Raw genomic sequence first — 1,079,937 nt, forward strand, 5'->3', positions numbered from 1 at the left:
GGGACACTATAGTGTTAGTATTACAGGTTTGTATTGCTAATGCTACAGTGTTCCTTTAATGTAATTATAAATAAGCATACGCTCTGTTTTCACTAGATCTGCTGGCCAGTAACAGTGTTTAATAGAACAATGTAAATCAGGTCACACCTGATGGTTTCTTCAGTAGGCAGCTTTATTATAAAGTGCAGAAAACAAAAACAAAGTTTTGGCTCCATAGAGCCTTTGTCAAGCAGGGCCAGACTGGCCCAGCAGGATACCAGGAAATTTCCAGCTGGGCCGCGGCACATGGCGCCAGGCAGACAGCCCTAATCATCAGTCATATGTCATTTAAATTATTTTCCCCTCGGACTGTGCCAGCCTGTATCAGTCCGAGGGGAGTAAAGAGGGAGGAGCTGGGGGCGGGGGTGGGTGTGGCCGCAATTAGGCTGCCGACAGCTGGAGGGAGACCTGTTAGTCTCCCAGCACAATTTACAGCAATTCAGGCTGCATGCCCCGCCCTGCATACCGAACACACACAGAAGCTTTGTGTAAGTTTTAAGTGGGCACACTGGCTGAGTGGACACACTGACTGGCCGACTGGGTACACTGACTAACAGGAGTATATGCTGCCTTGTGCTGCCTCCCTCAGTAATAGTGCTAGTGAGTGAGCTTCTGTGTGTGCTAGTGAGTGAGCTTGTGTGTGTGTGTGTGTGCATCTGCTAATGAGTGAGTGAGCTTCTGTGTGTGTGTGTGTGCGCACGCATCTGCTAGTGAGTGAGCTTCTGTGTGTGTGTGTGTGTGTGTGTGTGTGTGTGCATCTGCTAGTGAATGAGCTTATGTGTGTGCATCTGCTAGTGAAGGAGTTTGTGCTAGTGAGGGAGCTTCTGTGTGTGTGTGCTAGCGAGGGAGTTTCTGTGTGTGTGTGTGTGTGTGTGTGTGTGCTAGTGAGGGAGCTTCTGTGTGTGCGTCTGCTAGTGAGTGAGCTTCTGTGTGTGTCTGCTAGTGAGTGAGTTTGTGTGTGTGCCTGCTAGTGAGTGAGTTTGTGTGTGTGCCTGCTAGTGAGTGAGTTTGTGTGTGTGCGTCTGCTAGTGAGTGAGCGTGTGTGTGTGTGCTAGTGAGGGAGCGTGTGTGTGTGTGTGCTAGTGAGGGAGCTTTGTTTGTGTGTGTGCCTGCTAGTGAGTAAGACTAACTGGCAAACGGACTGACTGGGCACACTGACTAAGTGGACACACTGACTGGCTGACTGGGCACCCTGACTGACTGGGCACCCTGACTGACTGGGCACACTGACAGACTAACTGGACACACTGACAGACTAACTGAGCACACTGACTGACTGACTGGGCACACTGACTGACTGGGTACACTAACTGGATACACTGACTGACTGGGCACACGGACAGACTAAATGGGCACAGTGACCGACTGGGCACAATGACAGACTAACTGGTCACACTGACTGGGTTCACTGACAGACTAACTGAGCACACTGACTGACTAACTGGGCACACTGACTGACTGGGCACACTGACTGACTGGGCACACTGACTGGGCACAATGACAGACTAACTGGGCATGCTGACTGGGCACACTGACAGACTGACTGGGCACACTGATTGGGTACACTAACTGGTCACACTGACTGGGTTCACTGACAGACTAACTGAGCACACTGACTGACTGACTGGGCACACTGACTGACTGGTCACACTGACTGACTGGTCACACTGACAGACTAACTGGGCACACTGACTGACTGGGCACACTGACTGACTGGGCACACTGACTAACTTGGCACACTGACTGACCGACTGACTTACTGGGCACACTTACTATGCACCTGTCTCACAAAAAAAAAGATCAAGCAGGCATACACTTGAGGGTCCATTCACTAAACAGTAATTTGATAAGTCTCTAAAAGCTTAAAAATTAGGTCAAAATATGAGACTTTTTCCAACTTTTCTATTTTGGCCTAATTTTTCAACTTCCTATTTAATGAATAGACCCATTCAGTAAAAAAACACATAGGGAATACTGTGAAAACAGTAAAAAGTCATAAAAAAGATTCATTAAAGAAAAGTCAGCAAAGGTGGAGAGAAAACAGAGCAAAGGTTGATGAGAGAGTGAGTGTATAGACACTAGTTTTCTAAGAAATGGAAATACTCTACACATAAAGTATTTCAGCTTAAATGCTTGGAGTCTGTCAATCCTGTTATAATTGGGGGCAAAACATCTCCCTGTGTGGCACACAACCAGGAAGGTTTTCATCCACTTCCTTTAGCTCCACAGAACTAAATATCAGATATGCTCTACTAGTGTGCTGCTTCCCCACCTTCTCAATGACCTGTACTAGAGCTCAATGGGAAACATAGGAAAGCTGTGATCAAGTGCACATGTACACTCGATCACAGCTTTCCAGTGTAAACCCTGGCACAGACAGAGGACATAAGCATTAAAAAAAATAAAAAATAAAGGCATATTTTCTTTGGGGTATACCTAACATACTGTAAAAAAAACAAAAAAAAACAACGGAGTGATTCCTTATGGAGTATAGTGAATAAACGTGACACAAACAAACTCAATTTCATGAGGGGGCGGCAAAATTGATTTTTGCCTACGGCGGCAGAATTTCATGCTCCGGCCCTGCATCTGTGTGCAGTGAGCTTGTCTGTAGTAAGCAGGTGTGTGACTGTGAGCTTGTCTGTAGTGACCATGTGTGTGTCAGTGAGCTTGTCTGTAGTGAGTATGTGTGTGTCAGTGAGCTTGTCTCTGGTTAGCATGTGTGTCAGTGAGCTTGTCTCTAGTGAATCTGTGTGTTAGTGAGCTCTTCTGTAGGGAGCATGTGTGTATCAATGGGCTTGTCTGTAGGGAGAGTGTGTCCATCAGTGAGCTTGTCTGTAGTGAGCGTGTATGTGTGACAGTGAGCTTGACTGTAGTAAGCTTGTGTGTGTATCAGAGTTTGTCTGTACTAAATTTGTATGTGTGTACCAGTAAGCTTGTCTGTGTGTGTCATTGAGATTGTCTGTCAGTGAGCCTATTTGTGTGTATCAGTGAGCTTGTGTTTTTATGTCAATGAGCTTATATACAACAATGAGATTGTCTGTGAGCCTGTGTATCAATGAGCTTGTGTCCGTAAGATTGTCTGTGTCTGCATATGAGTATGCTTTACGGTATAATTTGATTACATTGAAAGGACAAATAGTTTGAATTAGAAAAATAAATATACCAATACTATATATATATGTATATATATTAAAGCACTCACACACTACATAGCACAATGACGTATGTGGATGGCATAGATTTTTTTTTTACAGGGCTGCTTTGTATCCCCAGTCCGGCCCTGTTAATTATAACAAACCCAGTGGCATAGACCCATATTTATACCTCACATAATTAACAAAATCACAAGCAGTGGTAACAGGCAATAATCACAGCATGATAGGCAATCAATCAAACTCACATGTGCGGTTAATACCATTAAAAACAAATTTCCTCCATCAGTCATTATCTCTCATCATAGGTAATGCTAACAAAAGTGGGCTAGGCCCCTCTCATAACAAAACAAAAAAACCTCTGAAATAAAAATTAGCAGAGGTTTAAATCAGAAGGTGGACAATATAGTCAAATTTAAACCATGGGCCCCTTATGCATAGGGGATATTCACTTAATGTGTATTACCATTATTTACAACATAAAGTGTCCAAAAATAGATTGTTTTATTATCTCTACTGTGATTAAAACATATTATAACAGTGTTAATGTATTATTCATATCACACATTGATCACTTTATCAGAATAATGTATTAACAGTTTTGTAATGTATTGCAGTCTTCCTTGCACTTTATCACATTAAAGATATTAAAACAATGTAGTTTTGGACACTTTATTTTGTAAATAATGGTAATACACATTAAGTGAACATCCCCTATGCATAAGGGGGGCCATGGTTTGAATTTCACCAGACTGCCCACCTTCCAATGTAAACCTTTGTTAATTTAATTTCAGAGTTTTTTTTGTTAAGAGAGGCTTGGTCCACTTTTGTCAACATTACCTATGAGGAGATATACTGATAGAGGAAATTTGTTTTTAATGATATTTACTGCACATGTGAGTGTAATTGGTATTTTAATTATTGATTGCCTATCATGCTGTAATTGTGATTTTGTTAATGATGTGAGGTATAAATATAGATCTATGCCACTGGGTTTGTTAGACTTGACAAAGGCTCCAAGGAGCCAAAAAAATTTTTTTGTTCTGTATTTTCTAATAAAGCTGCCTACTGAAGAAACCTATAGGTGTGTCCTGATCTACATTGTTCTATTGAATCTTTTCTGGGTTTGTCTGGAGCACTGATGGGAGTACTCCCCGTATAGTGTGTGCATATACTCTCTACCTTTGCAATAGCATTGTTAAAATCGAGCTGACACCAAGGTAAAATAACCATTCATGTAACTTGCGTGGTTCAGTAAAGTCCACATAACAAAAGATTCTAGCCTCCACGAGAGATGACTGGATGACTAAAACCACAACATTAGTTGGCCCTTAGAGTTAGGGACATTCCATCCTGGGCACACAGTGTAGAAACACCATAAACCGGCAATACAGAAATCTAAATACAAATGCTCATATAAGATCACTTGGTAATAACACTGCAAAGTATATATAATACTGATAAATGTGTAGGATAATGAGAACTCAACATGATTACAATAATGTGTGATTATGAATATATGATTATTAGAATACTGGAAAACAACAGGACAAATAATAATAATTGATGGTAAGTATACAGGATGATTACAAGGACCTTCATGAAGATCACTACATAATAATTGATAATAAGTACTAGGTGTGGGTAAAAACATAAAAAGATAGAAACCTACTATATTCACTGCCATAATTCTTACAAAATGAGGGCCACTCTGGTCAAAATATTCACTTGATGAGCAAATGACACTGTTTTAGGCAAATTATAATTTTATTCTCACCTCTAGCAGTTGAAACACATCTTGTTGAGTCAGTGGATACAGACTGTAGTATTCTTCTATGTCCTGCCATTGACCTTTCTGCCATTGGAAAATTTGTGAACCGAAACGTGGTTTCCCATAGGAATGCATTGACAACCATTTAATCCGTTCCAGAGGTCAGAAAAACCTGAGGAAACTTGCTTCGTATTGCGGAAAAAAAAATTGTAAACCGGGGCATTATTTTCAATGGATTTTCATTTGTAAACCGAAAATAATGTTAACAGAGGCATTTGTAAATCGAGGTATCACTGTAGTACACTTGTTAAGCTGCAATAAAACTTCAACTGAATACAAAAAAAAATAATTCTCTTGGGCATAGTAAAAAAAAATAAAAATCAGACTGTAATTGTAGTAAATGCTTTAAAGTTACAATGGAATCAATAATCTCCCTGTGAAATTGTTTTTGCAAGCACCAGAAAATATTTCAGTGATACAACTCCCACATGGGGTAAACATCATATGGAGATAGGAGACATTGTGGAATTATAATATGGATTCCTATTCACAGCACTGTCTATTTTGAAAAGGGCATGAGGTAAGATCACAAGATAAAAATAGTTATTATTAAGTGCATGATACCTTTTGATATCAGGGTTTTATGGTTTCCAATGCCGCACCCAACATTACTAACATTTAGTCTATCTTTTAGTAAATATTGCTTTTTCTATAAATCTCCCCATTGCCAGTGATATGACTACATACAATATAGCTCTAAAGGTTCATAGAATTAACACAGGCAACTGCAATCCTAGGTTAGTGTTAAAGGAATGCTCCAAGCACCATAAGCACTACTACCAACATCTTAATTTGGTTATGGTGTCAAATGAGCCCTGTCATACCCCAATGTAAGTTGCTGCTTGACATTTCCACTAAGCCTCTAGGAGAGTCAGAAGCTCCTGCTCAGAACTTCAGTTAGTTAGTTAGTCAGGGCTAGTTTGTTGACTTAGAGTTGACAAAGGTCTTATTGCAACATGCACTTATTGCAATAAAAATGATTCCAACTATTAAGACGCTGGAACATATTCTTATATATTTTGCTGTGTGTCAGACTGTGTATATTGTGTCAGCAGCACCTTTCAAAGGTATTGCAATATACTAGTTGTGTTTACCACTACCATCCCTTTCCACAGTGGGTGAAAGTGTCAGCTTGTCACTCTCAGCTAGTGAGCTTAGCTCTGCACCACTGACTGAGAGCTTCCCGATGAGAGTAGGCAGAGAGCAGGTAAAAACTCAAACCATCTCTTAATGGTTTGACTACTTAAATTCAGGGGATGCTAGTAAATCCTGGCAACATAACCACAACAGTGCATTGTAGTGGTTATAATGCTTGGAGTGTTTCTTTAATATCTACATTGTTTTTTTAGGAGGGATGAAATACTTATAGAATTTTAGAATGTTTGTTATGTGTCTGTTCAACCATAGTTTTCCTCTTTCTGTTTACCTCTAGATAACTGGCACACAGATGTTCACTACAAACTCACTGACACACACACATGCTCACTTTTAGACAAGCTCACTGACACACTTGCTCACTACAGACACACACACACACACAAGCTCACTACAGACAAGCTAACTGACACATATGTTTCCTACAAACTCACTGACACACACACATGCTCACTTACAAACAAGCTCACTCACATCCACACATACAAGCTCACTCACTATCAGTTTCACACACAGAGACACTCACAATCACAGTCATGGGCTGAATCCTTCCTGTCACAGAAGGCTGTTGGAGACTGTGAGCACTGGGAAGTGATGTATTTATGTTTTGTCATCTTCCTTCCGGCGAGGTCAGCAGCATGAGTGTGGGGGCAGAATGTGTGTGTGGCCGGAGCTTGTGGTGGGAGGTGGGGCCTTAATGTGGAGGTGGAGCAGAGCGGCACCGGATTGCTGGGGATTCCAAAGGGAGCCTCACAGTGCTCCCTCCAGCCCCCAGCACCTCCATCCATCTGTTAATTATTTAAAATGCACATTACATATCCCAGTGCCTGTGGAGAGGGAGGAGGTTGAAATATCCAGGTGGGGGGGGGGGGGCAGGTGCTCCACCTTGCTTCCTCTTGCAGACGCCCATGTGTATATGTGTCAGTGAGCTTGTCTGTAAGTGAGCTTTTGTGTGTCGTGAGCTTTTCTGTAGTGAGCATGTGTGTGTCTGTGAGCATGTGTTTGTCTGTAGGGAGCATGTGTGTGTCAGTGAGCTTAACTGTACTGAGCATGTGTATGTGTGTCAGTGAGCTTGTCTGTGTCTGTGAGTGTGTCTGTAGTGAGCATGTATCTCAGGGAGTTTTTCTGCAGTGAGTGTGTGTGTGTGTGTGTGTGTGTGTCAGTAAGCTTTTCTGTAGTGAGCATGTGTTTGTCAGTGAGTTTGTAGTTACCATATGTGTCAATGAACTTGTCTATAGTAAGCATGTGTATGTGTGTCAGTGTGCTTGCCTGTAGTGATCGTGTGTGTGTGTGTCAATGAGCTTTTCTGTAGTGAGCATGTATGTGTGTGTCAGTGAGCTTGTGTGTGTGTCAGTGAGCTTGTCTGTAGGGAGCATGTGCGTGACAGTAAATTTGTCTGTAGTGAGCATGCGTGTGTCAGTGAGCTTGTGTGTGTGACAGTAAGCTTGCCTGTAGTACGTTTCTGTTTGTATACCAATTAATTTGTCTGTATTAACCTTGTGTCAGAGTTTGTACTGTGTGTACCAATAAGTAGAAAAAGAAACATACCAATACATATACATACACACATACACTACATGGCACAATGACTTATGGGGCTGGCATACATTGTTTTCCAGGGCTGCACAAAAAGAGGCTGAGCATAGATGCCATTACAATTATGTACCCACCCCTCCTTTCCCCCCTGAAAAATTCCTGCGGACGCCCATGCACATACATGTGGATTATTTTTAATTTAGAGGACCAAAATATAGATGTCCATTTTGCATTTCAAATGTTCTACTCTAATGCTAAATCTTTGTTTCATCTGAACCAGATTGTCAGCATTTACTCACAACTCATTTTCAAATGTAGATAACCCAAACATATCACAAGGGGTATTCTATTTCTTATCAATTTAATATGGCAATCTTATTGCCACTTTCTTACTAAGTTAAATTATTTCTTTCCTTGCTGTGAATTGTGTTAGTCTACTGCAGTAAAAATAAATATGTTCAATTAAATGCCGTACAATCCAAGTCCATTCATGGGTTTGATATGTTTCTTGTAAAGTTACAGGTCCAATCTAGAGACATGTCCTATGGCAAGGATCATGGAGACTAGCCAATGCAATTGCAAATATTATGACAGATTAATCAAACTATAAAAAAAAATTTAATCTCATTTAATTTTCTACTTTGGATATTTTGGTCTAAAATGTTAAATTCCCTTGTCAGTTCCCCATTGTTTTTGTTTTTTCGTCAATAGTCAATAGTCTTATTCGAAATACTGTAACAGTCTACAAATTCAAAGGACCCCAACAGAATATAATTTTCAAAAGAAGACATACCTGGGGGGAAAATAATTGGCTAATGTTGAGCTTAGCCTTGGGCAACAATGATATGCTGAGAGTGATGGAGGCATTTTATCCCAACAGACTAAACCAGACATTACCACTGAAAGTTGGACCAGCTAATGGAGAATTCCATAAAATATGCACGAACAAAAATCACTTTTTCAAAATACTGTGTAATAAGGAATAGATAAGAACACCTTATAACAAAATAGAGGTGAAATGGATAAGAACAGTTGATTTAAAAAAAGGCAACCTAGAGAAGCATACAAGAAAAAGAGGCCTGTTGTTGTGAACTTTGTATAATAAGAGTAATATTGTTTATAATGATATAGAAAGCTACATAACAATATAGATACCACCAGCTAATAATTAAGGTAAGAGTGAAAATAATAAACACTGTATAAGATAATGAGAAATTGAGTACTGTGAACACTGTAAAATAACACACAGTGCCAGGAGCATTGCATAAAATAATATAATTAATGCTAAATATTCCAGATAATAAGAATGTTGTATAGTATAAATAATAATAGAAATACATGAACACAAAGAATCTAGTCATAACAATGTCCTTCTGCTGCTTTTGGTAATTCTGTAATTTAATGTTTCTGTAATTTTGTATGCATTGTGGTTGTCCTATTCCAAGAGATTATTTGAAATATTCCTTTGTGTTTGAACTCTTATTGTTCCGAGAATTGACAATAACAGCACCCACGCCTAACATGGCAGCATTTTGATAAACCAACTTGCAAATGCAACAACTGTGACAGTCGCTCATTGAAAGGCACTAATGTCTTGAGGACAGGTCATTCTACAGTCAATGTTTGCCTCAAGACCATAGAATATTTCTTCATTTTATACACTAGTCTACATGGAACATAGCTGTTTTTACCATGTAATATATATGCAGGGCATCCCAGGAAAGCGTACCATTATTTTTTACTTGCACAGAAACAGGCTTTTTTGTTATCTTAAAAAGGAAACCTCATATAACTCAGTGTACCTACTTAATAAATATATATATATATATATATATATATATATATATATATATATATTACATATATAACATATGAAGAGTAATCTTGCACTGCAGCACCTGGTTCCATATTTACATATCCTAGGTGGGGATTGTACCTCCCACACTGATTTCATAAACCAAAAATTGCTCCAGAAAATGTACATTTTAATTTCTATCTTACCTATTATTATAAGCGGAAAGCACTATGCACTACATGCTCTAATGATGATTTTGCAAAGAAAGCATCTACCCATATCCCAGAGAGGGGATTGTAACACTCCATGCCTTTTTCTTACAATGGACTGGAATGGAATGGAAGCTCTGCATCTGTAAGTGTGTTCTTAGGTCCAGGCATTAAGGATTGCTGCAGGACGACAGGTTTATTGTAATAAAAGCTGCAATGTTTCACCCTACAGAGAGGCCTTTATCAAGTTTGATAAAGGCCTCTGTGTAGGCCGAAACATTGCAGTTTTTGTTACAATAAACCTGAGTGCCTGAGCTTAATTTATTTTTTCTACTTAACTGGGTTTTGCCAACCCCGGTTCTGATAAGCACCTGGATTCCCAAGTGTGACTGCAGTATCCTTCCTTTGTGAATTACTGTAAGTGTGTTCTTGACTACTGGTATCCTTATTTTATATGCTTTTGTTCACATATCATCTGTAAAACACTCCAGTCAGATTGTGTTGATACTACACCCACCCACATTGTATGTCCTGCATGTTTATCTGACATCATTGACCATAGGATTTTAATAGAGCATTTGCAGCACATCTGTTGTCTAAGAGGTGCAGTCCTTAACTAGTTTTAATCTTTCCTCATTGGTAGATCACAAAGAGTAAAATCAACATGGACATAATAGAGTTATTATTGGTGAGAGGACTTCAGACTCCGGACTCCAGACTGGAACACTAGAATAAGTGTATGACCTTTTTTGTGGGTGGAAGTAGCAACGATTTGTTTGAAGTCAAATGAGTTCCATCACGTTGAGTAGGTCCTGCCCAAGTTGGGATTGGGTGTCATCAATCCATATGTTGAAGTCTCCCAATATAGGCCTGGGGTGTTCTGGGGTGTTTCAGGATTAAACCAGTCAAAAGGTCTGAGACTTTTTGAAGAATTCTCTTCCCACTTCCTAGGGAAAGATATATACACAGCAACCGGAAACCTCTATCTATTGTAATGCTGGCAGCTACTCATTCAAAAGATTGGGGTGTGTGAACTGATATTGTCATGGGGTTTAAGAATGATATGATACAGATCATTACTCCTCTTCCCTTGCAATCTTGTATTGGGTGGTGGAACACCGTATAATTGCCTGGAACAGCTGCCTCTAAAATAGGCAAGGCATTGTCATCTAGCCAGGATTCTGTAATACACTCTAATTGATGTGTTTCAATAAGGCCGGCGATAAGACAGTCTTCGGGTTCCGAGCTCTTTGAAAATGGGGTGTCTTCTTATGGGTATCACACAAGCAGATGTCATTGATTTAATTGTGTGCATTTTGTGGCTTCTGCTTTGAATAACTTTAATTGGGTTTGCAGGTTGTAACGAATGCTGTATTTTGTATACTTGTTAATTTGTCTGCTCCTGAACTACTAGGGACTTAGTGATAATAGCCCGCAGCCCGGAGCACTGATTCGTATGTTTCCAAGAATCAAAGTGCACCATGAAAGTAAATCCAGCTGTTCATCAGTCACATACCCAAACATCACCCTAGACTGGAATAATTGTATTCAGGTCAGATGTCCAGCTTTTATGCAATTCAGGAGTACAGTATTCATGCCCACAAAAATTCCCACAACACGCCCACGAAATTCTGAGTCACCATGACTCTGCATATAATACAACATATTAAAAAATACATAATAATACACTAAAAAAAATATAGGAACTCCCATAAACGTCATATCCCCGGATAGCCTGGATCTGAGTGCCCAAGTTGTCCAAATAGCACTCAGATCCCACGAACACAGTCAAATCGCCAGGTCGGTCAATTTCAGGAGTTCCAAACCGAACAAAACAGCGAACGGTTCTCCTGGCTCATAGGTAGGGTTTTTCGTCTTGTTCGTATGAACAAACCTACCGAATAGCGCTTGCCTGGCTTGTCTTTGAAAAGAAGCAGGCATTCGCAAAGTTGCCTGCTGTTCGTGGGGTCAAGTGTTCGACTTGGAGTTCCAGACACTCAACGACCAAGTTCGCTTCCTCTTTTCGTGCAGCAAGAAGGCTGCCGTTTTCTCCAGCACGTGTTGTTCAGTTATACGAACGGCGGCCACACAGGGAGAGCACTAATTCCTGTGGTTTTCTTTGAACGTAATGAGGCAGGCGGTGGTCGAAACACAGAAAAATTAATTTTGGGAACCAAAGTATGTAGTTTTGTCACATTGCTCCCTCCTAGTTCTATGGTGCGGCATATCCGCCTAGACCCTGACGAGTTGGCTTCGGGAGGTCTCGGGAAATCAATCACGGTTCCAACTCCATTTGCCTGGATAATCCATCGCTGTTGCGTTTGCAAAAGGGGGTTATCTCCAGCTACTCTGTTCAGCCAGATGAGGGGGTTGTGGTCTGTCATCAAAGTGAAGGGACGGCCATAGCGATAGGGCTGCAATTTATTTAATGCACATACGAGAGCCAAACATTTTTTTTCCACGGTGGCAAAGCTGACTTCCCTGGGTAACAGTTTCCGGCTGAGATATGCCACTGGGTGCTCCGTTCCGTCACCCCCACTTTATTTAGCATGGCTCCCGGCCCAAACAATAAGGACAAGAAACTTTTTAGTATGATTGGGGGCGGCCAACTCAGCTGCCCCGCTCAGTGCTGCCTTGAGTCTCTGGAAAGCGGCCTTGCACTCTGGGGACCACACTACTTTTTTGGGAAGGGATTTTTTAGTCAGGTCAGTGAGGGGCTTGGCGAGGGCACTATATTCAGGGACAAACTTCCGGTAGTAGCCCGCGGTCCCTAGGAAAGCTAATACCAGTGTCTTCATACGGGGCTGGGGCCAGTTGGCGATAGCCTCTCCCTTGGCGGGTTCTGGTCGCTGTTGGACAGAACCTACCCAATGACCAAGGTACTGCACCTCAGCCATACCGACTTAGCATTTGTCAGGCTTCAAAGTGAACCCTGCTGCCTGAATTCGCTTCAGTACCATAGATAAGTGTTTCAGGTGGTCCTCAAATACGCATCTAAATACGCACATGCGTACTCCTGAAATCCCTCTAAGAGCCTGTCGGCCATCCTCTGAAAGGTAGCCGGGGCTTTCTTTATCCCAAAAGGAATAACCTTAAACTGGTATAGCCTAAATGGGGTGACAAATGCTGACTTAGGAATGGCGATCGGCTCCAGGGGGATTTGCCAATAACCTTTACACAGATGTATGGTAGTCAAGTAATTCCCCCCAGCCATGCGATCTAGTAACTCATCTATCATGGGCATGAGGTAACTGTCCTGTCGTTAAGTTTCCGGTAATCGATACAGAAGCGAGTCATACCGTCTCGCTTGGGTACCAGCACTACTGGAGAAGCCCAGGGACTTCGATGGTTCTATGACCCCCAGTTTTAACATCTCCTGAATCTCGTTCAGCATATTATCTCTGACTGCTTCAGGAATACGGGTCTCACTTCAGTGGACTGCAGCGGAGGTGTACCCTGGCAATGAGGAAAACATTTCTCTGTATACCTGTAGTAGCTGGGTGGCCTCTGTCTTTTCTAAAGGGGTTAGTTTTTCTCCTAGACTGACCTGCTCCACCATACCCGATGGGGCAAGCAAGTCAGGTAGGGGAAGGCCCTCACTATCTTCGAAAGAAGGGGCACATGCTGTGGCCACGTCATGGACCCTCTTGAAGTAGGGTTTGAGCATGTTCACATGAAAGGATCCTCTTATCCTTTCATCTGAACATTTCACTACAATAAAGGTAGTGTCACTAATGCGGTCCACAACCTGGAAAGGTCCCTGCCAGGCGGCCTGAAGCTTATCTTTCTTAGTTGACTTCAGGGCCAATATCTTCTGTCCTATTTCTAGGACTCTATCTCGGGCACCCCTATAATACCATCTCCTGTGACGTCGCTGAGCCACCTGCAGATTCTCCCTAACGGAGTCAGCGAGGACCTGCAAGTGATACCTCAACTCCAAAAGGCAAGGTACGATAGGTATTCCTCCCTCTCCTGTGTTACCCTCCCAGTGCTCCCGTATAAGGTCTAGGGGTCCCCATACTTTTCTCCCATATAGGAGTTTGAAGGGGGAGAACCCTGTAGATGCCTGGGGCACTTAGCAGGAAGGCAAACAGGAGATGGGGAAGAAACATTTCCCACTGCCGACAGGAGGCCGTGACCATCTTAAGCATTTGCTTGAGCATGCTATTAAAACGTTCACAAAGTCCGTTCAACTGTGGGTGTCAGGGAGAGCTGAAAAGGGGTTTTACTCCGCAACTCTGCCATAACTGTTTGGTCACAGTTGCTGTAAAGTGAGTCCCCGGGTCAGATAGAATATCCCTAGGGAAGCCTACCCTAGTAAAAAAAAATTCCCTAGAGCCTCTGCCACTGTCTCTGCTTCTATATTAGAAAGGGCTTCAGCCTCCGGATACCTAGTAGCATAATCTACTACCTTGAGGATATGGCTCTTTCCCGAGGTACTGGGCTTAATGAGAGGGCCTATCAAGTCAACCGCTTCCCGTGGAAAGGTTCTGTTCCTCTATTATGGTTAAAGGATGTAATTTGGCCTTCGGGTGGTCACCCCTCTTCCCTATCTTTTGGCAAGTGTCACACATCCTGCCTGTAATCCTGCAGGTCCTGTGTGATCCCTGACAAGAAGAAGGTCTGTGTTAGCCGGTCTTTAGATTTCCGACACCCTGATGTCCTGCTAGGGGAATGAGGTTGACTAGATTAGCCCTATACTTATGTGGAACTATCAACTACCTTTTAACTATTTGTGCCGTCCCACTCCCTGTGCCCCCTGTCACCCGGTATAATAAACCCTTTACCCACTCAAACCTTTCCTGGGCTATATCTCCTTAGTGGGACGCTGCCTCCTTCCTATACCCTTCTAATGTGGCGTCTGCCCTCTGCTCTTGTTTAAAACCTTGGGGGTAACCCCAAAATGGAAGGGGGGCTTTAGCTAAGGGAGGGAAAGTGGATCCTACCTGAGGGCAGGCTTGCGAGCTAGTGGTCACAGTGTACATTTCCTCTGGGTAGGGGTTGGCGAGCTGAGATGAAGCTGAGCTGAGAGAAGCAGGCGTTAGCGAAGTTGACTGGTGTTCGTGGAGTTGATTGTCCGATTTGGAGTTCCAGAAACTCTATGACCAAGTCCCACTGCCTCTTTTTGTGCAACAAGATGGCATTTTCTCCAGCACGTGCTGTTCGGTTATACCACACAGGGAGAGCACTAATTCCTGTGGTTTTCTTTGAACTTAATGAGCCAGGCGGTGGTCGGTGTTCAACAGATTTATCTACCGAACGCTGAAAAATACATTTTGGGAACCAAAGTATGTAGTTTTGTCACACAGGTAGACAGAGTGGTTGAACAGGGCCAGATTGTTAGGCCATGCTATGCCACCCTAACGGTGTTAAAGGATTCCACAGTGTTAGGAATACAAAGTTGTAAGTCGCTATAGTGTCCTCTCGACCATACCTCGCGACCCTCCATAAATAGTTCAAAAACCCTTAATGAGTGGTAGAGGCTGTCTTAGCACTCTCAAAAACTGCACCTAGACACTTAAATGAGCTGAAGTGGTCTGGGTGCCAATAGTGTCCCTTTGCAGCCCTTCTTTTATAGGATGGCATAGCATGCTTTAATGTCGGGAACAGGTAGTGATATATTTCGCATGTATATATTTTACCCCCTTTGAATTACAACATTACTAATATGTACCATTCCTTAATTAACTAATAAAATATATGTACTCTTGAATAGATACATACATTTTCCATTTATCAGTGTACACTGGTAATTAGTTTTCAAAATGGTTGACCAAGTTTTAATCTGTTATTTATGATCTTCTTAATATGGCATTACAAAGATGCATGTTTCACTTTTATTAAAACTGATTCATGGGAAGATCTTGAGTTATTAATTTAAAGTAAGCACAGCATAGACTTTATTTTATTATTATTATTATGGCCATTTATATACAGATTCCGTAGCGCTTTACAATATTTTGAGGGGGGGGGGGAGGTAACAATAAATAGGACAATTACAAGAAAACTTACAGGTACAATAGGTTGAAGAGGACCCTGCTCAAACGAGCTTACAGACTTTAGGAGGTGGGGTATTAGAAACATTAGGACAGGAAATATCAAGTAGGAGTGAAGCAGAGCTGGAGGAGAGAGCAAAGCACTGTCCCATAGGAGAGAGCAAGAGACAGGTATGTAAGGTAGAGATTACTCTGGGAGGCCATAAGCTTTCCTGAAGAGATGGGTTTTAAGGCCCTTCTTAAATGATTGAAGACTAGGTGAGAGTCTGATGGCAGTAGGCAAGCTATTCCATAGGAGAGGAGCCGCCCGCGAGAGGTCCTGCAAGCGTGAGTTGGCCGTACGGGTGCGAGCAGCGGTCAGGAGGTGGTCACGGGCGGAGCGGAGGGTACGAGGAGGGGCATACCTATGGATCAGTGAAGAGATATAAGAGGGGCTGGAATTGTTCAGTGCTTTAAATGTATGGGTTAGCACTTTGAATTGACTCATGTAGGATACAGGAAGCCAATGTAAGGACTGGCAGAGGGGCGAGGTGTGAGAGTACCGACTAGAGAGGAAAATCACTCTAGCTTTTAAACAAAACTGCCCACTGTAGTAGCTTGGCAAGGGCTCTCATGCAAGGCTACTAAACATGAATGCAAAACATGTCTTTAAGGAACTTATATAAAGATATTTTGTTTCAGCTAGTGTTTCAGATTGGATGTTATATTTGAACTCTACTCTCTGTTTTTATGTCAAATATTGCATGCAAAAAGACAATTAGAAACTGACTGCTATTATTTCACAGTCAAAAAAGTGTTGTTTTTTAAAAGTACACTACTGTTACACCAGATATGAGTTGCACTGGTGTGACTCTGTGCCCTGGCAGGCCCTGAAATGCACACGTGTGAAGGAAACTGACTGCTATTATTTCACAGTCAAATTTCAATTTTTTTTTAATGTATACTACTGTTACACCAGATATGAGTTGCACTGGTGTGACACTGTGCCCTGGCAGGCCCTGAAACGCACACAAGTGAAGGAAACTGACTGCTATTATTTCACAGTCAAATTTCTTGTTGTTTTTTTAATGTACACTACTGTTACACCAGATATGAGTTGCAGTGGTGTGACACTGTGCCCTGGCAGGCCCTGAAACGCACACAAGTGAAGGAAACTGACTGCTATTATTTCACAGTCAAATTTCTTGTTTTTTTTTAATGTACACTACTGTTACACCAGATATGAGTTGCACTGGTGTGACACTGTGCCCTGGCAGGCCCTGAAACGCACACCTGTGAAGGAAACTGACTGCTATTATTTCACAGTCAAATTTCTAGTTTTTTTTTTTAAATGTACACTACTGTTACACCAGATATGAGTTGCACTGGTGTGACACTGTGCCCTGGCAGGCCCTGAAACACACACGTGTGAAGGAAACAGCCTGCTATTATATTACAGTCAAAGTTTTTTGTTTTTTTAAATGCAAGCTATTGTGACACCAGATATGAGTGGTGGCACTGGGCAAGTGGGCACAGAATACGCTGTGAGCCTGACACACACGCTGGCAGGCAGGCAACTGCAATTAGATTACACAGGAAAAAGAAAAAAAAAAGCAGACTGATGTTCTAGCCCTAAAAAGGGCTTTTTGGGGTGCTGTCCTTACAGCAGAGATCAGATGAGTCCTTCAGGACTGTAGTGGACACTGAATACACTAGCCTAGCCATTGATTTCCCTATTAAATCAGCAGCAGCTACAGTGTCCCTCTTCTCACTAAGAATGCAGCTTCCGAATGAATCTAAAATGGATGCTGTCCAGGAGGTGGGAGGGTCTGAGAGGGAGGGTCTGCTGCTGATTGGCTGGAATGTGTCTGCTGACTGTGAGGTACAGGGTCAAAGTTTGCTCAATGATGACAAATAGGGGGCAGACCGAACATCGCATATGTTCGCCCGCCGTGGCGAACGCGAACAAGCTATGTTCGCCAGGAACTATTCGCCAGCGAACATTCGGGATATCTCTAGTTGCAGTATGTGTGTGTGGATAGGCGCTGTTGTATGTGTGGGATAGATGCTGTAGTAGCTGTCTGGGGATACTGGGGCTCTAGTGTGTGTGTGTGTGTGTGTGTGTGTGTGTGTGTGTGTGTGTGTGTATGGATAATAGTGTGTGGAAGATATGGAGACTGCAGTGTGTGTGAGGAGGATAGGGTTGCAGTATGTGCATGGGGGGACAGGGGCTGCAGTGTCCACGTGGGGTGTATAGGAGCTGCAGTGTGTGTGTCAGGGCATAGGGACTGTAGTGGATGAAGGGATGTGTAGGGGCAGTACCGAGTGCTGGGAGGTACAGGGCCATAATGGGTGCAGGGGAGGGTTGGGTGCTGTGATAAGTGCAAGCAGGAATGGGGCTGTAGTTGGTGTGGGGAGCATAGGGGCTGTTGTACCACTCACATACACACGCATTGTACCACTCACAGTTCACTCTTCCCCTGTCCAGTACACAATATATTAATGATGAAATAGCAGATACATACTTGAAAATCGTGCCTGGCTTAATAATCCATGCCCACATACAATTGGACTTTTACATCACATAACCACAAACAGTCCTGATAACAAGATCTGCTGGCCTAACCAGCATTTTGATTTAGAAAATACCCACACACAATTAATTTACATTTATTTGCATATAATACTGAATCAACTTTGTCTATATTTAAATGTACATTTCATGATTGCAATAAATGTAATAAAATATTTTATCATTCTGGTCAAGCTAACAGAATATAGAGAACAGATGTTTTTTTATGGTATAAATAAACTTCCACTTTAGTATGTGAACTGACTTGCTGCAGCATGAATCATATTGGATAATGACACTATACAAGCAGGACACATCGTTCCATTAAATGTCACAAAGCTGGGAGCTGGATGCATCGTTATTTTACAGTTTTGTCAAAATGACTTAAGAAAGTCTGTGGAATTTCAATAAAATCTAAACCTGCTTGACATCCTGATAAAACACATTTGCTCTCATTTTAAGTTAACTGGCAGCTCATATTGCTCCAGTCTTCAGGGACACATGAGAGTGTGGGTTCTAAGGGTAGAAGACAAGTTATGGTTTTGATGTATTCCACAGGCCAAGTTAATGGAGAATTACTGTCATCAGCAAATTTATTATCATCTATTGTCCACGTACATAAGCCACAGACGGAATATACTATAATTAGGCTTAAGCAAGTGTGTTCTCAGTTTCTTTGTCCAGTCTACATATTTCACTGTTACCAAAATGAAAGCTGTAAACGTTCACTTCTTCTATGTGGCAACATATCCTTAACAATTTATGAAAATGAAATACGCAAGAAATACAGACAAAGTCAAAGAATCTAGAATTAAATATTTCTTTCATTTAAGGAGACAATATCATAGTTTGTGTAAAACACTAGAAACCACAGGGTGACCTAAGCAGTAACTTCGTATGGTAGCCCTGGTTGCAAACAGACAAACAAACAAACTTAGTAAAAAAGTGGTACAGGAATGCTGTGTGCACCCAAAAGTAGATGCAAAAGTGGTATCTTGATTTATTAAAGGATATATGGAACAAATGATTCACCTAATTGATAATGCCCTTAAATGTGCAGGAAATGTCAGGGAACACAATAAGACATAAGAGGATATAATGTGTCTTTGGAGCACCAGGGGGGCTATTTTCTGGTCTTCTTGGAGTGCACTGTGGATTTGTGTTTTCTATCTACAGAGTATGCCTACCACCTCCCACCAAATAACACCAACATTGAAAAAGGGTCTCTGCCCTGAAACCTTTGTTCACATATGTTCTTCACTAAATTCTGGCAGCACTTCTGGATACACAAACTATTTTCCTTGTTTTGTTTATTTGTTTGTCTATTGTGTTAGCCTTTGCTAGGGCAACAGTGGTCGGGTTTATAGAGCAGCTAGGAAGTAAAAATAATTTTTAAAGGGACTGCAGTAAGTTGCAATTCTTTTTTGGACACAGAGAACATTGTTAGTCCTCATTTTACAAGGTGCTTAAAGGTCCAAGGTTTCAGAAAAAATAATTCTGGATAGGTCACAGGCTTGACTAGTAAGTCAAGAAGATCGCTTCATAGGCAATTTGTCCACAAGCTTTGTAGCTAAAGAAACCAGTAAATACAGATGGCGCATGCATTATTTAAATATAATTAAAGAGCATTGAGGAAGTAAGTAATAGAAAGATATATTCATGCCATAAGATGGCAAAATAAATAAAAAATGTGATAAAACTCATTATTGGCTTGCATTTCTTTTTTTTGCCTGTTTTGCAAATTTAAATGTGACCACGATAACCTAATGCATCTTCTGATTTATTTCTTGTAATAATTTTATATCTCAAAATAGCAGACTTTGGTGAATAAAGCTCATTAATGCACTATTAAAGGTCTTGCTCTATTGCTATAATAATTTCAATTAGTCGTACTTTGAGTTATCAACAAATGTATTTTAGAGTCTCCTGAGTAGCTTTCAGTATTCTTATTTGCAGAAAGTGATTGGTAAGAAATGTTGCCAACAAAGGAACATTTTTGCTGGAATGGAATCGACCTTTAGATTTAGGAGTAAATTATAGATACTCATAAAACGAGACATACTCGAAATGTAGAAAAATCTAAATGTGTCCTTCTTGGTAAAATACTTTGATACTATTATCATAATTATTATTATTTATGTTCAAACATTTTTTATTTTGTTGTAAAAAGTCAGTTTGATAAAAGCTGTCTCATAAAGTATCAACAATTGGTGCAAAGCAACAAGAGTTCAGTACAAATAGACAAGGTGATTGAATTACCAACCTAGAATATCATAACTTTTAAACAATTAAATAAAAGAGTAATATTGTAAATAGTGACAACTTAACTTTTAAACTAAAAGTCAAAACATCTAGAGTCTATGAGATACTTAAATAAAGTATATTGTCCTAGCAATCTCCAGAAGGAAGAACATCCATCCCCAAGAGAATAGTAAAGGGTTGGTTTTAATCTCAGGGACTATCTCCTTGTAGGGTGTACGGAGCAATTGAGATAAATCTGTGACTTAGGAAAACTTTTTGTCCATGAGAGTACCTGCATAGTGGTCCTCCATGGTAATAATAAAGAAAAAAAGAGGGATGGAACAGTGCTATCCAAACTGATTACAATGGGGAGATGGAGGCTGCACACCTGAAAGGAAGGGTAACCCTCAAAACCATTCAAAGGACTGGAAAAACTAAAGACAACAAGTACAGGGTGCGCCAAAAACAAAGTGAATAAATAAAATCAATAATAGAAAAAAATACCACGGAAACAGGCAAATTAAAGTCTCTAATTCACAGGTATATTCTTCAGAAATTCTCAAGACGTCTTGGGTCAAATCCTCATCAGCATATATGAAAGAAAAAAACACACAGAGGGGACCAATGGTGCAGTAACTTAAAGGAGTATGGCCACAGACAACACTGAGGTTAAGAAATACCAACTCACATTTATGGGAGCTATAACCAGCTCGAGTAAAAACAGCATACAGTGGTATTTAAACTCCCCACATGTAAGATATTCCTCTGACGATATTTTCAGTGTAGGTCATATGAAATAAAAACACAAGAGAAGGCCCATAGTTCTCTCTATATTAAAAAAAGTGCTGGATAAAATAGGATATGTACTTACAATTTACAGAGCAGACAAACCGCTCTGTGTAAAGCGCCTGGGTGGAACAATCCCCACCATGGATTCTTTGGATGGTATAAAAGCTTCAGATGTTTAGATATGCCAGGTAAAAAAATAGGATAAATATTAAAGTATTTAAAATTAAAGAGACTAACCAAAATATTAGTCAAGTGTACACTTGAAGAAGCCCCTTGTGGCGAAACACATTGTGTTTTAATCTAAATAAAAGTATATTTTTTCTGACTACCTTATATTTTGGTTAGTCTCTTTAATTTTAAATACTTTTATATTTATCCTATGTAATCATATAATGCAGTCAAAAGCTATGTTGAACAGAGAAAGAAATAATGGTCAATTCTTGTAGGCATCCCCTAATTAATATTAGTTAGGACTCTATGCCATTATTTGTGAAGCAAGTAGAGGGAGATTCATTGAGGCCTTTAATAAAATTAAAAAGAACATTTAAAAAAATATCAGTTTTTTAAAGTATGAAACATGGTGTGGCCAGGTAACCTGTGTTACGCATTGGTGCAAGTTACCCTTCAGAAGTTTATAGCCATTGGCTTTAAAGCCACCAGAGCCAGGAGAGGGGAGCTCTGACACAGGTACATTTAATGGAACAGAGTATATGTAAATGAGTCAATCAAGTCCTGAATCTCTCAAATTTGCCAAGCCTTCATAGGAATCATAAGGTGAGGCTGAGTAAAGTTTACATAAATTGTCCAAGAAGAGACACTATGTGCATTAAGATTTTTTAACTCCATCTGTAGTAATTACTTTTTAAGTATTCAGATTGAGCTAGGGTATGTTCCACAAGGAGAGTGACTAGTAAGTGTTTGGAATCCAGATAGGCCCTCTTGGTAAGATCCATTGGATAGGCAACATGAAAGACCAAGGCATTAAGGGATGAGAATTCCTTCAACTACTACTTCTTGTGTTTTGTTTCATAAGATGTGTCCTCGCATAACTCCTTTGGATGCTGCCCAAAACAACATTGGGTCATCGAAATATTGAATATTGTCATCCACAAAGTTGGCCCAGGGAGCATCCAACATATGCACAAAGGAATCTGAGGAAGGCAAATAAAAGGAGAGGGGGTGTGGAGGGGATGTGGAGGCCCAAAGAAAAAAATGTAACTTTTAGGTGGGGGGAAAGTGTGAAGTGCCCTTGAGATGTGGGTGTATTGTCTGACTTGAGGGTTAGAAGCTTGCCAAAAGTACACCAAGTACAAATTGTGAACTAGCATGTGATGGATATTGTGTTCTGGAGGAGTAGTAGGACGGGAGGAGGAAGGCCTGTCCAGTACAATATCCATGATACTGTTGAAGTCTCCGCCAAACATAATGTTCATATTGACACTTGAGAAGGACCTAGACCAAAGGTATCCATCCATAGCACCTTTGTAATAAAGGAGCATTGGTCACCTTAGAGTTATCATGATAAAGGGGAAGCCAGCATAGGCTTCTAAATAAAAAAATCCAGAAAGGAAAGCAGGTTACAGTCTATAAATGTATGCTTTTATAGGTCATAAAAAACAATATTGTGCCCTAGCCTCTCTGGTTTATATATGGTAATACGTTGGTGATATACTTGTGCACAGGATAAAAATTTGGTTCAGCCAATCAACTAGTATGAAAGAAAATTGTTTTGGACAAGTTAGGATTCATTCTTGTGGCATTTCGAGAAAACCAAATTGGATTAACAAAAAGGGAGCCAAAACTGGCCAGTGTAGTAAGCATATATTTTGCATGTTGCATTTGTGTCCAATTTGGTTCACAGATCAAGTGAGAATAAGTAACAAATACAGGGAAGAAAAGGAGGAACAGTAAAAACTCTTAATTCATATATTATATACAGTATTTATTGGATTTATAATGTAGAAATATAGATTTTTATTTACTACTAAGTAATTCGGATGAACCACCAAATATCACACTTATTACCAGTAACTAGTTGTATTTTTGAGTTGCAAATATTTACTATATCTGAGTAGCTTTTAATATCACTGTTTAATCCCTTAAAGTGGTACTATGGCTATTTATCTATTCATATTGCTGGGTACTGGATTTTCCCGTGGCTTAATTGCCTACTTATCTATGCACAGTGGGTTTTTCATTTAGTTTGCAGAGCATTTATATAATTGGAACTAGCTAACCAATGTTTATCAGCAGTAGAAGTTGTGTGTATTTCTGGAAGAGGTAAATTATAATGATGTAACCTTGCAACATAAAAAATACAACATATAAAAATATGTCATTTGCCAGTAATTTACAGACAGAAATCGTCTGATAGGGAAGTTATTTCTCAAATTGTTTACAATTAATTTGGTAATAGACTGTATATTTACAGGACAAAATAAATACATTGTGATAGATTGCAAGCTAAACAATCAATACAATAAATAATTGGTCCTCTACATAATAAATTAGCATTTTAGGAAAATGTGGACAGCAATTAGAAATGGACATTTATTATAGAAAAATTGAATGAATACATTAGAACTTACAGAGTTTATATCGGATAAGAACATCCATCTTATAGTATAGATTGCATCATTTGATACCATCAAACAGTGTTCCATTATGGCAGCATCGTATTATATAATGCAACACATCATATTATATAATGCAACTATATATTACCTTTCAATCAAGAGATTAGTTGACTTGTATAATCATGGTTTTAGTATACTGTAACAAGAGCATTGTCAATCTATATGTAATTTAATTTGCTTTTCAATTGAAAAATATTGAAGAAGTAAGTTCTGCATAATTTAATTTGGTTTGCAATGAAAAAAAAAATATTCAGGTTATAAACTGTATAAAATTTAATTTGGTTGACAGTGAAAAATAGATTGAAGGAGATTTCATAATGATAAAGATCATTGTGGATGTGATAATGTCCACTCAATTTCATTTTAAATATCCTTCAAGATCAGCCGTGTAATTTTAATAATGGTATTAATGATATTGTCTTATGTAAAACATTTTTACCAAACTTTCATGTAAAGTATGTTTAATAGTGATATTTTGGTACGATTTATACCCTTCTATCTGGTATCTTTTTTACGTTTGTCTTTGCCTCTATATTGGGCGGTATATGCCATATAATGCATTACATTTAATAAATCTGCACAAGTAATGTTTCATTTTAAATTTTCCGTGAGTTCAAAGTGCGGTGTATAGTTAACAGATAGCAATTTGTGGATCTCGGGAATTGAGACACCAGCACCAAAGACATTGGAAACTTCTGGGATTAATATAATAAGTCAAAAGATTTTTCATCACAATACTGCACTGTTATACTTACACCTCTCATATGTAATTCTAACAGCCTATTTCTTCCCTAAGATTGAGTACAGCGATCCCATAGTCCAGCAGTATCTGCACTGGTCAAAACACTGCACACATCAGACAGGAGGTAGAAAGGGGAGCTTTTAACAGAACTTTTAACAGGCAGAGTAGGCCACAAGGCTGTCTTAATGCATGGGCATTGCAAGGCCTCACAAGCATAGGGGTCTCATAGGCTTGCCAACTTTTCAGTATATTTTTCCGGAAGATTTATTCAGAACCTTCATACCCTCGTTTATACCCGCATTATTATTATTATCATTTACATTTTGGGGGGGATGCAACTTGTGAATTTGCATGTTTGTGGGGATGCAGTTTGTTGGACTGCTTGTGGGGTTGTAGGCTGTTTGTGGGATTGACTGTGTGGTTAGAGTCTGCTTGGAGGTTGAATTTGCTGTTTGCATTGAGTCGATCTATATTGTGTAGATATTTATGGGGTAATAAATATTAAAAAATAATATTTTATAAAAAATAATCAAAAATTAAATAATTTGTAGTAATAAAAAAAAAAATAATATGTTGGCACTGTTTCCCCTTGATTGATTTAATTTTTCCCCAATACCTCTGACAGTATGGAGAGGGCTGTTTGTGGTGTGATATATGTGTGTGTATGTGGATCATGTGTAGGATCATGTGGGGAAGAGGGATAGGTGCTGTAGTGTGTGTTGCAGGATTCATGTACTACTCTGCATTTTTGAGGGGTTAAAGGCATTAGTGTGGCAAGATAGGGGCTGTAGTGTGTGTGTTTAGGAGGATGGAAGCTGTAGTCAGTGCTGTATTTAGCGCAAGGCTGACAAGGCAGGGCCGGATTAACATAGGGGCTGATGGAGCTGAGCTCCAGGCCCAGGCACATGGAATAGGCCCATTGATTTAAAAAAAAAAATTACTTTTTTTTTTTTTTTGCTTTTTTTTTTCCACACACTACTGGCTTTTATTTTATTGGCACAGCCAGTATTTGAGGCTGCCTGGCTGGTGCCAGTATTGCAGTGATACTGTCAATACATATGCTGGTATTTTTCTCAGTATAAACAAGAGATTGCTATGCAATACCAGCACTGGCCAGTAGGGGTCGCTGTGTGTGGAGACAGGCAGGGATAGCAAGTTCCAGCATATCCCTCCGTGCCTATCTATACTCACTGATCTGCAGGGGTGCAGCTACAGAGAGTCCAGACAGCAACTCCCACCCTGCAGAGACAGCCTACAGCTCAGGGAAGTAAGGGATGGGGGAAAAGGCTGCAAGGAGACATACACTGAGACACTAAGGGACATTGGGAGACATTATGACACAGACACATGGGGACACAGTATCCCCATGTCTCCCAACCAGTGTCTCTGGTGTCTCAGTGACTGTCAGGATCGGGACAGGGATCCAACACGCAGAGTACAAACAGTAGCCAGATACGTATACCGGGCCTTAGAATGGCCGGACTAACGTAAGTAGTACAGTATAGAATGGTCAAAGACAAGCCGAGGTCGAGGGTAACAGAAGACAGGTAAGCGAGAGACAAGCCGAATCATGGGTAACAGAGATAAGCAGAGTAAGGTAAACAAGCCGGGTCAAAACCAAAAGGGATAATAGAATACACAAGCACTGAGTGACTAGAACAAGCTAGAACCACGACAGGGCAATGAGCTAATGAAAGAAGCTCTGTTAAATACCCTGTTCAGAGCAGTAACCACGCCTCCGAGGCGTCCTGATTGGTCCTGCAGCAATTGACTGACAGGTCGTTCCGGGGGAGTGTCCTGATGACTACTTCCTGCCTAGATGCTGTAAAAGGCAGTCACTCCCTCGCGGCCGGCCTAGCATGACCGGATAGACCGCGGGGAAGGGAGCCATCAGACCGTCTGGACGGAGGAACAGCTAAGTCTCTACCTCTTTCGGAGGCAGAGACCACAGGTACCCTGACAGTGACCCCTAGTCTCCCAGTGCCCCCAGTCTGCCAGTGTCTCACTGTCCCCATGTCTCCTAGTGCCTCAATGTCCACATGTCTCCAAGCTAGTGTCTGTGGCCCTGGTGTCTCAGTGTCCCCATGTCTCCCATTGCCTCAATGTCCCCATGTCCCCCAGCCAGTGTCTCTAGTTTCTGTGTCCCTGTTGTCTGTGTCCCCATGTCTTCAAGTGTCCCCTATTTTCCCAGTGTCCCCATGTGTCCCAGGCAGAGTCCCCTAGTCTCCCAGTGTCACTGGTGTCTCCGTGTCCCTAGGTCTCCCCGTGCCCCCAGGTCTACCTGTCTTCCTAGTGTCCTAGTGACATGGGGATCCTGGAATACATGGGAACACAGGGAGTCATGGGGCATTGAGACACTTTGATACATAGGATCACTGGGAGACCTGGGGACACGACACTAGGGGACACTGGGAGACATGGGGCACTGAGACACTGATACATAGGAACACTGAGACCTGGAGTAATTGACACATGGGGGCACTGAGTCATGAGGGCACTGGGAGGAATCCATCTATACAGCAGAATCAAACTAAGTCGTTTTTTGGTGATTTTACAGCATTTTCTCTTATGTCACTCCTTGTGATTTACATCATGTGATGTCACCCATACATATTTAATTATGCAAATTAGTAAGGCCGGTATGTTTTTCCAAGAAAGGTGGCAACCCTAACTACTTTTCACATACTCTAACTTAAATATGGAAACTTAAGAGGGATGTATGGGAACAAAACTTGTGTGGATTGGCTGACAATGAATATAGTTAAAGGGACACTATAGTCACAAGAACAACTACAGCTTATTGCATTTGTTCTGGTGAGTAGAATCATTACCGTCAGGCTTTTTGCTGTAAACACTGTCTTTTCAGAGAAAATGCAGTCTTTACATTACAGCCTAGTGATAACTTCACTGGCCACTCCTTAGATGGCTGTTAGAGATCCTTCATGGGTGATGGCTGCCTAAAATGCATCCAAACATTCAGTGTCTCCTCCCTCTGCATGCAGACACTGAACTTTCCTCATAGAGATTCATTGATTCAATTCATCTCTATGAGGAGATGCTGATTGGCCAGGGCTGTGTTTGAATCATGTTGGCTCTGCCCCTGATCTGCCTCTTTATCAGTCTCAGCCAATCCTATGGGGAAGCACTGTGATTGGATTAGGCCACCTCTTCTAATGATGTCAGCAGACTGCTTTTTTCTGAGTCTAACAGCATGCAGAGTTACAGCTTCAGGTTTGAATACAGTAAGATTTTGCTATATTTATGGAGGCATGAGGGGCTCAGGGGGGCTAGATGGTGGTGTTAACACTATAGTGTCATGAATTCATGTTTGTATTCCTGACTCTATAAGGTAATGCTGACTTTGGTCTCTCTAACACTGTGGCATGTTCCCTTTCTTTTACACCCACTACATACAGCTTTTCTCTGTCCCAGACTATATACCAGGAGCTTCTGCCTGCTAGTAAGAAGGTAAGGAGACAAGTGGACCAGCGAGTGCTAGGGGACAGTCCTTAGAAAGCGTTGAGCAAGCGCATCATTAGACACATTTATGCCAAGCTCAGGGTGCTGTCTGCATAGTACGCCCTTAGTTGGCCAGCATGATTGTCAGGCAGCCTGACATGCATTCATGCCAGGCTGGCCTTCTAATTCTTTGGGCAGACATGTCCTCTTTTTGGGCATGTTCGCCCCTTTTGGCAGGTTACGTGATTTGTTTCAGTGGCACACCCTTTTACCGTGCTCATTGACTTCCTGCTTGACTGGACACTGCTGTTAGGGGTTATGGATTTACTTGAAAGATGAAAACATAAATTAGAGAGAGATTAGCCTAGGGTATGTGTTTTCTTATAGCTGCTGTTTTCTTTCTCTCCAGCACCATCTCCATCAAATACATGATGCTTGGGAGTGTTTTACTGTTTTTGGTCGATATGATTCTGTAATTAGGCCCATCATAATTGTCAGCACCAGGCCCACTGGGCTCTTAATCTGGCCCTGCTGGGCGGCACTTTCAGGGGGCAGCAAAAAAAGCTGCCTCTCAAATGCCCTGGCAGATGCCTTGTCAGGCTCTTGTCCTGGGGGGCCCAAGAGCTGGCTGGCGGGCCACCTTGCCCCCCCCCCCGAGCCTGGAATTTGATTTGTTGGTAGGCGGGTGGTGAGGGAGCACTGTCAGTGAGTGCGCATGCATTTCTGTCATTGAGTGTGCATCTGTCAGTGAGTGTGCATGTGTGTCTTGTCAGTTAGTATGTATGTGTGTCTATCGGTGAATGTGTGTGTCTGTCAGTGAATGTGAGTGTTACTGTGAATGAGTGTGTATGTCTGTGAATTTGTATGTTTCAGTGACAGTGTGTGTTGGTTAAACAGTGTGTGTGTGACAATGACCGTGTATCTGTCAGTGAGTGTATGTCAGTGCTTGCATCAGTGAGGGTGTGTGTCTGTCAGGAGGAGAAATTTGGAAGGGGGTTGTCTGAGTTGTGTCTTGCCTATAGCAGCACTAAACCAGAATACACCACTGGCTGTAATGTGTTTAGTGTATCTAGGGAGCCGGAGGATAGGGGCTGTAGTGTGTGTTTGAGGAAAAAGAACCTGTAGTGCAAATGTGTTTAGGGGAAAGGGGCTGTAGTATGTGTGTTTGAGGGGAATATAGTCTATAGCCAATGAGTGTATGGGAAGCATGGATAGGAACTGTAGTGTGTGTGCTTGTGAGGGATAGAATTTCTAGTGTATATATAGGAAGTTAGAGACTGCACTGGAAAGGGGGATATAAAAAATCATTAATATTTTTTTTTTAAATTGTTGATTTCCTCCCCTTCTTCTTATTTCCCTTTAATTTCCTTACTGTAATCTATTTCATATTTATAAAATCGTTCTAAAAATGGTGCAGAAGTTACGTGTTTGTTTTTTTTTTGTCTTAACTTTTACCCATGTGTTGTGCTATTATTACATCATTTGTGATTTTCCTGCAATTATTCCAGGTAGATTCCTCATTTGCTCCATTGTCTTGTCAGTATTAGTTAGTGTAAAACATGGCAATTTCACTTTCTAATGAGCACATTTTGTATGGAGCAAGTAATTTCTGAATTCTGTTTTTCATTTAACTTTCACATAAAACTATCAACACTCAAACAGAAAATTAGGAGAGATCAGAAGTTAACAAGCAAAAAATCAGTCCAATTAATTTTCCACAATTATTCAGCCCTAAATGTAGATATTCAAGCACCAACAATTAAAGTGGTGTTAAAAAGAAAGCTAAGAAGACCACTTATGACTGGAAAAGTGACAGAAGGATTGATAACTCCTTTTCCTGTTGAAAGTAGGGCAATTAAAATGCTTGTTAAGAATGGAACAATTGGGGGGGAAATGACAGAATTATTAAAGGATCACTATAGTGTCAGGATAACAAGCTTGTTTTCCTGACACTATATCATACTTAGGACTACCCCCCTCCCCCCCCCCTCTCCACCCTCAGGGTACCCCTCCCTTGGCGCAGAAGGGGTTAAAACCCTTTCAGCCACTTACCTTTATCCAGGTGATCTCTCCTCCCTTGCTGACGTCAGCTCCCGAGTGGAGCTGAATGCGCATGCGCGGCAAGAGCCGCACACGCATTCAAACGGTACTCAATTTCTCAATGCTTTCCTATGGACGTTCTGCTTGCTGGATGCAAATTTTGCTTCCAGCGTAGCAGAAGCAATGTAAAAATAGCAGTTTCTCTGAAACTGCTATGTTTACATCGGAAGGGTTAAAACCTGGGGGACCTGGCACCCAGACCACTTAATTGAGCTGAAGTGGTTTGGGTGACTATAGTGTCCCTTTAAATTATGTCAAAAAGAGTGCAAAACTGTCCCCAACACTTTAAAAAAAACAACATCAAAAAAACATTCAATTTCTTTTCCTTCAGGTCCCTATCATATGGAATGCTCTACTTGTGCATAACCTCAGTCTATAAACAAACCGATAACAATTTTTAAACCCTCAAAGAGGTTAATATTCAAAGACTCTGGAGAGAGCACTGGATGTCAACCAGTCAGAACCTTTGAATTCTACTGTTGAGCTGATTAACTGCTACTATGTCACTGTAGAGGGGAGTATATATGCAGTGTATTATCTGTTTCAAATACAAATAACCATTAAACATAGAATGCTCACTGCCTCACTTCTTATTCAATTCGTTTCAAAATTATGCAACAAATGTAAAAATATGATAGGATAGTTCAAAATATATTTCTGATTATAAATGCAATCTACATTGTATTATATTTTTAAGAAATTATAACATAATAATTCTGTATACTTGAAGTTACTCTTTCTTTTAGACATTAAATTGTTTTATAACCCAAGATTATTGCTGCAATTTGTCTGATGCCTTGACAGATGATTCTTCAATTAGCTATTTTTGTCTTTGACCTGAACCTCTATTGACATCCAATCTGTACTTTGTTTTTACTTTCCTTTTTATTTATTGATATGTGATATTATCAGAGCGCTGCCAGCCTAAATTGTTAGGATCATGGCTCGCATCAGGTTCTCAAATCCCTGTGCTATTCTAGCTGGTTAACTCCTGTAGCTGAGAAAATAGGCACTGAGGCTAAGTAGTATGTCATAAAGAGAATATTTATGAAAATGTCCTATATATTGCTTTGGTATTTCACTAAAATCCCCAAACAATCAAATGATATACATAATACATTTACGCACTATTGAATTATGGCACGATTTGGCAAATGGCAGACCTTTAATACGCTTTCACTCGCCTTAAATTTATATTTTCCATCATATGGTATTTACAATGGCTATATATGCTGTTCGATACAGGCATTTTGCATCGCAAAATGCAAGAGGGTCTGTGTAGTATCGTGCATTCTCGTGGGACCATCCATAAACCCCCATTTTGCACTCTTGCTTCAGGTAAGTATTTACCCCCTTCTGTCTCCCGTTGGTGTCACTCTGCAATGTATGTCGCTTGGGGACTCATCAACATTTATAACAAGTGACAATTCCTCTTAAACATTATAATTATTCTAGCCCATACATTCTTGGACCTTACTTCTTTAGAAAACATTTTTGCCAAGAGTACTATAGACTTTAATAGTGATCATAGACATGTAGGGAATTCACTGGTTTAACTATGGTTCATATTTTAGTTCAGGTTTTTCTACCTTTGACCAATTATTAGTTTAGAATAGCATTGTCTTATATGTTCTTTTGATGTATTTCAAAATGAATGACATACAAAACGTCTGCTACATACATAAAACCGTGTGCCGATGATTAGTAGGTGCATGTACTTACCCAAACACAATTTCAGAAACCAGTTTTAAGACAGTATAAAAGTGATATTTATATATTTTTTATTTTCAACAATTTTGCTATCAAACCATATACGTTACTTTAAGTGCTAACTTGAGGGATACATTTGTATCCATTAATTTGTACTGAACAAGATATTCACCAAGAGTCAATAATACAAACATTCCCCAAAGTTATCATATCCAGTTCTGCTAAAAAGACAAACAATAAAATAATATCCTTTAAGGAATTGTTTTTTTTTACCCATTTAGACACAGATTGTTAACAATAAAACAGCAAGATAAGATAAAACTGACTGGCAATTGCAAACCTTCAGCCACATAAGACATGGTATATCTTTCTATCTCAGTTATGTGGCTTTAATCAGTTGTCATCTCACTATACTCACTGCTTAGTGAATACACCTACTGGCCAGTCGCCATGATGATATAGTAACTCTTTTTGACTGTTTTGACTGTTTTGCAGTGCTGACACTTTAAAATATACTGTATTTGCCAGTTTGCTTCTACATTACATAATGTTTTTCTGCAGAGACTTCTCAAAGCATTGCACTATTATATTATTAATTTGGGCCTTCACCCACTACCCATAGGTGCAATGCTTTAAGAAGTCTCTTCACCACTGAAAAGGCAGTATTTACATGAAGCACTGCCCCAGGAAGCACCTCCAGTGGCAATCTAGGGAGTGGCAACTGGGGATGTCCATTAACGTATCTCTATAAGAAGGGTCTACTTAGTGTAGTGCAAGTAAAGTACGATTGGGCGTTTAATCGGAAACAAGGGCGTTGGTAAGGGATTGCGGACCAAGCTCACACCTTGAATGGGCTGTTGAGAAGCCTCATTTTAGCTAACATAAATTGCTAGCCCTGAGTTAATCACTAGCCATGTAAGAGGGGGGAGGATGTGTTACTACACACTTCATTACTGAAGTGTGCAGTTCATGGAATCATTGTTCCAATAATCCAGAAAATTGCCTCCACTACTACAAAATAGCCGTACAAAAACTACTGATGGGAGTGTGAAAATATGTATAGATATTTCATTTGAGAAAATAGCCTAGTGAATGGGGTGTGCACACTACAGTGACATGCCATAAATAGGATGCATTCACACTGAGACAGCACACCAAATGTATGGGAATCCAAAAGGCAGGTTCCAATGTTAAAAACAATTTATTCACAGTGACAGAGTGGGTTGTTGGATTGACAGCCAGGGGGTGTAACAATGTTTATTTATAAAGGTGCCAATTTCTGTTGAAATCTGCACTTTTTGTAAAATCTTCAGCAAGCTAAACTGCTTTAAATGTGTGAGGTGTTCCTTTTAAAGTACTTTAATAGTGATGTCCCGAACAGTTCGCTGGCGAATAGTTCCCGGCTAACATAGCTTGTTCGCGTTTGCCACGGACGGCGAACATATGCGATGTTCGGTCCGCCCCTATTCGTCATCATTGAGTAAACTTTGACCCTGTACCTCACAGTCAGCAGACACATTCCAGCCAATCAGCAGCAGACCCTCCCTCCCAGACCCTCTCACCTCCTAGACAGCATACAATTTAGATTAATTCTGAAGCTGCATTCTTTTTTTTCTATTATTTTTTTTTTTAGACAGAAGTGTGTTATATTTGAGGATGCTAGGCTGAACGTGCGTATATCATGGCTAGTTGCACTGAGGGTATGAGTATATAGCAGTACATTGTTGTGAAAGATGGCTGTCATGTTTAGGGTGTAACTTGCACGTTATCAACTGTGTATTTATATCAGCAGCTCCACCACTAGTTATAAATCAAGTGTGAGTCGCCCCATGAGATGAGACTAGTGAATAACATAATACATGAACGGTTAAGGTAAAGGCATGTAAGGAACTACAACAATAAACTCTTTAGGAGGTGAAATAATTACATGTTTAAACGCTTGCTACTTTACGATTAGTTAATGTGCAGAGAGCAGTTCATGTGATCAAAGGCATGGTGTGGAGGATCGGCTATAGTGGGACATGCTTGGCAGGCTGCTGTTTACTGCTTGTGCTCATCTGATCCCTTCTGGGCGGCAGGTGCAGACCCTGGGAGTCCCTGATACCTGGAACAACAAAGGCAAGTCTCTGGCTGAGTGCCGGGTTCGCGGCTTGAGGTGGTGGAAGCTTGTTTTGTCGGGTGGTCGGATCTGTCCCGGTGGTGCTTCACGTCCGGTGCGGGATTGTGGTGGCTTAAGGTGGAGGCGAGTGCTTGATGTGGGGAAGGCTCTGCATTTCTGTTTGTGCCTCCGGTCCCGTCTTCGACGCCTTTTGCGTTGGTGGATTTTAATGGGGACTGCTTCGCTTAGCTGTGGTGGAGCTTGTTGGGGCTGTGGTGGAGCTTGTTGGGGCTTCCTGCTTGTTATTTGCTTCCAAAATTGATTAAAGAGTCTGTCCAGCTTAGACTCAATATCCTGCCATGCTTTGCTGGTACCAGGAGGACACGCGGCTGCCGCCATATTGGGAGAGTCGCAGATGAGTATGTCAGCATGGGCGGCTGTGCTCTGTGCATCCATTAGCTCCAGACAGCCTCTCAGGGGTGGACCGGGATAACTCCCACCGGTCCGAGGGGGGGTAACGGAGCTCCTGCCAGGAAGTAGCTGCTCCTGGGCATCCCAGGATCGGGAGATCGGCCGCCTCTCCCGCCCGGTGAGCACCAGGCCACACTTGTCACGCGGAGGTAAGTAAGACTCCGTCGAGTTGCTGACCGCTATTAAGCATGTCGGGCCGGTCAGGTAGGAGCAACATTGCTGGGTTATCCCCTTCTGGGGTAAAATTCGCTTGTTGATAGCTGCTTAAAGTGAGATATTGAGGGAGCTCACACGAAGTGCGTCTTTCCTCCTTGACAGCTAGGCCCCACCCCCCAGAAGCTGCATTCTTAGTGAGAGGAGGGACAGTGTAGCTGCTGCTGATTTAATAGGGAAATCGATAGCTAGGCTAGTGTATTCAGTGTCCACTACAGTCCTGAAGGACTCATCTGATCTCTGCTGTAAGGACAGCACCCCAAAAAGCCCTTTTTAGGGCTAGAACATCAGTCTGCTTTTTTTTTTTCTGTGTAATCTAATTGCAGTTGCCTGCCTGCCAGCGTGTGTGTCAGGCTCACAGCGTATACTGTGCCCACTTGCCCAGTGCCACATATCCGGTGTCACAATAGCTTGCATTGCATGGGGAGTTTGCGGTTGTGCAAATGGACTGTTTGCGGTTGTTTGCGGTGCGTTAAACGGGGAGTTTGGTCTGTCACTGTGAAGCGGGCGTAACCCTTACACTACCTGATCGATACAACATCATACCTGATGTTTTAAAGCACGTTATTGCAAACAATTTAGGAATGTTAGGTGATTTATGCCCTTTATGGATTAAAACCAGACTCTGTATCAACTATGTAATTTTCCATGGGAGTTCTGCCATGGATCCCCCTCCGGCATGCCACAGTCCAGGTGTTAGTCCCCTTGAAACAACTTTTCCATCACTATTGTGGCCAGAAAGAGTCCCTGTGAGTTTTAAAATTTGCCTGCCTATTGAAGTCTATGGCGGTCGCCCGTTCGCGAACATTTGCGGAAGTTCTCGTTCGCCATTCGCGAACGGAAAATTGTATGTTCGCGACATCACTATACTTTAACCCTAACAACACCTCTGACGAAACAGTTATAAATACTTGTGTACTTATTTCAGGCGTCATTTGCACTGTGAAATATGTATTGAGATTCCTATAACATTCTCCAGAATTTGTGATAAGGTCATAAAGGGGTATTTATTTACACCTGTTTTATGCCATGTAGCACCCACCTACTAGTCTTTGCTCTTAATATGCATTACATTTCTGTACTGTTACCACCTCATTTTCTGACTTGATAATGAATTACCATCATTGATCATTTCTATTATTATATGATTCTACATATCACAATATATGATTACAGAGTCTAGTATGTCTAGATGATGGGTCCTCAAACTCCGGCCCCCCAGATTTTGCTGAACTACAACTCCTATGATTCTTTGGCTATCTATGTAATTCAAAGTATCATGGGAGTTGTAGTTCAGTTACATCTGGGGGGCCAGAGTTTGAGGACACATGGTCTAGATTATATCTGATATCACCTTAACAACTGATCAAATCATTGTTGGGAACATAAAAGTCACACATTTGCAAAGCTATAAGCTACATCTTTATTTTCCTTCAAGACTTTCCCAATTCTGTCTCAATCCCAGGTCAGTGGGTCTATCTTCTACAAGGAACAGCAATGATCAAACTGCCACTCCACCTGATATTATCCATGGGGGCATGGATAAAAATTTTTTTATTATTCTGTAGAATTGAAAATGACTGTATCACATTCGTAGAGCAAGCTTATGGCAAATTTTGTAAAACAAAAATGTTTAGTGTGAACTTATTCTTATTTTTAATTAGCTGAACTTTTTCAGAAATGAGCCTTCAAACTCTGAAAACGGAGCAAACTGAGACCCATGTGGAGATGTACATTTGTCATTTGAACACGCTTAAAAAGACTTCTAATTAGCGAGATTCCAACCTTGCTGCTTTTTGTCGAATGTGAAGTTCAGTTTAACTTATAATGTCATCAGGTTTCAAAAATGTCCCCATGCAGAGTAACAAAGTTTAAAAGCCCTGTAAAAAGTTCATTCCGTTTGTAGGTAAATCTGACATCTACATCAGAGCTTGTTGGTTTGCCCTGGTAGAACAATGTTTCTTCGTGTCAGTTTGACCCTGTTTGAAGTTTCAGTATAAAGTAGTAGTTTTATCATGCTTTTTTTAATCTTGGCAGTATCCATCTTAAAAGTACAGATTTGACTGCAGCTGTACTTTAATTTAAAATATGGTCTCACAGGGATGTTCTTGTACTGTGGTTATGTTGAAAACTGTCAACATGTTCAACTGTTCTCGTGGCTGAATTTTTTGAGACAGTAGTATTCATTGTATATGATAGTAAATATTGTGGCTCATATGTTGATTTTTGTTCTTTCTTCAACTTATTGATGCTTTAATACACTAGACTTTTCTACATTAAACGATTATCTTTCATCCAGAGTTCCGTCTTTAATTACCCTAATTACTTAATTACTTTTAATGTGTATAAAATAAATAAATATATGTAAATATATTTGAATATCTAACATCTAATCATCTTTCCCTTATTACCCAATAGGTGTGCAGAGATTAGATTGTTTGTTCCACGCCAGATTATGTTCTTTGTGTTAAAATAATCACGTCTGCAGCACCAAAAAAAAAAGAGAAATTATACGGTTTGTATTGTTATTCCATTTTATTCATTTAAATACACCCTATTAAAGTAATATTTACAAACAAATACCTTTGGAGATTTCTCAAGATTATTCAAGACCATTGGTGAGCTAAAAACTGAGGGTAAAGCGGAAAAGGAGTCACAACCACCATGGAAAATAAAGGCCTTTGAAATCAGACACTGCTACGTGAGGCTCTGCAATATGTGAGCGTTTTTTTTTTTTTCCTGAATTATTTAAGATGTGAAAGAAATACTACTTTTTGTTTTTGCTTTGATTTCCAGATTGTATGTGGATCTGAGATAAATTGGGATACATGTGTATAAGTATATCTGTTAACCATTACATTGGATGTGTTATAAGTTGTGCTTCCATTTTGCTTTCTGCTCACTTAAATTAGAATGTATGTTTACAGTGTGGATCACATACATTACTTTATTAACTAATTTGAATTGCATCTGATACAAAATCCTTCAATGAAGTGCAGGCCACTTAACATGCTGTTGGGGAAACCAATGAGTTTTAGTTCAGGTATTAAGTTTAAAACAAATGCATCAAGTATGCACATTTTAATCAAGGTTCTCTTGTTGGGTCTGGTGCTAATACATTATATTTGATTAAATATAAAGATATTAAATATTGTGTCTGAGACTCATAAAAAGTCATAACAACAAGCATATTAAGTAAAAATTGATATCAGCTACTGATGTTGTTTCTTAGAATGAGTATACATTCTGTTGTAATTTTCCTTTCCATTCCCTCCTTTTGTCATTCCTTTCTCAACTTCTTTTCAGAAGCATTACATTTTGGTCTATGGGGTCTATTCTTAACCCAGAAACTCCTGTCCATCAGTGATTTATGGGATAAATAGCTTATTACCCGAGAGCAATTCCACTCACAACATAGGATAAGTGGATTGCGTTCTAAATTGATAGAAGCCATACAATGGTTTGCAAATGGCTTAGTTCACTGTTTATTAAACAGGGTTATGTCTATTAACCATTGCCACTTCAGCAAGATGAAGGGGTTTTGGTGCTTAGAATGACTCTTGATGTAATAAGCCCTATTTCGTAATCCTAAAGAATGTTGAAGTACGGCAGAGCTGTGTGTGGTACCTTATCTTGATTAGATCCAGTGGCTGTACGAGAGCTTCTAATGTCTTACGTTGGGGCTCCAGATGTCCATGCCAGCGACATTAGATGCAAAGATGTTTCTCTCTTGGTTTAATACTCACTGAAAGGAGGAACATCATTAGATTACCAACAGGCAAACATTTTCTCAGCAGATTTAAGACAAAATTACAGATTTTTTTTTTAAAATAGTGAAATACACAGTATGATAAAAGTATCTAACATACCTATGCATTTCTTGATCAAATATATAAAACAAGACTTTGGGTTTAATGTCACATTATTTTAGGTATAATTATATGGTATGAATTTTGCCTTTTTATGTGATGGCAACATGCCATACCAGAGTAATATTATTATTTATATAGCGCCAACAGATTCCGCAGAGCTTTACAAATAAAGTCAGGAATTAATCAAATGTGAAAATTGTACAATTCCAGAGTTCTATAGCAATTAGGTATAACCTTCAGAAATATGCCCATAACTTTTTTCATTCAGATAAAGTTCAATGATATTGGTTTCAATACTTAAAACTTCTAACTTGGAATTTATTTAGTATTTGGCAAACGGCAGGGATTACACTATCAAAGTTTTATTCATCCATTTTATAGCCTGATGACCCTTGACAACATTTAAACTCAATCATTTATTTGCAATTTGATAACTGGCAGGTTTTGAAAATGCAACCGTAATATTTATTCTACATTTTTATCTTCTTTTTTTTCTGAAACCTAATTTTCATTTTTCCCATTGTGCCTACTGACAGAATAGGTTGTCCTACGGCCAATTTATTTATTTTCTCTGTAGCTCAGCTATCACGTAAGAGGTAAGAGAACAGAAAACCCCAAATATGTGCCTGTAAAATAGGTTTCACATTTACTAAATCATTAAATAACCAGAATCTTGGAGTTTGCATTATAATTCAGCATGTTATACAGATTCACTATCACTCAGATCGAATTTGCAACATTGGGTATATTAGCAAAGCTACATGCAAATTATAAAGTAGATTTAGGCCTCGATTGATAAGCTTTCTAAATGATTCAATACTGTAAGTAAAGTTTCCAAATGATTTATTTAAAAAAAACTAAATTCATAGACTTCAATGGCACACTCCACTGCCCAATTATAAAATAAATAAAACTCACCATTTAGTAGATATACCCCAAAAAAATACCTGCATGCATTTAATTATGTGTTTTTATTGGGGTTTATCTAAAAACAGCTTGTAAAACTTATAGAATGTGATGGCACATAAGAACCATTCGGCCCATCTAGTCTGCCCAATTTTCTAAATACTTTCATTAGTCCCTGGCCTTATCTTATAGTTAGGATAGCGTTATGCCTATCCCACACATATTTAAACTCCCTCACAGTGTTAACCTCTACCACTTCAGCTGGAAGGCTATTCCATGCATCCACTACCCTCTCAGTAAAGTAATACTTCCTGGTATTATTTTTAAACCTTTGTCCCTCTAATTTAAGACTATGTCCTCTTCTTGTGGTAGTTTTTCTTCTTTTAAATATAGTCTCCTCCTTTACTGTGTTGATTCTCTTTATGTATTTAAATGTTTCTATCATATCATTTTTCTAGTTTACCTAAATCATTAGCCATTTGGCTTATCCCTCCTGGAATATCAACCCTGTTACATATGTTAGTATCATCAGTAAAAAAAAGACATACCTTACCATCAAGACCTTCTGCAATATCACTAATAAAAATATTAAAGAGAATGGGTCCAAGTACAGATCCCTGAGGTACCCCACTGGTGACAAGCCCAAGCTTCGAATATACTCCATTGACTACAACCCTATGTTGCCTATCACTCAGCCACTGCCTTACCTATTCATCAATATTGGAATCCAAACTTAAATATTGCATTTTATTGATAAGCCTTCTATGTGCAACAGTGTCAAAAGCCTTACTGAAATCTAGGTAAGCAATGTCTACTGCACCACCCTGATCTATAATTTTAGTTACCCAATCAAAAAAATCAATAAGATTAGTTTGGCATGATCTCCCTGAAGTAAACCCATGTTGTCTCTGATCTTGAAATCCATGTGTTTTTAGATGTTCAACAATCCTATCCTTTAACATGGTTTCCATCACTTTCCCCACTATTGAAGTAAGGCTTACTGGACTGTAGTTGCCCGACTCCTCCCTACTATCTTTCTTGTGAATGGGCATAACATTCGCTAACTTTCAATCTTCTGGGACTACTCCTGTTATCAATGATTGGTTAAATAAATCTGGTAATGGTTTTGATAGTACACCACTAAGCTCTTTTAATAGCTTTCGGTGTATTCATCAGGTCCCATTGACTTATTTGTCTTTACTTTTGACAGTTGAAATAGAACCTCATTTATCCTTTTTCTTAACTGAGGTCCCTTTCCTTCATTTTCATCTGTAAATACCGAACACAAATATTCATTGAGGCAGTCAGCTAGATCTTAATCATCATCTACATACCTTCATTCTTTTGTTTTTAATCTAACTAATCCTTGTTTTACTTTTCTTTTCTCATTTATGTATCTTGTAGTTGTCTTGTCTGCTGCCTTTGCAAACCTTCCCCTTCTAACCCCACCCAGACTTTCTATGGCTGTCTAATCCCAGACTTCATAATGCAGCTCAATGAGAAGTCTTTGCAAGGCAGGTGTTCTAATCAATTGCTGCCTCTTGAGTTTAGCTTCACTGACCTAACCAAAACAGGAAGTAACATTACCTGTTTTCTGCTTGAAAGCCAAGGGGGTGTTTCCAGCTTAGTTTATAAAAGTGTAAATTTCTATTGAAATATGCACTTTTTGTAAAATGAAATAAAGAGGACACACTCTTCACACACAGGGCCGGATTAACATAGGGGCTGATGGAGCTGCAGCTCCAGACCCAGGCTCATGGAATAGGCCCATTGATTTAAAAAAAAAAAAAAAGAAAACGTGTTTTTATTTTTTATTATTTTTTTTTACACACTACTCTTAGGGTTGCCAGGTATTTCTCATGTATTTCTTATGGTTGCCAGGTATTTCTCAGAAGTATTTCCCAGGTATTTGAGGCTGCCTAGCCGATGCCGGTATTGCAGTAATACCGGCAATACAAATGTCTGTCTCAGTATAAACAGAGATTATTCTGCAATACCAGCGCCGGCCAGTTGAGGTTGTTTGTGTGTAGAGAGGCAGGGATGAGAAGTTACAGCATCTCCCTCCCTGCCTCTCTCTACTCACTGATCCGCAGGGGAGCAGCTCTGCACATAGAGTCCAGACAGCAGTTTCGAGCCTCCGAGACATGGGGACAGTGAGAGACTTGGGTACGCTGAGACATTAGGACACTGGGAGACATAGGGACACTGGGGAACATGGGGACCCTTATACACTAGGGACACAATGGCCCCATGTCTCACAGTGGCCCCTAGTCTCTCAGTGTCCATATGTCTCCAAGCCAGTGTCCCTAGTGTCCCAGTGTCCCTGGTGTCTCTCAGTGTCCCTAGTGTCTGTGTCCCTAGTCTCCCAGAGTGCCCTAGTCTCTAAGTGTCCCCATGTATCTCAGTGCCCCATGTCTCTCCCAGTGCCTCAGTGTCCCCAAGTCTCACAGTGTCCCAATGTCTCTAAGTGTCCCCTAGTGTCCTCGGGATAATGGGAGACATGGGGATACAAACACTAGGGGACACTGGGCAACATGGAGACACGGGGGGACACAGGGAGACATGGGGACACTGGGCGACTTTGAGACTTGGGAGATATGGGGCACTTCAAGTGTCCCCATGTCTCCCAGCCACTGTCCCTAGTCTCCCAGTTTATCAGTGTCCCAATGTCTCCCAGTGTCCCTGTGTCTCCTATTGTCTCAGTGTCCCCTAGTATAAAAGAAAAAAATCTCAGGCACTCACTGTGATAGATTTAAGCAGGTTTATTGGACACTGCAAAGTTTCGAACCTGTACCCAGGTCTTAATCAAGTATCCAGTGTCCCCTATGTATCACAGTGTCCCCTATGTATCAGAGTGTCTCAGTGTCCCATGTCTCCCAGTGTCCCTGGTGTATCCCAGTGTCCATAGTGTCTATGTACACCCAAGTGTCTCAGTGTCCCCTAGTATAAAAGAAAATAATATCAGGCACTCACTGTGATAGATTTAAGCAGGTTTATTGGACACTGCAATGTTTTGCCTGTACCCAGGTCTTTATCGGTCTCCAGTGTCCCATATATATCAGTGTCCCCTATGTATCACAGTGTCTCAGTGCCCCATGTCTCCCAGTGTCCCCTCATGTCTCATAGTCATCCAGTGTCCCCATGTCTCCGTGTCCCCAAGAGTCTCAGTGTCCCTAGGTCTCCCAGTGTTCCCTAGTATCTCAGTGTCCCCATGTCTCCCAGTGTCCCAATGTCTCTCAATGTCCCCTAGTGTGCTAGTGACATGGAGACACTGGGAGACATAGGGACACAGACACTGAGGGACTGGGAGACATGGGGACACAGACATGTCCCCTTTATGTGTATGTTCACCCTTTTCGTCAGTTCTGGTTATGTGATTTGTGTCAGGGCCCATCCTTTTACCCCATCCATAGACTTCCTGCTTTACTGGACACTGCTGTTAGGGGGTATGGTATGGGACGGGTTTACTTGAAAGATGAAAGCATGAGATTAGCATAGGGTATGTGTTTTCTCATAGCTGCATCCTATGAGTTTCCCTCCAGCACCATCTCCATCAGATACATGATGCTTAGGAGGTAGGACTGTTTTAGTGTTGTTGGTCAATAAGATTTTGTAATTAGGCCCATCATAATTATCAGCACCAGGCCCACTGGGCTCTTAATCTGGCCCTGTTCACACATAAAGGTTTTCAGCAAGCTAAAGTGTTTTAGGGTTCTGTAATGTTCCTTTCATTTAATAGTGACTTCAGTAGACTAATTACTTTCATAACAGTGCTAAATGATTTGGAAATATAATGAAACTGAGGCCTAATCTAAAATTCTTTTGAATAAAGATAAGCTTTTCAAAAGATCACTATTTGTTAGAAAAAAAACAAATCTACAGAAGTCACCATTGAAATTTGGGGGAATACCATTTTCTTTTCTTTTTTTTTTATTATAGTAAACATCCAAGTCAAAGCACTTAGTGTAGGTTTTATAAACAGTAGGCTCAGTATAAGGCACGACAATGTTCAAAATGGAAAACAAAACAAGAAAAAAATAAATTAAAAAGGGAAGTAATGACAGCTCCACATGTTTGAGTAAAGTGAGAAATTATGTGTGTGAAGCTATGGGGTTGGTGGAAGCTAGCGTAACCGGGTTATTCCCGGTCATGACCCAGGAAGGCCACAGGGGTATCATAAACTTGGTAGGGTAAAACCCTAAGCAACAACACTAAATATGTGTAACTTAAGAACTGATTAACTTAAAACGCATATGTAACGGATCCTGCTCTCCCTGTAGAAACTATTCTTGTAGCTTCTAAATTAGTGATTATAGCTCTCAATCCCCCAAACATGAGTCGAGACTTCATGAAGGGGTAAAACGATTTAGTTTATTAATGGCCACAGCTCGGCCTTTTCTGCAGGTCTTCGCACAAGGGTTACTCCCACAAGGACCTTGTAGAAAACTGTGACAAAAATGACAGTAACCAATCATTTCACATTACAATAATAAACACACCCACATAAACAGTGAAATCCCTCCTCTCTATCCTGGAGATAATTGGCTTAAGTGGTTGGAGTAAACTGAATTATCTCCAGGTAGAGAGAAATATTTTCCTTTTACAATATAACAAAAATGTATTAAAATCAATAACTTGTATTTTGCCAAATGGAATCCCCATGTTCAACATACCCCCAGATAGCTTGGATCTGAGCGCTCAATATAGCCGAACAGCGCTTAGATACCACAAACACAGTTCAAAGCCATGGAGCTAAAGAGTTGGTTCACCGACTGTTCGTTGAAATGTGTCCGAAATTAGCTCCATGGATTCAGCTACCTGGGGTCGGTCTCATTCGTATGGTCAATGTACTGAACGGCATGGTGTTCGCATAACTGGAGACGAATGGGATGGATGTTGGTTAGCCCCAGTGGTGTTCGTCTGAAAATAAAGCTGAAAATAGTTCCACACTGTCGACGACAAAACACAGCTGGGCGTTCGACACTTTAAAATGGCCGCCGCCACGTGTTCGTACAAACGAACGTCGACCACCCAGCAGTTCGTCAAATAACTGTGGTTAACCGCAATGGCTGGGTGGTTAACGAGCTGCACAAGTCCATTGTAGGTGGTCTGGCTGTTCGGTGATTTATTTGTTTTTTATTAAAAGCACAAACGGGGCCAAATACACAAACAGCAGACAAAAGGAAAGGTTTGAGATATTCAGCAAAACAGGGGTTTTGTCACAGCATAAGTCTCTCTTTGTAAAGGTAGAACATTTTTGTAAATAAGGCATAAAAAACAAAAAGTGGGTACTGCAGTCAGGTAACTGCCACAGAGGTCTTGCTCTTGGTTGCTGGTACGAATGGGATTATGGTGGTCGTGTCCCAGGTTGGACTTGTAGATGTGGAGATGTGAGGCAGACCAAGCCTGGTCAGACTAACGTCCATCTCGGAGGCATCGGACACTTTATATTCCACGTTCTGGTGCTATATGGTAAGAATTTGAGGGGATCCCCAGTGGTATTTAATGCTTCAATTCAGAAGTGTTGTGAGAGGACGTAGTGATTTTCTCCATTGCAGTGTCGTGCGGTAAAGGTCGGAGAAAAAGGCAAGATCCATTTCTTCGAACTGATATGGGGTTTTCTCTCTGGTTGCGTTCAAGATGGTGGCCTTGTCTTGGCCATTTTTAAATTTTATTTTTTATTTTTACGGCTTATGGAGGCTTAGGGAGACAAAACATCCCCTCTTACAATATGCCTTTTGCCTGTGTAGGTGGGAGGAGAGCCACAAAAAGTCTGCGTAGGAAATGAGGCAGTTCTGCAGTGGTGACGCTGTCTGTTAGGCCTCTAATTTTCAAGTGTCTCCACCTTCTTTTGTCTTCCAGTGCAGCTAGTTGGTGGCTGAGGGTTGCATGGGCCAAAGTGAGGTCACTGACCTGCTTTTTTAGCTCTAGGACTTGTAATGTGTGAGCTGTTGTGGTTTACTCAACTGTGTCCAGGCATGCAGTGAACCCCTTGACGTCCTCTCTGACCTGTGTAATTTCAGATGAAAGACTTCGACTTCGAAGGTTCACCAAAAGGCTGGTGAGTATGGCTGTGGTGACATGGGTGACATTCCCACAGTGGGTTGGGTGATCTTTATAACCCAGGTCTTCCATGTTGTGGAGGGAGTAATCCTCCAATGTGTTGGAGAAATTCCTGAGGTCCACTGCCATTTCAAGCCTTACCTCTCCATGCGGTCTCCAAAGCAAATCTCCAATATCTGTGGAGAATTTTGGTCGATCTGGCCGGGGCTTCTTAGACTTCCACCCCATTGTTAGAGGAGCACCCCAGGTGTAGACTTGGGCAGGTTATACCCCGCTATGTGCACTTTTTCAGATTTTTTATGTGCCTCGCCGACGGAGCTTCATTTCCCTGCGACTTGCCTGGTCGAGAGCTAGCTCAGCCCCCAGGGGGAATTTGTTTTTCTACCAAATTGTGTTCATTTGAAAAGCTTATCTACAATTATTAAATCAAGTCCTAAGTTTGATACATATCCAAATTGCTGTTTTCTCTATCCAAATAGTGTAGCAGAAATCTGCAATATTAGCATCAATGGGATGCATAAAAGAAAGTTTTAGTAATAAAGAAGAAGAAACTGGTTCGATGCAGTATATATGTAAAAGCATTGTTTTAATGTTTAATGTTAAACACACTCTGTAGCTAAAAAATATTTTAGACAATGGGATAAAGATGGTTAAAGGCTGAATTTATTATTACTAGAGAAAAATAAGAAACGTGAAATGTTACTCTGTGGTTGTGACTCATCAAGCTGTGGGATGTTTTAGAACCCTTAATGAACCAGCCACACAGAAAACATAGTGTAAAATCTTGTGATTTTTTTTACAATATTACCATTTCAGAAAGTTACACCATTGTTTCATGTGTCATACTGACTAATTCAAATAGGCAGCACCATAAGCAAACAAAGGTCTCTTAAACAGACAGTTTCACTTTTGTATTGCTAGAAAAAGCGAAGTAAATCATTCTTCTAGTCTGACTGTATTTTTCATGGAGACGTTAACAGATCATTACAGTGAGGAAAGCCAGCAAGCGTCAGTAGAATAACCTGTACATGCTTCCGAAGCAATTCTCTATCCTCTGTCTCTACTCCCACATCTGATGCTCGCCTCCAAGACTTCTCTAGGGCTGCACTTTTCCTGTGGAACTCCCTTCCTTTCTACGTTAGACTTTCACCCAGTCTCCACTCCTTCAGAAAATCTTTGAAAACACACTTTTTCAGGAAAGCATATAATTTAAACTGTTAGCGGATTTTCATTCCCTCCTCCCCCCACAACTCCTCTCCTGCAACGGTCAAAAAATAACCTACTAAGTTCCCAATGGATACTTTTCTATTTTATTACCCCTACTTATACCCTTTGTGTCACTATACCCCACTTCCTCTAGCATGCAACCCCTCTGTTCCTGTGCGTCCTTCTGTCTAGTTACAATGACGTGTCTGTTAGTCCACCGATTGTACAGCGCTACGCAATTTTGCTGGCGCTATATAAATAATAATAAAATAATAATAATAATGACAGGAGAGATGGGACTGGACCTTTCTGGGACCCTATAAAGACAGATGTAATAGAAGCCTAATAGAAAGGCTATTTTAACACAATTAATGACTGTCAGTAGTGGAATACATAATCATCATGCATCCATGTTTTTAATATTATTATTATTACTTTTTTTTTTACTTCTAACATGACATGCTTTATTTTGTAAAAAAAAATATCTAACCTATCTGCTGCCTAGAAATCACGCTTGAATATTGATATGTGATAAGTGCATCCCTCTACCTCTAATTCACATTGTATAGTTATGCTTAACCATGTATAGCCGCAGCAGATCTTTTGGTGTTTTTTGATGCTTTCTAATGTTTTTTTTTATTAAAGCCTTCGTGGCGATGGAAATAATTACAACTGGCCTAGCTTATACTATCAAGCATAGATGATTGATGTGAGATTGATGGTGGGCTATATTAGTAAAGTTTGTTTCAGTGCGATACCTCTTTTGTGAAAACAGGATATCAGCCATTTTCTATCTCTCAAACTCTGTAGCTAATCCAGAAAATAGGCAGCAAATAAATACATCAAACCTTCTGGCAATAAACAATGTATTTGCTAAATGTATTTTTAAGGTGCTTATATGATATAGAAATAATCATTAATTATCCAAAGATGTATCTTCTCAAGTTCAGCATACATTCGCTCAGTTCTGTTGTGTAAGTGACCGCCTACTTGCACCACCTAAATATCAATAACCTTCTATTAAACTTACAAAGTACCCTCATAACAGCGAGGAACACACTCAAAGTAAAGATGGAAAACACCAGAAGGACAAGCAGATAGCTTCAAACTTAGCCATAATACTACAATTAAAGTCTAATGAGGATCTGTCATTTAAAAAAAAAAAATACATATATATATATATACATCCCAGGTCCCAGCACTCAATGCTCCCGGTCTTTTAATGCTCCGGTGCTGTCTCCAACCAAATTGTATACGATACCAGTAGAGAGCACTCAGGAGTCTTTCAAGGTAAATTTCATCTGTTGCTTTATTGAGCAATTACAAATTCACACAACGTTCCAGTCGACGTTTCAGTCTGTAAAATGCTTTTTTCAAAAAGTCTTTTACAGACTGAAATATATGTATGTATGTAAGAGGTGTGAAAAATAAAATTAAACATAGATATCAACAACTGTTTATGTTCCAAATGGGTGCCTTCATCTTAACGTCTTGTCAGTCATTGTTATGAAGTCAAGCCTTTGAGAAGAGGAGAAATTAAACAAGGTTTCTATTTTTCTTCCCCGTTTTGCAATGTGTGCCTTAGCCATGTCTGGACTAAACTAGAACTGTTTTCTAAATCTTTAATATTTTTTTGAAAAAAGGTTAACACAAGTAGGTGATTTTCAATGTTTTTCAATGTTTCTTTCAGTGTGTAAATTTCAGTGACGGTTCCCCTTTAACTCCAGTAACCACAAGTGAATATACCACTCTCTACTACCCACTTCATAATGAATGCATAAGGAAATATATATGTATAAATAATAATAATTGTGATAATAATATTATCAAAACTATATGGCACATAATGTCCAATATTCCACATGCTACAAATGCTAACAATAATTTAGATCAGTGATATTACTGAACTGTGGAACAATTTGGTGAAACCATAACTTTGCAGACAAATCTGTCTTCAACATTGTATAAATGGAAAAATAAAAAGTTTGATCACTATTTTTGTTTGAGCCTTTATATCCAGCTATTACAATTCCCAGAACAGCTGTATTGGAAAGCTGTAAGCTTCACCTGAAAGCACAGACTCATTTTTATTTAGTTGGAGGAGAATAAGACAGGTACATGACATTCTATAAAGATTATAGTATGAAGAATCTTGATGTTGAACAATGTGGTGTCATGTGAGAGTGATAAGCACAAATAACCTATTGGATAGATAGATAGATAGATAGATAGATAGATAGATAGATAGATAGATAGATAGATAGAGTTAGACCGACAGACATATTGATAGATACATTGATAGGTATTCATACAGACATATTGATAGACAGACAGACAGAGATATTCATAGACACATTGATAGGTAGACAGACAGACAGACATATTGATAGACACATTGATAGACAGACAGACAGGCAGACCGACAGACATATTGATAGACACATTGATAGGTAGACCGACAGACAGACACATTGATAGACATTGATAGGTAGACAGACAGACAGACATATTGATAGACACATCGATAGGTAGACAGACAGACAGACATATTGAGAGACACATTGATAGGTAGACAGACAGACAGATAGATAGAAAGACAGACACTTTGATAAACACATTGATAGATAGATAGACAGATACATTGATAGACAGACAGACAGACAGACATATTGATAGACACATTGGTTCTCATTGGCATTACTGTCAATGTGTAAAATAGAGCACCTGGCAACCTTGATCACTGGAGCATCCACTCTGGGATTAGAAGTCCACAACTTAGAGTTTTCTTCTCTATTTAGATATAAATTTGATAGTCTCCCTTGAAGTATGAATCTATTTTCTGGATAGTTCCATTCTGATTTATTTAGGTCCTTAATGAATATATGTGCTTTCTTCTGCTGAGATCCCCAAAATGTTTATCTGAGGCTCTAGTAAAGGTATAAGTCTATCTTAACTATAAGATAAGGCCAGGGACTAATGAAAGTAGTTAGAAAATTGTGCAGACTAGATGGGCCGAATGGTTCTTATTTGCCGTCACATTCCATGTTTCTATGTTTCAGGAAAGTTTTTTTGAATCTCCAATGGTTTTTTAACCAAAGCATTTAAATGTTCAATAGCCTTAGAGTCCAAAGGACCAGAAGATTCAGCATTATCTTCTTTACTTGAAGATATGGACTCTAAATCCAGGTATATGGAGTCATGTTGGAACTTTTCTTCTGAAAGATCAGAATCCATTTGGAAGCTGTCACATCTGGGTCTCTTCCCTCTTCCCAGTTGGATTCTACTATGTCTTTGACCACAGCTTGTTTTATCCAATACACAATATCTTGTACAGAAGTGAAGGCTTATGGTGTTTAACTTTTCTTGGATTCTCCTGCAATCAAGGCTAAGCATTTTTTTTTTGCAGAGCTTGCAGTTATCCAAAGGTCTGGAACAACATCTTGGACATACTGCCGGTTTCTCCCTTCTCCTGGATAGAGGTCTGGGGCCAGATCAGTCTTGAGGTCTGTAAAACACAGATGTCATAATTAATAAGACTGTACCCTCTAATGCACTCTTTTTAATATGTCACAATAGAAGTAGAAAAAATAATGCTCACTGATGACCTAAGGCAGACAACTTTACTAAAGTAGAAGATAGATCCATAGTATCCAAATAGCTGTAGAAAGGACGTAACAAGAAAAATGTAAACTATTCTTAGAAATGTTAAATTTAAAATTAAATAATATAAATTATAAACCTACCTGACTATCTATGGAAACAAACTCAAAAAGCAATAGGGATGTGCATGGGCAAAAAATTTGGTTTAGTTCGGCACTTCCGAAATTCGGGGTTTCTGAAATTCTGGACTTCTGAAAATTGGCATTTCCAAAATTCGGGACTTCAGGAATTCAAGACTTCCGCAATTCCCTAACCCTACCCCTTACCCTAACCCTACCTCATAACCCTAACCCTAACCTTACCCCATAACCCTACCACTACCCCATAACCCTAACCCTATTCCTACATCTACTCCTAACCCTTAGGGTTAGGGTTCGGGTTAGAGTTAAGGATGGAGGTAGGGTTAGGGTTAAGGATGGAGGTAAGGTTAGGGGTAGGGGTAGGGTTAGGGTAGAGGTAGGATTAGGGGTAGGGGTAGGGTTAGGGTTAGATTCCTGTCATCATTCCCTTAATTTTACCTCCCTCTCCTGTTTTGCCACTTTTCAGAAATTCAAAGTACTTTGGCACTTCCAAAATTCAGCATTTCGGCAATTCGGTTCGGAACTTCGGCAATTCGGTTCGATTCGGCAGTTCCAAAATTTGTCAATTCGGACATTCGGAAGCATCCGAATGTCCGAATTGCCGAAATTCGGCCAAATTTAAATTTGGACCAAAACGAATTGCACATGTCTAGAAACAGATGACAAAACTTTCCCACGGTATGATAGAAGAAATAACAGATGCTGGGATGGATTTATGGTGCACTTAGCCTTTAAATCGTAACACTTGTGCAATAATGTGCCCGATTTCAATTATGGGCGAGGGCATAAAAGCACTTGTTGCATGATTCACGCATGCCTCAGCATCCAAATGGCACCAGTTCTCAAATAGGTGCCACTAAATGGGGAAAAATAGGTACCATCATTCAATGACCGAAAACACATCAGCATTTGCAAAAGAAGTGCTGTAACATTCATTGAATGCCCGCACTCGCAAGTCAAAAGGACACCACCAATTTCAAGTAAAAGTGCACTGGCATTCGGATGTCAAAAGAGCACCACTGTCTATCTGGCGACAAATTTGTATGAGAGGAACTCCTGGAATTACTGAAATAATCTTCAGAGAGGAGTACTGGAGGGGATATTAGCCGCTGCAGCCCCCAGGGGTTCCCAACAGTTACAGAGATGGGCTGCAGCTACCTTAGGCTTCCTGGAGAGGGAAGCTGACCCCTCAGGGAGAATACTGTTAAAATACAGAAAGGTGTTTAATCCTTAAAATTATGTCTGTTCTTTATGGCTACAGCAAAGTAGTCCAGGCACTCAAGGTATTCATACATCAGCAGATTTCTTGGAAAAACAGGACAGATACAGCAACATTTCGATCCCTTCAGGGATCCTTATCAAGTTCATCAAGCACTGAAGGGATCGAACAAATCTCCAATAAATCTGCTGATGTATGAAGACCTTGAGTGCCTGGACTACATTGCTATTACTACATGGATTAGGGGGCTGCCAGTCCTGGGTACAGTGCACAGATGTCTACATGTGATAAGAGTGCGGATCCCTCCCCTTTTTTTTTGTTCTTTATGGCTAACAGGACAGGAAAAAAGACTGGGGAATGGGGATTATGGAGGATCATATTATACCCTAATCTTAATTTTTTTTGATTGTTTTTCCTATCCTATTGACGGGAGGATAATGGCTAAGCCATTTACATTTACATTACATTTCACAAAAAGCAAATAAGGCCCCATTCGTTCTATATATCATTGGAATATACGTGGAGCAAAAAACAAGACGAAAGAGTGTACCGAGTACGGACAGCAGCTGCAGCCCCCAGGGGTTCCCAACAGTTACAGAGATGGGCTGCAGCTACCTTAGGCTTCCTGGAGAGGGAAGCTGACCCCTCAGGGAGAATACTGTTAAAATACAGAAAGGTGTTTAATCCTTAAAATTATGTCTGTTCTTTATGGCTACAGCAAAGTAGTCCAGGCACTCAAGGTATTCATACATCAGCAGATTTCTTGGAAAAACAGGACAGATACAGCAACATTTCGATCCCTTCAGGGATCCTTATCAAGTTCATCAAGCCCTGAAGGGATCGAACGAATCTCCAATAAATCTGCTGATGTATGAAGACCTTGAGTGCCTGGACTACATTGCTATTACTACATGGATTAGGGGGCTGCCAGTCCTGGGTACAGTGCACAGATGTCTACATGTGATAAGAGTGCGGATCCCTCCCCTTTTTTTTTGTTCTTTATGGCTAACAGGACAGAAAAAAAGACTGGGGAATGGGGATTATGGAGGATCATATTATACCCTAATCTTAATTTTTTTTGATTGTTTTTCCTATCCTATTGACGGGAGGATAATGGCTAAGCCATTTACATTTACATTACATTTCACAAAAAGCAAATAAGGCCCCATTCGTTCTATATATCATTGGAATATACGTGGAGCAAAAAACAAGACGAAAGAGTGTACCGAGTACGGACAGCAGCTGAAATAGCCTGACCTTCGGTTGGTCCCCGCTCAGATCTCAAGCTGGTTTTAGCTCATCTTGTGCCATTACAGAGACAACATATCTGAAGCATATCAGACTGGTCCCACCAGTATGGGCAGTCCAGATCCAAAATGCCAATACCAGCTTGAGATCTGAGCGGGGACCCACCGAAGGGCAGGCTATTCCAGCTGCTGCCCGTTCTCAGTATACTTTTGCGCCCTCCATAAGTTTAAAGGGTAATCCAAATGTGGATCCCTTGCTCACGGTGTCTAGAGAGATATCAGCTATGCCTCACTGATGATGCCTAACAAGGCTGAAATGATTGTCTGGGGTTGCTGTGTCTCTTGTGCAGAGGGAACTTGCTGGCATTTCGGATCTGGACTGCCCGTATGGGTGGGACCAGTCTGATATGTTTCAGAGAAGTTCTCTCTGTAATGGCACAAGATGAGCTAAAACCAGCTTGAGATCTGAGCGGGGACCCACCGAAGGGCAGGCTATTTCAGCTGCTGCCCGTTCTCAGTATACTCTTGCGCCCTGTTTTTTTTGCTCTCCATAACTTTATAGGGTAATCCAGATGCGGACCCCTTGCTCATGGTGCCTAGAGAGATATCAGCTATGCCTCACTGATGATGGCTAACAAGCAGTGGCGTACATACCAGGGCCCGGCCGCCCCTGCGACCCGGTATGTACGCTCTGGGCCAGCCTCTTCTCCTGGGGGGCCCAGGAGCCAGCCACCTCCGGGCCCCCCGAGACTGGCCCTGCTTACACCCGGCGGGCAGTCAGACTGGCCGGTGCGCGAGGGAGCACTCTCCACTGAGTGCTTCCTCTTCAGCTCCCTCACGCACCGCACTGATACCGGAGCCGGAAGATGACGTCATCTTCCGGCGCCGGTATCAGTACGCGGTGCGCGAGGGAGCTGAAGAGGAAGCACTCAGGGGAGAGTGCTCCCTTACGCACCGGCCAGCCTGACTGCCCGCCTGGTGACCGCCCCCCCAGGAGCCTAGCAGCACCACTGGACCCCAGGAAATCCCCTCAGCACTCCAAAAGGTAAGGAGGCTGGGGGGATTAAATTTAAAAGAAAAAATGCGTTAGTGTGTGTGTGAGTGTTAGTGTGTGTGTGTATTAGTGTTACTGTTAGTGTGTGTGTGTGTGTGTATTAGTGTTAGTGTGTGTGTGTATTAGTGTGTGTGTGTTAGTGTTACTGTGAGTGTTAGTGTGTGTGTGTATTAGTGTTACTGTTAGTGTGTGTGTTAGTGTTACTGTGAGTGTTAGTGTTACTGTGAGTGTTAGTGTTACTGTGAGTGTTAGTGTGTGTGTATTAGTGTTACTGTTAGTGTGTGTGTGTGTGTGTGTGTGTGTGTGTTAGTGTTACTGTGAGTGTTAGTGTCACTGTGAGTTAGTGTGTGTGTGTATTAGTGTTACTGTGAGTGTTAGTTACTGTGAGTGTTAGTGTGTGTGTGTGTGTTAGTGTTACTGTGAGTGTGAGTGTTAGTGTGTGTGTGTTAGTGTTACTGTGAGTGTTGGTGTTAGTGTTACTGTGTGTGTTAGTGTTACTGTGCGTGTTACTGTTACTGTGTGTGTTAGTGTGAGTGTCAGTGAGTGTGTCTGTTGAGTGTGTGTCAGTGAGTGTGTTACTGTGTGTGTCTGTTACTGACTGTGTTTGTGTTAGTGAGTCTGTTTGATGTCTGTTAGTGAGTGTGTGTTTGTCAGTGAGAGTGTATGTTTTGTAAGTGAGTGTGTATGTATGGCTGTCGCTGAGTGTGTCTCGGTCAGTAAATGTGTGTGTCTGTTAGCTAGTGTGTATGCATCTGTTCGTGAGAGTGTGTGTGTGTCTTCAGCACTTACCTTTCTCCAGCGCCGGACTCCCTTGGCGCTGGGGATCCCTCCGCCGCTCAGCTCCGAATGCGCCTGCATTACTCAATGCTTTCCTATGGACGTTCAGTGTCTGAAAATCGCGGAAGCTCCTCTAGCGGCTGTCAGTGAGACAGCCACTAGAGGCTGGATTAACCCTCAGTGAAACATAGCAGTTTCTCTGAAACTGCTATGCTTTCAGCTGCAGGGTTAAAACTAGAGGGACCTGACACCCAGACCACTTCATTGAGCTGATGTGATCTGGGTGTCTGTAGTGGTCCTTTAACCCCTTAAGGGCCAAACCTATGGTATAAAAGGGAATCATGACATGTCACACATGTCATGTGTCCTTAAGGGGTTAAGTGTGTGTGCATCTGCATGCACTGGTGTACATACCGCAGTCGCAGCCCTGCAACCCCTGCGACCAGGTGCCCGCCGCCATGTGATGCGGCCCGGCCTGCGCAGAGTAAGTGTGCGGGGGGGGGGGCCCACGGATCAATTTTCGCACCGGGGCCCCATAGGTAATGTGTACGCCACTGCTAACAAGGCTGAAATGATCATCTGGGGTTCCTCTGTCTCTTGTACAGAGGGAACTTGCTGGCATTTTGGATCTGGACTGCCCATATGGATGGGGCCAGTCTGATATGTTTCAGAGATGTTCTCTCTGTAACGGCACAAGATGAGCTAAAACCAGCTTGAGATCTGAGCGGGGAGCCACCGAAGGTTTTTTTTGCTCTCCATTGGAATATATGTGGTTCTAAGTTTGTGAATTATTGAGAAGTTTCTCTCTATCACCAATCTACATGATTCTTCCTCCCCCAAAAGCATTAAATATATCATGTATTACAGAGAAAGATTCTTTATTTAATATCAAATATTTAGATATAAGCTCACCTCTGTTCCAGCACCACCACTGCACCCAGACCACTTCAATGAGATGGAAGGTGGCTGAAATTAAAGGTATGGATATAGACAAAAAATGGGATACAGCTGAATAACTAGAAAAAAAAGAATATAAAACACATAGTGAAGTACATTAACAATAATTGGATTTAACCCACAAAGATTGCACTCACGAGATAGTGTAGGGTAATGCGCCTTTAAGCCCACACTGGGCTAAAATGGTATTTGCCTTCCACGGATCGGTTGCTCTGTCTTTCACAGGAACTGGAAGAATGCCAGTTGAAATGTAAAAAATATTTTTCTTTATTCAAAAGGCAAAATAGCCTTGAAAGATTCAATCAATAAAATTATTTTAAAATAACTGCAATCTAACGCGTTTCGTCCAAACAACTCGGACTTCATCAGAGAAAATTCTGCAGTTTTGACAATCACATAAAATACAAAGCATGCATAATCCCACCCCCAACAGAGTCCCTTAAATACAACCAGTCCGTGTGTTGATTGGAGAATTCTCTCCTGGAACCACTTCTCCCATTAGGGTATATTGCCTCCAGATGGCTCTTGTTTTGTAATTCCGCGGCAAAAAGACATAGCCGTTTTTCATCCGTCTAGCTTATCAAAATATGCGTTCCAAATGTCCGTTTCCGGTTGCGTTCCAAGCGCATACTTCCGGTTGCGGACGGCGACGTACGTCATGACGTCAGCGTTGCGTTCCAAATGCGGCATATGCGTTCCAAGCATGGAACAGCCACTTGAACAGTTAAATAACTGAAAGAAATCTCAAAGTAATCGCAATCAGTGATCAGACTTTCAAATTCAAAATAAAAACTTATAAATGACAAAAAGATACATCATCATTCAATAGAGCTGTAGGACTTTCATCTTCTGCCAATTGCTATAGTATAAATATATACATAGACTCCAAAAATTATAATGAGAAAAAAATATATATATGTACACTAAAAAATAAATAAATATAAATAAAATAAACTAGAAATGAACCAAAAATAAATAAATAAAATTAAATAAAAATAAATAAAAATAAAAATAAAAATAAAAATAAAAATAAATAAAAATAAAATAAAATAAAAATAAATAAACAATTAAATAAATATAAAAATAAATATAAATATGAAAAAAATGATGAAATAAAAATAATAAATAATCAATGATAAATAATAAAAAATTAAATAATAAATAATAAATAATAAATAATAAATAATAAATAAAAAAATATAATAATAATAAAAAATAAAAGATAAAAGTAATAATAATGAAAAATAATAAAATATCAATCTAAAGAGAAAAAAACTTTTTATGTGGCAGAAGGTGGAAATCCCCCCTAAATTCCAAGGACATCTTTAGAAAAAAATACCCTTATACCATGAAACTGGCCAAATCAACATCTATATTTAAACCTTTGGGTGTTAAGGTATCCAATTGATATATCCAATAGGTCTCCCGTTGTGCTAGTTTCAATTCCCTATTTCCTCCTCTCCAGTGGGCGGGCACATGTTCTATACCACAACCCCTAAAATCCCCCCAATTAAAGGCCTGGCATGTATTGCAGTGCACTGGCACTGAATGAGTTGTTATGCCTTTCCTTATATTATTAATATGTTCCATGAGGCGTATTTTAAGAGGTCTTTTAGTTTTTCCCACGTACTGTTTGCCACACGGACACTGCAATAAATAAATCACAAAATCCGTGTGGCATCCAATACTGGACTTCACTGGGAAAGAAATTCCAGAAATATGACTTGTAAATTGAAGAGTTAAGCCTAGGTTCATTCTTGAGCAAGCCCGACACATTTGGCATCCCTTAGATCCCTTTGTATGTGAAATGACTTTCTTTTTAGGGATATCCTTTCTAGGGAAACTGGGAGCAACTAGATCTTTAAGGTTTTGACCCTTCTTATAGATAATAGATGGCCGGTTTGGAAGGATACTTCCAAGAATTGGATCCTGGAGTAATATGGGCCAATGTTTTTTAAGGCACCTATTAATTTTCCAATGGTCTGTATTGTATTTTGTTATAAATGAGTGTCTAAAATGTTCATTTTGATTATTTTTCGGACGTTTAATCAGTAAGTCACTTCTGTCTTTATTCCTTAATATTCTAATTTCTTTTTCAATCGTGTTCTTATCATAACCTTTATTCACCAATTTATTTTTTATATGTTTCGCCTGAGTTTCAAAATCTTGAGTGTTGGAGCAATTTCTACGTACCCTTGTGAGTTGACTTTTGGCTATGCCTCTTAGCCAAGGTTGATGGTGGCAACTTGACTTATGGACGTAACTGTTCCCATCAGTTTTCTTAAAGAAACATCTGGACCTAATTTTATCTCCCTCCCAATATAGGCTTAGGTCCAAAAAATTAATAGTGTCTTTGTGCCACTCCGGTGTAAATTTCAAATTAAAGGAATTAGAATTTAAATACTGAACAAACAATAAAAAATCCTCTTGAGTACCCTTCCAGATGACAATCACGTCATCGATGAATCTCCGCCATAGGACCAGGCTCGCCCGCCAGTCATGCCCGCACCAAACAAATAGGTCCTCCCATCTGCGCATATAGATGTTGGCATAACTGGGGGCGAACCTGGTTCCCATGGCGGTCCCTGTCAACTGAAGGTAAAATTTACCCTCATGAAAAAAATAATTATGTTCCAATATAAATTTGATTGCCAACAAAATAAAAATTTTAAGTGCATCATCAACCTCGGGATCATCTCCTATAAAAAAATGAACTGCCTCAATGCCTAGCTGGTGATGGATGACTGTATATAATGACGTCACATCCAATGTTGCCCAGCTGTATTCCTCCTTCCAATTAATATCTTCAAACTCATGTAAAATGGCTGTAGTATCTTTGATATATGAAGGGGCACCCTGGGCATATTTTTGAAGCTTTGAGTCAATAAAGGCTGACAGATTCGCTGTGATAGAGTTAATGCCACTGATAATTGGGCGTCCAGGAGGAAAAAACAAATTTTTATGTAACTTTGGCAAAAAGTAGAAAATGGGGATAACGGGAAAATTGTTAAACAAAAATTGAAAATTCTTTTGAGATATTACATTATTTTCTAAGGCTCTTAATAACAAACTTTTTAGTATAGAGTTAAATGTTCCTGTCGGATCTCTATGGAGTTCTACATAGGTTTCTGTTTGACCCAAGATATTTAGGGATTCTTGATGATAATACTCTGTAGACAGGATAACAATCCCCCCCCCTTTGTCAGCCTCCCTTATAACTATATCCTCCCTTTTAGTTAAATTTTTTAAACACATGGTCTCTTCCTTTGTCATATTAAAATTCTTTTGTTGGTTGCTATTTATCTTTTTGAAATCCTGGCAGACCATATTCTCAAAGGTTTCAAGATGGGAACCCTTACTTTGGACAGGGTAAAATTTAGATTTTGGCTTAAATTTCGAAAAACCATTGTCTGTATTTGAATTAGATTTTAAACTAATGGGTGGATTGGATATTGATAATGAACCAGCATTATGATTAGTTCTAAGATTAATGGAAGTATTAGTCAATGGTAATGGAATGGTACTTTTTTCAAAATGTCGTTTAACTGTTAATGTTCTTATAAATTTCTTTAAGTCTATGAATAAGGCGAAATCATCCACTGTACGTGCAGGAGCAAACTTTAGGCCCCGTTCTAATACACGTATTTCCAATTCAGTTAGTGGTATTGATGATAAATTAAATATACCTACATTTCGTTCTTTTAGTGGGAAGATCTCTCCTTTCTGTACTGATTTAGGGGTTCTTCCTCCATTCTCATCCTTTTGAGGGAAGTTTGTGTTTGGAGGGGCGAGTAACGATTTGGATGAAATTAAAGGTACACTAAAGGGCTTCTAGAACACTTCTTTCAGAATACTTTCTATCCATGCCTATTTCTGCAGTTAGGGATCCTATCCTTACCTGTACCTAACCTCATTGGTTATGACACTACATGTACAGTGGACTAAATTAATCAGTGGGCTACAATGGCTGATCAATTTCATGAAGTTTAGTTAGATAAAAATTTCAGCCATGAAGTCTTAGTTATGTCACATGCTCTCTTCTTCATTGTTACTCTTTGGAGATTTGAAGTCTCAACCTATCACATGGCTCTAGCTGTGTTTGCCTGTCTCATTGTCCCTCAAGTTGTGGTTTGTGTTTACAGTAACTGTATAATTCCTTCAGGTACCTTACTTTGCTGATGTGCTGCTATCCACTGCGTTGGTAGACTGTTTCCATCTTCACCATGTGTTCTGATTTGCTCCTCCATGCCACTGTGCAGTCAACCACAGATGGGATTCCAAACTCTGAAGAGCTTTTATTTTGGACCTAGATACAAATGCCTCTCCTGCTCACATTTTGCACTATTTGGTGGTAGTGTTTTTATTTTCTTTGTGGCATTAAAAATGCAATTCCACGAAACGTTTTACATTTTAGCATAACCTAGACACTTCCCTTCTTCAATGACATTTATATAGACATTTCTTCTATCCTATTAGGAATTAGAGCAATTCTGCTGAGATCCCTGCTTACAAGAAATACATGCACTATGTTAATAACATAAATTCACTAAGACTCACCATAAAATAACTTGCCATCACCATGGAAACAGCATGGTTACAGTCTTCGGAAATGCTTTATATGTACATGTTTTACCAATCAGCTGCGTAACCCATTTCTTTGTAGTAATTTCCACCCCGTAATTGCTGTGATATTATTTCTGTCTTTCTAATCTATTCAACACTGTCTGCGCTCTTCAAGTGCAACCCCTGAACTTTGCCTTCCTAAATGTGGTTTAAACATTGTACAATTACACCATGCTTATCTTTAAATACTCGAGCCAATAAAAATAACTGGGAACATAACTACACTAAACAAAGGTTTTTATCAAATTTGAAATTGGAATTGACAGTATAAATTCCTAACAATGTATAGAAACAAATGAACAGAATAGAACTCTGTGTTGTTTTCCCATGCTCTCCATAAATACAAATACAAATTAAATTATCCTGACAGCAGAGTATCTATTTACTGCCTTCATTTCATGCTTAATATTTCCTATTTATGTGTGAACGTACCTTGAAAACAATCAGAATACACAGGAGTGACAGCAGGAGACTGGCAATGACCACAATATTGAAAGGATTAGTTCTTCTATTATAAATCTCCTGTAAATGTGTTTACCTGCCATGTTCTGATGTATTTCTCAAAGTGTTTGTGGTGCCTTTAAAATCGAACTCTCTTATATTGCTATGCTACAATTTTCTTTCAAGTGTGCCGATATATTTTTTGAAATTGCAGTGCTCTATGCAGTAAAGATAAAATAATTGTTTTAAGTAAATAGTGTTTCCTGTTTGTTATATGTCCACTTCCCCTAATCACAAGATTGCGGAGAGCCAGTACAATTGTTCACTGGTTACTGTTGTATCTCAAGTAAAGTATGCTAAAGTATGATAGTGTTTATTTCTAGTAGGTATCTACTTGTGACTTTTTATATTTTGGATAATAATTAAAGTACTGTTTTTTTCCTGTTATATAATATTGGATTCCTGTTCAAAACAAGTTTAAAAATGTTTTAATCACTGGTATTTTTATTTATGTGTGCTTCTCCCAATTTTTTTATTATAAAAATAAGTTATTTAGAGCCTTGTTGGACACTCGGTGTTATGAGTTTACTATTTCAGGTTTGACCATTTCTTTAGCATTTGTGGGCTAAACACATTTATATAATCATTGCTAATTAGCCTAATTGTTTCCCAACCAATCACTATACATGTATGCCTATTTGAGTCCTTCTCTGATGTCAGTTCCTTGCCCTGTAGTGGTCTTAGCAGCTTGATAGTGCATTCTAGTATTCAGTGAGTTTTTATGGTTTGACTTGGCTCTGTTATCTGACTAGTCCTACCTCTGGAATCCCTGACCTTGGCTGTGTGTACTTGTTTATTCTACCATCTCCTATTCTTGACCTTCACCTGTCTCTGATAATCCTTATACTATATTAGGGCCATATTGTTTAATCTATACGTCCATTCTGAGGTCCGGTAATAAATACTTTATCTTTTTATCAATTGCCTCTAGCTTGCATGTTGGTGTAGTGCCTTGACAAAAATTAGTGTAAGCTAAATGTATATTTTCTGATTAAAATGTCATATTATAATGCTAATTGATCCATGTTATTGTGGATAAAGATTCTATACAATCATAGAAAAGCTGCGACGAAGCGATGCATTCCACCTATGAGCACACATGAATTATAAAGGGTGGTTTCAAAAAGGAGGCGTGTGTGTCGGAATGCATTCATAGAAAGGTACAAATCTGATGAGACTGAGTCAGTTCTTTAGATTAGTTCTGTAGGCCAAGGCCTTGTACCTGACAAAAACGTAGGACGATGCATCAGTGCAATCCATTGAAAATGGCTCCCAACAGACTGTTTAAGTTAAGCTCAACTTCCCTTCTTCTAGTTAAACAAAAATTGGTTTTATTCACTAAGCAGTGAATTGTTGTAAATGTAGAAATAGGTTGCAACTTTGTCAAAAGAGCGTAATTGCATAAAGCACCACTTTGGCCAAGGTATAGCATTTTTTCACCTCTGCTCTTTTGGTCTAAATTTTACATGTCGGTTTTAAATACAACTAGCTGTTTGATCCACATATATTAAAGATGTTGGTCCTTTTTTTCTGTCTAGTACAAAGCTGCACTGTTAAACTACCTTTAGCAGCTGCAATGTTGACCAGGACAGATACACAGTTAAAGGTCTAGAAACATCTGCCTGTTCCAAAGTGTTGAAAATCAAAATAAATTAAAAGGATTTTTAAAAACATTGATGAATAAATGAATAGAATCTTCTTGTCTATAGACAATGAAAAGATACTCACCGAGCCTCACTCTATCAAATGTTGTTTGTTTTATCTTTTCGTAACAATCCATTAGTCAGCAGACTAGCCACATTAAGTATAGAAGCTTTAACACAAGATGGCAACGTTTCAAGAATTATTGACACTCGTGCTTTTTAGCTGGAATGAACTATTCTCAAAGGAAATATTAAGACATAATGAGTCATCTGGGACTATTAGAGATACAGAGAGAATAGAAAAAGCTGAAATCAGAAGAAAATCCTTTAATAAGGTAAAAGTACAAATAATTAAAAACATAAGTGTGATCCATTTGGTTTTGTTATGACTTTGAGCCTGCATTGCATGCAAACACATGTCTACATGAGTATGTGAATAAGAGGGAATACAATTGTATTTTTTTTTATCCACAAAGCAACACTTTTATTGAAGTAAAACATTTGGTAAAGCAGATTAACATTACAGACGTTGGCAGCACTGATCACAAAATACATCATAGAGAAATAATGCATAAATGAGGGAAATCCTATATGCAGTAAATTTTGGACAGAAAGATTTAGGTAATAGGTAATTACAAATTAATTCAAACACTTTAGTAGAATGTACTCCACTCCATCAAAACAACCCTTGAACAAAAAATTAAAATTAAAACCAAAAATTCTATAAAACCAACAGATATACTTTACTATCTCTACTGTTGCAAGAAAGGTGCTAAGTTATGGTGGGCAGCCAAAATAGATCAGTTGGGAGGACTCATACTGAGAGACATGTTTTGGTGTTGATTATTCCATAGTACTTTGCCTCAGAACAGCACCTGCTCTTGCTTTGATAAATATTTCCCACTTCTTTAAGTTCCTAAATCAGATAGATTTTGTTCTAATCATGTGTCATATAACTGCATAGTTGTCTAGGTTAAAAAAAAAACCATCAAGGTCAACCATGAAGCCTGTTCTTTTATGCTGTGGATCCAAAAGAAGGCAATAAAAACAAATGTAGCCATTTCCAATTATGCCACAAATAGAGAAAAAAATCCTTCTTGACTCCATAAAGGCAATCAGATTTCAGGCAATCAGGCAAAATTATATTTGGATCATGTGAAAACCCCTTGTTATACACAAAAAGCAACTGTGATGAACATCTCCTAGCCTGTGACCAGTGGCGTCTCTAGGATTCATTTTTAGGGGGGGCACATGGTGGGCCAGGGACAAAAGTAGGGGGGCACATTTAACCCCGCCCTCGCCGCAGTTTGAACCCGCCCATGCCGCATGTTAAGCCCCGCCCCCGACACAATGTTTTTTTTAATAATCCCTGGTGGAGGATTCATTATTTTCCACCAGGGATTATTAAAAAAACAAACATTTCCCTTGATATAGTGCCATAGTTGCCAACATTTGAGAAATTAGGACATTCAGCGCTCCATGTACAGTGCTACTCTCTGTATAATACATGGCTGTGTGTATAATATCCTGGGACAGTCAGTGCTCCCTGTATAGTGTTGCTCTCTGTATAATACATGGCTGTGTGTATAATATCCTGGGACAGTCAGTGCTCCCTGTATAGTGCTGCTCTCTTTAAATACAGATCTGTTTGTGTATAATATCCCAAGACAGAGAGCAGCACTATACAGGGAACACTGATTGTCCCAGGATATTATACAGACACAGACCTGTATTATACAGAGAACAGCACTATAGTAGTATACAGATAGCTGAGCATATACCCCATGTCCCAATCTCTAGACTACAAGTACCTGTCAACAGCAGCTCCCAGATGCGTGTAACAGGGCTAAAGTGTGCGGCAGCTCACACAGATGATTCAGCGGTAAAGCGCACTCGCTGGCAGAGCCAAACTGGAAAGTAGCCCTGGAAAAAAATGTATGCCATTCCTACAGGTCAATATATATATATATATATATATATATATATATATATATATATATATATATATATATATATATAGTACAGTGAGCACACAAGCTTACTGACATGCGCAAATAGGCTCACTGACAGACAAAAAAGTCTCTGACTCGCACACAGGCTTACTACAGACAAACTCACTTGTATAAACACAAGGCTCACTACAAAGATGTTCAGGGACACACACATGCTCAATAAATAGAAGCTCACTGACACACACAAGCAGTACCATCTTAACAGTGTTAAGGGCCCCCGGGCAAAGCAGTGCACTGGGGCACTTCCTACACAACAACTCAAAGGAATAAAAATTGTAATTATTGATAGACTGCTGAGTACATACACACAGTACACAAATACGAACACCGAGAAACTTCTGAATACACACACACAGACATTGCTGAATGCACACAGGCTGATTTTTACACTTACACACAGACTGCTGAATCCAACACACACACAGCTGAGTCCATACACACACACAGACATACACACTGCTGAGTCCATACACACACAGACTGCTGAGTCCATATACACACACACACACACAGACTGCTGAGTCCATATATACACACACACAAACACACAGAGTGCTGAGTACATACACACACAGACTGCTAAGTCCTAGATACAGACACACACAGACTGCTGAGTCCATACACACACACACAGACTGCTGAGTCCATACACACATACAGATTGCTGAGTCCATACACACAGACACACACACTGCTGAGTCCATACACACACACACACACACACTGCTGAGTCCATACACACACACACATATACACACACAAACTGCTGAGTCCACCCACACACACACAGACTGCTGAGGTCATACACACACACACACACACACAGACTGCTGAGGTCATACACACACATAGACTGCTGAGGTCATACACACACATAGACTGCTGAGTCCATACACACACATAGACTGCTGAGTCCATACACACACACACACACACACACACAGACTGCTGAGTCCATACACACACACACACACACACACACACACTGCTGAGTCCATATATACACACACACAAACACACAGACTGCTGAGTCCATACACACACACACAGACAGACTGCTGAGTCCATACACCCACACACACACACACACACACACACAGACTGCTGAATTCATATACACACAGAATGCCGAGTCCATTCACACACACAGTGGGCTGAGTCCATACACACACAGACTGCTGAGTCCATATATACACACACACAAACACAGACTGCTGAGTCCATACACACACACACATACACATACTTCTGAGTCCATACACACACACAGACACAGACTGCTGAGTCCATACACACACACAGACACAGACTGCTGAGTCCATACACACACCGACTGCTGAGTCCATACACACACCGACTGCTGAGTCCATACACACACCGACTGCTGAGTCCATACACACACCGACTGCTGAGTCCATACACACACCGACTGCTGAATCCATACACACACTGACTGCTGAGTCCATACACACACCGACTGCTGAGTCCATACACACACCGACTGCTGAGTCCATACACACACCGACTGCTGAGTCCATACACACACAGACTGCTGAGTCCATACACACACAGACTGCTGAGTCCATACACACAGACACAGACTGCTGAGTCCATACACACACAGACTGCTGAGCAGAGGCGGCTCTAGACTTTATGAGGCCTTAGGCGTAACTCAAACATGAGGCCCCACTAACAAAAAAGTGTCACATATACACATTGATGCACAGTACCTGTGTATGTGCCTGAGAGTGTGTCTGACAGAGAGTATCCTTGTGTGTGAGAATGTATGTCTCTGTGAGCATGTTTGCGTTTTTGTCTGAGACTGAAGTGTGTTGTGTGTATGGCGGGTGATGGTGTGAGGGGGGTGATGGTTAGAGGGAGAGCGGGGTGATGGTGAGAGTGAGCGGGGGTGATGTGAGAAGGAGGGGGGTGATGTGAGAAGGAGGGGGGTGATGTGAGAAGGAGGGGGGTGATGTGAGAAGGAGGGGGGGTGATGTGAGAAGGAGGGGGGGTGATGTGAGAAGGAGGGGGGGTGATGTGAGAAGGAGGGGGGTGATGTGAGAAGGAGGGGGGTGATGTGAGAGTGGAGGGGGGGTGATGTGAGAGTGGAGGGGGGGTGATGTGAGAGTGGAGGGGGGTGATGTGAGAGTGGAGGGGGGTGATGTGAGAGTGGAGGGGGGGTGATATGAAAGTGAGGGGGGTGATGTGAGAGTGAGGGGGGTGATGTGATGTGAGAAGGAGGGGGTGATGTGAGAAGGAGGGGGGTTGATGGTGAGGGTGGTGAGGCTGAGGGGGGTGAGGCTGAGGGGGGTGAGGAGTGAGGCTGAGGGTGGTGAGGAGTGAGGCTGAGGGGGGTGGGGGGTGATGCTGAGGATGGTGAGGGGGTGATGCGGGTGGTTGGGGTGGGGTGGGTGATGCTGAGGATGGTGAGGTGGTGATGCTGAGGGTGGTGAGGTTGAGGGTGGTGGGGGTGGTGAGGCTGAGGGTGCTGAGGCTTAGGGTGGTGGGGGGTGCTGAGGCTGAGGGTGGTGGGGGTGCTGAGGCTGGTGGCGTGGTGAGGCTGAGGGTGGTGAGGGGGTGAGGCTGAGGGTGGTGGGGAGGGTGTGGAGGCTGAGGGTGGTGGGGGGTGCTGAGGCTGAGGGTGGTGTGGGGTGCTGAGGCTGAGGCTGGTGGGGAGGGTGGTGGGGCTGAGGGAGGGTATTGGGGAGGGTGGGGAGGCGGAGGTTATTGGGGAGGGTGGGGAGGCTGAGGGTGGTGGGGGGTGCTGAGGCTGAGGGTGGTGGGGAGGGTGGTGGGGCTGAGGGTATTGGGGAGGGTGGGGAGGCTGAGGGTGGTGGGGGTGATGAGGCTGAGGGTGGTGGGGCTGAGGGTATTGGGGAGGGTGGGGAGGCTGAGGTTATTGGGGACGGTGGGGAGGCTGAGGGTGGTGGGGGGTGCTGAGGCTGAGGGTGGTGGGGAGGGTGGTGGGGCTGAGGGTATTGGGGAGGGTGGGGAGGCTGAGTGTGGTGGGGGTGCTGAGGCTGAGGGTGGTGGGGCTGAGGGTATTGGGGAGGGTGGGGAGGCTGAGGTTATTGGGGAGGGTGGGGAGGCTGAGGGTGGTGGGGGGTGGGGGGTGCTGAGGCTGAGGGTGGTGGGGAGTGGGGGATGCTGAGGCTGAGGGTGGTGGGGAGGGTGGTGGGGCTGAGGGTATTGGGGAGGCTGAGGGTGGTGGGGAGGTGCTGAGGCTGAGGGTGGTGGGGAGGGTGGTGGGGCTGAGGGTATTGGGGAGGGTGGGGAGGCTGAGGTTATTGGGGAGGGTGGGGGGCTGAGGGTGGTGGGGGTGCTGAGGCTGAGGGTGGTGTGGGGTGCTGAGGCTGGTGGGGGTGGTGGGGAGGGTGGTGAGGCTGAAGGTGGTGGGGAGGGTGGTAGGGAGGCTGAGTCCATACATACAGACACACAAACTTCCTCACTAACACACACACACACACACAAGCACATTAAGCCTACCTGTCCCTGGAGCCTGTTGCTGGGGGTCAGCCATCTTCTATCCTTTCCAGCAGCACCATGGGCTGCTGCTTAACGGCGGGGGCGGGGCTTGTGTGCGGGAGGCGGGGCTTTGTTTGGGGGTGGGGCCTGTGCCTGGGAGCCTGTCAGTGCTCCCTCCGGCCCCAGACAGCCCCCTGCACAGTTCCAGCTGCTCTGCCCTGCATTCCCTCGGGCTGTAACAGGCTGTTACAGCCCGAGGGAATATAATTTTAACACATGGCCAGCAGGTTGCTGGCATTTGGGGGGGGCACAGCATAATGTGGGGGGGGCCATGGCCCCCTCTGCCCCCCCCCCTAGCGACGCCACTGCCTGTGACTATGGTCCCCTGCAATACACCTGGCTAAAATACGTTAAAGGGCTCTGTTCATGTGAAGTATGTACTTTTATACTCCAGACAGAGAGACTGACCGTTAGCACTTATTCTCTGGAACTGTTTTGGGCATGAGACCATGTGCATGGTCAGTCAAACATAAGACTTCCAGGAAATTCCTGAACCCCTGAACTGATCTGGGTGATTTTTGGATATGTTGGTCACCTAGATCAGGGCTATCAGGGGAGGTAACATTTGTGGTGTTTACGGTGGTTATGGTGTTCCAGAGTAGTGCTTATGGTACTCGCAAGTACTAGGAATCAGCAATTGATGGAGGTATCCGGTTGGGGTTCCAGTCGGTCCGTCACGGCAACTTACTAACTTTTGCAACAGCAGACCGGCATTGTATATTGTTTCCTAATTTGGAATCTATCATTGTCCCCAAGTCCTTATTATTTAATGTTATCCCTAATCTAATCAGTATTGACTCATCTGCCACTTGCCTGCCCTGTCCCCCAATTTATCCAAATCCCTCAGTAGAGGATATGTCATGTTCAGACTGTATTTCTTACCCAGATTTGTGTCACCTGCAAACACCAACAAATGACTTCAAGATTATTTCTAAACAGATTAAAAAGAAGTGGACTCCTAAGGTTCTTCACTTACCACTTTTGGCCAATTTGAAAATGTTCCATTTACAATTACACTCTATCTTTAAAGCGGCACTGTCATGCCGAATTCCGTTTTTTTTTTAACCCCCCTCCCGCCTCAACTACATCCAATCGACCCCCTAGTCATCCCCAAATGCCCCTATGCCCCCCACATTACCTATTTTTTATTCTTTATTTTCTGCCCCGATCTATATTCAGGGCGCCGCCATCTTTGTGTGGGTAGGTGAAGTCCCTGTGGGACACGTCATCTACCCACACTACACAGACTGTGAGATTCCCGCACATGCCCAGTGAAACACCTGGACATGCGAACGGGAATTTCACCTATTCATTCATTCATCAGACAGACGAATGAATGAATAGAAAAAATCAGACGAACAAACTAACACTGAGTATCAGTGTTCGTTTGTTTGTTCGGTTTATTACAAGGAGGGAGCTACCGACGTGCAGCTCCCTCCTTGCATTATGTAAAGACAGAAGCGGCAGGGAGCAGTGCTCCCCACCACTTCATTAGCCCCCCAGGTCCTCCCCTCACTCTATGGGGGTCAATATGACCCCCATAATAGCACAAGGGAGATTCAAATCTCCCCAATGCCCCTACTCGCTATACCGCGAGTAAGGGCATGTCCACTAAACAGTGAGCAGCCTGTGGCTGCTCACTGTAAAAAAAAAAAAAAAAAAAAAGGGTAATAAGGGGGGGACGGGGGACCTACTGTCCTCCCCCGCCGGCCCCCACCCCTGGACGGCGGGTGGGGGCCATAATGGGAATGAGGGGGGACCTACTGTCCTCCCCTCAGGCCCCCACCCCTGGGCGGCAGGTGGGGGCCATAATAGTAATAAGGGGGGAGGGACCTACTGTCCTCCACCCCCCGGCCCCCACCCCTGGGCGGCGGGTGGGGGCCATAATAGTAATAAGGGGGGGGGGCCATAATAGTAATAAGGGGGGGGGACGGGACCTACTGTCCTCCCCCCCCCGGCCCCCACCCCTGGGCGGCGGGTGGGGGCCATAACAGTAACAAGGGGGGGGGGACCTACTGTCCTCCACCCCCCGGCCCCCACCCCTGGGCGGCGGGTGGGGGCCATAATAGTAATAGGGGGGGGACCTACTGTCCCCCCCCGGCCCCCACCCCTGGGCGGCGGGTGGGGGCCATAACAGTAACAAGGGGGGGGGGACCTACTGTCCTCCACCCCCCGGCCCCCACCCCTGGGCGGCGGGTGGGGGCCATAATAGTAATAGGGGGGGGGGACCTACTGTCTCCCCCCCGGCCCCCACCCCTGGGCGGCGGGTGGGGGCCATAATAGTAATAAGGGGGGGGACGGGACCTACTGTCCTCCCCCCCCCGGCCCCCACCCCTGGGCGGCGGGTGGGGGCCATAACAGTAACAAGGGGGGGGGGACCTACTGTCCTCCCCCCCGGCCCCCACCCCTGGGCGGCGGGTGGGGGCCATAATAGTAATAAGGGGGGGGGATCTACTGTCCTCCCCCCCCCCCCGGCCCCCACCCCTGGGCGGCGGGTGGGGGCCATAATAGTAATAAGGGGGGGACGGGACCTACTGTCCTCCCCCCCCCGGCCCCCACCCCTGGGCGGCGGGTGGGGGCCATAACAGTAACAAGGGGGGGGGGACCTACTGTCCTCCCCCCCGGCCCCCACCCCTGGGCGGCGGGTGGGGGCCATAATAGTAATAAGGGGGGGGGATCTACTGTCCTCCCCCCCCCCCGGCCCCCACCCCTGGGCGGCGGGTGGGGGCCATAACGATAATGGGGGGGGACCTACTGTCCTCCCCCCGCCCCCACCCCTGGGCGGCGGGTGGGGGCACTAAGTAAATCCCCCATCAAGGTGACTAGGGGTGCCCAAGCTCCTAGTCACCCACCCCCCACCCAAATAAAAAATGCCCCTACCTACCCCCCTCACCCTAAAAAATAGTGAGGGGGGAATAAAATTGCTAACCTGTAAAGTAAAATTAAACTTACCATTCGACGTCTTCTTTTTTCTAAAATCTTCATTTTTCAGCCCCAAAAAAGGCCAAATAAAAAACCATCATAGCCGTCGAACTAAAAATAAAATAAAAAACCCGAGCGCAAAAAAAAAACCCGACGAAAAAGAAAAAACCCGAGCGCACAAAAAAAATAATCCATCTTCACCCATGGAGGGCTCCGCGCAGACTGAGCTCCGCAGGGCTGGGCAAGGCTTATAAAGCCTTGCCCCGCCCTGCAATTAGCCTAAGAACACTCTGATTGGTGGGTTTAAGCCAATCAGAGTGCTCTTTGTCATTTTACAAGCGTGGGAAAGTTCTTTGGAACTTTCCCACGCTTGTAAAATGACACAGAGCACTGTGATTGGATGGATTTCAAGCCATCCAATCACAGTACTCTGTGTCATTTTACAAGCGTGGGAAAATTCTTTGGAACTTTCCCACGCTTGTAAAATGACACAGAGCACTGTGATTGGATGGATTTCAAGCCATCCAATCACAGTGCTCTGTGTCATTTTACAAGCGTGGGAAAATTCCAAAGAACTTTCCCACGCTTGTAAAATGACACAGAGCACGGTGATTGGATGGATTTCAAGCCATCCAATCACAGTGCTCTGTGTCATTTTACAAGCGTGGGAAAATTCCAAAGAACTTTCCCACGCTTGTAAAATGACACAGAGCACTGTGATTGGATGGATTTCAAGCCATCCAATCACAGTGCTCTGTGTCATTTTACAAGCGTGGGAAAGTTCCAAAGAATTTTCCCACGCTTGTAAAATGACACAGAGCACTGTGATTGGATGGATTTCAAGCCATCCAATCACAGTGCTCTGTGTCATTTTACAAGCGTGGGAAAATTCCAAAGAACTTTCCCACGCTTGTAAAATGACAAAGAGCACTCTGATTGGCTTAAACCCACCAATCAGAGTGTTCTTAGGCTAATTGCAGGGCGGGGCAAGGCTTTATAAGCCTTGCCCCGCCCTGCGGAGCTCAGTCTGCGCGGAGCCCTCCATGGGTGAAGATGGATTATTTTTTTGTGCGCTCTGGTTTTTTCTTTTTCGTCGGGTTTTTATTTTTGCGCTCGGGTTTTTTATTTTATTTTTAGTTCGACGGCTATGATGGTTTTTTATTTGGCCTTTTTTGGGGCTGAAAAATGAAGATTTTAGAAAAAAGAAGACGTCGAATGGTAAGTTTAATTTTACTTTACAGGTTAGCAATTTTATTCCCCCCTCACTATTTTTTAGGGTGAGGGGGGTAGGTAGGGGCATTTTTTATTTGGGTGGGGGGTTGGTGACTAGGGGCTTGGGCACCCCTAGTCACCTTGATGGGGGGGGGGGATTTACTTAGTGCCCCCACCCGCCGCCCAGGGGTGGGGGCCGGGGGGGGGGCAGTAGGTCCCCCCCCCTTATTACTATGATGGCCCCCACCCGCCGCCCAGGGGTGGGGGCCGGGGGGGGGAGGACAGTAGGTCCCCCCCCCCTATTACTATTATGGCCCCCACCCGCCGGCCAGGGGTGGGGGCCGGGGGGGAGGACAGTAGGTCCCCCCCCCTTGTTACTGTTATGGCCCCCACCCGCCGCCCAGGGGTGGGGGCCTGGAGGGGGGAGGACAGTAGGTCCCCCCCCCCTATTACTATTATGGCCCCCACCCGCCGGCCAGGGGTGGGGGCCGGGGGGGAGGACAGTAGGTCCCCCCCCCTACTACTATTATGGCCCCCACCCGCCGCCCAGGGGTGGGGGCCGGGGGGGGGAGGACAGTAGGTCCCCCCCCCTCTTATTACCATTATGGCCCCCATCCGCCGGCCAGGGGTGGGGGCCGGGGGGGAGGACAGTAGGTCCCCCCCCCCTACTACTATTATGGCCCCCACCCGCCGCCCAGGGGTGGGGGCCGGGGGGGAGGACAGTAGGTCCCCCCCCCCTCTTATTACCATTATGGCCCCCACCCGCCGGCCAGGGGTGGGGGCCGGGGGGGAGGACAGTAGGTCCCCCCCCCCCTACTACTATTATGGCCCCCACCCGCCGCCCAGGGGTGGGGGCCGGGGGGGAGGACAGTAGGTCCCCCCCCCTTTATTAACATTATGGCCCCCACCCGCCGCCCAGGGGTGGGGGCCGGGGGGGAGGACAGTAGGTCCCCCCCCCTCATTATCTTTATGGCCCCCACCCACCGCTCAGGGGTGGGGGCCGGGGGGGGGGGGACAATAGGTCTCCCTCCCTTATTTTACTTAACGGCCCCCACCCGTCATTTAGGGGTGGGGGGCAATATTTTTTTTTTTTTTCTACAGTGAGCAGCCACAGGCTGCTCACTGCTTACTAGACATGCCCCTACTCGCGGTATAGCGAGTAGGGGCATATTATTTACTAATACCAAGTCATTTTTACTTGGTGTTAGTAAATTTGGCTGAAAGACCAGTTTAGGTCTTTCAGCCTTTTAGTAGATAGCTCCCTGATACCGTGGGAATTAGGGAGTTATCTACTAAGCGGCTGCAAGATGCAGCCACAGCAATGAATAGGATCGGAGTTTCATTCATTAGAATGAAATTCCGATACGAACAAAGTACCGAATTGCATCCTAACACCAATGGAGAAACTCTTCTCATTCTGTTAGGATGCAATTCGGCAGTTTTGCCGGCGTTCTGTCTAAGTGACAGGACGCTCGGCAATACTGACAGGAAGCATTGTGGGAACAGGGAGGAAAGCTAGGGATCATGGGAAAATTGCTCTGACCAGCGGAAATGAAGCACACTTTGCTCCTCCGCTGGTCAGAGCTGGTCAAGCGGAGGAATCCCATAAGACAAAGAGTCCCTACTTTGTCTTATGGTTTTAAAGAAAACTAAAGAAGAATGGAAGAAATGAATAACAGATCCCGAGAGAGGGTGAGAAGAGGAAGAGATTGAGGAAAGGTAAGTTCGGCATGACAGTGCCGCTTTAAGCCAGTGTTCTATCCAAGAACATGATATTTCATCTAAACATATTGATTTCAGGTTTACTAGTAACCTTTTTGTGTGGAACTGTATCAAATGCAAAGTCCAAGTATATCACATCTACTGAATTGCCCTCATCTATATTTCTACTAACTTCTTCACAGAACACAATTAAGTTAGTTTGCCATGACCTGTCTTTCATAAAACCATGTTGATCCCTGCTAATGATATGTTTGTTCTAAATGAATTCTTGAATATTATCCCTTAACAGCCCTTCAAATCATTTCCTAACCACAGATGTTAAGCTTGTGTGTCGTTAGTTTCAATGTTGAGTTTTGAACCCTTTAAAGGGACACTCCAGGCACCCAGACCACTTCTGCTCATTGGAGTGGTCTGGGTGCCAAATCCCACTACCCTTAACCCTGCAAGTGTAATTATTGCAGTTTTTCATAAACTGCAATATTTACATTGCAGGGTTAACTCCACCTCTAGTGGCTGTCTATTAGACAGCCACTAGAGGTCACTTCCTGGGTTCTAGCACAGGTTTCCTGTGCTAGAGCGTCGCTGGACGTCCTCACGCTGTGTGAGGACCTCCAGCGTCGCTCAAAACCCCATAGGAAAGCATTGAAATTATTTTTCAATGCTTTCCTATGGGGAGACGTAATGCGCATGCGCGGCATTTCCGCGCATGCGCATTAGGTCTCCTCGGCCGGTGAGCGAGATTAGTCTCGCCCACCGGCCGACGTAATCATTAGGAGGAGCGTCGCGGAGGCGGAGACAGCGGCGAGGGACATCGCCGCTGTCCCAGGTAAGTGACTGAAGGGGTTTTCACCCCTTCAGTAACCGGGGATTGGTGGGTGGGAGGGAGAGGGACCCTCCAATGCCAGAAAAACGGATCGTTTTTCTGGCACTGGAGTTTCCCTTTAAATATATGCACCACATCTGCTTTTCTCCAATCCTCTCGTACAATTCCTGAAAGAAAAGAATCCTAAAAAAATAGAAACAGTGGTATGGATATTTCTAGCTCCCTATGCATGTGTGGGCAAATAACACATGGGCTTGGCTTTGTTTACATTTACTTTATTTAATTTCTGAGACACATTATCCTGTGTCCAATCACCTGTCTGCATGTTTGGCTTTTGTAACAGGGATTTGCGGTCATAGATTCTTTTCCCCTTTATGTACCTTGTATCCTGTTTCTATACCCTTCAGCATAGCTAGAATCACAGCTAGAATCACATTTAGTGCATACTCTGTCCTGTTACTGTGTTTCTCCAATAGTACTCATTGGACCTGGATTGGACTATGATTAATCGGTAGCTCTAGGCCCTTTAGCATTAAATAATCACTATAGGGTCAGGAACACAAACATGTATTCCTGACCCTATAGTGTTAAAACCACCATCTAGCCCCCCTCGGCCCCTCATACCTCCATAAATATAGCAAAATCTTACTAATGTATTCAAGCCTGAAGCTGTAACTCTGCATGCCGTTTGCCTCGAAAAAAAACAAGGTGTCTGCTGACATCATCAGAAGTGGTAGCCTGATCCAATCACAGTGCTTCCCCATAGGATTGGCTGAGACTGACAAGGAGGCAGATCCGGGGCAGAGCCAGCATGATTCAAACACAGCCCTGGCCAACCAGCATCTTCTCATAGAGATGAATTGAATCAATGAATCTCTATGAGGAAAGTTCAGTGTCTGCATGCAGAGGGAGGAGATACTGAATGTTTGGATGCATTTTAGGCAGCTATGACCCAGGAAGGATCTCTAACAGCCATCTGAGGAGTGGCCAGTGAAGTTATCACTAGGCTGTAATGTAAACACTGCATTTTCTCTGAAAAGACAGTGTTTACAGCAAAAAGCCTGAAGAGGACGATTCTACTCACCAGAACAAATTCGATAAGCTGTAGTTGTTCTGGTGACTATAGTGTCCCAAGGCTAGGAGAGTGATATATGGGAAGAGCTCTACTCATTCTGCTCTAAAATATTTTGCCAAAACAAGAAACCTGCAAAATTTCCAAACAAATAAAATACTTTTTGTTTCTTGGCTAGTCTTTTTAAAAAGAAGATTTAACATACCTCTACAAAAAGCAGAATTATTACATTAAAAAACTGTTTCAACAGATTCCCAATTGCAAAGCATCCAACACTTGGTACAGTGGCTGATTTTATTTGGAGGTTTGAGTTATTTCATAGTTGCAGTTAAAGGTTTATATTCCGTGATCCAGCCGGGTCAGATTACTACTGTTTACTGCACAGGCAAGCTGCCTTTACAGCAACTTATTCCTTTAGCTCTATGAAGCTCTCTGTGACCCAGGGGCTTTTGATGCATTCCTTTCAGGAATCAGAGGTGTATTCCGCTGACTATGTGCAAAGGAAGAAGAGAATAAACGATAGACAAGGTATAAATGTCAGCAGCTGGAAGACTGTAAATAGATATTACTTTGCTACACAAACATGGCCTTTTTACTCTGTGACTCAATTTCTATTTGAATATGATGTGCTTGTTATAGCTTTTTGGGTGAAAAATAACTCAGGCAGATCTGAAATTGAAATGAAAAAGAAAAAATATGAAACCGAGAACAAGGGGGGAACAGACAAGGAAAGAAGTGAAGGGAGGGAGGCGAAGAATCTCAGAGATAGATTCCCAGGTGGATGCTTTGGTATCATATGTAACATTTTAAATATTTAAAACAATGATTTTAAAGGGATGATTTCTTTAACAGAGAACAGACGGTCTAGCCTACCAAGTGACATCAACATATTTTATAGACCAAACAATGCTCACTCTTCTGTACAGAAAACATTATCAAATACAGCTGTGCCCAAGGTTAATGGCTTACTAAAGGAATATGAGATGAGCTGACTTTTGCTTAGAAATTAAAAACCTGCGTGATGAAATTAACGGACAATATTTTGGAATAACAACCTGTCTTTGTAACATTCACCACCAAAACCTTTCCCTTTAATTATTTTTCCATGTTTCATTGATGTAGATAAACTAAGATGTTTTTAATAAGAAAGCTTTAATTCTTGTTAAGAAAGATTTCGGCTTCTCTTATGTTAAGCTAAGTGTATGTTCTTATGGGATTCGATACTCATTAGTACAACAGTCAGAGTATTAGACTGACAGCTACTACGGTTTTAAAACAAATAGCCTTCTTCTCCTCGATGCAAGAAACACAAAAATTACTTGCATTTGAAAATACAAAAATAGTGAACAAAAATACTAAAACATTATTTTAGTAAAATACTGCGTGACCTGCACAATTTAAAATTGTGCCCAGCATATTTGTTTATTTTATTTTTAAAATTTTCATAACTTAACCCCTTCAGGACCGGCCTGTTTTTGCGATGTTTGTACGTTAAGGACCAGAGCAGTTTTAACACTTTTGTGGTGTTTGTGTTTAGCTGTAATTTTCCGCTCTCTCATTTACGGTTCCCATACAAGTTATATATTGTTTTTTTCAGGACAAAAGGGGCTTTCTTTACATACCATTATTTGCATTATGTCCAATATTGTATTTAAAAAAAATAATAAAATATGGTGAAAAATTTAAAAAAAAAACATGTTTTTGGACTTTTACTTGAAAAATCTTTTACTTATCTACAAAAGCTAATGAAAAAAACTGCTAAATAGATTCAAAATTTTGTCCCGAGTTTAAAAACACCCAGTGTTTACGTGCTTTATTGCTTTTTTTTGCAAGTTATAGGCCTATAAATACAAGTAGGAAACTGCTGTTTCAATATATATATATATTTTAAATGTATCAATAGTGACCTTGTAACACCGTTATCTGTCATAAATCCCTGAAACACACCTAACATGTACATATTTTTTTAAAGTAGACAACCCAGGGTATTCAAAATTGGGTATGTCCAGTTTTTTTTAGTAGCCACTTAGTCACAAACACTGGCCAAAGTTAGCATTTATATTTGTTTGTGTGTTAAAAATGCAAGAAACGCTAACTTTGGCCGGTGTTTGTGACTAAGTGGCTACTAAAAAAGGCTGAACATACCCCATTTGCAATACCTTGGGTTGTCTTCTTTTGCAAATGGTATGCCATCATGGGGCTAATTCTCATTCCTTGGCTACCATACGCTCTCAAAGGCAACCTAACCAATCCGACAAATTTCAATTAAAAAAAAAGTAAAATCAAGCCTTATATTTGACCCTGTAACTTTCACAAACACTATAAAACCTCTACATGTGGGGTACTGTTATACTCAGGAGACTTCGCTGAACACAAATATTAGTGTATCAGAACAGTAAAATGTATCACAGCAATAATATCCTCAGTGAAAGTGCTGTTTGTGTGTGAAAAATGCAAAAAACTTCACTTTCACTGACAATATCATCGCTGTGATATGTTTTACTGTTTTGAAACACTAATATTTGTGTTCAGCGAAGTCTCCCGAGTAAAACAGTACCCCCATGTACAGGTTTTAGGGTGTCATAGAAAGTTACAGGGTTAAACACAGTGCTAGCAAATTAAATTATCTGGACTTTCGGCCTGGGTTGGCAGGCAGGTCCCTCAAATTGCAATCATTAAAATTACTTAATTAGGTAAAAATATTACATAAATACACATGTAGAATTTTAATATATATACATATTTATATATTTGACGTCTACGTGTATATTTATGAAATTATTTATGTAATTATGTATATGGACATGTGTATATTTCGTATTGTTTTTATTTATTTATTTATACATATATATATATATCATTACATTCTAAGTATATTTTGATATAAATATATATATATATATATATCAAAATACTGTTAGAATAAAATTGCATATATAAATATTTTTTTATAATTATTAAAAATTATTTTTATTTTTTGTTATTTATTTTTATTAACATATTATTTGTATTTTATAATAATATATATATACCATATATATAGCAATTATATATATTGTATATATTCGTGTGTAATTTAAATATAAGTGTATTTTTATATTAATATACATATATATAAATATAAAAATACACTTAATATGACATTATATATATGATACATATACATATATTATATATAGATATAATACATGTATATATATCATATATATATATACACATATTATTATTATTTTTTTTTACACTGATTTTACACTTTTTTTTTTAACTTTATTTTTTTGATTTTTCACTTGCAGGGAGACTGCCTGTCAGCACAGACAGTCCCCCTGCAGGCAGATACACAGACCCCTATTGCGGTCATGTGATCGAGTGATCACATGGCCGTGGGGTCCTGATCTGCCGAGGGGGGACTGCCCGGGCAGACAGGCAACCCCCCTGGACCGGGAGGAGCACTGATCGCCGCCGTGGGACCGACGGCGATCAGGTAAGTAGCCCCAGACCGTTATGACGGTTCAGGACCGTCAGCGGTCCAAACGCATGTTTTACCGCTGACGGTCCTGAACCGTCAGCGGTCCTGAAAGGGTTAAAACATTGTAAAATTTAGCTTTAATAATAACATTGCCAGACAATGCTTGGACATCACAGGTAAAAGTGCTACAAGTTTGTAATACAGGTTTCACCAGTGGAAAGATAACATTGTGAAGTGGTTTGAGGCCAAAAATTATTTGGTGATCCCATTTCTAAAACCCTACCCATGGTTCCTCCACAAACTTAACCTTAACAAACCTTTTGACACACTCTCAAATACTTACACATAAACACACAAATACACACTGACAGGCATACACAGACACAAACACACAGGCACATATTGGAACTCACAGGCACAGAGAGGCACACACAGGCATAGATGGACAGAGACAGACACACACAGGCAGGCATACACAGTGCCAGACAGGCAGAGAGATGTACACATAGATATAGACAGACACACTTAGATACACATACACACAAAGACAGCCACATGAACACAGATACACTCCCATACTGACACTCATTTATACTCATAGTGAAACACAGATACACATGCAAATAATTTTGTGCTGTATTTTTGCTCCTAACAGATACACTTGCACACTGACACACACACAAACAGAAGTCGTCATTTACATACTTTAGCCACACTCCTGTTTCCATAACTTTAGAGGCGAGCCTGTTACATCAAGTATATTTTTTTTACTACTTTTATTTTATATATACATTATATATTTATTAAATATTGAATTTATAAATATTGGTTTGTTTATTGCTCCTCCCTGCCCCTGTCATGGTACCTGCCACTCACACCTCCTTCTTCTCCAGCAATTTCGGCCCTTTGGACGCCGTCCGCGATAGCCGCGCCCACTTTTATGACGCGGTGCAACTCCGCCGACGTCGTGACGTCAATGACGTCACGATCCGCGGGAAATATTAAACCAGGACGTTCTGGGGGCGTGGATATCAATTAAAGAGACAGGGTATATTCAGTGCGTTTATATTCTCTTAGTGTTCTACGGTTTTAACTTGGCTTGTTCCTTGACTTTGCTTCCCTCTCCTAGCCTTATACTCGGCCCGGCTTACGCTTACCTGTCTTCTCGTTCCCTGTCTTCTCGTTCCCTTGACCTTGGCTTGTCCCTGACCATTCCTTGTTTGCTTGACGTTAGTCCGGCCACTCTAAGGTCCGGTATACGTCTTTATAGTTTTAGTATACTGCGTGTTGGATCCCTGTCTTGATCCTGACATTACGACAGGGCTATGGATCCTGCAGGTACTAATCCCAGGGCTCCTCTCAGGACTCTAGATTTGAAGCCATGGACCATAGAATGGACCAAATGGCTATGGCTTTACAGTCACTATTATCTCGGCCTAATCTGCAGCCTGAGGAGACTCGTACTTCTTTTATTGCTCCGGTTAACACAGGCCTAGAGGTAGCGACGGTAGGGGCTTCCTCCCGGGTTACTTCACCACTACGTTATGGAGGTTCCCCAGAGACTTGTCGGGGTTTTTTGAACCAGATTAGCATTCATTTCGAATTACAACCACGGGCCTATCCTACTGACAGAGCTAAGGTCGGATTTATCATAACCTTACTGATAGATAGGGCACTTAGATGGGCTAATCCGTTATGGGAAAATGATAACCCACTAGTGTATAATTATAATGCTTTCGTGGAAGCATTTAGGAGAACTTTCGATCCTCCAGGAAGAAGTGCTAACGCCGCTAAAGCGTTGCTACGTCTCAGGCAAGGAAACAATACTCTGGTGAATTACGCATTAGAATTCAGATGTCATGCCTTAACTATGGTATCCTCTTACTTCCTGGTTCCACGGAGCTTAGCCACACCCCTTTATGAGACGGTCTCCTTATTTAATCCGACCGCACCAGCTGATCGACGCTGGATTATTGAACTACGTTCCGTACTCACGAACCGGCTACAACATCGTTGTGAAAGCCCTCTGTTACCAGACCGGACTGGAAGACTTCAAGTTCCCTTCACCTCTCCTCATCCACGACTAAAGCTGAACTCTCTCCATTCAGGATAACCGCCTCTGAGGAGATCTCGGGAACCAGTGTTCTATGTGCCGGAAGCTAAGTAAAACCTCTGTGATAAGCGTTGCATCTCAAAGCTGTTATTTCCTGTCTCCAAAGTCCTTCGATAAAACAAACCAATTACAGCTAACTTCAACTCATACTTTATATCAGTTAGCTGCATCTGTCTTGCTTCAGTTAAAGCCTATGGAACAGCTATTGTAACTTCTTATCACCTAATTCATTAACACTACTAAGAGACTCTTTCTGATTCAGTGTCTGCTAATTACTACCGTTTACTACTTAAAGCTACAGTGCCTGTAATTGTGGACTTCAGTTATCGTTTACTACTTAAAGCTACAGTGCCTGTAATTGTGGACTTCAGTTATCGTTTACTAATTAAAGCTACAGTACCTGTAAATTGGATTTAAAGTCAATACCTCTTACTTTTTATAATAAATATTCAAACTATAAGAAATCTGCAGTTGTGTTCCTTCATAACAAATGTTTAGACGTGACAGAATAATCCAGCCCTTGTAATGGATCCAGCAGATTTCGATTCTACGATAACTACGCTGAATCAAAGAGTTGATACACTAGCCCAAGGTGTGCAAGACCTGCAAGTTACTAACGAAATAATTCTCACTTATGTCAGAGATTTACAAACTCATACTCCTCATACTATTCTGCACTCGGCTAGCGATCCTGCTGTATGTAACCCTGAAAAGTTCTCTGGAGATCGTTCTAAATACAGGGAGTTCCTTAACTCTTGCAAATTATTAATTGCTCTGAAACCTAGATCTTATCCTACAGAAAGAACTAAGGTTTGTTCGGTTATTTCCTTTCTAAGAGGTGAACCTATGTCATGGGCCCATTCCTTTCTGGAAAATGATGACCCCATCTTAGACTCACTGGATGAATTTTTTGAAGCCATGTCTCTTCTCTATGAAGATCCTAACAAACAAGCAACAGCTGATTTAACAATCAGAACTCTACAGCAAAGACATAGACCCGTTGAAGATTACATTGCTGAATTTAAAAGATGGGCAGTAGAAACGCAATGGAATGACATCACATTGCGCAACCAATTTCGAATTGGTTTATCTGAAGCTGTAAAAGATGAACTATCTAGAACAGAACTCCCTACTACTTTGAACGCTCTAATTCACTTATCAATCAGCATTGACAGAAGATTAAGAGAAAGAAAGGCCGAAAAAGCCCTCTTACATTCTAAAGACCGCAAACCTTTCACTCCCTCAAAAGCTCCTGAAAAGACTTCCTTACCAAGCGAACCTATGGAAATAGGGGTAATAAGAAGTCCTCTCACTCCTGAAGAGAAGAACCGAAGACGTCAATTAAACCTATGCATGTATTGTGCTTCTCAAGATCATTTGGTTCCTGATTGTCCCTTATTGAAACGGACAAAGGCCGGTAGGCAAGCCTATACCTCTGCGATCTTCAGTGCACTCCCTTCTACACCAACCACTCAGTTCACTCCTATATCTCTCATACTACAGTGGGATAAGGTGAGAATTATGACTGAAGCTATCATCGATTCTGGTGCAAATGGAGTATTCATCGATTCAACCTTTGTAACAAAGAATAAAATTCCTTGTGTTCGAAAAAACACTTCTGTTCCTATTAAAGTGATTGACGGCTCCCTTATCTCCTCGGGACCGATTCTTCATGAAACCATCCCTCTAAAGGTAACCACCAATCATATTCATACTGAATTTCTAGTATTTGATGTTATTCCATCACCTCTCTATTCCGTTATAATAGGGATCAACTGGTTAAGGAACCACAACCCTCAAATTTCTTGGTCTCCCTTCTCTCTCACCTTTAACTCCCATTATTGTAAAGAAACATGTTTACAACAAATTCCCATTCTTCAGATCTCCAAAGAACCAACTATACCTTCTTGTTATTCAGACTTTTCAGACGTATTCAGTAAAAAAGAAGCTGAAACGCTCCCACCTCATCGTTCCTACGATTGTCCTATAGACCTCATACCTGGTGCCCCAGTACCTTTTGGGCACATCTACCCTCTCTCTGAGGCTGAATTGCAAATTCTCAAAGAATATCTGGATGAAAACCTACGGAAAGGGTTCATTAGACCCTCTAGTTCACCTGCAGCCTCAAGTATGTTTTTTGTGAGAAACAAAGACCAGACTATACGTCCTATCATTGATTACAGAGCTTTAAACAAAATAACAGTTAAAAATCGTTATCCTCTTCCCCTCATCAATGAACTTGTTGAACGATTAAAAACTGCTACCATCTACACTAAGCTTGACCTTCGCGGGGCATATAACCTCATCAGGATAAAAGCTAATGATGAATGGAAAACTGCTTTCCGAACAAGATATGGCCTCTTCGAATATCTGGTGATGCCTTTTGGCCTCTGCAACGCCCCTGCAACTTTTCAACATTTCATAAATGATATCTTTAGAGACCTATTGGACGTCTGTGTTATCATTTATTTAGATGATATTCTCATATACTCCAACACTCCTGATGAACATAGAAAACATGTCAGATGGGTGTTATCCAGACTCAGAACTCACAAACTATTCGCTAAACCCGAAAAATGTATTTTTCACGTCAAAGAAATAACCTTCTTAGGTTATGTTATTTCCCCTCATTCAATAAGTATGGATAATTCAAAAGTCGATTGTATCATCAACTGGCCTGTTCCCTCTACAGTAAAAGAATTACAGCGATTTCTAGGGTTCGCCAACTTCTACAGAAAATTTATTAAAAACTACTCTGAGATAGCTCACCCACTCAATCAACTTAACAGTAAAAAACATCCCTTCAATTGGAACGAGAAGGCTCAAACTGCCTTCAATGAATTAAAGAGAAAGTTTACAACAGCTCCTGTTCTTCAACTTCCAAATCCTTCATATCTTTATGTCCTTGAAACGGATGCTTCGGAAATTGCAATTGGAGCTGTCCTTTCTCAACATAAAACTCCTCAGGAACCTCTTCATCCTGTCGCCTTCTTCTCACGATCATTATCTCCTGCCGAAAAGAATTATCCTATAGGGGAAAAAGAATTATTAAGTATCAAAGTGGCTTTAGAAACCTGGAGACACCTTCTTGAAGGTGCTCAGAACTCTTTAATCGTATATACTGACCATAAAAATCTCGAATATCTTCACTCCAATAAAACACTGTCTGCCCGACAAGTAAGATGGAATCTCTTTTTTTCTCGGTTCAACTTCCAAATCGTCTTTAGACCTGGGTCTAGAAACAAAAAGGCAGATGCCCTTTCCAGGATCTACAAAGACACTATATTTGAACCTCCTCCGCCTACAGTCATTGGAATTTTATCTTCTCTTATTGACGACATTAAAGATCTCAGTGAAGATGCTCTTGAACTTCCTAAATCAATTAAATTATCCAAGAAAAACGGTCTCTACTATTTAAAAGACCGGATTTACGTACCTCCCTCTTTCAGAATTAAAGTACTCGAATTTATTCATGATTCTCCTCTGGCAGGTCATCCAGGTATAAAAAAGACCCTTGAATTGTCTTAAAGATACTATTGGTGGCCTCGTCAAGACCAAACTATTGAATCTTATGTCAAATCTTGTTCTATATGCCAAAGATCCAAACATGTCCATCATCAACCATTCGGTCAATTATTGAATTTACCGATTCCTGAACGACCTTGGCAATCCATTTCTATGGACTTCTTGGTGGAACTACCTCCTTCTCATCATCATACCACCATTTTAGTGGTAGTAGACCGCTTCACGAAAATGTCTCTTTTTATTCCTTTAAAGAAGTTACCCTCATCCTCTGAACTTTCAAAAATATTCCTTGACAACATAGTTAAACTTCATGGACTGCCAGACGAAATCATTTCAGACCGAGGAACTCAATTTACCTCCAAATTCTGGAATGCATTATGTGCTACTCTTCATATCCAACGTAAACTATCATCTGCATATCATCCTCAAACAGATGGACAAACTGAAAGAGTCAACCAATGCTTAGAGCAATATCTATGATGTTATTGCTCTCACTTACAAGACGATTGGATAACATGGTTACCCATGGCAGAATTCGCATACAATAACTCTTTTCATACCAGCAGCAAAATGACTCCATTTCTATCCAATTATGGATTTCATCCCTCCTCATTTCCTGCTCAGACAGTTTCTTCATCTAACCTCTCCGATTCGAATCAAATCTCTCATATGTCCTCTTTATTCAAGAAATTGCATGAAAATCTAGAATTGGCCTCCTCCAATCAAAAGAAGTTTTTCGACACAAAAAGACAACCGTCACCCTCTTATGAAATCAGTGATCTTGTCTGGCTTTCCTCAAGGAACATCTCTACAAACCGTCCATCAAAGAAATTAAGTTCCCTTTTTCTTGGTCCTTTTCCAATAATATCGGTTATCAACCGTAATGTTGTTAAATTGAAACTTCCACCTACTTTGAAGCTACATCCTGTTTTTCATGTGTCCTTGCTAAAGCCTCATCATCCTGACCCTTTCCAAAGAAATGTCACTACTTCTCCTGATCCCATATTGGTCCAGGGTGAAGAAGAATACGAAATTCAAAGTATACTGGATTCAAGGATCCATCGTGGCTCTTTACAATACCTCATCAGATGGAAAGGATATGGAATTGATGAAGATACATGGGAAAACTCCTCTGTCGTTCATGCTGACAAATTGATTTCCAAATTTCACAAGCGTTACCCTTCTAAACCAAGTCAATAGCACCCAGAGGTTGCTCATTAAGGAGAGGGTACTGTCATGCCTTAACTATGGTATCACTTACTTCCTGGTTCCACGGAGCTTAGCCACACCCCTTTATGAGACGGTCTCCTTATTTAATCCGACCGCACCAGCTGATCGACGCTGGATTATTGAACTACGTTCCGTACTCACGAACCAGCTACAACATCGTTGTGAAAGCCCTCTGTTACCGGACCGGACTGGAAGACTTCAAGTTCCCTTCACCTCTCCTCATCCACGACTAAAGCTGAACTCTCTCCATTCAGGATAACCGCCTCTGAGGAGATCTCGGGAACCAGTGTTCTATGTGCCGGAAGCTAAGTAAAACCTCTGTGATAAGCGTTGCATCTCAAAGCTGTTATTTCCTGTCTCCAAAGTCCTTCGATAAAACAAACCAATTACAGCTAACTTCAACTCATACTTTATATCAGTTAGCTGCATCTGTCTTGCTTCAGTTAAAGCCTATGGAACAGCTATTGTAACTTCTTATCACCTAATTCATTAACACTACTAAGAGACTCTTTCTGATTCAGTGTCTGCTAATTACTACCGTTTACTACTTAAAGCTACAGTGCCTGTAATTGTGGACTTCAGTTATCGTTTACTACTTAAAGCTACAGTGCCTGTAATTGTGGACTTCAGTTATCGTTTACTAATTAAAGCTACAGTACCTGTAAATTGGATTTAAAGTCAATACCTCTTACTTTTTATAATAAATATTCAAACTATAAGAAATCTGCAGTTGTGTTCCTTCATAACAAATGTTTAGACGTGACATCAGATCTTTGGCCGCTGAGGTAAAATGGAACGAACAAGCCTTTATGGATGTTTTTCTAAATGGCTTATCTGATGAAATTTTAGATGAGGTGGCCACTAGAGAACTTCCTGAGAATTTGGAAGATCTGATTTAGTTTATTTCTCGTATAGACGAACGTATGAGACAAAGACAGAACACCGGAGAGAGAATCCGTAGACCATCCATTAGATTAGCTCCCTCATTTCAGAATTCCGATTCTATGGCGCTAGCACTACCTGAGCCAATGCATTTACTCACTTAACTGAACAGGAGAGACAATACAGGAGAAGGGAGGGTCTTTGTTTATATTGTGGACAGAGGGGTCACCTACGCCTTACATGTCCCACTAGGCCGGGAAACGCTCGAACCTAAGTACCTCCAGAGGACAGGCCTTGGGTGATGCGATCTCGTCCTCTATAAATAAACAAAAAGACCATAGGCTTCTAGTTCCTATCTCGTTGATCTGGGAGAAGAGTTCAGTTAAAACTTTTGCCCTAATAGATTCTGGAGCAGCAGAAAGCTTCATGGATCTCACCTTTGCCAAGAAACAACTCCTTCCTTTTCATTTAAGAGAGACACCCTTGGTCGTTGAGGCCATAGATGGTAGACCACTATCAGAGCCCGTGATTTCTCATGAGACCATATCAATCAAAGCTACGATTGGAGCATTACACAAAGAAATTATATCCTTATTGTTAATTTCTTCACCTTCATTCCCTGTAGTTTTGGGGTACCCATGGTTAAGAAAACACAATCCCGTCATTGACTGGGAACTAGGAGAGATAACGTCATGGGGTTTAAGTTGTAAGGGCAGATGCTTGCAACGGATCACTCCAGCTCCCAGAGCAGACATACCTAACAACTCTTCCCAGGTCTCTGATTTACAGATACCTCTCCAATACCAGGACCTTAAAACAGTCTTTGATAAGGGGAGAGCTGACACCTTACCTCCCCATAGGTCATTTGACTGCACTATTAAACTTCTACCTGGCACAATGCCTCCCAGAGGTACTCTGTATCCATTATCCACTAAGGAGAACCTAGTACTAGAGGCATATATCAAGGAGAATTTGGACAAGGGCTTTATCAGAAGGTCTACATCACCAGCGGGGGCTGGTTTTTTCTTTGTCACTAAGAAGGATGGCACTCTGAGACCATGCATAGACTACCGGGGTTTGAATAAAATAACAATTAAGAATGCTTATCCTATTCCTCTGATTACCGAGTTATTCGATAGGCTCAAGGGTTCCAAAGTCTTTACCAAGTTGGACTTACGAGGAGCTTATAACTTGGTTAGAATCCGGCAGGGGGATGAATGGAAAACTGCATTCAATACCCATTACGGTCACTATGAATACACAGTTATGCCATTCGGGCTATGTAATGCCCCAGCTGTCTTTCAGGAGCTAATCAATGAGGTGTTCAGAGAATTCCAAGAGGACTATATAGTATACTTGGATGATATACTAATACATTCCAGAGACAAGGAGATTCACCACAGACAAGTTAGAAAAGTGTTGCGCAACTTTTACAACACGGGTTGTACTGCAAATTGGAGAAGTGTAGTTTTGACCAATCCCAGATAGATTTTCTGGGTTCTGTAATTTCCGATGAAGGTTTCAAGATGGACCCTGGTAAACTTCAGTCTATTTTAAACTGGCCTTTGCCCACTGGACTCAAAGCCATACAAAGGTTTATCGGATTCTCCAACTATTATAGGCGCTTCATTAACGTGTTTTCTTCCATAATAGCACCCATTACTAACATGACTAAGAAGGGTGCCAATACCAAAGTTTGGTCTACGGAAGCTTTGGCTGCCTTTAAGACTCTCAAGGAGACTTTTGCTTCTGCCAGATTTTGGTTCACCCTGACACTTCTCTACCTTTTTTGCTAGAGGTTGATGCGTCTGAGACTGGTATAGGGGCTGTACTGTCGCAAAGACAAGGTTTGGACAAACCTTTGCATCCTTGTGTTTTTTTTTCTAAAAAATTGTCTGACACGGAGAGAAGATATGACATTGGCGACAGAGAACTATTGGCTATATTTTGGCCTTAAAGGAATGGAGGCATCTGTTAGAAGGAACTCTACATCCAGTTGCTATTCTAACTGATCATAAGAATCTATCTTTCATTGGAGAGGTCAAAAGATTGTCCGCCAGACAGGCTCGTTGGTCCCTGTTCCTTGCCCATTTTAATTACATACTTACCTACAGACCGGGCTCCAAGAATACCAAGGCTGACGCTCTCTCATGCCAACACGAACCTGCCACTTTCGCGGAAGTTCCTATGTAGTCTATTGTTCCCAAACAGTATATTATAGCTAACACCAGTCTGAAAGTGCACTCTCCATTGCTACTAAAGATTGAAGGGGTTCAATGCACGGCACCTATGCCCTCCAATCTCCATAGGGAATTACTGTCATGCTTTCACGACAGTAAGATTGCCGGACATCCGGGCATTCATAAGACCCATTCTCTAATTTCCCAAAGTTTTTGGTGGCCTTCCTTGCGTAAGGATGTTAGGGAATATGTTATGGCTTGTGTGGTCTGTGCTAATAATAAACAGCCTCACGCCCTTCCTTGTGGTCTACTTCAACCTTTAGAAATTCCTAAAACACCATGGTCCAGTCTGGCTATGGACTTTATTGTTGAATTACCAGTATCCAATGAACAAGCTGTTATTCTCACGGTTGTTGACAGGTTTACAAAAATGTCTCACTTTATCCCCTTACCCAAACTCCCTTCTGACCCCGAATTAGCTGTAATTTTTGCTAGGGAAATCTTTCACTTGCATGGTATCCCTGCAGATATTGTCTCTGACAGAGGTCCCCAGTTTGTCTCTCGTTTTTGGAGATCCTTCTGTTCCCAGTTGGGTATTAAATTGAATTTCTCTTCGGCCTACCATCCCCAATCTAATGGGGCTGCCGAATGTACCAACCAGAAGATCGAACAATATTTGCGCTGTTTTGTGTCTGAACATCAAGATAATTGGGTTGATTTGATTCCTTGGGCGAAGTTTGCGTACAACAACTTGGTTTGCGAGTCTACTCATAATAGCCCCTTCTTCATGAATTATGGCTTCCATCCTACCATTCTTCCGTCGGTGTCCTCTTCACAGGGTATACCGATGGTCGATGTCCATGTCGCCAATCTGAGGAAGTTGTGGGATCAGATTCACCGTGTTCTTGGTCACACTTCAGCCTTATTTAAACACCATGCTGATAAACACAGAAGGACTGCTCCTGTTTTTTGCCCGGGGGATAAGGTATGGTTAAGTACCAGACACATAAGGTTGAAAGTTCCTTCCATGAAATTCACCCCTCGTTACATTTGACCTTACAAAGTCTAATGGAGGATTAACCCAGTTGCTTATCAACTTGCTCTTCCTCCTGGTTTACGCATTCCTGATTCTTTTCATGTTTCGCTCCTGAAGCCTCTCTTGGACGTAAAAACCCAAGGGCAGAGTACAGAATATTTGATAGAGTCCTAACCTCAACATCTGAGGAAAGGGATTTAGGGGTGATTATTTCTGAGGACTTAAAGGTAGGCAGACAATGTAATAGAGCAGCAGGAAATGCTAGCAGAATGCTTGGTTGTATAGGGAGAGGTATTAGCAGTAGAAAGAGGGAAGTGCTCATGCCATTGTACAGAACACTGGTGAGACCTCACTTGGAGTACTGTACACAGTACTGGAGACCATATCTTCAGAAGGATATTGATACCTTAGAGAGAGTTCAAAGAAGGGCTACTAAACTGGTTCATGGATTGCAGGATAAAACTTACCAGGAAAGGTTAAAGGATCTTAACATGTATAGCTTGGTGGAAAGACGAGACAGGGGGGATATGATAGAAACATTTAAATACATAAAGGGAATCAACACAGTAAAAGAGGAGACTATATTTAAAAGAAGAAAAACTACCACAACCAGAGGACATAGTCTAAAATTAGAAGGACAAAGGTTTAAAAATAATATCAGGAAGTATTACTTTACTGAGAGGGTAGTGGATGCATGGAATAGCTTTCCAGCTGAAGTGGTAGAGGTTAACACAGTAAAGGAGTTTAAGCATGCGTGGGATAGGCATAAGGCTATCCTAACTATAAGATAATGCCAGGGACTAATGAAAGTATTTAGAAAACTGGGCAGACTAGATGGGCCGAATGGTTCTTATCTGCCGTCACATTCTATGTTTCTATGTTTCTATGTTTCTCTCGTTTGTAATAAATACACCTCTGCCCCAACTCCTCCCTCTTCTGTTCAGGTTGAGGGTCAGGAAGAATTTGAGGTTAATTTTATTCTTGACTCCCGCATCTCTCGTGGGGGCTTACAATATCTCGTTGACTGGAAAGGTTATGGCCCTGAGGAAAGGTCCTGGGTTTCTCATGCGGATATCCGCGCTCCTCGCCTTCTTCTGGCATTTCATGCCCGTTTTCTGTCTCATCCTGGTCCTTTTCGCCCAAAGGGTGTTCCTAAGGGGGGGTACTGTCATGGTACCTGCCACTCACACCTCCTTCTTCTCCAGAAATTTCGGCACTTTGGACGCCGGCCTCGATAGCACCGCCCCTTTTATGACGTCACGACCCGCGGGAAATCTCAATGACGTCAATGACGTCAATGACGTCACGACCCGCGGGAAATCTCAAACCAGGACATTCTGGGGGCATGGATATCAATTAAAGAGACAGGTACTCACTTACTGTGAGTCATTGCCCTGTCATGGTTTCAGCTTGCCTGTCCCTTCAGTGCGTTTATATTCTCTTAGTGTTCTACGGTTTTGACTTGGCTTGTTTCTTGACTTTGCTTCCCTCTCCTATCCTTATACTCGGCCCGGCTTACGCTTACCTGTCTTCTCGTTCCCTTGACCTCGGCTTGTCCCTGACCATTCCTTGTTTGCTTGACATTAGTCCGGCCACTCTAAGGTCCGGTATACGTCTTTATAGTTTTAGTATACTGCGTGTTTGATCCCTGTCTTGACCCTGACAGCCCCACTCCCCCATTGCTCGCTCCTCTTTTGATCTATTAATAAAATCAACATTTAGTAGCTATCCTTTTGCCATCGGTCATCTTTTTCCCCATCAATCATCACTTCCTAATCACAAATCAAAACACGTTGTCCTGCGCAAGTTGTTTCTTTCATGATTAGTCTACGTGGCAGTTATGAAATTTGGAATTCGTACAATCACACAATTGGCCCAAAATCAGACGAATTGAAGTTAATAACAAAACAAATCTCCAAGTCTAGAGTACATCTAGGCATGGCTTATAAAGAAAGTAGACAGAGTAATACCGAGAGTTAAAGTCTGTATTACATTATATTTGCATCATCTGCATTTCCCAATGGGACTTTGTTTTTCTAATATCACCTTGAAGTGAATTTCTTAACAAGGCTGTCTGACCTACAAGTGAGAAATATTTGTTTATCAGCAACCATTCAACTAGGAACATTCTGTCCTTTTTAAGGCAATACTTGACAATGCACTAAGCCTTGACTTTTATTTTCTTGCATTTTTAATAACTGTTACTGTGTAAAATACTATGCTCTTCCTGTCTTCATTACCAGGATTTGCTCAATGTGTGCTAGCCACTCATCATCCTGTATCCTGCAGCATGTATCCTTAATATCTGTTGGATATCCAAGTCTAGTAAGCTTGGTCCTCGTCTACCTTTTGTTCCTGTAACATTTTGCAATTGTCTCGTTTTTTGTTAAATTTCCCTCTTTTATAATATTGTAAAGCACTGCAGAATAAGTTGGCACTATATAAATACCAATAATTATAATGCTCTGATTTTCATACTAGCACTGGGATTTCTGAAAGTTGATAGCTGTTGATTCCTGTTCAATAGTACCGGTCCACATTGCAGGACTCTTCATTTCTACTTATTTGGATTCTGGATTTAGAGCTGTGCTTCTGGTTAATTGTCTGTGATTCCTAGACACCACTGACTTGTTTACTGGTGCATCTGAAACTCTTGTATCTACAAAGTTATCATTCGTCACATAGGAAATCTTGTCCATTTCGTAACAAGTGCTCTCACTAATCATGTCAAATTCTTTATTGTCTTACCTGGCCTCTCGAATTAAATTTTAGTTAGACTTGCCAGCTAATATTTTCTACCAAAGCACTCAAATCCAAACTACTGCAATTGTATTTACTGTATTTAAAGTAATGGCCATAGTCTTCAACTTTATTTCATAAAAACATGCAATAAAGATATATGGGAAGGCTGAGCCATTAGGCGAAGCCTGTAATTATGGGAGGAGTTACTCGGCCTATAAATACACAGGCCTCCCCTTCCTCTGGGCCTAGTGTGGCCCACGCAAGTATTCATTTTACTTCACTCTAGTAAAAAACAGCCGCCTCCTTCGAAGCTCATGGGGCACTGCTGTGTCTGGCCCAGCCGTGGCTTTTCCTGTTGCTGTTTGCGCGTTTATTACAACAAAATAGTAAGTTTGCTCATTGAGTCTGCATTGGGCCATGCTGTCCCTGACATTCAACATGTATTTGCCACATGTTAAGCCTTTCACTAACTAGGGAGGCACTCGCAGTTAAGTCCATATTCTGCCCTCATTCGGATATGGCGTTTTCACTACTAACGCGAATTTGGCCTATTTTAATCATACATAGCATCATAGTGATACCACGATTCAGTTCATGCGTTCTGCTTACTGTATTCCGCCCTCATTTGGCCATATTCATTTTATTATATGCAATTCATTTAGTCACCCTGCATTATAATGTTTAATGCTATGCCATATATTTCGTTTTTCATATTTGCAGATTATTATTGTCGGCCCATATGGCCTTGGTTATACTTGTCAGCTTTGAAAATATCAGCATTTGTTATTTATGTTCACCTGGCCTCTGCCAGCCTCAGTACCTATATGTATTCTATATGTCTGCCATCTGGGTATTCAGGCACTCATTGGGCCTGCATTGCTTATATTTATATGGCTAGGTGTTGCTACTGACTGTCTAAATTTATGTCAGGCCCAAACTTGGGCCTATACATGTGATTAGCATTTATGGTACTGCCTGTTAATAATCTTATTTCACTGTCCATCACTACTTACATTGTTTAAGCCCTTTCTGGGCTCCTCACAAGCCTGGTCAAGTGTACCATAACATAATGTTGGTCATAATTATGTCTGTTCCATGGTTATATGGACATATTCAGGGCCCTCATCTAAATGTTAGTTTTACACCTCAAGTCAAGACATGCCACGAGCTAGGTAGTCCGCCACTTGGGTGTCACCAATAACATACTAAATAGCAACCGATCTACTCAAATATTTTCAACATTCATTAAATGCCATTTAATTTTATCATTATGCACCTATAACTTTTCATTAGGCCCTCATTTGGCCACCCTGCATATAGGTATAGTTATGTTGGGCCCTCATTTGGCCTTCACTATCATAGGAAAGTGAGGGATGTGCTAAACAGTGTGAAAACAATATGTATACTTATCAATAGAGTGGTAACTGCATACATGTAGAGAGTTTTTTTTTTTTTAAACGACAAAAAAAGCACAACCTTTCATGAAATGAAAAAAAAACTTTTCATATAAAAAGGCACAACTTTTCATGCAAAAAAAACACATTTCATGAAAAGAAAAAAATTGAAATTATTAAGTCCCCATGATAGATGCAGGACATCACACGTATACTTTTATATTAGGCCCTCACTTCGCTTCCACAACTTATGCCTCATATGGCCCTCACTGGGCAACCTACTACGATCAGTGCCATGTTATCATTTCTAATTGACAGTCCTACCTCTCGGCCCTCTCACTGGTCAAGTTGGTTATATACACGTTATGATATGGAACAGGTCTGCAATTTTGCATCACTGTGTAAATTGCAACTGCTCCACAACTCAACAACTATTAACCAACCCACATCATATGACTTCATACACCCGCTAATTCTTATACTGCCCTTAAATGCCTACCTCGCTACTCATGAATCGCAATGAGCTCTCTTGGCCTTCTACTCCTATACCTTGACACATGGATTTCGCTAGGCCTTCCCTTACATAAGCTTCATACGGTCCCAAGTGGGCTTACAGCTACAACCTAAGTTTGGCCTTCTTGTCGCTTGGGGATTATATATTTCCCTATTACACTGTGTTTAAATACACCACTCAGTATGAAAATAAATAAAAGCAGATCGAATACCAGAGCATCACTACTGTCCATACGCAATTCACAGTCCATTTCTACAACTTTGATACAATTAACCTACATTTGTTCATGCCGTAATCATTACTTTACATACACCCTATTATACACCCGGCAACTCGAGACTTACATTTGGTAATATTGGCCTTCCGCTGCAATACCTCTACATGCGTCCCTCACTAAGCCTTCACTCCATATATTACATTCAGCCCTCTGTGGGCAATCCCCTACAACACAATTTCTGCCACACATTTGGTGATTTTACATACAACATTTCCAGATTTACAAGGGTCAACTACAACCCTGTCATACTACGGTTCACTATTCCTCTCAGCCTTGTTATGCCCACACAATTCCTTCCTTTACGACCCACTCTCTGCACTCCTGAGAACCAAGAACCCCTCATTACACTTTTAACCATATTCAGGCCTCCTCGATCTGTCACGGTTTTACCTAAGCATTGTATAATCCACTACTCCTGTCACAGGCACTTACATATATTGCTTCCTGCTAGTAAACTAGAGATGTTCCGATCTTTCTCATACATGCTTCAAGTCCTTCTTGTGGAAGGACGCACAGTGGGAACTCATAATTAGACACAGCACTACTAGGTATCTCTTTCATATCCATATTGACAAACATAAGTACTATTATTAACTAGGTTTCTACTATCCCTACTTTTCATCCTGTTAACGTTTTTACCCTTAACCTCTTTAGGTTCCTCTCTATGATATTTCTTTCTCAGGTTCAACCAGAGACTAGTTGGGCAAGATACGTACGTTCCAACATACTTTCTATCAATTTATTACGTTTCTATTCCCCTATATTACTTTTTGTAAGATCAACTGGCTGTTAAGAGTATTGGTGTGTCGCATATTATTATATATTTGTAATTCAGTCATGCAAGGCCTACACCCATCTTCATGAGGAGGTATTCGTCCATCGGCCCAACTCCATCCATCGGCTAGAGCCTTGCTCCTACCTCTCGAGGTTTTAGATAGTGCCTCACATGTCACAGCCACTCCTTTGAATCCAGGGGTCAAGTCCTGGGGAAAAAAAGAGTGGGAGCTCACCCAAGATCCCCCCCCCCACTCCCCTTTCCCCTAGTCCATTAACTCCGGTCATAACCCAGGATACCCTAGCCCCAGTTCCTGGCAATCTTGTACTATTCCACTTTTACCGCCGAGCTCCGACATAAGGGCGTGCCATTCCCTTCTTTGGCTTGGAAAACTGTAATGTATAGACTCTGGTTTCTAGCTCTGGGCTCCCATACCTTGTGTCGGCACCCAAGCTGGAAACCCAGACAGCATGACAGGGATGCAGGCCATGATGGCTCCCATCCTTTCATCCTTATGAACAACTGTTGACACTAGTGATATTTAGAATCTCCTGACTTTGGACATCTTACCCTCCCATGTAGTACCCTACTGTCAGGGTTTCTTTGCTGTTTTAAACAGCAAACCCTTCTGTTTCAGTGATTGAGTTTGCAGCTGCTATTACTTGAGCTGCTTCTGCTTGTTGCCACGGTTACTCACCTGTGAGTAGTAATCAACCCTGCTGCTAATCAGTTCTGCCTATTTAAGCAGTTAAGCCCAGAACCTCCTTGCCCTTGCGTGGTTTCCTGTTTCCCAGAAGTCTCCTTGTTCCTGTGTTTCCTGTTTGATCCTGGTTCCTGACTCCGGCCTTGTTCCTGACTCCGCTGCTCTCCGTGCTCCTGATCCTGGCTTGTCTGACTACCCGCTCTGGTGACTGACCCCTGCTTGATTCCTGGACTTTGCTTTTGTTTATTATTTGTTATTTATTAATAAAGGTGTGTTTGCATCTACTTCTGTCTCTGTCTGGTTCCTGGTCCCTGACATTACGCAAGGGCCATGAATACAGATGTACAGGCAAGACACCTATACCTAACCTGCTTACCCAGTGGGACCAGCAGAACCACCATTTGGACCAGTATGCCCATCTGGATCCAGTACCCGGCCAGCCTGCGATTGCGGCCGCCTCTGCCTCACTTCCTGTTCTAGCACCGGTTGTAACCTCCAAACCTGTAGCGGCTAGAGAAATGACTGGGTCTGTCCCGCTCCCTCAGCATTTTGGGGGCGACCCAGCACAGTGCAGAGAATTTATAAATCAGGTTAAAGGATACCTTGAAACCCTGCCCCAGGCATTTCCTACAGACAGTGACAAAGTTCACTTCATGATTTCTTTGCTGTCTGAAAAGGCCCTAGCTTGGGCAAAACCTCTCTGGGAGGCGGAGAAGCCTATTATTTACAATTACCCTGAATTTGTTGCATCCTTCAATAGGGTTTTTGATATTCCAGCTCGCTCCACCCCTACTGCCGAACTACTCATGTCTAATTCTCAGGGCACAAAAACTATTGTCGAGTATGCCAGTGAATTCCGTACCATGGCAGCAGAGGGTGGCTGGAACAACGAGACTCTTGTGGCTGCCTTTGCACAAGGTCTCTCCGATGTGTTTAAAAATGAGATTGCAGCCAGAGAATTACCTAAAGATCTCGAGGAACTGATATCATTTGTCACCCTCATTGATATCAGACTCCGAGAGAGATCCTTATCCAAGGAGCGCCTGCGGAGGCCTCTTGTAAATTTGACACCGAGCTTTTCTTGCCCACCCGAACCTCCCTCACCTCCCTTGCCTCCTGGTCCTGAGTCCTCTGTCTGTGTGGAGCCAAGGCGGTTAGGCTTCTCACGCCTCTCGGCCGAGGAGAGAGCCTTTAGGAGGAGGGAGGGCCTGTGCCTATACTGCGGACAACACGGTCACATGTTAAAGTTTTGCCCGATCCGTCCGGCAAAGGGTCCGTACCCAAGATACTGTCAGGGGCAGATCTTGGGTGGTCTTTCTGCAGACCCAGAGATATGTGTGCACAAACCCTTGGTGCCTGTTATCCTCTCCTGGTCTGATTCATCCATTGAAACCCGGGCGTTACTTGATTCGGGGGCCGCAGGCTTGTTTATAGATTGTGCATTTGCAGCAAAGCACTCTATACCCTTACAGTCTCGCAACTCCCCACTAGCCTTCGAAGCCATCGATGGCAGACCAATACAGCCAACCCACGTGACCCAGGAAACCGTGCCCATATCTCTGGCTGTAGGGGCTCTACATCATGAGACGACCCAATTCCAGGTCATTTCCTCTCCATATTACCAGGTTGTTTTGGGATACCCTTGGTTACAGAAGCATAACCCCACAATTGATTGGCGCAAAGCTGAGATATTATCATGGTCCCAGCAATGCACATTGTCCTGTCTCCAGAAACCGGTCAAAGTTTTGGGCGCATGTTCTGCCTCTTCCTTACCCGCTGAGTACCAAGAATTCCAAGATGTATTTGACAAGGGTCAAGCCAGCGTTCTGCCACCACACCGTCCGTATGACTGTGGTATCGAACTCCAACCGGGTACCAATCCTCCCCGGGGCCGGATTTACCCACTGTCTGTAGCAGAAAATCGAGCCATGGAGGAGTATGTTACCGATGCACTGTCTAAGGGTTTTATTCGGAAGTCATCTTCTCCTGCCGGGGCCGGCTTTTTCTTTGTAAAGAAAAAAGATGGCGAGTTGAGACCCTGTATCGACTATAGGGGTCTCAATCGCATTACTATTAAGAATGCCTACCCCATTCCATTAATCACGGAATTATTTGACCGCCTCAAGGGAGCAACGGTCTTCACCAAACTTGATCTGAGAGGGGCATATAATCTCGTCCGGATAAAAGAGGACCACGAATGGAAAACCGCATTTAACACCAGGAGCGGCCATTACGAATACCTAGTAATGCCCTTTGGTCTTTGCAATGCTCCGGCGGTTTTCCAAGAATTTATAAATGACGTCCTGCGAGATATGCTGCAGCAATGTGTGGTGGTGTATCTTGATGATATTCTGATCCATTCCACATCCCTCGAGAACCATCACGCAGACGTTTCTCATGTTCTACAGAGACTTCGTGAAAATAGTCTGTTCTGCAAATTGGAGAAATGTGAGTTTCACTGCAAACAGGTTACATTCTTGGGATATGTTATCTCAGATACTGGATTCTCTATGGATCCGGAGAAACTTTCGGCTGTACTTAAATGGCCTCGACCTACGGGTCTTCGCTCTATACAACGGTTTCTGGGCTTCGCCAATTATTATCGGAAGTTCATACGTAACTTTTCTTCCTTGGTTAAACCTCTCACGGACATGACCAGGAGAGATGCTGATCCACAGCATTGGTCACAGGAAGCCATTACTGCCTTTGAGTCTCTCAAAGTCGCCTTTGCTGCTGCCCCTATACTGGCACACCCTAACCCTGCCTTACCATTCATTCTTGAGGTCGATGCGTCTGAGACAGGAGTGGGCGCCCTCCTGTCTCAACGTCCTAACCCAGAGAGTTCCAGGCATCCGTGCGGGTATTTCTCGAGGAAATTGAACCCGGCGGAATGCAACTACCAGATTGGTGATAGAGAACTTCTAGCCATAATTTTAGCTCTCAAAGAATGGAGGCACCTTCTTGAGGGTACTTCAGTGCCAATCCTCATACTCACAGACCACAAGAATCTAACATATCTTTCTGAAGCTAAGCGACTTTCCCCCTGGCAAGCTAGATGGGCTCTCTTCCTATCAAGATTCAATTATGTGGTTTCTTACTTGCCCGGTACAAAAAACATCCAGGCTGATGCCTTGTCTCGACAGTTCTCCCCTCCATCTAGAGAGGAGATAACCCCTACTCCTGTGATTCCTCCGGACCATATACTGGCAACCATCCGTACTAACCTCACCTCACCCCTAGGCGAGGAGATTCTGGCTGCACAAAGTAATGCTCCTCCAGAGAAACCTAATGGCCGTTGTTTTGTACCTATTAACCTCCGTACAAAACTATTGAGTACATACCACGACTCCAAAGCAGCTGGACATCCAGGCAAAAACCAGTTAATCTGGTCCGTATCCCGGCAATTTTGGTGGCCTAGTCTCCGTTCGGATGTCACCGCTTTTGTAGCTGCCTGTCCTGTGTGCGCTCAAAACAAAACCCCACGACGCCCTCCAGTGGGTCTCCTGCAAACCATACCTAATGGTGAACGACCCTGGACCCACTTGTCCATGGATTTTATCGTAGATCTTCCGGTCTCTCGTGGCAATACAGTCGTTCTCATGGTTGTTGACCGATTCTCGAAGATGTCGCATTGCATTCCCTTGAAAAAACTACCAACTTCCCAGGAACTTGCAACAATTTTTGGTCGGGAGATCTTTCGTTTGCATGGGTTACCCAAAGTGATAGTCTCAGATAGGGGTAGCCAGTTCGTGTCCAGATTTTGGAGAGCTTTTTGTACGCAAATGGGAATTCAGCTTTCCTTCTCCTCGGCCTACCACCCGCAATCTAATGGTGCAGCGGAACGAGCTAACCAAACACTGGAACAGTTTCTGCGTTGCTACATTTCTGACCACCAGAACAACTGGTCTGATCTGCTACCCTGGGCGGAGTTTGCCCACAATAGTGCGATTAATGCCTCCTCCCGGCTATCCCCGTTCCTGGCAAACTATGGGTTTCAACCGTCCATGTTGCCTGATACGTTCTTGCCACAGGAGATACCGGCATTGGATTGACATCTCAGGGAACTCCGTTCCACTTGGGTGCAGGTTCAGAGTTCTTTGCAACGCGCAATGCAGAACTACAAACTCCAGGCCGACCGCAGACGCCTTCCTGCACCTACCTATCAGGTCGGAGAGAGGGTCTGGCTGTCTTCCCGCAACCTACGCCTCCGTGTTCCCTCACAAAAACTGGCACCCCGATACGTTGGGCCATTTCGTATACTTCGAAGGGTTAACCCTGTAGCTTACGCACTTGACCTTCCTGCTAACATGCGCATCTCAAATGTTTTCCATGTTTCCCTCTTGAAACCGTTGGTTTGTAATCGCTACACCAACTCAGTGCCACGTCCACGTCCTGTTCTGATTGACAATCATGAGGAATATGAAATACGCAGCATCATTGACTCACGGGTCTTCAGAGGACAGATCCAATACTTGGTGCACTGGAAAGGATACGGTCCAGAGGAACGCTCCTGGGTTCCAGCCTCTGATGTCCATGCACCATCCCTCCTTCGTTCCTATCACGCCCGCTTCCCCATGAAGCCCGGACCCACCAACAGAGATGGGGGGAATCGTTGAGGGGGAGGTACTGTCAGGGTTTCTTTGCTGTTTTAAACAGCAAACCCTTCTGTTTCAGTGATTGAGTTTGCAGCTGCTATTACTTGAGCTGCTTCTGCTTGTTGCCACGGTTACTCACCTGTGAGTAGTAATCAACCCTGCTGCTAATCAGTTCTGCCTATTTAAGCAGCTAAGCCCAGAACCTCCTTGCCCTTGCGTGGTTTCCTGTTTCCCAGAAGTCTCCTTGTTCCTGTGTTTCCTGTTTGATCCTGGTTCCTGACTCCGGCCTTGTTCCTGACTCCGCTGCTCTCCGTGCTCCTGATCCTGGCTTGTCTGACTACCCGCTCTGGTGACTGACCCCTGCTTGATTCCTGGACTTTGCTTTTGTTTATTATTTGTTATTTATTAATAAAGGTGTGTTTGCATCTACTTCTGTCTCTGTCTGGTTCCTGGTCCCTGACACCTACATCATGCTCCTTACTTCCATCCCCTCAGTGTTACACCGCCAGCTGCTATCCAGCACATGTTTCCTCGTCTAGTGTTATTATCTGTACAGTAAGTTCCCCTGTCCTTTGGAAGGACATAGCTACGAGACTTGTCAGTAGTTCAAAACTAGGGAACATAGACAGTACAATCTGACTGTTCCGTATTCGTACTTGCCTTTTGTCACTAAAAGGCGTCTCCCTCAATACTCACACTTGCCCTCCTCTAGTTGAGTTTCTAATTACAGGTTTCACAGTAGGTTTCCGCACAGGCATCATTTCACTTCGATCAGGCATAAGGGTTTGTCCTAACCTCCAATCGACTAGTTAAGACTCATTCAACTTAATTATTATTAGTGGCAGAATCAACTATTGGTTTCTTGCTGGGGTCCTTCTGACAAAATCTTTATTTGCAGGTGCACCTACCATATTAGCCTAATTAATGGAAATCCACTGCTCAATTTTATTATCGGCTACTCAATCTTTAAAGTTCCCAGCATTAGGGCCTATCTTGAGGGCCACAGAAGCAGCCTGACTAGGAAAATGCTATATTCCTCATTTTCAAGTTGCTCCCAGTGCATCGGTCCCAGTGGCATTTGCACGATATTTAGTGAACTGAGCATTCTACTTTGCCACCCGTATTAAGTTTGGAACGAAGAGATGCCCAAACTATTCAATATAGTTGCATAATCTCTCTGTAGGCTTCTCTTGTATGTCAGTACTGTCCCCCAGTAATACATTCTCTACATGAGTGTAACAATTATGGAACTGAATGCCATACTCTGAAGCAGATGTGTCTTTTGTATCTGATACATCCTTTGGAACTCCGCTGTCTTGATCAACCTTTGGTCCCTACACCAATTTTAATTTCTGGAAATGCATTAAAAACTTGATTTCATTGCAGTTCAGCCTCCCTGCATACTAAGTCCAGCATATCAGGAAAAGGGAAAATCCTTTCTGGGCAACGATGTTTCCCAGATGGATCTCCAGTCTCTCCTTGGTCCTCTGAACTTTACCATGCACCTTACACAAGGGAGCTCATTCATTTCCCATCCACTCAACCTGCTCCCAGGTTCACCTGTCAACATTAGCGCTGTTACATTCGATACATGCTTGAGCAGTCCTGTTTATGTTGCTAAACTTTCTATCCCATCAGAATAGGGAAACTATGTCCACTCCGCCGTTGTCCGTCATTTCTGGACTAATACAGCTGCCCACACTGGATGGCAGACAATTTCATAGTTAACTGGGTCCATGACACATTCACTCCCCAAATTCCTGCACTCCCCAAATTCCAAATACACTGCCCGGTGCTTGTCAGCAAAAAAAGCACTCCAGGGACTTTCTTCGTCAACAGAGTGCTCTTGGTCTCAGGACTAGCAATCAAGGCACTTTTTGGAGTCTTAATAGAGGGTGTGGCAAGGCATCGAATGAAACTGAAGACTTGGGGGAGCTCCATGCACCCATAGAAAGCACTATCATTCTAGATGACTGGGAAACTCTACCCAACATCATGGAACTCTGCACCGGATCAGAGGCTAGCCGCAACCTGCTGAAACTTGGACTTTCATCTTTCTCACGCTAGCAGTATTTGATCCAGGTGCTTTTTAGAGTAAGTGGGCGCTCTGATCCAAGCTTCCTGGGGACACCAGTTGTGTGGTAATGCGTGTACATGAACAAAAGTTATAGTTATAAGAAATATTTTAGGAAAAATTTAGAAGCAATGGGCTTTTAATTTAAATTTCATTGGATCCACTGGCTGACAACCAGATGAATGCACCTCGGACTCTATATGATCATACAAGACTGGAATCAGAAGGGGTCCCCCCTTCACTGAATGAGCAACGTGGAGTGCTGGTGGTGGTGGCGGCAGGGCGGACAACATTCACCGACTGACCCACTCCTTGTCTCCTCCCCCTTTTCTCTCTCTCTCTTATTTCTTTCTTTCCCCCTATCCAATAAAAAAAAACCTTAACACCCAATGGTTTAATTGCTGACTTTGATCTTTTTAAGTTTCTGCAATATCTATTTTATATGTATAAAACTGTGTTACTGTGTTACATTTTTATATTATTTAATTTAGGTATTAGTACTCTATTAATCCTATTTCTTTTTATGCATAGTCTTTTATGCATAGTCTTTTATTTCCTCTGTATACATTCTTATATTCTTCCTAACTTATTATTTCTCATTTCTTTTATATATGTTCCCCTTATATGGCCGCAATAGCTTGATTTCACTTCACAATTCCCTTCCAATATGGCTGCCATACGTGCCTATGCCGCCACGCTACCTCCTATTTTACCTAATTTAATTGATGTATTTTAATATAGATTCTCAGAAACACTGTGTTATTTAATGTTATGTATTGTAAATGTGATTGCAAGTACGGACACATGACGATGACGTAATTTTTGTGCCATTTTTCAAATTTGAATAATAAAAAACCTATATAAGTGGATGCCAGGTATATGTTTTTATCCACTTGAAAAAGCCCTAAAGGGTAAAAACCTTTTTTCAATTTCTCATTAAATAACGTATTTTTGACAACCTCCTTATCGGTTGCAAGCCATATTTTTATTTTTTTTTACTGTTATCTATTGCTAGCTGGCATTTTAATTTATTTTATAAATTTCCAGAAGACTACTACCCAAAGAATCCTAGGATGGGATAATACCACCTATGCCTGATCCATAGAGCAGTTAGTCTGCTCCATCTATTGTAAGTACATTTCTATCTTTTTTTTTATCTAGTCTTACATATTAAAATAGCACTATTTGCTGCCTTTTGTTTCATTTCATATAATTTACTTTAACAACATCCTGATGAGATTTACTGACTGAGGGATATCCTGCAAGAGGGGATACAATACCACTGCATGCTGTTTTATCCTGAGCTGGTTATAGCTCTATTTCATGTGAGTTGGCATTTTTACACCTGTATGTTGTTAGTTATCCCTTCCATTACTGTATTGCACTATTGGTCCTGCTTTCTTTCATATGCTGCTATTGAGCAAAGTTGTCCACTGAAGCACCTTATTGACCAGCAAGAAGACGGATTGCTATTTTTAAGACTGTGTCTTCTTAGTGTGTATTTTTACATTTATATTTTTTGTACTATACTGTGGACTTTTTTTTATTTCTGTATTTTTTATTTCTGTATTTTTTATTTGTTTTACTTGGATTTTTACTGTTGGCGCTACCTGTATATTTTCTAATTCTACTTCTACAGTGTATTTTGTGCCCGGGTGCCAAGGTGTCTGGCTGCTATTTAAATTACTAGTTCAGGTACAGACACCAAGGTGCCAGGGATGTCGCAATGCAATTGTTTTCCCTAGGGAGAACCATTTTAAAAAGTAGACAACCCAGGGTATTCGAAATAGGGTATGTCCAGTCTTTTTAGTAGCCACTTAAACACAAACGCTGGCCAAAGTTAGTGTTTATTTTTTTGCATTTTTCACAAATAAACTGCCCTTTCACCGATGATATTATTAGAATTACATGTTGTATTGGTCTTAAACACTCATATTTGTGTTCAGCAATGTCTCACAAGTACAACAGTAACCCTCATGCCCATGTTTCATGGTGTTCTGGAAAGTTACAGGGTCAGCTGTAGGGCTTTCCGTTTTTGCACATTGAAATTTTCCAGATTGGTTATGTTGCCTTTGAGACCCTATGGTAGCCCAGCAATGAGAATTAACCCCATCATGGCATACCGTTTGGAAAAGTAGATAGCCCAAGGTATTTTAAATTAGTTATATCCAGGATTCTGGGTGGGCATATGCAAATTAGTACAACAAAGAATCACATTTTTACCTCAAGGGATTTTCAATCACACCACCATATATGAAATCAAGAGGGCTGCACGCACCTGAACATGCATACATTATAGGGTGCTGCTGGGGCCAAAATATACAACATACAAAATACACAATCCAGCGCACTCGCTTATTCACTAAACAATTAGTTAAACTCTTACAGATTGTAATAGTTTTATTTAAAAAAAACCTCACCTAGGCAAAAAATAATGGGGGTTTAGTTACATTATATGATCATATATTGCAGAAGCCTGCCACAACGTCATTGTTTAGTGAATAAGCGAGTGTGCTGGATTGTGTATTATGTATGTTGTATATTTTGGCCCCAGCAGCACCTTTTAATGTATGCATGTTCAGGTGAGTGCAGCCCTCTTGGTTCCATGTATTTATATATTTGAGAGTCCAGGCCAACTCCTTGGTTTTGCACCCCTCCCTGTCACAGGTGCCTCATTCCAGGACCCTATTTAGCCTTGTACTGCAGAGAGTCCTAGTAAGGAAGTATTTCCCAATAAGTGGATTAATCTCATAAGAGCAAGCATTAGGCTGCTAGAGTAGGACCTGCCAAGAATGGGGTACATTGATGTTGTGGCAGGCTTATGCAATATATGATCATATAATGTAACTAAACCCCCATAATTTTTGCCTTGGTGAGGTCTTTTTAAATAAAACTATTACAATCTGTAAGATTTGAAATCATTGTTTAGTGAATATGCGAGTGCGCTGGATTGTGTATTTTGTATGTTATATATAATTTGTTTTTCATAATTTTAATATTTACATTTTTTTTTAATGTATTCATTATATTTGCCAGGGGGAGACTGTTCAGGCTGTCAGGCAGTATCCCTCCCCGAAGCGGATCACAGTGGAGGTGAGTAGCTGCAGGCTCCTGGGCATGAAAGCCATTACGCCATTCCATGCCAATGCAACAGCTCTAAATCCCATTATATTGTCGACAGCATGGAATGCCGTAACGGCATTATGGGGATAATAGATGTTGCTTTTTATTATTTGTACATTACACTTTATTGTTTAAATATTTGTTTATATTGTTTATGTTTCTCACATGAGTTTGCTTATATGCTTTATCACATGATCATGTATTCTCTTTAATGTTTCAAATGTCAGTTATTGTTAATGAGGGTGATACTCCACCCTTTGTGTAACTAAGTGGCTATTTATTCTCACATTGTTCATGAGTGTATTAGGTTTGATAAAGGTCTTGCGAGGCTGAAATGTCACCTTTACGTGTTGGCATCTTAAAAAATAATCACAATATCAAAGGTGTGTACAGGACATTATATAACTGATGTTTGTTTTGGCCATGGACAGAGCACTTTTAGTTATTATATATTTCATTGTCCTTAATTATTATTTTTTTATTCTTTATTTTTCAGGTTTATAAAGGTAACATTAGGTGATGTATAGTTAAAGACAATATTGAAATAGCTTAAAGAGGTAAAGGTATTGAACAGTTCAGACCATATGTGTACAACACATCTGAGTAAAGGAGGGGTATCATTATACAATAATTGAAACAAAAGTACCCATATTAATTGTTATATATTGACTGAGCTGGCGTTTGGTAGTAAGGTGAACTGTTACATAGCTGGTCTCTGGCGGGTCTCCCATGTAGTCCCCTGGATAGGTTGCACTCCTTCCTCATACTTTTGGTGCGAGGTCCTTCATTTTTAACCATACATCTGTAGACCCAGAACCTTTTTAAGTAGTGAGACAAGAAGAAGGGATATTATGGATCTAGCATTACAATAAGAATGTCCATCAACCTAATGTAGAATCTAATTTAAAAAAAATGATTTTGATGTTCAGTGGGATTTTTAATTTATTGGTTTTCAGAATTCAATGTTAAATGAAAAAAAAAAAAGTGTTAAATGTACCTCCACAACCAAGATGAAACCTCGTTGTGAGTGTATTGAAATGCAAAAATATATTAGTAAGCTAACCTTTCAAATACGTTTCTGAAATGCTATAAAAAAATGGATATAACAATGAGACGAATCTCAAAATATGTAACATATAAATATGTAATAAGATGTAAAGTAAAGCTCTAGTAGCAACATTGTGAAATATGGATGACTGATAGAAGATGAAAAAATGATCTACATTAAAAGAAAACTGTCATGTTTTTATTCTCAGAATTTTAAAAGTTCATATTCTTTACTATTATGTTACACTCATTTGCCTTTAATGTTGTATGCATTGGAATGCTGTGCCTTTTTTGTTTCTAACGTTGTTCTTCTAGATACAAAAGAAAATAAGAAATAAATCACTCTGTGGTCCCTACAACATGAACCTCCTGGCAAAAAATAAGACATTTTTACTTTTTTAAATATAACAGAATTTATTATGAGGAAATAATGTTATTTAGAAAGACAAGGAGTTCTGGCCATGGAAAAGCTAAGAGATAATAATGAGATCACAATTGGTTCACTTTTTCTACTCCCACAACATTTCAGAGAAGAATTATCTGCAATAAATTACATGATTTTGCTATTACATGATGAAAAGTCATGATTTTATTAAAGACACGGAGGCGAGCATTTTTTTTTTGCAAAGGTTCTGTTTTTGAAAGAATGTGTACTTTCCCATAATAGGTTAAAAGTGACTTTGAAACCTGGCCTATTTCTAACATGAAGCCAGCTGGTTTGAGCTTCAAGGTCAGACCCGAGAATTTTTCCTTTGTATGTGAAATGATAAAGCAAAATTTTGTTTTTCTTTGAGACTTTTTATTTACCTGTAAAAGGTTAAATGTTGACTGATTACTAATTATTTTATAATTCTACAGTTGCTGTAATGCATAAAGGATATTTTTTTTTCAATTGGCTAATGGTTGGTTTGGTTGATAAAGTTGCAAGATGGAAAAAATGAAATAAAATGGACAGACAATAGGCTATGGCTGGAATGATATTGGTGAACAATTTAATTTTTTTATTATTGATGATAGTTTCTAAAATATCATAATGTTATTTTTGGACCATGGCTACACACACATACAGAATTTTATAACAAGACACGGAGGCTCATATTGCATATCCCTTTCTTTACTGTCCACCAATAGCAGCAAAGAATACAAACAGAATGAAAAAAAAATGAATATGTGATAACATAGGCCCCTCCCCGCTCAGGTCCCAGTATAACAGGCAGCACTTCCCTTCCATTTCCCTCTTTCTGAAGATGCGACCAAGGTAAAATGTCCAGAACGAGAGTAGTGTGAGAACAAAGTCCCAAGGTAAAAACTTAAAACTGAGGAAGGTAGAACATCAATAACTGGGAAGCTTGACCATAGAATCCATAGGACCGATGGAGAACAGCGGGAGGAGTCCTATAATCCGGACCATTGCTTGCTGTCTTGTCGGATTAAGCTGTGAAGACATAAAGGAACAGAAGCCGACAGGTTAAAGTCGATACTTGCAACTAGTTTCAAGGTTACACGGGTGAGAAATGACCCCCATATGCACAGTCCCACAAAACAATTGATGTCTAAGGATGGCCCCACTTACCATACTGAACCATACTATGCGTTGTGACGTGGTATGAGTAACTCTGGGGGGGAATTACATTATTACAAGTGTGTAAGAACGAAAAGGGTGGGACAATACTCGCCTCCGTGTCTTTAATAAAATCATGACTTTTCGTCATGTAACAGCAAAATAATGTAATTTTATAACAAGACACGGAGGCTCATATTGCAAGTTTAAAGCTGATCCAATACCGCAGCGAATGTATGTGGGGCCAGCCGAAAGTAGAATTCTCAGAAGGTAGACTCCCTAGACCAGTCAGCCGTCCTCATAATGTCTTCTAGGCGTGTGCCTGCCGACATCATAGAAGAGGCTGATGCCCCCCGGACTGAATGGGCGCCAAATATCGTAGTATCAATGCCTGCTTGGGACAGCAGCCATTTCACCCATCGTGACAAGTTAGTGCTAGAAACCGGATGAAAAGGAGGACGGAAGGATAAAAATAACTGAGGAGAGACGGTAGAGCGGTGTGGTTTGGTGCGAGTCTCGTATTCGCGAAGGCAGGTCACTGGGCATAGTGAAGGAGAGGTAGGGAAACTAGGGTATGATACCGCTTTGATGGAAGTCTTAGTCCGCCTGCTGATGTTGAAAGTTACCCCTTCCGGGGTATATGACTTGGCATCGAAGTCCAGTGCACTGACGTCCGAGACTCTCTTGCATGAGATGAGGCAGAGTAGGCAAACCAATTTGGCAGATAGCTGTTTGAGGGAGAACCCTGCGTTAGCGGGCCAGGATGAGAGGAAAGCCAATACAACCGAGACGTCCCAGGTCGTGGAGTAGCGGGGCCTGGGTGGTCTTGAAAATCTAGAACCCTTGAGGAGTCGGCACACTAGGGGGTGTTGTCCCGCGGGGCGGCCCTCGAAGCCTTGGTGAATCGCCGAGATAGCAGAACGGTAAAGGTTAATAGTCCTGTAAGCCTTACCAGCTTCGAAGAGGGACGTCAGGAACTGCAGGACTACTGTTACAGAGGCCTAAACGGGGTCCTCATTCCGAGCCATGCACCAGCCAGCCCAAGCTCGCCAAGCTGACCCATATGCCCGTCTAGTGCCGGGAGCCCATGCTGCTGCCAATAAGTGTCTAGTTGTGTCCGAAACTCCATGGATTTCCCAGGGTCCCCGGAGATCCGCCATGCCAGGAGTGGGAGAGAGCCTTCTAGCCGGAGGGGGTGATAACGTCCCGTCGGGTCTTGCAGCAGGCTGTGGTGTCCCGGGGGTAGTCCAACGTCATCTCGAGCATTTGAGGAAACCATGACTGCGTTTCCCAGAATGGGGTGACCATGACCAGTTCCGCCCGGTGTTTGCGGGCCTGTAGGAGCGAGCGAGGGATCATGGAAAACGGGGGAAAGGCATAAAGGAGGCCTCCCTTCCAGTCCTGTAGGAAGGCATCCACTGCCTCCGCCATTGGGTCCGGCCTCCAGCTGAAGAAGCGTGGGAGTTGGGCGTTGAGCCGGGAGGCGAAAAGGTATATGGTAAATGGTCCCCAGAGATATGATATATTGGAGAACACCTCCCTGGCCAATCTCCAGTCACTGGTGTCTGAGAGACAACGTGAGCCCCAGTCCGCCTGGATGTTGTGCAGACCATCAGGTTCTGTTCCAGGCAAAATTCCCAAAAGTCTTTCGCCAATCTGGCCAGGACCGCTGACTGTGTACCACCCAGGTGGTTGATATATCGCACCGCCGAAACATTGTCCATGCGGAGCCGAATACATGATAGGGCACGGTCCTTGGCGAAGCTGCGGATGGCGAAGGAGCCTGCCAGAAGTTCCAGGGCATTGATGTGTAGTCGGGATTCGGATTGCGACCAACGGCCCCCAGTTGAGACTCCCTCGCAGTGGGCTCCCCAGCCGTGGAGACTCGCATCTGAGTCGATCGTGAATTCTGGCATTGAGCCGAAGATGGCTTTGCCATTCCATGCGGACAGGTTGAGAATCCACCATCGCAACTCGTCTTTCATCTCGTTGTCCAATGATACCAGATCCGCGTAGGATGCCCCGGATCTTAGGTGAGCGATCTTTAGGCGCTGTAGCGCTCGGTAGTGGAGAGAGCCTGGGAACACGGCCTGAATCGAGGAGGCCAGCAGGCCTATGAGGCGTGCCAGTTGGCGTAAGGTGAGCTGGGGCCGGATGAGGGCCCTGCGTAACTCTTTGCGGATGGATCGAATTTTGGATATCGGGAGGCTCAGCGTTGCTGCTCCCGAATCCACTTGGAATCCTAAGAATTCCAAGCGGGTGGCGGGGGTCAAGCATGACTTCTCCCAGTTGATTATGAAACCTAAGCGTGAAAGGAGGTTTATGGCCAGCCGTAAATGTGTGAGGAGGGTGGAACGCTCCTGAGCCATGAGGAGAATATCGTCTAGGTAGACGATTAGTCGAACTCCTCGACTGCGTAGCCAGGCCATCACAGGCCATAGAAGCTTTGTGAAACACCACGGGGCTGAGGATAGAACAAAGGGTAGGCAGGTGAACCGCCATGTTTCGTGCCGCCAGTAAAAGCGTAGGAGGTCCCGAGATGCCGCCGCTATCGGCACTGTCAGGTACAGCTCTTTTAGGTCTAGTTTCGCTAGCCAGTCTCCGTGGAGGAGGAGATCTCTTAGCAGGTGAATACCCTCCATCTTGAAATGGCGGTACCTGACTATGGCATTGAGGGGGTGCAAATTTATGACGGGCCTCAATTGGCCGCCTTTCTTTTCCACCAGGAAGATATTGCTTAGTACACCTGCGGGGTTGGGGGGTGCTTGTTCTATAGCCCCTTTGAGAAGAAGGGTTGAAAGTTCCTCGTCGATCCGTCCGCGATCCTGGAGGGAAAAGCAGATCGGTCGAGGAGGGGGAATGTGTATGAGGTGACTGGTGAGTTCTATATTGAAACCCCGAATAGTGTTCAGTACCCAGGGGTCTGAAGTGATTTGTGACCAGGCTGGGAAAAAATGTTGGAGTCTGCCCCCTACGTAACCCGGAGAAGAAAAGTGTGGTATGAGGTAACTCACCGGATGGGCGTCTTGAGCTTGGGTTACCCCGAAGGCCTCTGGATCTCCATGGACGTCCACGGGATGGAAAAAACATGGGGCGGGAGGAATCTTGATATTGGTTACGTTGTTGGAAGGAGCCTCTTCCCGTGCCACGGGATTGGGGGTAGCTGCGGCCGGACAGACGGCTCCTGAGTCTGCCGGCCCTGGTAGAGACCCGCCCCTGGAATACTCGTCTCATGGAGGCTTGGGCCTTGTCCAGAGCCGTGAATGCTCCAACGAAGCGCCCTAAATCTTTTATGAAGGAATCTCTGAAGAGGAGTCCTTGGGCGTCTTTACCTCCTTCCGTAAGGGCGAGGTTGGCCAGTTTGGGCTCAATTTTGAATAATATGGCCTTACGCCTTTCTATAGATAGGGAGGTATTTACACTCCCAGCAATACATATTGCTCTCTGGACCCAACCTCTAAGGTCTTCAGGGTCGACTATGCGGTTTTCCGCTCTGGCGTCCTCCGCCAAGTCAAATAGTTTGGCCAAAGGGCCGAATATGTCCAGGTGCTTGTCCTGGCAGGATTTCAATGCGGACTCCAGCCCATTTTAGCGAGGAACTGGGTCATCTTGGGATCTACCTCCGGAGTGTCACAAACCTTGTTGGGCACCACAGGCCTAGGACACTCTGCCCTCAATTTGTTGCGGGCCGCCTTACTTAAGGGTTTTCTGACCCAATTTTCCAGGTATGTGGCAACGTGGTCAGCCGGGAGCCACTCTGCCGACCTCTGATGGTGTAGGTCATCCGGGTTGAAGAGTTGGACCCCCGAAGGATCCACGAGGGTGGACCCCGCAGCCGCGGGGTTCCTGGTCCCTGTCTCGCCTCCGGGCATCTCTGCCTGAGCAGAGGAAAGGAGGTCAAGAGCGCCATCGGTGGCATCCGCATCAGAGTCGGTATCCGACTTGCTCATAGCCTCCTCATTTGACCCGATTTCTGAGTCGGTGTCGCTCTCTACTTGTGCTTTGGCACATTTCCATAGCCGCGCCCGTTCTGCCTGGCGCGGAAAGGCTCTTTTGCGTGGATGGGACACGCTTTCTGGGGCGACCAAAGGTACGCCAGTCATGGTGTTTCTGGAGGCAGAGGAATGCTTGGACTTACGGGTAGCCTTTTTGAACCCCTCTTTAGACACCTCTCCCTGGGGGTTTGTGGAGGGACGTGGTAAGGGCGTCAATAGGCCCGAAAGTTGCTCGTCTGAAGGACGTGGCAAGAGGGCCTGTGAAATGGTGTGGGAGAGGGTGGAGGTCATAGACCCCATAGCTGCCATAATGGCGTCTGTTACTGAGCGCTGTAGCGCTAGAAACTGTGCCCCACCAGGGTGGGTATTTCCATCAGCCATAGAAGGCGAGATGTCTGAGGTGACAGGGGCCTCACTCCTAATGAGTGGGGTATCAGACTCCCCAGAGGGAGTGGACCCAGCGGATAGTCTGGGTTTAGGCATGCTGAGAAAAACTAGCAGGGAATAATAGGGAATAGAAGAAACGTATGGGTTAGTCACCCAAACAGCTAAACAAAACTAAGAAATTCGCTCTCACCAGGGCCCAGACCAGTGACACGGAAATCTAGCGGGATTCGCGGCACCCGCGAGATTGGCGGTAAAACTACCGAACATGTGATGTGGCAGACATGCAAACACTATGTTTGCCAAATGGGGAATGAGATGTGTGTGTGGCGAATCCGCCGTATAGGCTCAATTCGCGCGCATACACGGCAGGGAGAGAACGCAAAGTGCGCAAAATGGCGTCCGGGCAAAAATACAGACGGGAGACAAGACTACATAGACAGGGGAGGTCTGGGCCCTGAGACTAAAGGAAAAACCAGATAAGACACAGAGGTACAATGGACAAAATATTAAACTGTAATACAGAATGAAAAGAAATATAAGATGAATAAATGAATAAATAAATGGATAAATAAAAACAAATAAATGAGAGATAAACAGGATGCTACCAGGTTAAGTGGTAAGCAGACTGACAGAAAAATGTATAATGAACAATAATCAGTATACTAAGAGAATATGAAGAGAAAATGGGATGTACTTATCTTTGTGTCGGAGCAGCAAAGAAAGAGGGAAATGGAAGGGAAGTGCTGCCTGTTATACTGGGACCTGAGCGGGGAGGGGCCTATGTTATCACATGTTCATTCTTTTTTCATTCTGTTTGTATTCTTTGCTGCTATTGGTGGACAGTAAAGAAAGGGATATGCAATATGAGCCTCCGTGTCTTGTTATAAAATTCTGTTTGTGTGTGTAGCCATGGTCCAAAAATAACATTATGATATTTTAGAAACTATCATCAATAATAAAAAAATTAAATTGTTCACCAATATCATTCCAGCCATAGCCTATTGTCTGTCCATGGTAAGATCAGACAGATATGAACATATATATATATATATATATATATATATATATATATATATATATATATATATATATATATATATATATATATATATATATTTATTTCATTTTTTCCATCTTGCAACTTTATCAACCAAACCAACCATTAGCCAATTGAAAAAAAAATATCCTTTATGCATTACAGCAACTGTAGAATTATAAAATAATTAGTAATCAGTCAACATTTAACCTTTTACAGGTAAATAAAAAGTCTCAAAGAAAAACAAAATTTTGCTTTATCATTTCACATACAAAGGAAAAATTCTCGGGTCTGACCTTGAAGCTCAAACCAGCTGGCTTCATGTTAGAAATAGGCCAGGTTTCAAAGTCACTTTTAACCTATTATGGGAAAGTACACATTCTTTCAAAAACAGAACCTTTGCAAAAGGCTAACTATGTTTGACTCTTACATGTCACACACAGAGACAAGGTTGTCAGATCTGACCTTGATGCTCAACTTGCAGGCTCAAAGTTTCTCAACAATAAAAGTACAAAGAAAAAACATTCGAATTGCATTAACATAGAAAGAAAAACTGAACAAGAATACAATGCCTTTACCCATTATTATTTCCAGACAGGATACAAGAATCTTTTATTTATTTAATCAGATGATTACAATAAATCAAAAGAACTATTATGAAAGTAGCTCAATCAAAATAACAGTGACAGAGTTCATAAGTACAAGCAGATAAGGGTTAATAATGCAAAAAACAGATCACTGTGCACAGAAAACTAAAGGGCTCTCTAGGGATGACAAGCCTATAAAAAATGAATTAGAGCCCACAGAAAAAAAAACACATTTGAATGTAGGAGGATATTAATGAAGACAAGATATGAATGGGTAATAAATGTGAAAGAATTTAAAATCTTTAAAGTAAATTTGGTTTCTAGGATAGAGAAACTCAATGCCAAGTCCTTCACCAAAGGAAGAAAACAGCATCGAGTTCAGTATTACACAACATCAATGGCACATGGATATATAAAAAGGGGCAATCAATTTAACAATTATTATGCTAAATATCCGTACATTGAGGCAATAAATGCAAGAATTGTAATGCTAAGTGTATGCACATATGTAGTTATACCTATAAGCAGGGCTCAAAATGCTACTAACCAGTCCTTAAACGTTACTTTTGGGGGCGGAGCTTAAAAAGTCAGGCCTACCCAGCCCCCCTAACGGCAGAGGCCTCAAAGCTGTCATGGAACTTGCTCCGAGACCTCGCAAACCTAACACCGCCCACAAGCAAGCAGCTGCAGCCTGTCAGCAGCACTATGGGGAGAAAAACACAAAAACAGCCAGCGGGCACATTCAAAGACACCCGAGACATCGGGACCCTGTTCTAATGCCCCGTAAGTCACAAAAAGGCAGCCAAACCTGACCCAGAAAACGGCTCCAACAGCTTGGAGGTGAGCCCGGAGGACCTGGGGGACTACCACCAACCCCAACAGGCACAACCACCACAAACTGGGAATGAATACTTGGCTCTGGCCATAAAGCACAACATCTGACAACTACTACAGGAGATTAAACAAATCTTTGACTCCAACATAAACTTAGCCCGCACGGAGATACAAGCTGTGACCACAAGGGTTCAAGCCACGGAAGAAGACTTGATGGACTTACAGCAAGAGATAAATAGCATGGGGGACGCCCTCCGCCAACTGCACTCTGACAACACAGTGGTCAAGGGAAATTGGATAGCATGGAGAACCGCAGCAGGCAAAAAAACATCAAGATTCGGGGGATCCCAGATACCATTGGTCCCAGCAAATTGACACAATATCTAAGACGACTCACTGCTGGGCTACTGCCACACACTCATGCCAAGAAACTGGAATTTGATGGACATTTCCGAATTAACAAGGCTAAGCAGGCACACCCGACGGCTCCAAGGGACGTCTACATGAGATGCCACTCGTTGTCAGTCAAACGCTGCATACTAGCAGTGGTCAGAGACAAAACCCTGTATGCATTTGAAACCTCCCAGCACATCTTCTTCCAGGACATCACCCGCGACACTCAGTGGAGGAAATCGCTGACGCACATCACCACCCAACTCCGCAAAGCGAAGGTGAAATATATATATAGGTAGCTCCTGCTTAGGACCCTAGCAATCATTCGGAGCAACATGGTGCTGAAGCTCATCTCAGCGTCTGAAGCTTCATCCTTCCTAAACTCATTGGGACTTGCACAAGGACTCTGACTCCTACAACATCGACACCCACACACACACACCTGGGACCTTAGCAGGACAGTCCCATTCACCCCTCGAAGGGAAGGAGGAAGGAGGCAGTTACTTAAGTATTGTGGCAGCGACTGAGCCATACAGCCATACAGCTATAGAGCGCTCAGGCGGCTGCAGCATTTAAAGGGCCGGCAATGGCGGCGCAAGACGCCCCCTCCTATATGGTGAATTAGGCAGCCGTCTAGGGCGCCATATAGGAGGGGGCGCCCTGCACCCCCATCGCCGGCCCTTTAAATGCTGCCTAGTTCACCTTATAGGAAGCGCCGGCCCTGGGTCTGGGGGGCAGACTACAGATCAGGTAAGTGAGGGATGGGGGGCAGACTACAGATAAGGTAAGTGAGGGATGGGGGGGCAAACTACAGACCAGGTAAGTGAGGCATGGGGGTGCAGTCTACAGATCAGGTAAGTGAAGCATGGGTGGGGCAACCTACAGATCAGGTAAGTGAGGGATGGTGGGGCAGCCTACAGATCAGGTGAGGCATGGGGGTAGCTTACAGGAAGGGTCAGAAAGGAGCAGGAAGGTAAGTAGCAGAAGGAGCAGAAATGAGCAGGAAGGGACACAAACATGTATTCCTGACCCTATAGTGCAAAACCCACCATTTAGGTGGCTTACCCCTTCCCCTCCCCACCTTAAAAGTTAATAAAACTCACCTTATTTTCCGCACGGTGCGGGTCTGCCAGTGCTGGCCCCGCCCTGCATTTTAATCAATGCATCTCTATGAGGAAAATTCAGCGTCACCATGCAGAGCGTGGAGATGCTAAATGGCACTGCTGTCTACTGTACAGCACTGAGCCAGGAGGCACCTCCAGTGGCCATCTGAGGAGTGTCTACTTGGATCTTTGCCTAGGGGCAATGTAAACACTGCCTTTTTTCTGACAAGAAGGGACACAAGGAGCACAAAGGTAAAGGAGCAGAAAGAATCAGAAGTTGCACAAAGATAAAGTAGGAGAAAGAATCAGAAGTTGCACAAAGGTAAAGTAGGAGAAGAGGCAGCAAGGAGCACAACGGTAAAGTAGGAGAAGGCGCAGAAAGGGTCAGCAAGGAGCTGGAAAGGGCATCAAGGAGCACAAAGGAAAAGTAGGAGAAGGAGCAGAAATGAGCAGGAAGGGGACAGAAGGAGCGCAAAGGTAAAGTAGGAGATGGAGCAGAAAGGAGCAGAAATTAGCAGGAAGGGTCTGCAAGTAGCAGGAAGGATCAGCAAGGAGCAGGAAGGGTCAGAAGGGAGCAAAAGTAGCAGAAAGGGATCAGAAAGAGAAAGGAGCGGAAGGGCACAAAAGAAGCTGAAAGGTAAAGGAGCCAAGGAGAAAAGGTGACAGTGTCATAAGAAAAAGAAGAGTGTGCCATTGAAGGAGAAGAAAAGAAGATTGGAGCAGGAAGGACAAGTGAAGTGATCCTTCACTTCATTCCGGACACCACATCACAAGGCTTTGGTCCCTGGGCCTGGCAGGAAAACCTTGGACCTTCTCATCTGGTCACCCTGGCTTTATGTGATAATGACTATGCTCCTCCCCTTCATGACTCTCAAAAAGGGGCCAAGCATGGATGTCATTCCAATTATGCCCCCCGCCCCCACCCCCCGGAAAAATTCCTGCGGACGCCCATGCTACCAACTATGCTATTGCCAAGAATTCTCTGCTAATAGGTCAAAAATGGTATGGAACAAACATGAGGCAACAATGTATTCATTAGTCACCTTGAAAGTATTATTATAATCAGAGATCTCTGGAAACTGTTTAATCCTGTGTGCCCCTCTATATGCAGGCATAATATTGGATATATTTTATGGATTAGAGGTTATCATTGGAAGTATAGTCCTATTTGATGGAGTTGTGGGATTTATCCTTGTTGGTTACATTCTAAATGATTTATGTGGTTTACAATTCAATATGTATGACAACTGATAGCAGTTAAGTGATCCACATATATGTAATTAGGAGATACTAGTGATTGTTTTATAATGTTATTAGTCCACTTATATTCTGGAAATATGCATTGTTAGACTTAATTCAATTTCATCAAAGTGTAACTTCTCTGGTGTTTAACATTCTCTTACAGTCTTACTATTTGATATATATTTTCTGACCTTACTATTTGATATAATATTCCTGTATTATTAGGTTCCTATAGTATTATTTATGAATATAGTATTCGTATATGACTATATTATAGTTTTTCTTTTTAAAATGCTTTTTCATTATTAGATCATTTTTTTTCCATCCATAGTGAAATTCAATATTAGTTTTTTGATGTTTTAAAGTTATGTTGTTCAATTGTATTGCTTTCAACCAAGTTATATATTCATCTGACTTCAGCCATTCCTGGAAACATATAAAGCCTAAGAAAGTTCATATATAAATACTTAAACATTCTCCATTTGAGCAGCCTTCTCAGAAAACAGTTCCTGACTTTTGGAATCCCTGGCTTTCTCTGGCTATAGTTACCAGAACCTTCTTCTCCCGTGGATCTTCCTGTGGCCAAGCTTCTTCCCACTCCTTGCGGCAGAAAATCAAGAGCATTGTTGCTCACATTCCTTTTACAGACAAACTAATACAATTTTCTCTTACAGTGATTGGAACGCTCACAAGAACGTTGGATTCTGCAGAATGCCCCCAACCCATAGGATGCCAAATCCTTGGATTAGGATGCCAAATATCTAATTCTGATGCAATTGTCAAAACCTTGAGTGAAGGGTACAATAAAGTTGGCAAAGATTGGTAAAAAGGGTGACTTCTGTCAGGTTCAAAATCTTCATGCACTCAATGCTCTCATTGTATATTAACCAAAAAAATAAGTGACTTGATGTTACTAGAAATATTTTTAAATATTTAGACAAATTGAATACTAGCAGTAACCTTATAAGGGTAGTAACTCAAACACTCAGTATAGTATAAACAGATAATGTGTGCAGTGCCTTTAAAAATCAACAATATGAATGCAATCTATGATTATAGAAATAATTCTTAGAAAACTCAAATATATATCCAATTTTCAATATGACATTTAACCAACACTGTATTAAAATGTGATCCTGTGGTGGTTTTGTCCACAAATAAAATCCTATTGGTCGGACGTAATATCCAAAATTAAGGTCCTAAGGGTGCCGCACTCTCTAACCCCATCCCAGGTTCTCCTGGGTTGGCCGCAATCTTTCCAATGCATGAAGAGTCAGCGCCTGCTATGGCTGCTTCTGGGAGAAGCTAACAACCTTATACCGACTTACTGGAGACAAACGGTATTCCCCACAGTTAGCCAATGGATAGAAAGGGTAGAGCGCATGAGAGAAATGGAATTACTATATTGGTCCACATTAGGCAAATACAATAGTTACCTAAACATATGGGAACCCTGGCTAAAACATTGGTCACAAATACGGAATCAACCACGATCTGTTTGAAATGTGATATTGGGAAACACCTTGTACCTCCCCCCCCCCCCATGTACATAGTACCCTCCCCCCCCATATACCGCCCCCTCCCCCGGATGCCCGGGACCCCAGTTTAATAACCCTCCATCAAGGTTCAATGCAAGACAAGCTACAAGGCCAACATTTGCAGTAATACCTTAGAAAGTTACATAGTAACCAATGTCTATCTCAACAATGTTGTATACAATGGAACCTACCTCCCCCTGCATAACCTCCCCCTTTCTCTTCTGTACCCCCTTGTATTTGTTGTGGAAATCAATAAAATTTGAATTAAACAAAAAAAAAATGTGATCATACAAATAAAACATTTCTAAAGTGCATAGTGTGTTTTGAAAGACAAATGTGCAAATATTAATCACAATAATGGTATTGCTATATACCTGTAAGAATATGTGGTAGATAAGTGGTAGATAACAGTTTTCCTTGCTCACGAATTACAACCATTAGTCTGGCTTAACTAGGTTGCAGGGGACAATGGCCGAATGTTACAGTGGAGTCTAGCCCTTCATCCATATGATTTTATGATCCACTACAGCCATGGGAAGCAGAACTGCAACGTTGGCAGGCTATCCTGCCAAACCAAATTGGAAAATAACCATGAACACCCCCAGACATCCCCAAGCTGAACCGTGAGGTTCGAGCTGTGTCTGTTGGACTAATGGTTAAGGGATAGCCATGTGATGGAACCTGCTTCAATTGCACTAAAAACTGGTGCATGACTCTAGGAAACTTTAACGAAAAGAGCTTAATCACCCACCTGCCACTTCCCTCCTATGTTAATACCTTCCATGTAGCAGAGTGCTCTGTTTCCAACCCCTGGGGCTGGTTATCCTGACTGGGATAGCCACAACTACACCAGCAGGAAATACGTGCCAACTGTCTGGTACTCCCACTCTGATAGAGACCACAAGACTACCTGGTACAATTTGCATTTTATGTTCCTACCCATGGGCACCCAGGAGAGCGATAATTGGAGGGAAGGTAGGTGAGCTGGAAAGTTAAGGGGAGCACGCTTCCACAGAATCAAAGAGACTTATTCCCTTTAACCTGCACTTACACACCTGGAAATATGCATTGGTTTGAATTTAGCCGTGGCTTGTTTAAACTTCACACAAGGATTACTCTTGCTCAAGCATGTCAAACATGCGGCCCACTATGGATATATTTGCAACCCACATGCCCTTGGGCCACTTTGTGTTGTGGCTGCAACCAGCTGCAAGACAGAAAAGATATTTTCTGTCTGATTCCTGTCTTCCCTCCCACGGTCGATCGTGTGCTCCTGCAGTGCTGGAACTGGAGGACAGGTGGCTCATCATAAGGTAGCGGAGGAGGGGCTTGGGGGATCTTCCTGTGTAGTGGGTTAAATTAGAGAGGGGGGCATTGTAATAATTTGAGGGAGGGAGAGGGCCAGTGTATTAAATTGGGGGAGGGAGTGGGCAGTGTATTAATTTTAGGGAGGTGGCACTGTATTCATTTGGGGGATGGAGGGGGTAAGTGTATTAAATTGGGGAGGGAGGACAGTGTATTAGAGTGATGGAAGGGGGGCAGTGTGTTTAATTGGGGAGGAGGGCAGTGTATTAACTTGGGGGTGTATTAAATTAGAGTGCTGGGAGGAGGGGCAGTATATTCAATTAGAGTGGAGGGAAGGAGGGCGGAGGGGCAGTGTATTAGAGTGGAGGGAGCGGGGGCAATTTATTGGATTTGGGGGGGCAATTGTATCGGATTTGTGCGCAGTGTATTACAATTGGGGTAGGGGGCAGTATATTAGACTGGGTCTGCATGGAGGCGCTGAACCGTCCCCACAGAGATGCTGATTAATTAAACATATATTATATAACATATTGTCTTGAAGTTAATCAAATCATCTCATAGTTAATTGAGTTATCCCCCAGACACATAGGTGTCAGGGAGGCAACCAAAGTTCATGTTCTCTGTGGAGAATGTTGCTATAATTACATGGAGTACCAATAAAGTATGTAATTTTTTACCCCTTCATTGAGCCTTGGTCGATGTTTGCTACCATCACTTCTGCAATTCTAATCCAGCAAAAAGGAACCTTTGGCTGAGGTACTCAGTCATCGAGTATTGAAGTGTGTTAAGTGCTTGACTTAATTTTGTTTCCTTCTCCCTGGTAGGCATTTCCTTTGTGATTTCTTGATGTACTAAGTCTCATTCTTTCTCTATATTTTACCCTTTAAATTATTTGATCACCAAGGCTAGAATATTCCCTTATCTTACGCTATGTTTGCTGTGCATGATATTTAGGATTTCCAACTAAACTTCATATTCTAATTTATATTGTTTTCTGGAATCCTGACCTCTATATCAGATAATACTTGTACCTTTCTAATGATACTAAAGAAAAAGTACCTACTTACTAAAAACGTAAAATGAGGATTAAAAAAACTGGGCAAAACACCTACTTACAAAATAGCCAGACAAGAAAAAGTGGAAAATATGAAACTAGTGCTTATTTCTCACAGGAGATCCATGAAGATAGTCAAAAACTTGAATAGGCATTTATGAAAGATACACCACTTGGCGATGCTAATTTGTTACTTTTTTGTTACTTATTGTAGCTATTTTGTTATTCTGTAGCTTACGAGTGTAATGCAAAACATCTGTACGGTCTTTTAGGTGTCTGATGTGGATAAATCTAGCCATATATAACTGTCCACAAAGATATATCCTAACAGGCCACATAATAATAAAATATTAGAGTTATCTCTGTATATACTTTGGTTTTTGATTTTGTTCTTTTCCCCTTTTTGTCTAATGTTTGTGTATATGTATATATAAAATATTTTGTTTATCCCTAATGCACTTTTTATTAATACTTTTAAGAAATGTTAAGTTTTAGATATTCTATTTAATTTTATTTTTATTTTTGTATGGATTTCCATCCTATATGTTCAAATATAGGTTATATTCAGGGCATACCCAAATGCCCTAAACATGGATCTTTGAGCTCACTTTCTTATGTATGGCATTTACGAAAGGGTTATAAAAATAGAAAAGATAATCACACAATCTAGAAACTTATCAAACACTTTAGCCTTGATTATTGATGATTTTTCCCGTTTTATATCAGCAAACTGCCCTATTACACTGTGGTATTCAACTGAGATACAGATTACTAAATCACGATTTCAGTCCCACCAGGGACTTTTATCAAGACAGTAAGAAAGTAAACAAATACAAATAATACGTATAGTAACCGACATGAAAATAAAATAAAAACTACAAACACGGTGGCAAAGCCAGTGCCTCCATGAGTGGACGCATTTTGGCAGCGAATTGGCCCTGCGAAACTGGGCTATTAGCCGACACCACCCTACCGTTAGGATCAAAAAGCTACAGCCCAATCCCCGACTACATGTGAAAGAAAAATAAGAAACAGCGATTGGACACGGGCTCGGGTTCCTTAGATATTTGGGCATTTCTGCGCACGACTGCGCAAGATGGCACCCGCTGAGGCCTATACACTGCCCTTGGATGAGGACAGCATCACATCCAACCTCACCCCTCCACCCAGGCGGCGAACAGTGCCACAGGAGCGAACAGTGCCACAGGACCACAAAAGCTGACATGAAGGCCTTAATAAAGCTACCACAACAAGAGGACATAGTCTTAAATTAGAGGCAAAGGTTTAAAAATAATATCAGGAAGTATTACTTTACTGAGAGGGTAGTGGATGCATGGAATAGCCTTCCAGCTGAAGTGGTAGAGGTTAACACAGTAAAGGAGTTTAAGCATGCGTGGGATAGGCATACAGCTATCCTAACTATAAGATAAGGCCAAGGACTAATGAAAGTATTTCGAAAATTGGGCAGACTAGATGGGCCGAATGGTTCTTATCTGCCGTCACATTCTATGTTTCTATATTTCTAGATCCAGGCCATAGTTAATGCATACATGGCTCCAGTATGCAAAGCAGCGACCACTCTCACAACGCAAGTGCACGCAGTGGAGGAAAGCATGGAGGGCCTCAAGCTTGCAAAATGAGCCACAGATGCTGCCATAGGAGCCCTACAGAAACAGTGTGCTGGCCACCAGACCCCATGAGGCCAACATGGAAGACAGGACCAGGGCACGTAACCTGAGGATCCGGGGAGTGCCGGAAACAATTTCAGGAGCCAAGCTCCCTCATTACTGCTGGAGGCTCCTGGCCACTCTCCTAATGCCCTAAAAGATAAAGCAACTGATGGTGGATTCCTGCTTCCGACACAACAGAGCAACTAACGCAGCCCAGGAGGTACCCAGGGATGTCTTGCTAAAACCAGTGCGGGACTCTGACCGTGGAGTAATCATGGGGGAAGTCAGGGGCTCCACTATGGTATCTTTTGAGGGGGCACAGCTAACATTTTACCAGGACTTTTCCTGGCACACCTTGACGTGGCGGAGATCCCTCAAGCCAGTCACCCAGCTTCTCCAGGAGAATTTGATCCCCCATAAGTGGGGCCGCCACCGACTAATTGCCAACAGAGCAGGCAAGACACACATGTAATCTCGCACTCCACTGAAGCACCAGCCTTCCTGCATTCCCTCGGCATGCCAGCAGAGAAGGCACTGCTACCAGACCGTCCAGCATGGACTTTTGCAGGAATCACCCTATTTGTACCCAGAGGGGGAGCGCTCGTGACAACAGCCTTACCTACCTGAAATCTGTGGCCGCAGATACTTGTGCCCTTACTTCATAAAGTGTTACTTAGATTTGTTCAGTTCCTCTTTTTCTTTATTGTTCTTTAAGATTGTTTATAATATTCCTGTTGACCTGACTCTGTAAGCCAGTGGTAGTCAACCTTTTTCTACCTACCGCCCACTATTGCATCTTTTTGGTTGAAAACATTTCCTTACCACCCACCAGTTTTCGGGCAAGTACGGAATATTTTTTCGAAAGGAGGGTGCTTTAAAAAAAAAAAAATCTACGTACATTTATCTTTTTATTTTTACTTAATGCATGTTTATTGTTAAGACCTGCAGTGGTTATGGTACTGCGGTCTTCTATTCCTTTCCCAACAGCTGAGCCTAAGTGATTATAGCTACAGCAGGGAGTAGAGGAATAGTGGAGATGAATACAGCTTCCAAGACGATTCTTCCCAGCAAATAGAATATCCCCCAAACATGAGCCTAGACTTCATGAAGGGTGTAACAGGAATGATCTTTATTGAAAACAGGCTGTCTTTTATGAGAAATCCTCCTGCAAGAGGACCTCCCACAGCAAACAAATACATTAACCAATCATTATGCAGTATTTCACTAATACACGCCTTCCCTCTGCCTGGGAGATATTGAGAGAAGTTAAAGAATAAATCAATTATCTCCAGGCAAAGGGCACACATTTTCCCCAAAAGTTAGAACACCCCTTTCCCCACAAGGTATCCCCACAAAATACATATCCCCTGATAGCCCCGATCTGGGGGACAAACATATCCAAATTTCGCCCAGATCGGTTCAGGGGTTCTTGAAAAGTGTGGAAGTCATGTTTTACCGACCACACACGAGGCTCCTGCCCAAAACAGTTCCACGAATTCAGCGTGTGCGGTCGGTCAATGAGGAAAAAAGTGAAAAGTGAGCAAAATACCGAATCAATCCTCCTGGCTCATAGCAGCGACTGTTCCCCTTGTCTGCACGAACATAACTACCGAATGCCGCTTTTCTGGCTGTTCGGTAAGTGGGAGAAGCTGGTGTTCGGTAGTTTCAGCGGTGGTTCGTGAGGTCGAGTGTCCAATTTTAGTTCCAGACAATCGATGACCAAGACCCGCTGACTCCCCTCGTGCGAACAAGATGGCCGCCGTTTTCTTTTCCACATGGCGTTCGGCTATACGAACAGCGGCCACCCAGGGAACACTTAATCAACGGTGCTTTTGAACTTAACAAGCCAGGAGGGTGGTCGGTGTTCGGTAGTTTCAAACTGCCAAACTAATAACCAATATTTATACAGCAAATAGAGAAAACACACGAATACAGAAGAAAATGTCGAAATAAAGTCAATTTTCTTCACATTTATAATGTTTTTAACTTTATAAAGTTTAATGAGAAAACAATAAAGTAAATTAAAATTATCTTTACTAGTAGTGATGTACCGAACTGTCCGCCGGCGAACAGTTCCCGGCGAACTTAGCGTGTTCGCGTTCGCCACGGCGGGCGAACACATGCGCAGTTCGATCCGCCCCCTATTCGTCATCATTGGGCAAACTTTGACCCTGTGCCTCTCGGTCAGCAGACACATTCCAGCCAATCAGCAGCACTCCCTCCCTTCCACACCCTCCAACCTCCCTCCCAGCATCCATTTTCGATTCATTCTGAAGCTGCATGCTTAGTGAGAGGAGGGAAAGTTTAGCTGCTGCTGATTAGATAGGGAAATTGATAGCTAGGCTAGGATATTCAGTGTCCACTTTAATCCTGAAGGACTCATCTGATCTCTGCTGTAAGGACAGCACCCCAAAAAGCCCTTTTTAGGGCTATAACATCAGGCTGCTTTTTTTTGTTTTTTTTTTCCTGTGTAATGTAATTGCAGGTGCCTGCCTGCCAGCTTCTGTGTGAGGTTCACATTGGATACTGTGCCTACTTGCCCAGTGCCACCACTCATATCTGTTTTAACAATAGGTTAAGCTTTACATTTAAAATAAATATTTTTTTTTCACTGTAATAGAAGAGCAGTTGCCTGCCTGCCAGCTTCTGTGTCAGGTTGGATGCCTTGCCCATTTGCACAGTCAGTGCCACCACTCATATCTGTTTTTTTTTTTTTTTTTAATTCTTTATTTTTCATGGGTATGCAGAATATAAAATTGCTGTACATCAAGTGCAATACGTTTTTCACATTATACAACAGATTAATAAAATTCTATGGCAACTATCACACTTTGCTAATCTACCCGTTTTTTATTTATACGGTCTGATACACCTCTTGCCTGAAGTATAGCCTTGGTGCCGGTTGGTAGGAGGGTGCGTGTAGTCGGCTGGGGGGGGGGCCCTGCTCAAAGATGTCGAGTCTGGATACCTACAAGGGCTCTTATATTTAAAGTTTAATACTCGCAGATATATGGCCATAGGCCGCCTATCAACCAGGTAAAAGGAGGGGGGAAAGATTCAACTTAAACAGCATCCCTAGCTGTCTGCTTACGGAGCCAGTTAGCATGGAGTTTAATTTAAAACTGACGATTAACTCTTAAATTGTAGCGCTACTTTTGAAAGACACAGTGCATACTACAGCTAATCATGTGTTTAAAAACGAACAGAAGTTAAAACAGAGCATATGTAGAACAAAACAAAACAAAACAAAGCCGCATTTGTATCATTGGTGCTTGAGCTTGTGTATAGAGTCCAGGTCACCGTCCTGCATTGTCGACCCGTTGGGGTCAAAATGGGTATCAAGTCCATAGGACTTTGAGCTCAGGTCAGGGAGCTTGCTGCCTTCGGTGTCGGTTCTCTGGGCGCAAACGGGGTTATGTCCTCTACATTCCACAGCGGCCGGGCACTCGCTGACACCATGGGCAGCCCAAGTCCTAGTGGTCGGAGGAAGCTGGACGCCTCGGAGATATGGGAGAGGTAAGTTGTCTTGCCGGCCTGCTCTGTTATGAGGCGGTTAAGCCCCCATTTATACGGAATGGAATTCTCTCGGAGCAGAGTAGTAACCTGTCGGAGGGATCTGCGCCATGTGAGGGTCTGCCTGGAGAGGTCTTTATAGAGCGTTAGGGTATCTCCCTCAAAGGTCACTGTTGGGGAACCCTTGGCGGCGCCCATCAGGGCCCCTCGATCTGAGTCTCTGATGAATTTGATCAGCACGTCCCTTGGAGCTTCTTCCGGAGCTTTGGCTGCTTTAGGTAGTCGGAAGCAGGAGTCCAGTCCCACTTGTTTGGCTTGCTTTGGGACTAACAGCGTAGCCACGAGCCTTCTGCAATAGTGCGGCAATTCCATGTTTGTGATCGATTCGGGCACCCCTCTGATGCGTAGGTTTCTGGCCTTCGCCTTGTCCTCCATGCCGGCCATTTGGGCCGTCAGCGTCGCACACTGTTTTTGGAGGGACCCCAGCGTTGCATCCGTGGCCGATTGTGCCACCTTGGTGCTCTTGAGAGACTCCTCAGCCGTTGTCACACGGCCCGATATCGCTGAAATCTCACTGCGTACTTGCGCCATGTCGGCGTCGAACATTGCTTTGATGTTGAGCATCAGGGCCTTAATGTCTGCTTTGGTGGCAGGGGCTGCGTCTCCGAGCTCGTGCGCTTGTGGGGCTTTGAGTATTGCCCTGCCAGGAGTGTAAGCAGAGTCGGACAGGCTCTCTTCATCCGAGGAGTGCGTGGCGTAGGCCTCGCTCGGCGCCATCTTGGCGGGCTCTTTTCGTGGAGTCAGGCGTAGAAAATTGCCTATATCTTGGGATCCGGAGGTAGGATCAGCCCGGCTTTTCTTTGCCTTTTTCCCCATAACTTAAGGGATCTGGGGGTCCGATTATCTGGTCCCGAAATTAGTTTTTTGCGCTAAAACACGGGTTTTAACGGGTCCTGGAGTCAGAGCTGTTGTGAGCTGCGACTGTCCCGCTTAGGCGCTGGCTCCGCCCCCCTACTCATATCTGTTTTAACAATTGGTTAAGCTTTACATTTTAAATAAATAATTTGTTTTCACTGTAATAGAAGAGCAGTTGCCTGCCTGCCAGCTTCTGTGTCAGGTTGGATGCCTTGCCCATTTGCACAGTCAGTGCAACCACTCATATCTGTTTTAACAATAGCTTAAGCTTTAGATTTTAAAGAAATCATTTTTTTTTCACTGTAATAGAAGAGCAGTTGCCCGCCTGCCAGCTTCTGTGTCAGGTTGGATGCCTTGCCCATTTGCACAGTCAGTGCCATCACTCATATCTGTTTTAACAATAGCTTAAGCATTAGATTTTAAAGAAATCATTTTTTTTCACTGTAATAGAAGAGCAGTTGCCTGCCTGCCAGCTTCTGTGTCAGGTTGGATGCCTTGCCCATTTGCACAGTCAGTGCCACCACTCATATCTGTTTTAACAATAGCTTAAGCTTTAGATTTTAAAGAAATCATTTTTTTTCACTGTAATAGAAGAGCAGTTGCCTGCCTGCCTGCCAGCTTCTGTGTCAGGTTGGATGCCTTGCCCATTTGCACAGTCAGTGCCACCACTCATATCTGTTTTAACAATAGCTTAAGCTTTAGATTTTAAAGAAATCATTTTTTTTCACTGTAATAGAAGATCAGTTAGTTGTCTGCAATCGTCTGGGTGTCAGGCCTACTTCAGCGTGTGCTCTGCAGACCTGTGCCAGCATGCTTTGACAGTTGCCAATCATATCTGGTGTCTCTTTAGCGTGCTTTTACAAAGAAAAAAGGTTTCCAGTGTAAGCTAATAGCAGCCAGTCAGTGTCCTTCAAGCGGCTCTGTCAGGCCTTCCTTCAGCGTGTGCCCTGCACAACCCTGCCAGCGTACTTTGACAGTTGCAACTCATATCTGGTGTCTCTATAGCGTGCTTTTACAACCAAAATTTTGTTTCCACTGTAATAGAAGAGCAGTTGCCTGCCTGCCAGCTTCTGTGTGAGGTTCACATTGGATACTGTGCCTACTTGCCCAGTGCCACCACTCATATCTGTTTTAACAATTGGTTAAGCTTTAGATTTAAAATAAATAATTTGTTTTCAATGTAATAGAAGAGCAGTTGCCTGCCTGCCAGCTTCTGTGTCAGGTTGGATGCCTTGCCCATTTGCACAGTCAGTGCCACCACTCATATCTGTTTTAACAATTGGTTAAGCTTTAGATTTTAAATAAATAATTTGTTTTCATTGTAATAGAAGAGCAGTTGCCTGCCTGCCAGCTTCTGTGTGAGGTTCACATTGGATACTGTGCCTACTTGCCCAGTGCCACCACTCATATCTGTTTTAACAATAGCTTAAGCTTTAGATTTTAAAGAAATCATTTTTTTTCACTGTAATAGAAGAGCAGTTGCCTGCCTGCCTGCCAGCTTCTGTGTCAGGTTGGCTGCCTTGCCCATTTGCACAGTCAGTGCCACCACTCATATCTGTTTTAACAATAGCTTAAGCTTTAGATTTTAAAGAAATCATTTTTTTTCACTGTAATAGAAGATCAGTTAGTTGTCTGCAAGCGTCTGGGTGTCAGGCCTACTTCAGCGTGTGCTCTGCAGACCTGTGCCAGCGTGCTTTGACAGTTGCCAATCATATCTGGTGTCTCTTTAGCGTGCTTTTACAAAGAAAAAAGGTTTCCAGTGTAAGCTAATAGCAGCCAGTCAGTGTCCTTCAAGCGGCTCTGTCAGGCCTTCCTTCAGCGTGTGCCCTGCACAACCCTGCCAGCGTACTTTGACAGTTGCCACTCATATCTGGTGCCTCTATAGCGTGCTTTTACAACCAAAATTTTGTTTCCACTGTAATAGAAGAGCAGTTGCCTGCCTGCCAGCTTCTGTGTGAGGTTCACAGTGGATACTGTGCCCTCTTGCCCAGTGCCACCACTCATATCTGTTTTTACAATAGCTTAAGCTTTAGATTTAAAAGAAATATTTTTTTTTTCACTGTAATAGAAGAGCAGTTAGTTGTCTGCAAGCGTCTGGGTGTCAGGCCTACTTCAGCGTGTGCTCTGTAGACCTGTTCCAGCGTGCTTTGACAGTTGCCAATCATATTTGGTGTCTCTTTAGCGTGCTTTTACAAAGAAAAAAGGTTTCTAGTGTAAGCTAATAGCAGCCAGTCAGTGTCCTTCAAGCGGCTCTGTCAGTCCTTCCTTCAGCGTGTGCTCTCCAGAACTGTTCCAGTGCACATTGCCAATCATATCTGGTGTCTCTATAGCGTGCTTTTAAAACCAAAATTTGTTTTTCACTGTTATAGATTGAATAGCAGTTACTTGTCTTCAAGCGGGTGTGTCAGGCCTACAGTGTGTGCTCTGCAGAACTGTTCAAGTGCACATTGCCAATCATATCTGGTGTCTCTATAGCGTGCTTTTACAAAGAAAAAAGGTTTCTAGTGTAAGCTAATAGCAGCCAGTCAGTGTCCTTCAAGCGGCTCTGTCAGTCCTTCCTTCAGCGTGTGCTCTCCAGAACTGTTCCAGTGCACATTGCCAATCATATCTGGTGTCTCTATAGCGTGCTTTTAAAACCAAAATTTGTTTTTCACTGTTATAGATTGAATAGCAGTTACTTGTCTTCAAGCGGCTCTGTCAGTCCTTCCTTCAGCGTGTGCTCTGCAGAACTGTTCCAGTGCACATTGCCAATCATATCTGGTGTCTCTATAGCGTGCTTTTAAAACCAAAATTTGTTTTTCACTGTTATAGATTGAATAGCAGTTACTTGTCTTCAAGCGGGTGTCTCAGGCCTACAGTGTGTGCTCTGCAGAACTGTTCAAGTGCACATTGCCAATCATATCTGGTGTCTCTATAGCGTGCTTTTACAAAGAAAAAAGGTTTCTAGTGTAAGCTAATAGCAGCCAGTCAGTGTCCTTCAAGCGGCTCTGTCAGTCCTTCCTTCAGCGTGTGCTCTCCAGAACTGTTCCAGTGCACATTGCCAATCATATCTGGTGTCTCTATAGCGTGCTTTTAAAACCAAAATTTATTTTTCACTGTTATAGATTGAATAGCAGTTACTTGTCTTCAAGCGGGTGTCTCAGGCCTACAGTGTGTGCTCTGCAGAACTGTTCCAGTGCACATTGCCAATCATATCTGGTGTCTCTATAGCATGCTTTTAAAACCAAAATTTATTTTTCACTGTTATAGATTGAATAGCAGTTACTTGTCTTCAAGCGGGTGTGTCAGGCCTACAGTGTGTGCTCTGCAGAACTGTTACAGTTCACATTGCCAATCATATCTGGTCTCACAGTAGCTTGCACGCATAGTACCAATAATCCCCCAAAAAAGGCAGGCAGTGGCAGGCCACCCCGCAGGGGCCGTCGTGGTCGTGGTGCTGTGATTCCCTTTTGCCCTAGAATAATGCCCAGTTTTCAGAAGCCACGTACCCTGAACTTGAAAAGTTCTGAGGACATAGTTGACTGGCTAACACAGGACACCCAATCTTGTACAGCCTCCGCTCGGAACCTTGACGCACCATCCTCCTCCAGCTTAGCTTCAGTCACCTCTCAAGATACCACTCACCCGCCTGCCGCCACCACCAAAACTAGCACCACAGCCGCTTTACTTGGTATGTCAGAGGAGTTATTCACACACCCGTTTGAAGAAATGAGTGATGCGCAACCATTATTGCTAGAGGATGTAGATAACAGGGATATGTCTCAGGCAGGCAGCATTAAACACATGGAGGTACGGTGTGCTGATGATGATGTTGTACCCGCTGCTGCTTCCTTTTCTGAGTTGTCAGATACAAGCGAAGCGGTTGATGATGACGATGCGTCCATGGATGTCACGTGGGTGCCCGCTCGGCAAGAAGAAGAACAGGGCGAAAGTTCAGATGGGGAGACAGAGAGGAGGAGGAGGAGACGAGTTGGAAGCAGGGGGGGTCGTCGCAAGGAGCTAGTGGCACAGTCAGACAGCATGCATCGGCACCCGGGGTCAGCCCGACAGCACGCCAATCAACGCATGCTGTGTCCACCACCAGAATGCCGTCATTGCAGAGCTCAGCAGTGTGGCATTTTTTTTGTGTGTCTGCCTCTGACAACAGCGATGCCATTTGCAACCTGTGCCAAAGGAAACTGAGTCGTGGGAGGTCCAACACCCACCTAGGTACAACTGCTTTGCGTAGGCACATGATCTCACATCACAAACGCCTATGGGATCAACACATGAGTACAAGCAGCACGCCTACTCTAAGCCGCCATCCTCCTCCTGGTCCAGCATCTTCAGCCACGTCAACCACTGCTGTCCTTCTTGCCCCCTCTCAACCATCCACCACTCCGTCTCCCGCCTTGAGCAGTTCCCGCTCATCTGCCCACAGTCATGTGTCTGTCAAGGACATGTTTGAGCGTAAGAAGCCAATGTCACCAAGTCACCCCCTTGCCCAGCGTCTGACAGCTGGCTTGTCCGAACTATTAGCCCGCCAGCTTTTACCATACAATCTGGTTGAGTCTGAGGTGTTCAAAAAATTTGTAGCTATTGGGACACCGCAGTGGAAGGTACCCGGCCGGAATTTCTTTTCACAAAAGGCAATCCCCAACTTGTACTCGATTGTGCAAAAGGAAGTCATGGCATGTCTGGCACACAGTGTTGGGGCAAGGGTCCATCTGACCACTGATACCTGGTCTGCGAAGCATGGTCAGGGCAGGTATATCACCTACACTGCGCATTGGGTAAACCTGCTGACGGCTGACAAGCAAGGAATGCATGGCATTGCAGAGGAGTTGGTGACACCGCCACGAATTGCAGGCAGTCCTGCTGCCACCTCCTCTACTCCTCCTACTCCATCCTCTTCCATAACCTCCTCGGCTGAGTCCTCTTGTGCCGCTGCTTCTTGCTCCACATCAACGGCACCCCCCCAGCTCCCCAGGTACTATTCCACATCCCGGATACGGCAGTGTCACGCCGTCTTGGGTTTGACTTGCTTGAAAGCAGAGAGTCACACCGGACAAGCACTCCTGTCCGCCCTGAACGCACAGGTGGAAAAGTGGCTGACTCCGCAGCAACTGGATATCGGCAAAGTGGTGTGTGACAACGGAAAAAATTTGATAGCGGCATTGAAGTTGGGCAAGTTGACACATGTGCCGTGCATGGCACATGTGTGTAATCTGATCGTACAACGCTTTGTGCATAAGTACACAGGCTTACAGGACGTCCTGAAGCAGGCCAGGAAGGTGTGTGGCCATTTCAGGCGTTCCTACACGGCCATGGCTCACTTTGCCGATATCCAGCGGCGAAACAACATGCCAGTGAGGCGCTTGATTTGCGACAGCCCTACACGTTGGAATTCAACACTCCTAATGTTCGACCGCCTGCTCCAACAAGAAAAAGCTGTTAATGAATATTTGTATGACCGGGGTGCTAGGACAGCCTCTGGGGAGCTGGGAATTTTTTTGCCACGTTACTGGACGCTCATGCGCAATGCCTGTAGGCTCATGCGTCCTTTTGAGGAGGTGACAAACCTAGTCAGTCGCAACGAAGGCACCATCAGAGACATCATACCATTTGTTTTCTTCCTGGAGCGTGCCCTGCAAAGAGTGCTGGATCAGGCTGTAGATGAGCGTGAAGAGGAAGAGGAAGAGTTGTGGTCACCATCACCACCAGAAACAGCCTTATCAGCATCGCTTGCTGGACCTGCGGCAACGCTGGAAGAGGATTGTGAGGAAGAGGAGTCAGAGGAGGATTGTGGCTTTGAGGAGGAGGAGGAGGAGCAAGACCAAACACAACAGGCATCCCAGGGTGCTCGTTGTCACCTATCTGGTACCCGTGGTGTTGTACGTGGCTGGGGGGAAGAACATACCTTCAATGACATCAGTGAGGAGGAGGAACGGGAAATGAGTAGCTCGGCATCCAACCTTGTGCAAATGGGGTCTTTCATGCTGTCCTGCCTGTTGAGGGACCCTCGTATAAAAAGGCTGAAGGAGAACGACCTGTACTGGGTGTCCACGCTACTAGACCCCCGGTATAAGCAGAAAGTGGCGGAAATGTTACCGAATTACAACAAGACGGAAAGGATGCAGCATTTGCAAATTAAATTTAAAAGTATGCTTTACACAGCGTATAAGGTTGATGTCACAGCACAACGGGAATCTAACAGGGGGAGAGGTGGAAGTCATCCTCCTCCTCCTCCTCCCACGACCACGCCGGCAAGGACAGGACGCTTTAAAGACGTGTTGTTGATGGAGGACATGCGGACCTTTTTAAGTCCTATGCATCGCCACAGCCCTTCGGGATCCACCCTCAGAGAGCGACTCGACCGACAGGTAGCAGACTACCTCGCCTTAACTGCAGATATCGACACTCTGAGGAGCGATGAACCCCTTGACTACTGGGTGTGCAGGCTTGACCTGTGGCCTGAGCTATCCCAATTTGCGATAGAACTTCTGGCCTGCCCCGCTTCAAGTGTCCTGTCAGAAAGGACCTTCAGTGCAGCAGGAGGTATTGTCACTGAGAAGAGAAGTCGCCTAGGTCAAAAAAGTCTAGATTACCTCACCTTTATTAAGATGAATGAGGGATGGATCCCGAAGGGACTGACACTGGGCGATACATTCGCTTAAAAAAGGCCTGATGAGATTAGCTGCCTTGGGCTAAAAATGGTCCACACGCTGCTGTATTTTAGCTCTGAATGACGTTTGACTTGCGTGACTTATCCGCCACCAACTAGGGTTCAAGCCGCCATGTTTTAGGGCACTTTCTGCCTGTGAAACAAACATTAATTTTTCTGGCCGCTGCTACAGCAGCGGCTGCAACAATACCAAATTTTTCAGGCATGTGTACATGCCTAATTTTTAGGCCCACTGGTGCAGCACTGTGGCTTCAAAAACCAAACCAAAAAAAATCCTCCAAGATGGCACCAATATACCAGTGGTCTAAGCATCTTCCCACCTTGGCCTAAAAAGGGGAGGTGATTCAACAATTAAAAATCTCTGCCATTTACACGTCCACTGATAGGAGACGCAGTAGGTCCGTCCCATTGTGATTTATGCCCCCCACCCACCGCGCAGGGATGGGGGCTGGGGGGAGGAAAGTAGGCCCCCCCATTGTGATTTATGGCCCCCACCCACCGCGCAGGGGTGGGGGCTGAGGGGGGGAGGACAGTAGGTCCCCCCATTGTGATTTATGGCCCCCACCCACTGCGCAGGGGTTGGGGAGGACAGTAGCTCTCCCCAGTGTGTATCATGGGCTTTGAGGACAGGTGTCAATCCATACCTGCCAAGTGACCCTATGTAGGGGTAACAGTCCCTATTCTGCTCTGTGTCAGTGTGTATCATGGTCTCTGTGGACGGGGAACAGTCTCTATTCTGCTCTGTGTCAGTGTGTATCAGGGGTTTTGAGGACAGGTGTCAATCCATATCTGCCAAGTGACCCTATGTAGGAGGAACAGTCCCTATTCTGCTCTGTGTCAGTGTGTATCAGGGGTTTTGAGGACAGGTGTCAATCCATATCTGCCAAGTGACCCTATGTAGGGGGAACAGTCCCTATTCTGCTCTGTGTCAGTGTGTATCATGGTCTCTGTGGACGGTGAACAGTCTCTATTCTGCTCTGTGTCAGTGTGTATCATGGTCTCTGTGGACAGGGAACAGTCTCTATTCTGCTCTGTGTCAGTGTGTATCAGGGGTTTTGAGGACAGGTGTCAATCCATATCTGCCAAGTGACCCTATGTAGGGGGAACAGTCCCTATTCTGCTCTGTGTCAGTGTGTATCAGGGGTTTTGAGGACAGGTGTCAATCCATATCTGCCAAGTGACCCTATGTAGGGGGAACAGTCCCTATTCTGCTCTGTGTCAGTGTGTATCAGGGGTTTTGAGGACAGGTGTCAATCCATATCTGCCAAGTGACCCTATGTAGGAGGAACAGTCCCTATTCTGCTCTGTGTCAGTGTGTATCAGGGGTTTTGAGGACAGGTGTCAATCCATATCTGCCAAGTGACCCTATGTAGGGGTAACAGTCCCTATTCTGCTCTGTGTCAGTGTGTATCATGGTTTTCTGTGGACGGTGAACAGTCTCTATTCTGCTCTGTGTCAGTGTGTATCATGGTCTCTGTGGACGGTGAACAGTCTCTATTCTGCTCTGTGTCAGTGTGTATCATGGTCTCTGTGGACAGGGAACAGTCTCTATTCAGCTCTGTGTCAGTGTGTATCAGGGGTTTTGAGGACAGTTGTCAATCCATATCTGCCAAGTGACCCTATGTAGGGGGAACAGTCCCTATTCTGCTCTGTGTCAGTGTGTATCAGGGGTTTTGAGGACAGGTGTCAATCCATATCTGCCAAGTGACCCTATGTAGGAGGAACAGTCCCTATTCTGCTCTGTGTCAGTGTGTATCAGGGGTTTTGAGGACAGGTGTCAATCCATATCTGCCAAGTGACCCTATGTAGGGGGAACAGTCCCTATTCTGCTCTGTGTCAGTGTGTATCAGGGGTTTTGAGGACAGGTGTCAATCCATATCTGCCAAGTGACCCTATGTAGGGGGAACAGTCTCTATTCTGCTCTGTGTCAGTGTGAATCAGGGATCATTAGGATAGGTGTCAATCCATATCTGCCAAGTGACCCTATGTAGGGGGAACAGTCCCTATTCTGCTCTGTGTCAGTGTGTATCAGGGATTTGACTATCTTTATTCAGATTCAAAAATTACAATTCCAGGATAAATTTAACAAACATTTACAAGAACATGTTATGCACATCATAGAAACAACGTAAACCTCTTTAAAGCCACAAACTTAAGACAAAAAACACGTACACACAATGTGTAAGGGTTTGAAAGAATATTCTGAATCCTTACACGTTTACTTTATCGTTTGTTTGATTTTTGTGAACCATATATAAACTACAAGCAGCGTGAAAACTATAAAAACTCAAGTGGCCATGCTGATCAAATTAAATAGTATGCTTTACACAGCGTATAAGGGTGATGTCACAGCACAACGGGAATCTAACAGGGGAAGAGGTGAAAGTCATCCTCCCCCTCCCACGACCCCGCCATATCTGCCAAGTGACCCTATGTAGGGGTAACAGTCTCTATTCTGCTCTGTGTCAGTGTGTATCATGGTCTCTGAGGACGGGGAACAGTCTCTATTCTGCTCTGTGTCAGTGTGTATCAGGGCAGGGCTTTGAGGACAGGTGTCAATGTTAGGTGATTTCTGCCCTTTATGGATTAAAAGCAGACTCTGCATCAACTGTGCAATTTTCCATGGGAGTTTTGCCATGGATCCCCCTCCGGCATGCCACAGTCCAGGTGTTAGTCCCCTTGAAACAACTTTTCCATCACTTTTGTGGCCAGAAAGAGTCCCTGTTGGTTTTAAAATTCGCCTGCCCATTGAAGTCAATGGCGGTTCGCGCGGTTCGCCGGTTCGCGAACATTTGCGGAAGTTCACGTTCGCCGTTCGCGAACCGATAATTTCGGGTTCGCGACAACACTATTTACTAGTGATTAATGCGATCCTTGAGGTTGATGCTGCAAGACTAAATATTTGATATCTGGTTCGATTTTCGTAATGAACAAACGAAGGTCTCCTCTTTCGGTGATCTTCAGACGACTTCTCTGTTTGTGCATAATATGATTTCTCATCTGTGCGTCAGCTCCCCTCCTCTCATTCCTCAATTCCCCTCCCCACTTTTTTTTCCCCTTTTTTCTAAATTTTTTGAACCTTCCTTATAGCAATGCCTAGAAGGAAGGCTGAGCTAGGTATCCCACTTACTATTACTTACTATAGCCCACTATAACAGACAGGCACACATACATACATACATATAGACACACACACAAGACACACATACATACAAACAGACAGGCACACACATACATACAGACACACAGACAGGCACACATACAGACACACACACACAAGATACAAGCCACAGTGCTGCACCAGTGGGCCTAAAAATTAGGCATGTACACATGCCTGAAAAATTTGGTATTGTTGAAGCCGCTGCTGTAGCAGCGGCCAGAAAAATTCCTGTTTGTTTCACAGGCAGAAAGTGCCCTAAAACATGGCGGCTTGAACCCTAGTTGGTGGCGGATAAGTCACGCAAGTCAAACGTCATTCAGAGCTAAAATACAGCAGCGTGTGGACCATTTTTAGCCCAAGGCAGCTCATCTCATCAGGCCTTTTTTAAGCGAATGTATCGCCCAGTGTCAGTCCCTTCGGGATCCATCCCTCATTCATCTTAATAAAGGTGAGGTAATCTAGACTTTTTTGACCTAGGCGACTTCTCTTCTCAGTGACAATACCTCCTGCTGCACTGAAGGTCCTTTCTGACAGGACACTTGAAGCGGGGCAGGCCAGAAGTATGTTGGATCTATACATGTCCATATTCTCATGATTAGTTTGTAAACTCTAGTTGTTTACTGCTCAATCCCTAGAATAGTACAATGAAAATACATCAACACATGGAGGCCAGACAGGGAGATATTGCCCCCTAAGATACTCCTATGAAGGTGATTTTGGACAACAGGCTTACAGCTAATTAAATGCTAATTAAATGCTAATTAAATGGATATTATAGACATCAAAACAACTTTATCTTTACTTATAGATCATTTCCCTGCAGTCTATGCTCAATTCTCTTCCATTTTGGAGTTAACTCACTTTTGTTTCAGTATCCGCAGCTCTAGCCACAGCCCCTGACTGTGACTGCCTGCATGAAAAACATGGTTTAATTTTGAATTAGATGACAACTTACTTTAGAAGTGTTTATTTCCTGTTCTGTAAAGTGAACTTTAATTTCACACAGGAGTCTATGCAGGCTCTAGCAGGCTATTACAAATGCAGGAGATGGAGCATTCTAAATTAAACAGTATTTGCAAAAAACCTTAGGTCTCTCTTTAGAGGAAGTATTTAGGAAGTCTGTGTTAGTTACATGCAGGGAGATGTGACTAGGTTGCATAAATAAATGTATTGAACTCCTAAATGGGAGAGAATTGAGCAGCGAGACTGTGGTGGCATGATCTATATAACAACACTGCTTCATTAAGCTATATCACCAAAGTATTTCCTTGACAGGCAAGAGGGAGGAGGCCTGGTGGCATTACGTGTCCTTAAAGGAACACTATAGGGTCAGGAACACAAACATGTATTCCTGACCCAATATTGTTAAATTAAAACCACCACCCCCCCCTCCCCCCCCGGCCTCTTCTTGCCCCCTAAATATAGTAAAATCTTACCTTTATTCCAGTCTGCTTTTGCTGGCTCTGCCCCTGATCTGACATGGCTTCCCTGGCAGGCATCATCAGATCAGATCATCAGATGTGGTGATCTGAGCCAATCACAATGCTTTCCCATAGGAAAGCATTTAATTGGCTGAGAATATCAAGGAGACATAACAGGGGCAGAGCTAGCACAAATCAAACACAGCCCTGGCCAATCAGCATTTCCTCATAGAAATGCATTGAAACAATTCTCTTCTGGATCATCCTTGTTCTACATCCTTGGGCAATAGGTCCATACTGCTTATTTTAATTATAGTCCCCACTCACTGGCCACAGGTGGGGCTAGGGAGGGCACTTTTAAGTTAATAGACTAACCCACTAGCCACATGCGGGAGCAGTTTTCAAAATGGGTGAAATGAAGAATAAATGTGGGCTCATTAAGAGCCAGATCTGCAAAAACTGGACATTGTCACATACAGTTTGCACTCAAAATGGCCCTGCACTGCTCTGAATGATTTTGTCTCTTTCGGTCCAGGGCAAATCCGATTTTAGTGAATAACACTGTTTGACTCCCACAAAAATATATTTCAGATTGTACCTTGTCGCCAAAAGTAACCCTACTTTGTACTGTATTTTTCGCTCCACAAGACGCACTTTTTTTCCCATCAAAAGTGAGGGGAAATGTCTGTGTGTCTTATGGAGCGAATATGAAGCTTTACTTACCTGTCTTGTAGCATGGGCCGGCTTCACAGCGCGCACCATGGTACTGGAACTTCAATTTCAGGTTCCGGTTTCCGGCGGGACTGAAAGGAAGTGTGCACACGCTGTGAAACCAGCCCACGCTTCAAGACAAGTAAGTAATTGGGGGACACTATGGGACGAGGGGAGGGGGACACTATGTGGTACTATGAGGGGAGGGGGCACTATGGGACGAGGGGAGGGGGACACTCTGGGACAAGGGGAGGGGAGGGGGACACTATGGGACAAGGGGAGGGGAAGGGGACACTATGGGACGAGGGGAGGGGAGGGGACACTATGGGACAAGGGAAGGGGGGACACTATGGGAGGGAAAGTGCACTATGGGACAAGGGGAGGGGGAGAACACTATGGGAAAGGGGGAGAACACTATGGGAAAGGGGGAAGAACACTATGGGATGAGGGGAGGGGGGAACACTATGGGATGAGAACACTATTGGACAAGGGGAGGAGGGGGTTAAAGAACACTATGGGACAGGGGAGGAGGGGTTGAAATCACTATGGGATAGAGCAAGGGGGGTTAAAATCACTATGGGACAGGGGAGGAGGGGTTGAAATCACTATGGGACAGAGGAAGGGGGGTTAAAAATCACTATGGGACAGGGGAGGGGGGTTTAAAGATCACTATGGGACAGGGGAGGGGGGTTAAAGATCATTATGGAACAGGAGAGGGGAGTGGGTGGTAAGGAACACTATGGGACAGGGGAGAAAAAAATATATACTGAACAAACTTTCCCATAGTAAGAAACACTATGGGACCGTTTGTTAAGAATATTTTTTTTATGGGTTTCCTCCTCTAAAAACTAGGTGCGTCTTATGGTGTGGTGCGTCTTATGGAGCGAAAAATATGGTAATCGCACTGTTGGTGCATCTGTGGGATGATGGAAACAATGTCCAATAATAAATTATGTATATATATATATAGAGCTCTTACATGGAATACTAAAACGTGAAAGCAAATCCAATATAAGTCTTAATTTCTCTCTTCCTTCTCTTATCTGCATCTATTTGCATTTCTTTAATCCCCTTTCACTTCACTTACTAGCTGAACTGTAATTTATCTGCACTGAATTTAGCTTTCTTTACGTATTTCCCAATAAACATACATTATTAAAAATGATTGTCTGAAAAATGCAATACTTTTTTTTTTAACCTGAATTGTTTAAATGTCAGATGAAAACAAGGTTTCAAATCCTACTAGCTATCACAGTATAACTGTCAGGTGACTATAGAATATAGTTAGAAAAATGACTCAAATTGGACACAAATGGCAGATAAAAAACTAATTAGGCTAAACACTGTACTGTATTCATTGCATTTGATTAGCTTGTAGTACATGACTCTACCGAATATGCCATTTTGAGTCAGCAAAAATGAATGTAAAAAGTGATCAAAGGAGTTATACATGAGATGTAAAACAACATGAGACAAACAGAATTACATGTAACTTAAATTATGTAACTATTTCAAATTAAAAACATTTGCAGCATTCTGAGCTGCATTACGATCCATGCTATTCGAAATACGAATAGTTTATTTTTATCAATAAACAAAATGCAAAGTGACTGCAAAGAAGAAAACTCTAAATCAAGTCAATACCACCTGCGAAGCAGCATCAATTCTTCTATGTACACCTGCACACAGATTTGTAAGGAACTCAACAGGTAGGTTGTTCCAAACATCTTGAAAAACTGACTACAGTTCTGTGGATTTAGGTAGCCTCACTTTATTCTGCCTCTTCATCTAATCCCAGACAGACTCAATGATGTTGAGATCAGAGCTTTGTGAAAGCCATATCGTTACCTCCATGCTGTTATTTATACTAAAGATAGTTAATAATAACTTTGGCTACATGTTTGGGGTCTTATCATGCTGCAGAATAGGTTAGGTTAATCAGATGCCTCCCTGATGGTATTGCCTGATGGAAAAGTAAATATCTGTACTTCTTAGCAGTAATTCTTACCAAATACCCAGCTCCATTTCAGTCCCAAACGTGCCAAGAACCTCCACTGTGCTTTACTGTTGCCTGCAGCACTCATTTTTGTACTGCTCTCCAGGCCTTTGGCAAACAAACAAATATTCAAAATTTAGATTTATCAGTGCAGAGCACTTGCTGTCATTTTTCTGCATCCCCACCCCCAATTTATGTGTTATTATGCATTTTCATCCATAGCTGAATAGCTAGGCCTTGTTTCCACGTCAGAGGTAAGGTTTTTTTGGCCGCGAGTCTTTCATGAAGACCACTTTTGACCAGACTTTTCTGGATAGTAGATTGGTGTACTGGGTTCGCACTATTTTCTGTGAATTCTGAACTAGTGGCACTCCTGCGCAACTTATCATTGTGAAGGGAGGTAAACTTGATTTGTTTTTCAACTCCAGCAATGAGTTTCCTTGGTCGACGACTGTGTCTACATTGCTCAACATTGCTGGTTTGTTTGGGCTTCCTCCAAAGAGTTTAAACAGCACATCTGGAAACCCATGTCTGTTTTGAAACCTTGCTGATGCAGTAAAACTACCTTGTGTATTCTTGCTGTGCTCAGTCTTTGACATTAAATTGCCTTCAGCAACCAAACCTTGTTAGCAGAGCTTGGCTTTTCCTCACACAGCTGTTTCGGTTTCATTAATGATTGTATTTCAACAAAGATAAGAGTGATGGTAATAAGCCAGTGGGTTCTCACTGTAATTAAAAACTAGCAACTGGCCAGCTACTGGCTAGTCAGTAATACACAGACTATGTAAAATCTCTGGGCATTGCCATAAAACCACAGATCTCAGGTCTCATTAAGACAAATTACTCAAAACAGCTCGATGACATAAAAAGCCAACTAATGGGATGGAAGAGGAGGTTTGTGTCCTGGCAGGAAGGATAGCGGCCATAACATTTTTAATTATTCTGAGGTTCCAGTATTTATTTCGAACCCTACTGCTTCAACTTCCAACAAGTTACTTCCAAGGTGTACTTCGAGGTGCAAACGCTTATAAATACTTTTATATGGAATAACTAAAAAACTAGATTGGTTAAAACCATGCTTTACAAACCCTTCTCCCAGGGTGGCATGGGCCTACCGAACATTAGAGGCTATTACAAGGCAGCCATAATAATAAGCATCCTATTGTGGGCAAGTGGTCACACTAATCCACCGCACTGGCTTGATATTGGAGCAGCCTACACGACTGATACCCAAACAATTTAGACCGAAAACTACAGACATGCTCCCAACAACCAAGCTCCCGCTCTATGCATAGGACCACTTTCAGACTACACATGACTTACATAAGGGTATCTCACTTGCACTACTATTAGCCGCACTACCCTCTCTAATCCCAGGCTTTAACCACAAAATCTGGCAAAGGCATGGAATCACACACCTCCACCACCTATTCCAAGGATCAAAACTTAGGAATTTTTCCAAACTGCAAAAACAATATAGACTACCTAACACGGCTATCTTTTCCCATACACATTTACTCTCCTGGTCCAATAAACAGATCATTCTGTTGTTTGAATCGGTAAATTACCTACAGCTGACCGATGTTGAAAAAATCTGTCTTCGCCTAAAATCACCCACCAAATTGATCTCTATCCTATATGCACAAAACTCTCAACTCACAAACCCCAAAACCTTCACCTTTGTCCGAGCATGGGAAAAGGATCTCAACCGCTCGCTAAGTGACCCTCAGCGGCGCAAAATTTTAAGGGCTCATAAACCACTCCTTTTATGTATCTCACACACAGAGCTGGCCAGTAAGATACTATATAGATGGTACCTGGTGCCTACATGACTGAAACATGCTAACCTGGGCGTATCAGAAAATTGCTGGCGGTATCTGTCAACAATGGGCACAATGCACCACATTTGGTAGACATGTCAAGGCATAGAGCCATTCTGGTGAGATATCGAACAGCTTATACACAAATGCTCAGGGATAGCAATACGAAAGCGACCAAAGTGTTTCTACTGCACCTCTTCCCGAATGACCTCCCGAAGGCCAGTAGATATCTAATATACCATATATTGATAGCTGCGCTGACTGTCATCAGCAGACTATGACGCTCACCCAACACTCCAACTGTCAATATACGCAAACATTGGACACAACAAGGCGTTATGAAAATATGGCATGGCAAAATCCTACCCCGCAAACTGTTTGTAACACTAGCCAAGAAAGCTTGGGAATCCTACCTATCACAGCACCCAGGCCAAACTCATAGCATGCAGGATTTTGGCGGCATGGATGCCGCTGTCACATAGACACTAACTAGGAAACAATCACTCCCCCACTTAGTGTTACACAAGCGCTCGTGCGGGGACAATGTTGTGGTCAAAGCAGTAACTCACCAGATACAAGGCAGATCTGTGACTTCAACAGATGTGGCCATGTTGCTACTTGTGCTGAAACACACCAAGAGCAGAGACACCCTCTGAATCTTCAAACCTACAACCCCTTTACCCCCCACCCCGGTTTCCCCATGTTACTCACCAGTACTACAAAACAAAATGGTGCAGTGTTTGCCGGTATAGAATGTGTTATATGTATATGTATTACCCTTACATATTTTTTATGTACCATGGAATGCTTATTTGTATGTAATATATCTTGAAAACTGCAAAGAAACAAAATAAAGAATCCTACATTCCTTCCTCACCCTAAAATAGTGAGAGGGGTCCAATAAATCTACAGTAAAAGCCTTTAGAAGTCTTCTTATTTCCCTTATTCCTTTTTACTTCATCCTTAGAAAAGGCAAAATAAAAAGGCATAATAACCCGTGCGACTATTAACACAAGTAATAATATAAAAAAAAAAACTAATTGCAAAAAACGTGAGGCAAAACTAAAACTGCAATGCCAAAAAAGAAATCTTCACCCTGTGAATGCTCCGCACAGAATGAGCTTTCAATGTGGGAAAAAGTCTTATAAAGGCCTGCACACACATTGACAGTTCAGTCAGCATGCTCTGATTATTGGTATTTTAGTACCAACTGGGCAGCAGTAGCTGCCCATTCACTGGCAGCTCATTGTTCATTTAAAATGTCTCAAGTCGCAGCATGGTAAGAAGGAGCCTAAGGAAGGTTTTATACCTCCCTTATACTAATATGGGGTTCATATTTATCAATAGTTTGGCAGCTTGAATTTCAGCTGTTATTTAATTCAGCCAAATTTGGTAAAAAAAAAAAAAGTTAATAATTATTGACTGTTATAGGCAGATACATTTAAATTGAGGCATATATCCTTGGCATTTGTGCCTAGAAAAATAGATGTGGTTTTGAAGGCAAAAGGAAGTCTCGCCAAATATTGATTGGATTTTGCTTTTTTTATTCTTTCCACTTTGTTAATTAAAAAAAAATATTAACAATGTTTTATATATAAAGAGAGAGAGAGAGTTCAATGTTTTAATGTCACGATTACATGGCTTTTGTTGCTTCTAAAGTATAGTACATTTTGGTACAAATGGCACTCTGCAGATGCATTTCTTTCCTTCTTGCTTGCCAGCGCTGAGATATAATTGTACAGATTTGTATATATGTCAATGTACACGATATTGGTCATCTAGGAGAAGTAGAGAGAGGGAGTATCATTGTCCCCTACCTGAAGACAACCATAAGTTGACTGACTAGTGGGCTGATAGCTGCAAAAAGTCTCCAATCATTCATTAAACTTTAAAGTCTGCATTTTAATACATATTAATTAAAGGAACACTTTAGTCACCTGAACAGCTACAGCTTAATGTAGTTGTTCTGGTAAGTTTAGTCAGTTTCGAGAAAAGGCAGTATTTACATTGCTGCCTTTGGACACCTCCAGTGGCAGTCACTCAGACAGCCATTAGAGGTGCTTCCTAGGCCACTGCTGCCCATGTGCAGCACTGATGTTCAGCGTCTCCACACTCTGCATGGAGATACTGAACTTTCCCCATAGAGATGCATTGAGTAAATACATCTCTAAGAGGAGATGCTGATTGGTGCAGAGCGGCATTTTGCCATGCATGTGCAATAGCATTCAAATGCTTTTCTATGGAAAAGCATTGGATTGGCTGAGATTGTCAGTTCTGATGATCTCAGCCAAGGAGGCAGAACCCATGCAGCAATTAAAAAGAGGTGAGTTTTCTAATTATTTAAGGGGAGCAAGGTTGGACAACTACATAGAGTTTGTATTCCTGATCCTATAGTGTACCTTTCATAATCCCTAAATGGTTTATATAATAAAATATGTATTTAAAAAAAATAAATAAAGCTTCACATTTTTTTAGTGAGAGATACAGTTTTCAGCACATCAGATTTTCAATGTTTGTTTTCTCCCTATTACTAAAGTACATAAAGCAACTACAATTAAGCTTTAGATACCATTAGACATGAATAAAGATTTTTATTTATATCCTATTATTGTACAGTTATGATAAATTTTCTACAAGTGAATTATGTTTTCTCTTTTATAAGGCATGATATTCTTTTATATAGTCCTTTTCTTCTGGATTCAAGATCTTCTTATGCAGAATAATCATGTCAATTAATACAGGTAAATAATAGGCATACACCTGAGAAGTCAAGCCGCGCCCGCAGGTGATGGAACTGGGGAGAGATGGACGCTTTCCTTGTCCATACATCAGCGGAGCCACAGACACCATGCTCCCCTCCCCACCACCCGGACTGGTGGGGGTGATCCTGGTCCAACCCTGGGAGGCACCCCGGCTATACAAGGAGCAGGAGATGGGCCCAGACAAGCACCTCGCAGTACCAGAGTCGAGCACAATGGCGGACGCCATGTGCGCTCCAACCCACTATGGAGAAGCGCCCGATATCCTAGCAAGGCTGGCAAGCACCTTCAATGCCTTCTGGAGGAAATTGGCACACAGATTAAAGCAAGCTACAACACACACAGCGGATGACTGATTGCCTGATATGCCCTCTCCAAGCTCCCGATGTGGACACGCAGTCCCCGGACCGAAGCATGCTGGCATCCGGCGCCGGAGAAAGCGACGTCTCCCACCTGCACACAAACCTACTTGATGGCGCGAAGATCAGACCCTCCGCAAGTACTTGCTTCTCTGCAAAGCAGCTGGACAGCAACAAAGACTGTGGGCTAACATAGGAGGTCCTGCCCTCTTTAAGGGTACGGGGGGGAACCCTAACTGTGTTGAGAGGCCTAAACTGCCAACCCTCCTCAAGCTATGACTGCCCACAACACTCCTCCTGGCTTTTTCATGCAACCTACTAGCCAAGCTCATTACTTGACACTTACTTAAAGCCTAGGTTACTAAACTGCATATATTGTCTATATTTCTTAGATGCATAGCATGCTCACTACCATAACAATGCAATGTTTTATCTTGCAACATTTTCTAGCCATACCGCTCATGACACTCTTATAATTGTCTGCTAAAATGTCTTTACAAGCTGCCATGTTTTATTATTAACATACTAACCCTGGTACCCTCACATTTGACACACACGATTGTTAATATTATTTTTCTTTAACTATATATATATATATATATATACATACTATATACCTCTAGTTTAGCCTGTGTATTAATACCATAAAAACGTGCATCTTTCGCACATGCTATGACACTGTATCTAGATGTACCAAGTGCTTGTTAATGCAGTTGTAGCATGACAAGCTTGTATGTCTATCTATGCACTATGAACATAAAGAATTAAAAAAAAAATTATAGGCATACACACTTTACAATTTGCTATGTTTATCCATTTGAAAGTGAATAGTTCCATGCTTTTTTACATATGTTTATTGTAAGGATAATTAAAGAATACTCCAAATAAAAAGTGTTTTAATAAAACATTGTTTTGATGGTTTGGATAACCTGCTGGCATATCTCCCACCCATTAAAAATAAATGAATAAAATCAACACATCTTGCAGCCCATGTCAAAGCAAACTTCTCACTGCAGCCTGATCCTCTTTTCTTGACTAGGTGTAGAGGGATGTCCCGGTGGCAGGTATAGTCGAGAACTAAGGGGTGGAGGGTGGGGTGTCTGTTGTCAGCATGCCATGTTTGCACAGACAGGATTTACATTAGCTAGTCCAGTCTGGTGTTTATAGGAACACTCCAGTGCTGTATGTTGCTATCTGATTCCTGGCATTCCTCCATTTTAAGAAGTCAAGCTACTTTTAAATGATTTGACTTCTGTTACCTGGGAACCAAGGGACACATCTCGTTACAACAATGTAGGGCTTAGCTCATTGGCTGAGAGTGTCACCTTATTGCTCTCAAGCCCTGTACCGTTGGACATAGATCAGTGAGGAGATCCTACGGCTCTCACAAAGCAGTAGTGGAGGTGGGAAGTGGTGCCCATGAGACCCGAGTTCTAAAATGGTTTGCATCATGTGTATCATGCAATTGATACATTATATGGCTTTTGTTTATATCATGTGATCACTTGTAATGTGTTGTACCTGATTGCTGAATTATGTCATGTGATCATCAGGGTGGTTCATACTGCACATGACCTGTATTTGTTCTATTTAAATATATAAGTGCTCAGCATTGTGCAGGGTTTGAGAAAGACCTTTGTAAGGTTTTGTCTGTGAATATTTAATAAAGAAACATACTAGTTTTAGCAGAAAAAGTTTATGTGAACTTGCAAAGAAATAGCTGACCCCATTTTTTTTAAGTAGACATGAGGAACAGAACAAACGGTTTTTAATGTCAAGACCAAGAGATAACAAGTGCAGTGAAAGATATATGTGATGGAACAAGTCTTTGCCTAGAGCAGCATATATCCTCACACCATTTATGAGGCTCATAAAAATATTATTTCGTAAAATGGCTAGTGGTTTTGCTGGTAACCGTGATAACAAATATTAAAGAGTAAGCTTTCCTACGGGACATCTTTAGCTTCTGTTTATTGATTCTGTGTTCCGTTGTTCTTATCTAAGTAGACGTCATACCAATCGGGGTTTATTCACTAAACACTGAATTCCATTAATTGAAATCTGAATAGCAAACTTTATGCTTACATAACTGATGGGGAAATATTCTCGGCTATAGTCACACCTACATTATAGTAGCCTCAGGTTTATAATTCAGATTTCAATTTGCTACCATTTGGAGTTTAGTGAGTTAGTGAGTAAACCCCATGATAGTTTTGCCTAGTAGCTAGATCACTATGAAGAAACTAGTAAATATGAACCAAAGTTTTCTAATGGCTTATGTGACGGAGCTCCTGTACTCCAACCAAGTACCTCCACCCAGTTCGCCAAGGCAAGTATCGTCCCCTCTGCCTATTTCTCTGCAGCGCTTTTTCCAGGCAGGTACCGTTCCCCCTGCAGTCCTTCTTCCAGGCTGGTTTCGTTCCCCCTGCCTATTCCTCTGCAGCCCTTCTTCCAGGCAAGTATCACCCCTTCTGCCTATACCTCTGCAGCCCTTCTTCCAGGAAAGTATCGTCCCCTCTGCAGCCCTTTTTCCAGGTAGGTACTATTCCCTCTGCCTTATCCTCTGCAGCCCTTCTTCCAGGCAGGTATTGTTCCCCCTGCCTATTCCTCTGCAGCCCTTGTTCTAGGCAGGTACTGTCCCCTTTGCCTATACCTCGGCAGCCCTTCTTCCAGGAAGGTATCGTCCCCTCTGCCTATTCCTCTGCAGCTTTCCTTCCAGGCAGGTATGTACCTATGCTTGCTATGTGATTGCTCTTGTCTTTATAAATACACTTGCGGATCTCAGGCGTTGCTCTCTTTGATTTTTCCCAGGGCTAGAGAAATTGTGCAGCCAGCCAACAGGTATGACAATTCTGTGACTGGAATCCCTAATAATCCACACAGGACACACGGTTCCAAAAGGAATTAACTTGCACAGATTTAATTTTATTTGGGACTAGTCCACATGCTTGCTTCATATAGATAGTGATGTTGCGAACATAAAATTTTCCGTTCGCGAACAGCGAACGCGAACTTCCGCAAATGTTCACGAACGGGCGAACCGGGCGAACCGCCATAGACTTCAATAGGCAGGCGAATTTTAAAACCCACAGGGACTCTTTCTGGCCACAATAGTGATGGAAAAGTTGTTTCAAGGGGACTAACACCTGGACTGTGGCATGCCGGAGGGGGATCCATGGCAAAACTCCCATGGAAAATTACATAGTTGATGCAGAGTCTGGTTTTAATCGATAAAGGGCATAAATCACCTAACATTCCTAAATTGTTTAGGATAACGTGCTTTAAAACATCGGGTATGATGTTGTATCAATCAGGTAGTGCAAGGGTTACGCCCGCTTCACAGTGACAGACCAAACTCCCCGTTTAACGCACCGCAAACAACCGCAAACAGTCCATTTGCACGTTCGTGTGTGGGGGTGCTGGAATGACGTGGGCCAATGGGAGCCTGAATCAACTTTTGGCTCCCACTGCCCCTTTAAGAGCGAGCTTGTGACTCGAGCCGTGCTCCTAGTGCCAGGCGGGCCACGTGACCGTTCACTGCGGTCAGTGCATGCGGCTAAGTCAGAAGAGGAGATCAAGCCGCATGCGGCTCGTGTGGAGGCAGGAGTGATCCAGCCACGCGCGGCTCAAGCTTAGGAGCCAGGTCGGTCCCAGGAAAAGGTAAATACAGCCACAACCACTTATCCCAATCACATACCTTTCCTAACGTCCTATCCCATTAAAAGCATATTACCGCGTATTTAATAAAACAGATAGACCCCCTACTTCATCCAGGTTACCGATCGATGGTTAGATATTCTGAGCCCTCTCTGATTTACTGTACACGACTATTCGATATACCCACAAATTGTATATAGCATTTTATGTTTGTTTGAGACCACCTTAAAAATATTGGATATCGCTAAAAATCATTATCACTATATACTTTCTCTACAAACCTCTAAAACGAACCAAACTACTCCTCCATCAGCTATACCACTTTATCCCACCTAGAAATAATGCCCAGTTAAAATACTTGACTCTTACTTACCCACACTCAGTCATGCCACACACATTTCACCACTACTCTCACTGAATCCCTCTGACTACGGCTAAATTCATCTTCTACATCAGAACACTACTCCTAAGATTGGGTTGTATCCATGTCTCGGGTCTTTCATTTAGAATAGGGGCAGCTTCGGTCTCCTTCAACACTGACACTCCAGTGCATATTATTAAAAGATTGGGCAGATGGAAATCCTCAGTCTACAACCGATATATTCCTCATCACGAGAAAGAAATGAGGAAAGCTTTTAAAAGTTTGGCTTTGTAAATTTGATGCAATAAGTGTGTTTTTCTTTAATACCTTTTCACCCTTTTTGCATGAACCCGATTTACATATATTACTAATATGTTTCTGAACATATATATTATATTATTCACTCACTCACTCACTGGGCCGGCCTAAGACATCATGCTGCCTAGGTCCAACGATAAATGACTATGGGGATAAGGTATAATAAACACAGGTTACTGGCTATGGGAGGGATAATGTATAATAAACACAGGTTACTGGCTATGGGAGGGATAATGTATAATAAACACAGGTTACTGGCTATGGGAGGATAATGTATAATAAGCACAGGTTACTGGCAGTGATGTCGCAAACATAAAATTTTCAGTTCGCGAACCGCGAACGCGAACTTCCACAAACGTTCGCGAACCGGCAAACCGGGCGAACCGCCATAGACTTCAATGGGCAGGCGAATTTTAAAACCCACAGGGACTCTTTCTGGCCACAATAGTGATGGAAAAGTTGTTTCAAGGGGACTAACACCTGGACTGTGGTATGCCGGAGGGGGATCCATGGCAAAACTCCCATGGAAAATTACACAGTTGATGCAGAGTCTGGTTTTAATCCATAAAGGGCATAAATCACCTAACATTCCTAAATCACAATGGATATGGATTGACACCTGCAGGGGCGGGCTGGGAAGGGGGGCAGGGAGGCAATTGCCCCCCAGGCCGCCCTAAACCCAGGGCCGCCCGCATCCAGCAAAAAAGGGAAAAATCTGAATCCCCTGCCTCTGGTTGGGGACTCGGATTTTTCAACTTACCTCACTCTTCCTAAAACCTGCAGCCAGTGGAGTTGGCTTGCCTCTCCTGATGATGTCAGGAGGAGGGGGTGTGACTTCCACTGCTCTTCTCACAGGACCGCTGGGGAGTCTGGAGGAAGAGCAGAGGAAGTCACGCCCCCTCCTCCTGACATCATCAGGAGTGGCCGGCCGACTTCACTGACTTCAGGCTGCTGTATGCTGGTTGCTGGTTGCAGCTGCCCACCCCTCCCTGGCCTAAGATGAGACTGAGGGAGGGGGGAAATACACTTTATTTTTTTTATTCCCATCCTCAGCCCTGTCCCCTACCTCAGCCCTGTACCCTTAGTCAGCCCCTGTCCCCTTAGTCAGCCTCTGCCCCCCCTCCTCAGCCCCTGTCCCCTCCTTAGCCCCTGTCCCCTCCTCAGACCCTGCCCCCCCTCCTCATCCCCTGTACCCTAAGTCAACCCCTGTACCCCCTCCTCAGACCTGTCCCCTTAGTCAGCCCCTGTACCCCCTCCTCAGCCCTTACCCCCCTCCACAGCCCCTGTCCCCTTCCTCAGCTCCGTCCCCTTCTGCAGCCCCTGTCTCCTTCCTCAGCCCCTGTCATCCTTCCACAGCCCTTGTCCCCTTGCTCAGCTCCTGTCCCCCTCCTCAGCCCTGTCCCCCCTCATCAGCCCTGTCCCCCCTCATCAGCCCTGTCCGCTTAGTCAGCCCCTGTCCCCCCTCCTCAGCCCTGTCCCCTAATCAGCTCCTGTCCCCTCCTCAGCCCCTGTCCCCCCTCCTCAGCCCCTGTCCCCTAAGTCAGCCCCTGTCCCCCCTCCTCAGCCCTGTCCCCTTAACCAGCCCCTGTCCCCCCTCCTCAGCCCTGTCCCCCCTCATCAGCCCCTGTCCCCTTCCACAGCCCCTGTCCCCTTCCTCAGCCCCTGTCACCCTTCCGCAGCCCTTGTCCCCTTGCTCAGCCCCTGTCCCCCCTCCTCAGCCTTGTTCACTTAGTCAGCCCCTGTCCCACCTCCTCAGCCCTGATCCCTTAGTCAGCCCATGTCCCACCTCCACAGCCATGTCCCCTTAGTCAGCCCCTGCCCCACCCTTTCCCTGCTCCTTTCCCCCCTCTCAGCTCTTGCCCCCTTCCGCAGCCCCATGCCCCCCACTAAAGCCCCATAACATCCCCACTACAGTTCCTCTCCCCCAATTGCAACCCATATCACCCACACCACAGCCCCTTTCCCAAATTGTAGTCATCAAACTACTTCAGCCCCTATCCCCCCTCTACATTTTCTAAACCCCCAATTACAGCTTATACTCTCCACTACAGCCCCTGAACCCCCCCCCCCCCACTACAGCCCAGTCCCTTTACTCCACCCTGTCTGCTGGTTTTAAAAGTGTAAAGTTTGGTGCATGTGTGTGTATGAGTATGTCTGTGTGTGTCGTATGTCTCTGTCTGTGTGTGTCGGTATGTCGGTGTGTGTGTGTCAGTATGTCTGTGTGTGTGTGTGTGTGTGTGTGTGCGCACCGGTATGTCTGTGTGTGTGTGTGTACCAATATGACTGTGTGTGTGTGTGTGCGCCAGTATGTCTGTCTGTGTGTGCCAGTATGTCTGTCTATGTGTGTGCAAGTGTGTCTGTGTGTGTGCCAGTATGTCTGTCTGTGTGTGTGTCAGTATGTCTGTCTATGTGTGTGTCAGTATGTCTGTCTATGTGTGTGCAAGTATGACAGTGTGTTTGTGCCAGTTTGTCTGTGTGTGTGTGTGTGTGTGTGTCAGCCAGTATGCCTGTATGTGTGTGTCAGTATGTCTGTCTGTCTGAGTCAGTGTGCCTGTAACAGTGTGTCTTTCTGTGTGTGTCTGTGTGCCTGTCGGTGAGTGTGTGTTTTTTAGTGTGCGCCAAATCAGCAAGTGTGTGTGTGCCTGTCATTGAGTGTCTGTTTAGGTGACTGCCCTCCCCCCCCCTTTCAATTACATGGGAAAGGTGTTTTTACTCTCCTCTTGGTGCAATGGGCCACTTGACTGGATTTGCCCCCCAGGCCTAAGGCTGCCAGCCCTCCCCTGGACACCTGACATATGACATATTGACACCTTGACATATGGATTCACACCTGTCCTCAGAGACCCTGATACACACTGACACAGAACAGAATAGGGACTGTTCCCCCTACATAGGGTCACTTGGCAGATATGGATTGACACCTGTCCTCAGGGACCCTGATACACACTGACACAGAGCAGAATAGGGACTGTCCCCCCTACATAGGGTCACTTGGCAGATATGGATTGACACATGTCCTCAGGGACCCTGATACACACTGACACAGAGCAGAATAGGGACTGTTCCCCCTACATAGGGTCACTTGGCAGATATGGATTGACACCTGTCCTCAGAGACCCTGATACACACTGACACAGAGCAGAATAGGGACTGTTCCCCCTACATAGGGTCACTTGGCAGATATGGATTGACACCTGTCCTCAGGGACCCTGATACACACTGACACAGAGCAGAATAGGGACTGTTCCTCCTACATAGGGTCACTTGGCAGATATGGATTGACACCTGTCCTCAGGGACCCTGATACACACTGACACAGAGCAGAATAGGGACTGTTCCCCCTACATAGGGTCACTTTGCAGATATGGATTGACACCTGTCCCCAGGGACCCTGATACACACTGACACAGAGCAGAATAGGGACTGTTCCCCCTACATAGGGTCACTTGGCAGATATGGATTGACACCTGTCCTCAGGGACCCTGATACACACTGACACAGAGCAGAATAGGGACTGTTCCCCCTACATAGGGTCACTTGGCAGATATGGATTGACACCTGTCCTCAGAGACACTGATACACACTGACACAGAGCAGAATAGGGACTGTTCCCCCTACATAGGGTCACTTGGCAGAAATGGATTGACACCTGTCCTCAGGGACCCTGATACATACTGACACAGAGCAGAATAGGGACTGTTCCTCCTACATAGGGTCACTTGGCAGATATGGATTGACACCTGTCCTCAGGGACCCTGATACACACTGACACAGAGCAGAATAGGGATTGTTCACCCTACATAGGGTCACTTTGCAGATATGGATTGACACCTGTCCTCAGGGACCCTGATACACACTGACACAGAGCAGAATAGGGACCGTTCCCCCTACATAGGGTCACTTAGCAGATATGGATTGACACCTGTCCTCAGGGACCCTGATACACACTGACACAGAGCAGAATAGGGACTGTTCCTCCTACATAGGGTCGATTGGCAGATATGGATTGACAACTGTCCTCAGAGACCCTGATACACACTGACACAGAGCAGAATAGGGACTGTTCCCCCTACATAGGGTCACTTGGCAGATATGGATTGACACCTGTCCTCGGGGACCCTGATACACACTGACACAGAGCAGAATAGGGACTGTTCCTCCTACATATGGTCACTTGGCAGATATGGATTGACACCTGTCCTCAGAGACCCTGATACACACTGACACAGAGCAGAATAGGAACTGTTCCCCCTACATAGGGTCACTTGGCAGATATGGATTGACACCTGTCCTCAGGGACCCTGATACACACTGACACAGAGCAGAATGGGGACTGTTCCTCCTACATAGGGTCACCATTTTTAGCCCAAGGCAGCTCATCTCATCAGGCCTTTTTTAGTCGAATGTATCGCCCACTGTCAGTCCCTTCGGGATCCATCCCTCATTCATCTTAAAAAAAGGTGAGGTAATATAGACTTTTTTGACCTAGGCGACTTCTCTTCTCAGTGACAATACCTCCTGCTGCACTGAAGGTCCTTTCTGACAGGACACTTGAAGCGGGGCAGGCCAGAAGTTCTATCGCAAATTGGGATAGCTCAGGCCACAGGTCAAGCCTGCACACCCAGTAGTCAAGAAGTTCATCGCTCCTCAGAGTGTCGATATCTGCAGTTAAGGCGAGGTAGTCTGCTACCTGTCGGTCGAGTCGTTCTCTGAGGGTGGATCCCGAAGGGCTGTGGCGATGCATAGGATTTAAAAAGCTCTGCATGTCCTCCATCAGCAACACGTCTTTAAAGCGTCCTGTCCTTGCCGGCGTGGTCGTGGGAGGAGGAGGGCTACTTTCACCTCTTCCCCTGTTAGATTCCCGCTGTGCTGTGACATCACCCTTATACGCTGTGTAAAGCATACTTTTTAATTTATTTTGCAAATGCTGCATCCTTTCCGACTTGTTGTAATTTGGTAACATTTCAGCCACTTTCTGCTTATACCGGGGGTCTAGTAGCGAGGACACCCAGTACAGGTCGTTCTCCTTCAGCCTTTTTATACGAGGGTCGCTCAACAGGCACGACAGCATGAAAGACCCCATTTGCACAAGGTTGGATGCCGAGCTACTCATTTCCCGTTCCCCCTCCTCAGTGATCTCAATAAAGGTATGCTCTTCCCCCCAGCCACGTACAACACCACGGGTACCAGATAGGTGACAACGAGCACCCTGGGATGCCTGTTGTGGTTGGTCTTCTTCCTCCTCCTCAAAGCAACATTCCTCCTCTGACTCCTCTTCCTCACAATCCTCTTCCAGCGTTGCCACAGGTCCAGCAAGCGATGCTGATAAGGCTGTTTCTGGTGGTGATGGTGACCACAACTCTTCCTCTTCATGCTCATCTACGGCCTGATCCAGCACTCTTCGCAGGGCACGCTCCAGGAAGAAAACAAATGGTATGATGGTGCCTTCGGTGCGACTGACTAGGTTTGTCACCTCCTCAAAAGGACGCATGAGCCTACAGGCATTGCGCATGAGCGTCCAGTAACATGGCAAAAAAATTCCCAGCTCCCCAGAGGCTGTCCTAGCACCCCGGTCATACAAATATTCATTAACGGCTTTTTCTTGTTGGAGCATGCGGTCGAACATTAGGAGTGTTGAATTCCAACTTTTCGGGCTGTCGCAAATCAACCGCCACACTGGCATGTTGTTTCACCGTTGGATATCTGCAAAGTGCGCCATGGCCGTGTAGGAACACCTGAAATGGCCACACACCTTCCTGGCCTGCTTCAGGACATCCTGTAAGCCTGTGTACTTATGCACAGAGCGTTGTATGATCAGATTACACACATGTGCCATGCACGGCACATGTGTCAACTTGCCCAACTTCAATGCCGCCAACAAATTTGTTCCGTTGTCACAAACCACTTTGCCGATATCCAGTTGCTGCAGAGTCAGCCACTTTTCCACCTGTGCGTTCAGGGCGGACAGGAGTGCTTGTCCGGTGTGACTTTCAAGTCAAACCCAAGACGGCGTGACACTGCCGTATCCGGGATGTGGAATAGTACCTGGGGAGCTGGGGGGTGCCGTTGATGTGGAGCAAGACACAGCAGCAGAAGAGGACTCAGCCGAGGAGGTTATGGAAGAGGAGGGAGTAGGAGGAGTAGAGGAGGTGGCAGCAGGCCTGCCTGCAAGTCGTGGCGGTGTCACCAACTCCTCTGCAGAGCCACGCATTCCATGCTTGGCAGCCGTCAGCAGGTTTACCCAATGCGCAGTGTAGGTGATATACCTGCCCTGACCATGCTTTGCAGACCAGGTATCAGTGGTCAGATGGACCCTTGCCCCAACACTGTGTGCCAGACATGCCATTACTTCCTTTTGCACAATCGAGTACAGGTTGGGGATTGCCTTTTGTGAAAATAAATTTTGTCCGGGTACCTTCCACTGCGGTGTCCCAATAGCCACAAATTTTTTGAACGCCTCAGACTCCACCAGCTTGTATGGTAAAAGCTGGCGGGCTAATAGTTCAGACAAGCCAGCTGTCAAACGCTGGGCAAGGGGGTGACTTTCTGACATTGGCTTCTTACACTCAAACATGTCCTTGACAGACACCTGACTGTGGGCAGATGAGCGGGAACTGCTCAAGGCGAGAGACAGAGTGGCGGATGGTTGAGAGGGGGCAAGGAGGACAGCAGTGGTTGACGTGGCTGAAGATGCTAGACCAGGAGTAGGATGGAGGCTTTGAGTTTGTGTGCTGCTTGTACTCATGTGTTGATCCCATAGGCGTTTGTGCTGTGCGATCATGTGCCTACGCAAAGCAGTTGTACCTAGGTGGGTGTTGGACTTCCCACGACTCAGTTTCTTTTGGCACAGGTTGCAAATGGCATCACTGTTGTCAGAGGCAGACACACAAAAAAAATGCCACACTGCTGAGCTCTGCAATGACGGCATTCTGGTGGTGGACACAGCATGAGTTGATTGGCGTGCTGTCGGGCTGACCCCGGGTGCCGATGCATGCTGTCTGACTGTGCCACTAGCTCCTTGTGATGACCTCCCCCTGCTTCCAACTCGTCTCCTCCTCCTCTCTGTCTCCCCATCTGAACTTTCGCCCTGTTCTTCTTCTTGCCGAGCGGGCACCCACGTGACATCCATGGACGCATCGTCATCATCAACCGCTTCACTTGTATCTGACAACTCAGCAAAGGAAGCAGCAGCGGGTACAACATCATCATCATCACACCGTATGTCCATGTGTATAATGCTGCCTGACTGAGACATATCCCTGTTATCTACATCCTCTGGCAATAATGGTTGCGCATCACTAATTTCTTCAAACGGATGTGTAAATAACTCCTCTGACAGATAAAGTGAAGCGGCTGTGGTGCTAGTGTTGGTGGTGGCAGCAGGCGGGTGAGTGGTATCTTGAGAGGTGCCCAAAGCTAAGCTGGAGGAGGATGGTGTGTCAAGGTTCCGAGCGGAAGCTGTAGAAGATTGGGTGTCCTGTGTTAGCCAGTCAACTAGGTCCTCAGAACTTTTCAAGATCAGGGTACGTGGCCTCTGAAAATTGGGCATTATTCTAGGGCAAAAGGGAATGACAGCACCACGACCACGACGGCCCCTGCGGGGTGGCCTGCCTCTGCCTGTCATTATTTTTGGATTAGTGGTACTATGCGTGCAAGCTACTGTGAGACCAGATATGAGTGGCAATGTGCACTGGCAGAGGTTGGCAGAGTACACGCTGTAGGCCTGACACACCCGCTTGAAGACAAGTAACTGCTATTTAATCTATAACAGTGAAAAAAGTTTTTTGGGTTTTAAATGCACGCTATTGTGACACCTGATATGAGTGGCAATGTGAACTTGCAGAGGTTGGCAGAGTACACGCTATAGGCCTGACACCCGCTTGCAGACAAGTAACTGCTATTCAATCTATAACAGTGAAAAAGTTTTTTGGTTTTAAATGCACGCTATTGTGACACCAGATATGAGTGGCAATGTGCACTTGCAGAGGTTGGCATAGTACACGCTGTAGGCCTGACACACCCGCTTGAAGACAAGTAACTGCTATTTAATCTATAACAGTGAAAAAAAGTTTTTTGTGTTTTAAATGCACGCTATTGTGACACCTGATATGAGTGGCAATGTGAACTTGCAGAGGTTGGCAGAGTACACGCTATAGGCCTGACACCCGCTTGCAGACAAGTAACTGCTATTCAATCTATAACAGTGAAAAAGTTTTTTGGTTTTAAATGCACGCTATTGTGACACCAGATATGAGTGGCAATGTGCACTTGCAGAGGTTGGCAGAGTACACGCTGTAGGCCTGACACACCCGCTTGAAGACAAGTAATTGCTATTCAATCTATAACAGTGAAAAAAGCAACTGCAATTAGATTACACAAAAAAAAAAAAAAAACAGACTGATGTTATTTTGGGGTGCTGTCCTTACAGCAGAGATCAGATGAGTCCTTCAGGGCTGTAGTGGACACTGAATACACTAGCCTAGCTATACATTTCCCTATCAAATGAGCAGCAGCTACACTTTCCCTCCTCTATCTAAGAATGCAGCTTCAGAATGAATCTAAAATGGATGCTGTACAGGAGGTGGGAGGGTCTAGAAGGGAGGGTCTGCTGCTGATTGGCTGGAATGTATCTGCTGACTGTGAGGCACAGGGTCAAAGTTTAGTCAATGATGACGAATAGGGGGCGTATCGAACCGCGCATGTGTTCGCCCGCCATGGCGAACGCGAACACGCTATGTTCGCCAGGAACTATTCGCCAGCGAACAGTTCGGTACATCACTAGTTACTGGCTATGGGGGGTAATGTGTAATAAACACAGGTTACTGGCTATGGGAGGGATAATGTATAATAAACACAGGTTACTGGCTATGGGAGGGATAATGTATAATAAACACAGGTTACTGGTTATGGGGGGTAATGTATAATAAACACAGGTTACTGGCTATGGGAGGATAATGTATAATTAACACAGGTTACTGGCTATGGGGGGATAATGTATAATAAACACAGGTTACTGGCTATGGAGAAAAACAAAGAGAAGAGTCTGCGCTCAATAACAGAAGAAGCTGCAACCCTAATTAGGGAATCCCACAAAACCCTAAAAACAGACTGGAAATGGAACAACGGGGGGAAAGGGCTGCGCTAAAAAGTAAGATACAGTAAAATACAGTGAAAACCAGACCAAATGGTCACAATCCGATAACAACGGAAAGCGTAAGTCTCTTGGACCAGGTGAAAAAATGTATATATCTTTGAGGAGAGTCTTTGCAGATAAAAAGGATAAAAAGAATATACAATGAGAAAAATTGGTAAAAATGGTAAAAATGAATAAAAAAGTGAATGAATAAAAAAATTTAATAAGTCTCACTGATATAGCTTGGTGGGATATCTGTACAGTCCTCAGGAGTTGATCCGTCCGGGTAGTAGGATGATCCGTATATGTGGAGACAAAATAGGAGACACGACAAACTGCCAATAGTGAAGAATTGCGGCTCCAAGGATAAAATTAGAAAATAATATGATAATACACTCACATTTGTAAGAGCTTTGGACCAGCTCTGGACTTATAGGCGTTGCAGCGGTATGATCCCCGCTACCAGGATATACTGGAGAAGACGTCTGGTGATCCAACCTTTGGTAAAAAATAGAGCAGGAAATACTGCTCTATTAGTAGGGCGCTGGTGGAATAATCCCCACCTGGGATTTCTTTGGGTCAGGATCCGAGTATAGGAGGTAGAAGCAGTAGTGGTGTGTAGAATAGAATAATATAATAATAATAGATAGTAATGGAAAAAATAATATATATATAAAAATAAATGTAAATATATATAAAAAAATATATATATATATATATATAAAAAAGGTAAAATAAAATTATAGAACTGCCAGGGATAATAAAATAGTTTTGTTGAATAAAGTAGGAGTTGGTCCTATAAAGAAGGTAACCAAAATCACTTTAATATTAAAATACACAATAAAACCATTAACGCGTTTCACCAAAACAGGCTTTTTCAAAATGGTAATATAGCATTATACCTGGCAAGATACAGTATATATAAGACAATGTAAATTGTTAAAATTTGCGCCAAAAAATGATTGGCCAATCAAAAAACACTTAGGTTAAAACATTGTTATACCCTAAATAAGTTAAAACCAAATATGCATATAAATAGTCATAAGTAGTATATACATGAAGAAACACAAGAATATAAAAAACGAAGCTTATAACACAAAATAATATTATTGGACTTATGTCACATGACCGGACTTGGGGTGTATGGGAATTGTAGTATCAGAGCGCTATGCGCGTGAGGTATGAGCCCCTCCCCGTGAAAACTTTTCTCCGCCGGCACTACTATGGAGCTAAGCCTCATGGGGCTTGTAGTAGTGCCGGTCAGATGTGCGCACGCACGGGGGGGCGGAGATCGGGAGGCAGCTCGCTGAGTAGATAAATAACGAGCTGCTTCCTGAAGGGCACAGGACGGATGCCTGTAAGAATCAAAATGCTAGACGGCGAAAATAGCCGTCAGGGAGGAAATATATTAAGGGAAGGGGAGAGGAAATGTAGGCATTAAATAAAATGATGTGAATACCATAGTTATAAAAACTATGGGTAAAACTAGTAACAGTGGAAAAATAAATGGATGATCAAAGTATAACCAACTGTTGTGAAGATATAAAAGTAGAATAGAAAGTAGAACAGTATAATCATAGAAACAGTATAAAACAGTATAATCATAAAAAATTATAAAAAATTATGCAAATCAAAGTCTGCATTTAGACCTTGAGGTGAGAGGGTCTGTAGCTTATAGACCCACTCCATTTCTGTTCTACCTAAGACATTTTTAATATCTCCCCCTCTCCAGGGTAAAGTGCATTTTTTTATCCCCATACATTTTAACAATTTAGAGTCTTTGTTATGGTTAATAAAATGTTTGGATACTGTATGATTTAAGTATCCATTTTTGATGTTTCTACAATGTTCGCTCAGCCTGATTTTCAGGCACCTTGTGGTCATTCCAACATACTGGAAGCCACAAGGGCATTCGAGCAAATAAATTACATTTTTGGTATTGCAGGTGATAAACTCTTTGATATTGTACACAGTGTTAGTCTTATTTGAAACAAACTGAGTCACCTTAGATGCAACTGTGGGATCTGTGGTTTTGCATACAATGCATGTTTTACATTTGTAGAACCCTTTAGTTTGCGGAAAGAAGGATACAGGATTTTTCTGTGCAATAGTTTTAGTAAAATTCGTAGTTAAAATCGATCTAAAATTGGGAGCTCCTCTAAAAACTATATTTGGTTTTTCGGGAATAATTTTGTTGAGTTTGTCGTCTTGTTTTAAAATATGCCAGTGTTTTTTAATGATTCTTTTAATTTCACTGCTTTTGTTATTGTAGTTAAAAGTTATAGGGAGGGATATAGATTCGTTTGTATTTTTTGTTTTATATGTTAAAAGTTCACTCCTATTTTTGTGTTTGATCAAATTAATATTTTCTAATAAGTCGGTCTCTGAGTAATTTTTTTCAATGAACTTGTCTTTTAAAGTATTTGCTTGCTCAATACTTTAAAAGACAAGTTCATTGAAAAAAATTACTCAGAGACCGACTTATTAGAAAATATTAATTTGATCAAACACAAAAATAGGAGTGAACTTTTAACATATAAAACAAAAAATACAAACGAATCTATATCCCTCCCTATAACTTTTAACTACAATAACAAAAGCAGTGAAATTAAAAGAATCATTAAAAAACACTGGCATATTTTAAAACAAGACGACAAACTCAACAAAATTATTCCCGAAAAACCAAATATAGTTTTTAGAGGAGCTCCCAATTTTAGATCGATTTTAACTACGAATTTTACTAAAACTATTGCACAGAAAAATCCTGTATCCTTCTTTCCGCAAACTAAAGGGTTCTACAAATGTAAAACATGCATTGTATGCAAAACCACAGATCCCACAGTTGCATCTAAGGTGACTCAGTTTGTTTCAAATAAGACTAACACTGTGTACAATATCAAAGAGTTTATCACCTGCAATACCAAAAATGTAATTTATTTGCTCGAATGCCCTTGTGGCTTCCAGTATGTTGGAATGACCACAAGGTGCCTGAAAATCAGGCTGAGCGAACATTGTAGAAACATCAAAAATGGATACTTAAATCATACAGTATCCAAACATTTTATTAACCATAACAAAGACTCTAAATTGTTAAAATGTATGGGGATAAAAAAATGCACTTTACCCTGGAGAGGGGGAGATATTAAAAATGTCTTAGGTAGAACAGAAATGGAGTGGGTCTATAAGCTACAGACCCTCTCACCTCAAGGTCTAAATGCAGACTTTGATTTGCATAATTTTTTATAATTTTTTATGATTATACTGTTTTATACTGTTTCTATGATTATACTGTTCTACTTTCTATTCTACTTTTATATCTTCACAACAGTTGGTTATACTTTGATCATCCATTTATTTTTCCACTGTTACTAGTTTTACCCATAGTTTTTATAACTATGGTATTCACATCATTTTATTTAATGCCTACATTTCCTCTCCCCTTCCCTTAATATATTTCCTCCCTGACGGCTATTTTCGCCGTCTAGCATTTTGATTCTTACAGGCATCCGTCCTGTGCCCTTCAGGAAGCAGCTCGTTATTTATCTACTCAGCGAGCTGCCTCCCGATCTCCGCCCCCCCGTGCGTGCGCACATCTGACCGGCACTACTACAAGCCCCATGAGGCTTAGCTCCATAGTAGTGCCGGCGGAGAAAAGTTTTCACGGGGAGGGGCTCATACCTCACGCGCATAGCGCTCTGATACTACAATTCCCATACACCCCAAGTCCGGTCATGTGACATAAGTCCAATAATATTATTTTGTGTTATAAGCTTCGTTTTTTATATTCTTGTGTTTCTTCATGTATATACTACTTATGACTATTTATATGCATATTTGGTTTTAACTTATTTAGGGTATAACAATGTTTTAACCTAAGTGTTTTTTGATTGGCCAATCATTTTTTGGCGCAAATTTTAACAATTTACATTGTCTTATATATACTGTATCTTGCCAGGTATAATGCTATATTACCATTTTGAAAAAGCCTGTTTTGGTGAAACGCGTTAATGGTTTTATTGTGTATTTTAATATTAAAGTGATTTTGGTTACCTTCTTTATAGGACCAACTCCTACTTTATTCAACAAAACTATTTTATTATCCCTGGCAGTTCTATAATTTTATTTTACCTTTTTTATATATATATATATATATTTTTTTTTTATATATATTTACATTTATTTTTATATATATATTATTTTTTCCATTACTATCTATTATTATTATATTATTCTATTCTACACACCACTACTGCTTCTACCTCCTATACTCGGATCCTGACCCAAAGAAATCCCAGGTGGGGATTATTCCACCAGCGCCCTACTAATAGAGCAGTATTTCCTGCTCTATTTTTTACCAAAGGTTGGATCACCAGACGTCTTCTCCAGTATATCCTGGTAGCGGGGATCATACCGCTGCAACGCCTATAAGTCCAGAGCTGGTCCAAAGCTCTTACAAATGTGAGTGTATTATCATATTATTTTCTCATTTTATCCTTGGAGCCGCAATTCTTCACTATTGGCAGTTTGTCGTGTCTCCTATTTTGTCTCCACATATACGGATCATCCTACTACCCGGACGGATCAACTCCTGAGGACTGTACAGATATCCCACCAAGCTATATCAGTGAGACTTATTAAATTTTTTTATTCATTCACTTTTTTATTCATTTTTACCATTTTTACCAATTTTTCTCATTGTATATTCTTTTTATCCTTTTTATCTGCAAAGACTCTCCTCAAAGATATATACATTTTTTCACCTGGTCCAAGAGACTTACGCTTTCCGTTGTTATCGGATTGTGACCATTTGGTCTGGTTTTCACTGTATTTTACTGTATCTTACTGGCTATGGAGGGATAATGTATAATAAACACAGGCTACTGGCTATGGGAGGATAATGTATAATAAACACAGGTTACTGGTTATGGGGGATAATGTATAATGAACACAGGTTACTGGCTAGGGGGAGGATAATGTATAATAAACACATGTTACTGGCTATGGGGGGATAATGTATAATAAACACAGGTTACTGGCTATGGCATGGATAATGTATAATAAAAACAGGTTACTGGTTGTGGGGGGATAATGTATAATAAACACAGGTTACTGGCTATGGGGGGATAATGTATAATAAACACAGGTTACTGGCTATGGAGAGATAATGTATAATAAACACAGGTTACTGGCTATGGGAGGATAATGTATAATAAACACAGATTACTGGCTTTGGAGGGATAATGTATAATAAACACAGGTTACTGGCTATGGAGGGATAATGTATAATAAACACAGGTTACTGGCTATGGGAGGATAATGTATAATAAACACAGGTTACTGGCTATGGGGGGTAATGTATAATAAACACAGGTTACTGGCTATGGGGGGATAATGTATAATAAACACAGGTTACTGGCTATGGAGGGATAATGTATAATAAACACAGGTTACTGGCTATGGGAGGATAATGTATAATAAACACAGGTTACTGGCTATGGGGAGGATAATGTATAATAAACACATGTTACTGGCTATGGCATGGATAATGTATAATAAAAACAGGTTACTGGTTGTGGGGGGATAATGTATAATAAACACAGGTTACTGGCTATGGGGGAGATAATGTATAATAAGCACAGGTTACTGGCTATGGGGGGATAATGTATAATAAGCACAGGTTACTGGCTATGGGGAGGAATAGCCGACACCCGTCCTTGAAACAGCATTAGAGTCAATGATCCAATTACTTTAGGTACTTTGAAAAAAAATCCGTAAACCCTTCCACCAATATGGATGTGAATACCCTCAAATTAAAGCTGAGAGACTGCACTTTAAGCCCATATTCATTAACTGTAACTTGGATTTATTTTGTTAAACAGCCGAAATAACAAAACTTGTGTCAGTGTCCAAATATTTCCAGACCTATCTATATCTAATGGATTATTTTTTTACTTTAGTGCATGAATGAGTGCAATGGGAGTCCACGGGCAGCTTGGCAGAGGAGTGGAGAGATTGGCACAAACTGAAATATACTAGGAAGGTTCACTGTGCCACTTGTTTGCTGAATCACTACTATTCAACCCACTCAGATGGTTGCTACAGTTCACTGACAAAGCCAACCAGCCACAATCATGCTCCTTGGAATTAAGGGCACGCGCTTTGCAGATGAGACCCATGTGTAAGTGCCTAATTTGGAATATTGTTCTCTGACTATAATTCAGAAAGCAGCATATGCCTTACTAGCTGCTCAATGAAGAACTCTAGACTAGAAGTACACATATCACACTCAGGGCCGCCATCAGGGCATGACAACCATAACAGTTGTCATGGGCCCGGCGGTCCTGGGGGGCCCCGAGCCCCACATACTGCTGCAGTAAGTAATGGCTGAGCTGGGGAGTTAAACAATCTCCCCAGCCAGCCTGCACTCAGCAAGGGGCCCGCATAGCCGTCCGCGGGCCCCTGCTGCTAGAAATATTCTCCCTCCGTGCAGGGCACACTGAGAGACAGCTAAGGGCCCTCCCAAAGACCCCACTAGGCTGCCCCTCAGTGTGCCTGTCTCCAAACACAGCCTCACTGAGCTGCCTGTAACACTGCTCAGGGCAGCTCCGTGCGGCTTGTTTTGCAGGAAGTGACATCACCAGTCACAGTGAGCTGTGCGGAGCTGCCCTGAGCAGACTTACAGGCAGCATGTCAGAAGAGGACCACCAGAGAGGTAAGGTTTGGGAGGGTTTTGGGAGCCCCTACCCCCCTTGCTCCCACTGCATCCCCTACCCCCCTGCATCCCCTACCCCCCTTGCTTCCACTGCATCCCCTACCCCCCCTTGCTCCCACTGCATCCCCTACCCCCCTTGCTCCCACTGCATCCCCTACCCCCCCTTTGCTCCTACTGCATCCCCTACCCCCCCCTTGCTCCCACTGCATCCCCTACCCCCCCTCCCACTGCATCCCCTACCCCCCCCTATCCACTGCATCCCCTACCCCCCCTCCCACTGCATCCCCTGCTCTCTCTGCAGCCCCTGCTCCCTCTGCAGCCCCTACCCCCTTGCTCCCACTGCATCCCCTACCCCCTGCATCCCCTACCCCCTTGCTTCCACTGCATCCCCTACCCCCCCTTGCTCCCACTGCATCCCCTACCCCCCCCTTTGCTCCTACTGCATCCCCTACCCCCCCTTGCTCCCACTGCATCCCCTACCCCCCCTCCCACTGCATCCCCTACCCCCCCTATCCACTGCATCCCCTACCCCCCCTCCCACTGCATCCCCTGCTCTCTCTGCAGCCCCTGCTCCCTCTGCAGCCCCTACCCCCTTGCTCCCACTGCATCCCTTACCCCCCCTGGCTCCCACTGCATCCCCTCCCCCCCCCTATCCACTGCATCCCCTACCCCCCCTTGCTCCCACTGGATCCCCTGCTCCCTCTGCAGCCCCTACCCCCTGCTCCCTCAGCAGCCCCTACCCCCCTGCTCCCACTGCACCCCCTGCTCCCATTGCAGCCCCTACCCCCTCTGCAGCCCCTGCACCCACTGCATACCCTGCTCCCTCTGTAGCCACTACCCCCACTGCATCCCTTACCCCCCCTGCTCCCACTGCATCCCCTACCCCCCTCCCTGGCTCTCCACTGCATCCCCTACCCCCCTGGCTCTCCACTGCATCCCCTACCCCCCCCCTTGCTCCCACTGGATCCCCTGCTCTCTCTGCAGCCCCTACCCCCTGCTCCCTCTGCATCCCTTACCCCCCTGGCTCCCACTGCATCCCCTACCCCCCCTTGCTCCCACTGGATCCCCTGCTCCCTCTGCAGCCCCTACCCCCCTGCTCCCTCTGCAGCCCCTACCCCCCTGCTCCCACTGCATCCCCTACCCCCCTGCTCCCACTGCACCCCCTGCTCCATCTGCAGCCCCTACCCCCCTGCTCCCTCTGTAGCCCCTACCCCCACTGCATCCCCTACCCCCCTGCTCCCACTGCATCTCCTACCCCCCTGCTCCCACTGCATCCCCTACCCCCCCGGCTCTCCACTGCATCCCCTACCCCCCCCTTGCTCCCACTGGATCCTCTGCTCTCTCTGCAGCCCCTACCCCCTGCTCCCTCTGCAGCCCCTACCCCCCTGCTCTCTCTGCAGCCCCTACCCCCTGCTCCCTCTGCAGCCCCTACCCCCCTGCTCCCTCTGCAGCCCCTACCCCCCTGCTCCCACTGCATCCCCTACCCCCCTGCTCCCACTGCATCCCCTACCCCCCTGCTCCCACTGCATCCCCTGCAGCCCCTACCCCCTGCTCCCTTTGCAGCCCCTACCCCCTCAGCAGTCCCTGCTCTCACTGCATCCCCTGCTCCCTCTGCAGCCCCAACCCCCCTGCTCCCACTGCATCCCCTGCTCCCTCTGCAGCCCCAACCCCACTGCTCCCTCTGTAGCCCCCACCCCCGCTCCCACTGCATCCCCTACGCCCCTGATCCCACTGCAGCCCATACCCTTGCAGCTCCTACCCACTGCAGCCCATACCCCCTACTGCCCCTACCTCCCTCTGCAGCTCCTAACCCCTGCGACCACTGCAGCCCATACCCCCTACAGCCCATACCTCCCTGCTCCCTCTGCAGCCCCAACCTCCCTGCTCCCTCTGCAGCCCCTGCTCCCTCTGCAGCCCCTGCTCCCTCTGCAGCCCCTGCTCCCTCTGCACCCCCTGCTCCCTCTGCAGCCCCTGCTCCCTCTGCAGCCCCTACCCCCTGCTCCCTCTGCAGCCCCTACCCCCTGCTCCCTCTGCAGCCCCTAGCCCATACCCCCTACAGCTCCTACCTCCCTGCTCCCTCTGCAACCCCTACCTCATTCAGCCCCTACCTCCCTGCTCCATCTGCAGCACCTACCCATGCTCCCACTGCAGCCCCTACCTCCCTGCTCCCTCTGCAGCCCCTACCTCCCTGCTCCCACTGAATTCCCTACCCCTCTGCTCCCACTGCAGCCCTTACCTGCTGCTCCCACTGCAGCTCCTGCCCTCTGCACTGTGCGCAATGGTAGGGTTTCGCTTTCGGTAGTGGCTAGTGGGCTACCCAACTGCTCCCACTGCAGCTCCTATTACCCTTTGCACCCACTACATCCTGTCCCTCCTCTGCACCCACTACAGCCTCTATTCCCCCCTGTACCCTCTGCAGCCCCTTCCACTCACACCCTTTACAGCCCCTTCCTTTCGGCACCCTCTGCAGTCCCTAACCCTTTGCACGCACAAAGATAAAGGAACACTATAGTTACCAGAACAACTACAGCTTAATTTATATTATACAGCTTAATGTAGTTGTTCTGGGGAGTATAGTCTACTACTGCAGGTTTTTTTCAGAGAAAATGCAGTGTTTACATTGCTGCCTAGGAACACCTAGGCGCTTCCTGTGTCAGTGTTGCAAAATGTGCAGCACTGACATTCAACATCTCTGCATGTCGACGCTGAACGCTTGTCATAGAGAAGCACATATATATATATATATATATATATATATATAGCGATTTTCGCTATATATATATATATATATGTGCACAGAGGGCCCCCTACTACCTGTACAATGAAGAGGGGGCCCAGCAGCACACTCTGTCCTCCTTTCCAGCTGCTCTCTGTCTAACTTTCCTGCACCCTGCGGCCGCCAGAGCGTTGCCACGGGTTACTATGGCAACGCTCCGCACAGCACGCAGGCCTGTCTCGCGAGAGTTAGTCAGAGAGGAGCTGGAAAGGAAGACAGTGTGTGCTGCTGGGCCCCCTCTTCAATGAACCGCGGCTGGCTCCCTCCACCATGCCACTGGATCAACAGGAAATGTGATCTCCCCCCTCCCTGGCATGGTAAGAACCAGGGAGGGGGGAATAAAATTGAAATATACACAAATAAATATAAAAAATAATACTCCCCTCCCCCCTATTTTACACACACACTGAATCCTTACAAGCACACTCTGCACTACACACACACACTACATTCACTAAACACATTGTGCACTACACACACACTACATTCACTAAACACACTCTGCACTACATTCACTATACACTCTCTGCACTCACTACAAACACTACATTCACTAAACACACTCTGCACTACACACGCACTACATTCACAAAACACGCTTTGTACTACACACACACTACATTCACTAAACACACTTTGCACTATACACACGTTTCACTCACTACAAGCTCACTACAAACACACTACATTCACTATACACACTACATCCACTACAAAAACACACACTCTGCATTCACTATACACACACCTACATTCACTACACACACTCTGCATCTAATGCATGTATACAAACATTACATACATTACACAAAACGTACAATCTGCATCCACTATACACACTGCATCCATGACACACATACTGCATCCACTATACACACTGTATCCATGACACACATACCGCATCCACTATACACACACACACTTCATCCTTGTGGCTGGACTCGGGGCTGGCCCCGGGGGCCCAGATCTTGAGCTGTGTCAGGGGCCCTAAAATTTCTGATGGCAGCCCTGATCACACTAGTAAGGCTCTAAGTAAATGTGACATCTATAAGCTGATAATGAAAAAAAAAATTTAAAAAATAGGCGTGTCTTAAAATCGTTCTATCATTGAAGTGTGCCTTGGTCCAGAAAAGGTTGGGAAGCACAGATATAGAGCAAATGGCGGAAGGAAAGGGAGTGGTTATGATAAACAATAGCAGTTATATGGAACTGTGAGTGGCTTAACTTTCAAGGTGTGATCATTTAAGGAAAGTTTACAGTAAGAGTTTATATTGAATATCTGAATGAATTATTAGGACATGATTATTTGGAACAATCAGGGGAATTTTATGTAGAAGTTATTATAGGAAACATTTAGATGAGTTATAAAGAGTAATTGTATTATATGGAACATTTATATGAGTTACAAGGAGGAATAATAATAAAACACAGAAATAATTAGTGAGGTGTTTCATTTCATGTAATGAACAGTTTATTAAATCTTGTCATCTAAATTACTTAGCCGTCAGAAGTTTATTTTCTTCTGAGATACACTTAGATAAGCAAAAAAAAAATATATATATTTCTTTTTTTAGTAGATCTTTTTGATCTGTCCAATCATCAAAAACAAAATCCCAATTGAAAAGCTGTCAGATCATATGGAGCCCTTTCTATAATTAACTATCACCTGTCATATCTTTTGATGCAAAGTGGTACTTAATGTTTTCAGATCACGCACATCTAGTTTAATACATGTGGAAACATGAGCACTTGATGTCTAAATGAATAGTATAAAACATAGATACATGTTTCTATGTTAATAGTATGTATTTGTTGAGTAAGCCTAAGTGTATTGTCTCTTGTATAAAAATTACTATTAACCCCTTAAGGACACATGGCATGTTTTTTTTTTTTTTTATTCTTTATTTTTTAAAGCGCAATGACAGAAACAGTGTGCAGTTATGACATTGAACAGGTTACATGAGTTGATGCAGTGACATAGTGGTAAAGAGGATTTGTTGCGCCTTTTTTTTTTTTTTTGCTTGTTTAAACAGAAGAAATAAACAGGTTTATCAGTGAAGCCATCTAGACAAGGTTTAGTCAATGCAAGGTAACGTTCCTATAATGTGGTTAACTAGGGTTGCGTACAATTAGTTTAAAGACAAATTAAGTAAAGGAACACAATCCAGTTTGGATAACACGTTATGGCATTGGATAAACTGGCTGTGAGCCTAAAATGAAACAGATTATGTATGTTTTAACTAGACTACTTGCAGGTAGCATCTATTAATCATAGCTTTTTAGGGACTATGAGTAGATAGTGGGTTGATTAGTAGGTTATGAGAGGGTAGTTTAAGTCTTCCAGCTTATATTGTTACAGGTGGGCATTATACGCTTGTTACAATTAGCTGGGTGCGTGCTTTAGATATGAGAGACAAAACGTTACCCCTTAGACCCCTATTGCTACACATGCATAAGATTAATGTGGTTGATGCATTATGAAAGATTAGATTTACGGCATTGCCATGTATATAATAAGTGGATTGATATTAGTGGGGCCGTTATCAGAGAGTCCCCGTGTGTCTCTGTCTAGCCTATGCCCTCTGTGGGCTTAGCTTGTGCTCGCTGCAGTCCGGCTGTTTGCGGGTGTTGCGACTCCTGTGGGGTTGGCTGGTATGTGCTGCACGGCATTCCGGGCATGGTGTGTGGCATCCAGCATGGCAGACCTGGACCCCGGTGCGTCTGGAAAGTAGATTGGCGTGGGTAGAGGACTGATGGTCCTTGCCGTTCGGCATGCGCTGACCTGCTGTGCCTCTCTCTCTGCAGCTTGCTGCGGGCCTGGCTCTGAGATGGCGTTGTGGTCTCGTGGTGAGTCTCAGGAGTTGAGTGACTCGTTAGGCTGCTAGAAGGCGTGCGTGTAGTTGGTCGCTGTAGGTGTCGCATCTGTTGGTGTGTGTGATCCGCGCTGGTTGCAGCAGGTACGGGGGGTGACTTTCAGGCACTCTGATCTCGGCGCTGTTGCACACGGCCTCCGCCATCTTAGGTGTAACCCCTGGGTTGCGGGTCGGGATGGCAATGCCACTAAGCTTTAGCTGTGGTGCTCTGGTCGGGCCCCAGGGTGTGGACCGGGATCACCCCCACTGGTCCAAAGGGGGGGGGGGGAAACAGGACCGGTTCCTCGTGGGTCTGGCCCCCTGGCTGAGCACTGTTAGGCAGGATAGCGGGACGGCGGCCGCCCACTCCACTCACCGCCGGAGTAGGCCTCAACTTTAGTAGTGAAGATTTCTCCTCCAAGGGACTAATACTCATCACCCTGGATCCAGTGCTCTCTGCACGCTGAGAGCCGCTGTTGCTGGTCAGTATAAGGATCAGAAATCATATTTTTGTGGCTTAAAGGTTTAGATATTACAGGAGCTGCTCTGTCTTGCGACCATCCAGCTTGGCGGTCCGGCCCCGCCCCCAACAGTTCAGATTTCTGGGTCCTGAATTTGTTGTTCTTGATTAGCTGTGACAACCTACCGGTTAATTTGCCAAAGAGAGGAACTCAATTGCAGGGGAACAGCACACGATTTACAATCACATTGCATAAAGCTATCCTAACTGTCATGCCCCAACTACTGGTAATTCCTTGTCTCTTCCGGGTTGACAGAGTTTAGCCACACCCCCTCTCTGACGCGGTCTCGCCACGCTACATAATGCGACCGCGCCAGATACAAGACGCTGGATTATTGAACAGCGTTACCGCGATATCAAACCGGCTAAAAGTTTCTCTGCAAACATACCTGTGTACCGAACCGGACTGGAACTCGAACTAACCTCCTTCTCCTCTCCTCGACCTCGGCTAGTATCTGGACTTCTCTCATCCTGTCTCAGAAAGAACCTCCGGGAACCTGATTTCAACCCTCTGGAAGCTAAGTCAATTGTTTCATCTGTGATAAGAGCTTTCCCTCTCTCAAGCCTGCTGAGCATTCCTTCCATAGTCTGCTGGCCTGCTATATCTAACCCCAAAACGAATCTCTCTTGTTACAACTCCAATTATAGCTTTCTACATTTCCCTAAAACTTGCAAACACCAATGTGCTGGATTGCATGTATATTGGAAGCTGCTTACTCCAATTAAACCAACAGCGAAGTAATTAAAGATACAGTACCTGTATTTTCCTTTATTAAAAAATACAATTCCTATATTATTCTCTAATTTTCCTAATCATCAATTAAGTCCTAAGAAATCTGCAGTTGCGCTCCATATCAATCTATGTAAACGTGACAGAATAATCCAGCCTTTGTAATGGATCCAGCAGATTTTGATTCTAAATTTACTATGCTGAATCAAAGAGTCGATACACTTGCCCAAGGCATGCAAGACCTACAGGTTACAAATGAACGGATTCTTACTTATGTCAGAGACTTACAAACACATACTCCTCATACTGTTATGCACTCAGCTAGCGACCCTGCTGTCTGTAATCCCGAAAAGTTTTCTGGAGATAGATCCAAATACAGGGAGTTTCTTAATTCCTGCAAGTTACTAATTGCTCTAAAACCTAGATCTTATCCCACTGAAAGATCTAAGGTTTGTTCAGTTATCTCCTTCCTAAGAGGTGAACCTATGGCCTGGGCCCACTCCTTCTTGGAAAATGACGATCCCATCTTAGACTCATTGGATGAATTTTTTGAAGCCATGTCTCTTCTTTATGAAGATCCCAACAAACAATCTACAGCTGATTTAACCATCAGAACCCTACAGCAGAAACATAGACCTGTCGAAGACTACATTGCCGAGTTTAAAAGATGGGCAATAGAAACTCAATGGAATGACATAACCCTGCGCAACCAGTTTCGAATTGGGTTATCCGAAGCAGTAAAGGATGAACTTTCTAGAACTGAACTTCCTCCTACTTTAAACGCGCTGATTCAACTATCAATCAGCATTGACAGAAGGCTTAGAGAAAGAAAGGCCAAAAAAGCTCTCTCGAGTTCATTATGGAAAAAAAAATGTAGTCCTTCAAAAATAACTGAAAAACCATCATTACCAAATGAACCTATGGAAATAGGCTCTATAAGAAGTCCTCTCACTCTAGAAGAAAAAACTAGACGACGTCTACTAAACCTCTGCATGTATTGTGCCTCACAAGATCACTTGATCCCAGATTGCCCCTTATTGAAACGGCCAAAGGGCGGTAAGCATGCTCATACCACTTCTATACTAAGTGCACTTCCTTCTAAATCATCCACTCAATTCTCCTCTATTTCTCTCATATTACAGTGGGACAAAGAAAGAATTACGACTGAAGCCATCATTGATTCTGGGGCAAACGGGGTGTTCATCGATTCATCCTTTGTAACCAAAAATAAAATTCCTTGTGTTCGCAAAAGCACTTCTGTTTCTGTCAGAGTGATTGACGGCTCCCTCATATCCTCGGGCCCTATAATAAATTAAACTATTCCTGTAAGAACAACCACCCATAATACTCATACTGAATATCTTATATTCGATATTATCTCTTCACCTCTTTATCCGGTCATACTAGGAATCAACTGGTTAAGGGACCACAACCCACAAATTACTTGGTCTCCCTTCTCTCTCACCTTTAACTCTGCGTATTGTAAGGAGACATGCTTACAACATATTCCAATTTTTCAGATTATTGAAGAACCATCTATACCTTCCTGTTATTCTGAGTTCTCAGACGTATTCAGTAAAAAGGAAGCTGAAACACTCCCACCTCATCGTCCCTACGACTGTCCCATAGACCTCATACCTGGTGCCCCCATACCTTTTGGGCACATCTATCCTCTCTCTGAATCTGAATTAAAAATTCTCAAGGAATACTTGGATGAAAACCTCCGTAAGGGGTTCATTAGACCTTCCAGCTCACCTGCTGCCTCCAGTATGTTTTTCGTAAGAAATAAAGACCAGCCTATACGTCCCATCATAGATTACAGAGCTTTAAACAAAATAACAGTTAAAAATCGTTACCCTCTTCCCCTGATAAATGAATTGATTGAACGGTTAAAAACTGCTACTATCTACACCAAGCTCGACCCCCGTGGGGCATATAACCTCATTAGAATCAAAGCTAACGATGAATGGAAAACTGCTTTCCGAACAAGATATGGACTCTACGAGTATCTTGTGATGCCTTTCGGCCTCTGCAACGCCCCTGCAACCTTTCAACATTTTATAAATGACATCTTCAGGGATCTTCTAGACATCTGTGTTATCATTTATTTAGATGACATTCTTATATATTCTAATACTCCTGAGGAACACAAAAAACACGTGAGATGAGTGTTATCCAGACTTAGAACTCATAAATTATACGCTAAACCAGAAAAAAATATTTTTAACGTCAATGAAATAACCTTTTTAGGTTACGTTATTACCCCTCATTCGATAAGCATGGATAGTTCTAAAATCAATTGTATCCTCAACTGGCCCATTCCTTCTAATGTAAAAGAATTACAACATTTTCTGGGGTTTGCCAACTTCTACAGAAAATTTATTAAAAATTACTCTGACGTAGCTCATTCACTTAATTCACTTAACAGCAAAAAACATCCTTTCCGTTGGAATGAAAAGGCTCAAAAAGCCTTCGATGAATTAAAAAGAAGATTTACTACTGCTCCTATTCTCCAACTTCCAAACCCCACATGTCTCTATGTCCTTGAAACAGATGCTTCAGAAACAGCCATCGGAGCTGTCCTCTCCCAACACAAAATTCCTCAAGATCCTCTTCATCCAGTTGCCTTTTTTTCACGTTCAATGTCTCCTGCCGAAAAAAATTACCCTATAGGAGAAAAATAATTATTGAGTATAAAAGCAGCCTTAGAAACCTGGCGACATCTTCTTGAAGGAACACAAGCTCCTATAATGGTTTATACTGACCATAAAAACCTTGAATATCTTCACTCCAACAAGACTCTCTCTGCTAGGCAAGTAAGATGGAATATTTTCTTCTCCCAGTTTAATTTTCAAATTGTTTTTAGACCCGGATCTAGGAACAAAAAAGCGGATGCCCTTTCCAGAATTCACCAAGACCTTGAATTGGAACCTCCTCCACATACAGTCATCGGAATTTTAACGTCCCTCATAGATGACATAAAAGGCCTAAGTAAAGATGCTCTTGAACTTCCTAAATCAATTAAGTTATCAAAGAAAGATGGTCTCTATTATTTCAATGACAGGATTTACATTCCTCCCGCATTCAGAAATAAAATACTCAAATTCATTCATGACTCTCCTCTGGCTGGTCATCCTGGTATAAAAAAGACCCTAGAATTATCCAAAAGATATTATTGGTGGCCTCGCCAGGACACCACCATCGAATCCTATGTCAAAACTTGTTCAACCTGCCAAAGATCCAAATCTGAACATCGTCATCCCTTTGGTCAATTATTGAATCTACCGATTCCGGAGAGACCTTGGCAATCCATTTCCATGGACTTCTTGGTGGAACTTCCCCCTTCTCAACATCATACCACCATTTTAGTAGTAGTGGACCGCTTCACAAAAATGTCCCATTTTATCCCTTTGAAGAAATTACCTCATCATCTGAACTCTCAAAAGTATTCCTCGATAATATAGTGAAACGTCATGTTCCAAATTCTGGAACGCATTGTGTGCTTCTCTTCGTATTCAACGTAAACTGTCTTCCGCTTATCATCCCCAAACCAATGGGCAAACTGAAAGAGTTAACCAATGCTTAGAGCAATATTTACGATGCTATTGTTCCCACTTACAAGATGACTGGATGACATGGTTGCCCATGGCCGAATTTGCATATAACAACTCAGTTCATACAAGTAGCAAAATGACTCCCTTCTTCTCCAATTATGGGTTTCATCCCTCTTCATTTCCTGCTCATACAATTCCTTCATCTAACCCCACCGTTTCAAATCAAATCTCTCACATGTCCTCCCTATTTCGGAAATTACATGAAAATCTTGAATTAGCATCCTCCAACCAAAATAAGTTTTTTGATACTAAGAGACAACCTCCCCCCGCTTATAAAATTGGTGATCTTGTCTGGCTCTCCTCAAAAAACATATCCACCAACCGTCCTTCAAAGAAACTAAGTTCCCTTTTTCTTGGTCCTTTTCAAATATTGTCTATTATCAACCGTAACGTTGTGAAATTGAAGCTTCCACCTACTTTGAAACTTCACCCTGTCTTCCATGTTTCCTTGCTCAAACCCCATCTTCCTGACCCTTTCCATAGAGATGCACTTACTACTCCTGATCCTGTTTTGGTACAAGGTGAAGAGGAATACGAAATCCAAAAGATTCTGGATTCACGGATCCATCGTGGCTCTCTACAGTACCTCATTAGATGGAAGGGTTACGGAGTTGATGAAGATACATGGGAAAACTCCTCTGTGATCCATGCCAATAGGTTAATTTCCGCATTCCACAAACGCTATCCTTCTAAACCACGTTGATAGCACCCTGTGGGTGCTCCTTACAGGGAGGGTACTGTCATGCTCCAACTACTGGTAATTCCTTGTCTCTTCCGGGTTGACGGAGTTTAGCCACACCCCCTCTCTGACGCGGTCTCGCCACGCTACATCCAGCTTGGCGGTTCGGCCCCGCCCCCAATAGTTCCGATTTTTTGGTCCTGAATTTGTTGTTCTTGATTAGCTGTGACAACCTACCGGATTCCACCGCATTCCACAAACGCTATCCTTCTAAACCACGTTGATAGCACCCTGTGGGTGCTCCTTACAGGGAGGGTACTGTCATGCTCCAACTACTGGTAATTCCTTGTCTCTTCCGGGTTGACGGAGTTTAGCCACACCCCCTCTCTGACGCGGTCTCGCCACGCTACATCCAGCTTGGCGGTTCGGCCCCGCCCCCAATAGTTCAGATTTTTGGGTCCTGAATTTGTTGTTCTTGATTAGCTGTGACAACCTACCGGTTAATTTGCCAAAGAGAGGAACTCAATTGCAGGGGAACAGCACACGATTTACAATCACATTGCATAAAGCTATCCTAACTGTCATGCCCCAACTACTGGTAATTCCTTGTCTCTTCCGGGTTGACGGAGTTTAGCCACACCCCCTCTCTGACGCGGTCTCGCCACGCTACATAATGCGACCGCGCCAGATACAAGACGCTGGATTATTGAACAGCGTTACCGCGATATCAAACCGGCTAAAAGTTTCTCTGCAAACATACCTGTGTACCGAACCGGACTGGAACTCGAACTAACCTCCTTCTCATCTCCTCGACCTCGGCTAGTATCTGGACTTCTCTCATCCTGTCTCAGAAAGAACCTCCCTGGAGGAGAACTCCGGGAACCTGATTTCAACCCTCTGGAAGCTAAGTCAATTGTTTCATCTGTGATAAGAGCTTTCCCTCTCTCAAGCCTGCTGAGCATTCCTTCCATAGTCTGCTCTCAAGTCCGTTAAGCATTCAGGCACCAGCTGCTCCCTGGCCTGCTATCTCTAACCCCAAAACGAATCTCTCTTGTTACAACTCCAATTATAGCTTTCTACATTTCCCTAAAACTTGCAAACACCAATGTGCTGGATTGCATGTATATAGGAAGCTGCTTACTCCAATTAAACCAACAGCGAAGTAATTAAAGATACAGTACCTGTATTTTCCTTTATTAAAAAATACAATTCCTATATTATTCTCTAATTTTCCTAATCATCAATTAAGTCCTAAGAAATCTGCAGTTGCGCTCCATATCAATCTATGTAAACGTGACACTAACTATAAGATAAGGCCAGGGACTAATGAATGTATTTAGAAAATTGGGCAGACTAGATGGGCTGAATGGTTCTTATCTGCCGTCACATTCTATGTTTCTATGTTAATCATGATCTGGAGGTGGAAACAGGGCCCTGAGGGATCTGTGGAGACACGGGGACCTTTAATGTAGATGAAATTCAAGGCAAAGTTATGCAAAATGAGAGCAGGCTATAATCATAGTCAGACAGACCAGAGATCAGGAGCAAACAGCTGCAAAGTGTGGTCAAGAGGGAGGCAAAAGGTCAGAAGCCGGGAAGTAATGCTGTAGGAGAGGGCAGGAACTAAGGAAAATAGAGCACAATAATTGCCAGGTGTGTACAACTAGACACAAAAACAACCAAGCAATGGCTGGGGTAAAGTGCCTGGTTTACAGAGGCAGAACAAGTCACATGACCAGTGCCCAACCCTGTAGGCATAGATTCCATAAATAATAAATTGGGACTTCTTTGCTACCTCACATTCCCTACACCACCTCCTGACATATTCACAGCTCCTCTTACTTCCCCCTGCATACCAGGTTGACCTCCCTGTGTTGGCTGCTATCTTGACGCAACAGCGCAACCCTGACAGACTTCTGCACCAGCAGAAAACTTTGAGGAGCCAGAGGGATGGACCGGGGAGGCATGGAGTGCTGATGCCACGGTGGAACTGCCGCCATGACACCTTGGGCACACTGTGATGGGTAAGTTCTGCTGGACAACATGACAGAAGCACAGCTCGATCACATGCTTGAACTGATGAAGGCACAAGAATCATGCAGAGAGCACTTCAGAAGAGTACTCTGCAAGGTCCTGTTGGTTGGGATCAACATCAGCCCCCCTCAGGTCCACCAACCTGTCCCAACCTCATACCTCCCAAAGTTGTAAGGTATGCACAAACCAAAACCACCATGGCTACACATAATGCTAAGAACTTTCATGTGTGCCAGGTTTCAGATATGAACTTTGGTGAAGCATATAACACCTTCTTGGCAAAGTCTCAGGACAAAACGGCCAGGTCATAGAACCAAGACTTTGTACAAACATTTTATAATATATGAGATTTATGCAATTTGGAAGCACTTTTTTTTTATACATGCAATTGTATTATTATTTTAATAATTGATTTAAACAGTGTTACCCTGTTTGTCCTGTCTTATCTTTGGAGTTATATATTACAAGAAGAAAGAAGGAAAAACAATATGAAAATGTTCTAATGTGCTTTCCATCATGTGTTTTATATGAGGTCAATTATTATAGTGCACACACGTGTTTTAGTATACAGTACACTATAATAGTTTTTTTCTATTTCCAAATGTGAATCTGCCCCAGGTTCTACCAAAATACATTTAACCACCTAGGGTAGTAGAAAATGTGCAATGCCCAGTGTAATGTTTAGCTTCTTTATATACTTATTATACACGATTATGGTTTACATTTGACTAAAGTGTCCAGTTACAAATCATTAAATGTGATGATTGTTTTGCAAATACCTGCAGTATCCAGTTATATTATGACACTGTTTATGACCAGTGTATTTTATAAATGTGGAGTTAATTGAAACTATGCCTCTAGTACCCATTCGATAAATTCAGGTTGACGCAGTAATATAACTGGAAAGTCTACTAAAACATGTTGTGATGGTTTTAGATACTCCTTTCTATTATGTATGCACATGGAGATTATTGTATATATGTCAAGTTAAAATGTATTTCCTGGTAGTACCCATACCAAGCATACTGATGGGCTAGCTGCTCCCCACAACTCCAAATGGAAAGAAACATCGACTAATTAACATAAAATGAGTACATGCCCCCATTAGACCTAGTCTTATCTGTGTCCACACTCCCAGGATAAGTTTAGTTTTTACAAATTGTTCTTTTTTCTTTTAGCCAAGCTCACACGTCCTTTTGGTCGCTTGTTCCCATGAGAGTTTAGTCTCTCTCCCTACTGGAAGCTGTTTAGGGAAGAAAATTAATCTTCAGCAGAAGTGGAATTTTAGCAATCAGACTTTGATAATAAAAAAGTTGATTTGCTGGTTGATTTGGTCAAAGACACATCAGGCCTACAAGATTCACAAGAGTAGTAACCGGAGTCCAGCAATTACTTCGCTAATTTAAGGAAAAGAACTGCGACTTTTCCTCTTTACAAAATTATTAACGATATTATCATGAAAGAGTGGCAAAAAAATTGAAAAGCAATTGTCTGCTCAGGGAAGAATAGCAAAACTGTATCCATTTAAGCCAGCTGCTTCAAAATCATGGCATTATTAACTAAAGTGAACACAGTAGTTGCCAGACTGGCAAAGAAAACTACTTTGCCAGTAGATTATACTGGTTCATTAAACCAGTGGAAAAAGAGAATGGATTCTAATCTCTCTAAAACCTATACAGCAACCGGAATGTGTATGCATCCAGCTCTTGCTCTCACATCAGTATCCATAACTATGAAGTAGCTTATTGAAGACCTTGAAACCAATATACAATTCCAAGATTTTACTATTAACATGACATAAAGTCATGATTTTATTAAAGACACGGAGGCGAGTATTATGCTTCTCATTCTTTAATTTCCCTCAGCAGCGAAGAGAGATATGTGCAAAGAAGAAAGAAAAAACAATGTAACATTAGCATATTCATAGTGCTACCAATGGTTTCCAGCCACCTTAGTATATAAGGTGTAGCACTCCTTTCCTCTTCCTCTTTCCATAGCGATCCAAAGAACAGTCAATAAACGAACTATAAACTTGAACCGTAACTGGAAAAACCTCAGATAGTATCCAAACATCCGTACTTCCTGGGCAAAACTGTGGAACTGCCTTCCAAGACTCCGACTTTTCAATAGGAGTATTCAGGCTAAAAAAAGAGGAGAAATATGGTAATATCGTGGTTGTCATATACTTCAATGTAGGCAATTATCTGAGTTCGAATATATTGTCAACAGTCAAGATGTCATCATACCTGATATGCAAAATACAAACTACATCTACCATGGTAAACCATCTACGGTCACTTTGCCAGTTGGATCACGAATCCAATATGAGGAATCTGAACATGACAGTACTACTTAGTCTACAACTGTCCGAACCATGAATCCCAAGAGATCCACCCAGGGAGGGTGGGAGGGAATAATACTCGCCTCCGTGTCTTTAATAAAATCATGACTTTATGTCATGTTAATATTAAAATCTTGGAATTTTATTAAAGACACGGAGGCTCCTATTATGCTCTTTTAAAGCTGAGCTATAATCCTATCTGAGAAATGTTGAATGGGTTTAAAATAAAAATTTCGGAATGTGGACTCTGTAGACCAATCTGCGGCTTTTAAGATGTCTTCCAATCGACATCCTACTGCCGATGCTTTGGAGGCCACAGCGCCCCTGACAGAGTGTGGTGTGAAGACCGTGACATCTATCCCGGCTGAAGTTAACAGCCACTTGATCCAACGGGCGAGAGTAGGTGTAGTTACAGGGAGATGTGGTTTCTTCAGTGAAATGAACAAAGGGCCGTCATCAGATGAACGTAGGGTGGAAGTGCGAGATTCGTATTCCTTTAAGCACAGCATCGGGCATAGACTCGGTTGATCCGGGATCCGTGGATAAAAAAACCTGTTTAGTCGATGACTTCGTTCTCCGCGAGATATCGAAAGACACTCCTTCCGGAGTGAACACACGGGCTTGCCAGTCCAAGGCCCTTACGTCAGATACCCGCTTGCAGGATAGTAAACAGAATAGCATGAGTAATTTAGCAGACAATTGTTTTAATGACAAGTCTGTGTTGGAGGGCCATTCTGCTAGGAGCTTGAACACTATGTTGACGTCCCAAAAGGATCCATATCTAGGTTTAGGTGGATGTGAGAAGTGTACACCTTTGAGCAGGCGACAGACCAATGGATTCTGTCCAATTGGTAGGCCGTCCACGAAATCATGACCAGCCGAGATGGCAGATCGATACATGTTGACGGTACGGAAGGCTTTGCCTGATTCGAATAAGTGTGTCAGGAAATCCAGAACCGTTTTCACAGAGGTTGATACGGGATCCACCGATCTCTCCAGGCACCAATTGGACCATGTCTTCCATGCCGCAGTATATGCACGTCGAGTTCCTGGTGCCTAAGCGTTTGCCAGGAGTTGGGTAGTCGTTCTCGAAACTTCTGTGATTTCCCAAGGTCCCCGGAAAGGAGCCACGCCATGAGCCGAAGGAGTCCTTGTTCCACCATGTTGTGGTTCTCCCCATCCGGATTGGTTAGCAGTGAGGGTTGGTCCGGTAACAACCGTGGGCAATCGATCGCCATTTCCAGCAGGTGGGGAAACCAAGGTTGAGATCTCCAGCATGGTGTTATCAGAACCAATGTGCTCCTGCAGTGTCTGACGTACGCCAGAGTTCGGGCAATCAGGTTGAATGGAGGGAAGGCATTTGCTCGTCCCTTTGTCCAGTCCTGGTCATAGCTTCTGGATCTGGTCGCCAACTGTAAAACTGAGGAAGTTGAGTGTTCAGTCTGGATGCAAAAAGATCCACACTCAAAGGACCCCATAACTGATTGATCTTGTAGAATACCATCGGTTGAAGCCTCCAATCCCCCATGTCTCGCAGGCATCGGGAGTTCCAGTCCGCGGTGTAATTGTCCAGTCCCGGTATGTGTTCTGCAAGCAAAATTGCCAGAAGTCTCGAGCCAAAATCGCTAAGATGCGCGACTTGGTACCTCCCAGATGGTTTATGTATCTGACTGCCGAGACGTTGTCCAACTTGAGAAGGATCGAGCACGAAATTCCCCTGGGCGAGAGGCTGCGGATGGCAAACGAGGCTGCCAGCAGTTCCAGTGAATTTATGTGTAGAAATGATTTGTCTACCGACCATCTGCCTCATGTGGATATAGAGCCGCAACGCGCGCCCCAGCCATGTAAGCTTGCGTCCGACTCTATCACTAGGTCCGGGGTGGAACCGAAGATTTCTCGTCCGTTCCATGCTTCCATGTGAGTCAACCACCAGTTCAGTTCTTCCCTGGACTCCTCGTCCAAGGTGACGGTGGTCTCGTATTACTGACTGTTCCTCAAGCAGGTTGCTTTCAGATGTTGAAGCGCTCGATAGTGCAATGGTCCTGGGAAAATCGCTTGGATGGAGGCAGCTAGTAAACCGATCATCCGTGCTAGTTGTCTCAGCGAAATGTCCGGGCGGCTCAATAACCGCCTTATTTCCTTTTTGATGTTGGAAATCTTTTCTGCTGGGAGGCATAGAATTTGTTGGATAGAATCGACTCGGAATCCTAGGAACTCCATCTGTTGAGAGGGCTGTAGCACCGACTTCTCCCAATTCACCAGGAAACCGAGGTTTTGGAGGAGGTGAAGGGTCCATGACAGGTGTGTTAGTAATAGTGAGCGTGTACTCGAGAGTATGAGGATATCGTCCAGATATATGATCAGACGAACCCCGTGTAACCTGAGAAAGGCAACCACTGGTTTCAGTACCTTGGTGAAGCACCAAGGGGCGGAGGACAGTCCGAAGGGAAGGCAGGTGAAACGCCATTTCCTTGCGTCCCATCGGAATTGTAAAAGATCCCTGTAATCTGCCGCTATCGGTATCGTGAGGTATGCATCCTGCAAATCGAGTTTTACCATCCAATCTCCCGGGAGGAGCAAATCTCGGAAGCAGTGTATGCCCTCCATTTTGAAGTGCCTGTACTGGACGAAGGCATTGAGGGGTCGCAGGTTGATAACCGGGCGGACCCCCCCTCCTTTATTCGGCACTAAGAATAGATTGCTTATAAAACCTGGTGTATGTAGAGGGATCTCCTCTATAGCGTTTTTGGACTGCAGTACTTTGATCTCCGCGGTTATGAGGTCATGGTGTGACTTCGGTAAATGAGGCACGTGAGGTGGGGAGACCTGAGAGGGAAGACCTGTCAATTCTAGGTGGTAACCCAGTATCGTCTGTAACACCCATACATCGGATGTGATCAAGCGCCACGCTTGGTGGAACGACGCCAGTCTGCCCCCCACATTTATATGGGAAAAATGGGGAAAAATAGTACTCACCATAAGGGCGTTTTCCTGGGGGTGTTCCTCTGCCGCCGCGGGCATGCCAAGGCCTTCCTTGAGTGGGGAAGAATGGTGTATAGGCACGCTCCTGATTCGTTCTTTGGGTGTTGAAGGAGCCTCGCCCGGTCTGGATAAACCTCGGGAATTGCGGCCGGATAGACGGCTCCTACCTCTACCGGCCCCGCCGAAAACCTTTTGGTTAAAGACCCGTTTGATGGACGATTGGGCTTTGTCCAGGGTTGTGAAGGTCTTCACGTATGAGCCCAAATCCTTAACGAAGGACTCACCGAACAACAGTCCTTTAGCTGAAGCCCCAGGTTCAGTGGAAGCCATGCTAGCTAGCTTGGGCTCGATCTTGAGCAGGATAGCTTTCCTGCATTCAGTAGACATGGCTGTATTGGCGTTCCCGATCATACACACGATACGTTGAAGCCAGCCAAATGCCACTTCAAAATCCAGGTCAGTCTATCCTGACTGGGCAGCCTCCAGTAGCTCATATAATTTAGTGACTGGGCCCAGTGTGTCCAGGAACTTGTCCTGACAGTTGCGGAGAGAATAGTCAAGTCCCCTCTTGGGCTTCCAGACGGTTTTAGCCAGGAATTGGACTGAGGGTCCACTTCGGGGGTCTTAGCCACTGCATCTGGCACAATGGGACGTGGGCATTCTGCCCTTAGTTTGTTGCGACCCTCCTGGGAGAGGGACTTACGCACTCTGAGGGCTAGGTACTGAGCGATATGCTCGGGGGGCTCCCATTCAGCGGAGCGTGGATGCCTTAAGTTATCCGGGTCAAATAAAAGTACTTCTTTAGCATCGCGGGTAGCGTCAGACCCGGGTGTCTCTAGCTGAGTCTCGGCACGAATTGGTGCTGATGGGAACTGTTTCCCCTGGAGGCTCTCGCTCTCTGAAAACTCGTCCTTGTAAGGATCAGAGTAATGGTCATCCGACCCCTCATCCCCCTCAATGTCTGAGTCAGACATGGTATCATGGGCCCGCGCCCGTTTTCCAATCTCTGTGCGCCATCACAGACAGCCTGAGGCGTGTCAATCAAAGCAGGACAAACCTGCGTGGGGGGGTTCTTGAGGATGTTTGCGCTTGCTAAGCGCCTTGCGCCCTAGTAACGCCCCATCAGGGGCTGCCTGCAGTACCGCAGAGGCAGTGAGAGGGTGGGCCTGTTGGAGAGCCTGGGTAATAGATTGGGAAATGGTCGAGGACATAGCCCCCATGGCTGATGAAATGGCCTTAGTGATAGAGCTGGACATAGTGGCATCCAATAGGCTCTGGAAGTCTTCCGAGCCCATGAGGCCAGGGTCAGCCTGCAGGTCAGGGCCAGGTGTGCGCACAGAGGGACTAAGGTGGCTAGGGGTTGCATCACCAGTAGACTGCATGGTGGAGACAGTGAGTGCAAGTAAGGAAAATAAGAAAAAATGACAGGCAGGGTTGATTAACCCAACACAGGAAAGAGAAAACAGCAGGTCAGAGAGAACTGGCCAGAGATTACCCTGTCTGAAGTAAGCAGAGGATCAACGAAGCGTGCTGACCAAGAGAATGCCGATACTGCGCAGAAAACGAGTTAAAATGGCCGCCGGGAAGGCCGGCGACAGGAAACCAACAAAATGGGCGCCGCGAGCGTACCGCGCATGCGCGGCGCCCGCGATCAGCAGAAACGAAAGTGAAAGTAACCGCCGCGCGGCTGAGCAGAGCCGGCGGCGTGTACAAGCAGGGAGCCGGGAACCGAGCGATGTAGCACTCTGGTAAGCCCTCGCTGCGGATTCCCAGCTAATAGAGAGAATGAAGCACAGGCAAAACAGTCAGGGAGAAAAACTCCCACCCAGAGGTGGGGAGAGGGTAAAGACCAACCTGCCTAGCAAGGCAAGGTGGAGCAGATAAATAGTAAAAGGACACACAAACATATGCACAAACATACGCACACAGAGCAAAACACACAACACTTTATTTACTTTTCATACTATGTCTTGAAGCCTGGTGTGGGACTGGACAGGTTTGTTACATCATAACTCCATCATCGGGTTATAGAGCTTCTCTGGTTAGGTGGAACAGGTATTTTGACCAGCTACATCTATCTCAAGAAAAACAGAGAAGCCTTTGAATAGCTACTCTGGGAGGTAACACAGGATGAGAAACAAATCATAAAAAGGAAAGCAAAATGCCACCCCTTCCACTGTTACCTAAGTCTAGTGGATTCACCCAGACACCAATAGGGATGACTTTGATAGCAGCTAACAATCTCACCTGCAACCAGATATGTAAATGTGATAGATGTCCCATGGTAGCAGTTACAACCACAGGGTTTCTCAAAATAGAAGGCCTGGTTGCAGTAAGATGACAAAAGATACCTTTTGCTTCTCAGCATTGATATCAACACATTTTAGTTCACTCTTTTAGGGGAATTGAAGTCAGTGTTGTATAGGTGACAGCATTATATGGATGATATTGTGTATTTTAATGTATAGCTAACTGGTGCTACATAGTTGAATGCTACTTTATAAGAATTTTGCTGATGGTTGGTAATATAACTATGGGTAATATTTGGCTGATATGAGGTTTATTGGTGCTTTAAATAAAGATATATATTGGCAATATATTTTCATTGCTGCTAGGTGGGTGAAATATTGGTGTTGTGCCTGTGTTTGTACGGTATGGTTAATATACTGTATGGTTAGTGTGATATATTGGCATTGTGTTTGCTTTTTGGAGTTGTATGGGTGATGTATGGGTAACATTCTGTTGACAAGTGTTTTATGAATTATATATGGATGCAGTGTTATTGACTGGAGCTGTAAAAGTGATATATGGGCAAATTGACAAGTATGGTCCTAAGAAAGATTCTAGTGAGTAAAATGGCAATTTTCTTCCTAGATCAAGACGATGCCTTGTGTGTAGCATCTTTACTGGTATCTAAATTTGCCTAAGCCCATTCCACTGTGACTTCGTAGACACATGATAGTAAAGATTGTTAGAAAATATGTCATAGTTAAAGTTCCCATGTTTTATTTGTTTATTTACAAAACTTATATAACATTTATGTTTCCAGTGCTTTATAAAATTGCTTTTAGGCAAGCAGTTGGACCAGCACAATATATAATGTAAAAGTGTTCTACGAGAAGAGCAATATTAAAATTGGTGTGAATCATTAAAATGCTGTATTAATCAAAGTACAGTTCTAGAAAACTAAGTATTATCTGAAAAATGCTGAGACAAGGAAAATTTACAATAAATCTCCAATGGCTAATTCTAAGAACAGGCATTGTTAGAACATATGGCAAAATTCAAGCCCAATTGATGTATAATTTGGTTTGCATTACAGAACAAGCACATTTGTATTTGCCACTATTCCCATAGTTTCCTATTATCTTTCTCAGCACTTTTTTATACAGTGCGCCTTAATTGTAAAACGTTTTATCAGCGTATTTTTTTATTCACTTTATTTCTTCAAGATACTTGAATAAAAAGAAGGTTATTTCTTTAGAACTCTCACAAGGCAGACTTTAGAACTCTCCCAGGACTGCCTAAATGTGCTCAGTCAAGAACAATTCACCATGATCACAACAGGTAATCCACTTTCATCAGCGCCAACATTAAACTGATCTCATCCAAGGGTGATGTAGATGTTATTGTGCTAATTCAGTGACTGCCCTCTGGTGCCTCTTTAACAAAATATAGTACAGAAGGGAATATATTTTGGTTGACTTTTACTCTGTTTCTATATTATACTCTCGTGCTTTGGTTCACAGCACTATAATTTTATTATTCACTCTGAAAGAAGCAGGGGTGCTGCAGAAAAGCAGTAAAAAAGTAAAATGTTTGACTATTACCGGAGTGGCTATGACAGCAAACAGCTGTATATCATAAGTGAAATTACTATACAAGCTGGTAGCTATATTACATGGGCCTGTATCCAACACCAGACGATAGACATAAACAATTAATTACAATGAATACTATTTTTCTGATAAGTTCCCAGTGGATAATTTAAGCAGATGTTTGATAGCTTATTAAAAATTCTTATGTTTTTTTTTTAAATGCTTTCTTTTCCTATTTGCTACCTGTTACTTGTTTTTGTAATGAATACAAAGTATTTTTGCAGACGGTTTAAAGGGAGCAATTTGTAAGGCTGTATAGATCAATATGTGCGTTTGATTTGTGCCAATGATTTTTTTATTATTATTATTTACTTTTTTAAGTTGCCATGAGGAGTATTTCTTTTTCTAAATGCTGCAATCTTTCTATAGTACAACAACCTGAACTATTCACAGTCCATCTCTATGGTAACCAATGACTGCTAACACAGAAATTGCTACCCAAACAGTGCCCTGCAGTAAGGGGTTAGAGTTGGCTCTCTACAAAAATGACTAACGGTAAAGAGCATTTTTAAAAGATGTGCAAAGAAGTAACATATGGCCAACTTCATTAGGTCACCACCCCAATTGCCCTAAGACAACAACGTAAAAATATTGAAGTCTTCTTAAAGAGCAACTGTCACTTCAAAACTATTTACTAATATAATGATCCATTAATCAAGTTTTGAAAGGAAATATATTCTGTGTTAAATGAAGCATATGTAAAAAATGAAAAAAACTCATCCCTATCTTTAGTGTGTGACAGGATCCTTCAGCCATATACATACAGCTTGGGTCAGGCAGTGTTGTAATAGTTAGTCTCTGTGGTCTTCTGTGCTCAGAGTAAAGCAGGGAAGATAGGCAGTACGATTGATCTCTTGGTAGGTGGTATGGAGTGCAGTGTGAGACCCTGTCACTGCTGGTTTAGGGCTAACCTAACCTTTATTTTCTTCACTGGCAATACAACACAACAGCATTATACATACATGTGTTTCTGTATAACACAGTGTGTTCCTTGTATTGCAGACACCAGGTCGCAGTGGCGTCACTAGAGGGGGGCCATGGCACCCCCTATATCAGGCTGTGCCCCCCCAATTGAAAGTGAAGTTACTGCTCGGGCTCCCTCCATGTTACTGAGAGCCCAGCCCCTGAGCAGATGGATCCTGCAGGGAATCCCCCTGCCTGTAAACACGCACAGACACTGGAGGGAGGAGGGAGCAGGAAGCAGGCTATGCTCACTGTGCACTGCTATCCTGCTCCCCCTAGCAGAAACAAAGGGGAGACTTCCTGCAGCATGGAGCTTGGTTCCTCCTCCACAGCACTAGAAGTCTCCTCTTCAGTGAGCACAGCCTGCTTCCTGCTCCCTCCTCCCTCCAGTGTCTCTCCTGTTTACAGGCAGGGGGATTCCCCTGCCTGCAGGATCCATCTGCTCAGGGGCTGGGCTTTCAGTAACATGGAGACTCAGTAAGGTAAGAATGGTTCCTCCCCGACAGCCCTAGCACAGGTATGGCCCACATGGAGCCCAAGGGGGCTGAGTCTGTGTATGTATAAAGTGTGACTAAACTGGTGTGAGTGACATTGTGTGTGTGTGTGTGTGTGTAGTTCAGTAAGAGTGTGTGTTAGTGAGAGTGTGTGAATACTTAATAGTGTGTGTTTGACATTGTGTGTGTACTTAATAGTGTCAGTGACATTATGTGTATACTTAACAGTGTGTATTAGTGAGAGTGTATGACATTGTGTGTCTACTTAATAATAGTGAGTGTTAGTGAGAGTGTGTGACATTGTGTGTATACTTAATAATAGTGAGTGTTAGTGAGAGTGTGTGACATTGTGTGTATACTTAACAGTGTGTGTTAGTGAGAGTGTATGACATTGTGTGTATGCTTAACAGTGTGTGTTAGTGAGAGTGTATGACATTGTGTGTATACTTAATATTAGTGATTGTTAGTGAGAGTGTGTCAGTGACATTGTGTATATACTTAATAAGTGTGTGTTAGTGTATACTTCAGTAAGAGTGTGTGTTAGAGTGTGTAAGTGACATTGTGTGCTTACTAAAGACTGTGTGAGTGACCAATTATATCCATAATACATTTCATAGATTATAAGGAAAAAATTGTTTCTTACAGTGAACCTGTCAGACAGGTTCACTGTAACATTAATTAACGCAAACCCATTACTATAAATTAAATCCCACAATATTATAAATAAAATCCCACCAAATGAATTAAAATATTATCACAGCTATAAAGTATATATTTCATGTAAAATGTATGTATTACAGGCAACCCAAAATGCAAAAAGGCATTTCAGGGAGGTGGCTTCACAAGTTACTACGCCACCCCCGTGCACATGTGCGCTCACTCCGCCTCCCCCTGACACACTTGTGCTAATTCCTCCCCCCCCCCCCCCACCGAACAGATACACGTACTGGCACATACACTCTGACACACAGATACACACATTGAAACGCACACTAGCACATACATTCAAATACACACACATTGATGCATACACTAAAACACAGATACACACACTGAAACACACACACACACATATTGACATGCACAAAAGTCATACTTTATAGATTTGATTGTGAGTGTGATTTCCGGGATATTGTGTATGATCTGCGGGTGTCAGGGAGCCGCATTCAACATGTGAGAGTGACTTGGGATGCCTGGTATTAGGCAGTGTGTTTGTATGGATGTATGTATTAGGCAGTGTGCGTGTATGGGTGTATGTATTAGGCAATATATGTATTGTGCAATATGTGTGTGCAGATGGATGTATTAGGCAGTGTGTGTGTATGGATGTAAGTATTAATCAGTGTGCATGTATTAGGCAGTGTGCGTTTATGTGTGTATGTATTAGGCAATATGAGTGTATAAATGTATGGATGGATGTATTAGGCAGTGTGCGTGTATGGGTGTGTATGTATTAGGCAATATGTGTGCAGGAGCAGAGCAAACAGACAGGAGCAGAACAAGCAGAGAAGAGGCAGCACAGAGCAAATAGAGAGGAGCAAAGCAGAGCAAGCAGAGAGGACAAGAGCAGAGCAAGCAGAGAGGAGCACAGGGAAGCAGAGCAAGTAGAGAAAAGCAGAGCAAGTCGAGAGGAGCGGAGCAGAGCAAGCAGAGAGGAGCAGAGCAAGTAGAGAGGAGCGGAGCAGAGCAAGCAGAGAGGACAAGAGCAGAGAGGAAAAGAGAGAAGCAGAGAAAGTAGAGAAAAGGAGAGCAAGTCGAGAGTAGCGGAGCAGAGCAAGCCGAGAGGAGCAGAGCAAGTAAAGGGGAGCAGAGCAAGCAGAGAGGAGTAAAAGCAGACCATGCAAATAGAAACACAGCATGCAGAGAGGAGGCACAGCAGAACAAGCAGAGAGGTGGCAGAGTAGAGAGCAGCACCACAGAGCAAGCAGAGAGAAGCAGAGCAAGTCGAGAGTAGCGGAGCAGAGCAAACAGAGAGCAGCCAAAGCAGAGCATGCAAATAGAAGCACAGCATGCAGAGAGGAGCAGAGCAAGCATAGAGGAGCAAGAGCAAAGGAGGCAGAACAGAGCAAGCAGAAAGGAGCAGGTATTGTGACCCGCGGCCTCTGCCACATCTAGGTTCTGAGAAAAGTGTATTAATTGTACTGATTACCGTGAGTGGTGTGAGTGTGACAAAGGTTGCTTACTCCTGATTGCAATCTCAGGAGTAAGTGCCACTGTCATACCACTCACTGCTTGCAGACAGTTTGCAGTGTGGCACCACGTAAGGTGTGAAACCTTACCTACCTGAGAGTTCAGTGTGCAGAGGGACTGAGTAAGCGGAGCAGACACTCCAGACAGTGGCATTAATACTGTAAGTAACGTGAACTTATATTGCAGCTTTTGACTAAATGATATGTATGTACCCAGGATTCCATATTGTGAGCATGAAAATTAAACAAGTCATTTTAGTTTGTGTTGGTATAGTATTCACCAACTATAGGTCAGGGCACAAACTTTAGTGCCAACCATTTTTAGTTGTTCATGGAAGTAGAGCTAAATCTGCTCTTCTTACAGGAAAAAATAATTTGAGTTAGCATTTCAAAATACAACTTTGTGTCACTTTAAAATGCTTAAACTGTAGCATAGAGAATACACTGTTAAGTGACCATTTTCTATGTATGTGAAATACCGTATTTATTCGAGTATAACGCGCACACGTGTATAACGCGCACCCCTAATTTTCGATAAAAAATCGGTATAAAATTTTATACCGATTTTTAATCTAAAATTAGGGTGCTTGTTATACTCGAATAAATATTCGAGTGGGTGCTCGATAATACCGACCGCCGGGCTCATTACAAGCCCGGCGGTCCTGGGGGGGTGGGCAGCAAGCGTTTACTCACCTCCGTGCAGCTCCTCCAGCTTCCCAGTGTAAATCTCGCGAGACCCGCGGCCAGCTCTGACGACGTCAGAGCTGGCCGCGGGTCTCGCGAGATTTACACTGGGAAGCTGGAGGAGCTGCACGGAGGTGAGTAAACGCTTGCTGCCCACCCCCCCAGGACCGCCGGGCTTGTAATGAGACCGGCAGTCCTGGGAGGTATATTTATTCGAGTATAACGCGCACCCCTAATTTTAAATTAAAAATCGGTTTAAAAAAATGCGCGTTATACTCGAATAAATACGGTATTTATATAGAAGTGTTAATTTAAATTCCCTTCAAATTGCATGTTGTAAATTATTTAAAATAACAACAACTAGTTTTGTAACAATTCTGGCATCATGAGATATTGTTACAATTGCATATCTAAAGCAGACTTTAGCATATTTAACAAGGTGCTGGAAATCTGAATTTTGTTAACTTTTAAATGTTCTCCACGTTTGTTTGTGTGTGTGTGTGTATGTATATGTGTATATATATATATATATATATATATATATATATATACACATGTTTTGTAATTGCCCCCCTAATTCTGTCCCTGGCCCCCCATGTGTACCCCCCTAAATATGAATGCTGGAGACGCCACTGACCAGGTGACCTGGCAAAGCCAGACAGAGACTTATCTTTGAGTTGAAATGTTGCCAGGTCACCCTTTTGTGGCTATTATAAGGACACTTTTGCAACTTTAAGAAGACTTAAATATGTATTTCATGGCTGTATGATCGTGATGGGGGTGGTGATCCTTCAAAGTCGGTCAGTTGTTGTACCTAACACCCCTGCTTCCGCTCTCTTTAACCCCTTAAGGACCAAACTTCTGGAATAAAATGGAATCATGACATGTCACACACGTCCTGTGTCCTTAAGGGGTTAAAGAAAATAATGTTTTAAAAAATGAACAGTTGGACGTACATTAAAAGCAAGTGGCGAGTTCCATGCTCAAACATGCTTACAGTCTAAAGGGAGTGGGGTATAATCACACAAAAGGAGTAATCTCAGTTAACAATAAAATGAATGTGATGGTAGTCACCATTGCTGAGACTATATAAACCAGCGTTTCCCAATTGATGTTCCGAGGAACCCTAGGGTTCTGCAAGAACACAATTGGGGTTCCGCCAACATTTTAAAAAATAAAATGGCCGCGGGCAGCGAGGGAGCAGTGATCACCCTGTTCAGCTCCCTCGCCCGCACAGCAGTGATGCTCGAGTCGGAATATTACGTCACTCCGGCTCCAGCATCATTAAGAGGCCGCACTCACGATAGCCGCTGGACTCCATGGACCGCATGCTCAGCCCAACAGCACCACTGGACCCCAGGCACCGCACGCTCAACCCAGCAGCCCCACTGGACCAATTGGACATCGAGACTCCATGACAGCACTCCCAAAGGTAGGGGGGTTGGGTGGAGTAATAAATTGTATATGTGTCTGTTAGGAAGTTTGTATGTGTTTGTGTGTCTGTCAAAGAGTATATGTGTGCTTGTCACTTTGTGTGTGAGTGTGTATGTGTTTGTCAGTGAGAATGTATGTGCTTGTCAGTGAGAGTGTATATGTGTTTGCATGTGTACTGTAAAAGAGTATGTGTGTTTGTCAGTGAGAGTATGTGTCTGTCAAAGAGTGTGTGTGTTTGTCATTGAGAGTGTATGTGTGCCTGTCAAAGAGTATGTGTGTCTGATTGTATCAGTGTATGTATCTGTGTGTATGTGTCACTGTGTGTATCTAAGTGTGTATGTCAGTGTGTGTGTGCCAGTGTGTATCAGTGTGTTTGTATGTGCCTATGTGTATGTATGTCAGTGTGTGTGTGTCTGAGTGTGTCAGTGTGTGTATATGACACTGTGTATATGTGTCAATGTGTGTATCTGTGTGTGTGTATGTGCCAGTATGTGTATCTGTGGGTGCAAGTGTGTGTATATGTCACTGTGTGTATCTGAGTGTGTGTATTTGTGAGTCAAGATGTGTGTGTCAGTGTGTATCTGTGTGTCAAGGTGTGTGTGTCTGTGTGTCGGACTAAGGGCGCATGGGCCGAAGCAATATGGCGGATGCACTGATTTTGCATCCCCACCGTAGACCTGCAACTCTCGTTGTGAGGAGGGTCCAAGTACAGAGGCAGAGAGAGCGGCATGCTCTGCCTAAGCGGGCTGAAGCAGAGGTGGGAAGTGCTGCAGCTCAAAATCCCAGACCCCCAGTGAAGCTGAGATTCCTGCAGAGATCGGGGGCTGCAGCATGGATCCTGTTTTACCTGTCTTTGCTTGGGACAAAAGATCTAAGTACATCAGTGCGGCAGGACTCTGCTCTGTCCCTTGCCGTCATAGGATGAGACGAGCTACACGGTGGGACTCTTAAGGGCTCATGGCAACTCATTCCAACTTCTTGACATGATTTTGACAGTGATTCTAATGTTGTCATGCTTATGTGTCCACTCCTGCCATTTTACTATTATTTTACTGTTACCTTTAAATTCTTACATTCATTTTTCCACCACTCTTCTGCCCTCACTCAAGTATCTCTTTGTAAATCCAGTGGGGGGCTTCACAGGGGAACTATAATGCTAGATAATTGTCTGACCTCAGATTGCTAGTATCATTTACAACATATATTATATCTACCTGAATTTGCTTCTTATGTCTGAGATGTTTGACTTACTCTTCTCTATACAAAATGTGCTAATATCTGCCATGCCTATGTTATCCTATGTTTGACATGAATGTGCTTGTTTATGGTGTTGTAGCTTTCTCACAGCAAAAATAAAGAAGAAAAAATAAATAAAGCTGTACATGTTAGTTCCTTTTGGAACTGTGTGTCCTGTGTGGATTTGTTTAGGGATTCCAGTAACAGAGTATTTGGACCTGTTGGTTGGCTGCTTAGTCCCGCATAGCCCAGGACAAGTCAAAAAGAGAGCTAGGACAGAGAGCCACAAGTGCCTTTGTAAAGGCAGGAGCTAATCATATGACAGGCAGAGGTGGGGATACCTGCCTGAGAAAGAAGCTGAAGAGGTTAAGGCAGAGGTAATGATTTTTGTCTGGAAGAAGAAAGCTGCAGCCTGGTCGGGTGTAAGAGTTCCTGAGAGACCAAAGTCAAGCTTTGGCAACTTGGTATGAAATGCTCCAGAGTCCCCTGTGGTGAAGAAGCGGACTTGGCAGAGGTATTTGGTCGGAATATGGGAGCTCTGTCAAAATGAACATTAAAGGAGCATCAGTATGATATACTGATACAAGTATTGCAGACAAGGATAAACACGAATGTGTGATTAAATGAATATGTAAAAAATTATATCCCAGATGTACCTCACAAAAACAGATAATAAAAGCAAGAAAGGTTTTAAATGCAAAATAAATATACTTTAGAATTTGCCAAACACCATAACCACTGCAGCACACTATAGTGCTCATGTTGCCAAGAGTACCCTGTACCCTCCTCCCCCTCATTTGATGTAGTCAAAGATTTTAGAACAGTTAGATTCTTACATGGGGTTTGGCAATTGCTACTCCCCATCTCCATTTAGTTGACGAAAGAGCTGGGCACTCCTGCTTAAGAATTTCCATTAGCTCTCCTAACATTTCATAAATAATTTGTTTCAAATGTGAGCATTCATAATACAAAACAGAAAAATACTGCCATCATCGTATTTATTGTGCTAAACATAAAAGATTGCATGTAATATAGCTTTATTATAATTATTGTGTAAAAGTTAATACCTCTTTTCAGTTAATCTCCTGGCTTATCCTTGCTCGATGCGGGCAGCCATTTTAAGCCCTCTTTAGTTAGAAGCGTAGCTTATCTGTTAAGACTATGCACAATTTAAAGGTCTTACATTTTCCCCAAGTGCATTTTTGCCTAGAGCTTAGGCTGGATGTCGCTACTTGTGCATGTGCACTACACCCTGTTCCAAATTATTATGCAAATTTTATTTTTAAGTGTCACAAAGATGAAATATTTTGTTTTTCAGTTTAACTCATGGATGGCATCAGTGCCGCCACCAGAAATGTTGGGGCCCCTAACTGAGCTCAGGGTCTCCAAGCCCGCCTCCAAATCCCGCCAACATGAATACACACACAGATACAAACACATTCACTGATACAAAAGGACACAGATACACACACACACTGATACATACTAACAGACACACATACTGAAACAGACATACACGCATATAGGCATACATACTGACACACACATACTGAGACATACACATATACAGACACACAGGCATACATAGTGACAGACAGACACATACTAACATACATACAGACACACATGCATAAGGACATACAGACATACATTCATAATGACATACAGACAGACATACATACAATCATACTGGCATACAGACACTGACATCTATACACATATACATACATACACATACATACATTCATAATGACATACAGATACACATTCATACAGACAGACTGTTAGTATGTATCAGTGTGTGTGTGTGTGTGTGTGTGTGTATCTGTGTCCTTTTGTATCAGTGAATGTGTTTGTGTCTGTGTGTGTATTCATGTGGGCGGGATTTGGAGGCCCAGACCCTGAGCTCAGTTAGGGACCCCAAAATTTCTGATGGCGACCCTGACAGACATACAGACAGACAGACATACATATATACATACAGACAGACATACATGACAGACATACATACATCTCATTTTCCAGCCACCCTCCTGTTCTTACCTTTGCTTAGCAGGAGGGTGGCTGGAGCTGATGGGAGTCGGTGCGGCTCTCCCTCTTCACTGCAGGGCTGTCTCTCATCCCGCGCGGAGTGAACTGGGAGGAAGTGACCACTTCCTCACAGCAGCACTTGCTGCGTTTTTTTGGTTTTTTTTAAGGTACCCGGTCGCGCTATTGCACGGCCGCAGCGCTGACTGGGCCCCTGAAAATATAGGGCCTATCGGGTGGCCCTAAGTGCGTGGGCCATCCGATAGGCCCCATCAGCATGCGGGCCCTGGTGCAACTGCACCGGCGGCAGTTCCGCCGCTGCACGTGGGGCCTGGGCGGCCGGCCCTGGATGGCATTTTGTCTCAGGGCTCTTTTGATCACTGAAAACAATCTCAGACACCTGTGATAATTAGATTGTCAGGTGAGCCCAATTTAAGGAAAAACTACTAAAGGAGGGTGTTCCACATTATTAAGCAGAGCACCATTTTCATGCAATATGGGGAAGCAAAAGGATCTCTCTGCTGCCGAAAAGAGTGAAATAGTTCAATGCCTTGGACAAGGTATGAAAACATTAGATATTTCACGAAAACGTAAGTGTGATCATCGCACTATTAAGAGATGTGTGGCTGATTCAGAGCACTGACGGGTTCGTGCAGATAAAGGCACATTGAGGAAGATTTCTGCCAGATCCATGCATCGGATCAAGAGAGCAGCTGCTAAAATACCATTACATAGCAGCAAACAGATATTTGAAGCTGCTGGTGCCTCTGGAGTCCCATGGACATCAAGGTGTAGAGTCCTCCAGAGTCTTGCAACTGTGCATAAACCTTCTATTCGGCCACCACTAACCAATGCTCACAAGCAGAAACGGCTGCATTAGGCAGAAAAATACATGAAGACTCATTTTCAAACAGTCCTGTTCACTGATGAGTGCTGTGCAACCCAGGATGGTCCAGATGGATGGAGTAGTGGATGGTTGGTGGACGGCCACCCTGTTCCAACAAGGCTGCGACATCAGCAAGGCGGTGGTGGGTCATGTTTTGGGCTGGAATCATGGGAAGAGAGCTGGTCGGCCCCTTTAGGGTCCCCGAAGGTGTAAAGATGACCTCTGCAAAGTATGTAAAATTTCTGACTGACCACTTTCTTCCCTGGTACAGAAGGAAGAACTATGATTTCCATAATAAAATCATCTTCATGCATGACAATGCACCATCTCATGCTGCAAAGAATACCTCTGCATCAATGGCTGCTATGGGGATAAAAGGAGAGAAAGTCATGGTGTGTCCTCCATCCTCCCCTGACCTCAATCCTATTGAGAACCTTTGGAGCATGCTCAAGCAAAAGATCTATGAGGGTGAGAGGCAGTTTACATCCAAACACCAGCTCTGGGAGGCTAATCCGACATCTTGCAAACAAATTCAAGCAGAAACTGTCCAAAACCTCACAAGTTCAATGGATGCAAGACTTGTGAAGCTGCTCTCAAATAAGGGGTCCTATGTTAAAATGTAACGTGACCTGTTAAAATGTTTAAAAAGTTAAAATGTTGTTATAAGTTTGATTGAAATAGCTTTTGATTTCAGTAAATATGCTGCAAACACAACAAATGACAATTTTCAGTTCTTTACAACCTATAAAGTGTTTTGAAACTTACTGTGCGTAATAATTTGGAACAGTGCATTGTAAGTTTTTATGTTTTAAAAAATACTGTTCTCATTAGGAGGTTTGTTCAATAAAATTTGAATTGTACTCGTAATAGTTGATAACATGAGAATTATGCTGACTGTTATTTACATCAATTATTTAGGTAAATTAGACAAATATAATTTGCATAATAATTTGGAACAGGGTGTAGTTGTCATTTACCTACATGGTTTCTGGGTTTCTGACCAAAGAGGATTAAAGATGGCTGCCCTTATAGATTAAGGGTAAGCTAGGAGGTGCCTTGAAAAAAAAATATTTACTTATATGTAATCATTACAAAATAATACACAAATAGAGTACAATACCTATAATCATTCATTTTAAATAATAATGACATTGGACCTTGGATAACGTTGACAGTGTTAACACATTTAAAATAAAATATTCTTTAAAATAAATGCACAGATTTAGGAATACACTTACAGTAGTATATATTAATCCTCATTGGCCATCATATCCAACCACTGGTTACCCTTACCAGTTTATATAATGTATTAAGAGCCCACATTACTGGTTGCCTTCTAAGCTCTGGTCTCTAGGTGGTTGCGCTGCCTAAAGGTATCCTTATGCCGTTGACACTAAAGCAAACTATATATATATTTGTATTAAATATACCTTTGTACATAGCAAAAGAATAATTGCTTCTTTTGAATTGCAACATTGTGGAATCATGAAACTATTAGAAAAAGATCGAGTAGTAGAAAAAAAGTTGCTGTAACTTCACAAATCCTAGATTGTGTATTTGGCAGACAGAATATGTAACAATCAGTAAAAGTGTACGGACGCTGCTATTTGATGTGGGTCACCATTTGTGGTGAAACTAACCTCGCCACTGGGTTATGGAGAAGCCTGATTGCCAGCCTTCTGCCTCATGACTATGGACCCTCTCATCAGCCCATGCTAGACTTAAACCCCATGGCGATTTGACTGTGTTTGTGGGATCTGAGCGCTGTTTGGATATATTGAGCGCTCAGATCCAATCATCTGGGGATAGGTTGAATGTGGGGGTTCTGTTCAGTATGATAGGAATTATGTATTTTTGTGTAATTTTGCTGTTGTTGTGAATAGAGACAGTTTCTGTACCTGGAGATAGTTGGCTTACCACAGCCAATTATCTCCAAGATAGAGGACTCTGTGGAACTGGTTTTGGCTGGAAAGCCATGCTTCAGTGGTCACAAAAGACTTCGACCTAACTTTAAAACCAATGGAAGGAATTGTCTGATTTTTGAGTATGTTTGTATTTGGAGTATGCTGATTCTGAAAATGATTTTATGTGAATGTGATGTATACTTTTAAAGTTATGAATATTGTGTAAAACTGCGTATTTTCCTGCCTGTGATAATTACGTTAGCTCATTGTGTTCAGTAATTGTATCACAGGCAGAGGGGAGGATTTCTGCTGAATGAATGGGAGTGTTTAGCTGTGTTGTAATGTATTGATTGGTTTGTTCTTCAAAACCCTGTGGGCAGTACTATGTTTGTAAAATGGGCATAAAAGCAGAGTGTTTGATTAAAAGCTTCAGTTCTACTTCACCCTCAATTTGGAGTGCCGTCTCTTATTGGGGGAATCTGCTACAAGGGATTGCTATGCTTGTCATACTCCTTTGCTAAATCACTACTAAGCTCTTTTAAGAGCTTGTTCCTGCCTTGCTCTCTGGAGGAGTCTACGGTGGTTATGGTGACGGCTAGAGTGCTTGGAGTCCTCAGGAAGCGCTAGGAGCATCCTTCAACGGAGGTACCCAGTCGGGGTGCCAGGTGATCCGTTACACCATTGAACAACACAAAAAAACACTCCAAAATGTGTGTTGGTACTGACATTCTATGATGCTCAGCCAAAGACAGAACACAGAATGTTTCATTACCTCACAAAACCTTTTGAACACCCCCCACCCCTGAAAGTAATACTCTACTATCCATTTTCACAATCACCACCCACACTATTATTTTCTGACAGTAATGATGCTCTATAATTTATATATTTCAAAAACAAAGGGATTAATAAAAGATCTGGGTAATAAAGTCAGGTGAAAATCATATTATATCAAACTGTTTACTTATTCATTCATATACTGCATAGGAATTTTTTGTTATACATAGGTAGATATACAAACACATGCAGACAGACAGGCATGTACTCCAAGGTTTGCTGGCCCTACTCTGACAAGAATTACAAGCTCCACATTGTAGCAATCAATGAACAATATGAAAATGCAGCGATATACTCAATGTTCTGGAGAGGAGTGGGGTTTAAAAGTATTGGTTAACTATTGAGTTTGAAAGCTCCCCACATACACTCATCCTTGACACCTGGTCCTACAAAGTACATGCCTCCTATCCTATGCCATCATCCTTGCCCCCTCAAGGCTAATCTTCAAAGCCAATCCCTTGCTAGAGAGCTTTCTGCTGTTTAAGTGGTTTAGTACAAAGCCTTCAAGATAAATGAGCTGAAGGATGCCTTATAGATAAATTGTATAAACGATGCCGGGCAGTTTAATCTAAGTATATGCTACACTTGGGATCAATTTGCAGAGGTTATTGCAATTGACTGGCTCAAGCATATACTATGAAATCAACACTAAAGTTTTATTTGCTTATATGAGTTACGAGGTTAGTGAAAGCTCTAAAATAAGACCATGTGTACTGTCAAAGATTATTAAAACAATGAGCAATAATTTCATTGTTAATATATATAAGGTGGTTTACTAAAGAACAATAATGTATTTGGAAATTGTACATTGAAAGAAAATGTTCACTGAATTCACTACAGCCTGGGTGTACAAATCAGTTTTTTTAAATCCATGAGTTTAAGAGTTTCGTAATTAACATTTAGTCACATCACTTTATCTATCGCTTAGCAATAGCCTAAGCATTGCCCTAATAACGTGGTTTGTCAATGACCTGCACAGAGTGGAATTCTCATGTTTAAGAGAAAATATTTTACATTAGAGAAAAATCAGAAACAAGATGGCATCATAAAGATTAATTTGAAATTCAAACTTCAAAGATTCATCAGTATAAGACACATATTATTACTTATTTAAGTACATCTTCACATAAGACAGCTTGACCTGAAAAGCTTTTAGTTATAGTTGATAGAAAAAGAATTATACAGGTATCGGCATGTCCTAAATGCACCCATTTAGGTATAAAGCTTATCATATTAACATTCATTGTAAGAATTTGCTTAGTTAAAAGTAAAACTTTAAGGAACATCTTATATGCACAGAAGAACTTTTAAAAGAAGAATTGGCAGACTCGTTACATTATTACTCAGTAGGTAGACTTGGGTAGGTGGATATTGAACAATTATGTGTATGTAGTACTCAAAAGTAGAAATACTCATTGAAGTGGTCTGGGTGACGTGCCCATGTCCCTGGAACCCTGCAATGTTTACATAAGGACATAACTCCATGAAATGACATTGAATATCCTCACACTTTGCATGAGGACGTCCAACGTCTCCAAAAACCCAACAGATTGAGGTCCACAGGCGTCACAAGTTAGGGTGAATGCAAAAAATATACATTTATTGAAAATAAAAAAAGATACAACATTTCGGCCTATAGGCCTTAGTCATGTATGTCTTGAAAAATCCCACATTGATTCAATGTTTTCCACTGGGGAAACTATAATGGTGCGGCACTTGCTGTGAATGCGCATTAGGTTAATAGAATAAGTCTAAAAATGTTTTTTAACCCTTCAATTGTCGAGTGGTTGGGAGGATGCCTAAAGAAATAGACAGAGGGACAATATAGCATTAGGAATATTCCTAAAGCTATAGTTACCTTTAAGAGTTTCATATAAATATTAAATTAACCTTGATTTGTCATGTAATAATGAAAGGGGGAGAGCTGCACACAGGAAATGTGCCGTAGCTAATTTCACTGCATGACTATTTTACAGACAACTATCAATATCCTTCTATAGCACTAATTATAGTAAAGGAACGGGATTCCATAATCTATAGAAGTAATATTGTCACATTTATTCAGGCAAATCTAGCATAATAAGTAGGGGATATTTATTGTTTCAGCTCCAAAGGAGCTTTAATCATGCATTATAACGGCATGGAAGCCTGTTCCTAGTGAAGAGTGTAATGAGTCAGAGCAATGAGATGTTACATGATATCACATCCTCCAATCTTTGACTCACTCATCCAAGTATGTTGTACTGCAACGGAGCAGGAGACTTGCCTCTGCTGCTAGAGTGTGCATATTTTTTCTTATAGGAAACATCAACCAGGGATGAACTGGGGCTAAACATATATTTTCATCACAAAGCAGTCAACTTTAAGCATCACTTTCAACACCAAACAGTTCCTCACTTCTTGAAACAACATCTTCACCAAATGTAGTACGCCAGTATGTGTGAATGTGGGTTGGTATTTGCATAGGGTGTCATTGTGCATAACTGCTAGAGTATATTTGTATAGCATGGCAATGTGCATGCGTGCAGCTTAAATGGTCTCCAAAAGCTTGGGGGCCACCATATCAAAAAGCAAGAACAATTGGTCGAGAAAATGGTAGGTAATGTGAAAAACATTCTATGTGTTATAGAAAATTAAATATAGAAATATATGAAAAGCAATTGAATACTCCTAGTAAATCTGCAGATTATAATGAGTATGCTTTCCCCACAAGTTACATACCATTAGTGAAATTCTAAAATTAAAAAAAGTGTGGTTTTTTTTTGGGGGGGGGGGGGGGGGCGGAGCCTAGCTTCCTAGCAGAGTGGACGTGCAGCACGATAGCTCCTGCAAGCCAGCCACTAAAAAGGGGGATATACCCCAAATCACCACACGCACACTGCTGGGAAGGTGACTACAGAGTGGGGGAGACCCAGGAAACTTGTACACGCAACTCACCGGATCCCCACGATTCCAACTTGAGGCCTAGCTGCGATCGAGCCAGGGAGAGGCGGCCGCTCTCCTGGATGGTAACCTTGCAGATGGCAACCTCACCGTACTCTCCTCTAACCCCCCCACCCCCCTCTGGACCGGCGGGGGTTATCCCGGTCCGCGCTGGGAGCCACAGGCAGCCAGCCAACATTGCCTCCGATCACCATGAGGCAGCAAGGCACACCTAAGATGGCAGAGGATGGCGGCAGGCACAAACGAGCGCAGACCCTATGCACCAAACATCCCCAGCACAGCCTGCATCCTACTCCACCTGCACCAGGGGTAAAGCCAGCTCGTAGAGCTCACACACAGAGAATCCCTGCCAGAAAGAAAACTTGCCGACCTAACCTACCCGCAACCAGCTCAAGCACCCAGGTACTCCAGCGCCCTACGGAACATCAAAGACACAGCATGACCGTGGTGAGGAGGGGCGGTGGCAGTGGGTGTTGGGGGACAGCGACGAAACACACGGCTTGTACCGGTCCTGAAGACCCTGACAGCCGACCACAGCGTGACCTGCTGGCAAAAGGCATCGGATAATCACAGGACTGAGAGCCCAGTAATCTCTCTAATGCTGCGCTATTCCCCCCCTTTTTCTCCTTATGAAACAAGAAGCCCACTAATAAGCAGGCATAGCTTGTAGCCAGTGGACCTTCTCTGAGTGGTGATACTCTCAGTTATCAGCATGTTCTTATCATGGTTTTCGTCTATGCTTTTCTTATGTGTTTAGTTTACCTTTGTGCCGTGATAAGTAGCAATTATCTATGTATAGCCTTGCTATTCTGTTATATAAGTTGGTTCAGCTTACGTACCTTTCTAACCTACAACTGTTTATTAAGCATGATCACGATATATATGCTCCTAGCTAGGCATACAGCGGTCAAAACGTCCCATTGCTCCTCTTCTACTCATGTCTCAATGTATAACCAATCATACTGTTATCTTTTGTTGAAATCTCTGCCACGATCTCAAAACTTAACTACTTAAAGCATGTATAATCTACTGCACATAGCGTGTTTAATACATAACATTTAAAAATGTGCCGATATTCTTGTGTCAAAAAATGTACAACTACTGTGTCTATCTCTTTTGAATATGCTGTTGTGGCATTGATAAACGTTTTGTTACTCCTTGCACAAAGAAAATAAAGAATAAAAAAAAAGTGTTTTTGCTGTATTGTACAATAAATACATTACCGTCAGTCTGGATTTAAAGGAACAGTCTAGTGAGAAAATGACCAAAAAAAATGTAATGTATAAAATGGATACTACAACAAAAATACAAAAAGGTAAAGATATTCTCCTTTAAAGTTTATGAAGCTGCTGTACTTCAGACAAGCTGTAGCAGGATTTAATACCATCTCAGACTGGGAAGAGGCTCTATCAATCTATTGTTCTGGTCTATAGGGTTCAATTTTACCCCATAAATCCGTTGTCCAGGAGAAGTTTATGGTGTATCATGAAGTTCAGCCTCCAACCACCATTCATCACTGTAGTTGAAAGTTTAGGATCCAGTGATCATCAGTCAGTGTGGTTTAATATAAGAACAGTGACTGAGTCACACCACACAAAAACAAAAGTTTTAGACTTTAGAAAAACAGACTTTTCTAAAATTAGAATAAGTGTAAAGGAGTCAGACTGGAGCAATTTAAATGGAGTCCAAGAGAAATGGGATTATATAAAGTTGCACTACTGAAGGCAACAGAAAAGTGCATTAGGCTTGTCAGTAAAAGCAAAAAAAATTCAAGAAACCACTGTGGTACTCCACAGATGTGACCAAAATAGTAAAAAACTAAAAGTTAGCATTTAGTAATTATAAAAAATCCCAGAGTGAGGAAGACAGAATGATCTATAAGATTAGGCAGAAACAGGTTAAGCAAGTTATAAGAGCTTCCAAATCACACACAGAAGAGAAAATAGCACAGTCAGTAAAGAAAGGGGACAAAACATTTTTTTAGATACATAAATAAGAAAAGAAAAGTAAAGCAAGGATTAGTTAGATTAAAAACAAAAGAAGGAAGGTATGTAGAAGAGGATAAAGGTCTAGCCGACTGCCTCAATGAATATGTTCAGTATTTAGTTCAGTATTTACAGATGAAAATGAAGGAAAGGGGCCTCAGTTAGGAAAAAGCATAAATGAGTCATTTGTTACATGTGAGTTTACAGAGGAAGAGGTTCTATTTCAACTGTCAAAAGTAAAGACAAATCAATGGGACCTGATGGAATACACCCAAAGTTATTAAAAGAGCTTAGTGGTGTACTAGCAAAACCATTAACAGATTTATTTAACCAATCAATGTTAACCGGAATAGTCCCAGAAGATTGGAAGTTAGCGAATGTTATGCCCATTCACAAGAAAGATAGTAGGGAGGAGTCGGGCAACTATAGTCCAGTAAGCCTTACTTCAATAGTGGGGAAAGTAATGGAAACCATGTTAAAGGATCGGATTGTTGAACGTCTAAAACCACATGGCTTTCAAGATCAGAGACAACATGGGTTTACTTCAGGGAGATCATGCCAAACTAATCTTATTGATTTTTTTGATTGGGTAACTAAAATAATAGATCAGGGTGGTGCAGTAGACATTGCTTACCTAGATTTCAGTAAGGCTTTTGACACTGTTGCACATAGAAGGCTTATTAATAAACTGCAATCTTTAAGTTTGGATTCCAATATTGTTGAATGGATAAGGCAGTGGCTGAGTGATAGGCAACAAAGGGTTGTAGCCAATGGAGTATATTCGAAGCATGGGCTTGTCACCAGTGGGGTACCTCAGGGATCTGTACTTGGACCCATTCTCTTTAATGTTTTTATTAGTGATATTGCAGAAGGTCTTGATGGTAAGGTATGTCTTTTTGCTGATGATACTAAGATATGTAACAGGGTTGATGTTCCAGGAGGGATAAGCCAAATGGCAAATGATTTAGGTAAACTAAAAAAATGGTCACAGTTGTGGCAACTGGCATTTAATGTGGATAAGTGCAAGATAATGCATCTTGGACGTAAAAACCCAAGGGCAGAGTACAGAATATTTGAGTCCTAACCTCAACATCTGAGGAAAGGGATTTAGGGGTTATTATTTCTGATGACTCAAAGGTAGGCAGATAATGTAATAGAGCAGCAGGAAATGCTAGCAGAATGCTTGGTTATATAGGGAAAGGTATTAGCAGTAGAAAGAGGGAAGTTCTTATGCCATTGAACAGGACACTGGTGAGACCTCACTTGGAGTATTGTATGCAGAACTGGACACTGTATCTCCAGAAGGACATTGACACTTTAGAGAGAGTTGAGAGAAGGGCTACTAAACTGGTTCATGGATTGCAGGATAAAACTTACAAGGAAAGGTTAAAGGATCTTAACATGTATAGCTTGGAGGAAAGACAAGACAGGGGGGATATGATAGAAACATTTAAATACATAAAGGGAATCAACACAGTAAAGGGGGAGACTATATTTAAAAAAAGAAAAACTACCATAACAAGAAGACATAGTCTTAAATTAGAGGTATTACTTTACTGAGAGGGTAGTGGATGCATGGAATATGCTTCCAGCCATAGGCGTGCGCAGCCTATTGCATTAGGGTGTGCACCCTAAAGAACAAACACACGCCGCATGTATATGTATATATATATATATATATATATATATATATATATATAGACCAGACTCTGGCACTCAACCCCAAAAGAAAGTATATACAATGTATATTACCAGGGTGCCTCCAGGCCAATAGATAAAAGGTGAGAATCAGGAGCACTCGCTTGGATTTTTCAACAGTGAATAAAGTGTTTAATCACAACTTCAGCATCAACGTTTCGACCCTTCAGGGTCTCAAGACCCTGAAGGGTCGAAACGTTGATGCTGAAGTTGTGATTAAACACTTTATTCACTGTTGAAAAATCCAAGCGAGTGCTCCTGATTCTCACCTTTTATATATATATATATATATATATATATATATATATATATATATATATATATATATAAAATAGAAAAAATACCGGCACTCTAGGTCTTCCAAACGGAGATATTTATTTTCAGATCATCCAAGGTCCTTGGATGATCTGAAAATAAATATCTCCGTTTGGAAGACCTAGAGTGCCGGTATTTTTTCTATTTTATATGTTTTTTCACTGTGCACCAGGCTATAACTTAATAAGTTGGAGTGCAGGAATTTTTTGTTTTACTATATATATATATATATATATATATATATATATATATATATATATATATATACACACACATATATACATACACTGCTGTGTGTGTGTGTGTGTGCTGTTAGTGTGCTGTGTGAGGGTGGTGTGTGTAAGGGTGCTGCTGTGTGTGTGTATGTGTGAGGGTGCTGGTAGTGTGCTATGTGGGTGAGGGTGTTTGTGTGTGTGTGTGTGTGTGTGTGTGAGGGTGCTGTTTGTGTGTGAGGGTGTTTGTGTGTGTGTGTTAGGGTCCTGTTAGTGTGCTGTGTGAGGGTGCTGTGTGTGTGAGGGTGCTGTTTGTGTGATGTGTGTGTGATGGTGCTGTGTGTGTGAGGGTGCTGTTTGTGTGATGTGTGTGGGTGTCGTGTATTTCTGAGGGTGCTGTTTGTGTGTGTGTGTGTGTGTGTGTTTGCGAGGGTGTTGTTAGTGTGCTGTGTGTGAGGGTGTTGTGTGTTTGTAAAGGTGCTGTGTGTGTTTGTGAGGGTGCCCTCACACACACACAGACACACACACACACAGTCACAGACACACACACACACAGTCACAGACACACACACACATTCACACACACACACATTCACACACACACAAATGATTATTTTTTTAATTAAAAAAATGTCCACCCAGCCTCCTTACCTGGAGTGCTGGCGTGGACTTGTCCCTGGGGTCCAGTGGGTCGGGCGGCTCTCTCAATATCAGCCGCGGCGAGGGAGCTGTGAGCTCTCTGCTCCCTCTCGCCGCGTGGGCTGTCTGCTGTAGCTGGGAGCCAGAATATGACGTCATATTCCGGCTCCCAGCATCAGCAAGCAGCGCGCGGCGAGAGGGAGCAGAAAGCTCACAGCTCCCTCGCCGCTGCTGATATTGAGAGAGCCGACGGGGGGGGGGTCCATAACCTCTTGCCCCCCCCTCCCATCCATGACAGGGGGGAGGAAGGGGGGCGCTGAGTGCCTGCAGGAACGACGTTCCTGCACAAAAAAAGTGCAGGAACTCTGTTCCTGCAGGACTCAATACATAGGCGTGCCGCGGGGATTAGGGTGTGCCCAGGCACACCCGGCACACCCCGTGCGCACGCCTATGCTTCCAGCTGAAGTGGTAGAGGTTAACACAGTAAAGGAGTTTAAGCATGCGTGGGATATGCATAAGGCTATCCTAACTATAAGATAAGGTAGGGACTAATTAAAGTATTTTTTATAAAAATTGGCAGGCCAGATGGGCCGAATGGTTCTTATCTGCCGTCACATTCTATGTTTCTATGTTTCAGTGTATCACTCCTGAAATGTTTTGCATTTGCTTGGGGATTGTTGGAGAACATCCCATTTGCAGTTCTTCAATTTAATACTGACTGGGTCTGAGGAAGGCATTTTTTGGCTCAGATGTCTCAAGATTTTTTATGGATCACACATGAGTATTTCTTATGTCTTATAGAAGGGGACCAGTATTACCTATATGGCTTGCATACCCATTGGTGTTGTTTTGATTGATGCATAAAACCATATTTATCTGCGAGAGTCTGGCCATGAGCAAAAGTCAATGAGGAGATCAAAGGATCTCTGCCCTGTGTCCGTGGGCTGCCCTGGAGGAGCATCAAACCAGCATACATTAATTATAGCTTAACTCACACCCTTTCTGACCCAACCCCCTTTAAATGCCCATGTTTAATTTTTGTACCAGCCCGGCCCTGCTTTCTGCTTATTCATGGTACTATTATTCACATTTGACATTATAGACTGTCCGAAGATCAATATAATCACAAGTTTATATTATGTATTATGAACATACTACAAATATTCTATACATCACAACTGATGCTAATAGTATTACTTCAATAAATGAGTGAAGGGGCTCATATTTTCAGTATAACAATAGTACCAAAGATAATCACACCAATATACTCACACCTATGAAAAAATAATGCAGTAATGCTTTGCTAAATAGTTTGAGTATAAATCACACAAGATTATGACAGATATGGGATCATATATACATAAAGTAACAGATACAATTCTATGGTAACAAACAGTTAAACTCTCAAATATTTTAGTGTGATTTCCTTAAGAATGATCTGGACTTGTGCTGTAGATGACATGCAGAATAGAAAATGGACCTGAGGAGAAATGAACAAAGACTCTATTGAGCTTATGTTCTAAAACATTTATTAGGGATCCAAATACATGAAAGAGCTCACATTTTATAACTCCAAACAAACCTAGAGCTAGTGTGAACTCGGATAGCATACAAATCTGCCCAAGATTGGTTTTCCAGTGAATGCAGTACAACATCTTTACTGTGGTGATCATGGGATACAGGGCTGGACTGGGAACGAAAAACAGTCCTGAATTTTTTTTTTATACGAGCCCTATTATGCTTCACACCAGCATCGTGTGCATATAAAGGTGGAAAAAATCATTTCATATTGAAAATTGTCTTCAATGTGAAGGTACTCATAAGGCTTCAATATAAACAAAAGAACTGCTTGATTTTCAGCAGACGTGCTAAGGCATATAGTCAATGTTTCAGTCCTATAACCTTGACATATTAAGAAATGCTTGGTAATGGGACTAAGATGGTCACTGTATGCTGTTGCACAACTGAAAAACATGAAGTCCTCTGAGTGCGCTCTTCACTTAAGATATGTTATTGTGTGCACCTAGCAAGAAGACTGGGCCCCTAAATGCTTATGACAGATATATGTTATTTATTAGTGTAATTTCTGAGCGTATTATGCATATATATATACATGTATATGAATATATGTGTAAATATTATAGGCATAATAATACATATATCAATACACACTTATTAATATACATATTTCTGTATATACATAACACTCTCAGAAGTCAGATACATTAAAAATTCTGCGCATTAAAAATCTGTGCATTGTGGATTGCTAGTAAAATGTATGGATTGGGAGAAAAACTATTGAAAAAGAGGTAATTCTCTCAAATGTCAATCAACTCTTCAGCATAGACTTCTATACGAAAGGGTTACACTCCTGGCAGTCAGCATACAATCCAATTCCCCCAATAACGAGACGACACTTCATTTTGAGTGTTAAGCAGAATCTGGCTGTACTGGCTCATACAGTCTCTTTTATTCCCAATCCACAAACATAGTACAGCTGACAGGGTTTTACAGAACAACCAATCAATCTGTACAATACACACAGACACTCCCACACAAAATCCTCCTCTCTGGAATACAGTTTTTACACATTATTCATAACTTTGAAAGTATGCATCACATTCACATAAACTTACATTTTCCGAATCAGCATACTCCAAATACAAACATATGTCAAAATCATCCAAATTGGTCCATTGGTTCAAAAGATAGATCAAAGTCCTTTGTGACCAAATGAAGCAAGCTTTTCTGCCCAAAACCAGTTCCACATAGTCTTCTATCCTGGAGATAATTGAGAAGTAATCCAATTATCTCCAAGGACAGAGGCAAAACTCCATTAAGCACATGGCAGTAAAAAGACAGTAAAATACAATAAAAACACAAGGTAACATTTATTACATAAAATACAGACATTCTACCTATCCCTAGATAGCTTAGATCTGAGCGCACATTAATACCGGATGGCGCTCAGATCACATACATACAGTTCAATCGCCATGGAGCCAAAGTCTTTCATACAGTCTTTCAGTATACGGCTGGGCTCCATGGCATAGCTATCTGGGGTAGCATGGCTTTAACAGTCCGCAGAAAGGCACAAACCAGCCTTTCTGCAGGGAAAAAGAACAGGGGCCACAGTCTAAAGGCAAGAGGCGGGCAAGCAGCCCCCTCCAAGGACACGTGGCGAGGTCGGTTTCGCCACACCTGTCATCCGGCGCCCTTTTTGAAAAGGGCCCGGATTTCGGCATCTATCAGAGACTGACATTCAGTCGATGACACGGGGGTCAGGAGGTGGTGAACCTGTGTCGGCGTGGAATGAAAGTCTTTTACATTGCCTTGAACTGTCTAAAGAACCCATGCATCTGAGAAAACCTCCTTCCATTTGTCTTTGCAGTGAAACAACCTGCCCGCATGCAACAGAGTGGAAAGATAACTGGAAGAAGAGGGCTTACCTGTGGGCATCCTTGCCCGTCCGCGAGCATGGCTCCCTCTACCGCGGTCCGACCGCTGGTAGTAGAAAGACCTCAAGTGGTAGGTACGGAAAAAGGGTGGTGATTGGTATCCTCAATGGCCAAATGACCCGAAACGGCTGGCGACACAACCCCGCAGTCGGTCAGCCCTGCCAAAAATCTTTGAGCTGAGTGGGCAGAAGACTGTTCTCATCAATGTCTGGGCTTTGTTTAAGGTAGTGTAAAGGTTCACGTGTCTGTGAAGCTCCTTGATGAAGGGTTCTTAGAAGAGCAGACCCTTGGCGAGGGGGCCTAGTTCCTTCAACCCAAAATCTGATAGTTTGGCGTCGATATCCAAGAGGACCGCCTACCTACGCTCAGTGCACAGCGCCACGTTGGTGTTGCCCAGAAGGCAAATGGAGTGCAGGGCCCAGTCTCGTATACCCACTGGGTCCAGGGCAGCACCCTGTAAGAAGGCCTCGTCCGCCAGCATGAGTATTTTGTCCAGGAGACCCAACATATGTAGTAGCTTAGCCTGTGCCAGTCGGAGGCTGCGCTCAACCCCTTTCTTAGGATCACGCCCGGTACGGGTCATGTAGGTGGAGACCATGGCATCAAATTCCGGGGTCATAGCAACCTTATCCAGCAACATGGGTCTGGCGCATTCTGCCCATAGCCTCTTCCGTATCTCCCAGGTCTGCAAACCCAGTAGTATACAAACCATTCCAGGTGGTCGGGCAAGGGCCATTCGGAGGACCTGGGGTGCCTAATACATTGTGGATGGCATAGGGTCTCGCCCGTAGAGTCCAGGAATACTCCCTCCTCCAGCAGGGGAGCGGGCTCCGTGAGCGGCGGGTGGGGGCCCTAAAGTAAAATAATGGGGGGGACCTACAATAGGTCCCCCCCCTTATTCTAATTTAGGTTCCCCACCCACTGCTCAGGGGTGGGGGCTGGGGGGAGAAGACAATAGGTCTCCCCCTTATTGGTATTTAGGACTCCCACCCGCCACTCAAGGTGGGGGCCGGGGGGGAAGGACAATAGGTCCCCCCCTCATTCTAATTTAGGGCCCCCACCTGCCGCTCAGGGGTGGGGGCTGGGGGGTAGGACAATAGGTCCCCCCCTTATTTTACTTTAGGGCCCCCACCCGCCGCTCAGGGGTGGGGGCCAGGGGGAGGACAATAGGTCCCCCCTATTCTAATTTAGGCCCCCACCCGCCATTCAGGGCGTGCGACACGCGTGGGGGCTCGGGAGGGGGAACACATGTTTTTTTTTTTGTTTGTTTGTTTTTTACAGTGAGCAGCCACAGGCTGCTCACTGTTTACTAGACATGCCCCTACTCGCGGTATAGCGAGTAGGGGCATAACTTACTAATACTAAGTAATCTTTACTTAGTATTAGTACATTTGGCTGAAAGACCAATTCAGGTCTTTAAGCCTTTTAGTAGATAACTCCCTTTATACAGTGAACTATTATTTATTTTTAGAAATAAAAATGGTGAGTTTGTGTTTTTCAAGTAACAGGCCCTTTTATACAGTGGATAACTTGTTGCAAATAAAGCTACTTGTTTTTTTTCCCCATTACTTAAGTAATATTATAGAATCAAAATTTGATATATTTGTCCATCTCGGTTTATAGCAGAATTATGGGAACATATTTATTGAATGTTCCAGAACCAGGATACCAGGAAATATAATAAACGTTTACTGTGCATGAACAGCTATGATTGATTTCCTACTGGTCATAATGTACTCTAGTAACTGAATTCATCTCCAGGATCAGAAAGAGTTTTGAACAGATTAAATAATTTTTGCTGCAGTCTGAAGTTAAGCTTTCTGGCTGTTTTTATATATTTCTAGTAGGTGGATGGTAGCCCTTGTCAAAACTAGCTTGTGAGAAAAAAAATTGCATATCATTGTGATACAGCAGAATATTGAAGAAAGAGCAACTATTATTAAAGTGGCAACATGTGGATGACCCCCGATATGGTGTTACAGTCTGCTCTATAATTGTATGGCTGGAGGACAAGAGGATATAATGAAGCTAATTAGGATCACTAGAAAACCAGACACAGAAGACATTCATGTTCATGTGCTGTTTAGTGATGGGTTTATGTATGATGCGCTTTCTTTTATGTAAAATTATCTATGAATTCATGTTTCCGCTATAAATTGGCGTTTCAGGGGGGGCGTGGCCAAGCAACGCAGCGGGCAAGACGTGTGTGTGTGGAGCTCCTGCTCAAAAACGCACAAAACTGGCTGAAACGCCACAAAATTAAGGCACAAAGCCCTATAAATCGAGGAACAACTGGAGCTGAACCCCCCCCCCACAGAGAGATGGGGCGAAAAAGCAAGAAGCTCGCCCGCACGGAGGGCTCTTACCAGCCTGATATCAGGCGATCCTTTGATAGACCGCAGCACCCTCCGCAGCCTAAGATGGCGCCGGACAGGCCTAGCAGCGCCAGTGAGGCAGAGACGTCCAGCGCAGATGAAGACCCCCAAACCGGGAGACCGGCCACCGCAGTGTACAGGCAAGGGGACTCCGACTCAGATGACTCGCCCTCCACGAAGGGAGACATCAAAAGATTGTTATTAGACCTCCGGGAGGTGTGGAAATCTGACCTCGCCGGGGTACAAGCAGAGGTGGCAAACATCACCACGCGTCTAGGGGCAGTGGAAACACGAGAAACCCACAGAGACTCGGCCCTTACAGAGACCACAAAAAGGGTGGAGGCCTTGTCACAGCAACTCCAGAGCCTCACCCGCACTGTCACATCGCTCGAAACATGCCATCGGAAGAGAAATGTTCGTATCAGAGGAGCCCCTGAAGAGGTAGGCCCTGAAGCCCTTCTACGGTACGCTAATAAAGTTGCAGAGACTATGGGAGCTAAATGGGAGGGTGAGGCACGGCCGATAACTGCTGCTTTCAAGGTCAGAAAAGCCCCAACAGCCCCAGCAGATGCCCCCAGAGACATCATTGCCATTACTAGAGACGTCTCTGTTAAGGCGGCGCTCATGGCCCACTCCCGAAAATCACCCACCACTGCCGTGGATAATCACAGTGTTAGAGTTTTTGACGATCTCCCCTTCACAACCCTGATGGAAAGGCGTAAACTTATACCCATCACGAGTCAGCTAAGGGAGAGCGGCATCCGCTACCGTTGGGGGGCAGCAGGTACGCTGATTGTACCCTACAAGGACACTGTACTAACGCTGTCACCAGAGGAAGACACCACAAAATTCCTGAAAGACTTACAGCAACTGAAGGCATCGCCTCTAACCCAGGGAAATAAAAGGCCCAAGGACACAGCCGGCGTGGAGGAAGAACAGGAAGGAGGCTTCAGGGCCGAGGCAAAACGGGGTAAATCCCGCCAGCAACACCCCGCACCGCACTGAGGGAGAGAGGCAGTATTAGCTTCCTACCCCCTCCCCAGGGGACGGAGAGCAGCGTAGAGCTGAATATATCTACACCGACCTCACTGCAGCGAGACCGCACCTTGCAATCAACGGACAGATTTTACCCGCAAAATGAGCCTTCAAGATTATGTCACGGGACATGTATAGCAGAGAGACACTTTCCAGGCCCTTCTCCATTGATGCCACTGTTTGTCTTTTTTGGACTTATGATTTAAAGCTTCGTTGCTAATACTGTGATTTCGCTTCACATACTTGCATGTCTTAGTTCAATACTGTGAGTAGCGGGAACTGAATAGCTAGCTACTCTATGCCATGAGTCGGTAAGCGAGGCATTCAGAGGGTTAAATAGACTTTAGGGTCACAGCCCATAGTTTGACACACCGAGGCTCTCATCTACCTACCAGCGGGCTTCCCGATAGGTCGCGACCTGACTCTAGACAGAAGTCATGACATACACGACTGCCCCACACCAGGACAGAGGGCCCTCACACGCGTAGAACATGGGGACGGAGCCGGGAAGGGGCCATGACTAAACGGATAGCCCGTTACCCACCGCACGAGAGACCCAAGCGCCTAAAATAAATCACTACAGGACACAGCGTCCCCTAGCAGTGGCACTGTATGGCCTTCATGTAATATAGATAACAACAAAAAGAATAACTCCAACTGGCTCCAGGGCAAACACGAGTCATATACGACTGCCTTTAATGTACAAAAATGTTTATTCTCAAAGTATGTTATTTCACTGTTATCTTTCACATCACGAAACCATACCTCCCAGGTCATATGTACAGCACACCACAGTTATATAGCAGATTAGGGGTGCTCAGGGTTTATACATATCCGGTGTGGACTCGCGATAAGCTGTTCCAGTGGTGTCTATGCAGCTGGTACTTGCTGTGTGCTGATGCCGGGGCTATATGTTAATCCACCCGCATCCGAAAACAAGGAGTTTCAATTAAAAACGTTACAGAAGGGGGGCAAACTAGACAGGCCAGAAGCGAAGTCTCATGTTCAGAGACCATGCTGAAACTCTGATACAAAAAACAGACAAATGAGTAACTAATGAATCTGCTCACAGGTACCCTTACAGGTTACCTACTGTTAGCATATGGCCAGCAAAGAATAACTCACCTAACTCCTTGGCAGTTAGCTTCTGCCTAATCAAGTTACTATGTTCTAGCGTACATACTCATAGGGTCAGACTAGACCGCATACGCCTCACACAAATTGTACAGATGCCCTGGAACTCAAGCGGAGATGGAACTCCCAGCACTCTAAGCTATGTACAAAACAAATTGATTTTTAAGCCCAGGCACCACTTATCTATTTTAGTTAATTCATTCAATTAATTCCTCAGGCACTTTGAAAGCGATTACAATGCCTACAACTTTGACACATAGGCCTGGGAAAATACCCTACTGCACCAAACTCTGTTGTTCATTGTTTGCATGTTACTGATAATCTAAAAACTGTGCAAAGTAAATGTTATACCATGTTATCACTTGTTGACAATGGTCTGCCAACGCTATTGTGGCGTGACAGACATACCTGTTTCTTAATGCACAAACAAAAATAAAGAATTAAAAAAAAAAAAAATAATAAATAAATTGGCGTTTCAGAGTGTCATCCCATTGGAAGGACAGGTCGAACTTGATGTTTGACCTATGCTTTTTTTGACAATGTTTATTTCCAATTTTTTGATCATTAGACATTAAGATTATTAAACAAGACATGACGGTACATGACAATGAATTGTTAAACTGACCGAAATCCATATAGAAACAGTAATTTACCATTTTAATTATGAACCACACAAGTTCTATGTTAGCCCATGAAAAGAGCACATGGATGTAAGATGGTGTTAGAGGTGAGGGAGGTGAGATAAAGGAAGGGGGTGGGGGGGGTGCAAAAGAAAGCATAAGAGGTAGTAGACGTAGATCCAAGGGGTGGAGCAAGGGGACATGTTTGAGAGTGTTTCAGCACTAGTTATTTCCTGAGATTGCTGGTCAGATATATATATAAAAATTTAGCCAAAATATATAAATGGCAGGGCAGTATGTTGTTCCAACAAATGTCAATATCTGCAATAGAATGTCCTGTAATGTAGTGCAGCCATGTCTTCCAGGTTATTATGGTTGTTCTGAATGATTCATAATGGAAGCTGTGAGCTCCTCCCTTCCCAAAATATATTCCAACTGCGCTTTTAAGCTTCTAAGTATAGCTGTATAAAGAATGTAAAAAAACTTGGAATAGAATATAAAGGGAAAAAGAAAAAGAAAAGAAGGGAAAAAGTATTAAAAAATGATGATAAATATCAATGAAGAATAATGTAGTTATAGAAAGACCAATTCAAGGTTTAAACTCAATATACTATATACAGTATATAGATTAAATGTTTAGTAGTATGTCTTATGGAAATGAGTTATGTGGAGCATAGTGAGATTTATCTCCCTTTTGGGACCATTATCATTTCATTTGGGACAAGTGGGCCAAAGTTTTTTTTTGTTTTTTTTGTGCATAAATGGAAGACTAGGGAATAATGGAAAACATGGAGACACTGAGACTCTGGACGACATGGGCACATTGAGAGACTGGGAGACTAGGGGACACTGGGAGACATGGGGACACTGTGATACATAGGGACACTTATACACTGGGAGACCTAAGAGACTGAGACAGGGAGACACTGGGAGCAATCTATATATACAGCTGAATCAAACTCTAAGTAGGTTTTTGGTGAATTTACAGAATCATCTCTTATGTTACTCCTTGTGGTTTACATCATGTGATGTCACGCATACAAAATGTACTATGCAAATTAGTAAGGCCGGTATTTTTTTTCAAGAAAGGTGGCAACCCTTACAACTTTTCGCATACTCTTGCTTAAGTATGGAAACTTCAGAGGGATGTAGAGGAACAAAACTTGTGTGGACTGGCTGACAATGAAATTAGTTTATGTAATGCTGACTTTGGTCTCTCTAACACTGTGGCATGTTCCCTTTCTTCTACACTCACTACATACACCTTTTCTCTGTCCCAGACTATATACCAGGAGCTTCTGCCTGCTAGTAAGAAGGTAAGGAGAGAAGTGTAAATGTGACTGCTAGGGGACAGTCCTTAAACACATTTATGCCAAGCTCAGGGTGCTGTCTGCATAGTGTGCCCTTAGTTGGCCAGCCTGCATGACTGGCAGGCAGCCTGACATGCATTAATGCCAGGCTGTGCTTCAAATTCTTTGGGCAGACATGCCCCCTTTTTGGGTATGTTCGCCCCTTTCGGCAGTTCTGGTTACGTGATTCGCGTCAGTGTCCCACCCTTTTACCCTGTCCATATACTTCCTGCTTCACTGGACACTGTTGTTAGGGGGTATGGTTTTACTTGAAAGGTTAAAGTGTGAGATTAGCATAGGGTGTGTGTTTTCTCATAGCTGCATCCTATGAGTTTCCCTCCAGCACCATCTCCATCAGATACGTGACACTTGGTAGGTAGGACTGTTTTAGTGTTTTTGGTCGATAAGATTTTGTAATTAGGCCCATCATAATTGTCAGCACCAGGCCCACTGGGCGCTTAATCTGTCCCTGAGTGGGCCGCAAATTTGACATGCTTGGCATACAGGAACAGGTTAGAAAGTGTTTAGGAGTTGTTTGAAAAGTTAACCCCACTCCAAAAGTTTTTGCAGGCCTTTTGTAAGGAGCTCACATTCAGCATGTCTGGCTGCCATGCTGGTCAGGTCCCGCCCCCCAGGCCACAGTTACAACCCTATAGAGTATAAGCAATAAGGCTAATGGTGCAGAACTAGTGATAAAATGACTAATTCATATTTTATTCATTGTAAAATCAAAGAATTCAAGGCAATTCCTCTAAGCCACAGGTAATCAACCACCAAATGTCCAAGATGAGTAACTCAAAAATACATATACCAAGACATGGTTCTTCAATAAACATATATATGTCTTCATGTAATCTAAGAGGGGAGTTGCTATTATGACTGTAATGCAAATCTTTTATAGGATTTCAAAGGGATAGTTCCTCAACAGTAGGATTCTTCACTTGTGGGAACATACCAGTCACCCAAAAAAACAATGCCTGCAATAGGACTATAGGACTATTAGAACACATTGAGCTATATTGAAGGCTGTTCCTTTATTGTTTATCTGCAGATGGTGTGGTCAGTCCGACAATTTTATCACCAACTTATGGACTTTGATTGTTGGCAGCTTCATCATCGCATCAAAGAAGGTCAGAATAGCCTCTGGCTATAGTATGGTATGCCAAATGGCCACTCTTCCAGGGTAGTCGGAGTTAGAATAAGTGAAGTGACAATTAGTTACTTAATATTGTACTTTTGACTTGGCTTTCATCTCTCTATGGATGTTTCATATTACTCTGTATTTCTCTCAGTAAAATGTGCTTCTTTTGAATCTCTTAAAGATGTACCAAAGAAGTCCTCAATATCAACTACATCTCTGATGTCTCCAACTGATATCATTCATAAAAACGCCAAACTCTCCATATGCACCAGAATTATAAATGCAAACTATGATTTCATCTCATTATTGTCATAGCCAATACTTTAACCCCTTCATGACGCAAGACAGAAATTTTCCATCATGGCAGTCCTAATCTTAAGGACGCATGATGGCAAATTTCAGTCATTCACTAAAACTCACCCCATAACGCCGCAATTGTGGTGATTGTGGGTTTAATGCTGCTGCAGTCTGCCTTGATGCCTAAGCACATGTGATTGATCTGACAGCCAGTCAGAACTATCACATGTGCTGCAAGGACTCCTGACCCGCTTCCTTCCACCTCCGTGTGCAATGTGACGTGGAGAGAGAAAGATCAGTGCTGATCCATTTATTTTTTTGAACCCTTAGTGGTTAAATTGATTTATTTAATTATTTATTTAAATATGTTTGAATCATTCATTTATTAAGTTAGAGTGGGTGGAAGTTAGTGTGAAATTGGGGGATTTAGTGTTAGGTTAATTAGGGATTTAACAGTAAAAAAAACATTTTTAAAAGTTAAAAGTTTTAAGAAGTAAAAAAATGCTTATCACCTTCACTACACTTAGTACAAACAAGCAAAAACATTGTGCCCCTTCAATGTCCACATATACCTGGCAAAGGAACATATGGGGGTATTGCTGTACTCAACATAGCTACATATGGAGTATTATACTGCCGTAGCACACATAAGGTTTGCAAAATATACAGTAAAAACTCCCTGTGTGTGTCAAACAGGCAGAACAATGCTTATTACAACTACACATTATAAAAAAAAAATTATCTCATGCTAAGGTTCAAAATATGCCTTTTTACCAATTTGAAAATTTTATAGATTTTTCGGGGGTACAGAAGAAAAATTGGGTGAGGGGGGAAACAACAATCCTATCATCGCCTTGCTTGGGTTTGGCTTGTCTTCACATGTTTTGTATTCTCTAAGCTTCATTTATCTTTTCGGTGAGTTGTAGTTTGGGTGTAGGAAGGTGATACAGAAAGAAATTGGGAAGTTAAGGGGAGGGGGGAGGGGACCAACACATTCATTTTTACTAGTCGTGTTACCTTGTTATAATAACCAGTGTCCCCCCTATGACCTACTTTCTTTCCCTCTTGTCATTCGGATCGACCATCTCTAGGGCCTCTCAGTGGCCTATTCTCCTAGTCTAGTTACCAACTTCTTGTGATCCTTTCTAGCTTTGTCTGCATTTGTGGACCTGCATAGAGGCGTCTTTCTATAACCTATAAACTATGTAAACTATGTAAATGTGGGTTAACAGGCCCGGGGTGGGCAGCGGTCTCTATTCTCCATTGCGGTGTTCTTTCTTACTTTCTTTTCCTTCCCTATGGGGGATGCTTCGTCCCAAGAACTTTTTTTTTTTTCATTACTCCCTTTACCTGTCCATCTTTGTCACCCACTTCGAGTTTGTTGGAGGGATTTTGTCTGTTCAATCCCTGTTCGTACTCCAGATTTGTGGTTATTTGCTGAAGCAGAGCCTCTTTCGTAGGTGCTTGGGCCTGTTTCCATGCCCTTGCTATCTGGTTGTTGGCCGCCAACAGAAAATGAAATAGTAAACGGGAGTCTGTTCTGTTGAGCTCTTCTAAACCCATGAACCCACCACATTCCGGTGTTATCGTGATCTCGCTACCAAGTGCCCTTCTCGCTATGTCCTCCACCTCCCGTCAGTATTTAAAATATGCCTTTTTAAATACCCATGGGTGTCTTCTTTAAAAACTGTTATGCCATTGCGGGGTAGTTTGAATAAGCAAATTGCTAAAATACTCGAAAATGGGCCTGTCTAAAAATTTAAAGTTTAGAAAAAAACTGAAATGTCTGTCTCTCAAATGTGCCCTTTCAACATCCACATGTACCTGGCAAAGGCACATATGGGGGTATTGCTGTACTCAGATGACATAGCTGACTGTTAAATATTATTATTATTATTATTATTATTATTTATTATTGCCATTTAAATAGCGCCAACAGATTCCGTAGCGCTTTACAATATTATGAGAGGGGGGGGATGTAAATATAAATAAGACAATTACAAGAAAACTTACAGGAACAATAGGTTGAAGAGGACCCTGCTCAAACGAGTTTACAGTCTGTAGGAGGTGGGGTATAAGACATGTTAGGACAGGAAATATCAAATTGTGTAGGAGTGAAGCAGAGCTGGAGGAGAGAGCAAAGCACTGTCCCATAGGAGAGAGCAAGAGACGGGTATGTAAGGTAGAGATTACTCTGGGAGGCCATAAGCTTTCCTAAAGAGATGGGTATTAAGGCCCTTCTTAAATGATTGAAGACTAGGGGAGAGTCTGATGGCGGTAGGCAGGCTATTCCATAGGAAAGGAGCCGCCCGCGAGAGGTCCTGCAAGCGCGAGTTGGCCGTACGGGTGCGAGCAGTGGTCAGGAGGTGGTCACGGGCAGAGCGGAGGGAGCAAGGAGGGGCATACCTATGGATCAGTGAAGGAGGGGCTAGAATTGTTCAGTGCTTTAAATGTATGGGTTAGCACTTTGAATTGACTCCTATAGGATACAGGGAGCCAATGTAAGGACTGGCAGAGAGGTGAGGTGTGACAGAACCGACTAGAGAGGAAAATCTGTCTAGCTGCAGCATTCATTACAGACTGTAGCGGGGCAATACAGCTTTTGGGGAGACCAATCAGGATAGGGTTACAGCAATGCATGCAGGAAATTACTAGCACATGGACAAGCTCCTTGGTAGCATCTTCTGTGAGAAAGGGGCGGATGCGGGCTATGTTTTTAAGTTGGAACCTACAGGATTTGGTAACAAACTGGATGTGAGGCTCAAAGGTGAGGCCAGAGTCAAGTGTGACGCCAAGACAGCGTGCTTGCAAGGATGGACTTATGTGGATATCACTGACTTGAAGGGAGAGCGAGAGAGGAGGATCAGTATTAGGAGGAGGAAAGACAAGGAGTTCAGTTTTAGAGAGATTGAGTTTCAGAAAGCGTAAGGACATCCAGTCAGAGATGGAAGAAAGGCAAGCAGTGACATGCTTCAGGATGGCAGGGGAGAGGTCCAGGGAGGAGAGGTATATCTGAGTGTCATCAGCTTACAGGTGGTAGGGGAATCCAAAAGAGGCAATAAGTTTGCCAAGACAGGTGGTATAAAGAGAAAATAGAAGGGGACCAAGGACAGAGCCTTGGGGAACTCCAACCGATACAGGATGAGGGGAGGAGGTATCCTTGGAAAAGGAGACACTGAATGAGCGTTGGGAGAGAGAGGAGGAAAGCCAAGAGAGGACAGAATCACAGAGACCGAGCGATTGAAGAGTTTGAAGGAGGAGAGCATGATCAACGGTGTCAAAGGCAGCAGAGAGGTCAGGGAGAATTAATATGGAGTAGTGACCTTTGGATTTAGCTGCGAATAGGTCATTAGTAACTTTGATAAGAGCAGTCTCAGTAGAGTGGAGACGGAGGGAGCCAGACTGAAGAGGGTCAAGGAGAGAGTTGGAATTGAGAAAGCGAGACACATGGGTAAAGACAAGTCTTTCCAAAAGTTTTGATAAGAAAGGGAGCAGGGATATGGGATGATAGTTAGAGGGGGAGGATAGGTCAAGAGATTTTTTTTTCAGGATAGGTACTACAGTGGCATGTTTAAGGTCAGCAGGAAGAGTGCCAGAAGAGAGAGAGAGCAGTTAAAGATGTGTGTTAGGGTAGGCACAAGACAAGGGGAGAGAGATCTGATGAGATGAGACGGGACCGGATCGAGCGGGCAAGTGGTGGGGAATGGAGAAGCGCAGCCACCTTTTTGTTTAGTAGCCGGGGAGAAAGTCTGAAGGGTAGGGAAGGCATGATTTACGTGCGGTTGAGAAAGAGAACGGCAAGGAGGTGAGAATTGTTTCCTTAGCTGTTCGATCTTGTCGGTAAAGTAGCATGCAAAGCAATCAGCTGTAAGGTTAGTTTGGGGGGTGGTCACAGCAAGGCGGAGAAGTTAAAAGAGAATTAAAGGTGTCAAAGAGACGTCTGGGATTGCGGGAGCATGAACTAATGAGAGAGGAAAAGTATGACTGCTTGGCGAGGGCAAGAGCTGCGCTGTATGAACGCAATATGAATCTATAATGGAGAAAGTCTGCCTGGGTGCAATACTTGCTCCAGGAGCGTTCAGCAACAGGAGCAACTCTGCAGATAGCGCGTTGATTTAGTATGCCAAGGTTGGGGTTGTGTCCTCCTCGAGGTGCATGTTTGGAGCAGGGCTGCAGCATTCAGGGCTGAGGTGAGGGTAGCGTTATATGTGGAGATGGCCAGTGAGGGACAGGAGAGGGAAGGGATGGATAGCAGTTGTGAATCAATGTCAGCTGACAGCTACTGGAGGTCAATATAGTTAAGGTTCCTCCTGAGTTGAGGAGGGTTAGGCTGAGGTTGTTGGGTGAAGAGGTAATCGAGTGTAAATGATAAGAGGTGGTGATCAGAGAGAGAAAACTGAGTGTTGCAGATATTAGATACTCTACATGAATAAGAGAAAATAAGGTTGAGGGTATTGCCAGCTACATGGGTGGGAGAATTAGCCCACTGCAATAGTCCGAGGGAGGAAGTAATTGAGTGTAGTTTAGAGGCGGCGGGGGTCAAAGGTGGGTTAATGGGAATATTGAAGTCTCCAAGAATTAGGGATGGAATGTTAGAAGAGAGGAAGTAGGGCAGCCAGGCAGCAAAGTGGTCAAGGAAGAGGTGGAACCAGGGGGACGATTGATAAAGGCAATGTTAGCAGAGAATATGGAGTATAATACTGCAATAGGGTGTCTTTTTTGAGAAATGGTATGGCTTTGTGGGGTAGTTTAAATAAGCAGCCTACTAAAATACTCCAAAATGGGACATGGACCCATCTATGAAAATGTAAACTTAAAACCTGAAATTTTCAGGTGTTCTTTACAGCACTGTAACTTCACAAAATAGTGTCTATGTAATACATTTAGCATACTGTTTTACTCAGAAGATATAACTGTGCATAATTTGGGTGATTTTTCATAGTGGCACATATCAAATGTACAAAATACCCAGCCAAATGTAGTGTATGTAAAACATGCCTTTTTACCACAAACTTTGACATAAATTGATGAACAAGTGTCAGTAAGTTAAGGCACAATAAACAAGATATAAAATACACTGGGGTAACTTCTTTCTCAAATGGAAGGCCATGTGGTGTTATCTGAACAGTCAAATTGCTATAATGACATAAAATGAGACATAGAACCATCAAATCTATCTATGAAAATTCTAACTATAGAAACTGAAATAGCCTTGTCTCTTATATGGCATTGTAGCTTCACGGAATAGCTGCAAAAGCAAACAATGTTGTTGTACTGTATTGTTGTACTCAGCAGAAGTAGTTGAACGCAATATGGGGTTTTGGACAAGAATAGCGCACACCTGCTTTACAAAAATAACACCTTTAAAAAAAACTTGTTATATGTGAATATGTCAGAAAACAGACAAAACATGTATTTCTTTTTTTAATTCTTTATTTTCATAATCAAAGAGTTACATACAGGCTTATGATGCCAAAAGGACACTGAAAAGCATATTGTAAGCATAGATGCAGGTACAGTGTTATGGCATATGAAAGAGTTGCACTTTTTTAACATTTTAATAAACAGATTGAACAATAGGTCTAAACATAAGACTTGACAAAACAAATTTTACTACAATATTTAGCAGAGATTGGCATTGAAATGGCTACATAAAAGGTGTCATAACAACCTTAGGAAAACAGCCTGTGACGCCTACTTTATATAAATATATACTTTTGAGTTGCAATTTAGTTTTCTGTGATGGCTATTAAACATAATATAAACATACCAACTTCTAAAATTGTTACACATTGAAATGTTATTTTAGTCCTTATATTGTGTGACCTGTAACTCAAAATAAACTGAAATCTTACACTTAATATGTACTCGGTAAATCAAGACACATAAATTAATATATTTTGAATTACTTTTCCTAAGCTGAATAATGCCCACATTATTGTTGACAAAACTTTAAAAACATTTTTGAGTTTTTTTTGCACTTTTTAAAAATAATAAATTAGAGTTTATATAAGCATATGTCACATCAAATTAAGGCCTCTTTTGTCATTCAAAAAATATATAATATGTGTTGGTGCAATAAATAAGAAAAATGTTCATTTCTGTTGAATACAAACAGCAAAAGAATGCAAAAATTGCTTGTGTCCTTATGCGTATGTCCAGCTTCTGAAGCTGCGTTTTTAAGGGGTTAATATCAATTAGCATAAACAGTTTGATTTCCCACATCTGGAATCCACAAAGTTCGTTCCTGGAAGTTAAATCCGTGAATCTCAGGTACGGCCTATCTTCTTAGCCACATTTACTTTATAAACAATTTTGTGAGAATTGGACATTTTTAACTATTACCACAAATGTTCAATGTTATCTCAAAGCAACAAATACTTTTTAATATTTAATAATTAATTATTCCCAATGCTAAAGTACCTGTGCCTGGAATAATAATTGTCAATCTAACTTTTAGTGAAGAAAAGGAATTAGGTGGGTGAAGATAATAAGAATTGTAGTCCAGAGCCCCTGCTGTTCTTTTGTTCTTTTCGTATGATTTTTGTTAGATATTTTTTCAGTTGTGCAGGTTTGAGACTCAAATATATTGATATATATTCCGCACCATGTCTCTTGCAGAATATTACTGAAGTTATCTCTGAGGACTAATAGCGATAAATCATTACTGTCCACAAAGATAACATCCACATATTATAGTCATGTACCAAGCAGTATTCCAGTTAGTGAATCATGACTTGACTGCACATGGAATCTTTGATTGCAAGGTTCAGGGAATCCATAATTAATATTTATCTACACACTCCAAGTCTTTTAATTTCCTCTTGCACTGCATTGGTTAGATGATAATTCACAGAAAAGCACTTATTAATTATTCATTTTAAAGGCGACAACACCAAATTTAAGAGGATGTTCATCTTTCAGCTTCTGGAGACAGTGAAGTGTGATGGGATTGGCGAGAGTTTGTTGTTTCTTGAGTAAAATTCCTATGATTTAGGGAGTTGGGAATAAAATACAATTTAAGGGTCAAAATCATTTGAGTTCAAGATTGAAAGACTTCCTCATTGCAGCTATAGTCATTGCCAGAAGGCAGGGAGCAAAGAGAACAGACCCCATCTTCTGAAGTTTTGAGGTTTAACCATTTGTAAATAGTTTAACTCCTTGAATTAACATGGCGCCCAAGACCTCTGTGCAACATAACAATTTCATTGAGATGAAATTATTATGGTGCCTGGTAGTTTTCCTTTAACTCTCTAACTCCATGATAAGGAAACAGAGGTTTTTGTCCCCTGCTCTTTCTAGATGCAGAGGTCCAAGAAATAAAAAGACAGTACACGGTCAATCGACCGTGCACACATGTGTACACAGGTAGTCAATCGACCGTGTACACGTGTGCTGCGGGGTTAGCAGTGGGAGGGATGTTGCCGCGCGCTCTGCTGGCAGGTCGTGAGGGTGTTGGCAATGGTCTATGTGATGCACATGTGGACATATAGTGCAGATGTCAGCGCGGAAAGCTCTCTGATTGGAGCGCTTGACAGCAAGGGCATTGTAGAGTGGGAAAACCGCAATATATAAGGCGCCCTGAGGTAACAGCTGGCGCCAAAACAGCTCAAGAAAAATTGAAATAGACCTGTTCCCTGTCCTCTCCTTTTTCCTGTCAGCGGTTTGTTTTAGTTTTAGGTTTATTAACAGAAGTGCAACTATGGTGCACTTACTTGAGGAAATGAAAATGAGGGCATCCAACAGTGGAGGTGCTGAGTGGCTTATGCGGTGTCTTTTAACTGCCCCTTCCTCCCAAGTTGATTCACACCCACAGGAATTGTCACTATTGGATTTTTTGGAACCTGAGGTGGAGGAGGCTGCAAAAGGGGAAGACTCTGAGGAGGAGCCACAAATGTCCATAAGCCTGAGTGACAGAAGTATGCTTCAGGGGAGAAAAAAGAGAGTTTCTAAATCAAGAGCGATTTATTCCCCTCCATCCATCAGAGGAAGCAAGAAGTTGAGGATTGCAGGGAAAAGGAAATCCTGTCAGCCTTCTGAAACTGGGCAAGTACCGGCTATTGAAGATGGTGAACATACCGGTATCTCATTCGCCGTGCCGTTGGAAGGTAGCATGTTATTTGGCTGGTGAGTCCTTTCCTGGGGTCTCTCAGAAGGCTAAGCTAGGAAAGGCGATGGAAATTTTACTTCAGGCTTTTCAGGGTAAGGCAGGTAGTCCAGCTTTAGCCTGGGTTCAGGATTATTTTGGGAAATTGTCATATTTACCTATGCCTAGTAATACAGTTAATCGACCTGACAGGAATAGTACACTTGTTAACAAGGCTTGTTTAAAAGAAGCTTTAGCTTGCAAAGCTTCACCACTTGGTTTTCATTTAGCAAATTCAATCAAAGAAAAAATATGGAATGACAAATATTTGGATATTCTTTCTTTGTTGCCAGCTTCTAAGGAATTCTTGTTAAAGCAAGAAAGAGAGGATGACAAGAAACGCCAGGTAACTCGGTCTTTTAATAATTGGTTCCATGCTTTTTGTATTTGTGCTAGTGTTTATTGCAAACGTCTGATAAGGCTAGTGAACTTTTTCAGCATTTAGAGTCAATATTGGAGGCTTATAAAAATTTTGGTTTGTTGTCTTGGTACAATTATGACTAAATATTTAGTCAAAAAATGATCTGTTCATAAGAATTTGCGATGGGGGACGAGAGCTCTTGGGTAAGTATTATGCTACTAAGCAGATTTCCACAGAGTCAAGTTAGACCTCAGGCTCAGGCTAATGTGTCGCCGCTGCGTTCTAAGGGTATTTGTTGGTCATTTAACAAGAATTTACGCAATGTAAATGGCCTAATTCTTGCAGATCTAGACATGAATGTCTGAACTGTGCTGGGAGTCACCCTTCCTTTTGGTGCTTTAAGAGAAAGTGTGTCGTCAGGGAGCAGATTCCTAAGAGTTTGGACTCCAGTGAAAATCCAAAATCTGCTCCCCTATTTAAAACATTATTTAAATCAGCAGATAGCACAGCTAATTAAAGAGGGTTTTTTATTTGGTTTCAAAATTCCTGTTTGTAGTTCATCAGTCCAATTTGTTGAGAATCTCAGTTCAGTTAAGTTAAATTTAGGTGTAGTTAGAGAAAATATTAAGAAAGAATTCTCCTTAGGGAGCATTGAAGGCCCCTTTTTAGTTCAACCTTTTACATATTTTAGAGTGTCTCCGCTGGGCCTAGTTCCCAAGAAAGAGAAAGGTACCTTCAAACAAATTCACCATCTATCCTACCCTCAAATGATGAGGTGGACACTTCCATTATTTCAGTGTCATACTCTTCTTCCTAAAATGAGTGAGGCATTGTGGTAGGAATGCTCTCATGGCAAAAGTTGACATTGAGTCAGTATTCAGATTACTCCCAATACATTCTGATAGTTTTGGGTCATTGGGTTTCCAATTTGAAGGAAATTTTTACTTTGATAATTGAATGCCTATGGGTTGTTCTGCCTCTTGTTTTTATTTTGAAAGTTTTTCAATTTTTCTAGAATGGGTGCTTAAAAAGGTTTCAGGTTTACAATTGACTATTCACTACTTAGATGATTTTCTTTTCATTGGGAAAGCTGGATCCTCTGATAGCCTTCAGCTATTGAAAATGTTCATGTCTGTTGCTCAACAATTTGGCATTCCTTTGGCAGGGTAAAAAAAAAGGTCTGGCCTAGTTCCTGTCTACAATTTTTGGGTATAATTATTGACTCTGAAAGAATGGAATTTCTTCTACCTGAAGAGAAAATAGTTAAAATGAAACGAGAAATGTTCCAATTATTATGCGTTAACAAAGCTACAGTCTGTGTTAGGTTCTTTAAATTTTACTTCAAGGGTAATGCCGATGGCCAAGGCTTTTTCTAGACATATGCCTAGAGCGTTAGCTGGTTTTAAAAATCTGCATCACCATGTGCAAATAGCTAGCCAGATCAAAGATGATTTACAAGCCTGGAATGCTTTTTTAAGCAATTTTAATGGTTCCACGATTTGGCAAAGTGATTTTGTATCCAATTGGGCATTAGATATTTTCACTGATGCCACTGGTTCACAAGGCTTTGGCATTTTCTTTCAAGGGAAATGGGCTGGGTGGCCTCAGACATGGGTTGGACTAAGATGATTACACTTTTGGAACTCTTTCCAATTGTAGTAGCCTTGGAAGTATAGGGCTCTGAATTGGCAAATAAGATAATTACTTTCCACTGCTACAACTTCAGAGTTGTTTGTTTAATTAATTCTCTTTGAGCAAAATTGATCCCTGTCATTAATTTATTGAGAAGATTAGTCTTAATCTGCTTGGTTAAAAATATATAGTGTGACAAAAGTACTCCTTTCCCTTGGTACCTTGTCCTGGGATTGGGATGTTACACACAGTCTTTTCAGGCTTTAGAGACACTTCACACGCTGGATGAGGTAAAAGGACTTGCTCTTTTATTGTGGCTCCAAAATAAATGCACAGTAAGGTATAAAGGTAACAAAAATATACAAAACAAAATCCTTGCTCTTCTGAGCACTAACTAAACAAAATAATCAGCTAACTGGGTTGGATGCAGTGGCGTACATACCAGGGTCGCAGGGGTCGCGGCTGCAACCGGGCCTGGCCCACCAGTGAAAGTCTGCTTTGTTTGCTGCATTCAGCTGGAGCTTCTGAGGCTAGCATCCTCTCAACTCTGCAGTCAGGCCCCACCCCCGGCTGGATCCATTTTTAAATTGCTCTTCTGGCTCTTTTAAATTACTCTAGGTGCAATAGACACGGGGGCACATTAGAAACCACAGTCAAATCTGGTGGTAATAATAATTTCCACTAGGGGATTAATGTGCTGCCATTGGCTGTCTGGTGCCAGCATGCTGTGTGTGCTAAAGTCAGACACCAAATTTGCACAGAATTAAAATTAGCCACCCAGAATTTTTGTACCAGGCTGGATAATGACAATTATACTGGAGAAGGTAGAGTTACACCTGTATCAAAAGGGGTTAGTCGATAATCACTATATGTGCAGCAATTCATTGCGAATCAATGAAGTGGCCATGGTGCTTTGAGTAACCATTTACATACAGTGCATATACATTCAGTGGGACTTTATTATGTACACAAAAACCTAGTGCTCCAACCATGGTGTGACATCACATAAACCAAACCTATGGTATGACATCACAATACCCCACTCATATGATCTGCTTATGTCAGATAGTTCCCTAATTTGTTATGTTATGTGGGATTGAAATATTTAGGAATACCAAATACGGGAGCTAAAAAAAAGCCTTTTTCTTAATTTTGATATTTTAGTTGTTTAGTAGACAACTCCCTTATTTGATATCTGTGACAGTAGTCACCATCACCAGGCGCTTTAGATAGACAATTTAATTAGGTCTCTGGATGATTCCTATGTTTAAAGAGACACTGTAGGCACCCAGACCATGTCAGCTCATTGAAGTTGTCTGGATGCATTGTCCCATGTCCTTTAACCCTATAGTGGTAATTATTGCAGTTTCTGAGGGGGGGGGGGTGAGGGAGGGGGGCACTGTAGGTACCTATAGTGCCAGGAAAATGGCGTTGTTTTCCTAGCACTATAGAAACCCTTTAAGTCACCCTGTACCCATTGCGGGTGCAGGGTGTGTGTGTAATGTGGTTGTTTGTGGTTACATGTTAGTGGGCTCTCCTGTCTTGCTAATGCTTGCAATCAACTAGGTTGGTTGCAAGGATCTAGCAACAGCTATATGCACTAATTGAGTAGCAAGGCTTGCTAATTTGCATGTTACAGTAGATTTGCATATTATGGATTCTGCAGGCAGGACAGATATTTTGTGTTAGTTATTGTCTACCACACCCTATATAAATATGTTGTGTTAGTTCCTGTATTTTTCTTATATTATTTGGTTAATTGTATTTTATTGGGTTGGTCACAGCAAGGTTTATGTAATGAACACAGGGCCGCCATCAGAGGGTGACAACCGTAACGGTTGTCACGGGCCCGGCGGTCCTGGGGGGCCCGGACTGCTTTGGCAGTCCAGGGCCCCACAATTACTCTCTGCACATACATTATGCAATGATCGCTATATATATGTGCAGCCGCGGGCCTCCCGGCTCCCTACACTTGCAGAGGGGGCCCAGCAGACTGCAAGTGTACTTACAAGCTCTTCCCTCTCTGTAACTCCCGCGAGACGTGCGGCCGTTAGAGCGTTGCCATGGGTTACCATGGCAACGCTCCACGCGCCACGCACGCCGCTCTCGCTGGAGTTACAGAGAGGGAAGAGCTTGTAAGTACACTTGCAGTCTGCTGGGCCCCCTCTGCAAGTGTAGGGAGCCGGGGGGGCCACAATGCCACCGGACCACCAGGGATCTTGGAATCTACCCCCTCCTTGGACCAGGTAAGAACCAGGGAGGGGGAATAACTTTTTGGAATGCTCCATTTACACTACACTAACACACACACACACACTGCATACACACATTACACTAACACACACACACTGCATACACACATTACACTAACACACACACTGCATACACACATTACACTAACACACACTGCATACACACATTACGCTAACACACACACACTGCATACACACATTACACTAACACACACACACTGCATACACACATTACACTAACACACACACACACTGCATACACACATTACGCTAACACACACACACACTGCATACACACATTACACTAACACACACCCACTGCATACACACATTACACTAACACACACACACTGCATACACACATTACACTAACACACACACACTGCATACACACATTACGCTAACACACACACACACTGCATACACACATTACACTAACACACACACACTGCATACACACATTACACTAACACACACACTGCATACACACATTACACTAACACACACTGCATACACACATTACACTAACACACACACACACTGCATACACACATTACACTAACACACACACTGCATACACACATTACACTAACACACACACACTGCATACACACATTACACTAACACACACACTGCATTCACATATTACACTAACACACACACTGCATTCACTACACTAACACACACACACTGCATACACATATTACACTAACACACACACACTCTGCATTCACTACACTAACACACACACTCTGCATTCACTACACTAACACACACACTACACTAACACACACACACTGCATACACACACTATACTAACACACACACTGCATTCACTACACTAACACACACACTCTGCATTCACTACACTAACACACACACTCTGCATTCACTACACTAACACACACACACTGCATTCACTACACTAACACACACTCTGCATTCACTACACTAACACACACTCTGCATTCACTACACTAACACACACACACTGCATTCACTACACTGACACACACACTCTGCGTTCACTACACTGACACACACTCTGCATTCACTACACTGACACACACACTCTCTCTGCATGCACTACACTGACACACATTGCATTCACTACACTGACACACACACTCTCTCGGCATACACTACACTGACACACACTGCATTCACTACACTAACACACACACTCTGCATTCACTACACTAACACACACTCTGCATTCACTACACTAACACACACTGCATACACACATTACACTAACACACACACACACTGCATTCACTACACTAACACACACTCTGCGTTCACTACACTGACACACACACTGAATTCACTACACTGACACACACACTCTCTGCATACATTACACTGACACACACTGCATTAATTACACTAACACACGCTCTGCATTCACTACACTAACACACACACTCTGCATTCACTACACTAACACACACACTATATTAACACACACACACACACTGCATACACACACTCTGCATTGACTACACTAACACACACACTCTGCATTCACTACACTAACACACACACACTCTGCATACACTACACTAACACACACACACACACTCATTCTGTATTCACTACACTAACACACACTCTGCATCCACTACACTAACACACACACTCTGCATCCACTACACTAACACACACACACACACACACACACTCTGCATCCACTACACTAACACACACACTCTGCATCCACTACACTGACACACACTCTGCATTCACTACACTGACACACACTCTGCATTAACTATACACACAGCATCCACTACACAAACATCCTGTATTCACAGTACACACACTACATCCACCACACATTCAAACACTCTGTATTCACTATACAGAGACACTGCGTCTAATACACACACTACATGCACTACAGACACTGCATCCACTAAACACATTGCATCTAGTACACACAAACACTACATCCACTACTCAAACACACTCTGCGTTCACTATACACACTGCATCCGCTTCACAAACACACACTCTGCATTCACTGCACAAACAGTATCTAATACACACAATCACTACATCCATTACACACATTCTAATTCACTTCCACTATACACACCACATTCAGTCCTGCATCATTTGCAGCGGACTAGGTAGGAGTCCTGTGAGCGGGCCGAGCAGGGCGAGCGGGGCCCAGACCGTGTGCTTTGTCAGGGGCCCCAAAATTTCTGGTGGCGGCCCTGAATGAACATATGGGCTAGTCTCAAGTAAAATAAAGTATTGTATGCTAGTTTCTTTTGAAACGGTGTCCTTTGTGGATTTTAGGGATCCCAGCACGAAACACATTTCTATGCACACACTATCATAGACACATTCATACACGTGCAAGATTTCATTATAAAGTGGTCCACCCTGCCTCTCTACTTTTCATTGGGGGGTGCTGAAGAGGATATTTTCTGTCGTGTCTTGTGGTTGCTGCTGGGCTTACTGCTGTCTCTCTGCACAGGTCCCACGCACACCTTGTAGTGATGTAGACTTGTAGTCATGCCAGTTTCTGGCTACCAGCACACACCAGGGTGCATGAGGCAGCTGTACAAGGAGAGCCCAGTAAGTACTCACCCTTCTTTCACCTATATATTTGGGAAGAGTAGGCACCTGCCATATGGGTAGCCAGGTGCCTACTCTTCCAACTAAGAGTGGACACCTGTACAGTGGCGAGGCCACACACATGGTTACAGGCAGACAGTCACACACACAGCTACTTGCAGACAGCCAGTTATAAGAAGCCAGTCACTCACACAGTCACAGGCAGACATACCCACGCAGAGTTACATGCAGACAGTCAAAAGCACAGTCACAGGCAGACAGTCACACATACATAGTCACAGGCAGACAGGCACACATACACAGTCACCGAATGACAGGCACACACACACAGTCACAGGCAAAAGGTCACATACAGTAACAGGCAGACAGCCACACACACTGTTAAAAGAAGAAAGTAAAGCACACAGTCACAGTCAGACAGTCATACACACAATTACAGGCAGGCAGTCACACACACAGTTACATGCAGACAGTCACACACACACAGTCACAGGCAGACAGCCACACAAACATAGGTACAGACAGACAGTCACACACACACATACTTTCACGAGCAAAAAGTCACACACAGTTACAGACAGTCACACACACACACACACAGAGTCACAGGCATATAGTCACACACACAATTACAGGCAGACAGCCTATGTGATATTTGTGATGGCTATGTGCGATATGTATGCCATGTGTTAGCTGTGAGTGATATTTGTAATGTGTGCTGAATGGTGCCCCTACTGTCATGGTGCCCTGTGTGGCCATACAGCTTGCACACCCATAAGGCCGGTAAGGTAAGCAACACAATGTACTCAAAGATAGATAGTTAAAATAAGTGTTGCCAAAGTAACCCTTCAGCAGTGTTCTGACTCATCCTTTAAGGAATGCAAAGGAGCGCTTACTAAATGCTCCCTCATCAATTTTATCAGTTATTTAATGCATTGCCAGAATGACAAAGTACTAAATAATGATTTTGGGGAGTTTCTATCAGGCGGAACTCTATAGCATGGTTTCAAGAGTCACTATTGTGACCCTGGTAGTTCCACCAGTGTATGCATTCATACAAACATATGGTTATACTCAGAAACTCCCATACATACACACAGATGGTCATTAAAACCACTGACAGGTGAAGTGAATAACATTGATTATACTGTTACAATGGCACTTGTCAAGGGGTGGGACATACTAGGCAGCAACTGAACAGTCGATTTATGAATTTCATGTGTTTGTAGCAGAAAAAAAAGGCAAGCGAAAAGATTTGAGTGACTTTGACATGGGCCAAATAGTAATGACTAGAATACTGTGTCAGAGCATCGCCCCAAATCTGCAAGTCTTGTAGGCTCTGCCTGGTATGCACTGGTTAGTACCTACCAAAAGTGGTGCAAGGAAGGATAACCAGTGAACCTGCCAATGCCTAGGCACGAAGGCGCATCAATACACTTGGGGAGCAAAGGCCAGCCAGTGCATTGTAGTTTACTGTGTATGGAGCTACGTAACCGGAGACCAGTCACAGTGCCGATGTTGACCCCTGTTTATAGCCAAATGTACCTTCAATGGGGACGTGGGCATCAGAACTGGACCATGAAGCAATGGAAGAAGGTTGACCGGTCTAATGAATCACATTATCTTTTAGATCAGGTGGCTGACGGGGTGCATGTTCATCATTTACGTGGGGAAGAGATGGCAGGGCATCTGTGCAAGGTTTTGCTGGGAAACATTGAGTCCTGGCATTCATGTGGATATTACTTTGATATGTACCATCTACCTAGAGATTGTTGCAGACCATGTACACCCCTTAATGGCAATGATGCTCCATGATGGCAGTGGCCTCCTTCAGCAGGATAAAACACCCTGCCACACTGCAAACAATGTTAAGGAAGGGTTTGAAGAACATGACAACGAGTTCAAGTTGTTTCCTGGATCTCCAAGTTCCCCAGATCTTAATCCAGTTGAGCATCTGTGGATTGTACTGGAACAACAAATGTTATCCATGGAGGCCCCACCTCACACCTTGCAGGACTTAAAAAATCTGTTGCTTGTGATACCACATTGCACATTCTGAGGTCTTGAGGACCCCATGCCTCAATGCATCAGAGTAGCTTTGGCAGCACAAGGGGGCCCTACACAACATTAGGCAGGGGTTTTTTAATGGTGTGGCTGATCAGTCTATATACATTCTCCAAACATGCATACATACCGTAGATAAAGGATGTTTTTTCTATAATCAAACATACATACAAACACACAGTTGCTAGTTATTTCACACATCAATAAATGGCTAATGGTAATTTAATGGAATTTGTTAGCTGAGGTTTGTGTTATGTAATTTTGTATCTTTTTTTTTTTCAATTTCCCAATTTTTATTTTTATTTGCGTTGGCTACAGAAGGGAAGAAGGGGAGGGGGTCATAAGATGTTCATGTCAGTATACAATGCTTGTAACACCATATCGTCCTTGATCTGCTTCTCAACGACTTACATAATTCAATAAGTGCTACTTTACGGTGGCATAGTGGGATGGGGAGAGGGTACAGAAAACAAAAGGGAAGGGTTTAGGGATATGAACGGGTGGATAAGCTTGTTTCCCTCCTAAAGTTCCCTTTTATTAAGGGTCAGTCTCATGCCCCACAAGGGCTTTTTTTTTTTTTTTCTTCCACTCCTCCGACTGTGTAGAGGAGGACTGCCCTGCTTCTGAACTGCTACCCACTGGGGAGGGGGGTTAAGAAGAGGGGGGTATAACTGGGGTAATCGGTATGTTCTTACGTTTCCTTGGGTGTCTAGTAATGCCTAGTTATGTCACTTGGAGCCTCATCCTATCCTAACAGGGTCACTGGTGCCCCTGGTTTCTATATATGTCGTCCACATTGCATGTGCTGTAGTGCAGCCTTTTCCCGTTTTTGTTTGGCTCCACATGGCCACTTCATATTCCAGTGTGGTAGAGACTAGTGCGGCTACCTCTGACACTGTAGGGATATTCGGGGTCTTCCATTGTTTGGCTAACAATGTAATGGCCGAAGAGAGTGTGATGAATATAGATAGTTAAAATAAGTGTTGCCAAAGTAACCCTTCAGCAGTGTTCTGACTCATCCTTTAAGGAATGCAAAGGAGCGCTTACTAAATGCTCCCTCATCAATTTTATCAGTTATTTAATGCATTGCCAGAATGACAAAGTACTAAATAATGATTTTGGGGAGTTTCTATCAGGCGGAACTCTATAGCACGGTTTCAAGAGTCACTATTGTGACCCTGGTAGTTCCACCAGTGTATGCATTCATACAAACATATGGTCATACTCAGAAACTCCCATACATACACACAGATGGTCATTAAAACCACTGACAGGTGAAGTGAATAACATTGATTATACTGTTACAATGCACTTGTCAAGGGGTGGGACATACTAGGCAGCAACTGAACAGTCGATTTATGAATTTCATGTGTTTGTAGCAGAAAAAAAAGGCAAGCGAAAAGATTTGAGTGACTTTGACATGGGCCAAATAGTAATGACTAGAATACTGTGTCAGAGCATCGCCCCAAATCTGCAAGTCTTGTAGGCTCTGCCTGGTATGCACTGGTTAGTACCTACCAAAAGTGGTGCAAGGAAGGATAACCAGTGAACCTGCCAATGCCTAGGCACGAAGGCGCATCAATACACTTGGGGAGCAAAGGCCAGCCAGTGCATTGTAGTTTACTGTGTATGGAGCTACGTAACCGGAGACCAGTCACAGTGCCCATGTTGACCCCTGTTTATAGCCAAATGTACCTTCAATGGGGACGTGGGCATCAGAACTGGACCATGAAGCAATGGAAGAAGGTTGACCGGTCTAATGAATCACATTATCTTTTAGATCAGGTGGCTGACGGGGTGCATGTTCATCATTTACGTGGGGAAGAGATGGCAGGGCATCTGTGCAAGGTTTTGCTGGGAAACATTGAGTCCTGGCATTCATGTGGATATTACTTTGATATGTACCATCTACCTAGAGATTGTTGCAGACCATGTACACCCCTTAATGGCAATGATGCTCCATGATGGCAGTGGCCTCCTTCAGCAGGATAAAACACCCTGCCACACTGCAAACAATGTTAAGGAAGGGTTTGAAGAACATGACAACGAGTTCAAGTTGTTTCCTGGATCTCCAAGTTCCCCAGATCTTAATCCAGTTGAGCATCTGTGGATTGTACTGGAACAACAAATGTTATCCATGGAGGCCCCACCTCACACCTTGCAGGACTTAAAAAATCTGTTGCTTGTGATACCACATTGCACATTCTGAGGTCTTGAGGACCCCATGCCTCAATGCATCAGAGTAGCTTTGGCAGCACAAGGGGGCCCTACACAACATTAGGCAGGGGTTTTTTAATGGTGTGGCTGATCAGTCTATATACATTCTCCAAACATGCATACATACCGTAGATAAAGGATGTTTTTTCTATAATCAAACATACATACAAACACACAGTTGCTAGTTATTTCACACATCAATAAATGGCTAATGGTAATTTAATGGAATTTGTTAGCTGAGGTTTGTGTTATGTAATTTTGTATCTTTTTTTTTTCAATTTCCCAATTTTTATTTTTATTTGCGTTGGCTACAGAAGGGAAGAAGGGGAGGGGGTCATAAGATGTTCATGTCAGTATACAATGCTTGTAACACCATATCGTCCTTGATCTGCTTCTCAACGACTTACATAATTCAATAAGTGCTACTTTACGGTGGCATAGTGGGATGGGGAGAGGGTATAGAAAACAAAAGGGAAGGGTTTAGGGATATGAACGGGTGGATAAGCTTGTTTCCCTCCTAAAGTTCCCTTTTATTAAGGGTCAGTCTCATGCCCCACAAGGGCTTTTTTTTTTTTTTTCTTCCACTCCTCCGACTGTGTAGAGGAGGACTGCTCTGCTTCTGAACTGCTACCCACTGGGGAGGGGGGTTAAGAAGAGGGGGGTATAACTGGGGTAATCGGTATGTTCTTACGTTTCCTTGGGTGTCTAGTAATGCCTAGTTATGTCACTTGGAGCCTCATCCTATCCTAACAGGGTCACTGGTGCCCCTGGTTTCTATATATGTCGTCCACATTGCATGTGCTGTAGTGCAGCCTTTTCCCGTTTTTGTTTGGCTCCACATGGCCACTTCATATTCCAGTGTGGTAGAGACTAGTGCGGCTACCTCTGACACTGTAGGGATATTCGGGGTCTTCCATTGTTTGGCTAACAATGTAATGGCCGAAGAGAGTGTGATGAATATGATTTTAGCTATGCAGTGGGGTACTCCTCTTGGCATGTGTTTGAGTGGTATGGTTTCAATAGTGAGTTCTAATATGCACCCTGTGACCCCTTGTATGAGTTTCGTTATTTGTTCCCAGTAGGGCCACACCAGGTCGCATGTCCACCACATATGGAGTTGAGTACCCTCCTGTGACAGACATCTCCAGCATCTGTCGCTTGTGTTCAGGTATATTGCCTTAAGTCGGGTGGGTACCATGTACCACCTGTACAGTAGTTTCCTTGCGGCCTCCAGGTGAGACGCGCAGGTGGTTACTCCCTTATGATTTCTGTAAATGCTGTCCCATTCTTCCTGCGTGAGGCATCTACTTATATCCTTATTCCAATCATCTATAAAGCACCAGACAGGCTCCTTTTTTTGGTAGTTAAGGTGTTTGTAAGTGAGTGATAGGGTTTGGTGGATCAGTGTTAGGGGGAGACACATTTTTTCGAAGTGTGTGAGAGTGGTATCGAATGTTGGTGTGGGGCTTTTCTCCTCCTTGTTGCTAATTATTGTTTTTAGTTGTCAATACGAGAATGTGAGATGTGGTGGAATGTTGTATATTGTCTGTAAATTTTTTTAACGTGTGTGGCTCTAGCGAGGTGCATACCTGGTGTAGGTGTGTGATTTTGCATCTTTGCCATGCTCTGTATGGGAACTTGTCATTGTACAGCCCAATTGTGCGCAGTGGAGTTGCCATGGACCAAGGTCTGGCGGTGCATAGGGCGGTTCTATGAGTGTCCCAGCAGGTGTACATTAGTTTAGTCGTGGGTAGTGTACCTTGGGCCATGCGCCTTAGTTCCTTGGGCACCCAAACTGATGCTGGGAGGTTCGCGACCTCGCCGCAGCTGGTTTCGATTTCTATCCATTGGGGAGTGTATGTGGGGGTGTGCATGGTGAGGATATTAGTTATCTGGGTTGCTTGATAATAGGCCTTGATATTGGGGAATCCCAAGCCCCCCTTGTCGGTCGGTTTCATTAGGAGCGTTCTTGGTACCCTGGGATGCTTTCCACCCCAGCTAAATCTGATTAGGGTAGACTGCAGCCTTTGTAAGTAAGTCTGGGGGAGGTGTATTTGCAGGGAGCGGAACAGGTATAGGACTTTTGGGAGTATTGTCATTTTAATGGCCGCTATTCGGCCCAGCCATGAGAGATATTTGTTCTGCCACGTCTGTAGGATGTGCTCCACTTCTTTGAGGAGTCTACTGTAGTTGGCGGCGAAGAGGTCTGTGAGTCTCTTGGTCAGTTTAATGCCTAGAAATGTGAGGTGGCCGTCCCTCCAGTCGTAATTAAAGTTTCGTCTGTATCTTTCCTCGTCTGACTTAGCCACATTGATGCATATGGCCTGGGTTTTGGACAGGTTTAGTTGGTAGTATGAGTTGTTGCTGTATTTCTGAATTTCTTTTTGTAACTTTGGTAGGGATACTGTCGGGTTGGAGAGTGTGAGGAGGATGTCATCCGCGAAGAGGTTCAGCTTGTATTCCTTGCCCCCTATGGTGATCCCCTGTATGTCTTGGTTGTTGCGAATGGCTATGGACAGCGGTTCAAGGGCTAGTACGTCGAGTAGTGGGGAGAGGGGGCAGCCCTGTCGGGTGCCGTTCAATATGTTAAATGTATTTGAGCGGAAGCCCGAGTTCAGAACAGTGGCCGACGGCGAGCTATAAAGTGTTTGGACCATATTCAGGAAGGTGGGTGGAAAACCGTACCTATGTAGCGTCTCCTGTAGGAATTTCCAGTTGAGCCGGTCGTCTAGTGAGAGCATCGTGCACTGCTGTTTAGACCGCTTGAGATAGTGGAGGATATCTAGTACTTTGCGGGAGTTATCTGGGCCTTGTCTGCCTGTCACGAACCCCACTTGGTCCGTCGCGATCAAATTGGGTAGTAGGTTTTTTAAACGTTCCGCATATATTTTTGCATATAATTTGGCGTCTGCATTTAGCAGCGAGATGGGTCTGAAATTTGGACACTGTGTCGGTGGCTTGCCTGGTTTCGGGAGGGTGATAATATGGGCCGCTAAGAATTCGGGTGGAACAGAGCCCTGCGCTGTAGCGAACTTAAGGGCACGTGCGACGTAGGGGTTTAATGTGGTTTTGAAGGTGTTATAGTAAAGATTAGTGAGGCCATCTGGGCCCGGGGCTTTCGCTTTCGGCATGGTTTCAATTAGCCGTGTTACCTCATGAGTAGGATCCTTCTCCTTGTATGTATGCAAAAACCATAAGGTTTTAGCACTAAAGTAGCTAGATGATACACCTCTCAAAATAGAGATATATAAGGTGAGTAGAGTCCCAAAAGAAGAAAAAAGCTGCATATAGTGGTGATTATAACAGTAAACCATGCTTTGTTAACATAAAAATACAGGCATCGAGTGTCTGATACACATGTAGCAATAGGATACCTAAGAGAAACATATGGTTACATACAGCAATATTAATCTTCGTTGTTCCTATGTATATCTACAAGCATGGAATATATATGTAGCTAATACAGACAAAAATGTACAGGAAAAAGAGAAAAAGGCTGCGCCAAGATAAAACAAAATGAAATAAAATAAAATATATAAATATGATAAGATAAGTCCCAATATATAGGAAAAATAAAATAAAATAAAATATAATAAAATGGCTGTTTCACACGTTCCACTGGTAGAGTGTTCTCTCTTTCTTTGATACTTCAAATCCTCCCGTGATATGGAAAACACAAAGGGAAAAGGACCAATCGTGAAGAGTGTATAAGATACGTGGCAAAAAATAATAAGATGTAATACACTCACATTTACTATTCAGGCATTACTCCCCAGAGCAGGAGTTATTCTATTTAGTGCAGATACATCTTTTTCTAGCACTATCTATACACATTCCAGTGCCTCTCTTCGATCAAAATGCACTGTGAATGTGGGCATTGACTGTGCAGACACATTTTTGTCTGTATTAGCTACATATATATTCCATGCTTATAGATATACATAGGAACAACAAAGATTAATATTGCTGTATGTAACCATATGTTTCTCTTAGGTATCCTATTGCTACATGTGTATCAGACACTCGATGCCTGTATTTTTATGTTAACAAAGCATGGTTTACTGTTATAATCACCACTATATGCAGCTTTTTTCTTCTTTTGGGACTCTACTCACCTTATATATCTCTATTTTTAGAGGTGTATCATCTAGCTACTTTAGTGCTAAAACCTTATGGTTTTTGCATACATACAAGGAGAAGGATCCTGAAAACTTTTGAACAGGACCTCCTTATTTAGACCTAGATTGCAGCTTATTTATAAGTGTGAGTTTGTTTCCCTTTAGGATTATTTACCTATATGGCCAATCAAAATCATTTTTAGTGACAATCGTTATTCACTCTACTCACGTGTATAGCTAGTACACTATTCATTTTAACTATACTAGTAAAAGCTATATATTTTAGTTGCTTTAATAGCTGCTGCGGGCTGCTCTGTTCCAGTGCAGATTCCCGTTCACAAGTGCTTGGATGAAATGATTTGAGATCACTTCCTCTGTGTGCTGCAATGAGCAAATTGAGGATATAGTGGTGAGTCCCTTACCACCTGCAAGCTAAATTTAGTCGGTGCCGCGATCGCGCTCTTTTCAGCCTGTTTTCACTTCCTTGAGGCTAGCTGAGGGTGTGCGTGGGTGGTGTGAGTGCTCAGCGCGATTCTTCCACTGCCGGCGGGCCCGCAAATCCACAGGTCAGCCGATCATTGCGCGCGGTGGACATCTTGAATCTCTCGAGTGTAATTGCTATGTGGGACCATGTTGGGCTTAACAGCCATATACAATGTGCCTTTTTGATTACATTAGTTACCATATGTGGGTGTCCTCTGGCTCTCATGGCACACCACCTGGGGTAAGCCCCCAGATATCCTCACAGGTGTCCTGCACATTCCCTACAGGGATCTCCCATATCCTTTATGTTGTCTGGGGATACATAATCACACCATGCAGAACTATCACACATGCGGTGTACACCTGTTTTTTTGCTGACCACGGAGGTACAGCTTTGACGTGTAACTGGGGTGAACCCCTCAAAGATACGTCACCTTGGCAACAATTACGAGGTTAACCTCTCAATATCACCCTGGACGAGGAATGAAGCTGGAGATCAACCACAATTCTTAGACTACCACGTCTCCCATTCACTCAAGTGAAACCCCCTTTCATACACTTAGAGGGTGAGCCCCTCTTCATGGCACTATCATTGTAGACGACTATACTGTAAAGACAATCCCTGGGTGAGCCCCAGTTGTACTAGGAGCCTGGCACTTTGCGTGCATCTCCACTTATCTTGCTCCCACTGATTGTTGCTGTCCTCTTACAGGCAGACCGACCACCATGAGCAACACACCTCCACCAACGCAGGACTTTTAGGCCATGTTTAATGCCGCAGCCGTGGCCTCAGTTTAAAAGGCCCTGCTATGGGTCCTGCCCCATCCTCAGCAAACGAAGCAAGACTCTTATGGCGCCCCGGGATCTGACGCTCCACTGAGCCAGACAGGGCCCAAAGTCAAGGGAAGGGTTTCAGGTCCCCAGCAAAGCTCCGTTGAAAAAGCCCAAGCGTTTTAAAAGAGTGGACTGGTAAGACCTAACCCACTCCAAGTACGTAATCAAAACTATGCTAGGTGACGAATAGCAGGAAAAGGGTACCTGCACATCTCCGCCACGGGAGGGTTTTTTTCTGGACGAAATGGGGGTATGCACTATACAACACCCCAGGTTGTCGGTATGGACACTGCCGTATCATCTGGCACAATTCGTCCATTATTGGCTCTGCAAGTCACTGGACAAGGAAGTGTGGGCACACCTATGAATGAAATGCCCCCTTCTCCTCCCAGACAAGGTGGCTAGCACTCTGGAGTTTGACACCACTGTAGTGGTTTTCATGTCAGAGACCCCAGGAAGGGCATCAACAAGGTGCTGAGGTCGGCACAAGACAAGCTGTTGGATCTACTAGGCCAATTGACTAATATTCTATTCTTTGTGGGTCTGGCCGTCTCAGAGGGCACGCAGTTGGACCCAAGTGACTTCCACGAATGGGCCCAGTGCTCTATCTGCATGCTGGGTAACGCCAATTCGACCCTCTGTACAGAGAGACGCAAGACAGCACTGTTGAGGATGGACTCAAAACTATTAGAATTGGGCTCCAAAGAACTGGGACCCTTGGCAAAGGGACTCCTATTCGGTGAGCCTTTTATAGCAGAGTTTTAGCGACAGGTCAACCTGTCCACGACACTGACCAAAGCCCAACCTTTATTCAAGCACAGCTTCAGACCTCCACCCAGCAGGGGTGTCTTTGGGAGGGCTGGTCGGCAGAGGGCCCGAGCCACCAGTCAATTTGGTCCACTGAACCCAGATCCTATTCACAGTCACCCTCCTTCTATCCTACAGTACTGGTTGGAGATCACGGAAGGCACTTGGATCCTGTAGACGGTTCAGGGCTATACCATCGGGTTCCACTCCCAACCCATACAAACTGCCCGACCTCCTCCGTTGCATGTTTCAAGAGAACACTGACTCCTCAGAGATGAAGAGATTCGCTCTCTATTTGCCAAAGATGTGGTACAATTCCCCCCCGACATCTTCCTGGTCTGAAAAAAGTCAGCCTTTCGGCCAGTCATCAACCTCTGCCGGCTGAACGATGGACGGTATATATCTACTGCAGGGTCTCCTGCTGGCCAACGATTGGCTTTTGGCTCACTCGTCTCGATCTCAAGGTTGCGTATCGTTCGGTGCACGTGGCGTCTACAAGTTGTTGCTTTGTAAGGCTCGTATGGGGTCGGCGGTCGTGCAGATTTACATGCCTGCCTTTCGGCCTCAGTTCGGCTCCGTGGTGCCTCACGAAGCTATTGAAGCTGGTCATGGCCCATTTCCAATCCAGGGGCATCCGTTGCCTTGTCTACCTGGATGACCTGCTGATCGTATGCGACGCAGAATCCAGACTGCGTTCACAGACGTACTTTGTCGTTCACTTTCTGGAGTCTTTGGGCTTCATGGTGAACAGACAGAAGTCAGCTCTTTCCCCATCACTGTTCATGCAGTCCCTTGGTTTCCAGATAGACTCGAAGGACTGCGTCCTCTGACTAACTACCACGAAGATTGCATCCTTCTGAAAAGAGAATAGACGGATTCTATGCATGGATACGGCTCCTCTGCGACTCCTCGCCTGGAAAGTGGGCCTTCTTCCTCCTCGACCCAGGCAATATTTCTGTGGCCTCTGCACTACAGAGCTCTGCTATGACTGAAGGCAAAACATTTGCATCTGGGTATCTCATACGACCATTGGATACCCCTATCAGGAGAGGTGCGGGCAGAGCTTTGTTGGTGGCTACTCCACATGCAAGCCTGGAATGGCCGGCTAGATTTGGACTAACACCGGAAGGTACTTTCCGACTGTGGCATCCTTCTCCATATGGACAACTTCTCGGTGGTCCAATACTTCAACCGCCTGGGCGGAGCAGGATCCCAATTCTTGATGGAGGCGGCAGAAGACATATACAAATTTTGCCTCCCCTGCAATATCACACTACTGGCAGAATACCTCCGAGAGATCACCAACCTCGTGGTGGACTGGTCTCTACGCCACTGGCGAGACACCAGTGACCGATATTAGCCGATATCATGCGCTGCGCGGACTGGTCACGGGAATCATTTTGTGTTTTATTTTAGACAGTCCTCTCACACTTATTTCACTTTTCTAAATTCTCAGGGTTAAAACTGTGAATATGAAGCCTCCTGTTATGTGATTAAATTGTAGATTATGCTAACGTAGTGTACCTATAATCTTAATTTTAGTAATGACAGGAGGTGAATATTTCCCACCCTATTGTCTCTTCCCACACTGTGATTTCTATATTTCTGTCATTTTTCTATGGTATTAGGATATTCTATGATTAAATATGGTGTTATTATATGTATTGCATGGTATTATCGTCTTCTAGTAGCTAGATTGTCATAGTCGTTTCTACCGGCTAGGCATGACTGTTATATTTAATTTACATCTAACTTAAGTAGTAGATAGACAGTTATGGTATGTTAGACAAAATGTCACTTCAGATGCCTTTCACTTTTTTCTGTTTCTTTTCAGTATGATCTGTGTTTTCTACATCTATTCTGCAATCTATGGCTGTTATGGACGTTTCCATGGCTACAGTTTGGATTCCTTGATCGATATTGTGATTGATTACAATTGTTTGATGTTTGGACTTTGGAACATTTGAACCTTACCTTTATTAGTTCGCTACAAAGAAAGAGAAGTGATGTGTGTGACAGGTCCTTTTTTATAACATTGAAGTGTTTTTTGATTGGTTGTTCTCTTACGATCTGTGCTGCTGGGAGTTTCATTAAAGAGAGTTATGCAAATATTCGCCTCCTGTCATTACTAAAATTAAGATTATAGGTACACTACGTTGGCATAATCTACAATTATATAGGCCACACATGGGTTCAAAGAATTTTTAAAAACACGAGACAGAGAAATGTTTATGTTTTAAACGTTTCTATTATGTTTGATATTATGAATAGTATACAATCTTTTTCTTTTGGTCACTCTATTTACATATACTGCTGACTTATTTAACAATAACTATGGTCATGGTTGTGCACAATTTACATTTGTAATATTTCCCCTCTTCCCCTTTAATGTTTCTGTTTATTGTATTATTGTACATTTTAAAATACATATCGTTAATGTTTAAAATTTGTTAAAACTTTGAATAAAAGAATTTGAAAAGAAAGAACCAACCAACAAAACAGCCTCATTCGGCATTCGTAATGGGCGAACTAGCATATCTCAACTCAAATCATACTACAGAGTGCTACCAAGCAGCAGTAATAATATATGGCTTGTCCGTCTATTACATAGCTGGGGTATATCTTATAGAACTCATTGTCTAACCTAAAATAAAACTTGCTATACATATCAGTGCAGCAAGATATATATATATATATATATATATATATATATATATATATATATATATATTATTTCAAATCTTGTTATAGAGCAATATGCAATACAGAGAAAAAATATGTTGTATGTGGGAATAATAATATCAAGACAGGAATACAACATTGCAAACAGTCATGTTGTTTTGTTCTATAGGGAATTTTCATCCACTTTGCTGTGAACTGAACAAGGTGATTTAGCTCATGTCCAGTTGTAAAACCACTTGAAATGAGCAAAAAGGGAACAAATAAAAACCCAATGGTGTAGTATGTCTCCTTAATATTACATTTGCTTGCAGCCTATAAGTGTGTACATTAAGTTTAAAATCAATGCAACATATCTAACAAGTTCCCCCGGGGTTCTACTAGCATCTCATGGTGTGATGGAAAATAGTTATATAACCCACTTCAAAAATGACCAATTAGCAACAGTAGTAGGAGATAATTAAACTCCTCCTACTCTGTGTGTTTCACCTATACAGTTTCAACTACGGTGATGCTATATCGACCCTATACACGTCTCCCATTGGTCTTCAACATTAGCACCCAAATTATGAAGATGTTGTTAGCAAAATGCCAACAGGTAATTAAGATAAGACAAAAAAGTACCCAACCACTAAAAAAACACAGCTGAAAACGGCAAACCTACTAAACAGTGTGCCCTCTACAAACACCAATACAATAATATAAATCAAAAGGGAAGTAGGAATGCAAAGTGTAAAATGAACACTTCTAAGGTGCAGATATAAAAATATATATACAACCTTAGAATGATGAAGTAAGCGATATCTGTATAAAATAAAAAAATCGCATATAGTGTATTACAGAACCAAAGTGTTATGACACGCAAGATGATTTTATGGAACTCACAAGATTGCAATGTAAAACAGGCCCATCATCCTCAGTCAGGCAGGATCTTCAGTATATATGGAGTAACAAACTCTTCTATGGACTTGGAATAAAAGAAACCAAATGATAGTGCAGACAGAAATTATATAGAGAAAAATTTAATGTACAAAGGCACTTACAAAAGGATCCAAGTAAAACAGCATAAAATCCACACTAAGGTGGTATCAACAGCATCAAAGTAAGTCCCCAAGTGGTGTAATCCAACGCGTTTCGTCTAGGTGACTTCCTCAGGGATTGTGATTGTTCCGTTCCAGGGGTCGCCATTTAAATCTGCCGCCGAAATTACCGAGATGTGATGCACCTGTGTGTTTCCGTCTTCATGTGCGTTTCAGCTTGGAACGCACTGAGTGTATCCGGCGTCACTTCCGGTTCCGGTTTAGCGATCAAGATACAAGATTTAGCGATCAAGATCAAGATTTTTTATACATAAAAAATATACAAGTAATATATAAAGAAAAAAGACATATTGTGAACGGAGACCAATAAAAAAAAAAAAAAAAAGGAAAAAGCCCAACAAAGGAAAAGAAGAGATTATCCTGAGAAATCAGAATAATCCTGTGAGGTCTATATCCATATTAAGGCCTTTTTTAAGGGTACCTAAATTATAAATCCATTGTGCCTCTTTTTTATTTAATAATATGGATCTATTTCCTCCTCTCCAATTTTGTTCGGCTTTATCTATCCCGATTGCTATAAAATTCTCCCATGAAAAGGCCGGACATGTGTTGCAGTGTTTTGGAACACTGTGTTCCGTTTTATTGGTGCGGATATTGTAAAAATGTTCAGCTAATCTAGTATGCAATTTTCGTGTTGTTCTTCCTACATATTGTGCACCACAACCACATTGTAAAAGGTAGATGGCAAACATAGGGGAACACTGAATAAACTTCTTGATCTCATACTTTTTATTAGTATAAGTACCTATAAAATCGTGTGTGGTTCTTTTTTGAAATTTACAAGTGGAACATTTTCCGCAGCTGTAGAAGCCTTTTAAGTCAAATAAATGGGTATTAGCTTTTTTTTTATATTTAATAAACTGGGTGCTAACGGTTTTTTTAGATTTTCTGCTTTTTTATATATTACCGTGGGTTTTTCAGGGATCACCCTTCCTAATATGTCGTCTTTGGCACATATTGAGGAAAGACGACATATTAGGAAGGGTGATCCCTGAAAAACCCACGGTAATATATAAAAAAGCAGAAAATCTAAAAAAACAGTTAGCACCGAGTTTATTAAATATAAAAAAAAAAAAGCTAATACCCATTGTGAAGGATTTTTCATGTATTTGCCTGTGGGCCCTCAGTTAAACCTTCTCCCTGCTGTTTAAATGCCTGTATCTGTTCAGTTCAATATGTATGTACCACTTTAAGAACATTTTTCAAAAGTTGACAGTTGGCAGTTAACTCCTTGAGCCATTATTAAATTGGCAGTTGTCTCCCTGAATGGTGTTTCTTCTGGTTACTGGGGGATTTGGGATATTACCTTCTATACCAGCGGAGATCTGGGGATTTAATATTGCAGTCCCGTTACAACTGGTTGGCAGCGGCGGGATTTTCCCTTCTACTTCTGTTACAACAAGCTTTCCAAGCAGACACTGGGAACAGTGAATGGAAGGCTGGTACACCCTGCTTAAAAGAGATACACTGAAAGAGCTACTGGAAGCTCGTGGAAGGATTGCTAGCAACAAAACCAAGCAGGTCATTATAGCAGAGTTAATGGAGCTAGACCGAGAGAACTTGGTTGCAGCAATGCCAGCTGTACAAGAGATGGAGACACCAGTGATTCAGGAGGAGGAATCACCAGCCAACAAAGAAATGAGGGAGAAACTAGCATGGTTCGGTCCGAACCCAACGGCTGACATTATTCTGAAAGTAATGAGCCTTTTAGCGGAGGAGGCTAAACAAAAAAGAGACGCAGAGCTACAATTAAAACTGGCAGCGGTCCAGCAGGAAGCAGCACACTCCCCAAACTGTGAGTACAACATAGCGGATACAAGGAAAATTCCGTTCAGCGCTTTTAAAGCTTTTGACGAAAAAGACTGTGTGATTGATAACTATTTAGCAGATTTTGAGCGGCAATGTAACCTGCACCGGATAGCTAAGGAAGAATGGGTTTCAATATTGTCAGGAAAGCTGTCAGGCAAAGCCTCTGATGCTTTCCGGGCTGTACCAGAACAGGAGATCCATAGCTACGCCAGGGTTAAAGAAGCACTCCTGGCCCGTTATGCAGTAACCCCAGAGTCCTACCGACAGAAGTTCAGGGACTCACGCAAAACCGCTAAAGATTCCTACGTGGAATGGGCATGCCAGTTATCCCTGTCGGCCTCGAACTGGGTTAACAGTAGCCAGGCCGCCACCGCGGAGGAGATTTTGCAACTGATACTCCTGGAACAGTTTTACAACCATATCCAGGCGGATGTCAAAGACTGGGTGAGAGACCGCAGGCCCCTGTCTCTACCAGAGGCCGCCAAGTTGGCGGATGAGTATGCGGATACTCGCAAAACTAACCAAGTCGCACCACGGGTACAACCTCCAAAACCTTCAGTGCCATCACACCCACCAGCAGCCCGATACCAACCCCCTAACCGACCGGTGACTTCTAACTCTCGCTACCCACGACAGGATGTCAGCGAGCTACGTTGCTTCCGGTGCCGACAGCTGGGTCACATCCGACAGAATTGCCCCATGGTCAACCACACCAGGTCAAATTGGTCTCGACCTTGGTACCAGCAACCACCAGCAGCAGCCCATTGTGTAGATTCGACTTGGGGTCCCAAGGAGCTGGGTCAGGAAGAACCATTGGGCACCCTTTACGAAGCCCTCATGGTGCAATCCACCATCACAGACAATCGGAAACACCATTGCCAACTGGTCATGGTTAACGGCAAGACAGCACGGGGATTAAGAGACAGTGGTGCGACCATCACGCTAGTACAACGACATCTCATTAACGCATCGGAGAAGCCGGGGAAATCAATTGCTGTGAGAGTGGCAGGGGGGGGAGTGTATCGCATTCCTACCGCACAAGTACACCTGGACTGGGGTGCGGGAGCTGGCAAAGTTCAAGTGGGCGTAATGAAAGACTTACCCTCTGAAGTCGTGTTGGGCAATGACATTGGGCCCCTGACTTCGGCATTCGCCTCAACCACCGCTCAAGAGGCCCACGCAGTAACCACCAGAGCACAAAGTCGCGCTGCCGAGAGCCACCCGCTTCCTACTGAGACCCAGGTAAGCCAACCCGACCTACCCCTGACTATAGAACCCCTTCCCTGGGACACCCCAGAAGACTTTGGGCGGGAAGTGACCGGAGACCCTTCCCTCAGAAAGTATCGAGAGAAGGCCAGGCGGGGAATGGGGGGGTTAGAGAAGGAACAGTTTATCTGGGAAAAAGGCCGCTTGTACAGGCTCACTGAGACACGGGTTAACACACCTGGGCCTAGGCAAAAACGCCAGCTGGTAGTTCCACGGAAATACCGGCGGGAGTTATTGAGAATTGGGCACGACGTTCCTCTGGCAGGACACTTGGGAATACGCAGGACGGGATATCGGGTAACCCAGAACTTTTTCTGGCCTGGGGTATCCGATGACGTCCGGGCGTATTGCCAGACGTGCGAGATATGTCAACGCATAGGTAAGAAGGGAGACCACCCAAAGGCTAAACTGGTCTCCATGCCCATAATTGAAGAACCGTTCACGAGGGTAGCCGTGGACATCATAGGACCCTTGGCCCAACCTAGCCGCTCCGGCAAACGTTATATCCTCACAGTGGTAGATTACGCCACCCGTTACCCCGAAGCGGTGGCCCTTTCTAACATACAGGCTGAGACGGTGGCAGATGCGCTAGTCCGGATATTCTCCCGAGTGGGCTTTCCCAAGGAGGTACTGTCCGACCAAGGTACACAGTTCACGGCCGAGGTAACCCAGCAGATATGGAAAGTCTGTGGAGTTAAATCCCTGACTAGTTCCCCATACCACCCCCAGACTAATGGCCTGTGTGAACGCTTCAACGGGACGCTAAAGCAAATGTTGAAGTCGTTCACGGGGGCGTACAAGGATTGGGAGCGGTTCCTTCCACACCTTCTCTTTGCCTACCGAGAGGTGCCGCAGGAATCAACCGGATTCTCACCCTTCGAACTCCTATATGGGAGGCGGGTGAGGGGGCCTTTAGATCTTATCAAGGACCACTGGGAGGGTCAGACGGAGATTGAGGGGACCCCGGTTGTACCTTATGTGCTGGAACTGCGGGACCGCATGGAGGAACTCGCCCAGGCGGTGCAGGGAAACCTCCGGGCGGCCCAGCAGCGTCAGAGGGTATGGTATGACCGACGGGCTAGGCACCGGAGCTTTCAGATCGGCCAAAAAGTCATGATGCTAAGACCGGTCCGAACAGACAAGCTCCAGGCCGCCTGGCAGGGCCCCTACAAAGTTATAGGGCAGATATGCGACACCACCTACACCATAGCTAGCTGCGAGGATGAGGATGTGAAGCAAACCTTTCACATCAACATGCTTAAGGCCTATCAGGAACGGGCAGAGGAAGTGACCGCTATCTGTGCACCAGCAGGGGAAGACACAGAGACACTACCTCTTCCCGACCTATTGGGCAGCAACGAAGGGAGGACCCAGATAGAGAAAGTCCAACTAGGCGAACAGCTGGGACCACAAGAGAGGGCTCAAGCTGTCCGCTTGCTAGAAACCAAACAGGCCACATTCTCTCAGGAGCCTGGGTACACACTCCTAGCCGTCCACAAGGTGGAGACTCCAGGGCAAGCACCCCTGAGGCAGCCCCCTTACCGTATTCCGGAAGCAGTCCGAGAAGGGATGCGGAAGGAAATCGATGAGATGCTTCGGCTAGGGGTAATAGAACACTCGGAAAGTCCTTGGGCCTCGCCGGTAGTCCTAGTACCAAAGAAGGACGGGACAACCCGCTTCTGTGTGGATTACCGGCGACTCAACGACAAAACAGTTTCTGACGCCTATCCAATGCCGCGGATGGACGAACTGCTTGACCGTATCTCTGCAGGGAAGTATCTGACCACAATTGACCTATGTAAGGGATATTGGCAGATTCCCCTAGCAGAAGATGCCATACCCAAGTCTGCCTTCATCACCCCGTTCGGCCTATACCAATTCCGGGTTATGCCATTCGGGATGAAGAACGCCCCGGCCACCTTCCAACGGATGGTGGACCAATTACTGGGAGGTCTCCAGGACTACGCATGCGCCTACCTGGATGACATCGCCATCCATAGCGATACCTGGGAAGCGCACCTAGAACATGTAGGGGTAGTATTAGATAGGATAAAGGGGGCCGGGCTGACCTTGAAACCAGACAAATGTCATTTGGGTATGGCGGAGGTACTATATTTGGGCCACCGAGTAGGATGTGGTAAGCAACGGCCGGAGCCGGCTAAGATCGAGGCCGTTGCCAATTGGCCCACTCCCCAAACCAAGACACAAGTCATGGCTTTCTTGGGCACAGCCGGCTATTACAGACGCTTTGTACCAGACTATAGCGCCCTAGCCAAACCCCTGACCGACCTGACCAAAAAGAAGTTACCCCGACAAGTCCTGTGGTCCCCGGAATGCGAGGTGGCTTTCCAAGCACTAAAGAATGCTCTTGTTAATGCTCCAGTGTTGGTTACCCCAGATCCTAACAAAAGGTTTATTGTCCACACAGACGCTTCAATGTTTGGACTGGGGGCAGTACTAAGCCAGATCGGAGAGGATGGGGGAGAGCACCCGGTGGCATACCTGAGTCGGAAGTTGTTGCCAAGGGAGGTCAGTTATGCCACCATTGAGAAGGAGTGTTTGGCTTTGGTATGGGCACTCAAAAAACTCACACCCTATCTCTATGGCCGGGCCTTCACCCTCATCACGGATCACAATCCCCTAGTTTGGCTCAACCGGGTCTCAGGGGATAACGCCCGTTTGCTGCGCTGGAGCCTGGCGTTACAGCCCTATGACTTTACTATTCATTATCGCCCAGGCAAGCAAAACGAGAATGCTGATGGACTGTCGCGCCAAACGAACTTGGCCTCAGATTAAAAACTTTGGAAAGACCCGTCAACCCTATTGGACCAGGAAAGGTCCAACCGAGTTGCCGGAGCAGGGAGAAAAAGGGGGGCCATTGTGAAGGATTTTTCATGTATTTGCCTGTGGGCCCTCAGTTAAACCTTCTCCCTGCTGTTTAAATGCCTGTATCTGTTCAGTTCAATATGTATGTACCACTTTAAGAACATTTTTCAAAAGTTGACAGTTGGCAGTTAACTCCTTGAGCCATTATTAAATTGGCAGTTGTCTCCCTGAATGGTGTTTCTTCTGGTTACTGGGGGATTTGGGATATTACCTTCTATACCAGCGGAGATCTGGGGATTTAATATTGCAGTCCCGTTACACCCATTTATTTGACTTAAAAGGCTTCTACAGCTGCGGAAAATGTTCCACTTGTAAATTTCAAAAAAGAACCACACACGATTTTATAGGTACTTATACTAATAAAAAGTATGAGCTCAAGAAGTTTATTCAGTGTTCCACTATGTTTGCCATCTACCTTTTACAATGTGGTTGTGGCGCACAATATGTAGGAAGAACAACACGAAAATTGCATACTAGATTAGCTGAACATTTTTACAATATCCGCACCAATAAAACGGAACACAGTGTTCCAAAACACTGCAACACATGTCCGGCCTTTTCATGGGAGAATTTTATAGCAATCGGGATAGATAAAGCCGAACAAAATTGGAGAGGAGGAAATAGATCTATATTATTAAATAAAAAAGAGGCACAATGGATTTATAATTTAGGTACCCTTAAAAAAGGCCTTAATATGGATATAGACTTCACAGGATTAATCTGATTTCTCAGGATAATCTCTTCTTTTCCTTTGTTGGGCTTTTTCCTTTTTTATTGGTCTCCGTTCACAATATGTCTTTTTTCTTTATATATTACTTGTATATTTTTTATGTATAAGTTGTATATTATCATTATTATTCTTATATATTTATATAGTTTATGCTTTTTGTGATTTCTAATTCTTGTCTCTTAAGTTTACAGAAGTCTTTTGGGAGTGACAATTATCTCATTGGAGTGTTATTAATTATTAATTTTTATACTGTCTTGTTTTATAACAAAATGTATTCATGGTATACAGATGGAAAAAGTGTCCCAATATCACTGGATATATATATACATTTAGATTTTTAATTCATTTTTATTTTTATTCATAGTTATATTCATTCTTTGAAGTATGTACCCTTTAATTTTGAGTCACTTTAAATTCACTATGTAGTAGTTTGTTGTCCGAGGGGTTCCTTTTTCGCTTATGCGTTCCAGTATGAAACGCATAGAAGTTTTTCTTGATCGCTAAACCGGAACCGGAAGTGACGCGGATACACTCAGTGCGTTCCAAGCTGAAACGCACATGAAGACGGAAACACACAGGTGCATCACATCTCGGTAATTTCGGCGGCAGATTTAAATGGCGACCCCTGGAACGGAACAATCACAATCCCTGAGGAAGTCACCTAGACGAAACGCGTCGGATTACACCACTTGGGGACTTACTTTGATGCTGTTGATACCACCTTAGTGTGGATTTTATGCTGTTTTACTTGGATCCTTTTGTAAGTGCCTTTGTACATTAAATTTTTCTCTATATAATTTCTGTCTGCACTATCATTTGGTTTCTTTTATTCCAAGTCCATAGAAGAGTTTGTTACTCCATATATACTGAAGATCCTGCCTGACTGAGGATGATGGGCCTGTTTTACATTGCAATCTTGTGAGTTCCATAAAATCATCTTGCGTGTCATAACACTTTAGTTCTGTAATACACTATATGCGATTTATTTATTTTATGCAGATATCGCTTACTTCATCATTATAAGGTTGTATATATATTTTTATATCTGCACCTTAGAAGTGTTCATTTTACACTTTGCATTCCTACTTCCCTTTTGATTTATACAGGCAGTTCAGAATTACTAGGCAAATGAGTATTTTGACCACATCATCCTCTTTATGCATGTTGTCTTACTCCAAGCGGTATAGGCTCGAAAGCCTACTACCAATTAAGCATATTAGGTGATGTGCATCTCTGTAATGAGAAGGGGTGTGGTCTAATAACATCAACACCCTATATCAGGTGTGCATAATTATTAGGCAACTTCCTTTCCTTTGGCAAAATGGGTCAAAAGAAGGACTTGACAGGCTCAGAAAAGTCAAAAATAGTGAGATATCTTGCAGAGGGATGCAGCACTCGTAAAATTGCAAAGCTTCTGAAGCGTGATCATCGAAAAATCAAGCGTTTCATTCAAAATAGTCAACAGGGTCGCAAGAAGCGTGTGGAGAAACCAAGGCGCAAAATAACTGCCCATGAACTGAGAAAAGTCAAGCGTGCAGCTGCCAAGATGCCACTTGCCACCAGTTTGGCCATATTTCAGAGCTGCAACATCACTGGAGTGCCCAAAAGCACAAGGTGTGCAATACTCAGAGACATGGCCAAGGTAAGAAAGGCTGAAAGACGACCACCACTGAACAAGACACACAAGCTGAAACGTCAAGACTGGGCCAAGAAATATCTCAAGACTGATTTTTCTAAGGTTTTATGGACTGATGAAATGAGAGTGAGTCTTGATGGGCCAGATGGATGGATTGGTAAAGGGCAGAGAGCTCCAGTCCGACTCAGACGCCAGCAAGGTGGAGGTGGAGTACTGGTTTGGGCTGGTATCATCAAAGATGAGCTAGTGGGGCCTTTTCGGGTTGAGGATGGAGTCAAGCTCAACTCCCAGTCCTACTGCCAGTTTCTGGAAGACACCTTCTTCAAGCAGTGGTACAGGAAGAAGTCTGCATCCTTCAAGAAAAACATGATTTTCATGCAGGACAATGCTCCATCACACGCGTCCAAGTACTCCACAGCGTGGCTGGCAAGAAAGGGTATAAAAGAAGAAAATCTAATGACATGGCCTCCTTGTTCACCTGATCTGAACCCCATTGAGAACCTGTGGTCCATCATCAAATGTGAGATTTACAAGGAGGGAAAACAGTACACCTCTCTGAACAGTGTCTGGGAGGCTGTGGTTGCTGCTGCACGCAATGTTGATGGTGAACAGATCAAAACACTGACAGAATCCATGGATGGCAGGCTTTTGAGTGTCCTTGCAAAGAAAGGTGGCTATATTGGTCACTGATTTGTTTTTGTTTTGTTTTTGAATGTCAGAAATGTATATTTGTGAATTTTGAGATGTTATATTGGTTTCACTGGTAAAAATAAATAATTGAAATGGGTATATATTTGTTTTTTGTTAAGTTGCCTAATAATTATGCACAGTAATAGTCACCTGTACACACAGATATCCCCCTAAAATAGCTATAACTAAAAACAAACTAAAAACTACTTCCAAAAATATTCAGCTTTGATATTAATGAGTTTTTTGGGTTCATTGAGAACATGGTTGTTGTTCAATAATAAAATGAATCCTCAAAAATACAACTTGCCTAATAATTCTGCACTCCCTGTATTAGGTAAGTAAGATAACTGAAGCTTTTTTTTAGCTCAGAAACAATGGTTTAATAAAGACTGTGGTTTTCTGACACCTTCTGATAATACAAGAAGTGGACTGTGCTGTCGGCCAGCTACAGATACCCTTCCTGAAATCTATGAAGTTCCACTAACACACACCAATAATATGTACATAACACCATATTATATGGTACACTCACATTCACCACAATAGGGGGACGTAAAAAAAAAAAAACAGAGAATGAATTAGAGATTAAAAATGTTTAGATATTATTTTGTGTGTATTACTGGAACTTCATAGATTTCAGGAGGGCAGCTATAGCGGTTAAAAGGAAGAAAAAAAACCAAAAAGGGATGTCTTATATAAAGACCGCCCAGAGGGTAAATACCCAGTCCAATCTCAACAGTAGTGTAGTTGCCAAAAAATAAAAAAGCCTTTTCTATTAAATCTATTAAAAACCTGGGTTATCAGTGATGGACAGAATAATATAGGGAGAAATATTTATGGTAGCAACAGGACTAGTCAAAAGCCTAATAGCCAAAAGGAACCCTCACAAAAAACGGAGAGGGGATAGAAGGCAATATGTACCCCCATACATAACTCAGGTAACAAAGCAGTAGGAGAGAACAGGGAAAGGGAGAAACACACACACTCCCAACCAAACAGTAGTGCTATACTAATACCCTATCTCCTATAAAACACCTTCGTGGGTGTTCTAATCTAAATGCTGTCATAACATCTGAAGCCCCAGGTTACACACACATGCTAGAAAAACATAAATGAAAAGGTGCTCAGAGCAAAGTGCTCAAAGAGTATTAAAAACACAGAAGAACCCGACGTACGTTTCGGCGTGACCACACGCCGTCCTCAGTGGTATCAGCAGTGAGCAAAAACTGTCCGGGCGGTAAATTTATACCTTAAGCTCATAAGCTTTATTGTACCTCCTGCGAATGGGGCTGTGGGGTTGTGGTGTAGCCCACATTTCTATGTCAGAGGTGGCCAGAACAGAAAACTAAACGTAATCAGGTGGAAGAGAATTAACCCTTTGAGTGCCCCGCCCGGAACAGATATAAATGGATACTTACTATGTCTAAAGGGCAGTATCCACAGCTTAACAGTTAACCCTTGGAATGTCCAAATTGTGTCATATAGGTCAAGTATGTGGATTGATTCTTATGGCTGTATTGCGTAGCTTTAGTACAATTAAAGAAACAACTTATAACCGTTGTGAACCAGTAAGGGATAAGTACAATGGCTATATGGGCAATCATACACAGAAGCCGACAATTATTTTATTGCCACTGTAAATAGTAACTCATTAGTTATGCAAACACAAAACAGATCCCTAAACTCTTAGACCTATAATACAAGTAAAGTGAATGGACATATAGGAACACCAAATATTAATAGAAATAAATAAAGAATATATACATATATACAGGCATAACTTAAGATACCATTTATTATCAGAATTATTGCAGTACTTTAAATAAACGGGGAATATGAAAACCCTTCATTTAGCCCCAGGGGAGATAGCATTTTGAGATGGTAAATCCAAAACGCCTCTCTTTGTCTTAGTTTTAGGTCCCAGTTTCCTTTCCTAGGAGTCTGTGGTACATGTTCAAGACCCATGAACCGGATGCCTGCCGAGGAGTGATTGTGATGTAGATGTAAATGCCTTGAGACGGGTGTTTCCAAACGTCTCTTGACAGAATTTACATGTTCACGTATCCTTAGCCTAAAGTGGCGAAAAGTCTTGCCTACATATTTTAGGCCACAGGAGCAAGACAGTAGGTAAACTACTCCTGTTGTGTTACAATTAAAGAAGGAACTTGGTTTGAAATTCATTAAGCCCTTGCTGTCAGAGGACCTCTTGGTAATAAACGGGCATGCACTGCAGTGGCCACATTGGAAAGAACCCATTGGTAGGTATTTTTGAAAATAACCTGACGGGGACGTAGTTGAGAGGTGACTAGGTGCTAGGATATCTCTCAAGTTTTTGCTCCTCGGTGCTGTAATTGAAGGGAGTGATGGCAGAATTTCCTTCAGATGCTTATCTGATTGGAGGATAGGCCAAAAGTTTTGAAAGACATTCAGCATATTGTCCCATCATGCATCATATGTACCGATGCAGTGTATTTTATTTTCCTCAGTCTTACGACCCCCATCTGTAATTAGGGTTTCCCGTTCAGTGTGGATTGCCCTTAGATAGGCTCTTTTCAGAACCCTATTTGGGTAACCTTTGGCCTTAAACATGTGACGCAGCTCATTTGCTTTTAATTTGAACTCCTCCATCGTGGAGCAGTTTCGTCGAAGTCTCAAATATTGGCCTATTGGGATATCGGATTTGAGTGATATGGGGTGATGACTAGACCAGCATAGCAGGTTATTTGAGGCTGTCTTCTTTCTGTACAAGGTTTTTTCAATTTTGCCTAATTTTGCTATAGCGGTTAGATAGTGTAGTCCACTTCTAGATTTATATTTATAGGTTAGAGGTGTTTTCCTATGAGAAACTGCAACATTCCCTCACATATTACTCTATATATCAGTAGTACACACCTTCGGCCTTTTTTTTTTTTTTTTTTTTTTACATAGAAACATAGAATGTGACGGCAGAAAAGAACCATTTGGCCCATCTAGTCTGCCCAATTTTCGAAATACTATAATTAGTCGCTGGCCTTATCTTATATCTAGAATAGCCATGTACACGCATGCTTAAACTCCCTCACTGTGTTAACCTCTACCACTTCAGCTGTAAGGCTATTCCATGCATCAACTACCCTCTCAGTAAAGTAATAGTGTAAGGTGCCCTTAACATAAAATCTCAATGTTCAAACCTCATGTAAGCGCAGAACATCTCCTGTCTCATGCCATCCTTAAAGGGACACCCAGATCACTTCAGCTAATTGAAGTGGTCTGGGCGCAGTGTCCCTTTTGCAGTTCCAGAGGACTGCAATGTTTACATTCAGCTCTAATTCTGCCCACAGTGGCTGTCTACCAGACAACCACTAGAGGGCTTCCTGAATCGAAACAGACCTTTGGTCAGGTATCTGACGCGGGACGTCCTCACACTCAGCAGAATGTTCCCTATAGGAAAGCACTGACTTAATGCTTTCCTATTGGGAGGCCCAATGCACACGCGGCAATTGCCATGCATGCGCATTAGCACCCGCTCATTGCGCCGGACCGAGGGGGCGGAGCTGGTACCCAGGGACATCTGTGCGGGGAAAAGGTAAGTAAATAAAGGATTTTAAACCTCTATTCACCCGGGCAGGGGGGTCGCAAGGGAGGGGGGGGGGAGGCAGAGGGAGCTATGGTGCCAGGAATACAGGTTTGTATCAAAATGTCACTACTTCTATAGAGTAACATCTGATGAATCCAATGCTAACATCATTTCACAACACCGGTAAATATAACTCTACACCAAACACGCCAAAAAGAAGCGCTCACCAAGAAACAATGAATCAAAAGAAACTCCTTACTCGTTTCAGACCAGACATTCCTTAATCATAAGAATACTTCCATGACATCTTGCTATATGGCCAGGGTGACCAGATCCACCATGTTCACAGGGACACATATAAGATTCTCATATTTATGAAAACATGAAAAGGGTTGCCCTGCACTATGTGTGTATACTGCATATTCTGCATTATTGCCTACTGCCTAATTGCAGGATTCTTCATTGCCTAATTGCTTATTCTAATACACCTTTTTCTGAATTCTACATACTTCAGGGTTACCCTTTTCATGTGCTGCCCATCAATATGTATATGTGATATGTGTCTCAAAAAATATGGTGGAGCTGGTCACCCTGTACAGGTATATGGCGGCAGATTTTAGAAATTACTAAGAACATGTTTTGATTTAACATTGATATATTGTTATTACCTGTGAAGAGTCACTTGTTCATTTGATGCCCTCTTTATTAACGTATTACACTTTGTTTGTTTTTTGATGCATGAGTATATATTGAAGGACAATCAAATCGTACTGGAAAAGGGAACTAACATTTTGTTGGCACAAGGAGCAGGAATTATCATTGTGTTTGTAAATAAGGAATAAAGATGTATTTAAATTAACCGAAAAAAATATTCAGGCAAAACATAAATCCTAGTTTTAAAATTTTATTTCACAGTTCCTTTAAAATGCAGGACGTTAGTGCAATATTATTGCAACATTATGCCGTAAGATGAAATAAATTTAAAGTTGTAATTATTACGGTTATGAGAGTCCTAGCAATGCCTCAAATCAGCGCAATGTAAATAGGATGTTTAACTTCCAGCTTCCATTTTTATGTTGAAGTATGCAATTAATACTTGATGTTCCTGCAGAAAATTATCCTGCACAAATATATTTGCATATTCTTTCTATGAATAGCAGTTAATTAGCCTAAATGAAGATAACTATAAAGATAATTTGGGTTTTAGTAAGAATGCAAACAGGAAAGTTTAGCTAAAGTAAAAAGTGTGTGCCCATAGCAAGGATACATGTTTGCTAGGGATTTAATCATAATACAGGAGAATAATTACATGTGTACAGCAATTTCCAGCCCCCAGTGCAAGATCTACAGTATGGACTTATATTAATACAATAGATCTACTCTCTAACAACAATTAAAAATGGTTGTGTTTTTCACACAATTAAAAGAGCATAATGTCTGAAATGATCTCATTATATTGTGATTGTTTTATATATCCTAATTCTCTAAAAAGAAAACAGATGCAAAGGTCATTGGTGGAAAACGTCTAAGAGTATAGCCTTACACTGCTTCTGCAGTCTGCAACTAAAAGTGATGAGTGATGTCACCCATTTACTTATACTGGGGAACACTGGAGCATGATCAGTGACTCTGCTTCAACCTCCTCGTGTCTTTATCAGGTTGATAGGGTCAGCCGATCCCCTCTTTACCATACACACATTCCCTGGGCAAGGTATATCAAAGTGTCACTCACAATTTTAAATAAAAATTTCAGGAAAAGTGCAATTTTTTAAATGCGTCAGGTTTTTTTTTCAAGCAATTTTTATGAAATCTTTTGGGAAATGCAACAGATTTATCAACCTTTCTGATACTTTTTCTGCCAAACTTCTGTTTCACTACTCTTTTTTTCCACCACTCTACATTTTGATTTTTTTTTAGAAACACTTTAATAAATAATGTTGGAATTTAACTTTTCAGATTACTTTGACAAATATTCCCTACTGTTTCCAACTTTTCCTTCTTTTCTGGCTGCACGTGAGAAGACATGACTCAGCTTTCATGTAAAAAGGAAGGAAGCAGTATCCATCTGACCAGCAGGAGGGGAGCACACTGCTCCCCTCCTGCTGGTCATTCCTTGTAGCGTGGTTGAGCCACGGGCCGCGGTAGAGAAGCTTGTGCCCTCTACCTCTAACAGGAAGAGCACACACTAAGAGCGCTGAATTGCTTCCTGCCGGACTGGCTAGAGGGCAACAAGATCCTCTACCCCAGCACAGTCGTAAATGTAGTTACTTTTTTTTGTTTTATTTAAAGAAATAGGAAATAAAAGATATGCTTCTTTACACCCTGTTCCAAATTATTTATGCAAATTCTATTTAAGTGTCACAAAGATTAAATATTTTGTTTTTCAGTTTAACTCATGGATGGCATTGTGTCTCAGGGCTCTTTTGATCACTAAAAACAATCTTGGACACCTGTGATAATTAGATTGCCAGGTGAGCCCAATTTAAGGAAAAACTACTATAGGAGGGTGTTCTACATTATTAAGCAGAGCACCATTTTCATGCAATATGGGGAAGAAAAAAGATCTGTCTGCTGCCGAAAAGAGTGAAATAGTTCAATGTCTTGGACGAGGTATGAAAACAGATATTTTACGAAAACTTAAGCGTGATCATCGCACTATTAAGAGATATGTGGCTGATTCAGAGCACAGACGGGTTTGTGCAGATAAAGGCATATTGAGGAAGATTTCTACCATGTCCATGCATCAGATCAAAAGAGCAGCTGCTAAAATACCATTACATAGCAGCAAACAGATATTTGAAGCTGCTGGTGCCTCTGGAGTCCTACGGACATCAAGGTGTAGAGTCCTCCAGAGTCTTGCAATTGTGCATAAACCTTCTATTCAGCCACCACTAACCAACGCTCACAAGCAGAAATGGCTGCATTGGGCAGAAAAATACATGAAGACTAATTTTCAAACAGTCCTGTTCACTGATGAGTGCCGTGCAACCCTGGATGGTCCAGATGGATAGAGTAGTGGATGATTGGTGGACGGCCACCCTGTTCCAACAAGCCTGCAACGTCAGCCATGTTTTGGGCTTTAATCATGAGAAGAGAGCAGGTCGGCCCTATTAGGGTCCCCGAAGGTGTAAAGACGACCTCTGCAAAGTATGTGGAGTTTCTGACTGACCACTTTCTTCCCTGGTACAGAAGGAAGAACTATGATTTCCATAATAATTCATCTTCATGCATGACAATGCGCCATCTCATGCTGCAAAGAATACCTCTGCATCAATGGCTGCTATGGGGATAAAAGGAGAGAAAGTCATGGTGTGGCCTCCATCTTCCCCTGACCTCAATCCTATTGAGAACCTTTGGAGCATCCTCAAGCAAAGGATCTATGAGGGTGGGAGGCAGTTTACATCCAAACAGCAGCTGTGGGAGGCTATTCTGACATCTTGCAAACAAATTCAAGCAGAAACTGTCCAAAAACTCACAAGTTCAATGGATGCAAGACTTGTGAAGCTGCTATCAAATAAGGGGTCCTATGTTAAAATGTAACATGACCTGTTAAAATGTTTATTATAAGTTTGATTGAAATAGCTTTTGATTTCAGTAAATATGCTGCAAACACAACAAATGACAATTTTCAGTTCTTTACAACCTATAAAGTGTTTTGAAACTTACTGTGCGTAATAATATGGAACAGTGCATTGTAAGTTTTTATGTTTTAAAAAAATACTGTTCTCATTAGGAGGTTTGTTCAATAAAATTTGAACTCTTAATAGTTGATAACATGAGAATTATGCTGACTGTTATTTACATCAATTATTTAGGTAAATGAGAAAAATATCATTTGCATAATAATTTGGAACAGGGTGTAGTCTACTTTCATTCTTTACTTTATAGTGCATCCTTAAATAATAATCTTTAGAGAACTGGATTGTTTGGAGAGTAGTTAGGGGCCCTGAGAAATTGTCAGGATACTGATAGGTCCTCAGCAAGTTAGAGGTCAGCAACCTAACCAAAGAACACAGCAGGAAATGATAAAACATGTCAGGAATTAGAAAGATCAGCGTTAACAATAATAAATATATCTCTCTGAGGTGTAGACAGCACAAAATAATATGATAAAAATTATAACAGAGCTGGAACACAGAAGCACAAGATAACAAAATGGCAAGGCAAGGTCAGCGTCAGGTACAAGCCGGATCTGGGATAAAGGAAGACTCGAGTAGTTGAACAATGGACACGGCAAGGCAAAACCAGGGTCAGGGTCTAGCCTTTCTGGTAGACTGCAATGTATATGTAGCCATGTGTATGTTTAGTATAAGTGTGTGTATGTATATTAATGTGTGTTTCTGTGTGTTTGTGAATATTGTTATTATTTTATTATTTATATAGCACCAACAAATTCCGTAGCGCTGTACAATGGGAATATGAATGTTTATGTATAAGTATATGATTGCAAGTATGTGCATGTCATTTCACTTATAAAAGGGGGCTGGAAGAGGGGTGCATAGTGAGACATAAATACAAAAAACAACTATAGTTTGGGATGGAGGACTGTCAAAATACATTTGTGCCCCGGTTCCTTGTAACCTAGGGACATCTCTGGATAAGTCAATATAAATTTATTGGATGACATACACAGCAAATCAATGACATTTAAATCTAGATTAAACTAGCATTAATAATTCAGAAGTTTGAACATTTTTAAAAAAAGAGTTAACAACAAAGAACCATGGAATTATGCCCTCGGCCTACTAACGCTAAACAATTACATTACAATGGGCGCTAGTGGTTATAGTGTCTGTTTAAGAGCAACAAGCTGTTTTGCACTTTTGAAAAAAATATGAAATTATACATCTTTAAAACACTGTAGACCTGATGAAACACATGTTAGAAACGTATGATTATTATATTCACTTATTAAAAAGCCAATTCAGAAAGTAAATCAGTTTTTCCAGGCATGCATGATTCATCAACATATTGCATGTAGTGGCTATTCCTGTACCTTTATCAGTTATATTAATAACATGTTCTAAGAATTATCTCTCAGGAACTCAGTCTATGTAAACATTTTATCTTGATTCAGAGCTATATTGATTTGCAAAAATGAAAAATGTTACAGATGTTACATGGGTGATAAATAAATGATCCAATATTCACAGGAATGGAAAGTGATACAAATTTAATTACTCTGACAGCTTATTAATAAGTAACGTTGTTTCAACAACAAAAAAATGGTGTAATTTAAAGGCTACATAGAGTTTACTAAACATCACTTAAAACACGGTAACATAAAATCCTAGACAGAACAAACTCACAGCACATTTGTTATTTTAATGCTAAGAAATTAAGGTGAGTCTGGCACCAAGCACACAATCAATCACTCTGAGTGGCACAGCTCCTTAATGATGTGTATTGTGCCAAAATAAGAGACTATATTAAAGGGAATGTATATAAACAAAGTAAGTGGTGCTGCTTAATCACCATTAAATGAGGTGCTGCCTGCTCTGCTGCTGTTCTCTCTGATACAGGTAGATGTAATCTTTGCTAGATATCAGTAAATCTAGCAGAACAAGGCTGAGCAGTCACTTGTTTGTTTCTTTCTTTTTTTTTTTTTTGGTACATCTGATTGGAGGTAACATTTGTAACAGCAATATTTGAACACACGCATTCTCTCTTAAAATTTCCACTCATCCACTAGTCACAGGCAAGTGAAAAGTCAGCCCTGGTGAGTATGTCATGCTTGCAGTGGCATGTAACTTTTAGCAGGATTGTCCAGTATTGTAGGACTTGCTTCCAATATCACTCCTATGCAGATGACACACAAATGTATCTGCCCTCTCCTGATCTCTTTCCACCCCTCTTGACTCGTGTCTGTGACTGCTTCTTTGCTATTTCCAACTGGATGGCTGCTCACGTCCTTAAATTCAACCTGTCCAAAACAGAACCTCTGGTCTTTTCTCCTTCAACTGTTACTCTTCCCATATCTGTCTCCCTCCAAGTCAACGGCGCTACCATCAGCTCTACCTCACAGACTCACTGTTTAGGTGTTCTTTTTGACTCAGATTTGACTCTTTCACCTCTCATGTTCAGTTGATTGCCAAATTCTGCTGCTTCCATCTCAAAAACACATTATTTAACGCTGGATGCAGTTAAGGTGCTGGTCCATACCGTTGTCCTCACTCACTTCTCAGTGGTCTTACGTGTTCCCAACTTGCCCCTTTACAGTCTATAAGGAATGCAACAACCTACCTATCCTCCCTAATTCACAATTATGTCCCATCTAGGATCCTACACTCTGCTGAAGACCTACATATATCCTCTGTCTGTACTCTCACCTCTGATGCTCGACTTCAAGACTTCTCTAGAGCTGCAGCATTCCTGTGAAACTCCCCTCCCTTCTCCGTTAGACTTGTACTCAGACTCCATTCCATCAAAAAATCATTGAAAACTCACTTCTTTAGAAAAGTGTATCAATTAAACTGGATCCTCAATCCCTCTGCGTCCAACCCATCTGGTTACAATAACGTGTTTGTTAGTCTACCCATTGTACCGCGCTACAGAATTTGGCCCTTGTGTGCTCAGTAGTAATGCAGATGCGGGGATGACAGCATATTCCAGCTGCCGGCTCCCTGCAGTACGCACGATTTAACTGTGCAGAAAGAGCACAGTAAGTAATGGGCTCCCTGCCTGCCGGCAGCCCAGACAGCGACTAGGGTGCATTACAAGCGGTTCCGGGCCGCAGGTCGGACACGACTGCTTTACAGTATGAAATCTTAGAATATATTTGATACTTTGGATTTTCACAATTATGTTTATTAAAAACCCCGTCTCTACCCCCCAAAACAACATCAGAGAGGGTATTACAATACATCTAATGGAACCATTTCCATTGATGTTCTATTGTAATATAATCCTATGCTACTATGCAACAAAAACTATGTAATAAAAAAGAAAATATCTTATTTAGCTTGCATTTCCACTAGGAAATTAGCTCTTAATGAATTTAACATGTCCCATGTATTGCAGTGAGCAACAGCACCAGGACACTTGAATGAAATAAGGGCAAGCACACATGACAACATTGTATTTTCCAACTGGAACAAATAGGAAGCCTGCAACTCCGTGTATATCTATATACTTTTCTTAAAAGTGATAAGTATATAGGTTTCAGTTGATCCATGGTGGCATCCGAGTTAGGTCAAAATGTGTGTGTTCTTACATTGTAAACACTTTATTGAACTCTTGATTCTATTAAAGTCAGAGGTAAAAGTAAAAAAAAAAAAGGTTTAATGTGCATTAAATGTTTAATTTTTTGGGGGGCGGGGCCTGACAGCCAAGATGGCCGGTCGAGCTTTCTAAGAGCTCCTGCACCAGCGGGTTCAAATATATTATTTCGGACCGAAACAATAGCCTCAACAGCTCCTGGAGCTCAGAAACGGATGCGGAATCAAACTGGGAACAGAGGGATACCTTTCCTGACCCGGTACACCAAGCGATCACTTCAACCGGCCATGCGGCCTACTCCAGAGCGGGGCATGGAGCCTGGGGGAGGCGGCCGATCCCCCGGCAAGGCACACGCTCACATTCCTGAACCCATCTCAGCCCTGCTCCCCCGCCCCGGACCGGTGGGGGTTATAGCGGTCCTCGTTGGGGACGACAACCCCCACAACTCAGCCTGTAACCCAACGAACCCAGGATGCCCCTGAAACCGCTGCTGCAGTAGCTTCCGTGCAGCGCAGGGTGAGCACGGGGTACCCAAGTGACAACCACTCGGAACACACTGACTATGCCGCAAGGCTGGACGCGATCTTCAGGGCGTTTTGGAACAAACTCGAGAGGTGCTTGCATCAGCGCGCCACACTTAAACATGGCACCCACTCACCTACACATCCATGTGGAGTGCATAAAATGGCCACTGCGACCAAACCTCTGCGCCCAAAGGGCCTGCATCACCGCCCAACCTTACACGCTACACTGCGGGCTGTCACTACTGACCGGAGCGGAAGATCCCCCTATGGACAGAGAACTCAACTGGACCGGGCACATACCCAACCAATAACCCAGCACCAACACAGACCCGCCTGTCCACCTCAGCGAGGCTCTGCCAAACGCCAACCCGGCAAAGACCCACCAGCAGCTCAACAAACACGGCGCCGGAGCAACTGCCCTAAAGCACCATCCCGACCGGGAAAATCATGCAACCTGCTGCAGGACAAGCACTACCGCAAGCACTACCGCAAGTGTTCCTCCAACCCACTTCAACCCAGCCAACATCAACAGAGACTCTCAGTCTACCCTGCTCTGAGCAACATGGTACCTCCAAGCCCGAAGAGCCTGCCTCGTGACGCACTGCGGAGGTCAGAGCCACCAGGACTGACACTGCAAGCCGCAACATGTACGCCCAACACCCACAACAGACCAGCAGTTCGGGGGCGTCTGAGCCTGGCAATGGGACTCTCGCCCAGCTGCAATACGACTGATCCAAGCGGGACATTCACTTCCAGCATGACTCTGGTAGATACCACGGGCATTGGTTGAGTGGCATCCAGGTCGGGGGTGGGGGTCATGCAGAGGCTCTAGCTGCCTTGTGTCGAATATATGCCAGGGCCCCTTCTCACCTGAGACCGACCACAGAGGTCCCTTACGTCTACAGCACATAAAAACCATGTAGGAACTTGTTCCCTGTTAATTCTTGTTACCTTAGTTAAGCATGTTTCCTTATACAACCGGTCAATTTATTTTACTAGTTAGGGTGCCCTATAATCTGTCGGCCTCAACCGACAACATAATCACCCAGCACAGCTGTGCTATGTAACTACACATTGGGGGAAGCCTGGACCATAATTACTTATTAAGCAGGTCTGTATACAGCCTCACTATCTTGTTACCCGTATAGATGACACTAACATAGCATTGTTCAACGATGTCTAGCTTACTTTACTTTAGAATTCCCACTATTTAGCCACGCTTGTTACAATCCTATTACTGTGGTCTAAAGTTTCCTGGCAGTAAATATTCATCAATGTTAAGCCTGTTATATATTGTTTGTATTAAAAAAAAAATGTGCACGCACTCATGCCACTGCTCAATCTATGTGAATAACTATGTACGCTGTTGTGGCGCTTACAATGTCATGTACCTACCTGCACAGCAAAAATAAAGAATTAAAAAAAAAAAAAAGTTTAATTTTTTTTCCTCTAGCAGGTGCCATAATCAGGTCTCCAGCCCAGGCCAACCCCTCTAGCATCACCTCTATCTGTATTTATATTTAGACGTGCATCCTGGTTCATTACACATAATGCAGGCAGAATGAAAGCGGAGAGTCTGAACATACATAAAAAAAAAAACATCCCCATCTTCTGCAGTTTTGTTAACGCACTACAATGTGGGTACTCGTGACATGCTTCATTTAACTGCACTTGCTCCATTTAATGCTGCCTGCTTATTACCATAGTAAACATGTGTAGTGCATAGATTTTTATATTGCTACTTTAATAGCACTCTGATTAATTTCAATACAGAGCATTGTCTAGCAATTTCATCATTTCCAAACCTTTAAAAGCCCCAGAATAACAAAGAAGGTTCATTTGCTGCCATCATGACAACATACTATGTGTTTGTAGAGGAAAATTAGATCATGCTTTAAATCAGAGCTTTTAGAACATCAGGTGCTCCCAGGTGCGCAATGAATATACATAGAGCATCTCTTATATTTCACATTCCAGAAATTACACATTCTCAGAGTTTTTTTAAACATCTCTTTGAGATCTTAACTTCTACTAACAGTAAAGCCCCTGTGTAATAACTCTTTTATGTAAAGGTTAAGTCTGCAAACTAGATATGTATTACACCAGAAGATTGTTGGAACCTAGAACATGTTAAATTGTTTGCTAATGCTTTAATATTTGCATTACCAAATGGTAATGCAATAGTACAATATACGAGAGTTTGGAAACAATTAGCAAAGCTGGAGATTTGCTTTACAAATTTGTTAATTTGACGTCTAGTCAATTCCCTGCACAGTAAACAGTAATTTAAAAGAAAGGGACCTCCTATGCTTACCTGAAGCTCCTATGCTTCACTGGCTAAATTTCACAATTTCTAGTTAGGGTATTTGACCATCATATCACTCACAAAATTACATAGGCGGTATGATGTAGCACTTTTCCCAAGTGACAACCAAATTCCTCTTACGGTTATTCATTAAAGTGCGGATTGTCTAAAATTAAAGTTCACTTTCAACTACTGACAGTTCACTCTTTAGTGAATAACCAACTGTCCTTTTAAAGGAGCACTGTACATCTGGTGCAAAGAAGAGTATCACAGAGCTTCATAAGTATACATCAGCAATAAAGATTCCACAATTTACTGTCACAGGGGCCTATGAGGAAGTCACTTACCTGCTCATCACCAGCCTTGCCCTTGGTGTCCTTTACACCATGCTGTGGCTGTCTATACTTCCAGTTTTGGAGATCTGGCCTCAGTCTCTGATGTAACTATAGGTTAATATGGAGCTATCGCACAAAGCATCATTTATAGAGTGATGTGACACTCCACCTCCGGGAAGAGGTTGTTCTTGTGAGCATGACATCCCTATAAAAGCTCTTGTGCGCGCAGTCCAGTGCTTGGTTTTTCTGAAGCTTTGGCTATGATTAACCCGCGTGCAGCTCCCGTTCCTGACCCTGTTCCCAGTGTCACTGGATCTCTTGCCTACGTGGAATTGGCTATGTTTACTCATTTATGAACTTTTGCTGCATGCTCTGACATTGGATCATCTGAACTTACTTCTGCCTACTCTGCATGGGCACTTTGCTTAGACTTTAATTAATAAAGCTCACATGGCACCTTAGATTTCCTATAATCCTATCCTCACTTCCAGGTTCCCCTAGAAGATATGCTTATAAGGGTTTGCGGACTGCTATTCTGTATCAGCTCCTAATTGGCGTACCAGGAGGGGTAGGAAAAAAGAATTAGCTGGTCCTGACTTTGTGCAGCCTAACAGACTTACCCATTTGAGTGAAGATGTTAAGAGCATCAGCTCAGGAGTAACTGTACTGGAGAAATCGGTTTCTTCTAACAGTGAGGGGAACGGCTCCTCTTGTATTGGTGGGGCTGAGGATGTAAGAAAGTCTAGACAGGTGGTGATGGAATAGGACTCTATTATTAAGAGAGTAGATAGAGTAATCATCGCAACCAGACAGTTTGCTGTCTTCCGGGTGCTCGGGTCAGGCATGTTGCTGACAGAGTGGATGGATTATTGGAAGGGTCTGGGGATGACTCAGCTGTCATGGTCTATATTGGTACCAATAACAAAATCAGAGGAAAATCAAGGGAGTCCAAAAGAATGAGTTCAGAAAATTAGGAAACAAACTAAAGAAAAGGAACTCCAAGGTAGTAGTTTTTTTGTTTTGTTTTTAGAGATATTACCTGTGCCACATGCTACAGTAGAAAGGCAGTGGTCGATTAGGGAGATTAATGTATGGCTAGAGTCATGTTGTATGAAGGAGGGCTCTGGCTTTTTAGAGCACTGGGCTAATTGTGTCCTTGGGTACAATCTTTATAGCCATGATGGTTTGCACCTAAATAGACGAGGGCCTGCAATGCTGTTGGACAGGATGGTTTGAAGATTTGAGGAGATTTTAAATTAGTTGTGGGTGAGAGGGACACAGAAATATACAAAATGGAGATAGGAGAGAAAGGAGAAGGGCTTTTGTTCAAGGGGGTGGAGATGGGGGAGGGGCAAGATCAGAACAGGGGAGGTATGTAATTGTAATAAAAATTCACATAAAGTACAAGTGACTTATGATAATATTAAATGTATGCTTACTAATGAAAGGAGCCTAAATAACAAAATGGGGGAACTAGAGGCAATAGCATACACTAAGCAATATGAATATTCATAACAGAAACATGGTGGAATGAGACATGACTGGGCAGTTAACTAGTGATGTCCCGAACGGTTCGCTGGCGAATAGTTCCTGGCGTACATAGCGTGTTCGCGTTCGCCACGGAGGGCGAACATTTGCGATGTTCGGTCCGCCCCTATTCGTCATCATTGAGTAAACTTTAACCCTGTACCTCACAGTCAGCAGACAAATTCCAGCCAATCAGCAGCAGACCCTCCCTCCCAGACCCTCCCACCTCATAGACCGCATACAATTTAGATTAATTCTGAAGCTGCATTCATTTTAATTTTTTTTATTATTCTTTTATTTTTTTTGTTTATTATACATTATCCTCCATAGCCAGTAACCTGTGTTTATTATACATTACCCCTCCATAGCCAGTAACCTGTGTTTATTATACATTATCCCCCCCATAGCCAGTAACCTGTGTTTATTATACATTATCCTCCCATAGCCAGTAACCTGTGTTTATTATACATTACCCCCCCCCCATAGCCAGTAACCTGTGTTTATTATACATTATCCTCCCATAGCCAGTAACCTGTGTTTATTATACATTATCCCTCCCGCATTTCCGGACTTTTTGGGACTTTTGTTGCAGCCGCTTGGTAGATAACTCCCTAATTCCCACGGTATTAGGGAGTTATCTACCAAAAGGCTAAAAGACCTAAATTGGTCTTTCAGACAAATTTACTAATACTAAGTAAAAATTACTTAGTATTAGTAAATTGTGCCCCTACTCGCAATGTCTATTAAACAGTGAGCAGCCTGTGGCTGCTCACTGTTAAAAAAAAAATAAAAAGGGTCCCCCCTCCCTGAGTGGGTGGGGGCCCTAAAGTAAAAAAAAGGGGGGAGGACCTATTCTCCTCCAAACCGGCCCCCACCCCTGAGCGGCGGTGGGGGCCCTAAATAAAAATTGGGGGGGGGAACTAATGTCCTCCCCCCTGGCCCCCACCCCTGAGCGGTGGGTGGGGGCCCTTAACAAGAATAAGGGGGGACCTAATGTCCTCCCCCTGGCCCCCACCCCTGAGCGGTGGGTGGGGGCCTAAACAAGAATAAGGGGGGGACCCTATTGTCTTCCCCCATGGCCCCCACCCCTGAGCGGCGGGTGGGGGCCCTAAATACAAATGGGGGACCTATTGTCCTCCCCCCGGCCCCCACCCCTGAGCGGTGGGTGGGGGCCCTAAACAAGAATAAGGGGGGGACCTAATGCCCCCCCCTGGCCCCCACCCCTGAGCGGTGGGTGGGGGCCCTAAATGAAAATTGAACCCCCCTCCCCCCAGGTGACTAGGGGTCCCCAAATCCCTAGTCACACCCTCCCCCCAAAAAATAAACTCCTACCTATCCCCCTCACCCTAAAAATAATGAGGGGGGACCATTTAACTAAGTACCTTTAAAAATAAAAATACACTTACCATTTGATGTTTTCTTTCTTCTAAAATCTTATTTTTTCAGCCCCAAAAAAGGCCAAATAAAAATTCATAATAACAGACGCAATATAAAAAAAAAAAAAATAAGAGCGCAAAAAAAAATAATCCATCTTCACCCGGCGATGGCTCCTCGCAGACTGAGCTCTGCAGGGCGGGGCAAGGCTTATAAGTTCTTTGGAATTTTCCCACGCTGTGTAATTTGACTCATAACTCTCTGATTGTTTACTTAATCCACCAATCAGAGTGTTATGAGTCAAATTACACAGCGTGGGAAAATTCCACAGAACTTTCCCACGCTGTGTAAAATGACACAGAGCACTCTGATTGGTGGATTTCAAACCAACCAATCAGAGTGCTGTAATAGGAAAATGTAGAGACTTACCTGTCAGAGCATTCTGATTGGATGGCTTAAACCCACCAATCAGAGTGCTCTGAGCCTAATTGCAGGGCGGGGCAAGGCTTTATAAGCCTTCCCCCACCCTGCAGAGCTCAGTCTGCGCGGAGCCCTCGCCTGGTGAAGATGGATTATATATATATATATATATATATATATATATATTTTTATTATTGTGTTGTTTATTATGGATCTTTATTTGCCCTTTTTGAGGCTGAAAAAATAAGATTTTAGAAGAAAGAAAACATTGAATGGTAAGTGTATTTTTATTTTTAAAGGTACTTAGTTAAATGGTCCCCCTCCTTATTTTTAGCGTGAGGGGGGTAGGTAGGAGTTTATTTTTATTGGGGAGGGGGTGACTAGGGGTTTGGGGACCCCTAGTCACCTGGGGGGAGGGGGGTTAAATATGTATTTAGGGCCCCCACCCGCCGCTCAGGGGTGGGGGCCAGGGGGAGGAAATTACGTCCCCACCCTTATTTTTGTTTAGGGCCCCCACCCACTGCTCAGGGGTAGGGGCCAGGGGGGAGGAAATTAGGCCCCCCCAATTTGTATTTAGGACCCCCACCCACCGCTCAGGGGTGGGGGCCAGGGGGAGGACATTAGGTCCTCCCCCTTTACTTTTGTTTAGGGCCCCACCCACCGCTCAGGGGTGGGGGCCAGGGGGGAGAACATTAGGTCCTCCCCCCTTTTTTTACTTTAGGGCCCCCACCCGCCGCTCAGGGGTGGGGGCCGGTGGGGTGGACAATAGGTCCTCCCCCCCTTTTTTTACTTTAGGGCCCCCACCCGCACGCTCAGGGGTGGGGGCCGGTGGGGTGGACAATAGGTCCTCCCCCCTTTTTTTTACTTTAGGGCCCCCACCCACTCAGGGAGGGGGGACCCTTTTTTTTTTTTTTTTAACAGTGAGCAGCTACAGACTGCTCACTGTTTAATAGACATACCCCTACTCGCGGTATAGCGAGTAGGTGCATAATTTACGAATACTAAGTCATTTTTACTTCGTATTAGTAAATTTGGCTGAAAGACCAATTTAGGTCTTTCAGCCTTTTAGTAGATAGCTCCCTAATACCGTGGGAATTAGGGAGTTATCTACTTATTAATTCCTGTCATTACACTGACTGGCTTAGTAACTTACATTTTATATGAATGTGTGTTACTTGATTGTTGTAAATGTTGCAAATGCTTACAGCTGAATCCTGTCTATGTTTGTATACTTTTTATTTGAAATTGTATACAGTGTAACATTCTTCTTCTTTCACTGGGTAAGTATATTCGTGCTTCGGAACTTCGGCACTTTGACACCTCGGAACTTGGCAACTTCGGAACTTCAGCACTACTACACTTCGGAAATTCGGTAATTTCGGGACTTCAGCAATTCGGCAATTCAACTATTCGGAAGCACCCGAATTATCTGAAATTCGGCCAAATTTTAATTCGGACCGAAACGAATTGCACATCTCTAGTATATAGTGATCATGATTTTTAGCGATATCCAATATTTTTAAGGTAGTCCCAGTGCCACCACTCATATCTGGTGTCACACGTTTCCTTTACACGTGTGCGTTTCAGGGCCTGCCAGGGCACAGTGTCACACCAGTGCAACTCATATCTGGTGTAACAGTAGTGTACATTTAAAAAATAATGCAGGGGGCTTGTTGTTACCTTTCAGGGACCCTTGGTGTTGTACGTGGCTGGGTGGAGACCTTCAATGACATCAGTGAGGACAAGGAACGGGACATGGCTAGCTTGGTATCCAACCTTGTGCAAATGGGGAGTTTGCAGTTGTGCAAATGGACTGTTTGCGGTTGTTTGCAGTGCGTTAAACGGGGAGTTTGGTCTGTCACTGTGAAGCGGGCGTAACCCTTACACTACCTGATCGATACAACATAATACCTGATGTTTTAAAGCACGTTATTCCAAACAATTTAGGAATGTTAGGTGATTTATGCCCTTTATGGATTAAAACCAGACTCTGCATCAACTATGTAATTTTCCATGGGAGTTTTGCCATGGATCCCCCTCCGGCATGCCACAGTCCAGGTGTTAGTCCCCTTGAAACAACTTGTCCATCACTATTGTGGCCATAAAGAGTCCCTGTGGGTTTTAAAATTCGCCTGCCTATTGAAGTCTATGGCGGTTCGCCCGGTCGCGAACATTTGCGGAAGCTCGCGTTCGCCATTCACGAACGGAAAATTTCATGTTCGCGACATCATTACAGTTAACTTTAATGGTTACACATTATTTAGGAAAGAGAGAAAAAAACAGTAAAGGTGGTGGGGAGTGTCTGTGTGTCAAACATGAGTTAAAGACAAATATTAAGCAAGTGGCATGTGAAGAGAAAAATGTGGAAGCTTTATGGGTATATATCTGCTTGGGGCAAAAGAACAGAAATCAATTATGTTGGTTGGGACGTACCATCTTATCAAATTTACAAATGTCCAGAGACCATGCTCTAGCCTGGATAGCATCAGCAAACAACAGCACCACACATACAAAACAAACTATCACTGTTGCTGAAAAGCTGCCATGTGTTGAAAGCGCTAAAATCGGAATACTATCGGGTGAGCACTATCTTCTTTCAATGGCGGCCAGTATGTGACAACTTTTGTAGGCATAGATAATCGCATCATTTGCCTGAAGATTAGAGATACTTTGCCTTGAATGCTTGCACTCTAAAGTTATTTTGTCCACCAATAAAAGCATCACCTTTGCTCTGTACGAACTCTGTTCCAAGTTTCTAGCAGAATCAGTCTTTTGATGTATTTTCTGAAGATGATCTGAGGCATCAAGTAGCAAGACACCAGAAGGAAGATTTGGATGCATGATGGGATGAAATCAATAGTTGCTATTGAAAGGTGAGGGGTTAGTAGAGCTGTGAATCAATCAATTACAGCAGCCATTCGCACACAGAGGTTACCTTGAAAGCCTGGTGGGTAAAAACAACAAATTGTCTAATGTTTCCTAGAGCTGTGTGCTGCTTTGGTATAACTGTAGGGGTGCTTATAATAAATAGAGCTCTGGCTTTGTAACAGAACATGCATTTTTACAGAGTTAAAAGAAACGGCATGTATAAACATCGCCATACTAATCTACTGCGGAACCTGTTTGTGCATTATAAAATTAGTACACAAGTATAAAAACATGTAGAGTCAAAAAGAAAAAGAACCCAATACACTTTTATGACTCATCCTTTGGAAATTGAATTTTTCATCCTACGAATTCCAATTGAGAGGAAAAAGGTCCAGGCACTCCAAAGCTCAACAAGGCACATCTATTTGGAACAAAGTGAATCCAGCAACGTTTTGACTGTAAAATGGGCTGTCAAGACCCACAATGACTAACAAACAATTTACAGACAGTATAATCTTGAAAAAGTGACATTCACAATGAAACAAATAACAAAATATGTCAATTAGATAATTAGAAAGCATACTTACTCAGTGTTCATAGTCACCATGTGTGTCAGAAAATCTCCACCAAAATGGCTGCCAGAAAAAAGGCAGATAGACACAAAAAATGGGCAAGCAAATTATGACAGAATGAGATGGCCCAAATGCTAAAAAGGAGCAGCGATATTGCAAACATATTGCGCCTGCAGCACCTTGGGCGTGTTATTCAATCAGGTACGTACGAATGTCACGCGAAGCACATAATGTAATCATGCGTGTACATCACGTGAGGTACGTGACCCTGCTGTACGATTGCTTCATGTGACATGTGTATTCTGAACTTCTCTTGTATGTATGATGATTTAGGCATATTTGGAAATTATACGTGCGATGGTGATGTTCCAAGCGCTTGTTAGATCAGGGTAGCTGGTACTTCCCAAACCAGTGTCTCTTCTGGCAGTAACTACTTATAGGTCAGGAAAGGGTTCAGGGAAGCAGCACCTTCTGGGTGTCCTGAAACTCATATGGTGGTGAGTCAATATGGAAAATATTAAGACAAAAAACAGAATATAGTGTAGTATATTCTATAGGTGATGAGGTAAAATACGAAAAATGCCACTTATAATTTCCTGGAGTTTATGTTCAGGATATATGCGCCTGGACGGTATGATCCCCACCTGTGGATATGTCACTCAGCTTGGTTCCTTGTAGATAGTAGGTCAGGTTTAAAGGGACTCTCCAGTGCCAGGAAAACAAACCGTTTTCATGGAACTGCAGGTCCCCTCTCCCTCCCACCCCCATCCCAAGTTGCTGAAGGGGTTAAAATCCCTTCAGTGACTTACCTGCATCCAGCGCGATGTCCCTCGGTGTTGGTTCAGGGTCCGCCCACGCTCCTTCCACGCCGACATCCTCCGGCGGGGGAGTCTAATTGCGCATGCGCGGCCAGCAATGGGGGAGACCTAATGCGCATGCGCGGTAATGCTGCGCATGCGCATTAGACCTTCCCATAGGAAAGCATAGAAAATGCTTTCCTATGGGGATTTTAGTGACGCTGGAGGTCCTCACATAGTGTGAGGACGTCCAGCGACGCTCTAGCACAGAATAGCACAAATCTGTGCTATAAACCCGGAAGAGCCCTTTAGTGGCTGTCTAGTAGACAGCCACTAGAGGAGGAGTTAACCCCCTAAATATTGCAGTTACAGTTGCAGGGTTAAGGGTAGTGGGAGTTGGCACCCAGACCACTCCAATGGGCAGAAGTGGTCTGTGTGCCTGGAGTGTCCCTTTAAGCATATATTAGAGTGTTCACGAGTATTTCCCTCCAAATTGCAGTGTCACAGATATTCACCAAATACATAAAATTAGAATAAAAACAGAAAAATAGTGCGCTCTGTTTTGTTGTTATAAAAGCAAACTAAAAGGAGGTATACTCACAAAAGGAGAGCAAAAAAATTTAGGTTTTTGCTCAATTATTTGTAGTGTAGGTGGTTTCCTCCCCACCAAGGAGGTAGAAAGTGTGGCTCCTCTGGATAAAATCAGGAAGGTCCAGGTAAGGTACAAAAACAAATTTTAATAAAAACGAATATAATAAAACCAATAACATAAAAAAAACAACAACAAAAAAACACTAATGTGTTTCACCCAAAGGGGCTTTTTCAAGTTTAAATAGCCTCCACAATTAAGAATGAGAGGGTCAGTTGATATCAAAGGTCATGTGACTTACAGGTAGTCAGCTACAAACAATTTTAGAATACAAAGTACTATAAAGCAGTGAAGGAGATTATGGCAGTGTTTTTTTGACACACACAGCAATTTATGAATACATGTATGGAGAACTTTAATGGTTACTGCCAAAGAACACCCCAATACGTGTTCAGCAATATCTCATGAATACAGTGATACGCTCCATGTATAGCTGTGTCCGGTTCTCTGGGGGCTAAAAGACCTTATTTGGAGGGTGTGTATTCCAGTTTTCCAATTTGGAATTTTCACAGCTGGTCATCATAGACTCCTGTCCTATTTGGGACATTTTTGAAGCCGGACAATGTAATTTACCTTCATCAAACCATATATTTTAGAAAAGTAGACACCCTACAGTATTTCAAATTGTGGTATTTTAACACTTTTCATGCACTAATTCTACCACCAGTCTCTGTCAAACTCTTGGGTAGTTTTTGGGGTTATTTTTCTCTCACATACTTTAGGTATGGATTTTCAGTTCCTGTTATGTGTTACAGACAAAGAACACCCCAATATATGTTCAGTAACATCTCCTGAGTACAGGTATACCACCCATGTGTAGGTGTGTCGGGTTCTGTGGGGGCTAAATGATCTTATTTGGAGGGTGTGCATTCCAGTTTTCCAACTTGGAATTTTCACAGCTGGTCATCATGCACCCATGTCCCATTTGGGACATTTCTGAAGCCGGCCAATGTAATTCATCCCCATCAAACCATATATTTTTGAAATGTAGACACCCTTGGGCAGGGGTAGGTAACCATTTAACAGCACTGAAAAGTCAAGGAAACAAGAATACAGGGAAGTCAAATAAAGCCAAAGTCAATAACCAGAAATAAGTCTCCTTTAAATCAGATTGGCCGTACCGGGCCTCTGACCCCAGAACGTGCGCGCGCATCCTCTGCGTGACGTCACACTCACGTTGACGTCCATGCCGCCGGTGGACGTGGGGCTACAAATAGGCATGGATCCGCAGGAGTCAGACACCACGGTACAGGGATGCCGACCTGCATCTCCACCAATGTCCGGAATGTAGTTATCCCCAGAGACACCACAAGGTGAGGACGAACATGTGGCAATTTCTTCTGATAGGCCTATCTTTAGCTTGGGGCTTATCATGTACCCCAGTTTTATTCATTGCCATGAAAGTGTATATATGTGAAACGTAGACACCCCAAGGTATTGTATATGCAGTGCTTTAATGCCTTTGATGCAACTATTTTAGCCCAATGCCATTATTATCATTTAAAAGTTCCTTAAGACTACTTTCTTTGCCCTCCCCAGATAGAAAACAGATAATCAATTTATCTCCAAAATAAACAAGATTTGATTTCCATTTACAGTTAGACTAGATTGAAGTTTCCTCCCAGTTGGCCATACAGAGGTTAGTGTAACTGGGTGCTACCTTTGTGCCCATAGCTGTGCCTTTCTGCTGTAAATAAAAGGAATCATAAAACCAGAAATAATGTTTTTTTAAAATCATGTCCAGACCTTTTTTTTTTTTTTTTTAATTCTTTATTTTGGTTGTGCAGGTGAGTACAAACAAAACACAGTCATGCGCCACAACAGCGTAAAATAATAGGGGAACATAGACAGATGGAGCAGTGGCTCTGAGAACTTGCACTTTTTTTTTTTTATAAAGTAATAATAGTTACAGAGTTATGCCTGAACGATGATTGCTTAGTTAAAGGTCAAATATACCTGTAGCATCCTGATAGCTTTGGTAGATAAGATTGCACATAATCCGTAAAAGCAATATGCTAGTACCCTAGTACCTCTCGTGGGCTATAAGCCAGAGTAAAACAGATGAAGGTAGTTTAAGATGAAATAGTCGCCGGATAACACTGGGCATATCAGCATTTATATTATGAATTTTGTTGGGTTAAACAAGGTAGTAATTTACAAGAGAGACCGTGCGAGCGCTGGGTCACAAATGGTGCCTTCTAGTAATTGCCTGTCTCGCCCACTAGGGCCTGTGCTCAATCTGGCTGCAATATAAAATGAACGAAGGGTAAACAACTGAGCAAGGTGAGGGGGTGCAACAGATTGCGGGGTGACCGCGGCTGGGGTGTAGTGTACTTAAAAACAAAACCTTACATTCAAACCTTAGTTGCACAATTCCCATAACAGTGGGACAGATATATATGTGGATAGTGCGGCGCGGTCGGCCCACTAAGGGCGATCAGTAAAAGCAGCATTCTAACGCTCCAATATAAACATTCATGCCCTCACGTGTCCTATGGGCTACAAGCCAGAGTAATTCTGATTAAGATAATTTAAGCTGAAATAGTCGCTGAATAATAATGGGCATATTAGCATTTACATTCTGAATATTGTTGCGGTAAACAAGGTTGAAATTTACAATAGAGAACGTACGAGCGCTGAGTCACATAGGGTGCCTTCTGGTAACTGTCTGTCTCGCCCGCTAGGGCTTGTGCTCAATCTGACTGTAAGATAAAATAAACGAAAGGTGAGCAACTGAGCAGGATGAGGGGGTGTAACAGAATGCGGGATGTCCGCGGCTGGGGTAAAGTGTACTTTAAAACAAAACCTTACATTCAAACCTTAGGTATACATTTCCCAGAACAGTGGGGAAGAGTTATATATGAACAGTGCGGCTCAGTCGGCCCACTAAGGGCGATCAGGTCGGGGCCACAGTCCTTAATCCTCTTGGGACAAAAGCCACAGAGTCAGCTGGGTTCCAGATGTGTGGTCTGGAGGGTATGCTTGATTGCTGCAGAGCGTCCGGTGGAAGGCCCAAGGTAACCAGTTGTGTTTTAGCCTCCTGCAGGTCTGCTATGAGGCATGAGATGTCTCCCTGGAACACTTGTAGCTTGTGTGGTGTGCGCCAATGATATTTAATGTTATGGGCGCGGAGTATGGAGGTGAAGGGTCTCATGGTGGCGCGCCAGGCCATAGTTCCCCTGGATAAATCTGCGTATAATGAGAGGGCCATGTCCTCGAAGGGGTATGGTGTGTTTACCCTGGTGGCGATCAGAATCGCGTCTTTGTCCTGCCGCTTTTGGAACTTAACAATCACGTCCCTGGGTGCCTCTGAAGGAGCCATTGGTGGTTTGGGGATTCTGAATATGCCGTCTAGGCCCACTGCTTTAGCTTGTTTCGGCTGGAGTATTTTGCCTGTGAGACGTCTCATGAGGTGTGGGAGTTCCAAGTCCGAGACCGACTCTGCTATGCCACGGATTTTTATATTGTGGGCTCTGCGCGAGTCCTCCAGGACCGCCATTTTCTGTTCCATTTTCAGATGCTGCTGTTGCAGCGATTTCACCTCCTGCTGGAGCGTGGCTACGGCCTTCGAGCGGCTGAGGGAGTCTTGTTCCACGATACCCATGCGGTTCGTGCTGCCTTGTATGTCTTTCCTCATGTCGGCTACATCCGCTTGGATATTCCGGCGGAGCTCCGCCAGCAGCTCTCTCATTTCGGCCTTTGTGACCGGGGCAGTGTCCTGCTGTGTCTTTGGTTGCACTGTCTCCTGCATTGCAGGTAAGCGTGGGCCCTCTTGCTCCGAGAGTCGTTCATCGGAGTCGTCGAGGTAGGCGTCCATAGTTGGTTCCAGGGCGCCATGTGCTCGCCGCCATAGGTCCCCTATGCTGGTGCCCTGTCGAGGCAGGTCCTGCTTCGGTTTTTTGTTTTTCCTGCCCATTGCTGTTGAGTCTGCTACAGTGGGACAGTGTTGTTTGCCTTTTGGGGGGTAAAAATCGTTGGGTTTTGTGCTTTATTCTCCGTTAATTCTCGGAGCTCTCAGAGGATGCGACCAGTCGTTTCGGCAGTTAGCTCCGCCCCCCATGTCCAGACCTTTTAAAATAAAATCTGTTAAAATGTGTGGAGTGCCTTTATCTTTTTCTAAAATCGTTTTGATCGCCGCACATCCTAGGTCAAAGGGGGCAATAGTATAAATGGACAGGACATCACTGGTGACTAAAATATAGTTTGATTTCCATTTAAAATTTGTGAGGGGGCGGAGCCAGCACCCAAGCTAACCGGCCGCACATTTTAACAGCTCCGTACGAGATACTGTAATTAACCCGCCCGGAGCCGCAATCCACGGGCACACCGAGCTCCAAAGCCGGCACACAGTACACTCACACTATGGGGAAGAAGTGTAAGAAGCAGAGAGCGGATCCGAGCACGGGGTCCGGAGATATAGGGGCTTTTCTCCGTGCTGCCTCGCGGCCTGCAGATTCCAAGATGGCGTCCGAGGCCTATACTGCACAATCCTCAGACGACGACAGCTATTATACAGAGCCCGCAGTGCCGAGACGAGAGCAACAGATGCCTCAAAGACCCATGGACATGGGGGACGCTGCACCAGCCACCAAGGCAGATATTAAAGCTCTTGTGAAGTACATTCAGTCCATGTTCCAAGTGGACATGGCTCTGGTAAGGGCAGACATATCCACTCTCACCAGTAAAGTGGCAAATCCAAACTAGCGCAAAGCGCCACAGACGCAGAGCTGAACTCTCTCCGCAAACAATATGCAGACCAACAAGCCCAACTGGCCGGCATGGACGACCGGAACAAGGCAAGGAACATGCGGGTCCGGGGAGTGCCGGAGACAATCACCGGATCGGAATTGCCGCACTATTGCCGGCGGCTTATAGCTACGCTACTGACACCGCGACAAGCTAAGCTGGTCACGATAGACTCTTGCTACAGACTCACCAGGGCAGCCTCCGCACCACGCAAAGGACCCAGCGATGTAATGATCAAGTTTGTGCGGGACTCCGATAGGGGAATGCTTATGGGGGCCGCGAGAGGCTCCCCCACACTGGCTTTTGAAGGAGCACAACTGGCGCTTTACAGAGACTTATCAAGACACACCATGATGTGGCGGAAGACCTTTCTTCCGGTCACTCAGCTACTCCAGGATCAAGCCATCCCCTACAAATGGGGCCCACACCGTTTGCACGCTGAAAAGGCAGGCAAGACACATAAGCTCTCCCACGCAACCGACATACCGGCCTTCTTACAAGCACTTGGCCTCCCAGCGCTAACGACTCAAGCAACAACCCGTCCAACATGGACTGTAGCGGAGATTACCCCTTTCGTGCCCAGAGGAGAGGTTCAGAAAACCACTGCCTCAACAACCTGATATGGCAGCAACTGAGAGGGACTTGATTACCCTTTATCCGTTACAGACAGCGGTAGATATGCATGTTCCGTTCTACGTTTATTATCTCCTATACTGTTTACATTGTTCACTTATTTCTCCTTTTTTCGTAAAATGTTTCAAATTACGCTCTCTCCTTGCCTTCGCAATACTGGCTCTGAAAGCCACTGAATTATCATATATGTTAAGCTACCCTCCCCCGTATTTTTTCACTCAGAGTGCGCAAAGCAGCTTGTAATTAACCGCTAACTCTTTGCAGCACTTGCAGCTCGTAGCCTAGACAGTCCTACCTAGCTATGACAAACACACTCACCTGAACTCAACTGACTAAGGCTCCACGCTTCATAAGTCCATACCTAGAGGTGCCTAATATTATAATACAAGTCACACACTGAAAACAGGCATACAGGCACTTGATGCTGTATAGTTGTAACCCCCACCCTACCAAACCAGTGTCAAGCTCTGTAAAATAGGCGAAAGGGGGCTGACCAGGCCCATAAAATACAAAACCGGGTAGTCCTCACCCATGTGTAATGATTGTTATTAAGCTCAATGTTATATGATTTGAAATGTACGCATAACACATGATATGGCTTTTACTGTGCTGTACCCACAAAAATAAAGAATATTAAAAAAAAAAAAAAAAAATTGCAGAAGGCTCATCCTATCTTTCAGATAAGATTTCATTTTAAGATGGTTGGAGGCGGGTGACAATATACGCTGACAGATTGAACAAAATTGAATTAATGCCTGATACAATAGGACGGCCGGGAGGATTGGTTTAATTTTTGTGAATTTTTGGTAAGAACAAAATAACAGGAGTAGTGGGATGTGTATTGTTAATAAAGATGAGTTCATTTGTATTGATAATCTGTTTTTCCAAGCCCTTCATTTAAAAAAACTTTTAAATTATTTTAATATTAGGGGTGAGGTCAGATAAAAGTGTAAAAGTGATAAAAGTGTTTTGTAGGGGGGCGGGGCTTAGCCATCATGGCGATGAGACGTGCTTCTCAGGAGCTCCTGCTCAACTATTGCAAAACAAATGAATATGAATAATAAATACACCGACCGGTGCTGGAGAGACTGTGGCGGATTGGGACATATGGCCCACATATGGTGGTATCGCCCAAAAATAGCCACATATTGGAGAATGATATAGGACTTGATCGCCAAAATAGACAGCAGCATTGACATTTTAACATCAGAATTAGCTTTATTTTTAAAAAATCCCTGAGTCCGTCAACAGAATGAATAAAATAATAATAGGCCACATCCTGACAGCCGCCACTTTGTGCTTACCTAGGTACTGGAAAACTAAACATACTCCGATTAAAAAAGTGCTAAAGCTGGTCATAGACAATAAGTCACACAAACGGTCACACGAACGGTCACACAGAAACAGCTCTCACATCTTTGCTACACTAAAATACCATTGGGAAGTTCAAATTAAACGAGTTTAGAATTTGTAAGACTTGCTTTCTAACTGTACAGTATTTGTAGTTTACATGCCTTATACATTATTTTATCAATTGTAACATTGGATGGACCTCCCCTTTCCTCCTTCCAAGTTTCCCCTTCCTTTCCCCTGCTTTTTTATACTGTTCTTATAATTTGTTGTAAAATTTGCAATAAAAACTATTTGAAAAGAACAAACAAAATTAGTATCTTCTCCTATTCTTTTTATATTTTATTTATATTAAATTATGTTTCATAGCTAAATATTTGATGTTAAATGAAAGCCCTGTTTCCCCCGAATAAAATGATTTATAATAAGTGTGGGTGCACATAATATGAAAGAGGTGAATTACGGTTGAACAGACATATAGTCAAATGCCAGATTTTGTTTACGTTTTGTTTTGATCACAACGTGTACATTTGGCTCAGTCCTTAAGAGGATAACCCCTTAAGGACACAGCTTCAGAAGCTTGACTTACGCTTAATGACACAAGCAATTTTTGCATTTTCTTGCTGTTTGCGTTCAACTGCAATTTGCATCTCTCTCATTTATTGCACCGGCACATATTATGTACTGTTTTTTAAAGGACAGAAAGGGCTTTAATTTGATATAATATATATATATATATATATATATATATATATATATATATATAAATGCTTACTTATTATAAAAAAAATACAGAAAAATGCAAAAAAAAAAAATTGTACAGTTTTTGCAATCATAATGTGTGCCTAATTAGTGCAGGTTAAGGAAAGTAATTAAAAATAAATTCATTTATTTGTTCTGATTTACAGAATATATAATGTGTCTGGGATTTTAAGTTTTTTTTTGGTAGTTACAGGTCACAAAGCACAAGGAGTAAAATAAAATTTTAATGTGGAGCGATTTTAGAATTTGGTATGTTTGTCTTGTAAGCCTAATGGCCATAAAAGAAAACAAAATTGCCACACAAAAGTATATATTTATATAAAGTAGACATCACAGGCTATTTACCTAAGGTTGTTTTGACACTTTCTACGTAGCCAACCTCTGCTAAATATTGGAGTAAAATTGTGTTTTTGGGGGGTTTTCGCACACAAACGTATAACAAAGAACTTTTCATGTGTATTTTGTAAAGTTGGTGTGTGCTATTCCTGTACAAAGTTTTATTATGTGTTCAGTTACTTCTGCTGAGTACAACGGTACCCCCATTGTATGTCTTTGGCACTATTTTGTGAAGCTACAGTGCCATATAGGAGACCTGTCCTTTTCAGTATTCACAGTAGAATTTTGAGAGAGGGATTTAATGAGCCTATGCTTCCATTTGGGGTACAGTTTGACTGTTCAAAAACCCCCACAAAGGCCTACCATTTGTAAAAGTAGACACTCCAGGGTATCTCATAAGGTGCATATTGTGCCTTAACATGCCCCCATTTTTTTACCATTACATGCCAAAGTATGTGGTAAAAAATAATTTTGTGCATTTTTTACATACAGATTGCATTTTTGCTGGGCATTTTGTATATTTCATATGTGCCACTAAGTTCAAACCCCCCAAATTATGCTCAGCTAAGTCTTCTGAGTAAAAGGACACCCCCATTGTATGTCTATGGCACTATTTCGTGAAGCTACAGTGCCATACAGGAGACCTGTCCTTTTCAGTATTCACAGTATAATTTTGAGAGACGGATTTAATGAGCCTATGCTTCCATTTGGGGTATTATAACAGTTTGACGGTTCAAAAAAAACCCACAAAGGCCTACCATTTGTAAAAGTAGACACTCCAGGGTATATCATAAGGTGCATATTGTGCCTTAGCATGCCCCCATTTTTTCACCAATATATGCCAAAGTATGTGGTAAAAAATAATTTTGTGCATTTTTTGACATACGGATTGCATTTTTGCTGGGCATTTTGTATATTTCATATGTGCGACTAAGTTCAAAACCTCCAAATTATGCTCAGCTAAGTCTTCTGAGTAAAAAGACATCCCCAATGAATTTTGGCACTATTTTGTGAAGCTACAGTGGCATATTGGAGACCAAGCCATATCAGTTTTTACAGAACTTTGAATTTTGACGCTGGGCCTATGTGCAATTTCCAAGCATCTTCACAGGTTTTAAATTCAAACTACCCCACAAAGGCCTACCATTTCTTAAAGTAGACACCCCAGGGTATTTCAAAAGGCATATTTTGAACCTTAGCGTGGGATCATTTTTCCGCTAGCTTGTACCAGGTGTAGTGGTAATGAGCGTTATTAAATTAATTTTTTAACTTTTTAAAACTTTTTTTACTTTTTAAAACTATTTTTTAAACTTTTGTTTTGATTATTAATTTTTTTCAAGTTTCCTAAACTTTCGTAAAACTTTTTTTTACAGATTTAACATTTTTCTAAGCTTTTTCTTTTACCGTTAACCCCTAACTAGCAGTAAGCAGCACTAACAGAAAATTCCCCATTTTCCCATAACTCCCACCCACCCCAGCTAGCAAAATATTTAATTATACAATATTTAAATTAGTTAATTAAATAAATTTAACCACTGAGGGTTAACAAATAAATAAAAGTTAATCGTCAGGGGTTAAAAAAAAATTAGATCACAGTATAATACTGTGATCTGTATTTTGATCACTGTAGGCAGTGATAGACTGGCAGGGAAGGGGTTAATTTTTATTTGGACTGGGTAAAGAGTTTATTTTTTTTTATTTTTTACTTAAACGTTATTAAAGCTTTTTTTTCACTTAATTTTTTAACTTTTTAAAGCTTATTTTAAAACTTTTTTTAACGTTAACCCCTAGTTAGCCTAACACTAATTCCCCCAATTCCCCACTAACTTCCACCCTCCCCAGCTAGCTAAATTTATAATTTTAAAATATTTAAATTAATTAATAAAATAAATTTAACCCCTGAGGGTTAAAAAAAAAAAAGAATTAACCCTCAGGGGTTAAAAAAAAAATCAGATCATATTAAAATGTAATCCCTGCCAATTGATCACTGTAGCCAGTGATCAATTGGCAGGGAAGGGGTTAATTTTTTATTAATATGGGTAAATGGGGGTGGGATTTTAATTGTACTTTATTTTTTTAACACCAGGGGGCAGGATCACTGAAGATCCGTCTCCCTGCACTTCACACTGAACCCGGAAGTGCAGGGAGGCGGAGGTGAGTATGCAGAGCACATGTGCCCGCTCAGACATGCTGTCAGAGCGGGCACATGTACTGGGGCAGCCCGATCCGGTGCTCCCGGTCTGCCTCTAATACAGAGGCAGACCGGAGCACCATTAACCCCACGATCGCTGCGATTGCGGTGATCTGGGGTTAATTTTACCGCGTAACGGACGAGGTCCGTCATCCGTCGTTAAGGGTATCCCCTGGATGACGGACCTCGTCCGTCACCCGTCCTGAAGGGGTTAAAGAGCCTCCACAATTAAGAGGGTCAGGTGACGTCACAGGTCATGTGACTTACAGGTAGTCAGCTACAAACCATCTTAAAATAGAAGGTACTCTAATGCAGTGTAGGAGATGACATTGCAAGTGTGCAGTTAGAAAATATATATTTTAAATTAAAATACATAAAAAAAAAATTAATTGGAGAGAATAAAAAAAGGGGTAGTGTGTTTATAAAGGTACACCAAGATGGCTGCTGAAGCAGGATCATATTGTACACCAATATGGCAACCACCTGGAATATTATAAACTTAATGGTACTCTCCAGTCTAAGGAAAAAAAATCAGTTTTCCTGGCATTGCAGGTACCTGCAGTGCACCTCCTACCTCCCGACCCCCATCACATGTTGTGAAAGGGTTAAAACCCCTTAGTGACTTACCTGATTCCCACACCGATGTCCCTCAGCGCTGGGTCAGGCTCCGCCCGTGCTCGTCAGCCGGTGGGGGAGACCTAATGCACACGCGTTGAATAATGCTTTCCTTTGGGGATTCCGGTGAAGCTGGAGGTCCTCATATATATATTAATATATATAATTAGAATTTTAATTAATATAATTCTACTTGTATTTTGTCGATCATATTTTAAAGGAATGAAATAATAAGGAACCGTTTTAAAGAAACAAAGACCGTGAATGCAAGCCTCTTTCTCAATATTTGTATATTAATTAATGGCATTGGCTAAAGTGCACCAGGCATCACTGCATTAAAGTGTGTGTGCAAGGATACAAAGGGACATATTATATATATATATATATATATATATATATATATATATATATATATATTAATGGTAAAATATACTGTATGTGTATATATTACTTAGATCCTATATATAATATATATGATCCAAGTATATCTAATTTAATTTCAAACGGTTAAAAAAAAAAAAAAGTTAACATTTTCAGGCAGCAGGCAGCCATGCTGTCCATGTGAATGTGAGGTTATCGCGAGGACCTCGCGATCACATGGCCTGTCTACTGGTTTTAAAAAAATTCTTGGTTCTAATACACTCATCCTGGATAAAAATAGTGAGGTCCAAAAAGTTGATCTCACTATAACTAAGTGCAGGTTAGATTAATCTCCCAATCATTATTGTTGAGGAACTTAAGGAACTCTTGTAGGTCTTCAGGAATAGCAGTCCAAAAAAAAAAAAAAGCCTGTTTCCCTTCCTATATGCTGCTATGTAATTTAATTATTGTTTTTTAACTTATGTACTAAAGACTATAGTACTGTCACATGGTTGCACCATCTCCTGCACTTATATTAGATTTCCATTATTTTAACATATTGATTTACCATTCTCTTTATCTGTATTTTGGAGAACTACACTCAAAATGGACAATAAAGTTTATATTGTGAGTGGACGCATATGCGTTCCAAGTACAGGACAATATCACAGATGGAGCGCATGTGCGTTCCAGGTACAGAATGTGACCGGAAGTGCATCATCAGAAGGTAGACGGCGGCGAGAAACGTCATAAGACGAAGATGGATGTAGTCCACGGTCACCGAAGCGGATCGAGACGGACAATTAAAGGAGAGCTATAGAAGAAGACAGACGTCAGGATAAGAGACTTATGCAACTGAGGAAGCCTATCTAGGCTAAACGCGTTTTGCAAGTATCTTATTTTACTAAAGACTTTGCAGTGTTTTACTGCTTGCTATTTTATATTTAAGTTCCAAATAAATTTGTTTTTTTAACACCATCCTATGTCCTGGAACGTCATTAGGTGGAGGATCTTCAACATATACCCCATCCTGCTCAGCTGGGGAGTGGGATCCCTACTAATATTCCCACCAGCCTGCACATTGAGCCTACTGTTATTGGCTCTGTACTTGTGAGTACAATACCTACTGATATTTATATATGTCCTTGTACCAGACTATATTGCAGTAGGTTGTGTTTTTTATATATTTTCAGCTGTCTGTGATACCTACAAGCAAGGTCTACCTTACACTCCACCTAATTTGTATGTATAAATTTGGAGGGAAATACCCGTGAACGGTCGACACTAACAGATGTTTGACCCTGACCCAAGGAATCAAACAAGGAATCAAGCTGAGCGACATATCCACAGGTGGGGATCATACCGCTCAGGTGCATATATCTGGAATAAAAAGATGAGATACAGCACTAACTCCAAAGGCAACAGAATAAGGTCTATTACTTGGATAACCTAATAACCCAAAAGGAACAAGGAAAAAAAGACAGTGCCAAATAGGAAATACTAGATAATCTTATGCCGATATAAATATACATATATTTGCATAAGATTAACTAGTATTTCTTATTTGGCGCAGTCTGTTTTCTGCATATTCATGGAGCTTAACATAAGCTCCAGAAAATTGTAAGTGGCATTTTTCTTATTTTACCTCACCACCTATAGAATTTATTACACTATATTCTGTTTTCTGTCTTCATATTTTCCATACTGACTCACCACCAAACTGGTTTGAGGACACCCATAAGGCGCTGCTTCCCTGACATATTTGGAAATTAACGTATATACTCGAGTAATAAGCCGAGTTTTTCAGCACATTTTTTGTGCTGAAAAACCCCAACTCGGCTTATACTCGAGTCAATAGTCTGTATTATGGCAATTTGCATTGCCATAATACAGACAGGGGGGCTGTGGGGGCTGGCAGATCTGTAACTTACCTGTCCTGCAGCTCCTGTCAGCTCCCTCCTCCTCCGCGCCGTCCGTTCAGCACCTCGGTCAGCTCCCAGTGTAAATCTCGCGAGAGCCGCTTACAATGGGAGCTGACAGAAGAGCTGACCGGACGGCGCGGAGGAGGAGGGAGCTGACAGGAGCTGCAGGACAGGTAAGTTACAGCTCCCTGCCAGCCCCCCTCCCCCCCCCACTGAACTACCAATGCCACTGGACCACCAGGGAGTAAGAGCCCCCCTCCCTGGCCAGCTAGCAAGCAGGGAGGGGGGATGAAAATAATAATAATAATTAAAAAAAATAACAATTAATAAAATAAAATAATAATATAACAATCAAAATGCCCACCCCCACCAACACATACACAAACACACATAGCATCACACACACTCACACCTCATCCATATACACACACTCCACTCACACACACACACACACTCCACTCACACTGCACTCATACACACACGCACTGCACTCATTATATACACACACACTGTAAATAAATATTCAATTAATATATACACACACACACACAATGCACTCACACACACACACACTGCACTCACACACACACACACACACACTGCACTCATACACACACACACTGCACTCATACACACACACACAGCACTCATACACACACACACTGCACTCATACACACACACACACTGCACTCATACACACACACACACTGCACTCATACACACACACACTGCACTCATACACACACACACACTGCACTCATACACACACACACACTGCACTCATACACACACACACACTGCACTCATACACACACACACACACTGCACTCATACACACACACACACTGCACTCATACACACACACACACTGCACTCATACACACACACTGTAAATAAATATTCAATTAATATAATTTTTTTAGGATCTAATTTTATTTAGAAATTTACCAGTAGCTGCTGCATTTCCCACCGTAGTCTTATACTCGAGTCAATAAGTTTTCCCAGTTTTTTGGGGTAAAATTAGGGGCCTCGGCTTATATTCGGGTCGGCTTATACTCGAGTATATACGGTATGTGTGGACAAGAAACTCTTAGGGACTGTTTTGGGGCATTGCTACATATATTTTGATTTCCATTACTTTTAGTCACCTAGCATACATTCTTTAAATTTTTCAATCCCTATAAGCTATTACTTTACTTTAGGTATTGCTTTAAATTATGATTTAGGCCATTATGGTTTTGGTCCTATTTAGAATGCAATAATACTGCTACTTCAATATATGTTGGGTTTATTATCTAAACACGATTACAGGCAATAGGTATTTTAAGCATTCTTAAAATTATTTCTCAAAACGTACTTTTCTATATTCACGGTTTCCAGTTTTGTTTCTTTGGTTCACATCAAAGGGCGTAATATACTCTCGGGACTCTACCACCATTATTCCCCAGTAAGACTGTATTCAGTTACAGTGCAAAGAAACCATTGGGTCCCCTTATGTGACCTTGTGTATATTAAAATGTTTCAGCACTACGAAGACTTACTTGGGGGTGATGTAACATAAGGCAAACTCTTCATTATGTTTCACAAGTTAAGGAACTTAAAGATACTTCAATATTATGAAAACATTTAGACTGTAAACAGAAGGAAAAGAAAAAAAACGTCAAAGGAGACTCACTAAGGCAGCAAGGGAAATTCTAACTAGTATTTATATAGCACCTTTCTCCCAGTGAGACTCAAAGCGCTTTTCAGCGCACGCTCTCGGAATTAACAAAATCGGCAGCTGAATAGTAATAGATGTTATTATCACTCAATTGATGGTACTCATTTTTATTGACTTCAGATGGGCTCAGTTGACCCTACCAGGATTTGAACCTGCGACCTTGCATTTTTTTGAACAGGCTTTATAGTCAGGGAATTTACCAACTGAGCTACCTAAAGGTACCTTCATTGCATGCATACAAGAAGCTTCTCTAGGCTGGGTAAAGCTGCAGTCCTCTAACTACTAAAGAGAGCTTGTACATTTTCAAAAAGTGTCAGCCTTGCAGGTTATGTTACCTCAGTCCTTAATTAAAATAAATAGAACTAAATGTTAAAAAAAAAATTAAACACACACATACAAAGAAACAAAAACACCAAGTTTCCCTAGAAACTGTACTATTCCCATCATGTTTGATTTGAATGTTCATCATTTTTATTGATAAGTTCATATAATTTGTGAAACACCCTAGACACAGATAAGATATATAAAATATACATGAAAGAGCTAGTTTCCTTACAAACCTTCACTCAATAGCTGATTCATCACTTCTACTGACTGATCTTGCTAACGTCTGCACAAACTGTGAAACACCTTGGGACAACCCTCCTGTATAACATCACGATAACACCATTTGTAAGTCAGAACGCAGTACTTTATTGAGCCATTAAATATACAAGACAAAACATATGACCCTGGACATAGGATAAAGGGAAAACAATGTATGATTATTTCATGAACTGAACAGATAAAAAAAAACCATGAAGATGAACCGTTAGGACATAATTCTAAGTTGTAAGAATGGATCACGAGAAGCTGTTAAAAACAGCCTATTTGACAAATTAAAAAAATTGAATGCTGTATGATGTTTTCAGGATACTTGTAATGCTGAAGTGGTTGCATTGTTCAAGATTAACCCTGTATGCCCCACCGGAATAGAAGGTCGAAGTTCCATTATAGTGCCTTCCACTTGCAATAAGAGGTCATTAGGTAAAGGCTGGGGCTTCAAATTGGAGGATAGTCATGGGAATCTAGATGTCAGCGGGTGAGTAGGGAGGGTCTCTGTCATCTTTGGAATGGCATTACTTTTTAGCGGTTGTAGCCAAATTCATCAGCATCATCCGCACGGAAATCTCCGTAACGCCAAAGGTTCAACTGCAGAAAAAGGGAGAATAAAACAATTTAGCTTTGCCAAGAATTACCCTTTGTACATGTGTCGACATAACTCGTCATTTGTGGAACATCTAACATCTACATGTCTAACTTCTTGAGCCCACAGTTCATGTGTGCTTCAGTCTTCAAATATCTGCTACTTAGTCAAAGTGACTATGTAGCAAGGATACACCTGGAATGGCAGACACACAAATAGAAGCTGTGGAGCATTAAAATGTGCAGATTAGACATGTGACGTAATCGCCCTACACTTTAACTACTGGGTAGTAGGGGGTCAGATTCAATAATTTGAGATTGGTGGTTGCTATCTATGACAATGTAGAAACGTTTACTGTTCCAGGTGACAGTACTATTGATAAGAAGACGACTTACCCGAGCAGCCTTTGCAGCTTCCTGAGCGCTCAGATATTCTGAGATCTAAAAACAAAACAAGTACATGATCAAAGAGTAAGCAAAAATAAACTGTTCCTATGTGATTATAGTCAATCTGCACACTTCCATAAATACATTTGAGCCACAACAGCTCAAATATAAAATCTAAATAATAATAAAAAAAAACATATTAACCACTAATTAGTAGTGTTTTGTAAGGAGCAATCCATCTAAAGCAGATTAAGTCTTATATGTTCTTGGACTTAGAGGGCTTAATGTCTCTTTTACATTCACTGTAATAGAAAATGTGGACCTAATTAAAATCTAGTTGTATTTAAATATGCTATATAAATTGGCTAAACAGAACTAAACAGAACTAAACAGAACTAAACAGAACTAAACAGAACTAAACAGAACTAAACTTGAACATATGTCCGGTAAACCGGTGACTGTTTAAAAAGGACTTTTTCGTCAAATCAATAATCTTTTATTTGCTTACAAAGGTTTATATACAGCAAGGCAGACATTTATAGAGTGCCAGAATTTTTTTTTTTTTTTTTTTTTATATATCTTCTCCATCCACTGGTTGCACATGGTTAGTCACCAGTACCTGAGACACAATGCTCTATTCTTGAAGCTGCACTATATTAAGCAATAGCATGAAGTCAATTACACTGTATAATCAGTCTCCCCAAAGCTGGCCACTGACACCTAGGTTACACATTTCACATGGTGCCTGCTCTTTCTTATAAACTAAACACTGACTAACAAGGAGCAGGACAGAGGCACACTAGCGCAGACATGTACAACACAGAGAGTACAGAAATAAACTTAGTTACACATTCCCAATACAGCAAACACCTGAGTGTTCCTAATCATGTCCACCTTACTCATCCAATCAATACATCATGATGGTCTTCAGAGAATGATCCTAATTGTGTCATCCCTCCCCATTCAATCTATTCTTCATAATGGCTTCACATTTCTCTGGCAATCAGAGAAAAACTACTTCAAAAGCCATTAACACACTTTCCACAAACTAACATAATACACTAGATATGGGATGCAAGTGCCTGGTCATTTGGCATCACACACCTCTTGCATCCCACTCATATCCCCTTCCCAAGCACCAAACCTTGTCATTCTGATAATATTCTTCCTTAAGGCACTGTAATGACTGCTAACTTTTTCCTAACCATTTGCTCTTGTTGCCTTACTTTGTTCCTGCAGATCCAACCATTTCGGAACAGTATACAATGCCTTTTTAAAGGTCTGCATACCTTCTTCATAAGTGTCATTTACAAACAGTAATTTATATAGATGTTGTAGTAAGCTGGGAATGTAACTAATTAGTTACCACCCTCTACCTGTGTATATCACCCTTGGGGTTTTATACACGCTTTTGTGCATAATTAGTGATGTGTTCACCTACCACTTTCTGGAACTGCTTCTCTTTGCGCACCTCCACCATCACCAGCCCCTCTTTCACCAATCCCAGACCCACATCGTCCTTTGAGTCTGCAAACTGTAAGGTTACATGTGGGCATCCTGCTCCAGAATGTTCCACATTGAGCAGACACTGAGTGTTCTGTATGTCTCGCACTACATTGTCCACCACATCGGCACGTGCCTCTTCCTGGGGAGACAAAACAGAAGTGTGTCAGGAAATGCAATTCAACAGAGGATTTTACTAGCCTTACATACCCAATATGAGGTATATACTTACATCTTGAGGCACCTGGATGAATGCAAATGCATACTCTATGGCCTGAGCAGGCAGTGTACGCACACTGAACGACTGAGGGATTGCGCCCAAACGGGTTGAGGTCAGGACTTCTCTCTACAGAGACATGACAGGTATAGCACATTAACATCACACTCCGATATGATTGGAAACAAGCAGTTGTCTACTCATAAGCATACATTTTTATATCTATTTCTATATTATTATTGGTATTTATATAGCGTCAACTAATCCCACAGCGCTTTACAATATTATGAAAGGAGGGGATGGGAGGGATTTACAATAAATTAGACAATTACTCAGTGACACAGGAACAATAGGTAGATGAGAGCTCTGCTCAAACGAGCAGAACAGTCTAGAGGAGATATTTATATATATATATATATATATATATATATATACACACACACACACACACACACACACACAGCGAGGGGGGGGAAGTATTTGATACCCTGTTCATTTTGAATGTTTTTCCACTGACAAAGAAATGATCAGTCGAAAATGTTAATAGTAGGTGTATTGTAACAGTGAGAAACAGAATAACAAAACAAATCCAGAAAAATGCATGTCAAAAAAGTCATACATTGATTTGCCTGTCGATGAGTGAAAATAAGTATTTAACGCCAGATCAAGCAGCAAGATTTCTGGCTCCCAGGTGTCTTTTATACAGGTAACGAGCTGAGATTAGGAGCACTCTCTTAAAGGGAGTACTCCTAATCTCAGCTCGTTACCTGTATAAAAGACATCTGTCCACAGAAGCAATCAATCAGATTCCAAACTCTCCACCATGGCCAAGACCAAATTGCTGTCCAAGGATGTTAGGGACAAGATTGTAGACATACACAAGGCTGGAATGGGCTACAAGACCATACCAAGCAGCTTGGTGAGAAGGTGACAACAGTTGGTGCAATTATTTGCAACTGGAAGAAACAAAATATCTGTCTGTCTCCCTCAGTCTGGTGCTTCATGCAAGATCTCACCTCGTGGAGTTGCAATGATGAAAACGGTGAGGAATCAGCCCAGATCTACACGGGAGGATCTTGTTAATGATCTCAAGGCAGCTGGGACCATAGTCACCAAGAAAACAATCGGTAACACACTACACCGTGAATGACTGAAATACTGCTGCGCCTGCAAGGTCCCCATGCTCAAGAAAGCACATGTACAGGCCCGTCTAAAGTTTGCCAATGAACATCTGAAATATTCAGAGGAGAACTGGGTGAAAGTGTTTTGGCCAGATGAGACCAAAATCAAGCTCTTTGGCATCAACTCAACTCGCCGTGTTTGGAGGAGGAGGAATGCTGCCTATGACCCAAAGGACACCATCCCCACCGTCAAATATGGAGGTGGAAATATTATGCTTTGGGGGTGTTTTTCTACTAAGAGGACAGGACAACTACACCACATCATAGGGACAATGGACAGGGCCATGTACGGTCAAATCTTGGGTGAGAACCTCCTTCCCTCAGCCAGGGAATTGAAAATGGGTATTCCAGCATGACAATGACCCAAAATAAACAGCCAAGGCAACAAAGGAATGACTCAAGAAGAAGCACATTAAGGTCCTGGAGTGGCCTAGCCAGTCTCCAGACCTTAAGCCCATAGAAAATCTGTGGAGGGAGCTAAAGGTTCGACTTGCCAAACATCAGCCTCGAAACCTTAATGACTTGGAGAGGATCTGCAAAGAGGAGTAGAACAAAATCCATCCTGAGAAGTGTGCAAACCTGGTGGCCAACTACAAGAAACGTCTGACCTCTAATTGCCAACAAGGGTTTTGGTTTACGTATTTTAATCAGCGACATGCAAATCAATTTATAACTTTTTTGACATGCATTTTTCTGTTTTTCGTTTTTATCATTTTGTCTCTCACTGTTAAAATACACCTACCATTACATTTATAGACTGATAATTTCTTTGTCAGTGGGCAAACGTTTAAAATGAAAAGGGGATCAAATACTTATCAGTATAATCTGAGAGCGTGGGTTACCTGGACACCTTAAATATTAAAACCTTAATACCAGTGAATGCATTACATCAATACAGACATAGCTTGCAGAAATAAGATCCACTATAGGCAGTCTTAGTCCTGCAATGTAATTATTACAGTTTTTCAAAAACATGATTTACATTGCAGGACACTGCACCCAGACCCCTTCAATGAGATATGGGTGACTATAGTGTACCTTTAATATCCATTACTCAATGCAGTATAATTTAAATAAGCAATGCATGACACGAGAGATAAAGAGTCAACATTTCAGTTTATAACCAGACTTTAAATGTATCAATGAAAACTAGAAGTTGCCATATTGCCTTTGGTAAAGTGAATCCTTTTCTCTCCCAGTGCTTTTTGTTCAAAAGTATGCTACATATGAAATGGCGAGCTCCTGCTACTACAAAAACTATATGAAAAGGAATAATACATATTTAAAAAATATATATATTTTGTCCCCTTGAGTATGTTGGTATTTTATACTTTTATGGCTACCTTAAAGGTTATGAGAAAAGAACAAACTTTTATATGATTAGACAATAAACCACAGGAACATTTGCTGAACATTCATACAACATACAATGCCAAACAGGGACAGAATGAGAATGTGTGCTTAAGCAATAGTCATTAAAAAGAAGTTGCCAAGTACGAGGGGAGGGGGTTTTGCTTTGTCACACTTTATAGCATGTTGCCGTTGTGTGCTGTGGTGTCTTGAATTCTACAGTACTGTAGGGAAAATAAACAGGGAAACTTGTCTAGAAAACTGCAGTTTCCTAAAAATTAAAGCACCTGAGTGTACAAGGCATTTGGTTGAAAATACCCGTGTTCACTAAAAAGAGTTCACAGTCAGGTCTGCCTTTAATGCAGGCAGTTAGCACTTTCCAGAGATACGTTTTTACAAGCTTTCCACACCATGATAGTACAGAATAACAAGCATTGATATAATGAGGAAAGATTTTCTATAAAAAGTGACTGGTCTACTATCGAGTTTCCTTTAGCCCTCTCCATTCATCCATCATCCAAAGTCCAGGGCTGCAAGTGTTTTCTCAATCCAGAGGCCCTATCTGAAAATGAGCAATGCTCCAGTTTGTCATGTAAAACATCACATTCTAGCAAGGAAGTATATTGATAAGTAAGCAAAGCAACAAAAGTAATTTTTTGTGTGTGTGTAAAAAAATAATAATTATTCAGCCATGTCACCTGCTGCAGATAGCAAGCATGCAGGGCTCCTAATTGTCCACTGGCCTACAATCTGTCAGTAGTATGAGGCACTAAGGTCCTCTTAAGCCAGGACATATAGCAGAAGATCCTCATTCCTAACCTTTTCCCCAGTCTCGTTCAAGTGGAATTGTGTCATGTTAGGAAATAAGACAGATTGGTAAGGAATGGTGTGTAGGGTCGTTTGATATACAATATGAAATGGCAGACATTTTACGTAAAAGGGGAGCAGAAGCTCTTTAAATCCTATAGGTAGGGCTTTTGCCCCTGAAGATGTAGAGAAAACATTTGATCTCGCACTACGCTAAATTATTTTATACCAATTCCAGCTAGAAGCACACTTGCACCTATTACCATAATCACACTAATGCGGTGTATTAAAAATCTGATGTGGGTTTATATTTAGAGATCCTTCTCCCTTCAATTCCTGCCGCTATACAGGAACAAGCATAACAGTTGTGTAGTCATCTAGTCACCTAGCATGTGAAACCACCCAAGAGGACTTTGGGATTTATGCATTTCAGAGACCATGGATCACCTTAGGTATAGCATCATCTAGATCAGTGGTTTTCAACCAGTGTGCTGTTACACGCTGGAGTGACTCAATCCACCTCATAGTGTGAAGCGAACATCTTAAACTCAGGGCTGCAAATACGTTGAGTCTTTAAAATGTGCTTTTTATCATCTTTATCGACATAACATGGTCAGACAACACACTGGTCCTGATGACACTTGGCTACCCCTTACATTGGCGAAAAAACCCAAACTGGAAACTTTACATATCTCTGTTGGCTGAGCTGATCCTGGTAGATGCACAAGAGGAGCTCTCATACTATTTTGTAGACAATAATAAAGAGGGCAAAATCACAGTTGTCCCTATGCGGGGCACACAAGTGTGCTCTGTGGGGCTTTTTCATCGCCAAGGGAGCAAAACAGAAGACGAACCGTACAGCACAAATTACTCACCGATAAAACACAGATTAGAACAAACCCACTTTCAGACACTACTAACATGACAAAAGGAAATATCCCGACTGCTTAATATTAATCTCAAGATTGCTAACAAATGTGATGCTCTGCTGGCCTGTATGATTAACAAAAAATGATCAGTTACTTAACAGATAGTGAAGGTGATTCATACTTATTATCCAAACTACTATATACTCGTAACTCCACAACCCCACTTATACCTCTAAAATTAAATTGTCCCTCTTTATATATTTGAAATGTTGGTTTGTAAAGGGCACCAGATGTAAAGTCCACTGCACATGAACTGTATTAATAAACCTCCAAATTCTGTGGTTTGTTTATAAATGCATGTTGCACTGTAGTTTAAAAATATTGCTCTGGACTGTGCCTAATACACTTATGTCCAAGAAAAAGTACAGAGTTCTAAAAAAAACTAAACAAAAAAAACATGGAAGCAGAGACTTGCCCATAACTCCATTAACTTCATGGTGCAAAATGTGTATTTTAAATCTGTCTTGAAATGTACAAAGCAGCACAGTAAGACAATGTGACTGTTCCTTCTAAATTCTACATTTGGATATATAGCTTCTATGTGGTGCTCAACATTTATACTGGTTGTTGCAAGTCTATCGTTACAGCAGACCATGAAAATAAAAAAAACCCTACATTCAATCTTGAGACACTAATGATACATTCTGGTCGATATAGGCTTCATGGTTATTAACTACTGACAGAAGTAATGTATGGCACGCAGCTTAAAGAGACTGTAAACACTAGTGTCCTTAGCGAACCGCATTAAAACAAAGGAATTCGGAGAGGGCTAGCATAACTTTGGCACTCTGGTAATAGAGTAGTTTACATATTCACGTACAGAGCTAAACAGAGAGTACTCTGGATTGGAGTAATAGACATCCAGAATGTTCGGTCTTGTACAACGCTATTGTCATTGGTGTCAAACAACAATATGTATGCTTGGATACTGGAGAATATCTCTCTGGTTTTTGTTTGTTTGGGGGGGGGGGGGAGGAGGGGCGAAACATTTTTCTTCAGTCCTTTCTCAATAAACCTTCCAATAAATACTCTCTTTTGCAAAAATATCAGTATCCGTGTACTGAATGGGTAAAGGTATACACAAACATCTATATACAAATACGCACAAACACATTTATGAAGTTATAGCAAATAGATTAATGTTGCTATTCACGGGCTGTAGCCGGCAGCTGGGAGATGAAAAGATGTCAAGAACAAAAATGTGCGTTAGCTGTGAGGCAAGCTGGGGGCCGGAGCAGTGTCTTTGCTAGAAGTTCAGAGCTGCCTTACTGAGCAGCCTCCGGCCAGTTCCTGACTACACCAGGCAAGGGAGGGAGGTAGGGGGAACCAATATCTATATTTGCAGGGGTAGGAACATAGACAGATTAAATTCTCATTAAAGAGCAATCAATTCACTCGGACGTGTAGCAGATGAATACAGGAAGGAGGCGGTTTATGATTCAGACTTTTCTGCCAAACGATGGGAAATGGCCATTTGTGTATTTAGGGCCCTGTGCAGCCAATGGGCTGAAATTGACTAGAAATCCTGATATGTGTTGCAGGATATAAAACTAGGCATACATGTAGAAATGTTTATTTTCGCAGTTGTAGGTGCATTACACAGGTGAAACCTTTGCAGATTTTATAGTTCTCAACTAAAACATATCATCCCATACCAAGCTACAGCGTATTATTCTGGTTGAAAGGACGACTAACACTTGTATATGGTGTCACAGAGGCATATTGTTTAACCTTAGGGAAAAGCTTTCTCACAAGCAGATTGTTTTTTCCTCATATCTACTGCAAATCCATACTTTAAGCCCTTCCATTCTAATTTATGGATTTAATTTTCAACTTCAAGTACAATATGAAATCAGCATAACAAGCTAATTTTCTCTCCCTACCAGTGGAGGCAAAAAAAATTAAAAATATGTTGGATGGTGCAAACAACCAAATAAAACATTTACTGGAATCAAAGTCTTCCCTTCTCTACAGAGGGAAGGGTTAACACGATGTGTGTATTTGCATCACCAAAACAAGTAAAGACACACTAGCAAACATTTAAACTATTAGAATTTGTTTCTGCTACATTAAATGCATAAAATATAATTACATATATAATTGTTAGGCTCATGCATGGCTCTGGCTGATGTTGAGAAAGTTCAGATTTCTCAGTGCTGGTAATTGTTTTGTTTGTTTGCTAACAGAGCATATTTGTTTAGCTCGGGACAAACCATCCCTTCAATGGCCCTAGTGGCCATTGAAGGGATGGTTTGTCCCGAGCGCGCAGCCCGAGGAATTCAATCGGTGGACCGGTTACTTTATCCAGCTGATCGACCCTCATCTTACTGGAGGAAACACCTTTATCACGTGGAATTCGTAACAGCTTCCAAAACAGAGAACTCTTCACTTCAATAGTATTTACCAGGACAGCTCATTACAACGCAGTATTGACGGCAATACAACTGGGAGTTGGAAGTGTTAACACACTAAGCGGTGAGATCCATCCATAATAATATTACACATGTGTATAGTGACTTTGCATAGGACTCTTTTTTTCTTATTTTTTCTTATTTTTTCGTTTTTTCTTTTTTAAAAAAGTTTTTTTGTCCTCCGTATATATATGAATTTTGAGATATATTCTGGATCAGCAAAGGCACATGGGTATATACATGTATTCTGAGGCAGGTTCTGCTCCATTCAAGTAATTTCTAATTAGATACATTTCGTAGGACTGAATACTAGTACACAATGTTTTGTATAATGGTTGGAGCAGCAAACAGATGAATTTTCAAATTTTGGTTGAGATCATCAAACTTTTTATATATTAATTTTTGATTGCATATATATCTTATTAAATTATTTTTTTGGCATTACTATATCACTTCTACCTTTTTCATTTTTGGATACTATATTGAGAGTGCGGTATTTTATTTATTTTTTGGTTTTCACATTTTTGGAGGTTATAGTAGAGGGATACCTCTTAAATACCAGCACCACCGAGTAATTGAGTGCAAACACTACCCAGTATGTTGTATATTTATATAGCACCAACAGATTACATAGCGCTTTACAATATTATAGGAGGGGGAGATTTAACAATAAATGAGACAATTACAAAAGCTTACAGGAACAATAGGTTGAAGAGTGCCCAGCTCAAACGAGTTTACAGTCTATAGGAGGTGGGGCGTAAAACCCAACAGGACAGGAGATAGCAATCAAACAGGTGGGAGTGAAGCAGAGCGCTGTCCTTTAGGAGAGAGCAAGGGACAGGTATGCGAGGTAGAGGTTACTCTAGGAGGCCATAGGTTTTCCTGAAGAGAGAGGCACTTCTTAAATGATTGATGACTAGGGGAGAGTCGGATGGTGGTAGGCAGGCTATTCCAAAGGAAGGGAGCTGCTTGCAAGAAGTACTGCAAGCGTGAGTTGGCCGTATGGGTGCGAGATATTAACCCCTTAAGGACCACGGACGTATGAGGTGTGTCCGACAAAAAACGGTCTTTAAGACCACGGACGTACCTCATACTCCCGCAATAAATTTGAGCGCTGGCTCTAAGGGTATTACACGATGCCTCGATAGCAAGACATCGTGGAATACCCCCCACACTGCCGGGCACCCAAGTGATCACTCTCCCCAGAGCGATCACTTCCGGGTTGCAACACGTGGCACCTGGCAGTGTTGGCAAGAGCATCGGAAGCCTTCAGGCAGGCTTCCGATGTTCTACCTGTACTGAATGCCTCGAGGGGTCGAGGCATCCTGTTAAAATAAAAAAATAAAAATTTAAAAAAATTCATATATAATATACATATATTAATATAAAAATACACTTAGAGTAAAATTACACACATATGTAACTATATATTATATATATATATATATATATATATATATATATATATATATAATTAATTTAAAAATAAAAAAAACTGTAAAAATAATAAATACATATATTTGTAATTTTATTCTAACTTTATTTTGATATTTGGATATATATTTTGACCCGAGCAGGCTGCTGGTCAGGTGCCCCTGGGATCACTCCTATCCTCAACCTGGGTAAGTTAAGGGGATATTGGGGGTATATAGTCTTATGGATTTAACTGAAACGTTGATTTTTATTTTGAGCTAATAAAAGCTAAGTTTTATTAATTCGACTTGGAAGTCCATGGAGTGCTATCTTGTACTTTTGGCTGTATCGGTTTGCTGATAAGCACCGGGCAAGTACATCAAGGAAGATGGAGTGCATTACTATTTTTGTTTATATATATATATATATATATATATATATATATACTAAAATATTAAAAGATAGCACTCCAAGGACTTTATATAAAATATAACTTTTATTTACCTTCTAAATAAAAACAGTCAACGTTTCAGCTTGATCCCCTCAAGCTTTCCTCAGGACACTGGGTAACCACCACATCTCCTCGCAAGATACACCCAGAGCGAAGGATGAACAGTACTGGAAGAATATCTGGGAGAAAGAAGCATCTCATAAAACCGAGGCCCAGTGGCTACTAGACCTGAAAGCAGACTGCATGCTGCCAGAAAAGGAACCAGTCACCATCACAGTCGAAGATATCCAACAGAGAGCAGCACACACCTTCCTAAGTCCAGATGGGAGATACCACAAAGGGTAGTTGAGAATGACATTGCCAAGATCCTGTGGGACTTCAAGATCCAGACAGACAAGCAAGTGCTGGCCAACCAAAAAGACATTGTGGTGGTAGAGAAGGAACGGAAGACTGCAGTCGTGGTGGATGTGGCAATACCCAGTGACTATAACATCAGGAAGAAGAAACATGAGAAGGTGGACAAATACCAAGGACTGAAAGAAGATCTAGAAAATGTGTGGAAAGTGAAGGCAGTAGTAGTCCCAGTTGTGATAGGAGCACTCGGAGGTGTGACTCCCAAGTTGGGGGAGTGGCTTCAACAGATTCCAGGTGGGACATCTGAGATCGTTGTCCAGAAGAGTGCAGTTCTAGGAACAGCTAAGATACTGCGCAGAACACTCAAACTCCCAGGCCTCTGGCTGAGGACCCGAGAATGAGGAATAAACATATCACCCAGGAGGGGTAAGAATATTATACATTTTTTTGTTTGTTTTATACACACTCAAACAGTTATAAAAAAACAAATCAAACCGCTAACTTTGGCCAGCATTTGTGATCAAGTGGCTATTACAAAAGACTGGACATACCCCATTTTGAATAACTTGGGTTTGTCTACATTTGAAAATGGTATGCCAAGATGGGGTTAATTCCTGGGCTGCTATTTGGTCTCAAAGGCAACATAGGCCCAACAAACCAATCTGGCAAACTGAATAGGGCAAGCCCTATAACCCTGTAACTTTCCAAAACATCATAAAACCTGTACATGGGGGTATTGTTATACTCAGGAGGTTTCGCTGAAAACAAATGAGTTTTTAAAACAGTAAAAAAAACTTATCACCCTGGACGAAGAGGTGGACACAATGCTGGCGAGACCGACACCAGACGTAAAACCGTGCAGCCCAGACAAGGAACTGGTAACAACGGCGGTGCTTAAAGACCTGCTGGCGGGCTTACAACAAACTATACTGGCAGATATGGCGAACCTGCGCGCAGACCTCCGGGGCCTGACAGGCCGGCTGGGTACAGTGGAAGCTACTGCAGGGGAACATGCACAACAAATAGCCTCAATGCAACAAACGATACTGGGGCTCAAAAAGCAAAATGAAACCTATGACACCAGATTTGCAATGCTAGAAGACATGAGGCGTAAGAATAACTTGAAAATTAGGGGGGTCCCAGAAACCATACCTACGGAGGAACTACCTCACATGCTGAGACGACTTGCAGTGGCGCTGTTACCCCCAAGACAGGCTAAATCCCTGTCCCTGGAAGACTACTTCCGCATCCCAAAAGCACCCAAGGCTCCAGCAGCAGCCCCACGGGACTTAATAGTCCACTTACACAGCGGGCGGGACAAAGCAGCAACGCTCGCAGCCCTCAAGAACCAAGACCCTTACAACTTCGAAGGAATGCAGCTCACCTTCTATCCAGATTTATCCGGAGGTACCTTGGCGTGGCGGAGAACCCTCAGGCCATTCACCACTATCCTCCGGCAGAACGGCATACAATACCGCTGGCGGCACACGAGAACCCTATTGATCCTCCAAGGAGAAACATGGCACACAGTCCGCGACGCCACCAAAGCAATGGACATCATGCACACGCTAGGACTACCGATGGACTCACTGCCGTCAGATGGATATCAAATGGGAGAAACTGCAACACAACGCTGGGACCCAGCGAAAGTGACCGCGTTCGTCCCATGACAGCCCCCAATGGTCCGGCATGCGGAGGGGACTACCTGAACTCTCATTAGTGCCATGTTATGTCTAAAGACACGCAATAACCCTAAGTTACGCCTAATTGTCAAACCATGTTCTCCTCGTTATAGTTTCTCCTAGTTTGTGCAACACAGCAGCGCACACTCACTCCTATAGTCAGACTATCTGACCCCCCCCCCTTAACCACGATTGAACCTCCAGCTGAGCGGCGCAAGCAGCCCATAAACCAGGCGCTGCGCCCCTAGCTCCAACAATAGACCCAACGCACCGGTTTAACACCGTAACTCAGACCTAACTAACGCGCAACAAGTCTCAAAAATGTACACAAGCAGATCACATTGTCAGCAGATATGCAACACAAGCTTAGGTACATAGGCTTAACTTAAGGCACACTACCTGCGACCACGGCCAGAACTTAGCCTACAATCGGTATGTCAGACACCACAGGCGCACAACACACACTTTGTTATGGCAACCATACCCTTTTTTTACATAATAAAAATGTGCAGACCCTCTATTAGCCACGTTGTACATGTATATTTATGTTTAGCCCTGGACAGCTGTTGTGGCACCATGGGCCCGTTTGTTAAAATGCACACTGCAAAAATAAAGAATTATAAAAAAAAAAATAAAAAAAAGTATCACGACGATGAAATCCCTAGTAAAAGTGCAGTTTTTGTGTAAAAAAAAAATGCAAAAAAACTAAAACGCTAACTTTGGCCAGCGTTTGTGACTAAGTGGCTACTGCAAAAGACTGGACATACCCCATTTTGAATACTATGGGTTGTCTACTTTTACAAATGGTATGCCGTGAAAGGCAACATAGGCCCAGCAAACCAATCTGGCAAATTTCAATGTGCAAACATGGAAAAGGGGAAAGCCCTACATTTGACCCCTGTAAGTTTGCAAAAAACAATAAAACCTGTACATTGGGGGCACTGTTGTACTCAGGAGATGTTGCTGAACACATATTGGGGTGTTCTTTGTCAGTAACCCATAACAGGAACTGAGAATCCATGCCTAAAGTACAATGTGAGAGAAAAATAACAAATAAATGACTACCCAAAAGTTTGACAAAGACTGATTGTAGTATTGGTGCATGAAAATTGTTAAAATACCACCATTTGACATACTCAAAATATATGGTTTGATGGGGGTAAATTACATTGGCCGCCTTCAAAAATGTCCCAAATAGGAGATGGGTGCATGATGACCAGCTGTGAAAATTCCAAGTTGGAAAACTGGAATGCGCACCCTCCAAATAAGATAATTTAGCCACCACAGAACCCGACACACCTTTACATGGTCTTCTTTTAAAAAAGATATATACATGTGAAGGTTTATTTAGATATTCCTGACATAGATCAGTGTTACAATGTAACTTGTGTTAGTTTTGAAAAAAAAAAAGAAAAAAAAAAAAGGTTTGGAAATGGCAAAGTGCTACTTGAACTTGTTGCCCTATAACTTTCCAAAAAAGTTAACATTGGGTATTTATAAACTCAGGACCATATCTTGAAACTATTTAGCACTATTTTGGGGGTCAAAGATTGAAAAAGTGTGGTTTTATTTTTACATTTTTTCATCATATTTTATATTTTTTTATAGTAAATTATAGGATATGATGAAAATAATGGTATCTTTAGAAAGATCATTTAATGGCGAGAAAAACTGTATACAATATGTGGGGGTACAGTAAATGAGTAAGAGGAAAATGACAGCTAAATACAAACACTGCAGAAATGTAAAAAGAGACCTTTTCCTTAACGGTATGAAAATTGATAAACGGTCCGGTCACTAATATGGTTCTGTCCTATTTAGCTTAGCATGCTGACTTTTTCCAGAATACATGAAGCAGACACAACAACATCTTATGACATTTGCACTTTGTAATGTGACTAGGAAGATGCAATATGCATATGGCTGCCTGAATGGTGTGTACCACATGACTGATGGCTTCCACACACACTACTCCATGGAATAAGATGTATTTCTGAAACTTGTCTTACCACCCAATATCACTTGGGAGATATACAATTGCCTCTTTAATATGTTCTACAAAAGTAATGACCTTTCCGTTTTCAGGCTTATACTAAATCTATGAAAGCTGCAGTTGTAAAATAATGTTTTACTTCACCAATTGCTAACCATCGCAGATATTTGTGACTAGGTTTCCCACGAAGATCAGCCATCCAAAGAAAGAATGCCAACATGTATATTTAGCACGAATGTAAACCATAATGTGATTTAAAATAATGGTACTAGTTTCAAACAGATACACAAATATGACAGTAGCACAAATCTACATTACTTTATGCTATTCACATTTCAGCCTAATTTAGTCTAACTGTGGATGCTATTTTGCTTTACGTAAAGGACTACACGTCCCTTAACAGGAAGAATGCTGCTTTATGCACGCTAATAAATACACATTGGTGTACAGTATACTTTACAGAGCAGAGCTTAAAGTGAAATTGCTTAATATTTTAAAATAATGGTCTGTATTAAAAGTTAATTTTGGGCTATAACATTTTACACAGTAAAATTTCATTTTATTTGGTTGAAATAAAAATAGAATAGAAAAATGTTGGAATCCATTACCAAGTATTACATAATTAATTTTGAAAAACCAGAAAAGGTTACATTTTGCACTAAGCCATGCAACCACAAAATAAGCCATTACAACGGAGGACTATTGAATGCAATATGCTTTTAATCAATATATATATGTTTAGTGTGTGTTGCTAGCGCTATATATATATATACACACACACACATATATATACAAAATACACAATCCAGTGCACTCACTTATTCACTAAACAATGATTTCAAATCCTAGAGATTGTAATAGTTTTATTTAAAAACACCTCACCTAGGCAAACAATGGGGGATTAGTTACATTAGATGATCATATTGTTAAGTGAATAAGCAAGTGCGCTGGATTGTGTATTTTGTATGTTGTATATATTGGCCCCAGCAGCACCCTATAATGTATGCATGTTCAGGTGAGTGCAGCCCTCTTGGTTTCATTTATATATTTGAGAGTCCAGGCCAACTCCTTGGTTTGCACCCCTCCCTGTCACAGGTGCCTCATTCCAGGACCCTATTTAGCCTTGACTTGCAGAGAGTCCTAGTAAGGAAGTATTTCCCAAGTAAGTGGATTAATCTCATAAGAGCAAGCATTAGGCTTCTATAGTAGGACCTGCCAAGAATGGGGTACATTGACGTTGTGGTAGGCTTCCCTATAATAATTTTTTCACACTTTTAATTCCCTATTCTGCGAAATGAAAGATTATTATTTATTCCAATATATTGCAAGGAAGCTTTACTTAATCACCTTAATATTGAATTTCACTGTGTGCATGAGTATGTGCCAGTTCCTACTCAAGAACGAAGAAGGTGGGATTTGTTGTTAATGTGAATTATATTCATATTTGGAGTCTGTCGACATCATGCTATGCCACGTTAAAAGCATACTATGAACGGCAGCACAGCGTCCTCCCCGTCCACTGGGACGTTGCTCCCTTTTCAGTGAGGAGTGACATCACTGGAGGAGGAACAGGCTACAAGGAGATCTAAGGTATGTTTTATCTGTATTTATATATATATATTTATATTTTGTTTGGAAGAGTGGGTGGGGTGGGGGGGAGGGGGCATGCCAGCAAGAGTCAGACTAACCATGAACAGTGTTTTAATAAAGCAGGTTTTATGGGTAGAGACACAAATGGACAATTTCACAAGCACTGAAAGAATAGAGACACATTTGGAAATCTCAAACAAATTAACTGAAGAAACACAAGAATAACTCATTAATTTCATAATGAGCAATGAGGAGACTGTAGCATTGCTATACCAAGTTCTTGAAATGTCTATTACAAGGGCAGAGATTTACATAAAGTCCATCCTGACTTATGAGACAATTTTCACACATGGATTGGCACAGTTACCAAAAATCCCCAATCTAGCCTGGGGATAAAAGTCATGTATGGCAGAAAATACTTACATTTCCATAATCAATATAAAAAACATGGACTTTGGCAGGTGACTCTACTTTCTCCACACGAGCTCGGTACCTGCAGCAAAAGAGAAAAATAGGTGAAATTTTGGAAAAAGCTGGGATAAGGGAAAACACTTCAAATTCAATATATAATTCAAACTATGCATGAAAAAATCTTAATTCTGGACCAGATATTGATCTCTGAAGCGTTTAAAAGAACTGCTAAAAGCCAACCATATTTTACTTTTTTATCAGAACCCTTGAAAGCATCAGAAAGTTGAAAGTTATGCCTGAACACGGAAGTAAGGAGAACTCTAATCAAAGTATACCGCAAAATAAACAAGTAGGTTTATGTTAGAAGATAAAAGCAGTATAAAGCTTTGAAAAAATTGATTGGATAAAGCTACGTGCTTGATTTGAAGACCTGTTCCCATTTCTTCGTTTTTGCTTTGAGTGTATGCATAGGGGACGGTTATCTATCCTATTTAATGTACATATATTGACCATTCCTGACAGCGCCTCTGACGAAAGATGGGAATAAACGGTTACAGTTGCACATTCAGCTGACGTTTTAGAAAACAAGAAGACAAACTGATGTGTCCACCCTAGTGATAGTTTATCTTAGATGAGGTTAAATGTTATTTCTATGTTTTCATGATTTGTGAGCAAATAGACACCAGGTACTATGCTAAAAAAATTAGAATATCAAAGTACATTACTAGGATGGACACAGTTTAAACTCTCAGGTTTTCATGTATATCCATGATATATAAATTAGAATTGTCCAATAAAATGAAATGTATTGATACTATGTAGCCGTTCTCTTCACTAGAATTAGGGAATGGACAGACATAGACCAGAAAAACCTTGGTATGCATTGGAACAAATGTTTTCCTTCGTACCATTACACACACTCCCTTGACAAACATGCCGATGAATTAAGTTTATCCTTGAGGACTCATCCTTTTATATATAACATTTTATGAAATGAAGAAACCATAGAAGGCAATGGAGACTTTCACCGGAGTTGTCCCTTTATTTTCCAATAGCAAATAACCCCGACTTTCAGGGAAGACATGGAGCATTGACTCTGGTGTGACTGAACGGAGTGGCAAACCCTAACATAAGAGTAGTGATGACTGTAGATGATTTACCCAAAATGATTAATTTTAAGAAAACTGATACAATGTTTGATATGAAGAGACAACTGCAATTAAAAAGTTTCCTGCAGAGTTCGGTATTACCGTACTGGCGATCTAGGGAAGAGACTCCCTTTGAAGTCCTATGTAGTCTTTCAGGTGCAGGACTTGTTCATTATCAAAAATGTATCATATGATATTGTCTAAAATAGAAGGGAGAGGGGAGCCATCTTTCCAGAGAAAATGGCTGCAGGGATTACATGCGCATTTTACAGATAAAAACTGAATATTTATCTTTGAAAGGGTGATGACAGCCTGTTAGCTTGGCGAAAAAGGGAAACTTTTTATAAACTTATTACTAGATGGTATAAAACCCCGGTTCGACTCCACCATATTAGTCCTGAAAATAGTGATAGGTGTTGGAGATGTGGAGTTGGTGTAGGAAACATGGAGTATATCTGGTGGTTTTGCCAGAACATTAGGGAGCATTGGGAGTAATATCTACTATTAACGAGATGCTCCCACTGCCAGCAATACTTACCCCTTCCCAGAAACTCTTAGGATGGCCTAACCCATACCATCAAAGAGAAAGACAAGCACTGCTGTGGTTACTCCTCTGCGAAGTCAACACACTTATCCCTGTATATTGCGACAGACTCCTACACCTTCTGTGAAACAATGGGTGTAAAGGTTGAGGTATTGAGAGAAATGGAAGACCGTCATTCATCCCAGGGTAAGCAAATATTTGCGGACATGGGATCCCTGGATACAACATTGGTTAAAAGGGATAATAGAAAGACGTGACTGTCTTTATTTACTAAAGGAGTAGATATGTATTAGTCTTGGGAATTAATCATTTTAGATTTTCTCTATTTTTGTATATGGATATGCGTGTATATGTATAAATTAAACTATTACATTTTGTAAGACTTGAAGTTGCTGTATTTTGTTGGTTGCAAGGGTTGCCCGCAGGTGTACATGTTCAGGTGAGTGCAGCCTCTTGATTTCGTTTGTGTATATATATATATATATTTGTAGTCGGGGACAAAAGCCGTATACATGATAAGTTAGATATATGAGCAAGTCGGTTGTGGTGTGCCGAAACCGACGTATCGGGTAGGCCTGTAATAAAAGAGGGCCCACCTGTAATAGTAATATGTATAAGGGGAGAGGTGGGAGGGATGAACCAGGCAGCATCAGCCCTGTGGTGTAGGGGGCCTGAGTTTAAATAGCCGGGTAACCCCTCCCACAACTTCAGGCTACGCCTTCCAATTTGTAGTCGGGGACAAAAGCCGTATACATGATAAGTTAGATATATGAGCAAGTCGGTTGTGGTGTGCCGAAACCGACGTATCGGGTAGGCCTGTAATAAAAGAGGGCAAAAAGTTGAATAAGATACCTTATTACAAATCGTTACGTTGCAAGATTCATAACGGCTTTACCTACTCAACTCTAGCTCTGGTTGTGGTATGTATCTAGTATTATACTGTGGATTTCCAGCGTCCTAATGTTTATGGTGTGAGCAGGGACATTTTTCTGGAAGCAGCTGATGCTGCCCTGATTCTGGAGGAATGTCCCGAAAAGGCATTGGGGTTGAGTCCCCGCCTAGTTAAGAGGGTTCTGAGGTACATTATGAATTTAGCTGTAGTGAGTGGTTTGCCCTGCAGTTAAATAGGGGCATATTGAGATTTGGTCCTGTGAGTGATAACCTGTAAAGGTCTGACATTTTGACCGGCACCTTATTGCCCGTAGGATTGTCCCTACGTATTACATATGGCAAGAGGATGTGAACTGTTTGGTACTAGGATGGGCACTTAAGACATGGTGTAGCCAGCCAGGTAAGTTTTGTAGTGTTAAGAGAGATTTTATAAATTGTGTGGGCAAAAAGGAGAGGAGTGTCGCAATGGTGACTAGTGAACGAATATCGGTTTTATGGTAATCGGTGGTAAACTTGTTGTAAAGGTGAAATCTCTATTGTATGCTTGTGATGTATAATCAGAGAGGGCAGCTCAATCCAGAAATCTGCCAAATGCCATGAGGCGAGTTAGTGCAGTATTAAGCCATGGAATGTGGGTATAGCCAGCTGCTTTGTCAGAAAATCCCTTGACTGCCCCTATCCGATCATACCTCCCCAGGCCTTGTAGGCGGCCACTATGGGGCAGATTCCAAAGAAATGTTGACGAGGAATAGAAATTTTTTTTTTTTTTTATTTATTTTTTTTTTAAGAGTCTCAACTGGCCAGGCAACTCAGAACCAAAAGTCACCAAATTGGCTGTGAAATCAGTGTGTGCGGATGCATTGGTCCATGTAACTGGGAAATGATGAGAAATGGCGGGAATAACCTGGCCCCCAATCCAATGTGGTATGAACCTGAGCCATATGTGTAGGTCTGCTTACAACTAGTGCCAGAATGCAACTGTCGGTGGGAAGAAGACTCAGCGGTCGGGAAATAAATGTGCAGAATAATTCTCATGGCAAACCTCAATGTGCCCAGTAGGACTGTAGATCCATTCTCCCCCCACCCTCCCCGTTGTTCTTCAGAAGGAAAGGTTCCCAGGACTCCGATGCGCTGTACCTTCTCTGTAGGTGGACATGTTCTGTAGCTTATTAGTGTCAAGATGAATGCCTAAGAAGGTCAGTTTGTGAAAGTGGAACCCATAGTGAGGAAAAGTGCCATCGTCTTGTGAATACTAACCAGAGCGGAGTGAGGGCGTTCTATCGTGAGGAAGTTATCTAAGATAACCGGTGACTGCAGGACATTCGCTAATATTGAGTGTTAGTCAACATAGTGTGTAAGCAAATAAGATAAACAGCTTGGGGTTACTCTTTGCTCTAAAAGTTACACGTGTGGGAAATTCATGACAATCCCTCCATAAAATGCCATGAACATGCCCTTGGGATGGCTGAATAGGTAGAAGCTTGGAGGCATAGGAAATGTCTGTCTTGCCCACCCAAGCTCTGGTCAACCCCTTTGGCATAGTGCTGGGAGAATTCCTTAGAGGAAATCAATGAGTTGCGGCTAGGGGTGGGTAATTAATATGGTTGAATACCTTCTTAAGCAACGTGATTGTGTTGCGGGGTCTATTAATGCAGACAGAAGGTTCTGACACTCGTGAATACTAGACAGGAGTGTGACCAGACCTGTGTGGAACTGGTGTGTGGAAACCTTGATGTAGAAGTCGACTGAGTGACAGAAAGGCTGTGCTTAGAGGTAAAACTCCAGGTTGTCGATGCAAACCTTCTCTATGGTGAGGAGAAGTAGAGCCACTTACATCACAAAAGTCTGAAGGCTAGGATGAATTCTGGGATAGTGAGTTTCTGATTGAGTCTGGGATTCTGGTGTATAGAACGACGTACATATCATCGTAGTAGTAAGACTTGTACTCTAAGACATCGTGGGAGGCAATCAGTAAGGAGACTAAATTAACCTTTCCAGATGTCTTTGCGTATAGTCAGGGACACAAAGTATGAGGGAGTAATAATGTAAACCGATGTGCTAAGGGAGGGATTTGAAAGGATAACATAACCATGAGAGGGATTTGGGAGTCCTGTGGCTGGGATTTGCATCAGTGCCTGTGGAGATTCCAGTCTCTGTAGTCCATCGTTGATGTTATGTATGGAGGCAAGTAGAGTGGATATCAACGGTTTGACTTCATGTGACTTGGACTAGTGGGCAGGGGCCACTGAAAGGTGTGGCAAGAACATTGGCCTCTTGGGGACTGTAAAAAGAGTCAATATAAGAGGCCATGCTGGGTGAGGCCCTAACTCGTAACCTGGAGAGGTTGATGTGAGGCGTTAGCTATGTGTTGGGCCGAGGGGCGTCTACCTCCATATGCGGATGAAGATGGGTGTTGGCCTCACGGAACTGATAATGATGAGGCTAGTTACTGGCATAGCTGGGTACCAGGCCGATAGCTGACATAGCGGATCCGAGAATGGGACGGGTAATGGGTAGTAGCGAGGTGGGTAAACATACCTTGCTTGGGGTAGAATGTGGGTTCCTTGCCAGAGGAATGAGATATTGGAGAACCTAAAGGGAAATGATGGTGGGAGGCAAGTTGGAACTGGAATTGGGCTTGACTTACTGTGAACGAAATACGCCTGTATAATCGGGGTGGTTGTTCTTGAGGCTGGTCTATGAATAGGTAACCTGAGGACATAGTTGTTAGAATCCTGACCCTACGATGGTGGGTACAAGATTCATAGGACATAAATCAAATATCCCTATAAGTGAGTAGGGTGAGGATCCTAGGCCATTACCAGAGACCATGGGGAGTGTTTAACCAATACTGCGACAATAATGGGGGATAGGCAGAGTCATGAGTGACCGCTAATTGGTCCTGTGACTTCTTTAGCTAAAATACATATAGGGGGATATGGAATACCAAGCTATGATGGCAGTTTTGAGCTATCCCGGTAGGACTTAGAATATTTAATTATGGTCGTGCCAGCATGGGAAGGAGGGTGTATGTGTGGGGAATTAAGGATCCCCGGGCGTGGGCCTGTGTACGGCCTGGCAAAGGAATTGCGTGCCAGCGTTGGCTGATGTAACATAGAACAGTTAGAGTGGAGTTGCTGTAGGTTTAGTGATACAAGGGTCGGTTAGGATGATGAACTTCTTTGAGTAGAATATAGCAGCAATGAGTAAATAACCTTTAGTGCATAATACGTGATTATTTTGACGTAGAGTCAGGGGGAACATATGATGGTATGGTAAAGCCTGGTACACTAGGGTTTGTCCCAGGGAACATGACGATACATATGAACATAGGAGTGTGGCGTGTTACAAAAAAGGTTTAGCGAATAGGTGATCGTCCTCCAAATAAGTAATATACCTATCGTGGGAGCAAGTATACAGATTGGCCATAACACATGGTAACAAATGTGAACGTGATGACTGCCTCAGAACAGTACCAGGTCCATAAGTGATAGAATAAGACATATGCGATATATGATGGTAATGCTATATATGTAGTGAATATTAAATGCTTACCAGAGCTGAATTAGTAATGGGAAACTGACAATATCCATGCACAATCGTAAATAATAACAAGAAACATAGCAAATATAACAGAACTACAGGGGGCATGTAAGGATAACTAGTAGCAGGCTAAAGAACCTGGACATTTCATGTATCAGGGAACAGTGTAAAACTAACGAATTGGTACTATGATTGTGGTGGCCGTTGATGGAAGCATGGAATGGAAGATGGAAGCATGTAATTGAGATAGACTGGAGACTAGTTCGGTAGAAATTTGACGAAAAGAAACTAGCGAATAGGAATGGAACAAAGAGCAGGCAGGAGTAGGTGAACTGACTTAAGTCCTGAACGGGAAAAAGTCCAGAATAGACGGTATGTAAAAACGTAAACGTGTGAACAATTGTGTGTTCATGGATTTGGCCCGTACAGGCAGACTCACGGTTCGTGGATTTGACTGGTACAGGAAACAAACGAGAGGTCAGCTATGTGGCTGGAAAGTACCCAGACTTGGTGGACACGGAGGTTTGGTCCAGGAAAAGGCCCGATAAGCCGGTAAGGGGTCTCATAGCGCCAGCGGGAGCGAACAGCCAGTTCTGGAGAGGATGTGAGTAGTCTCTGACTGCGTGTGGCTGGAACAGCGTGATGGGAGTTGTTGGAGCAGGGAAAACTTGGTCCGATCAGCGTGGGAGTCAATGACCGCATGTGGCTGGAACAGCGTGATGGGAGTTGTTGGAGCTGGGAGAACTTGGTCCGATCGGCGTGGGAGTCTGACCACATGTGGCTGGAACAGCATGATGGGAGTTGTTGGAGCTGGGAGAACTTGGTCCGATCGGCGTGGGAGTCTGACCGCATGTGGCTGGAACAGCGTGATGGGAGTTGTTGGAGCAGGGAGAACTTGTCCAATCGGCTTGGGAGACTTTGACCGTATGTGGCTGGAACAGCGTGATGGGAGTTGTTGGACCAGGGAGAACTTGGTCCAATCATCGTGGGAGTCTCTTACTGCATGTGGCTGGAACAGCATGATGGGAGTTGTTGGAGCAGAGAGAACTTGGTCTGATCGTCCTGGGAGTCTCTGACCGCATGCGGCTGGAACAGCGTGATGGGAGTTGTTGGAGCAGGGAGAACTTGGACCAATCAGCGTGGGAGTCTCTGACCGCATGTGGCTGGAACAGCAGGATGGGAGTTGTTGGAGCAGGGAAAAACTTGGTCCGATCGGCATGGGAGCCACAGTAGGCCCAGACCAGCTTGTTTGGAGTTTTAGGCAGTCTGTGTTGATGACCTTTGAACCGGAAGTAGTCATGAACCAGGCAGCATCAGCCCTGTGGTGTAGGGGGCCTGAGTTTAAATAGCCGGGTAACCCCTCCCACAACTTCAGGCTACGCCTTCCAATATATCGTTGTGTATATATATATATATATATATATATATGAAGAAGTAAGCATACATCTTTATTCTTTATCTTTTTTCCCCCTCTCTAATAGTTATTGTAATAGATAATTTTGTCACACAAAATACACACCTATATTTTATAAAAACAATTTAGAACAATTAAGTTGGCCACTAGTAAAAGTAATATACACTTCAATAAGTAGTGGAGTAAATGTATATTTTAAGAATACCCAACATGGTGATAATTATTAGTTTTATTCACACTATTCCTCGCCATATCCCCCTCCCCCCCCCCCCCCCCCCATCTGCTTTATGCAATTTTTTTCCCTCCTCTCTCCCTCTTCTCTGTATGAACAATATTGATATATTTAAAACGATAGACTGGTTCGATACTGGAATCGCCTTCATAAAAGAATCATATAAGCCAAGTTCAATACACTGATTTCTAATAAGCAAATTAGGTGTTAATTCTAGTATATTACGGTAGTAACATTGCATATGTTTACTATGTAGTTGTTGTATAGATATTATATTTATTTGTATGTTTCTTTACATCTCCCTTTTCTTTCTTTTTGGTATCTATTATAAAAATCTTTTATATTTTTTCTTTTTATATGAAAAATTCAATAAAGATGAAATGTAAAAAAAAAAAAATGAATACTGGTCAATAAGTATATAGACAATTTATGAGAAACAAACTTTTCTAACCAAGTATAGGGGGAAAAAAAGAAAAAGGGCAGTTAAATAAGGAAGAATAGAAAGATATGAACCCTAGAAATCTTAAGAATAAAACGTTACAGTGGGGATAGTGATAACTGGTCTCAGAAAGCCTCACACTCCTTGCAATACAGTGCTCTCTTCTCTGCTCCCTCCCTACAACCTGTTTTTAAGGGTACTGTGGGTTTGTGACCAAAACGCTGCATTTTGTTATCCTTTTTTGTTATTTTGAAATTATCATTTTATGAATGTTTGTATTCCTGTATGCCATTTTTTATCGCTTTTAACACTGGACATACCCAACGTACAAAACAAACCATATTAAATCTTGTTCAGGCTCTAAAAATAAAATAAAATAAAAGTTATTTTTGTCAAAACGGTCCACAAAAAAGAAAAAAAAGAAAAGTAGGAGCCAGCGAGCGTACATGCCGTGTAACATGTCCTAAGGGTATAATACAGCGCAGCTAATTAATAGATTGATGTATGCTGTTTAAAGCCAATATACTAAACAACAGCTATAATTAGAGAACAGATATGTCTGGGAATTTGATGTTCCTTTTAAAGACATTTAAATCCGAGACATTTCACAAAGAAAAAGAGAAACTCTAAGCCAATGCATGTCTTCGTTTATCAAGCTGTCTGCTGGTATTTAATGAGAACAATCAAATGTACATCAGGAGTCCCAGCATTGACCTTACAAAAGAGGGCAGCGTTAAAGGCTGTATGACTTAGAGATCCACAGGACATTCATTGTTAAAATCTTTGAAGTTAAATGGGACCGAAAGATGTTAAAAATTGGTGATCATAAGTGATGAAAAATTGCAAATTTAAGGAGTCCATCCTTTAGATATGTAGAAAAGCACTGGAATTTTAAGCTTAGTAAAACAAAATGACATTTATCAAACATGGCAGACATATGATATAGGCAACTGGTAGACTCTCCCCTACAAGGTAGCGTTTCTGGTTATTAGGTTTCAAAACAAAAAAAGATACAAAGTCCCCAAAAATAACTACTAGGCTTTGGCAGTTGCTAAAATGTCTGAGCCAAAGCTTTTGTTGTTTTTAAGGGAAAGTCCTGCCTAGATTAATCAAGTTCAAAATAAAATGTTTACATATTGTTTGGTCTCTGTTCTCTTTGTTACAAGGACACACAGTCAACCCATAACCATGTATGGGTCCCCTCTGCCCAATGAAGTACAGACTGTGCCCATATGCCACCTGCATTTTATGTGCCCAGATCGATGTGGTCTCCTTCATTAATACTTTGTTACCGGTCTTCTTCCCTTCTCTGGTACTGTCTATAGCACATTCTATTTATCAGGAATGAAGAGAGCAGGAAAGGAGCTCAAAAATCAATGTACAATAATGCTGACGTGTCATTAAACCTGTGTGCTCAGTTCTCTACTTCAATGCTGGACAACATGGCCAGAGCAGAACTTGAGTGTTAGATTAGATCAGCCATGCGGATATCACACAACAGTGAAGGTGCGACCAAGTAAGACACAAACTACATAAATGCTGCCTTTACTTGGAGGGCTTAAGCTGAAAAACAGATTCCTGGCCATAAGCAGCTTTTGAGTTAAATGCAAATGCAACGTTTCACCAACTAATGGGTTCTTTGAAATAATCACCTGCATTATTTACCATTAGTTCTCTTATCAGGTGCTGATCAGGTTCACTGCAACAAGTAATGTAATAGAATTTTTCAGATCCGATTCTTCTTCATTTAAGCTAAATAAGACACTGCCATGATCAGTTTGAGTGCAGAATGCACTCTGGCTTTACTAAACAAGTAAATTGAGCGTACAATGAACAATTGGTATATTAGGCTGTACCCTTTATGAAATTAAATGGATACAAATCTAGTGCCTGAGGCACCTGTAGTACATTGCTGCCCTTTAAATTACAAAAATGTTGCAGTGACAAGGAATGCATGCCCAAACATTGTAAGTGCAGTGGGAATTTTATATTAAGAGCACATTCTTTTATTCATGGAGACTCTTACACACTGTCAGGTACCAAAAACCAATTCTGCTAAAGGGTCATTGTTAAAATAAATAGAAATGGGATAGATAGTACTGGCCACTTATGTAAGATATCATTAAAATACACTAGCTCTTGGTACCACTTGTTTCGGATCTGCAAATTTTAACATTTAGTCTGTGATATTTAATTATTTTTTTTTCCTTTTAAATATTTCTTCCTTTGCCACCCACAAGATTTTTCTTTAATAAAAAGGTGGAAGCCATATGCTTGCCTTTCAATTTTAATGAGGGAAAAATATATATATATATAAAAAAAAATAATAATTAAAAAAATAACTGCATGTACTATATCAGTGAACCATGTGCTTTTTTTTTTTTGCCGGTTTTATGCTTGTGGGAAATACCACTTGCTCTTTGTTACTAGTGTTCTAATACTCAGAGTGTGCCAAGACATATCCTAACAAATTTGCTCCGTTACAGAGTAAAGTGAGAGAACTGTATGCCACTAGGGTTGCATATCTCCTGTTTGCCCCTTTAACTCAACAAAAGACTGCATAGGTATTCCCTGTAATACCCATGCAGGACAAATAATAATACCATCACCATATACATATGTACTCAGATCCCCTCCATCTTCATTATCTTTACGTGAAGTAGCTAAAAGGATCGTATGGTGCTTTATCAGTTAGCAACTGAAGTGACAAGACTAGTAGAAGAATGCAATGAAAACAGAGTGTAACCTGTAGCCATAGCAACACTTAAAGCCACATGAGATTTTGTCATGGTTAAATCATCTTTAAAGAGGTATTGATCCCCATAGCATGTTTAATTGTGTGCACAGTATGTTTCCACTGTCTGCAGATATTCTTTTTTTCTTAACTCAGCACGGAAAGGGTCAAGAAATATGTGCCTAACAAGAACAATTTATGGCTTTTATAATCTTATAAAAAAAAAAAAGGGGGGGGGGGGAGGGGGAGCTTGGAGGCCATGCTGGATGGCCGCAGGTTACATGAGCTCCTGCTTCAAAGCGACTAAACGGCGATTTGTGCCACCAAAATGGCAACTTACAGCTACACAAAGACCACCAAATGCAAGGGGACAGCGGGGTGCACAAGTAGATGCCTATCAAGCGACGTTTTCATAAATACGCACCCGACACCCCAGCGAGGCCTACCAGCATGGCAGGCACAAGAGAGACGGCCGCTCTCCTGCTGTATGCTTTTCCCCATATTGATAACGCCGTATTGGCGAAACGCGTTTATGGTTATAATATTGTGTATTTTTTAATATTAAAGTATATTTTATCACTTTTTACTGTATTTTTTATATACATTTATTATTTCCTTACCTGGCATTTTATCATCACTTCGGACTCCAAGAAATCCTAGGTGGGGATAATACCACCAGCGCTATTTTAAAGGAGCAGTGTACCTGCTCCCCCATTGTGAGTACCCATTTTATTTCTTTCATTTAACCATAGTTTTATATCCAGTGTACACTATTGGTTGTCTCTCTCTACCCGAGTGTTTGCCATACAAAGGGCGAAGAAAACACACCTAAGACGGAGGACACCTACTGCATATCCCATAAGCGGGGATCCAAACCGCTGCACGCCCTCTACACCAGAGCAGGTTTTTGCTCTTTTAAATGTGAGTTTGCATTCTAGAGTTTTATCTATTTTTATTCCCTTTATTTTTAACAATACTACACTATCTGGCTTCCTTTATATACCCTTTGTCTCTTACATATGAGTGGATCCACAAGGAAGAACTAAACAAGGAATAATATTACGGACTGAACATTGATGTACCAGACGACCACATCAGATCGATTTAGCTAAGACTTTTTTCTTTTTATATATCTATATATATTTATTTTTTATTTTTTATTTTCAATTTTATATTTGGACTATCTGTTTATTATCTTATTTATTTTTATTAGGCGCAGCTCTTATTCCTATTTGCCTTCAAGAAATATGTGCCTAACCAGAACAATTTATGGCTTTTAGAATCTTATAAAAAAACAAAAACCAAACAACCTTATATAACATGAATATTGAAAAATAGTATATATTGTGCACTGCAAATTGGTCAGTTAAAGAGTCATTAATGTATAGCAGTGCACAAGCTGATTACGGTAATTTAAATAAGTCTAGCTGCAACATTTGCAGGTTCCAGAGGATTAGTGGTGTCTAGCACTTGGCTATTTCCCAGTAGCGCTGAGAAAGTACAGGGTAGTGGCTAAAGCAGTCGTTCTTTAACCCATTAAGGACACATGACGTGTGACATGTCATGATTCCCTTTTATTCCAGAAGTTTGGTCCTTAAGGGGTTAAAAGCATGCTTTTATGGACTACATGTAAAGGACAAGGAATAGAAGGTCCATTAGAGCCTATATGAACTCTGAGCATACTGCCAAAAGTATTTTACATGCAGGACTAAAATGGCAATGCTATATAGAAGTAAAGGTCTAATTAAAGCAGGCATGTTATAGGAAAAACAATATACACAGTCCTCAAATTGTTATCTGCATAGGAACATGTACAACAAAATATTAAAACTGGACACAGAAAATATGTTAAACAGCATTTTCAAAGTCTCATAACTGGTTGGTACTAAATTCAAAGACCAGTGGTACCACTGGTATAGAACTTACCATTCTCCATCCACAAATTTGGCAATGCAGTAATCTCCACGGCGTGGTGAGAAGGAGCCTTCTAAAGGAGGATTGCTGGCAATTTCACTTCTCATGCCTTCCATGAGCTTCTCTAGCTGTGTTCCTGTAGTAAGCAGAATGAATGACGTAAGTAACCGATTTAGCACCTTGTTTTCACATATAGTTTCACATACAGAACCTGCAACTTTAGGGACATGGTGTGTGTGCAAATTCCATACATTATTCCACTATTTAGTCTTTAGTGGACACTTTCCCACACCAAAGTAGATTGTGAAGGAGTGGTATCATAATTACATTGATGTCACATTGCTGGTAAAGTTCAGCACTTTGCGGTTTCAATTTGAGCTTTAAGTATTAAAGGAAACACAATGTTCAGAAAAGAGAGAGTAATTGAGATGACAAATATCCTTGTAATGTTATCATGTATTCATATATAGCTCTCTGCTCTATGTCTTATTCTAACCAATACACTGTCTTCACTAGTAATATCTTGTTATTCCATTCTGTAAATCTAGAACTTTAATAAAAAGTATGCAAAGCAAAATTTGACTGATATTATTCTGTAGTGCAAAGATACCCATTTCAAATTACAAAGTATGTTGGTTGCCTGGTGACCTTGTGGTACACCTGTGCTGGGCATTCTTCACTGCCTTCCTCTTGTCCAGTGTTTCTCTATCAGTGGCTAATTAAGGCTGAATATTGACTGCTCTCTCTGACACAAGCTGCTGCTGTTTATCGTATAGTCTGTGGGTGTGCGATTTAATGCAAGTGCTGACAGTAACATATGGGGGTCAGCATCAGACAAAGTTCATGTTCTTGAGATGGAAAATTAATGCGTGGAAGGGTTAGCCTATCAACAGGCAATCGCATCAGCAATTTTATACATCCCTTGGCTAAACAGGAAATAGAGCAAACACCGAATGCTCACCCTACGCTAACCTTCAAATAAAAGTATAATCCCAGAGGAGGATGTGGTCAATAAATGCATTACACATGATATGTGAAACAGCTCATATACATTTTTTTTCACTAACCAAAAGTCAGTCAGCAGCAAAAATCACCAAGCTGACTATCAGAGACTAAACCATGCGTAGAGATCACTCACAGGACTGTCAACAACCGATACTTACAAATGGGTTAATCCAGCCTCTATTGGCTGTCTCATTGACAGCCACTAGAGGCGCTTCCACGCTTCTCACTGTGATTTTCACAGTGAGAAGACGCCAGCGTCCATAGGAAAGCATTGAGCATGCTTTCCTATTGACTGGATGAATATGCGCGCGCGGCTCTTGCCGCGCATGCACATTCAGCCGATGACGGCGAAAAGGAGTAGAGTCCCCAGCGCAGAGGGAGCCTGGCGGGGTAAAACAGGTAAGATTTAACCCCTTTCACCCCCTAGAGCCCGGCGGGAGGGGGGCCCTAGAGACCCTATAGTGCCAGGAAAACAAGCATGTTTTCCTGGCACTATAGTGGTCCTTTAACACATTTCTTACTGCCCCAAGAGATCACTTACATTGTAGTAGGAGAGCACCGACTAATGTACATTTATTTTGATAGACACTTTAAGGGGCTTTAAAATTAGACAATTTCATTCTAAAAACACCCCAATCTAAATTATACCAAACATTTCCATCTATTCTTAAAAAGGCTTAAACAATGAAGACTGAACTCAAGTGCAGCATCGGTAATTATGTAACAAAACGTAAAGCAACACTCATTCAGCTTTAATCAATACTAAGAACCCTGCCATTTGGGATTACGGATTGACCAACACATACGTTTCTTCTACTAGAATAAGAGATGTTCCTTTTAAAAGCACCATTAACATAAAGAGGAGTTTTTGGTATTACCCTAACTAAAAACTAAATATTGTTCTGTCCAAGACACACCAATCAAAAACCAGCACTTTCCAAAATAAAAAAAAAAGGCCAAGAGTGGCGCTGCCCTATGTTTCTACAAAATAAAATAAATAAAATCAAATCACATTAGACAATTCCTGCAAAGAACAATCGGTAATAAGCAGAATACCCAGTGCATTGTTTATGTGGCATGCAAGGCAGCCGGCACAATACAAGAGGTCCCACTAACTATGATCTAAGCAGGCCATGTGCTTCTGCATTCACAGATAACATTGAGCAGCTCTCAGCTCGGTGAATAGACAGCCTGCAGTGTAGACACTTGTGTATTAATATGAGGATTTAATTAAGTGATAACAAGGAGAGGGACTGAAGCATAATCCATGCAGGTGTAAAGCAGCACCGTTTGCAGAACAAAAAGCATGACTAGCTGTATAGTCCGAGATAGCATGCAACAGTACGTATACCTGTGGATTCATGGAGGACGAAGGAAGCGATGCAAAACCTCAATTATAATTTACTGCTACGGACTGGGTTTATTATAGTCAAATACAGATATTGAAGTAATAACACAGCACAGATTATTCTAAGACTACATTCACTAATGTTCAGCTAGACAAAATAACTACACGAACACAATGACTAATGCAAGATCCCTTCAGCAAGAGGTTTATTTTAATTTTTTTATTAGCAAGGCTGATAAAGGAATAGTATTTACAAATGGGAAGGAAGTCTCTTGACATCGCCTATGCTTTTATGTGAGTCAATGGTCACAAAGAGCTGTGACAGGTGACTTTGTAAGGCACAAGACTTCAGTTCAATTTAGGGCCTGAGGGACCCAGTGACAATCTTAGACTAAATGACACCTCTGGTAAAAAACATACTTGTAATGCCATTGGGAAGGACTAACCCTGCTTGCTTGGTAAGCACAACCAATTGTATAACTCAACAGAATACCCTGCAAAAACAGATACGTTTATTGGGCTAAATACATAGATGGTCAGATTGTATTTCGATAATATAATTTATCAAACCCTCATAATTGCTCAATATTTCTTTGGGGTCAGGGGATCAATATCCCTATATTTATATAACTGAACTGCTCTCCCCGTTAGTATGAACAATGGTAAAATAAAAAGGACAAAAAGCATATATTTCAATAAGATCCATAGTATTAATGCACCACTGCTGGAGGACTACAGCTTATCCAAATTTGACTTTCCATATGCAACAGTTTAGCTTTTAACTAATACTTTCTAGAGTCAATACTAAGGTTAAACGTGCGCTGTAAATTTCCAGGCATTGGGACACATGCAAAAGACACTGTGTATAGTATGCATCCAACATGTGCATTCTTCTCCAAGAGCTGATAAGCGCTTTGCATTTAGATTATGAAGCCGCTGCATAAGATTTACTATATAGTGCACGTTTACTTAAGAGAATGAAATAAATTGCAAGAATTCCTTGGTGACTCTGCAGCAATTTCTCAGCTTGATGTGAAGGAGACAATGCGTTCTGTCATGCATGTGTAGGCAAATGTACTCCACAACATTATTATTTGCTATATTCCTACACAGACATACTAATACGACACTGCCCTTTTACTGATGTAGATCTTAAAACAAGCCTTTATAAAGGCCAAGCCAATAACAGATTTCAATCGCTCACCATTTTTGTATTTAAATTCACTTAGTTCTCTATCATCACTAGAATAAAGGCTCAAATAATAACTGCCACTAGGTTTGTACATATCTGATCCAGGTTATACAAATTATTCATTGCTTTGGCATATTCATAGTGTCTCAATGCACATCATGGAGAAAAGGTTTGACAAGAAGGTTCCATGGTCCCAAGAAATAATTCTAATGGATAAGAAAAATATACTGCAAAGGATCCAGAAACTGAAGTTGCTGATATAGAACAATGATTTAATACACATTCTAAGCAACTGAAAACTTGACAAAATCCCATATATGTTTAATCCATTGACAGAGTTGTGTTTAGAGCTCCTTCTTGTAGTGACCCTTCCCAGTTCAGATAGTTCTCAGTGCATTTCGAGTTTAGCTTTATTGCAATTGTATCTTTGTGGATCGTATGCCCTGTTGGAAATGATTCTACACTCATAAACAGCACCGTATGCCAACATTTCTTTTTGTTCCTTGCCTTAAATGAACAAGAACCACTACATTCACTACTTACAATGGGGTGAGGGGTCAGGTAAGTATCAGGATCCTTAATTGCAGCCAGATTGTAGAGTGGCTAGTCTTACCAACAAAGAAATACAAGATATAAGCTCACTAGACAAAACCAACATTGACAGAGATCAGGATTCCAGAGGCCAGGAAATGCAGACTAGCCCAAGTCAGGCAGCAAACGAGCATTGGTCAAAAACAAACCAAGTCAGGAATGAAATAGGGTTTTTATTAAAGTGAGAATTCAAAGAAAATTTCAAGTCAAAGTAGCCTGATTGAAAGCATAGCAGACTTACATAGTTTTTCCGATTTCACTATATTTGGCCTTAAATTTGAAGTTTCGAATGTACAGGAATTTAGCCAATACTCTATAATTAAGTATTATTGTAGTGACTTACTTTCCTATATTGAAACTATGCCCTCTGGTTCAACCAGACCCGGATTGACCATTGGGCGCACGATGGCCATGGGCCAAGGCCGGCAGGAGATGTCACAGGACCTCCCCAGCCGGTCCATGCAGGACACACGCTATCCGAGCACCGGCCCACTTGCACAGACATGCGGCTGGGGAGGGAGGACCCGGCAAAGCTCTATCTTGCATCTCCCCGCCAGGTTCCTCTCGTGAGATCCGGAGCATTGCCATGGTTGAACACAGTTCACTCACCACTAGGACCACCAGATATGGCAGCACTGTCCCCCCTCCCAGGCTAAAGGTAAGAAGCTTCTCAAATAACACTCTCACACAGCACCCCACCACCCACACTGCACCCCCCCCCCACACACACAGAACCCCCCCCACACACACAGACCCCCCCACACACACACAGACCCCACACACACAGACCCCCCCCCACACACACAGACCCCCCCCACACACACAGACCCCCCCCACACACACACAGACCCCCCCCCACACACACACCCCCCCCCACACACACACAGAACCCCCCCCACACACAGAACCCCCCCACACACACAGAACCCCCCCACACACACAGAACCCCCCCCCACACACACAGAACCCCCCCCCACACACACACAGAACCCCCCCACACACACACAGAAACACACACACACAGAACCCCCCCACACACACACAGAAACACACACACAGAACCCCCCCCCACACACACAGAACCCCCCCCCACACACACAGAAACACACACACACAGAACCCCCCCCCCCCACACACACAAACACACACACACACACACAGAACCCCCCCCCCCACACACACAGAACCCCCCCCCCACACACACAGAGAACCCCCCCCACACAGAACCCCCCCCCCACACACAGAACCCCCCCCCACACACAGAACCCCCCCCACACACACAGAACCCCCCCCCCACACACAGAACCCCCCCACACACACACAGAACCCCCCCCACACACACAGAACCCCCCCACACACACACAACCCCCCCCCCCCACACACACAGAACCCCCCCCCCCCCCACACAGAACCCCCCCCCCACACACAGAACCCCCCCCACACACACACACACAGAACCCCCCCCACACACACACACACAGAACCCCCCCCCCACACACACACACAGAACCCCCCCCCACACACACAGACCCCCCCACACACACAGAACCCCCCCCACACACACACAGAACCCCCCCCACACACACACAGACCCCCCCACACACACAGACCCCCCCACACACACAGACCCCCCCCCACACACACAGACCCCCCCCCACACACACAGACCCCCCCCACACACACAGACCCCCCCCCACACACACAGACCCCCCCCCACACACACAGACCCCCCCCACACACACACAGACCCCCCCACACACACACAGAACCCCCCCCCCACACACACACACACACAGAACCCCCCCCCACACACACACAGAACCCCCCCCCACACACACACACAGAACCCCCCCCCCCACACACACACACAGAACCCCCCCCCCCCCACACACAGAACCCCCCACACACACACACACAGAACCCCCCCCCCCACACACACACAGAACCCCCCCCCCCACACACACAGAACCCCCCCCCCACACACACACAGAACCCCCCCCCCCCCCCACACACACACACAGAACCCCCCCCCACACACACACACAGAACCCCCCCCCACACACACACACAGAACCCCCCCCCCACACACACACACAGAACCCCCCCCCACACACACACAGAACCCCCCCCCACACACACACAGAACCCCCCCCCCCCACACACAGAACCCCCCCCCCCACACACAGAACCCCCCCCCCACACACAGAACCCCCCCCACACACACACAGAACCCCCCCCCCACACACACACAGAACCCCCCCCCCCACACACACACACACAGAACCCCCCCCCCACACACACACACAGAACCCCCCACACACACACACACAGAACCCCCCACACACACACACACAGAACCCCCCCCCCACACACACACACACAGAACCCCCCCCACACACACAGAACCCCCCCCCACACACACAGAACCCCCCCCACACACACAGAACCCCCCCCACACACACAGAACCCCCCCCACACACACAGAACCCCCCCCCCACACACACACAGAACCCCCCCCCCACACACACACAGAACCCCCCCCCCACACACACACAGAACCCCCCCAGCACACACACACAGAACCCCCCCAGCACACTACACCACACACACAATACCTCCAAACTATACCCCTCACACACACTCTTTACAGTCCCTATACACACATGCATTTTATTACACCACAAACAACTAAAACTCACCTTATTATACAATATCACACCACAATAACTCTACACTCACTCTACACACACGCAATCCCACAAGCAGGCTTTTTATGGAGACACCAGAGACAAGTTGCAAGGAAACAGCACAGGCATGTTATTAAATTTGCTTGCACTGTGCAGAACAAATACAGGGCCTTTTTCTCATGCTAGAGCTCTTCAGCAGAGCTCTGCACATGGTCTGCCCTGGAAGAGCATTGAACCAACGTACTCACTTTGAGGGGGGCGTGCTGGTCATTGGTGATGACAGACACACCCTCTCTGCCCCGCCCTCTTAGTGGGCCGCTGTGATTAAAAGGCCCGGATCATATTTTTTTTTTCCCAGTCCGGCCCTGGGTTCAGCTACATCTAATTTCATATTGTCACATGTTTCCATCATCTTTCCTTCTTTTATTTTAACTGACTAGTATCTAAGTAGTGACACCATGGAACGTTTCCAGCTGTATATTTGTCTTCATTGGAATACTAAATTGTTTTCAGTTGATAAAAACACTTAACCTCTATCTTTTCAAGACCCATGGGCACACTTCCCCCATCGCTGCAATCTAACCCAAGAAACCAGCATAATCTAATCACTGTATGTTCTGTTCAACCATTAACATGCTTCTGACATTAACAGCAGACTAAATGCTCTAAACTAGGTTTCTCATGTATATGCTTTCATAAATTATGCAAGACAATAACCACATTAATTGTGTAAGACAATCATAGTCATGGTCAGAACACCAACAAGTCTGCTGATCCACAGTGCTTGAGGCCAACATCGGACATCTGATACAGCAGGTCAACGTACTGACTTAAAAAAAAAAAATCAATCAAATCACCTTCAGAGCAGCCAGCTGCATGGGAAACATTGAGAGTTACAGTTGTTGAACTGAAGGAGGTTAATAGAGGAAGGAGGAAAAAGCCTGTTTGAAGTTTGAGACTATTTCCAAGTGCAGGCAAATTTTTGAAGGTTTACTAAATTACATTTTTTAAATCAAATTAAAAAAGTGAACAGCAAAATGTGTGCTAAAATAGCCAGACTGCAATTTTGGTTTGAGAATTTTTCCAGATTAACTATTTCAGTATATATATTTCATTCTGATTTATTTCTCTAAAATCTGGTGTATGGTGAATAGCCCTGCCAGTTAGTGACAAGGACAAGGTAAACCCTCCATTAATATATCTGTATCAGAGTTCTCTATTGCACCCAACATATGAAACGGCTAAACTGAAAATTATAGCGGCAGAGGCATGTATGTTTAAAGGCAACACAAATGCCTGTGTTATTTTAAGAAAGAAGTGTAACTGAAAATTGCATTTTGTATTAAAATGAATTCATTCATTATGTGTAACACCTGTAAAACTACCCAGAACTTCAAAGGTTAATAGGATACACTGCTGGCAAAAAGTATGCAAACTGGTTTAATGTAACCATCTCTAATGCACAAGGGATGTGGAATGTGTACGGGTGCTGCCCCGACAAATGAGGCTGAAATTGCAGTGTTAGCAGCACCCAGCAGGGAAGGACTATGGGGAACGAGTGTAGAAACATTCAGGGGAAACAAAGACATTCACAAATGCGAACCTCAGCAATGCCATGGGAAAGTAATACCTCCCGTTGAGAAACCGCACACTCAATGTAAACAGGAAAAGTGACAGCCCAGTCGGTAACTACAGCCTGTTTAGTTACCATAATGTTGCTTGAAGCGGTATAGTAACAAACTGGTTTGAAAAATATATTGATCAGGTAATTTTAATTTGACAACTTAGATATGCAAAGCTATATTTACTAGAACACACTCAACTACTCAAACAGTAATGCTGAAAAATAAATACAGTTAGGGAAAAAAGTATTTGATCAACCACAGATTTTGAATGTTTCCCCACTGACAAAGAAATGACCAGTGTATAATTTTAATGGTAGGTGTATTTTAACAGTGAGAGACAGAATAACAAAAAATAAAATCAAGAAAAACGCATGTCAAAAAAGTTATAAATTGATTTGCAAGTCAATTAGTGAAATACGTATTTGACCCCATTGACTTAGTACTTGGTAGCAAAATCCTTGTTGGCAATCACAGAGGTCAGACATTTCTTGTAGTTGGCCACCAGGTTTGCACACATCTTGGGAGGTATTTTGTCCCACTCCTCTTTGCAGATCCTCTCCAAGTCATTAAGGTTTCGAGGCTGACGTTTGGCAACTCGAACCTTCAGTGCCCTCCACAGATTTTCTATGGAATTAAGGTCCGGAGACTGGCTAGGTCACTCCAGGACCTTAATGTGCTTCTTCTTGAGCCACTCCATTGTTGCCTTGGCTGTGTGTTTTGGTTCATTGTCATGATGGAATACCCATCCACGACCCATTTTCAATGCCCTGGCTGAGGGAATGAGGTTTTAACCCAAAATTTCACAGTGCATGGCCCTGTCCATCATCTTTATGATGTGGTGCAGTTGACCTGTCCCCTTAGCAGAAAAACACCCCCAAAGCACAATGTTTCCACCTCCATGTTTGAGGGTGGGGATGGTGCTTTTGGGGTCATTGACAACATTCCTCCTCCTCTAAACAAGGCGAGTTGAGTTGATGCCGGGCCTGTACATGTGGTTTCTTCAGCAGAGGGACCTTGCGGGTGATGTAGTATTTCAGTCCGTCACGGCGTAGTGTGTTACCAATTGGTTTCTTGGTGACTATGGTCCCAGCTGCCTTGAGATCATTAACAAGATCCTCCCGTGTAGTTTTGGGCTGATTCCTCACCGTTCTTATCATTAAACTCCATGAGGTGAGATCTTGCATGGAGCACCAGACCGAGGAATACTGACCGTTATTTTGTGTTTCTTCCATTTGCGAATAATCACACAAACTGTTGTCACATTCTCACTAAGCTGCTTGGCGAAGGTCTTGCAGCCCATTCCAGCCTTGTGTATGTCTACAATCTTGTCCCTGACATCCTTTGACAGCTCTTTGGTCTTGGCCATGGTGGAGAATTTGGAATCTGATTGCTTCTCTGGACAGGTGACTTTCATACATGTAACATGCTGAGATTAGGGGCACTCCCTTTAAGAAAGTGCTCCTGTATAAAAGACACCTGGGAGCCATAAATCTTGCTGATTGATAGGGGATCAAATACTTATTTCACTCATTAAAATGCAAATCAATTTATGACTTTTTAAACCATTAAAATTATAGACTGATCTTTTTTTGTCAGTGGGCAAACGTTCAAAATCAGCAGGGGATCAAATACTTTTTTTTTCCCCTCACTGTAATTAGAAATGGACCATTTTAGAAGACATTTTATTATCTTGTTATATTAAAGGAACACTCGAGACCAATAAAGCATTTTATAATATAGCTTGCTGAAAAGCTTTATATGTGCAGTGTGACCTTTTTTCATTTTACAAAAAGTGCACGTTTCAATGGAATGGCACCAATATATTCTGTAGCATTTTACCATATTTTCAGAGGGGGAGATTTACCAATAAGAGACAATTACAAAAACTTACAGGAACAATAGGTTGAAGAGGACCCTACTCAAATGAGCTTACAGTCTTGTTACATACCCCCTCCCTCCCCCAGCTATCAAACAGACAATATATCCTATTATTTACTGGTTTGGTTAGCTTAGTGGAGCTAAACTCAAGAGACAATTGCCCAGAGAACCTGCCTTGCAAAACATTCTCATTGAGTTACATTGGGAAGTCTGTGATTGGACAGCCACAGAAAGTCTGGGCGGGGTTGGAATCGGAGGGCATACCGAGGCTGCAGACAAGAAAACTGCAGCTGTTGCAAGTTGTTTTTAGAAAATATGCAATGACAATGCATTATTAAATACATGCATGTTTTAATTTGAGGTAGATTTGCTAAAGAGTGATTTTATTTATTTTTGAATTTGGGCAGTGGAGTGTCTCTAATGATTCTTGAAAGAATAAAAGCCCATATTTCGGTCAGTGACCCTATCCCCAAATAATAGCTTTTATATACCAGCACTGTAAAAATTAAAAGCAATTTGTCCCAATTTAGGTCCTCAGGACAGGGGGGCCACAAGGTGCGTCGCAAGTGATGCCAGCTGCATCAGTAATGGCGCCCACAATGGGCAACCTGCATGGTCATAATGCTTGTGGCACAGCGTGAGTACGTCTAATAATACGCTCTTTCTTTTCCACCTGGGGACAATTCCAACTAAAGTGGGACGGCACCCCAAAAGCAGGACAGTTGGAAGGCATGATTTGTTTAAATTAAACTTATTGTTCTTTGATTGCAATCTGGCTTAAAAATAAGTGCAGAAAACTGTTAACGGGACATTTTAAAGTTAAAGGAAAGGTGGCAAGTGATGTCCCTCAGGGTTGCCCTCTATATCCGGTTTACTAATGATTTTACAATAGGTATTAAAAGTAACTTGTCAGTGTTTGCAGCTGACATAAAACTATGTAAGGTAATACCATTGTGAGCAGGATACTACTTCACCACCGAGGGACCTGGATACATTAGTGGACTGGGCAGCCAAGTTACAGATGATATTTAAAGGGTTATCCAGATCAGTCCATTGTAGTTGTCATGACGGCAAGAGTATCCTGTCATCGTTCCTCGATACAACGTTTTACCCTCTTGCCTGGTCTTGCCATGTACCGGTCTCCTGTGAAGCAAGGTTTACAACAACTAGCTTCTGCAGAGCAGCAGAAGCCGGATGTAGATCCAGATGATTGTGCATGTAAGTTCTACGCTGGCTAATGCCCAATGATGCTGTCTGAGGTGGAGGCTAAGGTGCATGGAGTAACAATGTAATGTAGACAAATTAAAAATGATGTGTTTTGAGGTGAGACTTCCATGAGAAACATCTCAAATTGTATCAAGTTAGGGAAAACAATACATGAGAATAGTTATAAACAATGTGATACGTCAAGTAGCAATTGCTAAGGCCAGTGAGGTACTAACACTAACAGGTATAAAAAGATGTATTCATTCACGAATAAAAAAATAAAAAATAAATAAATAAATAAATACATCTTTTTTTAAACGTCATAAGACCATATAAGCAGTGCAGTTCTAGGTACTGGTTTTAAAGGATGTTATGGAACTAGAAGGAATGCAGAATCACGATACACAACTAATAAGTGGAAAGGAAGACTTTACTTATGAAGAAGTTTAAACTTGCTTACTTTAGAAAGAAAAAGAATACAATAACGATATACATATATATACAGGGCCAGTCCAAACTCTTTGATAACCTATTAATTCACAGGACAAGAGCTTATATATTCAGACCTGAAGAAACAAGATGTGTGAGAACAAAAGATGTGGAATTTAGTGCCTAAACAGGCTGCTTTTAAACATCTGGAAGCTTTCTTGGAGAACCAGCATATTCAAGGATACAGTTGTTAATATGTTCGTTTCTTGATCCAAGGAGAAATACAATTGCCATTATTGAGTCAATTAGTCATTTCTGGTTTGCAATTTCATGTAAATAGGATTTGTTTTGTTTTTTACATTACTCTGGACAAACAGCAGCAATACAAATTTGACAAAGGCTGAACTCAACTGACTTGAGTCTGTTTTCAGTCTATTTTACTATAGGTATGTAATCTACTAACATTACTTGAGAATTGATTTCTAGATCAATTACTTTCTATGCACTATTCAACCATGTTCATCTATCAAAAATATACTCTCTCCCTTGCATGGATAAATTGATTTTGTTTTTCAAAAATGTAATTTTAAATCAAAATAAGGCTTTGTTTCGGGTATGCATTACAAAAGTTCACTGTCGGCTTGCATACAATGTAGAATGACAAACAGAACATAAACAAAAAAAAATTATATAAATAAAACAAAACCATTACTGAAAAGGTTGTGTTAATAGAGAGGAAAAGAAAACATTTTCCTTTGTTCACCTAGTTTCACCCTGCTGAAGGCTTGCTTGGCCTGTGTTAGAACACCGTGACGTGTAATGCATGAAATTGTGTATTAGATCCCAGCTACTGAGCACATTCACTTGCCAGTATTAACACTGTATTCTTGCTATCTGTGATTCACAGCTAGTAATGCATGCATTTAGTGGACAGCTAGGAATTACTAGAGAATATGAACAGCCTAGAAACATTGATATAAAGGTTCCTTAGTGTCAGATTATATGTCTGCTCTGCTTCTGATAAGCAAACACTGGGTATGTTGATACACCAGGAACCAAAGCACCTTTAAAATGATGCAGGTTCTGTAACAATGCTGGGAAAACTGCAATCAGATAGCTTTAGAACATTTGCCGTGACTTGACCTAGAACCAGGAGTGACTAAATCGGGCACCAAATATATCTGAAAACAATGACATTATATATACACAAGGTCTGAGTGTATACATCTAGTAGCATGAGTAAAAAAGTACATGCAAAAAGAGTGACTCGGCAACAGAGGCCGATATATGAACATATACACAAAGCAATCTGACACGAGCCACACAGAGCAGATGGAACACACCAAAACACTAAGGAGGCGATTAAAAGAACAAAAGAAAAAAACAACACACAATTATAAACATAGAGGAAAAATGGTTAACAGGCTATATCGAGTCAAATTAAAAAATTCTAGTGATACAGGGTCACTAAACACTTATTTGGACATCATGCTAAAATGGGAGAGCTGACCATGGAAAGTGCTTGCAATGACTACATAACATGCTGGTGTGGCCAGTGCTGTATTAAGAGATAGTGTTGATCTCTATGCCAATGGTATAATCCCATTATTTACAAAATAAAAAATATTTCTAAATTATATTCCAGGGAGCCATCTGCAAACAGTTTTATCTACACGTTTACAAGTAAATTTACTAGCACAGACTTTACTTCCAATTGTATTAACTATAAAGTGTCACATAACTATACGTTAATGTACAGACTTCATTTTCTCTAAAGCTGTGTTTCAAGGCTTTTTATTTCTGACCTCATCACTTGAAATAGATTACATTGAGCCTGGCCTGCCCCTTTAAGATGGGGAACATAGGTTACTTTACTAGCAGAGCACTATTAGAAGAGTTTAACTCATTTTCTACTTAATTGGTTAAAACAGCAGTATTCGGTAACATGACTGAAGAAAGCTGGTGGTTTGATGGCTCTTGCAGCATTGTGGACAGGTCAGCAAACTTTCCCGATGAGGTCAATATTTCTCAGCGTATCTGCAGGCTAATTACTCTGCGAGATACGGCCATCAGTTACATGGTGACAGTAGCTCTGTATCATGGCTTTAAAGCACTTCTTTTTACTGTATCAGGAGGTATAGACTTGCCTTCAGTTTTAGCAGCTGGTGATATGGCTTTCTAAATCTCACTTTTGCCTGAAGCAATAGATTTCTTCCATCTTGTGGAAGACAAGCACTTCACAACAATGTGCAAGCTCACCATTTATCCTCACAGTAATCCCCACTTCTGTCAGCAGTCATGTCTAGAAGTCCCCAACCTAAAGCATATTTTAGATTCTATACTTGATAGATTTGCAGCGAAGGAAAAATCTAGCAGTTAGACGCATGAGGAAGACAGTATATGATACACTTGCCTTACACTGGTTTGGGTCAGCAGAACAGGGCCCCGAAAATTAGGGCAAGAGCAGGGTGGATGTAAACAATCATGGTAGGTGCCCACATTAAACTAGAGAAGGCCATTAAAGAGCACATTTTGGTAAGTTAAAAGACGTTAAAAGAATTTATTCAAAATTATGTTTCTCTATTAAATTGAAAGACCAGTAGTTTAGCAGAATAAAAAACAAAAACATCTCCGCTAATTTTGCACCGTTGAGTGAATAAATCACAATTATTGAAATAGATGTATTTTCTCCTGTGCTTTTCTGATCTTCATGCAGACAATACAGTACTTCTCCCTACAGATAGTATTTAAAACTTTCTACTACAATACCAAAGGGTTATGTTACTGATCTGTAAATTCAAAACTTATCAAACTTATCTACAGGGAGTGCAGAATTATTAGGCAAGTTGTATTTTTGAGGATTAATTTTATTATTGAACAACAACCATGTTCTCAATGAACCCCAAAAACTCATTAATATCAAAGCTGAATATTTTTGGAAGTAGTTTTTAGTTTGTTTTTAGTTTTAGCTATTTTAGGGGGATATCTGTGTGTGCAGGTGACTATTACTGTGCATAATTATTAGGCAACTTAACAAAAAACAAATATATACCCATTTCAATTATTTATTTTTACCAGTGAAACCAATATAACATCTCAACATTCACAAATATACATTTCTGACATTCAAAAACAAAACAAAAACAAATCAGTGACCAATATAGCCACCTTTCTTTGCAAGGACACTCAAAAGCCTGCCATCCATGGATTCTGTCAGTGTTTTGATCTGTTCACCATCAACATTGCGTGCAGAAGCAACCACAGCCTCCCAGACACTGTTCAGAGAGGTGTACTGTTTTCCCTCCTTGTAAATCTCACATTTGATGATGGACCACAGGTTCTCAATGGGGTTCAGATCAGGTGAACAAGGAGGCCATGTCATTAGATTTTCTTCTTTTATACCCTTTCTTGCCAGCCACGCTGTGGAGTACTTGGACGCGTGTGATGGAGCATTGTCCTGCATGAAAATCATGTTTTTCTTGAAGGATGCAGACTTCTTCCTGTACCACTGCTTGAAGAAGGTGTCTTCCAGAAACTGGCAGTTGGACTGGGAGTTGAGCTTGACTCTATCCTCAACCCGAAAAGGCCCCACAAGCTCATCTTTGATGATACCAGCCCAAACCAGTACTCCACCTCGCTGGCGTCTGAGTCGGACTGGAGCTCTCTGCCCTTTACCAATCCAGCCACGGGCCCATCCATCTGGCCCATCAAGACTCACTCTCATTTCATCAGTCCATAAAACCTTAGAAAAATCAGCCTTGAGATATTTCTTGGCCCAGTCTTGACGTTTCAGCTTGTGTGTCTTGTTCAGTGGTGGTCGTCTTTCAGCCTTTCTTACCTTGGCCATGTCTCTGAGTATTGCACACCTTGTGCTTTTGGGCACTCCAGTGATGTTGCAGCTCTGAAATATGGCCAAACTGGTGGCAAGTGGCATCTTGGCAGCTGCACGCTTGACTTTTCTCAGTTCATGGGCAGTTATTTTGCGCCTTGGTTTCTCCACACGCTTCTTGCGACCCTGTTGACTATTTTGAATGAAACGCTTGATTGTTCGATGATCACGCTTTAGAAGCTTTGCCATTTTAAGAGTGCTGCATCCCTCTGCAAGTTATCTCACTATTTTTGACTTTTCTGAGCCTGTCAAGTCCTTCTTTTGACCCATTTTGCCAAAGGAAAGGAAGTTGCCTAATAATTATGCACACCTGATATAGGGTGTTGATGTCATTAGACCACACCCCTTCTCATTACAGAGATGCACATCACCTAATATGCTTAATTGGTAGTAGGCTTTCGAGCCTATACAGCTTGGAGTAAGACAACATGCATAAAGAGGATGATGTGGTCAAAATACTCATTTGCCTAATAATTCTGCACTCCCTGTATTACATTTTCCTATTATCGGTTTCATTTTTATTGATATATATATTGATATATATATCAATAAAAATGAAACCGATAATAGGAAAATGTAATAGATAAGTTTGATAAGTTTTGAATTTACAGATCAGTAACATAACCCTTTGGTATTGTAGTAGAAAGTTTTAAATACTATCTGTAGGGAGAAGTACTGTATTGTCTGCATGAAGATCAGAAAAGCACAGGAGAAAATAAATCTATTTCAATAATTGTGATTTATTCACTCAACGGTGCAAAATTAGAGGAGATGTTTTATATATATATATATATATGCATTATGTACATGGCATTAGCCTGGTAATCTATTGTACAATTTTAAAACAAATGTAGTGAACCATTCGAATGGCCACAATATACACCAAAAGACATTCTAAGAAAAACCTTCATTAGGCTCTTCCCAGTCTCACTGGGATCTCCACTGAACTGGAAAAGGATGTATTCTACAGCAATCTACTTATTGCGGGCAGTTACCTGGACCGATAAATATGATACACTAGATCCAACGAAAGGGGTACATACTACATACATAGTACATACTATTGGGACTCGGATCTGAATATCCACCTCAGGGTCAGTTCTTCATCTGTCTGGTGCTGTCTGTGCCAGTGAGGTAGCTCTGCAATGGGGTAAGGGTGCTATGCAATGGGTGCTGTCTGGGCCAGTGAGGGTGCTCTGCAATTGGTGCTGGCTACACCGATGAGGGTGCTCTGCAATGGGTGCGCACCATAATAGCAATGCAATTTAAAAAAATAAAAATACGCTATAATTCACGTGAACGAAACGGTAAATAATAAAATACACTTAACCTAGTAGTGAGGGATGGGGGGACACTAGATGGGGGAGACACTAGTAGGAGGAGAGCTAGCTGTGCCTTGTGTTGGGACATCTGTAACCCACTATACATTCAGTTTTTTTTCCTGAATGGTGAGATTTGTGTGCTATGTGCTCCTATATCTATAAAGACATATCTTTATTTGAATTAACTACAGAAGAGTTTCTAACACACACACACACACATATATATATATATATATATATATATATATATATATATATATATATATATATATATATATATATATATATATATATATATATATATATATATATATATATATATATATATATATATAAATAAAACACGAAAAATACCGGCACTCAAGGATTTTCAGCATTTTCTGCTGAAAATCCTTGAGTGCCGGTATTTTTCGTGTTTTGTATTATTCAGCCACCAGAGCACCAGGTATTTTTTTCCTATTGTCTTGGTTGGAGTACAGGGGCTATCTAGATATATATATATATATATATATATATATATATATATATATATATATATATATAAATAAAAAATTTTTTATTGAAAATATTTGTTTAGTTATATTATTTTATTTTTCTAATATTATAACACATCAGAAGTGGGAAAAGGTGTTGTAACAAAGCCAGTGCTGAGGCTGGTGAGAATGGGTGCTGTTTTAATGCTATATTACTGCTCCTTTGTGGTCCATAGAATTCACTTAATATACATGATACAGTTTCATAATGGCACATGGATCAAGACAGGGCTCGACAAATTCCAGGCACCATGACGACTTTTTTTTTAAGTTGTTTAAGTCCTTTTAAAGTAGGTTTTTTTTGTAATTTACAGTATTTTCCCCTTTCCAAATGTATTTTTTAATCTTATGTCACTGCTTCTGATTTACATAAGGCGATATACTGTGTGACATCACGTATATATAATTAAGTATGCCAATTAGCATGGCCTGTATTTTTTTTTTCTAAGAAAGGTGGCAACCCTAGGTATACCCTGTTTACACCACTTTCTTTCACCAGTCTCTCAACCTGTGCATCCTCAATGTTACAATCAAAATAATTGAGATGGTAGCACTGAAGAAAGGAGAACACAAATGTATTCATGTGTTATAATTATTTAAAGGGTGCAGGGCAATGCAATATACAATAACTATATGCATTAGTCGGTGTGGTTGTTTTGTTTGGAACTGAATAGGGCTGTACACAATTTTTTATTAAATAATTATTTATAGGGTGCAGGGCAATGCAATATACAATAACTATATGTATTAGTCGGTGTGGTTGTTTTGTTTGGACCTGAATAGGACTGTACACAATTTTTAATTAAAGAGCAAAGCCAACATCTCAACCACTGATAGATTATCAACAGTTAACATTCCGACATATTACAAAATATTTGAGAAGTAACACCTACCAAGAGTCTAGTATCCAGGTATGGCAACAATAGTTATCAGAATAGGTTTCATGGATCAAAAGGTGCTATGAGGACAGTCTACCTCGCACATTAGAAGTAGAGAGATTAAACGGCTAGTTTAGAGAGAAATAAAAGATTCTATGGAACACAAGTTGTCAAAACAGATTTATAGATAAAGGTGTTTCACCTCAATGTAATAGGATGAACAATATACTTCTTTATGCAAAGTATCTGCAGACACTAGCATAAACAGCAACAGACAAGGTCACCACATTCTATACTGGCAGTGTGATTTATAGCTATATTTCACGCAACACAACTTAACTATGACAAAAAAAAAAAAAACAAGGAACATATGAATAGAACAACTGGTCCTCTCTTTTTATGCCGTCACATCCACATCTCCGAGACGCTGCTTATGCAGAGTCAAACTATACCAAACAAACTGCTGCAGCTCCTCCTATAAGATTGCACGGAGCAAGCTGCAGGCACATCCATTAGCTATGCAAAGATCTTCAAACTGCTCCGAGGAAGCTAGAAGCAGAGGTCTAATGTGACAGTAAAGTATCATGACAGGCAAGCTTTATATCATATTACACTGGTAGTGTGATGGGATTTCAGCTATTTCAAATTTAGTAGGCCTAAAATCTCCATGTGGCATATACAGGTACAGGTATCTGCTAGTTAGTTACGTGTAGCTGAGATACTGTCATCAATGTACTGAGCATTTGCTGGATTTGAAAAACCACATTCCATTCTCCTCAAGTGCCATACTGCCTATCCATATAAGGTAATGCTGTAAATACGGTTTGCGGATTGGTGTAAGGGTACAGATGAGGGATGTATAGTATAAAAAACCCTGTACTCCATATGCTCAGGGCTCAGACATTTTGAACATGAGTTCAGCTGCGACCCGATTGGTGAGAATAAAGACCTTTGCTTCCCGAACTGACCTGTGTCCGGACTCTCTGTGTGTGGCTTCTTCAGAGTTTCCCTATAACAGTAGTTTATCATATTACAATTTGTGAGCCAACAAGAGCTGTGGTATAGCCTGACTAATTTCTGAATCTGTATACACATACAAAGTATAATGTATTAACAGTAGGATAGACATCTTTATGTAGGCTATCAGGCTAAAAAAAAAGTGATAGAAGTTTTATAATTCGACAGTTATGTTCTGCCTATTAAGTATGTGATTTGAAGGTTTAAAAAAACTCACTAGTAGCAGGCTAGACTATGACCAGATGTGGTGACTTTAAATAGCATCTGGCTCTAATCAGGACCTTTTGGGAAAACATTAAAGCCATTAAAAGACTTGTAAAGATTTAACATTCAGCCTACTTTTTACACCGTGAAAAACAAAACAATGGTCCTTCCAGGTAGTCTGTTGGAATTCCATCACAGAACGCCATTTTACTCAGCCATTTAAAACTCTGTCCCAGGAGACTTTACACATTGGTATTTAAAGAGAATTGATTTTTTTGTAGTTGTTATCTTCTAATGCACGAGAGACCTCCATGTCTTGGTTTCTTTCGAGGTATATGCAAGTGGCTTTTTCCATTAATATAAATGCCGAGTTACAGAAATGCTCAATATTTCATATCACAGATGGCTGGGTCAGGGCTACTTTTATTGAAAGCAATGAGGCATGAGATGCCTGATGAAGCCACATGGTCTGTACTAAATGTTGCAGACTCGGTGACAGGATAAGTTCATATCCATGACATACAGGAGCACGTCTAAACTATACTACGGGTAGCCATTGCGTTGCCCCCCAGCCGTCATAAAATTAGGACTGCCATAATGTTTTGCCAGCCTAGAGGTGTTGCATTGTCGACCTCAAAAGTTGTGCATGAACCTTAAACTATAGAAAAAAAATCTAGACTTGTTGGTGTGCTACAGTTACAATGAATGAGCAACAGGATTACATTTCATAATTAGTCAGATGTGTGCATTTATATTTATAGACTAAATAGTGTTTAGTTTTGCATTTTGCATTTTCTTACAGTTAGCAAACACCTTTCACCTGATCTGTGCACATAGCCCTGATGACGGCAAGTTATTCGATATATAAGAAATATCCAGTGTTGACAGTACATTGTAACATGATCTTGCATTAAAGGAAAGTAAATCTGCTCAGTCTCTAAACTTTCATCATAGTGCTGTCAAACATGATAAAGACCCAAGCATTCTATTGTTTCATACAATGCCTCAAAGTACAGCTCGAGTAGATTTTGATACTTTCATACTTTTATCATGTGGACTGTCACGTTGGAAGAAATACTTAATGTAGCTGTGTTGGCACAGACGCAATCAATACACATTTGGCGTTTACATTGTGTGGTCCATAACCATTTAAAAATAAAGCACAAATGTAACAGTTGAGAAATGAGAGAGCAGCAACTGTTAAAAACTGAAACAGAGGTAAGTGTGTTTTTTACTTGACTCAACTGCACACAAGTAGAATTAACTCACAAGGCTCCTGTTCCTACAGTGTATATGATTGGTTGAAACATTCTTCTCCCCCCGCACCTCCACCAAGACTGAATCAATTTGTAATTTACATTGATAAGAAATATCTATTCTGGTAAATTAAAATATGTCTAAAATAAAGGTGGTAAAAGGTTACAGAAGTGATTGGGTGCTTAATCTACCATGAGCAGGCAAATTACAGGGTCATGTTTATTTAAAAGGCTTTTCATGCCCATAATGTTTGTATATTTCACATTAGAGTGCATTATCTGTAATACTGTGACCTAGGATGCATTTATGGACACTAATGGTGCTTTTACAGCCTGTGGACTGTACACATTGCAATAAGTGCTAAAAACAGCAATTTGCCACTAGCTTTACAAGACCTGGCTTCAATAAAACCAGCTTGATTAATACATAATAAAAACACAATTGCATCACATTATACCGCTAATAGGGGTGGGGAAAGGGAGGAGAGGATGGGATGGGGGGGGAAAGAGAAGAGGGGTAGCCAAAAAAAACCCAATAAATAGTTCTACAACAATAGGTTATAGAATCTGTGTTGAAATTAACACTTCCTGAAGTTCAAGTTAATTTTCCATGCAAATAGGCCAGGGTCATAAATCTACCTCTATCATCACAGCTATCGTTGCTAATCCTGAAATTCTAATGAAACATTTTCTATATTTGTGTCAGTGTTCAAAAAGATTTGTGAATATTGCCAGTATGCATTATGCTTTAAAAATAATTCCCTTTCTGCCCTCTTCAAACATCCAACTGCGGCTATTGAGAACTTGGCGAATCCCTTGCTGATTATAACTCCAGGTAAATTAATCTTGTGATGTAATTAGAGTAGCATACCAAGAGAGAAATGTGTGTGTGTATGTATATATATATATGCATATACATATATATGCATATACATATATATGCATATACATATATATGCATATACATATATATGCATATACATATATATGCATATACATATATATACATATACATATATATATATATATATATATATATATACATAATATTATTTGTCAAACGAAGCTCAAACAGATTTTTCTTCTGGAATGAAAAAATTTGTTTTCTATGACTGCCATTCTCACATTTAGTGATCAGAATAAGTTATCAATAAATATACACACACAAAAGGTCATTTATATGTGTTGCCAGTCATCAATTGCATTCAAGAAAGACCGTTGATTGTGATGATAGTCAGGGCTCGACTCCTGCAGGAACGCGCGGGAACAATGTTCCTGCACTTTTCCCACAGCAGGAATGCCGTTCCCGTTAGGATTTTTAAACTCACCTCTCTCCCTGCAGCCAACGTTGATGTCAGGAGGGGGTGTGACTCTCTACCCCCCCCCCCTCAAGCTTCTGTGCCTTTCCTCAGCTGCCCCCCACTCAGCCCCTGCATACGATCATATAAAAAAATGTTTGGGGGGGGGGGGAGGGGGGATCTTGGGTGAGTTCCCACACTTTTTTACCCAGGACTTGACCCCTATTGATAGTATTGAACACTGATTTGTTGAGGATTGGCTACATAGTGTACAAACTACACAGAACTTTATGAACAGATAATAGAAATTACAAATATTTGAATTTAGACTAGTGTATAAAAAAACAACAAAAACACGGAATGCTAAATGTATTTACATGATACAAGGTATCCTTTACTTAGTACCGCTGAATATCCTGCTCGTTCCTTCGGAGTTGGAGAGGATGCTCGCTCCTTTGGATTTCCCAAATTTAGACACCAGATTCTCCAGATGGTACATTAGCTTCAAGGATAACTTTGCACTTCCATTGACCTTGTAACAATAGAGCTTCTCAATTCCTTACACATACTGTGCGTGTCTTAGAGAATCTCTTCACTACAAAGCCAAGCCTCTGCCAACCAAATCTGTCAATTGCAGGAGTGCCAACACTCCTCGTATACCCATAACACTAATTACAGAGAGCATGCGGAGTGTGCACAGTTTAAACAGTTTGGATTCCATCCATTAAAATATATATATATTTTTTCCAAAAAGATAAAAACGACATGATTCAAGGTTTTAATTAATAAAAAGGACAGGCAAATGCCAGGAGTATCAATTAGAGCATGCTTCACATGTGCCGTCTGTCCTAGCACTATAACATGCAACAGCCAATGATCAATACATATATATTAAATACGTAAATGACCACATGTTTTGAGGATGACTGGTTCACTTAAAGGAACACTCCAGACACATAGGGCATTTCAGCTGGCTTAAAGGGATACTGTAGTGCCAGGAACACAAAGCTGTATTCCTGGCACTAACGATCCCTCTGCCTCCCCACTCCCCCGCGCCTCCTCCTACCCGATAAACAAAGGATTAAAAACCCTTTAGTTACTTACCTGATCCCAGCGCCGATGATCCTCGGCACCGTGTCAATGCTCCGCCCCATCCTCCGCCCCAAGACATGGGGTCTAATGCGCGCACGGTATTCTTTAGACCTCCTTATAGGAAAGCATTGAATCGGCCAGCGTCAGATAACAGACCAAAAGTCTGTTATGATTCCAGATGCCCTCTAGTGGTTGTCTGATAGACACTGAGGGCAGACTTAGTGCTGCAATGTGCAGTTCTCGGGAACTGCAATGTTTAACATTGCAGCACTAAGTGCAAAACGGACACAGCACCCAGACCACTTCAATGAGCTGAAGTGGTCTGGGTGCCTACAGTGTCCCTTTAAGTGTTTTGTGTGTCTGAAGTCTCATTTGTCAGTGACCTAAATTATGCCCATGGCATAGTTGGAGATCAAAATTTCAAAACAAAATATCCGACAAAACACCTGTGTTACAGTCTTTCATATTCTCCACAACACCTGGGAAGACATGTGCTGCAACAGTAAACAATTTATTGTGAGCGAGTTGTCTGGTGCCTGCTGACCCCCTGGTTCCAACCAATGGGGAATGACTGAATATCAGAACTAGGGGTTAAGAAACACTGCTTTATAGACTATAATTTGCATTTGCAAACTGCATACAGCAGCACAGAAAGAAAATGACTCTACCAGGCAAGACTACACACTTTATAAAAAGGCAATTATGGCTAACCTATGCGTTGAATATAATTTACCCTTAATGCTATTAAAGTCTGGTCTCCATTACCAGTAACATGCAGATAAGCAGAACAACTGGCAATTCAGACGTAAAATGTGTAGGTTGGGACACAATTATCATGGAATAATTAATAGTGCTAAAAGCTTGAATGGGCACACAAGGGCATAAAGGAAACATCACTTGCAAGTCACATGTACTCTTGGTGGGAATACAAAAAGCCATGTGAAAAAAACATGATGCTAAATACCAACTACATGAGCTATATAGTATGACACATACAAGTACATACAGTTACAATGTTCTTAGGATTTTCAGACAACCTGGAATTGCTGTAACATTAATATTTTAGGTCTTATTCCAGTGAATAATTAAAGTATGGAGCTGGATTAATGTTCTATTATATTACCCTAACAGCATCTTCTGGTAAATCCTTATGTAGGATAGAGGGACATACCCATATGAACCGGAGGAGAAAGGCTAGATTTAATAATTCTTGCTTCTGACACTTGGGACACAAAGAAAGCAGTAAAGAAACTCAATAAAGCCGAGGGTAAAAATACAACATATTATGGGAAGAACAAAGCAGCTTCTTAGGAAGTGCCAGATACATTGTAAAACAAAGTAAGCAGTATATCTGAAGGAGATAAAATGAGTTATTAAGCTGGAAGTGGGGCAACAAAGAAACTACAAGGTCGAGTAAATTAAACATTAAGTTAATTCAAAATTTGCAGTTGTCTAACTGAATATTGCACAAAATAAGCTCTCTGAGAATGTGAACACATTTGCCAAACCTCAAATTTTGCTATAAAAGGTCTCCTTAGAATATTCTTCTCAACTGTCCATCACACAGAGAGTAATAACCAGGATTTGGACAGTGTGTTGACAAAAAAAATAAACCCACTGCAAATGCATGAGTTCCAATTCATAAAATATATGTCTATTTCTATCCCCTATATAGTAGATTTTGCTAACAAAGATAGTCGACAATGACTCAATCAATGTGGCTGTATGTACGGATTCTATATTATCTAGTCCAGGAGTAGGCAACCTTTTAGCAGCACTGTGCCGAAATAAGATTGTGATGTCCCATAGTGTGTCAGCCCTTTTTTTTTTTTTTTTTTAACTTGGTGTGCATGTTGCCATATTCTGCATGTGTTATTATACTGCAGTTGCTTTGTATAGTTTTATTTGTGCGCATATGAGCTATTATATTGTATATGTTCATGAGTAGTTTGTGGTATCATGTATAATACCTATGAATGTCGGCTCTGTATGGGGGCTGCTTGGGGAATTGTGTGTGTGGATGGACAGGTCACATTGTGTGTTTGGTAGTGTATGTATGTGTGGGGCTGTTTGGGGTATTGCATGTGAGAGGCTGCATGTGAGGTGCATGTATGTGGTTTGTTAGCGCGTTACGTTTGTGCAGATTGTGTCTATGTTTGCTTGTGGGCTGTTCGTATTTGTATGAGGGGAGGGTTATTCTGCATTTCTGTGTATATCTAGCAGTGTGGGTGGCTTCCCTGGGTTCCACTGGGGACCAGGCTGGCCTTATACCGTATATACTCGAGTATAAGCCGACCCGAATATAAGCAGAGGCCCTAATTTTACCACAAAAAAAATGGGAAAATCGACTCGAGTATAAGACAAGGGTGGGAAATGCAGCAGCTACTGGTACATTTCTAACTAAAATTAGATCCTAAAAAAATTATATTAATTGAATATTTATTTGCAGTGTGTGTGTGTATGAGTGCAGTGTGTGTGTGTATGAGTGCAGTGTGATGGTGTGTGATGGTGTGTGTTGCAGAGCCTTGGTGGGGGGGTGGGCATTTTTACTATTATTTATTTTTTATTATTTTAATAATTTTTACTATTATTTTTTTAAATTATTTGAATAATTTTTTTTATTATTATTTTTAAAATATTTTATTTTATTATTATTTTATTTTTATTATTTTCGTCCCCCCTCCCTGCTTGATACATGGCAGGGAGGGGGCTCTAACTCCCTGGTGGTCCAGTGGAGGGGGCTGGCAGGGAGCTCTTACTTACCTCTCCTGCAGCTCCTGTCAGCTCCCTTCTCCTCCGCGCCGGTCCGGTCAGCTCACAGTGTAAGTCTTGCGAGAGCCGTGCTATGACCCCGCGGCTCTCGCGAGACCTACACTGGGAGCTGACAGAGGTGCTGAACGGACCGGCGCGGAGGAGAAGGGAGCTGACAGGAGCTGCAGGAGAGGTAAGTAAACGCACACAGCCCCATTGTCTGTATTATGGCAATGTAAATTGTCATAATACAGACATTGACTCGAGTATAAGTCGAGTTGGGGTTTTTCAGCACAAAAATTGTGCTGAAAAACTACTTATAATCAAGTATATCCGGTACAGGTCAAGGGCAGGAGCTGCAATAGCTGCTGCGGGCTGCTCTACTATAGTGTGGATTCCCATTCACAAGTGCTGGGAGGAAGTGATCTCAGATGCATATACGTGCTTCAATGCATACCTTTTCGTATTAGCAGATATCTGAAGTTTCACTGGGACTCCTGATAGGCCAGAGCCTGTTTGGCTCTAGCAGCCTTGAGTGCCGTGCAAAGACACCTCGAGTGTCATAGGTTGCTGACCCCTGATCTAGTCTAACATTCTCTTCCCCTGGTAGCTAAAACAACACAAACAAAAGCGTTTAGTATGTTAACCATTCTCCATTATTAAATGTAAGTTATGGGTCAATGTTTTCTGCCATTAGAAGCCTTCAGTTTCCCTCTTTTCATCACTGGCAATGCATCTACAAAGTATTTTAGACCAGGGAAGATTATCTTCTTTTATTCTTCTTTCACTCTGACCTATAATCATATGTTTTTCAACTATGCTTTTCAAGCTTATGTTATTCATAAATACTCAAAATAAATAAAGATACACAAGACAACCTGCTTTAGAACATGTAACCATGTATTAAAATTGCAGTACGTACTCTACATATGCTTGGCCTCAAAGTATATTGCGAGCTTACAAATTCATTTTGAACACAGTGCAGGAGAGGTTTGGTTTTTGAAGGGGCACAATATGTAGAGGCTATGGTGCCATGAGTCACCTTACACCATGCCACAGTAAGAAGTAAACCCATTTTTAAAACCTTAGACATTTACCTGGGTACCCTAGGTGCCCAGAGTACTTCTGATTTCCTGTGATACTGATAAAATGGGAATCCACTTTAGCAATATAAATTTTGCAAGATATGGGACATTTATCTTTGTTTTAAATCCTAATAGGGACACAAATGACCTTGCCTAAAGTGAAATGGAAACTTCCAAATAAGCAATACCACAGAAGACAGAAAAGACCAGGAACACCAAGGGGAGTCAGGTACGAGTCAAACTGTTCGAAAATGGTTTGACTTCTTACTGTAGGATCACGCTAGAGTACTCCTGACACCAAAGCTACTACAGTACACTGCAGTACTTCTAATGCTTAAAGTACCAATGAACATAATGTTCCCTAAGCTCTTCTCCACTCTGGCAATCTATTAAAAAACAGGAATATACATAGGACACAAGGTCACCCATTTAGATGGGGAAAAAAGGAGCTTTAGTCTAAGGCAATGGTTCCCAAACGTTTTGGATTCAAGGCGTCCTTTATATTTTAATATTTTTCCAAGGTTCCCCTGAAGCATTTACTGGCGCTATAGTAAAACCTACAATGTTGGCGTTTGAAGGGGTGCTTGTATATAATTTTAGTGTTTTAATACATGGGGTGTGTTTGAATGTAATGTTCACTTTTAAATGCGGATGTACATTTTTGTGAAGTATTTGTGTTTGAGTAAAGGTGTTTGTATATCCTTTTGGCATTTGAATGCAGGGGTGTGTTTGTAATATTTGTGTTAGATTGCAGGAGTGTGTTTGTATGTTGTGCTGGTGTATGACGGTTTGGATGTATGCACATACACAACTACCACATACATAGATTCTAGGGATCGACCGATATTGATTGTTTTTTTAGAGCCAATACTGATAATCTGTGAACTTTCAGGCCGATAGCGGATAACTTACCAATATTGTGAACATTTACCATTTTGGAAAAAAAACTATTTCTAAAGGTAAATGAACAAAATATACATGCCACATGTATTTGATACATTGTGTTTAGACAGGGGAGTTGTGTGTGTTTGTGTAGTGGATGCAGTGTGTATTTCTGTAGTGTGTAAAGTGAATGCAGTGTGTGGTGTGTGTAAAGTGAATGCAGTGTGTGTGTATATAATGAATGCAGAGTGTGTATATAATGAATGCAGAGTGTGTATATAATGAATGCAGTGTGTGTAGTGTGTGTATAGTGAATGCAGTTTGTGTAGTGTGAGTATATAATGAATGCAGAGTGTGTGTGTGTGGACTGTGCATTCGGGGCTCGCAGCAAACTCTTACTTACCTTCCCAGCAGCTCCCCTGTCTAAATCTTGCGCCAGCGTGCCATGCGGATCGTTGCCATGGTAACCCGTGGCAATGTTTGACGGTCGCGGGACTTGCGAGATTTAGACAGGGGAGCTGAAGGGAAGGTAAGTAAGAGCTTGTTGCGGGCTCTCCAGGAATGCCGGGCTTGTCATGAGCCATGCGGTTCTGGTATGTATTATCGGCAATATCGGTATCTATATTGGCCAATACCGATATTGCTGAAAATACAGAATATCTGCCGATAATATCGGCCAAACGGATAATCGTCGATCCTTAACAGATATACATACACACAAATTCATATAGACACCGACACATACAGAAACACCACACACTGACACATATACACCGACACATACAGAAACACACACAATGACACATATACACCGACAAATACCCACACGCATACTGACACACAAACTGATACATGCACACACCATGATACAGATACACACGCCGACATAAAAACACACATTCTGACACAAAAATGTGCGCGTGCACACAGACACACACACTGACACAGAAGCACACTGACATATACACACAAACACAGGAGATGCACACCCTGACAAATTATATTTGTAATATTTCCAGCCACCCTCCTGTAAGCTTACTTCATGTTTCCAGGAGGGTGGCTTGGAGTCTTGGTCCTGCTGCTTCTGGTGGGAGTGAGGGGTCTGGAGCAGGTCTTGTGCTCCTCTCCCCTCATGCTGTGTCTGCCTCCTCTCCCTTACGCGCTGTGTTCCTGTATGATGCTGGAAAGAAGTGACCGGCTGTCACTTACTCCCAGCTGGCCGACATTACAGGGGCTTGGTCGCAGTGTTAGAGGACCGTGGCACCCAACCGGGCCCATGTTACGCAGTAATGTTTCCAGGTGCCTGTTGCGGTGCCCCAGGGTGCCGCGGCACGCAGTTTGGGAACAGCTGGTATAAGAAAGAAAAAGTTGTTTGTTTTTACAGTAAGAGCAATAAGGATATGTAATTCTCTGCCTGGAGAGGTGGTTTTATCAGAGTATGTACTGATGTTTAAATAGCAACTGGATAAATACTTGCAAAAACATAATATTCAGTCATATAATTTTTAATAAGTGAGATAAGTGGGGTTCTTGATCCAAGGAGAGATATGACTGCCATTCTGGAGCTGAGAAGGATTTTTTCTTTGTTTGTTGCAGAACTGGAAAGCACTTCAAACAATGTTTTTTGCCTACTTTTGGATCAACTTCAAAAACAGATGTGAGAAAGGCTGAACTTTATGGATGCATGTCTCTTTTCAGTCTATATAACTATATGTTGTTATAATTTCACTTAAAGAGAGACTGCAAGCATCCATTGGCATATAACTTAAAATGACATGTGGGCACATCCATTAAGGTATAGGTGGGCATGCAGCACATCAAAAACACATGCCTCCCAGGAATCATTGGACGATGGTAGTAGCAGTACCCTAAGGTGAGCATTATATTTTTACTTCCACTGCAGTTATCACCCAAGTAAGCACTCCAATAGTGTTTACTGTGGCGAAAGAAAAAAACACACACTGTCAGTACTTCATTTTCTTTACATCTTAATATCATCTTTATATTATATATAATCTCCTTTTCTTTAATTTATGGAGGTTTTTGAAGAAACCTTTGCCTACCTTTAGAGATGGATTGTTGGTTATTTCAAACTGATTGTACAACATTTAGATTACATATAAGATGTTAAGTGCATTGCTTAATAATGATAATGGGATTTCTTTCCCCTTTTCATGCTTTCAAGATCAGATGTTCATTATCCAGTGTATTATAATAAGGCCATCATGCTTAAGGCCTTCTAAATGCAAGACTATTGCAGACAGCATAATAAACATCAGTTTGCTAATCTCTACTAAAGATGTAACATTACGTTGTCCTTCAAGGTCATATATCGAGACTTTACACCTTTAAATAAAAAGTCAACTCGGCTTTTTCAGCAAGCAGGTTTTGAAGTGGTGGGGAGGGGAAAGGAATGTCCTTTGAAAGGTTACCAATGAAGGAATCAAGTTCATTGCATTTTGACACAGAGACTATTTTAAAATATCCAATTAATCTCTTCATTTTTAATAATCCGTCCCTGCATTCTCTTTACATTTCATGTCTCAATTAGATCATGGCAGATGTCCCCTGGGAAGAAGGATCTTATTAAATTGTCCTCCCTCGAACCCCCCTACCTCTTGTGAGAAAGACCCCCCCCTCCCAACTCTGCCACCAAACGCTACTGAACAGAGACCTTGCATTTGCCATCAAAACTGAGACTATTATCGTAGAAGTGGAAAGATGCTGAGAGTTTATTATGGCCCTGGGCAACGTGGGCTGCTTTCTGTTCAACTAATAATGTCGCCTTAATTAAACGAGACTAATTAAAAAAAATAAAACAAAGAGGCATGCTGGATGAGAGGAAGGTTTGAATGGGTAGAGAGTCTGTGGCATCTTCATTTGCGATATGAAGAGAAGGTAAACAGATTAACATCTCCCTTATCAACAAAAATATGCACTTGTCAGATCTCAGTCTTTTAATACAGTTTCCACATTTTGAATCCCCCTACAGAAACAATGATTATCTGTCTAAAGAAAACATTTAAATACTGTAAACACAGTACAATGAGTTTAATTGTACAATCCTCCCAAATCGTTAACATTACCATCTGTATTTGTGGACTGCGAAAAAAACACTTGTCAGAAAAAAGTTTCACTTTAAGTGTTTAAGTTTAGTTTCACAACCTGCACAAATTACATTTAACCATCATTATTAAATTCCCAGACACTGTTTTGATGTATTTGGGATGTATCTTTAGACAAGCAGCACATTAAGCATTTTAATATAATGTACTACTTGTTAAATAAGAATTTGTGTCTTTGTCATTTGTTTCTTGTATGAAATATATACCAAGACAGAAAAATTTTGGCACTTTTAATCACGCTCTGGGTTTATATTCAAAAAGCTCCCCAGTTTACCAAACTTTAGATGCTTTAGAAAACTTCTGTCTCTTAGATTCTCTGATAAATTAGCATTTCACTGGTTCTCAATGGGTTAAACATGTGTGTTTCCATTAAAATAAATACAATCTATATATCTACATATACGCGTGAGTGCAAAAATGTTCTATGAATCATAAAAAAAAATTATATTCCCCCTAATGCTCTCTAACAGACAAAAGTATGATTGACGATATGATTGGGCAATTTACATAAAAATAAGGTACTTCAATGGATTAATTAACAGCAGGATGATTGATTCCCCTCCCCCATTAATATAACTATAAAGCACAGACAATCTTTTCCACAGATATAAAACTGATTATTTTAATGCTGGAACAGCCTATTCTTTGATCTATATAAAACATCTTCGGCAGAAGCAGATGTGACCTTTCCTGCATTCCTCTCCGCTTGTGTGTCATGGTTATGTATTGCACTAATATTGCACCCAAAGTTCACCTAATGACTTTAATGAATTCTGTGCACTGCCAGGAGCAGGGATGCTGGGGATTTATGTGCCTATAAATTGGCACAGTAAACGGATCTTGGGCACACGGCGAAGCATGCTGCACACTGTGTGTTGTAGAGTAAAATATAGGGAGATTAAGGGAGGAAAGAAGGAATGTGTTTACCTGTCTCGACATCCTGAATGTAGAAATGAAGCCCATCCGTTATCTCGGTCACTAGGACGGGCTTGTAATTGGCATTTCTCTCTTTCTCCTCCACCACTGTCACTACTTCTTCAACTGGCAGCTCCTCAAACTTCGACCAGATCTGCAACGACAAGCAGATTTTAAGCATGCAAACCCATTATGTCCATGTTTTTGTCTCTGCCACACACAGTATCTGTGCACCGATGCATTATACAATGAGGACATTGCAGGGCGTCATAGTATTGTGCATTCAAAAAAAAAATAAGCAGCCAGTTTGCCTTCTAGCACACGTTCATTTCAATTACAATACTAAAAAGTATGGGAAAGGCATCAATGATTGCTTTTGAGTTCTCTGTGCATTCTGGTTATGTCATTCTAAGAAGAAACATTTAAGATTAGCAAGATTCAGTACGCTTGGTCAAGATAGGCGCTATAGCTTATTTAAGCGCTCTTCAAAAATATACCAATTTAAACATACATGTGTATTAAAGATGTCCCAGTACTCACAACCTATACAGAAAACGCACAATATATAAAATATTTACACCCTGGTCCCCTTCGTAAGTAAGAACACTTTTGCCTTTTTAGAAACCACATTTTTACTTTTTGGTATTTTAAGGTATTTTAAGGGAAAGTGATCAGAGATACTGTCTACAAGATAATCCTTTGGGACACCCACTCACAATGCCCATTACACTGCTGTATACATGGATGTAGAATAGAAAATGAGCAGGTTGAGAAGGAACAGCAGAGGAAAGCAAGATAGCACTATTTAAAAAAAAAAAAAAAAAACAACAATTTGCGTCCAGCATGGCATTAATAAAACAAAAACACAGGACAATATTTTTAGATGCAGGATCGTAACTTATTTTAAATTTAATACTTTGAGTGTTTTTTGCAGACTACTGAATAAAAGTGACTTTCATTTTTCTTGTTTGACAGGGATGATCAGTGATGTGCAATTACCAATCCCAGTGTGGTATGTTTTGTTACAAGTAAGCCTCACAATGCTTTAGAGCCCATAAGCAAGGAGTTCTTGGGTACAGCTTCTCCTTGTCAGAACTGTCCGCAGTAACCTCAACAAAAATAACTTGGAAAGTGACCCAGAGTCCCCAGCAGGTGGAGAGGCGGCTGAGTGATGGATGAGAAGGGACAGCGGTGCTAATTACTCTGGAGAATCATTAGTGACTAGGTACAAGAAATCTTCTGGAAAGATACAGGTCCCATCATAAACACTGTATTAGGCAAAAACAAAATAGCAGATCTCTACTGGATACAGATACGTGCCTTAATGCAGTGTGCATATACGGGCTATATAGGCAGGTTAAAATTTGATTTTAAAATGTAATCAGAATTACAGACTGACATATCTTTTTATTCACAACTATTAAAATACAAACATAAAATAATATACATCTGAGAATAGTTTAAGAAGATTTATTCCAATCAAGGGATTTTTTCAGATATTTTCTAAATTGGCTTTGGAATAGATAGTCCATACATCCATCCATCCACTGCAAATGTACACATCTCTTTGAACTTACTATGATTATCCAAATTGTCTCAATGGATAGCATGTCAAACCATGATACCCTCTAAAAGCATATTAGATGTTGTAAACAGAGCGAATAGAGGTAAAAACCTCCTTAGAAATCCAAGTAAGCTATTACAGTAACTAGGGCTCTATTTTGCTCTGAGTAGAACAGCACTTAAAGGACCACTCTAGGCACCCAGACCACTTCAAGTTAATGAGGTGGTCTGGGTGCCAGGTCCCTCTAGGATTAACCCTTTTTTTATAAACATAGCAGTTTCAGAGAAACTGCTATGTTTATACTGAGGGTTAATCCAGCCTCCTAAACCTCTAGTGGCTGTCTCACTGACAGCCGCTAGAGGCGCTTGCGTGATTCTCACTGTGAAAATCACAGTGAGAGCACGCAAGCGTCCATAGGAAAGCATTGTAAATGCTTTCCTATGCGACCGGCTGAATGCGCGCGCAGCTCCTGCCGCGCATGCGCATTCAGCCGATGACGTCGCAAGGAAAAAGGAGAGGAGGAGGAAAGCTCCCCGCCCGGCACCAGAGAAAGAGGTAAGTTTAACCCCTTTCTCCCCCCAGAGCCCAGTGGGGGCACCCTCAGGGCACTCTAGTGCCAGGAAAACAAGTATGTTTTCCTGGCACTATAGTGGTCCTTTAAGGATTAGGACAACAAATAATGCATTGTGGAACACATGCTCTCTGAGGATTAACAATACCATCTGAAACATGGTGCAAGCATTCTTAAATTAAAAGGAAACTAAGTGATTTTGGTGTTCAGATCATGGCCCCCCTACAGTCTCACTATTCAGTTCTCTGCCATTTAGGAGTGAATTCACTTTGTTTATGCAGCCTAGCCAAACCTCCCCTGTCTCACACAGCCTCCCCTACACACTTCCCTAAAATTAACTCAACATTGTTATCATCCATTACTGAACAGCGTCTTTAAAGGCTTACTATAATCGTCTTTTTTGGTGGGGAAAGCATTCTCATTAATATGCCCTACTTAGCTCTATTAACTTGGTCACCTTAACTTTCGCCGTAAACTTGCAAAAAAAAGTAATTTTTACTTTCCGTGAATCCATGATGAGCGAGACGATGCCTGAATCCAATTGACCTTGTGATGACTACTGGGATTGGACAAAGGTTGACAGCAGGCTTATGCATAGTACGAAGCAGTCCCTACTTTGTCTTATGGAACCTTTGGATTGTGTTGGAATTTCAATGAAAATTCCAATGCAGTCAGCATTAGTATTTCTCAAAGGGAAACTCCAGTGGCAGGAAAACAATCCGTTTTCCTGGCACTGCAGGTCCCCTCTCCCTCCCACCCACCAATCCCCGGTTGCTGAAGGGGTGAAAATCCCTTCAGTAACTTACCAGAGGCAGCGACGATGTCCCACGTCGCTGCTTCTTCCTCCGCACCGCTCCTCCCTCTGATTGCGTCGGCCGGTGGGCGAGACTGATCCCGCCCACCGGCCGGGAAGACCTAAGGCGCATGCGCGGCAATGCATTTCAATGTTTTCCTATGGGGAAATGAGCGACGCTGGAGGTCCTCACACAGGACGTCCAACGACGCTCTAGCACAGGTTTTCTGTGCTGTGGACAAGGAAGTGCCCTCTAGTGGCTGTCTACTAGACAGCCACTAGAGGTGGAGTTAACCCTGCAAGGTAATTATTGCAGTTTATAGAAAACTGCAATAATTACACTTGCAGGGTTAGGAGTAGTGGGAGTTGGCACCCAGACCACTCCAATGGGCAGTAGTGGTCTGGGTGCCTGGAGTGTCCCTTTAAAGATATACTAAGAAGTGACAGAGCCACTTTAAATAATACATATGGCTCTCACTGGTCTGAGATTCCCATGTAAAAATTGAGGGCAGACATAAACACAGATCACTAGTACTCAGGACATACTTGAAAACGAGAGAAATCTCAATGTATCCTTCCTGGTAAAATATTTTATAAATAAACAATTTGTTTATTAAATTAAATTCTCCACTTGTGCAGCAGATCCTTCCTTTTATTTTTTATTTTTTATTTTTTTTATGCCCAGGTGTCCTTGCTTTATTTTATTAGTGTTTTATTGAGGTATTTGTTTTTCTAGTGTTTAAAACATGAAAAGCGACACCTGTTTTCTTATGGAGTCACATTTAGAGCACAGTAAGTACTGAATGGCAGGTGAATACTCTAAAGCCAGCTTTGTTATGGTTGAGCTACTTTGCCTTTAACTGCACAGACAGGAAGACTAGCCATGTGTTTGTATTAATCCAGAATAAAATACCGTATGCAAGATGCAGCAGTTTTGTCAGCTGATACTTTTCTAGTGAATATAAAGTGTCATTAGAAGCAAATAGAACAATGTCACAATCAGGAGCATTTGACAATACATCTGAAAGAATGAAGTGGCAATGTGCTAACAAAACACTACTGATAGCTGCTTTTCACTTCTTTAAAAGCAACGTGAACAAAAATGTATTTTATTTAAAAAAAAAAACGTAAAAAAAATTGTTCCACTCAAAACAGAACTGTATCTATACATTAATGAACAATGGCACAATAATGAGTGCCTATCTGTAATGGACAAAAAAAAATATATATATATTTACGCTACTATATTTAGAATCACCTCCCCCTCCACCCCCCAAAAAAAACACATTCAGTGTGTGTATATATATATATATATATATACATATACATATATACACACATATACATATATATATACACATATACATACACACACACAAAATGGAAGAGGCTGCACTCACATTCTTTGTAGAGAAAGTTAAAGAGACACTATACACTCACCAGAATACAATAAGCTGCAGTTGTTCTGGTGACTAATCATTCCTTTCAGGCTTTTTACAGTAAGTGGACATTCAGGGCCTCCACCCTCTGCATGGGGACACTGAACGTCTCTCATAGAGATGCATTAAGTGCTAAAAGACTGAAGGGAATGCTTATACAGTTCTATAAGGAGATGCTGATCTCGTGGTCACTACTCTATCCAAGTTCTCCTTGACCTGTCTGCGCCTTTTGACACTGTTGATCCTCAACAGCTTCTTCTCAACCTCCGCAATATCGGTCTACAAGATATTGCTCTCTCTTGGTGCTCCTCCTACCTCTCCCAGCGCTCTTTCAGTGTTTGTTTTTCTGGCTCTGCTTCTTCTCCCCAACTCCGCTCTGTTGGTGTCAGTCCTTGGTCCCCTACTGTTCTCCATCTATACTGCCTCCCTTGGTAAACTCATTAGCTCCTTTGGCTTCCAATATCATTTCTATGCGGATGACACGCAAATCTACCTGTCCTCTCCTGATCTATCCCCGTCCCTCTTGACTAGTGACTCTGACTGCCTCTCTGCTATTTCTAACTGGATGGCTGCCCACTTATAATTTTGTTCAGTGTATGTATGTGTGTGTATATATATATATATACACACACATACATACACTGAACAAAATTATAAATGCCCCCATATTTCTCAAAGATCTATGACTTTTTCTATGTATACAAGAGGCCTATTTCTCACAAGTATTCACAAATCTGTCTAAATCTGTTAGTGAGCACTTCTCCTTTGCCGAGATAATCCATCCACCTTACAGGTGTGGCATATCAAGATGATGATTAGACAGCATGATTATTACACAGGTGTGCCTTAGGCTACATATTTATGTTTAAAATACATAGAAAAATACAAAATGTTCTTGCACTCTTGCTCTCAATAAATATCCAGAATGCCAGTCCTTGCTAATGTAGGCGTGGGAGTTGCGGGCAGACAGGAAGATGAGCCTCACCGTAATTCATTATGGACTGTAACGGAGCACGTAAGACAACTGAGAAGTGGATTACAGTAGTCAAGGCGAGAAAGGACAATGGAATGGACCAGCACTTTAGGCGCATCTGGCGTTAAGTAGGTTTGGATGCGTCAATGTTTTGTTACAGGATTTGACGATAGACTGAACATGAGGCGCGATGGAGAGTTCGGAGTCAAAGAGAACCTAGGCAGTGAGCCTGCGTGGTGGAGTGATGGTAGCACCATTGACTTGGAGGGAGACACAAAGGAGTAGCAACACTTGAGGGAGGAAAGACTAGAATTTCCGTTTTGGTCAAGTTGAGTTTAAGGAAGTGGGCAGCCATCCAGTTAGAAATAGCAGAGAGGCAGTCAGAGTCACTAGTCAAGAGGGACAGGGATAGATCAGGAGAGGACAGGTAGATGTGTGTGTATATATATAAATGTTACAAAAATTTCCAATAATGTGTATTGGGCTAATTATAGATTATAGAATTGATGAATGTCTAGATATCTGCAACACTTAGTCTGGCTTGATAGTAAAGATTCTAGACATCTACCCATTTTCAATATTCAAAGACTGTAATTGACATTTAGAAGCAAGATTTAATCTGACGCACAAGCAAAAAAGCATAAATAATTAAACAGAGCACTAATATGAACTATAAAGGGTCAATGAAGCTTTGTTTCTGAGACATTAAAAAAAGGTATCAAAGTCTTGATACATATACAAACATTTTTTTGTATTGTAACAAACTCTTAAAGACACATGATGACCTGTTTACCCTATTTTGTGTAAGATACTGTGCAGTGCTGAATTTGCACTTTCTGTACATTTACATAAAATTGCAACTCTCTGAACGTATTTAAAATTAAATGTGCCTTCCTTCCAGGTCTCCAGTGCTTTAGATGTTATCAGAGTGGCAACTGTTGCTACTGCACGACTTCTGACTACAATAAATAAAGATCTTAAAAACAAAAACATTCCAAGCACCATAATTATAAAGTGATCTGTAGTGGATATGAAGCCAGTAGTGCCCTGGCAGCCCTCAAAGGCAAATAGTCAGTTTGCAAATGGTTTAGGAAATTACCTGGAGTTCACTTCCTATCTCCAAGAGAACTGGAAGCTCTCGTCTGCCAAGGATTGGCTCAATGGTTGAGAAGGATCAGATGACGCTCCCAGTCAATGAGCTGGTACCTGCATGGCATAGCTCAGGAAATCTAGGCTCCTAACAGGAGTTTCAAGATTTCCATAGTGGATAAGGACAGGTAGGGAGCGGAATTCATCAGATCCCAGGTAAGAAGACAAGTGGTTAAATGGCTTGACTATTTACTTTGGGGGGTGACAGCAAGCTGTGGAGGATATGGAGCTTGGAGTGAAGCTTTAAGGGTGGCTTCAGAAGCCGCATAACATCTAGCAGCTTGTTATAAAATAACATTTGCTTTGCAAGAAATGTGAACTTGGATTTACAAAGATGCTTTCCCATAGGAAAGCATTGGGAGACTAGTGCGCATGCACTAGTTTCACGCTGCTATTTTATAGAAGCACCACTAGTGGCTGCTATATTGAGGTTAACTCTGCAATGAAACCTGGACATGGCACCCAGACCACTTTACTGACATGAAGTGGCCTAAGTGCCTATTGTGTTACTTTAACTATATTTAATAAAGCAAAGTAACTTACTGCCTCAATTAAAAAAAAAAAAATATATATATTTTATGTAATTGCTATTAATGTAGAGTATGTAGATTTGTTCAATGCATTTATATAGTGTTATGGCTCATGTTCAGTGACATGAACAGAGGACAATAAATTTTGTAAACGCTTTTCTATTACTGAGTGACCATGGGACTTGGTGGTTTAATGTCTAGATGTTCTTATAAGGTTATTTAAAATACCAACAGGAATGCTGCAGCAACATTTCTAGCAAGTATGTATGTGCCTATAAATGGAATGCTAAAATGAGTGTAGGCACGCATCATTTGTCCATAAACATCTAATTTTAAGTGTACAGTTCTGGAATGCAGGTTTGAGGTCTAGTCTGTCACAATATCTATATAGGTTTGATTTCTGTTCTTATTAAAATTATTAGAGAAGGGTAAAAAACAAAACACAAAAAAGTACTTACTTTAGTGGTATCTGTGATAGATAAAGGATAACCAGCCTGATAGTAGACAAACACAGATACACATACAGCCATATAGGAGAGAGGGGAATATAGCTACTGCCCATTACATACTTGCAGCCCCACACACAAAACTCATATGCAGCCAAATTGTCATGATTATATTGATCCAGCACGCAGAATAGTATCACACCCTAGAACTAAGGGTAACATCTTACCGGACCTTAGAATGGCCGGACTTAATGTACCCAAGAATAGTCAGAAAACTAGCCGAGGACAGGGACCCAGAACGAGAGACAGCGATAAGGAAAAGCCAAAAGCCAAGGACACCAGAAATCAGGGAAGTCAAAACTAAGCCAAAGTCAAAAACCTGAAAAAAACGATCAGGAATACACTCTCAGATAACCATCTAAGGGAAACCACGACAGGGCTATGAGCTGAGGAGTAAGTGAGTTTTAATAACCCTCTTGCAGATCCGATTGGCTGTACCTAGCCCTTGACCTCAACAGGTGAGTGTCCGCGAGAGAGAGATCGATATATAGAGCTATACACAACTTCAATAATGCAAATAACGCACACGATGCCCTGGATGTAAGTTCTTTCAGTTAGTTGACTAGGTGAGGGCAAAATATGAGTAAAACGAAAATGAGTTTTGTTTTTTCAGTCCTGCCTAATGCCCAAGTGTGACGGTAGTTACCATCACCTGGACCGTCGGACAGACTATTTATGTAGGTTGCGGGACTTTTCTTATGTTTTAGTCACCCTGTACCATTACAGGGTGTGTAATGTAATGGTTTAGTGTTAAATGTTCGTGTGTTCCCCTGATTTGCTAATGCTTGCAATCAACTAGGTGGATTGGGCTGTGGAGCCTGTATAGCATCACCTGCTGGTTGCAAGGATCTAGTGTTTGGGTGTACCAGCTATACTCTCTGCAGGACTGCAGGAGAGCTTTAATCACTAGAAGCTGGATGCAGGACCCTGTTCCAGGGTGGGAAGTGACGTGGAGACCCTGGCCAAGCTGTGAAGGCTAGGGCCTGAAGTGCTAATGGTGTCCCGGCGATAGCTAGGGAGCGTGCTTGGCGGAGGTACCCAGTCGGGGTATCAGGTAGTCCGCCACACCAAGTTTAGCCATTTATTGGACCACAAGTTCTCATTGGTTTCTTTTTGCTGACATTTTCATGTTTCAATGCATTCAATAATGGCAAATACGCATGAAGGGTTACAATATTCTCTTACTGCAAAATATAGAAAGGTATTTTTTTTAAAAAAAAAATGTAAATTCTTTATAAAGCTTCTAACGTATTTGATAGAGCTGTAAAATGGATTGCCATGTGCCAGTACATATTTATACACACCAATAAAAAAAACAAAAAAAATATATACAATTTGAAAGCTCTGCTCGTGACAGTTCCCATAAGTAAAATCTAGTGTATTACTGCTTTAATTGAAGTAAAGTGGAGGTTTCTGACTGTGTAATGCGTCTGTGTACTCTGCTCTTAGCACATACTGGCATAATACCCTGAAATAGTCTCATCTAAACTATTCCAGTACGAACAGCTGCTAATGCAGCCAATTTGCAATATTACATCTTAAATGCAACCAGTCATTTCTAACTCCTATCATACAATTCAGCCTGTACAATTTATTGTCTGGAGGAGTTGATTTAAGATTGAGAAGCCTGAATTTCATCAAACAGGCACACAACTTGGCACAAGAAGAAGAAAGGGAGCGGAGGGAGAGAGAGGTATGATGGAAGGGAGGGGATGATTAAAAAGATTTCTAAGAGTGTGAGGGTAAAATAGAATATACACTGGTTACATAAACGTGAAAAGAGGCAGAGTGCGCCATTCAAAAAATGAGCAGGGAGTGCAAACTAGAGGCAAAATGTAGCATAAGGTAGAAATGGTGCAGTATTTAGAGCCTAATCGGCCTGGTGCCGACTCTTGTATATAGAAAATGCTAACACAGCCATACCTCCCAAAAGTCTTGGATCTGGTCGGACCACTGCTACAGAGAATGTGATACACATTACAGCCATAAAGCATTGGCACTCTAGTAATCCAAGTTGGCCAGTGATGGTTGCAGTTGACCATATGTGTTTTCTTGCTATTTTGAGTGTACAATATATACCATCAGTTGCTGTGTAATATCTATAAACATACATATACATCTCAGTCCATTGTGCTATCCATCTCTTCCAAAATGGTATGCACATTTTCTTTTTTTTGTAAATTCTTTATTATGATGAGTACAGTATCACCTACATACACAACAACAGTGTAAATGTGCATAAAGTCAAGTCGGATAATAGTACTGATAATAAGCATTATTGTCTTTTGGTCATCTGACCTGCATCAAGGATCAGGAAAGCATTCGATCAGTAGGATAAAGGCAATTGTAACAATTATAGGTGTGTACATGTTGTAAAGCAGAAGCAATTTCAATAACAATAATAATAGATTGAATGAATACAAACAGGGGGAAATTTTCGAGTCCTATGTTATGGAGTTTCTGGGGGAATTAAGCGCATAGGACTGCCGGTAAGTAACGAGGTAATAGCTTCAATTTCAAAATATGAGACACATGGAGCAGAGAAGCCTTCACGTCCTCGATTAGATACACCTGACCTATAGGCCATAGAGCTTATGACATGAAAGTATTTGCTTAGTTAGGTGTGACATTATGAAATCAAGAATTTGGGTACCAATTACATACACTTCACTGTAGAAAGAGTGACAACCCAATTCCGGGTAGTAACTTGGGATCCCCTATAGAGCGTAGCCCCGGGGGTCGCTTGTGCAATAAAAGTAGCTTGGGTGTGTCAGTCTGTTGGTATAGCCCATCAGTCAGGTGTCGATTGTGTTGCCCTGAGATGTCGTGGAGTGGGTGTTGCAATCCCACCCTCCCGTCAGGTAAGTGTGTCGTAGTTTGGGAAACCATTTGGTATGCACATTTTCAAGTTTATTGTCTGTTCATTTTGTTTCTATTTTTTGGGATCAACAAAAATGCATTGTATAAATAAAGGAATACTCTTCTGCAAGTAGCATATAACAGAATTTTAAAGTAGAAAGAAACCTATATACATCATGTGTAGTTATCTCTTTCATCTCTCATGACAGCCTTTCTGTAGCCATCTTTGCCTTATTCATTGATCCTAAACTTTGAATTTTTTTATTTTTTTTTTAATCAAAATGCCTATTCCATGCAAAAGGATAAAAACAAACCACACTCCAACCAGTGAAGATCCGGGTGCTAAACTGGAGCAAGGGCCAGCACCAGCCCCAGGGAGTAGATATCAGTAGTAGAAAGAGGATCCAGGCACTCCAAGTATCAATTGTATTCATTAGGACAAGTGAGACACAGTGCCCAGAGTGTTGATTTAAGGCCAAAAAAAGGCACATCAATAGCAAAACTAAAGCATAAAAGCCTCTTATTGAAGTTCAAAATTTGAAATACCTGTCCATAAATAAGACTTATTCTGATGCACGTGTATGCTACAATGAAAGGCAAGGCAGAGAAGCAGAGCTGCCCATGCAGACATACATTCTCAAGGAAGGGGCACAAATGCCCTGAAATGTCCTTATGCAGCTCCCAAGATGTTTAAATAGGTGAGGTACTGATCCCTGGTGTAAAAACACCAAACAGGGGCCAATATTAGAACCTACCAAACTGACAAAGGACAGTTGGCAAGTAAGTGTGCACCAAAGCAAGGCTCTTCATTCAGGATGCGGACTGACTGACTTTTATATGCAGACATGGACTTGCATACGCTGTACAGTGGTGAAGGAGAATAGTGCTTGTTGAAAGTGGGGTGGATTGTTAGCGAATTTGGGTAGAATGGAATGGACATTTTTTCTCCAGGCAAGTTTCAAATGGGATAAGATCCCTATACAGTTGATGTTGTGTAATGCTCATTAAGCATGCCTGTAGCTGGTGGTATCTGAATCTGATCATAAAGGTCAATGTCTCTGAACCCAGAAGGGCTTGCAACTTGGAAGGATTACCCCACTAAGACATGCCTGACCTGTGTGAGGGTGGGGGTGAAATGGTTCCCAGCACCTTTGGGTCTTAATCCTGTAGGCTGGCTATTGTGTCACTGAGAGTAATAGGTATGGGAAGGATATAAGTTCCAACTTCGGAGCCAAATAATGCTGTACCTCTATAGTAGCCTTGGGGAGAGGGTGTGCCGCCACCAATGCCAGAGTACCATCCAGGGTCCGGTCAGTCTGTGCCATTTCTACTGCATTCCAACGGTTAATGACACCTCCCTCAGTCCACTCCACCATCCTAAGGAGATATGTGGCCTGGTAATCTATTTTGAAGTTGGGTAAGGTCAACTTCTCCTCAGCCTTTGGCCTCAGGTCACTAATTAAATTGGGGTATCAGAGTTCCTGTACAAGAGACTGGAAGTTCTCTATGAATGTGGCATGTAACCTTATTGAAGAATACTTCTGTATAGCTGTCCAGTACAGCTATGTGTAGGGCCATGGCCCATATATGGTCAGTTTAGCAGGTATAGGTGTCAGTGATAGCAGCCGGAAGGTTTGGCAGAGGCTTGCACCGACCAGGTAGTTTATTTTATTTCCCCCATGTTTGGTATAAGACAAGGAAAAAGAGTCAGGTGTACTGAGGGCAAACTCATGGCCATCTTCCAAGGTGTACAGGCCACACCAGCACAGCAGTTTATGACATTGTTAAAAAGCTTATAAAATAATTTCTTGAAAATACGTTTTAATCTCGTTTAAAATGGGCTTTTAATTTAGATAGTTATTAGTCAACTAAAATGCTTTGGCACAGTACTGCTACCAAACCACACCTCCAGTTACACCTAGCTAGATATTGGAAGGCCTAGGAATAAAAAGTGAAGAATTGGGGAAAAAATACATTAATTTTCCCCAAAGCAGATTTTGTTGGGAAATTTTAAAATTCTAAATAAAATAAATAAATTAAAAAAAAAAGTATGGAATACGTTATTTTACAATGATACATATATGCCAGATCTATTTTTATATTTAAATCCCCCCAGAAAAACTATACAACATGAAGACTTCTATGAAAGACTCATGAGACTTTATCTAAAGGCTCTAATAATTCATATATATATATATATATATATATATATATATATATATATATATATATATAATATTTTTTTAAATTTATGTATTTTGGTATTGTTTTTTGCATTTATCCAATTTTTACCAATTTATTATTAAGTAGCAGTGCTGAATCTTGTTCCAAGCTGCTATGTCTGGGGATCGTGGCAGTGCCATATGTGCGCCCTTTTTCAAAACCCCACTCATGCTCACAGTTTCTTAATTTACTTACCACACTTGGGGATAAAGGCAAGATCGCAAGATTAGAGAGTGTGTAAAAAGCTTGCCTTGAATATTGAGGGAAAATGTGACAGTCCCTACTTTGTCTAATGTATTTCATGAAAATAAAAGACCAGAAAGGAAAAAAGAACCACATTGGAGAGAGGAAGAGAAAAGGAAAACTGGAGAAACTTAAAGGACCACTCTAGGCATCCAGACCACTTCAGCTTAATGAAGTGGTCTGAGTGCCAGGTCCAGCTAGGGTTAACCCATTTTTTTTTTAATAAACATAGCAGTTTTAGAGAAACTGCTATGTTTATAAATTGGTTAAGCCTTCCCCTTAATCCTCTAGTGGCTGTCTCATTGACAGACGCTAGAGGCACTTGCGTGATTCTCACTGTGAAAATCACAGTGAGAGCACGCAAGCGTCCATAGGAAAGCATTGTAAATGCTTTCCTATGCGACTGGCTGAATGCGCGCGCAGCTCTTGCCACGCGTGCGCATTCAGCCGACGGGGCGGAGAGGAGATCTCCCCGCCCAGCGCTGGAAAAAGGTAAGTTTTACCCCTTTTCCCCTTTCCAGAGCCGGGCGGGAGGGGGACCCTGAGGGTGGGGGCACCCTCAGGGCACTCTAGTGCCAGGAAAACGAGTATGTTTTCCTGGCACTAGAGTGGTCCTTTAAGCCAGTTTAAGTGAGAATTCAAAGAGGATCTCAATATTAAGGCCAAAATCGCCAAACTGAAAACATTATCGAAGTCAGCCATGCGGTTAGTTCAGCTACTTTGGACTTAAACTAGAAATTTACTTAGTATTTTCTTACAGGGTTATTTACTAAAGTGAAAATTCAGAGGATGCTCAACTCAAATAAAAGAACAAACATGTTTTCTGTCTGTAAAGGTCTACAGGGAAAAAGTGTCAGTTTACTTTGCTGGTCTCCTCCATTGTTTTGCTTTTTATACTTGGTTGAGTTTTCGGTCCTCTCAGTTAGGACTTTAGATGACACCACAGGCACTCAGGCAAGCTCGTCTCAATGCAGTGTTCCGGTTATTTTAGTCCTGAATGTTCACATTGAATGGCTAAACACACCTCTAGTGTCTATCTTCTAACAAGTCACTTCCTCTGAACATTACTTCTAATTTCTAATCCATCTTAATGAGAAGCACTGGACTGGACAAGAAGACTGAGAAACGACGCCTACAACGAGTGAAACATGACGCTCGAAAAAATTGTACGTAAACCTCCCTCCCCCTTTTTTTTTTACATTTCATTCAGGGAGGCTCCTAAATCTAAACAAGGAGGAGAACACTAGTGTGTTGGAAATAAACGTGTGTACTCTTAATACTACAGTGTTCCTTTAATTAAAATGCAAGCATTTAAATCCATCTGATGACTATATTTTAATTGTATTTGTTTATATTCATAACCTTTATTGATGATGACTGGTCCAACTAGTGATATGATGCAACCCCTCCCCCAGACATTGCTGCAAATGTGCAAATATGATTGGGAAATTGGGATTGGTTACTCAAATAGATTCTTCTGATAGGAAAGAATTGACAAATGCAATTGAGAAAACTCACTATAAGAGAACTATAGTTCTGGGTGTTATGAAAGTCAGGGGAAGTTTCCATCCGGTTTTATTAAAGTGCCTTTGCACAAAGTAGGTACTTTAATAAAACACTACTAAGGGGGGCCCCTCCTAAACAGCCCCTAAAACACGTTAGCAAGCTTACATGCTTAAGCTGTTTAGAGTGTCCCTTTAATGGAAAGGAATGCTTTCTCTCTGTTTGGTACTATGTATCACTAGTGGGATTAAGAGAAAATGTTCTTAGTTTTTGTTAAACTGGTGGTGCCTTTAGTTTTTCTTTGTTTGGGGAGGGTGGTGCCTTTAGTTTTTCTTTGTTTGGGGAGGAAGGGGTGTACATGCACTTGTAGGACACATGCAGATCATACAGATAATCAGCCCTGCTTTATTACAAATGCCATAACCTTGGAGACTACAGAGACTATAAACTTGCTGCATGTAACAGTGTGACATATACCCATACTCTCTAATGACATGGAAGCAGGCCAACCGTGACTACTTTACTACACAGCCAGGAGTCTCCCAGGAGCAACTGAATTGGTGATCATCTCATTTTTGAAGCAACGTATACAGTTCCAGATGAAAAATTGGATCCATATGGGATTTTAGATCCGCCAATCCATTTCATCTAGGTTTTTGTCCAAGGGATGCAGTAAACAGGATCATTTGATGAACGAGTACTTAGATCATCCAATGGTCTCCATCTATCACTTTATCTCATCCCCACTCTGCACCGGCCTGCTGGCAGGAAACCTATTTCTTATAAACCCATTCATTGCCAAAATAACCTGTCAACCAAAGACAGACTTTTAATCCTGCATTTCTTGCAGCTGGGGAATTTTATGGGTATAACGGCAAAGCATGGGCATTCGATCTCTGATTTATATGATTACTTCATTATTCTCAGTGACCCAGGATGAATCTTGGAACTATTTCTCAGTATGACCCACAGCCCCCTAGAAGTGCAGGTATACAGGATATATTACAGAGTTGATAGCATTGATTTAATGCACAACTGCGCTAAATGCTTAGAGCATATTATTGGGAAGTAGACTACTAGGTGAATAGGGCCAGTCATGACCGCTGTGGTTGTCTAATAATGGAAAGCTATCATTAAACCGAACTATGGACAGATGCCCCCTAAACACTGTATGACTTGCACCTGGCAACAATTGGACTAGGCTGGGGGACAAGGATTTTAGCATATAGTAATCTGATGAGACATGACAGATGAAAGGTCTATGAAATGGATAAAGGCCTATCAATAACAGGGTCAATATGGCAAATCTATCAGGCCTAATGAAAGGCATTTTCATTGTAAAATAGCTCCTGTGCCGTGATGGGTTAAAAGTAAAATGGAGCAGACGTCGGCCTAATAAGACCAGGCAGGCAGGCATTTTAAGTTAATTGATCATTGATTATGTCAGATTATCCAGCTGGAATATATCCAGGCCTGTATTTATTATTAATGGTTTATGGTTGATGAGTATTTGGTATTCCTATTTCTACAGGTAGAGATGGGCTATTTCATTGTATATTTTCACTGCTAATTGTGCCACTGTGACTCCCCCACCCCCAAATGACAGCGCAGGTATGATGTGTCACCTGGGATGAAGGTGCACATAGAGAAGGAAAACAGGAGAAGGGGAAAAAAATACTACAAGAAAGCAAGATGAAAATAATGTGCAGTAATTAATTACAGGCTGGCTGCCCTGACGAGGTTTCTTTTGGCATGCAGGCCATGCTGAATTAGCGTACACAGATTGACAGAGAAAGAGGACATAGTCTACATTATCCACATAGGCTGAGAGTTAAAACAGAGATGAAATCCATACTAAAATGCTATTCTCACTGGGTCACTCTTCCATTTACAAAATTGTGCCATGTAATATGCGGGCAGTTAATAGCGAAGGACACTACTTACATTATTAATAGAGCACACTACCATAATGTGGTTTTAGAGCAAGCTGTGTCACCAGAAGGGAAAGTATGAGAGAAATTGATGTGTAAACGAGAGATGACTTTTATAAAAATACTTTCACATCATTTTTTTTTTTTACTATTTGAATAATATAATGCTATACAGGGGGCTGCTAGTATGTATATTTAAAAAAAAAACATATTATATGTGTGGCCGAAGGAGAAAATAAAACTGACTTTCTTTTGGACACAAAGGAAGTAAAGTTGTTTCTGACTTCTGTGGTGGTAAACTATTTCTCATTCTTGCAGAGATAGCAGTTGCCATGGCGATATACTCATTCATGAAGAAACATTGTAATAAATTGACCTGCGACATAGTGGATGGAATGCCTAGGAATGTTTGACACAGACAGATACAAAGATTTTTGTTGTTTGACTGTCGCTAGGAGTGAAGGAATTGTTACGGTAACAAATGCATTATGTCTTTACTTAAAATGTAATCCAATTGTAAATATTTATTTTCAGTCTACTTTCCCTTATAGATGTAAAGCAGCAAATGCATATAAGGAATCCATTAAGTACAGCAAGCATAGAACTAATGTAGGGGTAAGAAAATAAAATAATAAAATAAAAATAAGACATTCCCCTTTAGTTGGTAAAATGTTTCCAAATTACAGATGGTTATTCAAAGAAATAGACCCATGACTGAAAAAACTATTAAAAGCACCTGTGTTGGCTGAAGATGATGGCATAGATTGGCAGATGAAATTCCAGGCACGTGGGCACAGATACATGGTTCATAATGTTTCTTAGCAAAGTTTATAAATTGGCCTCATTCAATACTAATATTTTCAGACATGCTCTGGTAGTATTTGGGAGAGCGGTTGAGAGACTGACGCCCCCTCGTCTGTCTCTCCCCTGTGCATGTTCATCATGGAGTATTTTTTTAGTTTCATTTTTTGGCACATCTATATTTATCACTTGATTTAATGAAGATGTACAGATTTTGTGGAGCGGAGCCCATCTGCTCACAGCATATGCTGTCCTCTATCACAAAGGAAAAGGGTGAGTTAGCCCCTGCTTTGCTGTGGTCAAGACCCCTGCACAGGTGTAAGCAGTACCAGACAATACAAGCAGATATATCTGTGGGTAAGAGGGCGAGACAGATAAATGTATGTGTTAGGTATAATTATGGTTGCTATATTTCTTCATTAATAAATGAAGCAATGACCAGAGCATCAGCGATTTCTATGCACTGCATCAATATGCATTTTCTACTGGTGTCCTGAACCAGACATAATGTTTGTGCCATTTATAGTGATATCATCCAGTCTAAACTACAACTTATTCTAAGGGACACTCCTGTCTTGTTTTTGGTCGCCTGTAATTTTTTTTTTTTTTTAATTAAATGCTGTTTAAAGCCGAATAAATCATTCATAACTTGTAAATTATTATACTGCCAGCTGCAAATATTTTTTATTTAGTATTCTAATGTGATCCAGAATCAGGTGATATTCTCTATGTGCTGACAAATTAACCTCACTCACTCCTTAGAACACCCAATAAAAGTCCCTTGTAGCTGGTAAGAGTATAAGTACCAGATGCTCGAGTTTAAGAAAAGCAATTGGAGCACAAGCTGTGTGAATGAAATTTACCAAATAAAAGACCTTTTGACTTCCTGAAGGTTAATAGTATAGTATGTGTCATTGTTTTGCTACTAGATACCAAACGTGGCTCACTGACAAGGTCCCCAATATGTGTACTCATAAGTGTGAAAATGCCGGTTCTCTTATTCATAGAGAACTTGACTAGCATTGCAGATCGGAGTTCACTTTAGGGGGTGATCAGCAAGACATGCACATGGGAAAACCTCCTATGCATACAATTGAGCAAACTGTGTGCACAGGATTCCCACACGTCAGCCTGTTAAGCCATGTCTGTGGCTCAGATGAGCTGGTTTCATACGCTCTTTACAAAGACGTCTAGTTTATGTGGACATTGTAGGATTATAGATATTTTAGGGCAAGTAAAACAAAGCAATCAGCAGGAACAATTCAAAGGTTTCCACGGTGATTCATTTTTAGAATCCTGCACAAAAACCGCCTTATGTTTTGAGTGGAATGGTATGCCACATTTATCTAAATATGTGTATATGTATAAGGATTACATAATTTTGGCACCAAAAGAAGCCGGAATAAGATTTCAGCAACAAATGTCAATGAGCTATGTTTGTTTTTTCCCTTTTCCAATTAATAAGGAAGTTTAACCTTTTAACTAGTAATAGATTTGTTTTTGCACTCCTATCTCCCAGTAGCTCAGGTGAGATATGTGGTAGTGGTAACAATTAAACATTTACATTCACAGCACAGCAGACACCATCATCCCATAATGCTGTGCACGCAGGAGAATGTATTCACAGGGCACATTGTATCAGTGGGTGCCAAAAAGGTAGTCCAAGTAGTCTTGGATATGATGGGCATGATTAAAATGATTTAAAAATATAACAGTATCAGTAGATACTGGACTGAAAAAAAAATGTCTTCTCCTGTCATCTTATTTGCATTTTAAAGGCCATTTAATCCTTTTCCATTTTGATATTAAAACGTGCTTTATTCTACACTAAATTGCCTGATTAGTTTCTTGTTAGTGCTTGAGGACCAATTTCAGGATTCCACTAGAGCCATCCACCAGTGGCTAATAGTTGATTCCTTAATTGTTACGAGATTAAAATTAAGCTATGTGATTTACCAATTACATTTTATGTAGTTAATTGCAATAACCGATCCATGATTATGCATACAAAGATGAGATGTGCTGTTTGCATGCACTGGCACAAGAAAGGCCTGTATACGAGCTTAGTGACCAGAAAGAGCCATAATTATCGGTGTTACATTCCTCCACTTGGAAGGGCATATTGGGTGTCACTGCTAACAAGGCTAACACTGTACTAAAAGACAGCATTTAATGATTTCAACTTCACCAATACACCAAAGAAACTTAGATTACCAAGAGTTAAAAAAAAATATCCAAAATTCACCCTCTCCCCCGAAAAAACAAACAACTAATTGACAAATACTAGAGGAGTGCCAAATAGCTTATGCCACAATTAATCCAGGTTTCCTGAATGCAGCAGACATGGATTGCAAAAAAGCATAGGAGTAATTGGGTGTCCCTCAATAGCACTGCATTAGAAGAATGCCACATTTCATTTAATGTATTTTGACATTGTGCTTAACAACAAGATCGTGTTAAATATACATGAAAATAAATATGACTGCACTTTCACACCTGCAGTTAAGCAAAATGTACTGTAAGTAATGCAACCTTCAAAAACTTAAACTCTCAAAGTTTGGCGTTATATTGCAGAATTAGAAGGAAATTTCTTGTTTGTGGTAAGAGGCTATCTGTATATATAGAGATGATCAGAGGCTGCAATAGAAGGCAAAAAAAAAATATACACACACCAATAACTACAAAGGTTATGTGCACATCTCTAGAGAGAATTAAAGGTGTACGTGAGCTAATGTGTGTGGCCTAAAGAAATACATTAAAAAAAAAAAAAAAATTAAACAAAACCACAAACTACAGATGGTAATCTGGAACATATTCTAAAATTCACTTATTTAGACATTGGTGGCATTCCCAGTCCTTGCAGACTAGCCAGTGTACTAGAAAGCCAGCCAGCCAGCCACAGACAGACAGAGTAGGCAAGGTGTTTGAGAGAGAGAGAGAGAGAGAGAGAGGCGCAGAGGGCAATAATTCAATTGAAAGCACTGCTAATTAAACAGAGTTTAAAATGTTGATACGGCAATGATGTAACTATATGTTTAGTGTTATGAAAATGCTACAATGATACTGTGCTCTTATGAATGCAGCATCTCAAACTCCTCAAACAATCCAACCTTGACATTTCCATAGCATTATGTTTACGAATACCTTGCTCTACGGTTCTGAAAAGAGCCGGCTCTCTCAAGAATACTGTAATATAGATGCACAGAGCTGTGGCATCTGTAACAGGGAAAATAGCAAAACAGGATTGGAGATCATGTAAAACATATCACACTAATGATGATAGAAAAATGAATAGAACATTAAAAATAAACTAACTTGTTTTACCTGTTTTTCATGAGATGCTGTGTTAAAAATGTAGCAAACATTATCTAAATTATTGAAAATGAACATAAAGCTAACCCCACATTTCACTTTTTTCAAGCTTGTCACACAACCTGGCTTGAAAAAACCTGAGCATATAAAAATGTTACCTTCTTGGACTCTGAGATAAGTAGAAATTTGATCAATAGCACTTAAACATGCATAACTGCTTAACAAAATCAAGAAGGAAGAAAGTTACAGAAAATCTGACCTCGCAGAGTTATATTTTCTTGGCCTGTTAACATGTATTTAGTGCCTTCCCCCATACCCTGTCCAGCTGATAATGGGTTCTAGCCATGTCCCTTTGCCCTCGACAGTGCACCCGATAGATTTACATTACTTACAGGCACAGCTATTGCACAGGAGTGACAGCAGCAGGTAACCAAGCATCTTAACATGTTAAACATGTCCTCAAGGATAAAGGGATGCCAACGTACACACAGCCGTATACATCCTACTGAACACAACCTGGGCAGCACTGTCACAGATGGATGCGCTTTGTTACGGAAGCATTCATGTATCATATTTAGTCTCATTCCCAAAATGTGCTTCTATCCTCTGTGGCAAAATAGAGAATAGAGCAATGGCCAGAGCAATAGATATTTTACCTGTAATTTTAACATTGCCTTGGACACACACTGAAATCCCTCCCCCCTCCCACCCCAATAAAAATGAGGTCATGTCATTACAGGATTGAAATGGGACAGACAGTAGTCAGGTTCTATGGAGACATACATTTAATGGCTAGGGGATAAGAAACACACTACATACCCTGACTAGCACTAAATAGCAAGAGTAAAAGAAATAAAAACTGAAAAAGTGGATGAGATTGTATCAAGTAAATTATATGAAGTGAAGCATGATATAGCAGGAATTAGCTCAGGAGAACTAACGCAAGGCCCTGTTTAGGAATGTCCGGCTTTCTAGTGTGGAGGCAGAGTGTGGTGCCTGGAGTAAAAAATGGCTTGACTCCTTAAACTGGGCGGTGGTGGTGGGGGGGGGGGGGGGAGGGTTGCTGGTGCACTACAGTGTGCTTTAATGGTTAGGGTACTGTGAGTGTACTATTAAAATGTAAAGACTTTTAGGAAAGTTAATTTAGCATTGTTTAGTTCTCTTGACTCATTGTAATCAGTAGAAAGGTATGTTATTTTCACCCAAGTACAAAGAGAAGACTAAACTTGCGACCTGCTTATCCGGGTCTTCAAAACGTATGCCTGTAACTGTATGCCAATGTATTCAATTACTTCTTATAATGAGCGGCTGGCTGTGATTACATTTTATTTGATGCTAAATCTCAAATATCTATCACTCAGCTCCTTCGGAGTTGGCATCACTAAATATATTAGCGTTCTCGTCAAGATGGGCTCTGATTTCTCACAGATTGCTTTGTGTGGTGTCACTCAATCATAGTGATTCAGATAAATATTCATGACCATTCCTGCAGGGTAGCAGGTTATTAGGGAAAAAATAATGACAATTGCATTAACATTTCTAAGTTTCCAAAAGTGTTGTTTCGGAATAGTTGATTTAATAGATTAAGACAGAGACTGTCAACTGTGAAGTAAATAATTTCCTGCTTCTAAATTTTAAGACGGGATGCGGATGATCAAGGGAAAATAGGGCAGCATATATTAAAGGAGAGAGTGCTAACTTGTTAATACCACTTTGCAATGTCAGGAAAGGGAAGAGAAAGCTTCATAAATCCATGAAAGATGAAAGAAGAGCTGAAAAGGTTAAATGTTTGGTAATCTCACACTTTCCAGTTTCAACTATTTAATGATTAACGAAATGGACTTGTTAAACGTTTTTCATGACACGCTCTGTTTACTATTACATGTATATTAAAAGGTTACTCTAACCTATTTGTATAAAATATTTTTTTTGTTATTAAAGGGGCACTATAGCATCAGGAACACGTGTATTCCTGACACTATAGTACTAAAACCACAGTTTAGGACGGCCCCCCTCACCTTGGGTGAGAAAGGCGATTTACTCTCCTTTTCCCAGCGCCGCGGTGGATTCCTCCAGTCTTCCCACAGGAAAGCACTGGTTTGGCTGAGATCATCAAGTTTGATGAACTCAGCCAAGGAGGTAAGGCGGGGAGGACGGTGCCCAAAAGTCACCCTGGCCAATCAGCATGTGTCAATGCACCTCTGTAGGGACTAACATCTCCATGCAGAGCGTCAGTGCTGAACACTGTGCAATACTGACCCAGGAATAACAAAATTATATTGACAAACTGATGGTAAGTTTGAGAGCCCTACTTGCCAGCTACAATCAAGATGCATGGAAAGTATCAGAAGCAACGGGGAAAAATTGTTCCTTAACACGGGCTCCAAGTCACCATGGTGACTAGGAATTTTGTCCTGGCGCCTGGGTGTATGTCAGTACGTTCAGCACTGGCCACGTTAGACCCCACAACTGAGGTGGGCTGCTGTGCAGAAAGGAAGTGGGCGGTGAGGGAGCTGTAATCTTCCTACTCTTCTTGCTCTGTTCCCTCGCACATCCTGTGCTGCTGCTGGAACCGGGATAGGACATCACCTCTGCATCAGCACTACCAAAAGGTGCTTAATGGAGCAGAGTAATCAGAACTTGAAGATTACAGGATTACAGCAGCTCAACTGGACCACATGTAAAGGATAACTCCAGATCTCACAAAGGTGGGGAGGATGGGTAGAAGAAGTAAACTGAATTCAAACTAATTTGTGTGTGAGAAACTCTGTGTGTCTGATGTGGTGACTGTGCCCCCTCTGATCGCATGGGAAAGGTGTTTTTACTCTTCTTTTCCCACGCTGTGCCAGTCTCGCCCTGCCTTAACATGTTGCAAACAATACATTTTCTTCATGTGTTTTACTTTAAATTGTCTCCAGCTAATAAATTCACAACTGTGAGGGAGGTTACACAGGGACTTAGATTTTGGAAAGAATCCTCTAGCAGGCATCTTCACAAATCTCTGTCTGGACAAGAAAATTGCACTTGAAGTGTGCAACCCCCGAGGTGGTAAAGCAGAGTTTAACTTAATTAATATAAAATAAATTTAAATAATGATTTGAGACCCCTTGGGGAGATCAGGAGAGTTCGTAGGGGAAGTGATCACCATAAAATACGCATTGAGCTACAGCCTTAAGGATGGATGTGTGTGCAGATCCCAACTCCCCTCCACACAGGATCATTACCATAACGAGTAGGGATATGGGACGCCATGGGAATTGATGAGACGTATGCTAATGCCACCAGTCTGTCCCTTGTCAAGAGATATGGAAGACATCAACCTGCATCAATAGCACCTGTCAGGAATAATTGGTGATCAGAGTGGCATTGATGGACCTAGCAGTACTATGCTTTATTGTAAAACACTGTAATATTCTGTACTTGGTAAATACTAAATTTTGTTTTTAAGACCCAAAGGAAAATATTTTCTTTAATAGTATATTAGTATAGTTCATGTCTCTGCATAAACATATGATATACTGGCTTCATTTTCTATGAGTACTCCGTTCCCTTAAATTATTAAACCTGACACTGGGTGAAGTAATATGACTTGCCTCGATAATAAATACTCTGTTTCTTTAAACAAGAAGACTTAATGCAACGGATATAAAACTATTTAAAGGATAATCACATGGGTTTGCTGGTGTTGAATGAAAGGTAGCTAAAAAGGTAGGAAAAGTACATTATAACTGCAAATCAGTATTCCAAGTCCGGTTCCAATACCCTCAGGACTACTGCGACCATAAAACCGTTCCAATTTAGCTGACAGAAACAATTTTAATGTCCTGTAAATATTAATACCAGGGGCACAAACTGCTTCTCTTCCTGCCCTCGTCTCTCATTGGCTGAATTGGAGAACAGTCAGCTAGTTATTACGGCTGAATTGCCTTTATTCCCAGACTAGGTACGCAGGGCAATGCACTCTGTACTATCAGAAATTGACATCTTGGGCATACATGCCTAACTCATTCTGTATATCTTCAGGAGGTCACAGGTACTGCTAGGAATTTTGGCTTTATATACCTTTTTATCAGATAGAATACTCTACATAACAGTATTACATTATTACCAGATACAATATATTTGCTCGCAGCTAAGCAACTGTAATGTTGTTTTGCATATTTACGACAAGCCATTTTCATTATTCAGTTACCTATGGTGTAACTGCTACTGAGTCAGACAATCTCATCTACACAGACATCCTGCCCTCCAAAATAAGTCATACTGCAGGTAAAGATCTTTGAAAATAATTTCATCAAGAAATGCAAGGTAAAATGATTCTCTGCTCAGATGCTGTTCAGCAACAACTGTATCAAATGGAAAAAGAAACAAAAACTCATGGTACCATCTGCATTTCACCAAAACACATGTAAATGTTTCATTAAGTGTGCTATCTAGCTACTTTGAATAACAAAAAGGAAGGTCATTACAACACATGTTTAAATAAAATGAACTAGGACAAGAGGGAAATTTCACTACTGTTGAGTAATGGTAAAGTAAAGATATGGTGCATGGACACAGTACAATAATTGTTGGACACATTAGAATAATGAAGATGCATGATTTGTAAGTATTTCCCATTAAAAAAAAATCCGTATGTTATCTGCACATATATTTTTAGGTTAGGTTTCCCCTAACATCTTACAGGTGGCTTCTGCAATGCAATCCTGTGTTTGTTGCAGAGAGAAATAAATGTAAAATGATAGAGGAGGAAATTGGGATTGACATTAAAAATGGTTTTGCTATTTATTGCTATATATGTCCTCTTGATGACGACCACTCAATGTTTCTATTCCAAAATTAGCGTTCAGTATTTTCCACTAATGTATACCCTTCCGACCCTATGTACAAAATGAGCTAGTATTGGTCTTGAAATGCAAAATAAAAATTAGTTTTTACATAGTAATACAGGCAAAAAAAAACAAAAAAAACATTTTTACTCACTGTAAAAAAATTTTTTTTCTTAGTTGGTATAGCAAGGTTACTAGAAGCACAAGCCAACTTGATTGCATCAACCAACGAGAGAGAGAATTATGAGAGGCTTTTTTAAATTTTCCATGGAAGTTGACAAACAGGTGATCAGAATTTCTAAAATCGGCTGATCTTGAAAGGTAGATATGTAAAGCTCCCCTAACATCCAATTTATGCCATCTTTGTTCCCGTGGAGAGGTGGCATTATTGCAGAAGGATGGTAAAATGATGGGCTGATTAACAGCTCTAGAGATGACGACTTTCAGAAGAAATTAAGGTTTAGGATGAAGCACTACTTTAGCCTGATGGAATATTAGGAATTCTTCCGATGAAGATAGAGCCTGAAATTTGCATACTCTTTTGGCAGAGATGATGGCTACCAAGAAGGCAGTCTTGAGTGTTAGAATCTTCAATGGGACCTCTTCTAAAGGTTCGAAAGGAGGGTCACACAGAGCTTGAAGGACCGAAGAAGGATCCCAGGAGGGAAAATATGACTTCATGGGTGGTCTAAGAAGCCTTATTGACTTGAAGAATCGTCTAATTAGAATATGCGAAGCTAAATCCTTCATCAGAAAAAAACTGAAGGCAGACAATTGGAGCTTTAAAGTGGAAACACCCAGACCTTTGTAAAAAACATATTGAAGGAAATGTAAAATAGAACCAACCGATGGATGCACTTGAAGACATTGATGTTCTTTACACCAGTGTAGAAATTTTACCCAAATTCTCATGTACAACTTTGAGGTGGAACATCTGGTAGATTAAATGATTAATTGGACCCTATCTTCATGATGATGGATTAACCTTGCAGCAGCCATGCTGTCAATCTGAACATCCAGAGGTAACTCCTTGTTTTCTATCAGAGTTTTTGAGATTGGAAGTTCCCAGTACGTGGAAGCCATCTTCTTTAAGGCAAAAAACAGCTTCTGTTTGACCAGTATGGAATGATTGCTAGAACCACTGCTCTGTCTGTTCTTATCTTCTGAAGGATTCTTGGGATCAGCTTTATTGGAGGAAAGATGTAAGCTAGGGAGAAATCCCATCAGATTGATAGACTGTCTATCCATTGAGGATGATCTGTCCTGAACAGGGAGGCAAGTTTAGAAACCTTGGCGTTCTCCCTTCTTGCTATAAGGTCTATGACGGGCATTCCAAATCTCCTTTTCAGAACGTGGAACATCCTTGGGTCTAGAGACCACTCTTTCTGATCCCATTTCCCTCTGCTGAGGTAGTCGACGATGACTTTGTCAATACCCCTTATGTGGACAGCAGAAAAGTCTTCTTAGTGAAGCTGAGCCCAGCACATAATGTCGGCATGTAATAATGTAAGAGACCACCATGTTTGATTGTATTCTTACAGAATAATATTCTAATATTATAATCGGTGAAGGGTGTAAAAAACTGCCTTCAATTCTCTGAAATTTGTCGACCTGTTTCTGTCTTCTTTGGACCAAGTACCATGGCACATTAAAGAATTCAGATGAGCTCCCCAGAGTTTGATGCATCTGTGGTGATGACCATGTATTATTTTGGCTGGAAGGGCAGACCTGCTGAAAGGAAACCTGAAGTTTTCCACCAGTCTAGTTTATCTTTCACCTGAGGGGAGATCTGAAGACACAAATCCAAGTCTTCCTCCCTTTTTGACCAGGAAGAGAGGATTTCCCACTGAAGAGGTCTTCTCTATGATTTTGACTGCGGAAATTAATGATGCCAGATATCCCAGAACTCGCATTGCCTGTCTAATTGAGCAATACTCTCTTTTCTGTAAACCGGACACTTTTTTCGGGATTTTCTTTCTTTTGTCTGTAGACAGATGTAGAGATAACGTTCTTGAGCATATCTAGAATCCCAGGAATTCTAAGTTTCTTGAAGGAAGAAGAATCTTTTTAAATTCAGTATCCAACAGTGTTCTTGAAGCATTTGGATTGTGAACTGGACCTTTTCTAACAGCAAACTTCTGGATTTTGCTATAAGCAGCCAATCACCCAAGTAGGGAATGATTTTGACGCCCTGCTCCCTTAGATAAGCTGTTATGGGAGTAAGAATCTTTATAAATATTCTTGGGGCTGATGACAAACCGAAGGGGAATCTGTTTCCATTCTGAAACTTTTGTTAGGAAGAAACTGGTTTACTTCTTTTAAATCTAGAACAGGTAAAAAGAATGGTCTGGCTTTGATATCAGGAAGAGTCTTGAGTAAACCCCTTGAAATTCCTGGATCACCGGAACCTTTTTATGACCCCTTTTTTTCAATAGTAGTACAGTTTCTGTGAATAGAGCTTCAGATTTTCGGGAAGGATAAAAAGAAATGAGGAATTTTGGCTTGGGCAGATCCGGAAAGTGCAATTGGTACCCTCTTTTTACCAGATTTAGAATCCATTGATTGCTCGTTGTTTCTACCCATTTTTTTGTAGAAATGCTGGATTCTGCCTCCTACTTTCTTGGCATCAGAAACGCTTACTCTGGTCAGATCTATCACTTTTTTTCCTCCTCAAATCTTGGATTTCCTTCCCCCCTCCTTTTTTGAAAATAACGAGGTCTATCCTGGTAGGTTCTTCTATTTCTATACTGGAACTTTCTGTAACCAGGTTTCCAAGAAAACTTGTCTTGAGGAAGGGCTTTTTTCGTTTCTGACATCTGTTTAATGATCTCCTCCAAAGAAAACCCAAACAGCTTCTGTTTTTCCAATGGGAGTTCACAAAGGACCGATTTTGATGCTGTATCCGCCCATCCAGGCCCTAAGCCACAAGGCCATACAGACAACTGAAGATAACCCCATGATCCTGGCAGCCAGCTTTAGCACTTCATTTGTCAGATCCATGATAAAGGTATTTGACAATCTTAGATTCTCTAGCAAGCAAACAAGCTGCTTACCTGGAGAGGCCAATAACATCTCCTCCAATAAGCTCTGGACACTGCTGCACCTGCAAGCAAAGCTTTACACTGGAAACCTGCCGACTGGAAACAATGTCTGCAGGAGGTACCCGGAACTTCTGTGGAACACACCACCACCTGAGCATATATTCCACCGCTGTGCGCAGGCACATTGCTTGTAGCGTCATGAATGTGTCCACTGGCCCACCCATATACCCGAAGCCGGAACTTACTTGGCGCAACAAGAATACCTGAAGGGGCTCCGGAACCTCCACGGACAGAGCCATGCCACTCAGCCTACCACTCTGGCAGCTATCGGGCTTCCTCCCCCCAGACATCAGCCCATGTGTCTCACCTCCAAACAGATGCTGATCCGTCCCGTGCTGGGAATAGGAAGAACTGAGGTAAGGTTGGCAGAGTATGGCCCTTTATAGGATGAAGGGGAGGGACTTTAATCAGTTCCTATCTTTCAATACACATGCAGTCATGAGAGTTATAGATATAACATAAAGGTGTTTGTAAAGGTTGCACACATCATAATGAAGCCACATTCTTAGTGCTAGTCAGATTATTTTAGTTGTACCAGTTTAACCTTCAAATAGTTATCATAGATGGCTTCCAAGAGAGACTTTTTTTGACATTTAACAGTAATTGAAATGCACAAGTCTAACGCTTGCATAGAAATAAACAACATTTACAGGATTGTGGTAGTCTGTTTTCATAGTATTTCTATTTTATTCTGACATTTCAAACCACGTTTGTCCGATTTAAGAATCAGAGAAGGGATCACACTCTTTATCACCATAGCCAATACAATGTTGTCCCATGTAACATACTGATATAACCTGTTTGAGTTTATTTTGCACTCAGTGATTTGTTGTATGACTGCTCAAGTAGGCAGTTATCTTGCTAAACCTATGAACCAGGAGTGCTTTATTATACATTCAGAATCTCCAGTTGTACTTCAGGTCCCAGATTACTGGATGACTTCTAACTTTTTTTTCTCCTTTTCTCTCTCACTAACAGGGCCTTTTTCTTTAGGCATTCTTTCTTCTTCTCCTCTACAAGGCTTCCTCATATTCTCTTGATTCTTTTTTAGTCTATTTCTATCCGATTCTACCTGATCCTACTTTTCTTTTTATTCCTTTCTCCCCCCACTGGGAAGCAAGCATCTGTTTTTTATCCATGGGTTGGGTATTTTCTGTAGTAGACTACAGTGGCTTTTATTTTTCTGACACCAGATGGGTGTTCTTTGAGGACTTCCTCACCTGTAGAGATGTCTTTACTGTCCTATATTCTTGTATTTTGCTCCTATTTTGGAAAATCACAAAGTTTCGAATAATAAAAAAAATCAATCTCATCTGGTGTTCTGATTGGATGTGCGAGGTTATATATGGAGATATGAGGCCTTGTATGTACATTAAAATTGTGAAAGGGGCTTTCTAGCCCCAAATTTTTCTCTGTGGGCATACATGTTTGCTCTGTTAGCAGGTAGCCCACATTTCATATCAATTGGCCCCAACTGTTCAATTTTAACCCCAAGTATATATATATATATATATATATATATATATAGGTAAAAGAAGCTTGCTGCTCACACAACTCACAAATACACAGATTTAATTTTCAGATTGAATAAAAAGTTCTGCAATTAACTAGGGGGGGGGGGGGGGAATCAATTGCCCAATCATTATACTTTCAGTCCCTGTAAAGAATTAAAGAATTGTTGTTTTGTTTTAATTTAATGTGTAAAATTGGTTAATCGGGTATCCCCTCTTTACTTCTAAGAAAAAAATCATCACTTTTATAAAGTGAGTGACATGGTTGCAGCACCCCAGCTGTCAGCCAGGAGGTGCTCCAGCACCAAGCAGAAGGCTCTGCCCCATCTATGCTTGTGCCCTGCCTTTCAATGCTTCTCTATATCTTGGCGGGCAGAGCAGAGCTGTGGCCAGGGACGGTCTGGTCACTGGATTACAAATAAATGAACCCTTTTTTACAGAAAAAGAGATGGCAAAGGGGGGCCTGGAAACTCCTCAACGAGGAGACAGTGTTCCTTTAAGAGAATATAGAAACTTACAGCTATGGACGTGCCAAAAAGCAAGGCAGATGATTGCCATAAATGCCATCACTTCTGGGTGGTGATATAGCTGGTCATGATGACGATGCAGCTATGTAACAAATGGAGACAATTCCAGCTGTAAAGAGAGACCGCGTATAGAAGGAATTTATCAGTGACTAAGGAAGCCTTATCGATGAAACGTGCAGAGCTACAATCTGGTTTGCCAAATCATTTCACATACTGAGACCCCTGTAAAGAGATTTAGTTACCATCACCAGCGGGACCCCTAGTTTCTCTGCAGAAGATCATTGTGGGCCAGCCGAGCAGACTGTTACCAGAGGTTTCGGGCCTTTTGGCCAATGCATATTTTGCACATTTTCTATTGTGCCATTTTAACGGTTATTATTAAATTTACTACATTACTGTATATATGCTATGTTTTATCTCTCACAGATTGATGTCATTTTTTGCCTAAAATACTTTTCCTACTTTGAAAATAAAAAATGGTCTAGCTTTATTATACATTTTATTTTACTGCATTTAGTAACAAAAGGGAATGTACAATTTTACATGTATTTTTCTTTCACAATTACAATCATAAAATGTATTCTGCATACATCACAGCCCTTGAAGAATAAATAGATCATCATTAATATTTCTCCTTCAAAATTTGCTGAGAATGCATCACAGCAGACACCATGAACGGCACCTGCGGCAGAAGAAGAGTTAAAGACTTCGAACCTTGGTTAGAAAGAAGAACTGCCAAGCTGTGCACAATCCGTGGTTGGATACCCACAGTCAGACAGCTGGTAAGTAACACCCGGATGACTTGTGAGGGAAATGAGCAGCTGAGACAGGGCTCAATAATCTCACAACTTTCCATCCAGTGTATTAATCAGAGGGCTGGAAAGTACATTGGATTGAGTGCACATTGCCGCTGAATGCAGACTCAGCACTAGAATACTGCTGAAATTCACAAACGTGTCAGCCCTGGACTGCAGAGGAAAACAAGATACCACTAATGCTGCAATATACTGTACACTACTGCATAGCAGGAATATAACCTTGTGTCTGCTTGGAACACGTGACTAAACTAAGAAAAGGCAGCAGAGGGTTAAATTATTGGGAGTTATTAGCAGAAGTCTGGTAGGGAGTAGTTGTATAATTGAGTAACTACAGTTTTGTGGAAAACACAAAAGAACAGCTAAGATAAAAATTAAAAGGGAGAACAAACATTCACTATCCAACACTAAACGTGCTAAACTTTGATTTAACAATCCAGGCCTTATCTATTTATATTAAAACAATGAAAGAATTGTAGTCTATGAATATGTAATTATATTTTGATCAGTGAGTAAGGGGAAATTGGCAGAGACTGGCAGAACCCTGCCAAAGGCAGTTAACCCTTGCAGAGGCAGAATGCTAAAGAACTCAGTGGTCAGGGGCGTGTGGAAGAGGCCTTTATCAAAATCCATGAATTACAGACAACTTTGAAAAATGAGAACCCAAATAAAACCTGCCAATTCATACATTTCACTCAACCAGTATGTGATGAATTGCACGCTATTTCATTAAAAAAAAAAACAGTACAAAGGGGTAAGTAAAAATACACCTATAAAGCTCTAAACAACTCTAGTACCTGTTACATTTCCACGCTGATTTGTAAATATGCCGCTTCTCTCCTCTCTGCCGCTAACCTTCTCACACCTCACTGCTAATTGTAGTACTTCTCAAGGGCGACTCATTTCCTTTGGAACAGCCTGCCCCATCAGACTCTCCCCTAGTCTTCAATTGTTTAAGAAGTCCCTCAAAATTCATATCTTCAGAAATGTTCATGGCCTCCCAGAATAACTTCTATTTCACAAATCTGTCTCTCGCTCTCTCCTAAAAAGCCACAATTAACATTCACCTCCAGTTCTACTACTTTCCCACCTTGTTTGTTTGTTTCTTTGCTATCCCACTTGAGGCCCTTCCTATCTCTATACTCCACTCCTCTAGACTGTAAGCTTGTTTGAGCAGGGTCCTCAACCTATTGTTCCTGCAATATTTTGTAATTTTCTCATTTATTGTTAAATCTCCTCCTTTTATAATATTCTAAGGTGTTGCGGAATAAATTGGTGCTATAGAAATACCAAGAACAAAAGAAAAAACACCCACAGCACACACTTTAGACTTTAACAACCTCAAAATGGCACGAGGGCAAAGAGCATGAATATCCATTTACACATTTCACAAATTAGCAGAGATTACACTTTCATCAGCACAGAGGTAGACCCCACACATATAGACTATGCAACCAATTGATATGTGCAGGCCATCTTTGTGCAGAGTCTCAGATAAGACAGGACACCTAGTACACTTCTTTGGTAGTGGCTGCGTAAGAACAGGTAACTTATGTGCAAGCTTCTTCAGCAATCCATCCATTCACAGGCGTCTGTAATAGGGAGTTCAAATTACCGTATATGTTGCCAGACACTATTACGTGAAATCTTATCAGCATGCACTATAAGTAAGGTGTAAGGAAGGATTTCTGTGCATGGGCCCCTTGTTGAAGTGGGATCTATGGCATAGTGATGAGATACTGTTAGGTCTGAAAATATTTGGACACTGGCACATTCAGCTATTTCCGCATTTTACCAAAACAAATTAAAGTTACTGTTAACTAATGAATAGGAGTTTAAAGTGCAGTATCTCTGCTTTAATTTCACATCCAAACTGGAGGAAGGGTTTAGGATTCACAGCTCTTTAATATGTAGCACCCCCTTGCTTTCAAGCAGTTTCATGGACAGGTGTGGGCTATTCCTTCATTATTTCTACTTTTATTAAGCAGGTAAAAGGTCTGGAGTTGATCAATGCAAATGAAACAGAGCATCCTTTTGCTGCACAAAAAAACAAAAAAAAAAACATTCAGAGCGACAGCAGGAACATTTGAAGTGCCAAATCAATAGGTACATTCTGAGAATACAAACAAAAAAACAAGAAAAAAAAAAAAACACTTGTCAGCTCTGCAACACAAAAAGGCCTGGATGTCCACAGAAAACAACAGTGGTGGATGAAAAACCCCTTCACATCATCCAGCCAAGTGAAGAACACTCTCCAGGAGGTTGTCATATCATTATCCAAGTCTAATATAAAGATCATACTTCACAAGAGCAAATACAGAGGGTTCACCACAACCATTCATCAGCCTCAACAATAGAAAGGCCAGATTAGTCTATGTAAAAAAAAATATCTAAACAAGCCATCCCAGTTGTGGAAAGATCAACCTGTACCAGAATGATGGGAAGAAAAAAACATGGAGAGGGCTTGGAACAGCGCATGATCCAAAGCATAGCACGTCGTCTGTAAAAACAAGGTGGAGGTATTGTAATGGCATGGGCATGCATGGCTTTCAATGACACTGGGTCACTAGTGTTTATTGATGTGACAGAAGGCAGAAGCCGCCTGATAAATTCTGTATTTTGGGATACATTTTATAATACAATATTGCCTTCCACAACTTGATAAAGGGATCCAAGCACAATTGATACTGTAATTTATACAAAGTGAATGAATAAATAAATACACTTCCCTTTAAGGATAATAAACCCGAAGATATCCTCAGCATAATCTTCAAAAATAATCAATATATACAAATAGGGAATATCCTCTTAGGGGAAAAAATAGCACAACATAGTGCAAAACTGTGTGTTTATATGATTTAGGTGTATGTCAAAAGACCCGGATAAATAGCGGTGGGACGCACATGTGGAAAGCAAGACGCCACCACGTGGAGTCTTGGTGACGTCAGAAAGCCGGAACCAGGAAGTAAAAGGAGAAGCTATTGAAAACACCTGAACGGAGAACGGAGGACTTATCAGAAGAGGCATAGAAGCCAGGAAAAGGGTATTTAAGAACTTTGGGAGGGAGGTGGAATATATGCACTTTGTAATTGTTTTTAAAGATTGCTGAACGGGATGAAATGCGTAGGACTATCTTTCATGCTGATATCCATACCCGCTCATGATAAATTGAATGTAAGTTAAGAAATCTGCATTGTGCACTTTATCTTGGTTGCCTTATAATTTGGATACTTTGCTGTTTCTTCTCATTCTGAGACACTGAAAATTCAAGATCACCAACAGACCTGCATCTACAAAAACATATTGAAGGCTTTTTTTACTTCTTACAATTGTGAGTGGCCATTTGACATACATCTAAACAATATAAACACAGTTTTGCACTATGTTGTGCCATTTTTTTCCCTAACAGGAATTCCCTATTTGTGTATATTTTGGGATATATTGTCTGCTCAGACTCAGCAAAAATTCATTAGATGGCACTTCACTTGACCGATGGACAATGACTCAAAACATAGTGTGTAAGCAACCTAGGGTTTTTTAAGGCAAAGAAGTGGAATAGTCTGCAATGGCTGAGTCAATCATCTGATCTCAACCCAATCGAGCATGCATTTCAATTGCTGAAAACAAAACATAAGTCATAAATAAATAATAATGAACAAACAACTGAAAACAGCTGCAGTAAAGGCTTGGCAAAGCATCACAAAGGAGGAAACCCAGCATTTGGTGATGTCCATGCGTTCCAGACTTCAAAGAAGTCATTGCCTGCAAAGGATTCTGGACAGTATTAAAAATGAACTATTTTTTTATGATTCTGTTAATTTGTCCAAATACATTTGAACCCCTGAAATAAAGGGAGTATATATGAAAATGGTTGCAATTCCTAAAGTGGGTCATACAATTTTTGTTCAACCCCTTGAATTAAAGCTGAAAGTCTGCATTTCAAGGGCATCTTCGTTTCGTTTCAAATCTATTGTGGTTGCGTACAGAGCAAAAATAATGAAATGTAGTGTTTATGATCCTGAGCATACTGGCTCAACTATGAAAAATTAATATAATTGTATGGCTTGGGCATGCATGATGATATAGGAACCGGCTAACTTGTTTTCACTGCTAATATGACTGCTAATAAGTAGCAATTGGATGAATTCTATAATGTACAGAAACTCGGATCAAGCCAAATGTCTGCAAACTCACTTCACAGGGCTATCCTCCCTAACACAATGCTAAAGCAAATAAGAAGTTAGTCAGGGCCAGGAAGTGGAATGTCAAATCGATCGCTCTACTTAATATAAGCAAGGTTGCAGAAGGGAGGGACAAATCTATGTCCCTTAAACCAAAACTGAAGAGAGCCATAGGCTGGGCTATTTATTTATTTTAACTTTTTTTTTTAGTAAGATGGATGACCTATGAGCAAATATTACTGCAAATAGCTATACATCTTTATAGAAGTACCAAAATACATTTTTTTAAAAATTACCCCCAAGAGCTTTAGGACCAAGAAGTGTAGAAGGCTTTCCTTTTGTGAGCGTAATACTGATCACAAGCATGCAAGGACTGTTGGAAGATTCTCCATATATTGCTAGACAAACGAGAATGCCATCTCAATAAATACATTTTAAAAATAGAACTCTGAAGGATGGGCAGGCATTTTTTTTTTGTATTTAAGCAGCAACTAATAACTTCAATAGCAATTATACCCCATCCCCACCTCTTCTGGGATATAAAGATTTATTTATGCTGCAAGACTTTTATAAATCCAGCCGGGTCAACAACTGTATATTGTACAATATCGTCAAAGAAACCGTTCAATTGGTAAATCACATGGCCCACTTCTGTACTACTAACTTGGCCTTAGAAGTATAAATGAGTAAAAAATAAATAAATGGCTGATTTATGAGGTTTTAGTCTTGTGCACAGAAAGATTTATTTATCATGGTTCTGCTATATGCAGTGGTGTATCCTGGTTTTGTGCTGCCCTAGGAATATTCCGGCTCCGCCTCCCAGCCTCACTCTGCGGCGCGCGAGGGAGCTGAGCAGAGCGCTCAGGGGAAGAGCTCCCTCGCCAGCGCCGCCCGCCAGACCAGCAGCCCGCCCTGCAACCAGCCTGCCCAGCATGTCTGTTAGCCGCAGGGCTAACAAGACATTTGCCCTGGGCATTTGGGGGCGGCATTTTTTGCCGCCCCCTGGAAAATGCCACCCAAGGCAAATGCCTTGTTTGCCTCGCGGCTAAAACGCCCATGCCTACATGCATGATTAGGGGATGTGATCTAATTTTCCACTCATCAGACCACAACAGATTCTACTTCGACTGCAATATGTAGGACTTGTTTTGTTTGTGGGCATTACAAGATTAAGTCTAGTTTCTCACAGCACAATACTTCCCAGGAGAATCTCCAACCATATTTAAAGATAAACGATCACAAACATTCTCTATACATAACTTTAATATAATTTTCCCAAAAGAAAACAGTACAGTTTCCATCTAACCAAGCGACAGCAAGTATAACTGATTAGCACATAAAGATCATGTAATGTCAACAGTCCGTCAATTTCATTTGCTGACTGGCTTCCATTTTTCAACTAACTAAAGAGGGAATTGTTCTATGAACTAATTTATGAAAATGCCCAAGGGAAAGCAAAGGAAAGCTAGCTTGTTTTCTATATTACAATTAACAAAATACTAGACAGTTTAATGTATGTATATTTTATGGCTTGGGTATGCATGAGGCTACAGGAACTGTCTCACTTGTGTTTATTGCCAATATGACTTCTGATGAGTAGCAATTGGATGAATTCTACAATGTACAGAAACTCAGATCTAGCCAAATGTCTACAAACGTACTGCAAAAAGGACGATCATCCCCAACATAATGCTAAAGCAAACAATGGGATTGTTGGGGTCAGGAAGTGGAATGTTCTTGACTGATCAAATCAATCTCTACTTAATATAAACAAGGTTGCATTTCACCTGTTGGAAAAAAATTAAGCAGAAGGGCCAAATATATGTCCCTTAAACCACAACTGAATAGAGCCATTGGCTCAGAGACCCGACTGCAAATCCTGATAGTAGACACCATATATCAGTGATGGCAAACATTTTTGAGCCTGAGTGCCCAAACCGCAATACAAACCCACTTTTTTTCTTAAAATGCCAACACAGCAATTAAACCTGAATACTGAGGATTAAGTTTAGAAAAAACAACTCATACTAATTAACAGTCCGAACTAATTAACATATTTTGTTTTAAAAGAAGAACACAACATCTAATACACTGCTGATCCCCCCCCCACCCCCACATCTAATACACTCCTGATCTCCCCCCCCCCACTATAATTTACTGCTGACCCTCATCCCCCAATCTAATACACTGCTGGATCCCATCCCCTCCATCTAATACACTGCTGACCCCCTCCCCAATCTAATACACTGCTGAACCCCCTCCCTAATCTAATACACTGCTGAACCCCTCCCCCCAATCTAATACACTGCTGATTCTCTCGCCCCACTATAATACACTGCTGAACCCCTCCCCCAATCTAATACACTGCTGATCCCCTCCCCAACTAATGCACCTCCCAAATCTAAAACTCAATAGGTACCCCAAGCACCTTTACCCCTACCTGTACTTCAAGATGCAGAAAGGACAGTCTTGTCTGGGCTCTGTCTTGCAGTACAGTGATGGGGGGTGTTCTGCACACTGCATGCAGGAGGGAAGGGATGCTGTTGCTACGCTGCGCACTGTAGCGTTGCAGCCATATTGTCATATGAAAAATCTATGTGCTTTTCTGGCCATCGGCCCCAGGAGCTTCGTCCACAGCCGCTGTGCAGCCACGGACGGACAAACAGAAAAAAATTATTTATTGTGGCTGGCAACCTATGGCGGTGTGCCCAGAGAGAGGGCACATGTGCCATAGGTTCGGCATCACTGCCATATAGCTTTAAAATGACTGCATGTAAGATTTTAGCAGCAGTGCATCTATTTATGGTACTTAGTTTATCGACCTGATAGCTCTTGCTTACAGGAGAGCATGCTGAAACCACATGAATCCCAGTAGCAGATGCCAGGTTAGTGGCAAATTGGATATACCGTATATACTTGAGTACATTTTTTGGGCTGAAAAACCCAAACTCTGCTTATACTCGAGTCAATTGTCTGTATTATGGCAATTTACATTGCCATAATACAGACTGGGGGCTGTGGGGGCTGGCAGCGAGCGCTTACCTCTCTTGCAGCTCCTGTCAGCTCCCTTCTCCTCCGCGCCGGTCCGGTCAGCACCTCTGTCAGCTTACACTGTAAGTCTTGCGAGAGCCGCGGGGTCATAGTGCGGCTCTCACAAGACACAGTGTAAGCTGACAGGGGAGCTGACCAGACCAGCATGGAAGAGGAGGGAGCTGACAGGAGCTGCAAGAGAGGTAAGCGCTCTCTGCCAGCCCCCCTCCCCCCCCCCCCCCCACTGAACTGCCAATGCCACTGGACCACCAGGGAGTGAGAGCCCCCCTCCCTGCCATGTATCAAGCAGGGAGGGGGGACGAAAAAATAATAATAATAATAAAATATTAAAAATAATAAAATATTAAAAATAAAAAATAATAATAAAAAAATTAATATAACAAAAAAAAATTACAATTATAATAATTAAAAATATAATAAAAATGCCCACCCCCCACCAAGGCTCTGCATCTCACACTGCACTCATACAAACACACACTGCATTCATTATATACACACACTGTAAATAAATATTCAATTAACATAATTTTTTTAGGATCTAATTTTATTAAGAAATTTAACAGTAGCTGCTGCATTTGCCACCCTAGTCTTATACTTGAGTCAATAAGATTTCCCAGTTTTTTGGGGTAAAATTAGGGGCCTCGGCTTATATTCGGGTCGGCTTATATACGGTAATTATATAACTCAAAGAGTTCTAGAAAAAATTTACAAAGCAAACACAAAGTACCACACAGAGAAGAACAGCACATGACAAAGCAACTCACCATGCCAGTAAGTGTTAAAAGTGTAAAATACAACTATCAGCATCACATAATCAAATTTTTGTGGGATATCAAATGTCAAAAGTGTACCGCCCATCACATTTCTCTCAGAAAGCCTCTCTTCCTTTCATTTCAGATAATGCTGGGCTCAATTTTAAGGGAAAGGAAAATAAATAACAGGCCTGTTGTTGAATGCCTTCTATGCAGGTTTAATAGCTCAGGCCACAGGCGTATATCAGAGAGTGTGCAATTTCTAAAAACACACTTAATGTCAGGGAAAAATAAATAGGATACAAGGCAGAAGCTACTGCACATATTGAAAGGTAGAGGAGGACATGGTACAGATAGGACAGGACAGATAAGATCTGATTGGATCCTTTTTTGTGTTTTTTTTCCCCTACCTGCTGTAAAAACTCAAAACAGATTTGATCTCTGACCTTCTTGTAGAAACAGGACTGTCTTCTTTCTGCCCATTTATCATTTGATTAGGCTAATAGCCCATGTCACTTTTCCTGATTGGCTGTTCCAAGCATTCAAACCTTTCTCACAAAGAATTTGCTTATTTGACTCATCTAACCTATGCTGTCACAACATATATCCTGTACTATTATGTCCTATTATTAAATGTGTGGAATTCTTTCCATGGGATGGGACTCATAGCACACATGAAATTTTATTTAGGGAGAATTCTATGATTGTGGTTTCTAATTACGTAAGTGGTAAGAATCTCAGAAGGAATCCATTATAACTTTAATACATGTAAATATCACAAGTGTTGCTACATAAAACTAAAAAAGCTTTGCCAACTTCAAGGCTTTTCAGTAAGATATGGGGTAGTATTAATAGAAGGGGAGTCTAGACACCCTACACAATTCATGTAAAATGCAACAAACGTTTCAATTTACCTTACCCATTCATTAAAGTTAATGTGGTGTATACAACCACAGAGCAGCACAAAACAGCACGCATGGACATGGACATGGGGGGGGGGGGGTGCATTTGATGCAAAATGTGATAAAAATTATTAACACAACCCACAGCTAATTTAGACCGTGAATAGCCTTCCTAAATTGCACTCTGCTTCATATCATCTTGCTTGGTAAGAAGGTGGCACAGGTGATGGCATGGATGTGGTTAAACGGGTGGCATTTCAAAATCAGCACATTATCAGTTGGCACCATTTTTCTCTAGGGTACCAGAGAACTGAGGCATCACAAAAATAAACTAAGGGAGGTGGGACACTGGTGTTAACCTGGTGCCATTGTGTAAGATTTGGTACAGCTCAGACATCCTGTTTTCCTGTTTACATATACTGTAGTTCTTTCACATGCATGTATCCCTAAACCCATTTACTCACATAGATTTCCTTTACAAAAGTAGGAGTAATCTTCTGATAAAGATATTGCCAGCATGCTCCTTTCACAGCAAATACAATGAATGCATTTTGCCAAAACCACACACAGAATTAGGCCCTGGTCTGAGAGCACAGGCCTGCTGAAATCCCCAGTCCTCCTACCGACTCTACATTGCTGCATTGCAAGGATGCCGCAGTGTGTGTGGGTGTTATTTATTTACCAAGTGTTCCCTTTAGCTTGAGAGGATCTTTAAATACTATTATTTTCATTATTGCTTGGCATTTACAGAGTGGTGGCCCAGGGTTTGATACAGAAGCCTCTGTGAGGCCAGTGTGACAGCATGCTGGGCCCCCTGGCTCCCACTAATTATAGATTTGTTTAAACAAAAGCTGTCTTCTCTGTTTGACTTCCTTGTTTTATCCCCAGAGCCTTTGATCTACACCATTCACCTTGCAATTACTAGCTGACTGTACAGGTGACACAATTCACAGTTTATTTACCAGTAGCCTGGAGATTACGGTAATAGTGACAGTGTATATTTATATGTAAATATTTTCATACTAATGCATGTACATATGCATATATTTAGAGCAGTCTTGGATCTTGCAATTAGGTTATTTATTGAAAGAAAAAAATATCAGATAATCAGTCTATTTCCATCGCTGTAAATTACTATCAAGGTGTGTCTGCTTTCCAAGCCTCGCTCTAACAGCAATCATAACACGGTCTATGCCATCTTACATGTCCTACCCATACACAATATACAAAACTAATGTAGACTTTTTTTTAATCACTTGTACTATTAAACTGAATCTTAAACTACAGGCCCCTGGTCCCGTTGGCTAAGTAATGCGGGCCTGGGCCCTTTAACCGTCCGTCCGTCCGTGTGTGTGTGTGTGTGTGTGTGTGTATAGGTTTGTATGTGTCTGCATGTGTATATGTTTGCATGTGTGGGGGGAGGGTGTGGAAAGTATGGGAGGGGGACGGTAGACACATGGTGGGAGGGTAGCGGGAGGAGGGCCCTGGGCAATTTGCGCACCGGGGCCCTGTGGTTTCTAGTTATGCCTTTTGATCAGATATATTCGGAAGCTTGTAAGGTAATGCAGGGATTGCACCACTAAAGATGCCCATGTAAAATATTTACAAGTAATCCTCAAAGATCAACCATATTTAAAAGCTGTTCACTGGGTGTATATAGAAGAGAGAGAGAGCAGACTCCTCCACAAAACCCATAGCGCCAATACACAATGGTACTCCTTGTGAAGTAAAACCTATAGTAAAAACGAAACTTAGCAGTAATATCTTTGATACAGAGTACTATTTTGCTCATGATTTAAGACACATTTACAGTGAATATCTGGTTTGTTAACACTAAACACAGATTTGATTAACATGTTGATTATCTACAATGTTGAATTATTAGGTAGTATTTTCTCTTTCACAAGTGAGCGGGCATTAGGGCACTGATGGCTACTATCTACGGGCAGTGGCTGGCAACTGGAATTAACAGACCTCACTGAGCCAATCAGACCTAAAAGCACATTCATACTAATGACATTTATCTGCACCCCTTAAGGACACATGACATGTGTGACATGTCATGATTCCCTTTTATTCCAGAAGTTTGGTCCTTAAGGGGTTAAAGGGGGACCATCTCTTCTCTGGAAAATTAAAACACTGAAAACCCCCTTTAATTTACACACATTATCACTCAGATCTGTCACTACGTTTACGGATGTGGGCACTATCATTATTTCATTATTAATTTTAGATTACTGGCACTATGGTTTAACATAATTTATAACATACTTCCCTTTCCCCATGTCAAGTTGCCTTCTTTCTGTATTCGAAGGCACTAAGCTATCATATCACTAACCTGAATGTCTCAACACTTCTTGAAGCCCTTATTAAAATGTGTTCTGAACAAAAAAAACAAAAGGATTGTTTAAAAACCAAGGAGAAACCAAAAGCACATGTCATTTATCATAACCTATTTAATTAGAGGATTTTGCAAAGGACATGATGCAGCTTAGTTCAAGTATAGCCAGGACAAAAGATACAACTGAGGAGAAATAGAAACATTGTTTTCCTTCTCCTGTCTTTGTGCTTTCTTTATGCAGAGGACCTGGTTTGTAACAATGACTGACAAAGGGCTAATATGGAGGAGTCCAGTTGCCGGATGAAGAGGTTTACATTTCTACAGTTAACTTTTCACCTTACACAAACACACATCAAAAATATAGGAAGAACAGACAACATTAACACAGCGACAGTTCCACTTTAATTGTTTTTCTGATTATATTTGGAGGAGGAGCATTTGGGAAGTAGTAAGAGAGGGACTGCATACAACTGGCTGAGGCTAGTTCTGCAAAAAAGCTCAATACATCTCTGTTGTCGAGAATCAACATCAATTTGGGTCAAAACATTGCCAGATCGTCCTTCAGGAGGCCTAAATTACCCCTTATTTTATCCATGGGGAGAGGCATTTATTCTTTAAAGGGATTCTATAGTTCCAGAAAAACAAAGCCATTTTTCCTGGCATTATAGGTTCCTACAGTGCCCGCCCTCCCGCGGCGCTAAAGGGGTTAAACCCCTAAAAAAAATAAAAAATAGGCCATTAAAAATAATGTCCCTTGACGATGGGTCAGGCTACGCCCATTCTACTTAGGCTGACGTCGGTGGGGGAGACCTAATGCGCATGCACAGCAATGGCCACACTCGCATAAGATTTCCCCATAGGAAAGCACTATTTAACGCTTTCCTATAGGGATTCCAGGGACGCTGGAAGTACTCATGCATAGCGTGAGGACGTCCAGCGTCATTTAGGCGACCAAAAGTCTAAGCACCTGGAAATCCCTCTAGTAGCTGTCTGGTAGACAGCCACTAGAGGTGGAGTTAACCCTGTATAGTAATTACTGCAATTTCTTAGTTTTACCACTATAGGGTTAAGGAACATGGGAAATAGCACCCAGACCACTTCAATAAGTTAAAGTGGTCTGGGTGCCTGGAGTGTCATTTTAACTATTGATTCTCCAATAAGGCTACTGTTTCAGCTCTGCTATTTTGGCCTAAACTTTACAATGTCATTTCTCCACAGTTTAAAGTTCAATGAAATGTATTGTCCGATGATTGAGAAAAGGAAACAAATTACTATAAATGTGTGTGTTTAATTCTTTAGCACAGCTGATAGAAAACCGTTAATAAAAACTGCTACTTGTAAAATAAAAAAAAGATACGTTTTGAGGTATTTTTCTTCCTCAATTCTCCATGCCTGTTTTTGCTTCTACGCTGCGCACTAAGACTGAAAACTGCTGATTTGCTCAGTTTAAAAATAAAATAAAAATCACAGGCAGAATAATGCATGAAGCTTGTATCGGGAGTGAGGGGCCATGGAGTGTTGGAAGAATTTGTGCAAATGGCTCCAGGGCACTGCAGATCAGAACGAATGGCAGTCAGCTAAGTAATGAGTGCACACCTGTGCCCTGCTCCCTCAGCAGACAGTCTTCGATCACTCATACATTAGCTGTATCCACCTGTACATCTTTTGCTTTTTTAAGATGCAGATGACCTCTGTTAGTGGCACTGATGTTCAATCCAAAATATTATTCAGGCCGACACATTGCACCACTGGAAGCTTCACTTGTAATCAACCTCAATGTATTTTTATTAACTGGGCTCAGGGATGCCTTGCAGTTGAGGGATGAGTTGAATGTGATTTAAAGGTGTGTTATTTGAAAATATTCTTACAGGAGTGATGTGCAGTGTAATGTGTAAGTGATCGGTGTGTTCCAGAGGCTGGAGAGGAGAGCCCTGTGAGGTTAAGACATTGGGTTTGGTTGGGAAACATTCCTACAGGTGTGTGGTGCAGTGCTGTTTTTTTTTTTTTTTTACACTGCGTGTAATGATTCCTGCAATTTGTATGCCCGAGCAGTAAATCTGAACTGCCTAGGAAAAAAGGTGCTGTAAAAGTGGAGAGGTTAAGACAACCCTAGATGAAATGGTCTAGTGCAGTACATAAGCTATGTGATGGTTTGAATTGGTATCACATGTAGGTGCCCCTGTAAATGGCTACAACTAAACGGTTTAATAAGTTTGAATCTGCTTTCAAAGGATATTATTGGACACATACTTCTAATTTTCATCAAGTGTTTGCTGCATCTCATTTTAGAATAAAAAAAAAAAAAAAAAAGATCATGCATTTACACAATGTCAGTAGCGGAGGCTCCCATGTGCAGGGTTTATCCTATTTAGCCAGGTTTAGAGCTTGAAGCAGGCATTCATTTCAAATGGGATTTCTAGCAACACAAGAGCAGCTTGGCTGAGATTAGAATCTGACTGCAGATTTCCCCTATCCTGTCAGATTCAAATACTGCACAAGATGGAGTTAAAGAAGGTTCAGAGTCACACACTGCTATGTGCAAGGTGTTTAACCAGTAAGCCAGGCAATCACTTTATAATACTGCTATCGTCTCACTAGATCATCGGTCTTGTGGATGAATTAACGCATCTATAGTGTCACTTTATGTTATTGACTAAAGTGTTAATTGTGGGGAATTCAGACAGTCACTAGTTATAAGAATAGAATCTCCGGTGGCATCAGTCACCCAGTTTGCCCAACAACTGCAGGTGGCTGATGTTTCCTAGTCCTATGTTTATCATTCTTATTGCCTGTGTGGTTTACCTTTTCTTTTTTTTGTTTAGGACCTTCTTCTGCAGACAGGAGGGTTTTGTAGTAGTTGCTGCGCTCAGCAGTGAAGTGAACCTTGGACAGTGCGTGTTCCACCAAAGACACAGACAGGTTGATTCCATCCACGTGAAGCCATCCAATGAAGTTACCAGCCTTGTCCATTGCTTCAACTTCTACCTCTACCTGTGAAAGAAAAAAATATACGTTTTATTCTTCTGTGCTGGTCATAGATGTATAATTCACTGGCTTTTAGAATGTACTCCATTAACAATGCAATATACTGAAAGAAACTGTAACACTTGCAGCTGCTAAGAGCCCAAATCCAGTCTGGTTTGAGCAAAGTACAAATGACAAGGCCCAATCCAAGTGCCACATAAAATTAAATCAAATCATTTTTACTAATAAAGTTGCAGCTTATGCACATATTAAAACATGCAAACACAAAAAATGCTTCTTGGTCTTTGTAGTAAGTCAAATGACTATTTGCACCAAAAAAATATACTGCATACTAAACCTGCAGAATTCAGAAGAAATCAGGTCTCTGAAAACAAACTAAACCATACACATAGCAGGAGTGAAGTATTTTTTTTTAATACTTACTTCTAAAACAAACTCTCTGAATTGGATCATCTCTGAATTGGATCTTTACGGACACAATCCCCAATAATACACCCCAACACAAAATTTTACTAATAATGTACATAATCCAAACAAGAGTTGGTAGCAGTTTTAATACAACTAATGAAAAAGACAAAATCAACATACATGGATTTAAAAAACAGACTGGCGGGGGGCAGGGCCTGACCGCAGAGCTGAGAGGTCGCTTGCCTCAGCAGCTCCGGCTAATGGGAACAGTACAAGCGAGATTAAGCAAACAAAACTCAGACAAAACGGCAAACAAAGGTTACCCAGCGCAAGAGTACACTGGCGAGCACACGCAGACTCCACTCCCAAAATGGACAAGCACCAGAAAAGAGCCCCCCCCCCCCCGAACGCCGCAGTATGGAGACACACAGCACGGGAACTACCATCCAAATCACAGAGGCACCTGCGGGCAACCAACAAAGGTCCCATCGCCTATCAGCAGTGACCCATCAAAGGCCCCAGAGAACCACGGCCTATCGTGACCGACTGGGAGAGCGGTGGAGCACACGGCCAGACAAGGCAGCAGCACCTGAGCATCCGCAGTGGACAAGCAGCAGCCCGCAGGCACAACTAAAAGAAAGACCCACAACCGGGACTATAACTTACCCGCCGGGCGAGCCAGATCTCTACACTGGAACTGCTCCCCCTGCACTCTTGGACCACCGGGGGTGAGACATCAGAGAGCAAACACAAGCCGGGAAAATCCAGCGATATCACTGGACGTATCTTGTCACCATGCAGGGAAGCTGCACATGAGCACCCAAACCCAAACGGGACTATGATATGCCTATGGAGGGTATTGGCTGACCAGGACACTCGAAACTGCTGCTGAGTCAATCGTCCCATGCCTCATATTGCCTCTATATGTGACTGTTGATGACCCATTGTTTTTCTTTGTGATTTTGTGTTACTCTTTTACGTTATTTTTTTTATAATCTACCACTTAGACGCCCTCTCCTTGTTAGCAATGAGGACATACCTCACATCAGGCACCAGCACTGGGGGCCCCCCAGGCAATACATTCCCTACCCCTCAGTTATGCTAACCAGCTGTCTACTATAGCTAGTATTTATGCGACAACTCATAAGATGAGCTGGTTAAGGTTTAAGCGGCAATCACTACTAAACTAGAGCATGTTGATTTAATAGGACAACACGTGAGTACTAACAGCAATAGTTAATCTTAAATAATACACAGTGCATGTATAATAGTACTCTTATGTCATACATTTAAAAATGTTCAGTGCCTGCAATTGCCATATTACAATCTTAAACCATATAGCAATGTGATGATTGTTAATGCAGTTGTGGTGATAAACACTTGCCTGTAACCTTTGCACACAAAAATAAACAATTTAAAAAAATAAATAAAAAACACACTGACAGTGACATGAGAGAATCAGACTAAACACATTAAGGAATCTCTCATTAGTACTTTACAAAAAATACACAGGTGTAGGTGCAAAATCAACAAATTGCTGTTAAGCAAGGAGATTAACAACATGTCAAGTCTCTGGAAATGGACTGTCATGCACATGACAGCCATAAGATCTCACATGATCACATGAGTGCACCCTCCTTCACCTGAGAACATCACCTTGAACAAGGTGAAAATGTAAACCCTGCACATCTGTGGTTTATCACAGTGTAGTGCTAGTGGTTTGGAAATCAACTCATATCCACAGTAGTGACAGTTGTGTTCCAGGGAGCAGAACCAATCAATATGGCCTGATCGGAATGCTCAAAACAAACATGACATAGCAGCAGCTATTGTCCTTGTCACAGATACAGTAAGGCAATCAATCTTTATCCTGTAACAAAAGGCCACAGCTCCCCATTGCTCATAGAGAAGACACGCTGATATAAAGGTAATAAGGTCACTGGATAGGAAACACACCTCTATTACGGTTATCATTGCAGAGTGTCAGATGCATTAACCCTCTAAATGTCTATCAAAAACCATTATTAAAACGAGCAGCCATGATTCAGATCGGTATTGAAAAAAAAAAAAAAATGGGGAACTAAAACCCAAAAAACAAAACAAAACATAGCACCCCCACCAAATAAAACAAAAACCACTGTTCAGCCACACTATAGAAATATTTCTTTAATAATGATCTATATATTTATGTCATATTAAAGAGGATGAAGTTAAAGAACTACTTTTTTTTTTACTTTTAAATAGGTTTATGCTATTCATGGTTCAGAATGTCTGAAATTTAAAATGGCTCCTGCAAGTAAGCTTATTTTATTAAACAGCTTAATACAATGCATACAAATGGCATTGGTTCGTGTAAATAGTGAAGGTGGTATGTAAGCCTGCTGTACGCAAGAAGAAATTCGAATAGAATTATTTTATGCTAGGGAATGCTACCACTTTGAACCCCAAGAAATGTAGCACCACTGGTTGATATCTTAACTTTTCAGGTTAAGTAACAGATGCATAGGAAACAAGGCAAGTGTTACTCAACTTGCATTACTTTAGCCGAAAAATTGATTATATATTTATACATACATGTTAAACATTTGTGGACAACTCACTGCATATAGTTCCAACTGCTACAAAAATGGACCCAATAAACTACCCATAGGATTAAGATACACATTAAGAATGTTCTGAAAGCAAAATAAAATCCAACTGCAATAGTTTCCAGGCAACAAAGACTAAACTGTGTACAGATATTCATCTATATGTATCTCTATCCTAAAAAACCCAAACATTCCATTTACAAATCTGTCTTTCCTGGCTAATCATGGCAGCATATACACATGGGTTAGCTCCGCCCCTTACAGCCGATCAGGCAGGAAAAACACTAAAGGCTTTAAAAGGAGGCTCCATTCCTAAGGTCCTCAGTATTTTTCCTGTCCTACAGCCCTCAGGATGTGAGCAATTTGTGATGCCTTTTATACTATGATGCATTTAAACTTTGACGTTTGCACCTTGTTGCCTTTTAATCACCTTGCAGGCACCTTTACTTTAGCTCTTATGCTTCCCCTCGGTCCCGGTGATTTATTCCCTGTTCCCTGGGTGTTCAGGGGCCATGTATGCTGCAGACCGAGCTCCTTACCAGCTCTCTAAATGGCAAACGCAATCGGAAAAGGCCTGCATGTGCAGTTTGTGCCTTAAAGTGCCCAATACAGATGACTTGCATTATGGGAATACAAGTTACGGCAGCCATCTTGGATAAGGGCAATTGCCAGAAAGTACCTAAAATAGAGGGAAAATTACAATAAACATCCCTAACTTATCTGGAAAGTATTTGTAGGGTCTCCAGACATGGGTAAGTGCTGTTTTTAGCCAGTTTTAAATCTTTTTGACTGGTTTCTTGGTAATAGAATTTGACAGTGCACTCTTTTACTTTAGTACTTTGCCACAGGCAATATTTTTTTTTTGTTTTGTTTATTTGAGATCTGAATCTACACCATGTTCTGATTGTGATGCAGTGAAAGGTTATGCATTGACTGTCTTCAGAAAGTAACCTCTTCAGCATCACCCTTACCTGCTCAGCCACAGGACATGTTGGCATAGCTTACAAAGGAAGTTGCAAGGTATTGTCTGAATCTACACCATGCTCTGGTTGTGATGGGAAAACAGTGGAAGGAAAATAGTTATGCACTGACTGTCTCCAGAAGGTAGCCGCTTCAGCATCACCTATACCTGCGCAGCCACATGACATGTGGGCATGGCTTACAAAGGAAGTTCCAAGGTATTTCAGAGGCCTTAGGGGTAAGAAAAGAGGCCAAGCTTTACCCTGTGGAGGAAGGTATTTCCAACCCCTGAACTAAACAACCTAAGGTGCAAGCCTATGGATCAAAAGTGGACGGAGACCTGTCCAAATTTATACGCCTGCCGATGCAGGATGTCATCCAGCTGTAGCTTTCACTGCTGTTTCCACAACCATGAAAGGTGTGATTAAAGATCTAAAGATTACTATGGAGAGAGAGAAGGAGAGAGATATCAAGAGCCAAGATTGAAGATGCAGTCTTAAGTCTTCAGGTTACAACTGACTTCTTCACAGAAACATCCCTAGATGTAACGAGAATGTTCTCTCGAACAAATTGCTTTATCTATAGCATCCATAGCAGCTAGGAAAGCATTATGGTTCTGTTTCTGGGATGATGACTCATCCTCCAAGTCTGCCCTCTACACCATTATATTTGAAGGGGAGGTGAAGTTTGGGAAAGCTTTGGATGAATCCATTAAAAAGGCGGTTGAGGGCTGCAAGGTATATGTACCTCAGGACTGAAGTTCCAAGAATCCTAGCTCCTCATGGTCAGACAGGAGAACCACCAGTGACCAGCATTTCTGAGATACATGGAGTTACTGACCCTGCAGGGAATACTCCAGAGGTAACTCATAGCAGTTAGTAAACCTGCCTTTCGAGGTTCTAATAGAGCTAGGAAGCCATCATTTTGCTCTTCAGCAATGATCTTGTCTGTCCTCCAGTACTAGGAGACTCATTTTGACCTGGGCTCGTCACATTCTGGAGACCTGGGTGCTATCCATAGTCCAGATTGATATAGACTGGAGTTTTTTCTTCAGACACAGGAGTCTCTATACCAACAAGAGAATTCAGACAGAGGTGATTTCTTAGGTCCGATAACAAGAGTGGTTCCAGGGACAATATTGACCTCTCTTTTGGTGCTAAAAGAAAGAGCACATGTAAGCCTATACTGGACCTAAGAAGGGCCAACAAAAGGCTGAATGTCAGTCTTCTGGATGAAGTCAATCAGATCCATATCTCAAGCAATTTGGAAGGATATTTACTTATCTCTATATATCTCAAGGATGCTTACTATCGCATTACATTAGCCCTAGATCTTCAGCATCATCGCAGAGAACTTCCAATTTAGTGCCCTACCATTTGGCCTCACTGCAGCATCAAGAACCTTATACTGTATGAGTCCAGAACACCACGTGGTTCCATTATCTGTATGATCTATTCCTGGTAGCTTCAGACCCACAGAAGGCACAAACAGAGGAATATAGTTCTTTCAGAACTCCTGAAGTTGTGGCTGCTTGATGAATATCAAGAAAATCAGTTTCACACCAGCTCAGAGGTTGACATTTCTGAGTGGAAAATTCTATGCTCTGCTTTTTCCCTATCTCAGGAACAGTTCCAAAGATTGTGGAAATTTTCTTTTCCAGTTTCTTCATGTTGGCTTGGTAACAGCAAGAAAATATATCCAATTACTAGGAATCCTGGCTTCCACCATCAGACTTGTCAGATGAGTCCAATGGCATCTCTGGATTGCTCAAAGGTCCTTCCTATCTTGGTTTAACAAGAGAAAGATGAATTGGAGCCAGCCAATGACGATGTCACCATCAGTGGAGTTACACCTTACCTGGTAGCGGAGAAGAGATCTCCGAAAAGAGAGAATTTCTCTCTGGGTTTCCAGTGAACAGAACCTCATTGGTCAATTATAAGCTTGGATTCCAGTTTTCAAAGATTGTTGCACAGTGTTTGGACCATATTACACAAGGTCTGTGCATAAGGGAAGGCACACTATTACCATTCAATTGTATAGGGTTGCTGAAGAACAAGGGCTCAAATATCAATACGACTGTATCCTATATCATTCATCAAGGTGGGTCTCACAGCTACGTATTGATGAGGGAATTACAGCCCATGATGATCAGGGCACAAAAGAACAATCAGGAGCTCAGAGTACATTGGCTGATTACCTGAGCCGAATAACTGGACAAGGTGGAAGGGCAACTATGTCCCGACATATCCTCAGGGTTGACTCAGATTTAACTGATACCCTATGTAGATCTGATGGCCATTTCTCAGAACTACAAGGTCCAGAAGTAGTTTTCTAGATTTCAGGACTAGAATGCTCAAGGTCAGGATAGGCTGACTCAAATTTGGAATTTTAGTCGGACGTACATATTTTTCCTGTTTTCAACTTTCCTAAAGGTAATTCAAAAGGAGACAGTGGAAGGCCATGTTGACTTTAAATTGGTATGATGAGTAAGATGAATCTGGAACCTCCAAGGAAAATTCCAGTACGTCCAGACCTATTACAAGGTCCCTTGAGACACCAAGATACTCAAGTTCTGTGGTTGATGCAGGAGTCTCTATAAGTATATGCATTCCTGAAACGGTCATTGAGATCCTTTACAGTTCTATAAATACTTTACAAAACTTGGCATGCATTTGTCTGTTGGTCTCATGAATAGAGGTTGGAATTATTCCTCAGTCAGGCCTAGAAAAGGTCTGAGTTATAAAACGCTAGAGGAGCACATATCTGCACTTTCCACATTGATGGGTGACCATTGAACACTGGAGCCCCTGGTGCTTTGCTTCACGTAAGCAGCGGTTAAACTGAAGTCTCCACTAATTTTCAACAGACTATGGATGTCTTGCATTTAGCACCAGAGATCCTTTTTGTGAAGCTGGAATTTGAACCTCTTTAGACACGTTTGTCCAACATTTCATACTGGACGTAAGAGCAGTCAACGATGCGCAATTTGGACGTCAAGTACTTAACTCTGTTCTGATTATTTGATTGGCAGTTATTTACATTTCTGTTCCTCCCTTTGTTAGCTTGGGTATTCCCATGATGTATGTGCTGCCATGATTAGCCAGTAAAGTGGAAAATGTATTCATACTTACCGTAATTTTCTTTTCATGGCAGCATATACTTCCCACCCATTAATGTCTATCTACTGTAGAGCTTGTTACTGACGGAGGACCTTAGGAATGGAGCCTCCTTTTAAAGCCTTTGGTGGTTTTGCTGTCAATCGGCTGTAAGGGGCGGAGCTAACCCATGATGTATATGCTGCCTTGAATAATAGCCAGGAAAAGAAAATTACAGTAAGTATGAATACATTTTCCACTATACATTTAAAAATATCTATCCAGGGCATTGGCAAACGTGAACTGTGTATTATTTAAAAAGATTGCCATTGAGAAAGCTGGAAGAATCACAATACATGATACAAGTGAATGTTCCTGCTGATTGCTCCACATTTAGTACTTTGCCCGGGATTCATACAGGTGACCCATTTTCAATAAATCACAATAATGCAATCGACTCAGAGCACTATAGAAACACAAAATTACAAACGGCAAGTATTTCAATAAAAGCTACTTGAACTCCTTGATTTTGTTTTTTAAATAATGCACAGACTGTACAATAAAGATGTATATATTAGCAAAATGCACTTTTAGTCTACCACAAAATCTATCCCTGATCGCAGAAACAAGGGTGAACAAAACAAAACCGCAAAAAAGATTGCTTTTAAGATTAGTCAATAGAAGAAAAAACAATTTCCCAGCGGTGACATTTCTGGACTGTGATTATGCCACTAGAAAGAAAGATCAATGGAAAGATTTTGCCCAGACTATTTTATGCTTCTATACAGTAAGAACAATAAGAATAGCAACAAGGGAAATTGGAGATAAAATATTATATATATATATATATATATATATATATATATATATATATATATATATATATATATAAAAAACAATGTCCAAAAGCTTGCACTCCAGTATAATCAAAAGTATATAGCCTGGTGCTTGTCGGCATCAATAATATAAATGGTAGTTTGAAAAAATAAACTTAGCTTTATTCTGCAACAACCAAAGGTGATCGACGTTTCAGTCCTATAGCACGACTTTTCATCGATCCTGAAGTTTATTTTTTCACCTTATATGAAGTCCTTGGAGTGCTTTTCAAACTACCATATATATTATATATATATATATATATATATATATATATAGTATTTATATTTATATTAAAACAGGCTGTGAATCATGGCTGTAACCCAGTAAAGCAGGGATGCTGAAAACCAATATCCCTTTTGCAGCAAAAACTTCCTGCCATTCTGAAGGCTGGCAAGACATAATACCTGTAGTTCTACAACACTCGGAGACATGCAGGATGTATGACTGACAGGGGCATGATTGAAATGGTGGGCTTAACATCTTCCGGAGCGGCTGACCTTCTTGGATATTTGATTGTCATTTAAAATAATCCGCAGAACAGCAACACCCTCCTAATAAGAGAGTAAGAGAAACTCGGGACTATTTTTGACAAAAAGACCACTATAAACATCCTTTATGTACAACACCAGGAATTGTAGAGAAATGACAAGGACTTGAAAACACTAGGCCAAAACAGCAGAGCTGGAAAATAAGTTGAGATGGAGAATACCTACACACCAGTTTATTTGGCCTCAATACTGCAAATTCTTCACAACTCCCAGTGTAGTAAGTAAACCCCATTGTGTCAGCCACGTCACCATTAATAAGCCTCCCTTACTAACTTACTTGCAACATCTAGGCTTGCGGTTATGTATATCATTAGCTTACTTTTGAACTGACCTATAAATGGTTCAGTCATTAGTAAACCAAGTCTAGTGATTTGTTATCCATGCTCCTCCATGCTAGACACACTGAAATAGAAGGATACCACATTGTCTAGTCTATAAAAACAGTCCATTGGCTACAAAAACAGTCCATTTTATACACCACGCATTAGGTGAAATATTTGAAACTTTATATGAAATATTAATTCATGAAGATTCTCACAATCATTGCCCATCTCAGAAAGGTCATTCATTATAGACCCATCACACTATCCGACCCTCTAATACAGGAATCTAAAACTCCTGTTTCCCAGACAATAATGGCCCCCAATTAAAAGAATTCTTCGAATGTCAAAGATAGCCAGAGAATCATGGGAGATGTAGTTCAGCGACATCTGAGGGAAGAGCTTGAAATGCCCTTTCTAATATCTGGATAAGCAACATTCCAATGACCATAGCACTACCAGCTCACTAAAGTTATCATGGGGGGCAGGAGTGCTTGGGCACCAAACTTTCAGGGGTTAAAGAATACAGAGTTGATCCGCAGTATGAAAAAGTTATTATGGGATGGAAGTGTTCTTTTAACATATTTGGTAAGCAAATATTTCCAAATGGTTTTAGGAAGGTCGTTAGTCAGACTTGTGCACTAATTGCAGACATTTGTTTCCCTATCACACTGAGGCAGTCAAGGGTTGGCAGGAGGAAATGGGGATTGTAGTAAACCAAACAACTGGTACATTCTCACACTCTGTAGATGCTAAACAAGCAGCTGAGTTTGGAATCAATGTAATGACATTTCATTAGACTGGTAATTTGATGTTACTTGTGCAGAGTCTGCTAACAGCTTTACAAAAGACCAAGCACACACACCGACATGGACATGCATGGCCTAATAAACAGACATAAGAGAGTGACACAGTGACTCTGCATGGTACAATAACTTTCAACGCACTATCATACAGCTCTGCAGTTTTCTATAATATGTCTGTAGAAGGAGAAGAAAAAAAAAAAACTTGCACAATGAACCATTGTGACAGATTTAACAAGGCTGACTGTTCCATATGAACATCATTAAGATAAACAGTGTTGGTAAATGGTAGCATGATAATGCTATGCTCTTATCATATTTTACATATCTGGCTGTTGGCCTATTTGAATTACTGCATTGTACTACGCAAGGTTGATAACTGTGGTTTAGAGTGAGCCTCTGTTACAGGGAATCTACAGCTGAATGAAGAATCTCGGCATTCCCTAGTAGACCCATGGCATGTGTGTAACCCTGTCTTCACATGGATCGATGAGAGTAAATAAACTGGGCTTGTACTGCTCCTGCCATGCTGATTCCAACAAACTACTGGCCTCTACTTTATGCAGGGAAACATGTCCATTTATCAGGGTCTGCATGGATGGCTAAATACGTCCCTTAGGGCCCATCTTTTTATAGGGTTGTGATCCTTCAAATGTGGCCGAGCTGACGAGCAAGAGACAGAGAATCCATGTATGAGACCTCTGGCTGGACAGTTTTTTTATGCAAGAGAAATACAATTATGTTTAACCCTTTGGTTTCAGAGTGGGAGCATTGTATTTCATCATGACTGCTTGACCATCTGTTCTAGCTTATTAAAATACATACATCTTTAACATATTACAGTCCCAAGAAATTGTGATGGGAATCCAGCATGGTCAAAATTTAGTAGGCCGAAATCTCCACATGGCATATGCTAATTAGTATCTGGTTACAAACAGTTGGATGAGCCATCAGTATACTGAGCATGTGTGGAAGTGGATAGAAAATTCCTTTGTCTTCAACAAGTCATGTGGTCTGCCATAGAAGGTGATCCTGAATATCCTGCGTGCTGATTGGTCTGAGGAATATAGGAGGGTTATACTGTATGGGAGGGGATATGCTGTTAACAAAAGTCCTGCGAACAATGTATTGCTCTCTCAGATATTTTTGGAACAGGAGTTCATCTGAGACCCGATCGGTATGTGAATAAAGGCCTTTTACTTCCTGAAGACCTGTGTCCATATCTCTCTCTATGTGTGGCTTCTGCGGTTTGTTCCTGTTATTTCCCCTGTAACAAAATCACCTTCTTAATCTGATCTGATAGTTGAGCGATAGGATATTCCAGGAATGGCAATAAAAGTAAATTTAACAATCCTGAGTTTTATAAATAAGACAAAAATGCCTTAATGTGGAAAGGTTAAAAAAAAGACTTGATACAGGAGAGGTTGACGTAGGAAACGCACTTTAACACATACAACATTGGATTCAGAACTACATGCAAAAGGGAAAAAAAATTCAAACATATGTGAAGAAAAATAAATAAATAAGTAAATAAAAACAGCAAAATAATTGTGATATAAAAGCAGGTACATCAGGAAAATCAGAGTATCTGTTGGATAAAGCAAGAGATACGTGATAATCAGGAAAGAATACTTAAAGGGATACTATAGTCACCCAGATCACTTCAGCTCAATGAAGTGGTCTCGGTGCCAGGTCCCCCGGTTTTAACCCTTCAGATGTAAACATAGCAGTTTCAGAGAAACTGCTGTTTACACATTGCAGGGTAATCCAGCATCTAGTGTGTCTTCCTGACAGCCGCTAGAGACGCTTCTGCGATGCTGGATGTTGAAATTTGCATCCAGCGTGCAGAACGTCCATAGGAAAGCATTGAGAAATGCTGTTTGAATGTACGCGTGGCTCTTGCCGCACATGCGCATTCCACTCGGTAGCTGACGTCGGCGGGGGAGGAGAGGTGCTGGATTAATGTAAGTAACAGAAGGGTTTTTAACCCCTTCAGCGCCACGGGAGAGGGGCCCTAAAGGGGGGGCGGGGGGGAGAATTAAGGATGCTATAGTGTCAGGAAAACGAGTTTGTTTTCCTTACACTATAGTGATCCTTTAAAATTTACATTACAAATCAAAACACAACAAAAGTGTATTAATACAAAATGAATGACATTTTCATTTTTGTTAGATGAAATACTTATCGCCCCTTACTGGAGATTTCTTCCTAAATTATAACGTTCTATACCCCAGTCAAGGTTATCCACAGTCAACTATGCAGTTTTTCCTGACCAACACCAAGACATTCCATAAATATCTGCCAGTCGTAGCTTTGCAGAGGATTATGGGAGTTGTAGTAGAATATCTGCCTGAGACACGGGTGCAGTTTCTCTGCCTTGCCTAGAGATGTCTAGTCTCACTCAATTTTACATGGTACTAGCTGTGAATTCTGCTGCTCCAGTAACTAACTGTCATGAAACCTTGAAATAAGGCATTTTCTCTGACACCTTTCTGAAATATGCAACTTTTGTTTCGTGCCAAACATGAAAGAAAAAAATAAAATAAACTGCTTCATAAAATAAATTGGAGGCATGCTAGAAATATTGCTACTAGCTGCAGTAAATCGAAATATTCAGGGCAGGGGGAGGCCGACCTTCAGATGATACATCCTCTCGCACACACCAGCTTCTAATTTGTCTTATTGTGTATTATGAAAAATGAACACACTCGCTCTGAGAAATTAATCAGCAAAGGAAGAAGACTGCATTGATTGCCCATTATAACTTGGCTTTGGGCGGATATCAGATGCCTCTTTGGATTGTAAGCTCTTCATGCGATAAGTACTTAGTATGCGGATCAAGGTTCCCAAATAATCCTTAAAGGGTTTTGCTAAAGATTATAAGATTTGTTTTGCAATCTACATAGAGCACACATTAAAAACACCCATAGTTAGCAGTATATATATTTGAATGGTAGGATTAGCCATAATGTAGCCACCTAGAAGACCATCCTAGAAGATACTTGGCGATGCTTGGACCCAAACTGGTAACCTATGTAGATCCTTGTGGTATTCTGATCATATTTATAGGATTTTTACAGGATAGACAATTTGGTAGGGTTTAATTCATCTGCATGCTTTCACAACATGTTTTAAAGGCTGATTAATAAATCAAATGTGAAACCACAGGTGACACTTTTAAACAGTAAACCAATTAAATCATGCAATATAGATGGCTCTCCTGAATATAAATATGTCAGGCCTCATAACAGTCTTGTCCTGAAATGTTACAGTAGATGTAAAAAAATAAGCCAGCACAAGCAGTTATAATATGCCATTAACCAAAAGTATTCATTTTCGAGCAATGTTTAATTACTCTATAAGGCACTAAACATGTTTAGTTACAGGCCTCGGCTATTCTGTTTACCAGTTCTAAATGCTGTTGTGCATAAGGTAATTCAAAGAAATTTGTTCCCCTTCACACATTCTAACCTCAATTGTTACAGAACTAGAGACACCAACCTCTGGTAGAATCCAAAATGTTACAAAAACAATTCCCCAGCATGCATCTTGTGTTGTCCTTATCGCACAAGACCAAGCTTTATCCTTCAAAACAAATCAACGTGCTCTTAATGGAATTGTTCTGGCTTATTTACCAAATGAATATAAATAGCACAGTTTGTTAGTTTTTGCTTCTGCTAATTAGGAGATAATTTCCAGGAGGATGAAGAGATGTGTGAATGAGGGTGGGGGTAGCTTGCATAGGCCGGAGGTTTATTTTTGACACAAGCTATGTTCGGAGGAGGCCAGTGGAGACAAAGAATAGAAAAACAAAACATGGGCAACATCTTGGATACATCCGGAAATTGATCTGAAAATTGAAGCAGCTGCTATTTGCAGTAAAAATACTGATGTACTGTTCCGACTGAAAATGACAACCATACACAAAAATATACTTGTCACATAGCTGAAGACAGAACTACCCATACTAAATATCATCATACAGGTTAGCACTATTTAGACATGGCCATTCAGTCTTCAGTTTATAATGTCGCATGTACTATTGAAAAGGTGGGCCCAGTTTACACCCTGATTTAATTTCTAATGATCAGATTCACGAGGCAAAACATTCATATACGCAAAAAGATTATATTACACTTTGTCTTCCCCTCACACACTAAACCACTGAAAAGCCACAAACAACCTAACAAGCAACCACTCACACACAGTACAACAAGCAGCCCAATACCCAGTCCACATTCATAGTTATCATACACTATACAAACTACTCATGAACATATACAATATAACAGCTCATATATGCACAAAAATTAGGACCAGCGCGCCAAGGGACTTCAAGATCTTTTTAAGGCACAGTACTATTGAAAGGTTGCCTACGCCTGTTCTAGAGTATCCCTTGAAATGTTCCACTGCTATTACTTCAAACGGTGCCAAAAGAGAAAGGAATTTGCTTGAATAACATATGGAAAAGAAATACCGTTTATAATTCTACTCACTGATTTCATGTATGGGTATTTAATATTCTCCTGACAGTTTAACAACAATTGTGATTTCAAGTACACTTGCTGTCTGCTATCTACCTACCAGTAAATGGTAAATACCTTTCTAGCTCCTTTGATACTTCGCATACCTGGGATTCTCTCATATACAGATGAAGCACAAGCAATTCAGTGAACCTTACACATCCCCCAGTGAATTTTGTCAGCTATTTAATTTCAGCTTCATGTGTTTGTGCTCAGAGACGGTTATCTGCAGTCAATCAGCTTGTATAAACATCCAGCCTAAGGGTAACACAATACACAGTATCCTCAGATATTACACTTTGCAGCAGGAAAGCCCAGATAACCCTGCATTCTGTAACTCATTGGTGGGGAAACTGGGAGCTGTATGTGGGAAAACTGGGTGCCAATAACACTGTACATGATGAGAAGTACATCAGGTTATCTTATTGCAATACAATAGGGAAAGCATAGGATATGTCTCAACTCAATAACACACCCACTCCAGCAGGGCCGGCCTTAGGGGTGTGCGAGCTGTGCGGCCGCACAGGGCGCCATGCGGCCGCGATTAAAAAATAAATGTAAAAAAATTGCGGCGGGGGTGGAGCTTATCGTGCGGCGGGGGCGGAGCTTTCGTGCGGCGGGGGCGGAGCTTATGTGCGGCGGGGCGGAGCAAAAAAACGCCGGAAAACTGCTGCAGGGGAAGCAGGAAGGAGTCCCTGCTTCCCCACCAAACAGTCACCAGGAGCTGCACTGCCTCCACAATGAACTACACAGGTAACTGTGTGATTGTCAGGTGAGTGTGACTCTCTGCCTGTGTGTATTACTGTCTGTGTGTGTATGACTGTCTGCCTCTGTGTGTCTGTGTGTATGACTGTGTGTGTGTGTGTGTGTGTCTGTGTGTGTGTGTGTGTGTTACTGTCTGTGTGTGTGTATGACTGTCTGCCTCTGTATGTCTGTGTGTATGACTGTATGACTGTCTGCCTGTGTGTGTCTGTGTGTATGCCTGTATGACTGTCTGCCTGTGTGTGTCTATGTGTGTGTGTGTGTGACTGTCTGCCTGTGTATGTGTGTGTTACGGTCTGTGTGTGTGTGTGTTACGGTCTGTGTGTGTGTGTGTGTGTATGACTGTCTGCCTGTGTGTGTCTCTGTGTGTGTGTGTGTGTATATGACTGTCTGCCACTGTGTATGTGTGTATGACTGTCTGCCTCTGTGTGTGTGTCTGTGTGTATGACTGTCTGCCTCTGTGTGTGTGTGTGTATGACTGTCTGCCTGTGTGTGTCTGTGTGTGTGACTGTCTGCCTGTGTGTGTGACTGTCTGCCTGTGTGTGTGACTGTCTGCCTGTGTGTGTGACTGTCTGCCTGTGTGTGTGACTGTCTGCCTTTGTGTGTGTGTGTGTGTGTGTGTGTGTGTGTATGACTGTCTGCCTTTGTGTGTGTGTGTGTGTGTGTGTATGACTGTCTGCCTTTTTGTGTGTGTGTGTGTATGACTGTCTGCTTGTGTGTGTGTGGATTTCTTCCTGTGTGTGTGTGTGTGTGTATGGCCGTCTGACTGTGTGTGTGTGTGTGTGTGTGTCACATACAACCAATTCACGCATATCACACACTGTTAATACACCCATTACAAATATCACACACAGTCATCACACGTACTATTACATACACAAACAACACAAACATAACAGCATACATTGGGGGGGGGGGGGGGGCTGTTGAGATTTTTCGCACCGGGCGTCTAAATGCCTAAGGCTGGCCCTGCACTCCAGCAATACTTACATTTAAGTAGAGGGGAAGTGGAATGCATTGGTTACATTTTTAAAATTATACAATTTTTTCCCCCCTCTTAGAAAGGGGATTCAGTGTGTTTGGATCATGCTCAGACCTAGCCAAGTATACAATGCATAACAAAGTTGACTAGATCTTACCATTACTTAACTCAATGGTACACATTTTAGAGACCTCGAATGATGGAAGCCAATATGATTGTGGGAAATGAACCTGTGGTTTGAGTGTGGGCTATGGTCTGTGCGTTATCTAACCGTGGTCAGTTAAAAAGCAAAACAAAACGCTGAATACATCCAACTCTGAGCTTCACTCAACACAAGAACCTAGATTTATCAAGGCACAACCGGCTTGTGTTCTGGGCAAAACACAATGTCCAGTCGCTATGGAAACCAACATTTAACAATTTGCACCCAAATGGAATGGAACCTGGTTTGCATTGATACATCTCCATAATAAAAATAAACCCATGTTCTCCTGATTGCTTTAATCCCATTGAGTTATACAATATAAAGACAAACTAATAATGACTCTCCATTTCATTGGACAGCCTTGATCATATAGTCAAGAGAATAAAAAACCAAAAAAAACAAACAAAAATAAAAAAAAAAATAAACAGATTTCTGGTTACTTTGTTCTAGATGCTAGATTTTAACAATTTCCCTCTTCACTGCTTGTGCAATTTTACCGGACAGACAGGAAGCAGATAACATCCATACAGATTCTGACACTGCCCCTCTCAGCTCTTTGACACTTCTTCAACTTGCATTAATAGTGTATGAAATGTACAGCACAAAGCTAGGGTAAGGACGGCTAATCCAGCAAGACACATCTCATTAATATATGAGCAAAAGGAAATTGATAAAGTGTTATCCTGCTATTGACGTTCATATTATATCAGTGTTAATATAACACAATTAATAATGCATCAAGCGGATTAGAGACCGTTTAATTAAGCACCTTGCATCAGATCAGATTCCAAGGTGTGCAACTGTACACGGAAAAGAACATGAAAGACTGCTACTAAATTCACATTAACCAATACATGGCATTGCTGCAGAATACAAAGACAGATTAAAAAGTAGATATGCCAACATCTCTAAATTGTTGTTTTTCATAAACAGCGGTGTGTAATATCAGTTTCATCCATTACATTAAGGAATATTCAATCTAATAAAGAGAAGAAAAAAAGTATAAGCTTTGCGAATACGTTTTAAACCTGATCAGATCCTATTGAACGCATTGTAGGTCTTTTGGTCTATATTATTCTTGCATTGCTTCTTTCAACTGAATTTTGCAAGCACTTTATGGTCTTTAGGCTTTCATAATAGCCCCTCAAATAAAACCTTGTATAAACACTTCAAAGGCAAAGCAGCTATGAAAGTGTGATTTAACACAGGCTTAATCGATCTGCAATCACAGCACTCACAGGATTGTCACATTAGGGAAGTAAAGTAGTATTTGTCTTTTGGGAACATGACATTGTCCAACATTTGTCCAACTACAAAGCCAGAGCTATTGCCATAACTTTATTGATTCCATGTCAGACAACAATGTGAACAAAAAGCAGACTAAATAACAGCATTCAATGGATATTAGTGAGTAATTGTGCAGGCTCAAATTGAGGCAGAACTGATCAAATAACATAATGTGATCAAAGATACTGATCCAATCGTGGAAGTCAAGAGAGTACTAAAAATATTGGATAAACTTTAAGACCAGCATTTTTACCAACATTAAAGTATTCAAGAATTACTCAAGTTTAGCATTCACTTTGTATAATGAAATAAAAGTAAAAGGTAAAATAAACTAAGAATTGTTTAACAGGATTAGTTTGCCACTCTCCTAGTACATGAGGAGGTAACTCCTATAAAAAAAGTACATAAATACAATCAAGGTGAGACTTAGAGGTGAAACTATAGATACCTCCCACAACTACCCTTGACAAGGAGGAGAGCAACCCCTTAAGAAGAAATAATATTATTAAAACATCACTTTTAATAAATAGTCTTAAAAACTACCCCCCACCCCCTTTTTAAAACCCTCAGCAACAGTTTTTTTGTCTGTATTTTTTAATAGTTTTTTTTGGTTAACCTACATTTATTATTTTGATTTTTGGACTATTATACTTTTCACTCCCTGACTTGGGTTTTAAGAGAATTTATTAAAAGTGATGTTTTAATATTATTTCTTAAGGGGTTGCTCTCCTCCTTGTCAAGGATAGTTGTGGGAGGTATCTATAGTTTCACCTCTCAGCCTCCCCTTGAATCATTGTATTTACCGTATTTATCAGCGTATAACACGCACTTTTTCTCCCTGAAAATAGGGGGAAAATCATGGGTGCGTGTTATACGCCGATGTCCCATATTTACTTACCTGTCTTGAAGCGTGCGCCGGCTTCACAGCGCGCACCGCGGTACTGGAACTTAAATTTCAGGTTCCGGTTTCCGGCGGGACTGAAAGGAAGTGTGCACACTTCCTTTCAGTCCCGTCGGAAACCGGAACCTAAAATTTAAGTTCCAGTACCGCGGTGCGCGCTGTGAAGCCGGCCCACGCTTCAAGACAGGTAAGTAAATATGGGACAAGAGGGAAAGTGCACTAGGGGACACTATGGGACAAGAGGGAAAGTGCACTGGGGACACTATGGGAGGTTCCGGTTTCAGGCGGGACTGAAAGGAAGTGTGCACACTTCCTTTCAGTCCCGCCGGAAACCGGAACCTGAAATTTAAGTTCCAGTACCGCGGTGCGCGCTGTGAAGCCGGCCCACACTTCAAGACAGGTAAGTAATTATGGGACAAGAGGGAAAGTGCACTAGGGGACACTATGGGAGGGGGGGGGGACACACTATGGGGGGGGGGTGAATACTATGGGAGGGGGGGAATACTATGGGAGGGGGGAGAATACTATGGGAGGGGGGAGAATACTATGGGAGGGGGGAGAATACTATGGGAGGGGGGAGAATACTATGGGAGGGGGGAGAATACTATGGGAGGGGGGGGAGAATACTATGGGAGGGGGGGAAAATACTATGGGAGGGGGGGAGAATACTATGGAAAGGGGGGGGGGACACTATGGGATGAGGGGGGGGGGATACTATGGGAGGGGTGGAAATTTCCTGGAATTTGTTTCTGAAAATGAGGTGCGTGTTATACGCCGATAAATACGGTATGTACTTATAGGGAAATTTACAACAGGTGCTAATATGGTGCAAAGAGCTAAATGATGTGACATTGGTTTCCATTACGATTCCTCATTTCACATCGATAAATCTCCCCTATATAAAGACAAGTCTGCATTAACCTTTACAGATCACAATCCCAATAAAAACGAAATATTAGAATATACTTCTAAATCAAGTAAAGAATTCTATAACATTACTCCAAAACGGAGATATATGGGACACACAGTTAGAAATGGCAACTTACATAGTATAAATCAAATATTTCCTTTGAATAAGCTTCCGCAATTGGAGCTGACCATTAAACAAGAAATTGAGGAAAACTGACAATTCTAAATATTTCTCTCACAATTTTTCATGCCCAGCCATTCAGCCTAAAAAGGTGTAACCCTCCATAACCCCAAATGAAGTGTGAAATTAGTGATATGCAGGAAATGGATAGACAGAGCCTGAAAACTCTGCAGAGCCAGAAAGAGGAGAACACACACAAAAAACCCCCACACAGATGATTCATTTACTTAATAAAACCTGTCGCAGCAACGACAAACAATTTAGAAACAAAAATATTATGTACGAGTTACAACTGTGTCTGCTCACGAGGCCCTGAAGTATTCATATTGAGGAAAATATGCATACATTTCAACAAAGAAATCAACGTGATTGATTGAAATTAGAGAAACACTCCCGCTAGGAAAACCTCCAAAGAGAAGTGACCTAATAAAAAAAATGTCCAAAATTAACTAAAGCAGTATTGTGTGAGAGGGATATCCGAAATCGTCTAAGAGGAAAACAAGGCTGAGCTCGCCAATATTTTTTAGTTCAGGCCTGTACACTGGAACACAAGAGGAAAAAAAATATAAAAGGCACTAGAAAACACAAGTATTCCTATATAGGAAGCACAGTCCCTATTCTATGCTCAGTCCAAATTCATCTGTCTCTCATCTTTCCCAATGCTCTACACTCCATGCAAAATATAGAATGATAAAAAAAAAAAAAATCATACGAAATGAGTCAATGTACGATTTTTCCATCTTGTCCTAAATTTCAAAATCAAGTACATTAACGGATAGCATTAGTCATGCGATGTGCCCTACTGGCCGTATAACGTGTAATTTTAAAGTTGTTACCATCTGGACACTGCAAACGTCAGCAAAGCATGAATTTAGAGTGTTAAATCTTGCAACCATAATCCTGACCCAAGTGGGTTCATAACATTTGGCAAGCACGTGTGCATGTACAAGCCCAAGTTGGCTTGCTTGGTTGAACAAGAGTACCAGACTGACAAGGTGCCTTTCTCTAAAAAAAAATAAAATAAAAAATAATAATAATAATAAATAAACTTAAAAATGCTACCTTTTCCATTTTCATCTCTCTCTTAGCAACTATTTTTATTTTATGTGGATAAGCACCATTTTCTGATCTCTTACAAGTCTGGGTGCAACGTGTAATTAATAAAATTCCAGTGAGAGCATAAATGTAATCTATGAATTAATACAGCACATAAAAAGTCCATATCTGGGTCCTTGAACAACAGGTAAATGTGTATTGATTTTGCTATAGCTTTATATAGAATTATCAGATATGACACATTGTGTGAAGCGAAGCGCTAAACCCTTTTCTGGAGCATGCTAAATCCTATTTACAAGGTACCTATTTTTTATTCATCTTTTTATTGATTTTATGTTCTTTCATGAAGACCACCTCCAACCTTGGAGTACTTAAACAATTGATTGATTAAACCCTAGACTTAAAAACAGACTTATCAGTAAGGAAAGTGGAATTTCAGAATTTTTTTAATTTATTTTTTTGGTTTTTACTCAAAAAGATAAACCAATCGGTAATTACTGCATAATTTATACTCCAGACAAGCTCATTTTTTGAAGGCGTTAATATTGAAATATTTGGGGGGGGGGGGGGGGGGGTGGGGAGACCCACAAGATTTGCGGTTTTGGAGATGCTCTGACCCAGTCGTCTAGCAATCACTATTTCACCCTTCTCAAAGTCACTCAGATCTATTCACTTTCCAATTTTCCTGTTCAAACACATACATTTCCAGAACGGATTGTTTACTTGCTACCCAATATATCCCACCTTTTGACAGGTGCCATTGTAATGATATAATCAATGTTACTCACTTCACCTGTCAGTGGTTTTAATGTGGTGGCTGATTAGTATAGTGTGTGCAGATTAATCTTAAGAGCAGGCATTAGGTTACTAGTTTAGGACCTGCCAAAAATTGGGTGCATTGGTGTTGTGTCAGGTTTATGCATTGTATGATCATATACTGTAATTAAACCCCCATTTAAAAAAAAAAAAAAAAAACCATTACATACAGTGAGCTTTGAATTTGCCGTTTAGTGAATGAATACGCTAGATCAATACTGCAAATCTTCTACTGCTAACAGATGTGACACTCCAGTGTCTTAGTAATACATTGTATTATTACTTTCTATAAAAGGTCCATACGTTCTACTTGATTGCAGAGAATTGTGTAGAAGAGCTCACTTGGAACTGAAACCACCTAATTTTCAAATAAAATGTTTTAAAGGATCATCCAGTGACCTGGTCATTTCTTCAGTTACTTTGGCTTCTGGGTTGGGTGCATCCATTAATGCGGCACTAGTTTTCCTTCTATTTGGCCTGTGCCACCCTTTCCTGTCTTCATCTTAGGAGAAAAATAACAGGAGCTTGTACCAATGTAACCTGCCCCATAGTGCAGAATTTGAGGGTACAGCATGGTTAGGGCTCTGTGACCTGCACTGGAATACTGGCTGTACCTTTCTAATAGCACCTCATAGCATAAAGCATGCAGGTTTACAAGACATGAGAAAGGATGACAGTTTTATCCTTAAAACTGATTTTATTGCCATATGGAAAATAAACCAAGTGAATTTATTGTGGCATTTATTTACACTATAAATATATGCACTACTCATATTGCTACTACTGTCCAATCAATATATCTTGTCACAGGTGTCACCACTCGAAGGGGAAATACCCATTGTGAAGTAGATGAGGTGCCAAGTTTTAATAAGCCCATGCCCTCCATAACTATTCCTCTGCTTCTACTGACACAGTGTTAGAGGGTTAACGACAGCAAAGGGAAACTTTAAATTATGCAGGGGCACTCTCTGATTAATAGAGATAACCGTTTGTAGACAGACGTGACCTTTCCTGGACCCCAAGATGAAAAAAACTCATCTGCTAAAAAGGAACAGACAGGAAAAGTTATCACCACAGAAACGGACCTTTTTTGTGTGGTTGTGTCTTGAATACTTGAGAACATTTCATGGTGAAGTCAGCACGGCTTGGCATTTTAGTATACACTGCACCTTCTCTGTAAAGTACCCACTAGTCTCCGGAAGTAAACAGAAGGCCTTTCAATGGTCTGTGAGAGACATCGGGGTAGAAGAGGGACAGAGGGATTTGTGTTCCAAAAGAGAAAAACTTGGGAGGTATGCAAATGGTTATGTTCAAATTTACATTCCCATGTTTTCTAGACACACACAAAGGGGGAGGATTTATCAAGGCAAAAACAGGTGCTATTCTAAACAAGAACCAATTACCATGGAAACCAATAGAATGTCTCAACATTTAGCACTTTGCACCCAAAATAACACGTTTGCCTAAAGCTCTCTCATGGTTTTCTACACTACTATTACAGGGTCATGCAAAGTTTGAAATGAAATAAACAGTAAAATTATCACTTAAATGCTAGTTAAAGATTTTCATCATAGCAGCAGTTTGTCACCTAACTCTGCAATCACTCTAGAAGCCCTGTGAATTGTCATTTACAACTCTCTTTACTACGGTTTCCCGTGAGAATATATGCAGAACAGCTAAGAGGTTTCTATTTTATACTTTGCTAATAAGACCAGCTAATTAGTTTAATAAGGTAACAGGAATGAATGCTAATTACTTGAGCTCAAATTAATTCAAGAAATATAGAAACATTACTTTTTATTTAGTAAGTGTACGTTTTCCTTAAAGAGACTTAAATTCATAGCAGAAGATCCATAGTTTTAATATGTCATATAGATGAATTTAAATATAAAAACAGCAGACATGCATCCTCTATGTACCTGTCCAGGAGGGAGTTCTGAAATATGCAGTACAGCCACAGACATCTACATTTATCAGATTAGAGACAGCTGCATTCATGGCTTTGAAAATAGGATTGTGCACAGCTCTGGCTAAGCCTTTAACTGCAAATAGGCACAGTTTGGGCTTTATTACAGAGATGCATAGGGAGAAGGTAGGAACCTGCACATTATACAGATATTTTGTTCCAATGTATCTTTTTTTATTATGGTTTTAACTGTACAAATAGTTTCATGGTGAAAGGAGGAAGTATAGGCCCACCCCCTTGATATAAGAGGGATAGAGGCCTTATGGTTGCAATGATTTCTGCAAATTGTTGCATAAGTATGAGAGAGGACCTATGCAATGAGCACAGGTTGTTATGGTGATCTGAACTACTACTTCCTATATATTTATTTAGAAAATATTTTACCAGGATGGATACATTGAGATTTCTCTTGTTTTCAAATATATTTGTATTTGTGTGACAACTCTGCTCCACTTTATTTTCATTCTCTTGATTCTGATCAGTTAAATATTTCGGGACCCTCCCTTCTTACACGTCAATTTAAGACTGTTTTAAAGTTACTGGACTCTTGGCTTTAAACGTGGACTTTCAGTGTTGCCCTAACCTCTTCATTTGGACAAATACATTGGTATCCGTCCTAGAAATGGACCACTCACATTCTCTGAATATTCCCCTGTTGCACACAGTTTACCTAAAGGAAGACCCAAGAGATTTAATTACCTTCATTTCCAGTATTTTTATTTAATTTTGTTGCACATTCCATTTAAACTATAATTGGGATCTTAATCTGTATATGGTTAATCATGCTAATCTTGGAAAAATATTTAGGTTCCAAAGAGAGACTGAAGGACGCATGTGAGGTAAAGACCATTGAAATTCTAGTCATTTACGAATGTCACTATATAAAGTTATGTTTATAGAATACATTGGAAATATATTCTCTGTAGCTGAAAAGCTTTCCCACAAAACAGTGGAACTACGTCACTATTTCCATAGGCTAAATGTAAGAGCCCCCTATACTCTCGTCACCAAATGTATGCGTGTAGCTGCACACTTGCCATACGTCACAATGTTGGCAAGGGTTCCGTAAACTTCATGGATTGTCAGGTGCATAAAAGCAAACCAATAAAACGTTATAAGTAGATGCAATAATGCATAATGCATATATTAAAATAATTTTAGAGTTTCATCATGGAAGGTTGTGTTTTTTAAATTAGTTTATTATTTCATGATGGGCATGTTTGCAATATGGAAAGAAGATCAAACTAAAGTCTCAGTTTTCCACAATACATTTCCTTACATGGAAACTTGTAGTGGAATTTTGTCCAGACATGCATGTGATCAAACAGATTATTACGGCCCGCACAGACAGGGGTTTAGGTCAGAAGGTGGGGAACGCAGGTTTATTCACTTTGATGTTTAGCTCCACTGAGTAACAAATTAATGTCTTCGACAATTCTGAGAAAGAAAAAATCAAAAAGGAATTTATGAGGCCTGGTGAGGGAGAAAAGCCATAAGGGAATCTACCAAGCCAGCTAAAACATTTGTAGAAGCAGAGGAGGATCTGAAGGTTACTTTGCAATTACAGCCCTTCAGGAATTGTCCTTGAGAGTCCACTACAGATTACATGCAGGGGGACATACAGGATATTTCAATGTGTTGAACAAATACTGTACCTAGTTACAAAGGATGTCTACAGACTTGACAGGCCAAAAGCTTGCATTTCAAAAGGAAAATACACAAATGGACTGTTAGGGAAGTAAATATGTATTGTCAAATCAAAGAAAAGTGGTGGACACCTGGAATGCATTGGCAGCAAAGGATTAGGATTTAAAAGAGGGAACTACGTACAGAGACCGTACCTTGTAAGTCCACTTGTAATAATTGGAAGACTGATTACTGTAGAACAGGGTACAGGCTCCTAAAAGCCCAGAAGATTGGGCACCTTCTTGCCACGGCAGAGAAGGGGAAACCAGTTACTTCTAGCGACAGCCACTTGAGCTGGCCGCTTGCAGGTTTTCGGTAAAAACGGGGTTATGATCATTACAAGCAGTGTTCCTTTGTTGGTGACAGATGGGCCCCTAGTGTGACTGACTGCATCTCCAGTGGTTTTGCCAGAGACTACGCAGAGACCATGTAATTAAACCTTCTGGATCAGTTACTGATATATATTAAATCTCAGACACACAGCAGAATTGTCATAGTGATCAGAGCTGGCATTCAAGTTGTAATGTATTTAATGTATTTGAGACTTGTCTTCCAAGGTGAAGTGCATAAAGCAGGATATAATTTAACTTGAAAGGAACAAAAACAAATGTCCTTAAGTTACTGGCATTTTTCTTTAAACCACTTATACACTATTTTATTAGGTTATTTCCATTTAGAGCACACATATAATGGATGGGATATGGGAAAAGAGAAAAGTACCTTAAGTCTTCTCAGGCAATGAAAAAGTTAAAATATTCTGCACAATGCTGACTGATTAGACAGAGGATAATTACAAGTTTTTTTTTTTAAATATATGATTGGCACATTTCCTTAGTAAACACAAGAATACATGCCCTTTAAATAACTCCCTGCCCACACTCCTATAATCACTTCTTGTTAACACCCTCCCTATTCGTTCTCAAACAACGTGTGTCTTGTAAAAATTACAAAAATTCTGTTTGACAGTAGTCATCCTAAACACGGTATGTATTACTGGCAGTACATTCTCCAGTGCTTTATTCTACTACTGAGGATATCATCACCAATTAAAAAGCACTGGAGTACAAGAATACATTTACTGTCACAGAGCTGATGTAAAAGAAATGGCAAAAACAAACAAAAAAACAGGGAATACTACACAGCTAAGGATAACTTAGACTATAAATGTAACTCTGTTATTGCACAGTTCATACATGGCCATAGGGACTGAAGGAATCACATCTTGAACAGGTTTGCCCTTTTACAGAAGAACTCCATTAGGAACCCTGTAGTTTGGCTTATACCGAGTATGAAACCCCTACCTGCAATAATGTGGATGGTAGAGATATAGATGTATATACAAACACATCTTTATAAACTCTCTGCCATCCTCATTCTTCACCTGTTAATATTGTCAATGTCAAACTTTGATAACCTGGATCACCGGGTAATGTTCTTGTCTGGCTTCACCCTATTTTTATAATTACTACAGTTTATTTCAATAAACCACCCCCTTCACCCAACCTCCTTCCAGGATGTGTACCACAGGGCTCAGTCTGAGAATTCACCCTCTTCTACCTCATGGTTTCAATATTAATTGCTTTATAGAACACTTCAACAACTTATTTCCTCCAGGTTTCTTTTCGCCTATTCTTTTCACACCCCTTCCTATCACATATCCTTATATTTTTTAGTAAATAAACTCTGAAATGCTCTTCTCCTTGTGCCATCTCCATCACCTCCCCTTCCACCAATTACTATTTATTCTATTTTCAAACCATATCCACCACATCACTCAACATACATTTGAGGGGTAAAAAAAACCTCACCAACTGAGAAATCAATATTTCCCCACTTTTTAAAAATAAACATGTTGTTAATCATTGTATGTATGGTTTATAAATTAAAGACAATGTTAGCAATAAAATCGAGTAATTGTGGTTACCAAAATCCTAAAGTAGAACCACTTGTTTTAAGCATCATGACTGTGTGAACGTCAGTGAAGTAACATTATCTTTGGACCATATAAGGTTACCGTGGAGTCATCTGATGAGTTCTGTAGATACTAGCACAGTTGAACAGTTCCGTTAAAACAGTATTGCAGAGGGAGACCAGGTAACATGCAGTGGATTGTTTAGTTAAAACGTTTCCATTTATATTAGAACACTTTTTCTACTCTATAACAAGGTTAAAAAAAAAAAAACACTAAACATTTCTCTAGTTTGCCTTAACAGTTACCTATTCACAACCTCAGAGCAGTGTGCTGAACAGCAAGGAGAAACGACAAGGCCCACAAAGTCTAATAATGGAGTCTGATAATGCCCTCCACCACCTAAAAAAAACAACCTGTGAAAATGTAGGATCCACTGATTATCTGTTCAGCAACAATACTAGATGAAAGAGCAGCAAGACCACTTTTAAAATGCAGTCAGTCCAGAGTACATTGTGAGTAGGACAATGGAGAAATAACTACCCGCTAGTCTCGCCACTATTTCATAAAACTAATCACTCCTTCCACACTACTCATCTTATAAAGCAGTGAAAAAGTTAAGTGACCGTCACCACTCTTGACAAACTTCTCAATACCCTTTTCTCATCAAATTATTTTTCTAAAGTCTTATTTTCTCCACTTCCAGTAGCATGTTTCCAAAGGAAAAAGGATGGACAAAAACTAGAAATGATTTCTTTGAAAAGATTAACGGTCTAAACGTGCCACTTTGAGTGGGAGCCTGGAATATCAAGTCTTTATATTCGATACAGAAGATAAAATGGCTGTAAGAGGGGAGGGGAACAAACTGCGACAAGATGGAAAGGCGCCAACAGCATTTAGATGGAGAAAAGAAACGGATGACAGATTGATCACTTACTAAATATGGCACATTGAGAATCTAGCGGTGATAGGGATAAGGGTTATGCATGAGACATTGAAATAGTTACTTTTACTAAAACAGAAACAAAATGTATAGGATCAGACATCTATATAAAAACAGTGTAATGCATGTATGTATGTATGAACAAATTTGTGTAGGTCTTGCTTATTTGGTATACATAAATGCTCTTTACCTCTCTTTTGTGTATTTATTTTTGTAATTTAAGGGGTTAGCACCTTTTTATTGCTTTAGGTCTAGCTTGTCACCCTCAGTTACTATATTTGAAGGATCTCTTTCTTGAGGCAAGTTAAATATGTATAATTAAGGAAATAAAAAGGTCCTAAAAGGTACAAGCTAGAACTATATATAGTTAAAGGAAAGCCTTGGCGTTCTGCATTATGTGAATAATTGCTGAAGTGATTTAGCCACGAAACTGCACACATACATAAAAATAAAATATATATATATATATATATTTTTTTTTAAATCTACCACTTGGTTTCAGTTATGTATTTTCTTGAGATAAGCTACTTGGGAAGAAGGAAGTATAAATCCTATAAACACCCTTAAAGTATATACGTAGCATTCCAATGTAAAACACAGCAATGTCTGAATTAATGGGATGGGATGGAAGCCTGTCATTTTAAAGCTCCCATTTGCACAACAACAAGACCGTGCTTACAGACTTCGTGTCATCACTTCTACATGCTTATTGTCCCACACCTGAAAAGTGTGGTTCTGCAGTATGCAGAACTCAAATGCGGCAAGTGGGAATTTAATAAACTGATTAAAGTGTTCCCCTTCAGATTCTCGGATGGATTGAGGTCAATCCTGCTTCATAACAAGCAGGACAGTACTTTTAATGTGTTTCCTATTAGCATGTAGAAGTGATGTGTGTCCAGAAATCTACTGTGAATCTGGCAAGTGTACATAGGCTGCATAGTATGAACACACAAGTTTTAAGTAACACCATTCCAGTTAATAACAGATGGGAGGGTCTTGGTTATACACCATTGATGTCACTTGTAAATATCTCCCTTTATTGTGAATGTTAAAATCCCCCAATAAATTTATAGGTGGGCACTTGACTCACCGGTTCTTAAGTCCTTTACCACAAGCCATCGCAAATCATCTCCTTAACCAATAACTATCCTGTGTAAAGCACACACAGCTATTTGATATATTACCACCTGTAATGCTGGAAAAGATCTACTGTCAGTCTGGGTTGACTGCTCGGACAGTGATGGGTTTTCAGTTAAAAAAAAAAAAAAAAAAAACTATTTTGCTTACACAGTAATAGTTTCAACCTTCAGCATAACAGGTCTTTAGTGCTTCGAGTTTAAATACCATAATACTGCAATTACGCAGGATAATTCTGCCACTGGAATTCTGGGAAATGACATGCTGATTACAAGGCTCTAACATGGATAACGCTAGCTCCCAGAGAGTAAGTAATGGATATGACTGATGCATGCATTAGACGACCTGGTGCACATATTACAAATCTGTGGTATCCACATTTCCTCTCACATGAACTCATTTAAATCTAATTAAACTAGAGAACATCAAACAAACACATACAGAATAGCTGTATGCTGTAACAGACTTTTATAAAGAGAGAAACCCTCACCTTACCCACAAGCCTATCAACTGGAGCAAGTACTTGAAGAACACCTGTCATTGGAGAGGCAAAATGCCTCCCCCATTACAAGCAGTGCTTAAACGTATGCTGCAGTTCTCTATCCAATGACTTGACTCATGCAGGGCCAGGGGAAGAAATGTATGCCATCTGCATTTTCCAGAGGAGCAGATTACACACTCCCTCAATGGACCAACATGCAGGCAATTAAACAGAAGTATCTTATAGAGCAGAAGTGTGCACACACAAATCCCAACATACAGACCTCACCGGGACACATGCAGTCTCACTCACACAAACCTCCCCACCATAACCCCCATTACACACCCAAATAACTCCTATAACTCGTATTACAAAGCAGACTGATGGAGAGACTGTGGAAAATGTCAATGGATGGCATGTTCCATTGTCAGACTGGTTGTGGCTGCCGAAGACTATTAGACCACAGATACGCATGTATTTCTTCCCACCAAACTGGCGTTCAGGACTTGGAATAATATGATGGGTGCATGGAGGGGTGGTAAACTACCTCAACTCCCCTGGCTTTATTGAGTTTTCTACTCCGTTTAGCACATCATTTAACCCCTTAAGGACCAAACTTCTGGAATAAAAGGGAATCATGACATGTCACACATGTCATGTGTCCTTAAGGGGTTAAAACTTTAGCCTTGGTTTGATAAGGAATTAACACATTTCACACTTGTTGGAAGATCCAAAAGGTTTTGACATATCCCGTTTTAGCTGCTAAGTTTCTCTTCCTCTCTTCTGCGATATTCCGGCGGCAACAATCACGGATTCTAGAGGTTTGTTTTCGCTCACCCAGAAAGCCCAAAGTGTTGTCCCGGTTGAAAGGGTTAAATTCAACACCTGTGCTATGCAATTATGTCACTGGAGGAAGAAGAAAAAAAACCTCCATGTTAAAATGGAAAACTGACCTGGGTAAAACTTTTCTTGCCAAGATTTGTATCTCACAATATTTTTCAGGCAAAATGATTCAATGTACAAATCATTTGAAAATGCCCCTCAAACTGTTGATATGTTGATAAAGGACTTTCAATTACGAAAGATCTTCCCTGCTCTCCCCGGACAGCGCTGGTGCTGTAATTCTGATATTGGCACATTACTGCATAATTAATGGACGTGCCCACAAGCAGGTCAATATTGGGCTACAATTAGCTCTTTGATACATCAAGTATGTGAAATCTCTGAAGCCCAAACTTTCGAATCTTATTTACTATCAATGTCACCCTGGGATTTGCCCCTAGAGGGTTCCACTGTCTGTCTACATATCCCAATAGCTGCTCAGTTGTAATTGGGAAGAGTGTTGAGTTCTACAGATCTTCCACCAGTGTCCGATATCATTCATGAAGTGTCTAATAGTAAAACATGGGATGTATGGACTTCACAAACAGAAAGCTTACTGGACATGGTATCCGTTGCATTCATTTAGTTCCAATTCCGCACCGAGATGCAACTCATGTTGAGTACTCTTCCAGCATAATTAGCCGGGCTGGAACTGGCGACTACTGACAAGAGGCAGAGCGACAGTTTTGCTCTTCAGTGGTTCCAAGGGAGCAATTCTCCTGCTCCTGGTTTGACCATTTTTTTAAATTTTTTTTAAATACCATCTTTGACTGACTGGCTGTTATTTAGGCATCATGCTCAACTCTTGTCTGGCTTTAAGTTATGGCCACAAACTGTTTCAGATTCCTCGGAATTACAGGCAAATAAAGAAACTAGATTGGAAGATAAGTAGGATAGTTCATGAAGAAAATCCTTGCACCATCCCACACTTACCTCTCAGCTTCATGGGATATGCTGTTCACAACAAGTGGAATCATCATTTAGATGAAAAAGATTGTCCTTGATGTGTCTAACATAATAGGTAAGCCATGACCAAAGCAGTTAAAACGGTTAGTTATCCAAGAGTTCAGAGAATCATGCCCGTATAAAGAAAGCTCAGTATACTCACGTACAGACTTCAGGGACCTTAATACAGCAAGTTTCCAATACCAAGTCGGCCGCCTCTTGCAATTACTTTCTTGGCAGTAGAACCTGCGTGTATTGTTGTATGAAAGCCCTGCTCCTGGAATGGTTCTCTCTAGAACTGTTCAGTGGTGTCCCATTGCTACGCACATGGAGCAGCTTTTCCAGGTGTCTGTGAATATTAATTACCGTCGATCACAGAATGGCCTTTCTTTGTGAGCCAGGGTTCTGATCAGATTAAGGTTGTATTACACAACCCCAGGCATTGCTGTAATGATGTGCAGGACCCTTACTGTGCAGTGGTAGCATATAAGAAAACACACAGTAGCACAAGAATTTCGATCCAATACATTATTACTCATCTATTAACATGGGGTGATATATTCCACAGCACTGCACAACACAGTCTGAGAACTTGAACATTCTAACGTACTGTATTAGAATTCTTTCACCTCCTCCTTTTAATCATATTCATCGCAGTGTGGTGAACAAAGACTGAAGAGTACGATCGTTAACCCAATAAAAACAAGAAAGCCCTTGTGAAATTCAATATTACAGATACTCATAAGCAGAGATTGGGGGGTGAACATTTCATTAAAAAGGTCAATTATTTTCACCAATGTGTTAAATCTCCACTTAATTATTAAAACCATTACAAAAATCAAAAACGCTGTTTTAGAGCTCATAAGGAATTAACTACATGTGAAACACACACAGGATACACTCTGTACAGGTAACTTTTAATTAGAAAGCTTCACGCAGCCAGAAAAAAAAAACCTATAATAGGAAACAACTACTGAAGGCAAAACTAACCGGAGCTGCATTAATCAGGGCTCTTCATCTAATTACAGTGTCTGTAAGAATGTGGAAAGTTCCTGATTACACAGACCTCAGACCAGCAGTGTTCATGCATCTGTGACATGGTGTGTAGCAGGATTTCATTATACTCCGCTGTGCTGTGAGGTGATGGGAAGAGTTAATACTATGCAGGTACACAAACACAATCTTAATTTAAATCATGCCAAGTCTGGTGTGGAGATGGACACATTGTAATGCATTAATCCATCACAAAATGAACATGTGAGACTCGGTTACGTGACATAGTTGTGTTCAAATGTTACAGTCTCCAGAAATGGAAAGGTTAATATTTTCCATCTATGCACAGAAAGGTTTTATCCACTGATGCCGTAATAATGGTGAATTAACGAATTTCAGGCAAAAGTAGTCAAATTGGAAAAAAACGTGCTGGGAATTTTGTTTTCCAATTATGATGTTATGGCCTATATTCTCTTAACAACTTTCCACAACTCCCAGGTTAGTAAACAAACCTCAAAGGTTAACTAATAAGAACTCATCCAAACAGGAAGCAGCACTTATCGGAAGAGCTAACATTTGAACAAAGAGCCCTAGAGAAATACTGTACAAAACCTTTAAAAAAATAAAAATAAATAAAGCTATAATAGATGAAGACCATTTAGTGTCCATCTTTTGTTGCATGCATATCCCATTACCTATCCCTGTTAAGCATTCTGAGCATGCAGCAATCCTTTCCACAGAGAATCCAATCTGTCTGGTCTACCAGCACCTTACGTGTGTTTTTGGCATCAGTATTACATCCACTATTCCACCTGAAATGAGGGAGCTCTCGCAATACTACAGATTAATCCGTGCATGCATGGAAGAATAGGAAAGGCAAGTGACCCAAATCTGCTAGAACGCAGGAGTAATGAGAAGAGAAAGAAAATGTACAGATGATCCAGCACAGGCCAAAATTATACACCAAGGGCTTAGGAAGGGAGACACAAGTCAGCATTATAAATTCTGTCCACAACTCCTTCCCTCACCACACACAGCACTCTACAGATTTTGCTACTGTCACACCGTATTATCAGCACCTTTCTTCTTCTGCTGTGGAGAAAACGACCCTTTAAATGTCAGTATAAAATTGCTTCCAATGTCATATGGTATCTATCCATGTACAATGAAACCTCTTGACAAACACTGCAAGAAATTATAAAATGCTTTCTGGCGTATATGTAATTGCTTAGCAAATGGTGGTTAATGGAAATGCAGAGGTTTTCCTCAGCTGGTTAAAGGAAGCATGGGTTAAAGAGTTTCTGAGTTTATGTAACCCAGACTTTAAATGAAATTTCTCAAATATGCCTGATTGCAATTCTGATTTTAGGTAGGACAGAGGGCAAAGGCTAATGCCATCCTAATACCTCAAGTATACAAGTCAATGTAAAAATACAGATTTTTATTTTTTTTAAAGAAAAGCCCACAGGGGTTTTACACACTAGACTTTACAATTTTAGTAAACTATCTAGGCTATTTCATTTTATTATACCTTCGCGTTAAGCTGCACTAAATATCTCCTCCAGTGTACTGGTTCCTGCCCCAAAAACTACACTTTTTTTATTTTTTTTTAAAGTAAAAATTAATTAAGTAAAGCACAGTTCGTTATTTTACTTTGGTTCTCCATCTCAAAGTGTGAGTTTGCAGTGTTGCAAACAGGTCCAATTAAACTGCTCATACAGTCTACACTCCCACTACTGCAGATTAGTAGTTTTTAAAATAATTAGACCCGCCTCTACATTTTCTAAATTCTTTATTTACGTGACATGAATTAGGCATATTTTTGAAGCGTGTCAAGCATTAATACAAAGCCAGGAACGTTGTATGCAGGTGTCGCATTGTGTTTTTTATTTGTACGGACTGCTGTGCTAAAGTTAAGGATTGACATAAGATATGTGCCAACATGTAGCACAATTATTCACTGATTAAACATAAGCTGCGTAAAGCTTGTCCTATGTAAAAAATACATAAAGATATATATATATATATTGGGAATTCAGGAGTGGATGCCGGGTCCCAGCTGTGCGTTCCCGAGGTTCCTGGGGCCGCTTCTACATTTTTATGCAAGCATGTTGATGGTGTTTACCAGCACATTTGTAAGGAGCCTCTAAAATCACTGCTGCAGTGAGTGTGCCAATAGCCACATGACCCTCTCAGACCACCAAGAATGCACACTATAGGTACGGGATGTAACATACATTTAATGTCTATTTTGCCTGTAAAGATTACATGGTAGTCTTACCTGAAACAAAGCTCATCATCCACATTCTACAACATGAAGTTGAAAATTTGATGAGAAAGACCAGAATCAGGGGCAAAAGTAATCTTAACACGAACACTTCCTTTTAATGTCGGAGCAAGAGAACAAATTAAACACTGGCAACTAGCAGAATGACAGACAGAATTCTCCAGGTGTTAAGCCAAGACTGATACATATTACTAAAATTTATATTAGATCTTATCCGGCTACAAAAATTCTGGTATTGAGGCGACCAGTCATGTGAAGATAAAATATGATAAAGGCTGGCACACTGTGTCTGGCATAAACGTGAGCAGATTCCTACTTCCCTGCTTCTACCATTAGCATACTTACACTAACTAGCTCAGCGGGGACAATCAAGCAAAATCCAGATCTGCTAATCCCCTAATCTGGGCTAAACCCAAAGCACTAATGGATTTGCAAAAGAGAAAAAAATCCTTTTAGGGAGTAATGTGTGCAGCTTCCTAGGAAACTGAATTGCAAAATATCTGTATGGCATAAAGGAGTAACCGGCTTTCTTAGGCATGGTATGTGTGATGGAGGGTTAATCACATATATAATTGTGTTACAACTGATAATATTCCAGATAGGCAATTATATTGTTACAAACACCAGAAAAAGAAGCACTACTCTAAAAATGCACGTTTTAGCTGGCATGCTAATTATATGACCAAGTGTTCTACGCAAGGCAACCAGATTATCAGAAGAAAAACTCCAGAGAGGAAAACCAAGGACAACAGGATTCAGGAGTGTTTGGAACATACCTGTAACTTCAGTCAAATGCAACTGTACAGTGATAATTGGTATGAGCATTACGGACACAAAAGGTTCAGGGGTGTTTTACACCTTCTTACTGTATAGTGAGTCTATATAATCATCACGCTAATAGGACTTTTAAACTAGCTCTGGTGGAATGCAAAATGTGTAACTGTTTTGCTACAGGTGGTTTTTCAGGCAGGGGATGTGAAGTTATATGGGCAGATAGAACAGTAAACTGGTTTGTTATATGCCAAGGTAGAGGGGGGGAGGGAGATGGGACAGAGAAGCTACCCGTTTTTTAGTCTGAGTCTGCAATACAGAGACTGACGAAAGCGTCTTGACAATAAAGCATTCTCCACTGAGCACGGCCCTACAAAATCATGTCAACATGCTTTCTGTATTGTAAAATTACTTCTGCTCTTCTACAAGAGGCAGCGAGATGGAAAAGGGAAAACACGAAGCAACAAGTTACAATAAAGGACAGAGCTTGCCAGGCACTACTGAATGTTCGGTATCAGGGGCTAAAGTTAATTTCACCCATTATCCTCAACCATTTTATTTCCAAATGGAGTGACCGTTAAATAGTTTTCTCCCTTTAGAACAATTTATGATTTTAAACAGAGTTTGTTATCTTCAATATGGTCAAATGTCACCACTTATATGTTATGTGTGCCTACTGACCACAGCTGTGGAATATGCTGTCACAATGAATAGATGTTCACAAAGCAGACTGAAGTTTATCTCATGTACAGTGGAAGTAGATTGGGTTCAGTATTTTGCAGCCTTGCTCCGCTGTGTCACCATCAGGTGCTAGAGAACACAGGTGGTGAACATATCACCTGTCACCATGATACTAACAGGTCACCTGGCGATTTACCTACATGCGTTAGAGCCCATCATGCAAACTCCCAACTGCACCTGGCTGCTTCACACAAATCTGAGAAGACAAAGTCACCTCTTCATACGGTTGCACATTTAGATCCCAACTGTCAAATCAGTGTTTAACAATTGATAAAATATGCATTGATACGTTGGGTAATAGTAGTATGTTTATTAGAAACAAAAAAAAATATGTGCTTACTTGCTTTGAATAAAAAAAAAAAAAAAAAGAAGAGCATGTTTATTTCTAGTTAAAAAAAGGATACGGATTGTAACATTAGTATTAATATTTGTGGCTAAGACAAGAAAGGTGGGATAAGATGCGTTGTTGGCATGGTTACTGGTTTGATTTTGAAGGCATAACTTAGTATTTTAGCTACTTTCTACATGAGATGTATGCTTCCATTAAGTGCAGACATTTTGTTTCCTAAAACACGAGGTATGCCTTGCACATTACATAGCGATCAAACACACACCATGTTTGGAAGGGCCGTAAAAAACGAGAAATAAATTGTACATAAATATTAATAGATACAATTCCAAAATCCAATTAAAGTACACAAACAGAACATGCATTTCAAATCAATTCTTATAGGGGGAATTTTGCCATATGCACAAAATCAATAGTTCATAAAAAGCAAGTCCTGAAAATAAATTCTAAACTGCATACAAAAGCAGTCTTTCACACAGAGAAAACAAGCAAACTGAGAGAAGCCATGAACAACTGCGTGTCTGGATTCTGGACTGGCAAAACAAACCGCTCAAAAATAGCAGACAGTCAGTACAGAATATAAAAAAAAAAAAAAAAAAAAAGGAAAGTGTCCCTAGTTCACTTTATAAATCATATGCTGCCAAGCAAATTGGCTTTTGCTCTTCAATCACACCTGTGATGTGGGATGGTATAAAATGGTCTATTGCTCCCCCTATCTTTAACTGTGGAATAAGAATATAATACTGTCACTTTTAGGATGCTCTCATAGTTGTGGAGCTGGACAGTATGCCCACATGCAACAACAAAGGTAAAGTAATGGACTTCATCCTCTCACACATGTCCCACATGGCTCCAAATTCTTCAAATATATAAATGAGCTGAACAGCACTCAATCAAATTCTGATGTACTTTCAAATCAGTAGCCAACAACTCACATTAAAAGGGAAGAGCAACTTTTGGCCTGGGAACAATGGCAAGTAGACAGCTTTTTAATTACTCCAGCCCACCACAGCCGTACCCACCTTTGTTTTCTACATTGCTTAACAAAAATGTAAACATTTAGATTTGAAAGAATGTTGGGAGGATTCCCACTTATGGACATTAAAAATTCAGATGCACTGTCAGATTTACAATATATACTCTACTAGCATGTCATAAGATTGCAAGATGACAAAGTACTTCAGACAAATATAGTTTGCTGTGTATATCATTTTCTAATTATTGCTGCATCATGTAAGATGCCTAATCAGACCAAACTTAATCTTGAAAAACAAGCACGGGTATGATGCATTTGGATTGCATAGCGGTGGTAGGATATTGTGGCCAACAACAGCCATAGCGTAGTACAAATTTCAGACACGCCTGGGGGAAATGTTCCCTTGCTACTTAGGTCAGGCAATCTCTGTCTCACTGCCTCAAAAGCACACTGCAAAACCTTTTCTGTGCCAGCAGTTTCATGCACCAAGTGAGGTCTGCTGGGGAATGAAGACCATTATTTAGTCAGTACGGAGATATGCAGTAAGAGGATGCATCATTAAAAGACAACGTGTTTTTTTTTTGTTTTTTTTAGAAACACCAATACCTCATTCAGTTATTTAGTAAAGTGTGGCAGCGGGATTACAACATGAACCAGGATCCTAATTATAACCGTCATACAACATATTGATCTCCAAAACAGGAGAACAATGTTCAAAGAGTTATAAGCACACATCAGAAGTGAAAGACAGATGACGACGCAATGCTTCACAAAGAAACTTCCCTGCCACTGTATCTCAGCATATAGGAACACTATTTAATGTCCCTCCATTTCCGCTATATTTGCTTTTCTGTCATCCTCTATGCTAGAACATGTTTTACAACATCTACTAGTGGGTGATGGTCTATGCTCCGCTACATCTTCCAAATGAGAGACAGGCCCTCTTTAAAGCCTCAGAGAATGGATGATAAAGCACTGTCCCTGGGTACCGCTAAACCCTGCAGACCTCGCTTCGGAATGACAGCTATATTTCCCTGCATTGGTAAAAACATAAATCTAAACAGCATATATCTGAGCAGATGGAAGAAGATCTGTGGAAGGGACACACACACACAAAAAAAAAAAATCACTCCAGTAACCGCTGCTTTCCAAGAAATCCTGGAGAGTTGTAATTGCATGAAGCAAGGGTGGTGGGCCAGGCAAGGCACAATATAGTTTTTGCATCATTATCAGACCTGAAAGACTTCGTATGTGCTTAACTTAAGACTTTTTTGGAAAAACACAAAACATTAGGTTCAATGTCTATGAAAAGACAAATGTTTATGTGATGCATTCATGCTATACGATTAAACGATATCAGGCCATCTCTGCATAGAAGCACTCATTTATATATGACAAGCAAATCTGCGTATGGATTTGGATGCCACCTCAACATGACACAGGGTAATGCAATGAAGGAAATCAAGACGGCTTGTCCTTGGGAAAAATAAAATGCTGATTACAAAAAGGTATTGCTTCAGTTAATTCTAAAATGAAAGGTGTTTGAACAACATGCCCAATTATTAGTTATACAAAATCTGGCTCATATACGGCAAAGCACAACCACCATTCAGGTTTGATGGTTTAGGGCCTTTCACTACTCTGGTTTTCCAATAATAAAGCATAAAGCAGGGCACGGGACCAGTTTTTTACATTTGCCAGGTTACCCATGGGAATCATTTTTTACTAGAAGTTAAACAGAGTCAAAACACATTGCAGTAACATTTGTATTATATACCACATTCAATAAAAACAAAACACCACACACGGCTGGGTTTTGCAACCATCCTGCAGCTCCAGACACGTTGCTAAATGAGATTGTCTCTGTAACTATCCTGCACAGATTGAATAGTTTATCACACCTTTTTAATTCAGAGCCTGCCTCTGGCTCTCTACCTATTAGGATATTTGTGTCCTCCAGCAATAAATATGGCTTCCAGATCATCTTGTAAAAGTAACAGGATTGCAGCCCACATGGGGACAGCCATCAATAGCTTTGCTGCAGGAGACCCATTTGCAGTCCTAAACCAAGCAGCTTTAATTTACCCCTTTGAAGGGGATTTTCTTTAGCAGGCTTTATTTAGTGCTGCCATGGGTCTGCAGTTGAAAACATTAAATTATTTATGCTGGATGGGTACATTTAACTTTCAGTAGTTTCCAAGTATGTCCTGGGATACCGATACCTGCAGTAATGGAAGGAATAAGCAGACAAAAATAAAATCCATCAGCAATATGGGAAACAAAATCACTCATCTTTATCATGTGACTGGGAGATTGATGCAGAACTCTATATTTTAACTCTAATTCATAAATGCAAAAGGGGGAAAATACTTTCACTGGCAGAATAGGCTCATACAAGGCCTCCAGTTGGCTGAGGTTAATGAGACTAGCAGTATAAGAACAGGTGCAGAGCCACAGCTGCCATGCCCCAGTTTCTGAAATGCTGAAGAGCAAAATTATTATTTTTTTGCTCCTTGTAAACTCAGTAAGACTACATAAAATTAGTATTATACACAGGCCATCGCAGCATCGCAGAGTGCTTCCGGTCTCACACCACGCTTCTTTTCACTAACCAGGTGCCAAAATAACCTATCTGGGAACCAAGACACTGCAGTGTCTATGTGAATATTGTATTTGTTAGAGGGCTCCTGGGTACCGTCTACCACAACTAAAATATGAACATCTGACCAATAATTAGACATTCTGCTGTTCACATATGCTAAATGGGTCAGTTTTAACACATTAACACCAGGACAAATTTCACAAATTTTTGGCAAAGAATCAAATTCCATCCTAACTATTTTACTGCAAAACATGCAATGGTTTACAAAGACAGTAAGCAAAACAGAAAAAAAATCCCCACCAGTTTAAAAACAAAAACAAAAAAAAAAAAAACACACACCACCACAATTGGTATAGCGAGAAGAGTTAAAACCGACCAGCAGCAGTTGCCATGGCAACCAACCCATTTTATTTGTTGTTGTCCCTTTTTTGGGGGGGAATGTAGTAGTGCAATTCTCCATAAATAAATCCTACCAGAAAATCATTTCTACACTAGATGTATGTAGTGACAATGAAATAAAAACAAACAAACAACAAAATAGCAGGAATAAGCCTTTGGGCAAGAGCATGCTTTTTAATACTACACATACTAAAAGTGAAGCACCATGTGTGGGGAAACTTATTTGTGACTTGCTTGTTTACCTGGAGAGTGCAGCTCTCGGTACAAAACTCAGGTGTCCACCTAGCCATCTAAAAGCCAATTTCTGCAGATAGGGCACGGATGATGGTTCTCCTGTTGTAACAGATTCCCCTGCTATCAAGTCACTTGCCATGCATTCTAAAATCAAATGATTTAACTCCACTTCAAAGTATTATATAAGCACAGTATATGGTTTGATATTGTAGCTTACTGTCAACCAGAGAGTTTTTCAACAGAACACACGAAAGTTCGATACATGTATGTAAAATAGTTTTTACAAAAACCTTATGACCAATTCCTGCAAATGTTAATTTTATATAAAACTTTACTGGAAGCAAGTAAGGATCAATATAGAGTGTATGGAGTGTGGGAACTGCCATCCTCCTAAAGAACTCAACTATATTTACTTACCTGGATTTAGATGGTACAATATGTCATAAGTGGGGGTATCTGAAGGTCCCGCTCCACGAACCATCTAAAAAGCATCAGAGGACTTGATCTTTGCACAATACATTCTATACTTCCGTGCGTGAATCAACCTCCACCTGACGACAGAGAGAGGAATATAGCAGGCATTTCCTTATAGGTGCACATAGGGGGAGACAGCTTTATATGAGGGAATGAAGCTTCTCGACGCTCGCTCAAAAGCAATAAGCCAGAATGATTCACAGGTTGGTCTGATGAAAGTGAATGGAGGAACAGGTCACTCCGTGAAAAGCCAGCCTCCTCTCCTGGCTTATTCTGCAGAGTCTGTGTGTCAGTCACACTAATACATAAAAAGCATCCACTCATTCCATCGGAAGCAAAGCTGCAGGGCATGGGTTAAACATTCTGGAGTGACAGGAGTTTACGATGAGAGGTTTGGCTAGCATAACCAAGCATTTATTGTTCGTAACCCTCTCTAAGCCTCAAATAACCATTCTTGCAGCTCTATGCTGCTTCCAATTGTTTCTCCCAACTTGGGGGTGTGAGTGCAGAGTGCTGAAAGAGGGGCAAAGGGGGGGGGGGGGGGGGTGTCGGAAGGGAGGTGGACGCAAAGGGAAGCAAAGTCAGCAATTGGCGTTGATGACGCTGCACTGGCAGTAATAGAACCAATCACATCATTCCTGCCCCTGGCAGCTGAAACCCTGATTTCTGCATTTATCCCAACGCAGGCTAAGACAAGGATGGAACGCAGACACAGAGAAGAGGAGGAAAAGGCAAAAAAAATTGCACAGCACTTGATAGGCATCATTAACTGATTTCATTGAAAGAACCAGAAGAGCATCAGCCTCTGCAAGCTGTGGACTCTTAAAACTCACAACGCCTGCTCTGCTTTAATAACCCCTCTCCTAGATAAAAAGAGAGAGTGAGAAAAGATAAAGGGGGAAGGGAATGTGAAGCAGCCAATGTAACTTAGCTGGAAGCTTTGAGCATTAACCCCTAGAGGGAAAGCAAAGGAGGGGTGGGAGGGGGGCTGTGTGAATACATAGGAGCACTGCATCACGCTAATGTTCAGCTCAGAACAGTATGCGTCAGCAGTACATCCACGTTCTGACTGAAGGACGAAAGGATGAGAGAGCAGCCTGGCTGGTTGGCTGCTGCTTGCAATACCAAGCAAACAGGGAGAGAGGAGGACCATTAGAAGAGGAAAATGCTACGGGGCTCTGATACCACTGCTGCCTGCTCTACTGCTGCTAATACCACTGGGCAAGACATTAAAGACAAGACGAGGAGAACACCACAACTCACTACCTCACAACAAAAGGCGCTACAGCGGGACTTCCACAAGGCAGGAGAAAAGAGGCTGTGAAAGCCTGTCCCCTTCTGCAGACCCACCTGAAAACAAGGGCTCAGCACTGAGGTGTATTTTGTGTGTGGTTTTCTCTCCAGTGTACTTTCTACCAACCCTCCTTTCCAGCAGAGCTGCCCCCTTTTCTCCGATCCCCTCCTTTAAGATATTGACGGATTATTGCTAAGTGTACAAGAGGCAGGCTACATCTGCTGCATCCACAGCTTGGATAGCTAGTTTAAAAAAAAAAAAGAGGAAAAAAAAAAAAGCGAGCAGCCAGCAAGGAGAGAGAGAGAAAAAAACACTCCATGCCTGCAATGTGCTGCCTTTCTCTTTGTAGAAATCAGAATCCTGCAGACAGTCCATGGATCGTAGGAATAACCAAGGAATACTAGGAGATTTAGGTCTGAGAAAACCCTGGTTCTGAGGATTTGGGATTCTCCCCTTCTCACACTCGTTGGAAATGTATTGAAACCTATATTACAGTTCCTCAGAAATGGATAATCTTCAGTCTTCTTCTGCCACAGACAGTAGTGGAATCCAAGGACGAATATCTGAACTGCAAAAGGCACTAGTCCCAAGGGAGCAGCAGAACGATGCACCTGCATAGCCAAGAGGGCCTCACCCCCAATTTATATTTCTCTTAATGTTGTTTTTTATCTTCTGCTTTTGGATTTACTAAAGGAGCCATTTTGTCTTTCAACAACCCCCCCCTTCCCATCCCCCTATTACCTTATCTAATTATTTTCAACACTAATTAAAACTAATGAATCGATGGAATGACTGCTCCCCGAGCTGAATGTTCTAGAGGGGCCACATGCTTGAGGAAACTGGCATGGTTCTCTTTCCCAAGGTACTTGTAACAGACCTATTGTTTGATTCACCTGTTCAATGCATTATAATTTGCTATTTATTTTTTAAAAGAAAAAACAGCTAATTTCTTTTTTTCTTTGTCCTCTTACGGTCCCTACAACTACTAACAGTCTATAGATGGAAAAGGGAATTTGCAGCCTCCTGAAGCCTGGGTAGGGCCAAGTTCTCATTTCCATGCCAAATCCCAGACGATGGTGAATTATGAACGTGCCACATCATGAATTTCTTGTGGCTGGTAACTGTGCACCATACCTGGAAGGCCGCCCTATTTTCTACAATCTACCTCATGGTGCAAGCTTGGATCTCCTGTGCAGCATATTCTGGGCCCCAGAGCTGCCCCTCTGTCTGTTCCTGCAGTAACCAGTTCAGCAAAGTGGTCTGCACACGTCGTGGTCTGACAGAAGTACCCCAAGGTATCCCATCGAACACACGGTACCTCAACCTCATGGAGAACAACATTCATATGATCCAAGCAGATACTTTCAGACACCTTCACCATTTGGAAGTGCTACAACTTGGCAGAAACTCTATCCGGCAGATAGAGGTTGGAGCTTTTAATGGTTTGGCCAGCCTAAATACTTTGGAATTGTTTGACAACTGGTTGACTGTCATCCCAAGTGGGGCTTTTGAGTATCTTTCCAAATTAAGAGAGTTGTGGCTCAGGAACAACCCAATTGAGAGCATCCCATCATATGCTTTCAACAGGGTACCATCTTTAATGCGCCTGGATCTAGGGGAATTGAAAAAACTGGAATATATTTCTGAAGGGGCATTTGAAGGATTATACAATCTGAAGTATCTTAATCTTGGGATGTGTAATATCAGAGACATGCCAAACCTCACGCCTTTGATTGGACTAGAGGAACTAGAAATTTCTGGCAACAACTTTCCAGATATCAAGCCAGGATCTTTCCGTGGGCTGAGTTCTCTAAAAAAGCTGTGGATAATGAACTCCCAAATAAACATATTAGAGCGAAATGCATTTGATGACCTAACATCTTTAGTAGAGTTGAACTTGGCTCACAATAACTTAAGCTCCCTCCCACATGACCTTTTTGCCAACCTGAGGTACTTGGTGGAGTTGCACTTGCACCACAACCCATGGAACTGCGATTGTGATGTTCTTTGGCTATCTGCGTGGCTACGAGAGTATATCCCTACCAATTCCACGTGCTGTGGCCGATGTCATTCCCCGCTGCACATGAGGGGAAAGTATGTGGTGGAGGTAGACAACTCATCTTTTCAGTGCTCCGCACCTTATATGATGGATGCACCTAGGGATTTAAATATTTCCGAGGGGAGAGTGGCAGAACTCAAGTGTAGAACTTCAGCAATGTCATCTGTTAGGTGGCTGCTGCCCAATGGAACTGTGCTGAGCCACGCTTCCAATCATCCGCGAATAACCATTCTTAATGATGGGACGTTAAACTTTTCCCATGTCCTACTATCTGACACTGGTTTCTACACATGCATGGTAACCAACGTGGCAGGAAACTCAAATTCTTCGGCCTATCTCAATGTCAGCACTGCAGAGCTCAACACTTCCAATTACAGCTTCTTCACTACCGTGACGGTTGAGACTACAGAGATGGTTCCAGAAGACATCTCCATGATATTCAAGATGGTGCCAACCACTTCCACAGGGTACCAGCCGGCATACACTACCACCACAACTGTACTCATTCAGACCACCAAAATGCCAAAACAGGTGGCAGTGCCGACAATGGATGCAGGAGACAAAATGCAAACCAGTCTGGATGAGGTCATGAAGACCACTAAGATCATCATTGGTTGTTTTGTGGCTGTGACACTATTGGCAGCTGCCATGTTAATTGTATTTTACAAACTACGGAAGAGACATCAGCAGAGGAGCACTGTGGCTGCTGCGCGGACTGTCGAGATAATCCAAGTGGACGAGGACATCCCAAGTGGGAGTCCCACGGGAATATCAGGTGAGGGGGCGGTTGTGCTGCCCACCATTCACGACCATATGAACTACAGCACCTACAAGCCAGCACACCATGGGGCCCATTGGACGGCTAACAGTATCGGTAATTCTCTACACTCCACAATTACAACCATCTCTGAACCTTATATAATTCAAACCCACACAAAAGAGAAGGTACAGGAAACTCAAATATGACTTTTTTTCAAATTAAAATGCAATAGAATGCACAACAGAGACATTAACTTTTGTACAGAAAGAGAGAGAGACTTTTTTGTTTTCTTGTAAATGCTTATATATTAAATCTATGGGCTGATGACAGAAACAGATTATATTAAAATTTAAAACTATTTTCTAACTTGTAAGTTCTATTTAAGAGGTGGTATAATGGAGAATATAGGGACACAATTAAGAAACGCTGTTATTGTACCATAATGACTAAAACACAGAGCTTAGCCCTGTTTCAATCAAAAATATATAAAAAACAAACCAAAAAAAAAAAAAAAGTAGAAATCCTTGAGAGCAATCTGCCATTTTTCAAAAGAAGCTGCACGTAGGTAGCAGTGATGTCCCTGTTTCTAAGGAAAATTCTTTTGTTAAGAGTCCCAGGTTTATCTTATAAAAAGCGTTAAAAAGCACCACAAATTTGTACTGTGCCAAATGTTTAAAAAAATGCAATAAAGGATCTTTTTTTGGAGACTTGGAAAGGAACACAGTTTGTTTTAAAGTATTTTACTATGTATTATTTGTACACATCGTTATATGGCTAGAGAGTGGGAGTGTATCATAACCCCATTTTTCAGTAAACTGGCAAAGGTTGCCTCATTTTATACGCCAGCTTAATATCACATAAGATTTGTGTGGGGGTGGGGGTAGGGGGTGCTTCTTTCAAGTAAATTAATTCTACACATACATGCCAAAATCAGGATGCAGTTCTAGTCATCTGGATACAATAGAAGAGCTGGTGCATCTTCCCATTCTGCACCAAACTCCTGCAGCTCTAATTAACGCTTTTTAGTGTCAGGCCGATGAAAACTGTAAATAAGGACTGGAAACCTGAAATCATGCTGCAAGGGCTAGCCATTTTGTGTATAACCCCTCCATGACTGGAAGGGCTGTGTGGTGCAAACTGAAACCTGAACGCTTCCCCTAAACCCATAAAAACAAGATTTAACCCATTGAGTGACTACAGGAAGGCAGCAAGGGCACATTTCCAATGCTTGCGCTGAAAAGGTTAATTGTACAGAACAGATATGACAGGTGGCAAGACATAGCTGCTGGCTTCCCCTAATTTGGATAATATAGCAGTTAAATAATAAAAGGGTGATACCTGGTTTGCCAACAAGAAGGGTGGGAACAGTTTTTACAAGGAGCAGAGATCTCAGTCTCTGCTGCAGTAAAAGACAGGATGCTAAGAGTTAAGTATACTGAGTTCCTGATGACAAATTTTCTTTTACACTGCATTTTTTTATACATAGCTCATTTCTCGTTACACATACTTATTGTCTTAATATCTTGAACTAGAGATATAGGGTGTGTGTGTGTGTGTAAATATAATATAATATATATATATATATTTATATATATATATATTCAGCTTGATTGCAAGTGTCTAGGCTGTGGGGTGCGTTTTTTCACCCAGATATATTTTAACTTTGGTTATCCCCTTTCATTAACAGCAGGCCAACTTCTGCATCCGAATACTTTGAGCACCAAAGATGTGCCACATAGGTTTTGCTTACCCCCACGACAATCAAAGTGTTACATGTGGCAATAATGCTTTGTGATATGAAAATACAAATTCTTGCATTTGAAGATATATCTTCTATAATGTCTAAATTAAAGAAAAAATAATCTCTAAGTCAGTGTTTAAGAAAACCAGTTTCTTTATTGTATCACAGAATGAGCCATTGTAGTCATGTGACCCATTAACCCTAGCGGCGGTGGTAGCCTTGCAGATCAGTGTGTTGTCAGTGGCTTGTTGTCGGTGCAAAGATGAGAATGTTAATGGATGGCATGTTGTCTTGACTCGATTTATATGCTTCAACATTTAAATCTTCTGGTATTAATTGACAGAAATGTCTGCAATGTGTTTAGCTTGAACTTCCAACATGAGATTGATCTAATGCAGAGTTCAATACTGATGCAGTGTGAAACCCTGCCCTTCAAATGTTTTCAGTTTTAAGTGTTTCGGTGTGTGTGTGTGTGTGTAAAATCATGGATGTTAAATTTGGAGGAAAATCTAATTGTACTGCGCTGCAGTTTATGTTTATGCATTATAAATTTTAAAAAAAAATATAGATATGGCACACTAGATTGGTGAGAAGTAAAGAAGTGGGGTGGGGGTAACAAACAAAAAACACCCACTTGAAATGTAATTTTACGCAGTTTCTCCTTGAAAAACCTAGTTTGAGTACAAGGTCACCTGCCTGGAGTTCTGCAAAAACCTCACCGGGCTTGTGTCATACTCCATTTAATTTGCAGACATTACTTTCTAACCACGGCTCCCTATGTCGCTTGAAATAGGTCTATCTTTTTTATTAATTCCATCAATTAATACTCATTTTCCATATCCCTGTATCCTGAAACATCAGTTCTTTGATTTTTAATTTGGAGTAGAACGTAGGCTGTGGACAGTGGCAGGTGGATCTGTGGACAGGTTTAGATTTTGTCTGGCTTCAAACCCATTTTCATTTTGTTTTCAATGGAGAAAAGAGAAATTGGACTAAAATGCATAGGATCGGAAGGGATTTGTTTGTTCTCGCGTATAGAGATTATAGGTCTCCTGCACACACAATCCTGCACACCTACCCTTGTTATTTCATATAAACAGTTACTGGAAATGGTGCATAGCTAAAAAGCACAGATCAGTTGCAGCAACGGTAGTCCCAATATAAATATTGAAATGATCCCCCAGAATACAAATTATATTATATTAGACAAACATAAGATTATTTTCTCTATGCATATGCTTTCACTACAAGCGTGTTCTTCCTTCTCATAATGCAACTAAATAATATTCACACAGCGAGTGCCCACTGCCATTTTGTGGGTCTACCATTTAATTATCAGGATTCCCATTGTGTAACTGAGTTGCATTCAACACATTAACTATTCTTTAAGATAATAGCAAAATGTATGAGGATATTTTACAAAGTGCATTAGTGTGCAATAAAAAAAACCCAATACAGATGGTTTGTTAATTGATTGGTGGCCCAGCACATCATTGAATTGAATGTTTCTTTTTAAGGAATTTGTTTGCCCTATTTTGTTTGGGTGGTGGGTGGGGGAGTAGGGATGGGTGCTTTTACAGAAAATGTTAGGACATGATTCAATATTTGTCAGGCTGTGATTAACAGGCAAAAATATATTATTTGTGATAGTTGCATTAACTGTTCAAAAAATGTCAAGACTTCAAGGCTGCATTCATGATATAAAAGCTCTAGGCAAACTATGTTCAGCCGTTTCAGCATCCATAGAAAGCAATAAAACACTTATTTGATCAGAAAAGCATAACTAAGAATTTATTAGGCACAATGAAGCTGCAAGCTTAATGCCATTATACTGAAAATAGGGTCTAGTAAAATTGTAGGGGTTATGAGAACTAGTAACAAAAAAAATCATATTTGATTGACATTAAGAAATGCTACATTAGCTATAAACATCTCATGTTACCTTCCAAAATTAGAACACAAATACACTATGGTACTGTTCATACTTAAATAGGGAGGTGTGTAAGGGGCAACAAGCAACTGCTTATCCCAAGAACGTGGGCATATGCCGACAGTCCGTTAACAAGGCCAAGCATTAACAGAGCACTGCAGAAGATCTCTTACACAGGCATAAATGATTACATAGAGGGTTCAATCACACACATTAGTCTTTTGAACTTGGTCAGGCCTCCCCAAGAATAGAAGGTCCAAGGGAAAGGGATATATGAAAGGGTATAGGACAATATTGGGATTATCCAACTGGATACAGGACTGTTGAGAGGTAGGCCTTTAGTATTGATGTTTACACACAAAAACATTTAACAGCTCCAATAGAACATGTGAACATGATTCATTTCATTAGGATAGTTTTAGAAACCTGCATGATCGGAGATGCCACAACATGGCTGATGAGCATTGTTAAGTTTTGGCTAATTTATATAAAAGAAAACAAGTTTTAGCGGTGTGTGTGTGGTATTAAACCACTTTTAATATTTGAATGCTAAACAAGAGTCCCCAAGCATCCCATCCCCTTTGTACAGCATGGGCTAACAAGTATTAGTCTGAGCAGCAATGGGTGGCTGTGATTGGCTCAGTGCGTCATCTGACCACTTTCATCATATCACAGTGACTAATTACTTGTACACATCGTTATGAATCGATCTAACGAGAAGGAAATCTGTAATCTCTGCCTGAGCCATTACTCTAGTGGAGGCAGGTCTACGGGCTTCTTAAAAATGGGGCATTAATGAATGGAGCGAGAGTGCCAGGAGATTCAAATTACTATAAGCAATTCAATAAAAAGAAATTGTCAAAATGCCTACAGTGTCCCTTTAAATATGTCTAAGCAAACATTTCTAGTTATACATGCTATGGTAGGTCTAGAAGCTTTATAGGGTGGTGATGGGGGTATAGATCTATTATACCGGATTGTACTCTTTCCAAGTGGCTGATGTGATGCATTTGGTTTAATTTGGTCGTGGTGATAATTTTATATCTATGGATTCTGCAAAGTTAGTGTGTTTTACACATTGTTGGGTACACTATTCTGAGCAAAGACCTAGGAAGCCTTGTTTATATGAAATGTAATGCATTCACATGGGCAAGGTGCTGTGGCATTTTCATATTGTGCCCTTTAAATCCAGTGCAGACCACTTGGCGGGTCGGTAATCTAGATGAGATCTCGAGAAGTAAAACAGTTGGGATAGTTATAACGGTGGTTACAGGTCTCGCTGTTTTATCTCTGTTGTAGGTTTTACTCATCTTTCATCCTTCCAGGATGAATAAAATGGCTGATAACACACAAGACCAATGCATTTACCTGAAAACTAAAATCTATGACGACCAAGTTAGCTTTAATCTAAAGGTAGACTATAAATTAGAAAGAAATAGAAGTTTGTATTCATATTAATAGACTTTTCAGAAAAAGGCAACATTTATATGTTTCGTCTTTGAGTTGCCCATTGATTGGACCTTGGGTAAGACATAAGGCTGTAACAGATCATTTAATTAGTGAACCTCCATTTTCTTTAGATATCTTCTTGCCAATGTACTGGGACATTTGATACTTATGAATACAGTGTGCACAAGTTCATGGCATACACATTTACTGACCAATAAAGCACTAGATCAATATTTATAACCACACTAATACTTTAGTGTTCCAGAATATATATTCTAGATTGCATTGAAAACTTTTTTTTAGGCAGGTACAATGATAATGTATCACTATAATCAATAGTTTACAGGAAATAATAATTTTTCTATAATGCATCAATAGCTGCAACTCACATTTTTCTTAAACCATGCTCATGGCACTATAGATCACTACGTATTCCTGAGCCATCAAAATGCTATATCATAATGCTTCTGTGGCCTAATTTCAACTGCCTAAAATAAAATCTGCTGATCCCATTTACCTTTGATGATTTGGTGACAAGAAAATATTTAGCACTTTCTTTCAATAGCTAAATTGCTATTATTCACTCTGCTTGAAAGAATTATCTTGCCGTTGTAAAATATATCCATAAAAAGAAAGCAAATTGGAAGAGGTTTTTTTACTAAATAATGAATTCTGCTTATTTAGTCCCCAATGAGGAGCATCCAGTATCTTAAAAAAACAACTGGAGAGCTTTAGAAGGACAGCTTGACCCATGTATTTCATACAAGTATTTCTCCTTTCAGGAATATATATAGGCTGAGTTTAAGCTCATTTTTAGAATTGCCCAACCTCACTTAAACCATCCCTCGATCATTCATAGACTAAAAGTGAGAAGATATGGCTGGAAACCTAGTTGGCCATACATACCCCAAAACACCTGTGTAAGTGATCACATAAATCAACGTAAAAATGCAGCATCTGCAGTGTGTCATCCCATTTCATGAAAAATAAGGAAAATAAATGGGTATGGATGTTGCCCTATGTTAATATGACCACTATCCGGAAACAAAGCAGTTCCATTCATCCCAAACAAGGAGTGGAACTGCTTTTGTAGATAAAGGACTTATCCAATAAGCTTCTGCTATGCAGGATTCTATAGGATAAGAATGTCTTTCTGGTATGGAGTCTGCCTGAAGTTGCAAGGCCACCCACTAAACAATGCCTGTTTTCTATGCGTTGCCTTTTTCAATTTATTATGTATATAATGCATGGAAAATATGGGTGATTTTTAACCGCAGTTTCCCTTTAAAGTAGAAACATGCTGGAAAATACCACAGCTTTTACATACATATACACACACCTTTTGTTCCATTACATTGCCTTTAAGCAGACATCGATAATGAGAATATAATGAGCACACATGCATGACAAAACATGTGCACATGCTCACTGGGTATCCCATAGACCGGTATGATGGGCAGCTTCTGGCTGAGATTTCGACCAATTCCTAATTTTAGTGAAAGTTGCTGTATTATTATTATTATGATGATATTTATATAGCGCCATCAAATTCTGCAGCGCCTTACAATGGGTGGACGAACAGACATGTAGTTGTAACCAGACAAGTTGGACACACAGGAACAGAGGGGTTGAGGGCCCTGCTCAATGAGCTTACATGCTAGAGGGAGTGGGGTAAAGTGACACAAAAGGTAAGGATAGTATTAGACTAGTGACAGTTGCAGAAGAGGAATCAGTCAGGAGCTATTAACAGTTCAATTGATCCGCTTTTATGAAGAAGTGGGTTTTTTAAAGATTTTTTTTGAAGGAGTGGAGACTGGGTGAGCATCTAACGGAGGAGGGAAGCGAATTCCACAGGAACGGTGCAGCCCTCAAGAAATCTTGAAGGCGAGCATCAGAGGTGGGAGTACGGACAGAAGATAGATGTAAGTCTTCAGCAGATCGTAAAGGCCTAGACGGGACATACTTGAGTATAAGGGAGGATAGATAGGTGGAAGCAGCATTATGTAGAGATTTGAAAGCAAGAACCAGAATTTTAAATTGAGCTCTATATTTTTTAGGAAGCCAATGTAGGGACTGACCAAAGGGTGAGGCATGGGAGGTGTAGTGAATCTGATCCTGCAAATAGGAGGAATAGAGTAGTTTTTTTTGTTGTTGTTGTTTTTTTTTTTAAATCCATTATATAAATAAGGCATTTAAAATGAGTGGCAAATCAACCTAAGTGAGCATTTAATCTAAAAACCCAAAGATTAGAGGCAGGACGACAGACAAGATGTCAAAGATTTTTCAGAGACTGAATTGCTGCAATTTTCTTTGGGCGAAGGTTATCATTGTTCTAGATTTTGTAACAATTGATATTTTCTATAATTTTGTTACACTGCTCTGAGCAAAGAACCAAAAAGATGTGGTGTTAATCCAGCTCAGCCGGTTTGCTATAAGGCTCTTGCAGTTTCATCACCAGTTTTTCTATAAATCAAGGGCAGCCCATATGAATGGATTAAGGTTTAGAACCACAAATATGTCCATACCACTAGCATAGCTACCCTGAATACAATTACACACCACACGCAGATACATTACAGGATTTACTAGCAAACTATATATGTGAATTCCAGTGATGGACTGACTGAGGCTGTGGCCACCCAGTGCAAAGTTACAATCTACCTTACAAACATCCATCAACACCACAATCAGACGAAACAGCAGCCTAGGATGCATTGCTGTCATGAAACAAAATAGTTATGGGAAAAACCATTAAAACAAGACTGACTGACCTGTGTGCACTGTTAGACAAAGAAGGGGTCATTTTACGTTCAGAACAAATATAATTGATATTATAAATAGTCTTTCCATTGAAAGGTAATGTTGAAGTTAACGGACTGGTACTCAATGATAATATGGAAATATGTGTAAGTCTTTCAGGAGCATTTTGAGCTTAAATGCTACAAATGCTGTGGCTTTAATCAGACAATTACAGGTCACTCAAGGACACTGGTTCTTAAAGGAACATTCCAAACCACAGAAACACTGCAACATGCTGCAGTGGTTGTGGTGCCATGATCACTACAACAGCATGCTATTGCATGCCTCAACATTTTAAGTGGACAAAAACTCTGCAAGTTTAGAGGTGTGAGTAGGGTGTGGCTAGGGGCTGGCTGTTAAGATACATTTTTAGGTGATTTACAGATAATTCATGCAGCTAAAATGTAACTCAGAACAAAAACAATGTATTTTATTTACACAGACTGATTTATAAACACATTGATTGTAGTTTAAAGATATTAAAGTGAGTATTATTGCTGTGGATCTCTGTTATACACTCAGACACATCAACAATATGGAGCTCCTAGAAAAAAGGGAATTTATAATAAAAAAATAAAAAAAAGAGGGGCAGAGGGATTTGGACCCTAAATAGGGATACTTGGGATGCATGCTGTAGTGATTATGATTCATACAGTCTTCTTTTACCCCTTGAGTTGGGAACCACATTTAAAACGTCGTGCCATTTAAGTTGGTGTTGGAAAAGGACAGGTCTACGGAAACTGCCCAAAATATGTTTGGGGGTTGCGTTTCTTGGTGCAATATAAACCAGGCTTACACTGGGAAAAGTTTAACACATTTTTCTAAATAGATCTATTTGCCAATTAGTTTATACGTGGGTTACTACGTTAATTTTACAAATGAAGAACGGGTTGCCATTGTAAAGCAACATAAATAATGTGGGGTCAAAAGAGTAAATAATCAATGCTCTAGAAACAGGAACATAACAGTGTTTTCCTATTTCCTGTGCCTTAATCCGGTAATTTATCTAGTTTGGAAAATAAACCAAATATTTCCATCAATATTAATCCCAAAACTTTGCAATTTGCCAATTCAAATAAATAACTAACACTTCTGTAGGATTAGTTAGGTGATGTAATTTCTCTATTAATGTTTTAAGTGCATGGTTAAATGCAGCTCGCTTTAAATATAAGAAATTGCAAATGTAGAAAAAGTAGCACATCAGAGTAATGCTATGATATCCCACTAGAGAGATAATGTCATTTTAGCACTATTTCTCATGACAAGTGCCATTACAATGTTGTGTACAGTGCTGTAAGGACTAGGGGTGCAGCAGTATACTCATTACTATAGGTTTAATATTACTTATGGGGTGTTCCTTGCTTCAATGTCTCTGTGGGCTGCAATTCTTATCACTTTCAACCAGGATACACAGCGACATTTCGGTTACTATAGCAGCAGACATTTGAAATACACAATTTTGATGGGAACATAAACATGCTTAAATTAAACAGCAAATTACTATGCTTACTAATGAATATTATTTCTAAACAATTCTGTAAAAGATTTTATAATGCAGTTTTTACTACATTCTAATTGCTATTTGTTCCTTCTCCTCTGTATTTGTAGATATATATATACACAAGTTATCTATATTATGATATCTGCCATTTGTATGTTCTGGTGCCAATTTAGTTTCTACTCACTAAAGAGAATAATTAGAAGGAACAACTTTACACACACTATAAACATACATATTTTATATGCACAGTTAAAGCAGTGGCGGATCCAGAGCCTGATCTCGGGAGGGGCACTTGTAGATTATTTAAAGATATAATCCAGTTACAATAACCACTACAGCTCAGTGAAGTAGTTATGGTGCCAGGATCCCATCCCAGAGTAAGTAGTCAAACCGTTTAAGAACAGTTTGACAACTCACCTGGGGTCTGCTGGGATATAGGAGCAGTGGTGTGTGAGTGCGAGTGTGTGTTAGGGCAGTGTGTGTGTGTGAGCGGTGCAGTGTGTAAGTGAGGGTGGCAGTGTGTGTGAGAGTTGCAGTGTGTGTATGGGGGATAGTGTTTGAGGGGTAGTGTGTGTATGGGGGATAGTGTTTGAGGGGCAGTGTGTGTAGTGTGTGTATGGGGGGCAGTGTGTGTAGTGTGTGTATGGGGGGCAGTGTGTGTAGTGTGTGTATGGGGGCAGTGTGTGTAGTGTGTGTATGGGGGCAGTGTGTGTAGTGTGAGTATGGGGGCAGTGTGTGTAGTGTGTGTATGGGGGGCAGTGTGTTTAGTGTGTGTAGGGGGCAGTGTGTGTAGTGTGTGTATGGGGGTCAATGTGTGTGGGGCAGTGTGTGTATGGGTGTGCAGTGTGTGTAGTGTGTGTATGGGGGCAGTGTGTATGGAGGGCAGTGTGTGTGGGGCAGTGTGTGTCGTGTGTGTATGGGGGCAGTGTGTGCATGGGGGGGGCAGTGTGTGCATGGGGGGCAGTGTGTGCATGGGGGGGCAGTGTGTGCATGGGGGCAGTGTGTGCATGGGGGGCAGTGTGTGCATGGGGGGCAGTGTGTGCATGGGGGGCAGTGTGTGTATGGGGGGCAGTGTGTGTAGTGTGTGTATGGGGGCAGTGTGTGTAGTGTGTGTATGGGGGCAGTGTGTGTAGTGTGAGTATGGGGGCAGTGTGTGTAGTGTGTGTATGGGGGCAGTGTGTGTAGTGTGTGTATGGGGGGCAGTGTGTTTAGTGTGTGTAGGGGGCAGTGTGTGTAGTGTGTGTATGGGGGTCAATGTGTGTGGGGCAGTGTGTGTATGGGTGTGCAGTGTGTGTAGTGTGTGTATGGGGCAGTGTGTATGGAGGGCAGTGTGTGTGGGGCAGTGTGTGTAGTGTGTGTATGGGGGGCAGTGTGTGTGGGGCAGTGTGTCGTGTGTGTGTATGGGGGCAGTGTGTGCATGGGGGGGGCAGTGTGTGCATGGGGGGCAGTGTGTGCATGGGGGGCAGTGTGTGCAGTGTGTGTATGAGGGGCAGTGTTTGCATGGGGGGGGGGGAGGAGGGCAGGGAGGCTTTTTAATAAAACATTTTTATTTAATAAAATAAATATATTTATGTCCTCCCTTCTTACCTTATTGAGGGAGGAGGGGGGACATTTCTGGATCCCTGGTGGTCCGGTGGGGAGTCCCTGTTGGTTCCAGTGGTTAGAGTGAACTCTAGCCCGTAGCTCCAGGGCTAGAGTTCACCATCACAAAATTTGAAGCGTTGCCGTGGTAACCACGGCAACGATCCGTGCTCGCGAAAGGAGGACCCGGAGGAGCTGCCGGTAAGAGCTCCCAGGTCCTCTCTCCTACCTCTCCCTCCCCTGCCGGCTGCCAGCACAGTGCCTGCAGACCGGGGAGGGAGATCTCTGATCTCCCTCCCCGGTCTGCAGGCACATTGCAGGGTTGGCACTTGGACAATGCCAGCCCTGCATTAGCCGGCAGGGGAGAATCGTGGGGGGACAATTGCCCCGTTGCGCCCCCCCACCCCCCCGATCCGCCACTGAGTTAAAGGTTCTAAGAAATAGGTATTAAGATACTATATATACACTTTTCTTTTACTCTGAATTATAGTGCATGCCTATTTCTTTAAAGGACCACTATAGTGCCAGGAAAACACACTGCCGGGCTGGAGGGAGAGGAAGGGGTTAAATCTTACCTTTTTTCCCAGAGCCGGGCTCCCTCGGCGCGGGGAACTCTCCTCCTCCTTCCCCCGTCATCGCCTGAATGCGCGTGCGTGAATTCAGCCATTCTCAATGCTTTCCTATGGACGCTGGCATCTTCTCACTGTGAAAAATCACAGTGAGAAGCGCCTCTAGCGGCTGTCAATGAGACTCAATTATTCAATGCTTTCTTATGGACGTACAGACTGCTCAGTTCGATTTTCGCATTGAGGATTGCGGAAGCGGCCTCTAGTGGCTGTCAGGGAGACAGCCACTAGAGGCTGGTTTAACCCATTTGTAAATATAGCAGTTTCTCTGAAACAGCTATGTTTACAGCAGAAAAGGTTAATCCTAGGTGGACCTGGCACCCAGACCACTTCATTAAGCTAAAGTTGTCTGGGTGCCTATAGTGGTCCTTTAAAAGCACTATCCAGTAACAAATCTGTGCAATTAGCTAAAATAAACACTGACAATTGCCGTTTATGATTCTTGCAAAGTTTTGCAGTTTCCCACTCTGTGTAGATGTGAAATTACAGGTCTTTACAAATAGTAAAACTATTTACGAGCAGCTCATACACAAACACACAATCTGCACAAACACAACACCACTAACAATCCACATACATGCACACAACCCCACATGCAGTCCCTCACATACAATACCCCAAACAGCCCCTCACATAAACACACTACCAAACATACGTGACATATCCACCCATGCACACAATTCCACAAGCAGCCCCCATACACAGCCCACATTCATAGGGATCATACACAACACCACAAACTATTCATGAACATATACAATATAATAGCTCATATACGCACAAATAAAACTAAACAAATCAACTGAGGAAGGCTGAACTTGATGGACGCAAGTCTCTTTTCAGCTATCCAACTATGTAACTGCAGTATAATAACACAAGAAGAATACGGCAACATGCACACCTCAATTTAAAAAAAATAGGACCGGCACGCTACGGGACATCACAATCTTATTCAGGCACAATGCTGCTAAAATGTTGCCTACCCCTGTCCTACACCATTTAATGGTGTTGGCAAACAACTCACATTTAAAGAACGCTAGATAACAAAATACAACCCACTGTTTTTCATATATCGACTGTGATGTGCATGCATGGAGTTCAAGTTCCACAATGCAGACAAATGCTAGTGAGATGTTAGCTGTATACAATTATTATTATTGGTTATTTATATGGGCCAGCTTATTCCGCAGTGCTTTACAATAAAAGGGGAATTTACCACGTGTGACAATAACAAAATGTTACAGGAACAATAGGTAGTTGAGGACCCTGCTCAAACGAGCTTAGTCTAGAAGAGGTGGGGTATAAAAACACAATAGGAAGGGCATTGAGCGAGACAGCAAATAGACATGGTGGGAAAGCAGCAGAACTGGAAGTGAGAGTGGAGTGTGGCTCTTTAGGAGAGAGCGAGAGGAAGGTTTGAGGAATAGAAGTTACACTTGGAGGCCATAAGCAATCCTGGAAAGATGGGTTGTGAGGGATTTCTTAAAGGATTGAAGACAAGGGGAGAGTGACAGTGGTAGGCAGGCTGTTCCAAAGGAAAGGAGCCGTCTGTGAGAAGTTTTGCAGGTGTGAATTTGCAGTAAGGGTGCGAACAGCAGACCGGAGAAGGTCACCAGTAGAGCAGAGAGACCGAGAGGGGGCATACCTATGAATGAGCTTTATAGGTAATGGTTTATAGGTAATGGTTTATAGGTAATGGTTTATAGGTAATGGTTAGGATCGTCACAGGGGTGAGGTGTGAGAGGAGCAACATGAGAGAAAGATCAGCCGCATTCATCACAGATTGTAAGGGGGCGTTATCGCTTCTGGGGACCAATTTGGAGAGAATTACGAAATCGATGTGAGATTACTAGAGCATGAACAAGTTGGAATAGACCGGTTTTAGCAACAGAATGACAGATGAGGCGCAAATGTAAGGCCAGGATCAAAATGGACACCAAGACAGCGAGCTTGAAATGATGGGGTGAGGCAGGTACAGTCAACCTGCAGGGAGAGTGAAGGAGGAGGATCAGTGTTAGAGGAAAAATAAGAAACTCAGTGTTTTTTTTTTTTTTAGAGAGATCGAGTTTCAGAAAGCGGAAGGAAATCCAGTCAGAGATAGAAGAAAGGCAATTGGTGACACGTTGCAGGGAAGAGATATATGGGTGTCGTCAGCATACAGGTGGTACTGGAATCCAAATGAATTGAGTTTGTCAAGAAAGGCAGTATAAAGAGAGAACAAAAGGGTACCAAGAACTGAACCGTGAGGGACTCCGACTGAGACAAGACGAGGAGAAGAGGTGCTGTTGGAAAGAGACACTAAAGGAGCATTGGGAGAGAAAGGAGGAGAACCACAAGAGGGCTGTGTCACAGAGACCAAGAGATTGAATAGTTAGGAGAAGGAGGCCATGGTCAGCAGAGAGGTCAAGAAGAATTAGTATAGATTTGGCTTTGGCTGCAGTCATTTGTATCTTATTAAAGTCACTAGAGAGCTTCCTGGATTGAAAGGGGCCTTTAGTCCAGTATCTGATGCTGGACGTCCTCACACACTGCATTGATTCGGATGCTTTCCTATGGGAAGTTCTAAAGCGAGCGTGGCATTTACCATGCATGCGCATTAGAGCCCACTGGTTGCAGGACATCGGAGGGACGACCCAGCGCCAAGGCACATCGGTGCAGGAATTAGGTAAGTAAATAAAGTCTTTTTACCCCTTTATTTACCAGGGAGGGGGAAGGCAGAGGGTGCAATAGTGCCAGGAATACCGCTTTGTATTCTTGGCACTAGAGTATCCCTTTAAACAATAAGCTGTCAAGAGTTTTCCTCAGGGAAGGCAGACTGTTTCATAGGAAAGTAGCCGCCATCGAGAAGTCCGGCAAGCATGAATTAGGAGTAAGGGTGCAAGCAGTAGGCAGGAGGTGGTCATTTGGAGAACCAATAAGGGGCATACCTACAAATTAGTGAGGAAATATTACAGGGCCTGAAGTTAAGAGGTTTATAGAGTTACTATTTTGAATTGACTCCTATAGGATACAGGAAGGCAATGCAAGGATTAAGAGAAGGGGGTAAGGTGTGAGAGGAGCGACAGGAGCGAAACATCAGCTTGATGGCAGTATTAATTACAGATGGTAGCAGGGCATTATGGCTTCTGGGGAAACTAGTTAGTAGGAAATTACAGTAATCAGTGCGCGAACTAGAGCATGAACAAGTTTCTTAGCAGCATCTTGTGTAAGAAAGGGGCGGACGCTGGCAATGTTTTAAGGTGGAATCGAAAGATTCAGGCAACAGACTTGACATGAGGCGCAAAAGTGCGGTTAGAATAAAAGATAACCGTCAGCAAGCTTTAAATGGTGGATACAATCAACCTGCACGGAGAGTGAAGAAAAGAGGATCAGTATTATGAGGAGTAAAAATAAGAAACTCCGTTTTAGAAAGATTTTGTTTCAGAAAGCGGGATGACATCAAAACAGATGGAAGATATTGGTGACATGTTCATCAGTGTCAAAGGCAGCAGGGAGGCCAAGAAGAATAGAGTAGTGGCCTTTGGATTTAGCTACAATTAGATCATTTGTAACTTAAATCAGAGCGGTATCAGAAGATTGGAGGGGGCAGAAGCTAAAGTGAAGAGAGTTGAAGTTTATGCAAATAATGATTTTGCGGTCTATCGGAAATGTTCCTGTTGACACTCCTTTATGCAATGTTTTAATATGTTTTTCTAATTTCTTGGTGTTCACCACATACATGCAGGACTATACTCCTATAGTGTTCAGGCAACTTTAAACATCTCAAAAACAAGCTATGACTATTTCAGCAGAAGCTAATGCTAAACCAATGTTTCCAAATAAAGAGCTTGAAGGGACACTTTTAGATCATTGCCATTAGCAAAGCCAAAACTGTTTTATATTCAATGGAACCAGAGGATATGGGGGCTCTGTATGCAGAGAAAACACAAACCAATAATATTTTAATTTGCTTCCCACTCACTCTCTTAAAATCAAGAGTAAGAAAAGGCATCTTACTTGTTGGGGATCATATAGGTAAACAAGGCAGTATTCAGAGTGAAGGGACATTGTGGAACTTAAAGTGTTCTTCAATCTGATTAGTCTTAGCCTTGGCCATTTTACAGGTTACAGTTAATTAAGCGTGCTCAGTCGATCCACCAAGGTTCCCTAGGGGGACATCCTTACGGCTAGATTTTCCTTGGAGGAGAATCCAGTCAACTCTATTTAGCCAAGTATGGACATACAATGATGCACTACATAACAGTGTCTCCTGAGTAGAGTGAGGCTTAGCTCACTGAAGGCATCTAGCCTCTCCTGGTGGAGAAGACTAGATGTTGTATGAGCACCCAAGGGATCCAGGTAAGGTGACAAAACATTCTAAAATGTTTTGGCAAATTATGCTGGTAGGTCTCAAGGGCTTGCCTGGCGCCATAACCACTGCAATGGGCTGTATAGGTTAGAGTGCTTGTAGTGTTCCTGTAAAGGATAAATATACATATAAATAAATAGCATAAAAAAAAAAAAAACAATATATGCTTTTATTAATATTTTAGACAATTGGCAAGATAAGGTACTGAGAGTATATGGATAGTTGGATATAGATGTACTGTAGTAAAAAAGCAAATAATGGATAATGCTGGGAAGTCATGGAACTCACATTGGCAACATTAAAGATTAAACCATATATAACCAGTCTATATATACATATATATATCCGATTATTGTGCTGTGTATCTATGTTACTCCTGTGTGACAACTCCACTTTATTTTCATTCTCTTGATTCTGATCAGTTAAATATTTCGGGACCCTCCCTTCTTACACATCAATTTAAGACTGTCTTAAAGTTACTGTCTTCATTTGGACAAATGGACCACTCACATTCTCTGAATATTCCCCTGTTGCACACAGTTTACCTAAAGGAAGACCCAAGAGCTTTAATTACCTTCATTTCCAGTATTTTTTTATTTAATTTTGTTGCACATTCCATTTAAATTATAATTGGGATCTTAATCTGTATATGGTTAATCATGCTAATCTTGGAAAAGGAGGCCCATCTTCCCAATGTAATAAATTGCAAAGAATTAATAAAGATATATGCACACAATACTTTGACTGTGTCCTTGCACTCAGACAATGTATTATGGCCGGGTGCCAGTCCTCAAAACAATAATGTAAAGTTGAAGTAATGAAAAAGGGCTGCACTCACGGTCTTGTAGAAAAATGTGAACTTCTTTATTGAAGTGGATTTATCCCTGGACCCTCAATAAAGAAGTTCACATTTCTCTACAAGACCGTGAGTGCAGCCCTTTTTCATTACTTCAAATATACATATGTGATTTGTTTTCAGTGGGGGTTAGTACATATCCTCCCCCATCATGCAGGGGTTCATGGATATGCACTACAGATGTTCAGAGTGTAGCAGGCCAGGTAGTTTATAATTTCTGTTCATTTTTTTCCTCAAGTTACAATCTGTAGAAAATGCTCAGATACTGTACCATTCTTTTGCAACAAGCCGCTAGTTTATATAAAGCTGTGACACAGGTTTACCTGCAAGGAACTTAAGCTTTCTTGGAAGCAGGTAATGGGGTGGAATAAAAAGTTGCATCAAGGGTCAGGACAATTTATTGCTTTAACAAACAAGATTGTCCACATTTTGTATATAAAATATTTTGGCCACTATTAAGTTTTGTTTGTGTTTCCTCTCCGATTAAGTTAGTGTCATAAATGTCTTTCTGCAAATCTAGCTGAGGCAGCTTAGCACTGGTGTAAGATCTATGTGGTTTGCTTGTATCGAATGAGCAGAGGTATGGTACTCAGAATCCATACAGATATCCAATCTTACCGTGGTATCTGCAGTTCAGCAGCTGGAAGCATCTAAAAGGTCAGAAAGGAGAGTAAAAGGACTGAGCCGTACATCCAAAGATAACGGCAAGAAAGAAGTGTTTTAACGAGAAATCTATGCTTAAAATGCCACAGGCATGTGTGATTAAATCAATTCCCCCTTATTGCTACCTCGAGCTCGTGACTGTGTACAGCTTCTTTTCTCCCATTCTTAGAATCATTGTAAGGCAGATGGAATATATAAATATATAACCTTTAACTCATTCTCTTCGAAAGAATTTTCAGATTCATTGCTTTGCAGTATAGGGGCAGCCAGCCTCCTCATTTAATGGTATGATGCCCAATATCGATTTTGATGAAGAGGACATAAAACTAGAGTGATAATTACATGCCGAGATTGCCGATGACTAGCGCCTGTGGCACCCTCAATTCTATGACTGTGTAGCACCACTGAGCAAATCTAGGGAGCCTAAAGACACTGGCTTTCTCAAAGTTTTAGTAGAGTTTACTATAGCCGTGCTTATCTTAAGAATGGGCCAATGTCAAGGCAAATAATTTTAACGGTTAGACTGAACATGTTTATTTACAAGTCAACAGAGTCCCTAAGCATGACCCTGCACTGTCACAAGTAATTTATTTGGAGTGGATGGATTATATATGGATAAAAGAAGTAGGATGTAAATGTATATATAGACAGTTTTCTTCTGTTGCAATGTTTTGTAAAGCTGGGCTCATATATATATACTGTTATATATGTTACTTAAATATGTTGTAAAGCTGGGCTCACAGTGGCGTACATACCGCGGTCGCAGCTGCCCTGCGGACCCCTTGCGACCGGGTACCCACCACCATCTTTTGCGGCCACGGCCTGTGCAGCAAACCGCCGGGGCAGCCGTCCAAGGGCCATGCTGTTAGGGCCACCCGATAGAGATCGATTGTCAGGGGGCCGTTTAGCGCAGCAGCATTTTAATAGCGCAACCAGGCCCCCTGTGACTACATCACACACTGGGAGGAAGTGACTGCTGCGGTCACTCCTCCCAGCATACACAGAGACCGTGCGGTAGGAAGCAAAGGAGGAAGTCAGAGTGGGAACTCTGACTCCCATTAACCTGAGCCACCACTGGATCCGGGGAAAGTCACCCCTCCTGCACCTAAAAGGTAGGAAACAGGAGGGTGACAAACATTTTGTGTTTGTGTGTGTGTGTGTTTGTATGTATGTGTCTTTGTATGTATGTGTGTCTTGTGTGGGTCTGTATGTATGTGTACCTGTGTGTGTGTGTGTGTGTGTGTCGGTCAGTATGTCTGTATGTCTGTATGTATGTATATGTGTGTGCCTGTCTGTATCTGTCTGTATATGTATGTATGTATGCATGTGTGTCTGTCTGTCAGGGGGGGGGGAGGGGGAGTGGGGAGAAAAGGAGGAGGGGGGGGCACAGATCAGTTTCTCACCAGGGCCCCATGGATTGTGTGTACGCCACTGTGGGCTTAATATATATAATATTTTGTTTTCCATATATATAACAGATTTGATTAGCCGTATTAGTCCAGTGGACAAGATGCAAAAATACCAGAGTATTCAGTATGCAATGATACATTTTTTTATTGGACTAAACAATAGTTCAAAGACAAGCTTTCGAAGAGAGAAAAACTCTTGAAAGCTGGTCTTTGAAATATTATGTTAGTCCAATAAAAATTGTATCATTGCATACTGCACCACTCTGGTATTTTGAATGTGTGTGTATATATACCGTATGTATATATACATATATATATACACATATATATACATATACATATATATATACACATATATATACATATACATATATATATACACATATATATACATATACATATATATATATATACATATATATACATACACACACACACACACACACACACACACATACATACATACATACATACATATACACACATACATATACAATCCAGCTTTAAAAAAAAATCACAACAGAAGAAAACTAAAAATGTATCCCATCCCACGCAGGAAGCAATTAAAAAAATATTACTTGTGTGACTGGATATCAAATAAGGAACAGATATGTATGCACTTTTCAATTTTTTTTTATCAGCTTTTTTATTTTAAGTAGATAAAAATTTTCATCTAAACTCATGTTTTTTTGGTTATGGACCCCATCAAGTTCTCTGTTGAGATGCAGGAGTAGGTAGGACAAGCTTTCAGTAGCTGAGCAGGTTACAAGCATGCTATACATACTGTATATGTGCATTTATTTAACAGATATTCAAAAAGGTCATTCATTAGTCCCAGTCTTCTTGATCACAATTGGTGTGGAAATGTGTGAACCTTTATTAAAATTATATTCTTTAAGCATAGGATGTCTTCCTTCCTTAAAACTAAAAGTAGCTAGGTATTGAAGAATTGCACCTAGGAAAACATTCACTGGCTCCTCCTCAATCCCAACATTTTTACTTACAGGTGCGTTGCTGATAGCCATGTGCAGACTAACAGCCCTATTCCCAGTTAGCCACAGGAAATTCCCAGAAATACAGACTAGGCTCTAAAGTTTCAGAGGTTAAAAAAATAAAATAAAAAAAAGTTTAAATTATCAACAGCACGTTTATCATTTAAGTCTTTTGTATTCTAGCAAACATTTCATAGAAATAAACTTTTTTTTTTAACCAGTACTGTTAAATGAATTATAATATTTTATCAAGTTTTCTGCATCTAATCCAACCAATGTGAGCCACTTTAGCCCAATGTGCCTCCCTCCGCTATATTGTTCACACACACCATTTACTATTTCACCAAAGTCTACCTCTCAACCAATTTTCTTGCATGCATGGATAATGATTTAGAGAACTAGCAGATACATTATTTTGACACTATATAGGGAAAATATTTTCTACCAAATAAAATATAAAAGTAACAGTTTTAGAAAGTTCATATAGTATCTACATAAACACTAAAAATGTTTTTTGCATTCCGCTTGATCTTATCCTTTATTAGCATAAGACTAATGGAACATGTGTATTTGAAGCCATTTTCAAGTGTCTCTTAACGCAAGGTCGCACAGCCAGCCCTCCATATTCCATTATTGAAGGTAATATATAGTTAAACTTAAACCAAATGTTCATAAATATGAAGCAGATTTTTGTAGGCGGCATTATGGTACAGGAAAATGTAGAATTGAAATTGCTTCTGTTAAAATTATTTTAACTTTTAAAAAACTTCGTAATAAAGCTGCGTACACGCAATCGTGCTTTTTCTATGTTTCTCACTGAACTTTAATACAGCTCATTGAGAAGAAGTGAAGGCAGGCATGTGCTAGCACAGATCGGGTGCAGCTTCCGTGAGCTCTTTGGCACTGCTGAGATCTATTGTAATTTACAGACTCCAGACACGTAAAGAACTTCAGAAAACTGAAGTGCATTATGTGTGTGAGGTGTACCTTTTAGCATGTACAAAAATCTATCTGAGGAGAGCAATATAAATAGGGGGGGGGGGGGAAATTAGGATACAAGATTGTATGAATTCTTTACAGAAAATACCATACAATTTTGCATGACTTGATTGCTCTGATTTTACATTGTCACGCATTGAAGCTACCCAATTATTTATTATTATTTATATAGCGCCAACAAATTCCACAGCTTTACAATGGGTGGACTAACAAACATTTAATTGTAACCAGCCAAGTTGGACGCACAGGAACAGAGGGGTTGAGGGCCCTGCTCAATGAGCTTACACACTAGAGGGAGGTAAAGTGACACAAGAGGTAAAGATAGTATTATAGAAGTAGATTGGTAGAATAGTATTCAATTAAGCTTTTATTATTTTTTTTTTTTTAAATAACCGTTGTAGGAGAGGAATCAGTTGGGAGCCATTAACAGTTTAATTGATACGCTTTTGTGAAGAAGTGAGTTTTTAATGACTTTTTGAAGGAGTGAAGACTGGGTGAGCGTCTAACTGAGAAGGGAAGGGAGTTCCACAGGAACGGTGCAGCCGCAGAAAAGTCTTGAATGCAAACATCAGAGGAGGGAGTATAAACAGAGGATAGATGTAGGTCTTTGGCAGAGCGCAGGGGCCTGGACGGGACATACTTGTGTATTAGGGAGGATAGATAGGTGCAAACAGCATTATGAAGAGATTTGAAAGCAAGAACCAGAAATTTAAATTGAGTCCTATATCTTACGGGAAGCCAATGCAGGGACTGACAGAGAGGTGTGGTGTGGGAGGTGCCGGCCGACAGGATGATGAGCCTCGCTGCCAAATTCATTATAGACTGTAGCGGGGCAAACTGGGAGCACGTGAGAAGTGGATTTCAGTAGTCAAGGCAAGAGAGGACAGTGGCATGGACCACACCTTAGCCGCACCTCAATGTCACATCTTCCACAGTACACTTACAGGGTTACTTACTAAAGTGAAAATTCTAAGTTAATTTCACATTTAAGGCCAGAGTAGATTAACGGACAGCATAGCTGACAAAGCATTTTTCCAGTGCAGCTATTTTGGCCTTCAAAATTAAATTCCTTTGAACTCTCACTTTAGTGAAATAATTTAACCTTGTGCCCAAGTCTACTTTTGCTTGCAATGTATATATAAAAAGGCAAAATAGCCCATTTTGATTTTTTTCCCCCTCAGTTTTGACATGTGAGGGTGATGAATTACATAGAGCTGTATGCAGTCAATAGAGGATGGAACGTCTTTCCTATAAGTCTGCCATTTGTTACATGAGTTTTCTTTTAAAGCATTGATTTGCAGATAACCTACTCTTCCGAGATGTATCCAGATAATTAGATGCTAGTGATCAAGTGTACAGGGTGAGTAAATAAATATGTGGCTGTATTCACACACAGTCACTTGGCAGAAAAGAAACCTTACATGGAAAGCAGATTCTGGCTAATACAGAACTATATGCAAGTCTACACAGAGTGAAGTGTTAAAAGTACTGGTGAACACGAAACATAGAATCAACGTATAAGGCAATGAAACGCCATGGATTTGTGAAGATGATGTTCAGAAACATGTTTTCTGAAAACTGCCTATATTTATTCCAGGCTTGCTTGAATCCCAGACAAATCGAACTTTCCATTACAGTTACTAGCGTGCATTGTGAAAGGTGGGGAATATTGTCATCCTTAGCGGTTCCTTTACCTGGCCTTCTTTTGGAGCATCTTGTGCTCGTGCTAGATATACACCTTTGTTGAAAATGACACAACTTGACAAGTATCACCGAGGTTGTTGTGTGAGTATTACAGATGACTTATTAGAATCATTGTGGCGCTTCTTGGTTAGATTGGCTGGTTTGCATATAGTGAAGGAAATATTTTGAGATATGCAAACAGTTTTTTTTTTTTTTTTTCCCATAGTGAAACTGTTAAGAAATCTGAGCCTATTGGGCAGACCTCCGTTTTTCTACATACATTTTCTTATGATACCCTTTGCGCTCTGTATTCAACAGTACAGAATTTCTTGGTGCTATATAAATAATATCCTGTTATTAAATCAAATATACAGAACAAGCTGAGCTAACTCCTGCATTGTTCTTATTCCACAGCCAAATTCATGATTTCTATAAAGGGGCAATACAAACACTTTTCTGAGATCTTTGAGCATTTTATAGTCCTCCTTAGTGAATCTAAACACGGATGGTAAGCAGAAGGTATGACAGCGCAAAGGTTATGAATTCAAGAAAGACACATGCCTCTTTGCAAATTATGAGTAGAGCAGGTGTATTTCTTACAAGTCAGTATTAGAACCTGTTAGCACTGCATACAAATAAATTGTTATAAAGAGCTTAAGCGCAGGGGTGGGAGCTGACTGACTAGTACGGATGAAACGTCTGCCATTTAATGGTTATCATTTACAGTGATGAGTTCCAGGCCTCGTTATGGAAGATCTCATGTCAACTGAAAAGGGAGACAGACTGTATTGACATGCACATGAGCATTGATTAAGTATAGACTGAGGACTATAGACCATTTACAATGAGCCTTTTTAGCAATTATTGGCTTTTGTAGTGAAAACTTCAGCAGACAAGTAAAAGAAAAACACTGCAGATTTCTCAGATCACAAGAGGTCTGGTTTAGTGGAAAAGTGGTTGTATGTATATTTATTGCACATACATGAAAAGCGTGGGTAGGACAGGAACAGCTCAGGGATAGACTGATCATTGGTTCTGCCAATTATTAGAGCCAACATTATATTATATAATAATAATCGTTATCATGCCATGATTTATCAATAACCTATTCAAACTTCCCAGTACACGCATACCATCTTACGCATCTAGAAACTCCAGCCGCCAGCCAATGAGGTGACATGATGTAAGCTCACATCAACTCTCCCTGTGAGTCCCCATATGCGGAGTTCAGCTGAACACAGAGAGTCGAGACTATTAGTAATCTACTGTAATATACTAGGCTGGCTGACAGAGTGATGGGAGTGTGATTGCGTCAGCACTGGCTCACTGATCCCAGCTTGTACTGGCTGCCTGGGAGTGAGAGTGTTGGCATGTTCAGTTAATATGTGTGTAGAAATTGTGTTGTTTTTTTAAACATTTAAAAGTACCAGTTATTGGCAAATGGCACAAATACTACCAATAATCTGCATTGGCACAGGCTGTGGAAAAATTATATTGGATAATCCCTAATACAACTCTCAGCTGCAACAAGCAGCCAACAACAGTAGACTTTTAGTTATCAAACTCAAAAGTATACACTTACGGCACAGGCATCTAAACTGTGCAGAATGTAACCGCAAAACAGGTTAACGTGCCATGCTACATGCTTTCATAGTACTATAGATTGTAAGCTCCTTTGAGCAGGGTCCTCTTCAACCTATCGTTCCTGTAAGTTTTCTTATAATTCTTAATTTATAGTTAAATCCCCCCCTCTTATAACATTGTAAAGTGCTACAGAATCTGTTGGCGCTATATAAATGACTAATAATAGTATAGGAAGCAGAGTCATAAACAATCACACTGATGGCACACTACTAAACTTGCCCATTGTTACTTGCTGACCTGTTTTCTGCAGCTGAAAAAGATTCACGCCTCTTTCTGGCCTGCACTCTGTTCCATGTTCTTGCTGGGTGTTGTCTAATGACAACCTTTTCATAAAGAAGCACTGTGGACCTATTTCCCATGAGCTGATATCATCAAGTCTCATCAGTCCAATACTTACAGCAGCTCTGGAATGGCCACAGCGCAATTGCTGCATCGTATAGGTTCTCACGCAGTAAGATGACAATCCTCCTAAGTCATGCCTGTCCATCTGCTACTCTTAATTGCCCTTACTTGCTCTAAGCAAAAAAGAAGAGAGCTGAGCAGCCAGATGTGCAGGAGCACACTAATATCAGGATGATTCGTATGGTGTCAGCTCTCAACTTGTGTAGACTCACACACCTGATGGGCCACGTGGAAGTTAATTCACAGCTTTACAAACTGATCCACTAAAGAAGAAAAAGGAAAATTAAACAGAATGGAGCATTTTTAGAAAAGGACAAAGCAGAAACAAGATCATTGTACCACATTTAATTAAAAGAGCAAAAGGTGGTTATCGTGCTTAGCAGTAGAGTACGAATTTGGGAAGGGTTGACAGTTAGGAAGGGGGTGTACACAGCACCCCTTTCCTGGGTCTACACCGCGTCAAATTTACCATGGCTCAGGATATTCACGCTCCTCTGCCTGGTCTGTCAGAGTGACTTTCAGCCAGCAGTGAGTGGCGAGGAAGAGAAGCTAAATTTATATAAAACCTCTCTCCACTCAATGATGCACTTTGAAATGCCGTGCCAGCAGAGGAGCATGAATCCCTTCTGCTTCTGTACCATTCAGCAATGCTACAATTACGGTAGGGAGGGGGAGCATTTACTGAAAATGGGGGCGTACAGACATAGAATGTGCAGTGGCCAAACAGAGTATCGTGGGGACAGACTGAAAAAGGGGGTGGACATACATTGAAATGGGGGATGGCCAGACAGAGTGAGAGCATTTGGGTAGACACACTGAAAACAGAGTGAACAAAAAATGAGGGAGAGAACAGACTAAAAAAGTGGGGCGAACACACAGAGATTGGTAGGTTTATGGTGGGCAAACAATAAATGGTGAGGGGGTGTGGGTGGACATAGTATGAGTTTGGACAGAGAGCGTGGTGGGGCCTAAGAGACAGAAACGGCACAATAGTGGGCTTTGGAGGTTTTCTTGCACCATAACCAATAATAAGTAATGGTGGTTATGGTGTTTAGAATGTAGAGGGAGTTAGGATCCACTTAATGTGGATGTATAAGCATCACAGGCATACCCAAGGATATTTGCCATATTGGTCAGTAACAGAAATGCTTAAATATGCAATCTGCTTTTTTGGTGATTCTTGATGAGCAGTTTATTGCATAATAAAAAAAAAAAAGCCTTGAATCTCTGTCAGATTGCTGCCACTTGCGGAATGTTTTCTGCACTTTAGATGGGCATTGTGGGTGTTGACTTTAATGTATTTTCCTGTTCTTAAACTTACAACCCTGCACCAAATGTTCAAGGGGAATCTTTAAATTTCTACATTGACGTTTGTTAAAGGGACACTATAGTCACCAGAACAACTACAGCTTATTGTATTTGTTCTGGTGAGTAGAACCAGAGAAAAGGCAGTGTTTACATTACAGCCCTGGGATACCTCCACTGGTTGCTCCTCAAATGGCTGCAGGATGTGCTTCCTGGAGCAGTGCTGCACAGTGTGCAGCATTGCCATTCAGTGTCTACACCCTCTGCATGCAGACACTGAACTTTCCTCATAGAGATGCATTGATTTAATGCATGTCTATGATGAGATGCTGATTGGCCAGGGCTGTGTTTGGCTTGTGCTGGCTCTGCCCCTGATCTGCCTCCTTGTCAGTCTCAGTCAATCCTATGGGGAAGCATTGTGACTGGATCAGGCTACCACTTCTGATGATGTCAGCAGACAACTTGTTTTTCTGAGGCAAACAGCATGCAGATCAACAGCTTCAGGCTTCAATACAGTAAGATGTTGCTATATTTATGGAGGCATGAAGGGCCCAGGGGGGCTAGATGGTGGTTTTAACACTATAGGGTCAGAAATACATGTTTGTGCTCCTGACCCTATAGTGATCCTTTAAAGATAAAACTCGAAACACAAACTGATCTTCCATAAATGAGTACATTTTTATAAGTAAAGCTAGCAAGAAGCCATTAAACTCATTTAAGTACAGGTGCCTATTTTATCAGTGATTCCAATCAGATTAAAAATTCAACTATTTCCTTGCTTGCAATAGGGGTATATAGCATCAGACAAACAACATGGAAGATGATCTTCAAACTGATGTAGATCTGCAATTTCTCTAAAGCCTACATTTGATTTTTAAACATGTCTGTCTTTTCTTGATAATGTTCTCTTCTAAGCTTCTTTTATCATCTAACATATTTCATCTTACTCTACCCACCCTTTAAACAGTGACAACTCTACCAGATTCAACAGCACATCATTTACACCACATTTAAAATCAATTTGCATTCAGTTATTGCTAATTTTAACAGATTTCTTTAGAAATATACAACAAACTTGGTCATCCATGTTATATGAGCTATGACTCCCACGTGTCTTAGATGGTAGGACATCCCTGGGAAAAAGGAGGAAAAACAAACAAAACAAAGGTTGGGTATTGCCTTATCTGGCAAAAGATAGAGGGGATTGGAATACTTTTTTTTAGTCTCATAACCCATTGGATAATGAATATTCCCTGGACGGGCACCTGCAGTAAATTTAGTGTAGACTACCATGAACGATCATTACAGTCAAAATACACCACCACAAATTGAACATTGATGGCCTGAGCATGAACCCATGTCTATCAGAAGGTAAGAGGCCCAAAGGCTAGGGTGACTGAGATCAATCCTAATTGCAGTTTAATCAGCCTAATTACAGTAAATACAGGCAGAGATATGATATAGGATTTACTGCTATAGATTACATTCTGCTCACTGACCACTTACTATAATGCTTCATGTCCATTCATATCTGCAGTAGTTAATAGCAATTACGGAGCCCTTTAACCACTGCAGATCCATTAGAAATGAGAAATGTTGATGGCGGTGGCTCAATATCACAAAATAATTCTAAACCTGAAATAATAATGAGGAGGAACCGGTGTTTGATCCTTGCTCTGTACTTGCATTCACTCCCCTTGAGAATAAAGTCAATGGCAGACCATTATTGCAAAGAAGTAAACGCTGGCTGAATGTTATAGGCCTACAGATTGTTAACATCCAACTGTGGTGCTGTCTGAATTTTAACAGGAAATAGGTTATGATAAATACAAAGACATTCTAAAGCAAAGAGCACTGTATGAATTTATGCACAGGGGAAAGCTTACCCAAGCGGGAATAGATGAATTTGCAAGAAAAAAAAAAACTACCAGAGCTGGTTTAGAAATAAAGAGGATGCGCGTGAATTATGGAGAAAAGAGGTAAAAGTTTTATATATATATATATATATACACATATATATATATATATATATATATACACATATATATATATATACATATATATATACGGTATGTATGTGTGTGTGTGTGTGTGTGTGTGTGTATTCGGCAACTAGAGATATCCTTTATAAAGGCCATACTACAGAACCTGAATGACTATAGACTGCCATACCAGAGTTCAGAATACTGGCAGCAGTATAGAGAATATTCTTCATGCTAAATGTTTGCTGTAATATGATGACTGCATTAAATAACTTGCTCTCAATGATTGATCACAACAGCACTGACTTATTTACAGACAGCAGGACATTTATCACATTATAGCTGTAGGAATTAATCTACAAAAGGAGACTCCAGCAAATAGATAGAAATACGTGGGGAAAACAGAAGGCAGGAAAGATGTTAATAACTGCCCTTTAACAAGTCTAACAACGTCAAAATAATTAATTAGTAAGACACCTTTAAAAAGTATATGGTACATAATTATGTATTACACAGGATGCATTTTATTTGTGTTGTATTTTTATTATGATGACTAGAATTGGACTGCATATGTAATTGCCTATGAAATGTAAGACGGTTGATTGTAGATCTTGAAATGGTTATGGTAGAAGGACATATGGTGAGTTATCCCACGTTAAATATGGCGGGGGGGGAGTCTCAATAGGATTGCCAGTTGGGTTTGGTTAAAAAAAAAAAAAAAAGCTATTCCCCCTCCCTGCTTACCTTTGCCTGGGAAGGAGGACATTTCCTGCAATACCTGGTGGTCCGGTGGGGAAGCCCTGGTGGTCCAGATGGTGAGAATGAACTCTAGCAGCCTCAGGGGCTGCTAGCATTCACTCTTACGAGATTTGGATCATTGCTGTGGTAACCGCATGCAATACTCCGAGCTCGTGAGAGGAGAACCCGGCGGAGCTGTAGCTTAGAGCTCCCCTGGGTCCTCTCTCTCTCCCTCCCCTGCCAGCATTACACGGCTAGCAGGCCGGAAAGGGGGAGCTCTGATAAACCCTCCGGTCCTGCTGAGTCAGCAGGGGAAAGGGAGGCACGGTTCCCGGTGCTATGATCATAGCACCGGGGAAATATTTCATGGCAATAAATTCTTGCGGACCAGTGGTTGAAGACCACTGAGCTAACAGACTAATTACGGCTACATGGTTACTGCTCTCAGAGCTAAACCACAGTATTTTTTTTTTAAAGGGGAAGTTTCATCATGTTATTTTGATGAAGGAATAGAAGAATGAATAGAAAGAAAATTTTTAATGCATCTTGTTTATTAATAAATCACTTGAGATGATGGCTTCATTTTGATACACAGCTATAGTTTTCTGTAAATGTCAGACCTCACAATTTATGTCTGTATATCGCTCATTGCATCCGACTGTCTTCTTTAATGGGAGCTCCCCTTTCAAGAACACTTTTGAATGGTACTTAATGTAAAAGAACAAGGCTAGGTTAAACATCACTAATCACCATGTCTACACAGGACTGCTTTAATATAGCCATTCAAAGGTCTATGGTTTATAAGATGTGAGGTGGGCAACGTGTCCTGAGCTAAATGAAAACACAATGCACCATAAAAACTGCATCTCTTTGTATTGGATATGGTGCCAGGAATGTCAAGGTGACTTCCCCTCCCCTAATAAGAAATCAACTGTTTTTAAACAGTTTGATATATTACCAAGGGTCCACCAAACACCACTCCTCGCCTCCACTAACATCTTCTGCTAACATCTTCTGCTAACATCTTCTGCTAACATCTTCTGCTAACATCTTCTGCTAACATCTTCTGCTAACATCTTCTGCTAACATCTTCTGCTAACATCTTCTGCTAACATCTTCTGCTAACATCTTCTGCTAACATCTTCTGCTAACATCTTCTGCTAACATCTTCTGCTAACATCTTCTGCTAACATCTTCTGCTAACATCTTCTGCTAACATCTTCTGCTAACATCTTCTGCTAACATCTTCTGCTAACATCTTCTGCTAACATCTTCTGCTAACATCTTCTGCTAACATCTTCTGCTAACATCTTCTGCTAACATCTTCTGCTAACATCTTCTGCTAACATCTTCTGCTAACATCTTCTGCTAACATCTTCTGCTAACATCTTCTGCTAACATCTTCTGCTAACATCTTCTGCTAACATCTTCTGCTAACATCTTCTGCTAACATCTTCTGCTAACATCTTCTGCTAACATCTTCTGCTAACATCTTCTGCTAACATCTTCTGCTAACATCTTCTGCTAACATCTTCTGCTAACATCTTCTGCTAACATCTTCTGCTAACATCTTCTGCTAACATCTTCTGCTAACATCTTCTGCTAACATCTTCTGCTAACATCTTCTGCTAACATCTTCTGCTAACATCTTCTGCTAACATCTTCTGCTAACATCTTCTGCTAACATCTTCTGCTAACATCTTCTGCTAACATCTTCTGATAGCTCTCCTGAGTGAAGGCTTGCAATACAAAGCTTAGCTCATTGGCCAAGAGTGATCAGCTCGACCTCAAAACTGTAAAACTCATTACAACAGAGGGTGCCAGGCCATTCCTGGCACCATCATCACTACAGAGAGATGCTGTGGTTATAGAGCTTGTTCTTTCAAATAAACTATCCAGGTACCATGACCACATAACTTTCAATACACAGTTAAATGGTTCCACATCCAGTTTTATTTTTTGTTTTATTGTCAGAATCCCCATTGGAGCAGAACTGAATAATGAAATCATTGTCTGTGCCTTAAGGACTAGGGTAGGAGCGAATGACTGAAGTTATGGTTTAAGGAGTTCTACATCCACATATCTTGCAGTGCTAACTAATAAAGCTGAAGTGAATGGCTAATACTTTGGACAATCCGATTTCTCTACAACATAGTATTTTAAACAGGTTTAAATTGAACAAAAGCACATAGCTATAGTTTTGGTATAGTACTATAGCCGTTACCGAAAAAAGCTGAATAAAAAGCTGTTTTTCAAGAAAAAGCATCGCCACTCAAATAATGCTCATTTATTCAAATCCACATTTTGGCTTGAAGGTATATGAATAAAGCTAAATTTTACACAGGGAAGATCCATAAACTGCATGTTGTGTGCAGTAAAAATCCTAAAGATAACTTTTTGTACCCTTTTCTTATCTACTTTGCTTACTCAAGAGCATTGATATGCAAACATACCTGTACCTTGTTCCACTAAGCAACAACCACAAAATATATGCAACCTATGTGAATATTGAGAGCAGATAAAATGTGAAAACAAACTTCTTTTACAAACAGTCAAATATAACTCATGGTAAGCTTGCTGAGATTTGCTTTGGTTTTAAGGATGCAGCATAGGTAAATTATTATTATATCGGACTGAGGACCATTTCTGGTGTCTGCTTACATAGACTAAAAGCTGGATGATCAGCACGGGACATTTATACATCTCTGCAGCGTGAAAGGTCGCAGTCATTGCTTCTGCAACATACAGTACAATTTGAGAATCCTTTTTAAAAGTCTGTTTAACCCCCTTAGTGACCGTGTACGTACAGGGTACGCAAGACAAAAAACGGTCCTTAACAACCGCTGATGTATCCTGTACGTCCGCGGCCCATATCAGATTACTTCTGGGATTCCCCACATTGAGCTTGGCAGTCTAGTGCAGAGCATCAGAAGCCACCAGGCAGGCTTGCAATGCTCTGCCTATATGCAGAGTGTCTCGAGAGGTCGAGGCACTCCATGAAGAAACCTCCCCACCCCCCCACCCCCAAAAAAGTATTAACCCCCCCACCCCGTCATTACTAACCCCCTCCCTACGACCGGCGATCAGTCTTCTTCTCAATGTAACCTTATGTTAAGTTTGAAAAAAAATAAAAATGGTTTGGAAATAGCAAAGTGCTACTTGTACTTATAGCCCTATAACTTGCACACAAAAAAGCTAACATGTTAACATTGGGTATTTCTAAAGTCAGGAAAAAAATTAGAAGCTATTCAGCACAGGGGTCAAAGTTCTAAAGTGTTTATTTTTTTTTCTCCGTCATATTTTATAATTTTTTATAGTAAATTATATGATATGATGAAAATAATAGTATCTTTATAAAGACTATTTATTGGCAAGAAAAACGGTATATAATATGTGTGGGTAACGTAAATGAGTAAAAGGAAAATTACAGCTAAACACAAACTCAGCAGAAATGTAAAAACAGCCCTGGTCCCAAATGGTAAGAAAATTGAAAAGCTATCTGGTCACCAAGGGGTTAAGTGACTTCACTGCTCAAGGGCTACAGGCAAGAAGTGGTTACAATCTTCCTTGAACTAGTTAAAACCTTTCCTAAAATTTGGAAGCATTAATTCTACTGCTCTAGCCCTTTTACAAGTCTTTCACGGTTCAGCTGCTGCGGAGTATCTCCGTTTATGTGATCTGTATACAAAGGTTATGTTAAAAAGGCAGCCAGGATTCAGCCTGATTACAAGTGTATGCTTTTGGCATCGTTATGCCCAATACCCAGTGCTACCGCAGGCTCAGGCGGCCTATTCTGTGAGCCAGCAGACTGAGCCTCCCGACCTTCGTCCACATATTTCAAGACACGCGTTATCATTTTAGAAAAAGGAAAAAGAAAAATTCTGCTCAGGATCCCTGCATTTCAGATCTTTCATTGGAACAATGATTTTCTGTTATATCCTATTAAAAAAAAAATAACACTTCTCTATTACACTACAAGTGTATGTCTTTATGTGTATGTATTTTGGTATGTCAGTATGTGTGTGTGTGTGTATGTGTCTGTATGTATCTATCGATATGTATGTCAGTATTTATGGGTTTGTATGTATTTCAGAATGTGCATATGCATCAGTGTGTGTATGTCCTTATGCGTGTGTCTGTATGTATGTTAGTATGTGTCTATGTGTCTGTTTCAGTATGTATCAAATTGTTAAAAAAAAAAAAAATCAAACTATAGTCCGGCCCCCCAACCGTGTCTGAGGGACAGTGAACTGGCCCCCTGTTTAAAAAGTTTGAGGACCCCGGCTGTAAAGAATGAAAAGCAACATTACGTTTGTATGTTATAAAACCTAACAAAAGATAGATAATTATGAGAGTGGGGAATAAGGGTTGTTATCAGAAGAATAAACCCATGCTTCCTATGAATGGATTTTGATGAGCTCAGGTGCAATACATACTGACATGCATTTTGCCACTCCATGTACAGTATATGCTAGCAGCACAGTGGAAAGAACGAAGCTTTGCATAAGTGACCATGTTTATGCAGGTATGCTGCTTCTTTTTTGCTGCTTCTTTTTTTTTTGTATGCTGAATTGATCCTGATGAAAGCCACAGGAGTGGCTGAAACGTTGATGGCAGCAACCATGTTTTAATCGTTGAAATAAACAAGAATTGTTTTACTTATCTACAGACCGTGAGTGCAAGCCCTCATTCATTACATATTATATATATATATATATATATATATATATATATATATATATATATATATTATTTTATTATAGACTGCACAAGTGGGGTCATGGGATAATAGATAATGAACCAATGATGGTGTGACAGTGGTTAAAATTGGAATGGACTTAGAGACATTTGACATGCTCTAAATGCATGGCTGACTTATTTTATGAAATTACCAGCTTCAAGAAAAATCTGCAGTTTCATAAATCTCCTTAGAAACAAGTCCCTGCGATCATGCAAACTGGGAGGGATTCCTGCCTCACTCATTGTGAACCTTAGTTCGGTGCAAAAGTGGTGCTTCTCATAGAGAAGCATTGCTGGTAGATTGTAGCAAATGCCAAACATGTGCCTTACATACCAATGTTTCACTAGGAGAAATAACGACAGAGCTGTAATGAGAAAACTGCTGGCACTGAAAAAAACTGAAATTGATTTTTTTAACTCTTTCAATAGATCAATGAGTTGCACACAAAAAAAGAAGAAATCTGAAGTTAAATGGTGTGGAACAATTCTTATAAAAATTGCCAATTTACAAAAGCTTTAGCACAACAGTAATAAAAATGTAATGGAGTTTAGACAAAAATAAAAGAAATTAACACATGCAAGTGGATCGAAAAGAAGCTAGAGAGATCTAACACCACTTAAAGAAAAGCAGAGTATGTAGGGCAGGCTATTCATACTTGCTGTCAAATACAGCATTTAAAAAAAAATGCACAATACATTCAAAGTGGATTGAAGAGCTGCTTGTGGGAATATTTCACAGAAACGGTTTAAAATATGCGGCTGTAAATACTGTTTGCTATAGGGATTGAAATGAATAATTTTAAGGTAAGCCGCGTCTGGCCCATACAGTAATTGGCCATAAGAGCCTTAACCTTGGAGTTTAGGTTAATACAAGTCTTACACAGAAAGTGAATAGAGAGATTTTAACGTTTTTGTTGTTGTTTTGTTTTTCCCCTTTTTGCGGTCTTATGGAAAGGGGAGGGGATACAAGATCGTAGTATGTATAGTATTATTTGAAAAGGTGGCCCTTAGAAATGTATCCACAAACCGCAGGCTATGCACACAAAAGTGTCTATAGCGAACACGTTGACTGGTAAAACATGTTAAGTCCCATGGAATTTGTAGAAAAGGCACCACTTCTTATATTGAATATATATTATACAGAATGAAATTATGTAAAAGCTGTACAGATATTTGAATAGATATTAGTATGTGTTTACAGCCAAAATTCACATATTCATGTATGTATAACAAGACCTATTAGAGATGAATGTATTAATATAAACCCATGAATGTGGACCATATGACTCCACATCCCACTGCACTTCAAAAGAAAGGCTGTAAAAACATCAAAGGTGCAATTATGCAACTTGGAAGATGTTGTACAGAATCCTTACAACAAACACAAAAATAAATAAATAAATCATAGGTCGCTCAAGGTTCTTTTCAAATTACTTTTTCTACCACCTCAGTATACCTATACCCACCAACATGTCAAATGAACAAGAAGAAGCACTAAGTTTAGGGATGCAGGTGAGTAGGGGTGTGGCCAGGGTCGTGGGAATGGCTGTTCAAAGAAATTTTAGGTGACTACATTTCTCCAACTAAAATTTTATTGAAAACAAGAGTAATGTATCTTATCTGCACAAACTGATTCTAAACACATTTATTGTAGTTTAGACAATACTGTGAGTATTATTGCTGTGGGGCTCTTTTACACACACAAAAAAAAAAACACACTACACCAACAAGATGGAACTACTAGAAACTGGGGACATTAGGAAAGAAAAAGAGAAACAGACAGATTTGGGCTCAACATAGGGACTTGTCCTTCCTAAATAGGGATGGAAAAAAGGAAGTAATAGGCGCTCACTATAGTGATCAGGCAGCAGTATACAAAACAAGGATTCCCCAACCTTGTGAGTGTGTAGTAGAGAAACAAAAAAGGAGGCGTATACCGCGCCTAGTAATTTACATATGTAGAAAATACATACATGGGTCTTTGAATTATCCAATAAATCGTAACCTCGGAGAAGAATAAAAAAAATAATAGTGCAATACAGTAAGTTAAGTCTTAAAAATAGTTGGTAGCTATATGCAATCCACTCACATTTAGATGAGCTATAACAGAGCTCTGCTGTGAAGCGCCTGGACGGTACGATCCCCGTCTATGGATTTGTAGTGGTCTCCACGGATGTTTCCAAAGTGCAATATGCGTAGTTGATATAAAGGAAAGATAGCAGCAATATGGTGAAGTAAGTACCAATATTGTAAAAGATAATACATAGTATTGTACTTACACTTTCCAGAGCATGTGACCTGCTCTAGTGTAAACAGCTTAGGTGGTATAATCCCCACCACGGATAATCAGGATACCAGGAAATGATAAAAATAATGAATAAAAGTAACTTAAAAAGTATACTTTAATATAAACAGAGTAATAAAAGGTAAAATATAAAATATAGTCCACTTAACGCGTTTCGCCTGATAGGCTTTTTCTACATATGTAAATTACTAGGCGCGGTATACGCCTCCTTTTTTGTTTCTCTAAATAGGGATGATATGCCTTTGCTGATGAAGCATATTAAAACCAGAACAGGTTATAATTTATGATATAAATGTGCAGTTAATATGAATCACGGCAGAAAGTAGGTCATTATTTGACTCCTTATCACCAAACATATAGAATGTATATACAGACAAGCCAGCAGTGCGAGCTTGCCATGTAAGCAGTCCCGAGATATCTCCCCTCCTCCCCCCCATTGTAAAATCAAGGTCTTACTAGGTGAACAAAAGGGTATACCTAGAGGAGGGAGGGAGAGGTATAACAGAATTTATGCCCAGCTTCCTCTGCTCACTTGGATTGCATCTGCCATCTTAATCTACAGCAGGCTCAATGCCCAACTTCAGAGTCTTCAATCCTGAGGGATGGTCAGCTCAGGATTATGCTCACAAAGCTTATCGGGATATTAGGTACACCTCGAAGACAAGGTCCATAGAAGGGCCAGGGTTTACTGCATCTCTCATTTCAGTTTTAGATCTGGACTGCCCTAGTGGCCTACATTCTTTCCGTAATTACTTACAACTACAACTCACAAACTAAGGGCAAGTGACTGGAGAAACCTGTAAATCAAAATGGATCAGCAGCAGGAAACCCACAGGAAGCTGCCCCTAATGTATAGTATTGCAAACTGCACACACAGTTTTGATGAGACAGGATGCTGTTCAAATGAGAAAAATAAAGTGTGAAAACTGCTTGCAATCATACAAAAATCAATACTTAATTTTTATCACTGCTTTTTAAAAAGTGCTTTATTATCCTTATAGCCTTTTCCCCTTAAAAGTATTGGGGGGGGGAGGGGGGAGCCAAGCAGCGCACAGGAGCGGTCGCCATTTCCTACAGCTCCTGTGTGCACCATTCGACAGAACCAAATATCGCCGACATCCCGCTAGCCACAACCTACCAGACACCAGCGCTGCATTCAGGGCACCGTCCGGAAGTGGCCGATGCCTTTCTTTTTGACACCGGGCAAGAAAAACCGCAACCGGGGCTTTGGGGCTTACCGCGCGGCTGGCCGGACACATGCAACCGCAGGGGAACACTATCTCTGGGGGGACCCGAACCTGATAGACCCGCTGCCACCCTACCAGACAAGCAGGGACATGGGGAGAAAATCCCCAAAACCACCCGCGACCGCTGCAAAAAAAAATTACGCACTTCCTTGCAGCCATACCGATTCATACATTAATGAGACTGTAATAGGTTGAAAGTGGACAGCCGACAAGCTCAGTCAGCCACAGCTGCCCACTGCTGCTCAGGATAAGGCCTCCTCATTGGCATGAGTACCAAATGGGGAATGAGATGATAGGGACTGTTTTAAAACATGCAAAATGGGTTAACGCAAAATGAAAAAAAGGCTTCAGGGGTTCAAAGAAATGTAGCCACCTGAAATAATTACAGTACCTCACTAAAATTAAGTTGTTCTGGTGCCAGGAGTTCCTTGGCACTGGCTTAGCTTTAGAAGTTAAACTGTTCATGAACGGGGTAACCACAAGGTCTTGAATCCAGCAGCATTTAGGACTGCTCTGGTCTTTCAGCCTCTCTCTGATTCTTGAAACAGGAAGTCTCAGACAGGAGCATCTCAGCCAATCAGTAGCTCCCTATTCATTTAAAAAGCTTAAGAAAGACTTCGGGTGTTAAACATTTGTAAATGGCTTAACACCTAACGGCAAGCCAGTGCCAGGGTCCTCCGAGCCCAGTAATTTAAATCCGATTAAGTTACGGTGCCAGGAGAGTTCCTTTAAATCAGGGATAGACACGTCAGATGTTGTGGAGTGCTTTTTCCATAATATACTCTTACAGTCTTAATGCTGGCAAAGCATTAGTGGGGATTAAAGGGGATGTCCACAAAATCAAGAGCACTGAATGTTGCCCAGTTGTGCTTTAAAAGGTTACCAAAGAAGTGCCATACATAATTGATGCCATGTAAAAACAAAACAAAAAATTGCAACCACTTGTCTAAACCAATGGTTTGCTACTTTCAGGTCTAATTTTGTTGTACTGTAGTACCTGAGAGCAATGAAGGCACATTTTTCTAATAAGAAGGTAAAATAGTAGCACTATGTAAAATATTCTGCTTCTTAATTTCTCCTTTTCTGTGTGTTTTTCCAGTCAATTGATATATACGTCTTTTGTATATCTAGTCTTGGGTCAAAGGCTCGCTACATTAATATTTGTCTATATTAATGAAAAGTACTAATACGCAATCTGACTTACGGTTTATGTTTATTCTTAGTTACTGATACATAAAACAACAAAGGATGTTACAGGATAATGGATGTTCAACAGCAGATGGTAATTGCTGGACTTCTGAAGGGAGAGTTACATCGTATCAAGAGAGAGACCTCGTGTCCCTTTGTTCAGTTACTACATAGATGTGCCCATACCGACGTCAGAGTATAACTCTAGCCATATAAGGACAGGACCCCCAATCCACATTCCAGAGTTCTCATACAAGAAAACCTTGTGACTTATACCATCTGTTACTTATGTCAATCCAGACATCCATAAATAATCAATAGAAACATAGAATATGCAATATTCTACACACTACATGTAAAATTGCCCTCCACATAGAAAGCCATTACCTCTCCACACAGGTTATTTTGATATTTAAATGTGTATAGCAAAGCTGTCAGCTTTTACAACACAAAACGCCTTTGTTCCATCAATTTATATAAAAGATGCTTTGGAAAGGAAAAATGCGTAAAAGTGAAATCTGTCTTGAGCGGTTAAATAAGGATCTGATTATTTTAATACGTGCCAATGCTTCAGTCTTTCACAAGCCTCAAGAAATAGATGGAAGCGTTGGCATATTTTTTATAAACATACATCTCTATTTTCAAGGCCCCTGAGTCTCGCTTCGAGTCATATGTAGAAAACCAGCCATATATCTACATCTCTGTATCCACAGGAACATAACGGTTAGACTAGCCAACCCTTTCCTGTAATAGTGCCAAACAGAACATCCCATACATTTACAACTATATACATATTTATGCAGTGGCCAACACACTGTATCTCTTCAAGAATCCATATTATCTATTGTCGACATATTCTAAGCACTAACACACATCGGCATAAAGACTGCTGGAAGCTCAGACTTTTTTTCTTTCTTTCTTTTTTCTTTTTTTTTTTTAGTGTCTTAAAAGGAAGGAAGCAAATACGTATAGAGTTGCAGTATTAAGTGGTTGGAAGTCATCCCTTTTGACAGTCATACGGATATAGATACAGTGGCTATTGTGACTGGAAATTTTAAGAACGGTCATGGAAACCTCTGCTACATTTTTTTTTTTTTGGGTGCACCTCCCTAATGGAATACAAGTTACATATGAACAAGTCCCATAATTTTTTTTCATTTTTTTTGTAGTTTAGAAAACGTTCCTCCAGCAGGGCACTAAGCTGATTTCTATCATTACAGATATTTCAGTGAAATCAAGTAAGCACTCCCAAAGCATTTCTGTGTGAGCGAGTGAGTGCAAGATTCTCCTTGGAGAGGTTATTCAGTAAACCAGTGATGTCAGGAAGCAGGACACTAATTAAAAGTGTTCCTACAAACACAAACGTTATTGTGCAGTGAAGCAAATCATGGCTTTGCTTGCCAATCCAAGGGATATATATGTATATATATTTATTTTGATTTTATTTTTATTTTTTTTTGGGGGGGGCTGTTATTTTATCTAAACAACTAAAGATAGAAGCTGCAAGTCACTAAAGCAACGAGAAACCTCTTTCCCAGATACATTGCTAATGGCTTTATATTGCGGTCTCAACGTTAAGCCAAATTAATTAGGACAGCTGCTATACAATATAATGTTCTTCTCAATCTGATACTGTAAGCCCATCCTCTCAACGGGCATACATTACGTGCTTACTGATGCACTTTCACATGTGCCTAATTAAATCAGAGCACTGCATTCTGAAAGGATCTTACTGGATGCAGTTAATAAGTGCACAACCATACGTTGATAGACACAAGCAAGCGAACAAATATTCTCACCCACACATGCATTTATAAACACAAGCGGAAGCATTTCATTAGGGCTGCAGTGATGATGCTTATTATTGGTCCCCGTATGGAGGCTGTGACTCACAGACTAAACCTACAATAAGACAGTGAGAATTTGGGAGCAATGAACGCAGGAAAACATTAAGGCCACTGAAATACGTGCTATTTTGGGGTCAGCACAGACAGTGCTAAAAAGCTAAAAGCTGATCTCAAAATACTAGTACTTCAATTAAAACTGCTCAGCTAATGAGTGTGGGTGCCAGAACTTACCTATAGACGGGCACAAGAAAATTCCCACCTACAATCAGCGGAATTGCTGTTTAGATTATTAAATATATAATAGAAGATCCATCATCAGATAATTAGCACTGCATGTTCAAGAACTGGCAGCAAGCAGTGTGAAGAGTTTACATAAAGTTACAATCTTCTTTCTACAGGAAATTGCTATAGAAAACGTATATTGCAGGACTATATATATATATATTAATAGTGCTGCCCTTCAAAATGCATTATTAATTAGCAACAATTATAAAGGAAGGTGGTCTGCTCATCTCAGCTTTAGGAGCTCAATGCAGGCTGAAAATCTATATGAAATGTTCCATCCAATGTATAAAAGGGATGCTAAGAGAAGAAAGGTCTTCTTTCCTTCCTTGCTTTGAGAGTGAAGATTTTAACCTGCTAACACGACAGGTATAGTTATACATACTCTACATCCGAGCGAGAATTCAAGAGGAGTAAGGGACGACTAACCCTCGAGTTACCATCTTAATAATCAGCCTTTGTTATTGTGGTTATGTGGCCATGGTCGATAACTGTATGTAGTACAGATAATTTGTACAGGTAAGACTGTATTGTATTAAGCGCACACTATTTTGGAATCTGTGTTTGCAACAGAAATCTGGGCACTCTTGTGCTGTAGGACTATACCACATAAAATGGCAGATGGAAGTTTCCTGAGCTCTAAAAAGGAACAATGCTGGCACAAAGATTTGCTGGCTGGCAGCTAGAACAAAACCATTAGTGTGCCACTGCGTCTGCGTTTCTCCACTATACTGGAACGAAACCCAGGCCTGGAGCAGTAAGGCTCACTAGTAGGAGATAAGACTGGGGTCAGTAGGCAGGTTCTTGTATCTCTGCAGGAGTCTGATTAACCCAATAGCTGTCGGTTGATTGGATTGTGTGATATGGCCCTTAACATGCCTACTCTTCCTTACAAAGCTGCCTGTAAACAAAACAGGATATTGCTCTTGTTCTTCAGTGCAATAGATTGCAGAGTAGAATGCATTACTGATGGGATGGCACAGTTTATCTTTGCATTCACTGGCCACCGCTAGAAGAATCATTGTAGCACATAACCCACTTGTGGGCTGCTAGCCCATAATAACTGCATTCTCCTGGGAATTAACTCCAGATTAACTATTTCAGGGTTATTTACTAAAGTGAGAATTGAAAGTGAATTTCAAATGTAAGGGCATAATATCAGATTTGTTCTAAAATGTTACATTCACTCACTCTGAATTCTCACTTTAGTAAATAGCCCTGTCACTGTAATACCGATTCAATGGCATATCTGTTCTGTTCAATGTGCTAAATGGATTTCCTAAAGGGACACGATAGTCACCAGAACAACTACAGCTTATTGTATTTGTTCTGAGTATAATCGGTCTCTGCAGGCTTTTTGCTGTAAACACACTTTTCAGGCAGAATGCAGTGTTTATATTAGTTGCCATCTGAGAAGTGGCCGTTATAGGTGTGCCTTGCCTGTAGTGGTAGATCCTGGGGCAGCGCTGCACATTGTGACATTCAGTGTCTCCTCCCTCTGCATGCAGACACTGAACTTTCCTCATAGAGATGCATTGATTCAATTAATCTCTGAGGAGATGCTGAGAGGCAGCATTTGGCTCCACCCCCAGCCCACCTCCTTGGCTGAGATCATCAAAATTGGCAAACTCACCCAATCCAACTTGGAAGCATTGTGATTGGCTGAGCTCATCACAAGGAGAGAAATCAAGGAGAGATCTAGCAACAGTCTGCAATAAAGGTAAGATTTTACTATATTTAGGGGGGGATTATATCATGTTTTTAACACTATAGGGTCAGGAACACATGTTTGTGTTCCTTTAACCCTTCCAATCTCAGATTATAAAATGGCTGCAATCATAGCGGTGTCATGACTGTCAAGTTTCATTTCAGATGCACGTGGTGAGTCATGATGAAACAAATTTCTAAAATGACATCCTCAATGTGCAATAGAAATATGACAAAATGAGAATTCAGAAAACGTGATGGGCACATGTGATATTACACTAGTATATTGTAATGTGTAACACTAAGTAAAGAAAATATTAAAGGGTTCTACCACGTTTGACTCATCATGTTTGAGCCAAACTTAAGTGAAACAGAACAGTATCACAGGAGGAAGTCAGTGCACTAGGACCATGCTGAGTGCACTTCAAAAGTGTTCCATATGTACACAGCTAATGCTCTCAGCCGATAACTGCCCACGTGGTGTAGAACGTAGCATAGCGCTGCTTTTGCCATTTTGTCAGTGGAAGTTGGGCTGCAGGCTTCAAGGGACACAGAATCTCTGCTAAATGGCAAGTTACACTACTAGCAGTGATGTTGAAACAGAGTCTAAGGCACCATAACCATTTTAACCAGATCAAGTAGTAATGGTGCCTCCAGTGTCCCTATAAATAAATATATTTGTTCCTCTTGTTGTGTTTCAAAGCTGTTGTATACAGCAGACACATACTCCAAGGAATCCATCTATAAAATGGAATTATGAGGCACAAATGTGGTTCTTTGTTGAACTCATTTGCATATGCCTACCAAGAATCCCTTGCAGTAGTGAGAGCACTGTTAAGGTGAGATTTCTCTGGGAGAAGCAAGTCTTATGAGTTCCACATGTACCAAATATAGTGTGTGTGTATTTTTTTTTTTTTTTACACATATATATATATATATACACACCTTCAAAGTAAATATAAATATATATTTACCTTAAAAGTTCATAAAACTACATCAGATGCACACAGGGGCGGACTGACACCTCACAGGGCCCTCGGGCAATGGGTGATCAAGGGCCCGCCCTCCTGGTCCTGGTCCAAGGTTTTCTGGTTCCCTGCTATTCTTCTACCCCTTCTTTCTGGTGCTTTTACACATATATTATGTGTAGGCTGCCCAGCACACAGAATGGATGTGTGAGAGCCACACATCCCTGACTCCCACATCCCCGAGTGCCCCCCAAAATGGCCAGAATTACTTTTAAGGGGTTAATCCAACCAAAACCAGTGTTTTAATAAACACTGTTTTTAGATGGAGTAACCCTTGCTGGCGTGCCTCCCCAGCAATTAAAATAAAGCAAATTTAATACACACTTCCACTACTTTTGCTTTGGACATCACAAGCAGCATCCCCCACATGTACAACCTTAAAACTAGCCACATGTGTTTGGAGTCTACTTGTGGGGTTGCGTGTGTGGGGGATGTGGTTAGTGATGTGTTCCTGTATGTCAAAGTGTTGTGTTAGATTAATCCTCTCTCTTGTTTTACCTATTGTACAGCGCTGCAGAATATGTTGGCGCTTTATAAGAGATTGTAAAAGTTGTGTGTGTGAAGGCTGTGTGCAGTATTGCAATGGTTGGTATGCCGTTTGTGATGTGTATGTGAAGGGAGGCTGCATGTCATTTTGTATGTTTGGGGATGCTGCTTGTGGTGTGTCTATACAGTGAGGCTCCTTGTGGGTTTTTGCATGTGTGAATGGGGCTATTTTCAGTGCATTATGTGAGTAGAGAGGGCTGGCTGTGTTGCAGTGTGTGTGGGATAGAATCTGTAGTAGGCATCTGGTGGTTACTGGGGCTGTAGTGTGTGCATGTTTGGATAATAGAGGTTCTACTGTGTATAAGTTGGATAGTGGCTGTAGTGTGTGTGTGTAGGGGGATACATGCTGAAATAGGTGCAGGGAGGCACAGAGGCTGTGGTGAGCACTGTGAGGCGCGGGGACTGAGGTGGGCGCAGGGAGGCACGGGGACTGAAGTGGGGGTGGGGCTGGACAGAGTATGAGGTGGGACATAGATGTTGTGGTGAGCTCAGGAAGGGACATAATGGCTGTGGTGGGTACTGAAAGGGATAGGAGCTATGGTAGTTGGAGGTGGCATAAGGGATGTGGTGGGAGCATAGGGGCTTGGGTGGAAACATGGATAGGTAGATCCTGGGGTGAGTGTTGGGAGGAATGGTGGCTGAGGTGAGTGCAGGGGGGGTGAGGTGGGTGCAGGAGCAGCTGTGGTGGATGCAGACGGGGCTGAGGTGGGTGCAGGGGAAGCTGTGGTTGGTGCAGGGACACAGGAGGCTAAGGTGGGTAAAGGGAGAGCTGAGGTGGGTGCAGGGGGAGATGTGGTGTGTGCAGAAGGAGCTGTGGTGGGTGCGGATAGACAAGGGGCTGTTGTGGGCACAGGATGAGACATAGAGGCTGTAGTGGGCACAGGGAGGGACATAGTGGCTGTGGTGGGTACTGGAAGGCATAGGGGCTGTGGTTGGTGCATAGGGGATTAGGTGGGTACAGGGCAGGGACGGACTGACAGTGGCCTGGGCCCCCGGGCAAAATTAGCAACTGGGCCCCAAGCAGACCGATATATATGCTGGTGTAGGTGTACCGTGTATTTGATTATATGTACGTGTAAAGTGAATGTATGTTGTGTATATTAACTGTAAGCGCTAGTGTGAGTGAATATATGTATGTCTTTGTGTGTAGTGTCAGGATATGTGAATTCATAGTATATTTGAATACATGTTTTGAGTTTTATAAATAGGGTAGTATTTTTTTTATGTGTTTGTGTAGCATGGCAGTTTGTATAAAGGGGTATTTCTGAATTTTGCCAATGTGTTTGTATGTAAACTTGTTTTCCTAACACTATATAACCCTTAGGTCCACCCCACCCCCCACCCTCAGGGTCCCCTTCCCGCTGGGCTGAAGGGGTTAAAACTCCTTCAGCCACTTACCTCTATCCAGCGCTGGGCTCCCTCGGTGCTGGTGACCTACCCTCCCCCGCCGACGTCAGCTTCCAAGTGCAGCGGAATGCGCATGCGCGGCAAGAAACGTGCGTGGATTCAAACAGTCCATAGAAAAGAATTTCTCAAAGATTTCGTATGGACGTTCTGCATGATGAATGTGATTTTCGCATGCAGCGCCGCAGAAACGCCTCTAGTGGCTGTCAGGAAGACAGCCACTAGAGGCTGGATTAACCCTGCAATGTAAACATAGCAGTTTCTCTGAAACTGCTATGTTTACATCTGAAGGGTTAAAACCTGGGGGACCTGGCACCCAGACCACTTCATTGAGCTGAAGTGGTCTGGGTGACTATAGTGTCCCTTTAACGGAACACTATAGTGTCAGGAATACAAAAGTGTATTCCTGACGCTATCGGTTTCTGGCCCCCCTTAAAAACGGGATTTACTCACCTTTTTTCCCCATCACCGACCAAACTCCTTGGCACAGTTCAACAATTTTAGATGATCTCAGCCAGCCCAATGCTCTACCATAGGAAAGCACTGGAAAGCTATTGTGCATGTGCGGCAAAACACTACGCTGTGGCAATCACCATCTCCTCATAGAGATGCATTGAATCAGTGCTTCTCTATGACAAGTGTTCAGCGTCTCCATAAGGAGCATGGAGATGCGGAATGTCAGTGCTGCACATTTTGCAACACTGACACAGGAAGCACCTAGATCAGGGCTGTCCAACTCTCATGATTCTTTCAATTAAAAAGACAGACAGGAAATCGTGGGAGTTGTAGTTCAGCAACATTTGGGGGGCCGCAGGTTGGACAGCCCTGACCTAGATGTTCCTAGGCAGCAAGGTAACATTGTTTTTTCACTGAAAAGGCAGCCTTTACAGCAAAAACCCTGCAGGGGCAGACTATACTCACCAGAATAACTACATTAAGCTGTAGTTGTTCTGGTAACTATAGCGTTCCTTTATGGTTGTGCGTGCAAAGGGGTAGGGACTGCAGAGGGTGCTGGGAGGAAGAGGCTGCAGAGGGTACAGGGGGAAGGGACTGCAGATGGCACGGGGGGGGGAAGAGAGGCTGTAGTGGGTGCAGAGGGTGCTGTTGAGATTGCAAAGGGAAATATAAGCTGTAGTAAGTGCAGGGAGTGTAGGGGCTGCAGTTGGTGCATAGGATATAGGAGTTGTAGTGGGTGCCTGGGGGTAGGGGCTAAAGTGAATGCAGGGGGTGAGGGGCAGCAGAGGGTGCAGGGGCAGCAGAGGGTGCAGGGGTAGGATCTCTGCAGGGGGTAGGTGCTGCAGAGGGAGCAGGGGGGTAGGGGATGCAGAGAGGGAGCAGGGGGGTAGGGGATGCAGAGGGAGCAGGGGGGTAGGGGATGCAGAGGGAGCAGGGGGGTAGGGGATGCAGAGGGAGCAGGGGGGTAGGGGATGCAGAGGGAGCAGGGGGGTAGGGTAATAGGTGCTGTTGTGATTGCAACGGGAAAAATAAGCTGTAGTAAGTGCAGGGAGTGTAGGGGCTGCAGTTGGTGCATAGGGTATAGAGGCTGTAGTGGGTGCATAGGATATAGAGGCTGTAGTGGGTGCATAGGATATAGAAATTGTAGTGGGTGCCTGGGGGTTAGGGGCAGCCGAGGGTGCAGGGGTAGCAGTGGGGTAGGATCTCTGCAGTGGGTAGGGGCTACAGAGGGAGTGGGGGGGTGTAAGGACTGCAGAGGGAGTGGGGTGTAGGGGCTGCAGAGGGAGCATGGGTTTGGGGCTGCAGAAGGTTTAGTGGGGTAGGGGCTGCAGAGGGAGTAGGGATGATAGGAGTTGTAAGTGTAAAGTGCCTTAGCATGATAGGAGTTGTAAGTGTAAAGGAAGGAGTTACAGAGGAAGCAGGGGCTGCAGAGGGAGCAGGGGGTAGGGGCTGCAAAGGGAGCATGGGGTAGGGGCAGCAGAAGGTGCAGTGGGGTAGGGTGTGCAGAGGGAGCTGGGGGTATGGATGATAGGAGTTGTATGTTTAAAGTGCCTTGGCATGATAGGAGTTGTAAGTGTAAAGGAAGGAGTTACAGTGGGGGTAGGGGCTGCAGAGGGAACAGTGGGGATAGGGGCTGCAGAGGGAGCAGGGGGGGATAGGGGCTGCAGAGGGAGCAGGGGGGGATAGGGGCTGCAGAGGGAGCAGGGGGGATAGGGGCTGCAGAGGGAGCAGGGGGGATAGGGGCTGCAGAGGGAGCAGGGGGGATAGGGGCTGCAGAGGGAGCAGGGGGGGATAGGGGCAGCAGAGGGAGCAGGGGGGGATAGGGGCTGCAGAGAGAGCAGGGGGGGATAGGGGCTGCAGAGAGAGCAGGGGGGATAGGGGCTGCAGAGGGAGCAGGGGGGATAGGGGCTGCAGAGGGAGCAGGGGGGATAGGGGCTGCAGAGGGAGCAGGGGGGATAGGGGCTGCAGAGGGAGCAGGGGGGATAGGGGCTGCAGAGGGAGCAGGGGGGTAGGGGCTTCAGAGGAAGCAGGGGGGGTAGGGGCTTCAGAGGGAGCAGGGGGGGTAGGGGCTTCAGAGGGAGCAGGGGGGGATAGGGGCTTCAGAGGGAGCAGGGGGGATAGGGGCTTCAGAGGGAGCAGGGGGGATAGGGGCTTCAGAGGGAGCAGGGGGGATAGGGGCTTCAGAGGGAGCAGGGGGGATAGGGGCTTCAGAGGGAGCAGGGGGGGGGTAGGGGCTTCAGAGGGAGCAGGGGGGGTAGGGCTTCAGAGGGAGCAGGGGGGGTAGGGTTTCAGAGGGAGCAGGGGGTAGGGCTTCAGAGGGAGCAGGGGGGTAGGGGCTTCAGAGGGAGCAGGGGGGGTAGGGGCTTCAGAGGGAGCAGGGGGGGTAGGGGCTTCAGAGGGAGCAGGGGGGGTAGGGGCTTCAGAGGGAGCAGGGGGGGTAGGGGCTTCAGAGGGAGCAGGGGGGGTAGGGGCTTCAGAGGGGGTAGGGGCTTCAGAGGGAGCAGGGGGGGTAGGGGCTTCAGAGGGAGCAGGGGGGGTAGGGGCTTCAGAGGGGGTAGAGGCTTCAGAGGGAGCAGGGGGGGTAGGGGCTTCAGAGGGAGCAGGGGGGGGTAGGGGCTTCAGAGGGAGCAGGGGGGGGTAGGGGCTGCAGAGGGAGCAGGGGGGGATAGGGGCTGCAGAGGGAGCAGGGGGGGATAGGGGCTGCAGAGGGAGCAGGGGGGGATAGGGGCTGCAGAGGGAGCAGGGGGGGATAGGGGCTGCAGAGAGAGCAGGGGGGGATAGGGGCTGCAGAGGGAGCAGGGGGGATAGGGGCTGCAGAGGGAGCAGGGGGGATAGGGGCTGCAGAGGGAGCAGGGGGGATAGGGGCTGCAGAGGGAGCAGGGGGGATAGGGGCTGCAGAGGGAGCAGGGGGGTAGGGGCTTCAGAGGAAGCAGGGGGGGTAGGGGCTTCAGAGGGAGCAGGGGGGTAGGGGCTTCAGAGGGAGCAGGGGGGGATAGGGGCTTCAGAGGGAGCAGGGGGGATAGGGGCTTCAGAGGGAGCAGGGGGGGATAGGGGCTTCAGAGGGAGCAGGGGGGATAGGGGCTTCAGAGGGAGCAGGGGGGATAGGGGCTTCAGAGGGAGCAGGGGGGGGTAGGGGCTTCAGAGGGAGCAGGGGGGGTAGGGGCTTCAGAGGGAGCAGGGGGGGTAGGGGCTTCAGAGGGAGCAGGGGGGGTAGGGGCTTCAGAGGGAGCAGGGGGTAGGGTTTCAGAGGGAGCAGGGGGTAGGGCTTCAGAGGGAGCAGGGGGGGTAGGGGCTTCAGAGGGAGCAGGGGGGGTAGGGGCTTCAGAGGGAGCAGGGGGGGTAGGGGCTTCAGAGGGAGCAGGGGGGTAGGGGCTTCAGAGGGAGCAGGGGGGGTAGGGGCTTCAGAGGGAGCAGGGGGGGTAGGGGCTTCAGAGGGAGCAGGGGGGGTAGGGGCTTCAGAGGGGGTAGGGGCTTCAGAGGGAGCAGGGGGGGTAGGGGCTTCAGAGGGAGCAGGGGGGGTAGGGGCTTCAGAGGGGGTAGAGGCTTCAGAGGGAGCAGGGGGGGTAGGGGCTTCAGAGGGAGCAGGGGGGGGTAGGGGCTTCAGAGGCAGCAGGGGGGGGTAGGGGCTTCAGAGGGAGCAGGGGGGGTAGGGCTTCAGAGGGAGCAGGGGGGTAGGGTTTCAGAGGGAGCAGGGGGGTAGGGCTTCAGAGGGAGCAGGGGGGTAGGGGCTTCAGAGGGAGCAGGGGGGGTAGGGGCTTCAGAGGGAGCAGGGGGGGTAGGGGCTTCAGAGGGAGCAGGGGGGGTAGGGGCTTCAGAGGGGGTAGGGGCTTCAGAGGGAGCAGGGGGGGTAGGGGCTTCAGAGGGAGCAGGGGGGGTAGGGGCTTCAGAGGGGGTAGAGGCTTCAGAGGGAGCAGGGGGGGTAGGGGCTTCAGAGGGAGCAGGGGGGGGTAGGGGCTTCAGAGGGAGCAAGGGGTGGTAGGGGCTTCAGAGGGAGTGGGGTGTAGGGGCTGCAGAGGGAGCAGGGGGAGCAGGGGCTTCAGAGGGAGCAGGGGCTTCAGAGAGAGCAGGGGCTTCAGAGAGAGCAGGGGCTTCAGAGAGAGCAGGGGCTTCAGAGAGAGCAGGGGCTTCAGAGAGAGCAGGGGCTTCAGAGAGAGCAGGGGCTTCAGAGAGAGCAGGGGGGGTAGGGGCTTCAGAGGGAGCAGGGGGGTTGTGGTGGCAGAGGGTGCAGGGGGTAGGGGCAGTAGTGGGGGGAATATCATTAACATATTTGTAATAAAAAAAAAATTATTGAAAAAAAATTAAAGCCCCCCTTACAAGTCTTACCTCTCTGGTGGTCCAGACATCCTCTCCTGGAAAGTCCCTCACAGCTCCAGCACAGGATCTTCTTGACACGCTGTCTGTAACACTGCTCAGGGCAGCTCCGCACAGCTCACTGTGACTGGTGATGTCACTTCCTGCAGAACAAGCTGCACGGAGCTGCCCTGAGCAGTTGCAGGCAGCTCAGTGAGGCTGTGTTTGGAGACAGGCACACTGAGGGGCAGCCTAGTGGGGTCTTTGGAAGGCCCCTTAGCTGTCTCTCAGTGTGCCCTGCACGGAGGAGATAATTAGTAGCAGCAGGGGCCCGTGGACGGCTGTGCGGGCCCCTTGCTGAGCGCAGGCTGGCTGGGGAGATTAACTCCCCAGCTCAGCCGTTACTGCACTGCAGCAGGGGCGGGCCCCCCAGAGCCTCGGGCCCTCGGTCCATGACCGATTTGCCCGAGTGCTCAGTCCGCCCCTGGATGCACAGATTGCAGCTGTGCTATCAATTCCAAATTAGGAAGAGCATTTAAATTCAGTTTTTTCTAATACCATAAACCACAATCCATTGTTTGAGATTTCAGAGATTTACCTAGTAAGTAATTCAGGTACGAGCAGTAGTACCACTCAAACAAGATGAGTCAAACTGATTAATAAGGCCATAGCATGGCTGTTAAAAAATTTACAGCCAGCTTTGATCAGTTTCATGAACCAGACTATAAGCAGGAATCTCTTGAGTCACTAACTGCACATTGGTTCTTGAGAAAGCCAGAGATATGAGGCAAAAAGATAGCTGCCCAAGCACACATGTATCAAAACACTCTTAGAATTATTATAGAATATTTGATTTCATTGTAAGTGTATACTAGGTTATATATAATTATATGTCATTAATTCTATATTGGGGGATCTGCCAGAAAGCCCAGGCAGTCCCTCTACAGCAATCTGGTCAATCAAGCCGATTCAAGTTTGTGATCACAGTGGTTATAGTGCTTTAAGTGTTCCTTTAAAGGGACACTATAGTCACCAGAACAACTACAGCTTATTGAATTTGTTCTGGTGAGTAGAATCATTACCTTTTCAGAGAAAATGCAGTGTTTACATTACAGCCTAGTGATAACTTCACTGGCCACTCCTCAGATGTCTGTTAGAGATCCTTCCTGGGTCATGGCTGCCTTAAATGCATCCAAACATTCAGTATCTCCTCCCTCTGCATGCAGACACTGAACTTTCCTCAGAGATTCGTTGATTAAATTCATCTCTATGAGGAGATGCTGATTGGCCAGGGCTGTGTTTGAATTGTGCTGTGTTTGAATTGTGCTGGCTCTGCCCTTGATCTGCCTCAGCCAATCCTATGGGGAAGCATTGTGATTGGATCAGGATACCACTTCTGATGATGTCAGCAGGCAGGTCTAAAGGAAACCGGGACAAAGCCTGCAGCTGCAGACTTGAATAAAAGTAAGATTTTACAATATTTGGTGAGGCATGAGGCATGTTTGTGTTCCTGACCCTATAGTGCTCCTTTATAGCACGGGAATTCATTAAGACTACTGAAGATGTCTTCAAAACAATTTACAACACTGGTTCCCAACAGTCGTTGAGGTAAACCAAAAGGGCAGGATTTAGGCATTTCCCAATTCTATAAGGAGACTGATAAAATCTTATTGTGTACAGAGGTATATTTGACATTGGTGCTTCACAATCCAGTCTTCAAGTCACTCAATAACCAGAGCTAAACATTATTAGGCTAACTTGCAAAGCTGATTTGTTTAAGAGGCATGCTCTGCATATTCCTATTAACCTGCCTGCCAATTGATGAAATAGAATATATTCCCCTGGCACCCAAAACTAAACACTCCACAGAACAAAAACAAAACTTTTATTCATCATTTCCTAGGATTAGCGACCTCTCTAGGATTTTTTCTTCTTCCTGAGCCTTGAAAGCTGACAGCAGCTTCTTATCACTTATTAATTTGTGACCGTATTTTAAGGCTTTTAAAATGCAGATGAATAACCCACACGCATATTATTCACTGCAGGTTCAGCATTTTAATATTGTACCTTGCAAAAAACGTATATGAAAGGCATCCTGTCAATGACAAATTCCCTAGGAATGCACCATTCCTGTTGCCTATATATGCACTGCAATAATTTACCTTCCCATCATACACTTGTTGTCAAATATCTGTCTCACTGAAGGCTTTTGGAGCTTGCAAACATGTGTAACAGTCTACTCTGTTAATAATAGAGATGCATTCTTTTCTTTTGCAGTTTTTGAAAAAAAAAAAAAACAAGAAAAAAAAACTAAAAATACAGACTTTTTATGTCTGGCTTACACATGCCACTAGAAAACTCACAAAGGCCAGGTGGACCTTTATAATTGGATCAAATCTGGACAACTAAAGTGACATGCTATCCTGCCTTTCATGGTTCTGTCTAACTGCAAGCATATTGGAAATCCTTATTAAAGCAGATCAGGTTTAATACAATAAAAAATATTGTTTGTAGTACCACCTTCACCAAATAAAAAAAAAATAAAAAAACATCTAGACATTCTTAACCCCTTAAAGGAGCACTATATAAGGTCAGGAACACAAACATGTATTCCTGACTCTATAGGGTTAAAACCACCATCTAGCCACCCTGGTCACCTCATGACTCACCAAATATTGTAAAATCTTACTTTTATTCAAGTCTGGAGCTGCAGGTTTTGTCCCTGTTTCATTAGACCTGGCCACTGCCTGCTGACATCATAAGAAGTGGTGGCCTAATCCAATCACAATGCTTTGTGGAGATTGTGGATTTGGGGTTTTCATGAGCTGTAAGCCATAATCATCGCACTCATGACAAATCACGGTTTGAACGATCTTGCTTTGCATGTAATGCGTCTATCTCATATATTAGTTTCCCCTTTTACTTTGCATTACTGAAATAAATGAACTTTTGCACAATATTCTAATTTTTCCAGTACCGCCTGTAATTCAAAATAAATTCATTTATGTGTCTTGATTTATAGAGTACATAATATATATATATATATATATATATATATATATATATATATATATAGGAATTTCAGCCTATTTTGAAAGTTATAGGTCACAAAATACAAGGACTAAAATCAAATTTCAATGTGAAACAATTTTATAAGTTGGTATGTTTCTCTTGTAAATTTAGTAGCCATCACAAAAAACATTTATATAAAGTAGACATCACAGGCTATTTACCTAAGGTTAGTTTGACACTTTTTTTTTTAAAACTTTGTTTCCTCAAGTTCCAATAACTTACACCCACCTCAGCTAGCAACATATATAATTATTAAATATTTAAATAAATTAATAAAAAACAATTAAACTTCTGAGGGTTAAAAACAAATAGAAATTAACCTTCAGGGGTAAAAAAAATGTAAGTTAAAAAAAAATAAAAAAAACAGATTACAGTATTATACTGTGATCACTGTAAACAGTGATCAACTGGCAGGGAAGGGGTTAATTTAAAAAAAAAAAAGTTATTAAAAACTTTTTTAAATGTTAACCCCCAGCTAGCCTAACACCAAATTCCCCAATTCCACACTAACTTCCACCCACCCCAGCTAGCTAAATATGTACATTTTAAAATATTTAAATTAATAAAATAACTTTAACCCCTGAGGGTTAAAGACAAAAAAAAAAACAGATCATAGTAAAATACCTTGATCTGTATTTTGATCACTGTAGTCTGAACAAATGGCAGTGAAGTGGTTAATTTTATGAAAGCAGGAGAAAGGGGTGGGATCTAACTATTTTTTTTTTTTTTTGCAGGGAGAAGATCAGCACTGATCTGTCTCCCTGCACTTCACACAGAACGCGGAAGCACAGGGAGGCGGACCAGGAGTCTATGCAGCACATGTGCTCGCTCAGACAGCCTGTCACAGCTGCAGGGACAGCGCGATCAGGTGCTCCTGGTCTTCCTTGAATATCGGAGGAGCGTTAACCCAGCAATTGCGTAGATCTGGGGTTAATTTTGGCGCATGACGGACCGGGTCCGTCATCTGTCGTTAAGTGCTTCCTCAGCATGAGTAACCAGGTCCGTCAACCGCCATTAAGGGGTTAAATGTAAAGTTGCATTATGGATATTATTCTAATGAATTGTATAGGATGGAAAACGACAGTAATAAATCTGCTCTCCAACGTAAAGCGACACTATAGGCACCCAGACCACTTCAGCTCATTTAAGTGGTCTGAGTACAGTGTCCCTCTTGTACTTCGTGCTGCAATGTTAAACATTGTAGTCTGCCTCCAGTGGCAGTCTACCACACAGCCATTGGAGTCGCTTCCTGGATGTTTTGGTCTGGTAACCGACGCTGGACGTCCTAACGCACTGTATGAGGACTTCCAGGATAAGCAATTCCCCTATAGGAAAGCGTTGAATCAATGCTTTCCTATGCGAAGTGCCTAATGAGTTGTTGTCCACTGTAAAGCCAGGCTCAAAATTTGGTTAAAACAAAATATTAATAAACTTAGCAGGTTTACAATATGCACAGGCATGTTTACACATCACAGGGGGTACGCTCTCTAAATGGACACCACATGCTCTCTAAACAAACATGTTATAGGAAAAGGAACACTATAGTGTCAGGAATATAAATGTATTCTTAACTCTATTGTATTAACCTCCCTGGCAGTAATATCGAGCATGGCTCTGGGTTAATTTTCAGTACCAAAAGCGGTAGCCCCGAACCACGATCGGCATTACACTGTAGTATCACTTACCTTGTCCCTACGAGCCCCTGGTGTAAAAAATTACACACAATACATTGTAAAAACAATGTACCGCTTTAACATTAAAAAATAATAATAAGACCGCCAGGGAGGTTAAACATTATTTATGTGCCCCCCCCCCCCCCCCCCCCCCCCAAAAAAAAAAAAAAACTCACTTTTTCCCAGCGTTCTATCGGTGCTGGCTCTGCAGCCACGGCTGAGATCATCAGCATTGACAATCTCAGCCGCTTTCCTATTGGAAAGCATTGGGTTGGCTAAAAAAGTCAATTCTGATGTTCTCAGCCCAGGATGAGGGGTGGAGCCAAACACATTGTTGGCCAATCAGCAATTCCTCATAAACATGCATTGAATCAATGTATCGCTATGGGAAAAGGTAAGAGCTTACATGAAAACGCCAGCAGGGACAGGCTACACATAGAGGAACTACATTAAGCTATAGTTGTACTGGCGACTATAGTGTCCCTTTAAGTGAATGTAAAATCCACCAGATAACCTTATTTGAGACCAGTGGGCATGTATACCCATACTGTGTATTCTCTCCAAATCAAAGTAGTTTTGGCCATGGCTCCACTGTTCATATGTGGAAACAAGTGAAACTTAAGAGTTGGTGACATTTTATTGGCCAACAACCTCTCTGGCATTTTACAGCTCCAGAAGGAAAAAAGTAGTATATAGGAGACATATATATATATATACCCCAAATTCCAAGTTTAAAGCTGCAGCTGGTGTCTGGAGGCGAGAAGCAGACTGCATGCATCAAGCAGAGGAGAAATCTTATTTTGCTGACATGTGTTTACTCTTTTTGGAAGGTAGTCTGAGGACAATATGGACTGAAACACAAGATGAATTTTCCCCATACCACTTCCAGATGGCAATTTTCACACTGTGTTTCAGAGAATCACAGCAATCAATTAACAAACAGTCTGATGAGAGAAAATACAATGCGCCCAGAGGTTGGTGCACATTTATCAGAAAACGGCACCCAACATTTAATGGCAACTCATTTTCTCCTGTGGAGGATGCCTGGTATATGAATGGATGACGTGACATGCAAGTGTGATGAAAAGGGGTTCCTTGGTTAAACATCTTGGTTTTTGTTTATTAACAAAAAGGATTAACTGCTCATGTAATTCATTAAAACAGCTATTCTAAGGACGTTTACAATTTTTTAATTTGGAACATTTTAGATTTTTTTTCTTTATTTTAAAATAAACTTTAAAAAATAATAATAAAAAAATGATCTACCAATCGTGTAAGTATTTAAGCTAGTAAAAAGGTGTAATTGATAATCTAGAACAGCGGTTCCCAAAAGAATACTCACAGCTCAGCAACAGTCATAGATTTATGCATTTCCCTTTTCTATTCCAACAAACATATTGCTGGGTCTTCAGGACTCATTTGGGAACCACTGGTCTAGGAAATCTTATTCTGAAGTTTCATACAGGGTTATTCAGTAAAGTGAGAATTCAAAGTGAATTTCAAATTTAAAGTTGAAATAGCCAAACAAACATTCTCTCAGTCAGCTATGCTTTTAGCTTGGCTATTTTAGTCTTAAATGAGAAATTCCCTTTAGTAAACATGCTGTCAGTGTCAGTTTTAGGCATAAATATATCTGTTAATCCCAAATCACAAAATGCAATGATCTCACCCTACAACTATCATTATTCCTGCACCAATGACACCAATTTGATACATCAGCAGCACATCCATATCCACTTGTAAAAGTGTCATACTAGGCCCAGTTTTTTATATATATATATATATATATATATATATATATATTTATTTTTTTTATGTCATATATACAACTTTACCAATAAATAAAACAAGGAACTGTGAAATATTGCAACCAGCATGTTCTCCTATTTAAATGGAAGAATTGGCAAGTACATGACATGTCGCTCAAGGATGTTTTGAAATACATATATACATACATACTTATACATATATATATATATATATATATATATATATACCGTATATACTCGAGTATAAGCCGAGTTTTTTAGCACATTTTTTGTGCTAAAAAACCCCAACTCGGCTTATACTCGAGTCAGAGTCTGTATTATGGCAATTTGCATTGCCATAATACAGACAGGGGGGAGAGGGGGGCTGGCAGAGCTGTACTTACCTTTCCTGCAGCTCCTGTCAGCTCTCTCCTCCTCCGCGCCGTCCGTTCAGCACCTCGGTCAGCTCCCAGTGTAAGTCTCGCGAGAGCCGCGGCTCTCGCGAGACTTACACTGGGAGCTGACAGAGGGAGCTGCACAGACCGCGCGGAGGAGGAGAGAGCTGCAGGAAAGGTAAGTACAGCTCTGCCAGCCCCCCTCTTCCCCCCACTGAACTACCAATGACACTGGACCACCAGGGAAGGAGCCCCCCTCCCTGCTATGTATCAAGCAGGGAGGGGGGACGAAAAAAAAATAGAATAAAAAAAAAAATTATTAATAATTAAATAAATAATAATGCAAAAAAATAATAATATAAAAAAAAAATAATAATAATTAATAATATATTAAATGCCCACCCCCACCAACACATACACAAACACACACTGCATCATACACACTCACACTGCACTCATACACACTCACACTACACTCATACACACTCACACTACACTCATACACACTCACACTGCACTCATACACACTCACACTGCACTCATACACACTCACACTGCACTCATACACACTCACACTGCACTCATACACACTCACACTGCACTCATACACACTCACACTGCACTCATACACACACTGCACTCATACACACACACTTCATTCATACACACACACACTGCACTCATACACACACACACTGCACTCATACACACACACACTGCACTCATACACACACACACTGCACTCATACACACACACACTGCACTCATACACACTGCACTCATACACACTGCACTCATACACACTGCACTCATACACACTGCACTCATACACACTGCACTCATACACACACACACACACACACACACACACTGCATTCATTATATACACACTGGAAATAAATATTCAATGAATATATACGCACACACACTGCACTCATACACACACACACTGCACTCATACACGCACTGCACTCATACACTGCACTGCACTCATACACTGCACTGCACTCATACGCACACTCTGCATTCATTATATACACACACTGTAAATAAATATTCAATTAATATAATTTTTTTAGGATCTAATTTTATTTAGAAATTTACCAGTAGCTGCTGCATTTCCCACCCTAGTCTTATACTCGAGTCAATAAGTTTTCCCAGTTTTTTGGGGTAAAATTAGGGGCCTCGGCTTATATTCGGGTCGGCTTATACTCGAGTATATACGGTATATATATATATATATATATATATATATATTTATTAAGTGTCTTTAAAACAAAATGTCACCTATGTTAAAGGTCATGCTGACATTGTCACAGACAAGTAGATTAATGGATATTCAATTTAGCATAGAAATCGGTCATTTACAACTAAGGGGAACCGGTACTTCAAAAACTATTTTTATTGTTATATTTACTTAGCTCTTTAACATTAATATGTATTTGTGAGGTGTGAAAAACAAAATCAAATGTCAAAATCTGATCCTCTACCTAGCAATTAGGTGCCTCCATTTTAGCTCCCCGTCAGTCTGTTATAATCTTTGTCCTTTGCACCTGGCAGTCATCTTAGAAAAAGTATACAGAGAACAGGAGAAATATGAAACAAGGTTTCAATGTCTCCTCTTCATTTACAATGTTTGTTGGCTTTGTTGAATTACTATGTAATAGTACAGGTTTTTATACATTTAAAAGACAACAGAGGCTATTATTCTCCCCCCCCCCCCCCCCCCTCAAATAAATAAATGTTTTGCTAGAACAGGCACTCCTAGGATTATTTTGTAAACATGTTAAGATTAGAAATAAGACACTCTGCTATAGTTTTGCAGAAACCAGGAGCTAACCTATAATGCTGGCTGAGTGTAGTGAACGGTGAGGGATTGCAGAATATAAAAGGTGGACTGTGCCTTTAAGGTGTAAGAAATATGTACTGTGCCTTTAAATCTCACATAATGTGCGTGGTAAATCTGCTGGTAAGAGAGAAAATGAGACAAAACAAGACAAGACAAAAAATGGATAATCCAATAGATCACAAAACGAAAAAAAGATGAGAAAAAATAAGAGGAAGAGGGATGGAGAAAAGAAAAAAGTGAAATGAAATTAAATACGGAAAATAAAAGAAGGAAAAAGTAGAGTCTGGAAAAGAAATATAAATAAAAATAAGTAAAAAGTGATAATAGTAGAATGGATGGGTAGTGCAAAACGCAGCCGATGATATGTGCAGTGCAGATAACTCTATCCCTAATGGGGTATAGGGTAGATGGTATCTGCTCCAAATATTATACTTTGTATGTGTCAAAGATCTGGTTCAAATAATAATAGCAATACAGTATATGGAACTGGATGCTAAGGTGATAGTCTATTCAAAATAGTGTCACTCGATATAGAAAGCAATGGTACAAACTGGATGTAAATAACAAAGCCAGTTTATTGGTAAAATTTTAAAAATATAAAAATATAATACAGGAACTGTTCATACAGAGGTTACCAGTCTAATGAGTGTCAGAAAAGTGCAGGAACCCTTGGATTTGGCTGGGATTGATGTGGATTGACTCGGGCCGATGAGCTTCAGAAATCCTGCTGCCGGTGAGGACGGCGGGCTTTTCGGTGTGCGTCCCGATAAGGATCTCTCTCCAGGGGACGTGCTCTGTAAACGGCTCCACTCGGCAAATACACAAAAGGTCCTGTGCGAGTACTGTTCTCTGCTGGTAGGCGCTCTGCACGCTGGAACTCGGTCCTGATGAATTGCTGTGCTTGTCTAACTCGTTTCGTAGGAGGTTGCCCTACTTCTTCAGAGACGGGATATCGACCATTGCTATCTAGTTGCTTAAATATACATTTTGTAATTGCTAATAAAAAACTTATAATCATGTACTGTTTTTTCATTATTGCGAGGATTTATAAGATTCATCGCTCTATATGCAATACATAAACCTCACATAAATTTCATGTATGATTTGTTAAAAATACAGATTATGACACAATTGTATGAGAATCCGGACTAAATTGGTAATTCAGACCGCATCATTGGTAGTACTTAATAGTCATACAGGTATACAGAATGATGTTATTAATGACTTAATCTTGTTACAATGCATGATTGCTCAGTATACAAAAAATGTTACAGAAGGATTACAGTAGTGAAATAGATTAAAATAAAATAAAATAAAATAAAACGAAAAGAGTAATTTTATTTTATTTTATTTTATTTTATTTTATTTTATTTTAATCTATTTCACTACTGTAATCCTTCTGTAACATTTTTTGTATACTGAGCAATCATGCATTGTAACAAGATTAAGTCATTAATAACATCATTCTGTATACCTGTATGACTATTAAGTACTACCAATGATGCGGTCTGAATTACCAATTTAGTCCGGATTCTCATACAATTGTGTCATAATCTGTATTTTTAACAAATCATACATGAAATTTATGTGAGGTTTATGTATTGCATATAGAGCGATGAATCTTATAAATCCTCGCAATAATGAAAAAACAGTACATGATTATAAGTTTTTTATTAGCAATTACAAAATGTATATTTAAGCAACTAGATAGCAATGGTCGATATCCCGTCTCTGAAGAAGTAGGGCAACCTCCTACGAAACGCGTTAGACAAGCACAGCAATTCATCAGGACCGAGTTCCAGCGTGCAGAGCGCCTACCAGCAGAGAACAGTACTCGCACAGGACCTTTTGTGTATTTGCCGAGTGGAGCCGTTTACAGAGCACGTCCCCTGGAGAGAGATCCTTATCGGGACGCACACCGAAAAGCCCGCCGTCCTCACCGGCAGCAGGATTTCTGAAGCTCATCGGCCCGAGTCAATCCACATCAATCCCAGCCAAATCCAAGGGTTCCTGCACTTTTCTGACACTCATTAGACTGGTAACCTCTGTATGAACAGTTCCTGTATTATATTTTTATATTTTTAAAATTTTACCAATAAACTGGCTTTGTTATTTACATCCAGTTTGTACCATTGCTTTCTATATCGAGTGACACTATTTTGAATAGACTATCACCTTAGCATCCAGTTCCATATACTGTATTGCTATTATTATTTGAACCAGATCTTTGACACATACAAAGTATAATATTTGGAGCAGATACCATCTACCCTATACCCCATTAGGGATAGAGTTATCTGCACTGCACATATCATCGGCTGCGTTTTGCACTACCCATCCATTCTACTATTATCACTTTTTACTTATTTTTATTTATATTTCTTTTCCAGACTCTACTTTTTCCTTCTTTTATTTTCCGTATTTCATTTCATTTCACTTTTTTCTTTTCTCCATCCCTCTTCCTCTTATTTTTTCTCATCTTTTTTTCGTTTTGTGATCTATTGGATTATCCATTTTTTGTCTTGTCTTGTTTTGTCTCATTTTCTCTCTCTTACCAGCAGATTTACCACGCACATTATGTGAGATTTAAAGGCACAGTACATATTTCTTACACCTTAAAGGCACAGTCCACCTTTTATATTCTGCAATCCCTCACCGTTCACTACACTCAGCCAGCATTATAGGTTAGCTCCTGGTTTCTGCAAAACTATAGCAGAGTGTCTTATTTTTCGTATAGGTTTTAGTGAATCCCTATTTTTCCAGTTTTTGAGCGACCTATTGTTAGTCAGACTCCCTCTCTCCTGGGTATTACATTAGGTATACCAGTACTATCCTTTTACATGTTAAGATTAGAGATTGCATGTCTGTGTTAATTAGGAACACTCAGGAATGAAAACCAAAACACTATTAAGCCCTTGAGGACGGAGGGCATACTATGCCGTCCTTGGGTACCCGGCTCTAAACTCCAGCGGGCAGCATAGAACGTCCCCGCCGTCCAGGAGACTTATCTGCTCACTGGCGATCGCGATGGGGGGGACTTGCCTGGTATCCCAAGCAGTCTCCCTGCTGCCGATTCAGCCCTCCCGGCCATGTGATCACTAGGTCCTTGCAAGGACCTCACAATCACATGGACGGAAAAGCTGTCCATAGCAGTGACAGCAGGGGGAGTTCCTGAAATGACAGGTAGTCCCCCTGCTGCCTGAAAAAGTAAAATAAAAGTTTAAAAATAATATGTGCTTTGATCATATATATATATATATATATATATATATATATATATATATACATATATACATATATACATATATATATATATATACACATACACACATACACACACAGTCTAAGTTTATTTTGATAATATAAATATATATCAAAATACACATAGAATGACATAAGTTAAAAATGAAAAATATATATATGCAATTTCGTTCTAACTGTATTTTCATATATATATATATATATATATATATATATATATATATATATATATATATATATATATATCAAAATACACTTAGAATGACAGACCACAGTGTCGAAGCAACTCAGAGTGAATTAAGAGCTTTTTTCTTTGAGGCTTGTCATCTGTGTTTAGACCAGGTTATCTGGTCCCTTGTTCTCTGTGAACCCTGTGCCTTTTCTCTCCCCCTTACCTGGTTTACACTACCTTCCAGTCAGTCGTACACTAGGGGAACTGGAACTTAGATGCTATTTAGTACTCCAGATAATGGATCCCCTGATCATTTTAGTAGATCTTCCTTTTTCAAGTTATACTTTTGTTTGAATATCCCTTTTTATCCTTAGATTGATTAAAAGTAGGGTCCCCCTTCCTCATTTCTTATACCAGTGGAGCTCACCTTATGTTAGTTTACCCTTGTGTGATTCTATACATCACATTCTATTTCCTGCATATATACAAACATACATATATATTTATATTAAACAGATTCCTGATCCTGTTTTTTGCTTTTTTAACACACAAATATTAAAGCTAACTTTGGCCAGTGTTTGTGACTAAGTGGCTGCTAAAAAAGACTGGACATACCCCATTTGCAATACCTTGGGTTGTCTACAGGGCCGGACTAGGGATACAAAGCAGACAGACACCCACACACCCCATGACAGACACACCCACACACCCCATGACAGACACACCCACACACATCATGACAGACACACCCACACCATGACAGACAGACACACCCACACCATGACACAGACACACACACATCATTACAGACAGACACACTCCATGACACACATCATGACAGACAGACACACACCATTACACAGACCCATACACACTCACACTGACACATAATGTAGCTGCCTGTGGGTGACCGGCCAGGAAGTCGTGCAGGGCAGACAGGTGGGTCAGGTGTGCTGGCAGCTGCAGGTGGGAGCTGGCACTTCTGGCGGCCGCATGGGGGAGCTGGCTGTTCTGGCTCTGCTCCCAGCGCGCAGCTTAATGAGACCGGGGCCGGAATATGATGTCATATTCTGGCCCCGTTCTTATTAAGTAGCTAGCGAGGGCGGGGGAGCAGAGCCAGAACAGCCAGCTCCCCCATGCGGCTGCCAGAAGAGCTCCACCATGCGGCCGCCAGAAGAGCTCCCCCATGCGGCCGCCAGAAGAGCTCCCCCATGCGGCCGCCAGAAGAGCTCCCCCATGCGGCCGCCAGAAGAGCTCCCCCATGCGGCCTGCAAAAAGTGCCAGCAGTCTGTCCGGCCCCAGGTGCAGACGGCCCACCGGGAAATTTCCCAGTATCCCGGTGGGCCAGTCTGGCCCTGGTTGTCTACTATTGCAAATGTATGCCATCATGGGGGTATTTCTCCTTCCTGGGCTACCATACGGTCAAAAGGCAACATAACCAACCTGGCGAATTTCAATGTGAAAAAACTGAAACAGTGTGTAACATACTATATTTGACCCTGTAACTTCCCAAAACACCATAAAACCTGTACTGCACATAGGAGGTAATGTTTTACACGTGAGACATCGCTGAATACAAATGTGTATTTTATTGCAGTAAAAGCAAACAGTATACCTTTCAGAGTTAAAGGACCACTCTAGGCACCCAGACCACTTCAGCTTAATGAAGTGGTCTGGGTGCCAGGTCCTTCTAGGGTTAACCCATTTTTTTTATAAACATAGCAGTTTCAGAGAAACTGCTATGTTTATAAATTGGTTAAGCCTTCCCCCTAATCCTCTAGTGGCTGTCTCATCGACAGCCGCTAGAGGCGCTTGCGTGATTCCCACTGTGAAAATCACAGTGAGAGCACGCAAGCGTCCATAGGAAAGCATTGTAAATGCTTTCCTATGCGACCGGCTGAATGCGCGCGCAGCTCTTGCCAATGTTATGTACAACAAAAAAAAAATATTTCTTAATTTCTCAAATTTGTTTTATATTTTATTCTTATTAAATTAGGTTTCATAGCTTGATATTTGATGTTAAATGAAAGCCCTATTTGAAAAAAAATGATATATAATAAGTGTAGGTGCACTTAATATAAAAGAGGTGAATTACAGTTGAACAGACATACAGTCAAATTCCAGGTTTTGTGTACATTTTATTTTGATCAAAACTTGTACATTTTGCTCAGTCCTTAAGGGGTTAAGATAGTGGAAGAATTACAATTTTGCTATAATAATTATATTTCTGTGCACATGTGGACTACTAGAGTATCCAAGTAGTAGATGGGCACACTAACAATTAAATGAATAAGGGAAATGCGGTTTGTGTTGAATCATTATAGAGGTCTATCAATTATGTACTAGTTCTATCCAGTAGATAAATGTTAATATTACAAAAAAATGTCATTACTTTGCAATAAAGGCACATTATATATTTTAATTACAGCTCATCCTCCAGGGTTAGACCAAGGACAATGACCTGGTCAATAGGTTAAATAAAACAGATTGATTGTTCAAGGCTGCAAACCATTTGTTTATGCTTTTAACTCTTAAGAGCCCATAGAATCAGTAGGTGAAGAAGTACTTTGCAAGCAATTCAATGGCTGAATACTGCTACCAAGCACCTAAATGTTTAACTTTTCTGTAATTCACTTTGTGCAGTAAGGTAGCAATACTGCCTCTGAAAAAGATAGCATGATTGCTTTGTCCACTGTTCTTGCATTGCAATTCCATTAGACAAATCTACAAGCACATTTAACATGCAAAAAGCAGCCCCTGCTAGCAGCACCGATAAGGATATTAACCAGTCTTAAACTTCTAACTTAAACACAATAATTTCATATTGTCTTCTTGTGGTTAAAATGTGAAGGTTAGGGTTTTGGATTCCCTATGACAAAGCTATACTTTATTTTTCTTATGTACAATTAGAAAAGAAAAAAAAGTTCTGGGACTAAGGCCATGTTACACATCTTCAGCGCTTTATCTTTAGTACTTTAATTAGAATGAAAGCTAAACTAGTGTATAAGAGTTTCTGTCTTAAGTAGGTCTAGTGGGTGGCAGAGGGCACCTGGTCAATCCAAGAGGGTAGAGGTGACGGCATGGATGTGTGACAGAGAAGTGCTCCTACACTCTCCTGTAACCAAATATTGCATGATGAATGGGCATGTTCAGCCGATCATTTTTCTCCCTGTCACTTTAATCAATAAGGGAAAAGGTGAATTGCTATTGATCCGTCCAACACCTTGCAAGAATAGTACACAAATTACAGAAAACTCAAAAAAGGAAAGAACTGACGCACAGGGGGTGGAGTTGCCGAGATTACTGGACTCCCACAATTACTTTACAGAATCTAAGGTTCACAGGAATAAAATAACCCTGCTAAACTAACCCACTCAGTGCCGAGGTAAAAGGACTTTTACCCGTTGGCATGTCTTGCAAAATGTTGCATTCGGGTGATGGTATCACAAAGTTTACAAATGACCAATCTAGATACTTGGCACAATGTCCCTTCTGAGGGCAAAAACAAATCGCATAACAATTTGGGGATATTGTATGCTTGAAAAGAGGAGGGATGTATGTAGCAGCCTTGCTTTCGATATCAGCAAATTATGTTCCTGAACATAACATGAGATCCAATTGTATTTTAAACTGACCTCGGCTAGATTTGCACAAATACTCATTTCACAAAATAAATTGAGGTGTTTGACAGGTGGATCTGGCACATAAATATAACTACAACAAATCACACCACCAAGAGGGTGAAATATATAATAGAATGTTGATGTTGCCTTAGGAAAGCACATCAATTAAACTGTTAAACAGCTTTCTCTCCCTGCACGTTTATTCCTCTCCTGCAACTGTCATCAAAACAAAAACACTGAGCCCCTAAATGAAGACTATCCTAGTGTTCAATCTTGTGTCACTATACCCCACTCCCTCTAGCATGTAAACTGATTGAGCAGGGTCCTCAATCCTACTGTTCCTGTACGTCCAACTCATCTGGTTACAAATACGTGTCTGTTCGTTCACGTTTGTACAGCGCTGTGAAATTTATTGGCACTTTATAAATAATAATAAAAATGTGCATAGAGCAATTTTACAAGTTATTTTTAGTATCTCTAGTACACACAGTAAAGCTATTGATACATTTCTTGAACACAAACACACACATTATATACGTGTGTGTTGTATTTATTTAGCAGAAACCAATAAAGAAGGTGCTTCCTTAATTGCACACACAGCTCCATCTGCAGCTTTCCTAGAATTAAAATGGTGTAACAAAGCCTTGCAGGCATTTTAAAAGCTACACCAATCTAGACATTGTCCAAGGTGGTCAATATAACAATTGTATCATAATTAGCATCCATTTATACCATATCTAAAAACATTCTCTTATAGAGAAATAGAATCACATTTACTTAGCAATCCCTAATCTGCATGATGTACTCTGCCCAGTGCTGGCTGGCCGTTAATGTTTTAAAGGTAGCTGGCGCTTTGTATTTTGACTGATTCCGAGGTGCATCTGATGCTGTAATGCGGCTTCATTTACCGTAATTGCATGCTCATTAATATCTCGTTTGGTATTGAAGCTGTGCACAGCCAGAAGGCTTTTACTAGTAAATATGGTTAGAGTATGTTATGAATAGCAGGACTCCGAGCCACATAGCAGAAGGATGGCTCTGACCATTACATGTGTCTATATCCTGGTAAAATTCAATGCAATGTGAGCAAGAACCGCAAAACTTAATAAACCCTCAGCAACCAATTCCCATGAAGCACAGCTCAGGAGGTATTTAACCTCTTCATTATTACGACGATGTGCAACTCCTCTCTGGATCCATGACTGCTGTACCTAATGATTCAGCATTATTACACAACACATCATACCGTACGAGGGATGCAGTTGTATCATTCACAGCCGCTGAACGTGTCAAGATTTTCTCTGCAAGCATGAAGTGTTACTAGAACAGCTGAGACAAGCACATCTGCATTTAGCCATTGTAATCCAACAGTGCAGTTGCGTAACCAACCTAAACCTGCTGTTAGGGAATTTGTAAGCAAGGACATACAAAAAAAAAAAAAAAAAAAAAAGGTAAATTAAGTAGCAAACTCAGAATCCAGCATATAATAATACAAAACTGGGCTCTGTGCAGGCTCTTCTACTTAGAATCTAGCGTTCTCCAGATAGCTATTTATGCACCAGGAGTGCTGATGTATCCATTTATCTGAGCCGTGTTAAGCAACAATTTAATTTTAATGAACAATAAATGCACTGTACATTAATAGACGTCGAAGCCTACACAGATAGGAGATTGGTTCTGGAGTGTGTGTGCCATTCTCTCTGAGCATCCTGAGACACAATGAGTGCATACCAAATTTAGAAGGCTGAGCATTGTCGATTTTCCTCTCTAAGGTGAGCAGGTGAAAAGGCCAATAAAATAAACTGGTTTGTGCAACTCCCCACTTCTGACAGTGTTAAAAGGTTAAGTCTGGGAATGTTTCTCAGAGCCTGTCCAGTTCACGTTCTAGGGTTTATTTAGTGAGCCCCAAGGGCAAAATATTATGATCTTATTAGCTCCTGCTGTCAAGGGCACCATAGTACTGATGTGAAAACCTGAAAACAACCATGAAAACTAAAATCCAGCTGTGTACATAACAGTGTGAAGTATGTATACCTGCTAAAAGGAGGAAAAGCAAGGCTAGAATAACGACATTGCAAATCTATTACAGACATCGGCACTTCATCAAAATGGCCCTGTGTGTATAAGCCTAGCTACACTGAAGCATCTTAACCTATAGTGTACTAGAAGAAGCCAGAATGGCGGGGGCAGGGCTTCAGTAGAGATGGTAAGAGTAAGCAAGTACTTTATAGAACTTGAAGATTTATTAGGATTAGACTATTCTGAAACAAGAACAAAAAGTGTGGGATAAATACATTTTGGTCTTTAAGCAAACGTTGTTAAATGCAGGAAACAATACAGAAGGCAATGTCAATCATTTGAGCTTTCCTTGGGCCTAGGCCCTAGACAATAAGGTCTAGCGGAGACTCATCAAAAGAAAAAACAAAACGGGGTATAATTGTCTTAAAGGGTTACTTCAACCTCCATGATCAGTGATTTAAAGTGGTCATGGTGGTGGGAGTCTAGATGTGAATTGTTTCAGCCAGAAACTGTGTACATCCAGAGTTATTGCTAATTGTGTACTCGGGACTAGTACAGGCTGAGTAACGTCAATTCTATGCATAAAAAAATCTGCCGACAGAAGTAATCATCTTCCCCTTGCATGCAGAATGCCTGTAAGTGAAGATAGCTTACCCCTCCCATCCTCCGTAATTGTAGTCCTCCCACCTCTCTTTTACATCTGATTTTCTCCCTTCATCTTCTTCTACACTTGGAGCACGCGCATGAGCTCTGAGCCTGTTAAATGGTCCAATCAAAGGTTTCTCATAGAGAAGCATTGGGTTGGACCTCAGTGCTGCACCATTGACAAACACGGCAAGCTGAACCGCACCAGGAGCACCGGCTCTGCAAGTCAAACCTTAGTTTAGAATTATTTTCAAGTGTTTGGGAGAGGGTGACCCTTCTGAATAATGCCAGTAGGGCATTATTAAGAGGCTAGAAAAAAAATTGGTTGGAGAAGCCCTTTAATGCCTTTGTGTGTTTTATCACTGAAATGGTGTTTTAAATAGATTAGTGTCAGACAAGACTATGAAGGCTAAGCTTTGAACACTGGCATTCAAGGTATTGTAGAATACACTTGCCATGATGCCCAAAGGATTAGCCAATCACTGTCCTGCAAACAAGTTATAATTCCATTGCAAGAGAAAATATCTAAAGACGAGAGCTGCTTATCTGGGTCTCTGAGGAAACTCTGTTGCTGATGGCAGCAGATTAGAAAAAGAAAGGGAAAATGTTGGAAGAGTTTTCAGTCTACAAAATTAGCTCGTGACTAATTAGCTTCTGCCTGAAACAGAGATTCTATAGATCAGCTCCTCTCGCAACACCTCAGAACCTTGAAAGATCTGTCAGAATAGGGACATCTGTACAGGCTGAGTGTGTAACTACACAGAGGAGGGAGAGGCAGAAAGACAGAGCTTTGCAAAGGAAGAGTAAGTAGGCGGCTAAAGATTTGCAGCATAAAAAAGGCAGACGGCACGGAAGTACAAGGGTGGGGGGCTCTGATGCTCACATTTTATGAACAGACCGGTTTTTAAGGGTATATTGTTTTGAAAACAGGTTATTATTCACTGTACAGCATTGCAGACTATGTTGGTGCTCTGTATAAGGCAAGGAAATCTGTATCCTCCAAACGTATTTAGTACTTTATATAGAGCATCCTGCATGTTTAAAAAACATTTAAAGCACCGAGTAATAAATATGGCCCTTAGAAATTGAAAAACTGCCAAATAAAACAAAACATGAAACTAAATTAAGCAACGAAAAGGAGTCAAAAAAAAAAATGAATATGGAGGGAACGTGTGTAAAACCACACTTTAAAATGGAATCAAGTCAGATTTTTAAATTCCATGCTACAAAAACATTTCAGCATATTGGCAAATTTGAAAGGGACACATTCCACTGCCCCTCAAAAAATAATGTATTATTTTTTTTCATTGCTTACAGAAAGTTTCAGATCTCGTCTGCTGCCTTTACAACATCTCCCCTTCTTCACTAGCCCAGACTTTCTATGGCTGTCCAATCACAGACTTTCCCTTGCAGAACAATGAGAAGTCTTTGCAAGACAGGCGGCTGTTGTCTGCTCCAAAGTCTGGGGGTGTAACAAGGCCAATTTATAAAAGTACCTATTTCCATTTAAACATGCACTTTTTGTAAAATGACAGGAGTGTCGGGAATTTACTCGTTACCTCGCCACTTATATAAACAGTGATGGTCTTTTGTTATTTCGCTAAATCTTGTAAATAGAAATATTTAGGCAAATTGATAGGTAAGCCAAATGCACAAAAAAGAACATTAAAATCAGGACTGGATGGAGACTGATGGAATTTGAATCTCAGCAAGTAGACTGCAACAGGGTGGTTATACCTGACAAAATCTGCCAAAACACAGCCAAAAGATACACACGAGAAGCAATATTGTGTATCTTTTTTTTTTTCATTCTTTATTTAGACTTGAGCAGTGGATAGTGCATTACATGACGACAGTGGATAGATTACATGAACATAAACATAAACATTAAGTAGCATCAGTGTTTTTTGTATATAATACAGTCCGTACGAACAACAAAAGGTAGTGACATTACAGTACAATCACATTTGACAGAAACAATAAGCGTAAGTGGAGGCATAGGATATGTTTGCACGCAGAACTTGTGATCTTTGCATTATGAAAACCTTCACACTTTTAGCTCTGAATTATCTTGGTCTAACAAGTTAACATTTGTTACTGGAGCACGTCTCTATACCCATTTGCTAGCTAATTGGTGGTTTTCGGGATCGTTTGGATAGTTGTCCACCATTTATCGTCCACTCTGTCATATCCAGAGTGTCTACCCCTCAAGTAGTTTTATTTTCCATTCTGGGGATATTCCCATCCGTAAAGAAAGAGAAGAAAAAGAAAGAATGGCAGGAGGAAGATAGAAAAGAAGAAAAGTTGGTTGGAGTGAGGAGACAAAAGAGAGGAGAAAGAATAGGTGGAGGGAAGAAAAAGGTTCGCCACTAAGAGGAGGTACGGGGAATATTGGGTGTCTCTTAAGTGACAAAATGCTTGACTGAATGCATGCAGCCCCTGATGATTCCATTTGTGTTTCTCTCTAATGAGATGGAAGAGGGTTATTGAAATAACCCAAGGCACAGCAGCCGTTTCCTAGTCACTCAATGTGGTATGCACTCAATCACCATGTAAGCCATTTGTAAAATTGGACTACAGTTTTATTGTAATGCTGAAAGCATACTTGGGACAGTGTTTGTTCTAACCTTCCACAGATCAATGTTATTGACTGGCACAAACATTAAGAAACATTGCAACCTCACAAACCGTACCAAAATACATAACTTAATAGTACTCAGATCTGAGCAAAAATACAAATGTCTGAAATGATCTAGTAATGTTCCACTTTATGTACACCAACCAAGAGGGACATTGAGGATTTTTCCAGAGAAAAACAAAAAAGAAACAGACCTATATCTATCAAGCGCTGATAGACTGGGAATACATTAAAGCTATACGTTATAGCTGTAACATTATCCATCCAATAACCAATTAGAACCCAATTTCAATAATGCAGATTCAATAGTTTAGCATTATGTACTGGCCCTGAACTTGAAGCAATTGTGGTATTACGGTGTATATTAAGAAGGAATGTAGTCGCTGACATGAATGTTAGTTAATTGATGAAAACAAAGATGCATGTAATGGAAAAAGGAGGAAACAACATTACTTAGAGTATTTAAAACTGGGACCGCTAAACCAATAGGTGATGTGTTCCAGTACAAAATAAATAAATAAAAAGAACCATAGAAAGGCTTTGTGCAATGCCAGTGTATCAAATGCTTCTGACCACTAATTCTTTAGAATGACCGTCATTTCCCTCAAGTGTACAGGGGTTGTTTCAGTTTTTTTTTCCCAGTGATGTATTTATTTAAAAGTTGGGAGGCATCAGACGTGAAACAGGCAGCTACTTTGGGAATTATAAGGAAAGTGTGTATGTCCAAGGGGCAGAGTCACCGTGGGCACACATAAATTGTTCCTTGTTGTATAAACTATATAAAACATATGAGATTAACTCCATTAATTGACTGGAAGGGAGACATAACATACAATTAAAACGAGCTATTTATTTATAGGGCTTTTTAATTTTATGTTATATGTCTCCCTTCCAGTCAATTACCGTAATAAAGTTTATCTCATATGTTTTATATAGTTTATACAACACGGAACCATTTGTGTGTGCCCACTGTGACTCTGTCCCTTGGACATACACTCTTTCTTTAGGATTAAAATTTAGGGTTACCCCCCCTGTTTAGGTTCGCTTATACACACACCACAGTCCTTGTGTGGGACACACTAGATTTTTTTAGTACCTTTGGAATTAGCCACCATATTAAAAATAAATCAAAACACTGGGATCCTGCTGCCCCCTGTCTCTTCTGCAACCCAAATACCAGACTGTTTACCTGGGAGCAACTATGTTACTAACAGTTCCCTAAGATTTTTAGTCTAGTATTATGCTCTCTGATGAAGTGCAGTGAAAATAAAGTGGATTTTATTTTTTAAAGCATTTTTTCTTGTGCCTCATCTAAAATGTAATGTGTGCTTCATACACTCTGATAAGTGGTGCCACCATTTTCAGTCAAACAATGCAATTTCTTTTTTTCTATTAAAGACTTGTGAAATGATTAACACAGTTTTGCAACGATTTCTACACTATTGAGGCTTGTGAAATGAGAATATAATTTTTCAAAGAAGATTAGCGTGACAAGTCTAGTTAAATCAAGCCTGTAGAAATCAAATAATGGGGCACATAGGCAGAACCTCATATATAGTAATGGAATATACTTTAAGTTTATTACTATACTGCAACTGACAATTTAGTTTTAGTTTTAAGTTAAAGGAACACTCCAAGCACTATACCATCTACAGTTTGGTGTAACGATTATGTTGCCAGGAGCCCCCTTCCTATCATAAGTAGTCAAACTATTTTAGAATAGACTGACTTCTTACCGTGGGTTCACTAGGTGCAGGTCTCAGTCTCCACAAGCTCCCGTAGATGTCCACTATGAGCAAAGCTAGCGGTGCAATTATTATACGTATTTAGCACACCAGCTGAGAGTGCTCAGGTGACGCTCTCAGCCAATGAGCTAGCTCTCCACCGTAGGTCCTAGAACAGGAGAGCTAACAAAAGTTCCTGCATATGAGCTTCCAGCTTTGAGTGGTGAACAGCGCTAGTGGACTACAGATAAGAAGTCTGTTTTTTCATTCTGAAACAGTCATATTGTTGGACAACTCTACAATGAGGTGACACAACCACACACCTGGCACTATATCAACTAAAGTGAGATGCGGTGGTTATGGTGCTTGGAGTTATCCTTTAGGTAGTATTTAAAAAAAATAAAAAAAATAAACATGACTCCCAGGATACCTGTAGATGCAGCAGTAGTTCATGGAGCACTACAGCTCAGGCTGAATGCAACAGAGGATCAGGATTGACAGAGATAACTTGTTTCCTGGTTTTAACAGACATCAATATAAAAAGAAGCAATGAATTTACTATAAAAAATGGATATAAATGAGAGATTATGAATGACTTCATAAACTCATTTTATGCATTTTCTTTATTTTCATTAAAAAGGGTAAGTAGAACTACCCTGGAATGACCTCCCATGAGAATATATGCATTAGAGAGGATGTTTGGAAACGGGCAGCTTCAGGGCTGGTTGCAAGCTGTGTCACACAATCATCTTCTGAGTAAAAGTAATACCCACTGCAGGCAACAAATATTTCCATTCAAAGCACAAAATGGTGGATTAACTGTGACATATTAGAAGGCTTGCAGAGACTAGAAATAGAATGACCCATCCAGTGATGGATTGACCATTAAAATCATAAGGCTACATTTATGGCCTTGCAGTATGGAAATCTATTAACGGTTCCAATAAACAATCACTTAACAGGGTGAAGAATCTCCTACCTCTCTTTGCAGTACAAGCTCCTTGGTGTACGACATTGCCTCGTCACTGAACGGCTCACCTTCCTGAACACCACTTGGCATATTTCTCGGTCCTCTAGGACATTCAATGCCTAAAGAATTAAACAAAAAACAAAATACAAACATCAGCACGGGAATGAGGGGGGGGGGGGGGGGGTGGAAGCAGAACAAAATCAACAACACAGAAATATTGACAGTATCAAAGTTACGACTCCACTTCTAGTCGCAGCACACCCCTTAGCTTACGTTTAGTCACGCCCAGAAACCGTCTTCCAAAATAAGTGACTGGAGATATATTAGAATAAAAAAAAAAAAAAAAGGTTAAATTGCACTGACCTGATAAGAGCGGTTGGAAAAACTAAAATTATCAAGTGAACAGGGATTTCCAGGAATTTCAAAATAGAACACAATTTAATAGGAATTATTTACAAAAGTGACACAATCCAAATCTAATTAAAAAAAATAAAAATAATAATAAATAAAGTGATAAATACAGTCCCCAGTTAATTAAATTAAGATACTACATTTAGATGGTGGTAATTATCTACTTATCAGTGAAATTTGCTCAGTGCTGCAATTAATGCGGAGACATCTGGCATGGTGCTGGGGCAGAGAAGGCTTCACTGATGCAGAACAAGAAACTGCTGCCCCGTGTAGGATGATAGTAATAGGTTACAAAATTAACTCCTTCATTAGCAATTACAAGCTTTGATGCCACTCATGGTGTAGTAAGAGGTCTAGGATGGAGGTATAGGGGCACGTGGGTGGTGTTTAGCCAATGGAATAGTAAGTATGGTAAAATGGGGCCTAGTTATGAAGTCAGAAGAAATGGCTGCATAATACTAGCTAGTTCCACATAGAGTTTAATAGTACACAGCATGGTGAACAGCTTACAATGAGCACATTTTGCATACATACAAGTTTGCCTGTTTGTTCCTTATACGTACTTCCTTGTGCCACAACCACTTTCCTTATACCCAGTGGTGTATCCTGGTTTTGTGCTGCCCTAGGCAGGACAAAACTCAGGCGCCCCCCCTCCCCCCGCGCCACCCCCACCCAACCTTTCCCCCCGCCCCGCATTCTAAATACACACACACACACACTAACAGACAAACACACTCACTCACTAGCAGACACAAACTAACATACACACACACTCACAGGCAAACACACACTAACAGACACACACACACACACACTAACAGACACACACACACACTAACAGACACACACACACACACACACACACACACACACACTAACAGACACAAACACTAACAGACACAGACACACACTAACAGACACAGACACACACTAACAGACACAGACACACACTAACAGACACAAACACTAACAGACACAAACACTAACAGACACAAACACTAACAGACACAAACACTAACAGACACAAACACTAACAGACACAAACACTAACAGACACAAACACTAACAGACACAGACACACACACTAACAGACACACACACTAACAGACACACACACTAACAGACACAGACACTAACAGACACAGACACTAACAGACACAGACACACACTCACCCACCCACATTAACCCTTTTTTAAATTTATTTTTAACACATTTTTCTTTTTTTTAACACATTTTTTTTAATTTTTTTTAACACGTTTTTTTAAAATTTATTTCTAACACTTTTTTTTTAAATTAATTTTTAACACATTTTTTTTTTTAATTTAACCACCCCCCCCGCCTCCTTACCTTTGGGAATGCTGGGGAGGGGGGTGTCTCTTCCTCCCTGGTGGTCCAGTGGCTGCTGGGCGATCGGGCGGCACTGCCTGGCGGGTGGCTGGCCGGCGAGGGAGCACTTCCCCTGAGCTGTCTGCTCAGCTCCCTCGCGCGCCTCAGAGTGAGGCTGGGAGCCAGAATATGACGTCATATTCCGGCTCCGCCTCCCAGCCTCACTCTGCGGCTGGCGAGGGAGCTGAGCAGACAGCTCAGGGGAAGTGCTCCCTCACCGCCCGACCGCCAGGCAGTGCCGCCCGATCGCCCAGCAGCCCGCCGGCATGTCTGCTAGCCGCGAGGCTAACAAGACATTTGCCTTGGGCATTTGGGGGCGGCTTTTTTTGCCGCCCCCTGGAAAATGCCGCCCAAGGCAAATGCCTTGTTTGCCTCGCGGCTAATACGCCCCTGCTTATACCCTATAACGTGTCACAAATTACACAGTGCTGTACAATAGATGGACTAACAAGCAATTGCAACAATGTTATTTGGACATATAGGAAGAGAAGGTGCTGTGGTTGCAGCTCAAAACAAATATTCTAAGTTCTAAGGGGGTCATATTAACAAAAAATGGTTAGCTTCATTTGTCAAATATTTTGTTGGAAACCAACACTGTGGGCATGATAGTCATTTAATTTATTATAATGCCTGAAGTCAGAATTATAGCAATTCGTTTGAGCAGAGTCCTATTATGCTCTGGTCCTGTGCGTCCAACTCATCTTGTTGCAAATACTTGTCTGTCAGTCCACCTATTGTACAGCACTGAAATTTGTAGCCACTTTATAAATAATAGTAACACAGTACAAGGAGTCCTGGACACTTTCGATTAGACCTCTAGTGGAGGTATGGCTAAGGCAGGGAATACCATCTTCCTTCTAACCATAACAATTCATAACAGCAACAGGTGCTTTAATAAGTGTCAGCTGAACGCTTGCAGCCTATCAAATCAAAAGCTGCTTATGCTAGTGCGTGATTCTTTAAAATACTCACAGAAGAATTTGAAACATTAAAAACTGTTAAACACTAAATGGAATGATGGTGCTTAGGGACCCAATAAGGTACATCAATAAGAAACATCAGTTACAATGCATGCAGTGTCTCTTTAACAAATCACAATTAAGATAAATCAGTGCTGCAACACAAAAGCTGGTAGTTTTACAAAAGTGCCAACACATTTTTTTTGTTTGTTTTTTAAACTCTCTTTAGGACAAATTTCATTCCTTACTGCCATCAAATTCCAGAGAACATTTGCCAGCATGAAAGGCTTTAACAGTAATTCTGGAAGATTTTGCAATTCTTAAAAATTTAAAGGAACACTGTAGGCATCCAGACCACTTCAGCTCAATGAAGTGGTCTGGGTGCCAGGTACCTCTAGTTTTAACCCTGCAGCTGTAAACATAGCAGTTTAAGAGAAACTGCTATGTTTACATTGCAGGGTTAATCCAGCCTCTACGGGCTATCTCCCTGACAGCCACTAGAGGCCGCTTCTGCAATCCTCAATGTGAAAATCGCACTTAGCATGCTGAACGTCCATAAGAAAGCATTGAGTAATGCTTTCCTATGGGCGGGTTTGCATGCGCGCATGCCTCTGGCCGCACATGTGCATTCAGCTCCACTCGGGAGCCGACGTCGGCGGGGGAGTAGAGGTCAACAGCACCAAGGGAGGCCGGCGCTGGATAAGTGGCTGAAGGGGGGTCCTGAGGGAGGGTGGACCTAATAACCATATAGTGCCAGGAAAACAAGTTGATGAATGGTTAAAAAAAAAAAAAAAAAAAGCTACTTTCTGAATATTTTGGTAGGCCTTTCAAAACTAGAAATCACTAGTTCAAGCAAGCAAGTCTGAGAGCACAGATCTTTCATTGTGAATCTGAAGGAATGCATGTTCACCAGATAGTCCATAAACTACTTTTGGGAAAAAAGCAAAAAAAAAAAACAAAAAAACTGTACAATTGTGACATAACTCCACGTGACCAAAAGCAAGGCTTAAAATGGCCAATTAACGGTATATTTGGGTTAAGAAAGCCCAGTAAGGACAGATTCACACAGAGTGATGACAAAAGACATCCCCTTAAACCCTGTCAAAATAAAAATACTACGTACAAGTAAAATTGCCCTGGCATAACAAATCATGTCCGGAAGTAAAATATTTGATCGGTGTGTGATCTGAAGAATGCAAAGATACACTGAGCTGTACAATCCTGAATGCCACTCAAGATGTAATGAAAATGGAAAGACACTATAATGAAGTCACTGACCTGTTTAAGAGCAAATGACCCGTATCTGGTCAAATTGCACATCACCAAGTTTTTATAGAATGAATTCCGTGCATAGAAAAAAAGCATCCGATTACACTGTATACACAGAGCACTCATATGGTTGTGTGAGGAAGAGAGACATTTCCTAAAATATTAAACTATTTCTATACGCAACAGTTGCAGTTCATTCAAGTCACAGTCAATATATAACTGCTAACCAAATAGAATAGTATCATTAAATACTGAACTTTGTATCTTATGCTGAAACCATCCACCTGAACAAGGCACAAATCTCAAGACAGAGCTATGCGAATTATTCTTCTACTTGCAAGAATGATGGTTTTGTGAAAGTATTTGCTCTAATGGAAACTAAATAAAAAGGTTGGTATTGGGATTGAAGAAAAAAAACACTAGAGGTAAAGCAAATATTGTACATCTAACGGACACCATAAAAATATATATATATTCCAAAAAGACAAAAGGGAGTGTATTTTGCAAGCTGGTTGATATTGGGTTTGAAGATACCAATAAAAAAAATAAAATAAATAAATCAAACATGAGTTGCACGGTGTTGGACGTATTATGAAGATGTTCCATTCTCCTTTTTTTTTTTTTTTTTTTTTAATCAAGTGCTTTAACTACTAAACACAACTTAATAAAAAACGCAACCATACTTTACTTAACCCCTTAAGGACACAGCTTCAGAAGCTTGTCTTACGCTTAATGACACAAGCAAATTTTTGCATTTTCTTGCTGTATGCGTTCAACTGCAATTTGCATCTCTCTCGTTTATTGCACCGACACATATTATATACTGTTTTTTAAAGGACATAAAGGGCTTTAATTTGATGTAATATATATATATATACTTATTTATTATTAAAAAAAATACAGAAAAATGCAAAAAAAAAAAAAAAAAGAGAAATTTGTTTTTTTGCAATAATAATGTGTGACTAATTAGTGCAGGTTAAATAAAGTAATTAAAAATAAATGTATTTAGTTGTCCTGATTTACAGAATATATAATGTGTCTGGGATTGTAAGTTTTTTTTGGTAGTTACAGGTCACAAAGCACAAGGAGTAAAATTAATGTGGAGCGATTTTAGAATTTTAGCGTGGGATCATTTTTCCGCTAGCTTGTACCAAGTGGTAATAAGCATTTTTTCTGCCTTTTTGACACACAAAGTGAGTTTGCGCAATATATTTTGCAAACCTTATGTGTACTACGACTGTATACTACTTTATATGTTGCTCAGCTTTGTTGGCTGAGTACAGCAATACCCCCGTATGTACCTTTGCCAGGTACATGTGGACATTGAAGGGGCACATTTGAGACACAGCCATTCCAGTTTTTTTCCAAACTTTGAATTTTTACGCTGTGTCCATGTCCCATTTTAGAGTATTTTACAAGGCTATATAATCCAATTACTCCATAAAGGCATACCACATACCATTTCTTAAAGAAGACATCCCAGGGTATTTCAAAAGGCATATTTTGAACCTTAGCGTGGGATCATTTTTCCGCTAGCTTGTACCAAGTGTAGTGGTAATGAGCATTTTTAAACGTATTTTTTTTACTTTGTAAAACCCGTTTTTAAACTTTTTTTTTGTACTTATTAAATGTTTTACACTATCTTAACTTTTTTGTACACTTATTTTTTAAACTTTTCTTTTACCGTAACCCCTAACTAGCAGTAAGCAGCACTAACCGTAAATTCCCCATTTTCCCATAACTCCCACCCACCACAGCTAGCAAAATATATAATTATAAAATATTTAAATTAATTAATTACCGTATTTATTGGCGTATAACACGCACTTTTTCACCCTGAAAATAGGGGGCAAATGATGTGTGCGTGTTATACACCGATATACATATTTTTTGCTCCATAAGACGCACTTTTTCCCTCCCTCAAAAGTGAGGGGAAATGTCTGTGCGTCTTATGGAGCGAATGTGAAGGTTTACTTACCTGTCTTGAAGCGTGGGCCGGTGTTCAGCGCGCACCGCGGTACTGGAACTTCAATTTCAGGTTCCGGTTTCCAGCGGGACTGAAAGGAAGTGCGCACTCAGTGTGCACACTTCCTTTCAGTCCCGCCGGAAACCGGAACCTGAAATTTAAGTTCCTGTACCGCGGTGCGCGCTGTGAAGCCGGCCCACGCTTCAAGACAGGTAAGTAATTTTGGGACAAGGGGAGGGAAAGTGCACTATGGGACAAGGGGAGGGGGGGGACACTATGGGAGGGGGGAGAACACCATGGGATGAGGGGGGGGAACACTATGGGGGGGGGGAGAATACTATGGAAAGGGGGGGGAACACTATGGGAATATTTTTCAGAAAAAAATATTTATTTAGCAATTTTGCATAAATAAATTCATGAAAGACAAAATAAAGTTACAAATAAATCTGCAGGCGTGCATCATAAAGGGAAGAGTGCATTGTAAATATACAGTTGATGAGAATCAATAAGATTTCACAGCTCAGAAAGGCATATCCCTGCACCTGCCCAATGAAGGGCACCCCTCTACCCCCAAAAACACAAAAAATATGCTTTAAAAAATAAATAAAAAGAAAGCAAAGCGAGAAACAGAAATAACAAAATGAGGTATGGGGTGATATATGGGTTGGAGTTCAGGGCACAGTGATCGGAGAAGGAATGGAGTCTAGAGGTAGTTTGTTAGAGATGTGTTGAATCCACGGAGACCAAATCTCCCCATACTTTCGCAAAGTCAAAGTAAGGTTTCTCTGCAGAACAACTACTGAATGTACACGTCTCTCAATGTCAGAATGTGTCCGCGTGTGCAACATGAATGCATACACGTGTGTGTTTACCTTTGTGTTAACAACATGCTATGTGTGTGCAATTCAGTATAGTTGTATGTAGATATCTTTTGCACCTTATTTATCTCTCTCCAACTAATTTTGTTGTTGCCTTGCAAACTTGTTAGCACTGTCTCCTAAACACCACTTCAGACAACATACACCCATCCGATGCGGCTCACAACAGTGTTGACAAAGGTGCGGACAGGGACATTGCAAAACTCCAATCTCTGCATTGCTAAGGTGCTGAAATCTCTATAGGATGTATGTGTTGAGGATGAAAAACAGCAGATAACAGCAGAGTCAATGCTACAAAGATTCATAGCAGGCAGCCAGAGCTTAACAGGATGAGGAGAATAGTCTTAAAGGGACACTATAGTCACAAGAGCAACTACAGCTTATTGAATTTGTTCTGGTTAGTAGAATCATTACCTTCAGGCGTTTTGCTGTAAACACTATTTTCAGAGAAAATGCAGTGTTTACATTACAGCCCAGTGATAACTTCACTGGCCACTCCTCAGATGGCTGTTAGAGATCCTTCCTGGGTCATGGCTGCCTAAAATGCATCCAAACATTCAGTATCTCCTCCCTCTGCATGCAGACACTGAACTTTCCTCATAGAGATTCACTGATTCAGTTCATCTCTATGAGGAGATGCTGATTGGCCAGGGCTGTGTTTGAATTGTGCTGGCTCTGCCCCTGATCTGCCTCCTTGTCAGTCTCAGCCACTCCTATGGGGAAGCATTGTGATTGCATCAGGCCACCACTTCTGATGTCAGCAGACTGCTTGCTTTTTTTTTTTAGGCAAACAGCATGCAGATCTACAGCTTATGGCTTGAATACAGTAAGATTTTGCTATATTTCTGGAGGCATGAGGGGCCAGATGGTGGTTTAAACACAATAGGGTCAGAAATACATGTTTGTGTTCCTTTAATGCTGGTAGACCAGTTGTGGAACTGGACTCTAGCCTATTGATGGCAGTATGTTGTGCCACAAAAATCAACTCTCCAGTTGTGAAACCAACTCTTTACTCACATGAAAGTTATCAAAGCACCATGAGAGGTCCAGTCTTTCAACATTTGGAAAGCTGCCTGTTGCTTAAGTTTGCGCTAAATCTTCACACATCAATGAACAGATTGCCTAGGGGAAATGGTCTCCGGTTTTGCTGTGGAGTGTGAATATATCACACTTTGCCCAATGTAGAATTTCTTTTTGCAAATTAAGCAAAACAATGTCAACTTTACAGTACTGCAGAGAGTGGGGGAGCTAAGCACCATTAGACTTTGAATGTGTCTTTTCCACTTGACTGGCTGACAATTGAACAAGCCCGATATGACCGCATTAGCTTATGTGCACTTCATTTCTTCAGGGTTTCCTACTGTACACAAAGAGTTAATACTGAAACATGGGCTTTAGTGAAAGCATCCTGATTTCAGTTCTGCTTGTTTGCTGTTGCAATGGACAAGTCCCAGAGGACCTTAAATCTCACATAAAATGATTGCTTGTTTCAGTGAACCTAAAGAGCTGGAATATATAATTAATGAATTACAGTTAATCTTTTCAGGTCCTGGCTGTTTTTACACAGCCCTAAATGTATTCAGTAATGCACATCACTGGAACCCATTATAGCTTGAACGGGAGTGTAGGGGCTCTTCATTAACACCAGCAGACACACTGGCAGTGCAGGAGTTAATGAAGCAGGGCTAAGAATTTAACACCTACACAGTGGCATGCTGTTCTGCCAAGTCTTTCTGACTTGAATGAGGATTATTCCCCTGGTAGTGGAAGGGGAGTGCATGGAGGGCATTATTGGGTAAAAAAAAACAAAAAACAACATTATCTGTTTGCTATTGCAGTTAAACCAATAAGGGGTAAGGAGGCGACCCACCGGGCCACATGTAAAAGGCAAACCAACGTTGTGTGTCACTGGACACATGGCCTTTCAACTAAACACTGAATTTTCTTTATTATTAAATACAATTGTATGTATGCCAACTGGGTTTCAGTTCAGCTGGTAACATTTCTCTTAAGTTTATCCTATTCACTATAAACCAATCTGAAATCGCATAAAGTGGAATTGTCCTTGCCATTTTCAAAAGGACCAACTGGCTGCAGTGACATTTGTTTGAACATAGTGTCAGCCAAATTACAACCTAACTTAAAGGACCACTATAGGCACCCAGACCACTTCAGCTCAATGTCTGGGTGCCAGATCCCTCTAGTTTTAACCCTGCAGCTTTCAGAGAAACTGCTATGTTTACACTGAGGGTTAATCCAGCCTCTAGTGGCTGTCTCACTGACAGCCACTAGAGGCCGCTACCATGATTCTCACTGTGAAAATCACAGGGTAATGCTTTCCTATGGGCGGTTTGAATGCGCGCGCGGCTCTTGCCGTGCATGTGCATTCGGCACTGACGTTGGCAGAAGGAGGAGAGTTCCCCAGCGCAGAGGGAGCATGGAGCTGGAGAAAGGTAGGTGGCTGAAGGGGTTTTAACCCCTTCCGCCCAGCGTGAGGGGGGCCATGAGGGTGGGGGGACCTAAGGACTACATAGTGCCAGGAAAACAAGTTTGTTTTCCTGGCACTATAGTGGTCCTTTAAGAGGGAGGAACCACAAGGTTGACTTAAGGAGGCTTGGAATTGCAGGTGCATATTCACTGATTTGTGCAAACAGGTAGCACTCGAAGAGTTATAGAGCCACACTTCCCATGATGATTTGAAAATCTAAATCTATCAAAGTGCTCATTTACCCACAATTATTTAGTAAGGTCTTATTTGTTTTGCCTGTTGCTTCTTTTACATCCTTTCTATTAGTTTGAATGTGTGCAATGCAAATAATTAAGCTTACCTTCACCTAGAAAAGTATTTCACTTGTCTTTTATCAGTCACTCTAAATGTGGCTGTCTTTTGTGACAGACAAAACATCTTTGAGACCATTTATAGAACAATTTAATAAATATGAACAGAGTAGAATGAAGGACACATTTTTAGAACACTGATAAAACTCCCACTATGTTTAATTGTAAGCAAAGTAAACCTAAAGGACCACTATAGGCACTCAGACCACTTCAGCTCAGTGAAGTGGTCTGGGTGCCAGGTCCATCTAGTGTTAACCCTGCAGCTGTAAACATAGCAGTTTCAGAGAAACTCTAGTGGCTGTCTCAATGAAAATCACAGTGAGAAGACGCCAACGTCCGTAGGAAAGCATTGAGAAATGCTTTCCTATGGACTCTCATAATGTGTGCACGTGGCTCTTGCCACACATGCGCATTCAGTGCTGACGTCAGAAGAGGGAGGAGATTTCCCCAGCACCGAGGGAACCCAGCGGAAGTGGGACCTAAAGACCCTATAGTGCCAGGAAAACAAGTTTGTTTTTCTGGCACTATAGCACACACCATACAATACCACTGTCTAACTAAAGCGTTTAAGAAAATGTGATGTTTACTGTATATAATGTATTCAACACATGATTACCTACACCATTATCAATTAGTGTGTGTGTATATATATATTACACCTTTAAAAGAAAACATGTGTGTTTTCTTCAGGGTATATGAAATTGTGGCTTGCAATAGCTCCTGTAAACTCTCCCATTCTTCCAATAAAGACAGGTTTCTTGGAAGGTTTCTATGGCATGATATCTGTGCCAGCCTTTGAGTTTAGTTCTACAGAGCTAAACTATCAGGACGAAAAGCTGGGTTTATTTAAAAATGTGTTCATTTCTATTGAAAGCTGCACTTTTCAAAAAAGAAACAAAGATGACACTGCTCACAAAGCACTTTAGCAAGCGGATATTAAGAAAACAACAAGAAGTATGCAAATTATGGAAATTGCCTCAAGTTCCACTATAAAGCTTTCCTATAGCATCCCTTTTCTTGAAATACTTCATGCTGCAATTTAAGGGAATTAAGATTTCCAAAATTCAAACAATGCAAACAGCATTACTGGTTTTGACTATGAAACACACACAGACTGTACAATTCGCCCAGCTGAAACAAAGTTTTGAATTTAAAAAAGGTATTAAAAGGCTGTTATTGTAGATGTCCAGGGCAACTCTAGATATCCTAGCCATTATAGAACCTTATACACACAGTGCAGGTCAGGAAGGAGGTTAGTAGTACAATTTACAGACCCTCTGCACACTGCATATGGACTTACACTCCAAACAGAGCTGAGAATTTCTCAGCTGAGGATCTGCTGGAGAGAAGGTAAACTCCACCAGTTTAAATTTGTTATATTTTGTATTGAGAGTGAAAGAAATAATACACTGTATACACACACAAATTAAAATATTAGTATAGATTTTCATTTGCTACAGAGAAAAATTGGTTAATGCTGCCAGTGCCACCGGTAAAATTGGATTTAAATTGACATGTCCAACATATGACTGGAGATATTAATTTGGAGAAAATCCATCCTTGTGTTAAGATTTTTTTCCCATTAAATCATACTTTTAAAATAGTGCCACACAAAAAAATCTCTTTGCAAAGATACCAAGCTTCAGTTATTGACCGAGGCTCATTAGTTCCATTGTCAGCACTACTGATTTCTAGCTTCTCCACCATCACCAATGTCTTATGGAGAAGACAAATGTCAGGATTTTTCTATTACAATAACAGTTTGGTTCAGAAATCTCAATTCCCCCTGGTGTTAAATAATTAATCAAGCAGGATTCCATATAAGACAATCAGCATTCCTTTAACCTGCAGTAACCTGCTCCCAGATGAACTTAGAGGGCACACAGTCATGTCTGCATCATTCAACAAACAAACTATTGCGATGGCATGATTTTACTACTGAGCACTATGGACCTTCCTCTTTCCATCCTTTATTTAAAGGACTGTCAAACCTGATTGGATAGTGCACAAAAAAAAAAAAAAAAAAAAATGCAAAAGGATGGCATTTTCTGAAAAAATAAGAAAATACAGTCATGTAAGGAGAGACATCACACAGAATAATGCATTAAACTCTTTATGCGGAAACATGGGTAAAGTGATCTGTAAAAAATAAAATATATATATTAAAAGGTCAAAAAAATGTTTACACAAACTTAAAGAACATATGTTGATATACTGAAATCCCTATGTGGTTTCGTAGGATCCAAAAGTTCAAGTAACAAAAGTACCACTTCGTATCACAAGGCAGATTTTTAAGACCAATTTGAAGACTCAAAGTTCTTTGGGGCTCTTCTGTCAAGTCAATACTTGCATTCATGAAACAAACTAGCACTTTACAACAAGCATACAAAACCCACAATCTGTCACTGGCCAAAGGACTCCTATTTTGTTAAAAAAAAATTCTTGAAAGAAATTTTCTTTTCCAGCTTGTGTAATTTGTTACATGCAATATGCCTCACAGATATCTGTCTGATTATCTTGGACACATTCCTGTGTGTGTGTTTTCCTTAATACTCAGGTTCATCTCTCCTTCCGGCCTGATCTCTATCTATTGGAAATGAATTCCATTATTCTTCTACAGTCTTTTTTTTGCAGGCAGTGAGTAGGAGATATAAAGGGGAGGAGGTAGTGGTGGTGGTGGCGGCAGGGGTCTGAGAGGGGGAAGGATGGTAGTCAAGAACCAGATACAATTGCTGACACTGTGTAGAGTCATTTTTATTTATTTAAGGCTAGCAGGGCTTTAACTATTCAACGTCTTGATACTGGAACATAATAAGGGGATATAAACACAGTAATGTCCACCTAAAAAAAACAAGAGATTGGTGCAACAGTTAAAGACCAAGTGTAACTGCCCCAACCCGCCTCCCCTTCATTTCATAAAATAAAATACATGACAATTACATTAAACAAGAAGTGTTCACAAACTCATGTGCTTATTTTTTGTTGTTTTATTTATTCCCTTGAAAAACCACTGCAAGGCATTTAGATAAAAGCTAGTGGAATTAATTTAACATGAAACGTGCTATGTATTTGTACAAAGCAGTTTACCTTTGCCATACCTCTTGGTATTCGAAACCCTTTTAAAGCGGCACTGTCATGTTAAACTTACCTTTCTTTAATTGATTCCTCTTCTCTCCCCCTCTCAGGATCTGTTCATTTCTTCCTGTTTGCTCTAGTTCTCTTTAAAACATAAGACAAAGTAGAGACTATTTGTCTTATGGAGGTTTACTACGACCTGGTCATCTCTGACCAGCGGAGGAGCAAAGTGTGCTTCATTGCCGGTGGTCAGAGCAATTTTCCCCACTATTCTCTACTTTCCTCCGTGTTCCCACGAAGCCTCCTTTCACATTTCCTGAACGTCCTGTCATTTAGACAGAACGCCGGCAAAACTAACAAATTGTGTCCTAACAGAATGAGAACAGTTTCTCCATTCAGGTTAGGACGCAATTTGTGACTTTGTTCAGATCGGAATTTCATTAGAGCGGCAGGTGGTGGTCCTAAATAACAATGGGGGGCATGGTCTCCCTGAGCGCCGGGTGGGGGGACAACCTATTGGCGTGCTTGAAATCCAACCAGAGTGCTCAGTCATTTTACACAGCGTGGGGAAGTATTTTTGGAATCAGAGTGCTGTGAAAGGTAAATGAGACTTACCTGTCAGTCCAGAGCCTAATTGCAGGGCGAGGGAAGGCTTTATAAGCCTTCCCTCGCCCTGCTAGTGTTAGTCTGCGTCGTGCCCTCCAAGGGTGAAAATTGATAATCTTTGTGTGTCAGGTTTTTTTCTTTTTCGTCTGATTTTTTTTGCGCTCGGGGTTATTTTAGTTTTTACAAGTTCGATGGGTATTGTGGTTTTTGGCCTTTTTTGGGGCTGAAACATGAAGATTTTAGAAAAATGGAGACATCAAATGGTATATATATATATATATATATTTTTTTTTACAGGTAGTTAGTCCTTTTATTCCCCCTTCACTATTTTTAGGGTGAGGGGGATAGTTAAGGGTTTATTATTTTTTGTTGGGGGGGGGGGGGGGAAGAAATGAACAGATCCTGAGAGAGAAGAGGAATTGATTAAAGAAAAGTGACACTTTAAGTAACAAGATATTTAGCAACATGCAAATCATTCTTCAAACACAAACAGGGTTAAAGAACTGCACATTTCCCTACACATTCCTCATTTTCAAAACCTCCATGATATATTGGTGTTTAAATGATAAGTGGGGCAGAGCTGAGAAAGAGTGAGTCACACACACACACTTATTAGTTTCAGACGTTGGTTGCACGTGTGAGAGTGGTTGCTTTGTTTGGCTATTTTGAACTTAAATTTGAAATTCACTTTGAATACACCTTGAATTCTCACTTCAGTTAGTAACCCTGTTAGTTATAGATGCCCAAAACTTAGACAAAATGCACACGATCTTGGCATACAATTGGTGACTAATCCAAAATAAAAATATTAAACTAGAACATTCAGACAAAGGTTCAGGGAGCTTGAACAGGAAGGGATGTATATGGAAGATCAACATCCATCTTGAACAAGTCCCCTTCAAAAGAATAAATACTAAAGGAACAAAATATTGCCGGTTATTGCTGCCTAGTGTTACTGCTCAGAGACATGAGGTACTGGTTGAGTCGTGTTCCAAGAAAGTTATGTATAACAGTACATGCATTTTATTTTGCAATCTTCAACAAACATTAAAACTTGGCTTGATACTTGTCTTATTACTGGTTAAATTATGTCTCCAGTTCCTGCATAGCTGATCTGCAATGTGCAAAGCAATGGCAGGGAAACTCTAGTAGAGCAATATATGTAGGGGGTCAAACATTGGCACCTGGTAGTTCCGAAGCTTTTTAATATAGTGGGGCAGTGGTAAAACAAAGACATAGAGCAATGTACTGGTAGAATAATACATTGGATATCAGAGACATAAGGGTAAAGAGTAACATGCCATCTAATAATTAAAAAAAAAAAAAATGTGTATATATATATATATATATATATATATATATATTAAAAATAAACCGATCTGGACAAATGTGTTGTAGTTTTCAGGGCATTGGGCTTAAATGGCCATTATGCACTAATGAGCCAAAATAAAGTGTCAGCAAACTATTTAGTTCCTTCCTTTTTTAACCTCAGGAGCCATCACCAAAGACGTCAACACTAAGCAGCCTGATATCAAGCTTGCCATGTAAATGGCTATGTATGATCGGTATTGCCCAATGAAAACATTAAGGAGTGTCCTGTTTCGATGCATCCATTACAGCAATCCATGGACCCTGCTTAAACAGCTTTGCAGAAGAGCAAATGATCGTGAGTCAGTTCTGAACAGGACATGACATTGTCTTAGCTAAAGTCATAAACCTGTTTAAAATTATTTGTTCTAGCAGTCTCAGAAAAACAGACATGAACTTCAATCAGGGAGGTTTCTGTTCTTCACTACTGATCAGTAATACAAAATTCATCCACGGTTAAAATACAGAATTCTCGTGGCAGGCAATTTTTTCAAGAAGGATCCAATTAGGAGAATATAAACACTTGATGTATAAATTCTTAAGTTTGTTCTGTTTTGAGCACAAATTCCCAAGATATTTATAATAGGCTTAAAATTTAAATTGATCTTCACAGTTATTAGCTGGACTAAGCGAGTATCGCAACTTTAACCCTAATCTGTCTGAAAGAACAAGGTAGCTTTGCGCTGCCGACCCTCCCTAAGAGTAGACAGGCCCCTGTCCTCCAAGGGAACACTATTCACACTGGCTCCAGGCCACCATATTTCCATTAGAGAGACCAAGATTTGGCTGACTAAGGCTTGGAGGAGTAAATATAATAAAAGGCTTTCCCTTCCATTGCTCTCAGAGCAAGTCATATGAAGTTGTCAGCCAGCCAAACAGCTCTGGGCATCAGCAGAGACACAATTTGTTGACTTGCCACTTAGAAATCATGCAATGAGCAGTAGGTTTGGGGACAAGTGAAGTGAAGGAGGGGGGAGATGGGCTGTGCTTTATTACTTAACAGGCTCAGGGAAAGGCAGCATTGATGGTAGATTGTTGGATGCAATGTCACCTTACTAAAGACACACAGCAAGAGCCAGCCATAGAACCATGCACATTAACCCCAGTGCAGTCAGAACAGCATCTTAACATTGGAGTCTTGTCAAACTATAAAAATATATGATATAAACCACTTTATATATCTGCTGCCAATTAACCGCTTATAGTGAATATTTCCTATGTATAAACAGAAAATGTGCATGCACATGTGTATTTAAATGTAGATTGTAGACATAACTGCTTAATTTCATTGAAGTTGTGATAGTTTCCAAAGTCCACTGGTGCTATATTTTTCATGCTAAACAGGAGTCACCAGCAACCCACCTCCTATGTGATGCTCAAGATAATGAGGAATCATTAGCCTGAGCAGCAATGGGCGGCTGTGATGTAGTTGGATATATTTGGGGTAGATATCGTCATGGAAGTAAAATATGAAGATAGATAGGTGTAAATGTAGCAAACATCTTGTTAAAATTGAACAATAACAGTGCTCTCAGATGAGAAACAAGCCGAAATCTTTAAGTGGTTTTTACATACAGAAAACAGCGTATATAATGTAAACAGATTGTCAGCATTTCATGCAGGTGAATTTTCATTTAACAACATTTTAGAAAGGTGAATGTGAAGAAAATGCTTCTAGCAGCTCATATTATATACCCCCATCCTCTTGCCGCTCTATATCCATATACAATGCTCTGCACGCTAAATATCATTGGTTCACCCTGCCCTGGATTTGAAAGGGGGAAATGAGCTATTCTCAGTTGAAAGATATGACAGACTAGGAATGGAGGCATCTATAGCACATTTGTTGCCACAGTGTGAAGGTTTCTTATCTGGGATAAAGTGAGCAAGGTCAGAAGACCTACAAATGCATATTGGCACGGAGCTGAGAGAAGGCACTGAATGGTATGGCGATGTGAGTAAGGCAAGAATTTCATTACATTGCAAACAAAATAGACTTGTTTGAAATATGTTTAGTATTACAGGCAACATCTCCTAAATTTAAATAAATGAATCACAACTGTGGAAATTATTCATTAAAAACAAGAACGAAAAGGGTTATTTACAATATTTAACAATGGGTAAATTGAATTTGTACATAGACTGCTTCGCATCAGCTATAAAAGGGTTAGTTATGGGGAAGGAGGGGATAAAGCTTATCAATGAGTCGTGTAACGCATCCATGCTTGAGTCTCTCTTAAGAGCATCCTGTTCGTCATTTCAATACATGTGTACTGCTTAGGAGTGAAACTACAAACCATTATTACATTCACTCTGCATTACAAAATCAACAAAACAGGCCCGTAAAAAGCAGCTATTTGTATTTTACGTACACATCAAGAAGTCTTATTGTTTTTATTATAAAATCAAACTGAAAAAAAGCCATTGCTTTGTAGCAATCTGAGGAGCGCTGTTCACTGACAGCAGGCAGCTTCCTCCAAGGACAGACAACAATAAAAAGTTTTGCTTTATGTTCTGTTTAAACTAGGATGAAATAAATGGAATTTTTAATAGCTGGTAACAATGGGAATATGTTTATACAGTAAGAGGAGGTGTGAAGCAGATTGCGAAACACACTCGAACAAACATATGCCAAGGATTAACGGTGTACCAGGTCTAAAATCCACAAATTAACACTTTGCCTGCACAGACCTGAAACAAAGATTGCAAATCCGCTATGCTCAAAATTCCATTATGTCAGGGGAGGCGGACCTGCATTCTGTGGAAAGGAGTGCATCACACATCTGAAAATAGACACACAGCAATCTGGGGAATGTTTGGGGACAATCTGACAATATGTGACACATGCAATCGTAGGAGATTTGTGAAAGTGTGTGAATAATCTTTATCCTTTCTTTTGCCATTTATCAATCCTGACTATATATTCCACTATTACTTTTGTAACTTTTAAGCCAGTTTTATTTCTTGTGTTATTTTGTGCAGTATAATTCCATTTATGAATATTTTCGCACAATAAAGTATTCTCCTTTAAGGCATTTTTATTTTATTTTTTTTTTATTTCCCAAGTTTTTTCATAGAGGGACAATTGTGTACGAGCAACATCCTGTTGGAATATGCAGAGCAGAAATGTGACACTTTTCATTGTACTTATCTCTCCTTTACTAATTAGTGTTCCTTAAAATGTATATGTTCCTTAATGGGTTACTCCAAACAAAAACCGTGTTCTAATAAAAACTACTAGCATGATAGATATATATATATATATATAGGAAACATGGGGGGATCCTTATCGAAAAACTTAAAGATATAAAAAAGCCTAGGTGCAATCCCGCGTTATATACATGAAAAAGCAATAAAGGGAGCAACACTAGGTCTTGATTGTAGTGCGAAATTATTTACTGCATTCCCAAAGAATACATAGCTGCGGTTTAAGCAAGAAAATCAACGTTTCGACCCTGCTGGGTCTTTATCAAGATCTTGTAGTCGTTGCTGCTGGCCCAGCAGTAATGGGACTAAGCGCAGGACTTCTCTTTTTGTATTTGTATTCTTTGGGAATGCAGTAAATAATTTCGCACTACAATCAAGACCTAGTGTGCTCCCTTTATTGCCTTTTCATATATACACACATATATATATATATATATATATATATATATATATACACACACACACACATATATATATATATATATATATATATATATATATATATATATATAATTATAAATAAAGGGAGCACACTAGGACTTTTCAATAGTGGAAAAAATGGTATTTACTGTATTAAATCATAATACCAAATCTGTGTACAAAAAATCGACGTTTCGACCCTCCTGGGGTCTTTATCAAGATCACAGTGAAGCATACTCAATGTGTACAATATATACATATAAGTGTAGTAACGCTTACCAATCAGACGATCAGACAGCCGAAAAGCTGAAGAACCCGGAAGTGAGGAAACCACGTGAATAGTGCTTACGTAATCGTGCATGTGACCTGGTTGCTAGGGCACCAAGCAAAACAACCTCTCTATTCCAGTGTACGGATCCGGTGGCCGGCGAGCCGGGGAACCCGGAAGAAGCTACACCACGTGATAAACTATCACCTGACCTGCACAGACGTGCATGTGACCGGGTTGCATAGCAACCAATCAAACCGTGCAATTCTGCCTACCCCCGATAGAAACGGGGAGTAGGACATAAACAGTAATGTAGGAGGACATAGTCATACAAAGCATCAAGATGTCAGTGATCTGGCAGTGACATATAAGTGAAACGAAAAAACATCAGTGAACAGTGTGTGATAGATGTCAGAACTAAAGCAATAAAAAATGTATAAAAGACAGATCACATAAACATCTAGGGCGCAGTAAACTAAACTGCGAGCATGCATAACATAGATTAATCAGCAAATTATTTCTAAGTATACTTCAGTTAGTCCAGCCTATTGAAATAGTGTAAATACTAAATATTATAGTGAGGCCAATTCAAAGAGAAGCCTCCAATGTTTCTATAAATGCTGGACTAATGCAAAGTAGACGAATCATTCATATAATGCATAGCATACTGATGTTAGTAGGGGGAGAAGCATCAGATATCATTTCAACTGCTAGGTGTGGGAGGGAAATAGTTTACCAACCAGTGTACAATACTGTAAATCTTATCGGGCCTGTGCCTCTATCAGGTATATATATATATTTATCCTGTATCCAACGTGACGTATCAACTGGCTGTATCAACATCCCAGACCTATAGCGTAATGATGATCTATGTAAGCAACAAGAGGGTAAAACAACACATATGTACATGATGACCAGTGTTTCTGCTTGATGACACATGTAATATATATCCTAAATAGGATCATTCATTGTAGTCTGTGTACCAAGACACCACAATCATAAAGACTATTCACAAACCAGAGAAAGTCTATGTAGCTGAAAAATGTCTGAGACCTGTGGACATAAGAAGAATTATTCTAAAGGAACATTGAAAGGACCAGATGTTCATTTAGTCCTTTGGGGGTTACTGTCTTTAGTTCGTGGATCCAGTAGGCTTCACGCTGCAGTAGTAGCTTGGACCTGTCTCCTCCTCTTGGTGGGTTCGGAACATGGTCGATTGCTATAAACCGAAGAGTCGGTAGATAGTGTTGTGCTGATAGGAAGTGTTTGGCCACTGGTTTCTCTGTTCTCTGATCCCTAAAGGCAGTGGTTATCCCCGACCGATGTCCCCTAATTCGATCTCTTAAGGTCATGTCGGTCTTCCCAACGTAGGATAGTCCACATGGGCATGTAATCATGTATACCACATGTGTGGTCCTACATGAGATGTAATGGTTAATCGGAATTCGTTTTCCACTATGAGGGTGGGCAAATGTGGTTCCAGTCAGCATGTGGCTGCAAGTAACACAGCCACTGCATTTAAAGCTACCCTTCTTCTGGATTTTCGGTAATAAAGCGTAGCACTGTCGAGGGTCATTTTGCACCAGTAGATCCCTGAGGTTACGATTCCTTCTGTAACTGAATACAGGTCTGGTTTTGAATCTATCCGGTAGATTGTGGTCTACCTGGAACATGTTCCAGTGTTTGTAGATGCATTTCTTCAGGGTCGGGGTGGCAGTGTTGAATGTCACTGGGAGGAAGATATTCTTCTTCCTGATGGCATTTGTGGTATTTACTTGATTGAATTTGTTTGCGGCATTCGTTCTAGCTTTTTCCAGGGTTCGAGGGTGAAAGCCCCTTGCCAGGAAGCGATCCCACACCTCCTGTAGTTGACGTTCACAGTTGGATGGATTACTGTTATATCTCATGACCCGAAGAAATTGTGAGATGGGTAGGGAATCTTTAACATGTTGAGGATGGAAACTAGTGGCAGACAGAAGCGTGTTGCGATCTGTAGTCTTCCTAAATAGAGTAAACCCCAAACGGTTTTCCTCCTTGTATATTTTCACATCTAAAAACTCGATGCTATGCTCATCCCGGTTAAGTGTGAGCCTAACTGGGATGGGTAGTGTATTAATCTGTTGAACCATCTCTTCAAGTGCGGTATTGGTGCCCTCCCAGACCATGAAGATATCATCCACAAATCTTGTATACTTTCTTATGTATGGTTGATACTCGTGCAGAATATGTTTGTTTTCGAACCAATACATGAAGCCATTGGCATAGGCTGGTGCCATGGCTGCACCCATGGCAGTCCCAGAGACTTGGAGGTAGAATGTATCTTCGAATTTAAAGTAGTTGCAGGATAGCGCAATATCCAGCCATTCCATCAGATATGGGATGTGAGGGCCATTGTATGTGTCATCATTCGACAGAATCTCCGTTATAGCCTCAATACCTTCTCGTTTGGGTATTATGGTATAGAGGCTCTGGACGTCCATCGTGGCCAATAGAATATCTTTGCCCGTGAGGTCAATATTCTCTATCTGGTTGATAAAGTGTTGTGTGTCCTTCAGACACGTCGGAAGTTTCCTCACACTGTTGTTGATGTAGTGATCAATGAATTATATTATTATATATAAAAATAATTAAAGGGACACTATAGTCACCAGAACAACTACAGCCTAATTTAGTTCTGGTGAGTAGAATCATTGCCTTCAGGCATTTTCATGCCAACATGCCCCTAGGGACACATCCTAGTGGCCACTCCTCAGATAGTGCTTCCTGGCTTAGTGCTGCACAGTAGGCAGCTCTACCGTTCAGCGTCTCCATGCTCTGCAAGGGGACGCTGAATTTTCCTCATAGAAAGCATTGGATTGAATAAAAATGGGCAATTCTGATGTCACCAAGGGGGCGGGGCCAGCACACCCGTGGAGAGCTGAAAATAAGGTGGGGCAAACCAATAGTGTTCCTTTAACTTACATTACAATCCTGTACTTCACTGCTGGGGGAGGGACATCCCAGAAGCCAGTAGAGGACTTAGGACACATGACACAGACAGAGGTCAAATATAATCAGATTTGACATTAGCCAGCCTGTAATTCATTCTCATACTGGGCTAGCTTATGACACTTCCAGAGTTGGTTACAGCAAAGATCTTTAAAATGGTTTCTATAACCCTTCTTGCATATAAACACACACACACACACATATATATATATATCAAATAATAACCTGTTGGGCATTATTCTTTAGGTCCCACAACCGCAAACACGGATGAAACACAAAGAAGAAGGGAGACGTGGAGACAAACACAGACCCTGCAAGGGAAGAATCAATGTCTGTCGCTAGCTTGCAGTGCGAGCTGACAGACTTAATACGCACATAATTGACATTTGCTCAGGCCTGGACTGGCCATCAGGCAAACGCCCGGTAAAAGGCCTGCATTTGGTGGTCTGGGATAGAGCCCCCAGCTGCCCAAGTCACATGTGCTAGGGTGTAATAAGGCCAAATATCTCTGGATCTCCAGTGTTTCAAACAGAAACACTGCACAACTAGGTTCCTTCCTCCATGATCATTTCAAAAAGCAGAAGTGGTGATGGACGGAGGAATCTTTTGACTCTATGTGCACTATTTTAAACGAAAACGCTGCACAGACTCCACGCACCATGACTAAACAGTAACTACTTCAGATTGTTAAACCCCCCGTTTCCAATTTAAAAAAATAGCTAATGGGCGGAGCCAAGCAGCACACTGAAACGGACGCCTTTACAAGTGGCTCTTGCCAAATGAGCAACAATACCCACCTTTCTAGTGGGAAAAACTCACCAAATCAGGCCAAACGCTGCAGATCTACAATCTGAAGACCTCACCGAGCACCCGGCGCCGACAATATTGGGCCTACCATCGGGAAGCCCGCGGCTGACACGAGACGGCAGCTTAGAATCAGCCCTCGACTTTTTAACCAAGAGCCTACTCTGTGAACCTCCAGACGATGCAATGGGTCGCAAAAAGCCAGCCGACAGCCAGACAACCAGGACATCGGGCAAATGCTTACCTCGGTACCACGCACAAAAGAAATGGCGCCCTCACGGCCTGAGGCCCAACTCACTCCACCTGAGGAAAGAATCCCAGATCTGGTGTCCCTGCTATCAGTGGACAGCGATGCTCCGTCCATAAAAGGAGGACATATACAACTTTTTCCTTCACATGCAGAAGCTGTTTACTACGGATATAACAGCAGTGAAAACGGAGATCCAAACAGTAACCACCAGGCTTCACACCTCAGAGGCAAACACCTTGAAACAGGGCATGGATAGCCTTGGGGACACTGTCCAACATCTCAGTTCCTCTTTTTCCCACTTAGCAAGCTGAATGGAGCAACTAGAGGACAGAAGCAGGAACAGAAACATTAAGATACAGGGAGTCACTGACACGCTTCCCCCTGAGGAACTTCCACATTTCATCAGGTTACTGACCGCCTTTCTGCTACATACAAGATCAGCCAAACAATTCTCCTTTGATGGAGTGTACCACATTGCCAAGTCTACCCAAGCGCCAATTGCCTCGACCAGAGACATCATACTAGGTTGTCAGTCATATGCCAATATACAAAGAATTTTCACAGCCCTGAAGCGGAAAACGCCACTGCAATTCGAATCATACTCGCGCACCTTCTTCCAAGATCTCTACAGAGCCACGCTACTATGGAGAAAATCAATGCAACTGATCACCAAAACCCTTTAAAGTGCGGGACTGGCATACCGTTGGTCTTATCCCAGAGCCATCACAGTGACAAAGGACGGGAAACACTTCAAGGCCTCTGGTCCATCGGGCTGCACAACCTTCCTACAGGCACTGGGCCTACCAGCACCATCTGCCACGCAACCATCATCATCTACCTGGGACGTGAACAACATTACCCCATTCGTACCCGGGACAAGGCGGGATACTGGCACTTGACTGTCATCCTATACCTGTAGTAGACAAGTTTACCTTTTTTTTTGGGGGGGGGGGGGGGGAGGGGACAGCATTTTAGCCCACACAGAAAAAGGGTTCTTAAGCATTTTATTTACTTTTATTATATCAATTATCAGTAGATATTTATCTGCTCCCTCTTTGTGCCACACTGGTCCGCTCTCTGCTGAGCGCACCTAATTACATTTGACAAGAGATCTTAGCCTCCATCTGTACTATCCCCAAATCTGTTTATGGTATTGCCAAACTCAAATATCTCCACTTCCCTCTCCCCCGCCCACTCCCATTGCCCCATAGGTTAGGGGACCCATAGATAGGTCAGGAAAATTATGATGGCACCGATTGCTCCAAATATTATGCCATCCTGACTCGATGATAGCCAACGACTTGTCATTACTTATAAAATTGGGTGACTATCATTGACATTTTATACACCTATATGTATACGATGTACCGTTGAATATCATCATGTCACTTTGTCTTGTTGATTTATGCTTCACACCCGTGAAAATAAAGAACAAAAAAATGCTAAAATGTAACAAGTCATTACCTTTATTCCAGCACCTGGACAAACACCTTATGGCAGCTCGATCCTCCTACGGGGAAGTAATCAAGACTCTTGGATTTGTTCCAATCACATGCTTCTAACACAGAAGCATTGAGGACACATGGTACATTTTCAGCAATTGTCACAATAACCCAATCCAATAAGTCTCTGTGAGAAGCACTGAATCTTGCACTTAGTTCCATTACATACACTGTCTAGTATCAGCATGTTTTACATGCCAACGACAAAATGTCAAAATGATTCAATAAATGAAACACTTCCAGTCCAGATCCCTTAGTGGCTGCCTGTGTGGCAGCCACTAGAGGTGTGGAAACTGCACAATATGAACAGTGCTTCAAAAAATGTTTTCCACGAGGACACAATGAATAACTTTCAAATGCCACAGGTCATACAGTATGGATGAAGAATCTGTTTCTCCACTCGCAGTGTGTATTATAAGTATTGTCCCTTGCTAATTTTCAAGTGTTTTTTTTTTTTTTGTGATAATTCTTACTATAGGAATGACTTAAAGGACTATAAGTCTTAACCCATGCAGCACCCAATCCAAACCTACATGACAAGGCCAGCCTACAAGTCAAACTTCAGTGCAAAGAGTAGAAGGGCAAAAAAGAAGAGGGGGGAAAAAAAAGAGGGGTGGGGGAGCAGATGTTATAAATAATGTAAAACAATCTCAATTTCTTCAATAATTTAATTATTGTATGCTTTTACGGAAATGCACTGCATATTCAGCACTGGGTAAACTGGCTGGCCAGTCACTGCAGGAACAAACTTCTCAATTGACCCACACCACAGTTTACTAACATTTTGCTGGCGGACGTAGAAATGCATAAGAAAGTATAGCAATACACAAACCGCAATATCTAACTCTGCTACTTAATTAAAGGGAAATCCTTGATTAGCAATTACAGATGTATGACCTCTCATCACTGGTGCATGTGAAAATGACGGAGTTACTTATTAATGTATTCTCATGGGGAGGGGATAAATCATGCATGGCGTAGGAGATTTAAAGATCCAAAACATTGATAGATGTTGAGGTGTTTTTGTTAATTATAGTACCATTCAATCTAAATATTTGACTATAACAGAGCTAGGAGCTGATTTGCTGCATTTTCATTTCTACTTATATGGAAACTGAGCCTCTAAATGTATCTGGAGCTATAGTGAGACACACACCTCCATCTATATATTTTATTTCTTTATTCCCCCCATGCCTATGGATTTTTGGAAAGAATTATGTAGTCGAGTAACATGTAGTCTCAGAACACAGGGTTTTAAACAGCTGTCTGGTTCAAAGATGCCAGACACAGCTCGGCATTCTGCCTGTGTGTGCCTGCACACCTACACAGTGACTCACATTCAATTATAGAAGCAACTCACTGTGACTGTAAGTAGCCGTGTCAGGGAGGAAAAAGGTTTTCATAAGATTTATCAGATGTGAGCTTCTGTCATTCTCAACCTCCGCATCAGATCCCGGAGAGTGTTAAAAAAAAAAAAAAAAAAAAAGTGTAATGGTGTGTGTATTTAAAATTAGTAAAAAAAAAATTAAATAAATGTGTGACATGTCATGATTCCCTTTTATTCCAGAAGTTTGGTCCTTAAGGGGTTAAATAACACCAAACGCGGCAAATAACAAAACCGTTTTATGATAGCTGGTTAATAAAACAAAGCTAATCAAGTTATGTACATGCATTAAGGTATCAGAGGAAGGATCACAGGTAAGGTGTCTGCATATGAATAACTCAGTGATTTTTATTTTGTTTTTTTCTGCATACAAAAAAAGCTCCAGTTACATGGTCAAACTAGGCAGGGGGCTAGGACAACAATGGATGATCTTGCTATCAAGCACAATTACAATACAAAGTTTCCAAAATAAGATTTCAAATAACTAGATTGAGTCATAAAACAGAGGAAAAAGGATGGTTGCAAAAGAGTAAATTTGCCGCATTCACTTGATGATCCTTCTGCTGTATTGAATGTGGGACAGTAGGATAAGTAAGGGTGGGGAGAAATCTCAGGGCTGTTGTAAAGGAATTTCTCAGCCTCTGAGGCTGCGGGCAATTGAAGGAGACTGAATGGAGGGAGGGTCTTTCCTCACCCACACTGCACATATAAGAATAAATCTCCAAAGGAAGGATGATCTAAGCCTTGCTGGGTTAATCCATTGCGTATCCATGACAACTGGTGCCGCCGGACACAGGTTGGAGATGCAGCATGTATAAATCCCCACAGAGAACATCTGTCTGAGCAATGACATGGTGACAATAGGATCCCAAGAGAGAGCGACAGAGGGTGGGAAGAGACCACCGGAAATTGTCTTAATGCCCACACTGAAATAAGTCAGAATACACAAGAGGAACCAAGGGAGATGCAGACATAAAAAGACATGATTAATCCAGACTCTACATACAGGATTCCCAAAACAAGAGGTTTATTGAAACTGCACCAGGTGATTAAAAATCTGTTAAATATCTTCATGATTCCAAGTTCAATATGACTAGTCTTTCAGGAGTCATAAACAAAAAATAAAAAAAGAGTAAATTAAATGTGTCAGTGCCCTAAGAATTCTGCTTGCAATCTGTTTAAATCAATGGCACTTGCTATAGGGTTAAAGAGGGGGTAGCTCACCACTACTAGACTTCTAGAAAGTGGTAGGCAACCTTTTGGCACTCCAGATGTTGTGGACTACATCTCCTATGATTCCACCATTATGGCTGAAAGAGCATTATAGGATATGTAGTCTGCAATATCCGAATTGCCACAGGCTGCCTCCCCCTCCTCCCCCCGTTTTAGGATATTCCCCAACAGATGTCAGGCTGCTTTGACACATCCATAAATCTGATACAAATCTAAAGAGCTTTTGTTTTGTTTTTAAGAAGCACAAATCGCTAAATGTTGATACCCTATTAGAATGCACCTTGCCCTTGAAAAACAATCGTTCCTATTCCTATATTTTTGTGCATACACATTTATTGGTGAACACCTACAGGTCAAATAGACAGCTGTTTTGTACACACACACACAAAAAAAAAAAAAATTACATAATCACAATATATCCATTTACAGCACAAAAACATGAGCAACCGTTTGAACATTATTAAGTGCCCTGGAGGTAATTTCTTGTTAATGGAGATAAAGTAAGAGCAACGAGTCCCGGTATGGGAGGTTTGCTGGAGCACATAGCATGACCACTAGTGCAGAAGGAGTTCCCATAAATTCATCGGGGTATTCCTTTAGCACCAGAGGCTGATTATTATACAGTTAACCCATTCATTGCCATGCAGTTTGAAAACGCACAGTCAGGTGGAATGCAGCATTTTGAAGGGATCGAATGCTTCCCAGGCAGCTGGAATTTAATATTGTTCTAATTACAGGGGCCCACTCAGCCCCAAACATTTATCAACAGGACAGGCTTGCAATATGTCGCTACCCATTAAGTAATCTATCCTCATTAGAACTCTGATATATTCTCCTAAAAGACTGACCAGTTAAGACCTTTTCACCAATCTTCTGATAATGACCAGGAGAAATGACCACACTTATTTTCCTGCTAAACCTGAAAACTTATTGGTTTCTAAAGGTTACCATGCATGCAGTCATACACACAGTCAAACATAGACTTTCATGCAAATATAGTTAAATGTCTAGCAATAAATACATATGTACAAACATATACACACAATCATTTATCAGCCTATGAGCATATAAACGCCAAAAGGATGATAAGCTACTGAACAGAGACTCGATTGTAAACTTTAAAAGTCTGTGAGAAGAAAGAATTCCTAGCATCCATTTTCAATGGAGCAGTATCATAGCCAAAAATCCCCTCTGGTATTGGTGGCAAATCAGGATTTACTTCACTGTCCCAGGAAACACACAAACCATTCGTGTAGATCCTCTGATGTCACAGCTCCAACTGCTGGATTTATTGCAAAAGGAAAACATTATAATAGAACTAGGCCATTCATTCGGTTCATGGATAAACATGCACTCAAATAGTTCCCAATGGCAGATGGGTCACATACTAAATGTATGATGAAGACAGACAGTACTTGGTACTCCTCTCAGTTAAGCAACACTAACCTAAAATCATGGACATGAAGTTTGGTTTGCAAAAAAAAAATAAGTTTAGAGCAACATTTTAAAAAGGCAGATGTGATAACTATGGAGGCTGCAGGACATCCCATTGGTTTCCATGACTGTTAATCACCTTGTCCCCACACACTTTAATACACATACTGATGACAAACAGAATAAACTCTGGACTGCGTCTTTACGTACACACAAAGCAAATACAAATTATATTTTTAAATACCTTACTCAATATGAGTACACTCCCATAAGTCTTTGCTTGTGTGTAAATTGGTATCATACCATTAAAGCATCTCTTTGGGCCAAATCTGTGTATGAACATCATTTACAATATACAGTCATGGGAAAAAGTGCACCCTCTTTAAATTCTATGATTTTACATATCAGGACATAATCATCTCTTTCTTAGCAGGTCTTAAAATTAAGTAAATACAACCTCAGATGAACAACACATGACATCACCCGTGTCATGATTTAACAAAAATAAGCCAAAATGGAGATGATATGCAAAAAACTAAGCACACCAAACTTCCATAGGGATTATGAGGCTAAGTCGCAGACAGGTGCGGCTAATCAAATGCCCTTGGTTATTTAACCATCAATAATTGACTACAGGCCTCTGTTAGCATGTTAAATGTTAAACTTCATGACAATTCCATTAGAAAAAGACTGAATAAGTATTGTTTGTTTGGAAGTGTTGCCAGGAGAAAGCCTCTTCTCTCTAAAAAGAACATGGCAGAACAGCTTAGACTTGCAAAGTTGGATCTGAACCAACCACAAGACTTCTATCCTTTGGACAGATGAGACCAAAGTGGAGATGTTTGTCCATAATGGACATTTCCATGTTTGTGCTGATATGCGGTGTCAAACTGTCAAGCACAGTGGTGGAGGGGTGATGATTTGGGCTTGTTTGGCAGCCACAGGACCTGGGAAGCTTGCAGTCATTGAGTGGACCATGAACTCCTCTGTACACCAAAGAGTTAAATGTGAGGTCACCTATGCAACAGCTAAAGCTTGGCCAAAATACAATAATGCACTTGGACAATGATCCCAAGCACACCAGCAAATCTACACCAGAATGGCACAAAAAAAAGAAAATAATCAAGGTGTTGCAACAGCCTAGTCAAAGTCCAGACCTCAACACAATTGAAATGCTGTGATGGAACCATAAGAAAGCTATGCATTAACAAATGTCAGCAAAACTCAATGAACTGAAGCAAAATTGTAAAGAAGAGTGGGCCAAAATTCTTCCCCAAATATGGGAGAGACTGAAAGTCATACAGAAAACGATGACTTCAAGTTATTGCTGCTAAAGGTGGTTCTACAAGCTATTGAATCATAAGGTGTACTTTGTTTTTCCACACATGGCTCTCTATTTTGGCTTTATTTTTGGTAAATAAATCCTGACAGTGCAATAGGTTGTATTTACCTAATTTTAAGACATAAGGAACAGATGCTTGTTATGTCATGATATGAAAAACCAAAGAATTCAAAAAGGGTGGACTCTTTTTCCCAAACACATAAAAAAAAAAATAAATAATAATAATATATGCTTTCCCGTGAACCTACATATGTACTTCTGAACTGAATGTTTTCCAAGTCTAACAAATGGTATTTCTTTGATACAAAAAAAAAATGAAATTACCAAGAACACTATAAAAGAAAAGAAAGTTATTTGTGCTTTTCTGCAGGCGCTCGAGGGAAATCTAACATTTGTGATTCTTTATTTTTCACAAAAGGCATATTCGAAGAAAAAAAAAAAAGACAGGAGCCTTATCTTTCTGTGCCTTCATTACTGCCATCTAAGTCAGAACAGAATAGGATCACACTTAATTGAGGCTTTTTAGTTCACATCAATTTTGCCCAGTGCTGGGATTCAGTGAAACTTTGAAGCAAATCCTATTTAATCTCAGCCATTCAGAGCAAAAATTGCTTAATGTGTGTATTTTGGGAGGGGAGGAGGGATATGGGACGGGAAAAGAGATGAGGTGCCCTGAAGGAAATAAGCTGAGAAAGGGAAAAAAAAATAAAAATCGCATCACTGGCTATTCTAATACGACTTAAAATGAAATAACTGCAGGATTTGCTTACCTCTGTCAGGGAAAATAAATTAACATCTTCAATGCTAGAGGCGATCACAGATAGTGGCGAGAGTTACACACTGGGACTTGAGAAACGTGGAAGAGGAAAGGATTAGAATCTTTGTTTTCTTGCTGCTTTTGAAGTGGTTTGAGCAGAGTTTAAAACGAAACAGAGATTGAAAGTCATCTCAAAGCCTCAGGCAGCAAAATTTAACTGCAAGCTCAATGGGACAGGAACTTTAAACAATGATTAAGAAAGTGCATGGGAATGTTTCTTGGAACAGGCTCCAAATGGGTGTTTGTAGAGCTTCAGTAAGGGCAAAACACCAGCCATATTGGGTTGTTTGAAAATATGCATTGCTTAAAGCTCAGGAGAATGTTTAGGGAACAGGTCCCCATATACTATAAAAGTGGATTTAAAAAAAAAAAAAAAATTATAAAATATTTGCTTCTGAACCTCCAGGATGTTTAGTTTTGTAAAGGTCTCCTGTTCACTAATGATATAAAAAATACAATGCCCTTGATCAGTGGTTCTTAAAGGGACTCTATAGGCACTATATTTAATCGCATTAAATTGGTTATAGATTCTGAAGTCCACTGGCACTGTCCCCCACTTAACACTAAATAATGGTCCTGGACAACACAGAAACCAGCCCCTACTGGGAGATGGCTAAGGCAGAGATTACACCCTTTTAAAGATACCAATTTTAAGACTTTAACCATAACAATACTAGCAAGTAGGCACTGTGATAGGCTGAAAGCGGTTAGCTCATTGCTGCTCAAGCTAATGCGGTCTCATTAGCCAAAGCCGCACATAGGGGATGAGAAGCTCAGAGAGCACCATGAGTTAATCAAAAGGCTTCTCATAGGAAAACATTAAATTAAATTATTTTGTATAAGCCATATTTGGTCACATGACAGTTTCACTACATTGTTTTAGTAGAAGCATCTCTAGTTGGTGTCTGGAAGACCACCACTAGATGTGTTTTTGTTTTTAAATGCAATATTTAACATTGTTGGGGTAAAAATATAGGGCCACTGCACATAGACCTCTTTATTAAGATGTGTCCTGGTTGACTTTAGTAGGGGTAAAAAGTAAACAAAAAGAGGAACAGTATGATTTAGATTCAAAATAGTGTCTGTCGTTCCTAAACTGGGACATTGGGGAGTTCGGAAAAAGCTAAATATTAAGTATAATGATTTTGCAGACCATCTTCCTAACATCAAATGGTTTCTCCACTGCACCATGAAAGCCAGGACCACTACAGTAAACCTTTTGTGGGCAGTTGCTGAAAGGTCTGATTAATATAATGGGCCTGTTCTTACCAACAGGGACACAAAAGGCCACGAGGAGCCACATTTGGGGTACAGGGAATCAATGAATGCCTAAATGTTAAATTGTCAATATTGCCAACAATGCATGGCATAGCAAGGGTTAAAAAAAAAAAAAAATGGATTCTTATTGATGTCAAGTATACACTACTATTGAGAATACCATCTTTTTTTTCGGAGTTCTATTCTAGCATACATTAAGAAATACTTTTTTACACAGGGACGATGTACCACATATGGTGGACGTGTCCCAAGATTGAGGGATACTGGTGCATGGTGGGAGATTAATATCGGACACTCTGGGGACAGGCATCACCCTCACACCTGACTTGTGCTTATTATTTATGTCAATGGACAACCTTCCACGACTGGCCTCTACTTTACTTTTCCACGTCCTTATCGCAGCAAATTTACTGATAACCAGAGCATGGAAGTCTACAGAAGTACCGGTTCGTTCTTCCCTCGTAACAAAGATCTCCTTAAATCTGGACTACGAATCAATGGCCCATAAGCATATTTATAAAAAAAAAAAAAAAAAGTGGGAGCCATATGGGACACATACATTACGGGCCATATGTACACGGAAAATACCCATACCCCAGGGTCACTTGACTGAGTGGGGGAATGAACGATACCACATGGACACATTTTGCAAAGTCCTTATTATATAATGAATTAAAAATTAAACAAGTTCCCTGGTATGGCAGTTTCACCACCAGAGATAGTGGGGTAGGTGAGATGGCACAATTGGAGGATGGAGGGGATAGGAATCTGGGCTGGGCTCGATTTTCTTGGCCCAAAGTTCATAATTAGCGGCACTACAAACTCAGCAATGGCAAACACAGGAAACACTGGGCTCTATGAAGCTTCCGAGCACAGGGGCTTCACCCTAAACGATGGGTCCACCCTAACGAGAGACAGGGGAAGCAAGCCTACATTGTAAAAAGTTAACCCCGCCTTTTCTTTTATGTTTCCCTACTCCTCCATTTCAAAACAAATGAGAGCCAAGTGGTTTGGCAGTCTTACAGGATTGGCAAGGGTGACTTAGAACTATTAGCACACTACCTACAGAAAGCAAGGCACAAAGGCATTTTTATTATGTAAAATAAAAAAAATAAATAAATAAAAAAACAGGGCACTGCCAAATTACCTAGTAGTCTGGACATCGAGAACTGATCAAAGTCGTCTCATTTTCGGGACATGCAACTACCACCAGGTGTCTATTTAGCTTGCCAACTGTTAGACCCTGCGTAGTCACCTGATGATGGCAGACCTTCTAGGCAAGGCATAGCACAGACATCTAAAGGGTAGTTAGGATTGAGACCAGGATCTCAAAGGTAACTTTTTCACAGACAGGTCACCTCATATCCGGCAAACAGGCCCAAGACGATACACACTCCACCTAACACGCTTGTAGCATTGTATTGCAACTATGTACCTATTAATAAACAGACAATGTCATATGTGCATCTAGTAGATATGCAATGTACCCATTGTTTAATAACAATCACCCTTTTTCTTCTGTACCCTACTGCCTCTTCATTAACTCAAAAATTGGCAAATTGAAAAAAAAAAAATAATGAAATACTTTATTTTTATTTATATTTTATTTTCATATATTAATGTCAACACAGCATTCTCATTTGGAACAATATTAATACACATCTGCCTGCAGATTTGCGAGGAGCCAATGGAGGACAAATTAAATAAGGTTTTTCTGACCGATAATAGGTATAGAATCTGTGTAAGCAGATTAAAACATTTCATGGGGATGGGAACGATCATCAGTTCTAGACGTTAAGGGAGCAGAGGGAATGCGGTCACAAATTTTTAACCAATCCCACCTTCTGCACTTTAACTTTATTCATCTAATGCTTGAAAAGGTATCAGCCTACTGCTTTTCAATTACACTTTCTTTTCAACAACCATCAAATTACTTTATACTTTGTAAGATTGTGAATTTGTTACACTTCATCTCAAGGTAGCGAGTTTTCCAGGGTGTTTAAAATTTGCATCTGATGAAAAGAGCTTGGAGAATGGGGATTGAGGGCTGAGGTGAGTTGCATGGTTAGAATAATAAAAATCTTACATACAATATTCTAAAGGGAAACTCCCTTTTTCAGTTTTGAAATGGGCACAAACCAAGTTCAAATTGAAAAGGTCAGTGTAAGCATTACGAAACACTTTGTATTACTGCAATGTGCTTAGAACACCCAAAGCTCACTCACATTATAGAGAGAGGGCTATAGTAGCAACAATTAGTAAATACTCACACTAATAAAGATGGCCCACCAGAGCCATCAACAAAGCAGCCAAAACTATTCTACGTTGCTTAATCAATGTTGTCCTCCTTTGTGAATGTTTCATGCAAATTAATAAATAGCTTCTTCCCCGATAGATCAAAGTTGTGGAGTATGCATGCGCAGTCAGACTTTAAAACAGCCCAAATCATTAGTTAAAAGTTCTTTGCATAAACCACAGCAGGCTATTATCCATTTGTGGAGCCGTTAAATAACCTATGCTGTTATAAACACTCTTTATGATTGGGTGGCCGCTCTCCATCTCACAATATTTGTCTATTATGTGTTCTGATGTCTGCAGTACATGTCAGTCTGTACCAGCACAGAGTGGATTTTTTTTTATTTTTTAATCTAAAGAGTTAAACCATAAACCGCTGGCAGCCACAGGGGACTCATGGAGTCAATCAATACATCATGCTGGAGTGTTTATGGTGCTTAGTATATACCGTTAAACTTTGTCGTTTTCTTAATGCCTGCATAAAAGAGCTCCCTGCACAGTACCGGGGTGAGGAGTAACCGCTCCAAAACATGCATGCATTAAGAAAGAGGCAACATTTTACATGGGAACTGGGAACCTGCACTATAACTACTGTAGTAAGCCTAAGTGTGTATGGTCCTTTAAATAGCAGAACAATCAAGGTTTTTGTCCAACTCTGCCTCAGCAAATATAAACCTAACAAGCCATATACTATGATAATATAAACTTTAAGCCTGCAGGATCAAATTAGCCAGTTTTGTTTCAAGCACTGCTAATCTGTTTTATTGTGACAAAATGTCCTTTATGAGGACAGTTCTCCTTTGTGATCCGAATCTGAATTGAGAAACCATTTAGAACAAGTGTTTTTGTAATGCCATTGCTGGAATGTGTGCTACAGCACCCCCTCCTGACACCATCAAGTCAGGTGAGCTTGCCTTGATTTAAGGTTGTTCCTGCAGAAAGGAAGCAAAAGATTCAACAATACATGAATAAGCAGACCTAGTGTTCCTGTTATGGGTTGGAAGGCTGAGGCCTAATACTGAAAATTGCTATTCTATGTTAATAGGCAGCAGCAAGGAAAAGCACAGGAAAGGGTCTATGATATCGCAAATTACATTGTATAATACACGACCAGGATCAAAATGGGATGGGGATGAGGAGATGGTTGTAGTGGACAGTCAACAAATTTGGTTTGGGGGTAAAAGGGAGAGGGAGGAGTAAGAATCAACTTGAATCCAGTGCCTGTGACTGTATATTGCAATAGTGAAAATACAGAAGAAAAGGCAAACAGCGAGAAAAAAAATAAATACCCTATGGGTAGGACAAAGCACATTTTCCAATATAAACGTAATTTCTTCTGGCATTTATTGCTGACATTTATCTATTCTTTGTCTACATTTTGTGTTCGTGTTAACCCTTAAAGTGATCAGAGGGTGCAACTTATAGAACTACCGGGTCAGAAGAAGGGTTAATATTCTATCCGTAACAGGGATGTATACAAGAAGCTCTCTTCCAGGCCACAATGTCCTCTCTAGGCATTAAGTAATGGTTTGTGTCATTAAGTATTATGCAGAAATATATACAGCAGCAGATTCTCCCTAGCACAGCCTTTCCCTTTATGGTTCTTAGAAATCTCACGGCACACATTTAATCAGCTCAACCACAAATCAGTTACTGACCACAGGAAAAAAGCAACCGTTTTATAGTGATATACGGAGCCTCGGAAACCATACAAATATTTTTAAAGGTTATCACCAATTAGGCAATCGCACTAGTCACCGACACGAAGGATTTAAAAATCTCTTTATTTTTCCTCTGACGTGCACTACACTCCTGAGACGAGTATGCTGCAAAAATAAACCACTTTTCTAATTTGGAAGCAAAAACCAAGAGGACTCTCTGGTTTAGGAGGTGATGGATGGACTAGAGGGAATGTTAGGGAATGGTATGCGCAATACAAATGAGGGCATTGACCAGAGATCAATGATTATCAGCTATGCTTACAGTGAGGAAGCTCGTTTTCATTCCAATGCATTATTGCGGAAAATGTGCCATGTGTTTGAGATTCCAGAACAAGAACAACATTTCTAAGCACTGGTAAGACTTAGCCAAGGTTCATTACGCTAAAGGGAATTTTTTTAAAAAAAATTTTATTTTATTTTTTTAAAAAAAAAAGGTTATTTTAAAGTTATAGCTGATCACCAATATCAAGTTGTAAGTGCAAAATGTATTCAATTTCTCAACACTGCTTATTTCCCCATAAATTAAAAGTGGTATATTGTCACTGGACAGAAACATACATTCTTCAGGTATTTAAAGTAGGTCTTTGTGTTGCGCCCGTAAAATTGAGCATTAAAGAGGTGACAGACTAAGTTTAAAAAAAAAAGCATTATTCCATTACATATAAATCATAATAAATTTGTGCTTTTTATTTATTTACCTTCGTTTCTGATAATGAAACATAGTAAGTTCTAAAACTAAAGCCATAAACAAACCACAACACTAATGTTTTAAATCCAAGTGGAGTTTGCTCATCTTCTCCCAATCCAATTACATTATGATTGATTTACTGACATGTCTGTTCCTTTCCTCATCAAGAGGTTGACAAGAGACATCACATACAGGCCAGTTGCAGGCTGCCAAATATGTTACATATAGTAAAATAATTGGGGGGTGTGTGTGTGCGCGTACATGTTTTCCAGGCAGATAACCAGGCATTGTGTGCAAGTCACAAGGTCATATGCTTCTCAAGGTCAGTCAAGCACAGATATGAGATCCAGGGAACATTCTGTAGTGTCCCCTGGAGATCAGAGAGTGTACCTAGACATGCAATACTGATTCCACCTTGCTTTTTTTTTGTTTCAAAGATTATTAAATGGGGCCAGTCAGGAGAAAACCCTCTGGCAATAATGTCTGCCAGCCAAGGACATTCAAAATCCCAATAGCTGTCCCAGGTGGCATGATCTATTTAGTGTTACATACAAGTCACCTCTACAAAATGTGTAAATGCTTCTACAATAGCAACAATCAGACACAAAGGCACATATAGATTTTCCCAGGGGCACAGCATATTCCCCCAAACTAGCAGTAAATTCTACCAATAGTAAAATCTGGATGAATAGGATTTTACAGCTGAATATAACAGAGTTTCAACGTACTTCAGCTTTGTATAATAGCTAATTTATTTAGACCTATGCCATTATATATCAGGAGCCTTAATTCACAATAATTTTCATATGCAAAATCATGCTCTAACATTTTCTCTTGCAAATCTGCCTCATGCTTTTTAAAGGGACACTCCAGAGACCTAGAGCATGCTTGCTGCAAAGCTTTGTGTGTAAAGTGTGTTCTATTTCTCCCCCCCCCCCCCTCCCCCATTTTAAACAGTGCAGATTTCAATAGAAATTGACAGGTTTATAAATATACCTGTTACACCCCCTTGGCTTTTCAAACAGACAACAGGTCCTGTTACTTCCTGCTTTGGTTAGCTCAGTGGAGCTAAACTCAAAAGTCAGCAATAGATCAGAGCACCTGCCTTGCAAAGACTTCTGATTTTACTGCATTGGGCAGTCTATGATTGGACAGTCACAAAGTCTGAGTGGGGTTAGATAGGGAGGGCTTGCAAAGGCAGCAGATAAGATAGCTATGTTTTTGCAGGCTGATAGTGTGTTCCGAGATTTTGGAGCAGCAGTGCCACTTTAGTTACTTTTCCACTATAACTAGAGCTCTCCAAAACTAACAAACTTCCCATTTTCATGTATTTTATCTTCCTGTTTGAGTGCACTTGTTTAATCTAGCAATGGGACTCTCATACTGAATTTAAAAAGTGCTGTGTATAAGTATCCTAGGTCTCTACAACAATAAAACTCTCGATTGAGCAGGTGTTCTCAGAGCTATACACAACAATTACAGTATATCACATCTATGTATTTTCATATGCAAGGTGATATAGGAACAACTTCCCAGTGGATATGCTCTGCGAGTAATGTACTAAAGATGGCAATTTACTTTGATGTGTAAAATATATTGATGTGTTATTAAGAAGCTTATTTTTTTTAAAATATATATAAAAACGAAAAACAAAAAAACTTTGCATGCAAATAATATAAATTCACATACATGAAAATGCGAATAGGTCTTATTTATTGGGGAAGATATTCTAATAATTTTCAGAAAAGCATAGGTCATGGTACAGATTTTAATTCCCACAAATTAACAGATAAGAAGATGAAAACATGACTGCAGAGGGACTACGACTCTTATAAGGCCAAGTAATCAGTGGCTGGCTAAAATCAAGAGGATTTTAGTTGAACAGATGAAACATTGCGTGCTACCCAGCTCCAGGCTTAGCCAATGATGCAATTAAGTCATGTCTGAATTTGCAAATAAAATTTCCCCCTTTTACAGTTCTAACATATGGCTGGACACTGTGGGACTCTGGTTGCAGAGAAGACACATATGCAAGTTTTCCCAGCATTCACTCTTCCTTTCCCTTAAGATTAATGTGAAGCCAGTGTTTCATTTAACAGCAGAATTAGCATTGCTACTAGCCTCGCAGGATAGACCGCCGTTAGGACTCTCCTAAATCAATGATGAACAGGATTGTTACAATATCGAGAGATGAAACCGTAAGCAAAGCAGTCCAGGCTAACCTCTACTTAATAATAGAGCACAGCAAAATCATAACCACACGATTAAACAGATGCCATAAGAAAACGGGTTAAAAAAAAAAAAAAAAACACAACATAGGGCAACTTGAGTATATTGGCCACGGATTACTACTGCCAAGTCAATTCAATGGTTTACTTAACAAAAATACAGGCTATTTGTCGTTAATGATATTAATTTCTCTTTTCCAGTTATTTCCTCAATCCAAGACTCTGTTCAAATCGCCCAAACTGTTCTATAGAAAAGAAAAAAAAACATTTGCAAAACTTCATACAGTATTAAACAGGGCACTGGAACGAAAGGTCAGGTACAGCAGCTTGCAATAAGATGCAGCTTTCTTGGGAAACTCTGAAGCAGAACCGGCACAGTGGTAATCCCATGGGGCGCAAGTATAAAGTCTGATGCCACTGCACTTTAATTTATGTCTGAGGCATTAATAAATGATTACATACATGCCAGAGCAAACAAGCCCTTGACAATGTACTCATATCACACTTGTTACATTTTTAATCACACATTTGTGTGCGATGGTCTGTCTGCAAGTGTAAGACCTGATGAGGAGAAATCTGTTTATTTACAAGCGATCTGGAATTTCTATTAAGTAGACATCTAGCCGACAATTCCTTGTTCGAACTGTACGAATTTCCGTCTAATTTTAATGCACACCTTAACTAGATTCACACCAGTTAATTCAGTAAATGCAGCTGAAATTCGAAGTCAGGAAGAGAGGGTTTCACAGCATATTTAGTAAAGGCCTAGAAGTGTTGTCATTTCCCCAAAATGGATCCTTTGATTCTGCCATATTGTATTACATGACCATCAATCTTGCAGTGTACAACAATGAAAAAATGATATGGATGGACAGAAAATGACAACACACCAAACAGAGGCTGAGGGACAATAAAGGCCACTTAAAGGGGAAACACTTCCAAAAAATAGCAAGTGTATCCCGATAACAGGATGTTCACTGCTTTCAATACAATCCTATTTTTAATGTTGCTTTGAACAGTTAACTTCTTCTGGTTGTGGTAACTAGAAAAGTAAGTCATCACAAGACAAAAAATAAGGTATACTTTAAATAGATGGGTACTGTATATTACTTTGCAACAGATAAGTTACTGTCAGGAAATGCAATGCTTTCAAGGCATTTTATAATGTAGTCAAATGTAACTTTATTCACTTGCTGATAGAACATAACTCCCATTCACCTGGGCAGTGCACAATTTGTACCACAGGGGAGGAAATAGGAAATTAGTAGCACACTGTTTAAAAAAAAAAAAAAAAAAAAATCTACCTCTGGCTGTCAGTAATTATTTCCTCTCCAGCAGTACAAATGTGCTGAACATAAAAAATATTAAAATATGGGAGGCATTACACATGCCCTGTGTGGCCATGTCTTTGAATGTTTGTTTGAGAAAGACACATATTTGCTATGCATTACAAAGGCTCCATGGACTCAATTGTTTTGGCCACTGCTTATAAACATTGTTATTTAAAAAAAAAATAAAAAAAAAAAAATTAAGGAATTATTTTTTTACATTAATGTATAGGCATAGGGAAAATTCAGATGATAGACCCACTGTTTTCTATTTCCATTGGGATAAAGTAGGGATGCACCGTAATGAAAATTCTGGGCCGAAACCGAAACTTCAGGATGCCCTTGGCCGAAAACCGAAACCGAAAATAACTTTACCCCCCAAATGCTTCTAAAATATGATTTATGATTTATTTTTGCCATTTAGATTCCAATGCACTTTAGACTGCATTAAATTATGATTTTCTATTAAATGTATTTAATGCCTGTTAATCGGTGTACAATACAACATGACAGATACCATTAGTATATACATCAGTACACACTGTGAGGAGCACACTGTCTGGCCAGCTGATGGGTGATTGAAGGGGAATACTGATCAATAATAAACCCCTAGGAAGTGGCAAACATAGGTGCCAACAGTTCCAAATTTGCTCAAACAGTCTTGCATTTTTAAGAACTGCCCATCAAAAAATAGGTCCCAACTCCCAAGGATCTGGTCATTTTGAAATTTGTCAGCACTCAGCAGACTTAGAAATGCAGGAGTGGACTGAGTACTAGGACAAAGCACTTAATCAGCAGTCTGGGTAGATTGGCAGGTACAGGCAGAATACAATAAGTTAAATTATGAGATGTCCGGACGCCGTGCTGTAAATTACCGCTTGTGGTGTTACTGTATGTTGCCACAGGATTTCCCACTGTTTACATGTCACTTCTGGGTACACAGTAGCACTATGCCCGATTTTCGGCAGATTTGAACAGTTTTCGGCTGAAATGGGATAGGCCCATTTGTGGCGGAAAATTTTGGTGCATCCTTAGGATAATGAATATTAAAATTAGACTCACACTGGAGGGTCCCTGTAAATTATGGCATGGTGCACTGTATGCAGAAATACATGTGAGCATGGGGGAGTGACGATTAATAAACTCTTGCCATTTTATAGGAAAAGAAATGATGGCCCCAAAAGGGTCAAGCTTTACTATATAATCATTCCATTTGCAGTTCTTCAGTTATTGTGAACTTACAATTCAATTAATATGAGAGCTGTAGGTCAAGAACAACTGGAGAGATACAAGCTGACTAGCATAGTCTCTATACTCTGTACATACCTATTATATCATCATCGCCATTTGTATAGCGCCAACAGATTCCGTAGCGCTTTATATATAGTTGGATTCCCATGAGCACACAGCTTTAATACATCTACATGGCTTTCCCCTCTTCAAATCCTCAATCTACTCAAAGCAGCAATGAGAAACCTAAAACAAACAAAAGAATAACTGAGTGGGTGCAGTGCCACTTATTTATGGGTACTAGGATTCCGCCGGCCTATCATAGCAGGAGATCTAGATACTCCTGTACAGAGGTGCCCAAAAATCAGGTCCCCAGGTATTGCAGAGCTACTTACTCCCTTGATGCCTTTAGAATGGCAAACCGACATGAATGCTGTAGTTCTAAAACACCTGTGGAATTACGTTAAACTCAATCACACTAAGCCTTTAAACGTAGGGAGCGTTGTTTTTGTAAAAAAATGATTGAAGTTTAAGACTTCAAATAATGATGGGCTGCCTTTATAACTCATTCAAGCCCAGCGGCTAATGAGGGAGTGCTTCATGCTTTCTAGTAATGAAAAAAGAATAATACTTTTGCTGCACAATTAAACTGGGTATCTGCTTGCCTCTGTTCAGTGTGACTGCTTTGTATATATGCTATAGCTTTAATTCTCTGTGACACTATCTAGCTAAGGGGCCCGAGGAGGAAAATGCCAGTGCCTCAGTAAAGAAAGATGCCCTGGGGAATAAAATAAAGTTGTGCAGACAATCCATATTACTGCCTATCCACTCAGATCCAAATATTCTCATACCTCCTCCTCATTGGTCAAGGCTATCATGCAACAGCTTTTCGAATACGCAGCTGCACTCCTCCTCACTACTGTCTGTTATTAACACAGAAAATAGAAATTAATTTTGCTTGGAGGGGCAGAGGGCAAACAAGCTTGTTTTCAAATGGAGAGGTTGTGAACAATTTCATTAATCTTCTCCTTTTATGCAAGAGCGGGAAACATACAGCGCCTGCCTTCTGCTATTAAAATATAAGCAGGCAGATATTAAAAGGGGATAGAACCAGTCTGCTCAGAATGGATGCTCCTAGCAGCTGTCTGTTACACTACATTACAGATGTGAAATGTGGAGATTAAAAAAATATATATATATATATATTTTATTTTATTCACGGGGGGAGGGAATAAGCCATCCAGGCACATTGTCACAGCACAATACTACAAACACATATTGCTTTGGAGAAAGAACTGAACGTGCCGGATAGAATGTCCCAATGTGTATAACGTGGATAAAGAAAGACAACGCAGACTATCAAATTGGGATGCCAGGTACCGGAAGCTTTGTGAAACGAACCCTAGAAAAGTACATACATATGCAACGTGCGCTTATACACTCTGTATATATATATATATATATACCAGAATCAAAGTATTATGGTCACAAGTATCTCCTGGGAGCTGTAAGGAGGAGAAAACCATAGAAAACGACTACAACCAGTATGATACAAACATGTACTACATACAATCCAATGCACTTTGTATGCAATGTCTCTGGATAAGTAGTGTATTTGTAATTGGTGCTTGCGTGTACTACAAGTGTAAGCACTCTAGGGCAAAAGCTGGAAATGCAGGTGTAATTTTGCCAATGCACATGTAGTCGTTACGATCTGCTGAGTGCAATCCAGCATAATTGCTCAGAGACTAAGGCACAATTAAAGGGCATTGGGGCACAATTTACACATAACCGTTCCTGGCCTCCAGTGTGTAATGTTGAAATAATTGGTCTGGGGCTTCAGAAAGCAATGAAAATAGCTCTCTAGGTAGTGCAAATAACACATTGAGCGCAGTTAAAGCAGTGAAATAATCTTGACATTGTATTTGCACATGGTATTATTCTTGCACCTTGCTCCCAACTATTCCTATAGGTACAATATGTGCATCACCATTGTATGGCAAGGACTTAAGACTTCTAGACATGTGTATGGTTTTTAAAAGATAGAGGTGTAAAAACATAAATATACACATTATTATTATTATTATTATTATTGCCATTTATATAGCGCCAACAGATTCCGTAGCGCTTTACAATATTTTGAGAGGGGGGGATGTAACAATAAATAAGACAATTACAAGAAAACTTACAGGAATGATAGGTTGAAGAGGACCCTGCTCAAATGAGCTTACAGTCTATAGGAGGTGGGGTATTAGAAACATTAGGATAGGAAATATCAAGTAGGAGTGAAGCAGAGCTGGAGGAGAGAGCAAAGCACTATCCCATAGGAGAGCAAGCGACAGGTATGTAAGGGAGAGATTACTCTGGGAGGCCATACGCTTTCCTGAAGAGATGGGTTTTAAGGCCCTTCTTAAATGATTGAAAACTAGGGGAGAGTCTGATGGCAGTAGGCAAGTTATTCCATAGGAGAGGAGCCGCCCGTGAGAGGTCCTGCAAGCGTGAGTTGGCCGTACGGGTGCGAGCAGCGGTCAGGAGGTGGCCGCGGGCAGAGCGGAGGGTACGAGGAGGGGCATACCTCTGGATCAGTGAAGAGATATAAGAGGGGCTGGAATTGTTCAGTGCTTTAAATGTATGGGTTAGCACTTTGAATTGACTCCTATAGGATACAGGGAGCCAATGTAAGGACTGGCAGAGGGGCGAGGTGTGAGAGGACCGACTGGATAGGAAAATCAGTCTAGCTGCAGCATTCATTACAGACTGTAGCGGGGCAGTACGGCTTTTGGGGAGACCAATCAGGAGAGGGTTACAGTAATCCATGCGGGAAATTACTAGAGCATGGACAAGCTCCTTGGTAGCATCTTGCGTAAGAAAGGGGCGGATGCGGGCTATGTTTTTGAGTTGGAACCTACAGGACTTGGCAACAAACTGGATGTGAGACTCAAAGGTGAGACCAGAGTCAAGTATGACGCCAAGACAGCGCGCTTGTAGGGATGGACTTATGTGGATATCACTGACTTGAAGGGAGAGTGAGAGAGGAGGATCAGTATTAGGAGGAGGAAAGACAAGGAGTTCAGTTTTTGAGAGGTTAAGTTTGAGAAAGCGTGACGACATCCAGTCAGAGATGGAAGAGAGGGAAGCAGTGACACGTTGCAGGACGGCCGGGGAGAGGTCCGGTGAGGAGAGGTATATCTGAGTGTCATCAGCGTACAGGTGGTAGTTGAATCCAAAAGAGGCAATAAGTTTTCCAAGAGAGGCAGTATAAAGAGAAAATAGAAGGGGACCAAGGACAGAGCCTTGGGGAACTCCAACCGAGACAGGGCGAGGGGAGGAGGTATCCTTGGAAAAGGAGACACTAAATGAGCGTTGGGAGAGATAGGAGGAAAACCAAGAGTATATGTCCTACACTACTAGCCAGCCCTTAAAAGTTACTTACCGCTGCAAACCTGGAGGATAAATGGCCTATTCACCATTGGTGAATTTATACTCGTCAGGGCTACATTTTCACACACCAGTGGGGCAATTTTAAAAACCCATTCCTAAAAATATTTTTGTTGGGCACTTTAAAGAAAAAGGATGGCAATTTCCATGTCTTGCTTGAGAAGACAACAGCACAGAAAGTAATCAGTTCACCAAGAGGTTTTATTAATGCTAACCTTATCACATAAATCCATGTACAGTAGGGATTTTTAAGAGTTTCAGTTCACTAATCAGCTTTTAAATTCTTAAAGGGAAACTATAGTGCCAGGAGAACAAACTCATTTTACTAGCACTGTAGCGGTCATTGAGCTGAAGTGGTCTGGGTGACTATAGTGTCCCTTTAAGGGTAATGGGCTGAAGTGGTCTGGGTGCCTACCAAGTCTCTTAAAAGTTATTACAACTACCACAAACTGCTTCCTGATGGCATATCTTATTGAAATATTCTCTCTCTCAACTGTAACCAAACATTGTAGCTAATGTCCCTAGATCAGGAGTAGGCAACCTTTTAGCAGTACTTTGCCACATGGAGATTTTGAAGTCCTTTGGTGTGCTGGTACTATTTTTTTCTTTTAAATTGAGGTGTGTATGTTGCTGTATTCTGCTTGGGTTATTTGTGGGTACTGTAGTTGCTTTTAGCGTTGTATTTGTGCCTATGTGGGCTGTTATATTGTATAGAATATGTTTATGAGTGGTTTGTGGCATTGTGTATGGTTGTGTATGATACCTATAAATGGGTGCGGTTTGAGGAGTGGGTGCTGCTTGTGGAATTGTGTGGGTGATGTGTGTTTGTGCGTGTATGTGGATAGTCCCTAGTGTTGTGTTTGTTGAGAATGTGTGTTTGTGTGTGAACTGTTTCTATTATTTGTATAAGTGGGAGGCTTATTCTGCAGCTCTGTGTTTATCTAGCAGTGTGGGTGACTTACCTTGAGCCCCATAGGGAAAAGGCTGGCCAGGTAAAGGTCAAGGGCATGGGGCTGCAATTGCTGCTGCGGGTTGCTCCACTCCAGAGCGGGGTTTCGTTCACCAATGCTGCAATGCGTAAATTGAGGATTGGCCATCACAACCTGCAATCACTACTCTGTTTGCACTAAGGTATCCTGATAGGCTGTGCTTGTTTGGCTCAGGTAGCCTTGAATGTCGTAGAAAGGCACCCCGAGTGCCACGAATGGCACACGAGCAGTAGGTTGCTGAACCCTGCCCTAGATCCTTCTAAGCAGATGTTTTGGTGGTGGGTGGATTTTTCCTTTTGCAAAAACGGTGGCTTTAACAGAGCAGGGTTTAGGTATGTTGTAATTTGAATATGGAATTTCTAGACCCAAGGACAAAGCAAATATTAAATGAAGACGTGATGAATTCTTAAACATGATTTTCACCCCACAATATGGTCCACATTATTCATATCTGAGAACATTGAAGATTTGATCTGTTTTTACTTTAGTTACTGGACAAATAGGCCCATTCCATTACATATTTCTTGAGCCATGATATAGTTGGTTGTTTGTAAGCTTGTTTTAACAGGTCATTCTTAACCTTTAAGTACCCCTTTCTATAATTGTAAAGCTCTGCAAAAAAATGTTGACGCCATATACCCGGTAAATACTAATGGTAATTTCCAACACTCTAGTACTGTCCTACTGTCTAATTTTATGGACATCTGCATTCATTCAATATTCAGACATGCAGAAACGGAGAAAACAAAGCCATATTTCTGTGAAAATAATACAAATATACACTGTGCAGAATGGCTTAGCATCATGAACCTCCCGAAAGCTTGTCATTAAAAAATTGTTAGTCCAATAAAAAAGTATTACAAGATACACATTATATATATATATATATATATATATATATATATATATATATATATATATATATATATATATACACACACACACACACACACACACATAGTTTGATCAAAAACAAAGTAAGGTTAAAAGCTAGATTTGTCCCAGACTGTGCAGACTGATTAATCTGCCTCGCTTTACTATATGCCTAGGACTGATTCTCATATCCACCTTTATGAAGAACCACAACCTTCTCAGAGACCTTGTTACCGAGAGAAATCTGAAAATGCAGTCATACCATTTCACTTTAAAGCAGTTTGTGCTAATACATATCCAAACACACAAGGGGCGTTTTGCAGCACACTCAGCTGCAGATATATCATATCATAGGCTGCAATCTGAAATGTATGCAGCGATTACCACAAAATTACCTGAAGCTTCTCCTCCTCGGTAGTGAGTGACTATGGTGCTTCAAAAACACTTAGCAACAGATGGGTGTGAAATGCTGCTCTAACACTTGCATTCATTTTAAAAGACAAACGTTGATTTTAACACAAGACAGGCAATCCAAATGACTGTTAGTGCTTTAACCTTTAAAGCTACCTCAAACACCAAGTAAAGCTTCATGAAAGGCAATAGGCATACAACTTTTGGTATACTTCAGTGTGGGACAGATATATAGACACTGTGATGGAAACACAGGCTAAACATATTTTTTTTTTTTTTTTTAAACTGAATTTATTTTTGTATATTGAGTTAACAAGTGTCCTTGCATTTCTTCTCTGTTCTTTTCCACATATTCTACATTTTAGGATTTCAAAGTTTTCAGGGGGGAAAATAAAAGTTTTGAACCATGGGAACGCCAACAGCTGCTAAAAGGTAGCATCACTTGTGGCCATTTTCTGAACTTAAAGTCCTTGAGGATTTCATGATAAAAACCATTGCCTTCAGTTCTGAATGTTTGTTTAATTAGCAATTTATTTTTTATTATTAAGTCATCTCAACATTGCAGCAATATTTAAATTGACTAATCTGGTATCCCTTTATACCATAAAGATGGCCAATATAGCCCCACTGTTAGGAGGACTCCTTTCCTTTTGGTTCCCCATTTAAAGCTTGCAAAATGGTATTCAGTTCAAGTAAGGAACATTGCGACTGGTTCCTTGGCAAGCTTTATTTAGCCAATATAAAAAGATGTTTGTTAAATCTAAGAATGTATAGTTCATTGTGCATCAATTTATCACAAAAACACAATATCACACGTCCCGTGAAGAGCAAATCTACTCCATTCTATGGAGTGTAAACATCTGCTATGTTTAGGTGACCAGGGAAAAGTTATAAAATACATTGAGAGCCTTCTTAGGCACTGATTAGACTTTCAGAGAACACACGCTTTGCTTTGATAATTTGCCAAAACAGGGAAGACAGAAAATTACCACAAAGCATGTGATCACACTGGAAAAGGAGAGTAAATGCCTTTTCATCCTTAATGAAGCTGTGACACCAGATGTACGCAGTTTGTAAGGTGAGTTTATACACAATAATCCTGTGAGATTGGATATCTGCTTTAAAACACTCAGCCTTTAATTGCAATACAGGAAAGCATCTCAATCAAGACTGTGCATGATCAGCGTTTTAATGAATCACAATTTACAGACCACGCCAAACTCAGACCTCATCCCAATGTGAAACGTGTGGGAGGCTTAAGAATGTGCTGCTGTTTTTGTGGCCCTTGCACAAGGAGGGTGCTGCATAAAATGGCGGGTGACGCACCGGGAGAGGTGATCTAGTACAGAAGCTCTCATAAAGGCCTCCTGACTACATAGGTCAACCAACATCATTAGACACATTACATGCAGTGACGCAAAGAGTAATTGTCAGCATCCAATGAATGTGCCCATCCCAAAAGTGCTTGGTGCAGCAACTACAGAGCAACAGTACAAGCAGGGCCAGATTAACATAGGGGCTGATGGAGCTGCAGCTCCAGGCCCAAGCCCATATAATAGGCCCATTGATTATTTTTTTTATTTTTATTTTTTATTATTTTGTATTATTTTTTTTTTACATACACTACTCTTAGGGTTGCCAGGTATTTCTCAGAAGTATTTCTGAGGTATTTGAGGCTGCCTAACCGGTGCCAGTATTGCAGTAATACCAGCAATACAGATGTCAGTCTCAGTATGAACAGAGATTATTCTCCAATACTGTGAGACATGGTGACAGTGAGAGACTTGGGAATACAGACATTGAGACACTGGGGAACATGGGGACCCTGAGACACTAGGAACAGTGTCCCCATGTCTCCCAGTATCCGTGTCCCTAATCTCCCAGAGTCCCCATGTATCTGTGTCCCCATGTGACATGTGGACAGACTCTAATGGACACAGGGAGACATGGGGATACAAACACTAGGGGACACTGGGCAACATGGGGGCACTGTGAGACACGTGTCTCAGTGTCCCCTAAAATAAAATAAAAATAAAAAACTCAGGCACTCACCGTGATAGATTTAAACAGCTTTATTGGACACAACAACATTTTGTCCTGTACCCAGGTCTTTATCAAGTCTCCAGTGTCCCCTATGTATCACAGTGTCTCAGTGCCCCATATCTTCCAGTGTCCCCTCGTGTCTCAAAGTTACCCAGTGTCCCCATGTCTCCTAGTGTTCCCTAGTATCTCAGTGTCCCCATGTCTCCCATTGTCCCATAGTGTCCTAGTGACATGGGGACACTGGCAAACATACACTAAGGGACTGGGAGACATGGGGACATAGACATGCCCCCTTTTTGGGTATGTTTTCCCCTTTCTGCAGTTCTGATTATGTGATTTGCGTCAGTGGCCCACCCTTTTACCCCGTCCATAGAATCCCTGCTTTACTGAACACTGCTGTTAGTGGGTATGGATTTACTTGAAAGATGAAAGCGTGGGTATGTGTTTTCTCATACCTATGAGTTTCCCTCCAGCACCATCTCCATCAGATACATGACGCTTGGGAGGTAGGACTGTTTTAGTGTTTTTGGTCAATAAGATTCTGCAATTAGGCCCATCATAATTGTCAGCACCAGGCCCACTGGGTTCTTAATCTGGCCCTGAGTACAAGGAATATTACTTGAAGTTTTAGATGTAGGTTGAGCACCACAGAAAATTCAGTGTACCATAAGAAGTACAAAAATAAAAAAAATAAATGCTGAAATGAAATTGTAATTGTTCTGGTTACAATATTTGAAATTAAGACGCATTTTCAGTAATTTTGAAGGAAAAATATATTGGTCCTGCAAGACTATCATCTTATAAAACTGCAGTTTAAGCAGCAGACTGGAACACCGACTGGAAGATCCAAAAATCAATATTAAAGTAAAAATGTTAATTGCTGTTACACATTTTGACACTTACAAATTAAATCAGTAAATTACACATATACATTAAGTAAAAACAAACAATTGCACTTCCAAGTCTACAGTGAAGCTACCTCTTAGTGAACTCTGTTCATCATTTCCATTAAGGGGGGAAAAAAAAAAAAAAAACACTAATATAACTCTTGCTAATCACAAATATACATTCAGTTATGCTATATCAATGTTACTAAGGAGTAAGCAGGGAGAAACTGCAGTAACTTTTTAAAAGTGTAGAGTAAATTTGAATACAAATGTAGTGATACAGGAAAATCATTAAAAAGTTTCTGCAAGGAGGTGGAGCCTGACAACCAAGATGGCTGAATACATTTTCTTGTAGCTCCATCGTGTTAATACTAAAGTGATGCTATCAGCTTACACTCACCGAAGTAAGGACCCTCTGGCAGAAGCAGATTTACTCTTGAATGCTGCATGTCTCTCTGGCAGGGCCATTAGCAGTCCAGGACTAAAGTTCTGGGCTACTAATATTAAAGTAATGGCACAGTAGGGGGTATTTGGGCAGCACTTGGCCCCAGTGCAGGATCTAAACCATATAAAAAACAGTGTTCTTAACATCCAGTTTTTGGTTGGAGCCAAGAACGCTAGTCCAGCAAATAGGATTGCGTTACAGTCATCCTTTTCTAAGAGAAAGGCTAGCTCTACAGGAATACCTTCTGAAATGGGGTGCTTAAGCATAAAATGTTTTCCATCACCTCCCAAATCTGTATTGCTAAAACCCATTTAGTGTTCTGGGAACAAATATGAAAAGCATAAGCTTTTCGGTCTGTGAGATGCTGAAGATATAATGAAGTTTGCCTGCACCTGGTGTGTGTGCATTGTATATCTATTGCCTCCAACAATAGCTTGGTCTATGCTGTAATTGTGTAAAAGCTTTTATAAGTGTTACATACAATACACCTTTTGCAGTGCCGTTCACAAAATTAAGAAAAAAGGATTCAGAAAAAAAAAAAGTTAAAATGCAATATTATTAAATACAATTATGCCTCATAAAAAATGTGAATGTGTGTAAATTAAAAATAAATTGTCACATTAAAATTCCATCCTTTATGTGATGCTCAGTATATTTTAACACAGTATTTTACAGGTATATTGAAGATTTAGCAGTTGACATCACAATCCAGGGCACACATTGGAGTAGGAGAAACAAACCTTGCATCTCCCATCCAATAGAGAGGAGGAAGCAATGGGCATTGCTTAAAATACTGTTTGACAGGGAGCCACGATGGAGACTGTCTATTCCAGGTAAATGTGGCATTGTGAATTTCTTCAGTTTTTTTTCTTGCACATGTTAAACATAACATTAAAATTCCTGGGAATGCATGTTTCTTCTCTTTAATATATAGGAGTTTAAGTGATAAGTGTTTACTTATATTGCATCGTTCCAAAATGCTTTAATTTAAAACATAGCAGCGATTAGACTTGTGCAGAAACACCTTTTCCGGTGATAAGAACAAATCAAATTCCTTTTAAACCCTGCCCCCAATAAATTGATCCGTCTGAGATTTACCTGTGGATAACACTGAATAACACTCCACAAGTAAATCTTGGATGGATCGATTCGTTTGGGCAGAGATTAAAAGGAATCTGATTTGTTTCAGTCACCTGAAAAAGTATTTCTGCACAAGTCTAGCAGTGATAATGATGCTAAAGAGACACTCCACGCACCTATAACTTTAAGAACCACTGAAGGCAACCAGACAACTTCATCTTTATGAGGTCTGGGTGCAGTGGTCCTTTAGTTTTAACCATGTAACGTAAAACATTGCCTTATAGTAGATACAACAATGTTTACATTGCAGGGTTAAAGCAGCTCTGTCACTTATTGGATCCCTCGGCTGTCAGCGGAGGGAATCCATTTCCTCTCGCCCCCGGATAACCTTCCTAAATCTTTTTAAACCCTGAGACCAGTATAACCTACTATATTTTTCAGGGTGCCAATCCCACCAGGTCTTCTTTTATGATGCCACCATCTTAAAGTGAAAGATGGCAAAGTCCAAAAAGCATCTGCCCTTCCCTGGGTGTGTACATAACCAATGCTTACACATACCTCTGTTGACTATTGTAATCATGATAGAGTCAACAATGAGAATCCATAATGAGCCGCTGTCTGGTTTAGTCAGATTGATTTTTAGGTCGTTTTTCCTGGCACATAAAGACCAACACATCTGCCTCCCACGTCAAGAGAAATTTCACTTCCACATTACATTGTAACGGATAACCTAATGTGTATATACCAAGAACCTTCAATAAATAAAAAATAAAAAAAAAATCCCTGAATAGTTACAGTCTATGAGCGTTAGCAGACGTTAGTAGTGCCCAGTCCAAGACTTCCTGATTGAAATCTTGGACCAATGGTAGAAGGAGCTGGGTAAAGTGGACAGGATCTGGTTTTCGCAAATTGTGAGCTCTCAATGAAGTCACTATGGTGCAAATAAACCCTGGGTCTTACTTTAAAGGGTCAAACGGTTTTAACCACAACATTTGCAAAACAGTGCCTGATCGTTATGTCCCTTCACTCCCTATGCAGGAACAAGGCTTCCTAAAGGAAGCATCAAGCCAGCTCCACTGATAAGCTGATAGCATTACCTGACACTCTCAGTAGCTCAATGTATATATCTTTTTCATTCACTTTTCCATTTTCAATAGCCATACGGTAGCAAATTTACAGAGTTTTATCATTTTCGCTATAAAAAGTAATATGGAAAACATCCATAATTGTTTAACTGGCTCTTAAGACGGTGCATTCAGGAATAGATCTGATCCCATCACAGATTTGTATTCTGTATTAAAAGTAGAACTGCTATAAAACAATAACTGTTGCCTGGAGAAGATGATGATCTAATACTCAGAAGCAGGGTGGTGAAGGGTGAATTATGTGTTGGCCTCTTCCCCACTGCTGATAACTCAGATATATGCAGAGTCCCATCAATAACCTCCCAGTGCAGATTACTGTCACAGCCCTAGCACCAGTCCATAAATACACAGCAGCAGCTACAAACCTTAACAGCCTATGTATGCAGGCGATGGGAAGGTTTTAATAAGACCCATAACTCGGAAGGCTCTAGGATACATTTACATTTAGAAAGGATGGGAGACTCATACTTGAAACTGAATTAAAAAAAAAAAAAAAAAAAACCAGGTGTGCACATCTGTATTTATGATGTGGGTGTTAAAGGGAAGAATAGTTCTACATCAGACCTATGCTCTAAAACTGTACATAGAGTGATTATTATGGGCACAAATGCAAAATGCAGGACAGGGCAGGACAAGAAAGAATACTCAAAAGTTTTGTAGAAAAAAAAGAAAAAAATTGACATCCATTTTTAGAGTTGCATATTGGTAAGGCAAATATTTAAATCCAAGAAAATGGTGATTAAATCATATCACTATTTCAACAAATTCCTGACAAAAATTCAGACACAGAAGATAGATTATGGAATGGCACAAAACTGCCAAAATGATTTGGTGTTCATTACTGAAATTTTTTTTTTTTTTAAGTTCTGGTTGCTTAGAAGTGGAAATTCAAAATAAATATAATTTGCACATATATATCTGACTTAAGATCAGTGATGTTAACCTGATTATCTGCTTAAATAATCTGAGTATAGCTTGAATTAAGATTTTAGCCTGTGATCAGAAATTGCACAAATGTGAATGGTTGTTCCCAGTTTTCTATATTTTATAGAAAGCAGGGAACAGCCATTCCCATTTGTGCACTTTATTTTTTAAACCATCTCAATTTATGTTTATGCATATCCGATTGTTTGTAAAACATAATATTCAGAGTTCTTTGTTAGTTCGTAGTTCGGGTAATATACCCAAACTGATTTAATTCACCCAAATCATAGCGGATTATGGAAAACTGTTCAAAGAAAAACAAGGAAATACCAAGCAGAAAAATGGGAAAAAACAAACAAGGATATGCACAAGAGTAGTTTATGAGTGCCAACAAGTAAGGTCATGTGTATGTTAATAACTGGCAAAAGTGTTATCCCCAGACAGCATGCTCACTGTTCTAATACCTTCAACCCCACTATTTTGAAAAATCTTACAGTCTGACATGAGACTGACAATTGAGAAAATGGTTGCAACTGATTATATTCATTTAAAAAAACTTTTAAGACTTTGAATGTCTTCATAAATTCTGAAAGCAAAAACAGATCTGCAAATGTGCTAACTTCTGGGACAGTGACATGTAAATATATGAATAGAGCAGACATCTCAGAGGCAAATTACTGACTGATAACAGATCTTGATCACATAGGAAGTGTACCCCTTGTGCATAGCCAGAGGCCTTGCTCTCGATATATATGTATTTTAATTCAATTAGATGATTACATTTAATTATATTTTGTGAGTAATTTATTTCAGTTTTGCCTTGTAATCCATCATAAGCAGAGTCTACCTGGTGGTGGGCAGCAAATTGAGTGGAATTAGCATTTTAATTGATGTTACATGAGACAACTCTGCTATTTAACAGCTGTTAAGTGGTGTTAATTGGGAGCTGCAGCCCACAGCTTGGCAGAGTTTGTGCACACAACTCAAAGAAAAGAAAAAAAATTACCAAAAAAAATGTATAATTGTATGCATACACAACTCTATATGCAAGGCTGGAAACTCCAGAACTTCTGGGTGCTACTCATACAGAACCATTTTCTCACAAAGCTTAAAGAGTAATCTGCTTTTAGTGTATACGACAGCGATTTAGCTCAAAGTGCTGTGCATCTACGTAGGGATCAGGAGAATAATGTAAGCCATAAGCAATATATATTGCACTTTAGTTGGGTAAGGCCCACCTAAAAAAGCGAACAATGCGGCACCAAGGCCAACAGTAACTAAATCTAAGTAAGAAGGAAAAACTTGACATCAGTGCCCCAAAATCTAAATAATAATGTTGGAGAATGTCATGTATTTCCGATATATTGATAGCAGTTGGAATGCATAAAGATGCATATCTTAATCATTCTGATGGAAAACAGTGATTCACAGACAGCATTAAGAAAGGTAAGCTTTCTAGAGTTTTTACATCTTTGAAAACAAACAAAATGCATTACAGTAGTATGATATGTTTTCAATTGGGCAATGCGTGTTAATTTTACAATCACTAAAAAGTTAATATTAAAGTGCCTTTGTCACCTGATATGAATTCTCCCAGAAGGTATTTTTTATCTAACCAAACAATGGTAAATGTAGGTGTAATTATTTAAGATCTTACTGAAGATTATACTCAATGCAGGGTTTCAAAAGACAGTTTGGGTCACTTTTCAAACCCTGTAAAAGCTTTAGATAAACCCACAAGGGGTGGATATTTGCTAAACCAAGTATGTGCAGAATTTACAAGGGGATTATAAATTATACAATTCCTCAATTTTCAAGCACAATTCGTTTTTTTGTTGTTTTTTAATGGGTTACTTCACCCACCATGACGACGCCTGCCTTTAGAAGCAGTCATGGTTGTAGTAATCTGTATGTGCAGTGTTTAAGATTGAAATGCTGCATATACTTGGGGTTATCTGCGCTTTGTAGTTGCACACCCGCACACGTGACTTAGGCAACCCAGAACTCTGTGCACTTTTGCATAGAATAGACTTTAGGCAGCACAATCACAGTTCAGTGAATAAAGCAAAAGCCTTCTGAAAAACAACGACAAATGCATACATCTATAGTTGAGCTGATTCGATCTATTCAATTTCAGTTAATATCAAGGTGGGAATTAAACAGAATGCCTTTATTGTTAAAGAAACACTATAGTCATCACAATAACTACAGCTTAATGTTGTTGTTCTGGTGAGTATAATCATTCCCTGCAGGCATTTTCATGTAAACACTATTTTCAGAGAAAAGGTATTGTTTACATTGCCCCCTAGGGACACCTCCAGTAACCACTCATCAGATGGCCACTGGAGGTGCTTCTTGGGAATAGAGACGCTGACCTTTCTTCATAGAGATGCACTGATGAGAAGTGCTCATGCCATTGTACAGAACACTGGTGAGACCTCACGGAGTATTGTACGCAGTACTGGAGATCGTATTTCCAGAAGGCTATTAATACTTTAGAGAGAGTTCAGAGAAGGGCTACTAAACTGGTTCATGGATTGCAGGATAAAACTTACAAGGAAAGGTTAAAGGATCTTAACATGTATAGCTTGGAGGAAAGACGAGACAGGGGGGATATGATAGAAACATTTAAATACATAAAGGGAATCAACACAGTAAAGGAGGAGACTATATTTAAAAGAAGAAAAAAACTACCACAACAAGAGGACAGTCTTAAATTAGAGGGGCAAAGGTTTACAAATAATTTCAGGGAGTATCACTTTACAGAGAGGGTAGTGGATGCATGGAATAGCCTTCCAGCTGAAGTGGTAGAGGTTAACACAGTGAAGGAGTTTAACCCCTTAAGGACCAAACTTCTGGAATAAAATGGAATCATGACATGTCATACATGTCATGTGTCCTTAAGGGGTTAAGCATGCGTGGGATAGGCATAAGGCTATCCTAACTATAAGATAAGGCCAGGGACTAATGAAAGTATTTAGAAAATTGGGCAGACTAGATTGGCAGAATGGTTCTTATCTGCCGTCACTTTCTATGTTTCAATGGTCGCAAGGTAATTTCACCTTTAAGTCCCTGTGCGGTGACAGTGCCACTTAAAAATAAAGTGGACTGATCATCCTCTTCCACTAAAACAACTTGCTGGACTACATCACAGACTGCTCAGCAACAAAGCCAACAGATTTGCAGGTATAACAGTTAAAGCTGTTCTCTCTTTTCACACCCGAGACACACCAAAGCTCTTCCCAGGTATGTTTATATGAGGTATTGGTGTTTCAATGAAGGTGTGTATTCTTGGCATTTTAATACATGAGTGTGTTTGTATGCAATGTTGATATTGATTGGAAAGTTGTATTTGTGTGTAGTGCTGATATTTGAATGGTGGGGTATGTCCACATATCACACAGACACACATTTACACAAGTTGCAATTTACATATTTTTAGCTGCTTTTAGATGCAGGAGGGGGGCTTCCTGGGCTGTCTGAAGATGGTAGGCGTCTTAGGCTGTATGTACTGCTTTCCCCCCTCCCTGCCAAGAAATCACTTCCTCCCTGGATGCAGATATTAAAAGGACACATCATACAATTGGGTCCCTGATCAGACCAGCCAGTCTATTGGGTTTGCCTTGAATGTATGGGCTACCCAATGGGCCCTCAAGTACAGCCGTGTAGCACACCTAGCACAGTGCTGCAGCACACCAGTGTTTGTAACACCGAGTTAAAGCATTGAACTACCTCTTCTGCAAAAAACAGCTATGTGGTTGGTGAGCAGGGAAGAATTCAAATCTGACGACAGCCTTGTATGGGGAAAATATACTAACAATAAACTTCATATTTTAAAATAGGTGTATTATAGTTTTACATAAAAATGGACTACTCTTGCTGGCCTGCTCTAATGCAAAATGCCCACCCCATATTAACCCACAAAGAGTCACACGGCAGCATTTCTATGATTGGCACACTGCTCTGTCCAATAAGAAATTAGCATTTCCCATTGCACATCAGGTTATTGTGGAGTCCTTCTGACAGGTCTACGTGTGAAATGCACAGTATGCAACATAAAAACAGTGTTTTTTTTTTTTTTATCCGCTTCAATACACAAATATACCCTCTCCAATATCCCAACACTGGGCTCACGTGAACGGTTTTGCTGGCTTGTATATTTTTATCTGCCAACATTATCGCTCCAGACATCAGAAAACTGCAGTCGCTTATTTTGCAGATAAGCGGATGCTACATCCAAGTTTTTCAAGCTTTGCAGGAAGGAAGGTTGGCAATGCCAACTGCTGCAAAAGCTGGTCATGCCAAATTTCAAGAGCTGGCAACAAACAAGCCTCTTTAGCTGGCAGTGCCAAGTCCACAACCAAGAGATAAGCCATCATGCTGGACAAACACATTAGAATTCTTGGGGTATGAGAGAACTTGGCAATCTTAAATATAGCCAGTGATCCATAGTATACCGATACATGGGGTCAGTGATCTATATATGTACCGATACATGGGGTCCATGGCAGTGAAGCAAACTGCAGCAGTCATTAACTCTTTACATTGTATCTACTCAAACCAATATAGAATTGTTTTATGTTCCCAGGGTGTAATATTTTATCTCCATTAAAAAATGATTTCAAGCTCGGACTAGCTCTTTTTTTTTTAAATCAATAATAGTCCTTAGAGGCAGTAATATTAGATATCCCTCAGACCACTTTCAGTTTAAAGAATAAAGCAATTTCTTTGGCAATTGATCAATTAACCAATTACCAGCAAGATGTCTCCATGTAATGCAACACTGGGCAACGCCATTAGCATTATACACATACATATCTATATCTATATATCTCTGGACAACAACACCCAAGCTCCCTGCACTACAGGAAAAATGAGGATACGCCACTTTCATAATGATACTCTTACATTAAAAACACTGTATTTAAATGGTGATTGTTTTATAGTCAGTCTGTATATGGACATAGTTTTAGCATATACGGTAAATAGTGTATCTAACATTCATTTGCAACTTAAATCTTAAATGGGGTTGGTTGAGCTAGACAACAGTTACCCATTCAGACTTGAACGTCATTTAACTTACAGCTGAGTATAGGTTTCTGTACAGTAAAACAAAGATGTAGAATTCAGATGTGTGGTTTTTTTTAAATCCAATTATGTGAATATTAAGAAATGGATGTGTTATTTTTTGTAAAAGGAAAATATTAACACGAATATGCATCTGACCCTATACTATCCTAACCTCCCTATCATGTAAACATGATATAAAGAGGAAAATAGTGTCATCTTGGGGTTCTGGATATATTTAGAAACACTTGACCGTTGGTCTTGTGGTTTATTGTGATGCGACACAAGTTTCACAGTCCACTACAAATATCCATTTTATATCCCCAGTATATAGGTTGGCAATGCATGGCTTTGTATAGAATAAAGGTAGAAGAATGTACTCTGTTATTGCACCCATTCTGGACATGAAGTGGACAGGTGGCAGTGACTCCTGTGGTGCAGATCCATATCAAGCAAAGCCAAGATTTTACTGGATCAGCCTGGCATGCCACAAGCCTTGGGCACCACATACAAACTGAACATCTCCGCAGCCACCAGCACAGGGTACCAGAAGCAGCTGCGGCTTCCATAATTATTGCAGCCAACACTTTTCAGAGTCACTCCTCTAGGCTCATTGATTTAGAATTCAGTTTACTTATTTATTTTTTTACATGAGCTACTGCGGACTTACGGCAAATGAAATGCTCAATTTAACCCCTTAAGGACCAAACTTCTGGAATAAAAGGCAATCATGACATGTCACACATGGCATGTGTCATTAAGGGGTTAAAGCGATATTGCAGGCCAGAAACTCCCTACTCAACTATTCTTAGAAGAAAAAAAAAAAAAATAGATGCATCAAAGAAAAAAGGATCTCATCTGTCAAAATTGATCAGTCATCAATACAATCTTCACTGTTCATATACTTATTTACAACTATCATGCACTGGCCTAAATAGGCAATCTGTGTAAATTCAATGAAGTGTATATATTCTTGCAGCTGGAATGTCCCTTGATATTTTTTAATGAATGCATTAAACCGGTAAGAAAACACATGAAACCTTTTAACTTTTTTGGGGGGGGAGGGGGGAGAGGTGCAGTAACTATGCCAATAGTGGGGTTATTTTTTTTTTCTTTTTTCCCCCCTAAAGAATACTTCTGAGTAAGGATCTGAAAACTGAGCAGGGAGGAGATGCCCTGTTGGGATGCTAGATTTTTTTTTTTAACAAAAACAACACTCTTCAGTGTCAATCTGCATATAGAAACTCCTTCAATCACGTAATAATCCTGCCAGCCAGAGAAAGATTTTCTGAGAGGATGGGGGGGGGGGGGGAGAAGAATCAGTCCTGCTCGTTCTATTCGAATGAGAGTCTTCTCTCGTTTGCTTTATTCATAAGATACGATATTGTGATTGCAAGAAGAATTTCTGACTTCCAATTACTCAAGCCAGTCCTGATATCAAGGACATGAGGGGAGAGGAGGAAAGCCACACTGAGGAAGAGGAGCTCGGGAAAATATTTTTCTTAAGTGTTAAACTAGAACAAATAACCAGAGGCACAAGCCAAGAATAGTGTGCTAACAGATTCCTTTACACATGAATCCAAGTGGGTTTCATACATTAAACTGATAAGTGTAACTTAATAGTGTGGTGGATTTAAAATGTCCACAGTTCAGAAGCGCCCACCGAGAGAAAGGTGAAGTAAAAAGGACAAAACCAATCATCAGACTGCTTGCCTGGCACACCAATGTCACTCCGCTTATTGTCATTGAAGTCAAATGTATGCAACATTGCCAATGAATCTTACAAAGACTCCCTGTTCAGCTGGTATCTGCTTTATTCATTGATCGCTGCATTGGAAGCCAAACATGAGAGCAACAAGGATATAGAATATATATAGGCCTCTACTGGCCTTTATACAACACCGTAAATAAAAGGTTCATTAAAAGTCTGTCAAGGGCACTATCCTTTTCTTTGTTGTATATTTAAAAAAGATGAACGTTGATGCTTCTGCTTTCTCTCCTTAAATACAGATGAAGTTTCTTAATCTAAGCGTTTTTTCCATCTATTTGTTTTTATCTGGCTTTGTGTACTGTGGAGCTGAGAAAATTGTGCTGGCTTTGTTTAGAAATTGTAAAGAAATGTTCAAACATACATGCTGGGTTTCTGCTCTGTGAAGTGAAATAAACAGTGTCCATTAAATTAACGGGATTGTGAGACTCTTCTGTACCATAGACTTTCCACACATTGCAAAAGTAGTGGGACAATATAGACATCGGCTGATGGGTGAAAAGTTTCAAAAAGAATACATAAAAAAAGAAAATTTGCAATGTATCCATCCATTTTAAAGTTAAGAGCATGTATAAGAGATGGAAAAGATAATCATATTAGTCTTTGGATATGATAGCATGAAGATTATTATTTACAGTGTGTTCAGTAAGAACCCGAGAGTACTTAAAGTGACACTATTGGCACTATAACTAATTCAACTCATTGAATTAGTTATAGTGCATGGAGTCCCCAGGACATACTTGAAAACGAGAAAAATCTCAATGTATCCTGCCTGGTAAACTATTTTATAAATAAATACATTTTATCTCTCTTCAGTGTTAAACCATTTTTGAGCAGTTTAACACTGAAAGAGGGTCCCTGGTTTCCTATAGCCCTGCCTCTACTGGCAGTATGACTACAGCAGTCACTGTGTTTAGCCATACCTATTCATAACAAAAATGGCACTGTGATACACTGACTGTGGTCAGTTAATCTCACCCGCCTATTACTGCTCAGGTTAATTAGCACAAGAGTCATCGGGGTGGAGGGACTGCTGGTAATGCTTGCTTGGTATTAAAACATTAAAAACTATTTAAGCTAATGGAAGGAAGTCGCCAAGATATTTAGACACTATAACCACTTCAATGAAATTAAGCAGTTATGGTGCCTAAAGTGTCCCTTTAATGTTTTTTAACGCGCTTCTAACTATAAGATAAGGCCAGAGACTAATGAGAGTATTTAGACAATTGGGCAGACTAGATGGGCCGAATGGTTCTTATCTGCCGTCACATTCTATGTTTCTATGGCTTTGGTGGTTTGTTTGTTAGGTAATTGGCATCAGTGAAAAATTCTTTCACATGGCCATAGACATTAAAATGATTTAATTTAACTAATTTATATCCTTTCAAATAAGCTGTGCACACAAAAAGAAATTATTTAAAAAACAAAACAACCATGTACAATAAGCTTTGTGCGCTGGTAAAAATATTTTCTCTGGAGATGCGATTTATTTTTTTCCCTGTAGCAGACATATTGAAGGTCATAGCAGAAAAATTGAATCCTTCGACAAATGCTGAACATACAAAGGAAAACAGACACACAGAGCTTTCCTTTTAGAAGTTAAACAATATGAGAGGTTTAAAAAAAATATATATATATATGTTCATTAACATGTTACAGAGCAGATAACCTTGCTCTAATGTACAAAAGTTAGTTTGGAGGCCAGTGATTTATTTTCATGGAACAAATGTTGATCCTAATAAGAGGCTGACCGTTTCAACAAAGGATCCAATATAAGATTAGCTGCATTGGGATAACTATCTCCCTATGGTAGGGATATAGGTACTGTACATTTGGTAAATCTCCTCGCATATACAATATGCCCACTCCCATACCTCTCAATACGGATTACTGTGCCCTATCACATCTTTAGGTAAGTGGTTTCGAAAGCATTCCTCAAGGCACACCTACCAGTCCAGGCTTTAGGGATTACCCGGTTGTGTCAAGGTTTTTCTTTCCCCCTTTTCAAAATGAGTAATCCTAAATCCTGGACTGGTAGGTGTACCTGGAGGACTGCTTTGGAAAGGTGTTTTTGATGCTTTCCACCTGTTTTCACGAACCTTGGCTAACGGAACTGTACTAGTTATCACCAATAATTAGTTTTGATGCCCTTTACAGTTATGTAATGGATAATATTCCATGTATCAATTGCACAAATGGTACTCTGGGTCTCTAAATATAATATTACAATCTAGTTTGTTACGGTTTAAGTCATTCACCTTGCTAGACATTTAAAATCTTGGTAGAAAGAATAATTTATCGTCTTTTAACCCCTTAAGGTCCAAACTTCTGGAATAAAAGGGAATCATGACATGTCACACATGTCATGTGTCCTTAAGGGGTTAAATTGCCTACACCTATTGAGAAACACATCAATTACCTACCCTACCTGAATTTCGTAGATTAACATGTTCCTCCAACAGAGAGACGTCCTTACCAATGCTACACATTAGGCTTTCCATCTTATTCAGTGGCACCAATACCCTCACTCTAAGCTCTTCTGTCAGACTTCAGCGGAGGTTACGGCTCTTTGACCATAATGGAGCCTTGGCTGCTGGTCTCCCATCGAACCTACCGATGAGTCCTTGAAATTCGTAAATAGAGACATGTTGTTTGAACTTGTAAACAACACCATACAAATCACATTTGTGGCTGTACTACTCCCCAATTTCTAACTTGCTGTCAGTTACTTTGTATTTCTCTTCTATGTTCATATAATCTCCTGTTAAATATCGAAAAACTCTAAATAAAGAATATAAAAAAAAAAGGATGCAAGCCAATGTGCTATCTTCCTTGGGCTACTTGTGGTTGGGTCACGATGAGTGTTTTTTTTTGATAAAGGAAATACACGCCCAATTAAACAAGTACAAAATAAAAACCGATTTAAACATGTCCTTCTGGGGGGGTAGTTTGTTGTTAGAGAACAGTTCAAAACTGTGCCAGACAAGTCAGTGTTAGTATCAAGCTTTGTAAGGTACAGTAGGCTGTGAATTTTCAGCTCATAGACCCAGGACACACAATTAGAATAAATTAAAAGACATCCTTTGCAATCTCCAAGGAGTGTTAGATATGTATTCATTAAACAATCTATAGCAAATAGAATGCCTAATTTCAAAATTCAGTGGAAAAAATTACTGATTTGGAAAAATACTTCAATTTTGTTAGTGTCACTGCTTGAAAAAAAATGTGCAACTTGAATTTCAATTCACTACATTTTGGTGTATAGTGAATATAATTATTTAACTCTTGACAGGTATTTTTCGCCAGAGCCATACCCAAAATGAGTTTAGAATTGTTTTACATTTTACACTTTACAGCCTAAACCTGTTTTACCACCACTTATGCTTAAAGGAACAATAAAGCATTGCAAATCAATTACAAACCCATATTGCGTAATTAAGATCAAGGATTAGCATGCGTACGTGCATCGACCTTAACCCCTTAAGGACACATGACGTGTGTGACACGTCATGATTCCTTTTTATTTCAGAAGATTGGTCCTTAAGGGGTTAATCTAGATCTCGGAGGAACACTGGGGAGTGCCGCACATCCAAATGCTTCTCATTGGAAAGCATTTAATTCACTGCTTTGCTATAAGCTGCAACATCACGTGACCGTTTTACTCTGGCGTTGTAAAGAAAACATTTTTAGCCCTTAGAGGTATTTTTAACTCGGCAATAAAAGTATTGCAGTTTCTAAAGGACCACAGCACCCAGACCACTTAATTGAGTGGAAGTGGTTTTGGTGCTAACGATACTTTAAATTTTTCAAATAATTTTGACTATCAATTTTCAAATAATTTCAAACAAACATTTTGGTTATTCTATTTCCTTTATATTATCTAGTAAAGATCAATTTAACGGAAAATACGATTCACTATTTGACAACCCCCCAATAAAATAATAATAAAAAAAAAAAAAACAGCATAATATTCTGGAGGTTTGCCATCCTAACCGTAAGGAAGCCCAAACTCCACGCGCATTTTCAACAGGGGTACAATTTTAGAGGTCATCAGATTGTCAGACATACATTTCACACAGAATCCAAAACAGGAACCAGGGCCTCCGGTACATTTGTCATGGACCGAGCAAGAGCCCGAGACTGAGAAGATTACTTCCTTCCTGCTCTCTTCTCTCCTGCAGAATACTGGTCGTCTGTGAGCACTATGAAGTTACAGTCCCTATGTCCACCGTGAACCCACCACAGCACTCATCCCTCCCTACACCTACCTCAGCATCTATCCCTCCCTGTATCCACCTCAACCACTTCAGCCTCCATGTCCTTCTGCACCCCATCACAGCCCCTATGCCTTTCTGCACCCAATAAAAGTCTACATGTTGGACATACTCTGTGTGTGCCCTGACATTTTTCTACATGAGACAGATACCAAACACAAATCGTTTACCGCATTTCCAGGTGGTCTTTGATATCAGGAATAATTCTAGACATTCAGTCACTCAATGCTAGTAATGGCCAAGGACCATGACTGTGTACTGTACTGCTGTTTCAAGCGGTTTATATGATGATCTGAATGGAAAATGAAACGTTCAAATACTCTCTCCTCTCCAGTCACGAATACAAATAAAATAATTAATTTGGGGCTAATTTAGCCAGTTGAAACTTAAAGATATTTTGCCAGCAAAAGGGTTAAGATGCTTCAAGTGCCACTGTGCAGTGAGGGATTCTGGGAGAGCTTTAGAAATGATCTGGCACAGTGCAGCTGTTGTTCCAATGCAATAGCGAATTTGAAAGGCCGATATCCCACACTCCTCTATTCAGTCTCCCTCAATAAAAGCGCTATTGAGTATTTTGGAAGAAATACAGAATCTATATAAAGCTGGATCACTGCTGACTTTGTCCAAATTGCCTCTCCTCTATTGATTCGCCTTTTTCTTTTTTCTACCAGCTAATTATCTTTGGCTTTATCATTCAGACTGCATGCCTGGTTGTGAGGCCCAACACTAGAAAAATATGATTTTTCTTATGCCTAAGTGAATTTAATATAAATTTGCCAAGCTAAACTGAATCAATCATTAATTTTTATTGCCAGACAAATACAACAAAAATTTATGGTCCGCATAACCTGCTATTATTAATTTCCTTATTAAAAGATAGCAGTGATGTCAGGGAAAATAAAACATAGTAAAGGAATGGTGTTGATAAAATGACACCAATAATAATAACCAATAACACAGAAAACAAGGGACAGGAATGATGCAGGTCCTTGGTTTTACTTTTCGACTTGCCCTCATCTCTAACATGATTCTAGTAACCTTAAAGCAGCAGGGCTAATTTAGGGTTATTATTCAGCTAAAAAAAAAATAAAATAAAAAAATGCATTTTATATTCAGAGGTAAAAAAACAGGTCACACTTAGGAGGACATCTAAATGCCAGAGTAGAGTCATACATTGTGCTGCATCAGGACAAAACGGGCTACAAGACACCAATGATTAAGCCCTTAGCGAGATGTATTGCATATGAGGTATAGGAGTTTTAATTTTACTTGTACTCCGACCCTATTTTTAACCATTCGGTCTATAACTTAGCTCTTCAATTTCTACTAATAAAAACTAATAACATTTTTGTCTGAGGTACCACATTCCTTGGCTAACCAGGAAAGACCAAATCGCAATTCCTGTATAGTAATCTTTAAAATTAGTTCTGAGCTTTATCCATGCACCCGCTTCTCTTTATTTCTGAAGATTTCAAATGCAAATTGAACTGTGAGAGCGACAATGCCGTTTGTTATGAGTTTTCATTTTTCCTTTACAACCATTAACGGTGTATCATTTGTCCTGTCACCATTTTATTGAAACAAATGTTACTGCCATTGAGATCTACATGAAAGGATTTTGTCTCCTGCATTTTTTTTTCTGCCAGCCAGATTTGTAATAGAGTAAAGTCTGCAAACACACACGGTTATGAATTAATGTGCCCAAGACTGTGTGGACATTGCCCACTGGAGTAAAACTGCAGCTTCAACACAAAGGCACATAAAAGGCAAAAAAATGACACCCACAGCAGCAATCTCCTTACCACAACTGATTGCCACTGTGTGTGTCATTTAAGTTCATACATTACACAGAGATGCACAAAGCCCCCTGCAAAACCTAAATGTCTCTCAAAGGAGGCAGCAAAAACACTATATCCTCCACTGCTCATCATCTCCAGGTACAGGCCAAATTGACCCAGCAGGAAACTCTTGATAAGGGAGGAATAGGCGAGCGAGAACAGCATGAAAAACAGCAGAGTAAGACATACCATGATAACCAACACACAAACTCACAACAACCATTTCTCCATACATGCACTGCGTAACGTAAACTGCCTGTCCCTAACCACTCCATGATAGTGAACGCCTATACATAAATGTGTAGAAAAGTGTGATTTGAGTATTACGAATAGGAAGACAATGGTGAACCTGAATTATAAAACATTCTTCATCAACACGTTCACCCACAATAACTCGGCAAAATTTCACAAACAAAATAATTGTCATTGAATAATTTCATTTATGGACAATGAATGATCTGTTGTTGACACTCTGAAAATCTCTCCCTTGCTAAAGGTTACAGGAGTTTCAGGACATCACATGCTTTTAACCTCTTGAATGGACACCAATATTCTGATCATGACCTTATAACATATATTGCTCAGCATCATAAAACCAGTCACCAAGCATGCATGCACTTTAAGGTTTAGATGTTAACATACGGCTAATCGTCCTTAGAGTGTTAATTACATAACTTGTACAGCAATCTTCCCACTATTACCTTTTTTATGAAGCAAAAATCTGTATTTCTAACACAATAGAGTGTCCCCGTACCAAGTTATATTCAGCAGCCCCCCTCACCTCCCCCTTCCATTTGCCATACAAAGAGTATTCACCACTGCTGGCATCCCCACCTCCCTTGATGTCACCAAGGAGGCATCGCTTCATTGACCAATGCTTCTCATATTAAAGCATTTAATCTAGCCATGTAACCAAATTGTAATAAATAAATTAAATTAATAAAAAAAAAAAATCTAGCAGGTGTTAGTAGGACAGACACTAGAGGCATGTTTAAACTTTGAGGTGAACATTGCCCTCTCTTCAACATGGCAGTGTTTTACCATGAAGAGATAAACATACAGGACCACATTAACCAGACTACTTCAATGAGTCCTCCATCCTCCCCCCAGGGAGGGCTAGAGACATCAGCAGATGAGGATTAGGCCTGTGAACTTTTATTATATTATTTACCAAGATGATAACGGCATTTTCTTAAAACACTTTATTGATTTGAATAACCTTTTAAAACCTGAGGTGGAGAAACAACCATAGACCTATATTGAAGGGCTGTTTGAAATAATTACAAGATCGTGAGGCAGGTGGTATGTGCCATATTTAAACATAGAAGATCCATAAAGTTTTACTATAATTCTGTGTTTGATTTTGAAGAGTTAGCCTTTAATTTGTTTATAGAAAGTAAAACTTAACAGCGGTAAAATGAAAAAAGCACTTGTCGCCAAAGAGGAATAAGACACCACAAATGCCACTCATCAATAAGGTCAGTGTTTTGTTTAAGGGATGTGGTACTACACTAGGACAGTGTTGTATCAATTTGTTTGCAGCAATATTATGAGCACTTGTGGACTCTGGTTTCAAAAAAGGAAATGGAAAATAAATAAATAAAATAAAAATAAAAAACACACACACAAACACGTGACCTAGAAACGGTCACTTTATTGCTTTCTACTCCCCAATGACCCATGTTCTTTGCCAGGAACAGCACAAAGCTGTAACAATACGGTAGGCGTTAAATCTTTATAAAGCCAGAAGGGGCACAGACAGGGCAAATAAATATATATATATTATTTTTGCTATTTTTATAGCTCCAACTTATTCCGCGGTGCTTAACAATAGTATAAAAGGGGGGGGGGGGGGGTTGGAGAGAGAGAGGGGGGGGGGAATGTAACAATAAAATGTTACTGGATCTATAGGATGGGTATCAAGGGGAGAGCAAACACGCAAGGTGGGAAGGTATTAGAACTGGAGGTAAGAGTGGAGTGTGACCCTTTAGGAAAGAGCAAGAGACAAGTTTCATACGTTTTCCTGGAGATGGGTTTTGAGAGACTTAAATGATTGAAGACCAAAAGGTGAGTCAGATGGGGATAGACGTGTGTGTGTGTGTATATATATATATATATATATATATATATATATATATATATATATATATATATATATATATAGCTGTCATTTAGAAAAATAATAATAATAATAAATACACACTAGGTTTTGACTTAGCTATAGTACAAGACCTATCTTTATGTAGGAACTGAAATATCTTCCTAGCTGTTTGGACAGCCATATAACCTTATTGTGGGGGATTGCCTACTATCAAAAATATTAGGTTTGCTGCCCCAATAAATTTGGAGCAATACCTATTATGAGCTTCACAGAGAGGATGTGGCAGTGCAAAAATCCTAGAGCATTGTATTCAACACAGATTTCTAGTTAAACATAAAAAGGAAATATGTTTAGTTTGTGTCACTAATAACATTTTGACTACCCACTGGACAAACCACAGGCAGGGGGTACGCCAAGAGCTGGCCGGCTACCAATCTTAGAAAGGTAGGGAGGGCTATTTGCACTTAAAGGGATACTGTAGTCACCAGAATAACTACATCTTAATGTAGTAGTTCTGGTCAGTAATGTCAGTCCCTGCAGGCATTTCCATGCAAACCCTGCCTTTTAAGAGAAAATGCAGTGTTTACATTGCCCCCTATGGAAACCTCCAGTGGCCACTCCTCAGATGGCCACAGAAGGTGTCTCCACACCCTGCCGGTTTTCCATGTTGTAAAGCATTGGATTGGCTGAAATCAAATTCTGATGTCAGCAAGAAGGCGGATCTGAGGCAGGACCAGCGCAGGCAGACCTGCACAGCATTGGAAACAAGGCAGCTCTTCTGTGGAGTGTCACATGGCTCTACACATCCACATTGAAATATAAAACACTTCAGCCACCCTGCTCCCCAAATATGAAATGTAAGTTAAACATTCTGAATAAGTAAAGTGCAGCGACTGAGTGTCAATATTGGGAGGTGTGAAGGCTGGATAAGGGGGATGGGGTGTGACAAAAAGCTGGACCATTCCAGTAACAGAAACATGGCTGATGTTAGTAACATGACAGCCAGTCAGGTCTGTGCATTTAAATTGTTTAAGGACTGCCTTTTGCATGGGTAAAAATGTGCTGCAACAATCAGTGACTCACTGTAGTAATGATGGGTCTGAAATAAGGACATTGGGATACTTTGCAGGAATGGATCCAGTGTACAAATGTCGTTGTGAAGTCTGACATTCGATAAGGAGCAATATAAATTATATATATATATATAATGTATTTGTTTTTATTATCGTTCCCATGCATCTATATTAATTTGCTTACAAATGAGTCTTGAAGCAGAAACACTGCATGTCTTGGTCAGGTCAGAGGTTGGCATATGTAACTGCTGTCAATTTAGAATCCGCCAAAGTGACCATATCATTTTAGAGGGCAGCACTTATTGGCAATTATATGCTAGGATCACAATAAACTGCAGTAAGTACAGCCAGGCAGGCAGCAGAGTGCTGCATTGTGCAAGTCATTTGCTACTAATAAAAGTCGGCCTATTTTTATAGATTTATTTTTAAAGGAATTAGAACTCATTACCCATTTTCTATCATGGACAAAAAGTAACAAAAATGTTTATTGTGCTTGTGTGGTCAAATAGCTCTGTTGCCTGAAAGTACTGTGCGCGAAAGAATCACTAGGTCTGTGCTTCAGAATGTGTTCGTTTGTTAATGGCATAAGAATGAATAAAATCTAATGCAAAGGATGAAACACACAGTTTCTACTTCACGCTTTTGAACCAAGCTTCTCCAGTACTAAATTGAAAAAGGAAAGAAGAAAAAAAAAAAAAAAGAAAAGTGTGGAAAACAATGGATTAAATCACTTACAATGTTACAAATATTTCAACACATGGAAAGTATTGCTAAACTTATTAGATTTGTTTACCTTTCCAGAGTCACACAAGTTAAGCAACAAAAGATTATACAGCAGTCACCTATTGAGGTGTTTCTAACCCAGCCCATACTTTCTGTGGCTGCCCAGTTATAGACCTCCCCCAACGCAGTGCAATGAGAAAGGAGCTAAAACTACAAGGAAATAAGAGGAGATAGTCTGATTGGCAGCCAGGTGGTTGTAACAATTTATAAAAGTTCCCATTTCTATAGAAATCGGCACTCTTTGTAAAATTAAAAGGAGGACACAATCTTCACACATAAAGCACTTCAGCAAGCAAGGATTGTAGAAGCAGGAAGTTGAGCGTAAAAATAGTTTGGCAGTAATATTTATTATTTAACATTACCTTTGACAGCAGCCATTCAGGCATGCACACGCACGCACACATACACACACGTAATATGTTTGCTAATATCAAATGCTTGTAATTTAAATGACCACCTCTTAATAACTAGTTCCAATATTTAATATGTATGGATATATTTTCTCAATGTCGCAAGCTTTTACAGCGTACAGTTTGATAATCTGACTAATTAAAGGGCTATAGTGTTCTAACAGGATGCTGACCTGTAGTAGACGGAATAGCATGCCTTAGGCATAGAACACATTGAAATATCAATACATCTGAACTGAAACAGTATAGTGCTTTCCTTCTATTTGTCTTTCTTAATTTAATAGTGAAGTGAACCAAGCTTTTTTTATACTGTTCCCCAAGTTGGGCTGTCTAATGTACACAGGTAAAGAAAGACGTTGGCGTACAGGGCAAACGGATATGGGGGATTAAACTTCTAAGCAACGGCCATTGGTCCATTGAATCAGTTGCTCCTGCGTAAATTACCTGTGCTTTTAGAATTGCCTGTTACGTGAATTTATCTTTTTGTTAACTTGGCTATATTTTTTTCATATAAAGTTAAACCTGTGATTAGGAAGAACGCAATGATGTTGGTTTCTATGGAAACTGGGATTAAATATAACATCTAGCAACTAAGGAGCAGCCCAGAGCTGTCCATTAGCAGGTACTAAAGCTCCCTCTATTTTACATCTGCAGACAAACCTGCACAAAATCACACAGCACTGCGGAGAGAAGCAGGAATTCCCCACATGAAACATGCATACAGAGGGAGCTCCAAAACTACACATTTCACAAGTATTCGCTGCATAGATTTTCCTTGTCAAAAGAGAGAGAGAGAAAAAAAAAAGTGCTTAAAGGTAAACCCACACTGCAGTCAGCCATTTTATTTTCTGTCCAGAAAAGAAGACATTCAAAAAGGCAGATTCCACATTCATGGAAGAAAACCAGGATAAGACCAAATCTTCCTCTGCAGCAGAATACAGCTCTTAGAAGGCTGGATGACTGTGATGGAAATGTTAGTGAGCTGTATATAGGAAAATTACATTAATCTCAAGTGTTTTAGCGGTCTTCATGTACAAACCTGAGAATACAATCTGCTGGCAGAGATGCGTTTAAAGTGGCAGTCAGATATTTTATTCCCTATAACACGGCACTTTATGAAGTGATCCAACTACACCAATGTCCCTATCACTGTAGAATGTTGCTGCAATCTCAGGATTTCATCGGCTGCTTAAATTACAGGCGTTCAATCTTACACTCTGCAAAAAACTATAGATTATAGATTTGAAGCAAGAGTCATTCAATGAGGAGTATTTTTTGCAATGCAATACGGCCAAAATAATAAGTAAAGAGGAGGGATGTTCACTCCAATCAGGAGAACCCTTTTTAATATTTTGTATAATAAACCATTGTTGATGTCTGCAGTGAGATAACAGTATAGCACAGAATGATACAGTTAAGCAGCAGGGATGAAAAGATGCCAAATAAATTCCTTTAAGAACAGTATTTCCATTAAACTTGCAAAAAATTATCCAACAATACACTGGGCTAAAAAAACATGCAAGGCTCTCTACTCTGCTGAGTGAAACTCATTGGATTCCCCCTCAATTGAATTAGTAGCTTTTCATTTAGCATTCAGATAATGAATGAGTCACACCAGACAGGGAGAAAAATGAGCAAGAGATGAAAAGGTCTGGAGAGGAAGGGAAATGCAGCACTAGGGCTATCTCTACAGACACCTGGTGGTGAGAACTGGACACATACTCCACATATTTCAAGTAGGGATTCAAAGAGTTCCTTAGTTTGACAAATCAATCTAAAGGTATCTATGAGATATAACCGGACACTTTTCAGTAGCCAGCAGGATGTGGCCTGTTAGGAAACTCTTTAAATGCATATTTTAAACTAGAAGCAAATAATACATTAACATGTTCAAAACACAGTTGCTAGTTTTCATGGGATATGTAGTTTAACCCATTGCCTTGAGCGGCACATTCCAGGGGGCGGCAAAAAACACCACTCCCAAATGCCTTGTTTTATGCGGGCCTGATAGCTGACCACCTTTTCAGCCAGTTGTGTTCAAGGAGGGTGGAGAGGGAGCACTGATCTTTGAACTCTTCCTGTTCTTCCTGCCACGAGGGAGCTGAACAAGAGGATCACAGCTCAATCACTGCCTGCCTGCCCAGCAGTCCAGCCAACAGTCAGCCCAACAGTCCCACTGGACCCAAGGTAAAAAATAGATTTTAGTGTTGGAGGAACATGTGAGTGTGTCAGTGAATGTGGGTGGGTGTATGTATCTATCCTAGTGAGTGTGTGTGAGTGATTGTGTGCATATGTCAGTGTGTGTGTCTGTCAGTGTATCAGAGAGTGTGTGGGTGTTTCAGTTTGTTAGTCTTTAACCGGAAGAGGTGTGGCCTTGGCAGGAATGGGTGGGGCAAATTTAATTTAGTGGGTGCCTGAGTTCTATCATGCCTACAGCAGCATACCAGGAACACCTAAAAAAATACACCTCTGGCCACAGTGCCACATAGGAAAAGTGAATTTCTGAATAAGCTATTAACCACACTGCAGCTATCATCAACCTGTTTCACAGCCCTGAATAGTTTTGTGATTTTGGTATTGCTGTTGAAAGTGAAGCTGGCTCAGCCGGCCTGGATATAAACTGGCATCCGAGACAATAAAAAACCCAGAAATGTTAGAAACCTCAGATGTAGAGGGTAGGGAAGTAAATAAAACATCCAATGGTGGGGAGAATGTTTGGCAAACCGTATATCTTTCACCTTTGAACACAAATGGAAAAGCAAGGTTGTGTAAAAACGTATATCTTGGGTTAGCATTTTCAAATACCAGTACTTGAGGGATAAAAGGGTAGTGTGGTACCACACAGCATACACTTGGGGAATGAATAGACTATGCAGAGTTTGTCTGTAACATACTTCCTGCAAGACAATGTGGATTCCGTAATGTCGTATGATGAAAGGGAACTCTACATTAGCTTTTCTTACAAGAGGTTAATTGCTCTGTATCATGTTTTCTTAACAAGGCCAATTCTTTGCAGAATAAACGTGACTCACTGCAGAGAACCAAAAACATTTCAGATAGTCCCCTTAAACTGAATTTGCATAAAAATGCAATCCAATTATAGAAAGCAAAAGGAATTTGTGAGTATCATCAGACCTTATAATTGCTTAATTAAGGATGGAACACAGGGAACACAATCACACCAGCGTCTGGCTGATTCATTAGCACCACAGCCATGGCAGTACAAAGTTCTGCCCTAAAACATACATCTTCTATTTGTGTCATTTTCTGTGGCAAAATCAATAGGTTTGCCACTTTGCAGTGCAAATGTATGGGTGCAATATACTGATAGCTTCTCTAAAAGGAAGTTCCTAGAAGTTCAAACACATGAGGTATTTGCATACGTACAAGTGTGGACGACACCTCAATATCTGTGTAATAACACTCTGACAAGCACTTGTGCTTGAATGGAAACACTGGTCTCTGGGAATAAAAGGCAAGCTGGTCTATATGCTCATGCTCTTTTCACTACCTCGATTAAAACCTACTGGACTTGGATTTATGGGAATTTTTAAGGGATTGTGCCTTGACACTTCTGAGATCGGATGGTCCACTACTCCTACTTCTCTACATGGACACTGGCCTATGAAGCATTGGCCTCTTCGAGGCAAGACTATGGTTTTCATGTTTGACTGACTGCATCCAACCATCTGTGGAAGGCATAATTTGCTTCCCCTTAATGCATTCCCTTATGCACCTGCTAAGGCAATAGAAACATTTAAACAAAAAAATGCTACCACAAATTAAAAAGAACTAAGTGGCACAAAGATTTCATATTTGTGAAATGTGGAAGAAAAACAAGCAAAGTCTTTAAAACAATCAGGTAAAAGGACTTTAAAGTGTTAATGTGGTTCCCTCTATCCCACTCCAATAAATTCCCTCTGCAGCTGATTGAACAAATCACCAAGTCTCTGCTCCTCCATCCTTCCCGTGTGCCCAGAGGGGAGCTATGAGCATGCAGAAATGAGTAAATAGCTGCACAGCAAAAAGAAAAACACACACAACTACAATCTAGTTGGCAGCTGGGCGCCAGGACAGCAGAAATGTGTTATACACAGGAGGAGGGAAAGAGGGAGGGTATGGGTGGAGGAAAGATGAAAAGCATCAGGCTTTTAGTGGGAGATGGAGGAAAACAAAATATAACTAGATGGAAGAGGGAGTGAAGGTGGAAAGAAGACAGGATATGGGTGGGAATGTGGGAATTTAAATGGGATTACAGCAAATAATAAAGTGATCCAGTGCCATTTATTTATTCCCCATCTAATAAGGGCATGTCCCTGATAGACAGCAATGCTGCGTGGAATTACCAAAAACCTGCTTGATGATGTTGGTCCTTTTCCGATCTTGGTTTTAACCCCTTAAGGACACATGACATGTGTGACATGTCATGATTCCCTTATTTTCCAGAAGTTTGGTCCTTAAGGGGTTAAACAAGCAGTCTTCACAAGCATACTGGCAGTCTATTAAGCCGCCCTACTTTTGCTGCACAGAGCACCACACCTAAAGTACTTAGCCTTCATTCTCTAAAGTTGACGTGGACAGCTTGACCACTCCCATACATAGTACAAAAGTCTTCCAATGAAATCTGGGATCACTAAATTAGGATTAGTCCGTCTGTGTAACATTGCTTTAACAACCATTACTTATATTTTACTTTTTCTGCTGGTCTCATTCATAATACTTTTTAAACATAAAGCCAGCTAACAAACTATACCCGTGGCAAACAAACATGTTTTACTGGCCTCAAAGTCGAGTCTGCCCTGACAGGAATCCAAGGTCTAACCTGAGCCATGAAACAGTAAGGTTTGCAGAACAAGTAGTAAGTTTTTAATTCTGACATTCATAAACTACTTAAAGAATACTGTAAGCAAATAATTGTAATATTATGGTTCTTGACATGGAATGGTGAGCATGTCAATTCATTCATGCTTCCATGACCAGAAGATCCAATAACAGACCACTGAAATAACTAGATGTACAAATAAAAGATGTAAATGTGAATAGGCCAAACTATATTCACTTACACAATCAATTTATGGTTTTATCAGGTTTAATAAATATGGACAGTAAATCGTGGAGATCAATGTACCAGAACCATCTCAAACACTAACATTCTGTGCTACTCAAACTTAAATAAAGCTTGTGCCATTAATATTTTATATTACCTGTCAATTTCCCGGTTTTGATGTGCAGACAAAATATTTTTTCTACTACTAAAATGGCCAGACCATCTGAAGAACTTCAGATCCTTGCTTTAGGTTTCTTATCTCTCTGTGTATAAACCCTCCAAATACAATCTGTGTGACAGCATTGCATAGAGGATGACATGTCTTAGATCCCTTTATATTGCATCTATTAAGGAATCAAAAGAGGAATGATTCAACAATTAGGACATCAACTTCCAATCAGATTACTCTAGTATATTTTGTGCAGAGACCTCGCTTCCTTGTCAGCCACGTTATAAAGTAAATCTCCAACAAATTAGTCACAGAGCATGAGATTACACCCGGCTGCCTGGATCTGTGTAAGACTGATGTGTATTGAGCATTGTTACCAGGAAACGCCACCATTTCTCTCAGGCTTGCCAAGAGCAATCTCACATGACATCTTTAAATCACAGTCAAATTCATAGATGCGAATGAGGCGGTTTTCCAAGAAAAAGGGCAATGAATGAGCAAAACATACTGATATCCCCCTTCTAATCTGGAGAATGCTGAGAATGCCTTTCACTGGCCACCTGTTGCATATACAATATTCACATTATGCTACTACAAAGGTGGCAAAAAGGTAACCCTTTAGCCTCTGTAAAAGTGTATCTCCATTACGGCTTTGTCAGCCTTAGACGACATTCATTTTATGCATTAAAAATATACATACATATGTACATTTTTAATCACTAGCAGAAGGTAAATCATTTCAATTTCAAGGGCTTCTGGTTTTGGTCTATTTAAAACAATAATTGTTATTAATTTAAGGGATACGTAGTTAAACTTCCAGCTGTAATTCCAATGAAATGTAATGAGTGTACCTGTTAAATAACCTGACAGCAGTCAGGTTATTTTGTTCTTGCTCACACAGAATTAGACTTTCTTTTGTATGCGCATACCCAAGTTCAGGTTGGCAATCCCATCTGATGGACAAATCAGACAGTTCTGCACATATGCAATGAATCTGTGATTGTGTGTGTGTATGTTATGCAAAGGTTAAACACTGACCTTTCATGCGTTTCATTTTATGTGCTTTAATTAATAGAATTCCTAAGTCTGATTGAGATCTGGGGATTTTGGAGGCCAAGGCAACATTTCTTAAACTGAGTCATGTTATTCAAACAAGCTCGTGAAGCAGGTAACTCCTCCCCTAGAGATTCCATCAGCACAAACACGGGCTTTTAACAGTCCTGAGAAGCAAGCTGCTTTCCTGTAATAAAATATCCATACAATAAAAATAAAAAGAGTAGTACATACCAAAATGAGGATATTTCCTCCCCACACATCCCATGCTATTTAGTAATGAAAGCAGGTTCGGATGTGTTTTTAATACAAGTGAGCAATGTGCAGATTGAGGAGGCATGTGGCACTGTGCAAGCCGTCAGTGCACATCGTCACCTGTAAGAGGTTTAAAGAACGAGAATGCTTTTGCTCTCGCCTAAGAGCAAGATATCCTTGCCCGGCATTCACTACAGTTCATGAGTAAACCTGTCAACACTATACACAGCTAAGAAAGGGAGGTGTGACCAGGGGGTGAAGACTATTTAGCTATCTTTTACTCGGCTCAATGATCCTCTAAAGCTAGACCATTTTTCTAGTAACTGAAAATATAACTTCGAGGAAAACATATTTTACTTGCACAAACACATTTCTAAAGACATGTAATTGAACTTAATGACATTTTGCTTTAAGTACTATTGATGTACAGGCTCTGGTATACCCTCCTGTACACAGACAATGCAGGGCTCTCTGAAATAAGGGAAAGCGGAAATGGGTCCCACAGGAGGTAATTTTGGAGTTATGCACAAGTTTCGGGGAAAAAAAGAAGAGGGGAAAAACATTCCATTTCTCTTACTAGTAAAGAAGAGCATAACATAGAAGCTATATGATTTCTTGAAACATTAAGGCAATGATATGTATAAAAAGGAAGAACTGCAAATGGTGCTTTTAAATGTAATATTTACAGACACGTTGTTTAGGAGTAGGATGGTGCATAAATTGACTAACCTTTTTTAAAATTAGATGTAACTTGCCTCTATAGACTATGAAGAAGCCTGTCATTAAGACAGCAAACAGTGCACGACCCTTTCAATGCAAGAGGTTACTTACTAAGCAGTGAGTGTTCGTGCCATCTTAGATTAAATAAATGTGATTAGAATATTCTTTTGCCATGTCCTAGAGAGTGAAAAAGCTTCTTTTGATGCAGACATTATCACAAAGTGAAAGTATCTTAATCCTATTGCTATTAGAAATGTAGTTCGTACTCAACATACAATACACAGTGAGAGAATTCCAATGCTTTATTTTCTCAAACATTTATGATGCTAACTGAACATTATTCTATTTAGTACAAAAAAGGGTTGGGAAAAAAATTTTTTTGTACTAAATAGAATAATGCTCAATTAGCATTATTTTATCAGTCCCCACTACAAAAACTCTCAAAGAGCAGTTTAAACTAAGCTTTTACTTCCCTTAATCCAGCGCCGGGTGTGCTCACGGTGCACCCCCGTGTGATGTTACTTCTCAGAGAAGCTTTTGATTGGGTGATTTAACAGCCTCTGAGACCACAAGGATATGAAGGGAAGGAGGGAAGACAGGATTAAAAAATATAAAGCAGTACAGTGGACAGGGTAGGAGGTAAAGACATGAGCTATCCCTTGTAGGCAGTTATGTCTGTCGGCAGAGTGGAAGCTGAAACACTGCCCATTCAGGTTCTTATCACCATGACCACTTCAAATCATTGCTTGAAGTAGCCCGTTAAATGAGTACACCATTAGAGACGTACAGCATCGTGAGTTGCTTAAAATGCTATATCACAAGCAAGAATTCCAAAAGGCAGACCTGGCATGTTACACAAAGATTTTGTGTGACACAAACTGCACACAGTCCTCCCGATCACCCAACAGACCAACCCTGCCATCTGGTGTCAGCAGTGCTGCAGATAAACTGGAAGTCATGGCACTTAGGGCCATGCTTAGCACATGCCCAGACCTCTATCCTATCAGCCTGGTGGATATAAACACCAAGATGAAACATCCATTTAAAGCTGAAAATCGTATTTGTGACTAACTGCATCACAGATACGTCACATCAAACCAAACCTCTCCCAATTTCAGATCTGCAAAATGTTGTTGGCTTTGAAGCTGATTAAAACGCAATCCAGTAATTCTCCCGTACTGCCAAGAGGCAAAGTATTTAACAGAGTTTAATATTCTAGGATATGCCCATGAGACAGAGTTTACATTTACTTTGAAAGCAGGAGCTGTGCATGAAGCTGACATACAGATATATTGGTATTAAAGTACAGTTTATCAGTTTCCTTAAGTTTACAGCAATCAAATATTGCAACGTGATAAAGCAAAACTTTTAATTCGATACACATCACGCTCAGCATGATAAAGCTGGATGATCATCCTGACAAGTCCCTGTTTGTGTACAAGTCCCAAGGCAGTTAATGTTTTAAATAACGGAGAATGGAAGCAGAGATAAGAGAATTCTCTTCCTGGAACGCAAAGTGGTTTTTGATCCTGTAAATAAACTATACTGATTAGACAGTCAGCGGGAGAGAAACAACAATGTTTTATTCCTCTCCTCAACAGGCTGAAAATGATACGAGGGTAAGCCACAGGTCACTTGGTCATGGCTGGTTGGGAAATATTAAATGCACATAAAAACACAGCAAGGGAGAAAATGGCCTCCCCAAACAATTTGTGTGTATTAAGACTAACAGTTTAGATCTCTCTAGTCAGAAAATCTTTATATGCATGGCATTTTTATTTCTATGAAAGGAATAAAGAAGTAGAACTAGGATGTGTTTTGGATTATGCCGAGTGGGGGGGCTGTTCCCATTCAGCTTAGTCCCTTAATAATATGTAAGCTATCTCACTGTTAAAAATATCTGTATACTGGGAATTTGAAAAATTAGGAATCAAAACTAGAGATATATTAAAATCAAAAATATGTGAAGCATGTTACTTACCGTATAGTAAACTTTAAAGTGTGAGGTTATAGAACATTTTTTTTTTTTTTATAATTTGTAATTTATTAGAGTTTTAAGGCTCAAAATACTTCTGTTTCGCAGTACATAAAAGAAATAACATACTATAGTGACGTAAAAGCAATAACACGATATATTGACATCCGATGGCACTGGTGTCATCAGTCGTCTGTGTGTGACCGATGTGGGTCCTGGGGCATGCGTCAGCCTAACTATCCTCGCTGATTGCCTACACGTTAAGTTGGGGTCTGGTTGGCTGTAGACCCCCCATATTGTCTAGTTATCCTAAACGTGTATTTGCAGAGAGAAAGCTCCTGGTGTGGTAATTGTCACCAGTATGTGTGGTCCCAATTATGTCTTTTGTAGTTCAAAGTCTCTCTGTCTTCCTTTGGTGTCTCTACTACAGTCGCTACCCCAGTATCTTCCCGTCACCTGTGATCACAATCCCCCTAGCCGTATTCAGGGATATCGTCTGGCACTGCGTGAGTTGCGCCACGAATATACATTGTACTATGTCGCCTGGCTTTCATGTGTACTCAGCCAGACTTTATTACTGGCACGGAGTGCCCTGAATTTAGACAATAGGCCCTGGGACCTGACCCTGTGTGTAGACAGTAACTGGTAGTCAAGAGGTACCTAGCCACCACTGAACATGTTAACAACCGATTAAAACAAAATAATGTAAAACAGAACAAAATATAAATTGACCTACAAGGTACGCATTTGGTATACATTTGGTGCGTGCATGGGATGATGTGCCTATGGTGTGGTATGTGTGGGGCATTTCAGGGTGATGTTCGAGGGATGGAGGTGGGGAAGAGTGGGTGCTAGGGGGAGGGTGGAGGCTAATTTAGCCCTAGTTGTGTGCGAGTTAGCTATAGTTTGGGCTTTCATTTTGGCATTGTTGGAGCTAGCCCGCTTTTGTGTGCCTGTTTTGCCCTAGTCTCTCCGCCTCTGTGCAGTCATGGCCCCAGTGGGAAGGTTTAGCTTCTGGAAGAACGCCGCTCGGTCGTCCACAGAGGTCAGGGCGTGTAGCTGGTCCCCTCTTTGGACCTGCAGTGAGCCGCGCCCCTCTCCCCTCCCCCCAGCGGTAACGGATTGATGCCTCCTGGAGCTGTTTAGTTATTGGTTCAGGTTGCCTCCGGACCAAATGGGATGTATTGAATTTAGACACTGTGTGACCCTCAAGTTGGATATTGTTTAAGTCTCTGGAGCGTGCTAAGATGGCGGTATGGACCGACACATCCCTAGTCACGACTATAATGTCCCTAAGAGCGTCGCCTGGGGCAGCTGCAGCCTTCCACATCTGGAATGTAGAGAGAACTGTCCCTGGTTCCGTGCTGCCTTTGACACCCATTGTCGTGAGTAGCCTCTGTATATGGGCAGCAGGTCATCACCGCTGATGCTTTCCGGGATGCCTCGGAGGCGGGCATTTCTCTTTCTGTGCCTTGCTTTCAGTGTTGTTGGACCTGTTGGGAGATTTCCATTATTTGGGCTTGAGTGGTCTGTAGGGTGTTTTTTTACTGTCGCCTTCTTTGGCGTCGAGTGCTGTGACTCTTTGCTGCAGGGCCCCCATCTCCTTGCGGGTTTCTCGGAGGTCGGCCTTCCAAACCTCCCTCATTTCCATCAGGAGATCTCTGATGTCCATCTTTGTCACTGGGGATAAATCCTCTTCTGATTCAGAGTCTCGATAGTGGGCCTCCGCTGCAGGTGAGGTAATGCTCTCCCTGTCGTCGTGGGAACTCACTGAGGCCTCCACCTCGCTGTGCACATCTGGCACCATTTTGGTCTGAGCCAGTGGTGCAGGCCCTTCAAATGAGAGCCAAATGTCTGCTAATTTAGACGTCTCTGGCAGGCAGATTTTTATTTTATTTTTTCGCCCCATTTGGTCTCTTTCGGGGATAGTGTGGTTTTGGGCTCTGTTAGGGAGCCAAATCGTTTTTTTCAGGCCGTGTTTGTCCCAGGTTGGGATGGAGCTCCACATGTACACGTCTGGTCTGGTAGCTGGTCGCCCACGCCCCCTATAGAACAACTTGTAAAGAATCCAACATACAACATAATATAGCATTTATAGGTAAAGATTTAGTGAAGCACATTTATATCCTCAATATTTATATTAGTATTATGTTGTTGCACTATATGTACACTGCCTTATACACTATCCAAATCTGCATTTGGTCCATGCCATTGCCAAAATCATCCCAGCTTCCAAAGAACATCAAAGCACCATAACCAATTAATCCTGGTCATAGCACCAGGAGTGCAATACCTATTTCCATAGTAAGAAGTCAAACTGTTCAAGCAGGGTCGGACTATTTACCTGGGTACCACTAGGTGCTTGCACCACATCTGGACTGTCAGCTTTACTATTTTATTTCTAACAAAATATGCCCTTAATACAGAGATTTATTTCAAGGGCAATATGTTGCTAAAAACAGATTCTCTCTCTTTTTTTTTAAGGTTCCATGGAAATGCAAGTACAGGAAATTATGCAATTATTTCTCACTTCAAATAAAGAACCACATCAAATTCAGAACCCATCCACAGTGTTTTAATAAGTGAATTGGAATAGTACTTACACAATAATGACATTTCTATATCCAACTGCTGTCACACAAGCACAGGTGGTAAATAACACCAGCTCACAGACTTACAAAGGAAGAGAATCTTATTACAAAAATAGGTTGTAGCATAGAACCAGTGCACATGGTGCTTGCTTTCTAAGCCAATGAGCAGCACCTCAGGGCACAGCTCAAACTATGTGCATTGCCATATGGTTATTTCAACCTTATATTTATCCCCAAGCGATCCCTAATGTCTGCACACTCCGACCTTAGTAGTACATTCCACTGCACACCAGTCATCTTTGAAAAGGTACATTTGCATAAAAAGGAAAAAATATAAAACATGGAAATATAAGCAAAAAATTGCCTAGAACAGTCCTCATATGCACCATATAGTATGTGAAGGTTGATAACAACATGCTTATATAGTATGTGAAGGTTGATAACAACATGCTCTGTGATCCTAGCCTGTCATAATATACAATAAATGCCACTGGGAAAAAAATTATGTAAAATGTACGACAGAAGCTAGGAAAATCTGATAAAAAGTACGGCACCTGTGAAAAGGGGGAAAAATTACATAGAAAGAGCTACAGAATCTGTTGGCGTTATATAAACGGCAATAATAAGTGACCCAAGGAAGGACAGAAATGCCCTGAACGCGTTTAACGCCTAGCACAGTTCTTTCTCAAAACGCTGTGCCAGGCGTGAAATGCGTTCAGGGCATTTCAGATAAGTTTTTCTATTGGTTACTAAGGACAGCAGCAAGGATGTGTTTGTTAAATTGTATTCACATGATATGCATCTAATAACTGGCAAAGATATTCCATGAGATCGTAGCTGCAGCAATCTGTTTGATTATTTAAATCTTATATGACTTAACACAGCGTGACACTCCTTTTACGCCAAATCATGGAAAATGGTATTATGTTTCTCTTTCACTGTGAGCCTGTGGTCAAAAACTCTCACTCACTACTGTTACATCAATAATAAAAAGCAAGTCTGGACTTCCGATTTTTACATCCTTCAGTCTTCTTTTTCCATATATTGCGATATAGCTTCAAACTCAATCCTAATGGCATGCAATCTGCCCCATTTAACAGATGCTTGATACATTTCCCCATTTTGTCCATTAGTCCCCTTCCTTAGAAACCCATCTATGATGTGAATTTTTGTGACAGTATAGTATTACTTTGTAAGCAGGTAGAAAATCAATTAAAAAAATGGCATGCAATATTTTTCACTGGAGAACACATATGTGCACCACACAATAAAGAAGATTATTTCTCCTTCAAACGTCAATTTTTTTTGCTAGTTTACATTGTTTTGTGTTCCAAGTCTCTTGGGAAGTCTCATCATTTTAACCTTTTCTTATGTTGCATAAAAACACAACCATAATTTAATCTTCTAATGAAACACATACTGCATGCAAAAAGTCACTAACTGGACAGCAAAAATATATCAGAAAAGATCATGTTTCTACCAATATGTAGGACAGGTAAACTGCCAGCTACCAACTAGGTGGGTTTAATTGTTGTAAAGGATTACATCTTATCATTTCAACTTACCAGCAAGGAGAAATGTGATAAGGCAGGTTTCCTTTGGCATGTAAAGCTTGAGCCTAGATCCACTGAATACATACTCTACAATGGCTTCAGAGCGCCCGGCCCTCTGCAGGAATGGCAGGAACTGTTTTGCCTTTTGAGTGTCCTGGAAGTAGAAAGGTAAATTGAGAGTTTATTTACAGATCACTTACAGGTAGCAGAATCAATCTAGCATCTACCCATATGAATCAGAAAAAAGGAAAATCAACTTAAAATCCACTTTCCATTTTGGTAAAAAAAAAGGTCCAAACATAAAATATGAACATTTTAAATATATAATTTATTTATTTTTGGTGCTCAAGGTATTGAATGATTGAGCCTTCCAAAATATTAATTGAACAAAGTATGATGAAAACTACACTGGCTGGGGCACATTAACACTTAGGGGGGAAAAAAGCATTTTTTTTCACAAAACAATTGCGAATTTTATGATTGTGAGTTCACTTTGCATGTAAAGTTGTGCCTTGGTGTCTCTGCCATAATACTACAGAGCTGACTGGGAGACACTAAATCTTACATTAAATTAATACTTTATTACGGCGTTCTTGCCAGACAAGGCACGGATATCAAAAATTAATGCACATTAGCAAATGAAATTTTAACAAGCCAGTAGTCTGCCTTGCTTTTGTCTAGCATTGTGCTCCTGTTTGCGTTGCCTTCTGCTACAATTGAAACATTTAGAGGATGATACATCTCCATGTGGAGTTGAGCAATAAGCGAACAGCACAAATTTTTCAACAATCTGGCAATTCAAGTTCTAGTGGCTTATTCCCTTTTATTGCGGAACAAGCAAAAAAAACAAATGCATTAAATAAAAATAAAAACAAGAGCTGTCAATTCCTGATCAATAGAAAGCTTAATACTGGGAGATTGGCAAAACAGGGCTCATCAATTCCAAGAATTATAAAGCAAGAAGAAATCCAAGTCTCAGAATTTATAGTCCTATTTCACAGAACTGACTTTGCCCCCAAGACACATGCTAGCTTTATGTCAGAGGGAGAATCTGCGTTCCAGGCTACATATCACAGATAAACACAGCAGCGGCAAAAATAGTTGTAAATATTCTACAAGCATAGCTTTGTCCTTTGACATGCGTCTGCACTTTCTGTACCTGCACTTGTAAAACAGGAGTTATCAGCTCCTCCTCAGGGATGCCTGACAGTGCAAGTTTACACTATTATCCATTAACCGCAGGTGGATTAAATGGATAGTCCAAGCACACGTTTGTGTTTCATGTCAATAAATGTGTAAAAGATAGCTCCCCACCTTCGCTCTTCTAAAACCAAAGGCACATCCCCATGCCTTGCACGTTAGTTTTATTTTGTAATGAAAGAACAATCTTTACATCAGTCTTTTACAGGTTGTCTTATAGAAATGAATGGCATTTTCTCACTATAAGCATTCATTTATGTGAATGGACAGCTTTAATGAGTAAGTGAGAAATTCACATCCATGTTAATGCATGTCATGGATGCATGTGCAGAATTTCTCCCATTGATTTCAATATCTAACTAAGGATTGGTTAACCCATTTCCTATCTTCAATTATAGTCTATACATTCACATTTTATAAAAGCACCTCCTAACGGAGAAGTATACTGCAGAGTCTAGTCAATAGTACATCTGAACATTTTGAATAACGGACCACTCTAGCTACAGTATGTGTTAAAGAAAGGGGGAATGTCTAAAGGTTATTTTACACAATTAACTAAAAATGGGTGAATACAAGTCCACCAACTTGACACATTAGTAAAGGTCTATGGAATGGGTCGTAAAAGTGAATATTGTCACTGTCTCTAGCAATGATTATTACATCAAACCTGTGTACATTGGAGCCAACAAATTGTGGTCTTGCTAGAGTAGCTTTATTAATTTCAGTTTATGAAAGGTATTATTTTAATGTTTTTTCTATTAAAGCTCATTCCCTCCCCTTCACACAACTTTCTGATGAGCTACTATATACTATATACTATATATATATACTATATATATATATATATATATATATATATATATATATATATATATATATATATATATATGTTTGTCTCTAAAACTTCACATTCAGAAACGTCTATTGTTGTTGGTGATCTGGTTTCCCTACAATTGACATCACTTGACTTGAATCACTTTGCTGACTTACTGTGATGTTGGATGTGATGGTACAGTTATTGAGGCATACAATGGACACCTACACCTTAAAGCGGCACTGAGATGCCAAACTTACCTTTCTTTAATCGAATCCTCTTCTCTCCCACTGTTAGTATCTGTTCTTCATTTCTCCCTGTGTGCTCTAGTTTTCTTTGATACATAAGACAAAGTGGGGACTATTTTGTCTTATGATGGTTTCCTATGCCTGACCAGCGGAACAGCAAAGTGTGCTTCATTTCCAGTGGTCAGAGCAAATCAACTTTGATTGTGATCTTGTGATGCTTCCTGTCAGTATTCCCGAATGTCCTGTCATTTAGACAAAATGCCGGGGAAACTACCGAATTTCGTCCTAATAGAATGAGAACAGTTTCGCAATTCAGGACTTCGTTTGGATCGGAATTTCATTTGAATGAATCAAACTCCAATCCTATGTGTGCCTATCTTGCAGCCGCGTAGTAGATAACTCCCTAATTCCCACGGTACTAGGGAGTTATCTGCCAAAAAGGCTGAAAGACCTCAGATTACTTAGGATTAGTAAATTCTGCCCATACTCGCTATACCGTGAGATGGGGCATGTCTAGTAAACAGTGGCTGCTCACTGTAAAAACAAAACAAAAAAAACAAAACTCTAGTGTCCCCCCCCCCTCCTGAGCTGTGCAAGTTGGGGCTCTTAAACTGAATGGGGGACCTATTGCGGGGGGGGGGGAAGGAGGCCCTAAATAACAATATGGGGGGGGGACCTATGGTCCTCCCCCCCCAGCCCACATCCATGAGCGGCGGGTGGGGGCCCTAAGTGAAAATGTTAACCTCCCCCAAGGCCCTAGTTATCCCCCCACCCCTATATTAAAGGGACACTATAGTCACCTGAACACTTAATGAAGCAGTTTTGGTGTATAGAACATGCCCCTGCAGCCTCACTGCTCAATCCTCTGCCATTTAGGAGTTAAATCCCTTTGTTTATGAACCCTAGTCACACCTCCCTGCATGTGATTTGCACAGCCTTCCATAAACACTTCCTGTAAGGCGAGCCCTATTTAGGCTTTCTTTATTGCAAGTTCTGTTTAATTAAGATTTTCTTACCCCCTGCTATGTTAATAGCTTGCTAGACCCTGCAAGAGCCTCCTGTAAGTTCAATTTAGAGATTGAGATACAGTTATTTAAGGTAAATTACATCTGTTTGAAAGTGAAACCAGTTTTATTTTCATGCAGGCTCTGTCAGTCATAGCCAGGGGAGGTGTGGCTGGGGCTGCATAAACAGAAACAAAGTGATTTAACTCCTAAATGACAGTGAATTGAGCAGTGAAATTGCAGGAGAATGATCTATACACTAAAACTGCTTTATTTAGCTAAAGTAATTTAGGTGACTCTAGTGTCCCTTTAATAAACCCCTACCTACCCCCTTCACCCTAAAAATAGTGAGGGGGGGGACAATACAACTAAACACCTGTAAATACAAAATAAAGCCTTCCCACGCCCTGCAATTAGGCTCAGAGTGCTCTGATTGGTTTAAGCCAACCACAGTGCTCTGACAGGTAAATGAAGAGACTGACATGTAAGCTTAAAATCCAACCAGAGTGCTTTGTTTCATTTTACACAGCGTGGGAAAGTTCTTTTAAATTTTCCCATGCTGTGTAATTTGACTCATAACTCTGATTGGTTGTTTGAAAGCAACCAATGAGAGTGTTATGAGTCAAATTACACAGCATGAAAAAAATTCCAAAGAACTTTCCCACGCTGTGTAAAATGACACAATGACAATTCATTCATTAGCGCCAAGAGGAAAAAACTCCTAGGGATTTAAGATATTTAAATAAACACCAAGATGGTCATTTAAAGTAAAGACCTAGAACTGGAGATCAGGAAGGCAAAACTGTGTGTGACTGGCTTTTAAAGGTACCTGTAATAATATATTTTCCCCTTATCCTCATTTTAAACAGCATACAATTTAATCTAGCAAATGTAGAAACTGGGAGAAAAACTGGGCAATTCCTTCTGTTTTCCTCAAGCATAGAAACCACAGCGAATACGTTGGCCACGGAGAATAGCGAGAAGAGCATAATGGGGTAATGAGAAGAATTTAAACTGGTTAAGTTATTCAAAATGTATCCAACTCCATAAGTCAGGACTATGCCAGGACCTCCAGTCCCCATATTGACTTCAAGATGAGAAAGCTGTTATGAAGGCTGAAGTGTTCCTTTAACTTTTTGTTTAACACACATGGACAACTAATCTGGCCCCCTCCCTGACACCTACAACCCATATGGGCTCTAATTTGCCACATAATCTGATCAGTGCACCAAGCAATGGCATAACCAGAGTGGAGGATCCAAATATGTTTGTTTATGCAAAGAGGCCCAATCAAAATGGTGTGTGCGTGCATTTACTTATATTCTATAAATAGACAAAAAAGTCATTACATAACTTGTTTTGATAACAGTGCTGAAAGATGCAGAATATATGTAGCTGAGCTGCCCTGTCAGAAATGTAAAGTTATTACATAACTTGTTTTGATAACCGTGTGCAGACATATATTTAAAAATAAATAAATAAATAAATAAATACAAACCTCAAATGGTTTATACTGTAAACAACTTTTCCCCTGCAAGTTTCAGCAAAAGGAAATATACTATTTATAAAAAAAATAATTTTTTTTTTAAAAATTATATATATTCTAATTATTGCTAAAATAATGTAGGTTCAAATGCTGTAAAATTGTAAATGGTTTGGTTTGGAGTAGAGCAAGTTTATTAACAGTACATATTTGGGCATACAGCTGCCTTTCCACCAGAGCCCAGCAATCAACTGTGTTTGTGTGCTTATACCAATAGTGGATTAACATATAATTAGAAGACATCTAAAGACTTTTGCTGTAATCAGCGGACACACTTGGACAGCTGAAATTGCAGCTTTTCATAGGAGGTTTTTCCCCCACCCAACAATACTGTCCAGTAAAGTGATTTTTACTATATGTTACAGCTGCACAAAAAGGAAATTAATGTCGTGGGAGAGGGTAGACATATTTATAGGTATTGTTTCAGTTTAAACATAAATTGATAACTAAAGAGAAATATGGTTTCCCCTTGCCTTTTTATATACATACATAGATACTTGCCTTTTTAGATAGACAGATAGATAGATAGAGAGAGAGAGAGATAGAGATAGAAAGATAGATAGGATCAAAAGGATTCAGGTTTTTATTGCAGCATATAAAGTGTCTGTAAGAAAAGGGTTTAACTCTGGCTAATTTATGTTTTTGGATTTTTTTTCCCCCACAGTGGTGACAGATTCAACGATGGAGCCTGGGTTACCCCTTTGCTCCTCTCCAAACATGGTTCTTGCCAAATGTTTTGCTTTCATAGCAAAAGACATCCCCTTTATAGCTTGTACTCTAATTGTTTAGACTGCTGACATCAGACATCTACTGCAATATCCTGCTCAAAATTAGTTTGCAGATGCAAATGGTAGAAAAGACTGGGTGAAAAGGAGCATGTGCAGGGATTCAAGTGTGACAGTAACGGGAAATATTAAATTATGTCAACCATACTTAGACAGGGAACTGTAAGCAAAAATAACTATTATACTATGAGAACAGAAAATGTATGGTTAGGGGATATTTTAATTTAACAAATAAATCCATAAAAAAGAAATGTGCTTAAATATGAACTAGCAAGGGTGTGGATCTACAAGTATACACAAACATGTACATTAACAATCGACAATATCAATATAAAGAAGCATTGATATAATCCAAAGTGGTTATGGTCAACAGTAAGGGGACAACAGGACTGCAGAAAATATACATTGTGTGTGCAGTCTTCAAAACTCCAGTGTTCCCTATAATGCTTCTTTCTGACTTTTCAACTGAATTCTCGGATAGTATGGATAAAAAATAACCCCAAGTGACACTTCACTAACTTTCCAGGATGAGGCTAGAAAAATGCAGCATTAAACTAGGGAGAAAATGTATGAGGCACAGAGTATCGAGGCACAGAGTATCTGGTCACAGACCATTGAAGGTCATATTTCGATAACTGTGCCATTGACTCAATCTCCAGTCATCAGGTGAGCCACCAGTTATATGCGACTGTAGCATGGCATAATCCCCCTCTGTAAAGTGTTTAAAACTGGAACACACTAGAATAGCAAGCCATATAGGTTATAGACCCTAGTAGGAAAAGTAATGTCAACGGAAAACTTACTTTAAGAAAAAGTAATCACAGGTATCAAGTGTAAAAAAATAAACATTAAAAAAAAAAAAAGGTTATTCTTAAAACTGCTGATTACAGTAAAAACACATGGTCAAGTATATACACACAGGGATATGAGATTTTATCAATAACATACATATGTACACATATTCATGTGAGTTCTGCTCCACTAATGACTTGTGTGAAATAAGAAAACAAAGCCACTGGAAGGTCATGCTAGCAATTACACTAGAGCAATGTTTGAACTTAAAGGGACACTGTAGGAACTAGAACCATTTTGTTTCATTGAGCTGGTTTTAGTATCTGGAGTCCCTGCTTTAGTCCCTCCATTCCATTTTTTGGAACAGTTTAACAGTGAATGAGGCTTTCAGACACAGACTAGGGCAGAGATTACACACAATTCATACCTGCAATGTGCACTGTAATTGTCTGAAAATATCAGCGGACTGCTTTTAGCATATCACTGCGGCCCAGTGCCGCTAAGGCTAATTCAATGTCACATATGGACAAGAGGCAACTGAACAGTTCATTGTCTAATTACTTTTAAATTCCTAAAATTTACTGAGTATTTACATTTCTAGATTAGTACAAAGGCCATGTAGATAAATACTCAAACTAAAGCGGAAATAGTTGAATTTTGGGGTCTTGGAAAAATAATGGAAAAAACAATATAATGTTTGGAATTTAAATACAGCAGCCATACTACATTTGCATGTGCTTTTAAGTATTTGATAGGACTGTGTGATTTACTTAGAGTTAAGAGATGGACACTGTGCGGATGTTCAGAAACTTGTGTCTATTTCTATGAGACCGTTTCCTTGGCACTTGACAAAGATCTCTACTGCAGGACTGCTTGCACTGCATGTTCACATAATGTTCAAAAAGTTAAAAAGTCATTTGAAATAACTGATTTCTATGGCAACTGGTATTTCATATACCAGAAATTACATTCAAATGGCAATACAATCACAGCTTTTTAAAACTTTTTTTTGTTTGTTATATAAGCATGATATCATTAAAGGGACACTTTAGCACTATAGTCACCAGAACAACTACAGCTTAATGTAGTGGTTCTGGTGTCCACAGCCTGTCCTTTTTAATGTATTTTCAGAGAAAAGGCATTGTTTACATTACTGCTTAGGAATACCTCTAATAGTAGTCACTCAGAGGTACAGTGCTGCACAGAGACACTGAATGCTTCTTATAAAGATGCACTGATTCAATGCATCCCTATGAAGAAATGCTGAATGGTGCAGTGAAGCATGTGCAATAGTATCCCAATGCTTTCCTATAGGAAAGCATTGAATTGCCCGAGATAGTCAAATTTACGATCTCAGCCAAGGAGGCAAAGCCAGCAACAAGACCAGTGTGGCACTGGAAATAAGGTAAATAACTTTAACGGGAGGCAAGGAGGGCCTGGGACATAAAATGTGGTTTTACACCTATAGTATCAGAAATAGGTTTGTATTCCTGACACTACAGTGTCCCTTTAAGGATGAAGACTAACATAATCCTCTGTTACCTTGGTACTTGGAGAGGACTGCAGGTATGTAAAATATATATTTTCAGGTTTGTGGTGACATTGCCCTCTGTGGCTGAAACTAAAACATGTATTGTATTCATAATCACAATATGCAAATTGGGATATTGTAAAAACTGACAAGTGGCATCTATATATGTTTTCCCATAGTTTGGAAAATTGTAATTATGTTACATACTTGAGGCATGATTATCTATGCCGTTTATATTTGTATGATTTTCAGAACATGTTTAAGAACTAAAATCGGGAATAATTCAAAATAGAGTATTGTATGCTAGTTCCTTTTGGAACCGTGCCTAATTTGTTCAGGGATCCCAGTAACAGTCTTTGGACCTATCGGCTGGCTGCATGGTACCTGTAGCATTCAAAAAAAAAAAGCTAGGCCTGAGAGCCACAAGTAGCTCTTTAAGCAGGAGCTAATCATATTACAGGCAGATGTTGGGACAACTGCCTGGAAGGAGAGAGCTACAGTCTGGTTGGCTGGAAGAGCTTCGTCGAGACCCCAGTCAAGCTTCGGTGACTGGGTCGGAAGTGTTCCTTATGGAAGCGAGGGAGCAGACTTGATAGAGGTACTCTGAGTACGGGAGCTCTGTCACAGAAGCAATTGTACAAGTTCCTACCAAAACAAAATCTAGCATTTGAGCTATATGCTGGTTTAAAGCGGCACTGTCATGCCGAATCCCGTTGTTTTTTTAACCCCCCTCCCACCTCCACTACATCCAATTGACCCCCTAGTCACCCCCAAATGCCCCTAAGCCCCCCAGATTACCTATTTTTAAATCTGTATCTTCTGCCCCGATCTTTATTCAGGGCACTACGGTCCTCCCCCCTGGCCCCCACCCCTGCGCGGTGGGTGGGGGCACTAATAAAATAATAAGGGGGGGGACCTACTGTCCTCCCCCCCGGCCCACACCCCTGCGCGGTGCGTGGGGGCCCTAATAAAATAATAAGGGGGGGACCTACTGTCCTCCCCCCTGGCCCCCACCCCTGCGCGGTGGGTGGGGGCCCTAGTAAAATAATAAGGGGGGGGACCTACTGTCCTCCCCCCCTGGCCCCCACCCCTGCGCTGTGGGTGGGGGCCCTAATAAAATAATAAGGGGGGGGACCTACTGTCCTCCCCCCCCCGGCCCCCACCCCTGAGCGGTGGGTGGGGGCCCTAAATGAACCCCCCCCCATCAAGGTGACTAGGGGTCCCAAGCCCCTAGTCACCCCACCCCCCCACCCCAAAACATTCTAACCCCTACCTACCCCCCTCACCCTAAAAATAGTGAGGGGGGAATAAAATAACAAACCTGTAAAAAAAATAATTAAACTTACCATTTGACGTCTTCTTTTTTCTAAATTCTTCTTTCTTCAGCCCCCAAAAAGGCCAAATAAAAATCCATCATACCCGTCGCACTTTAAAAAAAAAAAAAAAAAAAACGAGCGCAAAAAAAATTTAATCCATGTTCACCCATGGAGGGCACGCCGCGTACTGAGCTCCGCAGGGCGGGTCAAGGCTTATATAGCCTTGCCCCGCCCTGCAATTAGGCTTAGAACACACTGATTGGTTGGTTTAAGCCAATCAGAGTGCTCTGTCATTTTACAAGCGTGGGAAAATTCCAAAGAACTTTCACACGCTTGTAAAATGACACAGAGCACTGTGATTGGATAGTTTTCAAGCCATCCAATCACAGTGCTCTGTGTCATTTTACAAGCGTGGGAAAATTCCAAAGAACTTTCCCACGCTTGTAAAATGACACAGAGCACTGTGATTGGATGGCTTGAAATCCATCCTATCACAGTGCTCTGTGTCATTTTACAAGCGTGGGAAAGTTCTTTGGAATTTTCCCACGCTTGTAAAATGACAGAGCACTGTGATTGGATGGCTTGAAAACCATCCAATCACAGTGATCTGTCATTTTACACAGCGTGGGAAAGTTCTTTTGAATTTTCCCACGCTGTGTAAAATGACACAGAGCACTCTGATTGGCTTAAACCAACCAATCAGTGTGTTCTAAGCCTAATTGCAGGGCGGGGCAAGGCTATATAAGCCTTGATCCGCCCTGCGGAGCTCAGAACGCGGCGTGCCCTCCATGGGTGAACATGGATTAATTTTTTTTGCGCTCGTTTTTTTTTTTTTTTAAAGTGCGACGGGTATGATGGATTTTTATTTGGCTTTTTTGGGGGCTGAAGAAAGAAGAATTTAGAAAAAAGAAGACGTCAAATGGTAAGTTTAATTTTTTTTTTTTACAGGTTAGTTATTTTATTCCCCCCTCACTATTTTTAGGGTGAGGGGGGTAGGTAGGGGATAGAATGTTTTGGGTGGGGGGGGTGACTAGGGGGCTTGGGACCCCTAGTCACCTTGATGGGGGGGGTTCATTTAGGGCCCCCACCCACCGCTCAGGGGTGGGGGCCAGGGGGGGGAGGACAGTAGGTCCCCCCCCCTTATTATTTTATTAAGGCCCCCACTGACAGCGCAGGGGTGGGGGCCAGGGGGGGAGGACAGTAGGTCCCCCCCCCTTATTATTTTATTAGGGCCCCCACCCACCGCACAGGGGTGGGGGCCAGGGGGGAGGACAGTAAGTCCCCCCCCTATTATTTTATTAGGGCCCCCACCCACAGCGCAGGGGTGGGGGCCAGGGGGGGGAGGACAGTAGCCCCCCCCCCCTTATTATTTTACTAGGGCCCCCACCCACCGCGCAGGGGTGGGGGCCAGGGGGGGAGGACAGTAGGTCCCCCCCCTTATTTTACTAGGGCCCCCACCCACCGCGCAGGGGTGGGGGCCAGGGGGGAGGACAGTAGGTCCCCCCCCCTTATTATTTTATTAGGGCCCCCACCCACAGCGCAGGGGTGGGGGCCAGGGGGGGAGGACAGTAGGTCCCCCCCCCTTATTATTTTATTAGGGCCCCCACCCACAGCGCAGGGGTGGGGGCCAGGGGGGGAGGACAGTAGGTCCCCCCCCTTATTATTTTATTAGGGCCCCCACCCACAGCGCAGGGGTGGGGGCCAGGGGGGGAGGACAGTAGGTCCCCCCCTTATTATTTTATTAGGGCCCCCACCCACCGCGCAGGGGTGGGGCCAGGGGGGAGGACAGTAGGTCCCCATCTTTAACCCCCGCGCAGGGGGGGGGGGGGTTATTAGGTGTTTTTTTGTTTTTTTTTACAGTGAGCAGCCACAGGCTGCTCACTGCTTACTAGACATGCCCCTACTCGCGGTATAGCGAGTAGGGGCATATTATTTACTAATACTAAGTAATCTTTACTTAGTATTAGTACATTTGGCTTCAAGACCAATTCAGGTCTTTCAGCCTTTTAGTAGATACCTCCCTGATACCGTGGGAATTAGGGAGTTATCTACTAAGCGGCTGCAAGATGCAGCCACAGCAATGAATAGGATCGGAGTTTCATTCATTAGAATGAAATTCCGATACGAACAAAGTACCGAATTGCATCCTAACACCAATGGAGAAACAGTGCTCATTCTGTTAGGATGCAATTCGGCAGTTTTGCCGGCGTTCTGTCTAAGTGACAGGACTTTCGGCAATACTGACAGGAAGCATTGTGGGAACTGGGAGGAAAGCTAGGGATCATGGGAAAATTGCTCTGACCAGCAGAAATGAAGCACACTTTGCTCCTCCGCTGGTCAGAGCTGGTCAAGCGGAGGAATCCTCCATAAGACAGAGTCCCTACTTTGTCTTATAATTTTAAAGAAAACTAAAGAAGAATGGAAGAAAAGAATAACAGATCCTGAGAGAGGCGGAGAAGAGGAAGAGATTGAGGAAAGGTAAGTTCGGCATGACAGTGCCGCTTTAACCATATTTTAGCTCTTCTATAATAAATTCACCCAAACCTATTCTATATAATTTTGTTTATGAGAAATAGGGCCTTCATTTCAGATCAAATATTTATATATGAAACTATTTTAAATTAAAACATCTTAAAAATCTTAAAAAGTGTGAGATCAAGAAATGTTAATTTTCAAACATTTTAACTGTGAATGTCATCATATTGTTAGCTTTTCCTGCAATAGAGATGTCAGACAAGCACAACAGTACCCACCATGTACAGGTTTTAAGGGTTTTTGGAAAGCTACAGTTACAAATTGGGGGCTTGTCCATTTCAGTCTATGAATGACACTCTACCTTATGGAATAGAAATTCCTGCAGGTGAGTGTCTACTGGAAATGATCACTTAGATATGATAATTTATAAATTGATGTATGCTTATCAAACAAGCCCCATATTATAACCAAAAATTGATGGTCAAAAGAAAAAAGTAACAAAAGCCAAAAGTTAGCTATGCCCGGGCTTCTTTATTTCTCACAGGGCACTCTATCACACAAGTGCAGGCAACCAGCATCCCAAGCATGGTTCTGCACTTTAGCACTTAATTTTATCTAATGTTCTTTTTCCTCCTATGCAATCTAGACTTGTATTTATATAGTAGAGTTCTCACAGCTTTTTGAGTATATTTGTTTAGGTGGGACTATCTAGACAAGTTTTGATTTAAGTTCTGGAGCATAGCTCTTTTTTATAAGGCTAATCCACATTCAGTATATTTGAGACTGAAGAGATTTTTTTGCAACTATGTTTCACAGATCTATAGCAGTGTCTAGATACACTTTCACTGTGTGGCTTTGATACTATTTATCCACACAATGTTACCATCTTCCTCTACTATATCCGAAGATCTTTATTTGGACTAAGCACAGCTTTAGCCAGATCTCAGTCTGTTCTCTTATAGCGATCTATAGATAGAATTTTATTCAGATTTGTAATGTCTAGATGCTCCTTACTCACTCACTCACATATACAATATGATCTTACTCCAGACATTGACCAAATTATTAAAGTCTGAGTAATATTTTAAGTAGAGTAATTGGATTAGCCTGTTACTTTTTTCTTTTGACCATTATATAGGCATACATCAATTTGTAAATTATCATATCTAAGTGATCATTTCCAGTAGACACCACTGGCAGGAATTTTTATTCCATAAGGTAGAGTGTCATTCATATTTATTCGATTTAACGGGGGTTAGGCCCCATGACACCGCTGGAGTGTCTAACTGGTGTTACAGTCTATGGACAGGAAGGCCAGTCTTTTTAAACCTCTACTATCCATTAATTGCTTTCACCATTTCAGTCTATACCTGGAAATTTAAAGTAATTTTCTAAGCACTGTTGCCTTTGGCAGAGTATGGCAGCCAATGAAAGCCAATTACCCCCATGCTGACTTTTTTTTTTTTGTAGCAACCAGGGTATTCCAAATGGCATCATTCGAGTTGTTTGGTCTAGCCACTTTATCATAAATGCTGGCCCTATGTAGTGGTCTTTTTTTTTTTTTTTTTTTAAACAAACATTACATTTTCTTAGGACATTCCATAATCCTGATATGAGCTAGTGCAATAGAGCAGTATTTGTATTACACATTGTAAAGCGCTGGTCAAAGTCTCTGGGTATCTTCTGATTCAAAAGAGGTTGGATTAGGGGACTGAGTATATAAAATATTAGACAAAAGTATCAACATAAAATTAAAAACTGGGCAAGCACAGCATATAGAGACTGAAAATTGCAATCTGGCTCAGATTGCAATTTTCGGTTCTCTACTTTCCCCATTTACTTGCTCTAGTCTACAATGCACTTTCGTTTTTCCAGCTGCTCAATTCTTCCTCTGACAGACACTGGCACTGTACTTTTGTCATGTATTGTAGCCAGCATCTTTCTGATCTGTGAACCGAAGGGCCAGCAGCTCATCCTGGCTAAGAGCTGAAGAGGAGCCTCTGCTGCTTCTGTTGCTTATCACAGTTTGGAGTAAACCTGTTTTTTATGGTTTAAAATAAAAAATAAAATATATATATATATATATATATATATATTCTAAATTGTATTGTGGTACTTATCACTATAATCAGACTAATTACAGGATTAATGTGGGGATTAGGCACTGAAAGAGTAAAAAACAAAATAATGTTTTCTTTAAGTAGTGGTGGGCTGAGCACAAGATGGTCATATGGTGTAAGTGAATCCCCACATTTGTTTGCTGAGATAAGCGACTAAGTAGCCTTGTAAAATATCAAACTTTTCTGTGTGTTGTTCCCTAATCTATATTTTGTGTATAATAACCTGTGTGTATGTTTCTTTCTTTAGTATCCTAAACTGCAGCTCAGGCCCAAGAACTAAAGCCAAAGCTGCCAGAGGATCATGGAATATGTAGTTTAATGCTGCTAAACTAGTTAGTCCCAATGGCTGCCAAAGTTCTTTAATAACACTCAATGCCCAGGCAGTCATATTTCTGACTTCGCATAATGGGCTTATGGACAAAACTAGTGATATGAAAGGAGCTTTGTTTTGCTGCTAAACTTGGGAATAAATAATATGTTTTATACATGCAAGCTTTCGCAACTTTTGGACCATTTTAATTCATTGGCTTTATAATCAAAACCGGTACAGTATCACATTTACAGTATTATCCATGGTAATCATATCAACAAAAAAAACTAAAATCTGTACGCCTTTAGAAATACCCAAGAGTTAGAATATGCAATACCGACTCCAGTATACATAGCATAGTGAAAGCAGCAGCATTGTATCACTTTAGATCGCTATGCACGCACAGGCTTTTTGAATTTGCTGTGGCTGCCCTCTTCAAAGAGCAGCCAGGCGATTGTGCATTTCATTAGAAAGTGCCTTATTGTGTACTATTCGGCATGCATCAGGAGGGAAAGCCAGCTCTCGCTCCAAGGACGGCAGTAATTTCTAATAAAACTTTTCATGCCAGTTCTTTTTTGCTCTCTCCATATAGAAGATACACCGACTCTTGTCTCTATGCAGCCTGAAGATACAAAGCGCTGCTAAGTAATACGAATGCACATTGCCTAATAAACGCATGCTGGATTCTCCCTCTCAACGGGAGTCATTGATTTCCCTTTGCCTTCTCCACAGCAATATTTTTAACTCCACTCTCAACAAGATTTTATTGGCTGCTTATACTTTGTATCTGCAGGAACCTACATTTATTACTTGTGCTAAAACAGAGAACATTACATGGCATACATGAATCCGCAGGCACAAGGAGAGACGTGAAGGAGCAGACTACAAAATGTGCTATGCAGCAAGTACTAGCCCAGTAGAAACAGCTACTTTAGCCAACACCATTTAACCTTTTAATGCTGTAAGAGAACATTACACTGCTAGGAAAATCTGTGGGATTTTACACAAGTGCATTCCAGTTAATTATATATAGGGTAGAGATAAACAGTGTTTTAAATGGAGCCTCCTGGACTGCCAGTCACCACATAAGTGTACTGCAACATTTCTTCTCAATATGGCTTGTGCCTCCTTTATCCCTCCTACACTAGCAGAGTTATTTACTAAAGGAAATTTAAAATAGAAGGCCAAAATAGCCACTGACCACAGAATTGACTGTGATACTTTCTCTAATTCTGTAATTCTCAACCTGGAAATTCACTGAGCATAATGCCATCTCCCTCCCTCATTTAGATGCTACTGACATCACTTGGGCTGTTTCCTTAGCATACTTTCACTGTCATATACTACACAGTTGCCTCAGGCTTAGTACCACCCAGCCTGCTTTCATACAAGGTGTGCAATGGATGAACTGCAAATATTTTATTTCTCCATTTGATTTTGTTTAATTTTAGGTTATTTACAATATTCCCTACACTTCCTGTGCTTCACACCTTGATTCCTGCAATGCCCATCTATAGTCTTCTGAAACCTCTCCTGCACATTAAATGCCAGGAACCCACTCCCTTCATGACTAATATAGACAGAATCTTTTACAAAGAAGCTTTCCTCCTTTACCTGGACTTTCAAGGTACAATGAGCATTTATTACAAGCATCATCCAGATTGCCAAACCTAATTATCCATGCATTTTCCACATCATGTCACCCTGAACTCATTACCTTCAGTGGGATCAATATTTAGATCAGGTCCTAAAACAATTAACTTCTCTGCAAACTCTCAGGGTTCTCATTTTCCACCCATTGACTCATTCCGTGCTGTTCCATAAAGTCTGCCTCCAGTGACTGTCTACCAGACTGCCACTATAAGCACTACCTAGATGTTAATGGACTTTTGGTCCGGTAATTGACATTGGACATCCTCATGCTCTCCACGAGGACATCCAGTGTCACCTCCCCCCCACTCCCCATAGGAAAGCATTGAATCAATGCATACCTATCAGAAGGGCCTAAGGCGCGTGTGCGGAGCACTTGCTGCGCATTCGCATTAGCATCCCCTTTGACAGTAATGTCGGAGGAGGCAGCGCTGAGACGTGGTGAGTAAATAAAGTTTTCACGCCTTTAGCCTCGTTCCTCGAAGCCTTGTTCAAATTTAACAAATGGTACTTTCCAAAACTCATTCCAAGCCAGAATCTGATTTTTCTTTAAAGTAGTCTCTTATCTTTATCATATTTTATACAAGTACATTACTTTATACATAGTCATGGCTAATATGACAGAGATATGACAGTCACTGTTCTTCCCTCCATCAATAAAATCTCTCTCTCTATATTATATATATATATATATATATATAATTATTTTTTTAACAAAAATTAGATGTTCTTACATTCATAAGTGTGTCCTGGGGAAGAGAATTAGGGTTTGACCAGCTGATGGACTTTATCCCCCATGATGCTTTGTCAGTCTTAAGGCTTGGCAAAAGGCACGACACTACAGTTGGGATCTACATATGGTCACTCCGGAATACAAGACTAATAGTCAAGCTCAAGAGTAATTATTTGACCAACCTTGTAACGGAGGTCTGAACAGGTATTAGAGTTGTGCATTAATCATACAAGTAATCTTTCCAGCATATATAAATATAATGCCCACAGCAAAGAAAGCAGTCTCTGGCTACGTTACAAGGCTCCTACAAGTTAAAGAATGGGTACCAATGTGACAAACTGGAGAGTACGAATAGGCAGGGTGGTGGGCACCACATCTATCGAGTAAGTGTGTGCCTTATGTGCCAGCTGGTGCATTTGTGTAATCTTGAAAAGGTAAACAGATTTGGCAGGGGTGCATATTGTTAGGATATTTTGTCACAGACCACTAAAACCTTGAAAAGCACATATTATAACTTTAGCTCAATGTCGAGTGACCAACAACATGTACTGTTGCACTATTTCTGAATACGATGTCCAGGCTATACATCCAATACAGTGAAGAATCTGCAGTGTAAGATTTATTGATGTAATCTAAAAATAGTTTTCCCTTGTTTTGTTCACTTAATCCCCCTTTTGTATCTTGTATTTAATTTTTTTTAATTCTTTATTTTTGTAGTGCGGGTAGGTACAAAGTTACTTTAAACGCCACAACAGCGTGTATCAGCGTGTATCAACATATAAAAGAGCTTGACGGTGCTTTGCATAAATCGCACATTTTTTTGGTTGTATTTAATTTTGTTATGTTCATCTCACTCAAAAATAAAATGTGTAATTTTTTATTTTCAATTTCACTAGATTTCATGTACTTTCTGTATACCGTATTTTTCGCTCCATAAGACGCACCTACTTTTTGGAGGAGGAAACCCCCAAAAAAAATATTGTGAACAAACTGTCCCATAGTGCTTCTTACTATGGAAAAGTTTGTTCAGAATATTTTTTTTTCTCCCCTGTCCCATAGTGTTCCTTATCACCCACTCTCCTCTCCTGTCCCATAATGATCTTTAACCCTCCTCCCCTGTCCCATAGTGTTCTTTAACCCCCCCCCCCCTCGTCCAATAGTGTTCTCACCCCATAGTGTTTCCCCCTCCCCTCATCCCATAGTGTTCTCACCCCCCTCCCCTTGTCCCATAGTGCACTTTCCTTCCCATAGTGTCCCCCCTCCCCTCGTCCCATAGTGTTTCCCCCCTCCCTTCGTCCCATAGTGTTCTCACCCCCCTCCCCTTGTCCCATAGTGCACTTTCCCTCCCAAAGTTCCCCCCACCCCTCCCCTTGTCCCATAGTGTCCCATAATTACTTACCTGTCTTGTAGCGTGGGCCGGCTTAACAGCGCGCACCGCGGTACTGGAACTTCAAATTCAGGTTCTGGTTTCCGGCGGGACTGAAAGGAAGTGCGCACACTGTGCACACTTCCTTTCAGTCCCGCCAGAAACCGGAACCTGAAATTGAAGTTCCAGTACCGCGGTGCGAGCTGTTAAGCCGGCCCACGCTACAAGACAGGTAAGTAAAGCTTCACATTCGCTCCATAAGACACACAGACATTTCCCCTCACTTTTGAGGGGAAAAAAAGTGCGTCTTATGGAGCGAAAAATACGGGTAATTAAAAAACAGGTAAATGTAGTACAGCACACTTTTTGGGGTTTTTCCATTTCACGTCTACATAGAAGTCAGTTAAACTACCCAGGCTTTATAAACGTATAGTTTTTAAATGATCTCATGTTATGTCACAAGTGTACAAATTCTCCTACTATCTTGGTTAAGTATGTTATCAAATGTGGGTCTGATGGTAGCAGAGAAAGGATATTTAAATATGAAAAACTACACCTACCTCAGGATTGGATTGCTGTAAAGACGTGTTTTTGAGTGCCAAGTACTCCTTACAATCCAAATTACAAAGCTCAGATGCCAAATAAAAGGGCAAAATAAGCATTGCCTTTTATGGAGTATGAGCCTGTAAATATGTACCAAAAACTCAATTTACTGATGGAAATGTCATGTTAAAACTAGGAAACTTACAAAGATGTGGACTACATAGAATCGCTGAGGTAATCCCCAAGCAGTATACACCAACACATAAGCGTGTGGTCTGTATCTTTGAGAACCTACCCCAAAATGAACAGATTACCATTTCAGATCAATCCAATTATTAAAGAATATTGTAAGCAGAAGAGCAATTTTGTAAGATCAAAATCAACAATGCAAGATATCTCATTCAGAAATGTTTGAATTTAAGTAGCACAGTAACACAGCAGGATTTCCCAGATTTGTGGGAAAAATAATCACACAGGACATGATTTTAAAATACCCTGCCCCAGGATAATCATCACTTAAGTGGGTAGGTTGCAAAAGCCTATTTAGATGAAAATAATCTGTTCTCAGTTTCTCTGAAAAATGTTTACATGTTATGTGAGTAAATGGCTATTTAAAAGGTAAGTACATACAAGGTCTCTGTATCTTCTTAATGTAAAATATGTAAATCTGAGTTTACCTTTCCCAGAGCAAACAGACTGAGCAGACATTCTATATTCTGCAGCCTGAGGCTACAGGGAAGGATAAATAAAGCTACTCCAGAAATATATGGAAGAGAAAACAGTGCAGTATCCCAGGGTTAGACCCCAAGGCAGTCTAGTTGTAGTCTCCAAGCCAAAGACGTTTGTTAACCTCTCTACTTCCAAACCTACAATATGTCACAACTGCCCTAACCCACAGTGCAAATAGTAAATGTATCTTTCCTTATTAAATCTGAAGACAAGATTCTATTGAGTGCAATGTCCGCTCCATGTCCACAAGCATTCTAACAGACACACACACACACAATTTTAAAAACACATATGCTACATATTCACACGTGTGTGTGTTTATATATATATATATATATATATATATATATATATACACACACACACACACACACACACACATATATACACACTCATTTGTACTCGTATAAACACTTTATGCAGTTTTACAATGCAGAGGTCTACATCACGGGACCTAAAGGGTACATTTTTTTCCAGTGACATCCATCAACACGCCGGTGTGGGCAAGCACTCTATGCTGAGCTTCAGCCAAGTTACCGGGCTGGGAATACAGTGATAGACAGATCAGCACTTCTGCTAAATTAATATGCGCTGGCTGCAGGGCTAATCTGGAAATAGAAGTCAGGGAGGCAAGGAGAGGAGGGACACGTAACGCTTTGCACCGGTCACATTAGGTGGAGGAACCTTGCTGGAGAACAGGGGATTGCCATGAGTGTTAACTCTTTGCTTGCGAGTAAAACACTGTATGCTCATCTCTAGGGGAAGACACGTTCAAACTGAGCAAACAATGATACTCTCACGAAAACAATAACTGCAGCTTATTGCATTTACGTGCTGATTAAAGGCAGTTTTGTATGCATGCAACGGCAACAAGGCACTTAGGAGATTGTTTATGAAATAACCTTTGCTCCCCCGAGCCCGCTAAGTATAAAGTAACTAGGTAGACACAGCTCTGACAATGCAGGCCTTTTTGAGGAGGAGCTGTGGACTAGAACAGTTTGGGGAATAAAAATGTTTGGGCAGACGCCTTCGGTCTTTCAATGGGATTAGCTAAGTGGGACTTAACATTATTACACAGCCCTTTGATTGATGACAAACGAGATTGAATCACATGGTGATTTTATGAAGGTTGTGCCGGTTTGATCTGTAATCATAGTAGTTGGTAATCTGCTGAGGGAGTTGTGGGTGAGGAACAGAACAGATGCTAAGGTAATCAACCAAGGTCTTCTGCAGGCTTCTCAATTCAGAATGTTACCAAACAGCCTTTAAACAAAGTATGACTGGTTTCAAATAATATTTCTATTAGTTTAGGAGTGACAGTCTATCTTCATGCTTTCTTGCAAAAGATCTGATCAGACTAGAACTGATCTGCGTTCTCTAAATACACCAGCAGAATGAATAGGTGAACTGTTAAATTTCTAGTTCCTTTTCTGTGCATCACACAATCATATTTACATCTGTAATATGCACTTAAAATCCTCTTCAAAGCAAGAAGCATGAAAAATGCTTAGGATCAGACAAACTGGGCATTCTGTATTTTCTATTGAACTAGAAAGAAGTGATATTTTACAAGGTAACATGTCTGTACCCCAAGCATGTACGAACCATAAACACTGATACCCTGAAGAAGTGGTGACAAACTTTATTTTCCAATAGTTTCTGAAGATCATGGAGGTACACAAACAGCCCGCACACGGCTGATCATGAGTCATTTCAGTGGCAATACTCAACATATTTCTTTTAAGGATCTAATAGATTGTTTAAAGTGGATCTGCCATTCACAATGTCTGTAGATGACTAAGTCTCCTTGGTGAGAATCTAGCTGGAATCTACTCACTCTCTGCTGCTGTGAATACTGCATCTTAAAAGGAAAAAGTGACAGTTTGATTACTGTAAATAAAAGATTACGTGGAAAATAGCTTGCTGGTTTATCACTTTGTTATGAAGACATATACATTAACCCTTTAGTGCATCTCCTGACTTACCTTTACTACACAGGTATATGATTTTTAAATGGACACTATAGGCACCAACACAAAATTAGCTAAATGGAGTGGGTTTGGGGTATAGAACATGCAGTCTCACTGCTTAATTCTCTGCCATTTAGGAGTTAAATTCACTTTGTTTTATGCAGCCCTAGTCAAAGCTCCCTGCATGTGTCTTGCACAGCCTTCCTAAACACTTCCTGTAAAGAGAGTGCTAATGTTTAAACTTCCTCCATTGCATATTCTGTTTAATTTAGATTTTTTTTTTTTTTAAATCTCCTGACCTTCTAGACCAGTGTTCCCCAACCCAGTCCTCATGGGCCATCAACAGCCCAGTATATGTGTATTTCCCTGTTTTATTCCAATGGAGATACTAAAGAAAAATTTTAAATATTGGTGGTCCACGAGGACTGGGTTGGGGAACACTGTTCTAGGCCATGCAGGGGTCTGATGTGTGTGATTTAAGTTCAATTTAAAGAATAGGAGATAAAAACCTTCTAAACCAAGTTAATTTCTAATTGAAAATAAAGCCATGTTTTCATGCAGGCTGAGAGAGTCACAGCCAGGGGAGGTGTGGCTAGAGCTGAAAAAAACCAAACAAAATTGATTTAACTACAGTCAGACTACAGAGGCATGATCTATACACCAAAAACACTTCAGTAAAGGAGAACTATAGTGCCTGGAAAACAACTATAAAGGTTATTAGTTCCCCCCTTCCTTCGGGGCCGCCCTCCTGCTGGGCTGAAGAGGTTAAAACCTGCGTGTCATCAATGCGATTTTCGCATTGAGGATTGCAGAAGCGGCCTCTAGTAGCCGTCGGGGAGACAGCCACTAGAGGCTGGATTAACCCTCAGTGAAACAGAGCAGTTTCTCTGAAACTTATGTTTACAGCTGCAGGGTTAAAACTAGGGGGACCTGGCACCCAGACCACTTCATTGAGCTGAGGTGGTCTGGGTGCCTATAGTGTTCATTTAAGCTAAAGTTACCAGTGTTCATTTAAGTCATCTTTGCACAGTAGCACTACTTACCTTCTAAGAACATGCACACGTTTAAAGTCTAAAACTGTCCCAGAGAGCAGAGAAAAAAAAACAAAAAACATACTTCATATCAGATTTGTAAATGCACACCTTTCTTCACCTGCATGGTTCCTGGACTGCAAAAGTTAAGCTAACAAAAAAGGATATACAATGGAAGCAGAGGTAAGCTAGAATATAGCAAACATTGGCTATAATGCTATACTTGAGTTATACTCAAATGGACATAGAGGGACACTTTAATTTTAGGGCTGCAAGTGGGGGATGGGGAGATGGCAAGGTACAGGATGTATGCAAATAAAATTTTATTTTAGAACAAGAACTATGAATTATCTTTACACAATCTAATGTCACACTTATTGTAGTTTAAAGACATTACTGAGAGTATTATTGCTGTGGACCTCTGTTATACACTCAGACACACCAACAATATCAAGCTCCTGGAAAATAAGGACATTAGGATGGAATAGAGGGATATGGGCCCAAAAAAGGACTCTCTCCTGAACAGGGACACTAGGGCAGTATGTAACAAATACTATTTTTCCTCGACATTAAAATAAAATAACATAAGAAAGATGTCTTTATTTTGCTGGGAAGTGTAAACAGTTATGTTCATTTTTTTGCAGGACTTCATGGAGAGAACATGTTGAGACCCAGAAAAAAAAAGCACAATAAAATGCACTTCCATTAGCCTGCGGAGAGAGATTGGATAACTCTGTAGACTAGATTAAAAGCGACTGATTACAGGTTCATCTCTTATTCCAGTAATAGAAGGAGACCTTTAAATGGGATGCAGGGCATTTAACTGAACATTGCTCTTTACTTGTCATAATTTGTAAGGCATTGCATGGCAATTTAATCCTCAGTTGGTATAGAATAGAACAACAAAGGTAACAGTTTTGTTAAAGCTGTAATGGCACAACACCTCACTAATCTCCGTATCTAGAAAATATGAAAAACAATAACTAGCTATGATTGTAAATATATATTTACAGGACAACAACACAAAAAAATGCTAAAGGAGTTTTTACTTCCAGGTCACGACCCTCCGTGGTTTCTGTATAATTGACTATTACAATAATAATACACTCTAGTCATACTGCTTTATTCCCTAAAATCAATCTAGACCAAAAGCAGATGTGGGAAAGGCTAAACTTGATCTCCCCGTGTCTCTTTTCGGCCAATGCAACAAAGTAACTATGTAACCATATTTGCAGATGATAAATTGATGATACTACATTAACACAAGAATAAACCATGCATAATTATGACACAAATAAACCTAAGAAATGTACATAAAATAGGTAGAATGTGCCCTATTTATAGCCAATTACTAGGCTCAGGATTAACCACAATATCCTGCAAGGAGGTCCAAGCTTTACTTTAGAGTAAAATAAGCGACAATTATGTGCCAAACTGCCACTATTAACGTGCAAGGCCCCAATTAAAATGAGAACTGAAACAGAGGTTCCAAACAACTGACTGGTAAAATAAGCGATTCAGGAATTTCAGTATATATATATATATATATATATATATATATATACATACATACATACATTTTTTTTCCCCCTAACTTTTTAAAGACAAGCCATCACTTCTCTCCAGAAAGTAGACCATTAAAACAATGAAAATCACCCTCAACTTGTTTTGATTTTTTTTTTCTTTTTATGTGATGTGGTTTTATTCTAAATGTAAAGTGTTACAAAATCATATCACAATCTGGTGCACCCCAGACACAGTGAAATGAGTAGGAGAACAACATTGTTTTCTCTATGCAGACAGCCAGGAGCAAAGGGCATAACTCAATTATTTCTATTTTATTTCCTACACCTCAGACACATTTGTTAATATATGTGATGAGTAACATAATATTAAAAATGCAGGGACATTATGTAGCCAAAAATAATAATGTACGGGGGGACATGAAATCCAAATTAGCTGCGCAGAGAGGTCTATATATGGTTAATATTTCAGAACCCATTAGGTTATAGGAAAGAGTGGTTAGGACAAAAACATGACAAAAAAAAAAAAAAAAAAGATTATTGTAACAGTGTTTGCTTATACCTGAGAAGCATAAGAAATATGAGCTAGGTTTCCAATAGAAATTGTACATGGATGCTGAATACAATCTTGTAATATTGTATCATGATTAGCTATAGCATGTTTAATTTAATGCTACAGATATGGTATGTCCCCAATACTAGTTGCCATGAAAACAGATCAAAACAAGGTTTGATTAGGCACTGACACGTAGGCCATGGTAACCTTGTTTCACAAAGTAGAAAGGTCAGTGGTATCAGTCAGCAGAAATCAACTCTGACCTTTCATAGATTGTTCCCCATTATTCCTAATTCATGCAAGTCAATGCATTATCAATACCACCCATGGATGGTAAATAGGCAATGAAGCATTGCACACTTAACAAGACCAATCAATAGGCACATTACATTAAAAAGGGAGCTTACAAACATCGATACCCAGCTGCTCCATTTCCTCTAAATAATAAAAAAAGAAAAAAGTGTGTGTATATATATATTATAAAAAAAAAAATATATATATATATATATATATATATATCACCTATATGTTTTTAATTGTGTGTGTGTGTGTTAGTGTATGTATATAAACACATATATACATACATATATATTCTAAGAATTAAAAACATATAGGTGATATATATGAATGCAAGTGACTAGTACTTATTTTGTCTATAACGATTAGAACATATTCCATAACCATTATTTTAAATTATACGTTCTTGCAGGATTTGCTGCAAAAGGTGCCTCTTAGGCATTGATTGACCTTTTCACAAGTGCAATCCAATACCTCTATGTGTACAAATGCTGTAAATGTACATATTTAAGGGTGTTTCAAATTGACAATCTAGTTGTTGAATACATAAGATTACTAACAGCCACACGGATGTGAAGAAAGAAAGCAGCACAAACCCCCGCCCCCCCAAAAAACGTCATAACTGGGACAAACATACATACATGCATTAAAAGTACATCACATGCCAGGTACACTGCACTACATGTCTATAAATACAGAGCTGGCTTAACGCCTTGCAGAAAGAAGATGTGGTCCAATGTATAACACTGAAAAGCTAAACAAATCATCACATTCTTACCAAGGGATCAATCAACAAAGCTATAATCTGACACCACAAAATAGTCATTTGCAAGTCCCATGCAACAGAAAGCCTGATTAATTAGTGATTAAATCTCTCACCCAAACAGTTGTCATTTCAATATAATGGGGCTTATTCATTAAGCTTTTACTAACCTCAACCACTTAAAGCTCCCCAGATGACACCATCACAGTCAAATACACTCAAATTAAATAAAGTGCAGTATATGAACAGTAACATTCAGTGTATGTGTGTGGGGGGAACAAACATTTGTTAAAGACCATCTACTATTCATTCACAAAGTGTGATAGAGAAGACACAAAAATATCTTTAAGTCACTCTGGCCAGGTCAATCCCCAAAAACTATTCAGTATAACGGCTAATCCGTTTCTAAGGCTTTGGAAATTACGAGGTGGGTGCTTAGCATATGAACAGAAGCACCACCCAATAAGCATTTTATTTTATTTTTTTAGAAAAGGGGAAGAAAAATTCAAAAAAAAAATAATAATAATTAAAATGCTAATAAAAACTGCCATTAAGCAGTTGCATGCGACTTGAAAGGCCTCAGTATAGTCTAAGTTCCAAATATGGCCTAAATCAGTGGTAGGCATCCTGTGGCACTCCAGATGTGGACTACATCTCCCCTGATGCTTTGCGAGCATTATGGGAGATGCCATCTACAACATCTGAAGTGCTGAAGAGTGTCTACCCCTTGCCTAGATGATGCAAAATAGTGTTCCATCACAGGTTCTTTTTGTAATACTGAGAACAGAAACCAATAATTTCTACATATATGACAGGCATTACTCCAAATGTAAAAACGGAGGGAGGCTGCAGGACAAGAGGATGTGCTATGCCACAGACAGAGGTGGACTCTTAGTAATCAATATGAACAAAATCAAATAGGGAAAGAAAGCAGTGAGCACTAGAGGCAGTTAGAGACTGGCAGTCTAATACATTATTAGCAAATATCAGGCTAGCAGAAAGGGGTAAACATTAATGGATTCTAAATGTATCATTTTAATGAGTTGAGGTGATGGGTTCACAGCAAATAACTTACATGAAAATTTAAATAAGGCTCAGTCTGCTATAATAATGAACCAAAAACAAGTATCTGGAGAGGTGGGGGTGGTCATGAATCATTAAACATGGCAGTATAAAAACAGGTGTTATTTTAGGCCGGACAGCTGCTGAAATACGTGTATATGGCTTTAAAAGTCCTCCAAAGTGTGAGCGTATTTAAACATGAACTCAAGCAGAACTTTCAGCCATAGTGTGATGTTTATTCAGTTACCATCTGGACCTACATAGCTGTGCTTTAACCCTCTTTGAGAGGACCCTGGCTATTCCAGGAACCCATAGAGGGTGAAAACTACAGTGAGTGAATAAATAGCGTTATAATCCAGCAAGGTCTAGCTCAGTTTCACTTTTCTCTTTAGAGCAGCTTTTGACTGGGTAATGTTGTACATAATGGGGTCAAGTCAACTAAACTATCACAACCAATGTCCTGGCAAAATGGTGGCTTATGTGAATCCAACAGAGCTCTAGAATAGACTTGACTACTATATTGTTTAGTTAAATATAAGTAGCCCTTAGAAATACTTCAAGGGACACATTTTAAGGGACATTGTAAGCATGATAACCATTTTAGCTCATTGAATTGGATACAGTGCCTGGAGTCCTCTGGTGATGTCCTTTCATTAAGTGTTAAAACATTTGAGAGTTTTAACAAGCAATAAGGGTCCTTCCATAGCCCAGGCCCCACACTTATTTGAAACCATATGGATCAGTCAGCAGACACACTCAGACACCCACTGATGTTCAAACTAATGCTTCCTCATTAATCCAAGCAGTTGAGGGGATGGGCTGCTGAAAAAGCTTGTTTAACATCAAAACATTACAATGCTAAAAAGAAGGACTATGATACTATGATACTATGACCACAGATACTATGACCACTCCAATGAAATGAAGCATTTATGTTGCCTACAGTGAAGATAACGGTCCCAATGCATATAATACAAATATCATTTCCAGCTTGCCTACGACATCTCTGCCACTCACATCAAGCCTCAAGATGCTTAAACTTTAAATTCAGCATCTGGTTTGCTCTTGGAAAAGTAATTCTTTTGTATTAAGAATTTGGCAGTCTCTGACTCTTGCTTCCTTTCAGAATCTAAAATGCTGCACTTGGATTATTTAAGAAGGATTATAAAATCTAAATTCCCATGCTGCCCACTATAGCCACAAACTTATATGGTGTGCTAAGCGGTAGAGCAAGTTTTAACATTACATGACTAATTATGCCCATCTTAGATCTGTTCATACTAGCTGGATGAAAGCCACAGATAATTGTCACTATTCATTCACCCCTGATCGTTATGAAAAATGTAAGAAAATGCCAGGAGCCTGCTGGTAGATATCTTAGAAAGAGGTGTAGCTGTATGGGGAGTACAGAGTTAAGCATTAGAGACTGCCTTGGCTAAGAAATTAACTTAAACAGTGAGGATATGTTAGTACAACCAATAGGAAGGTTTTAAATCACTGGCACTAATTAACCAGTATATCACCTAGACCCATAATATATTTCAACGCAGGCAATTGGAAATTAACCTTAAATTGTTGAAATGGGTTTTGTTTTTGTAAACAAAGTATAGACAAGGTTTTTTATGTTATACTGATTAATGGCTAGTTAATTAATACGCGAAAAGAGCACAATGAAGGTGGAAGCTACTTATAAGTATACCCAATTAAAATATATTATGCATGAAGCTGTAGACCTAATGTCTGCTTATTGTGGCTAATATGATCTTGCTGACATTTCCTTTGTTCATTGGAAATATTCTGACATTTTAAGAAATGTTTCCCAAAAAGATATCATGTTGCTCAAATGAACCGATTTAGCTAGATTTAGAGTTTTTTTCTATGATGCCAAATTTACAGCTTGCAGTGGCCAGCAGGGGCACTAAAACAATGAGATTGCACAATTCAAATTTCTTTATCATAAAAATAATTCATTTTTTCAGAGCTCATTGTTAACAACTGTGTGCAGTGTTTGGATTTATAATGTAGTGTACCACTAATAAAACAATGCATTGGACATATCATTGTTAAAAGATTAGAACAGTCGATTCTGTAATCTCTATACTGGAACTCCATCCTGTATGTGCCCCATAACCATCCCAGTCAATGGCGGCAAAGTCTCCACATTGCTTCTGATCTCCTTGAGGGATATAGCCTCCACCTCCAAAACAGTGCTGCTCCGTGTTGCACTGAGTAAGCTTTATCCCAGGACACAGTGCTAATGCTGCTTTTTTATAATTAAACACTAGGAATTGAACAAAGCCCAAGATAAACTAATTTCTTCCATTTGGTGAGAAATAATTGTCTGTCTTTGCAGCGTTTCCAAAATCATAGACAACTGGTATTGCTAGTCCATTGTCTGTTGGGCAGCTTCCGGCGTTATATCTTACAGGGTATTTGTCAGACAGTCTCAGTCCAGGAGGATACCGCAGAGTGGGTTGTTGGGGATCAGCAGTATGGTGGTAACAGAGTTCAAGCAGCTATATGTAGCGAGGGTAGAGAAATCGGTCTGCATAAGGAGCGGGGATGTGTCCCCGGGGGTTGGTTGTGTACTCCGCTGAGGGGCCTCGGTGTCAATTGTTAGCACCCAGAACGGATATCGGGAGCTTCAGGTGCGGTGCGCAGATATACCAGCCTAGAGCGCCAAGAGCCCCGAGGGGAATAATCATCTCAACGGAGCGCCATGTCAGAAGGTAAGCGAGTTCTCAGACCGGAGCTCTTGCCGCGCATGCGCATTCAGCCGAAAGGGAGGATCGGAGGCGGAGAGGAGGAGGAGAGCTCACCGCCCGGGCGCTGGAGATAGAGGTAAGTTTAACCCCTTCCTCACACCAGAGCCCGGCGGGAGGGGGACCCTGAGGGTGGGGGCACCCTCAGGGCACTATAGTGCCAGGAAAACGAGTATGTTTTCCTGGCACTATAGTGGTCCTTTAAGGGTACATATAGAAGTGGTCACTGGCAAATTGGATAGTTGTGGAATCCTGTATAGGAATTTAAAAATCATAATGCTCCAGTCAATTTGTTCCCATCATATAATGTTTTCTTTCTGGAAGCAATGCAACATTCAGGATATAATAATTACATGCAAAAATATAAATACTGCAGTTATATCAGTAAAACACAAAGGAAAAAGATTAGATTTATCTTCTAAAGGCATACAGGAGCTGTCATCGGTTATGTGGAATACATTTGGTTGCACGTTAATGTGAAACCTGTAGTACTCCTTTCTCTTCCAGAGTGGAAACCTTTTTTGGAAACTGCAGAAATGTTCTGTCACAGGCCGGGAGCCATCACGTTGTATTGGGCAGAAAATGACATGCAGCGAAAGCTAATAAGACATGGTCGTATGACGAGCCTTGAAGCTGCACTCAAGGCAAGTAACACCCCTCCGAGCAAAGGACATAACACTGCTACAGACTTCAGCCATTCCTGTTAAATAACCTTTCAACAGTGATAAGGGACAGCATGGGGGACGTGGAAATGTTGTAGAAGCTGCTTTCTAAACACATTATGTAATGAGACATCCATCCTACAAATCAGAACGTCATAATTGGGAGAAATATCTAAACTAATTTTGATTGGTCATTTTCTTAGCCTACTCACTCAAAACATTTGGAAAAAGTCAAATGTTTCATACACTAAGAAGCTTTATTACTGGGCCTAATTCAAGCTTCTGGAAGACCTTGGTGAACAACAAGTCTAGTAATAGCACATAGCTCATAAAGCAAACTATGATGCTGGCCCAAGAACTCAACCCATGCCAGACAATATCACTGGATGCACACAAGCCTCCTATACAGACCATATATAATGCACCTTACGGTGTGTGCACAGCTAAACTCAGCACATTTTGGGTGTGTGGCATTGCACGTCAGCTTGTTACCTTGCTTGCATTTGTGCTGGTAAGGTCATTTTTTTTTTAAATATTGTTGTATACATATTACACAACATAGTCTTGAAGAGGTGTTTCAATACAGATGTGCTGCATGGTTATTACAGCAGGTGTGGAGTTTTTAAATGTAGTACTGTGAACTCACTAAAAGACGTGGCGTCACAACATAATTTACAGAACAAGTCAGAGTTTAGAGCAGGATTTTGGATCCAGCATAGAGTTGTTTTAACATGTGTAGGAGTGGCCATAAAGTGTATTCTTTAGTTTATTCACTTTGTGGTACAGATTGCAAGGTGGTCCATTACTGGCCAAATCTGGATCACTGATTTAGTGTGATCAACTGCAACTGGTTTAATCTTAAACTGTGTTGGGACAGAACTGTAACTACACATGGAAAATATGAAAATATGAATTGTGAGACAGGTCCATATTAGCAGTTGGGTAAAATTCTCCTTTCTGCTCCATGTGCACGTCTTACATATTAAAGAGTGATGTGTGGGTTATATATTATCCCAGTCCGTTAAGACCCTGAATTTTGAATTACAGAATATTCTAAAACATGTATGTACAAATGTATGAATCACAGTGAAACTATTTTGAGTTAAGATTTTACCTCTCTGCTATAAGAAAACGGTCAAATGTCGACTGAGTGAAAAGTGAGACCGAACACTCACACAGATGTAGCAAACATGACTTCTAGCCATTTGTCCTATTGCATTAAGGTGCTTCTTTGTCAGTTATAAGCAAGGGCATACCTGGAAATAGCAATTGTATATTTCAATGTGGTCCGCTTACGAAACATGTTGTACACAGCAATGCGACATGCCTGAATTGGGTGATCTGAACAATGCAGGCATTCTAATGTTGTGTTCTAAAACACACTGAGTTATAGAGCTGCTGAAGGAGCCGAGGGTCACAAACCCAGAAAAAATATTGTATATCAATATATCTGCGTGATAAGAAATCTGTAAAGAATTTTTACGATACTCTTAATCAGGAGAAACAATGTAGAAAGAAATGGAGATCAGCATGGGAGCTCATTACCAGTCACAGCATTCAAATCAAAATGCTTTATATGTTGACATTATTATCTTAACCTGTTTAACCAAACCCAATTACTGACAAAATGGCATGCAAATAAAATAAAAAATAAATAAGCAACCTGAAGAAAGGCCACTTAATATAAATGATGGGCAGGAAAAGGCAGGAAAAAAAAAAGGCACACAAATACAAAACAGTGATTTTGTCAGCCAGTAACGTAAAGTCTAATGTCAGTTTTCAGGATTTTAACACATCGTATAATTACGGAGACATGTTAGATACAAGAGCTTCTAAAAACATGTTTCAACACTGTCAGCCTATTACTGCATTCCCAACTCTGACTGTGCAATTAACAGCGAGGGCAGCTGCACAACAGAGTTCCATCGCATTGGAGGCTGATGGGAATGGAACGCACACTAAGGAAGTAGGCTAACAACACATTGCAATTGCTAAACGATTAGCAGAACCCATGAATTGGCACACTGTGCCAGCACGAGATCTCTTCCAGGGGTGGGTGTTCAGGCACTGTGTGAAGAGAGCGATACCTTACAGATAACCACTAGTCAAAAGTGCAAAATGCAAGCTTTGTCAGAATGAAATAGCAGAGACATGTTAAGCCTTTAAACAGCAGATGGTGTACACTAGGAAATTCAAACAAGGTGGCAACGAACGATGCAAAATGTAGCGCTGAAGGCCAAGATTAGACACCCCTGGTATAGTGGACTTGTGAAACCTTAAATTAATAGATAGTAATGAGAACTGCAGAGAATGTCACAGCCCAGTATTGTCAACCACAAAAAAAACAGGGTAAACAAAGATGATCTCATTCACTTCAACAGGCCCCCTTAATAAAAAAAAATGTATGTGGTGTGATCGAGAAAGGGTGCTGATTTTTTTTTTTTTTTTTTTTAAAGGGAAACTATAGGCACCTAGACCGCTTCAGCTCACTGGTAATTATTGCAGTTTTAACAATAGGGAGCTACAGTGTCAGAGGGGGAAAAAAATGTTTTTCCTGCCAATATAGTTACCATTTAATGAGAAAACGTACAGGAACGATAGGTTAAAGAGGACCCTGCTCAAATTACAGTCTATAGGAGGTGAGGTATAAAACACAATAGGACAGGAAACAGCAATCAAACAAGGTGGGACTGAAGCAGAGCTGGAGGAGAGAGTAAAGTGCTGCCCTTTAACCCCTTAAGGACACATGACATGTGTGACATGTCATGATTCCCTTTTATTCCAGAAGCTTGGTCCTTAAGGGGTTAAGAGAGAGCAAGAGGCAGGTATGTGAGGTAGAGGTTACTCTGGGAGGCTATAAGCTTTCAAGAGATGGGTTTTAATGCACTTCTTAAACGATTAAAGACTAGGGGAGAGTCTGATAGCGGTAGACAGGCTATTCCATAGGAAGGGAGCCGCCCGCAAGAAGTCCAGCAAGCATTAACTGGCCATACAGTTGCCCATCCAGGAGAAGGTCATGGGCAGAGTGGAGAGACCGAGAAGGGGCATACCTATGGATCTGTGATGAAATATAAGAGGGGCTAGAATTGTTCAATGCTTTTTAGGTATGGGTTGGTACTTTGAATTGACTGCTATAGGATACAGGCAGATAATGTAAGGACTCAGAGGGGTGAGGTGTGAGAGGACCAACTGGAGAGATAAATCAGTCTGGCAGCAGCATTGTAGCAGGGCAATACAGCTTTTGGGAAGACCAATTAGGAGAGGGTTACAGTAACCCATACAAGAAATTACTAGAGTATATAGGAAAACAGAGAACGTATGGGATACGGCAGAACAAAATCTAAAATAAAGAACAAAAAAAAAAAAAAACAGTGAAACAGTTGTATGCAAATGTTCATGCGCAACAATGTGGTACACTCACGAGATAGAGATGTAAAGAGCGCTCTAGGGTGCCTTCCCCGATATAAATGGGTGGCTTAATCTCCCCCTTCCACTTCAATGGAATAGATGTAAAGCAAGACTCTGATGGATGTAGGTTGAAAAAAAGTATCAAAAGCTTTTATTATACACATTTCGTTCCACCAAGGGAACTTCCTCAGAGACCAAATGGCAAATATATTCCAACAATAAAACCAAATGTGACAAAAAAGTAGTCTAATATCCCCCAACTGTGAGTATAAAAGTTAGAAATACAGGTCCTACGCGTATAAAATTTAGGTGAGTACCAAATTGTTCCGCATGAACATTTGCATATAACTGTTATACTATATATATTTTTTTATGTTCTCTGTTTCCCTATATATATATTGCACTAAGGTCGTTTTTGGGTTACGATCTTGGGAGGTTGTCTACTTTAATTCTTAAGATAAGTATATTTCATACTTAAGCTACTACACTATTTACATTGTGGTGTTGTATCTGTTTGAGAAATTACTAGAGCATGGACAAGCTCCTTAGTAGCATCTTGCGTAAGAAAGGGGCAGATGCAGGCTATGTTTTTAAAATGGAATAAACAGGAATTGGTGACAGACTGGATGTGAGGTCAGAATCAAGTATGATGCCAAGACAGCGCACTTGCTAGGATGGACTTATGTGGATACCACTAACTTGAAGGGAGAATTGATAATGGAATTGCAAAAATTAGGCTTTTTTTTTTTTACAATTTGTTAATTTTGAACTAAAAGTTATGCCTTCACGGTCAAGTGATACTCATTCATTGGCAGCAATTATCTGATTGTTTCATGATCTGGTATATATGTTATCATGATTATATCGTTTAAGGTTGTAATCAAAATGTGTACCAATTGTGATCAACAAATATTATTGTCATCCTGCTTTATTTGGGTCCACTTCTATATATACACCTTTTAAATCGACACTGGAGGATTCCAGAGAGGGTAACACAACTTACCCCTGCTCCCCTACACAGTGCATTATCAACCTCTTTCCAAACTGTGAGAAACGAAAGACGCATTAAAGCTAATCCAAAGTATTGTCTGCTTTCCATGTCTAGCTAGCTTGCTGGATAATTGCAGCTGACCCTGAATGGTTTTCACAAAGGGTAAGGACCTTGCGATGCCTGTCTGTAAATGATGAAGCATGGGATGGCTCCATGTGCTGTTTCGTGAGGTCAAAGCGGTGAATCAAATTGCTAAGAACTGCCCAGCCTTTCTATGAGAGTTCAAACATATTCAGCAGTACAAATTATGCATCTTGCACACGCATAATTTAGGTCAGAGGTGCTGGTTTTGTAGTATACATGTTACAAGGGGAATAATTACTCCTAATGTCCTCTAAAGATTTTTAGATTTTATGGCCAGACAGAGGCTCATAATGCTTAACCCTTTTTTTACGGTCCACCAATAGCAGCAAAGAAAAATACACAACGTGAAAGAGGAAACCAAATTCAGATGACCCAACCAATCCCAATGCAGGTCCCTGTATGACACCAAACACCATCCCCATCACTTCCTTTTTCTTTGCTGCTCAGCAATTAAATACGTTTTTTTGTTGCTATGTTGTGCTTAGGATGGTTTTAATTGCATTTATGGGGATCTACTAGCCTGTAAACTTTTTCCCCACTGCCTTCCCTGGCTAACTGGTTGTCCAGTAGCTCAATTTGGGACTCTTCCCCCATCTTTTCTCTCCCTCTGGGGCCTGACCTGTTTCCCTCCAGCGCTCGCTTCCTATTTTCCCCTTCAGACCTCTGCTCTCTACCCTGCTTGGCTCTGGCTCTATTTGCTGCACTAAAGCGGCTCGCCACTCCTGCTCTGAGTCTCTTCCCTCTTCGATAGTGTGTATTCGCATTTGGAGTTCAGAGGCTATTCGGCCTCAGAATTTCTCAGAACCCGGTGTGCAATTCATGCAAGATCCCACAAATCTCGCAAGAGTTGCTGTTGTGGCCTTCTCTGTGTCCCCCTGAGCACTTCGGGTCCTTGCTCAGTCTGTGTATGAGTGTTGCTTTGGTTCATCCCCTACTGTTGCTCTGATGATTTGCTTTTCAAAGTATTTTAGCAGGGTGATGCACTGACTCTCCCTATGCTCCCCAGAGAACTTCTAGTGGTTATAGTGCTTGCAATGTTCCTTTAATTAAAAAAAAAAAAAATGGTGTGGAATTTGTTTGTCATTCCATATGCAATTACTTAGACTTTTCAAATGTTTTCCACTTTTGTTTCGCTCACACCTGTATTTTTCATAACATTTTTGTATTTGTATTTTTCCATAAACTTTAATACACTCAAAACAAAATATTTTTCAACTCACACGTGGGATTTCTGAGTGGTGGACCAGTAAGACTGCTGAATAGTGGACATAAAGGGACTATGCCCATTAGTGGTTGCCAATAGACTATGTAAGAATTATTTTGGCCTTACCCCAGAGATGTCTGCCACTCTGTGGATAGGAACTTCTTTCTTGCTGTGGAGACCTTTGGCATTCTTGATGGCTCTGTGAGAAGAGGGAAAAAAAACCGTGAAATGGTGAGGAACAGTGTGAAGATCACATTTTTATATTTATTTAAAACTTGATCCCCTGCCTTCGTTATTTGGGATTGTGTAAAGCTCGTGATCACTACCCACTCATTATATGCTCTGAATAAGTGCTATAACCAACTGGACAATAATAACACAAGAAAGCTACAATCATTTTTGTTAAACGTGTGGCAAAGGCAACGGACTTTAAAAGTGTTATTATGGTTGCTCACACACAACATTGAAACTATTTCAACAAATGTGCCATTATATATACAGCTCATTGATCCCTTTGATTTTTAAGAGGAAACATTTATTTATCATAGCTGGAACAGGGTATACTGTCAGCACGACAGGGCCTCTTTAATGATGTCAGCGCTGGGGGGAAGGGACAGTAATTCTCTCTCCCAGGTAACAGATCGAGTGACGTGAGGAAGTTGAAGAGTAGGAATGGCAGACTGGGAGAGACGCTAACCCCTCAACAGCCTCAGGCAGCCGACTGGACCCCAGGAAAGCCATCCACCTGCACCTAAAATTAGGAAACATGATGGTGGCTAAAAAAAATTGTGTGTCATTCTGTGTGTCTGTGCATCTGTCAGGATTACATATTAATCCAGCACGTAGAATTTATATCACTCCTAGGACTAAAAGGAAACATCTTACCGGGCCTTAGAATGGCCAGACTTAACATACCAAAGAATAGTCAGGATGCTTGCCGAGGTCAGGGGGCACAGAATGGGACACAACAATAAGGGGAAGCCAGAAGTCAGGGATACCAGAACACAGGGAAGTCAAACAAAGCCAAAGCCAAAGTCAAAAACCAGAAATAAAAGCTCAGTAACACACTCTCTGATAACCACTAGGGAAACCACAACAGGGCAATGAGGAAAAGTAAATTTGAGTTTAAATAAGTGCTTTACAGTTCTGATTGGCTGAAAACTGCCTTTGACCCCAAAATGTGTGCATGCGTCTCCTGCATGCCAACAGTCATTAACGTGCGTGCGTGCGGGCGGCGTCTATCAACACGCTGCAGGAGTCCGTTATACAGAAGCATGGCTGCTGGGCGCAGATACCGCAAGGTGAGGAGGAATATGTTACATCTGAACGTGTGTCATTCTGTGTGTCTGTGCATCTGAACGTGTCATTCTGTGTGTCTGTGCATCTGAACGTGTGTCCTTCTGTGTGTCTGTGCATCTGAACGTGTGTCCTTCTGTGTGTCTGTGCATCTGAACGTGTGTCAGTCTGTGTGTCTGTGCATCTGAACGTGTGTCATTCTGTGTGTCTGTGCATCTGAACGTGTGTCATTCTGTGTGTCTGTGCATCTGAACGTGTGTCATTCTGTGTGTCTGTGCATCTGAACGTGTGTCAGTCTGTGTGTCTGTGCATCTGAACGTGTGTCAGTCTGTGTGTCTGTGCATCTGAACGTGTGTCATTCTGTGTGTCTGTGCATCTGAACGTGTGTCATTCTGTGTGTCTGTGCATCTGAACGTGTGTCATTCTGTGTGTCTGTGCATCTGAACGTGTGTCATTCTGTGTGTCTGTGCATCTGAACGTGTGTCATTCTGTGTGTCTGTGCATCTGAACGTGTGTCATTCTGTGTGTCTGTGCATCTGAACGTGTGTCATTCTGTGTGTCTGTGCATCTGAACGTGTGTCATTCTGTGTGTCTGTGCATCTGAACGTGTGTCATTCTGTATTTCAGTTTGTGTGTGTGCATATTTGCACAGCCATCAGTGTGTCTGTATCTGCATGTGTGCTATTGTGTGTGTATTTGCATGGGTGTCAGTGTGTGAATCTGTGCGTCTGTCTTTTACAACGCTACATAAAAACACAAATTCACTCCTACATTCACAAACACATTCCATTCAAACACACGCTCACATTCAAAACACACAAACAACTGCTCAGTGCTAAATACAACCCTGCAAGGAAAGGCAAATAGTAATCCCCCCCGATTGGAAGTTTACGTTTTGGCCATCCTTGCGGTAGGGGAGCCATACAAAATTCCTACACCAGGGTCCTGTCTTTAGTTCCGACACTGCTTCTGCACCTTGATACAGACACATTGGTTTGTGCTTGTGGTTTTATTTTTTTTCTCCCATTTTCTGCTCGAAATTTTGTGCAATGTCAGAAAGGCCATTTTGAGAATTCTCCACAAAATGGTATTACCCATTTTATTAAATTTTCTCAAACTTTCAAATTTGTGTGTAAAACTGGTCCAGGACAAATATTTGGTGGTGTTTTCAGTGGAACTCCCTCAGGAGAAAACAGGATGAATTACAAGAACAAGACATCATCCTCTCCATAAACCGTTTCTCACACTCCAGCAGGGGCGGACTGACCGGTCGGGCACTTCGGACATGGCCCCTTTAAATGCTGCAGCCGCCTGAGCGCTCTCTTAAGAGCCTCAGGCGGCTGCAGCTTCTCACCTCCCCTCCCTTGTAGCGTGGCCGAGCTGCACTCCTGTCCGCGGTGCCCGGCCGGAGTGATAGGAAGGTGCACACTGTGCACCTTCCTGTCAGTCCGGCCGGGAACAGTAAACAGTCCAGTACCTCTAGCATTCAAACAAAGCAACAGAACAAGCAATTAAAGGGGGGAAAGGGTGCTTTTTCAGCATGTTATAATAAGCAAATACAATGAAATGGGGCAGAGAAATGTAACCTTCTACGCAAAACAGTATTGGTGGGTGTATAAAATAATGTAATCAAACTCACATTTAAATTAATTCCTACTCCCGCAGGCTGATTTAATAAGGGTCATAGCTTTTACGGTTTTGAAACATTTATTAAGCCAGGTGGTAAAATCATATGTTCCATATTGTTCTCCAAGATTCCTTGTACACTGTTTACAGATATTTTTGGCTCTTAAATGATGAGTCTATCAGAGGATATGCAAATCCTACTACACAACCGCATGCCGTGCAATTGTTTCACCCTGCTGCAGCAGCTGGGAATAAGGAAAGTGTTGAGATTACAATACACTGAGCATGTTCACACTGTGTAAGCACAAAGCCATTTCCATAGCCTTACATCAGCATTTGCAAGCATTCATTCTAACAGAAAACAGTAAACCCACACTGCAAAGGAGAGAGAGCGGGGTTTTGGGTATAGAGCACCGATTTTACACATCAAACGTAATACTGCATTATCTTATTTAAGTCCTCTGACTGTTTAATCACACAGAGGGATTTGAAGACAAAATATGCAGTCTGTGCTTTGTGTTAATGAAAAAAAATATTCCCTTTCAGGTGCAAAGGAAGGCTGGTCAATCAGACGACGGACATAAATTGTCAAAATGTTACGCAGAAGGGAGAACAACAAGGCGATAGGCTGGGCTAGCTATCAAAAGCCAGAGCGAGACGGAATTGCAACTTCTAATTGTAGCTAGCCGTAAATAAGAGACAATAAACAGTGTGTGTCTGTCAATAGTTTAGTGATGTCTTTACAAGTTGCCGGCTTGTTTGGATTACTGCCCAGCATGCTGCTGTAAAAATAGCCCTGCTCTTTGCTCAATTCCTTTACCACCTGTTGTCATTAAAGCTTTTGTGCACGGCCCTTTCTATCAAGGATGAATCAAGATGACTGTCTCAGAGCCCCCCACCCTCTGTGCTGGGATAGAATTAATGGCCAGTAAGGTCAAAGGAAGTAGAAAGTCCATGCTGAGCCTCTATTCAAACCCAGCTCTAAGGTGACTGAATGTCCCAGTGGGCAAAAGGTTTGGGCTCTCCCTGCAAACATATCCATATGGTTAACGTCACCAGCAAATAACTTACTAAAAGTATCAATAAGGAGTAGATGTTTTCAGAATTTCTATCTATTTTTTAATTTACCAGTTCATTGTCAAAGCTGCATGATGAGAAAGGTGTGCAAACAGATCTGGCAGCTATTTTCTTTTCCTGTTTGTGATGTCATTGCTCAGTGAAATTTAGTAAATAAGTAAAGTCTGACTAGACCAAAACCCGTATTTCCAAACATAATTATAGACTTCCTATTTAGGTCCGCAGAGAGTGGAGTAAAAAGGTTTTAAACTTACCTTTTCTCCATTGCTATGCTGGTCTCGCCGCAGCCATGCATCAATGGCCGAGATCAATCTTGACAATCTCAGCCAATCCAATGTTTTCCCAGAGGAAAGCACTGGCAGGGTATTTTGCATGCACATTGAATCAATGCATCGCTACGGAAGCGTTCAGCGTCATTTAGAGTGTTAAGTTGCTGAATGAAGGTGTTGCACTTTGTGCAGCAATGACCCAAGAAGCACCTCTAATGGTTGTCTGAGTGACTGCCACTAGAGGCGCTACTAAGCAGCAATGTAAACACTGCATTTTCTCTGAAAAGGCAGAGTTTTCACTGCTCAGCTTGCAGGGACAGGCTATAGACACCAGAGCCACTACATTAAGCTGTAGTAGTTCTGGTGACTAAAGTGTAAATTGGCATGGATAAAGGATACAATATGTGTATGCAGAGGAGCTAAATTGTATCAGGCGCCTGGAGAAAATTAGTTTACAAAACAATATGTGGTTACATATTTCATAAAATAGGAAGGACACATAAAATTAGCTAGCAAACACTCACACACTGCACTGTAAGTGCTCAAAATAAGTGCTCCGGTGGGTGCTAGAATACACAGAGAACGCACTTTATGCTGACACATATACACCATTTTACAGAGAAAAAGTCAATTACATATAAAGAACATTAGATGTAGGCCTTAATTTAATTACGCTTAACATTGGAATCAAGATATATTCAGTCACAAAATACTAAATAAAATATTTAAACAGGAAGTAACAGTTTAGTGTGTAGCATATCAAAGTGAAACTGCCTCCACTGTTTCCTCACCATCACGGTCAGATAAAATGGATGTTGATTAAGCAAAGTATAAATTCTGTAGTATTGAGGGTCTGGAAAGTGAGTGGCCTGTTATGATTATATTTTATATATCTATATAAACCAGGAAGGCTGCAATAACCTAAACATGCATATATTACAAGGTTGCTACTGGGACCAGTTGATACAACAATAAGATTCCAACAACCCAACACACCCACTCATCTAAACAACATCTTCAAAGCTCACAAATGTAATATTTTTAAAAATTTAAAAAATAAAACCACACGAACAAAAAGTTCTGAATAGGAAGCAATGCATTTTTCAAAAAGAGGTTTTCTAAACAGAGTTATTATACCTCCCATGCATGCCACATTTTTTGCATCGTGTGCCAGTAAAGCGAGCATTTCAGCTTATGTGAAGTCATTTATTAATTAGGAATTTGCAGTCTACAGCCTTCTACTGTCAAAACAATCTATAAACCTAGTTTAGGGCTAGGCAGTCTTCGTCACTCCAGATGTTGTGGACTACATCTCCCATAATGCTCTCCCAGCCATAAAGCTGGCAAAGTATCAGGGGAGATGTAGTCAACATCTGGAGTGCCGAAGGTTACCTAGCCTTGACCTAGTTTATGAAGTCAGCTGTAAATGAAGCAGCCCATCTGCAAACTAAGAAATGGATTGAGCGGGCTACAAAATACTAAAGGCACACTTCCCTTCGAATATCTGATCAAAGGAGAAGAAAGCACTCTTTGCAGAGGGCATAAATCAAATACTTATGACAAAGCACACCTCTCCTGCCATGTGTTCAGAGCAATTTGCAGAACTGCCAAAAATTAAAGAAACACATCAATGCAATGTGCCCCATAGCATCTAAACAAAGAAGACTGACGGCTGGAATTATGCAGCCCTTCATCAACTGAAGCCTGGAGACTACAACTGAAAGTTTTATCAGTCTCCAAATATGATGAATGAGCGATATTAAAAACCAGGACGTGAAAATAAATGCTTTCAGATACTGGGCTACTGTGCACATTCCTATCCTACATATTTGACTTCTTTATAGCTGAGATGTACATGACAAACGTCACTTAACCCTTCACTATGCCCACTTACAATTCAGGAACAGTAATGCACTCTTACTTCAACCTGCAATAAAGGCTCTGCAGAGGATGACAGGGTGTTTTTGTTTCTTTGTTGCCGTCCACACTTAAAGAAATGCTTTTCTGTCTATGCTTAGGTTTCTATGGCAACCAGTGATGCTATAAATGCTCGCTTTAGATTCACTGCCACTGCAAGAAAATGTATACAACTACAAAACAATTACATATTATTAAACTCTAAACTCTCAGGTCAACAACATTCACCAGACACATTATCTTTATATTTGAGGCTAGAAAAATAGATTTACGTATTCCAAACATAATTATAGACTTCCTATTTAGGTCCGCAGAGAGTGGAGTAAAAAGGTTTTAAACTTACCTTTTCTCCATTGCTATGCTGGTCTCCCCCCCCCCCCCCCCCCCCCCCCACCCCCCACACACACTTCCCTCTCCCTCTCTCTTTCACCTAGTCTAGACTTTCTGTTGATGTCCAATCACAGACTGCCCAGTGCAGCTCAATTAGAAGTCTTTGCAAGGCAGGTGCTCTGGGCAATTGCAGGCTCATAGTTTAGTCTGAGCTAACCAAACTATGAAGTAACAGGACCTGTTGTCTGATTTAAAGCCAAAGGGGTGTGTAACCAGGTTAGTTTATATAAAAAAAAAAGTGTCAATTTCTATTGAAATCTGCATTTTTTTGCAAAATGGGGGGTCAGCAAGCTAACATACTTTTGTGGTCAGGAGTGTCCCTTTAATTTCTATGCAAAATGAATCAGCAAGTGTGTTCATCAAATGCACACATGCTTAGGAATCCTTACAGCACGCTATAAGACCCATAATTGGTTAGACTCCAGAGAAAGGATCCCTGGGAAAACACACAAAAGGAAAATTTTAAAAAAATACACTAGGAGGATATAAAATTCTGCTTTAAATATGTAATTCATAGATCATTAAACCCCATGGTATTCATGCAATCTAATCAACAGCTTGCTGCTGCTCATCAATTTGGACACAATATAATGTGTACACCACACACTGCATCACAGTTTCAATCATAACACTAGGGGACAGGAAAGCCCCAGACACAGCTTCATTTTCAAGACATTACTTCCACCAGATTTGAGTAGCAACGTTTCAACCTTTCCTCCTGGGTTTTTATTATGGCTTAGTAAAACACCCTCATGGGTTGAAATAAGAATGGAAACACACTTTTCCATTGGACAAGAACAGTTTTGGAATTCAAGATGTGTCTTGAGGCACTTGCGTACAATATTATACACAACTTACCACCGCTATTACTGGCATTCTTATTTAAAAAATTAACAATTGCTTTGCAAAGAGCAGTCTCTATTTTCCTTTCGAATTTCCTTTTATCTACAAGCAAGAAAACTTTACCCAATATGATAAAAGATCAAGCAATTACTGAGTGGTATGCTGACATTTAATGGCAATCTGCTTCCTAAAAGCAAAATTCAGCGGCCAGATTAAAAGCCACAATTGACAGGTCAAATGAATCAAGACAAAAAGAAGGACCGTGTCAAACAGGAAAAAACTGGTAGCATCATTAACCTGCTGATACAGGGAGGACTTTGCAGTATAACATCTAGCAGTAGATTGTCAGCCAAGGGTCAGTTTCTTGGCAATTATGAGTTCATATTGATTGCGCCTCTTCATGTACTCAATGTGGCAAGTAAGGCTTTTCCAATCTATCAGCCAAGATTTGTAAAAAAGAAAGGTTTACATAAAAAGAATAATCTCAATAAAAAACAACCACAGAATTGTAAAAGTAAATAAACCTAGAACCGCCATAAGTGATATTCTAAAGGACATGGAACAACCACAGGTTAAAGCAGGCCCGTACTTCAATTAAAGTAAGCACACAAATGATTTTGTAAGACATAAAATATATAGCAGAGTCTGGAATGAGGGGAACATAGTTGAGAGAGACCTCTGGGACTTTTAAGGGCAGTGGTCAGATTACTCATTGCAAAGAATTATGTTGTGAACCAACATTATTGTATAGTGCCCAAAATACACAGACTGCATTGTATTAAATTTAGTTGGCAAGGTCAAGTTAAAAAGGAATTTTGAGAGGATGCCTATGTCTGGATCAAGTGTAGTAGAAGGAGCTGCCTTTGCATTCTGTTTGTGAGAAGAACATCCGCACAAGATCAATCTTACAGACATGTCTGACCTCTGAAAGACAGAACGAGCCTCTCTAATATAAAAAGAAAGAAAAACTTTAAGGTCCATTTTCACTAGTATATGTATATTGGTGTATCACTGGCTGCATATAAATAAGAATCTTATCTTCATCATTTCCAATTATACAAGCCAAAGAGATTAAGCTTTTGATTAAGCTTCTTTTTATTTGATACACAGCAAAGGTGATTGCAAATGTAATCTCCATGCAAAGAAAATCCAACCCAACCTTGAAGTACTGCCCTTGATATGGGTGAATGACGTGTGATGTCTTCTAGTGAGGTCAAATTAGAGGAGACTGGAAACAACCATACTTCCACTCAATGCAAGCATACAGAAAAACATCAAGCAAAGAAACAAGGTTTGTGGGAAAATATACTTTTGAATGTGTGTTTAAACCACTGACTAGTGAATTAAAAATTGTGCAAATGGGAGTCATACCTCCCAAGGATGTCTACTTAAGAGGGGCAGTCCTTTTTCTATTATGTCTCTTTTCTATTAGCCCCATGATTGTTGGTATGAGAGACTATAACAAAGCTCAATGGCAATAATACTTACAGTAATTTGTCTAAACTACATTCAATGTGTTTTGAAATAAATCTGTAAATGAAAGATGTTCTAAGTTACATTTTAGCTACATTAGTTATTAGCATGTCACCTAAAATTTCTCAGAACAGCCCCCTGCCCCTGGACACACACCCATACACCATTTAAAATGTTGGTAGGTATGATTTGTTGGCACACAATTGTACTTTCACCTATTTTATGTTTGTGACTAGATTATATTCAGGGGCAATCCTTGTTTCTACAGAGATGAGCTGCACCTAAAGTAGGGTTTTAAACAAGGGAACACTTGTGGTGGGGGTGGTTGTATTTAAAAAATAATTTTAAAATATATATATTTTTTTTACTGTAAACAAGTGATCCCCTTTCCTCTCCCTCTGTTTTCATGCATTGCCATTCACTTTTTAATTTATGCTCTCTCTGTGTTCCTTTATCTTCTTGAACAAATCTCACGATTAGCTAACTAGAGGAGTTAATCTTCGATGTGAACAGTGCTGTTTAAATGTGTCACCTAAACGCATGAACCTTGGTTTCTAATTGTACCTCCTGGTTTTGACTTTGCCTTAACGTGCATCGCACATAGAAACTATTTTTTTGTCGTCTTTTATGTCAACATAAGCTATGTTTCACTGTGCTGTACTGATTTACCATCAATAAACTTTGAATGATAAAAAGCATATTTAAGATATGTTATGGTCAATTGAATTAAAATACATTTGTATGCAGATGTTGGAGGACATGCATTCTGCTGAATCCTTTGGTGGCTAGTCTGGAAATGTTGGTCTGGATCCAGAAAGTGCTTACAGAGTTAGCCAGTGGATACAGAGACTGGTCAGTATTATCACAGTAGTTTCGGATACTTATTGTTAGTTCTGTATACTGCTAAGATCTGATAGAGCAATTAAATACCTTGCACACAAGTTTAATCACAATGGCTCAACAGCCCTTAGCAAAATAAAAAATAAAAGTAGTACAAAGACCACCACATTTTGTTTAGCATTCAAAAGGTTGAATAGGTGTCTCATGGTTGACACATCCAAACCAAAGCTTTGGTCCAAAGGCTGCAAATAGCAAGCTTATTGATCAAGTACCCATCAAATGGGATGGAACTTAATGTGCTCTGATTTGCATTCTACTTCACAGTATTCTGGCAACAGTAAAAATGGAATATTCTCAAAGTTGCTGTGTTTTACGTGTTTTCAATCACCTGTACTGTACAATGTGTACATAATACATACTGGCTTCACAGAGGGTGTACTGCCATAAGTATGGTTTCATTTGCGGCGTTAAAATTAATTTTGTTAAAATTAACCAGACAAGTGAAATGCACAAAGAGAAGAGATATGTATAGAATTACAGGAAATACATTAACTGTCTAGTGGAGCATTACAGATTGAGGGAAATCCAAGGGATTAGATGATAAAATTAAATCAAATTATGTCATCAATCCTTTTGATTAGGCATGGCAAAAATATTTGATTAAGTACGGAAAACCCCCAAAAGACTAATTTATTATACAAATTTGCTTGCAAAACTGAACTCCAATATATAGCTATATGTGATGCAAAAATTCCTATTAGCTAGAGAATGAATTACATATTTTAAACTTCTACAATTCAACTGTAAACAGTTAGAGATTATCAGTCTCCAGTTATTGAGGTCTTGTAATAGACACCATAAAGTATTGTATGAGTGCTTAGTTCACAGATGTAGAGGGTTCCCAACACTGAAATGCTGAAACTTGATATTGTCCTAAATACTAAACATGATTATAAATGTTTAAGCAACAATATATACTACTGTTGCTAACAGGGCATCATTGAAACTAACGCAGCCCTATGTATAGTTATTTTATTAACCAATAACCTCTTCAGTATTTCCAGATGGCCAAGAACCCCACATTTCTAGATATAAAAAGCATGTATGAAACACCAGTGGGTGTCTGATCAGAGTGCTACAAAAAAACTAACCTACCTTCAAAACTTACTACAGCAATTAAAAGAAATAACATAGTAACTATCAGTGCAGGCCATGGAGAGACAGAGGCTTGAGCAATCCATACTTTATCACCCAGAACAGGCTATATAGAAAGGCAAGATGGATGTGCGGGAACATTGGTAAAGCCTTGAGAATTATATAGATAGATATAAATATAAAATAGATATATCCCCTGCACTCACGCTTGAAAAACAGTCCAATGCCGGGCGCACCACCAGAGCTCCAAGATATTGTTCGTTTCTATCTATCTATCTATCTATCTATCTATCTATCTAGATAGATTTTTTTTTTTTTTTTTTAATCAACATTTTATTATAACCTACTGGAATATTAAATCATTTTACAGAGTTACCCAGTTTATAGTTAACTATGGCCCCATAGGTAGCCAACACAATTCTAGGAGAGTCAGCATATATAATAGTTTAAATAGTTAATGAAAATGTCAAAATGCTATCCTGCAAACAAAACCCAATGGTAACTCCAGACAGAATTACTTTTTTTTAAAGCAGCCTAGAACAACATGACAGCCAGGGCGAATCATTGAATGACAAGTGACCTACCACTGTACCCTGCTGCCACTAACAACCTCACACGCAACCCCTTAAGGACCAAACTTCTGGAATAAAATGGAATAATGACGTGTCACACACGTCATGTGTCCTTAAGGGGTTAAATAGCCATGTCATTTCAGATTATAGTGCACTAGCACAAAGTTACAAGAACTGAAAAGATACTACACTTTTTAATGCATTATTTGGAAAAGCAAATTATTCAATGTCACTATTGCATGCTCTAAAATGTTAACCTCACAGAGTATTGAATTGGCTTCTGAGGTCTTTCTGAGGCAGCAAAACTAAACCATCTGAATCTTTATTTTATTGTTTGTAGTCCATCACATTGATTTTGTGTGTTAATTGATCACTAGTAACTAGAGCACACCTAATTTTGAAGTAGGCTTTACTTTGATAACTTAACATGTTAGTATTCAGGAATATACCCTCACAATCAGCAGGTCCAACTGCAATCCTATAAATGATCAGACTGATTAATGGCTTACAAACATATTAAACAAGAGTCCAAAATTGGGGAAGATTGCACCAAAAGTCTATAGTATGATTATTATTTTAGTGTCACATAAAACAATAAGTTCTAATTAAACATGCTAAATAAAAAAGTGTAATGAAAAGATAACTTTAAAACAATAAAACAAAAACAATGGGATGTAAAAGAATAATGACTGCCTGCACCACTACTTTTTGTATTAGTAAATATAAAAAATAAAAAGCACTCAGAGTAACGTGCATAGAACAACAGTGTGGACATTTTACATATACACTTTGCAATTATACTAAGAAATGATCAGATTTGAAATCATAATTAAAATAGCGTCATGAAAACAGGTGAACTGAGAAAGGAATGCATAGAAAGCACAATATCTAAGAATGTGGGATAATTGAAGACCAGCATTTTCCACCGTGACTGTGCATACAAGTCAGGTATGTTAATGAAAATGAACAGAAGGAAGAGGTGTGCAAGGCCTTATAGCTTACACTAAGGGAAATTAGTAGAATATTTAAAAAAAAAAAAAAAAAAAAACATTCAGAAAAAAATAGCTGTAAAAGAGTTGCAAGGTGAGAACCAGGAAGGGCGTTTATAGAACAGAGGTTGTTAAGGGTTTGAATTTGCTTGTGGACAACCGTGTAAAACGAGGCAGGGAGCTCAATAAGGATTTGTAGAGAGTCAGGACCTCTACATGTAGAAGTGGTTAAAATGTGGATAACATGAAAACAATAACGCTCAGTGGGCTGAAGGTCAGAGATTGTTGGTCATTTGAGTTAGAGCAATTGCAGTAAACAAAAAAAAAAGGGGGTGGGGGGGGGGGGGGGAAATACAATTTAACAGGCTTATTTACTAAGGTGAAAATTCCAGAGGCCAGAGTGGCCAAAAACTGAAAGCATTGCGAAGATGATTTGTCCAGTCCGACTCGCTTTAGTGAATAACACTATGTTAAAAGTGTAAAGAATTGCATTTTGCTGTTGTTGCTGCTGAAAATAAAGCTTTGTTGGTTCGAGAAAAACAAAACAAAACCATCTCCTAACTTTTTTAGCTGGCTTCTAGATTCAAAGGAAATTTGTCAAGTCCTGCTCTAGAGGGGATTCAAGTAAATATGTAAAACGTAGAAAGGAAGGGATATAAGTGACAATGTAATGTTGTGTAACAATTTGAAAGATGGGGATATTTCTGTAAAATTTTAAATAAAGTGGTAAATGGCATGCTGAAAATAACGATGGATCAAAGGTTCACAACTCAAGTGACTGCCACTAGAGGTGTTAAAAAGCCTGCAGGGACATACTATACACCAGATCTACTACATTAAGCTTGTTCTGATGACTGCAGTATCCATTCAATATAACAATCAAAACAGCAGATATAGAAGGTAAAATAATTTAATTAGGCACGCCACTGCACAAAATAAAAATAAATCATTGTTTAGCAGATATATCCCAAATGAAAACATGCATTTACTAATAAAAAGGTTTTTTCTGAATACTAATATTATAGTATAGTCTTATTGGGTCTCCCTGCTCCCACCTCTCCAACAAAAAAACACTTATTCATTAATTTACACTATAGCCCACATTTGCTTTGGCCATGGATAGCATGTCAGTAGACCACAATTAGTTCATTGTTCCCTGCCAACACTGACTCAAATACATCCCGAGTTGAGCTTAAATTTGAGGTCATAGGCCACAGACAGAATGCATACATTTTCTTTGTACAGACAATTATTGAATAATGAAGCTTTCAGAAAATCAAACAAAGCCATCGATAATTTATATATATATAAATAAATTGAGTGGTCTCCACAACCTTTCGCAAAGACTGTAGATTATATTCAAAAGCCAAATTCTGCATTTCAAATTAATCTTAATAACATTTACTCTACAATTGAAGCAAAAAAGCTAAGTCAAGTTGCGACAGCAACAGAGGAAGCACTCTTCTCTGCAGGGAAAGGGAAACTTTACAAAAATGAAGTGTGTTTATACCAGCTATGTAGTAAATGAGTCCCTTAAATGCCAATTCTTACCGTGCTTCCGCTGCTAGTAACTCATCATAATGAGAAGATCGCTGGTCATCATCCTGTCTATAGCGTATCACTGTGGCCAGACCTTTGCTCACTAAAGCTTCTGCAATGTTTCTGTAAAACAAGTAAAATATAAAGTTATAAATATGAAACAATGTAGCAAATGAGTGACCATACAATAAAACTGAAGCAACCAATGGACAAAAAAAATACAAAATAAAAAATGCAAAACTAAATTATGAGATCTAAGCACTTTTTTTTAATCTTATAATTTACATTTGTGTGTATAATTTTGTTGCAAACCAGGCTACCTTTTTACAAACGGCACACCCAAGGTAGTCAGATTCACCCTACATTCACTGCAGGATGTAGTATGATGCTACAGAGTTTATTTGGTTATTATCGCACTTGAATGCTCCGTAAGGCAGGGGTGCACATTACCTTCTGCTGTTATCGTCACAAAAGCATGGTGGATCAGGTGAGCCTACTTTCACTGTTCCAGACTATACACTGCTTTTATTTAGTTGTAGTTAATTACTTTGGAAAGTAGGGGGGAAAAAAAAACATCTATGCTGCTCAATAGAAACACCTATAAAAGAAGTTTGATGTTAGCCTACGTTTAAATATTCCCAAACTTATATAGTCGCAAACAATTGTTAATTACAGATAAACCAGGGTTTGTATTTTCCTCTGTGATTAGATACATTAATGCTCTGTTAGAGCTTTAGCAATCTGCTACACAATGATTTCCATGTGAAGGAATGCAAAGCTTAGGCAGCAGCTGGGATGGGGTATGTGCACTTGTAAGCCCCTCGGAAGCCATCCTTTCAATTCTAACTGTGTGTGAATGCAGTATGGGATTCAGTCTCTGCCAGCCCAGCGCAAGGTTCGCTGAACAAAAGTAATTATCTGCAACATACTTTTGACATTTCAGAATTCTATTTGTTTCAAATTCCCACACCATTCTGTTGGCAGCACTGGACTTCCACAAATAAGCAAGCGGAAGGAGCGGAGCGGGGAAAAAATAAAATAAAAAAAAATTATTAAAATCCTATGAATCAAACAAAACAAACCATGTCCGAAAGGGACATTTGTCCAATGCCTCTGGAAGAATAGGATTTAATAAGAAAGATAACTGTAGGCCCAGAAATGACTTCTACAAGGAAAAGTTCTAGCCATAAATCATAAAGAGATTCTGTGTGACGCCCAGACAAGAGAAATCTCCAAGATGAGAAATTCACATAGATTATTTGTGCCTTGGGAAATGATTCCTGGATCCATCACAAAGTATTATGTTTTTATATAGCGCCAACAAATTCCACAGCGCTTTACAGTGGGTGGACGAACAGACATGTAGTTGTAACCAGACAAGTTGGACACACAGGAACAGAGGGGTTGAGGGCCTTGCTCAATGAGCTTACATGCTAGAGGGAGTGGGGTAAAGTGACACAAAAGGTAAGGATAGTATTAGACTAGTGACAGTTGCAGAAGAGGAATCAGTCAGGAGCTATTAACAGTTCAATTGATACGCTTTTATGAAGAAGTGGGTTTTTAATGATTTTTTTTGAAGAAGTGGAGACTGGGTGAGCAACAGAGGAGGGAAGTGAGTTCCACAGGAACTGTCCAGCCCTGGAGAAGTCTTGAAGGCGAGCATCAGAGGTGGGAGTACAGACAGAAGATAGATGTAAGTCTTCCGCAGATCGTAAGGGCCTAGAAGGGACATACTTGTGTATTAGTGAGGATAGATAAGTGGGAGCAGCATTATGTAGAGATCTGAAAGCAAGAACCAGAATTTTAAATTGAGCCCTATATCTTACAGGAAAGCCAATGTATGGATTGACAGAAAGGTGAGGCGTGGGAGGTGCGGGCGGACAGAAAGATGACCCTCGCCGCCGCATTCATTATGGACTGTAACGGAACAAGCTGGGAGCACGTAAGACCACTGAGAAGCGGATTACAGTAGTCAAGGCGAGAAAGGACAGTGGAATGGACCAGCACCTTAGTCGCATGTGGCGTTAAGTAGGGTCGGATGCGTGCAATGTTTTTGAGATGGAAACAACAGAATTTGGCAAAAGACTGAACATGAGGCGCGAAGGAGAGTTCGGAGTCAAAGAGAACACATAGGCAGCGAGCCTGCATGGTGGTGCAGATGGTAGCACCGTTGACTTGGAGGGAGACAGACACAGGAGTAGCAACACTTGAGAAAGGAAATACTAGAATTTCAGTTTTGGTCAAGTTGAGTTAAGGAAGTGGGCAGCCATCCAGTTAGAAATAGCAGAGAGGCAGTCAGAGACACTAGTCAAGAGGGACGGGGAGAGGTAAGGTAGATTTGCGTGTCACCCGCATATAAATTATATTGGAAGCCAAAGGAGCTAATGAGTTTACCAAAGGAGGCAGTATAGATAGAGAACAGAAGGACTGAACCAAGGACTGAACCTTGGGGTACACCAACAGAGAGGAGCTGGGGAGAAGAAGCAGAGCCAGAGAAAGAAACACTGAAAGAGCGCTGAGAGAGGTGGGAGGAGCACCAGGAGAGAGCAATATATTGTAGACCGATATTGCAGAGGATGAGAAGAAGCTGTTGATTATCAGTGTCAAAAGCCGCAGAAAGGTCAAGGACAATTAGCAGAGAGTAGTAACCACAAGATTTTGCAGCGAGTAGATCATTGAATACTTTGGACAGTGCCATTTCCACAGAGTGCTAAGCGCGGAAACCAGACTAAAGTGGGGTCTAGCAGAGAGTTAGACTTGGGGAAGTCTGTCAGTCTTGCATACACAACTCTTTAAAGGATATTGGATGCAAAATGCAGTAGCGAGATAGAACGGTAGTTGGATGGGGAGTTAGGGTCAAGGTTGGGCTTCTTTAGAAATGGGGTTACAGTTGCATGTTTGAAGGGCGATGGAAATATGCCAGAGGAGGGAGAGAGAGATTGAGAATTTTAGTGAGCATTGTATCTTACGGAAAGTGTCAGAAGCACTACAAAATCGAAAAAGTATGTTTACATACATGAGACATGTGCCACCTGGAAGAAATAAAACCAATAACCACGCAGTGAACAAATCAGTGGGTGACAATATATGCACAGGTATTTATATATATATATATATATATATATATATATATATATATGTCTTCCATAACAGACTCCATCCAAACCATGCAAGCCTCACAAATGGCGCTGTCACTCCAATATACAGCTTTGGAAGACAAGTCCCCACACAATCACCTCAAAATCAGGGTTATCCCCGATGCCAACACACCAGATGAGCTCCCACATTTCATGAGACGCCTTGTAGATGAAATCTTCCATCTCCCAAAGTCCAATAGGGCACCTGCCTCAGCTCTACGAGATTTCATAGTACACTGATCATTGTCTCAAGAGAAACAAAATATGCTGGTTGCTCAAAGGACAAGACACTATACACTGTCGAAAGCGCCAGCCTCTCATTCTATCAATACCTCACAAGATCTACCTTGCAGTGGCGCCGATCAATGAACCCAATCACTTGCAGTGCCGCAGTACATTGCATCCATAAGAATAGATCTTTGCATGGGGCAGGAAATCACCAATACCAATGTAACCTTATTTAGAACGTTTATACTAGTTCTCAACCAGTGCACCATGGCATACTGCTATGACTCAAAACTGTGAGAAGCTAATTGGGCCAGGAACATATGGCCATGTGGGCTGAGTAAGTCTTAAAGCAGTCTATACAACTACAACCCTTTACAGATAATGGGCAGGCAAAAAATAGAAATGAATAAAAATTGCTTCCTGATCACATATTTAAATAGCATGTAATTTTTATTTTAAAAATAGGGACTCAATCATTCTTTACATTTTTATAATTAATCACTGGGTCAATCCAATTCAGAATTTGGGACACATTTAATTGGAAGAGAAGAAGTGATACCTGTGGAATGACATCACATACTTGTACTCCAAATAGCGTTCCTTTACATAATCTGGTTAATATGTTAAAGTGATGTCTGTATCCAAGTTGTAGAATTAAAGGAACACTAAAGGATCAGAACACATATTCCTGACCCTACAGTGTTAAAAAAATCAATATTTAGACCCCCTGCCCCACCTCTTTGCCCCCCTTAAAGGACCACTCTAGTGCCAGGAAAACATACTCGTTTTCCTGGCACTAGAGTGCCCTGAGGGTGCCCCCACCCTCAGGGACCCACTCCCGCTGGGCTCTGGGGGGAGGAAGGGGTTAAACTTACCTCTTTCTCCAGCGCCGGGCGGGGTGCTTTCCTCCTCCTCTCCTTCTTCCTTGTGACGTCATCGGCTGAATGCGCATGCGCGTCAGGAGCCGCGCTCGCATTCAGCCGGTCGCATAGGACGCTTGCATATGGACGCTTGCGTGCTCTCACTGTGATTTTCAAAGGGTTAATCCTAGAGGGACCTGGCACCCAGACCACCTCATTAAGCTGAAGTGGTCTGGGTGCCTAGAGTGGTCCTTTAAATAAATTAAAATTGTATCTTATTTACAGCGCCACACAGGTTTGCTGGCACTGGCTCTGCCTCCTTGGCTGACGTAATCAGAAGTGATTATTTCAGTCAACAATAATATTCCCCCATAGGAAAGCATTGGATTGGCTGAGATGGTCAATTATGATGATCTCAGCCAATGAGACAAGCAGGGGCGAAGCCAAATGCCACCCTGGCCATTCAGCATTTCCTGATAGAGATGTATTAAAGTAATGCATCTCTAAAGGGAAAGCTCAGCGTCTCCATGCAGAACAGCTACATTAACTTGTAGTTCTGGTGACTATAGTGTCCCTTTAATGATTACATTATAGTGAATTAACTGCAGTTTTGGGGATTTTTTTATATCTAATATTTTGTTGCAGAAAGAAGTTTCAAGAAGCTAGAAGTCGTTTTCACCTGAAAAAAAAATAATGTCTTAATGTAAAAAAAATAAGATTTTTCTCTTTGAAAGTTCTAAAGTTGCAGCAGTTTATCCCTCAATTTTCCATCACATAGCATGAGAGCACCTGCTAAATAACTTTATTGCCACAAAACAGCTGTTATCAGTTTACTTACAGATGCATCAGTTTTGTGAATGGTTCTATGTATAGTTTTCTCCCAAGCTGACATGAAGTAGAAGCTCACACAGCATGCATTAGTCAAGGTTGCATTCAATGTACACAGAATTTAGACCGCAAATTTGAATGGCCAGTACAAATGGAAAAGGAGTGGAGCAAATGTATTGCCAAGTTATTATAAAACTTTATAAAAATGTAAATAATGACTACATGAGAACAATTCTCGAAGGACTATGAAAATGTCAAATAAATATTTGTAATTAAACATTGCAAATTAAGAGTATCAGCAGACCGATATTGAAAGGATAATTGTAAGCAGTTTTAATGGTGGTGACAGGTTTCAAATTTGTCGTATTTGAGTTGACCTAGCGTGCAGAGACCAGCAAGGGCAGACGCCACATGTGACAATGATCGTCAGGGAGTGCTGACCGGAGCTCTGCCAGAAGCTACATGCCTTCCCTACAAGACCCTTTAACCCGCTCACTTGGGCAATCATCTCGTTGTCCTCGGGCTCAACCTGTGGCTACCAACTTGCGGAAAATACGCCTCAGGCAGAGAAAGCAGAACTCGAGACGGGCTGTGACTAGGCCTGCTCCAGGGTTATACAGTGCCTAAGATTCTTAAGCGGGCAGCAGACGGAAGAGGTGCACAGAGGGCGCCAGAAAGGCTGCACAGTTTTCCTGACTGCCGGACCGACAAACCCACGCTGCTTTATGGGACCGTCTTGCCTGTCGCAGGTATTGGCTGACTTTGGCCCAAACATGGCTTTGCTTGTATAGCCTAGCTGCTCGAGTTTGTTTTTTACTTCCAGGCAGAGAACACAGTGGGCTATTTACTACTGAGCATTATTGTCATTCACCTATTGGGTGGGATATTGGCTGGTCAGCAGTCACCCAGCCTGTATATTAGCCTGTAAACATTATGTTCCTATCTCTCCAACATGTTACATACATGTCTAGAATATTTTTGCTTGATTCATAGCATTGTTTTGTCTGCGGCTTGTTTATTCTTCTATAATGTACACCCTATTAAGCAACATCTCCTGATAAAGCCTAACCTAGCTTGTTTTCTTTACTGCATATATTAATTTAATACCCACCCTATCTGGTGGTACATTATGTTATTTCTAAGCTACTCTGCATATGCTTAGCCTGGTTTATTTATTTGGGTTTTTAACGCCAAGCACTCTCTTTTCTTGCTACAATTATTAAAAATGTGCGTTATTAACGTTATGCCATACAATTGTACTACTATGCCTTTTGAATTGCTTGCTATAGCTGTTGTGGTTCTGCAAGTCTGTTTGTAACTACATGCACAACAAAAATAAAGAATACAATTTTTTTTTTTTTTTTTTTAAACAAAACAAAACAAAAAACATAATAGCTTTATAGAAATTAAGTTATTATACCATGAGGTTGCCTCCAGTGGCCTCCGTATCACGGTGAAACAGGCATAACTTAATTTTGTTAACCCCTTAAGGACCAAACTTCTGGAATAAAAGGGAATCATGACATGTCACACATGTCATGTGTCCTTAAGGGGTTAAAGGTATTATGGTGCCTGAAGTGTTCTTTTAACACTCTGTTTTGACTCTTAATATTTTAGTTTTGTATACATTTTCAAACAAAAGAGAAAAAAAAATTGCAGTATTATTGGCTTGCAGGTGCTTTGAGGTCTTATGAATACAATTAACAGTTTAGATGTAGCTTAAAGAAACTATTATGGAGAATAACATGAAATACAAAATATAACAAAGTACAATTTTGTCTCGGTTTTAACTTTTATTTTCCTCTTTTCAGCTAAATCCACCAATGTATTCATGGGGAACTGGCCCTTGGTCTGTGAAGGAAGACAGAAGGCACAATCTAAAAACAGTACTTTTGGTCATCCCACTATATATATATATATATATATATATATATATATATATATATATATATATATATATATACACACACACACATATATATATATATATATATACAGGGAGTGCAGAATTATTAGGCAAGTTGTATTTTTGAGGATTAATTTTATTATTTAACAACAACGATGTTCTCAATGAACCCAAAAAACTCATTAATATCAAAGCTGAAGATTTTTGGAAGTAGTTTTTAGTTTGTTTTTAGTTATAGCTATTTTAGGGGGATATCTGTGTGTGCAGGTGACTATTACTGTGCATAATTGTTAGGCAACTTAACAAAAAACAAATATATACCCATTTCAATTATTTATTTTTACCAGTGAAACCAATATAACATCTCAACATTCACAAATATACATTTCTGACATTCAAAAACATAACAAAAACAAATCAGTGACCAATATAGCCACCTTTCTTTGCAAGGACACTCAAAAGCCTGCCATTCATGGATTCTGTCAGTGTTTTGATCTGTTCACCATCAACATTGCGTGCAGCAGCAACCACAGCCTCCCAGACACTGTTCAGAGAGGTGTACTGTTTTCCCTCCTTGTAAATCTCACATTTGATGATGGACCACAGGTTCTCAATGGGGTTCAGTTCAGGTGAACAAGGCGGCCATGTCATTATTTTTTCTTCTTTTATACCCTTTCTTGCCAGCCACGCTGTGGAGTACTTGGACGCGTGTGATGGAGCATTGTCCTGCATGAAAATCATGTTTTTCTTGAAGGATGCAGACTTCTTCCTGTACCACTGCTTGAAGAAGGTGTGTTCCAGAAACTGGGAGTTGAGCTTGACTCCATCCTCAACTCGAAAAGGCCCCACAAGCTCATCTTTGATGATACCAGCCCAAACCAGTACTCCACCTCCACCTTGCTGGCGTCTGAGTCGGACTGGAGCTCTCTGCCCTTTACCAATCCATCCATCTGGCCCATCAAGACTCACTCTCATTTCATCAGTCCATAAAACCTTAGAAAAATCAGTCTTGAGATATTTCTTGGCCCAGTCTTGACGTTTCAGCTTGTGTGTCTTGTTCAGTGGTGGTCGTCTTTCAGCCTTTATTACCTTGGCCATGTCTGAGTATTGCACACCTTGTGCTTTCGGGCACTCCAGTGATGTTGCAGCTCTGAAATATGGCCAAACTGGTGGCAAGTGGCATCTTGGCAGCTGCACGCTTGACTTTTCTCAGTTCATGGGCAGTTATTTTGCGCCTTGGTTTCTCCACACGCTTCTTGCGACCCGGTTGACTATTTTGAATGAAATGCTTGATTGTTCGATGATCACGCTTCAGAAGCTTTGCAATTTTAAGAGTGCTGCATCCCTCTGCAAGATATCTCACTATTTTTAACTTTTCTGAGCCTGTCAAGTCCTTCTTTTGACCCATTTTGCCAAAGGAAAGGAGGTTGCCTAATAATTATGCACACCTGATATAGAGTGTTGATGTCATTAGACCACACCCCTTCTCATTACAGAGATGCACATTACCTAATATGCTTAATTGGTAGTAGGCTTTCGAGCCTATACAGCTTGGAGTAAGACAACATGCATAAAGAGGATGATGTGGTCAAAATACTCATTTGCCTAATAATTCTGCACGCAGTGTGTATATATATATATATATATATATATATATATATATATATATATATATATATATATATATCTCTATTGTAGTGTATAATGCATCACAGCTTTTTGTAAAGTCGGGAGTTAGATCATACATTTTTTTAGACCCCCACATTCTGCAGAGTAGCTAAAGCAAAAAGACACAAATGAGGAGAAACAAAAACAAACCTCTATACAAACTCCCCAATTTGACAGGTTAGATTATAAAATGTGGAGAGGGATACTAGGACATGTCTGTTCTATTCTATATTCAGACTGCTGCTGAGAAAAGGCCTCATTTAGGCATATTCACTACTGATGTGGTGACAAATCGCTCCTTCGTTTGCAGATGAACAATAAAAAGAGACAATTTTTCACTCTGGAGAGGATTGCCGTAATTTAAGTATTGCTAATCACATAAGCAAATTACTCTCCTTCTTAATTTTGTGTGTGCTCTTTAATATGACAGTGAAGATTAACACCTTTAAACTTGAATGCGTCCGGCTCACACATTGTGTCAATATACAAAGCCTTCAGCTCATGAACACATTGCCCTGGAAGGGTCTTTATTGAAATGAATGAGGGCATGAAAGGATAACCTGTCACAATTAGGTCATAAGCAGTGCTAACTGCACAAGAGGTGTTTCTGCATATCGATAGTGTCGTGACGAATATTAATTTGTTACATTGTATACATCACTTAATCCGTTTCTATAGCAATGCGAGATAATGAGATGTGTTTATCACATGTCTTTTACCCCATCACATAGTTTGCTTTCATTATGAGGTCGGGAAGATCTCCATCTCTCTTCCTCATTAGTCATGTGGACTTCAGAATTTAATACAGTAGCCTAATGCACAGTTAAAGGGATATTATAGTCCCCAAAACAACGATAGCTTAATTAAGCATTTTTGGTGTATGGATCATTTCCCTGCAGTCTCACTGCTCAGTTCTCTTCACTTTGTTTATGAAGCCAAAGTCACACCTCCCTGCATGTGACTTGCACAGCCTTCCTAAACACTTCCTGTAAAGTCATCTAATGTTTACTCTTCCTTTATTTAAAATTCTGTTTAATTTAGAATTTGTTATCTCCTGTACTGTTGATAATTAGCTAGACCATGCAGGAGCCTTCTGTATATAATTAAAGATCAATATACAGATGAGAAGATAAAAATGTTTAAGGTAAGTTACATCGGATTGAAAATTAAACCATTTTGTTTTCATGCAGGCTGTGCCAGTCACAGCCAGGGGAGGTGTGGCTAGAGCTGCATAAACAGAACCAATAGTGGCTCCACTCCAAAACGTCAATTGAGCAGTGAAACCTCAGCGACATCATCCATACACAAAAACCGCTTCATTAAGCTAAAGTTGTTTTGGTGAATATAGTGTCCCTTTAAACGCATGTGTGAAACTAGGTCGCAGTGGTAAAGCTCTGCTTCTCAGTCTTATAACACCATAATGAAACTACCAGGAAGATAAATGTAATGACTGGGTGGTCACTGCAAGTTTAAATTCAAACTATAGGCTAGGAATACACACTTGTGCAAAAGAAAAGATCTGTTAGATGTAAAAAAGAATACAATAAATAATCAATCCTGGCTGTTCTCATCTCGTATAGAGTTGCTGTGCCTTAAAACAGTGGGTTATGCCTAAGTAAATCAAAACAAGAATTTTGTCATGGCATGACAAGTTAAACCTGACAAGCTTCCATGCTTTTATAGTGGATCCTGTTGAGGGCAATACGGTGGTAGAATACCTGAAATTGGACAGGTTAAGACCTAGGTTGAATTTTTGTTGTTGAAACAGAATGGGGATATACAAGGTTGTTCTCCTGGTCACAGGAAGCAGGGAGTTATTTTTTTTTTCATCCCCTTTGGTATTATCAAGGGTAGAAGAGTTAAAGAGATACTTATAGTGCCAGAAATACAAAGCTGTATTCCTGGCACTACAGCTCCCTCTGCATCCCCGCTGCGGTGAATAAAGGCTTAAAAACCCTTTATTTACTCACCAGATCTCAGCGCTGCCTCCTCCGGCGTTACTGACAAGCGGGTGCCAATGTGCATGCGTGGCAAGTGCTCTGCACATGCGTATTAGGCCCTCCCCATAGGGGAGCATTGATTCACTGATTTCCTTTGGGGAAATAGCCGACACTGGATGTCCTCATGGAGAGCGTGAGGATGTCCAGCGTCAGTTACCGGACCAAAAGTCCATTAACATTCAGGAAGTGTATAAAACCAAAAGAGATAGGTAAGTGGCGCTAAACAGTGTAATACAATAAAAATATCCCAGTGCGTCTAAAACCAAACCCGTGCTTTAACCACCTGCAAAACACTTACATGGATACAATTGGATACAAGAGAAGGAGGTTTTGCGCACACAATGGATAAATAGCAGTTCAAATCTGAAATATTAAAAACTATCACAGGGCAATATGCATACATAAAGTATAAAGTATATACTAGAAAAGTAAAATTATTTGTGCCTGTTCCTATGTTTTTTACTTCATATAAAAGAAAACATTTATATTTTATTTTGGTTCCTGATTTCTATCCAGACTTCTGTTCCTGGGGGACCATCACCTTAACTGCAGCATCAATTTTGGAGTATTGTACACGCTACTAAAGTAGAGAGCCGACTTATATGGCTCTCTAGATTGTGAGTGCTCCAAGTTGCTTTTCTAGTATATACTGCATGTATGCATATTGCCCTATGATAGTTTTTATATATTTCAGATTTGAACTGCTATTTATCCATTGTGTGCAAAACCTTCTCTTGTATCCAATAACATTCAGGAAGTGCCTCTAGTGGCAGTCTGATAGACAGCAACTGGAGGCAGACAGTGCTGTAATGTACACATTACAGTTTTTTCTAGAACAAAGTGCAGTAGGGGCACTGCACTGAGGACACTTCAATGAAGTGTCCTTTTAAGAATGAGACGGTAACTTCTGTTGCTCTGTGAATTTGATAGAGGTTTTAACCTCTGTAAGTAAGGTCAATCACAAATCAGATTACTTGCAGCAGCAAATAAACAATTAAGAAGTGAGTCAGACTCCATACAGCTAAGAGGGCCAGACACAAACACCAGTCAGAACTCTCCATTCTTCTTCTCATGCTGTGAAAGAACAGTCAGAATACAAATTATGCCCTGGGAATCACGAACTGAGACGCTCATTACCAATCATTTCTCAAGCATTTTTGAACATTTCACGTTTAATAATCATTGCCTTTTAAACCATAAAGTATTTAATCTAAACTTTGGGGAGGAGTGGCGAACCATTGTTCAATTACCACAATGTGTGATTTTATACTGCCGATTTTATTCCGCTTGTACTGGAGACGGATGACATCTGCAGGGAAGTGTAAATCCCAGAAAATGCGGTCAGGCACATCAAAGCACCAGAGGATGGGGGTAAAAGGGAGAAGATGGCTTTGCAAAACGCATATGCCAATTATATATTTAGTGCAGAAAAAGTGCATTAACTTGGCTCCGATTACACTATGCCGCTTTAAACAAATTCATAAATTCCCCTTCACTGAGTGCATCTGTAATTCTCCAGCAATTACACACAGGGAAATGAATGGATAATTCATTGCTAGAAAGGGGGAAAGCATCCCCATTGCACAAACTGCTACAAGTCGCCAATAATTAACACATTCCCTGTAATGAGGAGGTCGCTTATCACCTGACACATTTCGTACACTATACTCCTTGTGTAATGGGGAGCTGCTTACAAAAAGGATTTATTCAGCTTTTAGATCGAAAACCAGCTTTTCAATGAAGGGCTTCTGCTTTTCTAAGATGGCATTCTCCTCTAAAGAGCTAATTAGTTATATTTTATGCGGATGTGTTTAAATCTTCTGCAAAGATTGAGGGCTGTTAACGACACTGTAGACTGACATGTTTATGTCCAAAAGCAGCGAAATCAGAGATGTCCAACACATACCCTCAAGAACCATTGACAGACTAGATTACAGAACATGTTGGACTAAGTTAAACAAGTCAAACCAAACTAATTTCCAACTAAGTTAAATGTTGGCAGACCAGAGAACATTGAGACCTAAACAGCACTAAATCATCAAAGGGTTAAATGCTCAAATCCATAGTAACAAGAAAATGTGAATTCCAGAAATTAGACATTTGAATGTTTTCTACATTTAATTTGTAGGCTCAGGTATAAGTGCAACTAGCACAAGGCACAAAATCACTGCGCTTATGTTAACACACATAGGCAGTTTATAAAGGGAAAGGTAAAAATGCCAATACATTTAAGCAATGTTGTGATTACATTATTGTTTCTGTCTGATGGTATTGAAGATACCGTAAGTCTGAGTGTGGCAGGGGAACAGTACAGGTGTATCTAGTGCTAGATTAAAAAGTAAGAAACGGCAATGTCACAATAAGTGAAGTCATAGTATAGATAGAATTATGTTCAACTTGTTTCATCAGTGATCGTATTAATAGTGACACCTTTAACTACAGAGTAGAGTAGCCATGGTGCTTAGCGTGTCCTTTAACCCCTTAAGTACACATGACACGTGACATGTCCTGATTAGTGATGTTGCAAACATAATTTTCGGTTCGCGAACGGCGAACACGAACTTCCGCAAATGTTTGCCAACGGTCGACCCGCCATAGACTTCAATGGGAAGGCAAATTTTAAAACCCACAGGGACTCTTTCTGGCCACAATAGTGATGGAAAAGTTGTTTCAAGGGGACTAACACCTGGACTGTGGCATGCCGGAGGGGGATCCATGGCAAAACTCCCATGGAAAATTACATAGTTGATGCAGAGTCTTGTTTTAATCCATAAAGGGCATATATCACCTAACATTCCTAAATTGTTTGGAATAACGTGCTTTAAAACATCAGGTATGATGTTGTATCGATCAGGTAGTGTAAGGGTTACGCCCGCTTCACAGTGACAGACCAAACTCCCCGTTTAACGCACCGCAAACAACCGCAAACAGTCCATAAACATATACATAGGCAAGAAAAGGAAAATAAAAGGACAGAGCATAAACCGGACCTTAGAATGGCCGGACTAATACGCTAGAGACAGAGAATGGTCAAAGGGAAAGCCGAGGTCAAGGAAGCCAGAAAATACACAATACCGTTTACACAAGCCAAGTCAGGGAAACCAGAATTCAGAATAACCAGGGAAAAGCCAAGATCAGGATACCAGGAAATCAGATTCACAATGATAAAGCACTCTCAGGGAACCAGGAAACCACGACAGCGCAAGGTACTGGGGTGAGCTAGGGATTTAAATATCACGCGGCGGGCCGGCAGCCGCGACACCCTGTTACGTCCCCCTCATCAGGCCTTTTTTAGTCGAATGTATCGCCCACTGTCAGTTCCTTCGGGATAAATCCCTCATTCATCTTAATAAAGGTGAGGTAATCTAAACTTTTTTGACCTAGGCGACTGCTCTTCTCAGTGACAATACCTCCTGCTGCACTGAAGGTCCTTTCTAACAGGACACTTGAAGCGGGGCAGGCCATAAGTTCTATCGCAAATTGCGATAGCTCAGGCCACAGGTCAAGCCTGCACACCCAGTAGTCAAGGGGTTCATCGCTCCTCAGAGTGTCGATATCTGCAGTTAAGGCGAGGTAGTCTGCTACCTGTCGGTCGAGTCGTTCTCCGAGGGTGGACCCCGAAGGGCTGTGGCGATGCGTAGGACTTAAAAAGCTCTGCATGTCCTCCATCAACAACACGTCTTTAAAGCGTCCTGTCCTTGCCATCGTGGTCGTGGGAGGAGGAGGATGACTTCCACCTCTCCCCCGGTTAGATTCCCGTTGTGCTGTGACATCACCCTTATACGCCGTGTAAAGCATACTTTTTAATTGATTTTGGAACTGCTGCATCCTTTCCGACTTGCCGTAATTCGGTAACATTTCAGGCACTTTCTGCTTATACCGGGGGTCTAGTAGCGTGGACACCCAGTACAGGTCGTTCTCCTTCATCCTTTTTATACGAGGGTCCCTCAATAGGCACGACAGCATGAAACACCCCATTTGCACAAGGTTGGATGCAGAGCTAATTATGTCCTGTTCCTCGTCCTCAGTGATCTCTCTGAAGGTATGTTCTTCCCCCCAGCCACGTACAACACAACGGTTACCAGATAGGTGACAACGAGCACCCTGGGATGCCTGTTGTGGTTGGTCTTCCTCCTCCTCCTCAAAGGCACATTGCTCCTCTGACTCCTCATCCTCACAATCCTCTTCCAGCGTTGCCGCAGGTCCAGCAAGCGATGCTGATAAGGCTGTTTCTGGTGGTGATGGTGACCACAACTCTTCCTCTTCACGCTCATCTACGGCCTGATCCAGCACTCTTCGCAGGGCACGCTCCAGGAAGAAAACAAATGGTATGATGTCGCTGATGGTGCCTTCGTTGCGACTGACTAGGTTTGTCACCTCCTCAAAAGGACGCATGAGCCTACAGGCATTGCGCTTGAGCGTCCAGTAACGAGGCAAAAAAATTCCCAGCTCTGCAGAGGCTGTCCTAGCACCCCGGTCATACAAATAGTCGTTAACAGCTTTTTCTTGTTGAAGCAGGCGGTCAAACATTAGGAGTGTTGAATTCCAACGTGTCGGGCTGTCGCAAATCAAGCGCCTCACTGGCATGTTGTTTCGCCGCTGGATATCAGAAAAGTGTGCCATGGCCGTGTAGGAACGCCTGAAATGGCCACACACCTTCCTGGCCTGCTTCAGGACGTCCTGTAAGCATGGGTACTTAAGCACAAAGCGTTGAACGATCAGATTACACAGATGTGCCATGCACGGCACGTGTCAACTTGCCCAAATTCAATGCCGCCAACAAATTTCTTCCGTTGTCACAAACCACTTTGCCGATCTCCAGTTGGTGCGGAGTCAGCCACTGATCCACCTGTGCGTTCAGGGCGGACAGGAGTGCTGGTCCGGTGTGACTCTCTGCTTTCAGGAAAGTCAACCCCAAGACGGCGTGACACTGCCGTATCCGGGATGTGGAATAGTACCTGGGGAGCTGGGGGAGTGCCGTTGATGTGGAGCAAGACGCAGCAGCAGAAGAGGACTCAGCCAAGGCGGTTATGGAAGAGGATGGAGTAGGAGGAGTAGAGGAGGTGGCAGCAGGCCTGCCTGCAAGTCGTGGCGGTGTCACCAACTCCTCTGCAGAGCCACACATTCCATGCTTGGCAGCCGTCAGCAGGTTTACCCAATGCGCAGTGTAGGTGATGTACCTGCCCTGACCATGCTTTGCAGAACAGGTATCAGTGGTCAGATGGACCCTTGCCCCAACACTGTGTGCCAGACATGCCATTACTTCCTTTTGCACAATCTAGTACAGGTTGGGGATTGCCTTTTGTGCAAAGAAATTTCAGCCGGGTACCTTCCACTGCGGTGTCCCAATAGCTACAAATTTTTTGAACGCCTCAGACTCCACCAGCTTGTATGGTAAAATCTGGCGGGCTAGGAGTTCAGTCAAGCCAGCTGTCAGACGCCGGGCAAGGGGGTGACTTTGTGACATTGGCTTCTTACGCTCAAACATGTCCTTGACAGACACCTGACTGTGGGCAGATGAGCAGGAACTGCTCAAGGCGAGAGACGGAGTGGCGGATGGTTGAGAGGGGGCAAGGAGGACAGCAGTGGTTGACGTGGCTTTAGATGCTGGACCAGGAGGAGGATGGCGGCTTTGAGTTTGTGTGCTGCTTGTACTCATGTGTTGATCCCATAGGCGTTTGTGATGTGCGATCATGTGCATCGCTGTTGTCAGAGTCAGACACACAAAAAAATGCCACACTGCTGAGCTCTGCAATGACGGCATTCTGGTGGTGGCAAGAGCATGCGTTGATTGGCGTGCTGTCTGGCTGTGCCACTAGCTTCTTGCAACGACCTCCCCCTGCTTCCAACTCGTCTCCTCCTCTCTGTCTCCCCATCTGAACTTTCCCCCTGTTCTTTTTCTGTTCTAGCGGGCACCCACGGACGCATCGTCATCATCAACCGCTTCACTTGTATCTGACAACTCAGCAAAGGAAGCAGCAGCGGGTACAACATCATCATCATCATCACACCGTATGTCCATGTGTGTAATGCTGCCTGACAGACATATCTCTGTTATCTACATCCTCTGGCAATAATGGTTGCGCATCACTCATTTCTTCCAACTGATGTGTAAATAACTCCTCTGACATACCAAGTGAAGCGGCTGTGGTGCTAGTGATGGTGGTGTCGGCAGGTGGGCGAGTGGTAACTTGAGAGGTGCCCGAAGCTAAGCTGGAGGAGGATGGTGCGTCAAGGTTCCAAGCGGGAGCTGTAGAAGATTGGGTGCCCTGTGTTAGCCAGTCAACTATGTCCTCAGAACTTTTCCAGTTCAGGGTACGTGGCCTCTGAACACTGGGCATTATTCTAGAGCCAAAGGGAATCACACCACCATGACCACGATGGCCCCTGCGGGGTGGCTTGCCTCTGCCTGTCTTTTTTTTTTTTTCGATTAGTGGTACTAGCTACTGTGACAACAGATATGAGTGGCACTGTGCACTGGCAGAAGTTGGCAGAGTAGACGCTGTAGGCCTGACACACGCTTGCACACAACTAACTGCTATTCAATCTATTAGTCAAATTTTTTTTTATTTTTTTTTTAAATGTACACTACTGTTACACCAGATATGAGTTGCATTGGTGTGACACTGTGCCCAGGCAGGCCCTGAAACGCACACACTTCTGCTATTAAATTACAGTAAAAAAAAAATGTTTTATTAAATGCAAGCTATTGTGACACCAGTGAGTGGTGGCACTGGGCAAGTGGGCACAGTATATGCTGTGAGCCTGACACACAGGCTGTCAGGCAGGCAACTGCAATTACATTACACAAAAAAAAAAAAAAAAAACAGACTGATGTTCTAGCCCTAAAAAGGGCTTTTTGGGGTGCTGTCCTTACAGCAGAGATCAGATGAGTCCTTCAGGACTGTAGTGTACACTGAATACACTAGCCTAGCTATCATTTTCCCCATCAAATCAACAGCAGCTACACTGTCCCTCCTCTCACTAAGAATGCAGCTTCACAATGAATGTAAAATGGATGCTGTCCAGGAGGTGGGAGGGTCTGGGAGGGAGGGTCTGCTGCTGATGGACTGGAATGTGTCTGCTGACTGTGAGGTACAGGGTCAAAGTTTCCTCAATGATGACAAATAGGGGGCGGACCGAACAGCGCATATGTTCGCCGTCCGTGGCGAACGCGAACAAGCGATGTTCGCCAGGAACTATTCGCCAGCTAACAGTTCGGGACATCACTAGTCATGATACCTTTTTATTCCAGAAGTTTGGTCCTGAAGGGGTTAATAAACGACTGTAAATATGTGAGAGTATAAATATATATAAATATATATATATACATATATATATATATATATATATATATATATATATATATACACACACACACACACACACACACACACACACACATACACAGCAATATAAGAGGGGCAAAAGCAAACTGATACTAGCAAACACTACAGACTACAGAGTAAAGTATGCTGCTAAAGTAAAGCAAAAAATAAAATAGATACATATATATATATATATATATATAGATATATATAGATATATATATATACACACACACACACACATACTGGTTGTCATTTGGTAGAGGTGCCCTGTAAGAACATCGCTGTTTGCATTAAACGTGGCAGGCTTGAATAATCCCATAGATATGCAAGGACTGACCGATTTCAGTATATTTTAGAATTCCACATAGAAAATGTAAAAATAAAAAAATATTTTTTGCCACCGATAGGTAGAAAACGGGAGTCTGCTGATAAGAGATCTAAAATGGGGACTAAAAATTAAGAACATATGTCAAGAAATAGGAATTTTTCTTGCGTCTTTAAATCTGGTAAAACCTTCAGCAAATGTGATAAATATTTACTATACAAATTTAAGGGGTAAGATCCCTGTGGCTTGGGGCCACTCAGTTTTCACTTGTTTAGTCTATTTCTGCTCAGCAACTTTTTACTCGAATTAGCAAATAATGCAGCTTCCAGGACCAAAGCTAATAAAGCCTAGTTAGTGTTGGATCAGCTTCCAAAAGCACCTGGGCAGCATCCGTGCAGGCCTGGGTTCAATCCCCAGATAGCTTACGTGCTATTTTTCGCTACAGAAATTAACCCCCCAAACCTGTCTCTCCAGCAATTTTTGCACACATTATAAAATCCTCACAAGGGAGTGGGGGTTAGAATGCTGATCTGTTTCTTCTGCTGTTATAGCCAGAAAAAAAAATCCCACACACAAATTTCAAACTTGACATATCTTCCTCAAGAAGTTGACAGCCCTCTTGGAAATAGACGTAATGGTCTATTGCAACCATTAAAAGGCAGTCAGCCGCGTCCCGCTCTGTGCAATAAAGCCATGAAGAGGCAATTTAACACCCCTTGTTTAGCAATATTTAGCAAACCTTGTTTTAGGAACAATGTTCCGTTGTCAATGAGCTGAAGCAGACATGCACTTCTTATTTCAAGAACCCCATTGTGGAAAGCCTAAAAGGTGATAATATACAATAACTGCCCAAATTGGTGCTACAAACTGAAGAGGATATGCTGGTGCAGCAAAACCATTGCTCCCAAAACACCACCAACAAAAAACATTTCAAATGACTAACAAAATACAAATCCTAGATTCAAAATGTATGGCTTGTGTTTCAGTATAGGACAATCAATATCACAGTCATTGATATAAAGACATATATACAAAAACTGTTGTGCATTTACAACCAATAAGGAAGTTACCAGATACTTATGTGGGCCCGAGAAAGCAAGCAGCAGGAATTATACGCCACCTGAGTGATTTACTTTTTAAGTTTGTACAAAGTTATCTCACTAGTAAGTTTACCTTTAAACAAATAGTTTCGTCTCTGTGCCTACTCATTTTTATTAGGATTGCAAGATTGTTTTAAAATAAAATGGGAAAAATGGGTATTGGAGAAATTGAACGAACGTTTAGAAAGGAAAAAAAGCAGAATATTGCCATAATTTAATAGTACAGACCAGGCAATTACCTCATAATGAATCAACATATTTTATTTGATGTGTGTTTATTTTATAAAAGTTCAATGCATTTTCATATTTTGGAAAATAATGCACAGACTGCAAGTAGAAAGCGCTATAGGTCCCTATAGTCTTACACCCTTAAAGCATTCATAAAGCTACATTTATTTGGCAGAGATCCCAGAGTTCTCATATTTAGTAAACAAACCGCAAACGACTGTGTGAGATGAGGAGTTACACATTTAATATATGCTTCATAAAGTTGTACCCTTGGTAACGCAGATTTGGAATAAATTAAATGGCCCCATTTTTGCATTAACCTGCCAGGATTTCCATCCAATTTAGAGAGGTTAAAGTGATATCAATCACTAGGATCTATTAAAGAAAAGGTTAAACATGGTGAATTTAGGAAAAGGTCAGCTCATTATTTAATAGATATCCTATTTGCCCCATGGCAAAAATCTCAAACCTACTCAATGCAGCTCAACAAACTACCGGTACATAAAACCCATAATTCTTCTTGAAGAGACACTACAAGAACCATGACTATTTTGCAGTTTGTCCGAGATTTGCCTAACAAGAGGATATAGCTGTGTTCCATAAGTACTTGTATAGCATGTGCATGCCAATCAACTGCCCAACTCCATATTGGGCGATAGTAACAACCCCTGGATGTTGGGATAAGGTAACATCCCCTGGACGTACTTGGAAACCAGAGTAATCTGAATGTACCTTTCCTGGTTACATACTTTGTTATTATTATATAGTCCAACCATAATGATGTATAAAAGCATAATAGTAGCCACTGTCTTTATGAATGAAACTGCTGAACTACATGTTCCTCAACCTCCTGTTGAAACCTCAGACTTTTTTTTTTTTTTGCATATTCAATCTAATTATGCATTAAAGAAAATGTGAGAAAATTTGTTTACTGACAACATTGCACTGAAACACTATTACTCCATGCAAGGGGCTACATGTGATATGAAAGACATTTCTTTTTTTTACATAAACCATGCTTCTGATCAGCCCTAACCAAGGAGAAATTCCAACTTTCAAAAAACCCTCAAATGTTTCATTTTCTTAAGACTTTAATAAAAACATTAACATTAACTATAATTTCCAGGAACATCAAGACCTCGACCCCCTCTATTATCACAGTAGCAAAATGCAAGGAAGTAAAACAAATTAATACAAATAACTTATACTGCTGGGAGAAGGTTCCTTATGGACAACAACCTTGTTATTAAAAAGTCCACATTTCTGCTAGGATATGCATTTTAACACGCTCATTATATTTTAATGCTCCCAGATTATGATTATTAACAGCTAAACGTACCCTCGGCGCCCTTATGGGAGTGCAGTTCTCTAGCACAGTTCCCCATACGACTAAAGCTTGCATGCTGGTAATTGCAAACTGCTCTTTTTATGGTCATCATATCAAGGGATATCAAGACAAGATCTCAGCCCGCTGTCCCATTATGTGCAATCCAACGAGGTTCTTTGATTAAAAACCACAAGACATTGAGTACTAGATTTCCTATGCTAAATGATCTAAAAGCCAAACTGCAAGACAACATACAGGAATGCCACTCTAAAAGATAAGGTCTCATCTGCTTTAGACAAATACAATTCAAAGAAAGGCAACGTCCCCCCCCCCCCCCCCCCCAACATTTTTATCTAAAATAAATAGTTTGAGCTTATGTCAATTACAAGCATTTGTTGTTTGTTAATTTGGTCGTGAATATAAAAAAAAATAAAAAACACTTAAAGGGAAACTGTAGGAAATATTTATGTCTGATGTGCCCTAGTGCTGTCCTTAAATTCACTGTTAAAGGGATACTATAGTCACCAAAACAACTTTAGCTTAATGAAGCAGTTTTGGTGTATATATCATGCAGGCTCACACACTACTAAATTCTCAACCATTTAGGAGTTGAATCACATTGTTTATCAAGTCCTAGCCACAATTCCCTGCATGTGACTGGCAGAACCTTTCTATACACTTCATGTGAAGAGTCATCTAACTTGCTTACAGAACAATTTGCAAACCTTTAAAGTAGGTTGTGCATAAGCAGAGAACATGGCATGGCTACTACTAATGTTTGTTTTGTCAAACTGTATTTTGTGTATAATGTGCAAGAAAAATCTAACAGCATCTCATGGGTGAAAATGTGAAAAATAAAGGGAACCAAAAAAAAAGGTTCTATAGAAATAATGTTAAATAATAATAATAATAAACCCCAGAAATAATGTTTCCGGGACTATAAGTTTCCTTAGCACTGCAGTCACCTATGTCCACACATTTTTTTATTTAAATAAATGAAACCGCAATATGTTTTTACTTATCCTCCAGTTCCAAGATAGTCATTGCGGTGGCCAAATTCACCTCCTGCAAATTTAAACTGACTCCTCTCTTCATCTAATCCAATGCATTGTAAAAGCAATGCATGTCCAGTGAAAACAACAGTCATCCAATCAGATGCTTCTCATAGGGAGGCATTGAATTTCTATGATCAGCAATTTAGAACGTTCGACAAAAGTCACAACCACTGTTGCAACTGAAGCAACTTCTCATGGCAACCAAGAAGAGAGCCACTAGAGGTGTGCTTCGCTGTAAAATTAATCTATTGCAATATATCTAAAATTGCAGTGTTTTACATTGCAGGACTAAAACTACAGGACCACTGCACCCAGATCACTTCATGCAGATGAAGTAGGCAGAATGCCTAGTGTGGTCCTTTAATATAAGTTATGGGCAATGTCAAAGCCCACGGTTAACTGAACATCAAGAAATATATTTAAGGGGGTGACAATTTACACTAGTCGGCCATTGGTGAGTGAAAATGCACCCCTATGATATATTATTTCTTCCAGTGGAAAGTGACTTAAAGGGACACTATACAGTCACCAGAATAACTACAGCTTACTGAATTTCTTCTGTGAGTAGAATTATAACCAGACTTTTTACTGTAAACACTGTTAAAACCACCATCTAGTCCCCCTGACCCCCTCTTGCCGCCCTAAATATAGTAAAATCTTAGTTGTATTCAAGCCTGAAGCTGCTGGCTATGCCCCTGATCTGCCTCTTTGTCAGTCTCAGACAATCCTATGGGGGAAACATTGTGATTGGATCAGGCTACCAATTCTGCTGATGTCAGCGGGCAGGTCAAAAGGAAACAGGGACAAAGCCAGCAGCTACAGGCTTGAATACACGATTTTGCTATATTTAGGGAGGCAAGAGGGGGCCAGGTGGACTAGATGGTGGTTTTAACACTATAGGGTCAGGAATGCATGTTTGTGTTCCTGACCCTATGGTGCTCCTTTAAATCTGGTTCATAGCGATTGTTAGCTCTGTTCATATACATATACAAACTTCAAAGTGTGCCCTGCACGCTAATTCCCATCAACCTGTTTGCCAGTGCTCGGAGTAACAATCATGTGAAGAGAGAAAGCATCTTTTTTACTCCATCAATACATTAAAAACCAACATTTGAATTCTAGTAAGAGAATATATTGATGGAATAAAGACTGTCTTAAAGAAGCAGAGTGCAGGACTCATCCAGAGCAAGATATATCTATTAATATATATTTTTTGCAAGCCATACATTGAAGAAATAAAAAATTAACCACCAGATGTTGTAGATCTTAGATCTATATCTCCCATGACGCCTTTGCCAGCCTGGACGCCATCCTAATGTTCATCTTGTACGGCAAATATTCAATATGTAGAAACCTGGCTAATACAAGATGTATACAGAACATGATGGAGTCGAAAGTTGGCTGTGTTTCTCCGACTTGGCCACAACTGAATCACACGCACATACAAATGAATGTACATACAGTCAATAAGACTTTCAGCAATTTAAATATTGGCCCCAAGACTCAGATGTCATTAATACATTTCTTGCTATTAACCACGCATCAGTACGTCTTGCCTGATTAGATTTTACTTTGGTACAAATGAGCAAGCCAGTCAGTACACTTCGGCGGGTAGGAATACCCTCAGGTGCTGTGATGGATATCTTAAGCAAATCAAAAATGTGTTGCTGGTGCATTTCTGTATTATTGGGACAGATAACCACTTTTGCACCATGGTAAAGTTTCCCCTGAGACTGGCAACTGTGCTGATTTGATTCAGACAGAATCTGCACTTAGAGGGGGGAATGGAAGACTGGGAGGAGACCGGAAGCCTTTAATTTTTCATTTTATTAAGAAATAACATTTGTACGTCTGTTTAAATTTTACATAACTGCCCTCCTAAGACTTGCCTTGAGAGACAGCCATTTTTATTTTTGGCAGTGGCGAGCACTTCCTGAAGTGGCAACAGAGCAATGTTATGCTTAGATGGCCAGAAAATGTACAACATAATGGGGAGAGGTGGTGGGGGGAACACACAATAATCCAAAAATACTCATTTGACAGAACATATGTTTTCAACAGGTTTCCCCTTGTAACTAGTGACTTATAAACACAAAAGTCTTTGAAGAAACAAAAATCCAAATTGTCATGATTAGTGAAGCATGTATAATAGTTCAAGTCTACATTGGCAATCTGATCGAGCAAGTTTTACTCAAGAGGCATGCCTGCACATATAGTGGGATGTGTGTGTACACACATACAGCTTAAAATGTTTATTCCTATGTTAAGAGCTTAAAAATGATTTGCCGTTGCAAGTCACACACTCACTAGTGGTTAATTTCTAAATTTCTACTCTGCCTCTTTTTAGACATGTTTCAAAGTCTAAATCCCCAATATCCATGTTTGCCTATGTGCATTGGTTTGTTAAAGGTTCCAACATTTTTAACAAAGCACACGGGGGTACATATGTATATAAATCTAATTATTTGCATTGGTTAATTGTGAAATATACAACTAAAACCATTACCAAACTGCTGCGCGTTGCCATGAATTGCACAGCGCTACGGAATTTGCTGGCGCTATATAAATAATAAAAGAATAATGAAAAAGAATTTAATAGAATAGAATTTAGAAATTACAGTTTTTTTATTTTATTTCCTTTTGTGTCATTTCTTACAGAACAAACAGAGCGAATTGGATATATCAGGAGGAACAATCCAGATTAATTTTATATGTCAGCCATTAATATCCAGAAACCTATATTGCTTTTCTTCCCTCTGCATGCAGCAAAAAGCTGCAATCCATGCATAAAAACAGTGAGTACTGAGAAAAGGAAATATACAAATACATGGTTTTCAGTTAATGTATTAAACATAGTAATTTTAAAAGATATATATCTGTATGTATTAAACCTCATGTTTATGCATCCACAAAAAAAAAAAAGGTTTGAGCCAAGGCTGGGAGGGTCAGTACGAACGAGGTATCTTAGTCGGAGGTTGTACAGTCTTATTCAGATTTTTATTGTACAGATTCTCATGGTCTCAATACAGAGTGGATATCTTTCAGTCAACAATGGATTAATGAGCCACGCAACATAAATTTTTTTTAACAAGCCTATCAAAGTTTAAATCCATGCTTCATATCGTGGAAAGTTGAATAGTATTTATTACTATTACGCTGTTATACTGTTTTAAAGGGACTTTATTTGCCTACAATCCACTTTTTAGCTCATTTTCAGGCAAACATAACGTCAAACACACAAATAGACACTTTTTAGGAGTGTGAGTGAGGGCAGGGCTGTTCTGAGAAATTTTAGATGACTTACTAGACATTTTAGGTGACTTACCAATAGTTTTTGCAACTTAAAATGGAACAAGAACGATGTATTTACACAGACTGATCTCTAAACTCATTAATTCAAATTATAAACACTACATTTAGTCTTATTGCAGGGGAGCTATGGTATAAATTCAAACACTAGGAATAACAAACTCCTACAAAAGTGGGACATTCACATAGAAAAGTGGAACTCAAAGATTTTGCCCCGAAATATAGATTGTCCCTCCTAAATCGCAACGGTTGGGAAATCTGCATGCATAAGCTTCGTTGCAAAGTGGTAATATATTATAGAAAACTTATTTTAGTTAACTGCTCTTTTCTTTATGCACAGTAACTGGGCAAGCCAAATCAGCAAACCTGTGTCAAACAGTCAAGTCCCACGGTGATCCCACACCAGAGGCAAAAAGCAAAAACTTTGTATTTTTTTATTATTATTTCCCCCCGCATTTTCATGGTGCTAGAGTCTTAAACAACTCTGCTTTATCGTGGCATTAAAACTAGCAGCGTGCAAGACATGATGGCAGGCTAGTTTTAGATATTGAACAGGTAGCAGCTTTTATTCAGAAAAAATGGACAAGTGAAAAGATCTGAGTGACTGACAAGGGCAAATAGTGATGGCTAGACTGGGTAAGAGCATCTCCAAAACTGCTAGTCGTGTGGCGTGTTACTAGTATGCAGTGGTTGGTATTTGCCAAAAGTGGAGAAAGGAATTAGGGATCGACCAATTTAGATTTTTTTTTTTTTATAGCCTATACCGAGAATCTGTGAACTTTCAGGCCGTTAGCCGATAACTTACTGATATTCTGTACGTTTATCATTTTGAAAACTATTTCTAAACGTAAATCCACAAAATATGCATGCCACATATAGTGAATGCACAGTGTGATTGTGTGGGTAAAGTGAATGCAGTGTGTGTGTGCATTATACACACTACATTATACACACACTACCCAAACACACACTACCCAAACACACACTACCCAAACACACACTACCCAAACACACACTACCCAAACACACACTACCCAAACACACACTACCCAAACACACACTGCATTATACACACACTACCCAAACACACACTGCATTATACACACACTGCATTATACACACACTACCCAAACACACACTGCATTATACACACACTACCCAAACACACACTGCATTATACACACACTACCCAAACACACACTGCATTATACACACACTACACAAACACACTGCATTATACACACACTACACAAACACACTGCATTATACACACACTACACAAACACACTGCATTATACACACACTACACAACCACTGCATTATACACACACTACACAACCACTGCATTATACACACACTACACAACCAGTGCATTATACACACACTACACAACCACTGCATTATACACACACTACACAACCACTGCATTATACACACACTACACAACCACTGCATTATACACACACTACACAACCACTGCATTATACACACACTACACAACCACTGCATTATACACACACTACACAACCACTGCATTATACACACACTACACAACCACTGCATTATACACACACTACACAACCACTGCATTATATACACACTACACAACCACTGCATTATATACACACTACACAAACACTGCATTATATACACACTACACAAACACTGCATTATATACACACTACACAAAAACTGCATTATATACACACTACACAAACACTGCATTATATACACACTACACAAACACTGCATTATATACATACTACACAAACTGCATTATATACATACTACAAACACTGCATTATATACATACTACAAACACTGCATTATATACATACTACAAACACTGCATTATATACACAGAGTGTGTGTCGTGTTTATATACTGTAGTGTGTGTGTGTGTGTGTGTGTGTAGGTATGTGATTTGGAGTGTGGGGGCATTTAAAAAAAAATATATATATTTTTAGTCCCCCCTACCTGCTTGTTACCTGGCCAGGGAGAGGGGATATAGCATTCCCTGGTGGTCCAGTGGCATGGAAAGTACAGAGGGGGCCCGCAGCAAGCACTTACCTTACTAACCCGTGGCAACGCTCTGACCACCGCAGGACTCGCAAAATTTACACATGGAGCTGCTGGGAAGGTAAGAGCTTGCTGCCCACCCCCCATGAACGCCGGGCTTGCAATGGGCCTGGCGGTCCTGGTATGTATTATCGGCAATATCGGTATCTCTATTGGACGATACAGATATTGCTGAAAATACCGGATATCGGCCAGACCGATAATCGGTTGATCCCTACAAGGAATTACAACTGGTGTCAGGGTAATGAACGACCAAGGCTCATTGATGCATGTGGGGAGCATGTCTGGTCCAATCACAAAGAAGAGCTACTGTAGCTCAAAGTGAAGTCCATGCCTCAACACAGAGCTGTTTTGGGAGCATGATGAGGACAAACACAATATTAGGCAGGTGGTTTTAATATTGTGGTTGATCAGTGTAAATCTTTAACAGAAGAACCCATCTGTAAGCTACAAAGGAAAGGATAGGTGTTAACCGATGCAAATCCAAATTGTATCTGAACCCAATAAGCCGTCTGTGAAAAGCCAAACAATGAGATTGCATGCTTGCAAAGCCACTATGACGGGAGTTAATCAGGTGCCACCGCCAAACTGTTTGCAGCCACAAGGGGAGTGTAGATCATTAACAGAATGACATGCTAAAAGAACCACTGGCACACGTCAAGATGAAAGAACAAAGTGATAGCAGCAGATGCACATTCGCCTGGTAACACAAAAGCCCAAAAGAAGTTAGGAGAAAAATAATGATATAACTCACGGTTTCTACAAGAAAAAAAATCTTCATAAAGCAGGACCACACCAAAAACAAAGGTTGCAAATTAGCCAAAACCATAAATTGTGCAAAGATAGTCAAGCTGAGTGTGCTTAGAAGTAATTAGAAAAAGGAAATCTGGAAGGAAACTTTTGTAATTATCCCCAAAGATTTCCTTTTTTTTTTATAAACAAAGGAGCTAAACATCAACAAACTGTATGTGCACAACACAGTGCTTCAACCTCAACTACTAACTAGGCCAATGTAACTTATTTCGATTTTTTTTTTTTTTTTAAATTGAGCAATATATTGAAAAAAACTAATTTTACTTTCCATAAATTCCTTTTTTCTTAGTAAAGTGGCAGCACTGGACAACTTTGGTTACGGACGAAAAGCTCCCCCTTAATTTTGAATATACAGGCTATGCCCCGCCTGCTGCCCATATAACCCCTGTACCTCAGAGGAAACACCAGTTATAAAAAAGAACCAAACGGAGACTGAATACTGCAAATGTAATTTAATCCATACAAAAAGAGGAGGGCAAGGCAGTGCTGCCACTATACTAAGAAAAAAGGAATTTACGGTAAGTAAAATTACTGTTTTTCCTCTCGTATAGTGGCAGTACTGGACAAGTTGGATATAGCAAGATTCCCTGCAAAAACAATGGGTGCAACTTAGAAGGCCACTGCCTGCACCTTACACCCAAAAGCTGCTTCAGAGGATGAGAATATATCCAGCCTATACTGCTTAATAAAGGTGTAAAAAGAAGACCAAGTAGCTGCTTTACAGATGTCTTCTGGTAAAGCTGCAGATCTTTCAACCCAGGAAGTTGTCATAGCCCTTGTGGAATGGGCCTTAATGGAAATCTGATTGGAACACTTCTGGTTTCATAAGCCAGTTTTATGGCTTCCGTTAGCCATCTGGAAATAGGTCTGGAGGCATTTCTACCTTTACCAGAGCCTTGAAAGGTGACAAAGAGATGATCAGAGTTCCTAAAGCTTTGCGATCTCTGTAGATAGATTTTCAACGCTCTTCTAACATCTAGGAGATGCCACTTTCTTTCAAGCTCCGACGAAGGAGATTGGCAGAAGGAAAGCAGAATAATAGGTTGGTCATAGATTTCTGTGAAATAACCTTAGGTAAAAAGGAAGGTCTTGGATGCAAGAACCACTGTGTATTGATGGAAGATTGTAAATTCAGAAGTCAAAGGAAAAGCCTGAAGTTCTCCTATCCTCCTTGCGGAGGTGATGGCTAACAAGCAGATGGTCTTGATTGTCAGTAGTTTTAGGAACATCCTGCAATGGTTCAAAATGAGGTTCACAAAGGGGTGTAAGGACTAACAACAAATCCCAGGTAGGAAAAGGCAAAAGTTTAGGGGGACGTTTAAGACATAGATTAAAAAAAATCTGTGGATAAGCATGTCAGAGGCAATATCACGAACAAGGAAGTGACTCAATGCAGAAATGTGGACCTTGAAAAGTAGAAACGCCTAGACCAACTAAAAAAAAAAAAAAAAAAACATACTGAAAAAAGACAATGTATCAGGGATGGATGGTTTGGCAGGATTGGAACCATGCTGAGCACACCAGTTCCTGAACTTCATCCAAATTCTGAAATAAATTTTAGAAGTAGATACATGGACCGATGTCAGAAGAACATCACACAAACTGTCTGAAAGACCTTGCTCACAAAGGATCATCCTTGCGGCAGCCTTGCCGTCAGGTGGAACATTTCCAGGGTCTCTACTGGAAGAACAACATGTTCTATGAAGTCGTCTGAAATCGGCAGAGACCAGCATGAAACAGTCATATGTTCTATTTCGGAGAACCAGCTTCTGTTTGGCCAGAAGGGCAAAATGGCTGGAATCCTATAATTACAAAGTTTATACATAGTTACATAGCTGAAAAGAGACTTGTGTCCATCAAGTTCAGCCTTCCTCACATTTGTTTTTTTGCTGTTGATCCAAAAGAAGGCAAAAAAAAACCAAACCAACCAGTTTGAAGCACTTGCAACAAACTAGGAAAAAGAAATTCTCCTTAACCCCAGAATGGCAGTCAGATTAATCCTTGGATCAAGCAGCTATTACCCTGCTTTCGCCAATCTGATTTTTTGAATAATCCTTGGAATCAAAGTTATTAGAGGGAAAACGTATTTCATGTTGAAGTTCCAACTGAAAGACAGGCTGTCTAGGAAGTCTGGGAAATCCTGTGCCTGGATAGAAGCAAAGACTTTTCTGTTTCTCCTTGTGGCCATAAGGTCGATTTCTGGTTAGCTGAATCGGGTCACTAATTCCGAGAACATCTGGGGTGTTAGGGACCAGTCCGCTGGAGACCAGTGTCGTCTGCTGAGGTAGTCTGACGACCTCCCACACTTTTGGCGTCAATATTTTTTTATTTTTGTCCTGTTGAGATCTTGTCTTGATGGTTGTCTGCTGGGGTGTCACTGGTCTGTTTCTTAAATTTTCGAAATCCCCCCTTGTAGCGAAAGGAACCTTGTCCTCTGAACTGATACCTCTTATTTGAGGTCTCAAATCCTGAGGCAATGCTTTCTTGGTTTCAGACATCTGTCTTATGTACCAAATAACTTGTTCCTCTCTAAGGGCAGTTCACATAAAGCAGATTTAGAAGCTGCATGTGCAGTCCAAGTTCTGAGCCATAAGGCTCTTCTAGCCACCGAAGACAAACCCATGATCCTCGCAGATAATTGTAATATCTCAGAGGTGTCTGAAAGAAACTCGTTAGAATGTTTCAGGAGGAACAATAGCTGAGCTGGGTCATTATCAGATTTTCCCGTGAGAGATTCTTCTAGGGCTTGAAGCCACATACTCTGGGCTTTAAGCACTGCTGAACCAGCTATTCCGGTTCTGCATTGGTAGCCAGCGGCCTGGAATATTCTTCTGCTAGATGTTTCGACCCGCTTGTCCATGGGATCCCTTAACCCAGAAACCTCACCAATAGGTATTGTGGGTTTCTTTGATAGTTGTGCTACCTGAATATCGACTTTAGGAAGGTCTTCCCATTTTTCTTCAGTCTGTAGCTTAAAAAAAGGTTGAAGGGCTTAGAAATAAAAGCACTTCTTTCAGGATTCTTCCACTCTCTTTGTAGGAGATCCATAATCCTAAGGTGCATAGGAAAGCCTTTTACCTTAGGTAGGTTCAGATTCCTGAAGAACTGCAGATACTTCTTTGATAAACGTTTTTAGTTCTTCCGGTGGAAATCCTTCCTCCACACTTGAAGCCAGACTAGAAACCTGTGAAGGGGAAAATGATGAACATTCCCCTGATGAGAGCTCAGATAGTAATGTAGATCTTTCACTCCAACGTTTCTTTGTCTGACCTTGAATAGCAACAGGCCGCTGTCTTGTTTAACAGTATCTTTAAATGACTTGATGGTCTGGGATAAATTATCCTGAAACCAGCACAGGAATAAGGTCATTTCATTTTGCTTGGATTTCTCCAGTAATTTGCATTGATTACAGGTTTTCTTACGACAACAGTCAGGCAGAGGGACTGCACATTCCAAGCAACATAAGTTCTTTGATTTGCTTGTGGCCTTTTTTGGGATAGTAGCGGACATCTTTTCTTTTTCAGCTTTATCCGGAGAAGTAGGACTGGACATATCTGTAAAAATAAATGCTGAGTATCAGCAAGCATGCAATAAGTGAAAGCGTTCAAGGGAGCTTTAATTTAAATTTTCACCTCAAACACCTCACAACCGTGTAGGAGGGCTGGTGACACTGAGAATCTGTACTGGCACCCACCCTTGGGGTCAGACAGGTTCTGCACAGCATTTATAGCCAAAGAATTTGGCATTAAATTACCGATACTACCGTTTCGCACATGCGCAGTAGTGCAATTTGGTGTTCAGTGGAACGCAACAACTCCCGGGCGTGCGTTCTAAGGCTGTGCGCATGCGTGAGGCTAGAAGGTAGGAGGTCCACCCAGGACTTCCCAAGATGAGGCCACATAAGACTGTTTTCGGTCGCGTTCTGTAATGCAACTTTATGGAAGTATGCTAGCCGCTCAGATCCCACCTGGGGAGCTATTGGGCACTCACCTCCCCGATCAGCAGCCTGTGCTGACTGCACCGCTCTCTACCTGGTCCTTTGGAGGAGCTGTCCGTCCCGATGCCGGGACAAGAATAACTGGTGTTTCCTCTGAGGTACAGGGGTTATATGGGCAGCAGGCGGGGCATAGCCTATATATTCAAAATTAAGGGGGAGCTTCTTGTCCATAACAGAAGTTACATACCACTTGTCCAGTAGTGGCCACTATACGAGAGGAAAATAAAAGCTTATAGTTCATACTTAAATTTGTGTTGGGTAGATTTGTTTGATTTAGGTTTGCAAAAAATTTAATTCATTAAACCTAATGCACATGCTCCAGGAGACCAAAAAGATTTGAGGTTTATTAGGGGAAGTTATTGTAAAGGTGACATACCCCCTCCTCAAGTAGGGTTAATAGAACATCTCTGAATAGAACATCACAGTGCATGGTACAAATTAAAATAATCTCTTAGCACAACTTAATTTCACCCACAGCAAATGTTCCCGCCTGACTATATTACAGTGTGCCATCTGCTCCCCGAAATTAGCATAATGATGGATTATTTCTCATTTTGCATTTTACGGAGGAAATCTTCGAATCCCCAAACGGCTGGATGAATCCATTAAAGGTGCTCTCCTTTTAAAAGAAAAAAAAAAAAACACTGTACAGCTTGAGTACTGCAAGCATGAAAGGGTTAACTAGCACAGCTCTAGAACACAGAATATGACAGACCATTTTCCTAGGTTTAGGCTTCTTCAGAGAAGCACAGTGGCCCTTAAATCCTTTCACTACTAGAAGGTACAGCAACACACTGTGCTGCGATTAATCGCAGGCCCCTCAGGCATCAGAGGGCCACCGGAAATGCTCTATCAATTTCAATCCTATGAGAAATGTATCTGTTCTCTCTAGAACACAGGATTCCAACAGAGCAGCTAATTTTGTTTATCAGTTTGACTAGTGTCAGATTCATAATTACTTTATAAACAAGTGAACTGTTTTCCCCAGGCTGGGAATGCTAACAGGCTGATCAACAAAGACTGTAAAACGTTGAAGATGCAGGAAGGGAAAAAAAATTCACATGTATGATCAGTTCCTTCAATAAAATTAAAAAGGACATACCATCCGATTCCCATTTATATCTTTACTATAACATGTGCATTTGTTAAATAAAAATTAAACTACTTTTAGCGTTAAACTCCAATTAGTGCTTGAGCCAAGCAACATCCCTGGAGTTCAAGTACGCTCTGACTTTCAATGACAGTACCAAATATGTGCTTAAGTTAAATGCCATATTGTGTATAATCCTATCTAACATGGCTGATGCACACATTGATCCCATCAATTGAGTTTCAATATGGCCTTAAAAAGAGTTAGTCGGTGAATAAATGTACAGATCACCACAAATGTTTATTGTGTTCATTAGGTACGGTACTATCAAAGCATTTTGAAAGGCAATGGTCACCCATTGTGTAACCAATGTATAATGAATTCTGTGTACATCCACAAGCCATAAATATTTTAAAAGCTGCACCTCCCCCCCCCAAAAAAAAAAAAAAAACACCTATCATGTATCAAGAAACACTCAAGTTCTCATACACTCTAGTATACCCTAATTTTCTATCCTACACTGGATATTTCCTAAAATGTATTCCTTACATGATATGACATTAGCCGGATACCTTGAAGTAGTTTGTAAATTCTACATGTATTACACGTTTATTCAACAGAGTGTGAATAGTTGGGAATTTAAAAAATATGTATAATTTTTCAAAAAAGGTAATATCTAAAGGGATTTATACTTTCTATAATGTTAACTTTATTTGAGAGTTTGACAATTTCTGCAATTTCCCAGTTAATAAACACTTCAGTTAAAGGACCACTCCACACAAAGCACTTCAGCTTGCTGAAGTGCGTTATATGTCTATAGAATATCCCATTTTAAAGCTAGTTTATAAAAGTACCAATTAGAATTAGAAACATGATGCAGCGTGTGCACACAGAGGGCATAGTTAATACAAACTGCAGCTTTTGCAATCTTTTTAGATGTACTCACAATGAAAAAAAATGTATAAAAGGCATATTTACTAAATGTTATTTTAATCACGGTCAAGTATTCCTTTACTTTTCTAAATAACAAATGTGATTCCTTAAAGGCAAAATAGCTGTGTGCTTCGGTGGTTTGGGATTTATCATATTTCTATGTACATGGTATTAAGCCACACGATATTTGAGTGAATGGTTCCGCGAGCAGTCCAAAAGCACACTTTGTGCTTCCCCATACAGTTCAACTTCTAAGCAAAGTCAATGCATCTATCCCTGTGCGTTTCAAAAGAAGGGATTATAGTGGCATTCCTTGCTATTAACAGTTTAGAAATGTTAATATGAACGCAAGGCGCTTAAGACCATGTCAAACCTCTTAATGTTCTTAAACTTGTCTCTCCAGAAAAGAGCATTTCGGCTTTTGTGTGGAAATACAAACAGATTCAAGCCATCTGAGCGCATTCTATTATACATCACAGTTTTAGGAAAGCTGGTACAATTAATGAACACTGTGTAATTACTCAAGGCACTTTGTAATTAGAATAGTGCTTCTCTGCAATTGCAGCAAAACGTATATCCTTTGTGTGGAGTGAAATGAAAGGCAGAGATTCCTCAGAAGCCTATCCTACTGTGAAGCAAGGTCTGCGCCGCGGATATTGGCTGCTTAATTTTCTTTTCAACCCAGAGAAGTTAGTGCATAGGTAAGCACATCTGTTATTCTGACAACCAGGAATTTTCATTAGTAAAATTATAAGGGATAAGGTTATCCATAAGAGATTATGGGAGATTTAGGACACCTGCCCCTGCAGTAGAAAGACAATCCATCTGTTTTAAGTTACCACAAGTTACAGACTGTGTAATGGCTTACTGGCTGATGTTAAAGCCAAGATGTGATTTTATATCCATCAGTATATGAATGTTTAATAGGCTAGTGGCATTGCATGCACCTTGGAGATATTAGAGGCTACCAAGCCTTGCACACTGCAATAAGCACCAGCTATTCAGCACTTATAGTCACCCTATATATTGCAGGCTGTTTGGCCATCACTTCAAATATGGGCGCAAACATTTCCAAAGTAAGCAGACAATAGCTTGGGAGATACCAGATAGTCAGTAACTATGGCCAAGGACGGTTTCTAAATAAAGTGGATATTCATAGATCTTACAGCAGGCATCAGCTGGGAGTACTATATTCAACACTTATTTTTTTCAAGGTAAAGTGTTTCATTGTGTAAACATTGTGTTTCCCATTTACTACTCATTTTCTTCTAGCCAACAACTCTAGCACTCCACTCTTTGATGACTGAGGGGATTTATGGTGAGGAGTTATCAGCCACTACCCGATACATAACAGACACTTGCAAATCAGATCTGTGCCAGCGAAAAAAATATGTTTCTACAGCAATTTCCTTCACTTCCTCATGCACCTAAACCCTCATCTGCTTTCAACAACATTTCACCTCAAACCACAAAAAGCTTTTAATATACAAGTTACTCAATGGGTTTATGTGGTACAACAATATGGGCAGAAATATAGGCAAACATGTATTGACTTACAGACCTATCGAGGAAAATTGAATTTTAATCCTCAATGTTAAATTGGGGCTTCACAAAGTCGCAGCAACTAGTCACTATGGGATGCCTAGTAAGTTTTTTTTTTTTAAGATATGGTTTAAAGTAAAAAAAATAAAACGATTAACAGAAACGGGACTTTGAAACATCTACAAAGCTGAAGTATAATCAAAAAAAAGAAAAAAAGTCTTAGGAAAACATTTTTCTATTTGCAAAAAAAGTAGCACATTAAAAAGAAACCATTTTTAAACACACTGATTAACATTATTATAAAACTATGAAAAACAAGTTTATGCTACATGTCAAACTACTGGATTTGCCACCATTACTATCTGTTTAAGGTGGAAGTGTGTACTACTACCTGCTGCTGTGCGTCATGTCAAGTTATGAATGTACTCAATGTACTCCATTATTAAAATATAGGGTATGACCTAAGCTGGGTGGTAGTGTTAATGTGATAAACCAGGCTTTCTGAGGAACATCTCAAGCAGGAAGACCCATGTAGTCAGCAACGAAAAATACATTGAATTTTGAGTGTATTTTCTTCAGAATGATCAACCAAGAACTGATCCATTTGTTTCCTGTGTGCTCTAGTTGAGGCAGGGCGCAATACATATTGTAACAATCTGAAGCTTCAACCTTTACCAATTCACAAGAGACAAACTAACCACTAAAAGCTTCAAACCGTCACAGCCATCCCTATTGACCGTTATTAACATCTAGACATGCAGAGAATGACAAAATCAGCAAGACACTGGCTGAGGGGTAAGGAGAAAGTACCTCACTCCCTTGTCACAAAATAGAGACATAAAACTGCATAGCTGTCCCTGGGCATCACACTGTGCCACAAGCACAACAAACTCAGAGGCCAACATGTTAAAGAGTCACGGATATAGATACAAAAACCCTTCCCTGAATCAGATAAATTCAGAGATGGAGGAACATTTATAGTGCCTGGTATCTTTAACACTATCACTGTGTTCTCCAGTATTCTTCACACACGTTGGGCACTCAAAGGCCTAAGCGCATTCATGTATCTTGACCTCAAACTCCTCTTTACTCCTCCCAAGTAATGGAAGATTCAAGTTGTGTTTCACTTTCTAAATCCACAGGATGCTTTCCTGATCACCCTTGTTTTGTAATTGCAGCTATATTTCTTCTCAGGAGCTCTGTTTAATTATAGCATTCTACACATTCTGTGATATTTAGATGCTGTGTTTTAGCAGTTTTCACATACCAAGGGGACAGTAGGAAATATAAATGATATGGTACTGTGTGCATTTTAAAAGTAACATTAAGGGACACTATAGTCACCTGAACAACTACAGCTTAATGTATTTATTCAGGTGAGATCTATAGCTCCCTGCAGGCAATCTAATGTAAACACTATTTTCAGAGAAAATACAGTGTTTACATTGATTGATAGGAATACCTCCAGTGGCCGTCACTCAGACGGCCACCAGAGGGACTTCCTATCATGCAGGGCCCTAAAAAGGCCCTGTACACGTCAGACGTATTAAGATACGTCTGACGTGTGCAGGAGAGAGAAGGCACTGTGTGCGCGCCTTCTCTCTCCAGCCTATCAGAGAGGAGAGGGGCAGGCAAAAACCGCGAGCTAAGCTGTCAGTCAGCTCAGCTCGCGGCCGCGCACACCGCGCGCATGTGCAGTAGTGCGCTCAGGACTTCAGAGGGCGGCATCAATGCCGCCCTCTGAAGTCTGTGCGCATGTGTGGTGAAGTCGCGCATGCGCACAAGGGAGCAGTGACGCTTCTCTCAGAGAAGCGTCCTATTGGGCCCCGCGCGGCATGGCTGGGAGCTCGGCACTGGAACGGAGGTAAGTTTTTAATATAAAAAAGCATTGAAAATGATTTTTTATATTTGAAAGTACATATAAAAGCAAGATGGAAGGCTGGGGACCTGTCTTTCTTGCTTTTAAATGTAGACTATAGAGTCCCTTTAGCAATCACAGAGCACCTGCAAAAAAAAGGAAACCTGGCCTTCACAAATAGGTCAAATTAGATAGGTCAAAGAGCTTTTCATGTTCCTATTGACTGCTGAAATTGATAAAGTGAAATAAACTGTACAAGGGATTTAAGCGCCAATTTAATGTTTTCTTATAAGCTTTTCAAATGATCTAATATTTTTGGATTTACTTTTAAAATGATCTAATATTTTGAAAACTAGTTTAATATTTTTAGATTTTTCTAATATATTGATATATCCAAGTTTAAACTATTTAACTGTAAAGTGAATTGTTGAACCCATTTACCAACCAGAAACGTGGCTACCATTTGTCTTCCCTTGTTCATAAAGGGCCAGTTCAGCTCATGCTACTCACAGAAGACTTTATGGCCAAAAACCAAAATAGAAGCACTAAAGTGCTGGCTTAACAGCACATTTGCAATACAGTAAAAATAAACTAATGAAATAAAACTATGAAATAATTACAATCTAAATAGAAATAAATCATAAAAGTTGTGAGGTTGATAAGACCTCAATCAGAGCTGATAAGTGCATAGTAATGTCTATACCAGGGGTAGGCAACCTTTTAGCAGCACTGTGCCGAAATATGATTGTGATGCCCCGTAGTGTGTCAGTCCGATTTCTTTAAATTGAGGTGTGCATGTTGCCATATTCTGCTTGTGTTATTTATACTGCATTTGCTTTGTATCGTTGTATTTGTGCGTATATGAGCTATTATATTGTATATGTTCATTAATAGTTTGTGGCATCATGTATAATACCTATGCATTTGGGCTGTGTATGGGGGCTGCTTGTGGAATTGTGTGTGGATGGATGTCACATTGTGTATTTGGTAGTGTGTGTATGTGTGGTGCTGTTTGGGGTATTGCATGTGAGAGGCTGCATGTGGGGTTGTGTGCATGTATGTGGATTGTTGGTGGTGGTGTGTTTGTGCGGAGTGTGTGTGTGTGTGTGTTTTGTATGAGGGGAGGGTTATTCTGCAGCTCTGTGTATATCTAGCCGTTTGAGAGGCTTCCCTGGGTTCCAGTGGGGACCAGGCTGGCCAGGTACAGCTCAAGGACAGAAGCTGCAACAGGAATCTATAGGCTGCTCTACTCGAGTGTGGATTCCCATTCACAAGTGCTGGGAGGAAGTGATCTGCGATCACTTCCTCTACGTGCTGCAATACATACATTGTGGATTGTCCTTCGCCACCTTTTCGTATTAGCAGATATCTGAAGTTTCACTGGGACTCCTGACAGGCCAGAGCCTGTTTGACTCTTGTAGCCTCAAGTGCCGTGCATGGCACTAGTGCCGTAGGTTGCCTACCCCTGGTCTATACTAACGGAAGGCAAACTTTGTCACTCCAGATGTTGTGAACTACCATAATGTTCCTTCAGACAATGCTGGCAATGCATCAGGGGAGATGTAGTCCACAGCATCTGGAGTGCCGAATGTTGCCTACCCCCCTGGTGTATACCATTCATACTATATACATAATTGAATGAGCAGAAGAAAATCGCAACAGCTCTATTTAATCTGCTGTCTGACAGGGGTCTTCATTTTATGCACGGTGAGTGTGTGTGGTGTCTCTAGTGCACCTGCTAGGGAAGATATACAGATAGGCTGCCCTTCAAGAGGCCCTTAATGATAAAGAATGGGAATGTAACGTCAGGTTTCATCATGTTTAAGTGAACAGAGTTTAGTAAGTAAATGCAGCTTGAGGATTTACTTAATAAAACAAGCCACTGCTAAGTGGACTGCGATCCAGGGAGAATTGCATAAGGCAGACTAAAAAGCCATTTTGTATGAAGAGACATATGGGAAATAACCCTATCACATCATATGCAGAAAACATAGGCATTCAGAATCGGCTGTAAAACACCACATGCACTTTTACATTCTCTTACAATATTAGATTCCAGTCACCTTTGCTGTGAAGCTGTTGCAAAAGTCTTAATGCATGCACAATGAATAAACAGTACACCTATAAGCTCCATTACAGCACATATTTAACTAAAGCTTCTCAGGCAGGTTTATGAATGCAACGTTGAAGTGCAATTTTATCATATAAAGAGAAAGGCTTCTAACTCTTCATAGAAAATACTATACAACAGTCAAAGGGCTACTCAGTGATTTGAAGTTATCTGTATGTGAACTGAAATGCTGCACATGCAGAGTTTTACTGCTGGAGATATACCACCACTTCTGGACACGTCATTGTGGCATTATTATCCAGCCGAGATCAAGAGTGCATTGATTGGCTGAGCAAGGACAGCCGATGCTCTGAGCCAACGAATCGCTTACAGGAACAAATTCCAGCAACTGCAGCAGCTGGATGTCACTGGCCACAGGAGGACAGCCAGCACCTGGCAGGGAACCAGGTACCAGAGCACTCCCGATACCATATCCATTGCAGTGGTCTGCAATGGTTACGATGCTTGGAGTAACCATTTAGGGAGCGATGAAGTGACCACAATAAGTGCATTCCCCTTTTAAATGCATTCCCTTTTAAATTACAATCACATTCATCTTCGAACTTTAAAAGAGTCTATATTGTTACTGGAAGCTTAGAATGTCATCACAGAAGCATAAATTAGACACAAAGTCAGGGTACCCAGGAGATTTACAGGTAGTATTTTCAGTGCTATTCATGCAACTATCTTGCCATTTATACTGGAATTCATAGAGCCATTAATACATTTTCTACCCAACTATCCAAAAATCATCTGTCCATACTACCACAGAATCAAAGAAGACTAACCATAACCAAACTATACAGCACAATAAAAAGCAGATTCTATATTTTCACACCAGAGTACCATACAAGACATTAACCAGATTAGCAGGCATTTCTATTGATTCCCTTAGCAATAAGCTGTAACTTTGAGCAGATTTAAAGGGCCCATGTTTGGGCTAGAAAATGAATGGACTCCTGTCCAACTGTGTACGTGTAATTAAAAATGTGGTGGGGTTTTGGGGCAATGTGTTCATTCCCATCATCATGGCGCGAAGCACAATGCTGGCCAGTGAATATTCTGGTGCTGGACACGCCAATAGCTACGGATTTTATTTGAAGACATGGAGGCATGTATTTATACATAACAGAATATAGTACATAGGCACATTTCCTTCCACCAGTCAGTCCTCCTAATCTATAAGTCATCTTGTCAATAAGCTACTTGCCCTCTTTCTTTGATTCTCCCTTAAGTATTGCATTGTTTGTGTCATATCCACAGCCTTTTACATTATATTGTTATACAATTATTTTGTTCTACTGCTTAGCTTCATTTTTGTTTTTCTGTAGTACTTTGGATTTTATTTACTTTTCATTTTATTTCTTTAGTTATATTTTGTTTTTATGGTTCCAAAGCACGGATAACCTTGTTTGAATGAAACTAACTGGTTGAATGCAACGAACAGTCTTAAAGACTGTATGGGTCATGTTTAGCCATGTGACATTAAAGACCCAGCTTACTGGTGTTCTTTACTGCCCCCCAAATTTAGCAAGTGCTAAACTCTACCTTTTATTGTATATTAAAGTTGCAGCTCACAGTAAGCCATCTTAGATTTAGAGTACGGCGGACATTTTCTCTGACAATTTTAAATATATAAGCTTGCAAGACTGGAACTGACCAAACATTTCACAACAACCCTGGTCTAAACACTTGTTAATCTGCTAGCTGTGGGGTAGCTATTGCTAACCCAAACTTCCTTTTACTCTTACATTCTGCATAATAGCAGGTCATTAGTTACGGTCCCCCCGGGTTGCCACAGCAGCATTTTAGATTATGCTGACTGGAAGAAACTGCATCTCAGCAAGCATCTGATCATTATTTCTGTTCTGAATAAATACTTTTATGGCAAATTTCAAGACCTGGCTTTTGCTGATGGTCGAGTGCAGCAGGGCATGCAACCAGAACATAAGCCTAGGGGTGCTACACACTCTGATTAACACATTTCTGCATATCAATGTGCAGACCTAGCTCTTTTCCTATTGTGCATACAATATGCACCTAGCAGATGCAGTACTTCCTGAGTGTCCTAGCAAAGTTGTGGCTGCGTGCCTTCTTGAGCTTTGTAGTCGCTTCTCCTTCAAGGAGTACAACTACATATAGCACAGAAAGGAGGGTGAGCAAATAAACAAATGTCTGCTCTTAGAATCTCTGGTAAGTTTACACATGACCTTGGACAAGAGATTAAAAAAAAATAAATCTAAACTTAAAGCGAAAAAAATAATAAGTGTGGTGGAATAATCTACCTAACTCCCTCCCTAATAAGGTTGAACACTTGAAACAGAAAAAAAAACAACAACTTAGAGAAAGAAAAATGCAATACAATATGCAAACACAACACGTGCTTTCGGATGTCAGCGATCTGTGTTTTTGTAGCATTAAAAACCTTTCAGTAGTCCGCCTGCTCTCTCCGGCCCAGACACCACCTACACAGTCTTCATTCACTTTGTTCTGACAGGAGTAGAGATTTTGCAACACAAATCCTTCATGTTTTCCTACTCAATATTCAGCGGTTTGTACCTCCATCAATGTCACTTCGCATTCCTCAAGCTTGTATTTGTGTATTACTGTATGTGTCAGTCTGTGTGTTACTGTACCTGCCATTCTGCGGTTTGCAATAATTCAGACACTCACTAGCCTTATCAGTTTCTGTCACAGCTCCTGCATTTCACTGTCATTTGGTTTTCTTTCACTCTATACCTCATTCTGAGTTCTCAGAAATAGCATTTCTCCGTAAGCCACAGTATGATGTCCAGCCATATATTACACATACAATCTAAATGTTATCGAAAAGGAGTTGGCTTTATTTTCTAATAATGCATAATATATACACAATGCAAAAGAAAACCCAATAAAATAAAATCATGAGATTCCTGCTAATCCTATATTTGAATAGATCATTGAACCATTTTCATCCAGTCACTATTAATATACATGTTTAAAAATTATATGTTTTTCTAACATTTCAGGTGTATATATAGTCATCCCATCTCACTGTTTAGTGAATAAGCCCAAGCACAAATTAGAAATGTACAATCTACCAGAACAACAATTGCTCAACAAGATTGCTCTAGCTGCTAGAAAGGCACTAGCCCAAACATGGTTGCAGCCTATCCCCCCCCCCCCCCCCCCCATTGTCCACAGCGCTCAACAAAATCAAAGAGTGTCATCTCATGGACAAATTAACGGCCCAAATGAGAGGCACTATGAAAGCATTCACAAAGGTATGGGAACCATGGGATAACTACACTGACGACTAATTAGCCACGAGTGACGTCCAAGACCACCCCCTCCTCCTTCCCCCTCCTCCCCCTCCTTTCTACAACCAGTTTTCCACTACCCCTTCCCTCAATTCTAGGCCGAGCTTACCGGTAACTCGGCCTATAAGTTCGACACACCCAAACCACTGCAACAAACCGACAACTTTGTTATTTGGTCAAAAGTTACAAGCTAAGCTATATCTGTTCCTAAGTGTTGTTCTTACCATATTATTGAAAAACAATGACATACAGATGTTTAATACGAATGATGTAAATGGCTTGTCATGTAAACCACTTGTACGATTTTGAGGCTTCTGCGCAAGCCACATAACTGCATAACTCACTTATGTCTGTCATTGACAAAATAAAGAATTATAAAAAAAAAAGAAATGTACAATCTATGTGAAAAACTGAAACTCAGAAGCGTTGACTATATTGAAAGTCCATTTTATAAGTACATGGAATTTTAACTCAGATTCTTCACGTTTTCTACATTGTTTGAGTTACTGTAGGAAATGAGGTGTAATTTTGACACTATTTCTACACTTAAATCCTCTCCTAGAAACAAGTAGTAAAGTTCCAGTGATGTCAAAACAGTTTGTGCTTTTTGCTCATCATATATAAATATACAGCATTCCACCTTTAGATAATGTTATAATGTCCTGCTCTACTGTATATGGTTTGTATACACTGCCTTTATTTAATGCGTGAAGACTATATACATTTTATAAATACCATACAGATGAAATGCAACAAATGGATAATGGTGTTAGAAATCACACCTTTATACGTAACCTCAGTGTCTCAAGGATGGGAACTGCCGACATAAATGGTGTTTAAAACCTGAAGGTCAAAGATAAAAGAAGGGCTATACATTTGATGGATTTATTGCCCTTAGCTGGCCTACTAACAGCAAGGGCTGCCATCAAGTGGGCATTGAGTGTACTGCGTAATAGGGGCTTGTTAGTCCTAGAAATATATATCAACTGTAAGTAAAAGGTGTAAATGTTGGCTTATGTAAGCAAAGTACTTTTGCAATTAAATGAATCATGCAGAACAAGAGCAAAAGTAGGTAAAACACACAAATATTCTTAGTAACACTCAACCACAACCAGGCACTAAAACAAAACTCTGGAAATGTTGGGGGGCTCAGTATTCCAGATTCAGTTATCCTTACACTAAATGTCAAATCGGCACTTCAAACATGAAGGAATCACTCTTTAGGAAGATGCAATGATACCTTGCAAAGTTAGATGAAAATAAAGCTGAATCAGATATACTCTATTTTTTGCAAATGTGTCAGTTCAACAAAACTTGCTACGTATCTTATAATACCCACGGCTCCTGCAGTGCCAGAACAGAAAAAACATTTCAGACAATCCGTTATGCTACCTAGGAATATACCTAGGGCTCAATGAGTGATAGAAAAATAGAAAATCTCCATTTACTCACTTAAAAATAAAAAGATTCAAGGTGAATGATATGGTTGGTATAAAACTTAACGTTGCAAGGCTGCTTAGGAATAAATAGCAGAATTTGGAGGTTTTCGTAACGATTGGAATGTTGGTTCACAAAAATTAACTATGTGCATTTCTTAAACTGTATATTTCTGCACACACAGTGGGAGAACAATCATTACATAATAACCTGTTCTAATAGGACTAAACAGTGTTGACATCACCCATTACCTCAGAGTAAGCGTGATTTTACAATCTTGGTATTCCTATCACTACATTAGATTGGCAGACCCTTTGGAAGCCTGCAACACAAATTCAAGTTCTAGCTAGCAGCAGTCACCTGGGGTCAGCGGGATGGCATGACAGATCTAAACAGCTGCTGGGCTTAAATCAGTTTATCAGAGCAGTATGGAGGACAATGCTATCATTTGGAGCTGGGTATTAATAAGGTGAATGCAGGTGGATGGCAGGAGTGAAGAATCCAGAAAGATTATTTGTTAGCCGCTTTTAGCATTTCTCAGAAATCTAATCTAGTGTTATGCACATCCTTCCATAATTTTCCCTGAACTGTACCAAGATACACCAATTCCAGAGTTAATACGAAAAGCTGTAAACCCAGCTCACATCTGATTCAGAAATTCTGCAAGGTCATAAAGCTTATCTCTGACAATTAATCTATCTGAAACATTCAGCTTTACAACAGCACAGCACCCAGGGGCTCAGTCCAGCTGCAGTAAACATTTTGCTATTAATTAAAAATCCCAGCGTGCCCTGCAAGAGGAAACTAAAACATCTGAGCTGGAGGTCAGCGCTCAGACACCCCGCATGTCAACTGCAAGGGTAGAGCGCCCAGGAGCTCTGGACAAAGCGGTTACATGTACATATGCATTTCACAAAAAGCATTCATCTAAGAATCCACAGACGCGCTGGTAAAAATCTCTGTGGGTTGCTAGAAGTGCTGTAGTAAAACAATACCCATAAAGGATCACTATTATTTGCCGAATTCCAGTATTCCTGCTACTCCACACGGCAGGGATCTAAAGGTGTGTGCGCAGACCAGCACAGGTGGATGAAGTTAAACTATGAGATCTTCAGTTACGTGGTGACACAGTGACATCCAGAAACTTATGTAGCAAGTTTTACAGTCGGAACATTAACTACTAATGTAGGTGGCCGGATACTCCGTGTGAATGCAGCAGGATAAACACTGTATGTCAAGAGGTATGATAAAGCCACCTGGTAGCTTAGACCTATTCCTTGGGAAAATGCCTGAATTCTGGTGAATAAAGCAGCCAAGTGGAAGAGAATGGAAGGTTATTAAAGAAAGCAATGCTACAGACAAGATCTGGAAATGTGTATCCCAGCCATCTGCCCCCTGAATAAGCTCACCCCATATTATCATCCATTAAGTAAAAGCTGTAAGAACCTCAGTGCACCTTGGAGTCATTTACTAGCTTAGCTAAATGACTTAGGGCCAGGGTTGTTTACTCCTACATCACAACACACAGATATAGGGAGAGAGACTCTGGGTGAAAAATTGGCTACGAGCGGATGAATGCACATGAAATCGTAGCAGTTTTTGTGTGAACCCTGAACTCACACATTGAGCAATCAAATTCACTAATACCCCAGTGTTTACAGAACGTTATGGCATTGAGATATATGTGAATTTAGCTACTTCTCATATGAATTCAGCATTACCGAAAGTTCCATCAGCTATCTGTCAGAAACACAAGGGCTGGGATATAAAGCAAAGCTGCCTCTTACACCCTAGAGTTTACAGTAACTCCAATGCACTGTGTGACCACTAACTGCTTGCGCACCCTGAACAAACCACTGGAGGAAAGATGAGAAACTGAATTACAATGCCACACTGACCAGATTTTCATATTCCAAACATTCCAAATAGATATTACCCAATGAAAACACAGAAAATGGACTTGTCCTACCACCGGTGGTTACTTCTGTGTTCCTATTCACTAGCAAATTAAAATGTGCTTAGAGTGCTAACTGGAACCCTCAAAATCCAAACTACTTGTTTGAATACGCAGTACATGCTATCCATGCATCAGAGTCAGACTGCATTCTCCCAAACTGGGAGGCACTAAACCCTGTTTATTAAACCAGTGCGGTGCTTTCATTCCAGGTAGAGACCAAACACATACACTAGAGTATATGACCACAAATTAGTTTTTTTTCTCAGTGTCCTATAAAATAATGTTTCAATGTATCTTTTTTTTTTTAGTAGGCCTAAGTCGCACAATATTTAATAGACACAAAAATGAAAATTTTGGTTGGAGAGTAAAACATTTACTAAATAGTTTAGTTAAAAATAACAAGAACAGTTGTAAATAAACCAATTTTAAAAATGTAAGACTCTGCTCCTCACATATTCTAATAGCCTCCTCACATATACAGTCATTATGCCATATATACAAATGTTGAGCAATATATATATATATTCATTTATTACATATGGACATGCACCAAAACGTACACAAGCCTGTAGTGAATGGGTCAGGAGAAGATGCAGGCATCCAGTTGGGGTGATATAAAGTTCCCCGAGGTGAGCTGATTTGAAAATGTTTGTAAGTGCTATGCGTACATTCCTAACATGTAGGAAATGTAACTCCAATGAACTACTTTTGAAAACCGTTTCATGCTCACATTTGTAAACTCACACTGCAAAGAACCAGTTTCTTCCAGTCATTAACAGCCTAACAATGTCGAGAAGGAACTCTTCCAAATGTGAGGGGTGTCAGTGCTACTCAAAGAAAAGCTGCAGAAATATATGGATAAATAGGCTAATAGACTTGCCTTGATACATTAGATAAAAAAAAAAAAAAAAAAGCATAGCCTCGTTCCCTTCTAACATTTCATCGAAAATGGAAGGTAGTAAAAGAGCATTTGTGTAGACAATATAATCCGAACATGTGCCTTTTATCCATCTCTAGGTAGGGAAGAAAAACTCACAGGCACTCCAAATTCAAGCCGCAGGCAGTTTTATTGTAGCAGAATGTAATGCCACGTTTCGACCGAAAAGGTCGAAAATAACCTTTTCGGTCGAAACGTTGCGTTCCATTCTGCTACAATAAAACTGCCTGCGGCTTGAATTTGGAGTGCCTGTGAGTTTTTCTTCTCTACCTATTGTTCTGGGATTGCTGGTCCTGCTCTGGAGCACCCTTGGCAGTTGGGAATGAGTGCGGTTCTCACCATTTACTCTGCTTTTTATCCATCTCTAAGCTCAGGGGTGAAATGACTTTCAACATTTATTTTAGTGAAGCTATGACTGCTGTAACCCAGTTAAAATTTTTATAGACACACACACACAGAGTAAATTGACAAAAATTAAGTTCTGAATCTACAACAATGCCCCATTATCCCCATGCTAACATGCCCAGTAAAGAGGCATGTGATGGAACCTGCTCACAAAAAAACAAGATATAATGTATGGAAAGCATACATAAAAAACGAATACATGAGTACATTAGCACAGTTTATACAGCATCAAAATATTTCACAGTGGAAAGGGGATACATGCTGCAAACATTATGTGGAAGTTAATCTATGACTATATTGATGGGAGTAACCTCTACTCTAGGGAAAAGAGTGATTTAACTTTTAAATGGAAGAGAATTGAGCAGTGAGACTGCAGGGGCATGCTCTATCCACCAAAACTGCTTGATTAAGAAAAGGTTGTGTCATAGTATAGTATAGTGTTTAATATGTGTGGTGGTTTTCTGTGCAATAAACCTGCTAGGCTATAATCCCCTCACATACGTCAAACTATAAATGTATTTGGTATAGACAGACACTGGGAGGGAATATATAGTACCCTATATACAAGCATAAATATCCAAGAGCTATATATTTATGAATATATACACGGCATGGATGAGTTGCATTTTGGACAATTTCAGGCTTTAATAGGATTATAAAATAAGTGAACCACCTTGAATTTAGTTTTTGGGAACCACCACTCAAACCATTTAAGTCAGATACAGATAAAGGCCACAAACTATGCCACGTGGGAATGAGGGGATGTATCAACTTGGCACTGAGAGACCCTGGAAAGAACATAACACAAATTATGGATCTGTGATCGAATCGGATAATCCCCATGTATCTTGGAATATTCAAGTACTTTTTGTCGAATGTCAGTAATCTTATTCCTGGGATATTCTACCAAATCAGTACTGCCATAATGTGATTTAATATTTCAAATACTAACCAAAATGCAGAGTTTATACAGAGCCATGTATGTAATTCATGTCTGTGAAGACACTTTGGAAAGCCTTGTGCTCCATAAAATGACCTGAGGTGTACAAACAAGTTTTTCTAAACCAAGTCATTTTTCAAATGGGGAGCTGGTCCAAGAGATGCAGTCTCCTGTTTGTGCAGATGACCGTCATCAAGTCTTTAGAAGCTTTGCATCTTTGTTACTAGGTGCTGTTATTTGCTTATGCAGAACTTGTTCTCATCTATAGCTTGCAGCTGCAACTAACAGCATTGACCTTTAAATACTAGGTACACCAAACCTATAGATTATCATAATCTGCTAGAAACTAAAACACTGCAGTAAAATTAACCTTTTAGGTAGAATTGCAATTCTTATGCATGCTATAGTTTCAAATGAGTGCCTGGTGTCTCTAAGCCGGGCAAAGGTATTAACCGTGTTAAAAACCTGTATCTGGAGACCTGGCATTTTAGGTTGCATAGCCCCCACCCTCACAAAAAAACAAACCGAATAGGTTTCTTTGGATCATAGTTGACAGGAGGTATTAAAGAAAAAGAACCAGTAAGAGTACTACAGATACAGTGTATATATACACTAAAATGACAAAGACAACAAATACTAACCGTGAAGATTTTAAATGGTAGATTTGACCTATCAGTTTGCCGATATATTGAATACATTATACACGGTTTTAGAATACGGTAATTGTCTAAAATCCTAAAGAGTAATCTCGAAAAAGTGTCCCTACAGACATGTAAGCCTGTGTGTACTACTTGATACCAAAAGGATCCTAGCAACAACCTAATGCCAGACCAGTCGCTATAAAAATGGAGACCAAGCCCATTAATGAGATACAACCGTGATATTTTATAAACCTCCCCCCAAAAAAGAACAACTTCGAAAAAAAGCAAGTCAAGTATTTGACAGATCAATACAAATAAATAAAATTGCTAATACACAGGAGACAACTGGTTACAGCTGCCTCAGGTTACTTTCTGGGCACTTTTATATTTTGTTATTAATTCATATTTTCTGAATGTCATTTACTGCACTATTACACAAGGGTTAAATGCATTGCTTACACTGGTTAAACTGGTAATACTAGCAGAATGCATTCAAATTCAACTTTAATGTCACTGTATCAGGTGCATACAAGGGCAATGGAAAAACCCAGCAGGAGTGCAGAAATAGAAGCTTGCCAATATACATACAATTAGCAAGTCACCCAAAAACCTTGTTACAACCATGAAAAACCCCAAAACATTATTGCTGTACCCAAGCACTGCAGCATTCAATGAGAGTCATTAACAAGGGCAAGTTTACGCTTACTTCACAATGAGGACACAAGAGTTGTATTGCTACAGTATACAACTAATGATTATCCTCAGGACTGCGTACCGGGACGTGCAAAAGAAGTCTATAAAGCATGTATTTTGAATCTGTGCTGTCTGTGTGACAGGTGCAAACATTAGATGTTATAAATGGTACCAACCTGCTCAGATTTAACAGTAAGACTGTGTCACAAGGAAAGAAAATGAGGAAACCAAATACATTCTATAGAAAAGAACTGTCAAGATCAGAGATTTATAATTCACTAATGTCATGTCTTACATAAAATCACACATTTAAAGAAAGATTCATACGAGTTCTGTTTCATTTGTCATCTGGCACACTTGTTTGGAACAGTGTACTTTAAAAAGTAACAAGCCATGCAGCACAATACAACATATGTAAAAAGAAAAAAAGCCAACATGCAATGAATGTTAAATCTTCAAAATAATAATGGCTCTGCTCACAAACACTGACTTGGCTCTCTAGCAGTTTGGCTAGTAGAGAGTTTTGGTAATTTCTGTCAGTGTGACGTGCATATCTGTAATTAGATGGCCAGGCAATGTAACAAATGTGATAAGTTATTATTCTGTTAAAAATGTGATAACGTTGTTACAAACCAGTTATGTAACAACTGTGATGAAGTCAAATAAAAAAAATTAAAAAAAAGCTAAATAAAGTTAAGGGACTTGTCACAGCAGGCCTTTGCGTGTGCGATCTGTGCGGCTGCAAAGGATGACGTTGCAACAAGATCGCCAGGCGGCAGACAGTTCGCAACCGCAGGCTACGCACGGATTAAAGCAACTCCACTGTGATCACCTGTATATGCGCAGGCTCTGGCAGAGGGGCATTTTAATCTGCAAGCTAGTGTAGGGGCAAACAAAAAAAACCTCATAGAACTGCACATTAAATATGTGGTTATTTATGAACGGTTTTACCAGGAAGGACACATTAAAGAGTTACTCCAACCACAATGACCACTTCTGTAATTTGAAGTATGTGAAGCACTGCACACACAGAGATGTTGCAGTAAGTTAGATACTTATCTGCATAATATTATAGTGGACAAAAATATTCAAATTACTTGATCCGAACAACAAAAGTGAGAAAAAAAATAGAGCATGCAAGATCAAGTACTAAATGACCTCAATAGGAGCATGACATGGAAGATGGACAGGCTTGAGAGATACCCAACCAACATTGAACAACAAGTTATAAGTAGTGGCGGTAAAATAGCAACTTTTTTTTTTTTTTTTTTAACGAATTTAGAATAGAAATTTGGCAACGCTTTTCATCCCCCATGAACCGATTGCCCCCTATCAATAACTAATGCTGGTTATTTTATCCCCAAGATGTAATGTTTTCACTCTTGTTTTTAATTAAATTGCAGTGAAAAATGCTAGCATTTTTTCCACTATTTTTCCTGGGATACCATGACACTTACAGTACTTTAACTTCAATGAAATCTGCACCAAAGAATATGATAAATTAAAATACACCAAGTGAACCAGAGGTAAACATGCATAAAAGGAAAAGATCAATAGGACAAACCATGGTGCCCTAAAAGGTCAGGAGATATACACTAGTAATTTTGTAAATGATGAAGGTAAATTAGTTAAGAAATTTTCATTTATAAAAGCACTATGTGCAGGAGGGAGATGCATCATGAATGACATGATGTAGATATCCAACACTGTGATAGATGCAGAAAACAGACCAGATACAAGACTAAACCAATATAAGTTTCCATGGATATCGAAGACCCAGTGTACCTTCTCCCACCTGTTCAAAATTCTCTCTGCATTTTACTTTACAACACACTCATAACGCAGTCAAGTGTTAAAGTCGGAAAATGAAGGCCACATGTTGTGATATGGAAGTAGAATGGACTTTTTAGAGCTTTGATAATTCACACTAAAAGCAAACTGCAACTAAGCTCACTAAAATGATTAAATAAGCAGGTTACATCATGTATCCTTTGTCTTACAAAGACGAAGAAAAGTCTACTTCCTCGGTCCATACAGACTATAGCCTGCCCCGATACATTGTACAATTTATGCATGAGATTTATTTTCCTATAAACTGCTGCATCTTTAAATATGCCAAGGAAAAAAAAGTTACATTTATCACGTCAGCCATTGATTCTTTTTGGCCTACATTGAATGCTGCCTTTAATCTCCTATGTGGCACTGAAGGGGTTAGAATCCACCAGCTTTCTCTAATCCTCCTGAAGAATTGGCTTTGTAAGCACATGTCTCAATTTGTGTGTTACTGGCAGATAAGGGCAATTTCTAGGTTCCAGTCCGCTTAGCAGCGCCTGGGATAATGCTCCATCGTCTCATAAAGGGCCTTCTACGGGACAAAAAGAGTATGGCCAAGAGCACTTTGGGATGCGTCCAAGACTAGCTGCAATGGAGAAGCACCCATGACAAATTAACAGACCACTTCCAGGAACAGTGGAATAAAACCTCTACCGGCAAACTTGACACCACAAGGGCGAGTAGAGCTTGCCCAGAATGCAGATACCAAAAGATATTTGTAATGCCAGAATAAAGAGTTTGCAGGTGACTAAACTAGCATCTATTCTCTAATCATCTAATTCCAGCAACTCTAAATACATAACGTTACCAACTACCCTGTATCTTATTTCTGTTCATGTTACAGCACATTGCTGAGTAAGTTTACTCAAAAAAAAAAAAAAAAAAAAAAATTAAAAAGATTAAAGTAACGTTTAAAAAAGGGTATGGCGTCAGATATACTGTAAAGAAATCGCTCAAAGCTTCAAAGTTTCACATCAGTATGTGATCCTACTAAGACAAATTAGTTATCTTGTATACAGGTTTCACAACATGATTGGATTCAATATAGACAGAATTAATATTACCTATGCTTCTACTTAACAATAGTTTATAGTTATCTAGCAAAATTGCAACTGTACTTACATTCCACCAATTGTGATAGTGGCACAGGTACGCTCCGGAAAGGCTGGGACGCTTTCTGTTGCTGCACTTGCTGAACGAATATAATCTACATTCACATTCACCTATAGAGGGCATGGAAAGAAGAAGATTAGAGATAGCCGGGGTGAAAAAAAAAAAAACACAATAATTGTTTAGCGCACACAATATGACATTTATCAGGCTAAAGCAACGTAAATTGTATGTGACCTTTTCCAGTGTGGGGTTACTTTAAAAAATAAATTCCCTTCCATAAATTTCATGGTAAGATACTGACTTTTTGGATATGTGATTTGGGGGAAAAGTTGCTATGATAAGCAGGAGATCTTGCAGACTAAAAAACCTTCAACCTTTACAGGGACACATGTGCTAGATTTTAAACTATACTGTACAAAGCTATATTCTGCTGTAATAACCAGTTATAGTGCAGGAGCCTGGCAGGACTGCAAGCTGGTGAGGAACTCACCAAGAATCCCAGGTGGGGATTATACCACCTACGCTGATAATACTGAGCGGGTTATCTGCTCAGTAATTTGTGAGTATATTTCTACCTCTATCACTCCTGGTTTACCTCTTTATGTAGTGAGCACTATTTGTGGGTTTTATACACTCTTGACTTAAACGACATCCGTGGACTGTGCATTCCAGCGATATCCTAATAGTGGAGGCTCAATATCACTATATGCGTGCTACACTAGAGCTGGTTTGACTGAGCGCTATAAAATGTGAGTAATTACTTGGATTTCTCTTAACATTTGCACATTATATTTGGACTTATTTCACTATTGGAGTGTTATTTTCTTCTTCCTACATATACCCATGGGACCTGGATACCACGGTTATTATCAAGTCTGAAGAAATACCTATACTTACCAGGCACTGAGAGACTTTCACATTTTAACTTTATTTTAAAACAGTTATTACCGTATAAAAGGTATCTGTATTTTATATTTTTTTATTACCAGTGTTCTTACTTCGCTATTTAGTATCTATTTCTTTATTGGCGCACCCTACATTTTTGCCTATTTTACAAATTTAGCAATTGACCGGCAAAAGGAACTTGGCATACAAAATAAAATTACTCAGCCCATCCATTCTATTATAAATCACCTTTTCAGGCATGACAGTGAAATGAGGGGAAAATAAATAAATAAATGAACATCTAGTGGTTATTCCACAATGGTTTCAAATAATTTGCATGCAAATTGTTTGATTTGCGTTGCAGCCAGTCCAGATTGAAAACCAAAGGATGAACACATCCAGAAAACCAAACAAGCAATGTAGATCCGTAGCAATATGCTAACCGTCCTAGCAGCGTATTCTGCCGGCAGGATAAAGGCTTCTACAATAATCGCAGACTGAGCGCCGTTCAATGGGCCGTGTTCTGCCTGACATCTCTCACACTCATCAACCCAGATGGGGAGATTGGCAGCTTTCAAAATCTAGATAATACAAAACAAAATACTTGCTGCAAGAGAGAACAGAAAACTATTGTTCTATTCAGAAGGAGGTGATATACCAGTGCAATTAGCATTGCCTTGTACTGTTTTTACCTCGAAACATAGGTGAGAGAACATTTTTAAAATTTAAAAGTGAGCAGCAACTAAGGAAATCTCAACTGATTTAAGTCTTTCCTGAACCTCAATAAGCAAAAACAAATTGGTGGAAAATCAAAAGCGGCACAGCAGTAGAATGTTAGGTTTGTTCTGGCTATTAACATGCCAACATCCTACAACAGACATAGGCATGTGTGATACAGTATTCACCCAGGATTTTTATTTATTTTATTAGAACAGAATGAAAAAAAGAGTTAATAACTATGCTAAAACTTGGCTAACCTATTTTTAAACATTAGCCACATAACACTAATAAAACAAGTGTCATGCTAAACAATTTACAATGATAGATGCCAATATTCATCTTCAGCCAGATGAGGCATTAATACAGGTAAGGATCTAAAATATGTGACAGGGTAGAGAACAGAGCCCTGCCTTAGAGTGTGCCTGTGGACACCTGACATATGACAAAGATTAAAGAATTTACTGACGGCACCGTCAATAAAATGAAAAGTTATATCATGAGGGTAAAAAACTGCCTTCATGAAATCTGCATGCCTGCCTAAAATAGGAAGAAAATGACATGAACTGCACGTTGAGGCATCCAAGCTCTCTGCTAAGTGCCAAGGACCTATGTTTGACTCTTCCTGTCATATGGGTCTCTTATGATATACTACCCTGATATTAAACACTCAAGTTTGGATCTGGATTCTTCTCTCAGCTCTGCAGCATCAAAACATATATTAAAATCACTGCATGCAAGCCAGCTGCATCACAATATGAAGGTTATACCAATGCTGGCTGACCTTTAGGCTGCAATTCCTATTCTCATCTGCATTGCTAAATCTATTCATCACAAGTACACTTCATTTGCAGCCTTGTGATGAATTTAACTACATCTGCCAGCATGTCGTTTGGATGATAGGATATGTAGTCCTATTGCTGATTACAATTCTGGAGAGAAAAAAAATTATAATACCAGACACTTGGTAAATTGTTTTCCTGAAGCAGATATGTCACTTAAGTGCAGATAAATGGATTTTTTTGGAACTGGGCAAAAGTTCATGTGGCTGCAGAAAAAAAAAAAGTAATCACACAGGGAAGCGCAAATCAAGGATGTTTTGCCATCTCAGGGTGCAGAGGGTGCAGTTTGCTGGAACGGCTGAGAAATTGTAACGAGCCTTCTGGAGCAGCATGCAAGAGATTGATGAGAAAAATGGGATGACATTTTTTCTCTTTATGCGAGACCAGAAAACAGTAAAAATCGGAAAGCAAACTGCTGGATAAACTGAGAGCACACAAGCCATTTTTTTCTGCCAATTTCATTTGGAAATTGTACATTATACATTCCCGGATAAATGTGCCTGCCTAAAGCTTCATGGACATTATGCTCGATCATTTTAAGCTATTTCAGTAAAGTACTTTGATATTTCTTCATGTGTTTATTAAGACAAGGCATTCTGAGACACTTGTCTTCCTCATTTGAAACAAGTTGCTTTTCAAAATGGAAAGGCGGCCATTGTCTGTGGCATCACCTACATAAAATATCAATTGATTTAACTAAACCAGTAACTGTTTCAGAGTAAACTACTGTCTCTATTTAAAAAAACAAAAGTAGTTTTGGGGGGAAAGGATTATGGGTGTCTAGTGTGATTCATGACACTAAATAGCTTATTCACTATTGTGGTGGGTTCGCAGGCAACAAAACAGAGGTCAAATGATCTGTTTGGGGATTTTGTTTTCCAAACAAATGATAAAGAACAGTGAAATGTTAAAGTCGACCTGTCAAATAGTTAGGACGCGGTGCCACTTTATAGCATAACATTTCATACACTAGTTAATTTAATAAAGCTAAAAAAATATCACTAGTTTCAGCATGTTTTTTTTTTCTTCCATTTTATGGTTTTTTATATAAATGTGTTAGAGATTTTATAGACTGTTTTCTATGATTATTTACGAAACTAGAACAATGTGTAATAAAACACCGAAAATATTGACCATTTATATTGTTGTAATAAATGCCATAATGTACAAATATTGGAAAGTAAATAATTTGGCCCACTTTTCCTTGATTAAAGGTGGAGGTGCCTTGGGGGTATGATGAACAAGCGCAGACATGCACGTGCTACTTCAATTATTCTGTTTATTATAGCTATATAAACTGTTTAACTGTAAAACAAATGCACTATTTGACCCGCTGAGGCATAATGTGACATTGATCTCCAAGGTGCGCCATGTCCATTAAACTAGGATCAGCAAGATTTCCAGCAAAACACGTAAGCTTATTTAAACATGGCGACTTGTCTTGTGTCTTAGTCCACCTAGTTTACAGCCATGTGGAATTTGTTGGAGGTTTATAAATGATAATGACATAAAGCAGGCTGATGGATGGAAGTATGTATGATCATAATGTAAAATGTTAAAATCTAAGCGCATACAGAAATTCCCTTATTTAACTCATACCATTATGATAACTATGCAATTTCTAAAGGATTTGGGGGGGAAATACAACTACACAAATAGGGTTATTGGTCCATGAACATGCCCTCTACTGGCAAGTAAATAAATGTAGTACATTAAAGCTAATCTTTGCTCCCTCTACCTCTCCTATTTTTTTTAATCATCTTTTATTAGGGTACACTATATTTTGTTTTATTCTCCGCATATTTCATATCAGTGACCTGCTGCTTTCGCACTTACAAGTAAGAACTTCTCCCCACGTCATTTGGGACCCTACTATCACACACCTACCTGCTGCTGGCTACTAGCCCAAGATCTGACCAAACCAAGACTACATGTATATCCAGTGGAGCGATCTAGAAGCTCTTCTTTATTCTTCTATCAACTACAAATATACCAATAGCATTGTGGGCCTCTTGTTTCTTTTAGCTTGCATATTTATTTGAACCTGAGGACCCACCAAAGTGCAGCTACCCTTCCACCACTAGTTTTAGCACACGAAAAGGATAGCATAGTAGTGACTAGAGCTCGCACTGAAAATACTTGAGAAATAGATTTTCCACAATGCTCAGCCAGGTATCACTCCATATACTAAAAACTAAGATACCTCCAACATACTTTTATTTTCCATTCCAGGTTAGATTGTAGGAGAGGGAAATCTAAATTTATTCATGCACTGAACCAGGAATTGTAAACATAATATGCATTTGCAAATTTTAGAGAAACATTTATCAGCTCTGTTTTTCCCGCACGCACACACACACACACACACACACACACACACACGTGTGTGTGTGTGTGTGTTTATAGCCTGCAAACTCTAACCAATTCATGTTTAAATAAGATGCAGTAGATAACTTACAAGTGAGGTCATTTTACATATGGGTTTATCAGTACATCCACAGGCCACCAACAAGTCCACCGTGTCACTATGGCATGTTTACGCAGCTTGGAAGCTATACTGCTCTCTTGCAGTAACGACAATTTAAAGAGACAGGAGAACCTTGAATTTGAAGTACTCAACTAGTATGCAAAAATAATAAAATTTAAACAAAAAAATGCTGAGATCAACTGATAAGTCATAAAAACATTTTGCATAAGAAGCAGTGTTGAAAAGAAATATTACTTGAATGAGCAGCAGTTTAATGTGCAACACTGGAGAGAGGGAGCTGGAAAAATTGCACAACTGACTGAAGACAGTGTGCAAACAAGCATTAATTCAGTTTGTGTTATACAGAAAGGACCAGAGGGGATATTGACGACAAGAAAAATAAAAAAGTGCCTACATGGCATATCACAGCCAGAGTATTAATAGGTCATCATACTTCATTACTTGGGGCAATCACAGCCCTCAATGCGAATATCTTCAAGTCTCTGTTAAAATGTGCATAATTGGCCTGCAACATTAGACCTGGTATTCATGCTGTAATGAGTTATTGACCCACCCTGCCATGCTATTAGGCATCAGCCATGCCCATCATAATCAAGCTATGGAACTTTGAATTCAAGCTATGGGACTCATTCAAGCAAAGACAATTACTAGATATCCTTGTAGTCACAACAACAAAACCTGTTCCTGGATGGGGAGGAAGAGTGGGCCATTTTTGATATTTATCACAGCCCCAGCCTTATGTTAGAAAAAGTAACATTTGTCAGCATCAGTAAGAGCTCAGGTCTTTACAAAACATTCATGACACGGACTTTGTCATGAGCAGCATACTCTACTTATCTTGCACATATACTATAACATCTATATCTCTCTCTTTTTTATCCCTCTTAAAGTAGGATATTTTTATCTGTATATGCATATTTGAACCCATTATTTTCTTTTGATCCAATGATATTATCAGTTTACAGTTCATATAGTGGACGTTTTTTGCATTAAGAGACTTTTCATATAGAGACATTTAGGCGATATGCCCTTGAGTTCACGGACTTGTTTCTACCATTGGGACTAATTATGTGCATTTAAAAAGAAACCACGCCCACAGTGATGGGTATATTATGTGAGTGACGGCAACCACCTGAACGTGATCTGAGGAAGCCGCCAAGGCGAAACGCGGCATCACGTTTTTCGGACGCTCGACGTCAGTACGTGCTACAAGCACCTCCCATTCCCGGAAGCATTCTAACACTGGAAAGACCGCAAGTGCATGCCGCGAGTCCTAATTGTATGAAGATCTATTGAAGCTTTCCAGGGAGAGGGGTGATTCATTTTATATTGTTTTGAATCAATAAAAGGTTTTCTTTGATTCTGGTGCCGTCCTGCTTGTTTTAAAGCACACCATCCGACTTCTACAGAATCCTACAGAAAGGATTTCAAAGCATCATAAGCTAGAGCAGACTTTCTTCTGCTCTACCATTGTGAGTTGCCAATTTATTTGTTTTCAATTTATATTCATTATATGGATTTACACTATATTGTCTTTTTATTCCCTTTATTTATATGTGGAGCGTTTTAAAATTACTCCTGCATCTACAGCCGTTTCAATATTGTGAGGAGTAAGTTGTTCATTTTGGTTATATTTCACCAAAGCACAAATTCACTTAATATTAACGTTGGAATTAATACATTTGCACTTTAAGTATATAACCTATTGCATTTGCACTTTATTCATTATCTTTCTATTAAATCTATGCACAGACTGATTTAAAATTGTTAAATTAGCACTTAAAGGCATAGCGCACTTTTTTTCTGCACATACTATTTAAGTGGTTTTAGAGTTATTTTCACTTTTATTAGTGCTTGCTAGCCTTTGCTGTGATATTCTAATTATTTTCATTAATTGTATAGCGCCATTTTTTTACTTGATTTTTTTGTACTGTTGCACTATATCTGAATTGTCTGTCAAGCTGGGAATGTAAGTTCTGCGAGGAAGGTGGTTTAACAATGAGGGGGAATATGGCTTATTGACATTCAACAGCTGTCATCATTGAGTACCAAGTGAAGTATACCCAAGGTAAATTTCCCCCGTAAGCACCTTTTCATGCTTAGTCGTATCTAGATTTGCTTTCTTGTGGTCATTGTATCTTTTTTTCTTCCAGTTTAATTTCTTACTTTATATTTTGGCTTATTGTATATTAAATTAATATGGTACAATTCCTTAGAAAACACTTTCATTTTGGCATGTGTAAAGCCCATTATTAAATTATGAGGCACATTGTCCTATTTAGTCTATATATTCACATGACTGTATTGTGTTTCCAAGTTTATTGTAAAATGTTCTATGCTTGTTCTCTCCTTGCCATGTATATTTGTTTTCTCCTAATAAATTGATTTAAAAAAGGAAAACCCTATTTAAAGACCTAAAATTGTGTCCACAATGTGCCTTTAGTGGTCGCCCACTGGACGAAAAAGATCATAGTCTTATGGCCCCAGGCTATGGTTTATAAATGTTTACTGTAAGGGTAGAGCCTTCCACAGGAATGGAGAATCCTTAGATACTGTGAAAAGTCAGGTTGGGTTATAGATAATTCTGGTGTATATTAAAATGGTGCAAATGAGCTTCCAAGTTAAGAAAGCCTTACATGATGTTCATAACAGCACAGAAAACAATGTATGCAAGTGGTCAGAGATGACTACATTTGCCACAAACTCCAGGTTAATATCTGGCACTGGTTTAGGCAAACAAAAAGGGTTAAAGAAACACTCCACTGCCCAAACATGATTTAAATGCATTTTAATTATGGCTTGACTGAAGCCGTTGCAAGCCTTCACCTATAACCCCAGACTTTGGTTTTATTTAATTCCCAAGCCATTAGGCCAAGGTTAGTCGAGACACAGACATGAAGAATGGAAATGTACTGCAGTTAATATTTCTCAATGACATATGTATCCACAAACCAAAAGCCATTTCAAAAACACATCTCCATTAAAACAGCCTTATTGGTTCTATTTGATAGAAAATCTTGATATGTTTGCTTTCCTTCTTCACTAAACCAAGAATGGCCATTATCTCAAAAGGTGAAAAGGGCACTTAGGCTCTCAGTATGTAGTTTGCCATTCCTTAGATGACCTGTGAACATTTAGCACAAGCCATGGTCTCACTATCCACCAGACTAGTATTGTCAAGTGTCTAAGGGGGCTTTGGAATTGTCCCCTGCAAGCCATATGGCAACTATTTCAAGTCACCTCCATTGAAGGCTGGAGAAACGTTACCCTTAATAATGCTCAAAAAAAAAAAATTTGCACATTTTAATTTTTATTAGGTTCTCTCTGCCTTATTCAAAGGGTCTGTGTATTTGTAAAAATAGGATTCAAGAATTAGCATTATAGTGCAAATTTCAGTATATGTATTTATTACGTGCGTGTGTGCAAGAGTTAAGATTATTATTTTTTTATTATTTTTTTTTTAACAATTCCTTAGAAAACACTTTTTAAAAATGTCTACATTTTAAATGTATACACATTCAAACGTATTTCTAACAAATAACCTCACAGATTATGCCAAACAGGGAGGAAAAGAGAAAGGTAATAAAAAATCCAAAGCAGGTCAGCCAGTTCAACCTTACCTAATGGAGAAAACACAATATTTCAAGCACTTTCAAGCCGATTCGTTTGAAATACATTCTTGTTTTAATGTTTAATGAAGTGCGCTGATTCCAAAAAGGACAGCTCAAGTACAGCTAGTGCCAAAGGGCAGTGGACAAAGATACGTGCATTATGAGAAATATGCCCCAGGGTAAAGCAGTCAGAGCAAACATGAGATGAACCCTTTGGAGGCCAGAAAATATATGCAACATATGGCTCATAAAAGCATAACGTACATCCCTTTGTTGCTCAAAGGGTTAAACATTTGGTAACCCCACCATCTAAAAACTTACATCACATTCACTGGACACATCTGTCCATTTCGGTTTCATAATGCCAGCTGATGTGCATTAGTGAATACACAGATTGAGATAATATAAAGTTCTGTAGAATGTATAGATCTCTCACTCCATCCTACAATTTATATTTTGCAAAAGTAAATGCGTTCTTAAAGTTGCATTTCAATTGGCCTTTGTTAATACAAAGCAGATATCTCTAACAGAAAGGATAAACCACAAGATGAGGAATATATTAACATAACAAAAGGAGGGACATTTTGGCTTCGCTTTAAACTAGAATGAAAAGATAACTATATGGTAGTCTTTTTCATTCAAGTCTATTTGACTCCTATAGGAATAGTTTTCATTTCACTATGAATAAAATGAAAACATTAATTTTGTTTAGGCTTTGAGTTATTATAACATTCTAAGCTTGCAGGTAGTGCTTTTACGGGAACTGGTTTTATCTGTCTCTACCCGAGAAATGATGTTTTGTCATCCCACATTTACTTATAGATTTCTCCGTAAACAGGCTCTAAAAAAGAAGAAAAAGCATATTAGGCATTAAAAGCGAGAAGCGGCAGAACAAGAGTTTGTGTAAGAAAGAAGCACGGTGATGCCTGCGCAGAGGTAAGAAAATGAAGTTCTTGGAATGGTGGATACGTGCACTCGTTAACCAGAAGTGCTGGTAAAGATGAACGCACAAGGGTGAACACAACTGCAGCAAACCTTCTGCTATAAAAACCACAGATTTTACAGTAGGAAGGACAAGGTCAAACTGCAGAGCTGTATCTAGCTCCCAACATCTGTTTCCACGCTTGAGCCCTGAGCTTTTGATAGAGGCAGTGACAAAGGTATTTTAGCCTTTTAATGCTCAAAGTTATGACCCACATTACGTTCCATAACAATGTGTATTATGTCCACACTCTCTAAGAAAATTATAGCTTTCTGAGAAAGGCTTGACTAGCACAAGGCGGATCAGATTATATGCATCGGTGCGTTTCCAAGGTCAGCAAGTCAGAGTCAGTGTGAATTAAATCACTACCGGTGGAAAACTCCCTCGAGGAGTCTTGCCCGATGGACAGGATGCAGCAAGAAAGATCTTTTTGTCTCCATACAGAGCACTCACAATGTCACCCTTCACCAGCAGCAAACTCCCAGTGCAGCTACAATGTAGATCTATTCCTGTGACAGAATGCCATCACTGCAGTCTGCGAGCATTAATGTGTGTTGTACTACAACAACCGTAAGAGGTTGGCTGCACTCTCCCAATTACAATTACTCAAATAAGTCATATCAGGAATCTAGTTTAATATGCAGTAATGTGCTCTTTTGCATGGTTAGGGACAGGCTGATCTAGGTTGTGGAGGTTAATATAAGAGGGCTGGGCTATTTGTGACATAGCAGGTCACTAAACAGACATATGCAAAAATATATAGACTTGGCAAAGAAAATCAAATGCACTTTTTGGAGTAGAAGGTGGTCACCAGTTTTATGATTAACGAACCACAAAATATCCTGTTTTCAGTAATTATCATTCAGAATGATATGCACAGGTGAGGCGAAGGTATAAATAATAGAACTGTCTGTCTTCTGAAAGGTTAGGCTGGAGGAGGAGCTCAATAAAAGAGAAATTATGTTTTAGACACACTATGTCATCCACTGAAGGGAGCACAGCATGACTGGCTGGAGAGGAATACAAAACTACAAGAACACTAGAATATGAACTTAAAAAATACATTTATTAATATGTCGTGTTTGTTTTTTCAAGAGAGAAGTCATTGCAGAACTGCTTAATATAGAGTAAAAGGACTACGCTATGGCTATAGTAGAGCTGCAGAATTTCTTCAAATCAGTATTCTTTGGTTAGAATTACCTACCTGGCTTTTCTTTCACAGGCGTTCGGTTTAGTAAATAAACCACCACCATAAAGAGGAATTAATGAATGGTTCTTTATGGTCATACGTAAGGGCGTTTAATCAAACCAAACTCCTTGATTTAATTAGGATTAGTACTGCCAAAAATCAATAGGTCTCCATCTGCTTACCAATGTGTTACATATATGTAGCTTGTTTGATCTATAGCTATATCTGAATATAATAGGGTTTTCTTCATGTCTTCTTCTCTACAACAGCAAGTTTTCCAACTCCGATGTACTGCATTTCACCACATGTTCTTTCCAAACATGCATAAACATCCACGGTATGCAGGAATTATCCCAGTTCCACATATACAAAGTTCATACTATTATCCCTTTGAAGGCAAACCAAACTAATGCCAACTCATCCGCCCCCATCAAACAACCATCAGGTATTTAAACTATGTTGCTGTTCTAGGTTTTCCATAGCAAGGAAGGAAGAGGAGCTGCTTCAATAAAAAGCAATATAAAGTGACTGTACACTACTGTTTGTAGAAAGCGTTTAAGCAGAACAGCAGTGGATAGCATGTGAGTGAACAAAATTCTCAAAGCTTATTTTCACCTCTAAGTAGATAATAGGGCTGCGGGCATTCTAAGGGCTATTAGGATTGAGCTGACGTTTTATTATATAAATGTGCATCTTCCTATCTCACCCACAGCTTGTGAGCACTACTTGACATATAGAAGTAACCTACAGCAGTATGTATATTGTTGCAGGCATTGTTACCATGTATACATTTTAGACTGAATAAAATCTTTCATCGGAAAAGAAATATAAAAAAAATTACCCAACTGTTAAAATAATACCACAATGGGGGAACATATTCTTTACTATTAACATAAAATATACATAACTGCTCCTTCTATTTAACTGGCAAACCCCTTCAAAGTACTTTCCATGGAAAGAGTATCGAAAGAGTATACAAATTGAGGTAGGAAACCACATGCCTTATTTAAAGTAATGGACAAAACGGACACTCGAATTAAAATGCTGCCTCACTCCTTGTAAAAAGTTGATAACTGTAGCACTAGTAAGATTTTTTATATTTCAGGGGGCAAAGGGGGCTAGATTGTGGTTTAAACACTATAGGGTCAGTGTGGATTGTGGTCCTGACTCTATAGTTTTCCGTTAGTCACCAGAACTACAGCTTATTGCATTTGTTTTGATGAGTATCTCATTCCCATCAGGCTTTTTGCAGTAAACACTGTCTTTCAGAGAAAATGCAGTGTTTACATTACAGCCTAGTGATAACTCCACTGGTTACTCAGATGGCTGCTAGAGGTGCCTCCTGGGGCAGTGCTGCACAGTAAGCATGCAGACACTGAACTTGCCTCATAAAAATGCATTTATTCAATTCATCTCTATGACGAGATGCTGATTGGCTAGGGCTGTGTTTGGCTTGTGCTGGCTCTGCCCCTGATCTGCCTCATTGACAGTCTCAGCCAATCCTATGGCAAAGCATTGTGATTGGCTTGGACAACCACTTCTGATGTCAGCACACAAAGGGCAGGTCAGAGGCAGACAGGAGCAGAGCCAGCAGCTGTTGACTTGAATACAAGTAAGATTTTACTATATTCAAGGAGGCAAGAGTGGAGGGGGGCTAGATGGTGGTTTTAACACTATAAGGTCAGGAATACATGTTTTGTGGTCCTGACCCTATAGTTTTCCATTAAGTAGAAATGAGATCAACTAGCAATACTACCATCTGTGCGACCTTTTAGCAGCTGTTTTAGCAATTTCTTTAACATTTCCCAGGATTTTTCAAGTTCTACAAGTAAAAGATAATGTGGCATGGGGTGTTCCAATGATTACAGTTATATAAACTGATGCAGGCACCTAACATTGGTGTTGGGCTCACATGTTCATTTGTAATGTTTGTTGCCAATGCCCCCAAATTCAGCTTGTTACAGTAGCAATATTCACACCTGCCCACTGATCAGATTATCCATTATGAAAATCACAGGTAGGGTTTCCAAAAAGCAAACATTCTTTGTGGGTATAATACATCCAACTCCGTTAAAATGCATTTTTAAATCTATAGGCACTGGATCATATCATGACCAGCCCAGCCTTTGTAAACTGATACACCACTGAAACATAAGACAAGGCTTTTATTTCACATAACCTTGTAAATCTGTCCTGATGCCATTTTTTATTTTGGTCAACAAATCTTAACTTGACGTTGATTAAATCGAGTTTTGTTGAATGTTATATGCAGTAATATGGGTAACATTAAAAGGACTACAATGTCACTCAACCGGAAAAAAAAAACATGTAGGGGGGTGCTATCATGAGAGTTACTTCCTTTATTTACCAAATCATTGTAAACCGATGTAATTTATGTTTTATCTAAATGGAGGTTTATGTTCTACACAAGCTACATTTGAAATGTGTGTTTCCTCAAGAGTGTGCTTATCAGTTGACATGCATAAATCTCTGGACCATGTATGCAGTGAATATTCAGAGATGAGAGAGAATCTTATTTTCCCTGAGTATTTGTTTTAATGCAATGTCTCGAAGGCACATTAAAAAGAATGGCTAAATACTCCCTGAAGCATCCTTTTAAATCGCTACACACAACCTGAAGAAACAGAACTAGTGCCAATCTACATCTACAAGATTCATACATAGCTTGAGCAGGCTCTTTACTGAACAGGAAGGGGGAAATTAATATTGTTACTTTGATGGTTCTAGCAGGGGCCAGATTTAAGGGGTACTGGGCTGCAGTAACCAACGATAATTGAGGTGCTAATGGGGAACACCCTTAATGAATCAGACAAATTAAAGCACAGGTTACTTGCCAAAATAAATAGCATTCTTAGACTTCTCAGTGAATGTCGTGTGGTTGGAAACTTGTGATCGGCAGGTATATTTTGTTTTCATCCTCTTACAGATTGTCAGAGCTCAAAATTTTCACCCGCCACTAACCATGAGTGAGTAACTAGCTCTAGAGAGTAGAAATCTACCCTCTGATATGCAAGTGCTAAGGCTTGCAGTAGTGAGTAGCTTAAGTCCTTGTTAGAAATACGGGAACTTGAATTTTTAACACACATATTTCAAACACATGTTAATCAGCATTTGGCAGATATCCATCCGCTTGAACTAGCCCATACATTCAGATACCTCCCCTAATTTGTAGCTACTATTTAACACACAAAGATTTTTTAGTGGAGATTGGATGGTATTAGGAGCCTACACTATAAACCTTTTCCTCATTCTATCAGTGCCCTTGAAATGGTTTATTCTTTTATATACATTTAAAAGAAATTACAAGAATCTTTGAATGGAACAAGAAAAAGGGAAACAAGTGTGTTATTCAGAGAAAAGGCAACACATTATTCTAAAGCGCTTTTACTAGATATTTAGAAGGACATTAAAAAATTCAATATAAGCAGCTTTGTGTGGTCATGCCTCAGCTGTTGAGATAGATTGTTCAGAAGCCGGTTGAACACGAGCAAAACACTTGTCACAAAAATCTCAACTTAGCAACACAAGTAATAAAATAAATATATATACGTGTGTGTGTGTGTGTGTCAAATAAAACCGTTACAACAGAGTGGGTTTATCCAGTATTAAAAGATGGCGTGTGTGTCAAATAAAACCGTTACAACAGAGTGGGTTTATCCAGTATTAAAAGATGGTGTGTGTGTGCGCACACACATATCCATATATATCTATACCTACATACACAAAAATCATTGCCAAACATTTTTTTTAAAGGGAGAGGATCCCTAGACTGGCGAGGTGTGTGTGTGTGCCTGCGTGAGGGGGGGGCAGTGTGTGCCTGCGTGAGGGGGGGCAGTGTGTGCCTGCGTGAGGGGGGGCAGTGTGCGCCTGCGTGAGGGGGGGCAGTGTGCGCCTGCGTGAGGGGGGGCAGTGTGCGCCTGCGTGAGGGGGGGGCAGTGTGTGCCTGCGTGAGGGGGGGGGCAGTGTGTGCCTGCGTGAGGGGGGGGCAGTGTGTGCCTGCGTGAGGGGGGGGCAGTGTGTGCCTGCGTGAGGGGGGAGCAGTGTGTGCCTGCGTGAGGGGGGGAGCAGTGTGTGCCTGCGTGAGGGGGGGGAGCAGTGTGTGCCTGCGTGAGGGGGGAGCAGTGTGTGCCTGCGTGAGGGGGGGCAGTGTGTGCCTGCGTGAGGGGGGGCAGTGTGCGCCTGCGTGAGGGGGGGCAGTGTGCGCCTGCGTGGGGGGGGGGCAGTGTGCGCCTGCATGAGGGGGGGCAGTGTGTGCCTGCGTGAGGGGGGGGCAGTGTGTGCCTGCGTGAGGGGGGGGGCAGTGTGTGCCTGCGTGAGGGGGGGGCAGTGTGTGCCTGCGTGAGGGGGGGGCAGTGTGTGCCTGCGTGAGGGGGGAGCAGTGTGTGCCTGCGTGAGGGGGGAGCAGTGTGTGCCTGCGTGAGGGGGGGGAGCAGTGTGTGCCTGTGTGAGGGGGGGGCAGCGTGTGCCTGCGTGAGGGGGGGCAGTGTGTGCCTGCGTGAGGGGGGGCAGTGTGTGCCTGCGTGAGGGGGGGCAGTGTGTGCCTGCGTGGGGGGGCAGTGTGTGCCTGCGTGGGGGGGCAGTGTGTGCCTGCGTGAGGGGGGGGCAGTGTGTGCCTGCGTGAGGGGGGGGCAGTGTGTGCCTGCGTGAGGGGGGGGCAGTGTGTGCCTGCGTGAGGGGGGGGCAGTGTGTGCCTGCGTGAGGGGGGGGCAGTGTGTGCCTGCGTGAGGGGGGGGCAGTGTGTGCCTGCGTGAGGGGGGGCAGTGTGTGCCTGCGTGAGGGGGGGGCAGTGTGTGCCTGCGTGAGGGGGGGCAGTGTGTGCCTGCGTGAGGGGGGGGCAGTGTGTGCCTGCGTGAGGGGGGGGCAGTGTGTGCCTGCGTGAGGGGGGGGCAGTGTGTGCCTGCGTGAGGGGGGAGGGCAGTGTGTGCCTGCGTGAGGGGGGAGGGCAGTGTGTGCCTGCGTGAGGGGGGGAGGGCAGTGTGTGCCTGCGTGAGGGGGGGAGGGCAGTGTGTGCCTGCGTGAGGGGGGGCAGTGTGTGCCTGCGTGAGGGGGGGGCAGTGTGTGCCTGCGTGAGGGGGGGGCAGTGTGTGCCTGCGTGAGGGGGGGGCAGTGTGTGCCTGCGTGAGGGGGGGGCAGTGTGTGCCTGCGTGAGGGGGGGGGCAGTGTGTGCCTGCGTGAGGGGGGGGCAGTGTGTGCCTGCGTGAGGGGGGGGCAGTGTGTGCCTGCGTGAGGGGGGGGCAGTGTGTGCCTGCGTGAGGGGGGGCAGTGTGTGCCTGCGTGAGGGGGGGGCAGTGCGTGCCTGCGTGCGGGGGGGCAGTGCCTGCCCGTACCGTCGAAGTACCGGCCACACTTCGAACGGGACTTAGACGTTTTATGCCAGAAATTGACCGACCGCACAGCTCAAATCTATGGAACTATTTTGGGCAGGAAAATGTGCTTGCGGTCGGTCATAAAGGGACCTCCAACTAACTTTTGATCTACTGGAGGGATTGGGACGATTTTTGAGAGGATTACTAATTAAAGGCTGCTGATTCTGAAAATGCATGTTTTATGTTTGTAGCACGAATATTATAGAAGTTATGAATATTGTGTAAAAGTTATGTTTGAAACTGTACAATAATGGGATTGTGTGTCACATTAAGGGGAGGGGATGTGTGGCTTGCACCCAAGATACCATTGGTTGTTTTATGCCTCCCCCTGGGTGTGGCCTGTCTGTGTACAGTTGTAATAAAAGGCAGGCTGGATGTACCAGCCAGCAGTTCTGTTCCTGAAACTGTGTGTCGTCGAGTTATTGGGATTGCTGTGGGGATATCGCTGTGTTATTTTGCCTGCTGGAAACTCTGCCTATGGATTTACTATTGCCTTGTTCCTGAGCCTTCCTGGGATCGTCAGTGGAGAATAGCTGTGGGATATCAGCTCTCCGCTACACTCCCCTGCTGGCCTTGGTTCATGGCCATCGAAGCCCACCAGGCATTTTCTGCAGAACCCTCCACCGCCCACCTGAAATCCCAAACCACCCACTAGTGGGCGGTGCGGACCAGGTTGACTACCCCTGGGTTCAGATACTATTTTTATTAAAAACATGGAACTGCTGTCCAATTTGATAAAAGTGGATTTTGTTTTTAAGAGTTCTAAGGATTTTCCTGATCCGTAGCAGCAATGACCAAAAGTTCTCTAAGTAATACTGTGCAACCTTTGCAGCCTAAATAAACTATAAAGTGTCACAACTGCTGCAAATACTTGTTTGCCATTCAACTCAAAGAATTAGCACCTTGAGAAGTGAATGGCAGTTGGCATGCACATTAAACAAAAAAAACAAAAAAAAACCTCACTAGAGCAAGATCAACTGTTCACAATTTTTTTCTTTTTTTTTAAATTGTGTATGTGCTGGTGGCTGCATTGAGCAGGTTTTCTATTCTTTTGTAATCTAAAAAAAAAAAATTCTTAAACATTGTTATCCTGAGTTACTAAATCTTAAACATTGTTATCCTGAGTTACTAAATCTTAAACATTGTTATCCTGAGTTACTAAATCTTAAACATTGTTATCCTGAATTACTAAAGAGCACAATTGTCATAAAGCATCCAAGGAAACCTTTATTTGGATATCAGACTTCACAGCTTGTACCCCTTAATTCCAGGGGATGAATTGGTAGAAACATCGGTGTACAATATTACTAACAGCAGGCATGTCATTTTTACCACAAAACAAAATATCATAAAAATGATAAGTCGCTCGATGATTGTAGATTTAAAAAGGGTTACTGGATAAAAGCAAGCTGAGTGTTTTCTACACCGTTCTGTAAAATACTTTTGTCTGCCCTGTCAATAGCCTTGCAAAATGAAGAAGAATTACACTAGTTAACAGCGCTTGCTCTTTTGCACAGCCTGTGTAATCTTTCAGAGGTGTAGCATTGAATTGGGAACCAGATTGGACCTTGTGAGGACATCTGCATTAAAATGCAAGTTGTTTAATTGGAAGTAAACACATTCTCAATTCCTACGTCGACACTTTTCTGAATATGGATGACCCTGGCAACAATCCAAAAATTTTCCGTTGGACAAAAATGCAGTTAATTAAAGACGTAATCAGTTTAGCGATAATGAGTGCAGTGAGATGGAGAAGACTAGCCTGTCAGAGGCACATTGATTACTTTACCATTCCAGCAACGCTTTTCCCATTGGTATTCGCGTCTGACACTAAGACAGGGCCTCCTCCGACAACAAAGGTGGATATGGCAGCAGATTAAAAGACTGCCCCAACAGTTGTCCAATTTTTTAACACACACCATTACAGGTTCACTTTGTGCTGAAAATATGCAGTTCAAAAATTAAATCTCAAAGTTGCCAGAGCAGCTTAGCATTGATTTTTCTATGTTTCTAGAAACCCTCAAAAGAAGTCTACCTCTGATCTTTAAACCAGTTCATATAGGTACACAAAATATTGTCATTGGCCTGCAAAAAAAATGTGCATCTTTTCAACTTTAGAAATTGTGGCACAGGTAAGTAACATATCAGTTTGCTCTACCTGATAAATACTGTAAACCAAATTTCAGCAAATATTTATTCTTGCTTTGCAGTGTTACATGTATACACTCTTGAACTATACCAGTTTGCTGGAACTTTTAAGACTTTTTTTTACAACTTCCGTGAAAACTTTTAAAGAAACAATATGGAAATTAGTTATAACCTATCAACTGCTTCACACTATTGGCTGTCATTGCCTTAACCAGGTTTGCTCCTATTCACACTCACAATGTTATTTTCTTTTAACTAATGTTTACTTTTTTTTTTTTTTTAGCTTTATCAAACAAGTTCAATCCCTCCACATGGCTAGAAGTAATGTACCTTTGTTTTGTTTCAATGTTACTGCATTATGTCATTAGCCTGTGGCATGAAAGTGAAAGGGGTAAATGACAAACCCATTCCATGATCTGGCACCATTGTTTATATAGAATGAATTGACTGGCAATCTCAATCCAATAAGCATTCATGCTGCTAGCTAAAAATACCATAATAACCATTAACCTTGTACCAGTGAATGAAATTCTAATACAAGGCCAACTGTACTAGTCAATTACTTATTACATTAAATGATAGGTGGTGGTCTACTGGAATTGCTTCCTGGCAGAGAACATTTTAAAATAATCAGAACTTAGTGGGGTCAAGTACACAGTTTTATCTGCAGAGGGCACCCTACCAAATATACTGAAAATGTTGGCAGGAAAGCAATGGGAAATGTCTGTCATTGTGTACTGATATTACATGTTCTCTTAATATTTTTTTTGGTCTGGGACTATACCTTGAGTAAAAGGAAACTGCATTGCTAATATTAAAATAAATAATTGATCCCGGATTAGAATAATTATATATCCAAGTGTTGATATTTTGGCTGTGCACCCCCCTCATTCACACATACTTGACAGGTAGCACACATGGTTTTCCTACTGACTATTTTATTTACCAGCCATTAATGATTCCAACCAGGGCAAAAAACACTTCAAACTCTGAACACATTAAGTGTTCGGACTAATCACAGTGTTTAGTTTTGTGTAGGTGTAAAACTGTAAAAATTTCAACTTAATCTATTAAGAAACCCAAAAGATTTTTAAGAAAATGAAGCAGAAAGCACAAATATGTGAGTACGGCTATACACTCAAGGAATCAAGGTTGTATTAGTATGTTCTTATTTGGCAATTGGGACAAGTCCATAAAAAAAAAAAAAAAAAAACAATATTCGAGGGCCGCCAGCCCTGGCAATTCTACAAGGACTGATAGCCGTGAGGTCTAAGCCGGTATTTTACAGGAGAATCACATGCAGGTTCACACAGTGACACAAAGAAAATACATCACCCTGCAGCTGATCATCAGAGCTCAAACAATTTGTTTTAGTACAAACAGTTTATAGAAAGAACCAAGTCCAAAAGCATGGAAATAAAGAGCACATCAGAGATTGATCTGCAGAACGATCAGTGTGAAGGCATCCCACAAGTAACCTCGTGTCAACCCATCATTTTAAATCAGAAAGCTGTCCAGACCTCAGGGGAATGCTCTGATCATTAACGAAAAAGGACTCCGGGTATTTAGCTGCATCAAATTAACCCAGAGAAAGGAAGCAGCGGGCTTGACAGAAGCACTTTCGGCAGCATTTCATGATCAGAATAAGGGAGCTGAAGCTTCACTCTGTATACTAGGAGGCAGGGCCTGGTAAGGACGCAAACTAATTTTGCACGTAGAGTAAACATTCTAACGCCCTCAAAGTTCCTAATTTTGCCAAAAGGTAATGTGCCATTGTGATTAGAATGACCGTATTGAAGGCAGATTCAGTAGTCAGGACTGCCCCAAAGGCAAGAAAGGAAGAGCTTAGACAGCTAATTTATTTCTCTCCTACTTTCACAAGATAGAATTCCATGCAACAGGGTTTGGACCTAGCAACACCCATTGAGTTTAGAACACAAACTATTTGCCAATGCTTTGTACTAATTCAATCACTTCAACCTAGTGAAATATAATATGCCAGGCGGACCCTTGACATAGGTGTATAGGAATGTGAATGATCATTCATCTTGATTTCCAGCCAATGCATATTTTATAGAAATGTTAAGGATTACTCCAACCATAAACAGGATTGTAGAGACTCTGAAATCTTAGTCAACCAGCTAGCCTACATTTAAGCCATAAAGTGATCAGCTGGATGGAAATCACTGGAACTTAAGCTACATAGTGATTGTGGCGGAGGACGAGGCACTACATATTTAGAAACCATTTCCAGTTTGTTAGCCAACTTTTGCTTATCTGGAGTGATGCGAACATCTGTTTAATAATTAGTAATGAGCAGACAGACTAATAGTTCAGTAAGAATGAATTTTCTGAAAACTCAGCTTTAATCTCTCAATCACTCAACTATAATCCAAATGTGGCAACTTCTATTTTAAAGAGCAGACCAAAAATATGCACTTTCCTGACCAATATTTGGCTCTGTCACCCCAAAAGTACCTCTCTCTAATTGTTTCCTCTTCTCTTCCTCGCTCCCAATTAGTTTTTTTCTTCCTTTCTGATCTTTTCTCGTAAAACACATGACAAAGCAGGAATTATTGTGTCTTATATTTTTCCAACTCTTGACAAAATGGTGTCCTTAATTCTTTTGCCATGTTCCTAGTCTATATTCTTGCGATCAATCCTGTTCTTCACTCAGGGTTGATCGAGACAATGGGCATGTGCGCGACTTTCATGCAGGGCAGAGAAATGGCACGCAAAGGCAGCTAGCATAAGTTTCTGCCAAGTAACGGGGGACATAGGAAAGAAAGTGAGGGTTGGCACCAGACTCTTTAAAGTCATATCTATGAGCAATGAGAAACTTTCTGTAACTTTATATCAAGTCCAAATTCTTTGGGCAAAACAAGTCAGTTTTGTTGAGATAAACAGTGTAATGAAGGAGTTTTTTCCCCCCTCAAAGAGACTAGCACAAACCAACTCCATCTATGCTTACTGCAAATATTTGGTTATAGATTAACTGACAAATTTGTTGCATAAAGACACCTTATCTCTGGTTCAACAATAAGAGTATAGAGTATTCAGGAATCACAGAAAAAGATTAACAATAATATATTAAGCTCTTGCATTAAAGGAACACTGAGCACATCTTCCAATGCACCCTTGGAAAGGTTATGATGGAAGGAGATTATCTGTTCCGATCATCCATTGCGCAATATATAGTAGCTCCAGGCATTTGCAAAAAAAACTGCTGTAGCCAGATGCCAACCCAATCAGTGTACTAATTTAACACCGTAAAGGCGTTTAAGCATGCGTGGGATAGGCATAAGGCTATCCTAGCTATAAGATAAGGCCAGTGACTAATGCAAGTATTTAGAAAATTAGGCCGAATGGTTCTCATCTGCCATCACATTCTCTGTTTCTATGTTTCTAATATTTTAGCAGGAAAAGAGTTTATACATACTAGCAGTTTGCACTTACAACATACCTCCATAACTAGACATTCTAAGAAAGCGTAGATTGAATGATTATTTGCTGTTGGCAACTGTCTCATATAGTAATGAACAAATACGGTATCTGAAGTGAGCAAAAAAAGGAACAAACACTGAATTCTATGCTTTGCATTATCTATTAGAATTTAAAATCAACAGGAATCTGTGTAATGAACAATAATGTAATCTCTGTTACCTTGCCCTGCAATTGGGTTCTGTTTTGGGGAGGCAGGTACAAGAGGGCCATTTGGACTGCTTTCCCCCCTGGTTTGGGTTTGCCATTGTTGCAAGGTTGGACTACCCTTGTTTTAGAAGGAGATTTAGATTTTTAGGTTTGTGATGACTCTACATTGCCCCCTCTTGTTGAAAACGAAAAAAAAATTATTGTTGGCATATTTAAAATATGCAAATTAGGATATTATAAAAAAACTTGCATTTGTATCTCTGTTATTCCGTAGTAATTATTACATATTGGTAGCAATTTTTTGTTGCTTATTCTTAACATTATGTAAGTGAGTATTTTTATGGTTTTCACCACAGTCGGCAAAGGCTAGGCCTAGTTCAAAATAAAGAATTGTATGCTAGTGCCTTTTGAAACTGTGTCCTGTGTCTAATTTGTTCAACGATCCCAGAAAAGGTCTTCAGACCTTTTGGCTGGCTGCATGGTCCCTGTAGCATGAAAATCTAAATCAAAGAGCTAGACTTAAACCCCAAGTGTCTTTATAAAGGTAGGAGCTAATCATATTACAGGCAGAGGTGAGGATACCTGCCTGGAAGCAGAGCTGAAGTGTTCCAGAGTGCCCTCTGACAGCAAGGAAGCAGACTTGGCGGAGGTACTCTGTCAGAGTACGGGACCTCCGTTACAAGTGAAAAAACAGGGCAGTGAGCAAAGCTGCTCAAATACACATTGAACATTTGTTCACTTCAATCAATAAGAGATCGAAAACTAACCTATGAGAGAATTTACTGGTGATCTATTCCTCCACAACTGGATAAAGTGCAATCTAAAATAATTACATAATGTTATAACTGCAGAGTATTAACAACCCAAGCTCAATATACTATATACAACCCACTTAGATATGTTTCTGTTATTGAACTAGACACTGTGCCAAAACTGCTTCTGGCTAAGTAAAGAAAAAAAAGATCATCTCTTAAGCAGCTTCCTATTTATTTCTGCCAGTTAACTAAAAAAAAAAAAAAATCATTAGAACAATAAACTAAGACAGGAGAGTAAGATAATTAGTAGGTATGGTGTGGTTGGTTGGTGTGTGTGTGTGTGTGTGTGTAACCCCACCGAACACCTAGTTTCTAATGACAACTTTCTCTTGAAATGGAATTCCAAGTATTTGTAATTTTATTTTCTTCAAGGAGAATTATTATTATTATTATTTTTACACATGCAGGCCTGGTTTTATAAGGATTAATTTGTTAATTGCCATGGTAACCAGCGGCAACACAGATGACCAGAGGCTCACAAAATTTGGAGAGAGCTTCTGGAAGCCGAAGATCGCATGTGCTGCCACCCCCTCTTCAATACCCAAGTTGATAATGGCCTGCAGGGGCAGTGCTGGAACACAGAGAGGGCCCTGGTGCAAGATATTTTTATGGGCCCCCTCTAGCACAAGGGTGGCCAAAATGTAGATCCCATCTATCATACAAGTCCAACAATGTTTTGCCAGATAGGGATCTACAGTTTGACCATCCTTGCAGGGTTGTATTTAGCACTGAGCAGTGTTTGTGTGTTTGAATGTAAGCATGTTTATGTATGGAGTGTGTGAATGTTGGATTTTGAATACAGTGCATTTGTGTGTAGTGTATATACACATACCAACATACATACAAATATACATACCCACATTGGCACATACACACTTGACTGCTGCCAAGACATTAAAAAAATGTTTTTAAAAAGTTTTACTTACTATAAATTGAATTTTCTATAGTCCAAGCAGCAGTCATGATTTACATCCCTTTTTACTATGGATCAAATTTAAACCTATATCCTATTAGCGTGTCATTTACAGGAAGTTGTCCTGTGTAATTCTAGGAGGGGAGGAGACTGGGTTTAGGGATTGCATTTTGCTTTATTTAATGCATACTGGAGAGTAGTTTATAGGCACTTGGTGGGGACAGAGTTGGTGAGTATGTTCTTGTTAAAGCACTCTTTAACTAGCCCTTTTCAAGTGCAAACCTTAAGTTAAAAGCAATAGGAAAACCAATATATTGCACACGGGAGAGTGTTAATTATTGAGAAGCATGGTGTCCCCCCTAATTCAGACCTCTCACTTAGAGATTTTAAACTTTTCACTTATTTCTTTAAGAAAACCAATTTTGAAAACACTAGAGGACAGATTTATCAATAACCTAGTGTTACTCTTCAAATTAACAAACCCATGCTGATGTTTAATGTATTTGTACAGTGCCAAAACTCATCAGATTAGTACAATTCACTCCATGTTATAATCACAAGCCCTTCACCTGCCCTTCAATATTAACCTACATGCACAGTGAATTCAATATAGTACTATATTACATGGATTACTGTCTTTCAAACAACTTCTGCTTACAGACTAAGCTACGGCCCTCCTATTTGGTAAGATAACATCACATTATGTTCTAGTGAGGATAACATTGTCTGAAAACATGTCTTTGTAAAGACTCGATGACACCAGATGAAAATCTGGGTGAACATTTTATGATCTGTGCCGTAAGGAAGGTGGTGCCATGATCAACATTTTATATCAGTTCTGTCCCTTTCTGGATAATGTATTTCTTTCCCAGATATAGGGGAGAGAGGGAGGAGGAGACAGGTCTAAAAAAGTTGCTAAAGTCTTAGTCTCTTACTACTAACATTTTAGAAAGGAGCCTTTTGTTTACAGGCAATTGCATTTTGCAAAGTTGATCTGATTGATGTGTACAGCTATAAATACCATTTCAATTTAAATACCATAGTGTCAATTTACATACAACAGTACATTTCATAACATTATTTTTTTATCTGTATTACTAAATAAAGCCTTTTAAGAAGTAGACTTTGTGTTTTGCCAAGCCTTAGAAATAAAGGATTAGCAATCATTTCTGAATCTGGTTTCTTGTTAACATCGAGGCACACAACATTTCATCAGCAAAGTGACCTTTTTTCAGGTCATTACACCACATTATAATCCTTCCGTTCGTGATCCAACTAAAAAGCGTTGACAACCCTTAAAGCCAATTGACACGGTTTGGTACGTAAAAAAAAAAAAAAATGGCCCACTCATTAGGGGACAAAATTGTTCCATGGGCATGCTAATGCTTATAAAACAGAACAAACGATCTTCAAGGACCAGACTGAAGTGAAGCCAAGGTATATCAATGATCTTTATTTAAAGAGACACAAAGCCATTAGAATCGGTTACATAGATGTCCAAAATGTATCTTTGTATGGTTTCAGAGTCCCTATCTCTCCCAAATGTTGAAGCTGTTCTCTTGCAGTCAGTGGCACAGGTGAATTGTCTACAACCCCATTGACAGTACTGTATGGGCCTGTTAATTAACCAATATCAGCTGCAGTAAGCCTATTAGCTGTTTAGAGGTTCAAACCATCCTATTTGAGTAACTGTATACCCGGGGACTAAACTACATATTTCAAACCTCTGAACAGAAACATAAAAAAGCACTCAATACACCTACAGCACTTCAGCTTGCTAAAATGATGTGTGAAGTGTGTCCTATTATCCTTTTTACAAATAAAAACAACTCAACAGAAATTGGCACTTTTAGAATTAAACCTTGCTACAACCCCATTGCAGTCAGACAACTGGTATGGTTACTTCCTGGCTTGTTTAGCTCAGTGCAGCCAAATTAAAGAGACTACCAAGGACACACCTACCTTGTAAACATTTCTGATTGAGCTGCATTGGGAAGTCTGTGATTGGAAGTCAGTTTAGATATACCCCAAATGAAAAATGCATACATATTTTTATTTGAGGTATATCTATTACACACATTTATTTTATGAGATAGGATTACCTATTTAAGGGATAATCAGGCAACAGGCTAGAATAAAAGGTTCTTGATGGGAATTGCTTATTGCTGGTCAGAAAAGGAAAGGGGTGTACACTTCAGATGCCTGGCCAAGGAAACTATAGAAACATTAACATGCAATCATAAATGTAATACAGTGGTACCTCTGTTTACAAATTTAATACGTTCTCCCGGACATTTTGTATTGCGATAAATGTATAAACTGAAACACATTCCCCTTAGGAATGCATTGAAAACCAATGAATCCGTTCTGGAGGTAAGAAAAAAAAAAAAAAAAAAAGAAAGAAAGAAAACGAACTGGCATGGAAACCATCCCACAAAGCAGAACACACAGTAAAAGGCATGCAAACGACAAAGCTCAGATTCCTACCTTACTACCCCTTGAGAAATGCACCCAAAAAGTTCCCAAAAGTCCCAAAACCGCTGCAAAAAAATTCCAGAATGGCTCCAAAACAAAGCAAAAACCGCACCAACACCTCCACACTTGACGCCACTTGCTACACACAGACTCCAGCATGCAGGGGGCGGTGCTATAAACCTCCCAGGCACAATGTTTCCTGGGGAAACTTGCTTTGTATTGCGAAAAAAATGTGTTTTAAAAAAATTTGTTATTTCAATGAATTTTTATTTGTAAACCGAGGTGTGTGTGTGTAATGTTTTTTTTGTGCACAAAATTAACAAAACAGCCTTAGTACGCCACAACAGCGGTATCAAGGTATATAGAAGTTCAGTATGCAATACAAGTTGTGACATTTGTTAGTCAGGCACATTTTTGTTTTAGTAGAAGCAAAGTTTCAACAGTTAGATTTCTCTTTTTTGTTTAAGAAAAGGCATAACGTAATAGTTAATCCCAACCTGTATGAGAGGGTCGAGAGACACACACACATATTTGCATGTACACATTTAGATACACACGTACTCCTATATATCCTCCCATATCAACTGGCAGGTTCAGGCTTGGTTTAGTCTATATATGTAGACTAGTATGGTGTGGAAACGGCTAGGCATACCTGTCTGTTATCTATAGAAAACTTTGAAGCAGAGTAGACTCTAGACTGGAAAAGTGCTGCCACAGGAAAATAAATTGGATTAACATGCTAGGCAAACTAATAAAAAACAAACAATAACTGGAGCACATTCAATTTAAGCAGATCGTCTGGACCACAGTGACAGGTGGAATGTAGTGGGGCAGTATCGTGTTATGCGCGACTCAGACACGTCAGAGGAAGGGGTTTTATTCTGGGTAATAGGCAGTGTGTCTGCAGATACACTTGACTAGCATCTCAAGCGGTTGCACATTGTATGTAAGCAACAATAGTTGCTGGTCCATCCCACAGGCTGGTCCATCCCACCTCCGCTAAAAACTATTCTATTATTTCTAGTGGCTGGTCCCCTCTACCTCACTACCAACCCTTTGCACATTGAAAAAATAAGAACATAGCATACACACGAATAAAAGCAATAGGGGTTTAAACCAAATGAGATGACGGTTACCTAAATCTTAAGAAGCTCAGATATTAAGCAGCAGGCCTATTGTTATGAGAGAGTCACCAGTCAGCTGATTCCCGGGATCGGAAAGTGCCAGGGGCGTGCTGATGAATTGTGAGTTGTCTCTGGCAGGGGTAGTTGCGCAGACCTGTTCCGCCATTGCCTGCGATGGGTGTCCCACATTTCTGCCTTTCGGCCAGGCTGTGCGTTCCTGTGCCCAAGTGCCGGTAGAAGGGGCTGGTCTGCTGGTAGGGTTCAGATCTGTGGTGGAGCGGGACATTGCAGGCTTCTGGATCCGGGTACTGCCAGGTGTAGTGAGTAAGTGAGCGAGCATGTTGAGTCTTGCATCTCCACTGTGCATTGGGACCTCTGTGTTGTCGCTTACGGTGTTTCAGCCTCTTGCGCTTATTAGTCCGCCACCATGATAAGGCCTGTCCTGAGGTATGGCCTTCGGAGCATTCCTCCGGTTTGGAGGCAGACTCTTGGTTAGAAGGCTGCTTGGCTGTTGTGAGGTAAATGGTTTCGTTTTGCCCTCTATCTTGTGCCAGAAATTGGCAAGCAGTGCATACAGCTTTTGTGAGAGTCCATGGTGTGAGTCAGTGGGACCAGGGAGCCATGTGGTGTCTGCCATGATGGGTTGTACATATATGGAAGCGGCTTCCCCTTGCGTTTTCACAGATCCAGATTTGCCTCTCTGGGTTGGACCGTGATCACCCCCCGACGATCCGGGGGGAGTAACTGAGCTTTTGCTCGTTTTGCTTTATCACCAAGAGAGATCCCCCGCCTCCCCCAGCCGGCACATGCAAGGCCTCATGCTGTGTGAAGTGCGGCCAACAGGCTCCAGGTGGGTCATAGACCGCAGTATATGTGTCCTGCCCAGTCGTGGGTCAGGAAGGTCAAGTTTTGTCGCTTGGTGCAAGCTTTGTGTGGCTAGATGTGCCATTAATCGCCCTGGTTTCTGAGGACCTCTGCTAAATCACGTCTGTCCTCCATGCTAGTCAGGCCCGCCCCCCACCACTGTATATATTTCTTATGCATTATCAGTATCCCTTTTAGAGATAATTAAAACAGTCAAAGGGCTGGACATAACAAAAGTGGAGGAATTTTTAGTTTTTGCCTTATCCTAGTCATATTTATGATTAAACACAAGGCATTATTAATGAACTATTAAGGATTGCAGAGCAATCTCTGCTTGTTTCATGAGAGGGCAAGAGAAGATGTACGCATGGCCAAACATTTTTCTACTACAATCTGAAATGCAGCATGAATAGAGTCATATGGGGAGGTTAAAATCTGTGATGAGTCCGCCTACTACTAGAGCACACAGCCTGTGTCTGATCCGATCCCCCAAAGAGGGCACACAGTGACTCACATAATGTTATTTTATTGCCTGTAATGTACTTAAGAGAAAAACTGCCTTTGCTGTTGACTGGAAGACAAATTTGCTTCTTGCTTTATATGTCAAACACATTGTGCAGGAGACCGGCTGGCCAGGCTTGAAATGTCTCGATGGAATCAGATAAGGACAATTCCATCCATGACATGAATACAACGTGCAGCTCATATCCAACAAAGCAAAACCTCTGAGGCTGATCACATGCTATCCAGGCCACAGCAATGGTTCTACATCCATCCTGCAAACATCTTATTTCCCCTGCAGGTTCAATTGTAACCTACTATGAAAACTACAAATAAAGAGAGAAAAGGAAAAGAAAAACTGGTTTTCGAGAGAAAGTGTTTCTCTGAACAAACACAAACATCCCAAGACTGATATTTCTGTCTACAGAGCACAAATATACCAGCAGCTCTGGCATGTATACATAGAACATAGAAATTGAGTTTGCAAATTAAACGTTTAGCCAAGTAAATCACTTAAGTTCAGCAGTAAATGATATCGCTAGAAAAACCAAGAAGGTTTAAATAAGATTTTGCCAATAGCTGCAGAAATGCCTACAGGTTTATTTACTAAAGTAGGAATTCAACATTAATTTAGATTGTAAGGCCAGATAAGCGAAACTGAAAACTGACATTTTTTTAATTCACTTCAAATTCTCTCTTTAGCGAATAACACGGCTATTCTTTGGAATTTTAATAAAAAAGAAACGTAAACATCAGGAGTTTGTTCAATATTTCTTTTGTACATCAATAAACATTGCCCAGGCTTGAATCTTTTCAACCAAATGAAATTGCATTCAGTGGACACCAACTTAAAATCATAAAAAGATTTGAATGATTTTTAAAAAAATGTTTTTTTATATGTATACAATATATTTGATACTTTGCAAGGAACTGCATTTTCTTCAATATATGGCTAAAACACTAAGTGCAAGAAGTCAACTGCAAGACAATACAGGCCTAAAAATGTCAAGTCCTAAACCACTAGTCAGTGTATAAAGAAGCAAACCTGTATGCCTAACGCTATAGTGTCCTGCTATTGTTTAGGTTACTACGTGAGCAGTAGAACTTCTAAGGCACCCCCGCCCCCCAAGTTCCCCAAGCCCAAAATAAGGCATATAAAATAAGTATAATAAATGTGTTAACTGGACGTTGCAGGTCTAAAATCATTTAAAAATTTAAAAGAAACATTCTTATTTTAACACTGCATATGCATACGTGTATGTATGTGCATATTTCTGCTCTGTAAAGTATTGTGTGAATGTGGGCATAGTGAGTGTATGCAGCTGGGTAAATGCATGCAAGGCTAAAGACAGTGATATAAATGGTTCAGTGATATATATATATATATATATATATATATATATATATAATTAGAGTACAAAATATGCAGTAATTTCACTCTGGGATGCACAATGCAATAAGGAAAGTGTTAAGACGCCAGTCATGTGACCAGTTATGGGGGCATACATAAATGGTTAACAGGTTACAGATAAACCACTAGGCAGTGTGATTAGAAATTAAGATAAATGTACCAGTGAGGTCCACTCATTACAATGCTATGTGTCCAGTGAGAAAATATAGAATTTTCACCTGACAAACATGCATAATAAACCCATACACATTGGCGTCTTGAGGCCCATGCCATGGTCGTCTGGCTTCTCTGACACAAAGTGATATATACGAGGTATTACAATATCATCCAGGCAGGAGCAGCCACACTAAAAAGGCCAGAGAAGCATATCATAATGGGAGACCTGACAGAACAAGACAGGTTGTTAGAGGCCGAAATTCATGCAAACAGCACACTGAGTGACCTACAGAGCGTGCAGAACCAGACTGTGCTGTGTGTGGACCTGTACATCTGCTCGATACAGCTCGGGCAATGCTGACCTATCTAAACGGCGAGAAATTGCGAACAGGGGAGAGGCCGATGTATTGCCTCCCACGCAAGTTATCCATCCTAAAGCCAAGCGAATCAGCAATGTATTTAAGGAGAGGTGCAGACACTACAGGTGAATATTCATGTGTCAGCTGCTTAGCAATCAACATGCAGAGAGTTCTCTAGCAGACAGACTGATGGCCATATGGTGTGATCATGAGTCCTTAATTCATAACCAAGGACCAAAACTGCCTCTCTCAATGTCTATCCCCCTCCCCCTTAAGCAATATTACAGGAACAAGCCAAATGACATTGTTTAAGCCTGCTGATCCCAAGCTAAACATTTGCAGCAATTAGGGCAGATAGCCTTTAAGAGCAGGTACGTGTTAAATAGAGCAATAATGCAATCGCTACACTGCCAGTATGCAAATTCCTGCAGCTCAGTGACTGACAGTCAAGTGTTCCACATCCAGAGGCACAGTGCGGTCTACCCAGCATAGCCACAATGGGAGTGTGACAGCAATCCTTTTAATGTATGTAAACGAGCCAACAAGTATGTGTAAATAAAAAGCCTGCAATAGATTAACAAAAATAAATAAAATGTCCAATGATTCATTAGTGATGTAATAAACTGCCATGTTTTAGATAGGCAATCGATGTGGCTTCCCTGCTTTGCATTCGGAGATTGCACATTTAAAAAAAAATTTAAAAAAAATAAAAAGGTGTTTCATTGCTTTCATTATGTTCCTATTTCTTTTGCAACTGATAAGACTAACATGGGAGGATTTAAATTGCGCATATGTCATGGACACAGGATGCATCAAGCAACAGCTGACTACCTTCTATGTAAAGCATTATTCATTGATTTTACTGTCAATTTTACAAGTGAACACTTTGCCTGCCAGGGCCAAGGTACAGGAATGTTACAGTATATACTTCACACAGCGAGCCCACATACAGGATGAACATGGTCTTTCATTACCAGATGACAACGGAAACACTCCGAACAGGGTGGTAGCTTATCTACAAAGTATGTTTAGTACAGCACTGCGAAATATGATGCTGTATTAATAATGGTCATATCGTTGCATAACCTATGGACACAAAGAAAAAACTGAATTATTATTATTATTATAATGTTCCAAAAGTTTAAAAGTGGGCGCTGGGACACAAGGCAAAAAATACTTCTATGCATAAGAAAGGCATTCATAGAGCAAGCACTCCACACTTATTTTTTGCATATTAGTATTTTGGTTCGACTTTTTACTCTAGCCATATCCCTTTAATATCAGTGACTCACACGTTCTATTTAAGAGACAATGTGTTCTGTTACCGTCAGGCTCCTGTGAAGAGGAGGTGTACACATTTGATTAAATAGCAAAGTAGAAGGAAGGCAGACTTCTATAGAAAATGCACTCTGTGTTAATCTCTAAAGCAAGGCAACGTAACAGCAGCAGATATATTACCACCAAGAACTCTGCTATTCACAGACAATCCAAAATAGTTGGAATACAGAGATTCATTTCAGGGGTGCAAAGGACCAGATTTTTATTTTATTTTATTTTTTTAAAATATTTTTTTAACTTGGGCACAATCCAACATTTTAATCTACCCTCACTGCATTTGTTCAGGTGCATTATGTTCAGGTGCAATTGAAAAGAACTGCGTGGGGCTCACATTTCTTCCTACACGAAGAGTGTGAAATCACGTTTGCCGTATTCCATAAAGTGAAAAATCAACACTGTAGACCATCATTAAATGAACTTAATTGGCATGTAATTAGACATTTAAGGTAATTAGCTGATGCTTGTTAACCTTTTTAGCAAACATTGGTCTGTTGCTGTTTCCTTAATAGTTGATGGCATCTGATCTGGAATTGACAGCATAGTGCAGAGCCTCTGACTAAAAATAATGTTGGAGCTTGTAGAATACATGTTATTGACTGCACTCACCAGACATGATTTATACTTGTCGTAAGACAACTGCATTACACAGTGTGTTGTAAAAAAATGATTTTTACGCATATAATGTGCATTATTAAAACAAATTCGTGAGGCACTGCTGAACACGCTGTAGCTATATAAGCCATTATTCATGCATGCCCCTAAAAACTGCCAGTTCCCGAATTTTTTTTTACATGAACATTCCTGTGTTAGCCAGATGTATTACAGTAGAACTATACACCTTACTGGCCATATGTATTCTTTAAATGGATTGTTTTGGAGGCAATGGCAAGAATATGCAAAGAACTACAAGGAATATTTATAACTAATTCTGGGGTATTCTTCTATAGGTGGAACAATCGCCATGGAAACCAATAGAAGTCCCTACTGATTGCTCCACGAGTAGAACTTTGCTGCACAGTTGCTCTTATTAATCATCATATATAGGCTATGAATACATTACCCATTCACGAAAACCCAAGGGAAGACCAATATTCATATGTAACAAATTACAGAGATTCCTGCATGCTTTACACAGAATATGTCTTCTTGTAGGCCAGTGCAGTTAACCAGAACCTTGTATGGGTTAATCATAAGGGAACAGCTGGTATAAAAAAAATCTCCTCTGTGGGAGTAATGTTGTAGACCAGTGTTTCCCAACCCAGTCCTCAGGTACCCCCCTCCTACCGGTCCCTGGTTTAGGGATTACCCAGTTGTGTCTATAGTGGTTTTAGAAGAAAACAAAAAAACAAAAAAACAAACACACACTTCAGACACAACAGGGTAATCCCTAAATCCAGGAACGGTAGGGGGTACTTGAGGAATGGGTTGGGAACCCCAGTCTAGACAATAAGATCTCACAGAGGCAAAATAAGTAAATACAGTAGATAACAGCATTCATATCTAAGGACACTTTGGACACAGTCACTTAAAGTCAGCTCAATGAAGTGGTCTGGGTGCCAGGTCCATCTTGTTTTCCTGGCACTATAGTGGTCCTTTAATGTAGTTATTCTGGTGTCTACTCTCTGTCCCTGAAAGCTTTTTAATGTAAACACCGTCTTTTCAGAGAAAAGGCAGTGTTTACATTACTACCTAGGGACACCTCCAGAGGCGGTCACTCAGATGGCCACTAGTGGTGCCTCCTAGGTCAGTGATGCACAATGCTCTGCATGGAGGCGCTGAACGTTCCCCATTGAGATGCACTCCTCTATGAGGAGATGCTAATTTCCACAGAGCTGGGGTTTGGTGGTACATGCGCAATAGCCAGCCAATGCTTTGCGATTTAGACCTATAGCGTCAGGAAAGCAAAAATTAGAAAAAAACAAGGTGTACTGAGAACAGACAACAGCTCAAATATCCTGCCCTTTGGCTGTCTATATATAGAAAAGAGATAATAGGGCGTTTGATACCAAGTTGTGAAAATGTTGTACTTAACGCTCACTAAAGATGTACATTTGTGCGACAATATGATCTTGAGTGAATGTTGCAGACGTCTTGCAGTGGTAACAGCTAGTATGTATTCTGGATAAGCATACTGTAAGTCAATAAAATGCATTGCGGATCACTTCACAGCACTTGTGAAGGAGAAACCGCATGTATGGAAGACCACTGAAGAACCCCACAAGACCCCAGGGAAGCCATCCTCCTACTGCTAGGTGGAAAGCAAAAAGCAGGGTGGCTAATAACACTGCCGATGTATAGGTGTAGTAGTATGTAGCAGTATATCTGTTGAGCAGTGTGATTTAGCATAGTCTGTGTTTAACATTGCATGTAGCAAAGTGTAACGGGGTGTGCCCTGACAGTGTGCGTAGGGACAATTGGGTTTGTTTGTTTGGGTGAGTGTATTGGGGTGTTTAGGTCTATTTCTGTATGTATGTCTGTAATAGTCTTTGACTGAAAGCATGCATTGGAGACAGGCACAAGAAGCCTGCATACAATACTAACAAAACCCACAGGCAAACACACGTTCACAAGACTCCTCACCTTACCATTACATAAACACTGTAGTTATTGTACCAGGAATGCCTTAGCACCAACTCACTCTAGTAAGTCAAATCATTTTTTTTTTTTTTTTAACAGTTTAACTTTCTACTGGGGGTCCTCCGGGTGCCACTACAAACGCTGAAGAGCTGGATAATCCTAAGCAAGAACGTATGTTCGCTCTCCTGAGCTAAGCCTTGCAGTGCCTCAAAAATGGTTCTCTTACAATTTGCGAGCAGGGTACTCCTGGCACTAGAGCAAGTTGGTTTATGGTGCTTAGAGTGTTCCATTAAATGTAAGAATTTAATCTAAACAGAACAACCTAAAATGTAGTTATCTGTGCTTATATCCATTTTCTCCTTAATATTCAGTATTTTAGGAAATATATTCATATGGCATTAGTAAAATAATAGAACACACACATTTTGTGTGTTTAAATGAGAGGCTTAAAATAAAATAGATGCACTAGTTTGCCTCCCTACAAAAACCACAAAATAGATTGGATTGTGAATACTGGAGTGGTAAACATGGCATGCATTCATATTTTTCCATTATTAAATAATTGCAAGGTTATAGGCTGCTTGTATTCTATTCAGTGGCAGGCTCATATTTGGTTTTCTTCCACTGAGCTGATTTTCTCATTACAAATATTGGTTTTAAACCAGTTATACCTTTGAAACACAATTTCATAAAAACTCTTAGAGTCACTCCACATTTGACTGGCATGAGAACTGTAGATAACCTTGGATCAGAGCTTTCAAATTATCTTGGCTTAGCATCTACTTTTCCACTTCGAATATCACTTTTGTCAGAGAAGTGATACTTGGCAGACACATGCATGGACATTACTGCACATGCTCGGTTGTCCACCACAAATGGTTTTATTAGCCATTGGATAGCTCTTCAACAGCATGACATTCAACAGCTTTAACCCCTTCCACTACCAATATTTTAAATACATAAGTCTGAAGTATACATTTATGCTCAACACCATGCACAGAATACAAAGCGTTGGAAATACTTTCAAGATCTCTTACTAAAGAATGGCAGTTCACAACACTAGCATTTATGGGAGCACAGTGAACTTGATTAAAAATGTTTGACACCAGAGGACTAGTGCATATAATAGAAGTCAGAAAAAATGGCACAATGTTACATATCCTCATCAAGTCATTCTGCAACTGGTCTGTTTTTTTTCCTGTCCATAGGCAAGCAGATGTGTCAAAAGTTTGCTATCTGTACATAGATGCTTTGCAAAACATCCCGACATAATGTGGCAGATTTGTGTTTTTTTTTTTTTTAAATCAACTATTGGTGAAGGAGTTTAAAAAAAATTTAAAAGAGGTACAAGAAGATTATTTTGTATGGATAAATAATTTGGAAGAACTAGCTTTTCTTTTAATATCCCTTACAAATCATACAAAACCACTCTAGATTTGTTCATATAGTACTGGCAGCAGCCAGGAAAACTACTGCAATGGTTTCAAATGGACTGGCAGGACGCAACTCAAATATTAAGCAGCCAAATTCTTAAAATGGGAACCCTATATAATATCCTTAGACCATGGATGCCCAAAACGTATATATCCAGATTTTTTTTTTAAACTATAGCTTCCATGAGGTTTTGTCATTGTAAAGGTATGCCCATCATCATGGGAATTTTACTTCTATCTTCTGGGCACCCCTGCCTTTAACCCTTCTTTCTAGGGGGGAAAACTGCATTGAATTCACACACACTGGTATTTTATGTTAAATCTTAGAGGAACACTCCAAGCACCATAGCCACCTACAGCAGTGGTTATGGTGTTTGGGAGTATTTATTTAAAGAAAACCCCAAATAGCTATATAAATATCTTTTGTAATAGAATTTAGTTCTGCGTTGCTCCCCCCAAATAGCTATATAAATATCTTTTGTAACAGAATTTAGTTCTGCATTGCTCCCCCCAAATAGCTATATAAATATCTTTTGTAACAGAATTTAGTTCTGCATTGCCCCCCCAAATAGCTATATAAATATCTTTTGTAACAGAATTTAGGGGGGGAAGCAATGAAGAACTAACATTTCTATCAGGATACCTACCCTAAGATAGTTAAATTGTTTAACATTTGCACTCTTTCTACTTTATAAAAATAAAATTTTCTCTAGTGCAGTTATTGATATCTACCCTGTTTTACTTCCTGTTGGGTTTACCTGCTAAATGCAAATGAAAAGAGTTTACTATACATAAATGTATGGAAGACACGTGCAACCACTTATATATAGTATATGTTATATGTTATTACCCCTTACTACTGCACACGCAAATCTTAGTTCAGCAAATTTGTTCATACCTTTTTCCCGATCAGCTTTTTCCGTAGAAACTCTCTGGCCTCGAACATGTATGGAATGTCATAGAGAGGACGTAATTTCTTGTTCTTATCCTGTTAATAGGGGGAGAAAAAAAGGGGGCATAATTAAGATATTACATTACGCACATTAAAATCTGCACAGGCTGCCAGTATCTACATTTTGTCCCAAATTAAGAGGCATAAAGAAAAAAAAAATCTGCACTTTTATACATAATATTGATACTTGCATTCAATGCATTATTGTTCAGCAGCTTGTTTCCAAACAGTAAATCTTCAGGTCTAAAGGAATTATGATGGCCAAATAACTGCATAGCACAGAATGCTTCATAGAGCTTATTAACTTAACCTGCATTAATTGACTTAAACATCGCACGTTGATTGTATAATAAGGGGATAGTACAGTTAAAATGAATAAGCAGCGTATGATTGTGCAATGCAAACACGGCAATAATGTTACCCACACAGTATCAAGTAGTGAACCTAAAATGTTTAAACTGGAATAATTGTTAAGTATCAGATGTTAGAAGATCCACGATAGCCTAATCTACATTCAGCATGTGACTTATTTTGATATTCAAAGCACAATTTTCACATAATATAAACTTTCCCCCAAGACATTTTTCCCAGATGTCAATTAGCAGGAGTGCTTCTCTTGCTCTCCCGAGTTGATAAACGTCATTATAAAGACCTGCAACATATATCTAAAAACAGATACAAAAGGAGAATTACAAGGTGAATGAGCTCCTCTTACAATTCCAAACAAGTACAAACCTAGCAAGACATTAACTATTGTGGGACCTTGCATGTCTCTCTGTTGTTACACTTCATAAGAGTGCATAAAACATGCACAAACTGAGGCTTTTCCAGAGTCACGGTGTGCATACAGATCTGATTCATTCTGTGCATGTGATGGGCCATAATTCTGCACATACAAGTAAGTAGTCTGGATTAACAGATCCAAACTGGTTATCAAATTAAAAGGACACTATAGTCACCAAAACTTTAGCTTAATGAAGCAGTTTTGGTATATAGCTCATGCCCCTGAAGACTCACCGCTCAATTCTTTGCTATATAGATCATGCCCCTGCAGACTCCCCGTTCAATTCTTTGCTATTTAGGAGTTATACCCCTTTGTTTATGAACCCTAGTCACACCTCCCTGCATGTGACGTACGCAGCCTTCCATAAACACTTCCTGTAAAGATTCATCTAATGTTTACACTTCCTCTATTGCAATTTCTGTTTAATTTTGAATGTCTCATCTCATGCTCTGTTAATAGCTTGCTAGATCCTACAGGAGCCTCCTGTATTAAAGTTCTATTTACAGAGCAGGAGATAAATACTTTTAAAGTAGGTTACATCTGATTGAAAATGAAAATTTTATTTTCATACAGGTTGCGTCAGTCAAAGCCAGGGGGTGTGGCTAGGGCTGCATAAACAGAAACAAAAGTGATTTAACTCCTAAATGGTAATGAATTGAGCAGGGGAACTTCAGAGGCATGATCTATACAAAAAAACTGCTTCATTAAGCTAAAATTGCTTTGGTAAAATAAAAATTAGGATGATACGATACTAATGTGATAGTGCATTTAAAATTGTTATATTAATTTTATATGCACTATCACATTAGTATCGTATCATCCTAATTTTTATTTTCCTTTATTCTCCTCATGTTTTACATTGGGAGTGGCTTATTTAGACATGCTCACAACTTGTATTTGTTTACACAGTAGTCCTGGAAACCGGGTCTCCCGGGTGTTCATCACGCCAGGCACGTATGATCACATGACGGGAGGCGTGACACGCTCTGTAGTGTGCGCGCATACCCGGAAGTGCACTTTGTGTCGGCGGGATGTGGCAAACACCCTGGTGAGTTATTCCACTAATTATTGATGGTATAAATTGTCTGTATATGCAATGTACTGTATTGTCCTGAAGAAGGTCCCGAGTGGGGACCGAAACATTGGTCATCATTTTTAATCCATTATAATAAATGTAAGCGTTAAGTCCGGAGAGCAGCCTCCCTCATTGGATTGTGTGTGTGTGTGTGTGTATACACACACATATATATAGCGGATTGATACATCCTTTTTAACGAAGCAGGTCACCATGTTTTGTTTATGATAACAGGACAGAGCTCTGCACCATCTCTCAATCAGCACGATGGTTCCTGAGATTAAATGCGGTCCCTGTTTGATGTTATCATGTTAGCCCTCTGGCAACTTTTGTTTTACATTGTATCACTGGACCCTGGACTGTTAAGAGAACCACCTGGCACAACGCATAAATAAAGTGTTCCTTTAGAACAAATTCTCTTTGTTATGCATTTATGATATTTGTTTCACATACGACCAATGAAACCATGGCAAATGAAGCCATGACTACAGAGCATACAAGTACAATGCTGGGTTAATCAAATAAAAAGGGCATGTTAAGGGCAAATTACGTGTGTCCTTAACCCCTTAAGGACCAAACTTCTGGAATAAAAGGGAATCATGACATGTCACACATGTCATGTGTCCTTAAGGGGTTAAAAAACAAATCTATAAGCAATAAACCCAAATATGACTTCCCCTACAATTTATGAGTGCTGGCTCAGTTGCCTTTGCCTGCTAAAGCCTACCACATCCTTCTGTGCATGATTAAAGTCCAATTAACAGCGGAGGAGATAAGAACGTCTAAAGATCTACTTAGCGTTATTCACTAAAGTGAGAATTGCTGAAGATTCAAAGGGAATTCAAAATGGATACACTCGACTTTAATTAGAAATTCCTTTGAATTTCCAACAATCAGTTTAACCTCTAAGTGCTGTAAAATCGAATGCAGTGCCGCTTTTGGCTGCCTGGCACCAGCGTTCTGTGCATGCTGGCCATCAAACTCCAATTCTGCACAAAATTCACATGAGCCTGCCTGGAATTGTTGTTCTGGGCTGGCTACTGACTCCTAATAACGTTGCTGGAGATGGCGGGGTTAGTGTCCGTATGTGCAGCCTTTCTTTGTGAAACGCTGCACAAAACACTCCAGGTACCATGACCTCTACAATCCATTGAAGTTATTATGGTGCTTAGGAATAACCCTTTAAGCTAAAGTTGTTCTAGTGCTTAGAGGAGCCTTTAAAAAAAAGTTCAATTTATCCATATAGCACACAAATAGGACATGTATCACTACCACCCCTCCCCTGTTCTGTGATTGTGACTACTTCTCCTGAAGTGGACTGACCTTTCTATATCAGACTGAACATGCAGTAAACAGGCCCATAAGGAAAAGACACTGTACATTTTGTGTTTACTATTTAATAAAGGCTCATCAGGACTTAACGCGAGGCTGAAGCATTAACCTTTCAGCCTGCCACAGTAGCTTCACGCTCACCTTCCCAGGATCCTAAAATATAGCATTATAGCTTCAGCCACCAGTATGATTAATAAATAAAAACAGCAGCAGCTTTAAAAGATGGAAGGAGGAAAAAAGCCTGCGGGACATTTCTTATTCAGAGAAAACAAACCTTTTGAAACCGAGCAAGATGATACTGTTACATCAAGGGAAGACAGCATTACAAGCTGGCTTGGAGCCATTCACACAAAGCAGAGAAGGAACGGCATACCACAGAAATTAAGGCAAGATTTTCATGCAACTTAAGCGTATTCTCTCCTGCAACACTTGAAACCAGCAAACGGCTTCACAAATCCCATTTCTTTGTGATTCCCTCCGACAGTGCTCAATTTGATGGTTTGTTCTGATGCCAAAACATTACACAAAAGGAAAAAAACAAAAGTTTTTACTGTAGTTTATTTCCAGCTTGCTAGGTCTCCGCTAAAGTGTCTTTCACAAAAGACACTGCATGAACATTAATTAATCCTAAATAGCATGTATTTACACACTTTACAGAAGGAATTTTGCGCATAATTAATCTTTGTTCCCTGGAAAGGGGGGAGTTCTAGGGAGGGAGATGAATTGCTACCCATATAGAACAGATTCAACATATAGCAATATCCTAACTAAAGAATTAGATGACCAGTACATAATGCAAACCTAGACCATGCATGGTTTGAAGTACACAAACAGAGTCTTCAAATTAAATGCGACTAAGGCAATTATTTCCAGATGGGTATGCAACAGAAACAATTCTCCCATTCCAGATATAGGTGCAAGTACTTGGTCAGCATGTCCCGCGTAGAAAACAACACTGGTAAGTTGGTGTACATTGCACAATCAAGGATTTTCTATCTAAACACCATGCACAAGGCTAAAAGCACACAGTGTAATTAAACTAAACCTTTTCATCTAGTATATCAAGCAATCTCTGCACGTAAGCCAGAGTAGGCTGGATAGAAACCATGGAGGATCGTGGTCAGATACCTGGAGTCACATTTTCGATAACATTTTATTACGCAGCTGTGTATACTATGAAAATCAGTGTTCCTCTACATCACATTTGATCCATCTTTTACTTACATTAAATTGTAAACTTGTGAGCAGACTCAACATCCACCATAATATCAGAATTAAATTACCAGTAACTCTTGTAGCACAATGTAAATGATCGTTAGATTAAACAAACTAATCACATGGCATGCTACCACATTAAGAAAGCAGACCCTGAAAAAAAAAAAAAGCATCGTTTTCACTTTAGGCCTCTCTAAACTGCAGATATGTCTCCGGAAAACGCTTGCCTTGTTTTTACTACAATACCCTGAGCAAAGGTTTGTGGAGTTATTAGCTCAAACGGGAGGGCAAAGACAGTAACTAAAGTGGTTTTAAGGAACCGCAGAGCTCCAAATTCATTCGGCAGATTAGTGGTGCCATATGTACACTCCAGTCATTATGCCAGGAATAATTCTGCAGCTGGAGCGCAGAGCCCAGAAATACAAAGCTAAACAGAGTTCACGCAGAGATGGAAAGAAATATACAGGTTTCTTAAGTAGAGGGGGGAGAGAAAGCAATGAAACAGATGTTGCATGCTTTAAATGTTAGCTCTGTTCAGATATATTGTGATTATCTGCAACAATGCTGCCGCTGTGCTCCCCGTAAACACATTCTAGATTGCGAGCTCTCACAGTCAGAGCCATTTGTGCCAGTTTGGATTTGTGTATCATCAGTTTGTAGCCTGCGACTCACTTGTACTGAGTTATGCACCTGTATTGATGTCACGGAGCTATTTAAATAATAAATAACTAATGTGCCTGCAGCAGTTTCCTAGAAAAGGAAACCAAGTGCTCTGAAAACACTATAACCATTGGGCTTTAGGTCTGGCAATGATAAATATGTCTATAATGACAAATGCAGTCCCCCAGAACCCTGCATAGTCAGTGAGCATTCACTGTCCTATGACGAAAAAAGAGATTTGGAAGCCAGAAAACTATTCACATTGAGCACAGGGGCAGTTAATTGCATTGCTTTGAAAATAAAGTTCTTAAGCATATCCAATTGTGCCATCCAAACCTTGTGCTATCTGCAGGTGAATAGAAAAGGGACTAGTAGTCAGCAAGAAACTAAACCGGTGTTTAATACACAAATCGGTCCAATCCATTTAAGAAGTGTAATTGTAAAGCAATTCTGCTAACTCATTGTGTGTTCTCATATGGTTTGTAGTATTAAGAGAGAGAATAGCATGGAAGGATTTTCTACTTTGAATCCACGCATACACTTTCTATTTTCCAGTAGCAATGAACAAGTCAATGAAAACAGGAGAATCAGACTCCGTTCTGTGCTACATGTGCAAGAATGACTCATTAGGCAAAACCGCTTTTAGCACTGTTTTATTGAACCAATGTCTAAATACCTCCTACAGCTGAAAGTATTACTACGCTTTGCATTCAGATGAATTATAAAACACGCAATGTGTTGAGACCCAATGACAAATCAACTTTGTGCCGTCTAACATAAAACCGAATCCCACCTTTCTAGCAGTAGCTACAGTGCCAACTAGCTTTCCTCCACCTTGCAGCAATTATCTCTGATTATACCATTGTTTTTACCTCTCCAAAGCATTAGCATCACCCCCATGAATGCTGCCTGACTGCCTAGCATGATCTTTGGCTACAGGGAGAACAAAACTGCAGACAAAGCACCTTATCACAGCCTATTTTTTAATACAAGGCACACAATTTGCTTCTGTCTGCATATGTTTGAAGTCCTTTGGTAGCACGCAGTGAACGCCTGATTTACCATTTCACATTGCCAAGTAAGAATTGCTATTATTCAGAGGTTCTACGCAAGGATCTAAAAATGTTTTTGTTAAATTATAAACTCTGCAAATAATATATATGTAAATATCTATCTATATCTATATCAATCTATCTGGTGATATCAATGCTACCTCAGACCTCCATTTAAAGGCTAAGCATTGTGATCAAAGCATATAACAGGCCATGCACAAGGATTTCATAAAAGACCACATAGCTATCGGAACTCTGGAACGGAGGACATAAATTTAGATACATTTGTATTTGTGATAAGGACCTTTTCAAATTCAGAGCAATAAATGGCTATAACTTGCATAGATTGTTTCCATATAAAAAGGATCTCATTAAAACAGAGAATGGTGTCAGTCTCCAAAAATTAAATTTCCAACAATATAAAAAAAACTGGTATACTGAAAACGACACTATAAATCAAAGAGCAAAAATGCACGTTACCCAAGTTGTCAGACAATATCGTGGAAAAAAACTGTCCCAAATTGAATCAAAGCTTTTTGTATTTATGAGGTAAGTTGTTATATTTTATACAAACACTAGATTTGCAAGAACTCAGATAATGCTTAAAGTCTATATAAAAGTTCCACATTGGCCAAGTGTAAAACAAACAGGGGCAAAGTTTCCCATATCCAGTTTTTGAACAATTATGGTAAGTAAAGAAATGAGAAAATGTGTTCAACCACAGCTGTGGCTATTAACTCATTACTTCAACTTTAGGATGGCATAACTAGATTATGAGAATGATTTGATAAAGACAACGAACATAGTTTGGGGGGGAAAAAAAGTTAGACTGCTAGGAATTTTTTTTTTACTTTTAACTATGCATATTTGAATACTAATGGGACACTCCGTTGCCAAAATACAAATAAAAATCACTGCTTTGTAGATATACCTCAAATGACAGCATCAATGCTTTCAATCATACTTTTAATTTGAGTTATATTTAAAAACCTCTTGCAAAACATGCATTTTTCTTGTCTGCAGCTTTTGCAAGCTCCCCCCTCTCCCCCCATCCAGATTTTGTGGCTGTCCAATCCCAGGCTTCCCAATGCAGCTCAATGAGAAGGCTTTGCAAGGCAGGTGCTCTGGGCAATTGCTGCCTCTTGAGTTTAGAGCCACTGAGCTAACCAAACCAGGAAGTAATAGAACTGACTGAGTGACAGCCGGTGGGGGGGGTGGGGGGGGGGGGTGGGGTGTAACCAGTATAATTTAGAAAAGTGTAAATTTCTATTGAAACCTGCAAATTTTGCAAAATGAAATAAAGAGGATACCATTCACATAAACTTTCAACAAGCAAATGTGCTCCATTGATCTGCAGAAAATAAATGTAAAAAATAGATGTATTAAATAGTTGAAGAAAAAAAAAAAAAAACAACTAAAAGCAAAACTGTCTACACACTTTGATGAGTTACCGTGAGCAATCCAGGTAAGAGTAAACACGTCATAAATAAAGTTGGTGCTCAAGGAGGGAAGGCGAATCACCAAACCTTTAAATTAAAAAGAGCCTGGGCACACTAAGTTTTCCAAAGAGGCAGTCTTTATTTAGTGAACGCTCTACAGCAATGTATCAGCTCATGTACTGCGCCTTTAGTAAACTTGAGCTGAAACATTGCTGTAACTTTTTCCTTAAAATGGACAGGCACCCAGACCACTTCAGCTCATTGTAGTGGTCTGGGTGCTAACTCCAATTACCTTTAACCCTGCAAGTGTAGTTATAGCAGTTTTTATAAACTGCAAAAACAGGTTTGTTTTCCTGGCACTAAAGAATTCCTTTAAAGACTGCCTCTTTTGATTTGAAAACAAACTACTTTCTGCACCCAGGATCTTTTCAAGTGAGAAAAGGTGATGAGCTCAGGCGTAGGATAGCGTTATATGCAGAGATGCACATTAGTCCATGTCATTTTATAGCTGACACAAATGTATTTTTTGAAACACTTAAATGCTGGGAAGTGGCATCTTCCTAATTTTTTGGGATGTTAACCACAATAAAAATGACTAGTATACTTTTAAACAAAAAAATAAAAATAAACTGCATAGATTATATAGTGTTAGAATAAACCAGACACTGACATCAATGCATTGCAGGAGTAGGTCGCTATCTGACCAGCAAAGCATTATAAGAAATGTAGTTCACTATATTGCCTAAACAATAAATAAAATGCTTGCTGGAAACTTAGCGGTTTGCCCCAGAACTGCTTAAATTTTCTCCTTTGCGTTACAAATTGTGTGCCTACGTTATGCAATGAGCCATACAGGATGCTAAATTCACCCAAGTAAAAAACGTTCTAGAAAGCAGCAAAAAAAATAAAAAATTTAAATATATTGCCAAAGGCTTGGTATACATGGAGAACCGAAAACCGACTATAACAAGGTATTTAATACAATCACAGCACTTTAAGCTGGTATTTTGTCTTACCATCGATTGACAGTGTTAATGAAGGATAATGGTAAACTCATTTCTCACAAGCTCATCAGCACTGCTACTTTCTAAAATGTTCAGTAAAAGAATTAACCGTCACACAATGCAGATCCAACTTGTTAAAGGCATCCCACAAACAATCTTCTATTAGATTAGTGCTGGGAGTGACTCTTCCTCCTACCATTAATATACGCCTGTCAGCCGAGCTGCTGGGAGCGGCAATATCTTGAAGTGGCTGCCAGGGCATAAAGGTGATCTTGTTTTCTGGAGTTGTTCGGATACTGCTAATCTATACAGATATTAAACTGACAGCTTGCTGACTGACACACTTTGATAAACTACTTAAATAAAAGGATGCGCAGAAGGAAGGTTCCCCCTCATACATATCAAAGCAAGCAAAACAATATCGTGTTACTTCTTGCAGCTTGAATCCTGTACAGATATTCAGAGTGACAATAGGCTCATAACAAAGAGCCGCTGAAAGGTAGGCGCTTCTGGTCTCCGAGAAAAAGAAAAGTCTTGAGAGGGCCTGTCAAGCTGTATTCTGCCACTGCACTGACTCGCCATATAAGAGGGCATTTGTGCTGTAGTAAGCGATCTATAACCGCTTAATTACATTTGTGAGTTCACACCTAATCAATTCACAATTCGAAAGACTAGTTCATAGTATTACCTACCACTAAAGATACAAACTGGCAACACAGGTGCAAAGAAATGTTTAATAAACCAAAATGCAGAAAGCGGTTAGACGAAGCAAAGGGAGAGTAATAAAGACCTATTGAGACAATTTAACATACGTGTTCATTTAGATGCATGCTTCAACCAGTTTGTTTGACAATGAATGGTGTTCTACATATTGAAGTACGTCAGAAAGCAAGTCACAGTTCTGCCTACACATTACATTGTTTTTCTATTTATCTACGCGTTTGTTGCCTAATGTGCAAATGGAATTGTAAAAAAAAATAACTATTCCCAGAATTCATTGGGGATGTGGAGTGCACACAGAATAAGGAGGATCACAATGCATAGCATCAAATGACAGATTGTGCCTGGATACTTTGTTAACATAATAGGGAAACCTATAGCCAGTTACCAATTGAGTAGTACCATACCCAAAATGTGAAAGTTCACCTTTAAGTATTTTAATTGCATCCTCTAAAAATTGTGCCTCTGACCCCCACAATTACTAGAAGGCAGGTGCGTGCACGCTTGGTGCCATACAAGGAATATTCGACAGATCAATAACTTGTTGGTAAAAAAATAAATAAAAATATTTTGGTGAGAACTATATCTACATCAAAGTTCGAGATAGGCCAAAGGTGCCGTTACAATTTGCCGACTTTAGAGTTGAGGCCACTGGCCATGCATGTATTACCTTTGCCCTCCACTGTAAGTGGGATACTTTTAACATAACCAGCACATTCTGCTTTAAATAAATTTCCTATACTATACCACCAACACGAACATAAAATATGTGCAAATAACGTGAAAAAATTAAAAAAGCATGCTAATCGTAATTGCATGCCTGTTACACTGATTAATGTACTTTTCCTGGTCTACTTGTTACGGAGGAATGACAAATTCAAAAGCTAAGCTTGTCATTTCTAGTTTCCTCCCTTTAATGTAATTGATTTGAAAGCGCATCTGGGAAGAAATTAGCAGAACTGCTTTAACGATACATTAAAAGGAAGGAGGGGATATTCCTGGACTGATGTGAATGTATACACTGTGTAAGAGACTAATGTGTCCGCTATTTGGTGCTCATCTTCAGAGGTCACAGGACACCTTAGGAATGCAGCATGTGACAAAGTGAACACAGGCTGCATGAGGGACACATTGCCTAGATGTCCACACATCAGAGCACTACTGACAGCTCCAAACAAATTAAAGGGGCTGGAAGGAGGGGTGACTGTCCTCTAAGCAACTCTTTCTTCTCAGCCATTTGGGAAGGTGTTTACCATATGTCTGTAGCACAGACAATCTGTCCTGCCTCCCCTGCAGTGTGTGGGGATTTCAGACAGCAATAAGGTAATGTGTGCATGCCAATCCTTGCATCTTACTCTGCCAGAGCGCTCCTTCCTGCCTCAGACCCTCTGATAACATTTCACCAATGACTTTGTTGTACGGTTTGATCAGACCAGCAAGGAATTCCCTGTACATCATGCTTTTTCTATTTTTTAAAACCACCATCTGGCTTTGATATTTTGTGTTTTATCATGCAGTCTTTTAGGAATTGGAAGTAATCAGTTCTGTCTGGCTAAACAAGTACCTTTCGGATTAGAAAATGGCCTCCTGTAATTGCTACATGCACCCAGCTCTGCGCATTTGCAAGTCTGGAGCCTATAGCTCACCTAAAACTAGTGTATACTCACCCGTAGGAATTCTGCAATCTAAATATTACAGCTTTTTTGAACTTGTGCACTTTAAAAAGTTACAGAAAATATTCACATAAGCATATTTTTCTCAACTGCAAACATCAGGAAAAAAAAAATAACCCAACAGAAAGCACGGTTATACACACTACCAATATATGTGCAAAGGGCTCAATCAAATATGAAAGGAAAATATAAAGTAACGCGCCCAGATATAAAATGCATATCCATGGAATCCGGTTACATTATTTAGATCAGTGTGTTTCTATCATCTAATCTGCCTAGTTCTGAAGCAGGAGAAGATCCATTTAGTATTCATAATTAACAGCTGAGTGCCGCGGTCTTCAAAGGCACAATTTTGCACAATTGGTTAAAAAAAATTAAAGTGTCCATTCCAAAAGCATACAAAGAAAAAAAAAATAAACAAATAAGACACACAGGGCCGTAGATAGCTCAGCTTAACCCCTTAAGGACCAAACCTCTGGAATAAAAGGGAATCATGACATGTCATACATGTCATGTGTCCTTAAGGGGTTAAAGACTTATTAAAATTAACAATTTTTACACAGAATAAAAAAATTAAAGCTGTATGAGAACAGTGCAATAATAGCGTTTTTGGGGATATGCATACCAATCAGATTTTTAGGGATATGTACAGTGGGCACTGAATTCCAGACATTTCAGTTTGAAAACAATAACTGATCAACTTGTTAAAGCGGCACTGTCATGGCCAAAATCCGTTTAAGCCACCCTCCCAACTCCACTACATCTAATTGACCCCCTAGACACAATAGGTCCTCCCACTATTATGGCCCCCACCCGCCACTCAGAGTTGGGGGCCAGTGGGGAGGACAATAGGTCCCCCCCCCTCGTTATATAGGGTCATCACCCGCCGCTCAGGGGTGTGGGCCGGGGGGAGGACAATAGGTTCCCCCCACATTCTCATTTAAGGCCCCCACCGCCGCTCAGGGGTGGGGTGCAAGAGGGGGAAGACAATAGTCCATCCCACCCCCGCCCCACATTTTCATTTAGGGCCCCCACCTGCCGCTCAGGGGTGGGGGCTGGGGGGCTCTAGGTACCCCCCTCCCCCCCTTCAGTTTAATAGCCTCCATTCGCTCGGCACGGGTGGGGGCTCAGGAGGGGGGAACTATGTTTTTTTTCTTTTAAATAGCGAGCAGCCACAGGCTGTTCACTGTTTAGTAGACATGCCCCTACTCGCGGCATAGAAAGTAGGGGCAGAATTTACTAATACTTCGTAATCTTTACTTAGTATTAGTAAATTTGGCTGAAAGACCAATTTTTTATTTTATTTATTATGTTTTTATTTAGGTATTTTCAGATCACATACAAAGAATAACGAGAATATACATTTTACATTTGTTCATGTATAATAACAAATACATTTAACAGGTAAACATACTGTGCAATTTAATACATTTGAAGGGCAAGATTACATTCCGGTTGGTCTGGAAAACGTTTTTATGAAACTTGCATAAATCCCCTCAGCCTAATTTATGTAATGCCAGCGGAATTTTCCGACTCTCCATTGACTTAGAAGGTGTGTACCTAAGTATTGTGCACTTTATAGAGCAGCTACATTCGTACAGGACTAATTCTGACTACGGGTGTGCATCCTTCTGTCGCAATGTCTCGATTTGTAGCGTTATCACCTTCGTGTATTCGCATGTTGTGCGTCTTTCCTACCCTGTGTGAATGACACCCAAGGGTGCCACATCGATTGAAACAGATGGTATTTGCCTAAGTTCGGCATTCTCAGTTCCTCCATCTTGTGTACATTATCTATTTTGAGGAACCATTCTCTCCTTGAGGGTCTAATCTGGAATTTCAAATTCCCTGCCACCAAAGCCTTTGCTGTTGTCAAAAGATAGTATAGGAGGGAATATTTAAATTTGTTTTGTGAGATTGGAATGTGAATGAAAAGTATTGTCTCGAGTTCAAATACTAGGGGCACCTTGCTAAGTTGTTCAGTTATTCGTGCCACTTCCCTCCAGAAGCCCACTACCCTTCTGCAGTGCCACCATATATGATGATATGTACCTTGTTCTTTCCCACACCTCCAGCATAAAGGCGAGTATTGGGTAACATATTTGCTGGCGTCTACTGGCGTGACATACCATTTGGCTGAAAGACCAATTTAGGTCTTTAAGCCTTTTGGTAGATAGCTCCCTGATACCGTGGGAATTAGGGAGTTATCTACTAAGCAGCTGCAAAATGCAGGTGAGAGGAAAGGTGAGAATTATGGGAAACTTTCTCTGACCATCGGAAATGAAGCACACTTTGCTCCTTCGCTGGTCAGGCGTAGGAAACCTCCATAAGACAAATAGTCCCTACTTTGTCTTATGTTTTAAACAAAACTAGAGCAGACAGGAAGAAATGAACAGATCCTGAGAGGGGGAGAAGAGGAAGAGATTAAAGAAAGGTAAGTTCGGCATGACAGTGCCGCTTTAAACACATGAACTGCTAGGAGTTCTAGGAGACTAAGTATTACAACTCGAGAAACATTTAGGCAATCCAAAGCAATGACTGAAGTATGATAAATCAAGAGTTAATTATACTGTGGTAAATAGCTGTCAAATTTTTCCATCTCAATACAAGTTATCAAGATTCTCAAATTCTCCACATAAAAAAAATTGCTTTTCCTGCAAAAGGCGTTGTGTGGTCTTACCCACTGCAGGTGTGTTTGTGATTACGTTCGGAATATGAAATTGTGATATATTATATGGATATTAAACAGGCCACTTTAGCCAATGTCCAACAGTACGGGTTTGATCTGTAGGGTGATTAAAATGGCAGCTTTTAACATACGAAGAGCTGGTGTGGGAACAAGAGTTAGTAGTAGGATTTCAATCAAGCAGTCTATTTTAATTCAGGAAGGAAGCTGCATTTAGTGCAGTAGTCTCCACAGCCAGTGTGTACTCTCATTTTAACCACAGGGCAAGACCTCAGCCTATTAATCTTACTAAAGGGCACATTTCAAGATATTAACCCAGAGTGCAATTTATGTCTGTCAAGGTAAAGAGACTAAAATACACATTTTATATATAGTTTATAGCAAATATGAAAATGGCAAATTTATAGTGTGCGTGTGAAAGAACCCTGAATTTATCAGGTGAGAGACTTTGTACCCTTCGAAGAAGCTCTTTATATATAAACACAGGAAGTGGATATTTAACTACCAGGTGAGATTGGAAATGCACTTATCTGTGCCTGGAGATATATGTCCATTGCTTATTGCTCTTAAATGGCATCCTTGTCAGCCGCCATTAAATAAAGCTTCCAAGGCCATTAAGACCTTTCACAAACCTAGCAGATTTAAAACAAAAAAAATATTGGGATGGCAAACAATGGCCTCAGGCTACAAGATTCATCTCTTTACAAACTCTTTAGTAATTGGGATGCAGTGCGAAAGCACATAGCTACATATCCTTAACGGCCTTTATAGGAGTTTATAAGGGGCAGCTGCTAGATAACGCATCCATGATCTGTGTTCACGGCACTCACAGTATAGTCACATGATCTTATCAAACAGTTATGCACATCAGAGCACGTTTGGGGGATAGTTTTTTTTTTAGGATTGAAGCAGTCTGTCAGTTTTATGTGGTGTAACCACCCACATGGTATGACTTACGATTAAAGAATTCAGATGTGAAGTTACTGGTACAGACAAGTGTCTACTACAGTCAGTGCACATCTGCAACTTACCAAATAGTACACATTAAGTATTGTTTGGTCATTAAAAAAAATATATTGCAAAAGGTCCTTGGCAATTTATACCACTACTTAAAACTGCAAAATATTTCAAAGGTAATGTGACTGATCGCCTGGCACCTTGACCGGGTATCTCAGTCAATCGCTGCTTCCAAGTACTTGCAAGCATCATAGGCACTGTAATGGAACTCCATAACCCCCGTAGACCACACAAAGCGCCGCAGCTTGGTTGGTGTCTCGCCGTCATCCACTTACCCTGGATCCAGCTTCCAGTGGGTAGACCTCTCCTAGTCCAGAGAGTGTAGCAGGAACAGCTCTTATAAGAGCTAGTGATTATACTCAGGCGAGTATTGTGATTATACTCAGGCGAGTATTGTGATTATACTCAGGCGAGTATTGTGATTATACTCAGGCGAGTATTGTGATTATACTCAGGCGAGTATTGTGATTATACTCAGGCGAGTATTGTGATTATACTCAGGCGAGTATTGTGATTATACTCAGGCGAGTATTGTGATTATACTCAGGCGAGTATTGTGATTATACTCAGGCGAGTATTGTGATTATACTCAGGCGAGTATTGTGATTATACTCAGGCGAGTATTGTGATTATACTCAGGCGAGTATTGTGATTATACTCAGGCGAGTATTGTGATTATACTCAGGCGAGTATTGTGATTATACTCAGGCGAGTATTGTGATTATACTCAGGCGAGTATTGTGATTATACTCAGGCGAGTATTGTGATTATACTCAGGCGAGTATTGTGATTATACTCAGGCGAGTATTGTGATTATACTCAGGCGAGTATTGTGATTATACTCAGGCGAGTATTGTGATTATACTCAGGCGAGTATTGTGATTATACTCAGGCGAGTATTGTGATTATACTCAGGCGAGTATTGTGATTATACTCAGGCGAGTATTGTGATTATACTCAGGCGAGTATTGTGATTATACTCAGGCGAGTATTGTGATTATACTCAGGCGAGTATTGTGATATAGCAATCCCCAGAGTGAATGTAGTTCTCCAATCCCCCAAACATGAGCCAAGACTTCATGAAGGGGTAAACAAATCTCTCTTTAATGGGAGCCACACTTGGCCTTGTATGACAATCCCCATGCAAGGGGTACGTCCACTGAGACCTTGTGGGGGACTGATTTGCAACTTCAAAGACCAATAACAATAAGGTTACAAGGCATGACACTCCCATACACAATCCCTCCCTCTGCTTGGGAGATAATTGGATCAGTAATTAATACTAGTACTAATTCTAATCCAATTCTCTCCAAGCACAGAAAAAAACACTTTTTGAAAACACCCCAAAAGTACCCTTAAAAGTTACATCTCCTGATAGCCCTGATCTAGGTGACCAACATATCCACAAATCACCCAGATCAGTTCAGGGGTTCAGGAATTTCCTGGAAGTCTTATTTTTGATCGACCATGCACATGGTCCCATGCCCAAAACAGTTCCAGAGAATTAGTGCTAATGGTCGGTCTCTCTGTCTTGAGTACGGCAATGGGAATGCAGTCTGTGCTTAGTCGTGGGGAGAGTCCCTGCAGGTCACCCGAGCTCCCTTCATAGCTTCCCGGTTGCTGTGTGAGTCTAGGTGCCTAGCTTCGCAGACCTTCGTTTTCAGACATGGGTTGTAGCCCTGTGTGGTCGGTGAATGAGGATGTTGTCCCAGTTTGTTCTTCCAGCACCGATCAGTGGTGAGGCGTGCTCGGTTGGAGGTTACCGCTTTGACATGGGCAGGTGGAGTAGATGTAGGCTGTGGTGGTTTCCGCCTGTCATCAGGCATGTTCCAGGTGTTGCAGCGCGGCTGTTGGCCATTTTGGTGATAGCGCGTGGGAGCCTCTCTCCTGCGGCTTCGGGCCGCCCAGGTAAAGTGTGCAAAGTGGTAGCCCGCCTGATGGGGACCGGGATGACCCCCCCGGCCCACGCAGGGGGGGGGGGGAGGGGGTAAACGGGACCGTGAAGGTGCCAGTCAGATAGTAGTAGATCGGGACGGAGAGCGAGGCAGCGGCCATCCGCCACACTCCCCGCCCGGGTAGACCTATGGTCGTGCGCTCCAGCTGCACCGGGACACTCCAGAGCTTCGTGCCATGGACCCCCGGGTTGGTACAAGTCGGGTAGGGTGGGTATATACCCTAGTTTTTGGTTTTTCCTCGGGAGCCCAAGTGATTTGCAGCCTGTCGGCATGGCCGCCCGGCCCCGCCCCCCATGAACAGAGCCTTTTAAAGTATTTTAGCCAGGTCTATTGCAGAAGCCAGTCACAGGGTAGGAGGCTGGCAAACAGGCCCCTCCAAAAACTTGTGGCAAACTCACAGGAAAAGGGGAGTTTGTCACAGGTACATCTCAAGTGGGCCTGCCATGCCCCGAACATCATAACGTATATCCTATCTATACATTGTGCTAGCTGTTCTGCCAGTGATGTGTAGATTAGGAGAAAAAAATATTTAAAAATACTTTCTCCCAGCTGTTAGTGAATGCAAAATCAAGGAAGAGCAGAAAAGATATTCCACAGGAGAATCCTTGTTTTGCTCAGCTCTAAACTATAGGATGGATTGCAACAATGCACAACAATGCAATTTGTCTGTTGGTGCCACTGCTTTTCATTGTGATTGATACCTTTGTAGTATTTTAAACTAATTTCCAGAACCAACACTAAAAAAATAAAAATACAAGTTTTTTTTTCACCCTTAATTTGCTGAGTAGTCCATTCAATCAGAAAATCGTACAAATTGAACCAGTTTCCTCCTTTCTATATGCAACTTGCAAACATTTTATATAACGGTGAAAGGCTGTCCATGAGGAATGCATCACTGGCTGAACATATCTAAGTTCAGTATGTTTATCAATGAGCTATATTGATTAGTCATGCGAAAAGAGGGGGAAAAACACATTAAATTATATCTCCCAAGGTGCCCTTCTTAACGGTTTTACATCCAGATTATACATTCTGACAATGTGACTTTGCAGTAAACTGAGCTTTAACATTTCAAATGAACAACTACTCCAGTGAAAAACAGCTTTCAGCTCATAAATTAATTACACCCTAAGTAGATAGTGCTGCACACACAGGAGTCATCACAAAACTTTACCAAAGTGCAGACATAATTCTAGTGCCCCCAGCTTGATTGAGGCATTGGGATGCACACTTCCCAACTCCCAGTACTCAAAAGCAACCATGCACTGCAGAAACGCCTAAGCAGATGCATCATCTCTGGAAGATCTATTCAAGAATTAAATGTACTACTAATTTCCCTTCATTTCTAAATTTAAAATGGTGTTTTATTCCACCACCCTCCCTATGTTCTCACTACTTAATTGATAACTATTATATCCCCCATCCTGATCTTCTGTTTTGTTAAAGTAAATGCACTCATTCATGTTATTTGATGTCCATTCTTTATTACTTTTATGTTTGTTTAGCTAGTGTTACATCTTTCACTGATAGTCTTGTACAGTTGTGTTCAGTGTTTATGACTTTTCACCTATCTGATCCTTCATCTTTTTTTTATCCCAAATGTTATCTCCTCTGGTTTTTCATCTCTAATTACCTCAATATCCCCATGACTCCCCACTTATAACCATTTTTTTTCTTCTAACCCCAGACTTTATATTTCAGATTGGGCCCCAAATAAGAGCATTGATTAGCAACTCCCAGTACTCAAAAGCAACAAAGCACTGCAGAAACACCTAAGCCAAGGTATCATCTCTGGAAGGCTACCCACCCTACGGTCATTACCATAGTTAGACAGTTCAGAGCAACTAGTTTTCGAAACACACCAATCAAGGCCCTAAACCTATCCTCACCTGAAATCCATCTGTTAAACTGCATGCTTTAACCATGGTTTAAACACTCATGGGTATTTGTGTGTATACAAGTCTATGATTATATGTATATATAATATCTTCATATCTATATAACAAAACACATTTTCTCTAAATTATGTTCTCCCTTCTTTTTTCACTTTCACACTAACTCCTCTCATTACTGAAATATCCTTATCTTTCTGCTCACCTGTCCCTGGCGATACCATCTTCATTTCTTCCACTTTATGCCCCTCCACACATCCCATGCACTCAACTTATACCTTTCCAGTCTATCTCCATCAACTCCTCCCAAATCATCTATATACATACCATCTTACAAAACTTTCAAATCCAACTCCCATCTTCACTTCCTTTCTATCCTTCTGCTCCTAGCAGCTGGTGATATCTCTCCAAACCTTGGTCCCATCTCAGCAAACCCACCACATACTAACTCAAGGAACCACACCAACCTCATACCCATCTAATGTTACTCTTCCTCTAAATCCTCCTTCAATACTGCCCTCTGGAATGCAAGCTGTTTGCAATATTACAAAATCCACTGCTGTCCACAACCTTATCTCTTGTTCCCTAGATTTACTAGCCTTAAAGGATCACTATAGTGTCAGGAAAACAAACTAATTTTCCTGACACTATATAATCCTTAGGTCCCCCCCACCCTCAGGGTTGAAGGTGTTAAAACCTCTCAGCCACTTGCCTTAATCCAATGGCGGGCTCCCTCGGCGCTGGTGACCTCTCCTCCCCCTCCGATGTCCGCTCCCGAGTGGAGCCGAATGCGCAGCCAGAGCCCCGCGCGCATAAAAAAATGCCCATAGGAAAGCATTTCTGAATGCTTTCCTATGGACGTTCTGCATGCTCAATGCGCTTTTCGCATTGAGCTTCGGGAAAGCGCCTCTAGCGGCTGTCAGGATGATTCTCTGAAACTGCCATCTTTACAGCTGCAAGGTTAAAACCAGGCAAACAGACCACTTCCTTGAGCTGAAGTGGTCTGGGTGACTATAGTGGTCCTTTAACAGAAACATGGCTCTCCCCCTCTGACATTGCTATCCCTGAAATCTTTATCCTTTGGTGGTCTTCAACTTACCCACAACTCAAGACACTCTGAATGTAAAGGTGGTGGTGTAGGGTTTCTACTCTCACCTCACTGCTAATTCAAACCTCAACCCCTCTCCCCTCTTTTCCATCCTTACAGCCAATAGCTTTGCATGCTACTTTCCTGACAAGATTGAACAGCTAAGGAAATAATTCTCCCCACCTTGCTGTTCTCTTTCTCAACCACACGTAGATCATGCCTTTCCTACCTTTCAAACTTTCTCCCCAGCTACTGAACAAGAAATCCTGCGTTTCTCCTTTCCTCTCGCCCCATCACTTGCCCGTTTGAACCTGTCCCCTCTCACCTCATCAGAAAAAAAATCTTCAACCGCTCTCTTCTGTCATTGTCCATACTGACCTTAAACATGCCACTGTAGTACCTATCCTGAAAAAACATCCCTCGACCCATCCACCCTCTCCATCATCCCATATCCCTGCTCCCTTTTTGCTCAAAGCTTCTGGAAAGACTTGTGTTAACCCATATGTCTCACTTCCTCAATTCAAAGTCTCTCCTTGACCTTTTTCAATCTGGCTTCCACCCCCTCCACTCTACTGAGACTGCTCTTCTCAAAGTTACCAACAACCAAATCGCAGCTAAATCCAAAGGAGACTACTCTGCTGCCTTTGATCATGTTTCTGTGACTGTCCTCTTGTGGTTTTCCTCTAATCTCTCCCAACACTAAGTGTCTCCTTCTCTAATGATATCTCCTCCAGTCATCCTGTCTCTGTTGGAGTCCACCAAGGTTCTGTCCTTGGTTCCCTTCTATTTTCTCATAATATGGCCTTTCTTGGATGCCACTGCCACCTGTACGCTGATGATACCCAGATATATCTCGCCTCCCCGGCCTTCCTGCAACGTGTCACTGCTTTACTTTCTTCCAGCTCTGACGATGTCCTCCAGCTTTCTAAAAAAACTCAATCTCTCTAAAACTTAGCTCCTGGTCTTTCCTCCTCCTAATACTGCTCTCCCATCAAGTTAATGGATATTTGTAACACTCTCCTAATTGGTCTTCCCAAACGCTGTATTGCTCAGCTACAGTCTAATGAATACTGCTGCCAGACTGATTTTCCACTCCAGTTGGTCCTCTCACACCTCACCCCTCTGTCAGTTCTTACATTGGCTTCCTGTATCCTACAGGAGTCAATTTAAAGTACTAACCCATACCTATAAAGCATTTGACAATTCTAGCCCCTCTTATGTTTCAAAGATCCATAGGTATGCCCCTTCTTGGTCTCTTCGCTCTGCCCGTGACCATCTCCTGTCCGCTGCTCACACACACGGCCAACTCACGCTTGCAGGACTTCCCAAATGCTGTTCACGTGCAGCACTTGACATAAGGTGAGCTTTACTATATTTTAGGGGGCCAGATCGTGTTTTTAATACTATAGGGTCAGGAATACACGTTTGTGTTCCTGACACTATAGTGTTCCTTTAATGAAAACTAGAGCGCTCATGAACTAAAGAAAGGTTTAAACACAGCAAGCTATATAGAAACGGATTAGATAAAGTTCATTTTTGGTCACAGGGGCACTTTGATATTTTTTTTTTATATATTATAAAAAAAAAAACAGTAAGAAAAAAAAAGCAAGCAACTGACAGCTCTTTAGGTTTTGCTTTTTTTTTTAATCATGAGATATCATAACCTGACCATGGGATTATAAAACATTTCCACAAAGACAGAAGTGTCGGAATTCATCTGAGCAAACACAAAAATATAATTGTAGCTACTTTCATATGCAGGTGCACAGCAAGAAAACAAAAAATCCCATTATAAGTATGTGGTACTTTGTTTAACCCTTGGGGTAGCATGAGAATTTTAAATTCCATAACAAGTCAGATGGTAATTAAACCTCCAAGCCTGTAGGTCAGTTTAAAAAGGATGTATCATTTTATTCTTTTACCACAAGGGTAAAACAATCATCTAGTGCTGCTAATGGATGGATTAAGTCATTAGAAGACATAAGGAAACTATTCTAAGTATCCAGCAATAGAAATCAGGTTTGCAGAGCAGCTATTCATGCAAGTAGTTTAAAAATCAATAGCAATTTAAATGAGTTGGTAAAAGTTCCACATTATTTCCAATTGATTCTTATTGAGATTTTCATTTCTCTACTTAGACACATTTTTATTTTTTCCTCAAATAATGATTACTGTAATTTCTATTATTTACAGCAAATGACAATTGAGAAAGCAACTAAGTGAAACATTTTTTTTTACAGAAGCAAATATCTTTAACCCCTTAAAGACCAAACTTCTGGAATAAAAGGGAATCATGACATGTCACATGTCGTGTGTCCTTAAGGGGTTAAAGAACAAAAAAAAAAAACGCTCTTGTAATTTGAAAAATGCCAAGTGTATAAGTGTTATAAGTGTCTGTGGTAGCTCCGGCCACACCGGCCCTCCAAGGCCATGTGATCACCATGATCACATCACCGCAATAGGAGTCTAGGAGCTGCCAGCAGGGGGACTGTCTGATGCATATATATGATTTCATTATAAGTGTACTTTGAGATATATACACCGCCCACCCCACCCCTCCCCCCGACCGTGATGGCCGGCCCAGATGATTTAACAAAACTTTAATAAAACGTTTGGTACGGTGCTGGTCCCACAGCTTCATCATATTTTGATAGCTTTCTTCCAGGAAGAAACCATCCCCTCTGAGAAAAAGTAGATGACTAGGTTTATGTCTCACCCAAGGCATTCAGACAGATCCACAGAGGAGCTGGAACAAGTATTTACAGCTTTACACAACTATATGGGGGCCTAAAGACATGACAATGATAATGATTTATCCTCCCCTGGTGCAATATACCAAGATTTTCAATCTTATTACATACACAAAATCGGAAGAAAAAAAAGCTCACATCTGCTATTTTCTTCCGGTTCAAATTCAATAGATAAGGAGTCTGTCTGCATTAGTCTGTAAAGCAATAGAGATATGGAAGGTTGACACTTCAATATCTAACTGAAACTTGTTACTGTTTTGCCAGCACAGGGATTTTGCATACTGTTTAGAACACCCTTCCTCAACAATGAAAAGGTTAAATTAGACCTAAATTTGACTGCTGGAGGCATGCGAGTCTTCGAGGCTTTAAAGTGCAACTTTTCCAATTAGTTTAAAAAGCTTTTTGCATTTATTCTCAATTTACCTAAGCAGCAGTTCCCAGAACCCCCACTCTGCACAATACAATGGAGACTTGTCAGAAAGGAGAGAGGGGGAAAAAAAGCGTCTGCTTACTTTATTATTACAATGTCAGAGTGGGTTCATGTTCTCACTTTGGGTACGAAACTCCGTCAAGAATGATTGACTGATTAGGACGCATCCAGCAATTAGTGCTAAATTAGAAACATACAACCTCAATTTACGTACAATATGTTCAAGCTTTCCCGTAAACTCTTGGCAAAAGCCGGCTTCGTTCTACACAGCCAAATTTTACAAAGCTGTATGTTTAGAGAAAGACACTTATTAGAACATGGCACATTTCACAGTGTTAAAACGGCACATTTCTCGTTTCATTAATTGGTTGTGGTTCCAAAAACTTGTTTTGCCCTTTTATTGACCCTTGTGTAAGAGCCGTAGTGTTTAAAGTTCTTGAATGTGACATCCATAAGTGCTCCCTCCTTATTCCACAAGAGATTACAAGATCTTGGCTGAAGCTGTTAAAATCTATCATCCACACTCCCCATTATAGATCAGAAACAACTAGAACAGGTACACCAGCAATTTTAAGGACAGCTCGCTGCTCAAAGGACAATGATTTATAAAGTCGTTTAGAGTCACCTGAAGGGAAACATTCCACTTATAGCCAAGATGTATGAATGTTGCATTAGGTATATTAAATAAATCTAATGCATTGGTTCCCAACCCGGTTCTTAAGTACTCCCCAACAGTGCAGGATTTAGGGATTACCCAGTTGTGTCTAAGGTGTTTTTAGAAGGAAAAAAAAAGGAAAAAACCCCAACACTTTAGATACAACACTGTAATCCCTAAATCCTGGACCGGTTAGGGTTACTTGAGGACTGGATAGGGAACCCTTGATCTAAAGCATTCAACTTCAGGCTATTAACGTATTTGTGTGCAGGTGTGTGAATTCTGAAGGATTCACTTAGAATTGTACGTGGTTAAAAAGCAAGGCATCTATTAAAACCTTATTGTGACACAAATCCAGCTAATTATTTATCTAGGGGGACACATTAGGTCTCAACCGATTCTGCTGCAGAATTTGAAGTTAGACTTTATTTTATTCATATAAATGAAAACCTAAACATAAATTCTATAAAACAAGTGATTCCAAATATAGGTTTCCAAAATTTGTTCAGACAAAACTGTTGGTTGTGTGTGATGTTCTATTAATAACAAGAAATGTTATGTTGGGTACGAAAAGTGATGCCTCTAAAAATCCTGACTCAAGACTTGAGAATCTACTACAACAAATGGCTACATCACTCAGGAAAAAATACAGCACCTTTCGTAGTGTACATTGGTATTGCCAGACACTTAAACCTTCCCTAGATTTAAAGGCTGGTGATATAAAGATTATTCCTGTTAACCAACTCAATACCACAGTCAATACAGAAGCCAAGGGAGATGAATAACCCCCAGCACAGAGAATATAAAACGAGTTTACTGAACTGAAAAATAACTGCAGTGAAATTTATCAAGGGAAAAACATCCATTGATTTCAATGTCATGCCCACTTTCCTTGATATATATATATGTAGCTTTTATGCACTGATTTTGCAAATGGCAATCACTGGTGCACAAGCCCCAGAGCCTGATTGCTACGTTAGCGAGTGCTCCAGAACAGGAAAAGGGCAACAAGTATATAGAAATGTTTAAAGGGTATTTGTAAATCTGGTGACAAGGTGATGTAAGGAGTTATTCTATGCCATTTTATATTGACAGCCGTGTACTACTTTGCTGTTGAATGCAACACATTAGCTAAATGAAAACTAGACAATTTTGCTTTTCTGGAGCCCCCTACACTCCCTCCCAACAGCACTGCCCTTCAAAGATATGTGCCATGCAGATGTGAGTAAGGTTTTTATAAAGCCGGCAGGATGACTTTTGCAGGAATACAAGGACGGAGGGCTGGGACAAGTCACTGTTTGCACAGTTGGCAGTGTTAAGTGGTAAAGATTTCAGCACATGCATTAGGAAAATTGCTAGACTCAGTAGCAGATAGGCACAGACCTGAAGAAAATCTCACCTTCACACCATTCAGAAATATAGTTTAACCCCACCACCAGTAAAAATATCCAAAAGCATAGTGCATGCACCTAGCATATTTTGCCAAGATAAAATATACTTACATGCAGTCCATGTGAGTGAACATTAGTGTTCCACTTAAACAGTTTCACCACCAGATGGCAGTTTACAGGCAGGTTATAGATCGATTGATCGGCATTCGGCTCTTTAAGAAAAATTATACAACTATTGTAACAAGCACCACGGTCACTAAAGCACATTACTGTGAATACGGCAAAATATCTGGGTACTGGCCACATGTATCAAATCCATCATCACTTTTGGACAGTGTTTGGGCAACAATGATAGACTTAAGGCGTGCTGGACAAACCTGCTTTTGGAGCTCTCTGTCAAACTACATAAGCCAAGAAGCAGGCGTATAGGTGCCAGGAAAGTTCCTGGGTTTTGCAAGATGCTCAAATGGCTCAAAAAAAAAAACTGGTAGCATGGCATCCCTAGACTCCTCACACCACAACAACAATAAACTGCAGTGTTTAGGGTGCTTTTATGACAAGTTCCTTTCAATTATGTTTTAGTTTTAGGTCCTTAATAATCAAGCTATACACGCACATATATACAAATGTATCGACAGCAACCAGTGATAAAGGTGTCTGAAGCACGATACCAGTCTGTGAGCATTTGCATGTCAAGCGGAGAACTCTGGGATAGTTGTGGAAACAGGATTACAGAGTTTCTGTGCCCAAGAGATATTTTCAAAGTTCAACTTGAAGATATTAGTGAACTTGAAGTACTTTTGTTTGGTCTCACACGGTTGAGATGAATTTATTTTTTCAAATCTTTTCAAGCAGTTTGACAAAAACCTAATGTGTCAAAAATTGTCCCTCACACCTCATGACATGATTAATAACTTCATTACACAATACCTCCCAAGTGTCCCTATGTAAAAGGGGCAGTCGCAATTTATTCCAATGTATCTCTTTACAAGGAGCTTCCACAGCATGAACACGAGTGCCACAGCATTAACACGAGTGCCACAGCATTAACACGAGTGCCACAGCATTAACACGAGTGCCACAGCATTAACACGAGTTCCACAGCATTAACACGAGTTCCACAGCATTAACACGAGTTCCACAGCATGAACACGAGTTCCACAGCATGAACACGAGTTCCACAGCATGAACACGAGTTCCACAGCATGAACACGAGTTCCACAGCATGAACACGAGTTCCACAGCATGAACACGAGTTCCACAGCATGAACACGAGTTCCACAGCATGAACACGAGTTCCACAGCATGAACACGAGTTCCACAGCATGAACACGAGTTCCACAGCATTAACACGAGTTCCACAGCATTAACACGAGTTCCACAGCATTAACACGAGTTCCACAGCATTAACACGAGTTCCACAGCATTAACACGAGTTCCACAGCATTAACACGAGTTCCACAGCATTAACACGAGTTCCACAGCATTAACACGAGTTCCACAGCATTAACACGAGTTCCACAGCATTAACACGAGTTCCACAGCATTAACACGAGTTCCACAGCATTAACACGAGTTCCACAGCATTAACACGAGTTCCACAGCATTAACACGAGTTCCACAGCATTAACACGAGTTCCACAGCATTAACACGAGTTCCACAGCATTAACACGAGTTCCACAGCATTAACACGAGTTCCACAGCATTAACACTCCTAGTAATGTGTATTTAAACTACAATAAATGTGTTTAGAAATCAGTCTGAGTAACTAAGATACATTGTTCTTCTAAATTACATTTTAGCTGCATACATTGCTATTAAGTCACCTAAAATTTCCAAGAACAGCCTCACCCCTACAATTATAGTGTCCCCCTTTGTCCACTTGAAATGTTGGAGGTATGTCATGTGTCCACAGTCTGTACATAATACCAACACTATACTATATATCCTAGTAACAACTTGTATAGCTGCAAAGTTCTCTTCCAGTCAACTCAATCTATTTGACACTATCGCTAATACTGTATATTGTTGAGTGACAGTTATTTAAGATAGTAACTGTTTCTTTAAGTCACACACAGCCATTAAACATGGCACATTACATACACTTTCAGAGAGTTGGGGATTGCAGTCGAAAGTAAAAAAAAGCTTAGATTAATAAAGAGAGCTAGTATGGAAGGGCCAATCCTGTTATATCAACTACTCCCCACGAGCAATGAATCATATTGGAATCCTTTTCGGGGGGGGGGGGGGGAATTAATGTTACAAGCAAATTTGAAGCCTGCAGAATGCAAGTAACGATTAACATTAACCCGAGATAAGCAGGATTACTGGAGGCAAAAGTAATGAAGTTTTCAAAATAAAAGAAAAGGCAAGAATTGGAAATTATTCACTTAGTCATGCATTTTCCTAACAAAACCAGTGCAAAAGAGGCAATAAGATCGCTACTGCAGATGATCAGTTATTTAAACCTTGGATGGAAATATGTTTTCGCTACTAGGTTAACACCTCAGCATATCACTGCTGCCCACAGCAGAATGCCATTAATTGGGGAAGGTGCCCACAGAATAAGCACCATAACAAAGGCACAGTGTGGTTATAGGACAGACTGCCCTTTTAAGACTAATCAAAAGCAAGCTCAAAATCTTACTGAACAGCTTTTAAAGTTGTTAGACACTCCCAAGATGGGCGTGTTCACCAAGTTCACAATCAAGCGATAGATTATTAAACAGGTACAATGCATGGAGACTCTACAACCTAGGTTCACAGTGTGTTGCATCCTTAACATAAATACCATTAATTAAGACTGTTTTGCAAACAAATATAGCACTTGGCAATTTTCGTTGCACATTATTTTATTATGATTAAATGGACTGACTTGCTTAGTATGCAAAGAGAAGGATTAGTATTAAGTGAGTGGAAAACTACATCAATGGCGTCTATAGAAGAGATTAAATGCTTCATCTAATTTGGCTTCTATGGATAGATTGTCTAATTTGGACAGCAGTAAATGGATAATCCCTATTCAGATAGGAATGCTTTCCATTTGTATTATCAACACAGCATATTTCTTAAGTAAGGAATGTTTTCTGATTTTATCAAAATTTAATTATCCTTTAAGTCTAACATGTTTAGTCCACATGCTATGTAATTATTTATAATTTATCATTTAAACCTTAAATAATTTTGTTTTCTTACTCGAAAAATGCAAACATTCTGTATTAAACATTGTATTAAGGATGAAGGAGTAATTCCATTCTAATTTAGAATAATAAATATCTAATTCTTTATACTGTACACTCATTACGCATGGTCTCTACTACCTTTTCAAAGACAAGACATCTAAAAATATGTCCATTTCCTAGGTTCAACTAAGTAAATTCCTGCTGATTTAGATACTTTATGCTGAGTGGCACACACAGGCAGAGGAATTTTATTTTGTTTTTCCTTTGAGCAGTGTACATATACTGCCTGCCAAAGAGGTTGCATTCCTTGAATGGACACCAGTCACCAGAACAACTACAGCATAATGTAGTGGTTCTGGTGTTATATCCTGTCCCCGCAGGCTTTGTAAAGTAAACCTTGCCGTTCAGAGAAAAGGCAGTGTGTTTACATTGCTGTTTAGCAACACCTCTATTGGCAGTCTTTCAGACTGTCACTAGAGTTGCTTCCTCTTTCATTGCTGCACAGTATGCAGCACGGGTGTTCAGCATCTCCAAGTTCTGCATGGTAATGCTGAATGCTCGTCCCTAAATATGCGTTGACCAAAGCAGCTCTATAAGGAGATGTGGATTAGCGCAGCACTGCGCTTTGCCGCACATATTGATAAGGATCAAACCAAGCGTTTGATTATTTTGTGTATCTGCCCCTATCCAAATTAATAAGTATATGCGTGCACACTTCCAGAAGTAATTTCACACCAGACACAAGTTTGCAGGTTGATGAAACACTCAGGAATGCTTTATTCTGGGGGCCGGCATACCCTTATCAAGCAGAAATACATCATATGCATAATTATAGATAACAGAGAATATACTTCAACAATTGGTTAAAAGTTAGGAGGTCCCGTCTAATACCTTCCCACTGGGCGTGGTGTCATCAACGTCATACAGCTCTTCCTACACATTACGGCTCCATCTTGGTTACACGATGGGAGGGGAAGTGAGCAGTTACTGGACAAAGGAGGGGGAAGCATGAGCACAGAGTAAATAGACATTTTACTAATTCTAATATTCTAATATGACCAAATGGCCTCCAGATGCTTTCCTCTGGGAATGCATTGGATTGGCTGAGATCGTCAAGTTTGATGTCTTGTCGTGGAGGTGGAACGAGGTAAAGGTCAGCTGCAGCGTGACAGTCACAGTGCTAGAAACTCACCTTTTTAATGTAAAGAGGTCCAGGGACCTAAACTGTTTTTATACCACTATAGTGTCAAGAATACATGTTTGTGTTGCTGACACTAGTTTACCTTTAAACAAAAGCTTTCACTAGCACAAACCAACTCCTTACTCCTGGATTTTACTTCTACATGGTGTCCTTTGACTGGCACCCAAATCAGCACTCTACAAGAACCACTGAGGCCAGCATACAAAGCCTTTAATCCCATCTCACAGATGACTTTTTTTACAGGTAAAAAGCCTATGAGTGATGGTCATAAGCAAACTCTTACATAAACTATAGAAAGCAACTAGAAACGAGCCTTTGGAAGATACATTGTACAGAGCATTTGGACCTCAGAACAGGTAACATATTGCTGGTAATTACCGGGTTTCAAGACAATACTTTGCAGTTATGCCAGTAACTACAACTCATTCAAAATCCTCTTGCATCACTTTTGTAAACTCAAAAGTACACCCTTTAGAATTAGTACCATTTCTAGAGTTCTCCATTGTTACACTTCAATAGTTTAATATTTAATGTTCCCTAATCGCCTTAACTTACATTAGCATACACTTCAAGAAAACGTAATGCTGATGTTCATCAATGCAGTGTTGCTACTCCAGAACACCTTTTCCTAGACATCTACTTGGGAGAAGGACAGACCCTCTTCGTGGATGGCAAGGATGGTCCTTATTCTTCACTCTCAGCTTGCCTACTGCATATGTGTACAATCTCTTCCAATATGTACAAATTACAGATTTTAAAGCACACAGAAGCAGGGCTGGTTCTGTTTGTGCACTATATAAATCAAAAGTGACCCAGTGAACTGAACGACTAGGACAAAGCAGCTGTGACTTAGGGATAACTAAAACAGTCAGTGACTTAGTAGATCGTAAAAACTCTGCCCGCGATAAAACCCTTAACTTGTAAGTTTTTGCACTTATTTACAAAGCTATGAAGGGATGTGTTTTTGCTTGAAGCTAGGCAGGTCTATACAATTATGATTCTCCTGTAGCAAGTATTTATAACAGTCATTCCAGATTAGAGATTACAAATCAATCTAATGAACACTGCTGGTTTTCATACTAATTTCTGTTATTACAGGGGACTGGAGGAACGGGCTCTTTAGCATTTAATTTACCTTGATACCCAACAGACACAGGGCCAGAGTGCGTAAAACAAGTCATGCCCATTTCATTCTCAATAAACTCAGAGGACACATTAATGTTCTTTCTTGGAAAGCTCCCAGCTCGGCATATAGATCATAACATTACACTGCGAGCAGCTATATCGTTAGTTACTATGTTAAAGTCAATGACTTCAATTCCACCAGAGTGGGATTTAATTATCATCTTTTCTTATTCAGAGACTGGGATAAGGAAATGCCAATAATTAAGTGAACCAATATAGAACATACAATACCAATGCTTGTTAATATTGAGAGATTGCAGTATAATGTAGCCTAAGATCTGTCAAATTGCATTTAATCACCTTTCTGCATTCATTCTTTTGAATAAACCGCTTTCTGGTAAAAGGAGGCCAATGGACAATAAAAACCCGATACTCTTCCGCCCAAAATGTGCAAGCTTTAAGCAGAGAATTGTAGCGTTTGATTTTGTTTAACCCCTTAAGGACACATGACACGTGATTCCCTTTTATTCCAGAAGTTTGGTCCTTAAGTGGTTAAAATGATAGTTTCATATTTTCAAGATACATCAGAAAAGAAAAATAAAGAGGACAAATGGTTTTAAAGCTTTGGTTTCTTATGTACTTTATTAAAGGCCCAGTGTCTGTAATATCACCATGGCAACCAGATCAGTTTATTCATTTTCATGGTCATAGCAAACAGTACAGTACCAGTGTATAGTACGGCAAGGCCACTTGTCATAAAGAGGCCTCATGTCACAGAATAAAGCAGCAATGAACACAATTACTGTAAAAGTTTTCCTCGATTCTCATTGCACACTTAGTATTTTTTTATTTATTTTTTTTAGAAAGCAGTTTTTATTTTTAAAACAGAGAAAAAGGAGATGTGCAGAATTGTCAGCAAGTATGCGCTATTTCCTCTAATATACATGCCAATCTATACATTAAGCAGGTTTGTGTTTTAACAAAAGTATCACTACAAGAAATGATGCGGTTTACAGCAAAATGCATAGCAATCTGTTTTTTGGTTCCACTATCAACCAAATCATATTTCCCATTAAATGTATGTTAGATGTGACAGATTACAAGAGTGTTACAAAGATCAAAGAGGATATGTGCACACTGCATTTTAATTTTTGTTTATTGCCTAGAACCATCAAAAATGGCAGTGTGCTAGATACTCAAACAAGCAGCTACAGGAGCAGATTACCGTACATATTTTTCATTTTTTCTTCCTCTTATTGTTCTATGCAGCAATGCATTATTTTTACATTATTAAAACATTGCTATAGATGTATTTGTAACAGTATATACCATTATATGAAAATATTTACATTATACAAGATCCGAATGCAAGGTTTAAATCACAAGCTTGAAACAAAGAAAAATTACCGTTCTTCCTTTTTCAAGTATTTGAAATATTTCGTGTGAAAGCTGGGGCGATTATACCCTGCATAGAAAGGCTTCTTGGATTGTCATAACCTGTTTTACTGGGGTTATATATCAATGCACAATTGCAGTTAAATTACATTTCACCCTAAAAGGACCACTATAGGCACCCAGACCACTTCAGCTCAATGAAGTCGTCTGGTTGCCAGGTCCACCTAGTTTTAACCCTGCAGCTGAAAATAGTTTCAGAGCAACTAGAGGGTTAATCCAGCATTGCGGAAATCACTTATTTGACGCTGGACGTCCGTGAGATCCCCATAGAAAAGCATTGAGTAATGCTCTACTATGGGCGGGTTTGCATCTGGCCGTGCATGCAGCTCCACTCAGGAGCGGACGTCGGCGGGGGAGGAGATGTCACCAGAGCCAAGGGAGCCCGGCGCTGTATTAAGGTAAGTGGCTGTAGGGGTTTTAATACCTTCAGTGTCGAGAGAGGAGGGCACTCCCACAGCCTATAGTGCCAGGAAAACGGGTTTAAAGGGCACTATAGGATCCCTTTAAGCCTCTGCAAATTAATATATTTGTGAAAATACTAGCACTTGCTTAAAAAATTGGAATAATACATATATACATGCACACAGTACAGCCTCATGCGAAAACTGCTAAATTTTGCACACTTGAGTTTTGAAACACCGGTCTGTCACACCATTATTTGTGTGTACTAATGGCACAGTACAAGGAAGAAAGTCCATACAAGGGCAACTGCGTCTGCAATTCAGTGGCAAAAAATATATATATTTAGAAAAAGGTAAAGCCAAGCTGCAGTTGCTTTGTTTATGTCTAGCCATCACTGAATAAACTAAAAGAAGTCAGATTCTAAAACCGGCAGTTGAGGGTTAGTGATGTATAGTTATGATTAAATCTGTTCGCCCAAAAAAAAAAAAAAACTATAATTCAAGAAATAAAAAGTCAATCGACTGAGTCACTGTTACACGAGAGGTTCAAGTCATGAGAATTGTCAATTTTTTTTTTAAAAGTACAATAACCAAAGTGTCCAATAGTTCCCAGGAGGACTGGACAGGTAAGAGTTTGAAAGAGAAAAATTAATTTAAAGAAACACTATAGGGTTAGGGAAACAAACATGTATTCCATACCCTATAGCGTTTAACCCACCCATTAGCTGGCTTGCCCCCACTTAGCTCCCTTGAAAGTGAATAAAACACCTTATTTTGAGGGCCACGTGGGTCCAATGGGCTAAAATCGGCAAGGGGCGGGACCAAACACCGTTTTGGCCAATCAGCACCTCCTCAGAGATGCACTGAATCAATGCATCTCTATGAGAAAAATTCAGCGTCCCCATGCAGAGCGTGGGGATGCTGAATGGCACTGCTTCCTACTGTGTAGCACTGAGACAGTAAGCACCTCCAATGACCATCTGAGTGGTCACTTGGAGGTGTCCCTAGGGGGCAATATAAACACTGACTTTTCTCTTAAAAGGCAATGTTTGCATGAAAATGCCTGCATACAATGATTATACTCACAATAAGCTGTAATTGTTCTGGTGACTAGTGTCCCTTTAAAAGTCAACTGCAATGTTATCAAACCTATAGAATGTTTACAGTGTATCACTGAATAACCACAGAATTCAATGGCATGTAATCCAGTGGAACAAATGCTTCTTGAAAGGTCTTAGAAATTTTAAACCTAGTGGCACAGTCTTCCTGAGAATCTCTGAAGTTGACGTGTGTTGCATTATTCCTGCTGTCAGCTACAGACTTCCAACTCTTGTCGAGACAGGTAAGCAGCAATGCTCAGGATGGTATATCCCGGAACCATGCACTAAATAAAGGCTTAGTGTTAAACAGCTTCCAAATCTACTGTCAAGGTGAAGCACAGTACAAGTCTTCAAGTCAATGAGATAAGGAGCTAACCGTTTTGGAACTTGTAAGTTTAACCTACTGAATGTGGTGTATAAGGCTAGCTAGAAGTCATACGTCCGGCCAATCAAAAACTAAAAGTAGTCCTGCAGCATCAAAATGATTGTTACATTAATTTTTATTTTCAGCTCAATAGTACAATAATAATGGAGGAAAAAATTGTGCGCTAAAAGATCTGCTTGCACAGTTTGTACTGCACAAAAGCAGAATGAATCCTGACGCAGTAGTACCAACAGAAAGGTTGCAGAGTCTTAATATTTATTGACATATGTACATTTCTGTGATTAGGTCTATTGTACAATAAGCAGTTAGGAGCAATATGTGGCTGGTGAACTTTCAGGACAGTGCTGCACCTTTTCGAATTCAAGGTTCTAGGGGGAAGTCTACACATTTAGAATAATGAGAAGTCCTAGTCAAGAGACATCAGTCTGCACTTATCCTTCACTGAAGAACAATGTTACATTAATGCTTAACAAATGACCGTTACTTTTAATATCCTCTAATTAAGTGTACTCCCAATTCCAAACAGTGAAAACCTGCTAAGTGGCCAAAATAATTATTCTTCTCTCTCTCTGCCAGCTTTTTCAATCACACCCATCTTTCTGTGTTAGTTGTTGATTATGTGTAAATTATGTGCATTCCCTCTTCCTGTCCACAAGTAGGACATACTTGTGCTTCATATAGTTCGATAAATATGGTTCCTACATTGATTTTTAGACTAAAATAGGGTTACTGGATTTAATTACCACTACAAATTTATATATTATAAAATGATATAAAATCCCCATTCAAGTTACATTTATGAGAACAATGCAAGAAAGATTTTTTTTGTTTTGTTTTGTTTTTTTAGATACTCGTTTTCAATAGAATAGTGGTTCTATAGCAATGAAGACAAGGAGGAATGGGGTTTAGTAGCAGTGTCTTATTTACACATTTTGAGCAATAACAAAGTATTGACCAATCTTGTAATTCTGGATGGTTGAACAATTTCCCACGCTACTCAGCTAGAGCTTAGGCTGAGCATGAAGGGTAATTGGTTCAAATATTTGCAGCACCAAGGTTTGCCAAAGCTGTGTTAACATCCCAAAATACAGAGAGATACAACAGCCACTAAATCCTCCTCATCATATAATGGATACAAGCATATTCCGACATGCCACAAGCTGCACATGTTTTAATTACCTGACTGCTAATGATCAACCAGGTGTGCATTAACGCAATTAAGGCACTACAAGCACAGCAATTGAGACATCCACAGTACAGTAATCAGGGTAATGTGCTTAACTCTACTCCTATTGGAAGGGCAAGCAAAGAAATGCATTGCGGGGCTTTCTGGTAATGAAAAGAAAATCAAGTATGAAATGAATCATACATTCAGAAAAGCTGTGTTAATGTTCTAAAATGTTGTGTTTATTAACCACTGGCACAACGATGTGACTTATGAGAAGCAGAAAAATGTTTTTTTTGCACATCAAAAAGCATGTTAACACTTTTTCTACCTCTAAGCAATATTTATACACTCAAATGAACCTGTGTACACCTAGAGAGACAAGAATTATCCTTTCTACAGCAAAGGTCAGTTCCAGGTTAGATTAGTGGAAATTGACATATGTTTGATATGTTCAGGTTTATTTTGCAACACAATTTAACTATGACAAATGAAAAAGCACAAGTCACCTATAAACAAATTCGCGATGAGAAAATGGTCAGTGTGGTCAACACCAAATTCAGAATCATGAAATCCATAGCAGTGAAGAAAACGGTGAATGAATTTTGATTTCCACTCCTGTAGTTGGGCTGCTCATACAAGAGAAATAACGGATGCCAAATCATAAGTATCTACTGTGGGCAACAAAGCTATGAGCACCAATGTCTAGAGGCAACAAATGTTAATTCTACCTAGTAGGTAGTTATTTTACCAGTAAACTGATTGGGCATGTTGTCTACAACCACACATATCCAGGTAAGAGTTTAAAGCAGATAAGTCAACTTGCCCTTTGAGGATATATCACAGATGTAGGTCTGATATTTTCCTCAACAGGATGCCAAACTTAGCCAATCCAATGCTTTCCCATAGCAATGGTTTGGGAGACTAGATTACCTGCACAGCAAAACAGCACACTGCACCATTCAGAGGGCCTTAACGAGACAATTTCAAAGAAACAGTTTTACTCTCTGTGGAAGTGCCTCTAGAGGTCTTTTAACCCTGCAATGTAAGCACGACAATTCCTGCAGAACGACAATGTTTTACATTGCAGGGGTAAATGGAGGGGAACACGGCAAACAGACCACTTCATTGAGATTAAGCGGTCTGGGTGCCTATACTGTCCCTCTAAAAGGCAGTAATGAGTGCACATAGGGTCTTTGACCTAATAAACTAGAACTCAAAACTGAATGGAGCTATCAGTAAGCTTATAGCACCTGGTTTGCAGCTGCTTATCAGCTTAGGCATTAATTCCATTCACTGCATGCACTAAATATAAACCAGCTGCTTAACTAATTACTCCATAAATCCAGGCAAGGATTCAGGGGATAAACTGCACATGCATTAAGCCAAATGAAAGCCACTTCCTGATTTGCCAAGCTCACTGTAGATACTGTGAATGCAGAAGATATGCAGCAAATGTAGGTAATGTTACACTTGCTTTTTTTATTGCTTGGATTGAAGGTATTGTATACATTAATAACCAACATAGCTTATTTTCATTTCAAGATTAAGCTTCAGGAATTGACTGACCTTAAACAGTTGCTTTCCTGGTGCCATAAACAAGGGACAGAAGTATAAAACTTTGATGCAGTGCCTTTTCCCAAGGGATCAATGTGAGAGAATACCACGTCTATCTAATCATACCCCCTGTATAATTGATCACAGAATGGCAAGATAACTTTAACAGACTTATTAAAGACATTATTAGAGAACACAATTATTAGAAGCACATTAGTAAAGGCCAATTAAAAGAGAAAATCAAACTACATTGGCTGAATAATACAATCCCCCTTTTTTTAATCACTAACATTATCAGCAAAGACTCCCCGCTGTATCATCTTAATTGGAAGCCTTACTAACTTAACAAGATTTGCATTCTGTCATAACATATTGACATGAATGTTCCATCACAGAAATCATTTGAAGTTGTGACAATATAGGGCTAGGGGTCAGTCTTATCACCTGACTGGTACCATAAAAATAAATCCTGCAAGATGTTTCACACCTTGACATCACATTTAAGAAAGCTCATTATTAAGATTGTGGGGGGTGCCATGGATCGATTTACACCATTTTCCAAAGAGGTATTTTTAGTATTTGTTAATTCCAAACGCATATTTGCTCAGATATTATATATTTAATTGTTTGAAAAGATTATTTTATGTTCTTTTGTTTACCTATATATATTTTTTTTGTTTATACAAATTTATTGAATTTACAAGTGTAAACATAACAGAACCGTGAACTTGTCATAGGGTACAATTAGATAAATGATCGAACTAGAGAGGAAGTCCTACGAGGGGACCATATATCCAATCAATGTAAAGTAGAGTGGCTGCAGCCATATAGAGTCCAGACATTGATATAAAGTTTGGGGAGAGTCAGTACATTGAGCAGTAAATTGCTCCTTGTCTTTTGTCAGTATGAGAAGTATTTAAGCAGAGAAGGTAATAAAACTGGGGCCAACAGCCAACTGGCTTCAGGTGCAACTTTAGCAGTAAGCATGTTTTCTGCTTTGTTTAAAAGTCTCCGTTACAATCAAGGGATTTTCCCCAGAGATGATTTACCATACCTAGAAACCTACAGACCAAGTCTGACAGCTGGCATCATACGTAAAATAAGTCTTATACAGGTGAGAGAGTAAAGTTTAACTTTGCCCTTCCCATACCAACCACATCTGTGCATTATGAGATTGTCTTTTTGCCCAGGTCCACCTCCTTCAACTCATGGAGGTGTTTGCAGTGATATTTCTGGTGCATATGATCTTGGTATAGTAATATGTAAAGGTTTGCATAATATGAACAGGAGATGTTAAATCTTAATTTGAATTGATTATCTCAGAAGAGAAGGGTGGCTGCTGCAAGTCATCTGTCCCGACACTGGAAATCCAAGCGAATTTAAAGTTTGTCTTTGTTTTAAGTTTATGTAAAATTAAAAACGGAGGGAAAATCTAAAACCTGAAGAGAATAAGAGGTTCCTGGGTGGCTAATGTCAATTCTGTGCATATTAAATGCCAGACGTCAGCACATATCGCATTCCGGCAACAATGGTAGCATGACCCCTACCACCATGTTTCCCAGAAAATAATGGCAAGGTTGGTTGGAGTGGTGACTGTTTGAGTGTATACATTGATAGTGTTATTTGTACTTTCCCAACAGTATAAATAACCATTAATATGTCTATTTATATTGTAAACACCATCTGGCCAGATCTACCAAAATAGTGTCCTTATATGGCAATTTTAATAGTTGTGTATTAATTTCTCATTTGTCCCAAGTCCAAAATAAGCTAAAATTATATCCCTGCCGTAGGCAATCTTTTAATTAAGCAGATTCATTCTCTACTGGTGATTACCTTCAAAGTTGCTTACTTTTACAACGTAATTCTTTTGTGCTCCGCTGTCTTGAGTTGAATGATAATGGTGCTGATCATAAAAATTTTAACTAAAATCAATGTAATGCATCAAAAAAATAAATTTTTTTTATCAAATGTATGTTTATTCCACCTCCCCCTCTCATACCATTTAAGAGTTTGAAAAGATGCAATGTATTATGGCAGTGGAACGAATATCTTTGAAGAAATAAAACATGCTTTCTACTTGTAATATAAGTTACTTGTTAAAAGATGGAAATATGCTTCAATGCAGAATTAAAAAGAACTTAACTCTGTGCCAAAATAGAGTGCTGCAGACAATCAAAGCATACACAAATAGGTCACTTGTCCATATTTAAATACTTTTCAATCAAAGAAGGAATGCAAAAGTTGGACAGATCATTAAATAATAAAACCACAAGATGTCCTATAAAATTTACAGTGGATGATTTTAGTTAAGATGAAAACTAAATACAATTTTACATTAAATCTCAGATTTTGGTTACCACATTTAGGCAATACTCATAAGAACTTTAAACCTGGAAAAACATTGTTGGAATTAGTAACATATGGTAAAATCATCAATCATATTACTGGATCAGAGGATTTGATCAATACTTTATATTACAGATGATAATCATATTAGTGGGAAATAGACACAGAAGTATGAGCAGAAAATCAGAAATTTTTGACATTGCTTTTGCCGATTTGCATATTGTTCAAGGTAACGAGATGCTGAGGGAATCATTGCCATATTTATTCCCAAACTCCTACCAAAGGTAGTGATTTATAAACTAAAAGCAATATACGACCACAGGAGAGGCGATGGCGTATCTACACACCGAAACACACATCGGGCGTTTCTCCCACATTTCTCTATTTTTGTTTGCACTTTTTTAGGGTAGCATTATGCACCTTATTTTTTCGTAATTAATGTACTCTGAGGGTCTTTGGTTTAGATAGGCACTATTCTTGTGCGGTGCCAAGATAGTGACAGTAGCTAGCCCATATATTTGAAGTTTCTTTTTTCAGGCTTTGGTAGATATGGGAGAGACATTTAGCGCATGTGTCCCCTTTCGTTTGCCGTATTTTGGCTTATGCTGGGATTTAGCTTATGATTGTATGAGGGGAATATGGACCAATTGACTCCAATCCTTTGAATTACAATTAGGTCACTCACATAGGGATTTGCTCTCCCTCGTTCTGTCCTTTGTATCTGACAAGCGGATACCATCCTCCTCTTCACCGTTACCCTTACTTTTGCATCCTTTACGGCCCATGTCCCCTCCGCTCTCCCTTCTTTCCCCCGCTGGCAAGGGGAAGTGACATCAGCCATGGATTTGGCCAACAGGTTAACTACTTGACCTTGCAGGCTTTAAATAACCCTTTAAGGAGGTGGACACAATTTGGGGAGACAGACCCAAAGATCTACAAATATACACATCGTATATTAAACTCCACTGATAGGCAGCACTAATTTCTGAATTAAACATCAATCATTAAACAACATTGCTTCCAAGATTCACTGAAATCAAATCAGAGAACCTCTGCCCACAAACACAATAATGTTGTCCAATTAAATCCAAATAACTTCCAATTTCCCAAGGTCCTCAACTGTGAACACCAACATCCCTACTCTAGCAGGTAATGATTAGTGCATTAATGAAATTAATTCCTCTCCTCTACATACAACTTGTGTAATATGCCCTAAAATTGCACATTTACATGTCACATTAGAGTCCTAGAGTGAGTGACACTTGACCTTTTCTAATAGGTTGTATTGTGCATCATCAACATCTTTCCTTTTTTTATTGCCAGGACTATCATTTGAAAACGTAATTGTTCAGTTTCTAATAAAGTCTTTTCCTTTAAATTCTAGATTTGTATTAGGTTATAATGTATCTACACAAACTAGTCATGTTATGCCTATCACCAATGTATACATTGCAGAAACACACTGGCCTCCACATGATTCCTAAAGAGTTCTCTTTTCAAGTATGACCATAGGACAGGTCTCCTCAGAAACGGTTTGTTATTCGTTAAGGTAGAGCATTAAAAACAGATTTCACTTAACTCAGTCATGAGGAAGCAAACACCCCTTTTTTCTGATGTACAGCAAACAGGGCGGTGTAGGCTACTTTGATGGCTACATTCTTGAAAGAATTAAACGGGTGTGTTATGCAGACTATGAATTGAACATCATCAGGTTTGTGGGGAGCAGACCTATGTGTATAGCCTGGCGATGCTAACAGCAAACTGCAAGACGTCAAAGGGACAGATCAATGCCAGTGGCAATGTAAAAAAATAAATAAACTCATATGGTAAACAATCAAATAGGACTATTCATAACATGCTGTAGTGTATATTATGGCAGTACATTTAGGGTAAGGTTGGAAAATATTTCAAGGATTAGTAGCCCTATGTATCCAAATCATAACTATGCACATTAGCATTCACTCCAGTCATCAGATCATATATATTACAGCATCTGCTCAAGATTCACTTCAGGTAGCTATATATACACACACATTTTGCCTACGCCAAGATGGCAGCCATTTGGATATCACGGTCTACATGCAAGAAAATACAGTGTGTGTGTGTGTGTGTGTGTGTGTGTGTGTGTGTGTGTGTCTGCGCGCAAACAAAGTTTGCAGTCACATACCTGAGGTATAGTTACAATGAACTCTGCTCATGTCCTGGAGTAAACATACCTAGTGGGTTGTTATACATTTTCTCCAATGCACAGGCCGGCGATGGTTAAATTCCAAATATAGAACACAGGCTAGACATCTACATTAGTTGAGTCCACCTTTCACTATTCCATGTACATGTGTTCAATTCCAAGGTTTCTTCGTCATCCCTCTGCAGTATTTTATCCCATTGTCACTAGTGGTGGCCATATCACCATTATCACATTATAGAGGTAACAGTAAAAGGTAGCACACTGAGATCAATCAATGCTGAAAATTGTTGAAGTACAAAGAAAAAACCTGCACAAAAAGGAATACTTCAATATCCTCTATGTTTGAATAAGTAGGATCACCAGAGACTTTAAAAAGTAATAAAATTACATTTTACAGGAATATTTCTCACCATACAAATAACTCAAAAATGGCTTGAAATTGTGAGTATGAAGAGACTATTGGGATGATATTGGTTACAAAAATACAGGAAATTACACAGATAAGGACACTGAAATTGTCCAATTGATATGCCATTACATTGTTAATATAGGAGGTTTATCCACAGCAATTTTGCTTAAGTCACCGTACCTTACATCTACAAAGATATTTATTTAAAAAAAAAAAAAACTAGTGAAGGCACTCCTCAAAGAACCTGCATGAGAATATGCGATAGGAATAAGTTAATACCTTTGTGTAGCATATTTAAGTCATAACTGTACTAATCTATTAATGTCCTGAGGTTTGATACAGCCGCCTAATCTAAGAAAGTGAAAATAACATAGTTCTAGAGACCTTAAATAACTCCTAGGTTACACCTGTAGTCCTAAACAGTTCATTTCTGCTTTCTAAGTGTTACTCATCCCTGGACCATAATGAGAAGCATTGCATATAATACAATCGTACAGCAGCTAATGAATATGTGCTTGCAGGACAATTTACACTACAAACGTGCTGCATGTGTAGCCAGATCAGCAATAAATATGTATAAAAAGTGAGTGCTAACTGGCTAAATAAACAGATTAGAATATTAGTCACAAGCTATTTATCTTCCAACTGCAACCTCATATTGTTTAACAGATTGATATTTAATGCAGTCCCTAGGTTCTTGCAAGCGATAGTGTCAGTCTTGCAGCTCCATTACGAGACAATGGCTGTCTTTCTGTGCTTAATGCAGTCATGTTTGACTGTAAACATTTATATTTATGAGAAATTCTAGAGATGCAAATAACCTCATTTAAGCAGCTCTGTCACAGCAATATCTGAGAATTTCATAAAGAAAATCCTTATGAAATACTCATATTAACCATGTTGGTAGTCATAAGATTTAAGAAAGTAGGGATTGTGCCTAATGTACATCCTGAAGGTGACAAAAAGTGCATGTTCCGCCTTCAAATCTGGTCATTTTCTAGTTTGCCACGGCCCTGGGATATGGGTATTTATTGCACATTTGAAAAGTTAGTTTAGAGTGTCCCCCAGGTGTTACGTACTATGGAGTTAATACAGATTTGTAGTGCCAACGCTATATTGTGCCTGTAGACACTAACCATTTCATCTCACTGAATTAGTTCCAGTACCTCCATTCAGTGTTAAACCCATGCAAATGAGGGTCCCAGGACACACCGCCTGACTATACTCAGCCAAGCCCATCCTGTTACGGCTAAGGCAGAGAATACACACTTCCTTCTAGCCATACTAGAAATGGGCTATGTGATGGGCTGAAAGTATTCAGCTGACTCTCAGCGAATCACATCCCTCCTATTGCTGCTCAGGCTAATGTACTCACCGCAGCTTGGCAATGTCTTCATAATGCAATGATGGACATTCGTCTGTTAGGCGAAGACTTGCAGAGTTGTGAGAAAGGAAAAGATTACTGGTGGCCAAGGAAATAAAAGTATGACATGTTTTAACAGCATTCTGCCACACTCTTCTAATATGCTTGCAAAATTGTGGCTCAGAATCATCTTAGATAGGATCATGGATCTTATTTTACTTCCAGAATATAGCTAAGGTAGCTTGAGTGTTACCATGTGTGAGAAATAAGCCATGTAAATACTTCATTTTGGTACTGTATTCAGAACAATTAAAATACATGCTACAAAATGTATCCGTGACAATGGCGGAGTAAGAGAACTTTCATTTTACCATTGATAATACTCCATAACTTGTGTTACCAGGTGATTATCTGTTTGCTTTTAAAGTTACAGATTTAGCAACTTAAATCACAAAGTCAAGGCAAACATTCCAAAAGAAGTGAAATAGAAACATTGTTTAATATCTTGTCTTCTCTGTATGCTTTGTCTATCTATGCAGACTGTCAGGTTTAAAGGACAGAGCGTATAACTGGCAGGACGCTAAGATCAAGGTAAGAGTGGCAGAATAGAAATGTGTAAGTAATCCACCATATAACCCTAAAATAAAACTTGAAGTGGCTCTGTCACCTCAAACTTCACTTCCTTTTCCAGAATCATTTTCTTAATTCCTGATCTATTTCTCTTATAACATTTAGCTATACTTGACAAAGGCATAATACAAGCTCCACTTCCTTTTTCAAGTTTGTCAAGCTGACACTAGGCCCACCCTTTGTCAAGATTGTATAGCAAAGGAAAAAATACATAAGACAAAGTAGTGCCTACTTTGTTATATCTAGAAACAATAGGAGAAAGGTAAGTTTGAGTTGACAGACACTTAAAATAAATAAAGCAGCCGTCTGACACTCTGCATTGCCTGAAAATGATTTCATATAAAAAAAAAAAAAAAACAAGGGACAGTATTGGTATTCCAATAGCACCATAACCACTACATCAGCACATAGTTGTTAAATTGTCTAAAGTGCCTTTTAACGACAAATGACTTATCGATTATTATTTTTTTTTTTTAATAGTGTTCTGAAGTGGAATATCCCACACAAATAGCAACAGCAGGCTGCATGGAGCTGCCAAAGAAATAAATGGTGCATTCCATGCTGCCATAAGGTATTCTGGAAGCAGACTGATATGGCCGCAATGTTTTGCATACATTCTTAATGTTTTTTTTTTTGTTTGTTTGTTTTTTAAATGGCAGATAAAGTCCCTACTTAACTTTTTTCTTTTACATCTAGAAGTACATCTCTTAGACAAAAAAAAGGGAAGGAGATTTTATAGAAAGCCAGCTTTTTATTTATTTCCTGCACATGGGACCTCCTAGCAAGTAGCTTTAACCCCTTAAGGACCAAACTTCTGGAATAAAAGGGAATCATGACATGTCACACATGTCATGTGTCCTTAAGGGGCTAATGGGTATTAGAGACATGCAGGAACAGCAAAGATTTTGATAAAGTTTTCATTTCTTCCCAAATCTGGGGGAACAGCCAATTCTTAATAACCAGGGGTAGCCTTTAAGATTTACTCCTGCACTTTCATTTTAATTATTTAGGGCATTTATAAAAGGAGAAAAGGTCACCTTACCCGTCAGCTTGCAGGCTTCACTGAAATACTAGCACAGACTTACATTGAGCAGGATATACACAGCTACTTCAAGGATGTAAAGGGAATTAGTTCTACAGTAACGTCCACCCAAAAGTAGCTCTAATAACACCACTTTGTTCACATCCTAATTCAAATACAAGTTATTTACAAAGTTAAACACTAATATGAAAATTAAAAAACAGTCTGGACCTGATCAAATCCCAGCAATGCTGTTGAAGCTCAGTGCGCCGGCACTTGCTAAACCTGTTGCAGCCCTAATTAATGAATCCTTGGTGTCTGGATACATACCCAAACTTTGGAAGACTGCAAGAGTAGTGCCTATACATAAAAGTGGTGACACTACGTTGGTTTCTAACTATTGCCCATATCATTGCTCCCAGTCTTGTCGCAAATCTTAGAAAAATGTGTCCAAACGCAACTATGAGTATTACCAACAATCAAACTATCTGACCCCTGATCAATCGGGTTTTTGCCAGAATCACTGTACTACAACAGCACTCTTAAAAGTTTGCAATGCCATCCACCAAACTGGCATGGAACAAGGAGACCTAACTGGAGCTATTTTCCTTGATTTTGCAAAGGCCTTTGACACAGTAGACCACGACATTCTACTGCACAAACTCAAACTCTGGTATTGGTGATTGTCCGCTAACCTAGTTTCAATCATATATATCGTATCGATCGCAATATGTGTCCATTTCCCTCCCTCTCCCAGTCACGTGTGGTGTTCCCCAATGTTCCATTCTTGGCCCCCTATTTACATTTATAAATGAGCTGCCTAATGTCTGCAAATCCTCAAATGTACACATGTACGCAGACACAGTAATCTATGCGAGCAAATCCAATCTACCGCAGCTTGAGACTGTGCTTTAAGACTAGTTTACAGAGGTAGAAAAGTGGATCACAAAAAACTCTCCCTAAACACTGACAAAACTGTCAATGATCTTTGCAACAGTACCTAAATTACACAACTCCCACCTATCCATCAAAATGAATTCAAATTGCACACTGACCGTAGTCCACTCTTTCAAATACTTGGGTATGATGTTAGACCACAATCTATATTTTGGCATCCACATAGAAAAACTTGCATCTAAACTTTATCCAAAACTAGGTGCCCTGTACAGAAACAAATCCTGCCTAAGCCCTACAGAAAAGGAAAAGATTGTACAGCAAATGCTGATGCCAATCATTGATTATGGGCATGTAGTATATGCATCTGCATCACAATCCCACAATAATAAACTCAATACATTGTATAAATCGTTCTGCCGATTTTTGCTACAATGTAATTACAGGACCCACCATTGTGACACGCTAAAAGAACTAAACTGTCTGTCGCTGGAATCCAGATGCACCCTTCATCTTTCAGCCTTGTGTTTCAGAGTTTTTCTGGGAAGCTCCCACCCTACCTGAGCAGAATGCTCTCCTCAGCTGTTCCCACCTCATATAACCTCTGATCCAGTACCAGCACTTTAGTCTGCCTTTGCGATGTCATTACTGGAGGCAGAGAGGTGAGCAGGATAAAGGTAAAGATTTTAGATTAGTTAGGGACAGGGGCACTATAGCATTAGGAATACAAGCCTGTACTCCTAACAATATAGTGTTCCTTTAAAATACAAACTAACACACTGAAATCTGAATTGCAAAATCTTCTCAAACATGGTAATAATCATTATAGCTTGGCTGTTGTACTCTGTATTTTATTATATTGATTAGAAGATAAGTTAGACCACAACTGTGTAATCCCTAGATTTACCTAGATGTGATAGTTTTCCCAAATGTCAAAACACAGGCACACAGACACACAGACCATGTGTGACTATGCAAACGTTAGAGACTTTTACAGATAAGCTATTTTACCTCAGGTTTGGTGAGGTGTGAATATATATATAAAAAAAAAAAAACCTGACTGCTGAATTGTGCTTTGCTTTGATTCATAGCTCCTCCCTGCCCCCCCTGCCCCCTCCCCAAAAAAGTAAAGTAAATGATTTTAGGTTGTTTTATGGGGTGGGAGTGTTCCTTAAAATATTCCCAGCGTGTTTTATAAAATGTCAGTTTAACATGTAATTTCAACATGCTAAATGTAGCATGTAAGTTTAATCTTCAGCAAGAAAACCCACCATGTAAAAGTACAGAATTTTGTACAGCTCTGCATCATGTGTTACCTGTGCCAAATACAGAAGGTCTGCTGTGGTTGTCTAGTTATGGTTATGGTCCCCGGGGCTTTAGAAGTCTATATCAATACAGTTAAATACAACAGTTTGCCAAATGCCACAATTTTAAAAATGGAACGTATCCAACTAGATATCTGCTCAAAATATGTTCGGGCCTCACATGTTTACTGAAGCATGACATTCTTTGAGACCAAGGTGATTACTCATTAAAAGGTAAACTGATTAGTTTACTTTTTCCCAACCTGTGCTGCCCAGTTATGTACCTATCAACACTTACTAATCAGAGCTAAGATAATGCAAAGTATGAATTAACATCTTATCTATAACATCAACTGTTCTAAGCTTACGCTGAATATAAATCGAGAAGTACACCAAACCGGGAGAAGATCTGAAAGTCACCCTTTAAAGGTCAGTTCATTTGAAGAGAGTCAAGTAATAAAGGGTACAATATTTTAAAGACCGAATTGCAGAGAATTCAGGCGCCATGACTGGCATAAGATTATAATTATCTGATGTTTCTAAGTAAGCTTTAAGAGTTTCTGAAAATCAGATTATCTCAGTTGCACGAAAGCCAAAATAAGAAGGGCAGGCGCTCAACAGGTATATAAGGGCATAGCAGAAGGCTTTCATTTGCACTATGTTAAATCAATAAGACCAGTGCACTCCACAAACTAAGCAGATGCAGTCTGAGGATTAAATAGATATTGCTCAACAGATCAGGGCAATAAAAAAACTGCCTGCCCAGCTTCCAGAGGACACAGGAAACAATTTCTCAATTACACTTGGGCTTAATCACTTTACCTCTATTTGCCTTCATTTACCCAAGGACAATCAATGGCTTGATGCAATCCCATTTCTGTGTCCCAGTCGGAGATTCTACCCAGCAGACCACGACTGCTTGATTACCAGTGAAACATGACCAGAATGGCAGAGTTTGCACACAAAGCTTAATAAATCCAAGTGAAAGGTTTGCACTTTGCTAAAGCCTTTCATCTTGACGGTCAGAACAAACACGAAAAAAAAAATGGTTTCGATGAAATGCTTAACTATTCCTGAAATTGTTAGTAAAATACAATTACACAAATAGGTAGCTAAGAGGACTGCAACAAAATGAGCAGTGAAAAAGATTTATACTATGATAGAAAAATGAAGTGCCACATTTTAAAGTGACAATATGCAGTGACAGACTAATTGCAAGGTAGACAATACGTGCAGAGCAAAAAGAGGCACACTAGGATGGGATTGGCAATAGCATCACCCTCTGTCACAAGCAGGTAGGTGGGCTTTGGGTAACATGAACTCAGATTTTATGGGAAAGGGGACAAGGGGGAGAGGTTCACACACATGTATAAGGCTTGACACCAAGCACCTCATGACCTTGATAAGTCTCTGAAGACCTAATCTTCACTGCTCTCCAACTCCACAGGACCCTACCAGAAATGGGCCTCATATAAAACTAGTTGGGAGGTGGCGATGAGAATGAAAGAAAGGGGATTCTGCAAAAGAAGGGGGCTAAGAGGCAATAACAGGGAAAGAAGAGACACTGCAGGAGAAGGGAGAGGCAAACACATGAAGATATATGGTATGAGGAGGAATTGGCATGGGCAAGAGGAAAGGGCAGGGGGAGGAGAGGTCACCGGCGCTGGAGAAAGTAAGTGGCTGAAGGGGTTTTAATCTCTTCAGCCCAGCTGGAGGGTGGAACCTAACAACCCTATAGTGCCAGGAAAACGAGTTTGTTTTCCTGGCACTATAGTGGTCTTTTAGGTAGGGAATTGTGTACAACGGTATATTTGAATCCAGATAGGTGGTCTTGGTTAACATACCTTATGTTCTGTTGTGATGTAATGAAAGCTTCCAGCATGGAAGCAATGGTTGTAATGTACAGGTCTGCCTCTAGTGGCAGCATAAACCATCATCTCACTGTACCTTTAAAACTGAATTCTTTATGCAATTGACATGTACAAGCAAACGGTAAAACAGCTTTTTGGTTAATCTTAACACGAGTACCATGTTACTAATAGACGCATGTCAGAAGTTCATTTTCAGCCACTGGTCCTCAGGCACACCATATTTTATAATAGGAACAATTACCATCTTTCACTATACTGAGCTATTAGGCTAATCACGATTGGGACAATTCTGTATGACTGGGTAGGCAAACTTTGGCGCTCCAGATGTTTAGGACTACACATCCTGTGATACTGTGCCAGCATTGACACTAAGAGCATTATAGGAGATATGGTCCACAACATCTGGACTACTAAAGGTTGCCTAGCCCTGCTGTATGAGAATGCAATAAAGGAGAGATTACATAAGCAGTGCCCCTGGACCAAGTATAAATATATTCTCATAACCAGTAATACAGAGCTTACATTTCTATTTCAAGTGTGTCAATCTATAACTCTACAAATTGTACCTATTCTCTCAATAATGGAAGATTCTACAACAGAGCGTCGCTAAAAAAAGCCATCAAACCACATGAGATTAGGAGATAAAAATAGTTGCAATATAAACCTTTTCACACCTCATTTCTCTTAATTTGCATTGGCCAACGCTCTGCAAATTTCCCATTGTTTTTCTTATATATTTTAACTCTTTGCTAGAGGCAATGCTTTTTTTCCCTGCAATAAAAAAAAAAACTTACAAAAAAGTGCATATATAGTAAGAGGGAAAATATAGAGCAGAAAATAAAATCACTTAACAGGAGATGAATTGCAAGTGAGCTTTCAATTAATTTCAATGTCTATGCAACTGTATACAAGGAGTTAATACAGTCAGGTAAGGATTATTAGGACACTGTCCCACTTTCTCCTTGCTGAATGCTGCAATTGGAGAAGATATTTCACTCTGAACGTTGGCTCACATACACTTTACTGAAACATGATAGCAAATATATTTTCTATTTGTGCAATAAATTGCACTAAAATATTTTCCAGGCTCTTAGAAGAATGGACGATAAAAGCCTCATGAAAGTAAAAATTGCCCTTGCTACCCACCAAGTCTTTCAGGCATCCATTGTATAGATATGTGCAGTTTATGATATATTCAGAGAAACAAGGATTTATTGGAGATTGGAGTTAAGAGTCTCAAGACCCCAACTCTCTACAAATAAAGAGACTTCTCTCAATAGCAACCTCAGGAGAGACTTCTGAAATGATCTGTAGTAGATGTGAAGAACTGTGGACAATGCATGGAATTACACACTGTAAAATACATATAATTTTCAGAGCAAATGATAGAGAAATATAGCTGAATGACACTTTCATAGCACGGTGATAAGGGGAAATGGAAATCGCAACCTTTAAGCCACTTCTTATGAAAGCGGTGCAAGACTAGTTCTGTCCAAAATACTGTTCAACATGCTGTACTGTTCCCTTATAGGCCATTACCAAACTGAATTATATAAGGCTGGAAAGTTTCACTTTGCGCAAGACAATTTAAATTGGAAGTGCAAAAATATATTCAAGTATAGTTTTCATGCATTGAAATGGTTAAGTAAAAACTAAAGCATCATGATAAACATAGTATAGAAAGGCAATGTAGACAGTTGTAAAATTCAGAAGCAAAGCCTGGTTATTTCTTATAAAAATAAAAAGGGGATTTGGTATAGGCTGATATTTAAAAACAAATGTATGTGTTCGTAAAGTCTGAACAATAAAATCTAAAACTATAAGCACTGCTATGTTTACTTGTAGCCTATAACAGAGCGTAACCAGCTTGACACTAAAATTGAAGAATGTTTCTGTACTCATTTGCATTGTGCGTCTTTACTGTGCCCCAACCGAGAGTGCTACATCTTAAAGACGCGCTTCTTCCAAGCTGCCATTCAATTCTTGGGCATAGACTATGCTGAAGAGCTGACTGAACAAGGAAAGCAGAAAAGACCTTCAACAAGGAGCATTTCTGTTCTTCAAGCATGGCAAATAGCGCATGTGCTGTGGTTGTATGGCAACTCCCTAGTCAATATTGCTAAAGCTGGCTAGAGAAAATAGGGACAGAGTGACCTCACTCCATGCAGATGTCTAAGCTTGCAGAGTGAGGTTTGACTAGGGCTGTATAAACAAAGTGATTAAACTCCTAAATGGTATAATAGGAGAGCATAGTGCAGTGAGACTGCAGGGGCATGATCTATACACCCAAACTGCTTCATTAAGATAAAGTTGTTTTGGTGACTAACGTCCCTTTAAGTAATTGCTATATAAAGATTTCGCAAATAACACCAAAATCCAGTTCAATCCAGGCACATCCATGGTGCCTGGCCTACATTTAGTACTTCAGACCACAAAAAAAAAATGTTTTATACATAACCCTATTCACATTTCTTTTCATCTCTGTATGCTCTACTTGTGCCGCTAGGCACATAGGACAGAGCTTATAACAGACAGGGAGTTGGAGGCATGCATGGTGCATATTGCTGCATTTACCGTATTTTCCCGTGTATAAGACACATATAAAGCGACTCCTATTTTTTCAAGTCCAAAATGAATACATATTTTAAACATCTATAGCACTGAAGTCCCCACCAGTCCCATCCGGCACTGGTTCCCGGGATCCCACAGGGGATGTCAGGGAAAGGCCGCACCCTGCGGCGTTTATCTGTAGTCCGGAGCAGTGAGGTCTTGGCGTGGTTCAGAATGATGCGAGAAAGCATGTGGTTGCACAAGATCTCCCACACCAGCGCACAATCGATCAAATTCATGAAGAAGTGCCTCCTCAGCTTCTAGTAGGTCAACAGGTCGCAGAGGTGTGCAACACAGCCTATGCCCATAGGAACCTGGCAGAAGTGAAAACAGTCAGCTCAGTGACTCAGCGAGTAGCCAAGTTTTGTGCCAAACTAAGTAGGTATTTGGCTTATTAGATTTATAAAGGAGCTCCAGCCACATGTGACTAGCTTTGTTGGCAGTTAGGTCACGTGCCCAAGTGTTTTTTTTTTGTTTTGTTTTTTAAACCCTTACAGTGACATTCCGTGTACAAGACGACCCCAATCTTAGACTAAAAATTTTTTTTAAAAAGAGAAAAAACAAAAAAACTAAAGTCAATGAAATCTGAACTAAAAATATAATTTGAAAAGTTAGAAAATATCAAAATACTTATTGCATGGTGCTAGGATAGAGAAAAATTGTTTGGCATCCTCAGATCAGATACCAGTGGATGATGAGGCTGTGAAAGGTCAGAGCTTACTCATGCATGAGACAGCCGATGTGCATTGCAGTTTAAGCAATCTGAAAACTGGATTTTGCATTCAGCAGATTTATAAGAAGGAGAATTAACTTCTAGATGATGGTGACGTTTAAGGTCAGTACTTCACGTGAAGGGTTTAAACAAATCATCTGCAACTTCTAGAAAATTGAACAGTCTCAAGTGAAAGATTTTCACATTGTTAAATTGCAAACATATTACAATAGGTTAAAATAAATCTGGATGCAGCAAATCTGGCCTCTGACTGTGCCATGTAACAACTGCCATTAACCCCAAAAATAATGAAAGGAACACTATTGGTTCAGGAATACATGTGTATTCCTGACCCTATAGTGTTAAAAACACTATTTAGGTTGTTCGTGCCCTCCTTAAAAGGTAATAAATGTATCTCTATTCCAGCCCTTTATTCTGCCTTCACTGGCCCCGATTTGCGTGCTAGTGATAGACAACTAATATGCACTAGGACAGGACAAGTTTGTATATAATATAGGTCTATGTTTGAAGCATTCTTGGGTCCGTAGTATGTATATGTATATGTGTATGGATAGAATATATTTCGTTTATTTTTTTATGTTGCAATAAAGATATATATATATATTTTTAGCTGTATCCCATGTACTCTGTCAAAATGGTCGTCGTAGGTCTTTTTTTGTTTTTAGCAAGACACAAAATTAACTTATTTAAATGCTTAAAGGACCACTCTAGGCACCCAGACCACTTCAGCTTAATGAAGTGGTCTGGGTGCCAGGTCCAGCTAGCTTTTACCCTTTTTTTTTATAAACATAGCAGTTTCAGAGAAACTGCTATGTTTATACGGAGGGTTAAGCCAGCCTCCAGAGCCTCTAGTGGCTGTCTCATTGACAGCCGCTAGAGGCGCTTGCGTGCTTCTCACTGTGAAAATCACAGTGAGAGCACGCAAGCGTCCATAGGAAAGCATTATGAATGCTTTCCTATGCGACCGGCTGAATGCGATGCGCGGCTCCTGCCGCGCATGCGCATTCAGCCGAAGACGTCGCGAGGAAGAAGAGGAGGAGGAGGAAAGCTCCCCGCCCGGCGCTGGAGAAAGAGGTAAGTTTAACCCCTTCCTCCCCCCAGAGCCCGGCGGGAGTGGGTCCCTGAGGGTGGGGGCACCCTCAGGGCACTCTAGTGCCAGGAAAACGAGTATGTTTTCCTGGCACTAGAGTGGTCCTTTAACATGCCTGGAGTGTGACAACCCATTGTAAGTCTACTTCCCATATTTCGCAATCCAAAATAGTCAAGTTGAGCCGCTCGGGCCTTTTGAAGCCTAGAAGTCATTTGATCTTTGCTCTTCATACAGAGTGCTTTATCAAACCTTGCCAAGAAAAGTAAAATCTCTGGGTATTTATGAATTTCTACTTAATGCGTGATAAAGCCAGAGGGGAATAAAAAGGAAAGTCACAAGGTCAGCCCAACTCTTGCGCTCCAGATTTTAGCCTTCTTTCTCATTTCCTCCTTTCTCCTCATGAACAATAATTCACCAATGAGGCATTCCAAGTTCCCCCAAGGAGCAGCAGCCAATTATTAAAACACCTACAAAGATCTAAAATAAATATATACTAGGAAATTCATTCATGGAGGGTTAGATAATAAGATTATAGGTCTGAATAGAACACACAAATGTTTTATGAAGGGCAAAACAAATGAACAGTTATGAGCCATTGAAATGTTTGATGCCACTGTTCTACAATCACACCTTACACCTTACTCTACTATAATATTTTATGTTATCCTGTAAAGTAATTCAGGCCTGTGCAGAATTCAGTGCACACACCACAGGCTGCTCAACGAGTGTGTGCTTCAAGGAACATTAATTCAATTTACACATTCTGCTGGCTGACAGGCCTGCAATGTGTTCTGCTCCTGCAATATACGAGAAGGCTTTTGCTCTACAAGTAGGAAACGTTTTCTAGAGATAAATTCACAATTTTTTTTAAATCCAAGTACCGGTATATTGATTTTCCTTGAGACCACAACCCTATAATACCAATAAAGTTGACAAAACAAAAAAAAGTAAAAAGTGACAGGCAATAAGAATGACTGGCCCTGACAGACGTGCATCAAAAAGACTCACGAGGAGCATCAGAAGCACAAGGAAGAAAGTTGCCATTACATAGACCAGCATTTTATAGCCTCTGAAGATATAGATGATAAGTATCAAGCCCTATGAAGTGGAATTACTGAGGAATATGAAGGCAATGTATTGCACAATATAAAAAACAAAACAAATGTAGGGATACTCCAGTATTTACTTTCTCTTCTACCAAGACAGAACGTACACACCGACAGGTGTTATTAAATACCAAAATGGGGTGTGGTGCATGAAGACAACTTGCTCTGTTTTCAGCTCTTCAATAAGTAGGTAGTGGTAATGGCAGCAATATGGTGTAAGTGTCCTTCACCTTTGAGACTTTCCACAATTCATCCCTGCAGAATCCATGTAGATGTTTCCTGGTGCAGACACCTTTGTTTTACCCAATCACCATTAAAGACAAGGAAGGACATTGACATTACATATAGGTTTCCCAAAGATGTCAGCTCTTATAAACTCTCAAAAGCAGTCTGCTTCCTCCTTGAAGGCCATGGGATTGACCTCAACTCCAAAGAAACCTCTGGAGCTTCAGATTCACTGGATGTCTCTGTGGTAAGTACTTTTTGTTCCCATGTGCCATGCCTTTGGCATGAAGTGAATTGTTAAGTGGCACTAAGTACCCAGACAACTATCTCAATGAAGTGGCCTGGGTGAAATGTCACTCTTGTTTTACCACTACATTTAACAGCAACGTTTACATTGCCGTGTTTAAATGCCTCTACAGAGGTGCTTCTGCAGAAAAAGAGTGACACCATTTCAATCAGATGGTCCATCAAATTTAGTAGGGACTACTAGTATTTTTTTGACACCTGACAAAGCTTGACACAAAGCACAGCTATCACCGTCAAACATGGTTATTTTACCCAGCTTTCAGCAGGGGCTGACGCTGGATCCACCATAGATCAATGATGTAACTCTTGCGCATGTGCACAGTATAGTGCTGACATCTGCTCCTGGCAGCTAAAGAAGAGGGACAGGAAGAGGATGGTGGGAATTGTGAGGGACAAATTCAGTTAAGTAAAACTAACCTTTCCCTGCTTCCCCCAGCCACCGTAACCCAAGCAGTGAAGTCACAATTCGGGGTCTTTGCAAATTATTCAAACACCTCAGACTGTGATAAAGCTGTGTTAATGCTATTGTCCTCTATAAAACACTTTTTCATTGTGTATCAATTTATTATAAAAAATTGTTGATGTCATTGCTTCAGGTTATAAGCTACATTGTTTTTAAAAGCTATCACACGTTGCTATTTATGTGCTTCTTACTCAAAATAAGTTTTGAGCAATTGCTCATTACCAGAGAGCATCCTATGATTTCTCTTAGCCAATGAGTTAAGCCTTGTATCGACAGGCTTAGCTCAGACACAGCTACTTGTTGGTCTCAGGTAAGATGGCAAACCATTCTAAAATTGTCAAAATGCCACAGTTAGTCTAGAGTGCCCTTTTAAGTCCCACTACATACCTTACACTGACTTCCCCATGCTTGAATGTCAGCAAAAAAACATGCATTATACTCAGTTTTAAAATTCCACGGCCATAGGTGCATCTTGAAGAATGCATGGAATGTATTCCTTGATTCTGTGTAAAAACCTGAGAAAGCATGATTCTTGTGCAATGGGTTGCTATGAAAACCCACTGTATTTTAGCTAGCACTACTTTGATATAGGTTTAAGAACAACATGGTATATTGGCATTTCAAACACATTCTGTTGCTGCAAAATTGTCAATCAAGCACATTAGAAACATTGCACACTGAAAGAAGGTGTCTACCACACTTCTATGCACTTTGAGGGGAAACTGCCAGGTAGCCAACTCAGTCCATTGAGCAAAGGTGCTGAATTCGATTGATAGCACCAAGAATTGTGTGGCAAGGAAATCGCACTTAAAGGGAACAATTTAAAATGTTATCACTAATCGGTGAAGGGTACCTCAGCTGTTACAAGTATTACATTTTACTATTTATACACCTACTTTACTGGGAGGAGTTTGGTTTATCTATAGAAACTACAAATTGGGGTGTTCTAGTGAAGATGGATTTCTCTGCCGCACACATTTACAGAAACCTGGTTTAGAAATTTCTCATCTCGGGCTTCCGGTACCTGTTGTGTGTCAAATATAATATATGCCAGTGCACAGCATGGTCTCTATGTTCTGTTAAATGGCTATCCATTAACAGCAAGCAATACAATCTCTATAAACAATGATGTGTAAATACCAGCATGATCGATTTTGCAGTTTGCAGAAACCACTGCAAGTCAGAAATCCCTTCTGTTTAGAAGAAAGCACTTGGTGCGCAACCGAAAATACATCAAATGTAGCACAAAGTGCAAGACACTTGGAGGTAGCAAATCCAATTAGCACTCACAAATAAACTTTAGGGAAGCAAATTATCATGAGCATCAGAAAGGCAAGAAGAAAGTGACCAATTTATAGATATTCTCCAAAGCATTTGTGATTGTGATCGGGGCCACAATAGGCCAAGTATCTTCATGGGACCAAGTCCCCTGTTTAACCTATGGCCCCTTCTAGGCAGTAGCTTTAGTCAATATATGGTTAAAAGGGAATGGGACTGACACTGCTCTGACAATTGGGTTCCTTGGTTCTATGCAAGCTAACAGGGAACAGTCACAATAGACAAACTACTAGTGTTTGTAAAGCTGCATTTGAGGATAAGTTTCTAGTAGGTGAAAGAGGGAAAAGCATATACCATTATGATGCAACCCTTGAAAGGAATAAAGAACCGTTTTAAAAATATCTTTGTAAAAAAAAAGCCAACCAAGCAGTACCAGTTAAGATATACTGCTATAGAATACCAAGCCTACATCTGAAGAATTCCCAATTCTCCTGCAAGCTCATTGTGACCGTTCCATTCGTAGGCCCTTTATGTAAGGGACACTCCACTATCAGAATCAAGGCTACATATGTATGCGCTGTTTTTGAACACAAGCACTATATAAATGTAAATGAGTTATACAGAGCTCATTGCTTTGAAAATCCAGCATGTCTTTTTTTGATGACACTAGCTTTGCTGCTGTGAAATATGCTTTTAACTTATTTTTCTGCAGTGAAAGCTTGCCCATTCTGATGCAGAAAAATAATTGGTTCTTTAGGGGGATCATTTAACGGACAATTATGTAAATAAGTCATTTAATAATTTTGTAACCCTTTTACTACTGGAATGGACAGCTGTAAAATTGCTCTGATGAAAAAAAATATGGTTTCCTGAGGGATCAATTAGCATAATAATTTTTTTATTGTACCGCAAAGCATTTCACCAACCATACCTGATTTGTTAACACCACACCTTCCGATAATTTCAACAAACTTAACTGGTTAAACATACAAAAAAATAAATTGTAGAATGTAAAGTTTTCAATTCTGAATAGAACATAAATCATCATTGTGGCAGAACCACTGCTTGTTCGGGTGCTTTCCCCTGGTATTGAGTGTTTTTCCCGTGTTTCCCCACGTACTTCTATGCATTTTGTGTATTGTGCCCGGTACGGGTGTGTTCATACAAAAGAATCAAATTCGTCTCCCAAACGGGAACTAACCCAATATCCCATTTAGAACGCTAGTTAGAATGTTCACACCTAACATAGTTGCGAAACCGCAAGGGAAACAATGAGCGCTCCCCTGGGTGGCCGCCGTTTCATGTAGACGAACGCCAGCCAGGGGGAGCGTTTGTGGATTGTTTCCTGACTCGATCATCTCCTGAACAAGGACCTCTCCGGTGCCCTATTAGAACATTCGCACTCGCAACCTACGTGTGAAACCGGAAGGGAAGTAATTGAGTGCTACTCTGGGTGACCAATTTCACATAGACGAACGCCAACCAGGGGGAGCATTCGTAACACGAAAGGAGACTCTTTCCTTGCAGGTTTCAGCACAGGAATCTCGTGAATGAAGATTGCTTGGAGAATGTGCCAGTGTGAGGTATCCTGAGATTGGTGGGGAGACTTTGGGGCACTGGCTGGTTTGGCAGGCTTTTCTGCACATAGGATACAAAGGGACGGTCTATTTGCCGGCGCCTTGACTCCCAGGTACAGAGGCTCATGGGATGAAGACCTAGGCGGCAGACCCCCTCGTCGGATTGGCGGACTTTCCATATTTGGGAGACAAAGGAACAGCGACCCCCCCCCCCTCCAAGCATAGAGGATCCTGGGAAAGCCCCTGTTTAGGTGTGTGGAAGACCCCTTGCATGGGACTATGCATAAAAAGCCGTGTGTGGCAATAAAATTGTGTTGTGCCTCCAGAGCTGTGTCTTGTCTAGTTACTGGGGAGAAAATGGGTCTATATTCTAAAGTGGTTCTTGAGCGGCTGAAGAAAGATATTAGCGGAGGAAACCAGTCGGGTTACTCGGGGTCCGCTACAATCATCTACCTGGAAAGTGCTGCTTACTCTACTTTTACTACAGCTCTTCACAGCTACGCACAGATGGGCCAGGTTTTGGTTACCAGTAGATCGCTGATCATCTGCAGTTACCAACTCTTGTCCAGACTCCAGTCCTTAGGTATTGGAGTTGCAGAGTTAATGTTGCTCAAGTCTGTTTGAGTGCACATAGAATGTTCAACAAATCAGCCAATGGGGAGACCTAATGCGCATGCGCGGCAATGGAAATCATTATTAAATGCTTTAATATGGGGAAAATCTGGCGCTGGAGGTCCTCATGCAGACGGCCTCTGAGGGCAGACTTAAAGCTGCAATGTAAACATGCTTTTGCTATGTCCCTATTGCAGCACTAAGTGCAAAAGAGACAGCACCCAGACAACTTCAATTAGCTGAAGTGTTCTGGGTGGCTATAGTGTCCCTTTAAACCTGTAAAAACGTTGGAATAAATTTAGTTGTGCTCTGGCAAAAACTATGTTACCAGTTGCAAAATTCCAGAACTGGACAGACTTTGGACCAAAAGGTAGATCCCCAGATTTACTACAGCTTCCATGTTGCTTTAGCATTCTAATTGCATGCAAAGTATCATTGGAGTTGCAGTTCTACAACATCGGGGATCTAGCTTTTGGGCACCCCTGCTTTAGACAGTGATCCTACAATACTCGAAAAGGACCCCTGCACGTTCTCAGGATCTACCCTAAACAATCCTGGATTAAGTTCTTAGTTTTATGGATTGATCATAGAATTCTAAGTCATGAGGAGCTAGTTATAGCTTGTGACTTACTTCCTCCAAGAGGACAACCATTTTTGCCTTGGCTGCAAACCTATTTTGTTATAATCACAGAATTGATTTCAAAACGCTGACCAATATTTCTCACACGACTGTATGGATTTGCTGACTTACTACAGTGCTTATGAACAGCTCACTGTATTAAATAAGCATTACAAGATTAATGTGAAAAGAAAAATGTAAAAAGCACAGCCAGAGGGCATGATGAGTATCCGGTCTGACACTGGTCAGTTTTTAACCCTTTTCATTAGGGCTTGGCAAATTTCCTTTATTTGGGAGGCAATAAAATGTTCAACAAAAACACACAAAACGGCAACTCGCACATAACACAAGCCATTTACACGCATACTGACCAACAACTAGCCATTCACACATACTTTGAAAAAACATACACTCATTTATACGCACACGTGCAAGTTTAACTGTTCATCTTTTTCGCTCCACTGCCCAATATTTTCTTCTTAGCTTATCATTTTTTTTAATGGGGAGCTGTATGAATGATTCCGTCCCAGTCAACTTTCCCTGCTCCCCTTTCACTCATGGACCCTGTATTCTGCCAGCATTCATGCAGGAAGAGGTAGAAGGTATAGGACTGCCACTGCAACACCCAAAAAGCTTACACTCTCTTGCAGAGTATTGGCAGTCAGGGAGAGATATTGCCAGTGCAAGGTTCCATTTTGTTTGTCGTTGCTGTCCATTGCTTGTGTCCTGCATTGCACGGCGCTAGAGTTCTAAAACCAGGTATATAAAAGTTACCCACCGTAAGAGTGAATGTGTGTAACTGAATCATGAAATAATGAAGATGTTAATTGGTGCTGCAGAAAAGGGGGACAACCAGAAGGTCCAGATATGTTATCTCTGGTTCCTTTTCTGACAAACAAATGGCTAATTAAGGTAAATTTATCCATTAGCCTCCTGCCTGCTCAGTGTTCTAAATCCAGTAGCTATTCAATAGCAGCTTGGCTCTTTTATAGCTTATTACTAAATGGTACAGAATGAAAAATAAATGAGGTCATGCAACCAAATACAACACACTATGCCTTGTACCTGGCAAGATAATTACAGCCTACCACATTCTCTGTCTGAAAGAAATTCTAATCAGCAGATTAGAGACTTTAAACTGCAAAGAAGAGTGGGTGCTAACAATGTCAATAGGAAGCCCATAGCATGCCTCCTTCCAAGCAAGTGGCCCTCAATGTAGGTTTTTGCTTGAGCTGTATATATCTGTCACATTATATTCCTATGTAAGACTTTCTGCAGCTCAGAGCGTTTTAGCTCGCTCTCCTGGCCATACACCGCTGCCACCAAATGATGTGAGCAGACAGTGACTTCATATGAGAGCCTTGTTACAAGGTTATTTATCTGGATGTATTTAGCTGAACAAGTGCACAATAGAAAATGGTTAAGTCACTGAAGCCTTGTTTGAAGAAGGTTTTATACAGCACAGAAGGCTATGTGTATTTCCTCACCCTAAATTCATATTGTAAATAGAGGCCTGCACTTCGAGCCGAAATCAAGTCTGGCTGATTAGTATTGTCCTTTCATCAGCATGTGAGTGTTTGACAACGGCGACAAGTGTGAAACTGTTGAATCCTGGCCCAATATGTCATTACTTCTCCTTACATTTCCTTAAAGCTACCAATTTACAGAGATTGGTAGGCTAGCAGGCTGAGGCTTGAAAGCATTAAGACATCTGCAGACAGTATGCTAGAAGATGCCTACACTGGTGAATAATCAAAGCCTCATAACTCCAGGAAACCAGACTCTGGTAATACATTAGCTGAGCACAACAGACCTAGCCCCACTGCCAAATAACGGCTTTAAATCCATAGATTCTTTGAAGACCTCTGGACTCTTTTCAGAGTAAATCTCAAGTCTTCCTTAACCCCTTAAGGACACATGACATGTGTGACATGTCATGATTCCCTTTTATTCCAGAAGTTTGGTCCTTAAGGGGTTAAAGAGAATGTCAAGGCAAATGAACGAGGAAGCTAAATCCAAAGACCAAGAGATGTGATGGAACACGACAGAAAAGGTTTAGAAGCATAATCAAAACAAGAACAAAATACCTCAACGATAGAGACACTGTCTGCTATTGAGCTAATGAAGTGGCATTCTGTGTTTTAAAAACGTCTTTAGTAAGCACATCCTTAAGTGCAACTTTCAATACCTGTTTGAGAAAGCATCAGTGGCCATGCACGGTTTCATGGGCGAATTGAATAAGTTCTGATCTAGATGTAGGATAAGCAAAAATAAACCAGAGCAGCCGAATCATAACTGCTAAATAGCGGACAAAGTATACGGGTGCTACAGTCTGTGATTACTTGGACATAAAGTTGATCAAAGACATAGCTACAAAATTGCATCCTTTAGCACTTCAATACAACCATACCCAAAAGAAGGCAGATAAGGTGTTATTTACTCTGAGGCATTCTATCCCACCCTGCCTGGATAAGAGCCATGCAGAAACCCGATGCGCAATCAAGCAAATTAAAAACCTGGTCCCAATAGTTTACTTGTCAGTACAAAGCTAGTCAATTATCTCATCCAGTCTAGAATTGCTAAACACAAAGGGACATTTGGACCTAGTAGAATATTCCTTTTTTAGATACTTCTCCCAATCCCCCCCTTGCCCTCCTCCCAGCACTTGTCAAAGAGCACTTATACATACAAGTATTTTTCAGGAAGGCAGCCAATCAATTTTAAATATTGGAACTGAACTATTTGCAAGCTGTTTCCTTAATTAGTAGTTCTTTTAGAATTGCTAAACAGACTGAGCAGAATAACTGCTTGCATGCATATTTTAGCTCACAAGATTAGACAGTGTTCGTTGGTATACCCAATTCTATCAAAACAAATTATTACATCATTAATCCTCGGCTTGCCAGGGGTGTGCTTTAATAAATGTGACACTCAAATTGTGCGAACTGTATAAGTCTTTTACAAGCAGGGTTGCAGATACAAGGAACAGACTGCCTGCAGAAGAGGTGGGTACAAACTGTACTGGGATGCCTGGGTCATGCTTAAATCTACCCTGACATCTGATAGAAGAGAGACACTGCATTAACATCTTGCCTACTGTCATAACCCAACAGAGGTAGGTATAACAAGCCCATTATTAGAATATTTTACCAATTATTTCTGGTTTATTGTAGAACTGACCTATGCTTTGACTGTTTGCAAAACATATAAGGTGATCAAACAAAATCACCCCTAAACTTGGTAACAGCCTTTGTCCAAAGGTCGTTAAATCAACTTCTAAATGTTCCGGTGTGCACTTTGAGAACGACCAGTGTATTGTCTGCTCAATTGGCCAATGTAGGGATGCAGCTGCTTAATGACAAGTTCACACTTTAGCAAGACATTCCATCCAAAACAATTAACCAAAATTAAGTGTATGGAGATTATATATATTTTCACACATACAAATTCCACAAAGGGGGAAGCTTTCATCCATATTTTTCCATTTTCAATTAAACAAACCTGCCCCCTAAGAGTAAAAGTGATATTTCATAGGTGGCTTCTGCATTCTGTTGGAATTTTATGGAATTCCCTGCATGAAAATAATGGCTGTGATCTCAAAGCAATCTCCATTGCTTAAATGGATTTTACAAGGATTTTATAGTTCCTCTAGGGCAGCACTCTTAATCTCTGAGAGGTGCAATAGGGTATGAACATTTGCTTGTACTCTATCTGGAATAGGAACATCCTCACATGCAACTCTGTACGGCTATTCTGAAAAGGTTTCTAGATAGGTTAGCCTAGGTTTGTATCGCATATTAAACAGGATTCACCATACCTAATTCTTGGACATGCCAGTCTTACCTGCTTCATTAACCTGCGACCAACCTATATGTCTAGAAAGTCTTGCAAATATTTTTATTCCAATATAGTTGAATCTACTCACTCTAGACGTATGACCCCAGCCTGATTGTATAACAATATAAAAAATGTGCCTATACTTCAACGCCATGAATGTACAAATAATGCTGTTATATCTCTCATTAATGCTGTTGTGGCAATGTCAATGCTTTGTTAACCCCTGCACGAAGAAAAATAAAGAATTAAAAAAAAAAAATTAAACGGGATTCACTTTTTCAGGAATCTTTGAGAATAACCTCAGGACTGAAAGAGGAAAGTCAAGGTAGTAAGGCAAGTTGTGTTTCCTTGCAGCAAAAAGCTGAATACATTATCCATGTGTTCATTGAACAATGCTTTTATTTCCTGTCTATGACCAACTTATTTTATGCCATCTAGGACATTTAAGTAGCATTTCTTTCGCAGTTAAAGCTGCCTAAGTAGATTATTCCTAGATCATACCATGACTGCAATCCAGGGAATCACAAGGGCTCCCTCCAGGTTGTAGGATCATCTCTTAAGTGAGAATCTTTCACAGCACAAGATTTAACTGCATAGATTTTTGATACAGAGCAAACATCTCAGTTAAGAGGCAACGGCTTCACATCCTGCAAAGTGTGCGAGACCGCATAATCTGCGGCCTAAGTTATGTTCCTAATTAGAAAATAATTTTGGAGAGATCATATTTGTTGATATGGGACATATATATTTACATCCATCAGTATGCAAGTAGTTATCTTGTGTTTTAAAGATTGGCAAGTGCTTTAAACATGTTTAAGACTTCAACCGCAGGCCTGAGTGCAATGCAAATGTGGAGCGCTTTCAACAGGGAAGATTCTTCTTTGTAGCTTGCATATATGTCAAGGCTTCTGCAGCAAAGAAAGCATAAATTAGACACCATGAGGCTCTGAACCGCAGAATGCCATGGCACAAAACATGTATTTGTATGGAGAGCATAACTAGCTCACATTTTGCAGTTTTACAATATAGGCCAGGAAGGAGGAGCTCAGTTACCTCCAAATGGGTTGAAGCTGATGAAAAATCCTATACAAGTACATATGGTGGAAACAATTGCAGAGGATTTAAAGGCCCTGTTTAGCTGACAAGACTGGCCATTTATACCAGTGCACATAACAGACACGCTAGCAGGAACTACATGTAAAAAAGCAAGGTCCAACAATACAAATCAGTACCGCTAAGAAATCAATTGAGTTAATTAAAAATTTTACAAAATATGAATTCTCCATATAGCCAGGCAGCACATTTCTTGTGACAACCACCATGGTGAGTTGCAAGTCTTCAGTGTCGGCCTGGGGATCAAAAGTGCATACTTTATTTGCAGCTACACAGTCAATGTAGTCTAATTTCCAAATTTCCAGAAAACAATGTTTCACTTCTACTAATTTCTTCATAGGACTGAGTTTTATTTTACCATGGTCCAAACAGATGTGTGTTGTGCTTGAGTTATGTATGGTTGCTGCAGCTGCTTGGTAACGTATGTGGGCTGTTATATTGTATATGTTTCAGGATTAGTTTGTAGTATTGTGCATGGACACTGCCTTTGAATGTGGACTGTATATGGGGGCTTGTGCAATTATTCGAGAAGCTGCTTGTGGGGCTGTATGCAGATTGTCAGTGGTGTTGTGTTTGTGTGGAGATGTGTGGGCTGTCTATTTTGTATGAGGAAGATGCATCTTCTGCAGCTCTGTGTATACCTAGAAGTGTAGGTGGCTTCCATGTGGTCCAAAAGGAACCGGGCTGGCCAGGTACAGGTCAAGGTCAGGATCTGTAAGAGCTGCTGAGGACTGCTCTACTCCAGTGAGGATTCCTGTTCACGAGTTTTGGGAGGAAGTGATCTGAGATCACTTCCTTTAAGTGCAGTAATGCGTAAATTGAGGATTGTCCCTCAACATCTGCAATAACCGCTCGGGAAGCAGTAACAAAGATCTGAGGTCTCCTGATAGGCCATAGCCTGCTTGGTCTTGAGTGCTGTGCAAAGACAACTCGAGTGCCATAGGTTGCTGACCCCTGCACTGCATCTAAACAAGTACATTTTCCATTTAGATTGGCAAACATTAAAAAAAAGGTGTACACGCAGGTTTTTAAGGTTATATTCTATCGAATTTTTGGGGGGGTGGTAAAAGTTTTTGTAAACCAGACCAAAAATCAATGTGATTTTTTTTTTTTTTTTTAAACGTCGACAGCTTTAGGGACTTGTTGCCACAACAAAACCACTTGTCTAAATATAGCCACTGCATCACTGTGATAGGAAAGATGGATTCAATAGGAAGGTCACAGCACAGGGATAAATATTGATGCTGGTACTGCAGTAGTGGCTTAAGTGTCCTTTGAATGAGTACGTTTACACACTCAAGTAGAACTAAATATATGACCTACTTGAAAAAGATTACGGCATACTGTCCTAGTAAACTACTAGTGAGAACAGAAATGGCAGCACAATAACCAAGAGAATTTAATGTGACCTTGCTTGAATGCCACCAATATTTCAGGTGAGTGTTATACCAATGTATCCCTTTGCTGACCTTCAAAGCATTAAAACTATTTTTACAACTAAACCAACCTAGGCAGCTTTATTTGCAATTTTATCCGTGAGTAGACCTCATAGCTGAATCAGACCAGCTGGTATCAGAAGGGTAGTGTTTTTTTAATTTTTTTTAAAAAGCAGACCGTGACTGGCAAAGAAATTCAAGGAATAGGTGACGTATCCACATCTGTTATTAATGGGCTCTGAACAGCATTCTCAGACAGCGCAAGGTAACAAGGAGGAAGAACAAGCTCTCGCTGAATCATGAACAAATGAATCATGTGTGATTTACAGGTAACTCATTGAAAATATCAGCATTTGAGGAGAAAAAAAACGCAATGAGATATTTATTTAGATCAGCATATCCTGACACCAAGTGTTGACATTGGCACACTGCACCATTCAATATTGCACATAATAAATTTAACCAGGAAAGGTACATTCAGATTACTCTGGTTTTTAAGTGAATCCAGTTCTACAAATCCTGCATATTTTTGCGTCAATGGGTTGAGCACCACAGCTCAGCCTTCGCCCTACAATTCAGCACAAGGTACATTCTACAACTATGCAAACTGCTTTAAAGCTGGGTTTTAACTTTTAAGTGAGTTGCTGTGAACTGACTCCAACGAATGAAGCAAAAAATTATAAACCAATCCTGGTATTTTCTTCAGAGTATTCTACAAATACTGATTATGACCACATTTTTCCTCAGTAACTACATTAACACTTCCATGCATTGATCAGTCTTGGGAAACCGCAAAGATAAGCTCGACATGGGGGTAGTAGCATGGATGTAGTCACAAAGCCAGGATTTCAGACAACAAGCTAACATTTCAATGACACCAGAATATGGAGTAGAGCATTTACTTCAATAAGAAACACATAGCAATCACACTTGCCGATTAATTCACAGGGCCAGTGTCGCATTCTCTCAAACAAAAATGGCCGCAGTTGACTTAATAAAAAAAAAATATTCAATGGTTGCCACATGTCTTCCAAAAAAATATAGGTGCAAGAAGATGAAAGGATAAGAGAAGCAACACCAATAATAATAATCTCCAGCCATGACATTACGCTGTAATAAGACCCATCTGACCACACATTGCAAAAAAAAAAAAAAGGGGGGGGGTGGGGCTCTTTAGTGTTGCTTAGTGTCTTTGATGTGTATAAAGTGGAATAAATACCTGGGCTTAAGTGCCCTAACCCTGGACAGTTCAAAGTCGACCAAGATTAACTTTTACAAAAACAAACCAATCACTATATGCTCTAAGACACGAGAATGACCTTTAAGGAAAAAAGTGTTCCCTTAAGACACTTCGTAACAATACAAAAAGTAACCAGTATAAAACCAAAAAGGGGAAAAAACATGTAAATGTCACCAAAGGAGAATATAAACTTGTAAATAAATTATAAAAGCAATGTTTCAATATGTATCAAAAAAAGATATATGTGCAGTATAATCAGCACAGGGATAGGGGTGGGGGAGGTAGGGAACTCGCTGAATGGATAGAAAATCAGGCATATCTCCCTCTCAAATGGGGTGAGAAAAATTAATGGATAATGATCTTCAGAGATTAGTCTTCATGATCACTCAAACATAGAAAAATTGAGAAAAGGAAATAGTGAAGACGGTATAAAACAAACCAATTTATTCAACACTATTGCACCTACAAGATGTCAAATGACAAACCGCATATCTCCATATACAGTGTGGTGTCCGAACTTCAGCAGACCGCAAGAAGCTCCACAGGTGAATATGAAGAATGACAAATACAAAATTAAAAGTGCTATGCTTTTCATCCTATATGGACTTTCTCAGGGATCATCATTTTTCTAACCCCATTTCTAATCCATTCAGTGAGTTCTCTACCTCCCCCACCCCTATGCTGATTATACTGCACCATATTTATTTTTTTAATCTAGATACATATTGAAACATTGCTTTTATCATTTATATACAGGTTGTATATATATTATATATATATATATATATATATATATATATATATATATATATATATATATATATATATATATATATATATATCTCTTTTTGTGACATTTACACTTTTTTCCCCACCGTTTTGGTTTTATTCTGGTTAAGATTCACTTTTACTCCTTGTGTTTTCACCTTTCCCGACCAACCATGAGAGCGCTAATTGGAGGGAAGGTGCTATGGACTATGAGGAACAATTGATCACTAAGAGCCAGGGGGAGCCCCCATTTATTTGACCACAGGAACCGATATTTGACAGGCCAAAACCACTTTCACTCTGGAACTATTTTGGGCTTTGTCCATGTGTGCGGCTAGTCAAATTTTTCACTGGTGGCGATTGGACAATTTTGTATGGATCCGGGCACTATTTAGACAACTTAAGCAGTCAGACGAGCTATTCAAGGATGTAGGATATGTGGGGTTCCTGTGTTTACTGTATTTTGGGGTGTTTTTATGTTTTACATGTTGTATCCAAGAGATAATTAGTTTAGCAGGCAGCAACTCTATCTCCCAGACACAGACACCTGAGTAGGTACTGTATAAACTGAATGAAGAACCCACGCTGGGGTTTGTGCATAAAAGGCTGCATTCGGCTCAGTAGAAACCGTTATACTCCCAGAACTGTGTGTCGTTTAGCTGTACTATATTCACTAACCAGCACTCTGATGCAGCTCAAAAGGATTTCGGCAGAAATATTCGGTCTCAGGATTGCCGGTGAGGTAGCTCAGTTGGCAAATTTCCTGAATACAGAGCCTATTTAAAAACGACAAGTTTGAATCCCGGCAGGAATGAGAACTCTCAGGTGATTAGATCTATTATTCCGCTGCCAATTCGGTTAGTCCCAAGAGCGTGCGCTGAAAAGTGCTTTTCGTCTAACTGGGAGAAAGGTGCTTTATAAATACCAGATATCATTGCAGCTCTGCTAGAACCTTCTCCCCCAAAAGTATGAGAATATGAGTTTAGAAAATATATTTGGCTGATCAAGTGATGCTTGTTTATAGCAAGGGTTTTTCATTCTCTACCTCCATATTTTATTATGGCAGATTTATTTTTTTAAATAGTGTGCTAAAAAGAGGATTATACCATCCAATGTAGATGAATGTCAGTGTAATGTTTGTTCTTTCAGGCTAAATGTCACACAATAGCTGCTTAATCGTAAGAGTTGCATGTTAATTATGTACTAATATTTGCTAACCAACTTGTCTCTTTTGGTGCTATTTTAAAGAACAGTTCTCTTTAAATGGTAAAGCAAATAAAAAGTGCCTCCAACAACGTCCCCCACCCGCCCAAATTATTATTATTTTTACAAATATAAGGAGGATATGACAAAGAGGCTATTCTGGAACAGAAGTGGTCTAAAATACTGAATCTCTAGTCTTAAAAATGATTAAGAAATTCTATTTTTTCTACTTCAAAATCCAGGCAGGACTACATACAGTACAAGTGCAGAAGCATCAGCAAATATTCAAGAATTTGTGTGTATAAACTGGAAAACTTCAGTCAAACCACCTTAGAATGATTGAGAAAGAAAACCGTTCTATAAAAACAGTACTGTCAGAAACTGGTTTTACCCATCATAAAGAGCTAAATGAGTTCTGGAAACAAACTCCGACCATACTGACCAAGCCGTGAAGCATGGATGGTTCTATTTGAAACAGATGCTGCTCTGGTCTCTCCAGTACCATGAGCCAACAGGCTGCTTCTGTCAAGAGCTGGCTCTCAAAAAAAAAAAAAAAAAAAGCCACAGCCATGATTTCAAGGTCGAGCTATTTTTTTAGGTACACTCTATAGGGAAGATGCAATGGGTGATGGTTGGGTTGGGTTTTTCATATTCTAATGGTTTAAACATAGGGTGGAATAAAGAGCAGTTACTTTATATGTCTCTGGTTTTGGGTAATTACCAGAAAACCATTTTAAAGGTTACAGTTGTCCAAATTAACTATCAATGTTCATCTACACAACAGGCTGGTGAATCAATTCACATTGTGATTACGTGGCTGTTTAGTTCAGTATCTGCCCACACAGAAGCAGTCCTGCAAACATTAACTTACGGTAGGTCATTTTACACGACAAAACAGCATTTAAGACAGCAGTAAATTTGGTGTATGATCCACAATGTGATATGGTGGTTCAGGATTACTTACAAAGATATCAAATAGTTTTCAGAAGCATGGGTAATGTGAAACTTACCAGGTATAAGCAAGTTGTTAATCCACCCAAACCAGGAAGGAATAAACAAGCATGCCGCAAGTTCAGGGAGCCGTATTAATTTGTACAGGCAATAAATACATAGATATGAATGAACAGACCATGTTTGGCGGTGCATTAAACTAAAGACGGTGCTTAACCCCTTAAGGACACATGACATGTGTGACATGTCATGATTCCCTTTTATTACAGAAGTTTGGTCCTTAAGGGGTTAATAAAAACTGAGCATTTTCAATATCTCTGTGCAGTACATTGTTATATTAGTAACTGCCAACACACATAATATAATGTACACTACAGGCAGCTATGATAGTATATGAACAAAACAGATTGTAATATTTGGCATGGGCAACTATTTAGCTGCTAATCCTGAATGACATGAGAAATCTATTCAGGGCCAGCTTTAATCTCCTGTTTTATTAATCACTGTTCGCTATAAATATTTACTCTTTCAGTGCCACATTCAACAAATTGAACTTATGTGGAATTAAAGCTTGCATATTTTAATTTACACTTATTAACATCGTCAGATCACATCCTTTGTATATCGGACAGACTTAACACAAACTCTTAATGGAGAATGACAAACGGTGATAATTGGCTTCACAAAAACATCCCCAGTTACTGAACTCTCACTTCTATAAATATATGAACTGAAATAATTACTTTATTTCCCAACATGGAGAAGAAGCATTTAACAAGATATCAAAGATTCAGAGTGATCACTGTAGACATCACTGCAAGTATTAAAATGTGAAAATGATATATGCATATCAACATCCATACAGTATTCTGTTGGTTAGTGGGTCAATGGCTAAAGTTCTAGTAACTAAGGGTCTCAAGGTTTCAATGCAAAAAAGGGGCAATCAACTCATGTCAGTGTTGATCAAATAAGTACCAATACGATGGGTAAAATATAGATCACAGTTCAAACTAGTAAAAGCTAAGTGTTAAAAACGGAATAATTGGGGGCGGGGCTTGGCTCTGGAGCAGAGAAGTCGCATGGCGCTTGAGCTCCCGCATCTTGAGCTGAATTTTGGGGTTAATCCCGCACACACCAAAGATATTTCCCCACTGAGGGGCTCTGGGGTCCCCCGACAAAACAAGCTACAGCTTCGGCTGCCTGACGCCCGCCGAGGAGCCAAGTTTGGGACTGAGGCCTGCTGGGGACAGCGCTGGGGAGAGACGGCCGCTCTCCTCGAGATCGCTCCCTTGGTCTGGATCGGCGGTTCCCCCAACCTCCCCCCCCCCCTTTGGACCGGGGGGGATATCCCGGTCCCCACTGGGCTCCCTGTGCCACACTTACCCTGCACTAGCCCTTAGCAGGCTCCCAGGAACACCCTAACCTCGGAGCGCAAAAATCCTAAAATGGCGGCTAAACCCCCGCCTAACGAGCAAATCATGCGCCCTACTTTACAGCCTCACAGTGGCTCCACACAATCCTATTTATGCTGCCTGGAGGACATCTTCCGGAGATTCTGGGCGAGAATCCAAAAACGCACCCTGACTGGGCTGACATCGCAGCAGGAGGACCGGAGCAGCTACAAGCAGACAGGAAACAGGAGACCTCCCCAGAGCAATCCTGCGTTAGCTACACACCCTCAATCTACCGACTGCCAGCCTGAGATGAGAGCTTCAAAGCATTACTCACAGCGGCTGAGGATCCACACCACCAGGCCCCCAGTACACCCCAGAGGGAGACGGGACTTAACCATCATGGAAGCTCAGGGCTGGAGGGGAACCCCGCTCCGGCGCAACCCTGCACTCTCTCCTCTGAAAAACCCGACCTGTACCTCCTTTCTAACACCTGTGGGGATCGGTTAACTCAGACACTGAGACTGCTACCAAGGGGCATGTAAGCAGCTGGCGGAAGCCATAAGCACCATACTTCCTAACATCTACTCAGTTATAGCACTACTGCTCTCAGATAGTGCAGGGCCTTGTTGATACTCGAGACACCAGTGGATAACTCCTGTTGTAGTTCTAGTCTGGATTCCTCATGATTGTACTCTTACTCTCATGTCTGCATATTCCTGTTATTTTAAAAGCTTGTAATGACCCAGACATGTATGTTAAGCCTGTAATTTACCATTTATTCATTATCAAAAAAAAAAAAAAAAAAGTGCAGTCCTCTCTTGATATTTCATAATGTTGTCGCATCCATGTCATAATTCATCTTGTGAAATGTTTTTGCTCATCTGAATGTCCAAACATGCACCACAAAAATAAAGAATTATATAAAAAAAAAAAAAACTGAATAATTAGGGTTCAAAATAAATGAATAGGTAAACTAGAATTAAGGACTGCTTTGCCACGTGTTCAAGACCACGTGTGCCTAGATACTGTGACTGTTTGAGAGATCGTTTTTCCTCCAACTTAACCACATCGCCCCATGAGCCTAGTGTGGTGCTCATAACTTGCCTAAAAACGGTCTTCTGAGATATGCATTACAGAGGATGGGTCTTCAGAAAGACATTTGCATAGGTTAACCATCGTGGATTTATTTTTATATCCATTTTCCCAATATTGCAGTGTTATTGCTTTTTCCTACCCAGCATGTTGGAGGTTAAAAGTTAAATTTCGTTAAAAAAAAAAAATATGCGTCTTCCATATTGGTTGGTAGGAATTCAATGGTTTTGAATATTGTCTGTGTTCCAAATGTCAGTGACATGCCATAACTGAACTGGCATACCTGCTAAATCTACTTTGGTTTGGAAGGTGTCCCCTTCAACCTACTCACTGATTAACATGTCACATAACTGCATCACACTTGAGGCTAATTTGCTTCATATGGCAATTTGTTTCATACCCCAGGTTTACACCCTATTAACATGGGAAATAACCATCAAGAAATTAGATTTCTAAAAAAGCACAAATGAAAAATGAAATTAAAAGATCGAAAGCTTTGCATACTGGGGCACACTAGGTATTGACACACACCAATTAGACAGAGGCCTCAAATCACTTAACCTACCGCGCTACAGAAACCAGCTTCTAGGAAGACTAGCTCTTCTTGTAAACGCCAATACTTAATAGGGAAAGACACTTGAAAATGGATACACATTATATAAACAAATAACAGATCAAAATGACTAAATAGCTTAAAGCAGAAATCTGGTCAATATAATCTATTTCTGTTGTGTAAAATGGCTAAACACATCTACTTTATTCTAATTTATGGCTCCCGCAGGTGTACATTCGCATGACTAAATTGTTGCTGCCAAGCAGAAAACAATTTTTAGTTATTAACATCCCTTTTATTATTCCAGAGCGGGGGAACAGGCCTTAAATTCAGACCTGTCCTTATAACATAAAACTGCTTGAAGACCTGGTTTTAAACACACCAAACCTTAGAATGCCAAAGGACAAAAATATAATTCTTATATATAAAGTAATGCTGACACTATGTAGTAAGCAGAGCTTCTGGAATTCCATCACCGATGAGCTCAGTGACTAGCTTGACCTAAAGATAACGAAACAGAATGACTGCTATGTTTACATTGCAGGGTTAATCCAGCCTCTAGTGGCTGTCTACCTGACAGGCGCTAGAGGCGCTTCTGCGACGCTGGATGCGAAAATCTCATTCAGCGTGCAGAACGTCAATAAGAAAGCATTGAGAAATGCTTTAATATGACTGTTTGCATAAGCGCGCGGATTCCGCTCGACTCGGGGGAGGTCATCTGCGCCAAGGGAGCCCGGCGCAGGATTAAAGTAACTGAAGGGGTTTTACCCCGTTAGCGCCAAGGGAGGGGCGACCTGAGTGTGGGGAAGAATTTAAGGGTTGTATAGTGTCAAGAAAACAAGTTCTTTCCTGACACTATAGTGATCCTTTAAAATGGTAGTTATTGTGTCTATAGCATGTCCCTACAGGATTTTTGCTGTACATTGTTCCCTAGTGGTAGTCACTAGAGGTGCTTCCTGAGTCAGTGCTGCATGAAGACTCTGAACTTTCCCTGTAGAGTTGCACTGATTCAATGCATCTATGCGGAGTTGCTGACTGACCAGTGGGGCATTTGGTTCTGTGCCTACGTCACCTTCTATGGGAAAGCATTGGATTGACAGATTGTCAAATTCTGCTCTCGGCCAAAGAGGCTGATTGAAGACATGGTCAGCACCAGCAGACCCGCATGGAGCTTCAATAAAGGTCAGTTTATATCATATTTAAGGGTGAGCAAGGGGGGCCGACCACCTTAATAGTCATTTTTAAACTATAGGGTCAGGAATACACATTTGCTTTCCTGAACTATAGTGTTCCATTAACATCCAAAGCTCTTAATACCACTGAGTGGACGAACTGGAGAAAAGTGGTCCCTGCTCAAGAATAAGTGGCCTAACAGAGGCAGAAGGCTCTAAGAATGTGTGAGCTCTTACAGAAATTTCAGAGCAAAGCCTCAGTGGCTCGCTACCGGAAGACTGTTTACTGTATATCAGACCTTGGGCTCAAGTAACAATTACTGTCAGCGGCACGAAGGGAGAGTACTATTGGCTTTCATTACAGCACAAATGTATATATTTCCTAGGTATTATTGCTTTACAAATGGTTATACCTTTCTTTTTTTCTCATGCAGATTACACATGTAACCTTTCATGTTACAGATTACATAGCTTGTGCAGGCACAGAGCCCTAGGACAGCAAGATTTGGCAACATTACCTTTTCCCATGCCAAGGTTATTTTGGATTTGACCGTTACACAGTGAGGTGGGCTTATGCCATCAAACTCCCAAAGCCTCACATACCCAGATACCCATTTTATTGTATGCAGGAGACATTTAACATATTTGATGGGGCTGCCAAAGATGCTATTTTGGAGAACTATTCACGCAGTTATTTGTAAACAGATGACCCGTCCATGTAGTAAAAACTTAACATTTGATGAGAAATTGAAAGACATCCAAACTTAACATGTATAAACATAGTATCTATAGATAGATAACTGCATGGGAGAATACCAGTATGTACACTGACACCCCAAAATGCACATTATCCAACAGTTCAGCTTGGAATAGGTAAAGCAAAAGGTATTCAACCAAAGCCAATTGTAATTATAGCTGGGTATGCAGCTAAAAGCCAAATGGCAGTCCAAAGCTATTAAATAGCAATTAGCACTGCAATGTTACTAGATGCTGAAGCCGACGCACTTGGAAAACAAACAAGGAGTGTGAAAGGTCTGTACCATTTACATACTTTTGCCACTGGCCATCTGTGTCCACTATTGATGACAGAACACAATAAATGAGGAGGTGTACACATGGACGCTCCGATAAACTGCAGTGCATGTGAATGCATACAAATGTCACAGAGTTAGGTGTCTATTAAGTAAGGGCATAAAATAAAGACTCAACAAGAGATGGCCACATCTGACAGATTGCAAAGTAGGAATGTATTTTGTCTATCTACTCTACAATCCTGTTCCATTTTCTTCAGTGAGATTTTTATTTTTTTTAACATATATTTTCAAAATTAATGTTTTGCAAAAAAGGAATAAAGTAAAAAAGGTAAAGCTCAAATAAAACAGCTTCATTCTTAAAAAAAAATATTAGGCACCTTTAATACGCAAAACATTAATTTTGTAAAAACAGCTTTGCGTGGTTTCTAAAAGATTTATAAGTTCCTTTAAAGTTAAAAGCAACAACAAAAACAACAGATCTGGATCTAGAAATATTTTATAAATGAAATATAATGTAAAAAGTTTAACTGCACTTCAGGCTCCAAACGTGCAAGTGCATTTCTCATTCATTCAGTCACATGACATTTTTGAGAGGCCTCTTTCAGCTTTACTGCTCAACTGAAAAATGGCTGAAAATGTGTAATACATTCACATGCTTGGTAACTTTCCTGTAACATGCAATTAGACCAGGATTGGCCAATATCGACCACATTCCCTGGTTAAAAAGGACCTCAGGGTAATGCTTACTACAAAGTTTTCTACAAGGCAGTGGCAAGCTTTTATACACTGAATTGATGCATTATACAAAATATCCACTGGAGATAGGTCTACTGGAGTAACACTTAAAAGTACAATGTGTGCATCTTGCAAGGGTTATATGGCAAGAAAACACCATCTCCATTCTATTATAGGCCATGGTAACATGTTTCACTGAGAACTATTAGCTACTAATAACAAAGACACAATACAGCTTTCTTACCTGTGATCCTTCTCCTTCCAGCCTTGGCGGCCTTATACTGGAAAGATGAATAGTTTTGTATTCTCCAGAATTCAGCTTCACAACCATGGCATCAGCGTTTAATACTTGCACCACCTGAATAGAGGAAAATAATTCATAAAATTTAGAAGCAAGCAACGTGAGCAAATATGCACACTACACATTAGGTCAACTCTGAAAACATGATTTCAAAATATGGTGGTTTCGAAGTTTTTGAAAGTGACTCCAGGCACCCAGACCACTTTTAGTCCTGCAACTGAAAAGATTGCCATTTTTCAGGAACAACAATGTTTTCATTGCAGGGTCGTCTTCCTCGCAGCCTCCAGAGGAGCTCCCGTACCTGTAATACAGTATATAGACTGCTATAGATGCAATACTCATTATAAAAGGCTTTTATGAGAGTCATTTGATCTATAAAAGGTGGACCACTGGGCATCAGAAGTCTGTATTTCTACATGTACACACCACAAACAAACTTACTGGTGGTGAACAAGTGCATGAACAATTATGCATTAAAGGGATACTATATGCACGGAAACAACGTTCGCTTAAGGAAGTCATCTTGGTGTATAGAGCATGCTCCTGCAGAGTAACCGCAATAGTATGCCATTTAGGAGTTAAATCACTTGCAGACATAGGCACACCTCCCTACATTAGAACTACAAAGTCTAACACTTCCTGGAAAGAGATCGAATGTTAAACCTTCCTTCATTGCACATTTTCTTTAATTTAGAATTATATATATCTACTTCTCTGTTAATAGAGCCTGTAGAAGCCTTGTTTGTGAATGAAAATGAAACCTTTGTGTGAGTCTCAGCCAGGGATTTTGTTGACAGGGCTACATGAACAGAAACAAAATGATTTAAAGCAGCTCTGTCACCATCTAATTCTTTGTATGACTTCCAAAGACCCCCGACAGTGACATTGCCATTGGGTGTCTGGTGGTCATGGAGGACAAGTAAAGGTGAGTCTTTATATGATGGTGACAGAGCCGGTTTAACTTCTAAACTGCAGAAAATTCAGCACTGAGAGTGCAGGGGAATGATCATACACTAAGATTGCTTTATTAAACTAAAGTTGAAACGGTGCCTATAGTATGCCTTTAAGATTTATACATACATAAAACAAAAGGGCTTTTGCAGTATCCATAACGCATGTAAACATGTGCCATGTGCAGAGGCATTACACTGCTGATCTCAACAGCCAACGGAAATGCCCACACAACAGTATGCGTGCCAGACATAAAACACTTGGCAGAAAACAGCTAGATGAGAATTCTCTTACATACTCAATAGTTAAAAAAAAAAAAACACAAAAAAAAAAACATTCCGACAAAAGAAATCTTAAATTAATCATTTTGTGGTTTATCCAGATGAGAAACTAATTTGTTTACAACTAAGCTGTGCCAGATTGAGAAATTTGGCTTCTATGCCGATTTGACCAAATGGGAACCCAAGCAATGAACTGTGCCAGTAGTATTAGTCATCTAGAGCCCAAAACAGTGCTAATTTGAAATATGTATATTAAAAATACTTTATATTTAAGATGGTTATCACCCAGAAAGACAATGATGGTTCTATAACTTGAAAGGGTACTGTTCCACTTAAAGACGTCACTAATGGAGTGCTGTATGAATTTCAAACCAATGTTCCTTCATCAGTTTAAATAACACTGTTACACAGAGTCACTCTAAGAACCACAACCACTAAAGCACATTACTCAAAGCCAGAGGTGCCCAAAAGGTAGATCCCCACATGTTTTAAAACGAAAGCTCCCATGGTGCTTTGCCATTCGAAAGCATTTTTAAAGGCATGCTAAGCATCATTGGAGATGTAGTTCTACAATATCGGAGGATCTACTCTTTGGGCACCCCTGCTCTAAGTAGTCTAACCACTAATAATCCCTCGCGGGTGCTTTATTTCCACATAGCACTGGCTAGTGGGCAAATGGAATTTTGAGCCTTGCATGAAACATTCCTTTTAAAGAGTCACTGCAAACTAGTGTTATAAACATGTGCCAATACTACTGTCGAACATATGCACCAGACTTTACTATACTATGGCAAGAAGACACTCCTCCCAGACCACTTCCAAAATAATATAAATCCACCTCTAGGCGGGGCCTGGCCGCCGAACTGGAAGGTCGCACTGCAAGTGAGCTCCACGCAAAGCCTTACTAAAATGCTGATTCGAGGTCTACACCTGCATACAACCACAATCGAATATGCTGGAGAGCATCAGGGCACCTCTGATCTACCCAGAGGGGTTAATTGCAGCATGACAAACAGCTAGACCCGGACAAACGCTTGCGGCCTACCTGGGGACGCAGACGCGGGAGAGGCGGCCTTACAGGACCAGGAACGGCGGTAGGGATCCCCAAACTACCCCTCCCCCCCCCCCCCACCGGTGGGGGTTAACCCGGCGCAAACACACAGGCAACACTCTCCGCAACACTACAGGAGAGCAAGGCAACGAACGAGCAGCACGAGATCAGCCTACTCACATGAGCCAAGATGGCCGACGCTGTCGGACCCACGCTTTGCGGGCGGGAAACACTCCAAGAGAGGCTAGACAAGCTTTTTAGTGCCTTCTGGATGAAAATCGAACGCAGGCATAACCGGATGGCAGAAGAGGCGAGAGGGGATCGAGTACCGCAGCCCTCACCCCCTGAAGCACAACAACCCACAACTTGCCCGGCACGGAAGCCATGCCCCACACCCTGCTAGGGGAAGCCTCATAGGCGAAAAGCCCGCCGAGCAACTGCTCACCTGCATCCAGCGAAACCCAGCACCTGCTCTGGTAGACCTAGGCTGACAGCCGTGCAGGGGAGATCCCTGAAGCACATCCAAAATCCCGGGAAGGAACGACTTCAGGTACAAGCCACACACACTGCCACCTGGGACCATCCTCACAGAGCCAAGCATGACAAGAGCAATGGGAACCGCAAGTGGGCTCTTGTGGGGGCTAAGGACCAACAGAGTGGCCTAATATGGACTGCCAGGACTAAATCTCCCTATGAGACTCTGATAGGCAGGATGGGCATAGGATGAGGGCAGAATGCTCTAGTGTGAGATGTGGCCGATGTTTACCCAGTTCCCCTTTCCACTGAAGCCCCACTTATCTCTAAAGCCATCTATAATGGAATATAGCAGCCCGGTTTCTGCAGCCTGTAGCTGTGTAATATTGCTGATGATATTGCTGTGTAATAGAGCGGTTTTCCTCTCCTGTATCCCTGTTGAACTGACTAGCCTGTTACCACTAGCATGTAATGACTAAATACCCACCTTAGCTAGCATTACTCTTAAGACACATAGACTTAACACTATCTTCCTAGTACCGCAAATCTAGACATGTTAGCCTGAATTATATCAAGCGTGTTAAAATAGTGTATATGACTAAGTTTAAAACATGTTTCTTTAAGCAACCTACAAAACATAAAAATGAGGCACCAATAAGCTGGAAATGTACTTGACAATGCTATTACTGTGACATCCCTATGCTGAACTACCCATGCATCTCCCACTCTTTATTTTGTATCCTTCATATTTGCCTCAATAAAAGAAAGAATGACAAAAAAAATAAATCCACCTCTAGACCAAATGTGGATTTGACTGATTTTCCAGCAACATGGCAATTTGTGCATTACTGTTCGTTACATCAAATGATCATTATGTTTTATAATAGATTCAACCCATGGCAATTTGTTATACAGTCACACCTATCATGTTAAAAGGTACATTTTGAAAGAGTACAAAAGAGAAGAAAAAAAAAAAATCACAAAAGAAACATTTGCCATAAAGGTACTCGGATGTGAACTTGATTTAGATGTTTTATCTAATGCTCTGTAAATTACAATTTATTCACATACAGGAGGCTCTAACAGACTTATCAGTGCAGGAGATGACACTAAACAGAATCTGCAATAAAGAAAATGTAAACATTACAGCTCACTTTACAGGAAGTGTTTAGGAAGACTAAGTAGCATGCAGGGAGGTGTGACTAGGGCTGCATAAATAAAGGGATTTAACTCCTAAATGGCAGAGAATTGAACAGTGAGATTGCAGGGGCATCATCTATATGCCAAAACTGCTTTAATTAAGCTAAAGACTATGGCCTAAATAAAAGGTGGAAATGCTACAACTATGCAGAAGAGGTAACATTTAAAGCCTTATTTCCTCCAGCTTTATGAATTTGCCTTCAATTTGACAAGAAATTCTTTGAGATAAACCCAATATGAGGGTTAGTTGAGCTTCACACAAAAATTGTCTGTGCATCAGCTTCCAAATGTCTATTATACCTTTTAGCCATAGCAGTAACTGGACCATTATATTTACATGAAACTATCATCCTTTCAAGCCATTTCTACAGAATTAAAGTCACATTACCTGGGAAAGCTTATACTGCAAAATGGCACTTTAATAACAAGAGCATCAGCAATTTGCTCACAGGCTCACAAACTGAACAGCTGGAGGTATGCAATGCTTTCAAACAATACAATGAAAAATAAAATTACAGCTGTGGCTATAGAATATCTATACACAGTCAATAGCAATTCCATTGTTTTCAAATGATTTAGTCTGTCTTAAATACAGCTTTTAAGGAACATACACTAATGACTATTCCCCAAAGCGATACGAAAAGCTATAAGTGAAATACGAGCTTAAAGAAGACTTGCATATGCTTTTTTAGAAAATTATGTTTATGAATACCTTGTTTTACAATTATGCATAAAAGATAAAACAGTAATTTTAAAAGTCTGGGGGGGAGTAACCATTCTGACTATGAATTCTTCCAGCTTAGAGACACTAAGCACCAAAACATTAGCTTAAAGGGACACTATAGTCACCAGAACAACTACAGCTAAATGTAGTTGTTCTGGTGAGCATAATCATGCCCTGCAGGCATTTTCAAGTAAAGGTAGTGTTTACATTGTCCCCTAGGGACACCTTCAATGGCCACTCAGATGGCTACTAGAGATGCTTTGTGGTGCCACTCAGTGTCTCCACCCTTAATTCAATGCATCTATATAAGGAGGTGCTGATTTGCCAAGCCGGCGTTTAGGAGTCAAGTAACTGTGTATGCAGTCCTAGCCACACACCCCGCCCGTGTCTGACTCACAAAGCCTTAATGGAATAAAAAAGGTTGTATTTTCTACATCACAGTGTGCTTACTTTACTAGTTCGTATCTCCTGCTCTGCTAATTGAACTTTAATCATGTGTGGAGGCTCCTTCAGACTGTAGCCGGCTATAAGAGCAGATTTAGACAAATAAGTCTAAATTTAACACAGTGTGCAATAATAGAAGGGTGTAGAGAGATTGTGGGTGTCACAGCCAGCGGTCTGTGGCTAGTGCTCTATAACCAAAGTTATTTGGTCACGGCAGGAAACTGGGCAGGATCAGCAGTAATTTTCTATACACCATTTCATCAAGCAGAAGTTGTTTTGGTGCTTAAAATCTCCCTTTAAGTCAAGTGTATTCCCCCAGAGTAAGATTATTTTAAAGTGATTTGGGGGAGGTGGGGTTAGTAAAATGGAGCATGGTATATACAAGGCACAAACCAGTGCTGAGCGGCTATGTTATAGGTAGGTCAATAGAGCTACAAGGTGGACAGCTTAACATTTTAAGGTATATACAAATGCTGTAAGAGCTATCCAATTGAGCATTTAGGGAACCGCTAACTGTAAGGTTATATTAAATACCAAATTAATATGTGTAGAATCATCCTAAAGTCAAAGATAATCTAGTGCTTATTCATCAAGTGCAAGTATCAATGCTACGTCCAACTCCTGCAATGTTCGCTCAGTGATCGTAAATTGACAGAATATTCCATTTCTTTTTCTTTAATTCTTGGGATGAAAAACCCCATTATGCTTGTAATATTGGCACATGGAAATAAAAGGTTTTTATTTTAGGGATTTGAGATCTAGTTACCTTGTAATTGCCCATATTTTAGCTTTACTGTTAAAGTTTTAATCGGTGCATTTTTATGAGAGCAGGTGATTGGCTAAAGCAACGATGGATTAAAAAAAACAGACAATAAAATGCACCAAAATTTTGGCGTAAACATACTGGCAACAAACTTCCTCGTTGCCTCTAAGTAAAAGAATTTTACTATAAATAGAATGGCGAAAAAAGCTTGAATCACTGGGAGAACTATTGATAGTTTTCGTTCAGCTGGGAGATCTTTCATACAACAAAACTGGCCTGCTTTGCTCTCCCTTTCTGTCATTTTACCTACAGGTCATGTCTAAACATTATAGCATTTGTTTATGTATGGTGGTTACTATTACATCTGATTTTGTAGGTATTCAAGCTATTTCTCTACATAAACTGTTTACTTGTTCGACGTAATCGGTCTAAGACGTTAATAATGCTTTAGGTCTGGAAAAGTATGGGGGTGAATACATTGATATTTTTACAATAGGCGCTATTCTAATGTTCATAAAAATATCTGCACAACTTTCATAGAGGCGATAAAAATGACCAGTCTTTTAGCCTATCACCTAGTAGTAAATCTGGTCGGACACTCAAATGGTATTAATCTGAAATTAAAGCTGGTACACTGCTGTACTCTGAACTGATGTAAACCCTGTAAAATGTTCAAATGAGTAGTTTAGCATCAAATATAAGTTTTATAACAAACTCTGCATTAGGGATGACACAAAGCAGTTACAGAACTCCCATGATGCTTTGACAGCTTCATGGGAATTTGTGTTCAGCTAGTGACTAGCCATTTTGCCAAGTAAAAGATTATATATTCTATGACCACAAAAGAGTAAGGTTATTTTTTTTTATTGGCTTTTAATCAGATGGAGCCATGCATGTACAGCAAGAGGTATAATGAACCAAATAGCTTGGAAAACTATACAAAAATACCGCACCACCATGCTACACATCTCTGTAAGTTTAAGATACAAATACAATTATATGAACAGGAAGCTAGAGGATCAGCAAAATGATTAAACCAGTGACACTAGACACTCCAACGACCAATAACAAGCAGATAATCCTGAAACGTTCCATGAGACAGACATTCCATTACAATGTATAAACAGACACGCTGTGGGTGCCTTGACAGGAGAGTACCATGGAAGCAATCTTACTGAGCCAGGTGATGCAGCTGCACTGGACTTTGCCCAGCTGCTGTTTAAAATTCACATCAAGTGCCAAAGGGGCAATTATGCCAGCAAGCAATAGAGTTACACCAAGGACAGCCAATTCCTCAGGCGTGTGCAAATTATGACATGTAATTAAGGTAGCGCAGGTTTATGAAGGAGCCTGGAATTCATTAGACAAGGATTCTCTGGTGTGAATAGTATGGGCCACAGGGAGAAAGGAATGAGCGGAGTCGCAGTGAGTGGGCAGTGATGGATAAAATAGCTGCTGGCTGTCACTCTGAAGCAGGAATGTTAACCTTTTCCTGACCAACACTGCACAAGGAATTGGTGGAAAATATACATATTAACTAGTCTTTATATGCTACATCTACAACTAATCTTTACCAACAACTTATCTTTGTATGCTACAATGTAATCAATTATTTCTAAACACTTTGTTCAGTAATTATGTGAACCATTTAACAAGCGCCAATTTACATTATATATTCACCCCTGCTTAATATTTGGAAATCTGTAACAAGACTTGTGCAAAGGTAAATCCATGATGGATCAATTTGTTCAAACGTGAATTAACAGGAATTTGATATGGCACAAACCAGCTAAAAAAATTTGCACAAACCAGAAAGGAACACTTTAGTATTAAGAACCATCTTTGTATTTCTAACGTGATCCTCTGCCCCCCACGCATTGTAAAGGGTTAAATAAACATTTACTCACCCTCTGTGTGCTGGGTCTTGGTCCACCTCCTCTGACGTCATACGATTGGGGGGGCCATAATGCACAGCGAGTTTTGTGCGCATTAGGCCTTCCCAATAGGAAAGTATTGCATCAAAGTTTTTCTCGAATGCTGGACTTTCATGCAGGACTAAGGTAACAGGGAGAGAGCACCCAGGCCACTTCAATGAGATAAAATGGTCTAAATACCTAGTGTCCCTTTAACCCCTTAAGGACACATGACATGTGTGACATGTCAAGATTCCCTTTTATTCCAGAAGTTTGGTCCTCAAGGGGTTAAAGAAACATGTCTACAAAGGATTTCAGTTAGGCCATTAAGTACATCAGCAAAAGGAAATCTGCATCTAGGTAGACTAAGCTCGTTTGAGCAGGGTCCTTCTCAACCTAAATTTCCTCCTTTCATAGTACTGTAAAGTGCTCTGTAATAAGTTGGCGCTATATAAAAAACAATAATTAGTATTAGAAATCTAAAACAGCAAACCATGTTAGATGGTAAAGGTTTCCTATTGTTCCATTAGCAGTACTCTACTATAGGAACACTGGGCTAAAAAACTGAATACCACAGCTTTCGGGGTAGGGATTACTACTACAATAACGCATCACTCTAAAGTGTACTTGAAAATGCAAACAGGTGGTCAACACTTTGCTGTAGTAGTTCCGTCGTGTTGTGTGACATCATCCACCAGATCTTGTCAGTGGTCCCATGTCAGTCACATTAATACAGAACTAACTTCTGGATTATTACTGTCAATTTCTTCCTAACTGGACGGTGGTGATTGGCTGAGAGCTGGAGCGGGGTAGATCACCCGGGGGGGGGGAGGGGGGGGGGGTCTCATTTAAAATGCAAAATAGTCAAATGTCAACTCAGACTTCTGCACAACCGAAACAGTACCAATCATAATACCAACAAGAGTATTTGAAATAAAGGTAATCTACACACCGTGCTAGCAATCGTGCAGATATTATTTAAAGGATTGCGCCCCCACCCAACAATTGAGGGACTATGGGACCCGATCGGCAGTTTTCTCCATCACAACAATTATAACAGCTACAGGACAAATGCGTAATTGGGGGGGGGTAGAATATGCGGACATTCTCTATAGTCAGTCTAACTCTCAGTGATACAAGAGAAATGAAATACATAAGGCATCTCATTTCATTCTTGTTTAATCTTTCATAAATTCTGTCATAAATAACATGCAGTAAGTGTCCCTGTGAGAGAAGAATGCTAGGCTGGATGCAGCAAGGATTTCATAGCACATGGTCGGTTAAGCACCTAGACATTACAACTTTAGTCATTCAGATATCATTACAACAGCAGGGTGCAGCACCATATACAACAGCATAATTCCACTCACATTTAAAAATCAGCATTCCGTACAGTAAACACCAAGCTAGGGTTCTATAAAAAGCAGGGCCGGCATTGCATATAGTACAACACACACAAAGTCAGGGTTCTATTTAAAGAAACACTCCATGCACCATACCTACTACATTGCACTGTAATGGCTATGGTGAAAAGAGCATCCTAGCGCCCTTGGGATATAAGGAGCCAAACCTCTTTAGAACAGTTTGACTTCTTACCTGTGGTCCGCCATTCCACAGATCAGCTCATCTACATTTCAGTGAGACATGGAAGGTTCTGTTCGTTCACCCACGGCAAGCCAGCTGATCACTTTCAGCCAATGGGTTAAGCCCTGCAGTGTTAGGCTGAGCTCAGTTAAAAGATTTTAGCTCTCACAGAGTTGTAAAGGAGGCAAGGAGCAGTGCCTGGCAAATCCCAGGTAAGAAATTAAAAGGTCTCCTCCCAACGGGGAGGTACTGTAGCAGATATGTTTTGAGTGTTTCTTAAAAACAGGAACGGCATACCATACAATACACACCAAACCAGGGTTCCATTTATCACAGGGCCAGTATTACATACAGTATGATTAAAACCAAGAAGAGGTTCTATTTACAACAAAGCTAACATTCTATACAGCACAATATACACTAGCCAAGGTTCTATTTACGATCTGGCCGGATTCCATATAGCACAATCCAAACCAAGCCAGGGTTCTATTTACAGCATAGCCGGCATTCCATATAGTACAATACACACCAAGCCAAGGTTCTATTTACAACATAGCCGGCATTCCATATAGTACAATACACACCATGCCAAGACTGTATTTATGACATGGACAGCATTCCATATAGTACAATACATCAAGCCAAGGTTCTATTTACAACATAGCCGGCATTTCATATAGTACAATACACACCAAGCCAGGGTTATGAAGATTTCGTCAACGAAAACTAGACTAAAACAAAAAAATTCAGATGACTAAAATACAACAAAAATTACTTTAGTAAAAAGGCTATGACTAAAACTAAATTGAAATTTGCTGCCAAAATTATCACTGCTGCAGAGAAAAGACCTTGCACTAAATTAGAAATTTTTATATCTTTTTATAGCTTTATATTTTTATACTAGCAAAAGTAATCTAAACTAAAAAAAAAACATTAACGTTAGAGTGTTTCTTTCATGTTTGAAGTGAAAGTCTGCAAAGGAAGCCATTTTAACAGCGTGTCCCTTGCAGTACCTCTAATGGACATCTAGTACTTGCACAGAATATAGGGCTTATGTATACTTTTGCTATACAGCATCTTTTAATAAGTGCTGGACACCCATACATTTTGACCTAGCCGTAATAAGTATTAGGGGCTCAGAAGTCTGCCCTTGAACATATACGTTCTGTTTTCTAGAGAGAACTATTTAGGAAATTTTAAGGAAATTTTAAGATGTAGACTGCATTGGATGGCCGTGTTCTACATAGCAAATTAAGCCAGTATATTATATACCATTATTCTGTTAACAAAAGTACACACTCTGTACATTATACAGTACGCTAACCACTGAATTTTGCCTTCATTAAAAGCTTGTCAGTAAAGGGCAAACATTCGCTTATCAAGCGAGAAATGGAGCACGCAGCACAGCCAGTGTAAGGACTGATTAATGAGGGTTCACAAGGTAAAGCATTTAACCACATTAATGTTCAGACCAGATTGGATGTTATTATAAAGCCCAAACTACTTGAGTTTCTATTAAGGAAGAAAAAAAACCCATCAAACTGTGTGTGGGGTATAATTCAACATTTAGATTCTGTCAAGTTTCTGCCTGCCTGCCTTTGGGAGACACAGCAAGTATCTATGGTGTAACAAAAATGCAGAACTTGCAGCACATATTAATGAGCTGAGTGGATCTTTCCCTGGGGTCCAGTGTGGCTCCTCTCTCTTCCTTTGCGAGAGGGAGCAGTAATATACCTGCGGCTCCTCTCTGCTGCCTCGCTCTCTGTAGTGATGCCGGGGTCGGAGTGACGTCATAGCACGGCTCCCGGCATCATTAAACGGCGCGCGAGGGAGCAGAGAGTAGCTGCAGGTATATTAATGCTCCCTCTCGGGCCACCGGCTCCAAAGTCACCGCGGCTGGCCGGCTCCCTACTGGCGTCAGGGCAAATTGTCTCGTTATGGCAACCTGGGATTTGTCAAGCCTTTTTTACATTGCAGGACTAAGTGATACAATGAGATTAAGTGGTTTGGGTGACTATAGTGTCCCTTTAATTAGTTGGTATTATGCTTAGATAACAATATGTCAAATAATGCAAGTAGCCGATCAATGTTCAACAATGTCACTAATGCCTCAAAATGAGAAAGCCTAGCTACCATATTTTTTTCTATTGCTGGACTATCAAATTTACAATTTTACTACCTATCAGATTATTAGACTACAGAGTAGTAGTTGTAATAATAGTAAAAGTTGGTGATTTTATGCTATTTATAACGTACATTGGAGGAGACATGAAAAATGTGCTAGTCACACTTGTTTGATTTAACACTTCAAATTAGTTTTTTTTCCTGTGCCCTGCATGCATATTGGAGTCATATGGCGAAGTACAGCCACAGCAATGGCAATTACTAGAGCTCCAACATGCCTTATAGCACTGTACAGGTCTTCGAATACCAATCGTAACACCATTAGCCCTTCGAATAACCGATACATTAATTTTAGATGCAACTTTGGAGGGATTGGTGGACATACTGGACTTCAACTAAGTATTTACATTAAAACTCAGCACATTGAGATTTCTTAACAGTATTGTTTGTAATTCTATTAAACTGGACCTGCTACCTCAAAATATAAAAGCACGGCATGGAGGCAGATGCCAGCACCGAAGTATTGCTTTTTATTGCTCAATCTTGGGTTTAATAAAACACGCAGAATTAATATGCATCCAATATGAAACCCTTTCTTCTGCAACCAACACCTTTATTGCAGCAGTTTATCTTCATTTAGAGGCAGAAAGATTTAGGAACACGCTGGCCAATTATATACCTCCCCACTGGTTTAGTTCATACAAGGAATTCATCAGCTCAGTGAGTGCACAGGGACAATCACATGAGAGCTGCTCAGAAGACTGAAAACAAAGACTCGTGCACACAGAAGAGAATGTCAGCAGAGATAACATGAAGATGTCTAAGCAGACGCAGATACTTGTCTTCCTGCCAGACAGGCATGAAAGGCGATGCAGAGCAATGCCCCTTTGGTGGTTGTAGGAATACAATTAGTCCCCAGCTGCAATTATCTGACCACAGAATGCTATATGCACACTATTATTGGTCCAACTGAATTGTACTCCAAGGCACTAAAGCGCTCTCTAATAATCCCCACACAAAATTTCTAATGATAGAGCAATACTTAGCTGTGCTCTGCTCGTCTGAAACAAGTGTAAGGTCCGTTCCCTGTAGAAAAAGGAGTTATGATTTCTACATTTGCACTCACACCCCCTTTTTGTCAGATTTGGAGAGCGCATGATTTAATTCAGATGTTGAAATAACTGAAAAGTAAAATGAGGGGAAGGGTGTAGGTGGGGGAAGCTATTAAAAACCTGGAGAAAGCACAAATGTGCTAATCCCAGAAGCCGGGAGGGTCATTAAAGAAAACTTCACTTTGGGTCACATAAAAATGTTCGCCGAGCATGACCAAGTTTGGTGTGCACAACTAACAGAAATTGTAGGTGCCCAGGCTGGAAACGTCTGGGTCACAGTAATGCCACTTGATCAGACTTCACTCTGCTAGCACTCCGATCATAAGTCTATGTGCGGCACTACGAAATGCTGCAAATAGAGATGAACCCATTAGCTGCCTGAGGTGTAAGTCAACCTCCAGCAGCTCCTTGAGCCAGCCCAGAACTCTGGCAATTTTGAATCCTGTGCAAAATCTGCATTTGACGCATGCATGCGGCTGACTCTGCCCCCAAACAGCCGATGGTGTCAACTCCTCCCCGCCCCGCCCCGCCCCCAAAAGTGTTACTCTAACAAAAATTGTTTCATGAAATACTGGTTTTTGGTTGGAGTAACAATCTGAATTATGTGCGGCCTAACTATATGACACAATATATGGTGTTTATTATAATACAAATCTGGGATTTCTAAAAGATTAAACAGATGAAAACTTTTAAATATAGAATCCTTTTGTTCTGGAGTGGTTTATTTAATACACTCAAAAAAAATACTAAATAAAGTCTCTAAAGGAATGTGTGCAGAATGAATACATTTAGGAGCAACTAGCACAGTAAATACATTACAGAAAGTATACTATCAAAAAAAAAAAAATACAAATACCAAGGCAAGACTGTTTCAACAGATTAGAACTTCTTTCACTTTGGATATTAGAGATCTGACAATCCCATGGGTGGGATTCCTAATCCACATGTATGCTTCAAAACAGATTTATATTGGCACAAAATCACTAGACCTTTCCAGTAAGCCTGGAGTTCCTCAGAGAGCCACACTAGCATTAGAACAGTAGCCATGTGCTGCTGGCATCTCTGGTATTCAATGATCATCCCCGAGGATTGGAAATATCGTATCAACATCTCTGTTCCATATGTTCACCCATTTACATCACACAATTGCGTTAAAGGGACACTCCATGCTGAAAATGTTCCGCCTTTATTAAGCATTATACAAGTCACACATTAAGCAAAGTATGCATAAATACATTAAAATCAAATGAAAATACTTGTTTGAAGTACCTAAATTGGCTGAAAATCCACAAACTGCAGACAGTAACTCTGCTCTTGTAACTTTGAGAAAACACTAGTTATCTTACTACATGATAAAGCAGAACTCCCAGAAACCAAAGCCATGAGGTTTATAGTGGTATTTGTAGAAACAACGCAGGCAGGGGAGGAGAAAATAGTGGGCTAATGGAGTAAAGATCAATAAACAAAATTACAACCCCAAATAACCTTATACATTACACCAAACGTGTGATGGTGTTTTGAGTAAAACATTTCCTAATAAGAATGAAATATCAGATATTTAGAGGAATGGGCCTAGAATGTTACATCTCTAGCTACAAAAGTCGTCCCCTAGCTATAATATTTAGCATGCAATCACAGTACATGTGCCATTACAACAAGTCGAGTCTAATAGCATTGCAGTGCACACATTTGCTCCCATTCAAGCAGCAGTATGAACCATTTTCACCGTAGTGAAAGGATGGAGAAACCTGACCTCTGGTGATAGATACAAGTAGTGAGTGATCGAAACAGGGAATTACATGGCAGGGAAATGGAGATAATTTTAAAAGAACGTTATTAGAAGGTCTAAATAAGCTTGCCAGTGATTGCACACAACATTACCTGCTTTTTAATGGTCTCTATAATGGCGTGATGCTACAAACAGCATCATTACAGGAAATCAGATAACACTAGCAAGGAATTGCAATTTAAAATGAAAAGTAACATGAAAAGAAAACGAGTGGATATTTTTAGACAGTATGTTTTAAGCAGTAACGTATGGACATTTTATAGCATGGATCAGTATAGTAGGATTCTCCAACAGATAATCCTATTCATTTTAGTGCAAAATCTGCCAGAGGGCCATGCTTTCTACCCCTAAGTCAATGGATCCAATTTGATAAATTTGAATTTTTTTACACTGATACATTTGCTAAATGTTTCACTGAAGGCCAAGAATCACATTTATATCTTCTAATAGTCATAAATATTAACCCAACTATAACTACCAAATTCAACATTTCAGGAACGTTTGTACTGTAAAGGTTAATTACTCCAGGAAAAACACACCAATTCCAAAACACCACACATGTTAGACTGTAATAAGGTACCTCAAAATTATTTGAATATGTAAAAACAAACTTAATGCGGCTCTGTCACCATCTATGGTCTTTAGCAAATACCCCCTAAAATAACATCCCTCCATGGGCTGTGGAGATCTGGGGGTGCAGTAGAAGGTATGTATACTTACCCATAAGCTTTACCCCACTTCTCTCTTCAGCTTCTGGAACTGCTACAACACAACACTAATGTCTACGGAGGATCCAGTAAGACCAGAAAGAGTCTGGGTAGCAAGTCTAGCACTATGCGAGAAGAAGCCTGATTCCACACAGTCATCACTACAAACCGTGAGTCGATTAAACATGAAGTTTAACCTTTTGTCAAGTTTTGTCAACTGTGGGCTTTACCATGAGACTATGTGGGTCCATACATTGTATTATGATCCTGTATGCTTTGGACTTTAAATGAAACTTCAATACAATCAATGCAAGTATTTTATAAAGATTTAATCTTTAGGATATACAGGTGATACTCGAAAAATGTGAATATCGTGCAAAAGTTCATTTATTTCAGTAATGCAACGTAAAAGGGGAAACTAATATATGAGATAGACGCATTACATGCAAAGCAAGATAGTTCAAGCCGTGATTTGTCAAAAGTGCGATGATTATGGCTTACAACAGCTCATGAATACCCCAAATCCACAATCTCAGTAAATTAGAATATTGTGAAAAGGTGCAATATTCTAGGCTCACAGTGTCCCACTCTAATCAGCTAAGTAAGCCATAGCACCTACAAAGGGTTTCTGAGCCTTTAAATGGTCTCTCAGTTAGGTTCAGTAGGAATCATGGGGAAGACTGCTGACCTGACAGTTGTGCAGAAAACCATCATTGACACCTCCATAAGGAAGGAAAGCCTCAAAAGGCAATTGCGAAGGAAGTTGGATGTTCCCAAAGTGCTGTATCAAAGCACATTAATAGAAAGTTATGTGGAATGGAAAAGTGTGGAAGGAAAAGGTGCACAAGCAGCAGGGATGACCACAGCCTGGAGAGGATTGTCAGGAAAAGGCCATTCAAGTGTTGGGGACTTTCACAAGGAGTGGACTGAGGCTGGACAGATGTCATATTCCTCTTGTCAAGTGCCTCCTGAAAAACAAACGTCAGAAGCGTCTTACCTGGGCTAAAGATAAACAGACCTGGTCTGTTGCTCAGTGGTCCAAAGTTCTCTTTTCTGATGAGAGCAGCTTTCACATCTCATTTGGAAACCAAGGACCCAGAGTCTGGAAGAAGAATGGAGAGGCACACACTGCAAGATGCTTGAAGTCCAGTGTGAAGTTTCCACAGTGTTGATTTGGGGAGCCATGTCACCTGATAGTGTTGGTCCACTGTGCTTCATTAAGCCCAGGGTCAACGTAGCCATCTACCAGGAGATTTTGGAGCACTTCATGCTTCCTTCTGCAGACAAGCTTTAAGGGGATGCTGACTTAATTTTCCAGCAGGACTTGGCACCTGCCCACACTGCCAAAAGCACCAAAGCCTGGTTCACTAACCGTGGGATTACTAAGAATCTATGGGGCATTGCCAAGAGAAAGATGAGAGACATGAGATCGAACAATGCAGAAGAGCTGAAGGCCGCTATTGAAGCATCCTGGTCTTCCATAACACCTCAGCAGTGCCACAGGCTGATAAATTCCATGCCACGCCGCATTGATGCAGTAATTGCTGCAAAAGGGGCCCAAACGAAGTAATGAGTCCATATGCATGCTTATACTTTTCAGAGGTCCGATATTGTTCTATGTACACTCTCTGTTTAATGTTTCTATGTTTTATTGATTGCATGTAATATTCTAATTTACTAAAATTGTGGATTTGGGGTTTTCATGAGCTGTAAGCCATAATCATCGCACTTATGACAAATCACGGCTTGAACTATCTTGCTTTGCACGTAATGCGTCTATCTCATATCTTAGTGTCCCCTTTTACGTTGCATTACTGAAATAAATGAACTTTTGCACAATATTCACATTTTTCGAGTATCACCTGTACTCAATTTTTGGTGAGGTGGCAGTCATTTTAATTGATATGGGGCAGGGCTTAAGATGACTTTACAACCTTTTTACAGTTACGTAATTTACACTTTACATAATTAAATTTAATAAAACTGATCTGAGATGCTCATCTACCAGATAAGTTTTCCATTAAAACTAGATATCAGCATTGGAAAGATCTGTGTTCTGGGCACATGGACATCAAACCACGGACCTTTCCAATGCAGATATCTAGTTCTAATCCAGTTATGATGGATGGCCTGTGGAGGAAAGACTTTCCCTTTCTCCTAGGAGCAGGTTTTTTGGCTATTATTTCTGATGGCAAAACTTAGTGCAAACATTCAAAGCCTTTTAGGTCCTTATTGAAATGATCCGGTAGTCCTGGTACATCAGTGTTTCAAAAACCTAGAAAATCTGTGTGTAGGTAGCACCACGTTGCCATTAAAAATTTCTCTTCATAAATTTTTCAAACAAAGCATGAGTAGTTTTAGACGTAATACAAGTCTGATCTGTACATTAAAGTGTATTAATATAAATTCATTCAAAGAAAATCAAAACAAAATGACAAAGTTAATCTTCATTACTTCTTTTTTTTATCAAGATGTCCTCTTAAACCTAGTCTTAGGTCAATACCTAAAAGGATATTCCAGTCATATGATGGGCACCTATACAATGTGCATTTGATAGATTTTGCAGAAAGCTGCTATGTTTTTCTTAGTACCCCTTCTCCCCCCCTACACACACACACACACACACACACACACTTTTGCAAGAACCCCTCACAAAGCAGCTTCCTAACACATACCCTGATTACACACACTGCTCAGCAACATCCAACCTAGCAGGCAAAGTTAACTTGATCACTGAAATGTGTGCAATGTTTTTTCCTGCCAACAACAGGCATGCAGACACTATTTTGGTACTACTACTCTCCACACCTGACTGCTCTCAGACAATGAATGAAGCCCTGCAACTTAAGTTCTTAGTTCAGAGAGCTTCTCGTCAAGGTAAAAAGTCTAACCTTTGAAAACCTGTTTGAATATTTGCAATAGGAGGCCCCGGGTCGCTCCGGGCACCATAAATACTACAGAGAAGCAATTGAAAACATGGCCTTAAAATGAGAAACTTGCAAAAAGCACATCTTTGAAAAGAAAGTCTGCATCCTTAAATAAGCCATTTCACATCACTCCATTTCTTTAACATGCACCACTTGCGAAATAGATTTTAATTCCAAAACACATTCATAGTGATTTAAAAATTAAAATACTGCATGGTTTGCAAAGTCCTTTCTATTTAAGTGTTTCCAAATAGGCATTCAACCAATAGTATATATATATTGCTTCTGTGAGTGCATAGCCGCTGCCTGAAATTGATGCACATTGAGCGAAGCTAGAATTCCTAATGACTCTTCTTGTCGCAGAATGAAACCTTATAAAAGCACAAGCAGGAAATACTGGGGCTTGGTTTGTACTGCAGCATGCACACACAAGATTCACAACCCATCAGGATTCCTAGAAAGGCAGTAGCTACAAACTAGCACTATACTATGAAAATAGAGCCAGAACAGAAGCCTGTGAAAGGTATTAACGCTAAAAAAGAATTGCTGGTATGATTTGCCCTGAATAGACCAGATATTTGAAAAAAAATTAGATTAAAATGTATGTTCATGAATATAACCAAGATACTAGTACATGAACGTTCTTAAAAAGTACCCACTTCACACAGGACCAAGACATTGCAAGCATATAAAATGTGGCAACAAGTAGCCCTATAGACAGACACTGACAAAGGTGTTGGGACACTCGACCATAGCACCAACATTTAAGGAATCTTATTCTAAATACATGGACGTTAATATGTAGTATTAGGGTTAAAGCTGGCTAGGGAAAAAGTAGGGTTAGTGTAGGATAGGTTTACAGTTCGTGTAAGCATAGGTTCAGGGGTTCGGTTGGTGTAGAGCAGCGATGGCGAACCTATGGCATGTGTGCCACAGCTGGCACGCCAAGCCTTCTCTGGACAGAGCCATAGGTTGCCCTTCGGCATTCTTAGGCCCCCCGGCGGCATTGCAGAGTAGGCCCCTGCCTGCCCAAAACGGCAGGCGCCTACTCTGCTTTCGTATCGTTGGTGGGTGGCTAAGACGGAGGGCTGCGAGGGAGCACTGACTTACGTGCTGTTCCAGCACTGCTCCCTCCGCTGATGCCGCCGGGAGACCCAAAAAGGGGGAGGGGCTTCTGTCCCTCCAATTGTACACAGTAATATCGATCCAAAGTGGAATCATCTTGCTGGGAGAACATGGCTTCTCAACCAAATTACAGGTCTCTTACAGTGAGCAGTGTTTGTAAAAGGGTAAACTTCACAAAAATCTTATCAAAATGTTGCTAGAGGATTATTTCTGTCAAATAGTAAGTGGTAACAGATTAAAGCCTTTGTAAAGAAGCAAGACTGTTGGATCAAGACCAGAGCTGTAGAAGATGGTGTCCTATCAGCTCGATGGTCCGGCCCTGCACCAACTCCCATTTTTACAATGCAATTTAACTGTTCAATATCTCAGATGCATTAAATACAGATAATAAGATAAATTGTCTCTTTAATAAGAAAACCAGTCAGCTGATCACTGCAAGCATGCGCACTCGGATGAACTCTGATACAATCCACATAAATGGGGAGATCTGTGTATTTCTCAAGGCTTTCTGGGTAACATACATCTAGCTGTACAGGTCCCAGCATTTCTATTCATTAGTTGGGAGGGAAAACGTGGGATAGAGCTAATGTACAGGTGGTTTCTGCATTTAATTAATCCAAAAATAAAAAATTCATCTGCAAAATAAACAAAATCTCAGATCCCCTGGACAATGCTCCACTAGGTGTTACTATGCAGTTACTCATACCTCCCAAGTGTTCCTGTTTAGGAAGGACAGTCCCTATTTTGGGTTCAAACCCTTCTGTCCCTCTTTTCTCTCACAATGTCCCTCTTTTTTCAGAGCTCCATGTTTGTGTGTGAGTGTATAACTGCACAGCAACAATACACCCAGTAATGGGTCTTTAAATTACAATAAATGTGTTTCAAAATCAGTCTGTGTAAATACCATTGTTCTTGATCTAAATTACATTTTAGTTTTATTATTAGTAAGTCAGAACAACCCCATTGTACGCATCTTTGGCACAGTTTACATACAGTTTTGGTGCAGCTGGGCGGACAGAAACCGGATGAAAAATGCTGCACCAAAACCAGATGTAAGACTGATGGAATTCTCATAAACTGTGCCAAAGCAGCATGTAAGATGCATGCAAACTGCAGGTGGATAGGTGGAAATAGGTCCTTAGTTAGGTGAAGAACCACCGAACACCGGCGTGTTTTTATTTAGTAAAATGTATGTTTTTTCAATAAAAAACGGTTTGTATAATTGAACTCTGTTGTGTTCTTTTTAAAAAAAAAAAAGCGGTAAGTTCGGACAACTGTACAAGTTGTTTTTTTCTAAACTTAAACCTGGGTATTCAGGTTTAATTGCAGTGTTGGCACTGAGGGAAAAAAAGTTGGTTTGTATTGCGGTTTGGGCACTCTGGTTCAAAAATGTTCGCCATCACCAATACTACACCTATAAATCAAAGAATTACCTCTGCACTTGATCCTTAGGCAGGGATTATTCCGCCCAGATGCATACACAGGAGCTGTATTGAAGCTCCAGAAAAGTGTGAGTGCACATCTTTTCTATACCAACTAGTATTAAAATACTACACTATTATTTCTTCTCTGGTTCTCTCCACATATACCTTATTACTGAAGTATTACTGAAGCACTGCACCTACCCCCCCTGTTTTTATCCAGTTTTCTGATCGAAAAGAGAGACTCCGTTGTATTGGTGTTTGAGCTGCTTGTGGACTATTATCTTTCTCCCGCGCTGAATTTTATTTTTGTATGAGCTATTTTGGTTGCCTTTAATGGCATTCGTGAATTTCAGTGACTGGTATGGTGACACATGATCCCAAATTTCTAAATAAAATGCAACAAACAAGGCACGATATTGTGATTTACAGAAATTACAAGCAATACATAGATCTCTACATGGAATTTGGTCTAGAAAATATTTGCCAGAGCAGCAAGTCTTCCAACAAACATCAATCTCCAATACCACCTTTCTAGTTTAGCTTGCTACCCAAGAAAGCTAATCAGCCATTTCCTTTGAATTTAATTTGAAAACTAAAACTTTACGAGAAGTACATGACAATAATCCATATGGCTTATTGTAACTTCAATTGTGGGTGAACTGTGCCATCTAGTGGCTTATATGAAAAAGTAAAGAAAATGGTTGGCTGGCCTTCTGAAACCCAAAGAATGTTTGTACAACAAACACCAATAATCTATAGTTATGGTACCTAAAATGACTAATGAATGTGCAACTTTGAGCATTTTAAATTTTTACACAATGGATTCATCATTACAGAATCGATAGGTACTATGCGACTATAATATATCTAAACTTATACTTTCAGAGGATCAGGTTTCTATTGATGTTTATGGCATCTACTGTAAAAACCATAAGCATTTTTGCAAACAAACTAATATTGTGACTGGCCATCACATTACTAGACAATTCAGAAATACTATGAAGCCAAGACAAGTGTTTTACATTAAATAGTCAATGTTATTTCACTGAACAGTGATCACAGGAAAACACTTGCATTTGGTTAAATATGGGATTTCAGAGGCAAACCGTTTTAATTGAGCTATATTAACATACAGCAAAATGAAAAAGTTAAATTCAATGAAGTGAGTCTTGTTTATTTATCTTTTGTAGATAAACCCCTGAAATAAGGTACACTATGCAGCACTGACCCAGGAAGCACCTCTAATAGCTGTCTGAGTGACTGCCACTAAGGTTTCCCAAGGCAATATTGTAAACATTGCCTTTCCTCTGAAAAGGCAGTGTTTACATAAAAAACAAACAAAAAAAAACATGCAGGGACAGGATATACATCAAGCTGTAGTTGTTCTGGTGGCTATAGTGTCCCTTTTACTAACAGCTTGCAGAGGTTGGTGCCAAAGAGCACCATAAAAAAAGGTTCTTCGTGTGTACTTTAAGATCAGCCTGGGGTTACTGATGTCACAAAGATGGTGCTAGCCAGAACACTGTAGGTACCATAACCACTTTGATGGATGTAAGTAGTTATGGTTCCTGGAGTCTGTTGACGCAGAGGTTATCATCACTACTAAACTGATTGCCCATCGTTTAGCAGAGATGCTCAATATCCGTCTCCATTTTACAATGGATCTTTCAGTCCCTGGAGGCGTCAAGCCCATCTAATAATATGGCATATTCTTTGGCCTTCTGTCTTGGGCCATACCAATTCATACCTGGGATTGGTGCAGTTACTGTCTGAGATCACTTAGCTCACTCTGATGCTCTCAGCCAATAACTACCCACTAACCCCAGTTAAGGTGTGATGTGGGGTCATATATCCACCTCTGCCGTATTGTCAATGCAGGCTGGACTCTGGACTTCAAGCTGCAGGGAAGCAGCATTGCTGCTAAAAGTAAAAAAAGTTTATTAGTAATGCGGGACCTTGCTCCCATGGACGCTAGGCACCATAATCACTTCAATTTGTTGCTGTGGTTATGGTACCTATAGCGTTCCTACAACTTCAGCTAATTGAAGTGGTCTGGGTGCTATGACTCTTTTGCACTTAGTGCTGCAATGTTAAACATTGCAGTTCCAGAGAACTGCAATGTTTACATTGCAGCTCTAAGTCTGCCCCCAGTAGCTGTGTGCCAGACAGCCACTGGGGGTGCTTCCGGAATCCTAAGACTTTTGGTCCGTTAGCTGATGCTGGACGTCCTCACAGACCTCCAGCGTCAGATTTTCCCCATAGGAAAGTATTGAATCTAGTTAATAGGAGCAAAGACCAAAGGCTAGGAATAAGTTTGAAATCATAGGGATGTCAGAATATAAAGGAAACAAAAAGATTCTCTAGCCAAATATGAAAAGCAAAATTAAAAAAACAACAAAGGCCTCAATGTCATCTTGTAGGATAGTGTTGCTGAAAACAATCCTACATCAGTTTCTTACATGTGTCAATGACAAGGCTGAAGTTTAATTGTTGGGAAACCATAGGCCTCACTAGTATGTTATCTCCCAATACAGATTGTAAGACTGTCAGGTCAATTACCTTGGCAACAAACTGCTTATCCTTCTGATCCAAATTTGCTGTGGGCGCCACATAATCTCTCCAGATCCTTATCTTTCTTTCCTTGGCAAAGCTATTGGTACAAACAAAAAGTCAAGTCAATTCTGAGTGAAATATAATGACAGTAGCAAGTGAAGGGAAAACACAAAAAAACAGTACAATGGATCTTTCAGACTTACTTCATTTCAGGTTCTAGTAAGTGAAGGCTCACCAGAGAACCTCGAACCCACTTGCTGTGAGTTAAACAAGGTTTTATTATAGGTATACCTATGTCAGCATGTGTATCTTTCTAGACTCCTTAATGGTGTACTTTGTAAGTAAAGCAGAAAAAACTACAGGGGAGGTGTGCAGCAAATGACAGGAGCAAAGTTCTAAAGGTGAAGCAATCACCATGGAAACCAACGCAGTATTCCTGCTGATTCCATAGGTACCCATGGTGATTGCTCCATCTTTAGATCTTTGGTCCACAGTTACACAATGCCAGACATCTTTAGTAAGACAAAAACCGCCACTTTCTAGAATTTCCTTAACATTTTTAATAATTTTCCTTATGCAACATTCAAGCTCCTTAAAACTAAAGAGTTTAATGCCTACATAATCATATAATACACAAATAAATACTAAGTTAACAGCTGCTTTTGGATCATAAACATTTTAGGATATATTTAAAGTTTTCCACTGTTTCAAAAACATCCATCAATACTAGAACAAATTAGATTTTAGCACATGCAGATGATTATATAAACCACTTTTCATTACTTTGTTTTCTGTGAAGTGACATGCTAAGGGGCCAAATTAGTCATTTACTACAGGGTATTTATTGCTGTGCAAAATCAGGAACACCTTAAAGAAATCGTCGGGAAGGTTGATTAAAAGTAAATTTGCATTTTATTTTTGCATAGTAAATATACAATGCACATTAAAAACCTTGATCACTGCAGGGCTAAGGAAACCAGTTGCAGACATGAGCTCCTGATCCTGGTGCCGCCTGTAAAGACTGAATTTGGTAGCTTGCCATGATATCTTGGACTTACTATACAAGTATATGGGACCAAGGGGTGGAGACCTTGATAAAAAACTCTTACAAAGAGAGTTTTTGGATCTATAAACTCAAGACACTCTCACCCCTTGGTCTCAATGAGGGCTTCTCATACACATCCATCTCAGATTGAGACGTATGGTCCCTTTTGTAAATATGTAAATATGTAGATACGCCTCATTCACACTCATATGTTTGTATAGCACCTTGGATTCTCTATTACTCTTACGCTGTTGGCCTTTTCTTTAGCTCTTACCTTTTAATATCAGAAGTGCCAGGGTACCTTTTACCTATATACCTCAGTTTTATATCTCCAATGTTTATGTAAGCATACCCTTTAACAGGATACTGTTTCTTTAAATACACAATAAAGTCGATCAAAATTTAGGGTACATATTTGCATAGGATTTGGAATGTGTCACACTGCCTTTCGTGACAGTAGGGTATGTCCAATTTAAAAACTCCCCATTAGAGGTTAGTTTCTTTTGGGGAATCAGTATAAGACATATCCAACTATTATTCCCCTATTGGGAACGTTATAGGGCGATTTGCACATTTATGCATGTGACTAGATGCCGTTTTTATGCTTCACTGGACGGCTGGCTGAGAGACATAGGGGTCATAGTTACCCTGTACATATCCAATCACTATCCCTCTATTGGGAATTTTACTGGGCGGCTCTGAACATATATGTGTGGGATCAGATGCCGTTCTTATTCCTCACTGGACGGCTGGCTGAGAGGCATAGGGGTTAGTGTTATCCTGGATGACAGCCACTAACTGGGTATGAATGACTTCACAATGAAGCCACCCAGGGGTGGTGTGCACGTAGATGTATGAGATCAGATGCCGTTCTCATTCTTTACTGGATGGATGGCTGAGAGGCATAGGGGTTATAGCTACCCTGTATGACAGCCACGAACCGGGTAGGAACGGCTTTACCATGAAACCACCCAGGGGGCGTGTCATCCACGCACATACTACCCGCCGAGTGGACGGGTCCCACGTGGGAGATACCCAATCCGATAGCACAATAGGGAAACCAATCCGCTTCTCCGAAATAGCGGTCACGTGCTATACCCACCTGACATGGAATCCCTCTATTAACCGGACCCATTAAGGTAATACTGCAGCACCTGAGGAAATTTCTCCAGTATTCATGTGATTGGCTACAGGCACTTTGGTAATTCTGGCGCCTTCCCTACTTAAGGGAGGTTAGTTACTTCATTCAGTTGGTCCCTAACGAAGGTGCATTACCTAAGCACCGAAACGCGTGTCGGGCGTTTTGTTAATATTACTTTGTTGTTCTCACATGGGCACTTATTAGACACTTTAGGTGTGGAGCACCTTGATGATGCTCTAAACCACTACTTTTGATTTATTCGTTTTTTCTTTCTTTCCCTACTATGTCTGTCTAGCTAGTTTTACAGGGAGAGAGGCTTTATAAAGTAACTGTCAGTGCATTTGTCACTGGCTTCTAATTTTGTTCTATATTTCTCTCTCCCTACACTGCTTTATTTCCCTTTGCATCATTAGGACCCCTGGTGTACAGTTATACTCTGAGTCTCTCTACTTAGACTCCTGTATACCGGAAGGGGGGCTGGGGACCTACATTATACTACCGAACTTTAGGTTGAAGTTCCAGCTTTTTATATGCAATTGAGGACTGTATGGCTGTAGGGTTACTAGGGGTATGGATACTTTCATTTAGTAATTTTTATTAAAGGATTTTTTAATGTTCATTCCTTGTATCCCATTTATACCTCTGCACTTTGATCTTAGTGCATATGTACCATATCCCAGTTTTGCCATTCAGTAGGGATTAGATCTTTTGTATATACTTTGTGTTTTAGTACTTCCCTCTCTGCATTGGGCGCTGGAGCCAATTAGCATTTATATATATTTTGTATTTTTCCAGTAGGCTATACTTATATCCAGGGGATGCTGGGGGTCTCATAGCTTGTTTTAGTTTGAGACCCTTTAGCACCCTTTTTCTCTTGTTTTGCAATTACTCAGTTTAGGGGTTAAGCCCCTGGAGACTCCTGGAGTCTCCTTGCGGTACGCAGGATAGCGTGGCCAGACTGTGACTGTCCCGGCTGGGTCCAGTTATTCGGTCTGTCCCCCGCTACCTGTCTCTTGTTTTTTCTTTGTTACTATACAAGGCCTAGTAATGCGGGCGAAGCGGCCTTTCTCTCATCCTAGGAGTGCAATTAGCTGGTCCCCTTCTTCTCCCCTTGGACCCAAAGGGTTATCTCAGTGCCATATAGCCTTGATTCTGAACTGGCTCCAGACTGTACTTAAGCCTCATTGCCTGAACTTATACTTGCTAGCCTTACTTAAGATTTTAGCAGGCCTGACCCAAATTCTCGTTGCCGATGGTTGTGTGCAACATTCTGGAGGAAACTACAGGACAGAGTTTGGGGGAGCCAATATATTATTTTATTATTTATATAGCTCCAGCAAATTCCGTAGTGCTGTACAATTGGTGTACTAACAGACACAATTGTAACCAGGCAAAAGGACGCACAGGAACAGAGGGGTTGAGGGCCCTGCTCAATGAGCTTACATGCTAGAGGGAGTGGGGTATAGTGACACAAAAGGTATAAGTACGGGTAATGAAATAGATTGCTATTAAAGTATTCACTGAGAACTTAATAGGTTATTTCTGACAGTTGCAGGAGATGGGTCATGGGGGAGGGGAGAGGGGGGATGAAAACCCACCAAAAGTTTAAATTATATGCTTTCCTGAAGAAGTGTGTTTTAAAGGATTTTTTTGAAGGAGTGGAGACATGGTGAAAGTCTAACGGAGAAGTTAAGAGTTCCACAGAAAAGGTGCAGCCCTGGAGAAGTCTTGGAGGCGAGCATCAGATGTGGGAGTACAGACAGAGGATGGATGTAGGTCTTCGGCAGAGCGCAGGGGCCTTGACGGGACATACTTTTGTATTAGGGAGGATAGGTAGGTTAGAGCAGCATTATGTAGGGACTTGTAAGCAAGCACCAGAATCTTATATTGAGCCCTTTTTCTAACTGGAAGCCAATGTTAGGACTGAGAGGGGGAGGAGTCGGAGATGCGGGCGGACAGGAAAACAAGCCTCACCTCAACATTCATTATAGATTGCAACAGTGCAATCTGGGAACACTTAAGACCACTGAGAAGGGGTTTGCAGTAGTCAAGGCGAGAAAGAACAACGGCATGGACCAGCACCTTAGCCGCGTCTGGTGTTAAAGGAGCAGATGCAAGCTATGTTTTTGAGATGGAAGCAGCAGGATTTGGCGATCGACTAGACATGAAGGGTGAAGGAGAGGTTGGAGTCAAAGAGAACACCTAGGCAGCGAGCCTGCGAAGTAGAGGTGATGGTGGTGCTGTTGACTTGGAGGGAGACAGACACGGGAGTAGTAAACCTCGAGGGAGGGAAGACCAGAAGTTCTGTTTTGGACAGGTTGAGTTTAAGGAAGTGAGCCAAATCGTTTTATACTTTGGTCACAGCTGTTTCAACAGTGACGAGTGCAGAATCCAGACTGAAGCAAGTCAAGCAGAGAGTTGGATTCGAGGAACTCTGTCAATCTCACATACACAACTCTCTCAAGGATCTTGGAGGCAAACGGCAGTAGCGATATGGGGCGGTAGTTGGATGGGGAATTGGGCTCAAGGTTGGGCTTTTTCAGAATCGGCGTTATGGTTGAATGCTTGAAGGGTGAAGGAAATGTGCTGGGGGAAACTGAGAAATTGAAAATTTTAGTGAGAGGAAGAGCAAGAGAGGGAGACAGAGTGCGGATGAGATACGAAGGCATAAGATTAAGGGAACAGGTGGTGGGGAGGGAGAACCGGAGCAGAGCAGAAACCTCTTCCGTTGTAGGTGCGAATTAGCATAGAACAGTGGTGTATTTGGATGAGGTTTGCATGGTATGGTTTCTAGTTTTTTTAGTGCAAGCAGACGAGGTGAAGGGCCCTGGGTTGGGAGAGACGTCACCAGCTGCTAGAAGTAGGAGGAGAGATAGGGAGAGGTAGTGTGAATGGGTTTATATGGGGTCAAGAATAGAGAAATGAGTGCAGGGCATGAGCTGAGAGAAATGAGTGCAGGGCATGAGCTGAGAGAAATGAGTGCAGGGCATGAGCTGAGAGAAATGAGTGCAGGGCATGAGCTGAGAGAAATGAGTGCAGGGCATGAGCTGAGAGAAATGAGTGCAGGGCATGAGCTGAGAGAAATGAGTGCAGGGCATGAGCTGAGAGAAATGAGTGCAGGGCATGAGCTGAGAGAAATGAGTGCAGGGCATGAGCTGAGAGAAATGAGTGCAGGGCATGAGCTGAGAGAAATGAGTGCAGGGCATGAGCTGAGAGAAATGAGTGCAGGGCATGAGCTGAGAGAAATGAGTGCAGGGCATGAGCTGAGAGAAATGAGTGCAGGGCATGAGCTGAGAGAAATGAGTGCAGGGCATGAGCTGAGAGAAATGAGTGCAGGGCATGAGCTGAGAGAAATGAGTGCAGGGCATGAGCTGAGAGAAATGAGTGCAGGGCATGAGCTGAGAGAAATGAGTGCAGGGCATGAGCTGAGAGAAATGAGTGCAGGGCATGAGCTGAGAGAAATGAGTGCAGGGCATGAGCTGAGAGAAATGAGTGCAGGGCATGAGCTGAGAGAAATGAGTGCAGGGCATGAGCTGAGAGAAATGAGTGCAGGGCATGAGCTGAGAGAAATGAGTGCAGGGCATGAGCTGAGAGAAATGAGTGCAGGGCATGAGCTGAGAGAAATGAGTGCAGGGCATGAGCTGAGAGAAATGAGTGCAGGGCATGAGCTGAGAGAAATGAGTGCAGGGCATGAGCTGAGAGAAATGAGTGCAGGGCATGAGCTGAGAGAAATGAGTGCAGGGCATGAGCTGAGAGAAATGAGTGCAGGGCATGAGCTGAGAGAAATGAGTGCAGGGCATGAGCTGAGAGAAATGAGTGCAGGGCATGAGCTGAGAGAAATGAGTGCAGGGCATGAGCTGAGAGAAATGAGTGCAGGGCATGAGCTGAGAGAAATGAGTGCAGGGCATGAGCTGAGAGAAATGAGTGCAGGGCATGAGCTGAGAGAAATGAGTGCAGGGCATGAGCTGAGAGAAATGAGTGCAGGGCATGAGCTGAGAGAAATGAGTGCAGGGCATGAGCTGAGAGAAATGAGTGCAGGGCATGAGCTGAGAGAAATGAGTGCAGGGCATGAGCTGAGAGAAATGAGTGCAGGGCATGAGCTGAGAGAAATGAGTGCAGGGCATGAGCTGAGAGAAATGAGTGCAGGGCATGAGCTGAGAGAAATGAGTGCAGGGCATGAGCTGAGAGAAATGAGTGCAGGGCATGAGCTGAGAGAAATGAGTGCAGGGCATGAGCTGAGAGAAATGAGTGCAGGGCATGAGCTGAGAGAAATGAGTGCAGGGCATGAGCTGAGAGAAATGAGTGCAGGGCATGAGCTGAGAGAAATGAGTGCAGGGCATGAGCTGAGAGAAGGGGGGAGTGTAGCAGAGATGGATTAATGGATGTGTTTGTGTTGTTGAGGGAAGTGGGTGTAAGGAGATATTTTGATGCTGAGGGAGAGGAGAAAAAAGGAAGAGGAGAAGATAGAGCATTATCAGATGAGTAAGTACTTTGAGAAAAGCAGAATGGGCATAAGTAAGGAGAATGAGAAATGAGTGTTATGTGTTAAGGGTGTGTAGGAGTGTTCTGATTGCAGGTAGTGTTTGCAGCCGTCATTTCTAATGATCTAACATTGTATGTTAATTCTATTTATGAATGGAGTGGGGGCACCCTCAGGGCACTATAGTGACCCTTTAATGATATCTCGGAATGTACTATTTTCTATAACTTACTAGATTTACCCTCTATATTACCGAACAGTTATGGTACAGAATTGTTGTTTCTGCCTAATATTTCTTGTACTGTGTGGCTCACCTATATCTCAATTGCTAATTTAAAAATTAAGTATTCTTACACTATTTAACTGAGCATGACCAACTTGTTTTGACTTATTGCCTGTAATGTACGATTCACATGTACATCAATCATAACATGATCAAAAAAACATTGATCACATCTTTAAAGGAACACTAGAGTGTCCGGAACACAGACCTGTATTCTGACCGTGCATTGTTCAAAACATTATCTAGTCCCGCTGAGTGCCCTAAAAATAAAAAAAAATCTTACCTTTATTCCCATCTGCTGGTGCTGGCTCTGCCTCTGATCTGCTTCTATGGCTGACATCAGAAGTGATTATCTCAGCCAATCATAATGCTTTCCTTAGATGGTCAAGTCTAATGATCTCGGCCAAGGAGGCAGGCCGGATGCAGAGCCAAACACCACTCTGGCCAATCAGCATCTCCTCATTGAATAAATGCATCTCTATGAGGACAGTTTAGTGTCTCCATGTAGAGGGTGGAGACCCTAAATGTCAGTGCTGCACGCTGCGCAGCACTGCCCCAGGAAGCAGCTCCAGTGGTCATCTGAGGAGTGGCCACTGGAGTTGTTCCTAGGCTGTAATGTAAACACTGCATTTCTCTGAAAAGACTGTTTGCATGAAAATTCCTGCAAGAACTGCGCATACTCTCCAGAACAACTACAAAGAGCTTTAGCTGTTCTGGTGACTATAGTGTCCCTTTAACCCTAACGTTACTTAATTTGCAGGTTCTCACTGAGCAACTGTTACCCAGTGTAAGTTTCAGAGTGATCGTGTAACTAACTTGATTACAACACAAGCAAGAATTTGGCAGGATGAGTGGTCATAAACCCACACTTTGCTGCTTGTCTGCTTCTAATTAGAGTTAAGCGATCCCATTTAAAATGCAATAACCAATGTGATTTCTTACTCACTGCAAGCAACACAGTTCTCATGCTCCCAGTGTTCATAAAAAACTGTTTTATTTTAACTGAAATAATATGGTTCGGATTCAGTTTAACTACCCTTACATTTACTGCTGCTGTTTGGGATTGCAGATCATTACTACTCCTAAATTTTAATAAAATGTAGTATTTTACAAATTAATTTCTGTTTGAAGAACACTGTATACTATATCTGTGCACTAGATGCAAAATACCAATCAGGAATTGAGCGCCATTAGAAAGAAATTAAATAGGTCTACTTCATACAAAAAGTAGTCTCATTGTAAAACTATGCTATTGTAAACTAGTAAACATTGGAAGCTTTCCTTTTCATCTGTGGGTGTAGTAAATTCAGTATGGTGTGCATCACAAAGCTTAAAGTTTGGTGTGTTTTTTTTTTTTTTAAGGAGACAGAGGGATGAACCAAAGAAGATTTTCTATTGAAAGGGATTTCAAACCAATAAAAGCCGTCACCTATATGTACAAAAACAGTACACATGCAACATAAGCTAAAAATAAAATAATTCCTTTACATAGAAATCCACCTAATGTTTACTCTTTGTATATGTAGAACACAGGGTACACCAGTGTGTTCAGTTGCAAGGCTCTAGATGACTGGTATTAAAGCGAATTGCCATCTTTGTGTTCAAATCAATTACACAGTTGCATTTATAATAGGAAAGATACCCCAAAGTGAAGAGCAATGCAATTAAAGCATTATCCTCAAATAACTAGAAACATGCACCTGAATGATACTGTATGAAGCAAATAAGGACGTTTGACAAACATTAACATGAACCATGGTTTCATTTCACAAACAGAATGTGTGGACACACAGAATGGTACATCTGCAATAAAAAAAAAAAAAATAATTTATTGAAGATGGGCCACTACCACCGGTTCGATAGACCCTTACTAGCACAAATGGTTTTAATCCATTTCCCTTTGGATGCACAATGGGATGCCCTCAGAAGCTGTGTCTATATCTTACGAGTTTCTAAAAGCTTTGGAAGTATAGCATACAACGCTCTTGCCAGAGGTTTTTTTTTTTTGTTTTTTTAATTCTTTATTTTCAACATGCAGGTAGGTACAAAACTGCATTCAACATCACATAAGAGTACTTAGTTTCATATGCAATTGGAGTGGCAAGAATTTGTGCACATTTTAAATACAGATCATTTAGTAAGGTTTTAACTCGGTAGGGATGGCAGTAGCAGGCATTATATAGTTCTGGCTTACGCAGAAGCCCCATTTACCTTTTGTCCAATATCGTTTTCATCACATTACTGGGTTACAGTAGGGGTGGACTGTCTAGAGGCTTACATAAGGTTTAAATGGCTAGTTCCATCTCCATACTTTTTCTGAGGAATTCGTTTTAGTAGAGAGTCCCTTGGGATCCAAGGGTCAAAGAAACTTAGAGATAGAGGAAAGATAGGAAAGAAAATAGAAGGGGGGGGGGGTGGAGGGGGGCGGGAGTAGGGCTAAGGGACGTTCGGTCCGTTCCGCTTCCCACCTCCAGGCTGTTCCTCAGTGCTGTGGGGTTCTATTCTCCCACCTGTGGGTTTCGACTATACTTCTTGGGTTTGGACATTTTTGCGTCGTTCCCGCTGTGTGACCCCTTGGTAGTTGACCCGGGTTCAGGGGTCGCTTTTGTTTGGGGTGTTCTACAAGTAACTGGGAGGACTATTGTTCCCGTGTGTGGTGTTGCATATATCTATACGTGTCTTGGGTGTTCCGGACATGGTTGAAGCATACTTTGCGTCCGTCTGCGTGTCTATGGAGTGTGCATCGATTCTCCCTGTGGTTTACGTATGACTTCTGCATGTGTTAGATATTGGGATTAATAACAAGCACGGAAACCACTGAAAACTGTTGTCAATCACCACTCGATTTGTGCCCTATGTTTACACCTTTCCGCTATGCTGACATTGTTGGCGGGGTCCAGAGTTTTATTTAATACGTTTCTGACCTTGTTGGTTTTTGTCCTTTAAAGACAAAGACTTACCGTTCTGCTGCCCTCAGCTTCTCAGATCCCTGTGTATAGATTGCAATAGACCAGTCTACACATCGAGCAAACCCTTCTCTAAGTAGCAGCTCTGTGATGTTACCATTCTGAAGAGAAAAGGTAAATATACAAAGTTATAGAGGGTTTGCATACTACCATACAAATCAAACATTTCAAAAAGGACAAATATTAAGCTTGCTTAAAAAAAGTTACATGTTTAAATTACCTGAGCCATATGCAAGTAAAAGGAATACACTGTTTGCAATACTTTTACATACACAAAGATGAAGGGAAGTCCCACAACACCAAACACTTTTGATAAGGAAGTTATACATACGGGATGGAGAATGGTTCCCAGGAAGTTTTGGTTGTGGCTGCTCTCCAAAATTATTTGTACATCACGCTGTAGCAACCTTGACTCTGTGAAAAACTTTGCTTCTGCAGCGAAAGGTTCAGGAGTCTCCGTGCCATCGGCTTCTCTCTTAAAGGTTGGACACTGACAAACAGAAGGTAAAAAATGTAAACCGCAAGAGCACAATAACAGACTCTTAAACCCTTCAGATTACTGGTTTTAATACTTACAGAAGGGAAAATTATGAGGTGATCACAACAGTGCTGCAATGTTCTAGATCTCTTAAACTGCTGACTCAGCAGAAACATTCTATGCTCCTTGTATTTTAAATTGTCACTTTAAAATAATTCATCCAATCTAATCCAAGAAAGTGATCTAAAGATTTTTATTTGTTTTAATCATTTGTGACATTTGTGCATAAAAAAAAAAAATATATATATATAGGTTAATACTTATTTACTAAAATGTTTTCATGTAACAAAGAGGTGGTGCACAAGTGGTTTTATCAGTGAGTATTTAGAAAAAACATAATGCACACAGTATGTTTGCGGACCATTTAGGTTAAAGGGTTCCTCACCTTTATACCAGACAGCATCACTGTAACCAGATAGTAATCAGGAAGTAGCAGTGCTCTAACTACGCTTCCATCTCGCACATGCTCAATAACAGCTGAAAAATAATGGAGATTTTAGTAAGTAAATTCTCTAAACATTACAGACCATGCATGTGAAATCTGAACAGCTAGTTACATGCTAAACATCTTACTAATCAAAACCTCTAACTTGCAAATACCTTTAATCAATTACGCTAAACCAGACCATGATTTAGAGATTTCCCAGCTGAGTCTAAGCCTTTTTTTTTTTTAACTAGAACACATAGGGCAACTGGGTAATCTAAACCCTTGCCTGGTAGGGGGCATGCATGAAGACTGGTTTGGGAACCACTGCCTTAAATTCATAATTACATTAACCTCGTCATGACATCCCAAGCAGAAGGTTTGGGCTTTGGATGTGGTTGAACCCCCCAGATTACATTCAAATACACAGCCAAGAAGCTGGATTTAGGCCCACAAAAATATTTTGAAAAGTTAAGTCATTGCTAATTCATCATGATTGACTATTTTAAGGCAAACATGTGGTGATTATTCACTAAACCTTGAGATATTTTAAAAAACAGAAGTGTAATGTAGTGTGTGGCAACAGATCTTTCAAGTTTAGTATATTAAACAAATTACACGTTGAGTTGTGTGAAATAGGATTCTATGGTATTTAGATGGAATAGTGACTAGTCCATTTATTTCTGGGGATCTAAATACCATAGAATCCTATTTCACACAACTCAACCTGTAATTTGTTTTATATACTAAACTTGAAAGATCTGTTGTCACACACTACATTACACTTCTGTTTTTTTTTTTTTCAAATCTCTCAAGGAGAGGATTGGGACTACACCAGAACAACACTGGTTTGAGTGAAGGGTGTAGAACTCCATCAGCAATAATAAATGAGATAAATGAGATCAAAGGCCAGTCAAGTCACTGCTTTTCTAAAACTCACCATAAAAGTGAAAGCCCCTGCGTGGCATGTGTGTCGTGGCGCAGCTATTTAAACCAAAGGCCTACAAAAGCATCAGGATCTTAAAGTGTTAAAGTGACTGTGCTTTTTAAGAGGATAAATAGACTACCACTGCTCAGAATGTTAACTCCATGAGGGGGCCGAAACTGAAGCAATCAATGAAGGACCAGAGGCAGCTTTATTAAGAAAATGGGAATGAGCGACACAGGAGACCTACAGAGAGCCAAGCTCTACACAAAGAATGCACAGCATTCTGAACACAGCCACCAATAGAAACGGTTAACTGGCCAGTACTTAAACACGAGCAGCCTTGTAGCTATAGGTAATGCACCACTAAACCTCGAGGATTAAGTTAAGCTCATTTTTATCTTGCTACTCCAAAACATTTCAAAATGGGTCTTAATGCAGGTGACAACCACACTTGTCATCTGAGAAGCTTTATAGACATGTATGGTGCCTGCTAGCAGCAAAATAACAGTGTTCATGATCTTCAAACTACTTGCAATGACATTCTGTATAACAAATGCAATTCAAGCATGTATAAGGCAGAAAGTGACATTTGGTCAAGGTGGAGGGAGGATAAGAGGTGGAACTGCTACAGTATCCTTCAAGCACAAGCTTTGACAGCTCATTATAGTTCTTACAAAGAGGTAGAGTGCAGTCCATTTATTTGTTCAGTTTTTTAATATATACTTTTTTTAACAAATATTTAAGTTCTTCTCACCACCAAATAACATTCCCCCTCTGCTTGGGACATCATGAGAAATGTATTTGCAATGGCAAATCCGCAGCACCATTACAGTAAACAGAGTCAATTTACCGCAGCCGTTCTAAGGTTGTTGAATCCTCATATAGCACACTGCTCAAGCCTATCACTACACAGCGTGAACAAGGAATACATCGAATTATTTTGGACAGGAAAGTAAAGTCATTCCTCATTAAGATGTCCCGTACAGAGAGGAGGTAGGGAACGACTGTACATTTTAGTTTTTGTAAAACTGCTGAAAATATAAAAACACAGGGAGAGCACTTATAGCTCAGCACTGCAACAAAGTCTAGAGCAGAGGTTCCCAAACTGTGCCGCAACATATTTCCCTGTGGCTATGATCATAGCATCTGGAACTGTGCTTCCCTCTCCCCTGCCCACTGTGCAGGACCAGAGGGGAGGTCAGAGATCTGGAGTTCACTCTCACCAACTGGACCATCAGGGCGTACGCACCGGAATGTCAGGGATTGCAGGAAATGTCCCCCCTTCCAAGCAAAGGTAAGCAGGGAGGGGGGATATGAAAATTAATGGGTTGGGTTTTGTCAATAAAGATATATATTAATCTACTCACCTCCTCCTACTACCCTTCTCCCCTATATACACACACACTACATCCTTCACAACACATTGCACCACTCACTAAAACCCCTATCCCGGCAGACCCTAGGTAAGTTGTCAAACTGTTTTTAAACAGTTTGACTACTTACCCTGGGAGGGCACCACGGCACTCCTGGCACCATAACCACATCATGCTGTAGTGGTTGTTGTGCCTGGATTGTTTCTTTAAATAATCTACAAGTGCCCTTTCCGAAATTAGGATCTGGATCCGCCCCTGGCAGGGAAACATTTGACTTGGGGCGCCTTGCAAAAATATTGAAACATTAAGGGCGCCTTGAACCTAAAGAGTTTGGGAACCACTGGTCTAGAGTTTATGGAGCTGGGGTTGTCTCTTTATATGCAATGTTTAAAGCAAATTTACATGCATCTGTTGATGTATTCCATGACTTCATGTCTTTTATAACATGCAAGCTGAGCATGATATACTATAAACATTTGTATCCATATTTCTCCCAGTAAAGGCTTCTATGGTGTCTATACAAATGATCTGCAACTTAATTTAAAAAAAATAAAACTCTCCAAAGCTAGTTTTGCAGAGAATGTGCCACTACTTAGAGCTTTGTTTATTAAACCGGAAATGTATAACAAAGTTGGACAAGTCAGGATAAATTTAAATGTGTACAGATCTGTTCCAGTCCAAAACATTGGACCTTTGGCATGCCTTTAGAAAAAAATTGGTACATCTGAAATATTTGTAAATAATGCATACTGTATGGCTACTTGTAGGCCATAATATTTTAGCAAACAAACCACTGAATTTCTGCTCATGATCTAGAAAAAAAAACATTATCGCTTACCATTGACTGGCTTCTGATGCATGGAATCCACGAAGTGTCTTGAGTTCTCTATTGTGTATTTAAGATCTCTGATGGTTTGAGATCCAGTCCCATCACTCCACACACCCTTCTTTGCCGCTCGAGCTTGTTCTTCTATTTCCACCAGCCTGTTCTGCTCTGGGCTGACCAAGTGAATCAAAGGTACATATTACAAAAAGGGGTTTATTCCCCCCAAAAATCTCAACATCAATGTTTTACAACAATGTATAAAAAAAAATAAAAAAAAAAGATCATGTGCAACCTAGATCACCTGAGGTTATAAATAAAAGATTCCCAAAGAGGCCTTGGATTTTCGTCACTCGGGATACATGTGTACCCAGCCAAACTACATTTTTGATGGTAGGATTTGTTCTATTCCACAATCTTCTCAAGATCGGAATTACAACTTCAATATTAATTCCTACCATCTACTAATCCAAACATTTATACAATCATCTAATTTGGCTATGAGAGCAAGTTCAACATTGTGCAAACTGTAGATTAAGATTTCATCTATTCAGTGCGATTAGATCTCAAGAAGCCAATTATGTGATTGCAATTGACTGTTAGCAGAACGGCTCCTCTCAGTGAAGCTGCTCCTCAAGCAATATCTGCTTATTAACACTATGTTAAAAGTTTCCCCAAGTACATATGGCTGAATTAAGCTAGCATCATATTAGTATGTTCACAGTCTAACCCTGAGGCAAGAGAGAATGCTCGGTAAATGGCAGAGCTGTGGAGGGGTTAATGAGCTCTAATTAAATTACTACAGAAGCACTGATCTGTATACACAGTTAAAAAGGCCACCCTCAAGCCATGTTTATTATGCTGGCCCTTCTACAGTAGAGAAAGGCTACCCACATGTACTTCAAATCAAGTGAGCCTGTTAAGTAATCAGAGACATTTGGATACGCTTCCATAATGAGGAAATAGGCTGCTTACTGCACCTGATCATCTTGCGACTTGCGCTGCTTAAGGCAATGTACACTCCATGCATTAGCAAATAGTTACTCAATATAACTAAGGTAAAATACTAACATTTTGTAACACTAATGTTACAAGTTCATTACGCATAAAAACTATACATCATTAGCATGTTGATGGTGAAGAACATCTTGAACCCACTCAAAGTGGGTGAGACCCGACTAGTAATCCTATAGACAGGGGTTTATGTAATAAGAGAAACCCCCTAGATATTAATGGAGATTGGTGGAACTCGATTGGTGGAAAATACACACCGGTCTGTAAAGAGTCTACTTGCTTGAAGTCTAAGTGTCAGCAGCATTATAAAGGTTAAAGGGATACTATAGTGCCAGAAATACAATGAGCTGAAGTGGTCTGAGTGCCTCTAGTGCCCCTTTAATTTACAAACTTTCCACTATCTTTATAATTTAAAAATAGGGGTCATTTTTACTGCGAGTTTACCTTTAAAACTTATTTTGTGAGCATTGCACATGATATTAGTTATGTTTATTGCTTTGAAACCTGGAAAAAAACTCAGATTCTTAAAAACTAAAGTCATTTAGTCCTATCTAACAATAGACATCCTGTTATCAGAAAGGAGTGCTGCTTCCTGCAGTAAATACTCTGTCAATATAATCAAAGGTAGGTTTTAAAGAAAATAGCCTTACAGGACTTGAAGGTATGTGTAATTTGGAGAATATTGATGAAGCAGCAACGCTACTGATCAATTAACCAAACTCAGGTTTTTTAGTGAAATGCCTTGAAGTACCAATTCCTTCCATTGCCGGCACTGTAAGCCAGTTCAATAACATGCATGGAGTGCTAAACACACAGGAAACTTGTGCACACCAAGCTATGTTTCTGCTGCCTCATTCAATGTGAATTCAGGACAGAACAGAACTCACTTGGGAGGGAGGGGGCAACAGGTTGACCGAGGGAAGGGGTGACCGTGACCGAGGGAGGGGGGTGACCGTGAGGGGTGTTAAATACTTTTTTTTCATTTTCGGCAGATTTGCCCCCATTTTCGGCAGAAATGGGATATGCCCATTTTAGGCCCAAAATTTTGGTGCATCCCTAATAGGGAGACTTTTGTAATTGCTCCCTAGCGATCCGGTACTTCTGAATCAAAGCCAGTACGAACTGACACACTGGATGTCCGAACCACGACCATTACTTAGGTCTACACATTACAGAGTTGGAGAGATTACAGAGTTGGAGAATTTTTCCACATCAGACTAAGCAGCATCCCCCCCAGACTTTCTCATCTGAAGTTTTGTGTGAGGACAAGTAGATTGTCATGATTGGGCTACCACTTTAGTACCATGGACAAGTACATTTAAAATAATTCCACACCTTTTATATACATGGCATTGACTTGGAGAGAATAGCTTCAATTATACAATGAGCTCAATGACCCACTCATCTGTAATATAGACTTAAAACATCTTCATTAAACACCCAAGACAAAAGGGATTACAACTCTTGTGAAGGCTCAGTAGAGGTAAACGACTGAATAAAATTGCCTGCAGTCCAAACAGTTTAAAATGCTTTTTATATAATCAAGTAAAAATTGCAGTTGTATCCCAACTCAGTATAGCCACTGAAATAAGAAACATGCATACGTTTTGAGGTCTACATTCCATTAAAAGTGATAGCATAATTTTATAGGACACCCTAATACAGTGGGGGATCTTGTCTTGTGTCCTATTGTGCACTTATTAATCGGGTTAGTTTGTTATCTGGTTAAATAATTTCATAAAAATGTATTCATTAGAACACAAATGTAACCTGATTTACCATTTTTGTAAATTATAGATGTTAAAGTCCTCTGGGTGCACAACCCACGGTAATTGCTCCATAGCTTTCTAAAGTGTTGGTTTTAACTTTTCTATGAAATATCACTTCTAAGCTTTGGGAAGACTTAATTAAAGGTTTGCTTTCTTACGTTGTAGCGCGTACTCCTTCGCGTCGTGATGCCAGACCTTCAGCCACAAGGGACTCTGCGATGTTCTCACCAGATGTATCTGTTGCAGAAAAAAAACAAGTTTTGAATTAAATTAAGTTTGTAAACAGAATTCACCAGACTTGACACCAAAATAATAAGTCCTTTATTTAAATTAAACAGATATAATGAAAAATCTTCCATGGTGAGATACATACATATACATGTTAGTTCTAACTACATCATACATATATAGCTACAGTGTGCTGTATCAGTCATCTGTATCACTAGAGCCTCAATACAATACTTCTGGATTAGATTTGAAAATTATTACAATCTGTTAGAAAAAACATTCAAATGTATTATCTACAGAATTCACCAATGAAGTCTGTGGGAATTTTTGTACATTTTTTAATTTTCTTTCTAACAGACTGATCATTTGAAAAACGTATACAAAATATTAAATTGAGACCAAGGTGAGAGTTTTTCATTATTCATTTGAATTGTATAAAGGACTTTTATATTTTTGTGTGCAGTGGTTTCTATTTGATTAAGTATATCCCTTTGCTAGTAAAGGAGCTGGGCTCATCTAGTTTTACTTATATTTTGATATAGCCTATAAGAGTCTTAGTGCCCCTATACTGAGGATCATGGGAGTCTGTGTGAAAGATCCACGTGCATCTTTAACCCCTTAAGGACACATGACATGTGTGACATGTCATGATTCCCTTTTATTCCAGAAGTTTGGTCCTTAAGGGGTTAAAGAGGCACTATAGTAATTTTGTCTCACTGAAACTGGTCATGTTGTCTATAGTATCTGGCTAGGGCTGCATACACAAAGTGATTTAACTTCTAATGGCAGAGAACTGAGCAGTGGGGCTGCAGAGGCATTATCTATGCACCCAAATGGATTAATCTAAAGTGTTCCTTACTTCCAATCCAATAAGCCAGAAGGGCAAGAGGCAATCCTGAACAGACCCTACGGCTACATAAGTAGGACATTATAAATATGCCAATTTCTCTTGAAATCTTTTTTATAAAGTGAGAAATAAGGGACAGAAAGGTTACTCCAACAAAAGGCCAGTGTTCACAAAACACAGGTTTTGGTTAGAGTAAACCTTTTAAAGGTGGTCTGGAAAGTTCTCACATAAGCCCAATCCTTCTTAATATAAGTCTTTTGCCCAAGGACAGGCTGAGGGGAGGAGAGAGGCAGCACGGGAAGGGAGGGGGGCAGGTATTTGGCTGGCTGGGGCCAGCATTCTGTAAACTTTGGTATTATACAATCAACCAATTCGGACAGCACCACAGTATCTGACCCTAGGTTTCCCAAAAGATTAAATCATGAATAGACAACACCTGTTAACGGCCAAAAAATAATATACTAATATATGCAGTTATATCACCAAGTTGGTCACAGAGAAAAGCTACTTAAAAAGACTCAAGGCATTAACCCAACTTAAGTGCTTTGGATAGGTTGGAGCCTCAATCATGCTGCTTTTTGTCTCAAAACATTTTCTTTTTTTGAAACACTGAAGAAATTTTAACAGGAAGAAGTAAGGCCAAAATCTTTAAAATGCATCCAAGTTGTATTAGTATCTAGAGTGTTCCTTCTAAAAGGCCAAAGAACATTGAGTGAGAATGATTTTGCCTCCAAAGCAAGACTAATTGTTCACTGACAAAACATGGACTCTTGGTGTGCCTTGAGGATGTTGTTGGGAACTACGGAGCTAAACAAGTCAGCAGAATGGGATGATGTAGTAAATGAAACAGAATGAGAAGGAAAAGGAATAATAAGGAGATGGATGAAATGGAGACAATTACATTAAGTAAATAGCAAGTTTCACTGATATCTGTGAAATATTAAAACTTTTGAACTAAAATTAAATCTTTTTAAAATGAGTGTAGACACTCAAGTATGAAAAAGTTTATAAGGTGGAAACAGTGTCTAAATAAATGAATGGCATTGCGTGTTAGTGGAGGCTCACAGCATACATACCTTTCCCCAGGTAAACCATTCCATACTCTCTCCCCTGAGGAGTCTTGTACTCTACTGTAAAGCAAACTTCCTTTCCAATTAGCTTCTTTCTCAGGAATTCACGAGCTGAAAATGCCCAGGGCTGCAAAGGAATAGACATTTAAACAGTTAGAGCTCGGACTAGTTGACTGCATTGCACAAGCATACAGTGAGTGTGAAGCAGGTACAAGAAATAACAGAACTCAATATATGGCATAATGTGTGTTCATACATTCTAGGCGATTAGAGCTAACCTTGGAACCTCAGATACATGTCAACTACATCTCCAGTAACCATCTGCCAACTGTAATGCAGGTCTAGCATCAAGAAAATGTAGTTGAGAAGCCTCAAAAAGTGACACGGTTAGCTGACAGCGATCTAGAGAGTACGAACAAGATACTTCACAAGGGAGCACAAGTTTTACATGCACTTGTTTCTCCATGCCCAACAATGCTAATTAGAAGAGTGACTGGGCCTAATCATACTATCAATATCTTGTTAATGGTTCCGGCTAGGCAATTGAAACTATATAATCCCATGATTAAGTGATTAACACTGTACAATCTAAAGGCTAAGCAGTGAGCATGGTTTCCTTGCATAGGATTTAGTTCATTGTACTATCACATTCCATCCAGTTAAATAAATAGCTCAACATGAATGTGTTGAAAGCAAGAGGTTAAGAATCATTTTACTACTGGAGGTATAGAACACGTGTCTAAAGCCTAACAGAACATCTTAAGAGAGGCTGTAGAGGGCACTGCAGTCACACTACTTTGCAGCCATTCAATCTTCCTAAGCAATGCCAATAGCTATAGAGCAATGAGAGTGTCCTACTGATCGGTTTTAAACAGAGGACTTAAATTAAGCTGTCCATTGCATCCAAGAATAAATTAGGGAGAATGCATATTACAGACAGGAGTTTGTGGATGAGATATTATAATTACAGTAATTAAAATTATTAGGAAGAATGGTTTTGAGTTATAATTATTGCACATTTATCAGATAACATGCATAAATGCAATAACAAGTGTGACATGAGAAGATTGACATAAAAATGTGTTTCCATTAATTAACATGAATTGTAAGTAAAAACTATGAATGCATAAAAATCAACAAAACAGAGGCATACTACTGACCATAAGACCTACAAGCTTATAATGTGTCTAGCTGCCGTGCATACTCTTGGAAACTGGAACTAGCCCAAATCTTGTACCGGGGGGTGTGGGGTGTGGAGTGTGGTGGTGTGTGTGTGTGCATGCGTGCGTGCGTGGGGGGTGGGGGGTGTGTGTGTGTGTGTCACAACAGTAGTAGATGCATCAAATGACTCCATTAAATAAAATTATAACCAAAGTGACTAAGTAGTCTAGGGCTAGATTAATCAAATTACTTGATTACTAAAATTACAGATGATCAGGGTAACACGTATCATAGGTACACCCATGGGTCTATTACCTAGCAGTAACTATGAAATTACTCATGAACCTTTCAGGTATTTGGGTAGTTTTTGACATTTGAATCCCTCAAGATGGCAAGAGAAAGTGACACCTGCATCATGACCTATACAATCATGTTACAACATGTGTATTACCCCTTTAAATTGTACTCTGCTTCCTTATGCAAGAAGAATATTCCCAATCACGGGTACTTAAAACTAGAAGACAATGTAAAAAATTAAAGCTGTTAATTGCCATCATAGTCTGATTGACCCAAATTGATTTTGGATTAGTAGCAAGAGATTAGATGGTTGTACTTTATGTTTGAACAAAGTACTGCTTTCCTGAAGTGGCGTCCTGATGTTTTACCTACCAGGAGGATTTTCTTTAAGAATATTTTCTAATACTACCGTAACATTTCATCATTGTATGTTACCAGAATCACCATTTTAAATCATTTCACGATTGAAAACTAGCAGTGATTTTAAGCTTTTCATTCAGCGAAACATAGGATTAAGGCAGTGTTACGGGTTATGTCTGACTCCTATACAAACCAAATAGAAAACCAAGACATTTGGTTTGCTTTTAGGCTTCAACAGTCTGGCTTTCAAGTTGGGCAGCCCAATGATATTAGGTGAGAAAAGGTGAATAGTCAGTGATGGCCACAGATAATGACACAGGCAGAGGACAGTTGACCACTACACATTTTGACAATAGAGATTTGGGATGAATTTCCATAATGCACATTATGTTCCAATAAGAAAATGTTAAGAGGGTTGGGAGTTTATGTGATAAAAAAAGAAGAGGTTTAGTGTTTAAGTATGGAATATGGAAAATACAAAATTTAACTATTAAACCTACTTTTTTGGGGACTGCCAAGATGGCCGGACGCGCTCTCTAACCGCTCCGGCACCAGCAGGCACTCTATCAGCAATATTAGCCGACCAAAACATGAATGCAGTACTGGGGGCTCGGAACATTAAGCAGGACACCCGGCGGAATGCAATGATACCTGCCTTGCCACAGACCGCAACACGAGCGCTTGAACCGGCCATGAGGCCTACACGGGAGCGGAGACGAGTGCCTGGGGGAGACGGCCGATCGTCCGGCACAGGAACCGCTCACAAGCTAGTAGCACACGATGCCCTGCAACCCCCCCCTCTGGACCGGTGGGGGATATCCCGGTCCTCGATGGGGGCGACTACCCCCGCACAGCAATGCAAACAGGCGACTAAACCTATGGTGAGGCGAAACTCTCAGGGCCCAATCAAGATGGCGGCACAAGCACGGCCTGCAACACGGCGCACACGTATCACGCCACCCAAACATACCTGGGTATTCTTCGAGCAGCTCTGCACGGCCCTCTGGACAGAACGCGGGACCGGGCGCCGAGCCTTCATGATGGCGAGACAAGCGGCAGCATCCTGGATTCGCCCAGCGGTCCGGCGACACTTGGGCGGACTCCCGCCGAGAACCATTAAAGCGACCTCCAAACTTACACGGCGCCGAAAAACAAGATGGCCGGAACAGCCGCAATGGGCCGTGGGTGACGGCACTCACCGGTATTCATACCCCCGCGAGACCAGCCAATACACCCGACCTCTCAGCCACCTTAAGACTCCTGAGACCTCCGACCCTCACGCCAAACTTACCAACCTCCGAGCTCCAGCCTGCAACGGAGGGATACACCAAACCGGTGCACAGCAAGCACAGGCCGGCACAAGGATGGTGAGCCAACCCACCCGCACCTCACCGTGCGAGCGTGCAGCCCTCGGACAGGGCGCCCCCATGCTGATCAGGACTGTACACCCGGTGGGCATAGGCTGAGGGGGTCTACCTGCAATGCAGGCGGCACTGGGCTCCAGCCCCTGCATTATGCACATCTCGGGACTTTGAAGCCGCTGGTAACAACCCGCAGCCCAGATACCCAGAGCTCGAGCCACACACCTGCGACACTGCTGACAGGTACATGTCTGCAGACAGCCTTGAACAGTCGGATTGCCTGACCGCACACGACCCAGAGCCTGTACACATCGGGCCACAGCGGGCACACTCTTCTGAGCCACATGCAGTAACAGACGGGACTTAACTCATTTAATACTGCCACGATCTCGCTAGCATGCTAATTATCGTAAGGTCCTAACTGTAATAATTTAGCTCTCAGATCAGCATGTTCTCCTAGGCCCAGCGTATAGATAGGCCTGAAGGTAGTATTAGCCTGAGTCCCCAGCTAGCATGTCTACTCCTCACTGTTAGTGTTCAGATAGGTGCAGGTTAAGTAATCTGTTAATGTTTGTACTTTTATGCTAGAGCGCATTAACACTTTGTAGATCATGAATATGAGTAGCATGTCTTAATCTGGGTTTTAATTTCTTTTTGTTTACCGTACCTACTTCACTCGACTAACCAACCTGCAATTAGAGCTATCCTTAGTAGATATAGCGGATAGAGATATTTGTATAGCCTGGTGTTTAGCTTTTATATGCTGAGTGGGTGCAGGACGAAAGTATCTGACCTGATGTTATGTTATTGCTCAACGGAGTATTCACCTTAGACGAGACCAAACTAGTCAGTCGATTGCCTAGCTTAACCTACCTGAGCTAATATACTAATGTTATAAAGCAGAAAGTTCTTAAGAGTTTCTATATTTTTCTGGTTCCTTTTTTTTTTTCTTCCTCTTGCCCTCCTATGTATCACGAGAGACCTGCAATTTTCTTTATAAGCAACCGAGTGATCAATCTGTGTTTATCGTAGTTACATGTATAATTATTTTAGCATGTCATATTGCAAGTAGGAGCAAGTTATTCCTAAACGATGTTTATATCCAACCTGATATCAAAAGTGTGTATCTATAAAAAAAAGTGTGCACTGTTTATCTCATCCCCAATGTAACTAATGTCTTGAAACCTACATATGGATTGCCGTTGGGGTACCATATGCAAGCCTGTGATTGACAAATGCACTGCAAAAATAAAGAATTTAAAAAAAAAAAAAAACCTACTTTTTTTGTACTTGGGTACAATAGTATTGACAACAGGCTTACATTCTGTGATTTGCTTCAAATATATTTTACATCATAGGCACAGTAAATTAATCTAGTTTTCATCACATTTTTACTAGTTCACCAATTCTGGGAATGTATATACACACTATAAACAATAAAATAACTGTTTGCGTATTGTATTAGGTGCAGACAGTGTACTAACTTTTGCGAACATTTTGCCCCAGAACCCAAACTGAAAGGTGTGAAGTTGACAGGAAGTAGAGTGCACTAAAACATAATGAAAACTATTGATTCAACAGGAAAAGTGGCTATAAAATGAAAAGTAGAGTTTATAAAACCAATGTTCATCAGTTATTTGTTAATCTGCCCTGTTTACAAACAAATGGAAATGTATAGCATTGGTTAGATCTAGTATATGTAAAGTATAAAACGGAGTATACTCTGTGCTGGTGAAATGATAAACAAGGCTTGTGAGGTAAGCTTATATGGGTGACAGACATGGTAGCAGTAGTGGCACATCCAGCGCTATCTCCAGTTAGGGAAGACTCACGGATCATGTATCATGGCTAAGCTCTTCCACCCTTCCATAACACTACTGCCTCCCACCAGTCCCACTTCAGATAAGTACTATTACAGTGCTCAGTAAACAGTAACTTTAACCAAACTGTCAAACTCACCTCATCGGGGGTATCCTTAGAGTCTTGTTGGGACACAGCAGCTCTGCGAGCCAGATTACCTGCACGGATGTTGCTGAGGTTAATCTGCCTCTCCGGAGGAGGACCCCCACGCGGCTGACCTCGAACAATAATCGCACATCCAGAGAGAACCTAAAAATCATGAAACAAAGTGTCAGCTGCATTGCTGGAGGAAAATGTTATACTCTTAACATTAAGAAAGAAATGTCAGGCATTAAATGCGAAATTTGAGTTGGTACCACATAGAAACACTTGTTTCATATTAAGACAAGGGCTTGCTCCATCTCTACATCCAATTATCTTAGATGTTCAAACCTCTTCAAGAAACTATCAGACAAGCAATTCTTTATTCCAATAATTGTCCGTTTTTTTTTTTTTTTCCCCATGCTTCCCTTTCCCTTGATTTACTCCCCACACGTCTAAATTGTAATATGTTAAGGTACTTTCAGCAGTTTTGTAAAGTGCAGCCAACAAAAATAGAGCAAGGGTGGAAGTGGTTTAGTGACCATGGAACATCATCTTATTTTAATGGAACAATTTAAGAACTTTGTCCCACTTTTCTATTAGACACTGAAGCTCTCCAAATGGGTTTTGAACGTGTATGAAAATATAACATCTGAATTCATAAAATGTTGTGCAACTCTGCCTATTCATGGCGGTTACAAAATAAATATTTTAAAAAATATCTGTACAAACATGCAAAACAAACCAAGGTGCAAAAAGGTTATCCATATTAAGAGTTATTGGTACTGCACAGTGGGAAGACAAAACACAAAGAACCAGTAACGTTACAAGTTTAAACAAGTTGCAACAATGAGGCAAGTGATGAGACTCCTGGGTAGTAATAAAAAGCAGGGATTTAAAAGGTCACACCTCTGGTATTCTGCACATTTACTACACCATCTAATAAAATGGCACAGATTGGATTAGTCTTTGACCTCGGGCTGTACGTAGCATGTGCTCTAAATCTCAATATCCGTTATCACACAAAATATTTTATTAAAAGCATGTCAATATTTAAACTGATTACATAAAAAGAAAAGGTAAGCCATAATTTAAAAATATGTAATGTTTAGATTTAAATCTAATCAATGTTGGGTAATTGAAGCAAAGTAGGTTACTTTACAGAACTGTTTTCAAGCAGGGGGATAAACAAAATGATTTGAAAAAGGGGGTGGGGCCTGACTGCAGTAGACGCATGTTGCTGCTGCTCCTGCATCTAACCCTACCTATTGCCGATTCTCGACGAACAGAGGCTGTGACCCGACTTCTTGAGACTTCTAAGCGATAGAGGACACTGAGACCGGCAAGATGACACCACACAAGTGGATCTCCACACTGGTTCTGACCCTCCCGGGATTACGGCCTACAAGCTTGGCGGCGGTGGGGGAGACGGACGCTCTCCAGCTGCTAAAACGCACAGCTAGGCAAAGTCTGAGCCTCTGTTCCCCCCCCTATGGACCGGTGGGGGTTATCCCGGTCCCCACCAAAGCGACACATATAACTGCATGGACTGCAGCTGCCCACCTAGGCCTGGGCTCCGGACACTCCGGGCCCAGCAACATGGCGGAAGCACCGCACCTCAAGGGACCTGTACCCACACAACCACAACCCACAAGCTGGGACTCTATATTCCAGCAATTTTTGGAAAAGCTGGAACAACTCTTCGCAAGACCCCCTTTGACACATTGAGGTACACCACGGAGGCCGGGGAAGCGGAGGCGGGGCGGGCCTGCCCTGTGCATTGCATACCCCCCTGCACCAGCGTTGAACCGGGCCGGGGATCACCAGGAGGCTAACTCCGCAACATCGGCCACATCGCCGGAGGCCCAACCGCCGATGGCGGCGGCGAAACACCACGGCTCTCCGAGGCGCCCACGCAGGGAAAAACTCTGCCTTTATGAGCACCCGAGTTGGTGGCACCAGGATGCAGACCCCACACAGGGCCTGGGGCCAGGGGGAGGCTCTGCCGCCTTCACGCCTCATCCGCACTCTACAGACTCTCCAAGTATCAATTCTCACGAGGACACGGGAGGGGATCGGCTGATGAAACGAGTCGTGACCTGAGACAGGGCCTGGGAATGTGCTCTCCAACCAGACCGACATGTAAGGGGAACTACACCGTCACTGCTGAGCACTACTAGACTCCCATAAGTGGACACTATTAGGGATCACTGGATGTCTGCTTATTGATGTATAACAATTAATGTAGATCCCCAGAACTGCAGACACCCCCAACGTAACATATCATGTGTGTTCCATGGTGGCAATTAGCCTGATACTCAACTACTGTAGTGACATACTGCCTGTTTAGTTTTGCACCTCACAGCTATGACACCTACCTTTAACCTGCCAGCCAGCCAGCTCGGAGGGGGACTTATGCCTGGGGGACCCCAGAGGACTTTAGTATAGTATTTGTTTCTTACATGAATTGTTAATTTACATATGCCTAGCATGTCCTATACGCATAAAACATTATTTTATATTTTAATCTTATGTTCTTTAAAATTTATACAGCACTCAGTAGGCATGCATTCAAATAGTCAGCGATAGCTCTATTGCACGCGCCAGTCATATTCTTGTTTAAATATACGTATGCAAGGTTAGCTATGCTATAGGACTTCCAAGTACTTAATCTTCTCTCACCTAGTGTAACTCGTTGCAAACTAACAGCGTGAAAACGAGACCTATATTCTATGCATAAACGTATGTAGTCAGATACTAGGAGAGGAATGTTTAGCTCAGTTAAGAAATGCAAAGTCTTAACCTGCTGAAACTCTCGCTGTGACTACTAGGGAGAACGTGTATGTAAGCTGAGATACTGTCTCTCTTTGTCTAGCATAGTTTATATGAAGCTACAGACATAATCCTTTGTACTTACCTAACTTAACCCATAAAAAAAAAAAAAGTGCAATGTTTTCTCTTTAATGCCATATGTCTCAAGTCAAGGAGCCTGTTCTCGCCTAGCCTGGTATTCATGTGCCAGCCTTCACCAGGATTGTTTAGCCTGACTAATTGTTAATGTTTCTGTAAATTAATCGTTATCACCTAGCTAACTAGACAAGGTGAATTACTGTTAAATAAGAAGGGAAACTCCTGGTAACCTCTGATCAGACCGCTGCCACATAGTCACCATTACCAATGCCCCACTACTCAGCAGGTTAGTAATCAGGGACACTTACTGTCCCAGCATACTGTAAGCTTAACTTTTAAGCCTTGTCAAGCAACGCATTACTTAAGCGGGATAATTAATACCCAAACGTTGATATCTCGACTCGTTATTCCTTATTTTAAAAATTATATGCAAATCCAACATGCCACAACACTTAAATTATGTGCATGAAAATTGAGCCTGCTGATGCCGTTGTGGCGATACAGGCACTGTTGTAACTACCTGCATATCAAAAATAAAGAATTAAAAAAAAAAAAAGTGATTTCTCATTTAAATCAGATTTTATTTACATCTGATTTCTATTAATTATATTATCTATTTAGGATACATTAGAGCTCATAGGTTATTCAGCATTAAATTAGTTATGAAGCATAAAGTTGTACATGCATGCAATATATACATTTTTGGTAAATTAATTACGGTACATTAATCTGAATGTGCCAGCTTTAATATGAAACTACACATACTGATCTATTTTATATTGCTGTCACTGGTGTAACTTGACCTCCAGCAGTATCATTAATACATCTGTAGCCTGCCAGGACAATGGTTCCAGGCTGGCTAGTGTCAGTTCTGTGCATATTAGTTGCACCATAGGTCATTCATTAGTTGAGAGTGCTCAGCTGACTTTTTTCAAACAATGAATGATTAGTGGGATTGGCATCTGGCTTCCGCAGTTTTGCAGAAGTTGAATGCGCGTCACCCAGCATCAGAGAAGGCTTGCACCCCAGTGAGTAAGGAAAGACGAAAAACCCTTTGCAGTTCAAGTTTGAGATATTTTGTTTATCCACTTCATTTAACAAACATTGATGTTTAAACAAATACCAGAATATGTGCACTATATAATATTTTAAATAGTTAAATGAAACACCATGACCACTTACGTGATTGGAAGTTGTCGTGGTGGTAGGAGTCAGGATGTGCAGTGTTTCACCTTGAAATACTGCACATAATGATATATTTGTAATGTGTACTGAGATCTAGTGGGAACTGCAAACACGTGGCATCGGCACTCCGTTAAAACCCATTGAAACCAGCTACATAGCTGGGAACTGTCTGAAAAGTCTACACATTACTACTTCTAATATGTGGCTCTGCCTTTCTCTATCACTTTGTACAGATATGAATGTGCCCCTTTGTCACTAGACAAAGATTTAATACAGACTCTACTAGATTTCAAATTAACAGTTGCTCAGCACCAAAGCTATGAAAGCATGACTACTGTGATCCACTGACACAATTTGCCAACTAGCTGAGTAAAAGCTACTTCATAATAAAAAACAGTGTACATATTTGCAGGTCCTCTACAAAGTAGATATTTGCCCTTTAAGTGAATTGTGAAAGTAACCTATCCACAGAGCAGGCACTGACTTCATACGAGTCTGACAGTTCAAACCTATATAGAACAAAGGAAATATGAGGTGAACACACCACCAACCAAACCAGAGTGTCAAACTCCGACAAAGCTGCAAGATCACACTCTCATGCGGACTAACTCTAAATCACCATAATCTCGGAGTTCCACTACTAAAGCCATATGTACACGTTACTGCCCAGGAGTATGTGAGAGTTATACGCATTTACTAAAATTCAACGGTTCCTTCAAGATGAGAGAGCCATGAAATTAGCCAGTTTCCTGCCAGGCAAGGAAAAATATTAAAAGCATAACAGACCAACTCAGTTCATTCAATTTATGGTTAATGCAGTAAAAGCTTAACAGTAAATGGTTATTGCACAATACTATATACAGTGGAGCCTCGGTTGTGGAACGCTCTCTTACCCGAACAATTTAGTATTCAATCAAAATATTTGAGAAAAAAATGTCTCAGTACCCGAACAAAATTCTGTTTTAGAACAAAATCACACCACACTAACCTTGTTGGTTATGATGCATCGACCTAGTACTAGACAAAGTGAACAGAGCTCCATTCTGTCAGCGAACAGAGCTGACAGGTAAAGTGAAGTTACATTTTCATTTGATTTACATTGTGTTTATTGTTTTTCTGTATGATTTTATGCATGTAAGGTATTAAACTGTAAAATCTGTTAAAATTCTGTAATTTTTGGGTTCTGGAATGGATTAATCTAATTTACATTAATTCTTATGGAAAATTGTTACTCGGTTTTTGAACAAATCTGTTCTCAAAAGCCTTCTGGAACGGATTAAGTTCGAGTTCCGAGGCTCCACTGTACTATTTGTAAAAACCCAACATTTCAACTATTTAAACATTTAAAGGGCTAGTCCAAGCACCATGACCACTTCAGTGGCTTGAAGGTCATAGGTCATGGCTCTTTGAGGCTGTATGTCTAGGCTTTTACTATGTAACACTGCAAATAAATTTATATAACCTTTTTCTGTCGGAGAGGTCCCTCCACCACTAGCAACATTTTTAGCTAGCCCAATACAAGAGTTCATCAGGATACACAGCATGCTGGAGACCGATGACCAAAGGCATTAACCCCGCCACTTTAGTCACTCATAACCACCCTAAAATCCTTCCCCCTCCATGGAGGTAAATTACATCACCAGAGGAGGATCGGGCTGCTGGGAGAACTTGTTATTGCTTTATACTTTTTTTGCCATGAGAGTAGAGGTTACTCTGACCAAAAGATAATTTAATTTTTTTTTTTTTTTTTTTTTTTGATGGGAGCAGCCCAGATAATGCAGTACTACAAAATAACTTTATATTGCTTCCTATACAGCAGTGCGGCAACAAAGATAGAAGGATGGAATAGAAGGAGGCAGCCGTAACATGAACCATAACATGCAATATAGGGTGACCAGATTTCACACCAGGGTAGGGAACATTAAGTATATTTACCCGATAAATTAAATAGTAATCATAAATAGGCATCCAGTGCCTTCCATAACCTCACAGAATGGGAATAAGTTCATCAAAATGCCAGGTTTGCCTCCCATCAGCAACGTTACTACCACCGGTGCAGCTGCACATTCAGATTGGGTGGCCCCAAGTGCATAACCCACATGTTGAGGGGAAGCCTGGTCGTGTGTTCTGGCTCTTTAACAGCAAGACCCTCTCATATGGACAGACTAAAGTAGCGAGAGCCTGTCAGCTAACAGAAGCACGGGAGGGGAGGAGAAGGCAGATAGGAAGGGTGCAGAAAAGGAGAACAAGCCCCTAACTCCCAACAGCCGCAGCCAGCAGACTGTACAACCAGGGAAGCCACCCTCCTGCATCCAAAAGGTAGAAAACAGGAGGGTGGATAAAAATATGTATTCATTTTGTATGTGTGTCTGTATGTGTGTTACTGCCTCCCATATTTTAGGAATGGAAACCTTGAACTAAACAGCGTATCAGTGTGGTGACATTCTGTCATCAAACTAACATGGTGACCAGGGGTCATGTGATCAAGTTCATGTAGATCTTTCTTACAGGGGGATAAGCTTTACCCTTTGATATGTTAAGTAGGTAATTCAATACCTTTACAAGTCAGGAGAGAGATAGCCACTCCCCTCTATCCTCATTCCTTCCTGTTCCTTCTTGGTGGTGCTGCAGAGCAGATGTGTAGACGCCATGTGCTATCTTGGTGAACCATGTTATACTCTATTGCTTCCTTTTCTTCCTTGGTGGATGTGATGTTGGACTTGCAGCAGTGAGCCATTACTAGATGTGAAGGCCTAACCGTGGGTGAGATCAAACGTGTGGGGAAAGGGATTACTATATAGATAGATTTAAAAGGGTTGTTGCTCCGTGGGTCTGGGCTGTGTGTTTGTGATATATTTATAGTATTGTGTTGTTGCCTTCTAAATAAATACCTTTTAATGTAGACGAACCTTGTGTAATATTTAAATTAATTTGGTGATACACCACAATCAGCACAAACACCTCATACCAACTGTCAAGCACAGTAGTGGAGGGGTGATGATTTGGACTTGTCCTGTAGCCATAGGACCTGGGGATGTTGCAGTCATTAAAGGACCACTATAGTCAGCCAGACCACTTCAGCTCATTTAAGAGGTCTGGGTGAAACTGCTATGTTTACATTGCAGGGTTAATCCAGCCTCTAGTGCAGGGGTAGGCAACCTACGGCACTAGTGCCATGCACGGCACTCGAGGCTGCTAGAACCAAACAGGCTCTGGCCTATCAGGAGTCCCAGTAAAACTTCAGATATCTGCTAATACGAAGAGGTGGTTAAGGACAATCCTCAATTTATGCATTGCAGCACATAGAGATCACTTTCTCCCAGCACTTGTGAATGGGAATCCACACTGTAGTAGAGCAGCCCACAGCTGGTGTTGCAGCTCCTGTCCTTGACCTGTACCTGGCCAGCCTGGTCCCCACTGGAACCCAGGGAAGCCACCCACACTGCTAGATATACACAGAAATGCAGAATAACAGCCCACACACAAACATACACACAATCACCACAAACAATCCACACACATGCACAAAACCCCACATGCAGGCTCTCACATGCAATACCCCAAACAGCCCCAGACACTACCAAACACACAATGTGACATATCCATCCACACACAATTCCACAAGCAGCCCTCATACACAGCCCACATTCATATGTATCATACACGATACCATAAACTACTAATGAACATATACAATATAATAGCTCACATATGCACAAATACCACGATACAAAGCAATTACAATAAAAATAACAAGCAGAATACGGCAGCATACACACCTCAATTTAAAAAAATAGGATCGGCACACTACAGGACATCACAATCCTATATCGGCACAGTGCTGCTAAAAGGTTGCCTACCCCTGCTCTAGTGGCTGTCTCACTGACAGCCATTAGAGGTACTTCCACGCTTCTCACTTCACATTGAGAAGACGCTTGACGTCCATAGCAAAGCATTGAGAAATACTTTCCAATGGGCGGTTTAAATGTGCGCGCGGCTCTTGCCGCGCATGCGCATTCAGCGCTGATGTCAGTGGGAGGAGAGTTCCCCAGCACCGAGGGAGCCCAGCGAGAATGAGACCCTGAGGGTGGGGGGGACCTAAAGACCCTATAGTGCCAGGAAAAAGTTTGTTTTCCTGGCACTATAGTGGTCCTTTAAGACGACCATAAACTCCTCTGCATAGCAAAATATTCTAGTCATGACTGTTAAAAAAAAAAAAAAAATAGAAAAAGCATGCTGGGAGGAATTTATCACTTGACACCCAAAGAGCACCTGTTTTGTATTGATAAATTTCCTCCTCATGTTTATATAAACTAGTTATCTACTTAACCTGTGATTTGGCAGTTTTGGCAGCTAGCCAACGTGCAAAAGTCTACTGTACATAGTAAAATATATATTAATGATCAAATTACAGCAAAGGCATCTGCCAATATCCATTAACAAGGAAAAATAATTTGCACAGCAGAAAATGAATCCAGTTAGACGTCACAAAACAAACTACACAGGATGAGCATATAAACAAAAACGTAAAATCTAAATCACAATAGAGTTCAGGGCTGGAGTGAGATTGCATAACACTTGCTTTGATCTAGGGAAAGCTGAATGATCTGGAAGTCTGAATCACACGTGTTGCTGAAACTGAATTCTTCTACTTCCGGCCTTTTCCCCCTCACTCCTCCCCTCCATGCAAAACACCGGAGTCAACTGCCCATGCAGGGAAATCATACTTGGATCTTCAGCCTACATGCTGTGCTGCTTGGATTTAACACATGGGTTACGTACAACAAGCAATCAAGGCCACAGTGCCAGGAATGGACCAATCAGAGCCATTCCATTTGTTTGCATGCCCCAAATAGTTTGTTGGGGACAAACACTGATAAAGCATGCTACAAGGTAATTTTGGAGTAGTACATTTGTTTTAAGGTAAAATTCCAACTTTACAGTTTCACCTGCTAATTTGTAGTATTTGCAGAGTTTAAAAAACAAACTATACATGCAACTCAATCTTGTCCATTTAGGTAAACACTGCACACTGTTCCATTCCTGTATTGTGCAAGTACTGAGCAATCAAGTCAGTGTAGCATGTATACAGGTCACATGCGCAGATGGCAATGATGAACTAGAGTTACTTAAACACATGGCAGCAACATATGAACTTTATTCATTTTACCAAATCTAAATATACAGCCTCAGTGGGGAAAACAAGTGACATGCTCACAATGATCTGCACACATTGCGCATGTAGTTCGTTCTTGCACTACGTGTAAGATCCAATGCTAGAGGTAATATGAGATGTGAAGTTCCCTTTCACCAGGCCCTCTGTGCTGCTTGTGGTAATGAGGAATCACTAGCCTGAGCAGCAGTAATAAGCTGTGTGTCAGCTGACTACTTTCATTCTATAACTGCTGATATGAATCTGTATGCAAGTGTGTGATATCTCTGCTTTAGCCACCATCTTCAAAAGCCTCACCAGGGAAGTCACCCTCCTGTAACCAAATGGTAGGAAACAGGCGTCATGGTTTCATTTTCATTCAGTTGTAACTTACTTTAAAAGTTTTTATCTCCTGCTCTGTAAATAGAAGCCGTCCTCTTCTAACCCTGCCCAGACTTCCTGCTGCTGTCCAATCAAAGACTTCCTAATGCAGCGCAATGAGAAGTCTTTGCAAGGCAGGTGCCCTGGACAATTGCTGCCTCGGGTTTAGCTCCACTGAGCTAACCAAACCAGGAAGAAACAGAACGTGTTGTCTGCTCGAAAAGCCAGGGGAGTATAATCAGTATATTTTATAACATTTTAAACTTCTATTAAAGTCTGCACTATTTCCAAAATGGAAAAAATAGGACAAATTGGACAGACTAGATGGGCCAAACAGTTCTGATCTGCCATCACATTCTATTTTTGGAGGACACACTCTTAACATAAAGCTTTTCAGCAAGCTAAAGTGCTTTAGACGTCTGGAGTGTCCCTTTAAATGAGAAGTTAGATATATGTACACTATTCAGTTACTACCTAGTCTTAAGTCATTTTTTAAGAAATGTTCTTGAAGGTTGATAACACAGATCGGGTGTTTAACATTATTTAGCAATTTCAGTTCTTCTATGGAACTAAGCTCTGCAAGGTGGATGGATCTTCAACATTGATTAACATGATTAAAGGGTAACTCCAAGCATCGTAACCATTAAAGCCCGCTGTAGTGCTTATGATGCCAGGAGTATCCTGGCCCAGTTCCCGGTTTAGTATCAGTTTGCCCTCTTAACCAGGTTATGCACTCCTGGCTTCTCCAGTCACAATTCATCGGTTGAGTGAGTCAATTGACCTCTCCGACAATGAAAGACACACAGTGCATGCACATTTGCACAAAATTGACATCAGCCAATCCAAATATCTAGTTGATGTGTATTGACTTCCCAATGACACTACCAGAGGTGAAGTTAAGCCTCCAGCTGCAGAATGTCAAACCCCATACGTGCAGCATTTCATACTAAATTGCTGCACATACAGAATCCAGGTACTAAGACTACCTCAAATCAATAAAGTGATCCTGTTGCTTGTAATAATTTGAAAAAAAAAAAAAACAATCATGGTATGCTACAAAGATGTCAAAAAATACAGGTGTAGGATTTGTGCATAAATTGATATGTTTGAGAGAACCTACCCAGCAAATTCCTACTTTAGCAATCCAGGTCTTGATATATATATATATATATATATATATAAACAATTTTCCCACAAATACAGACTGGCACATGTCTCTTCCTAGTAAATGTGAAAAGCAAGACTCTCCTTCTGTCTTTCCTAAACTTTGCTATTTTTCACTATTCTTTCTAGTTGAATCAATCATTATGTCAACCTTAAAAATAATTAAAATAGTAATGACCCAAATTTCAGTTTTGTAATACAGGTGTTAAGACTGTGAACAGAGCATAAACAACTTATAATCAAGGGGGGGCAGAGCCTGACCATCAAGCAGGCCAGACGTGCTCAGCAAGAGCTCCCATGTCTAGCAGTTAAAAAACAGGGATTATTTATGGGCCACTCGCTTAGATTGACAGCAGCCAACATTAATCTTGTTCCGAGGACCTCAACGTCCATGGTGATACCTCACGGCCGCTCTCCCAGCTCTTTGTCTAGCATTGTGATCCCCATTTCCAGCTGTCCCCCGTCTCCCCTCTGGACCGGCGGGGGTTATCCCGGCCTCCACTGGTTGATGCCACTTAACTTGTCGCCTGCAAGAAGTTTTCGCTGTGCAAGGTCTGACCGCAGCAGAAGCCCTCCAAGAAGGCGGACAAGCCCTCTTACCCTGAGCATGGCCTTGTGTTAAGAGGCGGGGTCCAACAGAGCACAGTTGACCAAATGCATCACCGCCTCAACGAGATCTTGACCACTTTTGGGCCAGATTGGAAGCCCGACTACAGGTAACATTAGCGCAAGGTGGGAAGAGAGTGCAAGGTGGAGAGGGGCGAGGAGTGAAAGGACCCCCTCCAGGGATAACGAACACGCTACCAGGTGTGGCTCCCATCTTTGGCATGCCGGAGTTGAGAGCCGACAAGGATGTTCTCCCACTGTATTGGCCACAGAGGCTGCAGTTCCAACGCCGCAGGCAGCGCTTGACAACCCGGAACTTTCGCTATTTGCCCCAGAGGAAGGAGACTCCGCAACGAGTTACAGTCAGTGAATCCAGGATGCAGGCCCTTACTTCGGTCTTGGGCTGGAGGGAGACCATGCTCCGCACCTGTCCTACAGCACCACCCCACGCCCTCAATATGTTCCTGATCATAGGTGTTGGCTGATAATGGACTCAACTCCCGGGACCCATTGCTGAAATAACACCAATGCTCCCCTGATGTTTGCCGATACCCACATAACCATGCTTTCACTACTTACTCTAAGCAATGTTCTCCCTTACTTTTTATTTGACTGCTACATGTTTAACTATTCTTTATACGTTGCATAGCAAAGTCAAAGGACGAGGGAACTAGTACATGTCTATTTTCTGAAGTGCAGGGGCATGTTACAGAGTGGTGTCCCAGTGGTTAACTAATCTTGAATTATACTTCTATCTCACCACCATGTTGCATAAATGTCTAAAATGTCCTAACTTGATTCGAAACACTTTTATCTGCATTGTAGACGTGATGCTTCAGCTTGTTAGTTCTTCTGAAATATACACCTTTGCGTAATGTAACTTGCTAATCATGTTTTAACTTTTATACTTTTCCTTTGAACCGTATGCATGTCTATCTATTCTCAACTACCAATCTCCAAGCTACTGAGACATGCTATTTACATTAAGCCTGTTCATATAAGAAAAAAATGTGCAATTATTCATGCCACAGTCTCGTATGTTTATGTGTACGCTGTTGTGGTGGTTGACGATCTATAAGTACCTGAACAAAATTTTTTTTAAAGAAACAAACGAATAATCAACATGCTATGGCTCTTTCCCTCTATTAGCAGACACTGCCAGACCAAACGTCCTGAATTGCAACCTATCTGTGCAGGACATTTGCTCCAAAGTAACATGTCAACTAAACTGGTCACATAGTACTATTTCTCAGATTGGAGTTCAGCTTTGGTCAGTCAAATCTTTAACCAGGTGGCGATTCTACAATGAACATGGTATTAGGATGCTATTTTACCAGTTTGTGCAATCGGGGACAAGCTACCCAGGATACCATATGTGTGGGGTTTGAAAAAAAAATTTGGGAAAAAAATTAGTTTAAGTTGCACTCTTGACTGGAGGCTGATTAGATCAGTGGTACTTGATCTAGTTATCTCCCAGAGACAGAGGCGCTGGGGTGGGGTCTTTGTTTTAGTTAACGATCCCCTGTGGGGGGATCTGTGTATAAATGGGCATTTAATGCCAAGTATTCGGTTTTCACCCTTCATCAAGTATCAACTGATGTTTGGGTAGGCTGCTCTATATCACAGAGCGCTGCGCGGTAAAAGAGGCTTTGGCAGAGATACTCGATCGGAGCAAGGGATAATGGACAACCATCAATCTGCGCAGGGGATATTGGCCAACCATCGATCTGCGCAGGGGATATTGGCCAACCATCGATCTGCGCAGGGGATATTGGCCAACCATCGATCTGCGCAGGGGATATTGGCCAACCATCGATCTGCGCAGGGGATATTGGCCAACCATCGATCTGCGCAGGGGATATTGGCCAACCATCGATCTGCGCAGGGGATATTGGCCAACCATCGATCTGCGCAGGGGATATTGGCCAACCATCGATCTGCGCAGGGGATATTGGCCAACCATCGATCTGCGCAGGGGATATTGGCCAACCATCGATCAGCGCAGGGGATATTGGCCAACCATCGATCAGCGCAGGGGATATTGGCCAACCATCGATCAGCGCAGGGGATATTGGCCAACCATCGATCAGCGCAGGGGATATTGGCCAACCATCGATCAGCGCAGGGGATATTGGCCAACCATCGATCAGCGCAGGGGATATTGGCCAACCATCGATCAGCGCAGGGGATATTGGCCAACCATCGATCAGCGCAGGGGATATTGGCCAACCATCGATCAGCGCAGGGGATATTGGCCAACCATCGATCAGCGCAGGGGATATTGGCCAACCATCGATCAGCGCAGGGGATATTGGCCAACCATCGATCAGCGCAGGGGATATTGGCCAACCATCGATCAGCGCAGGGGATATTGGCCAACCATCGATCAGCGCAGGGGATATTGGCCAACCATCGATCTGCGCAGGGGATATTGGCCAACCATCGATCTGCGCAGGGGATATTGGCCAACCATCGATCAGCGCAGGGGATATTGGCCAACCATCGATCAGCGCAGGGGATATTGGCCAACCATCGATCAGCGCAGGGGATATTGGCCAACCATCGATCAGCGCAGGGGATATTGGCCAACCATCGATCAGCGCAGGGGATATTGGCCAACCATCGATCAGCGCAGGGGATATGCCAACCATCGATCAGCGCAGGGGATATTGGCCAACCATCGATCAGCGCAGGGGATATTGGCCAACCATCGATCAGCGCAGGGGATATTGGCCAACCATCGATCAGCGCAGGGGATATTGGCCAACCATCGATCAGCGCAGGGGATATTGGCCAACCATCGATCAGCGCAGGGGATATTGGCCAACCATCGATCAGCGCAGGGGATATTGGCCAACCATCGATCAGCGCAGGGGATATTGGCCAACCATCGATCAGCGCAGGGGATATTGGCCAACCATCGATCAGCGCAGGGGATATTGGCCAACCATCGATCAGCGCAGGGGATATTGGCCAACCATCGATCAGCGCAGGGGATATTGGCCAACCATCGATCAGCGCAGGGGATATTGGCCAACCATCGATCAGCGCAGGGGATATTGGCCAACCATCGATCAGCGCAGGGGATATTGGCCAACCATCGATCAGCGCAGGGGATATTGGCCAACCATCGATCAGCGCAGGGGATATTGGCCAACCATCGATCAGCGCAGGGGATATTGGCCAACCATCGATCAGCGCAGGGGATATTGGCCAACCATCGATCAGCGCAGGGGATATTGGCCAACCATCGATCAGCGCAGGGGATATTGGCCAACCATCGATCAGCGCAGGGGATATTGGCCAACCATCGATCAGCGCAGGGGATATTGGCCAACCATCGATCAGCGCAGGGGATATTGGCCAACCATCGATCAGCGCAGGGGATATTGGCCAACCATCGATCAGCGCAGGGGATATTGGCCAACCATCGATCAGCGCAGGGGATATTGGCCAACCATCGATCAGCGCAGGGGATATTGGCCAACCATCGATCAGCGCAGGAGATATTGGCCAACCATCGATCAGCGCAGGGGATATTGGCCAACCATCGATCAGCGCAGGGGATATTGGCCAACCATCGATCAGCGCAGGGGATATTGGCCAACCATCGATCAGCGCAGGGGATATTGGCCAACCATCGATCAGCGCAGGGGATATTGGCCAACCATCGATCAGCGCAGGGGATATTGGCCAACCATCGATCAGCGCAGGGGATATTGGCCAACCATCGATCAGCGCAGGGGATATTGGCCAACCATCGATCAGCGCAGGGGATATTGGCCAACCATCGATCAGCGCAGGGGATATTGGCCAACCATCGATCAGCGCAGGGGACATTGGCCAACCATCGATCAGCGCAGGGGACATTGGCCAACCATCGATCAGCGCAGGGGACATTGGCCAACCATCGATCAGCGCAGGGGACATTGGCCAACCATCGATCAGCGCAGGGGACATTGGCCAACCATCGATCAGCGCAGGGGACATTGGCCAACCATCGATCAGCGCAGGGGACATTGGCCAACCATCGATCAGCGCAGGGGACATTGGCCAACCATCGATCAGCGCAGGGGACATTGGCCAACCATCGATCAGCGCAGGGGACATTGGCCAACCATCGATCAGCGCAGGGGACATTGGCCAACCATCGATCAGCGCAGGGGACATTGGCCAACCATCGATCAGCGCAGGGGACATAGGCCAACCATCGATCAGCGCAGGGGATATTGGCCAACCATCGATCAGCGCAGGGGATATTGGCCAACCATCGATCAGCGCAGGGGATATTGGCCAACCATCGATCAGCGCAGGGGATATTGGCCAACCATCGATCAGCGCAGGGGATATTGGCCAACCATCGATCAGCGCAAGGGATATTGGCCAACCATCGATCAATGCAAGGGATATTGGCCAACCATCGATCAATGCAAGGGATATTGGCCAACCATCGATCAATGCAAAAGATATTGGCAGATTCCTCTGAGACGTCTGGATCCAGAGGCCATCTCCAAGTTGAGATTTGTCCCTACATTTGGTCTGTACCACTCAGTTGCCTATCTGTACAGGACATATGCTCAGAAGAAACATTCAATTCAGGCTGTCTGGCCGCATGGTATTTCTCGGCTCAGAGCTCAGCAGCAGCTGGTCCAATGTTTAACCAAGTGGCGATTCTACAACGTTAATGGTATCAGGGTGCTAACTGACCAGTTAGGGTACACGGGACAAGCAATCTGAGGATACCATGTATGGGGGTTTTACGGCTTAAATGTGTGTCTTTGGGTATATTCGTTTAAGGTGCCCTGTTGCCTGGAGACTGATTAGATCAGCGGTACTTGATATGTTATCTCCCAGCCACAGAGGTGCCAGGATGGGATCTTGATTATAGTTAATGATGGAGGTCTGTGTATAAATATGTGCATTTGAAGCCAATAAAGTATTCCTGTTCTTACCCTTCATCAAGTCTCAACTGGTGTTTGGCTGGGCAGTAAAATATCACTAAATGCTCTATGGGAAAAGAAGAGACATTGGTGGAGACACTCTGGTCTAGTTTTGGAGCTCCACCACAATAAAAATTGTGTAAAAAATTGCATGTAAATCCTAAATAGATGCTAGAATGATATTTCATTCAAAATAGGAATATACAAACACTATATATATATATATATATATATATATATATATATATATATACACACACACATATATATTTATTTTATACATGCACTGTCGAGAAAAATTTGTATTTCATAAAGATAGATTATTTATGAAATACTCATTGACTGTTGAAATGTAACTGAAATTCCAACCCAGTCAAGAGATATACTGAGACAAAGGAGGGACTACACCATTGATGTCTTCAAGGAATTGCCTTTATCTAGAGAAGATTCTGCTGTCTTACGGGATCCTACACAGACCTCAAACTGTACCCCTGCAGTGACGACCTCCCGGGAGAAGATGGTGGTGCCCACAAGGGACAGGTTCAGGTAAGCTGAACTAACATTTGCCTGCCCTTTCCCAATGGCTGTGATTTCACTGTCGGGGGACTTTGCAAAGTTGTCTAAATGTTAGGACTGCATATGCAGTGACATAGCAGAATTAGAAATGTTTAACATATTGGATGAATGTGTCCTGAATCCAAATTACACATATGTAAGCAGCATTTAATGAACTCTATCAGTTCTCTGATGAAGATAGATGCAAGACAAAATATATGTTTAAAGGCACCCAGACCACTTCTGCCCATTGGAGTGGTCTGGGTGCCAACTCCCACTACCCTTAACCCTGCGCAAGTGTAATTATTGCAGTTTTTATAAACTGCAATAATTACCTTGCAGGGTTAACGCCTCATCTAGTGGCTGTCTACGGATTGTTTTCCTGGCACTGGAGAGTCCCTTTAAAGAAACTCTTGGCCCAAATGTGAAATACACAAGTTAAAGTATGCAAAGTCTTTAAATGTATAATTTGTAAAAATGAATCATCAAAAAAGTTTTGGAAAGCAACAGATAGGCTTACAAGTAATTCTACTCAGACTTTGGGTGGGTATGCCTCTTAAATTATGTTTTGAGTGATTTTATAATGATCGCTACAAAAGTATCCCTCTTAGTCTTATCATATGGTTTAAGCTCAACACACAACGTATAGAGAGTTCAGTAAACAAGGTTTAGTCATTCGCATACCCTCATAAAATCCATCACTTATGATATCCCAATGATTTACACAAATGGCATAATCACTAACTTGGAAATAAAATCCATTCAAGGTAAAATGTTGTGAAAGAAAGGCTAGTTCATCAAGTTATATATTACTTATATCAATTTCTGTAATTGTTGATTCTATTGGAATAATTCTAATGGAATTATTACCCCAATAAAAAACAAACTAAAATATGTCAACACTGGAGGCAGGTTTTGGAAACCAACAAGGGAATAGTCCTTTAATCAAAATCCTGAAATAGATTTTATTTTTTTTTTTAAAACAGTTTACACGTGTCATAATTTGGGATCACAAAACATGTATTGTTACTGAATAGGTCAAGACAAGAGTCAAGACAAGAGTAAACTACATGAAGCATATATAAAATATTGGAGAGTGGTATCACTAATTAATTTTTTGTCCAATACTCCAAAATAATTAAATTGTGTTATAATTAATCACTAATTAAATATTTGGATCACGGGTGGTGTTAGGGCACTAACTATGGAACAGAGTTTAGGATGGACTAGGTCTATGGAATTTCATCTTCTGATGAGCAATGTGATATGGGGGTTTTGTTAAGCCATGAAACAGCGTGGTACCATATGGTAGATTTAACTAAACACCTTGGGGTGCACACTTCTAAACAATTGGCAGATTTTGTGACAAAAGTTATGTTTCCCTTTTATATATTTGCTTCTGAAATACAAATATTGGACAGACTCAACTGGAGACTATGAATTATCCATCTTCAAAGATATTCCTGAACCAAGTCTCAATGTAATTACTCTATATTACCAGCATTGCTATTTGCGGTCATTCACTAATTTAGGAAAAATACTGGTTAAACTTTGGTAGAGGAATGATGGTTTGTGGAGGAAATTGATTAAAGAAAGTAGAAATTTAGGATAGGTCTATGTTTCTACAGTTAACTTTTCTCTATCCCTAGATCTCTCTTATCTACATTTTATGGAGGTTTGGTTTTCTTTTCTACTTTAAAAAATGACCTATGAGTAAATGTATATAAACGGTAGGGATAATCTTTACTTATAATATAGATACATTGGTATTTTAAAGATTAATACTTTGTATAAGTGTGATGTGAACTAGCAGATGGTTAACATAGCTTAACTTTGCCTAGTAACAATAGAGACCGTTGGTTTAAGTATTAAAGTTTAATAGATTTAGATAACTTGGCTTTGTTTTTATTTTCATTATAAACACTTAGAATGAATAGGCTTTAAGTCTTATTTATAATTTTGTAGGTTTGACATCACTTGGGTAGGTACATTTTCTTTCCACATAGTTCTTACGTTTCTACATGGGGAATCTGTATTCTGTACCGTTTAAAACAATTAAAGGTAGGTTTTAAGTTTACGAGTATCATTTCAAGCAAACATGCCAATGTATCTTTTTATGCATATTTCCTAATAGTAATAGCTACTGTGATTTTAAGAAAGCAACATTGTGTTTACTTTGATTCTTATGATCTCAATAATCCACTTTCAATCCTGCCAGTGGCAAACAAACGTGTAAACACCCGTACCTCAAGAATTTCACTTACCACACACCAACCTCTACCCCATGTTCATGAATATTTGCAAATTTTATTGGCTAAAATGAGATCAAGCACAACACTGACATACATGTTAATGTTATTTCTATTGTGTTTTATTATTAGTCATGAAAGCTGTGACATCAAACCTTATAAAAATGTCAGTATTCACAATGTAACATGCTAAAAGCTGTCTTATATAGTCTTTTTTCAGACACTTAAGTTGTTCTGACAGCAAATGAATAGAGATCCAGTGCATCTGCTAGGTGTGAAAGAGCGAATAACGAATTGAATGGATAAAAAGAACTGGTCGTTATACAGGAGATCTCATTTTAAAGCGAAGATGAAAATTGACAAGAGCAGAAACAAAACTGTACTTACACTGGTTTAATAGATTAAGCAACATATAAAGTAAGCAATATAGAGAGGCAAACAATTGCATTTTAGCAAGATCAGACAATATCAGCATAAACTACATCCATCAATTATATAATTGAAGGGGAAAAAATCACTTATCTGCCATATACATGTCAGAAGCAGACCATTCCAAAATCCTGATTTTGTAGAATACTAAGTCCAATTCCCTATTATATATTGAGCTGTTACACTTGTAAACAAGAGTCAGATGTACCGATGTAGCAAAGGGATAAGTGCAGAAAATGCTTCAAATCTCACATCTACCTTGGGGAAAAAAATTATACAACTCCATATGGTCCATATAACAAAAGCAATTGCTGTAAATGAATTCAAAGGAGAACACTATGCATCAAAAGGAAGCCATGATCATGCACAAGTCAAAATGAAGCAAGTTCAGTAGCATCCAGAAACCATTTATAGGAACTTAAGAGTCACAAGACAGATAAAGATCATGGCAATGTTGACAAAGAAAGAAATAAGGGGCAGAAAAGCAAACTGGATCCATCCATAGAGATAAAGGATGAAGAAGCTGGATAAGTTCTGTGCTGAAGCTGAGCGAGGAACAAGGTGTAGTCAGTCAACTGATTGAGAGAATCAGGTATGAAAGATGTAAAGTCTGAGAAGACAGCATATTAACTTCCACTGCCTTTACATTGAGAAACAGCATACCTAATGCTAAAGTTCAATTGGAGCCAGAAACCTTATCTCACCACATCATTAGAGCTTAAAGGCAACCCATGCCCACATAATTCAGCAATTTTGTCTATATGCATGCCTTGGTCTCTTCCCCCGACAGTGGCATTGGTGATCAATGCTTTACCAGCTGGGTGCCTTACAGTCATGCCACATTGCAGGCATATAATTACTTGGCCATCTGTTCTATAAGAGTTCCTGCCAGCCATATCCCTCTTAACTAGGGCTGCTTCCTTTACCCTGTGATGCCTTGCCCCTTCCATTTGCCCTGAAGTGTGTTCTTAATACCTACCTCCTTCACCTCCCATCACACTAAACAGTGCCCTTACCCCCTAATCACACCGTATAGTGCCCTCACCCCCTCTCACACTAAATAGTGCCCTCACCCCCTCTCACACTAAATAGTGCCCTCATCCCCTCTCACACTAAATAGTGCCCTCACCCCCTCTCACACTAAATAGTGCCCTCACCCCCTCTCACACTAAATAGTGCCCTCACCCCCTCTCACACTAAATAGTGCCCTCACCCCCTCTCACACTAAATAGTGCCCTCACCCCCTCTCACACTAAATAGTGCCCTCACCCCCTCTCACACTAAATAGTGCCCTCACCCCCTCTCACACTAAATAGTGCCCTCACCCCCTCTCACACTAAATAGTGCCCTCACCCCCTCTCACACTAAATAGTGCCCTCACCCCCTCTCACACTAAATAGTGCCCTCACCCCCTCTCACACTAAATAGTGCCCTCACCCCCTCTCACACTAAATAGTGCCCTCACCCCCTCTCACACTAAATAGTGCCCTCACCCCCTCTCATCACACTAAATAGTGCCCTCACCCCCTCTCATCACACAAAATAGTGCCCTCACCCCCTCTCATCACACAAAATAGTGCCCTCACCCCCTCCACTCACACAAAATAGTGCCCTCACCCCCTCCACTCACACAAAATAGTGCCCTCACCCCCTCCACTCACACAAAATAGTGCCCTCACCCCCTCCACTCACACAAAATAGTGCCCTCACCCCCTCCACTCACACAAAATAGTGCCCTCACCCCCTCCACTCACACAAAATAGTGCCCTCACCCCCTCCACTCACACAAAATAGTGCCCTCACCCCCTCCACTCACACAAAATAGTGCCCTCACCCCCTCCACTCACACAAAATAGTGCCCTTACCCACTCCACTCACACTAAATAGTGCCCTTACCCCCTCCACTCACACTAAATAGTGCCCTTACCCCCTCCACTCACTAAATAGTGCCCTTACCCCCTCTCATCACACTAAATAGTGCCCTTACCCCCTCTCATCACACTAAATAGTGCCCTTACCCCCTCTCATCACACTAAATAGTGCCCTTACCCCCTCTCATCACACTAAATAGTGCCCTTACCCCCTCCACTCACTAAATAGTGCCCTTACCCACTCCACTCACTAAATAGTGCCCTTACCCCCTCCACTCACTCTAAATAGTGCCCTTACCCCCTCCCATCACACCGTATAGTGCCCTTACCCCCTCACCTCTCTCCGCCTCCAATCACAGTGCAATGTGTCCTTAACCCCTGCCCCTTCACCTCCCATCCCAATGAATATTTCCCTTACCCCTTGCCCCCTCCCCCAGAAAGGAATCCCCTATACGCTCTGTCCTGTCTCCCTCCAGTTGCCCCGGACTTGGCACTGCTCTCTGCCAGGTTACTTAGTTGACTTTCCCCGGTCTCCACACACTCTCACAGAGCTGCCTCCCTTTAAAGGGCCACCTCAGCTCTGCTACCATCTGTACTGCCCTCACTGTGCCCCTTCTCCTCGGTGCCCTCCTCACCATCTTGACGATGCCCCTCTGCAGGGCGGGTGCTGCGGGCGCAGGCTGAGCTCCGGAGGATGCCATGGCTGGGGTGAGTGATTAGAGAGAGTGCTGTGTGTACGAGTGATCGGGCCGCCAGGAGCTGCTGCTGCTTCCCTCGCACTGACTGACTCAGAGAGCGAGCCGCCGCCGCACAGCCTCTATTTATCGACCCGCCCCCTCCGCGAGACACGCGCCTGCGCGCCTACTGCAGGGAGCCATACAGCGCTTTCAGGATGACGCGCATGCCCCGCCCAATTAGCCATAGCGCTTCCGGGTCGCTGGTGTAGGAAGGACACGTCAGCACGTGTGTAAAGGGAGAACTTGGGCAATGAATCTAGGCAAGTATAATACAAGTGGTGTGGCGCCAAACTACTCTCAAGATGTGGCTTCATTCACTGAGGAAAACTTTAAATCAACAACATTGACATAAAGTATTGCACAAAAATAATTAATCGTTTTTAGCTTTTATTCTTTTTCTTTTTTTTTTTTTTTTTAAATCTACGCATAGCGTGTTAGCATATTGATTCATTCATACGTGGCTTTCCTGTCACTGGTAGGAACTAGTTTGCAAGGAATGGATTATTATGTATTACCTTAAATAATTTTACACCATTATGACAGAATGAAAAGCTAAAATGTATTTCTATTAAAAACACCCACTCAGTGATGTATTTTGTTTTCTTAGCTGCCATATTCTTGTAAAGTCTGTGTCACCATATAAACGTATTATATACACACACTCAAGCACGCTAAATTGCACAAACTCACATTCTCACAATAATTTATTCACACTAAATAAAACAAATACACACTCACACTGTTACACATACATATTATAGCACAAAAAAGACACAATCCCATTCTGCTCAAGCTGCTGGTTAGAGGGTTACTCCGTGATTTTAAGTGGTTGTAGTGCCTGGAGTCTGTATGTGCACTTTGCACCTTCAACAGTGTCATTTGGGCATCATCAGCTATCCTGGAAAAAGCATTACTTGCAGACTAATGTCTGCAATTCTGTGTTAAAGAAATTTGCACAGAATTGACAATCATTGTCTGAGAGCGCCAGCTGACGCTCTCAGCCACTGAATTGCTGGCAGGATCAGCATCGGCTCTTCAGAATCTGGATGCACATCACAACCTTCCGTAAAGGATACCTGGCACAAGGCAGAACCAGGTAAGAATGCAAACCGTTGCGAAATGGGACCAGGGTACTCCTAGCATCATAACCACTACAGCCAAATGCATGGAGACACTTAACTTTCCCCATAGAGATGGATTGATTCCATGCATCTCTATGAGGAGATGCTGATTTGCCAAGCTGGCATTAGGCCCCGCCTCCTTGACTATCTCAGCCAATTGAATGCTTTCCCTATGAGAAAGCATTGGATTGGCAGAGATAATAAATTCTAATGATGTCAACCGAGGAGGCAGATCAGGGGTGGGGCCTGCGCCTACAGACTCGCACGAGGCTGAAAATAAGGCAAGCCACCTAAATGGGGATTTTAATACTACAGGGTCAGGAACACATGTTTGTGTTCCTGATCCTATAGTGTTAAGGCTTTAACCGAGCAGAAGATAACAAATTATAAGTTAAATGCACCGTGCCATAAGGGAAGATAATTGTGCCTTTTTTATTTTTAGGAAGTGAGTAGGGAGTCTCAGCCAGGGGAAGGTAACTAGGGCTGTTTAAACAAATTCCTAAAAGGCAAAGAATTAAAAATAGTGTCTGCAGAGATTACCAGTTCATTGCAGGGTTACTACAACTAAAATGTTTTCAATGGTTTGTAACCCTTGCCCTTCTAGGATGACTCCCACCCCAACTTTAAAAAAATGCCGGTGCCAATATCTTAATTCTCATTTATTATAAAAAAAAAAATTGCAAACAAAAGACTTTTTTTTTTTTTACAGTTTACCAGTAATAACATGTTCATAATTAGTGCAGCTAAAAAAAAGTAATTTTAAAAGTAAAATACATGTTGTCCTAATGTACATTAGGCATCATACATCATATGTCTATGATTTCTGTTCATTTGTGGTAGTTACAGGTCACAAATACGAGGAGTAACATGCATTTTTGATGTGGAATGTCATTACAGAATAGCCATCACAGAAAACAAAATTGCCAAACTAAATTATATAGTTATAAAAAGTGGATATTGCCTAGAAGTTACCAGTAATTCAGAGTATTTTGACACGTCTTACATATCCATTTAACTGCCGATCTCTGCTAAACAATGTAGTAGAAGTGAGTTTTTCTTTTTTACATACACACATATAACAAGTTGTTTTTCTTTCAATGTATATTTTGTAAATCATATGTGGGCTACTCCTGTACAAAATCTGAAAATTGTGTTCAGCTACATGTTCTGATTACAATACTCCCATTGTATGCATTGGCTACCATTCTGTGAAGCTACAGAGCCGTAAGAGACCTGGCAAATTCAGTATTAACAGTTCGAATTTTGAGAGATGGATTTGATGGGTCTTTTTTTTTGCTGTTCAAATTAATTCAGCGTCTGTCCAACATTCCTGACGCAATCTATAGCAACCACTGAAGTTCCAGCACGTACAGCTAGTAATGTCAGAGCGCCGGAGCTTCAGTGAGAAACATGAGCATAACCCGGAGTTCCTGGAAACTCCGTTTACCCTCCCTGACACCCCTGATTTTTTATTTTTTTTTAGTTTTGGGTGCTTTCTCAGACCACCCTGGTGGAGGGACTGGTAAGGGTAGACAAAAAATTTCCCCAACTGCTGTTAGATTATGACAGAGGCGGCAAAAATGCTGCCCCTGTCAAAGTTCTGACTGGGACCATAGCTCCATCGGGACTTATGGATGGGCTTGCCTTGGCGTCAGCTGACCACTCTCTGCCAATCAGCGGCGCCTCTGCCCAGCAGCACTCCACACTTCCTGAAACTGAGATAGGAGCTAGAGTCAATTTTAGGGTTCATGAACATATACATTAGAACCGCCACATATACACAAATACAACATGGCAAAGCAATAACACAAGCACAATACGCCACATACACACCTTGATTTATAAAAAATGGACCGACTCACTAAGGGACTTTAAGAACTTGTTTTAGCATGGTACTACTAAAAGGTTGCCTACACCTGCACTATGCAATCATCTTTTTTGTAGATCGACCGCGGTATTCCCGGTTTATTTTGTATTATGGATTGTAGCAGAAAAGATATGTTAACCACATTTTAAACATGAGAATTGAAACTCCATCCAGACCGAATTTGGATCTGAGTGAATTGAATTAAAAGAAGAAAATCATATATTATCATAGACAAAAGAGCTAATAAAAACATAATTTGCAGCTTCATTGTATTTCTATCTTCTAGGAAGAATTACCTAAACTGCCTAGAGGCATTTTGAATGCAGATTTGGCTGTTCTCCTTAAACATACATGTTTTAATTAGAGTTTATTAAAACTACAAGTTAAATTGTTAATAGGAGTGCAGCAAAACAAATTGTTCATACAGGAGTTATACATTAAACTAGGAATTTACAAGGAAATTTAACATTTTAGGGGACATGCTAGGGAACATAACTAGTACAGCACACTTGCACCATCCCACATAGTGTCAGATAACGCTGTCAACCCATGAATGATTTCCAAAATTGGGCAAACTTGATGTTGCTAAAGTAAAATGTTAACTTCTGCTCTAGCAAGAGCCAAGAAGAATGGAAGGACCACATGCGCAAAGTATATGGTTAAAGGAGCACTGTAGGCATTTTAGCCATTCTACATGGAGTTCTCTGGCATTGTCCCATCATTCAGTGTTTAACTATTTTCAAATTGTTTAACACTAAATAAGGATCTCTGGCCACCCACAGCCCAGCTGCTACTGGAGGTATGACTAAGACAGAGATTACAAACTACCTACTAACCATGCAACAATGAGCACGGTGATAGGCTGAAAGTGGTCAGTTGACATTTTAAGCCAATCACAGTCTCCTATTGTTCCTCAAGCTAACGCTTCCTCATTAACCAGAGCAGCACAATGAGGAATGGGTCTAATGTATAAAAGCAGAACAATCACAACCGAGTGGACTTAAGCACATTGAAAAGTTATATTGGATCCTGACATTAAAGGGACACTTCAGGCACCCAGACCACTTCTGCCCATTGGAGTGTTCTGGGTGCCAACTCCCACTACCCTTAACCCTGCAAGTGTAATTATTGCAGTTTCCATAAACTGCAATATTTACATTGAAGGGTCAAGTCCTCCTCTAGTGGTTGTCTACTAGATAGCCACTAGAGGACACCTCCGTGTTCATAGAACACAAAACGTGTGCTATAACGTCGTTGGACTTCCTCACGCTATGTGAGGATATCCAGCGTCGCTGAAATCCCCATAGGAAAGCATTGAAAGTATTATTCAATGCTTTCCTATGGGGAGGTCTAATGCGAGTGCGCCGGCCGCGCATGCTCAATAGGTCGTGGGCGGACCATGACCCAGCACCGAGGGACATCGGCGCTGGGTACAGGTAAGTCACTGAAGGGGTTTTAACCCCTTTAGCAACTTGGGATGGAGGGAGAGGGGACCTGCAGTGCCAGGAAAACGGTTTATTTTCCTGGCACTGGAGAGTCCCTTTAATATACCAGCTGTAATGGTGTATGTCACAACTGGAGAATATACAGTGGTTGGTTAAAAATACACAAAATACAAAATAAGGGAACTCAGCACTGCATTTGATGTCTATGCAGCAAACAGAAGAAGGTGGAAACTATACAAATAGGTTAGAGTTGTGAGGCCTAATAAGACATGGTAGGTGACTATTAAAGAAAACTGTAGACACCATAACCAATGCAGCACACTTTTGTCTGGTAAGCTGTTTACAATGATTTTTTACTTCCCTCGCTCTGTCATTTAAACCATATTCATTGGTTAGTTTGGTAGCTGATGGCTTTCAGCCAGTGAATGCTATTTAAACCTGTTATAAGTTGTTATGGTAATGCAGAAGAATGAACATCCGTTTTATCAGACTGGAAGGTAAGTGTCAAACCATTTGACATATCATGGAGTACAGTGATTGTAACTGAAACTACTGACACCATAACCACTACAATGGACTGTAGTTGTTATGGTGCCTAGACTATCCCTTCAATCAATGCATAGTCCATTTAAAGTTCCCAGAAGTCAGTCTACCCACTTTCCCCATGTGGTGGGATATATGCACTGAGAGATGCAAGATTTTAATTATTGGAAGTGTTATACCCTGTAATGTCACTTCCTGCAGAGAGACAGCCACTAGTGGCATTTAAACCCTACAATGTAAACATTTCCGTTCCGGATGAACAGCAATGTTTTACATTGCAGGGTTAAACAGACAAGGACATGGCACCCAGACCACTTCATTGAGATGACGTGGTTAGGTGCCTATAGTGTCCCTTTAAACAAATACATCATATTAGTTATAAAATATTCTTGCCAAAGGTTGTGTTGTGTCCCCTGGTAGCAATCCTGGCTTGGGTAGGAACATTTATGCTTGGTATGTTTCCATGTTTGTGGTTATGCACTGCATGTGTTAGTGTGTATCTATGTATGCTAGTGTGTCTTGTACAGAGGTGTGTGTGTGGGGGGGGTTATGCTTTAACAAGTTTGGCTTTCAACTTTGTCTCATCGTAAGCCCGGCCTCTAAACTATTCTGTCCATAAGTTTTGCTAACCAAATGGCTTGCAGACACTTACATAAGTTGGTATTTTGGAAAATAAAGTATTAGCATTGATGGGGGAGCAGATAGGCACATAAGAGTACAGCAGGATGCCATGTGAGATGCAGACAGCACAAGAATTTCCCAACAATTTCTTCCAGCCAGCCAGGAACTGGATATCAGGTTAAATTCTATGTACAAATCTATACATTGTTTTTTCTAGCCATTTGGCTAGTACAATATATAACATTATTTCCAGGTTAATTTTGGTATCTAAGAAGTTATGCCTATTGTGGTCCTCTTAACATACCACCTCAAATGTTAATTTAAAAGAAAAATAACTAGAGATTAAACTACAAATTATGCCAGCAAGCTAGTGCGTTACCATCAAGCTTTAGGTAAACACTACGGTTACTTGTTAACAAATTATCTAAATGTAGGCTGGCTTTTCCTCCAGATGACCTTACCTTATTGCACACTCACCCTTACTGCCATGCTACAGTTGTGTACAGGCAGCTGGTTTAGACATTTTGATAAATAGAAGTTTTTAAAGCAAAACCTTTCCTTTACTCGTTATAAACTTTGTGAAAGAGCTCCTGTTCTCTGATAGAGTACCTCCACCAGTACAGCTTCCTCTGCTACCAGGGACTCTGGAGTGCTTCAGACCCAGTGGCTGAAGCTTGAATGGGGTCTCTGAGGACCTTTTCCTCTGGATCAAACTTCAGTGAATATAGCTCTCTGGACCCTCTCTCCTGTAGAGCAGTAAGTATAGATTTTCCCTCCACACATTAGACAAGTCTAAATGTAGGGGGTAGAATAATCTTTATTGTACAGAACACAGCCATTTATACAGAACAGTATGGACTCTCCATGCAGGGGATCCTCCATACAAAGCAGGGAACAGAACAATTTTCCTTCCCTGAAGCCGCTCTGTCTGGGGACTTAATTCTATTATCCCCAGCTAACACAATCATCTCCCTGCTGTTTCCTCAGTCATATCGGAACAGCACGTAAAATGTCCCTCAGCAACTGCTTTTCCTGGATTGTACCCCTACATAATATGTATCCCTGGAAAGCTCATCACTGAGCACCCTCCCTGTCCAAACAGCCGCAAAGTTACAGCGTATTTTACTGGGTCGTTACGATTTTACGATGTAGTGAATATTTTCAGGCATGCAGTGGCTTAGTCAGGGTCTCCAAAAAGGGGTTCCCAGACCACTGTGGAGGGAAGCACTCTCATGCCCAGGTATCCTTTCAATGCCTCCCCGACCTCCCCTCCAGCTATCTATTTCAAGGCTGGAAAAATGAGTGATACCTGCCTAAAGATTCTCAGCACAGCTATGATCTGAGGAACAGTTCAAGAGTGTTTCAGGGTATCTCTGTCAGGCGCTCAGTGTGTGAAATGAGTCCAACTAATCCCCAGATGTCCTCAAATCTGAAGAGGGAGTACAGAAAAATCCAGGGGGCCCAATACCCGTCACTATAACAATAATAGCTACTCTCAGGGCCTTCATTCCTCTGCAAAAGTCCATGGCACAGGAGCTTCTGTCACATATGTCCCCTCCAAAGGAAGACTAATGTGGTACCAGACCTCCAATTGATCTGTACCTTTGTTAGTTGGATAAGCAGCCCCCAAAAGTCCATCTACCCTGGCAGCCTCCTGGACAGAGCTCCACCGCACAGCTCCATTGTGTTGTTGGGGAGGGAAGCCCCAGCAGTAGATTAAGCTTCCGGGATGGAAGGTAGTCAGCCTTCCTTCCCAGCGGCAGAAGAAACTACCTTCTCCCCCAGGCGTTCCTTCTGCTCAATCTGCTGCTAGGGAGGGAGATTGGCTATCTCTACCTCCTCGCCTTGGTTTGTAATCTGCTACCTCCTCTCCCTGGAGCTTCTCCTGCTACTGGGGAGAGAGGCTGATTACCTCCTTTCTCTAGATTCCAATCTGCCACTGTGGAGGGAGGATCACTACCCCTACCTCATCTCACTGGGTTGCAATCCGACGATGAGGAGGAAGGCCGGCTACCTCCTCTCCCTGGAGCCCAACCTGCTGCTCGGGAGTGAAGCACACTACCTCTTCCACCTGGGTTTGAAATATGTCACTGGTGATGGAGGATGACAACCTCTCCCTCCTTTACCTGGAGCTTCTCCTGCTGCTGGGGATGAGACCGACTACCTCCTCTACTTGGAGCCCAATCTGCTGCTGGGGAGAGAGGCTGACTTCCTCCTCTCACTGAGTTGTGACCTGCCACTTGAGGGGAATCTTGGCTACCTCTTCTCCCAGGAGCTTCTCCTGCTGCTGGGGAGTGAGGTTGACTACCTCCTCTCCCTGGGTTGCGATCTACTGCTGAGGAGAGAGGACAACTACCGCCTCTCAAGGAGTTTCATGTGCTGGTCACATCTTACCACATCTGGTGCACAATCTCTTGTAAAGGATTGGCTCTGAAGATAGCCAATCTCTCTGACATTCTCCTCAGGAACTTTTCATTGAACAAGGACACTGCGTGGGTGCTAGCTCTATCCATATCCATAAGTTCTGGAAGATATGCAAGAGTCCCAGGGGTGTTTTGGATGTTTCCCAATTGCTATGAAGCCATCCCACTTCTTCCACCAATTTTGACAGAGCTCCTGAACTCCAACTAAATACCTCCATCAGGACTGCTTCCTCTCTGCTACCAGGGACTCTGGAGTGCTTCAGTCCTAGTTGTAAAAGCTTGACTGGGTTCTCTTCCTCTGGATCAGACTACAGTGACTAAAGCTCTGCACTTTCTACAGTAGGTCAGTGATTATAGCTGTACTATAGCTTTTACCTCCACACATTAGACAAGTCTGAATGTAGGGGATAGAATGATCTTTATTTTACAGAACACACCTATTTATACAGAACAGTGTGGACTCTACCTGCAGGGGTTCCTCCATACAAAACAATGCACAGTGCAATTGTTCTTCCCCGATTGTCTGTGGACTTAATTACATTACACCCAGCTATCACAATCGGCTCCATGGTGTGCCCTCACTAGTGATGTACCGAACTGTTCGCTGGCGAATAGTTCCTGGCGAACATAGCGTGTTCGCATTCGCCACGGCGGGCGAACGCATGCGCAGTTCGATCTGCCCCCTATTCGTCATCATTGAGTAAACTTTGACCCTGTGCCTCACGGTCAGCAGACACATTCCAGCAAATTAGCAGCAGACCCTCCCTTCCAGACCCTCCCACCTCCTGTACAGCATCCATTTTAGATTCATTCTGAAGCTGCATTCTTAGATAGAGGAGGGAAAGTGTAGCTGCTGCTCATTTGATAGGGAAATTGATAGCTAGGCTAGGGTATTCAGTGTCCACTACAGTCCTGAAGGACTTATCTAATCTCTGCTGTAAAAACAAAAATTTTAGTAATGCTTTCCTATGGGCGGTTTGAATGCGTGCGCGGCTCTTGCCGTGCATGCGCATTCGGAGCTGAGAGGCGGAGGGATCCCCAGCGCCATGGGAGTCCGGCGCTGGAGAAAGGTAAGTGCTGAAGACACACACACACTCTCACTAACAAATGCATACACACTAGCTAACAGACACACAAATTTACTGACAGAGACACACTCAGCGGCAGACATACATACACACTTACAAAACATACACTCTCACTGACAAACACACATTCACTAACAGACATCAAACAGACTCACTAACACACACTCAGTAACAGACACACACAGTAGCAGACACACACACTCTAACACAAACACCAACACTCACACTAACACACACACGCTAACACACACACTAACACTCACACACACACTAACACTCACACACACACTCACTCACACACTAACACACACACACACACTAACACACACTAACACACACACACACACTAACACTCACACACACACTTACACACACACACACTCTCACTCACACACACTTACACATGTTTTTTTTTTTATTTAATCCCCCCAGCCTCCCTACCTTTCGGAGTGCTAAGGGGATTCCCTGGGGTCCAGTGGTGCTGCTGGGCTCCTAGGCGGCCGGTCAGGCTGGTGTGCGAGGGAGCCCTCTCCCCTGAGTGCTTCCTCTTCAGCTCCCTCGCGCGGCGCGTAGGGATGCCGGCGCCGGAAGATGACGTCATCTTCCGGCTCCGGTATCAGTGCAGTGCGCGAGGGAGCTGAAGAGGAAGCACTCAGGGGAGAGTGCTCCCTCACGCACCGGCCAGCCTGACTGCCCGCCAGGTGTAAGTAGGGCCAGCCTCGGGGGGCCCTGAGGTGGCCGGCTCCTGGGGCCCCCAGGAGAAGAGGCTGGCCCAGTGGGTACATACAGGGTCGCAGGGGCGGCCAGGCCCCCTTGTGGGCCGGGCCCGGTCGCAGCCGCGACCACTGCGACCCTGGTATGTACGCCACTGCTCCTCCAGCTTAGCTTCGGGCACCTCTCAAGATACCATTCACCCGCCTGCCGCCACCACCAACACTAGCACCACAGCCGCTTCACTTGGTATGTCAGAGGAGTTATTTACACATCCGTTTGAAGAAATGAGTGATGCGCAACCATTATTGCCAGAGGATGTAGATAACAGGGATATGTCTCAGGCAGGCAGCATTACACACATGGACGTACGTTGTGATGATGATGATGTACCCGCTGCTGCTTCCTTTGCTGAGTTGTCAGATACAAATGAAACGGTTGATAATGACGATGCATCCATAGATGTCACGTGGGTGCCCGCTCGGCAAGAAGAAGAACAGGGCGAAAGTTCAGATGGGGAGACAGAGAGGAGGAGGAGGAGACGAGTTGAGAGGAGGAGGAGGAGACGAGTTGGAAGCAGGGGGAGGTCGTCGCAAGGAGCTAGTGGCACAGTCAGACAGCATGCATCGGCACCAGGGGTCAGCCCGACAGCACGCCAATCAACGCATGCTGTGTCCACAGCTCAGCAGTGTGGCATTTTTTTTGTGTGTCTGCCTCTGACAACAGCGATGCAATTTGCAACCTGTGCCAAAAGAAACTGAGTCGTGGGAAGTCCAACACCCACCTAGGTACAACTGCTTTGCGTAGGCACATGATCGCACATCACAAACGCCTATGGGATCAACACATGAGTACAAGCAGCACACAAACTCAAAGCCGCCATCCTCCTCCTGGTCCAACATCTTCAGCCACGTCAACCACTGCTGTCCTCCTTGCCCCCTCTCAACCATCTGCCACTCCGTCTCTCGCCTTGAGCAGTTCCCGCTCATCTGCCCACAGTCAGTTGTCTGTCAAGGACATGTTTGAGCTTAAGAAGCCAATGTCAGAAACTCACCCGCTTGCCCGGCGTCTTACACGTGGCTTGTCTGAACTATTAGCCTGCCAGCTTTTACCATACAAGCTGGTGGAGTCTGAGGCGTTCAAAAAATTTGTGGCTATTGGGATACCGCAGTGGAAGGTACCCGGACGAAATTTCTTTGCACAAAAGGCAATCCCCAACCTGTACTCGATTGTGCAAAAGGAAGTAATGGCATGTCTGGCACACAGTGTTGGGGCAAGGGTCCATCTGACCACTGATGCCTGGTCTGCAAAGCATGGTTAGGGCAGGTATATCACCTACACTGCGCATTGGGTAAACCTGCTGACGGCTGCCAAGCATGGAATGCGTGGCTCTGCAGAGGAGTTGGTGACACCGCCACGACTTGCAGGCAGGCCTGCTGCCACCTCCTCTACTCCTTCTACTCCATCCTCTTCCATAGCCTCCTCGGCTGAGTCCTCTTCTGCTGCTGCGTCTTGCTCCACATCAACGGCACCCCCCCAGTTCCCCAGGTACAATTCCACATCCCTGATATGGCAGTGTCCCGCCGTCTTGGGTTTGACTTGCTTGAAAGCAGAGAGTCACACCGGACAAGCACTCCTGTCCGCCCTGAACGCACAGGTGGAAAAGTGGCTGACTCCGCAGCAACTGGATATCGGCAAAGTGGTTTGTGACAACGGAACAAATTTGTTGGCGGCATTGAAGTTGGGCAAGTTGACACATGTGCCGTGCATGGCACATGTGTGTAATCTGATCGTACAACGCTTTGTGCATAAGTACACAGGCTTACAGGACATCCTGAAGCAGGCCAGGAAGGTGTGTGGCCATTTCAGGCATTCCTACACGGCCATGGCGCACTTTGCAGATATCCAGCGGTGAAACAACATGCCAGTGAGGCACTTGATTTGCGACAGCCCGACACGTTGGAATTCAACACTCCTAATGTTTGACCGCCTGCTCCAACAAGAAAAATCCGTTAATGAATATTTGTATGACCGGGGTGCTAGGACAGCCTCTGGGGAGCTGGGAATTTTTTTGCCACGTTACTGGACGCTCATGCGCAATGCCTGTAGGCTCATGCGTCCTTTTGAGGAGGTGACAAACCTAGTCAGTCGTACCGAAGGCACCATCAGCGACATCATACCATTTGTTTTCTTCCTGGAGCGTGTCCTGCGAAGAGTGCTGGATCAGGTCATAGATGAGCGTGAAGAGGAAGAGGAAGAGTTGTGGTCACCATCACCACCAGAAACAGCCTTATCAGCATCGCTTGCTGGACCTGCGGCAACGCTGGAAGAGGATTGTGAGGAAGAGGAGTCAGAGGAGGAATGTGGCATTGAGGAGGAGGAGGAATACCAACCACAACAGGCATCCCAGGGTGCTCGTTGTCACCTATCTGGTACCCGTGGTGTTGTACGTGGCTGGGGGGAAGAACATACCTTCATTGAGATCACTGAGGAGGAGGAACGGGAAATGAGTAGCTCGGCATCCAACCTTGTGCAAATGGGGTCTTTCATGCTGTTGTGCCTGTTGAGGGACCCTCGTATATAAAGGCTGAAGGAGAACGACCTGTACTGGGTGTCCACGCTACTAGAAGCAGAAAGTGGCGGAAATGTTACCGAATTACAACAAGTCGGAAAGGATGCAGCATTTGCAAAATAAATTAAAAAGTATGCTTTACACAGCGTATAAGGGTGATGTCACAGCACAACGGGAATCTAACAGGGGAAGAGGTGAAAGTCATCCTCCTCCTCCCACGACCACGCCGGCAAGGACAGGACGCTTTAAAGACGTGTTGTTGATGGAGGACATGCAGAGCTTTTTAAGTCCTACGCATCGCCACAGCCCTTCGGGATCCACCCTCAGAGAACGACTCGACCGACAGGTAGCAGACTACCTCGCCTTAACTGCAGATATCGACACTCTGAGGAGCGATGAACCCCTTGACTACTGGGTGTGCAGGCTTGACCTGTGGCCTGAGCTATCCCAATTTGCGATAGAACTTCTGGCCTGCCCCGCTTCAAGTGTCCTGTCAGAAAGGACCTTCAGTGCAGCAGGAGGTATTGTCACTGAGAAGAAAAGTCGCCTAGGTCAAAAAAGTCTAGATTACCTCACCTTTATTAAGATGAATGAGGGATGGATCCCGAAGGGACTGACAGTGGGCGATACATTAGACTAAGGCCCGATGAGATGAGCTGCCTTGGGCTAAAAATGGTCCACACGCTGCTGTATTTTAGCTCTGAATGCCGGTTGACTTGCGTGACTTATCCGCCACCAACTAGGGTTCAAGCCGCTATTTTTTAGGGCACTTTCTGCCTGGGAAACAAACATCAATTTTTATGGCCGCTGCTACAGCAGCGGCTGCAACAATACCTAATTTTTCAGGCATGTGTACATGCCTAATTTTTCGGTCCTCTGGTGCTGCACTGTGGCTTCAAAAACCAAACCAAAAAAAGGCACATAACAGAGATTAAACTGATAGGAATAGTACTACTTAACACACCACTCCTATCTGGTGGCACATTAGATTGCACGCGCAGTGCCCCAAATTTGAAGTAGGAGGACCGACCAAGCATCTTTTTCCATCTCCCGGTTCCTAAAATCGATGCCATATACACGTCCCCTGAAAGGGCGCCAGCTCGTTATTCTCTTTTTTACTTCACTAGGGACACTTTACTGCACTATGGGCACTTAGACCCACTCTTTGTCTTGCACACTGTTATTCCTAGCCAGCATCTGTGATGGGAAATCAGGCAGTCATCTAAACGTTTAGATTGAGCTTTAGCTTAGAACACCCTTGAAGGTGTTTAAGGAGATTATGGCTAGTTTAGAGGATTCTTCTTAGACCTCTCTGAGTCTTTATAGCCCTTCTACCTATCCAGCATTTCTGGAAACTAGCTAAGAGAAAGGGTGGCTGTGTGTCTGTGATACATATAACTTTATATCACCTTATTGACACTTTATCACTCCGGTCTCCATACTCTTTGCCTATACCCATCTATTTAGAAGGAATTTCTTTGCCCCAGCCAATATTATATAATAGGTAATAGTATTACCATTATTACACAATTAGGTCTCTGAGGACAGGTGTCAATCCATATCTGCCAAGTGACCCTATGTAGGAGGAACAGTCCCTATTCTGCTCTGTGTCAGTGTGTATCAGGGGCTCTGAGGACAGGTGTCAATCCATATCTGCCAAGTGACCCTATGTAGGGGGGAACAGTCTCTATTCTGCTCTGTGTCAGTGTGTATCATGATCTCTGAGGACAGGTGTCAATCCATATCTGCCAAGTGACCCTATGTAGGGGGAACAGTCTCTATTCTGCTCTGTGTCAGTGTGTATCATGGTCTCTGAGGACAGGTGTCAATCCATATCTTCCAAGTGACCCTATGTAGGGGGAACAGTCCCTATTCTGCTCTGTGTCAGTGTGTATCAGGGATCCTTAGGAAAGGTGTCAATCCATATCTGCCAAGTGACCCTATGTAGGGGGAATAGTCCCTATTCTGCTCTGTGTCAGTGTGTATCATGGTCTCTGAGGACAGGTGTCAATCCATATCTGCCAATTGACCCCATGTAGGGGGAACAGTCTCTATTCTGCTCTGTGTCAGTGTGTATCAGGGTCTCTGAGGACAGGTGTCAATCCATATCTGCCAAGTGACCCTATGTAGGGGGAACAGTCTCTATTCTGCTCTGTGTCAGTGTGTATCATGATCTCTGAGGACAGGTGTCAATCCATATCTGCCAAGTGACCCTATGTAGGGGGAACAGTCCCTATTCTGCTCTGTGTCAGTGTGTATCAGGGATCCTTAGGACAGGTGTCAATCCATATCTGCCAAGTGACCCTATGTAGGGGGAACAGTCTCTATTCTGCTCTGTGTCAGTGTGTATCAGGGTCTCTGAGGACAGGTGTCAATCCATATCTGCCAAGTGACCCTATGTAGGGGGAACAGTCCCTATTCTGCTCTGTGTCAGTGTGTATCATGATCTCTGAGGACAGGTGTCAATCCATATCTTCCAAGTGACCCTATGTAGGGGGAACAGTCTCTATTCTGCTCTGTGTCAGTGTGTATCAGGGTCTCTGAGGACAGGTGTCAATCCATATCTGCCAAGTGACCCTATGTAGGGGGAATAGTCCCTATTCTGCTCTGTGTCAGTGTGTATCAGGGTCTCTGAGGACAGGTGTCAAACCATATGTCAAGGTGTCAATATGTCATATGTCAGGTGTCAATCCATATCCATTTTGATTTAGGAATATTAGGTGATTTATGCCCTTTATGGATTAATACCAGACTCTGCATCAACTGTGTAATTTTTCCATGGGAGTTTTGCCATGGAGCCCCCTCCGGCATGCCACAGTGCAGGTGTTAGTCCCCTTGAAACAACTTTTCCATCACTTTTGTGGCCGGAAAGAGTCCCTGTGGGTTTTAAAATTCGCCTGCCCATTGAAGTCAATGGCGGTTCGCCCGGTTCGCCCGGTTCGCCCGGTTCGCCGGTTCGTGAACGTTTGCGGAAGTTCCCGTTCGCCGTTCGCGAACCGAAAATGTTGTGTTCGCGACATCACTAGCCCTCACAGTGACAAGGGACAGACACGTATCAATGACAGACATACAAGGGGTAAAACATTCCCAGGATACACTGCATTCCCGCCTCTCTGTCCTGGGGATAATTGGGAAGTAATTCAATTATCTCCCAGGACAGAGGCAAATCACCATTACCCACGAGGTGACAACAGGAGAGGGAAATGCAATAAAATACACAATGTCATGAATGATACATAAAACATATACATGTAACACATCCACAGATAGCTTAGATCTGAGCGCACATTATTACTGAATGGCGCTCAGATAACACACATATACAGTTCAATTGCCATGGAGCCAAAGTCTTTTATTACACGAATAGGCTCCATGGCATAGCTATCTGGGTACAACATTCACTAAATACAAAGTCCCGATTGCTCCGGTGTTCGGCAATACGACCGGAGTTAGAAGCAGGAAAGGCTGGCGGCTCAGCGGTGTTCGCAAGTAAAAGTGTCTGCTTTTAGTTCACTGAGGCTGGGCTGAAGCTGTAGAATGCCGCCACCGTGCGGCCGCCATGTGTAACCACGACCACCCGGTAACAGTCAATTAAGCTGCGGTTAACCGCAGCTACTGGGTGGTCAATTGATGGCACACGCTAGCTACGGGGAGGTCAATTGGTGGCACACACCAGCTTCCCGGTGGTCGCGCCTTCGTGCGTCTTTCGGGAAATAACAAGGGAACACGGGCCTGTACGGGCAAGGAAATAACTGAACAAACAGTTAGAGCGGAGGGAGAATAAACACAAACAGACGGTTCTGTCACACAGAGTATACTTAAACAGTCCTTTGGTAAGTAAAGTACTTGGGCAGGATTGTGCAGCCACCACTAGAAATAGGGGGACACAGATCCTAAGTCCGAAACAGGTCAAACCAAATAAGGCAGCAGGGTCAGAATCACTGGAAATAAGGTAGAGGCAGGAACACTGAATCAGAATACAGGATTGGGAGGCACAGGAACGCAGGACCCAGAGGACATGGGACCGCAGGACCAGGAGGACACGGAAACACAAGACACTCAAACATAGGATCAGGAAACGCAGGACACAGGATCAAGGAGCGAAGAGTCAGAATCTCAGGAACCAGGAAACAAGAACCACAGAACAAGAAACAATGATCTGACAAGGAGTGAGGGGAGAAACCAGACTATATAGGTGCTAAACAAGGAGCAGGTGAAGTGCTAGTGAAAAGAAATTAGGAACAGTGCCAAACAGTGATAGTGGTGAGTGTATGGGTACTGCACGAGGGCAAATCAACTAAGGAGTGTCATGACAGGGGGGATGTGAGGAACTGACTCTGCTGGGTTTCAAACCCTGGTTTACATACTGCTAAACCTCTTCCTTACCAGTTCACCAGCCTTCCTTTTGCAAATTTGCCTGAGATCTGATAACCTTGACTCTACATGCAATGATATCAGTGACAACTCTGTTCAGCTGTGTCTGGTCAGGTGTCTGGTTCTTGGCCTATATAAGTGTTACAAATGGCTATTTGTAACTGGCCCTTTAAATGAAAAATTGCCCTGCTTCCCTGGATTGTGGAGAAGCCTATTTGCCAGCCTCCTGCCTCATGACTATGGCCCCTGGAAGATTGTGCCCCTGAAAATGTATTAACTTTTATTGGTGTGTATGGCCCTTTAAGAACCGTCTGGGGACATATTGTGGCTTTGCTGAACAATGCCCCTTTAAGACTATGTCCCCAGACCTGTAAAATAACTTGCCCCTGGCTCTCTCCCACTTGGTTCAGTAAATAGGGCTTACTGAACCAAGTACCACACAGGCGGACCACCCAGAAGTTAAAGTGTGCAGGCAATTTACCTCCCAGGCTGTGAGGTTACTGCAGGTTAATTGCCGAGCGCTGGGTGGCCGCCATTCGGCAGCCGAACACGTGGCGGCGGCCATTTTGGTCATTCGAATGCGGTCAGCGGTGTATGCTAAAGATTCTGTGGAACTAAAATCGGCTACACATTCTGCCGAACACCGCTGACCCTTACCTTCTCCCATACGGAACTTGCAGCTCCAGAGACTAAGTCCCGTTCGAAATGGGACTTAGTCGTTTTTTCGCATGAAATTGACCGACCGCACAGCCCAAATCTATGGAACTGTTTTGGGCAGGAAATTGTGCTTGCGGTCGGTCATAAAGGACTTCCAGCTAACTTTTGATCCACTGGAGGGATGTGGCTGATTTTTGGAAGGGTTTATGTTTGATGTATGCTGAGTCTGAATATGCAACTTTTATTGAAATTGGATGTATGGTTTTAAAGTTACAGTGTGTGTGTAAAAACTGTATTTTTATTGTATGTAATAATTGGTTTAACTGTTTATCTGAGGGGAGGGAATGTGTGGGCTGCACCAGATGTGTGATTGGTGATTTTATGCCTCCCCCTGGGAGTGTCCTATTTGCATGTAACCTCAATAAAAGCCAGGCTGGGTGTTCCAGCATCTCAGACCTCTTCTGACCCTCTAACTTGCAGCCTCGCAGTGGCGTACTAAGGGGGGGGCGGGGGGGGCGGCCCGCCCCGGGTGCCACTGACTAGGGGGGTGCCATGACGCCCAGTGTCATGTGTCACCCCCCATCATTACGCTGCGGCGGCTGCGCACAGCCGCAGCACCTTTGCGGCCCGGCAGGACTTACTTCCAGGATGAGAAGGGGGAGGAGTGTTGTGGGCCGCGGCGTCGCGCAACGTGATGACGTCGTGCGCAGCGCCGTCAGCCCGCCTTCACGGAACTATCCAGCGGAAGGATCCAATATCCGGGCGGTGAGGCACCCAGTCGGTCAAGGCATCATCAAAATGTAAGTAGTCATTTTTTGTGATGGGGCTAAATTAATTAAAGGGGGGGGGTGGATAATGGCCATTAAAGAATTAAAGGGGAGGGAGGTTTAATTAAAGGAGTGAGGATTAATTAAGGGGGTGTATTAAGGGGGGTGTGAATTAATTAAGGGGGCTGTATTAATTAAGGGGGAGTGAGGATTAATTAAGGGGGCTGTATTAATTTAGGGGGGTGTATTAATTAAGGGGGTGTATTAATTAAGGGGGTGTGGATTAATTAAAGGGGTGTATTAATTAAGGGGGGGTGTATAAATTAAAGGGGGTGTGGATTAATTAAGGGGGGCGTATTAATTAAGGGGGGAGTGAGGATTAATTAAGGGGGTGGATTAATTAAGGGCGGTGTGGATTAATTAAGGGGGCTGTATTAATTAAGGGGGGAGTGAGGATTAATTAAGGGGGGTGTATTAATTAAGGGGGGTGTGGATTAATTAAGGGGGGTGTATTAATTAAGGGGGGAGTGAGGATTAATTAAGGGGGTGTATTAATTAAGGGGGGTGTGGATTAATTAAGGGGGCTGTATTAATTAAGGGGGAGTGAGGATTAATTATGGGGGGTGTATTAATTAAGGGGGTGAAGATTAATTAAGGGGGTGTTTTAAGGGTGGTGGATTAATTAAGGGGGTTGTATTAATTAAGGGGGGTGTGGATTAATTAAGGAGGGTGTATTAATTAAGGGGGGAGTGAGGATTAATTAAGGGGGTGTATTAATTAAGGGGTGTGTGGATTAATTAAGGGGGCTGTATTAATTAAGGGGGAGTGAGGATTAATTAAGGGGGGTGTATTTAAGGCAGTGAGGATTAATTAAGGGGGTGTTTTAAGGGGGTGTGGATTAATTAAGGGGGGAGTGAGGATTAATTAAGGGGGTGGATTAATTAAGGGCGGTGTGGATTAATTAAGGGGGCTGTATTAATTAAGGGGGGAGTGAGGATTAATTAAGGGGGGTGTATTAATTAAGGGGGGTGTGGATTAATTAAGGGGGGTGTATTAATTAAGGGGGGAGTGAGGATTAATTAAGGGGGTGTATTAATTAAGGGGGAGTGAGGATTAATTATGGGGGGTGTATTAATTAAGGGGGTGAAGATTAATTAAGGGGGTGTTTTAAGGGTGGTGGATTAATTAAGGGGGTTGTATTAATTAAGGGGGGTTTGGATTAATTAAGGAGGGTGTATTAATTAAGGGGGGAGTGAGGATTAATTAAGGGGGTGTATTAATTAAGGGGTGTGTGGATTAATTAAGGGGGCTGTATTAATTAAGGGGGAGTGAGGATTAATTAAGGGGGGTGTATTTAAGGCAGTGAGGATTAATTAAGGGGGTGTTTTAAGGGGGTGTGGATTAATTAAGGGGGCTGTATTAATTAAGGGGGGAGTGAGGATTAATTAAGGGGGTGTATTAATTAAGGGGGGTGTGGATTAATTAAGGGGGCTGTATTAATTAAGGGGGGTGTGGATTAATTAAAGGGGGTGTATTAATTAAGGGGCAGTGAGGATTTATTAAGGGGGGTGTATTAATTAAGGGGGGTGTATTAAGGGGTGTGTGGATTAATTAATGGGGGTGTATTAATTAATGGGGGTGTATTAATTAAGGGGGTTGTGGATTAATTAAGGGGGGTGTATTAATTAAGGGGGGTGTGGATTAATTAAAGGGGGCTGTGGATTAAAGAATTAAAGGGGGAGGTTTAAATAATGGGGGTGCAGGTTTTTTTTTATTAAGGGGGTTGCAGTATTCTATTTATTAAGGGAGGATGTGCACTGCAGATTTTTGTTTTTTGTTAAGGGGGTGTGCAGGGTTTTTATAAGGGGGGTGTGCAGGTTTTTTGTTATTAAGAGGGGTTGTGCACGTTTTTGTTTTTTATTAAGGGGGTGTGCAGGGTTTTTTATTAAGGGGTGTGCAGGATTTTTATGTGTAGGGAGTGAATGAAATTTATGTGATCGGGGTGCAGGGTTTTTATGTGTAGGGAGTGTATGAAATTTATGTGATCGGGGTGCAGGGTTTTTATATGAAGGGCGAGACAAGGGGCTTTGTAGAAAGGAGCAGGGCAGTTCTCACCAGCCCCTTTCTACAAAAGCACTGGTCTTCCCCCTTCTACAAAACTGGCGCATTTTACAAATGCTACAAGCAGTTTACAAATTTGTGCAATAAATATTATTGAAAACATTGAAAAAAATGTGGGTGTTTTCTTACATTTTTATTATGGGGAGGGGGGGGGGGGGGGGGTGCCACACTCAGGGTCCGCCCCGGGTGCCAAATGCTCTAGGTACGCCCCTGCAGCCTCGACTCATGTTTGTAGGGGACAGCTATAATCACTACAGGGATTGCTATGCTCTGCATACTCCCTTAGCTACTGAGCTCTTGTAAGAGCTCTTGTTCCTGATCCTGCTTCGCTCGACAGAAGGAAGAGGTTCGCCTATTGGAACCTGGAGCCTGGTCGTAGGTCCAGGGCGCAGAGCAGACGGCGAGATACCAGCCCAGCAGCGGTGGTTCGTGGAGTCTGCAGTGCTTATGGTGGCTGCGGTGCTGATGGTCCTTGGGTGAGCGCTAGGAGCATCCTTTTCTACGGTCCAACTTCCAGCCAGCCTGGAGGCAACCGTAACAATAAGCCACTTCCTGTCTCTGTACCTTTGGCAGATTATTGTGGTTCCTGTACTCTATAATCAAGCCTGTTCCTGATTCTCCTATCTGTTGCTGAATTTGGACCGTTTTGGCTTTGCTGCTTCTCCTTCCCACTGACCTCGACTTGCCTCACTACGATTACCATCTTTCTGTTCCAGTCTCTCATCTTTGCTTAAGACCAGACGGCCACTCAAGGCTCAGGGGCTCAACCACCTGGGTAACGAGTGGCTACTTCTTTTTTTTTTAGAATTTACCGTTTATTGTATTTCTTCATATAAAATCAAAGGGGATACAGGAAAAAAAAAGGGAGGGGTGTATAAAGAGAAACCATGTTATCATAGTACACATCAAGAAAGTCAGTGTTCTCAAAAGAGAGGATGTTATCGTAGTGCACAACATGAGATATAATCTTGCATTATACTTCTAATGAAATTGACATATTTATTTTTAACATATTAAACTGTTAAGGGAAAAGTTCCTAATCTTCTATCTCTTCCTCAGTTTCCTCTCTTTCTTATACTTTTTTAGTATTTATTTCAACCTAAATTTAACGATTGTATTTCTATTATACAATTGTACATTATATTTCTATTATACACACAAAAAAAAATAAAAATAACAATGTTTTCTGCCAGAAGTAGCCACTCCAGGAAAAGGAAGGAGTGGCTACTTCTGGCAGAAAACATTGTTAATCTGGCTGCTTGACTCCAAACCTTTGTAACATCAATATCATTACAGTATGAGTGTGTTTGTCAGTGTGAGTGTGTGTCTGTCAGTGCGTGTTTGTGAGTGTCTGTCAAATCAGAGAGTGTTTGTCATTGAGTCTGTGTGTGACTATCAGTGTGTCTGTCCATCAGTGTGTGTATGTCAGTGTGTGTCTGTCAGTGACATCTGTGTGTTTGTCATTGAGTGTGTGTGACTGTTAGTGTGTATACACCACTGAGTGTAGCGTGGCGGAGCACGGTAAAGGAGCTTCTGTTTCCTGTACCCGGCCAGACTGACAGGACGTGCTCACTGAGAGCTCCTGTAGAGGATCTGCTCCACTCGGCAACGCTACAAGAGAGGTAGGAGGCACACCAGGAAGGGGGTGGGGGTTGCACCAAGGGACAGGGAGGGGAGAGGGGCTGGTTAAGAGGCACATAGGTGAAGATGTTATTTTTTTAGGGTGGGGCAGGAGGGGGGAGGGGGGGGTGGAAAAATGCATCTTCGCCTATGTACCCAAAAATCCTTCCACCGGCCCTTGCTAGGGGCTGTAGAGAGTGTGTGTATAGGGGATGTAGCGAGTGTGTGGATACGGGCTGTAGTGTGTGTAGGGGTTGTAGAGAGTGTGTGTTTAGAGAATGTAGTATGTGTTTGCTTACAAGGAATGTAGTGTGTGCATAAGGGATCCAGAGGTTGTGTGTCAGGAATGTAGTGTGTGTAAAGTACTCAGAGTGTGTATAGGGACCCCGTGTGTGTGTGTGTGTGTGTGTGTGTGTGTGTGTGTGTGTGTGTGTGTAGATTAGATGATCCAGAGTTGGGTAATGGATCTAGCATTTATCTGGATCGTAATGTGTGTAGTGGTGCAGTGTGATAGGTGCTGTAGTGTGTATATATATATATTTTTATTAATATATATATATTCGGACGTATTATATGTGTGAGGGGCACAGTGTGTTGGGTGTGCTGTGTATGTGTGAACGGTGCAGCATGTGTGTGTGTAAGAGGGGTGCTGTGTGTGTGTCGGTGTTCTTATCTGCCGTCACATTCTGTGTTTCTAATTTTGCTTGTCTGTTAACTCACTGAGGGTTATTTTATATATTAAGTGTGTGTGTGTGTGAGGATGCTGTGTGTGCGTGAGGGTACTGTGTGCTGTTAGTGTGAGGGTGATGTGTGTCTGAGGGTGCTGTGTGTGTGCACGCTGTGTGTGTGAGCATGCTGTGTGTGTAAGGGTGCTGTGTCTGAGTGTGCTGTTAGTGTGTGTGTGCGCTGTTAGTGTGAGTGTGCTGTGTAATAAAGGCAGAAAAAACGCATTGTAAACCTCCTGATCAAGGACAAGAGAGAAAAAAGATGGTGTAAAAGAAACTTAGAGACATCTTTAAAAAAAGGAGAGACAGAAAGAAATTGCACATCGAATATACCTGTAGGTACACATTAAAACATATATACGCATATCTGTATGTTCATGATTACATCAACAGGACCTCAATAAACCCCTCCATCCATTTGTATTTATCTGAAGCTTGCACACTACTGGTACTATCCCTAGTTATGTCTCAAAATGTTCTCAGCAGTTTGACATAAACCAAGGGTTCTCCAGGATAACAGCTAACACATTCAGTCTGTCAGTGTTGTCCAAATATGGCCACAATTGTCATTGCTAATGGAGTAATTAGCAATATGGTTATCAACGAGCCAAGCCACTGGAACCTGGGGAAAGCTCATTTTGTGTCAAACCACTTGAAAACGGTTTTACACAGAACTTACAGATGACACCGGTAGCTTGCTAGCACCATATTTGTGACAATGGACTATAGTAGTTATGGTGTTTAACAAACAAATTACAAATCTTCTTGTTAAAACCATATTTCTAATTATGGACATATAATCTCTGTGAGGCATTTTATATAGAGATATAATCGATGACTGTATAGTAGATGATTGTTTGTGTTTGCTGTATCTTTCAAGAAACACAAACAACCAAATATAGACCCCCATAAGTCATCACCAGGCTGCTAGAACTCTTTCTAATATATAATAACATAAGTTTGAAGAATAAGGATTGCTGTCTACAAATAATGAGGATGGCACCTCTATATGCCACTCTATTTATGGCTGATCTAGAAAAGGATTACATGCCTTTCACATGCTACTTTCATCGCGCGCAGCTTAATGAGACCGGGGCCGGAATATGACGTCATATTCCGGCGCCGGTCTCTTGCTAGCGCGCGAGGGCGGGGGAGCAGAGACAGAAGAGCACAGAAGAGCCTGCTCCCCCTGCGGCCGCCAGCAGACCTCCCCAGCCAGCGGCCGCCGGCCAGCAGACCTCCCCAGCCAGCGGCCGCCGGCCAGCAGACCTCCACTAGCCCACCCAGCCGGTCACCAACAAGTAAAATATGTAATTCTGTCAGTGTCAGTGTGAGTGTATGTGTGTGTTTGTGTGTGTGTCATTATGTGTGTGTCTGTGTCATGGTGTGTCTGTGTCATTGTGTGTGTGTCTGTGTCATTTTGTGTGTGTCTGTGTCATTTTGTGTGTCTGTGTCATTGTGTGTGTGTCTGTGTCATGGTGTGTCTGTGTCATTTTGTGTGTGTCTGTGTCATTTTGTGTGTCTGTGTCATTGTGTGTGTGTCTGTGTCATTGTGTGTGTGCAGGGCCGGACTGGCCCACCGGGATACCGGGAAATTTCCCGGTGGGCCGCCGGCACCTGGGGCCGGGCAGACAGCTGGGTCTGCTGGCCGGCGGCCGCTGGCTGGGGAGGTCTGCTGGCCGGCGGCCGCTGGCTGGGGAGGTCTGCTGGCTGGGGAGGTCTGCTGGCGGCCGCAGGGGGAGCAGGCTCTTCTGTGCTCTTCTGTCTCTGCTCCCCCTCCCTCGCGCGCAGCTTAATGAGACCGGGGCCGGAATATGACGTCATATTCCGGCGCCGGTCTCTTGCTAGCGCGCGAGGGCGGGGGAGCAGAGACAGAAGAGCACAGAAGAGCCTGCTCCCCCTGCGGCCGCCAGCAGACCTCCCCAGCCAGCAGACCTCCCCAGCCAGCGGCCGCCGGCCAGCAGACCTCCCCAGCCAGCGGCCGCCGGCCAGCAGACCTCCCCAGCAGACCTCCACTAGCCCACCCAGCCGGTCACCAACAAGTAAAATATGTAATTTTGTCAGTGTCAGTGTGAGTGTATGTGTGTGTTTGTGTGTGTGTCATTATGTGTGTGTCTGTGTCATGGTGTGTCTGTGTCATTGTGTGTGTGTCTGTGTCATTTTGTGTGTGTCTGTGTCATTTTGTGTGTCTGTGTCATTGTGTGTGTGTCTGTGTCATTTTGTGTGTGTCTGTGTCATTTTGTGTGTCTGTGTCATTTTGTGTGTCTGTGTCATTGTGTGTGTGCAGGGCCGGACTGGCCCACCGGGATACCGGGAAATTTCCCGGTGGGCCGCCGGCACCTGGGGCCGGGCAGACAGCTGGGTCTGCTGGCCGGCGGCCGCTGGCTGGGGAGGTCTGCTGGCCGGCGGCCGCTGGCTGGGGAGGTCTGCTGGCTGGGGAGGTCTGCTGGCGGCCGCAGGGGGAGCAGGCTCTTCTGTGCTCTTCTGTCTCTGCTCCCCCTCCCTCGCGCGCAGCTTAATGAGACCGGGGCCGGAATATGACGTCATATTCCGGCGCCGGTCTCTTGCTAGCGCGCGAGGGCGGGGGAGCAGAGACAGAAGAGCACAGAAGAGCCTGCTCCCCCTGCGGCCGCCAGTAGACCTCCCCAGCCAGCAGACCTCCCCAGCCAGCGGCCGCCGGCCAGCAGACCTCCCCAGCAGTCCTCCACTAGCCCACCCAGCCGGTCACCAACAAGTAAAATATGTAATTCTGTCAGTGTCAGTGTGAGTGTTTGTGTGTGTGTCATTATGTGTGTGTCTGTGTCATGGTGTGTCTGTGTCATTGTGTGTGTGTCTGTGTCATTGTGTGTGTGTCTGTGTCATTTTGTGTGTGTCTGTGTCATTTTGTGTGTCTGTGTCATTGTGTGTGTGTCTGTGTCATGGTGTGTCTGTGTCATTTTGTGTGTGTCTGTGTCATTTTGTGTGTGTCTGTGTCATTTTGTGTGTCTGTGTCATTGTGTGTGTGTCTGTGTCATTTTGTGTGTGTCTGTGTCATTTTGTGTGTCTGTGTCATTTTGTGTGTCTGTGTCATTGTGTGTGTCTGTGTCATTGTGTGTGCCTGTGTCATTTTGTGTGTCTGTGTCATTTTGTGTGTCTGTGTCATGATGCGTGTGTCTGTGTCATTGTGTGTGTGTGTCATTATGTGTGAGTCTGTGTCATTATGTGTGTGTCTGTGTCATTGTGTGTGTGTGTGTGTGTGTCTGTGTCATGGTGTGTGTGTATGTGTTTGTGGCATGGTGTGTGTGTGTGTCTGTCATTGTGTCTGTGTCATTGTGTGTGTCTGTGTCATTGTGTGTGTGTCTGTGTCATTGTGTGTGTATCTGTGTCATTTTGTGTGTCTGTCATTTTGTGTGTCTGTGTCATTTTGTGTGTCTGTGTCATTGTGTGTGTGTCTGTGTCATTGTGTGTGCCTGTGTCATTTTGTGTGTCTGTGTCATTTTGTGTGTCTGTGTCATGATGTGTGTGTCTGTGTCATTGTGTGTGTGTGTCATTATGTGTGAGTCTGTGTCATTATGTGTGAGTCTGTGTCATTATGTGTGTGTCTGTGTCATTGTGTGTGTGTGTCTGTGTCATTGTGTGTCTGTGTCATGGTGTGTGTGTATGTGTTTGTGGCATGGTGTGTGTGTGTGTCTGTCATTGTGTCTGTGTCATTGTGTGTGTCTGTGTCATTGTGTCTGTCTGTGTCATTGTGTGTGTCTGTGTCATTGTGTGTGTCTGTGTCATGGTGTGTGTGTGCGTGTGTCATTGTGTGTGTGTCTGTGTCATTGTGTGTCTGTGTCATGGTGTATCCGTGTGTCTGTGTGTATTTAAAAAGTGTTTTTACTCACTTTTTTTTCTCCCCACGCCGTGCTGGTCTCCCCTCGACTGGCCCTGCCTCTATGGCTGAGATCATCAAGCATGATGATCTGAGCCAATCCAATGCTCTGCCATAGGATTGGCTGCAAAGGTGCTGCACACTGTGCAATCACGCTGTGCAGCACTGACACAGGAAGCACCTCTAGTGACTGTCTGAGTGACTGTCACTAGAGGTGTCACTAGGAAGCAATGTAAACACTGCATGTGAGTATGCGTAATGTATTATTAAATTAAAAGGACCAATATTATATATTAGAAAAAGAAATATATATATATATATATATATATATATATATATATTACTCAACCATCTGGGGTGGCAAGACATTGCCTTACATATTACATACGGCAATATATTGGGCAATGACTTATGGGGCTGGCATAGATTTTATTTTTTCCAGGGCTGCTTTGTATCCCCAGTCCGGCCCTGCTGACAGGTGAAGTGAATAATAAAGTTTATCTCGTTACAATAGGTCCTGTCAAGGAGTGGGATGTATTAGGTAACAAGTGAACAGTCAGTTCTTGAATCTCACATGTTGGAAGCAGGAAAAACGGGTAAGCAAAACAATCTGAGTAACTTTGATAAGGACCAATAGTGATGGCAAGGCAAATGGGTCAGAGCATATTCAAAACAGGGTCATGGGCACCCAAGGCTCATTGATGCACACGGGGAGCCTGTCTGGTCCGATCACACAGAAGAGCTACTGTAACTAAAATTCCTGAAAAATTTAATGCTGGCCATGACTAGAAAGGTGTTAGAACACACAGTGCATCACCAGTTGCTTTGTAGCCACAATTGGATAGAGTGCCCATGATGATCCCTTCCCACCACTGAAAATGCCTTCAATGGGGATGTGACCATCAGAACTTGACCATGGAGCAATGGAAGAAGGTTGCCTGGTCGGATGAATCATGCATTATTTTAGATCAGGTAGATGGCCGGGTGGGTGTGCGTTGTTTACCTGGGGAAGAGGCAATGTTGTGCTCTGGACAATGTTCTACAGGTAAATCTCAAGTCCTAGCATTCATTTGGATGTTACATTGACACATGTCACATACCTAGAAATTGTTGCAAACCACATGCACCCCTTCATGGCAATCGTGTTTCCTGATGGCAGTGGCCACACTGCAAAAATTGTTCAGGAATAGTTTGATGAACATGACAAAGATTTCAAGGTGTTGCCTCGGCCTCCAATTTCCCCAGATCTCAATCCAACTGAGCATCAGTGGGATGTGCTGGAACAATTCGACCCATTCAGGCCCTACCTGATAACTTGCAGGACATAAAGAATAACTGCCACCAAAAATGGTTTAATATAAGAATCCTTGAAACTTGTAATTACAATATATGGCATTTAACCCCTTAACCCCTTAAGGACGCGGGACGGTTCAGGACCGTCATCGGCATTTTCCCATTGCCGACCGACGACGGTCCTGAACCGTCCTTAATATAAAATGTACTTACCCGATCGCCGTCGTTCCCCCGGCGGCGATCGGCGGTGCTCCCGGTGTGGGGAGACTGCCTGCAGCCCAGACAGTCTCCCCATGGCGGATTAGGACCCCTGTGGCCATGTGATCGCCCAACAGGCGATGCTAAGTGTATTTTTATATTAATATGTACATATATTAATATAAAAATACACTTATAATTAAATTACACACGTATATATATAATATATATAATAACTATATATATATTGTATATATATATTATTATAAAATACAAATAATAAGTAAATTAAATTAAATAAAAAATATTAAAAATAATAATAAAAAATTTACAAAAAATTATATATCTATACGAAATTTTATTCTAACTGTATTTTGATATTAATATATATATATTTATATCAAAATACACTTAGAATGAAATTGTATATATATATCTATGTATATATAAATAAATAAAAAGAATACAAACTATTCATATGTCCATATAAAAAATTACATAAATAATTATATAAATATACACGTAGACTTCAAATATATAAATATGCATATATATTTAAATTCTACGTGCGTATTTTTGTAATATTTTTACATAATTAAGTTATTTTATTGATTGCAATTTAAGGGACCTGCCTGCCAACCCAGGCCGAAAGTACAGAGAATTTAATTTGCTATCACTGTATTTTACCCTGTAACGTTCTACGACACCCTAAAACCTGTACATGGGGGGTACTGTTTTACTCGGGAGACTTCGCTGAACACAAATATTAGTGATTCAAAACAGTAAAACATATCACAGCTATGATATTGTCAGTGAAAGTGACTTTTTTTGCATTTTTCACACACAAACAGCACTTTTACTGATGATATAATTGTTGTGATACATTTTCCAGTTTTTAAACACTAATATTTGTGTTCAGCAAAGTCTCCTGAGTAGAACACGACCCCCCATGTACAGGTTTTATAGCGTTTTTGAGTTACAGGGTCAAATATATGGGTCAAATATTTTTACATTGAAAATGGCCAGGTTGGTTACGTGCCTTTGAGAGCGTATGGTAGCCCAGGAATGAGAATTACCCCCATGATGGCATACCATTTGCAAAAGAAGACAACCCAAGGTATTGCAAATGGGGTATGTCCAGTCTTTTTTAGTAACCACTTAGTCACAAACACTGGCCAAAATTAGCGTTCAATTTAGTTTTTTACTTTTTTCACACACAAACAAATATGAACGCTAACTTTGGCCTGTGTTTGCGACTAAGTGGCTACTAAAAAAGTCTGGACATACCCCATATTGAATACCCTGGGTTGTCTACTTTAAAAAAAATATGTACATGTGGGATGTTATTCAGAGATTTATGACAGATAATAGTGTTACAATGTCACTATTGATACATTTTAAAAATGTATGTTTTGAAACCGCAATATCCTACTTGTACTTATAGCCCTATAACATGCAAAAAAAATAGAAAAAAGCATGTAAACACTGGGTATTTTTAAACTCAGGACAAAATTTTGAATCTATTTAGCAGTTTTTTTTCATTCGCTTTTGTAGATGAGTAAAAGATTTTTCACATAAAAGTCAAAAAACATGTATTTTTTTCAATTTTTCATCATATTTTTTCATTTTTTTTTAAAATTAAATTACATGAGATTATATAAATAATGGTATGTAAAGAAAGCCCCTTTTGTCCTGAAAAAAACAATATATAATTTGTATGGGAACAGTAAATGAGAGAGCGGAAAATTACAGCTAAACACAAACACCACAAAAGTGTCAAAAAGATGCCTGGTCGCAAATGTACAACATCGCAAAAAAAGTCCGGTCCTTAAGGGGTTAAAAAAAACGAAAAAACAACAACAACCAGCAACCAGTCATTACTTACAGACTGTATGTTATAGAGCTGCTTCATAAAGAAAGGCTGCTTAAACGGGGGAAAGGGCCAGGAGCACTATATACAGGCACTGCAGCAACTCTGCCCTGCTTAATAGACCCACAATGGCTGATGACATCACTGCTCTGTGCACAGAGTGAAGTAGGAGCCTATGGTTAAATTCAACCTCAGTTTGGCCGAAGGTGGATGAATATCACAGTAGGGGCCAGATTTTCAGGCATTTTTACATATGCTTTATTAAACAAAAAAGCCATATCTTTTCATTACATTTTGCAAGGATTCTTGGAATAATAATAAAAATAAAATTCTGGTGACAGTTGTCCGTTAAAGGACTGCTGCTAATGCTGTGGGACCAGATACCACAGAATACGTTCAGATGTATTGTGGAGTCCATGCCTTGATGCATCAGAGATTTATTGGCAGCATGAGGGGGTGTACAAAATATTAGACAGGTTTTAATGTTGTGGCTGATCAGTGTATGTGTTCCAATGACCTAAATGTGCACTAGTTATATTGTCAAAGCCACCCAGCACTCAAATGTACGGATGAACATGCACAGACATTCCATTAAATATAGTGGGCTCCAGGTCTGGACTGGCTGTAGGGCAAATCACACAAATTCCAGTGGGCAGAAATGGCTATGGCCAAGGCCAAGAGGGAAGATCAAAAATCTCCCTCACCACCGTCACCGGCCAAGCTACCCTCAAAAGGAAAAATTGGTCTCAGTCCTTCTACTATATTAGAACTTTGCAGCAAATTACCACAGATACTCTGATACTTTCCCTGGTGTGCCCAGGATGCAGATAAGCAGCATCTCCCACCAGACCACCAAGTATCAGGATTCCTAAGAAGGCAAGAAAAGTGATAAATTGTGATATATATTTTTACTGTGTCTGAATTTAATATGGTCTCTCTTTCATTTCAGTTGGCTCTATCACATGAGAGGCCTTCACATTAGATTCACCATTAAAAACTCATCATGATTGTGCTGGATTTTCACTGAACTGTCTGGAGCTACTGCCTCTACACATTTTGATATTTCTCATCATCCATTGGTTGTGAAAGCTTATAGGAATAGGCATCATCTTTTACAATGTACAATACTTATGGCACCTATTTAGACCCACGTTTTGTTCTCAGGTGTATGTGCAAGAGTGCAGTAAAGACTGCAAATCCTGATTGGTATATCATCTGTAGCAAAAGGAATAAGGTGGCACCACAGTGTAAGAAAATAGAGAGATCCCAAAAGTGATACTACTGCTTAAGAAGTGAAGGAGAAGGGGCCGTGTATTTTTTGGCTAGTTAGGCAAATAGAGTAGGAGAGAGAGGTAGATATAGATATTTAGTATGGAAGGGAACAATGAGATTGCATTTTTTAGAAAGTGTAGGGAAGAGTATCTGCTTACTTTGGAGATAAAGACATGGTGGGTGCATGTATTCTAGTGCAGGAATCTAGCAAGATAGACCTGATAATGGGGGACAAAAAGAAAGGTGAATACGAAGGGAATCAAAAGACCATACAATAAAAGATCAGACTTTCAAATCTAAGCTGAGAAGTGGGAGCAAATTCTAGGGAAGGTTTGGGGTAGGTATTTTAAGTAGAAATTTCCAGTATTTTATGTTTTTACTCATCAGTATTGTGAAGAAACTACCCCTGTTATTTTGATACTTTTGTTTTTCCCTGTTTGGTAGATGAAACTCCCCCTGTTATTTCGATACTTTTGTTTTTCCCTGTTTGGTAGATAAAACTACCGAACACCGACCACCCCCTGATCCTTCACTGCAAAGCAAACCGCAAAGTAAGTGCTCTCTCTGTGTGGCCGCTGTTCGTAAAGCCGAATGCCACGTGCAAGAGAAAATGGCAGCCATCTTGTTCACACGTAAGGAGGCAGCGGTACTTGGTCGTCAAGTGTCTGGAACTAAAATCAGACACTCGACTTCCAGAATGCCGGTCAACTTGCATGAACGCCTGCTTCCTTTCACAGACGAGCCAGGAGAGCAGTATTTGGTAGATTTGTTCCCACGAACTAGGGGAACAAATGCTTTCTATGAGCCAGGGGAACCATTCGTGGATTTATTCAATTTAAAAAAAAACTTCACAGTTTTCACTGCACAGCCCAATTTCATGGAACTATTTCTGGGCAGGAGCACCGTGTGCGGTCGATCAAATTAAGACCTCCATGTAACTCTTGAACCCCTGAACTGATCTGGGTGATTTTTGAATATGTTGGTCCCCCAGATCAGGGCTATCAGGGGATATGACTTTTGTGGGGTTTCCATGGAGTTTGGGGTACTTTCTGAGTTTATGGAAATGTGTGTTTTTTGTGTTGGGAGATAATTGAGTTTGGTATAGTGCTTGACTCAATTTTCTCCCCAGTACAGGGGAAGGATTATATTATTATATGTAGGAGTGTCCTGGACCTGAGAGCCAATGTAACTGCAGAATGTATTTTGTCACTGTCTCCTCTCAGGTCCAGTGGGGAATGCCCCTGGAATATGTCAACGTAAACCCTGTACATTGTTACCTGCATATAATCCGGGCAGTTAGCCTGAATAAGCATTCCTGTTTAGGCTGATGTTTGGGTATCTGTCTACTGTGCTGTGAGAATATACTTAAATGCTGTAATTCATCTGGAAGAACGTTCAAATCAACACCCAAACTGCGAGGTATAATCACTCAGGCTCTAGCAGTTCGTGAGGAAACCGATGAACGGGTATCTGCAGCACCAGCCTTTGTTACAAGTATTTTGTTACATCACATCTAATTTTTTCTTTGTACGTTTTACCCTGTTTAACCCCTACCAACTGAATACCAAGGGATGATCATGTTGCACGTTCCTTTTTACTGTCTGGTGGCAACTACCTTTCTCGTCATGTTCATACTGAGCCTTTCAACTCCAAAAGAAGAAAGAAAATAATATAACAGAATAGATAAGAAATGGTGAAACATCAAAGTCATTAAACAAGCATTAATTTTAAATAATAACCATGAATTAGGGATGGGATTTCAATTATGCATACTCTGTATTCTTTAAAGTGACATTAAGAACAGAATATGAATATACACTTAGAAAGAATTTGAAAGTTGCCTGACCATAACAGTGACCATAAAAATGTGTTTCTGATGATTGTTGTCTGGAGTCTGTCTGGACTTTTAATACAATCTGCTGTATTTTGTAAATGTGTTGTCATTTTCTTCTCTGTGTATAAAAGGGGACCTGTAACTCTCCAGGATTTATAATATTATGTTTACTTATTCCCATATTTAACAAATATGTATTTGCCAGGTGAGATGAAAAATATAATTAAATGTAGAAATCTGCTTCTCTATTGTTAAACGGGGCACTTCCATCTAAGGGCTTGATTTTTAAAGATTGTCTTCTGTTAGAACAACTTTCCTAAATTAATTATCTACAAATATATAAAGCATTTACATATAAAACATTTGGAAAGGTTTTCTAACAGTATTGAATTATTTTGAAAGCTTATTAAATTGAAGCATTAGTTCCATGTGAATTAGGGATGTGCATGGGCAAAATATTCAGTTCAGTTTGGCATTCCAATATTCGGGATTTCGGCGCTTCAAGACTTTGGCACTTCGGTTCAGCATTTCCGACATTCGGGACTTCTGCACTTCGGGACCTCAGAACTTCGATAATGTTCTCTTGCAGCCGATTAGTAGATAACTCCTGAATTCCAACGGTATTAGGCAGCTATCTACCAAAAGGCTGAAAGACCTAAATTGGTATTTCGGTCAAATTTACTAATACTAAGCAAAGATTACTTAGTATTAGTAAATTATGCCCTTACTCGCTATACCGCGAGTAGGGGCATGTCTAGTAAACAGTAAGCAGCCTGTGGTGGGGGCCCTAAATTAGAATAAGGGGGGACCTATTGTCCTCCCCCCTGAGCAGCGGGGGGGGCCCTAAATACCGATAAGGAGGGGGACCTATTGCCCCCCCCAGCCCCCACCCCTGAGCGGCGGATGGGGGCCCTAAATTAGAATAATGGGGGGACCTATTGTCCTCCCCCTGGCCCCCACCCCTGAGCGGCGGGCCCTAAATTAGAATGGGGGGGAAACTATTGTCCTCCCAACTGGGCCCCGCCCCTGAGCGGCGGGTGGGGGTCCTGAATACCAATAAGGGAGTAACCTATTGTCCTCCCCCCCGGCCCCACCCCTGAGCGGCGGGTGGGGGCCCTAAATTAGAATAAGGCAGGGTCCTATTGTCCTCCCTCCCGGCCCCCACCCATGAGCGGCGGGTGGGGGCCCTAAATACCAATAAGGGGGGGTAACCTTTTGTCCAACCCCCCATTCCCCACCCCTGAGCGGCGGGTGGGGGCCCTAAATAAAAATGTTACCCAATCAGAGAGTTATGAGTCTAAAGAACTTTCACACGTTGTGTAAAATGACACAGAGCAATCTGATTGGTTGGATTTCAAGCCAACCATTCAGTGCTGTGACAGGTAAATGTAGAGACTTACCTGTCAGTCTCTTCATCTACCTGTCAGAGCACTCTGATTGGTTGGCTTAAACCACCCAATCAGAGTGCTCTGAGCCTAATTGCAGGGCGGGGCATGGCTTTATAAGCCTTCCCATGCCCTGCGGAGCTCAGTCTGCGCGGTACCCTCCATGGGTGAAGATGGATTTCTTTTTCAGTGTCGGGTTTATTTATTTTTTTGGATTTTGCTCCGTATTTTTTTTTTCTCAATGTGAGACAGGAATTATGTTTTTTTATTTGCTTCCCACTGTGTTTCTGTTTGTTAATGTGAATGTATATGTGTAAGTAAATGCGTAAGTATGTATGTGGCAGTACATGTACAGACAACCCTGCAATCAAACACCAACACAACACACACTCCTGCAAACATGTCATACAAAGACACCCCTAAACTCTAACTCCAAAATGATATACAAACACCAATACTACACACAAATGTACATCCATACCCACCTCTGCATGCAAATGCAAACATTACCTGCAAACATATCCCTGTATTAAAATGCTAAATTTATATACAAACACCAACTCTACACACAGAAGCATACCTGCTCCTAAGTACTACAATCTGTTTACTATCTGTAGAAATTAGTTTATATATATATATCAAAGAAACAAAATTTGCAAAAAATAAAACATTATGCTCTGCTAATTGAAATGTTTATGCTACGTCGCAAAACCTTTTTTGGCAGGGGGGTTCTATGATGTTGATACACTATGTCAAAAGGTTCCACAGGAAAAAATAATTAATTAATTATATGACCCAGCCCCTTAACCTCTCCATGACCTTCCTCCTATGCCCGCCTCCTAACTCCTGTCAAGGCCCTTTTCCACTAAGCTGTGCTTTTGTTCCATGGGGCTACATGACCAGTGTATCGTCGCCATATGGGCATTTGGAACCTTGCACAAACCCCCACATAAATAATATGTATATATATATATATATATATATATATATATAACATTGAGCCAACATAACATCACTTACAGTGCCAACCATTGTTATAATTTAACCATGGTAGGGGTATACCCGGATACCCCTGCCCCACCAGGTTCTGAGCCACCTCCAGGACTCGAAACCTACCAACATACCAATAACTATTAACATAACCTTCTTAGTGGGGAGCCTATTTCATCTCCTAGAGCTCCCTATCCCGTCATGAGTTCAGACCTTGAAACCTTAAGCCGTCTGAGCTTCCCCACCCGAAGAAACAGTGCTTTCTGCAGCCCTTCCTGCCACCCTAGATTCAGGAGATCCCACCCCAGTGCGGAGAGGTGAACTCCATCCGAGTGATCTTAACCGGGCAACTCCACCTCTAATTCCTGGTGCCTCACTACCACCCCCCTCACTTTCCTGACAAAACTAGCCATTAGGCTGTTAACCTTTCCTCGGCAATGCTCGATGGCCAACGGGTCACGCGCGTGCAGCCACTACCTTCTAGGCACCATCTCCAACCAAACCAACACGCCAGGGAGCATATCCTGCAATCTATTCAGATCCTGCTTCATCCATTTTACCAGCTGGCGCTGCGGCACCAGCACCAGATCATTTCCCTGCGTGCAGCACAAGGAAGTCCGGCCTTCCCCCACCTGTTAACATGCAAAACACTGCATTACAAACATCCCCACCAACAAAACCCCCGATTACCAAACCAACGAATCGCCAACTGGTTCTTCGGAAAGCCAAGATGCTGCCCTTGAACTCTAGCTGCAGCTCTCCTCTCGGCCCAGAACACAAAGGAGTGCCCGATGATCCAGGTGACTTTTCCTAGGGAAAACAAACAAGAACATCAACACCATGTCCCCTTGAACCGTCACCCCACTTCAATCCAACATACCCAAACGCACGTATGACCGAAACCTGACCGATTCCTATCTCCCAGTCCTCTTGTTCGCAGCCTCCACTAGGCCCAAACGGGAGGCTTCCGTAGCCGCCCCTATACGAAAGGAATGCATTCCGAAGCTGCAGGTTGCAATCACAACTTAGCCAAGCCAAGCCGAAAGACCTTGGCAAACTGAAAACGAGAGAGGGAAGAGCCATCTGCGTGTACCAACAGCGACCCTCCGACAGCTGTCCTCCGAGCCATGTACTACAACACCATGGAAACTGGATCGAGCGCCAAGTCCGTCAGGGCACCCAGTGTCAGTCCTGACCCCTACCCCTGACATGATTTTTTGACCTGGCCAGGTGCACCACGAGCCTCCCTTCCTGTATCCGCAACCCAGCCACCTGAATACCCCCACCGGCTGCCCGATTAGCACTTACCAGCTCACCAATCCTGAATGCTCCGAAGAAGGCCAGAAGAAATCCTGCCCAAAACAGCAGCCCTTCGAACTAGTCCCAACACACTTCTGGCAGTGCCCCTAGAAGACCCCCCAGCACCTTCACCGACACAGGCATCCGAGCATTGGGCACCCGTCAGCCCTTACAGTACCCTTTAAGCGAATACAAACAACAAAGTAGTGTGCAGCGCAAATAGGTAATACCATAAGTGGGATGCAATGCATACACAGTGAGGGTGTATGTAACCAATATAAAAATGATACCAAGATATACCCTAAATATTAGCAGGGTCAGACGGTAGTAAGCCCAGATATTAGGGGGAGTCGATGGTAGAATACCTTTAAATAGGTAAAAAAAAGCGTAACACTGAAAAATAATAGTGTTTATAAGATATCTGTATGGTCCAACTCACATTTGTGAGAGCCTGTTTGTAAAAATCTGGCTCAGGTAGTAACACTTGTAAAGAATGATCCAGAGGGTATTCCAGTTGAATGAAGCTTGCTCCTCAAAATAAGAAGTACAGAATAGGCACACTAATTAAAAAGCAGGTATTCACTTGCAAAAAGTAGACATGTGCAAATTGTTTAGGTCCGAATGTGAATTCGGATGAATTTCGGGCAATTCGGACATTCGGGTACTTCCGAATATCCGAACTGCCGAACTGCCGAATTGCAGAGGTCCCGAAGTTTCGAAGTTGCCGAAGTTCCGAAGTGTCAAAGTGCAGAAGTTCCGAAGTACAGTATTGCCTAAGTACTAATATACTTACCCAGCGAAAGAAGAAGAATATTACATTATATTCAATTTTAAATAAAAAGTATACAAACATAGCTAGGATTCAGCTGTGGGCATTTGCAACACTTACAACAATCAAGTAACATATATTCATATAAAATGTAAGTTACTTAGCCTGTCAATGTAATGACAGTGATGAATAAGTATATAACTCCCTAATTCCCACAGTATTAGGGAGTTATCTACTAAAAGGCTGAAAGACCTGAATTGGTCTTACAGCCAAATTTAGTAATACTAAGTAAATATTACTAAGTATTAGTAAATTATTCCCCTACTCGCTATACCGCGAGTAGGGGCATGTCTATTAAACAGTGAGCAGCCTGGGGGCTCACTGTAAAAAAAAAAAAAAGCTCCCCGCTCCTGAGCCCCCACCCACGACGCGCGAGTGGGGGCTTTTAAACTAAAGGGGGGACCTATTGCCCCCCCCACCCCTGAGCGGTGGGTGGGGGCCCTAAATACCAATGGGTGGGACCTATTGTCCTCCCCCCGGCCCCCACCCATTAAAAGCGGGTGGGGGCACTAAACATTTTTTATACTTCCTTTCCCCCAGGTGACTATGGGTCCCCAAACCCCTAGTCATCCCCTCCCCCCCGAAAAAATTTAACCCCCTCACCCTAAAACAAATGAGGGGGAACTTTTAACTAAGTACCTGTAAATAAAATAAAACTTACCATTCAATGTTTTCTTTCTTCTAAAATCTTATTTTTTCAGCCCCAAAAAAGGCCAAATAAAAATCCATAATAACCGACGCAATAAAAAAAAAAAACGAGCACAAATAAAAAATAATCCATCTTCACCCGGCGAGGGCTCCGCGCAGACTGAGCTCTGCAGGGCGGAGGAAGGCTTATAAAGCCTTGCCCCACCCTGCAATTAGGCTCATAGCACTTTGATTGGTGGGTTTAAGCCATCCAATCAGAGTGCTCTGACAGGCAAATGAAGAGACTGACAGGTAAGTCTCTACATTTACCTGTCACAGCACTCTGATTGGTTGGGTTGAAATCCACCAATCAGAGTGCTCTGTGTCATTTTACACAACGTAGGAAAGTTCTTTGGAATTTCCCCACGCTGTAATTTGACTCATAACTCTCTGGTTGGTGGATTAAGTAACCAATCAGAGTGTTATGAGTCAAATTACACAGCATGGGAAAATTCAAAAGAACTTTCCCACACTGTGTAAAATGACACAGAGCACTCTGATTGGATGGCTTAAACCCACCAATCAGAGTGCTTTGAGCCTAATTGCATGGTGGGGCAAGGCCTTATAAGTCTGCGCGGAGCCCTCGCCGGGTGAAGATGGATTATTATTTTTTGCGCGTTTTTTTAAATTTATTTATTTATTTATTTTTTAAATCGGTTTAGTCGGTTATTATGGATTTTTATTTGGTCTTTTTTGGGGCTGAAAAAAGAAGATTTTAGAAGAAAGAAAACATCAAATGCTAAGTTTTATTTTATTTACAGGTACTTAGTTAAAGGTCCCCCACTCACAGTGGCGTACACACAACCCATGGGACCCCGGTGCGAAAACTGATCTGTGGGCCCCCCCCCCCCCGCTTACTCTGCGCGGGCTGGGGCCGCAACACATTGCGGGCACCTGGTCGCAGGGCTGCGACCCGTGCGACCGCGGTATGTACGCCAGTGCATGCATAAACACATACACTTAAAGGACCACTACAGACACCCAGATCAAATCAGCTCAATGAAGTGGTCTGGGTGCCAGGTCTCTCTAGTTTTAACCCTGCAGCTGAAAACAGCAGTTTCAGAGAAACTGCTATGTTTCACTGAGGGTTAATCCATCTCTAGTGGCTGTCTCATTGACAGCCGCTAGAGGATTTTCTGCGATTCTCACTGTGAAAATCACAGTGAGAAGACGCTGAACGTCCATAGGAAAGCATTGAGTAATGCTTTCCTATATGGGCGGTTTGAATGCGCGCGTGGCTCTTGCCACGCATGTGCATTCGGAGCTGAGAGGCGGATCGGGACGGAGAGATCCACAGCGCCAAGGGAGCCCGGCGCTGGAGAAAGGTAAGTGCTTTAGACACACACACACACACACTCTCATGAACAGACGCACACATTTACTGACAGACACACACTCAGTGACAGACGCACACAAACATACTCAGTAACAGACACACACACTAACACTAACACACTCACTAACACAATCACTCACACTAACACACTCACTAACACACACACTCACTCACACTCACTCACTAACACACTCACTCACTAACACACACACAAACTAACACAAACTAACACTAACACACTCACTAACACACTCACTAACACACTCACTAACACACTCACTAACACAATCACTAACACAATCACTCACACTCACTAACACACTCACACTAACACACTCACACTAACACACTCACACTAACACTAACACACTCACACTAACACACTCACACTAACACACTCACACTAACACACTCACTAACACACTCTCTCACTAACACACACTAACACAAACTAACACTAACACACTAACACACTCACTAACACTAACACACTCACTAACACTAACACACTCACATTAACACACTCACTAACACACTCACTCACTAACACTCACACACTCACATTAACACACTCACTAACACACTCACTAACACACTCACACACTAACACAAACTAACACTAACACACTCACTAACACTAACACACTCACATTAACACACTCACTAACACACACACACACTCACTAACACTCACACACTCACATTAACACACTCACTAACACTAACACACTCACTCACACTCTCACTAACACACTCACTAACACTAACACACTCACTAACACTAACACTCACTAACACACTCACTCACTACCACTCTCACTAACACACTCACTAACACACACACACACTCACTAACACTAACACACTCTCACACACACTCATTAACACACTCACTAAACACACACACACACGTTTTTTCTGTTTTTTTTTTAATTTAATCCCCCCAGCCTCCTTACCTGTGTGAGAGCTGGGGGGATTCCCTGGGGTCCAGTGGTGTTGCTGGTCACCCGGCTGGCAGGCGCGCGAGGGAGCACTGTCCCCTGGGTGCTCCCTCTTCAGCTCCCTCGCGCGCCGCGTACTGATACCGGAGCCGGAAGATGACGTCATCTTCCGGCTCCGGTTTCAGTGCGGTGCGCGAGGGAGCTGAAGAGGGAGCACCCAGGGGATAGTGCTCCCTCGCGCGCCCGCCAGCCGGGTGACAGCAGGGCCAGCCTCGGGGGGCCCGGAGGTGGCCGGCTCCTGGGCCCCCCAGCAGAAGAGGCTGGCCCTGTGGGTACATACCGGGTCGCAGGGGCGGCCGGGCCCCCTGGTGGGCCGGGCCCGGTCGCAGCCGCGACCCCTGCGACCCTGGTATGTACGCCACTGCCCACTCATTATTTTTAGGGTGAGGGGGGTAGGTAGGTGGTTAATATTTTTTTGGGGGGGAGGGGGTGACTAGGGATTTGGGGACCCCTAGTCACCTGGGGGGGGTAAAAAATTTTTAGTGCACCCGCCGCTCAAGGGTGGGGGCCAGGGAGGAGGACATTAGGGGCCAGGGGGGCAATAGGTATTTTATTTTTAACAGTGAGCAGCCACAGGCTGCTCACGTTTTACTAGACATGCCCCTACTCGCGGTATAGCGAGTAGGGGCAAAATTTACTAATACTAAGTAATTTTTACTTAGTATTAGTAAATTTGTCTAAAAGACCAATTTAGGTCTTTCAGCCTTTTGGTAGATAACTCCCTAATACCGTGGGAGTTATCTACTAAGTGGCTGTAAAAGAAGTCCCGAAATGCTGAAGTTCCGAAATTCCGAAGTTCCGAAGTGTCGAAGTGCCGAAGTACCGAAGTTGCTGAATTTCCGAAGTGCCGAAGTTCCGAAGTTGCCGAAGTTCCGAAGTGTTGAAGTGCCGAATTGCGAAAGTCCTGAATTTCGGAATGCCGAACCGAACCAAAAATATTCCCCATGCACATGCCAAAAAGCCCACAACCAGCTCCCAAAGGATTTTGGTATCTTACGATACCTCTTCCTTTTCTCCTCTTCCTCTTTCTTCTTGTCTTTCTTGTCCTCGTCTTTGAGGTCAAGAAATTCCTCCAAAGGGAGGAGGGAGAAAATCTCGCAAAACTCCTCCTTCCACAGCTTCTCTTTTACCTCCTTCTTCAGGTGCACCCCTAACGGTCTCTCGAAAGACACATAAGCATGTTGCCGTGCCGCGTCCATAATTCCGCCTTCTCTGACGCAACTTCACCCGACCCTACCGACTGACCCGCGGGCTTGCACGAGCTGACCCCTGCCCCCAACTCGGAGCTTGCCTTGTGGCTAACCGACATGCCGGAACGGGCTGATGGGCGGGCGGCTGGCGAGGGAGCACTTCCCCTGAGCTCTCTGCTCAGCTCCCTCGCGCACCGCCCGCAGAGTGAGGCTGGGAGCCGGAAGATGACGTCATATTCCAGCTCCGCCTCCTAGCCTCACTCTGCGGGCGGCGCGCGAGGGAGCTGAGCAGAGAGCTCAGGGGAAGTGTTCCCTCGTCAGCCGCCCGCCAGTGCCGCCCAGCAGCCACTGGACCACCAGGGAATGGGAGAACCACCCCCCCCAGCATTCCCAAAGTTAAGGAGGCTGGGGGGGGGGTTAAATAAAAAAAAAAAAGAGAAGTGAGTATTAATGTGAGTGAGTGTGTGTGTCTTACTGTGTGTGTCTGTTAGTGTGTGTGTCTGTTAGTGTGTGTCTGACTGTGTGTGTCTGTTAGTGTGTGTATGTGTGTCTGTTAGTGTGTGTGTGTGTGTGTCTGTTAGTGTGTGTGTGTCTGACTGTGTGTCCGACTGTGTGTGTCTGTTAGTGTGTGTGTGTCAGACAGTGTGTCCGACTGTGTGTGTCTGTTAGTGTGTGTGTGTCTGTTAGTGTGTGTGTGTCTGACTGTGTGTGTCTGTTAGTGTGTGTGTGTCTGTTAGCAAGTGTGTGTTTCTGTTAGCTAGTGTGTGCGTATCTGTCAGTGAATGTGTGTGTATTTAGAAGGCGGGGCAGGGGGGAAGTGTTGGGTGGGGGTGGCGCGCGCAGGGTGGGGTGTCTGAGTTTTGTCCTGCCTAGGGCAGCACAAAACCAAGATACACCACTGTGTGTGTATGTCTGTATGTTTAACAGTTTGTGTGCATATGTGTAACTATGTATTTGTGAGTTTATATCTGTGCATATGTGTAAGTGTGTGATTTTGCATTTGTATTAATTCCTCAACAAAACTTTTCTTAAAAAACTGATATATTGACAAGAAATGGCACTAATTAGCAATTTTGGGACAGCAATGGCACTGATAACTTATTTGGGCACAAAAATTGCATTGTTAAGCTATTTGGACACAAAGCTGGCACTGCTAAGGTGGAGACAAAGATGGCACTGATAAGCTGTTTTGGGACACATATGGCACTAATAGGCTATTTTGAGACAAAGATTGCATTGATTAGCTATATTGGCCCAGAGATTACACTGATTAGCTATTTTGAGACAAATATGGCACTGGGAACAGCATTTACTTTGCGAACTTCACATAGTTCACTTGTCAATCAGGGGCTAGTGGGGATTTAAAGGAATATACTCAGTAATCATAGGCCAGTCTGGGACCACTAATGGTGGGGCTAGCTAACAGAGAGGACCCTAAAGTATTCAATGATACCTGGGACACCCTGGTACCAACAGGGATTTAACTCTGCTAGTACTGTTAATGCATGATGCTCTATGAGCGTTAAAGCCTTGACTTGACATGATGCAATCCTTCCCTTGCTGTGCATGTGACCTTCTGTTGACTGCTCCTTTCTACAGGATTAACTTTTCCCTAGCCTCCAGTCCTTTATAAAGTCACTGAAAATACAACTCTTTTGAAAAAGTCTACCATCTTCCTGAGTGGCTCTTCTCACGTTGTAAACCCCTCCACAAACCATTTGTTTCCACAGTCTATTTCACTTTCTCTCTTTTTATACTCTTTGATTTTTCCATGCACCACTTTTACTAGTTTAATTTGAGACACACCATATCTATAAACTCCTCCTCCCCTTTGGTATGCTGTTTTTTTCTCTTTTGTTCCTTTACATGTTCCATGTAGATTTTAACCTCATTTGAGCAGGACCTTCTTATACTGGTCTCTGTCAAAATTATTTTCTATGTCAGTTACTTGTAATAATTGTAAATTTGATAATTGTAAAGCGCTGTGAAAAATATTTCCAGGGGTGTTGGCAAGGTGGTAAAAGCTTCAGCGACATTAGCCCAGGGGCAAATTGAATGGCCCCTCCCATATATAGTGACTCAAACCCCTCCCAAAACAGCACCCTAAGCCATTCCCTATGTCAAACACTAAGCATCTAATATGTATATGCAGAAGAGTTTGTTTTTTTGTTTAGGTCTCTTTCTTTCTCATAACCATTCCCATTTTAACCCTATGTCTATGACATGCTCTTCCCCTCCTCCCACATCCTCTCTGCTAATTTCATTTTTGAAGTAGCTGTTAAGTCTTATATACCCTCTCTTACTTACCCTCTTTCCTGTTTGCTGATATACATATATATATATATATATGTATACATTATCTAAATGATTGGACTCCCAATGACATAATGGGCGGGGGGGTGGGGAGGGGGTTTGGTATTGACTTCTGTAACGGATCACCTGGCACCCCGACATTGAAGGATGCTCCTAGCGCTTCCTGGGGGCTCCAAGCACTCCACTAGACACCATAACCACCGCAGACCCCACAAACCACCGCAGCTTGGTTGGGGTCTCACCGTCTCCTACCCACCCTGGACCTACGACAAGGCTCCATGTTCCAGTGGGTGAACCTCTCTTTCCCCAGAGAGTGAAGCAGGAACAAGCTCTTAAAAGAGCTTAGTGATTATCCAAGGGAGTATGAAGAGCATAGCAATCCCTTGTAGCTGTTTCCTCCAATAAGACACAGGACTCTAAATTGAGGGTGAAGTAGAACAGGTTTAATGAGCACAAAGGAATTTCTTATATACAGTTTTCCCCACAAGGTTGCCACCCACGTGGACCTTGTGAAGCACAGGACATAAAGTCACAAAAGCCAATCAAAACCGTATTGTATAATTAGACACTCCCAGATACTGTACACAAACCCTCCCCTCTGCCTGTGATACAATTAACAAACACAATGGACTAACTCAATTACCACAGGCAGAAAATATCAATTTACCCAAAGTCCAGAAACACCCCAAAACACAAACATATCCCCATATCCTACGTCACTGGATAGCTCTGATCTGGGTGAACAACATATCCAAAAATCACCCAGATCAGAGCAGGGGTTCAAAAGTTTTATGGAAGTCACATTTGACCGACCGCAAGAATGGCTTTCATGCCCAAAACAGTTCCACAGATTTAGGCTGTGCGCCCAGTCTATCTTCTCCTCTATCCTGGAGATAATTGGCTTAAATGGCTGTGGTAACTTAATTATCTCCAGGTACAGGAAATATCTCAGTCAGAAACTGTTACAAAAACCACAAAAAAATACACAACTCTTATAATACAATGTTTAACCTATATGTCCAACATATCCCCAGATAGCTTGGATCTGAGCACTCCATATGTCCAATGTTAAAAGTGCCCTATAGTACAAGGAAGGGTGGGGTCAGAAAAAAGCAAGGGCTGATGGGAGATTGAGGAGGGACAAAGCAGCCAGTTTAAACTGGTCTGGCAGTGTCCCTGGGACAACGCCCTGCTGGAGAAACAATAGGACAGGAAAAATGGGAAGGGGAAGAGGCACATTTTCCCATGGATTTAAAGGGGCAGAAAAAGTATTTTAAAATCCAATATGCCCAAATAAAGCGTTTAAAGGGCAATACATCCCAGGGGCCATAGTAACAGGGCAAGAGGCTGGCAAGCAGGCCTCTCTAAATCTCAGTGACGAAGGTGCTTTCGTCACAACTACCCTATAATTATGTAATGGGGCATATTAGGTGGGTGTAGAGTAGGGCTGGGCATATTGTAGATCCCCAGATGTTGTTGAAATGCAACTTCCATGATGCTTTTCCTTTCTAAGGCTATGAAAGCATCATGACAATTGTGATAGGGAAGGGGGTGCCAATAGACAGAGTGAACTGATTGATTGATTGATTGATCATGTAATTGATCATGTAATTATTACCAAGACATCAGACACTTTAAAGTTAGGAGGGAAGATTGTCTATCTATTCTGCAATAGGTGCTTGGGACTAGTTGATGCTGACACCGTATGAAGAAGGTTCTTCAGCGTAACACAGTGGTCATTTTCGTATTTTAATTAGCACTTTGGTGAGGGGAGGTTTTCCACTGAGCCTTCTACTTGATTTCAGCACAGTTTGGATGTGCAGCCCCATGGAGACACAAAGGCAGAGAAGGCCTTGATAGTTTGCACTGAGCAAGGCTATAGGGATTGGTAGAGAGGGTAAGGGGGTGGGGCTAAAGGGGGTATATATAGGCTAGGGGCCGTTACACGACAGCCATTGTATTTGTAAATCTGTCTATTCCTCGAGGCTACAACTGTCATGTATTACAGTTAGGATCTTAATTAGGGAGTGTGTATTTTGTTTCTCTCTGGAAAAGTAAAGAGTGGGGTCTCACCTAACTGAAGTAGCCCTAGTGTTTTATCAGTGAGAAAGTGTGTGTGTAGGCAGATGAAGAGTGCACTCTCACTTAGCTGAAGCATCCCTGTAGTGATATTTAGATGAGTTTATTATACTGGATTCTTGTCATCTCTTCCCTACTATCACACTGGGACCTAAGTATATGTACTAAAGTTAGAACGCCCGACGTGCATGTTGGTGCAATATTACATGCACCTTCGTCAGGTCTTTTCACGGATGAAGGTGCATGTAATATTGCACCGAAACGCACGTTGGGCGTTCTAGCTTTAGTTTTTCACTGGGCACTTAATTTATCACTTGGTTGGTATGTTGCTCAAATTGTTTATTTTTCTTCACTTTTTACCTGTCCTCCTATATCTGGCAAGATTTACAGGGAGAGAGGTTTAGAGCAGTTACATTTTTTGTCAGTCTTTTACTGGCATTAGTATTTTCATCTTACTCTCTTTCTTGTCACTGGCTAGACTTAAGTAACTACCCGGCAACTGGCTTTGATGTAATTAACAGTCATTTCCCAATTTTGCAACATATTCTGTGTGATTCAGGACTGAATAGTTTAGAAATAGGGGCTGTACTCTAGAGCAGTGTTCCCCAACCCCCGGGCCGCGGACCGGTACCGGTCCGTGGATCAAACGGTACCGGGCCGCCCGAGGAACTGGGAGATCAGAGTTCTCCCTCCCCGGTCCGCAGGCACTATGCTGACAGCCAGCGGGGGGAGGGAGTGAGAGAGGACCCGGGAGCTCTTACCAGCTCTTACCAACTGCCCCCCTACACACACTACACACACTGCCCCACAAACAATGACCCCCATATACACACTGCCCCACACACACACACTACACACACTGCCCCACACACATTGCCCCCCATACTCACACTGCCCCACACACACACTACACACACTGCCCCACAAACATTGCCCCCCATACACACACTGCCCCACAAACATTGCCCCCATACACACACTGCCCCACAAACATTGCCCCCCATACACACACTGCCCCACAAACACTGCCCCCATACACACACTACACACACTGCCCCACACACACACTACAAACACTGCACCACAAACATTGCCCCCCATACACACACTACACACACTGCCCCACAAACATTGCCCCCCATACACACACTACACACACTGCCCCACAAACACTGCCCCCATACACACACTACAAACACTGCCCCACAAACACTGCCCCCATACACACACTACACACACTGCCCCACACACACACTACAAACACTGCCCCACAAACACTGCCCCCATACACACACTACAAACACTGCCCCACAAACACTGCCCCCATACACACACTACAAACACTGCCCCACAAACACTGCCCCATACACACACTACACACACACACTACAAACACTGCCCCACAAACACTGCCCCCATACACACACTACACACACTGCCTCACACACACTACAAACACTGCCCCACATACACACACCGTCTGCAAAGAAACAAGCTCAGGGTTCTAGTTGATTTGGCATTCTAGTGAGTTAAATAAAATAAATCACTTTATATTCATTTTTTGGTGTAGCTGTATTTTATTTTGAAGGCATGTTTAAATACAATTAAATTAAAATTATTAAATCAAAACAAGCGGGCCACGGAAAAATTATCAAACGTTTACCGGTCCGCGGCGATAAAAAGGTTGGGGAGCACTGCTCTAGAGGACGGTCATTGATGGACTTTGTATCCTCTCACCCCACTGTATATGCCTAGATGTTACATATGGGAATGAACTTTTATAACTGAACACTTATCTAGATATTATTAGACATGTGCAATTCGTTTCGGGCCGAATATGAATTCGGACGAATTTTGGGAAATTCGGACATTTGGGTACTTCCGAATGTCCGAATAGCCAAAGTGCCGAATTGCCGACTTACCGAGGTCCCGAAGTTCCGAAATTACTGAATTTCCAAAGTATCAAAGTGCTGAAGTGCTGAAGTTCCGAAGTTGCCGAAGTTCCGCAGTGCCAAATTGCTGAAGTTCCGAAGCACACAGTGGCGTACATACAAGGGTCCCACCAGGGGGCTCGGCCGCCCCTGCGACCCGGTATGTATGTCACTGGGCCAGCCTCTTCTCCGGGGGGGCCCAGGAGCCGGCCACCTCCGGGCCCCCCGAGGCTGGCCCTGCTGTCACCCGGCTGGCTGGTCCTGCGGGCGCGCGAGGGAGAACTCTCCCCTGAGTGCTTCCTCTTCAGCTCCCTCACGCACCGCACTGATACCGGAGCCGGAAGATGACATCATCTTCCGGCACCGGTATCAGTATGCGGCGCGCGAGGGAGCTGAAGAGGAAGCACTCAGGGGAGAGTGCTCCCTCGCGCGCCCGCCAGCCTGACTGCTTGCCGGGTGACCGGCCCCCCAGGAGCCCAGCAGCACCACTGGACCCCAGGGAATCCCCTCAGCACTCCAAAAGGTAAGGAGGCTGGGGGGATTACATTTAAAAAAAAGTGTTAGTGTGTGTGTGTGTTAGTGTTACTGTGAGTGTTAGTGTGTGTGTTAGTGTTACTGTGAGTGTTAGTGTGTGTGTTACTGTGAGTGTTAGTGTGTGTGTTAGTGTTACTGTGAGTGTGAGTGTGTGTGTTAGTGTTACTGTGAGTGTTAGTGTGTGTGTGTGTGTTAGTGTTACTGTGAGTGTTAGTGTGTGTGTTACTGTGAGTGTTAGTGTGTGTGTTAGTGTTACTGTGAGTGTTAGTGTGTGTGTTAGTGTTACTGTGCGTGTTAGTGTTACTGTGAGTGTTAGTGTGTGTGTTACTGTGAGTGTTAGTGTGTGTGTTAGTGTTACTGTGAGTGTTAGTGTGTTATTGTTACTGTGAGTTAGTGTGTGTGTTACTGTGAGTGTTAGTGTGTGTTACTGTGGGTGTTAGTGTGTGTGTTAGTGTTACTGTGAGTGTTAGTGTGTGTGTTACTGTGAGTGTTAGTGTGTGTGTGTTAGTGCTACTGTGAGTGTTAGTGTGTGTGTTAGTGTGTGTGTTACTGTGTGTGTTAGTGTTACTGTGAGTGTTAGGGTGTGTTAGTGTTAGTGTCAGTGAGTGTGTGTCTGCTAGTGAGTGTCAGTGAGTGTGTTACTGTGTGTGTCTGTTACTGAGTGTGTTTGTGTTAGTGAGTCTGTTTGATGTCTGTTAGTGAGTGTGTGCTTGTCAGTGAGAGTGTATGTTTTGTAAGTGAGTGTGTATGTATGTCTGTCGCTGAGTGTGTCTCTGTCAGTAAATGTGTGTGTCTGTTAGCTAGTGTGTATGCGTCTGTTCGTGAGAGTGTGTGTGTGTGTCTTCAGCACTTACCTTTCTCCAGCGCGGGCCTCCCTTGGCGTTGGGGATCCCTCCGCCTCTCAGCTCCGAATGCGCATGCACAGCAAGAGCCGTGCGCGCATTCAAACCGCCCATAGGAAAGCATTACTCAATTCTTTTCTATGGACGTTCAGTGTCTTAGAATCGCAGAAGCTCCTCTAGCGGCTGTCAGTGAGACAGCCACTAGAGGCTGGATTAACCCTCAGTGAAACATAGCCGTTTCTCTGAAACTGCTATGCTTTCAGCTGCAGGGTTAAAACTAGAGGGACCTGACACCCAGACCACTTCATTGAGCTGATGTGATCTGGGTGTCTGTAGTGGTCCTTTAAGTGTGTGTGCATCTGCATGCACTGGTGTACATACCGCGGTCGCAGGGGTCGCAGCCCTGCAACCCCTGCAACCAGGTGCCCGCCACCATGTGTTGCGGCCCAGGCCCGCGCAGAGTAAGCGTGCGGGGGGGGCCCACGGATCAATTTTCGCACCGGTGCCCCATAGGTCATGTGTACGCCACTGGAAGCACAGTATTGCCTAAGTACTAATATACTTACCCAGTGGAAGAAGAAGAATGTTACACTGTATACAATTTTAAATAAAAAGTATACAAACATAGCCAGGATTCAGCTGTAGGCATTTGCAACACTTACAACAATCAAGTAACATCAATTCATATAAAATGTAAGTTACACCTATTGTCCTCCCCCCCGGCCCTCACCCCTGAGCGGTGGGTGGGGGCCCTAAATACTAACTGGGGAGGACCTAATGTCCTCACCCCTGGCCCCCACACATTAGGTCCCCCCCAAATTAGTATTTAGGGCCCCCACCCACCGTTTAGGGGTGGGGGCCACGGGGAGGACATTAGGTCCCCCCCAATTAGTATTTAGGGCCTCCACCCACCACTCAGGGGTGGGGGCCAGGTGGGAGGACATTAGTTCCCCCCCTAATTAGTATTTAGGGCCCCCACCCACCGCTCAGGGGTGGGGGACAGGGGGGATGATATTAGGTCCCCCCCTCATTCTAATTTAGGGCCCCCACCCACCGCTCAGGGGTGGGTGCCGGGGGGGGAGTACAATAGGTTCCCCCCCATTATTGTACTTTTCCTCGCGTGTCGCGGGTGGGGGCTTGGGAGGGGGGACCCATTTTTTTAATATTTTTTTTTTTTAACATTGAGCAGCCACTGGCTGCTCACTGTTTAATAGACATGCCCCTACTCGCGGTATAGCGAGTAGGGGCACAATTTACTAATACTAAGTAATTTTTGCTTAGTATTAGTAAATTTGACTGAAATACCAATTTAGGTCTTTCAGCCTTTTGGTAGATAACTCCCTAATTCCCAGGGAATTACAAAGGGATGAAGCAATAATACTGGACAGGGATGATAGGGGTAACCCATAGAACAAATGAAAAAACAAGAAAGGGAGGAACTGGACTGTCCAGTGACCACAGCAAAATCGTAAGATATAACTTTTAATAGCTATTGATATAAAAAGAGCTTTAACCCCTTAAGGACACATGACGTGTGTGACATGTCATTATTCCCTTTTATTCCAGAAGTTTGGTCCTTAAGGGGTTAAAAAAATATCTGGCTCTAAACGAACAAACATATATAGAGAAAAAAGAAAAAGGGAAAAAACCCTAGATAAAGGGTAATATAGATCCCTATGCACACAAAATGTTGTCTCCAACGAATTCTCCTATGAAGGGATTCACTAGGAGGGGTAGGCAACCTACGGCACTAGTGCCATGCACGGCACTCGAGGTGTCTTTGCACGGCACTCGAGGCTGCTAGAACCAAACAGGCTCTGGCCTATCAGGAGTCCCAGTAAAACTTCAGATATCTGCTAATACGAAGAGGTGGTTAAGGACAATCCTCAATTTATGCATTGCAACACATAGAGATCACTTCACAGCACATCTGAGATCACTTTCTTCCAGCACTTGTGAATGGGAATCCACACTGTAGTAGAGCAGCCCACAGCTGGTGTTGCAGCTCCTGTCCTTGACCTGTACCTGGCCAGCCTGGTCCCCACTGGAACCCAGGGAAGCCACCCACACTGCTAGATATACACAGAAATGCAGAATAACAGCCCACACACAAACATACACACAATCCCCACAAACACAACACCACAAACAATCCACACACATGCACAAAACCCCACATGCAGGCTCTCACATGCAATACCCCAAACAGCCCCCAGACACTACCAAACACACAATGTGACATATCCATCCACACACAATTCCACAAGCAGCCCTCATACACAGCCCACATTCATATGTATCATACACGATACCATAAACTACTAATGAACATATACAATATAATAGCTCACATATGCACAAATACCACGATACAAAGCAATTACAATAAAAATAACAAGCAGAATACGGCAGCATACACACCTCAATTTAAAAAAATAGGATCGGCACACTACAGGACATCACAATCCTATATCGGCACAGTGCTGCTAAAAGGTTGCCTACCCCTGCACTAGGTGAATAATACTGTATTGATAATACAGAGTCTCTATGGTGAGAGACGGAGGATCGCCTATGAAGGGATTAACTAGATGAAATATACCTGCTTATATGATACAAAGTGTCTAAATGAGAAAAAAAGAGTAAAAATAAATAAATAGCAGGAATAGAGATACATCTAGAAAGTAACAGCTAAACTGTTACAATAACAGCAATCAGCAGGAGATGGAGATGTAGAAATAAAGTAAGTGCTACACAAGGGAGAAAATAGCCCAGGACAGAAAGTCCTAAATAAACCTGGACTACAAGTTAAACGTGTAACTAATATAGCGAAAAATCCCTGCTATAGCTACAATCTAAAATTTGTTGAGTAAATATCCCCCCTCCCTTCTTACCTTATGTAGGGAGGGGGGACCTTGCTGCTGCTGCCTTCCCTGGTGGTCCAGTGGAGGTGTGGCAGATTGCTTAATATCCCTTCTTATATTATGCCTGGGAGGGGGGATCCTTTCTGCTGCGGCCTTCCCTGGTGGTCCAGTGGTGAGTGAACTCTAGCCTGCGGGGCTAGAGTTCACTCTCGCGAGATCTGAGCGTTGCCCTGGCAACGCTCAGATCTCGCGAGAGGAACCCGGCAGAGCTGCTGGCAAGAGCTCCCCGGGTCCTCTCCTGCCTCCCTCACTGCCTGTGGGCCGGTGGGGAGGGAGGAGGGATAGCGCCGGCTCTGCATGAGCCGACAGGGGGGGATCCTGAGATCTCCCCTGCCGGTCTCACACCCCGTGCGCACGCCTATGAATATACCTTGCGTCCTTAAGGGGTTAAATGTGCGTAACATTTTTTATTCTTTAGGTCTTAATTATGTTTAGGCTTAAGGACAGAGCTTCAAATGTCATGTGACCTTATGCTATATTGTAGTACTTGTATCTACTACATGTGAACAATTTCTGCATTCCTTTAGCAGCTGTTAGGTCTTATATAACCCCACTTATCTTCTCATTATTTTGGTGATGTTCATATACATTATCTAGTTGATTGGACTCACCCAACTTTTTGGGATCTCGCCATTGCCAGAATGGCCAAGTGGGCTTAGAGAAGGGGTGGACATACTGTAGATCCCCAGATGTTGTTGAAATGCAACTACCATGATGCTTTGCCATTCTAAAAGCTAGGAAAGCATCAAAGCAATTGTTATAGAGAAGGCAGATCCAAGAGGCAAAGTGAATTTACTGACTGGTGGGCCGGAGGCATGTAAGTGTTACCTGGAGTTGAGACACCTGGATGGTCGATGGTCGAAGGTTGACTATATATTCTGTTGAATTCTGCAGTAGGGACTAGCTGATGCTGAATCCCTGATGAAGGTAGTTCTCCACTGGAACACATGTTGGGCATATCTAGATCTAGTTCAATTGGCACTTTGGTGAGCGGAGTTTATCCACTATGTCTTCTGCTTGATTTCAGTACAGTTTGGATCTCATGTATATTACGGTTAGGATCTTAATTAGGGAGGGTGTATTCCATTTTCTAGAAAGGTGAAGTGTGCGCTCACATCTGGCTGAAGTAGCTCTTGAAGTCTGTCTATGGTTTTATCAATGAGAGAGTGTGTGTAGACAGGTGAAGAGTGCACATTCACTTGGCCGAAGTATCTCTGGTTTAGGCTTTAGTGACATTTAGACAACTTTATTATAGTGAATTCTTATCATGTCTTCCCTACTATGACACTGGGACCTCGGTATATGTATGGATAACATTCATGCATTTACCTGTTTCCTATTCCTAAGTTATATCCATAACTTGACACTGTAATTTTGGCATTATTCATGGTTCCAGTCTATTATTAGATATGAATTGTGGATCCGTTTCACAGCTTTGTTTTTTTCTTTCCAGATGTATTTGTGTTTATTTTTACCAGTATACCTGTCCCCCTAACCATTTTAGAGAAACTGCACTGTTTACATTGCAGGGTTAACTCATCCTCTAGTGGCTGACATGCAGCCACTAGAGGCTCTTCTGCGACACAGACTTAGTAAAACCTGATCACGTGATGTGGAGCCCCATAGAAAAGCATTGATTTAATCATATGGTCTAAGTCCCCAATATGCCTCTATCAGGAGCATTGGATTGGATCGCCATGGAGGCACATGCATATATATTTGCAGTCACAGATTCACAAAGCTGATGTAATTTAGAATTGATGGATACGTTATGATAAAAATAGCAATGCCACTCCTGGAGGAGTGTGGAAGCTGACCTCCTGTCATTCGACTATGGTCCAGGTCAGAGACCCATTCATGAGTTACCCTGCCCAGCCGCCATTAGCATCTTCCCCTCAGGGCCCCTGGTTCAGCACTTTCCCTTCTCACGAACAGAACTGAACACTAGCTCCCTGGCAGTCGTTCGCATAAACAAATGAGGAACGGTCCTCAGCAGTACTTAGCCGCGACCTCTAACTACTTTTGGCATGAGGACTTCGTGGTTCCCGGTCACCTCAGCGGTACTTAGCCGCAAATGTTATGGAACTGTTTTCAGCTAGGTGACCTTGCGAAGTGCTAAAGTTTTTCCCCGGTTCCAGCTAGAAAGTGATCTTTGGCGGAGGTACCCAATGGGGGGTACAGGGAGCTCCGCTACAAGTGGTGGTAGCGGTGGGATGGCTTCCTAGTCAGTGGGGAACCAGAACATCTTCTAAGACATGCACCTATGGGAAGTAGGGATATGGAAGGCACGTATTGTTGTGCAGTATCCCACTTCCACGCAAGACTCCAGCAGTGGATGTTCTGCGCAGTACTGATGACCTTGTCCCAGCCAGGAGAGAACCAGAAAGGAGGGTGACACTCCAAGCCAATCTCTGGAAGGAGAACCTTAACGAAATTCAACCCTTCCTGAGTGAGGACCTCCCGACCAACAACCAGCGCTGATGGGAACAAATGGAGTTGCGGATGCCGTTCCTGGGAGAACAGCCATTAGAGGACTGGGTAATAGAACTGAAGATGCTGATCATGATGGAGGTGTGGCTTAATGACTCATACCTGGCCTTGCAGTGGCATGTGGCAAGCCTCTATCCATGGCTGGTCGAGCACAAATGCATCGAGAGAGAAGCCTACAATAGTCCTGGTCTTTTGTGCGAGACTTTTTATCATGGTATGGCATTCAGAAACCCAGACATTTCCTGCATCCACAATGAGAGAAAAGACAGCTTGGGCCTTATGGAGCTAATGGAAATGCAGCCGGATCTGACTTTGCTGGCTATCCAGGAGTGGGAGCTTGAACAGGACCATGCGTGCCTGCTTTGTCGGATAACACCGCCGGTCCCCGAAGTGATGGAGCTCATGAACTTGGCAACCCAGGGAGAGGAGAGTATTGTTCTAACTCCCCAGCCGCAAAGTGAGTTACAGGGAGTGGAGATAGCCAGTCTCTCTCCCCAACGGCTGAGTATGTTACAGGGAATGGTGACAACCAGTCTCACTCCCCAGCGGCAGTGTGAGTTCCAGGGAGGGGAGACGGTTAGTCTCAGTGGAGAAAGCCGGTCCCCCTTCCAAACAGGAGTTATTGGAAGTAAAGCCAGCCAGTCTCAACCCACAGCGGCAGTGTGAGTTCCAGGAAGGCAAGACGGTCCATCTCACTCTCCAGCGGCAATGTTCTTTTCAGGGAGAAGAGCATATCGTCCTCCCTACGCAGCGCCAGTGTGATTTACAATGAGTGGAGATAGCCAGTCTCACTCCCCAGCGGCAGAGTATGTTCCAGGGAGAAGAGACAGTCAGTCAGTCTCACTCCCCAGCGGCAATGTACATTCCAGGGAGAGGAGCATATCATCCTCCCTCCCTATCAGCAGGGAGAGTTATTGGAAGTGGAGATAACCGGTCTAACTCCCCAGTGGCAGAGTGTGTTCCAGGAAAGGGGAGACTGTCAATCTCACTCCCCGGCGGCAGTGCTTATTACAAGGAAAGGATACAATCGGTCACGCACCTTAACATTACATTATCACTAACAGGTTGCTTGTCTGGGGTTTACTAGGGACAATGCTCCATTTCTCCTATAAAATAGATTTTTATTATTGGAGTTTTCTGGTATGCCGAAAACTGAGGATTTTCAGCTTTCCCTGAAAAACAGTATTTTGTTAGCATATCACAACACAAGCAAAGAAGTGTAATAAAGTTATGAGTTTAACCCTTTAAGAACAGCAGGCGTTCTATGATGTCCTTTTTTGGGGCGGTCCTCAACACCGGCGGGCGGCATAGAATGTCCCTGCCATCCAGGGCACTTACCGGGTCCCCGCCAATCCACGCCGGCGGTCACGATCCTGGGGTCTGCCTGGCTCAGACAACCCCATCTGCCCGATCTGGCCCAACCCGGCCATGTGATCGCGTGGTCCTCGCGATCACATGGCCGGAATAGCCAGCTTATGCAGTGCCTGCAGGGGGCCTGCCTAAACTATCAGACAGTCCCCATCATGCCCGCAAAAAAGTTTTAAAAAGTTAGTAAAAGTTATTAAACAGTTTTTAAATTAAATAAATAAGATAGATAATAAATATAATAAAGTATTTCAGAAGAATATTTAATTGATTCAGATCTAGGATGTGTTATTTTTGTGTTCCCTTTATTTTTTTGAGCAGTGTAGTAACCCTATTTTCATTGGGGTATTTAAACCCTGGGCATTAATAGACACTATTTTGATTGACATAGTTTAGTCTGTTTGTATCGTTCATAATAGTCCTGAATAATCCAATCGTTAAAGGGACACTATAGTCACCCAGACCACTTCAGCTCAATGAAGTGGTCTGGGTGCCAGGTCCCTCAGGTTTTAACCCTTCAGATGCAAACATAGCAGTTTCAGAGACACTGCTATGTTTACCTTTGGGGTTAATCCAGCCTTTAGTGGCTGTCTTCCGGACAGCCACTAGAGGCGCATCTGCGACGCTGGAGGCATATTATGCCTCCATCGCGCAGAGTGTCCATAGGAAAGCATTGAAAAATGCTTTCCTATTGACAGCTTGAATGCGCACGCGGCACATGCCGCGCATGCGCATTCGGCTCCGCTGACGTCGGCAGAGAGAGCTGACGTCGGCAGGGGATGAGAGGTCACCAGCACCAAGTGAGCCCGGTGCTGGAATAAAGTAAGCTGCTGAAGGGGTTTTAACCTCTTCAGCGCCGCGGGAGGGGGACCATGAGGGTGGGGGCACCCTCAGGGCACTATAGTGTCAGGAAAACCGCTTTGTTTTCCTGACACTATAGTGATCCTTTAATACTACTTCTCTCCCTAAAAGATGTCTCCAAACAATAAAAAAAAACATGAAAAATAAACTTACAAATACAAGTACATATAAACATATATAAGCCACCTTTGGCTCATATCCAGTTGAAACATAATTCTCAAAAAAGAGAACAATAAAAAAACAAAAAGAACAGAAGAAAAAAAATCCATAAAAATTGGAAAATCCAATTCAGGGATAACATGTCGCTGGTGGTTGTGACAACAAGATTATTATATTATATATTTAAGTCAATTTGGTAGTGAGTATCATTTCTTTTTATCAAATTCCTAATTCCCTTAAGATTGCCTAAAATAAATATGTTAATTACATCATAAGAAGTGATTAATAAGAATAATATTGAATCAGTATATTACCTATTTATCTATTAAGTGGAAGGTTAATTTTAACAGTAAAATTAAGATTATTAGTACACTAAAGCTAGCAGAATTTTCATTTTTACAACATGACAGGAGGCTTCGTATTTTGCATTTTTAATGCTGAGAAAGGAATAAAGAATCTGAAAGTGCGACGAGAGACCTAGCATGTCAGGGCTAAGGGAAAAACATCCCCATCGAATGCCCGAACATCAGGAACCTGACGGAAAGCCACCAGACCAAGCATAAAGGTCCGTCAGTAGATGTCCAGTCCCGTAGAAAAACGGAGAACGACCTTGACATCCCATAAGCTGGAGGTGGATGTCACTGGGTAGTTGGTACACAAGAGGATCCTTGTCCATCAGATGGGGACATGGGCCGTTGAGCCGTTCAAACCACCACATAATGGATCAAGATTCTGTTCCAAACACCAATCACACCGGGAATGCCCAGATAGAGAGGAAGCATCGTCACGTCCTTGGGGCCCAAGAGACTCCTAAGAGGTCATTGCAGCCTGCCAAGAATCCCAGAAAGAGTCCAGGCCACTACGGTCAGCCGACCCTCCAGGAATAGAAGATGTGGGTCCCCTTTGGGTCCATGAGAATAGTAGGATATAAATGTAGAAGGAGGTGATCCTCACCAGTCAGACACAGAAGGTCTGGGAAACAAGGTTGACTCTGTCACAGCGGAACGGCCAAGGCAGTGTTATTCGCTGAACAACTAGATCAGGGATAGGCAAACTTCGGCACTCCAGATGTTTTGGACTACATCTCCCATAATGCTCTTACACCCATGATGCTGGCAAAGCATCATGGGAGGTGTAGTCCAAAACCTCTGGAGTGCCAAAGGTTGCCTATGCCTGATCTAGATGATGGAGAATTTTAAACAACCAGAACTCATTCATTGCGAAGGAGGGAAGAGCATACGTGCCCCGGGGAGGCCCAGTTGGTCAGAGTGCAATCACCATTGTGTACCACTGTGCATTGTGCATTGGAGAACACCACGTTTTGGTGGTCCCTCTGATATGTGTCTCCCCTGGGAGATAGCACGTCCTCGGGGGTTCTGCGAGGGAGGCAGAAATTGAAGATGCCTTTCATGATGTCTGATAGAAGACAGGATTTGGTTCCCTCTAGGCGATTGATATACCTGACTGTCGATGCTCTGTCCACCCGGACGGAGTAGGATGCAACAGATGGAGTACTCCTTTACTAGTCTGCAGATAGTGAGGTACAGCACGAAGAATGCTAGGTATTCAACCTTAAGGGGGAATTCCTGAGTTGTGCACCCGCTTTCGTGGGTGTGTTCTTGCAGGTTCTCATTGCAGCCCCACAAGCTGGTATCCGACTCCCAAATTAAGTCAGGTTGATCGTAGGGGTCTGTCTGAGTGAACCTTACCAGGAATCACTGCATGTCCTGGTAACGTAGTGGGTCTGGTAAGATAGCTGGTATGAAGGAGGGCACTATCCCACGATCCATGCGAGGACCATGCGAATATTCCTTGAGGATAGAGGAGACCTTTGAAGGGGAAAACTTCCATGTGCAAGGCACAGAGCCGCTTACGAACCCCAAGAATTAGATCATCCACTACGAAACACGATGATTCCAGCCAGACCACGAAGAATCGCAAGTGTTGACGCAGTCTTGAGTTCCCTGAATCTAACCTAAAAAAATCATCCAGGAAAGTAATGCCACGCCTTCCCCATACGTAATTGATCACCGAGTTCGGTAGTTTCATGAAACCCCCAAGGATCCGAGCTGAGGGGTCAGATGAAGAGCCAAGGTTCATCGTGTTACAGGAAACCTAGACAATGTCGCCGAGAGGGATGGAAAAGGATCACCATGACGTGTCTTCAAATCCAATTTCGCAAGCCAGTCATCTACGCAAAAAGGTTTCCTATTAGGTTTGAATACCTTCCATCTAGATGTGATGGTATCACCTGTGGGCACAGTAGAAATGACAGGTGATGGTACCCTAGGGGAGCTTACCTAAGGAAAGTGGTGTCTAGCGCATCTGCGCGTTGGGTGTTCTCTGTACGATCATCTGGAGCACCAGAGGTTGTATCTCGTTCCTTACAGGTAATAGAGTTAGCGATAGCCCCATTGTCGACCGGTCCCAAAGAACACCCCTTAGCGATGTTACAACGTAACACCTTCCTCATGGAGGTTTGGGTCTTGATGAGGGTAGCAGGACCATAAACGTGTGTAATAGGTTCCCTCAGGAAAAGAAGCGTGCCATGTCCTCAATACGGAGTGCTGCTATGCACTTTCAATAGGAGAGGCGAACATTGGGGTTTCTGACAAAACAGAAACATCTCTCAGTCCATTCACGAATATCGAGAGCCCATTCCCGGATGGTGTTGGCGTCATCCAGTATTTTACCCATGAGAGGGTCAAAAGAGTCCAGCAGTTGCCCTTAGTGTCTCAGAGATCTCTCCGGACTCCCTTGCGGAGTCGCGGTCACCCAGAACCATGAAGGACATAATTCGCTGGTCAAACGCAGTCGTCTGTGCCACTCTGTCCGGGAAGTAAGGGCATGGGTGGCCCGACTGCAAGCAGTTACGGACATCTTTATCTAGAGGCTACAAAGCCACAGGTACATAAAGTAGCCAGGCGTTCGAGAGGGGACCAGTCTCTTGAATGTGAGTGACGGATGTTGTAGATTACACAGCCATTGACCAGTAGGGTCCAGGGTCGCTTCCGTGTCTTCTTGGTCAGTAGCGTGTGAGGCACCATCACCTTCAGTTACCTGGGGATCCCCAAGAAAGAAATAGGCACGTAGGTTTAGCTGATATGGGATACCCCTGTAGAATGCACAAACCAGCAGGCAGTCTCAGGATGCAGGGCAAACAGATCAGCCTACCATAGTAGTAGACAGTGCTTACAGAAACCCCTGCAGGGTTGTATTCATAACAGTGGCCAAATAAAATAGACTGGGGCTCACCCAGTAAACCCTTACGTGCTGGCCACAGCCCTGATAGAAAGCGTCAATCAGCTCTCCCACCATTAATTCACTGTTAAGGAAGATATGCCTTTAGGCAGGCAATGCCGAAATCCTGTCCAGCAATTAGCTGAGGCTGCAACAGCTTGCCTCCATTCAGAATTCCAGTGCAGCACTCATAGAGTAGGGACTTTACCCCGGGTGCACATGGTATGAACCCTTAAGTGCTGGCTACAGCCCTGATATTGAGCATAACTCAGTTCTCGAACAATAATTTACTGTCAAGGGAGATATTCCTGTAAGCAGGAAGTGTTGAAAATCCTGTCCAGCTGTTAACAGAGGCTGCCACAGTATGTCTTCCCTCAGCAGGTTAGTGCAGTGCACATATAGTAGGGGCCTCACCCCAGGTGCACAGGTATGAACCATTGAGTGCTGGCCACAGCCCTGATAGAGAGCAATCAGTTCTCCGACAAGTAAATTTGCTGTCGAGGGAGATATTCCTTTAAGCAGGAAGTGCTCAAACACCAGTCCAGCAGTTAACAGAGTCTGTAACAACATGTCTCCATTCAGCAGTGCAGTGCACATCTAGTAGGGGCCTCACCCTGAGTGCACAGGGTATGAACCCTTAAGTGCTGGCCATCACCCTGATAGAGAGTGTAACGGAACCTTCCGTTAATGGACGCTTTCTAGCTTGCGCCGAGGACCACAAGCACCGCACCAGACACCACAACCACCGCAGACTCCGCAACCGGGGTAGCTTGACTGGAGTCTCACCGTCTTCCTTCCACCCTGGATCAGCTTCTGTCCTCCAAGACCATGTGGGTAAGACCTCTTCCTTCCACCCTGTATGAACCTCCAGCATCCAGGACTGTGTGGGGAAGACCTCTCCTCCAAGGAGAGCGTATTAGGAACAAGCTCTTAAAAGAGCTAAGTGATTCAAGCGCAGGGGAGTATGCAGAGCATAGCAATCCCCAGTGTGATTATAGCAGCTCCCTCCAATAACGAGACAAGGCTACGTTTTGAGGGATCAAGAAGAACTGTCTAAAACTTTATTTTACTTGGGACTAGCCCATATGGTCATTACATTAACATTGTGAAAACTCAATAAAATTACAAACAGTCAAATCATAGCAGGCAACATACAGTGACTTATTATAACACAATGGCATATTTTTAAAGGGGTGGGGGCAGGGCCGGACTGGGAAAGAAATTCGGCCCGGGCATTTTTTTATCACAGCGGCCCACTAAGAAGGGGGCGGGGCAGAGAGAGTGTGTTTTGTCATCATTAATGACAAACACGCCCCCTCTCAAAGTGAGCATGTTGGTTCAATGCTCTTCCAGGGCAGACCATGCGCAGAGCTCTGCTGAAGAGCTCTAGCATGAGAAAAAAGCTCTGTATTTGTTCTGCACAGTGCAAGCAAATTTAATAACATGCTTGCACTGTGTTTCCTTGCAACTTGTCTCTGGTGTCTCTATAAATGGATACCAGGAGACAAAAGGGCCAGGAAAGAGTATTGTGCATGTTTTTGGAGCCTGCCATTGTGTGTGTGCAGAGTGAGCTGATTGTGGTGTGGTATTGTGTTATAAGGTCAGTTTTAGTCGTGTTGTGTTTGTGGTGTAATGTAATGCATATGTGGCTAGGGGCTGAAGAGAATGTGTGTATAGGGGATGTAGCAAGAGTGTGCATACAGGCTATAGTGTGTGTGTGAATATTTATATATATATATATATATATATATTATATAAATATGTTTGGAAGTATTGTGTATGTGTGTGGTGCAGTGTGTCGGGGGGGTTCTGTGTGTATGTGAGGGGTGCAGTATGTGTATGTGAGGTGTGATGTGTGTGAGGGTGCTGAGTGTGAGGGTGCTGTGTGTGATTGATTTGTGTGAGGATGCTGTGTGATGTGTGTGAGGGTGCTGTGGGTGATTTGTGTGTGTGGGTGCTGTGTATGATGTGTGAGAGTGCTGTGTGTGAGTGCTGTGTGTGAGAGTGCTGTGTGTGTGAGAGAGTGCTGTGTGTGTGAGAGAGTGCTGTGTGTGTGAGAGTGCTGTGGATGATGGGTGTGAGAGTGCATGTTAGAGTGCTGTGTGTGAGAGTGCTGTGGATGATGGGTGTGAGAGTGCTGTGTGTGATGTGTATGTTAGAGTGCTGTGTGTGAGAGTGATGTGGATGATGGGTGTGAGAGTGCTGTGTGTGATGTGTATGTTAGAGTGCTGTGTGTGAGAGTGCTGTGGATGATGGGTGTGAGAGTGCTGTGTGTGATGTGTATGTTAGAGTGCTGTGTGTGAGAGTGCTGTGGATGATGGGTGTGAGAGTGCTGTGTATGTTAGAGTGCTGTGGATGATGGGTGTGAGAGTGGTGTGTGTGTTTGGGGGGGTAGATAAAAACAAAAAACAAGTAGGCATTATGTCCCCCCCTCCCTTCTTACCTTTTAGCCTGGGAGGGGGGAACCGGCATGGTGGTATCTGGTAGGGGGGGACCGGCACGGTGACACCATCCCTGGTGGTCCAGTGGGTGAGTGAACTCTAGCCTGCTGGCTAGAGTTCACTCTCGCGAGATCCGGTCGTTGCCATGGCAACGCGCCGGATCTCGCGAGAGGAACCCAGCGGAGCTGCAAGATAGAGCTCCGCCGGGTCCTCTCTCCGGGCAGGCTGGCTCCCTCCCTCTCTCCCTGCTGGCGGCCAGAATATTCGGTATGTGGGCCGGTGAGGGAGATCTTTGATCTCCCCACCGGCCCATCATTGAAAACAGCGGGGCCGGCGCTCGGATAGTGCCGGCCCTGCATAGACCGGCAGGGGAGATCCTGGGACTTCCCCTTGCCGGCCTCGGCCCCACGGCCATCGCGGCCCACCGGGCATTTGCCCGGTGTGCCCGATGGCCAGTCCGGGCCTGGGTGGGGGAGACAATATTTAACAGAAAATATATCTCGTGTCTGCAGAATTAGCAATATGCAAATCTACCCGAATATGCAAATGAACCAGTCTTGCTATTCAGGTAGTGCATATTGCAGTTGCTACCAACAGATGGCACTAGACAAGCTCCATAGCCAAATCCACCTAGTTGGTAGCAAACCTCAGCAGTACAGGAGAGCAGGCAATACATTTCACAGTACACACACACACACAATAAACAATTACATAACACACACCCTGCACCTATAATGGGTACAGGGTGACTAAAACATAAGAGAAATAAAGCAACCTACATAAATAGTCTGTCTGAAGGAAGAATAAGGGCTTTAAAGCCAAATACATCAAAGAGTCATAGTCACAGGGGAGGAGGCTGGAAAGCAGGCCTCTCCAGGACCAAGTGGCGAAGGGCACTTTGTCACAGAGAGCCTCCATCAGCTCTTCCCATAATCAATTTACTGGAACATGGAAGATGTTCCGTTAAGCCAGAAGTTTAGAAAATTCTGTCCCGTATCTAAAAGAGGCTGTCATAGAATAGATTAGCGTACACATAGCGGGGAATAACCCCAGGGGTATGAACCCTTTAAGTGTGGGTCACAGCCGTATAGAGTGCAACAATCTGTGCTGAAACAGTTGTTTAAAGGTCATGGGTATATCTCTACTCCCGAGCGCCGAAATCGTGGTGCGCGGATGTAGCCAGATGGCCGCCCTCAATCTCGCGAGACGCGAGATTAAAGATGGCCACCGCAGCTCAACCTAGCCAGTTAACCCAAGGATATGAACTCTAGAGTGTGCATGTCACCGTCCTGATAGAGAGCACTAATCTGTGCTCTATCAGTTAATCTGAGGTTATGGGTGATATCCCTTTAAACCACTAAGATAACTGAAGTAATACAACATAAACCTATAATTATAGTACAGAAGAATACTTACCTGTACCTGGATTACCTGGGACTTTAGGATCCAACACCTGTGTCATAGCCACCTGAGCTGTGAGAGCAGCTATGGCTAAGCTGGCAGCACAAGCATAAGCTACTCCCGAGCGCCAAAATCAAAATGGCCGCCCTCATTCTTGCGAGACACGAGATTAAAGATGGCCACCGTGGCTCGATCGCAGGGGGCTGCGAGTCTGGCCAGCGCCAAACTCGAGAGTGCGGCATGGCATGGAGGAAAAGGCCGCAGTTATGCAGGGAGTACTGGTGAAACAGAGGGAAGGGGGACAACCGCCCATGAGCCGGCGGAACCAGCAGGAGGGTAGGGAACACTCCCCTACCAATGCCCAAAAGCCCCTTAAGTCCCTTAGAGAAGAGAAAGTAAGAAGGGGAGATGGCCAAGCACCCAGAATAAGGTAAAAGTGAAAAAAATATAGAAAAAAACAGATGCCCATAGAATGGAAGCACAGCAAAACAAATAGCAAAGCCATTGAAATACAATCCCCAAAACAGCCCCAAAGAGGCAATACAAATACAAATAATGGAGAAGAGTAATATTCTGACCTGTCTGCTTGATGGAGCTGCAAAGAAAGAGGAAGTGATTAGGTCAGGGCCGGCGCTTCCATTAGGCCACCCAGGCAGTGGCTTAGGGCACCAGTTCCCTGGTGGCGCCTCTGGCAAACCTGCAGCTATAATTGTGTCTGGGTCTGTCCGGGAGACTGGACGGCTCAGGCAGACCCAGAAGCGCATGGAAAAATTCAGGAAGCCAGCCTGGCTACCGTGTGCGTGGGGACTTAAATTATAAGCATGTTAACAAGTAAGCAAAGGCAATCTTTAATCTGAAAGTCAGTTACCAACATACATTCACTTTGCTGAAAATTATAGCTACACGAGTTTTGTTAACTATAACATTGCTTGCATTTTCTGGTTGTGGTCCCAAATTCCCATCTCCAAAGAAAATATTGCATTAAATGTCTAGGCAACAATAAAATCATCATAGTAACTTATACTTAGTAAAAACACCATCTGAATTTAGCTTATTATAGTGTTAGGAATACAAAATTTTGGCTACACAGACATAGATGCATTTTTCCACCTGTTCCCCCCCCAAAAAAAAACTGCATCTTCATTTGTGTGTCCCTTAATACCATTAATCTTAATCCCCTTAATCTTAAAATTCTTACTCCTTTTGTGTTCCTTATCCTCCCCTAGTATATCTTATCCCCCATTTTTCCCTTTGTGTCTCTTACACCCCACCCTTTGTGTGTCGCTTACTTCCCTCCAGCCCATTTGTGTGTCTCTTTCTACCCCAGCTCTTTTGTGTGTCTCTTTCTCCCCATAGCCCCTTTGTCTGTCTCTTTCTTCTTCCAGTCCCTTTGTGTGTCTCTTTCTCCCCTTCTCTACCCCTCTGTGTCTCTGTCTCTCCTTCCCATCCCCAACCCCTTTTGAGAGGGTGGGGGCACAGAGGGGATGACAAATAAGGTACACGTTCATATATAAAAACATCTGGAGGAGAATATGTTGTCCAGGCACAATATATTCCTGGGTCTGTTCATCAATATTCAGAATGGAACTCAGATGTTTGATGGACCACTGGGACTTGATTTTGAACAAGAATGATTTTTATTGAATTATAGTCTGAGAGAACATGATCCACAAAGGCCTTCTGCACCGCATTGGTTGGTTCCAATTCGTACTAAAACATCGACCAACTATGTCTTTTCACTTTCACAAGATTAGAACAGAGTCCAAGCTGTGATCAGTTGTTCATTTTTATCTTTTCTTTCCTCACAAGCTATTTTTTTCTATATCTGAAGCACTGGATATTGTTTTGGCACTTATTCCACCAAAAGTGACATGGCTTCAAAGATTTTTTGATTAGGTATATTTTTAAGGCTGCAAATTTTTCAAGTGGGTCTACTTTTTCTAGGCTAGATTTCAAATGAATATCTTATGTGTTTGATTTAAAGTTGAAAATATTCCTGACACATTGTGGAAAAGTTCGAATTTTCTGAAATATATTCCACAAATAAGAAAGGCTGCAAACTTTGAAGTCAGTTCTTAGTGCCATTCCTAGTTCCCTCCGTTCTTACGTTAAAATAAATGAAAATGCTGGAACCTACATCAAATTATTTTCCAAAGAGAGTATGGACCCAGTCTGGTGGAGTAAAACTCTCAGTGGAATATAATCTGTTGTTGCATGCCAATCATTTTTCATTTATAACTTTGTAAAAGACATTGTGTCAAGTATCATCACTCTTTAAGGTCTAAATCGCCTAACTGGAAAAAATATCTAACTACTCTTTCAGTTTGGCTACTCAGACCTTCATTTTTAAATTCTCTTTGAATTGACTATTAACTCTCATTTTAGTGAATTACCCTGTTAGAATTGTATATTTTCTTTTTTGTTCCTTTTTTTCATTATGTGCCTGACAACTATGTTTTTTCAACCATTCTTTTCTCCATAACTTAATTGTAGTACGTTCACGATGGACACTCTGGTTTATATTGGTTTGTGGTATGGATTTCTTTTTCGGGAGTTATTTTCCAGCTATCACGTTGCTTCTTGATCAGAAAAGGAAGGAAGAGAAAGAACATTCCAGTGTGACAGTTTATGTACCCCTGCTGCATTGTGGTGGGTTAATGTGGCTACTTCTGTTTAGAACATGTGGTTTAAACAAACATACTGGGGGAGACTTATCAAAGTGTTGGCAACATTTTCCCATCTAACTTTCAGTGCATTGTTGGTGCACATTTTTGGGGGATTTTTATCATCTGTTCCTTTTTTTTTTTTTGCAACCTGTTATTTTTTAATATGTACTATTTTTTAGCCAACGCTATGGATTTATAAACATTTCTGCCACTATTTGCCACAGAAAAAACGCCAATATGCCAATATGTACAAAGAAAAGCATCAGATCACTTTAATAAATTCAAAATAATGATAGAATTTAGGCACCACTTTTGAGAACTATTTTATAAATATCCCCTCGGTTTTTATAATTTGCTGCTATAGAACAGAATATAGAATTCATGCATAATACTCCAGGTGTTTCTAAAATTCTAACTTTTCTAAACTACTTTACATTTCTTTTTGTAATGCAAATGAAAATGTCAACTAATGAAAATCAAATTCTCCTTGGATTAACAACCTGTTCAAACACATTTCAATTATATCCTTGAATATTCTGTTAATGCAAAAACGCATCTTGGCCTTTTTTTTTTTAAATATCTATAGAATCGGATAAGGCAACCTCTGTAGTTAGATAATTCCACATCTTTGTTTTTCTTAGTGTACAATATAAAAATATTATACAGTATGAAGATTTACTCAGAATTCTATATGGAATAATGAAACATTTTATACAAATTTGTACAACTGAATTCACTAGTGCATCAATTGGGGAATGTAAAAATCTTAAAGAAAGGGCACTGGATATCAGGCATGGCAGGAAAAAAACAGTAGATGGCCCGGACGGCTTCACCCTGGAATACTACAAAAAATTCAAAACTACCCTGCTCCCAAAACTCACACTAGCTCTCAACGCCCTCACGACAGAAGCCCAATTCCACCCGGAATCACTAGAGGCCATTATTACGGTCCTCCCCAAACCGGGGAAAGACCCCGAACTCTGCGGAAACTACAGGCCAATATCACTTCTTAATGTGGATATGAAACTTCTCACAAAAATACTCTCCAACAGGCTAGGCCGCCTGCTACCGAAAGTTATACACCCGGACCAAACCGGCTTCATATCCGGGAGAGAAGCTAGGGACAGTACCCTGAGGGCCCTGTCGATCCAACACCTAACAAAGCGATCCAAAGAGCATACTATCCTCCTATCCACTGACGCTGAAAAGGCGTTCGACCGAGTGAACTGGACCTTCCTCATGAACACACTGAAAACACCCTACCTGGGCTTATGGCACAACTCGAGGTATACGGAGAACTGTCAAATTTCAAACTAAATGAGGCGAAATGCGAAGTCCTCAACCTCACGACACCCGCACGAATGGTCGAAACCCTCAAAAACCAATACCCCTTCCGATGGTGCCAGTCACATATGCGCTACCTCGGAATAATACTTACCTCCGACATGAGCTTGCTGTACCAGTCCAACTACATACCTCTCCTACAACGCATCCAACAGGACCTAAAGAGGTGGTCTTACCCCCACATATCATGGTTTGGCAGAACCGCGATATTGAAGATGAACATATTACCCAGGATCCTATACTTATACCAAACGGTACCGCTGGCCCTACCTGCAACCTTCTTCTCATCACTACGAACTGCTATGATTCGCTTCGTTTGGAATGGTAACCAGGTACGCCTCCGGCATGACCTATTATGCCTGCCAGGCAGTGGGGGGGCTTGGCACGCCCAATATGCGCAAATATCACCAAGCTTCCGTACTGCAGAGAATACTAGACTGGCACACCCACTCGGGCAACAAACAGTGGGTAACACTGGATAAGGAACACCTACACCCAACTCTGATCCCATTGATCTGGAATGCGGGACGCTCAACACCATTAACCCTAGATCCTGACTCTTTGGTAACACACACACTGAGGGTATGGGACAAAATTAGGGGAGCACCCCAAGTGTCCCCAACGCCAAGCCCATTGACCCAACTCCAGCACAACCCCAAAATAGGAGGGGGAATACCACAACAGACCTGGGAATTTATAGATAGAGGAGACCACATTCCTATATGTAAGGCGCTACACAACGCGGAAATAAAACCACTGCGAGACATGACAGAGGGCCACACGCCGACGAACCTACAAACGTTCCACTACGCACAACTTAAACACTTCTACCAGACACTCCCGAATAGAGAAGCAATTCACCGAGACCTAACGTGGTTTGAAGGCCTCTGCGACAACACAACGCACCTAGACAAAGACATATCCCTTCTCTACCAGCACCTACTAGTCGGACACCTTGAAACCAAAAACACATATAGACGACAATGGGAACGCATGCTCGACAACACCTTCACTGACACCCAATGGGAAAAAATACTTATCCTACACCACAAATGCTCGTCCAGCTCCAAATATCAGGAGACCAATTACAAACTACTAGCAATGTGGTACAAAACTCCAGATAGTCTGCACAGAATCTTCCCGGCAACACCCGACACATGTTGGAGGTGCGGCTTGGAACGAGGAACACTAACGCACATATGGTGGGATTGCCCCCAGATCACACCATTTTGGGACGCGGTTCGACAAATAACCAAAGAGATACTGGGGGACACAGGGGAATTCAATAAGGATCTGGCTTTACTGCACTCCACATCACTCCCTATCGGAGCATACCGAAGATCTATTCTCAGACACTTCCTGAATGCCGCCAAAGCACTAATCCCACAACATTGGAAATCGACCGTGATCCCCACGACGGCACAGTGGATGGACAAGGTGGACGAAATATACACTGCGGAAAGGATACAGGCATCCCTATTGGGGACTGAGGAGAAACACGTGGACAGGTGGGGACCATGGCTGGCTTACGTGGCGGGACGAACGGCGGGAGTGGGGAGCGCCGCGCGGATGTGAGCGGGAGGCGGGGTCGCATGTCCGCCTGGCGGGGGCTTCTGTCCACCCGCGTTGGACACGCGCCCGTGGGAGGGGTCCAACAGAGCAGCTGAGCGGGGGATGGTCCGATGGTCTTCCTCTTCTCTCTTTCCTCTCTCTTCTTCTTCTCCTCTCTCTTCCTCTCCTCTCCTTCCTCTCTCTTCTTCTTCTCCTCTCCTTAAGCCACCAACCTCTCTCCCGCCATACTGGCCACATGCTTCAAAACACCTATGGTACACCACATTAGAAATAAAGCCAATTAAACCCCTGAAGTCACATGAAACACCAATTACTGCTTATTCTACCAACTCAACACGGGCACAGACACAAGATGACTGCTAACTAGACGAGCCCTACCGACAGATGAGAGACAGACAACGTTCCACTACCACACTAGAAAGCTGCAACTATATAACGCAGGTTTGCCTTTACGACATAAACAGTTTCACGGGACTGGCGTGTCCCCCTTCCTACACAACAGGATACGCCCGTCACGGAACACTCTCTCGTAAGCTTAACAATAAAAGCCTTGTCGACAATACTGTTTGACATACTTTTAAACTAACTATCTCTAAAATACCACATATCAAAAATAGCCCAGTCTTAGCCCTACTCAAACTTCATGGCACACTCCTCAGACACATAACGCATTATGAACAGAAGAGCTGTTCTAGGTAACACTATACCACCTATACAACTCGACATCATTGCTGGGACATGCGCGCCCACTCTGTCCAATACAATATCTAGCACACATCACAGCAACACGAATCTGCACGATCGGATCTGAAGTATAAACCCACACATGTACGGCTACTTGGTGGCAACTCATGCTTACCCTAACAACAGCTATGCACTAGACTTAATAGCAATGTCACTTAATTATCTTATGCTATATAATACTGTTACTTGTTTCTAAACGAGACCTGCGTGTTATTTCTCTGCCTCATTATTGTAACTGTTCAGATGATACAAATAAAGCTCCGTATATCAAAAAAAAAAAAAAACAGTAGATGGGTGCAAATGGGAATAGAACTGGGAACTGGGAGCTATTCACAGAATGAAGAGAGAACCAAGTCCTGATTCTACATCAGTACCAGGCATTCGGCATAGTATAAAAAAAGCAGCTGAGGAGTGAGGAAAGGGGAGGAAATACAAAAAGAGGGCAAACACTGGAAAAGAAACCAGTACAGCATTATTATTATTATTAACGCAGCATAGAAAGGCTATAAGGGTAACAAAGAGTGGATGCAAGGCAGCTCCATTGTTTTCTGTAAAAGGTTGGAAACTATTTCTTATCGCAAACATTCCGTTCAAGAAATTCTCAAGAATCCTGTAGGAAGCCTGCTTTCCTTTGACTGAACTTTTGCTATATCTTTCAACCAAAATGATAAGATTTGGAAATATATTGCATTCTTTTCATTCACAAAACCAGACATTTGGAGGTATAATTTGGAACAGCCTGGTGCCAACACTTTCAAGGAAAAATGTAGTGTGAAACTAGCAAAATGTGAGCAACAGAGTAATGTGGAATACTTCTTCTGAAAGGATTAAGGTTATCTTCTATTTTTTTTCCATTTTTTTTCGGGGGGGGTGGGGGGGGTGGGTTGTTTTTTCTTTCTTTCAGGGTAGATCTGACCCACATTATATAAATGCATTATATAGATTGCATCAACACATACTGCATACTGTGTATATGTATATATATTAAATGGCACCAGTTAAGCAGTGAGTTTTAAAAGTCACACTTGCTAAGTTATCACTGCATTTATTATAATGCATTGGTATTATCTGACTGTTAAAATGACAGCAAAGGCACTACAACTCCACAGAAAACAAGCCATTTTCAAATGGAACTTTAATGGTTGTGGAGCTGCACTTCTCCTTTAACCCCTTAAGGACTGGACTGTTTTTGCGATGTTGTACATTTGCGACCAGGCATCTTTTTACACTTTTTGTGGAGTTTGTGTTTAGCTGTAATTATCCGCGCTCTCATTTACTGTTCCCATATAAATTAGATATTGTTTTTTTCAGGGCAAAAAGGGCTTTCTTTACATACCATTATTTATATAATCTCATGTAATTTAATTTTTAAAAAATATGATGAAAAATTGAAAAAAATACATGTTTTTTTACTTTTACTTGAAAAATCTTTTACTCATCTACAAAAGCGAATTAATAAAACTGCTAAATAGATTCAAAATTTTGTCCTGAGTTTAAAAACACCCAGTGTTTACGTTCTTTTTTGCTATTTTTTTGCATGTTATAGGGCTTTAAGTACAAGTCGGATATTGCTGTTTCAAAACATACATTTTTCAAATGTATCAATAGTGACATTGTAACACTGTTATCTGTCATAAATCTCTGAATAACACCCCACATGTACATATTTTTTTAAAGTAGACAACCCAGGGTTTTCAATATGGGGTATGTCCTGACTTTTTTAGTAGCCACTTAGTCGCAAACACTGGCCAAATTTAGCGTTTATATTTGTTTGTGTGTGAAAAAAGTAAAAATCTAAATTGAACGCTAATTTTGGCCAGTGTTTGTGACTAAGTGGCTACTAAAAAAGACTGGACATACCCCATTTGCAATACCTTGGGTTGTCTTCTTTTGCAAATGGTATGCCATCATGGGGGTAATTCTCATTCCTGGGCTACCATACGCTCTCAAAGGCAACGTAACCAACCTGGCCATTTTCAATGTAAAAATATTTGACCCATATATTTGACCCTGTAACTTTCAAAACGCTATAAAACCTGTACATGGGGGGTACTGTTATACTCAGGAGATTTTGCTGAACACAAAAATTAGTGTTTCAAAACAGGAAAGCGTATCACAACAATTATATCATCAGTAAAAGTGCTGTTTGTGTGTGAAAAATGCAAAAAAGTCACTTTCACTGACAATATCATCGCTGTGATATGTTTTACTGTTTTGAATCACTAATATTTGTGTTCAGCAAAGTCTCCCGAGTAAAACAGTACCCCCCATGTACAGGTTTTAGGGTGTCCTAGAACGTACAGGGTAAAATACAGTGCTAGCAAATTAAATTATCTGGACTTTCGGCCTGGGTTGGCAGGCAGGTCGCTCAAATTGCAATCAATAAAATTAATTAATTAAGTAAAAATATTACATAACTACGCACTTAGAATTTAAATATATATGCATATTTATATATTTGAAGTCTACGTGTATATTTTGTGGGGATATTTATGGTATGATAATAGTAAACAGTTGAGAATTGCCCACTATTTCAATTCTCAGATCCCAAAGATCATTATCGTGTAAGTGAAATGTATTCCATATAAATAAAATCACAATTTGTTATAAAAATAGATACAATTTATTGTGACAAATTAAATAATAATAATATGTAACATGTGTGATAATAATCATTGACTGAATTGCTTCCAACTGCTTCCTCCGCATACCTCTCTTCCCTTTGTCTTAACTTTTAAAGGGAAAAATTCTCTGTTCGTCACTAGGTGATAGATCAATAGAAAACTGGAGGTGTGGTTACTTTCCAGATAGCAATTTAAGTATTTGGTCTATAGAGGGCAGTCTCGTCCCACTAAACATTCCTATCCAGGAAAGAGTTAACTTTTTCTGGTGGCTATTTTGACCTAATTTAGCTTATCTTTATGGTTATCTATAACTTAAGTTTTCTGTCAGTTCAAAGTTTTTCTTTAAGTTTTGTCCAGACTATGTGTCTGGCAAATTCTGCTATAATTTCTAACATGACAGTTATAACTAAATATGACCCCTAAACTTACAATGGGACGTTATACAATATCGCAAGTAAAATAAAATTATTTAATCTTCTCTGTCACAAATGTCTGGGTTTAGAATTGATTATATTCCATTAGCATTTAGACAGTCTGTCCATCCCCCGTTCTCATCTCTTATCAACAGGTTTGTATATACTAAGCATTCCTTAGCTCTGGCAAAGTGGTTAGTTTTACAGAAGGATAGAAATCTTGTGTCTTTTGTTAATTTGAAAATAACAAAATGGAGTCTGCTCTGTTCAGAATGATTTAGGCAATATACATTTTAATTTCTATCATAGCACAAAATGTCTGCCGATATAAATAACCTGATAATTTATATAATTATTTATGTAATTTTGTATATGAACATATGTATATTTTGTATTATTTTTATTTATTTATATATACATAGATATATATACAATTTCATTCTAACTGTATTTTGATATAAATATATATATATTAATATCAAAATACAGTTAGAATAAATTTCATATAGATATATAATTTTTTATTGTTTATTATTATTTTTAATTTTTTAAATTTAATTTAAATAACTTATTATTTGTATGTTATAATAATATATATATACAATATATATAGTTATTATATATATTATATATATATATATATACGTGTGTAATTTAATTATAAGTGTATTTTTATATTAATATATGTACATATTAATATAAAAATACACTTAGCATGACATTATATATATGATATATAGACATATATAGCTATAATATATGTCTATATATAATATATATATATATATATATATATACACATATATAATAATATTTTTATTTATTAACATTAACTTTTATTTTTTTAATGATTTTACAGTTGCAGGGAGACTGCCTGTCAGCACAGACAGTCCCCCTGCAGGCAGACACATGGACACCTATTGTGACCATGTGATCGCTGTGTTAAGCGATCACATGGCCCCAGGGGTCCTAATCTGCCGCGGGGAGACTGTATGGGCTGCAGGCAGTCTCCCCACAACGGGGGAACGTCGGCGATCGGGTAAGTACATCTGACCGTTAGGACGGTTCAGGATCGTCACCGGTTGGCAATGCAAAAATGCCGATGACAGTCCTGAACCGTCCTCGGTCCTTAAGGGGTTAAAGGGATTCTCCAGTGCCAGAAACACAAAGTCATTTTCCTGACACTATAGAATCCTACAGTGTCCCCCTCCCTCGCACACCCCCTACTGTGGCACTGAAGAGGTTAAAATCCCAAATTCAAAATTTGTCTAAGCACTCAGAAGTCCCTCTAGTGGCTGACTGGTAGACAGCCACTAGAGAAGGCGTTAACCCTGCAAGGTAATTATTGCAGTTTCTCAGAAACTGCAATAATTACCACGGTAGTGTTAAGGGACATAGAACATTACACCCAGACCACTTCAATGAGTTGAAGTGGTCTGGATGCCTACAGTGCCCCTTTAACTCCAGCAATGCTGACACTGCCGCTCTAAGGAGAAGTTGGATGAATGTTTAGAGATTAGAGTGATGGTGGTTTGTAAAACTAGTTAGTGTTGGGAGGCTTACCATTGAGAATTTATGTTATATCATTACTGTATTGTAACCCTAATGTAATAATGCCTGTAATTAACACATTTATTTGGTAACACTATAGTTTCTCTATAATTCTGAACACATTATCAGAGTCCATACAGATGTTCAAACAGCTACTAGATGCATACTTGCAAAAACAGAATATTCAAGTATAATATAATAAGATATAATCTTTCAATGTAGGGTAATAACTGCTTGATCCAAGGATAAATCTGACTGCCATTCTGGGGTCACGAAGGAATTTTTTTCCTAGCTTGTTGCAAAATTGTGCTTCAAACTGTTTTTTTTTGCCTTCTTTTGGATCAACAGCAAAAAAACAAATGTGCGGAAGGCTGAACATGATGGACGCACGTCTCTTTTCAGCTATGTAACTATGTATCGATGTAACATTAAATATGAACAGAGATAGAAAAGAATATTCCCTTTTGAAGTTTGCTGGCTTTGTTGGAAAGCCACCAGTTAGACAGCACAGATCTACTTAATGCATTATAAAACCTGGGTATCCGGGTTGTCTATTTAATAAATAAGTCTTTTTAAGTGTAACCTATCAACATATGTCATGAAACGGATGGCACCCATGTCATTACTGTGCAAAAAACAAACTTGTGAAAGCTAATCTTTAGGGAGAAAGGTAAATAATACTTTTACTTTTTCTTCATTTTCACTTGGGTGAATTCAGTTAGGTGAGGATCTAATGAGTCAGGACCCAGCAGGTTTTTCCTCTATAATTCCTTTATAGTCTGATTCACACAGCTTTCTAGTTAGAAGATTTGTTTTACATTATTAATGGCATAAAACACATTTTTTGATGTTCTCTGGTTGTAATACATGATTCTGACATCTGGCTATTTCGTAATCTTCACATTTCAGTTCCAAGTGCTATTTTGGAGTCAGTGCTGGCAAAGAGCAAAGTGTTTCTTCTACAAAAGTTGTTCTCAAAATGATATACTATCTAAAGCATGGGTCGTCAACCTGGTCCCTACCGCCCACTAGTGGGCGTTTCGGGATTCCAGGTGGGCGGTAGGGTTTTTAAAAAAAATTTATAGGGTTTTTTAGATTGGGTGAGCGGGCGGGCGGGTGCGAGCCGGCGGTACCCCTGCGACCGGGTACCGCCATCACCACTTGCGGCCCCGGCCCGGGCGGCAATCCGCCGGGGCCGCATATGGAGGGGTCCATCGGGTGGCCCATGCTGTCAGGGCTACCCGACGGATGTGGATTGTGAGGGGGCCCGGTCAGCGCTGGGCGCTTTAACAGCGCGACCGGGCCCCCTGTGATGACATCATCTCTGCTGGGAGGAAGTGTTTCCCCGGTCACTCCTCCCAGCATACTGAGAGCCCGCGCGGGAGGAAGGAGGAGGAGGGAGTCAGAGTGGGAACTCTGACTCCCATCCACCTGAGCCACCACTGGACCCCAGGGAAAGTCACCCTCCTGCACTTTAAAGGTAGGAAACAGGAGGGTGACTTAAATATAATGTGTGTTTGTTTGTATATGTGTCTTTGTATGTATGTCTTGTGTGTGTCTGTATGTGTGTCTTATGTATGTGTCTTGTGTGTGTCTGTATATATGTGTCTTGTTTTTGTATGTATGTCTTGTGCGTGTATGTGTCTTTGTATGTATGTCTTGTGTGTGTCTGTGTGTGTGTCTTTGTATGTATGTCTTGTGTGTGTGTCTGTATGTATGTGTGCCTGTCTGTATGTTTGTGTGTGTGTCTGCATGTGTGCCTGTCTGTCTGTGTGTCTTGTGTGTCTGTATGTATGTATGTATGTATGTGTGCCAGCAGGGCCGCCATCAGAAATTTTGGGGCCCCTAACACAGCTCAAGGTATGGGCCCCCCTTCAAGCCCGCCCACAGGGCCCGCCTCCAAATCTTGCCCACAGGAATACACACACATACACATACACAACAGATACAAATACTGAAACAGACATATACACATCCATACACACTGGCATACACACAGTGCACAAACACTGGCATACACACAATGGCATACACACACTGGCACACAAACACTGGCATACACATACACTGACATACACTGGCATACACATACACTGACATACACTGGCATACACATATACACTGGCATACACATACACTGGCATACACACACAGGCATACATACGTAGACATACACACATACACTGGCATACATACACACACTGGCATACACACACATACACTGACATACACATACACTGGCATACATACACTGGCATACACATACACTGACATACACTGGCATACACATACACTGGCATACACATACACTGGCATACATACATACACTGACATACACATACACTGGCATACACATACACTGGCATACATACATACACTGACATACACATACACTGGCATACACACATACACTGGCATACATAGGCATACACACACACATACACTGGCATACACACACACATACACATACACTGGCATACATACACACACACACACACTGGCATACACACATACACCTCATTTTCAGCCACCCTCCTCTCTTCCTTACCATTTCGTCGCAGGAGGGTGGCTGGGGATGATGTGAGTCGGCTGCCTCTCCTCGCGGCCTTTCTCTCCTCCTTTCCACGCGGAGTAAACTGGGAGGAAGTGACCGGACGTGTTGCTTCCGGCTGCATTTTATTTTATTTTTTAAAGGGGCCCGGTCGTGCTATTACAGCGCTGACCGGGCCCCTGAAGATAATAGGGCAACCTGATGGGCCCCATATGCCCAAATGCTTGGGCCACCTGATGGGCCCCATAAGCGTGTGGGCCCCGGTGCAGATGCACCGACGGCAGTTCTGCTGATACACGTGGGGCCCGGGCCGCCGGGCCCCCCAGGGCCGCCGGGCCCATGACAATTGTCACGGTTGTCATGCTCTGATGGCGGCCCTGTGTGCCAGTCTGTTATAGTGGGATACCTAGCTCAGCCTTCCTACTGGGCATTGCTATAAGGAAGGTTAAAAAAAGGGAAAAAAAAGGTGGGGAGGGGAATTGAGGAGGGAGAAGAAGGGAGCTGACGCACAGATGAGAAATCATATTATGCGCAAACAGAGAAGTCGTCTGAATATCACCGAAAGAGGAGACCTTCGTTTGTTCCTTACGAAAATCGAACCAGATATCAAATATTTAGTCTTGCAGCATCAACCTCAAGGATCTCATTAATCACTAGTAAAGGTAATTTCAATTTACTTTATTGTTTTCTCATTAAACTTTATAAAGTTAAAAACATTATGAACATGCATTAATTGGAAATAAAAAGATAAATGAACGTACATTTTTTTTTTTTTTCGAAAAAAATATTCTGCACTTGCGCGAAAACTGGTGGGCGGTAAGGAAAATTTTTCAACCAAAAAGATGCATTAGTGGGCGGTAGTTAGAAAAAGGTTGACTACCACTGATCTAAAGGGTCTCTGTCTGATACATATGTGTCACGTTTGCTAGAGTAAATTAAACTAGCCAAGAAACTAGAATTGGAGTTTGCCCTCCAAGGTAATTATTGCAGTTTAAGAAAAAATAGAAAGTGTACAGGGTTAAAGGACCACTATACTGCCAGGAAAACAATCTCGTTTTCCTGTCACTATAGGGTTAATTGGTAAGGGGGAGGAAGGGGTTAAACTCTTACAATAGGGTTAATCCAGCCTCTAGTGGCTGTCCCATTGACAGCCGCTAGAGGCGCTTCCGCGCTTCTCACTGTGATTTTCACAGTGAGAAGACGCAAGCGTCCATAGGAAAGCATTGAGAATGCTTTCCTATGGACTGACTGCACGTGTGGCTCTTGCCGCGCATGCGCATTCAGCCGATGACGTCGGAAGGAGGAGGAGAGTCCCCAGCGCCGAGAAAGGTCAGAGTTTAACCCCTTCCTCCCCCACTGAAACAGCAGCCAATGGTATCCATCTGAGACTCAGTCAGCCCACCATCCAATATCCTGTGCATTCCTGATGGGAATAATGCCCCTTATGTGGATTTTAACATGGCTCCATGGAACTTTGTGAGCAGAAAAAGCTTTGATGACCCTACTTGACAACAGATTTGTCCCCTTCCTACATAACTAAATAAACAACCATCTCTATCGGTAGGATCTTATGGAGTTATACAAATTTTATATCTACTGGGCCCTCAGTACCACTTAGACCCCCTAAGAAGACTTAAAATAAATTAAGTAAATATGAGCTTCTATGCCTGGGTAAACTGCCATTGCTAAATCAATTATTATTTTGTATTACTATGTATCCCCCCAGTGGAGGAGTGCTCTTTTGCTGTTTCTTGGTCAAGCGATCTACGTTATAATATTTAATAGAATACTGGAAGGCTACACTGTTTAACTGCATTGTACTTCACATATTGAGCTACATAGAAAAGATATACACAAGTGTCACATGGTGCCAACTAGGCTGGCACACCTAAACTCAAATATGTCCTCCTGTTGGAGATGCTCAAACCAGTTAGTTAACATGTTCCACATATGGTAGTTATGTGACAAAATTCCCCCCTTTTGGTCAAAAGTCCATGTGTTTATATGATCAATTATTGGGCCAATCAGTCAGTTTCTTTTGGCATCCAGGTCTTAGTCCACTATTTGTTTTAGCACACTTACTAATCAATAAAAATTCATATTGCATAGTATATACAGGTATGCTATAATTTGTGGAGTGTCTCTGGCACTCCACTTCTGTCTCACCTCACACTTCTTAACCTTGTTTAACTGGACACTATAGTCAACCAGACCACTTCAGCTCAATGAAGTGGTCTGGGTGCCAGGTCCCTCAGGTTTTAACCCTTCACATGTAAACATAGCAGTTTCAGAGAAACTGCTATGTTTACATAGCAGGGTTAATCCAACCTCTAGTGGCTGTCTTCCAGCGTGCAGAATGTCCATAGGAAAGCATTGAGAAATGCTTTCCTATGGACTGTTAGAATGCGCGCACGGCTCTTGCTGTGCATGCGCATTCGGCTCCACTCGGGAGTTGACGTCGGCGGGTGAGGAGAGGTCTCCAGTGCCGAGGGAGCCCGGCGCTGGATTAAGGTAAGTTGCTGAAGGGGCAGCGGGAGGGGGACCCTGAGGATGAGGGTCCCCCAATGATGACATAGTGTCAGGAAAACGGGTTTGTATTCCTGACACTATAGTGATCCTTTAACCTTCTCTATAATTACCATAGGTCTTACAACTGATATAAATACTGCATAATATTAGTACCCCATAGGCTAGATTAGCTTTCTTACCTTTTACATTCTCTCCACGGCACATGTTTGAACAGGAACTGCAAAAGGAGAGAGAACTGTCCTAAAGAATGAAGCCCAATACTCAATATTGGTATCAAAAAAGACGTTTCTAACATGGAGTGTCACAATCGTCAGAGTGTAGTATACTCTAGAATTACAATGTTTAAAAACCAATACTTTAATGGGTCACAGAAAACGGTCCTAAAGTGAACTGTCACCAGTTCTTGAATCCAGTATGTCCTGGCTAACTATCGGCTAGCAGCCACTTTCCCGCCAAAAGCAAACTACAAGTTCTTACCCCCCCCCCTATGGACCGGTGGGGGAGAACCCGGTCCCCGCCGGGCGGGGAGCCCCATGCTCGACACCATATGACTATACCTGCAACTCCATCGAGTAAGGTGGGAGCAGGGGCACCCAAGATGGCGGACATAAGCGCATCCAGCACGAAAAGCAAGCAACCACCCACCAAACAAGTCCACGACACACTGGTAAGAGACTCAATCAGTGTAAAACCGCAGGTGGACCCCCGGGCCACGCAGCCTATAGAGACACAAAGTAAACGAGGCACTACTAAGTTGGCGGCCCAACACAGGCCCCAAGCAAGAGACACATACACCAAACGATCGACACAGCCCATGGAGGCGTTAGACCGGCTATATAAAAGCTTCTGTGCAGTACTCTACAAGCGTGGAGCGACATACTACCAAGCAATGAAAGCAGTGGCCCTCTGGATGCACCCAGCAACCAGGCGCCGCCATTATGACGCACTGCCGAGGGCCCCAAGAGCAACCATCCAGCGGGGTCATTGCAATTCACCAGAAAGGCGGGACACGACTACTAGACGGGCAGCTACAAGCACCGGTTCCCATACAAGCAAGGACAGGAATACCATACAAGTCCCACATATACTCACCTCACCGAACCCAAGATCCAGAACTCAATGCGGCCCACAGCGGCCTTATACAGCCACAACTGTCGGCCGGACCAACGTACAGAGGGTCACCCCACCGTCCACCGATGGAACCGAAACTGAGCACATAGGCGCTGGTGAACCCGTCTGTCCACGCAGACTGATCCCACGGCGATGCCTTGACCCACTCTGCCTGCGTGCCCTTGAGGTCTGCCTACCCCGAATGGGCATGGGCTGAATGAGACTGATTTGCGGACACATAACCCTCTCTAAATCTACCCTTGCTTTTTATAGTCTCAATGTTTAAATGTTTGAATGTTTAGCCTCTCAGTATAGCCTGCACCATATAGAGTCAAAAAAGCTACAGCATTTATGATACCCGAGACCGACCTTCCCTTTATCTTTCTTTCCTTTCTTTTAAGCATGCCTTTCACTAAGAACGGCCTCAACGTAAACGGAGAATTAACTGTAACTACACTCTAACAAATATAACCCAAGCTCTGTATTATACCGGGTTTAACGCCTAGAATAGGGCAGGAGTTATACTAGAATGTATTTTGACACGCTAGCTTACTTTACGCCCATACTAAAACAAGCGATATAACGAGGTTAAAATGTTTTAAAAAGTTTAGCATGTCTGTTTATTATTTTTATCCAAGCCTCTCTTGAAAAATAAGTACACGATAAGTTAGTCTACGCTGGGGACACCCTAAGTTACCCAAATATAGTTGTCCAGATAAATCAGCAAAGATACCTTTCGACCAAGTAACGGAATTACCTGTCGGTACCTCTAAGGTACGCTGAAGCAGACGAGTTATTTAGCAATATGTTTATCGTAGTTCATTCATTAATGCCTAACGTATTACTATGTTCGTCATAAAAAAAAAAAATTCTGTGCAATTTCTCTCTGCCACTGTTTTACCCATATATGTTTCAATATAAATGCACGCTGTTGTGGCGTATGTAATTCATATGTAATCACCTGCACACCAAAAATAAAGAATAAAAAAAAAAAAGTATCTATTGTGCTGTAAAGTATTTGTTACGGTATCATTGAAGTAGTAACTATTGTACTGTATCGCTTATAAGTTCAATGTTGCAATACAAATGATCCGTGTAACGGATCTAATAGTCTCAGCAGCCTCAAAAATGACGAGGTCGGCAGCACAGTTATTATTCCTAGGGATGGTCAGTGTTGACGATGTTGGCTGACTCAAACCTGGATGTTAGTACGAGGCTGCCCAGTGGATTGTCATTTAGAGAGCACATTGAGAAGTAATGTGGCAGATAGCAGAATGTCCTATAAGAAAGCGGTATGAGGTGCAACTGCTGACTTAGTCCCAGATACTGTACTTGCTTAGGACGGTCACATACCCATGACGATAATTCAACCTCAATTATAGCCATTTGACACCAAAATACTTTTTTGACCTTATTAAGCCACTGTAGTTCTTCATCGTTTTCGACGGCCGAAAATGAACCAATCAGCTGTAAGGGCGGGATTTATAACTCTGCCAATGGAGGGAGTCATCTCTTCCCCCTGACGAGCCCCTAAACAGGGTGAAACGCGCGTCGGGTTTCCATATACCTTGACAAGCTCTCTGCACTCCTGTCAGTTTACTTACCTGATGACTGCTTCTTCGGAACTAAGGCAATTAAAACTTGCTCACATGACTGACCGAGGTACCGTGAATGCAGCTAAGTGACGAGCAGTTTGAGCGCCTTACCGACCGAGGTGCCACTACAAACCTATCTATTATACCAGCTACGTTGCCAGCACCTATTCTTTGCACCGGCAACTCCTTCAAATCCTCTCTTTCCTATTACTAGTGCCCATGAAGGCATTTTTCCTGCTTTGTCGAATCTAACGCTGACATTAACATTCCTATTACGTTCTCAATGCCACTATGTGTGCTACTATGTGTGCCATTGTATATCTAGCACACCTACGTTCCAGCCAGCGAATATATAGCCTTTAGAATCACGGGGTCTAGTAGGAAATCTTGGATTTAGGCATTAGGTACACTCCAAACGGACCTTATATAGCATTGGTGGTTAGTGCCAAGTACAGTATCTGGGACTAAGTCAGCGGTTGCACCTCATACCGCTTTCTTATAGGACATTCTGCTATCTGCCACATTACTTCTCAATGTGCTCTCTAAATGACAATCCACTGGGCAGCCTCGAACTAACATCCAGGTTTGAGTCAGCCAACATCGTCAACACTGACCATCCCTAGGAATAATAACTGTGCTGCCGACCTCGTCATTTTTGAGGCTGCTGAGACTATTAGATCCGTTACACGGATCATTTGTATTGCAACATTGAACTTATAAGCGATACAGTACAATAGTTACTACTTCAATGATACCGTAACAAATACTTTACAGCACAATAGATACTTTTTGTCCTCCAGATCTTTACTAATATTAGACTAAACTATGCCACAGACTCACAAAGTGTTTTTTCACCGAGTTTAGAATATTGGCAAATAGATTGGGTATATTGTCTGGACCCCGCAGATTGTTTTGAGGAACAACCTCACCCCGGATTGTCCAGAATACTTTCATTGCTACTGACAAATTCAGTGAATGATTAGACCCTTTTTTCTCGTTTATTCACTGTAACTGATTAATTCAGTGATTTTCTTTTTTTTTTTTTTTTTGTCAATCACTTTTTATTGAAGAACAGAATCTTATGGGGTACAGAAAGATAATCGGGGTACAGTACAGATGTTACATAGCAGGTATAAATGAGTACATTGCATATCAACCCCAGTCTCTGCTAGATCATTTAACGCAATAAACACTTGGAACTAAAACACAATTTCCTGTCTTAACGGTGAGTACGGCCGATCGCTCTGGTGAGGGAACATTTACCAGCTCATTAACCTTCGACCTTTTCCTTTCTTTATAATTCTCTTTTTTTTTTATCAATCACATATTGTTGAAGCGTTGGGTTTATCACATGTGACAGCAGGAATAAGGTATGTGTAGCAGTAATACAACCGGCAATTCTACATTTTTCGATTCGAGATACATGCTTATCGATGTTGCTTGCTATCATGGGCTGTGTTAGGATTGTTATAGGTTTAGACACGTATCTAGCTAGTGCCCAAGAACCTGGCTATATATGACAGTTTCGGTTAAGGGGAACAGACCAACATACGAAGAGAACCGTAGGTTGGTAAATGTGAGTGTCTGGGTGCGTGTATGTTGGAGTGTTGCGTTGCAGTGTGTGTCTTTTCCTATCTTATGACATGCCTTGCGTGTGGGAGGCGCTTCATCAGGTTACTGACCCGTGCCAACTATAATTTCTTACTACCCCCCTCTGTAGTTGGTAGTCCCTGATAACAGCGTCTGTGTTTTAGTAGTCAGAGTTATCAGGATGGGGGTGTTGCCTTGGGGAGCTGTTGGCTGTCGCTGTCTGACCTTGCCCTGTTCTGTGTTCACCACCGCTGCGGGTTCAGTTTCCTTCGGGGGTACAGCATGCTTACCGTGGCTGTCCTCCGTCCCCTCTTGTCCCCTGTATCCCTATTTAGTTCTCACGTCACATGGACTAGTCTGCCCCCGAGGTTAATGTCTCTGTCGATTCTGATAGGGTATTCGTATCGTCACTGTATCGTCTGTCGGTTCTGACTGTCTGTATCGTTGTTTCGAGTTGGGGTGCGTGTGTTGTGGATGACTTGTATCGTCGTTATCGTGTGTATTCTGTGTTTCTCCCCAGTCCCCATTCACTGTCGGTGTCTTGAGAGTTCATAAGGAAATGTCCCCATAGTGGAATCAGCTCGCCCGTCAGTAGGGCGGACCTAGGTAGTCTACTGTCTTACATAGAGGGGGATAGGGTAGGAGGGTTAAGGGAAGAGGTGGAGGGTTCGCCTGGGTCGTTATAGCTACGGGCATCGATTAGGGCGACGTGCCCCCTGTCGAGCCCGGTCCCCCCGCCCCGGGTGTTGGCTCTAGCCGTCCTCTTGGCCAAGTAGTCCATCCACGGGAACCAAGTCGTAGCACATTTATCCGAGCGGCCCTGTAGGGATGCTGTCATCCTTTCCATCCCGTAAATGTGCTCCACTCTGTCGATCCATTGTTGGAAAGAGGGTACTGTTGTACTTTTCCAGTGTGTCGGGATGAGCGTTTTTGCTGCCGTAAGCAAGTGTATAATGAGTCCCCTTTTGTACTTTGTCACTGGTATTTGCGTGTGATTGAGCAGCATCGGTAAGGGTTGCAGTGGGAGGTCTGTGTCGGTAATGTCTTTGATTGTTTGGTGGATCATCTGCCAGTATGGTGTGATGAGTGAACATGACCACCATATGTGTAGACTCGTGCCCACCTCAGAGCCGCATCTCCAGCATTCCCCAGGTACGGTTTCGTGTATGTGCTGGAGTACATCTGGGGTCCTATACCAGTGTGTCAGTATTTTGTAATTGCACTCCTGGTATTTAGAACTGATACTCCCTCCATGAGTCAGCTGGAAGATCTTGACCCATTCATGGTCCGTGAGTGTCGTTCCGGTCTCCCTCTCCCAGCGGCCGGTGAAGCCTAATGGTTTCCCATCTCCGCCTTGCTGTAGTAGGGCGTATAACGTCGATACCCCTCGCGTGAGATGTCGTCGTTCTGTGCATAGTTGTTCCAGTGGTAGCAGTGATCGGTGGATGTGATCTTTTCCTGCCAGAGTAGAGTAGTAGGTTCTCGTCAGGTGATAATGGTATTCGTCCAGACCCGTCGGTCTGCGTTCTGGGATTAGTTCAGCCAGGGTTTTAAGGTGCGTGTTAGAGCACCATTGGCGTAGGTAGGTCCAGTCCGACGCCTGGAAGTTCTTAAGGGCTGCCGGGTTGAGTCCATCCGCCAGTCTTGGGTTGTTGGTGATTGGGGTGAGGGGGTTGGGTGATGTGGTGAGTCGTTTGGTATACCTTATCCCGCACCAGACCCTCAGTGTGGAGTCGATCATTGGGTTACCAGTGCTCATGTCTCCCAGGGTGGCTCCTCCTAGCCACAGTAGGGATGGGATCTTACCTCGTGCCTGCTGCGTCTCCATTTCGACCCATTGCTTGGCGGACGGGTCAGCGTGCCATTCAACTAGTCGGTGCAGGTGGGTCGCCTGGTAGTATGCGAGTGCCGATGGCAGTCCCGCACCTCCTGCTCTCTTTGGTCTTTCCAGTATTGTTCTGCGGACGCGCGTGCGTTGCTGGTTCCAGACGAACTGTCGTATGATGGTTGTTAGTGTCTGGAAGAATAGTTGCGGGATGGTCGTGTTCAGTGATTTTCTAACCAATTTTGGTAATATAACTTTGGTTATATCCTTTGTTTCTTTACCCCCCCCCCCCCCCCCTCCTGTCTTCTCCCCTCCTTACCCCCTAAGTATACACCTCTAAGTCCTTGTATCAGTCACTCTGGCTGCTAGCCGATAGTTAGCCAGGACATACTGGATTCAAGAACTGGTGACAGTTTACTTTAGGACCGTTTTCTGTGACCCATTAAAGTATTGGTTTTTAAACATTGTAATTCTAGAGTATACTACACTCTGACGATTGTGACACTCCATGTTAGAAACGTCTTTCTTGATACCAATATTGAGTATTGGGCTTCATTCTTTAGGACAGTTCTCTCTCCTTTTGCACTTTCAACTCTTGAGGGTTACCCCCTCCCTGTCCAGTTATATTTAGACAATTGTATGGGCCAATCCATTCCCTCATCATGTTTGAACAGGATACTAATCACCTCTTGTTCCTGAAATTAAATTAGCTTTCTTATTAAATCTTTGTTGTGTTTAGCCACTACGCAGAGCTGCAGAAAATATTGGTGCTTTCTAATGATAATAATAGAGTAAAGTAGGTTAATGTCAATATGAGGTTTTCTTGTGGCCCAGGAAACCCTTTCCCTCTCTTCATCCACACAATGTACTTATGGCCTTATTTTATAGTAAACGACAACACCATCTGGCTGCTATCTCCCAGTGCTGTCAATACAATAAGAAAGCTGTCAGACCGCTCTTTCTTATTATTTTAAATGAATTCCCTGTCTTGCAGGAGCAACTATAGACCCATCATTCCCATAACAAGTACAAAGACAGAAATTAAGTGAAATATGACGTGTAGTTTGGGAGACATTGCAGCCGTGTGGCATGCAATAAAGACATTTTTATTCCTTAGTGGAACTAAATTGGAATAGCTGCATTAACCCTTTCCCTAGCTGTGAAAAACCTTTTTCTTCTTTTTTATTTTTCTGTTTAAAAAAAAACTTATAAAAAAAATTGCCCATCTCCAGTATTTGATATATAATAGAAATAAAACAGTAGACATGGACATATTTATACTTCTGAGAATTATTCTGCTGTGGAGCAAATTAGGGGCTTAAAAAAAAAAATTGAAAAATTAACAGGATTGTTTACATTCACATTTCCAAAGTAAACTTTAATATTCCCTTTATAGTCAAATGTACTTATTTGACAATTGTTCTCTAGAGCTCCTGTGATCCAGTGTGTCTTGCTTGTTTTAGGTGCATGCCCGGAGACAGGAAGTGCATCCTTGTCTCCCAATCTTGTTTTCCCTTTTGCTTATCTAGCTGCCTCAGGGTGCATGCTTTTTCTCTACATTGCTCTACCTTAGTATGCGTCGGTTTTGCTTATGTCCATGCAGATTCACATCATTCTTCTTAACAGGAGTTGTGTGTTCTTACAGGGTTATTCACTAACGTGAGAATTGGAAATTTGAAATGTTAGCTATGCTTCCAGTTTGACTACTCTAGCCTTCAATCTGAAATTCACTTTGAATTCACCTCACTTTAGTAAATAACCCTGTTTGTGTTCCAGTTTCCAGCTTGACGTCAGTTTGCGTTTTTTTTTAGCTCATTTTATTCTTTGGTGTCTGCCTTCTCTAGTATGTAATCTTTACAGTCTGACCAAGTTCATCACTTTTAAGATATATCCATACCTGACATTTTATGGGAGAACAAGCTGGTTAGAGGACTCTGCAGGGGTTGAACCTGACTGATAGCTTGCCCCCTCTAGCAGATTATTCATGGAGAGTTGCTGAAATACCTAGTGCCCAGTCACTTCCTGCATTTTGAAATCTGCTTGGAGACCTATTTATCCAGGGACAATACCCCAAAATGCATGACTATCCTGTAGCCCCATGTAGCTAGAGCACAGCTGAGCGGAAAAGGGCCTTGACAGGGGTTAGGAGGCAGGCATAGGAGGAAGTAGGCAAGGAGTGGAGTTATGGGTAAGTAGGTTTGGCTATTTAAATAGGCAGCCATTTTAGGTGAGTCATTTCTAATTTCCTATCTGGTCTGTGGTGGAATCTCGGTAAAAATAAATTTAGTAGGCCGAGATTACCACGTGGCATGTGTACGTGCATATACTGACGTATCGATCAGTTGGTTGCACGAGGCAAGATACGATCAGTAGTGTACGGAGCATGTGCAAGAATACAGGATGTAGTATTCCCCTCCTCCATTGTGCTGGACAGGCCATGCGGTCAAGCAGGAAGTTAATTCTTATTTGTATTGATTGGTCAAGAGAATGTGCGGGTGGAGCTTAATATGGGAGGAGTTATGTGCCTATATAAGGAGCCTGCACTATTGTCCGGGGCTCAGAACTTGCTGTATTTTGGTGACACTAGTCCCTCTGAGTCCCGATCGGTGATCCAATAAAGAATCTCTTCCTTCCTGAAGAAACCTGTGTCCATCTCTCTGTTCTTGGCTTCCGTCAGTTTCTCCGGTATCATTTGGTGCATTGGCCGGGAAGCTCATCGTTCAACGGTAGCTGAGAGGCAGAGGTGTGAGACGGTCTATCTTTGCCCACGTTCTCTACGGCTGCACCCCTGAGCTTCTGCGTGGACCTCCCTTCGTCTCGGCGCCACTGGTCTGTTGTCCAGGAGATCATCGGCCTCTACGTAAGAAGTGCTGGGGTGTCCCCGTCGATGAGTGTGAACTCAGGTTCAGGAACGAGGAGGTAAGACAACTGCTGTTTTAGACGGCAGACCCACTAGGTGCGGTAGGCCCAAAAGGGGTTTAAATCTGTGTATGGAATCTGCCCCCTCTGTCGGAGGGAAGGAGCGAAGGCGCACCGCTCAATCGAACGCTCTTTAGTAAGACCGTTTGATTTGGTTTGGAGTCAGGCGGGGTCCTGTGTAAATAGCCCTAGCCGGACACCGGTGTCTTGTCTAGACTAGCGTTCTAGGGTGTATATTACGTTCGCTAGGTCGGAGGGACCGGGAGACTAAGCGGCGCCTGTGTAAATTCGGTTCGCTAGATCTCAACCTATCTTGGCTAAGTGGGAAGGCGTGTAAATTTGGAACCCACTAGATTTTTGATAGAGTAAATAGACTAAGAGGGTTCTGTTGTAAATTCCGCCCTCTAGTTTGCTATATGTGGTGCTTGGGCAGTGTGGCTAACCAAAACGGGTGTACATAGTTTTAGGTAGTCCATTCAAGGTACTGGCCAATAGTTTAGTTGGGATTGTATATGTGTTAAAGATTGTTAGTAAAGTGTACATCTTGTTAGATAGCGCGAGCTCAGCCGTCTAGCGAGAGTGTTAATAGTGTGTTGCTGTATCATAGTGCACGGTACCATAACCCTGTATATTTACTGACACTGTATATAAGTACTAATCATTGTCGTCTATTGCATGTTTAACACCATAACCACTAATAATTGTATTGTGACCTTAAATTGTGCTTTGACCTATGCTAACCGTACTGTAACCGCTATTTGTAAAAGACGATGTTACTGGGGTGTGTTATAGACGGGTAATTCGTATATAGAGAATTATAGCGTGGGTGACTGTATAGTTTCGCCAAAGGGCATAATATTGATTATTTAGTGACTGGTGTAACAGCTGTGTGTGTACGGGAATTCCCTGAGTGTTTATTGTGTTATTGTGTACGTTTCACTTGGTAACCGTACCACGTGGTGCTGTTGCCAGAGGAAACGGGTGTGACTGTTGAATAGAACGTGTGCATAGTATTCGTTGTCAACGACGTTCCATTGATAAGTATGGGCGCGTCGGAGTCAACGATTTTGGATCCCTTAGGTTGTATGGTAAAGCATTTTAAAAAGGGATTTAAAACATGTGATTTTGGGGTTAAAATGTCTCCTGTACGTTTGGTCACTTTGTGCACTAGGGAGTGGCCTATTTTGGTTGCGGCATGGCCGCCACGTGGTAGTTTGGATCCAACCCTGATACAGCGTGTACACGTGGCTGTGTCAGGTAGGCCTGAACTTTACGGACAGTTTCCATATATTGATTGTTGGAGACAGGCCGTAAACGATTCGCCAAAATGGATTCAGATATGCCACGAGGAGCAATGTCGCCTCATGGTGGCCAGGACTTGTTTGTCCACTAGGACTGTGGTTAGGCCCATTTTGGACACGCCCCCTGAGTCCGAGATCCCTTTTCCGCCCCCTTACTTCCCTACAGGAAGAGGTGACGCGAGTGCAGGAAGTTCTATACCCCTCCCCTCATTGCCCTCATCCACTTCCGCTTCCTCCTCCAGTACAGAATCCACCCCCCCTCGTATTAAACCTTCCCTTCCGGAACCACAACCAACCCCCGTTAGATCTGAATATCCTGATTTGGCGCCACTTCAAACTTCCGGTCAAGCTTCTTCTAGCTCGGCTGGGAGTATTCTATTTACTAGCTTTTCCCAAAATCAAGCTCCCACATCCTCATGCCTTATTTCCCCCCGACTGGAACCCATAACTGACGCCCCTTCACGTAGCCCTATACTAACCAGACAACTGACCGGTACCCAACAACTCAAACATTATCAGATGCCTCTTCGTCTGAATCCTGGGTCAGCCTATCTCGATGCCGCAGGTCAAATGGCACATGCTGACCCAGTCTTCGTATATGTCCCGTTCACGACTACCGATCTCTTGAATTGGAAGACCCACAACTCCTCGTACACTGAGAAACCACAAGCTATGACCGATCTGTTCACCTCGATAGTTCAGACACATAATCCGACATGGGCTGATTGCCAGCAGTTATTAATGACATTGTTTAATAATGAGGAAAGGACAAGGATTAACCAAGCGGCCATTAAAGCGCTAGAGGATAGAGCCCGTGCTTTAAATCAAGCCAATCCGGCAGCATGGGCCGCAACACATTACCCTAATACCGATCCCGATTGGAATGTTAATGGCGCAGATATGGTTCAACTCAAAGCCTATAGAGACGCTATAATTGCTGGCATGAAAGCCGGAGGGAAGAAAGCTATTAATATGTCGAAGACAGTTGAGGTGATTCAGAAAAGTGATGAAGCGCCCAGTGTCTTTTATGACCGATTATTGGAGGCATACCGCTTGTATACCCCCTTTAATCCGGAAGACGCTGATAATTCCCGAATGGTAAACTCCGCCTTTGTCAGCCAAGCTTACGGAGATATTAAGCGCAAGCTACAAAAGTTAGAAGGGTTTGCAGGAATGTCTATCACCCAACTAATGGAGGTAGCAAATAAAGTATACATGAACAGGGAAACAGAGACAAAGAAAGAGGAAGAGCGCAAGATGCGTAAAAAGGCTGATATGCTAGCGGTAGCGATCGCAGGCGTAGATAGACGGGGCCCAGATAGAGGCGATAGTAGATGGAATAGGGAACCTTTGAGTAGGAATCAGTGCGCGTATTGCAAGGAAGAAGGGCATTGGAGAAACGAGTGTCCGCAAAGAGAGCAGTACGAGAGAGACCTACCCAGGGCAGGTTACGGAAACTTTAGAGGCAGAGCGAGAGGTAGAGGAGGCCCCGGAGGGAGCAATGGTAATAGAGGAAGTAATGGGAACAGAGGAAGTGTAAGGGAAGATAGGTACTATCCAGCAGCGCAAAGGTCCCGCGATAGAGAAGGTAGGGACTTTGTAGGATTGGCTGACACGGTCATGGAGGACTATTGATACCGACCGGGCTCCAACCCCCTTGGTCGAGCGGAGCCTATGGTCGATGTATCAATAGGGGGAAAAAGGAGTGCGTTCATGATCGACACTGGTGCTGAACATTCGGTGGTGACTGACCTAGTTGCTCCTCCATATGGAAGAACTATTACTGTAATAGGAGCAACTGGGAGAAGTGCTGCAAAACCGGTTCTTAAAAGTCGACTCTGTACATTGGGAGGCCACATAGTAAAACATCAATTCCTTTACATGCCTGAATGTCCAGTCCAATTGCTGGGACGTGATATGCTATCCAAGTTACAAGCGCAGATTACGTTCCTACCAAATGGAACAACATCCTTAAAGTTTAATGGACCTTCAGGTATTATGACATTATCCGTACCAAAGGAAGAAGAGTGGCGACTTTATACAGCGTTGACTAGCCAAAACCCTAGGAGTGATGAATCCTTATTCAACATACCAGGAGTTTGGGCAGAGAACAACCCACCAGGACTGGCCCGCAATATTCCACCTATTAAAATCGAACTAAAACTTGGGGTTTATCCAGTGAGCCTAAGACAATATCACATCCCGCAGAAGGCTAAGAAGAACATCCAATCTTATCTGGATAAGTTCATACGGTATGGTATCCTAAAATTCTGTACTTCCCCCTGGAACACCCCATTGCTGCCTGTTCAAAAGCCCGGTACAGATGAGTATCGACCTGTGCAGGACTTGAGAGCAGTCAATGATGCGGTTGTTAGTATACATCCAGTTGTGCCCAATCCATATAACCTGCTTGCTTTAATTCCGGGCGGGGCTACTTATTTTACAGTTTTAGACCTCAAAGATGCCTTCTTTTGCCTCCGAATTGCCGCAGAAAGCCAATGTATCTTTGCTTTCCAATGGGAAAACGCTGTAACGGGCTCAAAACGCCAAATGACTTGGACAAGACTGCCCCAAGGGTTTAAAAATTCACCTACCCTATTTGGTTCAGCTCTAAGTCAAGATTTATTGGATTTCGAGTCCATCCCAGGAGAGTGTGTATTGTTACAATATGTAGATGACTTGTTGATAGCAGCAGTTACAAAGGAAATATGTCAGCAAGCAACGCACGATCTACTACACATTCTCTGGAAGGCAGGATACAAGGTGTCTAGAAAGAAGGCTCAGTTGTGTTTGCCAACTGTCAAATATCTGGGATTCCATATCTCTGAAGGACAAAGAATTATGGGGCCAGAGAGAAAAGAAGCTGTGTGCCAAATACCGATACCCAAGAATAGAAGACAAGTGCGAGAATTCTTGGGGGCAGCAGGCTTCTGTAGGATATGGATTCCCAGCTACGCGATACTGGCAAAACCTCTGTATGCAGCTATCAAAGGTACAGAGCACGACCCCTTCTTATGGACTCAAGAACAGCAAACGGCATTTGAAGATGTGAAGAAGGCTTTGATGAGTGCCCCAGCATTAGGTCTACCTGATCACACACGACCATTCTACCTGTATGTACATGAGCAAAGAAGAATGGCTGTGGGAGTATTGACACAGTACTTGGGATCATGGCAAAGACCTGTTGCCTACATGTCTAAACAACTGGATGCAGTGGCCAGCGGACTTCCACCTTGTCTAAGAGCCGTAGCTGCAGCCGCCCTGCTAGTAGCTGAAGCCGATAAACTCACTCTGGGTCAAGAACTTTATGTACGAGTCCCACATGCAGTACAGACGTTGCTGGATTACAAAGGAAATCATTGGTTTAGTAACAGCCGTATGACCAAGTATCAAGCAATGTTGTGTGAAAACCCAAGAGTGCATTTAGAGACTGTAAATACCTTAAATCCAGCTATCCTTTTGCCACAACCTACTGAAAGTCAACATGATTGTTTGGAAGTGATGGATGAAGTATTTTCAAGTAGACCAGATCTTCGTGATTTTCCCATCCAGAACCCCGATGTTCAATATTACACCGACGGCAGTAGTTATGTGAAAGAAGGAATCCGCTATGCAGGATATGCAGTAACAACGATAGACAAGGTGATAGAAGCTCGGCCACTGGCAAAAGGAACATCAGCACAAAAGGCAGAATTGATAGCACTGACACGAGCGTTACAATTGGCTGAAGGTTTAAGAGTGAACATCTACACGGACTCCAAGTATGCGTTTTTAACCACTCATGCCCACGGAGCTTTGTATAAAGAAAGAGGACTATTGAATTCAGAAGGCAAAGAAATCAAGTACGCAGCTGAAATCCTACAACTATTGGAAGCAGTGTGGGAGCCGAAAGAAGTCGGTATTATACATTGTCGAGCGCATCTGAGAGGAGATGGTGATGTAACCAAAGGAAATCGGATGGCAGATAGTGCAGCTAAGCGTGCCGCTGAATCGGGAAGACAGGAGTATGTGGAGCATATAGCTGCTCTTATACCAACTCCACTGTCTCAATGGACTCCAGTTTATACAGCTCAAGAAGAGGAGTGGTTAAAGACTGAACCTGGAAAGTATTTGGAGAACAAATGGTACCAGTTAGAAGATGGAAGAATAGTCATTCCAGCATCACTAGCGGTAGAAATTGTCCAAAACTATCACAACGGGACACATTCTGGGAGAGACAGCACAGAAGAATCTCTCAGAAAACATTTCTACATACCAAGATTGTCCAACTTGACTCAAGCCATTGTACGAAGATGTGTAACGTGTGCTAAAAATAATGCAAGGCAAGGACCAGTAAAGCCACCAGGAGTCCAGTTTATGGGGGGACTCCCCATGTCCGATTTACAAATTGACTATACAGTGATGCCTAAATCTGGTGGACATCGCTACCTACTGGTAGTTGTGTGCACCTATTCAGGCTGGGTAGAAGCATGTCCTACTCGTACAGAGAAAGCAGGGGAAGTTGTGAGATTCCTGCTACGAGAAATAATACCCCGATATGGACTACCCTGCTCTATAGGATCGGACAATGGTCCAGCTTTTGTTCATCAGTGCCTACAACAACTGACTCATATGCTTGGTATAAAGTGGAGGCTTCATACGGCATATAGACCCCAGAGTTCTGGTAAGGTAGAGAGAATGAATAGAACTATTAAGAATCAGTTGGCTAAAATGTGTCAGGAAACCCAACTGAAGTGGAACGTTCTCTTGCCCATAGCTCTATTGCGAATCCGCAGTACACCTACCAGAAGGATGGGTCTCTCTCCTTTTGAAATCATGTATGGGCGACCACCTCCCGTACTTGGTAACTTAAGGGGGGATTTGAGTCAGTTGGGAGAAGGAATTACCCGGCAGCAGGTTGTAGAGTTGGGTAAGACTATGGAGGAGGTACAGAAATGGGTACAAGATAGATTACCTGTGAAAATTTATCCCCCAGTTCATAGTTACCACCCAGGAGACCAAGTGTGGATTAAAGAGTGGAATAATGTACCGTTAGGGCCCAAGTGGAGAGGTCCTTATGTTGTTCTTTTGTCTACCCCTACAGCGATAAAAGTAGCCGAAGTGACTCCGTGGATACATCACTCCAGGGTTAAACCAGCAGCAGTCGATTCTTGGCAAGCTACAGCAGATCCAGAGAATCCCTGCACGATCCGGTTAAAGCGCACGACTCAGTCGGAGTGACGAGGAACCTTGTGGATTACAAATTTTATTGTTTCAGAGATTTGGTAAGTGAGTGAGAAGGCCATAATAAAGCCTGTCCGCTCACCAACGAGTGTATAAGTCAGGAAAAGTCTCAACGGGACCCCTTTGAAGACGAGCAGAACTCCATTCCCTGCAGCCCTTACATCCTGGAAGCTGAGGTGCCTTCGCACGGACGAAGACTGAGGATGTGTCAGGGTACCTGAGGCCTCTACCTCCGGAAGAGGTAGAGACTTAGTAGTTTACTCCTCCAGCAGGTCGGCTTCCTCCATCCCTCGCGGCTCTCCTAGACACTCTCACGCCGGCCGCGAGGGATCCGTCTCATTTTATGACGTCACGCACGCTGCCCGACGTCATGACGTCAGTCCGGACCGATCTGTCACTCAAGTGACTGGAAGCCACTCAGGACTCGTCGGAGGCGGGTATACTCACTGTAACCAGGGTATTTAAACCTGTTTCTCCCATTCACTCATTGCCCTGTCGTGGTTCTAGCCTGTCTAGTCACACAGTGCTCTGGCGATTTCAGTTATTCCTTTGGTTCCGACCCGGCTAGTTTGACTTACTCTGTTTCCCTCTGGTATCCTTGACCCGGCTTGTTCCTCGCTCACCTGTCCTCTCGTTCCCTCGACCTCGGCTTGTTTCTGACCATTCTCTTTACTCTCCGTACGTTAGTCCGGCCATTCTAAGGTCCGGTATACGTACCCTGTCCTGTTTGTACTTTGCGTGTTGGATCCCTGTCCCGATCCTGACATTACGACAGGGCCAATGGATCCTGCAGGTACAAACAGTCAGGTTGGTCCCTCTGATTCCAGGTTTGACGCCATGGAACACAGAATGGACCAGATGGCACTAGCACTACAGGCGCTATTATCTCGTGCCAATAACCCACCTGAGGAGATCCGTACTACTTCCATCTCTCCTGTAAGTTCTGGTCTAGAGGTAGCCACTGTAGGTGCCTCTTCCCGTATTACCCCACCTCTACGTTATGGTGGTTCACCGGAGAAGTGTCGTGGTTTTTTGAACCAGATTAGTATCCACTTCGAACTACAACCTCGCTCCTATCCCACAGATAGGGCGAAAGTTGGATTTATTATCACCCTACTCATTGAGAAAGCTCTGAGATGGGCCAACCCACTATGGGAGAATGATAACCCATTGGTATATAATTATAATGCCTTTGTAGCTGCATTTAGAAGAACTTTTGACCCTCCTGGTAGGAAGGTTAATGCAGCCAGATTACTGTTGCGCCTGAGACAGGAGAACCGAACACTTGTGGATTATGCACTAGAGTTCAGGTCTCTGGCGGCAGAAGTCAAGTGGAATGAGCAGGCTTATATAGATGTATTTTTAAACGGGCTATCAGATATTATCCTTGATGAGGTTGCTACTAGGGAGCTTCCTGAGAATTTAGAGGACTTAATTTCGTTCATTTCTCGTATTGATGAGCGTTTAAGAGAGAGACAGAATACTAGAGAGAGGAACTTCAGACCTGCCTTTAAATTAGCCCCTACATTTCAAAGTCCTGATTCCAATACCTCACTGTATCCTGAACCTATGCAGATAGGCAATACTCGCCTCTCTGAAGAGGAGAGGCAGTACAGGAGAAGGGAGGGTTTATGTATGTATTGTGGAGCCAGAGGTCATTTGCGTCTGAATTGTCCTACTCGCTCGGGAAACGCCCGCACCTAAGTTTCTCTAGAGGACAGGCCTTGGGTGTTTCTATTTTGTCCTCTACGCATAATTATAAAGATCACAGGCTTCTGCTACCAATTTCTTTAACGTGGGTAGACCTTTACTTGAGCCTGTTATCTCTCGTGAGACTATACCCATTAACTTAACTATTGGTATCTTACACGAGGAGAACTTATCACTTATGCTCATTTCATCTCCTTCTGTTCCCATAGTCCTGGACTACCCATGGTTAAAGAGACATAACCCTATTATCGATTGGGAATTAGGGGAGATAATCTCATGGGGCCAGGGTTGTCAGGAGAGGTGTTTACGCAGGGTGTCTCCATTGGCTATGATCAACACACCAGATAGTTCTACCCAGTCTACAGGGAGACAGATACCTCCTCTGTACATAGACTTGAAAGCAGTGTTCGATAAGAAGAACGCTGATACACTACCCCCACACAGGACCTTTGATGGTAAAATTAATCTTTTGCCCGGCACCATGCCCCCCAGGGGTAATGTATATCCTCTATCCATTAAAGAGAATTCTGTTTTAGAGGAATATATTCAGGAGAATTTAGACAAGGGATTCATTAGGAGATCCTCTTCTCCCGCCGGGGCTGGATTTTTTTTTGTTAAAAAGAAGGATGGCTCACTCAGACCATGTATTGATTACCGAGGTTTGAATAAAATAACCATTAGGAATGCCTATCCGATCCCCTTGATTACCGAGCTCTTTGATCGGCTAAAAGGCTCTAAGATTTTCACCAAGTTGGACCTCAGAGGGGCATATAACTTGGTGAGAATTCAACAAGGTTACGAGTGGAAGACGGCGTTTAATACCCGCTACGGGCATTATGAGTACACGGTCATGCCTTTTGGCCTTTGTAACGCACCGGCAGTATTCCAGGATCTAATTAACGAAGTTCTTAGGGAATTTCAACAGGATTGTGTTATTGTATACCTGGATGACATTCTCATACACTCTAGAGAGATTGAGACCCACCATAGACAAGTCAGAAAGGTATTACACAAACTTCTACAACACGGCTTATACTGCAAATTGGAGAAATGCAGCTTTGACCAGACCCAGATAGATTTTCTTGGATACATGATTTCTGGGGAAGGCTTTAAGATGGATCCTGACAAACTCCAGTCTATTCTAGATTGGCCATTGCCTAAGGGACTCAAGGCTATCCAGAGGTTTATTGGGTTCTCCAATTATTATAGGCGCTTCCCTAAGGGTTACTCTTCTATTATTGCACCTATTACCAATATGACCAAACAAGGGGCTGATACTAAGACTTGGTCTACTGAAGCTCTCGTTGCTTTCAAAAATCTCAAAGAACTTTTTGCTTCTGCTCCAATATTAGTCCATCCTGATACATCCTTGCCGTTCCTACTTGAGGTCGATGCCTCTGAGACAGGAGTAGGTGCCGTTCTCTCACAAAGGTTGGGGGTGGATAAACCGTTACATCCTTGTGGTTTTTTTTCCAAGAAACTTTCTGGGCCTGAGAGCAGGTATGACATCGGAGACAGGGAATTGTTAGCAGTCATTAAAGCCTTGAAAGAGTGGAGACATCTATTGGAGGGCACCTTACATCCGGTTACTATTTTGACGGACCACAAGAACTTGTCCTATATTGGGGAGGCTAAGCGTTTGTCCTCTAGGCAAGCTCGTTGGTCCTTATTCCTGACTCATTTCAATTATGTACTTACTTACAGACCTGGCTCTAAGAACTCTAAGGCCGATGCTTTGTCTCGACAATATGAACCTTTCACTGTATCTGAACCGATTCTTTCTTCTATAGTTCCTAAATGCAAGATTGTTGCTAATACGAATCTCAGGATTCATTCCCCGTTACTGGCCGAGATCATTAAGCTGCAACATCTAGCACCTAAACAGACTCCTGAGGGTCGACATTTCGTTCCTCCTACTCTTCAACTGGAGCTGTTGCAATGTTTCCATAACAGCAAGATGGCGGGACATCCTGGTATCCGCAAGACGTATGCTTTGATTTCTAAAGACTTCTGGTGGCCTGCTTTACGTAAAGATACTAAAGATGTCATCGCTGCGTGTGAAGTGTGTACTAAGACCAAACAACCTCATACGCTCCCAAGTGGATTCCTGCATCCCTTAGAGGTACCAGAGAAACCATGGTCTTGTTTGGCCATGGACTTTATTGTCGATCTACCTATCTCTAAAAAACAGACTGTTATCCTCACCGTGGTTGACAGATTCACCAAGATGGCCCACTTCATTCCCTTGCCTAAACTTCCATCCTCCCAAGAGTTGGCAGAGATATTCGCGAGGGAGATTTTTCGCTTACATGGGATACCTTCCCAAATCGTATCTGACAGAGGGTCTCAATTTGTTTCCCGTTTTTGGAGATCCTTTTGTTCTCAACTAGGTATTAAATTAAATTTCTCTTCTGCCTATCATCCCCAGTCTAACGGAGCTGCTGAACGTACTAACCAAAAGATTGAGCAATATCTACGTTGTTTTGTTTCCGAACACCAGGACGATTGGGTCGGTTTGATTCCTTGGGCGGAGTTTGCGCACAACAATCTCGTTTGTGACTCTACTCATTCAAGCCCCTTCTTCATGAACTATGGCTTTCATCCATCTATTCTTCCCTCGGTTTCTCCTTCCCAAGGTGTACCGTCGGTTGATGTACATGTTGCCAATTTGAGGAAGTTGTGGGATCAGACTCGACAAATTCTTCTACACAATTCTATGCTGGTCAAGAAACACGCCGATAAACGTAGAAGGGCGGCTCCGATTTTCGTTCCAGGCGATAGAGTATGGTTAAGCACTAGGAATATTCGGCTTAAAGTTCCTTCCATGAAATTCGCTCCTCGATATATTGGCCCTTACAGGATCTTGACTCGAATTAACCCAGTGGCGTATCGTCTAGCTCTCCCAGCTGCCTTACGCATCCCTAACTCCTTTCACGTTTCATTGTTGAAACCCCTAGTTTGTAACAGATTCTCCTCCACGATCGCCCCTCCTCGCTCTGTTCAGGTGGAGGGTCAGGAGGAGTATGAGGTTAACTCCATCATTGATTCTCGTATCTCTCGGGGGAGAGTACAATATTTGGTCGACTGGAAGGGATATGGTACTGAGGAGAGAAGTTGGGTACCACAAGAGGATGTTCATGCTCCTCGCCTTCGCAGGGCGTTTCACTCACGCTTTCCGTCTCGTCCCGGTTCCTTCCGCCCGGTAGGCGTATCTGAGAGGGGGGGTACTGTCAGGGTACCTGAGGCCTCTACCTCCGGAAGAGGTAGAGACTTAGTAGTTTACTCCTCCAGCAGGTCGGCTTCCTCCATCCCTCGCGGCTCTCCTAGACACTCTCACGCCGGCCGCGAGGGATCCGTCTCATTTTATGACGTCACGCACGCTGCCCGACGTCATGACGTCAGTCCGGACCGATCTGTCACTCAAGTGACTGGAAGCCACTCAGGACTCGTCGGAGGCGGGTATACTCACTGTAACCAGGGTATTTAAACCTGTTTCTCCCATTCACTCATTGCCCTGTCATGGTTCTAGCCTGTCTAGTCACACAGTGCTCTGGTGATTTCAGTTATTCCTTTGGTTCCGACCCGGCTAGTTTGACTTACTCTGTTTCCCTCTGGTATCCTTGACCCGGCTTGTTCCTCGCTCACCTGTCCTCTCGTTCCCTCGACCTCGGCTTGTTTCTGACCATTCTCTTTACTCTCCGTACGTTAGTCCGGCCATTCTAAGGTCCGGTATACGTACCCTGTCCTGTTTGTACTTTGCGTGTTGGATCCCTGTCCCGATCCTGACAGGATGACGACGAAAGATGTGTTTCTGATAATGTTTTTATATGTGTATTTTTATATTCAGGAAGGTAGAGGTACCGACACTCCTAGCTGTGAGGTATGCATTAAGACTACAAGAACAGGTAACCATATTTCCCAAACCCTAATTTGGCATTCGCAATACGAGTGTAAAGGAGATGTATCAAGATGTAGATACCTAAATATAGAATATAGTGTGTGCCATTTAGGAGTAGGAGAACCTAAGTTCTTCAGTCCGGAGTATCAACCTCGTACAATTTGGTTGACTCTCAGGAATGGAGATCCTCAGGGGACCCTAATTAATAAGACGGTATTAGAATCCGTACATTCTTCGGGTGTTCTGCTATTTGATGCGTGTAAGGCGATATCAAGTGGTAGAAAGCCGTGGAATGTATGTGTGGATCTTAGATGGGAGAGGACGTATGGGTCTAACGATAAATATATTTGTTCCAGTAGTAAAAATAAGTATGTGAGCCCTAGATGCCCAAATAGAGATGATAACTTTTGCCCATATTGGTCTTGTGTGGGGTGGGCAACTTGGGGACAGACAGTAGACAAGGACATGATTGTGACTAAGTTGCCTACCAGTCCATATTGTAAGTCTATGGAATGCAATCCAGTCCATATACTTATAAATAACCCCGACAAGTTCTTAGATAAATATGGTAATTTATTTGGGTTTCAAATATATGGGACGGGTTTAGATCCTGGGACAGTATTGTTTATAGGGATAGAGACTGATACGGTATCCTCCCAGACTCATCAAGTATACCATTCCTTTTATGAAGAGATGAGCATAGATAATAAGATCCCCCATAATGCTAAAAACCTGTTTATTGATTTAGCTGAAAGTATTGCCGGTAGTCTTAATGTTACCAACTGCTATGTGTGTGGAGGTACTAACATGGGAGACCAATGGCCTTGGGAAGCAAAGGAGGTAATGTCCGGTTCTGAGGCAGTTGACCAATTAATATCTACACAAGCCGATTATCATATGAGTGTTAGAGGTAAATCTGAGTGGAGATTAAAGACCTCCATCATAGGTTATGTTTGCATAGCAAGGAAAGGAATGATGTATAATACTTCTGTAGGAGAATTAACTTGTCTAGGGCAAAAAGCTTATGATGATGATACAAAGAATACAACTTGGTGGTCGGCTTCAAATGTCTCAGAACCATCTAACCCGTTTGCTAGATACGCCAATTTAAAGGATGTATGGTTTGATTTATCCATCACATCTAACTGGAGAGCCCCAGCAAATTTGTACTGGATCTGTGGTAAGAAAGCCTATTCGGAGTTGCCACAGGACTGGGAAGGGGCATGTGTGTTGGGTATGCTCAAACCATCCTTCTTCTTGTTACCTATTGAAACAGGTGAGACTTTAGGTGTTAAAGTGTATGATGTGAATCATAGGAAGAAAAGAGGACCCATAGAGATAGGCACCTGGGAAGATAATGAATGGCCTCCCCAGCGTATTATAGATTACTATGGGCCAGCCACGTGGGCAGAGGATGGTACCTTTGGTTATAGAACCCCAATTTATATGCTCAACCGTATTATAAGATTACAGGCAGTGGTTGAGATCATTACTAACGAGACATCACAAGCGCTCAATCTTCTAGCGAAGCACAATACCAGGATGAGGACAGCAGTATACCAAAATAGATTAGCCTTGGATTACCTTTTGGCAGTAGAGGGAGGTGTATGTGGGAAGTTTAACCTGAGCAATTGCTGTCTTCAAATAGATGACGAAGGGCAAGCAATAGCTGAGCTTACTAGCCATATGGTTAAACTAGCGCATGTGCCTACTCAGGTATGGAAAGGGTATAATCCAAGTAGTTGGTTTGGTAGCTGGTATGAGTGGTTTGGAGGGCTTAAGGCAGTGGTAGGTGGAGTCCTACTAATTTTAATGTTGTGTCTACTCCTGCCGTGTCTTATACCCTTAGTAGTTAGGTCTGTGCAAAGCCTGATAGAAAATATAGCAGAGAGGAAGGCTGCTGCACAGATAATGGCAATTTATAAATATAAGGCTCTAGATCAGGGAGAACCAATGCAGGAAGATGAGTGTTGAAGATTCACATCATAAGATAAGTCTTGTCTGGTTCAAGGTAACTTGCGGTGTATGCAAACTAAGGTTAAGTGATGCCTCAAGTAATTGTGAAATATCAAGAGGCATCAAAGGGGGGAATGTGGTGGAATCTCGGTAAAAATAAATTTAGTAGGCCGAGATTACCACGTGGCATGTGTACGTGCATATGCTGACGTATCGATCAGTTGATTGCACGAGGCAAGATACGATCAGTAGTGTACGGAGCATGTGCAAGAATACAGGATGTAGTATTCCCCTCCTCCATTGTGCTGGACAGGCCATGCGGTCAAGCAGGAAGTTAATTCTTATTTGTATTGATTGGTCAAGAGAATGTGCGGTTGGAGCTTAATATGGGAGGAGTTATGTGCCTATATAAGGAGCCTGCACTATTGTCCGGGGCTCAGAACTTGCTGTATTTTGGTGACACTAGTCCCTCTGAGTCCCGATCGGTGATCCAATAAAGAATCTCTTCCTTCCTGAAGAAACCTGTGTCCATCTCTCTGTTCTTGGCTTCCGTCAGTTTCTCCGGTATCAGTCGAGTTTGTGTTCACTTCTGTGTTCACGGATTTGGCCTGGTAGGGTTTTTTCCTCTTTTGTCTTTCTGCAGGGCCGATGGACGACGTGGAGCGGCTGTTGGAGGGGATCCGGTCGGCGGCGAGACATCAAGGTGCCGACTGGTTGCGGGCCCAGCTGGGACCGGCCCTGGCGGTAGCGGCAGAACGGGACGGCGGAGGTGGACAACCGGTCCGGGCCAGGAGGCCCGCAAGGAGGCTAAGCACGGGCGTGGGGCCCAGTGAAGGCGATCCTGGAGGTCGTGGGGAATCTGGAGCAGGCGGCGGCAGGCCCGGTAGCCGCGTAGTTGAGGCCCCACCTCCCTGTGAGCGGCCGGGGCCTCGGAGCTGTGCCCGGCGATGGGCGGATGCCCAGGACGGGGGCATCGTGGCTCCCGGGGGGCGGAAGTGGACCAGCGGCCCCCTGGAAGGTCCGGGGGCAAGGAGGTGCGGCCCAGGAGGGCTCCTACCCCATCGGAGGTGGCGGATGACAGGGCCGGAACCAGGAGGAAACGCGGCCGGCTCCCGGGTCAGCAGGCAAGTGGTGGGCAAGGCGAGGGTGGAGATTCACGGGAGAGCAGGGGCTGGGGGGTGGTGACAGGAGGCGGGCCCGCTGGGGGTACACCTGAAACAGGAAGTGAAGGAAAAATCTGGAAAGGTGAGTTCTGCAAGATCTTTTCCCTTCTACCCTTGGAGGACTTTATTGACCTCAAGGAGGAAGATAAAAAAGACGAGAAGAAAGAGGAGGAAGAAAAACGGAAGCGGTATCGTAAGATTCGGAAGTTGTTTGGTAATTGGTTGAGAGCATTTTGCGTGCTGGCCAGCGTGCTGGGCGAGAAATCGCCGGGGTTATGCTCGTCCCTGTTCTGCTACTTGGACGGAATTTGGGAGGCGTACCGCACCTATGGGGGGTTGGCACGGTGGCGGTGCGACGAGCAGTTCCGGCAACGACTGGCAGCTAATCCGGGTATGAGGTGGGATCAAATGGACCTGCCTCTCTGGATGAAGCTGATGATGGTGCAGAAGGCACAGCCCTTTCAGCACACGGCCGGCGCAAAGGGGCAGTCCGCCTTGTCGGCCGCCTTTCAAAAGGGCTTATGCTGGCTCTTTAGCGAGGGCCAGTGCAAATGGGGGACCACCTGTTGCTTTAAGCACGAGTGCTCAGGCTGCAGGGGTGCTCACGGACTCAATCGATGTTTCAAGAAAGGAAAGTCGGGAACTGCCGCGCCCTCTGCCACGGTCGGGGGGAGGGGTTCTCTGCCCCGGGGCTTAACCCCGGTGAAACTAGATGCGATGGAGCCATGGCTAAGCCGCTAGGGTAATAGGGCTGATGCCGCAGTACTCAGGGCGGGTTTTGGGCCATTCCGGGAGAGGGGTGGACGGGGAGGTTGCACAACCTGAAATCGGTTGCGGACTTCCCGGGTGTGGTGCGGGAGAAGCTGGGCAAGGATGTCGTGCTGGGAAGGATGGTGGGCCCGTTCCCGGTACCTCCGTTGGAGAGCCAAAGGGTTTCCCCCCTCAGGGTGGTTCTGAAGAAGGAACCGGGGAAGTTCAGGCTCATTCGCCATCTCTCCTACCCGAAAGGGGAGTCGGTGAATGACGATATTGACAAGGATTTGTGCTCGGTCTCGTATGCATCATTCGACCGGGCGGTTGAGCTGGTTAAACGGGCCGGGCGCGGGGCGCTGAGGCCACCTTTCGGCTGCTGCCGGTCCACTCGGATTGTCATCATCTGCTGGGGTGTTTTTTAGAAGGGGCGTATTTCGTGGACTTATGCCTCCCTATGGGTTGTTCCATCTCGTGCTCCTACTTTGAGAAACTTTTCTTTAATGGGTGGTGCGGGTTAAGGCGGGGAGCTGTTCGGTGGTGCACTATTTGGATGATTTCCTTTGCGTGGGGCTGGCTGACTCCTCCGCATGCCTGCACATATCACTAATGCTGGGGGCTGAAGGAGGAGGAGGGAGCATGTCTACCATGCTCCCTCGCGGTTTGCACAATTCCCAGCACAGGAACTGGAACCGCGAGGGAGCATGGTAGAGAGACATGCTCCCTCCTCCTCCTTCAGCCCCCAGCATTAGGAGTGCCGCCGGACCGGCGAGGCTGCAGCGTGCAACACGGCCGGCCCCCCTGACTCCTCTCAGGTGGGTGGGGGGGATGGAGGAGAGAAAGACAGTGGGAGAATAGAGAGACAGAGGGGGAGGGAGAGTGACAGAGGGGGAGGGAGAGTGCCACAGGGAAAGGGGAGAGAAAGAGACAGAGCACAGATGGGGGAGAATAGAGAGACAGAGGGGGAGAGAGAGTGCCACAGGGAAAGGGGAGAGAAAGAGACAGAGGGGGAGAATAGAGAGACAGAGGGGGAGGGAGAGTGCCACAGGGAAAGGGGAGAGAAAGAGACAGAGGGGGGAGAATAGAGAGACAGAGGGGGAGGGAGAGTGCCACAGGGAAAGGGGAGAGAAAGAGACAGAGGGGGAGAATAGAGAGACAGGGGGGGAGGGAGAGTGCCACAGGGAAAGGAGGGAGAAAGAGACAGAGGGGGGAGAATAGAGAGACAGAGGGGGGGAATAGAGAGACAGAGGGGGAGGGAGAGTGCCACAGGGAAAGGAGGGAGAAAGAGACAGGGGGGAGAATAGAGAGACAGAGGGGGGAGAATAGAGAGACAGAGGGGGGAAAATAGACAGACAGAGGGGGAGGGAGAGTGCCACAGGGAAAGGAGGGAGAAAGAGACAGAGGGGGGAGAATAGAGAGACAGGGGGAGAATAGAGAGACAGAGGGGGAGGGAGAGTGCCACAGGGAAAGGAGGGAGAAAGAGACAGAGGGGGGAGAATAGAGAGACAGAGGGGGAGAATAGAGAGACAGAGGGGGAGGGGGAGGGAGAGTGCCACAGGGAAAGGAGGGAGAAAGAGACAGAGGGGGGAGAATAGAGAGACAGAGGGGGAGCAAGAGTGCCACAGGGAAAGGAGGGAGAAAGAAACAGAGGGGGGAGAATAGAGAGAAAGAGGGGGAGGGAGAGTGTCACAGGGAAAGGGGGGAGAAAGAGACAGAGGGGGGAGAATAGAGAGACAGAGGGGGGAGAATAGAGACAGAGGGGGAGGGAGAGTGCCACAGGGAAAGGAGGGAGAAAGAGACAGATGGGGGAGAATAGAGAGACAGAGGGGGAGGGAGAGTGCCACAGGGAAAGGAGGGAGAAAGAGACAGAGGGGGGAGAATAGAGAGACAGAGGGGGAGAGAGAGTGCCACAGGGAAAGGAGGGAGAATAGAGAGACAGAGGGGGAGGGAGAGTGCCACAGGGAAAGGAGGGATAAAGAGACAGGGGGGAGAATAGAGAGACAGAGGGGGAGGGAGAGTGCCACAGGGAAAGGGGGGAGAAAGAGACAGAGGGGAAGAGAGAGACAGAGGGAGAAAGGAGAGAGACACACAAGGGGAGGGGGAGAAAGGCAGAGGGGGAAGAGAGAGACTGGGAAGGAGAGGGGAGACCCACCCCACGAGGCTCTCCCCTGCCAGCCGTTTCACAGGCACCATGCAGGCAGCCGGCTCCTCTGCGTCCTTCTCGCACGAGCACCGAGCGTTGCCGCGGTTACCACGGCAATGCTCCGGCTCTCACGAGAGTGAACTCTAGCCCTGGAGCTATGGGCTAGAGTTCACTCTCATCACTGCGACCACCATGAATTCCTGGTGGTCACAGTGTTGAGAGTGAGCTCTAGCCCCATAGACACACTGCCCCCACACACATTCACACACTGCCCCCATGCACACATTGCCCCCCACAGACATTCACAGCCCCCCACACACACATTCACAGCCCCGACATACACACATTTCCCCACACACCCTACGCATTCACACACTACTCCCCTCCCCCCCACACATACACTGAACCTTTCACACACACTGCACCCCTCACACATTGCACCACTGCTCCTATACCCTACTACAGCCCCATATCCCAGCAGACCCCCGGTAAGTTGTCAAACTGTTCTTAAACAGTTTGACTACTTACTCTGTAAGGGGGTCCCGGCATTCCTTGCACCATAACCACTACACAGAGCAGTAGTGGTTATTGTGCATGGATTTTTTCTTTAAATTATCTATAAGTGCCCCTCCCGGGATCAGGCTCTGGATCCTCCACTGGTATATGACGTATATTAATGTGTGTATTAGTTATATACATGCATACATACATACATACATACATACATATATAAAATTATGCCTTTTATATTTACACATATATTAATGTACATTTATATATGCATAATACACAGAGAAATGTCATTAATATGTACTATATGTAATGAGCAGAAATTGGCCGAGTCTTGTTGCTAGGTGCATACTCCAGCACAATAAAATATTTAAAGTGAAGAGCGCACCCACAGGACTTCAAAACAAACAAGATAACCTCAATTTTTTACAGTTGTGCCCTACATACATTCACCATTTCAGTCCCATTACCAAGCTTTCCTTAATATGTCAAGGTAGTTGGACTGAAACATTGATTACATGCACGTCTGCTTAACCCCTTCACAACGGGTGACGGACGAGGTCCGTCATCCAGGGGATACCCTTAACGACGGATGACGGACCTCGTCCGTCACGCAGTAAAATTAACCCCAGATCGCCGCAATCGCGGCGATCGTGGGGTTAATGGTGCTCCGGTCTGCCTCTGTATTAGAGGCAGACCGGGAGCACCGGATCGGGCTGTCCCAGTACATGTGCCCGCTCTGACAGCATGCCAGAGCGGGCACATGTGCTCTGTATACTTACCTTCCGCCTCCCTGCACTTCCGGGTTCAGTGTGAAGTGCAGGGAGACGGATCAGTGCTGATCCTGCCCCCTGGTGGAAAAAAAAATAAAGTTTATTTAAAATCCCACCCCCCTTTACCCCCCCTTTACCATTTTAATAAAAAAATTAACCCCTTCCCTGCCAATTGATCACTGACTACAGTGATCAATTGGCAGGGATTACATTTTAATATGATCTGATTTTTTTTTTAACCCCTGAGGGTTAATTCTTTTTTTTTAACCCGCAGGGGTTAAATTTATTTTATTAATTAATTTAAATATTTTAAAATTATAAATTTAGCTAGCTGGGGAGGGTGGAAGTTAGTGGGGAATTGGGGGATTTAGTGTTAGGCTAACTAGGGGTTAACGTTAAAAAAAGTTTTAAAATAAGCTTTAAAAAGTTAAAAAATTAAGTTAAAAAAAGTTTTAATAACGTTTAAGTAAAAAATAAAAAAAATAAACCCTTTACCCAGTCCAAATAAAAATTAACCCCTTCCCTGCCAGTCTATCACTGCCTACAGTGATCAAAATACAGATCACAGTATTATACTGTGATCTAATTTTTTTTTAACCCCTGACGATTAACTTTTATTTATTTTTTAACCCTCAGGGGTTAAATTCATTTAATTAACTAATTTAAATATTGTATAATTAAATATTTTGCTAGCTGGGGTGGGTGGGAGTTATGGGAAAATGGGGAATTTACTGTTAGTGCTGCTTACTGCTAGTTAGGGGTTAACGGTAAAAGAAAAAGCTTAGAAAAATGTTAAATCTGTAAAAAAAAGTTTTACGAAAGTTTAGGAAACTTTAAAAAAATGAATAAGCAAAACAAAAGTTTAAAAAATAGTTTTAAAAAGTTAAAAAGTTTTAAAAAGTTAAAAAATTAATTTAATAACGCTCATTACCACTACACCTGGTACAAGCTAGCGGAAAAATGATCCCACGCTAAGGTTCAAAATATGCCTTTTGAAATACCCTGGGATGTCTTCTTTAAGAAATGGTATGGCTTTATGGGGTATTTGGATTATATAGCCTGGTAAAATACTCTAAAATGGGACATGGGCACAGCGTAAAAATGTAAAGTTTGAAAAAAAATGGAATGGCTGTGTCCCAAATGTGCCCCTCCGATGTCCACATATACCTGGCAAAGGTACATACGGGGGTATTTTTGTACTCAGCCGACATAGCTGAGCAACATATAAAGTATTATAGAGTGGTGGTACACATAAGGTTTGCAAAATATACTGTGCAAACTCACTTTGTGTGTCAAAAAGGCAGAAAAAACACTTATTACCACTACACCTGGTACAAGCTAGCGGAAAAATTATCCCACACTAAGGTTCAAAATATGCCTTTTGAAATACCCTGGGATGTCTTCTTTAAGAAATGGTATGCCTTTGTGGGGTAGTTTGAATTATATAGCCTGGTAAAATACTCTAAAATGGAACATGGGCACAGCGTAAAAATTTTAAGTTTGAAAAAAACTGGAATGACTATGTCCCAAATGTGCCCCTCTGATGTCCACATATACCTGGCAAAGGTACATACGGGGGTATTTTTGTACTCAGCTGACATAGCTGAGCAACATATGAAGTATTATACAGTCGTAGCACACATAAGGTTTGCAAAATATACTGTGCAAACTCACTTTGTGTGTCAAAAAGGCAGAAAAAACGCTTATTACCACTACACCTGGTACAAGCTAGCGGAAAAATTATCCCACGCTAAGGTTCAAAATATGCCTTTTGAAATACCCTGGGGTGTCTACTTTAAGAAATGGTAGGCCTTTGTGGGGTAGTTTGAATTTAAAACTTACGAAGATGCTTGGAAATTGCACATAGGCCCAGCGTCAAAATTCAAAGTTCTGTAAAAACTGATATGGCTTGGTCTCCAATATGCCACTGTAGCTTCACAAAATAGTGCCAAAGACATTCATTGGGGATGTCTTTTTACTCAGAAGACTTAGCTGAGCATAATTTGGAGGTTTTGAACTTAGTGGCACATATGAAATATACAAAATGCCCAGCAAAAATGCAATCCGTATGTCAAAAAATGCACAATATTATTTTTTACCACATACTTTGGCATATATTGGTGAAAAAATTGGGGCATGCTAAGGCACAATATTCACCTTATGATATACCCTGGAGTGTCTACTTTTACAAATGGTAGGCCTTTGTGTTTTTTTTTGAACAGTCAAACTGTTATAATACCCCAAATGGAAGCATAGGCTCATTAAATCCGTCTCTCAAAATTCTACTGTGAATACTGAAAAGGACAGGTCTCCTGTATGGCACTGTAGCTTCACGAAATAGTGCCATAGACATACAATGGGGGTGTCCTTTTACTCAGAAGACTTAGCTGAGCATAATTTGGGGGGTTTGAACTTAGTGGCACATATGAAATATACAAAATGCCCAGCAAAAATGCAATCCGTATGTAAAAAATGCACAAAATTATTTTTTACCACATAATTTGGCATGTAATGGTAAAAAAATGGGGGCATGTTAAGGCACAATATGCACCTTATGAGATACCCTGGAGTGTCTACTTTTACAAATGGTAGGCCTTTGTGGGGGTTTTTGAACAGTCAAACTGTTATAATACCCCAAATGGAAGCATAGGCTCATTAAATCCGTCTCTCAAAATTCTACTGTGAATACTGAAAAGGACAGGTCTCCTATATGGCACTGTAGCTTCACGAAATAGTGCCAAAGACATACAATGGGGGTACCGTTGTACTCAGCAGAAGTAACTGAACACATAATAAAACTTTGTACAGGAATAGCACACACCAACTTTACAAAATACACATGAGAAGTTCTTTGTTATACGTTTGTGTGCGAAAACCCCCAAAAAACACAATTTTACTCCAATATTTAGCAGAGGTTGGCGGTAAAATGGCTACGTAGAAAGTGTCAAAACAACCTTAGGTAAATAGCCTGTGATGTCTACTTTATATAAATATATACTTTTGTGTGGCAATTTTGTTTTATTTTATGGCTATTAGGCTTACAAGACAAACATACCAAATTCTAAAATCGCTCCACATTAAAATTTTATTTTACTCCTTGTGCTTTGTGACCTATAACTACCAAAAAAAACTTAAAATCCCAGACACATTATATATTCTGTAAATCAGAACAAATAAATGAATTTATTTTTAATTACTTTCCTTAACCTGCACTAATTATGCACACATTATGATTGCAAAAACTGTAAAAAAAAACAATATTTTTCTTTTTTTTGCATTTTTCTGTATTTTTTTTATAATAAGTAAGCATTTATATATATATATGTTATATCAAATTAAAGCCCTTTCTGTCCTTTAAAAAACAGTATATAATATGTGTCGGTGCAATAAATGAGAGAGATGCAAATTGCAGTTGAACGCAAACAGCAAGAAAATGCAAAAATTGCTTGTGTCATTAAACGTAAGTCAAGCTTCTGAAGCTCTGTCCTTAAGGGGTTAAAATAAATCAGCACTTTTGTTTATTTTGAAGCCTATGAGTGCTTTTTTTACGTTGGAGTAATAATTTTTAATTTTAAGTTCTCTTTTCTTCGCTGGCGCAACGCATTATGGGGCTGGTAAATATTTTTTTCCAGGGCTGCTTTTAATTCCCAGTCAGGCCCTGCTGGGTAGGTATATTAGTACTTTGGCAATATTGTGCTTCGGAACTTCAACACTTCGGAAATTCGGCAACTTCGGGACTTCGGCAATTCAGCTATTCGGACATTTGGAAGTATCCGAATGTCCGAATTGCCCGAAATTCGTCCGAATTGACATTCGGAACGAAACGAATTGCACATTGTCTAGCCTATAGTGTCCCTTTAACCCCTTAAGGACCAAACTTCTGGAATAAAAGGGAATTATGACATGTCACACATGTCATGTGTCCTTAAGGGGTTAAACTTGTAATTGCATTATAAGTAGAATTGTTAAATAACAACAGCTGTAAACAAATTAAAGTGGTAAGCAATCATTATCAAACTAATTTATACATTGGATACATACATTAATGTGCAGATATACAGTCCTAAAAAATAAAGGGACAGGATGTCGTAGTGACAACAGTCTTTCCTAAAAACACCTGGAAGCATGTTGCGTGTGTTAATGGACGTATAAGGGCTGTAGAAATTGAGTGTGTCTAGAGGCTGTAGAGTGTGTATGCTTTTCGTTAGGGACTGTAGTGTGTGTATTTTATGACTGTAGAGTGTGCTTGTATCTAGGGGCTGCAGTGTGTGTGTATAAGTGTATAGGAGTTGCATTGTATGTGTATATTAGGAACTGTAGCGTGTAGTTTATAGGGGCTGTAGTGTGTATGTGTGTACTAGGACTGTAGTGTTTGTGTACACGGGGTACATTGTGCATGCATGGGGGCATAGTGTGTGTGTATGGTGTATGGGGTATAGTGTGTGTTACCAACCCTAGTTGACCAGAGCTGGTTACTGGCTAATATGGATTCCTTAGTGCAATGGCGGAACTAAGAGAGGGCCCTGGTGCTACAAAGATTTTTGGGTCCCTGTATGCAGCAGCGTTGGTCAAAACGTAGATCCTAGCTGCCGGACAACTCCAACTATGCTTTGACAGCTGTAAATCTATCATTTGGCTGTTCCATGGAGACACCACCTCAAAAACTTGCAGGACTTAAAGGATCTTCTGCTAATGTCTAGGGGCCAGATACCACAGGACATATTCAAAGGACTTGTGGACTCCATGTCTCCATGCATCAGAGCTGTTTTGGCAGCACAAGATTTTAGGCAGGTTGTTTTAATGTTGTGGCTGATCAGTGTATTGCATGCCTCTCCAGCTGCTTGAAATGTCACTTTGTTACCTCCTCATTCCTTATACAACTTGCAGTGTCTGCAGTTATTCTTTAATTCTCTCTGTCCATCACCTTCAAATTTCCCCTGCCACTTCTTTTCTCAATTCCTCATTTTAACTTTTAGATTGAAAGCGTGTGTGCTTTGTTTGTCTTTGTATCTCTCTTTGTTTGTCTTTGTATCTCTTACCTTTTGTATTGGTGTTTGTGTATTGTGCTCTCTTTTTCCCCAATTGCACAGAGCTGCAGATTGTTTCTGCGCTTTATAAATCCTGATAATAATAACAGAAAATATGCCAAAATAGAAAATTTTATGTAGATTTTAATATCAGCACGCCCGGACTGGCCATTGGGCATACTGGGCAAATGCCCAGTGGGCCGCGATGGCCATGGGCCGAGGCCGGCAGGGGAGATCACAGGATCTCTCCGGCCGGCCCAAGCAGAGCCAGCACTATCAGAGCGCCGGCCCTGCTGTGGGCCAGTGGGGAGATCAAAGATCTCCCTCACCAGCCCACAGGCACTGACATGTTGCCCGCTGGCTGGGGAGGGAGGGAGAGGAGGACCAGGTGGAACTCTAACCTGCAGCTCCACCGGGTTCCTCTCATGAGCTCGGAGCGTTGCAGCGGTTACCATGGCAACGTTCAGATCTCGCGAGAGTGAACTCTACCCCAGGAACTGCAGGGTAGAGTTCACTCACCACTAGGACCACCAGGGACTGCAGCACGGCCTCCCACCATGGCAGCACGGCTCCCCCATTCCAGGCTAAAGGTAAGAAGAGGAGGGGGGATGGTATAAAGTTTATTTTTAAAAATTTAAAACAAAAACAAACAAACAAAGCACCCTTACACACACACTAACAGCAAACACACAGCACACTAACACACACAGCACCCTTAGACACAGCACCCTCACACACACACTAACAGCTCACACACAGCACACTCACACTAACAGCACCCTCAGACATAACACCCTCACACACACACTAATAGCACACACACACACACAGCACACTCAGACACAGCACACAGCACCCTCAGACACACAGCACCATCAGACACACACAAAGCACACTCACACTAACAGCACACTCACAGCACCCTCAGACACACACAGCACCATCAGACACACAAACAGCACCCTCACACTAACAGCATACTCACACACACAGCACCTTCACGCACACACAGTACCCTCAGACACATACACAGCACACTCACACTAACTGCACACACACAGCACACTCACACAATCAGCACCCTCAGACACAGCACCCTCAGACACACACAGCACCATCACACACACACACAGCACACTCACAGCACCCTAACACACGCACACACGCACACACAGTACCCTCAGACACATACACAGCACACTCACACTAACTGCACACACACAGCACACTCACACAATCAGCACCCTCAGACACAGCACCCTCAGACACACACAGCACCATCAGAAACACACACAGCACACTCACAGCACCCTAACACACACACACAGCACCCTCAGACACATACAGCACTCTCACACACACAGCACGCTCACACACACACACACACACACACACACACAGCACTCTCAGAAACACACAGCACCATCAGACGCACACAGCACCCTCACACACACACACACAGCACACACACACACACACACATGTAAAATATCTAAAATAACTCTCAGTGAGTTAACAGACAAAGAAAATTAGAAACATAGAATGTGATGGCAGATAAGAACACCCTCACACACACAGAACCTCTCTTACACACACACACTGCACCCCTCTTACACAGATGCTGCACCCTTCACACATACACACAGCAGTCCCAACACACTGTGCCCCTCACACGTACAATACGTCCAAACATATAAATATATATATATATATATATATATATATATATATATATATATATATATATATACTACAGCACCCCTCACACTGCACCACTACACACATTACGCTCCAGATACACGCTAGATCCCTTACCCAACTCTGGATCATCTAATCTACACAAACAGACATACACATACTAGATCCCTATATATACTCTGAATCCTCTACACACACACACACACACACACACACACACACACACACAAACACACTCCTATTCACACTCTGGATCCTTTACACACTAGATCCCCTACACACACACACACACTGCACCACCTACACACACTACATTCCTGACATACAAACTCTGGATCCCCTATGCACATACTACATTCCTTGTAAGCAAACACATACTACATTCTCTAAACACACACTTTCTACAACCCCTACACACACTACAGACCATATACACACACTCTCTACAGCCCCTAGCCACACATATTACACCACACACACAAATGAAATCAACCTATTCACACAATACCACACCACAATCAGCTCACTCTACATACACGCAATCCCACAAGCAGGCTCCAAACACATGCACCATACGCTTTCCTGGCCCTTTTGTCCTCTGATATACCACTTATGGAGACACCAGAGACAAGTTAAAAGCAAACACAGCGCAAGCATGTTATGAAATATGCTTGCGCTGCGTAGAACAAATACAGGGCCTTTTGCTCATGCTAGAGCTCTTCAGCAGGGCTCTGCACATTGAACCAACATGCTCACTTCTCAGGGGGCCGCTGTGTGAAAAATGCCCGGGCTGAATTTTTTTTCCCAGTCCGGCCCTGAATATCAGTAATATAAATATAATTTACTCATTATCCATTTATAAATCATTATCCATTTGAAAATACAGACATTGTTAAATATATACATCTAATGATAATAAAAATCTAATGAACAAAATTAATACATTTCAAAGTTATAATCAAGGCGCTGGATGGGAAATGGAAGCAAGGGGCAGAATCTGAAAAGGCAAATGAGATTAGTCCTACTGAGAAACCAGGTTTAGATTAAAATATTCTCGTAAATTGTAAAACAAATTTGGTTGCTACATTACTAAAACGAAGTTGAAGTGCATTATGCACAGATAGCAAAAATAAATTAAATGATATACATTTTTAAATTATACATAATCATGAAATTATGGAAACTGAGGTTTTTATATTTAATTTAAATTGAACCTTTTTGACAGTGGGAATTCCATCTTCCTTTGTAATCTTTCATTGCTAAAACTGATCAAGACTTTTAAATAACTGTACTGTCATTTGCTGTAACACTATAAAGGCAGTATTCATAGATCAAACATTTTCAAAATTAAGAAATAAATGTAAATGAGCAGAATCAAGTTAAGGAGGCTTATATATGAGGACTTGTTGAATGTTTCATTTTTTTCACGTCATTGAGTTCCGTCTTCTTGATTATTTATTTTACTATGCAATGTATGCATACTCTGATCCTCCAAAACAGTAAACCCACTGACAGTTGAAGTGAATAACATTGATTATATTGTTACAATGGCACCTGTCAAGGGGTGGGATATATTGGGCAGGGCCACCATTAGGATGGTTGTCACATGCCCGATGGTTCTGGGGTGCCCAGGCCCCACATTCCCAATGTGCACATATATGTAGCCAGGAGCAGGGCCGGCCTTAGGGGTGTGCGAGCTGTGCGGCCGCACAGGGCGCCATGGCAACAGGGGCGCCTGGCGGCCGACACAGCTCGCACTCAGTCACTCACAGGCCGGCCCGAGTCATGTGCAGAGCAAGTCAAGTGCATTGTGCTGTGCACCTGACTTGCAAATTATGAAGAGAGCAGCGGCCGGGAGAGAGAGGAGGTCAGGAGCATGTAGGAAGAGCATGCTCCGCCTCCACAGTCATTCGCGGAAGGGGTTAGGGTTTTAGTGTAGGCAAGGGGTTTTGTAGAAGAGGGGGCAGGCATTTCTGGTGAAGTGGCAGGGGAAAGGATTTTGTGGAGGGGGCATGGATTTTGTTGAAGGGGGAGCAGGGGGTTTGTAAAGGGGACAGGGGCTTAGTATAAGGGGGGCAGGAGTTTCGTATAAGGGGGCAGGGGTTTAGTATAAGGGGCAGGGGTTTAGTATAAGGGGCAGGGATTTAGTATAAGGGGCAGGGGTTTAGTATAAGGGGAGCAGGGGCTCAGTATAAGGGGGCAGGAGTTTAGTATAAGGGGGACACGGGTCAAGCTTCTGAAGCTCTGTCCTTAAGGGGTTAAAATAAATCAGCACTTTTGTTTATTTTGAAGCCTATGAGTGCTTTTTTTACGTTGGAGTAATAATTTTTAATTTTAAGTTCTCTTTTCTTCGCTGGCGCAACGCATTATGGGGCTGGTAAATATTTTTTTCCAGGGCTGCTTTTAATTCCCAGTCAGGCCCTGCTGGGTAGGTATATTAGTACTTTGGCAATATTGTGCTTCGGAACTTCAACACTTCGGAAATTCGGCAACTTCGGGACTTCGGCAATTCAGCTATTCGGACATTTGGAAGTATCCGAATGTCCGAATTGCCCGAAATTCGTCCGAATTGACATTCGGAACGAAACGAATTGCACATTGTCTAGCCTATAGTGTCCCTTTAACCCCTTAAGGACCAAACTTCTGGAATAAAAGGGAATTATGACATGTCACACATGTCATGTGTCCTTAAGGGGTTAAACTTGTAATTGCATTATAAGTAGAATTGTTAAATAACAACAGCTGTAAACAAATTAAAGTGGTAAGCAATCATTATCAAACTAATTTATACATTGGATACATACATTAATGTGCAGATATACAGTCCTAAAAAATAAAGGGACAGGATGTCGTAGTGACAACAGTCTTTCCTAAAAACACCTGGAAGCATGTTGCGTGTGTTAATGGACGTATAAGGGCTGTAGAAATTGAGTGTGTCTAGAGGCTGTAGAGTGTGTATGCTTTTCGTTAGGGACTGTAGTGTGTGTATTTTATGACTGTAGAGTGTGCTTGTATCTAGGGGCTGCAGTGTGTGTGTATAAGTGTATAGGAGTTGCATTGTATGTGTATATTAGGAACTGTAGCGTGTAGTTTATAGGGGCTGTAGTGTGTATGTGTGTACTAGGACTGTAGTGTTTGTGTACACGGGGTACATTGTGCATGCATGGGGGCATAGTGTGTGTGTATGGTGTATGGGGTATAGTGTGTGTTACCAACCCTAGTTGACCAGAGCTGGTTACTGGCTAATATGGATTCCTTAGTGCAATGGCGGAACTAAGAGAGGGCCCTGGTGCTACAAAGATTTTTGGGTCCCTGTATGCAGCAGCGTTGGTCAAAACGTAGATCCTAGCTGCCGGACAACTCCAACTATGCTTTGACAGCTGTAAATCTATCATTTGGCTGTTCCATGGAGACACCACCTCAAAAACTTGCAGGACTTAAAGGATCTTCTGCTAATGTCTAGGGGCCAGATACCACAGGACATATTCAAAGGACTTGTGGACTCCATGTCTCCATGCATCAGAGCTGTTTTGGCAGCACAAGATTTTAGGCAGGTTGTTTTAATGTTGTGGCTGATCAGTGTATTGCATGCCTCTCCAGCTGCTTGAAATGTCACTTTGTTACCTCCTCATTCCTTATACAACTTGCAGTGTCTGCAGTTATTCTTTAATTCTCTCTGTCCATCACCTTCAAATTTCCCCTGCCACTTCTTTTCTCAATTCCTCATTTTAACTTTTAGATTGAAAGCGTGTGTGCTTTGTTTGTCTTTGTATCTCTCTTTGTTTGTCTTTGTATCTCTTACCTTTTGTATTGGTGTTTGTGTATTGTGCTCTCTTTTTCCCCAATTGCACAGAGCTGCAGATTGTTTCTGCGCTTTATAAATCCTGATAATAATAACAGAAAATATGCCAAAATAGAAAATTTTATGTAGATTTTAATATCAGCACGCCCGGACTGGCCATTGGGCATACTGGGCAAATGCCCAGTGGGCCGCGATGGCCATGGGCCGAGGCCGGCAGGGGAGATCACAGGATCTCTCCGGCCGGCCCAAGCAGAGCCAGCACTATCAGAGCGCCGGCCCTGCTGTGGGCCAGTGGGGAGATCAAAGATCTCCCTCACCAGCCCACAGGCACTGACATGTTGCCCGCTGGCTGGGGAGGGAGGGAGAGGAGGACCAGGTGGAACTCTAACCTGCAGCTCCACCGGGTTCCTCTCATGAGCTCGGAGCGTTGCAGCGGTTACCATGGCAACGTTCAGATCTCGCGAGAGTGAACTCTACCCCAGGAACTGCAGGGTAGAGTTCACTCACCACTAGGACCACCAGGGACTGCAGCACGGCCTCCCACCATGGCAGCACGGCTCCCCCATTCCAGGCTAAAGGTAAGAAGAGGAGGGGGGATGGTATAAAGTTTATTTTTAAAAATTTAAAACAAAAACAAACAAACAAAGCACCCTTACACACACACTAACAGCAAACACACAGCACACTAACACACACAGCACCCTTAGACACAGCACCCTCACACACACACTAACAGCTCACACACAGCACACTCACACTAACAGCACCCTCAGACATAACACCCTCACACACACACTAATAGCACACACACACACACAGCACACTCAGACACAGCACACAGCACCCTCAGACACACAGCACCATCAGACACACACAAAGCACACTCACACTAACAGCACACTCACAGCACCCTCAGACACACACAGCACCATCAGACACACAAACAGCACCCTCACACTAACAGCATACTCACACACACAGCACCTTCACGCACACACAGTACCCTCAGACACATACACAGCACACTCACACTAACTGCACACACACAGCACACTCACACAATCAGCACCCTCAGACACAGCACCCTCAGACACACACAGCACCATCACACACACACACAGCACACTCACAGCACCCTAACACACGCACACACGCACACACAGTACCCTCAGACACATACACAGCACACTCACACTAACTGCACACACACAGCACACTCACACAATCAGCACCCTCAGACACAGCACCCTCAGACACACACAGCACCATCAGACACACACACAGCACACTCACAGCACCCTAACACACACACACAGCACCCTCAGACACATACAGCACTCTCACACACACAGCACGCTCACACACACACACACACACACACACACACACAGCACTCTCAGAAACACACAGCACCATCAGACGCACACAGCACCCTCACACACACACACACAGCACACACACACACACACACATGTAAAATATCTAAAATAACTCTCAGTGAGTTAACAGACAAAGAAAATTAGAAACATAGAATGTGATGGCAGATAAGAACACCCTCACACACACAGAACCTCTCTTACACACACACACTGCACCCCTCTTACACAGATGCTGCACCCTTCACACATACACACAGCAGTCCCAACACACTGTGCCCCTCACACGTACAATACGTCCAAACATATAAATATATATATATATATATATATATATATATATATATATACTACAGCACCCCTCACACTGCACCACTACACACATTACGCTCCAGATACACGCTAGATCCCTTACCCAACTCTGGATCATCTAATCTACACAAACAGACATACACATACTAGATCCCTATATATACTCTGAATCCTCTACACACACACACACACACACACACACACACACACACACACACACACACACAAACACACTCCTATTCACACTCTGGATCCTTTACACACTAGATCCCCTACACACACACACACACTGCACCACCTACACACACTACATTCCTGACATACAAACTCTGGATCCCCTATGCACATACTACATTCCTTGTAAGCAAACACATACTACATTCTCTAAACACACACTTTCTACAACCCCTACACACACTACAGACCATATACACACACTCTCTACAGCCCCTAGCCACACATATTACACCACACACACAAATGAAATCAACCTATTCACACAATACCACACCACAATCAGCTCACTCTACATACACGCAATCCCACAAGCAGGCTCCAAACACATGCACCATACGCTTTCCTGGCCCTTTTGTCCTCTGATATACCACTTATGGAGACACCAGAGACAAGTTAAAAGCAAACACAGCGCAAGCATGTTATGAAATATGCTTGCGCTGCGTAGAACAAATACAGGGCCTTTTGCTCATGCTAGAGCTCTTCAGCAGGGCTCTGCACATTGAACCAACATGCTCACTTCTCAGGGGGCCGCTGTGTGAAAAATGCCCGGGCTGAATTTTTTTTCCCAGTCCGGCCCTGAATATCAGTAATATAAATATAATTTACTCATTATCCATTTATAAATCATTATCCATTTGAAAATACAGACATTGTTAAATATATACATCTAATGATAATAAAAATCTAATGAACAAAATTAATACATTTCAAAGTTATAATCAAGGCGCTGGATGGGAAATGGAAGCAAGGGGCAGAATCTGAAAAGGCAAATGAGATTAGTCCTACTGAGAAACCAGGTTTAGATTAAAATATTCTCGTAAATTGTAAAACAAATTTGGTTGCTACATTACTAAAACGAAGTTGAAGTGCATTATGCACAGATAGCAAAAATAAATTAAATGATATACATTTTTAAATTATACATAATCATGAAATTATGGAAACTGAGGTTTTTATATTTAATTTAAATTAAACCTTTTTGACAGTGGGAATTCCATCTTCCTTTGTAATCTTTCATTGCTAAAACTGATCAAGACTTTTAAATAACTGTACTGTCATTTGCTGTAACACTATAAAGGCAGTATTCATAGATCAAACATTTTCAAAATTAAGAAATAAATGTAAATGAGCAGAATCAAGTTAAGGAGGCTTATATATGAGGACTTGTTGAATGTTTCATTTTTTTCACGTCATTGAGTTCCGTCTTCTTGATTATTTATTTTACTATGCAATGTATGCATACTCTGATCCTCCAAAACAGTAAACCCACTGACAGTTGAAGTGAATAACATTGATTATATTGTTACAATGGCACCTGTCAAGGGGTGGGATATATTGGGCAGGGCCACCATTAGGATGGTTGTCACATGCCCGATGGTTCTGGGGTGCCCAGGCCCCACATTCCCAATGTGCACATATATGTAGCCAGGAGCAGGGCCGGCCTTAGGGGTGTGCGAGCTGTGCGGCCGCACAGGGCGCCATGGCAACAGGGGCGCCGGGCGGCCGACACAGCTCGCACTCAGTCACTCACAGGCCGGCCCGAGTCATGTGCAGAGCAAGTCAAGTGCATTGTGCTGTGCACCTGACTTGCAAATTATGAAGAGAGCAGCGGCCGGGAGAGAGAGGAGGTCAGGAGCATGTAGGAAGAGCATGCTCCGCCTCCACAGTCATTCGCGGAAGGGGTTAGGGTTTTAGTGTAGGCAAGGGGTTTTGTAGAAGAGGGGGCAGGCATTTCTGGTGAAGTGGCAGGGGAAAGGATTTTGTGGAGGGGGCATGGATTTTGTTGAAGGGGGAGCAGGGGGTTTGTAAAGGGGACAGGGGCTTAGTATAAGGGGGGCAGGAGTTTCGTATAAGGGGGCAGGGGTTTAGTATAAGGGGCAGGGGTTTAGTATAAGGGGCAGGGATTTAGTATAAGGGGCAGGGGTTTAGTATAAGGGGAGCAGGGGCTCAGTATAAGGGGGCAGGAGTTTAGTATAAGGGGGACACGGGTTTAGTATAAGGGGGACACGGGTTTAGTATAAGGTGGGCAGGGGTTTAGTATAAGGGGCAGGGGTTTAGTATAAGGGGGAAGGGGTTTAGTATAAGGGGCAGGGGTTTAGTATAAGGGGGAAGGGGTTTAGTAGAAGGGGAGCAGAGGTTTATGTAGAATGAGTACAGGGCTTTTGTAGAGGGTGGCAGTGGTTTTGGTGGAGGGGGAAGTTTTTTTGTGATATTATGTGTATTATTATATTATTTATAATTTATTATTGCCATTTATATAGCGCCAACAGATGCCGTAGCGCTTTACAATATTATGAGAGGGGATTTAACTATAAATAGAACAATTACAAATAAACTTACGGGAACAATAGGTTGAAGAGGACCCTGCTCAATCGAGCTTACATTCTATAGGAGGTGGGGTGTAAAACACATTAGGACAGTACATTGCTGTATAATTGATATGTATAATGATAGCATTTGATTTGTTAAAAGGGGAGAAAAAAACTTTGTAGAAGGGTTGTATTAAAGGGAGAGCAGGGGTTTTGTAGACGGGGCAGGTGTTTTGTACAAAGGAGGGCAGGGTTTTTGTAGAAAGGGAGGCGGGGGTTTTGTGGAAGGGTTTTGTAGTAGGCGGAACAGGGCTATTGTAGAAGGGGCAGGGGTTTTTCTGAAGGGGGGGCGCCATATGTTGGGCTCGCAGTACATTGACGTTGTGGCAGGCTTATGCAATGTATGATCATATTCTGTAACTAAACCGCCATTATTTTTGCCTAGATTAAGTGTTTAAAAAAAGGGAAAAATAGCAAATAAAATCTGTGAGCTTTGAAGTTGCAGTTAGTGGATGAGTGAGTGCACTGGATCTTGTGCCCTGAGCAGTGGCAGATTTGTGCTCTGGCTCTCTAATAGCGCGACCCCTTTAATAATCATGGCAGCGCTGGGAGGAAGGGAGCATTGGTCTCTGTATCTGTGAGTCTGTATTTATCTGCCCGTGTGTAAATCTGTATGTGTAACTATGTGTCAGTGTGTGCGTATCTGTCTGTTTGTATCTGTGTGTCAGTGTGCACCTGAATATGTGTGTGTGTGTGTGAGACTAAATACTCATATTGTGTACATGAGAAAAATGTTTTTAAACAGTGTTAAAAGACACTGTCTGTGTGTTTTCTGTGCTATATTTAAGCATTACAAAAAATGATAGCAGCAGGCTTGCAAATAGTGATAACGTTTAAAAAGACACAAAGCCCTTAATTTTTCTTTAGTTTGTTTATTAATACATTTTCAGTGAGATTTAAATGGCATAACTCTACTTTCTTAACTACTCTTTTAGGGTCAGAATGAACACAAGTGGCAAACTGGATTTCATTTAGATAAAGGTTATGTATTTTGAACACAAAAAATAGGGAAATTTGTATAGCTCCCCTTCTAACTAAAGTGACAGTATGACAATTTATCCAATAAGAATTATTTTGTATTTTTGACTTTATTTGCATTAGTATAGTTCTTTGTTTTGATTATTTTTTATTGTAGTTAGGATCCCATATTTTTTTTTATAATTTTCAGATTTTTAAACCCTTTGATTGATGCAGGAGTGAGGGATGCATTAAATTACTGTGATAGCTGGAGTACCTACATTCACAGGGTTGTTCAATACTGTGAGAATTGTTGTGAATTCAAAGTGAATTTCAAATTCGAGGCAAAAATAGTTGATCTGGAAAAATTCTTTAAGTCAGCTATGCTTCCAGTTTGGCTATTTTGGTCTAAAATTTTAAATTCACTATGAATTTATGGCAATTCTGTAGTTTGTAACATTTGATTAACAATTAAATGTATTTGAAAAGTATAATAATTATAATATAGTTACAAATTTCACAAAAACTTTAAATTATAAACATTTAACTAGTATTATAGAAACTTCAAATTCAAAATGTCATTGAAAATGTTAGTATTAGATATTTAGATCTCAATTACTAGTCCACAATTTCCAACTAATTTAGTGAAATAAATCAATAATTGATTTTATTTTCTGTGTATATATAAGAGATTAACACTTTACAAAATCTCTTTAAACCATTTAAGTAAATTACCGTATATACTCGAGTATAAATTGACCCGAATATAAGCCGAGGCCCCTAATCTTACCCCAAAAAACTGGGAAAACTTATTGACTCGAGTATAAGCCTAGAGTGGGAAATGCAGCAGCTACTGGTAAATTTCTAAATAAAATTAGATCCCAATAAAATTACATTAATTGATGATTTATTTACAGTGTGTGTGTATAATGAATGCAGAGTGTGTGTGTGTGTGGTGTGTGTATATAATGAATGTAACGGATCGCCTGGCACCCCGACTGGTTACCTCCGTTAATGGATGCTCCTAGCGCTTCCTGAGGCCTCCAAGCACTCTAGCCGACACCACAATCACCGAATCAGAGAAGCATATGAATCCTCTCAAGCCTCTGAATGCTGTAGACAGTTGAATAGGAACCATACGAATAGGTTTGCACTCCTAGCAGTCAAACTGGAACAGCATGCAATAAATCCTTCCCCCAATAATGAGACGACACTTCACTTTGAGGGTAAAACAGGAACTCTGGACTGGCACATCCAGCCTGGCTTTTATTACAAGTGTTGAGAATACAGGACCGCCCACAGGGAGGGACAAAACAACCAATAGCATAATGGTTACAACCCCCAGGTTCCCTCCCCTCAGATAACCAGTTAACATAATTATTACAGCCAGGGAAAATACAGTTTTTATACATGTGCTACAACTTTAAAACCATACATCTAATCTTCATAACAAGACATATTTGGAATCAGCACACTTTAAACATAAACCCTTCCAAAAATCAGCCAAATCCCTCCAGTGGATCAAAAGTTAGCTGGAAGTCCTTTATGACCGACCGCAAGCACATTTTCCTGCCCAAAACAGTTCCATAGATTTGGGCTGTGCGGTCGGTCAATTTCATGCCGAAAAACGACTAAGTCCCATTTCGAACGGGACTTAGTCTCTGGAGCTGAAAAACGAAGTGTAGGAGAAGGTAAGGGTCAGCGGTGTTTGGTAAAATGTGTAGCCGATTTCAGTTCCACAGAATCTTTAGCATACACCGCTGACCGCGTTCGACTGAACAAAGATGGCCGCCGCCACGTGCAATTAACCTGCAGTAACCTCACAGCCTGGGAGGTAAATTGCCTGCACACTTTAACTTCTGGGTGGTCCGCCTGTGTGGTACTTGGTTCAGTAAGCCCGATTTACTGAACCAAGTGGGAGAAAGCCAGGAATAAGTTATTTTACAGGAGCATTGTTCACCAAAGTTACAAGATGTCCCCAGACGGTTCTTAAAGGGCCATACACACCGAATAAAAGTCCATACGTTTTCAGGGGCCATAGTCTTAAAGGGTATTGTTACCCAAAGTCTCAATATGTCCCCAGACAGTTCTTAAAGGGCCAGCAGCAGTACAATAAAATACCATTCACTGTGCTTAAAGGGCCAGCAGTCGCACAATAAAATACAATATGCCCCAAATAATCCAGGGGCCATAGTCAGCAGGTAGGAGGCGGGCAAACAGGCTTCTCCAGGGCCCAGTGGCGAGGTCGGTTTCGCCACAATGAATGCAGTGTGTGTGTGTGTGTGTGTGTGTGTAGTGTGTGTATATAATATAATGAATGCAGTGTGTGTGTATATAATGTAGTGTGTGTGTGTATATAATGAATGCAGTGTGTGTGTGTATATAAAGAATGCAGTGTGTGTGTGTATATATATAATGAATGCAGTGTGTGTGTATATAATGCAGAGTGTGTGTTTGTATGAATGCAGTTTGTGTGTATATGATGCAGAGAGTGTGTGTGTATGTGTGTGTTTGTGCAGTGTGTGTAAACTGGGTGGGGAGAGGGCATTTTTATTTTAATATTGTTAATATTTTTTTTTTATTTTTTTTATTATTTTAATATATATTTTTTATTTTCTTATATATTTTTTTGTGCCCCCTCCCTGCTTGATACCCGGCCAGGGAGGGGGGCTATATTATTCCCTGGTGGTCCAGTGGCATGGGCTGTGCAGGAGGGGGGCTGGTAGCAAGCTGTTACTTACATGTGCAGCCGCTCCGTTCAGCTTCTTCTCCTCCGTTCCGGTCAGCTCACTGTGTAAATCTCGCGGTCTGCGTGCTGCGCAGAGTGTTGCCACGGATTACCGTGGCAACGCTCTGACAGCCGCGGGTCTCGCGAGATTTAGACTGGGGAAGCTGAACAGAGCTGCTGCAAAGGTATGTAACAGCTTGCCCCCGGTCCCCAAGAGGACCGCCGGGCTTGTAATGAGCCCGGCGGTCCTGGTCTGTATTATGGCAATGTAAGTTGCCATAATACAGACAGTGCTTCGAGTATAAGCCGAGGGGGACTTTTTGAGCACAAAAAATGTCCCGAAAAACTCGGCTTATACTCGAGTATATACGGTAAGTGTTATTATTAACCTAATAAGTAAAATGAAGTAACAATAATATATTATATATTAGGTTGATATTGACTACATATAGAATTCATTGTCAGATTTTTTTTATTGTGGTTAGGGTTCCACATTTTCTTCTTTTTTTTAACAGTCAGAAAAATGTGGCATCTTAACCCTTTAACCCCTTAAAGACCAAACTTCTGGAATAAAATGGAATCATGACATGTCACACATGTCATGTGTCCTTAAGGGGTTAAATGATGGAGAGAGGAGTGCATTACTGTACTCACAGATATACTTTATCTACTTTATCTAAAGAAATGTGCAAAGACGACTGTACATAAAATAAGAATATTTAGCAAAAGGAGAAAAATCTAGAAAAAAAAACATCTAATGTGTGGTTATTTTAATAAAAGGTATTATGATACTTTTCAAGCACAACTTTCTCTCTGACATTTGAATTATCTGTTTCTAATAACACATCAGCTCAATTTATCAGCAAAAAAAAAACAGCTTTTGTATTTTACAGCATCTTGTAAAGATCCATAGAGTTTCCAAAAATTATATAGTATGCGAGAACACTCTGTGCTTGATGCATAGGTATTATACATGGATATTCAAACGTGTATTGATTTCATACTGTATTTTCATGTGATATTTTCTGATCAGAAAGAAACCAGCAAAACAACTCTGTTATTTGCATATATTAAAGAGACTGACCTTTACCGACTAACAGAGGGTGAACTGCATCATAAACACAAAGTTGTATTGAGTTGACAACTAGCAAAATGTGAACCAACATAATTTATCACTTACTTAGTACCCATTCCCACTCTTAAAAGGATTGCAGGGATAGGCAACCTTCGGCACTTCAGATGTTGTGGACTACATCCCCCATAATGCTCTTACAGCCATAATGCTGGCAAAGCATCATGGGAGGTGTAGTCCAAAACATCTGGAGTGCTGAAGGTTGCCTATGCCTGGACTAGAGCATGGTTTTCTCTACCAGCAGCTAATAAATATATATTTTTGTTTTCTATTCTATTACATTTTATCTGTCTCAGAAGGATAAAGGGGTAAACTGTGACTCTGCTGAAATGGAAAAAGCCTTCCAGAGGTTTGGATATTTTTTACACATAATGCTGGATAGACCTCACATTGGCCCCATTATTCAATATTATAATGATAATCAAATAGTAATAAATACACATGTGCACTCGTTTTCTGATGATGCAGAAATGTAACAACAATTTAGCTAATTTCGCCCAAAAACAAATATCAGTCAATAAATTAATGAATGACCAAATGGTGCTCTGTGTTTTTCATAGTTTCTTATGTAATCATTTCAAGATATGTACTTTAATAAAAAAAAATTTAACTTCACAACTTTAATATCCATCTTTAGGGGGAAGTTGTGGCATTTGGATTCGTTATTTTCCTATAGGGATTAATGGTTTGACAATTTGACTGAAATGTGTTAACTTTAACAAAACATTTTGACTTTCTGATCAAACCGAATCAATATTTGAACTAATTTCAGCCCAACTGAAAATGGAAAATGATCAAAATAAATTAAAATTCTTTCCGTGCACATCTTTAGTAATAAACTAAATGTAAAGGGGCACTCCATGGAATGATTATGATGAAACTGGGCTATGGCATATGTCCATTGTTTTATGTCAAACTGTTTGGGAGCAATTTGAGAAGAAACTCCTCATCTCCAACCAACTTGGCGAAGCAAAATCCTATTTCCTCTCCCTAACCTTTTAAAACCCTTTCTTTCAGAAAGTGAGACATTATTTGTATTTGGTTTACATTCTTATCCGGCCATTTGTACTTTTCGAGTAATCTGTCAAATTGCATTCAGTTTTATCTTGGGTGATACATCCCCAATTTATACCTATTTTTCTTCCACTAGGGGTCACTCTATGTTGAGCTTGATCTTATGCCATTCTTATTTTGTGTTCCTCTCTATGATGTTATAAAAATGTTTTCTTTGATGTTTTATAATTCAGATGCAGAAATCGTTGGTAAAAACTGAGCATAAGTAATGTGCAATAAATTATCATATGTTCAGAAACAGAACTATCTAAATAATAAGTGTTCTTGGCACTGATATATATATATATGACTAGCTCAGTTCCTCATAGAATGTAAGCTTGTTTGAGCAGGGCCTTCTTTGAACCTCTTTCAATGATTGCAAAGAACTGCAGAACACTCTGGCCTATACAAATGCTAATAATAACAATAGATAAATGTGTCCATCAGAAAACCTAGATGCAGGTATGGCTTAATGACTAGCTCTTGAATAGAAGTAAAATGCTGATTGAATCACAGTAGAGAAATGAAGAGAATCAGCTTTTATGGTAAAACAAAAACACATTGCAAGTAAATGCTTAAACCTATAAGGGTAGCTTCAAAAGTAAACTGGGTTAACAAATATCAGTGTAGGTGAGTCACATATTTCTATTTTCCATACTTAAGTTGTCTGCCATGAATGGTCTATCCTTATCATACAGGTACCAACCCAGTATATAAAAGCTACTTGTATTGCTGGTATAATGTTGTCACCTCGCTCTCAAGTGTTTTTGGTAATTGTTTCATTTTCATGCACTTAAAAAAAGCACTACATTATTTAAATAATGTACTTTTATTATGATGACTTGGCTTAACCCCAAATGTAAACATAGCAGTTTCTCTGAAACTGCTGTGTTTGCATCTGAAGGGTTAAAACCTGAGGGACCTGGCACCCAGACCACTTCATTGAGCTGAAGTGGTCTGGGTGACTATTGTGTCCCTTTAATGTGTTTTAACTAAGCAGTCTCTCCTTTTTCTAGACCAACAGCAGCGATGATATGTTGATTGGCAATCATATGACAACACCCTCAGAGCCTAATAATGTGCATTTGCGCACAGTTTTATATAAATATATAACTTACAATTATACTCTTAATCATACTCCTTCCTACCCTCTACATTGACAGGGTGTTTTCTGGCATTGTAGGTGTGCAAGCACCCTCTCAATTTGTCTGTTTTGTGTCAGGAATACCACACATTTTTAGACTTTCAGATTGCCTTCTTACAATTTTCAGTACCATGGACAGATGCCCTAAACCCTAAACACCAAAACCCAATATAGGACATCTATGGTTAGCTCCAGTCTGTAGTATGCATATCATATTCTCTCATACAGGACATGTTAAGGGCATGTTCTTATAAAGTACCTGTGCTTATAAAGTACCCCAAGCCATATGTTTTATGCATTTTTTATATTCTTTTAAATGCTCAATGCTGCTTAATATCTGAATTCATATTTTTGTGCAATTGTCTCTATGCTGTCATCTTTAAATTTCAATTATTTTGTTCTTGTCTAGGATTTACAATTAGTTCCTCTTTATTAAAGACTTTTACTTTTAATAATATTCATCCATTACTAAAATCCCTGCCTCTGCTTGACTGTGTGCTCCCTCTTATTGTAAATGGCTAAAATTGGCACATCTGGTTCATATTTCTTGTTATTTTTTCAGTGTGAGTTGACATCAAGACATCAATAAAACCACAAATAAAAACAAAGAAATAAAATCTCAAATTATTTCTCTATTTTGTAAAAATAAGGATAGAGAATTATCGTTATTATTATGTAAGAGCCACTATCCAAAGCTCTATAGTATCATAAATAAAACCAACACCTCATACCTTACCTTACGTCCAACCACTTCCCATGACGGATTTGAACATCATCAACTCACTCACTATCTCAAAACTCTCCCTCACCCAAACAATACTATACGACCCTTTACCACCTTCGAAACGTTGTGTTCCACCCAAGGAATTCAAAATTGTTCACTCTCAGTTTGTTATAAACTTTTAGGCGACCCCCACACGGATTATCTACCGTCCTACACTAAATTATGGGAGCAGGAGCTAAATATCTCGTTAAAAATTCCAAGTCACATACACACTAACCACTAGTACTAAACTAACCTGAAGCTCTTGACTAGATAAGTCATACACCAGATAAGCACCACAGGTGGAACCCGCAGACCCCAGATGTGTGTTGGTTGTGTGGTACCGATAGGGGAACAGTGCTCCACATCTGGTGACACTTCCTTCCAATTTGGGGTTTCTGGGGTATGGTACTCTCTATTATGAAGCAGATTAGTGGGCTTACCCTCTCTTCGGTATTACACGACAGATTCAACGCCTACTATGCAATTATGTTGTAATATGACTGTTTTGTCTTTGTAACACTGTATGATGCACTTTACCCAATAAAACTTTAAAGAAAAAATAAAACCAGCACAAAGAAAATTCTTTGTAGCCTACCAGGAGGAGTATCTAATTGAAAAAAAAGTAAATCAATGGCTACCTAAATTGTAGTATATACAGTTGTAATCAAAATTAGTCAATCCCCATTGTCAAAATTTACAGACTTTCAGCTGTTTGCAATGAACAAGTAAAACAAAAGCAATTGAAATAGCTCAACAGAATGAAGGCTTCAAGTGGTTTCCCCAAATTCAACTGAAAATGCAACTTGTAAGATTTCTCCAGTCTCAAAATTATTCAACTCCATGAATAGAATCTCTCACAACAGCACAAATATGCAAAACAGGTGTTGCCTCAAGCACAGCTGATGCAACTAATCAAGACTTCATTAGTTGCACCAAGTGTGCTTGAGCTGGAATACTTGAAATACCTGAACTGGTTAAGGGTTTGTAGAGTGTCACATTTGACTGCATGTTAGAAATATGGCTAAGCTGAAAGAATGGTCCTCAAAGAGAAGAAATTATCTCCCTTCACAAATAGTAACAGGATACAAAAAAATAGTGGAGGCACAGAATGTTCCTGGAGACACCGTTGGAAGCATTGTTTGCAAGTTCAAAGTTGAAGGAACAGTGGTTATACTATCTTCAAGGGGCAGAAAAAGGGAACTATTAATGGCTGCAACCAGATTTCTGAGAAGGCAGGTTGTAAAAAGCCCTGCAGCATGACTTGGTGGCAACCGGCACTGAGGTTTCAGTGAGCCCAGTAAGGCGTGTAGTAAACGCAGAAGGTTTCCATGCCAGAACTCCAAGATGTACACCACTACTGACCCAAAAGCACAAGAAAAGTAGGTTCCAATATGCTCAAAATCATATAAATAAGCCACTGAAGTTTTGGGATTTAGTTCTATGGAGTGATTAAACAAAACTGGAGCTTTTCATCCCAATGGATCAGCGGTATGTCAACAGGAAGAAGAATTAAGCATATGCCAAAAAGAAAGCTCTACCTGTAGTTAAGCATGTTGGTGACTCGGGGATGCTCTGCATGTTGGTGACTCGGTGATGCTTTGCATCCTCTGGCACTGGAAACCTGCAGCGTGTGGAAGACAAAATAGATTTATTGAAGAATCAGGAAATCCTACAAGAAAATGTCATGCCCTCTGTGAGAATACTGAAGCTTGTGCATCATTGGACTTTCCAACAAGACAATGACCCTATAATTTATCAGCCAAAATTGTCAGACTCCTGCTACTAGCAAACTGGAGTCACTGGGGATTGACTGCGTATTGTCTTAGTACTATAATAGGATTCAAAATATCATATGGTACATCATTCCTTTATGTTCCAGTGAGAGATAAAACCACTAGAGCAGGTCTGACATTAGCCACAGCTGCTGTTCAACAGATCCAAGGGAAAGGAAAAAGCAGATCCATAGTGCTGTCCATTTGAAAATGTAACAAGAACATTATAAGCACCCACAAGGTGGGACATCAGCTTAAGAGGGAGTGTTGGATGCGAGTTCAGTGGAACGCCGGATGGCAAGCAGCTTAACGCACTCTAAGGAGCAACAAGCGGCGAGTAAATATCTTAATCTTCCCTCCGAAATAGAGGGATCGTGACAGCTGACATCGGCAATTGGGGGCTTCTTTGCCCTGACAGGCATGCTTACCTAAGGAGACTTGTGAGTGCTTTTAATCTTTCTTGTTACTATGAATACATTTTCAGTCGGAGAGCAGTGTGGATCTGCTATTTTCTTTCCTTTAGATCTGCTGGACAGCAGCTGTGGCTAATATAAGACCATATTACTGGTCTGATCTCTCACTGTAACACAAAGGTATTATGTACTATATAATACTTTGAATCATATTACAGTGCTATAATAGTAAGCAGTCAATCCCCAGTGCAGTGGTAGGCAACATCTGGAGTTCCAAACATTGCCTTCCCATGTCCTAGTGACTCCAGTTTGCTAATAGCAGGAGTCTGCCAATCTTGGCTGATACATTGTATTGCTTTTAGGTAACCTTTTGCTTTTTTTCAAAATAGATACACTGTTTACTATTTGGGCTCATTTGAATGGATTGTGGTGTATAATGATATTGAGTTATTGGTGTACTACATACTGAGATTTAGGAAGTGATTACTTGATTTCCCCCCCCCCCCTTTTCCTAGATACTAGCTCCTGTTGGACTACAAAGTATTTTCTTTTTGCTATTTTTAAAAATGTTACATCAAGACATACTACCTTGCATTTTTCTGCTGACAATTCTGGTTCTGGTCACAATCCCAAGATGCTCTTTTATAATCTCCAGAGTTCGTGTAATAAAACTAAACCAGAAATTTCCATGACAATACGCACACATGTTCTTCCATAAAAATTGCCAATGATCTGTCCTTGTATAGGCCCTCTTTTCATGCAGTCCTCTGCCCTGTTGTTGTCTTCTGTGCTCAAGAGTGTGTTTTTTTACTGTGTTCTATTTATTTTGTTTTTGATTGAACTGACTATTCAATTGGCGTTGATTCATGATTATTCTGTGCTGTGTAATTCCTTGAGATTTGGAATGTCCTTTTGTTGTCCGTCTGGTATTCTTGACTTCATCATGTTCCGGAACTCTAGTTTAGCAGTTCAGTAGTGATTTCCCCCCCTTTGACTCCAAAGTAAAAGCCCAGCCACCACTAAAGACTAGACATGTGCAATTTGTTTCGTTCCGAATGTATATTCGGACGAATTTCATGAAACTCGGACATTCGGATGCTTACGAATGTCCGAAATGCCGAAGTTCGGTAGTACTGAAGTGTCGAGCCGAACCGAAGTGCCGGATTGCCGAGGTTACGAATTACCGAAGTTCCGAATTGTCGAAGTTCCGAAGTGCTTTGGATTTCTGAAAAGTGGCAAAACAAGAGAGAGGGAGGGAAAATTACGTGAATGATGACAGGAAGCTGGACCAATAAGCTTATTCCTGGCACTGGGAGCCCTATAGATGTGTATGTGGTTGTAGTGTCAATCCTGGCACTGGGAGCCCTACAGATGTGTTAGTTGTTTGGGTGGCAGTCCTGGCACTGGGAGCCCTTTAGATGTATAAGTGGTTGGGGTGGTACTCTGGGCATTGGGAGCCCTTTAGATGTGTAAATGGTTGTAGTGGCAGTCCAGACACTGGGAGCCCTTCAGATGTGTAAGTGGTTGTGGTGGCAGTCCTGGCACTGGGAGGCAGAAGCCCTATAAATGTGTAAGTGGTTGTGGTGGCGGTCCGGGCACTGGGAGGTGGGAGGCCTACAGATGTGTAAGTGGTTGGGGTGGCCGTCCTGACACTGGGAGGCGGGAGCCCTATAAATGTGTAAGAGGTTGCAGTGGCAGTCCGGGCACTAGGAGGAGGGAGCCCTACAGATGTTTAAGTGGTTGTGTTGGCAATCCTGGCACTGGGAGGCGGGAGTCCAATAGATGAGTAATTGGTTGTGGTGGCAGTCCTGGCACCACAACCACTTACACATCTATAGGGCTCCCTATAGAGCAGCAGCAGGGCCCATCAGCTGTCTCCCTGGCCGGGCTAGGAGGAAGTGATATCACATCATGTCACTTCCTTCTAGCCTTCTATGGAAGTCACTCAAGAGGGAGGAAGGAGTCCAACACTATGCAGAGCCTGGGGCCAGTTTCTGCAGCAGAGAGGAGCGAGGAGCATTGCTGTTTATGTATGAATGGGTCACTGTGTTTGTGTATGGGTCACTGTGTTTGTGTATGGGTCACTGTGTGTGTGTATGGGTCACTGTGTCTATGTATGGGTCACTGTGTATGTATGGGTCACTGTGTCTGTAGGTCCCTGTGTGTATATGGGTCACTGTGTGTGTGTAGGTCACTGTGTGTATATGGGTCACTGTGTGTGTGTAGGTCACTGTGTGTATGGGTCACTGTGTGTGTGGTTCACAGTGTATGTATGGGTCACTGTGTATATGTATGGGTCACTGTGTGTGGGGGTCAATGTGTGTATTTGTGGGTCACTGACTGCATGTATGGGTCATTGTGTGTGGGTGTGGATCACTGAGTGTATGTATGAGTCATTGTGTGTGTGTATCTGTCAGTGTGTATGTCAGTTTGTGTGTATATTCATGATATTATATTTCTGTATCTGTGTGTGGCAGTGTATGTGTATATGTTCATTCATCCCAGCATTCAAACACCAACACAATACACAAATACACCCCTGCATTCAGATGTTAACACTACATACAAATGCACAACTGCATAAAAATACAAACACACCACTACATTAACATGGCAAAAATACATACAAATACACTTCTACATTCAAAAACATACATACTCCATGCAAAAACAAGCTTCATTCAAGCACACATCACTGCTCACAAATAAAACCCTGCAAGGATAGGCAAGTGCTAGATCTCATTAAGGGTCTACTTTTTAGCCATTCTTGCACTAGATGGGGCCCAAAACTTTTTTTGTACAAGGGCCCTCTCTACAATTGTTCTGCCACTGTTTGCCACCCAGAAACTTCTACTGTTACCGATTATGCTTGATTAAGCAATTGTGATAATGACAGCTCAATGTTATTTTTTTTTGTAGTTCCCAAGATTGTTGAATATTTTTGCTAATTAGTTCTTAACTGCAATAATACAAAATTCTCATATAGACCTACACGCTGCCACATCTGAGAGCAGTTTTTTCATTAAAGAACATTTTTCTCTGTGACCTTTTTCATCTACCCTTGTATTATCTCCTTGGTAATTTACTATAATGTCATCTTCCAGCATCCCATTTGGATTCCACCCACAATGTCTTTCCCATCAGTTTATTGTTCCTGGATCATCTGGTTTTCAATAGCCAAGTCCATTAAGCAGCTCTCCAATACATTGTGTCTTGTCTGGAAAATGTATCATTCATCATCTGTAATCAAACTCATTGACATTGCCTTTGCGCATCTGTCCCTGAAATTCACAGTGATATGATAAAGAATCAGAAATGGTATAACTCTTTATATGCTTCTACAGGCTGCAAACGTTTTTGCCCCGATGTGTCATTAAAAAACTTATGCAGGTATATATTCAGAAAGCCATAATATATTTAATGATCTTGGGTATGCAAGTTAGGGTGGCTACTGTACTTATTTTATTTAGCCCCATATCTGTCTTACATTGGTGTGCCATTTTTTGAGTACGTTCATACTGTGGTAAAACTGTGTAGAATTAATCGAATTGATTCTTCAATGAATTACTCCAAATGTTAGCCACTAACAAGATTATTTACTAAAGTGAAAATTCAAAGTGAATTCAAAGAGAATTTAAAATTTTAAAAACACTTTAGAAACTCAAACATGTATGATGATCTCAGCCAATGAGGTAGGCAGGGGGCGGAGCCAAATGCCACCCTGGCCAATCAGCATTTCCTCAGAGATGAATTGTGATATTTCTGTGTTTTTTCTATTTTTTTCTGATGTTTCTGTGTTTTTTTCTAATTCAAGGTGTACTGCTCCCAGCAAATCATCTCCCCAGATCCACACATGTACCTGCTCTTGCAGTGAACTGATGATTTGTCGGGTTTTGCTCATTCACTGATTCTGGATTTATTTCAGTTATTATACCTTGTTTTTCTTTCAGATGGGTTCGGCGGTTCAGACCTTAGTTGTCTATCAGCCTTAGTCGGACCCGAGGGTCATATTCTTACTTTGGTAGCGCTCCCACCTTTAGGCGGTGTTCGACGTCACCGTTTGTTTAAATGGTTCTTCCCTTTTTCTCGCCCTTCATGTACCGCTTTGTTGTGGTTGGCATTGGCGGGGCGTATAGGTTTTTTTCGGTTCACTTCAGTCCGTAACACGGCGACTTCAGGTACCGACATGGCTGGCGTTTTTCTCCAAGACATTGTACGCTTTCCTGACGGTTACGAGGAGCTATCTTCATAGAGTTGGTCTTTGCTGTCCGAGCGTTAAAACAGCAAATATGAAGCCTCCTGTCATGCTATAAAATTGTAGATTATACTAGCTTTAGTGTAACTATAATCTTAATTTTATTAATGACAGGAGGCGAATATTTCCCTCCCAGTTTCTCCCTCCCCTTGTTGTTTGTTGGTTTGACTGACTTGTTGTTTATTCACCTGGTCTCCTGGGCTAGGTTGGTTATCTGGGGGAGTTGGGGTTTATCTGGGATACGGTACCGTCAGTATTTTATGATGGGGATTCAGGTTTTTTCACTTTCTGGGATATTATACTGTCAGTATTTACGATGGGGATTCATGTTTTCTCAGTACATTTCATTCGCTAATCAGTGTTTTCGACTCTGTTTATCTCGTTTCAGTTTAATGGTTTGGCTACAGTTCTTAGTTCCGACTACTCTACAGGACAAAGGTCAAGGCTTTACCCACTGGTTCCATGGTTTGAAGTTCGCATGGCATTCATCGTTATGTTATGTTTGTTTCTCCTGTTATTGTATTTGTGATGTATTGTTCATGTACTTTATTTGTCGCAGCGTGAAAGAGGAAATAGTTAGTTGGGAGAAGCCTTTTATAGATTCCGGATTTTTTTTGTCTCAACCTTTTTCAAGCTGAAAAAGACCTCTAAGTAGGTCGAAACGTTGCTGCCTTTTTGTTTCATTAAATCTGCCTGCGGCATTAACACTCTGAGTGCCTGGGAATTTCTTTGTTGCCTTAAAGGACCACTAAAGGCACCCAGACCACTTCAGCTTAATGAAGTAGTCTGGGTGCCAGGTCCCTCTAGGATTAACCCTGTCTGCTGTTAACATAGCAGTTTCAGAGAAACTGTTATGTTTACTTTAGGGTTAATCCAGCCTCTAGTGGCTGTCTTCCGGATTTTCACAGTGAGAAGACGATGCCATCCATAGGAAAGCATTGAGAATGTTTTCCTATGGACTGGCTGAATGTGTGCGCGGCTCTTGCTGCGCATGCGCATTCAGCCGATGACGGCCAAAGGAGGAGGAGAGTCCCCAGCACCGAGGGAGCCCGGCGCTGGAGAAATGTGAGTTTTTAACCTTCCTCTCTATTCAGCCCGGCGGTAGGGGGACCCTGAGGGTGGGGACACCCTCAGGGCACTATAGTGCCAGGAAAACAAGTTTGTTTTCCTGGCACTATAGTGGTCCTTTAACATGTTGGGACTGCTGGTCCTGTTCCGGAGCACCGTTGGCTGCTGGGATTGACTGCAGTTCCTATAATCACCTTTGCAATATACCACAAGACCAACGTATCAGCCTTAAACCTTTGATCTTGTTTATAGTCTGTATGAGTATGGTTTATGAGTTATTGTCTTTTATATAGAGACTTGGGTAGAAGTTCAAAAAACAGCTGTATGTGGCTATAAGATTATTGCCTATTTAAAGGGACACTATAGTCACCGGAATAAGCTCAATGCAGTTGTTCTAGTGTCTACGGTCTGTCCCTGCAGGCATTTTAATGTAAATGGAACATCTCTAGTGGCAGTCACTGAGACGGCCACTAGAGGTGCTTCCATCTCCGTGCTCTACATAGAGACACTGAACTTTCCTTCTAGGGAAGCCGAATAGGGAGGAGTCTGGCAACTATAGGCCAGTAAGCCTTACTTCAGTAGTGGGGAAAGTGATGGAAACCATGTTAAAGGATAGGATTGTTGAACATCTAAAAACACATGGATTTCAAGATCAGAGACAACATGGGTTTACTTCAGGGAGATCATGCCAAATTAATCTTATTGATTTTTGATTGGGTAACTAAAATTATAGATCAGGGTGGTGCAGTAGACATTGCTTACCTAGATTTCAGTAAGGCTTTTGACACTGTTGCACATAGAAGGCTTATCAATAAACTGCAATCTTTAAGTTTGGATTCCAATATTGTTGAATGGGTAAGGCAGTGGCTGAGTGACAGGCAACACAGGGTTGTAGTCAATGGAGTATATTCGAAGCTTGGGCTTGTCACTAGTGGGGTACCTCAGGAATCTGTACTTGGACCCATTCTCTTTAATATTTTTATTAGTGATATTGCAGAAGGTCTTGATGGTAAGGTGTGTCTTTTTGCGGATGATACTAAGATATGTAACAGGGTTGATGTTCCAGGAGGGATAAGCCAAATGGAAAATGATTTAGGTCAACTAGAAAAATGTGTCAACTGACATTTAATGTGGATAAGTGCAAGATAATGCATCTTGGACGTAAAAACCCAAGGGCAGAGTACAGAATATTTGATAGAGTCCTAACCTCAACATCTGAGGAAAGGGATTTAGGGGTGATTATTTCTGATGACTTAAAGGTAGGCAGACAATGTAATAGAGCAGCAGGAAATGCTAGCAGAATGCTTGGTTGTATAGGGAGAGGTATTAGCAGTAGAAAGAGGGAAGTGCTCATGCCATTGTACAGAACACTGGTGAGACCTCAATTGGAGTACTGTACACAGTACTGCAGACCATATCTTCTGAAGGATATTGATACCTTAGAGAGAGTTCAAAGAAGGGCTACTAAACTGGTTCATGGATTGCAGGATAAAACTTACCAGGAAAGGTTATAGAATCTTAACATGTATAGCTTGGAGGAAAGACGAGACAGGGGGGATATGATAGAAACATTTAAATACATAAAGGGAATCAACACAGTAAAGGAGGAGACTATATTTAAAAGAAGAAAAACTACCACAACAAGAGGACATAGTCTTAAATTAGAGGGACAAAGGTTTAGAAATAATATCAGGAAGTATTACTTTACTGAGAGGGTAGTGGATGCATGGAATATGCTTCCAGCTGAAGTGGTAGAAGTTAACACAGTAAAGGAGTTTAAGCATGCGTGGGATATGCATAAGGCTATCCTAACTATAAGATAAGGCCAGGGACTAATGAAAGTATTTTTAAAAAATAGGCAGGCTAGATGGTCCGAATGGTTCTTATCTGCCGTCACATTCTATGTTTCTATGTTTCTATCTCTATGAGGAGATGCTGATTGGCGCAGTGGCGTTTTGCCGTGTATGCGTGATAGCCTCCCAATGCTTTCCTATGGGAAAGCATTGGATCGGCTGAGATCATCAAGCTTGATGATCTCAGTCAATGGGACGGAGCATGAGTAGGGCTTGCTATGACCTGACCCGCCCGGCACTGGAAAAAGGTAAGTAAATCACATTTTTAACCAGGAGTAAAGGAGGGCAGCAGGACTTAACAGCTATTTAGACCTATAGTGTCAGGAAAACACATTTGTATTTCTGACACCATAGTGTTCCTTTAAGGTTGCTATCAGGCAATACAATAAACTAGCAATCGCATTTATTTTGGTCAAATGTGTAGAGAGGCAATAGGGAAGTGTAATTGGTGTCTTGGTAAGATCAGAAGTCTGACAGCAAGTAATCCTAAATCGGTAAAAGGTTAATTCAGAATATAAAGAATTGGTGAAGCTGGAACAAGAATAATAAACACAGTAACGGGAACATAATCAAAGCATCTTTTAAATACTAAAAATATGCATTTAATATGCAACATCTGGAAAATCAAGCTAATAAGCATCATGGTGATGATAATCTATAATATTAGAATGTATTAACTTGCGATGAAATTTAAACTACCTTATCTCCAAAATGCAAAAATATGTATATGCCTCTCAAGAGAATATTGGCTGCACGACAATATATTCTGACAGTTCTCTAACCTGTCTGCAAAAACCTTTGTTTTAATCTCAAGGAATGAAACATTGTCATGTATGCTGCTAGTGGGATTTAAAGTTCAAAAGAAAGATAATTGTAGTAGTGATCCATGCAAGGTAATCATTTTAAGGGTCAGAGGTTATTACGCAGCACTTTGTGTATTTGTCTATCAAAATTTCATAAAAATCCGAATGAAAAATGTAAATAAAATAAAAAATATTCCTACTACCTTCCTAATTCCCCACAGAAAGCTATTTGGATAAAGGAAGGAAACACACACAGTACTTTAATAATAAATATTTCTGGCAAGAATTTGAGCTGCTTACTCCAGAGTTGGTTGGAGGACACCAACGGGGTTATTTACTTAGGTGAGAATTCAAAGTGAATTTTAAAAAGGCTAAATATATATAGGCTTCCATATTAGCTATTTTTTACCTTAAACCAGAAATTCACTTTGAATTCACCTTATAGTCTCAAGTTAGTGAATAACCTTACTAATAAGACCTTGAATTGAATGATTATCTTATGTCATATTAAAGGACTGGTTAGCCCTGATTAATAATCCACATAGTGAACAATGGTATTCTTTATATCACCCAATCACATACCTCCCAAGTGTCTCTATTTTGGAGGGACAATCCGTATACGGGCTCAAATTCATGTGTCCCTATCCTAATGCCCCTCTTTTCTAAGAGCTCCATATTGGTGGTGTGTCTGAGTGTATAACAGAGCTCCACAGCAATAATACTCACAGTAATATATCTTTAACCCCTTAAGGACGGCGGGCGTTCTATGCCGTCCTTTTTTGGGGCGGTCCTAAACGCTGGCGGGCAGCATAGAACGTCCCCGCCGTCCTTTGTACTTACCGGGTCCCCCGACGGCGGTCGCGATCCTGCCTGGGGTCTGCATGTGAGCTCAGGTAGACCCCCTCTGCCAGATCCGCTCCCCACCCCCCCGGCCATGTGATCGCGGGGTCCTTGCGATCACATGGCCGAAATAGCCGGCTTATGCAGTGCCTGCATAAGGCCTGCCTGAGCTCTCAGTCCTCCTAATGCCTGCAAAAAAGTTTAGAAAGTTAACAAAAGTTAATAAAAAGTTTAATAAAGTAAAAGAAGTACTTGGATCATATATATATATATATACCGTATATACTCGAGTATAAGCCGACCCGAATATAAGCAGAGGCCCCTAATTTTACCCCAAAAAACTGGGAAAACTTATTGACTTGAGTATAAGACTAGGGTGGGAAATGCAGCAGCTACTGGTAAATTTCTAAATCAAATTAGATCCTAAAAAAATTACATTAATTGAATATTTATTTACAGTGTGTGTATATAATGAATGCAGTGTGTGTGTATGAATGCAGTGTGTGTGTATGAGTGCAGTGTGTGTGTATAAATGCAGTGTGTGTATGAGTGCGCAGTGTGTGTATGAGTGCAGTGTGTGTATGAGTGCAGTGTGTGTGTGTATGAATGCAGTGTGTGTATGAATGCAGTGTGTGTGTGTATGAGTGCAGTGTGTGTGCATGAGTGCAGTGTGTATATGAGTGCAGTGTGTGTGGATGAGTGCAGTGTGTGTATATGAATGCAGTGTGTGTGTATGAATGCAGTGTGTGTATGAGTGCGCAGTGTGTGTATGAGTGCGCAGTGTGTGTATGAGTGCAGTGTGTGTATGAGTGCAGTGTGTGTATGAGTGCAATGTGTGTGTATGATTGCAGTGAATGCAGTGTGTGTGTATGAATGCAGTGTGTGTATGAATGCAGTGTGTGTGTATGAGTGCAGTGTGTGTGTATATGAGTGCAGTGTGTGTGTATGAATGCAGTGTGTGTGTGTGATGCAGTGTGTGTTTGTGTTGCAGAGCCTTGGTGGGGGGTGGGCATTTTTATTATTATTTTTTAAAAAAAATATTATTTGAAATTTTTTTGTTATATTATTATTATTTTTTTATTATTATTTTAATTTAATTTAATTTTATTATTATTATTTTTTTTTTCGTCCCCCCTCCCTGCTTGATACATGGCAGGGAGGGGGGCTCTCACTCCCTGGTGGTCCAGTGGAATTGGCAGTTCAGTGGAGGGGGCTGGCAGAGAGCACTTACCTCTCCTGCAGCTCCTGTCAGCTCCCTTCTCCTCCGGTCCGGTCCGGTCAGCTCCCCTGTCAGCTCCCAGTGTAAGTCTCGCGAGAGCCGCACTATGACCCCGCGGCTCTCGCGAGACTTACACTGGGAGCTGACAGAGGTGCTGAACGGACTGGCGCGGAGGTGGAGGGAGCTGACAGGAGCTGCAGGAAAGGTAAGCGCTCGCTGCCAGCCCCATTGTCTGTATTATGGCAATGTAAATTGCCATAATACAGATACTGACTCGGGTATAAGCCGAGTTGGGGTTTTTCAGCACAAAAAATGTGCTGAAAAACTCGGCTTATACTCGAGTATATACGGTATATATATATATATATATATATATATATATGATCTTAATACTTTTATATACACAAACACATACATAAACCATTAATAAAAGTGTATTTATTTTAATAATATAATTTATATATAATTATATATATATATTAATATTAAAATACACATAGAATGACATTAATTATATATATAACATTTTAAAGAATCAATAAATAAATTGAAAAAAATTACAAAAATTAAATTAGAAAATTATAAATAAATAAATAATATACCAGTTTTGTATTTATTCTAACTGTATTTTGATGTTAATACACATATATATTAAATTCAAAATACATTTAGAATGACATTATAAATACATATATGTATATATATATATATATATATATATATATATATATAAATAATAAAAAAGTTATATATATATATATATATATATATACATACAGTTGCAAGAAAAAGTACGTGAACCTTTTTGAATGATATGGATTTCTGCACAAATTGGTCATAAAATGTGATCTGGTTATCATCTAAGTCACAACAATAGACAATCACAGTCTGCTTAAACTAATAACACACAAATAATGAAATGTTGCCATGTTTTTATTGAACACACCATGTAAACATTCACAGTGCAGGTGGAAAAAGTATGTGAACCCCTAGACTAATGACATCTCCAAGAACTAATTGGAGTGAGATGCCAGCCAACTGGAGTCCAATCAATGAGATGAGATTGGAGGTGTAAGTTACAGCTGCCCTGCCCTATAAAAAACACACACCAGTTCTGGGTTTGCTCTTCACAAGAAGCATTGCCTGATGTGAATGATGCCTTGCACAAAAGAGCTCTCAGAAGACCTACAATTAAGAATTGTTGACTTGCATAAAGCTGGAAAGGGTTATAAAAGTATCTCCAAAAGCCTTGCTGTTCACCAGTCCACAGTAAGACAAATTGTCTATAAATGGAGAAAGTTCAGCACTGCTGCTACTCTCCCTAGGAGTGGCCATCCTATAAAGATGACTGCAAGAGCACAGCGCAGACTGCTCAATGAGGTGAAGAAGAATCCTAGAGTGTCAGCTAAAGACTTACAAAAGTCACCGGCAAATGCTAACATCCCTGTTAGCGAATCTACAATACATAAAACACTAAACAAGAATGGATTTCATGGGAGGATACCACAGAGGAAGCCACTGCTGTCCAAACAAAACATTGCTGCACATTTACAGTTCGCACAAGAGCACCTGGATGTTCCACAGCAGTACTGGCAAAATATTCTGTGGACAGATGAAACCAAAGTTGAGTTGTTTGGAAGAAACACACAACACTATGTGTGGCGAAAAAGAGGCACAGCACACCAACATCAAAACCTCATCCCAACTGTGAAGTATGGTGGTGGGGGCATCATGGTTTGGGGCTGCTTTGCTGCATCAGGGCCTGGACAGATTGCTATCATCGAAGGAAAAATGAATTCCCAAGTTTATCAAGACATTTTGCAGGAGAACTTAAGGCCATCTGTCTACCAGCTGAAGCTCAACAGAAGATGGGTGTTGCAACAGGACAATGACCCAAAGCATAGAAGTAAATCAACAACAGAATGGCTTAAACAGAAGAAAATACGCCTTCTGAAGTAGCCCAGTCAGAGCCATGACCTCAACCCGATTGAGATGCTGTGGCATGACCTCAAGAAAGCGATTCACACCAGACATCCCAAGAATATTGCTGAACTGAAACAGTTCTGTAAAGAGGAATGGTCAAGAATTACTCCTGACCGTTGTGCACGTCTGATCTGCATCTACAGGAAATGTTTGGTTGAAGTTATTGCTGCCAAAGGAGGTTCAACCGGTTATTAAATCCAAGGGTTCACATACCTTTTCCACCTGCACTGTGAATGTTTACATGGTGTGTTCAATAACATGGCAACATTTCATTCTTATGAAGACTTGGCCAAGTTAGAGGTCTTGCAAAAAGAAGAGGTCCGGGAACAGAGATGGGGGTAACCCAATTTGTTAAGTATACAAAAAGAAAGGAGGAGGGGGAGGGGAGAGAAAAGACCTGTTCCTGAATTAGAGTGTGCACCAAAATCTCAAAGAGAATAGTTAAAAGAAATACTTTATTAATAGATATACATCAAAATAGCTATCCCGGCTATAATTGTCTGACTGGGTATAAAACAAATAATCGCAGTCAACTAGCCGAGAACCAACAACATGAAAAACAATAAAGAGATACAAATTCGTAAGTAAGGGGGAAAGGATACACTAGTTAGAATATCAAGTGTATGGTGTGCTGGGCTGGGTGACGGACCCTCTCTGTGGGAATTAATGAGAGAGGGGGCGATAAGGGATTTCCCGTATACGGGTACTGTGGTGAGAGTACTTACTCAGTATTCTAATCCACCAGTCACCCGTGGGTTAAAACCCAGGGCCCAGCTCAATGAGCAGTAAGTTAGTTTCCCTATAGTCTTATTGTGGCCACCAGGGGGCGAGACTCCTAGTAGTTATAGCGATACGGCCCTTAATGTCAGCATGTCTCTGCTAATCAAAATGTAATGCTGGGACTGTCGAATGTAGCAAGAGAGTCAATCTGAATATGCCCATACATGCAAACACAACCCAGGTCGTGGTTCCCAGACAACTTAGTTGTTGTGATCTGCGGTCGGATTAAGGGAAACCATATGTCTGGTTGCGTATTTGGTGAAGTAGTAGGGCTGGTGGCTAATTCCCTCTGTCTACCTTAGCCAATGTCTCCTATAGAAAACCTGTGGTGCCTCCAATGGTCAATGTCATCTACTCAATACAGGGGAAGGATAACTTCAGTCCTGCATAGTAGTGGGTGGCCATAGGGGGCCCAGTATACCTGGGTCGGCTGGAGAGCTTACGTTCCCCGGTTGGGTCGTTGCCGTCCAATCTAAGTGTTAACAGATAAATTATACAGCGATCTAACGAGTGTCAAATACGGGCACTCAGAGTATCGTGTCCCAGTTAGGCAGGTATATATAGAGAGCAACAAAGTTGGAAAGGTGCCTTCGAGGGCACCCGGGGATAGGAAAGGTAGTAACGTAGATAAAGGAGGAGTGCAGAGTTTGCTATAGGTATATTAACTTAAATCCACAATATCCTGCTCATAGAAGATAAGTAAAAGGCTATTAGTTTGTCAGCAGATGGACATGAAAGTCAATTTTGGTGCTAGATTGTTCATTGATACAGAGCTAGTGGTTCACTGGTACGTGTAATAGTGAACTGTAATGACTAGTCTGTGTACACTGCAGAACAACTTGTAAAAAGCACGTCAAAGAGACAATCAATTTTGTCTACATCAATTTTCGGGACCTGCGGGAAAAATATATCTGTCCCACGTCCCGTTGTTATACCCTGGTCGGTAAAGTCTAAAGTGCCCCAACTGGCAAGTGCCGTCTACTCTAAGTGCAGGGAAAGATTTAAATATCGTCCTGCATGTTAGTGAGTAGTGGTAGGGAGCACCGTATGCCTTGGTCGGCTGGAGAGCTTGCGTGCCCCGATTAGGTTATTGCCGTCCACTCTTAGTGCTGAACAATAAGTTTACACAGCAATCTGACGAGTAGCATAGAGGAGCACTCAGAATATCGCGCGATATTCTGAGTGCTCCTCTATGCTACTCGTCAGATTGCTGTGTAAACTTATTGTTCAGCACTAAGAGTGGACGGCAATAACCTAATCGGGGCACGCAAGCTCTCCAGCCGACCAAGGCATACGGTGCTCCCTACCACTACTCACTAACATGCAGGACGATATTTAAATCTTTCCCTGCACTTAGAGTAGACGGCACTTGCCAGTTGGGGCACTTTAGACTTTACCGACCAGGGTATAACAACGGGACGTGGGACAGATATATTTTTCCCGCAGGTCCCGAAAATTGATGTAGACAAAATTGATTGTCTCTTTGACGTGCTTTTTACAAGTTGTTCTGCAGTGTACACAGACTAGTCATTACAGTTCACTATTACACGTACCAGTGAACCACTAGCTCTGTATCAATGAACAATCTAGCACCAAAATTGACTTTCATGTCCATCTGCTGACAAACTAATAGCCTTTTACTTATCTTCTATGAGCAGGATATTGTGGATTTAAGTTAATATACCTATAGCAAACTCTGCACTCCTCCTTTATCTACGTTACTACCTTTCCTATCCCCGGGTGCCCTCGAAGGCACCTTTCCAACTTTGTTGCTCTCTATATATACCTGCCTAACTGGGACACGATACTCTGAGTGCCCGTATTTGACACTCGTTAGATCGCTGTATAATTTATCTGTTAACACTTAGATTGGACGGCAACGACCCAACCGGGGAACGTAAGCTCTCCAGCCGACCCAGGTATACTGGGCCCCCTATGGCCACCCACTACTATGCAGGACTGAAGTTATCCTTCCCCTGTATTGAGTAGATGACATTGACCATTGGAGGCACCACAGGTTTTCTATAGGAGACATTGGCTAAGGTAGACAGAGGGAATTAGCCACCAGCCCTACTACTTCACCAAATACGCAACCAGACATATGGTTTCCCTTAATCCGACCGCAGATCACAACAACTAAGTTGTCTGGGAACCACGACCTGGGTTGTGTTTGCATGTATGGGCATATTCAGATTGACTCTCTTGCTACATTCGACAGTCCCAGCATTACATTTTGATTAGCAGAGACATGCTGACATTAAGGGCCGTATCGCTATAACTACTAGGAGTCTCGCCCCCTGGTGGCCACAATAAGACTATAGGGAAACTAACTTACTGCTCATTGAGCTGGGCCCTGGGTTTTAACCCACGGGTGACTGGTGGATTAGAATACTGAGTAAGTACTCTCACCACAGTACCCGTATACGGGAAATCCCTTATCGCCCCCTCTCTCATTAATTCCCACAGAGAGGGTCCGTCACCCAGCCCAGCACACCATACACTTGATATTCTAACTAGTGTATCCTTTCCCCCTTACTTACGAATTTGTATCTCTTTATTGTTTTTCATGTTGTTGGTTCTCGGCTTGTTGACTGCGATTATTTGTTTTATACCCAGTCAGACAATTATAGCCGGGATAGCTATTTTGATGTATATCTATTAATAAAGTAACATTTCATTCTTTGTGTGTTATGAGTTTAAGCAGACTGTGATTGTCTATTGTTGTGACTAAGATGATGATCAGATCACATTTTATGACCAATTTGTGCAGAAATCCATATCATTCCAAAGGGTTCACATACTTTTTCTTGCAACTGTATATGGCTAAAATTGGCTTGTTATTTTTTCTTGTTATTTTTTTCAGTGTGAGTTGACATCAAGACATCAATAAAACCACAAACAAAAACAAAGAAATAAAGTCTCAAATTATTTCTCTATTTTGTAAAAATAAGGATAGAGAATTATCGTTATTATTATTTAAGAGATTTGAAAAAAAGAAAATAATAGGAAGCAAGGGGATACACTTTAATAGGGGTTAACCCTTTAGAGACTACCACAGTAGTGAAAACAGTAAGAGAGACAAAGTAAGTGCCCCCATATGTTAAAATATAGCTTTTAATAGAAATAATTAAAATAATGTACTTGCTATAAATATATAAGAGAAGGACGGAGAGAGTTAACTCAAGTGTCGCTGATATAAACTAAATGAACCATAAAGGTGAAAGTCCTATTGGGAAAGCAAACTCACACTATATTTGCCATCAATTGGTCTAAATAAGGAGGTCCTGTTCAGAAGTTTTCAGGATTGTGCTCCTAATAGTATGCAAAAACCATAAGGTTTTTGCCATAGAATAGTACGGCAATATAATAAAGTCTATATAGTGGATGGCATCCAAATAGAACAAAACAACTACATACAATAGTGATTAGATAAAACAAGCCATAATGAGATGGCACAGAGATACCTGCATCTAATTCATATGTAACAGTTGATTATACCAAAGACGTAGAGTTACATATGACAGTGCATAGTAATCACTGTCCCTGTGCATCTATATAGGCACAAAATATATATGTGATAAGTGCAAACAAAAATATGTTTTCACGACGAGATAAACCCACTCTCAGTGCTTATTGATCAAAAAAGCAAACCTGGAGTGTATATCAGTAGTGCAAAACAAAGACATGTGCACTTGTTACAAATAAACTCCAGCTACAAAGCCAGGGAATAATGCCTGGTAAAGTAAAACGATGGTCCAAAAATAAACCCCTGCTTTTGTAACCGGAGTGGGGCTCAGGATCGCTGGAAGTGCAGGAAAAAAGGTAGAGTAATTGGTCTATCAGCACCATCCAAAGTTGTGCTGGTCTGAGGATCTCTAACGAGCCCCTAACCCCTGACGCACGCGTTTCGCCCGCAGCTCATAAGAGCCACTATCCAAAGCTCTATATTATCATAAATAAAACCAACACCTCATACCTTACCTTACGTCCCACCACTTTCCATGACGGATTTGAACATCATCAACTCACTCACTATCTCAAAACTCTCCCTCACCCAACCAATACTATACGACCCTTTACCACCTTCGAAACGTTGTGTTCCACCCAAGGAATTCAGAAGCGTTCACACTCAGTTTGTTATAAACTTTTAGGCGACACCCACACGGATTATCTACCGTCCTACACTAAATTATGGGAGCAGGAGCTACATATCTCGCTAAAAATTCCAAGTCACATACACACTAACCACTAGTACTAAACTAACCTGAAGCTATTGACTAGATAAGTTATACACCAGATAAGCTCCACAGGTGGAACCCGCAGACCCCAGATGTGTGTTGGTGGTGTGGTACCGATAGGGGAACAGTGCTCCACATCTGGTGACACTTCCTTCCAATTTGGGGTTTCTGGGGTATGGTACTCTCTATTATGAAGCAGATTAGTGGTCTTCCCCTCTCTTCGGAACCCTCAGCTGTTCTTTTACTACATACTAACATATCACTGCTTGCGCTGAAATTCTTCAGCCTCCTTTATGCTGACTGCAGTTAAATCGCTTATCCCCCTGCACTGGAGGCCTCCTCTTATACCTACCTTGGGTGAATGGATATTAGACGTATGGAGGAACTCACAGCCTTCTCCTTAAACAAGTTTCATACCCATATGTAGAGATGAAACTCATGGACATCTTATTTTGCAAATAGTACATAGATGCACCCCTCCCCTCTCTCTCTCCCCTCTCTCCCCTCTCCCCTCCCCCCCCCCCCCCCCCCCAGTGAATCCCAAGGTACTAAATCTACAGTGTTACTAACTGTAATATATAATATCAGGATAATGTCCTGATTTCCTGTTCCATTACATGTTGATATGAGGTTAAGCCCTTTTTTATATGGGTATTACACAACAGATTCAACACCTACTATGCAATTATGTTGTAATATGACTGTTTTGTCTTTGTAACACTGTATGATTCACTTTACCCAATAAAACTGTAAAGAAAAAAATAAAACCAGCACAAAGAAAAGTCTTTGTAGTCTACCAGGAGCAAGTATCTAATTAAACGGTTACTCCTGACCGTTGTGCACGTCTGATCTGCAACTACAGGAAACGTTTGGTTGAAGTTATTGCTGCCAAAGGAGGTTCAACCAGTTATTAAATCCAAGGGTTCACATACTTTTTTCCACCTGCACTGTGAATGTTTACATGGTGTGTTCAATAAAAACATGGCAACATTTCATTCTTTGTGTGTTATTAGTTTAAGCAGACTGTGATTGTCTATTGTTGTGATGATCAGATCACATTTTATGACCAATTTGTGCAGAAATCCATATCATTCCAAAGGGTTCACATACTTTTTCTTGCAACTGTATATATATATATATATATATATATATATATATATATATATATATACACACATATATATTTAAATTCTTCAAATATATTTATATAATAGTTTAACATAATCAAGTCATTTTATTAATTACAATTTGAGAGACCTGCCCGAAAACCCAGGCTTAAAGTCCATAGAATTTGGCTCGCAAGCCCTATATTTAACCCTGTAGCTTTCTAGAACACCATAAATCCTGTACATGGGGGTACTGTTTTAGTCAGGAGACTTCATTGAACACAAATATTAGCGTTTAAAACCAGTAAAACATATAAAAACTATGATGTCATCAGTAAAAATGAATTTGTATGCACTTGTCACACATGAACGGTAATTTCACTGACGATATTGTTGTGATACGTATTACTATTTTGAAACACTAATATTTGTGTTCAGAAAAGTCTCACGAGTATAACAGTACCCCCCATGCACAGGTCTTATGGTGTTTTCAAAAGTTACTGAGTCAAATATAAGGCTTGAGTCCTTTTTTCACATTGAAATTTGCCCGATCGGTTATGTTGCTTTTGAGACCGTATGGTAGCCCATAAATGAAAATTACCCCACCGGCTACTAGAAAAGACTGGACATACCCCATTTGCAATACCTTGGGTTGACTACGTTTGCAAATGGTATGCCATCATGGGGGTAATTACCATTTGGTCTCAAAGGCAACATAACCAGTCTGGCAAAAATGTGTAAACTGAAAAATGTAACGTGCTATATTTGACCCTATAACTTTTCCAAAACATCATAAAACCTGTACATAGGGGGGACTGTTTTACTCGTGAGACATCGCTGAATACAAATATGTGTACTTTATTGCAGTAACAGCTAACAGTATTGTGCCATTCACAATTAACCCCTTAAGACCGGAGGGCATACAATTACGTCCTTTTTTAAGCGGCTCTAAACGCCGCCGGGCGTAATTGTACGCCCTCCGGGTTTTTTTTACTTACCCGGTCGCCTGCGATCCCACGCCGGCGATCGCCGTTGGGGGGACTCCCAGGGAGCCCCTCTCGGTGCGTCCGCCCTCCGTCCTTGCGAGGACCTCACAATCACATGGCCGGTATAGCTGGCTGCTGCATTGCCAGCAGGGGGACTAACTGTAATGACAGTTAGTCAGTGGCGGCTCTAGACTTGGTGAGGCCTTAGGCGAAACTCATCCATGAGGCCCCCACTAACACCATTATTGGAAAAAAATTGCAGTTAACTTGTGTGTGTATAAGAAGCTGTAGATATTTTGAAGGGAGAGCATGCAGCACTGGATATAGATAACTAGTCTTTGTATACATCGTTGCATTGTCTACCAGTGTGTGTCTGGCAGTGAGTATCTTTGTACATGTATGTATGTTTCTCTGAGCATGTGTATGTTTGTGTACTGCCTGTGGCCTTTGGCATTAAGTTCATGGCGAAGCTGTGTTTTATGACAGTAAAGGAGTAACTGTGGCAGGGTGAGTGTAAAAGAGCAGGAGGGTGCCAGAGTGCGGAGAGTGGTGCCTGTTTGTTTAGAGGGAGAGATAGAGTGTATGGAGGTAGGTAACAGTGTGTGTGGAGAGAGGTGACAGAGTGTGTGGGGAAAATGACATAGTGTAGGGAGGTGGCATAGTGTGAGGGGGGGACAGAGTAAGAAGGGGGTGACATTAGTGTGAGAGGGTTACATTCGTGTAAGGGGTGTGACAGAGTAAGAGGGAAGAGACAGAGAGGGGTGACAGAGTGAGAGGGGGTGACAGCGTGAGAGGGAGAGTGACAGCATGAGAGGGAGGGTGACAGAGAGAGGGGGGATGACAGAGTAAGAGGGGGCGACAGAGTAAGAGGGGGCAACAGGGTGAGAAGGGGGAGACCTAATGTGTGAGGGGGGAGACCTAGAGGGAGGGGAAAACCTTGTGTGAGGGGTGGAGACCTAGTGTGAGGGGGGGGGAGACTTAGTGTGAGAGGGGGGAGACCTAGTGTGAGGAGGGAGGGTGACATAGTGTGAGAGGGGGGGTGACAGGGTGGGAGGGGGTGACAGTGTGAGGTGGGGTGACAGTGTGAGGTGGGGTGACAGTGTGAGGTGGGGTGACAGTGTGAGGTGGGGTGACAGTGTGAGGTGGGGTGACAAGGTGTGACGAAGTGCCCTTCGCCACTTTGTCCTGGAGAGGCCTGCTTGCCTGCCTCCTCCCCTGCGACTATGGTCCTGGACTATATTGCACTGTAAACCCTGTATTCAGGCATATGGACTTGTATTAGACTGTCTTTTTCCCTTTATCTATGCTGTAGGTTTGGACTACTAATATAACCTAACAGCCAGGAGATTTAGGCGAATATATTGCATAAGAATCACATTACTGGAGAATACAGCCGTTCGCATGATTTCATGCGAATTCTTTGTGCTCTGAATAGGTGGCCGCCATTTCGGGACTTTTCCACGTGTTCGCGGCCATCTTGCGTGCGAACAGCGGTGTTTGCCTGTGAACGCATGGAACTGAAATCGGAAGCGCAAACAGGCGAATACCGCTAAGACCTCCAGACATCCAGAATTACGCACGGAAACTACCGAACGACCGGCCGTTCGGTAGTTATACTTAACTTAGTATGGGGATTCTAGCGACCACAAAGATGCGAATGGATGGCAAGAATTTCGTCTATTTTACCGTGCGAACGGAGACCGACCGCAAGGCCAAAACTCATGGAACTATTTTCGGCTAGTTGGTCTGTGCGGTCGGTCAAAACTTTGGAGCCCTGTATCTCCCGAACCATCCATCCGAATGGGCTGATTTTTGGACAGACTGTTCCCCTGAACAAGGGCTATTTGGGGATACCAGATTTAAAGCTGTACCCCCTGTTTTTGGGGTACATCCAGAACTTGGGTAAAATAATGTATGTTTTAATTGGGTTATGTGTTTATCTGAGGGGAGGAGACGTGGGGGTGTTACCATGCATGTGATTGGTCAAATTCATCCTCCCCCTGGGAGTGTCCTGTATGTACCTGATCCTAATAAAAAGCAGGCTGGGTGTTCCAGTCCTCAGACCTCTTCTGACCCTCAATACGTAGCCTTGTCTCGTTATTGGAGGGAACTGCTATATCACACTGGGGATTGCTATGCGCTGCATATTCCCCTGAGCTCTTAATCACTTAGCTCTTGTAAGAGCTTGTTCCGGATACGCTCTCCAGGAGGAGAGATCTTCCCCCACACGTTCCTGAATGCTGAAGGTTCATTCCAGGGTGGACGGAAGACGGCGCGGCTCCAGTTAAGCTACGGCGGTTGTGGAGCCTGCGGTGGTTGTGGTGGCGTCTGCAGTGCTTGGAGTCCTCTGAGAGCGCTAGGAGCATCCATCAACGGAGGTACCCAGTCGGGGTGCCAGGTGATCCGTTACATTGGTGGCAGCGGTGGGATGGCGTCCTAGTGCGAGGAGAAGCAGCTCAGAGACACTGGTAACGTTTGGAGTTACAATTGAGGGCAACGCTAGCCATTGGGCAGCGCCCCTGGCTACAACAGGATGGCTTCCCTAGGGCGAGGAACAGCATCCTGGGAACACCCAGCAAAACTGGACTATTGGTATAGTCACGTACAGTTTGACGCTATGCTGAAGCGGCGGTTGGCTATCTACGGGTCCCTTCTAACCGAGGAAATGGTACCAAGAATAAGGAGAGAACTGGCGGAGTATCTGCAGATGGAAGCCGAATATCGGGCAGTGAGGGCAAAGTATTCCGTCCCTGCGCCCCAACAACAGCGTGAGTTACAGGGGGCCGAAGGGGCCGTCCTTTCCCCCCAGCAGCCGTGTGTCCTACAGAGAGCAGAGACAGTTGGTCCCTCTCTACAGCAACAGGACCATGGTAAGGGAGTGGAGACAGGCAGTCTCCCTCTCCAGCGGCAGTGTGTACCCCAGGGGGCCGAAGGTGCCGTCCTTCCCCCCCAGCAGCAGTGTGTCCTACAGAGAGCAGAGACAGTTGGTCCCTCTCTACAGCAACAGGACAATGGTAAGGGAGTGGAGACAGGCGGTCTCCCTCTCCAGCGCAGTGTGGTACCCCAGGGGGCCGAAGGTGCCGTCCTTCCCCCCCAGCAGCAGTATGTCCTACAGAGAGCAGAGACAGTTGGTCCCTCTCTACAGCAACAGGACAACGGTAAGGGAGTGGAGACAGGCGGTCTCCCTCTCCAGCGGCAGTGTGTACCCCAGGGGGCCGAAGGTGCCGTCCTTCCCCCCCAGCAGCAGTGTGTCCTACAGAGAGCAGAGACAGTTGGGTCCCTCTCTACAGCAACAGGACAATGGTAGGAGTGGGAGACAGGCGGTCTCCCTCTCCAGCGGCAGCCTGTGTTTCCGGGGAAAGGCAGCACGGCACCCCCTCTCCCCAAGCGGCAGCTTCCCCCAACAAGGGGAGACACCAATCCTCCAGACGGCGCAGATGGGACCGAGGTCTCTGTGCCTGACCTACAGGGATGCTGGACAGCCTTTCCAGATCCCCAACTACCCTCACCGGGACACCCAGAGGAGGGGGTAAGTACAAATTCCCCTCCCCAGCTAACTCCTAGCGTGGCACCAGGGTTAACGGAGGCGATGCTAAACCCTCCTGACGTCCAGGTTCCCTTAACTACTGAGCCGTATTATGGTCTCAGTACCCCAGCGGAAGAGCTGGCAGCTGGACAGAGCGCAGTCGGCCTCTGCCCTACCTTTGTCCCTGGTCCAGAGCCTGATGACCGGCAGGCTACCCCAGTAGAAGAGCTGGCAGCTGGGCAGAGTGCAGTCGGCCTCTGCCCTACCTTTTTCCCTGGTCCAGAGCCTGATGTCCTGCAGGCTACCCCAGCAGAAGAGCTGGCAGCTGGGCAGAGTGCAGTCGGCCTCTGCCCTACCTTTTCCTGGTCCGAGCCTGATGTCCTGCAGGCTACCCCAGCAGAAGAGCTGGCATCTGGGCAGAGTGCAGTTGGCCTCTGCCCTTCAAAGTACCCTCGGCATGTGGCCTCATTACCACAGCCAAATACCCAGGTGCAGTGACTGTGTGTTGTGGGTGGGCTGTTCCTGTACTTTGATGTTGTGGGGGGGGCCACTCGGACATCTGTTTATTGTGGGTTGGTGGATCGACTAACGGAGGCACTGACCGACAGAAGGTCAGGTGCCTGGTTAGTCTTCCCCCCAAAGGGGAGATGTGTGACGAAGTGCCCTTCGCCACTTTGTCCTGGAGAGGCCTGCTTGCCTGCCTCCTCCCCTGCGACTATGGTCCTGGACTATATTGCACTGTAAACCCTGTATTCAGGCATATGGACTTGTATTAGACTGTCTTTTTCCCTTTATCTATGCTGTAGGTTTGGACTACTAATATAACCTAACAGCCAGGAGATTTAGGCGAATATATTGCATAAGAATCACATTACTGGAGAATACAGCCGTTCGCATGATTTCATGCGAATTCTTTGTGCTCTGAATAGGTGGCCGCCATTTCGGGACTTTTCCACGTGTTCGCGGCCATCTTGCGTGCGAACAGCGGTGTTTGCCTGTGAACGCATGGAACTGAAATCGGAAGCGCAAACAGGCGAATACCGCTAAGACCTCCAGACATCCAGAATTACGCACGGAAACTACCGAACGACCGGCCGTTCGGTAGTTATACTTAACTTAGTATGGGGATTCTAGCGACCACAAAGATGCGAATGGATGGCAAGAATTTCGTCTATTTTACCGTGCGAACGGAGACCGACCGCAAGGCAAAAACTCATGGAACTATTTTCGGCTAGTTGGTCTGTGCGGTCGGTCAAAACTTTGGAGCCCTGTATCTCCCGAACCATCCATCCGAATGGGCTGATTTTTGGACAGACTGTTCCCCTGAACAAGGGCTATTTGGGGATACCAGATTTAAAGCTGTACCCCCTGTTTTTGGGGTACATCCAGAACTTGGGTAAAATAATGTATGTTTTAATTGGGTTATGTGTTTATCTGAGGGGAGGAGACGTGGGGGTGTTACCATGCATGTGATTGGTCAAATTCATCCTCCCCCTGGGAGTGTCCTGTATGTACCTGATCCTAATAAAAAGCAGGCTGGGTGTTCCAGTCCTCAGACCTCTTCTGACCCTCAATACGTAGCCTTGTCTCGTTATTGGAGGGAACTGCTATATCACACTGGGGATTGCTATGCGCTGCATATTCCCCTGAGCTCTTAATCACTTAGCTCTTGTAAGAGCTTGTTCCGGATACGCTCTCCAGGAGGAGAGATCTTCCCCCACACGTTCCTGAATGCTGAAGGTTCATTCCAGGGTGGACGGAAGACGGCGCGGCTCCAGTTAAGCTACGGCGGTTGTGGAGCCTGCGGTGGTTGTGGTGTCGTCTGCAGTGCTTGGAGTCCTCTGAGAGCGCTAGGAGCATCCATCAACGGAGGTACCCAGTCGGGGTGCCAGGTGATCCGTTACACAAGGTAAGTTGACAGAGTAGTGTGGTGGGTCACAGAGTAAGAGGTGGGGTAACAGGGTGAGAGGAGGTGACAGGTGAGGTGGCAGGGTGAGAGGGGGTGACAGGTGAGGTGGCAGGGTGAGAGGGGGTGAGAGGTGGGGTGACAGGGTCAGATGTGGTGTGAGAGGGGAGGCAGGGTGAGGGGGGTGACAGGTGGGGTGGCAGGGTGAGAGGGGGTGACAGTATTAGGGGGTGACAGGTGGGGTGGCAGGGTGACAGGTGGGGTGGCAGGGTGACAGGTTGGGTGGCAAGGTGACAGGGTGAGAGGGGGGTGACAGGTGGGGTGGCAGGGTGAGATGGGGGTGACGGGGTGATAGGTGGGGTGGCAGTGTGAGAGAGGGGTGACAGGTTGAAGTGGCAGGGTGAGGGGGGTGACAGGGTGAAGTGGCAGGATGAGGGGGTGACAGGTGGGGTGGCAGGGTGAGATGGTGGTGACAAGAGGGGTGGCAGGGTGAGGGGGGGTGACAGGTGGGGTGGCAGGGTGAGAGGGGGCGACAGGTGGGGTGGCAGGGTGAAAGGGGGTGACAGGTGGGGTGGCAGATTGAGAGGGGTTGACAGGGTGAGATAGGGTGAGGAGGGGGTGACAGGGTGAAGTGGCAGGAAGAGGGGGAGTAACCGGGTGAAGGGGGGTGACAGGGTGTGATAGGGGGAGGAGGTGGTGGCAGGGTGAGGGGGTGACAGGGTGAAGTGGCAGGGTGAGGGGGGTGACAGGGTAAGATAGGGTGAGGGGTGACAGGGTGAAGTGGCATGGTGGGGGGGGGGGGTGACAGGCTAAAGTGGCAGTGTGAGGGGGAGTGACAGGGTGAAGTGGCAGGGTGAGGGGGGGTGACAGGGTGAAGGGGGTGACAGGGTGAGGTAGGGTGAGGAGGGGGTGACAGGGTGAAGGGGGTGACAGGGTGAGGTAGGGTGATGAGGGGGTGACAGGGTGAAGTGGCAGGGTGAGGGGGGGGTGACAGGGTGAAGTGGCAGGGTGAGGGGGTGACAGGGTGAAGGGGGTGACAGGGTGAGATAGGGTGAGATAGGGTGAGGAGGGGGTGACAGGGTGAAGTGGCATGGTGAGGGGGGGTGACAGGGTGAAGTGGCAGGGTGAGGGGGGTGACAGGGTGAAGGGGGTTACAGGGTGAAGGGGGTGACAGGGTGAGATAGGGTGAGGGGGTGACAGGGTGAGATATGGTGAGGGGGTGACAGGGTGAGATAGGGTGAAGGGGGTGACTGGGTGAGGTAGGGTGAAGGGGGTGAGATAGGGTGAGGGGGTGACAGGGTGAAGGGGGTGACTGGGTGAGATAGGGTGAGGGGGTGACAGGGTGAGATAGGGTGAGGGGGTGACAGGGTGAAGTGGCAGGGGGTGACAGGGTGAGATAGGGTGAGGGGGTGACAGGGTGAGATAGGGTGAAGTGACAGGGGGTGACAGGGTGAAGTGACAGGGGGTGACAGGGTGAAGTGGCAGGGGGTGACAGGGTGAGATAGGGTGAGGGGGTGACAGGGTGAGATAGGGTGAGGGGGTGACAGGGTGAGATAGGGTGAGGGGGTGACAGGGTGAAGTGGCAGGGGGTGACAGGGTGAGATAGGGTGAAGGGGGTGACTGGGTGAGATAGGGTGAGGGGGTGACAGGGTGAGGGGGTGACAGGGGGAGATAGGGTGAAGTGACAGGGGGTAACAGGGTGAAGTGACAGGGGGTGACAGGGTGAGGGGGTGACAGGGTGAAGTGACAGGGTGAAGTGGCAGGGGGTGACAGGGTGAGATAGGGTGAAGGGGGTGACTGGGTGAAGTGGCAGGGGGTTACAGGGTGAGGGGGTGACAGGGTGAGATAGGGTGAGGGGGTGACAGGGTGAGATAGGGTGAGGGGGTGACAGGGTGAAGTGACAGGGGGTGACAGGGTGAGATAGGGTGAAATGACAGGGGGTGACAGGGTGAAGTGGCAGGGGGTGACAGGTGGGGTGGCAGGGTGAGGGGGGTCAAAATGTACCTTTATCCCTGGTGGTCCAGTGGGGTCAATCTGTCCCTGGTGGTCCAGTGTCCTGGATGGCTCCCTGGTGGTCCAGTGGGCTTTCCGGTCTGCAGCTCCGCCGGATGCAGAGCTGCAGACCACATGGGCAAAGTCTCGCGATCTCCATTCAGAGCGTTGCCGTGGTAACCCGCGGCAACGCTCTGATTGGCTGGAGATCGCGAGACCTCAGTCTGCAGCTCACACCCGGCGGAGCTGCAGACTGAGGCTGGCTCTCTCCCCGGGCGGACTGACAGGAGGGGCCTCGCACCCGGCGGCACAAAGGGCAAGCCGCCGGGCCCCCTCCTGTGTCGGGTCCTTGGTCATAGACCGAGAACCCGACATGTCAGTCTGCCCTCAGGCGATTTAGGCGGCCGCGAGGCCCCTGACTGCGCGAGGCCTTAGGCGGCCGCCTAAATCGCCTAATTAGAGAGCCGCCTCTGCAGTTAGTCCCCCTGCTGGCTGAAATCAAATTAAAAAAAGTTAAATCAGTGTAAAAAAAATATATTATATACTTAGATCATATATATATATATATATTATATATATATGATCTAAGTATATATATACACATATACATACACACACATGCACTGTCTAGGTGTATTTTACTATTAATATATATATAATTATATATATATATATATTAATATAAAATTACACGTAGACTGATACTGATTAAATATATATAATTATTGTTATATATATATTTATATATAATATAAAAAAATATGTAAATACGCAAAAAATTAAATTAAAAAAATAATTAAAAATAAATAATTAAAAAATAAATAGATGTGTGTTATTTCGTTCTAACTGTATTGTGATATTAATATATATATATTTATATAAAAATACATGTAGAATGAAATAATATATATATCTATATACATAAATATATACGTATATATCACTATATATATACCTATATATAAATAAAAATATAAAAAAATATAAAAAAAATTATATATATATATATATATACGTATATATACACATATGTAAATATATACATATATTAATTCTACACATATATTTATGTAATATTTTTACATAATTAGGTATCCTAATTAATTACAATTAGCGGGACCTGCCTGACAACCCATGCCGAAAGTATAGGGAATTTAATTTGCTAGCACTATATTTAACCCTATAACTTTCCAAGACACCATAACACCTGTACATGGGGGGTACTGTTTTACTCGGTAGACTTCGCTGAACACAAATATTAGTGTTTCAAAACAGTAAAATGTATTACAACGATGATATCGCCAGTAAGAGTGACATTTTTTGCATTTTTCACGCACAAACAGCACTTACACGGACGATATTATTGCTGCAATACTTTTTACTGTTTTGAAACACAAATATTTCTGTTCAGCGAAGTCTCCCGAGTACAACAGTACCCCTCATGTACAGATTTTATGGTGTTTTCAAAAGTTACAGCGTCAAATATAAGGCTTGTGTTTCATTTTTTTCACATTAAAATTCGCCAGGTTGCTTACGTTGCCTTTGTGACCCTATGGTAGCCCAAGAATGAAAATTACCCCTATGATGGCATACCATTTGCAATAGTAGACAACCCAAGGTATTGCAAATAGAGTATGTCCAGTCTTTTTTAGTAGCCACTTAGTCACAAACACTGACCAAAATTGGCATTTTTTTGCATTTTTCACACACAAACAAATACTAACGCTAGTGTTGGCCAGTGTTTGTGACCAAATGGCTACTAAAAAAGACTGGACATACCCCATTTCCAATACCTTGGGTTGTCTACTATTGCAAATGGTATGCCATTATGGGTGTAAATTTAATTCCTGGGCTACTATACAGTCTCAAAGGCAATGTAACCAATCTGGCGAATTTCAATTTCAAATGTAACGTGCTATATTTGACCCTGTAACTTCCCAAAACACCATAAAACCTGTACATAGGGGGTACTGTTTTACACGTGATACTTTGCTGAATACAAATATGAGTATTTTATTGCAGTAAAAGCAAACAGTATTATGACATTGACAGTTAAAATGTCATGTAGAACTAAAAAAATAACAAAATGTCTTATTTTCTCCCATTTTTTCATATTAAATTATGTTTCATAGCTAAATATTTGATATTCAATGAAAGCCCTGTTTCCCCTGAATACAATGATATATAATAAGGGGGGGTGCATTTAATATGAAAGAGGTGAATTACGGTTGGACAGACATATAGCGCAAATGCCAGGTTTTGTTTACGTTTTGTTTTGTTCACAACTTGTACATTTGGCTCAGTCCTTAACCCCTTAACGATGAGTGACAATGAGGTCCGTCACTCAGGGGTTTGCCTTAACGCCGAGTGACGGACCTCGTCCGTCACGCGGTAAAATTAACCCCAGATCGCAGCAATCGCGGCGATCGCAGGGTTAATGGTGCTCCGGTCTGCCTCTGTATTAGAGGCAGACCGGGAGCACCGGATCGGGCTGTCCCAGCACATGTGCCTGCTTTGACAGCATGTCAGAGCGGGCACATGTGCTCAGTATACTCACCTCCGCCTCCCTGCACTTCCGGGTTCACTGTGAAGTGCAGGGAGACGTGTCAGTGCTGATCCTGCCCCCTGGTGTAAAAAATAAAAATAAAGTTAATTTAAAATCCCACCCCCCTTTACCCATTTTAATAAAAAAAAATAACCCCTTCCCTGCCAATTGATCACTGACTACAGTGATCAATTGGCAGGGATGACATTTTACTATGATCTGATTTTTTTTTTAACCCCGGAGGGTTAATTCTTTTTTTTTTAACCCTCAGGGGTTAAATTTATTTTATTAATTAATTTAAATATTTTAAAATTATAAATGTAGCTAGCTGGGGAGGGTGGAAGTTAGTGGGGAATTGGGGGATTTAGTGTTAGGCTAACTAGGGGTTAACGTTAAAAAAGTTTTAAAAGAAGCTTTAAAAAGTTAAAAAATTAAGTTAAAAAAAAGTTTTAATAATGTTTAAGTAAAAAATAAAAAAAATAAACCCTTTATCCAGTCCAAATAAAAATAAGCCCCTTCCCTGCCAGTCGATCACTGCCTACAGTGATCAAAAGACAGATCACAGTATTATACTGTGATCTAATTTTTTTTAACCCCTGACGATTAACTTTTATTTATTTTTTAACCCTCAGGGGTTACATTTATTTAATTAACTAATTTAAATATTGTATAATTAAATATTTTGCTAGCTGGGGTGGGTGGGAGTTATGGGAAAATGGGGAATTTACTGTTAGTGCTGCTTACTGCTAGTTAGGGGTTAACGAAAAAAAAAGCTTAGAAAAATTTTAAATCTGTAAAAAAAAGTTTTACGAAAGTTTAGGAAACTTTAAAAAAATTAATAAGCAAAACAAAAGTTTAAAAAATAGTTTTAGGGCGTGGCTTGGCGCCGGACGAGAATGGCCGCCTAATCCTCGCGCTCCGCTCCTGCCTGCTCTCAAGCACCGCTAAAGCTGCTCGAACCGGCACCCATGGGACGCACAAGACGGTCCCAAATGACCCCCTCCACACCAAGAACCCAGGGGACCAGCTCCCACCCCTCAATTAGGAGTTACCTCCAAACGCCGGGCGATTTACTTCCGCGGGATGAGGACTCCAATATGGCGCCCTCCTCGCCGAGCTCTGAGATGTCGGACGACGGTCCCAACACACGAGGCAGCATACCGGCACCACAAACGCCGGACTGGTATGCCCTCTTTACATCCCTGCCGAAGAAGGAAGATTTCCAGACCCTCCTGGAGGAAGTCAGATCCACGCTGCGCACAGAAATCTCGGCCCTTGGCACCTCCCTCACAGCACTAGAGGCAAAGGTGCAGGCCCTTGAATCCCAGGGCCCAGACCAGCACTGTCCTGCACTCCCAGCCATCACAGCACAAACCAGACAACTGCAGGACCTGCGCCTCCACGTTGAGGACCTGGACAACTGTGGCAGAAGGCACAACATCAGGGTAAGAGGCTGCAGGGAATCAGAGGCCCCAGAGGATACCAGGGCCCTCCTAATACCACTATTTAATCGCATCCTAGGCCGGCCCAGGGAAGCCCGCATCCCTATAGACAGGGCGCACAGGGCACTGAGGCCCAAACCACCCCCGGGTGCCCCCCCCAGAGACATAATTTGCCACATCCCTGACTTCCAACTAAAGGAAGACATTATGCGGAAAGCCCGCACAGAACGCTCCTGGAGGCACGAGGGGCAAGTGGTCGAGCTATACAACGACCTCTCCCACCTAACCCTGCAGGCCCGAAACATCACCACATAGTGCCGATAGACGACTGGACTGACACCAGAAAGAGTGGACTGAGCACACAGGAACACACAGGGGCACATATCGACGTGTGTACGCACACTTAGACGCAGGTATACGACCACACTACAAACGCCCACGAGCTACAGGTACGCCGATAGTACACATAACCCTACCCACGTAAGACAACCTGAACTAACAAAACACCACAACGGAAACTCAAAGGGTAATGACAAACTCGCATACGCTCCCCCCCACCTCGATCCCACCAACCCCCCTCATTCCTGACTGGCCACCTCTCGAACAGACGTGTACCCCACGACGCACAATCCCACCGACAGATGGCTGAGTGCCACCGCACCACTGCACATCATCCTACATGGGTATGCTTGGGATGCTCACCTTACTCAACAGGTTTCACTGGTTCAATTTGTCTAAAACATCTGAAATGCTTGACTTGTTTAAAATGTTACCTATGATCTTCCATGCTGCAAAGTTGTACCGCTCATGTCAAGGTTGTTTATCTTTATCTTACTCCATGTAATCTTTAAAATGTCACATTTACCTTTACAACAGCAAGGGGGTGGTACAACACGACGGGAAGCCTGACCCTCCCGGACGAGCCCCCCGAAGGCCCGAAACACTACCACATAGCGCCGATAGACGACTGAGCTGATACCAGAAAGGGTGGACTGAGCACACAGGGGCACATACCGCCGTGAGTACGCACACTTAGCCGCAGGTACACGACCACACTACAAACGCCCACGGGATACAGGTACGCCGATGTTACCCATAACCCTTCCCACGTGAGACAACCTGAACTCACACAACACCGAGACGGAAACTCAAAGGGTAATGACAAACCCGCATACGCTCCCCCCCACCTCGATTCCACCAACCCCCCCATCCCTGACTGGTCACCCCTCGAACAGACGTGCACCCCACGACGCACACTCCCACCGACAGATGACTGAGCGTGGGCAGAAGCGATGGCAACTCCATCAACCTCTACACGATAAAGGGGCCTCAACTCACCTCACAAACGAGCCAGAGCCCTGCGAGAGATTAGGGCACTGGGGATATCGGTGGCTTTCTTCCAGGAAACCCACTTCCACGCTCCCCAGGCCCCTAGATTCTCCAACAGATACTATCCCACGGGATACTTCGCCCACAACCCCCTGAACAAATTACCACTGGCTAAGATGGCTCGCCTCCCCCTCCGGGACCGGAGGAGACACGCAACCCCCGGGATCAAACACGAGGCCCCCCTGCCGGAGGGCCCAGACAGGAGCGACGGAACATCGGAGGCAGTCCCGACGGAAAGACGGATCCGAAATGAGCACGCCGATGCCGGACCCAGGGACGGGGGGAGCTGGGACGCGGACACAGGCCCGGGAGCCCGAAGCCCACACCGCACCTCTCACACCCAGGCACACCCAAACTAATTCCTGGTCACCCCCCGCCATCACTACCTCCCCTTCACTCCCCCCCACTAGCCCTGACCGCACGTCACCCCCTGCCAGAGTGACAACGCCGAGCACGAGAACCACCTGTGACACCTGACACACAAGACTCCCTCACACACCTGACTGAGGCCGACACAAGCCACACGCCAGGTAACGAACGGGGGTCCTGTCAGGGACGCAAAGCAAACACACACTACAGAACCCCGGCAACAGACCCCTTACCACACACCACGGACCAACCTGCTACCTGAGGTCCCCAACACCCATGACCCCACGCTACAGGCGACTGTAACTGAAGGGATACCTCGACCCACATCTCCCTGCTGCCCACAGGCCGCCCTCCCTCCTCCAGAGCAGACCCTGTGTTCCAAACACGGAACATCAGAACACCACATACCCCACCTTATGGGGCATCACCCACCGCAACAAACCTCTATCACACACCGTACCACACCAATACCCACTCCTACGCAGATGACATCCTCACCACAAGCAGTCAGAGGCAAACAGACGTCGGACCCTATACATACACTGCGAGGTGACATACTATTGTAAAACCTCAAACGAGCGTCAGCCCCGAATGTCACAGACATAGTAATACCCTCTGTATGACTCACTGTAACATGCAATTGTAAAGTCTACTGCTATTTGGGAGGCATATGATTGCCTTCATTAATGTATGTACAACTGACGCAAAAACAGGCATCGCTCCTCATTATACGTAATTGCTACAAGCTCACTAGATAATAAGCTTCTGGTCCTTATCCTTATCCTCGCTACTCCCAAGCTAAACTCATCAATGTTTCTATGAACCAAGCAACTCACTAAACTATGTACAAGTTTCTTTCCTACCACAAATATGCTCGTACACTTGTAACCAATGCGCTTGTTAAGGCTGTTGTGGCCATACAAGAAATGTTGTGATCTTTCATGCACCATAAAAATAAAAACTATTGGAATAAAAAAAAAAAAAAAATAGTTTTAAAAAGTAAAAAAAGTTTTAAAAAGTTAGAAAATACATTTAATAACGCTCATTACCACTACACCTGGTACAAGCTAGCGGAAAAATGATCCCACGCTAAGGTTCAAAATATGCCTTTTGAAATACCCTGGGATGTCTTCTTTAAGAAATGGTATGGCTTTATGGGGTATTTGGATTATATAGCCTGGTAAAATACTCTAAAATGGGACATGGGCACAGCGTAAAAATGTAAAGTTTGAAAAGAAATGGAATGGCTGTGTCCCAAATGTGCCCCTCCGATGTCCACATATACCTGGCAAAGGTACATACGGGGGTATTTTTGTACTCAGCAGACATAGCTGAGCAACATATGAAGTATTATACAGTGGTAGTACACATAAGGTTTGCAAAATATACTGTGCAAACTCACTTTGTGTGTCAAAAAGGCAGAAAAAACGCTTATTACCACTACACCTGGTACAAGCTAGCGGAAAAATGATCCCACACTAAGGTTCAAAATATGCCTTTTGAAATACCCTGGGATGTATTCTTTAAGAAATTGTATGGCTTTATGGGGTATTTTGATTATATAGCCTGGTAAAATACTCTAAAATGGGACATGGGCACAGCGTAAAAATGTCAAGTTTGAAAAAAATGGAATGGCTGTGTCCCAAATGTGCCCCTCCGATGTCCACATATACCTGGCAAAGGTACATACGGGGGTATTTTTGTACTCAGCAGACATAGCTGAGCAACATATGAAGTATTATACAGTGGTAGTACACATAAGGTTTGCAAAATATACTGTGCAAACTCACTTTGTGTGTCAAAAAGGCAGAAAAAACACTTATTACCACTACACCTGGTACAAGCTAGCGGAAAAATTATCCCAGGCTAAGGTTCAAAATATGCCTTTTGAAATACCCTGGGATGTCTTTTTTAAGAAATGGTATGGCTTTATGGGGTATTTGGATTATATAGCCTGGTAAAATACTCTAAAATGGGACATGGGCACAGCGTAAAAATGAAAAGTTTGAAAAAAAATGTAATGGCTGTGTCCCAAATGTGCCCCTCCGATGTCCACATATACATGGCAAAGGTACATACGGGGGTATTTTTGTACTCAGCAGACATAGCTGAGCAACATATGAAGTATTATACAGTGGTAGTACACATATGGTTTGCAAAATATACTGTGCAAACTCACTTTGTGTGTCAAAAAGGCAGAAAAAAAACGCTTATTACCACTACACTTGGTACACGCTAGCGGAAAAATTATCCCACGCTAAGGTTCAAAATATGCCTTTTGAAATACCCTGGGGTGTCTACTTTAAGAAATGGTAGGCCTTTGTGGGGAAGTTTGAATTTAAAACCTGCGAAGATGCTTGGAAATTGCACATAGGCCCAGCGTCAAAATTCAAAGTTCGGTAAAAACTGATATGGCTTGGTCTCCTATATGGCACTGTAGCTTCACGAAATAGTGCCAAAGACATTCATTGGGGGTGTCTTTTTACTCAGAAGACTTAGCTGAGCATAATTTGGGGGTTTTGAACTTAGTGGCACATATAAAATATACAAAATGCCCAGCATAAATGCAATCCGTATGTAAACAAATGCCCAAAATAATTTTTTACCACATACTTTGGCATGTAATGTTAAAAAAAATGGGGGCATGTTAAGGCACAATATGCACCTTATGAGATACCCTGGAGTGTCTACTTTTACAAATGGTAGGCCTTTGTGGTTTTTTTTTGAACAGTCAAACTGTTATAATACCCCAAATGGAAGCATAGGCTCATTAAATCCGTCTCTCAAAATTCGACTGTGAATACTGAAAAGGACAGGTCTCCTATATGGCACTGTAGCTTCACGAAATAGTGCCAAAGACATACAATGGGGGTACCGTTGTACTCAGCAGAAGTAACTGAACACATAATAAAACTTTGTACAGGAATAGCACACACCAACTTTACAAAATACACATGAGAAGTTCTTTGTTATAAGTTTGTGTGCGAAAACCCCCAAAAAACACAATTTTACTCCAATATTTAGCAGAGGTTGGCGGTAAAATGGCTACGTAGAAAGTGTCAAAACAACCTTAGGTAAATAGCCTGTGGTGTCTACTTTATATAAATATATACTTTTGTGTGGCAATTTTGTTTTCTTTTATGGCTATTAAGCTTACAAGACAAACATACCAAATTCTAAAATCGCTCCACATTAAAAGTTTATTTTACTCCTTGTGCTTTGTGACCTGTAACTACCAAAAAAAACGTAAAATCCCAGACACATTATATATTCTGTAAATCAGAACAACTAAATGAATTTATTTTTAATTACTTTCCTTAACCTGCACTAATTGTGCACACATTATTATTGCACAAACTGTAAAAAAAACACAAACTTTTTCATTTTTTTTGCATTTTTCTGTATTTTTTTTTTTTTTTTTTTAAATTCTTTATTTTTGCGTGCATTAAAGTAACATAGATACATTCATGGCCACAACGGCTCATATTCAGCATGTCAAACAATTAAAACATAGGTGATTGTCATAACATAGCACTGTTTTATAATATAAGGTTATCTCTAGAGGAGAAGGTCTATGTTGGTAACTGTAATGCCCTTGGTGAGGGTGAGGTGTGTCCGGTGTTACTTTCTAATTATTTATCTGCCCCATAGGGCTACCCCTTCGCCTTGTATGAAGTTGTCGTTCTCTGAGTGGTTTGTAGTGTTTCGGCTAGGGGGGGGGGGGGGATTAGGGGTGTCATAGTGCAATGCGGGTTATGTTGTAACGTTGCTGGACGGGCTTCTGCAACTCTATCTGGGTATTCATAGTATGAGTGTGGCAGTTTGCCCATTCCAGGTGCGTTAGCCACTAGATGCTGCGGCTATGCAGTGGTGGCTTCGTCGGGTCGCTATGTATGTATGGGCATTGCATAAAACACAAATGAAATAAACGAAGTGTCTAAGGAGGTAATAAGGGGAACCATTATAGAAAACATAAGAAAAAACATTATAAAGAAACATTAACAGCAGGTAGTGGTTCCGCTGATTTTTTTAGTCTCTGACTGTGTGAGACGGTCCGTCTACGTGGGTGGTGGAATGAAAAGTGTGGGAAAGTCCCTGTAGGTTGATTCGCTGGTGGTTTTTCAAGTGGGGGATCCACCTGGAGAGGCCCTGGGAGGGTTCCGCGGGGTAAAGTCCTGGATAGTGTCGGGGTTCAAGTGGGCTAAGCTCCGTCTGGGTGGCGGTGCTGCTTGTACGATACCTGTTGCTTGTAGATGGGTTTCCAGCTCCAGCTTGTCTTGCGCCTTGTATACGGTCCCATTGAGGGTGAAGGATACAGCATGAGGGGTGCCCCATTTGTACGGTATGTCCTTAGCACGTAAATGCTGCAAGAGGGGTTGGAGGTCTTTTCGCCAGGCTATCGTGGCCCTGGTCAGATCTGGGAACGCCGTCAGCGATGCCCCTTCGAACTTTAGGGGGGTTTTGCCCCGCAATGCAGTCGCAAGCGTGCTCTTGTCAGCCAGTGTCTGGAACCGCAGGATGAGGTCTGCCGTCGCTGCTGTCGGTGCCCTGGGTGATTTCGGCAGCCGAAACATGCCGTCGAGTTTTATTGATTTTACCCGCTTCGGTGGTAGTAGTACCTCCAACAGGCGCCTTACGTAGTGAGGTAAATCATCTAGGCCTACAGACTCCGGCACCCCCCTCAGCTTTAGGTTGCACCGCCTTCGCTGGTCCTCCATGGTGTCGAGCCTGTTGTTAGTGGCGTTTTGCCATTTGACCAGGCCTGTGATGGTTTGTTCGAGTGCCTGTAGCCTTGTGTCTTGGGAGCTTGAGCTGGCCTCTAGCTGGGTAATTTTGATCGTGGCTCCTTCGACGGCCTTTCGATAATGGGCCATGTCAGCCGCCAAGTCTTTGCGGAGTTCCGCCAGCATGGTTTTGAGTTGCTCGGCAGTGACCGGGTCCCCGGGTTTCGGAGGTGCTTGTCTAGTGTCTGTAGGTGGCCTGTAGGATGCACCCTCCAGGGTGTCGGCAGCGAAATCCTCCGAGGAATATGAGGAAAGGTCGTCATGCTGCGCCATTTTGGGCCACGCGGCCTGTTGTGAAAGCCGAAGCATCTCACCAGTGTCCCTTCCGTGGGGGCTTTTTTCGGCTTTTGCCTTCTTAGATTTTCTGCCCATGGTCTATTAGCCCGTGTTTGGGTGGTGTGTGGGGAGGTTGTAGGCACGATTTCCACCATATATCTTCGATTTTGAAAAGTCAGAGACGGAGCTCCGAGAAAGTGCGGCCACTCCGTTGCTCAGTCGGCTCCGCCCCCCCTCTTTCTGTATTTTTTTTTATAATACATAAGCATGTATATATATATATATATATATATATATATATATATATATATATATATATATGTTAAATCAAATTAAAGCCCTTTCTGTCCTTTAAAAAAACGGTATATAATATGCGTCGGTGCAATAAATTAGTCAAATGCAAATTGCAGTTGAACACAAACAGCAAAAAATGCCGTTGTCATAAAGTGAAAGACAAGCTTCCGAAGCTCTGTCCTTAAGGAGTTAAAATGCCATGAAGAACTAAAACAATAACATTTCTTATTTTCTCACTTTTTTTCATATTTTATTCATATTAAGTTATGTTTAATATACAAATATTAGATGTGAGATGAAAGCCCTGTTTCTCGTGAATAAAATGATATATAATAAGTGTGGGTACACATAATATGAAAGAGGCAAACTACGCCTGAACAGACATATAGCGCAAATTCCAGGTTTTGTTTACGTTTTGATTTGATCACAACTTGTTCAATTGGCTCAGTCCTTAAGGGGTTAAACTACAATAAATGTGTTTGGAAAGCAGTCTGTGTTACATTTTAGTGGCAGAAATTATTATTAGTAAGTCATCTAGAATTTTCCAGAACAGCCCTGCCCCTGGCCACACCCCCACTCACATCTCTAAAATTAAAGCTCCCCTCTTTGTCTATTTGCATCGTTGAGAGGTATGCAGTCAGTTATTCTTGGTGTTTTTCCTATTTTAAATGATATTGCAGACACACTCCCCCTACTCAATAGTGTATCAAGGTGAATAGCAAGATATGGATCATGAAATGAAGATCTCAAGTTCAATGTCAGCTTTTTATTTTGATCCATTCTTGTCATACCTCATGCCATAGAATTCCATTAATGTCACTGTGTGAAATGTTTAGACATTCCCTTGAATTATTCAGCACGATACAGTATGATTATCTATAGGACGACTTGGAATAATGGAAATATTACAGCATTTTATGAATTCCAGTGCTTTATAATATCCATTTATTTTCACCGTACAAATACAAGACAGTAATACATTATAAACTAATATAATTTGGAAGATATATTTCTTTTTCCCAGGGAGCTTGTAATCTAGTTAAATAATGAAATGTAAAATAAATAAATAAAACATGGTTGTATGCAATGCCTTATACAGAGGACGTAAAGTACTTTGGTAATTCAATCAATACTATGTAACCTTGAAGAACTGAAAGGGTTAGAGTGTTGGTGGTCAAACCATTGTGTAAATAAAGCACATAGAAAAGCAGTGAATCCAAGAGAAGCATTGGACATGGTCAGACTTCGTGCTGTGGGTGAAGACCTTTAACTGTTTTGAGATTCTTAGTGAGGAAATGTCTCTAGTGGCCACCAGACTGGCAACCACTAGAAGCATTCCTCTGACAAATGTAAACGTTATGTAAATAGTCCTTCTGCTCCCAGCGATGGTGACTACCGTCACAGGCTTCTAGAGTTGCTTTCAACTTGCCCATCAGGTTCTTGATGAAGTCTCTTACTGTCTTGTAGACTTTGTATAGAGCCAAGTATTCCAGTATCCATGTGTGTGGTATTGTGTCATAGGCTTTCTTGTAGACTATCCAGGCTGTGCACATATTGTTTTGTTTGGTCTTAGAATCCTGTCTGACTGCTTGGTCTACCAGCAACTGGTATTGTTTTTTATTTTATTTATATTTGTATTGGTTTTACCTAGTCAAGATAACATGTTGACAATATTACAACAGGTGTTTCTATAAATACAGTCTCACCAACAATACAAGTACACAGGCATTAGACAAATCAATAGTTTTTGGTTACAATCATTATCTCTGAGAGCATGACATATGCTTCACTGTATTTGCACATATCACAAGAGATAATCAAACTTGACATTTAACAGCACCCTGTACTCCCACCAAATATGCAGCATGGTACCCTCTGCTTCCTCGCACCTATAGCTGGGGGTGATACCATCTATATATCAATTTTCTATGGGCTTCCACTAATGAGCCAAGACTGTTCCGTCAGGTGCGCTCCACACTCCCCCTCCCGACTCTTAATGAAAACAAAGGGGCTAGCAGGCACATTTTCCTCCAAGACTTTGTAGCACAGTGACAGGGTTTTAGTCTTCAGCTGAGTTTCCAAGCATCTTTTTCTGAGCAATTTAAACTCTGCTTCCCTTGGATACGCTGGATCTTGTGGTGTGATCGCCTGAGAAATAATTATACTTTTTATTTGTAAATAGTGTGACTCAAAGCAAGGAATTGTGCTGGATGGTGACTACATATCTCCCCAAAGTCTGCAAGGTCCGTACTTTGTGTAATGCAGAACATTAGCTCCAAGGAATGTGTTATGTTAAAATGGATATTCATAAGTGTGTGTTTGGGCCCTGGGGTGAAGCACTTGGAGAGTAGGGTGGGCCAGTGCTCCACTCCACATTTTTGAGATTGCAAGGAAATTGGGGGTGAGGAATCCAGTTCCAGAGTTCCAAAGCACTTGTTTACCTCACCTGCAAAAGATAATTGATTGCAGGTGCTGTTAAATACTCCCCTGCCAAGAAGGAGATCACATTTGTGTTTTGTTTCCTTCCTAGGAAGCTGCTAAGAGAAACTAAAAGGTGAATATTTCTGTTGGGAAATGGACAAGCTGTCCAACCCGGTGAGTTTATTATTTTGTTAAGTGAGTGCTCAGAAGAGCAAGGATTTTGTTTTGATTTATTTTGTACCTGCTGTATCCTGTTTCGAACAACAATAAAAATACACTTTAACTTATCCAGCATGTGAAGTTCCAGGTTTCCAATTATAATACCCTGCATATGTTGATCCTGCCATATAGATTGTGCTAACAGTTCTAAGGACAGTAGGAACAAGAGTGGGGAAAGTGGCACCCCTGTGTTGCCATTAGTTATGTTAAATGGCGACTACAGAAAACTTGCATAAGTGACACAAGCTGTAGGAGAGTTATAAAGAGCCATGAGCCCTGCCACCGGTGAAGGGGGGCAATCCAAATCTGTCGAGAACGCTTGTCATGCACTCGTCAAGTGCTAAGAAAACTCCTACAACTCTGCTACTCTCCAAGTGCGAAAAAATATTTAACAGCTTTCTCGTACTGTCTGAACCTTGACTAGACTTTACAAAGCCTTATTGATCATTGGTAATGATACCGTCCAAGATGGGTGACAAGCGGTCCGCCAGATGTCAGGCATACAGCTTAGTGTCACTACTAAGAAGAGATATTGTCAGACCTTCCGGCATTCGCTAACCGTGGACTTCCGGGTTCTCGGAGCGCGGCCACTCCCCCTCCTATGACGTGGTCGTTCCCAGGGTTCATAGAGAGACCGCGTCAACACCACAGTGCTGGATCAACTCGAAAGCTCCCGCGAACTTCAAACTGAATATTTACTACTTCTACTGTGTATCGGACCCGGACTGTTTAATCGTTTACCCTCCTTCTCCTCTCCTACGACCTCGGACTGTTTTTTGGATATTCTCTTGCCTGCTGCAACCTCGATTCTCTGTGGAATCTCTATCACCAATTTGGATTATCGCTCCTTCATAAGTTAAGTAAACCAGATTGGCTCAAGCTTAATATATAACCATCCTAATTCTAAGTGGTTCGCTATCTGTTCCACCTAAACTCCTAACCTTGTTTTCAACACCTACTAATTAATCATCTGCATCCTAATTTGGAACTTCTCGCTGGTTGTGTTAAATTTACCTTACCTTAAAACAACTTCAACTCCGCTGCTGTTATAACCTGCCAGGAATTAAAGAGACAGTTCAAATTGATTATCTTTTTTATTTAAAAGCAATAAACATTATCAAGCTCAGAAATCTGCAGTTGTTTCCATCTTATCAACAATTGAGCATTACAGATTGATCCAGCCTAATTAATGGATACAGCAGATCTCACTTCTGAAATCACCAGATTAAACCAAAGAGTGGATACTCTTACTCAAGGCATGCAAGATCTACAGATCACCAATGAAAGAATCCTTACTTATGTAAGGGACTTGCAAACACATACTCCTCACACAGTTACACACTCGGCTAGTGACCCTGCTGTCTCCAACCCCGAAAAATTCTCTGGAGACAGGTCCCAATACCGAGAGTTTATCAATTCTTGCAAGTTGTTGATTGCATTAAAACCCCGATCATATCCCACTGAAAGATCTAAAGTTTGTTCTGTTATTTCATTTTTGAGAGGTGAACCCATGGCCTGGGCTCATTCCTTTCTTGAGAATGATGATCCCATATTGGATTCTCTGGATGAATTCTTTGAAGCCATGTCTCTTCTTTACGAAGACCCAAACAAACAAGCGACTGCAGATTTAACCATTAGAACACTGCAGCAAAGAAACCGGCCTGTCGAAGATTACATTGCTGAATTCAAACGATGGGCACCAGAAACTCAGTGGAATGACATAACTCTACGTAACCAGTTCCGTATTGGGTTATCTGAAGCTGTCAAGGATGAGCTCTCCAGAACTGAACTACCTACTACACTAAATACACTTATCCAACTGTCAATTAGTATCGACAGAAGACTTAGGGAAAGAAAAGCTGAGAAATCACTCACTAGCTCTCTATGGAAAAAACCCTTCACCTCTTCAAAGGCACCGGAGAAACCTATAACTCCTGCTGAACCTATGGAAATAGGGGTTGTGAGAAGTCCTCTTACTCCAGAAGAGAGAACCAGAAGAAGACAAATGAACCTCTGCATGTACTGTGCTTCGCAAGAACATGTGGTCCCAGACTGTCCCCTATTGAAACGTCCAAGAGGCGGTAAGCATGGTTCTACCACGACTGTAATGAGTGTACTTCCTTCTAAACCAACCTCTCATTTCTCCTCTGTTTCTCTCATATTACAGTGGGACAAAGAAAGAATTACGACTAAGGCCATTATTGATTCCGGTGCTAATGGGGTGTTCCTGGACTCATCCTTTGTTACAAAAAATAAAATTCCTTGTGTTCAAAAACGTAATTCCGTCTCTGTCAGAGTTATTGATGGCTCCTTGATCTCCTCGGGGCCCATTCGCCTTGAAACTGTCCCTTTAAGGACTACTACTAATTATGTCCATTCTGAATTTCTTGTTTTTGATGTCATAAATTCTCCTCTTTATCCAATAATATTAGGGATAGACTGGTTACGGACTCACAACCCACTTATTACATGGGCTCCTTTCTCTCTCACGTTTAACTCTGCATATTGCCAGGGAACATGTCTACAACACATCCCCATTTTGCATGTTACTGGGGAACCCACTATACCTTCCAGCTATTCAGAGTTCGCTGATGTGTTCAGTAAAAAGGAAGCAGAGACACTTCCTCCTCATCGACCCTATGATTGTCCGATTGACCTTGTTCCTGGTGCTCCTATCCCTTTTGGACATATTTATCCTCTCTCTGAATCAGAGTTAAAAACCCTCAAGGAATACCTGGATGAAAACCTCCGTAAGGGGTTCATTAGACCTTCCTGTTCACCAGCCGCTTCCAGCATGTTTTTTGTAAGAAACAAGGACCAGACTATACGGCCAATCATCGATTACAGGTCTTTAAATAAAATAACTATCAAGAATCGTTACCCTCTTCCCCTGATCAATGAGTTGATTGAAAGATTAAGAACAGCTACCATCTACACTAAACTTGACCTTCGTGGGGCATATAACCTTGTTAGAATCAAGGCCAATGATGAATGGAAAACGGCGTTCAGGACCCGATATGGTCTTTACGAATATCTTGTCATGCCCTTCGGGCTATGTAACGCCCCTGCAACCTTTCAGCATTTCATTAACGATATCTTCCGAGATCTCCTAGACGTTTGTGTCATCATTTACTTAGATGATATTCTCATCTACTCCAACAACCTTGAAGAACACAGAAAACACGTGAGATGGGTATTATCCAGATTAAGAACACACAAATTATACGCAAAACCAGAAAAATGTATATTTGAAGTCAATGAAATCACTTTTTTGGGATATGTTATCTCCCCTCATTCAATAAGTATGGATACCTCCAAAATAGATTGCATTGTCAACTGGTCTACTCCTACTAATACTAAAGACTTACAACGTTTTCTGGGATTTGCCAACTTCTATAGGAAGTTCATTAAAAATTACTCCAAGGTTGCTCATCCCCTCAACCTGCTCAATAGCAGTAAACGGTCCTTTGCTTGGAACGAAAAGGCTCAAGCAGCCTTTGATGAATTAAAACGGAGATTCACAAGTGCTCCCATTCTTCAACTACCTAATCCTGCTTTTCTCTACGTCATGGAAACGGATGCTTCTGACACAGCTATCGGGGCTGTCCTCTCTCAACACCAAACGCCTCAAGATCCTCTCCATCCAGTAGCTTTTTTTTCACGATCTTTGTCTCCTGCTGAACGAAATTATCCTGTAGGAGAAAAAGAATTATTAAGTATTAAAGCTGCATTCGAAAACTGGCGTCACATACTTGAAGACACACGCACTCCTGTAATTGTTTATACCGACCACAGGAACCTTGAATATCTTCATTCCAACAAAACACTCTCTGCCAGACAAGTACGCTGGAATCTTTTCTTTTCCCGTTTCAATTTTCAAATCATCTACAGACCTGGATCCAGAAACAAAAAGGCAGATGCCCTGTCCAGAATTCACCAAGATCTTCCTGTAAACGAAACTCAACCTCCTAAAATCATAGGTATTATTTCGTCATTAATTGATGATATTAAACATCTTAAAGAAGAAGATCTTGAACTTCCCAAACAAGGCAATCTATCAAAAAAGGACGGTATGTACTACTTCAAAGACAGGTTATACATTCCTCCCTTGCTTAGGAATAAAATACTCTCCTTGATTCATGATTCCCCTCTGGCTGGTCATCCTGGTACAAGGAAAACACTGGAGCTGTCTAAAAGATATTACTGGTGGCCTCGCCAGGACAGAACCATAGAATCTTATGTCAAAAACTGCCCAACCTGTCTGAGATCTAAATCTGACCATCATCCACCATTCGGTCAATTACTGAGCCTACCTGTTCCAGAAAGACCTTGGCAGTCCATCTCAATGGACTTCTTGGTAGAACTCCCTCCTTCGCAACATCATACCACCATTCTGGTAGTGGTAGACCGTTTCACCAAGATGTCCCATTTTATTCCTTTAAAGAAATTACCCTCTTCATCTGAACTTGCAAAAATATTCATCAACAACATCGTGAAACTCCATGGTCTTCCTGAAGAAATCATATCAGACAGAGGAACACAGTTCACCTCCAAATTCTGGAATGAGATGTGTTCCTCCCTCAACATTCAACGTAAATTATCTTCAGCCTATCATCCCCAAACCAACGGACAAACAGAGAGAGTTAATCAATGTGTTGAACAATACTTGCGGTGTTATTGCTCTCATTTACAAGATGATTGGATCACGTGGTTACCAATGGCAGAGTTCTCATACAACAACTCGGTACACGCTAGTAGCAAAATGACTCCATTCTTCTCAAATTTTGGATTCCATCCTTCTTCATTCCCCGATCAAGGACTTCCTTCTTCTAATCCATATGTCTCCAACCATAACTCGTTCATGTCTGCCCTCTTCCTCAGGTTACGTGATAACCTTAAAAATGCATCATCTGCTCAGAAAAAGTTTTTCGATACTGGTAGACGACCTTCCCCTACTTACAAGGTTGGTGATCTAGTATGGCTCTCTTCAAAAAACATTGTCACCAACCGTCCCTCAAAGAAACTGAGTTCACTCTTCCTTGGCCCTTTTCGTATATTGTCGCTTATCAACGAAAACGTGGTTAGATTGAAACTTCCACCTACCATGAAACTACATCCAGTCTTCCATGTGTCATTGCTTAAACCACACCACTCCGACCCTTTCATGAGGGATGTTCTTACCACTCCTGATCCCATTCTGGTACAAGGTGAAGAGGAATACGAGGTCCAGAGGATTCTCGATTCACGAATCCATCGTGGTTCCTTACAATATCTTGTCCGGTGGAAGGGCTACGGAGTTGACGAAGATTCATGGGTGTCGTCCTCCGCGGTGCATGCTCGTCGACTTATCAATGCGTACCATGCTCGCTACCCATCCAGACCTCGTTGACAGCATCCGGTGGCTGCTTCTTATGAGGGGGGTTCTGTCAGACCTTCCGGCATTCGCTAACCGTGGACTTCCGGGTTCTCGGAGCGCGGCCACTCCCCCTCCTATGACGTGGTCGTTCCCAGGGTTCATAGAGAGACCGCGTCAACACCACAGTGCTGGATCAACTCGAAAGCTCCCGCGAACTTCAAACTGAATATTTACTACTTCTACTGTGTATCGGACCCGGACTGTTTAATCGTTTACCCTCCTTCTCCTCTCCTACGACCTCGGACTGTTTTTTGGATATTCTCTTGCCTGCTGCAACCTCGATTCTCTGTGGAATCTCTATCACCAATTTGGATTATCGCTCCTTCATAAGTTAAGTAAACCAGATTGGCTCAAGCTTAATATATAACCATCCTAATTCTAAGTGGTTCGCTATCTGTTCCACCTAAACTCCTAACCTTGTTTTCAACACCTACTAATTAATCATCTGCATCCTAATTTGGAACTTCTCGCTGGTTGTGTTAAATTTACCTTACCTTAAAACAACTTCAACTCCGCTGCTGTTATAACCTGCCAGGAATTAAAGAGACAGTTCAAATTGATTATCTTTTTTATTTAAAAGCAATAAACATTATCAAGCTCAGAAATCTGCAGTTGTTTCCATCTTATCAACAATTGAGCATTACAGATATAGGTTTGAAACGTGTGCACTGGTCTAGGGCTTTACCTGATTTGGGCAACATGGTTATCGTTGCTCAGGAGGTAGTTTGCCCTCTTCAAAGCTGTGCTGGAACAGATCTTTCAATTGTGGTGCTAAAATATCTGAGTAGGCTTGACACAAACGCGGTTACCCTTTGAGTCCTGGTGCTTTGTGGTCCAATAACTGAGTGAAACCTTTGATAATTTCCTCCAATTTAAATGGTCTCACTGGATTCTCCTTCTCATTTTGGGACAACCTGGGTAGCTGCACACCCTGGAGACAGTGGCGTACTTACCGGGGTCGCAGGGGTCGTACGTACCCACTGTGGCCAGCCTCTTCTCCCGGGGGGCCCAGGAGCCGGCCACCTCATGGCCCCCCGAGGCTGGCCCTGGTATAACCCGGCGGGCAGGATGGCGGGCACGCGAGGGAGCACCGCACTGATACCGGAGCCGGAAGGTGACGTCATCTTCTGGCGCCGGCCTCCCTACGCGGCGCGCAAGGGAGCTAAAGAGGAAGCACTCAGGGGAGAGTGCTCCCTCGCACGCCCGCCAGCCTGCCCGCCGGGTGACAACACTGGACCCCAGGGAATCCCCTCAGCACTCCCACAGGTAGGGAGGCTGGGGGGATTAAATTGAAAAAAAAAACGTGAGTGTGTTAGTGTTAGTGTGTGTGTGTGTTAGTGTTAGAGTGTGTGTGTGTTAGTGTGTGTGTGTGTTAGTGTTAGAGTGTGTGTGTGTTAGTTTTAGAGTGTGTGTGTAAGTGTTAGAGTGTGTGTAAGTGTTAGAGTGTGTGTTAGTGTTAGAGTGTGTGTTAGTGTTAGAGTGTGTGTGTTAGTGTTAGAGTGTGTGTTAGTGTTAGAGTGTGTGTGTGTTAGTGTTAGAGTGTGTGTTATTGTTAGAGTGTGTGTGTGTGTGTTAGTGTTAGAGTGTGTGTGTTAGTGTTAGAGTGTGTGTTAGTGTTAGAGTGTGTGTGTTAGTGTTAGAGTGTGTGTGTTAGTGTTAGAGTGTGTGTTAGTGTTAGAGTGTGTGTGTTAGAGTGTGTGTGTGTTAGTGTTAGAGTGTGTGTTAGTGTTAGAGTGTGTGTGTGTTAGTGTTAGAGTGTGTGTTATTGTTAGAGTGTGTGTGTGTGTGTGTGTGTTAGTGTTAGAGTGTGTGTGTTAGTGTTAATGTGTGTGTGTTAGTGTGTGTGTAAGTGTTAGAGTGTGTGTTAGAGTGTGTGTGTGTGTGTGTGTGTGTGTGTTAGTGTGTGTTATTGTTAGAGTGTGTGTTAGTGTTAGAGAGTGTGTGTGTGCTAGTGTTAGAGTGTGTGTGTTAGTGTTAGAGTGTGTGTTAGTGTTAGAGTGTGTGTGTTAGAGTGTGTGTGTGTTAGTGTTAGAGTGTGTGTGTTATTGTAAGAGTGTGTGTTAGTGTGTTAGTGTATGTGTGTGTGAGTGTGTGTGTTAGTATTAGAGTGTGTGTGTGTGTGTGTGTGTGTGTATGTTAGAGTGTGTGTGTGTTAGTGTGTTACTGTGTGTGTCTGTTAGTGAGTCTGTTTGGTGTCTGTTAGTGAGTGTGTATGTGTCTGTCTGTCAGTGAGTGTGTATGTATGTCTGTCACTGAGTGTGTGTCTGTCAGTAAATGTGTGTGTCTGTTAGCAAGTGTGTATGCGTCTGTTCGTGAGAGTGTGTGTGTGTCTGTTAGCTAGTGTACATGCGTCTGTTTGTGAGAGTGTGTGTGTGTGTGTCTTCAGCACTTACCTTTCTCCAGTGCCGGACTCCCTTGGCGCTGGGGATCTCTCCGCCCTGATCCGCCTTTCAGCTCCGAATTAGCATGCGCGGCAAGAGTCACGCGCGCATTCAAACCGCCCATAGGAAAGCATTACTCAATGCTTTCCTATGGACGTTCAGCGTCTTCTCACTGTGATTTTCACAGTGAGAATTGTGGAAGCTCCTCTAGCGGCTGTCAATGACACAGCCACTAAAAGCTGGATTAACCCTCAGTGAAACATAGCAGTTTCTCTGAAACTGCTATGTTTTCAGCTGCAGGGTTAAAACTAGAGGGACCTGGCACCCAGACCACCATTGAGCTGATGTGATCTGGGTGTCTGTAGTGGTCCTTTAAGTGTATGTGTATCTGCAAGCACTGGCGTACATACCGCGGTCGTAGGGGTCGCAGCCCTGCGACCCCTGCGACCAGGTGCCCGCCGCCATGTGTTGCGGCCCCGGACCGCACAGAGTAAGCACGGGTGGGGGCCACGGATCAGTTTTTGCACTGGGGCCCCATGGGTTGTGTGTACGCCACTACCTGGAGAAATGTATTGATGGCTTTGTGCGAGAGGTCTGGACTGTCTGGGTTAAATTTATGATTTACTATAGTAAGCTGTAAATTCCTCTCATATCTGATAAGAGGCCACAAACCACTAACTTATGTGCCAACCAGACATGTTTGGTGTGTGGTTCCTTTGGGAATATGCTCTTAATTCTTTATCTATTTTGGAGACTATATTAGGATCTGCTAATAAATGCTCATTGAAGATCCATGAACCTCTACTAGATGAACTGTAAGATTGTCACCGGTGCACGGTCTGACCACATGATAAGCCCTATGTTAGTTGATTTAACATTAATGAGTAAAGCACTAGGGATCAGAAAGCGGTCATTGCGTGAATAAGTGTTATACACCGAGGAATGAAAGGAATAGTCAATTTCCATCGGGTGTAAAATCTGCCATGGATCTACCAATGCGGTTCTGTAAAAGGATGTTGGCAACGTGGGAAGCTATTGCTTGTCTAGACGTTGTCCCCTCTCATTGGATTTGCTGTTGTAGTAGCAGTCAAGCAGGTCTAAGTTCTTGCTTTGTGTCACGAAATGGTGTGTTCCAGTTGCCTACTTGCAATCAGATTGCCCTGACTCCCTAGCATCTGCTGCAAACCTTGTTAACCTGGGGTTCCCGGTTGTAATAAGGCAGCTAGGTTTTCAGTTTGACTATGTTGGCTATTTACACTACAATAAAAAGAGACTATACATAATTAAATCAGTTACATAACAGTAATGTACAAATTTGTTCTTAACAAGTATTGCTTTCTCTATTTGCTCTACATATTGGCAAATTCAATACACTTTCTGACACTAGCAAAGACCTGAATGATGGGTATCTACCTCTTTGCGAATACATACTGTATGTCAGTATTTTAAGAATTGTTTATATATGTATTAGAGAAGCACAGTTCTTAAATTTTAGGATAGATATCAATAACCTCCTGCCTAACTAACAAAAGGAAAAATATGTGAGAACAAAATATATAAAATACTAATGTAGATACTTGCTTGTAGATATCTGCTTTATGTTAATGTTTTTTGTTTGTTTCTTTTTTTACATTCAGGCAGCAAAAAACATGCTAGTAAATTATGTTACCCCAAAAAAGTATTTCTTTAAAAGCTGATTGTTGTGCATTTTGTCTCAATTATTCTTTTTGCGTATATCTCTTGTTCACTGCTGTATATGGAATATTCAAATATATTAAAAGTACACACATTTCTAAATTTACTGTTTAAAAAGAAATAACATGACAGAAGAGATGGATATTTCATTAAATCCCACACACTATTTATCTTTAGCAAATTAATTTTACAACCTATTTCTGCAACATGTACCCACTTTGACCAATCCCAACTCATACTCATCAGCATAGCAACAACCATTAACCAACCACCTGTAATCTTGGTTACTCGTACTTGACAACTCAAAAATGTACCTGAGGGTACAATCCTCTTTGAGGTGAATGTATCCATGGAAACAGAGTACACAATGGGGTAGATTTATTAAAATGACTTGTAGCTTTATACAATACAATCATAGTTTCAAAATGTGAAAAAAACTACGAGTACAATTTAAATATATTAATCAAATTATATATTAATAAGCCTCTGAAATGTTTATCATAATAATTTACATTTATTTTACTTGAATTACTTGAATTTATTTTGATTGAATTTTCATTGAATGAGCACCAATTTTGATAATAAAATCTACATTTCAGGATCTGCTAGCAATACTATATAGAATATACTTGACCATGATTCTGTCAGGACAATGGCAAGCCAACAGGCATAGCAAAAAACGCTAATTTGGAGAGTCAATTAATTTATTTGGGCTTTAAAATGTGTAACTTCCTTGTTACTTTGTGGTTTGGTGAATAAACATTATTTGAAATCATTAGTGCATAGGACTGCATCATTGCAGAATGAAAGTCCCAGACTATATTTGGGGCTTTCCATGCACTGTGGTAAGTTATGATGAGTTGATGTAATTGCCTGGGTACTTTGCAGAGTTTGTAAAGGCCCTAGACAGTGACATTGTCACTGGGGATCTGGTGACTGGGGGAAGCAGGTAAAAGTGAGATCTACTTACCTGAACCTGTCCCTTGCAGGCGCCGCAATCTTCTTCTGGCAGGGTCCCTTCAGTTCCTGGCATTTCAGTGTCAAGAGACAATGTGCATGCGCGAGAGTACAGCATTGAGGTCTATAAAGGATTCTGCAAGACAGTGGGATCCTCCATAGACAGAGCCAATTCCCTGCATCCATCACTGATGATGGCTAGGAGGATTGACACTTCCAAACGGCAGTAGTTCCACTCAGTGCCTAGAAGTGTCTGGCAGAGGAAATATACAGAGACAAAGTCGTCTTTAGTTTGTCCCAGTATATATATCTCTTGACTAGTTTGGAATTTCTGTAATTTCCCATACAGTCAAAATTAGTATTCATTTTTTCAGGGAGGGTGATAGTGCCACTTTAAAGTGATTTAAAAAAAAACAGGTTGAAAACGTTGGCCAGAACAATCAAGTTAGTAATATTATTAAACTTAACTAAATTTTCCTAAATGTTGTGACTTGATTCCCAATCGAGCTCATGATTACTAAGATGTACAGCCAAGAAATTGTAATCGTTAAAGATCTGCATTTCTTCATTAAAACTAATTGGAGCATGGAATAGAGAGATGTCAGTGTAAGATGGGCAGGGTTTTAACACCAATCTCATAGTGATTGGCATTTGTTGGAACACATTGATTTTATAAATAGCAATGAAACAGAGATTAACCCCTTTGCTGATGGAGGTGTAACTCCACTTCTGGCAATGTCATTGGGCGGTTATTAACCAGCTTGGAACAAGAGTTTTAGGTTGGCTAATGTCACTTATGTGTATAGCATAGAGTGTCATTTGTTGGATGAGAGAGCTCAAAACTAAGCTGGCACAATATTTTATAGACACAGAAAACAACAGCAGAGATACATCCACTTATAGGAACATTTTTATATTATTTAGTAGTAAATATATACAAATTAATAACTATTTTACTGCATCTTCTGAGAGAGACCTGTTCAATAAAAGCATTTAACCCTCCTTGGTCAGAAGCAGCATTTATGTGTTACGATCATGCAGGTTGGAACAGTCTACATCTAAGCAGTGCCGAGTAGATTTGTGAGGTCCCTGGTGCTTGATGTGAGGACTCATTACTGTACACTAGCAATTCATTATGTGCAAAGTTTTTTGGTCACATATATTGAGCTTCAGATCAAAGAGTAATTAAATATGGCTGCCCTTATACATCAAAAGCAAGCCAGAAGATGTACTGAGAATGATTTACTTGTGTTGATTAAAAATAATATACACAGAGGTTAAAATAAATACATTTTAATCTTTTATTTTATGTAGCAAAAAAAAATGGTGTCAGTTTTCCTTTAACACTGTCTACGTATCCTCAGTGGTGGATAATTACCTGTAGCAGTTTAATGGTTAAAAAAAAAAAAAAGGATAATGTTTAATCAGAAGATTGATACATAAAAACAGAAATTGCGCCATGATATGCCAGCTTCTTTTGCTGCATATATATTATGTTGGTTTATTCATTTAACATTCCTCATTGATTTGTGATTAATTGAAAAGCAAACTGCAAAATGTAACTCATAACAGCCACGTTCGGAAAAATTCGGCTATTTTACCTCATGGTGCAAGTGCTGCTTTCAGTTCCATCCACCATTCAGTGGATACATCCTTTCGTGTTGTGGCTGATTTGTCCGTGCGGCAACGTTTTGCTACCTGATCCTAGCTTCCTCACTGTGATAATTGCGTTTTGATTGATCTATCTAATGGTAGAGAATCAATTTTCAATGTCTCAATCCCTTAGGAATGCTGATGGTACAAGTATTGAAGGATCGGAACACAGTGCGTAAAATTGTATCAGATTATGCCCCCATTTATTTGATTAAGGATTATTAGATAAGATCTGGAACTGACTAAAAATGGCCTGCATGATGTCAGTAAAATTGTTTCAGAATTTGCTCATAGATATGTGAAAAGCAAAATAATATTGTACACTGACAGAGCCAAATCATATTACAATAAAAGTGTTTAATCTTTATTAAATTGATGGCAGTAAGAATTAGCCAGGGTTGCTATGTATGGATAGATGTATATGTCTAGACAATATGTCTAAATATCTATTCAGTATGTAGAAATGCACTCACAAACCAATTTACTCACACACACACACACTTATTAGCAGTGGATACATTACTGGGGGGACAGGCTGAATATAATAATCAGATTTGTTATATGTAGTGAAGGGAAGGGGGTGGGGTTAAAATTCTTATTTTTTAAAAATTAGATACAAATTAAGTGGATGTGTTCCAAACCTGTTGATTGTGTAGTCCATACAGGATTGAGATGTAACTTTTCAGAGAGGGTCAGTTCAGGCAGATACTCACATTTTGGGTATGAGAAGATACTTCTCTCTCCTGCTTTTCCTTTACCATGTATAATATATAGGAGACACAAGCAGCCACTGGATACAATATATATATTGTAATATAAAGGCTCTCCCACACCCGGGGGAAGGGGGGAATGTAGATTAATTTGACTTCAGCGTTAATAATCCTGGTTAAAATGGCAGATTACACCGAGCTGTCAGATCCCAGTAAATACATCAGAAGTTGATTGTGCGTTTGGGTTTATCCAAACAGATCACTGCATCTTTGGCACGGGATACATTAAATTGGGCACATTATGCATTATATGTACAGATTCTGGATTCTTACCGATTTGGCTGCCATGAGCTAGTAAGTAACATTAAAGTCCAATATCAATGAGTACTCCTGTGTGCATCATGCATTTGTCTGCTGGCCTCTCCTGTCTCCCCTGTGCGCCAGTCTGACCTCTGGAAAAGTGACACTATCTCCAGATTTAGTCTGAATGGTCTCCTGGCACCCCCACAATATCAGCTTCCTCACTGTGTGTCTGTAAATCAGAATAGTGTGTGAAAGGGTATATATGCAAGGTACATACTGGGGAAGCCATGGCTCAATGTATGCCAGCCATATGTGTGTACATCTAATTCCTGTATTACGCATGGGACATTCCACAGATGGTATAAGGCTTCTTCTATAGGTCTGTGCCAAAGGGCAGGCTGATTATATCTTCCAGAC

General features: G+C 41.6%; 2 protein-coding genes across 2 annotated transcripts; one reads left to right on the top strand and one right to left on the bottom strand.

The window, feature by feature from the left end:
• Positions 1 to 297,713: 297,713 nt before the first annotated feature.
• Positions 297,714 to 892,666, bottom strand: SND1 (staphylococcal nuclease and tudor domain containing 1). The gene is made up of 24 exons (XM_063448347.1): positions 892,495 to 892,666; positions 870,436 to 870,585; positions 865,304 to 865,424; positions 863,311 to 863,389; positions 860,385 to 860,545; positions 857,207 to 857,298; positions 856,615 to 856,773; positions 856,278 to 856,384; positions 846,375 to 846,465; positions 823,166 to 823,279; positions 747,303 to 747,392; positions 710,548 to 710,648; positions 657,572 to 657,682; positions 643,700 to 643,772; positions 608,054 to 608,195; positions 523,965 to 524,074; positions 405,185 to 405,373; positions 359,988 to 360,129; positions 327,780 to 327,903; positions 314,921 to 314,990; positions 300,352 to 300,465; positions 300,058 to 300,261; positions 298,626 to 298,670; positions 297,714 to 298,235 (listed from the first exon to the last, which is right to left on the bottom strand). The coding sequence occupies exons 1-24, from the start codon at positions 892,558 to 892,560 to the stop codon at positions 298,170 to 298,172; spliced, it is 2,721 nt and encodes a 906-aa protein (XP_063304417.1). The 5' UTR covers positions 892,561 to 892,666; the 3' UTR covers positions 297,714 to 298,169.
• LRRC4 (leucine rich repeat containing 4) lies at positions 446,911 to 451,197 on the top strand. The gene is made up of 2 exons (XM_063448348.1): positions 446,911 to 448,521; positions 448,652 to 451,197. Exon 2 carries the CDS (start codon positions 448,759 to 448,761, stop codon positions 450,682 to 450,684), a length of 1,926 nt encoding a protein of 641 aa, XP_063304418.1. The 5' UTR covers positions 446,911 to 448,521; positions 448,652 to 448,758; the 3' UTR covers positions 450,685 to 451,197.
• Positions 892,667 to 1,079,937: the final 187,271 nt, after the last annotated feature.

The sequence above is a fragment of the Pelobates fuscus genome, chromosome 3, assembly GCF_036172605.1.
Source record: "Pelobates fuscus isolate aPelFus1 chromosome 3, aPelFus1.pri, whole genome shotgun sequence".
Lineage (NCBI taxonomy): Eukaryota > Metazoa > Chordata > Amphibia > Anura > Pelobatidae > Pelobates > Pelobates fuscus.

Coding starts and splice junctions, on each gene's coding strand:
- LRRC4 (XM_063448348.1), top strand. CDS start 448,759: ATGAATTTCTTGTGGCTGGTAACTGTGCACCATACCTGGAAGGCCGCC.
- SND1 (XM_063448347.1), bottom strand. CDS start 892,560: ATGGCATCCTCCGGAGCTCAGCCTGCGCCCGCAGCACCCGCCCTGCAG. Junction 856,774..857,206: donor TGATGCTGTCTGGTATAAAG/GTGAGGAACCCT, acceptor TCTGTTTGTCAG/TGTCCAACCTTTAAGAGAGA. Junction 657,683..710,547: donor ACTATCACAATTGGTGGAAT/GTAAGTACAGTT, acceptor CTTGTTTTACAG/AAACATTGCAGAAGCTTTAG.